Genomic DNA, 1,123,096 nt, shown 5'->3' on the forward strand with positions numbered 1-1,123,096 from the left:
CTCCTGCCCCCAATCCCTCCCAGCATCAAAGTCTTTTCCAATGAGTCAACCCTTTGCATGAGGTGGCCAAAGTACTGAATGGGTCCATACAGTGAGATTAAAATTATGCCAATTATAAATGTGTTCACTGCTTATGAATTAAGAAATTAAAGTGAATTGGATTTTGAAGGGTTGTGTTCAATATTGGGCCAGATCATTTCTAGCCCAGGGGCTGTGTGACAGCTAGAAGGCCACTGTTTGCCAGACAGACATCAAATGTGAATGAATGCCTGAAGTATGATGAGATGGCAGGGGGAGGGGGGGGTTCTTCCTGCCACAGTTTAGAAATGGAATTGTCTCTGGGGATCAGTCTGATTTACAAAATGAATATAAAGCTGCCACCTACCCACTCAGGAGTTGAGTAGTATTTGAAAAGTAACGTACAATGGAGGACTCTCGTGACAGCAGAAGAGTGCCTTCCATGCAACTGTGCATGTGGGGGCTCTGCAGTTTCTGAGCCTTGTTTAAACCTGAGTAATGATGGTCCTGTGACCGAGGACATCTGGCTTAGGACTCTTCTCACACAGAAGTCCCTAAACTGATAGCTCAGAAGACAGGTGTTTTCAAGCCTCTGGTAAGGATGCCCAGGTTGAATTTCACCATGTTCTATTGTAAACATCAAGTAACACCACAAACATTTAAAAAAAGAAAGTTTATTGGTCTTTAAATGGCTCAAATTGCAAATAAACCAGTCGGGTAGTGGCATCAGCCTAAGACATGTGATGCATCTTTGTCGTTTGGCTTCATAGCACCTCAGTACCCAGGAGAGGAAAGGTCTCAAAGCAAAATCACAACGTTAGTGGTTAGGACCCCTGGTTAAATGAGACTGCAACAAGTACACATGGAGATCGCTGGGCCCGCGGGGCTGCGCTTATATGGGGAACTTTAATTCTGCACACGGCATAGCCTATGAAAAATATGAAATGAAAGATGTACATCTCAAACCCTTTAAGGACACATATTTAACATGACAAGCTGGATGTAGTATCTAAAGAGTTCAGTTCCTAAATAGCCTATTTGTGTTAACTTTACGTACACATCTGTTATCTGGAATGCCTGAACACATCTTTGACTTGCTGATATTAAGACTGAGCATAAAGAAAGCAAAACTTTATTGAAACAACTGCCCTAGTCCCATTCCAAAGAAAAGAAAAGTCTGATAGTGGTATATTTCCCATTGAAATGATGTCCCTTCAGTGGGGATGCCATACAACAGGGACAGAACCTACCGTTTGGTGGCGAACATGATTTCTGCACTATCCTCAGGTTTGGCTGTTCGATGTTAACTTTAGGAAAACGTAACTACAGTGTTCTTCATTATGAACACAGACTACAAACACTCCTAGTAACTCCCTGACAGCCAAACTGCAACCTCAGGAATACAAATTTAGAAGTTAACAGATGGCAAGGACAGCTATTTTCCCGAAGTGGTCTAGTGCAAAGCGCATTAGCACCGTGGACACTTTTCCTATGCCCTGCTCCAAAGAGAATAAAATCTTAACACGTACTCACCACTTGCATAAAAGGATTTTCAGGGATCAGCATCCTAAAGAATAAGGGTTCACTGAGACATACTGAATCGTCATAGTCTAAAATTATCTTACAAGTATATGCTGGTCCTTCATTTTTAAACTACCTTACAGTTAATTAAAAGCAATCAAGGAGCTCTGGAACTTCATTTTCAAGAACCAGAGTATGGCACACATTTTACATTTGGACAGACTCTAGCAGTTATTTCTTGAGCATCTTCTATATGAAAGTTGTCCTCCATCCTGACATATATTCTTTCACCGGGACACATGGGCAGTGGGCCCACGGCACCATGAAGATACAACCCAGAATGATGTAACCAGGTATCTTTCAGTTTCTAAATTAAGGCATATTAAAAAATTTCCATGTACAAGTTTACACCACTTTTCTAAGTTAATCACCAGGTAATTAATGCAGGTTCACAGATGAATTACTCTCAATTGAACTATATGCAACAATCATGCCAGTCACTTTTTCTTCTATATTTTGCAAAACAATGGTTTAAAAAAAAAAAGTGGTACAGTTTAACTATCATGTTCACAATTGTCATTTTTTTTTCAAGGCAGTAGAAGACCAAGACATTTTAAAATGATTATAAAATTTAAGCTTTATAATAAACCAGAGGAAGTAGCCCTTCCTCCCATTGTCCACCCCCATTCTCACCTCTCGAACAGTTCAAGAAAGACTGCCGGCAAAACACAAGCGCCCACGCTACATTCAGGACCGTGATAAATGTAGGCAATTATGAAATAAGTTGAACTTTGCTTCTTGGTGAAGCCACATTAATTTCTTTTTAAGTGAATTTGACTTTCAGTGCAGTTCCAATTCATGCTTTTAGAGATACATAACAATTTCCAAAATGTTAAAGTAATTTCAGTCAATTGAGCCTTCAATGGCAAAGCTTATAAATTATATTTATTAGTATGGTCAAGATAAGAAAGGAGTTTGGGCTCTGATTATAAAATGCAGCATCTTTCTCTGATTCTTTTGGCTAAACTTTTCCTCTTCTTTTTTCCATTCTTTTCTTTGCTGTCTTCCATCTTTCTGGCCCGAATTTCCCTCATTAAATCAAAAAATACCTACAAAGAAGAAAACAGAGTAAAGCAAGTAGATATGTGCCTGGTACATCTCTGAATCATAGCAGTAAACATTGGGAGTACTATATGAATATTAAAGAGCTCTGATTTGGGGAGTACAGGGACAGGAAAGTAACTAAAGTCTGCTTCTTCCAAGTACATTAAAAAAATGGGAAAACAGGAAGATTTTCTGAATTACACTTTTGGGTAAAATCTGCTTACATAATATAACCTAATCTTCCATCTGAATTTTCAAGATAAAAATTAAAAAGCACTGCAAGTGATAGCTCTGGATTACATTTGAGTAATTAATAATTAGCAAATATATTTTATCAATTACTACTTTAATTTAATAAAATTTTCATTTATTAACCTTTCTTCAGCCCCATTTTTAAAAACAGCTGTGGAAAATGACTGCTTCCTTTATCATTTTGATACCAGGCACTAGAAAATAATTGCTTGTTGCACGATATTTTAGGATTTTTCAATTTTTGTCTGTCTAGTAATTGGCAAATAATGGGAGATATTAGCATAATAATTTAAAAGCTATTAGTGTAATAATTCAAAAGTTCAATATCACTAACAAGTGTCTGTGGATGCATGCATGCTAAGTTGCTTCAGTTGTGTCTGACTCTGTGCAACCCTAAAGACTGTAGCCCACCAGGCTCCTCTGTCCATGGGATTCTCCAGGCAAGTGTCTGAGTGCACACTGAGTAGGGCCTGAAGGATGTGGACTCACGCTGTGGCTGAAGAGTTGCTGCACGTTCCTTTTCTGCAGCCGCTGAGGTGCTTGTGAAAAATGCATCTACCTGGTGGCAGCCACAGGTACTAGATTCTTGCATATCCCCCGATACCCACAAAGATGTGTGCTTGTGTGCATGTGTTTCAGACACAGAGGGCAGCAAACCATAGCTACTGCTACCGTTCTGCGTTTCATTTCCCAATGCTGAAGATCAGCACATTTAGCTCTACCTTCATTTTTAGGGATACTTATTTTTGGCCTGCTGGGTCCTCACTGCTGCGTGAAGTTTTCTCTAGTTGTGCTGAGTTGGGGCTACTCTTAGTTGTGGTGCACAGGCTTTTCTCATCGCAGCGGCTTCTCCTGTTGCAGAGCACAGGCTCCAGGTGTGGGGGCTCAGCAGTTGCAGCCCACAGGCTTACTTGCTCTGCGGCATTGTGAGATCTTCATGGACCAGGGTTGCCCTGTGCCCCCTGCACTGGGAGGCAGATTCTTATCAACTGTACCACCAAGGAAGTTCTCTTCATTTTTTTTAATGGTTGTACAATATTCCATTATATGGGTGCACCAGCCTTTAAAATAGTCTGTTATTGGACACTTTGATATTTCCAGTCTTTTGTTTCTATAGATAATGCTTCAGTGTCTACTGCTGCATGGATGTATGATTTTATATAAATTTTAGAACTTAAATTGGTGGGGTCATAATTTTGATAGATAATTACCAAATTGCCCTTCTACGAACATATGAGAGTTCCTTTCCCCTCCTCCCCATACTCCTGTCAACAGTATTATCATCAGTCTTGTTGCTTTATTCCCCAATGTAACAGGTAAAAGTCCTATTTTTAAATTGTGCTTCCTAATATAAGTTAGACTAAGCCACTTTTAAACTTTAAAAGCAATCTGTACTTCTCTTCTATGACAAGGGTGCCTGTATTTTTTGACTGTTTTCCCATTGGGTTGCTGGTCTTTTTCTCACTGTCCTGTGATAACTCTGACAATGTGCACGGCTGTACTTTCCCCAGGCCTCTGATGCCAGCAGGTGATACCGCAGGACTGCTGCAGGCCTCAGAGTCGGGCAGTTACTGCTCACCTTGCCTCCCCACTCCCCTTAGTTCACATAGGTTTTAGTGTGTGAACTACCATCTGCTCAAGACATTAAACAGGAGGAAACAAAGTATATATATGCTATGATACTGTTCTGCGGTGCCTTTCAAAACCCCATACACACTGAATCTTAAACTATATTTCATTAGTATTTTAAAAAACATTTGCTGTAACTAGCACAAACTGGTTGACAGAGTAGAACTCTTGTAGTATGTTGTAAAGATATCCTGGACTTAGAGGAATCTGACCGTGTGACTGAAAAAAAAAAAGTGAGCTTACAATGACAAAGTCTTTAAACCTACAGTAAACAGGCAGAAAGAACCTCTAAGCTTTTAACATCATGATTTCTGGACCAGGGTTGTGGATCTACAAATACAGCAGACCAGTTCACAAACACCTGCAGATACCCAGGGCAGCGTTACTTCAAGTGCGGTCCACCACCCCACCTGCACACCCAGGAGCTAACTAGATCTGCATATTCTTAGGACTGACCCCAGAGCAAATGAATCCAAGTCTCTGAAGAAGAGCCAGGAACCTGTGTTTATCAGGTTCAATCCTTCTGCATGTTAGTTTTTGTGAGGCACTTGTAGGGCCGAGATACTCTGGGACTGGAAAGGGCTCCTTGGAAGGGCTCCCACCCAGAGCTGCTCCAGCCCCACCAGCAGGCTTCCTGAATACTGACAGCGGTGTCGGGGGGCAGATGAATGGCAGATGAAGGCTCCAAGGTGTTCCTTACCTGGTCTCCAGGAAGGGCCAATCTGCACAAAGTGCAAAGATGAGGGAAGAGGGCAGAGGAGTTCTCTTTCCCCTGGGTGGAGAGGCAGGTGAGGGGGTGGAGAACCGAAGTGGAGGGTGGGGAGTGCAGCTGTGGTGACAGAGACTTCAAAACCCTCTCCCTTGGGGCTCCTTCATCGTGGAGCCACCTTCACTTGGGAGAACTTAAGTGGGAATGGGCAGGTGTCAGCTCAGAGATTCTCCGGCCAATCAGGAAAAGAAAAGGAAAGAAAAAAGAAAAGATTCTCCAGCCAATCAGGAAAAGAAAAGGCAAGAAAAAAGAAAAGAAAAGATTATCCAGCCAATCAGGAAAAGAAAAGAAAAAAAAAAAAAAAAAAAAGAGGAGGGGTTCAAGTCAGGAATCTGGCCAGTGCTTAAAAGAAAAGTACATCTTGGTGTGGTTGTCTCATGTTTTTACACCCCTTAGGAACGTAAGGACAAGGTAAAGTCAAGAAAGTCCTAACAGCGTACTTGAGCATTCAGGGCTGATAAACATCAACATGTATTAAATCTCTCTCTGAAAGTCTTAACAGAATCTCTAGACACAGATGGAGCCAAGTTAAGCAAATCAACCTATTTTAACATGATGTTGTGGTGAGGAGAGTCCCCTTTTACCTTGTCAACATTGGCCCGCGTCTTGGCAGATGTTTCCACATAGTTAACGTTCCACTGATCGGCTCTGGTTTTCGCCTCTTCTACGGAAACCTGCCTTTTATCTTCCAAATCTGATTTGTTTCCAACGAGCAGAAATGGAACATTCTCATCTTCTTTTACTCTTAAAATCTGCTCCCTGGATAAGAGGAAATGAGCAAGAAATATATCTATGTGTTAAAATAACAAATAACGCATGCAGGCATTTATTTATGCTTCTTAACAATGAGCTCATTTATTACACGGGAGGAAACAAGCAGCACGTCTTCCTTTATCTACCCTCAATCATTTGAGCTTCACATTCACTTCATTGATGGAGGAAAAAACACACCAAGGAAGAGTACAAATATGGCAGTAGAGACATGAAGTCAAAGTATCAAATGCAACTTCATTCTAAATGTCTTGTTTTTAAAACGTTTTTTACATTTTGGGAATCATAGTTGGGATCTTAGTTCCCCAATCAGGGACTGAACCCGCACCCGCTGCAGTGGAAGTGCAGAGTCTTAACCACTGGACTGTCAGGGAAGTCCCTCTAAAGGCTTTTTCAAAACAAACTCTTTACATTAGAATGGTTCCAGATTTCAAGAGAAGGTGTAAAGACAGGACAGAGTTCCTGTATGTCCCCACACCCACTTTCCCCATTGTTAACACAATTTACAAAGTACTACTGATACAAATATACCTGTTATACTGCAGTTAGCTTTACTGTGCTTTGCAGATACTGCTTTCTCTTTTTTTTTTAAACAGACTGAAGGTCTGTGGTCACCCTGTATCAAGCCAGTCTATTGGTGCCACTTTCCCAACAGTATTTGTTCACTTTTGTATCTCTGTGTCACATTTTGGTTATTCTCACAGTATTTTAAACTTTTCCATTATCATTAAATTTGTTAGGGTGATCAGTGACCTTTGTGATGACTGTAATTATTACCGGCATTTTTGCTTAAAGTGATGCTCCCTTTGGAGTTTGAGAGACAATTATAGAATTTTAGAATAGAAAAGCACCTTTACAAACGGGTCAGGCTTCATTTTTATCTTGAGGAAAGTGAGAACCACAAAAGGCAACAGGGTTTTCTAACATTTCTATCGAACACTTATAAGCACTGTAAGTTATATGCTAGCAACTGTGCCAAATGTGGGTATCAGGGATACTGAAATGGGTAAGAAATCGGTTCTGCTCTCAAGTGTTTTTACCTTGTCAGGAAAAACACACAGCATACAGAAATCAATCTCAGTGTCAGAGTGTGGTGAGTGTGCTACAGGGGCTGTGCAAAGTACATCACAAACACTGATGAGGAAACAGTGGATTCTGCCTTCGTGATGGGAAGCCCAGGAAGGCTACATTTAGGAGCTGACAATTATTAGAGAAATGCAAATCAAAACTAAACTGATGTACCACCTCACACCAGTCAGAATGGCCATTATTAAAAAGTCTACAAATAGCAAATGCTGGAGAGGGCATGGAGAAACAGGAGTCCTCCTACACTGTTGGTGGGAATGTAAATTTGTGCAGTCATTGTGGAAATCAGTATGGAAGGTCCTCAGAAAACTAAGAATTACCATATGATCCAGCAACCCCACTCCTAGACATATATCCAGACAAAACTCTAATTCAAAAAGATACATGTGCCCCAGTGTTCTTAGCAGCACTAGCTGCAATAGCAAAGACACAGAAACAGCCTAATTATCCATCAACAGATGAGTGAATGCATAAAGAAGATATGGTGCCTATAAAATGGACTACTACTCAGCCAAAAGAATGAAATAATGCCATTTGCACCAACATGGATGCAACTAGAGATGATCACACCACGTGAAGCAAGTCAGAAGGAGAAATACCATATGATATCACTTATGTATGGAATCTAAAATATGACATAAATGAATTTATCTATGAAGAAAGACTCACAGACATAGAAGAGAGGCTTAGGGTTGCCAAGGAGGAATGGGTTGGGGGAGTTTGGGATTAGCAGATGTAAACTATTACACATAAAATGGATACACAACAAGGTCCCACTGTATAGCACAGAGAACTACACTCAATATCCTATGATAAACCATAATGGAAAAGAATATAAAAAAATAATTAGGTATGTAAAACTGAATCACTTTGCTGTATAGCTGAAATTAACATGTCATTGTAAATCAACCATACTTCAATAAAAAATTTTTTAAAAATCAACTACAATAAAAAAAATTAAAAAGAGGAGCTGACACTGTGCTATACTTTGCAGGTCAGATCATGTGGCATGCCTACTATTCTATTACCATTCAGACCACCTCAAAAATGGCTTTCCTACTGCTGGTCAATTACCAGAACATTTTTTATTTATGGGAAGGGCAACACATTGGAGGTAGGACAGAAGGGTAATGAATGATTCACTTATTTTCTGTAATAGCAACAGCCCAAGACTTTTTCTCTTGGCATAAAAATACCTCATTCCCTTGAGATACCACTTTGGCTTTGGTGACTATGGTGACAAAATGTATTCCATTACTTAGAACAGAATCTGCTACAGAATAAGCACTCAAATATTTTCTGAAAGAATGAATAAGCTGACATGTAACTTTCAATCTGTCTCCCAGGGTTGCAAGTTACCAGAATCTGCCACTCTTTGCACTTTATCACTTACAAACACTTCTTCCTTACAGAAACCAACAAACTTAATTTGACAAATAAATTTACATTTCCTAAGTTTCTCAGTGACATGCTCTTTTGCAAAGAAGGTTCTCTTAGAATCTTTTCAGTTCTTGGGACTTTCATGTATACATGAAGAGGAACGCTTTGTGTAAGCCCTGGTTCAGTCTCCTGCCCAAACACTAGGGATGACGTCTTTCCTCATCTTTGGAAATCCGTGTTATCCTTCAAGGTTATCTCTTGAAGGCCTCCAACTCCTCTCCGCTCTTGGATCCCCTGTAACAATCACTGTCCGTATCGTCTTTATCACTAACTGACACTGGGTCTCATGCCTTATTCAACTCGGCTGTGTGAATGTTGAAAACAGAGGATATATTATATGCTTCTTTTGCGCCCACTCCCCCATACCAAAGCAGACCACGTGTATGTGGTAATAATAATAAAAATTATTTTATTTTTATTACATGGTAATAAAATAAAAATACATAAAGTATATTTGTTTTTATGCATGCTATATTTATGACACTACTCAAGAACTTATTTATGCTATATTTTACTTCCCCAATCCCCTCCCCCAGATCAAGTGGAGGATGGATTTTGATTAAACAAACAGTAAGTAAGATATTAAAAAGATTGTATAACAAGACAGTGTGTCAATCTATGGTGCTATTATTTCCACTAAAAGTTCAGTGTGTGTTATCAACGTGTCTACACTGTGAGGAGGATGGCAACGTGCCTGCTGGGCACGACACAGGTGCTGAGACACACGTGACTAACACAGAAAGACTCAAAATCTGGGTCAGAGATCCGTTATGTGATCCAGGCATCTGCTTTTACGGCAGCAGTAGTACGGTACTCCAAAGGGAAATACTTCAGTAACACATAAGGAGACTCTGCATATGCAGGCTGTCTCACACTCAGGCTGCACTGCAGCTGGCGCTGGCAGAGCTGGCTGTGAGGTTAGGTACGGTGCACTGAATATGTGAGTACAAGCACACAGAGGACAGAGTTGTACTGATGTCAGAGAGGGACTAAACACAGTGAGAGGGAGAGACAACCAGGTTGAGAGCCTCCAGTTGTCCAGTCGGTGCTGAGGAGGTAGCTGCTCTGCAGTGTCATGACACAGCTCCCTGCCATACCTGAAGTCGGCTGTGGCTGCAAAGGATTCCATTTCTGTAATGGAGAAGACACAGAGGAAGCCCTCGCCGCTGCGGAAGTAGTTGTCTCTAATGGCAGCGTAGTCTTCTTGCCCAGCTGTATCCAGGATGTCAATCTGCACTTCCTCCCCGTCCAGCACCACCTTCTTCCGATAGCTGTCGGCTTTGGTCGGCTCGTAGTCCTCCACGAACTGGGAATGAGGAAAAGCACTTCCATTTCTAAATCATCTTTACTTTTCAAAGGTTCTTATTTTGAAATACAGATTCATATGAAGGTGCCAAAATAGTACTGAGAAGCCACATATAACCTTCATTAAGTATTCCCTAGTGGTAAAAGCTACATTCATTTAAATTTCCTTCATAGACAATTCAGAGGTCTTTTCTTTTACAAAAAGGGGAGGCTGAACAGATCTAGGTCATTGACAGCTTGCAATCCATGACTCTTTTCTTCCTTAAAATGCTATACCTGCAAAAACTATTACATAGGTATTTTATCAAATGTTTAAGAATCCTTTTTTGTGACTCCAAATATAAATTTTCATGTCAGAATTGTAGAAAATGATTTCAAAGTAAGTCACTATTTAGGTAAGGATGGAAAGTATGGCTAAATCTTTTTTCTCCAAAATGAACCAAGTCAAAAAAGTGGCTTATACCACTCTGTAGAAGGTCAAATCTTGAACTTTGAGATTTCTCCCCAGTCTTCCTATTTTTAAAAATAGCACAATTAAACAACTTTACAATTGTACTTCTAACTTTTATTCTCTAAATCTCACCTTGATATTTTTGATCAGAGTATCATTGTTGGTGTGTGTGTATATAGACATACACACATACTTTTGTGGGCTTTTAATTAGTTCCTATAAATATTTATCTGATATTTTCTTATTTATTTGCTCAATGTCTAAATCCCAATACTAGAATTTAACCCCTGGGGGCTATTCATCAATGTCTCCTCAAAGTCTGGTACATGGAGACACTCAACAAGTATTTACTGAAAAATCAAACACAGTGTATTTGTAACTGTAAAAGATATAGAACATTCTACCATAATTCCATGCTATTATTTCATAAATATCAAATATTTATAAACATTTATGAAAATTTAATGGATATATTCAGTTATTGTATCTGATAATATTATGACTATTAAATGAAAGCTTAACCATTCATCAAACATCAGACATATGAACATTCTTACTTCTGACTACCTTACTGTCAAGAAGGGGACTGATTTAAGGATTAAAGAAAAGCAGCTATTCAGGTGACTGGTATGAAGAACAGAACTGAACAGATAAATTAGCAATTCCATTTAAAATACCATTTCACTTTTCCCCCTCCAAATTGTTTATTTAAGCAGCACAACTGCAGGATTTAAGAGTTCTGTGTGAGAAGAAATTAATACAATATTGTAAATCAACTATACTTAATAAATTTTTAAAAAAAATTTCTGTATGAAAGAAATTCTGATGATCAGGCAATGAAAAGAGACATTGGGTGATAAAAATCTGCAGTATATTTTTCTCAGAAGACTAGGTTTAACACTGAGTTACTTATCAGAGGTCACTCTACGTGGGCAGGTTGGGTAACTTCTGTTTTCTCATCTGTAAAATGAAGATACCACTACCTACCACACAAGACTGTTGTGAGGACCAGGTAAGAAAGAGTAACCACAAATCCTTACTTGTATTTGGGAGGAAGAAGAATTGAGGATAAATGCTTAAATTTGATTAGCAACTCAAATCATTTAGCCTTAATAGCAATGCTCTATGGAAAAAATACATTGCTGTATATAGGCTGAGACCTTAACTTTGGGGCCATAAAGCCTAATACAAATACATGCACACAAATCTGTAACCTGTTAAGCAATTTTACTTCAGGGACACAGCCTTCACCTGCTTAGTGGTGAGTGTAGTACCAGGCCAAATATACAATAAATAACGGATTTTTTTCATTAAGTTATTAAAGGATACCTTATATATGTTAACCTCAAGTCACAATTAGGTACTATATCTACCAGTTCTATTAATTCAAGGTGGGTCTCACTATTAAGACACTAAAAATAAGAAAAAAGTCACGTATTGCTCAGAGACAGGTACTGTTTTCACTTTTGTTCTGTTTTTTAAAAGCATGATGTTTTTAAGGACCTTGAATTCTCAACTTGGTAAATCAAGCTGCATACAAATGTTGGCTCTGAATTTAAAACCAGGAAAAAAATGATTAGTAGCTTTCAAAGACTCAAGGAATCCATCCAAAACACAACCAAAACTAAGCTAGAGAAATCCTCTCTGAAAGCCCAAACTTTGACATCCGTGATACAAGCAGCACTTACCTCATCATACATGAACTGCAGAGTCAGAGCAGACTTGCCCACACCGCCACTGCCCACCATGATGACTTTGTGTAAGGCCAAAGAATTCTGACCCTTGGGCTTATTTGCAGCCATCTTGTGTCACAGAGTTTTTACCAAAGGATTAAGAAGAATCTAAAAAGAATGAAAGAACAAGTCATGCTCAGTACGTTCTTTGTCAGAATTCCAGTGTATGAAAGAGGTATGAAGTCCTTAGGCTTCAAGGTAGTTCCCATTCTGCTATGATTTTAAACAGATGGCAAATGAAGTATGCTCATTTGTGGGAAGAACCACTTATTAGAAAACACCATGGCAATAAGACAAGTATATGATTCAAGGGCATTTCTCTTATAATAGTTTTCAGTAATGAGTTTGCTGACCAAAAGCGAAAACTTCCCAGGGCAAGCACATGCTGACAGTGATGGAGTATTAGCTGTACAAGAATATGGTCACACAGATTATAAAGCAGGCTAAACGATCTCTTTATTTCCACATTAATCTCTGTTGCCAATAATTAAAGAGACAGTTCTTCTAATTTCAGTAAGAAACAACTGACAAAAAAAAAAAAGAAAAGAAAAGAAATCTCATCCTGACAACTTGGAAGTTGAAGTATAAGTAGAACCTAACACTGTGCACCCCGATTCCCGAGGATCGTGTTACTGGAACATCTGTATATACTTTGATGGAATGGGTAACCTAACTTAAATACATGAATCTAGCGTGCCCTCACTTTCCTTAGAACATGCATTTGTTCACTACATTTATGGGCTCAGAGCAGAAAGACCAGGTTCCCCCTGATGCTGGAGTGGTGACGCACATTAAAGGTATCCAGTTACCTCTGGTCATGGTTACCAGTCCTTAGAAAAAGAGGCGGTAAGGTCGGAGCAAACACTGAGTCTGTGTGGAGGCCCATGCAAGGAGACTTCTTGTTTTTAGAGGCTGGAGGGGGGTTCCTTCTTTAGAAGTTAGAGGTACCTTCTCAGTATCTCTGACTTATTTCGGTCACAGCACACCTTTCACAAGCTGCAACTCACAGGAACACCCCTCACGCTGCCCACTTCTCCACCTCATGCTCATTCATTTCTCCCAGTCTGGCTGCATCAGACCCACACTGGTCTCCCTTGATTCTTCATGTGCTCTTCTCTGCCTCCTGGCCTTTATCATGCCGTTTCCTCCATTTGGCATATCCTTGGCTAACTCCTCTCAGTTTTGAGGTTTCAGCTTACCTGAAACTCTCAACCTAAACTAGGCTCTCCCCTGCTCTGTGCTCACATGGTACGTGATACCTTTCCTTCATAACCATTATCACGAGCTGGAACTGCTCAAGTGTGCTCTTCCTAATAGAGGTCTTCTTCCTAAAATACTGGAAGCAACTTGAGTATGGGCGCTAAGTCTGCTGGTTTACTTGACTTGGCAATATCAATACACGTGTGTCAAATGAACAAACAAATGTTGGAGCCTGACTTAACCTGGGGAGTGCTTTGGATGGTACTGGTATAAAGCAGTTACTGCTACTAAAGATTCCATCACAAGTTCAGGTGAGGACAGTCAGCTTTGGGTTTGTGCTCCACACACTGGTTGTGCAGGGCACCCAAGAGCTGGGTGCTGCTCAGGCCACCCCAGGAATCATGCCCATGTTCCTATCTGCCCAATATAGAAAAGTCTTAAGGAAGAAAAAAAAAAACCAAATCTTGCTATCCATATAACAACAGGAATAAGTTGAGAAATATTTGAGAGAGTCACAGCTTACCTTTCACAAGCTGTAACTTGTGAGCATAACTGAGATCATACTATATATGCAATTTTTGATCCTATTCTTATGTCATAAACATTTTTTAGTAGAGGCAACCTGAACTGTGATGCATATGATAAGGAATCCACATTTGGAGGCTAATAGTTCAATTTAACTCAATAAACAAGGATTGAGTCCCTCTTTTCCCTGAACACCAAGGACAAAATCATTGGATTCTAAATGATTACCACTGCTCAGAAACAGTGAAAATTAATAGTGTACTTCAGATAAGTAGAAGTCTAAAAGACACCTCATCTAAGAAAGCTTGTGGAGCATGCTGTTGCTGGCATTCCTAATGAAGGCAGGAAATTACTTACTTCTCACTTTTATGATCTTTACTTGCTGGCAGCTGTAATCACTTCATGGCTACGTAACTACCATTTTATTTTTAAAACAGTTATACCACAAGAGCTGAGGGTGTTACCATATCAATTAATATTCTAAGAGTTGAGTATGTATGTTTTTAAAGCAAAAAATTAGTTAGCAGTTAGACCAACACTTTCCCTTTCAGAAAAATTTACAATTCAGTCTGTGACTTTAAAAAATGCAGAGATTCTCAAAGACATTTTTCCAAAGTGCAAACATTCCTCAGTAACTATGGGGTGCGGATCCCTTACTTTTAAGAGGCTATTCAGGAAAAGATCCCACCAACGAGACACTCCTCAGCCCCAGTGAAAAAACTGGTTTTCCACAACTCAGGTCCCAGTCCTTGGTCCAGATGTTGTACCTAAGGCAACACACATAGAAACAGACTCTCCCACTGGCGGCAAGTGCAATGGAGAACACGGGGGCACTGGGATCAAGACAGTGGGGACGGGCTACTTTGACCAGGATGGCCAAGGGTGACTCCTGTGATGAGGCAGCATTTGAGCTGAGATACGAATTTTATAAAGAAACCAGCCAGCTCTGAGGGAAGAGCACTCTAGACACAGGGAAAGAGGTCCAAGACAGGAGAGGGTTTGCCACGTTCTAGGGGCTGGACGAAGGCCAGAGTAGATGGAGTCTATGAGTATCAGGGAGTGTAAACAGGAGATGAGACAGAGAGGGAGCAGAGACTAAATCATAAAAAGCCTTGAAGGCCATGGAAAAGTGTTTGAGTTTGATTATAACTGTAATGGGAAGCCTCTAGAGAGGGTGTAAGCAAGACTGTGACATAATTTCATCCATTTTTAATAGATTACCATGGCTGGTGTGTGGAGAATGAATGGAAGAGGTGCAAGGGCTGAAAGCACAGGAATCTCTCCCACAGGTCATGGCTAAGTTTGGCAGATGGAGGTTGCCAGTGATCTTGGGAAGAGTCATTTCATCAATGAGATAGAAACCATAGCCTGAATGGGGCGGGTTGAAGAGAAAACAGAAGGTGCAGAAATGAACTTTGAAGACAAATGGAGAAACTGGGCCATAGATGAACATAGATTTTAGTGTGGGTTGCTTCTTAAATATTCTTGCTGCTGCTAAGCTGCTAAGTCGCTTCAGTCGTATCCGACTCTGTGCAACCCCAGAGACAGCAGCCCACCAGGCTCCCCCGTCCCTGGGATTCTCCAGGCAAGAACACTGGAGGGGGTTGCCATTTCCTTCTCCAATGCATGAAAGTGAAAAGTGAAAGTGAAGTCGCTCAGTTGTGTCCAACTCCTAGCGACCCCATGGACTGCAGCCTACCAGGCTCCTCTGCCCATGGGACTTTCCAGGCAAGAGTACTGGAGTGGGGTGCCATTGCCTTCTCCGTAAATATTCTTAAGGGGTATTTATATGACAGTCATCTAAAAGAGGCAGAAGTTAATGATGAAGAAGAGACAGTGCCTCCAGGAGCAGCAAAGTGACCATTAGTTGCAGACAAAGTGACTCTATTAGCTGCAGACCAGAGGAGTGGGGCCCAGGGCACACAAGAGCAGGGACATTGCTTCCTTTGTACCAGGTGTGGTGGTAAAGCAAGACATACAGGCTGCAGGTAGATCTGGCTATTTATTTAACTGCATCTGTATTTCCTCAATGAAATATGACTCACAGAGCAATTTAGTGAGGGGGCTGGAATTCAAAAGTAAGCCTGTCTAGATAAGATCAATGGAACACTGATCAGGATATACAGAAATAGATCCAAGTACAGGCTATAGTTTAGTGTGTAATAAAGGTGGCATTTCAAGTGGAGAGTCGGGGAGGGAAGCACAGAGGATAATTCACATGGTAATGGGACAACTGGTGAGCTCTCTGGAAAAAAAACCAAAACTGTTAAGCATATCAGAGGTTTAAATGACACAATGAAATCACGAACGCACCAGAAAAAAAAAAATCCCACAAAATTTCTGTTTTATAATCTTAGAATGGGAAAGGCATAAAGTACTATCTAAAACCCAAGTCATAAAATAACTTTGATGAGTTTTACTACTTAGAATAATTTCTATGTGGCAAAAACTTCTATAAGCAGAATAAAAAGATAAACTGAGGCAAATATTCTGTGATCCATTTCAAAGATAAGAGGTGATTTCTTGATATAAAAAGCTACTACAAATAAAATCAACAGTAAGATACAAATGGCTCTAGTAGGTTCAACCTTGCTTATAAAAGAAATACAAATAATAATTTTAATCTTAATAATAATCTAATTGATGGGGACTCAATTGTTTTACCCATCAGACTGCTATCAATGTTTGCAAGGACCAGTAAACTATCGCCTCCTTGGTCTACTTTTTACATGGTCTGTGGCTAAGAATGGCTTTACATTTTTAAAGGGTTGTAAACAAAAGAAAACTACGAAGAATATGCAACAGAGAGCGTGGACAGCAAGTCTAGATGATCTTTGCTTTCCTTTCATCTACAGAAAAGGCTTGTTCCTTCCTGGCAGACAAACAGGCACGTTCCTTCTCTGCAGTGGAAGTATAAACTGGAAACACAAACTAATTAGAACCCACAGAAAAAGTTTGTGTTGCTGTTGTTTAGTTGCTAAGTCATGTCCAACTCTTCTGCGACCCTGTGGACTGCAGCTTGCCAGCTCCTCTGTCCGTGGGATTTCCCAGGCAAGAACACTGGAGTGGGCTGCCATTTCCTCCTCCAGGGGAACCTTCTGACCCAGGGACTGAACCTGTGTCTCATGCATTGGCAGGCAAGCTGTTTACCACTGAGTCACCAGGGAAGCCCACACAGAAAACAGATGCTCTTTACCCATGGATATGGAGGGAGCTGAAACATATTGGTAAAGTGAAAAAAAATGACAGAAAGAACAATATACCTTGTAAGCTATGAACTGCATGAAACAATGAGAAAAAGGGGATTTAGAAGTTCACTTGTTTATCTACCTGAGAGAATATAAAAAATGGTAACACAGGGTTGCCTGTGAGAATGGAAACTTGAGTCACTGGTGAACAGACTTGGGATAATGGCGTTTGGCTAATCACCATTTTGATTTTTGCATAATGTGAATGTACAGCTTGTTTTTAAAATCGAAATTAGTCATACAGTAAACCAATAACGTAAATCTGCTTATTTCCCACATCCACTTGGTAAAAATATTATTAACTACTTTCCTGGCACATTAAACAAACTAGAAGTTAGAGAACTGAACCTGAATTTTAACTTCTTGGAGAAGTTAGACTTCTCATGGAGAAATACGACTTCTCCATGTATGTGTATCCATTTATGCTATCCTTCTGCAAGTAAAGAGTTAGGGATCCCTGAACTTCAAATTGTTTGATTTGGTTCCTCAATTATTTTCTACCTCTTCGGTTCAGTTCAGTCACTCAGTCATGTCCGACTCTTTGTGACCCCATGAACTGCAGCACACCAGGCCTCCCTGTCCAACTCCCGGAGTTCACTCAATCAATCTCACGTTCATCGAGTCTTACTGTTTAAAAAAAAATTTTTTTTAAATTACACAACTGCCTCCTCCCTGTCACCTCTGGGGTAACATTTCATCCCCGTGACTTATTTTTTTACTGCAAGTGTGTACCTTTTAATACCCTTCACTGTTTGCTCCCTCACCCCCATCCTGGCAACCACCAATCTGTTCTCTGTATCTTAAGCTTGGTTTTGTTTTTTCAAATTCCACGTATAAGTGAAATCCTATAGTATTTATCTTTCTCTGACTTATTCATTAGCATAATGCCCTCAAGGTCCATCCAAGTCACAAATGGAAAGATTCAAATTTTTTTAACGGCTGGAGTAATATATTATATTGTACATATATGCCACACTTTTTTCAACCATTAATATGCTGATGGACACTAAGGTTGCTTCCATGTCTTGGCTACTGTCAGTAATGCTGCAATGAATGAGGGGGTGCATATATCTTCTGAGTAAATATTTTCATTTTGTTTGGAGAAATACCCAGAAGTGGAATTGCTAGATCATATGGCAGTTCGAGTTGGTCAGATGGCATCACCAGCTTGACTGACACAAGTTTGAGCAAGCTCTGGGAGCTAGTGATGGACAGGGAAGCCTGGCGTGCTGCAGTCCATGGGGTCACAAAGAGTCAGACGCTACTGAACAACTGAACTGACGGCAGTTCTATTTTCAAAAAGTGATGACCCAGAACAATACTGCAGCATCTATGGTTATGGGTGGCCTTCAAGTTTTCAACCTTACTGCATTTCTCTGCTTCACCCAGAAGCTAGATATCTACACCATGCTCACAATGCTGGTTTAAATGATAATTACACGATTTTTTCCTCCCTCTTTCCCTCCCATCCTCCATTAACAAATATACTCAGTGCTTGCCTTATTAAAATACAGAAGGCGCAGTTCTAGGGTCTGAGGATGTGAAGCTGAATTCCACAGGCCTAGGTCCCTGCCCTACTGTGTTCAGTTAACAGGTACCCGTACTGTCTTAAGGGGCTTCCGATGCAGCGCGGTGGCGAAGAATCCACCTGCCATTGAGAAGACACAGGAGATGTGGGTTTGCTCCCTGGGCCGGGAAGATCCCCTGGAGTAGGAGATGGCTGTGAACTCTAGTATTCTTGCCTGGGAAATTCCATGGACAGAGGAGCCTGGTGGGCTACAGTCCATGGGGTTGCAAAGAGTCGGACAGGACTGAGCAATTGAGCACATACACATTTACTGAATTAAGTTTCCCATCACTGTAACAAATACCACAAATTTATAGGGGTTTTCGGGGGGGCTCCAAAATCACTGCAGATGGTGACTGCAGCCATGAAATTAAGACCATTGGAAGAAAAGTTATGACCAACCGAGACAGCATTTTAAAAAGCAGAGACGTTACTTTGCCAACAAAGGTCTGTCTAGTCAGGGCTATGGTTTTTCCAGTAGTCATATGGATTTGAGAGTTGGACTATAAAGAAAGCTGAGTGCTGAAGAATTGATGCTTTTGAACTGTGGTGCTGGAAAAGACTCTTGACAATCCCTTGGAGAGCGAGGAGACCCAACCAATCCATCCTAAAGGAAACTGGTCCTGAATATTCACTGGGAGGACTGATGCTGAAGCTGAAACTCCAATACTTTGGCCACCTGATGTGAAGAACTGACTCACTGGAAGACCCTGATGCTGGGAAAGATTGAAGGCAGGAGGTGAAGGGGATGACAGAGGAAGAGATAGTTGGATGGCATCACCGACTCAATGGACATGAGTTTGAGTAAGCCCCAGGAGTTGGTGAGGGACAGGGAAGCCTGGCACGCTGCAGTCCATGGGATTGCAAAGAGTCAGACTCAACTGAGCAACTGAACTGAAAACAACACAAAATATATTATCTTAAGAGCTCCTGTTGTCAGAAGTCCAAAATGAATTTTCAGAGGCTAAATTCAAGGTGTCAGAAGGGCAGGTTCCTTCTGGAGCCTCCAGAGGGGAATCTGTTCCCTACCGCTTCCACTTCTAGGGACTGGCTCTGCTTGGCTCCTGGCTGTATCACCACCACCTCTGCTTCTGTGGTCATGCAGCCTTCTCCTCCACTGCAGTCAAACCGCCCTCTGCCTCCCTCGTACAGGCAGACTCATGATGAGGAGACTATTGATTACATTTAAGGCCCACAAGGATAATCCAGAAAATCATCTCCAAACCTTAACTTCATCACACCTATACCCTTTGCCACAGGAGTTAATAGTCAAAGGTTATGGGGACCATGGGTATCTTGTAGTTGGGTCATGATTCACCTTGCCACACCAGTAGGAAGTCAGTCACAGAGCTTTAGACCATAGATCGCCAACTGAAACTCTAAGGTCTCTATTTTAAACTTTATGAAAATTTCTAAGAAGTGATCAACCTAGTTCTCCAATAAGGAATACTCTGCCAAGTAAGGTCTCAAACAATACTCCTTGTCCACTAAAACAATAAACCCAATGATCTTTTTATTTCCAGAGTTCATTACTACCTTTTTTAGACTTTTAAAATAGAGACACTTATCATTAGACTTTAGTTTAATAAAACCACTAGCTGATAGAAGTTCTTACTGAGAGAGTCCTTGTTAAAAAGAAATTAAGTGAAACATCTCTCTCCCCTCCAATTTGAATAGCCCATGAAAGGCTATGATCATGGAAGTTCAGTTCCGAGCAAATCATTACAAACCATTACTAAGCACAAGTAGGTAGAGGCCAAATTATTGACTCATCCTCCAAGTGAAAATTGGTTCATACAGACAACTCACAAATGACAATTCCTATCTGCATAAAGAATACCTGCTCAATAAAGAAATTTAGTAGAAAACAAACAATTGAGTTAAAATATACTTGACCAAGAAAGCAAGATACACGATTCTAATTTGAAAGGCATTTGAGTCTATTCAGGTTTATTACCAGGCTCAGATACAGATAGTATCACTGGCATATTTTCCCAACCATTTAAAGAACATGTCTTATTAATACAATTTAATATTTCTCAGCATACAGAAAGCCTCCAAATTCTTTTCTGAGAGCTAGTTAAACATTGATGTAAAGTTCCTAACAGAGAGACAAAAGGAAAAGCAGACGGGTGATCTATAATGTAAATATGATGCAAGAATTCTAAATAAAAAATGTTAGAATTCAGCACATTAAAAGAATAAAAGTAACCAGGTGGGATTCAACCAGATACACAGGATATCTTTACATTTTAGAAAATCAATCTAATTCTTTACATTAATAGAAAAGTCACAGATTATCTCTATATGATCTGGAATGATATCTGATAAAACTCAAAGTCCACTGCTTATACCAATGATGCTTTCACAGTGAGGCCAGAAGAATCAACTGAAAAATTACTACAAATGAGAGATTTCAAAGGTAAATGGTTATATAATCAATATATTATGTGAAAAATTTCTTTTCAAATAAGCAGTTAGAATATATAATGGAAGGCTCAATTTACAACAAGACTCACAAAAGAACACCTAACTAAGAATAAAATGAACAGACTGTAAGATATTCATGAAGACAATTTAGTAACAATACTTAGGTAACAGAAAGGGTGACTAAATCAAAGTAGATCCTGTTCTTGGGACAAGAAGATTGTATATTGGTAAAGGGACAAAACTCTAGTAAGAAATACTATTAATCTCTAATATATAAAAATTACTTCACAATGAAAAAAAATTTTGACCACTGAGTCAAGAGACAAAGGACCTGACTTAGGAGTCATCTGAACTATCTCCTAGCTTTCTTCACCCTTAAATTTGTCAAGATAATCTCTGATGTTAAAAGCGGACTTCAAAATTTTAAGGCAAGCTGATTACATACAATAAATTGCCCTTTTTATGAGCTTTGATAAATGTATACAGTCATGTAACACCACCATACATAACATTTCTATCACCCCAGGTTTTCTCTTACATCTTTGTGGTCAGTTTCCTATGACCACTCCATCCCATGGCAGCCACTGTGGCAGCTACTGATCTTAGCTCCTATTTTCCAGAATGTTATATATAAGTGGATCATATTGTACATAGCTTTTTGTGCCTGTTTCTTTCACCCAGCTAAGGCTTTTGAGATATATTCACATTGTTACACATTATCAGTAGGATGTGCCCTTTTTTTTTTTTTTTTAACTATTGGACAGTATTCCATTGTCTGAAGTAGCATAACTTATCTATTCACATTTATTCAGGGTGTTTCCATTTAAAAAATTTTATGACTAAAGAAGCTATAAACAGAGGTGTACCGGTCTTTGTATACCTATATGCCTTCATTTCTCTCGGAATACCTTGGAGTGGGATTGCTGACCTGTATGGTACGTCAATGTATGAGATTTCCAGGTGCTCCCCATCCTGGTACAGTCACAGCCACAGGCTTTCCATGTTAAGTGGTCTATTGGATGTGTAGTAGTAATTACATTGTGGTTTTTAATTTGCATTTTCCTAATGAGTAATCATGTTCGGCATCTTTTAATGTGGTTACTTGCCATTTTATGTCCTTGGAGTTAAAATCTTTGGCCCATTTTAAAAAATTGGTCTTTTTTTAAAAAAAGTGATTCATAAGAGTTCTGTGGATATTCTGGAATCAAATCTTTTACCAGAAACATTATCTTGAAAGTATTTCTCCCAGCCTGTGGCTTATCTTTATATTTTCTTCATATGTTTCCTGGAGAGTAAGAAGCTTTTAATTTTGATGAAGTCCAATTTATCAATTTTCTGTGTTTCACATTTTGGGAGTCCTAATCTTTGATAATTTTTAAATGGCAAAGAAGCTACTATATTTTGAATATTTATAAACAAAATCTTATTATTTAGTTATTATTAACAAGAGAAAATGGAAGCACATCCAAGTGAAACATAATATAAGTAGTAACTGATACCCTGAACTCTTAGAAGGTCCTTCTTTATTTTAAGGTATTTGATCAGCTCAAAAGAAGCAACAAAGTCACAAAGTCCCTGAGGCAATGTTTTACTTCTGAAACATAATAACTTAATATTTTCCAACAATCCAAACTGCAATGAATAAGGAGAACACAAAATTATAACAAAGACTGAACTAAAATAAAAATTACATTCTGTTTTAAGGGTTAAGATGACTTAACGATTTGCCTTGTCTGAATAATAAAATTTATTTATCTGACTTGCCAGACATGTTGTCAGACATCAAAGCATAGACTCAAATTCATGGGAAGGCTCAAAATTACTTTATTTCCTTCGATCTCAGTTTGTTTGTAAAACTAAGGTTAAGATGAATAGCACCTGTAAGATGTCTAAATACACATCATTTAAGTATGGGTAATATAAACATTCAGGCGTCTTTTTAGAAGGCCCTACCTTTATATGCCAGGTATATTCAGACCCCATCAGTATTAAGTCACTACCAGCAGCACAAAGGAAAGCCCTCTCCACAGTTAAGACTAACAAAAATTGTCTAGAGCTCAGGAGAAAGTCACAACTAAGCTGACAGCTGAAAGACAAGGCATCAGCAGATGAGGTGAACTTCGGGGATGGTGGTGAGAGATGAAGCTGTAAGTAAAACCGACTAAAAACAGACGTTTACGTGCCAGTAATTTAGGTTTCCTCCTCAGTGATAAAGAATCTGCCTGCAATCCAGGGTTTGATTCCTGGATTGGGAAGATCCCCTGGAGAAGGAAATGGCAACCCACTCCAGTATTCTTGCCTGGAGAATTCCACAGACAGAGAAGCCTAGTGTGTTACAGTCCATATAGTCACAAAGAGTCAGACACGACTGAAGTGGCTGAGCACGAATGCACTCAATGAGGGCCACCAGGAGTTTTTAAGTCCGAGAGTATGACTCAGAAGGCAGGAAGAACAGCTGCAAGGCTACCGGGCAACGGTGACCTGAGTGTGGACTAGGGAGAAGATGGTGATGGATAGGAGACATTCAGATAAAAAACATCAATCAAATCTGGGGACAGATTAAATGCGAGGGGTGAAAGTACCCAACTTTGGGTACCCAAAGTACCCAACTTCCCCTTTAAGGCTAGAGTTGATCAGGGTAAGGAAAGGAAGAGAAACAAGCAGCCTTTTTAGGGGAGTGGGGGTGTGTGAGAAGAGCTGGTGCTAGGAAATGATGGAAATTGACACTGATCTTTTAACAGATCAAAATATTTTAAAAGAAGAATCTAAGGTATAGTCTAAGTATAAGTGGTTTTCTTACTCCAGTCCCAGAGGTTTTGCTACCACGCTATGACTTGATATCAGCAATGCTGAGAAATAAATAACAGGGTGGAACCTGAAAGGTGGAAGAGAAAGACTGACAAACTATTATTTACAGCTATTTTAACATTTGTCTTTGAACTTCTAAATGTGTTTTAAAAATAAGATTATGTAGAAACATTTAATAATTATTAATTATAAAGAATATATGTTTTGCTTCTGCATTCCTATGCTAACTATGGGAAGATACATAACAATAATCTTGAGTTCTGAACCAGGTGAGTATTTTACCTATTTGAAAATTCAATACATATTATCTACTGAACTTAACAACTACAAAATTAGATGAACAGTCAAAGCCTAAGTTTAATAGAATAAAAAAGTATGATTTATGTAATTTATGCCTGCTTTAGATTCTACTGCATCTGAGCTATAAATTAGGTGTATAACTACTGCTATTTTGAATTTCTCTGATATATTTATAAACCTGATATTGGCTATGAAAACTCTGATTAAAAAAGTGGAGCCAGATAAAAATTGAATTACCCATGTCTTAAGGATCCAACTTATAAATAATATGGCATTTGATTAACTGAATGACATTAAAGTGTTAAGTTGCTCAGTCATGTCTGACTCTTTGCAACCCCATGGATGTAGTCTGTCAGGCTGCTCTGTCCATTGAATTCTTCAGACTAGAACGCTGGAGTGGGTAGACATTCCCTTCTCCAGGGGATCTTCCCAATCCAGGGATCGAACTCAGGTCTCCTACACTGCAGGCAGATTCTTTACCATCTAAGCCCCATATCAAACTACATACTAGAAGAAATACTGACAAAAAGTTTTAACAGTAAACAGTTGTTAGCAAATGAAATATTTTAGAATCTAAGTATGGCCTCTGGTTTACATGAAGACATCTGTCAATGGGATGTCTGTTTGGGATGCATGTTTCATTATTAGCTCTCTCTTTGTATAGTGGCTTCCCTGATCTTTTGGTTTGCTTTTTGATTTCCTTTCTGTTTCTTCTTCTTATGCCCATTTGCTGAGTCAACATATATTAAGGACCAGATACTGTGCTAGGCATTGGAAGGGGCTGGTGGGTGGGTATACAGAAGAGCAAGTCAGAATCCCTGACTTCAAGATCTTATACAATAAGTGACAGATGTGGGGGGAGGATGTTACTAAGTTGCAACACACAAGTTTGCCCTCTGCATCCCTTTCCACTTAAGTCACCTGCTTTTTCTATGTTCTTTTGGTTAACTTTATAGCTGCCATTTTTATTTCTGAATTTAATTTAATCCCATCATCCTATAGATGTAGAAAGTCTACTTAAAAACTCATATAAGACATTATGGCTGTTTAGAGTTCTTCTAAATGGATAACCATCTATTTCTACATTTAAAATACTTTCCATGAGGCATTTTTAAAGGAACTGTAATGAGTTAATGGATTGTTTAAGGTTTATTAGATATAGTGTCCAATGCTTTTCAAAAGTGCTATACAGTCATTCACAACATTCCTATTAGGAATGAACATTCCTCTAAAAAATCTGCTAATTATATAATGGGGGAATGATCTCACTGTTTCTAATTACACCTTTGATTACATGATGAGGGTGATCATTTTTTCCATGTTCTTATGAATTCTGTGAATCATATCCTTTACTCATCAGGCAATAGTATCTCATATTACACTTCTTATTCTTTCACGTCTCCCCTGGCTAGGCTTTTTTTCCTCTTGTTTCCCAGTTCACTGTAGCAGGTTTCTCTGTTGCTGGGTAGATCTGCTACCATGACAGATCAGCAGAGGTAACAGACTCTATTATCACCAGCATTTTAGTGGAAACGCCTTACTTCAGGGTTCATGGGCAAGGAACAGGTTGACAGGTAAGATCTTTTTCCAAATATCAAAATAAGGAGGGTATTATCTGGGGCACTAGCTCATGCATCAGAACTCCTAGTCCTCCTCAGGCTGAGAGTTTAAAAACAAGGTTTTTTGAAAGCAGATTTCCAAAATCAGCGTGGTAACCAATGTTGCAGAATCTTTGTGTGGGTTGGGTGAGTGGGCAGCATATCCAATTAGCTCTTAATATATCCTCTTTTACTTACTACCATGTCCTAGCATCTCTTCTGCTCTCTGCTGCTACAGACTCAAGCTGGAAGTCTCTTCGGGAGTCTGTGGGGAAAGAGAGACTGCACTGGCAGCTTCCCTCATGACTATGTTTCACTGGGGCTTTCTCCACTCTGGTTCATCCACCAGCACCATCTGTCTTCTGTCTTCTGGAACCTGGAAAGTGTCTGCTTTTGCCGATGGTCACTCCATCTGTTCCCACTCTCAGTTATGGATTTACAAATTTCTGCCTGTAAGTTTTTCCCCTCTGTCATTTCACAGAGAGTTGGGGCTACAGAGGAGTAGGACACATTAGTTTAGTCTGTTGGCTTGCCCCGTAAATGACTTAAAACTCAGAGTTGACTTGATTTGGAATCCTCAAATATTCCAAATTTAAAACTCTGAAAAGCTGTATTAAAGACATCTAATTATAAGAATGTTCATACTACCCTACAATTATGCTCATTTCACATACTAGCAAGGTGATGCTCAAGATACTTCAAGCTAGGCTTCAAAAGTACATGAACCAAGAACTTTTAGATGTACTAGCTGGGTTTAGGAAAGGCAGAGGAATCAGAGATAAAATCGTCAACATCTGTTGGATCACAGAAAAAGGGAATTCCAGAAAAATATCTGCTTCTGCTTCATTGACTATGCTACAGCCTTTGACTGTGTGTAGAAGTCACTCAGTCGTGTCCAACTCTTTGCAACACCACGGACTGCAGCCCACCAGGCTCCCCTGCCCATGGGGATTCTCCTGGCAAGAGTAATGGAGTGAGTTGCCCTGCCCTCCTCCAGGGGATCTTCCCAACCCAGGGATCGAACCCGGGTCTCCCGCACAGTAGGTGGATTCTTCACCGGCTGAGCCACCCGGGAAGCCCTGAAGATGCAGGCTGCAGACTGGTGGTGGTGCTGTAGTCACTAAGTTGTGCCTGCCTCTTTGACCCCGTGGACTGTAGCCTGCCAGGCTCCTCTGTGCATGGGACTCTACAGGCAAGACTACTGGGGTGGGTTGCCATTTCCTTCTCCAGGGGAATCTTCCTGACCCAGGAATTGAACCCAGGTCTCCTGCACTGGAGACAGATTCTTGACTGTGTAGATCACAACAAACTGTGGAAAATTCTTAAAGAGATGGGAATACCATACCACCTTACTTGTCTCCTGAGAAACCTGTATGCAAGACAAGAAGTAACAGTTAAACCAGACATGGAACAACAGACTGGTTCAAAATTGGGAAAGGAGTACATCAAAGCTCCACTACATTGTCACCCTGCTTATTTAACTTATATGCAGAGTGCATCATGCGAAATGCCAGGCTGGATGACTCACAAGCTGGAATCAAGATTTCCGGGAAAAACAACAACCTCAGATATGCAGATGATACCACTCTAATGGCAGAAAGAAAAACTAAGATCATGGCATCTGGTCCCATCACTCACGGCAAACAGAAGGGGAAAACGTGGAAAGTGACAGACTCTATTTCCTTGAGCTCCGAAATCACCGTGGATGGTAACTGCAGCCAGGAAGTTAAAAGACGCTTGATCCTCAGAAGACAAGCTATGACAAACCTAGGCAGCATATGAAAAAGCAGAGACATCACTTTGCCAACAAAAGTCCATATAGTCAAAACTATGGTTTTTCCACTAGTCGTGTATGGATGTGAGAGTTGGACAATAAAGAGGCTGAGTGCCAAAGAACAGATGCTTTTGAGCTGTGGTGCTGGAAAAGATTCCTGAGAGTCCCCTGGACAGCAAGGAGATCAAACCAGTCACTAAAATGTTCACTAGAAGAACTGATGCTGAAGCTCCAATACTTTGGCCACCTAATGTGAAGAACCAACTCATTGGAAAAGACCCTGATGCTTGGAAAGATTGAGGGCAGGAGAAAAAGGGGGTGACAGATGATAAGATGGTTGGATGGCATCAAAGGACAGGAGTCTGAACAAACTTCAGGTGACAGTGAAGGACAGGGAAGTCTGGCGTGCTGCAGTTCAGGGGTTGCAAAGAGTTGGACATGACTTAGCTACTGAAAGACAATAGCTCTTTCAGAGACCACCTGCTGAGTTTCTATTTTTGTGGAATTGTGGGCAATCAGCTAATTCTTTCAAAGGAATAACAGGGAGCTGCTGCAAAAACAGAAAGAAAGAAAGAAAATATAAACTACTAACCTTTGAAATTCTGACCTGCTATGCAGGGTACCACCCACCTCTCCAGACAGGTTAACATTTCGGTATGTACTGTAAGATGCTCACTGTTAAGTAAGGCCTAACAAATATACAGGAAATACCACTTTTTCAAATAAAAACCTCCTTTGACAATGAATATATTATCTGAACTCATTTAATGACAACCTGAATATTAAACTTGTTTACCACAGGTTCACTTCCAAGGGCTATCTATCCTGAATGCTGTTGAAAACTCATCTTACCCTTAGTGTTGATCACCTTGCCATGCACGCACGAAGTACACAGGCATGGATGCATAGACTTAAGCTGCCTCATCAAGTTTTCACGATCATAAAACTAACATGTGGTCATCATATATAATGTGGAGAGAAAAGAGGAGAGGGGAAAGGTCACTTGTGTGCTCCTGTCATCCAGGGTTAATATTTCTCAATTTTTATCTTCTTCCAGGTCTATCTTACAAAAAGCATTCAACCAGTCATATGGTTCAAGAAACTAGGAGGAAAATTCTAAGAACAGAAAAGAAGGAAAAAAAAAAAAAAGAAAGACTAAAAGACTCATAATACCTGGAAATGGTACAATAAACACTGGAGGAGAATGAATAGTTTCACTTAGTGAGGCACTTTTTCAGTTACCTGATTATCTCGTGGAACTCTCAAAAGGCTTTATAATCATTATTTCTGTGAGAAAATTCAGAGTTTCAAACTAACCACACAGAGTTTCAAACTAACAAACCCCAAATCTCATTGTTGATACAGAGCCAGGATTTTTACAAAAATCCAGATCCTAAGTGTTTACCATCTGAAGTTTACTACCACTATGGAAGAAAATGTAAGAATGATCTTTGTACAGGTTTAGGGCACAGACAGGTTAAGATGCAATTTCTTTTAAACATAAAAAGATGATTTTCAAGGGCAGCACAGAAAAAGTAGCCAAATAATTTTATTTGGGTAATAATAGTGGTAACAAAAGAGTAGTAACTGTACCCAAAAAAGCCATATTACAACTGCATTTATGAACACAGAAATTTTATAAAAGACGAACATCTGAATTTTACCTCTTAATAAAAGAATAATTCAGTTGAGTCAAATGTGCTTTATCCTAGGAATACAATAATAGCTTGATACTAAGAAGGCTATAAAATAACAGTCACATGATTAGGCCCAATGAGAAAAGCCATATAATTAACAAAAAAAAGAAAAAAGAAAAAAAAGGCATCAGAAAAATTCAGTAGGCCTTGCTGATAAAACATTTATGACTTCAACATCAGAGGTTACCCACTGTTGGTGCACATATGTATTTCTAATGAAATGCTTCATACACAGCTTTAAGAGCCATTTTGATATAGAGTTCATTTTTATACAATATACTTCTCTGTCCTTTTTTTTTTTTTAATATATAAAGTGTATCTGCCACTAGAGCAAGCTCATTTCATGTGCAGAGAACATGATAGGGGGAGGTAGAAAAATGACTCACAATTCTCTTTTCTGGGTTTTAATATTCTGGTCTACAGCCACCAAGGAACAAAGTAAAAAATTCTGTTCATCATTTTGGACTTACCTAGAGCCCACTTAACCAGAGATTTCAAAACGCTGGTCAATCACAAGAGGACAACACAGAAATTACCATCCGCGAACAAAGACAGATACTTTCAAATGAGCTGCTTCCATTTTTTCTTGGCTACATTAAAATTATGAATCATGTAGGTATGCTACACTGTGAGTCACGTGAGTCAGGATAAGTTACTACTCAACTGTAGCCTGCTTACTGCTGTTCATGCTCTTTTCCAGGAAAAGGCAAAAGTGCATTTGAAAAGTATAAAATTCTAAGTTATATGAAAGATAAGGTGGTGCTACAAACTAGGAGAAAAAAAAGATTTTGGAATTCCCTGAAAATCATGAAAATGTCTTGTAGCACCTAGATTTTTCTTCCCAAGATTGAGTATTGATAAACCTTAATCTGAGGTTGATCATATCTCAAAGTAAAAAAATGACCATAATTTATACAGTCATAAAATTAAAGTTTCAGTTAATGATCTGACAACTGACTATATCAAAAACATACAGATCTGTATTAAAAAGAAACTTCTACATTAAAAGAAAAATCACCTGAAGGAAATATTCTCTCATAGGTGGTTTTAAGATGGAATATGAATTAGAATCATCTGGGGAGCTCCATAAAAATGTATTTACCCAGGACCCATGCATGATGCTTTTGAACTGTGGCATTGGAGAAGACTCTTGAGAGCCCCTTGGACTGCAAGGAGATCCAACCAGTCCATCCTAAAGGAGATCAGCCCTGGGTGTTCTTTGGAAGGAATGATGCTAAAGCTGAAACTCCAGTACTTTGGCCACCTCATGTGAAGAGTTGACTCACTGGAAAAGACTCTGACGTTGGGAGGGACTGGGGGCAGGAGGAAAAGGGGACGACAGAGGATGAGATGGCTGGATGGCATCACCGGCATGATGGACGTGAGTCTGAGTGAACTCTGGGAGTTGGTGATGGACAGGAAGGCCTGGTGTGCTGCAATTCATGGGGTCGCAAAGAGTTGGACATGACTGAGTGACTGAACTAACATGCATGAAGCTTCTCATTCACTGGTCTAAGTCGGGGACAGTGTATACATATTTTGTAAAAAGCTGCCTAGATAATTCCAGTTGCATCCTAGTGATGGCTAAGAATCATTGTTCTCTGTGTCTATCGATAAAGTTGAACTGCGTGACACTGCCAACATAAGGTTTCCCTTTTTACATACAAAAATAGCAATTTCATATGATTCATCTGATAGAAAGTGGCCAAGGATTAAAAACAGCCAACACTGTATGACTTTGTACCAGGTACTAAGTTCTTTTATACTTGTTGCTGAAAGTCTGGTAACACCAGAAGGACTGATGCTGAAGCTGAAACTCCAATACTTTGGCTACCTGATGCGAAGAGCTGACTCACTGGAAAAGATCCTGATGCTGGGAAAGATTGAAGGCAGGATGAGAAGGCGACGACAGAGGATGAGATAGCTGGATGGCATCACCGACTCAATGGACATGAGTTTGAGTAATCTCCGGGAGTTGGCGATGGACAGGGAGGCCTGGCATGCTGCAGTCTATGAGGTCGCAAAGAGTCAGACACGACTGAGCAAAAATAAACCCAAACTTCGCATGACGAGGTGAGGGGGCAGAAGGGCAGCTGAGACAGAAGACGAACTGAGTTAGAGATGAGGCCACAGGGCAAATTACTGTTATGATTGGGATAAACAACACTGGGGTGGGAGTTCCCCGGTGGTCCAGTGGTTAGGGTTCTGCACTTCCTAGGACCTGGGACTCTTTGCTGCAGTGCCTACACCTGGACAAATGTCTCCTCAAGCAATAAAATACAAATAAATTGTAAGGGACTATCAATAACTGCATGCATGTGCAGTTGGGGCAAATTATGGACAACAAGATACAAAAAGAACCCCCCCCCCCCCCAACACTTCTGAAGAGATGGGAACATAAATCAAGGTGTCAGGAGGAAAAACAGGTACCGGGCATGCCCCCTGAACTTGACCCCACCAAGGGGGTAGGCAGAACATTTAAGCCACTCCTCTAGTGTGAACCCTGGACACACCCCTACCCTCACCTATAAAAGGAACCAGACTACCCCACCTTCCTAAAAAGCCAGGAAATCTGTTAGTTGTTTTCATTCCCTCCTGCTACAGCCTTGGCTAAATTTCTTGTTTGGCCTCTTATCAATTTCTACTGATTAAGGAAGGCCAAGAGAATGAGAAACACTGGGCTGGAGGAAGCACAAACTGGAATCAAGATTGCCAGGACAAATATCAATAACCTCAGATATGCAGATGACACCACCCTTATGGCAGAAAGCGAAGAACTAAAGAGCCTCCTGATGAAAGTAAAACAGGAGAGTGAAAAAGTTGGCTTAAAACTCAACATTCAGAAAACTAAGATCATGGCATCTGGTCCCATCACTTCATGGCAAATAGATGGGGAAACAGTGTCAGACTTTATTTTGGGAGGCTCCAAAACCACTGCAGATGCTGACTGCAACCATGAAATTAAAAGACACTTGCTCCTTGGAAGAAAAGTTATGACCAATCGAGACAGCATATTGAAAAGCAGAGACATTACTTTGCCAACAGAAGTCCATCTAGTCAGAGCTATGGTTTTTCCAATAGTCATGTATGGATGTGAGAGTTGGATTAAAAAGAAAGTTGAATGCTGAAGAATTGATGCTTTTGAAATGTGGTGCTGGAGAAGACTTTTTAGAGTCCCTTGGACTGCAAGGTGTTCCAACCAGTCCATCCTAAAGGAAATCAGTCCTGAATATTCATTGGAAGGACTGATGCTGAAGCTGAAACTCCAATACTTTGGCTACCTGATGCGAAAAGCTGACTCACTGGAAAAGATCCTGATGCTGGGAAAGATTGAAGGCAGGATGAGAAGGCGACGACAGAGGATGAGATAGCTGGATGGCATCACCAACTCAATGGACATGAGTTTGAGTAATCTCCGGGAGTTGGCGATGGACAGGGAGGCCTGGCATGCTGCAGTCTATGAGGTCGCAAAGAGTCAGACACGACTGAGCAACTGAACTGAACTGAACAACCCTGATCGGTATCAGTGGCAGGAGAAGAGAGAAGAGAATATGAACTTAAAACAAGTCTTACATTTAGCAATGGCCTATGTGGTCAATGAAGGGACCACCTTTCTCATTGTTCCAAGTCAGTAACAGCAGGAATATGGACTAGAATGCAAGTCCTATTACTCTAAGGGAAACATCAAGGGGAGGAGTCATGGGGGGTTAGCGGGGAGAGACAGTGCAAGTGCATTCTCTCCTTATAAGGGGTTTACTGGGTATAGTCATGGTTCATCAGGCTGGTCAGCAGCCCCATGTGCAAGTAAACCTCCATTCTTCTCAAACTGTTTCACTAAACACCCAATCATACATTTAAAGTTAAAACATTAAACATGCACACTTGAATTCAAACCAGTGGTCAGAAGTAAACTTGTACTGTCTCATCATTGTTTAAGCTATGCATGCATGCTCTGTCGCTTCAGTTGTGTCCAACTCTTTGCAACACTATGGACTACAGCCTGTGAGGCTCCTCTGTCCATGGGATTCCCTAGGCAAGAAAAGGCTTCAACTAATACAGAGGACAATGATCCAAGAGATAACATTTGGAAGGTCCATGCTCCAGAGAAAGTGAGATTTTTCCTGGACATCTCATTCAATACAATATCTTTTGGTATAGTAATCTACTTTTTCCAATTTTACATGTGATATGATTTTAACAAGTTACTTTCATTTTTACCTAAAAGTTTTACCACAAGATATTTTTTAAAGTCAGGTAAATAAAACGTAACTGAACCACAGATGAATTCTTAAAATAATCCCCTCATTTTTTCATATGAGGAAACAAGGGCTTGAGAAGAGTTAAGTCACTTGCAAGAAACTCAGCAGAAACTTGCGACAGAGTTAAAAATGGCACTCACCCAGGATGGCATGATCCAGCAGATTCTGTGTATCTGTGCCAGTGTAGATAGATCAGATGTGAAATCACTGTGTTCTCCCAAATGACATTTGAAGCAAATATCCCTCATCCACTCTCATTCTTTTACTCTATCCCCAAATTTGGGGTTCAGTTCAAGGTGTGGGTTGAGCATGTTTGTTCCACTTAGTAACTGGTATCCACTTACAGGTCTCCACGTTCACCAATCCACCAAACTGGTGAGCTGAGTTAAAACTAATGGAGCAATTTAACTCACTTGAGGGACTGGCTCCAAAGTGATATAGTGGTTTTATGCTATGCCAGGTGTTCAAAACCATGGTCTTGGTTACACAAGTGACCAGATGTTGAAGGACGACAAAGAGACTTACTACAATAGACTCTGTAACAACAAAGCATTCTGGTTGCCAAATTGGCTGCTGCTCATAAATTACCTTTTTTCCTTTTTGGGTTCTTGCTTAGTCAAGAATCAGTAGTGGCCTCACAGAGAACCATAACTAACCAAATAACTGTACCTTAACTCTAAAGGTTTGAAAGGAAAAACATTTTAGAGCTCTTACATGTTATTTTATAAGATTTTATATTGGGAACCAGCCAGCATGAACAGATGAGACCTGCATTTGTTCCAGTTCTAGCAGACTAAATTCTTAGGCCTAAATATAGTTGTCATTCTCATAAAACCAAGAAGTAGTCAGAAGCGAGAAAATTCAAATAGTTCTGAACTTTGAATTGCTAGTTATATTTCAGGTGACGGGCTACAACTATAAGTACAAAGCATGGGAACAATTAATTTAAGATATAAGAATAGGGTGATCCTGTCACCCACAAAAGCTATATACGTACTAAAATACCAAAGAGACTGACACAAATACTCTTATTATTAATACTGTCTGCCTTTTACATAAGCACCACCTACCACAATAAAAAGTAAAATTAGTCTGACATGGCTTACTTAAATTTCTCCAGACTCCATGTTGCTTCTGGGTTAAAATTTAAATCTCTTAATACTCTTTTACCTATATTATCTGTCCCTTTTCTACTCTTTTCCACTAAACCTCACATACCTCAATCCTGATGCATTTTTCAATTTCTACTAATGAAATATGTATGGACAATTTGGGGAAGTTTGAATTAAGTGATGAGTAAAGTGGATTTGTAGGTAGTTGAACAACATGGTACCAGGGAAAGTTAACAGACCCTACAGGGACTGGCATGACATATTACTGTCTTGAATAAAGAAATAAAAAGCATAGCTGAAGTGAGTTTATAATCATCACAACATTTTCTGGATGTTATGTTCAGACTCACACCATCTGTCTTTTAAAACAGCAGTAATAAACTGGAGTTTCAGTATGAAGAAACAATTAATGAATGGGGGTAGAAAAATTGTGGCTATCAAGTTTATCCAACTACTGTGTTAGCCTGTATCATTTTAAGAAGTTTATTTTTAACAGCTTTGAGGTATAACATAATAAACTGTACATATTGAAAAATTTGCCTTATTATAATTCCCTCCTTTCCACTCCCTCACCAATACATCAATCTGCTTTCTGTAACTATAAATAAGTTAACATTTTCTAGAATTTCTAGAATTATGTAATATGTACTCAATCTGGCTTCTTTTGCTCAGCGTAATTTTGAGGCGCATCCCTGTCGTTGCTGTATCAATAACTCATTTCTGCACAGTATGCCACTACTATGGGTATACCACAATTTATTTATCCACTCACCTGTTGACTTACATGGGAATTTAGTTTTTGACACCCGCTGACAAAGGTGAAAAAGGCAGTGTGGTTTAAAAAAAAAAAAAGCGCCAACAGTGATAACCACAGAACAAATCAGATATCCATATACCAAGACAAGTAGATCCATATCTTCCACCACACACAAAAATTAAGTCCAAATGTACCCATTCCCATATATAAAACCTAAAACTAACTACAACACTTCAAGAAGAAAGCATAGGGTTAAATAGGCATGCGGTCTTGAGTTAGGCAAATTTCTTACATATAATACCCAAAGTAAAATCCACAGAAGAACTAGTACTAAACTGAACTACATCAAGTATGAGGCTCTGGTTTTCTCTCTGACTGGGTAATCTGTATCACTACTAGCTTTTGTTCTGTTACTTAAATTCTTTTTCTTGTGTTTAGAAGCAAGGCATGCTTGTAATGACTGTAACAGACTAATTTGGATTCCTGAACCTGATTCCGCTCTTGAGAATAGTGGTGTTTTTTCTCCTTTTCTGTTTTTTTTTTTTGAGGAGGGAGGATTTTTGTTATCAGTCCTTTTTTTAAAAAACAAAACAAAATACTGAACAATCTTTAACAGGAAGGCAGATTGATACTGTATTCCAATTCCTGGATCTAGTTTAGAAAATGCGTTCCCGCCTGGTGCTCCTAGGAAGGAGTGCAGGAAACACTGTATGTAACTCTGTCCTTCGTGAAAGCTGCCTCTTTCCCCCACCCCCGAGTATGTCCAGTATTTGATTAATTTCATGAAAGTTAGTGAAACCTGACTTGCCTCTTTTCTAGGATGCGCTGTCTATGTGACTTTCAAGGAAATATGTTTGCCACTGGACGATCTTTTTAAAATTTCTAACTTCTTTCACTGATAAGTGAAGGACAGTACTGCACCTTCTGAAATATATTAAATGGATTAAGCTAATTAAAAAAAAAAATTCCCTGTCCAACAACAACAAAATAGGGAAGGTAAGCCACAGACCAGGAGAAAATTTTTAGAATTTAAAACTAAAATTACTGGGTAAAGAGAAAGGCAGATTTTGGCTTACTGGCAGGAACTCAAAAATGAACTGAATTGTATGTAAGCTACCATCAAAGAATTCAAGCAGAGATAGAAAGGGAAATAGAGGAGACTGAGCTGATTAAATTCAAATTCCTTCTTACTCTATAAATACACATTTTAGCTATTTATAAGATGACCAACTTAATGCATATTTGATACCATATTAAATCAATGGTGAAAGAAATTCTTGATCCATAAATCCTGATAAAAATGTTTTCAGTTAAAACATTTTTTGCCTAATAGGGTGATGTACATAAATGTGTAAGGAAAGATAAAGATTCTTTACCATCTGAGCCACCAGGGAATCCCTTAGAGGTTCTATCTAAACAGAACCTCTTGGTGAAGCATTCCTGGCCTTCTCTCCAGGCCTAGGTGGGTAACTCCTCACTCCTCAGTAGCCCAGAGCATTTTGGACAAAACTTCTTCCAGGGCTTCCCACCACATTAATCATTGGGAGTTTTTCGATAGCAAAGAGCTCCCCACCTCCAATTTTGTAATCTCAAATTTAGCAGAGTATCTGGCAGATAACTAGTATATACATACACTGTTGAAAAAGAAATTAAACTCTTGAAAATGACCTTGGAGAACAGGTAATCAGTACTGGTAAAATTCTGAGACATTCATTCTCCTTGGAAGGCTGGCACTAGTTAAGAACTGACTGAGGTGATGGAGAAACCAGCCACAGAGAAAGGCAAACTGCTCCCGTATCTGATAACGCCTTGTTGTATTACCTGGAATTACAATGCATTATGCAGTATGGACAAACTGAACACTGGTCTCAGAGGCTAAGTTAGCTTTTATGAGACTAATGCTGAAAAAGAAACCCTGAAAAAAAGAAAATGGAACTGTCAGGGATAATTCTGCTGAACTGAGCTGATCTGTCATGCAGTTTTCTTAATAAATACAACCATGTCAATGTTATATAACATTTGATTACAAAGAAATTCAGTCTTCTGATGACAGTCATTTACTAAAATCACTATAGCAAACTGCAAATCTCTATAAAACTTTTGCGCTTACCTTATATACGTATTACAAGGCTATATATGGATTAGACCAATGTTCTATTCCTATATCCAATCCAATAGTTTTACTTATATAAGCTGTGTTTACAGTAACTGAATTATTTTCACAAATTAACTTGACATGTAAATATCCCACTCCCTTTTGAGAACCCAATAAAGTTCATGGAACCTAAACACAGAAGACCCACCTTGGTTCTAGTTAAAAATTAATCTAAATGCTATAAAGCTTACACCTAGTTACTGCTTTTGCTGAATTTTTAGTGGATTATCAGCAATAACTGCTTTAAAGAAATGGCTGGCATAGAGAATTGATAACGAGGATATTTACTGTAACATTATGCATAATAAAAAATGAAGAATAGCTATAAAATAGAATTATAAAACAACTGTTAAAAAGTGACAATGACACTGAAAAATGTTCACAAAATATGTGAAAGTAGCTTACAAATAGGATCTATGTATAAACTTTTAAAACAGGTATGTACTAGTACAGACAGGAAAAACACTAGATAGCAAAATGAAAATCTGGTATGAGTAATCTGAGGGCTTCCCCAGTGGATCAGCAGCTAAGAATCCACCTGCAATGCAACCAAGATGAGGGTTCAACCCCTGAGTTGGGAACATCCCCTGCAGGAGGAAATGGCAACTCGCTCCAGTTTTCTTGCCAGGAAAATTCCATGGACAGAGGAGCCTGGCGGATTACAGTCCAAGGGATTGCAAAGAGTCAGACATGACTGAGTGACTGAACAAGCACGCAAAAATCTAAACAGGGGAACATGAAAAATGTTTAATTTCCAGAGCTTTTCATTTATTTCTATGCCAGTTTTTTTAAAAATACCATGAATACTGCTTTTACAACCAGGAATAAAAAGCCTATTAAAAAAACAGAAAAATATTTCAAACAGTGTCTGTGATTGGGCTTTAAGAGACTCAAACCATCACAAGCTGCTTTGGGCAATTGTGGAGAGAGTGGACACACACAGCAAAGCTGGAAGTACACAAAGCACTGAACTCTGGAGACAGTCAGGTGGGTCTGTGGTAGTCAGCCTCCAGGAGGAGTCCCGACAACTGCTTTCCGGTATTCACACCCTCCCATAGTCTCTTCCTGTACTATACCAGCCTTGATCTGTGTGATCAATGTAACACAGCAGAAACGAAGGCACGTCAGTTCCTAGAACTGGTAATAAGAGACTGGAAGCCTCCATCCTGGACTCTCTTGTAATTCTCTACATGGGAAACCATGCTGTTAGCAGTCATATGTGAGAAGCCCAAGTGGCAAGGAACGGAGGTCTCCTGCCAACAACCATGTGAGCAGGATAGGAAGCCGACCCTCTGGACTTAGACAAGCCTAGGTGCTCGCAGTCCTGGTTGCCACTCTGATTACAGCCTCCTGAGAGATTGAGTCAGAACTATACAGCTAAAGCTTCTTCTGATTCTTCCCCCACAGAAACTGTGAGATAGTTAAGAGTTTGTTGTTTTAAGGTGATGAGATTGCAGTCATTTGTAACGCAGGAAGAGCTGACTATATACAGTTGGCTTACAGTTTTGTAGACTACAGAGTCCTAAGAACTCATCTCAGGAAAAAGCACTCAGGCTATAGCTCATTTTGCTCAAATTCATGGTTCTGATTTTTCTCTTGGTCTGACCTAAATCAGAAAAGATATTTGAATACCTTTGCAAAAGGTTCAGTTTCTTAGATTTGACTTCTACTTCCTTCCTTCCCTCACTCCTATTTCATCCCATCTTCTCTTTTAGTTACTACAAATCTAGGGTCACCAGACTCCTGTAAAGAGCCAGATAATAAATATTTTAGGCTTCTCTGGAGGAACTACTCAAGCCTGTTGCTGTAGTTGGAAAGTAACCATGGACAATATCTAAATAATTGGGCGCGGCCTTGTTCCAATAAAACTTTATTTCAAAAGCAGGCAGTAGATGGCATTTGGCTGCAGAATTGTGGCTTGCCAACCCTTGCTATAAATGAAACTGATCAAGATCCTATAAGACTAACGCTTCTGCTCATGCAGCACAGCCCATTTCCTCTGTTGATTCAACAGATACTGTTTCAGAAATCCCCCACCCTCCCAATTTGCCCCTCTGTACTGGATGCAAACATGTTATTCTCCTATCTTAAAAAATTCTCAACCCTACTTCCATTTCTTAAACTCACTGTATCAAATTCTGCTTCTTTCCTCTCCCTAAGCCTGCTCTTACCCAAGCTTTTGTTAAGATCATCAATGATCTTCAAATCACCAAGTGAAAAGGTGAAAGTGTTAGTCACTCAGTCATGTCTTGACTCTGTGACCACATGGACTATAGCCCGCCAGGCTTCTCCTGTCCACGAATTCTCCAGGCAAGAATACTGGAGTGGATACCATTCCCTTCTCCAGGGGTTCGTCCCAACCCAGGGACTGAACCCAAGTATCCCACACTGCAAGCAGATTCTTCACTGTCTAAGCCACCAGGGAAGCCCAAACCCAACCAGAAATTCTCAGTCTTCAACACACGTTGCTTAGCAGCAGCAACCGAGATAATCACTCTCTTTCTTAAAATATATTTCTTTGACTTCCAAGATATCTTAATCACATTGGTTTTTTTTTCCCTCCCTCAAATCTCTTCAGCTATTACTCTTCCATCACCATCATTTTAAACTCTGGTATTCTCTTAGGGTTCATCTTGGACCCCTTTTGGCTAGATATAGTCTTTCCTTTCATGCTCTCACTCAGAATATTTTTTTACATGGAAAGACACAAATTTATATCTTCAGATTTCATTTCTCCCCTGAATACCTGGCTCATATTCAACTACCAATTCAATATCTTCAACTGGTTGTCTTAACAGGTAGTCCAAACTCAACTGCCCAAACTCCAAACTGTCCAGACTCTACTCCTATCTAATTTACCTACCCCAAACTGCCTCTCTTAGTTTTCTCTTTATTAGTAAATGGCAATTATGAGTTTCTCAGACCAAAACTACTGGAATCATTTTTGACTCCTCTTTCATAGGCCACACCTGATCTGCTGGCAAATTTAGAGGCTCCATCCTGAGAATATATCCACTCCTCAGAAGACCTCCCATGATACTCAGAATAAAATCCTTATTATGATTCCAACTTTTCTTGCCATTCCTTCTACTAGAAGATAAATGTATGGCCCACTTCCTCATATCCTTCAGGACTCTGGTCTGTAAAATGTAAGATCCATGAGTGCAGGGAGTTTTTGTTTATTGTTGCATCTCCATTACCTCAGCAGTACCTGACACATACTAAGTCCTTAGGAAATATCTGTTGAATGAAAAATCCCCCAAACCAAAACCCAGATCACTTACAAAGTTGGTGAAAAACTTATTAGCAAAATAAATTGTGTCTATTAACTTTGTCTTCAATTTACATTCTCACAGTGTTTGTAAAACATAACTAGAGCCCCTGATGACTTATAGCAAAAAGGATGGAATATGAGTCAACACACTGAGATTTTGCCACACACTAGCCGGCAAAGACTAATTTTTCTGACACTTACCTAACTTCTGACGACCATAGTTTTCAGATCTGTAAAATGATGACTAACCCAGGAGCCTTGGACTCCTTTAAAATCTACAAACTTCCAAAAGTTGACATATAACTTCAGGCTTGTGTGATGACAGATGCTTCCAAACCCACAGGGAGCAGACCACAGCTTCTATAAAGGTGTGTTGATAGGGAAGTACAATTCTGACTTCCTGGAAAAAATGACATGCTATGTAGGAGAAGTATCATATCAGCTGATATAACCTGGTGACACAGAAGTGAAACAAGTTTCACTTTTACAAGATGAAAAGAGCAGTGGGGATGTATGGTGGTGATGGCTGTACAACGAGAATATACTTAACACTTACTTAAGGGCTTAAAATGTCCAAGGTGTTAGGTTAGATATGGAAAAAACTGTCTTCTGGTCTCCAACAATAACAATGGCAAGTTGGTAGAAATTTTAATCCTTTTTTCAAATTTCAGTAGAAAACCATGTAAATGAGTCCCTAAAGTTATGTAAGATGTGCAAGGTCACACAGCTAATAAATGGCTGTGCAAGAATTCAAATATAGGCCTAAGAAACCCCAAATCTACACTATTTCCAACGTACTATATACCATAAGATTAAGTTCAAGGACACAATATATCTGAGATAGTCGCACACACTGATGGAATTCTGATTAGACATACAATTAGTTGGATTCTACCTCTAGTATATTTACAAAAATCATTTTTATAGCCGAGTTATAAAATTATTTCCAAAGTTATTTCCAAAATTTATGGGTAAGTCCCGTAAGAGCAGAGGCTATGCAGATTTAGTACCAAAAACAACCTGCTTATAAGCTAATAGGAATATACTCAGTTATATTTCTGAATATAAACTAACAGTTTATATTAGTTTAAATAATAGAAACTTAATAAGTTCCTGCTTCTTTTTAAAGGAAAAATGCTAAAATTTGTGGATGAATGCTTACAATATTCTAACATTTTACGATATTTGTCAAAATGATTCTATAAGGTAGGCATCAAACAGATGAATAAAAAACAAGACAAGACTGTACAAGGGATTATGCACCTTCAATATTAATTAACGGAGAACTGAACAGAGTCCATCTGATGCTTCCAACTGCTACTGCTTATAACGACATGGATATTCACAGAGAACTCAAACTGAAAATGACTAAAATAGCCTGTTCTTTCTCCTATGTTCCTCATTTCAATGAATGGCATCATCACCCACTTGGGCTCAAGAATAAGTAACTTCATGGCCATCAGGATGGCTGCTACTACACACAAAACAAACACAAAACAGAAAATAACAAGTGCTGGTGAGGATGTGGAAACACTGGAACCCCTTCTCCACTCTTATTGGGAACACAAAATGGTACAGCTACTGTGGAAAACCTTATGGTGGTTCCTCAAAAAGTTAAAAACAGAATTACCGTATGATACAGCAATTCTCCTTCTTGAGTATATATACCCCAAAGAATCGAAACCACCATAAAAAAAGAGAAGAAAGAAAGAAAAACAAGGTAGGGTCTCAAAGAGATATCTGTACACTCATTCATAGAGCATTCGTCATAGTAGCTAAAGTATGGAAGGAACTCAAGTTCAATGGGTGAAGAGGTAAGCAAAATCTGGTATAAACATACAATGGAATAACACTCAACATGAAAAGCAAGGAAATTCTGTGGTCTGCTACAACATGGATGAATGGACACTGGGCTAAGTGAACATGAGCTAATCACAAAAAGACAAATAGTATATTACGCCATTTAGCTATGGTACTTAGCATCGTCAAAATCATAGACAAAAGGTAGAATGGTGGCTACCATGGGCTACAGGGAGGGAAGACTGGAGAGTTATTGTTTAATGAATACAGAGTTTCAGTTTTACAATGAAAAGAGTTATGGGGATGAATGGTGGTGATGGTTGTAGAACAATGCGACTGTATTAATACCATGAAACTGTACACTTAAAAATAGTTAAGATGGCAAATGTGATGTTACTGTATTTTACTACAAAAAAAGGTGGAAACAAAAAACTAATTACACAGAATTTAAAAATTAAAAAACAAGTACATTACCAGTTATCTACTGCTCCATAATAAATTAATCTAAAACTTAGAGGCTTAGAATAACAAACACTTATTATCTTAGAGTTTGTGCAGCTTAGCCAGGTGGTGCTAGTAGTTCAGGGACTCTCATGAGGCTGCAGTCAGGATGCTGGCAGACTGCAGTCATCCGAAGGCTTAAATAGAGCTGGACATGCTGCTTCCAAGATGGCTCACTCACATGGCTGTTGGTGGGAGACCTCAGAGTCCTCACCATCTGGGCCTCTTCACTGGGCTGCTCGAATGTCCTCCTAACACAATAGCTGGCTTCCTTCAGGTAAGTGATCCAAGACAGCAAGACTGAAGCTGAAACGTCTTTTTTTTTTAGTTTTATTTATTTACTTTACAATATTGTATTGGTTTTGCTCTACATTGACATGAATCCGCCATGGTGAAATGTCTTTTATGATCTAGTCTTGGAAGTCATACAATGTCATTCGGTCAATCTTACTCCCTTACTCAATGTGAAAGAGAATCACTTACAAAAGGGTACGGATGAATACCAAGAGGCAAAAATCTCTGGTGGGCATTTTAGAGGATAGCAACCATAAAAAACCTTACACAGAAAAGTATAAAACACTGCTAAGAAAATGTAAAGACCATCTAAATACTGCTCTAAGTCATGTTTATGGACTGGAACTCACATTATTGCAAAAGTATCAATCCTCCACAAATTCATCTACAGACTCAACTTGATCTCAATAAAAATCCTGGCAGGGTTTTTCTTTTTCCAGGTTTTTTCCTGGAAATCGACAAACTGATTTTAAAATTTGTATGGAATAGCCAGGACATGGAAACAACCTAGATGTCCATCAGCAGATGAATGGATAAGAAAGCTGTGGTACATATACACAATGGAGTATTACTCAGCCGTTAAAAAGAATTCATTTGAATCAGTTCTGATGAGATGGATGAAACTGGAGCCGATTATACAGAGTGAAGTAAGCCAGAAAGAAAAACACCAATACAGTATACTAACACATATATATGGAATTTAGAAAGATGGCAATGACGACCCTGTATGCAAGACAGGAAAAAAGACACAGCTGTGTATAACGGACTTTTGGACTCAGAGGGAGAGGGAGAGGGTGGGATGATTTGGGAGAATGGCATTCTATCATGTATACTATCATGTAAGAATTGAATCGCCAGTCTATGTCTGACGCAGGATACAGCATGCTTGGGGCTGGTGCATGGGGATGACCCACAGAGATGTTGTGGGGAGGGAGGTGGGAGGGGAGTTCATGTTTGGGAACACATGTAAGAATTAAAAAAAAAAAAAAAAACATTTGTATGGAAACAGTACCATCAAGAATATCCAAAAGAGCATCAAAGTATGTAGAAGGTTGTCAAACTAGACTGTCCTGCCAATAAATCTATTTTACTTTTAATGATATATACATTTAAGATGTCAAAATAATCTCAAATTTATAGAAAAGCTGCAAGTATAACCCCAAACGATTTTTCCCCTGTGCTATTTGATAGTAAGTTGCTCACTCCATATCACTTGAACACCTCTGCATTTATTTCCAACAAATGAGGACAAGCATCTACAAATCATAACGCAGCCACCATCACTGGGAAATCAGCATGAACACATTTCTACCAGACACTCCTCAGACCCAAGATTCTGCACTGGATTTAGAATCATGCACTGCATTTAATAGTCATATCTCTTTGGTCACCTTCAGTGTAGAATTCCTAATATTTTCTTTGACTTTCATGAACTTGCAAATTTTAAAGATTACTGACCAATTTTTTCACAGAATGTCCCTTAAGTGAATTGTATGATGATGAGATTCAGGTTATGCATCTCTGGCAGGAAGAACAAAAAAGTGATGCTGTTTTTTTTCTGCCTTCATTTCTTTTTAATAGGTTTCATTTTTTTTTAGAGCAATTCAGGTTCACAGCAAAATGCTTCTTTGTATATAAACTTGTACTGAGTGAAGTCGCTCAGTCGTGTCCGACTCTTTGCGACCCCATGGACTGTAGCTTACCAGGTTCCTCTGTCCATGGGATTTTCCAGGCAATAGTGCTGGAGTGGACTACCATTTCCTTCTCCAGGGGATCTTCCCAACCCAGGGATCGAACCCGGGTCTCCTGCATTGTAGACAGACGCTTTACTATCTGAGCCACCAGGGAAGTCTTGTACTGGGACATAGTAATTTCAAATTATTTATGTATTATCTATGGCTGCCTTCTATTTACAGTGGCTAAGGTGTGTACTATAACAGACGATTTGGCCTGCAAAGCCTACAACATTTAACACTTGGCCCCTTAAAAAATATTTGCTGACTCTTATTATATTGACTAAGAAGACTTACTAGAAAGCTATAAAGACAGTGTGGTATTAGTGAATGGATACAGGAAGAGGTGACAAGTTTGTACCCTTATAAATGTAATATGCCGACTTTACATCTCATCTGAATACCAATTTGAAAATTCCTAACCTGTTTAAATCTACAGTTTCACTGGATTTTGTATACATTGATTAAACACACACACACACACACACACAAAGGGAAGACATTCTGATGAGTGTGTAAGAACTGACTGACATCAGGGGAGAAGAAAATGAGCAAGACAAACTTCATTAAAAATCTGTCATTAACTGCTGGATGAAACTGAAAACTGAGGCCATTACTAAGGAAACACACTCAACAACACAGTTCTCCCATTTTGATCTATATACTTTATAAAGCATTGATTTCAGCTATGACAGCCATCACAACAAATACAAAACAAACTCAACCCTAAAACCAGGCCTTTGAATCACAAAGTGTTAATAACCTCCACTAGAAAGAAGACCCCAGGTGTGTAGGGGTTCTTGTATATATTATGGTCTGGCATCATCTGGAAGAGAGCTGAGACAATTTATTTCTTACTTAATTTTTCCAGCATTATTGAAATATAATTGACAGTAGAATTATATACAAAGTACACAATATGATCATTTAATACACTGATTATTTTTATGAATGAACCAAGTCTTTCAAAAGCTGTAATGAAGTATTCAATTACACTGCTCTCACTAAACAATATTTTAGTGCAAAGTATTTTTTTTAACTACTAAGAATAAAACATTTTCACTTAAAATAGCTAATAAAATCTCTTGCTATTTTTCAATTTGGATTTACAGGTTATGGCACACATCATATAGTTGCACAGTAGCACATGTACATGATTTGAAAGCAAATATACACATGAGAGTTTCCAGAATTCTGTACTGATGGGGGTACATGATCAAAAAGAGATTACTCCTCTGCAGGAGAGGTACTCAAAGGATAACTAGTTCAAGAATAGGAAAGAACCAATTTTAGAGTATACATTTAGAAACTCAAAGAGGAACTTGACAGTAATTTTATGTTTTTCAACTTAATTTTTAAAATGGGCTTGTTTTCTGTCTTCTTAAATTTTCATCTTTCTAGTATTTTGTTTTTTACTCTATTTTACAAAAGTATCAGTCTGCTATACACAGAAAACTTAAAAAACAGACCTTTATCAGAGATCATTACAGAAGCACTGCTGCAGAGAACACTCAAAAGGCCAACTTGATCATGATGCTTCCTAAATTTTTCCAGTGGCTCCCCAGAGGCTTGAAATGAGGGGCCTTAAGATCTGCCCGCAACTCTCCCAATCCTCTCTCCCCCAGGCCCTTTCTGCTTCCCTACCTTACCCCTCAGGAAAACACCACACTCCCTCTAAAGGGCACGGCATGAATTTTATTCCCTAGTTCTGAACACTTGATGTCCAACTCAACGTGATTCATCTCCTTCATCAAACTCCTGTTCACCCTCCTGTGGTCACTTCTGGGGAGTGCTCCCTGTTGCTTCAGTGGGGGTTCAGTGCCTTCCCTCATATGTGTCTAGCACAGTGCCTGGCACACAACAGTGCTTTTCACTCAATAAATACTTTATTAAACAAAACTTATGTTCAATATTCACTGTACCTACTGTCTCCCCCCAAATGTTCCATACTTCTATTCAAAACTTTACACTGTAGTGAGAATAAATGGATGTTTATGAGCTTCAAATATTAAAAAAAAAAACCCAAAACTATAATTTCTAAAGAAAAAAACCTCTCAATTACCGTCTTTCTTCTCTTTTTCACTTCATTTATGAGACCATTTTTGCCATCATGTCCCAGTTTTGGAATGAAGAAAACACACATTAGTAACAACTTTCATCTCAAAATTACTTTCATATGACTGCCTTAAAAGGGAATGTTTCTTTTTGAACCCATCTGCCTGATTGTGACACTGTGACACAGATTTAAAACAGAGGTTTATTGACTAATATAACAAAAATAACCTACAAAAAGGAAATTTGCTGCCGTTTATCCTTGCCCCAAGAGCTTTATTGTAACTGATAATACTTTATACTGACATTAAGTTGAAAACGAATTCTGACCCAAATGATGTTACAATTATAATCAAAAGAGCACTTCATGTTTTTAAGATTTAAGAGTTAAGGAAACCTGGTCATATTTATCAGTAGAGAACCAGCAAAAGGCAATCCATAGGCAGAAACAGTTTCCTACATTTTGCACAAATCTGTCAGATGATGACATATTCTATACTGCATGACAACACTGTTCTTAAGAAGTTACTAAAATTTCACTAAGAACACAGATCAGCTTACTGTCTTACAGTTCTCTACGGCAGTAATGCTCTGATAAGGATTACTCCTGAGTTTTAAACAACCAAAAAAAGACATATTCAAAAAAAGACTGTACATTTTAACTAGTCTTTTTTTGATTGAAGAACACATTGTCAATATTTGTATCAAAGCTTTAAAGATGTAATAAAATTAGATACAGTTTAAACTCATAAGAATAACAAACACTAGTTATTTAACTACTTACATTGAAAGAACAACCAAATGGACAGCTGGGATTTGGGGGAAAATGAGATGAAGGCTGAAACTAAAGTATTTCTGGAGTAATATAATCTTCTTCCTTTACTTCCTAATTTAAGAAAAGAGCAAGCAACTGTTAACTGGATACTCTTAATAGTATTCACATATACTTTCATTTGAAAATTTAAATTATGTTTCACTTAGTATAATAACAGCATTCTCTAAATACTTAGTAACTGACAGCAGGGAACGTGGACCAGTCAAGTTGTGATAAACCTTAACACATCCAAGATGGGAAAACCCTGGGAACTCAATCAAAGCTATAAAAGGTAAAGTTTAGTTCCCCAAATCATCAAAGAGTGATATCTCCTGTTTACCAAGTATACTTAACACTCAATATACACACATCTGGTGCAGTGGTAAAGAACCTGTCTGCCCATGCAGGAGATGCAAGAGACATGGGTTTAGTCCCTGGTTGGCAAGATCCCCTGGAGTAGGAAAATGGCAACCCACTCCAGTATTCTTGCCTGGAAAATCCCATGGAGAGAGGAGCCTGGTGGGCTACAGTCCACAGGGTTGCAAAGAGTCGGACACAACTAAGCACGCACACACATATGCATACACACATCAAAAAATAATAATAATAATCATGAGAATTTTTCAACAAGCCAGTAATCAAAATAAGCAACTTAGCCATCAGAAGCAGTATTTGGATAGGATGATATTTTAATCTCTGAGTTGTATTTGACGAAAATTGAGTTCAGAATTTCACGTCTCACAAATTCTTCAACTTAACTGAACAGTTAAAACTTTTTTCCTTGATAACCCAGAATCATAATGATCAACCATTACCCTGTTCCCAGAGGCGACTATGAATGTAGGGCAGTTCTCCCTAGATTCAGTAGCTCTAGAAGACGGAACTCTAAATTCTACTGTCATGCTGCAGCCCTCCTGCCTCGTCCCTTCCTTTCACCGCTGTCCCTCACTCATCACTAACTGCCCACGTGCCTTCAGAGCACCCCTCCGTCCCCAAAAACTATCTGGAAGCAAATTACTAGGCTTATTGCATTAGATATAAAATAGGAGTAAGTAGGTTCTGAAAGACTTATTACTATTCTCTTGAGCACTGGACACATAATAGCGTTTAGTGTTAGGACCTTACCTTTTTACTTTGGGTGTTCAAAGGTATCTCCCCCGCTAGCCGCCCCCCCCCCCCACATTTGCTCTGAAACTTTACTTTCTAATTCTCAATGGGGAACATCTTCTACCTCTTAGGGTTGTATTTGGATGATTACATGGAAATAATTAATCTGAAATGTTTGGGTGAGGGCCTGGCATGGAAGGAAAGCTACAAATTCTAGTCATTTCTTTCTCCCTCTCTAAGTACATTTCATGTTTCAAGTTGTAAAGTTTGACCCCAAACAAGTGAATGTTGCTGTATTATTTTTAGAAGCATGTGACCAAGATGGTTAGGGAGCTAACTAAATACATGAAGGATGTGCCTGAACAGGCAGACGCTTGGGAAGCTGGCAAGGGAGTTGCATGGCTGCCATCTCCAATTATTTGAAGAAAGGTACATGTGAAAATGACTATTCTTGATTCTGTCAACAGATGCACTGTTTAACAAGGGCTCAAAAACATATTTGTGTGCTAAGTGCTTCTCCAGAGAAAACAGGAATAAAGAGAAGCCACAGGATAATAGACTACAGTTCAAAACAAGGATGGACTTTTAAATTAAGACATCCAGAAATAACACATATTTCCACAATACCACTACAAATGGTTAAGCAATGGCTAGTGGCTGAGGAGCTTTTGAGGAGATTTTTGTAAACAGTGGAAGATGTATTAGCTGCCCTTTGAAGACCTGTTCTAACTCTGTAAGAGATGATACATTTTATACACAGTCCAAAATCAGAAGCTCTTGTTTCTGCATTTATTTTCACACTAAAAATAAATCCTAAATAATACTGGAAAAGTATAGACGCAACACAAGAGCCACAGTATCCAAAATTATTTGTTTGACTTCATGATAGTACTTACATATCAGTTGTATGACTACTCAAGAGTTTAGATTAGAAATGCTCCGAGTGATGAAAAGTATTTTCTTTTTTGAGCAGGAAAATCACAACTGCATCAATAGCATCGTCACCATCACCATACACTCAGTGTCATGAAAAGGAACTGGGAACAAGCCTTACTTTAGGGAAAAAAAAAACGCTCTGAAGATGAATCATGTAACATATGGACACAGACAGAGCTTGAGAATCCAAGTAAATGAAAGAAGAGAGGAAGGAAACTAATTATAAAAATGCGTTTCAGCAATCTGTAGGAATGCAGGAACTCCAAGAGAGTTGGCTATAACCCCCACTCAGAGAGCTAAAGAAAACTACATGAAAAAACACGCAAGAGAAGTACAGAAAAATCAGCCACAATTATCAAGTTGTTATCATTGTGAATGTAGGTCCTTCCCTCACTTCCATGGGAGAGATACCTGGAATGTTTTAGCTTAAACCAAATATCACCTGTGTTTGGTTAGGTAAGAAAAAGTGCTACTAGTAAAGGCTACTTTCATCAGCTAACAAATGTGATTTCCCCCTTACACTTCAGATATTAATATCCTATTCATTACTTTTGGTTTAATTTCATAAAAGTGAGCAAAAAAATGACCCGTTGCCCCTAAAGAGGCATTAAACATGGTTTGTCTGCCAGCACAGCCTCTTCTTGTGGGAACCATTCTCGCCTATTACAATTACAATGGGACTATATATCCGGGCAGGACTACAAAGCAGGACAAGAGACACAGGCCGGCCAGAGTACTCTACTCCTTGAATGAGTGCGAGAGACAGGCTCTTTGATGAATCTGGAGATGAATGTGGCTACCACATAGTCTGCCAGTACAAAAAAAGAAAGAAGCAGAGCTGGGGAAGGAGAGAAAGCCTGCACACTTCTGTTGTGCTTAAGGTAGCCTAACCTGGATTTCTGACTCTTACAACTGAATGAATGCTAATGGTTTATAGGGTCTTTATTTGCTTCTTACAGCTTAGAAAGGAAGAGTTTCTCACTGCTTAATGGCAGAATGAAGATAAAGGGGTCTACACTGTCTTTGATTAGTCTTTAATTAAGCTAGTACTTCAGTACTAGACATGTGGAAGAATTATAAACAGAAGATTTAGCTTTTATTCCAACTCTCCAAAAAGCCACATGGCAAATTAGAAAAATTAAGCAAGGCTTGTGGTTAACTTCATTACACTCTAGGAGAAAATCTTTGAAAATCACAGATCTTAAGGACCTGTATCCAGAACTCACAAAGAACTCTTAAGACATAATAAGAAATATAATCCAATTTTTAAAAACTGGGCAAAAGATTTCAGTAGACACTTCACTCAAGAAAACAGGTGGAAGACTAAAAATAAGCACACGCAAAGGTACACTATCATCCACTGCTGCTGCTGCTAAGTCGCTTCAGTCGTGTCCGACTCTGTGCGACCCCACAGACGGCAGCCCACCAGGCTCCCCCGTTCCTGGGATTCTCCAGCCAAGAACACTGGAGTGGGTTGCCATTTCCTTCTCCAAAACGTGAAAGTGAAGTTGCTCAGTCGTGTCCAACTCTTAGCGACCCCACGGACTACAGCCTACCAGGCTCCTCATCCACGGGATTTTCCAGGCAAGAGTACTGGAGTGGGGTGCCATTGCCTTCTCCGTATCATTCACTAGAGAAATGCAAATTAAATTCTCAACAAGATACTTATTTATACCTAACAGAATGGCAATACATTTTTTTAAAAAACATGATTAACAATTGTTCATGAAGAGGCAAAGAAACAAGAATTCTCAAATATTGCTGGTGGGAACGCAAAATGATGTATTAAACATCAACCTACCACACAACCTAGAGATTTCACTCTACATTACCAATGAGAAATGAAAACATATGTCCATTAAAGACTTCTACATGAATGTTCATAGCAGGATTGTTCACAATAACCAAAAAGGGTAAACAATCCAAATGTCCATCAACCAGTAAAAGGATAAGCAAAATGCAGTATATTCATAGAATGGGAATTAACTACAAAGGGGCATAAGATATTTTATACTAAAGAGATGAAAATGTTTTAAAACTGGATTGTGGTAATGATTTACACAACTCAGTAAAGTTACTAAAAATCACTGTAAATCTAAATTGGGTGAATTTACGGTACATAAACTATGTCTCAAAAGTTACTCAGAAAAAGTGAAGAGAGACTAGAGAAGTCAAAATAAGCAAGCAGAAATTATGAACCTTGACTAGGTCCTGGATCAGAAGGAAAAAAACAGCTATTAAAGACGACAGGAGACAATTAATGAAATCTGAACCTGGACTAGATATTAGATGACACAATGAAATTATTGCCAATTTTCTTAAATATTACAATAGTAGTATGGAAATACAGGAGAATGTCTTCATCCTCAGAAGATGTAAACTCAAGTCCATAGAGGTGAAATTTCATGTCTCCAACCTTCTTTCAAACAACTCAGAAAAATAAAACCATCTACACTTAAAAAGGTAAAGCAAATGTAGCAAAACAATAACTGGTGAATATAAAGCGATTAGTAACTACTGGCTTTTAACAATGTACTCTTACTAACTTTTTTGTAAACTTTTCAAGGCAGCAAAGACCTACTGTATAGCCCAGGGAGCTATAGCCATCATCCTGGGATAAACCATAATGGAAAAGAATATAAAAAATGAATGTGTGTATATATATATGTGTATATATATATATGAATTATTTTGCTGTACAGCAGAAATTAACACAACATTGTAAATCAACTACACTTCAATTAAAAAAAAGAAACCTTTCAAAGCACAAAGTTGGGGGAAAAGATTCCTCATTTTATATTCTCTCTTTAAACACTGTTTTTATTGAGGTAATATTGGCTTACAACATTATATAAATTTCATCTGTACAACATATGTTTTTACTTCTCCTATATCCTACAAAGTGCTCACCAAGAATTTACTTTCCGTCTGTCACCATACAGCTTATCCCCTTTATCTATTTTGCCCTCACCCCTGCCCTGATAATTAGCACTCTGTTCTCTGTATTTGCTTTAGTTTGGTTTCTTCACTTTTTTTTCTTTTTATATTCCACATGAGTAAAATCAAAAGGTATTTATCTTTCTCTGACTTATTTCACTTAGCATAATACCCTCAAAGTACATGCTGTCATAGATGGCAAGATTTCATCTTTTTCATGGCTGAGTAGTATCCTGTGGTGTATTTGTCTGTGACTGCATATGTGTGTGTGTCTGTGTACACCACATCTTCTTCACCCATTCATCTGCTGATGGGCACGGAAGCTGTTTCTAAATCTTGACAATCATAAATAAGGCTGTGATGAACCCAGCAGTGCATACGTGTTTTTGAATTCGTATTTTTGCATTCTTTGGATAATACCGAGAAGTGGAACACCTAGATTATATGGTAGCTCTCTTCTAGACTGTTTGAGGAGTGTCCATACTATTTTTGATAGTGGCTGCACCAAAAGACGTTTGTTCCTTAGAAGAAAAGCTATGACAAACCTAGACAGCGTATTAAAAAACAGAGAAATCTGTTGCCAACAAACCTTTGCTAACAAAGGTCCATATAGTCAAAGCTATGGTTTTTCCAGTAGTCAAGTATGGATGTAAAAGTTGGATTATAAAGAAGGCTGAGAGTCAAAGAACTGATGCTTTCGAGCTGTGGTGCTGGAAAAGACTCTTGAGGGTCCCATGGACACCAAGGAGATCAAACCAGTCAATCCTAAAGGAAATCAACCTTGAATACTCATTGGAAGGACTGATGCTGAAGCTCCAATACTTTAGCCACCTCATGCAAAGGGTCAACTCATTGGAAAAGACCCTGATGCTGGTAAAGATTGAAAGCAGGAGGAGAAGGGGATGACAGAGGATGAGATGGTCGGATGGCATCACTGACTTGATGGACATGAAGTTTAGCAAACTCTGGGAGGTGGTGAAGGACAGGGAAGCCTGGAGTGCTGCAGTCCATGGGTCGCAAAGAGTCAGACTCAACTTAGTGACTAAACAACAACCAACAGTGTGTAAAGATCCCCTTTTTTCCCGCATCCTTGCCAACACTTGTGGTTTCTTGCCTTTTTGATAAAAGTCATTCTAGCAGGTGTGAGGTGATATCTCACTGTGGTTTTGATTTGCATGTCGCTAGTAAATGGTGACACTGAACATCTTTTCATGGAGCACTCTCATTTTAAAATGCAAATGTAATGGGACTCACTGATATAGTTCACTGTGCATTTCAGAAAGAGGCAGAGATGAGGTATACTGTCATTTCTTTGGCTGATACAAAGATCAAATGAAATCACATACATAAAAGTGCTAAGTGTCAATTTAAAAAAATTTAGTCACTTAACACTTTGTACCTTTCTAGAACAGAAACACAGAATTAAATCTAGCATCCTATTTGATCACTCCTGTCTATAACTGGATTTCCTCAATTTTGTAGTCAACACTGTACAAACAATTCTTCAAAGCACTGTCAGTGTTCAATATGAATAATTCCCTTTCAGCACTCTAATTTGGGTATTTCGTCTTTCTACTTACTATACCACAATCTGTTAACAGTGTACTTTTAAACAATTTAAAGTTTTAATGGCTTAAATTCAGACACAGTAATGTAAGACAGGAATCCTGTAATGAATCAAAAGGATTGTTCACCTGGGAAGTTCAAACAAAAAGCACTGAATTAAACACTTTAAAAGTAAATTTATTAGTATGTGAATTATACCACATAAAATTGAAAAATTCATCATTTTAAAAAAAACCAGCCTCCCCATCCCCACCCCAATAAGCAAAGGACATAAAAAGACAGCTGACAGGATTAAAAAAAAAAAAAATCAATGACTAATGAATGTGCAAAAAGTTCAAACAGTTGTAACCAAATACATATATATATATATATATATAATATATATATATATAAACTTTAATAAAACATACAAGGGTGGGTTTAATGATCTGGGCCAAAGCAAAGGACGAGAAAAGATAGAGCAAATGGTCAAGTTTTATTTTATTCTAAGGGATCAAGAAAGCTCAGCAAATAAGAATAAATGAAGTAACAGATATAGAGAAGTATTTTAGTGGTAGTGTAGACACAGGAAACAGGGAGCTCTCAGAGACTGACAGGGTAGTCGTAAAGTTACCGACAGTCCAAGCACTAAGGGACTAGGGCTGGTGCCCCAGACACTTGGGATCTCAGAGGACAGGGAGTTTCTGTCACAGGAAAGTGTTTGAGGCAGAAAGATGAAGGAAGACGAAATGTCCTCACACTAAAATGATGGGGGAAGGGGAAATAAGGCAAAAAACAGAGAACAGAAAAGATCAGCCAACTGCAAGCCCAGATATCAGGGTAGCAGCATGTAGCAGAGGATGAGACCTGAGGATCTTCAAGGCAGGAGAGCCCCCAACCACCACCTGCCCAAGGCTGAACTGTGGACTGAGGAGGCAACAAGACCCACAGAGAAAAAGGCAACATAGATCCCAGGAAAAAGTGGAGACAGACAACTGGCCACAGACCAACAGTACTCACCTGGGGGGTGAGAGCTCCTCAACCTAGAGACCTACCAGCGTTTCTGTGACAACGAAGATGGACTTACAGGTCACAGACTGGGATTGGAGGAGACTTCCAGGGAAGCACAAGGGACAAGAAATTAATAAATATCCCATCACCCTGCACTCCCGGGAAAGGAAATAGAATGACTGAAACAGGAAATAAGATGTGGACTGCAAGTTCACAAAATGGACCTAGACAATCTTGAAATTATAAGAATCTACAGAAAACATGATACTTGAACTTTCTGGGTGAAGTCGATAGCAGTGAAATGCACATGTTCTCCAGAACACAGGAGACTGAGCACTGATGTGTGTCCCCAGCTACCATGTGAATGGGATGTGCCCAGGGTGCCAGCATCTGATTCTACACCAACACACACCTGCAGCCAGAGGCCTAGGTCATTTACAAATGAATTCTGGAGGCCAAATGGACCCTACAAATGTGCCCACAATCACCCCATATTTGTGTACCATGGGCCACCCCATGGATCAGTTCAGTTCAGTCGCTCAGTCGTGTCTGACTCTTTGTGACCCCATGAATCGCAGCACGCCAGGCCTCCCTGTTCATCACCATCTCCTGGAGTTCACTCAGACTCACGTCCATTGAGTCAGTGATGCCATCCAGCCATCTCATCCTCGGTCATCCCCTTCTCCTCCTGCCCCCAATCCCTCCCAGCATCAAAGTCTTTTCAAATGAGTCAACTCTTCTCATGAGGTGGCCAAAGTACTGGAGTTTCAGCTTCAGCATCATTCCTTCCAAAGAACACCCAGGGCTGATCTCCTTCAGAATGGACTGGTTGGATCTCCTTGCAGTCCAAGGGACTCTCAAGAGTCTTCTCCAACACCACAGGTCAAAAGCATCAATTCTTCGGCGCTCAGCCTTCTTCACAGTCCAACTCTCACATCCGTAGATGACCACAGGAAAAACCATAGTTTTGACTAGACGGACCTTAGTCGGCAAAGTAATGTCTCTGCTTTCGAATATGCTATCTAGGTGGGTCATAACTTTTCTTCCAAGGAGTAAGCGTCTTTTAATTTCATGGGTAAACTCATCTAATTACAAGTCTGACTTGCCTTATTGACTAAGGGCTGTCCTTAAACCATAATCACATCAATACAAGGTGAGCCTAATTCATCTGCTAGGCACAGAAACCACTTAAAGACCATGAAAGCCTAGAAGGAAAGACAGATTTTCATAGACCTATGGCTGCTTTTAACCTGTGGCACCCATGACTCGCTGAGTGAAGATTACAATGAGGTTCAGAAGAATTACATGGAGAGGCAGGAACAGAACTTAGGAATGGTTGTATGAACTGGGAAACTAAGGATCAGTACCTCACCTCGACTATCATTATACTTCGCTGCTGCCCACTAGGTAAGTCAAGCTTCCTGCCTCTTACATCTATCGACACTAGTATCACAGAAATACTGAAGGACTGTAGTCATTGCAAGGAATTTCCACAGTTAAATTAATATCTAGTGTAATGTTTATCTTTGTACATGCACAGAGAAGATAATACAATAAAACAATCAGCATCTCTATCAAAGACACTCTTAACACCACTATTTAACATTGTTCTGGAGATAGTAATCAAAGCAATTAGATATGACAAACAGAAATATAAACACTGGAAAAGAAAAGGATAAAACCTTTATTTACAGGTGACATAACTATATATCGCAAAGAGTCGGACACAACTGAGTTACTGAACAACAAGAAACTGTATATCTGGGCCAAAGAGAAGCAATGATAAAATACAATGGATAAGAAAATTCTGTTTATAATAGTAACAACAAAAGACAAAATATGTAGGAATAAGCCTGAAATGTTCAAAACTTATGCAGAGTAAATATAAATCATTCTGCAGAGACAAAATAGTGGATTTAAGAAAATGAAAAGAGTTCGCTTATTTAAGATTAAAGGTGTTCCAACATCATCAAGAGATCAGTTCTAAGTTAAATAGTAGGTTTAATGAGATCTCAATAAAAATAGTGAGCTTTTCAATGGACTTAGACAAACTGATGCTAGAGTTCAAATAAAAAAAAAAAGACATGCAAGACTAGTAAAGAACATTGAAGGAGGGCAATAATGGGGAACTAGCCCTACCAGATATTGAATCATATACAAAGCCTTTATGATTAAAACAGTGTAGCACTTACTGGTACAGGAATAGCCAGACATACAAAAGAATGAAACACACCCAATTACATACGGAAATCGAGTACATGATAAAGGGAGCAAAGTTTTTTCTTAAAAGTAGCATTAGAACAAATGGAAAGTCATGTGGAAAAGATAAAATTAGACCCATTCCTTACATCAAAACAGAAATATACTCCAAATGGATCACAAAACTGAATGCTCTCTATATTATAAATAAAACTGGATTAGTACTGAAGAAAGCATGGCTAAATTCCTCTCTAACCTGTGGGTAGCAAAAAGGCTCACTATGACTAAAAACCTAGATGCAATAAATTTAATATATTTTATTACACAGAAACAAAGTTTTGCAAGTCAAAAGAAAAAAAAAAAACATGTACCACTAGCAATGCCAAAAGATAACTGGGCAAAGTATCTGCAATATATGGCAAAGCTAAATGACTAATATTCTTAAATATAAAGAAGTTTTAAACTCTGAGGAGAAAAGACCAAAATTTATTTAGAAAGTGAGTAAATAATGTGAACAATTTTAAACATACAAAAAATGGCCCTTAAACATATGAAAAAATGTTCAATTCAATTGTAATATGAGAAATACAGATTAAAACTACACTGAGATACCATTTCTCATCTTTCAGATTAGCAGAAGCTGCAGTACTCATATACCACAGGTGGGAATTCAAAATACTACAATCCTACAAAAAAAAATTTGGCAAACCTAACAAATGTTACATATGCATTTACCCTGAAGATTTGCTTTCAACAATGCAAAGAAACAAAGATTAGCATTATAACATCACCAGTAATTGAAAGATACTGGATATTACTTGCAGTCTAGTGTGTTAGTCTCTCAGTCCTGTCCACATCTTTGTGACCCAAAGGACTGTAGCCCCTCAGGCTCCTCTGTCCTCGGAATTCTCCAGGCAAGAATACTGGAGTAGGTTGCCATTCCCTTCTCCGGGGGATCTTCCCAACCCCGGGATCAAGCCCTGGTCTCCTGCATTGCAGGCAGATTCTATACCATCTGAGCCACCAGGAATAACGATGTCATTAAGAACTGAGGAAGTTTGGGAACTTCTGACAAAGTCCTGTGTAGGCTTTTAAGAATGCATGGGTACCTGTAGTTATGAGGTTACTATAGACTGTGGTCAACAAAATTTATAATAGGTTAATGAAGGCACTGTCCATAGTAGTATAAGGTAGATTTTATGGCAGATCACAAGGGGAGTAACTAGCCCAGTCTTGAAAGTTGTTTTTTTGTGTGTTGTTTTGAGGGATGGAGTTGAGAGAAAAAAAAACCAAATCAAGATACAATTTTTGGAGAGGTATAAGTTAAACTTATATGTGAAATTAAGGATAAAAGGAATTTGTATTTTTTTAATTAGCAAGAAGGAGGTGTGAAAGGGTTTTAAGCATGGGAATATCAAGAATGCTCTAACCCCCAAACCGTGGAGAAAAGACTGGGCGGGGAGCCCCCAGTCAGAGGCTGAAAGGCTGCTACAAAAATCCAGAATAGATCTAGATAGGGCAGCAGACCTAACGCATCTGAATCACTCAGTAGTGGGCAGCCTCATTTTCAGCGGATTACTATGCTAGCTTCTCAGCTGCACAAGAAGGCAGAGATCCTGTGGTTTAGAAGACTACAATCATGATCTATTTAGAAACTGGGGATCTTTGCCCCACCTTCACAATGTATTTGGGGGTAGAAGTCATTTCATAATCTTGCTGTGTTTTATTCTCCAAGATGACATTGACAAACCCTGATATTTAGTTTCAATAAGTGAATTCTGCAATGAAACTGGATCCCAGACTTCAAAGAGATTATGTGTGTCAAGCATTATGTCTGTCTACTGAGTCTGATACAGGACTCTAGTTGTGGTGTATTTAAGAATACTAATATATTTTATGGAAGCCTGCTTTTTGGATCAGAGAGAATACCCGCTGATGTTGAGAAATTAAGTTTTCACCTGCAGATGTAATAAGTCAAAGATACAAATTCTTTTCTATAATTTATTCAAACATCTTTAAGAACTTGGAGCTTTAATTTAATTTTTTCTATATCGTAACCAAATCCTTATGAGCGCAATAAAGTAGTAAGAAAGATGTTTTAGAGCTAAAGAAAACAAAACGAGTAACTGTTACTAATGGGGGCTGGAGTATAAGTTCTCGTATCTCCTTCGGTCCAAGAAAGAGCTAAAACACAAGATTTCAGGAAGGTCACTACAAACAAGCCTCCAATAGTCTTCTCAAATAGGGACTATTCTGCTACTTGAAAGGTAAAACGTAATCATCAAACACCAAAGTTGAATTCCTAATAATTTACTCTCCCAGGACACTTACATGAACAATGCCCAACCATTTTTTCATCATGGCACATGCAGAAGGGGATAACATATGAAAGGTCATAAACAGAAGACGGGCTGCTGTCTGAAGCCACCTGGCCAGGGTCAGTGGTTACCCCAGGCCCCATTTGATGGCCAAGAATACTGAGGAGATCAGTATCTTTGCTTTCTTAAAGCTCAGCTAAACCAAAAACTGAATTTTTTTCTCAGTCTTTTAGGATTAATTGCAATAGCCAATGCTCTCAGCAATCATTACTTCAAAATCCAGATGATGTTACTCACTAGTGGCCCAGCTTCCAGCAATTAACTGCACTTAGCCTTAGTAAACTATGGAAAAGTTACCTCCTGTAGTGTGGAGATTAAAAATAATACAAGTAAAGTTCTTATCACAGTGCTTGGCAGGCAGTCAATGTAGGAGGACTGCTATTATCAAGAGGGTTGTTAAAATAAGGGAAATCTGACCTCTGTATAGTGGTTACGTCACTGAGATAAGAAACTGCAAGCTTTGGTCTCCTTAGTGTCTAAAATGAAAAACTTCATAAAACAATGAAAACCATGAACCATCTCCCTAGTTCTTCAAAATCACAATCTTTTTCCCATGAATACTCACAGCCTCTTAATCCAATATTTTTAAAGTAACTGTCTTTGCAATCCATGTACACGTGCATATTACACTGGTACACACAGATACAAGAAGTGATACTGATAACATTTATTTCTGTTCTGCAGAAGCTAAGCTTGGAAAACCAGTGCAGGACCAGACATTTGGAGAGAAAAGAAGGTATCAGCGCTTTTTTATCTGAACCTCACTACAGTGAAAATAACCCAACCATCCACAGACAAAAATTATCTCCCTGCACAAATGGTAGACAATATTCTTTCCTATAATTAGCCCCTTTTCCCTGAAAGCCCTGCAAAGAAAGTGTTGTATGAAGAATTACTTTAAAATAATTGATACAGATGACTGCTAACTCAGCAGACACACTGGAGAAGAGCATCTGGATCACTGAAAAATCGTGTGAAAGTGGCTAACTGGTAAGTCATGTCAAGGTCATAACAAGAGAACTTGTTATGTCAGACTTCATGCATCCACGGGAAAAAAAAATGAGCCATTATAAGCAATTTTGTGATGTACCACACTATCCCAACAGTGGTAACTCCCAATTTTCTGTTTGATTAAGATAGGGTATGGTTACAAACTCCAAATACAATTTACTATCACCAGGAAATCCTGATAATCCTGGGCAAAAAAAGCTCAAGTGTAAACATTTCCGACTGAATACAAGTTATTATAATGCTCAATCACAACACCCCAAATATAATTTTAATCTTTCATGGTAGGATAGTTTTGGAAGGATGGCAAAGGATTCTTCTTGATTTGTCCTTTAACCATGCTACAGAAGGGAAAGACAAAGCAAAATCTGCATGTGCCCCAAAACTGAAACAAAAACACAAACAAACAAACAAAACACCTTAGCCCAACAAAATAAATGACTACTAGAAGGCTACTGTGAGATCACCTACACGTTCATTCACTCGGTGAAGAATTGTGTGAATAACTTCTATATTCTGGGCACATGCCATGTAAGCACAGGGATGAGAAAGACATGACTCTGACCCTGAAGACATTCAAAAACTAAAAATAATGTTTTAAGAATCACAAGTCATTTTATAATATTGCATTAATAGAGACAAAAACGTAAGCTAGTAAGACACACTGAAATACACTAAGAGGAATAACTTTCCTTTAGTGAAAATGAGTTTACTAATGAAATGCGTTATTCAATATGTGGAGCATGATTAAAGTCAGAATTTATTTCCAGGACAAGAATTAACTCATGACACATATTTTATAACGATCTTCTCCCCGCCTCCCCGCTCCCGACACAATTCGTAAATTAGGTGCTTTTTAGCTTGACAGGTAGGGCGTGGTCCTGGAGTTCTCAAACAACGTCAACGACACTTGGATGAGCTCTCACAAGTCTGGACATTCAGGTTCCCAAGAAAAGGCCAGTCAACTCCCTGATTCTCCCTAAACCTTGAAACAACACTGCCACCTCTCTGCGCCGTCACCTCCGCCCACTTACACACACATACCCAGCCTGGAGCACACACATCACATCTTTCACTTTTGGAAAACCTTTAGAACGAACCACGGAGGAAACACCCCCTTGCTCAAAACACCCTTATCGCGTCCTCGTTTCAGAGGCTTGATTCCTGACTATTGGCTAAACCTGTGCAAGAGCCCAGGACCGGCTATTTAGTTCAGTGCGGACCATCTAATGACTTCAACCTGTAAAACCCGTTCCTTTAACTGGCACAAAACCCCACCAGAGATGTTTAAAAAGCAACTGCCCGCAAACAGACAAGGAGTGGAAGAAAGGGAAGGAGGGGAGAGGGGCGGAGTGAGGCGCGGGGACTGCGGCGTCGGGTCCCCCAGGTCGCGGGCACCGCCCAGGCGGGGACCTCGGCGCGGCGGGCTAGAGATGCAGGGTGACCTTCCGACGAGGCCAATTCAACGGGGTGCCGGGCTCGGGGGACCCCGCCGCAACCGCCCGCTCTCAGGAGGTGCACTAGCCCGCACAGCGGCGAACACGGCGCCCAGGATTCCAGCTCGGGCTCGTCCCGTAGCTGGTTCCCGGGCAGAACGCGGGAGGTGCAATCTCGGCGTCCGGGCCCTGCGTCTGGGCCTCGGATCGCCGCCGCCCAGACACACCCCCGCCGCCGCCCAGGCGGCCCCAACCCCTCCCGGGCCGGCCCGGGTGGGCACCGCTCACCTGCACGGCAAGCCGGTCAGCAGCCCCGTGGGCTCCGGAAGCCGAGGCTGAGCTGGCTCCAGCCGGATAGTGCTCCGCTCTTGTAGTCTAGGAGGCTCCGCGAAGGGAGCGGCAAAAGGAGGAGTCCGACAGGCGGCGGTGGAGCCTGGGCGGCAGGAGGAGGTAGAGGAGGACTCCGGGCGCTCCGCTCTCAGGAGATCCACCCTCCTCCTGGCCGCTCTGCAGCAGCTGCCGCCGATCACTTCCGGGGCGCTGGGGAGTGGGGCGGAGCCGGCTGGGAAGCAACTTCCTGTCTGCGAGCGGAGAGGAGGGTGGGGGGCCGGGGCTGGAGAACAATGGCCGAAGGGCGCGGGCTCTCCTGTGTCCACTCTCTGAGTGTTGAGGGCGGGCTTCACGGCCTTTACGGCGGCTCCACCCCCGGCTCTCTGCGCTGGCGAGGTGAAGTCACCTCCCGGGGGCCCGGGAGTGGCCGCGGGCCTCGCTGAGTTTCCCGGATCTCGGCGCCACGACGTCCTTGTCTCTCTTCTGAGGACCAGGAGGGTGTTTTTGGAAGGAGGGGGAAGAGCGGAGGCCGCCATCTTGCTTCTAGAGGGCAGCCCCTTCTCCCGGGGCGTCCTAGGGTGGAGGCAACTTTTTTGTGAACGGGGTTTCCCGAGTGGAGCCGGCGACGTGGCTCGTCGAGGGCCGAATCCCGGGAGATGAGTCAGTCGCGTGCCTGGCTGGAGGGTCTGGTGGCCGCCCTGGGCTTCCTATTCTCCTGCTGATCCGTAGAGAACTCGCATCGGCGAATAGTCTGGGATCCTTTCCTGGGATTCCCGAGCCTCCTCCGACACTGCGGCTCTGATGTCTGGTGTGGCATTGAGATCAACCCGTAGCCTCATCGTGTAATTTGGGAACCTAAATTGGAAGTAATTCCACTAAATCTTTTGCTTTGTTTAATCCATCCACAGGTTCGAAATAAGATCGTTAGACTAACATCCGTTAGCAGCTACAGTCTTGTCTCTTGATACTTAACTCCCTTCTCCTCCAGCCTCCCCACCCTCCAACTGAGTATCAACTCTGCGCTTACACAGTCCATTCAAAGGATGCCCAGTCTAATGAAAACAAATAGTTACGGTTGGAAGTGTAGTATATCAAAATATAGAGAGAAAAGAATGGATGAGTTTATTGAAACTGCTTTAAGCTTTTAAAGTGGGGATTTTACAGCACCAGAAATGGGTGGAGATTCTGGCAGAAAAGGACGTGCAGCAAAGGAACAAATAGTATTGAAAAGTCTGAGTAGTAATTACAGTTCAAGCCCGGGCTGCTGAAAAAGATGAATCTGAAGTAGTAGACAGGAGCCAAACATGAACCGTCTTATGCTGTGCTGAGGCAATGAATAGAGGAATGACCTTGGACAGATTGATAATACATTAAGTTGGTGGATAGATAGCTGAGGGGAGGAGCAGAGCAAGCAGAGAGCTTGTAGACCAGGGGCCATTACAGAAATCAAGAGAAAAGAACCATAATGTGAGTGGGAGTGAACATCCAAAGATGAATTCCTAAAGTGCAGAATGCCAAATGAATTGGTTATGATAATTGATTCATGGGGGGCAGGTGCTTGCTGCGTAAAAGAATGGAAATGACTTTAAGTATGCCTTGTCCTGCTTTTGAGGGGAGGATAAAGGTGTATTTTACAAATAGGGAAGGATTGGGATGGGTAGGGTGCAGATAATAAATGCCATTTTGGACCTGGTGGATTTTAAGCGTGGATGGTGCCGTCTAATGGCAGTTGCTATATATATCTAGAGCTCTGGGTAGGATGTGGTATGAAGTAACAAACACCACAGGCTTGTATTACCACATTCAGGCCAACTGTGCAGTCTCACTTCATTGAGCACAGATTTAAAACCACTTCTCCTTTCTTCCAACTTTTTCTTGGGAAAAATGGTGAAATATTACATTTTTAAAAATCCCCATTTGGTGATATATGCTTAATGGCCTTCTAAGGATAATAAAAGTTAGGCTTGTGCCAGTTGCTAAGTCGCTTCAGTCATGTCTGACTCTTTGTGATCCCACGGACTGTAGTCCACCAGGCTCCTCTGTCCATGGGAGTTTCCAGGCAAGACCACTGAAGTGGACATTTCCTTCTCCAGGGAATCTTTCTGACCCAGGAACAAACTCACATCTCCTGTGTCTCCTGCATTGCAGGCAGATTCTTTACCACTGAGCCATCTGGGAAGCCTATAAAAGTTAGGTTTGCAAAAGCTGAATATGACAATTATAGCTAGTATAGCATAGTATTTTTAAGAGTCTTTTTTTGATTTTTATTAAAAGCAGATGAGTATTTATTTATTTGGCCCTGTGGTATACCATGGGGAATCATAGTTCCCTGACCAGGGATCAAACCTATATCCTCTGCTTTAGGAGTGCAGTCTTAACCACTGAACTGCCAGGGAAATCCCTATCTTTCTTACTTTAATTAAATTTTAAAAATTTAATAGTTGACAAGGCTTTAGTTAAACTGGCCATAGATGGAGGATTGAGGATGTTAGACTGCACGGATACCTGTTGAATGGAGAACTAGAAGGAGGATGACTCAGAAGAGTGAACAATGGAAACACGATGAAAGACAACTTCAAGTTAGTCAGCCTGTCTCAGCTGCTTCTTGGTTGTTTACAGCTATGCTAACCTAGCTTAAAATAGTCAGAAATAGAATGGATCAGTTTTGAGCAGAGGCTTCAGAAAGCCACAAATAGCAAAAGCCCTATAAATAATAGCTACAGCAACAAACCAAAGACTAATTATTAGTTATTCTATATTCCTGTATAACAGCATTTTTTAAATACACAAAAAAATAAACTCTCACCTTTAGTTCTTAGATTATTCAAATACATTATTCTCAATTTTCCTGGAATAGAATTACATTTAGGTGTAGTAAACAACCATATAATGGGTAATATACTGAACTCTAAATGAGAACAATGATCTTGAGGTCCAAAGTTCTTTTCACCATATGACCCCAGCAAAGTCATTTAACCTCTCAGTGCCCTAGCTTCTTTGACTATAAAATAGAGTTAATAATAACTTTCTACCAGTCTGCCTCTCAGAGATATTACAAGAAATAACATATATATTGCTTTAAAAGCTCTTTGAGGTACTTGGATGAAAGGGCATAATGGTAAGTATATGTTATTAATAATCAGCACTAATATCCAGTAGAATGCGTGAGCATTTCAAAATTTGCTTCCTGAACAACTCAAAGAACATGAAGGATTCTGTTTTAAAATATACTTGGATTTCTTCTTGACTTGTTCATTTAATTTTTATTGTTTATAAACCTACCTTATTTATGAGGAAAAAAGGTAAGAAGTTTTAGTAACTATAATTCTTACATTTGCTTGTAGCTAATTATGCTTTTGGGAGAAGTGTAAGATAGGTATGTATGCTTTTGTCAGAATTACATTTTAGAATTAATCATCAGTTTACTGCAGTCATTTAACTGGAATTTTCTATTAAAGCATTACTCACATCCCCATAGAATAGTAATTTACATGTAGTTACATGTTTGAAGTATGAAGGTAAGTGCATAAATCTGTCATTTTCATCATTGTTTGATCAGAAATATATAATACATAGCCCTCTGAGGTCTTGTCCAGCATCTATCCCCAAAGTAGATGAAATTTTGCCTCTTTGATTGCTGCCCTCAATATTTCTCTTTTGAAAGGTGTATGTGTATATAAACATTCATTTAAATATATTCATGGCTATATAATGTGCATATTTATTTTATATACCTGCTTATATATCAATTTATAAAAAATATATTAATGTACAATAAATATACATATAGTAATGACAAAAGCCATGTAGATGTATTGGGAATAAAGTGAGAAAGTAGTTGGTTACTAGCAGTTTATCCCTATTGGTGGAAAAAGAACTCAAAATACATGTTTTATTATTAGTAGAGTTGTAAATATTATCTGTAATACCCATGGTATATTAACATTTGTATTTCATTTTGTTTTCATAACAACTTTGTAAAACATGCATTGTTTAAAAAAAAACAGGCTCAAGGGTTTGAAGATTTGCCTAAGAGCTGAAAGACTCGCTATAAATTGTCAAGTAGCCAAGTCAAACTCAATCTCTTATCCTGAGACTCTCAAATTAGCCTTCTTTCTAGGACTTCATAGATTGCTACCAGCTTGATATGGCAGTTATTTGCATTTCTGGCTTATGATTGATTGCCTGTTAGAATCTCAGAAATCCAGCCAAATTTAAATTTTTTAAACTTAAACTGCTATTCTTATGTTTATAGAGATGCCTTTACCACCTTGAAGACATACATTTTGTTTTATTCATCTTCATGGTGTCAGGCGTAAGTAATCAAAATATTTTAGGGATAAGAATAAAAAGTATATTGTGATGATTAGCTGAATAGGAAAAATAAGTGATCACCTTAGAAACTTTTAGGTGTGTGTGTCCATTTTCAGCACATTTAGGTAAAATTTTGTTTTGATTTGTTTTTTAGCTTAAGTTTATGAGACTCATAAGTTTATGAGACTCTGTTTCCTGCTTCACTTTTACTGACATTAGTAGGCCTAAAGGGGTAGATTTACATAGGTGCCATGACAGTTGCTTGTGTAATGTTTCTGTCCTAATGTTGTGGCCACTCTAGTGAGAATGCATAAAGAATGGAGGTCTGACATTTAGACTTTATAATCCTGCCCTTCATTCCCACTTTTGTGGACCACGTATTTCCATACTTGTTCTGTAGGGATTAAAGGCTAAGACCACTAGATCAGTGGTTCCCAAGTGTGACTGCTAACTTCAGAACCACCTGTACAGACAGTCCCTGATTTTATGATGGTGTGAAAGCAATACATGTTTAGTGGAAACCATACTTGGAGTTTCAAAGTTTGAACTTTTCCTGGGCTAGCCATATGGGCACAACACTCTCTGTCATGAGGCAGCTTCCAGTCAGCTGTGAGACACAAGGGTAAATAACTGCTTTATCTCCAACCATCCTGTGCCCAGACAACCATTCAGTTTTTCATCTTGACTACAGTGTCAATAAATTACATGAAATTTATAAAATAGATTTATTATAAAATAGGTATTCATGTTAGCTGATTTCTCCCAACTGTGGGCTAATGTAAGTGTTCTGAGCACAATTAACTGACTAAGCTCAGTTATGATGTTCAATAGGTTAGATTTTTGACTTATGTTATTTTCAATTTATGATGGATTTATTGAGATATAACCCCATCATAAGTTAGGGAAGATATGTTTAGCTTTAAAGGAAATTCAGATTCTTGAGTCCCATTCTAAACAAAGTAAGTCTTGGGTAAAACCTTATATGTATATTATATAAATTTAAATATATAACAAATATAAATAGTTCTGTTTATAGCTATAACACCTCCTTCAAATTCTAATCAGTTAGGTTTAGGAAGTTCTGGTTTACTAACTTACCCAATGTCACCCAGAACCCTAAACAGAGCCAGAATGGACTCAAATTTTATGAATCTGAGTTAAGCACTTTTCAGTGGACTTTTGCTGTCCTTTCACTGACTAAGTATGATGGGGTGGAATGGAAAAGTGAAGGAAAAAATAGCAATTTCAGTTAAAATTTTTTTTCTACCATATTCTGCTGCATGGTTTTTGGATTAAATGAGTTAATATCTATAGAGTACTTAGAACAGTATCTGGCACATGTCTAGTACATGTAGGTGAAATGTTAAATGAGTAGGTTAAATGTTAAATGAATGCTGTTGTGTAGAGCATTTACTTTGCTCAGGGTTAATAAGGTAAAATTGAATTAGATATAAACATTTTCTATATAGAAAAAAAATGTGTATAAATAACAGTGGCATCCTCAGCTTTTGTGTATGTGTGTTTTGGAAGCCCTGAATTTGTATAGCTGAAAATACCTCTATACTGCTTCTTTTCATCTTTTTTGACACATTAAGAGAAATGTTAGGAATTATTAAATGAAGTTTTGGATTTGTAGCTGTATAGTATTTTTATATTCTTTTATTTAAGATGTAATTACAGTTAAAGTGCATTGGATGATGTATTTTGGGCTTCCCTGGTGGCTCAGATGGTAAAGATTCTACCTGCAATGCGGGAGACCTGGGTTGGACAGATCCCCTGGAGCAGGGCATGGCAACCACTTTAGTATCCTTGCCTGGAGAATCCCCAAGGCCAGAGGAGCCTGGTCCATGGGGTTGCAAAGACTCGGACACAACTAAGTGACTAAGCACAGCACAGCATAATGTATTTTATACTGTCCTTCTATCACTGAATTAGCTCTAAAATTGATTTTTACTATTGTGAAATCAAATATTCATTTTTTAGAAGCCATTGTCTGCTTGGATTGATCTTGCAAATGAAATATTTCCCTTGAATTAGGGAATAGATATGCTTGGTTCTATTTAATGTCCGTCCTTCTCTTCAGGTTTCTTTCATAATCTTTCAACCTTGAATAAGGTTTTATACTTTTTAACTATAAGTAAAACTGTGCATTTTTCTCACCAGTAAATGAAGAATCTATTTTGATATTTTAAAGAGCTCTTGATTACATTTTGACAAAGTCTGTGAAAATATACCTCTGGTCAGGATCTATCATTGTGAAAATTAATACCCATTTTAGTTTTGTTCAGTTTTATAAGTTGTATTATTTTTCAGAAGAATCACTGCATACCTAGCATCAATATCTAGTGAAAGTGGAAGTGTGAGTTGCTCAGTTGTGTCCAACTCTGTGACCCCATGAACTGTAGCCCACCAGGCTCCTTTGTCCGTGGAATTCTCCAGCCAAGAATACTGGAATGGGTTGCTATTCCCTTGTCTAGGGGGGTCTTCCTGACCCAGGGATCAAACCCGGGTTTCCTGCATTGTAGGCAGATTCTTTGTCATCTGAGCCACAATTCTTGGGCTTCAATGGCTTCTGTTATTATATTCTTGTGTGTCTGTGTGTGTATGGGTGTGCAGGTGGGTTTGTGGGTTTACAAATACACAGAATACCTTCATATCTTCCTGTAGAATACAAATCTAGTCTTTAATATACTTCATTAAAATGAATTATTGTGTCATAAACAAATTGATTTGTCCTAGAAAAGGGTAAAGGTGGGGATAGACTAGAACAAAAAGGTATTTATAAAATCAGGATTAATCTGGTAGGTAGCAAGGATTATACCAGAAGATACAGATCTAAGAAACCAAAAGAAAGAATTAGATGCCATCCATTGGGAAGCAACTGACTATTTGAGTCCAGAGTCAGCCAAGGAAAGGGAATTAGATTGCCATTTATTGAATATTTATTATATTTCAAACATTGTCCCAGGCACCTTACCAAAGAAGGGATGTCTGGCTATGTCCCATGAATCTGAATGGTTTGAGTCTTGGGGAATCAGAGAAAGAGGCATACATCTCTTTCCTGGTTTTACACTGAGAATGAATTACACTATGCAAGTCAGTCCTTCTGGAGAGGTTTGTGGGGTACATATTATGGTCAAGACACAAATCTCCTGAGTGTTCTTATTTTTGCCACATTCTCCTTTCTTTGTTTTCTTTTTCTCCATTTAGAAAATCACCCATTAAACTTCCTCTACTTCCCATTCCATCTATTCTTCACTTCCTGTCTCTCCATCTTTACCTCTTCTCTCAAGTCATTTGTTCAAGGACTTTGCTACATGTATCATCCCAATTTTTAACTTACCTAGACTACTGCGCTAGATATTTTATAGGCATTCAAGAGATTATTGGATATGGAAATATTTTAGAATGATAAGCAAATGGCATTTCACTTATATCTTGGCATCTTAGTCAAGTGAAAAACTGTATATCTTTATACTCTGAAAACAATAGGCATTTTTGTTGACTTCAGGATTATTCAATAGTTTCATTAATTTTCTGAGAGATAGAAAAAAATCAAGGGAGGATGAATAGATACTATGATCTTTGGGTTTGGCCTGAAGGTTATTAAGGATTTCAATGAAAATGGAATCCGTGCAGAGGAAAGGCCAAAACAAAACAGATGAATTAGTTTCCTAATGCTGCTGTGACAAGTTATCATAAACTTAGTGGCTTAAAACAACACACGCTTATAATCTTACAGTTCTGCAGGTCAGAAATCCTACCCAGTGTTCACTGGACTACAATCCAGCTGTTGCCTAGGTACATTCTAGAGTCTGCTTGTTTTCCTTGGCTCATGGCTTCCTTCACCCTCAAAACCAGGAGCATCATGTGCCTGCCATCTCTCTGCTTCTCACAATTCTTTCTTCCACTTCTAGGGACTCTGGTGATTACATTGAGCCCATCTGGATAATCAAGGATAGCTTCTCTACCTTAAAATCAGCTGATTAATTCCATCTGGGACCTTAATGTCCCTTTGCTATGTAACCTAACCTAATCAGAGATTCCAGGGATTAGAACATAGACATCTTTGGGGAGATGGGTATTATTGTTTTTTTATGTATTTACTTATTTTGGTGGCTCAGGCAATAAGGAATCTGCCTGCAATGCAGGAAACCCAGGTTTGATACTTGGGAAGGGAAGACGCTCTGGAGAAGGAAATGGCAACCCACTCCAGTATTCTAGCCTGGAGAAATCCATGGACAGAACCTGGCGGGCTACATTCCATGGGGTCCCAAAGAGTCAGACATGACTGAGCAACTAACATTTTCATGGTTGACTTACAGAGAGGGGTGTTATTCCATCTACAAAAAAGGAGAGGATCCAGGCAGTCCTAAAAAAAAGGGACAAATTATGGCTTTAAGTAAATGTCATACTTTGGAGGAATAGATGGCAACAAAGAAGTGCTAAAGACAGGATAGTTCATGACATTGGAAATAACATTTTCATAGATTGGAGGAAAGAACTTGGATATGTCATGTAATTGTTACAGAAAACAACACAAAGGCAATTTTTACTGGCATAAAATATTAAAATTTCAGGAAAGAGTTCAAAGTGTACGACTTATCTCTTGAAAGACTCAAAAATAATCACCATAGGCAACTTTATGCAAGTCATTCAAACAAGAAAGCCTGTTTCTCTGAAGTTTAATAAAAATTACAAAAAAGATTTTACTCCACAATTACACAATTTGATGAATTTTGGATTGTAAATTGCTAAACAATTTTCTATGTCTTCTTATAACTCCTAGATAATGTACTCTTGGAGCTTAATATTTTAGTTCTATTTTGATATTATGTCTGGGATCTTCTAGTTTGCTTCTAAACCTAGAGAGAAAATCCTGGGCATGTCTTTCTGTATGGACAAACACAGGAACAGGGGTGTTCTTTTTCCCACCATTTACCCCAACTGAAATGAACTGGAATTGGTGAATTTAACTCAGATGACCATTATATCTACTACTGCAGGCAGGAATCCCTCAGAAGAAATGGGGTAGCCATCATGGTCAACAAAAGAGTCTGAAATGCAGTACTTGGATGCTATCTCAAAAACAACAGAATGATTTCTGTTCGTCTCCAAGGCAAACTATTCAATATCACAGTTATCCAAGCCTATGCCCCAACCAGTAACGCTGAAGGAACTGAAGTTGAACGGATTTATGAAGACCGACAAGACCTTTCAGAACCTACACCCCAAAAAGATGTCCTTTTCATTATAGGGGACTGGAATCCAAAAGTAGGAAGTCAAGAAATACCTGGAGTAACAGGCAAATTTGGCCTTGGAATGTGGAATGAAGCAGGGCAAAGACTAATAGAGTTTTGCCAAGAAAATGCACTGGTCATAGCAAAGACCCTCTTTCAACAACACAAGAGAAGACTCTACACATGGACATCACCAGATGGCCAACACTGAAATCAGATTGATCATATTCTATGCAGCCAAAGATGGAGAAGCTCTATACAGTCAACGAAAACAAGACCAGGAGCTGACTGTGGCTCAGATCATGAACTCCTTATTACCAAATTCAGATTTAAATTGAAGAAAGTAGGGAAAACCGCTAGACCATTCAGGTATGACCTAAATCAAATCCCTTGTGATTATACAGTGGAAGTGAGAAATAGATTTAAGGGCCTAGATCTGATAGATAGAGTGCCTGATGAACTATGGAATGAGGTTCGTGACATTGTACAGGAGACAGGGATCAAGACCATCCCCATGGAAAAGAAATGCAAAAAAGCAAAATGGCTGTCTGGGGAGGCTTTACAAATAGCTGTGAAAAGAAGAGAGGTGAAAAGCAAAGGAGAAAAGGAAAGATATAAGCATCTGAATGCAGAGTTCCAGAGAATAGCAAGAAGAGATAAGAAAGCCTTCCTCAGCGATCAGTGCAAAGAATAGAGGAAAAGAACAGAATGGGAAAGACTAGAGATCTCTTCAAGAAAATTAGAGATACCAAGGGAACATTTCATGCAAAGATGGGCTCGATAAAGGACAGAAATGGTAGACCTAACAGAAGCAGAAGATATAAAGAAGAGGTGGCAAGAATACACAGAAGAACTGTACAAAAAAGATCTTCATGACCCAGATAATCATGATAGTGTGATCACTAATCTAGAGGCAGATATCCTGGAATGTGAAGTCAAGTGGGCCTTAGAAAGCATCACTACAAACAAAGCTAGTGGAGGTGATGGAATTCCAGCTGAGCTACTTCAAATCCTGAAAGATGATGCTGTGAAAGTGCTGCACTCAATACGCCAGCAAATTTGGAAAACTCAGCAGTGGGCACAGGACTGGAAAAGGTCAGTTTTCATTCCAATCCCAAAGAAAGGCAATGCCAAAGAATGCTCAAACTACCGCACAATTGCACTCGTCTCACACGCTAGTAAAATAATGCTCAAAATTCTCCAATCCAGGCTTCAGCAATATGTGAACCGTGAACTTCCAGATGTTCAAGCTGGTTTTAGAAAAGGCAGAGGAACCAGAGATCAAATTGCCAACATCCACTGGATCATGGAAAAAGCAAGAGAGTTCCAGTAAAACATCTATTTCTGCTTTATTGACTATGCCAAAGCCTTTGACTGTGTGGATCACAATAAACTGTGGAAAATTCTTCAAGAGATGGGAATACCAGACCACTTGACCTGCCTCTTGAGAAATCTGTTTGCAGGCCAGGAAGCAATCTGTTTGCAGGCCAGGAAGCAACAGTTAGAACTGGACATGGAACAACAGACTGGTTCCAAATAGGAAAAGGAGTACGTCAAGGCTGTATATTGTCACCCTGCTTATTTAACTTCTATGCAGAGTACATCGTGAGAAACGCTGGACTGGAAGAAACACAAACTGGAATCAAGATTGCCGGGAGAAATATCAATCACTTCAGATATGCAGATGACACCACCCTTATGGCAGAAAGTGAAGAGGAACTAAAACGCCTCTTGATGAAAGTAAAAGAGGAGAGTGAAAAAGTTGGCTTAAAGCTCAACATTCAGAAAACGAAGATCATGGCATCCGGTCCCATCACTCCATGGGAAAGAGATGGGGAAACAGTGGAAACAGTGTCAGACTTTATTATTTTGGGCTCCAAAATTACTGCAGATGGTGATTGTAGCCATGAAATTAAAAGATGCTTACTCCTTGGAACAAAAGTTATGACCAACCTAGATAGTATATTCAAAAGCAGAGACATTACTTTGCCGACTAAGGTCCATCTAGTCAAGGCTATGGTTTTTCCTGTGGTCATGTACGGATGTGAGAGTTGGACTGTGAAGGCAGAGCGCTGAAGAATTGATGCTTTTGACCTGTGGTGTTGGAGAAGACTCTTGAGAGTCCCTTGGACTGCAAGGAGATCCAACCAGTCCATTCTGAAGGAGATCAGCCCTGGGATTTCTTTGGAAGGAATCATGCTAAAGCTGAAATTCCAGTAGTTTGGCCACCTCATGCAAAGGGTTGACTCATTGGAAAAGACTCTGATGCTGGGAGGGATTGGGGGCAGGAGTAGAAGGGGACGACAGAGGATGAGATGGCTGGATGGCATCACTGACTCAATGGACGTGAGTCTGAGTGAACCCTGGGAGTTGGTGATGGACAGGGAGGCCTGGCGTGCTGTGATTCATGGGGTCGCAAAGAGTCGAACACGACTGAGCGACTGAACTGAACTGAACTGAACCTTCATGCTCAGAAAAAGCCACGAGGGTGGAGATTTATGTAGCATAGAACAGTTTCACTTTTTCCTATCATTCTTGCTGGGCCACAAAATTATCATTATCAGACAGAGTGAGATTAAAAGTATCTGTTCCTTTAGAATTTGCCTGAGGTTTTCTAATGTGAAAAACCTAACTATAGGTGGAATGTAATACACTAGCCTTCTTTTAGTTGCTGCTGCTGCTAAGTTGCTTCAGTTGTGTCCGACTCTGTGTGACCCCATAGACAGCAAGCCAACAGGCTCCTCTGTCCCTGAGATTCTCCAGCCATTTCCTTCTCCAATGCATGAAAGTGAAAAGTGAAAGTGAAGTCGCTCAGTTGTGTCCAGCTCTTAGCAAACCCATGGACTGCAGCCCACCAGGCTCCTCTGTCCATGGATTCTCCAGGCAAGAGTACTGGAGGGTGTTGCCATTGCCTTCTCCCTTTTAGTCACTAAAAACCTATTAAATGAAAAAGAAAGTCTAAATCTTTAGTTTCTGTGTATTTTTGAAACAGCAATTTAAAAACTACAATCTATAGCTCTCCTCTCTTCTGTTTCTGACTCATTGTGCTTATATTTTCTTTCTTCTGAGCACAAAAAATCTAGATGTCCCAAAGAAATATATATGGAAGAAATAAATTAATATCATAATGGAATTTTAAAGTTGTAGGAGACTTTGGAAGTGGTCTAAACCAGAGAATTTCTTTAAAAATGGTTTTACTATAATCCATGGTGTGTGTGCTGTGTCATAAGTCACTTCAGTTGCATCTGACTCTTTGCGACCCTATGGACTGTAGCCCACCAGGCTTGCTGCCCATGGCACTCTCCAGGCAAGAATACTGGGAGTGGGTTGCCATTTCCTCCTCTAGGGAACCATCCTGACCTGAGGATTGAACCCATGTCTCCTGTGTCTCCTTCACTTCAGGCTGATTCTTTACCACTGAGCCATCAGGGAAGCCCATGATCTGTGGAAGAAGGGCAAAGGTCCTGAAGCCCACCAGTTTCCATTTTCTAATGAAAAGAGATCAGTGCTGGTAAAAGCATCCATAGAAACGGAAGTAGAACCAGTTTCTAGTCATCCTCAAACCAGCTAGTAAAAAGGATAATCTACAGAACGAATCACTCACCTATGAGAACTGAAGACAGGTGTTGCTTTCTGGGGATCCATGGGAGCCAATGGTGCAGTTCCAGTCAAAGTCCAAAGTACCAAAAGAGCTAATGATGCAAGTTCAGTCTGAAAGCCAGCAGAGCAGAGACTCAAGAAGAGCCAGTGTCTCAGTATGACTCTGAAAGCAGGAAAAGGGCCGATGTCTCAGCTCAAAGGCAGTCAGGCAGGAGGAGTTCTCTCTGATTTGCAGGAGCATCAGCCTTTTAATTCTATTTAGATCTTCACCTGATTGGATGAGAGCCATCCACTTTAGGGAGGGCAATCTGCTTTACTCACTCTATTGATTGGAAAGTTCATCTCATCCAAAAACACTCTCAGAGTTACACTCAGAATAATGTTTGACTAAGCATTATGGCACCTCATGGTCCAGTCAAGATACCACATAAAATTAACCATCACAGCCCAGGAAGCAGGATGACAACTCACAGTAGGCTGCAAATCATGCTTACAGAGTCATTTTCACCTGGTCTGGTTTCCCACCAAAGCAAGAATCTCAACGTCATTGCTGGATGGCATGTTACATTGACCTGAAGAATGTCTCACTGTAATTTCAATTTGTCATACTTCTGGAACTACTCAGATTAAGTGTGTACTCTGTTCCATAGTATAGTCTATACTAGCCTTTCCGACCCCTGTTATATTCTCCCAAGTGATTTTTTTCCAAGTTAAATATTCCCAGCTTATTCTTCTAATCTGTTATATGATTTCTCTGACACACTGCCATTTTCTCAGTTTTCATAAAACGTGATGCCTTAACCTGAACACATTATTCTAAATGTGTTCTAACTCCTTTATACTGAAAAATGAAACAACTTTGAGTCCCCACTTACATTCTTCCCATAAAAGGAATTTTTTGTTGAGAGGATCACTGAAACCATTATTTTTGACTATAATACTAATAATGAAACTAGCCTTAATACAAGTTGTCCAAGTAGTTTACATAAATGAGCCTCACACACACACACACACACACACACACACATATATGTGAACCTCTTGACTGAAATACATATACATCACATTTCCTGCAATGTATCACTTCTCTTGAGACTCAGAGTCAGTGGAGGTCACACTGAATACCTAATCATCCTGATTTTCTTAGGTATCTACCCATCTCTTGTGACTCAGGTGAAGGCGACTCATTCCTAGTACAGGAGTAAATCCGGATTGGTCTAAGCCAATTAGGGTGTTTCCAAATGGGCGCAATCCCCCTTCCAAGGAGATTGGTTTAATGGCAGGCATGTGATACAGTTCTGGCCAATTAGACACATAGGAAAGTTGGCTGGAGTTGCTTCTTAGAAAAATTTTCTCATTCATAAACAGAAGATCCCAAGAAATGGCCTCTTTCCTGCCTCTGGATGTTATAACTGGATGTATTGCCAGGCTATAGCCATTTTACTATCAGCTGAAAATGTCAGAGTGAAGAAAGATATCGAAGGAACTGGAGTCCTTGAGACCACCAAAGCCCCCCTCTAAAATTTTCTGCCCTTACTCTGTGAAAAAAGAAAGTGAAAGTGAAAGTTGCTCAGTTGTGTTGGACTCTTTGTGACCCCATGGATTATATAGTCCTTGGAGTTCTCTAGCCCAGAATACTGGAGTCGGTAGCCTTTCCCTTCTCCAAGGAATCTTCCCAACCTAGGGATCAAACCCAGGTCTCCTGGCAGATTCTTTACCAGTTGAGCCACAAGAGAATCCCACCCTTCCTCTGTACTTCCAATCATACGAGACAATGAATTCTCTTATTGTTTAAGTCAAACTAAACCAGGGTTTTATGTTGCTGCTGTTGCTAAGTCGAGTCAGTCATGTCCAACTCTGTGCGACCCCATAGACTGCAGCTCACCAGGTTCCCCGGCCCTGGGATTCTCCAGGCAAGAAGACTGGAGTGGGTTGCCATTTCCTTCTCCAATGCATGAAAGTGAAGAGTGAAAGTGAAGTCGCTCAGTTGTGTCCGACTCTTCACGACCCCATGGACTGCAGCCCACCAGGCTCCTCTGTCCATGAGAGATTCCAGGCAACAGTACTGGAGTGGGTTGCCATTGCCTTCTCTGAGGGTTTTTTGTTACTTGCAGTCAAGTTCAGTTCAGTTCAGTCACTCAGTCGTGTTCGACTCTTTGCGACCCCATGAATCGTAGCACGCCAGGCCTCCCTGTCCATCACCAACTCCCGGTGTTCACTCAGACTCACGTCCATCGAGTCAGTGATGCCATCCAGCCATCTCATCCTCGGTCGACCCCTTCTCCTCCTGCCCCAATCCCTCCCAGCATCAAAGTCTGCTCCAGTGAGTCAACTCTTCGCATGATGTGGTCAAAGTACTGGAATTTTGGCTTTAGCATGATTCCTTCCAAAGAAAGCCCAGGGCTGATCTCCTTCAGAATGGACTGGTTGGATCTCTTTGCAGTCCAAGGGACTCTCAAGAGTCTTCTCCAACACCACAGGTCAAAAGCATCAATTCTTCGGCGCTCAGCCTTCTTCACAGTCCAACTCTCACATCCATACATGACTACTGGAAAAACCATAGCCTTGACTAGACAGACCTTAGTTGGCAAAGTAATGTCTCTGCTTTTCAATATGCTATCTAGGTTGGTCATAACTTTTGTTCCAAGGAGTAAGCATCTTTTAATTTCATGGCTACAATCACCATCTGCAGTGATTTTGGAGTCCCCAAAAAATAAAGTCTGACACTGTTTCCACTGTTTCCCCATCTCTTTCCCATGGAGTGATGGGACCGGATGCCATGATCTTCGTTTTCTGAATGTTGAGCTTTAGGCTAACTTTTTCACTCTCCTCTTTCACTTTCATCAAGAGGCTTTTTAGTTCCTCTTCACTTTCTGCCATAAGGGTGGTGTCATCTGCATATCTGAAGTGATTGATATTTCTCCCGGCAATCTTGATTCCAGTTTGTGTTTCTTCCAGTCCAGCGTTTCTCACGATGTACTCTGCACAGAAGTTAAATAAGCAGGGTGACAATATACAGCCTTGACGTACTCCTTTTCCTATTTGGAACCAGTCTGTTGTTCCATGTCCAGTTCTAACTGTTGCTTCCTGGCCTGCAAACAGATTTCTCAAGAGGCAGGTCAAGTGGTCTGGTATTCCCATCTCTTGAAGAATTTTCCACAGTTTATTGTGATCCACACAGTCAAAGGCTTTGGCATAGTCAATAAAGCAGAAATAGATGTTTTACTGGAACTCTCTTGCTTTTTCCATGATCCAGTGGATGTTGGCAATTTGATCTCTGGTTCCTCTGCCTTTTCTAAAACCAGCTTGAACATCTGGAAGTTCACGGTTCACATATTGCTGAAGCCTGGATTGGAGAATTTTGAGCATTATTTTACTAGTGTGTGAGATGAGTGCAATTGTGCGGTAGTTTGAGCATTCTTTGGCATTGCCTTTCTTTGGGATTGGAATGAAAACTGACCTTTTCCAGTCCTGTGCCCACTGCTGAGTTTTCCAAATTTGCTGGCGTATTGAGTGCAGCACTTTCACAGCATCATCTTTCAGGATTTGAAGTAGCTCAGCTGGAATTCCATCACCTCCACTAGCTTTGTTTGTAGTGATGCTTTCTAAGGCCCACTTGACTTCACATTCCAGGATGTCTTGCTCTAGATGAGTGGTGGTTATCCGGTGGTTCCTCCGATGGCCTCCGATCAGCAGCCAAAGTCATCTTAATTTACAAATTCTGTCCCTGAACACTCCAAAAACTGAGTTAACCGTTGACTCACAGTTGGTGGGAAATCCAATATTCTCCCAGTATCTCTTTGAATTTCCTCAGACTGACATTCTCCAGGTCCAGTGTTTTGATTCTAGTGAATGCTTGCTGTCTCATCTCATCTCTTTTCATGTCCTTTGGTAAAGTGTTTTCTTATGCAGCCATGAAACATGACTTCTTTTCTTCAATATTAAAATAAAATCCACTCGCATAAGACACATAAAGTTGTGTGTATGTGTGTGCGCGTGTTCCAAACTTTACTGAAGGTTTAGGGTAAGGGAATAGAGTTTACATTATTCCAGTAAAACATCTTAACGTGGATTATTAGACATTTTTGTTTTAAACATTCTCAACAATTCTACTGGAATATTTTACTCGTTGCCTTCCATAGTCACTGGTCTCTGGTTTCATTCTTCAGGCTAATGTCTTCAGGAGGAAGCACTTCATCAAAATTCTCAGAGCTTGTTTTCCAATCAGTTTAGTTTTCCAGCTACCTAGGGACTCCAGTTTACTTTTGCATATCAAAACTCAGCACAGGCACTGCTAAATTAAGAGACATCTATCTATGTTGGGTCTTATTTTGGGGGGGGTTATAGAAAAATTGGCATTTAAAAAAGTTTTAGTCTCTCTATTCTTCCTATTCTATCTACTAGAATTTGCAAAAGGAAGGAAGCAATACAGTGAGTAATTTTCCCACTGATATGGATTCTACAACCCCACCTTAGACAAAAGAAGCAGCTACAGTCACTCTGAGTTTTAAATAACATTATCTTTTCTGCGATACACAAGGATGTGTATCATCTGTAATACAGTAGTTCAGTTCAGTAAAGTTGCTCAGTATCGTCCAACTCTTTGCAACCCCATGGACTGCAGCATGCCAGGGCTCCCTGTCCATCACCAACTCCTGGAGTTTACCCAAACTCATGTCCATAGTCAGTGATGCCATCCAAACATCTCATCCTCTGTCATCCCCTTCTCCTCCTGCCTTCAGTCTTTCCCAGCATCAGGGTCTTTTCAAATGAGTCAGCTCTTCGCATCAGGTAGCCAAAGTATTGGAGTTTCAGCTTCAACATCAGTCCTTCCAATGAACACTCAGAACTGATCTCCTTTAGAATGGACTGGCTGGATCTCCTTGCAGTCCAAGGGACTCTGAAGAGTCTTCTCCAACACCACAGTTCAAAAGCATCAATTCTACAGCACTCAGCTTTCTTTATAGTCCAACTCTCACATCCATACATGACTACTGGAAAAACCATAGCCTAGACTAGAGGGATCTTTGCTGGCAAAGTAATGTCTCTGCTTTTTAATATGCTGTCTAGGTTGCTCATAACTTTCCTTCCAAGGAGTAAGCGTCTTTTAATTTCATGGCTGCAGTCACCACCTGCAGTGATTTTGGAGTCCCCAAAAATAAAGTCTGCCACTGTTTCCCCATCTATTTGCCATGAAGTGATGGGATCGGATGCCATGATCTTCATTTTCTGAATGTTGAGCTTTAAGCCAACTTTTTCACTTTCCTCTTTCATTTTCATCAAGAGGTTCTTTAGTTCTTCTTCACTTTCTGCCATAAGGACGGTCTCATCTGCATATCTGAGGTTATTGATATTCTTCCTGGCAATCTTGATTCCAGCTTCTGCTTCACCCAACCCAGCCTTTCTCATGATGTACTCTGCATATAAGTTAAATAAGCAGGGTGAAAATATACAGCCTTGATGTATTCCTTTTCCTATTTGGAACCAGTCTGTTGTTCCATGTCTGGTCCTAACTGTTGCTTCCTGACCTGCATACAGATTTCTCAAGAGGCAGGTCAGATGATCTGGTATTCCCATCTCTTTCAGAATTTTCCACAGTTTGTGGTGGTCCACACAGTCAAAGGTTTTTGCCTAGTCAATAAAGCAGAAATAGATGTTTTTCTGAAACTCTCTTGCTTTTTCGATGATCCCATGTTGGCAATTTGATCTCTGGTTCCTCTGCCTTTTCTAAAACCAGCTTGAACATCTGAAAGTCCACAGTTTGTGTATTGCCGAAGCCTGGCTTGGAGAATTTTGAGCATTACTTTACTAGCATGAGAGATGTGCAAATAGTGCAATTGGGCAGTAGTTTGACCATTCTTTGGTATTGCCTCTGGTTGGGATTAGAATGAAAATTGACCTTTTCCAGTCCTGTGCCCACTGCTGAGTTTTCCAAATTTGCTGACATAGTGAGTGTGGCACTTTCACAGCATCATCTTTTAGGATTTGAAATAGCTCCACTGGAATTCCATCACCTCCACTAGCTTTGTTCATAGTGATGCTTTCTAAGGCCCACTTTATTTCACATTCCAGAATGTCTGGCTCTAGGTGAGTGATCACACCATCGTGATTATTTCAGTCATGAAGATCCTTTTTGTACAGTTCTTTGTGTATTCTTGCCACCTTTTCTTAATATCTTCTGCTTCTGTTAGATCCCTACCATTTCTATGGCGAGCAGTGGCTGCAGCAAGTGGGGGCTGCACACTCAGCACTGGAGTGGCTGAGAGGTGATACCCCACATCCAAGATCAGTAGTGGTGGCTGTGAGGAGATACCCCACGTCCAAGGTAAGGAGCAGCGGCTGCGCTCTTCTGGAGCAGCTGTGAAGAGATACTCCACATCCAAGGTAAGAGAAACCCCAATAAGATGGTAGGCACTGAGAGAGAGCATCAGAGGGCAGACAGAGTGAAACCACAATCACAGAAAACTAACCAATCTAATCACATGGACCACAGCCTTGTCTAACTCAGTGAAATTAAGCCATGCCGTGTAGGGCCTCCCAAGACAGAGGGGTCATGGTGGAGAGTTCTGACAAAATGTGGTCCACTGGAGAAGGGAATGGCAAACCACTTCAGTATTCTTGCTTCGAGAACCCCATGAACAGTATGAAAAGGCAAAAAGATAGGACACTGAAAGATGAACTCCCCAGGTCGGTAGGTGCCCAATAAGCTACTGGAAATCAGTGGAGAAATAACTCCAGAAAGAATGAAGAGATGGAGCCAAAGCAAAAACAATACCCAGCTGTGGATGTGACTGGTGATAGAAGCAAGGTCTCATGCTGTAAAGAGCAATATTGCATAGGAACCTGGAATGTAAGGTCCATGAATCAAGGCAAATTGGAAGTGGTCAAACAAGAGATGGCAAGAGCGAACGTTGACATTTTAGGAATCAGTGAACTAAAAATGGACTGGAATGGGTGAATTTAACTCAGATGACCATTATATCTACTACTGTGGGCAAGAATCCCTTAGAAGAAATGGAGTATCCATCATATTCAACAAAAGAGTCCAAAATGCAGTACTTGGATGCAATCTCAAAAATGACCCAAGGATCTCTGTTCATTCCCAAGGCAAACCATTCAATATCATGGTAATCCAAGTCTATGCCCTGACTAGAAGCTGAAGTTGAATGGTTCTATGAAGACCTACAAGACCTTTTATGACTAACACCCAAGAAAGATGTCCTTTTTATTATAGGGGACTGGAATGCACAAGTAGGAAGTCAAGAGACACCTAGAGTAACAGGCAATTTGGCTTTGGAGTACAGAATGAAGCAGGGCAAAGGCTAATAGAGTTTTGCCAAAAGAACGCACTGGTCATAGCAAACAGCCTCTTCCAACAACACAAGAGAAGACTCTACACATGGACATCACCAGATGGTCAATACCGAAATCAGATTGATTATATTCTTTGCAACCAAAGATGGAGAAGCTCTATACAGTCAACAAAAACAAGACCAGGAGCTGACTATGGCTCAGATCATCAAAATCAGACTTAAACTGAAGAAAGTAGGGAAAACCACTAGACCATTCAGGTATGACCTAAATCAAATCCCTTATGATTATACAGTGGAAGTGAGAAATAGATTTAAGGGACTAGGTCTGATAGACAGAGTGCCTGATAAACTATGGACGGATGTTCATGACATTGTACAGGAGACATTGTACATCAGGACCATCAAGGGATCAAGACCATCCCTAAGAAAAAGAAATGCAAAAAAGCAAAATGGCTGTCTGAGGAGGCCTTACAAATAGCTGTGAAAAGAAGGGAAGTGAAAAGCAAAGGAGAAAAGGAAAGATATACCCATTTGAATGCAGAGTTCCAAAGAATACCAGGAAGAGATAAGAAAGCCTTCCTCAGTGATCAGTGCAAAGAAATAGAGGAAAACAATAGAATGGGAAAGACTAGAGATCTCTTCAAGAAAATATAGTAGTAGTTACTGTAATATTGTACCAGTTATTTGGGAAGTAGTTATTTATTAAGATATTATTCACTCTTAAAATTTTATAGTTTGGTATATAAATTGTATCTTAATAAAGCTGTTAAAGAAAAGACATTTATAGTGTATTCCAATGTCTTTCCCCCCCAGAGACCAGCGGAGTTTGGCACATAAATGTTTCTTGCATTGAGTTCAGCATATGGGCTGACTCTTCCCCTTTTCAGTGTCCTTCATCTCCTCTGGAACATGTCCCAGGGTGACATGTTCCTCCTTTCCTGGTTATACTGTTGGATGTGAACTTAAATCTCCTTTATTCAGAAATTTCCTGTGCAACCCTCCAGAAATATTCTATATAAATATCCTTGTCAATAAAAAGACAACAGTTGAATGGAATGCTTGGAAATGTTCCAAGGTACTTCCTCAACCTCAGGAAAAAATCCCCAGTCTATAATGTTTCTACTCACTAATCCAAAGAAACAGAATTGGAAGGGTAAGTCAAGACAAGTATAAAAGTCCTACTGGTAGGGAGGTCTGGAGAAAAAGTAGTGTGGCAGCTTCTTTTCAACAGAGGAATGAGACAGGAGCACCAGAAGAGGAGAAGGGAGGCAGTCCTTTTTCTAAAAAGGTTTATCTCTAAAAGGTAAAAAAATTTAAAAGCATGTTTTGATGGGGAGTAATAGGGTTGGTATAAATAAATACAATACAGATGTCTAGATATGGAGCAGATTTTTCTTGAGTAAAGAAAAAATGAGGTTCTACTTCTGTTAATGGTGAGTACATCACATCAACCATTGCATAGGTAACATTTAATAAAGTCTGGACAAAATAGAAGAAAGCAACTATATGAAGGCACTTAAAAGTGATCAAAGCAGGCAGAAATTGGAGGGGAGTCAACAATTGGAAGAAAGGAAGGACATTGGGTGAATTCTCCCCTTTCTATAACTCTTTACCTCAGGGCAGGCTCCAGGCAGCATCATACAGAGAGCTAAGGCTCAGAAACTTGTAATCTGGAGTATTCAAAGTTAATGCTTTGAGCAACCACAGCTGAAATGTTACGGAGAATATTCTAGAAAGGAGAGAGCCACAGAAAGGCCCCCACTTAGGAGTACAAACTCTGGCTGAAAATCTGGCTCAACTCTGTTCTATGTAAGTGTAGGACAGAATCCAAGCAGCTTATACAAGGCTAAAAGAACTGTCGGAGTTTTCAGCTGCTGCCCAACGTGGAGAGGTAAAGTTTAGAGTTTGAGTTCTGTGAAGCTGTCAACTAAAACAAAAATCAATATTCTTGAGAAGAACATAACAGAGTTTACAGTCTCTGCAATGTATTATTCACCATGTCTGGGATACAATCCAAAATTACTACACAAAAGAAGAAACAGGAAAATATGACCAGTGGTCAAAGGAAAAGACAATCAAGAGATCAATCCCAGGATGCTTCACATGTTGTAGTTAGCTGACAAGGATTTTAAGGCAATTATTATGACTGCACTTAAGGATGTAAAAGAAAATTTAATTTTAATGGGCAAATATATAGGAAATCTCAGCAGAGATAGAAAGTAAAAAGAAATAACCAAATGAAAATTCTAGAATTAAGTGTTAAACTATCTGATATAAAAAATTGACTGAATGGGTTTAACTGTAGATGGCGATAGCAGAAGAGAGTTAATACCCTTAAATATAGGTCAATAGAAATTATCCAACCTGACAAAAACAGTAGAAGGCTTGGGAAAAAAATGAGCAGAGCCCCAGTGAATTTTTCAACAACATCAAGCAGACTCTGTATAACTGGAGTGTTGTAAGGCAAGAGAGAGAGAGAAAGAGAGAAGAAATGATCAAAAATTTGAAGAATCAATGGCCAAAGTGAAATTTTGAAATTTCAAAATTTCAAAAAAGTGAATTTCCAAATTTGGTGAAATATCCAAGATACTTGGGAAACACCAACCAGGGTAATGAGGGCACATCATACTGAAACTATTGAAATTAAAAATGAGACAACATATTTAAAGCAACCAGAGAGTCAGTACATTGTGAACAAGGCAACAATGATATGTAATGACAACTGACTTTTAATCAGAAGTCGGAAGGTAACTGAACTGGTATATTTAAAGTGCCAAAAGAAAGAAAACACTAGAACTCTATACCTATGTTATACCTAGTAGAAGTATCTAGAATTTTACACCCAGCAAAAAATACTCTTTAAGAATGAAAGTGAAACAAAGGCATTTTAATATGAGTGAAAACTAAGAGAATTAATGGCCAGTAAGCTAGCACTACCAAGTATGCTAAAGAAATATTTACTACATACCAAATAGAAACCTTCATATTTTAAGTAGTAGTTTGTGTTTACCAAGAAGTCAAAGCTGGAACAAAGTTTCAATTGAAGTAGTTTATTGGGTAATATTATGTGCTGAATTATGTGCCATATCTCCTGCCCGCTGCCAGATTTATATGTTGAAGTCCTAATCCCCAGCACCTCCGAATGTAACCTATTTGGAGGTAAGGGCTTTATAGTGTTGATTAAGTAAAAATTAGGTCTTCAGGGTAGGGCCTAATCCAAAATGATGGATGTCCTTATAAGATGAGGACATCTGGGCATGTGGGAAGACAGCAGGAATGTGTGTGCACAGGAGTGACCGCATGAGGACACATAAAGAAGGAGGCCATCTACAAGCCAAGGGGAGAGGCCTTAGAAGGAACTAAACCTGCTGACACCTTGATCTCAGGTTTCTAGTCTCCAGAACCATGAAAAATAAATTAATGTGGTTTAAGCCATCCAGATGGTTGTATTATATTTTATTATGGCAACTTTAGCAAACTAATAGATTAGGGGATACTAGGAAACATGGTAGAGAAGTGGGGATGGAAGAGAAAGGTAGCCAGTAAAAGGTATATTATTAAGCTCTGTGGGCACTCCTTTGTAAAGGTCTGAAGGAATGGTGCTAAAGATCAAAGTAATTAAGGGGACAAGCTTTTGGAGTCTGGCAGATATAGATTCAATCTCACTTCTTTACTTATCTGTAAAATAAGGATATCACCACTTAATGAGAATAAAATAACACAGCCCACTTAAAACCCTTAGCCGGTATTTGACATTTTTTATGTGCTCAATTAGTATCATTATTTTATCATTTGAGTCCATGACAACACTGTGAGATTAGTATATGTGATAATTTCTTTAAAGTATTTACAGTAATTAAAAATCACTAAAATTTAAGTTATGTTGGGAATTTGAACAGCATTATGAGTGATTTATAGTGTTTGGTACAGTGTCTTAGTAAATATTCCGCACATTAAATACCTCATTACATTCGATAATAATTCATTTATATATGCATGACTGTCATGTCAGTTAACTGAGCCATACTGAAATTACATTTCTCTGTGTTCTGAGTTTCCTGCTGCTACAATCGTATTCTGTTAAGTATAATAGATACATATTGTATTAGTGATGCTTGTCAGGTGTTTCTTCCTCTAAGTGCCAAGGTTTGGAAGGGGACTTTTGGTGAATCATCACCTTGGTGCCTTGTGGTGACAGGTGACCTTATCGTCTGTCTACTGCCTCCAAGCATGGCTTCCTGAAATAAGGCTACAGTTCCCTAAATGCTGACTGGTTGCAGTGGTTTTGTTATTGCTGTAGATGCTGGCACATTCCTGGGATTACCCTTGATAGACCTCCTGGCAAACAGGAAAATATTTTATAACAGAGATGTCAGGTACTCAAGTAAATTACCTTTAATTATGAAAAACACAAAGACTCAGAATTAGTGATCAAAATAGATTAATTTTTTATTAGCAGTAAAGAGAGATAAAATTTTAAGTACAGAAATTTTATCTTCACATTAAAAATATTCAGATCATATAACTGAGATTGAAAAACCCAATTTACTTCAAAATTTTATTAAGGGGCTGTTGAGAGCACATTTTTTAATAGTTTTATTTTTATTAAAGATGATTTTATTGATTTCAAAAAAGATAAAATCAATTTATGTATATAACTATTAGTAGGAATTGGAAGATTAAAAAAGTAAGGATTGCAGGGACTTCCTTGGCAGTCCAATGGTTAAGACTCTGAGCTTCCACTGTAGGAGGCACAGGTTCAATGGGGAACTAAGATCACATGCCATGGTATGGCCAAAAAAAAAAAAGAATTTGATTTTATGTTCATTCATTCATTGAACAGATATTTATTAAACAGTAAATACTACTAAACACTACTCTAAGTAGTATAATCACAACTAAAAACACTAAAAAAGAAAGAAAAAATTACCACCCTAATATTTGAAAGAAATGTCAATAAACAACACATTCAGAAAAAATTATGAAAGAGTAACGACGAAGAAACAATTCCTTATGTTAGCAAATGTCAAAGAAACAATCAGTTAAACCCTCAATGATGAGTCAGTGATAGCTTAATTATTTTCAACTTGGAAAATGATTTACCAAAAAACAAAAATAAATAAATAAAAAGAGAAACCACCACACATTACAAATACTAAGAAAACCACTAAGGCACTATTCACAGAATAGTGAAAGAATGGTATCTATTTAAAAACTTTTAAACCACATGCCAACAAGCAATCCCAATTTATTATCTATCTGTTCCAATAAGATAAGATTCCAAGAATAGAACCAAATAAAAGTTAAGAGAAAAATGTAACTGTTATTGAATATTCTCACATGTCTGGTACACCCCTACTGTGTGTTCAGGAATTCTGTTTCTTCATTCAGTCAGAGGAATCAGGCTCTGGCAGATTGAGTCATATAAATTCAAGAGACATAAACAAGCCAGACTGATTGTGTCACTTTATTTGTTAATATCTTTACAGAGGACAAAATCCCCCTAGACATTCAAGACACCCTTCCCAGAAAAAAAGGTACTTCAGTGAATTTAAGGAAGTTTCCTTAAGACTGTGGGAAAATGAAAAGAATTATCCTGTGGAATGCTGTTCATTCAATAAATGTCTATTGAGATTGGAGGGCATCATGGACTCAATGGACATGAGTTTGAGTAAACTCTGGGAGTTGGTGATGGACAGGGAGGCCTGGCGTACTGCAGTCCATATGGTTGCAAACAGTCTGACATGACCAAGCAGCTGAACTGAACTGATTGAGCATTTACTCAATGTGTGTCCAGCACTTTGCTAAATGCTGAGGAGCCAGATTTTAGTAATATCTATTCAACCCTTCAAAGAGCTTACAAGCTAATGAGGCAACACTGAGGAGTACCTGTAACATGCTCTGTGGTGGGTAAGAGGTACCAGGGAAACACAAATTTATTATCTCAGCCTTGGGAGAATGAGTGATGGTTTTCCTAGTGATGATACTTTAGTTGAATTTAAGGGAGGAGACAGTGGAAAACATTCATTCCAGCAACAGCAACAAATTTACAAGCACATGGAGCTTTAGGAAACAGCATTTGTTATTATCACTGATGTGTGAGGTCTCCTGACAGATGATGACACTGGAAATGAAGGCTGGGACCAGTTGTTTCAGTCATGAGGAGACATGCAAGAGAACAGTAAGATCAAACTTGTGTTTTAGAAAGATCTTTCTGGCAATGCTGAGTGTTCAGCTAAAGGAAACTTCCCCGTCCTCCCCAGGATAGTGTTGGCTACTGCTACTGCTAAGTCACTTCAGTCGTGTCCGACTCTGCGTGACCCCATAGACGGCAGCCCACCAGGCTCCCCCGTCCCTGGGATTCTCCAGGCAAGAACACTGGAGTGGGTTGCCATTTCCTTCTCCAATGCATGAAAGTGAAAAGTAAAAGGGAAGTCGCTCAGTCGTGTCCGACTCTTCGCGACCCCATGGACTGCAGCCTACCAGGCTCCTCTGTCCATGGGATTTTCCAGGCAAGAGTACTAGAGTGGGGTGCCATTGCCTTCTTCAAATGTTGGCTACACACCAACAAATATATCTGCACTGATTCTTTTTCTCAAAGCCATCCAAACAATAAGCAGACAATTAACTCCACATATTTGTCTTTTATTAGACACTAGATCTCTGTCTCTTCATGGAGTTCAGGAGAAAATCTAAATAAACCAATGACAAGATTTTAAGAGAGTACACAGTAATACTACTAATACTGCCTATTACGTATTTAGGTCTAACAATCGCCTTACTAGATACGTATGAAACCGACCTTTCATGACAACAGGATTCCTCAGGAGTTTGGGGGTCATGAGGATTATTCTGGAGGTGGGGGTAGAGTAGGAGGTATGGGATGGGTGGGGGATTTGAACCAAGGTGGTTAAACAGAGAAGAAAATAGGATTTCTTATACAGCTAAAAACTGGGTTTGAGCTATATATGCTGAAGAATATGAGGAATTTTTTTTTTTTTTTACTAACACCCAATAGGATTTGGGGTCCCCAATTATGTAAAAGAAGATAACTTATCTTTAAGTATTTTTAAAGGTTAGGACACTGCGTATTCTAATTAAGCAACCCAGGTACTGCAAAACTGACACCCCAGCTGAAGAACACATTTTAGATTTGGAACACCAACAGTTCTCTATAAACCATTAAATCAACAACTGACAGTTTCAATTTTGGATTTCAGATTCTAAACTACATGTGCTCTTGAAGTCATTAAACTAGCTATACAGAAAACTATGTAGAAAATTTTTGGTGAAAAATAGATTTTATGTTGTCAAATATAGTCATACTTATTTTCTCAGCAAAGCTTTTGACTTACATGGAAACTTTTATCTATAGCTATCACTTTTCAAAATTCATCAGTTTATAAGGTAAATTAGTTTCCATTTCTTCTAAGATTACAAGTGATTTATTTTTTATTATAAAATTCCTTTATTTTTATTTATTTTTGGCCACTCGTCGTGGCATGTGGAGTCTCAGTTTCCTGACCAGGGATTGAACCCATGCCCCCTGTATTGGAAGGGCAGAGTCTTAATTACTGGACAACCAGGGAAATCCTTGTTGTTGTTGTTCAGTCACCATGTCATGTCCTAATCTTTTCAACCCCATGGACTGCAGTACGCCAGGCCTTCCTGTCTCTCACTATCTCCCAGAGTTTGCCCAAATTCATGTTCATTGCATCAGTAATGCCATCCAGCCATCTCATCCTCTGATACCCTCTTCTCCTTCAGCCCTCAATCTTCCCCAGCATCAGGGACTTTTCCAGTGAGTCATCTCTTCTCATCAGATGTCCAAAATACTGGAGCTTCAGCTTTAGCATCAGTCCCTTCCAGTGAATATTCAGGGCTGATCTCCCTTAAGATTGACTGGTTTGATCTCTTTGCTGTCCAAGTCACTTTCAAGTCCTTAAAAAGCCTTTTATTTTAAACTAAAACTAAAATTGTGTAATGTTTAAATTTCTAAAGTAAATTATAAAAAAGGAATGTGCCAGCAAGGGAATAAATAGGAAGCTTTGTTTAATCTGTTAATAACACCAAGTGGATATAATCAGTGAACAAATTCTAAGCAAATAGCCACATACTTAATAAAAGTGGGAAAGCCTTCTCCTTTGAGAGGAGACTATTATTATTAGAAAAGAAACACTGTGGAAATTTCTGCCGCTGCTGTGCAATAGGTGGGGTAGTTATAATTTTTCCTACTTCCAAGCTTTGTCACGCTTACAGGCTCCTTACATGTACAAAGGACTAAGTAACACTAACTTTTCAAAACCAAGCAGTCCACAGTAACATAGTAATTAAATCTAGGCTGGAATAAAAGAAAGATTGGAGAAACTTTAAACCCTCTAAAAGACAAGTATAGTGGTTTGGAGCATTTAAAAAGTCCTGGGAATCAGCAGTGAAGTGTTAGTCGCTGAGTCGTGTCTAACTCTCTGCTACCCCATGAACTGCAGCTCCTCTGTCCATGGGATTCTCCAGGCAGAAAACAAGATAAATTGTAACCACTTACCCAAGAAAACAAACAAATAAAAAACCCCCAAAAGTAAACAGTGATTTAAAAAAGTGAGGAAGATACAGAAGTTTGTGCTTTTAGAATTTTATTCTAAGTTGTTATCCTTAAAGTAGTTGTTATCCTAAAGTGGTTTTTAGACACAACAGCCTTTTCCTATTCATCTGTTTAAAAAATTATGATAGGGCCCTAATTATAACCTAAAGGAGAAATCAAAGGAAGAATACTATCATCAAAAGAATCTGTACTTCTACACTTAATGCTTGGGCACAACTCCACTAAGGCTAACAGAGGAGTCTGATGGAGACAAGGGGGCAGTCTGGCAGGTGAGTTGCACTGGTGACTTGATACCAGGAGCAGTGCAGTTATCAGTTCCAAACACAACATAGTACAACATTCTCTCTATTAATGCAGTAGTCAGAGCCCCCGAAAATTCAGTGTGTATTAAATTGTACTCCCACTCAAATAAAAAGATCTCATGATTTTAAAGAAACCACATACAAGGAAGGTTAAAAAAAGGGTTGTAGAAAAAAGATAGAACTGAAAGTTAGGACACCTGACTTCAAGTCCTGAATTTTCCCCTCCATAGTGGACATCAGGACTTTTGGATATCTAGCATCTGAGTGTCCTTTCTTGATTTGGGGGTCCTCTGCAGCGTGAGGCTTGTTGGGAGACAGGACTTTTCCTCCTAGTGTGACGTACCAGATATCCCCTCTCTCAGTACCTGGCAGAACAAGTAATTGGACAATCTTGCCTGGGACTTAGAATTGGAAGAGGTTCAACAAAATCTAGGAGTCATTACAGATTATTCACAGTGGCAGTGGCGTTGCTGAGAGTCCAAGTGGCTAGAAGGGTCTGGGGGAGCCACTGCCCCCTCCTTTAACTTTCTGGGCTTGGTCTCCCTTGGTTCCTGAAATCCTGCAAGAAGTTATTCCTTTGGCTTCTACTGTCGAGAGCCAATTTGATGATCCCATCTAAGGGTCACAACAGGTTCTGTTTTCTCGGGGCCTCAGTTTCCTGACATACACAGTAATTAGAAGCCCTGGCTTACTAAGGTTCCTTTTAGGCTTGATGTTTATCAGCCAGTGAATCTCTGAAGGCTGCTGTCGGGGGTACATCCTTCATATGTAGCTTAAGCTTCAGTTTCCAAAGGCTTTCAAGCCTATCATTTAATTTGGCTTGGAGAGACGGGGGCATTTTAACACACTGTAAGCAAAGTGTTTACCCTCAGTGCCTGGAGATTATAAAGCCCTTAATAAATTATGGTTATCATTACTGACACAAATACATTTTTAAGAGAAAAAATAAAGCTGCTTTTTGTATATTTGGTATAATCTCATTTCAGTAGGGATTTGTTTTGCATGCCAATGAAACCTCTCTGAATATAGTAGGTACTCAATAAAGATCTGATGAAACAATGAATTTCTAGAAAATAAAACTGTGCCATTTGCTAACATGTGTATAGAGAGATTCTGGAAGAATCTGGAGGGGTGTTTTATTAGTTTGCTAGGGCTGCCGTAATAAGACACCACAGACTGGACGATGAACAGCAGAAGTTTATTTTCTCATAGTTCTGGAGATTAGGGTCTGATGGCAACAGGTGTGGTTCCTTCTGAGGCCTCACCCCTTGGATGGAGTGCAGATGGCTGCCTTCCTGCTGTGTATTCACATGGTCTTTCCTCTGTGCACTCATATGTCTGATGTCTTTTTGTGTGTCAAAATTTCTTCTTCTTAGAAGGGGACAGGTCAGATTGGATTAAGGCCCATCCTCATAGACTCATTTTAACTTCATCATCTCTTTTTTTAAATTTATTTTTAATTGGATAATTGGTTTACAATATTGTGTTTGTTTCTGGCACATATCAACATAACTTCATCATCTCTGCAAAGGCCCTCTCTTCACATATAGTCACATTCTGAGGTTCTTGGGGCTAAGGTTTTGACATGAATTTTGGGGGAATCACAATTCAGCCCATAACTGGTAGCAGTATGGAAGATTTACTTTTCCTAATATATTTTTTTACAATGCTTCTGTACAAGGAACCTAATTATTTTATAACTTCAAAAAGCAATGTGAGGTGGATTCATGTTAATGTATGGCAAAACCAATACAGTATTGTAAAGTAAAATAAAGTAAAAAAACAAAAAAAAAGCAATGTGAAAGTGAAGTCGCTTAGTCGTGTCCAACTCTTTGCGACCCATGGACTGTAGCCCACCAAGCTCCTCTGTCCACAGGATTCTCCAGGCAAGAATACTGGAGTGTGTTGCCATTTCCTTCTCCAGGGGATCTTCCTGACCCAGGGATCAAACCCAGATCTCCCACATTGCAGGCAGACGCTTTAACCTCTGCACCACTAGTTACAACAAAGCAAAAATACTTTGTATTCATAATTAAAATATAGCTGTATTCTAGGCTTAAGTGAGTGAAGTCACTCAGTCGAGTCTGACTCTTTGCCACCCCGTGGACTGTAGGCTACCAGGCTCCTCCGTCCATGGAATTTTCCAGGCAAGAGTACTGGAGTGGGTTGCCATTCCCTTCTCCAGGGGACCTTCCTGACTCAGGGATTGAAGCTGGGTCTCCTGCACTGCAGGCAGACGCTTTACCATCTGAGCCACCAGGGAAGCCTTAGATAATTCTAGGCTTAGATAATTACAAACTGCATCTTCATTTACATGAATGTCTCCCTGGCTGTGTGAAATTCGAGGGCTGTAGGACAATTCTTTGTTGCAGGACCAACCTGGCAGGGCAGGACGCACAGCATCCCCTTCCCACAAGTACTGCCAAGGAGCATCCTTCCACCATCACTTTGGCAACCAAAAACTTCACTGATTATCATCCCTTTAAACTAATTTTATACTAACATTTGCAAATGTTTGGAAGTGTTTTCTTCTTTCTCTCCATTTCCCCCTTTCTTTTAAGATAACATAGGGAGAAATCACACTAATTACCTTTAGCTATGTCAGTGGGAAGCTTGGCTGTGTCCCAGTCATGGCAGAGTACCATGACAGCTAAAGTTATCCAAAGACAGTTAAATCTCTTGCTGCATTTTATCCAAATGACAGGCATGATGCTTAGGAGCAAATATAATAATAGCTAATGTGTCGCGCTGAAGCTGCTGCTGCAAAGAGCCAATTCGCTGGAAAGGACCCCGATGCTGGGAACAATTAAGGAAAAGGGGGCAACAGAGGGTGAGATGGTTGGATGGTATCACTGACTCAATGGACGTAAGTTTGAACAAACTCAGGGAGATAGTGAAGGACAGGGAAGCTTGGCATGATGCAGTTCATGGGATCACAGAGAGTTGGACACAACTTGGCAACTAAACAACAATGTGTTGTGAGCACTGAATATGTACCAGACACTGTCTTTAATGCTTTACATATAAAATTCATTTATTTTTTACCATAAAACTACGATAGGCACTAATATTTGAAAGATGAAGGAACAGGCACAGTAAGGTGTCAGTCAGTCAGTTCAGTTGCTCAGTTGTGTCCGACTCTTTGTGACCCCATGAATCGCAGCACGCCAGGCCTCCCTGTCCATCACCAACTCCAAGAGTTCACTCAGACTCACGTCCATCGAATCAGTGATGCCATCCAGCCATCTCATCCTCAGTCGTCCCCTTCTCTTCCTGCCCCCAATCCCTCCCAGCATCAGAGTCTTTTCCAATAAGTCAACTCTTCACATGAGGTGGCCAAAGTACTGAAGTTTCAGCTTTAGCATGATTCCTTCCAAAGAAATCCCAGGGCTGATCTCCTTGAGAATGGACTGGTTGGATGTCCTTGCAGACCAAAGGACTCTCAAGAGTCTTCTCCAACACCACAGGTCAAAAGCATCAATTCTTTGGCACTCAGCCTTCTTCACAGACCAACTCTCACATCCATACATAGCCTTGACTAGACGGACCTTAGTCGGCAAAGTAATGTCTCTGCTTTTGAATATGCTATCTAGGTTGGTCATAACTTTCCTTCTAAGGAGTAAGCGCCTTGCAAATGATGGTGCTATGCTTTGAAGCAGACAATATGGCTTCAGGGCTGTCACGCTGAGCCACCACAGGGTACGTGCCCTCCCTTACTGAGTGCTTACTGGGTACCTGACACTTAGTAAGCACTGTTCTTATGTATCTCATAGCATGTGATCTTCACAGAAACAATGAGATTGCTATCATCACCTCCATTTTACAGACTTGGAAACTAAGAGGCTCAAACCTCTTTGGGGAAGTAGACAGCTTATATACATATAATTCATTACCATATACAAAATAATGGCAAACTTAACCAAAATTATCACAATCAAATCAATATTGAGAACCAAATAAATTATGTAAATATGTATTCTCTTTCAAATCTATTTGAGTTAGCAGTCAGTCACTTCTCATTGAGCTTTCTGAGGTTCGAACTGTCTTATTATTGAATATTATATATTGTGTAGAATTGATTTATATGTGTGATATCAGTTTCCCCCAAGAGTGAGTGCAAAATAACTCAGTTGGCTAACAGTAGTGTCAATTTTATGAACTGATTGATCTTTCTCTTTTAACACAGAAGCAATATAGTAACAGATTCAATAAAGACTTCATTTTATCTGTTTTATTTTATTTTGTTAAGAGAGTAGCAGCCCCACAGATTTTTAAGAAAGCTAGTTTGTTCATGCTACCAAGAATGTACCCACATTCTCAGGGTACCACCTCAGTTACAATTTGGTGTAATTGTTAGCATCAGCTGAAGTAAAACCTTACAGTGACTCTCAAAAAATGTACTAAGAGCAAATAGGAATGGTTTTTCTTTTTTACATAGTTGGAAAAAAATATAAACATAATCAAAGTCTTCTGATTTCTTGTATTCCCCCTCCTTACCAGATAGTTGTCTGGGGATCTTCTTCTGATCTACTGTTTTGAATTAAGTGTATCTACCTTTTTCCCAGATTTTGATTTTCATGATAAAGTACATATTGTTCTTTTTCTTAAAAACCAATGCCTCTACAAATATTTTTCTTTTCTTATTGTAAAACAGCACAGTGACATTAAAGTAAGTTCTGAAAAAGAAAAAAAAAAACCCTCTAATCCTACCACATTAGTACCTTAGTATATCTGAGATTCATATTCTAGTTTTTGTCTGCAAAAACATTTTTTACATAATTTGTACACATACATAAGAAACATTTTACAGGGACATCAGTTCCATGCCCGGTTGGGGAAGATCCCACGTGCCACGGGGCAGCTAAGCCCGTGGCCACACGCACTGAGCCTGCGCCCTGGAGCCCCCGCTCCTTAACAAGAGGAGCCCCCTCTCGCTGAGAGGCTGACCGCCACAGCTGGAGACGAGCCCCCACGCTCCCCAACCAGAGAAAGCCTGCCCAGCAAGGAGGGTCCAGCACGGTCATAAGTAAATTTTAAATAAATAAAATGTAAACTCATATTTTCCAGGTCAAAAAAAAAAAAAAAAAGAAACATTTTACAGTGACTTTTACTTTTAAAGTACCATAATTATTCTCCCTGTTTCTATAGATCTCATAGTGATCATCTGTAATGAGTGCATTCACATTTCTGAGTGGATATATCAAAATACCCTTAGCAATTCTTTTACTGCTGGTCATTTAGATTGTTTTTAATCATTATTTACTCTGCATAGGCAATAAATATCTTTGTGCTGAAGGTTTCTTCTACGTGTTTAATTATTTTCTTAGATTAAATTCCTAGATACAGGTGTTTCTGATTTGATTCATACTCTGCTATATCACGGAGAAGGCAATGGCACCCCACTCCAGTACTCTTGCCTGGAAAATCCCATGGATGGGGGAGCCTGGTCAGGCTGCAGTCCATGGGGTCACTAAGAGTCGGGCACGACTGAGCGACTTCACTTTCCACTTTCATGCATTGGAGAAGGAAATGGCAACCCACTCCAGTACTCTTGCTTGGAGAATCCCAGGGACAGAGGAGCATAGTGGGCTGCCGTCTATGGGGTCGCACAGAGTCGGACATGACTGAAGCAACTTAGCAGCAGCACCTGCTGTATCAAACCAGAAGCTATGATCTTCAGCACCCATGTCTGTCTCTCTGCTCATTCTTCCCACTAATTGAACAGGATCTGTCAGGAGTCACTCACTTGGTCAGTGGCCTCACTTTCTCAAGTTGTCCCTTGGTTACTTCCTTGGTGACAGCAGTATCCTGTGATGACGTCAGGAGCCTCATGTTTACTAAAGAGGTGGGGCCTGTGAGCAGCTGAGTGAACCTGGCTTATATCCCTGACCCCAGCTCTGCTGCTACCTTCATGAAGGCAGTCCTTTATTCTAGCACACAGAAAGAAAGAAAAACAGTCTCTGAGCTGGGGTCACAATAAATACTATGCCATATTCTAGACATCCAATGAACCTCATACAGGCCTATAAGGTTAAAATACAGACTAATAATATGTTATTTGGCATCTTGAATAGCAAAACAAAGTGACTTCAAGTGACAGTAGTTTAACTGGCTCCCACCTGGGATTTAAATGTCTAAATGCATTAAATGAGTTTTGGATCATAATCAACTCCATGGCAATGATTTCTAGGATGTGCGTGCTCAGTCACTCAGTCATGTCTGACTCTTTGTGAACCCATGGGCTGAGGCCCGCCAGGCTCCTCTGTCCATGAGTTTTTCCCAGCAAGAATACAGGAGTAGGTTGCCATTTCCTCCTCCAGGAGATCTTCCCCAACCAGGGATTGAACCCATGTCTTCTGTGTCTCCTGCATTGGCAGGTGGATGCTTATCCACTGTGCCATCTGGGAAGGCCCTGATTTTTAATATAGCAGATAGATTAAAAATTTGTGGTTAGTTTATACCAAGTAAACACTTCCATCATTGAAGGTTCTCAAAGTATGATTTGATGTTTGACTGTAGTTTATCATCATAAATTAGAATCTCTGGCTATTGTAGGATCTGATATTTGAAGGAAGGTGTTTTATAGTATAGTTTGGAAATAAGAAAAAGAAAGATTTTATTCTCAGGTTATTTATGTTATATCCTCATTCCAGTCCAGCTTTACTTTATTGGCAAGGGCTGTCAGTTTGATTAGTCAAATCAGTCATATTATTATTACAAGGGACTTGACAAATCACTTTAGTTTTATGTTAAAAATTCTTTGTAAAACCTTATACTTATTTTATAAATAACAAAGCAGTATGATATTACGGTGACTCTGCAATCCATAAGGAAATAGACTTAAATATTAGCTGGAATGAGTTGTGTTTAATGTGAGGAAAATGTACCTAGTTGTGTATTTGTTGACTTAAAAAAGGAGGGTTGTGACCTACTTGATAGGCTAAAAAAGTAAGTTGCTGTCTCTATCTTCCTATCCCTAAATCCTGAGTTGTTTGTATCTGTGTATGTGAGATTAATGTTTGAAACAGTTTAGGCACAGTCCTGACAAAGTAGAAATGCTTCATCCATGTAAAATTGTAATCTTACATCACTTTTGATTGAAGGTTATATGCTTTGAGTTCTAGGCATTTATTTTTAGGTCTCAGGGATTTGGAGAATAAATGGTGCTTTTTTCCTGCCACCAGGTTTTCTTATGATTGGTTATTTTGATTGAGAAAAATTCTCAGCCTGAAGTGTAAGTTGCTTAGTCATGTCTGACTCTTTGTAACCCCATGGACTGTAGCCCACCAGGCTTCTCTCTGTCCACTGGATTCTCCAGGAAAGAATACTGGAGTGGAGTATCCAGAACCTGGGTCTCCCTTTCTTAAAAAAAGCGGGGGGAGTGCACCTTACCTTTTTGAGGTTTTTTTTTACATACTCCAGAAATCTCTCCCTATCCTCCCAGTCTTACAAAAGACTCAATTTGCTTGGCATAGATAGCTTCAGGAATAATCACCGGCTTCCTGTCTTGTGAGCACAATAGGTATCAGGATGTACCAGCACCACCCAGTGGCCCTGAACTAATTCAACAGCTCTTGGAAAGAAACCAGATCCAGAGTTCAGGGCTGGCCTTTCAATTGTGAACTGTCTACAAAAGGAACAGGATTCAACTTCTGCAGATCTGAATTCGTTGTGCGAAGTTCTAATTATACTTTAACCTTATGAAAGAGCAGACTATAGAGCAAGAAAACGGAGTTTGGTGTATGGTAAGGACTCTAGGCTCTTTTTGGTAGATCTGTAGCAATACATATTCTTGCCAGTGGTGAACTCATACTCTGTATTTGAAAGTTAAGTAGGAAATTTATGAAAGCGAAAGAACTATTATGGCAACAAGTGACACAAATTATCCTCTCTATCAGGACTCTAGAAAGTCTGAGTCCATGGAGACTTTAGTTTCTGTATATGCAGAACACACCTTTCGTTAACACTTTCTAGATGATATTCTCCCAACAGCAAATGGCATTTAATTTCTTGTTTTAGATGTATAGCAAACAAATTTCGTTTGCTGATTACTATACATGTTATAGAAATAATACTTGCTGACTAGGTAAGACTGGAAAAATGCAGAAACATAGAAATTAACAGCAAGGGGGAAATACGGTTCACAGTCCCTTCACTAAACACAATCACTGCTGCCATGTTATTATTCCGTACACATTTACCCAGAGCACCAACTCTGCAGGTACAATTGCTTTGCTTTCAATCTCAACTGGCCTGTTTAATATCTGTGATTGGATAAGTCAGTCTTCTCCGGCTCTGGTTTCATCTCTAGGATGAGGATAATGAATAGTCTTGATGCTTAGGGACATTATGAGGATTAAACAAGTAATACAGGTGAAAATTTCAGAACACTGCCTGTATATCCTGTATACCATGTTAGCTCTTAACTTTCCACTCCTCTATTTCCTCCAACTCCTTCTTATTGTTGTTAGACACCATGTACCAGGCAGTCTGCTAGAAACTATTTATATATCCTTCCAGTATTTTTTTTTTGCAGTATCTTTCTATCCTTAATAACTAAAACTGTTCAAATAAAATTTTTATCACTAAAAATTATACTGTAGTATTCATTTAGTGATTGGTAAATAATATTGTCTTAGTGCCACTACTTAGCTTAGTACAAGATAAAGACAGCATTTGTATATGTGGATTCTTATAAACATGCAAAATGAAAAGGAAAAAAAATTTAAAAGGCAAACATAAAGGTTTGTTTTCTCGTCTAAAAATAAAATATAACGTGATGCATTTTGGAATTCTGAATTTCTGACTTCATTTTCATTGTGGCTGGTAGATATAGTTATTTTTCCCTCTCATCAAGCAGCACATATGCATCTATATACAGGGTGTGATGGTTAAGTGCTGAGGATATAATGATGTATAAGGTACTTCCCTGTAAATCTGAAGTCAGAGGTACTCAAAGTGATGCAGAGGGAACACTGGGAAGGGCAACAACCTCTGCCTAAGATAGGTAAAATTTGAGTTAGGACAGACAGATAAACAGGAATTTGTTGGGAAAGAATGATGTGGAAGGAATGTTGGGAAGGAATGATGGTCTTCTACTCTTCTAGGCAGAAGAGTCAGAGTGAGTAAATTTATAAGTTGGGAATTGTCCACAAAGCACTGCAGTATATAAAGAAGTGTAGAGTGTCTGTGTGCATAGTGGAGCAGGATGCAGGATGAGAAAGACTGACAGTGCTGTTTGGGTCTGGCAATGAAATTCAAGTTTATAATTTACCCAGTAGAAGCAAGTAGTAATGAGTAGGACAAAGAGGAAAAGTGCTGCTGCAGAAGGCAGGTAGGGGGAATGTAAAGGTAGATGCCCAGTGATGGAGGAGACAAGTGAGAAGACTACAAACCAGTCAGTCAGGGCAGCTGTATGATTTAGCAGCCACCAGTGACCTTGACAAAAGCAGTTTGAAGCTGAGGAGTGAATGGGGAAAAAATAATTTGAGACAGTGACAGCAGACTCTTCTTCCAAAAGGTTTGTTGAGAAAAGGCAGTAAATGAGGGCAAAAGAAAGAAAAGTAATTATGGTGGTGAAGTACTGATATATTAATGACAGAGACTTGAGAACTTCTATAGACCAAGAAATCTGAATGGTAGTTTATTAACATGACATATGATATTCGCTTCATCTACTGGTCGGAAATTAAGAATCTCTCTCCAAAATACAAGTGAAAACTCATAGCGGTCAGAAGGACCATCATTAAAAAGTCTACAGATAACAAATGCGGGAGAGAGTGTGGAGAAAAGGGAGTCCTCCTACACTGTTGGTGGGAATGTAAATTAGTGCAGCCACTATGGAGAACAGTATGGAGGTTCCTAAAAATGGAGTTACCATATGATCCAGCAATCCAGTAAATGACCTACTCCTGGGCATATATGTAGGCAGAACGATAATTAAAAAAAGATACATGCACCCCTATGTTCATAGCAGGACTGTTCACAATAGACAAAACATGGCAACAACTAAATGTCCCTGGACAGATGAATGGATAAAGAAGATGTGGGACAAATATACAATGGAATATTACTCAGCCATTTAAAAAATGAAATAATGCCATCTGCAGCAACATAGAAGGAACTAGAGGTTATCAAACTAAGTGAAGTCAGAAGGAGAAAGAGAAACATCTTATGACATTACTTACATGTGGACTCTAAAACATGACAAAAGGAACTTATCTACAAAACAGAGACAGACTCACAGACATAAGAGAACAGACCTGTGGTTGCCAAGAGGGAGGGGATGGCAGGGAGGGATGGATAAGAAGTTTGGGATTAGCAGATGCAAACTATTAGATACAGAATGGATAAACAACAAGGTCCTACTCTATCGCACAGGGAGCTATACTCAATATCATGTAGCAAACCATAATGGAGAAGAATTTGAAAAAAGAATCTCTATATTTATTTCTCTTTATCTTAGACTGGAACACAAAGCTTTAATTAGTTTGAAGACAGGTGAAAACCACAGCTTGGACTTGGTTCAAGGCTTTTATTTTGGTGTACCACAAAAGCAGTTAATGAGCAGTGCTAAGGATATAAATGAGGTAAGGATGAGGTAGGTGAATTCAGCTGCCCACTGTCCACTTGTCTGTGTATCACAAAAATTTTGGTGGCTTCAACAGCTCTGTCAGAGAAGAATAGTATTATGGGCTTAAAAAAACCCAACAACAAATAAAAAGCTCCAGGTATGTCAATATCTAGAAATAACTTATTTAAGGTGAAAATTCTGTTTTTAAGGAAACCACATCACCCAAGCCTAATGTCTGGATCCTGGGTCTTGAAACTCTTGGCTCTATCTGCTCTGGGACAATCTTGCTTTACATTTATGTTTACCTAGGGTCTTTTCATGGCAAGAATTGGTAGGCCTATAATATACAAGGCAGGGTAAAAGACACAAGGCAAGGTTTCTTGCTGGTTTTAGTACAGAGGCTCAGGAAACACAGGTATAAAATGAGCATTCCATTACTTTTCCTCTGCATTTCAGGAACTTCTGTGTTTTCCAAAAGGCAATGTAAACTTAAAAGAGATGTTTTCAATCTAACAGCCTCATTTAACTTACATAATTCTCTTGGCTTCCTTTTCTGTGAACATCTACACAAAACACCCTATTTTCAATGGCGCCAAAGGTTATCTTCAGGGAATGTCAGGGTGAGCTCAGATAAACTCTCTAGATTTGCTGCACTCATGAAATTTTTGTTCAGGGTGACTTTCTTGAGATATATTATTAAAGATGGGTATATTTCATATCTAAGACTTTAGAGACTGCTTATAATATTCCAGGCGGATTTGAGATTTTTGCTGCATTCATACATATGGTAATAGTATCTGTATAACAAGGCAAATGACTAAATCTCTGAAATAATATTTACATCTAGAGAGATGAAATCAGATACTTTTTAAAAACCAGCGATCAAATGTCACTTATCTTCAGTATGTTTTAGTAAGTTCTAAACACTTCATGGTTTTCTAATTTCAAATTTGTTGCCTCAATTTCATAATGTTCGGTGAACTTTAAGGAAGTTCAAGATTGCAGTAGTACATTTTCTTGATCTCCTGAAATACCTCTTTTATCAGAAAAGACCGTCTTTTAGAGTAGATGATAGATATAAGTTAAGGCTATCAATGAGGGGCAATCATTTGGGTGTCTCTGAAGTCAGATTTGTTACATAAATTTGTGTTTCAGGCAAAAAAGTGATGGAAAACTTTTTCCTGATCTTATATGCTTAGGTCCTAGAGCAAAAATCTGAATCTAATTTTGTCTATGCTAGACTACGAATATTGCTACAAGGTAATAAAGAAGTCAGTGGCGTCAATGTTTTATTACTAAATAAATATGAAGGTAAACTGCAGTTTAGGAATAATCTGGCACACTGTCAAGCAATACTACTAACTGGTTAAAAGTTGGAAAAGCTAGGTAAGTACTTGAGCATGAAATGTATTTTCTGTATTTCCTTGGAATTGTGTCCTTACTTCTAATCATCACAAAACTGAAACAAACTTTAACAAATATATGATATCATTTATACGTGGAATCTAAAAAAATTATACAAATAGATACAGACTCACAGACATAGAAAACAAACTTACAGTTACTAAAAAGAGAAAGGAGGTGGGGATAAATTGGGAGTTTCAAATTAATGTGTACACACTACTATATATAAAATAGATACAAAGAATCTACTGTACAGCACACAAAACTATGTTCAATATTTTGTAATACCCTATAATGGAAAAAATATGTAACTGAATCACTTTGCTGTGCACCTGGAACATTATAAAAAAATTACACTTCAACAAAAAATCAGTAATACTTAAATAAAAAAACTAAAGCAAACTTTAGAGTTGTTTTTAATTATCAATATAAACATGTCTTCAGCTTTACACTTATTAGCCTCTTAATTTCAAATATAATACATCTACATATATATATATACATATATATATATGTATGTGTCTATTTACAACTTTAGCCTTTAGGTTATTTTTTGTAACTTTGGTCTGATTAGTTGACGAGGTCCTAATCATAAGACAAGGTGACAGGAGGAGAAAGCAGGGCTAAGTCCTTACAAAATAACAGTTGATGCTTGAACACATGGGTTTGAACCCTGAGGGTCCACTTACACTTGGATCTTTTTCAATAGTAAATATTACAGTACTATATGATCTGAGGCTGGTTGAGTCTGAGACTCATAACTGCAGATATGGAGGGCCAGCTTTAAGTAGTACGCAGCTTTTTTTACTGCATGGTGGGTGGGTACTTTTAAAACCTGTGTTGTTCAAGGGTCAACTGTAGTCTGATTCTTGTTAATTTCTTATAGTAATGAGTCCCCAGAAATTTGAAAATGAAGACAACTGGAATTTTTGAGCATATCTTAAACCACATAAAAATTGCCAGTGACAAAGAAAGAAGGATTATATTACCTTTAATAGTATTAATTTTGAAGATGTTTCAACATTACATGAAGGGATACCCTTACAAGTCAAGTGTAGAAACCAGTGCAAATTTTGGTTAGCTTGTTCAGAAACAAAATGTTCTAAAAATGTTCTGAACATCGCTTCCATTATTAAAGTGAAGGTAATTTTTATAGTTGTTTGAGGTGTTGTAATATGTCTACTGATACTCCCAGCTGTTTTACCAAACTGGCTGTCTGTTCTAAAATCCAAGTGAGGCTTGGGTTTTCAGGGCGTTCATGCTCCTGGGCTCTACAACATTCTAAAGATGAACAATCTACCTGACTAAGATTCTTACTACAGTTTTTGTTAAACTCAGCATTATTTTCACAGAATCTTTCATCTTTAGCTTCATCAATCTTTTCCTCAGCTGGAGCTACATGATAAAGGTCCATATCCTGAAGGGAGTCCAATAAGTCTACAACATGTGGCTGTGAAGTGACTGATCTCAGATGTCTGAGCACATACTCTTCACACTGGCCAACTGCATCCAGAAGATTATTTATTTTACTGACCAAAGCCGAACTATCATCACGAAGATGACACCAGGAGAGCAAAGCACTGAACGAAAATATAAATAAGAGTTAAAGAGGAAAAAATTAAACAATCAAAGGCTTTTAGAATTTTTGAAGCTAAGGCTTTCATATTTCTCTTCTAGATAAAATCATGCAAAAATTATTAATAATAGCAATGTGAGTCAAAATCAGGAAAGTAATGATGGTAAAATAAGATTATAAATATAAGGACATTATCTTTCAACAGAAATTAAACAACTGGAGTTAATCATATAAACCGTTTATAATTCATAACCCCTCCTTCACAGGTCCTCATCTATTTTCCCTGATTTTATTTTCCCCTTATGATTGTGTAGCTTCTGTTGAAGATGGATACAACTCAAGAGAAAGAAAAAACCTGAAAAAATAGTTTTTCTTTTAAAGGCAGCAACCAGCTTCTAAACTAGTGTTTCTCAATCTTGGATGCACATCAGAATTACCTGCAAAACTTTTAAACCTTATCAAGGTTCAGGTCACACCTGAGACCAATTAAATCAGAATCTCTGGGGGTGTTATTTTTTTAAAAGCTTCCCAGCTGATAACAAGGTGTAACCAAGGTTAAAAATCACTGTTATAACCGTATAGCTGCTTGACATCAAAACTGAAGGTGAGGGGAAAAAAAGTTTTGAGACAACTCACTTTTCCAACTTTGTTAGATACTTTACTAACAATTTTATTGAAGGAGGTTAGAATTCTTCCAGTCTTAATAATTATTTTTCTTTACTGTTTTTTTAGTACAGATAGTACTTTTACTTTCCTACATTCATATTATTCATCTCACGAAATAATGGTTATTGTGAAAAGTAATAATGTTAGCAACAAGTTTTTTTTTTTTTTTTTTGCCATGTCACACAGCTTGTGGTAACATAGTTTCCAGACCAGGGACTGAACGCAGGCCATGAAAATAAAAACATGAAGTCCAAATCCACTGCATTGCCACCAGATACCCTGCAATAAGTTTTCTAAGCTTATAAAAAATTAATTTAACTTGATGTGAAGATGAACACATGATCATTTTCTTACTATAGTATACTATAAATGCTGATTCCTGACAGCTGAATTTTATAAAACCTCAAATGTAATGAACTTTTGCATTTATAACTTTTTTCTAATTTTATTTTTAATTTTAATTTTTTTCTTGGCTGTGCTATCTTATGGCATGTGGGATCTTCATCTCCTGATAAGAGATCAAACTTGCATCCCCTGCATTGGAAGTGCAGACAGAGTCTTAACTACTAGACTGCCAGGGAAGTCTCTGTCCTGTTAACTTTCATTTCATACCTTGTAAAAATCAGTGATTCTTTGAAGCATTTTTATGTTTTTCTCTACAGAGGAAAGGTTAAAAGGTACAAAGCATCAAAGAGGATAAGCATGCCGTGCTCCATAGCTCCATGTGCCTTTGGACCACTTGGTTCTAATACATGCCATTATTCCTATGAAATCCTGACAGGTGTTCAAAGTTCAGAAATAAAGTAAATGGAATACCTTTTCTGTTACTGGCTATACTCTTCATCAGGTATCGCTAGTCTAGACATCTGTTTTATTGTGTTCTGCCACATGTGCAAGAATAAAAACGTTACCCAAAACCTGAAGATTATTTCAATTACTTTGAGATACAGATTGGTGGTAGTTCAGGTAGCAAAAAAGAAGACACCTTTGTATCATTTCTTTGCAATAAAAGACAACATCTGGCTCACACACTAAAGTGGATAACTGCTGACTTTTTGAAGGCAATTTTAGTTTATGCTCTGCAGTACCCTTTCATGGATTTAACACTAGGGGAAACAGTTCAGCTTACACTTTTTTACATATTACTTTCATCAAAACCCTCCACTAGTACAAAGGTTAAAATAATTCAGCATTTAAGTTTTAAAAATTACCTCAATGTTCCTCTAAGTTGTCCATAGTTTATGATGACTTCCGCACCTTCCTTATAACCTTGATTGAAACCTTGTTGAAGAGTAACTGCTTTGCCAGCATCTATTCCATCTCTGTAGCCTTCCTAAAAATAAGTAATGAAGAATTACAGTTGTAACTTAACACCAAGTAAACCAGTGTAGATTTTTCTAGAAAGTCACAGAACCAATTTAGAAACTGATGAAACAGGCCTCTATTGTGTTATTTAACATCATGGTTCTATAACATATGGCATAATCACACAACCAAAGTAGACTATGCTTCTCATAAAAGTTTATTGTTGGCTTATCCCATTTTTGTAGTCTAGATTTATTGGACACATTTAAAAATATTGATTCTACATATATACAAAAAAAAAAAAAATCCGTGTTAGCAATAGCTCCACAGAAAGGAAACATGGAGAATTAGGGGTCTGGTCCTTTAGAAACTGGATTGGTGTGAGTGGGTAAGGCAGGGCAGGGTTACCAAGGTCTTGGAACTGGAGTAGGGAAAGAAGAAATTGGTATAGTAAAAGGAAGATGAGAGGGCTGGTTTTAGAAATTCTGCTTGATTTAGAAATTTTCCTTAATTTAAGTAAACTGAAAATCCTCTGTGCCCAAGGATTTTGTCCTGCCACAACACTCAAAAGGTGCTCAATATTTACTGGTTTAGCCCCAGCTTCACGTAAGACATTTTTGAAGTTGACAACATTGTTGTTCTGCTAAGCAAATATTATTTTACTGAGACATTAAATAAGGGCAGATTTAATGGCAATTTAATGTTTGGCAAGGACACTAGCAGGCACAGATCTCATCATTTGGTCCTCACCCTGAACTAAGCTCTGAAAGCTCCACCTGGAAACTGGGTATGTGGTATTAAGCTGAGACTCAATGAATAGTAAGACAAATTAGAGATGGATAATTCACACCCAACAAATTAAAAAAACACATTAATACTCCCTTACGTAGCCACCACCATTCCTTATTTTCTTCAGCCGCTCAGCCTTGTCTGACTCTGTGACTCCATTCCTTATTAGCTTTCTCTTACTGCCCTCTGACAGCATTCTTAAGTTCACTTTTTCCATCTGTCCTGATTAACACTACTCCTAACTTTAGGCTCCCCACTCATTCAAGCAACCCATGTCAACTGCCTACATGTCCTTTGACAGACATAGTTAGAACAGTGTAAATGTTTCTCCTCCACCCCTTTTCCTCTGATGCCCATCAAACTGAAATCTCTTCAAAGTCTTTGACAAATGTTATATTTTTCGGTCCCCGGTGTCCATCCAACACACTCCACGGGCGCTCGAGGAAAGCATCCTGTGGTGTCGCACGGTTTCAAGTAACCCACTGGGAAACTCTAGCAGGACATGGGCCAGACTGAATGGTAAGGGAGAGGGAGGGCAGCGCCAGGCCAGGTCGCGACCACTCCGGCCTTCATCCTGGGACCCCACCTTCTCACAACTCCCAGCTCCAGCGCTAACAACCCGGTACAGCAACGGACCCCCGCCCTCTCCACGCAGCTTTACTTTGACTCGTCTCTGCATATGGCTCTGCCATTCCCGCTGCACCAGGAGCGACTCATCAGCTTCCTCGTCAAACACGTCCCCCTCCTCTTCAGGACCTTGGACCAAAGAAGCAGCTTGAACCCACGACATCACTGAGGCAACCACAGGGCCGCCGGACGCCGGAAGGGCCGGCATCTCCTTCCGGTCCGAGGGGCGGGGCGAAAACAGACTGCGGGGCTCGCGGCACCGCTGCGCGTGCGCGTAGGTGTGCCCGGTGTCTGAACGTTGTGACAGTTTCACAGGGTGGTCACCGGTCCCAGGAAGGTCCTGGTTTCCCCCTCGAGGCTTTTGCTCCCTGATATTTGGAAGTACCCATAACTAAGCTGGAAATGTCGCCGTGCACTTGTGGGCCGGGCGGGTTCCTCCCACGTGGGAACCCCTCTGACCTAGATTGCAGAAGGCAGCGCCAGCATTCAGTAAAACACTGTCCTCTTCTACCGTGGTGTCTGCTGGGGTCTGGGTTTTGAAGACGCGTGCATTGGAAAAACCCTTCGAGGTAGTTCTTTTGAGGCACTCCGTCATTCCCTAGTGGCTCAGATGGTAAATCATCCGCCTTACAATGCGGGAGACCCGGGTTCAGTCCCTGGGTCAGGAGGATCCCTGGAGAAGGAAATAGCAACCCACTCCAGTACTCTTGCCTGGAAAAATCCCATGGACAGAGGAGCCTGGTAGGCTACAGTCCATGGGGTTGCAAAGAGTCGGACACGACTGAGCTTTCTTTCAGTGCGTTTAAAGGTTTGGACTGCCTGACTGTTTCAATTGTTAGGAGCGTGGAACAAAGGACATTAAAGAAGTTAGGATATTGCAGCCCTATTGAGATCAGTAAATATAGAGAGCGTTTATGAAACGAAATATATTTCTCATTGATTCACAGCATCCTTGTCTGACTCCTGTTCCTTCTGAAATGCCAGAGAAGACCACTGGTGAGGATGGAGACTTGTCTTTATATAAGAATTCAGCACCAGCACTGTTCCGAATTGTAGTAGGTGTTGAAACAAAAGTTAATGAATGAATAGATATCATCAGTATTCCTGTTTGGCCCTTTGCGTACTCATGTGGTAGTGTGTGTTCATAGCTCAGTCCTGTGTGACTCTGCAAGCCCACAGACTGTAGCTCTACAGGCTCCTCTGTGCATTGAATTCTCCAGGGAAGAATTCTGGAATGGGTAGCCATTCCCTCTTCCAAGGGACCTCCCCTACCCAGGGTCTCCTGCGTTGCAGGCGGATTCTTTACAGTTTGAGCCACCAGGGAAGCCCATGTGGTAATGATGATTTACTTAGCTAACAAATTATCTTGAATATTTGCCTTGTGCCAGGCACTGTTATATGCTTTTGAGATACATCAGTGAACAACACACGGAAGTCCCAGCTCTGACATTCATGAGGAATTGCCAGAGGATAAGCAATAAACAATATATTGTGATACATGCTATGAAAAAATATTTAGAAACAAGCAAAGTAAAGAGAGCTATGGGTATGTGTGTGAGTGAGGGCAGTTAGGTAGTATATGTTACCATTTTAAATGTTCAGAGAAAATTTTTTGTATATATTTAATATATGAAAAATATATGCAATACTTGGTAGGTCCATGGAATATATAAAAACATTGTGACACTTTGTAACAAAAAACCTTAATAAACTAATCATAATCCAATATAATTGATAATAAATAAGTTACTCCAATAATTTTAATTAAAATTTAAATATAATATTGGACATAAGCATCTTCCTAAATAACATTTGAATCAAAAAGTAAATAAAAATTAAAACAACATAATAAGCAATAAAAATCAGAATAATTCATACCAAAAAAACTTGAGAACAAATGAAAGCTGTCTTATTAGGCAATTCTGGAGGCTTTAATGTTTTTATTATTAAAGAAGAAAGAGAAACAAGACAGAATTACTATGTATCTTAGTTAGAAACAAACTGATAGTAAGGGAAGCAGTAGAGAAAACAATTGAAATTAATAAAATATGAACACCCAAACTTGCATAAGTAATTCCAAAAGCTGGTTGTTTGAAACACCAATAAAATAGACAATCCTTTTCTGACCCTGAATTAAAAAATATATATATAGAAGATAAAAATGAGAAGGAAGGTAATGATATAGAAAAAAAAATCAAATATTATAAATTACTGACTAAAACTTGTGACACATTTGAAAAGAGGTGATATGAATGACTTCCTAATAAAATTTATCAAGCAAGTAGAAAATGTGAAGAAACTAATGACCATAGAAAAATTGGAGATTAACTATCCACTATAAAAATAGCATAGAGATGAAAATTTTACAGTTAAATGCTTTAAATCCTTTTTAATCTTTAAAGAATGATGGATAAATAAATATCATTTTTTTACTCTTGTAGGGCACAGAAAAAGAAACTCCCTAAATTATTTCATGAAACCAGCTTTACTCTCATCTGCTAAAGTTAATATGAAAGAACTCCCAAAGTTCAAGTTAGCTTATGAATATGTATTGAAAAGAGAATCCAGTATCTTATCAAAATAATAATTCAAGAGGTTTTATTTCATGAAAGCAAAATGTTGCAATATTAGGAAACCTATATTTCACTGCACCAACAGTTTAGAAGAGAAACCATGTATTGTACTAATAAAAGCAGAAAAGTCAGCTGGGATTCCCAGGTGGCTCAGTGGTAAAAAATTGTCCTGCCAATGCAGGAGACTCAAGAGACACTGGTTCAGTCCCTGGGTTGGGAAGATCCCCTGGAGTAGGAAATGGCAACCTACCCCAGTATTCTTGTCTGGAAAATTCCACGGACAGAGGAGCCTGGTGGGCTACAGTCCATGGGGCCGAAAAGAGTCGGACATGACTGAGCACAAACACACACACACACACTTAAAATTAAAAAAAAAGAATCATTCTTAAAATAATATAGAAAATACAAACTGATAAGGATTTTATAAGAAAGTCCAACAGCAAGTACTATCCTGAACATTCAGATGTTAAGCTATTTCCCTTAAAGTAGGGAAAAGAGAGAACATCTGGTGATCACCATGATCATTCAGCATTCATTTGGAGATTAGTGAATTGCAAAAGAGAAGTAAACAAAGTAATCTGTATAAATGTTGGATAATAAGAAATGAAGTTATTTTTATTGTATGCTGTTTATGTGATTTTATGCCTAAGTGAAGTGAGTGAAAGTTGCTCAGTCATGTCTGACTCTTTGTGACCCCGCGGACTATACAGTCCATGGGATTCTCCAGGCCAGAATACTGGAGTGGGCACTTGTTCTCTTCTCCAGGGGATCTTCCCAACCCAAGATCAAACCAAGGTCTCCCGCATTGCAGGAACCCAGGTCTCCTGGATTCTTCTCCATCTGAACCACAAGGGTAGCCCAAGAACACTGGAGTAGGGAGCCTATCCCTTCTCCAGCAGATCTTCCTTGACTCAGGAATCAAACCAGGATCTTGTGCATTGCAGGCAGATTCTTTACCAACTGAGCTATTAAGGAAGCCCAAGACTAAGACTTCAGTTAAAAAAAAATGAATAAAGGAATTCGAGAAGTTCTCTGGATATAGGAAAAATAAATTGATCAATAATAGCCTTTTTACTTTTTAGCAATAACATCTAAAAGCATAGATTAGATATTCCACTTGCAATACCAATGAATACTATTAGATATAGTGTTTATATATTCAGTATTTGGTGTTTATTAGTATAATATTTATAAACACTGGGAATACATTTTAAAAAGTCAATTTTATTAAAGTATAATTTACATGTAGTACTATGCATAGGGTCATGGAGGAGAGTTCTGACAAAATATGGTCCACTGGAGAAGGGAATGGCAAACCACTTCGGTGTTCTTGCCTTGAGAACCCCATGAACAGTATGAAAAGGCAAAAAGATAGGACACTGAAAGGTGAACTCCCCAGGTCGGTAGGTGCCCAATATGCTACTGGAGATCAGTGGAGAAATAACTCCAGAAAGAATGAAGCGATGGAGCCAAAGCAAAAGCAACACCCAGTTGTGGATGTGACTGGTGATGGAAGCAAGGTCCAATGCTGTAAAGAGCAATATTGCATAGGAACCTGGAATGTTAGGTCCATGAATCAAGGCAAATTGGAAGTGGTCGAACAGGAGACGGCAAGTGTGAACATCGACATTCTAGGAATCAGTGAATTAAAATGGACTGGAACGGGTGAATTTAACTCTGATGACCATTATATCTATTACTGTGGGCAAGAATCCCTTAGAAGAAATGAAGTAGCCATCATAGTAAACAAAAGAGCCCAAAATACAGTACTTGTATGCAATCTCAAAAATAACAGAATGATCTCTGTTCATTTCCAAGGCAAACCATTCAATGTCATGGTAATCCAAGTCTATGCCCCAATCAGTAATGCTGAAGAAGCTGAAGTTGAATGGTTCTATGAAGCCCTACAAGAGCTTCTAGGACTAACACCCAAAAAGGATATCCTTTTCATTATAGGGGACCGGAATGCAAAAGTAGGAAGTCAAGAAACACCTGGAGTAACAGGCAAATTTGGCCTTGGAGTACAGAATGAAGCAGGGCAAAGGCTAATGCCAAGAGAACACACTTGTCATAGCAAACACCCTCTTCCAACAACACAAGAGAAGACTCTACACATGGACATCACCAGATGGTCAACACTGAAATCAGATTGATTATATTCTTTGCAGCCAAAGGTGGAGAAGCTTTATATAGTCAGTAAAAACAAGATCAGGAGCTGACTTTGGCTCAGATCATCAACTCCTTATTGCCAAATTCAGACTTAACTTGAAGAAAGTAGGGAAAACCACTAAACCATTCAGTTCACTTCAGTCAACTCAGTCGTGTCTGACTCTCTGCGACCCCATGAACTGCAGCATGCCAGGCCTCCCTGTCCATCACCAACTTCTGGAGTCTACCCAAACCCACGTCCATTGAGTCTGTTATGCCATCAAATCATCATCTGTCGTTCCCTTCTCCTCCTGCCCTCAATCTTTCCTAGCATCAGGGTCTTTTCAAATGAGGGAGCTCTTCGCATCAGGTGGCCAAAGTATTGGAGTTTCAGCTTCAACATCAGTCCTTCCAGGGAATATTTACGACTGATTTCCTTTAGGATGGACTGGTTGGATCTCTTTGCCATCCAAGGGACTCTCATGAGTCTTCTCCAACACCACAGTTCAAAAGCATCAATTCTACAGCGCTCAGCTTTCTTTATAGTCCAGCTCTCACATCCATGCATGACCACTGGAAAAACCATAGCCTTGACTAGATGGACCTTTGTTAACAAAGTAATGTCTCTGCTTTTTAATATGCTGTCTAGGTTGGTCATAATTTTCCTTCCAAGGAGTAAGCGTCTTTTAATTTCATGGCTGCAGTCACCATCTGCAGTGATTTTGGAGCCCAGAAAAATAAAGTCTGCCACTGTTTCCCCATCTATTTGCCATGAAGTAATGGAACTGGATGCCATGATCTTAGCTCTCTGAATGTTGAACTTTAAGCCAACATTTTCACTCTCCTCTTTCACTTTCATCAAGAGGCTTTTTAGTTCGTCTTCACTTTCTGCCATAAGGGTGGTGTCATCTGCATATCTGAGATTATTGATATTTCTCCCGACCATTCAGATATGACCTAAATCCCTTACAATTATACAGTGGAAGTGAGAAACAGATTTAAGGGACTAGATCTGATAGACAGAGTACCTGAAGAACTATGGACAGAGGTTCATGACATTGTACAGGTGACAGGGATCAAGACCATCCCCAAGAAAAAGAAATGCAAAAAAGCAAAATGGCTGTCTGAGGAGGCCTTACAAAAAGCTGTGAAAAGAAGAGAAGCAAAGGAGAAAAGGAAAGATATACCCATTTGAATGCAGAGTTCCAAAGAATAGCAAGGAGAGATAAGAAAACCTTCCTCAGTGATCAGTGCAAAGAAATAGAGGAAAACAATAGAATGGGAAAGACTAGAGATCTCTTCAAGAAAATTAGAGATACCAAGGGAACATTTCATGCAAAGATGGGCTCGATAAAGGACAGAAATGGTGTGGACCTAACAGAAGCAGAAGATATTAAGAAGAGGTTGCAAGAATACACAGAAGAACTGTACAAAAAAGATCTTCACGACCCAGATAATCACAATGGTGTGATCACTCACACTCACCTAGAGCCAGACATCCTGGAATGCGAAGTCAAGTGGGCCTTAGGAAGCATCACTATGAACAAAGTTAGTGGAGAAATGGAATCCAGTTGAGCTATTTCAAATCCTGAAAGATGATGCTGTGAAAGTGCTGCACTCAATATGGCAGCAAATTTGGAAAACTCAGCAGTGGCCACAGGACTGGAAAAGGTCAGTTTTCATTCCAATCCCAAAGAAAGGCAATGCCAAAGAATGCTCAAACTACCACACAATTACACTCATCTCACATGCTAGTAAAGTAATGCTCAAAATTCTCCAAGTCAGGTTTCAGCAATACGTGAACCATGAACTTCCAGATGTTCAAGCTGGATTTAGAAAAGGCAGAGGAACCAGAGATCAAATTGCCAACATCCACTGGATCATGGAAAAAGCAAGAGAGTTCCAGAAAAACATCTATTTCTGCTTTATTGACTATACCAAACCTTTGACTGTGTGGATCACAATACACTGTGGAAAATTCTTCAAGAAATGGGAATACCAGACCACCTGACCTTCCTCTTGAGAAATCTGTATGCAGGACAGGAAACAACAGTTAGAACTAGACATGGAAGGACAGACTGGTTCCAAATAGGAAAAGCAGTATGTCAAGGCTGTATATTGTCACCCTGCTTATTTAACATATGCAGAGTACATCATGAGAAACGCTGGGCTGGATGAAGCCCAAGCTGGTATCAAGATTGCCAGGAGAAGCATCAATAACCTCATGTATGCAGATGAAAACACCCTTATGGCAGAAAGTGAAGAAGAACCAAAGAGCCTCTTGATGGAAGTGAAATTGGAGACTGAAAAAGTTGGCTTAAAACTCAACATTCAGAAAACTAAGATAATGGCATCCAATTCCATCACTTCATGGCCAATAAATAGGGTTACAATGGAAACAGTGACAGACTACTTTTTTGGGCTCCAAAAATCACTCCAAAATCACTGCAGATGTGATTGCAGCCATGAAATTAAAAGACGGTTACTCCTTGGAAGGAAAGTCATGAGCAACCTAGACAGCATATTGAAGAGCAGAGACATTACTTTGCCAACAAAGGTCTATCTAGTCAAGGCTATGGTTTTTCCAGTAGTCATGTATGGATGTGAGAGTTGGACTATAAAGAAAGCTGAGCACTGAAGAAATGATGTTTTTGAACTGGTGTTGGAGAAGACTCTTGAAAGTCCCTTGGGCTACAAAGAGTTCCAACCAGTCTATCCTAAAAGAAATCAGTTGTGAATATTCATTGGAAGGAATGATGTTGAAGCTGAGACTCTAATACTTTGGCCACCTTATGTGAAGAACTGACTCACTGGAAAAGACCCTGATGCTAGGAAAGATTTAGGGCAGGAGGGGAAGGGGACAACAGATAATGAGATGGTTGGATGGCATCACCAACTCAATGGACTTGAGTTTGAGTAAACTCCAGAAGTTGGTGATGGACAGGGAGGCCTGGCGTGCTGTAGTTCATGGAGTTGCAGAGAGTCAGACACGACTGAGCAACTGAAATGAACCGAACTGAGCTGAACTATGCATACATTTTGAGGGTACAGTTTGATGAGTTTTGACAAATACATATATGTCTGTGTAACCATCACCCAATCAAGATATAGAAATTTCCAGGCTTCCTCGGTGGCTCAATGGTAAAGAATCAGACTGCCAGTGTCGGTTCAATCCTTGATCTGAGAAGACCCCACACTTCGTGGAGCAGCTAAGTCTGTGTGCCAGAGCCTGTGCCCTAGAGCCCTGGAGCCAGAACTACTGAAGCCTGTGTACCCTAGAGCTCATGCTCAGAAACAAGAGAAGCCGCTGCAATGAGAAGACCAAGTACGGCAACTAGAGAGTAGCCCCTGCTCTCTGAAACTAGAGAAAAGCCTGCTAAGCAACAGAGACCCAGCACAGCCAAAAATAAAAATAAAAGTATGACATAGAAATTTCCATCATTCTAGAAAATTCCCTCATACTTCTTTGCAGTCAATCGCTAATGCCTCACAAAGGCAACTCCAATCTAATTTATATTACTCAAGAATAGTTTTGCCAGTTTTAAAACTTCACAAAAATGGAATCACATATGACATTTTATGTAAATTGATTTTTGGACTCAATATAATGTTTCTGAGATTCCTTTAATTGGTTGTATGTACCAGTGTGCACACTACGTTGCTTCAGTCATGTCTAACTCTTTGTGACCCCATAGACTGTAGCCCACCAGGCTCCTCTGTCAATGGGATTCTCCAGGCAAGGATACTGAAGTGGGTTGCCATTCTCTTCTCCAGGGAATCCTCCCTACCCAGGGATCAAACCCAGGTCTCTTATGTCTTCTGCATCAGCAGGCAGGTTCTTTATCACTGGCGCCACTTGGGGAGCCCTGCATGTACCAGTAGGTTGTTCTTTGTTATTGCCAAGCACTCTCTTCATTGTATGGATATAGCATGGTTTGTCCATTTATTGGACATTTGGATTGTTTGCAGGCTTGGCTATTGTGAATAAAACTGCTATGGACATTCTTATAGAGGTCTTTTTGTGTATACATGTTTTCTGTGGGGTAAATATCCAGAAGTGGAATTGTTGAGTCATATGGTAAGTATAAGTTTAACTTTATAAGATGCCAAACTGTTTTCCAAAGTGATTGTACCACTTTATGTTCCCACCAGCACTGTATACTAGTGTCGGTTGCTCCACATCCTGTTCCTCACATGGAATTGTCAGACTTAAAAAAAAAACTTTTAAAAATTAACTTTAAAAACCTTAAAATTATTTTTAATTGAAGAATTGTTGATTTACAATGTTGTATTACTGTTAGGTGTACAGCAAATAATTCAGTTATACATATGTATATAACCTATTCATTTTTAGATTCTTTTCCATTATAGTTTATTATGAAATACTGAGTAGAGTTCCTAGTGCTATACAGTAGGTACTTGTTGTTCACCTATATTATATATTTACTGTGGTTGTTTAGATTCTGAGTCACGTCTGAGTCTTTGCGACCCCATTGGCTGTAGCCTACTAGGTTCCTCTGTCCATGGGATTTCCCAGGCAAGAACATTGGAGTGAGTTGCCCTTTCCTTCTCCAGGGGACTCTCCTGACCCAGGGACTGAAGCCACGTCTCCTGATTGGCAGGCGGGTTCTTTACCATTAAACCACCTAGGAAGCCCATTTTATATATAGTAGAATGTATAAGTATATGTTTTAATCTCAAACTCCCAACTTTTCCCTTCCCCTGCTTTCCCTTTTGGTAACCATAGGCTTGTTTTCTATATCTGTGGATCTATTCTGTTTTGTATATAAATGTTTTTGTATCATTTTTTAAATTTCACTTATAAGTGATGTCATATGATGCTTGTCTTTCCTTGTCTGACTTACTTCATTTAGTATAATAATCTCTAGGTCCATCCATGTTGCTGCAGATCACATTATTTCATTCTTTTTTATGCCTGAGTAATATTCCATTATTAAAAAGACCACTTCAGTCTTGTTAATATTGACTCTTCTGATATGTGTGTAGTGATATCTTACTGTGGTTTTAATGTTCATTTTCCAGATGATTTATGATGTTGAAAATCTTTTCGTGTGCCGATTTGTCATTTGCATATTGTAAAAATGAAGTCTTTGGCCATTAAAAAAATTGGTTGTCTTATTACTGTATTTTAAAGTTTCTTTATATATCCTGGGTGTAGGTCTTTTGTCAGATACATGAATTGTAATTATGTTCTTTGCATTAGTTGTATCCATCAGATGGTTGTAAAGATAGAGTTAGGAGTTCATGAAGTTTTGTGGGGAGAGGAAGCATAATGCCTGTGAAAGATAAAAAAAGGAGGAAGTCTGATTAGGCAAGAAAATCCTATGTAAAGGAGTGCCTACCTGATTCCTATGATGGGATAGGAAGTGGGGAGGAAGTGGGATTGGGCAGAAAGAACTTCGGATTGTATGTAGATCTGGCAAAGTCTTAGCCAACATGACGGGGCACTAGAGCAAAGGGCACAGAGGAGCCCTGAACTAGGCACACACGGCCAGGCCTTGGTACTCCTGCCATGCTCGGAATTGGCTGGGGAGTGCCCTGGAAGAGTATGGCCTTGGCTTGAAATCTGAGGGGCATCCTGTAGGTGCTAAGAGCTGAAGGCTGACAGCTGTACTTTTTGTCAAGAAACTGATGATCTTGCAGGTCCTTTTAAGAGTGTGCTTCTATTTTTTTCCAAAAGAGTGCTCCCCCCTTTTAAATGAGCTTGTAAATAACAGTGACATCTCCTGCATAAATTTTGGTGTCACAGTGTGAACTTACTGAAAGTATTTAGTAAACTTATCTTGCAGCTCAATATCTCTTACATAAATACTCTATGATGAGGTCAGCCTTTGAGATTCACTTGGTTCTTTTCCTGTTCTTCTGCTTATCATTCATCCTTGTCTTTTCTTTCAGAGCTTTCAACAATTCTTTTTTATGTCATATTTCCTATCTCCTGCTAAGTTTCATTCTTTATCTCAGTCTTGCACACTTTATTCTCACCTTTTGCAAACTGCTATTTTGTAGTTGCTATAATAAACTCTAAGAGGGCACAGACCTTTTCTCAATTCCACTTCAAAATTTCTAACATACTGGCTTTAATCATTAAGTCTCTGGAAACCAGCCAGGAAAACTCCAGATTTCTGTATGCCAGGGGAGATAGTTGTCCATTTTCCCTTGTCCCGTCAAAACTATCATATGGTCTATGAACCTCTATGGTGTCTAGTGACCAAATCTTTGAGTGCTGTCTTTTAATCGCTTATACCAGGCTGTAAAATGTGTCTTTGAATAATAAAATTGTTGCTTGTGGCGATAATGACAGGAAAGCTTTAAAAATACGGCTTCTAAAAGAGGACCTTAGAATAAAGACTGTTTATTATAACAAGATCCTGGGCAGTGTTGCCTCTTTTGTTTTTAAGTGTTGTGTCTGTTGAAGACCCTAGTTATAATATAGCTGTCAAAACTAAGGGGCAAATTGTTAGTCCGATATAGAATATTGTTGACTATTAGAAAGGATGAGGTAGCCATTTCATAAAGGAAGCCTGATTGATCTTTCTAATGGCCTGCCAATGGATGGCTATGTCTAATAGCATTTCAGCATGTTCAAGTTTGTCAAATGTTTAAAAAAAAAAATCCTTCCTCAATCCCAACCTCTAGCTATTGCTCTCTGCTTCTCTTTTCCTTTAGAACTGAAATTCGTGAAAAAGTCAGTGTCTCCACTTCTGCACCTCTCACTTTTCAATCCACTGCAATCTGGCTTCCAACCCCACTATTCCATTTGAAATGGGAGTGAGGGAGGAGGGGCAAGTACTACAGTATTTTTGCTGATGACTCTCAAATCTCCTTCCAGCCCGTCTTCTCTGCACATCAGACTCATGTATCTTACTGTCTATAGGGTGTCTCCTAATAAACTGTCTGTAAATCCAGATTAAATTAAGTAAGAATTGATTAACATTAGGACATAACGGGGAAGGTAAGGTAGGTGAAGCAAGACACAGAAAGCTGTAATAAAAAATCACATTTCTTGGATTTCAAAAAACTTTTCAACTTTGTAACTGTGTTTCAATAGTAATTTATCCTAACGTATAAATATTTAATTGATCTCAGCCTGCACCAGGATCCCTGGTGGCTCAGACAGTAAAGAGCCTGCCTGCGATGTGGGAGATCTGAGTTTGATCCCTGGTTTGGAAAGATGCCCTAGAGAAGGAAATGGAAACCCACTCCAGTATTCTTGCCTGGAAAATTCCATGGACAGAGGAGCCTGGTGGGGTTACAGTCCATGGGGTTGCAAAGAGGCAGGCACAACTGAGCAACTGACACAAACAGTAGGCACAATGAATCTTATGCTTCTTGGTCTTTCCCACTTTCCATCCTCTTTGATGCTAGTGGAAATGAGAATTGGAATGAGAGTTGAAGACTGCTGCCCATTGGAAGTGCGATAGACATTGCTAGCACTCACCATTGCCTAGTTTCTCCCGTTTCTGGTTACCCACAAGACTATGTTTCTAAACCTGCTGGCACTTAGTTAGGTCCAAATATGACTTATTTTGGCTAGGGGGTAGTAAACAGCAATGACACTCTTTTCCCAGCTTAGGCTCTTAACGGCTCCTGCCTTCGCTCTAGCTCTCTCTTAGCACTCCCCAGCATCATAGTGGTCATGAATTAGGACGGTGAGGTCACAAGACGGAGCCAGCCTGGAACTCTGAGTTATCACTCAGAGGGAATGTCTCTGGAGAACCAAAATGTAAGGTAGAAACGAATTCTTAAGGACTTAAACCAAGGACTTCCCTGGTGGTCCAGTGTTTAAGACTTCATCTTTCAATGCAGGAGTTGTGGGTTTGAACCCTGGTTGGGGAGCTAAGATCTCAAAACACCAAAACATAAAGCAGAGTTAACGTTATAACAGATTCAATGAAGACTTTAAAAATGGTCCACAGCAAAAAATTAAAAAAAATTTTTTTTTTGTTAAACTAGTAGGAATAAATAAATTACCCAGCAGGGCCCTACAAATGTAAGTACTGAATGTGCTCTGTCTGATCTTTCTGGGTGTTTTCTTACACTCCCATGGTTTCAAATAGCACTCAGTTAATTCAACTCTCTCCCTCCTCATCGATATCTTCACACCAGAACTTGCCTCCGCTTTAGACTTGCATATTTAACTATAAACTGGACATCTGCAGAGAGGTGCCTCATACTTAATGTCTAAAACTGAACTCATTGTCTTTCTGTCCCAAACCTGGTCTTCTTCCTGTATTCTCAATATCAGATAGTAGCACGACTGTGCCCTCTGTGTTTTGACAGGAACTGTAGCAGAAAAGTTGAGTATGGGTGATGAATTGATAAACAAAATAGATTATATACATCTATATGATGGAAGATCTTTCAGCCATAAAAAGAGTGAAGTACTTGCACATGCTATTACATGGGTAAACATCATGCTAAATAAAAGAAGCCAGTCACGGAAGGCTACATACTGTGATACCATTATGTGAAAAGTCCAGAATAAGCAAGTCCACGGAGTAGAAACTCAATTGTTCGTAAAGGGTCAGGAGGAGGGTGAGGGGGAGAGTGACTACTAATGGGTATGAGGTTTTATTTTGTGGAATAATGAAAATATTCTGGAATTAAATAATGTTGATAGTCACGGAACTTTGAAAAGATGGATTTTTATGGCATGAGAATTACAGCTCAACTTTTAAGAATTGCCAGCAGAGAAAAATGAAAATTTAAAAAAATTAATAGCTTATACTTTTAGAAGACTGAAGGCTAGTTTTGAAGATAGTTTGTTATTTTATTGCACAGACTTCATTGAAAGACCACAATGCACCATCAGTGTTTGAAAACCATGGTGTCTCTAATAATGATATAACATCCATTTTACAGTGTTTTTTTTTTTTTTTTTTGCATTTGAACATTGATTTTAACAAATATTTTTTGAATGTCACTGTTCTAGGCATCAGTGATACAGCTCTTCAGAAAGCCAAGGTCCAAGGCTCCTGGAGTTTATATTCTAGTGAGACAGACAGAAAATTCAAATAAGTGTTAATAGATAGATGTATACCTCCAAGGAGTAATGAGTGTTCACAAGCGCTCACGTAAAGCCAAACTCAGTGGTACAGTTTATACCAGACAATGTTACTTCAGCATGGTGAGAGAGTCAATTCCTAGATAGGTTGATAAGAAATTCAGGGTTCCCAAGGAGGAGAAAGGGGTCCGGAGCCCTTGAGGAGGAGAAAGGGGTCTGGAGCCCTTGAGGAGGAGAAAGGGGTCTGGGGCTCTCAAGGAGAAAAGGACAAACATTCTTTTCTACATTGCTTTGTCTTAGTCAATATAACGATGTATCTTGCTCAAGGACATGTTTCTCCTTAACAAGAACTTTCTGACTAATCCTGTCATCTTAAAATGTATACTAAGGGAGTGGGTCTGGTAAGATCTTTCTATTGTTCATTCTAATCTTGTTAATTTAAGCTGTATGTTGTGAGAGTGGGTCTGAAAAAAGTATATAAGGCCTTCATAAGGCTAGGTAGGGGGCACTCTCCGTCCCCCTTCTGATGTCTATGTCAGAAGCTTTCTCTGTCCCTTTTTCACTTTAAAAAATTCTGCTACACAAAAGCTCTTGAGTGATCAAGTCTGGTCCCTGGTGCCAAAGCTAAATCTTCAGAGATCATGAATCTGACATCCTTCACCATAAGCTACCAATGGCTAGCAGAATGAAAATGGAGAAAGAGGAAACAGTGTTAAAAATATGTTAAGCTGAAACATATGCAAGTGTAAGGTTAAAAACTATGTGATACACATTGGGAAATCAAAAATATTTTGTAGTCAAAGTTATACTCATTTGCATAGTTGTTATAGTTGTAAAGTTATCTTGGGCTTCCCTTGTGGCTCAGATGGTAAAGAATCTGTCTGCAATGTATAAGAAGACCTTGGGTTCGATCCCTGGGTTGGTACGATTCCCCAGAGAAGGAAATGGCAACCCACTCCAGTACTCTTGCCTGGAGAATTCCATGGACAGAGGAGCCTGGCCAACTACCATCCACGAAGTTGTAAAGAGTCAGACATGGCTGAGCCATGAACATGCACATAGTTATCTAGTTGGTCAAAAGCAAAACATAAAAAGTATGAGCTCTAGTGTTAGACTGCCTGGGTTCAGTAAAAATTTAGCCCTCCTGGGATTTCCTTGTTGGTCAAGTGGTTAATACTATGTGCAGGGGGTTCAGGTTTGATCCCTGGTCAGGGAATTAAGATCCTGCATGCTGTGTGACCCCCAAAAAATTCAATATAGAAAAGTAAATAAAATAGCCCTCCCACTTTCTAGCTATGTGACTTGGGGCTTAACTCCCTATACTTCAGCTTTCTCATCTCTAAAATGAAGATCACACCATAAATTGTAAGATGTACCATCATATTCTGTAATCTGTGTGTGTGCTCAGTCATGTCTGATTCTTTACAACCCTATAGACTGTAGCCCACCAGGCTCCTCTGTCCATGGGATTTTCCAGGCAAGAATACTGGAGTGGGTTGCCATTTTCTACTCCAGGGGATCTTCCCAACTCAAGGATCAAACCTGCATCTCTTGTGCTTCCTGCATTGGTAGGCAGTTTCTTTACCACGGCACTATCTGGGAAGTCCATTACATCATTAATATGTACCACTAAAAACAAATGCTGCAATCAGAAGGTATACCTACTGCTGCTGCTAAGTCACTTCAGTGGTGTCCGATTCTGTGCAACCCCATAGACCACACAGAGACCCCATAGACCCCACAGCCCACCAGGCTCCGCCCTCCCTGGGATTCTCCAGGCAAGAACATTGGAGTGGGTTGCCATTTCCTTCTCCAATGCATGAAAGTGAAGAGTGAAAGTGAAGTCGCCCAGTTGTGTCCGACTCTCAGCGACCCCATGGACTGCAGCCTACCAGGCTCCTCCATCCATGGGGTTTTTCAGGCAAGAGTACTGGCGTGGGGGTGCCATTGCCTTCTCTGAGGTACACCTACTAGACGGCTTTAATTGAAAAATAACTGAGAGGCTGATTTTTGGACTGGCACATAGGAATTCAGAAGTTGCCACTCTATCCTAATAAAAATTAAAACACTGAACAAATGGAAAAATCAACAATTCTTCTCAAATCCATTAGAGAAGTGAGGTTACAGGGCAAACTGCTGTCTCCCAATTTGGAGAGACAGGAAGTGGATGCAGAGAATAACAACTTAGTAGAGCACAAACCCCAGAGCAGAAGCCTCCGTGGACACCAGTGCCAGGGTAGGAAAACCTGAACTGCAATCGACAGATTCCTGGAGGCCCACGGGGACCCAGTAATAAGAGGACCCTCACTTGGAAGCAACCAAGATGTCCTTCAGTAGGTGAAATGTTAAACTGTGGTTCATCCAAACAATGGAATATTTTTTAGTAATAAAAAGAAATGGATTATCAATCCTTGAAAGGCCATGGAGGGAATTTAAATGCATATTAAGTGAAGAAGTCAGTCTGAAAATGCTACGTTACTCTAGTTATATGACATTCTAGGAAAGGCAAAATGATGGAGACAGTTAGGATGAATAATTGAAGCATAAAGGCAGTGAAACTACCCTGTATGATATTTTAGGTATCATGGTGGATACACACTGTTATAAATTTGTCCAAACCACAGAATGGCTCAGTGGTGAAGAATCTACCTGCAATGCAGGAGATGCAGATTAGATCCCTGGGTTGGGAAGATCCCCTGGAGAAAGAAATGGCAACCCACTCTGGTATTCTTGCCTGGGAAATTTCATGAACCGAGGAGCCTCATGGGTTACAGTCCATGGGTCACAGGAATCAGACACGACTAAGGGACTAAAACCTCTACCACCAAACCACAGAATGTGCAACACCAAGAGTGAACCCTAAAGTAAACTATGGACTCTGATAATGATGTATCCATGTAGGTTCATCAGTAGTAAGAAATGCGCTACTATAGTTCATGGAGGCCAGGGGAGGGGCAGGAGTTACATAGTAAATATCTACCTTCTATTCAACTTTGGTGTGACTCTAAGTCTGCTCTAAAAAGTAAACAATTATTTAAAAAATATTGAAAAACTTCTTGAAGAAAGTTCGAATTTTGTAAGAATGGGAAGAGAAGTTGTAGGGAGAAAAAAAAGGCGAAAAGTTTTTCTCCTGATATGACTCTGTACCTCAACTTTTGAGGCCCTTATAAAAACATGCAGTGCAGAAGGTTAGAACAGACATATCATCAAAGTAGATATACAGGTGAAAAGAAATTTAACATCGTTAGTCCTTCAGTTCAGTTCAGTTCAGTTCAGTCACTCAGTCGTGTCCTACTCTTTGCAACCTCATGAATCACAGCACGCCAGGCCTCCCTGTCCATCACCAACTCCTGGAGTTCACTCAGACTCGCGTTCATCAAGTCCGTGATGCCATCCAGCCATCTCATCCTCGGTCATCCCCTTCTCCTCCTGCCCCCAATCCCTCCCAGCATCAAAGTCTTTTCCAATGAGTCAACTCTTCACATGAGGTGGCCAAAGTATTGGAGTTTCAGCTTTAGCATCATTCCTTCCAAAGAAATCCCAGGGTTGATCTCCTTCAGAATGGACTGGTTGGATCTCCTTGCAGTCCAAGGGACTCTCAAGAGTCTTCTCCAACACCACAGTTCAAAAGCATCAATTCTTCGGCACTCAGCCTTCTTCACAGTCCAACTCTCACATCCATACATGACTACTGGAAAAACCATAGCTTTGACTAGACAGACCTTAGTCGGCAAAGTAATGTCTCTGCTTTTGAATATGCTATCTAGGTGGGTCATAACTTTTCTTCCAAGGAGTAAGTGTCTTTTAATTTCATGACTGCAATCACCATCTGCAGTGATTTTGGAGCCCCCCAGAATAAAGTCTGACACTGTTTCCACTGTTTCTCCATCTATTTGCCATGAAGTGATGGGACCAGATGCCATGATCTTCGTTTTCTGAATGTTGAGCTTTAAGCCAACTTTTTCACTCTCCTCTTTCACTTTCATCAAGAGGCTTTTTAGTTCCTCTTCACTTTCTGCCATAAGGGTATTGTCAGGAAATGCACATCAAAACCACAAGAAAACAACACTACACACCTATTAGGAAGTAGGAAATGGCAATCCACTCCAGTATTCATGCCTAGAAAGTCCCCAAGACAGAGGAGCCTGGCAGGCTATAGGGGTTGCAAAGAGCCAGACATGATTGAGCGACTGAGCATGCACTCACACACCTATTAGAATGGCTTGTATTAAAAACACTGGCCATACTAATTTCTGGCGAGGATATGAAGGAACTGGAACTCTCAAGTACTCTTCTCATGATATTACATGCTAAAAAAGGTTACATGTCATATTATTTTAGGACATGATACTAGTAGTAAAACGGTCTGGCAGTTTCTTTCTTTCTTCTTTTTGGGTGTGCTGTGCGGCATGTGGGATCTTAGTTCCCCAACCAGAGATTGAACCTGTGCACCTTGCATTACTCACATGAAGTCTTAACCACTGGACCACTAGGGAAGTCCTGAGAAGTACCCTTTTAATCACATCCTATCGGGGCTAAATGACATCCACCTGACATACTGCAAATGTTAACCATCATCGCTTGGTTAACACAGTGTCTTCCAGGTTTCACAATAGTAAAGGTATTATTTATTACCTGTCTTCACTATTGGAATAGAAGATCTCTGACACTAGAGATGCTATATGTTTTGTTTAATCCCGTGTTCTCAGTGTCTAGAACAGTGAATGACCTATTGGCACTCAATAAATATTTGTCTGACTCTTTGTGATCCCATGGACTATACAGTCTATGGAATTCTCCAGGCTGGAATACTGGAGTGGGCATCCATTCCCTTTTCCAGGGGATCTTCTCAACCCAAGGATCCAACCCAAGTCTCCCACATTGCAGGCAGATTCTTTACTGTCTGAGTCACCAGGGAAGCCCAAGAATACTGGAGTGAGTAGCCTATCCCTTCAGCAGATCTTCCCAAACCAGGGTCTCCTGCATTGCAGGTGGATTTTTTTACCAAGTGAGTGACCAGGGAAGATCCAATAAATATTTGTTGAATGAATAAATGAACAAATGGAAGGATGAATTAGATAACCCTTAGCTTCCCACTCTTGTTCTAACCATACCTGTGATCATGAATAGCAGTTATATGACAGCATACAGTCTATATGCATAAACACATGTGGGCATTGGTACAAAAGCCAGGGCAAGATTATCTAGGCTGCTTTGATCCAAGTTGGCAGTTAGCATACAGCATTTGAAAAAGGTAGGTTTTCATAAGACCTAGATTTTCAATTCTCATTTCTGCCACCTCTGAGCATTGTGCTCCTGGGCAAGTGTTTTAGCCTGTTTGACTGCTTCCTCTCTGATATGGGGGTAGTGGTTCTTTCCCTGTAGATTGATATTAGGATTTAGTGAAATAGCATAGCGAGTGCCTACTCAGTGTCTGGCATTTCACTCAATAAGTTCTGGTTTTTATTTCACTTTCCACAATCTTCAGAAAGATGTGGTTGAATTAATTCTTCTATTCTGCGACAATCATTTTCTAAAAAGCAGCATCTTTTATCTGGAAGATCAGTGTAGACAATTCCATTTCACTAAAAAGCTGGGGATTTAATAATTTACTTAGAAATGGGGCATGGCTTCCATTATAAAACTAATCTGGCATAAGTGCAAAGAACTGCTATTATTTTTCCGATAGGCAAGAAAGCTGGTGGAATAGAAATACTTTACAAACGTGCATGGAACAGCTTACCCTCCTGCAGTGCCGGCGCCTGAAGAAATATCATATGGTGCCCTGCAGTGGATATGGCTCAACATAAAATTTGTCACTTCCCAAGCACTTGAAATATTGCCCCATTTCTTATACCCCTGCACTGCGTGTGCTTATTTGGTAATGCTGACTTGCCTCCTTATTTCAATAGCTGAAGTGACATAGCAATGTTTTATAATTTGCCAAGTGATTGAAGAAGTCAGGCGGATCTGTATTGCCCCAGTAATGTCACTGATCCCTACTTCTTAAGGAAGAAGAAAAGACAGTGAGCATTTAGCTTGAGGGCGATGTGTTCTGTGGGAATGTATATCCTCTGCAAGTGGTTTATGATTTTTTCTTCTGTACAGCCAGAGGAGTGGAGGGACATATTTCAAATCCCCATTGGCAAGGCTCCTGGTTCTTTTATAAAGATTTGTAAAATTCCATCCCTTTGAATCTTGTCAGCGGTCTGTGGACATCCTCCAGGCTTTCGTTTCATAAAGCTTTCAACACACAGTGCCGAGTGGGCTGGCCAAGAGACGTGTACGTGAGAGTGTGTGCTTGTACATTGTGTGTGTGTGTGTGTGTGTGTGTCTGTATGAAGCTACCTTGATTGAAATGCTAATATGCTGTCACGTTTTGGTCAGAATTTATGATAGCAGTAAAACGGAAGCATCCCCCTGCATTATAAAGTGTAGCAGTTGAGTCTCACTGTTTATTTAGTTGAGTCAGCTTAATGTAGATCAGTATTCTAGTCTTCGTTTTGCTTCTTTTCTTGTTTCTCTTCTCTAGGGTTTCTCACCAGCCATTGTGTTCAGGGGAAAATAATTTTCCCAGAGTTGTTCAGCAGTTCTTCATGTAGAGAGAGGCAGGGATTGTGTTCAGTCTTTGGGGATGACAGGTGTGAGTGGAATTTGCCAAGTTTCATGGTTTGAAAATGTCTACATTTTCTGTTTTCAACTCCTCTTGGAAAGTATAAATCACCAAATATAGGCAGTTTTCATGTCTTCCCAAATCACTGGATAATGGATAATGGAGATTGCCTAGCCACAGAAGTTGGTTTGTGGTCTACAAGTCTGAGAAAGCACTTTAAAACTGCTCTCAAAAGCTTTGCAGGTTTGGGAGCAAAAGACTAAGCAATAATCATATTAAGAGGAAAAGTTTGAGCTGTTTCTTTTATTCTTTGTGGGTTGATTCTGATTCAAAAGTTTCTAAACCAGGATTATAGGCAAAAAATAAATTGAGTGGTAAGCACTGCCAAATAGATTTGGCAGTGTGTGTGTGTATGTGTGTGTCTGTATGAAGCTACTTTGATTGAAATGCTAATATGCTGTCATGTTTTGGTCAGAATTTATGATAGCAATAAAACAGACACATCTCCCTGCATTGTGAAGTGTAGCAGTCGATGGTTAACTTTTTGTGTCAACTTGATTAGGCTTAAGAGATGTCCAGATAATTGGTGAAACATTATTTTGGGTGTGTCTGTGAGGGTATCTCAGGAGAAGACCAGCATTTCAATCAGGGGACTGAGTAAGAAGTTTAGCCTCCTCAGTGCAGGTGGGCATCCTTCAATCTGTTGAGGGCCTGAATAGAACAATCTGCTGGAGGAATTTGCTCTCTCTGCCTAAGCTGGGCCTTCCATTTTCTCCTGTCCCCGGACATTGGTGCTCCTGGTTCTTGGTCTCTCTGATGTAGATTGGAACTTACCCCATCAGCCTCCTGGTTCTCAGGCCTTGTGACTGGGGCTGAATTACCCCTGCAACTTTCCTAATTTTCTAGCTTCCAGAGAGCAGATTGTGGGACTTCTCAACCTCCATAATCACATAAACCAGGCCCTAGAACAAATCTCCTCATACCTCTCTCTATGTATGTATCCTTCTGGTTCTGTTTCTCTGGAGAACCCTGACTAATGCAAGCTCCACGTGTAGAAAGGAATACACCTTCTACTCCACTTAGCAATCTTCACATGTTCACTTCAGGTATTAATTGCTCTCTTTTGTCTGGTGGGTTTCACTGTATTGAGATTGATTGATTTTCATTCATGTCTTCATTCTGTGAATAATAAGCACCAAACACCATACCAGGTTGTGAATACAAAGATAATTCAAAGATGGATCGCAATATATCTGACTTGTGTGTGAGCTTACCTTTTCATAATTGGGGTAAGCTCCTTGCCAGCAAAGATCTTATTATCTAGCTAGGAAAATAAGTTATGAACTTCAGAAAACCATAATATAAGATAGAAAGTGAGATGCCATTAAAGCATACAGATAAAGAGAGGGAAAGAGTCCCCCAGTTGTATCCAACTCTTTGGGACCCCGTGGACTTCAGCACGCCAGGCTTCCCTGTTCATCACCAACTCCCAGAGCTTACTCAAACTCATGTCCATCGAGTTGATGATGCCATCCAACCATCTCATCCTCTGTCATCCCCTTCTCCTCCTGCCTTCAATCTTTCCCAGCATCAGTGTCTTTTCAAATGAGTCAGTTCTTTGCATCAGGTGGCTATAGTATTGGAGTTTCAGCTTCAACATCAGTCCTTCCAATGAATATTCAGGACTGATTTCCTTTAGGATTGACTGGTTGGATCTCCTTGCCATCCAAGGGACTCTCAAGAGTCTCCTCCAACACCACAGTTCAAAAACATGAATTCTTTGGTGCTCAGCTTTCTTTATAGTCCAACTCTCACACACATCCATACATGACTACTGGAAAAACCATAGTTTTGACTAGATGGACCTTTGCTGGCAAAGTAATGTCTCTGCTTTTTAATATGCTATCTAGGTTGGTCATAGCTTTTCTTCCAAGGAGCAAGCATCTTTTTAATTTCATGGCTGCAGTCACCATCTGCAGTGATTTTGGAGCCCCCCAAAATAAAGTCTTTCACTCTTTCCCCATCTATTTGCCATGAAGTGATGGGACCAGATGCCATGATCTTCGTTTTCTGAATGTCAAGTTTTAAGCTAACTTTTTCACGCTCCTCTTTCACTTTCATCAAGAGGCTCTTTAGTTCCTCTTCATTTTCTGCCATAAGGGTGGTGTCATCTGCATATCTGAGGTTATTGATATTTCTCCCAGCAATCTTGATTCCAGCTTGTGCTTCATCCAACCCAGCATTTCACATGATGAACTCTGCATTATAAGTTAAATAAGCAGGGTGACAATAAACAGGCTTGACGTTCTCCTTTCCTAATTTGGAACCAGTGTGTTGTTCCATGTCCGGTTCTAACTGTTGCTTCTTGACCTGCATACAGATTTCTCAGGAGTCAGGTAAGGTATTCTGATATTCCCATCTCTTTCAGAATTTTCCACAGTTTGTTGAGATGCACACAAGCAACATTCTTAAAGAGATGGAAATACCAGACCACCGTACTGCTCAACTCTCAAAACTTTGTACAGTGAGAGTTTATGCACCAGGCAACTGTTTCCACATGTAGCACAGTAAGATAAAAGGTATAACAAATGGGATGAATGCAATTAAAGACACTTATGGTAAGATAGACTAGGTGTTTCATAAAATTGTTTTGGGGGAAGTTGAGTTCATGAGGTTGTGGAAATGAATCACAGTGAGAACAGGGTCCTTCTGGCAGAGGATCACTCCCTGCAGAGTTATTCCACTGTTGTTGTGGGGCTCTGTGACAACAGAATGTGGATTGATGATGATCCCTTCTTTATTGAGATTTTAGGCTCCCATCTCGTTTCTGCTTATGCCAGCCAGATAAGAAGAGCCTTTATTTGTCATTTCATTTCTCAGTCGTTTCTTGATCTCTGAGGCTCTAGTGCATAGATGCTGAAGTAAGTATGGCTGGGAACTGCATCAGTAAACACCAAGAGAGAAGAGAGTGAGCAGGAGCTTATGCCTCAGGATAATGGGGATGACGTTAAGAAAAGGCAAGATGGATGTTCAATGTCAGGAAAAACACCCTGGCTGTTCAACTTTAAGAATAACTTCCCAAGGAAAGCTCTGAAAATCCCACCACCTGAGGCCTTTGAGTATAGATTGGGTGATATACAGGGGATTATCCTACAGGGAGTCAAATGGACTCTGGTCCAGGGAGTGAACTAAAATAGCTACAAAACCCACTAAATGGTCTTTTGTGGTTAAGAGTTGGGAGTCCAGTCAGGTCTTGCTTTATTGAATCCTTTGCTACAACTAGTATGAGTTTCCTCAGGCTGAATTGAAGAATTGAAGCATTTTAGAATTTGAGCCTTGGAGGGCACTCATGCCCATGGCTTGTCCAGTTAAGACTGTTCCGTGTGGCATTTGTCTTACATGTTGCACTGATTGGTCATGCAGTGCCTACCTCCTTTCTTTCCTTCCTTTCCTTCTCAGTTGATTAGAATGTGCAGCAATTTTTCCCACATAGTAGACTCTGGCCATTTATGATTGTAACACTGAAGTTTAAGTCACTTGAGTGTGATCTGGAAGTCCATTCTATACGGCAAAGTGCAAAATATTGCTGAAGCATGAATCTGAGTTACCAAACTGCCAGGTAGTGTGGCTCAGAGCCAGTTACTTCGTGACTGGACTCAGCTTGTTGCCCAGTCTCTACTTCTTATAGTGGCCCTTCTGGTTCTTTCTATGTTGTTGTGTGTGAGAAAGCTTGGAGACACATCCTTGGTGAATGCTGTGATCTTTAAATGCCTTGTGACTACAAGCCATCACCCAATCTGGACCAGCCCAACCTTCCTAAACTTTCACCAGCACAAGAAGACCCAAGGAGCTGTCAGTTGAACAAATTTGAACCTATTAAACTCTATTCATTAATCTTTTATTGTGGGCCAGGCCCTGTGTTAGGTATCATAAGAATTATAATGATAAATATGACCCAGGTTTTACCCTCAAAGAAAATACAACCATAGGAGGGAAAAACCAGCACAAAATACAGGGCAGTGCCAAATAACCACTCCGGGGTGTTTTTCACACCAGCTGTCAATTCTCTGATTCTTCAGACAATAGCTTGGTGTTCAGTGATTCAATTCAATTCTGATACTACTTGGAGTGAGTGGAGACCCCCTAATTCAAGGACTCTGTCCCATAAGTCTGTGCCCTGCTTTAGATGCCAGTCACAAACCCTGGGCTTCCCATACTCCTGACCTACTAGCTCTAAAATGGGAGTTCCCACAACCTCCTCCTTAGGTTTGGTAATTTGCTAGGATGGCTCACAGAACTCAGGAACACACTTATATTTACGAGTTTATTATAAAGGATATTATGAAGGATACAAGCGAATACCAGGTGAAGAGGTACGCATGATGAGGTTTGGAAGGGTCTTGAGCATAGGAGCTTCTGTTCTGTGGGGTTGGGGTGTACCACCCTCCCAGCACGTGGATATATTCACCAACCCAGAAGAGCTCTGAATCCCTGTTCGGGGATTTCATCACACATGAATGGTTAAATCATTGGCCTTTGGTGACTGGACTCAGTCTCCAGCCCCCATTCTCTCTCTGGAGGTTGAAAGGTGGGGCTGATAGTTCCAAGCTTCTAAGCCAGGCCTGGTTTTCCTAGAGTCCGGCCCCCATCCAGAAGTTAGCTAGAACCCCTTCCTTCATTGCAATAGCCTACAAAATACATTCTTATCACTCTGGGGATCCCAAGGGTTTTAGGAGCACAGGAACTGGGGACAAAGACCAAATATTTATTTTTTATTACATCAAAACTGCCATAAGGAAATTCCAAGTAAAGTGTTACATGGCTTCAAAGAAAAGAAAGATATGATCTATTTTTTTAAGACCACATATTGTGATATCAGGATATCATGAAATGTGAAAGCACTTTGATTCTGGAGTCTGCCAACCCTGGTATTGACTTCTGGGGCAGATCTTATAGCCTCTTTTCTACCCTTTCATCACAAAGCTGAACAATGCCAGTTTCCCTGGAAAGAGTGTGAGTTTGCTCAGATCTCTTACAGAACAGGAACTTCTTGCCTGCAGTGTTATTTTGTTTGCTTGTCGGTTCAGCTGTCTATAGAACTGTGTTGCCTTTTTTTTCCTTCTTCTTCACAATCAGATGAGGGAGATTGCCACTTGAAACTTGCAGTCCCATTATCTGTCAGCCTGTGAAAGATAAAAAGTGCCACTAGTATATCCATAAAGTCATTTTTCAGTAGCCATAGGTGACAAGAATTACATTTCTTTACCAGGAAATCTTGATGTGGCATATCATAAATATTCAGTTTTTGTAGACTTCTAAAAAATATATAATATCTCTTTTTTTGTGTGTAACACAGCTTCAAGGTCAGAATCAGGATGACTCAAAAATAGGAACTAGGAATTCTTATATAGGAGAAAAAGGGAGCAGTAGGGGAGTAGGCTGAAGGAGATTGAGGAAGCAGAACCTGAAAAGTGAAGTAGAGGTTGGAGTGTGGGTTTGGAAATTACAGGGACAAGTGTATTATTCTTAGGCCTAGGGAAATGGGCCTCTGATCTGGTCCCATGCTTACAAGGGCCAGGTCTGGCCCTCTTTGAGCCGTACCTTTCCCCTGGGATGAGAAGTCCTGGAGGCCAAGGGAGGTGCCCACATGGAGCCCATGCCACCCTGCTTCTACTAGGGACACTGAATTCTCTGCATAAGAACCAAGAGTTGCATGAGTTTCTTCTGCAGGTCTGTTCTTTTGAGGGCTAATGGTACCTGCTACCTAAGTACCCAAAGAGTGGCCAAGGAGTGGCTGTTTGGCAGGGGTGGTTGGATATAGAGATTGACTGAGTGAGCTGAGATACCTATATGCACATGGAAAAGGTCTTTCATGATCTGGGCAGAATCAAAGGAGGAACCAGAGAAAGGAGTGGGCTGTGGGCCAGGTGCCTCCATTTGTATTGTTACCCTAGGTCTGCAAATATTACGGGCAGATCAGCACTGGAGTCCAGTGACATTATAAACAACTTTTCAAGCAAAAACACTGAACTCACAAATTGTTCCTGGTAGAATTAAACTGGCTGACCCCTCTGTCCTAGATTCAGCCCTAACTGTTTCTATCTCTATCTGCCATGTCACTAACTGGGCAAATAGTTCATGGTAAGAGTGATCTCTGTTCATTTCCAAGGCAAACCATTCAATATCACACTAATCCAAGTCTATGCCCCAACCAGTAATGCTGAAGAAGCTGAAGTTGAATGCTTCTATGAAGACCTACAAGATCTTTTAGAACTAACACTCAATAAAGATGTCCTTTTCATTATAGGGGACTGGAATGCAAAAGTAGAAAGTCAAGAAACACCTGGAGTAACAGGCAAATTTAGCCTTGGAATATGGAATGAAGCAGGGCAAAGACTAATAGAGTTTTGACAAGAAAATGCACTGGTCATAGCAAACACCATCTTCCGACAAAACAAGAGAAGACTCTACACATGGACATCACCAGATGGTCAACACTGAAATCAGATTGATTATATTCTATGCAGCCAAAGATGGAGAAGCTCTATACAGTCAACAAAAACAAGACCAGGAGGTGACTATGGCTCAGATCATGAACTCCTTATTACCAAATTCAGACTCACATTGAAGAAAGTAGGGAAAACTGCTAGACCATTCAGGTATGACCTAAATCAAATCCCTTATGATTATACAGTGGAAGTGAGAAATAGATTTAAGGGCCTAGATCTGATAGATAGAGTGCCTGATGAACTATGGAATGAGGTTCGTGACATTGTACAGGAGACAGGGATGAAGACCATTCCCATGGAAAAGAAATGCAAAAAAGCAAAATGGCTCTCTGGGGAGGCCTTACAAATAGCTGTGAAAAGAAGAGAAGCGAAAAGCAAAGGAGAAAAGGAAAGATATAAGCATCTGAATGCAGAGTTCCAGAGAATAGCAAGAAGAGATAAGAAAGCCTTCCTCAGCGATCAATGCAAAGAAATAGAGGAAAACAACAGAATGGGAAAGACTAGAGATCTCTTCAAGAAAATTAGAGATACCAAGGGAACATTTCATACAAAGATGGGCTCGATAAAGGACAGAAATGGTACGGACCTAACAGAAGCAGAAGATATTAAGAAGAGGTGGCAAGAATACACAGAAGAACTGTACAAAAAAGATCTTCAATACCAAGATAATCACGATGGTGTGATCACTCACCTAGAGCCAGACATCCTGGAATGCGAAGTCAAGTGGGCCTTATAAAGCATCACTACAAACAAAGCTAGTGGGAGTGATGGAATTCCAGTTGAATTATTTCAAATCCTGAAAGATGATGCTGTGAAAGTGCTGTGCTCAATATGGCAGCAAATTTGGAAAACTCAGCAGTGGCCACAGGACTGGAAAAGGTCAGTTTTCATTCCAATCCCAAAGAAAGGCAATGCCAAAGAATATTCAAACTACCGCACAATTGCACTCATCTCACATGCTAGTAAAGTAATGCTCAAAATTCTCCAAGCCAGGCTTCAGCAATACGTGAACCGTGAACTTCCAGATATTCAAGCTGATTTTAGAAAAGGCAGAGGAACTAGAGATCAAATTGCCAACATCTGCTGGATCATGGAAAAAGCAAGAGTGTTCCAGAAAAACATCTATTTCTGCTTTATTGACTATGCCAAAGCCTTTGACTGTGTGGATCACAATACATTGTGGAAAATTCTGAAAGAGATGGGAATACCAGACCACCTGACCTTCCTCTTGAGAAACCTATATGCAGGTCAGGAAGCAACAGTTAGAACTAGACATGGAACAACAGACTGGTTCCAAATAGGGAAAGGAGTACGTCAAGGCTGTATATTGTCACCCTGCTTATTTAACTTCTGTACAGAGTACATCATGAGAAATGCTGGAATGGAAGAAACACAAGCTGGAATCAAGATTGCCAGGAGAAATATCAATAACCTCAGATATGCAGATGACACCACCCTTATGGCAGAAAGTGAAGAGGAACTCAAAAGCCTCTTGATGAAAGTGAAAGAGGAGAGTGAAAAAGTTGGCTTAAAGCTCAACATTCAGAAAACGAAGACCATGGCATCTGGTCCCATCACTTCATGGGAAAGAGATGGGGAAACAGTGGAAACAGTGTCAGACTTTACTTTTATGGGGCTCCAAAATCACTGCAGATGGTGAGTGCAGCCATGAAATTAAAAGATGCTTACTCCTTGGAAGAAAAGTTATGACCAACCTAGACAGCATATTAAAAAGCAGAGACATTACTTTGCCGACTAAGGTCCATCTAGTCAAGGCTATGATTTTTCCTGTGGTCATGTATGGATGTGAGAGTTGGACTGTGAAGAAAGCTGAGTGCCGAAGAATTGACGCTTTTGACCTGTGGTGTTGGAGAAGACTCTTGACAGTCCCTTGGACTGCAAGGAGATCCAACCAGTCCATTCTAAAGGAGATCAGCCCTGGATGTTCTTTGGAGGGAATGATGCTGAAGCTGAAACTCCAGTACTTTGGCCACCTCATGCAAAGAGTTGACTCATTGGAAAAGACTCTGATGCTGGGAGGGATTGCGGGCAGGAGGAGAAGCGGACGACAGAGGATGAGATGGCTGGATGGCATCACGGACTCGATGGACATGAGTCTGAGTGAACTCTGGGAGTTGGTGATGGACAGGGAGGCCTGGCGTGCTGCGATTCGTGGGGTTGCAAAGAGTCGGACATGACTGAACGACTGAACTGAACTGAACTGAACTGAATAGCATTAGGAGGGAGAGTCCTATGGACACAGGAGCCTGGAGGACTGCAGTCCATGGGATTGCAAAGAGTAAGACATCATTTAGCAACTAAACAACAACAACAACAACCCATAGCTTTGGTCCTAGAGATATTGGATAACTTAAAAAGGAGAAGAATGTACGGCCAGGAATTTAAGAGAATGTCATGATGTTCATTCTCCTTGAGAGGAGGGAGACTGTTCTTTCTGGGCCTGACACAGGGAAATTTTCATACAGAGTTTGGAATCATTGCAGACCTGTCCTGAGACCTGGGAAATAGGGTCCCTGGACCAGCGCTGCCCCTCGGGGGTGTCTGCTCTTTGAAGTTCCTACCTTGAACTTTTCTCATTTCTCCCTTGATACTGGAGAGTCAGAGTTGGCAGTGCCATCCAGATGGGACTCCTTGACACTGTACCAGGACCCATGGTGCTCATTCCTCCCTTTAGGGCATCTTCCCATCCTCTACTGTTCTTTGGGGTTGACCAGATGCCCCAGGAGACCTGAGCCTCATGTTTGTGATGTCCTCCTGGAACCAGGGACCTTTTAGGGGTGGGCTGCTTGGAAAGAGGATAGCTCTTGTTGACTGGTATTTCCTTCATGGGATCACAAGGAACTGGGCCACCATCTGTGCTAATATACAAGTTTTGGTGACTCAAGTTGTTTATGCAGGTGAGGCCCTGTAAAAAAATATTTGCCTGGACCCCACAACTTAGGAGCAATTTTATTTAAGTGCTTGTGTAAATGTCAATCTAGTCCCCTAGTTTTTCTCCTAATTCTGCTGTCACCTAAATCCCATAAAAAGATTCAAATTCTATAAAGAGCAGAAACAAAGAAGTGGAGGAGAGTCCTGAGTGTTTAATGCCTCTATCTTCCTTGACTTGGACGGCAAGACTTCTTGCCTTCCTAGCTGCATGTAACCTTGCCTTCAGTTTCTGCATGGATGGTGGCCTGGGGGAATCCTATAGATGGAGGGGCAGGGGTGGGTGTGGGGAGGCAGCAGTGGTATTGGATGGCAGCTGGTCAGGGCTTTAAGGAAGATCATGTCAGAACCCTGGCAGTAGGTAGGGGAAGAGTGACTTGGAAAAGTTCTCTGTCAATAAAATGGAGTTCCTAGTACCTCCTGTGAGGTCCATAATGAATCCCGTCACCACCCAAAACCTCTGTTGTGTCAGCCCTAAAAAAACACCCATCTGAAGGATGGTGCCACGGCTGCTGCTAATGATGTTGAGAGCAGCAACTCATATTCACAGGTCACATTATATCCAGTATCTGGTTTAATTGTCATAACAAAGTTTGAGATGAGTACTGTTAGTATCTGCATCTCATAAACAAGGAATTAGAGGCCAGAGCAGTGAAATAATTTGCTAGAGATCATAGAGCTAGTCCGTGGTGAAGGTAGGATTTGAACTCAGGTCTATCTGACTGCTTGGGGCCTGTTTGTGACCTGAAGGCCTTGCTGCTATTATGGAGTGAGGAAGAGCTATCTTGTATAAGAAAATCTGGGGCATCACTGGGCTCCTTTCACTGTTTTGAAAAAAGCCCTCATTTACTTTCAGTGACCAGTTCCTTATTCAGAGTCAGGAGTTTTGGAGCACAACAAATTTCAGCTGCTCTTAAAAGGTAACTGAAAAGTAGGTGTGAGGTATTGACATTCAAGGGAAAAAGAGAAAGAGACAGATGAACTATGGTTCTTTGTACCCAAGCACTTCAAAACCTTTCTAAAACACCTCATGGGAAATCCTGTTATCACATGTTGTACAATAACAACTGACCAGACTCATTCAGGAAACCTGTGGCAGGTCAAGTCTGATTGGGAGAATGCAGCCAGGCTTAGGCCCCTCTCACAGCCCAAACCTAAATCAATCCTCCATCAATGTCATCGCCATTGAGCCACCATGGTCCTAGGGGATTTGGAATTTATACTGTCTGCATATTTTCAAAATTAGTTGGTTTATATATTTTTTAAAGGAGTGTTTTTAAAAAACAGATTCACAGAGACTTCAAAGGATACTTAAAATATGACTGGCATTGAAACATGTTTAATATCATATATGAAATGAATTGCCAGTCCAGGTTCTATGCATGATACTAGATGCTTGGGGCTGGTGCACTGGAACGACCCAGAGGGATGGTACGGGGAGGGAGGAGGGAGGGGGGTTCAGGATGGGGAACATGTGTATACCTGTGGCGGATACATGTTGATGTATGGCAAAACCAATACAATATTATAAAGTAATTAACCTCCAATTAAAATAAATAAATTTATATTAAAAAAAATGACTGGATAGCATAGGAGTATAGGACCGAAGTGAAACAAGAGTAGGGAACAAAAGGAGTCTGCAGTGAGGCAAAACAAGACACTGCCTTCCTTCAGGGAGCTCTGTGCTCAGGCAATCTCTACATGTAGCACCCCTGTCCCCCCTCCTCCCACACAGATTTCTCAATTCCATACTCACAACCAGGCAGATTGGGTTCCTGTCTGGTTCAGAGCTAACTCGGCGCCTTCAGACAAATGATCTAACATTCCTGAGCCTCTATTTCCTTATCTTCAAAAGAGGATAATAAATCTACCTCCTTAAATTGTTTTTAGAAATAAATGAGAGGACGAATGTAGAACTCAGTGCAGTGGACCGGATGTTCATGCTCCCCCACAATTCAGAGGTTGAATGTCCAAGCCCCAAGGTGACAGCATTAGGATTAGGTCTCCAGGGTAAAGGTGGAGCTCTTACTAATGGGATTAGTTCCCTTATGAAAGGGACCCCAGAGAGATCCCTCACCCCTTCCCAGCTTCCAGAACTGGGAGAAGTAAATTTTTGTTATTTAGAAGCCACCCAGTTTGGGATATTTCTGTTACAGTAGCTTGAATGAATTTAGACCCTTAGCATAGCATGGGCACCTTGCAGGCTCTTAGTGAGGGTTATATTTCCCTCCCTCCCTCCCTTCTTCTGTTTCTTCTCCCATCTTTCTTTCCTCAGGTATTGTTTTAAAAAGTGAGGTAATCAATTAGAATTGGTCAAATCTTAAACTGCTTTCTTAGAGTATATAGGATTGAAAAACAAAACAAAACATTTTTCGTACGGGAATCGTATTAGAATTGCAAGGCACAGGTCTCAGTTCCCAAGGAAGAGAAAGCCCCAGGAGGACCACGACAGGGCAAAGCACAGGCCACCGATATTAAAAGAGGTGAGCTGGGGGGTGCCTAATGGAGAGGTATGAGTGTATGTGTGTGTGTGTGTGAGTGTGTGTATTTGTGTAAATGGGCATTGGTTGTGGGTATATGTGTGTGAGTGTGCAGGTGTGGCTGTGTATAAATGATGTTTATGCCTGAGTGTGTGAGAGTGTTTGCGTATATGTATGTGCATATGACTGCGTGTGTGTGTGTGTACCATCAGAGAAAGAGGTCTGTCTATAGCGCAAAACTTGCTATTCAGTCTGGAGGTTAAGAAACTAATTAAAGAGAGTCCTTAAACTTTTGGAGTTCATTGAAGACTGGAGGCTTTTCCCTTCTCAGAAATCCCTTTTGGGAAATGAGACTGTAAAAGAAAGAATGTAAAAGCTTCTTTGAGAAAGGCCCTCTTTCTTCCTTGTGAAGGGGCTCCTGGGGAGTCCTGGCAGGAACTCGAGGATGCTCCTCACCTCTCCTTCCCTCGGTCCTTCCTCCTCTCTTTACTTCAGTCCCTTGATCTCGGTTCTCCAGCCTCTCTCTCCCCTGCCCCCATTCAAATTCCTTCCCAGCATATCCCTTCTCTGGTTTCTTTTTCCTTTCAGCAGCCTTCTCCTTTCTCTCCTTCCCTCTCATTTTTCTTCTTTGCTTTTCATCCAGAATAAGGGATACTCGGGAGAATGCACCTTTATTTTTCTTTTACTCATATTCCTGCTCAACACCCTTGTGAGCTCTGAGAAACATTTGTTTCTTGGTCTCCTTTTTTCGGAAACCATTATTTACTTATTTATTTTTCATGGCTTAATGAAGTTCCTATTCTTCTGTGAATATTCCCACTGACAGAATTCAGAGCCTGCTGTTTAAAAGCACTGCTGTTTCCTTTTCTTCTATCACCAAACAATTGACAGCTTCCTTCACGTTAGCAAAAATGAAGTAAAGTGAAAGTTGCTCAGTCATGTCTGACTCTTTATGACCCTATGGACTATAGCAAATTTCCTCTGTCCATGGAATTCTCCAGGCTGGAATACTGGAGTGGGTTGCTGTTCGCTTCTCCAAGGATCTTCCCAAACCAGGGATCGAACCCAAGTCTCTTCCATTGCAGGTAGATTCTTTACCGTCTGAGCCAATGGGGAAGAAAGAAACACCACCACAGCAAAACCAATACCAAACCCACAGTCCCATTGTGCTATCAGCAACTGAGGTTTTTCCCAGAAAGCGTACTGGGTCAGCTGTACACATGCTGCTAGAGGGTTACTCTGTTTCTTTTGATGGAAGTGAGTTCATACCCAGCTTTGCCATTAACTAGTAGGCTGCAGTCCATGGGGTCGCTAAGAGTCGGACACGACTGCGCAACTTCACTTTTACTTTTCACTTTCATGCATTGGAAAAGGAAATGGCAACCCACTCCAGTGTTCTTGCCTGGAAAATCCCAGGGATGGCGGAGCCTGGTGGGTTGCCATCTATGGGGTCGCACAGAGTCGGACACGACTGAAGCGACTTAGCAGCAGCAGCAGCAAAGTCATGGGAGAAGGCAATGGCACCCCACTCCAGTACTCTTGCCTGGAAAATCCCATGGACAGAGGAGCTGGTAGGCTGCAGTCCATGGGGTCACTAAGAGTTGGACACAACTGAGCGACTTCACTTTCAGTTTTCACTTTCATGCATTGGAGAAGGAAATGGCAACCCACTCCAGTGTTCTTGCCTGGAGAATCCCAGGGATGGGGGAGCCTGGTGGGCTGCCATCTATGGGGTCGCACAGAGTCGGACATGACTAAAGTGACTTAGCAGCAGCAGCAGCAGCAGCAGCAAAGTCATGTAACCTCTCTCAACATGGAGTTTCCTCTTCTCTAAATCACTGAAAGAATACTCACACTACTTATAGGAAAAGTTCTGAGGAAAAACTGAGACATCATATGTAAGAAATTATACAAATGAACTTATTTACAAACCAGAAACAGACTCACAGACACAGAAAACAATTTTATGGTCATCAAAGGGCAAAGTGGAGGTGGTTAAATTGGGGGTTTGGGATTAACAGATACACACTACTGTATATAAAATAAGATAAACACAGGTCCTACTGTGTCACACAGGGAAATATATTCATTATCTTGTAATACCTGTAATGGAAAAGAATCTGAAAAAAGAATATATTTATATATCTTAATAATCACTTTGCTGTACACCTGAAACTAACACAACATTGTAAGTTAACTATATTTCCATTAGAAAAAAGAAAAAAAATTAAGTGTGGAGCTCAGTGCTGGCACCTAGAAAATGTTTAATGAATAACAGCTATGCAACAAATGGAATGAATTTGAACCACAACCGACATCCAGCCCTGGGCTGTAATAATATGAGTTAAGGCGAGTATTCCTAAGATTGTAGTCTTTCATCTTCCTTGAAAAATGAGAGAAATTTCTCTGAGATTCATGCCCGGTGGCTGAAGAGTCTTGGAGTGGCACTGAAGGTAGGTGGATCAACATCTCTGTAGTGGAGAGAGGGCAGTGCTCCCGGGACAGCAGGTGACACACAGCCAGACTTTGAAACAGGGTGGCTAAATGCACAGTAAATGAGATCTGTGTGGACTCCGTTTTTCCTCTTGGTCTTTCATCTCCCGCGTTAGGTCATTCAGCAAGTTCTGCCTCTTTCTTCTTTCAAACATTGCTTGCGTTTTCTTTTTTGACATTGTTCTTGCTCTGGTACAAGCTCTGTGTCTCATTTATTATCAAAGCCTTTCCCTACTTTGACCTAATTTTCATTTATAAAGCAAATCAAAAGTAACCATTGCTTTTTATTATAGAAACAAAGAGATTCAGTGTAGGAAAGTAGGAAAATAATGTTAAAAGGAGACAAATACAAATAGTTTCTCCACCTAGAGATAGCAGTATCTATGATTTGTTTTCTACTTATGCCTTGATACACTCTGAGCAAAAAAGGAATCATAGTGTTTAGTGTTTAGCCACTTGTTTTACTTACTAGAGTATACATCTATTGCTATAAAATAAGTTATCCCGAAATTTAGCAGCTTAGGGCAACATTTATCATCTCACAGGTCTGAGGGTCAGGAGACTGCAGGAATGGCTTAGCTGGTTGTTCTGGTTCAGGGCATTTCTGAGGTTACAGTCAAGATGGGGCCAGGGTCTTCCCTGGTGGTCCAGTGGTTAAGACTCCACAGTTCCAATGCTGGGGATGGGGACTGGGAGGTGTTAGGAGATTGGGGCAGGTCTGATCCCTGGTCAGGGAACTAAGATTCCCATGCAGTGTGGTGCTGCCAAATGTTTTTTCTTTCTTTCTTTCTTTTTTAAAAGCAAAACCTGTAGCCAAATTGTGGCTTCCTCCTACAGTTGCTGTGTGATCTTGGAAAGATTGCTTAATTCTTGGTGCCTCAGTTTCTTCAGCTGTGAAATGGGAATGATGATGGTATATGTTTCTGCCTTAATCTCATTTATCATCTACTCATTCCTGAAAGAAAAAAATGCTTTCTGAAAAATCATGTACTAAAAGTCACCTGGGAAAAGTAGGGTTGGGGCAGACAAAAAATAACCTACGAAACTACGAGCGCTAACAAAAATAATAACAATCCTAATAAAATACTAGTGTCGTCCTCTACAGGGATTGGCACCTAGAATTACAGTTAGCCAATACTTTGCAACCTTGACATTCCTCCTTCCAGTTGTGGGTCCTTCAGACCATAGGTTATGCATCCCAGAGGGCATTGTTTCTAACTGTCATTACCGCACAGTTTTAACAAGGAAGATATATTTCACGGCTTTTTCATTAGCACCTGAAGCTTCACCAATTGCATTAACACAATGGAAAGCTAGTGTTTTTTTTTTTTTTTTAGTTGGAGTATATTTGCTTTCCAGCACCAGGGATGCTGGGAAAGACTGAGGGCAGAAGGAGAAGACGGTGTCAGCAGATGAGATGGCTGGATGGCATCACCGAACCAATGAACATGAATTTGGGCAAACTTCAGGGGATGATGAGGGACAGGAGGCCTGGTATGCTGCAGTCCATGGGGTCACAGAGAGTTGGACATGACTGGGAGACTGAACAACAGCAACATAGTTGCTTTACGTGTTAGTTTCTGCTGTACAGCAAAGCGAATCAGCTATATATATGCATATATCCTCTCATCCTTGGTGACCTTCCCATGCAGGTCGCCATAGAGCACTAAGTGGAGTTCCTTGCGCTTTACAGTAGGTTCTCATTAGTTATCTATTTTATACACAGATAAGTATGTCAGTCCCCACCTCCCAATCAATCCCACCCAACTAGCGGTTTTTGAAAACTCTAAATCAGCCTCCATTTGAATATATGTTTTCTTTTTTCTTGAAGTCTTTATTTATTGCCAAGACTCCTCTTTCATTGTGAGAAAGCCTGTCTCTGGTCGCTTAAAAACCCTAACATGCTGGGAAAAAATCAGGTATGAAACAGCATGATGTGTTATACACATCACCCCCCTTCACCAATTGTGTGTGGGCTAATCAGTGACAAGGAATCAGAAGAATCAGGTGTGTAACAGCCTCATGAAGTGCTTGTGAAGATGAAATGAGAGGATACATGTTAAACACTAAGAACAGTGCTGGCCAGATAGTATTAATAAATGGTCCAAAGTCGATTATATTGCTTTTGTTTAATAAATTCCCTCTTAGTCCCCACACTCTGTTTAGAACAATACACCAGGGACAAACTTATTTTTCAAATGACGTGATGCTTATCATCCTATCGCTCAGAGTTGTCACTAATTTCTTGCAGACCTTGAGCCATTGGGACAGGTTATATGTGAGAATTTGCAAATACGTATTCATTTATAAAGTGCGTTCCTGTGTAGCAGAGTCTGGTTTAATTAATAGAGATGTTTGTGGCATTCAGTTTTGGGAAAAAGTGTAATAATGAAACATACACATTGGCTTTTGATGTATACATATACAACACCTTGATTACTGAATAGTTTTTGCCTTTTGTAGAAACAATTTTATTTTCAGAATGATAATTTCAAGGTCCCTGTGATAGTTCTGAAATCATCACAGCTTCTGTTATTTCTTGTATTTTCCTTTTCTCATGGAGAGATGGGCACAAATATCATATTTATGGGAACATCCTAAAATATAAAAATAAAAAGGAAACATAAGTGTTTGTTATGGATATGGAAATCTTGCTTTTTATTAAACATTTTAATTACTTGAGTTATTATCTCCTTAACAATGAACACCATACTCATTAGATTTTCAATTAAGTATTACTTGTGCCTTATCAAGTTCAGTTCACTGATAATTTGAAAAAGTTACCATACCTTAGACACATTCTCTTAAATCCCCCTCTTTAGAATTCTGTTGGCAACAATGATGACAAAAAAAAATCCAAACAACCATGCCCTGTGATTCACTGAATGAACGGCCATACTAACGTTGATATTCAGTCCAAATTTTACCTTCCTATGTGAGCTTAACAGATTTTTATGTAGTTGGGACTTGAAATATATCATATAAAGGCATTTTTCATTTTATTGGCTACATGAGTGATTAGAATAGTTAGCAGCAGGTGGCGCTAAAGGACTGAACTTGGAAATGGACCATTTGGTGCTCTAACCTGTGGACCAGGACAAGCATAACGATGATGCTCGTTGTTTAGTGGGTGGATTACAGGGAAGAAGGGCAAACATTGTCCTTGCTATGCCCCGTTACCCGTCGATGCTAAGGATAGCCAATGTTGAATTACCTAGATCCCTTCTCTGGAGAGGTGACACTCTTGAAGGCATGGATTATTACACCGTAGCTTTCCTGAGGTCTCAAGTGGCCAAAAAGTAGTTTTTCTAAAGGAAAAAGAATCTCAGGTGAAGTTGCTTTTTGGAGTGGATAGTCTTGGTCGCACCATTGTAGGTGCCCAGGAATGTAGACCTGGGAGACCACAATCTTGCAGTGCAGGAGATGCAGGAGATGTGAGTTCGATCCTAGGTCAAGAAGATCCCCTGGAGAAGGAAGTGGCAACCCACTCCAGTGTTCTTGCCTGGAGAAATCCATGGATAGAGGAGGCTGGCGGAGCTAGAGTCCATTGGTCAGACACAATTGAGCACCTACACGCAACAACAAGGAATGTAGACTGGACGAGGGGAGCAGGAGAAAAAAAGAACATGTTCTGAAATTCCTTCTCCAGGAGGAGTTGTGCAAAAACAGCTTTCATCACTCCAGGCTCAAACACTATAGGGTGATGGAGCCACAGTTCCCGCCAATTCAGCTTTTATTGTTTAACCCCAACCCCTGCCCCTCCCAGAAGTTTCCAATGTGCTCAGAATTGTTTTTCTCTAGGGCTGGGAAAAATCACATCTCAAAACTAGAGATGATAGATTTAAAAATTAAAGGAAACGTCTTCCACTGGGCCTCCAAGAGGACAGAAAGGGGAGGAGCAGAGGTGAAGTGAAAAGATCCGTTATTGAAATGGAGCAGGACCCTGCGGTCCTTGCCCCACCATGTTTTCAGCCTGCCTTTTGTCTGAGAATAAGAGTAATTAGCCAAGTGAGAAAATTCAGAAACAAAGGAAAACAGGAAAACAGTCAAAGAGACCAAATAATAATAGTGCTCATTAAGCATAGTCAAGTCCTTCTCAAGGGCTGTAGATAGTATTCTGAGTCATATCCTGTGAGCTGTCTTATAGATATTGAAAGTCCAGGTGAGGAAGTTAACTGCATGATGACCAGACTCTACCCATGACATAAGCTGCCATAATTCCAAGAATCGGCCTCAAAGGAATGGAAACAAACCGACCCAGGAACTGAAGATTAACTGTACCTAAAACAACCAAGATGATGCTGGTCAAACCACCAATGACCAATCTGAAGATGACTGTCAGAGATGACCATGCTATTTCTGCATGTAACCCCCTCTCTCTTTCTATAAAAGCTCTTACCCTTTGCTTATCAGGGCTAGGGCTTCCCTGGTAGCTCAGCTGATAAAGAATCCGCCTGCAATGTGGGAGACCTGGATTCAATCCCTGGGTTGGGAAGGTCCTTTAGAGGAGGCTGTCAACCCACTCCAGTATTCTTGCCTGGCAAATCCCTATGGACAAAGGAGCCTAGCAAGCTACAGACCATGGGGTTGTAAAGAGCTGGACATGATTGAGCGACTAAACACAGCACAGCACACCCTCTGCTTGTCGGTGTGGGCAGGGGGAGAATCAACCTTTGGACAGGTGTCCGCATTCGCCCCCGCAGTTGCTGGCATCTGAAATAAAGCAGACTTTCCTTTCCACCAACTTGGCCTGTTCATTGGCTTTTAAGCAGCAAGCAGCCAGGACTCTACCTTTTGGTAATACTACAATGACCCTGGACAACAGGCTACCAAGTTAGAGAATGATAAATATTCCTGCAGGGAGTCAATCACTTGGAAGGAACTTCCATAGACAGAGGTCTTGGAACATTGAGAGAGAGGGTCTACAGGAAGTTGCTTTTGGGAGTGGGATGGGCAAAGAGGGATAGTTTAAAAATGTCTGAAACTGCCACTGTCAGCTTTTTCTTTTTCTGAAGTCAAATTCACTAAAAAAGCAGGCCCAGAGTTAGGCATCTTGCAAATTGCTTGATTCACATGCAATTTTTGTGAACTGGTTATGGGCCCCCCTTTTAGAGGAATAGGAAACATCATCCCCACATTTGGGGGCCAAATTTTGAACCAAGTAAATCACTCTGAATGGATACTTCACCATCTCGTCTAGCCTGATCTGACCCTGGCATCTACACAAAGTATGCTGGCGTTGTTATTTGTATTATTTTCCTCCTGTCAGAGGGAGGTTGAGAGTGGAGCCTCTTGAGTGGGGTCACCCCCAAATACAGTAGCACCAGGAATTGAGTTGCTGACTTAAACTGAAAAGAGTTAATCCTCTCTCCTCTCTCCAGCTCCTCCCTGTTTCAAGATCCTCCCTGAGACAAGGGAGGGGAGGACAGGAGGATTAATTGTCCCTTAGCTTGGTGTCCTTAGCTTGGTTCCAATCTTTTTGCTCAGTGTAACCTGGACAGTCATTCCTTGGCTAATAGGGGACAACCTTTTCTCCTGGGCTTCTGTGTTTGCTTCATTTATTTCAACTTTCTCTTTTCACATTGGTATTTAGATACTTAGATGCTAATTGACACTCATTCAGCCCATGAGAGCAGTGAAACCAAAGAAGGGATATTATGAGCTTCTTCAAGAGTTGAGTCTAAGGTTAGAATGTGACTAAGGTAATCTCTTCCCACAAATAGCCAATGATTCTACAAGAAAACATTCATTACTCTGCGCTTCTGCAATGTCTTTCACTTAAAGCCCCTAAACCAGTCTAGAAAGATGTGTTCATGTTGTCTGAGGCATAAGATAGGGTTCCTCTACTAGGTTTTTTGAGATATAATTGACAGATAACATTGTATAAGCTTAAGGTATACAACATAAATATTATCTATCTATCTATATGCTTGTGTTGCAAATGATGACTGCATAAGTTTCCTTCATGGTGGGTTTAAAATGGGAAGATCATATTGAAAAGATAAACACAGGGTTTGTGGGCCAAAGTGTGTCTTGGCATTATCAATAACTTGCTGTGCTACAAATAAAATTCTCTCTCTCTCTCTCTCTCTTTTTTTTTTTTGGCTTGTGGGATGTTAGTTCCCTAACCAGGGACTGAACCTGTGGTCCCTGTCGTGAAAGCACAGAGTCCTAAGAACTGGACACCAGGGAAGTCCCAGCTGTGGTGCAAACTCTTTAGGTCTCAACTTCTCATCTGAAAAATGCATGTAATTCAAGAGAGCTGACCCCCTACCCTAGTCAGTACCAGTAATGAAGGATGACTCCCTTCTTACTGACAGCTCCTGTTTCCCTGTCCTCCGTCCAGCTTCAATCCAGGACAGGGAGATGTTCTATTTACTGTCTGGGATGTGTTACCCCAACTCACTGGTGCTGGTATTGTCAAATTATCCTGCTTCTGATAATATACTCCCTGTGTCTCCAACAAGAGTGCCTGGGGCTCTCCACACCCTACAGAGAGAAGCTAGAGGGTCTCCCCTCTGGGTGAATTTTCAAGGACAAACAGTGATTCTCCACACTGGCAGGGGCTGAACCTTTAGGGGCATCCTTCCCTGACTGTTGTGATAATAGGCAAAACCACTTCTCTCATAGTGGCCCTAAGGTTGTTCTTTTTAGCAGTTAGTCTTTTCATGCAAAAGTACCGTGGTTTCTGTTGGTGCAACTTAATATTCGGTGATTTCGAAGGAACACTATTCCACTAGGTGGCAGGGCAGAAAAAGCACTGAGGGTGTGTTATCTGGAGGAGGTCCCAATCAGTTAACTTCTCTTAGTGCACCCTACTTAGTGTACCAAGGTGTGGGGGCACAGGCATGCCACACTGTCACCAGGAAAGGTGGCTTGATTCCGACTCGTGTGGTGACTGGGTGAAGCGACTGCAGGCAGTCTCGTAGGGAATGTCTTTTCATTCTTTCAAAGGCAACTTTCTTCATATCAGTAAACTCGGACAGGAACTTGATGCTTTCGGAGACTTCTCCGTGGGTAGATTTTGGTAAAGATGTAGGACCCGCCATATGAATTAGTATTATACTACAACACCGCTTTAAAAAAATAACTTGGTTTTCTTTTAAATTTTATTTTATGAGGGATCTTAGTTCCCTGACCAGGGATCAAAATCTCGTGCCCCCTGCAGTGGAAGCACAGAATCTTAACTACTGGACTGCCAGGGAAATCCTTACAAACCCACTGCTACCCAGAAGGAGATTTGATTCTGGAAACTGGGCAGGGACAAAACAAAGACCTCCAAGAACATAAGCCTCCCTTTTGTCCACTTAGAGTCCAACGGAGCAGAAGCCCACTGTCCATGTGGACAGTGCCAGGCAGCACTGTGCAGTTAGGATTAGAAGCACTTAGGAACCATCTAAAGACATTGAAGGGATTGTTACAATTTAAAGGAGCACTTTGGTAGTTTGCATATACTATCCAGGTCTATTAATAACTCTGAAGTCTTAAACATAATGTACTATTAAAAAACTTCCACATTCAAGCTACTCTGTGTGTGTGTGTGTGTGTGTGTGTGTGTGCTTAATGCCCACTTATTGTCAAGCTTCTTGTAGTTTAATTAATGTATTTGTAATGGCAGGGGGGTATATTACAGATGCATTTTCCCTTCAGTCATGGGAAGCTTTTAAAGAGTCAGAAAATTTGAACTAATAGAGATAATGTTTTATGTATTCCCTTAGTGCATCTGTTTAATATGTAGTCAAAGGAGTTCATTGAAATAAATGCCGCGGTTGAATTTTTAACACTGGTGGCATAAATACATGGCCATCTATAACCTTTATGCCCATGGGGGCCAGGAAAATGAGCTGTGTAATTAACCCTTGATTGATCTGTTCTTTCAGCTGCCAGGGAAAGTCTGATTTCTGACGTAGAGTGGAATGTCCCCGTGAGGCTCAAGGTAGTGCAATGCTTTTGTGGGGAAAAGCTTCTTTTGAAAGACTAAGCAAGCATCCATTCAACAGAATCCTAAAATTACATCATCCCCTTAAATGTCCTGATTTATGCTGAAGAGTGGGGAGGTATGGGGAAACAGTCTGGAATTTAAGATTATTTACTCTGATTCAACAGGTGTGGTGGGAGATTGTTTACTCTGATTCAACAGGTATGGGCAGTAGAATCCTGAGATGGTTCCCAAGATGCCCACTCCCTTGCAGCATTTCCTGCCCTCGAGTGTGGGCAGGGACTGTGGATATGATGCTATGTCATTCACTTGACTAGTTTATGTTGTATGGCAAAGGTGATGAGATAATCAACACATTACATTGTGTTATTATGTTGGCCAAAAAGTCCATTCAAGTTCTGCTGTAAGATGGTACAGAGAAACCTGAGTGAACTTTTTGGCCAAATTCCCTGGTGGCTCAGACCATAAATCGTCTCCCCGCAATGCAGGAGACATGGGTTCAATCCCTGGGTTGGGAAGATTCCCCTGGAGAAGGAAATGGCAACCCACTCCAGTACTCTTGCCTGGAAAATCCCATGGACAGAGGAGCCTGGTGGGCTATAGTCCATAGAGTCACAAAGAGTCGGACGTGACTGAGTGACTTCACTTTCACTTTTAAACATTACAATGTTTTCTATGTCTTCGTCTTAGCAGACAGGAGAGATTCAAAGCAAGAGCTATCCTGCTGGCCCCAAAGAAGCAAACTGTCACAGTGTGGAGAAGACTATGTGGGCAGTCTCTAGGAGCTGGAATGGCCCCCTGCTGACAGCCAGCATGAAAGCACCTGCAGTCCTTCAACTCAAAGGAACTGAATTTTTCCAACAGCTAGTGAACTTGGAAGAAGACTCCAAGCTTCAGGTGAGATCACAGCTCTGAAAAATACCTTGATTTTCAGCCTAGTGGTGTCCTGAGCAGAGGACCCTACCAATTTGTTCTTGAATCCTGATCCAAGAAGACTGTGAGATAAATACATGTGTGTTGTTTTGAGCCGCTGAATTTGTACTAACTTGTTAGGAAGAACTAGAAAATTTTAAATGGTAGTTCTGAGAGAGTGGAAAGCAGCTGAGAATTTGCATTTACAGCGAAGCCCAGTGTGCTACAGTTCGTGGGGCTGCAGAGAGTTGGACATGACTTAGTGACTGAACAACAACAATGAGTTCTCAGGTGATACCCAGTAGCTCCAGGGGCCATTGTTGAAAACCACTGTTATCATTCAGTTTCCCATGGCAGCTGATTTGATTAATGATGTCATGAATGGACACTCATGTGTACACTTCTGGACTGTAACAAAGGTGAGCCAAAAGGGATTTAACAATGTATTTGAAGGCACAAATAAATATGAGAATTATGGATTAAGCCGTTAAAAATAATCTAAATATGGTCAACAACAGTAGATACAAGATTAGAAAAGCAATTAGTGTGGTCCAGTGACTAAGATTCCAAGCTTCCAATGCAGGGGGCCCAGGGTTCAGTCCCTGGTCTGGGAACTGGGTCCCACAAGCCTCAATTAAAGATTCCTGCATGCTACAGATAACACATGGCACAGCCAACTAAATAAAATAAATAAATAATTAAAAAAAGAAAAGCAATTAGAATTAGGGCTTAGGAAATGAAGTGAAAAAAAAATGTGTAAAGTGAGTTGTGAAGTTGGCATGCACACTGTGTACATCACTTTAGTTCACACTTATGTGGCAAGAGAGACTTAACTATTAATTCCTGTTTCTCTTTCCAAGAATCAAACCCCATGTGTATCGATTATGAATAAACTTCATGTTATAACTCTTACTAAACATTGAGTGGAGGTTTTTAACATCTCATAAGCTTTCCAGTTTTCACCAAGATAGAGAGGAGTATGAAAGATGGAGCACCTTTTTTTAGTTATCAAAAATATTGGTAAATTCACCTGCATGGCACAATATGTGTGGTTAATAAGAGCACCTCCTTAGTGGGTTGAAAAATGGATTCAGTCTCTAAGTCTGCATGTCTACTGTCTTCAATTGCTTTACAACTCTTTCCCAACCAAATTCTACCCCCTTCCCGTCTCTCTCCTCATCTTCAATTTTTTTGTTGTTGTTGAGTAATTTTTGAAGTTAAGAGCATTCAGCTCCATTGAAGTTTTCCTAGTAGAAAACAGCTAGAGCCTTGCTTAATCCTGAGGCATTTTATTTCTCTTTTAGTAATCTCAGTCCCCCCTGGTAGAATATAGGCTTACTGCTGTGACTCCATTAGCTGAACCAGCTGTATTGTTGTTGTTGTTTTATTTAATACTGTACCTATCACCCAAATCTGAAGACTCTGCTCTCTCCAGGCATTTCTATATCATAACGAGTTTTATAGCTGTGCTAAGGGATTCCGAAGAAAAAAAATATGAAACTTGATTTTGAAGTTATTTTGAATGCTGCTTGGTGTAATGACTGCCCTGCCCAGGTCTGGTGGAATGGGAAATAGGAGTATGAGTGTGTGTGAGAGTATGTGTGAGTGTGAGTGTGTGGCAGTTGGGGTGGAGGATAATAGTAGTCCAGTAGGATTGATGGGACACTCAATGTGATGGAACAGAGGGCCTGAGTAGCACTGTGGAGTCATGTATACTTCCAGGAGATATATTGCATCCTTTTATTTAGATCCAAAGGTAGGATACATAGATAGGATCTTTTGTTCAGCCCCCTTGAAATGGTAATGTTTTATATATATATAAAACTTTTTTTTTTTTTTTTTGCAGCTCAGACACCAGCCAGAAAGTAAGAGTCTCCAAGCCTTCAACCCTGATGTGGCCTCATGGGCTGGATTCTGTTTCATTATGACATGAGGCTCTCTATGCCCCAGCTGCCTTGTCAGAGCCATGTGCCTCATTCTCTGTGTTAGGCTAGTAATTGAATATATATATATATATATATATTTTTTTTTTTTTCCTGGATAAGCTAGGAGATAGAGAAGAAAGAAACCTTAGGTGCATTTCTATTTTACTTTCACTGTCTTCTTCCCTTTAGTAAAACTTTATAAATAAATAAAAATATGTTTGGGACAACTCCTGGGGACTGGGCAATCATATAAACTTGTCAAACATGTGTATTATTTTTTAAAATCCAAAGTAGAGGACATATATGTATATATTTAAGCATTCAGAATCCTTTCACCCTTCTTTAGGTAAAATAGTGGTCTAAATTGTGTATAATTCTTATGTGTAGACCCTGTAAGGTGACTGACATGCTTGTGATGCTCTCTGTTCTGTAGATTAGGAAATGGAGGCCCAGAGGGGTTGTCAGCTTCTCAAGTTAGTGATGGGACTCTGGTCCACACTGCTAGCCTGCAGACAGGCAGGAATACCAATAAACATATAGGGTGAATGACTTAGCCTGATAGTTATGGTTTAAGTAATCTCAAACATGGGAAGCTAAACTATATTTTCATTCTAAAGCAATTATGGATCCTTAATAATCATGTTTTTTTTTTTTTTTGGCTGTGCTGTGTGGAATGTGGGATCTTAGTTCCCTAACCAGGGATCGAACCCTCACCCCCTGCATGGAAATATGATGTCTTAACCACTGAACTGCCAGGGAAGTCCCAATAATCATGCTCTTGGACAGTGAAATTTGTCTAGAAAAATATATATTCAAATTTAAAGATATTTATCATGTTCTAACAGGTTAACAATGGTGATTTGAAGGCAAGTAGTGTTAGAGCCATCAGTGGTGGTTAATAGAGATTATATTAACAAACTCTATTGAGAAGTTTTGGGTTCTTGTAAATCCAACTCATCTAGCAGATGTAATCTTTGTAGGAGTAACTTCTCAGACAATGGCTCCTTGTCAGCATTGCTCCTGGGTTGTCAAACTGTTGCCACTGAAAATATATTATCAGCTGGCTAAGAAGGATAACGGGCTTCCCTGGTGGCTCAGATGGTAAAGAATCCGCTTGCAATTCAGGATACAGAAGAGATGTGGGTTTGATCCCTGGGTCAGGAAGATCCCCTAGAAGAGGGAATGGCTACTTGCTCCAGTATTCTTGCCTGGAGATTTCCATGGGCAGAGGAGCCTGGGGGCTACAGTCCAAGAGGTTGCAAAGAGTCGGACACAACTGAGTGACCAAGCATACACACAAGAAAGGTAATAGGCTATTTAAAGTGCAAGCTGGCTTTGGAGCATGAATCTCAAGTTTGAGATGTTTGAATCTATTTGTTAATTAGTCTTACAAATGGTCCATTGATCCATCAGTTCATTTCAGTCACTCAGTCGAGTCCAACTCTTTGCCACCCCATGGACTGCAGCATGCCAGGCCTCCCTGTCCATCACCAACTCCCAGAGCTTACTCAAACTCATGTCCATTGAGTTGGTGATGCCATCCAACCATCTTATCCTTTGTCATCCCCTTCTCCTCCTGCCTTCAATCTTTCCCAGCATTAGGGTCTTTTCAAATGAGTCAGTTCTTAACATCAGGTGGTCAAAGTACTGGAGTTTCAGCTTCAGCATCAGTCCTTCCAATGAATATTCAGGACCGATTTCATTTAGGATGGACAGGTTGGATCTCCCTGCAGTCCAAGGAACTCTCAAGAGTCTTCTCCAATACCACAGTTTCAAAGCATCAATTATCCAGCACTCAGCTTTCTTTATAGTCCAACTCTCACATCCATACATGACTACGGGAAAAACCATAGCTTTGACTAGATGGACCTTTGCTGGCAAAGTAATGTCTCTGCTTTTTAATATGCTGTCTAGGTTGCTCCTAAATTTTCTTTCAAAGAGTAAACATCTTTTAATTTCATGGCTGCAGTCACCATTTGCAGTGATTTTGGAGCCCCCTCAAAATAAAGTCCATCACTATTTCCACTGTTCCCCCTTCTATTTGCCATGAAATGATGGGACCAGATGCCATGATCTTAGTTATCTGAATGTTGGAGCTTTAAGCCAACTTTTTCACTCTCCTCTTTCACTTTCATCATGAGGCTCTTTAGTTCTTCTTTGCTTTCTGCCATAAGGATAGGGTCATCTGCATATCTGAGATTATTGATATTTCTCCTGGCAGTCTTGATTCCAGCTTATGCTTCATCCAGCCCAGCATTTCTCATGATGTACTCTGCACAGAAGTTAAATAAGCCAGGTGACAATATACAGCCTTGACATACCCCTTTCCCTATTTTGAACCAGTCTGTTGTTTCATGTCCAGTTCTAACTGTTGCTTTCTGACCTCCATACAGATTTCTCAAGAGGCAGATCAGGTGGTCTGGTATTCCCATCTCTTTTAGAATTTTCCACAGTTTGTTGTGAGTCACACAGTCAAAGATTTTAGCATAGTCAATAAAGCAGAAATAGATGTTTTTCTGGAACTCTCTTGCTTTTTTGATGATCCAACAGATGTTGGCAATTTGATCTCTGGTTCTTCTGCCTTCTGTAAATCCAGCTTCAACATCTGGAAGTTAATTGTTCATGTACTGTTGAAGTCTGGCTTGGAAAATTTTGAGCATTACTTTACTAGCATGTGAGATGAGTGCAATTGTGCGATAGTTTGAGCATTCTTTGGCATGCCTTTTTTTGGAATTGGAATGAAAACTGACCTTTTCCAGTCCTGTGGCCACTGCTGAGTTTTCCAAAAAGGTAAAAAGATAGTACACTGAAAGATGAACTCCCCAGGTCATTAGCTGCCCAATGTGCTATTGAAGATCAGTGGAGAAATAACTCCAAAAAGAATGAAGAGACAGAACCAAAGCAAAAATTATACCCAGTTGTGGATGTGACTGGTGATGGAAGCAAGGTCCGATGATGTGAAGAGCAATATTGCATAGGAACCAGGAATGTTAGGTCCATGAATCAAGGCAAATTGGAAGTGGTCAAACAGGAGATGGCAAGAGTGAAAGTCAACATTTTAGGAATCAGTGAACTAAAATGGACTGGAATGGGTGAATTTAACTCAGATGACCATTATATCTACTACTGTGGGCAACAATCCCTTACAAGAAATGGAGTAACTATCATAGTCAACAAAAGAGTCTGAAATACAGTACTTGGATGCAATCTCAAAAACGACAGAATGATCTCTGTTCGTTTCCAGGGCAAACCATTCAATATCATGGTAATTCAAGTCTATGCCTCATCCAGTAATGCTTTAGAAGCTGAAGTTGAACAGTTCTATGAAGACCTACAAGACCTTCTAGAACTAACACCCAATAAAGATGGGGACTGGAATGCAAAAGTAGGAAGTCAGCTTCAGCATCAGTCCTTCTAATGAATATTCAGGACTGATTTCATTTAGGATGGACAGGTTGGATCTCCCTGCCATCCAAGGAACTCACAAGAGTCTTCTCCAACACCACAGCTTCAAAGCATCAATTCTCCAGCACTCAGCTTTCTTTATAGTCCAACTCTCACATCCATACATGACTACTCCAAGTGAAGAAACACTTGGAGTAACAGGGAAATTTGGCCTTGGAATACAGAATGAAGCAGGGCAAAGGCTTTTGGAGTTTTGCTAAAAGAACACACTTGTCATAGCAAACACCCTCTTCCAACAACACAAGGGAAGACTCTAGACATAGACATCACCAGATGGTCAATACCGAAATCGGATTGATTATATTCTTTGCAGCCAAAGATAAAGAAACTCTATACAGTCAGCAAAAACAAGACCAGGAGCTGACTGTGGCTCAGATCATGAACTCCTTATTGCTAATTTCAGACTTATATTGAAGAAAGTAGGGAAAACCACTAGACCATTCAGGTATGACCTAAATCAAATCCCTTACAATTTTACAGTGGAAGTGACAAATAGATTCATGGGATTAGATCTGATAGACAGAGTGCCTGAAGAACTATGGATGTAGGTTTGTGACATTGTACAGGAGACAGGGATCAAAACCATCCCCAAGGAAAAGAAATGCAAAGGAGCAAAGTGGCTGTCTAAGGAGGCCTTACAAATAGCTGTGCAAAGAAGACAAGTGAAAAGCAAAGGAGAAAAGGAAAGATATATCCATTTGAATGCAGAGATAAGAAAGCCATTCCAGCACTGCACAGCCCCACTGATCCATAAAGTGAAATCGCTCAGTAGCGTCCAGCTCCTTGTGACTCTGTGGACTGTAGCCCACCAGGCTCCTCTGTCCATGGGATTTTCCAGCCAAAAGTACTGGAGTGGGTTGCCATTTCCTTCTCCAGGGGATCTTCTAGACCCAGGGATTGAACCCGTGTCTCCTGCATTGTAGGCAGACACTTTTATGGTCTGGGCCACCAGGGAAAATGCCGTGCCATGATGTCGTGAAGTCGCTCCATCGTGTCTGACTCTTTGTGACCCCATGGACTGTAGCCCACCAGGCTCCTCCATCCATGGAATTTTCTAGGCAAGAGTACTGGAGTGGATTGCCAAATAGGCACACCTTATTCTTAACCTTAAGCCTTGTGTTAAGTCATCATGGAACATTTGCCCAAGAATAGCTTTGAGAATTTTCCTTATGAAGAGACTTGGGTGGGGTTCAGCCTAGAGGCATGCAGTATCTAGTATGTGTGAGCTCTTTTGGAATGAGTATTTGATGATGTGGAGTGAAACAGGGCAACTCAGTGCTTCTCTGCTGGAGATGGATATGCTCCAGCCTGGGCCAATCAGCCAGAACTAAGAGGAGAGAGATATTAGTATCTAGGAAGATGACTGCCACCGGGGCACATTTAATTTCATGAAACCAGCTTGTGGTTTCAGCTCTTGGTGTGCAGCGGTGCTAATGGTGCTGATTAGAGTATGGGGAGAAGACTGTGTGGGAGAACTAATATCTCATTTCAATCTCTCCAGGGCACTATTTCCTGAACTGTGTTTTTGCCGAGTATTAGGATTTCTCAAGATGTCAACACATTGCTGAGACCAAGTAAGTTTGATAGACCTTTTATATAATATTCCCATTATGAAATCCATAATGTGTATTAGATTTCTGATGATTCTTGTCAAAATTCTGCAAAATGCAAACCTAATTATTTTGTCTAATTTACTATGCTTACCTGGCCATAAAAATGGCTTTCATTCCTAGTTGATTGGTACAGTAAGAAGACCTACAGATGTTCAGCAAGTGACCCAGCCTCTCCTGGTTTATGTTTACAATCTTGTGTTTGTCCTCTGATTGTCTCTAGTTAATTCTAGGAGCCACAGGCATGAGGGATAATTTGCATAAAATCAGAGCCAAAATATCTAAACATACATTAACAGTGAGAGTCACTCTTTTCTCTTCACCCTTCCAATCTTGTTGCTGTTGTTCAGTTGCAAAGTTATGTCTGACTGTGGCTTAAATTTTTTGCAATCCCCTCAGGATCTATCGATGAACAAGAGCAGAAAATTTCACAATTCTGGAAACCTGCATCTTTGCTATCAAATGCTATTCTAAGATGCTAAACAAGAGCATTGGGAAGAGACTATAAAGACCACTGTATACATCAAGGAAGAGTGCTTTAGTTGGGGGAGAAAGCGGTTTCTCTAACCTGTTACATAAAATACAACCTAAATGTTTCCTGTATATAACGGGATTCTAATGCTCACCCAGATTCAGTTCTCTTCTTTCTGGGCACCCATGTGGATATTTTTCTCCTGAAGTTAGTTGGGTCTACGTGACTAATTCTGGCCAATGCCTTGTAAGTAGATGTAACATGTAATTTCCCAGCCAAAGTTTTTAATTGCTGGTGGGAAAACTTGCAGGCTTCATTCTTTTTTTTTTTTTTCGCATTTAGGTTTTTATTTTACCTATAGAGTACTGAAAAACTGAAAAACAAACAAAAAACCACACTAACAACAACAACAGGCTTCATTCTTTCCTGTTCTTTTGAGGCTTTTTGTTCCAGACTATGCCTGGGACAGAGTCTCTGTGTGGAGAACAGTGGCCTTGGAGAGTCACCTGGAGCCACAGTTGACTGTATGAACAGGAAACACACTTCTGCTGCGGAACACCAGTGAGTTCTGCTGGTTTCTGTTACTGCCTATCCTGAGTTGTTGTGAAACTAAGTGAGTAATCCAGGTGAACTTTTCCAAGATTTATTTTCCCCTTTGTAAAATGTGGCAAATATTTCCTAACACACAGGGCTGTGAAGATTAAATGTCAGACAGCATTTAGCACTATGCCTGTCCCTAAAAAGTCTCTGTAACTGCTGGGTGTAAAAATATTATCCATTGGCATATTTTCTAGATACAAGTCCTTTTGTAGATATTGAAAGTGAAAGTGAAAGTCACGCAGTTGTGACTGACTCTTTGTGACCTCATGGACTATACAGACCATGGAATTCTCCAGGCCAGAATACTGGAGTGGGTAGCCGTTCCCTTCTCCAGGGGATCTGCTCAACCCAGGGATCGAACTCAGGTCTCCCTCATTGCAGGTGGATTCTTTACCAGGTGAGCCACAAGGGAAGCCCATTTTATGATTTGCAAATATTTTCTCTCAGTTTGTGACTTGTCTTTTCATTCTCTCAACGGTGTCTTCCAAAGAGCAGAAGTTTCAAATTTTGATGAAATCCAGTTTAGTTATTCGTTTCTTATGTATTGTGTTTTTGGCTTTGTAATTAAAAAAGCTCTGTCTAACTGAATGTCATAGAGAATTTTCTCACGTATTTTCTTTCCAGAGCTTTGTTTTGAAGGATGCATTAAGTCTATGATCTATTTTGAATTAATCTTTAAATATAATGTGAGATGTGGATTCAGATTCATTTTTTCTTTTTCTCTTGACATAGGGATATCCAATTGTTTCAGGACATTTGCTGAAAACCTATTGTTTCTCCACCAGTTACCTTTGCATGTTTGTAAAACACTGTTGTTCTTGTATGTGAGGGTCTATTTCTTTACTCTTTATTCTGATCTATTTATTGATCTTAATACCAATGCCATATTGTCTTCATTGCTATAGCTTTATGCTGTCTTCCTGGAGAAGGGATGGCTACCCACTCCAGTACTCTTGCCTGGAGAATTCTGGACAGAGGAGCCTGGAGAGCTCTTGAGTGACTAACAGTTCATTTTTACAATGTCTTGAAATCAGGCAGTGTTAGTTTTCCAAACTATTGATCGCTTTCATAGTTAGTTTGGTGATTCAAGATAATATTAATATTTCGTACTTCTCTACGAATGTCAGAATTAGTTTTTCTATTTCTAAAAAAAACCCAACTGTTGACATTTTATTGGAAATGCATAGAATTATAGATCTGGTTCTGGGAGGCCAGTTGGGTAACAACTTTTATATCTAGAGTTGGAGTCATCTTAGGGTATTGCTCAAGGACTCTGTATCAGATAGGCTGGTCAAAGTTATGCTGCAATAACAAATAACCCCTTAATGTGGATGTTAAAACAATGGAAGTTTACTTCTTGCTCATGTTGCTTTCATAGTGGGCTGTTAAGGGCTTTGTTCTGCATCACTGCCTCATTCTAGGACTCAATCTAATAGGGCAGTTGTTTTCTAGAATACCAGTGGTGACCTGGCAGAGGGGAAGAAGGAAGGACACAATGACGTGCATTTGACTATAAAGGCTTTTGCCTGGAAGTGATGCAGATCACACATCATTGGCTAAAATAAGTCAGGGGACTGCACCTGAGTTTAATGGGGATGGAGTCCTTTAGGGTGCAGAGAACACTGATAAAGAGTAATAAGACCTACTACATCTGCTCCTTTGGTGCCGCTACCTCAGATGCATTCAGGCTTCAGGATATTGCTATGAGGAGGTGAAAGGAGGCAGTTCTACAGATTAGTTCCGGGCATTTCTCTCTTCCTCTGCTACAGTACTATCATTATGTTAAACTTATTTTATCTTTAAGCTTATTTAGGCATGCTGTTCTAGCTGTTCCATATTCCTAGAAAGCTTTTCTCTCAGCTGTTTGCAAGAATGGCTTTCTCTTGTCATTGCTTTCGTTCTTTCTTTGACTGCACCTGGTCTTAGTTGCAGCACACAGGATCTTTGGTTGTGGCATGTGAACTCAGTTGCAGAATGTGAGATCTTTAGTGGTGGCATGTGAGATCTAGTTCCCTGACCAAGGATGAACCTGGGAGCCCTGTATTGGGAGTGTGGAATCTTAGCCACTAGACTATCAGGGAGGTTCCTCTCCTATCATTTAGACGTCAGCTTTAAAGTCACTTCCTCAGAGATGTTTATCTTGTGACACTGCCCCACTTCCCCTCCCAGCTCTCATAATTGTTTTTTTAATTTTACCACCTTCTACTTTCTTTGCAGTTAAGTACTGTGTCAGCCAGAAAACACACTTTATCTGATAATTTTGGTTTACTGCTTATTTATTTATTGTCTGTATTCCCTCACCAGAACACGAACTTCATATTTCTTACCTTCTGCTGTTTCCACCAACCCAGTCCACAGGCTTTTATGATGGGGTAGAAGAGACTGGGCTAGTGGTAGAAGGAAAAGGAAAAAGAAAAGGGAACAAAGGTCAAAGTCTTCATGGGTGGGGGTGGGTGCCAAGGTAGCCTGGGGCAGACTAGAGAGAAGGAGGTCTAAAGCGTGAAGAAGGGCTATAGAGGGCTCATGTTCCTTGAGAGAGTCAAGAAAAGCTGAAAGTGCTCTTTTATTATCTTGATTGGTATAATGTGTGTATTTTGTCATGGTTCTGTATATACAGAGTAGCCTGGATTTCACAACCCAAGGGGTAAGCATTGTTAGAACACTGTCCTCTGCTGAAATTCTGGTGTCTGTATCTCCATTCATAAAGATAGTCTCTAAAATAATTTCTGGGTTTCTATAACTGGGCCATGGTTTGAGGATTCTAGAACAACCCTGCAGTCATGCTGCCCGTGGGGCTGGAGCAGTACTGAACCCTTTCACATGATGAACCCTTTCTTCAAATGTCAGCTCCTAGAGAAGCTGTGTGTGGAGCCAGGGAGGGAGAGGGCAAGGGTGGTATCGAGAGATGGGTGATGCTCACCTCTATTCCTGTGATGAGAGAGAGAGAAAGGAACCGAGAGGAAGAGAGGGAGGGAGGGAGGGAGGGAGTGAGCAAGGGAGGGAGAGACAGACAGGGAGGGAGGGAGAGGGGCAGAAATCTATCTTATTTGAGTAATTTAAGTATTATCATTGAACTTATACTTTTGGCAGAGGACGTCGATTGAGAAAAGCACATTCAAGAAAGCATCTATTTGTTGAAATAGGGACAGAAGACTTGATATACCTTTACCCTCCACCCTTTTAACTTGTAAAGTCATGGGTTAATATGCTGGCCCATGAATTGTGGGTCTACCTGGGGCATTTCAGAAGTTAAGTGTTAAGTAAAATTCCTTGATGGCCTGCATGTGGGATATTTAAGAGAGGGTCTGACTGAGTAGATCGATCTCAGCCCAACAGCGTGCTGATGAGGGAGCACTTATTTTAGCAGATGGCCAGATGAAAAGGGTTCCAAGTCTAAGTGGCCTTGATGACAGCAGCTCATTATTTGAGATTAAAATTCTAAAAACGGAAACTTCTTGGTGCCCCATTGGTGTCCCTGGTTGGGACAGACTTAAAGAAGAGGGGCTTTGTCCACCCCATTCAAGTCCCAGCCCATCTTTCTGACTGGTCTTGACCAGGGGCAGCACCCACACACCATGTACAGACACTGGTAGACCACTTGTGAATAAGGGAATCAGGCTAGAAGGGGACAATGTCTAGTAATTTTCATGACCAGACATGAAAATAACATGAAAATGAAAGTCACGTGCTGAAGAGTTGGAGGACAATTTTATATTAAATTCTTTTTGATAATAGCACATCCTCAAGACATCCCTAGAATTAAGTATTTTAGTCAATTATTTAGTAAGTGCCTAATTTGCTCTTGCTAGAGAAGAAAATTACATGGCTGTTCCTAAATTATTAAACAATATTTTGATAGCATTGACAAAGCAAGCAGCCAAGTATTGACTGGTCACCTCAGTATAGGGAAACTCTAGTGCAGCTCGCTTTTATCTTACCAGGTGAAATTGAAGAGAAAAAAAGTCATTAACTCCTGTGAACTACATCTGCAAACTGTGATGGAAAGTCACACGTCAAGTTCATTGTCCTTTATCAGACAGAGTAGAAAAGCCCACAAACGAATTCTTTTCAGAAATGTCTAAATGAGCCTCAAAACGGAAACTCCTGCAGGGAGATTTAGTTTGGTGATTACCAGGGGACAAGAGGTGGGAGGCATAAGTTGGGAGACTGGAGTTAATGCATACCCACTACTGTATATAAAATAGATAACTAGTAAGAACCTACTAGATATGGCACAGGGAACTTAGCTCAATATTCTGTAATAATCTAAACGGGAAAAGAATTTGAAAAAGAATAGGTACTTTTATGGGTATAACTGAATCATTTTGCTATACACCTGAAACTAACATAATATTGTAAATCAACTATCCTCCAATAAAAATTTCTAAAAAAGAATATACACAGGCACTGTTATTTAGACTCTGTCAACAAACATTATTAGTCAATCAAGAATGTTGGCATTAAGTTGCCTTTTAGAGTAGACAGAATCAGAGAGAATCAGTGTTTTGGGTCATCATTTGTTAATACCATTGAAGACTGATCACATTTGGAGAACTAACAGATCTGATCTTCTTTCATTTACCTCCTTATGCCTGTTCAAGTACCACACCTTCAATGCATTGTGTGTGGAAACACCTCTTTTTCAATGTGTCTGCAAAAGGGGATACCAGAAGTTCTGAGAACAGGATTTTAAAATCTTTCCAGTTTTCTGTGGTTTAGAAAAGTTCTGTACTTTGTAGAAGGCCCTAGAATTCTGGAACTAGAATTCTGGACAACTTGGCCAGAGTCCACACTTCTAGGTTCCTTATTCAGGGTCCCAGTCTCTGTGTTATACTGTGGTGAGGCTGGATATACTTCTAGTGTTTCGAGGTGATGTTCTAAAGCAGAAATAAAAGACAGATTTTCAGTAACTGAGTCTAAATGCTTAAGATCCTTAAGCGAAGGTGGAAGTATTTGGTGTAATCAATTATGATACCAACTTCTTCAATCTTCATCTACTCGGGGGAAGATTTCAGAAGTTATGGTCTTAATTTCAGTTGAAACTGTTCTTTCATGTCTAGTGGGGACTGGATATTCACAGTTCTCTTTCCATTTGCTAAGAAATCTTATTTTCTGATGTCCTAGCATACCTGCAACAGTGCAAAAAGAAATAAGCAGGATTAATGTGTGTTACTGGAACATGTGGATGTCTCATGTGCCTTTTCTCTCCCCGTTTGCAAGTGAGGGTGAGGAAACATCATATAACTTTGTTTAGTTACCTAGTTTTATTTAGCTTTACAATAATCCACACTTTTTTAAGGAGTGAAGATTCACATTGACATAATTGTGCCCTGAGGTCACTAATTTGGGTGCTTAAGGGGCTAGGGGCTCCTCAAGGAAATAGAACTATGGGAATTAGATGCTTTATGTGGGACTGCAAGCTGGTGTGCTATCCATTGGGTGCTTTCGTCTGTTTTTTTTCTTCTAGGGTCCTTTTTCTCTCTGAACATCGGATATTGTCAACATGAGCCATAGTCCGGAGGGTGAGCTGTTAAGCTGGGATAACAAGGAGCTCTCAGAGCATTTGGAGCCTTGGCACCTACATGGCAATTTTGAAGCTTTTCTTTTTAAAACGGGGTTTCAAGACAATCTCCCGCCATCTCCACTTACTCCTGAGTAAGAGGATTCTAATGAAGTCGCCATGGATGATGAGGCTCAGCCCTGCGGTCCTCTCCTGCAGGGACTGTTTCTGCTGCCTGGTTGTTAGGGGCGCAACTGCCGTCTTTATCTTTGGGATCTGCAGGGAAAGATGCTCAGAGAAGGAGGTGAGCTTCGCCTTGGCAATTCCTCTCCCAGCGAAATGAATACAAACATCCAGTGTCGTGATCCCCCCTTCCTGTTTTACACATTCAGCATGTTGGACACTGTTAGCAGCCATTGTGCGGGCCCAGAGACATCCGCAAGTAGATTAGAATGTCCTTTTGCACTGGGAGATGAGGCCTACGTCTTGGTGGGAAGGGGCAGGGGCAGGGGCAAGGGGCTTCAACAGAGATGGGGCAGGAACATCCTTCAGGGTGTGTCTGTGGATGCATGGATAATTATTGACATATTTGGTGGGTTTTGTCTTCCTTTGGTTCTCCTCTCCTATTCCCACAAGCTAACAAGGAATGTGTGCGTCTTACCAAGCAGACAGGAAAGCTTGGTCGTTTGAAAACAATCCCCTTTCCTTGCCTTGGTTTTGGCAATGATAGGCTTATCAAGGAGACTCAGGGAGGAGGAGGAGAGAAGTATGTATCTTTTAGGGAAGATGGTAGAAAGCAGAGAAATGAGGGAAGTCTGATTCTTGGCAGCAGGACAACAAGGTTGGCAAAGTTGTCTGCCCCTGACTGAAAAAGAACCACTTTCAATGGACTGTGTGGGTTTGGACTCTGAGGCTGTTGGTGGTGACCAAGAAGAACAGAAGGCTGTCTTTTTTTTATTAAAGATTTTTTATGTGGACCATTTTTAAAGTTTTTATTGAATTCATTATAATATTGTTTCTGTTTTTTAATGTTCTGTTTTTCTGGCCCTGAGGCATGTGAGATCTTAGTTCCTCTACCAGGGATCAAACCCACACCCCCTGCATTGGAAGTTGAAGTCTTAACCACGGACCACCAGGGAAATCCCCCAGAATGGTGTCTTTGAACATGTGGTTGGTCAAAACTCTTGGGCCCCTGTCATCACTCTAGGGGATGGAGAAACAATCCTAATGATGACTGATGCACCTCAGAATCAGACTTCACCTATAAAAGGAAATAAAGCCAGTGATATCTATGGGTCTGAGAGTCCATGGAATGAACTTCAGCTCTGTTGCAGATCTGACCACACCAGTTGGGAAAAGTCCTGAAGACTGATGACATTAGCACATGTGAAAAGCAGGAACTTGCCTCTTGCAAAAGTTTTTAGTTGAAGAAACCTAAGAGACAGGAATGGGAGGAGTGTTACTTTATATATGACAAAGGCATTACATTGTCATTAATATTGCAGGTCATTGCTTTGGGGGCAAAGTCCTTGTTTTATTTTAAGATTTTTAGTAGGGTTTATTCTGAGGCTTAGAAAACTCAGGAGAGTCGGGCCTTCCAGACAAATGCACTTGCCTTGACGAAACACATTTGCAATAGCTTTCCAACAATGGCCTGGAGACTACTCCCAATTCACATTGGACTTTAGCAGAATGTATTTTTTTTATCCTGTTTTGAAAATGGACCAGGTTTGGGGCACTAGTTCATATAGCTACCACACCCGCTCTTTCTGCCCAGAGAGTGAGGAGAATGAATGGGTCAATCAGCTGACATATTTCCATCCAATTTCAAGGATAGAATGTGTTCATTTTCTGACTAATGGCATGTCATTTTGCAGAAGCCTTTGGTCACGAATTAATCCTGGAATCAAAACAGATTTTCCGGGGAGCAATCTTCCATCAAGTATTGATTTTTTTACACTCATGGAGTCTGTACTCCCTAATTTAACCTGACAATGATTCTGCACAATGGCCTGGGAGCACCTTGGCAGCTCGCTGAAGCAACTTTTACTGTCTTTTCTTTCTGCAAAGTAGAAGGGAAAAAAACTTGTACCAGCTCTCCCAGTCAGTCACTGGGGGGTATTTACAACTTGATACTTCACTTCTGGTGATTTGGAATGGGCAGAAGACTGCCTTCTAACTTTTAAAGCAGGGCTGGGAGAGAGAGCTCTGACTTGGAGGAGACTGTTCAAAAGAACATTTTTTTAAAAAACTGCCAATATTAAACAATCTCTAATATATTGTTCAGTCATGGCTGATGTCTTCAAACGATGCCATCTTTCTGTGCCTGCTAAACAGGAGCAAATGAGGAAGCATGATACTTTTGCTTTTGAATTTCAATGAACTTTGCTGCTCTTTCCCCTCTTTGGTTTCCTCAAAGGTGCTTTTGGATTTCTGCTGTCTCTGGTCTCTGATTCTTGTGAATTTAGCAAGCATCCTTGAGCAGTGCTAGATTTTAAAAGGGATCTTAAGAGCTGAGTATGTCATAGTCACCTCCTTTAAGGAGCTTAGGGTTTGAAAAGTGTGGGTAAAACAAGCATATTCCATCTATAGCAGTGTATACAAAAAATATGGAAAATATGGACCGGGACCAGTGGGGTGTTGGGAAGTTGGAGAGAAGATGAGACCACTTTTATTTGGGTGAAGATTGGAGAAAACCTTGTGGAGAAAAAGGTATCTGAGTTGGGCCTTGAAGGATGGTGTGCCACAGACTGTTAGTAAATGTTTATTGAGAGTCTTTGTGCTTTCTGACATTTCCCAGCTTCCCTTACAAGTGGGTTGGGACCATGTGACCATTTCTGACCAATGGACTAAAGTGAAAGAGACATGAGTCCCTTTTAGGTGCAGGCAGTGAATTCTCCTCCATCTGTTCTTGACTGGATGGAGGAGAACCTTGCTCACCACAGCAAGGACTTGTGTGAGCCAAACCTAAAGTTTTAAGCTACATTAAAACCACCAAGAAATCTGGGTTTGTTTGACATCACAGCACGGGTTAGCTGAAATAATACAGATGGGTAGAATTACTTAATGAGAAGTGATGTCATAATTTAGAGAGATGTAATCAAGAAGGTTCATAGACCAAAATTTTGGTGGACCCAGGAACTCAGAGCTTATAAAAAGTGAGTGCTTGAGTAGTTCATAGAAACCAGCGAGAAGTTTTAAGTGAAGTTGAATTATCTTCTATTTACTGAGATATTGTTTGGGAAGACAGAATGTACATTTATTACAGATGGGAAATAGAATCAATAAACTGGCTGAATAATGCATTAAGCAGTCTTAAGGAGAGTCCCTGAGTCACAGGTATCTTGATCGATTAGTGTGATTTGGAAGTCATATCCTCTGCATTCAACATCTTTAACCTGAAAGAGAATAAAATTATCATGAGTGCATTAATTTAACAGGCACCTGGAGAGACAGGAGAAGTAGAATTCTGGCCCTTACAGTCTGGTTGGGTAACTTACAGAACTGACAGTCTGGTTAGGTAAACACCATTCCAAGTTCTCTAGAGTATGATGAAAGAAAGAATGAGGAGTGATCAGCAGATCAGAAAAGGCTTTCTGGAAGATGAGAGCTGAGTCCAGGGGAAGTGATAGTTATAGACTGCTGAAGAGGAGGTGAGCAGTTAGTCCCACTGGAGTGACTGAGGGATTGAATGACTGATGGAAAGAACTAATGGAGAGTTTGTGTGAAAGCAATCCCAATTGTCCTCATCAAAGGAGGAGGAGGGCATTTAAGTAAGGGAGAGTGAGGAACCCTCCCTCCCAATGTTTTCCCAGGATTAGTTGTTTCTCGCTGACCTGGAGATCTTATGAAATGTGACACACAGTTGGCCGTGACCATGCTGTACTTTGCAGAGCAACTATCCTGCCAATTAGATTTGGCTGGCTTTCTTTCTCTCCATCAGCTCTGCCTCAAATTGTTACTACCTGTGACAGCCATAAAATTACTCCATTAGATCGACTACCTATTTTAAATAAACCAAAACCGCGGCCTAACCAATATTTTGTGTTGTGTTGGTTGGTTGATTCCTGGTTGGTGCTGTGATACTCATGAGCATTAGTTTCTTTATACGTAACGTGAGAATTAAATGAGATAATTTATGTAATGCATTTTGTATAGAATAGGCATATGGTGGTCTTAACAATTAGTAACATCATCACCAGCCTACTGTTTTCATCAGCAAAGCAGAATGCATTTGTGACCACAAAGAAAGCTCTTTTGGTTGGTGGTAAAAAAATGAAAATGGACTTTGTCTTAAACTATTTCAGGATATGTTTATTTGCCCTGTTTGAGATACAAAGTTTCAAACTGTTCAGGACAAAGCCACTACTAATATTTATGGCTTTTAACAATTTACTTTCTTTGCTTTTTCCTTTCTTCCACTATCAAAGTAGGAAAGTTGTTTCCATGTATTCTGAAAATGAGAAAGAATTTACTAATTCAGGTTTTTAATAACTTCTCAAAAATTATGAATTTTAAAAAAATGAGCAAAATACATAAAGTACTATTTTGGAAATTCTCAGAGACTCCATCTTCCTATCTTAGTGTCTTCAAGGTAGGAGACTGTCTAGCTCTTTTCACCCCTGCTTTGCTGTAGGATAAAGGAAAGCTGTAATTATGCCTGATTCTCTCTCTCTTTTTTTTTTGGCTATGCCAAAAGTCTTGTGGGATCTTAAGCTTCCTGACCAGGGTTTGAACCTAGGACCTTGGCAGTGAATGTATGGAGTCCTAACCATTAGACCACCAGGGAATTTCTTCTTTTTCCTTTTAAAATTTCACTTTAGTAATATATGTTATATGTTATAATGAAACATGTTATAATGAAAAATAGATCAAAAGTCCTTTGAACAGTAGAGAATGAGTTTTGAGGAGGTTAAACTACAGTTTGTAACAAATAGTCATACAAAATCCTTTGTGCTTGAAACAGATAGTGCATCTCAACAGTGTCACACAGATGTTGTTTTAGAGAAGAACTCTTTCATTCCTACAAATTAAAGAAAACTTCTGCTCAGTTGTCACATTTTTTGTTCCTTGAAAGTTTTTTTTTAAAATCAAAGTGAATCTGTACATTAGCAAAGCGCTTTAATGACCTTGTGCATGATTGCAAAGTGCTCTATCATATGCAAGTGCCATGGAGGGAAATAGCACTTTTCAAAACTGTAAATTTGCAACTTTTTCCTTTTTAAAAACATATCAGTGATTTTTACTGCAATGAGACCTTTAGATTTGCATGAAACCACTTTCTGACTCTCAGAAGATGTTAACGTTTTATCATATTTTGTGGTTTGAGTTGTGTTTTGGAACCAGGCTTCAAAGTAGTGAAAGCAACTAACTATTCCTCTGGGCCTACCAGAAAGGTTGAAGAGATGTAGACGCTGGTTGTTATTATTTTATTTCTTTTCCTTTGACTCCCAGGTATGAGTGATTGTCAGAGAACACATGCGATGTGTCATCTCGATGCCATGTAGACCTCCATCCTGGGAAATTCTAGAAGTGCCTGAAAGCTCCAAAGTTGAAGTTTTGCTCTGAGTTTCCAGTAGAATGGAGACCTTATGCCAATGACTCTGGGGCTGGAGACTCATATTCTTGAGTGAGAAGCACTTGAGAAATAAGGAAGGTAAACAAATACAATATGGGCCTTTGGAGGAGAGATTCAGGGCATCGACTATTAATCAGATAGGCATGGGATTAACTTCTACTTCAGGCATTTTCTTAGATAAGATACTTAAACTTGGCAAGCTTTATTATTTTCATGCTTATAATGGAGGTAGTAAGACTCCTTCATGGGGTTGCTGTGAAAATTAAATACACAGAGGTGCATGTATGTATGAGTTCACCCATGTGCACTGACATGGCAGCCTGAATGTGGTTGGAAAAGAATTTCCAGACACAGAATATTGCAGGAGCGAGTGAGTTTATTAAGAACAAAGAGCAGAGATAACGTGGGCACTCCGAGAGCGGATGGCTGACACCTCCTGACAGGCTAGGGAGAGTTGACCAAATACTATTAGAAAATAGTGGGTGGGCTCAAGGGAAAGCCAGTGCTTTCATGGGTTAATAGCCAGTTTTTATAGTCTCAAGGTAAACAAAATTCCTGCTGGAATGGTGGCATTAGGTGATTGGTTAGAATGCCATAGGCGAGTACTGGGGTAGGCATTTTTTACTAATATGGAGTCAGGAAGCCTGCTGGTGATGATTGGGGGGCTTTTGGCAGTGATTACAGAGAGGCTCAGTCAGTTTCAGAGGTGACCTTGGTTCTGGGCTCTGCTTCTGTAGCCTTGATGCAAGGCCTTGCCCCTGTGGCCTTGGGGCAGGACTCCACATGGGTGTACACATGCACGGGCACACACACACACACACACACAGAGTTTTTGGTGAAGTACTTAGTTCAGTTCCTGGAAGGAAGAGTTTAATAAGTAGCAGCTGTTATTCTTGTTACAGTTAAATAGCTTTGTCCACACTGCTATGGTGGCACATGGGAGCATGTGTTATATTCAGATAAAAAACAAAAATCCAGAGGCCTAGTCCTCAGCTAAAGTGAAATGGAGAAAAACATTTTAGATTTTCTTTGCCAGGTAACTTCTGTGGGTATGATGGAGTGATGCTGATTTGTCTTTCCTTTCTGGAAGTTAGGATGAGACAATTTGGGAATAATTTCTCCCCCTACTTCAAGACCTGACTCTAGAATAGTTTTAAAAAAAATGTATATATATATATATATTTTTTCTTTCTTTCTGAGCATTTACATTAAGTATTCATCATTGGTCATGACTTCACTGATCATACCCTCACTGGTCATTGCATTTAGATTGTTGAATAAAATCAAGTAGAAAAAAGTGACATTTTGTATGAAAGCACGGAATCAATTAGAATGTATGTGTTTCAGTGAGTAAAACAAAAGGTTTGAATTTCAAGAACTTAAAAGCCATTTTAAAAAGTGCACTAACACATACAACTGGTTTGCATGGTTTAGAAATGGGAAAAAAGGAAAAATAAAAGCCTTTTATTTGTTTCTCTATCTGGTTATTTTTGTGGTTTGAAATGGGCTTCCCAAGTGGTTCAGTGGTGAAGAATCCTCCTGCCAATGCAGGAGATGCAAGACACCTGGACTTGATCCCTGGGTCAGGAAGATCCCCTGGAGGAGGAAATGGCAACCCACTTCAGTATTCTTGCCAGGATAAGACAGAGGAGCCTGGAGGACTATAGTCCATGGGGTTGCAAAGAGTCAGATATGATGGAGTGTGAGCGTGCACGGGCACATACACAGACACACACACACATACACAGACACACACACACATACACACACACACACACACACAGTCTGAAAACAACTTTAAAATGTAGGCTAAAAAATAGCCTGCAGGCCTATAATTTTGTTCACTGTTGCCTAAAAGATTCACCTGTGCTCACTGAGTAGTAGATAATAATCATTTGAAACAATGAGATTTAAAAACCCCACATTAAGAATATGTAGCCACTCAACAGTAAAGAATATCCAAAATTTTTTGTGGAGGTTTATATTGGAATGGGAGCTGTGTGATCCCAGAAAATACATTTTAAGGAAACAGAAACCAGTAGATCTTGGTTGCAGCTTATCAATATGTACAAAGCTGTATGATAATTACATAATAAAACACCTTGCAGTCGTTTTGTCCTGAAGCCATTTGCTTTTTAACTTGAGAATTTTGGATCCTGCCTTATCAAATAAAATTTCCCTAACAAAATTTGGTGGACTTGAGCAAATTTCTGATGTGCAGCGGGAAAACAGGAATCTCAAACAGAAAGCAAATCATCTCTGTGGATTTAATTGCCATTGACAGAAAAAGCCCATTGGGCTGGAAAGATAATCATCTTTCAGCCAAAAGGCATTATATAGTTTGAAATCAAGGAAAAAATTCTATTAAGTTAAAACAGCTGGAAAATGAAATCAAATAGAGAAAATATTTAATTTAAATGATCTGCTTTATTTTTTATTTTATTTTTTTGATCAGTGAACATTCTTACTGCAAATGTGACACGTATGACTAAATAGCACATGTCTAGGCTAGACATAAACTGATATTTATTGATAAATGTCAATCTTGAGAGAAAAAGTAATGGACCTACTGCTTTTAGGTTTATTGCATTTCCATACCAAGCCAATTTTTTTTTTTTTTTGGCTAAGGCTGAGGAAGAACCCTGGTTATCTTACCTACAGGCACCTCCCCAAATGACCTTTGAGGTCATTTTGATCCAGTAGTTCACTTGTAAAGGGATTCAGACAAGGTCATGGCAGGTGGAACAACCTCTCTGTTCCTGAGTTGGACTCTGCTCTGATGAAGGCATCTGTTCCTCCCAGACTGGTTTGGTTCTGAGTTTATGAAGCCTGCTGCTTCTGCTGTTGTCCCTGCTGCTTCTTTTCACTTCACTAGCTTTGGAAATGTCCTTTCAAAGTCACATCCACTGCCCTTTGCAGGCCACTCCCTCCCAGCCCTCAACCCTCTCAATGGAGGACCACGGTAGGTAAGGGTTTCTCAAGTGGGTCATGCAATTAAGGAATATTGTAAAGTATTGATATAAACATGGTCTGGATTTGAGTGAGTTTTTCCTACTTCCCTAGAATCTGAGCCTCTGTACTGAAGACAGGCAGCAGCTCCTGTTCCCATATTCATGCATCTAATAAGGTCCCAGGGCCAATTGTATTTCAACTATTAAACCTCTCTTTCTCAAATCTTTTTTTAAGGAGACATCAAGTCATCATAGTTAGGAGATTTATTCATTCATGTACTCATTCATTCACTTCTTCATCTTGCTTTTTATTGGGTGCCAGCCACTTATACTAACACTGAAAATACAAAGGTGATTAAGAAGGAAATATTTGTTTTTTGATTTTGGCTACATTGGGTCTTTGTTGTGGCATGTGGGCTTAGTTGTTGCATGGCATGTGGGATCTTAGTTCCCAGACCAGGGGTGGAACCCATGTCCCTTGCATTGGAAGGCAGATTCTTAACCACTGGACCACCAAGGAACTCTGCTGATTAGTTCTTTAAATTGAGTTGGCATTTAGAAAAACTTACTTACATTGACTTTTTTCTAACTTTACTTGGATCAGTGAAAGACTGTACAATATGAGTTAGTATTTGGGTAGTTTTTTTTTTTTTTAAATTGGAGGAAAATTGCCTTACAATGTTGTGTTGTTTTCTGCCATACAATGACACCAATCAGCCATAATTATACATAATATCACCTCCCTCATAAGCCTCCCTCTCCTCCACCCATCCAATTCCTCTAGGTCATCACAGAGCTCCAGGCTGGGCTCCCTGTGTTATATAGCAACTTCTCACCATCTATCTATTTTACACATTGGGTAATCTTAATGGCTCTTCTAAGACTATGATTCTTTGAATTTCTCAAGGCTGGGGAGAGGCAACTTTGTATAGGATTTTCATTGGCACTGTAAATATTTTCCTTTTGATCCCTGAGCAAATCTTGTTTGAATGACCTCCAGTGCATGGCATAAAGTCTGCCTTTTAATCTGCATTAAAAAGAACCCTTGAATGGCAAGAAGCCTTTGGGACAAGAAACATCCACCTCTTAATGTGACTGTCATAGAGCTGCCCTGAGACCTTGGCAGTGTGTACATTTCTATAAATCTTAAAAATCAATCAACTGATCAATACACAGGGAGGGCTGGTAGATGTGCCCACTTAGATTACTGAATGCCTGGTCCAGCTTGGTCTTTCTCAGAGTTGCAGAGACATTGATAAAGTGGGTATATGCAAAGGATCATAAACATGACCCTTCAAAATCATGCATTTTGAAGACAGCTGGGATCAAGGGAATTGAATATGCACATTTTGAAGGAAAGAAACCACTGATGCATCTATAAATACTGAGAAACAATAATGGAAGGAAAAGGGACAAGTTATTGACTGTGGTTAAAAGTGTAGCACAGAGTAATGGACCTCATCAGGATGAGGGAAACTTTTCAGGTATAAAGATTCAATGTTAACAATGGGGAATGGGCTGTTTGAAGACTGAGGCCCTTCTCTGGATGCTCAGAGCCAAACAGATGAAAAACGAAAGGGTTTTAGTGCAGCGGACAGCACAGCCTTCCCCAGGGGCTTTATGTGGCCCTAGTGGTTGGTTTTTTCAGCCCTAAGATCTATAATTCTGGTTTTCTTTGTAGATTTCGTGTTGATTCATTTTGATTCCTCCATTTCTTCCCTCTCCTTGCCCTCCTGTGCCTGTGGTTGTCTCTTTTTAAAATTTTATCTTCTGAGTCTAGTTTTCTTACCTCTTTGTGCTGATCCTTTTGGTTTATTGAATGCATGCCTATGTTATTCATTCTGATGTTGTTTCTTGCAACTTTGTCTTGCTGGCGTGGATGCTAGGCTACTTGAACATGATAACTCCCCTTTAAAGAAGTCTTTCTTTTCCTCACTTTCTTAGCCCAAGTTGCCTATTGCTGCTCTTTGCAAAGCTCATGACTAAGACAGCTGGTTAGTCATATTGTCTTTGTGCATACAGGGTGGTTTTTTATATATGGGTACAATTATCCTGGGACTGTGAGATGAAAAACTGATTCCTGGGATGCCCCTGGTGGTTCTGTGATTAAGAATCTGCCTTTCAATGCAGGAAACTCAGGTTCAGTCCCTGGTTGGGGAACAAAGATCCCACACGCCATGAGCCTGCATGCTCCAGAGCCCATGTGTCACCACAAAAGATCCCAGAAGCTGCAACTAAGACTTGATGTAGCCAAATAAATAAATGTAAATAAATGGATAAATAAGAGAGCAAATATTTTTTTAAAAAGAAAAAAAAACAATTTTTAAAGAAATATACCAGCATACAAAATAGATTTTGCTTACAAAATCTAAACAACAAAACCAAAAATTATCCCTCTTTATAGCTTCTTTATTCCAATGCTACTGACAAAGGTTGAACACCTTCTGGAGCCCTCTTTCAAATTGCTCTTTGAGCCCATCTATGAATCACACCAGAAAAGTGATTTTATTGCTTATGAATCACAGGCCTGCAATCTCAGATGAGGTGCAAGATATGGAGATACAGTAGGAATCTAAGAAGTGTCAGTCTCTTTTCTGCTTTCATCAGCATATTAAAGCATCTGTGAAAGACCTCTGTGTTACAGCTCACCAAACATGTTGTCATTGCAGATGGGCCCCTTGCTTTTGACTGTAGTCCACTTTTGGGAGCAACTCCAGTTCTGGATCTGTGTGATTATATTGGCCGTCCCACTATTGCATATGTACACATAGCCCAACACCCTAGGAGCATCCCAACTTATGCAACAGTGACCTCAATAATAAAGCCCAGTGACACATACCAGGGCTGCCATGCAGATGCCAGACTTGAGTGGTGCAAATACAGCCATGGGAAGAGTATGACTTGCTCCTAAGTGACAATCTCAGCAAGTCTGGTTAAGAGCCCAGTTAAAATCTTAGAAGTGACAGAGTATTAAAGAAGGTTCTGAAGGAGACCCACCAGTCTAGGTCCCGGCCCAGCTTCCTGTTTCTATACTCATTGCAGGTTCTTCACTTGCTTATACTTGTGTATGTGCTAAGCTGCTTCAGTCATGTCCAGCTCTTTGTGACGCCATGGACTGTAGCCCACCAGGCTCCTCTGTCCATAGGGATTCTCCAGGGCAAGAATATTGGAGTGGGTTGCCATGCCCTTCTCCAGGGGATCTTCCTGACCCAAGGATCGAACCTAGGTCTCTTAGGTCTCCTGCATCGGCAGGTGGATTCTTTACCACTAGCGCCACCTGGGAAGCCCATCACTTGCTGGTGGGGTTAGTCAAATAACCTGTAGGATTCATTGACTTTCTCCTTCACTTTTCTACTGGCTTCAACTCATTTTCCTTTGGAATGATTAGGACTCTCTGCATTCTTATCTGGAGCCCCTAATATGGAAGCACACAACATGCATAGGCATTTCTAATTTTCCTTTGAATAGTGTTTACTATTTCTGCCAAGTACTCATCATTCAGACTATGTTCACCTAAATCACAGTGGACTTAGCAGTTAGATAATTGGAGTTTATCATCAACAGCAGTAAGACTGTCATGAAATATATCATATATCACATACTGTACTCTACACAGGGGATTCAAAGACGAGTAGTGGGTGTCAGACACCATTTCACCAGAGTTTAGTGTGTATTCATCTTGGCAAATACTTTAATTACTGGTGTATTCAAATGCCAGCTTTACTTTTGTGCTTTGGAGTATTGGTTAAGTTTATTGAATTTTTAGTCTATAAAACAGAAATCATTACTTCCAAGGGCTTATGTTAGGAGCAAATAAAAGAATGTACAAGAAAGACCTCTGAAAACTTATACAGATATGAGATTATTGTTACTCTTACTGGACAAGGACGATCTGCTGCACACAAATGACAACATGCTAGAAGAATATGTCTCCATACTACATTTATCTATAAGCCGAGTCTGTAGGTCATTCAGCAGTGTCTGGCAGTGATGTTGAAAAACGTGAGTGATTACTGATAAATACACAGACTCAGTAGTGCTGTGATGAAGGCAGCACAGGGCCTGACACATAGCACAAGTCTGATAACTATTTGTGGAACTGAACAGAATTGAGTCTTAAAGAATGAGTAAAAGTTGGATAAGTCAATGGTGTAATGGATGATTTTCTGAGCAGAAGGAACAGCACCAAAAGTGCTTTGAGCATTGGAGAAATTTTAGAAAGTTTGGTGAGGCTAGGATGAACTGGGAATTGATGAGAGCTGAGGTTTTCGAAGTAAACAAAGGCCAGATCATAAAAGATACTCTGTGTTAGGCTGGAGTTTGTTTTTCAGTCTGAAGGCAATGGTAAACACTAGAAAAATTTTAAATAAAAGAGAGATATGGTCATATTGACCTTTTAGAATGATTTCTCTGGTGGCAAGTACTTGATGGATAGAGAGACTGGGAGGAAACTATCTTGATGGTCCAGGTGAGAGGTGGGTGGGTTTGAACTAAGTAGTGTCAGGGCAGCTGGGGGTCAGGGGGCTGCTGGAGGCCGGGAGACAAGTCAAAAGAAATTCATGAGACAGAATTCCCAGACTTCCAGAGAATTGGTGTGTGTGTGTGTGTGTGTGTGTATACAGGGATCAGGATGACTTGCAGACTTCTGTTTTGGAGGGCTGACAGACTATTAATAAGGATAAAGTAAACAGAAGGAGAAAGTCCATCAAGAAGAGGGTAACTTATGTCCATAATCTAACTTAAAGAAAACACATATGTTAGATAGAGTTTCATCCAATATCCTGAAAACCTCCTTAGGTGCCATCTTCTTCTCCTAAGCACGGCTTTCTACATGGTTCAGTAGAACAGTCAAATGGGTCAGAAGAGTTATTTGCTTGGACACCTTTCAAAGGGTGGAAGAGTGAGTGGATGAGGCATCTGGACCTGTTTGTGTTAGAAGAGGGCTGGTTTCAACTATTTTATGACAGACTGCTTCTAAATTCTTTCCAACCATGGATTTTTGACAAAATTCATCCACCCACTGGACTGACACTGAATAGATTATGTGTATATGGTTGGTTTAGTGAAATATTCTTAGTGGAACAGCTTTTAAAATCACTTAAAACAGGTATCGGTGATTGTCTTGTAAGTTGAGGCTATTTCTACCCATTGATTGGCTGTTCCAAAGGCAGCTTCAAAACTGTTTTTTGTTATTTTAATTCTGAAATTTATTTTATTTGTAAAATATTGCAGTATAAAAAGCATGTAATGGTTCTCATTTATGGAGAAATATTACTGTTTTTGCAGAATGAATGTGAGTTTCTTGAAGGCAAGGATTCCTTTTGTTTATTTCTCTTATGTGCTATAAGTCCTCAGCACATAGAAGTTTCTGGCACATATGAAGTGTTTAGCAGATATCTGTGGAACATGGAATGATAGAATTTAAATGATGGGTATTTTTTTAAAGAAGACATTTCAGAATTTCCTAAGTCAAACATATTTCATAGTAATAGGTATAATCATAGGCAGGACCTTAGCCTAGAATACTTTTTAGAGTATTTTAGATGGAAACAAAGCTTGAAAATGACTGTCTTTCTCCACCCACTAGGGCAGAAGAATCAGCAATTTTTTTTTCCTCCTTGTCTTTAAAGTTAGTCTGGGAGTTTCCTGGCATTTTCCTTGTCCATTTGTAGTTTATGGGCACTTGGGAGTTTTAATTCTGTTGCTTTCCCCAAAGCACTTATCAACCATAATGTAAAGTTGATACATGGAGCTCTATGTATCATAAGAAATGTTTGCTAAGCATTACTAAAAGTATAGCGATAGTGATTCTAATTTTAAAAAATTCCTGGTATTTTTAAGCAAGCTTTTCCATTTTCCCTTTGAATTAGTAAATTACATAGCAACATTAACTCATCCCTCCTACCCACATAAAACTTCAAGCAAGAGCCAACATTTTTCCAGAACGTACAATTACAAGGCATTGCTTAAGAGCAGCAAAACTCCTTTCCAGAATTCACTGTAATACTCGGCAGACAGCTGGCTGTTAGTCATAGACTGCGATGTCTCTGGGGTTTGCCTGTCTTTCATGGTTTCTCATGTTCTGTCTTCTGATTCTTAGCAAGACTTCCTCCTTTACCCTTGTGGTCCTTCAGGGCTGTCATTAGGCCCCATCCCCACTACCACAGACAGGAGTGAGTCTGGGACCCTGAGTGGCTGATTCAAGTACATCATCCCCAGTACAGTGCCAGGTTTAGAGACAGATGTGTGACTCAATGTCTGGGTGCTCTCACCTGAGAAGGAAGTCTAGGAGGACTGGCTGATGCTCTCGGAGCCACTGTGTCCAGCTGTGCTTGATGTCCCTGACCAGACTTCCCAGGCTGTGTTTAAATAAGTTTGAGTTGCATTTCTATAATTTGCAATCAAAGGAGTCCTAACTCATATATTGTGAATTATTAATAGTATGTCATTTGAAAACTTTAAATAATCATGATACGAACTAGTATGTCACAAAACCCATCCATAACATTTGGGATTGTACCACATACTTATTTCCAGGATTGCAATTTAAACTACCTATCTTGAGTTCAAGACACATTTAGCCTAGAAGCTCATGTCAAACAATTCTTTATTTTTTTATGGTACAAATTAAAAGTGACAGATCTGAACTGTTAAGAAATACACAAAGTGCAGCTTAACTGACCATACAGATATTGCTCTAGATTAAGTACAGTTTTGTCAGTTTTTTTTTTTTTTAACATTAAGCAACCTGTGCAGATAAATCAGCTTTGGTTTCAATGTCAGAGCAAGTAAGGAGCTTTTAAATATCCAGTTTGGCTTCTTGGTCACAAGTCCATCATGTCAATGTCTCGTCATGGTGCTTTTTTCAAAACAACCCAGTCTGTTTTCCTGCCCTCCTTTCTGCTGCCTGCTCCAGGTGCAGAGAAAGCAGCTTTCTTTGCCATGTCTCATCAGTGACTCTGGTAACCAGTCTGGATCACAGCACGTAGGACAAAAAAAAAAAAAAAAAAAAAAAAAGAAATCACCTCCTTAACAACAAATAAACAAATTGTGCCTCACAGAATTTCAAGTTGAAGACAGGCAAATCACATGACAAAAAGCCCATTACAAAATGTTATCCAAACAGATATTCCAGTCAAACCTTGAAATGAAAATCAATTTCCTTTTTCATCATTTTTTTTTTTTAAACTTGATCATTAACTGGGTACAAGTAGAGTGCTGAGGTAAAACATTGATGAACAGTTTGTATTTCTTTTTTTTTTTTTTTCTTAAAATAGGAACAGTTTAGTATTGCAAGATTGTCAGCAACGTTTAGCCATATCTATACAATGTGCATATACCTACAAATATTGAGCTTTGGTCCAGCGTAGAGAAGATGAGCAAAGGCATTTTACAATTCTTTTTGGTTATAGCTTGAGTTCTTTGATACACCTCTACTTGTTTGTTTTTTTTTTCCCCTAGCTCCTTTTGCTTTTTTGTTCTCTCTTTCTGTGGAGTGTGTGTGTGCGTGCATGTGTGTATGTGTGTGTGTATTATGTGACTACAACATAAAGAAACCAAAAACCTTGCAATGCAATTAAAACTCTCAACTGTTCACAATGTTGTTTTTTTTTTGATTAAAAGAAAAACCCCACAAACAAGTGTCAAGTATAACATCAGTCATTTTTTCTTTTTCATTAAACAATGAAGAAAATGAAGATGACAGTCATTTTAAAATATGTAAGAAAAATACTGAAGCTTGAAATACAATCACATATGCCTGAAGTGGCTTTTACTTTTGTTAGTGGCAACTTTAACTGTCAGTTCATGGAAACCTAAAAGACACTTAAATGCTACTGGCATATGAAGTTGCTCACAAGTGGAATAAGAAATGCAGTAATAAAATTAAGCAGTAGGTGTGGTCCCAAAGACTTACGAGTTACACAGTATAATTTATATTCCTAAGAATCTGTTCAGGCACCTTTTTATGCCTTGTAGCAAAAAAGTTATCTGTAAAAAATTAATATAAGAAGCATTACAACACCTTATAAATAATTTATAAAACAATACAAAATTATAAAACTATAAAAAAAATCACTGCACATGAATGATTTTACGACTGTGGGATGAATATATTTCTTTTTTATTCCACTCTGGAAGATTATTTTATTTTATATTTTCACTGTCCTAGTTATACCCTCCCAATTATAGATCTCCAAACTGAGCAGGCCTTATGTAAGTGCTGCTGGCATATGTTTAAACATTTAGCATCCATCATATGTTATCTTGTTAACTTCTCTTCTTGGGGAGCTTTTCTTGATGGAATTTGGAGCAGGTCCTAGGAGAATACAAAATCTGTTTAATCAATATATTTTTGGATTTCTGCATTGTTAGTATTTGTGCAGTTTTTGAGGTGGCCAAATGGGTATCAGGATGTCACTGGCACTGAAGATCAAGTTAGCTGTGGTCCAATTAGCATCAGATCAGAGAACGGGAAACAGCTGTACAAGCTTGTGTTTCATTGAGAGTTTTCTTGCTGGTGGTCCCCTGATTCCTGGATGAATTACCTAGGCAGAGGGCATAGGGTGGGGACAGTTATACCGTTGAATTGACTCCGCCAGTACAGTGGTCAAACGGTAGAAGAAACTCAAACTCCTTACAGGGGAGGGGAGTATGTTAGGGGAAGATGGCGCTTCTAATCAGTTGGGCAACTTGAGGCTTTTTACTTTCAGAATTTCCTTCTAGATAGTGTTAATTATTAATTAATTATTCAGGACTGTTTACATCTCAACAGCAGGGAAACTAACACCCTTCTTTGCCCGCATCTATAATGGAACACTTTTTGCCTCTCCCTGAGGGAAACATCAACTGCAGGTCTCAAGTGTTCATCTGCACTGCCACCCTCACATCTTACCTTTCCCCTCTGACTTATTAGGTTATTTTCTCCCACAGATCTTTGGAGTCGGTTCTTTTGAAAAGTGGAATAATCCCCTACTTCTAATTGTGAAGGCTATTCTGATGTACTCGATAACCCACTTCTATATTTTTCCTGTTAGTGGAGGCACTTCCTTGTTAAAACCTCCTATCCCCTCAAGAACCCAGCTGCAATTCCCATTGTTTAATTCATCTGCCAACTCTCTGCTGCCTTTGTATATCCCCAAATAATTGCTCTTCCCCAACTGCTGGGAAAAAGTCTACCATCGCTATTGAAATGAAAGTGGTAGCAGAAAAGATGGAATTTACAGGATGCTCGATGGCCTTTAACAGTCCAGTCATTCCCTCTCTCTCTTTTTGGCCTGTTTTCTTTGTGTGTATATGGGTGTGTGCATGCTATGTGTACATTTTGACTGAAATCTTGAGACATTTCTTTGGCTATCAGACTTCTGAGAGAAATTGCTTTGCACAGAAGCATAACATAGACGTAAGTATTGAACCAAATGTGCAGCTTATGTTTATATTACAAAATTAGTTTTGGTCAGCTCTCCATGTACGTGGCCAACAGACTGAGAAAAATCCCAAGCTCTGGTGTGGACAGTGAGCACAATTACAGCTTATGCCAGTGTTGATAGTTCATTGAGCAAAGCCCTAGATATTTTGGAGTCTCTCCTGCATTTCACGGGGGTCTGGGTGGAAAGACACCGTGCCCACTCTGTGGCCTTCTGGCAGACCCTGGTAGCCACATGTGGGAGAGATGGAGAGATGGAGAAAAGTGAGAAATTTTCTTTTCTCAAACCCACAGGTCATAGTGAGAAGAAAGAAACGGATGCTTTGGCACACGATCCAGGATGCCCCCCCACAAAACAAAGACAAGAACAAAACAAAACCCTCCCCCCAAATAAAAACCAATAGTGAGCCTTACAGAACGGCTTCAACAATGGCGCCCACCCCACAGGTGGTGACAATAGATAGGAAAGATGGGAGAAATTAGGCTTTCTGTTTTTCCGTTAAGTACAAATGTAAAATCTCAGAACACAACTTGACAGGCAGAGAAGAATAGACTCATGGTCGCGTTTGCAATGCAGTGTTTCTGACTTTGGTTAATAGGTTTCATAGTGAATCAGCACTTAGAACCTGAAAGAATGCCGTCCATAGTCCCTCCTCCAGGTGGCAGGCTTGTATTCGCTTTGAACAGAGAAAAGTTTTCGTTTGTTGTTGGTGTTTTTTGTTTTTTTTTCTTTCTTTCTTTTTTTGGTTTAGTTGTTTTTCTTTTTCCTTAAAATGTGTTCACATTTTCATAATGTACAGAAAAAGAGTTTGTGGTTATTTGGTTTGCTTTAAATCCATTAGAAAACTGGCTTTGGGGAGACAGGTGGGGGAGGGACCTATCCTCCCCCCGACACCGGCAATGTGGTGTACTCCTTGTTTAAAAATTTTCAAAAAATTCTTTTTTTCTTTTTTGGAAAATCCCATGAAGGTGTATAAACCATCCTGTTCACTTGGTAATTTTCTTAGTCTTTTACTTACAAGGGTGATGACTGGGGCTCTCTTAAAATTTATTTTTAATGTAATTTTTTTTCTTTTTGTGGGGAGGGGTTGGTAATGGGATAAAGTCCCAAGGGTGGAGTTTAGTTTCCGTGGATTTTTTTTTTTTCTGATTTTGAGTGGGTGTCTCTTTAGGAATTTTCTTCCAGCGAGTCTGTTAAGGGCTCCAAAGGGACCGCTGTGGCCGGCTCGTGCTGTTTTAAGCGTTTAATCGTGTTCTTCAGGGCTTGCCTCTTATTGCAGAACCAAACTCTAACTACTTCCCGGTCATAGTTCAGCTTCTCGGCAATTTCGGTCATTTCCTGCCCAGAGGGGTGTGTGTTCTTCTCAAAGTGGGCATTGAGGATCTCAAGGGCCTGGGGCGTGAAGGAGGTGCGCCTCTTGCGCTTTTTGGACGGTTCACTCCCGATAAACTCGGTCAGGTTCTGCATACCTGCTCGATGGCGGGCCTCAGCCTCAGCCATCCACCGCTCAAGCACCGGCTTGATCTTCTGGGCACTTTTAGGAGTGATGTCCAGCTTTTCAAACCTGGCAGGATACAAAAGGCCAGGGTTCAGTTTGGCTGTCAGACTGCTAGCTATAGTGTTCTCTTGGGCTTCCTGTGGTAGGAAAAAGTGGCTTCTCAGGATGGTGTGTCTGGGGGGAAAATTGAGAAAGAACAGTCTTACACTGAGTCCTCTGCCAGGGTGGGCCTTCTGCCTGCCTGCCTGCCTGACTGACTGGCAGAGCGAATTCACTCCAGATAAGCAGCCAGCTGCAAGGTAGCCCACCCCGCTCAAGCCAGCGCCCACCGCCTGCATGCTTCATGCCCCCCACATGCAGCCCGCACACCCACATGAGGACCAGGTGAGCACGGGTGGACACAGCACAACACAGAAGCCACCATGACAGAAACAGAAAAACCACTCGTAGATCTTTTTCCTGAAAATGCTTGAGATCTGAGCTTTGCTTTGAATCCACCCAGCACCAATTCCCCCAAACTTCAGAATCCTTAAGGCAAAAATTAATGCCAGGAAGTGACATCAAAGACAAGAGCTGTCATGTTCTTTTGTTTAAAATGATTCTTTGTATGTTTTCCATTTGGTTTCCTTCAATCCCCCCCATTGACTTGGTGATAAAAAACGTTCTATCCATTCTAATCATCAGTGATGGCAACTGGGACACGTTTCTTTTATGATTCTCTTTTCATCTCTGTTTTGTGTCTCATTTTAATCTCTTTCTCTTCCCCTAAGCCCCCTCCCATCTATGTCTCTCTCTGGTAACAAACAATTTTCACCATATGTAAGTTAACAACATGCTCCCTTTTCAGGTAAAACATAACCCCTTGTTACTCTACTGTTGGACTCAAACAGCTGGACACATTGTAATTACTATGAACACCCCCCACTCCCTGGAAGTGCTAGGGCCACCTCAGGCCTTTCAACACCGTCCAGTGTAATGGTGTACTTTTGCACCAGGGTATCAAGCTGTGTTTAATGCGCTATATCTGCAAACTGTACTTGAATGATATCATTTTCTGTAAATGAGGTCTTCTATATATCAATTGCCATCAGAAATTCTTTGCAACACTGACTTAAAAAAATATGAAGCATCTTGGACAAAATTATATACAGTGTTTAAACAGGTCATTCTGGTATCAAATTCATACACACTCTCAATGAAATACAGTACCCATTCCTTTTATTTGTTTGTTTGTTTATTCTAATACTAAATGCACAACCCTCCAGGATGACAACTTTGAATCCATAGCATTCTCCTCTAGCTTTTCAAGTTCAATGCTATTGAAAAACAACCTTCTGACTGCAGAGTGCATCTTATTACAATTGACTGTTTTCATAGAGTGAAAATGAACCTGCTCTTGTCACAGCATGTTTTAGGAGGATGCTTGCAAAAGGACACAAAAGGATAGGCTTCCTTTATGTGCCTTAATCTTATTTTTTGGCATCCCATTTTAGATATCTTATGTTGTGATAAGCAGCACCAATAGTATCAAATTTTAATGTGATTCCCATAGCATTCCCTTTCACATATAGATCAAGAAGTTGTTTATTTAAAAAAACTCCCAAATTTTGGCTAGTCAAAGAGGAAAGAAGTACATTTTGCTTCCACTGTAAAATGAACTAATTATTTATTATCATTTAATGAGCTGCTCCCTGTGGCAGGCTCTGCTAAAGCGCTCATTGTTGCGTTCATTTGCCACATACTACACTTTACCATCATTTGCTGCAAAACTCCCAAAGGTAAAGTCTTGATAGTATGACAACAGGCTTTATAGTGCTGTGGTATGGGGGATAAAGGTTGTGATAAGGATGTCTGGCTTACTGATGGTGTGTTTTCCTCTGTGTCTCTGATGTGGGGGCATTTGTCAAAGCCTTACTTAAAAAAAAAATAGGGAGTCCCTGCAGCTAATAAGGGGAGAGTGACACTAGAGCATGTGCAGATGCAGAGTCCTCCCCACACTTTAAATTAACTGGAGTTGTTCCATTGTCAGATCTTGGTCTCTTGTAAGACTTCTATTTTTTTTCCCCCTTGGTAGTTAGCTCTAAAAACTACCCTGTTGAAACACTAGGAGCTAGAAAAGGGCCCCAAAGTCGCCATCTGCCATTTTCTATTAAACAGTGAATACCCGCCAAGTCACCTTTTCATTTCAGCCATAATTTTTTTTGGCTTCCAAAAGAGATTTTAGAAATCAACATATTTGTTTGGGAATGCCCAAGAAATACTATGTGTGTCAGTGAAAACCTTACACAGAACTTCAACCAGGAGAAGAAAATTGCATTTTAGGACTAAAAATAAGCCAAAGAGGACTTTAGCAACAATAGTACTTGGGCAACAACTTCAAAACCTGTGGCAGCCTTTATCACCAGCCTGTCGAGATGAAACAAAATTAATGTTTCCCAACAGGGAGCAACAGTATTCATATCATTTGATGCTGCTTGTTAGTGTTGATGCTTCAGTACATGTTGTTTGGAATAACATATACAAGCCTGGAAACAAATTTCCCAGCAGTAGTAGCCTTGTATAGACTGAATAAAGGTTATTTTCTACAGGGAGGTATCTTATAAGAAAAAACAGTAGGGGAGACCATAGAAGTGAGAGGATCCTATGGTGCTTTTTGTATTTAACAACAATCAATGGGTTTTATGGAAAATCATTGAGCAAAATGTGAGCTGCAAGCTACTACCCCATACTGATGTTATTTATAACCTTAGTCTTAAACTGCAGGAAAAGTACACTTCCGTCCTTTGGGGAATACATTAAAAGTATAAAGAGCAGATAAAAAGACAGCATTTCATGGATCACCAAGAACAAAATCCACTTAAATGAGTTTAGAGTTGGTTTCTTGGCTTTTCCTGATGGAGGAGGACTCATAAGACATTGCCCAAGAGGAAAAAGCTCTTACTGAAGTGCCTTTGTTACCTCATGCATAAACATGGGATTAGTGCAACACACACATGCATGCGCGGGGTCCGCTTCTGGCGGCTTGACCCAGATCAACTCGAACACAACCAAGGCTGGCTTCTGTCATTTATGTATTTAATTTGGGGAGGGAGTGGGCTAGGTTAGGCCAAATTCGCACTATGCTTTTCTGAGCTATGTAAAGCAGCTGCTTCTTTTTAAAAACATGCTTTTAAAGTTGTGTCTGGTGAGACGAGTTAGAAAAATCCTTCGTGGTCACAAGATGGTTCTTTTTTTTTTTTCTTTTTTCAAGGTGTGTTTTCTTGGAAAATCTAGAGAGCCATTCCGAAGCAGAAATGGTGAGAGTATTAACACCATCTGGGACTGGCAGCTTTACAGCATCAGTCCACACACAGGAAACAGTGAATCTCAGCTATGTAGGGCTGTGGGTCCTGAAGGAAGCCTCTGGCCCCAGGGAGGGGCGGGGGTGGGGGTGATGGGAGATGTATTTCCAATGAAACCACCTTGGAAGTTCTTTGTGAGTTGATGGGCATTATCAAGCCAGCTCCCCAAATCTGCTTTAGCAACTTCATTTCCATCAACATCACCAATCCCAACACATAGCTACCCGAAACTTTGTTCCCACACTCTACCCTTCCAGCTTTGCCCACCCGAAGAAGAAAAGCTGAGCCGAGAGGACAAACGAGGCCCGGGCCGGCTGGGAGAGGTGACAGCATGCGAGCACGGGTTACCTGCAGATGGCCGACTGGCTGTACGCGGGGCCCTCTGTGGCACTGAGGGCCTGGCCCACCTGAGTCTGGGTCAGGCCAAGGGACAGGCGCCGGATTTTAAAAGCTTTGGCAAATTCTCGGATCTCCTCCAGATTAACCCCATCCACCTCACCCGCAGCCGTTTGAGGATCTGTGGAGATGTTTTTAAAAACAGGATCAATACATCAACGCACATCTGAGTACTATGTGTTCATGATGGCTGATGAGAGAGTTGGCTCATTTTATAATAGCAGAGAGGTGGGGAAGCCACATGGCAGAATGTTTTTTGTCTCCCTGGAGTGGAGCGCAAGCCCCTATCCTCAACTCATTTCCACCTGCACCAATCATCCTTTGAGATAGCTCTGTCCCAGATGAAAACCACAGTGAACCCATCCAGCCACTTCTACAATACAAGAGTGAGTTCCTTAGAGCTTAGCAAATACTACCAGTGCCGGGGGGGTGGGGGGGGTGGGGGCGGCAGGGGACAGCAGGGGGACGACACACCAGTTATGGGGGGAGTGCAATTCCATTTTGCCCATAAATATGTTCAGATATCATGCAAAAATAGAAAGATGAAAAGATTTCTATTTGATATGTCTTAACTGGACTGTTCAGTGCTAAAAATTGCCCTTGGAAAAAAATAGTATTTTGTATTTTCCTTTATCTGATCACTGATCAGGCTAACAGATGCCTAATTTCTTGTGTTCACATTAGCCCCTAAGAAGAGCATACTTATGAAATTGTGGGAATAACACTGTCCCTCACCCCTCCCCCACCGCCCCATAGCAATTTATTGACACAGATGTCTTTGTCCCCTGAAAGGGCACATAATAAAAAATGCCCACCGTGGGAAGGCTCCTTTGGTGCCAGATAACGCAGTCAATTTAGGACTTATCAAGGGAAATGACACAACAGCTGGAGAATGAAACTCTCCCCCTGACCCCCACCCCCCCACCCCCAGCTACTGATCCCTGGATAAATGAAAGCTTATACCAAGCTGGAGACAGCATGAATTGGGGATGGTGGAAGATTTCAAAGTGTAGCACCATCCTTCCTGGAGAGAAGCCATTCTCCCTGTAAGCTGACTCTATTGTTCTTTACCTCTCCCCTGGACTTAGGTGAAAAGTTTTTCTTTTCCTTTTTCTGCACAATCACCCACCAGTTTCAGTCCATTCCAGGAATTGTCTAAGGAACTGGGGTGGACTCTATCAGTCTTCTGGGTTTAGGGTTATAGAAACTACTATTATCATGAAAAGAAACAAACATTTGTACCCCCAGGGTCAATTTTTCGAGAACCCTGAAATAAAGATGTTAACATCTGTGGGAGACTTGGAGCTTCCTTGTATAGATTCTCACATTACAGGGCAAATGGAATCTGTCAGTAAAATCAGTTGTGAATGTGTACACTGTACCCTATCTTCTCATTAAAAACAAAGTCCTGTATAATTTTCACATGTCACTAAGCATAATTTCATGGAAGAAAGATGTGTGAAAAGAGGTATAATCACTGCCTTTAGTCTCTAAATATTTCTACTTCTTTCTTTATGTTTTGTTTGTTTGTTTTGATTTTGGATGTGCAGCTTGCAAGATCTTAGTTCCCTGACCAGGGATTGAACCCTGGCCCACAGCAGTGAAAGTGTAGATAGAGTCCTAACCATTAAACTGCCAGGGAATTCCCTCTAAATATTTTTTAAGTGACTCCTGGGAATCCTAATAAGTGGAGAGAAGGAGCAAGAGAAAGAGAAGAGGCAGGTCCAGCCTCTATGGAGTTTGCTGTCTACAGGGTGTTGGGGCTCAACATTATGAATGAGAAAGAGAGGAAAACACCAGGTTGCCTACAGTTAAGAACTAGCAGTGTGGCAACCACATCGAAATTTTAAGAGAAGGGAGAGGTGACAAAAGACAGGATTCATCTGGGTCTTACCCAGGGGGCAGCTTTCAGAGAATATTCTGGTCCATAGGAGCAGGGTACAGACAGGCATGGGTGTGGGGAGGAGCCAAGCACTGTGGGGGTCTGCAGGGAGCTTGGTAGCAGGAGGGAGAGCTTGTGTTGTGAGTGGTGAATATTTCAGCTTAGAATAAAGAAATCTATGTCCATGGACAGGGCAGAAGATGACTATAAAACTGATTGGCTGTTGAGATTAATTATAATCCCGCTTTTTCTCTCCCAACTGACCCAGAAGCCTGGCGTCACTTGGTCAATGAAGACTTGATTAGGCTGTGCCTGGTGAGGGCTTCCCTCTGGATCTTAATTCCCACGTGCAGTGCACCTGGAGCAGCTGGGAGGATTTGCTAAGGATTCTGGGAAGTTTCGTCCATGCACATAGCAGTTTAGAACCTCTGCTGTTTTTTCCTTTAAAAATTTCTAGAGCAGGAGTTGCAAATGAACATCTTGCAAAGAAAACTTAGCTTTTTGAGTGTGTACAATTTGGGGGGATTACTTGACAACATTAAACACTGGGAGATTTCAAGTGAAAAATTTAATTTGTCATTTTTTTCTTTGAGATGTTAGAAGATTTGGTCCACGAGGCCCACACTTACACTTGGGCACAGTCAGCTGGCCCTGCTTCAGTTTGCCCATTCAGCTACTCTGCATCCTTACCTCCAGCCCTCCTCGGACCTTCTGCCTTGCTGAGCCTGTCTTGTGACCCTGCCTTTAGAGCATGCCTTCCCAAGGGGGTGGAAGTTGGTTCTGAGGTGGCAGTGGGGAAGGTGGAAAAGTCTTAGGTAGCACAACTGTTGCACTCCCGCAAAGGGCTGAGGTACATGAACAGAGCCAATGTGTGGCATACCTGTGGTGTTAACATTTCACTGAAGAAGGGGGCCAGCTAGGACAGAAAAGTCTAAAAGAGCTCCTTGTGGAGGGAGGAGGCAATAGTAAACTAATAGCCGAGAAGCTCTGGTGTAGAACAGAGACAGACACTTGGTGCAGAGCAGCACGGGGGCACAGGGAGAGGGGGCTCAGCCTCCCTCCAGGAGGAAAGGAAGAGGAACTGGTGGCTTTGCAAGTATGAGCACTGGAGGTTCAAAACTGAGGATAAAGAAATGGAAGCTGGACGCTTTCCTGTAACAACATGGCTTTAGGAGAGTGGTTTCCTTCCTTTCTTTCTTTCTTAATTTATTTGGCTGGTCTGAGTCTTAGTTGTGGCATATGGGATCTAGGTCTCTGACCAGGGATCAAACCCGGGGCCTCCTGCATTGGGAGTGCAGAGTCTTAGCCACTGAATTACCAGGGAAGACCCGAGGACAGTGGTTTTTTTAATTCAGTAGGTCTAGAAGTCACCTGTTAAGACCTGGGACATGCATTTTTAACAGGTACCACAGGCAACTCTGATGCAGAGGACCTACTGACCCCAGGGTCAGAAGTTTTCTCTGCAGTTGTGGCCAGTCCGAGTTTGGATGTGGCATCCGCTGCATGGCTCCACTCAACGCTTAACCATCATTATTCATCAGGTTCCACTCCCCAGAGATCTCTACCACCTTGTAAGACGATGGGCCAGAAAGACTACTCAGTAGGCACCCCATCCTTGCCTCCATTCCCGGCTCCACCATTCATAGCAAGTGACAAACGTCTGGGAGTCAGTGGGCTGGGTGGCCAGTGGAGTCTGGAGTTGAGAGGAGAGTTTTTCTCTGAGCAGAGCTAGGTAGGGAAGTAAATTTGTTGCCTTACATTAGCCCCATCTCTAGACCAACAGGAAGCAAGAGAGTTAATCTGGAGGGATTTCTGGGGTCGACTCTAGTCCCAGGGTCCACCTGAGTTGGCAGTGCGGTACCAGGCAGGTTTATGATTTCAGATGTGATTTTGTGCAAGATGCTTCCAGCTTATGTCTTCCTTGCCTTTATTGTTTATCTCCTTACTAGTTCCCTGAGACCAGCCATGAAATCCCTGTGTGTGATTGTGCAGGTTGCTCTTGACCAGATCGCTGAGAATAATCAGGGTTGAAAAGACAGCTATGACCTCTTACTTGCTTGCACTGACCAGTTGTGTGCATTATCTAAAAAGCTCAGAGGTGAGTGCCCCGCCCCCTGAGTCCACAGACTTCTGTGAGACCCCAAACAAACATTCATCACATCTTCTTCCTCGTCTCACCCATTTCCCACTCTTGTCTTTTTCCTGATTCTACTTAGAGAGCTGGTAAGATAAGAATTATGGTGAAATTGAAACAGGGTGATGGTCTATTGGACAAAGGCCTGGGGAGGGAAAATCAGTATTTCATTGTTTGTGCAGTTTGTTGATTGCTGGAGATGGGCTGCTTGGCTTTCTTTATATTATTGTTCTCATCCATAAAATTCAGATGGCAGATGTATTATGATGGTTTCATTCCATGGATCCCCAGACTTGTGCAAGACAGTGTTTGCATGGATGAATATAAGTTTTACTCTGATTGCAACATGTGGGACTTGTTTTCCCGCATTGGGAGAATGCATTAGATGGTGTCCATAACATGTTTTGAATTAATAAAAAAAAAATGCAATTTTTTTTTTTTTTTTTGGTTCCAAAGTTTCTGTTTTAAGTGCTTGAGGTTTTCTCTCCATCGTTGGACTGTTGGCCAGTTCCCCTTCATTAATGGTTATATGCTTTTCTGTTTGAAGAGAGGAAATGAAAGATGAATGGAGATTGGTAAATGGAAGCTTCCCTAAAAGGTCATTGTAGCTCTCAATCTGGCCCAGAGGTTGGCATTCCACCCTGGGATCAGGCAGTCTGGCTTCCCTTTCTCCAACGTGTCATTCCTTCTCCTGGCTCTGTGGAGGTTGGGTTAATTCTAAGGATGAATCTCAGGCCTCCTTGACGGGGACTTCAGGGGGAACTCTCAGGTCCCCCCAGAAGTGAATCCAGAACCTTGAATCCAGCTCTAGGGAAACCCAATTTGGTACTTCTCTGCATTGGGAGTGAGTGAAGTCGCTCAGTAGTGTCTGACTCTTTGCGACCCCATGGACTGTAGCCTACCAGGCTTCTCCACCTGTGGGATTCTCCAGGCAAGAGTACTGGAGTGGGTTGCCGTTTGCTTCTCAGGGAGATCTTCCCAACCCAGGGATCGAACCCGGGTCTCCCGCATTGCAGGCAGACGCTTTACCATCTGAGTGCAAATGCATCTCTTATAGAAGTTTGTTCCAGATTAATTCGGTCCAATACATTGGATTGGCCAGGAAGTTCAGGTTTTTTGTAACATCTTAATGGAAAAACCTGAACGAACTTTTTGGCCTACTCAGTGTTAAATAGAGTCAGAAAGCAAAGACTTCCAGGCTTCACCCTGAATCTGAGCCTTGCTAAAGGAGCCAGAAGATCAGCCTATGTAGGGATTGGCTCACCTGACATTGAATGTTGGCAGCAACCCTTAAGTATAATGATGACTTTTCCCAAATCTGGAATGTATGGGCTTAACAATAAAAGATTTTCATGGGAGCTAAATGCAAAGTGTGTGAAAAAGAACCTGTTCTATAGAATCAGATTCCTTGGTCACTGAGCCCATACTGAACTGAGTGCTCAGGATGGGCCAGGACTGTTATTTTGTTTAATTTTCAAAATTTAGCTCCTTCTAACTGTTCCCCTGGACATCAGTATAAGGGGTTGCTAAAAGGGTCCAACAGTTTCATTCCACCTACACACCCCTTCTACACTCTCTGCTTGTGGGATTGTTACAGAAGAAACGCATATCTAATATAAAGAAGGTGCCAAGTCTGAATCCACTGCCTTCTAAATATCCATCTGCTTTTTAGTGCTACTCTCACAGCAAAAATGGGCATATTTACCAAATATTTCTGAGACATAAGAAACCATTTGGGAATGTGCAATGTAATTTGGGAGAACAGCCTGCTTACAATGTGGTGACTTTATTGAGCTGTAGAAATTGGCGTGAAATTGATCAAATGAATCACGGGTCCCACTGTGCCGTATCTATCACCAGGCATCTTTTTTTTTTTTAAGTTTGTTAGTTGTTTGGGATCCTTAAGCATGCAAACTTCAGAGAGTCCACAAAGGAACCAGGGTTGTTTTATGGCGTCCAGTACTACCATATTGTTACTTCTGTGTAGCAGGAAAAGTTCATTTTCAAAGCAGATACAATTCAGTCTTCAGGTGTGAATGGTATGAATGACAGTCTTTTTTTGTGCTGTTGTTTTAAAAAAATTTCTTAGCACCAGGCATCTTTAGGTTCACTTTATAGTTTGGGTTTTTTTTTTTAAATTTTATTTTATATTAGCTCTCAGTCCTTTTGCTGTCTGAGAATTGAGTTGACAGGCCAAACCAAACCCAGAAAAGCCTGTTTTTTTTTTTTTTCCCTGAAAAGCCAAACCAAACCCAGAAAAGAACACAAAAGTCCCATGTCTACTTGTTTTTGAAAAGTACTATGTAAATCTTAAGTTGGTTTGGGACTTTGCCATTTGTTTGGCTCTTCTAGACTTTCCAATAACTCTGCTTATGGAACCTGTAGTTACCCCTGGTGACTGTGGAGACTGAGCAAGGTTTGACACAGGGCAGGCTGTGCAGTGCTGTGAACAAGAATGCAGATGTTTTAAGGAGTGTGCATCCCTAGGTTGGGAAGATCCTCTGGAGGAGGGCATGGCAACCCACTCCAGTATTCTTGCCTGGAGAATCCCACAGACAGAGGAGCATGGCGGGCTGCAGTCCGTAGATTTAGAGAGTTGGACATGACTGAAGCAACTGAACATGCGCATTTCTGTTCAACCTTATTCTGCAGATAATAGATGGAGGGTACGTGTTAAGGTGCTTCAGTTATGTCTAACTCTTTGCGACCCTATGGACTGTAGCCTGCCACCCTCCTCTGTCCATAGGATTCTCCAGGCAAGAATACTGGAGTGGGTTGCCATGCTCTCCTCTGGGGCATCTTTCCAGCCCAGGGATCAAACCCAAGTCTCCTGTGTCTCCTGCATTGGCAGGTGGGTTCTTTACTACTAGGGCAACTTGGGAAGCCCAGCATGCATGCATGCTTGGTATTAACTCTGTATTTTTTCATCTGGAGTAGGGCAGGTTATGGATGCCCCACCCACTCCCATTCATTTGAAGCAATGGCAGGTTCCCCAGCATCAGGCCACTTTGACCATGACTTAGGAAAGTTCACTCCCCAAGGTTTTGACCATAGGTTCAAATCCAGTTTGACCTGGTTCAAACTATGGCCTTGGCTTAGTGGAGGGATTTGATCCATTAACCATTCAACTTATTGAAGGATTTTTACTTCAGATGTCCTTCTGTTCTGTCTCAGTCTCCAAAACTGAGATCACGATCCACTGTACTGCCATAGGCCTTATTCATATGTTGACCATAGCATTTGTTTCCCTTTGTTGGAGCTGTATTTCTTTGTTATCAGTTCATGACCTTCCCCCAGAGCAGGGACCACATCTTGCTTATTTTTTCTTTCTTTGTTTCTATTCCTGTGCTCACATATATGTGGTGCTCAAAAAGTAAGTTGTGGTTGTTTATTTTCCACATTTAAAAATTTTAAGTTGACATCCTCTGACTAAAACACGTTTTCCCTCCTATAATTTAACCTGTATATAACAATTACATCTGAAATATAAGGTTGGGTCTCCCTACATTAGCCTATCTGCAAAGTTGGCAAAGTTTAATCTTAGATCAAAGTAATTTTAAATGCATATTGCATGCTTGAATATACATTTCAAAATACAAAAGTTGTCTAGGGTTTCTCTTCATATTGGCTCAGAGAAAAATCTTGTGCTTTAATTATAAGATATGGGTTCAGGCATTTAACAATTACTTGAATATTTAGGTGATTTGATGTATTTTATCATTCAAATTGCACTGGATAAAATTTATGTGAAAACGTCCTGTCTGTTTAGGGCAGCAGTGGTGTGCAGAATGTGTATGACCCATTGAATCTGACTACCTGGGTTATCACCTTGGCTTTGTCACAGAGGAGATTCATCATAGGGTGTCAAGGTCTCTCAACTAAGACTGAATCTGGCCTCTCTGACATAAGATGGGTTGTATTTTGCAGGATCTATTTGATGCCAGCATCAATATCCAAAAACGATAATTTATATTACTTTTTGTGAGTATTCAAATAGGTAAAATATTGAAAGTGCTTTGAAAACTCTACTTTACAAGTGAAGTCTTTTTTGTTGTTGTTTTTGCCGCACCACACAGCAAGTAGGGTCTTAGCTCCCTGACCAGGGGCTAAACCTGTACCCCTTGCAGTGGAAGCATGGAATCTTAACCACCAGACTGCCAGGGAAGTCCACAAATGAAATCTTAAATGGAAGTTTGCTGGGGAATAATCAGTATCAGAAGCTGTTCCATGTATTATTTATTCTATATTGGGTTTATGCTCAAAATGCTCAAAATCTGTAGCAGTCACAAGCCCAGCAATGGGTTTGTATAAAGTCCAAACCCTGGTAGGTATAGTCCTGGACCTTCTTGTATCTCCCAGAGAAGGTACCTCATTCAGGTTCTGCATATGAGTCTGGAGTTTCTTGCCTCAAGTGCCTGTGGTAAAGGAGTCTCTTTTCCCCAGTTTTTAATATTTGCTCTCAAGGACATGGACTATGGTTCACTCATTATACTCATAGAATGTCCCACTGGCCTCTGTGTAAATGAAATTTCATTTGGTCCATTAAGTAGCTCTGTAACTAATTTCTGAAAAAGGCTAATCCTTCTCTGCCCAGCTAGAGACAAATGGCAAGACAGAACCGAGTGCCATCCATCCATATATGCATGCGTATGTATATATGTACCTGTGTATTTTTGGAGGGCTTGCTTGTGTGTGTGAGGGAGACATGGCAACCCTCCATTTTGCCTTGCATCTCTAGACTTGGCCCGTGATATGGAGAATCCCTACTATTCCTGTTGTAACAGGTCACTCGTGACACTTGACCAAACACAGATACTCACATATATCCTTGTTTTGTGCCACAGATGCCTCTGCAGTGCTGTAGCCCTTTAAACCTGTAGCTGTTGGGCTTTTGGTGCCTGGAGAATTATAATTCATGCACTATTCTGTGATTTTATATACAGGTAAAAATTGTACTAAAGGTGGACAACTAACATTAAATTAGATCATTGTCACATTCATCTATTTGCATCTGATACATACGTTGTCTTCTCCTAGGGCCACTTACCATTTCTAAAATATGTCTACATGGCCTGCTCAGGGAAGCAGACCTGCAGGCTCATGTTATTTTATGAATGGTTGTTCAGAGGTTTCTCATCAGATTCCAGCCCATGCAGCTTCCCCCTTGCACCACTGGGGGCAGCTCGTGGTGCACACACCACCTGCCCATAGGCACACTCTCTTTTATTTCTTCTGACACCTACAAATAGAATGGCAGGGACTTCAAACACACAGAAAAGCAGCTTGACCTGCCGGCTGAGTGCCTGTTGTTGGATATTTCAGTCCTGAGCTATGTGGCTCATGCCCTGAAAGCTGATCAGTTTCTTCCTTCTGAAGCGGCCAGACTGACTCAGCGCCATCAGAAGGCATCTTGGGGTGGAAACGGCCTCTCCATGCATTCATTAATGGGGTGTGGAGGTGTCTGCTTCCCCAGTGAACCACTGGCCCTGGGCATGGACTTTATCCCAATATTGACCTACCAGTGCCAGGAAACTTCTCTTCTGTTTGAAAGATCAGAGGGAGAAAGAGGGAGGAAGGGATAGGAGGGATGAGAGAGAGAGGCATTGCAATTAGGCAACAAGAAGGCCACCATGATTTAACCGAGCCAGAAAGGATACTTACTGCTGACTAACTGGCCCACGCTCAAAGCTGAAGAAGAGGAGGATGAGGAGGAAGAGGAGGAAGCCTGCCGGACGGGGCTTTGAGACATGGATGCTTGGCTGTGAGCCAGGTGCAGAAGACTGCTTTGGGAGGCTGCTTGACCCACTGACGTCTGGGAGGGTTGGTGGAGCTACGCAGAGGGATGTAAAAAAATACACAAAGGCATGAAAAAATTAGGAGGAAAATGCCAGGGAATAGAAGTGTTATCAGGGCTGAATCATTTTATTTCTAAGAATATATACGTCTCTGGAATAATGCACACCCTGCACAACAGGCAGGGTTTTGTTTTCTTTCTTTTTTTGTATATATTATGTGGCTGCTTCCTTGACAGGCATTTTATTAGTATTTCTAAATATATTAATTCCCTACTTGGCTTGCTGAAGCATCTAGTTTTCTACATTTCTTGACTGTCACATGTTATTGGACTCTTTCTGCCTGTTCATGCAATTCCAGGGTGCTTGACAGGCTTCTTGAGTACATATAGGTAAAATATAACACCTGCCATCAACTTAGACCGCAAGACTCAAGATCAAGTTTGGGTTGTGCCCAATCATTTTGTCTCATGTAACTGGTGCTTTTAGGAAAGTTCCAGTTTAGGCTGAGTGTATATGGGAACTTCCTGCTCTCTCAAACCAGAGTCTGGGTGTATTACTGTGGAGCTGGGAAAAATAATTCTAAGATCCTATCGAAATTAAGAGAGAAATAGGGGCAGTCAGGACAAATGTATTGATTGATATTTGTCCCTCTTGGTTGTCACTTTCTTACACTGTGCCAGAACTTTGTTTGGCATTGTCATGCTCTCACATTTAAAACTCTCACATCAGCCTGTGGAGTGGGTATTATTCTGACTCCTCTTTTACCACCAGGGAAGCTGAGGCATAGAGAGTTTAAAGGGTTTGGTGTCTTCCTTCAGCAGGTGTGGAGGAGCTGGTCTCCAAACCTATGAAGTCTGATCCCTGGGCTTGAGCTCTTAGTCACAGCGCCGCAAGTCAGAATTCACTTCAAGTCTCGTGTGCGGTAAGGAGGGTGGTCATTGTATTCATGACTTCTATCCAGGTTGTCAAAGAGCTCTGGTTCTGGGAGGTGAGAACCTCGACTGAAGGGAGGAAGGAGAGAGAAAAGGAGGACAGTCACAGCTTCTGGGTCCACCTGGATACCTGGGAGGGGTCTCTCTCCATCCACGTGTTGACCCTCTGGGAAGCTGATGAAGGGCAGCCCTAGGCCTGGCACGAGGGCACCAGTAGCCTCAGCAGTGGCCACCTTTGTTGATTAGACAGAGTACTTCCCCGAGTGCTTTCATGTCCATCATCACAGCTCCCAGAGGTGTAGGAAGGTTTTCAAAAAAGGTTTTTAATAAAAGGAAGTCAGTCTGGGAGTGGAATCAGGCCAGGCCCTGAACTTTGGTGAAAAGAGAGCCAACTACAAAACAGGCACTGATCTTTGACCACCTCCTCAGGATCTAAGAGTCAGCCTGGAGATATCAACTTCACATTTGTCTATGCTTTCCCAGTGTGTGTGTGTCCAGTTTTTTTAATTCAACTTTATCAAGATATAATTTACACATAATAAAATATATACATTTTATGCATATAGTTTGATGAATTTTGTCAAATGTATACATCTGTGAAACCACCATATTATCAAGATATAGAACCTTCTTATCATTCTATAAAGTTCCCTAATTGCCTTTGTAATCAATTTTTCCAACTCCTGGCCCCAGACAGGGACTGTGCTGCTTTCTGCCACATGTACTCATTTGGCATAATTCTAAAACTGGAATTGTATGGTATGTACTTTTTTGCATTTGACTTCTTTTGCTCAGATACTGTTTTTGAGATTTACCCAGTTTTGTTGGATATACCAGTAAATCATTTTTTAATTGCTGAGAAATATGTATAGTATTGTTATATATCTGTATGCATATCTATGTCGAAGATTGTCTATGCATTCATCTGTTGATGGATATTTGGGTTATTTCCGGCTTGGGGCTATGATGAAGAAAGCTGTTATAAACATTTATGGACAAATTTTTGTGTATCCCTGTGTTTTCATTTCTTTTATGTAAATACCTATGAGTGAAACTATGGAAATGACTGAGTCATACCTTAAGTGCACATTTACCTTTTAAAGAAACTACCAAACTGATTTCCAAAGAGGCTGGAGCCATTGATATGTTCACCAGCTATGTATAAGAATTCCAGTTGCTGTGCAGCATCACCAACACCTGTGGTCGATAGTATTTTTAATTCCCTAAAGTGGTTTTAAGCATCAATTAACATTCTACTTTCAAACAATAGTTAATCATGTGCTACTTTGGAAATGTATTTAGGGACCTATTTCCCTTCCCCTCCCACCCTGTGGCAATGCTTTTGCTCTCCAGATTCACAGGCTAGCTCTATGCCACAGATATAGCTGGCACAATTATGGGAAGTAAGTGACTCTCCCAAGACCATGAGTCTACCTTAGAATCCAGGCTCTCGCCCCATAGTTCAGGGCTCGTTCCAGGATGCCAGGCTGTCCTGTTCCACAGTTTCCTGCAATTACATCTCAAGGGAACATCCTCATTGTTACTCCACTGTGCTAAGATTGTGAAGTAAGGTAGTTGTAATTGACATGGAACTCAAATTAATATGCAACAAGCATCTGCCTAAAGTAATTAGCCAATCTGCTGAGCACATAATCAACAATCGAATCCAGTAAATTTTATTCTGTAGGAACACACACTGAAGATTAAATCTATTTTTAATTTGCTTAATAAAATGTGATGGATATTTGCATGTCAGTCTATCCCCTCTAACCTATTGAGTTGTCCTTCTAAATATTGTTACTTGACAAAAGCTTTGCACAGTTTTGAGTTACTGAATCATGAGCTAGTCTTTGGTTTTACCATTTCATCAATATTTTATTGGCCCTGGGTGTGGCAAAGTACCATCAAGGAACTGGATAAGACAATAATCAATTTAAATTTCTTTTTCTCATACACAACTCAGTAAAGAAAAATTACTAGGCTTCAGTCTACACAAGAGAAGGAATTCTAGAGGAAAACAAAGTAGCTCTATTGAGAGTCTGTTCTATGCCTACACAGTCAAAGAAAGAGATGAATCTAAGATAACTAAGAATCTAGGAAAGAAGTATTTTGTCCAAAGGAAATGAACACTTTTTTTAGAACACTGGGGTCCTGCTTACCTTCCAGCATTCAACCAAACAGTTCAGAATAACCCATAAAAATTCTAAAAAGTTCTTACTTGAAAAAAATCAAGATTTTAAGGTTATGGCATTTCTAGCAAATTAATACAGGCATGGAAAGTCCACCAAAAAGGAGGAAAATGAAGGGGCGGTTCATGTTAGCCTGGGGCTTTGCTTCATCCAGGGAAGTAGAGAAGGATGTGAGGATGTTCATCCCACACAGGGTATGAGAGACAGGCAGAAATAGGATTCAGAGTCCCTTAAGCTTTATGCTTCTTACTGCATCTCATAGGCTGGCTTTGTTGGTTTGTTTGTGTTGGTTGACACTGATGATGTATTCAACAAAAATAGATGTAGGCACACTTTGAAGTCTTTCTGGATTTTCTGTGCCAGTGCTCCTCATCTGTCTTCCTTGTGTAATGCAGTATATCTTTAACAATATTTCAGTTTCTGGAACAAAGCATCTTCTAATTAAATTCACAATTGATATAAAAATAAGTGAAGGTGACAAGCATCTTGGAAATGGGATAAAATGAAGAACCAGAATGTGATAGATGAATTGGAAAAAGTTAATTTATATAAACAGTAAAATTCAAATGGGGTTAAATATAGAGAAATTCATTTGGGTAGGGGGGAGAAGAAACTTTCCAAACAGGTAAAGGCAAAGTGGATGCAGAAGAAATGAAATTAGTGGTTCTCAAGATTTAAGCACTTTCAGAATCACCTGGAGGGCTGTTAGAACAGGTCCCTGGACCTTACCCCCACAGTGTCTGGTGCAGTAGGCCCAGGTGGGAGTCAATAATTTGCATTTCTAACAGGTTCCCAAGTGAGGCTAAGGCTGCTGGTTGAGGGACCTCTTAAGGTTTTGGAAGGATCTTGTCTTAGAAAAAGTGTAAAGGAAGTAGATTTATTGCGTCTAGACAAGAGAAGCCAGAGCCTAGATTTAGTAAGAACTTTTAATAATTAGGAGGACATAAAGAATACCTGAATGTTATCGAGGAGTTCATTCTACAGTGGACATGGCCAACTATGCAGGTGTTAAATTTGCTGGAAGGTTCAGGGTTGACCTCAGGACAACCTAACTTGAAAAATTTTGAGTACTAAAATTTTGAAAATTTCTGATAGCTAAAAACTCCCTTGGGTATCATATCTAGAACATGATAGAACTCTGCATCTTAGTGCAGAGGAAGGGGTGAACGGAGAAAGAAAGAATTAGGGAAGAGAGTGCTGTGTGGAAGTTCTCCCCAAGCCGCCGGCAGGTGCTGGTTTGGAACAAACTGGAAAATGGCAAAAGACACAGAATCGGAAAGCCAGAGAAGGGCCTGGGCTGGGCTCCTCAGGGAGCATGCCTCTGGAATCTGGTGTCCCCGACAGGGAAACACTACCATTTGGCAGCAGTAGAACACGATGGATGGAGCACGCAGCGTAGGCTGGGTCCTGAGCAAGGCTGAGTCAGTCTGGTCCCTGCCTTCCAGGTGTAGACAGTACAGCCTGACAACAGTGAATGCAGCGAGGGGAAAACCGAGGTGGGAGAATGATAAATGGGGGCTACACAAAGGAGCGATCCTGGGCAGGGGGATGGTGGTGGGAGTTTGCCAGACAGAAGAGGAGAGAAAGGCGTTTCAGGCTAGGGTGGGCAGGGAGCACGTGCTGTCAGCTGAGCTCGACTGGGAGTGACCAGGGGAGACCAGAGAGGTGAGATGCCCGGATGTGTGGCTGGAAGGTCAAAGGTCTGTTTTGTACTGGGGTCCCTGACACACATTTCCTTTCTGTAGGAAACCCTTATGACTATTTTAGATCCTGTATGGGTGGAAATACTTCATTTGTGTCTTATTCTGGATGGCTTCAAGAAAAAATTGGAAACTACTGATTTATGTAACAGCTGGGAAAAAACTGGTGACTATATATTTTTTACCTGAAAAAAAAAAAAAACCAGATGGATTTAGAGAATCATATAGCATTTTAGGGGCTTCCCTGTGGTGCTAGTAGTAAAGCACCCACCTGCCAGTGCAGGAGATATAAGAGATGTGGGTTTGATCCCTGATCCCCTGGAGGAGGGCATGGCAACCCACTCCTGTGTTCTTGCCTGGAGAGTCCCACAGACAGAAGAGCCTGGTCGGCTATAGACCATAGGGTGGCAAAGAGTTGGTCATGACTGAAGCGACTTAGCATGCACAGCATTTTAGAGAGCTAGTTTAAATAAATCATTTTCCTTTGGCTTCCTATTAGCACCAAGATTACATTTTGAAGAACAATTGAGTGCCTTCATGGATGGCAGTCTCCAAGTACTATAGCCATAGTATTCAATTTTTGAAAAATTTCAATGCTTTGATTTTACAAATCACATTTTTCCTTTCCCATGTCTCTATTTTCTTAATGACATTAGAAATCTCCCATAAACTTTTGTTGGGATTTAGTCAGAGGAAGAATAAATATACACAACATGATTTCTGTGCTGCATGAAGAAATCATGAATTCACAATCACAGAATAATAAGGGCAAACCCTGGCATGTGGGTCACTCTGACTTTTGAAGCTGCAGAATCTTATGGAGGAAAGGAAAGGTTACTTTCAAGCTCTAGCAAATATTTTTGTATTAAGCTCTTTGTTCCATGCACAGAAAGATACTTCTCTCTCCCTCATATATATATACATATATGTATATGTATTTTGTGTGTGTGTGTGTGTGTGTGTGTGTGTGTGTGTGTGTGTGTGTGTAGCACATGAGATCTTACTTCCCTGACCAGGGATCAAACTCACATCCCCTGCAGTGGGAGTACAAAGTCTCAACCACTGGACCACCAGGTAAGTCCCCCTCTCTTTCTTATCTAGTCATTTTCTGACCTTTGTTTCTTTGCATTGCTTACCAAGGATTCCTGATTCGATACTATGAAAGTGATATCTAGGACTATCAGATATTGGTATATGTTTTTTAAAAAATACTGTTTGTATTTCAGATGATAACTTTGCAGGTTCTCAATCTTTCATCATTGGAATAAAGCATCCTCAAGAGTAGTTGACTCTTCACTCTTTGATTTTATCCAGGTTCTTTTAAGCAGTGGTAGGCATGTGTAAAAATTAAGATTTTTAAATTATTTTTTTTTAATTAAAATGAATCACCCCAGGTCATCTAGCCCAAGAGGCCTGTACTACACTCCATAAAAAGTGGACTTCCTTTTGAGTGCGAGTTAGGGATTTCTCTGCTCTTGTAATTTATGACATATTTTACTGTTGGAACTATGCTCTGGTGAGATCAAGCATTTGTCATAAATCACATGAAAAAATAAATTGAGAAACTTCTCTACTGTACAAGAGAAATCCTTTATTTTTTAGTGGTTGTCCATATTATATTTCTTCAATGTAAAGGGTAGTATTTAAAGAAAAAAATTGAAGACCACTATTCTTATATATATCTCTAGGTCTGAGCTTTTTACTTTTGGACTCTCAGCATTTTATGACCCTCTATCCTCAGAATTCCCCCTTTTATATCTGGGACTCAGACTTGATCATTTCCTGTCGATTCACCCAACTTGTTAACTTTACCACACCTTCCAAGGTGTTTCAATCAGAGCTGATGCCAAGAAACAGTGGGGCGCTCTTCTGATATTTCTCAGCAGGTCCGTCATCAGTTCCCTTGACCTTTCAAGGACTTGAGTAGACCACTGGCACGTGCCTTGAACAACGGGACAGGCCCACGGGTGCCTGCCATGACTTGAGGATTCAGGAAGGTTCGAGTGTCGCTCTTTTCAGCTGTGCACACATGTCCTCTCAGCAAGCACTTTCATGAGAGATGCGTGCACATATACTGGCAAGGCAAGTCCTGCTCTCTGCAATTCTGGTTGTAAATGACGTGAGTTGGATGGGCAAGGCACATCCCCTAGAGGCTGGCTGTTTCTTCCCAGTTGCTAGAGCTCCAGTTCTACCAACAGGGTTGATGGCAGTGGTCAGACTAGCAGAGGACCAGACATTCCCACTGTGATAATGGGGTTTCATCCAGTGGTCAACAGGTAGGGTGCGAGCAAGATTCTGAGGTGCATCTATGCTCACGAGAGAGACTGTGTAAATGGGTTCACACTGTTGATAGTGGGCGAGGGTTTGAGGAGGAGCACCATACCTCCCTCTTACTTGCCGTTTCTTAGGTAGCTCCTTCTGGATCAAAACTATACTACCTCAAATATAGAGCTGTCATCTTGTATAATGGCAGTGGTCTATCACCCACACACCCTACTTAGAAATTCAAAGTGAGAGTGAGAGCTACTTGTATTAAATGTTGATGATCACTAATTAATTCATCACCTTCTTGGCAATTTACAACTTGGGTTTGCTGACAGAAATAGTTTTTTAGCAGATTGTACAAAAAGATTAATTTTCTCATTTCTGCGCCCAGAGATAATTTTGAACATAGGTTTGAACAGATAGAACTAGGGATTAAAAAGCCAATGGAACATTTGGAGGAACTATTTATTCATTTTTTGGCCACACTGTGTGGCATGTGAGATCTTAGTTCCTTGAACAGGGATGGAACCCGTGCCTCCCGCAGTGGAAGCTTAGAGTCTTAACCACTGGACCAGCAGGGACCAGTCCAGTTCCCTTGGGGGAACTATTTAGAAGGGTAGAGAATACAGTGGAATCCTGTAAATAGTAAAAGAAAGAAAATAGCTGAGAGACAGAGGCAGAGGGAGGGGGTAGAAGTCCTCAAAATACATTTGTCAGGGACTGTCCCACTGCCCGTGAGAAAGCTGGGGAAGAAGAGGGTGGTGGGAACCCTGGCTCACAGGCCGTGGTTTCGATTTAGAGGGAGAACCAGCGGGAGTAAGAGAGGCCCCCCAACTGCTATGTGAGGGAGATACTGACATTTCCCCATTTTATAGATGAGAAAACTGAGGCACAAAGATGAGGAATGCCTCAAGATCACACTGGGATAAAGTCACCTTTTTTAGTTTGAATGTTAGGCCCCTTCCATGACTGTTCTCAGACTCATTCTGCGTTTCAGTCACATGAACCTTTTTCCTGTGTTTTAATACTCCAGGCTTCTTCGTGTGTTCCTGCCTCTGTGCCTGCTATCCCCACTGCCTGGAATGTTGTTGACCCATCATTCACTTGGCTGACTCCAACCCATCCATTAAGATTCACTTCCAAACCATGTGAGGAATCAACACTCTCCGGACAGTCAGTCACTTCCATCTTTGTGATGATACTGAACTTTGTGCATACCTGTCCTGTTACAGGACATGCTGTCTTATTTATTTATTAAAAATCTTTTGGCCATGTCACTGGATCTTAGTTCCTCGCCTGCTCCACCCCCCTCTGTCCCCCCGCCCTGTCCCCACCCCTTCCCGCTGTGGAAGTGCTCATGTGGTTTGGAAGTGAGTCTTGATGGATGGGTTGGAGTCAGTCAGGTGAATGATGGATCAACAACATTTGTAACCACTGGACCAGCAGGGAAGTCCCAGGACATTCTGTTTTATTGCATAATGGGGCTGTGCTCATACATCTGTGTCCTCTACAACAAGACTATGAGCTCCTTAAGACAAGAAACTGCCACTCTTTCAACCCTGTTTCTTATCATTAAGCAGAGGCTCAGTGTATAGTGGGTTATCAAGAAAGGTTTATTGAAGAAAACAATTAACCAGAAACTCCATGAGGTCAGGGACCATGTTGTTCTTCTTCAGGGCTGTGTACCCAGCTTCTAGTATAACACACAGAAAGTGCTTGATTGATATTTGAATGGATAAAACATACTGGATTCTCATGGTTTTAATAAAATTCTACCAATTAGAACCTCCTATTTTTAATTCCCTAATTTCTGGGAAGCACTTTTAGCAGCATCAATTTGGGATCTCTTAATGAGTAACAGTTTCCCCCCGCCCCCGCCATTTACAGATAAGATGTTAACTGGTCTTAATTTCTTGTTGACCCCTTTTAAAATTGACTGAAAGTTAAGTATCATAAGCTGTGATAAATAAGAACACAAATCTATTGAACTTTAGGCAATTGTCCTTGTTATAACCAAATATATTCTTATTTATAGATTAGCAGTTATTTAGTTGTCACTCATATTCACTAATAATGAAAAATAAAGCTACTTGCTTTTTTTAAAAATAAGTATTGATATGTTAGGATTAGTGAGATTAAATATTTTCTAATTTAAAAATTACTTTTCATTGATTGAGCCCAGATAGAAGAAGGATGGTAAGGAGAGATGTCCAGGTAGCCACGGCTGTCTGGACAAGAAGCCTTTACCTGCTGGCCGGGCTTGATGGGGGAGAGCGTGATGCCCTGCGTGTTGATCACAGGCAAGATCTGGTTCCCGATGACTGTGGCAATGATCTGGCCCTGGGCGTTCGTCAGGAGCTGGGGGGTAATCGGCTGCACTTGGAGGCCCTGCGTGCCACTCGCTGTTTGGCTTGAAGGCCCTGGATTCGGCATCAGAGGAATGGTCCCAATAATCTGCAAGAAACAGGCCCACAGGTGAGGCTCCAGGCTCTGCTCAGAGTTGGCACAGGCGCCTGACCCTCTCTCATGCTCTGGTCTCTGTTGGAGGCTCCCTGAGAGCTGATTCAGAATCCTCGGACCGATCTGGAGGAGAAAGAAAGTAGCAAAGGATGAGCATGTGAAGGAGAGAGAAACACATGCAGACCGAGTGCCTGGACAAAAAGGGAAACCATCTTATTTAAAACTAAAATCATGGGTTAACAGATATGCCTTACTACATACAAACTAGATAAATAACAAGGACCTACTGTGTAGCAAAGGGAACTCTGCTCCATTCTCTGTAACAACCTATCTGCGAAAGGAATCTGAGAAAGAATATATATTTGTTTATGTATATCTGAGACACTTTGCTGGACACCTGAACCTAACACAACACCTGAAACTATACTACACTACAACTATACTTCAATATAAAAAAAAAAGAAAGGAAACTCAGGCAGCAGTGAGGGCAGAAACGCGTGACTTCTGCCAGGGCAGCAGACTCCCCTGCTCTGTCTCAGAAGCAGACGGAGCATCAGCGACTCATGCACTGAAGGCCCTCCTCTGGCCGGGGAGCAGTGCCCCTTCCCCACAGGGCTCCTCACACACAACGTGCTTCCTTGTACCCGCTCCTCTGCTTGGGTCTCTCCTGCCCTCTCCAGCCCTCCCTCCCTTCCCCGCCTTCCTGCTCCTCTCTCAGGTCGGGGGTTAGCTCCCTGACATCCCAGCATGACTGGAGGCCCCAGCAGCGCCCTGGTGATCACGGGGGTGCAGAGCCCGGATTCTGGAGTCAGGGACACATAGGTCCAGTCCCAGCTGCGCTGCCTCCTCCACTGTATCGTAAGGGGCCTGTGCTTTCGGAGGGAGAACTGGGATCGTTAACCGATAAATGAATCTCAAAATAGAGGTGAAATGACGACTGAGGACTGAACATTTTTCAAAGAGTGTTTTGTTTTTAATTTTTTTTTTTTTTGATGTGGACCATTGTAAAAGTCTTCACTGAATTTGTTACAATATTGCTTCTGTTTTAGGTTTCGGTGTTGGCCACAAGGCATGTGGATTGTAGCTCCCTGACAAGGCATCAAAATGGCAACCCTGCACTGGAAGTCAAATTCCTAACCACTGGACTGCCAGGGAAGTCTCTGAAAGTGCATTTTAACACATGGGTTTTAAACTGGGCCCTAAAGGTGAGAGGATCAAGGCTTCTGCGGCAGCTCTCTGTATCTGGTAGCCTCTGGTGTCAGTAAAGAGCTCATGCAGAGCATCAGAGGAGGGCCTGGCTGGGATCCAGTCACCGTGGTGGGAGAAAGGGAGTGTGAACAGAGGTGTTCATAAGATCTGGAAACACAGACACATTTGTAAGTTGACAGGGACAAATCTAATTGGTGAGAAAAGAAAACACAACTCTGTTTTCCAATGTCATGGACTCTCCCAGGGAAAGTCATGGAACTCAGGTTAGATGCTGTCCCCTCCAGGTACCCCAGGATGCTTATGCAGCTCTGCTCTGCTGGTTGTCTTCCAGGGACACTTTCCAGACATGAACTGTGGTAACGTGACCTGAGGGGGCCACCTTGACATATTAACAATACTATCTCAGGAAGTGCTTTCATGGGTCTGGTTTTCATTCATTCCACATTCTCACAACAGCTCAGTCCTGTGAGCACAAGTCTCATCCCTTTTTAGCAGGTAAGACAGTGGAGGTTCAGGGAGGAGTTTGCAAGTGGCAGAGTTGGGGTCCAGGTCTGCAGGACCCCCAGATGCTCACTTTTCCATGTGTCCCCTGGCTGCTACCACAGGAAGGACATAGGAGGGCACCTGCTCTTAGGAAAAGCCCTGCATCCTGCTTGCAGTTTCCCACCAGATGCTTAGCTGCTTGTAGACTAAGTTTATAAATGATTCCATTTTCTGCCCACAGTGCCCCAGGCAGGGCTTGGGACATAGTTTCTCAATAGCCATCTTGGGAAGGAATGGTTTCTGGGTTCAGCTGTCTCTTGGATTCCAGATACAGCTGGCACTGCAGAAGACCTGCAAGACCACAGGATTCAGTCCAAAGATCAGAGTTGAGAGACATCCCTCCTCACTCGGCAGGCCATGCTTCCACCACAGAAGCTCCTGTGGGATGGCGTTAATGGAGGAGCTGTGCGAATATCAGGTATCCATGGCAGTTGTCAGTGGCGGACAATCAAGGTCAAGTCGTTTCCGAGAGAGCGGTCAGTGGTCCTGCAGGGAGTTTGTAGCTCCACAGTCTCACTGAGCAAGACTGCACTGTCCCTCCAGCAGCACTGGCCATGAGCATGTCCCATCAGTGCCAGCAAGGTCAGCAGGAGTCCACATCAATAGATCAGGGCGCATAAGTACTTTATTGATGACTGGTCTTGTGTTAACATCCCAGGGTCCAAAGGCTTTGACTCCACAGGCAATGAGGGGAGCAAGTTCCTTGTCTGACTCTGACGCAGGCTACTCCCACTTTCCTCACCTGCACCATGAAATGTACAACGCCCCTGTCCTCAATGCACAGGGAAAGTCCAGAGGCTCACCCATCCTGTCTGACTTCCCTGGGCCTGGGAAGCCCCACTCCTCCTGATTGGCCCCAGATGAAAGCCCACAGAAGCTGGATTCACTTAGGTGGCAGGGTTGTGGGTTCTATTTTAGGCAGGATGTCAGCGTGTTTAGCCCGGGAGAAGGCTTCAGAGGAGGCAGGCACCTGACAGCTACAGAACACACTGGGATGTGGAGTGAGGCATTCTGCTTCCAAGAAGATTGACACGAGTCTGTGCTCGCCTGGCGGTAATGAGATGCTCTGCCTGCGTTCTGAGTGCAAAGAAGCAAAGGCAAACACAGCGTCTCACCAGCCTCTTCCCCAAGTGCAGTCTCACTTGCCAACACCTCACGGCAACATTACTAAAACATGGCGTCACTTTAGTCCCCCTTCACCCCTCCTTCGCTTCTTTCTTCTTTCCTGGGCCTTAGCATCACTTACTGAGGGTAAGGCGGTGCTAGTGTCAGAGCCAGAGAGACCCACAATGGCCCGACGGAGGGGATCCTTTAATGGGAGGCTTTGTCTGAGAGGTGGGAGGGTGGGGTTGGGTGGTTCTAAAGTCAGGATGGCTTCTGGGAAGTTGAGCGTTTTTCATTTTTGTTCTCCTCTCAGCACAGTTGGGATCACCATCTCAGCTTGTCAGACCCTTGGCAGTATTCTGTGGGGAATTTTTTAATATTCCCTAGTGCCTTACAACTTGCTCATTTTCATTTGCTCCCATGCATCCAAGTGTGGAGACCGTCACATACTGTGTTGTTGAAAACTTGTCAGATGTGCCAATTTTGCTTACATAGATCTCACTGTAACTTCTCTTTAGACTCTAACTTCCAAAAGGTGGTCACAAGGACATGCGAGGAGCCGAGGTAGCAAGGTGGGAGGTTCACTGACCTGGAATACTTGTGTTTTAAATGAAAAGGTTTTCAATATTCAAAGGAAGTATTTGCATCTACACATTCTTCAGCTAAATCAGGAAATTGCAGCTGAGGTTTGAAAAGGCAATAAGGGGGCTTCCCTGTGGCTCAGTGGATAGGAATCCGCCTGCCAATGCTGGGAACACAGGTTCGATCCCTGGTCCAGGAAGATTCCACATGCTGGGGAGCAAGTAAGCCCATAAGCTGCAACTGCTGAGCCCACATACCACATCAATTGAAGCCCGCGTGCCTAAAGCCCCTGCCATGAGAAGCCTGTGCACTGCAACAAAGGGTAGCCCCCGCTCATTGCAACTAGAGGAAGCCTCACAAAGCAACAGAGACCCAGCACAGCCAAAAATAAATTTTAAAAAAGAAAAGGCAATAATGAAATTGATTTGAGGACAAAGATAGAAAGAAGCCACTTTCAAAGCATTTGTAGTCCAAAGACTAGCTTTTGGAGTTTGATTTTCTGGTTCCTAGGGCTAAGGATTTACCACAAGATGTCCTGATGGAAGCACATGTCACCGAGCAAACGGCCATTGTGCTGAGACTCTGGATCCAGGCATCAGATACACAAGAGATATTCTCGTATTCCAGCTCTCCTGAGATGCCTCGTACCACCAGACCCTTCTCTATGTAACACACAGCGTCATGTGCCATGGAAGACACCAGGAAGACACAACTGGGGCAGGGGAGGGGTGATGAAAATAGGCTCATTGCATGCAAAGATTCTAACAACCCGATGGAGAAATGATACGTGTCAAAGTGGCAAGGACTCTCTGATAAAAATCTCTACTCATATGGTCAGTGCTCAGAGGAATATTTGGAATGAATGAGTGGTTTCAGAGGAAAAAAGATGAAGATGATGGCTAGGAAGACTTCCTAGAAGAAACAGGGGCAGAAGAGCGTCTTGGAGGTTGGGTGGGATATGGCAAGTCAGAGAATCCATTTCAATTGGGCAGTGAGAAACGTGGCAGTGGTGAGTTAACTAGTTTCATGCAAAAGAGAGTGAAGACATTGGTCAGTGACAGGTTGGCCTGGAAGGGTCAAATTCCAGGGGAGAGTACTGAAATGGAGCTATTTCAGATGAGAATGTGACTGCGTGGCGAGAATGGACTGGAGTGTCAAGAGGTGACTGACCAGAAGATGAGTCACTGGGATATTATTGTAGTCCTCCAAGTGTGAAGCAAAAGGCTTCAATGAATCCTTGGCATAGGGGATGCTTGATTCGTTGCCTTCCACTTCAATTCAACAAGCATGGTCTACTTTATGCCTAGGTTGCAACATTAGAAATTTTTGAGTGAAGTTATTGGCCCATCAATCCCACAGCAAATAGCTCAGGCATCATTTGCAATGATCCCCTCTGTCTTTTCCCTGACTCCAACAGTAATGATTCATCTCTGATGAATGCTTTAACCAGGACGAGGCCCATACTGCTACTGCAATGATAATTTGTGACCTCAGAGTTCCAGCTTCTCTGACAGGGGACTTATTTTGTTGTTGCTGTTCATGTTCACTTGTCTCTTTGCTTAAAAGGGTTAAGAGCATAAACCACAAGGGAGAATAAAGTCCATGTTGTAAGAGTAACTAAAAAAAAAAAATCACTGAAATGATTACTAGTGTTCATTAGCACATCTCCCTATTTTCATAAGAATGGGGATGACTTGCACATAAGTGTGCTATTATTATCCAGTGGCCATTATGATTTAAGCCACCATAAAGATTATCTTGTGATTGTGGCAAACCCCAGCAATTCAGTGGCATGTAATGCCTTGGGTTACCACGTTATCACTGCAATGCCCTTATGGACCTCAGTGTAGTTGAGGTGTTTAGCAGCGATGCATTATAACTGATGGAGAGGAATGGGTGCTGAATTTATTCAGTGCCAGCATGTAGGTGTCATCAGCAGCAGTTGAGGGGGTATCACAGAAGCCTAGGGCATCCAGACAAGTCGTCTGATGGGCCACATGTTGTAATAGTCTATGACATGCTGTTAAACTCTGCCACAGAGAATGCGATTGCAGATGTCAATGTGACAAGTAATTCTGTTGCATATATCTTTAGGAAAAGGAAACCCATCACTTCTGGAAAGGGGTGATTTTTCAGGGCTTTCAGTCCATCAGCAGAGACAATTCTTTGTCAAATATTTGTGTAACCTCAGCACTTTTTGGTCAAGAGGCTTTTGTTAACACCTGGCATCACTTTGTCCATTCTTGAGCATAGAACTCTAGCTTCTGAGAGCTAAGGAGCTGGTAGCGAGTGATCACCTGTCTCCTTCCCTTTCCCTTCTGGTCTGGCCACAGCCACTGTTCTCTCTTCCTCCAGGGAATTTTTGTCTTCTTTACATAATACGTTGACTTTAGTCTCAGGTGCTCTCGAGTTTAAGGTTAAACTTGGTTGTTTTGGCCGTTCCAATTAGGATGCTGATTTAGGAAGAATAGGGAAATATATCCATTTCCCAAACAAAAGTTATTTCTGTGACATGAAATCTAGTGTCCAAGGAGGGAAACATGAAAAGTATGAATATTTAGAGGTCTTCTATGGAGAATCTGAGCCAGAGATAGTAAAGGCATGAAGATAAGCAGATCAATGAGTTTAATTAGAGGAAGACATGCAACTAAGGATAAATAGATTTAATCTTGTTGCAGGCAACATCAATCAATCAACCAATTGGCTATGGCTTCCTGGAGCTCTGAAGGTTCCAATGTTCAGGAAGAAACAGTGCCATGACTGATTAACAATGTCTGGCAGGAGTATGGGCATAGGGAATGGAGGTGTGTCTGAAGGGGGCATAACTAAAGCCCAGGACATGAGACAAATTATCTTAGGTCAAACTCTAAGAAATAGATGACACACAATTTCTTAATGAGTGTGAGAAAGAGCTTTTTATAGCATACAGTTTAATGCTTACACTATGGGTATCAGTAAGTATTCTGCCTCTGGGAATATCTACCTACTCAATGTTTCTCACTGTCAGTTAGAATGAGGATTCTTGCTGCTGAGTGCTCTACTAGTTGGCTTCAACTTTAGAAACACACTCTCAGATGAGAGTAAAGAATTGGAAGTGTCATGATCTTTAAAATGTCACTTTGACTCACATTATGAGAAGGATAATTTGCATGAAAACTGATGCTGTAAAAACAGCAATGACAACACTAAGAAAATCCGCTTCCCTTTAATGGCTTCTTAAAAGCCATTAGGGCTTCCCCCGTGGCTCAGCTGGTAAAGAATCCACCTGCAATGTGGGAGACCCGGGTTCGATCCCTGGGTTGGGAAGATCCCCTGGAGAAGGGAACGGCTACCCACTCCAGTATTCTGGCCTGGAGAATTCCATGGACTGTATAGTCTACGGTGTCCCAAAGAGTCAGACATGACTGAGTGACTTTCACACTCACTTAAAAGCTATTAAAGGTAATTGTTCTTAATAGTCTTCATGAGATAAACATACTGAGAGAGGGAGAGGAAAAAAATTCCCCACTGGTTGGATACAAGTCTAAGTTTTGCCATTAACTAGCAGATGGTGATTGCAGCCATGAAATTAAAAGATGCTTACTCCTCGGAAGAAAAGTTATGAGCAACCTAGATAATATATTCAAAAGCAGAGACATTACATTGCCGACTAAGGTCCGTCTAGTCAAGGCTATGGTTTTTCCAGTAGTCATGTATGGATGTGAGAGTTGGACTGTGAAGAAGGCTGAGTGCCAAAGAATTGATGGTTTTGTAGTGTGGTGTTGGAGAAGACTCTTGAGAGTCCCTTGGACTGCAAGGAGATCCAACCAGTCCATTCTGAAGGAGATCAACCCTGGGATTTCTTTGGAAGGAATGATGCTAAAGCTGAAACTTCAGTACTTTGCCTACCTCATGTGAAGAGTTGTCTCATTGGAAAAGACTCTGATGCTGGGAGGGATTGGGGGCAGGAGGAGAAGGGGACAACAGAGCATGAGATGGCTAAATGGCATCACGGACTCGATGGACGTGAGTCTGAGTGAACTCCGGGAGTTGGTGATGGACAGGAAGGCCTGGTGTGCTGCGATTCATGGGGTTGCAAAGAGTTGGACATGACTGAGTGACTGAACTGAACTGAACTGAGTGGAAAATTGTTGGTGATTATTTCACCTCTTAGCACCTCAGTCTTCTCATTCTAGGAAAGGGGAATAATCATGTGCACTTTATAAGGTTATTGTAAAGCACCCAACAAGGTACTCTAACAACCAAAGAGGTGTTCCATAAATGTTTGTTCATAACTTCTGTTTTCTGACGTGTTTTTGTAATCCCTGGGCCTTTGCACTAAGTTGCAAAAGCTTTTTTGAATTTTTCTGTGTGTTATCATTTCACTATGAAAAGACTTTACCCTGAAGAACAGAACATGGTAGTTTCCCACGAAAAAATAATTAAATCTTCCTTGTCCTGTCACAATGCAAAGTTGTGAGTTTTGGTGGAGGCACCAAAGTTCAATTGGTGCTGTGTTCCAAAGGAGGGACTAGATGTTTATGCTTTTGCAAAAGAGGTTTGTGAAAACCAGTTAGATCACTCCAGAACTCAGGTGCTCATGATAAGGGTTGCTGCTGCTGCTGCTACTGCTAAGTTGCTTCAATCATGTCTGACTTTGTGTGACCCCATAGACGGCAGCCCACCAGGCTCCTCCGTCCCTGGGATTCTCCAGGTAAGAACACTGGAGTGGGTTGCCATTTCCTTCTCCAATGCATGAAAGTGAAAAGTGAAAGTGAAGTCACTCAGTCGTGTCCGACTCTTAGCGACCCCTTGGACTGCAGCCTACCAGGCTCCTCAGTCCATGGGATTCTCCAGACAAGAGTATTGGAGTGGGTTGCCATTGCCTAGATAAAGAGAATTCTTGAAATTCTGCATGTCTTCCTCACTCTAGGGATGGGGAAGGAAAGCTTTCTCTTCTCTTCAACATGAAAGAATGTGGTTGAATAAATAGTGTCCCCTCAGCCTAGGGAATATACACCCAGAGAATGTGGGTCAGACAATGTGGCTGTAAGAGCTGAGTGGGGAAGAGAAAAGGGCTGAGAGAGGAAAAAGGTGAGGGAGAGAGAGAAAGAGAGAGAGTCTGGGCTGGCCTCCGTGTGCCTAAGCGTCAGTGCATTAACACCAGCAATGCTCCTACTGATAAGTGGAATGTGTGTGTTTCCTTGGACTCAGTGTCATGGGTCTAAGCTATTTAAAATCCTTGTCCCATATATTAATTAACTTTAAAAATGCATTCCAATATACTTTAGGTGCAGACAAGCACTGTTTGACTCCACTTATACGAGGTATCTGGAAAAGTCAAATTCAGAGCCAGAAAGTACATTGGTAGAAGCTAGGTGCCAGGGGTTAGGGGGTGAGGTGAGGAGGGGGGATGGGGAATTAGTGTTTATTGGGGACAGGATTTCAGTTTAGGAAGGCGACAAATTCAGGAGATGGATCATGGTGAGAATTGCACAATGATGTGAATGTACTTAATGTCACTGAACAAATAGTATATTTTATATTATGTGGCTTTTACCACAATTAAAAAAGAATTAAAAAAAAATTAAATCCTTGTCCCAGAGGAGCCCTGAGCTATGGGCACTGGGACAGCATCACCGAGAGAGGCTTGAGGAGTGGAAGAGAAAACCAAGCGTTGAGAGGGGAGTGAGGAGATGGAAGAAACCACTTTGCCATAGCAACGTCCCCTTGGAGTATCCCAGCGGGGCCTGGGAAGACCTCAGGAAAGTGGCCCGCCCCCAGAGTAGCTTTTATTCAGGGGGAGGGTCAGGCCCATGGTCACCTGGAGGATTGAAAGGGACCATGGGAGCCTTTGATGATGATCCTCTGAGTTTCAGTTCTGTCTTCTTTCTCCACTTATATGGGAAGGGGTTTGATAACTGTAAACTACTGCATAAAGAAATTTAAACTTGTAAATCTCTCCAAGTCTCCCACCACTCTGGGCTAACTCACCATTGTATGTGCCAGGGGATCAAAACCAACCTTTTCATATTTTAATTTAATTTTAGCATTTTTGGTCTATAAGTAGCTCCTCTAAATTAAACATGACCTTATTCACGAATATTACTGAATATTTTCTAAGCCACTGCTATCTGTTAATTTTAAAAACAGGTAAAAATGGGGACTGTCTTGACCGCAATGAAGGTCCATCAGTAACATGAAAAAAGGAGATTTGGTGGATCATACTGTCACGAGTTTGTTAACTAAGGATGCTTGAAAAATAGAGGAGAAAGGTAAACAAGAAGGGGACATGGAGGAAGGGAGGAGAAAATTTAACAAGCTAGCAGAGGTAGAAAATTTAAACTTGTGAGCAGAATATACATTTCCCCCCATAAACTATGAATTTGGTTTATTTCTGAGAAGTAGGTGCTGCTGCTATTTACAACACTATTTATAAACTTGTTGAAGTTTCAGGACTTAAAAAATGGATACTATTCAAATGTCTTAGTTGCTGAAGTTCTGAACATTTTAAAAACCTGAAAACTCTAACAAGCAAAACCAATGCCCACCAAAGAAGAAAACAGTAACAATATCTAGGAAAAGGGAAGGTCAGAAGGTTCAGGACCATTTAGACATGGTCATTTGACAATCATATTAGCACGATTAATCTCACTAGTAATCAGCAATATTTCTAAGGTATAGTAATGATGTGCTTTGATGGGTCTCTATTTCCTCTCTCATCTTTAATAAAAGCCAAGATTCACCCTATATTCCCAAACACACTGTAAACACAGTCTTTTAATTGTTGAGAAAAAGGAAACCTAATGTGTATGCGTTTGTTTTCCCACTTACAAATGATGAGGGGTTGTGGTGGTGAAAAGATTCTATTCTCAATGATGTAAGACAGGATGAATAATGCCAATTCCAAAGGTCTTTTACAGGAACGATTTGCTTATGGAGCACAAGCTGAACCCTAGTTGTGCAGCCCATTAGCAGTAAACACTGTGGAAGGAAATCCACATCTCAGGGAGCTGACAGGACTCCCAGGTAAGAGTCAACTCAATTGATGCAATGATCATTCTTAGTGGACCTGAATCTTTCTTGAGTCCTTTGGCAAAATGAAGTTAGCAGCTGCAGCCCTGTTCTGAGCAGTTGATAGTTCCTACTACAATAATTCTACAATTGAATCTGGCATACGCTACACTCTAGAGTTTTTTTTTTTTTTGCTTTGTTTGTTTACTTTAAAATTTTAAGATGCATCATATCTGTTCCTAAATAGTTTACTATATTTGGGAGATTTGCTATTTTCTCTTTTATTTCGGTTCCCACTCAAGTGTTAATAAAAGCTTTGATCCAGAGAATAATCAAAAGATTAAATTAAATTTATATAAGATTGGTATTACATGGAAATGAGAATGAAGTGAGGAGGCATCGTAACTGCCCTCGTGGCTTATTCCTGGAGTCAGTGGTGGGCAGAGATCAGTGCCCAGGAAACAAACCCTTCTCTTAAACACAGTATAGGGACCCACCATCAACCCAAATTTCAAAATTATATCTGAGTTGTATACTTATGGAAAAGCATATTGTCAAGCTCTGGATTATTTAGAGATTCTTGATTTCTCTAAGGTGTTGTTTTTCCTTTACAACTCTGCTTGCTTTTTACTCAATTAGAAGGTGGGATGAGGAAGACAGAAGAATGGAGAGTAAATTTTGCAAAATATTAGCTCAAGGTTTGATTGGGCATGATGTTGTAATCAGAAATTGACTGGCTTCATCTGTGATTGGGAAGAAATTCTCACTGATGCAAAGTAGATTCTCTCAGCAAAGGTCATATAAGCAAGATTTTCACCACTGATGCAATTTTCTCTGGGCAAAGGAAGTGGAATTTGGAGAGATTCTTTTGGAAATGGACAGAGAGCTTGTCATTTTGTTCTATGCACATCTTCTCCTTCGAAATGTGTATAGCCAGCATATACCCAAAGGCTTTAATATATGAGTTTGGTTGTTTATACAAATATTAGTACTTTATGCATTAAAAGTATGCCTATGTGAATGGATAATACAAATATACTGGCAGAATTTTCAATGTCAAGAATGGAGGATTGATGTAACTATGTAGATAATTCAAAAAGAAGGGGAAAAATAAAAAACTACCTCGTACTTTGGAAAAGGTAGGCAGTTATCTAAACATTTCTGCTTTGTTCTGAATGGTGTAAAATTAAGAATGTTTGTTTATTTGTGCATTTAGTGGTGTTGGAGAAGACTCTTGAGAGTCCCTTGAACTGCAAGGAGATCCAACCAGTCCATTCTGAAGGAGATCAGCCCTGGGATTTCTTTTGAAAGAATGATGCTAAAGCTGAATCTCCAGTACTTTGGCCACCTGATGCGAAGAGTTGACTCATTGGAAAAGACTCTGATGCTGGGAGGGATTGGGGGCAGGAGGAGAAGGGGACGACAGAGGATGAGATGGCTGGATGGCATCACTGACTTGATGGACGCGAGTGTGAGTGAACACCGGGAGTTGGTGATGGACAGGGAGGCCTGGCGTGCTGTGATTCATGGGGTCGCAAAGAGTGGGACACGACTGAGCGACTGAACTGAACTGAACTCACATACAAATTGATCACTCACATGCTCATTCACCCACCCACTCACTCAGCAACTTCTAGTGCCCAGCTTTGGGCCACACCACATTGCTCTCATTCCCACTGTAGAAGACTAGGGGATTATCCTGCTATCTGAATCCATGAAAATCTTTGGGATGAACGGGAGCATTCCGTATATCTTGCCAAATATGGCACCAACAAGCTGCCAATGTAAAAGAAAGCCTAGGTTCCCAGTAGTTAGGATGGTCAAGATTGCAGAAGTTTACCCAAAACTAGAACTCCTGCTGTTGACAGTGGTCTTGCTGGCTTTTCCCTCCCCCAGGGAAACTGCTGTAATTGTCAGTGGCTTGAGGGGATCTCCCAAGTTCCTCCTTTCAAGGACTGACTGCCTACTCATTTGTGTCATTGGATGGCTGAATTCACTCATCATTAAAATAGGTTCTTATATTCTCCTGAAAAGTGTTAGTTTAAAAAAATTTTTTTTTGAAGAATACTAATATATTAAAATTTGATTTCTGCATTCTGTTTACTAAGTGCCCATTATGTGCCAGGCTCTGTTCTAGATTTGGGGAGTCTGAGAAATACCTCCTGATCCTAGCTTTTATTTTTAAATAACTTTGATCATTGAAAAGAAGATGGCTAAAGGGTCTGCCATCTTGAAGTCAGTTATCAGTAAGGGTTGAGTTATTCATGGTGGGTGTCGGGAGGTAGATGGGAAGTGGATCCCTTGGGACACCTGGTCCCCAAGAACATAATTGAAATGGCCCATTTCCCATGGCAGAGTAGAAATGACAGGCACACAGTGGGGAATGCTCTTCAGTTTTCACAGGACAATATTTCTCCTCAGTGACCACACCACAGTCATAACCTCTGCCATCTTGATTCCACCACAAGGATCCATGTGAATTCATTACATGGTTCTACCATGCTCTCAAAGATTTCCACTTCATCTGTGACTATGTTATGATTTTGCTATCTACTGAGTCCTAATTGGAATAAAAACAAAAGTATATTTCAATATGCAATTATTTATAACAGGGACAAGTGTGACATTTCATGCAAAAGCAAATGCCTTCAACCCATCATGGCCTTGGTATCACACTTGTAGCTTCTCACTTTTATTTTTAGATTTATTTAGATTATTTATTTTTGGTTGCACTGGGTCGTTGCTGCTGTGTGCAGGCTTTCTCTAGTTTCGATGAGTAGGGGCTACTCTTCATTTCAGTGTGCAGGCTTCTCATTGTGGAGGCTTTTTATTGTGGAGCACAGACTGGAGGCACATGGACTTCACGTCACATGTGGGCTCAGCACTTGTGGCTCCTGGGCTTTAGAGCACAGGCTCAATAGTTGTGGTGCACGGGCTTAGGTGCTCCGAGGCAAGCTGGATCTTCCTGGATCAGGGATGGAACTCTTGTCCTCTGCATTGGCAGGTGGATTCTTTACCACTGAGCCACCAGGGAAGCCCACTCATGTTATTTTCAATGGAAGAAATGAAAATCTTTATAAATAATATCTAATGCTTCAATTTCCAATTCTCTTTAGAGACTTAAATTGTCACTATAATGTTCATAGTATTTGTCCAGTCAGATGTTCCATGTACCAGAAAACAAATTCTTAAACATGAACTGGAAACATTTGTTTTCATCTCTTTCATCTTTTCCCCAATGACTACAAAATTGTTTTTTTCTTTACAGTTGCCAGCACTGTGGAATTCCTAAAACACTTTTTTTTTTCCCCCCTGCAGAGAGAATCACAACTGTGGTGAAGCCATCATTTTGCAGAAAGATGAACTTTGTAAGCATTTACATGGCTTTGCCTAAGATTCTAAGTTTTGATGCCAGCAAAAAAGGACTTAGAATGTGAGGGAGTGTTTCTGGTTTTGCCTGTTGATGCCAGTTTAAGTGACTAAATCAGATTAAAGTTAGCTATTGCTTTTTAGTTTGACTCACCCTTAGCCCTAAGAAGCTTTAGTAAACATTCCTAAATAAAGCCCTGCACCTACACACTGTTTATTATATACTTCCCTGGTGGCTCAGATGGTACAGCGTCTGTCTACAATGTGGGAGACCCGGGTTCGATCCCTGGGTCAGGAAGATCCCCTGGAGAAGGAAATGGCAATATTTCTTCCCAAATGAGAGAAGAAAGAGCTACAGCAAAGATAGCAAAAAACCTAAATCATGGACCAGTGATCTCCATTATCCCAAATTCTTTGGAGCAGTGGGAGTCAGTGAAGGCACTTGCTCAAAAGTATGCTGCATGGAGTTTGGGGTTTTTGAGCACAAGCCACCTGTGCTCCTTGCTTGGCCCCTGTAACAAACTTTCTCTGCTCTTAAAAAAAAAAAAAAAGCAAGAAAAAGAGAAAAAGAAAGTGCTGCATGCATTTATCATCACCTAGTACTGTGAGTGCATTCAAGCACGCAGGCTGTAAAGTTGAATTTAAATTAGTATAACAAGCCTCTAAAAAAAGAAAAAAAGGGGGATGAGGTGGGGGAATGAAGCCATGCCAGGTGTCATTAAAGAGGCATCTGTTTACTACCACCCACTTTCATGAGGACAGGATGATTCATATGCTTTTTGTGAAGAGAATATCTATTGTTGTGGCAAAATTAAATGTATTTTGATACTTGCATGCAAAATTTATCTATCTGTTCAATCAGAAAAAAGTTGTCTTCATCACTTTACCATATTTTACTTTTTCAATTTCTTCTTAGTAATGTTTTTCCAATGTTCTTTAGGGTGAAACCACTGAATTTCTCGTTTCTCACAACAAAGACTATAACTCATTAGAATTATGCCGATGAGTTTTTCTCAAAATTGTATCCTCATTTTCATAGGTGACCAATTTTCACTCTCTTACCCCTAACCATTGGGCAGGTTTTGATAACTGTAAGGACAGAGGGCCATTGCACTCTTCTAGTTATTTCTCATAATTTTCTGGTTTCTATTTTAAATGTCCCTCAAAGTATATACATAGAATATATATACAATATAATATGTGTGTCCATAATATATACAAAATATACATGCAGAGTATAATATATAATATGGGCTTCCCTTGTGCCTCAGATGGTAAAGAATCCACCTACAGTGTAGGAAACAAGAATTCAATCCCTTGGTTAGGAAGGTCCCCTGGAGAAGGAAATGGCTACAAACTCTTGTATTCTTGCCTGGAGAATTCCATGGACAGAGGAGCCTGGTGGGCTCCAGTCCTTGGGGATGCAAAGAGTCAGACACAACTGAGTGACTAACACTTTCACTTCACTTTCAATATATGATATATATACTATATACACATCTGATACTTCAAATTTGGTCACGGGACAATGTTAATTTATTACTAAAAATAAACCAGGACTTCCCTGGCAGTCCAGTGGCTAAGACACCATGATCCCAATGCAGGGGGCCTGGGTTTGACCCCTGGTAAGGGAACTAGATCCCACATGCTGCAATGAAGATCAAAGATCCCATGTTCTGCAACTAAGACCTGGTGTAGTCAAATTAAAAAAAATTAAAATAAAGTGGCAAAAGATCTCACTAATATAATGATTTTCCAACTATCCTGTTCTAAGCTCAAGAAATCAAAATTTATGCCAATAATACAAATTTTGGAATTGTTAATTGCAAAGCTATAAATACAGCCTTGTTAGGAATATGTTTCTCATCATGCCAGATGAATTCATTCATATATATTGTATAAGATTATTAAATCATGTAGAAGTTGGCATAGTAATACTTACATTAAAGAACAATGGAGACATTTAGTTACAAAACAATAAATTAATCTACTCAGAATTAAAAAAGAACCTGTTTAACTTCTCTAAAAATTTGGGGGGCATTTCTAGCAATGTATGTGGTACCAAGATTCGGTTTCTGAGAAGGGTACTTTCTTAGTTCTTTCTGATTCCTCTAGATTAGGTGTAAAACCATCAACATTATCTCCATTTCCACTATGCTGTCCCGATGTGAGCTGAGGGAGAGCAGAAACTCTTGCTAATATTTTAAAATGTATATACTTTTGTGATCTCAAAAATTCAGAATGAATTCTTAGAATTCTGAGTAGCATGCCATCTCACTCCCTTCTGTGTTCATCTAAGCAATTTGTATACCACTCTTTTTTTTTTTTTTTTTTTTAGTAAGAGACTTTTATTTTACTTTTGGCTGTGTGCATGGTTTATGGGATATTATTTCCCCAGCCAGGGATTGAACTGGCACTCCTGGAAATGAAAGTGCGGGCTCCTCACCACTGGACTGACAGAGAATTCTCTGTGCATCACCTTTTAAACATAAATGATTTAAATATCTTTCTCCTTTCATATTACAAAACTTTCTTTTGTAACCAATTATACTGAGAAGGTCATCACATTAAAATCAGTTTCAACTTGCAATCAAATCCTCAAATTCTCTGAATTTGAAGCAGATTTTTGTTTCTCTAGCTGCACATATCACTACATCTCTTCCTTTCGGTGGTATGGGAGAGCTTGCTAATATCACCTGCAGATTTACTGAAGGTAGACAGAAATGTTCTTATTCTAGAGCATCGTAAGAAATGAACAATAGTTTAGTGAACCCCGCAGATAAAACCCTTGTGACTGCTTTTTGATTAAACAAAGTACAACATTTTGTTATGAGGAAAAGTGGACGCTCTCCTGTCCTCAGCCACGTAGTCATGTTACAGAGGCAAGCTAGACATCACTTAACCTTCTGTCGCTGATAATATGGAGAAAACAAGGTAGTTAGCTTACTTGGTTATTAATAGTGTGAGCAGTGGACTGAAAAATCATCAATCTGGCCCTCTCTGCATGCTGGGGTGACCATGGGTTTCAAAACCCTGGTGGTCCAGAGTGAGGGAGAGAGGCAGGGCTTGCTTGGTACTCGGTATGTACATGGAGCTGTGCCAAGCATTTAATACCCTTTGTTGCTTTTAATCCTGACAACAACCCTGAAATACTAGTACAGTGGTTTAAAAAATTAAAGAAAGTTAAGTAAAATAGACAAATGTTGTTTTCATCAGATACAGTAATACTGGATGGCATTATGCTTAAAAGCATTAAAAAAAAGCATTTCCATATAAAACTTCAATATACTAAACAGACCTTACTTTGGAGCAGTGGATAAAATATATAGAGGTGGGGAGAGCATGATATGTATGAAATGAAAACTATATGGCAGGCGTGGTAGGAGGCACTTAGACATGTGATGCTGCAAGCAGCTTCCATCAGAGGACAGCAATGCCTTCCATTGCCAGGAAGACAAAACTGAGTGAGATTAGGGGCCTTGCCTGGGGTTGCAGAGCTGCTTGGGGATGGAGTCTCATTTGAAAGCCTGTGCTCTTTACCTTGGACTGCTTTCCAAATGAATACACAGATATTTGCACATTTTATCTCTATCACTCTGCGACTGGACTATTGTGACTATCTATTGACAAGTGTTAGATCAGGGGTGTGTAGTGTTTTTCTTTGTGTGCCTGTGTGCTGCTTGATTGATGCCATTTATTAGTAAGTATAAATCATATCACATCTTGACTTTACTGGCACATTCTGAAGTCTGTACCTTATGACAACTTCTTGGCATCTAATGTGTATTGCTAGTTTTACAAGGTGGAATGTGTTAGGTGGTGAGATGAATAGCAGTTTGGAGCAATGTTCTATGGCTACTTAGAACTGGACATGGAACAACAGACTGGTTCCAAACAGGAAAAGGAGTACATCAAGGCTATATATTGTCATCCTGCTTATTTAACTTCTATGCAGAGTACATTATGAGAAATGCTGGGCTGGAAGAAGCACAAACTGGAATTAAGATTGCTGGGAGAAATATCAGTCACCTCAGATATGCAGATGACACCACCCTTATGGCAGAAAGTCAAGAGGAACTTAAAAGCCTCTTGATGAAAATGGAAGAGGAGAGTGAAAAAGTTGGCTTAAAGCTCAACATTCAGAAAACGAAGATCATGGCATCTGGTCCCACCACTTCATGGGAAATAGATGGGGAAATGGGAAAGAGTGTCAGACTTTATTTTTTGGGGCTCCAAAATCACTGCAGATGGTGACTGCAGGCAGGAAATTAAAAGACGCTTACTCCTTGGAAGGAAAGTTATGACCAACCTAGACAGCATATTAAAAAGCAGAGACACTACTTTGCCAACGAAGGTCCATCTAGTCAAAGCTATGGTTTTTCCAGTAGTCATGTACGGATATGAGAATTGGACTGTGAAGAAGGCTGAGTGCTGAAGAACTGATGCTTTTGAATTGTGGTGTTGGAGAAGACTCTCGAGAGTCCTTTGGATTGCAAGGAGATCCAACCACTCCATCCTAAAGGAGATCAGTCCTGGGTGTTCATTGGAAGGACTGATGCTAAAGCTGAAACTCCAATACTTTGGCCACCTCATGCAAAAAGAGTTGACTCATTGGAAAAGACTCTGATGCTTGGAGGGTTTGGGGGCAGGAGAAGGGGACAACAGAGGATGAGATGGCTGGATGGCATCACTGACTCGATGTACGTGAGTTCAAGTGAACTCTGGGAGTTGGTGATGGACAGGGAGGCCTGGCGTGCTGTGATTCATGGGGTTGCAAAGAGTCGGACACGACTGAGCGACTGAACTCTATGGCTAATGGATTGTATTCCACCGGATCGTATGAAAGGTTACATATGTACAGTTGAACTTGAACCTGGCTCCTCTAACTGTTCTGAGTTGTGACTTTTCCATTGCTGGCTTTCTCTGATTGATGACATGATGCTTACATCTCTAAGAAGAACGCATCATGTCAACAATTTCTAGGCCAACAAGAAAGTTGGGTGCATTATTGGGGCATATGGTGTAGTAAATGGTACAATGAACAAACTGGGAAGTTGACTGAGTCTCCTATGTGAATTTGATATTTTCCCCTCTCTGAGAATGTTCTGCTTAACCATAAAAATTGCACAGAAAAAGCTGATGTTGCTCTAGGGATGCTAAGTCAAAATTCACATTTCCTCTCTTTCATTGCCCGTGACCCAAATCAAGTTTAATTTTCACCCTTTATTTGGAAAAACTGAGACATAAATAGCTTCTACTTTTATCTCTGACTTTTCACTAAAAATTACTAAAAGGAGAGCCATCAACAACAACCCAGTGTATAGTCTTTCTGATGCTGGATTTGGTTGATGATTTATCAAATAAATAATACTTCCTCAATTACATAATCCCCATAATTTTTACATTTTTTAATATTTGTAAAATTAGGCTGCCCCTAACAACTGATACATTTGTTTACTTTTCTTCCATTACAAAAAAGCTGTTATTAAACTTAGGGTGTAACTTAAGATCAGTAGTTTCTCAGACTCACAGTACAGAATTACCTTTTAAATAAATGGTCCTTAATTTTGTATATGGGTTGGGAAGATCCCCTGGAGAAGGGAACAGCTACCCACTCCAGTATTCTGGCCTGGAGAATTCCATGAACTCTAAAGTCTACGGGGTCCGACACAACTGAGCAACTTTTACTTTCATTTAAGACTTGGGTTTCCCTGATGGCTCAGTAGTAAAGAATCCACCCGCCAAGCAGAAGACACAGCTTCGATTTCTGGGTTGGGAAGATCCCCTGGAGAAGGAAACAGCAACTCATTCCAGTATTCTTGCCTGGAGAACTTGTTGGACAGAGGAGCCTGGCGTGCTCCAGTCCATGGGGTCGCAAAGAGACTAACACGACTGAGCGACTAAACAGCAGCAGCAGCCTAGCTCTTAACAGTTTCCAATGTGTGAGGGTTTGTGTATCATCAAGAGAAATTTCTGAGGTTGATAGGAAAAGAATTACAGGTCTCCTTTGTAGATGGGGCAATGCAGTTTCTGGATTTGTGACAAATCTATGGAGCATCCAGAAAATGAACCTGGGTCTTTGAACCCCAGAAGGTGAGGTAGAAGCCGCAGGATGGATACGGATTTGTGGCTCGCATCTCAGATCTGCCACTTACTGAAGGCATCATCCCAGGGGGCTGCCTGAACTCTCCTGAGAGTTTGCTCGTCTGCATGGCTGGGATCATCAGACCTGTGGTGAAGTGCCCCCGTGGGACCACATACGATACCTGCTCCACGGTGAAGCCGCAGTGCATGGGAGCTAGAGTTCCATTTTGCTTTTCTAGAAATCACTTAGCCTGAAGGAGCATTCAGCTAAAACCTAGCACCGCTCTAAGACGTAAGATGGCTGAAGAGTTTTGCACACTGAAATGAATCCCATGAACATTAGTCAGTGATACTATTTTGCCATTAAGTTTACAGTAATTGGAATGTAAACTATGTTCTTGAAACAAAGATTGGAAAAGTCAGACTAGCTCTGAGGGAACTTGAAGTCTTGTAACTTATTGCCTTTCTAGAATCACAGCTGTTAATTAGGTTGCTCCCTTAGTTAATTGGCTCCTTTCTTATTCTTTAGCCAGAAAGATTACCCAACTGTCTTACTCTAGGAGTCTACACAAGAAAACATTTCCCTATTTACAGGAAAATGTAATACTCGAGAATTTCTTTTTAAAAATGTAGTGACCAGAGTGGGGGAAAATTGTGTCAGCACTGTAATCCAAATCACTGCTTTAGATGAGAGATACCTTGGTTCTCTCAGGTTTAGTCTTCAGAAGGAATCCCCCAAACTAGATTTTTCCTCCTGTTTCTGTCCATCTGACCATCCCTTTAGTTGCACAGGACACGCTACCCTGCTGAGTTCTGCTCTGGGAGGAAGGTAGAAAGATTTCTGAGGGTGCTTCATTTTCCAGCTCTTTAACTTGGCCAGCTCTTTGGGAATGATGACACTAATGGGATTAACCCTTTCATTTCAGAAATGGAGGTGGTAAGGAGGGAGCCAGAGAGGGAGAGAGGAGCTGACCCTTGGCCAGGCAGCAAGGGCTGGGCTGAACAGTTCGCTGTCACAATGAGGGACAGACTGGAGCTTCTCCTTGTGGCCCTGACCGCCTCTGAGACCTGATTAGGTCCCGTGTGTCAGCAGCTGAGCCACTGCAGAAGCAAGGCCTTCATCAAATCCATCTCCCTGAATCACTGCGGGCCATTGGGGCTCGTTATCGCCATTTCCCATGAAGGGCACCTCCCTTCTCAGAATGGTGAGGAACCCTTCATCCTACCCCTGCCCAGTCACAGCAGGTGCCAAAGCTCCAGCCAGTGCACCGCAGCAGGAGGCCTGGGGGCCGCCACCTATTTGTCTGTCTGCCCACAGTGCTCAGATTGCAACCCCAGGGAGTTCTTCTCAGTGGCGCGGGATCCCTTCTTTCTGCAAAAATGTGCAATGCAGGTGTGTGCACTCAAAACAGCAGGGCAGAAATCACTGCAGAGCCTCCCACTCCCAACCTCATGACAGACCAGAACCTTCCTGGAAGTGGCTCCTTTTTGATCAAAGTCATTATTCAAATGGCTTCCTAGGTGTTGCTCCTAATAAAGAATCCGCCTGCCAATGCAGGAGACGGAATAAACACTGGGTCTATCCCTGGGTTGGGAAGATCCCCTGGAGAAGGAAATGGCAACTTACTTCAGTATTCTTGCCTGGAAAATTGCGTGGATAGAGAAGCCTGGTGGGCTACAGTACATGGGGCCACAAAGAGTCTGACACAACTCAGCACTATTATTCAAAAATGTGGATAGGGATGCAAGTAAGTTACTTCCTGCACCATTTTCCAAACTGTAAATTCGAAGGATATGGCGGGTGGCAGGGAATTTGGGGAAAGCAGGGTTAAAGAAATTAAAGGGATTTTTGGCTCATCTGCTGGGTGGGGCGTGTCCCCTGCCCAGCCTCATGTGTATTCATCGATTGCAGCACCTCCCACGTCTCCTCAGAGAACCCCCTTTTGTGAGGAGTGTTGAGGGGCACACTTAAGGAAGCACTGCTTTAATGCAATGGCCTCTCCTGAAATGAGGAAATAGAGCTCTTAACTGGGCTCAAAGGGGAAATTTGATATGTTAGTGGAAAGATTGGGGTGGTTTATTGTGGTTATTGTTTTATCTTTATTACTCGGATGAAGCCAGGGTAAAATTCGTATAATGTTACTAACCCCATAAACATAGATTTCCCAGTCCCTAGAATGAGCTGTTATTCTATTAAACAATGCTAATTTATATGTATTTCACTGAATGTGATTGAATTTTTACACCTAAAAAAACCTTCATATAATGATATTTGCAAATGAGAAGATAAGATCTTCTTTAAGTTGATGTATAGTTGCTCATAATACTCTAAGCTCCACGTGGATTAGATATGAGAAAATAAAAAAATTTTTTTCACATCGTTTTGAGTTTTGATTTAGAAAACATGGCCAAGCTCATTGGTTGAATGTATTACACGTGTCTATTGCTCTGTTCGTAATATTTGGGGGCAGGGGTATATCGAGATGCCTACTTGGAATTTTTAGATACTGACTGAATTTTTAAAAAAACGTGTTTCATTTTTATTTGTGCAAAGTTTCTAAATAATATATTCTATTTGTTGTATTAAGATGGTATTCTGTAATGATTTTGTAGCTTTAAAAAATCAATATTTTGTAGTAAAAATGCAAAATTTGCATGAAAGGAATCACCGTTTTTATCATAGTAATCACCAGGGCAAGGCAAGGAGAGGAATGGGAGGAGTTTTAAGGCCTGAGCTGTATCAGGAATGTTTTGTTTCTTTTAAAAATAAGCAAAAGAACTTAAGCTTGTATGGAAAAAGGTTACTATCTGGGTGGTTTATCAAGAATGTCTTTTGTACTATTTTTTATGTAAAAAACTTCTATTTTTCTCTAGAGTTACCGTGTTTCATTATAAAAAATGAAATACAGAAGTTGATGGGAAATTCCTAAATTCCCACTCAACTGGTTTTATCTGGATACATCAAACACATCTCACTGACTCAAGTCCCATTGTTAAAGTAGACTTACCATCGATTTGTTTCTTTGTGCAAAGTTTAAAATTAGTTTTACAACATGGGCAGCTGTGGCTTTGTTATTTGTCCTATACAGACAGACCTAATCAGACCCACAGAGGGCCTCAATAGACATGTATACGTTCATTATATCTCAATCCTTTGGCTAAGATTTGCATTTATTATAACTTTATATTCATTCATATTGTAGTGATTCTAAAAGATTCTCCTTCTTAATTAAATTATGTGTTGAATGACTTTATTTAATTTTCTTTCTCTCTTTTTTTTTTTTGACTGTGTGGATTGAGTGATCTTAATTCCCAGACCAAGGACTGAACCTTGGCCCTGGCAGTGAAAGTGCTGAGTCCTAACCACTGGACAGCCAGGAAATTCCCATCGTATTGAATGATTTTAGCAACTTATAGTTCAGTGTCAATTGCTGCTTTTTCATCCTAAAAACAATAGCTACAGCACTAACTTATGGATCAATGAATACAATTTATTAAATGCTTAAGACTTAGCAGGCACTGTGTTCAGCAGTCTCCCTGATGCTATCACGTCTAACCCCACCACAAAAGAATGTGAGAATTCTTATCACTTCTACTTTGTAGATGAGGAAACAGAGGCCCAGGAAGGTTCTTAGACCTTATCCAGGGCCACAGAGTTAGCAATGTGTTCCCATCAGACCTGTGTCCTTCAAAGTCAATGTTCTTAGCTACCCACTTGCCTTCTAGAGATTCTATGGAGCTTTACTATTATTATACTTCAGAGGGCTATCCCAACGTCAGCATCGCGTTTCTTCACTCCAAGACATGTACTTCTCACCACTTTAGAAAGCTATGATACTGAAATGGCCTTCCAGTTGTTACCAGTGGTGGTCCTGCCTCTTCATCCACCCCTCTCCAGCCGAGGCTACTGTTAGGATCAGCAGATCGTTTTTGTTTAATGATGGCCTTGGGGTCACTTAGGAAGCACCCCCTACTACAACACATCCTTCCTTCTTGCCAAACCAGCTCTGCTCAGCCATCGTTTATTCACAGGATGCTGTGTGTATTCTCAGTTAACCTGAATGGGTAAGGCCTTTAAAATTTTCTTCTTTATATATATAAAAGAGTAATATTGTTTAGCTGATTTTTTTTTCCACTTGACTGGCTCTTTAAAGACTGAAGGGAGGGTTTTTGACTTGCCTTGCTGCCACTTAAGAAAATTTCACAGTGGTCAAGAACTAATTTCATCAGGAAACATTCTAAGCTTCAGTTAAAATGTAAAATGCTTTCTTTAGCCCCAGGATAAAATGAAATTTCATTTGCTTTTACTTTTCTGCAATAATGCCAATAAGGAGATATTGCCAGGGGCCTGAGGGAAACCAATTCCATAGCTGAACAAATCGATGGTAAATCTACTTGCCAAATCCTGAACAGACCCACTGAATACGTGTTAGGAACACACACACACACATACACACCCCTATTGAACTATCCAGGGTAGGGATGACATTTCTCTAAAGGAAATTAATGTCCTACTATTAAGATTTTCACATTCTCAAACTCCTCAGACACTGCAGAATTATGAACCAGTGCACAGCTATAAACCAAAACACAGCTCCTTGATTAATCCTAATAGGTAGCATTAATTGAATGATGGTATTATTGAATGATCATTATGTGCCTGACCCTGTTCTAAGCCCTTTAGTCCTAGAAGCTGGTGCCGTAATAATCCCCATTTTTCAGATGCAGAAACTGAGGCACAAAGAGGGTAAATCAATTGCCCAAGGTCTCACACCTGGTGAACGGCAATCTAGTTACAGAGCCTGTTCTCTTTGCCTGAGCACTGGACTGCCTTTGCTGCATATCTGAACAAAGAAACATTCCAGAAAATGTTAGACAAACTCTAAATGATGATGAACATTATGATAATCATTTACTGAGTCTTTAATGGCATACGGAGGTGCTATAGTAGGTTTTTTTTTTCACACACATCTCATATAACTTCATAATCTAGGGGCTTACTTTTCATTATTTTTATTTTAAAATAAAACTGAGGCCAGAGAGAGATCAGGTAATTTGCCTAGGGTCACAGAGCTAGTAACTGAATGACTTTGGACTCAAATGAGTCTGTAACTAGCATTCTTTCTATTGCCTACCTTTCCCACTTGCGTGGAAACAGAAGGAAGCAAAATGTTCTTCCCAGCACTGTGACAGCCATTGTCAATTCCATTACCACTAATTATCATCAAGACATTTGGTACCTTCCCACCTCACAGTGAAGTTGTGTGTGATATAATTTAAAATATATTAACATCCCTGGGTAAGATACGTGCTTTGTGAATTTAGAATGCAGTAGTTTTTTTAGGGACCTCCCTGGTGTCCCTAAAATTCTGAAAGAGATGGAATACCAGACCATCAGACCTGCCTCTTGAGAAACCTATATGAAGGTCAGGAAGCAACAGTTAGAACTGGACATGGAACAACAGACTGGTTCCAAATAGGAAAAGGAGTACATCAAGGCTGTATATTGTCACCCTGCTTATTTAACTTCTGTGCAGAGTACATCATGAGAAACGCTGGAATGGAAGAAACACAAGCTGGAATCAGGATTGCTGGGAGATATATCAATAACCTTAGATATGCAGATGACACCACCCTTATGGTAGAAAGTGAAGAGGAACTAACAAGCCTCTTGATGAAAGTGAAAGAGGAGAGTGAAAAAGATGGCTTAAAGCTCAACATTCAGAAAACTAAGATCATGGCATCTGGTCCTATCACTTCATGGGAAATAGATGGGGGAACAGTGGAAACAGTGTCAGACTTTATTTTTGGGGGGCTCCAAAATCACTGCAGATGGTGACTGCAGCCGTGAAATTAAAAGACGCTTACTCCTTGTAAGAAAAGTTATGACCAACCTAGATAGCATATTGAAAAGCAGAGACATTACTTTGCCAACAAAGGTCCGTCTAGTCAAAGCTATGGTTTTTCCAGTAGTCATGTATGGATGTGAGAGTTGGACTGTGAAGAAAGCTGAGTGCTGGAAGAATTGATGCTTTTGAACTGTGGTGCTGGAGGAGAGTCTTGAGAGTCCCTTGGACTGCAAGGAGTTCCAACCAGTGCATTCTAAAGAAGATCAGTCTTGGGTGTTCTTTGGAAGGAATGATGCTAAAGCTGAAACTCCAGTACTTTGGCCACCTCACGCGAAGAGTTGACTCATTGGTAAAGACTCTGATGCTGGGAGGGATTGGGGGCAGGAGGAGAAGGGGACGAGCGAGGATGAGATGGCTGGATGGCATCACTGACTCGATGGATGTGAGTGAACTCCGAGAGTTGGTGATGGACAGGGAGGCCTGGCTTGCTGCAATTCATGGGGTTGCAAAGAGTGGGACACGACTGAGCGACTGAACTGAACTGAACTGGTGTTCCAATGGCTAAGACTCTGCATTCCCAATGCAGGGGGCCTGAGTTTGATCCCTGGTCAAAGTATTATATCCCATATGCTGTAACTAAAAATCCTCTGTGCCACAACTAACAGCTGGAGCAGCCAAATGAATAAATGAATGAATTAATTAAAAAATGTAAAGAAAAGAATGAAGTATTTTGTTAGTATTATTCACTCTTTGGACAAGTTAATTCTGACTTTTGAATTAACTGCTATTCTGAATGAATGGCAAGGTTAGAAGGGTATGAAATGTCTGAGGTTTCCCTCGATATTTGCTCAAAACTACTACTTGGGAAAAAAAAAAACTGTAAAAAACCTTTAACTATATTGAGATGTCCTTTAAATTTACTGAGATTTGGTAAATGAAAACAGTCAGATTCCAAGCCTGGGAAGCAAAACTGCAAGTCTCAGGTAGTAGAATGTCTTCCTGTTGAGTCTAAGTTTAGAGACTGAAGGGAGATCTGGGAAATGTCTCCCTAAGTGGGCATCTGCCCAGCCAAGCAGGCAGACCTAGGACCTCCTGCCCTCTGAGCTGGAGCCAGTGATCCAGGCTGCCCCACAGGAGTTGTGTTAGAATTCACAGGATGAGGCTCTGGTTGAGGAAAGTTAAATAATTACCCTCACATCAAAAGACGAAAAAGAGGTGGAACCTAAACCCACTCTCAGTCAAGTAGGTCTGAATTCAGCCAGGACTCTATAAACTACTATGTAATCCCACATTGACTTCCAGGGAACAAAGAGAATCTCAGTAGTGGGGATCAAGGATTAGAGCATTTCTGATAACACAAGGTCCCTGTGTGCCTCAACAGACCTACTGTAGCAAATACCGTAGTGGAGTGAAACATGCTTTTCTAACTTAGTTTAGATTTCAGTGTTACGACTTCCATGTGAACTTTCACGTTTAAAAAATAGTTGATGTCAAGAACTCAAATGAAGGAATCTCTAAATATATTTAGAGTTTTCTCTCTGTATCTTTTCTGCAAAAGCTCCAAAGAGATTTTTAAGGAGCTGAAAATGGGCTGCATGCTGTAATCCTAGTTAACATGGCAGTCTGAGTATGGCAATTGCAATCACCTGATTCCAAAGTAGTCTTAACTTCTGTACCACAGTAACACAAGCCAAAGGAGTACACACACACACACAACAAATAATACTTGCCTTTTTGGGAGTATAATTTGACTTCTTCATAAAGCTCAACCAAGTATCTTGATGCCAAGAGATGCAGGGCATGCACCTTTTTCTGGGAAGATGATGGTGTTTAAATTACAAAGATTAAAAAAGGCACAGTGCTGCATCAATGTGGCAAATTCCTCTACTTGGGAAATGAGAGCATCTTGGTCTTTTCTTGCACTGGGAGGAGGACATGACGACACTGGGACATGTCTAAAACTCTCAGGCAAGACTTCACAAGTTGGCATAATTGATTTCTCTGTAAGTTGTTGTTGTTTTACTTTAGAAGGTTTGTGTACCATGTCAAATCACCTATCCTAACACAATTTCTAAAATAAAAAAATTATGGTTAAAATCAACTTTTATTCAATAAATGCAGAGTGCCAATCAAGCTTCAACTTTGAATCCCATTTCCTTAGGAGTACTTATGGGTTGGGAGAGCCATCCCTGAGATGAGAGCTGGCAAAGCCTACAAAAAGCAAAAGTCATAACTCGAGTCCCTGAGAAGGAGGCAGGTGTGTAACCGGCAAAAATGATCAGCCATTACATCATCAGAAGAATCAGCTCCTAATAATTCCTTCTAATACTAAAGCATTTTCTCCAGCACAAATACTCAAGAGGTGGAGCATAGTAGTATATTTCACTTGGACATGGGGACAAGAGAAATCAGAGGCAAATACAAGTTAGTGGTTATGGTGTCTATCTTAGACTTTTAAAATGTACATTTCAAGAGTTAGTTGCCTGGCAGAAAGGAATCAAGGTGTTCTATTTTGGGCTCAACTGCAGGAAACAGCCTCCAGGATGGACCTGATCTGAGCATGAGTTACAGATATTATAACCAACTTTTCCTCCACACTAATACCCCATCCCTTCAGAAATCTTAATAGGGTTTTGAGAGCCTCCATTTAGAGCTGGCTGCATAAAATGATTCTTTGATGAAAAGGGATTGGAACAAGGGTTAAAGCCGACATTGAAAGGTGACTGTGGAGGGCACGGTGTTCATACATCCCTCCTTTAATATGTGTGGTGTGCACCTGTGATAAGATGATTCATTACCTGGGGCCGCTGTTTGACAAGCTCCATCGTTCAGGCCTCGGGGTTCTGACGGGACAATCCTGCACCCGCCCAGGAAATATAACAAGGTCAGCTTTTTTTTTCCCCTGGGATGTGGCTGGAGACAGTTTAGCTTATAATGCATCTCTGTTTACTCTTTATGTAAAATAAAGCAAGGTTCAAGACGTCACAATTTCTGTTCCCCCAGAGCAGGCCAAGCAGAGAGTAGTAACCTTGCTATTGGGAAAATAACCCTGGGAGAAGAAAATATCAGCAAGGATGCAAAGCTGCTTCTTTCTTGCATTTCATCATCAGACACAGGAATGTTTGAGAACCAGATGCCCTACACAGCGACCCCGGGCTCTGTGTCAGGCCTTTGAATGAGAGGCCACCCCTGACGCCACCAGCTTCACCCTCCTCTGTTCTGCATGCAGCTTTTAGGTTTACTGGGGTCTTGAAGAGGGACGACTTCCATCTGAAGTTCTTTCAGAGTCTTGGTGGCCACAATGCAGGCCCATGTGCAGTGGGAGGGAACAAACGTGCCTGCTGGTGGCATGAGGAAGGTTTATTGGCCCTGGCAGGTTGAAGTAAGCCAACAAGCATGCAAGAAACCACTAAGCTCTTGGGAGAATCAGCAAGAGGCCGGGCACATGCGTCGACTAACAGTTGGCTTTATTCTAATTCACACCTTTTCTTTGTTTCCTTTACAGAACATCTTGAATTGTTTCCCATCACCTCCCCATACATCCAGAAATTAACATTCTTTTCTTTTTTAATTAAAAAAATTTTTATTTTATTTTTTGGCTGCACAGTGCACCATATGGGATCTTAGTTTCCCATCCAGGGATTGAACCCTTGCCATCTGAAGTGGAAGCATGGAGTCTTAACCACTGGACCACCAGCGAGATCTCCCAGAAAATGGCTTTCTTAAGGCTAATTAGAAATCTTAGAGCAATTAGGGAAGGAAACTTACCAGTTTCCTCCAATACCCAAGTTTCCAAAAAATGAAAAAAATTAAAAACAAAACAGAAATCTTACTTGTAAAATGTAACTGATATTTTCTTAGCAAGAGTTTCTCAGTCCTGAAAAGTAATTTCTTTAATTAAGGTCATAACACAAGTCATTGTACAGAAATAAAACCCACATAAAACTTAGTAGACATTCTAGGGGAAGGAAAAAAAAAAATCTTGTTTCTAAAATAGAGAAACACCTCCCAAGCCTTCTCTTCTTCTTGACATTGCTGGTCAACATTATTTATTTGACATGAATGACTGCGGTTACATATCACTGTCATGCAAAAGAAATTCATTTCTTTTCCGAGTTCAAGCTGCCATACAAATTCACTCTTGTTTCCACTCCCACTCACCTGTCCTTGTGCATTAGTAACTAGTTGACCTGTGACCCCCTGCAGACTGGAGAGGGTATTGCCAAAGGCCTGTGAACTTGCTATGGAGCCCATGGCTGCTGCTGCTGCAGCCGCTGCAGCCTGACTTGCTAGTGGATTATTAACCAGCTGCAAAGAGAGAAAAGATCAGGGTGAAACCACCACACACAGGCACAGCACAATGGAAACAATATTCACGTTGGGAAGGAGGTTCTCACTCCAAATGGCTCATGCAAATGTCCGGGAACCCAGTGAGGGGGCCTGGGGAACGTTCCCTCTGAAGCTGTAGAGTTTGGGAGAGGTTGGAAATGGGCTGGAAGGGAAATATTCTCCATCAACACTGGGCTGCTTAATGGAGCCTGAGTTTGGGAGGAGGCCCAGGAGGGAGAGAGGTGAGGCCCAGGACGGAGAGAGGTGAGCCCCAGGGGGGAGAGAGGTGAGCTCCAGGAGGGAGAGAGGTGGGCCCCAGGGGTAAGGTAGGTCCTTAGGATCTCCCCAGGTGGAGAAATAATTTTGGAGAAGTCCCTGGGTTTTGTTTGCTAGGCTAAATAAAACATTGAGAAAATGTCTACTTTGCTTGGGGCAACCAGACCAAAAGTGGGATTAAAATAGAATGGGAGTAGGGGTGGAGGAAGGGAATAGACTTTAGGGATTTCTGCAAAGGAATTTATCATTTTCATTTGTGAATTGCAAATTCACATCCGGTAAAGAAGATGCCTCACTCCACTACTTTCTCCAAAGGAGAAGGAAACCAAAGTCCGGAGGTACTGACTCCTCTAGCCTCTATGCTCTCTGAGAGTGAGAGGGACTTCTGGGGGGCCTCACTCAAACCATGGGATTCAAGGTCAAGGAGGAAGATCCCTTGGTGAATGGTTAGGGTGACACTGGCTTGCTGTTTGAGCTCATATATGGCCTTCCCTTGGCCTCTTTCCTGGGATAAGAGTGAGCTAGGGAGGAAAATTTGATGGGGCTGGTGGTGGGGGGAGTTGCCCAAGGAGGAGGTTATGGCTGCCAAATTTTGTTTTTCCATGGAGGCCAATTCAATATTCTTTATCCTGCCAATTTTCCACGTCACAGGTTTTCAGGCCTTCTGACCATGAGGCAGAAGTGTAGCTTGAACTAAAATCTGCATTTAGGTTAATGACTAGATATAAATGCAAGAAACATTTAAACTTTTTTCACAGTATTGGTTTTGATACATGAATTTCATTTGTATTTATTCTAGGGTGTTATTTTTCCCATATAGTTCCTCTCAAGTACAACAATCGTTGTGTATAATAATGCATTTTCCATCACTAGTTCCTGCATCCATGAAATTCCTGCATTTAGCAGAAACCTGCCAAGACTAAGACTTGGTGGAAAAAAAATTAATGCCGTACTTAATTCTAGTCTTGGAAGCTCTTTTAAAGATGATTTAAAAAAAAAAAAACCAACTTTCTTCTTTACTTTCTCTTTTTCTCTTTTTTTTTTCCTTCCCCCCACCTCCTTTCCCTCAAAACATGTTTTATGACTTAATTCCTTTGGAAATTTGCCTAGCATTAACATCATCTGATGAGGATGGAAATACTAATTGTCAGAGGAAATGTCAAAAGGGAGAGGAATTTAATAATTCTTCCCCCTCCATTAATGTGATATCTTTATCTTATTGGTTTCTTTATTCTTTTATAACCAAATTTCACAGCACTAGTTCTACAGAAATTCCATTGACCCAGCAGGTTTTGTTAGAAATGAGAATCCATTTTCAGCTCACTACATTATGTGTCTTTTGCCTTTATGTCTCTCCTCAAAGATAATAATGATTTTCTTTTTAAGGAGAAAAAAATTCTCATTCATCAGCCTAAAAAGAAACCCTGTCTTATCCCAGATTACCACCATGGGATTTAAGATTCAGATTGGCCTTGATCTTGGTTTTCTGAATATATTTGTATAGTGTATTTGAGGCAAGTAATGGTATACGTTGAATGGAAATTCTTCTTGTTGGCTTGACTCCCTGAAGTCAAAGAGTTTATAGTGTGTTCTCTTTTTGACTTCCAAAGTGAGAAGACCCCTTGAGGAATACCTTCCCTAAATGACCAGGAGGCACACTGCCCAGTGGCACACAATTCTCGGGTCATCTGCCAGTTGCTATGTTCACATTTATTTTCATGCAATACAAGTTGAAATCATAATGAAATTCCTGAATTTCAGGGAGGTCTCAAAATAAGCTTCTTAATCTTAAAGAAAGATTAAATTATGTGCAATTTGGTTTTAATGCTGAATATGCAATTTTGTCCATGAATTTTAAGTGAAACACTTAAATCAGTACCTACAGAATGCTTTCTGAAAAACATACTGCTTCCCATTTAATGATGAGAACATATTTTTAAAAATTGTAAGACATTTTCCTAACATCTAGGTCAATCAAAAGTTCACATGAGAAAATTTGGAATCACTCTCTGGATATATTCAGTAGTGTAGTTGGGAATTCTCAGTGTTTGGGACACTAGTGTGTTATTCAGCTATATCCTTGTATTTGCAATAAATTCAGGCATCATATAAAGGGTGAACTGTTCTGAACAAAAAAAGCACCTACTTAAAATCAGGCCCTGAACATGTGTGCTATGGGGTCAGGAATGGGTACAGCTCTGTTTTGGAAGATTTCTTCAGCAACCACAGATGTACAGATTTTGTTTGTTTTTGTTTGTTTATTTTCTCTATATCCTGGTCCTAGATTGAAATCCAATGTGTTCCTCTTTTTGCCGCTTTTCCCTCTTAATGAAGCAAATGGTTCATTAAGGCTCTCTTACTTCCTATCCTGCATCCCTAAGTCTTTGTGAAGATGTAGGGGCTCTGGGGAGATGCCTTGCTGGCCCCTGGAAGCAGAGTTAGAAGTGAAGTGGGGAAGTGAGTGGTATATACAGACAGTGACTACAAGTCAATCTGTAAGCTGACAGCATTTCTGGTGGACCACTGATGCTGTTGATGGATGCAGCTTCATAAATACCTTTTGGCTTTTCTGTCTGGGACTGCCAAGGCAGGGATGTTAGTATGCATTAAGATATGTGGCAGGGATGGGGGAGGTGTAGTCAGGAAACCATAAGTGTTCTCTTCATCACCTCTGGTCATGTCACTCTGTATTGTCCTCAGTCATGTCATATTAGCAGTATTCCTCTCAATACTTCTTCTTGATTGGGACTCGGGGGAGATTTGGACAGTGGGGAGCCCGGGCACAATAAATGCACATAATGAGCATGTTAACATTCTGGGACCAACTGGGCATTTTGAAGTTGCTGCCAAGTATATGCCTTCAGATCTCTCACTGCCAATGTACCCAACCAGCAAAGGATGGCCCCAATGAGGTCTGACTGTGTTACATACTCGTGTTTGCAACAGTCCAATTCAAAAGACAGGCTGCATTCTGGTGTATGCTTGATTATAAATGTGGAAGCTCTCAAAGTGAGAATTTGCAGAGAGACAGCATCCTCATGTCACATTCACATGGATTCTGGGCCTTGAATATATCAAGCTATAGCTCTATACTTCTCAGATAGCCTAAAAACCCAATAGGAACACAAATTTCTTAAGACAGCCCCCTCAGTTTTAGAGAACAGAATACTAGAATAATAGGAAATAATTCTGTAAGCAAGGACTCCAGACCTCACAGAGCCTGCATATCCATTCATGCAGCTGAGGGCATCTACTCTGAAACTAGACTGCCTTAGCTTGTGACTTTCAGTCAACCAGGCCTCATGTTCTCTTAGGTTAAGTGGGTGTAAACAGGGCACCACTTCTCATAGAGGAATGATGAAAATTAAATGGATAACAGATGCAAAAACGTTTTAGAACAATACTTGGCATATACCAAGTTCTAAAAATGATACTAGCTATTATCCTCACAGTTCAGGTTGTGCATCAGGATTTTAAACTAATTAATTGATCAGAATAGAACAGACCTCCACAAATACCCTTTCACCCTGGAAAGAATGTGAACACAAGTGACTGCATTCTCCATTTTTACATTTTTAACTATTTTCTATAACTTTATTTTGCTTATTTTAAAATTTATTTTTATTTATTTATTTATTTGGCCCTGACGCACAGCATGCAACAGCTTAGTTCCCAGACCAGGTGTCAAACTGGTGCCCTATGCAACGGTAGCAGATTCTTAAACACTGAACCACCAGAGAAGTCCCTATTTTGCTTGTTTGCAAAGAGTAGCCTGAAAAAAGCTATTAGCAAGTAATGTGACTGTTAGATGAGGTGAGTTGCATGATTTAAAAGATAATATGCTGTTTGAAAATTTCAGACTGGAGAACATCACGAAGAAATAGTTATAGCATGATGTCACCTGCTGCTCTTAGACTTATATTTGATCATATAAAGAGAAATTTTTAGAGAAAGCAGTGTTTTGATTCTGAGGACAGGCTAGGTAGGTGGCAGGTCAACAAGAGAAGACCTTTTTTGTCTGATCTATTGTCTCACACTCAGTTTACAACATTTGTTAGGATTCCAGGACATCAATTTTGCAGTCTAACTCCTTCCTCATGTCAAAATACGGTGAATGAGTCTATTTCATAGTTGCTGATTTGATAGTGAAGGCATGCAGGAAGTAGATTTATAAAAAACATTTCCCTTAGGATTTGCAGTGGTTGATTTCTACCTTCACGTATCGATGGGGATATTGAGTACTCATCGTATAAAGAGAATAAATCCATGTTCCCAAATCTCTAGTACTCTATGCACAACCTTGTTATCTGTGGACCCTAAATGGTGATGGAAAGAAAAGCTTTAATACAGTTTCTTCAAGGAGGACTCTTAGATGACATTATATATGTGACATCACATAAATGTCACCATAGATAATGTGGTGGTGTGTCCAAGTCTTGCCCCAGCTTCTCTTTCTCTGAAAGGCTCACATTCTGAAGCCTGCTAAAGAATTCAGGTTTCTTGAATCTGAGCACTAGCAGCACTCTATTTTTCATGAAAATTTGCTGACTGCATTATCCTAATAATGTAAATCTTATTTGCAGAAATCTGGCAGCATGAGGCAGCAATTTGGCAATAGTGTTATATGTCTATGTCTTTGATACCAAGAGGAAATAATGAGTACAGCAGGCTCAGCCTTTCTTTGGAGCACAAATGCCCATGATCTATAGTTTTATCATTCTCCTCATGAGCTATGTGAATTTTATAGACTATGGATTTTGTAGCAGCTTATTTTGCTACTAAGTTTACAATTTAAAACTCTGAAACTGTGGTGCCATTTGTTTTTAAATGAGGATGTTCATAAACACATTGATCACCATTCATTCCCCATTTAAAGCCAGAAATTACTAGCAGTGGCTGCGTAGAAATAGGGTAAACATGGCTCTTCAAGTTCATGGCTATACCTGAGGTCCTTGACTTTTCTTATGCTCTGAAACATGTTTCTTAATTCATTGGGACTCTTAACCAAATCCGTACTTCCACTTCTTACCCTCAAGTCTTCTCTTAAAGGTCAAGGAAATACCAACAGACAAATTCTGGAAGGGAAGCCATATTCATCTCAACAACGCACTTGTGTGTTTTGTTCAACTAGACCTTTCCCTTTGGTCTCATGTTTATTAATGCGTTATGAAATCCTCATAATAGTTAAAAATCAGTTTTGTGAGTTTTAATATTGAGCCAAGCTTTGCTGCTTGCTCTCTGCTCCTCTCCCTGGAAAGACAGTCCTAGAAGCTGACCATCCAATTCTCTGCCTACCAGAAGTTTTCTTCACCATGTCTGAGACCCCCCCACACTGGAGTGTCTGAGATTTTTCGTGATGACTCTAAGGCACTGCAACTTCCTAAAATACCTTTGAATCATCAAGGTAATTCAGTCTAGTTTCAGAACAAATTATATTTTATTTTCACTTTGTGGCTACACTAAGTACAGTAACTTTCCATGAATGCTCTAGTCATTTTCCATCAACACCCAGGCATACTATCTCACAGATGAATTTTGAAAATGACCTGAAGTCTGAGGTTGAGTTTCCCAGAAACAGGATGGAGTGAGAAGGGAAGGATCCCAATCTGGTAGGGGTGTGAGTTTCCACCCTGAGGCTTGGAGGCTTGGTGTCCACACTTCACACCAGACAGTCCCAATTCACAGCCCTGGGATAAAAGAGAGGCTTGGGAATCAAATACCTGGGTGTTGTTGGCTCTTTGCTCTTGGGGCAAAGTGGAGTCTTTGGAAGAAGTGCTGCTGGTGCTGGTTTTTGAAATCCCCCAAGGTAGGGGTGGGCTTCCCCTGTGGCTCAGTGGTAAAGAATCTGCCTGGCAATGCAGGAGATACAAGAGACACAGGTTCCGTTCCAGGAATGGGAAGATCCCCTGGAGTAGGAAACGGGAACCTACTCCATTGTTCTTCCCTGGAGAATCCCATAGACAGAGTAGCCTGGTGGGCTACAGTCCATAGCATTGCAAAGAGTCAGACAGGACTGAAGTGACTGAGCATGCAGGTGCAAGGCAGGGGCAACTTACAGAAAAGAATTCCAGGGGATCTGGGTGGAACACAAACACATTGCTACAGGGCAACTGTCACTCTCTCTTTTCATTAAAGTCTTCACTCTGCATGCAGATGTAGAGAGCGGACTCTGGACACATGGGGTGGGGGGAGGAAAGGGTGAGATGAATTGAGAGAGTAGCATTGATTGGATATGTACTACCATGTGTAAAATAGATAGCTAGTGGGAAGTTGCTGTATGGTGCAGGGAGCTCAGCTTGATGCTCTGTGATACCCTAGAGAGGTGGGATGGGGCTGGGGAGGGAGGCTCTGGGGGAAGGGGATATATGTACACATACGGTTGATTCTGCTGTACTTTGTTGTACAGCAGAAATTAACACAACATTGTAAAGCAATTATGCTCAATAAAAAGGTACTATTATGAACTCAAAGGGTTCAGTAGAATAAAAGCATCTTAGCTCTAAAAAAATAATAAATAAATAGTCTTCACCCTGCAAACATTTAATCAGTACTCACTATGTTTTGGGCACAATGTGAGGGAGGCGATGTGAAAGACAGATTAACAGGTTCCCTACCCTCTGTGGGCTTACAGTCAAAGAGAGAAGGAGATCTGGTGGGAAGAGATGGGAAGTAGGAAAAGATGAGCTGTCCAGGGAGCAGTATCCGCATCTGAGGGAGTGGCAGTCTGCGGTGGGGTCTGTGAGAGAGGAGGTGGTGGGTTCCGAGCCCTGGGAGGGCAGTCCTGAACCTGTCTACCTTGAACTCTCTCAGAGTTGCACAGAATGTGACTGGTAATGAATGAGCCACTCTATATGAGAAGGGAAAGGGGAGCAGCACAGTGTAAGGATTGTGTGTGTGTGTGTGTGTGTGTGTGTGTGTTAGTCGCTCAGTTGTGTCTGACTCTTTGCAACTTCATGGATTGTAGCCCACCAGGGTCCTCTGTCCATGGGATTCTCTAGGCAAGAATAGTGGAGTGGGTAGCCATTCCCTCCTCCAGGGGATCTTCCCAACTCATGGATCAAACCCAGGTCTGCCGCATTGCAGGCAGATTACTGTCTGAACCACCAGGGAAGCCCAGTGTAAGGCTTAAGAGCTTGCATTCTGGAACTAGATTGCCTGGGTTCTAATTATGAGGCTGCCAGGAACTTAATTTACCTTTCTGCTAAGGAGTGAATGTTTGTGTAATCCCTCCCTCCAATTCATATGTTGAAATCTTAACCGCTACATCATGAGAAACGCTGGGCTGGAAGCACAAGCTGGAATCAAGACTGCCGGGAGAAATATCCATAACCTCAGATATGCAGATGACACCACCCTTATGGCAGAAAGTGAAGAGGAACTAAAAAGCCTCTTGATGAAAGGGAAAGAGGAGAGTGAAAAAGTTGGCTTAAAGCTCAACATTAGAAAACGAAGATCATGGCATCTGGTCCCACCACTTCATGGGAAATAGATGGGGAAACAGTGGAAACAGTGTCAGATTTTATTTTTTGGGGTTCCATAATCACTGCAGATGGTGACTGCAGCCATGAAATTAAAAGACACTTACTCCTTGGAAGGAAAGTTATGACCAACCTAGATAGCATATTCAAAAGCAGAGACATTACTTTGCCAACAAAGGTCGGTCTAGTCAAAACTATGGTTTTTCCAGTGGTCATGTATGGATGTGAGAGTTGGATTATGAAGAAAGCTGAGTGCTGAAGAATTGATGCTTTTGAACTGTGGTGTTGGAGAAGACTCTTGAGAGTCCCTTGGACTGCAAGGACATCCAACCAGTCCATTCTGAACAAGATCAGCCCTGGGTGTTCTTTGGAAGGAATGATGCTAAAGCTGAAACTCCAGTACCTGGGCCACCTGATGCGAAGAGTTGACTCATTGGAAAAGACTCTGATGCTGGGAGGGATTGGGGGCAGGAGGAAAAGGGGATGACAGAGGATGAGATGGCTGGATGGCATCACCAACTCGATGGATGTGAATTTGAGTGAACTCCGGGAGTTGGTGATGGACAGGAAGGCGTGGCGTGCTGCAACTCATGGTGTTGCAAAGCATCAGACACGACTGAGTGACTGAACTGAACTGAACTGAACTGAAAGATGGCAGTATTAGGAAGTGGGGCCTTTGGAAGGGGCTTAAGTTAGGCTACAGTCCATGGGGTCTCAAAGAGTCAGACACGACTGAGTGACTTCACTTTTCGGGTATCTGGTGGCTCAGACGGTAAAGAGTCTGCCTGCAGTGTGGGAGACTCAGGTTCGATTCCTGGGTCAGGAAGATACCCTGGAGAAGGAAATGGCAATACACTCCAGAACTCTTGCCTGGAAAATCCCATGGACGGAGGAGACTGATAGGCTACAGTCCATGGGGTCGCAAAGAGTCGTCCATGACTGAGTGACTTCACTTTTCTAAGTCAAGGGGGTGGTGCCCTCATGAATGGGATTTGTGCCCTTATGAAAGAGACCCCATGGAGATCCTTAGCCCCTTCTACCACATAAAGACACAGTGAGAATCAGGAGAATGCTCTCAACACAACTCAACTGTGCTGGTGCCTTGATCTTAGGCCTCCGAGCCTCCAGAACTGTGAAAAATAAATTTATAGTTTATTAAACCACCCAGTCTGTGGTATTTTGTTATAGCAGCCCAAAGGGGTCTAAACACTTGTGTATCTCTGTTTTCTGCAGTTTTAGGAAAAGGGGAATAATGAAGGAAGTAATGAAGTCACAGGGATGGTGTGAAAAATACATGAGTTAATTAATATGTAAAATACTGGAAGAGTTCCTGGCATATGGTAAGCGTGACGCAAGTTTTGCTATAATAATTCTTATTCCTTCCAGGAACTTCTGGACATACTCTTGTTTTAGAGTTGAGTCCTCTCTGTCTCCTTACTCCCTGGAGGGGAGTCTTGCTGGGCCTTTCGAAGATCCTTAGCTATTCTGGAGTGTTTGCACTTGCTGTTTCTATGTCTATAACCCTTTGCCATTCACATCTTTTTTCTTCCAGGTCACCTCCTTAGCGACACCTTTCTTGCTACTTTATCTAAAAAGCACTCCCTTTCTTTTAGAGATTCATACCAAAACATGCACAAGGAGTTGATATAGGGATACATTCTGAAATAATCAGAGAGCTGGTGGGGATATAGAAGAGTGTCTGGGTGGAGCTGGGGCTGGGTAGGGGCTTAAGCTCCAGGTTTGATGTTATTTGGGAACTGAAGGATAATGAGGCAGTGAATGAAAGCTTTTATTGTTTTTATCCTTGGGGCATGTTGGTGGCGATGCAATTAGGCTATGGGTCTACATCCCCAGCCCAACCTTGTGGACTGGAGTAAAGCGGCTGCAGATGGCATCAGGGGCAGGAGCAGAAGGGGCTGTTCCCCTCAGATAAGGATGGATCCATGTGTCCCTCAGAGTGTGACTTTGGTGAAGGAGGGGGACATACTCTCCCTTTGTGCAGCATCAGTATGGTGGGACTTCAGGAGGTGTCGGCCACTTGGGTATTTAGAAAGTTTATGGTTCCTGGAGGTCACTGGAGACAGGATCAAAAGTGAGGTTCTACTCAGATGGCTTTGCAAACCCTGTGCATCATTGCTGGTAAACAGAAGAGAGTCTACATACACATGAACACCCTAGAGTGTGCTCTAGAAGAACACTGGAGAAAGAGGTGGAGTCTGCAGAGGGCTGGGGTCCAGGTTCTGCAGGATGATTGATGTGTCTGTGCTGAGGAAACAGGGAACATCAATGGAGGGGAAGGAAATAAACAAGTCTGGCCAGCACACTGTTATTCAGCGGAAAACTAGTAGAAAGCTCTCTGAAGGGATGCATTTAAGTTTTATTTTAAAATTTACTGATAAAATTTTCAGGCCCACAGCTGAGGGGAAAAACTTTTTAACTTACTCCAATACATTTGATTTGGAAGCAGAGAGGTTAGTATTAAGGAAACCCACCACTTCTAAATCAGATTTTATCCAAGTTACATGTAGACCAATACTGTATTACCACAAGCTTACACATCTCATTTCCTCTTCTGTCTAGTCCTCCATTTAATAACCTGAAAATCTATCTTTTTATTGAGTTTCATGCTATTTTCTGACTTACATACAATAGCGCTCTTCTTACCAATTGCCTATTGTCATGGCACATTAGTTAGGTGAATTTGTTGATATTTCAAAATTACTCTTTCTTATTTTTTATTCTATCATCCAGTTTAAACAAATGATTGGGAGCACTCCTGAGATGAAAGAAAAGAGGCTATTTTTTTAAAAAAGAATAAATTGCTTCCCTGGTACAGCAGTTGGTATTATTCTAGTTTCTAGCGATTGGAAAGCACTGCACTGCACACTCTTGCCACACCCACATTTAACTACTTAAATTACTCCCTAACACTGGTTGACTCCCTGCAGATAAAATAGGTCTACTGAGAGCAGAAGAAAGACAAGAAAAGATGAGGCACTCAAAGAAAGACAAGGCATGGTCTGCCTTATGGAGCCTCAGGACAATTCTGTTCATCAGATATTTTCCCTAACCCTGGAGAAGGTGATGAGTCAGCCCCAGGGATACAGAGGTGAACAAAGCAAGAATCTCTTGCTTTGAGGTGCTCCCAGTCTAATGAATGAGTTGCTGATTTCCACCCTGTGTAGCCAGTGCTATAAGAAAGGGGTGCCCAGAGCCCAGATAAGGGACCCTCAGTAGACCTCAGGCATGCAAACCACTTAAGATCCTAGAATCAAAAAGGATGATTAGAAGTTGTTTGGAGAGGAGTTGGGAAGGGGAGAGAGAAGGCTTCTCAACCACTAGGAATAGACACATTTTGTGGGTCTGGAATCTCTGCATTAATGCTGGGATATTTTGGGAAGATGAAGTGGGGGAGGGGAGTGGAAGATGATAGGGTGCGAGATTATAAATGGAGTACTTTGTATGACACTTTATGGGGCTTGTCTTTCATTCTGTAGGCAAGAGTGGAGGGACATGATCAGATCTCAGATTTAGACTGGTCGTTTTGGTGACTGAGTTGTTCTGGGGTGGGAGTGGGTCAACTTGGAGGTAGAGAAGATCAGGAGGCTGTTGGAGAAAAGACTATAGGCAGCCCTTTAGGGAGAGAAGGGGTTTAGCTTGGGATAACTTTGTATGTGGAATATAGTCTAGCTTGTTCTCCATTGATTCAGCAAACACTGAGCATCAACTACATGTCTCTTCCCCAAAGAGCTTCCAGGGGTGGGAAAGACAGATCTGTAGACAGATAAATTAAGAGCCAATGGTGCAAATCCAGATCACAATGAGAGATGCCTCATACCTGTTAGAATGGCTATTATCAAATAGACAAGAAATAGTAGGTATTGGTGAGGAGGTGGAGAAAAGGGAACCCCTCATGCACTGTTGGGCGGGGGGGGGGGATGTAAATTGGTGCAGCCACCACAGAAAACAGTATGGAGGGTCCTCAAAAGTCAAAAATAGAGCTACCCTATGATCCAGCAATTCTACTTCTGTGTATTTATTTGAAGAAAACAAAAACACTAACTTGAAAATATATCTGTAGCCCCTGTTCGCTGTAGCATCATTTACCATAGACAAGACAAAGAAGCAAGCAAAGATGAATGAATAAGAAAATGTGGTATATATGTATATATACACACACATATTCACATATACAATGGAATATTATTCAGTCATAAAAAAGAATAAAAATCTTGACATTTGCAGAACATGGATGGATCTCAAGAGCATTATGCTAAGTGACATAAGTCAGAGGGAGAAAGGAAGATACTGTGTGATGTCACATATGTGAATGTCAGCAATAACAACCACCTAAGTTTTTAGATACAGACAGCAGATTGGAGGTCGCCAGAGGTGAGGATGGGCCAAATGGATGAAGGGTGTCAAAAGGTACAAACTTCCAGTAATAAAATAGATAAGTCACGGAGATATAACATGCAGCCTGGGGACTCTAGTTAATAACACATGTTGTATAGTTGCAAGTTGCTAAAAGAGGAGATCTTAAAATTTCTCATCATAAGAAAAAATTTTCTAACACTGTATGGTGATGGACGTTAATTAAACTTATTTTGGTAATCACTCCTCAGTACATACAAATGTCAAATCATTTTGTTGTACACTTGATACTACTATAATGTTGTCTGTCAATCATACCTTAGTAAAATACAAAAGGAGCCACAAGTGGGGCAGCAGTGTGATAAGTGACCTGGGGGAACATTAGGGAACTTGCTAGCTCCCTAGGGGGAGAGACGGATGTGAGGGAAGCTTCAAGAAATAATTGACAGGGGGAAGATGAATTAAGCAGACAGGAGAAGAAGAGCAGTTAGAGCCAAAGAGAGAATAAGTACAAAATTATAGGAACATCAGAATGCCTGGTGTGTTGTGAATGGCCAGAATTAGGGCAGGAGATGGGGCTAGGGAAATTCAGAGAAAGAAAAAATCCAAAGGCAGAGAAAGAAGGTAGAAGAGTAGAAATTAGGAAGTAGATGTGTGAATGGCACGCATGTGTTCATATAAGGTATAGAGCATCTCTTGAGAGATCCCTTTGCAAGCTGTTGCTTTGAAAGAACCTAATTATTCCTCTCCTTTTGCAGTATAATGGAGATAGCCCTGACAGCTTTGCAGCTCAGGAAGCAATACTAATTGACAGTCATTAAATCACAGAATACTTTCATTTATTTTATGTTTATACAAATGGGAATCTAAATTGATGATGGACCAACCTCCCCCCCGCCCCCAAACAACTGAATTTTGAATCATATAAGCAAGTCATCATCTTTTGAAATACAGGATGTTAAAAAAATCACAAAGATGGATTATAAGTGATAAATTGTATCTCTGTTGTTGTTGTTCAGTTGCTAAGTCGTGTCCAACTCTTTGTGACCCCATGGACTGCAGCATTCCAGACTTCCCTATCCTTCACTATTACCCGGAGTTTGCTCTCAAACTCTGTATCCAACCATTGTCTCCATGGCTGGGAACACAAGATTGAGCTGTGAGTTTGTGAATTTTAATTTTATAAATTTATTATAAGGGTTGTATTCATTTACAATAAAATTTCAGGTCTCTGAGAATCTACCCAAAGAAGATGAAAGCCTTTTATTTACTCTGGGCCTATTTTACTCCTAAATATGTATATTTTCCATATATTAATTTTACCATTGAAACTCAAAAGCTTCTTATAAGTCAAAACTAGTGCAAACTACTACTTATAACTGAGCTTCCCTGATAGCTCAGTTGATAAAGAATCCACCTGCAAAGCAGGAGACCCTGGTTTGATTCCTGGGTTGGGAAGATTCCCTGGAGAAGGTATAGGCTACCCACTCCAGTACTCTTGGGCTTCCCTTGTGGCTCAGCTGGTAAAGAATCAGCCCACAATGTGGGAGACCTGAGTTTGATCCCTGGTTTGGGAAGATACCCTGGAGAAGAAGGCTACCCACTCCAGTATTCTGGCTTGGAGAATTCCATGGATTGTACAGTCCATGGGGTCACAAAGAATTGGACACAACTGAGTAATCAAGCGCATGTATATTTTCTATAGATACTAATTTTACCATTGAAACTCAGCAACTTCTTGTAAGTCCAAACTAGTTCAATCTATCATTTATAAAGAACAAAACATATGCCTCATCCTTCTTCCATCTCAATAACTACATTGGTTATTAAAATATGCTTGTAACTAGTGTTATACATAATAATCTTCATTTTATTCACCCATGGACAGTGCAGAGCCTTGTCTAAACTGTTACTGAATTCTATTATTATGCATAATGGCTTGCTTGCCTCATAAAATTTATTCACTGAACAGCTGTTGTAGAAGAAGGCTAGTCAAAAGATATTCTTCTTCCCACAAAACAATACTACATTTGGGTCATGCATTAATTTCTCCCAAGGACCAGCAGAAATCAACCTATTTATTGTTGGTGTGTAACCTTTCAAACTTCTATTTTCTTAAATTTACAGTGGGACCAGATTAACCATTTTTATTACAGGGAGAAGGTAATGAATTTCTAGTCATATCACATCCATCTTTAGGTGACGTTCTTAGGCTTTTATGCTGGTTCCTTTACTGTCAAGAGTACAGGGTACAGAATACAACTCCACAACCACGTCAGATGTGCTGCAGCCTCAGTGCCCAAAAGAAAACTCTGCCATTAGGAAAAACAAACAGTCCAAATTATTAGAGAAAATACGACTCTGCAGAAAGAGACAAGTACAAGAAAGAAAGAAAGAAAAAAAAAAACAAAAACATGACCAGAATGCTCAGAGGTAAATAAAATCCTCTGCGTTCACAAAACATATTGGTTATAGGTTGTTCTAAAAACATTAAGCTAACAGTAGAACCACTACCAGTAGGAGCCGTAAGCCACGAAAATATAAAAAGTTGTTGTAGAGATCGTTTGGGAAGTTTCCATTAATAAAACTGAACATAGGTTAAAAAACATAAAGCTTAATCTCACCAAGAGCAAAAGCAAGGCTGTGTTGGAATTTTCCACATTTCAGGAGAAAAGAGTAAGATATTACCGAGTGGAGAAACCAATCTACCCAATTAGCACAGAGTGAAATATGCTTAAAATGTTCTTGCAGTACAGACTGAGAAAAGCCTGGCTGTCTCTTTACAGGCAGAAACTAGGTAAACTAGTGATGGAGGAGGGACTGTGAAACTGCTGGAATTCGGGGCAACGGAATCTCTTCCGGAGTCAGCAGCCAATGGGCGTGGCCACTTGCCCTGCCCTAGCTCCATTTCCACCGGGGGCCTCCCCGGTGGCCCCAGTGGTAAAGAACCCGCCTGCCAATGCAGGAGACAGGAGACACGGGTTTGACCCCTGGGTTGGGAAGATCCCCTGGAGAAGGAAATGGCAACCCACTCCAGTATTTGCTCTATTTCCTTGTCTGTAAAATGAGAAGGTTGAATTGGGTCGTGCGCGTGCTAAGTCGCTTCAGTCGTGTCTGACTGTGTGCGACCCTATGGACAGAAGCCTGCCAGGCTCCTCTGTCCATGGGATTCTCCAGACACAAACACGAGAGAGGGTTGTCATGTGCCCTCCCCCAGGGTATCCTCTTGACCCAGGGATCGAACCCACGTCTCATGTCTCCTGCACTGGCACGCAGGTTCTTTACCACTAGCGCCACCTCGGTGATTCCCCAAGTGTGGCCCCTGATGGGCAGATAAGCCTCAGTAGTTTCAGGGATGTTTGCTACAGAGTTAGCCCCTGATGAACACCCCTGGTAAACACTGATGTTCACCAAGCAATCACCCCCAGTGCTGCTCCAAGACCTGGAGGAATCACAATTTCCTTCCTCCCCTCTCTGATAGCTCTGCAGGGTTTGGGTTGCAGGCTAGCTCCAGGTAAGTTCAGGTTCCCTGGAGTGGGCTAGAAGAAAGGGCTTTTACCACAGGGTCCAGGGTCTAGGAACATCAACATGACCAGGGAACTGAACAGGCAAATTTTCAGCCTTCACCCCAGACCTGCTGAATCAGAAACTGGGGTGGGAGCGGCAGTCTGGGTTTTAACAGCTGAATTGCAGGTGATGCTGATACACACTCAAACCTGAGAACCCCGAACCGAATGATCTCTAGAGCCCCTTCAAACAGTAAAATTCCATGATGATGCTCAAATGGGAGAAGAAAACTTACAAGAGTGCTATAATTTTGTGAGTTCTCTTTCTGTAAGAGTTACTAAATAAATATGTTAAGTGAAAAATATTTTCTAAATCTGCTCTAGCCAGTGGGGACATAAGGCTTTTGGGGCTTATAGCAAGTTTTTGAAATGACTGTGCTGTTCACTGACTTTGGGGCAGGCTCCCAGCAGCCAGTGAGCTGAGACTGCACATCCTGGGCTGAGACTGGGGTTACATGGCTTTCTCCTGTAATCAGACCTGGCACACTCTTCCACCATAGGAAACAGCAATAGAATTTGAAATCAATAAAATACTGAATAAGTAACTGCAAATCAAGCAGGCAAAGGCTTTCAAGGACGAAAGCAAAGACTCAGAACTGGCATATCCCAGTTTGTCCAAATACTGAAAAAAAGAAATAAAAAGAAAAAAGCCACTGCAGAAGGAATAAAAGGGGGCTAGTCATCACTATGAAACTTGGGCAGAGATACAGCTGCTGGGGGTTTGTACCCCTATAACTTCAGTATGGAACTCCAGAATCATTTGGGCTGTTTGAGGGGTGGCATGTATTCTGGTGTCTGGATAGTAGAAAGTTTTATTCATGCTTTATTTGATTTTTCAGATACCCATGTACATTGTTTACTATGTGCTCGGTATATCACTTAAAAAAATAAAAGCACATTTAAAAATTCTCTATGCTTTTTGCTTCTCTATTGCAGTAATGTAAAGAAAGAAAGAAAAGGAAATTTATATAACTTTAGAGATGATTACATAATCATTGTCCGGAAAACATCACTTAAAATTAAATATAGAAGTAGAAAATGAAAAAGAATTAAATAAGCAGCTTTACTTTTCCAAAATTTCGGTTTTAAGAACTTGGACACATGGACCAAGACAGTCACATGGGTTTTAAAGAAAAAGCCATCAAATAACAAGGTGAAATGTAAATTTCTTCGAATTTATCAAAATATACTAGAAGTTTGGAAAGTGTCTATAACAATGAATTTTGGGCTTGTGGCTCTATGCTAGCAAACAATGATATTCTGGTGGAACACTTGAAAATGACAGCAATTCTAAAGTGTGTTCAGTGGAATCCTGGCCCTTGATTGGCCCTGGAATAAAGGTGTGGGAAACTGCATGAAGCATCTCCTTCTTGGTGATTACAAAAGAAAGCCTGCTCAGCCTGCTTCACTCTCTATTTCTCACTAATATTTGATCATGGTTCCCCCTTTCCATGTGATACTGTTCCCTGGAACTTGCATTGTATGCTATGCGCTCAGAGAAAATCTGGATGATGTATTAATTTGTTATCCATAAATTTGACAAACAGGCCATTGGAATAAGCCTGTAATCCACTTTGGCTATTCTCATCAACTATTTTTTTTTAAGGTGGCTTTTTAGTGTTTTAAAGTCTTTATTGAATTTGTTACAATATTGCTTCTGTTTTATGTTTTGGCTTTTCAGCTGCAAGGCATGTAGGATCTTAGCTTCCTGACCAGGAATCAAACCCACAGCTCCTGTACTGAAGTCTTAGCCACTTCAGGGAAGTCCCTCTCATCAACTATTTTTACAGGAAGGACTTTATAGTCAAAACCTAAATGTTCTACAAACCACGTGGGTCTGAATAAAATTCCTTCTGGTGTTTTTGTTAATGTTCATGCAAATTGGCTAAGATAAAATTTATTGATTGCAAAAGACCCCTGGAGACTGCACAAACTTTGAGTGTTCACAAACACAGCTGCATTCCCACTCAGTGAGCAGGATGACAATATTTTTGAGTGACTGTTGGATGAACTATCACCATTAAATGAGCACAAGGGTGTCTGAGGGTGTCCTCGTTGTTACTACCTGACAAGGTTCCTTATATATCCCAGAAAGAGTTCAGATTGGAACGGAATCAGAAAGCAAACATTGTTAAAATGAAAGCCTCAAGAGTGGAAAACTTGAAGATGCTTCCAGTACTGGTATGTGGGGATTTTTTTTGATAGAGAGCCATGCTGTCTATTTTAAAGGCTACAGGTTTTGAACTCAACCTGTAGCTGACATGCCTAAGTCTAGCTTGAGAATAATACTTATTGTTTTGGCCACCCTGCTTGGTGTGTGGGATCTTAGTTCTCAGACCAGCGATCCAACCTTCATTCTGGGAATTGGAAGGCAGAGTTCTAACCAATGGATAGCCAGGGATGTCCCGAGAATAATACTCTTTTATTTTCTATTGTATGTAGATAATTGCTAATCAGAGAGAAAAAAATGGCCACTAAAGTTTTCATTTTGCTTTTAAATCCTCATTGTTAACAAGACCAAAAAACACATATTTTCAAAGACACAAGATATTGCAGTTAAGAAAAAAATCTTTGTATTAAGAAGCAAATTTACCAAGTTACATTTGATTTTTCATTTTCCTTAGTTTCTGCAACCATAGCATTTTTTGTTAACCTTAGAAATGTGCATGCATGCTCAGTCATGTCCAGCTCTTTGTGACTCCATGGACTGTAGCCTGCCAGGCTCCTCTGTACATGGAATTTTCCAGTCAAGAATACTGAAGTGGGTTGCCGTTTCCTACTCTAACCCCCAAGCTTAGAAATATTGCCAGCTGAATTTATTTGAGGGCTTCCCAGGTAGCTCAGTGGTAAAGAATCTGCCTGCCAAGCAAGAGATGCTGCTTTGATCTCTGGGTCAGCAAGATCCCCTGGTGAAGGAAATGGCTACCCACTATTTTTGGGTACTCCAGTCTGGGAGATTTCATGGACAGAAGAGCCTGGTGGGTACAGTCCATGGGGCTTCAAACAGTTGGATGCAACTAGTGACTAAACAACTACAACAACAACAAGTTTATTTGCACCTACAGATGGGTTGCTTTGCCTCCCACTTATGATGAAGGCAGGGTATGCAAAGATGCTGGTCTGGCACTGTTCTATCCAAAGTTCCAGAAAGGAAGGGAGATCTGGGGGCATCATATGAACTTGGGCAATTTTAGGAGATGATGAGGGATAGGGAGGCCTGGTGTGCTGCAGTCCAGGGGGTTGCAAAGATTTGTACATGACTGGGCAACTGAACAGCAATAACCAGGGCCCAGCACACCTAGCCTCTACAAGCCTCAGTTTCCCTCAGTGTACAAGGGGAGTAAGAAGAGCATTCACCTTGTGGCATTTGTTTGAAGTCCAATGCCCAGGCACACAGCAAATGCAAAAAACACCATACTGTGTGTGTGCTAAGTGACTTCAGTCATGTCCGACTCTTCGCAACCTATGGACAGTAGCCTGCCAGGGTCCTCTGTCCATAGGATTCCCCAAGCAAGAATACTGGAGTTGGTTACCATTTCCTCCTCCGACGGATCTCCCCAACCCAGGGATCGAAACTGAGTCTCTTATGTCTCCTGCATTAGCAGGCAGGTTCTTTACCACTTGTGCCACCTGAGAGGCTCCCCAGAACTACATTATTATATGCTTATCACTGGACTCTTAATAGTCCAACCACTCCGAATAAGTTGCTGCCTCTAGAACCCAATGTCCTCTCATCCTTCCTAGCCTCTGACTAGACTACTTTTCTCACTGGCGAGGTTCCTCCCAATGCAGAACCAACATGATCTGCCTTCTAAGGCTTACTACTGGCCAGAATGAATTGCTCCCTCTCTGTTAATCTCATAGCACCTTTGTATGTGATTCTAATATACTATTATCAGAGTATAATTAATTGGAGCCATGTCTGATTTTTTCCTCTTCCTCCAGGACCATGAGCAACTCAAGAGCAGAGACACATTTTACTCTTGAGTGCCTTGTGAGGCAAGTGATGTGTGTATGTTGAATGGATCAGGAAAGAGGAGAGGTCATTTGTGACATGGAGTTTCCTATTGCAAGGATTTGAGATTTACAAAATCTTTTTCTACATTTGCCCAAAAGAAGTCCAGGGTTTTTTTTTGAATGAGCAATTTTATTTCTTTTTGCAGTGCAGCATTTTGGATCTCAGTTCTTTGACCAGGGATCGAACCTGTGCCCTCTGAAATGGAAGCATGGAGTCCCAGTGAGCAATTGTAGAAGTGATATTGTGTGTGCTAAGTCGCTTCAGTCATGTCTGACTCTTTGCGGCCCTATGGGCCATGGCCCATAGGATGGCCCATAGGCTCCTGTGTCCATAGGATTTTCCAGGCAAGAATACTGGAGTGGTTTGCCGTGTCCTTCTCCAGGGTGAAATGATATTAGCCTAGGCATTTGGTGTCTTACTTTCCTTTCACTCTGCATGGATTAGGTGTTTGTTTTATTGACTCGGCTTATGAATATTATACGTTTTTAATCATAAGCCTCTCAGGCCATTTTGGGAGCTGGGAGATTGTGAATTAAATATATGCAAATAACATCTTCTAAAGTTTGGCCTTCAAAAACACTTAGGTATTACTATCTGAGCAGAATTGACCCTGCTACTTAGAAGGATTTATTTATAGAATGCAAAGCTTCCAACTGTATTCTGAATCACCTTAACCCAATATAGTTGGCTCCCATTCTGTGTTTACAGGGATATAGCTAAGATGTGGAAAAGAGCCTTCCTAGATGTGGTCCTTATAGCAGAAATATAGATGCTGGAACAAAGGGGAAAATAAGTGAGATCACTCATTCAGCATATATTTACCGAGTGCTTGTCACATATGTACTACTATTCTAGGTACCATAGGTACAGTAGGGAACAAGACTGACCTGGGGCACAAGGTGCCTGCAGTTTGGTGGGAGGAGACAGAAGTAAATGGGTAAGTAATAGACAAGATAATTTTAGGTAGCAGGAAGAAATAGGAGGAAATTAAAATAGGAATTGGTGGGGGAAGAGGAAGAAGATACTTTGGATAATGTGGTCAGGAGAAGAGTTCTCTGAGAAGGCAAGACATGAGGTGAGAATTTAGAGACAAGAGAAAGCCAGCATGTAAATAACTGGACACAGGACTGGCCAGAGTGGGGAAAGCATGTGCAAAAGTCCCAAGGCAGAAATAAGCAAGGCTGTTCACAAGCCCAGGTTTGAAAACCATTTGTAATTATTTGAATATTGGTTATTTTAGTTTATACTCAACACACATGGCAGATTTTTTGGTAAATAAAAAAAACAGCACAGGGCATGATGCTCAATATTCTGTAATAACCTAAAGGGAAAAGAATTTGAAAAAGAATAGACACATGTATATGTATAACTGAATCACTCTGCTGTACACCTGAAACTAACACAGCATGGTTAATCAACTATGTTCCAATATAAAGTAAAAAAAAAAAATTTAAGAAGAATCACAAAATAAATGCAGACAGCAAGCAACCCTTCAGGGTTTAAGGAAAGGAAAATCTCCTTTGTTACCCTACATTTCTACCGACTACAGTCACAATCACCATTGTGAGCACACTTTGAGTCGCAATGTATTTTGCTAAAACTTTAAAAACTTTACAAGGTTTTTAACATAGTGATCTGTCACTGCTATTTGCTAAAAGGAAACAGCCCAGCCATGGTGTCTGGTCCAAGCCCTGGAGCATTTGATCCGAAAAAATTGCAAGTATTTTTAAGACTGGAGTATCTATTATTTTATGTGCCACAGCCAATAAAGTTCCTTTCTCCAGACATTCAGTGGAACAAATGAGAACCACTGGGGCTAGTTTGGATTCATCCCCCACACCCTGGCCTCTCACTGGACAGGGTTTCGGATTATTGAATCAGCCTTTGGACTAAAATTTCTTGAGTTCCTTATGCTTGAATGATTTATGTATCACATATATTAAGACCCTCATCTGGGGAGCATATTTGTGAGATTCAAATTTAGCATTTTTGGAGAGGACAACAGAATTAAAACATTCTTCCTTTGAGGAAATGGATGAGAGAGAACAGCAAAAGTTGAAGGTGTGTCTCCATGTGACCTCATGCAACAGGAAAGCAAGAAGAAACTGAAGTTCAAAGAAGTTGCCTGGATTCTTACAGGTGCAGAAACCCCTGCCTTTTTAAAACATGTGCAAGCTTTCCCTGTTCTTAGATAATGGCTATGGTTTCATGTAAACTTTCTGGAGTTTGATCAAAAGATAAACATCCCTGAGTGACTTCTATGGACTCTACTATTTGATATCCCACTGGTAAAGAGGAAAGAGGTCAAAGACAGCTCATAATGCTGATGTGTTTACACCATTAGAATAGTCTAATTAGGGCTCTCTGAGCTCCTGATCAAAGGAAATTTAACATTTTCCTATAATAGCAACCTAAAATATTGCAGGAGATAGTAGTATAGAAAATTTTTGTTAGCCAGTGGTTTAGACTGAGGTTCTCATTTCACAGGTAAAGGAAAATCTCAGGTGTGACTGGGGTCTGTTCCATTCACCTGCCTCATCCCATCTCCCTCTCACTTTGGTTCCTCCTGATTATCCAGACCTGGGGCTCTGAGTTGCTATGCCCCCTTGGCTACCAGACCCTTGGGTTCACCCCACAGGGGCCCAGAGGCTGTGCTTTGTGACTTGCATGTTTCCGAACCCTCCCATCCTGATAGCAGGGACAGTTTTCTCAGCTGTCTTCCAATCTGCTTCTAAAAGCTCCTCTTTCCCTTGTGACTTGTTGCTTATAATCTGCTGTGGCTTTTATGACCTTTTTAACTCATTTTTTTAAATTCAAAAATTAAAAATAATAGCCAATCTGGTTGGGTTAGGTGAGGGCTCCAATGTTTTTTTCTCTCCTCTAAATAATATGCATGGGTATTCTGACAAAGGTTTTTGCAATTTGTATATACTTATGGATGGAGGAGCCTGGTAGGCTGCAGTCCATGGGGTCGCAAAGAGTCGGACGCGACTGAGCGACTTCACTTTCACTTTTCACTTTCATGCATTGGAGAAAGAAATGGCAACCCACTCCAGTGTTCTTGCCTGGAGAATCCCATGGACAGGGGAGCCTGGTGGGCTGCTGTCTATGGGGTTGCACAGAGTCGGACACGACTGAAGTGACTTAGCAGCAGCAGCAGCATTATTATTAGTTTGGGCTTCCCAGGTAGCATTAGTTGTAAAGAACCTGCCTGCCAATGCAGGAGACATAAGAGATGAGGGTTCGATTCCTTGGTTGGGAAGATCCCCTGGAGAAGAGCATGGCAACGCACTCCAGTATTCTTGCTTGGAGAATACCACGGACAGAAGAGCCTGGTGGGCTACAGACCACAGGATCACAAAGAGCTGGACATCACTGAAGCGACTCAGCACGCTTGCACATTATTAGTTTATCTCTTGGTTCTCAACTGTTCTAAAGAGTCAAGTAGCTGGATAGAGGAGTTTCCCATAGGAGAGTTATTATCCTGAACAAATCTGTTTTTCTTAGACTGAAATTACGAAGCTGTGAGTTCAGAGATTTCTTAAAAGGGTGGCTTCAGCAATACATGAACCGTGAACTTCCTGATGTTCAAGCTGGCTTTAGAAAAGGCAGAGGAACCAGAGATCAAATTGCCAACATCCGCTGGATCATGGAAAAAGCAAGAGAGTTCCAGAAAAACATCTATTTCTGCTTTATTGACTATGCCAAAGCCTTTGACTGTGTGGATCACAAGAAACGGTGGAAAATTCTGAAAGAGATGGGAATACCAGACCATCTGACCTGCCTCTTGAGAAATCTGTATGCAGGTCAGGAAGCAACAGTTAGAACTGGACATGGAACAACAGACTGGTTCCAAATAGGAAAAGGAGTACAAGGAGGCTGTATATTGTCACCCTGCTTATTTAACTTATATGCAGAGTACATCATGAGAAATGCTGGACTGGAAGAAACACAAGCTGGAATCAAGATTGCTGGGAGAAATATCAATAACCTCAGATATGCAGATGATACCACCCTTATGGCAGAAAGTGAAGAGGAACTAAAAAGCCTCCTGATGAAAGTGAAAGAGGAGAGTGAAAAGTTTGGCTTAAAGCTCAACATTCAGAAAATGAAGATCATGGCATCTGGTCCCATCACTCCATGGGAAATAGATGGGGAAACAGTGGAAACAGTGTCAGACTTTGTTTTTTGGGGCTCCAAAATCACTGCAGATGGTGATTGCAGCCATGAAATTAAAGGACGCTTACTCCTTGGAAGAAAAGTTATGACCAACCTAGATAGCATATTCAAAAGCAGAAACATTACTTTGCCGACTAAGGTCCGTCTAGTCAAGGCTATGGTTTTTCCAGTAGTCATGTATGGATGTGAGAGTTGGACTGTGAAGAAGGCTGAGCGCTGAAGAATTGATGCTTTTGAACTGTTGTGTTGGAGAAAACTCCTGAGAGTCCCTTGGACTGCAAGGAGATCCAACCAATCTATTCTAAAGGAGATCAACCCGCAGATTTCTTTGGAAGGAATGATGCTAAAGCTGAATCTCCAGTACTTTGGCCACCTCATGTGAAGAGTTGACTCATTGGAAAAGACTTTGATGCTGGGAGGGATTGGGGGCAGGAGGAGCTGGGAGGGATTGGGGGCAGGAGGAGAAGGGGACGAGCGAGGATGAGATGGCTGGATGGCATCACTAACTCGATGGACGTGACTCTGAGTGAACTCCAGAAGTTGGTGATGGACAGGGAGGCCTGGTGTGCTGTGATTCATGGGGTTGCAAAGAGTCGGACACGACTGAGCGACTGAACTGAACTAAACTGAACGAGGGTCTGCTGCTGCTGTTGCTAAGTCACTTCAGTCGTGTCCCACTCTGTGCAACGCCATAGACGGCAGCCCACCGGGCTCCCCCATCCCTGGGATTCTCCAGGCATGAACACTGGAGTGGGTTGCCATTTCCTTGTCCAATGCATGAAAGTGAAAAGTGAAAGTGAAGTCACTCGGTCGTGCCCGACTCTTAGCGACCCCATGGACTGCAGCCTACCAGGCTCCTCCATCCATGTGAGTATATATAATCTTCCTAAAGACATCACCTGGGTTAATAAAAGGAAATCAGGAATGTAATCAACTGATTATGAGAATCCATTTCATAACTGGGTCATATTTCTGTTTAAATTGGAACAGGGTCCTGGTCCCCTGCAATCATGCAAATATCTCAAGGAAGAGAAACACCTGAATATACAAAATCAGCCTTTTGTAGCGCATAATGAAGACCTTACTCAGGTTCTCTTGAAAGTAGCTTTGGATGGGCTGGTGAGAAGTGACTCAAGGTGAAATGCCACTTGCTTAGTTAGGGAAGGCAAACAGAGAGTCTACCATGTTCGTAAAGACGGAAGAGACTGGAGCACAGTTTGCTGATCATGTTTTTCCTACATTATTTACATGCCATGGGCTCCCACATCTGAAGGGTGAGTAACTGGAAGACATATGACTGTCCCCCCTAAATATTGCACAAAGCTTCTACCAGAAACCACTGAAGAGAGTAGTGGTCTGAAAATGAGTAGAATTTCTGATGGACCTGGCACCACGAAGCAGGATTGGGGATCTGTTGTGAAATCCATCTTACTCAAGACATTTCTAAATATCTCAGTGAAGGGAGTCCAAATAGGGAGAGTTCTGGAAATCAAACAGTAAGAGTCAGGACTTAAGTAATGTCTAATTGTTTGCCTCTGCACAGACAGTTATAGAGGCAGATAAATGCAAAACTGATCATCAAAAATATTACATAAGAGAGGATTCAATTTAGTAATAATGAAGCAATTTGTTTTTTAGTGCCAGCATCTAGCACTCTCACACTCACAATGTTCTTATTTTACTGTAATTTAAAAATCCCCTGCAATGTGCAATACAAGCAGTGCTGAGCTAAGAACAGAGGTGTGAAATAGAGAGTACTCCTCATTAGATTAGCAGAATCATGTACATCCACGATACCGAGATGCAAAAAGATTCCTGCTGAAGATCACTTTACACCTCTGAGAATATTTCCCTTATAACACAGTATATGCCAGATGTTTAACATCTCACTTAATCGCACAGCACACTGAAAAATAGATTCTATTATCCTTGAAGTTAAATAACTTGTCCAAGGGGCATGAAAGCAACTGCAATTAGAATCTGGGTCTCACTGACTCCAGGGATGATGCTGCCTTCTTTGAGTATAACAAATAAAAAAAAGAGAGTTTTGTAGACCAGGTTTATACAGCACAAATTAAATGGAGCTCTGAAAATATTCAGTGGGAGCATCTATGCTCCTCATGTGAATAATATGGCAATTTTTTCCTGAGTTATCTATATTTCTTCAATTGGGTTGGGATGAATAGATCATTTCTAAATAAAACAGGAGAGCATAAAAAAAAATGAAATGAATGGGCTCAATCCCAGTTGAAGCAAGAAGAGTGAAATACATTTCCCTGCTTGAAAGAAAACGATTCATCTATTTGAGGTTCTATAAATGCCCTCTTTTAGAAAGTCATACAGCTCTGTCTAGAAGGGCATTTTCCCTCGAAATGACGGGGGTTTTCATTTTGTGAAGGAATATCCTTTCATGCACTGACCCAAGTGAATAGTTTGCTCTGCAAACCAGAGAAGTTGGTATTGGTGATACAAAGGGGAGGCAGGATGGTAGAATCAGGAGGAGAAACCAGCCTTGCATTTTTGTTGTTGTTGTTTAAACATTTTTTCCCCCCAAAGATAAAAAGAGTAATAGTAACCATTGTGGGAAATAGCAGAGATTGTAAGCTGTCTGGCTCCACTGCAGGATTAAAGTGACTGGGTAGAATTTTACTTGAAGAACATTCAGTGTTGGGTGATGCAAAATAAAGAAGATAATTTATGCGTGTTCCTTGACAACTAGGTTAGGAGGGATGGAATTTAAGGAACGGAGCTGAAATGATACTGAAAGTAAGTAGGTGCAGAGTGATCAGGGATGGTTGTTTAAGGGGCAGGAGAAAGTGGCGACATCACTTTCAAAATGGGACACTGACTATAAAGCCATGAGTATTAAAAGAGGGGAGTGATTTCTGGAGGAAGAGTAGGGGATCAAAGGCCATGTTCACCCCAGGAGAGATTTGACTGTGATTCCATATGAAATATTGTCCTAGCGGCAACTGTTGGCCTGCCTCCAGAGAAATCCCAAAAGGATATTGTGTATTTCCATGAAGTGATGCACGGCTTCAAAAACTCAGCTTGTTCAGAACAAAACTCAGTTTCACCTTCTAGAGACCCTCTTCCTCAGTCCCTGCATTATTCTTCTCTGCCTTCTTGCCTTCCTAATCTCTAAGGTTCAATCAATGACTAAATCTTATCATCTAGACTCTGAAGGCTGTCCACTTCTCCTCTTTATCACTGTTGTGGCCTAGTTAAGGTTTCCAACTCGTCTCATTTGGATAATGGCATGATCACCCTCTTGGCTCTGTCTCTAGTACTTTCTATGTTTAATTATTCTTCCCCATCAGAGAAAACCTTGAATAACTACATAATTCAGTCACAGTGTGAACATCAGACATTCCTGTGATCACATGTCTTGCCAAGAACGATTTATTTAAGTCTTGGTACTTTTGAACTGTGGTGTTGGAGAAGACTCTTGAGAGTCCCTTGGACTGCAAGGAAAGCAAACCAGTCCATCCTAAAAGAAATCAGCCCTGAATATTCATTGGAAGGACTGATGCTGAAGCTGAAACTCCAATACTTTGGCCACCTGATGTGAAGAACTGACTCACTTGAAAAGACCCTGATGCTGGGAAAGATTGAAGGCAGGAGAAGGGGACGACAGAGGATGAGATGGTTGGATGGCATCACCAAGTTGATGGACATGAGTTTGAGTAAGCTCTGGAAGTTGGTGATGGACAGGGAAGCCTGGCGTGTCACAGTCCATGGGATTGCAAAGAGTCGGACATGACTGAGTGACTGAACTGAATTATCAGAAATGATCTAATAAGGATCTCATACTGGTCCTCCTAGAATTTGAAGCGTTCCTGCCACAATTTTTTTTTTTTGGTCATATTGTATGGCATGCAGAATCTTAGTTCCCCAACCACGGATCGAACCTGTGTTGTCTGAACTGGGAGTACAAGGTCTTAGCCATTGGACCACCAGGGAAGTCCTTCTGCCATTTTTTTAAGGACCAAAGTTGAAACAAGGATAACCCATATTCCACTGGAGAAATGTCTTAAAATCAGAGAAACAAGGGGTCTTACATGCAAGCAATGGACAGGCTAATTTTTAAGAAATGGAAACCAAAGTCCAGGAATGGCAACAGATTTTCAGGACAGATTGTGAAAGGCAGAGTCAAGATGTGATTAAACTGAAGCAGGATCCTCTATGACCCACTTCCCAGAGTAATGGAAATAAAAGCAAAAATAAACAAAGGGGATCTAATTAAACTAAAAGCTTTTGCACAATGAAGGAAACTATAAGCAAGGTGAAAAGACAGCCTTCAGAATGGGAGACAATAATAGCAAACAAAGCAACTGACGAAGAATTAATTTCAAAAATATACAAGCAGCTCCTGCAGCTCAATTCCAGAAAAATAAATGACCCAGTCAAAAAATGGGCCAAAGAACTAAACAGACATTTCTCTAAAGAAGACATACAGATGGCTAACAGACACATGGAAAGATGCTCAACATCACTCATTATCAGACAAATGCAAATCAAAACCACAATGAGGTACTATCTCATGCCAGTCAGAATGGCTGCTATCAAAAAGTCTACAAACAATAAATGCTGGAGAGGGTGTGGATAAAAGGGAACCCTCTTACACTGTTGGTGGGAATGCAAACTAGTACAGGCACTATGGAGAACAGTGTAGAGATTCCTTAAAAAACTGGAAATAGAATTGCCATGACCCAGCAATCCCACTGCTGGGCATACACACTGAGGAAACCAGAATTGAAAGAGACATGTGTACCCCAATGTTCACTGCAGCACTGTTAACAATAGCCAGGACATGGAAGAAACCTAGATGTCCATCGGCAGATGAATGGATAAGAAAGCTGTGGTACATATATACAATGGAATATTACTCAGCTATTAAAAAGAATGCATTTTAATCAGTCACCCTGCTTATTTAACTTATATGCAGAGTACATCATGAGAAATGCTGGGCTGGGAGAAGCACAAGCTGGAATCAAGATTGTTGGGGGAAATATCAGTAACCTCAGGTATGCAGACGACACCACTCTTATGGCAGAAAGTGAAGAGGAACTGAAAAGCCTCTTGATGAAAGTGAAAGTGGAGAGTTACAAAGTTGGCTTAAAACTCAACATTCAGAAAATGAAGATCATGGTGTCTGGTCCCATCACTTCATGGCAGATAGATGGGGAAACAGTGGAAACAGTGTCAGACTTTATTTTTTGGGGCTCCAAAATCACTGCAGATGGTGATTGCAGCCATAAAATTAAAAGATGCTTACTCCTTGGAAGGAAAGTTATGACCAACCTAGATAGCATATTCAAAAGCAGAGATATTACTTTGCCGACTAAGGTCCGTCTAGTCAAGGCTATGGTTTTTCCAGTGGTCATGTATGGATGTGAGAGTTGGACTGTGAAGAAAGCTGAGCACCGAAGAATTGATGCTTTTGAACTGTGGTGTTGGAGAAGAGTCTTGAGAGTCCCTTGGACTGCAAGGAGATCCAACCAGTCCATTCTAAAGGAGATCAACCCTGGGATTTCTTTGGAAGGAATGATGCTAAAGCTGAAACTGCAATACTTTGGCCACCTCATGTGAAGAGTTGACTCATTGGAAAAGACTCTGATGCTGGGAGGGATTGGGGGCAGGAGGAGAAGGGGACAACAGAGGATGAGATGGCTAGATGGCATCACCAACTCAATGGACATGAGTTTGAATGAACTCTGGGAGTTGGTGATGGACAGGGAGGCCTGGCGTGCTGTGATTCATGGGGTTGCAAAGAGTCGGACACGAATGAGCGACTGAACTGAACTGACTGAATGAGGTGGATGAAACTGGAGCCTATTATACAGAGTGAAATAAGTCAGAAAGAAAAACACCAATACAGTATACTAACGCATATATATGGAATTTAGAAAGATGGTAACGATGACCCTATATGCAAGACAGCAAAAGAGACACAGATGTAAATAACAGTCTTTTGGACTCTGTGGGAGAAGGCGAAGGTGGGATGCTTTGAGAGGGTAACATTGAAACGTGTGTATTATCATATATGAAGCAGATCGCTGGTCCAGGTTCAATGCATGAGACAGGTGCTCAGGGCTGGTGCACTGGGATGACCCTGGGGGATGGGATGTGGAGGGAGGTGGGCGGAGGGTTCTTCATGGGGAATACATGTGCACCCGTGGCTGATTCATGTCAATGTTTGGCAAAAACCGCTACACTACAATATTGTAAATAAGTAGCCTCCAATTAAAATAAATAAGTTAATTTTAAAAATGTGCTGTCTTCTGCCTCTCTGGGTTCATGCTCTTCCATGACTCACCAAGGCACATCAGGCCATCAACATGAGCTGATCATTGCTCAAGTTTCAGGAAGGTTATCTTGATCTGTAGATGGGTTGGGATGTGCCTGGGGGAAGCACAGGGTCAGGGAACCTGGGGAAAAGATCCAGAGCTCTTATAGAGAGTAGAAGTAACAGCTGAAACCTAGGGTGTGGCAGTAAGGACAGAGAGAAGGGAACGGACTTGAGAAAGAGAACATGACTTTGTACCCATAATTCCCTGTTGTTGCTCAAAGATGTTTCTGGGACACAGATTGTCTTGAAACACATTCTCATCATTAGGAGAAGTAACTGTCTTCCAAGGTATAGTGAATAAGCCACTCATGAGGTGCCAGTAACCCTGGGTCAGAGGATGGACTCCACAAACTCGTTTACATCATCGGACCAATGAGTGAAACAAAATATCTTGAGGGACTCAGATTTGCTTAAGTGATGTATTGCTGGCAGAAATTAGCAAGAGGGAGAAGGAAGCACTCGAGGAGAGGAAAGGCCATCTCCTAAATCAACTCTTCTCAGAGGCAATAACTTTTCATGGATGTAATAGAGGTTAGAACATTAACTCATGTTCTAAGTTAATAAGGCTTTTGTGTCTTTGCTTGTTTGTGTTTTACAAATCTTCACCTTTCTACCAAGCTTTCCTCCCAAGTCTACCCCTAATTCCTTGGGGAACTCTGAGATCTCACCTGTATCTTTAGGTCCTGAAGCCATCTTTGGACACATGTGACAAAGCAAGTATATTTAAATCTTGCCTCAAGGTTCATGTTGTATGGCAGAGACAGAGAACCGATTACTGTCATTTGAACCATAAATTGAACTTATTAAACTAAGCTTTGAAAATCTCTCGTTGCCTGGCTGAATTTTGGAGACATGGACCCACAAAGAGAATCCTCAAATTGATCTCTTAAGTTTGGCAAACATTTAAACTTACTAGTAAAATTATATATTTATATATAATTAAATATGTAAGTACACATATATTTATATACAAGGTATAAGTATACAGGTATTTATATAATTACAAATATAAGTATATATCTATATAATAAATATACTAAATATTAAGCTATACTAATGTTAAAGTATGGTTTTCCAGATGGTGCTAGTGGTAAAGAATCTGCATGCCAATGCAGGAGATGTAAGAGGTGCGGGTCAATCCCTGGTTCAGGAAGATCCCCTCGAGGAGGAAATGGCAACTCACTCTAGTATTCTTGCCTGGAAAATTCCATGGACTAAAATACTATTTTAGTATTCAGTATCGAGCTTCCCTGGTAGCTCAGTTGATAAAGAGTCTGCCTGCAGTGCAGGAGACCTAGGTTCGATCCCTGGGTCGGGAAGATCCCCTGGAGAAGGAAATGGCAAAACACTTCAGTATCCTTGCTTAGAAAATCCCATGGATAGAGAAGCCTGGTGGGATGCAGTCCATGGGATCACAAAGAGTTGATAAACAAAATATTATTAAAATAAAATTTTAAAAACACCAAAAATAAATTAAAAGCTAGGTTCATTATAGATAATCATATATTTACAGCATCATTTTGAGGTCTGTACATGTATTCTAGGCACTAGAGGCTCCTAGCACTATAATTGGGGCTATTTTAAATAGCAAATAAAATTAAGGAGATCATAAGTTTAGAATTGGAAAAGTCCTTAGAGATCATCTCTTTGTTTACTGGGCATATGTGGCCTTAAGAATGCTTCTTAAACACTACGGGTCTTACTTTTTAAATACGTGAAATGAGAGAGCTTGAGAATGTCAGCCAGGTAAAAAGGCCTGAGATCAAGGCCTTCAGCAGAAAGCTTAATACTGAGATGGTGACAGAACAGGCGCTGAAACGCCCTGGAGACTCTTAAGACTGAGCAGCGTTCACCATCCACAGCTCCCTAGGCAAGGTGCTCCACATCTCGGTGCCTCCCCCTGTGGATTCTTGACCACCGACTCTTCCAATGCCTTAATCCACTTGTTTGTTTTAATACTTAGTTTTAGCCTTCGCTGCTATATCTCATGTGGGCTTCTTCAGTGGCTCAGAGGTAAAGAATCTGCCTGCAATGCAGGAGATGTGGGTTCGATCCCTGGGTCTGGAAGATGCCAGGGAGGAGAGCATGGCAACCCATTCCAGTATTCTTGCCTGGAGAATCCCACGGACAGAGGAGCCTGGTGGACGACAGTCCATGGGGTCACAAAGAGTTAGACATGACTGAAGTAACTTAGCACGCATGCACGCACTACATCTCATGTAAGGTTCAGGTACTAGGCAGACAGGAGAAAAAGACAGTTTCAGTCCCAAACCATGTATCTCTTCATCTGCCAAACTAAGGCAGGCATCCAACAGCGCCCCATTCTATAGAACACACCACTGAATGGATTAATAGTGGAGGGCTTCTGTGATGTGTGTATGTGTGTGTTAGTCCCTCAGTTGTGCCCGACTCTTTGTGATCCCAAGGACTGCAGCCCACCAGGCTTCTCTATCCATGGGATTTTCTAGGCAAGGATCCTGAAGTGGTTTGCCATTTCCTTCTCCAGGGGATCTTCCCGACCCAGGGATCGAACCTAGGTCTCCTGCACTGCAGGCAGACTCTTTACCAACTGAGCTACCAGGGAAGCCTGGCTTCTATGATACTATATAGCAAATTAATCAATTTACAGTATATTTAATAAGAGAATCGAGTTAATAACACAAGCTACAGTTAGTGAGGGCATACAGCAGTAAACATGCTAAGTGGGGTTTGTTTTTTTTTTCTCCTTCAAATGAAAAAGCCTTAAGAGAGAGGTATTATTTTAGTTTCATTTTACAGATGAGGAAACTGAGGCTCAGAGAGTTTAACTAGCCTGCTCCGAGGTCACACAACTAGTGAGTGGTAGAGTAGAATTTAAATTCAGAGTAGTCATGATGATGTCCTACTGCCAACCTGAAAAGGAGGTAGACATAGAGTCTGAGGTCAGAGAAAAGTAGCTATGAAGTATTCTCTCTCCCAATAAATTACTCTCTCTGCCAAAAGGAGCTTTCCTACACTGTTGGTGGAATATCAGTTGGAGCAGCCACTATAGAAAACTGTATGGAGGGTCCTCAGAAACTAAATAGAGTTACCATTTGAGCCAGCAATCCAAATCCTGGGCATATATCCTGACAAAGAGCCTATTTATCTCACCATCTCGGTAAAGCTCAAGGCGAGGACTAAGCAAGAGGCCAAGCAGAAGAAGCACCATTTGGCTAGCTCATGGGGGAGTCCCATTGGGAGGTCCCAGAGGCTGGAAGGGATGGGGCAGGGCTCCAAGGGCATCAGACACTTGAGGGGCATGGCCTAAATGAAGGTTGAATTTCCTCACCCTCCTGCTCATCACCTGAGTAAGGGCTGGAGAGTAAATGAAAATAGCCATCCTCTGGAGAAAAATATTTATTCATTTAGTGGCTGAAACAAAATGCCATCTCTGTTGTGATAACAAAAGATTTCAAGTGCCTTACTGTCGTTTCTCAATACACTCGTGGTCTGACTCCTGGGTCATAGGGTGCAACAGTCCATGTAATCCCTTGAATGGAAAAAAATTAGGCTCCAAGTGCCAAATGGACACTCACGACATAATATCAGGTAAAACAAGCATATTCTTCCTTCCCCCCACCTTCCCAAACCTCCCCAAATGTTAGAGAAATAGGGAGAAATTCCAGTCATTTCTCATTACTGTGAAGGTCAGCCTGGCTGGGAAAATTGTTTCTGCTTTACAATTCCCCAAACTGTAGAAAGCAGTTAGACTTCTGGACAAAAACTAATGTTGCATTCAAAGGGAAAAGAGGCTGAGACGGCATTGCTGCAGTAATAAGAGAATTTTTTACTCTTTCCACTTCCCCGTGAACCTAATCAACTGTGACATGAGAAAATATACTGGGCTCACCCAGCCAGAATCAGAGTGCCACCTGAAAATGTCCTCAATATTCCACTGTTTGGGACTTTACAATGATCCTTCCGACATCAATTTTGTGCATGTACATCAAAATGCCATTAGAAATGCCTACCCGTTGCTCTGTTCACAGGCCTGCCCTGGGCCTCCGATCCTAGTCTCCCAGTCAGGAAGCCCGGAATGGGCCAATGGTTTCTTTTACTCATCTGAAAGCATTTGCTTAGATGAAAAGTTGTGTTTGGGGAAACAGGAGCTCTAAAGATCTCTATGCTGACCTCTCCCTCAAAGCACTCTCGAGGTTCATTACGTGGGGACCTGAATTTGAGGGGATTAAGAATCTGCCTTGAGACTTCCCTGGTGGTCCAGTGGTTAAGATTCTGAGATTCTACTGCAGAGGGCACGGGTTTGATCCCTTGTCAGGGAACCCAGATGCTGCAAGCCTCTCAGCACAGCTGAAAGAAAGAAAGAAAGTCTCCAGCCACTGACACTAAAAAAAAAAAAAAAAGAAAAAAAAGCCTTAAACTGTTAATGAGGATTCGTTGGTTTATTGAGTTTGGAGGCTTTCTCCCAGACTTAGATCGTTGGTCAGCATCCCCCAGGGGACTGGAATTCAGAAAAAAGCAAACCTGAATGAGTGATGCACAGAAGCCTTTGACTAATCCGAGCAGCTGATTAATTCTAGCAGACTATTCCTGAATAATCCTGGCAGCTGTCACTCACATGGTTGCTATAGAGCCCATGTAGGTGGAGGGGCACACAGATTACTCTTCACTATGCTTCCTGTCACATGTGTGTGTGTGTTTTCTGGGTTCATCCACAGACACATCAACATGCAAAAATGATGTGCAGCGGTTTTTGACAAGTGCCTGGCATGTGTAATGAAATTCTTGACGACACTTATATTACTTTTCAGTTTCGTAAAGTTGAACAAATCTGATGTGACTCTTCACAAGTGGCATTATCATCTTCTCCCTTTGCCCTAATATTTACAGGAAATATTACAAGTGTTTGACATATAAATCCAGCATGTGACTGACTTTAATAACCATGTGATCAATAAGAAGTGATATTTTTATAGTCCAAGTTCAATATTTAAAGGGTCACGGGTGGTGAGTCTTCATCAAAGCAATAAGGCTAGATTTCTTTTTTCAGAATCTCTTCTTTTCTAAAAAAAAAAAAAACTCTTTTGAGTGAGTACAACTAAGAGTTAAGATCTATAAGAAGTTGGCCACATTACAAAGGATGTGGGCATTACAGGGGTACAGACACTTTTGCTTTCTCAACAACTTGATTTTTGGATACTAAGAAATTCAACATGATGAACATCGATAGAAACTAGATAGAAAATCAATGAATGTAAATCTGGGAGCTTATTCTTTATTCGATAAGAACACCAATTCCCAGCCTCTTTGTAAAATTATTGCTTCTCCAGTAAACTCACAGTTAGCTTGGACTGGGTAGTCAGGTCTCCGTCTCCTGTGTTCTGGGTTTTAGAATAATTCCTGAAGGTAAGCACCAAAATTTTCCCCCATGCCCCATTCTCCCCCGTTCCATACTCTTCCTAAGCTGATGGGTATTCAGAGTGCAATAAACACTAATAATCTTGAGGGTTGGGCTACAACATATGACCACGACTCTTGGTGCTTGGAGTATAAGAGCATGTTTGAGTTGTTGGTAAGATTGGTCAGTCTCAGAGGTCAGCACATCATATTTCTAGTAGCACTCTCAACCTGTAGAAACCACTCAGTCTCCTGGCATCAGAAGGATTTATTTCCCATTTTCTTTGGGCTTCTCTCTCCTTTCCTCTAAACTCATCAGCATCATACCACCATCACATCTACTGATAATATAACACTCACCATATATACCAGACATTTTTCTAAGAGCTTTGCAGATACCAATTTAATTTCCATGGGAAACTTATGAGGTTTATACTTTTATTTGCATTTTAAAAGAAGTAAACTGAAGCACAAAGGGTTAAACAATAGGCCTACAATCATGCAGCTACTAAGTGAGAGAGTCAAAATTCCAACCCAGGCAGGCAGGCAGGCTTCAGGTTCCTCTCTCAACTGTATAATATACTGAGTCTTATTATCTTTATTTAAGGGGATTACCATCATTATTATCATTAAAATATTATCCCATAGCCAGGTTTGGCAGACTACTTCTCATGGGCCAAATCTGGTCCACAGCTTGTTTTTTTTTTTTTTTTTACAGCCCACCAGCTAATACGGTTTTTACAGATGAATATTTGTACTTGCTTTGATGATGACAATGACTAATTTTGAATTTTAATAAAGTGAAACGTTATCCTCCTTGATGGCTAATTTTATGTGTCAACTTGACTAGGCCAAGGGGTGCCCAGATATTTGGTCAAACATTATTCTGGATATTTCCATAACAGGGAATTCTCTTGCCTGTAAATCTTTGAATTCAAATTGGATGGAAATCAGCTCTGCAGACTTTAGACTTCTCAGGCTCCATAACCACGTGAGTCAATTCCTTATAATAAATAATAAATCTCTCGTTTTTCTCTTTGCATTGACCCTTGAACAACACAATGTGGAGGTTGGCAGTTGAAAATCCACTTATCAATCCCCTGTATCCTTGGTTCTGTATCTGTGCATTCAGACAACCATGGATTGTGTAGTACTGTGTTTATGCATTCATATATTTATTGAAAAAGATCTATGCCTCAGTGGGCCTGTGAAATTCAAACCTATGTTCTCCAAGGGTTAGCTGTACATATGTAATATATACATATATATATATCTATGTATCTATCTCTCTAATCTCCACATACGTACGTGCATTAAAAGTGCTGGTTCTGTTTCTCTCCAGAACCCAGACTAATACACTCCGCTTACCAAGAAAAGAATTCTATTCTCCTCATTAGTGACTGGTTTAACAAAAATTTCTACTCAGTTACTATTAATATACTTCAAACTTCATCAATAAGGGATTTATGGAAATTTGTTCTCTCTTGTTACATAAGTACGTAAAGAATATTCTAAATGTGGTCTCAACCCACAAAGCCCTAATTATTCACTATTTGACTCTTTACAAAAAATGCTTCCCAACTCCTGCACTATGGCGATGAGCCTGTGGTTGAATCTGAACTACCTAGTTAGTTTGATTGATTGTCCACCTTGATTGAGTGTTTGGTAGAATTATCAGCGGAATCATGTGACAGAGTAACCATAGTGTATCCAATACAATTCTCCCTTGGCTGGTGTTGGGCAAGATCAGAGCTGGCTTAAGGGGAAAATCTATAGGAGATGTGAAAACTGGTGAACTGGCTCTGAGCAGAACAGTGAGGGCTTGTAATGCTCTGGGTTTCTCCCAGAATGAATTTTAAGAACCACTTCTTAGAGTCTGGCTTCTTTTGCCCCGATAAATTCAGGAACATCCTGGATCCTAAAGACTTCATGGGTAGGAAAAGTCTTTTTACCCCTGAACAGGTCCATACTCTGGAGAACTGTACCCCTTTGCCCTTTAGGAAATTCATGTAATTTATGAGAAAGGGACAGCATTGTTCAGGGCTCTTCTGAAAGGAAAAAAACAAAAAAACAAAAACAAAACTAGAACCAATAGGATAAGGAATTGATTTATGTGAATACAGAGGCTGGCAAGTCCAAAGTTTGCAGGGTGGGCTGGCAGGCTGGTGATCTAGGGTGGGCTTGAACAGCTGATGTGGAAGTTCAAGTCTGAAGGCAGTTTGCTGTAGAATTCTCTCTTGTTCAAGGAAGGTCAGCTTTTTGTTCCATTCGGACCTTCAGCTGATTGAATGTAGCCCACCTACATTATGGAGGGTAAACTGCTTTACTCAAAGTCCACTGATTTACATGTAAATCTCATCCCAAAACATCCACATAGAAACATGCAGAATAATGTTTGAATACATCTGAGCATCATGGTGCAGTCTAACTGACACATAAAATCATTCATCTCAGGGAATAATTTAGATGGCAGGGGACCCAGTGGGGAGTGGGCAAAGGGCAGTGGTATCATTTGCAGCAAAATAGAAATCATCTAAGTGAATAACTTCTACTGATGTTCCAATATCCAAGCCATACACTTACTATGTCTTCCTCTGGATCTTCTTACCCTCATAGATTCTATGAGAACTTTAGAGCCCTGTTTAAGTTCTACCACCTCCAGGAAGTCCTCCTGGACATTCCAGTCCTCAGCAGGCTCGTCTTTGGGTCTCTGAGAGCACTTGCTGTCTGCCCAAACAGTTGGATCCTTCATTATGTTTTCTTATATTGCATGTAAGTCCTGCCTTCTGGGAACATCCTTATGATTGATACCAACATAATGACCCAAAGTCATCAGGAAGTTGCAATTATGTTCCCTTTCACATGCACTGGGCAATTCACACCCCTGTGACTGTCCAACTCAACCATTTGTCAAATCTTTGAAATACTTACTTTACTAGGATCTTGGAGGATAATATGAGATAATGTTTGTAAAAGTACTCTGTCAACCACAAAGTATGATACAAATAGAAGAATTTTATTATGATGATATTCTGTTTAAGAAGGCAGGAGATGGGAATAAAATGCTTTTAAATGATTTACATTTTACAAGTTTTATAGTTCTACTCTAAAAGCTTTAACCCTTCACTCTTCTGGGAAAATTCAGCTATCAAGAGGTACTTATTTTTTTGAGGGTCCAAGGGTTAACAATGGATAGCCAAGATTTCCCTGTGCTAGGGACTTCCCCGGTGGCCCAGTGGCTAAGACTCCATGCTCCCAATGTAGGGGGCCTTGGTTCGCTCCTGGGTTCCTGGAAGGACACTAGATCCCACATGCTGCAACTAAGACCTGTCACAGGCACATAAAAAAATAAATGCTAAAAAAAGATTTTCCTGTGCTATCCTGATATTCTTTTATTCTGTGTTTTTGAAAGTACATGCTTTCTCAGATTTTAAAATTACATTTATTTGCATGGCATGGGTGTCTATTAGATAAATAGCTTACCAGCTTCATTATATATTCAAATTTTTAAAATTAAGGATTCAAATTTCGTTGTATCAGGATTTTATAATTCATCAGCCTTATAAAATAAATTGAGTGACTAGAACCTGAAAGCCTCCTTGTGACTCTCAAAATGTTGCCCCTCTCCTAGTCTCCATTTCTATCTTTGGGGGTGAAGATGAGCCCTCAAACTTCTTACTTCTGGAAAAAAACCCCACCTCTCTGCCCCTGGGTTTTCAAAGCTCCCACCATCATCTACCTTGGAAGTCACCAGGAGTAAGCCATCCTGTATCCTTATTTGTTTCAGTTACCCAGGAAACCCAAGAATCCGAGCTAGTCCTCATCATCTGGACAATCTCCTCATATGGCACTGCAGAGCCCATATCTCTCACCTTTTCTGTATCTGAGACCCTTTCTTCCACTGTGGTCCTTCATCAGCCAAATTGTCTATCTCCTCAATGTCTTCTTGGAATGTTCTGTGAGGTTTTTTGCATTAACAGACATCCAGCTTTCCCCTACGGACACTGCTTCTCTGAAGATCTTGTATGTGGTGGCTGTTATTTTGCCACCTCTGGGCTTGGAGGTGGGTGGTGTCAGGCCACTCTGCCTCCCATCTCCTCGAAAACCCCAGCTTTGAAGCTCATGCCTTGACTGTCCAACTTGCTACTCTTTATTTTAATAATCTATAGATCTTTAAGTCACCCTACCTAAAAAAGCCTCTTGATAAAAGTGAAAGTGGAGAGTGAAAAAGTTGGCTTATAGCTCAACATTCAGAAAATGAAGATCATGGCATCTGGTCCCATCACTTCATGGGAAACAGATGGGGAAACAGTGGAAACAGTGTCAGACTTTATTTTTGGGGGGCTCCAAAATCAATGCAGATGGTGAGTGCAGCCATGAAATCAAAAGACGCTTACTCCTTGGAAGAAAAGTTATGACCAACCTAGATAGCATATTCAAAAGCAGGGACATTACTTTGCCAACAAATGTCCATCTAGTCAAGGCTATATTTTTTCCAGTGGTCATGTATGGATGTGAGAGTTGGACTGTGAAGAAAGCTGAGTGCCGAAGAATTGATGCTTTTGAACTGTTGTGTTGGAGAAGATTCTTGAGAGTCCCTTGGACTGCAAAGAGATCCAACCAGTGCATTCTGAAGGAGATCAACCCTGAGATTTCTTTGGAAGGAATGATGTTAAAGCTGAAACTCCAATACTTTGGCCACCTCATGCGAAGAGTTGACTCATTGGAAAAGACTCTGATATTGGGAGGGACTGGGGGCAGGAGGAGAAGGGGACGACAGAGGATGAGATGGCTGGATGGCATCACTGACTCAATGGATGTGAGTCTGAGTGAACTCTGGGAGTTGGTGATGGACAGGGAGGCCTGGCATGTTGTCATTCATGGGGTCACAAAGAGTAGGACATGACTGAGCGACTGAACTGAACTGAACTGAACTGACCTCATTCCTTGAAACTATTGTTCCTGGACCGTTGTTACACTTTATGGAATTAAAACTGCATCTGTGTGTGTGTGTGTGGGGGGGGGGGTATAATTTTTATATCTTCTGATACCCTGGCCTCATAGTGTTTGACTTACTCTCCTCTAATGAGCATGTTCTTTTTCTGAAGGTCATACTCTATGATTGTCAACAACAGCAACTTTTCCATCATCTCAATAACAAGCTTCTCATTTCTAGCTTCTCTCTCGTATGTGTCTAGTATTGCAAACTTTAATAGCTCTTTAATCTTCCTGGAATCTATAATCCATGAATCTTATCACTGTTCTACTACCCCCTACCTCCCCAATTTGAGTCCTTCCTTCTTCACGGAGCTTAAGATTTCATAATCTAACTCTCTACCTACTCTGTGCTGGTGCCCCCAGAGCTGAACCTGGTTGGAGAAAACCTCACAACTGGCTGGCCTCACTTAAATACAAAACTATGAACCTCAAGTAGACAGACCCTAGGTACCACCTAGCGACCGTATGACATTTCCCCATCAGATCACTCTACCACTCCCTGAAAGGACAGTTTTCTATCTTCTTGTTTCTATTCAACCCTCCAGCACCTGCCTTCCCATTCTCATTCTCAGCTGTTGCTCTTGATCTTTCAGTTTAGTCAGTTCAGTTCAGTCACTCAGTCGTGTCTGACTCTTTGTGACCTCATGGACTTCAGCATGCCAGGCTTCCCTATCTATCACCAACTCCCAGAGCTTGCTCAAACTCATGTCCATTGAGCCGGTGACGCCATCCAACCCTCTTATCCTCTGTTGCCCTCTTCTTCTCCTGCTTTCAATCTTTCCTAGCATCAGAGTCTTTTCCAATGAGTTAATTCTTCACATTAGGTGGCTAAAGTATTGGAGCTTCAGATTCAGCATCAGTCCTTTCAATGAATATTCATGACTGACTTCCTTTATGATGGACTGATTTGACCTCCTTGCTGTCCAAGGGACTCTCAAGAGTCTTCACCAAAACCACAGTTCAAAAGCATCAATTCTTCAGCACTCAGCTTTCTTTGTGGTCCAACTCTCACATCCATCCATCCATGACCACTGGAAAAACCATAGCTTTGACTAGATGCACCTCTGTCAGTAAAGTAGTATCTCTGCTTTTTATTATGCTGTCTAGGTTTGTTATAGCTTTTCTTACTTCACTGAGAAAACAAAGAATCCATCAGGAGAGAACTTGTACACCTTCTCATTCCTGCATAGACCCACCCAGAGTATCTATGTCTGTGTTTTACCTACCTGTCTTTTGTCTCTAAGAGTGAGCATGCTAAGCTCCTTTCCAAAGACCCCACAAATGCTTCTGATTTTGCTCTTCTAAGCAGTCATGCCCAGAAAAGAGGGGCTTGCCAAAGAGGATCCTGGTAAATTTGTTCTTCAACCCATATATGCATTAGAATCAATGCTTTCACTTCTTCTTCTCCCCACTTCCCTTCTCCCCAGAAAGTTATTGGCTTTCAATAGAAAATATAAGGGCATTGTCCAAGTGTATGCTCTCTAAATTTTGGTCTAGACTGGAAACTTCAAGTTGTATTGGTTGGCCAAAAAGTTTGTTTGTTTTTTTCCATACTATTTTATGGAAAAACCTGAACAAACTCTTCAGCTAACCCAATATTTTAGTGGAAGGTGTGTTTTGAGCAACTTAAAAGATTTCTTCCTGGAGAAGGAAATGGCAGCCTATTCCAGTATTTTTGCCCTGGTGAATCCCATGGACAAAGGAGCCTGGCAGACTACAGTTCATGGGATCACAAAGAATCAGACAAAACTGAGTGACTGAGCACAAAGATAAGATTATAATTTTGTTTGGATTTACTTTAAATAGCAGCTCCATATTGCTAGACAAGGGAAAGCAAAAAAACTGCCGAAGATACTCAGGCTGAGTGAACCGAGTTCCAGTCTCAGACCTCGTCACTAGGTGTTGGCAACAAAAGGGAATCTTGTCACTTGTCCTCTGTGGATAGGCGCTCTGTCCACTGGCAGCATGTGAAGGACATGCTGTCTCCAGGTTGCAGGCTCTTCCTTATTGTGTGACCCTTGGTCCTTTTTTTTTTTTTTTTAAATTATTGGAATATAGACATTTTACAAAGTTGTGTTAGTTTCTATCATATAGCAAAGTGAGCCAGCTCTATGTATACCTATTTCTCCTCTTTTCTTGGATTTCCTTCCCATTAAGTCACCACAGAGCATTAAGTAGAATTCCTTGTGCTATACAGCATGTTCTCGTTAGTTATCTATTTTATATATAGTAGTATATACATGTGGAGAAGGAAATGGCAACCCACTCCAGTGTTCTTGCCTGGAGAATCCCAGGGAAGGGGGAGCCTGGTGGGCTGCCGTCTATGGGGTCGCACAGAGTCGGACATGACTGAAGCGACTTAGCAGCAGCAGCAGCAGCAGCAGTGTATATATGGGCTTCCCAGGTGGCGCTAGTGGTAAAGAACCTGCCTGCCAATGCAGGAGACATAAGATGTGGCTTCGATCCCTGGGTCAGGAAGATCCCATGCAGGAGGGCATGACAACTTACTCCCATATCCTTGCCTGGAGAATCCCATGGACAGAGGAGCCTGGCCAGCTACAGCCCATTGGGCTGTAAGGAGTTGGACACGACTGAAGTGACATAGTATGCAATGTATATATGTCGATCCAATCTCTCAATTCCTCCCACTCCGCTACCCTTGGTATCCATATATGTGTTCTCTATGTCTATGTCTCTATTTCTGCTTTGTAAATAAGATTGTCTATAGCATTTTTTTTTCAGATTCCAGATATATGCATTAATATACAACACTTGTTTTTCTCTTTCTGACTTACTTCACTATGTATGACAGTCTCTAGGTCCCTCCATGTCTCTACCAATGACCTAATTTTGTTCCTTTCAATGGCCAAGTAATATTGCATTGTATACATGTACCGTATCTTCTTTATCCATTCCTCTATTGATGGACATTTAGGCTGCTTCTGTGTCCTGGATATTGTAAATAGTGCTGCAGTGAACACTGGGGTGTATACATCTTTTTGAATTATGATTTTCTCTGGGTATATGCCCAGTAGTGGGATTTCTGGGTCACATGGTAGCACTATTTTTAGTTTTTAAAGGAACTTCCATATTGTTTTCCATAGTGGCCGTAACAAGTTACATTCCCACCAACAGTGCAAGGGGGGTTAGTGCAAATAACTTCAGGTCTTCACTAAAACCAGAGCTCAAACAACTGTGGGTGTTCTTTCTTCAGACTTCAGAGCTTACAATTTCCCATGACCTTTTCAAACTATGTGAGTGGTGTTAAATTGGTAGAGAAACACATCTTTTCGCGCTGCTTCCTGGTTCCCAGAACAAGTTACATAAAAAGGGAAAGAACAAACTTTATAATGTTTTTTGAACTGTCATTGGTAGATGTTTTCCACCATCTTCAAAAAATAGGTACATGTTACCAGGTGGTTCAGAGGTTAAAGCGTCTGTTTCCAACGTGGGAGACTGGGTTTGATCCCTGGGTCAGGAAGAGTGCCTGGAGAAGGAAATGGCACCCCACTCCAGTGTTCTTGCCTGGAGAATCCCATGGATGGAGGAGCCTGGTAGGCTACAGTCCACGGGGTCGCAAAGAGTCGGACATGACTGAGCCACTTCACTTTCACTTTCACTACCACATTACGAAGAAAATAAGTTAAATAAAAATTTTCAGCAGTGAGCCTGGAGGCTATCATCTTGTCACTCAGTAATCTGCTTCTGAAAAATCCCCAAATGCACTGTAGTAGGTCTGCAAGCTTTCAACTTTCTGGATCACATACCGTACACAATACACCCAAAAGAAACAGTCAAACTGACAGACTCTAATTTAGAAATGGAAAAGTGAATCTTCTATTGTTTTTGAAGGCAAAAAATGACAATCTTGCCTCTTCTCTTGAAAACTTACCTATAATTATGCTCTGTGAAAACAACCTACTTGCGGCACACAACATTTGAGTTTTGAAAACTACTGTTGATTAATTCATTCCTATTTTTCATCAGTAGGTCAAGGAGTCTGCTTTTCAGAGCTCACACCCACAGTTATGCAGCAAATTTTGCTTCATAAGACAAATCAGAGCTGAACATAGGGAAATCAGCACATGCAAACAGTAAGTTTTACAGTGAGGGCTTCCTCAGGTTAAAATCTTTGGACTCTGAGCGGCGTTTGTTTTATTGAATTTCTAAGTTCTCTCTGGTCAAGAGAAAAATCCAGACTCTCTCTACCCCTCAGACTCCTCTTACATTTCAGAAATACTGATGGGTCAGATTTGGTCAGGCTCTTGTACTTAAGTGGAATGCAGACTTGTGCTTAAGTGGAATGCAGACTTGGATACCTTAGCAGGGTCTCCAAAGGCAACATTGTGGTCATGAGAATGGACCTGTGAGTGGCTACTGAACTCAACCAGCAGAGAGTGAGAAAGGAAAAGAACTGAGATTCACTGGTGACTTATAAGACAAATGGGCACACCACGTAATATTTTATAGTTGCAGAAAGTCTCAGAATGTTTATATGTGATTTCAGTTTCTTTTTTCTATTTTATGGAGGGACACTTTTACTTTTTATTTTATTAACTTATCTATTTTTTGGCCTCACCACAAAGTATCTTAGTTCCAGGATCAGGGATTGAACCTGTGCCCCTTGCAGTGGAAGGGTGGACTCTTAACCACTGGGCTGCCCAGGAAATCTCTTTTCTCTTTCTACTTTAAACCATATGCCTTAAATTTACAGAAATTGTTTACATTTGATGCTTCTTTTTTATTTGTTTTGATAACTGTGTGTGACTTGTACCTCATCTTTCTCTATAAGAATACATTCAGTATACAGGTATACTTTGTTTCATTACGTGCTGCTGATACTGTTTTTTTTTTTTCTTTTCTTTTTTTTTTTTTTTTTAACAAACTGAAGGTTTGTGGCAACGCAGTGTCAAGCAAATCTATCTGTGCCAATTTTTCCCAGCAGCATCTACTCACTTTGCATCTGCGTATCATGTTTTGGTGATTTCCACAGTATTTGAAAATTTGCCTTATTGTTATATTTCTTATGGTGATCTCTGATTAGTCATCTTTCATGTTACTACTATGACTCACTGAAGGCTCAGATAATGGTTAGCATTTTTTAGTAATATTTAATTAAGGTATGTACATTGACTTTTTAGACATATGCTATTACACACAATAGACTATAGTATAGTGTAAACATAACTTTTATATGCACTGGGAAACCAAAAAAAATTGTGTGACTTGCTTTATTGAGATATTTGCTTTCTGTGCTGGTCTAGAACCAAACCCACAATATCTCCAAGGTATGTCTGTATTCATTAGAAAATCTTTGCCTAATACTATGGGATTAATATTAAGAAAATCTTAATAGGTAACTTCATTGTGTGTGGTATCTCAAAAGGGACATTTTCCCTTGGTTAATATTTCACATGTACTTTAAAAGTAGGAAGATACTATCTGGAAATGCAATTTTGAGTAAGGATGTTAAGTAACCCCTTGAAAAGTACCTGAACACTTCACTGCAAACAAACCTTGCATGTAAAATATAAAAATCCTCTGTGTTGCATTTGGAATCTGATAAATATTTATTATCAATGTTGTTTGCTTTTAATCTGTTCAGGATATCATTTCTCCAGCTTCTTAGTAGTTAAACAAAAATGGCATTTACATTACAATATTGCTTGCCAACAATCTCATTTTCTGGTTTAGTCAGCAACCTTCCATGCTTGATTAGTCTTTAATTATACAAATACCTACATATTAAAAAAAGTTTTCTTTTTTCCATATTTTGAGCATGTAATTATTTTCTCTTGCATGCAATAACCTTTAATTTTAGGATTAAGCAACTGATTCTTTTTAGTATGGATTGGCCTTTTCAAGTGTTAAAGCAAATTTAGTTATTGTGTTATGAGAAAAATTAACTTTGGGAAACCTCTCATCAACGCATTTGACAGCACTCTGATCAGCTGTTACAGAAACTACTGGGTATATGGGAAAATAAAACAAGATTTCATTCCTGTAGTTTTTTTCCTACTTCTCTCTGTTTCTGGTCTAGCAAAGACCTAATTTAAGCAACTAAAATCTGCAATATGCCTATTTTCCTATTTCCATAAATTAGGGCTGATAGCAGCTGTTATACATAAAAATATTTTAATAAAGAAGCTTTTTAAAGTTTTAGTAGGGAAAACCACAAACTGTAAACTTCTATAATCCAGGATTTCTTTTTTTATAATAAATTCATAAAATGTTTAAAAAATATGGGAAAATCTTGTTGGGTTAGATGCTGTTTCTCTCTACTTGCCATGCCTAGTACATGGGGCCAATGAGAATGTCAAACATCAATGAGACTTTCTAAACCCAAACAGTATAGATGGGAAAAATCCTTTATATACTGAATGACACTTTGCTGGGCGCTTATTCCGTATTAGATTCCCTCTCTCTCCTTTCATACCAAACCCAGGAAAAAAATGATCTCTTTCCTCATGGGAGTCATCTCCAGGAGCAAACCAGTCTGAGAAGTCCACAGCATTCAAATGGCCATATTATTACTGCATTTTTACTACTGGCATATAACTGCTTTATAATGTATCAGTTTCCTCTGAACAACAATGTGAATCAGTTGTATGCATACATTTATCCCCTGCCGCCTACTTCCTCCCCCCATCCCACCTCTCTAGGTCAGCACAGAAGACTGAGTAGAGCTACCTGTGCTATGCAGCAGCTTCCCACTAGCTGTCTCAAATAGCCACATTAAATATGGCCCATTCTCTAGGTTCCATATTAGGTCTGAAGGACACAGGCAATAAAATGCACAGATGCATTAAACCAAGCCTAAGGCAGTTAGACTTCAGCCTGTGTTTCAAGCACTGCCAAGGAGATATTTTAACTTTCCTCTGTCATCTATTCCAAAGCTTAACTCAGCTGGTGATGAAAGTATATTCCTCTCATGCCCAGTTTTTATACAGAAGTACATTTCCTTTTTGTCTTTTTCTCAGTGTTGGCCACAGAATCTCAGAGTTGGACAGGACCATCAAGTTCACCTACCTAAATGCAATGGTATTCTGATTTCCTATTCTCTGTATTTAATATATAATTTTTTCTCTTTGGAAACTTTTTATAATGATTTGTTTGAAAAGGTTTTTTTTTCCCCCCATGTATTAGGTTATGCATTAGGGCTTCCCTGGTATCTCAGCTGGTAAAGAATCCACCTACAATGCAGGAAACCTGGGTTTGATCCCTGGGTTGGGAAGATCCCCTGGGGGAGGGCATGGCAACCCACTCAAGTATTCTTGCCTGGAGAATTCCATGGACAGAGGAGCCTGTTGGGCTACAGTCCATGGAGTCTCAAAGAGTCAGACAAGACTGAGAAATTAAAACAGGTTATGCCTTCAATGGGACTTTACATGAGGTGACATTCTTCAAATCTGAAAATATTTCTTGAATTTTTTTGATATTTCATCTCTAGTTTCATTTGTTCAGTTGGTTAGAATTTGGATTTCCTATTCTCCCCCTGATATTCCTTCACTGTGTTTACTGATTTGTTCTTTCTTTCTTTTCCCCACTTCTCTGTCCTTTTGTTCTACATTCAGAGCGATTTTCTTGATTTTTGAAACTGTCTATTTAAATTTAAATTTATGTTTTAATTGTTTTAACTGTTACCTACATGATTGTTTTCCAGATGTTACTTGGATGTAGCATCTATTAAGTGTTTTGTATTATAGATACATTGTCTTCTCTATGAATATTCTCTGAGGTGAGGTGAGGTGAAGTCGCTCAGTCATGTCCAACTCTTTGGACCCCGTGAACTGTAGCCTACCAGGCTCCTCCGTCTATGGGATTCTCCAGGCAAGAATACTGGAGTGGGTTGTCATTTCCTTCTCCAGGGGATCTTCCCAACCCAGGGATTGAACCCAGGTCTCCCGCATTGGAGGCAGATGCTTTAACCTCTGAGCCACCAGGGAAGCCTTGAAGTTTCTATAAAGTTTTCCTCCTTTCTGTGTTGTCTCTATTTTCTATGAACTTCTTTTCTCCCACTGTGTTTTGGTTTGGTTTCTGAGTTCAGGCAAAGGCATTTCTGAAATATTTAGTCGTTTTGTGCTGTCCTTTCATAAAGAATGCGGCAGATGCCTATCTGTATTTTTGGAGATGTTTATAACTGAGTCTTTGCTCTCTGATTAGCCATGCAGTTTCTCCCAAGTAGAATCCACGAATTACCCGGGTGGGGTATGAAGTAGGGAGGTGGTGAGATGCCTGCACATTTGAACACCTATATATAGATCTGAGTGGCCCAGTAAGGTCAGGTCCCATCATTCAGGATGCAGACTTTCCCTCAGCGACCCACTCATCAGTGAGGGCTTCACTGCTACATACAGTCTTGTCTGTGTCTCCATGTCTAGACCGGCTCTCAGTTTCTCGCGTATTAAGCTGCTCGAGAGACAGTTGCCTGTCTGCTTGAATTGGGGAAGGAGCTAAGTATCTCAAGGTCCATGATACAGTCATTAACCAATCCTGCTGTTTTTCCCAACATGCTCTTCCACCCTTGTCTTTCATAGCCACTGGTGTCTCCAATCCCCAAGACTGTTGAGGGCTCCAGAGCTTTCTCTCTTCTCATCATATGTCTCTTTCAGGTCTTTGGTATTTAGATTTTTCTGCTTAATTAACTCCTGCTGCTGCTTTTCCAAAAGTTTATTGACACTACTTGTCCACTGTTGTCTTTTCTCCACTTCTCTTTGCCCTTTAGATTTATAAAATTGCAAACTGTTTTCCTTTGGTGTCATTTTAGAGGGAGAGTATGGAGATAAATGTATTCAGTGTATTCAATCTGCCCCAATTGAAGAGGAGGTCCTCCTTTTTTTTTTTTTTTCCTTTGTGAGAATTGGAAAGACTTTTTCTATTTTTGGTTCTCTAGTACTTTCCCCAGTCTTTACAGTTCCTTAGATATTCATAACCATCTTCAGTTATTTAATCTTTCAGCTGAAAAATATGTTTCTTAAGATACTGTGTCTTAACCCATCAGCCATTTTTGGTATACTGCTCCTGAGCCTTAACTAACCTATCTTGATCTAATAAATTCTTCACAATTCTATAGAGCAGGTGCTCTCAAACTTCATTGATCGTTGGAATCACTGTCTCCACCGCAGAGATTCTGATTTTGTAGTTCTTAGGTCAGGTGAATGTAGTCTATATTACCAAATGATCAAAGCTTTTCTCTTTAATTTTTTTCTCATGCAAAAAATTAAACAATATAAAAGAAGACACAATAGTATAACTCCCATGAACCCATCACCTGGCTTTAATAATTATCAACCCATGGTCAATCTTCTTTCATTTATACCTCACCCAACAACCCTCAGCCATATATTATTTTCCTTTCCATATCCTTTTTAAAAAATGTTCCAGACATCCTATTATTTCACTTGTAAGTATTTCAGTATCTTCAAAAGACATTCTTAAAAATATAACTACATATCATCATCATACCTAAAAATATTAAAAGTAATTCCTTAACATCATCAGATTTCCAAGTCAGTAGTCACATTTCCATCTGTGTCATAAATGTCATTCTGTTTGCTTTTTTGTAGCTTGCTTGGATCCTAATCTAAACAAAGTTCATGTAATGAAATCAGTTGCTATGTCTTTTGACCTACAGGTCCAAATCCTACAGGTCTTCCTCTCTGTTTCTTTTTCTTACAATTTACTTGTTGAAGGAATCTCTCCATGGAGTTTTGATGTGGCCAATCTGGGAATCAGGACTGCTCTGATGCACCCCTAAGGGCCACCCAGAGGGAGAAGGACTGGAGCAATCAGTGCTCTGGAGTCCTCAGCTTTGTCTATGAAACTCTGTACTCTTTCTCCTCCATGTCACCTGCAAACCTTTTAATAACATTGCATTTTTGGCTCTTGTTCACCTTGAGATTTTTTTTTAAACCCATTATTTTTACATTCATATGTGTGTGATTTCTTTTTCTATCCTTATAGTATATCTGTCTCTCCTTCTTGAATATCATCTTTCTGGAGCTTGGGGAACCTCCCTGTCCTAATTATAGTTCTGTAATTAGCAATGGGCATCTCAGCCAGGATCCAAGAACAATCCCATTAGGTTTTTCCAAATCATTTGGAGGAAGAAAGTGTCTCCTATGGCTCTTCATCCACGGCTTTTCTTGTCTCAGGTAAGCTCACATTTTGAAAACTTTCTAGTTAAGTTCTTGGGTAGTAAGAAGACAATCCAAGTCTATGCCCCAACCAGTAATGCTGAAGAAGCTGAAGGTGAATGGTTCTATGAAGACCTACAAGACCTTTTAGAACTAACACTCAATAAAGATGTCCTTTTCATTATAGGGGACTGGAATGCAAAAGTAGGAAGTCAAGAAACACCTGGAGTAACAGGCAAATTTGGCCTTGGAATATGGAATGTAGCAGCGCAAAGGCTAATAGAGTTTTGCCAAGAAAATGCACTGGTCATAGCAAACCCTCTTCCAACAACACAAGAGAAGACTCTACACACGGACATCACCAGATGGTCAACACCGAAATCAGATTGATTATATTCTTTGCAGCCAAAGATGGAGAAGCTCTATACAGTCAACAAAAGCAAGACCAGGAGCTGACAGTGGCTCAGATCATGAATGCCTTATTGCCAAATTCAGACTTAAATTGAAGAAAGTATGGAAAACCAGTAGACCATTCAGGTATGACCTAAATGAAATCCCCTATGACTATACAGTGGGAGTGAGAAATAGATTTAAGGGACTAGATCTGATAGAGTGCCTGATGAACTATGGATGGAGGTTTGTGACATTGTACAGGAGACAGGGATCAAGACCATCCCCAAGAAAAAGAAATGCAAAAAAGCAAAATGGCTGTCTGGGGAGGCCTTACATATAGCTGTGAAAAGAAGAAAAGCGAAAAGCAAAGGAGAAAAGGAAAGATATAAGCATCTGAATGCAGAATTCCAAGCAATAGCAAGGAGAGATAAGAAAGCCTTCCTCAGCGATCAATGCAAAGAAATAGAGGAAAACAACAGAATGAGAAAGACTAGAGATCTCTTCAAGAAAATTAGAGATACCAAGGGAACATTTCATGTAAAGATGGGCTTGATAAAGGACAGAAATGGTATGGACCTAACAGAAGCAGAAGATATTAAGAAGAGGTGGCAAGAATACATAGAAGAACTGTACAAAAAAGATCTTCACGACCAAGATAATCATGATGATGTGATCACTCAGCTAGAGCCAGACATCCTGGAATGTGAAGTCAAGTGGGCCTTAGACAGCATCACTACAAACAAAGCTAGTGGAGGTGATGGAATTCCAGTTGAGCTGTTTCAAATCCTGAAGGATGATGCTGTGAAAGTGCTGCACTCAATATGCCAGCAAATTTGGAAAACTCAGCAGTGGCCATAGGACTGGAAAAGGTCAGTTTTCATTCCAATCCCAAAGAAAGACAATGCCAAAGAATGTTCAAACTACTGCACAACTGCACTCATCTCACATGCTAGTAAAGTAATATTCAAAATTCTCCAAGCCAGGCTTCAGCAGTATGTGAACCGTGAACTTCCAGATGTTCAAGCTGGTTTTAGGAAAGGCAGAGGAACCAGAGATCAAATTGCCAACATCTGCTGGATCATGGGAAAAGCAAGAGAGTTCCAGAAAAACATCTATTTCTGCTTTATTGACTACTATGCCAAAGCCTTTGACTGTGTGGATCACAATAAACTGTGGAAAATTCTGAAAGATATGGGAATACCAGACCACCTAACCTGCGTCTTGAGAAACCTATATGTAGGTCAAGAAACAACAATTAGAACTGGACATGGAACAACAGACTGGTTCCAAATAGGAAAAGGAGTACATCAAGGCTGTATATTGTCACCCTGCTTATCATGAGAAACACTGGACTGGAAGAAACACAAGCTGGAATCAAGATTGCCGGGAGAAATATCAATCACAGCAGGTATGCAGATGACACCATCCTTATGGCAGAAAGTGAAGAGGAACTGAAGAGCCTCTTGATGAAACTGAAAGAGGAGAGTGAAAAAGTTGGCTTAAAGCTCAACATTCAGAAAACGAAGATCATGGCATCCCGTCCCATCACTTCATGGGAAATAGATGGAGAAACAGTGGAAACAGTGTCAGACTTTATTTTTGGGGCTCCAAAATCACTGCAGATGGTGAGTGCAGCCATGAAATTAAAAGACGCTTACTCCTTGGAAGGAAAGTTATGACCAACCTAGGTAGCATATTCAAAAGCAGAGACATTACTTTGCCAACAAAGGTCCATCTAGTCAAGGCTATGGTTTTTCCTGTGGTTATGTATGGATGTGAGAGTTGGACTGTGAAGAAAGCTGAGTGTCGAAGAATTGATGCTTTTGAACTGTGGTGTTGGAGAAGACTCTTGAGAGTCCCTTGGACTGCAAGGACATCCAACCAGTCCATTCTAAAGGAGATCAGCCCTGGGTTTTCTTTCAAAGGAATGACACTAAAGCTGAAACTCCAGTACTTTGGCCACCTGATGCAAAGAGTTGACTCATTGGAAAAGACTCTGATGCTGGGAGGGATTGGGGGCAGGAGGAGAAGGGGATGACAGAGGATGAGATAGCTGGATGGGATCACTGACTCAATGGACATGATTCTGAGTGAACTCCGGGAGTTGGTGATGGACAGGGAGGCCTGGCGTGCTACGATTCATGGGGTCGCAAAGAGTCAGACACAACTGAGCGACTGAACTGAACTGAAAAAGACAATATATTTATAAGAACTACTCATTCCATCTTCTTAGAAAATTAAGAAGACATCGAAATGTTTTAACTTTCGTGGCATATAGAGGAGCGAAAGCAGGTGGAGGAAGTCTTGATAAAAATTGGAAGTGGCTTGACATGGGATGAGGCGCCCAGATAATTTAAATGTCCCAAACAGGACTGTTCTGAGAATGGAATGGGTACTACTGGTAACTACACTGGACAGACAGACACAGAGACTGTCCTGGTTAAAATGGCATGTGTGGTTGCCCAGGCTGGAGCCAGACAGACTCAAATCCCAACTCCATCTGTGACAAGTTCCCAGCTTCTCTGAGTCCTGGTGTCTTTACTCCTGTAACTGATCAGCAAGCAATGTCAGAATACATATACAAAACACTCAGCATGCCTTGAATGCTCACCAGTGTTTTTATTTTTTAAACCAGATCGTCATTTTTCTACTGGGAGATTCTGGGTGTGTTTGTCCACTTTACTAGTGGGACTTGGGGCAGCCAGAGTGTGTCACACGAGAGTCTCCAGTATCCACTGTTGGGGGCGTGAGGTGCATCCATGGTAGGAGAACCACTTTCCTTATCCTTGGGTTTTTCTATCTGCTTTGTGACACTCTTATGTTTTGAAAAAGATTATTTAACTCACAGATCAATCAGACCTATAAAATACTTAGAAAGCCCACTCCTCTATTATATTCTAAATAACAAGAACCATCAGACATTGTTGAGACAGTGGGGCAAAAGAAACAAAATATTAATTAGAAAATAGTGTCCCTTGCTTTGATTGTACATTTCCTCCCAAATGAAAGGAACTGATTTCAAGCAGTCTAAATGAAGACTGCATTTCCCGAAGCCCATTGATAAGACAGTGCAAAGAAAAATTGGGTGAAAAATATTTCAAAGGAATCATGGTCGTAATAAACTCTATTTATTTATGGCCATTACTCTATGTGCCAGGCATTTTCCTAAATATAAAAATAAATAGGCAATATTTCTTTCATTAGGAATTGTTATCTTCATGAGTCATTTTGCAAATAAATTTAAAATAGGTCACAGGCACTTCCAGATTTGTGAAATGAATAGCTGTTAAATGAGAAATCATCACTCATCACAATTATTGACAGTGCTGGGATGTACAGAGGTGTGAGACTTAGTGTCTGTTCTTAAGGGGCTTATAATTCAAGCAAGATAACAACTTTGTCCACTAAAAAAAAAAGGAAAAAAAACCCCCAAACCTAGAATGACTAAAATTGCATAGGCTAAAGTGTTCATCATGTGAGTTCAGAGGACAGAACAATTATTGAGCACTGGGCAAGTGTGGGTGCTATGTGGAAGGAGTAGGAGGTGACAGGAGCCGGGAGGGATCCGTGGTGAGAAGAGTGGGAGGTCTTGGCAATGGGTCTGGCACTCACAGAGTCAGGAAGGTGGCTGCAGGGCCTGGGGAGTAGGGGGTGGAGGGCAGTTAGGGCAGTGGAGGGAGGAGGGAGATGGGTGAAGAGTAGGCAGGTTATGAAAGTCAAAAAAGAACCTTGCGAATTCTTTCAGGAAGTTTTGCTTGCCTGTCCTTTGCAAAGAGGACAGAATCAGGGAGAAAACAGAATTACAAAAGACCAGAACAGGGAGGAGGAGAGCCAGACCAGGTGGGAGAACTGAGGAAAATTCCAGACCCCTTGGATGTTCCAGCCCACGATTCCTCTGATCAGGCCCCAGGGACCTGGCTTCTGGCCTGCAACTCCTAGAAAGACTTTTTCCCATGGTGAATCCTAACAAACCTAAAACAGTCAGTTCCAGTGTGGGGCCCTATGCTTTCTCACAGCCATTTTCTCCCTCCTTTCTCATTCTCTTTTGAATTATCTCCTTTATTTCTGGTGGGATAACTTAGCTTTTAATATATTATTTTGTTTCTCAATTAATTTGTTAAACTCTTCATTTTGTGTGAGTTTTCAGTTGCCTGGATAGTGGTATAATGTTGAATCTTGAATTTCCCTGCAGTTCAAATGTGTGGTGGCTGGAAGTGAGGGGTTTGCATTAATGTTTTGGTCTTTTAACCATTGGGGATGATGTTTACCATTTAGGAGTTCATCAGCACATTCAGTTTGTTGAAAGTGTTAGTCACTCAGTCACATCTGACTCTTCGTGACCCCATACACTGTAGCCCACCAGGCTGTCCATGGAATGCTCCAGGCAAGAATACTGAAGTGGGTAGTCATTCCCTTCTCTAAATCTGCTTATTGAGTTGTTAAAGTGTGAAAGTGAAAGTGAAGTCGCTCAGTCGTGTCTGACTCTTTGTGACCCCATGGACTGTAGTCTACCAGGCTCCTCTGTCCATGGTATTCTCCAGGCAAGGATACTGGAGTGGGTTGCCATTTTCTTCTCCAGGGGATCTTCCCGACCTAGGGATCAAACCCGGGTCTCCCACATTGCAGGCAGACGCTCCACCCTCTGAGCCACCAGGGAAGCCCTGAGTTATATGTCTAAGAATTCCCACTTCTGTCCCCTTAAGAGCTAGGTCTTTCAAAGAAGTATTTTTCAAATTCTTCTGATCTTGCCTTATAGTAAGAAATACATCTTATAACTCAAACCAGTACATACATACATACAGAAATATATATATACATGTGTGTGCTTAGTCGCTCAGTCGTGTCTGACTCTTGCAACCCCATAGACTGTAGCCTACCAGGCTCCTCTGTCCATGGAATTCTCCAGGTAAGAATACTGGAGTGGGTTGCCATTTCCTTCTCCTGGGGATCTTCCCATATATATATATACATACATGCATATAAGTCTCTCTCTCTCCTCTCTATATCTACATATCTATGCCTGTATGTAACTCTATATATCTACACGTATATAATTTAAACTGAAGCTTTTATTTTCTTTACAAAATTCTGATTACAAACTACTAAACCGATAAGATAATCACTCAAAATGTGATTATTATAGTCTTCCCCAATCTGGGCATGTGGTCTCACCTGATTCTTCATCAGGCACCATAAAAAGGTCCAAAAAGTGTAGCCTGTAGAGTGCCAAGACCACCTGGTGTTCTATAACTGCCTGTCTCTGTCATTTACCAGATTCATTCTCAATGGGATGGAGAAAGGATGGGGGTCTTTTCAGACTGGAAGTAAAAGGGTATAAGCATCTGGTCCAGGGATGAATGAGTGGGATTTGGACAACCCATCACAGGGTCAGAGAGAAAGGTCTTATAACTACTGATTGGGGAGGAGGCCTCCTTCCCCTGTTCTTACATTGCACTTAAAATCTAACCATGGAATGTCTATACTGGGGTGCGCTTTAAGGCCCTTTCTCTGTATTGCTAATGGAGAGACAGGTTTTGTAAACACTGAATGAATCACAGCTCAGTGTCAGGGCTAGACACTGAAAAGAATCAGGACCCTGATTTGTTTTCTTTAATAAAGAAGTATATTCCACCTCCACCCCAAACACACAGCGTGGGGTAAAGTGGTATTTATTTTAAAATTAGAATACCAGGACTTTACCCTCAGGGGAACAATCAGCTTGTACAGGCTAGGTTTCTTCCTCCTCTGTTGTGACACTTTAGATTACTTCAATCCACACCGGAGTTGTAGAGACAGGTTGGCAAGGAGATTTTTCTAAAGGCTTTTCTTCTGCTGGCTTGGAGCCAGAGGTTTTGTCCTCTGACCTTTTGATTCTCGTTCTGCATCTAATCAATGTCAGGTCACCGCAAGTAAAACTAAAAGGAGGTTAAGTGGAAAAACCAAAAGCCTAAATCCCAACAGGCACAGAGGCCCAAGCCTGCGGGCCCAGTTTTAGAAGCTCACCATTCTTGAAAGAGTATGATCGCTGGGGTAAGAGAATATTTCTCGTTTACCTCCTCCCATCCCTGCATTTGTTTGGTGCCTGATTTGTTTCTAGTTGCTGCATGGAGGTCAGAGCAAGCCAGGAAAATGAATGGAATCAGCCTCCTGCTGGGCCGCCTGGAGCGGGCGGGTGTTACGGATCAGCATAAAACCAGCTCCCTTTCCTGGGCTAGGGCCGATGTAACTCACTGGACTGGCAAATTACATCAGACCTACAGCTGTAACCCGACATTATGATTAATTTGATCAGTAATTTCTCCTGTTTTTCATTTTAATCGGTGTGACTATTCTGCTGTGGCAGGTCTTTCAGATCTAATTAAGATAAATTTCCGAGTAAAAGACTTGGCAGACTTTCCGAGTCAAATCCAGGCATCAAGTGTGAAGACCTGCCGCCCCAGTCAATCACCTTTGGGGAGGGCTGTGCGGCACCCAGCCATCACCCATTCACACTTAAGCAAATTCATAATCTCCAGCACTGCTTAGTCATTCTCTCAAAACATCCTGGGCAGAAAAGGGAAGAAAAGAAAGCCCCAGACAATGTCATTTATCCCCATGTGCTCACACTCCACTGATCTGCCCAGACTCCATGGATAACCTTGTAAGTATGTAAGTGGACACTTGACAGAATCCCTGAATTGGTGTTTATGAAAAAGATTTTAAATATACAGGTGCATATGTATGTATCAAAGGAACACAGAGATGTTCACACACAAATATGGAACACACAGACATATAACTATGAAGATTTCAAGTCTATACACACACATAGAGCCTAAGCTTTTAATGCAAGAGTACAGCCAGCCTCTATGCATTGGATTTGCATTGGCAGGGCTTAAGGATGTACTTCTTCAATTTGTTTTCTTTTACGTCAACCTGTGCATTCATATATGCATCCTAAGGTTAGGGGCTGATATTTATACAAGTCTGGTAGGTGGTCTCTGCTTTCTTTTTTTAAATATTCAGTATTTAGTTATTGGACTGCACTGGGTCTTAGTTGTGGCATGTAGGATCTAGTTCCCTGACCAGCGATTGAACTCAGGCCCCTGGCATTGGAAGTGCAGAGTCTTAGCCACTGGACCAAAAGGAAAATCCCTAGTCTCTGTTCTTTGAAGATGATGTTAACAAGCAGGACCTGGCTGTCTGATCTGGTACAGACAGACATTGGACTGGTGTCAAGGATGTGCCTGGGTTACTATGTCTAGACGATTACTTACAGGAAGTACAAAACAACAGGTAAGAACTTCAAAAGAGCACATGCTTTTGAAGACTTATTTTGCATTTTACAGAGCAGACAATGCCTCACCATGATGGCACAGCTTTCAGTGATCATAAAGCAAATTCTCTATTCTGATAGGAATGGCCTTTTGGAAAACAAATGTGGCTGGAGTGAAGATGCTGCATTTGAATGTCATTTTGTACACCGCTTCCACACCCCTGATTAAGAGGGTTGAGAAGATTTATAAGCTGCACAATAGGATTTTTCACCATTCTGACTCTGAATGATTCTGTTACCTGTTTTGCATGTGTGTTTCATTCATTCAGTCATGTCTGACTCTTTGTGACCCCATGAACTGTAGCCTGCCAAGCTCCTCTGACCATGGGATTCTCCAGGCAAGAATACTGGAGTGGGTTGCCATTTCCTATCCCAGAGGATCTTCCTGACCCAGGGATTGAACTCAGGTCTCCTGCATTGCAGGCAGATTCTCTACCATCTGAACCGCCAGGAAAGCAGCTTGGCTTTTGCTCTTAAAAAAGTGTATTGAGATGGTGATGGAAGATGACACTCCCTCACCCCCTACCAAAGTACAGTCTCAAGTGCACTTTCATGCTGCGTGAAAGATGGTGGAAGGAAAGTAGGTAGGAGTGATCTTTGTACCTGGTTCTGTAGCCAGGCGATCTTAGGCCTAACAAGTGGAATGAGACTCTGCCTTCTCACAGAGATCCTGTTGGCTCTCTCAGCTCTAAGGTAGTCAGTGGCCACACACCACTTTCATCTCTTGAGTTTCAATTTGGTGGAAACAGTTTCAACGAAACTAGCACATTTATTAAATAAAGAGAAGGTGTGGTTGAGACCTCAACCCCAACCTCAGAGTTACTGGTTCTCAAGCCATGATGAGATCAAGACTGAGATCAGGAAGAAAGATCAAGACTGAGATCAGGAAGAAAGACCAAGACAAGACAGTAAGAGTCTTTCTGCCAGCAGAGCTTCTACCTCCATCTTCATCTGAAAGGAGACAAATCATTATGTGATTTAAGTAAGATCTCTTCTGAAAGATGGACATGCCACAGTGGAAAAAGACACAATGAGGCAGATTCGCCCAGTGGACAAGGTTTTAGGTCAGGTAGACTTCGGAGACCCCTGGTAGCTCAGACGGTAAAGCGTCTGCCTACAATGCGGGAGACCTGGGTTCAATCCCTGGGTAAGGAAGATCCCCTGGAGAAGGAAATGGCAACGCACTCCACTACTCTTGCCTGGAAAATCCCATGGACTGAGGAGCCTGGTAGGCTACAGTCCATGGGGTTGCAAAGAGTCAGACACGACTGAGCGACTTCACTTCACTTCATTTCAGACTTCGGTTTGAATCTTGCCTCTCCTAAGCCTTGCCCCTTAACTTCCTCATCTGTGAAATGAAGCTAGTGGGGCGCTGAAGGTTTATGGTGTAGAGTTTGCTACACCAGAGCATCAGCCTCACTTGAGAGCTAGTTGGAAATGCAGACTCTGGTGTGCACTCTATACCTGAGAGCTGAGTCAGAATCTACATTTGTCAGGGTCCTAGGGGGATTCATATGTAAACAAAAGCTTGGAAAGCCTTAGTACAGATTAGATGAGTCAATGTTTTATCAGCATTTGGAACATCTAACTAGTTTTCAATCAGTAGCAGTTGCTCTTGTTTGGGGAGAAAAGGATTATGCATTTTGTCTGTTAAAATCAGATGTGAATCACCAGGTTTGAGATTCTTCTGCAAATATTGGCTAATAACCCAGCTGCAGAATTAGGGAGACTATTTAGTGGATTAAAAAGTACAGATACAGTTCTTCTCATTCTGTGATGGTTGTGAATCTGGGGAGGGTGCAGGGTAGAAGTAACATGGGCTCATTCTTTTGAGAAATGTAGACCTAGTTTTATAGTATCATAGAAGTAAAGTTAGAGCCAAGTCATGCAACCAACACAGCTGGTAAAAAGCATTTTGTATAAACAAGAGGTAGGAATTTGCTCTTTTAGAAATGAACAATTGGGAGCCTATTTATAAGACAATAGGTAGTTGTCTGGAACTCTGGCCCTACATTGGAGTCTCCTGGGGAACTTAAAAAATGCTCATACCCATGTTTTATGCCACTCAGTTTCCATAAGAATCTCTGGGTGGGACCCAGGCATTGGTATTCTTAAAAAACTCCTCAGGTAATCCAAAGTGTGTCCAGTGCAAAGAATCACTGGCATTGACTTTGGAAATTTTCTTTTGGAAAAGAAAGTAAAGATTGAACAAAATATAGTGGGTGGTGTGGGCATGCCTCCAGCTATTTGGAGATGGTGTGACTTCAGGGAGTCAAAAAGAGGGAGAAAGTTAAGCATGGTAGTGAGATGATGGGCCCCTGGAGTGTAGAAAATATTCAGGGGTCTTTCTTTCTGGTATGAAGATCTCCACTTTGTCACTTAAGGGTACTAACTGCCAATGAAAACCTGGTATGCAGGTTGTGCCTGGAAGATGCTTAAAATGAATACACTGTGATTGTTACAGGGAGTTTGGAAAATACCCCATCTTTGCTTTATGCCTTTAGTAACTCCCTGCTGTGTCCAGGTTGCTTTCAAGAACCATTTGGTTTTCATCCTCAATTGTTCAAACTTCTTTCATGGGGTGCAGAATACTGAAGGTAATAACTACTCTAAGGAATGTTACTTCTTAGAACCTTGGACAAGAGCACAAGGTTATTTTTCCTCTGATTTAAAATATTAGATGTTTACAAGCCAGCCAGACACAGGAGTGCTTTCCTTGGGGGAAGTGAGAGGGTTTCTCTGAAATCTTATCCTCTCTGAAGCCTTTCACATCCCTCTGCTTTCTTTAAAGGCCACATTGGTAACCTCCCAGTGCAAAGGACAAAGAGTTCAACTCTGGAAAGAGGAGCTAGCCTCTGGGAGGGTATGGAGTCCAGCTGAGAAAAAGAAGGAGATCCCTGACTTTACTTCTTTTCAATGTCAGTTAAATATCTTCTGGTGTAGAAACCTAAGTGGTGGCACCAGGTGGATCCCTGTCAAATGACAGTTCAGACAAAGTGTATCAGGCTGGAAAGGCTGCATTGACTGGAGCCCAACTGGGCCTTCAGACATTAGTTCCCAGAAGAGAGCCATCAACCTACAAATCTACCACGGTGTTCACTGCAGGCCTGTGGCCACGCAGGCCTCCCTGCTGACAAGTGGCTGAAGACACAGAATTGCCCTTTCCCGTGGACAGCCACTCTGTGGGGTATCTGAGGCTTTGACATGTGGGTTTCTCTTATGCATGAAAGAAGAGGCTCTGGAACTGGTCTTCTCAACATGGTGTGTTTGAAGCCAGAACGCCCAATTTACTTCTCAACAGTGGGGGATAAAAGAGAAGGAAAACACCAGTGCCTTGGAGGGTCTTTTTTATTTTCTTCTCTCTTTTAAATAGGAAACAGAAAAAGAGCCAGGACAAGAGCCTTATAACTGCAGGAATGCCCCCAGGGACACAGGGCCTAGTATTCTGGAGGACTTAACTGCTATAGATTTTAGACTGACTTGACCTGTTGTTTGGAATCCAACCCCACTTAAAACACAGGGATGGAGACTGAGATTGAGGGTACTAGGGACTCTCTTGATCCCTGGAAATTCCTCAGTCACAAGACAGGAGGGTAGAGGTGAGGGGAGGGGAGGGTGTCCCTTCTGGCTATCATGTTGATTCCATGGACTCGCCAGGGGCTGTGGGGTCCAGTGGTCACTAATGTGGCCCTGCTGTGGGGAGGAATGACTCCAGTTGTAGTGTGTGTGAAGAGAAGAAATGACGGCAGTGAAGAAGAGGAGATGGAGGAAGGACCACCTGAAGGAGAAAGAATCCCTAAGACCTCAGTCCCAAGAAGGGGCACCGCAGTCAGACCTTTGTTTTTTTCACTTAGTGATTTTGCTTGTTGTCAACTGTGAAGACCACCCTTGGTTTTGGCTTTCTCTGCTCTTGCGTTGGTTTTGAGTTTTTCTTTCTTTCCTTTCCCCATCTTTCTATACTTTCCTTTTCTCCATTGTCCATTGGATTAGATCTGTAGATTTTTGCATGAAGTTCTAGGTAAGCAGATGCAAAGTTATTTTAGTTGTGTGGATACTACAATAGAGAAGGAAGCCTTAAAGTACGGGATCCTGAAAAATTTTCTATGGGATATTTAATAAGTGTTACATGAAAAAAACTCAACATTCAGAACACTAAGATCATGGCATCTGGTCCTATCATTTCATGGGAGATAGATGGGGAAACAGTGGAAACAGTGTCAGACTTTATTTTTGGGGGGCTCCAAAATCACTGCAGATGGTGATTGCAGCCATGAAATTAAAAGATGCTTACTACTTGGAAGAAAAGTTATGACCAACCTAGATAGCATATTCAAAAGCAGAGACATTACTTTGCCAACAAAGGTCCGTCTAGTCAAGGCTATGGTTTTTCCAGTGGTCATGTATGGATGTGAGAGTTGGACTGTGAAGAAGGCTGAGCACCGAAAAATTGATGCTTTTGAATTGTGGTGTTGGAGAAGACTCTTGAGAGTCCCTTGGACTGCAAGGACATCCAACCAGTCCATTCTAAAGGAGATCAGCCCTGGGTATTCTTTGGAAGGAATGATGCTGAAGCTGAAACTCCAATATTTTGGCCACCTCATGCAAAGAGTTGACTCATTGGAAAAGACTCTGATGCTGGGAGGGATTGGAGGCAGGAGGAGAAGGGGACAAGAGAGGATGAGATAGCTGGATGGCATCACTGACTCGATGGACGTGAGTTTAAGTGAACTCTGGGAGTTGGTGGTGGACAGGGAGGCCTGGCGTGCTGCGATCCATGGGGTCGCAAAGAGTTGGACATGACTGAGCGACTGAACTGAACTGAACATGAAAAAAAAGGCTCAGTGATTATATATTTGGGAATTTCTTTCTAAATTATTTCTTAAATAATTTAAACTAGACATCTTTACTACAGGATGTCTTTTAACTTTTAATATTCTAATATTCATCAAGAAATATCCAGGAACAGCATACACTGTACAACAGTGATATCTGTCTGTCTGTCTCTGTATCTCCCTCCCTATCTATATGGCTTCCCAGGTGACTCAGTGGTAAAGAGTCCTCCTGCCAACGCAGGATATGCAACTTTGATCCCTTGGTTGGGAAGATCTCCTGGAGTAGGAAATGGCAACCCATTCCAGTATTCTTGTCTGTAAAATCACATGGACAGAGGAGCATGACGGGCTACAGGCCATGGGGTTACAAAGAGTTGGACACAACTGAGCGACTAGGCATACACACAGAGACACACACACATCTGTTTATCTATTTACCTACCGACCATGGAATCCATTTTCAATAAACTCCCTTTGGACTAGAGCTTTGTGGAAGACACTTTGAGAAATGCTGCCTTACAAAAATGCTGGCAGCCAAATTAGGAAATAAAAAATTTTTGTCAGCACTCCAACGAACATTGCAGAGACAGTAAGATACAAGTGCCTTGAAGTCTGACAGTGATGCTGAGGAAGTTGCTTCAACTTTCTAATACTCTTGGATCTGAGTAAAGATGATTTTTTGTCTCTTCTGGGTTGTTGTGAGGAGAAAATGAGAAGCTGAAGTCTTTAGAGAGTATAAGATACATTTGAACAATGATGATGATGATTCCAATCAGAACTGTGAACCTGTGGGGCTAAATGCATGAAATAATGTCTATAAAAATGTACTTCAGGGCTTCCCTGGTGGCCCAGTGGTGAAGAATCTGCCTACCAATGCAGGAAACCTGGGTTCGATCCCTGATCTGGAAAGATCCCACATGCCTAGCAGCAACTAAGACTGTGTGTCACAACTATCTAGCCTGGGCTCTGGAGCCTGGGAGCCACGAGTGCTGCAGTCGGTGAACCCTAGAGCCGATGCTCTACGACAAGAGAAGCCATGGCAATGAGAAGCCCGAACACAGTGACTGGGGAGTAGCCCCCACTGGCCACAATTAGAGAAAAGCCTGCACAGCAACAAAGACCCAGCACAGCCAAAAACAGATAGATAAATTTTTTAAATGTACTTTGTAAATTTCAAGACACATGGCAAATATTAGCCAAATACTACCAAGAGTATCTCTTGTGTCCTGCATGTGTGTTGTGGGTTATGGTGTTGTACATATATACTCCAAACCACCTCATTTGTACTATTTCATAAACAGAATGTAAAGCTAGAATGAACTTACAGGTCATCTAATACAAACTTTTCATGTAGTAAGTGACACATTGAGTCCCACAGACTAGGTGGCTTACCCAAGGTCATAGAGCTAGTTAAGGGCAGAATCAGCATCACCAAGATGCTTCCTGTTTACTCACGTGTTAAAACCCACAACATTGGGAATATAGCGGGAAAGAAGAATTTTTATTTCTTAAAAATATGGATGGTGAAACCAAGGTTATGGGGGTTGAAATGAGAATTCTTTAAGATGACACAAGCATAAGGCTACAATCCTCTCTCTCCCTGCCCTCCACACATCTCCCACAGCCAGTCCTGGCCAGTGCTGCGTTCTATCCTCCCTCTGCTACGCTCCCCTTTTCAGAAATCCTAACCTCTTTCATGCATACAAAAACTACAAAACTCATGTATCATTATTAGCTGCATTCTAGCTTATATGGGGTTTCACGTAGTGTGCCGTGCATCATTTTATGGTGTACACATGCATTATAATTCCCATGATTATTTTCTTTTTGTTCACCTTTAAGTGGGTCTGTTTGTCTCATAGTCCTCCTTGGATTATAATTTCTATAGTCAAGGAAGCAAAAAGGCAGGCAGGATACTGATATTTTTTGAGAGCCAGCTATCAGGAATTGAATTAGATACTCTCATAAAAATAATCTCATTCAATCCTCACATCAACCCACCAACCAATGAGGAAACTGAGGCTCAGAAGGATGGGCTGACCTCACACAACCACCCAGCAGAATCAGCATCTGAGCTCAGGTGTGTCCGCTTCTAAACACAGCTGCTTGTCCTATGGCATCAAGCTGTTCTTCAAACATTCCTTAAGGGCACAATGCATCCTATATGAGCTTAATAAATGCAGATAACAGTAAAAGTGCTTTCTTTATGATCTGGAGAATATTCACTTGCAAACCTGTACTTCAGGAGTCAACTAAAAACCTTGTAGACTTTAAAAAAACTATAAGGAAATATCACCTCACACCAGTCAGAATGGCCATCAAAAGATCTACAAACAATACATGCTAGAGAGGGTCTGAAGAAAAGGGAACCCTCCTACACTGTTGGTAGGAAATTTGATACAGTCCCTATGGAGAACAGTTCAGAAGTTCCTTGAAAAACTAAAAATAGAGCTACCATATGACCTGCAATCCTGCTCCTGGGTATATATCCAGAGAAAAACAAGATCCAAAAGGATACACGCACCCCAGGGTTCACTGTAGCACTGCTGACAATAGCCAATACACGGAAGCAAACTAAGTGTCCACTGTCAGGAATGGATAAAGAAGATGGGCCACATATATACAATGAAATATTGTGCCGTGCTTGGTCACTCAGTCGCATCTGACACTTTGCGACCCCAGGGACTGTAGCCCACCAGGCTCCTCTGTCCATGGGACTCTCTAGGAAAGAATACTGCAGTGGGTTGTCATGCCGTCCTCACAACGGAATATCACTCAGCCATTAAAAAGAATGAAGCAATGCCATTTGCAGCAACATGGATGGATCTGGAGATTATCATCTTAAGTGAAGTAAGTTAGACAGAGAAAGATAAATATCATATATCCTTTACATGTGGAATCTAACTATACAAATGAATTTATTCACAAAACAGAAACAGACTCATGGACTTAGAGAAGGAACTAATGCTTATCAGACAGGAAGGGTGGGGAAGAGGGACAGATTGGGGAGTTTGGGATGACATGTATACACTACTATATTTAAAATATCTATTTAATAGATATTTTAAATATAGTTTATTTTTAAAATTAAATTTTACTTACATTTTATTTAATCAAAATGAAAAATTAAAACCAACAAGAACCTACTGTACAACACAGGGAACACTGCTCAATATTCTAGAATAACCTGAAAAGGAAAAGGACTTGAAAAAGAATAGATACATGTAAATGTAAAAAAAAAAACAAAAAAAAAACACAAAAGACCTGTGGAAATTTGCCACAATATTTACCTTGAACAAATTGAGCCTAAACTATGAGAAATAACAGTTGGTCATGTCTTGCTAATTCAGAGCAAAATACCAGCCAGCACATTTTGGGCTGCTCCCATTGCCACTCAAACCTGGAACCATGCACATGCAGGTGAAAGTGTTCTAGAAGCATTCTGAACTAGACTTTGGGGTCAGCCTATCAGTTACATCCAGCAGACAGTGATGGGACCTGGTGGGGTGTGTGGCTCCATGGTTACCGCTGAACTCACTGTGGACAAGCCAGGAATCTACCCCACTGTAGTGATCAGAGCAGTTTCCTTGAGAAGACAGAAGCTGCCAAGTTCAAATGCTGCAGGAATCTTCCCATGCTCCCCGCTTTGAGTCTGGCCCTCTCTCCATCTATTGCTACTTGACATAAGCTTCCACAGTCAGAGCTGTGAACACACCACCTGCGTTGTTAAGCTCCTTTCTACATGCTTTGACTAATCTACAGAGCAATACCTAGGAACGGTACGTCTAGACAATGACAAAGAAGCACCACGGTATGTAAGTATATTCTTGCTAAACTAATTTTTCCCCCTGCTACTCTCAAAGCAATATAAACTTTGTTGTTCCTCCTGGATCTCAAATGCTTGTAATAAATTCTCTGAAATGTCAGTAATGTTGAACTGAGGGCTTTTTTTTAAAGGAGGTTTTCTTTCTTTCATAAAAGGAAAAATTGTACCTTGCAGAGAATGTAGCTAAACATGTTTTGTTTATTGTATTCAAGCCTGAATACAATTGGGTAAAGGGACTCCCATTTCTTACCCGACCTCTTGCTGAATGAGGGAATCATGAACGAAGCCCTCAATTTACTGTATGGTCATATAAACAGAAATAAATTTATATTCTTTCATATCTGTAGTGTTATCAACATTTGCTTAACAAATACATACCCTACAAAGCATTTTCATTAGTATATCATATTTAATCTTCTTGGAAACTTTCTGGGTTTGAACAGATTTTTCTTACCCATAATAATGAAATTTCTTTTGGCTTTTTAGCCCAGGAGGAAACCTTACTCACTCCCTGTGGACAATTCCAGTTTTTAAAAGATTCTCATGGCCTGGATTGCTCTGGAAGAATGCTGTCTACATAATGATACTTTTTGTCACTTTTACCAAACCTACGTAATCTCATAAAACTGTAATTTTAGTTCAGTGATAAATATCAGCCAAAGAAGGTTTTTGATTGCCATAACATTTTTTCTCCTCTGTCCATGGGATTTTCTAGGCAATAGTACTGGAGTGAATTGCCATTTCCTTCTCCAGGGGATCTTCCCAACTCAGGGATTGAATCTGGGTCTCTGGCATTGTACACAGATGCTTTACCGTCTGAGCCACCAGAGAAGTCCTCAACATTTTTTTTCAGGAGTCATCAATTTTATTTGTATTGCTAAATTGTATTTCTATTGCTAAAGCAACAAAGAAGTATATATTATATAATTCAAGGATTTTACTTTGAATTATATATTTTTTTATTTTGTGGAACCAAAGTGAAAAAAATATATCTATATATTTTAAACTGCAAGAAATTTTACATGCAGCTCTTAGTAATAATATGCATTTTCTTTTTTTCTAAATAAAATATTATTAGCTCTAGTCACTATGATGTATATTATATCCCCATGACTTCTTTATGTTATAACTGAAAGTCTGTACGTTTTGGATTGTCCTAACATTTCAATTCACTAAAAAATGATTGGTTTATTAGACCTGTGCTATTTTACACAGGGAGGATGGGTTTCTACTCCACCTCTCCACCCCAATCCATTATCCAACATACACTTCTTTTTCCATTGTGCAAAAATTTGGTGCACTTTTCGACTTCAACTAGAAAAAGGCATCCAAGACCTAGCTGAAATTTCCAATAGACAGAATGCTATTGACTTTGGAGAGTATTTGCTAAATAAATCATTTACATAGCTGGTAGCCAATGTGAGATAAGAGAGGTACTCATCTCAGGCACAGAGTTTAAGGGTGTGTCCCAAATACACTAATCAAGATGAGTAACATCTAATGTGATATTTTTTTAAAAAATCCAAAATGAATGCAAAAAATTCATGACCAACAAAATCAGTGTTAGTGATTTTTCCCTTTTGCCTCAGACTTCAAAATGGCTCATTATTCTTACTGATCTTATATTTTAAAATGTGATATTTAGGTCATCATGGATTTTGACATTCATTTTGATTTTTTATAAAATCGTATTAAAATATGGTCTGTCTTGATGACTGTATTTTTGGGTGCACCTGAGATGAATTCTGCATCTGAGATGAATGCCTCATTTACCTTAGTCCAGGTGAAGGGAATTTTATGCCTGATTCAGCCCTGTGTAAATAGAGTTCTACTAGAACTTACAGTGGCCACAAGGGAGTTATATAACTATACCTACAAAAGGTAGCAGAAATGTCAGCTCAAAACATGCCCACTTTGGCATGAGGATTATTTTGAGCTGAAGGCAATTAAGTATCAACAGATACAAGAAAAGCTTTCTGCCATCCTCCTATTGTGCCTAATAGCAGGACATAAACTTGTAAAGGTGTTCCCCCAACTCCTCCTCTACCAGGAAGGACAGAATTTAATGACTGGAGACAAGTCTAGACCTGCATCAGTCCAGAGATGGCACCAGAAAAATATGTATAACAAATCTTGCTTATCTACTATTAGTTTCCCCATATATCATCTTCCCACAATTTGCCACTCTTAGAAGCCTACAGTCCTTTTCCTCAGTCTTGTTATTCCTTGTTCTTTTATTAAGATGCTGGCTAAGCCCAGGTTCTAACCACCCCTTTGAGTTCCTCATCACTAAGTGCTCCTATGTGTATGCAGGAAGCACATGTCATAAAAAAATTGTTTGTCTCTTCTTAATCTGCCTTTTCTAGTCTGATTTACAGATCCCCAGTTTGAGAACTCAGAATGAGGAGAGGGAAAAAGAGTTTTCCCCTGCACCTGCATAGGTCACCCAAGGTGAGTTTTAGAGGTCTGTAACCTAAAATTCCAAATAGAAGGGAAAGAGTTCCAGAAAGTATTTAAGCTTACCCCCTCCACTTATAGATGAAAAAAACTTAGACCCACCAAGCTTTGACTAATACTGTGTTAAATTAAGACTAACTACTGGGGAGAGAGGGGGTGGGCCCCAAGCACTGGGTCTGATTTATAGGAAGGAGACATGATTGGAGATTATTTGCTTTAAAAGGACGGAGATCCTGTGGGTCTAACTCCTCCTCAAGGGCTTGGGCTCTTTGTTTTAAAAAGTGATAATACATCATTCTTTCTATCACTCTGGAAAGTAGTACTGAAACTTTGCTAGGGGGAAAACATCCTATACGAGAAGATCAAGAGGCTGAGCCTGCGCTATAGCAGAGGTGGAATTTGAAAGCAGGTTTACTGCTGATGCCTGAGTGGTACCAAGACCTTTACATGAAGAAATGCACGTGGTAGAGGACAATTTTATGCTCTCTCTCGAGCGGCTTCACCTCTGAGAGCTGACTGTGCTCCTCATTCCTCCTACAAGCATAGATAGTTTTCTCTCCCCTAATCGCTTCCACTGATTTCTCTCTCTCTCTCTCTCTGTGTTTTGTTTTGTTTCCATTAAAATGTGCAATACAACAAGAGAAAAAGATGATCCCGCTTCCTGCCATGCAAGACGTTATGCAAAAGGCCAAGGTTAAAAGCACCATTTGGTTTCTTAAGCCTCTCTAATGTATAGGTGTGAAAAAGCAATCTGGGACCTAGAGTTTACGGCACTGACTCTCTGAGGATGAAAACTTGACTTTAACGTTGACTCTCAGGCTAAGATAAAATCTGCTTCTGCTATCATTATCCCACTTAGGCTTGTCTTCACTCTCTTTCTACTCTGCCACCCAGCTGAGTGGGAAGAAATTAACCTGACCTTGAAGAATACCCAGAGAATCTTCAGGAACATTGGGTTTTCAGGATCCAGTAAAATTCTACAGACCTACCAACATTTGGATTATAGACTCAAAGACCCAAAAAGGATCTGACAAATGATATACACCACACAATTAACAAACAAAGAAAACAAAGCCCAAAGAACTTGTCCCAAGTTGTGAATTAGTTGGAAGCAGGGTCAGAATTAGAATAAGCTTCCTCTTCCTATGTCACCATGACTAGGCTCCAACCATGCCCAGATCATCTCCAGATCACTCAGGTAGACTAGTCTAGACTTTTACACAATGTTTGTATTTTCTTTAGTGAAAGTTAAAAACTACCAAGGAACAGTCTCAAGAAAAGTCATCTCAAAGGTCACAGAAAGGACGTATTTTGTCATTCTTAGGCTTATGGGGTTTTTATTCAGATAAATATCATACACTGAAATTAAAACTGTATATTGTTCTTTCTACCCAGGAATGATTAGACCATATCTTTTTCCCCCAAAGATTGCTTTCATATATGTTTCTGATCTGTTTCCACTCAACACACACACTACATTTCTAGTTCTAGATTCTGGTGCAGCCTGTGGCAGGTGGGTTAGGACACAAATAAAGAGCATGGATTGTTATCTATCTTGAACCTAAGGGTTAAATTCAACTCACATTTGTTTGTCCCATATACCATTTCCAAAACTTCACTTGGATTCTATATTCAAGTCTGCTTTACTTGTTTTTGCTGACTGCCTGGCCCCTAAATCTTTGCACTTAAAATCCTGTTCAGAACTTCTCCCTCCGGAGAATGAAGTCATGGGTAAGCAGACCTTACATCCCACGAAGAGTTTAAAGACAGGCTTCCAGGGGCCAGCTTCTGATCTCCATCTTTGTGGATATCTTCTGATATTTTTGTGACCCCACAGACTATACAGTCCATGGAATTCTCCAGCCCAGAATACTGGAGTGGGTAGCCTTTCCCTTCTCTAGAGGATCTTCCCAACCCAGGGATCAAACCCAGGTCTCCCGCCTTGCAGGGGGATTCTTTACCAACTGAGCCACAAGGGAAGCCCTTATAGTCAAGTCTGCTTTACTTATTTTTACTGACTGCCTGGTCCCTAAATCTTTGCACTTACAATCCTGTTCAGAACTTCTCTCTCCCGAGAGTAAAACTGGGTGAGCAGATCTTAAGTCCCGTGAAGAGTTTAAACACAGGCTGTCAGGGGCCAGCTTCTGATAGCCATGCTGGACCACCAGCCCCCCTATAACTCTAAGCTATCAAAATTAGTTCTCTGAGGTGACAATACTTTAGACTCTTATCTGTCTTAAAACAACAACCTGGTTTTGGATATGCATCATTTCATGGAATTGAGTAAAAGAATGAAAAAAAAAATTTCAGTATTAGACACAAACGTGACCAGAACTATTTGGAGAACTTTAGCCTAGAGTGTTACTACCTGTCAGCACTATTATTTTTTTTTCATCTCAAGGAGAAACCTCACCAAATATACCTACATAAGGTACTTTATTATTTTTTTTCTGAAGATATGACAGTATCTGTACAGTTTTAGAAATGATTATTATCCTTTCTAACAACCTAGGTTGCATATTTTAAACTAATATCTCTCTGACAGATTTTGAACAATGTAAAAAGGCAAAGCCCACATGAAAATAGATAATTGTAAAATAGAATTTAAGCTGTCATATATGAACTTAGTTGATCATTATTCTCTTAATAATCTTCAAACAAAAATATTTTATTCTAGTTTGTAAAGATCATTACCTTTGAGGGTTAAATATCTTTCATATCCTCTTAAATAGTTCTCTTTTTCAAAAGTTCAAACATAACATGTTCAACAAACTCAAAAACCCTTCAGCTAATGTAGAGAAAAATATACTATTTCAAAACCACAGAATTCTTTATTTCCTTTACACATGCCTACAGTGAAAGGAAAAAATAATTTTATTCCTACGGCTGTGGACTTTTCAAAATTAGTTCTCTATCTGCTCAATAATATCTTAACATTTCACCAGATCACTCCTTCAGTGGTCATTCATTAGATCCACATAAGAAGACAGAGTATTATCTCATCAATGTACTTAGTAAGCTTATAAGTTAAAACTTCAACAGTGAAAATTAGAATAGTCTCTCAGGGTTATAAAGAAATAAATGTGATTTTGAGCCTTCATTTGTTGCAAAAACACAAAATGAAATACCTCCCAGATTTCCATGGAAAACCTTTAGGAGAACATCTGGAAATTCTCCTCACAGAATTAGTTTTCAGGAGGCTGAGTGGTCACCTATTCTAAAGCCCTGTCAACAGCCATTCAAGTGGGTTGTCTACACTTGTGTTTTACTGGCTGATAGAGATTTATACAATGTTGACAGTGTTCTGAGAAGACTGATGTCCACAGAACTCAAAGCTTTCACTCAACTTATAGAATACTGGATTAAGTTGAACAACAGGGGGCAGGGTTTAGCAATCTCATCCCTCAGAGCAGGACACATGGTTTCTTTGATAATTCATCTACTTTGATAGTTTAGATCAAGGAAGTGTTTAATCACTTGGTGCTGAGGTATATCTAATTTAACTGCTCTTTAAAAATACATTAAACCCATTCTTTGGAATAACCACTGTTGAATTCCAAATGTTGAAAATATGCTCTAGTCATGTGTCTGGTAAATCTGATTAGATGTACTTATATATATATATGATATCCCATAGATGTCAAGTGTATAATCAAGACTTTTTTAGCCTGTGTTCATTTCAATCTAACTTATGTCAAAGGTATTATGTTGTTTCATACTTGTAATATTTTAAAAATACACCTTCAAACTCAACTGGGGAAAACTGTTCAAATTTTTAGGTAGCCATGACCCAAGTGCCAAGGAAGACACAATTACTTATCTCACCCAAATGTTTCCCTTTCCAAGAAAACTTGGAGCCACCACTGAGAAACCAAGCTCATAGAAACAGGACAACAAATTAAATCAGTTCTAAAATACTAAGTCTCTAATCTACTCGCCTTTCTGTCTGTGGGCCAACCTATTTTGATTCTGCGTGTTTAGCTATTTAGGACCTAAGGATAACATCATTTCTGTGGTCCTCTGGAAAGGCTGGGCCAGACTGACTGGCTGTGAGTCAAGGACCCTCGAGGAGGGAGGTTAGTTGGTGTTTGAAGTAAGTATAAGCTTTCCACTCTGTGGGAATTTGTCACTACACTACACATGTACTAAACCATCTGAAATCTCATTGGCGAAAAAAAAAAATCCTTATTTTTTTTAAGTCCCAAACTGAGCTTTTACTTTCTGGATCTGATGTGTTGACATCAGAGTCGTTATCTTTTGAAGCTAGTTTATTTTAAAGGCATCTAAGTTAAGAATGAGTTTCTGAACCATTAAAGTTATATATTCCTGAATGCTCCTGTTCATTGCTCCTCAATGATAGTAGATAGAGATGAGCTTTCATGATTAGCCTGAAATTCTATTTTGGATGCCCTCAGCTTCACAGCAATAAAGTAAATATAGAGAAGCTTTATTATTTTATAAAGATGCATACTTGTTGAGGGTTTTGGTGTGAATTTAGAGCACTTGTTAGTCAATGGAGTAATGGTTGGAATCTGGGACATAAGACTGGGGCTAAATTTCTTTACCCTCCTAACCCCAGAGAATCTTTGGGAAAATAGAAACAAAAGAGCACTGAAGTACTTAAGGTAAGACACTACTGTATTCATAATATAGAGAAATAACCACCATGCCTCATGGACAGGAGATGTAGTTCTCCACGGGGCTACAAAACTCTGCTAGTAATAATTTTAATTGGATGCTATCTTTGCTGCCTTCAAAAAGTATCATAAAGTGGAGTTATTACAGGCTACAAGTGCACTTACAGTGCCGGCCTCTCACCGGAGGAAACAGATAACATTTATCCTTCGGAGGCAACATCAATGGGTTTCTATCTGTTTCGTTTACATGCATCCCCAGTTGCCTGCTATCTGCTCCCTCTTGCCTCCGTCTAAGAGATCAATTTGAATTAGACGCTGCACAAGTGGGTGCTAAGTCTGGCGGGCCCTTTGCCTCCAGGGAGGGCGCGCCACGCGGCAGCCGGGTCCCCTGTGCGTGGGCGGGACGGGGCGGGGGCGTACCTGCAAAGGATTGGGTGGCGTGAGCGGCGACGGGAGGCCGTGTCCCGGAGACTGGCTGGCTTTCTGAGGGGGGCTGGCGCTCTGCTGAGTCGGAGACGGTTGGTTCTGGCTCTGGGGGTGAGGGTGGGCTGGAGGCTGCGGGGGCTGCGCGGGCGGAGCCGGCAGTGGCTGGGAGGCGGGCTGCGGCTGCTGGGACGGCGGGGCTGGCTGGGGCGGCTGCTGCTGGGGCTGCGGGGGCGCCTGCGGGGCGGGCTGCGGGTGCTGGCTGCCCGGCGGAGCCGGGGGCGGTGGCGGCTGCTGCTGCTGGAGTTGCTGAAGCTGCTGGAGCTGCTGGAGTTGGGAGTTCAGGGATGAGGTAGCTGCAAGGAGAGAGAGCGAACGTGGAGTTGAAACGCACACGTGGAGTTGAAACGCACACGTGAACCTGAAACGTACACGTAGAGTTGAAAATACACCACCACACCGCTGGCTGTGGATTTGATAACCGGTCCCCTGCGAGCTGAGAAGGCTCTCCTTTAGAGAATGTTAACCCTCATGCCCTGCAACTCCTTGATGTCTTAGAGGGTTGTGGGGCACTGGGAGTATGAGAGTCAGTTCTTGGGGAAATTTTACAATTTAGGGAGGACCAGAGTGTAACACACCAGGCATTACATTCTAAGGGATAGAGCAGGTGCAAAACCAAGGGGATGGGCTAGGAACAGAGGTAATTTTTGAGTAATTTCTCCCTCTCTTCCTTTCCATCCTGTTTGGGAAAGACACTTAGACTTTCAAGGTCTGATTTAGATTTTTAAAGGTCAACTCGTTTAAATCTTTTTGGCAAATGCTTGAATGGAGTTAAGCACAGAAAGCTAAAGTGTGTGCAATCTCCTTTTCATCATCAGTGCCACTCATGGTGTAATTTTCACTTGCATCAGACCTCTGCCAACTTGCTTAGATATGTGAGTTTTGTTTTCTACAGTGGTTTTTTTTTTTTTTTTAATTTGAAGATAGTACATGCATCTCAGTTTTGCAGAATCAAAAGTCTCAGTCTGAACTTTTTGCCTGCTTGTTAAAAAGACGTGCGTGTGTATTTAGTCACTAAGTCATGTCTGACTTTTGGCAACCCCATGGACTGTAGCCTGCCAGGCCCCTCTGTCCATGGGATTTCCCAGGCAAGAATCCTAGAGTGGGTTGCCATTTCCTTCTCCAGGGGATCTTCCTGACCCAAGGATTGAAGTCATGTCTACTGAGTCTCCTGCATTGGCAGGCAGATTCTTTACCGTTGAGCCACCTTGCGAGCCCCACAGAGCCCCCCGTATCAGAAGGGGTATAGTCAGCTGTGAACTGTGGGGACTAGTCACATTGGGACCTCAAGGACAGGCCAGGAACTGAGAGAAAGAAATCATCTTTCCAGATTTTTTTATTCTGTGAAAAGTAAGAGTTGGTAAGATAAACGGTCTTAACATTGAGCTCACTAACTTTGTTTTCATATGCCCATCTAGCCCTGAACAATTTCTCCAGCAGGAAATCAGTTTGGCTGAAGAATGGTCTAGAGAAAATTATTGCTACAAGTTCACTTTCTTCTTTGCCTGAATATCAGTCTAAAAGCTTTCCCACAAGCCTACAAATAAATGTAAGGAAACCATAGGCCTTGGCTTCTATGCTATTCCATTCCTCCCGCACTTAGAATTCATCAAGATTCCCAAAGGTAGTAGCCACTGTTTGCAACATTAAACTAGTTCCAATAAAAAAAATACTTCTTAAAAAATATATAGTGGCTCTATAAAGTGACATCATATACCCACCTTCATATGACAATGATGGTCTTGAAAAATATATGTACATGGAACCCTACGTTGAGCACATCTGAAGAAATTTCTCTGTAAAGAAGTCAACTACTGACTATTTTTGTAAAGTTAAGAATCGTTTTGTAAAATATAAACACCGACTAGGTACCAGTGCTGTTCTGATGATAAGTAGGATTTAACAAGGGGACGTAGTCCTGCCTTTAAGCAATTTATAGTGGATTTGTGGAGGTAAGAGGAACTTATAAGAAATGATCAGGCTTGGGGTGCCTGTTATAATCCTGCTAATGGTAAGTGCTCGATATAAATCAATTGGTTGTCTAAATGGTCAACAGTGTGAAAATTGACCAAAAGGGCCAGGAGAATGAGGAGATTGGCTCCTTTTTGGGCTAGAGAGGGCTAGAGGGAGTGTTCCTGGGGGATGTGGAATGAGGGCACAGAGGGCTCAAGAGAGTGAGTTCTACACCTGGATGGGAGGATATTCCGGGCAGGAAGACACCCAGATGACAGCATGACTTAGATGATGTTTCTGAAGGACCAATGTGGAGAATGAACTGCCTGGAACAGAAGCTTTGGTGATTTTAGACCTTAGAGTGGTGGAAGCCTGACTTTGAACATGGTGGAAACGTGGGTCATTCCCAATTCACCTCTGGTATAAGTCAGATTTTAAATATAATCAGGTTTGTTTAAAGCAAGGCATAGCTATACTGATGAAATGATAGTTTGCTGTTTCCCAGGGGCATCAAATACCTTTTTTTTTTTTTTTTTTTTGCTCTCAGGTACACTGAGAGCTTCCATGTTGGACTGGTGGGGATAACAAATGTCCCCCTGGGTCAGTGAGTTACTCTAGGTCTGTTCAAACACTCAGACCAGTGTGTGTCCTGCCTGTGATGTAAATGGAGAGTGCTCTGGGACTCTGCCTGTAGAGACATCTCTGAGAGAGGGCTGGAAAATACCCAGTCAAGGGGAACTCTGAATTTTCTGCTCAATTTTGCTCTGAATCTAAATCTGCTCTAAAAACTAAAGTCCATATTAAAAAAAAAAAAACCCAGTTATAAGAACTTTAAAAGAATGATCTGATTTTGCCGTTTCCCCCTCTCCTATTCTACAAAGCCACGTTTTATCGAAGACCAGAGAGCCCAGCTCAGTTATGACCCCTGGGATCTTCTGTAATCCGGAGGGGGCTAGATCTCTCCTTTTGTGGAGTCAGAGACTTCGGAAACGTGATTGCATCTGGCCCCCTGCCAGATTCAAATCAAGCCTGTCCAGATTTCTTTCAGGGTAGGGGGTATATATGTCAGTGCTTATTTTCATGGTTGACTTAAATACCATACTGTTTCATTTTGGTTAGAAAATCATTTATCTAAATCAGTGTTTGAAAACAGGAAAGACTGGGAAATATTGGCAGATAGATATTGGCAGACAGGTAGGTGCAGCGGACCCTAACCTACTAATGAGATGTGGGTCCCAAATGTGTCTTTGCTTCTTGATGTTGGTGAGTTCATGTTGCTTGGCTATTTCTTCCCTGTAACCTGCACCCTCCCTGGAAAGGCATTAACCTAAACTAAACCTCTTTGAGTTACATCAACTAATTTGGCATCTGCAAGCCAGGAATGATGGGCAGTAAACTATGTTCAGGTATGTACTGGACACAAAGGAAATCATGAGGGGGCTGTACAAGAATGTAATTCTGGTCTCAAAAATGCCAAAGGCACATACACAATGATATGGAAAAAAAAGCAAAGAAATACTAAAATATGGAGCCTCTAAATGGCTCATTGTGTAAAGCACACAGGTACAGACATAAGTTAGGAAAATAAAGAGAATGTTTGCAGATAAAATGGTGATTGTTGGGTGATTCTATGCTTTGGTTCTATGCATAGCAATTTAAAGATTTTACTTTCTTCCCTGATATTTATGTCCTTTAATGATTATTTCCTCTATGTCTGGTTACTATACACTCCATGGGCCAAAGTTAAGTGTAAAATTTAACTACAGTACCAGTAGATATGGAAGAACTTAAAGAGATGCACAAAAATTTATATTAGGACGTTTTAAATTTTAAAAACTTACAGTTTTGAAAATGAAACACAAAACAAAATTCCATCAAGAAGTCCCCTGGTGGTCCAGAGGTTAGAATTCTGCCCTCTCACTGCCGAGGGTGTGGGTTCAATCCCTGGTTGAGGAACTAAGATCTTGAAAGCCTGGTGGTGCAGATAAAAAGAAATTCTATCAAAATTTGACTTTCCTAGAGAGAAGAAAGTAGTAAGACAAGACCAGTGGGTCAGAACTTCCCAAATAAATAATTTAATAAGACAAAGAAGTGTAGAAGCTTGCATCTCTCTATTTGTTCAGTTACTATGTATCAACTGTAAATTATTTTAAAAAACGTTTTTTTAAGGATCTTTGATAAAGATGTTCTCAGGAAACCATGCACATAAAAAAAGCTATACCACAGAGGCAACAGAACTATCCTGGATGGGCTTTACATACAATTACTTCTGAGGCAGGGAAATGGAAAGAAAATTCTGCCCATGAGCATGGCCATGAGTGATTTGGGAGAAATACAAATGTCTCTTGTACTTTGCAAGGTACTCAAACACCTTGGGATTCACTGAAAGTGGAATGGGACTCAAACGCTAAAGGTTTTGTGATTCTTAGCAACACGCTCACCTTTGTTAACACAAAGTCCAACTCAGACTATTATAATCATTCTAGTTGGGGGCTCACTGTCAGCATTTTCTGGGACTATCAAGTTAAGGGATCTTTGGGCATGGTTGGCAAACTGGAGGCTTGGGTTTGAGACTCTGCTGGAAAGGATTACAAGCTCCCAGCCTGGCTGGGACCTGAGTCACCTCATAGCAATATGTTTTCAGAGGTGAGAGGACTGGTGCTAAGGAGGAAGGAAGCAGGAAGGATTTATCTCCTGCAAGAGACCAGGAATCCTGCAAAAGTATGATGGTAACGGCTGTTCAAAAAAGCAAGAGTGTTCCAGAGAAACATCTATTTCTGCTTTATTGACTATGCCAAAGCCTTTGACTGTGTGGATCACAATAAACTGTGGAAAATTCTGAAAGAGATGGGAATACCAGACCACCTGACCTGCCTCTTGAGGAACCTGTATGCAGGTCAGGAAGCAACAGTTAGAACCGGACATGGAACAATAGACTAGTTCCAAATAGGAAAAGTAGTCTGTCAAGGCTGTATATTGTCACCCTGCTTATTTAACTTCTATGCAGAGTACATCATGAGAAATGCTGGGCTGGAAGAAGCACAAACTGGAATCAAGATTGCTGGGAGAAATATCAATAACCTCAGATATGCAGATGACACCACCCTTATGGCAGAAAGTGAAGAGGAACTAACAAGCCTCTTGATGAAAGTGAAAGAGGAGAGGGGAAAAGTTGGCTTAAAGCTTAACATTCAGAAAACTAAGATCATGGCATCTGGTCCCATCACTTCATGGGAAATAGATGGGGAAACTGTGGAAACAGTGTCAGACTTTATTTTTTGGGGCTCCAAAATCACTGCAGATGGTGATTGCAGCCATGAAATTAAAAGACACTTACTCCGTGGAAGGAGAGTTATGACCAACCTAGATAGCATATTAAAAAGCAGAGACATTACTTTGTCAACAAAGGTCCGTCTAGTCATGGCTATGGTTTTTCCAGTGATCATGTATGGATGTGAGAGTTGGACTCTAAAGAGGGCTGAGTGCTGAAGAATTGATGCTTTTGAATTGTGGTGTTGGAGAAGACTCTTGAGAGTCCCTTGGTTTGCAAGGACATCCAACCAGTCCATGCTAAGGGGAATCGGTTCTGGGTATTCATTGGAAGGACTGATGTTAAAGCTGAAACTCCAATACTTTGGCCACCTCATGCAAAGAGCTGGCTCATTTGAAAAGACCCTGATGTTGGGAGAGATTGAAGGCAGGAGGAGAAGGGGATGACAGATGATGAAATGGTTAGATGGCATCACCAACTCAATGGACATGAGTTTGGATAAACTCCGGGAGTTGGTGATGGACAGGGAGGCCTGGTGTGCTGTGATTCATTGGGTTGCAGAGAGTCGGATATGACTGAGCGACTGAACTGAACTGAACTGAATGGCTGTTCAAGCCCATTCTGAGTACAGTCCTCTGGTGCAAGCCTAGTCCTATGAAAAGAAAGAGCACAGGGTAACCTTGAAGTTGCTGAGGGCAAGAAGCCAGATGCCAAGGACCATATACTCTATAGTTGCATTTATATGGAATATGCAGAATAGGCAAATCCACAGAGGCAGAAAGCTGGTTAGTGGTTGCCAGGGGTGAGGAGGGGGAGGACTGGAGAGTAACTGCTCCTGGGGATGGGGTTCTGGCTGGGGGTGATGAAAAAGTTCTAGAATGAGATAGCACTGAGGGCTAGACAACATGGTGAATGTGTTTAATGCTACTGAATTGTACACTTTAAGACGGTTAAAGTGGCAGATTTTATGCTATGTTTATTCTACTACTACTATTACAATAACAACAGTAATAGTAAATAGCTCTTTCTCCATATATATACCCTGGAGACCAAGCAAGGGGTTTCCAGATGGTGCTAGTGGTAAAGACCCCGCCTGCCAATGCAGGAGACACAAGAGATGCGGATTCGATCCCTGGGCTGGGAAAGTCTCTGGGAGGAGGACATGGCAACCTGCTCCAGTATTCTTGCCCCGGAGAATCCCCATGGACAGCGGAGCCTTGTAGCCTACAGTCCATAGAGTCACAAAGAGATGTACACGACCGCAGCGACTTAGCACATGACCAAGCCACATTGCTCTGGGACCCCACAAGGGAGGAGAACAATCCTTCTCTACCCTGTGTGGCTGTGTAGTCCCTAGGGCTATGCCTGGCAGAGCAGAGGGAGAGATACGGGCAGGGCTGCAGGATGCCCCCCAGCTTTGGGAGGGAAGTGCTGAGTCCACTGAAGATGGAGTGGCACAGGCTGGCAGTGGGGAAAATGGATTGCTGTCAACATGGACTGTGAGTTCAGTCCTGGGCGCACCCAAGACACCCCTCTAGAAATGTCGAAGCTTGAGTCTGAGCTGTCAGAGAACAGTGATGGCTATTTGGGTTCAAAATAAGACAGAGCTTCCTAGCTTGAAAAGCACTTTCATTTAATATGGATAATTTAACTTTTTAGGACAATCTTATGAATAGATGATATCATTGTCATGTTAAAACTGTGGAACCTGGCTCAGAAAGTTTAAATGACCTGCCTGAGTTCAGCTGACAGGTGCTATGGACGATTCAGCCTTAACTCTGCCACTTCCCAAAGCTTCTTAACATAACAGTATCAGGGGTAACCTACTTCCCCCTGAGGGCTGGAACTAAAGATAACTATTCCCTCATTGAGGGATGCCCTCCATGGCACCACTCTTGAGAAGAGGTGGGCACAGGTCCTCAGTTTACAGAGGCTCATTTGAAGGTACTGGTTCAGGGATGAATCGTTCAGCTCCTGGGAAAGTGTGTATAGTTGAACCTCTGTTCTGCTGCAGGCAAAACATTTTAAAAATGTAAATGTGCATTTTGAGAATAAAGATGCTAATTTGAGTGTGAGCCATGAGTTATTATAAGAACAAGGACATGGAATCAAGGGAAAGGGGGTGAGGGGTATATGTGGACAGGAGTTGGGAAAGGGCCACAGTACACTTGATTCATGTCGCAAGTTTGCTTTGATGGTGGAAGAATGTTTCCTCTGCACTTAGACACTGGGCGGCAGCGGAGCTTGGTGTCATTTTAAGGAAAGTAACTGACTAGGGCATCCTCTTATGTTGTCCATGGAACTCTGTGATGTGTTGTCTCTAGAGTATCATCAGGTGGCAGCTAAGAGTTCTCCGAATGGCTTTCTTCCTTAACTGGGGACACTGACTCCCAGATTGGCCCCAGTCGTACAAATCAGTGGGCTCATGGGCCGCTGGAAAGGAAATCTGTGCTCCCTGATGTATGGAGCCTTTGCTTCCCTAATTCTGCATTTACTGCTCATTTTTCTTGCCTAGGAAAATCCCTAGAAGAAGAAAAAAAGTGAAATCTAGAACAACCCATCCAGAAGAATTTGAGTTGGTAAAATTGGACATCTTCCCTCCCAGCAATCCCCCGAGTAATAACATCTAAGGTAGCTGAAGCAAGGAGGCAGGTCAGGAACTCTTCCTGGTACCCTCATTAAGAGCATCCCCAGCCTGCACTGGCAGACAGAAGTTTTTGCAAAGTAGATGGAAACAGTGGGTTGGGGATTTGGGATTTTGAAAAAGTGCAGAAGGTGAAGATGTTCTGGAAAATTTGCCTTTATTTTTTGGCAATTATGCCCCAAACAAGCAAAATCAGTTCTGCCTCAAAGATTATGATGTGTAACTATTTCATATGCGGTCAGTGTCATCAGCTCTTAAATATTGCCATACATATCTGTCCTGTCATTTGCTTCTTTTGCATTTAGGGCAGCAATCTAAGCATCTCTTGAGATATCAGAGAGAAAAAAGTGAGAAATTCTTCCAATGAAAATCTCCCCACTAATTTCCTTGTATTGCCTGAACCACACAAGCTTCTTCCTTAGGTCAGATGTTTTCACCTACTCTGTCTCAAATTATGGACCAGAACCACCTGGGAGCTTGTTAGACAAATGGATTCCAGGGGGTAGGATGAAGTCTGCATTCTAAAGCCCCCATCCAAGGGGATCAGGAGCCACTGGCCTTGGGGCTCCTGGCAGCCTATCCAGGAGGGGAAGTCTCTTCACTTGGCCTTCAACCTGAGCAGCTTGTTTATCCATCTCCATCACTTTGAGAATATTGCTTTGTGAAAAATGAACTTGTTCTTTCTATTAGCAAAAAAAAAAAAAAAAGGAAACAGAAAACATTGGTTGGAAAGAAACAGACACTGGGAATTTTCCAGTGTTCCTTAGTATCTTATTTAGATAGTAAGAGCCATTCACCACTCATTACTGCCTTTGTTGATATTTTGGGGAGCACTCTTGCTGGGGTATCTTAAATCTGAGACATATTATTAGCTTTTAGATGCCCCACTGAATAGGGAGGATAGAAAAAGTGAGGGAAATCTCCAACTGCAAAGTGAAGGGGTGAAGTGGTGGCATGGGTCATCCTGAGGGGATTGTACCTGCCCAACAATGTGGCAGGCAGGGAGGCTGAGGAGTTCCCTAAATCCCCAGAGAGGTTTGCTAAGTCCTTTCTCTGGACCAGCTGACCTCTCAACATCTCTGCCTGCAGGACGGCCCCAGTGAGGCTTAAACTCTCAGGAAAATAACAGAAAGGATCACCTATTATGACATAGAAAAAAACTGGGGAGGACTTAGGATTTCTAATATGGATGTGACACCCCACAGTTCACCCTTCTCTTCTAATTCACCTTGAAGAAACCAGAAAGTTCACAGTCTCACCCCAATACTCAGAGCTCTTAGTGGTTATTCCAAGTCCTTAGGAAGTCCATCCAGGTTCCTACTGAGTGCCAACCAAGGTAAAAGGAAAAACGCTCCCCATGATACTGATACTTCCCCCATGGAATTGCAGAACATTAAAGATAAAGATTTTTTAAAATCCTAGATACGATTTCAGAGAGATAAATAAAAGGCCACGTACAAAGAGACATAGCTCAGGAACTTCCCTGGTGGTTCAGTGGTTAAGAATTCACCTGCCAATGCAGGGAATGTGGGTTTGATCCCTGGCTGAGGAATTAAGATCCCACATGAGTTGCTCATCCCGCTTGAGCAACTAAGCCCACATGTGCCACAACTAGAGAGAAGCCCATAGGGTGCAATGAAGAGCCTACATGCTGCAACTAATACCTGATACAGCAAAAAATAAACAAACAGATAAGTGAATATTAAAAAGAGACATAACTCAAATAGGCCTCATACTTCTCACTGCACGCATGCTAAGTTGCTTCAGTCGTGTTCAACTCTGTGATGCTATGGACTGTAGCCTGCCAGTTTCCTCTGTCCATAGGATTTACCAGGCAAGAATACTGGAGTGGGTTGCATTTCCTTCTCCAGGGGATCTTCCCAACCCAGCGATCGAACCTGCACCTCTTGTGACTCCTGCATTGACAGGCAGGTGCATTACCACTATCACCACCTAAAAATCTAAAATCAGTGGGGCAATGCCTTCTAAGTTCTGAAAGAAAATGATCTCTAGCCAAGAATTCTATTGCTGGTTAAACTGTTATCAGCAAGCGTGGAAGAACGCCCATGTCAGAACTTACAAGGATTTATCCTCCCTTGACTTACTTTTTCTTAGGAAGTTGAATAGATACTTCAGTAAAATAAGGAGGTGAACCAAGAAAGAGGAAGATTTAGGATGCAGAGAGCAGTGTGTGTCCTCCCATAAAAATAATACAAGGGAGCCCCACTATGATAGATGCCTGGAAGTTCTAATAATACCCAGTTGAGACTGCAGCATAAAGAAAGGGCTCTAGAGAGATATGTCTAGAAAAAAAAGCACAATTCCATAGAAGTGATACAATATTTAGAAGAATTTGAGAGTATGATATAAAAGAGAGAGGAAACTATAAATTTCAAGCAAAACAAAAGCTTCTTGGGAAAGCCACAATCTAGAATGACCTTTCTGTTACTAACTCGGATAACCTGGGGCCTAACAGGACACTCCGTCAGTGGAAAAGCATCAGTGTTAGGGATTTTTAGCTCTGAGGAACCTGGTGTGGATGTTCTTTCTTCAAATGAGCATGTAACATGGGCCAAGAAAATGAAGCTCCGTCAATATTAAACTTGTGAACATAAGATCTTCCTTCAGGGAAAAAAAAAAAAAGATTTAAATAACCCCCTCCTGCCTGCTGCCATCAGATTTTCAAGTCTTCTTCAGGTAGTAATACCATATAAAATTAGAACTTGTAGGGGTTGAGTGTGCATTTTGAGTATAGATTCTGTTCCTTGATTTTGCTTGACTGATTTTTCCCTAACCTGCAGGGAATCACACTGTATATGGAAACATCCACTCTTGATATGAAATCAGTTTATTCAACAGAGGAGACCAGATTTATTCATCAGAGAATCCCAGCCTTCCTGTAAGAACTGGTTTCCTTTTCTCATGGAGTTTGGCAGAGGCTTGGTTGCAACATCAGCGATCTGGCTGAAACATCAGAATCTCCTTGGATGTCAGTTCTCTCTGCTCTGCTCATTCTTCAACACATGGATGATCTAGGGTTTTTTTTTGTTTTGTGTTTTTAGAGGTTTGAGATTAAGAGTGCATCACTGAATATGCCACCTTTCCTTCTTAATACCATATCTGTTTAATGCAATTGGGTGAAATAGAAGTGCTCATGTAACATTCAATACCATTATTTTTCCTCCTTAGATATGGAAAACAATTATTTACATCTTTGATAACTTCTTCTCAGATCTTTTAGCTGGAGGGCAAATGGTTTAAAATTACAACTAACATTCACTGAACATGGTTTTCCTGGGTATATTTAAAAATTATTAGGGTAGAAGTGAAGCCATACTTACTAAAAATGAAGCCATGGATATGGGGGAAAGGAATATATGTGCTCATTTTATATTTCTAGGCTAATAATATAATTTTTTAAAACTTAGCAGAGCAAGTAAGATGTACCCTGTCTTTCAAAGCATTGACGTTTGCCCTTCCCTTCAAATGGGCATTTGCAGGAGACAATGTTATGGGCAGTTCAATGGATACTGTGCCTGGCTTAAACACAGGACTGTGTTCACTCAAATTGCTTTTAGGCTATAGACACATGGGCCAGTGCTTATTTTCATGGTTGATTTAATTCATCCCCTCTGCCAGTGTGGGGATTATTCCCTACAGTTATTCTTCAGTGGTCTGTCAGTTCAGATTAAAAAAAGTTAAGTGACAAAGGTGCAGTGGCTGATTCCTTTAGAAGCCTATGCTGTACAGTAAGAGATTTCTTTTTAAGAATCTGACTATGTTCTCTTCTTTTAAATTTCCCTCTGATCACCACACATCTTCCTTATCTAGGCTGAACTTTAAACTCCATAAATAGGCAATTCAGTTTTGTTCCTCTATGACAACTTCTGGTTTGCCAAAAGGCTTTATAGATCTCACCTTATTGGTTCTTGCTTATTTTTTGAAAAGAAGGAATAGCACATGTCTCCTCTCACGTTACAGATGAAGAAATCTAAACTCAGACATGATTCTGGGACCATATGTATCCTAGCTTTGTGTGGCCTGCATAATAAATGATAAAACTTTCAATAAGTTACATCTATTTTTGTATTTTGAGACAGATATCAAAGATATGCCCTTGTCAGATTTGCACTTCTAGATTCATAGAAAGAAACCAATAACAGTTGATTTTAATTGTGTACCAAAACGTTTACTGTTTAAAAGTCCCTCATATTACATCACGACATGACTGAGCGACTTCACTTTGACTTTTCACTTTCATGCATTGGAGAAGGAAATGGCAACCCACTCCAGTGTTCTTGCCTGGAGAATCCCAGGGACGGGGGAGCCTGGTGGGGTGCTGTCTACGGGGTCGCACAGAGTCAGACACGGCTGAAGTGACTTAGCAGCAGCAGCAGCAGCATATTACATCACAAATGTTATTACTCTTCTCATTCTTTTTTTAATATTTATTTTTATTTATTTACTTATTTGGCTGCCTGGGTCTTAGTTGTGACAAGCAGGATCTTTTTGTGGCATGTGGGAACCAGTTCCCTAACCAGGGATTAAACCTGGGCCCCTTGCATTGGGAACTCGGAGTCTTAGCCACTGGACTACCAGGGATGCCCACTCTTCTCATTCTTATTTTCTCTATCTCTACAAGCAGGATCATTAATATACTGCATGGGTAATTTGGTTATTTTGTATTGATATGGCAATCAGTCATTCAATTCATGTTATTTTATGCTTTCATATGTAACAAACAAGAAGAAAACAAATAGTTTTAGTGAAATAATTAATTACATTAATGATAATCCTACTGGAAGAAAAGAGTCATCAAAAAAAGAATCCTGGGAAATTCCATAGAAAGCAATAGATGCTGGAATATCAATGGAATTAAAATGTAATGAGGTCATATCTCTCCTACATAAGGATAAATCTTTTTGCAATTGTCTCATGGATTTTCACCAGGCTGGTTGATCTTGCTATGGGAAGTAAAGTGATATTCTTTTTACTTCATTAATGCAATGTGCACAAAAGAGGTGAAATCAAATGTAGCAGTCAGCACAGGTTAGTTATACTGTGGTAACAAGCAGCCCCTAAACTCATTGGCTAGCCCAACAAAGATTTTTTTTTCTTTTAGTGCTATAATAAATTTTGTCAGGAGGGTCTTAGCTTAGTATAGTCACTTAGGTACCCAGCTGATAGGTCTGTCACTATCTTGAACACTGCCTATGATATGAGAAGGACAGAGAGTTTTTTAGGGTGGGAATTAAATGCTCTGATTCAGAAGTCATCCCATCACTTTCTCTCACAACTCTTGGCCAGCAGTAGCCACAAGTCTACTTGTGGCTAAATGCAAGGGACCAGGAAGTGTCATACTATCAAGTCCTAGAGAGGGGGAGAGTCAGAAAAAATTGGTAAATAGCATTAACAATCTCCACAAAAGCGTTACTCTGCCCTCCAGATAGTTTCTGTATATATTACTTTCTCCCCATTTTCATTTTTGTCTGGATCATTGAAAGAGCTTATTAACTGAACTCTTAAACTTTTACCTTCCCTGTTTCTTCTTTCTCTCATTCATTAATTCAGTAAATGTTATCAGATCATGTGTCAAGTGCCCCTCTGCCACAAGAGTTAATTTTCTAAAATATAGATGGATTATACCACTAATTTAAAAATTAAAAAGGATTATGATAGCTCCTATTCATCAGAGAATGAAATCATACAGCTCAGCCCATATTGGAGTAGGACTTTGGCTCCAGCCCACCTTTCTAGACTGATTATAACCCCTGTTGAGGACCCTCTCTTCTAGTTCAGAGGTAGAAGCTGGTGGTACATGGACATAAAGACCAGGATGCCCCATTCCCACAAAAATAGAACTTTTAAAAAGTTTGAATTAGTTGACAAGATTAAAAAATAAGGAGAGTCAACATAAAATATGCATTGTCCACTATTCTTAAAAATAATCCAGAAAGTCTGGCCACGTGCCTCTCATTCCTGTATGGGAACCAGAGCTGAGTAGCAGATGCTCTGCCAGGTAGGGTTGGTGCTCACAGTGGCTAGGATGAATTGTTGTCCCCTGCACTCCCATAAGGGGACATTCATGGGGTCCTCTGTACTGCAGTGAATAATGTGCACTCAGTTGGCTCTTTTACCAAATAGCTTCCAACAGAAGTGAACCAGGTTTTGGTTCACTAGGTTCAGTGAACCAGGTTCAGTTCACAAGGTTTAGTGAACCAGGTTTTAGTTCACTAGGTTCAGTGAACCAGGTTTAGTTCACAAGGTTTAGTGAACCTTGCCCCTCCTTAATCTGCCCCTCCTTAATCTTCCTGCCTTCTCTCAGCAACCTGCATATAGCAGATGTTTGCTAAATAGCTGAGAAATGACTCAACATCACTAATTGCAAATCAAAACTATAATGAGGTATCACCTCACACTGGTCAGAGAGACCATCATTTAAAAAAATCTACAAATGATAAATGCTGGAGAGAGTGTGGAGAAAAAGAAACCATCGTATGTTGTTGTTGAAAATGTAAATTGGTGCGTCCACCATGGAGAACAGTATGTTCTTTAAAAAACTAAAAATAGAGTATCATATGAATCAGCAATTCCATTCCTAGGCATATATTTGGAGAAAACCACAATTTGAAAACACACATGCAATCCAATGTTCACTGCAGCACTATTTACAACAGCCAGGATATGGAAGCAACCTACATGCCCACCAGTATAGGAATGGATAAAGAAAATGTGGTCCATATACATAATGGAATATTACTCAGCTATAAAAAGAAAGAAATAATGCCATTTACAGCAACATGGATGGACGTAGAGATTGTCATACTGAGTGAAGTAAGTCAGAGAAAGACAAATATATGATATCACTTATATGTGGAATTTTTTTTAAAGGGTACAAATGAACTTATCTACAAAACAGAAATAGAGTTGCAGATGTAGAAAACCAACTTATGATTACCGGGGGTAAGATAGGAGAGGGATAAATTGAGAGACTGGGATTGACATATACACACTGCTGCTGCTAAGTTGCTTCAGTCGTGTCAGACTCTGTGCGACCCCATAGACAGCAGCCCACCAGGCTCCCCCGTCCCTGGGATTCTCCAGGCAAGAACACTGGAGTGGGTTGCCATTTCCTTCTCCAATGCATGAAAGTGAAATCACTCAGTTGTGTCTGATTTCTAGAGACCCCATGGACTGCAGCCCACCAGGCTCCTTTATCCCTAGGATTCTCCAGGCAAGAACACTGGAGTGGGTTGCCATTTCTGTCTCCAATGCGTGAAAGTGAAGTCGCTCAGTTGTGTCTGATTCCTAGCGACCCCATGGACTGCAGCCCACCAGGCTCCTCGGTCCATGGGATTTTCCAGGCAAGAATACTGGAGTGGGTTGCCATTGCCTTCTCCGCATATACACACTACCATGTATAAAATAGATAACTAATAAAAAGACCTACTGTATAGCACAGGGAATTCTACTCAATACTCTGTAATGGCCTATATAGGAAAAGAATATTTAAAAAAGTGGATTTATGTATATGTGTAACTGATATTCTTTGTTGTATACTTGAAACTAACACAACATTGTAAATTAAATATACTCCAATAAAGGTAATCGAGAAATGATAATTGCAAGGAACTGTAATTTGATTTGCCTCTTGTTAATTTTATCTTATTCTTTTTACCCTAACTGTGTCACATGCTTGCTACAGGTTGGCTCACAAAGGAAGATATATGTAATGGTAGGATTCTTGAGTTTAAAAAGATCCACTGCTTGGGTTTCTAGTGACTACATGTGAGTTACGTGATTTCTGAGCATGTAAGGATCTTCCGTTAACTTTGAAGAAGGTTATATATTTATATAAAGAACTAAGGCAAATTTCTATGATTCCTATGTTCCTTTTTTTATAATTATACAGATAGAGATGGACATTCTGACACATCTGAAGCTATGTCCTAAAATTCTGTAGCATAACTTTGTTTATCAACTATTCATAATTTTGCATATGAACTAGTTCACAAAGTCATAAGCAAAACAAAAATTTGCTTATTCATAATTTTATTTATAAGCTAGTTCACAAAGTTCATAAAGGAAGAAAATTAATATTTCAGGATTCAGAATTTGAAGGTGTGCTATAGAAATTCAACATGAAATACTTGTATATAAAATGTGGTCAAAGAGGAAACGACAGGCTTAGAGTACCCTGAAAGGTTATCTGCAAAAACAGAAAAGAGCTTCAGGTGGGTCTGAGACGGGCAGATTAAATTGTAATCTTAGAAGAGTGAAAAATGTCATCAGAACCCAGGCTGACCCAAAATCTACTCAATCTGGGAAGAAACATCATAGAGCATATGGATTAAGAGGGTTTGAGTTGCAGGTCAGGTTCTTAGGATGTCTGGGCTAGCAGGATGTAGAAGTCAGTCAGATATAAACAAGCGTTGCCTTGTTAGGGGAACGGGCAAAACCACGCTGTAGAGCCAGGGCTCCCTGGGTCCATTTCTATCTCCTTGTTCCACGGCTGTACTCTACTCCTGCTGCTGATGCTGCTAAGTCGCTTCAGTTGTGTCCGACTCTGTGCGACCCCAGAGATGGCAACCCACCAGGCTCCGCCGTCCCTGGAATTCTCCAGGCAAGAACACTGGAGTGGGTTGCCATTTCCTTCTCTAATGCGTGAAAGTTAAAAGTGAAAGTGAAGTCGTTCAGTCATGCCCGACTCTTCGCAACCCCATGGACTGCAGCCTACCAGGCTCCTCCATCCATGGGATTTTCCAGGCAAGAGTACTGGAGCCATCAGTAAATGCATACTCTGTTCATCACAGAAACTGGGCAAAAGCTTAGGATAGATGAGCACAGATTCATTAACAGTATTGGTAAAACAACACATACAAGTCCTTTCTGCTTATACTGAATTAAATCATTAACTACAAACCTTAAGTAGGTCATAGAAGAGCTGTTTAGAGGAAGATGAGAAATCGAATTTTATGGCAACTAAGCATCTCATAAATATGTTACTCTCTCCCTTGAAGAATGCTCTCATTGCTTTTGACCTGGACCAGTGCAACAGCCTCGTGTTTTCTCTTCCAGTTCCTCTATTTTTAAAGACCAACCTCCCCTTCCTCCACCTGCCTTCCTTTCTCCCTTTCCCGCTCCCGTCTTCCTCCTTTCTTCTTCCCCTACTTTCCTCCCTCCATTCCTCTTTACCCATCTTCTCTCCTTTCTCTAAGAGATTATTAAGCACCTACCACATGCCAGGGGATATTCAAGAAGTATAAACCTGAACTAGACTCAGATTCAGCTTTCCCAAAGTTCATTCATGTTCTGTCTGGGAAAATAGACATGTAGGTGTCCAATCATGATACAACGATATGTTAATGCTTCTATTTAAAGATTTTTACCAACTTCTTATGTCTCCAAATTAAGTCCTTAGCATTCATATTAGAGCCATTCACACCATAGCCTCATCCCCACTTTGTGTCTTGGGCTCCGCCATTTACCTACATGTACCCTCTGTTCCCATCAGACAACCTGCATGTCATTTCCCCCGACATACTTGGCTTTCCTTTGTCCATGCTTTTGTTCATGGTTATCCTACTTCTGGAAATGGTCTCTCCCCCCATCCCTCTCTGTCATGATCCTTTGCTTTTTTCAAAACTCAGCTCATCTTTCTGTGTAACCTCTTCTGCTTCCTCTTAGCACCTAGTGAAAGTGAAGTGAAAGTGAGGGTCACTCAGTCATGTCCGACTCTTTGCAATCCCGTGGGGGGGTTATTCCATACAGTCCATGGAATTATCCAGGCCAGAATACTGGAGTGGGTAGCTGTCCCCTTCTGCAGGGGATTTTCCCAACCCAGAGATAGAACCCAGGTCTCTCACTTTGCAGGTGGATTCTTTACCAGCTGAGCTACCAGGGAAACCCAAGAATACTGGAGTGGGTAGCCTATTCCTTCTCCAGCAGATCTTCCCGACCCAGGAATTCAATCAGGGTCTCCTACATTGCAGGTGGATTCTTTACCAACTGAGCTACCAGGGAAGCCCCTAGTAGGTACAAAGAAATACCTGGTTATGCTACACATGTGTCTCTTTTACACCTGTCAGGAATGCCGTGTTATGACCATGTAGAGATTTGAAGGTTGAGATGAGATTTATTTTTTTTTTTGGATCTTGACCTCCTTGAGAATCTTATAAAAAAATACATCATTTCCCCAAGAGACATGTTTATATTTGTAAATTTAACATACTTTTTGGGGGAGTTTCTGGCCCCTCTGATGCCCATCCATAGATTCTTACAAAGGCTAAGAACTTCTGCTGGGGGATCAGGCTATGAAATACATGGCCTTTGATGATATGCCTTGATGGAGAGAGGTAAGTCCTCAGAAAAGAGATCTAGAATTTGGAAGGCAGGCCACAGGTGATTGAGGGAACTCTGGCCCTTGGATGGGTTTTATTCTCTGGGGTAAGATCTTGATGATTCCCAGCTGTGCTTTGGATGTCCCAGTTGGGCAGAATAAAAGGCTCTCTGCCACATGGAGATTCCTTCTGAGTGAGCTCAATTGCTCTCTGAGCTTCTACTAAAGTCATGTTTAAATATTTTAGTGCCATCTCATTCTGTTATGGGGACTTAAGGTCATTCTATGGTGGCAGATATTAGACACTGCAGTACATTGCTGGAGCAAGGTGCAGATTTTTAAAGAGATCTGAGAATTAAGAGGAGACCTCTTCATTCTTCACCTATGTTACAAAGGCATTCAATTGTATTTTTTTTTATTTGTTGCTGTTTTTATTTCTTTGGCTCACCACAAGGCCTGTGGGAACTTAGTCCCCTGACCAGGGATTGAACCAGCATCCCCTGCACTGGAAGTGTGGTCTTAACCTCTGTACCACCAGGGAAGTCCCAGACATAGGATTTTAAATCACATTTTTGGAAAGAGCTATTGGTGTTCTATGAGTCCCACTCCCTCCGGGGAGTAGGGGCTCTTTCTCCTTCACCTGACATCAAGAAGGAGGAGTTTCCAAGGAGGACAGCTTATCATGTCCTTGTGTTAGGGGACACCCAGGACTTGTGTCAGGCTTTTGCTTGGAAAATGCAAAAGGGGAGAGACAGCCTGGTTAGCTGCTCCAGGGTGGACGCTAGTGAGAGATGGAGGCCCTGGTGACTAGTACTTCTGGTGTGAGTGAGAATTTCCTAAGGGCTGGATGAGAGAATCCTGGTGTGGACATCTTAGACCCTGCCTGAGGGCTCTCCGAGGAGGAGTGGACAGATGTCAGCAAAGAGACTGTAGAGGCAGTTCATTGCTCCCACCAAGGGATCTATATTTGAATGGCCAGGACAGGAGGTTTCCCAAAAAAACCACAAAATCATCTCCCCCAAAGTCTTAAAAGATATAAGTATCTGCCAGTCCTATGAGCATAAAGCCAGCTGGCAGAGTGCCCGCAGGACCGTGCCCACCTTCCTCACTTCTGAAGGGGTCAGAAACTGATGACAGAGGAGAACAAGCTGAAGCTTCAGGTGGAAACAAAGAGAGCATTTTTGACTCCATTTCCCAAACACAGGCTGTCTGCTCACCATTTGGCTGAGATGTGGGAGACGAGGATGTTGGAAACTTCAAATCAAGCTGGAGTTTTAACTGTTACCTTCGCCTGTACTTTGTTTTTATAGAAGTGAAGTGTTCTTTTGTTTCCGAAGTGTATCATCTAGGAGGGGTGGGACCTCCTTGAATTGTCAGTTAGAGGCAGCCCAAATCAGGGAATTTAAAGTGACAATGGGGTCAAAATAAACTTGAACAAAGTCTCTTCTGTTCAGTCCATGTTTCCACTGACCTTAGAGGAACAGAGCCTGGATTTGCATTTTCCTAAGACTGTAGACAGGTCACTTTACAGCCGATACTTAATCACTACTGGTTTAAGTGCAAGGTGTTTGTTTGTTTGTTTGTTTTCTGGTTCCTTTGCTCCTTGGTATTGCCCTCTGAGTCTAACACCTTTGTTTGAGGAAAGGATAAGTTTCCCTTGCTATGGAAATATTTATTCATCATTGGAAACATATTTATGGGTGGTATATTGCAGAGATTGTCAAACTTCAGGGTGCAGAGGAATCCCTACGGATGCTTGTTGAAATGCTGATTCCAAGGCTCTACATTCAGAGATTCTGATAACATAGATCTCCAGCAGGAGCTTTGGGGTGGTGGTGGTGGTGGTGGTGGTGGTGAGAAACTGGCAACTTTTCAACAAGATTCTGATGCAGAGGGTGACTACTCCATACTTGAGTAGCTCTGGTCTCTACTGGATTCTAGACACAGTGCTAGGGGCCTATGATGTCACAAACAACCAAGTATACATATTATTCTCAAAAATTTAAAAGTCTGGTGGCATACACAGATAGCCTTCAAAGTACTGACATATTAATGAGCATGCACTTATTTCTTTGGAGATATATAGTAACCAAGGGATAGCAATAGGATTAGTTTAAGAAAAGAGAAAGAGAAAACCCACTCTAAGTGCCAAAAAAATGAGGCATTCCTACTGGTATGTGAGTTAGGTTTCCTGAGAAAGGGAAATCGAAGGGTGAAGTCTTTAAGGGGCCACCCACAGTGAAAGCATGACTTCTAATCTGATAATTCTTCTGCCAAGATTCTGCCAAATGTATAAGAATCAGAGCTGGCAGCGTCCTTGGAACTCATCACACCCAACCTGACCCTTGAGAAATAAGAAAATGAGATCTGGAGACCTTCAGTGATTTGCTCAAGTGAACACAGCGGAAAAGTTAGGATTGCTTATCCATGTATTTTGGATCTATCTTGAACCAATAACCGTTTTACCAAAGGGAGTCTTTCATCGGCTTTGAATTCTAGAGGCAGTTCTAATCTACTAGGTAATTTTCTTATAAATATGTGACTCAATGACTGAAATAATTAGGGATCCAAAACTTTGTTTTTAAAGAACTATTTACCTAAGATAGTACAATTGAGTGGGAAAAAAATTCCCCATGGTAATTTATTATCTCTTTGCTTTTGACCATAAATTATTAAACCTGAAAAATATCATTGGTACAAAAACTGAACTGTATATACATCTTTATTTGTTCAGGCCACACATATTGAGTGCCTGCTGTATTCCAGGCAGTGTTGCTCCCAGGCAAGACTGGAATATTAAAGAAGGAGAGACTCACATTAGAAAAGACTGCAGCTTTCTCTGGGTGTGGTCTGGCTTTTTACAAACCATCACCAAGTGGCGGCCACATGGGCAGCCAGTTTCTAGATCCTGCCGATGGGTAGTCACTTTTACATGCTACTGAATTGGGGGTGAGGGTGTCCTCCATGAATGATTGTCCCTCCAGTGCATTCAAGGATAGGTAAAGCATTTTGGTGACATCTTCTTCCTTCTAGCTTAACAGGTGGCTTAATGTAGAGGCATGCATTCATGCTTAGTCGCTCAGTCATGTCTGACTCTTTGCAACTTCATGGACTGTAGCCCACCAGGCTCCTCTATCCATGGGATTCTCCCTTAGCCAGGGGATCTGCCTGACCCAGGGATTGAACTTGGGTCTTCTGCATTGCAGGTGGATTATTTACCATCAGGGATTCAAGAAAGAGAAATTCCTGCTCAAGAATAGAGTATCTTCTTATCCCAAGAAAGAAGATGAGTTCCTAATCTTTCCTTTGGGAGTGTTTCAGAGGCATCCCACTAGGACTGAGACAATCTGAAGTCACCAAGAAGCGTTCATACTCTTGGCCATGCTTAAAAGTGTATCCTCTAGGTTTGCCCCTCCCTTTTCAAGGGAAACAATGTAAACAGCGGACAGATATTTTAAAAGACTCAAAGCTACATTAGTTAAGTTTTTTTCTATTTGATTATTGGACCAGTAATAAAATAAATTTCTACTCTGAAAGTCAATTGCAACAATATTTCATCTTCCTTCAGCTTCCTTCAGCAGTAGGATGGAGGAAACTGCTGCTGACTGTCTTAGAAATATGTACTTGGAAAATATGTGGATCCAAACTTGGGAAGGTGATTAAGAAAGTGACAGTTTGGGGGCTTCCCTGGTGGCCCAGTGGCTAAAACTCTGTGCTCCCAATGCAGGAGGGCCGGCTTCAATCCCTGGTCAGGGAACTAGATCCCACAGGCTGCAATTAAGACTTGGCATAGCAAAATAAAGAAATATTAAAAACAACAAGGGGAGAGTCTTTCAGAAAGTACCTTACACAGAGCACTTGGTGCCAGACTGACTGACTTTCTCCAAAGTCCTAAGTCTTCCTGGAAAAGAACACAAAGAACTTTGCAAAGGTGGGGGCTGTTGCTATCCCCAACCCCCTTCCTACTTTCACCCCCTGATTCTCCCTACATCCTCATGGTGTGACTTGCATCACAATCAGCAGGTACTGGCCAGGAGCTCAAAGGAGCCTCTGGGCAGGCTATGTTCCGGGGTATGTCTCAGTCACAGAGACGGTAACCTTTTCATGTCAAATATTATTTAAGACCCTGGATCCATGGGGATAAGTGTCAAATGCAGCCCCGAAAAAGATAACAGACGCTCTGTTAATGTTAGAGTTAAAAATGGAAAACAAAACACAGTGTTCCGACTAGTGTCCAAAATGTCCCTGGAGACAAGATAAATTCAAATGCATAAACTCAGGGAGCTTATTGGTACTGTTTGAACATCTAAAACATGGAAACTCAAAAGACACAAAGCTGAATGTTGAACTCTTGGCAGGAGATCAAGAGACAGATCACTAGTATTTCTACTATCATTCCTACTGTTGCTACCATCATTCCACTACTACAATCACTATTCTCACTGCTGTTAACTTGCATTGTTGCTACCATTATTACTGGAACACAGGGTTAAATAGCACTTGAATTCAAGGAATTCAAAGCTATGGTTTTTCCAGTAGTCATGTATGGATGTGAGAGTTGGACTCTAAGGAAAGCTGAGTGCTGAAGAATTGAGGCTTTTGGACTGCGGTGGGGGAGAAGACTCTTGAGAGTTCCTTGTACAGCAAAGAGATTCAACCAGTCCATCCAAAAGGAAATCAGTCCTGAATATTCATTGGAAGGACTGACGCTGAAGCTGAAACTCCAATACTTTGGCTACCTGATGCAAAGAGCTGACTCATTGGAAAAGACCCTGATGCTGGGAGGGATTGGGGGCAGGAGGAGAAGGGGACGACAGAGGATGAGATGGCTGGATGGCGTCACCGACTCAATGGACATGAATTTGAGTAAACTCTGGGAGTTGTTGATGGACAGGGAGACCTGGCGTGCTGCAGTCCATGGGGTTGCAAAGAGTTGGACACGACTGAGCGAATGAACTGAACTGCTTCTCTCTTACTTAACTGGAAGGATTTCCTCATAGGACAAGTATAGCAAAAGGATGAAATAACTAATTTGGGTTAAATTGTTTACTCAAATCTTAGGTCTATATGGAATATTAAAAAAATGGTATAAATGAACTTCTTTACAAAGCATATAGAGTCACAGATGTAGAAAAAAACCCTATGGTAACCAGGGAAGGCTTGTTGTTGTTACCTGTTGTTTAGTTGCTGTGTCCAGCTCTTTGTGACCCCATGGACTGTAGCCCGCCAGGCTCCTGTGTCCACGGGATTTTCCAGGCAGGATTACTGCAGCAGGTTGCCATTTCCTCCTCCAGAGCAGGAATACAGCAGGAGATTTGGAGTGACAAATACACAGTACTATATATAAAGTAGATGACTAATAAGGACATGCTGTATAGCACAGGAAACCCTATTCAATAATCTGTAATGGCCTATATGGGAAAAGAATCTTAAAAAGAGAAGACAGATGTATATGTAGAACTGATTCACTTTGCTGTACACCTGAAGCTAACACAACATTATAAATCAGCTCTACTCCAATCAAAATTTTTGAAAAAGAAACATTAGAGACTCCACAAAGGTGTTAGAAGACTAAAATGATGTAGTGCACATAAAGCTCCTAGCTCGGTGCCATCCATGAGGCAGGACCATCCAAAGCATTCATTCTTTCCTTCTTTTCTCACTACCCCTCCACTCTTCCTGCTCTGGAGGCTTCAACCTGGATGGAAGCAAGAGGTACCTGGAGTGGGTAAAGGAGTCTGAAGGAGAAAGAGGAATAGAATATAAAGAGAAATAGAAGGAAGGTGTTCCTTAAGGAAGCAAGGCCGCACTGCTCCAGAACTGTGATGGGAGGCCATTGGTTCAGGAAGGCTGCTGTCCAGAGCCGGGGAGGAGAACGGAGACTGTCCGTGAACTAGTGGGCATTTATTTTCCCAACAGTACAGAGTAATCAGTCTGAAAACACCAACTGACACAAACAAAAAGTTTACTGATCATTCACTGAGTGCTTACTATGTGCCACGCTCAACCTCCTATAACCCTTGTAAAAACCCTGATGGTTAACTGGCTCGAATGGCTTAAGGACCTTTGCCAATGGCCAGCCATAAGTCACACCAGGAAAGTCCTTCTCACAGTGATCTGAGTCTGTATGCATCTCTGGAAAAATTAACATTGTGTGTCGTTATGGAAACATTACCAATGGAAAGAAGATTCTTTCAGACAGCCTCTCAGAACAGAACGGTCAGCCTCTCTCAACAGTCCTAACCTGTACACAGCTCTCCCCGACTCAGCAATGAATGGGAAACATGAAGCTTTCTTTTGGCGGCTGTAAAACAGGATGCTCAAGCTGACAGCACCATAAATCTTAATCACAAAAATGGTGGCAAACACAAGGAAGTATTGTACTTAAGATCGCAGAGGTTTGGAGTTTTGTTATGTTTTAATTTTGATCACCCAAAGCTTCATCCAGACCATCTTTACAAAGGTGATCACTGTCATGGTTCTATGGTCAAAGAGTCTTTTCAAAAGTTGCCTGCTCTAAAGCTCAGGAGGCTGATTGTTGGGACTTCACAGTGTATTTCTAACTATTGTGAATAATCTTTTTTTTTTTTTTTTCAGAGCCTCAACTCTTTCCAATGCCTTTGTTACAATTTGGTTCATATATCCTGTAAAATAAGGTCACAATTAATTTAGCATCCAACTTTCCAGTTCAAATAAGTATTTTTTATACAGGAATGAGTTTTAAGTTTTGACTGTTGGGATGGATGTTAATGAACCAGCAGGACCCTATAGTCCTGTCTCCCTTTGTCTTCTGCCTGTGGAAACACTTTAGCCAAAAACTAAGTTTAATCAGGGAAGTGAGAATATGCAGAAACAAAGGAAAACAAAGGAGACCAAATATTAATGTGGTCATTAAGCACAGTCAATGAACTTTTAGTCCCTTTTCAAGGGGTAAGGTAATATTCAGACCCAAACTCTGTGAACTGTCTTATAGATACTGAACCCCACCCCCCAGGTGGAAGAAGTTAACTACACGATGACCAGACTGTAGCCATGACATCAGCTGCCACAATTCCAAGAACCGGCCTCCAGCAAATGGGAACAAACCGACCTTGGAACTGCAGATTAACTATGCCTAAAACAATCAGGATGACACTGGTCAGACCATGGATGACCAGTCTCAGTGACTGTCAGAGCTGACTGTGCTGTTTCTGCATGCCACATCTTCCTTCCCTCCATCTGTAAAAGCTCTTGCCCCCGAGTGTCGGAGGTGTCGGGGGAGTCTGCCCTCACCCTCAGTTGCCAGCATCCAAAATAAAGCCAACTTTCCTTTCCACCAGTCTGGCCTCTTTATTAGATTTGAGCGGCTAGCAGTCAGACCCTGCTTTCACTTACATTAATATGAATTCCACGTCTTGTCAACTGTATTCAGAAATAGCAGTAGCCACACAAAATATGACTCTTAGGACGATGATAACAAAATTAGAATGCAAACTCACAGAACTTTTGTCTTGTGCTCTTCCTTCTAATGCCCCAACAAGAATGTGCCCTCTTCTCGATATGCCTGGAACTAACTCAACTCTCTAGAATCTTTCATTCCTTCTCGTAACGTCTTTTGTCTTTACTGCAGAGAAATGTAGAATCTTGCTTTAACCAAGGCCTACGTCTAGCTTGAAGAAACTGCCCAGAGATCGTATTAATGAAGTCATAATTTTCGAAAGAAATACAATGTGACCGCCTTACTCAATTATAGTAAACAGATTTCTCCTGTTGGTATTACTGCTGAAAAATAAATCTCTTTGAGGAAAGCCAGTCAACCTACTCTGCTGAGATCCTGCCTGTTGGCAGTGTTGTGATTCAAAGTGCAGCCAGGAGGAGCTGGGGGAAATGGCCAAGGAGACCTGTAGTCAGGAGCAGAACTCCAAACCCCTGAATGTAAAGGTCTTCAAAACACAACCATGCAGCTTGGAGCCATGGAAACTGCCTGCAGGCTGGAGAGGAAATTGGGACATCTTTCAAAAGAGCCAGATTAAACTCCTTTACGTGGTGGGAATTTTGTCTGCAAGGTTCTGGCCAGAAAACACCCAATACCTGTTTTCCAATCTCCACTGCCAGGGAATCTCCTCAGCACTCATCAGGAGGCCAGTTCCATCGTTAACGCTGTCAGGTAATTTTCTTAGAAAACAGAAAAACTACCTCTCTGTAAGTGTCGAAATTCTATTTCTGTAGTAATGCCAAAGAAGCAATAAGAGATTTCTTTGATATTTAGGGTCCATTAACACATCTAGGCGGAGAAGACAACGGCACCCCACTCCAGTACTCTTGCCTGGAAAATCCCATGGACGGAGGAGCCTGATAGGCTACAGTCCATGGGGTCACTACGAGTCGGACACGACTGAGTGACTTCACTTTCACTTTTCACTTTCATGCATTGGAAAAGGAAATGGCAACCCACTCCAGTGTTCTTGCCTAGAGAATCCCAGGGACGGCGGAGCCTGGTAGGCTGACATCTATGGGGTTGCACAGAGTCGGATACGCCTGAAGCGACTTAGCAGCAGCAGCAGCAGCAGCAGCAACACATTTAGGATTAATTAACAGAAAGGTTTCCCAGGTGGCACTAACGGTAAAGAACCCACCTGCCAATGCATACATAAGAGATATGGGTTGGATCCCTGGGTCAGGAAGATCCCCTGGAGGAGGGCATGGAAGCCCACTCCAGTATTCTTGCCTGGAGAATCCCATGGACAGAGGAGCCTGGTGGGCTACAGTCCATGGGGTTGAAAAGAGTTGGACAAAACTAAGGTGACTTAGCATGCATGCACACAAGTATTAGACTGTCCTGACAAAAAACCTTGCTCATCACCTTCTGGGTTCACTCTGAATCTAACATTTGAAGGGAATGGATGGGAAGAGATGGATTTGTTCATCAAGGAATCTATTCATTCATTTAATGAATATCTGAATGCCTCTATGTCCCAGGCACTTTCTGGGGATACAGAAATAAGCAAAACAGATAATTTGTGTCCTTAGGGAAATTTATTTGCTGGTAAGAACAAAGTAGATAGAGTATGTTAGATGGTGATGTAATGAAACAGGACCCTGTCAAAAAGGCGCCTGCGTGCAGTGGGGCAGGGGACTTCTGCCAGGGCCCTCTTTCTGGTGTTTACTCTTTCGGCTTTCTTTCAGCCAGTTCCATGTTTCTAGCTCTGGGTGATCACAAACCTGCCTTCCTCCTGGCTGGGAGAACAAAACTAGTGTGCTATACATAAGTTATTGGGTGTTACCATTCAGCACCACCATGTATAAACCGGGTGGTGGTGTTCTCTTAGTTTTGAAAAGAATCAGTCCTGTTTAACGGGACTGTACCTTCATTTTGAGAGGTAAGACACTGATGACATTTTTCATCTGCACTTGAGGATTTGGATTTCTATCTCAAGACTGTGGGAATGAGGGTCTTTTATGAATAAGTTTGTGCTTATGGATGACAACTGCCTTTTTGTTCCTGAGTCTCATGCATGCTAAGTTACTTCAGTTCTGTCTAGCTCTTTGGGACCCTATGGACTGTAGCTTGCGAGGCTCCACGGTCCATGGGATTCTCCAGGCAAGAATACTGGAGTGGGGTGCCAATTCCTTCTCTGGGGGATCTTCTCGACCCAGGGATTGATCCCACAGCTCTTATATCTCCTGCATTGGCAGGTGGGTTCTTTACCACTAGTGCCACCTGGGGAGCCCCATGAGATGAAAATATACGTAGACATTTGAGTATCGACCAATAAAGACACGTTCCTTGCATACCTTGTATTAATATACAAAGCTGTTATTTTCCTAAGCTTGTGTAATGTGTTGAAACTTACCTCAAGCTACTTTTCAACCTTGGAACTTACGTTTCAAAAAAAAAAAAAAAAAGATTCAATGCATAGATCTGAAAGGCTTCCCGTTTTTTACAAGATTTTTTTTTTCTTTTTCTTTTTGTGCTCATTGTAAAACACTGTGAAGTATTACGCTGTGGGGCTATATACTCTGCATTGCCCTAGATTCAGGGAATTCAGAGTTAAGGCTCCAATGGTAACCTTAATGTTACCTTCTCAAGGGGTTACAGCAGTCTTTTGTTATGTGATCACACCATCCAAAAGAGCTAAATTCTCCAGCGCTTATCTGCTATTCCACCTGCAAACCCCTTTTTGAAGTCCTTGGGGCTCTGGGCATGGGGAGGGGGCAGACATACTACAGGAGAATTAAGCCCTGAGCATTCAAAACTACAAAATGACACATATGTGTGCATTTCTTATCTGTGAGGAAAGGTTTTAAAGGCCACTATTTAGCTACTTGATGGTGCCTTCTGGAGGAGCTATGGGCGAAAAAAGAGTGTGAGCTCTCCCGTTTATGTAAGTCACATTCTGTGTCATGTCACCAACTTGTATATAGTTGTTGGATAAAAGCCTCCATTGTACAGGAAAGGTAACCTTGTAAAAATGACAAGCGTAGGCTTTCTCGGTGTTTTATGCAATTAAAATGTTAACCTTGACATTACACTAGCCCTTCGGTTTTCTTTAAATGTCCTTCAGTTTGTGAACCTGAGGAAAAAAGTTTTTTTTAAAAAACACTATCTATAGTGAGGTAATCTCCTTCTTACCTGTGTTCTTTATGGATAGCCATGGAGATTGGTGTCTAGCCAGTGGCCATGGCTGCTACTGGGGGTTTCCTTCAGCATCTCCGTTTCTTCCAAGAACTTTCCATCTCACCCCACTCTACAACCCCTGTTATTCAGAGACTAGAAGGATGGGGTAGGGGATGGAGATGACAGACAGCAAAGATTGTTCCATCCACCATTCCTCCATAGCATGGACACCATATTCTCACTCACGGAAGGTGCTGGCTACCTCCCTTCTGAGAGGAAACTTCTGGGAATCCCCTTCAAGTCCGATTTTCCAGAAATGGTAGTTGAGTCTGTTTCAGTTCTCTCTGTTTTGTGTCTCTCCCCTTCTTTGTTCTTATCTATACCATTTCCTTCTCCAGAGGGTCTTCCCTGACCCAGAGATCGAACCCAGGGCTTCTGCACTGCACGGAGATTCTTTACTGCCTGAGCCAATGGGAAGCCCTGTCTATACCCAGGAGAGCTTTATTTTTATCTACATAGGGAAAAAACAAACAGGATGTGGGTGACATGGAAGGGGCCTTTTCACGGCTGCCTACAAGCAGCGAGGTCCTCTTTGAGAGGCCTCACAAAGGCAGTGTGTGTATAGGCGAGTGTTTGAGCCACAGAACCTGGGGAAGAAGCTGTGAGACAGCTTCCAAAACAGCTATCAATACCTAGGGCTGAAAATCTGCAGCAACACGGATGGACCTAAAGATGCTCATGCTAAGTGAAGTAAGTCAGACAGGCAAAGGCAAATGCCATGTGATGTCACTTACACACTGAGTCCAGAAAAATGATACAAATGAATTTATTTATAAAACAGAAATAGACTCTCAGACATGGAAGACAAACTTTGGTTACCAAAGAGGAAGTGTGGGGGAAGGGAAAATTAAAGTTTGGGATTAACAGATACACAGGTGCCCCAATGGTACAGCCTCTTCAAAACCCCTGGAGGGAGCCTGACACTGCATTCACCTGATGATATGCTTTACTGAGATACTTTAACAGCAGCTAGCTTGTCTGCTGAATTTTTCCATTTTGATACCCATCCCTCCCCATTCACTTTCCCTTGGTCAGGTGGTACTTGGAGTGGTTGTGGGCATTCGTAGGGAAGTTGAGTTGGCACTGTATTTAGTATTGGTTTAGTGGAATGTCTTTCAGTTCAGTTCAGTTCAGTCGCTCAGTCATGTCCGACTCTTCGCGACCCCATGAATCGCAGCACGCCAGGCCTCCCTGTCCATCACCAACTCCCAGAGTTCACTCAGACTCATGTCCATCGAGTCAGTGATGCCATCCAGCCATCTCAGCCTCTGTCATCTCCTTCTCCTCCTGCCCCCAATCCCTCCCAGCATCAGAGTCTTTTCCAATGAGTCAACTCTTTGCATCAGGTGGCCAAAGTACTGGAGTTTCAGCTTTAGCATCATTCCTTCCAAAGAACACCCAGGACTGATCTCCTTTAGAATGGACTGGTTGGATCTCCTTGCAGTCCAAGGGACTCTCAAGAGTCTTCTCCAACACGACAGTTCAAAAGCATCAATTCTTCAGTGCTCAGCTTTCTTCATAGTCCAACTCTCACATCCATATATGACCACTGGAAAAACCATAGCCTTGACTAGACAGACCTTTGTTGGCAATGTCTCTGCTTTTGAATATGCTATCTAGGTTGGTCATAACTTTTCTTCCAAGGAGTAAGTGTCTCTTAATTTCATGGCTGCAGTCACCATCTGCAGTGATTTTGGAGCCCCCCCAAATAAAGTCTGACACTGTTTCCACTGTTTCCCCATCTATTTGCCATGAAGTGATGGGACCAGATGCCATGATCTTAGTTTTCTGAATGTTGAGCTTTAAGCCAACATTTTCACTCTCCTCTTTCACTTTCATCAAGAGGCTTTTTAGTTCCTCTTCACTTTCTGCCATAAGGGTGGTATCATCTGCATATCTGAGGTTATTGATATTTCTCCCGTCAATCTTGATTCCAGCTTGTGCTTCTTCCAGCCCAGCGTTTCTCATGATGTACTCTGCATAGAAGTTAAATAAGCAGGGTGACAATATACAGCCTTCACGTACTCCTTTTCCTATTTGGAACCAGTCTGTTGTTCCGTGTCCAGTTCTAACTGTTGCTTCCTGATTTGCATATGTCTTTATGTGGTCTTAAATTACTCCTGTGAATAGTTACATTGTTGCTAGATATCTTGACATAGGAAGAACTTTGAAGCAACATCCTTACCACCTTGTAACATGGATATACATGGACATAGGAAGTTGTTCAATGGCACTCAGCACTTGGAGGTATGTGGATGGCAGAGGCAACAATTACAATGTACAATGCTAGAAGCTAGTTTGTGAAAAATGCTTTTACATCTCTTTAATAAAACTAACTCAGTAAAGGCTTTTCTCAAATTTGACAATAATCCTAAAATTTTACCAGTAACAAATGAAGCTCTAAGAAACTTTTCTAAAGTATCACTTAAAAAACAGAGATTATCTGTGACAGAGGAAACACTCCAACATCATTCAATAATTATTGAAACTGACCTTATAAAAGTACCATGAGAAGAAGCAATAAAAAATATTAACCAAAGAATGTCAGAAATATTAGAGAGTATGATATTTGGAAATTTGTGATACATATGGTTTTTCCCCAAGTTTTGTATTTGTAATACATTGTGACTTCTTTTCCCATTCTAAAAATATTAACTATAATATAATAACTTTATATTCTTAATTTTATATACTATTTCTTAAAGAGAGCTTTAGGCTCTATAACCTGAGACCTGCCCTTGAAGAGAGATTCTAATTTGTTAAATACTGACCTAATAAAAATATATTTGCTTTTTAAAGACATGGCTACCTATCAATTATTTTAAATATGTAACAGTTAACGGCAGAAATAGTCTTTTGAGAGCTTTGTAGGAAATCACCACCATTTGAGCCATTAGTTAGTTGATATCTTGAACATCTGAACAATCCAGTGACCTCAAACATCTCCTTCATGACTGACTCCTTCTAAACCTCCCCTAAATGATCTTCCAAAATCCTAAACCCAAATCAGAACTGAAAGTTTCTAATGTCAAGGCTGATTAAAAATAGGAGCAAAGAAGTCAAGGGACAATCTAAATCCCAACTCTGATGGAAACACCCAATAAATAGGTCCCTCTGGCCCAGAAAATAAAAACCATCAACTCCTATTTTGACAGAAGTCCCTGATATAAGAATTAACATAAAAAACAATCTTTCACACATGTCGAGAATATACCCAAATAGCATGCCTTTCTGTTTGGAAAGGAAACACATAGACTTGGTTCTGCAGAAAAATTTATATTCCTGACCTATTTTTCTGAATTTGGTTAAATATTCAGATTAGGTAGTAATCCCAAAGGTAATGCTGGAACTGAAAACCTCAAAACAATGATTACAATGAATTCCAGAGTATAATAATACTCTGGAATTATTGTATTATATGTAATACAATACAATGTCTGGAATTAATGTATTATTATAATACATTTTCACCCCACTCCAGTACTCTTGCCTGGGGAATCCCATGGACGGAGGAGCCTGATAGGCTGCAGTCCATGGGGTCGCTAAGAGTCGGACCCGACTGAGCGACTTTACTTTCACTTTTCACTTTCATGCATTAGAGAAGGAAATGGCAACCCACTCCAGTGTTCTTGCCTGGAGAATCCCAGGGACGGGGGAGCCTGGTGGGCTGCCGTCTATGGGGCCGCACAGAGTCAGACACGACTGAGGCGACTTAGCAGCAGCAGCATAATACATTTTAGAAAGTGGAATCATACAGAAGAGTCTCAACTGGTACCTCTGTAGTGATATAAGGGGAACATGGATTTTGAAGCCCTGGGTTTAGGTCTCTAATACTTACTAACTGACCCTGATGATGTTACTTAACCTCTCTGAACCTCAGTTTCCTCATCTATAATGCTAGTTTAATAATACCCACCCACAAGCATGTGCAAGCAAAAACAGATAGCTGCAGTGTCTGGTAGATACTCAAGGGATGATAGGTATGATTTCCTTTGTGGGTTTAGGCCACCGCTTCTGTTTGAAGGTCAAAGTCTTAGTCTCAAATAATAGCTGCCTTATAAACAGTGTGACTATATTTTCAACAATGCTAATTTCAACTGCTGACAAGCTGGCAGTTCTGGTTGATTTAATGGATTGAGTTCTCTTGATTTGTGAACTTGGTTTCCATCTGTTAGAAGCCCAGAAATTTTCAATATTGTTCATGTATCTAGGATTTCATGGGCTGAATTTGCAAATGTAATGTTTCTCCCTACAGTTAAGTATTAATAACTACAGATAATGAGGGTTATTCTTTTTTTAATTAAAAAAATAAAAAATTTTTTAAAAAGTCACATCTGTCACATTTAAAAATGAACCACAAAAAAGGAAAAAGATAACCTGTAGAAAAACAAAAACCTTTGTGAGTTTGAAACATGGCGTTACATTCTCTCTGATGCTGGATTTTCAATTTGATAATAATTAGAAACTTTGGGAAGAATATTTATTCCTTTATTGTTGTTGTTTTTTAGTCTTTTCTGACTCTTTTTCAACCCCATGACTCCATGGACTCGTGAGGCTTCTCTGTCCATGGGATTTCATACAGGCAAGAATACTGGCGTGGGTTGCTATGCCCTCCTCCAGGAGATGTTCCTTACCCAGGGATCAAACCTGCGAATGAGGTTTATTCTTAAAGGAAAGGAAATTGAGCCATCCTTCGGGATGGTTAAAGAATTTACTATTTCATTCTAACAATGAAAACTATCTATTGAAGTTTTCTGGGAGTAAATTTAGCTCATTTCTTTTCTTTCACAAATATTCAGTGTGAATCATGTACTTGACAACTCAAGGTAGCACGCTTCAGGACATTCTTTGCATGCTGAAGAACATTAGCAAGCCTGTGTTTACCAGCTTACATTTTCTGAGATGTGTAATATTGCCAAATTAACCCAGCCTTTCCCCTTCAGGTTACACTTGTATATTCTCACTGGAATTGCACAGCAGGGAAAAACCTCTACAAGAGTCCCCACATGTAAAGATGATGCCTGAAAACCTTCTCAAAATTTCTATCTCAAGGACTATAACTCCTAATAAAACCCACAAATGCTTCCCTCACATCTGTATAAACATCTTGATTACAGTATGAACACTTGTGACAAGTCTGTTTATACTGGTCCCATGTTAATAAACCCAAAATAAAATCAGAGTGCTATTCTGATTTTTGTTACTTCTAAGAGTGATGGGGAAGGTACTTTAAGTTGAACTTGTTTTTAGTTGAATCTGTTTTAGAAAACAACTGGATAGGCATTTGTCATTGATTATAGAGTAAGAAGTGCAAGATTAGTGATGTTATTATTAATAACTGTATGCCTTTGGGCAAGTTACTTGATTTCCTTAAGCATTAGATTTTTCAAGAGGAAAAGGGGAAGAATAACATCTTAATAAAGTTACTGTGAAGATGAAATAAAGTATCTAAAGAGTTTATCTCAGCACTAAATGTTCAAGAATGATAATAATTATTATTATTTTGGCTTTTAAGACTCATACTGACTTTTGGAATCAAACATGCTTGTCCAACTCTTTGCAACCCCACTGACTACAGAGTCCATGGAATTCTCCAGGCCAGAATACAAGAATGCTGGAGTGGGTAGCCATTTCCTTTTCCAAGGGATCTTCCCAGCTCAGGGATTGAACCCAGGTCTCCTGCATTGCAGGTGGATTCTTTACCAGCTGAACCACCAGAGAGAGACTTTCAATTAAATGATAGTCTATATGATTCTACTTTCTAGAATTTATTATCACATTCTGGCATTCATGGTGTGAAAAAGCAAAAGAGTTCCATAAAAACACCTACTTCTGCTTTACTGGTTACACTGAAGCCTTTGACTGTGTGGATCACAGTAAACTGTGGAAAATTCTGAAAGGGATGGGAATACCAGACCACCTGACCTGCCTCCTGAGAAATCTGTATGTAGGTCAAGAAGCAACAGTTAGAACTGGACATGGAACAACAGACTGGTTCCAAGTTGGGAAAGGAGTAAGTCAAGGCTGTATATTGTCACCCTGCTTGTTGAACTTAATATGCAGAGTACATCATACAAAATGCCAGGCTGGATAAAATACAAGCTTCATCAAGCTTGCTGGGAGAAATATCAATAACCTCAGATATGCAGATGGTGCCACCCTTATGGCAGAAGGTGAAGAGGAACAAAAGAGCCTTTTGATGAAAGTGAAAGAGGAGAGTGAAAAAGTTGGCTTAAAACTCAGCCTTCAAAAAACGAAGATCATGGCATCTGGTCCCACCACTTCATGGCAAATAGATGGGGAAACAATGGAAACAGTGACAGAATTTATTTTCTGGGGCTCCAAAATCACTGCAGATGTTTACTGCAGCCATGAAATTAAAAGACGCTTGCTCCTTGGAAGAGAAGCTATGACCAACTTAGACAGCGTAATAAAAAGCAGAGACATTACTTTGCTGACAAAGGTCTGTCTAGTCAAAGCTTTGGTTTTTCCAGTAGTCGTGTATGGATATGAGGGTTGGACTATAAAGAGCTGAGCACCGAAGAATTGATGCTTTTGAACTGTCATGTTGGAGGAGACTCTTTTAAGAGTCCCTTGGACTGCAAGGAGAGAAAACCAGTCAATCCTTAAGGAAATCAGTCCTGAATATTCATTGGAACGACTGATGTTGAAGCTGAAACTCCAGTACTTTGGCCACCTGATACGAAGAACTGAGTTTTTGGAAAAGACCCTGATGCTGGGAAAGATTGAAGGCAGGAAGAATAAGGGATGACAGATGATGAGATGGTTGGATGGCATCACTGACTCGATGGACATGATGAGCTTGAGTAAGCTCTGGGAGTTAGTGATGGACAGGGAAGCCTGGTGTGCTGCAGTCCTTGGGGTTGCAAAGAGTCAGACATGACTGAGTGACTGAACTGTATTGGCAGTCATAGTAATCACTGAGGGATTTCAGCCCAAGCCTCACATTGGTGTGTGTGTGCGTGTGTGTGTGTTAGTCGCTCAGTTATGTCTTACTTTTTGCAACCCCATGGACTGTAAACCACCAGGCTTCTCTGTCAATGGGATTCTTCAGGCAAGAATACTGAAATGGGTTTGCATGCCCTTCTGCAGGGGATCTTCTCGACCCAGGGATGGAACCCAGGTCTCCTGCATTGCAGGCAGGTTCCTTACTGTCTGATCCACTAGGGGTCACTCCCTAATCTAAGTGAGCTTCCCTGGTGGCGCTAGTGGTAAAGAAGCTGCCTGCCAATGCAGGAGACATAAGAGATACAGCTTTGATCTCCGGGTCACGAAGATCCCCGGAGGAGGACATGGCAACCCACTCTAGCATTCTGGAGGAGTTTAGTGAAAGGACTGGTTTAATGAAAGAATTGGATATCGTATTTGGGAGAGTTTGAAGTGGATTGAAGAGAAAAGAGGGGCAGTGCTGAGTGTAACATTCTTAGTAAGAAATAGTAAAGTCTGATGTAAGTTTTCGATGAATTATATTTCCTAACTACTTTTTTCTCTAAGAGGAATTGGTGAGATTATTTCTTAGGACTTATGTGCATTTTGTTCTCTCTCCCTCCTCTCTTTTCTGTAAACATGGAGACCCTGTGGTCATCCCGAAGGCTACAGCTTGCTAGGACTTGGCTGTATAGGATAAAGTTGGTACCCATGTTTTGTTTCCATGTTTCCTGAAGGAAGGGAAGTCAGTCCCTGAGACCTCCAGAGTATCACTCACCCCATCCAGGCTACAAGATCAATTCCTTTTGCATCTTTCAACAGACACAGGAACGAGAATATTGTGAAAAGATACAGGATAAAGACCATTATAAGCTGAAAATGTAAGGTGTTCGGACAAATCCACATAAGATATCCAAGCAGAGGAATGAAACCATAAAGCAGGGTCAGTAGAAAGGGCAGTAATTATAACAACTGTTATAATAACTCTTCTAACAACTGTTGCCTTTGCAAGCACATTGGCAAGAGCATTGGTTCCCTCAGTGTGGTCCCTCATCAATCTAGCAACATCTGCATCACTTAGGAACTTTATTATAAGAAAAGCAAATTCTCAGGCCACATCCTAGATAGAAAACTCCTAGGGGAGCCCAGCAATCGTTTTTTAACAAGCCCTACTCATTCAAGTTTGAGAACCACTGCACTAGATTAGCCCTCGGGTCTTGATCACCGACAGTCATGCATCACTGACCTAACATTAAATACCTGCTATGAGTTCAGTTCTGCAAGCTTTTTATGCTCTGCCTATAACCATCTCCACGATGGATGCTCAAGTTACAAAGGAAGGAAAGATGCAGGCACACATGTCATGAAAAACATAGTTTGGATTTTACCCCAGTTTCTTGGCAGTTAACTGTTTCTTTTGAGTTCAGACAATGAGTATCTATTGAAATTCTGTGAGTCTTGGGCTGAGCTGGTCATAGTGGAGGCTTCTAAGGAAAGAACAGACATAATTCTGCCCTCAAGGAACTTAGAATTTCATTGGGACCAACTGAACATGAAGGAAAGAGGCATGATCAAGATAAGATGTGGATTAAACACTCATTTCAAACTTGGAACAATTGAGTTTCTCCTTTCCCCTGTACTAATCTTCAAATGACTGTCTTATCCAAGACTTTGGCTTTGGAAAAAAAATCCACAAGAGGAAATAAATACCACCCCTAAAAGCCCTATTTCTGGTAGCAGTCCCATCTATTTTGATTTTTCTTCCTGGGGGGCAGATCTACCCCTTTCGGTGAATTCTTGGGTTTCAATAGTTCAAAGCTTATTTGACAAAACTTGCCTCATAACTTTTGAATTTGCATAGGAGAATGGAGTGTGAAATTGAGAAAATGTGGTAATTTTCAAAAGGGGAAAGAGGGTGGTTTTGGAAACTATCGATGGGAATAATTGATGTTACTCTCAAGCAAAACTCATAGCTAACGTATTAAATAGGTGATTTGTAACCGCTTAAAAGGAGCTGTGTTGACAACTGAAAGCTAGCATATATTAACCACAAGCAAATTAAATGAAAGAATTCTTCGCTTCCGCCCCCCCCCCCCCCAAAAAAAAACAGCTTTGTTGATTTGGAGGAAGCTGTATACAAAGTACTATTATTATTTGGATTTAGGCAGAATTAGTCAACAAAGTCACTCATATATCTGTGTGAATAAATTGGGAAAATGTAGGCTACATGGTCACAATGTTTAGTTGAGTCTAGTAGAAGTCAAACTTTACAAAATCAAATTTACTTATCTTTTTCCTAACAGCCTTTTAGTGAACGATGTTCTTCTCGACAGTTGGTTTGAGAGTCTTGTTAGTAACTGAAGAGCATCAGTTTGGGGGGAATGTTCCAGGTCTTCCCTGTTTGACTGGCTTTTGGAGGGGTCCGAGGGCTTTGGCTCTCCAGTCTGAAGTCAGGGAGGCCGCTCTGGGACTGCCAGGAGAGGCAGGGAGGGTGCTAGGATGGAACTCTTGCCTGCTGGCTGGGGAAGGAAAGTGCAGTAGCTAGAAGCAAAGAGCATGGCCTGAAGGAAGTTGCCTAGGGCAGATGTCTGCATGCTAAGGTAGTCAAGTCCTGCTCCCACCTTTTCCCGGCTGTGAATTCTCCAGAGTCCTGCCTGGGGGACTTTGACATCTGCAAAGCCCCTTTGGCATCGAATGAGGACCTACATGCAGAAACAGCACAATGTCAGTGAGATGGGGAGCCTCTGAGCGTGGTTTAGGTTTTAAGCAAATGCCCCTTAAATCCACTGTATGTAATTCTTACAATTTCTAGATTTCAACATTCAGTGATGAATGAAGCCTGGACCCAGTCTGAAAACAATTCCAACTCCTCATTACCTATTTACTAGGAGTTTTCTGCTGGGAGGGTGCTCTTCATGGCCTGCTGTGAAATTGACACACTTCAGGCTGGTTTTGTTTTGTTTACTTTCAGCATCTTTCAGAAGTACCAGTGCTGTGGGCACCATTCAGGGAATGGGTTTATTAATTATTTGGGCTCCCTTTCTAAGTGAACCCAAACAGATCTTTATGAGATAGATGAAATACACAGCAGGAGCCAAAAGGGTCAACAGATAAGATTGTCTGTTTATTCAAAAAAGATGAAAAGAAATATGTGAAGTAAGTGATGAAAAATAAAACTGCAAGTATCTGACAGGCCAGGCACAGAAAGTAGGTAAGGGGTAGTTTAATTTGACTGTTCTGATGCCAGCCCACACTGCCACTGACATATCACAAACAGGACTGCTCCAGCCTTGCAGCTATTTTGTAGCAATATCTGCCAGGACACCTACTTTTCTTTAGGAGTAGAATTTAGAGGCGGGTAAAGTGTAATCAAAATGGTTTCAAAAACAAATTCAGGCTGTGATCACATAAAGCAATGGGCTTTTGGACCCCCAACTTTCTGGTTCTAAGAATAGATAAAAGATTGATCTGAGGCAGAACTATATACTTCATAAACTTTTCCTTTTGGTATAATAATGTGGCCCATGTCATCATTTGTTAAACGTGAGTTGCAAGTGACCTCTGTCTTACAGTGAAGATAAAAAGAACAGGAAACTGGTGATGGATATGGTGTCATGATACAAATTTCCAGACTTCTACAGGCATGTTTCATTCATTCCAAGGAAAGAACGTGTGTGCATATGTGTGTGTATGTGCGGGAAAGTGTAAAAGTATGTGTGTGTGTGTATATGTGTGTGTGTGTGTAAAAACCCTTATTAAAATAATTAAGCACAGGGACTTCTCTGGCAATCTAGTGGTTAAGACTCTGTGCTTTCAGTGCCAGGCGTGTGGGTTCGATTCCTAGTCAGGGAACCAACTAAGATCCCACATACCATGTGGTGTGGCCAAATAATAATTTTAATTATAACAATATGATTAACTTGAAATTTATTTTTAAAATAATTAAGCACAAATATTAAAGAATATAATTTAAAGAGAATTTTCATTAGAGATTTTACCTGAATCATTAATTCTGCTTAATTTCTCTTTAATGTAGCTTATTTCTCTCCCAGGTAGAAACGGATCTAGGCTCTTAAAATTATTTGAGTTAAAAACTCTCTAGGCTTTACATATTGTGATACCTTAGAGTTTCAGAGCATGTCACTGTTAAAAACTCTTGTATCTTTTCCTAAAATTATACTCATCTCTAATTATTAGAGTGGAGAAGGCAATGGCACCCCACTCCAGTACTCTTGCCTGGAAAATCCCATGGACGGAGGAGCCTGGTGGGCTGCAGTCCATGAGGTCACTAAGAGTGGGACACGACTGAGCGACTTCACTTTCACTTTTCACTTTCCTGCACTGGAGAAGGAAATGGCAACCCACTCCAGTGTTCTTGCCGGGAGAATCCCAGGGACGGGGGAGCCTGGTGGGCTGCCGTCTATGGGGTCGCACAGAGTCGGACACAACTGAAGTGACTTAGCAGCAGCAGCAGCAATTATTAGAGAAATGCCAACCAATGCATTTAATACATTTGGTACCACCTCACACTGGTCAGAATGGTTATCATTAAAATGTCTACAAATAGTAAATGCTGGACAGGGTGTAGAAAAAAGGGAGCCCTCCTACACTGTTGGTAGTAATGTAAATTGGTGCAGCCACTATGGAAAGTAGTATGGAGCTTTCTCAAAAAACTAAAACCTGAGTTGTCTTAAGATCCAGTATCCCACTCCTGGTCATATATCTGGGAAAAAGTATAATTCAAAAAGATATATGCATTCCAATGTTCATAGCAGCACTATTTACACTAGCCAAACACAAGCAAGCTAAATGTCCATTGACCAATGAATAAATAAAGATGTGGTACATATATACAATGGAATGCTACTCAGCAATGAAAAAGAATGAAATAATGCCATTTGCAGCAACATGGATGGATCTAGAGATGTTCATACTAAATGCAGTAAGTCAGACAGATAAAGACAAATACTATATGATATCACTCATATGTGGAATCTAGAATATGACACAATGAAACTACCTTATGAAATAAAAACAGACTCACAGACATAGAGAAGATACTTGTGGCTGCCAAAGGGAAGGAGGGTGAGAGAGGGATGGATAGAGAGTTTGGGATTAGCAGATGAAAACCATTATATATAAAATAGATAAGCAATAAGGCCCTACTGTTTAGCACAAGGAAGTATAGTCAATATTCTGTAATAAACCATACAGAAAATAAAAATACTCTGGTGTTTTTCAGTGATATTGGTTCAATGAAACTTTATGGAGCAGTAAAACTTACTCATTCATTAATTTGCCTATTCATTGCCAGACACTGGCCAGGTATGGGGAAATGAGAGTGGACCAAACCAGGCACAGAGCCTGTTGTCACAGACCTATGTTACAGATTTTCAAGAGGACAAAACACTTACGAGCTCTGTAACCACATATACAAATGCAAAATGACTCCTTATTTTCTTCTGGGAGTGGTGCAGGCAGGAAGGCAAGCTGCCCTGAGGTTGAGTCTGGGTCAATGAGACAAGGAGGAAGGAACTTCCAGGTAGAGGGACAGCACCTGCAAAGACTCTGAGCAGGAGGGAATGGGCATAGCTGAAGGTGAAACTGGAGAAGGAGGCCTTGGGGCTGTGTTTAGGGATGGGATGGTCATTGCACCAGACCCATAAGAGTGCAATGTGCTCAGAACTGCATCTCAAAAAGATTATTTTGGGTAGGCTTCCCTGGTGGCTCAGATGGTAAAGAATCTGCCTGCACTGCAGGAACACTGGATGTGGTCCCTGGGTTGGAAAGATTCCCTAGAGAAGGGAATGGCAACCCACTCTAGTATTTTTGTCTGGAGGATTCCATGGACAGAGGAGCCTGGCCGACTACAGTCCATTGGCTCACAAAGAGTCAGACATGACTGAGTGACTAACACTGTCACTACTTTTTTCACTCTAGGTGTAGTCTTAAGTACAGACTGGTTTTGGGAAGGAGAGAAGATGGTCACTTATCTAAGTGACGGAGACGTGGGATCTCGCTCACCAGGGAGCTTCGTAGGGTGGGTAAAAATTAAGACAGAAGCTTAGTTATAGAAAATAAAGAGGAAAGTGGTTAATTTTAGAGTTCTTATAATTAACAAGCCTCAACTAACTCTTCTACTTATGTTCTCACAAAAGTTCCCACAAAAATTCCTGGTTAATAATTGACTTAGCCTGTTACTAGGTTTTACAACTAATGGATTCTATTAGCAAATTTTCTCCTCATTTGAATACCAAAAATTGTTGGCTTATCTTTTTTCCTTCTTCCCTTTTACCTTTCAAATATTTTGCTCCATTCTTGTTTATCCCAAGCTGTACATCTCCATCGAGACTTCCCTGATAATTTGGGCAATGATGATTCTATACGAGGGACAATACAATTTACCTCCACCTCACAGAGTTATGTCAAGAGGAATATTACCATACATTGGATTTAAAAGGATACTGGACTTTGAAAAGAAATTGTAGAACTTACCTACAAAACAAATGGAGTTACAGATGTAGAAAAAAAATTTATGGTTATCAGGGGGTAAGAGGAGAAGGGACAGACTGGAAGACTGGGATTGACATATATAGATTATTATATATAAAATAGATGACTAATAAGGACCTACTGTTTAGCACAGGAAACTCTACTCAGTACTCTGTAATGGCCTACATGGGAAAATAACCTGTGAAAGAGTGGATATATGTCTAACTGATTCACTTTGCTGTACATCTGAAACTAATAGAACATTGTGAATCAACTATACGGCAATAAAATTTTTTAAAAAATTTTTTAAAAAGTTAAAGTTAAAAGTTTTTTCAGATGAAAAATTTTAACTTAGGCTTAAGATGCTGTCGATTGGATTCCACATTTAGATTTGACACAAAATTTGACCCACGGACTTGGCCTATATAATTCTCCCTTGTCACCCTGGTTCACACACAGCACAGGGAGCAGGCCATCCATCCCTGTGAGGAAGGGAGACCATTTACCCTGGCTATGACGTCATCCAAAGTAATCATGATTTTCTGTGGATCAGAAAGGGAGGCCAAGGAAGAGCCAGCCCACAGAACAGGAAGGAAGAAAGGACAGCAAATTCAAAGGGAGCAACGACGGGCCCCCAGTGGCCTTATTATATGAATAGACTGCAGATGACTCCATCTCTCTACCGCAGCGCTTCATAAATTCTGGCATCTTGTTAGGACTGTCAGAGCACTGACCTCACTTCCTCCATTAACGAGCTCACCCTGTTTTGAGGGGGGATTCTTTATGAACATACAGCCCAGAAACCTCTCATAAAGAGCTTGTCAGCCTTGTGATACTGGAAGGAATGAAGTCCAGGCCAAGGAGAGGGATGGTCACACCTCCGAGACCAGTTGACCAGCTAGATGGGGCTGCAGGATGTACCTGGCATGGTCATGGCAAGAGAAAGGTGGGCGTAGGCCCAGGTCTGGGAAGAGGTTTAGGGCTAAGAGTGATGCCTATTTACTGAGAAAGATGTCAGCGACAGATTGGTGGCTTTTCACATCATAATTGGGCTTCTTTTTATTTTCCAGGATCCTTTCTCTCTTCAGTAAGATGCAAGGCAGTCGGAACCTATGACTCAGGTTTGAAAATGTGCTATCAAAAGGGCCAATTTGTACGCCACCCACTCCAATGTTTCGTTTCTGTTTTTGACAACTACTGCAAGTCTCCATCCATCTTCTCACACCCTCCAACCTGGCTCTCTTATTTCAAGCCAGATGCAGAAAACAGCTCTGTGCTCCCAGTGATCCAGGATGGATTAAATGGTCAGAAATTGCATTCTGCTTCCAGGAGACTGTGCTTGTGCTGATAGTCTCCAGCACGGCTATGAAAAAGCATCTCGACTCTATAAAGGCAAGAAGTCCCTGCGGCCAACTTATGTACTGGGCAAGCTCCATAAAGTTGGCTTTTGCTGACGAGCCTGGGTTTGAGAGTCTCGGGACAAACTGCATCAAATTACATAGAGAAACAAAGTACTTCCAATGCCAAAGAAGACCTTATCTCTTATTCCTAAGGTGTCGCCTCTTCCTCCCCAGTGAGATGTTCCTCACCCCTGCTGATTTATGCAAGATGGGCAGAGCACACTGTCTGGTGCTTGCACTGGTGCTGTTAACACATCCTGAACACAGCTTGCAGCCTGGACCCACCGCCCTTTCTTCCCTATAATAATGGCACTGAAACCCTGCCCAGCACACACTGCAATCAGAGCCTGTGGACAGGGAATGGCTTCATCAAAATTCATTTGATGCCTTTGGGGGCGGGGGTAGGTGGGAAGTAGAGGGGAGGCAGGCTTGGATCTCACCCCCAGTCTTCGGGGTTTCACATCTAGACTGGGTGGATGGGGTCATCCTTTATTTCCAGTTGCTATTTTGGTCAGTCACATAAAAAACATCCCTGACAATTCTGAATTGCATGTATAAACCATTTTATGAGTGTTGGTCTGGTTGTCGCTCTCTTCTCTCTTTCTCAGTTATTTTTCCCCCTTCTAAGTATCCCATATTTCCTCCTCTCTGCTATAGACAACATAAACATTTATCTTCTTGGACCATGTATTAAAAAAAAAAAAAATAAGGGAATAGTAAAAACCCAGAGTCAAATGTGAGTGGCAGAGCTATAATTCTTTATGAAGTAGCAGGTAAGATTGATTGTCAAGGGTCAAAAGGCTAGGTCAAACTCCGCTCATTCGTCAGCTGAATGTCATTTTTGTTTTCCCTGTCACCAGATAGCTTTAAAAAAATTGCAACTCCTTCCTCATTATCTGGGACTTGGCTCCTTTTCTGCCATCCAGTATTAATGAAACTGTGCTTCAAGCGTGGCCCTCATCTTCTGAGGTTCTCCTGCTTTCTGTCCTTTCTCAAGCGCTCCAGAGAAAGCACTGTTTTAAAGGCCATTTTCTCCCACAGCCACCTGATGAAATTGCCCCTGGAGTGAGAATAACTTGAAAACACACACATGGTATCAATGTTTGTAATTAAATCTTAGCAGGTGGAAAGCTTGTGAGCCAATGTAACTGGAGGATGGCAAGATCTTTGCATCTCATAAAGAGAAAAACAAAATGGAATGTAATATCTGGAAGCCATCTAAAATGATGTGTCGTCTATAAGGGAAAATTTTTTTCTCCTTATAATTACAGCTGGTCACAACAACATAATGAGAAAGCTAATATAATACACCAATTTTGCTGGGAATCTCATATGTCATCCACAGTGGGTCAAATGTAGGTTAACCCTATCAAATGATTCCACCTCCCAAAGACTTACTTAATTAGCTCATGTTTAATTTTCCTAAAGTGAAAGAAAATGATGACTAGTTAGATGGGGATTCATTTGTGAATTTTTAAAGCATCGATCTGCCAAATGCTATGTGTCATCGGCAAAGAGAGGTAATTCATGAACCACAAATTTATATCCATCACTAGAAAACAATTTAAAGTTGAGCAATGATGATGAGTTGACCAAAGTGAATTGATAAAATCTAGGTTAGAATTTGCTTTACAGTAGTGACATTATTTGGACCAATCATCTAATGGTCTCTACAAGATTTGTAATTTCATTAGTCCAGCCCATTCCTGTTGGTTGGCCACTGGATTGTGTGACTAAAGTCTTAATATGGTCTGGTAAATTTCACTTTGTTTCTATCTCATGCTCACAGATCTGCAGTCTCTATAGAAAGTCCTGCCAAGGATCTCAGGAGGTTGGAAAGAGAGAACAGGGATGGATCTGTGTAAGTTCAACCCACAATCTCCTTCTTAGAGAGGAAAATAATAACAGTAAATAAAAACCTTTAGTGAAATTCTAGGCTAATTTCAACTTGCCAGAAATTTTGATTAACTTCTAATATAGCATATATTGATTTTGTAGCATGGTATGTTTGGTCCTTGAAAAAATGGCACCTGCAAAGCCATTTGCCAGGTTCAGCTTGAGGATGTGGATTTAATGGAATATAGCACTGCTGTGTTTAGAACCTGGAATATAGGAGCAGATAGCTCAGAGAAAAAAATATAGGTGGAGTGGCCTGGTATAGAGACTTATCCAGGCAGCCTAAAGCTGTGAACCTGGCTCCAGGCAGATGCTCCACGTAGAAGCTGAGTGGGCTGCAGCACAGGAATCCTGGGAGTGAAATCTGGATTCTGAAAGGAATTGGAGGGGGATGGGCAACCCTGGGGGTACTAGTCTTGAAGAACAATTTAGGCAGTCCTCCCATGAGGAAACAGACCAACATGAAAGAGGAAGCTGATAACCCAAACTGTGAAATGGATCAAAAACCCCTGAAAATTCATACATATAAGAAGAGATCTAAAATAAACTTCACATGTTTTGTAAAAAATATATGCATTTCCTTATGTTATATTTTTTCCAACTTTGATGCTATTTTACTTGATAATTTCTAATAAAAAAGAAATGGCTTTACATTTGTAATTATGAATGCTATTCTTTGTAAGTACTGTTGGGACTTTGTGGTGGTCATTACGAAGGCCAAAGCCCATGTCATTGAGCTAAGATGCCTTATAAGGAACAATGTCTTACTGCTGATGGAGAATCTGAGGATGACCTGTCCAAAGGTGACATAATAAGCTCCCTGACGATTGTTCCAAACTACAAACAATAATGGAAATGCAATGTCTCTAATTGTAAATGACCTAGCTTCTTGCTTGTGAGTCTAGGGTATTTGTGTAATCAGCCATCAAAAGCAGTAACAACTCTTTTCAACCATAAATTCAGGTTATGGAGAAAACTGTTAAAAATTGACTATTTCCATTTTCCTTTGAAGGATCATTTTAATGATATTGAATGATCAATAGTCATACTAGAATTGCACACAGCCAGAAACCAAATCACTGATAGATATTACCAATGAAAAAATGATAGCTAGTATTTTCCATAGTCGGATCAAAATGCTGGAAGACCTTGATCGACATTAAAGTGGGACTCAGTAGAAAAAATATGAAGTCCTGCTTTTTTGGTTTTAAAAAAAAGATCTACAAATGTAAGACCAGAAGAACTTAGCTTTATAGTAGTGCATAGGAACCAACCAAAGGGTTTTAGTTGATTATAACCCAACTATTTGACATGGCTAGAAAATGATTATGTGGTGGGTGGTTTAACAGTTGGAGTGGTGTCTAAATCAAGGGTACACCAGCCCTTCTGGGCTTGGATGTCTAGTTTCCAGGGCTGGGTTAGATGGCCTGGAGAAACATATACCTTGTCAGATGAGGCTAGAATGAGGGGGCCTGTCAACCAGAGCAGCCAGAGTGAGGCACCAAGGTGGAAGGGATTTAGGGGAGAAATGATGAGCAGAAAAGAGAAACGTGAGTGCTGTCCTAATGTAAGTTAAGATGTTCCCCTGAGTAAAGAAATTATATTTGGGTACAATACTCTTGCCTGGAAAATCCCATGGATGGATTTTTGCTTTATTGACTATGCCAAAGCCTTTGACTGTGTGGATCACACAACAAACTGGAAAATTCTGAAAGAGATGGGAATACCAGACCATCTGACCTGCCTCTTGAGAAATCTGTAGGCAGGTCAGGAAGCAACAGTTAGAACTGGACATGGAACAACAGACTAGTTCCAAATAGGAAAAGGAGTACGTCAAGGCTGTATATTGTCACCTTGCTTATTTAATTTCTATGCAGAGTACATCATGAGAAACGCTGGGCTGGAAGAAGCACAAGCTGAAATCAAGATTGCTGGGAGAGATATCAATAACCTCAGATAAATTAAAAAGCCTCTTGATGAAAGTGAAAGAGGAGAGTGAAGAAGTTGGCTTGAAGCTCAACATTCAGAAAACTAAGATCATGGCATCTGGTCCCATCACTTCATAGCAAAGAGATGGGGAAACAGTGGAAACAGTGGCAGACTTTATTTTGGGGGGCTCCAAAATCACTGCAGATGGTGATTGCAGCCATGAAATTAAAAGACGCTTACTCCTTGGAAGAAAAGTTATGACCAACCTAGATAGCATATTCAAAAGCAGAGACATTACTTTGCCGACTAAGGTCTGTCTAGTCAAGGCTATGGTTTTTCCAGTGGTCATATATGGATGTGAGAGTTGGACTGTGAAGAAAGCTGAGCACCAAAGAATTGCTGCTTTTGAACTGTGGTGTTGGAGAAGACTCTTGAGAGTCCCTTGGATTGCAAGGACATCCAACCAGTCCATTCTAAAGGAGATCAGTCCTGGGTGTTCTTTGGAAGGAATGATGCTGAAGCTGAAACTCCAATACTTCGGCCACCTCATGCGAAGAGTTGACTCATTGGAAAAGACTCTGATGCTGGGAGGGATTGGGGGCAGGAAGAGAAGGGGATGACAGAGGATGAGATGGCTGGATGGCATCACTGACTCGATGGACGTGAGTTTGAGTGAACTTCGTGAGTTGGTGATGGACAGGGAGGCCTGGCATACTGCAATTCATGGGTTCGCAAAGAATTGGACACAACTGAGCGACTGAACTGAACTGAACTGAACAGTACTCTTGCCTGGAAAATCCCATGGACGGAGGATCCCGGTAGGCTGCAGTCTATGGGGTCGCAAAGAGTTGGATATGACTGAGCAACTTCACTTTCACTTTTCACTTTCATGTATTGGAGAAGGAAATGGCCGCCCACTCCAATGTTCTTGCCTGGAGAATCCCAGGGATGGCAGAGCCTGGTGGGCTGCCATCTATGGGGTCACACAGAGTTGGACACGACTGAAGCGACTTAGCAGCAGTAGCAGCAGCAGTATAGCTCTAGTTTAGGGCAAGATCAGAGTCACAGTTAGGAAGCTGGAGGAAAGTGAAATTTGGGATCAAAATAAAACCTTGGGACATGTGAGCTAAGATATTTAGCCTGGATGTATGGCTTGTCTTCCTTATGATTTTCTTCAGACATTTGGAGAGCTGTAGGTGGACCGAAAGGTAGATTTATTTTATGTTTATTTGGATAAATATTTGCAAACACTGCTTGCTCGGCTATTAATCTTGAGAAAGGCTCTGTGGAAACAAGTGATGCTGGGATCACAGACTTGCCTTGTGCCCACTGCTCAGAGAGATTCACAGCATCCATTAGTCTAGTCAAGGCTCTGAGAAGTCCCCGAGCAAGTGGGATCTTTTGATATCTTGAAGTTAGGATTTTCATTCTTTTTTGACCACAACACTCTTTTCTCCCTTTAAAAAAATAATACTTCTTCACATATCATGCAAGTCATATCCTCAGGACACTCTCTGGAAAATGCTGATGTCAATAGCTGAGTTAGGGCCAATGAATGAAAGTCGCAGGGAAGCCAATATTAGAGCAAATAAATGCATGTAATCTCACATTTCCTCTATGGCTGATTAAGATAGATATCTTTTTTCAAAATCTAATTCACATGATTAAAAGAACAGTTTTAGTTCTTTAACGGGAGTGATTTAGTTTTACAAAATGTTAAGGTCGATACACTTGACATCCAAATTTTTGGAAACACTGCATAGCAATTCAAGTCCTGCCCAAATAGCATTTTTAAAAACAAGTTGGTAACTCTCCCTATATTCCTAAGTTGGAATTCCTGAATCTTTGTTACTGGCAGTGGAAACAAATCTCATATTTTAAAGGCCTTTTTGATAGTTTGCAGGTAAGAAATCCATCACTCAAAGAACCATGGGTGGGTAATACACAAGTACAGTGGACATAGTAGCTGTACACCCTAAGTTTCTGGGGCAGTCTTGAAAAAATGCCGTCTCATTGTCAGTCAATGCATCATAACATAACCAGTTATAGCGTCAGGGATTTCAGAGGGATATAGGCTATCTGAAGTGAGGGGGTGTATCACAGATGAGTTACAAACCCTGCAGGGGGAAAAATCCAACGAATATAGCTGTGACCAAATAGGAAGAATTGTTGATTCAGGATCTGGGAGTAAAAGCCAGACTTTGACATGTTCTGTATGACCACGGCAAACCACTAAAACAGTGGGGTTTCCTTGTCGGTAAGATGGGAGGTTATCTCCTGTGAGGGACCCCCACCAAACACCCTGGGCTCAAACGCTATGTGGAGGTACCCATGCTCTGTGGAGATACTTGACAGAGAGGAAGTGAAGCCTTCAGCCTTCATTTGAAAGGAGTCCCACAAGTCTGGCCAAGAAGCAACAGCTTCTAGGTCCGTCCATGTTTCTGTGAATGGTACAGCTTTGTTCCTGTTTATGCCTGGGTAATAGTCCACTGCATATATTTGCCACCTCTTCATCCATTCCCCTGTTGATGGACATTCAGGTTGTTTCCATGTCCTGACTATTTTAAATAGTACTGCAATGAACATTGGGGTGCATGTATCTTTTGAGACTGTCGTACAGGGTGAAGTAAGTCAGAAAAAGAAAACCAAATATTGTATATTCAGGCATACATGTGGAATCTAGAAAAATGGTGCAGATGACCTATTTTCAAAGCAAAAAGAGAGACACAAATGTAGAGAACGAATGAATGGACACCAAGGAGGGAAAGGGGGAGTGGGATGAATTAGGACAATGGAATTGACATATATACACTTCTATGTGTAAAACAGATAACTAATGAGAACCTACTGTGTAGCACAGGGAACTCTGCTCAATGCTCCATGGTGACAAAGAGGGAATATACGTGGATATGTGTATACACATAGTTGACTCACTTTGCTGTACAGCAGAAACGGACACAGTGTGCATCCGTGCTAAGTTGCTTCAGTCGTGTCCAACTCTTTGCAACCCTGTGGACCGTAGTCCGCTAGGCTCCTCTGTCCATGGGGTTCTCCAGGCAAGAATACTGGAGTGGGTTGCCACGCCCTCCTCCAGGGGATCTTCCCAACCCAGGGATTGAATCCCTATCTCTTAGTCTCCTGCATTGGCAGGCGGGTTCTTTACCACTAGCAACACCTGGGAAGCCCATTAACGCAGCACTGTAAAACAACTAAACTCTAAAAAAAAGAAGCAGCACCTTCTGAGAAATCCCCTGATTGAGGACCCGGGTCAGTGTTGAGAGCTACATATACCCAGGGATCTTATATGGTCAGAAGAGGAGGAGACAGCCCCTAAAATGACTTAATATCATATTCTCACCAACCTTGACTACATTTAACTTAGGGAGGAAAATCCATTTCTTATTCCTTGAGCAGCATGGAGAAAGTCAAACTAGCTATGATTTTAACGTTGAGCAATTCACAAACAAGCAAGTATTTGAAAGCTAGCTCACAAAGAAAGAGATGTGTGTTTCTGCAAAGGATATAGTATCTCTTACTCCCACTCTGAAGGCAGCATTACTATTTTAAAGAACAAAGATCAAATTAAATGTTCAACGCCACCGCGGGCTGTCGCCAAGTATGTCAGTATATTTATGAACAATTTATAATTTGAACTGTTTTCCAGACAGCTGGTCATATGTACGTTAAAGTAGTCATAATAACCTGTCAGGAGAAATTTCCTACAGCACATTCATAGGAGAAAATACAGGAAAGCGTGGCAGCCCTTTAAAGCTCTACCAGATCCCTTTATCTTGTGAATAGCTACCTCCACAGCTGCAAAACCCACGGAAAGACCAGAGCTCACAAGGCTTGATTGTGTCCCTGCCTTGTAAGTTTGCTTCCCACTGTGAAAGCTTTGGGCTAAATATGCATTTATATATACAGAGCTGTACCAGTCCTGCATGGAATCAAAGAGGTCCCCAACATCCACACTAAGGATTTATTTTAATCATGTGCTTGAAGGGAAAATTGATCTCAGTTACCAAGTCTCTTTTACAAAGAAATTGTCTGGCTTCATGAGACTGTAAGATCTTTTTTTAAAATTACACTTATTTAATTATTTGGCTGTGTTAGGTCTTAGTTGCAGCATGTGGGATCTTCAATCTTTGTTGCTGCATGCGGAATCTTAAGTTGTAACATACAACTTTGTTGTGGTATGTGGGATCTAGTTACTTGACCAGAGATTGAAGAGGGAACATGGAGTCTTCACCACTGGACTCCCAGGGAAGTCCCCAAAGCTCTATGATCTTGATGAAATGGGTAGGGCTTGGATGGTGGTGTAGGGAAAAGACTAGAAGTTACATAGACAGATTTGCATCCTGGTTCCGTCAGTTATTAGAAGACGTATGTGGGCAAGTCACTTCAGTCTAAACTTTTGTATCCTCATTTGCAATAATTGCAATAATAATGTATGTCTCACCTTTTGAGAGGGTTAGGTACTAAACTTTTCAGAAGTCAGGTTGGAATATTATTAACTGTTAACTGTTAATATTATTAACTGTTAACTGAAACTGTTTTTTAGCTGAGCTATTCAGAAACTGTATTCCTTTGCCATGATTAGTGGATAAAATCAGTGGGTTCTGGGAGTGAGTTAAAGTAAGTTTAAAAAGTCATGAGTGGCAAAATTGCAATGAAATATCACATGGGTCAGAATGGCATCATTAAAAAGTCTACAAATAACAAATGCTGGAAAGAGTATGGAGACAAGGGAATTCTTTCACACTGCTGATGGGAATGTAAGTTGGTGCACTCACTATGGAGAACAGTATGAAAGTTCCTTAAAAACTAAAATAGAATACCATATGATTCAGCAGTCCCACTTTTGGACATATGTCCAGGTAAAGCTATATTTCAAAAACATGCATGCCCCTGTATGTGCATAGCAGCACTGTTAACAAAAGCCAACACACTGAAGCAACCTGAATGTTCATGGACAGGTGAATGGTTAAAAAGAGAGGTGGTGTATATATATATATACACACATACACATACACACACAATGAAATATTACGAGCCATAGAAAGAATGAAATAACGCCACTTACAGCAACATGGATGGACCTAGAGATTATCATCCTAAGTGAAGTAAGTCAGAAAGGGAAAGACAAATATATATCACTAATGTGTGGACTCTTAAATATAATACAAATGAATTTACTTATGAAACAGAAACAGACTCACAGACATAAAACAAACTTATGGTTAACAAATTTATCAGGGAGGAATAAATTAGGAGTTTGGAATTAGCAGATACAAACTACTAGATATGAAATATAGAAACAACAAGGTCCTTCTGTATAGCACAGGAGACTACAATCAATATTCTATAATAAATCACAATGTAAAAGGATACTCGTATATATAATATACATGAATATATAGTATATTATAATATATACATAACCAAATCGTTGCCATATACCAGAAACGAACCCAATATTATAAATCAACTGTACTTCATTTAAAAAGTCATGACTAGCACATGAGCCAAAAGGTAGAAACGAGTGTTCACTGATGAATAAGTGGATAGACAAAATGTAATAAAAACATTAATGGGATATTATTCAACCTTTTAAAAGGAAGGGAATTCTGACACATTATAATATAGATAGAACTTGGAGACATTATGCTCAGTGAAATAAGCCAGATATAAAAGGACAAACTCTGTATGTATATGAGGTAACCAGAGTAATCAAATTCATACAGGACAAACTCATAGAGACAGAGAGTAGAATGGTGATTATTAGGTACTAGGGGGAGGGCGAGATGGGAAGTTGGTGTTTAATGGGGACACAGCTCCAGATTAGGAATGTGAAACAGTTCTGGAGATGGAAGGTGGTGTTGGTTGCATGCCAGTATGAATGCACTTACTGCCAATGAATTGAAGTGAAGTGAAGTGAAGTCGCTCAGTCGTGTCCGACTCTTTGTGACCCCATAGACTGTAGCCTATCAGGCTCCTCCGTCCATGGGATCTTCCAGGCAAGGGTGCTGGAGTGGATTGCCATTTCCTTCTCCAGGGGATCTTCCCGACCCAGGAATCGAAACCAGGTCTCCTGCATTGCAGGCAGATGCTTTACCATCTGAGCCACCAGGGAAGCCCACTATATACTTAAAAATGGTTAAATGGTAAAGTTTATCTTATGTACATGTTACCACGCTTAAAAGGAGAAACTAAAAAAATAATCCATGATTTGTAAGTGAATCTGTATTCATATGTCTTGCCTTCTCTATTCCCATGGTTTTTTTTTTTCCATTAGTAAATGTAACACTAAAACTTTTACAAGATGCATTTATCTTGCAAAACATCCTTTAGTGCAGCCCTAAGAGATTTTGTATCAGGCTGCTCCGGATTCTAGAAAGATCGTGGCTCTATGGAACACCACTGGTGTCTGCCAGCTTGTGAGGATCACTGCATCGCAGGGCCCTAAGATAGTATTGGATGATCATTAAGTAGGCAGACAATGTCTTAACACTCAGATCTTTCCCAGTGCTTCACTTAGTGAGATTCTAGCAAAATCTCAAAGAAATCAGCATGTTAACTTATATTTTCTCTTGGATGTATTATCTTATGCTCACTTATGTCATTTTCTTCCTCCATTACGTTGTTCAATTATCTAGTGTCTGCTTTCAGTGAAAGAACTCACCTAGCCCACTTCACTGGCCCCTGAAATTACCTGTGAGAAATATAACAAATACATAATTTCAGTAAGTAGTCATAATTATTTCCATTACCAACACGTGGCAGTAATTGCCTTTTCAGCAATTTTCAGGAGCAGTTGAAAGCAAAGTTCCAGAGATATGGTCCATGTGAATCTTTATCTTTGGGCTGGTATCATATCTAAGTGGCAGAGTTTCTTTCTTTAAAATATTTATGTATTTATTTGGGTGCCTCAGGTCCTAGGTGCAGCACGTGGGATCTTCGTTGCAGTGCAAGGGCTCACTAGCTGGGGCTGTCTGGCTTAGTTTCTCCGTGGCATGTAGGATCTTAGTTTCCCAACCAGGGATCAAACCCCTGTCCCCAGCATTGCAAGGCTGATTCTTAAACTCTGGGCCACCAGGGAAGTCCCAGCGGCAGAGTTTCAGATTCTGGGGTCCCTAAAGGTCCACTGTAAATGCACACTTGGGAGTGAGGGAGAGAAACTGTCTCACATTGAAATTGTGTCAGCAGCACCAATCGTCTTTTCTCTGTTGAAGGTGCCCATTCAGTTGCCTGTTCTGGATCCAGGGATTTTCCCTGAGAGTGGAGGGAGTGAGACTTCTGAACACACTGTGGGAAAACACAGGCTTAGCACGTACTCAAAACCTAGTACGTATTATTTCCCATGGGCTGAATTAATTTCCCCTTAAAAAGACACGTTGAAATCCTAACCATCAGTACCTGAGAATGTGAACTTGAAAATAATGTCTTTACAGAAGTAAAGTCAAAATGAAGTAATGAAGGGACACTAATTCAATATGACTGGTGTCCTAATGGATGCAGTCCCTAAGGGGACATCTGGACACAGGCAGGGACACTCACAGAGGGAAGATGGCTGGGTGAAGATGGAGCATTGCAGCGATGCACCTGTAAGGAAAGGATGCCAAAGATTGCTGAAAGTTAGGAAGAGGCAAAGAAGGAAAAGGCAAGGAAAATAACCCCTGCCAGCACCTTGTTTTTGGACTTCTAGACTCTAGAACTTTGAGACAATGAACTTCTGCTGTTTCAAGCTACCCGGTTTGTTCTGCAGGCCAGAAAGCAGTAGCACAATGTATTTAAAGTAGTGAAAGGGAAAAACGTACAATGACGAGTACTCTCCCCAGCAAGGCTCTTATTCGGATTTGACAAATCAAAAGCTTTACAGAAAAGCAAAAGGTGAAAGACTTTGGCATCACCAAACCAGCATTACAACAAATGCTGAAGGAACTTCTCTAGATGGGAAAGAAAAGGCCACAACTAGAAACAAGAAAATTACGAAATAGGAAAGTTCACTGGTAAAGGCAAACATACAGTGAAGGTAGGAAATCATCCACACACAAATAAGATATGAAAACCAGTCATCGTGAGAGGACAAGAGTATAAATGCAGGATATTTGAAATGCATTTGAAATGAGGAGACCAGCAACATAAAGCAATCATGTGTATATAGAGACTGCTATATCAAGCCATCTGGTTTGCGGTACTTTGTTATGGGAGCCCTAGGAAACCAGCACATTATTTCATCTCGAGACATACAACTATGAAACAGATGTTATATTTTTTTCTCCTACTTTACAGATGTGGAAACTAAAGCTCAGAAACACAGGGCTTGAACACAAGTCATATGAGTGTCAAGGGAACTTCTGGTGGCGGTGGGTTGGGAGAGCTGCTTGGGGCGTCTGGGAGGTTTGGCTTCTGGCATCTGAGTTGGGTCTATAACAGAGCAGACTTTGCCTGGGAGTGTATTTTGGGGATATGAAGAAAGAGGATGCTGGGGATGAAGAGAAGTGCTTGATGACTAGAATACAGGGTGTGCGGAACAAAGATGAGACTAGAAGGGGTGGTTGGAGCCCAGCTCTGAATGGCTCTGAATGTCATGCCAGGTGGTTTAGAGAGACTAGAGTCAGAAGGGAGGAGGTGGGAGGTTTGGTGGTTCCTAATACCAGTTAGAAGCAATGAGGGCTTGGATTTAGGATATGAGAATGGAATTAGGGAGTAGGAAGTGAATTTAGAGATGGAATCCAGGATATGGGTGTTCTTGGTTGGAAGGGATTAATGATCAGGAAGAAGGAGGTTCAAGATCCAGCTTTCCAGCCTGAAGGACCCTGGATGGTGATGCCTTGACTGAGAAAGGGGACACCCAGGAAGCAATGCACAAAAAATGCTTCTCAGCTGAGTCCCATGCTTGACTTGGTGACAGGCACTTAGCACATCGTACATGCCTGCAGAGCCGCCCCTGGATACTGGTGTGAAGAAGGGGTACAGACATGGTGTCCTTCTGTGAAGAAGCTTTCCTATGTCAGTGAAACTTTCCCTGATCAGTGATAGGAAAGAAGGGCCTTAAAGCAGTGATGGGGATTCTGCCACTTGGAACAGAGAGGACCAAGTGCAAGGTGGGAGCTCAGATTGAGCCACCTGCAACCTAGTCATCCTTATGAAGGTGTGGGAACCAGTATCAGAATCCACTGAACAGCCTTGGTTCACTGCATCTCCCTACATAGGGAAAGTTGCAAACAGTCTCATCAGAGAATGTGGGCTCAGACATTCTCCACTAACTTCTTTTCATGAAGGACAGAGCTGAAAAACACTGGAACCTGAGCCAAGCAGACCCTGTCTGGTGTCCATGGAGAATGAGTAAAACAGGATGAGCAAGCTTCCCTCACCCTCTAATACCACACAGAAGGTGGATGTAAGCAAGTTCAATGTCATTGGCTTGTGCTTCTTTGTTGCTGTTCAGTCACTAAGTTGTGTCCAACTCTTTGTGACCCCATGGACTGCAGCACTCCAGGCTTCCCTGTCCTTCACGGTCTCACGGAGCATGCTCAAACTCATGTTCATTGATTTGGTGATCCAGCCAACCATCTCATCCTCTGTTGCCTTCTTCTCCTCTTGCCCTCAATCTTTCCCAGCATCAGGGTCTTTTCCAATGAGTCAGCTCTTTGCATCAGGCAGCCAAAGTTTTGGAGCTTCTGCTTCAACATCAGTCCTTCCAATGAATATTGTGCTTTCTGGACTTACATATATGGAGCTGATTTGCACTGTCTGACTGCACTCTGATGCTGAAGTGTCAGAGGTTCCTACCTCAGGTGCTTTTCTGAAACATCCTTCTTTGCCATAGCCAAGAGTCCCTCTTGCATATGACCTAGAGGAACTCTTCCTTACCCATGGTTCCCCTGTCCTACACCATAAGGCAGCTTGATGTCAACAGCTTCCCTACAGAGATTTCACCCCGACCATATTGGTCCCCTTCCCTCCTCTTCACCCTTGAAATCTTATGAAAGGAAATCCAACCAGGGCATAAATATAAATATTTTCCTTTTTGCTGAGTCTGTCCTTCTCAACTGATGATGACAAAAATTCTGAGGTCTTAGACACTCCATACTTTTCCAGGACTAAAGCAGAGCACCCGTGCCTGGAGACTCAATCCTATGTGTTTTTCTGATTGTGTTGATCTGTTAGTTAAGGGGTGTGAAAAACAGAGACTTTCCTATCTACCTTTGTTTACTTGAAATTGTACTGTTTGTTAAATCTTAGTTATTGTTTTTCCAATTGAAATACAGTTTCTCCAAAAGTTCAAGGCTGCTAGCTATGTTTTGAAAGACAATTTTATAAAAATTCAATGCCAGTGGGCAACAATAAATATACTGATAGGTAGTTTGAAGGAGAATGAAGGGTTCACCCGATTCTTCTACAGCTGCTATTTATGTTAAGCAAATTAAATTTGTTGGGAGTAAACATGCAAAACTGTTATATCCATATGCCTATTGTTCATATTAGTCATTATTTTTCTTTTCACCCTTTACATCTTATAAATGAATTTCCAAAAAGTGATTTAACTATATCATATTTTAGCCATTTACATTTCTTTCATTGTTTATCACTACAATTGTTGCCAACATAGACTTTTTTTTTTGGTAAACATTGTTAAGAGAATTCTTCCCATCCTGTTAATTAACACATTCATCATCTTTTCTTTTTCTTGGTGAGATCATTTAAGTTCTACTTTCTTAGCAAATTTCAAATATATAGTGTCAGCAACTATAGTCACCATGTTTCACATTCGATCCTTAAACATTTAAAAACTGGAATTTTCTTTAACTTTTCTGAAACAACAGAAGAGTTATATTGAGAAATTGGTTGATAAGTTGTAAAAGTTTGTAACTATTCTGACACTCCTTTTCCCGCCTTTTTAAGTAAACTCTAGTGTTCTTGCCTGGAGAATCCCAGGGACAGAGGAGCCTGGTGGGCTGCCGTCTATGGGGTCGCACAGAGTCGGACACGACTGAAGCGACTTAGCAGCAGCAGCAGCAGGTTTTGTTTGGCTTTCACTAGATTTTCCATTGACGGTGTCTTTCTTTCTCAGGATCCAATCCAGGGCACCATATTACATTTAGTTGCCATGTCTCCCCAGTCTCCTCTAGTCTGTGACAGTTCCTCATTGTTTCCACATTTTTTATAACCTTAAAGTTCCAAGGGGTTCTGACTAGGAATCCTGTAGACTGTCCCCCAATCTAGATCTGCCTACTGTTTTTATCTTGATTCAACAGTTATGGGTTTGGAGGGAGTGCTGCAGGGGTGAAGCACCTCTCACCATACCCTATCAGGAGGTTCAGGGTCTCTACAAGGCATTACTGGGGATGCGTGCCTCCATCACTTGGTTAAGATAGGACCTGCCAAAGTTGTTCACTGTGAAGTTCTACTTTTCCCTTTTCAAACTCTGTTCTATGGAAGCAAGTCATAAAAGCCAGCTCATCCTGGAGGGCAGAGTGGGGGAAAGGGCAGAAGTAAGCTCCACCTCCAGGAAGGTGGGGGAATATGTATAAGTTATTTTGAATTCTTCTTTAAGGAGAATTTAAAACTTCTTGTCCTATTCTTACCTGTGACTTGCCTGGGTTAGTATTTAAGGATTCTTGGTTAATATCCTGCAAAGTATCATATTCTCTCACTTTCCCCCATCATCTCCCATTCTTTCAATCCCTAAAATGTTTACAATTTGCTTTAAGTCATCTTTCATCTTCATTATCAAGGAATTCCAGAAGGAAGTTAGTGGCTCTAATTTTCTCACTGCTTGCTCTTCAGTGTTAACTGCTTGTTTAGTAAAGTGCTCACTAACTCCTCTGCTACTTATTTTAGAAAGGAATAATTTTGGGAAGGAGAAATATTTTGCCACTAAATAAATCACTTTAGGTAACACTGTCCTTTCTTCTTAAAAACAGATCTTTCTAAAAGCAAATAATTATAAATTCAGAAGTAAAGCACGACAAATTGAGTCTTTTTTTTTTTTAACTGAGGTGCACTGAACCTCAAACTGAGTTTAAGAAACTCAGTTCTGAAATTGAAGCTTGAAAAAAATGTTTTGTGCTGTAATACTTAGTTTCTTTGTCTTCAGAGAGGTCCAAAACTCAACAAGAAGTTCCTGCTCTCCCCACCCTCTTGGTATTTGGCTATGTTCAGTAAACATTTTATTTGTTGGGTTCTACAAAGACTCTGGCCTGCACAGCAGCACTTGGATTCACAGAAGAATAAAACCTGGTTTCCAGGGGTCTCTAGGTTGGTAGAGAAGCAAGACAAATCAACAGAAATATTCAATGTAATCTGACAAGTGCTGGACAGAGTGTGTTCCTTGTGCTCTGGGAGCACAAGAGAAGGTCCCCTGGCCCTGAACGAGGCTGGCTGGGAAGACGCTAGCAGCTGACTGTGATGAAAGTAAAGCAGGAGCCAGCCTGGGCCCTGAACCTCTTTGTGGTAACTGAGAGGACTATGAATTGACAAGTTCTTAATAAATTTCTATTTGGAATTTATGGTTCATCTTTATCAATGCAACTACTTAATACAAAATAGATAACCAGCAAGGGCCTACTGTATAGCACAGGGTATATCAAATATCTTGTAATAACCTATAATGGAAAAGTATCTGAAAAAGAGTAGATTTTTTTATATATGTGTAAAACTGAATCATTTTGCTGTATATACCTGAAAATAATACAACATTGTAAGTCAACTATATTTCATTGTTAAAAAGCATGGAATAGTTTCTTCCCTGTTACCCTGGGTTATCTCTGGACCTTCCCCAAATTGTCTGCATAGTCATCATAATATCTAAATTTATCTCCATCTCTACCACCTAAACTGTCTAGCTTTTTTGGAGTCTAGTCTAATAACCACCACCACCACAACCACACACACACACACACACACACACACACAGACACACACACACTCACAATTACCAGTTCTTCATCCTCTTCATATGCTTATGAACTAAATCATGCCAGCCTCCTACCTGATCAGAAAAAAATCAGATTTTTTTCTTCCACAGCAAACTGGCTTTCCTGAAAACATTTCCATTTCCAGGATTCTTAGTTTTCTATTTTTTTTTTTTTAATAAAATAGAGTGAATGACTGGCTGAACTTCTCCTGGATTTCTTACTCCCACATTACAGCAAATTATCCCTCCAGGCAGAGATAATGTTTGGAAATGAGTGTTTAGGCATGTTACTGATGGAAAGCTGTGGCACATCAAGCAGGCTTCCTCGACCACCAGAGGGGCACTTCGACAGGCTCCCACTGCTGAGATAATCTGCAAATCCCTGCTGCTCACACAGCCACCATGGCCACTTCTGTGGGCAGGCTGCCAGCACGGGGCTTTCTGTAATTTCTCGACTCTGGGGACTGCTTCCCGGTCATCAGGGTTATTTGTTTCACTGACTGAACACAGGACACAATCTGGATTTCCTTTGTGAAAGAAAAGCAGAACAAAGCTAAACCTGGAAATATTTTCTCTTATTGCTCATTGAGATCCAAGGTTAGCAAACTTTTTTGGGTAAGTGCCTGATAGTAAAGGTTTTAGACTTTGTGGCTCTCTCTGTTGTGACCCCTCCTTTCTGTCGTCAGGTACAAAAGCAGCCAGACCTAATATGCAAACAAATGAGCAAAGCTGGCTTCTGATAAAACCATTTTAGGATGCAAATCTGAATTTCATGTCATTCATGTGCCATGAAAAGGTGATTCACTTTTTGATTTCTTTTCAATAATTGTGTGTGTGTGTGTGTTAGTTGTTCAGTCATGTCACCTCTTTGCAACCTGCCAGGCTCCTCTGTCCATGGAATTCTGCAGGCAAGAATACTGGAGCGGGTAGCCATTTCCTTCTCCAGGGGATCTTCCTTACCCAGGGATTGAACTCAGGTCTCCTGCATTGCAGGCAGATTCTTTACCATCTCAGCCATCGGGGAAGCCCTTTTCAACCATTAAGAAATGTTAAATGTTAAGAAACATTAAAAACATTCTTAGCTCAGGGGTGTAAAAAGCAGAGTTGGACTGGTCTTGGTGCAGGACTCTAAAAGAGCATCCTTGAACCCTCAAGGTGGAAGGGGTCTCAGAGATCACTGAAGTAAAACAAGCTCATTTTACAGGTGAAGAAAGCAAGTCTCAGTGAAGGTAACTAGCTGACCTGAATGAAGCTGGGTGACTAATTGGGAACAGAATTCTGGTGTGTTGACTTTCTGAGCTAGAAATATTTTTATTTCCCCACATGTTAGTGGATGTAAGAAAACTGATAGGAAAATGAAGTTTGAGTGGCACAGTGACCAAGTCTCTTAGTGGCCTGCATGGATGAATATTGCATCATAGCTTAGCTTGTTACCATGACAAGATTCAGGTCTGGGCAGTGTGGGCTGGGGAAGCAAAAGCCCCACTGACACTTCATTCATTACCTGTAAAGGCTATGCCTCTCTGCTTCCCTCCACCACACAGGAGAAGGAAAGTGAAAGAAAAGGGCACACAGTAATATAGCTACCACTCACTATGGGCTTCCCTGGTGGCTCAGATGGTAAAGAATCCACCTGCAATGCAGGAGACCTGGGTTCAATCCCTGGGTTGGGACGATCCCCTGGAGAAGAGAATGGCTACCTACTCAGTATTTTTGCCTGGAGAATTCCATGGACAGAAGAGCCTGGTGAGTTGCAGTCCATAGTGTTGACACCTTTCTTAGAGGCAACAGAGCATAGATGTTGAAAGCAGAATCTCCAAAGTCAAATTGCCTGGGTTCAAGTCCCATCTCTATCACAAATCCCTACTGGACCTTGACCAGGTCTTTATTCTAATTGTGTTCCTGATGTACCTATAAGGTGCTTAAGATAGTGCTTGGTGCATTGTAGATGTTTACACTCTCTCATCATTCTCCGAATGACCCTTAAAGGTGGGTACGAATCATGTGTCACACATAAGGACACCAAGACTTGGGCGAATGACTTTCCCAAGGTCACCTCCACTGCAATTTGAGGCAAGGTTTAACTCATTTTCTTCACTGTGATGCTGCTTTCTCTCCCCTGAAGGGAAAAACTGGGATAAATGAACAGGGGTTGCCAGGGAATATTCCAAGTACTCTGTCTTGGTTCCTCTCTTAATGATTACTGTTTCAACAATAGTGATAAGCCTATTTCTTGTTTTTAAAAATACTTCGAGAGCTCACCTGGACTTTGTCTTGACATTGAGAGTCCAGCTGATCCTGGAATGGGGTGGTATGATGTCCTTTTATCTGCTTTCCTTTATCTTTGATAGACTTTACAATGGCAACAAAAACATCATCAATATGGCCCATGACTATATGTCTCTCACCCTTTCTTGCCTCATTTTCCTATGTAAATAATACAGAAAAGAAAGCATCTCAAGCAGTGAGTTTGCACCAAGAACTGAACACAAAGCTTTAGCCCTCACTGCTCTAACAGACTCAGGGGCCTTCCTGAGGAGATGTGCCAGGTGATAAAGGCCCGCCTTATTCTCTTGAAGATGAGACATCTTGCAGAGGCAGAGACTGTGGCCGGAGTTAAAAGGAGCTGATGAAGAAAAGAGAACAATGTCAACGGGGAGAGGATGCATGATGAATTAGAGGGGACAGCTTGACCCTGGGTGACTGATTTGTGTTGCCCAGGCTGGGCCACAGAGGGCTGTGTCATGGGTTCTGGAGTGTCCTGGGAAGAACCTAGGGAATGTTAAGGCCTCCCTCCTGATCCCTGAAGTACCTGCATTCCCACAGTGGGAGGGGTATTCCAGGGATAATCAACACCATATGGAAATGACGTAACCAAGGTGCCCTGCAGTGGCCAGGACCATGCATGGCTTACTGTGAAAGCTGCACACCATGAACCTTATGCCTTCCTTTCCTTGCACTGGGCCATTGCATCAAACCCACACCTACTTATTCATAAAAATTATTTTTATAGCATCCCTTTAGTAGCCTGAAATGAAGTGCTATAACCTATCTATACACTACATTTCTTAAAAAAAGATCAATATAAACTTTCAACTATACCATAAAGGAGAAAGAAAAGAAGATGATTTATAAGAAAAAAACCCATATATTAAAAGACAAAGGGAAGCAGTCTGATTTTCGTACCAATAGGGAGAATCCCTCCAGTACTCTTGCCTGGAAAATCCCATGGATGGAGGAGCCTGGTAGACTGCAGTCCATGGGGTCGCTGAGAGTCAGACACGACTGAGCGACTTCACTTTCCCTTTTCACTTTCATGCATTGGAGAAGGAAATGGCAACCCACTCCAGTGTTCTCGCCTGGAGAATCCCAGGGACGGGGCAGCCTGGTGGGCTGTGGTCTATGGGGTCGCACAGAGTCGGACACGACTGAAGTGACTTAGCAGCAGCAGCATGAAGATTACATTGTAAAGAGAGTGGTCCAGAAACATGAGATAAGCATCATAAATACCACCAGCAACATTTGAAACTCTTGGTGAGTTTGGTGGCAAAGCTGAACAAAACAAAGTTCAGTCCTCATTTGACGTCAACACCAAGCAGATGCATTCCTGGAAAATTCAATGGGTATTTACTCTGTACCAAAATGTATCTGGATTCAGATGTCAAATAGATTTAAGTTTATCAGCTCAGATCATGATAAACATGACATTTCTCATGAATGTGAATGTCTGGCAGGACAGGTGAGAGCCATGCTGGGTCAGGGGACACTTCACTGTGCAAGGCTGGCCCCTGTGTTGTAGGACATCAGCTTTGCTGTCCCTCATCCATTACTCTATGGAATATGAAGCGACAGAGGAGCTCTTTTTAAATACAGTCGTTTGGAGTGCCCTGTAGACACTTCTGCTCCAGCAACTTAACAACAGTTCTGTCCCTTTGCTTAAAAACATCCACTAAAAGTCATCACACACCTTTTGCCTCAGCGTTTTATGGACTTCCCTTCTGCGATCATCCCGCAAGTGCACTCGTAAAGATACCATCAGGCAGATCTAAATTGGCACCAATTAGTGCCTCGACACTGAAATTCCAGCTCGGGTGGGTGCAGTACGAGCCTGTGATTTTATTTTATCTACTTTCCATTATCTTTGATGGACTTTACAGCAGTCCAAATACCATAGTCTGTCTGCCACGTGACTCTGTGACTTTCACAGTCTGTTGCCACATCTCACTATGCAGACAGTACATAAAAATGTGGCATATTAGCTCAGAGGCTGAAATGAAGAAAGTCAATAAGAGCTGATGCTTCTCTGGAATTCATATATTTTAAAGAGAAGTCCAGCATTGCTGTAGGATGTACCTGAAGGATCAACCTCAGTAAACCCGCCTATTCAAACTCTATTCACAAGCAAGCTGTGTATTAGTTACCTTATTTAAAGACCTGATGGATGGACAAATGGCTTGGGCAGAGTAAACCTCATCATATGAATAAATTAAGTATTGAAAAAAGTCTGACAAGAACTAGAGTGTCAGTTGACTAGCTCTTTATGGTTCATCATATATGCTCAATGAAACTTTAATAATTTTATGAAAAGTCAAAGCCAGTACTAGTTAGGGATATTATAGAAGCATCTTCTTTCCAAATCATGCAAAATACAGAAAGTCACTGGGATTCTCCCCGCATCAGGCTGAAACAAACTATGTCTTCAGGATATGTGGTCACAGGCAACAGATGTGGAGTCCTTGCTGCCTTCCCAGGGCCTGGCTCATGGCTTGTTTGGAAGAAGCCTCTCAGTAAACATGTGTTAATGATAGAAATCAATTAGTTCATGAACAGATCAAAGTAAAGGGTAGCTCAAAGATGTTAAGACTACAGAAAATCCCACTGTACACCTGAAAAACAGAGAACCCAGAGGCCCACCTCCTTTTATTTGTATAATATGATTTTTAAAATAGATTTTATTTTTCAGCATAGTTTTAGCTTCACAGCAGAAGGTATGGGAATTTCCCATATTCCCCTGCTTCCATGTATGTATAACCACTCCAATTATCAACATCCTCCATCAGAGAGGTACACTTGTTACAACCGATAAATCTACGTAGACGCTTTATCATCACCCAAACCCCATGGTTTATGTTAGGGTTCACTCTTGATGTACATTCTACAGGTTTGGACAAAGTTATAATAATACATATCCACCATTATAGTATTGTAGAGTATTTCCATTGCTTTAGAAATCCTCTGTGCCCTGCCTGTTCATCCCTCCCTTCCCCTAACCCCTGATGACCACCCATCTTTTTACTGTTTTTATAGTTTTGCCTTGTTGTGTGTGTTGGCTTCTTCTTTCACTTAGTAACGTGCATTCAAGTTCCCGCCATGTCTTTTCATGGCTTTATAGCTCATTTCTTTATAATGCTGAATAATATTCCATTGTACAATGTACCACACTTTATTTACCCATCAACCTACTGAAGGACGTCTTGTTTGCTTTCAAGCACAAGATAATTTTCATGTGTGTGTTCTCCTTCTTATTCCACATCCTCCTCAAGCACTGTTATTCACCTTTTGCTTTCAATCTGCCTCTTTTTTCCTTTTCTATACTGCTGCCATTTCACTCTCTGGTTATGCTATTCAAATAAGCCCTCCAGCCCTGGCACCCACCAATATAATCCTTGGTCACGATAATAATGAAATACAGAGCAGCTTGTGTTCAGAATATGGAATCTTCATCTCAAAATCAATTCACAGGGAAATGTAAAGGCCAAAGCCCAGATCTGGGTTGAGGGTGACTCATGAAGGCCTGAAATGGTGTGGATGAACAGGGCCTGCAGGATGCCCCTCTGTCATATCCTGGGGAAATTAGCTCGCCCAGGAGTTCTTGGCTGACAACCTACTGTCCATATATCCTTACCGTCTGTGCAAAATTATGTTTGATGACTTTGAACTCTTCTTCCTGGTCAGTGCAAGCTTCTCTCTGACCCTGCTCACAAGGCTATCCCCCACCTCCAATTAAAGTTATCTTTCGGACACTTTTTAACTGTAAAAACTTCATTAAAGTCTCCTGTGGCTCTTTGCCAAGGGAACTCAGCTGATGGGTCAGATACAAACCCAGCTGGATACCCGTCCATGAAAAGGCCTGGGGAATCAGAGTGTCTTCACGGGGATTCTTCTTTCCCAGTGGGGAGAGACGCTTTGATGCATCTGAAAACCCACACTTGGAAGGAGAGGGCAGAGCAGCCTTTCTCTCCCCATTATTACTTGATATTTTAACAATTAGAAGATGTACAGGCTTTGAACATGAAGCTTTAAACAGACTTTAACTGATAAGGGAGCATTCTTCCTGGAAACTCCTTGGAGACACTTGTAATTAATTTGATCTTCTTCAGTCATTAACTCAGGCCCATAGCGAGTCGTCCACACATGGCTCTATTAATTCACTGGAGATCACTTCCTGGGATTCATTTAGTTAAGCAGCACTGTTGGATTACTTTTTAAAACCCTTAAAACTGGTTGTAATTGATGTCTGTTTATAGAAGCTTACTTTAATGGAGTCATAGTCAGATGGAAATCTCACCTGTCAGTCTTACCACATGAAACCCAGCTCTGGGAGGACCAACTTGAATAAAAACACTGCTGCTGAAAAAAGTTATTATTAATATTTTAAACCCAATAATAGGTTCTAAACTGGGGAGTATTTCAATTGCAATATGGATAACAATTAAAATAGCCTGTTCCTCTTAGAACACACATGTAAATGTGTAAATGCATGGACTTCCCTTTCAAACAAACTAAACTACTAAACATGAGTATTAGTAACATGGGGTTAGATGTTACTAAGAAAAGCCTCAAGTCTGAGATTTTTGTGGAGTCCTGATTTTTTCCCTGCAGGAAGTCGGTGTAGAAGGGCAGTGACACCCTGCAAAGCCATCCCCAGAGTCACCCAGCTCTCAAGCACACTACGGGCCGGGCTGGCTCTGGGCAGACCTGGACTTCATGCCAAATTCTCAGAACCTGAGAAGGTAGAAGGGCAGTGACACCCCGCAAAGCCGTCCCCAGAGTCACCCAGCTCTCAAGCACACTACGGGCCGGGCTGGCTCTGGGCAGACCTGGACTTCATGCCAAATTCTCAGAACCTGAGAAGGGTTTTCACTGGGCAGGGTAGGTGGGAGGCTTTATTTTTTCTATAAAACAGCAAATCAAGAACTACCTGAGGTCCCCATTCTGACATTTTCCATTTATTTCACCAGGCCAGCCTTTCTCTACCTGGCCAAGCTTCACCTTTCCTTGAAAGCTCACCTTGAGCCCTAGGAACTTCTCTAATAATCCTTCTCTGGCCACACCTGATAATAAGAGCAAATGCTTTTTTTGGAAAGACATTTGCAGCTTATTCAATCAGATCTAGATTCCTTCTTTTATTCTTTAGAACAATTCTTTGTGGTATACATGGAATATGTGTGTGTGTATATATACACATATACACACGTATATGTGTTTATGTACACACATGTACGTGTTTATATACACACAAGTACACATATATATATAAGCACTCTGAACATCTAGATTATTTATTGAATGTATTATTTATTGATCTATTCATCCATTGAATATTTATTTATTGAACTGCAAGCATCCAACAGACCCCAAGATAGGTACCAAGGATACAGGTTTATAGGGGAGTCAGATGGGTAAAGATAACTGATGACCTTATCCTTCGATCTCCCAGACATGACCATACTTGGCAGAGTCACAGAGTTTAGCACAGTTTAGGCACAACATGGGGCCCTCACCGCATCCAAAACAACACACTCAGGGAATAATCTTGTGTTCCACAAGCCCAGTCTTGGGATCAGAATGGTATTATTCTCAGATTTTTCATTATAACAGTGAGACTTAATTTTCTAACCAGGCAATTCACTCTCTTTGAAAAATGACCATTTCCCCATGTCCAGACCTCAATTCTCTACTTGTTACCTACCCTCTAGGGGACACACACTGCAGCATCCCTCCTTGTTCAGTAACATTTTTCTGGAAGAGACAGGCTAAAGTGAGTGGAGGCTATGACAAAAGCTGGGTGTTTAAGCCCATTGGGAAAATGTACCTGCTTTCCTACTTCCCAGCTCTCTGATTTCCTTTAATAGCAATGACTGTAGTAGAGCATTTCCTATGTGCCAGGCCTTCTTCTAAGAGTCTCACGGATATTAAATCTTTGACTGCTCACAGCAATTGAGAGACTGAGAAACCGCTCACATCCACATAGGTAGGAAGTGAGCAGACTGGAGTCAGACTCAGAAGTCAGCTCCAGAGCCCATGTTCTGGATTGCACTTTGAGTGACCTGAACTTATTGTGTAGAGATCGTGGGACTGTCCAGAAGTACCTCCCAAAGTCAGTCCTTCCTGCCAGTGAGCAGAAAATCAGCAAGCTGGCCCCAGAGGCCAGACCCAGGGGTGGCATGAAGGACAAGAAATGGTCCTGTGCACACCTCTACCCGGTGAGCACTTGTTGCAGACCTACTATGTGCCAGACACTGTTCTAGGTACTGGAGATACCATGGTGAAGTAAACAAAGTTCCTGCCTTTGTAGAGGTTACACGTGGGTGTGGGAGGTGGTGACAGTGGTGGGAGGTACTAACCAATGGGATGCAACGTCCTGTCTGGTTGTAATGGGGGCAATCAGGAATGTGCAGTGGGCAGAGGACAGTGTGTGTGTATGTGTGTGGGGGGGGGTTGAGGGGCTACCATCTTATTTTATTTTGCCAAGCAGACTGTAATTTTTTAGTTTCATCTCTTTCCAAGGAGTGAAGCTTAACCTGAGAAAAGTGAGGAGTGAGCCGCGGGAATATGCACAGGAAGAAACTTACAGGCAGAGGGGATAGGAAGTGCTAACGCATCAGCATTCGTGTGTGTGTGTGTGTGTGCAAGTGCACGTGTGTAATTCAAAGCATGTTTAGTGGGTTTCACAAATCAAAGGCCAATATCAATTATATCAGAATCTCCACTTTTGACTCTATTTTTCTTAATTCATGTATTGTATGCAAGAGATAGCCAAATTCTATAATTATGTGTATCTTAAGGAAACATATTAATCCTCAATCTACACAGATTAACTTAAATTCAAAGCTGAAGGCACAGCTTGACGAATACATTCAAAACAGGATGCTAAATTAAAAACCCTGACTACTGTAGAGAGTGTGCTTTAAATGTTTAAATATACAGACACAATCTCTTTGAGTAACTAAAACATAGGTAGGAAGAAACACCAAAACATTACCAGTCATGAACCGGCATTCTAAGATACCGAGTGATTGAAAATGAATTTTTAGTTTTAATAATACTGAAAACAGAAAGAGGGAAACACTTTTTTCCCCTAATCTCATGACAAATTAGAGGAGTATTGTAATTTTCTTTTTAACACTCTTCTGCAATTCTTTGAATTTTCAAGTTGTGCATGGTATGTCTTTATAATAATGAAAAGCACACAAAAGAAGTCTCTAAAAATGTGATTGAATTTCTGGGGACAGCATGTGGTTTCTCAACAAGAGGAAACAAATTGCCACAATCATCTTTAACGTGATCTCATATCAGATGAGCTGAGCCACCCTACCTTAGGAAGCCCATAGAAACTTGGCTGTTTTCAGTCAAATAAAAGTGAGAGGGAAGGGTGATTTTCTGAGCAATAGCACTCTTGTTGTCAGAAAAGAAGGGGAAGAGAGCGGGATACTATTCACAGAAAATGCACTAGGTAATTTTGTTAAGTATATGTTATAGGTTCCAACGCATTTTATATTTTAAAAATGTCCGACTCTATGATTCATGTAAGTTGGAAAAAAACTACAACTATGCTATAAATAAAATGCATACTATAAGACTTGTGAAATTAAGGATGCTTATGTTCTGATAGAATTCTACATGTTTCTGGGCTGATAACTTGAAAGTTTTCCCAGTATGGTGTTGATCAGTATATTATTATGCTTTTCTTAAGTATTAAAACCTAGTTATTTATTTTTTTAAAAAGCACAAAATTTCTCTATGCAGTTGTATAGCAGCTGGGTTTGGTATGTATAGGATGAAATGAACAAGGATCCAATGTGAATTCCATCTGTGAAGTTTTACTAATATAGAGGCACAGGGGGAAAGAAGATGGGTCTGAAATCATGGCCAAAAAGCATCTGCTGAGACTTGAGCATATTGGAGTCTCTGACCACTGTGACTATGCGTGCAAACCATTGGGACAGTTCATGGGTCATTCATTCCTGTCCCGTTAGGCAGTCCTTCTCCCAAAACTGACTGTTGGCAGTTGGGTCTCTTCCTCTGATGGCTCTCTGAGGCCTAAATACAACCCTATTTTCCAATCATGAGTGGGAATCTTCTGGGCCACTGTCTTAAACTTAGTTATGTAATGTATGAAGTTCATATTTACCTATAAACTTATTGAAGGTGAAAGATTTTGAACCTTTAGAGGTGCTCCCAAACTGATACCACTGAGTGATTTTCTTGTGTCCCAGACCCTCTTTCCAGTGTTACTCCATCCTTGTAAACTACTTCCAGCAGCAGCCAACTCAGAAAACTCACTTTAAGCTCTTTCTCCCCTACTGATCCCTGGAAAGCCTAATATCAAGATGAGAGAAAATACTGAATGTGTTTTAGATTTACTGGCTCATTTCTTTTCCATCTACTCTGACTTCTTGAAGACATAAATACTAGTGAATTTTCTGGTTAAGCCAATCTGCATAAATATGACAAAATAAAAACTCATTTACCTGAACAGCATAGTCTGAGACAGATCACAAGCTATAGAAATGAAGAGGACCTTTGGGATAACTAGTTACATTTTGCAGTTGCTTAGATGAGAAGTGACAGCATACTGTAATGTGGTCTGGGCCAATTTTAAATCCTGTCTCTGCCACTTACTTGCTGAGTGGTCTTGAACAAGTTAAACACACTGTGCCACAGTTTTCTCATCTGTGAAACAGGGTTAATGACAATACCAACCTCAGGACTGTAGGGAAGATTCAGTGAGACACTTCAGGCAAATTGATGAGTACACCACCTTCTAAAAGTCAGATCCAAAAAAGCTAAATCTTAAATGATATGGCTAATAGGGGGTTAACATCCAAACTCTATACACACTTCTTGATGAAAGTGAAAGATCAGAGTGAAAAAGTTGGCTTAAAGCCCAACACTCAGAAAACTAAGATCATGGCATCCGGTCCCATCACTTCGTGGTGGGTAGATGGGGAAACAGTGGAAACAGTGTCAGACTTTATTTTTTGGGGCTCCAAAATCACTGAAGATGGTGATTGCAGCCATGAAATTAAAAGACACTTACTCCTTGGAAGGAAAGTTATGATCAACCTAGACAGCGTATTAAAAAGCAGAGACATTACTTTGTTAACAAAGGTCTGTCTAGTCAAGGCTATGGTTTTCCAGTAGTCATGTGTGGATGTGAGAGTTGAACAGTAAAGGAAGCTGAGTGCTGAATAACTGATGCTTTTGAACTGTGGTGTTGGAGAAGACTCTTGAGAGTCCCTTGGACTGCAAGGAGATCCAACCAGTCCATCCTAAAGATCAGTCCTGAGTGTTCATTGGAAGGACTGATGTTGAAGCTGAAACTCCAATACTTTGGCCACCTGATGCAAAGAGCTGACTCATTTGAAAAGACTCTGATGCTGGGAAAGATTGAGGGCAGGAGGAGAAGGGGATGACAGAGGCTGAGATGGTTGGATGGCATCACTGACTTAATGGACATGGGTTTGGGTAAACTCTGGGAGCTGGTGATGGACAGGGAGGCCTGGCATGCTGTGGTTCATGGGGTCACAAAGAGTCAGACATGACTGAGCAACTGAACTGAACTGATACACACTTCATACAACATAATATCAGAAAGAACCCAAACAGATTAAAAAAATGGGCAGAAGACCCAAAGAAGATATACAGATGGCCAATAGGTACAAGAATAAATCTCAATATCATTCATCATCAGTGAAACACAAATCAAAACCATGATGAGGTATCACTTCACACCTGTCAAAATGGCTATCATCAAAAAGTCTACAAATAACAAAGGTTGGTGAGGATGTGGAGGAAAGGGAACCCTCGTACACTGTTGGAGGGAATATAAATTGGTGCAACCATTATGGAAAACAGCATGCAGATTCCACAAGAGACTAAAAATAGAACCACCATATGCTTCAGCAATTCCACTCCTGGGTATGTACCTGAAGAAAACAAAAACATTAATCTGAAAAGGTACATGTGTCTCTATGTTCATAACTGTACTATTCATAGTTTCCAAGACCTGAAAGCAACCTAAGTGTCCATCAACAGATAAATGGATAAAAAAGATGTCACACACACAGACACAGACACAGACACACACACACACATGCACACACGCACACACTAAAGTACTATTCAGTCATAAAGAAGAATAAAAGCCTGCCATTTATAACATGGATTGATCTTGAGGGTATTATGTTTAGTGAAATGTCAGACAGAGAAAGGCAAATCCTGTATGTTATCACTTATATGTGGAATCTAAAAAAAAAAAAAGAAATTAATGAATTTAAGAGAACAGAAACAGACTCACAGATATAGAGAACAAACTAGTGGTTACCAGTGTGAGAGGGAAGTAGGGGTAAGTACAAGATAAGGGTAGAGGATTAAGAGGTACAGACTGCTATGTACAAAATAAATAAGCTACAAGCATATATCGTATAGCACAGGGAAATATAGCCAGCATTTTGCAGTCACCAAAAATGGAGTATAATCTATAAAAATACTGAATCATTATGTTGTACAGTTGAAACCAACCAATATAATACTGTAATCAACAATTCTTCAACTAAAAAAACAGAAAAGCTAATTCTTCAAGACAGCCAGAAATTTGAAGTTCATCCCAAGCAAGTTGAGAAATACATATCATGGCTTGGACGAGTGTTAAAAGGTAATCATTTGAAGTGTGTACTTTAATGAATAAAGTGACAGGAATCACCTGGTGGTCCAGTGGTTAGGACTTCTTGCTCTCATTGCCAAGGGCTTGAGTTCGATCCTCGGTCAGGGAACTAAGATCCCACAAGCCATGCTGGCATGGCCAAAAAAAATAATAGGTGACTAAGGCCTTCGGGAGGAATTTGACATTTTGGAGACACCTGTCTGATAGGAGAAGAGCTGGTGGGGCAGGAAGTGTCCCATCTTGACAGGATGCCTGGAGGACAGACAACCTGGTTGGGTCTTAATTGGTTGTGGGACTAGTGGCTCAAGCTTTGTCTGCGATTTCTCAATGGCAGCTTTTACTGTTGGCTGAAGAGGCAGGAGACAGACCGTGTGTGTGTACTCTTGCTCCTGGGCTCCCAGCCCGACTGGCACCCAGGTCCTGAGGCTGCAGTTGTGCTCATAAGTTAGGGAAGCCCAGTTGAGGGTGGGTAAATGGCTGAAAGGAACACTCCCCAAATTTCCCTGAGGATTAGGGGAAGCTGTTGAAGGATTAAAGGAGATACACAGAGCTATAATCTGGAGCAGCCTGATGAGGGGCTTTGAGACAGAAATTTCCAGTGCGTATGCAAGTACACCCGTGGCAGGAAAAGGGCAGAAGGAACTGGCATTGAGGTGGAGGGATGGGAGGCAGTGGATGAAGAGAAAGGTGTCATTCAGAGAAACAGAGGCATGGGTCGGAGCTGAATTAGCGCTTGAATGGGCTTCTATAGACCCCACTTCTGCTCTCGAGGCCTGGGAAACTTGGGACCACACAGTCAGACTACCTCTGTGGCCGTGGTCATTACTGGCATCAGAAGAGCTACACTGAACTTGGGAAGTCCTCAAGGAGGAGTCTGGTCCTAAGGGCTTGGAGCTGGCTGCACACCCCTGGGCCTTCCCTGTCTGCAGTCCAGGCTGCCCTCTAGCCTCTGACCTCACCACACCATCGGAATGACCTTGTCACCTCCCCGGGGGCCCCAAAGGCCATTCTGTTTTCTCTCTCCTCAAGGGTAAGTAGTGGTTTGTGCACACTTTAGATAGATGGTCTATTTTCAAGGGCTGGGAAGCCTTCAACCCCAAATCAAGCTAAAGCCCTCATCAAGGGTTACTTCTGATAAATTGTGAGTTGGCTTCAAAAGCTGTCCACTGTTTTCATCTTTCCTTGCACAGCAGTGAGAGTGGAAACAAAACCAGCCACTCTGAAGATCAGGGACTGTATTGTTAGGAAGGCAGAGCAGTTGGCCTGTTGGTTTTTATCAAGTTGTGTCTTTACACATCTCTGCTTAACATGGCTGCTAGCTTATCACCCAACTTTGGATAGAGTGATTACCAGGTAATGTCATCAAATAACAATCACGATTAAACAAGTTACATGAGCCCTTAGGCCCTGAAGCAATTTCTATGAAGAATGAGTTTGTCCTTCAAATGGCATAATAAGAAAAAAATTAGGTGCAATTCACCCAGAACAGTATGTTTTACCAAGGAGAAGGGTAATATGTTTACCCATTCTTAGCAGTTCTGAATGTCCTGCAATTCACTCGCTTTCTTTTCAGCGTCCTTCCTTTCCATTTCTGTTTTACATTCTTCGTCATGTGGAAGGAAAAAGGTGTTTTATAGCCGCTGCTGTGATTTTCTGTCCACCTGGGTCACTTGACAGGACAAATCCTGGCCCTTCCCCCACTTTTTTATAACCATGTAGAGTAAAAATACACAAAGCAGCAAGAAAAAAACACAACAACTGTGACTTGATTTTTACACTTCCAGACGTCAGAATGCTGTTAAACATGGTTTGAGCCCAGTAAGAAATGAGCAAGTGACAATTGTGTTACCGTATTCCAGTTGCTGCAAAATGAAATGATCAGGAAAAAGATGAGTTGATGAATTTATTACATATGAGGTTTAGGCATAAGATTGTTCAAATGTAAAGCTTGGGGCTCATGCCAGCTACTAATGAGGACAGAACATGAAGCGCCAGGTAAAACTGATATGTAGATCCGCTAGATGAAACCTAAAGCTCCAGAATAAAGATATGGTTCAAATTCCTTCCTATTTTTCTCACTGACACCCAGAGTTTTCAAAAAGTAAAAGGCAGATCTGCTTCCTTCAAATCTCTCAGAGTACAGTCTAGTGCTGTTGCCTCTAAGTATTTTTTTTTCTATTTTATGAGACAAATCAATGAAAAATAAAACTATGGAACTCTTGTACATTACAATCATAACCAAGCCATCTATGCAGTATTATCTGAGAGTTAATTCCCTGACCCAAGGATATGAGAGCTAAAAATATTTGATGTCCTTACCTGTGTTTAGTCTCAATTTACATTAAATTTCTTCTCCCGAGCAAATCTGGCATTGGTGTGAAACAAGGGGATGCACTGACAAATCTAATAATTTAGTTTCAGAATTGTGGATGTAAATAGTATTAAGTATCAGTAGTTTCCTTCTAGGATTTTGTTGCCTTTGCATAAAAGTTATAGGTGTCTGAAAGCTTTTATGTGCGTGAAAGCATCTCTACAGAAAAGAATAAAAATAGAATAAGCAAGGGGGTACAGAGCGTGTATAAATCCTCTTTGTGCTGGCTCTGCTTCCAGGCACACAAAGGTTCAACCATGTGTCTTTTCTGAGTGGAATTTTTCATGCTATGTGTGATTTTTATTCAGATGTGTAAATATTATCTTTTTATTTTAGGTATTTGAGGCTTGGAGTTTCAGCTTTAGTCTCTATTTTAGGCCCATTTCCCTTGTCACCTTAGTTTTGATCTTTATTCCCTAGTAAGCTTCTTCTCAAAGCTTGATTCTTATGTACAGAGCCCAAGGTTGCTCATTTCACACCTCCCACAGCTGGTTTTTAGGGGTATAGTCATGTGGAGACACTGTATAGATGGTCTTTTTTTTTAATTCATTTACACCGGAGTAGAGTTGATTTACAATGTTGTGTTAGTTTCTGCTGTATAGCAAAGTGAATCAGTTATACATATATTCACTCTTTTTCAAGATTCTTTTCCCATATAGGCCATTACAGAGTATTGAGCAGAGTTTCCTCTGCTATATAGGTCCTTATTAGTTATCCATTTCATACATAGCAGTGTGTTTATGTCAATCCCAATCTCTCAATTTATCCCTCCTCCATCCCTCCTTTCCCCCTTGGGAACCATAAGTTTGTTTTTGTGTAGATGTTTTAAAGAAGGCTGATTATCATTTTCATTACTGGATAGCACATAATGATTTTCAGAGGGGCAGCAGAAGAAAAAACACCCAATACAAAGAGGAGCGTAAAATGTTACTGTTTTAGTAAGATTTTCAGAAGTTGAAAATTATATCCAAGCACTTTAAATGATTTGAAATTTTAAGTAGGCTTTATGATGTTAAGATTATCTGGGTCTTACAGAACTTAAACTTACTTCTATCTCCAGGCACATATACTGAATATTTTCCCTAAAGTGATAGGAAGTATGTCAGTCATCCTTGAATCATCTAGCATCATCATGATATGAGAAAGTAGAGAATCTCCATCTGTTTCTTCCCTAGTGTTCTCCTTTGTTATCTAGGCTAAGCTCCCCAACTTGTAAATATATGCGGTTGATGGGTTTAGCTTTGCTTGTGGAAACAAACAGATGGGAAAACCTTCACCTGACAGGGTCTGATGGGAGCTCCACCTAGGCGAGCTGGTAAGCTTGTAGGTACACACGTGCCATTTCCTGGTAGACTCCCATGGTATGTATTAGTTTCCTGTTTGCTGCTGTAACAAATTACTGCAAACTTGGCAGTAGATACAATATGAATTTATCTTATATTATTGGATTAAAATCCAGGTGCTGGCACAGTTGCATTCTTTATTCTGCCTTCTCTCCTTGGGGAGAGTCTGTTTTCTAGTCTTTTCCACTTCCTAGGACTCCCGCATTCCTTGGCTCATGGCCCTTTCTTCCATCCTCAAAACCAGTCTGTGTTTCTTACATCCTATCACTTTGACCTGTTTCTGTCATCACATCTCCTTCTTTAACTCTGACTCTTTCACCTCCCTCTTCTGCTTAAAGGACCCTATTGATTGGCTCCATCCAATACTCCAGGATAATGTCTCTCTGTTATAGTCAGCAGATTAACAATACCTTAATTCCATCTGCAACCTTACTTGCTCTTTTCCATATAACACAGCATATTCACAGGTGCCAGAGATTAGGACACAGACATCTTTTGGCAGGCATCATGCTGCCTACCACATGGAGAGTTTAATATGGGGTACGTTCTATTCTGGTCTTCCTGACTCATCTCCTTCCCCCTAAAGAATAAGTAACCTCTATCACCGTATCTATTATTCCTGCCCTGGAAATAGTTTCATCTGCACCATTTTTCTAGATTCCATATATATGCATTAATATATAATATTTGTTTTTTTCCTTCTGACTTACTTCACTCTGTACGACAGAATCTAGGTCCATCTACATCTCTACAAATGGCCCAATTTTGTCATTGCTGCTTTACAACATTGTAAAGCAAATATATTCCAACAAAAAATAAATAAATAAAAGAGTGGATAGGGTGCCCTGAGAATGAAAAAACAAAAAGAATAAGTAACTCCTATCTGTTTTTTCTTTGTCCTATGGCATTCTCTTTCTGGGATTTCAATATCCAGGTTTTCCTTTGAGCACATTGTTCTTTTGCTCCATCAGATTCCATCCTTCTTGTATCAAATAATTGTTGAGGGCCTACTATGTGCAAATTCATGTGCTTTATGAAATAGGAGTGCTGCTGCTGCTGCTAAGTTGCTTCAGTTGTGTCCAATTCTATGTGACCCCATAGACGGCAGCCCACCAGGCTCCTCCATCCCTGGGATTCTCCAGGCAAGAACACTGGAGTGGGCTGCCATTTCCTTCTCCAGTGCATGCATGCATGCTAAGTCACTTCAGTCGTGTCCGACTCTGTGTGACCCCGTGGACAGCAGCCCACCAGGCTCCTCTGTCCACGGGATTCTCCAGGCAAGAATACTGGAGTGGGTTGCCATTGCCTTCTCCAAAGTAGCAGTATATAAATGCAAATCATTGAAATGCAAATCAATGAAAAAGAAAATGACTGTGTCTGGAAAAGCAGAGCACGTCGGATGACCTTTATGTGGAACGACCCTGGAAAGGTTAGCAATCGTTCCTATAACTGTAGCTCTCACAAGTACATCAACACACTGGGACCCTATTTCCATCCTCCTAGGTGATTTTAATTTTGTCCATGTATGGAAAAATCTATTCATTCAGCAAACAAGTACTAGGCACTGTCTAGAAGATGGAAAAGCAGAGAGATACAGTTGTTCCCCTGAAGGAACTCATGGTCCCCAAACTGGGAGGAGTGAGTAGGGAAGCTGTTTTTAAGGGGGAAGAAGGGGACACATATACACACACCAACTTCCTCAAATGAAATCATCTAGAATCTCCCAGAGTGCCCTCAGCTATGGATGGACAGCCTGCCTGAAATGTCTTTCCCTGCCCCAAACCGTGACTGTCACTTCTGAAGTTAGACAGGTTACAGGCTAACTATGATTTATCTGGCGATTGCTTCACTCAAGCCAGACATTTAGCTGGTTTAATTTTTAAGTAATTGGAACTAGAATCTTTTTACTTCCCAAACTCGTTTACATTCTGCTCCATTTCCCAAAATATTAAGGCCATTTTCATTTATTTTTAATTCCCCAAACATTATTGGCACAAATAGGTGTCAGGTTCTGAGCTTGACACACAAAGATGAAAAAAAGACATGCTTCTTTGTCCTGAATTATAACATGGGAATAACATGTTTTCTTTCTGTTAGGCATACCTCATAATTTAGTGAAGTGTATTCTCATCTACTCTGTGAAGATATACTGTTATAATTTAGGTTTTTATTTAAATCTTTTAAAGATTTTCTTCTAATCTTATCAGCTGTGACTTATTGATTCCCAAAATCTTAATCTCAGTGAAAATAATTTTAACAATAGTGAACATTTATCATTAAGTGAGAATGCCACTTGTACTTCAGTTTAAAGAATCCAAGTTGATTTTCAAAACTTTTCATGATTTTTTGAAAACTGAAGTTTCATTTTTAGAAGTATTTCAAACTATCTTTTATATTTATATACTCAACTATTAATCAACTGATACAGTCAGACTCTCAAAGCTGTCTACATATTTTACAAATTTTCCATATTATTTATATCTTCTACAGATTAAACTATGTAGCTATTCTTGGGCTGCTGAATGACCTGAATGGGTTGAGCAGAATTACAAAATTTTGCAGCGTTCTGTGTCTAAACTTTATGCCCCTTCTGAGACCTTGAGCTGGGCCCACTTTCTGGAGGAAGCCTCCACAGTATTCTAGCCCACAATTAATTCTATCTTTCTTAGAAGATGCATGTGTTGTGACCCAAATAAATGATCAGAACCAATTATACTTCTCTTTGAAATGTGAAATTAGGGACTGAGAGAGCTGTAGTCATGAGCACTGAAGCTGTATTTAGAAAAAGAATCTGCAAAAGAATAGATATATGCATATGTATAACTGAATCATTTTGCTGTTCACCTGGAACGAACAAAACATTGTAAATCAATATACTCCAATATAAAATAAAAATTAAGACCCCAACCCAACCCCCATAAAATGTTAGCGTGCGTGCTTAGTCACTTCACTCATGTCTGGCTCTTTGCGACCCTATGGACTGTAGCCTGCCAGGCTCTTCTGTCCATGGGATTCTCCAGGCAAGAACACACTTGAGGGGGTTGGCATTTCCTCCTCCAGGGTATCTTCCTGATCCAGGGATTGAACCCTTGTCTCTTGTGTCTCCTGAATTGGCAGATGGGTTCTTTATCACTAGCATCACCTGGGAAGCTCCTAAAATGTTAGATTGAAAAATAAAAAGAGGATGGTCAAGATGACTGTAAAAAGCCAAAAGTATAGAGAACTGTGAATAATTAGAGTCTTCCAGTTTGTAGAGGGAGGGGAAGAGGCAGATCCATGGAGACAAGCCGAGATGCTATGAACAAAAGCCCCTGGGAGCATGGCATGGAATCCCGATGGCTTCTCAAAGCTGATTCCCTGAGCTCCAATTGTTTGGCAGATTCTCAAGAGATCCTCATGAATACTTATAATATTATATTCATAATAGGTTCCCTCTGACTTGAAGCAACTCCTTGTGCCTCTGCTTCTCACACTAAAGGAGCCAAACTAGCATGGGAACTTATTTTGTAAACTGATTCTCCCATTTGACAACTTCTAGTCATGCAAGAGCTGTACTCTTTTTTGAAGGAAGGGTGCATAGAAGATTATCATTTGATGGGTATTAGGCTGTTGGAATATTTTAGCAAAAAAGTATGAAGCAAATCTCATTGTCATTGACTTTCAAATTATTTAGTCTTCCATCTTTTCTTTTTTTTTTCCTTTTTTATTTTTTTACTTTACAATACTGTATTGGTTTTGCCATACATTGACATGAATCCACCACAGGTGTACATGAGTTCCCAACCCTGAACCCCCCTCCCACCTCCCTCCCCATATCATCTCTCTGGGTCATCCCAGTGCACCAGCCCCAAGCATCCTGTAGCCTGTATCGAACCTAGACGAGCGATTCATTTCTTACATGATAGTATACGTTTCAATGCCATTCTCCCAAATCATCCCACCCTCTCCCTCTCCCACAGAGTCCAAAAGTCTGTTCTTTACATCTGTGTCTCTTTTGCTGTCTCACATACAGGGTTATCATTACCATCTTTCTAAATTCCATATATATGTGTTAGTATACTGTATTGGTGTTTTTCTTTCTGGCTTACTTCACTCTGTATAATAGGCTCCAGTTTCATTCACCTCATTAGAATTGATTCAAATGTATTCTTTTTCATGGCTGAGTAATACTCCATTGTGTATATGTACCACAGCTTTCTTATCCATTCATCTGCTGATGGACATCTAGGTTGCTTCCATGTCCTGGCTATTATAAACAGTGCTGCGATGAACATTGGGGTACATGTGTCTCTTTCAATTCTGGTTTTCTCAGTGTGTATGCCCAGCAGTGGGATTGCTGGGTCATATGGCAGTTCTATTTGCAATTTTCTAAGGAATCTCCACACTGTTTTCCATAGTGGCTGTGCTAGTTTGCATTCCCACCAACAGTGTAGGAGGGTTCCCTTTTCTTTTATGCTAAATAGTTTTATTTCAAAGCTTGAAATATGTTGTGTTATCAGTTACTTACAAAAAATTATAATATTAACCAAATTCAGAAGAAAATTAGAAACAAATCCTGTCACTGATGCTTTTACCAAAATGTGTTTGGGAAAGTTACTTCACCATTCAGTACCTCAGTCTCCTTCTATCTAAGATGTGGGTAACAACAAACGCTATGGTAGATCAATGTAGTTCCCGGTCAGGTATGTAACATTCTAGGCAAGATAAATTTTAGAAAAATCAATGGAGACAATGCATCCATAAAGAGGAAGAATTCTGATAATGAGTGAATTCTAAGGGAAAAAAGTAACAGTTTGGTTATCTTCATGCAAATCATAATAGGTACCAAATAGTTAAATAACTTGATTGTAAACTTACAAGAGAAAGGAAATAGAGGTTTCTTGGCAGCGCCCCATTTTCAGTGGTTGCTTTAGGCGTCTCTGTGCCTCCTTCCCCGTGCCCTTCTCTACCTCCTCCTCCACTTTGCATGACACTGGGGTCCCCAAGCGTCAATACTTCTCAATACTGTGACCTAAATTACCTGCTTCTCATTTAGGCAGCAGGCAGTAGTGATCGGCTGTTGTTCTGTGGTTGGTAGAGATTCTGTAATTTCATTCCCTCATTAGAAGGTGTGTGTTTATTTATTAAAGTTGCACTGTGCCCAAAGGCAATGTACAAAACTATAGAAATACCAAAATTAAATAAAGGCTATTATTGCTGTTATTCTATAAAGCTTGTCTATCATAAGCCACTGTGTACCTTTATAGAATCCAAGCTCTGTTAACCAGGTGCTCCCCAGTACCTCGGTCAGCAAACTTTGCACCTACCCTGCTTCCTGCCTCTGTCAGCGCACAGGTCCCCTCTATCTGAGGTGAAGAAGGGGACAGACACATTTAGAATCCTGAATCTTTTAGGGAAGGCTCCAAAACAAGTGGATACAAGGGTCCCTTCATGGAGTCTTCCTGTTTTGCTCAAACACTGGGGACTTTGTCCTGAGCAGCATCCTGGGATCAAAGGGACATCTCTTTCTAGATGAGGTCTCTCCTCTGTTGGATGGGGAGATGGAGTCATTTATGCTCCCTTCAGAGTAGGGATGTTGATGTGCCCATGGGGGCAGTGCCTCAGGGGCTTGGAGACCTGCAGAGAGTACACGCATCTATTACCTGCTGGGGCTTCCATTCCTAAAGGGAGGCAGGAAATGGAAAAATACCCAGGAGAATGCATGGTTTGTCACTTGGTATTAAGAGCTGTGGCTAAAATAAGGGAGTAAGTGGGCTTAAGGTGTGCCAAAGGTGTAGGAGTTGGAGGGCGCTATTTTTTGAAGGGTGGTTCAAGAAGATCTGGCTAATAAGATGCCAAGAGCAGAGACTTGGAGGCAGTAAATGAGCCATATGGACACTGGAGGGAAAAGCATTCCAAGGGAAGGGAACAGACATCATAAAGACTCCGAGCACGTGTCTGTTTCTCCAAACACAAGGGTCCCACCTCTGTACATAGGAATAACCTAATGGAAGAACCATTTCCATGGCAGAGAAAGCTGTGTGACATGTTTTGGGTTAATGCTTTGATTTCATACTGGCAATACTGCCTCTACTTCAAGCTGTAAGTCAGTAGATTTATTTTCCCACAATCTGAAATACTTATACTCCAACCAGGGGCAACTTAACCAACCATGCCCGCAGCTAAGCCTGCGCAGACAAGCCTCTTCCTCCTCATTTTCTCTGCTAAGTTAATATCAATGTTTGTATCACGAGGCATCTGCTAGTGTAAAGGGGCCTTCTCTGTGATACAGTGAAAAGAGCATGAGTTTTGAAGTTAAAGAAACCAATATGCAAACCCTGAGTACGTCACTAGTCATTTAACAGCTGAGAGATCTTGCCAAGTCAATTCCTTCCTTCCTCCAAATCTGTTTTTCATAAAACTTAATTTTTAAATAAAGAGGATGCTACTGACTCAGAAAGATGATTAAAGATTAAATCATGTAGCCATTATAAATACCTAGCTCCCTGTCTGGCACTTAGTAAACAAGAGTCTCCTCCTCCTGTTCTCCCTCACCCTTTCTTTCTCTTTATCGCTTTTTCTTAACACACACACACACACACACACACATCACCATTACATCCGGCCAGATCTGGGATCAGAAGAGGCTGTTTCATCAGCATCACATAATGCTCATTCCTAAATACCCATTGGACCCAGGAAAGTGCTGCTGCTGGTGCTAAGTCACTTCAGTCGTGTCCGACTCTGTGCGACCCCATAGACGGCAGCCCACCAGGCTCCCCCGTCCCTGGGATTCTCCAGGCAAGAACACTGGGGTGGGTTGCCATTTCCTTCTCCAATGCATGAAAGTGAAAAGTGAAAGTGAAGTCACTCAGTCGTGTCCGACCCTCAGGGACCCCATGGATTGCAGCCTTCCAGGCTCCTCTGTCCATGGGATTTCCAGGCAAGAGTACTGGAGTGGGGTGCCTTTGCCTTCTCTGAGGAAAGCGCTAGGAATGCTCAGAAGTATGTGTGTATCTCTGTATGTGTCTGTCTGTTTCTGATAACTGTGGACAGTCTATAAGACTTATGGATCTAAACTTCACAACTGATCTATGGATAATCCTAAGCTCCCCAGGGTCCTCTCAGTGGAACCAGGTTCACATTAGGACAGGGAAGGGGAAGCAAGATAGGGTATTTGCCACATGATGAAAAATCCCCCAAGGCTCTTGGGAAGACTCTTGCCATCAAGTCTTCTGGCCTCTTTTCCCATCATGAGATGGTCTCTCCACAGAGACTTAAGGAGAACGAGAGGACGTATATGGACAGCACAGGTCTAGAAGAATGTCGAGCTGGCCACTACATTTCAGACAGGCCACTGAATGGACAGGAATCATTTTTAAACGGGGGGTGGGTTTGAGGCAATGGGCATGGAAATGATCACTGCAAACTCTCTAGCAGCTCTTCCATGTCTCTGAATCTATTTTTTTCACTTGTTGTATAATCAAAATATGAGGGGACAATGGTGGGGGTGGGCATTTAAAGACAGATAAAACAAAGAAAAGAATAAAGAGAAGGAGCTCGCATCCTCTGCTAATGGTCAGGTAAGCAGATTCTAGTTTCTGGGTGCACCATCCTGGTTCATCTCCCAGGCCCCGTATCTCTGTGTAACATCTCCCAGGATCCCAGAGCTGAGAATGCATTTCCTAAATTAAGGGAGGAGCTTCAGCAGTGGGTGCTCAACTGAGATGAGGAACCATCTTCTCATTTTTATGGCTTTTAATTTAACATGAAAACATCTCCCCCTTTTTTTAAATTATTGACATATAGTTGCTTTACAATGTTGTGTTGGTTTCTACTATACAACAAAATGAATCACCTATATGTATACATACATTCTTACTTTAACCAGTTGGTATTTGAGCCAATTTGAAGGGGAAGAGGCCATTAAATAAAGCATTACCAGGTGGAGTTTGCTCTATTTTCTCCACGAAATTTCTGTTTCCTGTAAGAACAAACAAACCCGGCCTCCCCCTCACACTCCAGCTTGGAGAACAAGCTTAGACTCACAAGTGTCATTTTGCTCATTCGCCTTGGCCAGAACTCATTTCAGAGAACACTGCTTGCTATAATAACTTTGGTTTTAAGTAGAAGTATCTCCTGTGATGCCATCAACTGGAAATAAAAAGAATAATTTTCAAAACTCTTTTCAAACAACGAGCAGCATTGATGAAGCCGATCAGAGGAAAAAAAGCAGTCAGCCACCTCCAGAAAGGGGAAATATTAAAAGAATTAAAAATGGTAGAGTCCATATCTCCTTATGGGCCATAGAAAGATTCCAGGTGAATGCAAACCTCTTCTGTTTAAAAATAAATCAGATCCTGTTTACACTCATCATAAGCTAATGCTGCCAATGTGTGAGGTTTATATCCTTCCTAAGACACTGAAGTTTGGAGTGGTTTCTTCCTGGTTCAGCACCACTCTTCCTCCAGGTTACCAAGCTTCACGGTGAATGCTGTCACTGTTATGCCTAATGGTTACCTAAAGAGAAAAGCTGAATGCATCTGCAATTATCCATTAGTGAAAGTTTTTGTCTGCACCATGATTTTTATTTAAAAGAAAATGGTACTTCCTTTGGGTTGACTCTGTTTGGCTAATGGGAATTTTTAGTTTTAGTAGATAATTTTCCATCCCGGCTAATTCAACTTAGTGATGAGAATTCTTCATGTTGGAATATAAACTAATTACATCAAATGGCCCAAGGGTGTGTGACAGGGCAGGGTAGCTGGATCTGAGTTATGTGAGCAAATATGCCATTTAGGATAAGACACACGAGGGTAGGATTATATTTGCCCCTTGTTTCCACTAAAAAAAAATCTCCTAACAGAATGATTGTGCTCCATACTGAACATTTTAAATCGTAAAGATGTAAGATAAAGAACTATTAACAAGTAAAGAGATCTCCAAGAGGGCCAAGGCAGGGTAAATAGAACATGACTATTAGGTAAAGCTGGTGTTTCTTGTCCCTGGGTATCAACGAACCACATCTTTAGATAAGGCTTTTTTTTTTTTTTTTCAGGCTGATCCCAGATCTTATCAAATGTCATTACACAATGTTTATTTTCCAGGACCGACACAAAAGAAATGCCATTAAGGATGGAATACAACCCAACAACATGGAGAAAACCAGAGGGAGGTACAGGAAGCGAGGTTAGTCAGCATCTCAGTGACTCCCTTCATACAGTCCAGTCTTGCCTGGAGTGAGTGGAGACGGGTCAGATGCTTGTGAATGAGTGTGTGTGTGTGTGTGCGTGTGCGTGCGTGTGTGTGTGTGTGTGTATGGCAGGGATTTTTAGAAAAGAAGATGTGAAAATACAGGAGGGAAGTAGAAAACACAATTGCACTCAGGCTGCCAAGATGGAGACGATATTTGTTTTCTCTGGCCCTGCGCGCCGAGGCGGCACACTTCCCAACCCAGCTTTTGTCCTTCAGAACTGCAAGAGCCCACGCTTTAATGCCTGCAGGTTGACCATGCATTGTTATTATACAGGCTTCATGTTCACATCATGTGTCATCTGACCAAAGGAGAGTCTACAAAGTGAAAGGCTCATGCAAAATTTATGCTTATATGGCTGTTTCAGTCAGTGGAAAAATCAATACTGCGGGCTTGATGCACAGAAATGACTGAGTGCTCTCTGACTGACACTAAAAGCACGGGGAGATTGAGAGCCGCTTTTGCTGTTCAAGGAATCGAGTGTATTAGAGCTCTTATAATAGTCTGCTCACCTTATATTAGCCTTTCCTTGGGATTATTTTTTGATAACAATTATGATTGTGGGGTTTAAGGCAATTACACTATTACAAAGAAAAAGCTGCTTTTTATGTCCTGTAAAGCTGTCATATATTTCACACCACAACTGCCTTCCAATTATTTTGCTACAATGCACTTTGGAAGCAAAATGTCCTAACTGATATATATTAGTCCTTTACGTTTTATAAATAAAAATCAAAGCCGTAATGTAATCCTTCAAAAGGAGCTTCTCAGTTTCCCCAGACGTGATTTTAGAAAGCTCAGAAATGGAGTGGGTGCCAGATGTTTTGAAAAAGGCAGAGCACAGCATCTGTGGTTCCACAGGCAGACCATACACGCCCGGGGCTGATGTGGAGGATGGCGAGGGAGACCGGGTCCCAGCCCTGGTTTAAAACGCTACTGGCATCTATCAAGTGGAAGCTCAGGAAGCCTTACAAGTTGGAATTGAATGATGAAGAAAAAACAATCCTTGAAATTAATTCAGTCAGAAAGGAAAGCAAAGACATGTTGTACAGTAATTAGCAGTCAGCAACAACATGGAGAAGATTTTTCTCTTACTTTCAACCCTGTTGCAACAAAGATTTTACAGCTCCATGGGGGTCCAACGTCAGAAGGGTGGGTGGGTGAGTGGAATGCAGAGATTGGCATAGGGAACCAGGTAGAAAAGCGAAGTTATGGACCAAAATGAGTCATCCTAACAAGAATCTGGAGGTTAAACTGTGGCAGGAGAGCACGCCTTGTTGGTGAGCCATGAAAAACTGTGCTTATGTGGTTTTGTCCTGAGGGAGAGTGGGAAATGCTATTGTTTCCAACTCTGAAAAGCCTCCAGCGAGGTGGGCAGAACCCCCAGTGGGGATAGAAGAGCTCCTGTGTGGTAAGTGACAAAGCTAGCCTGTCCCTTTCACCATGTGACACGCACCACACTGAGGCAGCCAAGGCAAGTGAGTTAAGCCTCTAAATTAATGGTGTGAAGGTGGCTTTATGTCTGCATACCAAATCCAAAACAACAGAGTACTGAACACTGCCAGGAGCACCATGGTTATTCTGATGATAAGGATTTAAAATGTAGATATGCCATGAACTCTGGATGCATTTCACAAAAATGACCCCCAAAGAATTTTATCCACGCATACATTTAGAAGGACCTTTGCAGCTTAAAACTCAATGCAAAAAGGATTTCCATGATCACGGGGCCAGCATGACGCAGCAGAGAGGTAGAGACATCTGGCAATCCTAGAAGCATCCTCATGCCGGAGTTCTGAGGATGCTCTTTCATCCTCTGTGCCTTCCCAGGTGGCGCTGGTAGTGAGGAACCTGCCTGCTAATAATGCAGGAGGCATAAGAGACGCAGGTTTGATCCCTGGGTTGGGAAGATCCCCTGGAGGAGGAAATGGCAAACCATTCCAGTATCCTTGCCTGGAAAATCCCATGGACAGAGGAGCCTGGAGAGCTACAGTCCATCGGGTCGCAAAGAGTCAGACACGACTGAAGCAACTTAGCATGCATGCATGCCTTCTTGAACATGCTTCATCATTTTGAAATACTTTTCTGTTAGCTCCCTGGAAAGGATTCTTCCCTAAGTTTTGTTTTTAACTGGGAAGATACTTTTTCCCTTTGTTTATGCTTAGTTTGAAAGTGGGCTCATTGGCCAGGAATACTATTTTAATCCTGTATCCTGTTAAGCATCTTTCTGGCACCTGAAGTGTCAAAAATACCTCTTAATAAGTCAATACACCCACTTTTCCCAGAGTGGTAGACAAGACAGAGCTTCTTGTCTCTGAAAAGAGAACATGGACTGTGAGGTCTATTAGAATCAACACACGAAAATCACCTTTAATAACGGATATATGTACCTTATGATCTCTTGGGAAAGGATTCATCCCAGACCACCGGGAAAGACCTAACTTCTATTCCAGAAATAGTAGTGGAAAATAAAAATATTCTAGAGTGCTTAGAAAACAGCAGAGGACTTTCAGAATCTCACAGAATTAACTCCTCCTAGATGCTTTGGATTGCTGTATCAAAAATGACCATAAACTTGCAAGTCTGTAACCTCTTGGTTTTGGCTGAAGCACAAGCTAGTTTAGGAGAAGTGGGTGATTTCTGAAATTCCTTCTTGGATTCTTATGGGAATTAGATTGGTCATTAAATAGGTGTTGATAAGTACCTGGTGCATCAATGATTAGACCGATGTCTCAGTGACTGTCTTAGAGTAGAAAGGGCATTGGACTTCAGTTTGGATAGCTTTGATCTCAGTCCTGCTCTGTTATTTATTAGCTGTATAACACTAACCAACTTTCTTGAGTCTGTTTGAGCCTTCATTTCCTGATATGCACAGGAGAAATAATAATTCTAGACCAACAGTGGTTGTGAATAAATCATAGCAACTCTAAGAGAAAACACCTAACACAGAGCTTGGGCTGCTAGGAGACAGTGAGGGAATTTTGGTTCTTTGGCTTGTTCCCCAGTTAGAGTGATGACTGGCTGAAAAAAGCCATCCTGGGTTTGAGGTGAGCTAGAATGTATTCACTTTCACTTTTATACATTGGGGAAGGAAATGGCAACCCACTCCAGTGTTCTTGCCTGGAGAATCCCAGGGACTGGGGAGCCTGGTGGGCTGCCGTCTATGGGGTCACACAGAGTCGGACATGACTGAAGCGACTTAGTAGCAGCAGCACTAGCAGAATGTATCTCAAAACTGAGTAGAAAAATGACTTTTTTATCTCTCTTTTTGGCTAGAAATATCCACAGAACAAACTGTTAAGGAGAAACTGAGTGCAAGAGTGTCTTGATTTCATGGGTCTCAGTTTACTACTATTATCACTGCTGGCAGCAACCACATCATTGATGATGGTGGTAGCAATGGCGATGATAACTGCTACTTATTAAGCCGTTTATGGACTTCCCTGCTAGCCCAGCTGGTAAAGAATCTGCCTGCAATGCAGCAGGCCCCAGTTCAATTCCTGGGTTGGGAAGATCTCTTGGAGGATTAGGCCACACACTCCAGTATTCTTGGGCTTCTCTGGTGGCTCAGACGGTAGAGAATGCACCTACATCGCGGGAGACCTGGGTTTGATCCCTGGATTGGGAAGATCCCCTGGAGGAGGGTATTCTTGCCTGTAGAATCCCCACAGACAGAGGAGCTTGGTGGGCTAAGGTCCGTGGGGTTGCAAAGACTCAGACGTGACTGAGAGACAAAGCACAGCACAAACTATTTATAGGAATTAGCTCATTCTCAGGGAACCATCCCATCATTTTCATGATACAGTTATTTTGTCATCCCGGGCTTACATGACATAACCACAGTTCAGATTGGATAAGTAAATTTTCCAAGGTCAAATAACTAGAGCTGGAATTGAGACCCAATACAGGCAGCCTGGCTTAGTCACTCTATCACACTGCCTTCCATGACTGTTCTTTAAATGACACTTTCAGGAGGGAGTCAACCTGAGCTGTTTGAATATAATTACATCTCCCTTATTTTCTCTATCTGGACACAGTGTTTTCCTTCTTCACAGTATTGGTAAGTACTATGCTGTCCAGTACTCTTGTCTGGCAAATTCCATGGACAGAGGAGCCTGGTAGGCTACAGTCCATGGGGTTGCAAAGAGTCGGACACGACTTTTTAACGACTTCACTTTCACATACTGTCTATGGTCTTACATGGCTAAATGACTGCCCTCCCGGTAGAATGTCCCTTGGGAAATCAAGCTTTTTGGATTTCCTATTATAGTCTTAGTGCCTACCTCAATGCCTGGGATGTAAGGAGGACTTAATATATATTATACTTGCTGATCAAACTAAAACATGAATTCATTGATAGTGTTCCTAAATGTTGACCAACAATAATCCAATTAGACAAATTTAAAGGGTGGTAGCAGGTGGTAAAAAAAACTTGGGTTCAGTTTTTATCATCTTCAAGTTTTCTTTCTTTCTTTCTCTTAGCAGTTCTCCCAAGACTTAGGGATAGGCAGGTTCCTGGAATTATCAGTGAAGGAAGAGGGAAGAAGGTGACTTATAGATAATATTTAAGTTCTTCCTCTATAATCCTATTGCTTATCTTCAAATGCCATCTTTGTGCCCTTCACATGTTTGTAGGAAAAGGGCTGGAAGTGGTTAAGGCAGGAATAAAGGCCATCAGAACCAAGATACACTTGGTCAAATGGTTTGAACTTCTGCTTTCTATTTGTTTGCTTTTGTTTTTAATTAATTTTATTGGAATACAGCTGCTTTACAATGTTGTGTTAGTTTCTACTGTACAGCAAAGCGAATCAGCTATAGTATACACATATACATATATCCTCTCTTTTTCTTCCCACTCAGGTCACCACAGAACATTGAGTATGGTTCTCTGAGCTATATACAGTAAGCTCTTATTATGTTGCACATAGCATCAATAGTGTACATATGTCAGTTTAAATCTCCCATTCATCTCACCCTTTCCTTCCCCCCCCCCACCCCCGGTGTCCTTATGTTTGTTCTCTGTATCTGTATCTATTTCTCTTTTGCAAATAAGATAATCTATACCATTTTTCTAGATTCCACATATATGCATTAATATACAATATTTATTTTTGTCTTTCTGCCTTACTTCATTTTGTATGACAGTCTCTAGGTTCATCCATATCTCTATAAATGACTCAATTTGTTCCTTTTTATGGCAGAGTAATATTCCACTGCATATATAGATATAACATCTTTTTTATCCATTCCCCTGTTGATGGACATTTAGGTTGCTTCCGTGTCCTGGCTATTGTAAATAGTGCTGAAAAGTAGAATATTGTGGTGCATGTGGCTTTTTGAATTATGGTTTTCTCTGAGTATATGCTCAGCAGTGGGATTGTTGGGTCATCTGTTTGCTTTTAAAGGATAATTTCTTCTCCCATCAGTGTCCTTCTCTGAAAATCTAGGTGGAAATCTATGCAATTCCTTATGCTATACTGGGGACAACAAAGGTTTTTACTGGGGATGGTAACATAATTTCCTGCAAAAACTAAGATGGAAAGAGACTAGCATTTGTGTTCAATCCTAATCCAATTTGTAGAATTAAAAGACTGCCAAAAACAGAAGGATAAATCAGGGACAGCTGTATTTTGCTAATAGGTTTAAGGGGAAGGTGAAAAATCACCAGAAAGCAAATTTTAGGGAACAATTTGCTTTCAAAGGAGTGGGTTTTGCTATTGAGACAATATTTTGGCCTAATGCCTTGACTGATATTCTCTTAATAGGTCTAAACGATAAATAGAATAGACAGGCCCATTGACTTGGTATAGAAGTGGATGGGTAAATCATTTTGGGCTTCCCTGGTGGTTCAGTGGTAAAGAATCTGCCTGCCAATGCTGGAGACACGGGTTCAATCCCTGGGTAGGGAAGATGCCCTGGGAAAGCAAATGGTAACCCACTCAAGTGTTCTTTCCTGGAAAATCCCATGTGGAGCCTGGTGATCTACAGTCCATGTGGTTGCAAAAGAGTCAGACACAACTTAGTGACTAAATAACAACAACACAAATAATCATATATAATTTACACTTTACAGAATTCAGGGCAAAAGGAGAGCTGGGCAGTTCTCAAGAAAATGTGAGTTAAGTTTTATGAAGCTGTCTGCTAGCTTTTAATAAATTAATTTTGACAGTATCTTCAACTCAAGATCCTAAAATAGGGCCAGATATTTTCTCCAAGCAAGTCTAACCTTTAAAGATATTTATTTCCATGATTTATAGAACCAAAGCAGACTTATCTTTGCTCAATAGTAATTCACTCAACAAAATTCTTAACTTTGGTGATTCATTATCAGAGCCCCACATTATTTCTATGAAATACCTACAAGGTTATAGAATTTGGACATCTTCAGGACACATCTTTCCCCTCCATGGGCTTCTGTGAAGTTCAGAGATTCTTAATATTTCTCTGGCAATATTAAAGGTTATTTGGAGCATTTGTGGCTGCTACTGACTTCTGGCTCATTAAAAGATAAAATTTTTATAAATCAAATCATTTTCGATGGAAGAATCATTTCTGGGCTAGGGGCAGCTATAAGGCAATGCTGAGGAAGAACAGCTTTAGGGCCCTGAGGTGGAGATGGTGATTCTGTTTAAGGAAAGTATAAATGGGAACTATGACTCTAAACACTTGGCTTGGATTGGACCTTTACATGGTAGATTTTCTTAGACAAGGATCTCTCCAATATTAACATGATATGGCTTGTTTGAAAAGTGTGTGTGTGTGTGTGTGTGTGTGTGTGTGTGTGTGCATGTACAAATGAAAGAGTACATGAAATTCCTTATGATATTATGATATAATTTTATAAAAAAGAAGCTATCAATGATTTACTGACTATTCTGTTATAGGTATTTCACAGACATTCATGTACTTAATCCTCATGATAACCCTAGATATTAAATATTTGTATACTCTGTATATGGATTCTAGAAAAATGGTACTGACGAACATATTTTTAGGGTAGGAATAGAGACTCAGACAAAGAGAATGGACTTGTGGCCTCAGTGGGGGAAGGAAAGGGTGGGATGAATTGAGAGAGGAGCATTGACATATATACACTACCATGTGTGAAACAGACAGCTAGTGGGAAGCTGCTGTGTAACACAGGGAGCTGAGCCCAGCGCTCTGTGACAACCTAGAGGGGTGGGATGGGGGCTGAGTGGGAGGGAAGCTCCAGAGGGAGGGGATGTATACATATAAATATATTTATATATACATATATATTTTTTATGGCTGATTTGTGTTGTACAGTAGAAACTGATACAATACTGTAAAACAATTATCCTCCAATTAAAAATAAAAAATGAAGGCAAAAATAAAATAAAATCTGATAAAAAGTAATAAATATTTTTATGCCCACTTTATGGATAAGGAAATTTAGTCTCAGAGAAGGAAATTTGTCACGGCCACATAAGCAGTGAATGGCCTAGTACTTGCTGCTTCCCATAGTTAACCAAAAGGTGGAAGTGTGGGATTTTCTGCAGTATTAACACGTACTGGGGGATAAAGATGTTGTTTTCTGCTTTTTTTAGAAGCAATCTAAAATATGACTTTGCCTCAGAAAGACACTGCACAATCTGAAGTTAATGATAATAGTTGAGACTTACAATAATATCTCATAACAAAATTGTTTTTTTAAAAAATCTAATGTTTTAAGGGATTGCAATTTTTCAATCTGTAGTCCTGTTGTTTCTGGAAATATAGTAACCCAAACTTTCCTTACCGAGATAACCTACTTCTGAACTCATAGTAGACATTACTGTGGAAAGACTAAGTCAATTAGTAAGAATTTATCAAATACTGTTGCCTTTTTTATTAAAAATTTCCTTTAATCTCCTTTCTCAACAAGCATTTCATGTTAAGATGTTGAAAACTGATGTTTTATCAATGGGCTGAAAACTTTCTAGCACCAAAAATAGGCCCGACACTTCACTATAACCTCCCATCCCATCATTGTCCATAGATGAACTTCACTAGAGCCTAGGGTCAAATATCTGTTTCAAAGAAGGTTCCCAGTTAAAAAAAAAAAAAAAAGCAAATTCTCAATTTCCTGATTGACTGAGAGACGAACTAGATGGATCCTGGGGACTTCATATCTGGGGCTTAATGTTCTATCCTGACAAATTTGGGCTTTTTGCACTCTTGCAATATAAAATCTCTGAAAACGCATCTGTTTTGATCTAGAAGCACAATTCGCCATGGTCCCTAGACTAAATTATTGATAGTACAATTAGCACCTCTTATCTCTTCTTGGGGCACTCAATGAAATAACTGTCCTGGAGCTGAACCATGAAATGAGAAAAGATTAAAAAGGCTTTCTGTTGTGCTTTTCTGCTTGTTTTCCCTCATCCTTTAGGCTCTGTAGAAGTGGTTTCAAAGGTGGGTGCTGCCATGCCCTTGAAGGGCATAAATGCTCCCCCAAAGTGATGCTGGTCTTCCTCTAGAGCATGATGTGGAGAGGGCATGCATCTGGCCAAGTGAAGAAATGACTTGAATATGCACTGGCTAAGTGAGGTAGGGTGGGGGTGGGGGATAAAGTGGGGTGTCTCTCCTTTCCATCAGCAGGAGGACAGATTTGAGACAGAATCACAGAAAATGGATAAAGAACCTTATAGTGTCTGCTGTTTTGGGACTACCACTCTTGATCCAGGTGGCACTAGTGGTAAAGAACTTGTCTGTCAATGCAGAAGACATAAGAGAAGGGTTCAATCCCTGGGTCAGGAAGATCCCCTGGAGGAGGGCATGGCAACCCACTCCAATACTCTTGCCTGGAAAACCCCATGGACAGAGGAGCCTGGTGGGCTGTAGTCCATGGGGTTGCAAAGAGTCAAACACAACTGAAGCTACTTAATGCACACAGACTCTTGATCCAGTTGGATAAGTAAAGAAGAATATTGTTATTATCATTGTCCAAACAATATCGTACATGTGCTGTATATCACTGAGACAAGTTACATCTCATGTCTTTGTCAATCAATCAGTTTTTATTCTGAATAGGCATGAATGGTGACTATTTACAGTTTATTATGCACACTAAGTCACTTCAGTTCTGTCTGACTTTGTGCAACCCTATGGACTGTAGCCTGCCAGGTTCGCCTGCCAGGTTACTCTGTCCATTGGATTCTCCAGAACACTGGAGTGGATTGCCATGCCCTCCTCCAGAGGATCTTCTTGACCCAGGGATTGAACAATTGTCTCTTAAGTCTCCTGCATTGGCAGGCAGGTTCTTTATCACTAGCACCACCCTTAGTTTATTTATTCAGTTCATTCAACAAACATTAATGGAAGTGCTTCTCAGAGGGCAGTATCATGTGATGGGCACAGAGGCAGACAACCTGGGTTCAAATATCCTTGCAGTCACTTAGTGGATGTATGATGATCTTAACTGAGCAATTTTGCTCTTTGTTTCTCAGTTTCCTCAGATGTAAAACAAGGGAGAGAACCAGAATTCCATGGTGGTAGGAAGATGAAAGGGTTCACAGCTGTAAGGTGTATGAGTATGCCTGCATGTGTCTGGGCATTGTAAATGGCAGCGCAAGGTGTTTTCAATGTTTGTTTTCAATCTCTATTGGTGAGGGTTGCCCACTAATAGATACCACTAACTAATAGACTAGTTAGAGATACACTGTCCCATTTATCACCTCTGATTTGACTTAGTCAACAGAACCCATCCCATTTCTGTATTACCAATAGCCTCCTTCCAAACTCAGATTCATCTTTCTAAAGTTTCACTTTCACCATGTCATGATCCAAAAAGAAATAATAATAAAACCTTTCTCATTAGACACTTAACTGAAGTTATATGGAAGGAAGAAGTTATATGGAAGGAAAATAAGCAGATGAAAAGACGTTCAATATCATTATTGTTACAGATGTTATTAGAGAAATGAAAATTAAAGCCACAATAAGATACCACTACACACCAGTCAGTAGAATAAATTAAAAAAACAGAAAGAAAAGAAAGGAAAAAAACTGTCAATTCAGGTGCTCACAAGGATGTGGAGTAAATAGAATATTCATAAACTGATGGTGGGATTGTAAAGTTGCAAAACAACTTTAAAAAACAATTTGGCAGTTTCTTATAAAGTTGAATGTACACTTACCATACAATCCACCAACTCTACTCTTAAATATATTACCAAAGAGAAATGTAAATTTATATTCACAGAAATACCCATAGGCAAATATTTATAGTGGCTATTTATAACTGCCCCCAAATTAGAAACCATTCAAATATCTTTCAATTCATGAATAAACAATTAAACAATTAAACCCTAATCAAATGAAAAAGGAAACAATTATCGCTACACACAGCATGCAGGAATCTCTGATGTCTGAATACTAAATGAAAGAGACCAGATTCAAAATGCCACAAAAAACTTTCAGGAAAAGGCGGAACTATTGAACAGACAACAGAGGCTGGAGGCTCCCAGGGGCTGGAGGTCAAGGAGAGGTTAATTACAAAGAGACATGAGGGAAAGTTTTTGAAACTATTCTCTGTCTTGATTGGGGAGGCAGTTATTACTGGCTGCATGGGTCTGTCAAACTCCCAGAACTATACACTAAAAACAGTGAGTTTTACTTATGTAAAGTACAGCTCAATAAACCTGTCTGAGAGAGAAATCCTTCCTATTATCAACTGAATAAAATCTAGAGCCAATTAGCTGAGTGATAAGATCTATCCTTCTAAATTGATCCTTAATTACTGTCCCCTGTTGACCCTTTCTCTCTTCATTCAATGTCCCCTTGGCTATTAATACGTGCTAGACGTATTTCTGTCCCCACAAATGAAATGACTTCGCCCTGAGCCACACCAAACCATCCAAGTTCAGGCCATGAGCCTTCATATCAGAGGCCCCTTCTTGTTCACACCAGTTTACAGTCATGTCTCCTAGCATTTAAGCTTTAGATCACTCATTTGGAATTTAAACATTTGGCTTTTTATCTTCACATCATTCACTTCTCCATTCATTCACTTACTCTTATTGTTGATCAGATATTTACTACACAAATATTTAATACTGGGGTGATCACGACCGGTTGACCACATTAATCTATTCCCATAGTTCCTTCTGTCTCAGAGAAGCTTAATTTTGTACAGGGTTCAACATGTCCCCTAAATTATCTCAGACAGCATAAATATTGGCCCTCTTGCCAGTGATAGATTAAGGGTGGATATCTGACCTGATTTTGGCCAATGACAAATGAGATGAAGTCTGCTGGGATATTCTGGAAAAGGTGACACCTGGAAATGAAACAGCTATTTTGCAACCAGAGGCAAGGCAGTTTCAAGAAAAACTAGCATGCAAAAGACAGCAGAGCCTAACATGTAAGAATCCTGGTCTTTCATGACTTTCTTAAGCCCCGAATATGCCAGTAAAAACCCTGTTTACCTCTTGAATTTTTATTAAATGAGATGAAACTTTTTCCTTGCAAGTCACTCTGAGTTGTAGTTTTCTGTGTGCCTGAAAATATCCTACCATGGAAGAAACTATTGTTGCCTTAACATCAGACTTATCACTAAAATAATCATTCACTCATTTATTTCAGCAATACATTGTGGGTGCCTACTTTGTGCCAGGCAGTATTTCGGATACTGGGGATGAACAATAAACAAAACAAAGACATTTATTTATTTATTTATTTTTGGCCATGCTGTATGGCTTGTGGGATCATAGTTCCCTGACTTGGGATTGAATGTGGGCCCTCAGCAGTGAAAGCATACAGTCCTAACCACTGGACTGCCAGGGAATTCCCAAAAGGCATTTTTAAAGCCAGTTCTTTTATGAATTTTGTCGTGTCTAGAGCCTCAGTTCATGTCCTGTGTAAGATTTTGAAATGATTGGTAAGAACTGGTTTCTAGCCTTCCAAAATTGACAATCAATTCATAGAATTGGGAGGAATGTTAGAAATTAACTTTAAATCTACAATATCCCTTCAATTTATAAATGAGGAAACCGAGGCACATCCAAGGTTGTTAAGCTAGTAGTGGCAGAAGCCAGGGCTGGAGTTTGGTATGTCTTTCCACAAAAGCAGGAGCATTTTCTCTGGATGAGTTCCAAGTGCTGAAAATCCTTCTGAAGAATCCATTACACATTTGCTTCTTCAGTTAATTTTTCCTTCCCTTGTTCTAACTTGAGAGAATTTCCCAGCTCACTGCCACCTTAATCCCAGCAGAATCAGAGAGGTCAGGGACAGTGGAGTCCTTTCAGGGGAGCGCTTCAAATCTGCACGACCCTGCTGGAATGCTATAAATGGTGTAGTTTTTAAACTCAGGTATAATCAGCACTAGATAAAATCCCTCTCCTAGTCCTTCAGAGAAACCCTCATACCCTCTTGAAGGACACTTAGCAATTTCTGTTTTAGTGGAAGAAGTAGCCACTTGAAGATGTGGTAGAAAACAGCCTCTTTTAAGAGAGTCTCATTTGTGAAGTTCCCCTGGTGATAATTCAGGGCTTTTCCCCTCCGTGAGTTTTTCACCTCTTTGCCATAAAGTTTGCTCAAGGGAAAGTTTATAGACTCTGGTCCTCAGAAATCAGGCTCGTGATTGTTTTTTCACAATAGGTGTCAACTGGCCCCAAGGAAAACAACAACAGTCACAGGCTTTCTTAGAATGTGAACAGAGATCACAGTAAATAATAATATTAATATATGTTGAGTGTTTGCATGAGCTAGGCATTGATTTAAGGGCTCTTTAGGTGTTACTTTATTTAATCAATTCCATGAGGCAGTTACAAATCTATGATCTTTTATAAAACATGAAAATTTGGGAGGCAAATGTATTAGAATTTAGAATTTTTTATATTTTAGAAAGTTAATATGGAAAATATACACTATACACCACAGTACAATCTAGAGAGCTTTCCATAATCAAACACATTACTATTTCTATAGCAAAATATATAGTGGCATTGATAAAAACATGAAATATCCCAGTACTGGTTAAGCTCAGTTTTGTTGCTAAATCAATTATGGACACACTTTTGCTTTTCAGAGATTCTGGATTTTGGAATTAGAGATAAGAAAATTTAGACCTATGCAACTATTTTGTAACTGAGGAAATTGATGTACCACAAAGACAGTGGCCTCAAATCCCAAAAGTAGTTGGTGATGGAATCAGAACTGAAAACAACAGTTCAGAGCATTCTCTTTCTCTGTCTCCTTTTCTCTCTCTCCTCCCGCTTCTCTCTCTACTCTCATTTCATTTCGGATATAACATACCAAGTATGGAAAGTGTGCTGCTTTTAAACATACATCTTAATAAATTTTTACATATTCAACTATTTTCTTGAATGGTGTGATCAAGGCACAGAATACCCAGCAGCTCAGAAGGCTTCCTTTGCACCCTTTCCCAATGACCACCCTGTTTTCCACTACTCTGATTTAGCACCATGAGTCAGTTTTGCAGATTACAGAACTTGGTTAGATGTAGCCACATATGTGTGCTCATCTACACCCAGCTTCCTTTGTTGAATCCATGTTTCTTCTCACTGATGTGTCCTGTTTCATTGTGCAAATGTACCATGATGTATTCATCCATCTTCCTAAAAGTTGAAGTGTAGTTGGTTTACAATGTCGTGTTAATTTCTACTGTTGTAGCAAAGTGATTCAGTTATAAATATAGATACATAGTTTAAAAAATTCTTTTCCATTGTGGTTTATTAAAGGATATTGTGGTATATAGTAGGACCTTGTTAATCCATTCTGTCTATAATGGTTTGCATCTGATAACTCCAAACTCTCAATCCATCTCTTCCCTACCCTCCCTTCCCCTTGGCAACCATAATTCTGTTCTCTATATCTGTGAATCTGTTTCTGTTTTGTAGATAAATTCATTTGTGTCATATTTTAGATTGCACATATTATGCTATCATATGGGGGCTTCCTAGGTGGTACAGATTCTAGTGATAAAGAATCTGCCTGCCATTGCAGGAGACATAAGAGACGTGGGTTTGATCCTCGGGTCAGGAAGATCTTCTGGAGGAGGGCAAGGCAACCCACTCCAGTATTCTTGCCTACAGAATCCCATCACCAGAGGAGCCTGGTAGATTACAGTCCATAGGGTTGCACAGAATTGGGCACAACAGAAGTGACTTAGCATGAAGCACACATGCTATAATATGGTATTTGTCTTTCTCTTTCTGACTTACTTCACTTACGATAATCTCCAGATCCATCCATGTTGGTGCAAATGGCACTATTCCATTCTTTTTATGACTGAGTAGTATTCCGTTGTATATACGTACCACATCTTCTTTATCCATTCATCTGTTAATGGACATTTAGGTTGCTTCTATGTCTTGATTATTGTGATTAGTGCTGCTATGAACAATGGCAAGCATGTATCTTTTTTCAGTTTTGTCTGGGTTCATCCATTTTCCTCTTGATGGACATTATAGTTGATTCCAGTTTGGCATTGGAGTCTTCACTCTCAGATCTTATTGCCACTGGCTGTCATCATCTACCCCACATCCTACCTCCAAAGGGCAAAGTCATAATAAGGATAAACAGATTTCTCCAATCAAAATGAAGGGAACCAGCTGCAACTGACCTTGACTTTTATTGATAGCTCTATAGCAGAGGTTGGAAGACTTTTTTGGTAAAGAACCTGATAGTTAAGTATCTTGGTTTTGAGAGCCACATAACCTCTAGGACAGCTACTTCACTCTGCCATTGTGGTACAAGAGCCATCACAGAAAATGTAAACAAACAAATAGGATCGTGTCCCAATAGCACTTTATTTAGAAAAGCAGTGTGCTTGGTCAGATTTGGCCCTGCATTGCTTTCCAGTGGATGACTGGTTCCCATAACTTCAGTGAAGAAAGAAAAGAAAACCAACACTGACTAAGCAGCTACATGTGTCTGGCAGAGTTTGTCCTCATTCACTTATTGTTTTGTCTCATCTCCATGGAAACCCACACAGGCTTGTTTGCACTATTTTTGTGCTCATTTTACAGATGCCCAAACTGAGTTCTGAGAGGCTGAATCACATGCTCCAGTTAACAGCTAGTGATTTGAACCCAGCACTCTTTCTGCCACACTCAGGGATGCACGGGTGAGCCTCAGAGCACTTGTACCCGATGACTGATAAGCAGACCTCTGCAGGTCCCAGGGCATGTGCCTCTTTCTGTGGAGAAGATCCTCACTTTCATTAGCATCACATAGGCTTTGTGATCCAAGGAGCAGGAAGAACCAAGGCCTAGAGTCTTATCAACACAAGAAATGGCGACAGTCAAATGGCTTGTGACCAGTTATCTAGTTGTGTTCGTGTGGTGGCAGAAGGGATGTGATGTTGAAATTCTGTGTCCTCATCCTAGGTTCCAAAAGGGGAAAGTCTTTATCAAACGATAAGTGAGTTTTACTTTGAAAAGCATCTGCCCTTTTGTAGGAGCATCTCCCATGAGGCAGGCCCACCTGGGCCGTGTGGACATGCAGGTAAGCGAGCTTGCTGCTGGAATATGCCATGACCACCATTTCTGTTTCTTCTTTCTCTCTCTCACTTTTAATTTTATTGGAGTGCAGTTGATGTACATTGTTAAGTTAGTTTCAGGTGTACAGCAAAGAGATTCAGTTATATGTACATACATCTTTTTTTGCAGAGTTTTTTTCCCCTTATATGTTATTACAAGATACTGAGTATAGATCCCTGTGCTCTACAGTAGGTCCTTGTTAGTTACCTATTTATACATACTAGTGGGCATATGTTAATCCCAAACTCCTGATTTATCCCTTCCCACCACTGTTGTTTCTGAAGGACAGCAGTCCTATATAAATAAGAACACCTAGGCCTTGACTTATATTTATATCTTTATGTGCCTAAAACCCTTGCTTGTCCACATGGGTTCTATTCAGCTAAAGTACTGAGACTGTAAAGACTAGGGAGACAGCAACTGCATAATTGTTAGCTGTATTTCATGTGCACAGTTCCTTTGAGAAAGGGCCTAATTAGTCTAAGCAGCGTTTAATGTAAATCAAGTTTCACTTTCAAAATTTCAAGGGCCCCATTCTGACAGGATGTAGATTTTTTATGCTACACATAAAACATGGGTGCTACTAAAGGACTGTAATGACAGGCAGGGGAAGAGCAGAAATCAATACATGAAAAGTTACTGAAATTAAGTAGGTTTGACCTCCTGAAGCAGCCTTGGAAAATAACCCTCAAAAAGAAAAAAAAGACTGTCTAGGGTAAATGCTTGGAGCTTTGTTTTTCTTGCTTTCATTTCAAGGATGCCCATCTCCTTTCTTCAGCCTCATTCAAACTTCTCAAAATGTTGGTTCTGATGGATGGCAGTTTTAGCTTAAGGGAACAGAAGGAAATGTTGAAGGGCTTCCCCCAAGGAGAAGGGTGGCACCAGAGAACCACTGAAACACTGCTGAAATTCCTGACACCCTGATTTACTTCACCATGTAATTCAATTATTGAAAACAGATGGCATTTTTATATCTCCCAGTTCTCTTATGCACCAAATTGCCAAAGCCAGATCCTTTCTATTAGTGTTTGATAGTGTGTGGTTAGTAGGGTTATAAAAAAATAAAAGATATTTCCAGATTTAGTATAAACTATGATTAATTTTTATTAAGAGGATACATTTATATATCATAAATGGGCAATTTATTTGAAGATCTTTGTGTGTGCATGTGTGTGTGTGTGTGTGTGTGTGTGTGTGTGTGCAGAATGCAGAATTGTTTATGAGATATTTGAGTGTCTAAAACGATATATGATAAATGAAGTAGCATGCTACTTATACGCTTATCATGTTCCCTGACTAGCAACAGGTTCAGCAAAGGGCACAGCCAGTAAATGAAATTTTCCACCAGGACAATATATCATCACAAGAAATGGATGCGCTGGAAACTTACAAGCTTGCTCAAGATGCGGACAAGGTGTGAAATGGTAAAAAATGAAAAGCAGAAGCATCGTACAGTAAATTTCAAATTCAACTGCATATTGGTTGGAGCTGATGCTTTAACTGTTTCGAACCACAAGGATGAGAAAAAAAATGCAAGCACCTTCCAAAGGAAGGAATAAGTTTCCATGATTACTGAATGTCTAAATGGTTTTTATCATAGGCACCACTGAAGCAGAGAAAAATAAGGGGTTCGGGAATGTATAGAACTGCCATGATATTAATTTGAGAGAGAGAGAGACACTTTCATTATATACTTGAGGAGACTTCACCACATTTAACCTTGAGCAAGTCCTTTAACATTTGTATACCTCAGTTTCTTTAGTTGCTAAGTAGAAGCTGGGGGACAAATAATTTCTAAATTCTCTTCCATTTAAAGAAAATTTTGTGATTTCCTGATTCTTATCTTTGAGTACTCAAAAGGAAATGGTCAGTGTCCTGTGTTTTTCAGTACATATTATGTTCATAGCTTTTTTTTTTCAGAGAAAATTGCAATTGCATTTTGCTACTAAACACCAGAATTATATATATAAAAAATCTACTAGAGGGAAATGCAGATGCATTCATCAAATATTTTAGTTCAATAATGATCATATCTTAGAGGCTAATCCTCCCTTATCGTTTTTGTCAATGTCATCAAATGATGCTTTTTCTGGGAAACAGGACATCTATGTTGTCCAGGAAGTACAGGTTCATATCTCCCCACATATGTTTGCATCAGGTAACAACAAGGCCTCTGTGGCTAGGCACCATGCATATGATTTCTTTTGCTAGCTACTTCTGGTGACAGCGGAAAGCGAGTTTGCAAGGGTGAATTACCTGCAGCGAAGTGTCAATAGGTATAAATTACAATGGGCCCGGGTGACAGCTGTTCTAAGGCAAGGATCCCTGTATGTTAAAGCACTCCGTGGAGATGATGCAGAGGGAATAAAGGGATACGTTGAAATCTGACTGAGGTTTTGTCAACACCAAGGACCTCAGAGAGGAGACAGTTTGGAACTTGGACTCCTGGGGGAGAAGGCCCAGGGAACAGGAAGAAGAGCCACTGAGGTGCAGTGGTTAAAGCAGAGAGGGACTTAGGTTTTTTATCTGAGCATCATGACCACTAGCTGTGTGACCTTAAGCAAGTGCAGTGGAGATGATGCTAACAACTTCACGAGATGATTATGTGTATAAATGGGGCATTAGATGGTAGTTCTGAGTATAGTACTTGATACTTGGGAGCTCTTTCTATGATGATCTTCCCAGATACATATATTCTATTTCTTAGGTTGCTTCTTTCATAAAAATGAGTGGCTACCAATTTGGGTCAGAAGCTGCCAGGAGAAGTAAGCAGGAGAGCAACAGATACTTATAAAGTGAGGGACAAAAAAAGATGGTGTTAATTACAATTAATAAAGGTAAAAGTGGCTATCATAGAATGTCCAAGGTGGAATCAGAATTGCCATCTTGGTGGTACAGAGTGTAGCCTCAAAAGGGCATCAGAGTAGGGTTCTACAAGCATTAGGAATGCATGAATTAAAAGTAGGAAGACAGATTTTGTGTTGAATTAGCATGGAAGAATTGGCTTCTGAACACAGTGAGAAAGCCAAGATCAGGGAGTTATGCACAGGACAGCTTTTATTCAGTTAGCAGTCTGGCGAAAAATAATAGTCATTTTGTTGGCTGCTGCCCTATCTGGATAGTTTTACTTCTAGAAAAATGTTATAGAGTAACATAACATTTAAAGTGTAATAGAAATAGATGGGAACAATGGCACTAATGATGCATGGAAAATTCAATGTGTTGGCAAGAAAATTGACATTAGCAGAGAACGAATTTCTTTTAGGTCTCGATTAACTAGTAGTTTTGCTCATGTGAAAAAGGAGTGAGTGGTTTCATTGGAACAAAAAAGATGCTTTTGCATCTACTGAGAGGTTGCCCATGAGGCAGCCAATAGACAAGCAAAAAATATGAAGAAAAGTATTTCCAAAAGCATAACAATGTGATCTCATTCCACTGTCGACCTCCTTCCCAGAAATGAACACACAGTGACGTGGTTGCATTTTGTGTTCACCAGAAAAATCAGTAAATCCAATAACTGATCAAAATAAGCCTCTGCACAAAATCCATAAAGGCAAAGGCTCAAGAGTCCACAGGCTATATTGCATAATACCATGGGCACCATTTATGCTGTGTTTTCTTTGATGGGAGGGATTCACTAGAATACAGGTCAATGGGGCCATGTTGATAGCACCCATGCACTAATCAGAGGTTCACCAAGTATTTTTATTCAGACTCCTCAATAATCTAATTTCAATCACAAGAAATCCTTAGAGTGTCATCCCATTCATTATTTGAACAGGCCGCTTTGTCACTAAACGGGAAACATGCATTTTATCTAACAGAGATGTGACAATACCCTTGAATTACTTTCTACAAGGGGAGGGGGGAATCTCATGGTGCTGTATGCTCGGCATATACTAAAGGATGTAGTCTCCACCAAATTTATACTAAAACAAGTGAGACAGGAAGCCCACATATTTATGGGGAGATGAACATTAAAGATTCAACACTGCCTTTCTCTGTGCTGAATGCATTTAATGACAAATCTCAGAGGACGTATCCACATGCTCTGATTTCACAACTGGGAGCCTGGAAAACACAAGTGGAGGACAACTAAGCAGATGGATTGATATAATTAAAGTTCTTGGGTTTTATGTTTTTTTAAAGACAGCTATGCAGGAGAAAATGAGTCACCAGGAGGTTCAGTAATGTCACCATATTACTGAGCAGTGACTCTCACTCACTCTCTTTCTTCTGGGGATGGCTGGCTGGTGTTTGCCTAACCCTGGCCATTGGAATGAGCAGTGCGGCCATGATGGAAAGCCTGGGAAAGGATGCTGGGACCCGGGTCCTCATCCTGGCTTTCCAGAACCCACTCATTGCCCAGCCCCTTGGACATACCTCTTCCTCCAGGTAGTGAAGGATGGGGGGAAGATCATCCTTGGGACAGACCCTCCCTACAATCCCAGAGAACGAGAACAAATAGCAGTGCAAGAAGCTTTGCAGTAACAGAGTTCTACAAATATTATTAATTAATTATTGGCCATTGTTGTTGTTTAGTTGCTAAGTCATATCTGACTCTTTTGTGACTCTGTGGACTGTAGCCTGCCAGGCTCCTCTGTCCATGAAACTTTCCAGGCAAGAATACTGGAGTGGGTTGTCACCAGGGGATCTTCCTGGCCCAGAGATCGAACCTGCGTCTCATGAATTGAAGGCAGTTTCCTTACCACTGAGCCACCACGGAACCCCTATAAAGGCATAATTAAACATACATCATAATGTTCTGATGATTGTATGCTTATAAAGCATAAAGTAAATGCCTAACAAACAGTAGATGGACAAAAGGTGCTCCATATTATCATCGCTATCTTCCAGGAACCCTTGTGGTTCATAAAAAGAATTCTTGGACTTGCCTTGCGGCTCAGCTGGTAAAGAATCTGCCTGCAATGTGGGAGACCTGGGTTTGATCCCTGGGTTGGGAAGATCCCCTGGAAAAGGGAAAGGCCTCCCACTCCAGTAGTCTGGCCTAGAGAATTCCATGGACTGCATAGTCCATGGGGTCTCAAAGAGTCGGACATGACTGAGCGACTTTCATTCACTTCACTTTCCAGGAATTCAGCTCCATCTCAGATAGAAATTTCTTAGGAGTCTAATCCTGTTAAAACTGTGAAAGACACTGAAATATTTTTTCAATCAAACTCACAATACTGAGACTCGTTTCTTATTGCAATCTCTAGCCAAAACACACTTGCCCTTTGAGATTATAAATTCAACCAGGTTTCTTTACCCTTTGTCATTTTCCCCCCTAATATTAATCCTTCAGTGTTTCTCAGTCTTAGCACAACTGATGTTTGGGCCCCAACAATTTTTTTTGTGTGTGTGTGTGTGTGGAGGCTGTGCTGTGCCTTATAGGATGTTTAGCAGCATCCCTGGTCTCTACCCTCTAGATGCTAGTAGCAACACCACCCTCAATTGTCACAGCTAAAAATGCTTCCAGATATTGCCAAAGGTCCCTTGGTCTGGTATCTTCTCACTCCATTAGCACATACACCAATTTGGGTGAGGTTTATACACTAAATTAAAAATTATTTTTTAAGTTTTAAAGTTTAAACCTTAAAACTTTTAGCAATTATATTCATTGGACACAAAAAGTTCACATTAAGTATATTAAGCGGTACTGATTCACATTTTTCCATTGCTCATTTATATTATTTTTCTTTTTTTCGTTGTTCAGTAAGCATTGTAATTGTCCTACTGTGACATACTACAAGGCTATTTTATTAGCATTATAAAATATCTTTCAAATGTGTGTTTCCTGAACCTCAGTTTACTTTGTGGTTCTTTTTTTAGCTCAGAGAGAAGGAAAGTGATTTACATAAGTAACCACTGTAATATCTGATTTTTAAATTTTTTTCATGTGGTAATTCTATTTTTAAAAATTTCATTTAAAAAAAATCGGAGTATAATTGCTTTACAATGTTGTTAGTTTCTTCTGTCCAGCAATGTGAATTAGCTATAAACATACATATATCTCCTCCCTCTCGAGTCTTCCTCCTACCCGCTCATCTCCATCCCACCCCTCTAGGTCACCACAGAGCACTGAGCTGAGCTCCTTGTGCTATCTAGCAGCTTCCCACTTGCTATCTATCTTACACATGGTACTGTATATATATGTCAATGCTATTTATTTTTAAAATGACAGAAAATATTTGAATCAGTACTGATACTACTGTTGGACTCCAGGTGATTCTCTCCCTGTCTATATTATTTGCAAATTCTTCCACTGCTATGGGAAGAAGAAATGCTATTATATATTAAGAGGCAAGAGGTGGTTCCAGTTAATTTCATCCATCATTTTATTGAGCACATTCTACCATAATACCAGAACTATGTAATCCAGCCATGGTACCTTGGACTAGAGCTTATGGGAACCATTTACAATCTTCTAAACTAATGGCAGGTAACACAGACTCTCCAAATCACTTCAGCCTTAGAGTGGAAGGATTAAAGGAGTCCCATCCAGAAAGCTCAAGTTCAAACTCAGACCCTGCTGCTTCCTAGCAGTATTGATACTATCTTGGGCAAAGCTCTGCATCACACCTGCGTCTCTTTTAACTACTGTGTGCAGTGAGGAGGGTCATGCCAGGTTCAGAGTACGGGTAAGTTTTGAGTGCTCAGCACATGCTCAGTAAATGTGAGCTCAGTTTAAGTCAGAACACCAGCATCAAGATCCTCAAATTGTTTGAGTTAATATCTCCCCTTCTCTCATGATGTCCAACATCACATGGGTTGTCTAGGGCAAAGATCACAAGGCATATGAGACACACATTGCTATTAGAAAATGCCCACCTGTTTCCCTAACATGTACACTTGGAGAATGTGGATGTGGATACACCTTTTGTGTGAATATATTTGGATCATTGCTGAAAAAACTGTGATCAGCCATGGCTCTTCATACTTCACACACATCTGCTTATATGATGAGTAAATCAATGACTCTATTAAGAATCAGCTTCTCCATAACTAATATCTCCTTAGTGAAATCAATCAGGCTCCAGGATGAAGCTATAACGTGGAAGGTTTTTTCCTCCCTTCCCAATAATTCCCAAATCCAGTTAACTGAGACCTGACTTATGCCTTTGTTTTCCTATAAATGTTTCTGGAAGCATTATTGGGAATTATACCTCAGAACATGCAAGTTCATGAGGACTTTTTCTGAGACAAAGTTTGGACCAGAAGAGGAAGCAGAGGGTCTTAGTGGCTTAGACAGTTGATGGCAAGTGAGGAGGGCAGAGAGTGAGCATCACTGAAGAGGGCAAAGGAAACTTGAGGGCTGGGAAACAAACTTGGCCTTGTTCAGTTTTGCCTAAGCCTGATCGTTCAGACAAGAGTTTATCTTGAAGAGATAGTGAACTTGAAGTACAGTCAGCTGGAGGAGACACAAACAAAAACTATTATATTCTCTCTCTTGGGTTCTTTATTAGAGTCCCAGGCAAATGTCAAGAGGGCTACTGTCTTCCCACCAGAGCTATCAATCCAGCAGAAGTAGCGTACATATGAGGCTCTCTTGGCTAAACAGGAACTTAAGGCTGAAATGGATCTCTTTGTCCTACTCCACCACCACCACTCAGCACTTTGTGGTCTGTGGAGAGAGCTCTCCGATCGCCAGGGATGTTCTTGTGGTTAGAAAAAGACAGGGGCCAGGAGGCTTCCGAGAGTCTGAGCTGGTCCCCTGAGTCTGTTTACCCCACTGACACTTTTTGCAGAGCCCAGAAGATATTCCCAGGACAGCAATTCTGAAATCACCCACATTCCCAGGGAGCAAGGGTGCAGGTTTAGCAGCTATTAATTAGGGTAATGATTCCCAGGGCTGCAATTACAAACCCGGAGATCCATTTAGCATCTCTTCTTGAATCTCTTATTTCTGTAATGGTGATGTCCCTAAAAGATTCATTTGTAACCACTTACTGATTACATTTACTGTAGTATATTGTTTCGGATGGACAGGACGGAAAGCCAATATGGAATATTGACCTCAGCGGCATCCTGTGATTACTCGGGCTGCCCTAGCTATCATTAACCACCCTGTTTTATTTTCTGAGTGCCACAAACACTGCTGGTGACAGATCCATGACCTTACCCCTAGAAATGCTATGAACCGAATGTGCAGCAGAAATGACAGGAGGGATGGATGTCAAATAGTGGATTAAATGCTACGTCAGCACCCACAGCGACAGTCTTGGTTTCTGACATTAGGAGCTATGGTGGTAGGGGGCTCTCTGCTTTCCACTTGAATGAAACAATGAAAAATCAAGCTTCAGCAATGGAAGTAGTAGGCTTCCATCTGCCTATCAGAACAGACCCTTCTAGCTAGCTCTTAGGAGTTGGTTTCAAGGTTTTTACAATTTCATTTTGGGGTTAGGGAAATCAGAAGTTTCCAATTAAGTCATCAAACAACAGTAAGCTAACAGATCCAAAGTATCTTTTGAGTATACAGTTGAAGATGCGAATTAAGTAAGCAATGCAGAACTCTCTTATATTCTGGTTTGCATACATTTGGGTTCCGTGCTCAAATCCAAATATCATGGGCCAAATAATGATTTCTGGGATGCTAAAAATGGCACACAGGAGAAGGTGGAGTTGTGTCCCTTGAGAAAGCAGGAGTAAATCCAGTTTAACCTCCTCCAGTTCTCCCCAGCTCTTCGCCCACACCCAGCACAGAGTCACTCGACAGGGAGTATCCTATGGATGTTTCTACGGAACCACAGGCTCAGCTCTGGCTGCACATTTAACTTAACCAAGGAGTTTAAAAAATGTACCAGTGTCAGGAGGTACCCTGGATCCTTTGAATCGGAACTCTGAGATGGAGCCTGCTGCTGCTGCTAAGTCACTTCAGACCTGCCTAGGAGCTGATATTGTCTACAAAGCTCCCAGGTGATTCTAATGGACAGCCCTGCTTGAAGACTGCTGTAGTTAAGGGGATAGAAAGTTATCATTCTGGCTGAAATAAAGATGATACAATTTTAACCTAAAAATAATAATGTGTTTCCTTATTAGAAAAAATCATAAGAAAAGTACAGTTGAGAAACTTGACAAATGAAAAATATTAATAGTTGATGAAAATAATTTAAAATAAAAGGATATACAAAACTGCCAATTGTAAAAGATGTCTCACATCTAGTGGATTTGTTTAAATATAGTACAAGAAGAATCAAGTCAGCCAAAGACCTTAATCTTTAGAATTTTTTAGAATTTCTACCTATATTCAGCTGTGGATCACAAAGGCAGAGATTAAAGGAGAGAAAAGAAAAGACTCAGAAAATGGATTTTGAAATTCTAAGGCCTATAATTTCATGGCTTATGCTTTAGCACAGGGTCAAAGTATTTAAATGATACCAAATGTTTAAGGTACAGTAATTCAGACACTGCATACTTTTGAAAAATCATGACCATCTGCCAAGCAGAGTAAATGCACAAGGGAACAAGAAAAACATGGAATTAAATCCACTATCTTTCTGCTTGGTCAAATTCACATCAGTTAATAAATACTGAACTATGATGGACATTCCTGATCAAAGAGAAGAGTCTTCATCTTTCTTAAATCAAACATACTTCTCTGACCACACAAACAACTGTGATTACTTTTATAAAATAGGAATAAAAAGGGGAAAAATGGACAAATTTTGAAGGACTCATTTCTAGGAAGATATAAATCTCCATTATGCTAATATAGTCTAGTTTTGGTGAGGTGTTAATCATATTTTTAAGACAAAAAAGGGAACAGGTTAAGGTAAAAGCTTTACATTCAGCGCACTTGACACTCTCGTGTACATTTTGAAGGTTCTTTCTTGCACATTACCTAAACAATGCAGAACTAGGGGAAGCTGCAGTGTTGCTTTTAAATGTGAGGTTAGATTGTATTTGTGAGCGTTTGATGTTCTTCTTTAATAACCTCAAGTAAAAGGCTGAATGCATTCAACAACAGTAGCTGAAAAAAGTGCAATGAGTCATATTATAGGAAAATGGAGAAAAGGATACAGGACTCTCCACTGAACACAATCCTATATTGTAGGCAATCTGAGATAACACCCTTTTCATTTCAGTTCAGTCCCATAAAATTACCACTAACATTACAACTCATGCAGAACACAGATAAATGTAAAAATGTCACAGAATTCTTCCAGATGGGACTTTTAGTTCCACTAGATCACCATCTACTTTTTTACTTGTCTAATATTTCATTACAACCTTCCATAAGTTAATTTTCTTTCCACTGACCATGTAAATCACAAATCAATTTTCATTTAAAATGCCTGACTCCAGATTGCTCCTGAAAGCTCAAGGCATATGCTTCAGTGAACTTCTCCCACATCCTTAATGTACATTAGAAAAATGTTGTGTTTTAAAAAACCTTTTTTTAAGAATTAATTTTACATTAAAATCTGGCATGAGAACCAAGGCATCCTATTTCCCTCTAAAATGTGGATGTAGTTTTAAAGCATGCAATCACACATGGTCAAGCATGTGTCACAATAAAATTAACAAATATGGCAACATTTTATACCAGCAAAAAACAGAGCACATTTGCTAAAGAACACAGACAGGCACATAAAGCTATTCCATACACAGGCATGTGGGTACACTGTCTAGTTTTCAAAAATATAATGATGGATCAAGTATTAGAACAAGACTCTTTATACCCAACAGTTCTGTGAAGGTTTTAGATGTGGAAATTTTGCCCTAATGGGAACGCACTTTGGGAATGCAGGTTTCTCCTTGATGGAGAAGACAGAATTCAACCTCAGTACACTGAGAGCTTCTTAGAAATATCAGACCAAAAAGGTCATCTTTTGCTTTTGTTTTGAGAATGTAAAATATCCTGATTAAAACAATAATATGGGAGAGAGATGGGAGATTATGGAACCCCAAATCATCATAAAACAGGTCTCTTATTGAATTTTAGCTCCTCAATTAAAAGTTTATTATTTTAATGGTATTCTAAAATGAAAAGGTTTTTACATTGGATAATGTTCCTAATGTATTCCAAGAGCCTGTGAAATTCAAAGTGGTTTAACTTTTTTAAAAATTCATATAAATGGTATTTTTATGTGAACATGATTGAAATATATTAGGTGAGAAGTGCTTGGAGTTCTCAATTTTAAAACACAGCTGACAGATGATTGTAATTTCGTACATCACATGGTCACATAATATTCTGGAACATTTAGGAAGCAAGAAACAAGCATGGAAGCCTTTCCCAGGTTTCAAAGGGAAAAGTGTGCTTATAGTCTCAGTCACATTTCCTGAGGGACTCCCAGAATTTCTGAGAAGCTGTGATGGTGACTGGGCATGTCCTTTTCCTGTACTCACTACGGGAGTGAATGTGTAATCACAGAGTTTCTCGGGCATGATTAATTGTTATTTGTTTTTCCAGTAGCAGTGATTTTTTTTGTTTGCATTTCATAAGATTATCAATCTTATAACAGATAAATTATATTTTCAAGTTGTTAGTTGGAATCAAGCGGCTCTAAGATGTGTACTGGGGAACGGCCATGGGAACCCTGTGTACTCTTTAGCATCCTGCCCCAAGTGCCTCATCTTCATCCCCATGAAGCAGGGGGTTTAGCCTAAGACATAACTGAGCTGAAGACTGGATAGATTAGCCATTTCCATACCTACTTTTCCTCTCTGCATTTTTTAAAGTGAAGAGAAGTGATAGCACTCATGTTTTAAACTGCAAATATTCTCAGAGAAAGGCTTTTCCAGTTGGAAAAGCACTACCTGGGAAACACAACTTTCTGCCTGGAATTCAGCCAAAAATTAATGCTGTTTTATGACCCATTCATTAATCTCCTGAAAAAAGTGGGCAATATAGTTTTATGAGTACCAATAACTGTGTGGTTTTGAGGGGCTTTTGTACACTGACTCTTTCCTTTGAGGCAACCTGCCTACTTTATCCTGCGTGCTGTTCTCTGCCAGAGAATAGAGCAGACTGTATATTAAGAAAATGCAAAAAAAACAACAAAAAAATTTCTGGTAAAGTGTAGCTCTGCTACCCGCAGTCATCACTTGACTTAAATAATACCATCTTCTGCATAAGAAAATGCAACAGAAATGTCTAAAAAAAAAACCCTATTAGGCATATAGGATTGGATAGAAAAGCTAAAGGAGAGAATGAACTGACTTTTAAAAATATGCCTTGAAGTTTTGACTGATAAAAATTTAGACTAGAATAAAACAAGAACTAGAGCATAGCATTTACTCCAAAAGTAAATACCACACTCCGATTGATGAGAAAATCATCCTAATCAGACCAAACCATGAGTATGGTAGAAACATTCATGGCATAGAAAGTAGGAAACAAAGCAACACTCTAGCACGGAAGAAATTATTATGACTCAGGAAGGAGTTTAGACAACACTCAAAGGTGGGGAAGATTTTAAGACTAGAAAAAAAGAGGGAGGCAAATGAGATCTGAGAGTGTTACAAAGTGTACTTTGACTGTATTTGTAATGCTTTTCTAATAAACAGTATACAGCAAGAGGACTTCCCCAATGGCTGAGCAGGTAAAGAATTTGCTGCCATGCAGGAGACACAGGAGATGCAGGCATGATCCCTGCTCAGGAACATCCCCTGGGGTAGGAAATGACAACCCACTCCAGTACTCTTGCCTGAAAAATTCCACAGACAGAGGAGCCTGGTGGCCTATAGCCCATGGGATCACAAAGACTCAGGCACAACTGAGCATGCATGCACTATGCAGCAAGAAAGGAAAAATGTTAGAATTTTCTGGAACTGTGTGGTAGGTACATAGGTGTTCTTTTGTTATTCACTGTACTTCTATGTAATGGTTTAAATATTTCAAAATAAAAATATTAAGAGTTTTTTAAAATGGAGGATTAACAGAATTAAATCCCACATCTGTAGTAAATTAAAATTTTATTAAATTAATACATTAAAATGGATTTTAATTAAAATTTTTAAATTAAAAAATATCATGTCTGTTTGGAATTCACAAATTCCTTAACCTATTTCTGATCCATGTTTGTTATTATTTTCAAAACCAAAGGTTAGCTGAGTAGCTTTGGGCATCCACACAGAATTTGGTTTGTTTAATAAGAACCTAGGATACACCTATTACCTAAAAGAATATCCTAGAGGGAATGTTAGAAAACAATACTGGATATATCTGTAATGGGTCTATTACTTTCTTATTGTGCTGGGAAAGTGCTAAACTCAATATGCCAGCAAATTTGGAATACTCAGCAGTGGCCACAGGACTGGAAAGGGTCAGTTTTCATTCCAATCCCAAAGAAAGGCAATGCCAAAGAATGCTCAAACTATCACACAATTGCACTCATCTCACACGCTAGCAAAGCAATGCTCAAGGTTCTTCAAGCCAAGTTTCAATAGTACGTGAACGGTGAACTTACAGATGTTCAAGCTGGATTTAGAAAAGGGAGAGGAACCAGAGATCAAATTGCCAACATCCGTTGGATCATCGAAAAAGCAAGAGAGTTCCAGAGAAACATCTATTTCTGCTTTATTGACAATACCAAAGCCTTTGACTGTGTGGATCACAACAAACTATGGAAAACTCTTAAAGAGATGGGAATACCACACCACCTGACCTGCCTCTTGAGAAATCTGTATGCAGGTCAGGAAGCAACAGTTAGAACTGGACATGGAACAACAGACTGGTTCCAAATCAGGAAAAGAGTATGTCAAGACTGTATACTGTCACCCTGCTTATTTAACTTATATGCAGAGTACATCATGAGACATGCTGGACTGGAGGAAGCACAAGCTGGAATCAAGATTGCTGGGAGAAATATCAATAACCTCAGATATGCAGATGACACCACCCTTATGGCAGAAAGTGAAGAAGAACTAAAGAGCCTATTGATGAAAATGAAAGAGGAAAGTGAAAAAGTTGGCTTAAAACTCAACATTTAGAAAACTAAGATCATGGCATCTGGTCCCAACACTTCATGGCAAATAGATGGGGAAACAGTGACAGATTTTATTTTGGGGGGCTCCAAAATCACTGCAGATGGTGACTGCAGCCATGAAATTAAAAGATGCTTGCTCCTTAGAAGAAGAGTTATGACCAACCTAGATAGCATATTATAAAGCAGAGACATTACTTTGCCAACAATGTTTGTCTAGTCAAAGCTATGGTTTTTCCAGTAGTCATGTATGGATGTGAGTTGGACTACAAAGAAAGCTGAGCAGTGATGAACTGGTGCTTTTGAACTGTGGTGTTGGAGAAGACTCTTGAGAGTCCCTTAGACTGCAAGGGCTTTTTAGTTCCTCTTCACTTTCTGCCATAAGGGTGGTGTCATCTGCATTTCTGAGGTTATTGATATTTCTCCTGGCAATCTTGATTCCAGCTTTTAATTTTATGGCTGTACTCACCACCTGCAGTGATTTTGGAACCCCAAAATATAAATGTGCCACTGTTTCCACTGTTTCCCCATCTATTTCCCATAAAGTGATGGGACCAGACGCCATGATCTTAGTTTTCTGTATGTTGACCTTTAAGCCAGCTTTTTCACTCTCCTCTTTACTTTCATCAATAGGCTTTTTAGTTCTTCACTTTCTGCCATAAGGGTGGTGTCATCTGCATATCTGAGGTTATTGATATTTCTCCCAGCAATCTTGATTCTACCTTTTGCTTCCTCCAGTCCAGCATTACTCATAATGTACTCTGCATATAAGTTAGATAAGCAGGGTGACAATACACAGCCTTGATGTACTCCTTTTCCTATTTGGAAACAGTCTGTTGTTCCATGTCCAGTTCTAACTGTTGCTTCCTGACCTGCATACAGTTTTCTCAGCAGGCAGGTCAGGTGGTGTGGTATTCCCATCTCTTTAAGAGTTTTCCACAGTTTGTTGTGATCCACACAAAGGCTTTGGCATAGTCAATAATGCAGAAATAGATGTTTCTCTGGAACTCTCTTGCTTTTTCGATGATCCAACGGATGTTGGCAATTTGATCTCTGATTACTTTGCCTTTTCTAAAACCAACTTGTGCATCTGGAAGTTCACAGTTCACGATTTTGAGCATTACTTTACTAGTGTGTGAGATGAGTGCAGTTGTGTGGTAGTTTGAGCATTCTTTGGGATTGGAATGAAAACTGACCCTTTCCAGTCCTGTGGCCACTGCTGAGTATTCCAAATTTGCTGGCATATTGAGTGCAGCACTTTCACAGCATCATCTTTCAGGATTTGAAATAGCTCAACTGGAATTCCATCACCTCCACTAGCTTTGTTCATAGTGATGCTTTCTAAGGCCCACTTGACTTCACATTCCAGGATGTCTGGCTCTAGGTGATTATCTGGGTCATGATGATCTTTTTGTACAGTTCTTCTGTGTATTCTTGCCACCTCTTCTTAATATCTTCTGCTTCTGTTAGGTCCATACTATTTCTGTCCTTGAGTGAGCCCATCTTTGCATGAAATATTGCCTTGGGATCTCTAATTTTCTTGAAGAGATCTCCAATCTTTCCCATTCCATTGTTTTCTTCTATTTCTTTGCATTGATCACTGAGGAAGGCTTTCTTATCTCTCCTTGCTGTTCTTTGGAACTTTCCATTCAAATGGGTATATCTTTCCTTTTCTCCTTTGCTTTTTGCTTCTCTTCTTTTCACAGCTATTTGTAAGGCCTCCTCAGGCAGCCGTTTTGTTTTTTTTACATGGTAGGGGGCAATGTCTGTGGGAAATTGAAACCCAGGTCTGATTCTTTCATAGTTTAGAGTCTAAATTTTACCATGTACATGGTGCAGATATTTCCTAGCAGGGAGATAATTTGTGAAATAAGTTGGGTATTTTGCAGAAGCAAGTGCAAAGCCTCTTATTAGCAATACTCACACAACTCAAAGTTTAAAGGATTTCATAGGCAAAAAGCCTTCTGTTTAAAGTGAGTTCATAATTTTAAAAATTGCTTAAAACATAAGGATGCATTCTATTATGAGGAAAAGAGAGACAGCCATAATTAATAGCTCCTCAGGCACTCAAGCTAAAAGGCAGTCTGAAGAAGATTATAGAATAAGCATATTTAAAGTGATTAAGGAGAATGAAGAAAAGGAAGACATAATGAAAAAATACAACTTCTAGAGGTGACAAGTAGTCTTTAAAATGAAAATTTAGCTTAAACATACTGCAGAGAGAATTAGTGAACTGGGTGACAGATCTAAGGAAATCACACAAGTGCAGTGGAAAATACAAAGAGACAGAAAATATGTGAAGGAAGTTATGAGACATGGAAGACAGCGTTTATGTAATAGGAGTCCCTAGAGGAGAGAACTGAGAGAACTGGGGAGAATAAATAAGGGCTGAAATGTGAGGAGTCACAAGTGCCAAGGAGGATAAATGAAAATAAATCCATAGTAAGGTCTTTCAGAATAAAACTAGTGAATCCCAAAGACAAAGAGAAAAATCTTAACCTCAAGCATTATTTTAAAAGACTCTTTCTCTATGAAAGAATGACGGTTAAACTGACAGTATATTTATTATCAGTGAAAAATAGAGCCCAGACAATAATTTCTTCATTTACTAAAACAGGAAGCATTAACTTATAATGCTAAGTCCAACTAAATAAGACAAAAGAATCACTAGAAGAATATGAAAGCCCTAGAAGTATGGAAGAGAACACAAGACATAATGAAGAGTGAAAAAGGAAAAATCTTGCAAATGGAATGAAAGCTAAGTGAGCTTATAAACAAAATAATATGAAGAATAATCCTGCTGGGTAATAATAAATAGAAGAAGAAAGGAGGTGATCAAAAGTTTGCAACTGTCATTTAGGAAGAAAGATGAAAATAATGATTTGTTTTTTTAAGGTAAACACACTTAAAATATGTCGGTAACAACTAAAAGGATAAAAATAGATGTGTAACATCTAATCCAGTAGACGGAAGAAAAACCCTATAACAATGGGAATGTAATGTATTGCACACGGAATTCAGCCAATAATAGGACATCTTTGTATGACAACAGATGGTAGCTAGACAGAATACTGTGATTATTTTATAATGTATAAAAATATGAAATCACTATGTTGTTTACCTGAAACTAATATAACATTGTAAGTCAATTATACATCAATAAGAAAAATAGAAAATGTGACAAATCTGTTAGATGCAAGAAAGCAGGAAAATATGGTTTTAAAACACCCATAAGATACGATGATCAAAACAAATTCTATTCCCTATCTATGGGTATAAACATGGATAAATCTCAAAGGCAAAATCTGAAAGAAAAAGGCAAGATAAAAAATATATCTAGAGTGTGCTAGCATTATGCAGAATTTTAATACTTTCAGAATAATATTATGTATTTCATATATATGTATATATGTTTATACACATATACACACACGCGTATATATATATATATATATATATAATTCATATATAAATATAGTAAATTGACACACAAATGCACCAGAAGGGTAGTGGTTACTTCTAGGAAGGAGAACATGCCATGGAATGACTGTGGAGAGAGGAGAAGAGTATCTTAGCACTGTTTATAATGTTTCATTTTTTTGTTTGTTTCATTTTTTAAAATGAAAAATCTTAAGAAAATGTGGCAAATGTTATCTGCTGTTAATCCTAGGTCATGTAAATATGATATATATTTCTTCTTTATTTCAAAGTACAAAGTATAATACTTTTTAAAAGGAAAGAGAATTTTAGATTCTGATCAATAAAAGTTGCTCATAAAAATTGTATCATTTTTCTCTCTATATTGATAAAATTCCAAGCAGTTCCTAAACTATAGCCAAGAATCTACAAAATGTATTCTTTCTAATATTTGATACGAAAGAGAATCCCATGTGATTTTCTGCCTGGGGTCCAAAATTTAAATATATGCTTATTATTTCTATTTTGAATGAACATTTCTTTTAACACATGCCACCTGTGTAAGAATTTAGAGCCTTCCAGGTTAGTCAATGCAATCCAAAAGAAATATAATTTGAGCCATAAATATAAGCTACACATATCAATTTAAAATGTTCTAATATCTACATAAAAAAGTAAAGAGGAAAGGGTAAAATTAATTTTAATAATATATTCTTTTGACATAATAAATCCAAAGTATCAGTTTCAACAGGTTATGAAGATAAAAATATTAATGAGATATTTGGCAACTGGGTTGATTTTGCACCTACAGCATATATTTATTTGGACTAGCCACATTGGAAAGGCCCCATTTTCACATGTGGCTCATGGCTACCATATAGGACTTTGTGGCTCTAAGTAATAAAAGTGGCTCTCATTCATTTGAGTTTTCTAAATGGTGGCTCAGACGATAAAGAATCTGCCTGCAATTCAGGAGACCTGGATTTGAGACCTGGGTCAGGAAGATCCCCTGGAGAAGAGAATGGGAACCCACTCCAGTATTCTTGCCTGGGAAATACCATGGACAGAGGAGCCTGGTTGGCTTCAGTACATGGGGCCACAAAGAGCTGAACATGAGTGAACAATGAACACTCATTCATTTTGCACTGAAGTGTCAGGCACTACACTAGGCTTGTTCCAAATAGTATCACATTTATTCCTTTGGTAAAGAATCCATCTGCCAATTCAGGAAATGTGGGTTTCATCCTTGAGTTGGGAAGATCCCCTAAAGAAGAAGATGGCAACCCACTCCAGTATTCTTGTCTGGGAAATCCCATGGACAGAGAAGCCTGGCGGGCTGTAGTCCATGGACTCGCAAACAATCAGACATGACTTAGTAACCAAACAACAACAATAAAGTATCAGAGGTAAGCAAATAAAAGAAAAGCTTAGAAGTCAGGTCACAGCTAACAAGTGATAGAGGTGGAATTAAACCAAGCCAGTGTGACTCATGTTTCTCTCTGTGAATTGCTGTGCTCAAGGGTCACCTACAAACACAGGCTTTCTCCTAATGAATCCTCCTCTGACCATTTAGCTTCTAAATTCACCCAGCACCTCAAATCTGATGCTTGCCAGGCATTTGAATTTTCAGTTGGGTAAGGATCTGTTATCTGGACCTAGAGATAGTGCTAAGCGTACCCTTGTCTTTTGCTCATTTCTTGTCTAGGGGCTGGAAAGTGGGATCTGGTATTTGCTGTGACTCAGAATCATTTTCAAATGAGGTAAAAATGCAGGACAAAGGCAAACTTGGAGAAGAAAGGGAACAGCTGCTGTCACTCAGCTCAGCACACTGCTGCCATGTGCTGTCCTTTTGTCTACATTCATTGTTCAACTACTTGACAAACTTATATTTCTAGCTCCTCTATAAAAGTCTCTCTAGTTGGAGAAGTCATGCACTTTTCATGGTTCCATAATAAACTGGAGGTGAGTACTAGTTCGGAATCAAAGGAAATAAAGCTCCACTTGTGGCAGCTGCCGGGGTTGCCTTCTGAACATGGCTTATACAATATTTCATCTGTGCTGACACCTTTCACTCTCAATTATTTGGCTGCTGTCAAAACAAATCAATCAAATTATAGCACTGTGTCTTCGTGTTACCATTCCATTGTAAGTTAGCGACATTAGCTTTGAAATGTATGGAAGTATAAATTTTATCTCTATTATTTATTTAATGCAACTTTCTCCCCTGTGAGTTATTTTCCAAACACAGCAAACTCAAATTATCTTATGTCAAATGTTGAATATATAGATGTTTTGTTAAGGAAATCTAAAATAATGGCACACAGGGGAACAGAGATGCATAAGGGCGTGTTAATGAACCTGCATATTCATGCTAATCCTCATCTAGTGACAAATGGCAACTGTCTTCAGTTCTATTTTTTTTTTTTTCTTTTTGAGTTTGGGCTATAAACTTGGTGAGCATAGTTGATTAATATTATTTGGGAGATGATGACACTAAACCAAAGGAAAAGATGAATGTGGAACCAAAATGTTTTTGGAGGTTAATTTTGCTTACAATAAGACAATATTTTCCAGGATAAATCATTTCCCAAAATTAACACTATATTATTTAAACTACAGCTTTTCCCAAGCTCAGATGTCCTCCAGGACTAAGCACAACCTGCTCCTTCTGCTGTCCAGTATGGTGGCTACAGTAGGCATGACAGGAAGTGCTTTAACAGGAAGAAAGGAGGGGAAAAAAAAGGACTCCAACATTTTCACTTTCAGATTTTAAGGTTATAGCTACATTTTTAAATAATAGATTTAAATCAATTGAGTAACTTTTAAGCAAAAGAGCAAACACTGTTGAAGCTTTTATGTACAAGCTCTTAAAATAGCTTCTTTCTACATGGAAACTTGGCATGTCTTTAAAGATAAAAAGCAAACTGACAGATACATTTTTTTTTTTTTTGCTCCTGTTTGTGGCACTCTGGCTGTATAAGGGGTAGGCAACAATCAAAAGTGCCAACATGAATGTGTAGATTATGTCCAGTGAAAGAGAATCTGAACACAGAGTATTACAGGAGCCCCAGTCAAACCTGAAGCAGAACAATCATTCACATTGGGCATTCTTCCTTCTTCCTCTTCTAGTGACTTGAATTGTGTTCCTTCTCTAATCTCTTTCCCCCCAGAAATTTCTTCCCTTCCTGGGTTTAGTCACATGTTGATGATTTCCTCATCATGACCTCTAGCACCAACCCCATTCTGAGTTTTAGATCCATGTATTTCCAACTGGCTACTTAGTTACTTTAAATTCCAACTCCATTTAAATTTTCCACATGAAACTTGAACCAGTCACATCAAACTCAACCAACCATCTCCCTCTTTCCTTGGATCCCTCCACAATTAATCTATTACCAACAGAACCCTCTTATACTACTGGTGGGAATGTAAATTGGTACAGCTGCTATGGAGAACAGTACTGAGGTTTCTTAAAAAGCTAAAAATAAAACCACCATATGTTCCAGCAATCTCACTCCTGGGTATGTATCTGGAGAAAATCATAATTCCAAAGGACACATGCACTCCAGTGTTCACTGCAGCACTATTTATAATAGCCAGGACATGGAAGCAATCTAAATATCCATCAACAGAGGAATGGATAAAGAAGATGTAGTACCTGTAAACAATGGAATATTACTCATCCATAAAAAAGAAATGGAATTGTGTCATTTGCAGAGATGTGGATTGACCTGGAGAATGTCGTAAAGAGTGAAGACAGAAAGAGAAAAACAAATGTTGTATATTAATGCATATATGTGAACCTTAGAAAAATAGAACTGTTGAACTTATTTGCAAAGCAGAAATAAAGACTCAGACATAGAGAACAAATGTATTGATACCAATGGGGAAGGGGACGGGTGGGATGAATTAGAAGACTGGGACTGACATATATACACTTCATATTGTTATTATTTAGTCACAAAGTCATGTCTGACTCTGCAACCCCATAGACTGTAGCCCACCGGCTCCTCTGTCCATGAGATTTCATGAATACTGGAGTGGGCTGCCATTTTCTACCCCAGGGGAATGTCCCTGACCCAAGGATCAAATTCGCATCTCCTACAGCGGCAGGTTGATTCCTTACTGCTGAGTCACCAGGGAGGCCCATATACAGATAACTAATGAGAACCTACTGTATAGCACAGGGAACTCTACTCAATTCTCTGTGGTGACCTAAATGGGAAGGAAGTCCAGAAAGAGGGCCTATATGTACATGTATGGCCGATGCACTTTGCTATACAGAAGAAACTAACACAGCGTTGTAAAGCAACTATCCTCCAATTAAAAAAAATATTCCATCTCCAAGTCGAACCAAACCCATCTTGTTAATGTTGCCTAAATTAGTCCTCTGCTCTTCATCACTGCTACCAGGACCATTTTCTTCCAGATTACTGCCATAGCCTCCTTCCTAACTACACTGGAGTGCTTGCCACAGTGCCTGGTAAATTAGTAAATCTTTGTGAAATTGATCAATCAATCTTTGTGCACAGTCATGGCAGAAAATGAGGTTTGGCTTTTCCCTACAGGGAGCTGATAAATAATTGTTATACCCTCTCACTAGGAATCTGTCCTGCAAGTTATTGCACACATAAGAGAAGACAGGACTATTTTGGGGGAGCATTAGCTCTCCATCTGGAGAAGGCAATGGCACCCCACTCCAGTACTCTTGCCTGGAAAATCCATGGACAGAGGAGCCTGGTGGGCTGCAGTCCATGGGGTCACTAAAAGTCAGACATGACTGAGCGACTCCACTTTCACTTTTCACTTTCATGCATTGGAAAAGGAAATGGCAACCCATTCCAGTGTTCTTGCCTGGAGAATCCCAGGGACGGCAGAGCCTGGTGGGCTGCCGTCTATGGGGTCGCACAGAGTTGGACACGGCTGAAGTGACTTAGCAGCAGCAGCAGCTCTCCATTATCTTAACAGGCAGAGGGAAACTGAAGACCACCTCCCATTTCCCTATTTTCAATACCTCTCCATTCCTTGCCCTCACACACTTTCCTCAGATACAGAAATAATCTTTATTTTAGTGCCAGAGGAAATGGGAATAAATGACCCCAATTCCCTGCCATCCTTGATGATGGAGGGAGATTGTGAAGCATTTCAAGCAGTCTTTTCCATTCTAGTGGCTGCCATCTTGGAAAAGTGCTCTGATCACCAACTTGGAATCTAATCCAGTTTGCACACCTTAGTGTGGACACATGGATAGATGCCATCGAGAGCCCAGATGGATTTACAGCCTTATTATGTGCAAACTGGAGATCACATTACTTTCCTGCCTTTTGCTTTGAAAATAAATGCTTTGGCTTTGCACTGACATTTATGTGGCAGGTGGAAACCATTATCCTTTGACAATGCTTTATTCCATTGACAGTATCTCTTAAATACACACTATACTAGTCATACTTCTCATTCATGTGCTTCCAGTTTAATCCATGCCCCACTGCCTCAGTGAAGCCTGCTTCAAGGATAATGTACTGTAGAATGAGCTCTTCAGGTATTTTAAATAAAAAGTCTGAAGCCTCAGAGATATGGAGGTTTGAAAAACTGCCAAAGTAAGACATTGCAACAAGTTTTCATAACTTCTTTATGGAGGATTTGGTATTATTGTATAACATGTGTCATGTGGGGCTCTTCTGAATAACACAGCAAATATGAATTTATGCTCTAGGTATTTTTAATATTGGACTTTGAGACAGCAAGTCACTTACCAGAGACTGACAAATCACTGCATACTAAAAGCTAGAGACTGCTCTTCCGTGTCTGTGGCAGGTACTGAGTTGCTCTTTCCGGGAGGGGTATTAGATTTCTTTTGTATGTACATCATGCTCCTGGGGATGCGACTTTCTTCTGAGTGTAGGCATCACTAGACTAGCCCAAAATAACAGGGAAGCCAGTGCACACATGGTCACCTAATTGTTTTGTCCTTGGGAAGGATACTCCTCCCCATGCCCCACCCACCTGTTTATTCTCCTTGGGCCAATAAAATCTAGTACATTTAAAAGCAACATTATAATGTTGCTCATACATAATAAATCCACAAAGAGTTGCTTTGTGGTTGTATTGTTTTTAGTTTGGGAATTAATTCACTTAGAGTTGAGTATTGCTTTTTAAAAAAGATAGTCAGAAAGTCAAGACCGCAGACCCAGAGATTTAACCTTGTCAATGCTGATAGTGCTTTTTTGGGTATGACCTTGTACCTTTATGGATTCAAAGCATTCTGATTTTGCAATAATATTTAACACAGAAACTTTAAGAAAGCAAGCAATCATCCATAATCTCACTGTCTAGGGTAGCACTTTATTGTATATAGTTTTTTTCTTCCCTTCTCTCTGTGAGGAGTGTGTGTATGTTTGGGCTTTTAAATGATTTGGATCAAACTGTGTACATGTGAAATCTTTTTATTATTTTAGTGTTATTAGCTTCTGCATCGATGAAACGGAGCCACAGATGTTTTCTTTAATGGGAAAATGAGGGTCTTTTGTTCCCATGAAGCTTTATCTAGCTTTCATTCCATTAACACACAGTTTTTTTGTACTCACCCACATTTTAAAATGTTTTAAAATAAATTGGTATTTTATTGGTATTTCATAAGCATCCAGCATCCACTTACTTCTTCTCTTTTTTGAAAAATGTTGAGGTTTATTTAACTTAAGTACAATTCACCCTTTCTAGTGTGCAGCTGTCCAAGTTTGACAAATGCATATGAAGTGAAGTGAAGTGAAGTCGCTCAGTCGTGTCCGACTCTTTGCGACCCTGTGAAGGGTAGCCTAACAAGCTCCTCTGTCCATAGGATTTTCCAGGCAAGAGTACTGGAGTGGGTTGCCATTTCCTTCTTCAGGAGATCTTCCTAACCCAGGGATTGAACATGGGTCTCCCATATTGTAGGCAGACACTTTACCGTCTGAGCCACCATAGTCCCCCAAATTCCCTATACTCCTTTACTATCAACTTCTGCCCCCTTGTCTTCAGTCCCCACTAATCTCCTTTCTGTTCCTATAATTTTGCCTTTCCCTGAAGCTTGCATCAATAGAGCTGTACTTTTACATGTGCTTATTTGCAATATAAAATAGTCCCCAATTGGTCCATACATTTATTGTCCATTTTTATATTTTTCATTTGAGTGTTACTACTTTAATACATTGTTAATATGTTACGTTCTAACCTCTACCTGGATAGTCCATATGTCCTAATAAGTTCACCTAATATAGAATCTCAGTGTTGGAAAGATCCTTAAGTTCACCTAAGTCAAATACTCATGCTGTGTGTTTTTAAGGCAATGACCTCTGAACACCACAGCCCCTTGTAATGTGGTTTCCATTATGTGCTCTGCTTCCGCACCTTAGAAGCATCTTCATTCCACTGGCAACAGGTTGATCAGGTGATCTCTCTGGCTCACAGGATGTGAGTAGAAGTGATGTGCACTGCTTCTGAGTCAAAGCTTTATGAGCCACTGTGGTTCTGCTAGTCTGTCTTCCCACTCTGAGAAGAAAGCCCTGTCCTAGAGAGAGGCTGTCCCTTCAGCCTATATCCCAGAACAAAGATGTGCTACAGAACTACTGCCCGCCTGCAGCCCACATGTGTGATGAAATAAACAAACAACAACAAAAAAACTTTCCTTGTCTCTCACTGAGATTTTGTGCCTGTTTGTTCTTCAAGCACAATTTTGGGAAAGTTAAAAGATAATGTCTTGTCCATCAGGTTGTTTGCTATTTCTTCCCTGAGCATCTGTATCATTAACTTTTCTAAGTAACGAGAATTTACTCTGGGACATGCTTCTTCCAGATTTTGTAAAGCTTGGTCCCCCATGTCCTTTAGGGCTCTGTCTAGTGGGGAGACTGACACTAGTGATCTTGTATAAGTACATCACATCCCTGTTCCTGGGACCCTTCATCTTTCCATCCTTTTACACCCACACAAGCATAGAAGTGCCTTTAGGGAGTCTCTTTTATTTGTTTACTGGTGTATCACAGGTCAAGATCACAGCCTAGAACACAATGAAAAGTTCAATATGTATTTGTTGAGTAAATGAATAAACTTAGTAAAAAATAAAAACAAAAATAAACAAGCCCATTTCTTGTTAAGCTAGTATGATTCTTTTTGAGGATAAGACGGTTGGATGGCATCACCAACATGATGGACATGAGTTTGAGCAAGCTCCAGGAGTTCGTAATTGACAGGGAAGCTTGGCATTCTGCAGTCCATGGGGTTGCAAAGAGTTGGACACAACTAAACGACTGAACTGAACTGATTCTTTTTACTGTCAGATAATTAAAACTACATCATATGATGTGTCCCCCCTTTGACTTATCCTCTAGTTCTAAATCTCTAAGTTTCTTTTTCTAATAAACAGCTTTTATCATTTATGCTTCTTACAACATGCTTCAAATCCTTAGAATCACACAGGCACAATTAAGTACACACAAACCTACATGCATGCAAATATCATAGCATAATTGCATTGTTTTAGGTATGTTTGTCTCTAACACATAAGGTCCCAGAGACAAATGTTCTTAAAGACAATGCTATTATGTACTCACTGTGCACAAGAAAGGCATATAAGATTTCCCTAATGTCACCCCTTCCTTCCCCTCCAGTTTGATTTCTTGTCATCTCAGACTCCTAATCTTTATTTCAACAACAATCAGAACCAACCACAGAACTCTGTAGAATCCATATTCCTCATTCCTCTTCTCTACATTGGATGTTCTCTTTACTATTCTTCACTCAGTTAACTCCTACTATTTTTTTTTAAGTATAGTTGATTTACAGTATTATGCTGGTTTCAGGTATGCAGCATAGTGTTTCAGTATTTTTGCAGACTATACTCCATTATAGGCTAACAGAGTGGCTATAATCCCCTGTGCTATACAGTATATCTTTGTTGCTATCTATTTCATATATAGCAGTTTGTGTCTGTTAATCCCATACCCTTGATTCCTCTCCCCTTTGATAATCACGTTTGTTTTTAATATCTGTGAATTTGTTTCTGCATGTGAATTTGCTTCTGTCTTTCATATAAGTGATATCATATGATATTTATATTTCTCTGTCTTATTTCACTAAGTACGATATTCTCTAGAACTATCCATAATGTTGTAAGTGGTATTATTTCATTTTTTGTGGCTCAGTAATATTCCATCGTGTGTGTATCACAACTTCTTCATTAAATCATCTGTTGATTGGGTTGCTTCCATGTCTTGGCTATTGCAAATAATGATGCTATAAACACTGGAGTGCATATATATTCACTCATCTATCCATCTATCATTCATTATTATTTACCTATATGAGCCAGCACTGTTCCAGTTCTTGGACCACAACTAACCAAACAAAGATGCCTATCACAGGGCTTACATTCCATGACAGAGCCAAGCACAGACAATACATATTGTAAATATTTTATATGCAAATGATGTCCTCTAGAGCATGAGGGCCAAGCATCACAATGCTGCCTCCACTGCTCTACATGCTAGAGTAGGCATGACCCAAAGTGCTTAAAAAGGAAGGAAAAGCAAGAGTCAACCATTTTTGAGGTTTTTAAGGTTATGTAGAAGGCAATGGCACCCCACTCCAGTACTCTTGCCTAGAAACTCCCATGGATGGAGGAGCCTGGTAGGCTGTAGTCCATGGGGTCGCGAAGAGTCAGGCACGACTGAGCGACTTCCCTTTCACTTTTTACTTTCATGCATTGGAGAAGAAAATGGCAACCCACTCCAGTGTTCTTGCCTGGAGAATCCCAGGGACAGCGGACCCTGGTGGGCTGCCGTCTATGGGGTCGCACAGAGTCAGAAACGACTGAAGCGACTTAGCAGCAGCAGCAGCAGAAGGTAACAAGTGTTATGGACAAAGGACCTGAAGGAAGGCAGATGAGGGGGAAAAGAGTACTGGGGTGGGGACAGGGAGGCAGGTAGGCTTGATGCTTTCTAAGGATACAGTTTCTGGAGAGCAGCCTGTGCAAAGGTCCCTGGGTAGGAGTATGTTTAAAGGACACCAAGGAGATCAGGGACCCACACAGAGACCGACTGAATTGGAAGAGAAGCATGTGGGGCTGAGAAAGCAAAATAAAGTAGACTGAAGATGTATGTTTCAGAGAAAACTCTGGCACATGGAACTGACTGGAAGCAAAAAGGTCAGAAGCATTCTCAGTTTCATAGAGAACCTGATTCCCAAAGAAGCTACAAATCTTTAATAGTTGGAAACTTCAAACAATCTTCAACCCTCAAAGAATGGTATATTCCTCAACTTTCTCTCCAAATGTAGCCAAGGACCAAGGTGAACAGTGACTAAGGGTGGTTTTTGAGAAATTCCCACTGGAGGAACCTCTTCTCCACCCCCTCAAGGGAGGAGACTGTCTTGATGCTGCCTCCTGGGATGTGGGAATGGCTATGGATAAACAAAATGTGGTGCGTTCTCACAATGGAACACTCCTGGAAAATGAAAAGAAACTATCGACATATACAACAACATGGATAAATCTCAAAAACTGAGATTTATCTGCTGAGATTATGCTGAGCAAGAAAAGCCAGACATCAAAGAATACACTCTGTGAATCCATTTATATACAGTTCTAGAACACACAAAACTAATGGATAATGACAGAAAGAAGGGAGGAAGAATACTGCAAAGAGACATAAGAGAATATCTGGGGATAATGAACTGTTTTCTGTATTGATTGTGGTGGGTGGGGGTTGCATGGATATAAACAATTATCAACTCATTGGATTGTGCACTTAAGATCCATGCATTTTGTTACATGTAAATGATACTTCAATGAAATCAACAATAACAGCACAAACAAAAAAGGCAATGTAAGCCACTTGCACATAAAATTCCTAATCCCCAAAATTCTTCCCATATATTTTAGACTCTGCTGCTGCTGCTGCTGCTGCTGCTGCTAAGTCACTTTAGTCGTGTCCGACTCTGTGCGACCCCATAGATGGCAGCCCACCAGGCTCCCCCATCCCTGGGATTCTCCAGGCAAGAACACTGGAGTGGGTTGCCATTTCCTTCTCCAATGCATGAAAGTGAAGAGTGAAAGGGAAGTTGCTCAGTCGTGTCCGACTCTTCGCGACCCCATGGACTGCAGCCTACCAGGCTCCTCTGTCCATGGGAGTTTCTAGGCAAGAGTACTGGAGTGGGGTGCCATCACCTTCTTCGATATTTTAGCCTCTATAGACTTTAATTTGTAGAGCTGGAGAAAATCAGGCCAGATTTCCTGCCACTGCTAAAGGCAGGAAAACCATACTTGGCCTTGATTTTCCAACTTGCCTTGAACCTAATTGCTTTTCCATGTTCAGGGTAAGCAGCACTCTTTAATGTATTCTTAGTCATTAATTTAAATGTTATGCTTGACTTAACTGGAATATTCACACTTTGATATAAATCTTCTACATAGCACATTTATATTCTCCATTTACGTTGCCCACAGTGATGAGTGGGTTATCTTGGCCTGTGTGATGGGAACAAGTCACTAACTTGAATCTTCAACACAACTGCTGCCCCATTAAACCCTCTGCTGTTTTCATGCCTTGTGTGGAGGTTGTTTTTAATCTATATTTTCTGCCTACATCTAAAAAAGCCAAAAATCCAACACATTTGCATGAGTTCCCTAATGGGGACTTTGTCACATAATAATAATCCATATGTCAATAATAATAATTTGGCATATTTTGTTAAATAATAATCTCATTCCCACATGAGGGCAACTGCAAATTATATTTTTAGTATAGCTATCTGTGTTTCCAAATAATAAGATGGGAGACTCTGACTTAAAGGAGTTTATAAAGTATGTCATGGAGCAACCTTAGGCATTTTCTTTCCTTGAGGTTTATGATCACGATTAATCTTATTTCACAGGTTCTATTTGCTGACAGGTGCTTGAAACCAAACTCCTATGAACACACAACAGACAATGTTCACAGGAATGGAGGGACCCAGAATAACAATGGTGGGAGGTACCTGGAAGGGGAAAAGGCATATAAAGGTAAGAGAAAAGAGAATGCAAAACTATACCTATTTCATGTAAGGACACATGGTGTCCAGGAGTACGTTATTTCCTGGTCTTATCTGAGTATAGAGAATTTCTGGGCTTCCATCCCAGCCAGGACATTCAAAGACTTTCCTTAAAACGTTCAGGACCTAGACCCCAGCTTTGGCATCTCCCAATTCAGACCATAGGAGGTCCCAGTGGTTTCTTAAATAAGTTGCCCATGTTTTGACACCATGTCATCCTGGCTTCCCCCCATCCCCATGTTATAGCTGACTGGACAGAAGAGGACACTTCCACCTGAGTAGTCAAGCTCTAGGGTGGCAAGGTAGGCAGTCGAGAATGCAAAGGGTCAGACTGACAGGAATATGAGTTTCAGGGAGCTTGAATTTTAGATAGAAGTGGAGACAGGGATAAAGATAGAGGTGATGGAAGGAGAGATATCAATGGAGAGTTCCTGAGAGGTACATGAGCTGGGAAGTTGCATGGACTCCAAGAAGACAGAATGGAATATGAATGAACCAAAATTGTGGGTTAGCTAAAAGTCAGCCAGCATGGTAGAGAAGAGTCACAAGGAGGAACAGGGGAAGAGAGCAGACAGGTCTCATTCCATCATTGATGAGACAGGAATGTATCTCTTTCTCACTTGGAAGGATCTGAAGACAAAGAGAAAATGATCCCTAAGCCAAGCAGATGGGTTTTCTGCAGGGCAATATGGTCTCTTTTTCAAGATGCAAAGCTTTTGCTGGATAAAATCTCAGAGCAAAGGCTTCCATATGTTTTAATTATGCAAGAGAATGCTCTTGGTCTTGAGGATATGACTGTCTTACGGAAACAAAAATGTTCTCAAATAAGTTATTCCTTTTGTTCATTATCCTCATTTAGAGGCCTGGCATGGTGAGAGAGAGCAGGAGAATTAATGAAGGTGCTTATCATAGTTACATGGCTCCTGGTGATCTTAAAATACTCAGAGTCCTCAAGAGGTTGCTGGAGAGAGCAGAGGAGGGGACAAATGAGTTTTGAAAATTCTCCTTGAACCAGGCTTTCTTAAACTTGTTAAACTTAGTTGCTTAAACTTAGTTGCTCGGTTGTGTCTGACTCTTTGCCACTCCATGGACTCTAGCTCACCACACTCTCTGTCCATGGGATTCTCCAGGCAAAAATACTGGAGTGGCTTGCCATTCCTTTCTCCAGGGGATCCTCCCAACCCAGGGATCAAACCCAGGTCTGCATTGCAGGCAGATTCTTCACCATCTGAGACACCAGGAAAGCCCTTAGTGTACATAGGGATCCCCTTTTAAGAATGTAGATTCTGTTCAAGGTGTCTGGGATATAGCCTTGATAAGATGCTGAAGCCACTGGTCTGGAGAGCACGCATAGAGAAAGACAAAGAGACTGTGATAGGACCCCTGCTGCCTGAGCAGAGAGAAGCTGCTCTCATGTAACATATCATTAGTACTCATTAAAATACATGCAGGAATCAGGCCTCTGAGGCTCTGAGAGCTATTTCACATCACTTGATAGGGAACTTAAATGAACCAGCTCTTGATCCCTTTAGTAAGGAGGAAGATACTTGAAAATTTATCCCTGGGATTCCAAACCATTAAGAAATGGATGTCAGTATTTTTTTTCTTAGCAAACTTGTAGCTTTTGAACTAAAGGAACAGACAGATTGAAGGACTAGACAGGAGAGCTGAAGAATAATCAGAGATAATTCCAGCTGGCAGACTCATTTCATGAATAAGATCTTAATGCTTCACAAGGAGGAAAAGGGGAACCATCCAGAACTAATGCCTCCTATGGTAACAGGCCCTACTTCAGCCCAGGGGTTGAACACTTGAGCTCCTCCCCCTCAGAGTGATGAATCAAATCTGTCTTGTAAAATTATGGGAGAAGGTGGGCTAGCTATTATAGGTGGGCAGACGTACTGGTTGTTTTAAAAGACTCTTAAAAAGCCCTGGGCTGAAGTTCCATTTTCAGTGTCTAGAAGCAGGCCATAGGGAGGAGGCAGAGCGTTCTATTCTGTTGGCTATAGAAACACGTGTAAGCACTCCTTCTCAAATACTGTCTCCCACTTATAAGACCATCACCCTTGAAAAAGGATGAAACTTGAGGACTTCTAGGACTGGCTCAGTCTCAGAGTCAACCAGGACCACTGCAGATGACTTTCTGGCTGCCAGCCATTCACCCACCATCCTGAGTCCCATAACCTTCCATGACACAAACTGGGGAGCTATACAGGTCATAGACACAGCCAAGGGATTGGCTGTAAGGACCACAGTAGGTTTCCTTAAGGTGGTGAGATCATCCTCAGCTTGGCTGCTGGGCAACAAGGTGACCGACTGGCATTGTCCTTCAGGTGGTGGACACTGATCTTGGATACCTTGCAGAGGTGAGACTTTGCCTGATTCCCGTCCTTATTATCCTTGGATGTTTTGTAGGGTGACCATCTCTTTTTGGTTTGTCTGGGACAGCAAGAAGATCAAACCAGTCAATCCTAAAGGAAATCAGTCCTGAATATTCATTGGAACAACTGATACTGAAGCTGAAGCTCCAATACTTTGGCCACCTGATGCGAAGAATTGACTCAGTGGAAAAGACTCTGATGCTGGGAAAGATTGAAGGCAGGAGAAGAAGTGGACGACAGAGGATGAGATGGTTGGATGGCATCACTGACTCAATGGGCATGAGTTTGAGCAAGCTCCAGGAATTGATGATGGACAGGGAAGGCTGGCGTGCTGCAGTCCATGGGGTCACAAAGAGTCTACACGACTGAGCAACTGAACTGACTTGCTGGTTTCAACAGTGAAAGTCCTATGTCCAAGACAAATCCCCAGTGCCCTGCAAACAGGGATGGTTGGTTTTTTCTCAGGCTAGTGAATTCTGGGTGGTGAAGAACTTATATAGATGTGACAAGAACAAAAAGCCCAAGGAAACTGGGAGAGAACTTTCCAAAACTCTAACAGTGACTTAGAGTTGGGATTCATTCATAATGATATACAACAGAAAGGTGTTTGGAGGAAGAGTTTGAGTGTTAAGAATAACTAGGAAACTTCCTATAACTGGCTGACTTACACCTGGGAGGTGTTTACTAATGACCTCCTGGTCATTAACATGGAGACAAAGGGACAAATGTCCCCTTAGAGAAGAACTTGACCATCAGTTTTAATACTCGTCTGAAGAGGAGCCAATATGGAAATTGGGTGAGAAGCACCAAGGGATAAGAAAAGCCTGCACCGTTATGGAAGCTACTTAAACAGGATACAAATCTTAGGATTCATTTTCTGAAACCAAAGGTGCCAAATTCCAAAGAACCAAATTCCAAATTAAAAGCTAATACTAAATTGAATAATTTAAAAGAGAGACGGGGAAATCTTGACGGGAGTCCACACTGGACCAGTCACTCATACTGAACCCTTAAAAATAATCAGGCACTAAAATCCTAAGAACACCAAATCATAATAAAGATACAAAAGGCTGGCCTTTTTAGACTCTGTCTTTGGCATCTACTTTAACCAAACAAGATTAATTCATGACCTAGGAACTCCGTGAGCTTATGTTTATTTATAATATTCAATATTCCCATAAGCGCAAATGTTCCAAATGGGAAGATTGCATTTTGATAATGCCCGTTTCTTCATTAAGTTTTCATCACCCACCTACATTAAAAAGCCTCTCCCTACACTTTGTTGCTTTAGCTTTCACCTTGTTTATTCCTGCCTTATTTGCTTAATCTTGAGATCCTGGCTTCCCAGGCACTCTCAAATTTGAAACAAGCAAAGTTTGTGCATTAGCGTGTCCTGAGCATGCATGATTTATGAACGGCAGGTTTCTTGGCACAGTTTAATGGTATAAGAGAGACTTTGTTTTAAACATTAAAGTGAAAGTCAAAAAGTGGCCACAATGGGTGGGACACTAAGACATAGAGTGTGTAAAGAAGTTTGGGTCAAGAGTTAACCAGGTCTTACGTGGTCTGTTCCTTAATCCATGGACTGACACTCTGACTAATTTAATAGGTTTTAAGGGGCCCTGACTTTTGAGCTACAAAAAGTACTTTAAATGTGTTATTCTGGTATCTTGCTCAACCAAACTCTCACTCCATAAAAAATTCAATTGCTAACATTTATACCAATGGAGAAAACAGAAGCCCTGACTTTTGACCAACTAAAAAAGGACTTTACATCATTATTCTGATAACTTGCCCAACCAAAGTCTCACTCTGAAAAAAAAAAATGCCAACATTTATATCAATGGAGAAACCAACCTTCTTTGACCAGTCCAAAATAAATTTGTTTTATCCTTTTTAGGCATCCTTATCATATTCAAGCTATTTTTCATCATAACAGTTCTTCCTCTGACAGTCTTTTGTAAATCAGTCTATCAGTCAGTGTTACCAAATCTTCTAATGAAAAATAAAAACTTTCATGCTATCAAGAGAACTACTCTTCCTGAATAAAGTCAGAGTTCAATTCTTATTATATGCTCATGATTATATAAGATAAGAGTTCTCTATATGTCTGTTTTTCCTGTTATAAAATATGAGCTCAAATAACATAATTTTTATTTAATAATTATACCTCAAATAAATTAAGAAAAATAAGTTCATTATTCCAAATGACACCTTTTATTTGAGATGTTCTAAATACTTCACACACAAACAAGTAATGTCTAACCTTTCTTTGCAGGTGGCTAAATTAAAGAACCCATGAGATTATATTTTGAGTCCTCAAATAATGACACAATCATTTGACATCTACGTTTTTGGTGTGTCATTCAATGATTGATCATAAATGCTTCCAGAAGCCCTGAAAAGACTCAAATCAATATTAAACATAAAGACTGATACAGCCCATGACTTGAGCAAACTCAGGATTCACAGACACCTGAAACTTTGCTTCCTACATAAACCTTCCATTGCTTGTATGGTGAAAGCAACTTTAAACCACATTCAACATTCAGAGCACTTGTCCACTATAGAGAACAGGGGTCAGTGGATAACACCCTATAGGAAACAGAGACACAGTGGGTTACCTTGTAGATTTTGCAATGGCAGAGTCATAATGCCTCCGGCTGCAGCTGCTGCTACCAGCCCTTGAATGTTGGTGAGATTCGCAGTAGGCAGTGTGAGGACCAATCCTTGCTGCCCCCCTAGCTGTCCGGCCATGTTGAAGGGGATGAGGATAGGCTGGTTGAGGGCCGGCGTGCCTCCGGGCATCACACCAGCAACTGCAGAGGCTAATTGCTGTGCTGTCAGAAGTGGCTGCAAGGGAACAGACAATCCCAGCTCACTTTCCAATGGAACTAAGATATGGGCTTTTAGAGCATTTTTCTTCCACTTAAGCTTGGTCAGAAAGTTCCTGAACAAGTAGCAAAGAAACAAGCCCTATTCCAGAGAAAATGAGTGACTTGCAGAAAAAAAATCGAAATTGTATTTCATTAATTTTTTGGAAACTTTTATTTGGTTTGGAAAGCACAAATATATTTCAAAGTAATACTCTACATTTATATATTATTCTTTAAATGGATTTTCACGTACATATTTTCTTCTAATGAACCTTACTCTTATATATCTGAAACTCTCTGATAACTTATTCTATTGTTTCAAAAAGAACTCATTAGAATCAGTGGAATTTGTTGATTCAAAAAGAGCAATGAAATACTATTTTCATTTATTACATTAGCAAAAAATGCAAAAGATTTACCCAAAGCTGGTAAATCTATAGGGATATCACTGTATGGATTTTGGACATGTGGACTGCTTTCCTTTTGGAAAGCAGTTTGAAAATCCACATCAAGAGCTACAAAAATATTCATCTTCTTTTGACTCAGAAAATATTCCTGGGATATATTTCTGAAGATATAATTTTTTAAAAAAGATAAATGAAAATATGCATTACATTTAAAAATACATAAATGTTGAAAAAGTTTGTTACAGTATTAAACATGGTAAGATATTACATAGTCTTTAAAATGGGTCATACTGACATCTCTAGAAAAATAGAAAACATTTATGAGAATACATAAAATTAACTGGATAATAATTAAGTAAATGATTAAGAAACTACTATTAAAATGGTAAAATTACACATTACACATGTATAATGACAAGATCTAAAGAGGAATATAGGAAAACAAAGACATTTGATGAGGATAAATTTTAAAAGCTTTAAAAAATTTCTTTGGTTATTATGCTAATATTCTTTGTCCAGTTAAAACAACACTAAAAACACATATTTATATCCACTACTTATCCAACAGCCATTGTTTGACATGGCAAGGCAGCCACACAGGTGTGGACTTCTCAGCACCAGATGTATCTGAGCTCAGTTGTGAGCACAGGTGCGGCTCCTCAGAATGACTGACGAGTAGGAAGGACTCCTTGAGCAACCAGACCAGATAACCAGGAGGGTGATATATGGGACTTTCATTGCACCCCTGAAGGAGCAATGGACCTAATTCCATGCTCATTTTTCTTCTAGAGGAACCAATAAAAAACTCTCATTGGGGAGTTTCAACTTTTTTGTTTTTAACACAGTATTATTCTATAAAGGAAAAGGTAAGCATAGTACAAAGCCCAATGCATAATAGCCAGACATGATTCTAACATATATTAACTCTGATGTCCTACCAATGACATATGAGAGTTAGTAACATGCTCAAGTTACACACTCAGAGAAGTGGGGTAGGGGGTTTCAGATCCAGCCAGGCTATTCCAGAGCCCATATCTCACCCTGCTCTCCATACACAGAACAGATTTGGAGAAGTGGGGTGGCTTTATCTCAAGCATGGTGGGGAGAGCTGGGCCCACTTTCTGGTTATTCCCTAAAGTCAACCCTCAAGACTCCTTCCAGAGAGCCATCTAAAGAAGCACTGGAACCCCATGCACCCTGGTTTTAGAACCACTCCTCTGAACTCCACGGGACTAGCACCTAATACATTTGCTGCTGCTGCTGCTGCTGCTAAGTCACTTCAGTCGTGTCCGACTCTGTGTGACCCCATAGACGGCAGCCCACCAGGCTCCCCCGTCCCTGGGATTCTCCAGGCAAGAACACTGGAGTGGGTTGCCATTTCCTTCTCCAATGCATGAAAGTGAGAAGTGAAAGTGAAGTCGCTCAGCCATGCCCGACTCTTAGCGACCCCATGGACTGCAGCCCACCAGGTTCCTCCGCCCATGGGATTTTCCAGGCAAGAGTACTGGAGTGGGGTGCCATTGCCTTCTCTGAATACATCTGCTGCTACTGCTGCTAAGTCGCTTCAGTCGTGTCCGACTCTGTGCGACCCCATAGACGGCAGCCCACCAGCCTCCCCCGTCCCTGGGATTCTCCTGGCAAGAACACTGGAGTGGGTTGCCATTTCCTTCTCCAATGCATGAAAGTGAAAAGTAAAAATGAAGTCATTGAGTCGTGTCCAACTCTCAGCGACCCCCATGGACTGCAGCCTACCCGGCTCCTACGTCCATGGGATTTTCCAGACAAGAGTACTGGAGTGGGGTGCCAGTGCCTTCTCCGAATACATCTGCTAGACTTTGCTAAATTCTCACAAAGTAACTGTGCCTCTCTTTAAAAGTTACACTAAAAGACAAAATAAACATTTTTTTAGGAATAAGTACAAAATGATAAGCTGATCTTCAGACTGCTGGTGTCATATTGCTGCCAATAGTGATACCAGGATGAGAGAGTAGGCAAATAGGCAGTATCAGACTGTGTATGGGCCACAGATTTGGTTGATGCGGCCTGTAGCAGTTTTAAAAAATTGAATTCATGGGATTACAGTAGGGCCTGTACTCTTAGTTTGTCCCAGTGTCTCTCGCTTCTCATTGGGTGTGTTGTGCTCTGTTTCTAACTTGAAGGCATCAGAGTTGTTACACTTGGTATGCTCATACACACACACACACACACACACACACACACACACACGAGTATGTCACAAGCATGAAATTAGAAAGGGCATGACCAGAAGAAGTTAGTTTCTGAGATGCCCAGTAAAATTCCCTCTGGGCTCCATCAGAGTTCAGGCATCTCCCCAGGCTTTCTGTCTGGAGCACAGAGGCATCCATGCTCTGAGATGGATGTTGGAATCTGAGGCCACAGGGAGATGTGGCGGCAGCTGGAATAAGAACGTCAAGACCAACTCAAGCTCTAAACGTGGGTTTTCAAGCTTTGCTCGGACTGATGATCCCCAAAGTGCTGAAAGTGACTCATTTTCAGGAAAAACTATCACAGCCAAAGAGGGAGAAAGGCTCAAGGATCAGCTTCTTTTTCCATAAAAGTGGGTGAACTCTGAGAGCTTCACACTAAAGGACAGATTTTTTTTTTTAATGCCCAGCCTTTTATAATTGCGTTCTACATCTTCATATAACCACACCAGGCGGCAAAAAACAAATATTGGACTTTAAAAAATAATGAATGTATTTCTTTATTAATGCAGGAGCTATATGTGATGTACAATATTGTCAAACCCAATAAACTGAACTTGCATTAAAATTGCATTAACTTTTTTATATTAAATCACGTCTTGTATTTCAAAAAATGGCTATAGTAAGGTTGAAATAACTTAATTTTCTTCACACTCCAGTCATTAAAGTTTTACTTTCCAGAAAACTGCATGGTAACCAACAGCACAACTTAGTAGGTTTTAAGACAAAAAAAATTTCCAAATGATTAAAATCAACATCCCCTTGAAAAAGAAAAGAGTTCTGCTAACACATTCTTTTTTCCTGATGGTATTTCATAAATAATGTAGTCATACAGCTTCCCATACAAAAATTTATCACCATCTTTGCTCTGTTGGAGTTAACTGGTTTTAACTCATTCTTATTTTATTTGTTTGGTTACTTATACGGTTAAACCATCGGAAATGCAGCCAAATGCAGCAGTTGAAAGATACTGACCTGTGGTCCAACTGGGAAAGGGGGGTGGGTCTGACTGGCCTGGTGTTCAGGAGTGCCTGGGTCTGACAGTGCTGGGTTTCCTCTGGCCCCTGGAATTCAAAAGAGAAGTGAGCCCTTAATATGAAATCCAGCCTGGGAACTTCACATGACCCCATTTTCCTGTGATGTCACATAACATTAAGGCACAGATGATATGCCAGAGTGCTTTATCAATAGCTCCAGAGCTCAAATCACTTGTCGACTGCATACATTATGCTAATGGACATTCGGGATGGACAAAGTCATTCCAGGAGGGAGAAGGCCGTGACAGCAGAGAAAATGGCACCATCATCCGTCGTGCTAATAGGCTTGCATTATACATCAGCTTGCAGGGTGTGCCAGCACGGTCCCTGTGTGCGAAACTGCGTCCTTTGTGCGTAGGTGCGCAACACCTAATCTAATTTTCCAAAGCCAGGGAAAGTGTGATCTCAGACATGACCAAGCACATCTATATTATCCCTTAACATGGCTTCATACCCGTAAGCTCTTTCTCCATACATACTTCAGACATTGACTCTCATGGATGCATTTTCCAGAAAACAAGAACTTTTCCTTTTTTAAATTGAATTATAGTTGATTCACAATGTTGTATTAATTTCAGGTGTACAGAACAGTGATTCAGTTATATATATATATGTACATTATATATATGTTCTTTTTCCTTATAGGTTATTACAAGATACTGAGTATAGTTCCCTATGCTGTACCGTAGGTTGTTGTGGTGGCACTTCGGTCCTAAAAAGTACATGTATCTCCTTAAGCAAATTTCCTCTGTGCTAACTGACCATCACCCTACCCCCAAGGAGCCCCACTGTGGTGAGCCTAGAACATAACATATTTGTTTTGCTAGAATCCTGTTGGATGCTAAAACATGGGAAACAAAATTCAATCAAAATAGCAGATCTTTCAAATCTTCTTAAATCTTCTCTGAGTATGCTTATATGCTCTGTTGCAGGACCAACCATAGAATGTGATATAGTGGCTATAACAATAAATGCAGGAATAAATGGACAAGCAAACAAATAAATAAAGCTAGCAGCCATTTTTTAGGGTTCTTGTTGGAAGCTTTTGTTTTCTTGGTGGTTGAAATCCAATTCCAAGCCATCCTTAACAAGATCCTCGTTTCTGATGTTTGTCCTATGAATAGCAAGTGGAAGACAATTCAAGCCCTGTTTACTGGCAGGCCATGGATGACCAAGAAGAAAAAGATATGATTCTGTCACACTTATAAATTTTAAAGAAGGTATTATTGGCTCATTTAAAACGAATTCTTCTATATATTCTCCAAAGGGACAGACTTATAAATAATGGAAATGGGGAAAAAAATACTTCAGCACATTAAGCTACAAATAAAATTGACTGCTACATATTATTCAATTGACTTCTATCTCCACAGCCGTGTGTCAATCATAACAGCATTTTATAATAGGATTAAGCAATAAATGTGCAAAGCCATTATGCAGAAATCTGAAAATCTGATTAATTTGTAATATTTTTTTTTGTGCAGAAAGTCAGGAATGGACATTGCTTAGGGAATACTTACAAGCATTCTATTGAAATTTCTAAATTGATTTGGAACAAACTAATAAAAACATAGACTTGCTGACATTTTATAAAGTGAATTCTGTCAAAATATGTTTGGCATTTTAATGATTGCTGTCATTTAATAACAAGGGTAAGATGACCCATCATAAGATGCCCACAATTTTCCCATAATGTGCAGAAGACCTTTCTTCTAAATTTTTTATATGTGATTTATTTATTATGCTTGAGTAGCAGGGCACTTTAAACTGGGAGGTGCCTTATGCAGTGTAAATCTCACAACTTCAGTTCTTATACACTCAAGTCCTATTTTGCCTTCAAATTTTCAGTAGAGCTTTATCTTCTTTTATAGAGCTAACCAGATACCTAGTGATGATCAATTAGGTAAATTCTCAAATGGTTAAAAACCTCCTCTGATGATTTTTATGAAGATGCTTTTAAAAATTGATTTGTTCTTTATATTTTCCTGACATGGATTTTTACATCTGACTGTATGAAGGAAGTTTTACAATGCACAGAAAAAGAGAAAAATCTTTTTACCCAATTTAAACATACATATCTTGAGTAGGGAGGGAACAAACCTCAGCCATTGATTCACTCTCCTGTTGGAATGCTCACACTATCTCATTTTCAGAAAGGAGCAATGATGGCCTGCAGGACTTTTGGATGAATATAGGAATAATCGCTGATGTTAATCATGTTGATGTTGATCATATCATGATCATGATGTAAGTATGTTTCTTTCTTTATATCTTTAGCTCAAGTTATCTGCAAACACATGTCTCTTTTTTATTTTGCAGTAATGACCTCAACATATCTTTATGCTTTCACATTAAACTCTCTTAAACCACATTCCCCAAAATACATATCTCTGAATTTAAAATTTTTTCTGTACTGTGCCAGGCTCTTCTGTCTCATACTTCTTTCATCAGTACTGGGACCACTTTTTGATTCTGTTTCTAATGCCACATCATGTAATGTTTGAGATCTGTCCCATTCAGGCACAGTGTCACAAGATGGTGTCTTTGTTACCTGTAACTTGACACAGATTAAATTTGCTTACATTTTATTCTCTGTTGCTGGAGGCTCTCACCAGCGCACAGCAGCTTGTTTTGAGGCTGGTTATTCTCAAAAACCATGTTCAGTGGGGTCCAGGGCAATTCCACACAATTTCATGTGTAAAATGAAGTCTTTCACAGGCTCTAGAGAAGATTATGTATGCTCTTCTGCCTGGATCAAAAAGTAATGTTTCTCCTTAATGCGCATCTTCATTTCTCCCAAACGTATGTATCACGCACAACCTTGTAGGACCATAAACTAATCAGTCTGGGTCGTAAGGCAGCTCCCATATCAGGGGCCTTCTCAGAAGTCAGAGAGGGGATACAGCAGTCAGAATGAATAAATGACATTGGCTAAGGGTTTCAGAGAGATTTGAAGCAGGGCTCAGCTGTACGCTAGCAGAGAATTTGAGGTTAGATATGGGCACAGATATGAAAACGTGAACTTAAATGGGTCGGGCAGGTTACTCCTGATCACAGTCCCAGGAAATATGATACCTCTCTGGAGATCAAAGAAGCAGAGAAAGCTCTCCGCGGCCTGTTCTGAATTTAATAGTCTAGACTTTTCAGGCAGCAACTGTGAGATCTAGAAGGGCAAGGACTGTGTTTGCTGGTTTAATGCTTTATGTCCAGCTCTTGATGTAGGTATCATTCACATTGATTGAATATTCACTCAATGGAAACAGAGGTTTGGCTTTTAATTGGGGGCTGGTATAATTCCTTTAAAATAGGTATGGGCATCCACTTCACTAGTTACTCTTGTTTAGCATCAATTTTGGAAATATCTCTAAATTATTAGCTTCTTGGTAAATTCAATCACAATTCCAATGTTTGTTTTGTTTTGTTTTTTGCTTGTTTAATTTTATTGGAGTATAGAGTATTGAGTGGAGAAGGAAATGGCAACCCACTCCAGTGTTCTTGCCTGGAGAATCCCAGGGACGGGGGAGCCTGGTGGGCTGCCGTCTATGGGGTCGCACAGAGTCGGACACGACTGAAGCGACTTAGCAGCAGCAGCAGCAGGAGCGTAGAGTGTTGAGTTGAGCCCCCTGTGCTAACAGTACTTCCTTATCAGTTATATGTTCTAGTTTAGATACTAAAAGCAGTTTGGTGGACAGGTTAAAAGCAAGGACTCTTAAATCTGAAACTCTACTTGGGTTGAGATTTAGCCTGGCCAGTTAACTATCTGTGTGAACTTGGCCGGTTTTCCAGTTTTTTCATTGTATACACCAGCTTCCTCTTGCAAAAACCTGGGGAAATAATTCTATGTCTTTCATAGGGTTGCTATGGTGAGAATTAAATGAGCACATATATTTGTAAATATCTTAGAAAAGTGCATGTTTGTCACAAAATTGCTATTTCTCTTGACTAGTTGTAAGATTTAATTTACATTCAATACAATATTTAATGTTATTTAATTTGCCCATCATATCTTCTTACTCCAAGTCAACTCAATACCTACTCCCAAGCCTACGTGTCCTCTCCCCATTAACTCACACCCCACCCTACCTGTTTGGATCTGAACTAGACGGTCAGGCCTGTAAGAGCCTACGAAGTGAGATGTTCATGGATAATGTTTCCTTTGGTCCATGGTAACATGACCAGGTAATATGGCACAAAGATATTGGCAATTTGCTCCCAAATTCTCACCAAGACCATAGGTTTAGATCAAAAGTTCTTACCCAGGCCTGTGAATCAGAATTGTCTGTGGAGATTCCTGAGTACATCCTTCATAAGGTTACTGACAGACTGTCTAAGGGGTGGCCAGTGTGTACATTTTTATAAGACTCCGCTTGTGATAGAAGACCACTGGAACACACAGTGGCTCAGATGCTGTCCAGGCAAGTCTGAATCTCTCTGTGCTGAGAATGTCATGTACAATTAGTTCTACAACAGCAGATGGGTCATCAGCCAGCATTACCCCCTTGGCCCTCCAAGTTCCTTCAGCTGAAGCATTCTTCCATTGTAACCCTGGTGGCATTCTAGCTTAGCAAGGGGACAATCCATGTCAGATGCATCTATTTTATAATGTTCATAAGTATCTCAAGGAGTTCAAAACCTGATTTTAAAAAGGATCATAACATAAAATTTAAAATAGCTATATTCTATTTCTTATTTCTTTTGTAGCTTTATCAGATGCAATTAATGAATGCTGTTGACTGAAAAGCAAATGAATTAGTCTCCTATAACATTTACAGTTTGGGGTCTTCATTCAGTTTTTTTTTTCTATTGTCAAACTATATTAATGGGCTTTAATTTTTGAGTACCTAAGTTAAAAATAAATAATAAGATGATCAGGAAATAAAATAAAATAGCTATATAATAGGAGTCATTTCTCTAAATACAGGGATCCCTGATAGAAGTCTGCTAAGGAAAGGATAAGTCATAAATGTTGGAGACACTGAAAGACTGATCAGGAGTTGGGCTGAAATACCACAATAAAACTTAATTTTAATCATTAAGATGCCTGCTTGTCAGAGCATTGGTTCATTCAACACTACCTTTCCAGTGTTGGTCTTATATCTAATATCTGCAAAGCTGCTGGCTGCTCTTTCTGCTCTGGAGGGCCTGGCCATCCACAGAACTGGGGATGGGGGTGGTGATACCTCTTTAGTACCTTCTGGATTGAAGGAGTCTCAAAAATTGCATGCCTCCCCACCCCCAGGTCAAGGTCAGAATTCCTGAATGACCATCACTGCATTCCTTATAGCAAGTTAGCTTTGCTTCTGCAAATTAAAAAAAAAAAAAAGATTGTTTTGTATAATGGTTTTTATTAACTGAAGCAAACGAGACTTAGTGCGTCTTAGCAATTCTAAAAGTAAAAGAGATGTGCACTCCAGAATAGAGGAGCAGATGGAGGAAGAAACAGAGTTGCACGTGTGAGTGGCTCATCGGAATACACCAGTTCCACTTTCTCCTCGGCCATTCCTCCAACAGTCAGTTCATGAGATTCCCTGGCTAGTGACCAATGCATTTTTAATGAATCGGGTTCTTCAGAGGGACAGTTTGGGTTTCTGTCTGTGATGCATTAGCACAAACATAATCACACGAAGGTCACAGGGATCCCTCAGCTTTTCTGGCATTTATACCTTTCCTGCCCATTGTCTGCTGTTTTCACCACGGAGTGAGGTGATGCGGAGGTTGTTTGTTATTAGATGGGTGGCTGAATGCATTATTATTTCATGTTGGACATGTGAACTCAGCTAAGCAGGGCAGAAGCCCCCTCAAAATTAAACTTCCCTTTCTTTCAATTTCTTCAAGATTCCTAAATGCCAAGAGGGGGCGGAGGTGTCTATAAACACCTTTCCAGAGCCATTGCTACTGTTTGCAATTTTTTTATTGCCTGTCAAGTTTTCTTTAGGATACTGGTCACACATGTATTTATGTCCAGAACACTATACAGATCCCCAGTGGACCTAGAGACTCTAAAGTAATAAGCTGCACTTGAAAAATCTAAAATTTATTAATTCACACAGGGTTTGTGCATTTTTGCAAGTTCTGTTGTCAAGTACTTGTAACTTCACCCACTGAGGGAGGCAAGAAGAACAGTAAATGTCCATGACATTAATGGGAAGAATGGATCCCTTTATTCTGTTAGCAGGTGACTTATCTGGCCTTTGGTGGTAGGAAATCCAGTTATCTTTGAGTGAGGGGTCTAGATCCTTCATGGTTTTAAAAGTTATATTTATGTGAAGGCTGTACAAAAGCATGAAAAGTTAAACAGAGATTCAAGATATCCAGGTAAACAAGAACAAGAAACCCTACAAATCCCTTATTTGAACTTGATTATCTGAAGATGCTTTTGTAATATCTATCAAAATTATTCAATAATTGCTTCAGTCCTCCATGTAGACTTACTCCATATGTGCTCTGAAAACCTTTACGTTTTTTTTCCCCTCTCAAAATTTCCTAAATCTCCCTTCAGTCTTCGTTCAACAATTTTTTACCATTTATTTTCACATCCATCTCATAAAAGCAGAGCTGAACTCCTGTGATATCCAGGCCAATAAAGTTCTCAATTTCTGTAAATGCTTCCTCTCAGAAAAGAGATGAAAAAAGAGACAGTCATCAAATATACTTAAGCAAAATTCCACAACACACTGTTGGCATGTGGAGAGCTTTGGGGGTACGGATTATCCCTTGAGCACTGCTGTCTCCACAAGAGTATAAATTCTTTCAGGGCAAAGACTCTCTCTCAGTCACCTTTGTATCTGCTGCAGGCCAGCTCTGGGCTTGGAATGTATGTATGCTCCTATGTATGTATGTATGTATATAGGTATGTTGGCATTTAGGTATGTGGTTCCTAAAATGAAGAAGATGTATATCAACATGTGCTGAAACAATTTAAAAACAGATTTTAAGACAGCTGAAAATGATCTGTCTCATTTTAAAAATGTCTTCCCTGATCTAAGAAGCTTGACTAACTTCAACACATTTTTGCCAGTAAATGGCCACATCCTCTGGCAAAGTCACTACTAGGGGGTCATGCTCAACACGGCACTGGATTCAGGGATGATGTCCTTGCTCTCAACCTACTGAGGGGATCCTGGCACAGCCCCTTGGGACATGAAGGTTGTGTCGATCCTGTGTTTTAATGTCCATTTAGGGAGTTGGTTTCCGTGCTTAGGAGGGCTGCCTACATAATTTACAGGGTTCAGTGCCAAATGCAAAGGCAAGTCCCTAGCCTGGGGCTGAGAAGTCAATCCCCCCTTCCTCAGGATTGCTGACTTAATCCATGGCAGATGGGTAAACCCAAGGGATTGCAGTCTCCACCCTGGGATGCACTGGACACCTGGATTGTGGTGAGTTGCAAGTTGATTGCATGGCTCTCCCCACACCTGAGCCCAGATCCCCATGAAGGGCAGAAGTGTGAAGGTGACAGTTACGCTCCAGCTTTCAGGGTTCCCAGGGCACCCAGGGCAGAGAGCAGGTGGCTGAGAACTGCTGTGTCCTGGGAAGGTGGGGACATAGTGGCTGGACCCCTAGAGCTCCAAGCTTCCCAGCGTCCCACCCCATGTTCTTGTTGTCCCATTGGACACAAATTGTGTCACAAAACACAATTTCAGAGATAAATTATTAAGAATTTCAAGATGGTGACCTCAGAGCATTAAGTTCCAAACATGGGAACCTGCTGGGTGCTGAGATGCGTGTGCCTGTGATGGCTGATGGCCCATGAAGCAGGCCCTGCCCAAGGGACCTTCTTGTCAAAGGTCTTTAAATTTTGAAAATTGCATGTAAACTTACAGCTGCTTTGAGGGCAATTTTCCAAATCAGCGCAAATTCTGATAAAAGTGTTTGTGTCCCCAGAGGAATTTAGACATGGCTTTTTTCTCCCCGAAAAAAGGCTGAATTCACAAACCAGCATGTTATTATCAATGACCATGTAAATATACCATTTGGTGGAAAATTAAGATAAATTTTTCTTAGTTTTCAATCAGTTCTCAGTACCTATCTCTAAAATGGGGAGACAGGGCATGAATTACTTAAAGGAGAAATCATAAAGAAGATGTATTTTCTCAAAAGCAGACCTATCTTACTAACAGTGTTATACTTTCACTAACGAAAAACAGATATCCCCCCTCCTGACCAGTTGCCAAGTTTGACGACAAGGAAATGAGATCAAGACACTCTGAGGTGGAATCACTGGCCTAGTTTTACAGGTCACCTGGGTTACCTACCCATGGTAAAATATGCATGAACTAGCTGGAATCAAGATAGCCGGGAGAAATATCAATAACCTCAGATATGCAGATGACACCATCCTTATGGCAGAAAGTGAAGAGGAACTAAAAAGCCTCTTGATGAAAGTGAAAGTGGAGAGTGAAAAAGTTGGCTTCGAGCTCAACATTCAGAAAACGAAGATCATGGCATCCGGTCCCATCACTTCATGGGAAATAGATGGGGAAACAGTGGAAACAGTGTCAGACGTTATTTCTAGGGGCTCCAAAATCACTGCAGATGGTGACTGCAGCCAGGAAATTAAAAGACACTTACTCCTTGGAAGAAAAGTTAGGACCAACCTAGATAGCATATTCAAAAGCAGAGACATTACTTTGCCGACTAAGGTCCGTCTAGTCAAGGCTATGGTTTTTCCTGTGGTCATGTATGGATGTGAGAGCTGGACTGTGAAGAAGGCTGAGCGCCAAAGAATTGATGCTTTTGAACTGTGGTGTTGGAGAAGACTCTTGAGAGTCCCTTGGACTGCAAGGAGATCCAGCCAGTCTATTCTGAAGGAGATCAACCCTGGGATTTCTTTGGAAGGAATGATGCTAAAGCTGAAACTCCAGTACTTTGGCCACCTCATGCGAAGAGTTGACTCATTGGAAAAGACTCTGATGCTGGGAGGGATTGGAGGCAGGAGGAGAAGGGGACAACAGAGGATGAGATGGCTGGATGGCATCATTGACTCGATGGACGTGAGTCTGAGTGAACTCCGGGAGTTGGTGATGGACAGGGAGGCCTGGCGTGCTGCGATTCATGGGGTCGCAAAGAGTCGGACACGACTGAGTGACTGAACTGAAGTGAACCTTAAATATGCTTGAACTGGTCCAAGCTGATAATTTGCTTTAAAATTTTGGTGCAAGCTTACGTGAAGAGTGTGTGTGTGTGTGTGTGTGTGTGTGTGTGTGCGCGCGCGTGCGCGCGTGCGCGTGCATGGGTGCACCTGCATGTGTGCGTGCATGTGCTAGGGTGGAGATGAGGCAGAAGGGAGGGAAGCTAGTCCATTTTTCTTGCCATCGTCACAGTACAAGTGGTAGGGTCAGAAATCGCTATGGTTCTTTTCGCGATAGTCCTGCCACCAGCCTCTTACAGCAACTCTTGGGTTTGTTTCTAATATCTGCAAGGCTTTCCTTGCAGCCACCCTGACCTACAGACCTGCCCCATCAAAAGTCTCATTGAGTTTTTAAACTGTTTTCAGTATATTAAGGTTCTTAGGTGAGCAGCCCCCAAGATGGGCAGACCTTAGGAACACTGTGTATCCAGTTCCAGACCACCATAACAAAGCAAAAAATGCAATAAAGCAATTCACACAAGTTTGGGGGATTTCCCAGTGCATATTAAAGTTATTCTGACACTATACTGTGGCCCATTAAATATGAGATAGTATTATGTCTAAGAAATGTATACACTGTAATTTTAAAATACTTATAAAAATGCTGACCATCATCTGATAACACAGGGTAGCCACAGATCTTCAATTTGTAAAGAAATGCAATGACTGTGAAGCATATTAAAGTGAAGCACAATAAAACAAGGTGTGCCTGTAGATACTTGGACCCCAAGTCTGAGAAGGAAATGAGGGTGAAACAGAGGGAGCTATGTCGTGGTTACACGAGCTCAAACTCCTGGCTCAGACGGAAGTCAGGTGGAAACCACAATGATGTATGGGTTCCCTCTTCTCCAGACCTACACGCCTTCCAGAGGTCTGAACTCTGCACAACCTTTCAGCAGCAAGAAGGCTGCTGAACTGACATTCAGAATATGATTTAACCATGAGCCACAATGGAAGAAATCATTTTTTCAATTGGAAATGATGGCCTCTGGGTGTAGTCGCTTCTGATAACACATGCGGTACAAGATCTCAGAGACCCTAAGTACAGCAGGCGCATGGCCCTACATCCACAGTGACTGCAAAGAGCAGGTGATTAGATTATCACAGACTGTTGACTTTCCCAGACTGAGATTTCACAGGGCAGTCCAATTAAAGCAGCCAATTAATGATTGTGAGAATAGAAAGATCTCAACATTTCATTTTGCCAAGTACAAATATTTTTTAAATTGCTACATACTCTCATGATCTGACAATATACACATTTTAAAGCCTTTCTCCCACCCCAAAGGGTGTATTTTCTGATTAAAGGAAAATTCTTTAAATTGAAACAATTCAGATTAATGAAAAACTCATCGCATTGGACATTTTTTCCCATTCTCCTTTTGTCCTGTGTCTGCTTTGTTGCAGAGGGACACTGGTCTGTCCAAAAGCATTCAGGAGCTTCTGGGTGACCTGGTAGGATTTGAGGAGTCATAGCAGCTCTTTCTTTTCACTCCTCCAGGCATAAGAAATGTCTGACCAACTCCTAAAATGTTCCTTCTTTTGAATAGATAATTATTTTGCCTTGATCATTTTATAGAGCTATTGGTATAATTTGCTTGATATATAAAGTTCTATGTGCCAAATAATACATTAATTACACACACATATATATGTATAATTAACCCTTGGGTTTCCCTGGTGGCTCAGATGGTAAAGAATCTACCTGCAATGTGGGAGACCCGGGTTTGATCCCTGGGTCGGGAAGATCCCCTGGAGGAGGGAATGGCAACCTTCTCCAGTATTCTTCCCTGGAGAATCCCATGGACAGAGGAACCTGGCGGGTTACAACCCATGAGGTCATGAAGAGTCCAACACGACTGAGCAAATAAGTAGCAGCATTAACCCTTCTGCGTGCATGTGTGTGTGCTCATTCACTTCCGTTGTGTCCGACTCTTTGCGACTCTATGGACTGTACCCCGCCTCTGTCCTCTGGATTCTCTAGGCAAGAATACTGGAGTAGGTTGCCATGCCCTCCTCCAGGGGATTTTCCCCACCCAAGGATCAAACCCACACCTCCTGCATTTCCTGCATTGAAGGTGGATTCTTTACCCTCTGGGCCACCTGGGAAACCCATTAACCCTTATAATAACCCTATAGGGTGCTTATGATTACTATGTCCATTTGTACAGGATACTAAGCTTTACAGAGGGTAACTCACTGTTATGTACATACCTAATTAGTGACAGTTGTTGTTGTTCAGTTACTAAGTCATGTCCAACTCTTTTGCAACCCCATGGACTGTAGCCCACCATGTTCCTCTGTCCATGGGATTTCCCAGGCAAGAATACTGGAGTGGGATGCCATTTCTTTCTCCAGGGGATCTTCCTGGACCAGGGATTGAATTCTTGCCTCCTGCATTGTTAGGTGGATTCTTTACCTCTGAGCCACCTCAGAAGCCAGTTAGTGATATAGACATGACTATATCCCAGGCTATCTGATCGATGAAAGCCCACATCTGTATCAGCTAGACTACTCCACTGCTCAAATACTTTATAATAGCTAGAATCCATGGATTACTTACTTTAGGCCAGACACTTTGTTTAGTATTTTGTATATATTTTCTCATTAAATCTCCAAAGAAGCCCTGTGTTACAGGATTATCATTCCCCTTTCACAGATTTGGAAACTGAGGTTTACACAGGTTAAGCAACTCACCTGTGGCCACAGTTAGTGAATTTGAATTGGGATTGGAACCCAATTCCATCTGACTCCAAGACTTACACTACCCTGTAAATCACACGAAATGTCCCAGAGAGACAGAATACAATAAATCCCAACATCGTGATAGAAACCATATTCGGGGGATATTTTCTTCTGTACTTCGTGGACCCCGGCTCCAGACACCTCTAGGTACCCGGTCTGGGAGGTGGGTGATGGAGAAAGGAAAATGGAACACACCGAGGGAGAGTGACTTCCACCAGAGAAGTCCAGTGACTTCCACAAGTTTTTCCTGTGTCCTGTTTGTTCCCAGGTATATCCTGACAAGTTCCTAGAAAGTAAGCATCCCAGTCTCCTTTAAGATAGTGTTCATAATCAGCAAAAAGACAGCTGCATTTAGTTTAGGGTCTCCGTGTTCAAGATGTGATCTCTGGACCAGCAGCATCAGCATCACCTGGGACCTTGCTAAGAAGGCAGACCTGCAGGTCTCAGTCCATCCAGGGTCTCAGACTCCCTGAATCAGAATCTGCCTTGAAAGAAAATCCCCAGGTGATTCATACTCACAGTGAAGTGTGAGAAGCACTGGTTTTGAGTTTGTAACTCCTTTCCTGCCTTCTTCCTTCCCTCCCTCCCTCCTACTTTCCTCCCTTCCTTCCTCTCCAACTTCCTTCCTTCACTCCCTTGGGTGGCATTTGAAGTGTATTTTAGCAGACATTGGCAGTGGACTGTTACATCCTCTAGGCGGGGACAAGTGAGAATACAGGGAAAGTAAACATTCCAGAGACACACTCTCTCACAGTAATAACCCTGGAGCATGTCTCACTCTGTGCAACCCAATGGGAGGACTCCCAGTGAAGAGGTTCACAGCGGGAAGAGTTGCTACTACATTCTTAAAGGGAAGCATATTTATCCTTTTTAAAACACAACAAAACGGATGCCAGATGTAGCCCAATATCCTCGCTCTGTGATTTATGGCAATTTTCCTGACACTTTCTCTTTCCATATCTTTGCTTTTCCATTTGTGAGGTTCCATGAAGATAAGAGTCTGCCTCTCCATTTCAGTTATTTACTCTCAGAACAGCACATTCTTTGCAAAAGTAGCCAGAGCACTGCTTTTAAAAAGGGGGAATAAAATTTTTAAACCCCTTAAAGCTGAAATAAAACTGCATTTCCACACAGATACTCCAAAAGGGTAGCATTTGCGATCACTCTTGCGTGCAACTAAAGATTGGTGAAAGTGGGGTCATTTAGAACCCAGCAAAGGACAGGAAGGAAATACCCTGGAGGAATTACATTGCATGAAATTGTAGCATCACACCTAGTTAGCAAGCCCTTACAGTAATGGAGCTTCTATGACAGCATGACAACACAAGATTGGGCAGGAAGAAAAGGAGGTTGCACAACTCACTGTACAGATTGCTAAGTGCCGCCAAACCTTTGGAGCTGGGGCAACAAAACACTGTCCCTGTAATAAGATGAAGTAGATCTAGAATATGGAAACTCAAATTAATGACCCATCAATAGATTGTTGGTTAGATTTCTGCCCCTTGAGAATTGTTTATAAAAAAACTGAACAAACAACTAGTCCAATTCATGTGTCTCTGACCATTTTTCTCTCACTTAGCCTATTTATTTCTTAGCATTACTGTAATTGAAAAAGTATCTATTGCTAAAAGATGCTATTAACTTGAGTGCATTCATAGAGTGTTCTATCACTAATAGATTTAGGTCATATTCTTTCATCCTTTTAGCAAAGCATTATTTTGTTGTCCTCTTGTTCTGAAGATTTTTGTTTCACTTAAAGTCAAATAGAACAAAAGCTTCACAGAACTTGTTCAGATTGTTTTTTAGCATTATTTTAACTCCATTACATGACAGGATCAAATGCGTAGCAATTTCCATTTGCTATATTAACTTATTTTTGGCTCTGTGTCAGAGCTCATATTATACAAATATGCCCATGAAACATGAGTTGGACTCAGATGATAATAGCAAGGTTTTAAGTCCAAATACTTTAAAAACTCAACTTCTTGAGCTTACATTTGGCTTTACAATGGCAGTTAGTCTCTGAATTGAAATAGAAAACAGAGCCAACCATTAACTACAATGGTGAAAAGGGGAAAGAGTGGAAGAAGAGCTGTCCAGTCATTTAAAAATATATACCACATTTTATGAAATCTAGGATGCTACTGATATAAAATTCATGAATATTATATGTTCCACCAAGAACAACAACACAAAAAGCTGCCAATTAAACCAAGACATGACACTGATTATAAGACACATCCCAATTTTTATCCTATAATCTTCCCTTTAAGATGTCGCATTAAAATATGAGCGAGAATGCTATGTATCTCAGAATGAATAAAATGCATTAGTATTCATTGGTCTTAATATATCTACAAATTATGGCATAGAGAATCAGTTCAGTTCAGTTCAGTCGCTCAGTTCTATCCAACTCTTTGTGAACCCATGGACTGCAGCACGACAGGCTTTCCTGTCCATCACCAAATCCCAGAGTTTATTCAAACTTATGTCCATTGAGTTGGTGATGTAATGCAACCATCTCATCCTCTGTCATCCCCTTCTCTTCCTGACTTCAATCATTCCCAGCATCAAGGTCTCTTCAAATGAGTCAGTTCTTCGCATCAGGTGGCCAAAATATTGGAGTTTCAGCTTCATCATCAGTCCTTCCAATGAATGTTCAGGACTGATTTCCTTTAGGATGGGCTAGTTGGATCTCCTTGCAGTCCAAGGGACTCTCAAGAGTCTTCTCCAACACCACAGTTCAAAAGCATCAATTCTTCGGCGCTCAGCTTTCTTTATAGTCCACTCTCACATCCATACATAACTACTGGAAAAACCAAAGCTTTGACTAGATGGACCTTTGCTGGCAAAGTAATGTCTCTGCTTTTTAATATGCTGTCTAGGTTGGTCATAAATTTTCTTTCAAGGAGCAAGTGTCTTTTAATTTCATGGCTGCAGTCACCATCTGCAGTGATTTTGGAGCCCAAAAATATAAAGTCCGTCACTGTTTCCACTGTCTCCCCATCTATTTGCCATGAAGTGATGGAACTAAGATCATGGCATTGGGTCCCATCACTTCATGGGAAATAGATGGGGAAACAGTGGAAACAGTGTCAGGTTTTATTTGGGGGGGGCTCCAAAATCACTGCAGATGGTGACTGCAGCCAGGAAATTAAAAGACACTTACTCCTTGGAAGAAAAGTTAGGACCAACCTAGATAGCATATTCAAAAGCAGAGGCATTACTGTGCCGACAAAGGTCTGTCTAGTCAAGGCTATGGTTTTTCCAATAGTCATGTATGGATGTGAGAGTTGGACTGTGAAGAAAGCTGAGTGCTGAAGAATTGATGCTTTTGAACTGTGATGTTGGAGACTCTTGAGAGTCCCTTGGACTGCAAGGAGCTCCAACCAGTTCATTCTGAAGGAGATCAGCCCTGGGGTTTCTTTGGAAGGAATGATGCTAAAGCTGAAACTCCAGTACTTTGGCCACCTCATGAGAAGAGTTGACTCATTGGAAAAGACTGATGCTGGGAGGGATTGGAGGCAGGAGGAGAAGGGGACAACAGAGGATGAGATGGCTGGATGGCATCACTGACTCGATGGACGTGAGTCTGAGTGAACTCTGGGATTTGGTGATGGACAGGGAAGCCTGGCGTGCTGTGATTCATGGGGTCGAAAAGGGTCGGACACGACTGAGCAACTGAATTGAACTGAACTGAACTGATGGAATGGGATGCCATGATCTTAGTTTTCTGAATGTTGAACCTCAAGCCAACTTTTTCACTCTCCTCTTTCACTTTCATCAAGAGGCTTTTTAGTTCCTCTTCACTTTCTGCCATAAAGGTGGTGTCATCTGCATATCTGAGGTTATTGATATTTCTCCCAGCAATCTTGATTCCAGCTTGTGCTTCTTCCAGTCCAGCGTTTCTCATGATGTACTCTGCATAGAAGTTAAATAAGCAGGGTAACAATACACAGCCTTGACCTACTCCTTTTCCTATTTGGAACCAGTCTGTTGTTCCATGTCCAGTTCTAACTATTGCTTCCTGACCTGCATAGAGATTTCTAAGGAAGCAGGTCAGGTGGTCTGGTATTCCCATCTCTTGAAGAATTTTCCACAGTTTGTTGTAATCCACACAGTCAAAGGCTTTGGCATACTCAATAAAGCAGAAGTAGGGGTTTTCCTGGAACTCTCTCAGCACAGAGAATAGGTAATAGCGTAAACTAGAAATTTTACATTAATCTCTAAATATCCTCAAGATTTGGTGAATCAGACTTCATGACTAGAATATGATAGTTGGATAAAATGCCTTATTTAGAAGAAAAGATTCAATCAAGAAAGGATCAGTGAAAGAAACTAACATTTCTAGAGCATCAGTCTGGCAATAGACTAGAATATACTACATATGTCACCTAATTTAATCTTCATACCAACCCCACCCCCCAATCATGATATCAGAACTGATGTTCAGAAAATTTCAGCAACAGACATACATCCACAGCTTATTATTTTTTTAAGGAAGAGGAGAAAGAGGAGATGGGATTCAGACCCACATTTGGTCAAGTCTGGGGCTTCAAGCCACACTGTAAGCAAATCTATGACATGTGTGCAAATCTAAGAATGTGTATGATGAGGTGTGTTTAGAAATGTCAACATGCTGCAGCCAAAGACTACCATGTAGCTGAACTTGATCTATAGACTCATTGACAGGAGGGAGACTGCAATGGGGCATCACAGTAAGAAAAGATGGCATCCATTTGGGCTTGGGTTGAGTGATTTTTAGAGAGGGTTTGAGAAAGTGGGGTTTGCTCTAGACTGGATGCTATCTGGAAGTCCAAGCAATCTTATGATTGAATATTTTAATAATTCTTGTATAGAAGATAGGAAAGAAGGAGGAGTTAAAGCTGTAATTGGAAAAAGAAAATATTCACTGATTATTAGCCAGGATGGGTGACTAGCTGGTCATTTTGCGGTCTTGACAATGTTCTTGTTTTCGTCTGTCTTTGGACATGACTATGAGGTGATCTTGGTTTTATCCCAATCCATCCTGTTCAGAGTGACCTTGTCTGATGTTATTCTGTGAGACTGTGTTCAGGAAGAGGACATCAAGGCCTCCTCTGAGTGCCCAGCCATTGTATTCTGACAATACAGCCTGGAGTTAGAAAGAATTGTGTCTTCATCTTTGCTTCACCTGTGATGTCTGTGTGGCTCTGGATAAGTTACTCAACCTCTCTAATCTTGAGTTTCCTCAACTGTAAAGTGGAGGTAGTCATGGCACCTGTATTATAGTTGTGATAGGGAAACAGATTACAGGGTGAAAAGAGCCCAGCACTGTGCTTGGCAAAAATAAAATCTCAAGAAAGTTGGCTTCACCATCAGTTATTAGTGGAGCATTATTACAAATGATTATCCACTCACAGGTGATCTTGATGAAGAAGGAATGAGGAACGCACAAGGCCACAGAGTACACCCTTTCGAGGAACCTGTAAAATCATATGCGACCAATATCCAAGACTGAATTCGGGTATAGGAAAAAAATGCAGGAAGACTGGAGAATGAAGATGATGCCTGAATCTAAACTGCCATATCTAAAAACTCCTCTGAAGTATTGCCCAGTGATCAGAACAGCACATTTCCCTCAAGTCTAAAACAAACAAACAAACAAAAAAACTCATCATCTCCCCTCTCAAAAGCTCCAGTTCCTCCCAAATGCACAATTCCCATTCGTGTTCACCCTTCTCATCACACATGCTCCAAAAGCAAATCTCTAAGTTCTCTTTGCCTGGTCTTTCTGCTTCACCCCTTCTCCCCCAGAGACAGCCAACCAGCATATCCCCAAATCTTGCACCCCAGCCTTGCATGCCACTCCCCCTTCTCTGTTCCAGCTGCCCTCTTTGTCTCTCAGACCCTGGGTACAGTCATCCTGCCTCTGGCTGGTCCTGTTTCTCATCCATCCTACACACTGGTGCTGGTGAGCCCTATAAATACTGGAGATGCCCCCACCTTTGGCTTCTACGTCTCGGATCTGCAGATGGGGGCGGTGAGGACTTGGGGTGAGCATGGTGACACTCCATCAGGAGACCTGTCACTGCTAAAGGCCAGCTCCAGGGAGAGACGTAAAGGGAGCGGGAGTGCCTCATGGCGGGGAGCACAGGCTCTGAAGCTGATTGCTCGCTGTCTCTATCATGTACCAGAGATGGGAGCTCAAGTGACTTAATCTTCCTCTGCTCAGTTTCATCATCTGTAAAATTAAAATAAGAATAGTACCTCCCTCATAAAGTGAGGATTATGTACACTAATCTATATAATCAAAGTTTCTGGTACATAGTGAACAGTCAAGTTGAGCTTTCTTATCATTGTCGTTGTTCTTATCATTACTGTTACACTACAAGGGAGACAGAGCCCTATGCCGCGGTCCACATATCTGAGTGCAACGTCCAGAAGCGCTGTTGTACGCAGAGTGGGCAGCGCTCTAGACAGCAGGCCTGGGAACTGTGGCCACAGCTGTTTGATCTGACAAAGATGCTCAACATTAGCTTCAAACATTGTCAATGCCCCAAGGGCAGGGTAGAGCTCACAGGTGAGTCAGGAGAGGAGCACAGAGACAAGACGGAGCAGGATCCGACAGCAACCTCCCCTGGAGGTTTGCAAGGGCTCTGGGGCAGAGGGAAGACAGGCACTGCTCCCAGCTCTGACCCGGGGGAGAGAGCACTCAGGACAGAAGGACACACAGGCAAGTGTGAGCTAGGGTACAAAAGTAAAAAAGAAATTACACTTTCCAAGTGGAAGGTACAATTTTCAGGGCAATGTCTGGCAGTGATGGCTTTGGCCACAATGGTGCAATTGATGTCTAGGAATCTATACATGGGCTGGGTGGCATACAAACATGAGTTCAAAATAGAACTTGGCTCCTAAGTGGATTCTAAGCACAGGTGTATATATAAGCGGACTCAAAATCTGAATAGACACAGCCAAAAAGGAGGTAGTGACTGCCCTCACGAGTGAGTAAACAGCAAGTGACTGCTCAGGGCACAGCCTGGGTTCTGTTTGTATTTTATTTTACTTTACTGTGGTAAGAATACTTAACATGAGCTCTACCCTCAACAAAATTTTAAGTACACAATACAGTATTGTTAACAATAGGCACAATGCAGTACCTATATAGAATGTATTCATTCTGAATAACTGAAATGTTAAACGCACTGAGGAGCAACCCCTTCCCCATCCCATCTCCTGGCAACTGCCGTTCAACTCTCTGTTTCTATCAGTTTGAAAATTTAAGATACCTCACATAAGTAGAATCATGAAGTGTTTGTCCTTCTGGGTCTGGCTTATTTCACTTAGCATAGTGTACTCCAGGTCTGTTCATGCGGCATACAGAGGATTCTTTCTCTTTGAATAGTATCCCATTGTATGTCTACATTACATTTTCTCCATCCATCCCTGGATGAACACTTAGGTTGTTTCTATATCTTGGCTATTGTGGACAAAGAGCTATCATCTCACACCTGTTAGAATAGCTCAAAAAAAAAAAAAAGACAATACATGTTGGCAAAGATGTAGAGAACATGGAAATCTCGTGTACTGATGATGGGAATGTAAAATGGTGCAGCTGTCATGGAAAACAGTATGGAGATTCCTCAAAATAAAAACAGAACTACCATGCAATCCAGGAATCTCATTTTAGGGTATATACTCTAAGGAAATGAAGCAAATTCTACACTCCCATGTTCACTGAAGCATTAGTCACAGTAGCCAAGATATGTTTTTATTTTCTTATAGCTGCCATTTTTCTGCACTTGCATCGGGAGCAGTCAGGTTCTTGATCTGTAGGGGAGTTATTCTTGTGGGATTCAGAGTCCTAAAATCTGGGTCTGGGTTCTGAATCCAAAACCAAATGTGAGCTCTAGCCACCTCATTTGAAAGTTGGGATCCTTAACCCTACTCTTTGATCATTCACTCATCATGGCATTAAGTTCTTGCTAGGTGGCAGGTATTTTACAAGATGCTAGGGACTCAGAAAATAGTACTGTGTTGTCCACTTCTCCTGCTCACTCATTCCCAACACATATGGACTGCATAATGACCAGATATGTTTCCTGGGCCTCTGAGGCTTACAGCCTAGCAGGGAAGCTATGCATTAAACTAACAGTTAAATAAAGACTTGTTTCAGGAGATCCCCTGTACAAGACTTCCGGGACCCCTGGAGGATGAGGGGCAGCCCCAGGAAGTCAATCTCCATTTCCTTCAGTTGTCCCCCCAAGAGAAGATGTTTGGGAGTTCTTGACCCTCTCCTTTAAAACTTCCTTTGAAACATATCCTTCATTTTTTTTATTCCTAAACCAAGATTTGTAATAGAATCTTAATGGCTTGTATAACAAAATATAAAGGAAAGTTTTAAGACCTTGATCCTTGAACCTGGTTGTCTCCATTGACAGCTTTCAGGAGGGAGGAGACTCTATCTGGATCTGATGAACCCAGGATTATTTACTATATATTTTAGCTGTGCTGAGACTCTTGTCCTTATTTCCCTCTTGTTCCTTGCCCCCCTCCTTTCTTTTCCCCAAGCCTATCGCGATGTTGTTCTAATGACTCCACAGAGGTATGTGCATAGCCATCACCACTTCCCTAGGCAACAATGGATAAACATCAGCTTGAGAAATCCCAGCTCTATATTATTTATGAAGCTGCAATTCTCCTGTAAATAACCCAGTTGTTAAAATGATATGTATCTATGTAATTGAGTCTTCTGTATACAAATAAATAAGACTTTATTGCAATGTCAGAAGTTAACAGACCAGTCAATAAAATCAATAACTCACTTTTTCTTGCTTATATATCTAACTTTTCTCCACCTTTCCTACGTCCTCTGTTTGTTCTGGTTACATATTACCACTCACACGAAAACACAGCTCTTGTGCTTCTGTTGCTGAAATGTTAGGTGAGAAGCGAGATGGCAAACAAAGGGGAAAAAGGAAACCGAGAAACCTTCCAGGTGGTGTTTTAGATTTCATGCGTATTTATTTAATCACACTAAAGAGGAGGGAAAAATGAATGCAGGTATTTTTAATATGCGTGCCCCACCAAAGTGAAAGTCACTCAGTTGTGTCCGGATCTTTGCGACCCCAAGGACTATACAGTCCATGAAATTCTCCGGGCCAGAATGCTGGAGTGGGTAGCTTTTCCCTTCTCCAGGGGATCCTCCCAACCCAGGGATTGGACCAGGATCTCCCACATTGCAGGCAGATTCTTTACCACAAGGGAAGCCCTTAGTGCCCCACCAAAGGCACAGACAAATCAGGTCACAGCATGGAAAGCACCTCCAGGCCAGTACTGCCTTGTTCCTAACCTCTGTCAAAACAGCCCTGCTGGATTAGAGCTGCACTCTTTCACCACCATGGCTAAGATCATGTCAGCATTTCCCTTTCAAATCCCCTGCATTGAGAAGTTGGTAATTCAACTGGAAAATTTTTCTCTGCATAAACCTTGCCATATACTATCTCTGAAGTAAGGAAGAGGTTTATTTGGAATTGGTAGGTATTTTTGAAACCAATTTGCTTAATTGATTTGGCTGAGTTCACTATAAGAGCTTAAAAGAACAGCTTGATATTTTTGGTGCTTATTTTAAAAATCCAGTTAAACAAATTGGCATTGACCCAAAGTTTCTGCACCTGAGGGGGGAAAGGCAACTGAAATTGAGAAAAAGAAAAATTAATAGATTGAGTGACTCTAATCTTCATGATGGTTCTATTGCTGTGCAAATAAGTATGTGATTTAATGGTCCATCCACATGGACCAGTTTGTCCTTTCTCGTGGACTAAACTGTCCCTCTTTATTGTCTATCAGAGAAGGACTGAGGCTCTTGGCATAAGAGGAGGCTGGCATTTATGACAACTGACAAGGAATGCAAGTCTCATCCTGAACTTTCTATCAGGTTGGTGGAATACTGGATTCTTAGAGGTTTGATGTTGAGAATATGGTAACTCCAGACTTCAGTTTGGAGTATGTAATAATAATTGAGATTTGTATGTCATCTTCTATATTATAATAATAAGGAATTAGGAGTTTGGGATTAACACATACACACTACTGAACATAAAACAGACAACCAACAAGGACCTATAACACAGGGAACTACCGTCAATATTTTGCAATAATCCATACACCTGACACTAACATAACATTATAAGTCAACAATACTCCAATAAAACTAAGTTTTAAGAAGAGAAATATTCATCATCATGGATCATGAATAGTAATGCCAACTTTTAAATTCATTCTTTGGCAAATGGAAGCAATAGGACAAGGTGGTCTACAAGAAGTCTCAGCATCATCAAGGCCAAGCAAACATGAGAATTATTGCTCTAAAGGACACTGTCAACTGCTCCTGACCCAGGTTACAAAACCCATGATTCTCCTTATTGTATTTTTCCTGGAATAAAATGTTCAGGTTTGGATATAATACATCCTAAGTGCCTCTGGGACTCCAGTGGAGAGGCTGACACTGCCAGATGCTCACGGAAGAGGATGTAGGGTGGAGACATTGGCTTGGGAACCATCAACAAACAGGCAGTATATAAAACTATATGTAGAGTGGATGGACTCCCAGGAAAAGTGTATTGAAGAGCAATGACTGAAGGTCAGAATTCTGGGGATCAGCAACAGTTCACAGCTATGGCAGAAAAGAAGAGGCCAGGAATGAACCAAGAATAAAACACTCAATGAATGAGATAAGAACTCAGAGTTCAAGACCATCCAGTGGCCAAAGGAGAGATTTTGCAGGAAGACAGTGCAACTGGTCATCCCAAATGCTTTGGAAGGAGTCAAGTAAGAGAAGAAGAGAAAAATGTCCACTAGACTTGTTAATATGTTAACATATACCAGCTAATTAAAATACTGGAAGAAGAAATGTTAGCATGAGCAGTTTCATTGGAATAATGGACATTGAGGCTGCATTTCAGTGAGTAGAAGAATATATAACAAGCGAAGAACTGTATACTATGTGTTTAAACAGGCAGGTTGGGTTAGATCAGTGATTTTCAAACTGTGGTTTGTAGTCTATTACTGGGATATGAAACAAGTTTAGTGAGTTGCAATCAGCATTTGAAAAAAACAATGTGATAGAAGATAGTAGAATAAGATTGTAATAGAATGCTTGGTGGCTTCCCTGGTGACTCAGCTGGTAAAGGATCCATCAATGCAGGAAACACAAGAGACACAGGTTCGATCCTTGGGTCAGAAAGAGCCCCATGGAGAAGGAAATGGAAACCCACTCCAGTATTCTTGCCTGGAAAATTCCATGGACAGAGGAGCCTGGAGGGCTACAGTCCATGGGGTCACAAAGTGTCGGACACAACTGAGCGTGGGCACACACACACACAGAATGCTTGGCACACATTATTATTTCAAGAAATAACAGGGCAAATATTATTTCAAGAAATCTTAGTTTCAGTTACATATTATATTTAAGTGTATTCTAAGTCCCAATATGAAACATCTCTTGTACTGGAATTTAAGGTCAAAAAGTTTTAAGTCCTCTGGAATAGAAAGCAAAAAAGATATACGGCAGCCAGGATGGGAGGAGAATTTGGGGGAGAAAGGATACATGTATATGTATGCCTGAATCCCTTTGCTGTCCACCTGAAATGATTACAACATTATTAATCAGGTGTACTCTAATATATAATACAAAGTTTTAATAAAAAGGTAATATGAAATAAGGTTTTTACCTTTCCTTTTATGCTCTTTTTCTCTGTTTTTTGAATTTAACATCTCATCAGTTCCCTGGGATGGAACCCTGACTGATTCGCTGTGGCTCTCAAACAGGTCCACACACAGTAGACTTAGCTGCTTCTATCTTTGTGCTGTTTGCTCCATTAACAGTTACCTCCATCTAGCCCAAGCTCAGAATTTACTCTTCTGGGGAGCTCTCCGTCACCAACTGGCCCCTCCTTCTGCTGCTATTGATCCCTTTAAAACTGGGTAGCACTTTTAATTTTTCAAAGAGCTTTTCACATACGTTTTCTCATTTGACCCTTACAACAATCCTGTGAAGTAGCTAAAGCAAGGATTATTATCCCCATTTGGAAGATGGGGAAAATGAAACACAGTGCACTGAAGTAGCAGGCCTTAAGTGACAGGACACGCAGCTGGTCAATGGCAGGCGCAGGGCCAGAACTGAATCCTCCCCAGGCCCCACTCTGGAACTTTCCAGGAGACAAGGAGTGATTCTAATTGGGGTTATGTTAATTCTGCTCTCAGTAATAATTTCTGGTGCTTAACAGAAATAAACATGGTGCTTCATATGCTCTAGACCCCTAGTGCTGAAAGTATGGTCTGTAGGTCAGCAGCAACCACAGAATCTCAGACCACTCTGGTCCCTCTGGATCCCAATCTATGGTTTAAGATTCTCAGGTGGTTTCTATGTGTATCAAAAATTGACAATTACTGCTGTTGGTTGTGTGTATGTGGTCCCTCTGAGTCCCACAGTTAATAATAACAATAGCAAGGACTTACACTGGATTTTCTAGGCACTTTGACTCTTCTAAACAAGTGACACTAACTCCATTGATCCCCATGACAACACTAGCTAGGGTAGGGGAAAGTTTCACTCTGATCTACATTTTACAAAGAGCCAAAGCAGTTTCCAGTCTTGTAAAAGTGGCAGCATTCAGGTTTGAACCCAAGAAGTATGGCACCACCATGCATATTCTCAATGCATTATCCCATTCCATTTCACTGATGAAATAAGAGCATCCTTGCTGGTCTTTTGGGATCACTCCACACCATCTAGGACAGTCTTGATAAAGTAGCAGTGACTGAGGTTTTCTTCACTAATCAGTAATGCTACAATAATGCGGAATATTATCACAATGCCATTGTAATTCCAGCTATTTGGCAGCAGAACCCTGGAAACTCAGGCTTCCAGAAGACCTTCAGAGCAGACCCTATAGCTATTTAATTATGAAAAGACAGCCTTGATTCCCCCTAATAAAACTCAACTGAGAAGGCCATGCTCCAGAAACACACTTGGTCAAGGTGCCTTGGATACAGAAAGAAATGCTCTTATCGAATAAAAATATCTGAAAAAGGGCTTTTTCTGCCACAGCCATGAAAAGAAAGGAAATGAACCATAGACAGAGTATACCAATGTGTGCGCTCTGCCCAGAAGGGCCTTTGTTGAAGTCAGGCCCCTAGAAAGGTGGGCGGGCTCTCCCTGCCAAGCAGTCCCATTGGTGAGGTCACCACAATGAACTTGATTACTATGGTTCTGCTGGTTCATGCAGAGGAGATTTTTCCTGGACAGACACTTGTTTACCAGCTTCACAAGGTCTGTAGACACCAAATTGGCAACATATTAAGTTAATTTAAAAACAATACATTCTTTCCCAGTAGGCTCTGCTTCTCCACTGAGAGAGTTTCTGCATCGATAAATTTAAAAGTATATTTACTATTATAATTTTAATGCAAGTTTTACTCACTTATAAAATAAAATATTTTGAAAATAAAATGTAAAGCTTACTTTTTGTAATCTAACCATAGAATCTAAAACTCCACAAGCTCTTCTTACTCAATGACAATACATTGAAGAGAGACTCATAGGGGCTGGGGGGGTGGAGGATGAGGGATAATAGCATTTTTATATTTAGAGAAAGATAAAGTTTTAAAGCTTGAAAAAGACTGATACAGAGACAGCTATATAGAATACAATTTACAATCATAAATCTATGTTTATAAACATCAATTTCCAGCAAAGGGAATAAGAAGCATGTTAGATTCATCTATTCAGAGAAATCATTGATTTTAAAATAGAGCATCAGTGTAATAAGTTCTTAAATACAAATGCTATATTGAAAGTGTAATTGATTGTGAGACACTTCCTAATATGAAAATGTTAAAAGTCTTAGTAGAGAGGAAAACTAGGAATCTCATATTTGATGGTATCAGGCTATGAGAGCTTAAGCTTATAGAGGGCTCTATGACTTTTCAGACTGAATTTTCTACTGGTGCTGTTCCTCCCCTACAAAGAGACACATGATTCCACATAACTTCGATCATCCAGGCTATGGGTGAAGGACTAACCCCTTTCTCAGAGCATGAGAGCAGAGATAATCTTCATTCTTAGACATTATAATTCATTCTTAGGAAAAATGGTGACAAGATTAAGGGGAGAAGAGCATAGGATCGGAGAAGGCAATGGCACCCCACTCCAGTACTCTTGCCTGGAAAATCCCATGGACGGAGGAGCCTGGAAAGCTGCAGTCCATGGGGTCGCTGAAGGTCAGACATCACTGAGTGACTTCACTTTCACTTTTCATTTTCATGCATTGGAGAAGGAAATGGCAACGCACTCCAGTGTTCTTGCCTGGAGAATCCCAGGGACGGGGGAGCCTGGTGGGCTGCGTGAAGCTAATTGTTTAAGTTAGAACAGGATTACTAAAATAATTTCCAAGACTCCTATGTGGAACATTTATTAAGTACTTTCTTCATGAATTATCTCATGAATCCCAACATCAACACTACCCAATAGTTACTATTATTATTCCCATTTTACAGATAGGCAAACTGAAGAAATGAAATTAAGTGACTTGCCTGAGATTAGGTAATAAGATACAGAGCTGGCTCAAACTCCAGATGGAACCGATCTTTTTATCTACTGCCCACGACATGTCTCTACAGTTGCCCCATTCAATATGTAGCTCCCTGTAACTGTTGAACTCTCAAAATGTAACTAAACTGAACAGAGGTGTGCTATGTATAAAGTACACACCAGCTGTCTAACAGTTAATATAAAAAATATAGAATATCCCCTTCAATTTTTTTATATTGAATGAAGTTTGAAATGAAAATATTTGGAGTAGACTGGATTAAGTATATTATTTAAAATAATTTCCTGTTTCTTTTTATATTTTTAATGTGGCTTCTGAAAATTTCAGATTATATCTGTGTCTTGCATTTGAGGCTAATATCATATCTCCATGAATTATGAAGCCTTTGCTAATTTTTATCTTCAATTTCCTGGAACATGGAGGAGAGTTTTGCAGCAACTGATCCTCAGATATTATTTTAACTATGCTTCATTGGTTCAAGTATCTTAAAAATAATAATACCTAGTTAAGAATCATGTTCAATATATCAAGTTCTATAGAATAATCCAGTACATTCTATGGAGTAAGCTACTTATGGCTATGTGAGCAAGGAATTAAACTGATGTAGAAGTTCAGATCTAACAGAATGTTTCGTGAACAGCTGGTAATGGTTTGAATGTCCAACAGTTATGTAAATTATAGACTATATCTGAGCCTGAATGTTAAGTAAAATATTAAAAATGGTGCTTCTACAAAGATTGCAGTAATACAGAAAAAATGTTTTTGATCTTGATCTAATGTCAATTGCCAGTATTATCTGAAATATGTGAACACCAAAACGCTAACAATTCCTCCTCTCTTGGAGGAAGTGAGATTTGGGATCTTTTCTTTGAAAAAGAGACAATCTCTTTACATCTTTTTGATTTACTGATTATTCTAAAAAAACCAAACATTTCTTTTATAAAAATGCAACTTTTGTGAAGTCAACCACCGTTTCTTTTCCAGATTCTTTCTGCTCCCCTTCTCCCTTCTCCACTCCCAATAAAAACAAATAAACAAAAGAAAAAAAAAAAGGCAAACATAAAACTTGTTTGATGGTCCTACTCTTTAACAATCATGAAACCGTTGAGCAGGAAGGAAGGAAGGTAAATATAACAAAGTCTCTTTGGACTTTTGAAAGTTTCTAACACTTGAACGTGTTAAAAGGCTGAAGTGATTTTCAAAGAGAAGACTGGGTATATGGGTCTGCTGCCTAAGACAGAGCCAAGGACAGGGCACCATCTCTTCCTTTCTAACACTACATGAGAAGAAAGAATAATAGATATCCTAGGGCTAACTACTCTGAAATTTGGATTTCTTGCTGTAGTCTATTACTGCCATTAACCAATTGAAGGATTATTTTTGTTTTATAGTTGAACTTTTAAAATCTAATAGTCTCTTTTTCTTCTTCTTTTATTTGATTTTTTGGGGGGAACAAAAATAATGTTCAAAGATAGATGCTTGCTAAAATGTCTAAGAAAAATCTAAATCTAGCTGATAGAAATTTTATAATTTGCAGGCTGTTTCCCAAATTAAAATGTGCCCTGATATTTAAAACTCAGATGTTCTGTCTTTAAATATAACTATGAAAATATCTAAGGAAAATTGTTTAATTCAAAGTCAATAATTTAATAGAATTCACAGTAATATTTTATAGTAGAACTTATAGGATAAAATATATTATAAAAACATCTAAGATACATCTGAACTCCATTTCAATTCTGATTTTTGTTCTGTAATTGCTAAAAAGTCATTTAAAACAGTTAATCATTTTATAGGAGTATGTAGGTTCTTGCATTAGGTAAATGAAGAAGAGGAAGGTCTTAATATATCTTCTCTTTCTATGGTTCCTAGTTTATGATTAAATACATATAAAGATATTGGAATATTGAAATTGCATGGCTATGCTGTTCAAAGACAGGATATTAGAAAATTTTAGTTCTCCTGGCCATATCAACTCGTCCATGATACACAGACCTAGTAGGTTTTTTTTTTTTTGACCTAATTGTTTTAACAAAATTTTTATTACAGTCTATTGTTGTCGCTGTCATTCAGTCACAAAGTTGTGTCTAACTTTGCGACCCCATGGACTGCAGCATGCCATTACAGTCTCTATCCAGTCTATATTTTGCAAAAGATTTTGGGTATCTTTTAGGTTTAATCTCATCTTTTCCTTTACAGAAGATAGACCAAATATAAGAGTATGCATTTTTGTCAATCCAACTCTCCAACATGCAAAGTTAAAAGTATAGTAAGTGGGGCTTCCTTGATGGCTCAGTGGTAAGGAATCCCCCTGCCAGTGCAGGAGTCATGGGTTTGATCGCTGGTCCAGGAAGATCCCACACGCTGCAGAGCAGCTAATCTCATGAGCCATTACTACTGAGCCTGTGCCCTAGAGCCCACGCTCCAGAAAAAGAGAAGCCACAGCGATAAGAAGCCTGTGCACCACAACTAAAGAATAGTCCCCAGCTGCCGCAACTAGAGAAAAGCTCGCACAGCAACGAAGACTCAGCACAGCCAAAAATAAATAAATAAATAATTTTTAAAAGTCATAGTAAGAAGCAGAAATATGCAGAACCTGAGCAAAAAAGAAAAAAAAAATTCGTAACAACCAACAGGATATTTTATCTTTTAACTCAATTTTACATTCACAACATGTTACATAACATTTTATTAAAACTAATTTCATGGCAAGACAAATACATATTTTGTTCTGAGCATTCACTTTTATTTCATGAATTTATCCAGTTATTTAACAAATAATTGTTGTACCCTGCTGGACACTGTTCCCTGTGCTATTTCAGGTAGGGTATGTGGTAGAAGGTGTGTTTAGTTACAATCTGACTGTATGTCTAGAATAGGCCCACGACAAACACATGACAAAAAGTTCTAAATGTGGGATGATTTGATGGCACTTTATTCATCAGAGTGGATATGCATTGATACCTATGATATGTCAACTCTACTCTGTTCAGACAAGTTTTTGTTGCTGTTTTTGTTGTTGTTTGTTCATTTGGTGTGGGGGGGATGACAAGTTTTGACCATGCCTGAGCTCATGCTTATGCTTCATAAGTCTAACAATTCTCCCCTCAAAGCATTCTCAAAGCAGCATGTCCTTTTCAAAGTAAGCTTAAAAAAGAGAGAAATTAAAGAGGATTTCAGTTCATCTCAGAATTTTCTCTGGGAATAAAAATCAGTGGTCATTAAACTAATGGTGTGAAAATTAGATGCCAGATATAATCAGATCTAAAGCATAATTGATCTAAAAGAACATTGGACCAAAAGAGAACTCTGTCCTACTGTTTAAACTTTCTCTCCCCTAATTTGCATTCTTTTCATAGTTCAGACTTTCTTTGGGGACACTGCTGAAAGCTACATCTCAGTTAATTTCATGATACAAGAATGTTAAACATAAACTAATACTGAGATACAGCATCATACCATCCATCCCAACAGACAACTCAGAAAACAGAAAAGCACTGCATTTTCAGAGTAAAATGCAATATAATGACCATTGCTTTGAAATGGATCAATCTGGCCACACTGGCACAGCTCCACGGCATTCAAAGCAGCAATCACTGCTGGCTCTGGTGTGGTAGTTTTCTTCCCAATGTCATCTCATTTTATCCCCTCGGAAAATGACAGTGGGGACAAAAAAAGATGCAGGAGAGGCACATCAGGTTTTCCTTCAGAGTCCTTTCTATTGTGTTAACAACTCTCAATTGTGCGAGCAATTTTCCACTGTCTTGTATTAGGAATTACACTGGCACAATTTGCACCTCTCCAGTTAAGCCTGCACCCGGCACCCAACCCAGTCTCATTTCTAGCAGGTTGGTAACTCAGCCACAACCATTTATGTCAGGCCAGAGATGGGAAGAAACGGTAGTGACCAAGGGTTTTAACAAATCTACATTGCTTAACTTCTTTTGCTTTCATTATAGTCCAGATATTCTGCCTTGGGATTTTTTTTTTCTAATGCAGAGTAATGCCTAGTGCACAGGTTGTAACTGTTATAATAGTAGAAAGAGTACTGGGAAGTAAAGGGAGCTGGTTTCTAGTATCAATAAAACCATGAATTATCTTGGAGACTTTAGATAAGTCATTCATTTAAAACAAATAATAGCATCTGTTCTCTCTCCCTTAAAAGGCTGTAATGATGCTAATAAAGAGAAGACAGATACAAAAATGTTTGGAAAATTTTAAGGCACTACTCAGATATGAAGCATTTTGTCATGTTATAACTCTGGAAAAAATAGACTTAGCTTATAATTGGTGCTTGGGCTTCCCAGGTGGCACAGTGGTAAAGAATCCACCTGCCAATGCAGGAGATATGGGTTCTGTCCCTGGGTCAGGTAGATCCCCTGAGAAGGGAAGAGCTATTCCAGTATTCTTGCCTGGAAAATTCCATGGACAAAGGAGCCTGACAGGCTACAGTCCATGGGGTCACAAAGAGTCAGACACAACTTAGCAACTGAGCACACAGACATAACTGATGCTTGGCCAAAATATCTCATTTTATTATTGCTAAGATTTTAACAAGTCTCTTATAAAATGTAATTAATAGTTTTACAATTGTAAATATGTTTTCTGTGGTATTTTTCTCAACTTGAAAATTCCTAACGTAAGACATCCACAATATAAATTACAAACAGATTAAATAACTTTTAATAAAACATATTAAGATTGAAAAAGTCCTGTATGAAAATATGAGTATGGTTTTATAGGCCTGAGTTAGAAAAAAGCCTTGCTGTCATCACACAAAATCTAAAGCCAAGAGAAAAAGGGTAACATATGTGGTTACATACAAATATATAACTTCTCTGAGGCACAAATACATTTTGAAGACAATGAAGGATTGGTTTAAAATATATCTACAAATGTAATAGACCATTAACATCCATAAACTATAACATTGCCTATGACTCAACAACAAAAGATAAATAATTTAATAAAACAAGTAAATAATATGAATAAACAATTCATAAAGGAATACAAATAGTTAACAACGAAGGAAAAGAAGTGCTTAGCACCTCTAATAATTGGAGAAGTATGTACCATGGTACAGGATTTTGAAGGGAAAATTTGTAGTATCTATTAAAGTGGAAGATATTCATACATAAGACAGTAATTCCATTTCTAGATGTCCTTCCTATTGTAATAGTCACACTAATACAAAGATGTTCAAGCTACTCATGGAAATATCAACTTTATAAGTAAATATTTTACAAATGACCCAAAGATAAATCGATCAGAAAGAGACTGTTTAAATAAATTATGGGTCATCAGAAGATCTCCTGGAGCAGGAAATGGCAACCCACTCCAATATCGACTGAAAAATTCCATGAACAGAGAAGCCTGGTGGGCTACAGTCCATGGGATCACAAATAGTTGTACATGACCAAGCATGCATGCACACACATGTATACGTAAGCGAAACTAGGATACTATGCAGATGTTAAAAAGCAAGCCTTGCACAGAAAGATGTTTATGGCTTTTGTGGGGTTAAAAAAAGTTCTAAATGATATTCATAGGCTGAGACTATCAGGTAACAAAACAACTGTATGTATATACTATACATTATCTATTTCTTTATTGTCATATGTATCAAGTTTGTTTGGATATGTAGAAAGGTTTGAAGAATTTAAACCAACCTATTCAAAACATTTACTGAGGAATGGATAAGGCAGTGAATAAAGATACTATATGATCTGAATATGTTACTAACAGCAGGTCTTTTTCATATGTCAACAACAAAACCACAATGATTTCCCAACATGGTAAGTTTCTTTCTCTCTATAAAACTTACTGTGGGTTTTCTAGGTGGCCCTAGTGGTAAAGAACCCATCTGCCAATGCAGGAGATATAGAGACGCAGGTTTGATTCCTGGGTGGGGAAGATCCCCTGGAGGAGGGCATGGCAACCCACTCCAGTATTCTTGCCAGGAGAATCCCCTAGACAGAGGAACCTAGCAGGCTACATCCATAGGGTGGCAAAGAGTCAGACACAACTTGGCGCATGCACACACTTAAAACTTACTGAGCTAATATTAGTCTATAGGGAAATCCCAGTCACGGTTGGGACACCAGTGGTCACAGAAATGTCTCCTTTATCTTCTAAAAAGTAAACCTACTTGGAAAAAAGGCTTTTGTCTTCCTAGGATGAGTCTAATGTTCCAACTGTATATTCCACTAGTGGGTTTACCAGTTCACAGTTACAAACAAGGATCAGTTAGAGTAAACACGGGTCATGTAAGGAAAAAGCTCCAGAGAGCCCAGGAATGGGAGTAGGTAGGGACAAGGTCCCGGTTCCCTTGGGTATGATATTTCTAATCACTGGTGATACAACCCAAGTTTCACAGATAATAAGCTGATGGTGGGTTTTGCCAAAAATGAAGCTCACTATACCTCTTGCCAAGCACATTCAACTTCTCTGAAGGCCTTTTTCCCAACCAGTGTCTTACAGCATCTGAATGCCCTGGGAACAATTATTTAGGGGGAAAATAACGTTTCCATGAAAAAATTAAGTTTGGGAAATTCTATGTCAAGCCAAGTTTAATTTAGTGAGAATGTCTAACTACCTTTAATATGTAAAATGTACTGCAAATATTTCTAAGCGGTTATAGTATACAGCATCTTTAAAGTTCTTTTTAATTGTGGGAACAACCAAGTTCTCCACACTGTCTGCAGAATACCAGTTTGGAAAATAGGACTTAGATGATAAAATGTCTCAGGTATTTGCAGCAAGTCTTGTCTATTCTTTCATTTAATCCAACAGCTTTTGATTAAATACCTTGTGTTTGACAATTTGCTGGGTACTGAAAAAAAATCAAGAGATATTACAGGCTTCTGGAAAAGACAGAGACAAGCACATATTTGTACTGGTGGGTGGTGAGATGCAGTGATGGGGACAGAGACACAGCAGGAGAGCAGAGGAGTGACATAAGGCACCCTGAAGCGAGGGAAGAAATGAATGGGAAGAGGTTCTCTGAAGGATACAACTGTTCATCACAAACCAAGAGTTGTCACCCAGGACCTGCGACATTCTACATGGATTTGGTGAGTTGGAATTGAAAAACCCAGGAAAGCCTACTAAGTCCAAGAGCCAATGTGAATATCAGGAAGAGACCATTGCATTTGGCATCAGGGGGTCATCTCATCTCAACCCAATAGAGTAAATATGGCAAAGATTGGTGAGTGTGGGCTTTGGAGCAAGAGGCATCTTTGCTGGGATCTCAGCTCTGTCAGCTGAATAAACTTGAACAAGCTACAAAACCTCATTGAACCTGAGAATCAATGTGTGAAAGTTCTGCTTTTATATCTGACTATCCAGATAATCTGTGGAATGAATAACCAATGTATGTAAAGTTTTTATTACAGTATATGTGACACAGTGTTTATAAATCAGATTCTCAATATATGTCAGGTTTCTCTCTCAAAACTGAATCCCAGGACTTCCTTAGCAGTCCAGTGATTAAGACTTCATGCTTCCACTACAGGGGATGCAGGTTTGAACCCTGGTCAGGGAAGTAAGGCCCCACAAGCCCTGAGGCATGGTGCACAGGCACAGAAAAAATACAAACCAGAATCCCTACCAACACCAGCGTTTGAAACCTTGAAGCCAGTTTCAAATCATTCCCTTCATCTCATATGTCTAATTAATCATTCAGTTTTTTAAAAATTGAAGTATAGTTGATTTAAAGTGTTTTAGGTGTACAACAAAATGATCCAGTTATTTGTGTGCATATATATATATATGTAATCCTTGTCAGATTCCTTTCCACTATAGGTTATTATAAGATTTTGAATATAGTTTCCTGTGCTATACAGTAGGTCTTTGTTGTTTATCTGTTTTATATACAGAAGCATAATCATCCACTTTTGTGTGATCTCTTTTAACAACTTATCTCACATCCTATTCCCACAGTCACCAGCTATTCTAGATTTTCACTGCCTTGTGCCTGAAGGAATGTAATGGGCTCCTATCTGCCCTTTCTGCTGACTTTACTCTTCCCTCACTTCTCTGTCTCCTACCCACTGTCCTCTCACTGATGTCCATCAAGCATCGTTGTCATTAAGCATTTCCTGGGCTCAGAGTGCTTCAGAGCTCCTCACACCCTCAGGATAAAGTATACACATTCTGGGTAGTTTCGGAATCCCCTACATGCTGGCTCTGGATCCATATTTCAAGGCAATCCTTTCCTTCCAGGACCCCTCAAGCTGCAGAGTGAAGTTAACCACAGCCTATCCAACCTCTTTTTACTGAGTCACCTGTACAGGTTATCTGTGGCTTTGTGCCTCCATTCCTCCCATCTCTAGACCTGAAATGGCCTCTTTCCATTAGTCACCATCTCTCCTACAATTGGAGGGCCCCCTCTGAAATACATGGATTTTTTTCTCCTAACAACTATGGGAAGATTTAATATCCATGATGATTATTTGTGCACTCAGTCTATTAAATGGTTTCAAGGGAATACATTTTATTTCATGCTGACTATAAGCTCCTTGAGGGCTTCCCCATGTGTTCTACTTTGCTCCCTTCCATAATGCTTAGAATAATCCTAGACACATTTCAAGTGCTTGATAAATACTTATTGAAATGAAATAGACCTCTGAAATAGCCAAAAGCAATTTCATAACTGTATTATTGATGGCTAGTTCACAAATATTGTTACTAATAAATAAAAGGATTTTCAAAATTAATAGATAATGCAGGAGCATGTTTTTAGTGCTGGAGGTTCAAGAAGGAAAGAATTAATCTTTCTGATACAGGTGAGAAGTAAAACTAGTAAGGCATGTGGATTATATATAACACAAAATACAGCACACAAAAAATGTACTGCAAAGACTGCTCAACCAGGGTTCAGGAACTTGGCCTTTAATCTATAACCAGTTCTCACAGGTATGCTGTGGTCTCTCGGTGCCCTGCAAACCCATGTAGGGTTGGCTGCCAAACTTTGATAAATGTGTATCATTTACTTGTCCTGCAACTGAAGAGATATTTACTATGATGTCTATCAGACAGAATTTTGAGCAGAGAAGTTTAGACATTTAAAGTAAAATGGGATAGCTGTAAGTAAGGGGCAGCAAATAAAAGGTAAAACCAGGATTCCGGTCTAATAGCATGTTCAAGAATAATACAGTCAGAAGAGAGAGCACCGTTTGAGCACAGGGCAGCTCAGGTGAGACAGCAACACAATTTGCTGGGGAAAAGAGTGATCACTGTAGGGCTTTCGCTGTAGCTCAGCAGTAAAGAATCTGCCTGCAATGCCAGAGATGCGGATTTGGTCAATAGGTCAGGAAGACCCTCTGAGGAGGGCATGGCAACCCACTCCAGTATTCTTGCCTGGAGAATCCCCATGGACAGAGGAGCCCAGTGAGCTACAGTTCCTGGGCTTGCAAAGAGTTGGACAGGACTGAAATGACTGAGCATGCACACAGAGTGATTACTGTAGGAGGACTGCTTTCTTTGCATTTGGGGTTTTTAGTTCTCTTTTACTTATTTCTTAAAAAATAATTTTATTTGTTTCGGCTGTACTGGGTCTTCAGTGTTGCATGGGCTTGTCTCTAGCAGCGGAGGGTGGGGGCTAGTCTCCAGTTGTGGTCTGCGGGCTTCTCGTGGTGGTGGCTTTCCTTGCTGCAAGTTTCAGTAGTTGTAGCACATGGGCCCGGTATTTATGGCTCCCAGGCTCTAGAGCACAGGCTCAGTGGTCATGGCACATAGGCTTAGTTGCTCCGCGGCATGTGGGGTCCTCCCGGATCAGGGGTTGAACCCATGTCTCCTGCACTGGCAGGCAGATTCTTCACCACTGAACCACCAGGGAAGCCCTCTTTTTTATTTTTTAATGGGACTGATGTTTTTCAAATTGGTGAGCCACCAAAAACTCTAGTATACTAAAAGATGGCAAGAACAGAAAAAACAGAAAGGCTAAGTACGACGGCTACTGGCAATAGCATGGGCTCAGAGTGGTGGTGGGTAGGGCGGTAGGGGAGGGATACGCTCTGAGCTAGAGAGGTGCAGGCCAATCCAGCCAGTCATAACTGACCGTGCAGACGTACAAACTTGGACAATTTAGCTCTGCGGCTCTCAACTTTCTCATTTGCAAAATACAGGTACTAGTTCCATCCTGGTAGTACACAGAACCCTAGAGAAGGAAATGGTAATCCATTCCAGTATTCTTGCCTGGAGAATCCCATGGTTTGAGAGCCTGGAAGGCTACAGTCCCCGGGGTCGCATAGAGTCAGACATGACTGAGGTGATGGAACACGGCACAGCACAGTGCACAGAAATTAAACACCATAATAGATACAGCACCTAGACTGTGCTTGGCATGTTGCAAAGGCTTGTAAACGTTTGCATTATCATTGTTCTCACCTCTAAAGTCACTTCTCTCCATTTTTTTCACACGAAATAGGATGGACTCAGATAGATCACATGATCTCTAAGATCTCCTCAGGCCCTCAAGTTCAATGAGTTTTCAGCCCATCAGACACAACCAACACATACCCAAGGCCTGGCTGAAAAGGGTTAACCTGTGAAGGAGGGGTTAGTCATATCTGGGGGCTCACTTTCTGAAGGGCTCGGGGGAATGTGGCTGCCTTTTCACCACATACATTAGGTTATAGTTCGGCTGGAAAAGCACTGAGTGTGCTGCCCATCAGAGTGGGCTACAATCCCCGGGGGAGCACGACATAATAATTGATCCCAGTGAAGTTGCCCTCTTAGGAAATACAACTCCTTGCATAATTTAAAGAAATAGGCCAAGGATGACTTAAAGAAATAGAAATAAATGATGGCACTGTGGTTGGTTAATATTAATGAGAAAGAAGAAGAGGCCTGTAACTAAGGCAGAATTGGAAACTGAGCTCACTGAGGGTGGAGAGCCTCACCTGGCTCACAGTGGGACGAGCATCATTTGTAACTGGCAGACACAAAAACCTTGCTAGAAACCCACCTTTAACTTCAGTAGACTCAAGCTTTTCCTTCTCATCTTTGTTTGCCTCTGTTATAAGACTAATATGCACTGTTCCTCCCTTCCCTGACATAGAACTACATTTCCACATAAGATTATTTGTGAGCTCTTGGCCCACGTCCATGTAAACCTGGCGACTGGCAGCAGCTTCGGACAGTGAGTGCCTCCGAAGTGTTCCTCCCACCTGACGCTGCACTCAGCCCTCATCAGGACTTAGCTGGCACAAAGCCTGATGGATGATACGGGCCTTAGGGAGAAAGGATGCTCCTATCCTGGCCCACAGTCCTACCTGGAGATTCCAAGGGGTGCCCTTGGGAAGTGATAGGGCAGGAGAGCAGTGGAATTCTGAGTCTCACTACAGTTTTAGCATATATGCTTTTTTATTCATTTTATAGAAATTAATTCATTTGAAAATGCTTGGAGGTGAGAAGGAAAAGATGGTGAGAAAAACATCAATGGTTTAACCATCATATGTTAAAGAGACAAGTGAGGCCAAGCGAGGTTTTAGGGGACTTGTTCATGGTTACCGGGTAAGTAAAGGGTCAAAGCAGGGACTAGATCCTGCATCAGCATCTAGAACTCTTCTCACCACAGACAGGGCTTCGTGTGTGATGCCTTGTTCTCTTTGCTCTTGCTTCCAACACCAACTTGAAGTGTCTCTAGAAACTTCTCTGTGACTGCAATTGACTTCAACAGGCAGCTTCCCACTCCACTCAAACAGAGGAATTAGTAAAGCTCCTTGAAGTCAGTACTGACGGCTTTTAGACCCGATTCTCAGCAGCCTTTCAGAAATCATCTAATTAACTGCCCAGACAATTTCATCAGGCTTGGTACTCACTTCATCTCACTCAGATTCTAGTTGGTGACACTTTCTCTGACACCATGCATTTTCAATTGTCTCTAATGAGAAAATAAAAGTTAAACTCATACTGGCAAAAGGTCATAAGCCAGCTGTCTAAAGGCTAAGCAAGGGTTGAGCACAGTGGTGTATGGATCCTCCAGAGTGAGTGGGCAGCAGTAAAGATACACAATTACTAGGCTCTACTCTGTTCTTGACCCAATCTTCCTTGTAGTGATATGATGAAATGATGTCCCAGATAGCTGGGAAACCCAGGCTTTATAACAGCGTTTATTTACCCAGTGTCTCCAAAGAAGACATACGGATGGCTAACAAACACATGAAAAGATGCTCAACATCACTCATTATTAGAGAAATGCAAATCAAAACCACAATGAGGTACCACTTCACACCAGTCAGAATGGCTGCGATCAAAAAATCTGCAAGCAATAAATGCTGGAGAGGGTGTGGAGAAAAGGGAACCCTCCTACACTGTTGGTGGGAATGCAAACTAGTACAGCCACTATGGAGAACAGTGTGGAGATTCCTTAAAAAATTGCAAATAGAACTACCTTATGACCCAGCAATCCCACTGCTGGGCATACACACCAAGGAAACCAGAATTGAAAGAGACACATGTACCCCAATGTTCATCGCAGCACTGTTTATAATAGCCAGGACATGGAAACAACCTAGATGTCCATCAGCAGAGGAATGGATAAGAAAGCTGTGGTACATATACACAATGGAGTATTACTCAGCCATTAAAAAGAATTCATTTGAATCAGTTCTGATGAGATGGATGAAACTGGAGCCGATTATACAGAGTGAAGTAAGCCAGAAAGAAAAACACCAATACAGTATACTAACACATATATATGGAATTTAGAAAGATGGCAATGACGACCCTGTATGCAAGACAGGAAAAAAGACACAGCTGTGTATAACGGACTTTTGGACTCAGAGGGAGAGGGAGAGGGTAGGATGATTTGGGAGAATGGCATTCTATCATGTATACTATCATGTAAGAATTGAATCACCAGTCTATGTCTGACGCAGGATACAGCATGCTTGGGGCTGGTGCATGGGGATGACCCACAGAGATGTTATGGGGAGGGAGGTGGGAGGGGGGTTCATGTTTGGGGACACATGTAAGAATTAAAGATTTTAAAATTAAAATAATAATAATAATAATAATAATAAAATTAAAAAAAAAAGAAAAAAATATCCTAAGTACTTTAAATGCTCTCTATTAAATCTTATTTGCACACTTCTGATCTTTTCCCCTTGCGAGCTTTCCATAAAGTGACACAGTTTTATTTACCAGGTTTCTCTATAGTGACATGCACTCAGTTTCTCCGTGTTTTATGGCCTCAGACTGTACCCTGAACCCCTAAACATGTGTTTTACAAAAATGCATTCTGGGCACCATGGAAACTTGATGCAAGGGAATAAATGGATCAGTAGAAAGGCATCCCTACAAATAGGAAAAAAACATCCAAAGCCTGTATCATGATGAATGGTGGGTCAGGCGCCTTATTTTCTGATCCAAGGACAGCATGATTGCACCATGAGGGTTAAATGAGCATTGAAGATGACCAGTAGACCACAGAGGATGACGATTCATAAGACACCAAAATCCTGGGTCCTCAATATCACAGCAAAGTAGACTGAAGCAGGGGCAGGACAGTCTATCTCTTGTCACTCATGATCCATTTGTTTCCCATATTCTTCATCCATTTTTCTCCTGATAGTCCCTGATTTCCATAGTATTGCTTTTGTATCATGAAATTGTGGGGAGATAAGGCACCTGTCACTAACCAACGAGGCTGTGGGTCAAGCAACACCCACATTGCTTTGCTCTTAGAACTGGGAAGATACCTCATCAGTCTACACAGGCCATTCTGGAGCTAGCTACCTTGAGCAAATCGCTTGACCTCTCTGGGCTCCTATTTTCTCATCTATAAAACCAATATGGATCTGTCTGGCAGGGTTAATACCCATACCAACATATCTGTCATACAACTGTCTTTGACAGATTGAAAACTGAGGAAATGCTAAATTTTAGTACTACAATTCTACTGACCTTTGCAGAAATGAGACCAACTTGGCACAAAGAAATATACTCAAGGCAGATTGAGATGACTCACGTAGCATATCGGTTTCAATGAGATGCAGGTGATGTTCTTTTGAAAAGATAAAGTACTACATGAATTCTAAGGTATTAAACTACCTCCCCATCAAAATATTTGTGAGGATACATACCAGTATAGGAAAGAAAAAAGATAAATGAGTCTAAGAGATTGCAGTTAGGAATAGATGGTGACCAAAATAGGGGAGAAACTAGAACAGATAACTAAGATGTGGTGAATCTTTCCTCTAATATCCCTTAGTATTTGCTTCTCTCAAGATCTAGTAGTTCTGATAGTCTAATTCAGAATTTTCATCAGAGTATGTTTCTACATTTTTGTACAAGGAGGGAAGATTTAAGCAATAATGAAATATATTAGTGATTGCCATGAAGTCAACTCAATATCTGTTTAACGAGCAACTATTACATGAGAGATACTGTATTAGGCACCAGAGGGGACATCAGAAAAGGTTATGTTCTTACTCAACAACTCTCTGACAAAAGTTATCCTCTGGGTACTTACAATACTAAAGGGATTTAAATCTAGCAAGGAGAATGTTACAAGTTTATGGCAATCACCCAAGTTAGAATATTGTCAGTGCTAATAACCCTGAGACAAGTAAGAGGAAGAAACCAACTGGGAAGAATGCATCAGCCATGTTTTCAAGAATTATGCTGGTTTCTAACTAGAGCTTAAAATAGAGGCAGGATTTTGACTAATGAAGATGAAGATGGGCTTGAGAAAAGAAAGACAGAAAGCCAAGTTTTAGGTGGATATCAGGTGCATAAAGAAACAACATTCCATGAGGAAGAACACAGATTGGCCCTTTTGGCTCTTGTAGAATGCTGCTGTTTTTCAGTTGCTAAGTCGTGTCTGACTTTTTGCAACCCCATGGACTGCAGTATGCCAGGCTTCCCTGTCCTTCACTATCTCCTGGAGTTCTCTTCTAGATAGCTGAGAAATTTGCCATAGATTCATGGGAATGTGGGAGCTGATGAAAGTTTTGGAGCAAACCAAGAGACCAGATGGAGATTCTAAGGCAAAAAGAAATGGGAGGGTGTCAGTGAGACAGAAAAGTAAGGGACGAGCTTACTTTTCTCTTATATTGAGTGACTTTTCTCTTAGACTACTCTCATCGAAGCTCTGATAAGACTTCCACCACCAGCTTACTGAAATGATAAAATCTGCCTGCCTTTTCTTAGTCTTCATCTAACTGGAAGCTCCATACAGAATTTATGAGTGATTTTAATAACTGGCATTTATTTGGTGCTTCCCATGTGCTAGGAGCTGTGACAGATACTTTATCCCAGCCACACCCTCGTTTGGAAACTCTCCTTCTCAACTTTTGGGACATTGTCCTCCCTTGTGTCACCTGATCTTCTGACTCCTGCTTCCCACTCTCCCTTCCTGAGTCCACTTCTGTACACCCCATCAGAGACACTGAATCAGAAGGGCTGTTCTTTCGTGTTATCTCAGATTCTCAGGAGTAGGGGGGTGGCTTACTTAATTGCCCACATCATATAAAGATTCTGAGAAGGCACGTCTTTCTGGTGGCCTCTCCTTTTGGACTAGTTTAAGTAAATTCTTGGCTATTCTCTTCCCTCCTCTCCCTCCCCCATCTCTTTCTTCTTCTTCTCCCCTCTTTCTCTCTCTTTTATTTTTACTCATTGCCAAACCCCCAGTTTCAATTCTGTGCATACAAACAATACAATTTTGCCTTGTTTTCTTCCTCCTTCCTCCCCTCTCTCTCTTTCCTCTGTCTGTCTGTCTATCTGTCTATTTATCTATCTATCTCTTACCTCTTCCCCACTACAGTACCTAGTATGACAACTATTTTAATATATGTTCTACATACTTATCTCTTGCTGGGTCATGCACTGAGTAGGTATGCAAAGAATTATCTAGGTTCATCTCAATATGTTTATGTGTTTATAAAATGGAAAGGCATATACATTTCAACCCTCAAGAAAGACTCTAGAGCAATTAAAGATGGCAGCCAAGACTATAAATAAAGTATAAATCTGTGGACAAAAGTTCTTAGTGGTTTCATTCTATTCAGGTGCTCTACAGTGCTTAGATGTTGAGGAGTTTTCTGTTCAGTACCACTTCTTGGATAAGTTTTGAAGGATGAATTGGGGAAAAACAGAGAAGGAAAAACTAGTTGCTATATTATGGGATAATTAAAAAGTGTCAATGAAAGATACAAAGATGCCTACAAGAACATTATCCTATAAGAGCCCTGGAAGAGAGTATTTAAGCTCCCAGATATTTCTCAGTCAGGCCCAGAAATTTGGCGAAATCCGTGAAACTCAAGGACTGCTGTTTATCACTGCACCCTCAGTCTCGCCACATGGTCTATTTAATAATTACTTACTGAATGTGTGACTGAATGAACAGCTCCTTTTTAAAAGTTAACTAACAATTATTGAACGGGATAATCAACATGGTACTTAATGTATATTATTCCTTGAATCTTCATTACACCCTAGGGGAAATATATTCTTATTACTCCCATTTTTGCAACTTGCCCATGTTGGAAAAATGAAATCCAGATAGCGTGCTTCAACCCCTGCACCACCCCTCCCCCAAAGGAAGGCTTCCTGGGTGATAGCTGGCATGCTGAATTTTTATCTACTGTATTAAACATCTTCTTCCAAGGAGATATACTGCCTGCTAGTCATCTAGCATTCATTGTTACTGTTTTATTATACTCCCCAGAAGGAATAACAGGGATTCCTTTAGGGATACGTCAAACTGTTTAGGGATACTTCAAAACTCTGGCAGTTTATTGACATCACCCTTCTAATAATTAGTTGTCTGTTGAAAAAAATGTACATTTAATCCAACTTATTCTCAGGAGCTGTACATGATTCTGCTGTAGGACAAAATGACTTGTTGTCACCAAAACCATTCACTGAAGGCATGTATCATAAACATGCATTAAGTGCAACAAAAGGGTAAAACCTTGAAAAGATTTTATTTGCCAAGTAAATGTAGCTGTAAATTAATTTCTAGTAATCACCGTCCATTAATATTTAATATGTTTATATAAAGGATACCACTTCAAATTCCCTATACATTCAGCATTTAATAATGTAGAAACAGCTGATCTTCTTCAACTCACTGAGATGAGATTTGCAATAACTAGTAATGTTAAATGTATTTTTAAAAAATCAATAATAAATAAATGCATAAGCACTTCCCTCTAGAATGCTTCTGATGTTATTTACAAAATTAAAAAAAAGATGACAGATCCACAAGGGACTTTATCACCATTTCATTACCACCTCCCTAATTGTATATGGTGGAACTGAGTAATCTGTTTATTGAAATTGAAATCTTTGAAACGGATCCTCCCCACAGACATTAGCAATAAGCATCTTGTGCAATAACACCATACTTAATGTAATATTAACATTATATGCAGCAGGCCTTAACTGCTCCCTGGTTTCCCACTGGAGTCTAACATTTTTAACACTCTGTGCTCTGCCACAGTATTCAATTCTATATCTAATTTACAAGCTGTAAAACACAATATTCACAGATTACAATAAATACAAAGAAGTTCTAAAGATATATCTGGTGGTGACAAGGCTGAGAGAGACCACTTTTTCTAAAAGCAGAAACAAAAGAAAATATAAAACAACTTATGGTTACCAAGTGGGAAAGGGCTGGGGGAGGGATAAATTAGGAGTTTGGGATTAACCGATACATAGTACTGTATATAAAATAAACAACAAAGACCAATTTACCGCACAGGGAACTATACTCAATATTTCGTAATAACCTATAAGGGAAAATAATGTGAAAAAGAACATATATTTGTATATACATATATATGTGCATAACTGAATCACTTTGCTATAAGCCTGAAATCAACATAACATTGTAAATCAACTATACTTCAATAAAAGAAAATCTAGGACTAAGTCCTTCATATGCAATAACTAATTTGCAAAGCTCTTTCTGAGATTTTTCCCTATTATCATTTAACTAACACCTCTGAAATTTCTGGCTCCTTTCTTAGGAACAAAGCAATTATAATGACCTTTGTCTCATGCTTTACAATTTCCTAAATCCTTTATATATATAATCCCAATTAATCTAAAGCACAGTCCTGGACATAAACTATGTGTCTGTGATGAAGACTAGAGACAAGGCTAAACAGGCAAAATCACATGAAACTGCAAAATAGCTACTGAATAATGGAAAAGGCTCAAAAGTCAATAAACACTAGCCAATTTCTTCATGATCATTCAGCTAACTAAATGGTCTGACGTGGGTGTGAGGTTAAGAGGTCCTTTTGTAAAATGCATGTTTGGCTATCATATCATAACCCAGCAATCTTGGTCACATAGACACTGCTCTACCCTGTATGCTACTGCCTGTACCAGGCAAGAAGTTCATAAATGGGATGTTACTTGATGGTTTAGAACAAGATATGGGCATTTCTTTAGGTCATTGTGTCCCATCAGCCAAAATGCATACTTGACATGTAGTCTTGTTAAAAGTGTCTAATACCTATTTAATACTAACAATAATGTGACTTGCCAAATACTGGATCGATCAGTGTTATATTTTGGAAGTAGGGAGGGGACTTTGTTTAAGGAGGGGTACTCAGAGGATTCAACTACAAATAATATTCTATTGTTTAATCTGAGTGATAAAATAGTGTTTGCCATATTGTTATTTACCCATATTACTCTGCATATATACATTAAATTTTCATGCTATAAATTAAATAATAGGTTCACCTTCCAAATGAAGTTTCTTCTCTCAAGCTCATATTCCTTTCTGAAAGCTCAGGGGACAAAGATTAAGACCACAGAATTAGAATGTGAACTATAAAATTGGATGTTTGTCCCTTATTTAGTTCTCTCTCTGATACAATGCTGGGTTGCCTCAAATTTAAAATGTAACAGGAAACATTAAACCAGTTTAGACAAGCATGAGAGAATACATTTGATTGAAATTTGCCAACAAAGTTTTTCAAAGATTTTTACAACTTCAGAGCTTACAAATCGCAAATTGAGGTTTTCTACATGGAAATTATAGTCTTTCAGAAAGACCTTCCAAAAGTCACCCTCTTAACCTCTTCCTTCTTTCTCCCCATGTGAAAATCACTTTTCGCCATTTTCCACAGACCTTTGGAAGTAAGGTGTCCTGAGAATAGTGAAAGAGATACTTAATGTTCTTTCCATCTCAGCTCTTCACCCCCTTCCTCTCACAAAAAGTTGCTCTATCTTACAACTAAAAAAAAAAATCTTTAATACTGAACTCCTCAAAAAAAAATCAACACATGAAGAGAAATATTGTTTTGGGATGATCATTCCTTTTCAAAGTTGCTCACTTCCCTTCAGACTGTAAATGCTTATCTTCAACCTGATCTTGCTTTCTTGCTTTGGGTATGAGATTGCTTTGTTACTCTCTGCACTGCCTTGGCCAACTAGGAGGATCACTGTTAAACTTTCTAACTTTCAAAGAAGATCCTTCAGGTATGGTTTATTGTTGTTTTGCGGGCCTATGTACTGGAGTCATTTTGGCCAATGGATCCACCTGCTGGATAAAATTCCAGCTGTCCTGCAACCTAGGAGCATGAATTAGCATATCGGACCAATTGGATGGGGCATGTTGAACTATTTTCATGTTTCTATGCCCTGAAATCACTATAGAAACAGAGCCAACTTGTTCACTGTTCTGTTTCTCTCTAGCTCAGTTCAGTTCAGTCGCTCAGGCATGTCCTACTCTTTGCGACCCCATGAATCACAGCACGCCAGGCCTCCCTGTCCATCACCAACTCCCGGAGTTCACTCAGACTCACGTCCATCGAGTCCGTGATGCCATCCAGCCATCTCATCCTCTGTCGTCCCCTTCTCCTGCCTCCAATCCCTCCCAGCATCAGAGTCTTTTCCAATGAGTCAACTGCATCAGGTGGCCAAAGTACTGGAGTTTCAGCTTTAGCATCATTCCTTCCAAAGAAATCCCAGGGCTGATCTCCTTTAGGGTGGACCGGTTGGATCTCCTTGCTGTCCAAGGGACTCTCAAGAGTCTTCTCCAACACCACAGTTCAAAAGCATCAGTTCTTCAGCACTCAGCTTTCTTCACAGTCCAACTCTCACGTCCATATATGACCAGTGGAAAAACCATAGCCTTGACTAGACGGACCTTTGTAGGTAATGTAATGTCTCTGCTTTTGAATATGCTATCTAGGTTGGTCATAACTTTTCTTCCAAGGAGTGTCTTTTAATTTCCTGGCTGCAGTCACCATCTGCAGTGATTTTGGAGCCCCCCAAAATAAAGTCTGACACTGTTTGCACTGTTTCCCCATCTATTTCCCATGAAGTGATGGGACCAGATGCCATGATCTTCGTTTTCTGGATGTTTCTCCCTAGATTCGTAGCAAACAGATGGAATGATTACCATGCCTTGAAGCAGGACACTCAGCAGTGCATCCATTTCCATAGGAATATTCCCTTCCCCAGTGTCTTCAACTCAGCCTCACCCATAGAACCTCTACACAAAAGGACACAAATTCATATTTCACTCAGGGTCAATCAACACTTGGAAATGGCTCTGCCTATGGTTGCAATTTCTTTTCTTAACCATTTTTATATTTTAAATTTATTTTTTATTGAAATACAGTTGATTTAAAATGTGTTAGTTTCAGGTGTGTGGAACAGTGATTCAGTTGTATATGTGTGTGTATATATATAAATATATATGTAACTGAATATAGATTGTATATTAATATAATTATATATTATGTATAATACATAACAGTTATATATACATTCTTTTTAGATTCCGTTCCTTTATAGGTCACTACAAAATATTGAGTAGAGTTCCCTGCCATATAGTAGGTTCTTGGATATCTCTTTTGTACACAGTAGTGTATAAAATCCCAGCCTCCAAATGTATTCGTTTCTCTTTTCCCCCTTTGGTAATCATAAGTTTGTTCTCTGTGTCTGAGGTCTACTTCTGCAATTTCTAATACAATTAATTTCAATAAAATATATAATAATTAGAAATATGCAAAGTTCTTTAGAGAAGACCTTGACATATGTAAGTCTTGCCCTTGTGGATCTTACATGTTAATGAACTTAGACATAATGATCAGATACACGAAGAGCACATAACAGTAATGTGTTGCTCAGTTCAGTTCAGTTCAGTCGCTCAGTTGTGTCTGACTCTTTGCGACTCCATGAACTGCAGCACACCAGGCCTCCCTGTCCATCACCAACTCCCAGAGTTCACGCAAACTCACGTCCATCAAATTATTGCACAAGTAACTAAGCAATAGGGTATATGTATCTCACTTAGTTCTATAAAAATTTTCAGAGCCAAGAGAGCTTATATAGCAAGGCCAGAAAGGACTATAGAAGCAGGGAGCAAGCCCAGGATGCAAAACCCATGCTCTATCTAATAACCTGTCTTACAAGCCTTGCATGGCTAGAATTCAGAAGATAGAGGAATGAGGGGTTTGGGATGAGTAGGAAACACAGGCTTTGTCATTTGATTTCAAACAACTTCACTGGCTTAATGTTTGTACTTTGAAATTTTTGGTTAGAGAAGCTACAAACAATGTGCTGTGTTCATTGTGATCCCAAACATTTTTTCTCAAATCTAAATAATCAGTTTTCATCTCTTTGAGCTAATTTTCAGCACAGAATAGACAAGATTTCTAATGGATGCTGTTCATGTGTACTTACCACTTACTTGTGAACATTGTATGTGTCAGAAGATATTAAATTAGCTTTCACTTATCTTTCCCAGCAGAGTAGCAAGAGTACCAGTTTGGTCTCTTGCCCTCCCAACAACCTGGCTAAATGCATTTGTCAAAGTGCAGCAGCCTCTTTGCCTTAGAGGCCAATGGTGGTACTGCAGTCACTTGCCAGGATGTTCAGGCCCCCAACTGAATGCTACGTTTTCACTCTTCAGTAACAGAAGCGCCATACAAAGGTGAAGGAATAAAATGGAACAAATGACACCACAACTGTATTAAGGCTATTGAAATTTAAGACCTCTTTCTTGACTCACCGACATAAAGAACAAACTAGTGATTACCAGCGGGAAGAGGAAAGAGGAAGGGCCATATAGGGGCAAGAGATTAAGAGGTACAAACCATTAAGTATAAAATAAGCTATAAGAATATATTGTACAACACAGGAACGTAGCCAATATTTTATAATAACTATATAAGTGTAATACAACCTTTAAAAATTGTGAATGGTACCCTTGTAACTTACACAATATTGTCCAGCAACTATACTTCAATTCACAAAAAATGGAAAAGAACTTACTTCCCTAACAATCCAGTACTTAACGCACCATACTTCCAATGCAAAGGATATGGGTTTGATTTCTGGTCAGAGACCTAAGATCCCAAACGTTGCATGGCATAGCCAAAAAAATTTAAATATTTTTAAAATTTTAAAAATGGAAAAATAAACACTCTGTTTAATCACTATACTTTTATTTATCTTTTTTTAATAATTGTGAAACACAGTGGTGATATAAAGACTTACTGATTTTATTTCACTAATTTATCCTGATCTAGAAATGCATTAAAACCCTTTTGTTGAAACCCAGAATCCAGAATTTCATAAATTTAGAGATTTTGAAATGATTCTTATTTTTTTTCAGACTCTTAGCTCCCTTTCCCCCAAAGGATGGAAGCCACCATGTCTGTGAGCCCTGACTAGTGCCAGGACGGTGCTACGTATGTCACAGGCATCTCAGCTATGTCTCATGAGCAGATGTCATATCAGTTCAAGTACAAATAAATCCATTTGTCTATCTGTTAAATGAATAGAAACTGTCACCATTGGTGTTGAATGCTCAGGAGAGCTCTTCAACTCTCTAACCTTAAATACATACATACAAACATATATATATATGTATATATATATAATCTTTTGTCCATTAACATTATACTGGCTGCTGGTTTTTGACGCTAAGTCTCCCCAAACCACCTTTGTCCAGTGCATATCACTGCAGGAACCATTTCTTATTGGCTAAAAGCAGATAAACCTGCCAAAAGCCAGTGCTTATTTCTTTCCCAAGAGACCACACTTGAGTAAGCGTAAGTGAGCATAACTCTGTGTGTTTTCTTACCCAAAGTGACAGGCAGTCTGAGAACAGAAGATCTCCGTTTCTTAACTCGGCACGCTGGATTTGGATGATTTAACTATATATAAAGGCAGCACTAGGTTGATTTGAAAGATACATTTTATCAAGTTGTCAGCTTTCCAGGGCCAACTGTTTCAGAATCACTTATAAGTAAACTAGAAAATGATTTGGATGGTAGGAAATTTAAACCTTCCTCTCCCAGAAAGTTGTAGCAAATAGCTGAAAAATAGACATAGAATCAAACTCTGAAATTAAAGTGTCCTGAGTGTGTCTCACTGGCGGGAGAGGCAGCATGGTCTAATGGATGGAGACGCAGAGGACCTGGGAACTGATTTCCCCTCTGGCAGCAAATCACTGAGTGACCTTGGGAACCTCAGCCAGCCTAGCCTCAGACAGACTGGAGTTCAGTGAGCGGGCTCACAGCCCTCACTGCTTGCCTACCCATTCCTATTAGGGGACTGCGCCAGCAGGAATGGGAAGCCTCTTATTTCAGAAACAAGGGAGACAAGGTTTGGAACAGGAAAAGAACTGCCGCCTGGGACACTTTCCTCACATCTCTTCCCTGTGGCCAGGATGACAGGCCAGGAGGACCTCTGGGAAGAGAACTGCTGTCCTGCCCTTTCCAGGCCAGTGAAATAAACAATGGTCCCGGTCAGTTCCTAATGATCAACTGGGGGCCACTTATCCACCCACAAGCCCCAAAGATAATATTGGCCCTTAGTTGATTTCCCAGGATTCACTGAGGAGGATTAATCAGGTACTGATTGTTTAGGACTTTTTAAAAGGATGCTGAGCATCTCAATTATGGGAATAATTCCTGATGCTTTGGGGGCTTCCCTTGTAGATATAACTGTACCCCACTAAAGCTCATAGCTTGATGTGTTTTCTAATATTGCAAGCAGAAACATATGTGGGTACACAGTGTGAACAATGGCCCTGAGCCTGTGAATCACTTCTTCCCCCATCACAGGCCCTCCTGGCTGCAGAGGGAAGATAAGGCACCCTGAATGCTACTCTCATCCTGATAACTTCACCAGTCACAAGGCACAGGAGAAAAACCACTTCCAGGAATCTCTGTAGCCACATGACAGGCAGCACCCAGGCAGTGGGATCTTTGCCTCATCATTTGTAGCACTGCCCTGGAATTACACATGTCAGGATGTGGTAGGAATCCAGTTTCCCGTCTTTCAAAGGGGTTTTAATGGTCCCATCCCTTTTAAATTCCTGCCTCCAATCCTCTGCTGTTGTTCGGGAACCACCAGATTTGAAATTGTGTTTCTCCTAACCGCTCACATCATTGGTGTACTGTGAAGGCTGTGAGATTATCGACAAAAGCCCTTACTGTCATGACATTCTGTTTTCAAGAATCAAGTGAATCTAGCCATTTCAAAAGCCACAAATATGCCTTACTTGACAGTTAGATGAAAACAGAATGTACAAGGATAGGATCAGGCATTGTCTCCCTTTTTTTTTTTTTTAAGGGGGATCATAGACATATATACACTGCTGTGTAAAATAGATAACTAATGAAAACCTACTGTATAGCACAGGGAACTCTACTGTGGTGACCTAAATGGGAAGGAAATCCAAGAAAAAAAGAGAGGATACGTGTATACACATAGCTGATTCACTTTGCTGTACAACAGAAACTAACACAACACTGTAAAGCAAATATACTCCAATAATAGTTGATTTTAAAAAGAGGAGTGGGGAGGGAGGAGGGAGGGGGGTTCATGTTTGGGAACACATGTAAGAATTAAAGATTTTAAAATTAAAATAAATAAATAAATAAATAAAATTAAAAAAATAAAAATAAAAAGAGGAGGGTCATAGATACTGTACTGCCACTGGGTGGTGGTTGATGCTCCACGAAAATCTCTGTACAACAAATTAGGTGAAGCTCAATTTATCTAGCTCTGAAGAGTCAAGAGCTCCATCAGCTCAACAGAGATTTGAACTTGTGGTCCCAAGAACTTCTCGTCTAAGGAAGCTGATGGCAAGATAACTGAGTCATCACCACCAACTAATGGGCCTCCAGAAAGGGTCCATGTGATCAGAATGATTTATCGATTAATGCTGACCTCTAAAACTACTTTAGGACGGGCGCTAGAAATACGAAACCACTGTTACTGTGCAGTGGTTCAGGCCATCTTTACTTCAGCCCCACATGGGGCTGGATCAATCATGGCTAGACCTTGTAGCTTGCTGATCTTTTCTCAGTGAAGGAACCTCCTAGGAGAGGCCAAAAAAAGTCCCCATGTTTAATAGCAAAGAAAACAATGCCACTTCAGCATGTGTTTGAAATCATGAGATCTTAGAGGGAAGAGTGTCACTTCCCACAGGACAGAAGATTTCTGGGAACATAAAAGGAGCGGAAGAGGCAATTTCACATAGTCCCCCCAAAGAATAAGCTGTATTATCAGGAAAAACTCTTTTTTCCTGAATGATCTTCCCTCTCTCTCCCTTCCTTCTTCTATAAATGAACTCCTGTATTATTTCAAAGGTATTCTGATGAGATTTGGCCACAAAATTCCCTGTAGTTAAGGAGATGGCTAGATATGGATGCAAATTTTAATGCACTAATTAAGGGATGTTGCACCATCATTAATATATGGCAAGCACAAGTGATGACTTGCCAGAGAGACTGAAACAGTAATGGATGCATCAAAGCAAATATATCACGGCATACAAAACATCCACTCAAGAATGCCTCCCTGAGAGTCTGATTCCTCCTGGACTCCTCTCTCCTGCTTTCTCCCAGTCTCTCTTCATCAGCAACCCCTCCTCTCTCCTGGATCCTCAACTTTTTCTCTACTAGTGCTTTCTCCTCCATAAATAAATACACTCAAAGTTCTACTATCAAAAATCAAGCCCTCTGGGACTTTCCTTGTGGTCCAGTGGCTAAGACTTCATGCTCCCAATACAGAGGGCCAGATTCAATTCCTGGTCAGGGAACTAGATTCCACATGCCACAGCTAAGAGTTTGCATGCTGCAATAAAGAACCCACATGCCACCAACTAAAATCTCCTACAGTCAAATAAATAAATGCTTTTTTAAAAACCCAACAAGTCTTCCATCCTTCCCAAGGAATCCCTCCCACTCCTTCGACTATTTACTACCAGAAGTCCTGGATGTTATCACTCACAGCATCCTCATCAACCCCATCACTACTCAACCCCACCATTTAGGATTACCAATAATCCTGATAAAGGAGGATTTTTGGAGGCAGAGGCAGGATTGGAAGCTGAAGCCGTATTTCACTAGATATGTCAGTGTAAGAAAGTTACTTAATCTCTTCATCTGTGATTTTTCTGTATGTGAATGGGATGACAATAATATTCCCTTACAGAGTTCATGCTTTGCCCACAGAAAGCTCTCAAGAAGATAATTATTACCATCATCATAGTTAACACTATTCTTGGGGAGGGTATCCAAGGCCAGGAGTGATTGAAGGAACAGAAGCTGTGACAAGCAAGTGGTCATGCCAGAGACTGAGAAGAAAAATATGAAACTCTGAACCGATGAGAAGGGAGCAGGCAGCCAGGTATGAGAACACAGTCAGGAGGTGAGCCAGCTTCTGAATCTAAATGCCCCTTGTCTCATCCTCCCAGTTCTTAAGGGATCCAAGCTGAACTTGGAGCCACCTGTCCAGAGGGCAGTGCCTGTGGCAAAGAGACAGACCATACTCCAGTCAAGATGAAGACTCCTTTCTTTTCTGTTGATGGCTGAGGGACCCATCCCCGTTGTAAAAGTTTCTTTATGTCCCTGGGAGAGCTCCTGCCAAGTTCATGGTATGGTGAAACCAATTAAAAAGCATATGGTTGGAGGTGGTACCTGGGGTGGAAAGGAGCAATATGTCCTTGGAAAATGTGAAGTATTTTAAAACCGCTTTTGAAGATTTGATGAGTATGTGTGTGTGTGTGAGTGAGTGTGTGTGATTTACTGTATAAAGTGACGGGGCGGGGGTGGATTTCTACCTTTTCTAGGAACCTCCTGTGGTAAGGGGGTCTTCCTGAAATAAAGTACAGTTCGGTAACTGTACACAAGCTATAGACTCAAGTTGTCTGTATTCTGGAATGAGAGAAGTTTATTTCCCACTATAATTTCCAGAGCATCCCAAATGCCCCCAATAATCCAGCCCTTCTCACCAATATACGTTACTCTGTGAAGAATGGAGAGGAAAATAGAAAGGCAAATACCCTGGAGTATTTTTCAGTGGAAGAGAAGAAAGAGAAAGAGGGATTGGAGAGAACGGAATGGTGTGGAGAAACAGAGAGCCCAACCTGGTGGCTCTTTCCCCTTCACTTCAAGTATGTTTCATAAAAATCAATCTTTACAAATAAAAACTTGTTTCCTTGTTTGGTCTTTATTAGTTTACAAGCAACTTCAGCTAACCCACAGGTTAAATTTGTATGTTTCCAGAATGTTCGTGTTCTATAAACTTAGTTCCAAACAGCTAGCACATGCTCTCCTACAATTAAATATATATACATGTGGACTGTGGTTTCAGTAGGATTTACTTGATTAGGCTATGTTTAGTTTCCTTGAAAATTTTATCAGAGAGGATAATATTTACAACCTAAATTATTTTTAATAATTTAAAAATCAATGCATTCTTATTGTAGAAAATTCAGAAATATAAATAAATATGTATAAAGGAGTTAATAAAACCTGTCCAGTAATCCAACCACTCAGATAAAATAATGTTTTAATATACATTTTTCCATTCATTTCTCTATGTGTATCTGCAAATACACTTAAAATATATATGGAAATATATTTACATAGTTAAATGCTCATTTGTATTTAGTATTTTGCAGCTAATTTTTTTCACATAATGTTACCTAGTTTTAGAATATTTAAGCTACTGAATTCTTTATACAAGTACTTTTAATGATGTGAACCATAATTAGGGGCTGCCTGGTGGAAAGTCCCCTTGCCTGGGAGGGATAATTTGAAAGCGAAAGCCGCTCAGTTGTATCCAACTCTTTGTGACCCCATGTACTGTAGCCTGCTAGGCTCCTCTGTCCATGGAATTCTCCAGGCAAGAATACTGGAAGGGGCAGCTGTTCCCTTCTCCAGGGGATTTTCCCAACCCGGGGTCGAACCCATTGCTGGCAGATTCTTCACTGTCTGAGCCACCAGGGAAGCCTGAGAATACTGGAGTGGGTAGCCTATCCCTTCCTGAGGAGATCTTCCTGACCCAGGAATTGCGGGCTCTGCTGCATTGCAGGCAGATCCTTTACCCGTTGAGCTACCTTCATTCTGCCACTAACATACCGTGCAATCTCCGTCAAGTCACTGTACTTCTCTGTATATCAGTTCTCTGTGCTTTGATTGAGAGTTAAGGATAAAGTAATTTCAAACAACCCATCACAGCCACTTCCATGGAGAAAGCTCAGGCTTTGAACCTCTAGCTCTCCACGACCCTTGGGGAGTGCTGGGGGAAGCTTCCTCCCCCTGACACTGCCGCCTCTCCCCCTGCCCTCCGCTAGGAACAATCTTCTGCTCCCTCTAAGTCATGATCCCAGATATCAAATTATGAAACCTTCAAATTTAGATTTGGTGCATTCATTGTACCCCGACATCCTTTTATCTCTCTTGCATTCACTGTGAAAACAAATCTAACACATCACTCGCTGGATAATACCCACCAATAGCCCAAGATTGCTCTTAAAAAAGCTTTTGCTTGTGCTGACCCCCAGTGACCATCCGCATCCTTATTTATTTAGCCTCTGAGGAATGCTGATAATATCCACCCTCCCTCCCTTGAGTTAATAAGAACATAATATCTTGTGCTCCAGTCTTGTAACATTTATCATGTGTGTGTATGTACTTTAGACTAAAAGCTCCATGCAAGCAGCACTGTTTGGTTTATCAGTTGTATTCTGAGCACTATTGTAAGCACTTAATACATGTCTGTCTAAAAAATGAATAAATTCCTCTTTGTCAACTTCCTCATCCCAATAGTTAAATTGCATTTTGCCTAGAGTGGTCTATGTTTAGAAAGCTTTCTCACATCCTTTCTGATATCAGGCACAGAAAGGTACATAAATAAAAACATATGCAGGACGAATTATGTTATTCTTTCTCTCTCTACAGAAAACATAAAAAATAAAATAAGAATTATTCACAATCCCCACTCCCTTATTAGTATACACAGCAGCTCCTGAGGAAGGGGTGGGGAGCAGGGATAATGGCCCTTTGATGGGAATTCTTCCTTTTCTGACTCTCCTAAAATTGACCAGTGAGATGAAAATCCCCCAAACCCAACTGCTTAACCTGCAGCAATGAGTATGAATCCCCCAGGGCTAATCAAACACTTGACAAGACATTTGCCAAGTTGGTCCATTTTAGTCAGGACCTCTTAAAACCATCGACAGATAGAAGCAGGAAGGCTGAAATGTCCCCTATACACATTTGCAAATAGCCCCCCAAATGTACCAAAGACTGATTTTTCTCTGTTGAGGCAAGTTTCACTTGACTGCTTAGAATAAATAACCTATGTCAGTCAAAACTGTCTCTCTCTCTCATATACATCATATACCCACCAATTCCAAGTATAGTCTAAAATGACAATACAACTGTTTTCAGAGCCTATTTTTATGTAAGCCTGATTTCTTGTCTCATTGCAGATTTCTCAAAGAACATACTGATCCATCAATTTGCAGAGGGAATAAAACATTTGTTTGATATTTTATAAAATTTTAAAAAGATATTATAGAGTAGCAACAATGGGCTCACTTCCTATTTCTTTTATCCCGAAATATCATAGGTAAGTGGAGAGAGAACTCAGAAGAAGGTACAGGTGGCAGACTGTCTGGGAATGTCCACTGTAAGTTGTCTAACATGTTGCAACGTGCATTAAGCCTCCATGACAGAAGCCCATCAACATCTCGCCTGTGAGTAAACAATAAAAACCCCGAGAAAGGAGGCCACGACAGCCAGAGGAGCCTCTGGGAGGAGGAGCCAGGAACACTCCAGCTCTTCAAAGTGGTGTCCCCTGCAATGTGTCTAACACCCCAGATGAGGAATACAACCTTCAGTCAGTTCAGTCACTCAGTCGTGTCCAACCCTTTGTGACCCCATGAATCACAGCACGCCAGGCCTCCCTGTCCATCAGCAACTCCTGGAGTTCACTCAGACTCACGTCCATTGAGTCGGTGATGCCATCCAGCCATCTCATCCTTTGTCGTCCCCTTCTCCTCCTGCCCCCAATCCCTCCCAGCATCAGAGTCTTCTCCAATGAGTCAACTCTTCGCATGAGGTGGCCAAAGTATTGGAGTTTCAGCTTTAGCATCATTCCTTCCAAAGAAATCCCAGGGCTGATCTCCTTTAGGGTGGACCGGTTGGATCTCCTTGCTGTCCAAGGGACTCTCAAGAGTCTTCTCCAACACCACAGTTCAAAAGCATCAATTCTTTGGCGCTCAGCTTTTTTCACAGTCCAACTCTCACATCCATACATGACTACTGGAAAAACCATAGCCTTGACTAGACGGACCTTTGTTGGCAAAGTAATGTCTCTGCCTTTGAATATGCTATCTAGGTTGGTCATAACTTTCCTTCCAAGAAGTAAGTGTCTTTTAATTTCATGGCTGCAGTCACCATCTGCAGTGGTTTTGGAGCCCAAAAAAATAAAATCTGACACTGTTTCCGCTGTTTCTCCATCTATTTCCCATGAAGTGATAGCTAATTCTAAAAGAATTTGTCATCACAATTATACCAAATGAGAGTTTTGCCTGAGATCTCCTAAATAAAAAGGAAGCATTTAGAAAGATAGTTGGTAATTTCCATGGGATAGAGAAGCAGAGATCATTCAAACCCTGACAGAAATTCACAGAGTTGCTGGCTGACCATACAGAAATTACATGGCGATTACTCACACTCTAAAGGCCACTTCATGTTACAAACAATAATGCTCCAGATAAGCTAGCTATTTACTTATAGTGGCGAAAGGGGGAAAGAGGATGAATGGTAATAGAAGAATCCTAAAAGAAACTGAAGCCATAGCTGCCTCCCAATGCCATCAACAATTAAAGTAGAACTCTGAAGAATTTACAATACAAATCAAAGGTAATATACTTTATTTTAAAGTATACTTTATTTTGAATGATTAGATTTGTCCATAGTTTTCTCAGAAATAATCCATGATGTGATACGAGAAACTTTTAAAAAGAGCATACTTTCCTGCCCAATAGTTTTATTTCCCATCTACAATGATAAGATCTGGGCACTCCTTACTGAAAATGAGTTTTTCATATATTTATCCTACAACTTCATTCAGAAACGGAGAGTATAGTGGTTTCTTTGTTAAGAAGACAAATTCTTCAAAGGCAGAGGTCAAGTTGTGCTCAACTTATTGTTCTTAGTGCCTAGCACTTAGTAGCAACTTAATAAATGTTTGAACCCACTCCAGTACTCTTGCCTGGAGAATATCATGGGCAGAGGAGCTGGGCAAGCTACAGTCCATGAGATCGCAAAGAGTTGGACACGATGGTGCAACTATCTTTCTTTCTTTCTTACAAATGTTTGAAGATGGGAAGGAGGGACAGAGGGAGCCAAAGAAATGAGAAGAAAGGACTATTTTGATGTTATGAGCTGTTGGGCTTGTGGTGGTAACCCTTGTATTTAGACTTCTTAAACATGCCCACTGGAGAAGGAAATGGCAATCCACTCCAGTGTTCTTGCCTGGAGAATCCCATGGACAGAGGAGCCTGGCGGGCTACAGTCCATGAGGACACAAAGAGTCAGACACGACTGAGCAACTAACGCAACGCAATGCAAAACATGTCCAAATCTTTTGGCCTGCTTGTCCAAAGCCCTCAGTTCAACTTTTTTGAAGATTTCTCAGGATCTCAGATTCCTCCGTCAATGAATCTTTAAAAAGTGGTAACTGTAGTAGATCAATAAACCTTACACATAGAATGAATTAATTCAAGTTTCAACTCTTCAGCCTAGCAGTCCTCCCTCCCCTGACCTCCTCTTCCTGTCTCTATTACAACAATTCTCACCCCTTCATCTACTCTTATCCCCTAAATGCCCACCTCTGCTCAGCTGAGGCAACTTGCTTACATAAACCAGATACGGTTTAGGCAAATTTTGTTATTTTTTTTGAAAGAGTATATAACACTCTTTCTTTTTACTACTTTTTAAAATTTTCATCTTCTTCAAAGTTTGTAACAGTTTTTTAATTAAAACTTTTTATTAAGGTATAATTTACAATGGTGTGCTAGTTTCAAGTGGGTCAGCAAAGTGATTCAGATATATATATATATGCATATTCTTTTCCAGATTCTTTTCCATTATAGGTTATTACAAGGTATTGAGTATTGCTTCCTGGACTATATCATAGGTCCTTATTGTTCACCTGTTTTATATACAGTAGTGTGTATATGTTAATCCCAAACCCCTAATTTATCTCCCCCACTCCAGCTATTCCCTTCCTTCTCTGATGAATCGGATCTGACTTCAGTCAACCTTTTCTGCATGTTCCTTCAGTAGTTCTCAGGAAGCTGTACATAAGCATTTCACATCCTCAGTTAGACCAAATCCTTTGCAGGTGAGCTCAGATCCCTGCCTTCCCATGCCTCACATAGATGACAGTGTAAGCATACTGAGATGGTCATTTCCTTTCATTGATCCATGTTTGGCAGCTCTCTTATGATTCAAAATTTCATCACAATGAAGTCCAAGTTGCAGACTACTGAAAGTAAGGAAGCTTTATAAAATGGTTTCAAAGCATCATGCTTCTCTAAACCAAAGCTATTCCAGATTTGAGACTTTACTCAGAAAAAAAAAATACACAAGAACATAAGTGAGGGCAGGGGATTTTATTTGTTTTGTTCAATGCTATTATATTACCAGCATCCAGGAACAATGATGGACACATGATAATTCAATAAAAATCTGTTTAATGAGCTATTATTTTAAATAAATGTTTATTAAATAAATATACACAAGTTTTTGTAAATCTAAATGTATTTACAAATGCTTTAAAATGTGTACAAAAGCATACGCTATATAGACAAGGACATGGACAACTGTTAATATTCATTAATGTTAACAGGCTAACTTAAAGGAAAGAAGGTGCGGTGGGCTATATATTTTTGTCTCCTATACAAGGAGAAAGAGATTTTGAGAACTTTAACTAAAACTTCGAAGTTCTCTGAGGGCCAAGACTACATGACTCAAGGTATTCCTGATACCAAAAACATCAACAGGAAAACAAAATCAAGTGTATTAAGTTTCATGGAATATCTAATTTCATCATGTGAACTTCAAGAAGTCATATTTTTGTGTGTTTCTTTAAGCCATCTTTATCTTTTCTTTTTCATGAGTTACATGTGAATTCTTTCTCTTCCTTAGAAACAGAGTTGTATTTCTCTTTCTGACTTACTTCTCTCTGTATGAAAGACATATTAATGAGTGCATGTGGAATCTAAAATAATGGTGGAGACAATGCATAGCAAGAACAGAGACAAAGATGTAGAGAACGGATGTGTGGAAACAGGGTTGGGGGATGAACTGGGCGACTGGGACTGACTTCTGTGCACTGCCATATGTAAAACAGACAGCTAGTGCAGAAGCTGCTGTATAGCCCAGGGAACTCAGATCAGTGCTCTGTGATGGCCTAGAGGGGCGGAATGGGGGGTGGGTGGGGAGGGAGGGCCAAGAAAGAGGGGATATATGTATACATATAGCTGATCTGTTTCACTGTACAGCAAAAACCAACACAGCCTTGTGAAGCAACTATACCCCAATAATAATAATAATAGAAAAAGTCTTGTAGCTAAATGCAAAGGGACATCTACAAGCTTGTAAAAATTTCCAGCAGTTCATTACCCACCTCTTCTGCTCTACAGAAGGTGTAAACACTGCAGCATGACAAATGACTTGAAGATTCTCCTCTACTGGCTCATCATACAGTGTTCTGAGACCAATGAGCAGACCTCTGCTCTCTGCAAAGGCAGAGATCAAGCTGCCAGCCAACAGGGCAGGCCTCGATGCTTTAATTCACACCATTAGCTCTTCACAACAAAAGGGCAAAGAGTTCAGTTATAGGCTAGAAGATATCTACTTGATATTTTATTAAGACAGCAAAGATTTTGATTCAGTGTGACACTTTAAATATTTTTTTCGGTCTTCTTAATGGCATTCCCCAAACTCCATCTATAAACATAACTTTAAATGATACAAATATGCATTATTATTGTTATTATTGCTTACTGTGAGATTGAGGCAGGGAACTGAAGGCCATAGCATTTCATTTTTACTTGCAGTATCTGTGCTCAGGACTGTGAGATAAACTAAGAATAGAACTAAACAGCATTAAGGATCTCTGGAATTATGTTTAAAATGTATAAAGAAAATGATAAGATCATAGTCAAATGAGGCCACTGGTATCTTAAAGAATAAAAAAAAATCACTCGGGCCTCCCTGCTTTTTTTTTTCCCCACATCTCAAACTGTAAGACAGTTCTGCATGTCTAGGTGTGAATTAGGATTTTTGAAAAGTCCTAAGAATAAGGTGGACTTTGCCCATAGAGGGAGGGAAAATCCATTCCCCTAATCAACCAAATTAATTCCCCCAAACAACCAAATCCATTCCCCCAAACTCCCACTCCCACTGCTTCCTGACACCAGAAATCCCAACCAGGTAGCTTCATGAAGATCTGTTGCTCATTAAATTAGAAATGTTTCTGAGAAAGGTGAGATTAGGCAGTAAGGGTCAGTTCAGCTTGTGTGTGCTCTCAATCCCTTTCCTGGTGAAACAAAGAACATGTGAGTAGCTGAACCTTTTGGAAGGGAATCAGGGTTAGAAAGCAGTCCATGCCATCAAAAGCAGAAGCAACATCCTTTCAGTAAAGCATACAAATAAGTCAAAAAGACAGCAGCTAGATTCCACGGCCAAAGAGTACTGGTCAATCTTACAAATAACTCAGGTAGCAGACAGCACAAGTGGAACAAGAGAAGCTCTATATGTAGATTCCTAGGATGAGCAGCAACATGTCAGTCTATCAGCATGGAGAAAAAGTGAAAGTCGCTCAGTCGTGTACTGACTCTTTGCGACACCTTGGACAGTCCATGGAATTCTCCAGGCCAAAATACTGGAGTGGGTAGCCTTTCCCTTCTCCAGGGGATCTTCCTAATCCAGGGATCGAACCGAGGCCTCCCACATTGCAGGAGGATTCTTTACCAGCTGAGCCACAAGGGAAGCCCAAGAATACTGGGGTGGGTAGCCTATCCCTTCTTCAGGGGATCTTCCCGACCCAGGAATTGAACCGGGGTCTCCTTCATTGCAGGCAAATTCTTTACTGACTGAGCTATCAGGGAAGCCTCTATCAGCATGGAAGTGATCCCCCAAGCCCAGTCTCCCAAGATGCTGCCTCTCTTGGGTAAAGGCTGCTTCTCATATTATATATAAAAGAAGTTAGACAAATCATATATCCTTAAAGCCTCAATATTCTAGGAACTGTGACTATCCATTGGTGAGCATAACCTTTCAGTGACCACTGTGGGGATCAGTAAGATGGGTGTGTGTTAGTCGCTTGGTAGTGTCCGACTCTTTGCAACCCCATAGACTGTAGCCCACCAGGCTCCTCTGTCCATGGAATTCCCCAGACAAGAATATTGGAATGGGTTGCCATGCCCTTCTTCAGGGGATCTTCCCAACCCAGGGATTGAACCTGTTCTCCTGAATTGCAGGCAGATTCTTTACCATCTGAGCTACCAGGGAAGCCTAATGTAGATTGGAGAGCCTACTTAATGGGGCTACCTGCAAAATTTGCAGAGCCTGGTGCAAAATGAAAACATGGGGCCTCTTGTTCAAATTATTACAGATTTCAAGATGGTACCAGTGTTAAATGTAGGCTCCTGACCATAAAGCTGATCCCTGCAATGAATGATAGCTCTCCCTCCAGACAGGGGGATAAGTTACAGTTTATTGAATTGAAGCACAAGATGGGGGAGAGGGAAATTCTCAAACCCTGACTTTACACAGTCGAAGAGAAAGATGCAGGACATTCCAGCCAGACTATTGAAAACAAATGAACTCTCCTGATGATGTATTTGCTACATAAAAGACTCATTGCGGGGCCAGACATTTTGCCTGTAAACATGCATCATCTTATTTTTCACCTCCACCTACCAGTAAATAATATTGTTCTCCAAATTTTATAGATGAAGAAACTGATGTTCAGGAAAGTTAATATTTCCAAAGCTAAAATGTCTTGTTTGTAATTACTACATTACCCTCTTGCCTTGCATTCAACAAGTATCTAGAAAAGTACCAACCATCTAAATCAGCAGCACAATATTTCAGATTCCCAATCCCTATAATACACATAAAGATATCCATTTGCTAAGACAGTCAAAACTTTGCACTCCTGTTCCTTGGTCTCTGTGTTAGTTGTATGGTTACATGACCATAGGCTTTGGACACCTCTGTTCAGGGTTTTAGACTATTCCCATGGGAAATCTTTAGTCAAGTTGGGCAACCCAGAGGAGCTTATAATTAAATGGAGGCAATTAACTAAAATGATAGGGGTACAGACATTTAACTCACCCAGGACAGTTATATATAGGATTGCAAAGAGATATGTGGAGTTTTAAGAATTCAGGAGAGGGAAGATTAATTGCAATTAGGAAATCTGAAGAATTTGCAGAGGATATAATAGTTGAGCTGGGCATGAAATGACATAAGGATATTTTATGTTTATGTTGCACTTATTAGTATTTATTTTATGACAGCTGTAAATCTTGAAAAATTAAAATTTTTATAACTATTAAGAAATCTACAAACTCAACATGTCAAGAGTAATCATTGGTAATAATATGATATATTTTAGGATATTTTGCATGTATACATATTGAATAAAGTTGGGGTTGTACAGCGAGTACAGTTTGAACCTTTTTTTCACTTCATGTACTGAAAATACACATTTGAATCACATTTGCTAATAGTTTCAAAATATTCCAATTTATGGACGTTCCATAATTTATTTAACATTTTCCTTGTTGCTAGTCATTTATTTTGAGTTTCAATATTATTATTAACAATGTTTGAGGAATATTTTTATACCTAATATGCACCTTTATTATTCACTTCTGGGATTCTATGAGGAAAAATCATTGAGTCAAAGACTTTATTCCTGTATTTAAGATTGCATATTTTATAAGAATATGAAAATTACTTCCAAAAAAAGTTTGTTTCAATGTGTACTAAACTTATTTGCACCCCAGCCACATTAGACTTCAGTTCTTCAACATGGCAACCCCCTTCTACCCCAGGACCTTTGAACATACTGTTCCAGTCACACTGCCGTAACATTCACATATCCTAGGATCTGTCTAGGAGGTAAGCTATTCTTTGAGTGGACCTTTAATTCTCAGGACAGTACCTTGCTATTTCAGCATTTATACCATTATAATCCATTTCAGTATCTAGTAGGGCGAGTTCTACTCTACTCTCTCCATCATTTACTTTTTTAAAAAAATGTTTGTATTTCATAATTTTTAATTTTTTATACTTAGGTTTTGTCAAAGTGGCTGAATAATCTCATACAGATTTTGATTGGCATTATATGAAAACTGTTAATTAGGGGGGAAAGAAAGGTCATTTTATTTTATGGTATTTCTATCCAAGAATGCATCTGCACTTCCATTTATTTAAATCTGCTTTTATATTGCTCAATAAAATGTTGTAGTTTTCTTCATATAGGTGTCACACATCCCTTGATAATTCATAGTTCTTGTTGCCACTATATCTTCTAACATGTTTATTGCTGTTATATAGAACTGTCACTGATGCTTCTGTATTTATCTTGCAGCCATCTACTGTTGATGAACTTGCTTATTAATTCAAAACATTATTTAGTTGTTGCCCTGGATTTCCTAGATGTGTCTAATCATGCTGCCATCATATAACCATAATTTTATCTCTCTTTTCTATAGCTATTCTTCTTATTTTCATGGTTTATTGTATTTGCCTGTACTTTCAGACAACACTAAATAACCATGGTGACAGTAAGAATTCATCTCTTGTCTCCGGTTAACATGGAAATTCCTCCACTGTCTCAACATGAAGTATGATGTCTTGGCTTCAGATACCCTTTATCAGGTTGAGGGAATATTCTCCTTTCTTAGTGTTCCAAGTGATTTTTATTGGGAATAGACAGTTCATTTCACTGAATACCTTTCTAGCATCTACTGAGATCAACATTCTTAAAACTAGTGGACTTATGGATTTGATGCTTTATGTTAATGCACTTGCTATTATTAAACTATCATTAAAATCCTGGAATGAGTATAAATGAGTACTCTTTTAATGGGTTGTTGAACTTTTAGTGTGCTGGTCTTTTACTTAAGTTTATTCATCTTTATTTATATATGTAATTGGTCTATTTCCCTCTATGTACAGGCTATTAGAGTTTGACATTTGGGTTCATAAAGAGCAAACTTCACAAGGGCTGGGATTTTTATCCCTCTGCCTATGACAGTGCCTGATACAAAGTACCTGGTAAATATTTGTTGAGCTAATAGAATACATTTGGTATTTTTTAAAGTTATTGAGCCATGTTTATAATTGCTTTCTCATAAAGTTGCCTATCATCCATTTTCCAAATTTCTTGGGGTATATTTATTAACGTATTAATATCGATCAGAGGCTTGAGTATCTTAGTTTCTTCAAGATCTATTTTCTTTTTGGTTGCATCATGCAGCTTGTGAGATCTTAGTTTCCCCACCAGGGATCAAAGCCAAGCCCCCTGCACTGGAAGGCGGATTCTTAACCACTGGACCACCAGGGAAGTTCCTTTTATTTGTTTTTAAGTTTTCTAATTTACTGAATTCTCTTGTCTTTATTTTTATGTCAGTCTATATTTTTTCTTTTACTGTTCTTGATATAATTTAATTATTTCCTTTTATTCATTTTTTAACATGAAAGGTGATAAAATTACAAACTGGCCGTTGATGACAACCTTGCTCACACCTCATAAGTTGATAGTTTAGGGCAACTGTGCATCAGAATTATCTGTGAAGTTTTTTCAAATGTCAGGTCTCAACTGGGAGCTATGAATCAGAATCTCTGGAACAGGGATTCAGGCATCTCTGTTCTGAGAGAGCTCCATGGATGGTTTTGATACACAGCCAGAGATGAGATTTATAGTTCTATTGTGCCCAGCACTCACTCATAGGGTTTGGGTTCCAGTAGAGGAGAAAGGTTGATGACTCTCAATGACGGCAGCTGACTTTCAGCACTGTGTGAAAGCACTTGGACTTTGTGCTCTAGATACAAGGAGCCATCAGAAGTTGATAGCAGGGTTAAAGCTTATATTTGATTGGTTCTTCAGGATAATAGCACTGAAATTCCAATGTGAAAGGTAGAATGGAGGTGAAAGAGGACTCGTCATTGGTATCATCTCTCATTGCCTTTAGCACCCTCATAATCTGTGGGTCTCTTAGCAGTAGTTCTGGACCAGCATTAGCTCCACCTGGGAATGTGGTAAAATGCCACTTTTTGTGCCCCACCTCAGATCTGCTAAATTAGGGGCCATGGGAGTGAGGCTCACCAATTTGTGCTTGAGAAAAATTCCCTAATGATTCACATGTGTGCTAAAGAACCACTGCTGGATAGTGATGCATTATTTAGCAATAAAGAAATTGGTATTTTCATGTTGGTCAGAATGGCCATCATTAAAAAGTCCACAAATAACAAATGCTGGGGAGCCTGTGGAGAAAAGGGAACCCTCTTACACTGTTGATGGGAATGTAAGTTGGTGCAGCCACTGTGGAAAGCAGTATGGAAGTTCCTCAAAAACAACTAAAAATAGTTACCATATGATCCAGTCTTTGGAGAAGGCAATGGCAACCCACTCCAGTATTCTTGCCTGGAAAATCCCATGGGCAGAGGAGCCTGGTAGGCTGCAGTCCATGGGGTTGCTAGGAGTCGGACATGACTGAGTGACTTCACTTTCCCTTTTCACTTTCATACATTGGAGAAGGAAATGGCAATCCACTCCAGTGTTCTTGCCTGGAGAATCCCAGGGACGGGAGAGCCTGGTGGGCTGCTGTCTGTGGCGTTGCATAGAGTCGGACATGACTGAAGCGACTTAGCCGCAGCAGCAGATCCAGTCTTGCATGGGTTTTCCAGGTGGTGCAGTGGTAAAGAATCTGGCTGTCAATGCAAGAGATTCAGGAGACGCAGGTTTGATTCCTGGGTCAGGAAGATCTCCTGGAGTAGGAAATGGCAATCCACTCCAATATTCTTGCCTGGAAAATGCCATGGACAGAGGGGCCTGGAGAGCTACAGTCCATGGGGTCACAAAAAGTTGGACATAACTGAGCAACTGAGCATACACACAAACAGTCCTGAGCATAAATCTAGACAAGTTTATAATTCAAAAAGGTACAATCAACCCAGTGTTCATAGCAACACTGCTCACAATAACCAAGACATGGAAACAACTTAAATGTCCATCAACAGATGAATGAAAAAAGATATGGTACATATATGCAATAGAATACTACTTGGCCATAAAAGGAACAAAATAGTATCATTTGCAGCAACATGGATGGAGCTAGAGATTATCATACTAAGTGAAGTAAGCCAGAAAGAAAAGACAAATACCATATGATATCACATATGTGGAATCTAAAATATGATACAAATGAACCTATCTATGAAACAGAATCAGGGACATAGAGAATAGATTGGTGCTTGCCAAGGGGAGGGGTGTAGGAAAGGGTTGGACTGGGCATTCAGCATAAGCAGATGAAAATGGTATATGTAAAATGGATAAAGAACAAGGGCCTACTGTACAGTACAGGGAACTGTATTCAATATATTGTGATAAACCATAATGGAAAAGAATATGAAAAATAATATATTTATATGCATAACTGAGTCACTTTGCTGTACAGCAGTAATTAACACATTGTCATTTAACTATACTGCAATAAAAAATTAGCTACTTAAATAAAAGAAAGTGGTATTTTATAGGTCCATATTAACATAAGAAAAAAATTCATTCATTCGTTTCAAAGAGATTGTCTCCTGTGTTCTGGTTTGTCAGGGCTACCATGTTTATACAGGTTTGCACATTGTAGTTGATGTTAACAGCCCCCACTCCAGAGTTAAGTTAAGCAGTGTTCAGCACAATCTACCAAACAACAGGCTGTTACTCTGACCATGGTTTTGCATTAAGGTGATATTACAGAGAACAAGATAGACAATGTTATCGTATTCATGGAGTCTACCTTCTTTGGGGGAAGACAGTAAACTGCTAAAAAAAATGCATAATTGTAGACTGTGAGAATACTTTGAAGAAACTTAAGTGGGCTACATAAAGGAGAAAAAGATTTCATATTCATATCCTTGAGTATATTCACCAATGCACCTGCAGTCATTATGAAACACAGTAAGGAGACAGATCATTCCTCTCAAACATATTCCATCTCTTGACTTTATTCACGGCAGAGACAAGGCACTGACATAGCCCTGCTTCCTCTTTCAAAATACCCCTGGTAACAGCAACTGATGTGGCTACTCTGGCTCAAACCACAGATTCAGGCTACATGCAGCAGCTGACTTGCTCTGACTGGGATAGCCTCTTATCAGTCTTACGTGTGCCTGTGGCAGATGGAGCCCAGAAACAGCTGACTCCAGTGCCCAGAGGTACTGTGAGGAATGATATGGCCTGGCTCTTCTGGCTGTAATTTTTTGCAGTATGATTTGACTTCATGTAAAGGATGGAAAACCCTCTTAGAATTTGTATTTGAAAAGAAGATTCCTTTTCCTAGGCAGTGATATGGAATAGGGTAGAATGTGATCTTTTAGGAATTAGGTTGATTTGTTTCATTGTCCACATGAATCTCTAGGACTTCTGTCCATGAGGTAATCTCACACACCACCAAGAAGATATTCCTTGAGTAAAACATCAAATCTGAACTTTAAATGAGCTACCTCTAATTCCCCCTTCCATGTTACCAGTGGAAAAAACAGATGCTCAATGTGTATTCCATTGTGAAGTATGGTGGCTAGAGAAAACAAAATCACGGTTTAAGCAGATGGCGCTAAATCATTCTCTTTTCTCTTGGCTCTTCCCCATAAACACAGAGTTGAAAGGCTTCAGGCTACTCTTACCCTGAACTCCATTTTTGTCAGATCAATGACAAGTCACGTTAACAGCAGTGTTTAATTCTATCAATATGTGACCAATTGTGTTAGATTGTTTGGCCATTGATTTCACTTAGTGCTACGGTTGAGTCTGAAAGGAACTGCTTTTCCTTGCAATGCCTCATGCGGTGACAAATGCTGAGTGCTGACTCTCTGTCTGGCTTGTACACACCACCGATTCCACTTTCAGGATAGTCAGCTCACATCTCAAAGCCCAGCCTGCGCGATACAAATATCTCTGAAATCATAAAGTTAGCCCTTACACCCTTGATGAGCCTTGAAAGAGACCATTGCCTAAAATGAACAGCAAAGAGATAAGAAATCAAGAGGTAGCAGAATTAGGCAAACAGAAAAAAAACATTCAATATCCCATTTGGCCACAAAATACAGGTTTATGAACAACACTAAATTCAGATGGTTAGACTTTGGTGTTCTTCTGTGACTAGTCCTACAAAGAGTTTTCCAAAATGGCCAGACCATTTATTTTCAATCTGGAAATATGGTTATTATTGACTTCTAAGCATTCTTCCTGTCACATACTAACATGCACTCATAGATAGATTTAGTAGTACATCTTTCTTTTACTTCTGAAATGACCCCACTTGTACGAGAGGGAAGCCTCTCCATGCTTCGGTGAAACATCAGAAGATAAAGCAAAATCAAGCTAATATTTTCCTAAATACCAACCCACAATCTCCTGAGCTAGTCTATTTCTCACAATGGGCTGATAGCACTTAAAATATCCATTCCACTGCCAGGATATGGACAATGAGGGTAATCCTTTAGGAAAGAGGAGCTCCCAGTCATTCAAGGTGACCTTAGATTTACTGCCCTTGTTCCTCTGATCCAACTGAGTCACAGTCAAGGGCTCTTGTTAAAAGCCGGCATCAGAGGTGGATTTAGGTGGTCAGAAGGCATACTCTCTCCCCTGGATGCTCCCAGGCCCCAGCGGCAGCATGTCACCCCCATTCCCAGCCCTCGTGCGCCGTTACAGCACTCAGCTTATCAATTTACTTGCAAATGGCTCCCTGAAGTATTAACCCAGGTTAATTATTCGTCAAATATGATTATGCAATGGTAATGTAAAAAATCGGAAATGCGGGATGGAATTTTTCACTCCAGCGGTTTGGCAATTGTGGCAGCTGGTGGAGGAGCTGGAGTAATTACCAGGCCATTCCAGCCCGTGGATCAGCCCTCTGCTTCAGGAGGAGAAGGGGAAGAAAAAGCAATAAAGAACTAGAGGAGCGGGAATATGAGCCATGCCAATCGACGTGGGGAAAATTTCACAGCTGCCGGTGGTGATAAATGAGAAACGGTGGCCCTACTTCTAATCAATACATGTAAATGCTACTCATTACAGCCTTTATACACACTTCTCAATTAGCCTTTCCTCCCACTGGTAACAGGGAATGTCATGCTTTCTGGACTGTGAAAGTGGTTCTGTACCGGCTTCACCTGCATCTGCGAGCCACGGTGACAGCACAGGCAGCAGGTGGGAGGGCTGACGGCCCAGATGCCTCCCAAATGCCCGGAAAGGAGATCCCAAGTGTGCGCTTTTAATTAAACAGCACCTTTGAAGATACCACTTGTTCATTCAGGGTGACGGACAATCCCAGCCAAACCCGACTTAGCATCTTAAAATTTCAGACGCATTTGAGGACATTCGTCCAGGAGAGATTGTTTTTTACTAACAAATCATTTTCTTCCTATTTGAAAAACACGTATTTTCTGTTGTTATTCTGAGTAATAAACTTCACTGTGCCCTTTCTATATATATTTGGCAAACTGTTTTCTAAAAGACAATCTAGGAAGGATTCCCTCGTTTGTTACATGTATTGATAGTTTCATTTTACTTTTGTGTAGGGAGAGAAGGAAACACTTTCAGTTGGAAAATTCCAAGCCCTAGCACACTCAGCTCAGTGTGTTGGCTGTACCTACGTGACTTCTCCCAAGTCAATTTTTTTACAGCTCTGATGCAGTTTCATACATTGTCAATCAAGTCAAATAGGATAGTCTTTGTGGGTCTAAGTTGGGTATCCTATAAAGAGTAAAATTTTTAAGGAAAAATGCAAGTCACCTGTTCTAGAGGTACAGTGTTGCTTTGCCTTCCAAGAGTGAGAATTTACTTGAATTTGATGACCTTCATTCATTCTGTTTTTTTCTTATAACAAAATGTAATTTCCCCAGTTAATAAAGCAGATCCTACAGAAAGAAAAAGACATTAAAATGCACACACACTTTTCCTCAGTTTTTTTAAAAATGATATTCTTTTAGTCTATGCTGTGAAAAAAATTTTTATAATACTTATAATAATGCTAAAGTTTGAATTGTTATCTGATGGGGAAAAAATTCTCAAATTATGTCAAAAATAATGAGTAAGGGGCCAGAAGTTTGACTCTATTTAACAACTATCTATCAGCCATCTGGACACATGAAACACATTTTGTTAGTAGTTTGAGTATAACATTCCAACTGAAAAACAGCCATTATGATTAAATGCCAAAGAACATCCATTACTTGAAAACCAAATCACATAAGTCCATTGTCAGTTAAACTGAAGATGGGGGCGTGCGGGAGGGGAATCGGTTGTACTTCTAAAGGTTTTCTTAAAGAATATATTTTATACTTAAGTCCATTCAGGTCAAATTTCATCTCACTGATATTTCTAGAGCATCTATTGTAGAGTAAGTGCCCTTGTAGACAATAAGAATGTAATGCTGAACAGGATAAGCACAATTTCTGCTCTTGTGGAGCTTGAGATTCTAACTGACTTCTTTGGTGTTACTGAATCTTGAGATTCTCAACAAGAGAGCTATTCTCCCAAGAAAGCACTGTTATAATGACCAACCACAACTTAAAAACAATTTTTCTGACCACACTAAGAAATAACCAATTACCAAGATAAAGACTCTCCCGTTTGAATCCTTCGCCAGACTTTTTTATTCAGTCTGAACTCCTGAGGGGCATTCATGTCTTTTCAGATATGTTTATTTTCACCATGATATTCTAAAAGCAATATCCACTCTTACCTTGATCCTGGATTTCATCCTAACTGCATTTAGAGAGTCTTTTACTAAATAAGGATGCTGGCAAGAGATTTGTTCTTAGAGTCCAATATACTTCCACAGAATTTCAGTTGAATTCCTTTTCAGAGGTAAATGTACTTTTTTTCACTCTGCAGAAAACTTAAATCAGGGAGCAGGAATAACTTGTGATTCTAATAGGAGATAAGAAATGGCTTATATCCGGCTGCGAGGCTGCTTGAGAACACATGGCAATCATAGATTCAAGCAACTGGATACCTTTGGTTTTCTTTCTTATTTCCTAGTGATACACACTTTGAATAAGATGAAAATACTACCAATACCATCCTGTGCCCATTCATCACTGTTGATAATCAGAATTTTGTGTAAAGACTGACAGTAGACTAGAATTCTACACGCACACACCAAGAAGCCCAAACATGCAGTCCTTATGCACGTATATTTCCCATTGCTAATCATCAAAATAAGATACACATCTATTACAACGCATTCGTATGCAGTAATCTGCACATCCCATTTTTTGCTTATATTCAGACTTAACTGCCTGATCTCTGCCCTAACGCGCAATTTATGTCCAGGATTCGGTTCCTCTCTGATGAAGCAGATCTCATCATTAATTCCTTGATGAACAATAGCATTGTTTGACTAGAATTTAGAAATGTCCTTTTGCTCCATACTGAATTTAATCTTCGAGTGATGATATGCTTAAACGTAGATAAACACAAAGAAATACAAATATAAATGCATACACACATAAATGTTACTCAGATGTTTAAGCAGAATGCTAAACTGTCTCCTCTCCATGGAAAATCCAGATAGATCTTGTTATATCTTGGCTCAGAACTTTCAGTTAAAGCCAGAGTTCTTACAGTGGCCTACAGAAGAATATAAAATTTATTCTCCTGCCTCAGGGCCTTTGCAGTTGCTCCCTGAAGCAGTCTTTCCTCAGAGAGCCACAGGACTCAATGTCTCCCTTCACTTGAGGTCTCTGCTCAAATGTCCCCTTACCAGACACCTTTGTCACCCCATCCAATCCAGCATGGCAACCCCATCACTCTCTAGTTCTCTCCCCTGTTTTATTTTGTCCATCTGATGGGTTACTTATTTGTCTATCTCTCTCTTCCTGTACCCTTCACTGTAATGTCAGCTTTATGATGGAAGAGACCTTTTTTGTCTTCTTATCAGTTCAGTTCAGTTCAGTCGCTCAGTCGTCTGACTCCTTGCGACCCCATGAATCGCAGCACTCCAGGCCTCCCTGTCCATCACCACCTCCCGGAGTTTACCCAAACGAGTCAGTGTCTTCTTATACACCACCCCTAATCCTACAAGATAGTCCCTTGCATTTCTTACATGCCCAGTACATAACAGGCCCTGGATACTGGTTGAATGAACTACTGATTGAATGCTAGTTGCTTAAACCAAGATACTGTCAAGAGCCCTGCTATGGTCTTAATGTTTGTTTCCCTCCGAATGTCATATATTGACATCCTAATGCCCAATATGATGGCATTAAGAGGTAGGGAATTTGGGAGGTACTTAGATCATGGGGTGGGGTCCACATTAATGAGATAAATGTTCTCATAAAAAAAGACCCCACAAAAATCTCTCACCCCTTGTACCAGGCCAGGACATACTTGAGAGTTTGTCTGTGCAACCCAGAAGAGGGTTTGAATGAGAACCTAATCAGGCTAGCAGCCTGATCTGGGATTTCTAAGCACTGTGAGAAATAATATTTCTGAGTGGATTATTTTTTTTTAATTTGCTTAAATTTTACATGATTTCTAAAGGTTACACTCCATTTACAGTTATTACAAAATATTGGCTATATTTCCCTTGTTGTATATGTTGTACAACCTTGAGCCTGTCTTATACCCAGTGGTTTGTACCTCCCATTTGCCCACCCCAGCCCTGCCCTCTCCTCCCTGGTAACCACTAGTTTGTTCTCTACATCTGTGAGTCTGCTTCTACTTCTTTTTTTTTATGAACAATGGACATTATATATACATATAGTTCTGTAGACTGAAAGTCCAAGGTTGGGATATCAGCATGGTCAGTTCTGGTGGAAAATCTCTTTCTGGCTTTCAGGCTGCTACTTTTTTTTGTTGTATTCACTATCTTGTTGTACACTGGTGCAGCCACTGTGGAAAGCAGTACGGAGGTTTCTTTAAAAACAGAATTACCATGTGACCCAGCAATTCCATTCCTGGGTATATATCCAAAAAAACCAAAAACACTAATTCAAAAAGATATATGCACCCCAGTGTTCATACAGCACTATTCACAATAGCCAAGACATGAAAGCAATCTAAATGTCCATTGACCAATGAATGTACAAAGAAGGTGTGCTATATACATACGATGGGATACTACTCAGCCATAAAAAAAGAATGAAATTTTGCCATTTGCACCAACACGGATGGCTCTGGAAGGCATCATGCTAAAGTGAAATAAGTCAGACAGAGAAAGACAAATACTGCATGATATCACTTATATGTGGAATCTGTAGGATTTTTTTAAGCCACTAGTTTGTTATGATACTTTGTTATAGCAGCCAGAACAGACTAAAATAATCCCTCTTCATTATTTTTTAACTGGCCACATTTTGGTAAAGGAATAATAACTTCTCAAGAGTCACTATGTCTGTCTAAAGTTCTGCTGTCTGTTACAGCAGTCACAAGCCACATGCGGATATTTGAGCACTTCAAATCTGCCAAGTCTGATCGCAATGTGCTGTGAAGTGTAAATGACACATAGGATTTGAAAGACTATAAATACAAATAAGAAGAATATAAAATATCCCAATAATTTTAACTTTAACCCATATACAATTTTAATGTACATGTTGAAATGGTAGCATTTTATATATATTAGATTAAATAAATTTTTAAAAACTTATTTCACCTGTTTCTTTTTACTTCTTAAATGTGCTTACTAGAAAATTTAAAATTACCTATGGGATTTCCCAGGTGGGTTAGAATCCATTTGCAATGCAGGAGATGTGGGTTTGATCCCTGGGTAGGGAAGATCTCCTGGAGAAGGACATGGCAACCCACTCTGGTATTCTTGCCTGGAAAATCCCATGGACAGAGGAGCCTGGCGGGCTACAGTCCATAGGGTTGCAAAAGAGTCAGACATGACTGAAGTGACTGAGCATGTGGCTCACATTTAACTTCTACTGAACAGTGGTTGGAAAGTATATCTAAAACATATTTCAAGTACTTTTCAATCTTTTACTTATTTCTCTAGCCCACTGAGCAAACTCACTCTCTACACTCAACACCAGTAAACATCTTGCAGGTAAGTATACCTTGGTATAGATTATAAATATCTGTGTGTACATATCTCTGTGTAAATTTAAGAAAGGTTATACACACAAAGGGTTTCAGCTTTCTCATATGCAGCATTAGAGAGGGTCAGTCTTCAAATGAAGGGCAATAGATTATTAAAATACTGAGAATCTGGACTCTGAATTGTTGGCTGTGGCCTGCTTAGGAGAAGCTAAGGCCAGATTTGATAACTTCAATTTTTAAACAAAGACTGAACTTGGCAGAAATCCATGAACCATGCCATAGTTCATGAAGACATTCCTAGAAGAAAAAGAAACTCAGGATACATACTTAACTGGCACAGACTGACCCAATATCTGACAATGACTGCATGGTCATGGCTGAGTGTAACAGTCAAGAGCAAACAGCAGAAAGCCAAGGAGCCTTACATCCTTTTCCAGATCTACATCTTAAATTTGCCTTCACCGTCTCACAGCTGGACCTTCCTCAGAAGTTTTATTGCCCTTTAAGTGGTGGATTTGAACCAAACCGAAGCTTTTCAGTTTGTGATTCCTGAAGAATCCATGCCTTGCCTCCACGTTCCTTTTCTTTGGCTATGACATGGTTTGTACACAGGCCCACGTGACTTTATACCACATACCTCAGCCAAGCCAAATTCAGTTTTCATAGCGATGAGGATTAATTCCAATGTGCAGATAAAGATGTATATCCTGGCTGTCTGGTGTAAGAGCTGATAATGAGCCAGTCTGAAATGGAAGCTGTCACTTTGCATCGCATCAGAGCGACCTGAACAATGTAAAGAAATTAAAAGCTCCCGGTGGCAATGGATCCTATTTCAGTCATTAGCTGCGTGGGAGGGACAGGCACCATTCAGGAGACTGGAACCGGTGGGAATCTTGGGTCCTCAGGGAATTTACCACTAATGCTGCTTTCTGCCCCACTTCTTTTTAATGCACACCAAATACAAATGAATTGCTATTCTTTGTTTTTATTATCATTTAGGTCTAGCTACTGCAGATAGAGGGGGGAAAAAAGCAAGACAAGGGAAATAAGAAAGACCCAATGCATTAATCTAGCAATCAAGAGAGCAAAAAAAGAAAAAAGTAAAAATGTGTATGCAAAAGTATATCTGTGTGCTCATGTGAGAGATATTATAACATAATGAATATAAAAGTGTGACATCTCTATACTTTCTCTCTCTACTCCCCCTCTTTTTTTTAATCTCTCTTTTTTTAAGCCAGCCTCCTGAAAATGAATGAGACAAGCAAACCCAGCACTGACTCTCATTTCAGGCTCAGAAATATGAAAAAAAATGTAATATATTTTTTAACAGAAAGTCTCAGAATATATGCTTCAATCTTGGAATTTCAAAAGAGGCAGCGAATCAGGCAGAAGGACAGAAGGTTACAGATTAGTACTGGTCATTGCTCAAAGAGTACGGGTTATAAATAATAAAGGAGGAAAGGGTGAAGGACACTAAAATATAACTGGGGACCCACAATGGAATAATCAAAGCAGAGAATCTAATTTCAGCTTTTAAAATACCATCTAATGTTGAATTCCAACTGTATAGGAATCTTTCTGCTAACACACTGCCACAGATAGAGAAATGCTTACCTCACATGGACATGCTTCCTAAGTTTTAAAGTAGGGACTTGATTTCAAGTCTGAAGGCATGGTTTTTTCCCATTTTTGAAGTGAATAATGGTATTCTTCCATGGAAGTTAAAGTGCAAATAAAAAGAAAGATTGAAAAAATAAAGGGGATTCTGATAAGCATCTTCACAGAAGGGCTCACAATCTATAATACTATGTAAATTATGATATATAATGTTATTAGATTATATAAGACATTGACATTTTAATAGACATTTAACATTAGTGGCTTCATACAGACTTGGATTATTTTGGTACATCTCTCAGTGTTTTCACAGGCAACCTCAACACTGCTTTCTTCTATGAACATACACACACACAAAGAAAATATAAAGAAGGGACAAAAAGTAAAAGCCTGACCAGAAACCTAAGGATGTATCTGTACCTCCACCAGCTGTCTCAACCAACATGTAGGTAAATTCTACTGCTGAAGATATACTTGGTTTTACAGAGAGAGACAGGAAAATTTATCAGAAGAACCTTGGCCACTAGTGAGTTGTTCTATGAGTCACTGATTCATATCCACTGAATGCTTGCTGTGGTGTTGCTATAAGACTCAATTATAACCAACAGGCTTTTGGGTTTTGTGGGTTTTAATTTGCTTCTATGAAATGAGCCCATAGTACTGTGCAGGAGAACATTTGAGAATTACACTCTCCAATATGTCTCGGAAGCTACTATTGCCACCAGAATGATGGCAGTAAGAGTCCTCCCACTGTCTGGGAAGTTATTTATTCCAAGGATGGGCATTTCATTAAAAAGTATGGTTGTTGACCATCAAACACTACATTTTCATGGTGCATTTTCATTTCTGAAAATGTGCAAAGATAAATAAAATTTCCATGTCGGTGAAAATTTACTAGCAAACTAAATTTCCTGGCAAACCAACCAGGAGTGTTTTTTCCCACTGCCCTTGTTTCCCTAAGCATTCAGATATAATGTTACATAGAAGTTGGCTCATTAATCTGCACCAGATCTACACAAGCATAAGTCAGGAAAAGCCTACTCTGTAGACAAGGAAATGAAAGTAGGGTAAGGTTATGTAGGCTTGGAGACCATTTTTGGTTTCCTAGTCATGTATAGTCATGTGGGTGTGCATAGATGCAATGTAATCTATACCATAGGTATGTATACAAACACTTTTAAAAATTAATCTACAGATTCTAAAATAAGTTACTTGGTTTTTTCTTCTTGACATGTTGAAGTCATTGAAATGTCAGTATATACACTGTAATTTTAAAAAAGAATAAGAAATAGAATAAATATTAAGGAATGCTAAAACTCCCTCTCCAAGAAACTGAGGCATCATTGCTATGAGGCAGTACAATCAAACTAGATGCTTTAAAAATGACCAAGACATTTTGAAAATGAGTGAGAGATAATAGAAATGTCATTGTATTTCAAATCCTGGTCAAGCCAAAAAGGATAATAAAGAAAATCCACAGATTTTTGAAAATGCCCCCAAATTCAAAAGCAATTGATTTTGTAATATGTGAGAAATTGTGCTTAACTACAAGGAATTACATTTTAGAAGTAGATGTTTTAATTTAGGTCCAAAGAAAAGAAATTTGAAGAATTCTTTTTTTCCCTGCAAGTATCTAATCAAAAAAGTGTTCTATTTCCTACCAACTCTCTGAACACTTGATTCCTTGGTTATTAACTTACATCTGTGTTTGGGGCTTTCCTATTTCTGGATGATGAAGGAACCAATCATCCAGTTGTTGTCCCCAGGGGCTGGGGAATATGTACCCCTGTCACAGGAAAGCAGGCTGACAAAGAAAGAGAAAGTGCATATGACATATAGCAAAACCAAATGGTGGCTTCTATTGTTCAGATTATCTATTTGCAACATTTTAGCACTATTGAGGACCTACTATTAATACTTTTGTCTATTTCCATGACAGTTGATTTATGCATGTCAGTTCTCATTGGCACAATAACTGAAAGTGGTTCTGTATTTGAAAAAGCAAAAGAAAGTTAGTTACACAGTCATGTCCAACTCTTTGCAATCCCATGAACTGTAGCCTGCCAGTCTCCTCTGTCCATGAAATTCTCCAGGCAAAAGTACTGGAGTGGGTTGCCATTTACTTCTCCAAGGGATCTTCCCCACCCAGGGATCAAACCCAGGTCTCCTAGATTTCAGGCAGATTCTTTATCAGATGAGCCAGAGGAAACTTAAAGAAATTAAGTCTATTACTTGCTCATAACTGGTGGAACATTGAGAGGCATCTGTATCCATGACCTCCCCAGTTTAGGTTTCCAGCTGAACCCCAATCAGCAAGCAAGTTGAGACAGAAGTGGTCAGTTTAAAATAAAGAAAAAAGAAAAGAGCATCAGGGAAAGGCAATATTCCTGCTTCCTTAGACTCTTTCCCCTCTCCCAGGTATATGTATACCTCAAATTATTTTGTTAAAGCTACTTTTCCTGCTTATTCTGCAGGGACCCTGGGCTAAATACTTTGCAAACTTTATTTCTCACAGTGGACTATAAACTTGCCCATTCAACTGCCAGAGAAATGGAGTCTCTTTAGAGGTTAGCTTGCACCAGGACCCACTGTACCAGGTGGAGCTTTTGAGTGGAGGTCTGCTCATTCCAAGAGTGTGTGTGTTTCCCACTAGGTTCTGTTGCTCCTTGTGCTGTGCCCAAACCCCAGTGCATGCAAATTCTGTTGATGGTATAAATTAGCCATATTCTAAACACACAAGGAAAATTCATGACTAAAGGTAGGTTGCAGCACAAATTTCAGGAAGTGCAAAATCTTTTTGCAAAGTATATATACTATACACATTTCATAAAACAGATATTTGCCAAAATCACATTTCAAATGATGGGCTTAAGATTTTATTGCAAATTAGGTAGGAAAATTGGAATGGAATCAGATCACTTACTCTCAGCTTATCACCAATGCTACCTAAATCTGATTAGTAAATACTTATCTATATGGCATCAAATAAGCTAAGCTAATGCACATTAAATTTTTCCTTTTTGGTGGACATAAAAATTTTTGAACAAAGATACACTGGCCAAATCACATAAATAAGAAAACAGCAGAAATATTAGAAGGTAATGAATGAAGAAGAATGAGAAGCACAAGTTTTGACAGACAAATACTGACCCATCTTTCCCAACCAGCTGGGGTTCTCTAAGCATGCACGCTCAGTTGTGTCCAACTCTTCTTGATCCCATCAACTGTAGGCCACCAGGCTCCTTTGTCCATGGGATTTCCCAGGCAAGAAGACTGGAGCAGGTTGCCATTTCTTCCTCCAGGGGATCTTCCCAACTTAGGGATCAAACTCAAGTTTCCTGCATTGGCAGGCAGATTTGTTTACCACTAGTACCACCTGAGAAGTTGGGGAAGTCATTTATAAATTGCCAGGCTTAACTAGGCCACTTAGCAAAAAAATTCTGGTGAGAGACTTGTCCAGGCGAGAAAAAACCTTTGACAATGAAAGCTAGCCTCTACTGAGGGTTTTCTCTCTGCTATGAACTGGGAACAGTGTAACAGGTATCGTCACATTTAATCTTGTAAAGAATCATACGAGGAAGATATTCTTATTCAACAAAGGAGGAAATTGAGGTTCCCAAAGGATAAGTAACTTGCCCTAGTTATCGACTGATCTATCTATCTATCCATCCATCCATCCAGGGGTTACCAACCCTGGGCCCTGGACTGGCACTGGTCCTTGGCCTGTTAGAACTGGGCTGTACAAAAGGACGTGATACTCCCCATCTCTCACATCACCACGAACTCTCTCCTGTGAGATCAGTGGTGGCATTAGATTCTCAAACTAGATTCTCATATATCACAAGGTAATAATAATAGAAATAAAGTGCACAATAAATGTAATGTGCCTGAATATCCTAAAACCCACCCTCCATCTCTGGAAAAATTATATTCCACAAAACAATTGCTGGTGCTAAAAAGGTTGGGAACTCCTGTACCTAACACTGAAATAAAACTTTACAGAACAGTGATTGCCCTCACTGAGATTCTTTGCATAGCAATGTTTTTTTCCACTATGTATCATGGTTAACATTTCCATTAAGGAATTGAAAAATAGCTGAGTAGCTTAGAAGACTTTTGCAAACTGGCTAAAAATTCTGTTGAGCACCAAAACTGCTGGTTTGCCAAATTTCTCTGGTTGATATAATTCTCACTATTCTTGGCACTGCTCTAGCAGATTCTAATGAGGATGAAGTTTTTGAAAAGTATAGTAAAAGGGATAGGGTTTCTATTAAGGAAGCAATACGGAATTGTGTTGTATAAGGAAGCAATATGGAATTGTGTGTTATTTTTCAAATTATATCACAAATATTCCTTTCCATAATGTTCGGCAACATTCTATTTTATTCTATTTTTTTTAAATAAATGCTACCATTATTTCACTTCGATTGATTTCATGACTCTGGAAAGAAATTAACATTTGAAAAATGAAATACAAAAGAATGGGATAGAAAATTTTTTGATATAAAGGTCACCTTGCTGAGCTAAGCCAATAAATTTGAAAATTTGGGTTTCTCTTCATCTATATCTCTCATGGGATAGCTACAAAAAAGAAGCATACTTTATTGATCAACAAATTAACATAACAGTCAGAAATATATTATGTACAATATGCTGCTTTTTATTAAAACTATGAATTTTCAGGAAAGATGGAGGTCTGTTTCATTGGTTGGGGTCTTATCCTGGTGTTATAAACAATTAAGTACACAGGGCATTATAGAGTCAGATGTATGAAGTTTCATATAGTACTGAATTTGTTTCATAAATATTATCATTTACAAGGAATTAATGGGCTTCTGGTCAGTAAATGGTGTAATGCTTGTCAAGCTCTGGTAAAGAAGTATTAGCATAAAATTCCTCCCTACCATGCAGCACCTTAACTTTTATAACACACCATTGCAAATAGCATCATATAAGGGCCTTGTGTGCCCCTTCTCTAAGACCTTCAATTCATCACAGACTCCTTCCTTTTTTATGAATTGCAAACTCTTAGTTTTATCAAACATTACCTTGTATTTGAACCATTTATAGCATTTATTTTTACCAACCTGGAGATGTGATAGGGCTTCCAAGGTGGTGCTAGTGGTAAAGAGCCTACCTGCCAATTCAAGTGACTGCTTCCCTGGTGGCTCAGAGGTTAAAGCATCTGCCTAGAATGCGGGAGACCCAGGTTCGATCCCTGGGTTGGGAAGATCTCCTGGAGAAGGAAATGGCAACCCACTCCAGTAGTCTTGCCTGGAGAATCCCATGGAGGGAAGGAGCCTGGTGGGCTACAGTTCACAGGGTCGCAAAGAGTCAGACACAACTGAGCGACTTCACTTTCACTTTCGAGAGACATGCAGTTTCGATTTCTGGGTCAGAAAGATGCCCTGGAGGAGGATATGGCAACCCACTTAAGTATTCTTGCCTGGATAATTCTATGGACAGAGGAGCCTGGTGGGCTATGGTCCATAAGGTAGCAAAGAGTCGGACACAGCTGAAGCAACTTAGCACTCAATCATAGAGATATGATATGATAATTAACCAAAGCCACTACTAATTTTGGTCTGAAATAAAATTACTTTTCCATAAATCAGATTTTCAGGCTTGTAAACTCACTTTTAATTTTTACTGAAGCAACACAGCAGCAGATTTTAAGTCAAGTAGTACAAAGTTTACAGGAGAAACTGCTTACCCTGCCCCTTCTTCTTTACTCCTTAGTTCCCCTCCATACTCATATTTCTAAATAAGATGCTCACCATTCTATTTCTTGATTTTCCTACTTTAGCTATTATTTATAGCTTTCTCATTTGGAAGATGAGAACTTACTTCTCTATCCCATTTTCTCCCTCCCTTGCTCCATTCTTCTTTTGGCTCCCTCCCCAAATAATGACATCACTGCTTTTGAATAAGTCAGTCTTTGATGTTTACATTATTGTTGTTATGTACTCGTTCCCAACTAATACAGTGAGCAATTATTATATTTACTTATTTCTTTAAAATTTTGGTAATAATTACCTTGTCTATTTATTTAGCAATTCTCTATCCATGAATCATTGTTTCTTCTCCCAAACTCTATAAAATGCCCTCAATGTTGAACACATCAGACATCTTGACAGTGCCCTTTCAAACTTTTGAGACAGCCCTGAATGCCCCAACATTCTCCAGTTTCAAATGGAAATGCCTGTTCTCCGGGCCTTGTTTACCATCCTCCTGGTAATTCTCTCCCTCCCTCTGGATCGCAGCTCCTATGGCTCTCAGTCCACCCTTCTTGGTTTATCCTCTCATTTTGGTGGAGGACATCCTTCAGGAGCTCCCCAAGAAGCAGTTTATGGGAGACACATTTTTTGAAAACTGAACACTATCTCTTACCTTGTAGAATTCTAAGCATTGCTCTATTGTCATCTAAGCTCTTAAGTTACATCAAGAAAATGAACACCATCTCAATTCTTGATATGTGCCCCTTTTGTTGTTTCTGAAAATGTTCAGAATGCTCTAAAATGTCATAATGCCACAATATTTTGTCATCCATTATATCCAAGGTATGTAGTAGACTTTTTGATATTTTGATCTGGAAGCTCATGTCCTTCATTTATGGGCAATTAGTTTGTGCTACCTCTTTGATAGTTTCCTCCCTTCTATATTCTGCATTCTTCTTGTACTGCTCCTGTTAATTAGATGGTGAATTTCTTGGTTCTACCCTCTTATTTTGAAAGTATTCTATCTTATGCTCAGTCTCTATTTTTCTGAAAATGAACCACAGATTTCAATTCTCTCTTCCAAACCTTCAACTTAATTTTAATTTCAACTGTCATATATATATAATATTCATATATATTTTATTTCAAAGTGCTTTCTCTTGATCTCTGAACCTCCCTTTCCTGTAGCACTCCTTTCTTGTTTCATAATTGTAGTATCTTAGGTTGCTGAGGCAACTATTATTTTCTTCAAATTTTATCATAGTCTATATTTAGTTCTAAGCGCCGGCGGCTGCGACTGGCCAGCGGCTGTGACCGGCACCCTGAGCGTGGCTGAAAGGAGCTACTCCACGTCTGAGGTCAGGGGCAGCGGCCGAGAGTGCCAGACTGTGACGGCGCGGAATGGCTGAGAGGAGCTACCCCGCGTCCGAGGTCGGGGCGGCCGGGAGGAGCAACCCCACATCCAAGGAGTGGTGGCTGCGCAGGTGCAGGAGGGCCTAGAGGAGCTATCCCACGTTGAAGGTCAGGAAGGGCAGCGGTAAGGAGATACCCTTCGTCCAAGGTGAGGAGCAGCGGCTGCACTTTGCTGGAGCAGCCGTGAAGAGATATCCCACGCCCAAGGTAAGAGAAACCCAAGTAAGATCGTAGGTATTGCAAGAGGGCATCAGAGGGCAGACACACTGAAACCATACTCACAGAAAACTAGTCAATCTAATCACACTAGGATCACAGCCATGTCTAACTCAATGAAACCAAGCCATGCCTGCAGGGCAACGCAAGACGGGCGGGTCATGGTGGAGAGGTCTGACACAATGTGGTCCACTGGAGAAGGGAATGGCAAGCCACTTCAGTATTCTTGCCTTGAGAACCCCATGAACAGTATGAAAAGGCAAAATGATAGGATACCAAAAGAGGAACTCCCCAGGTCAGGAGGTGCCCAATATGCTACTGGAGATCATTGGAGAAATAACTCCAGAAAAATGAAGGGATGGAGCAAGAGAAAAAACAATACCCAGTTGTGGATGTGACTGATGATAGAAGCAAGGTCCGATGCTGTAAAGAGCAAACTTGCATAGGAACCTGGAATGTTAGGTCCATGAATCAAGGCAAATTGGAAGTGGTCAAACAAGAGATGGCAAGAGTGGACGTCAACATTCTAGGAATCAGCAAACTAAAATGGACTGGAATGGGTGAATTTAACTCAGATGACCATTATATCTACTACTGCGGGCAGGAATCCCTCAGAAGAAATGGAGTAGCCATAATGGTCAACAAAAGAGTCCGAAATGCAGTACTTGGATGCAGTCTCAAAAACAACAGAATGATCTCTGTTCGTTTCCAAAGCAAACCATTCAATGTCACAGCAATCCAAGTCTATGCCCCAACCAGTAATGCTGAAGACGCTGAAGTTGAACAGTTATATGAAGACCCACAAGACCTTTTAGAACTAACACCCCCAAAGATGTCCTTTTCATTATAAGGGACTGGAATGCAAAGGTAGGAAGTCAAGTAACACCTGGAGTAACAGGCACATTTGGCCTTGGAATGCAGAATGAAGCAGGGCAAAGACTAATAGAGTTTTGCCAAGAAAATGCACTGGTCATAGCAAACACCCTCTTCCAACAACACAAGAGAAGACTCTACACATGGACATCACCAGATGGTCAACACTGAAATCAGATTGATTATATTCTTTGCAGCCAAAGATGGAGAAGCTCTATACAGTCAACAAAAACAAGACCAGGAGCTGACTGTGGCTCAGATCATGAACTCCTTGTTACCGAATTCAGACTGAAATTGAAGAAAGTAGGGAAAACCACTAGACGATTCAGGTATGACCTAAATCAAATCCCTTATGATTATACAGTGGAAGTGAGGAATAGATTTAAGGGTCTAGATCTGATAGAGTGCCTGATGAACTATGGACAGAGGTTCGTGACATTGTACAGGAGACAGGGATCAAGACCATCCCCAAGAAAAAGAAATGCAAAAAAGCAAAATGGCTGTCTGGGGAGGCCTTACAAATAGCTGTGAAAATAAGAGAGGTGAAAAACAAATGAGAAAAGGAAAGATATAAGCATCTGAATGCAGAGTTCCAAAGAATACCAAGAAGAGATAAGAAAGCCTTCTTCACTGATCAATGCAAAGAAATAGAGGAAAACAATAGAATGGGAAAGACTAGAGATCTCTTCAAGAAAATTAGAGATACCATGGAACATTTCATGCAAAGACGGGCTCAATAAAGGACAGAAATGGTATGGACCTAACAGAAGCAGAAGATATTAAGAAGAGGTGGCAAGAATACACAGAAGAACTGTGCAAAAAAGATCTTCATGACCCAGATAATCACAATGGCATGATCACTCACCTAGAGCCAGACATCCTGGAATGTGAAGTCAAGTGGCCCTTAGAAAGCATCACTATGAACGAAGCTAGTGGAGGTGATGGAATTCCAGTGGAGCTATTTCAAATCCTGAAAGATGATGCTGTGAAAGTGCTCCATTCAATATGCCAGCAAATTTGGAAAACTCAGCAGTGGCCACAGGATGGGAAAAGGTCAGCTTTCATTCCTATCCCAAAGAAAGGCAATGCCAAAGAATGCTCAAACTACCGCACAATTGCACTCATCTCACATGCTAGTAAAGTAATGCTCAAAATTCTCCAAGCCAGGCTTCAGCAATACGTGAACCGTGAACTTCCTGATGTTCAAGCTGGTTTTAGAAAAGGCAGAGGAACCAGAGATCAAATTGCCAACATCCACTGGATCATGGAAAAAGCAAGAGAGTTCCAGAAAAACATCTATTTCTGCTTTTTTGACTATGCCAAAGCCTTTGACTGTGTGGATCACAATAAACTGTGGAAAATTCTGAAAGAGATGGGAATACCAGACCACCTGACCTGCCTCTTGAGAAATCTGTATGCAGGTCAGGAAGCAACAGTTAGAACTGGACATGGAACAACAGACTGGTTCCAAATAGGAAAAGGAGTACGTCAAGGCTATATATTGTCACCCTGCTTATTGAACTTCTATGCAGAGTACATCATGAGAAACACTGGACTGGAAGAAACACAAGCTGGAATCAAGATTGCTGGGAGAAATATCAATAACCTCAGATATGCAGATGACACCACCCTTATGGCAGAAAGTGAAGAGGAACTAAAAAGCCTCTTGATGAAAGTGAAAGTGGACAGTGAAAAAGTTGGCTTCAAGCTCAACAATCAGAAAACAAAGATCATGGCATCTGGTCCCATCACTTCATGGGAAATAGATGGGGAAAGAGTGGAAACAGTGGAAACAGTCAGACTTTATTTTGGGGGGCTCCAAAATCACTGCATACGGTGAGTGCAGCCATGAAATTAAAAGACGCTTACTCTTTGGAAGAAAAGCTATGACCAACCTAGATAGCATATTCAAGAGCAGAGATATTACTTTGCCGACTAAGGTCCATCTAGTCAAGGCTATGGTTTTCCCTGTGGTCATGTATGGATGTGAGAGTTGGACTGTGAAGAAGGCTGAGCACCGAAGAATTGATGCTTTTGAACTGTGGTGTTGGAGAAGACTCTTGAGAGTCCCTTGGACTGCAAGGAGATCCAACCAGTCCAGTCTGAAGGAGATCAGCCCTGGGATTTCTTAGGAGGGAATGATGCTGAAGCTGAAACTCAAGCACTTTGGCCACTTCATGCGAAGAGTTGACTCATTGGAAAAGACTCTGACACTGGGAGGGACTGGGGGCAGGAGGAGAAGGGGACGACAGAGGATGAGATGCCTGGATGGCATCACGGACTCGACGGAGGTGAGTCTGGGTGAACTCCGGGAGTTGGTGATGGACAGGGAGGCCTGGCGTGCTGTGATTCATGAGGTCGCAAAGATTCGGACACGACTGAGCGACTGAGTGACTGAGCTGAACTGAGTTGAACTGAACTGATATTTAGTTCCACTTTTCAGAACTCCTCCCCCACGGCTGTTTCTTTATCATCTTCCCTTCATATTGCAGGTTTTCCTCTAATATTAGGTAATCCTTAGCTGTCAGTAGGTATATAAAAGTACAGCAATACAACACTGATTGAGCCCACTATACACTGGTAGATTTTATCAGCTTACAATTTATTAGGTAGAGAACCAGGCATTTTGCTGGGGAACACTCAGTGTCATCCCTGTAGGTTTTTTCCACTGGACTTCCTCCATTTCTCCAGAGAAGGTCCCTCCAATCTTCTGTTTATGGGAAAATGTGGTGGTGGTGGTGATCTGAGGGAGGAAGACTAACTGCTGGTGTTCTAGAGGCTGAACAGGGCCGGGAATCGGGAGTCCAGCTTCTGTAGGTCCGCTTCTCACTCGGTGCCTTCGTTTTCAGACCTTTGGGTTCCCTCTTATTAGTCTGGTGTTCCTGGATGTCTGGGTTGGTCTGACTCTTTGTTTCAGTTTCCCTAGAGAACGAGGTTGCTATCTCCACTGGGCTGGGGAGAAATCACTCACTTTCTGAGGGGGTTGGAAAAAAGTCTTGGAGCTCCAATTGCCCTTTATAAGATTTCAACCAATCCTCTTGTTTCCCTAACGTACACTGTACAGAGGGATTAGGCATCTCCAAGTTCCAGAGAGGACTGGGGCCTCTGGCACGTGAATTGGCTGCAGTAAGGGCTCCACTGTCTTCTCTCAGTTACGTCAGTTATTACTCATCCATTTCCCCTCTTCTAAAAGCTTGTTGACAGACCCTGTTCAGGACCATCTCCTCTTTCCTCCTCTTTGTCCTTAGAGTTTTATACCTTTAAAAATTCCTTTGTGGTTATTATTGTGTTTTGGTAGCAAGTAGAGAGAAATGCATGTGTTCTCAATCTCTCATATTTAACCAAAAGTCTTCTGTCATGCTTTCATTTGGTTTTGTTTGTTTGTTTTATCTCTCGCCTGGGGCTATCAATTTGGGACTTGGTTTTCTGGGGAGGATAATTTGGTAACTCAAGTTTTGTCCTTCCTTGTGAGTCATTTCTGTTTACTTCTCTGCTGCTCCACATCCCCAAGCTCAGGCTTTCAGCAACTACACAGATTTATTATCATAGGAATTTATTATACAACAAGTGAAGCAATAATTTATTTGCTATTAAGTAATTTTCTGGGTACACACTGGTGAATTCTCTTGAAATAAGCCTATCTTTCAAAAAACACAAAATTGATAAGTGACTTTTGGCTGTAATTCACTTTGAAAAGGGAGTTTTCTCAAGTTCCACATACAAATAAGAAGGTAACCACAACATAAAGTCATTTCAGAGAAATCAGAATAGGTGTTTAATTCACCCTTGAACCCCTAAAATTTCTTCCTAAAATTCTTTTTGTTTTTTTGTCTAAGACTTTGTCTCCTTGATGTGCAAATACTCTTCGAAGGTGTTATATAAAAATCTGAGTATAAATGAAAAATCTGAAGATTTTTTATTTGGAGAGGCATTATCAAGGTACCTAACACCAGAGGGAAGAGGGAAAGATGTTCTGGAAAAAGAGAAGGGCATAAGAGAGTGAAAGCACCAAATATCCTGTTAAAGTGGTTGAAAGTGTTAGCTGCTCAGTCATGTCTGACTCTTTGCGACCCCATGGACTGTAGCCCGCCAGACTCCTCTGTCCATGGAATTCTCCAGGCAAGAATACTGGAGTGGGAAACCACTCCCTTCTCCACGATATCTTCCCTACCCAGGGATCTAACTTGCATCTCCAGCATTGCAGGCAGATTCTTTACTGTCTGAGCCACCATGGCAGGGACGTTAGGGAGCTTAGACCAGTAGTTAAGAGGAAAAGAGAAGGGCTTTGGGGATTGGAAAGACTTGGCTTCAAATCCTCCTTTCCTCATTGTTCGTTGTTGTTGTTGCTGTTTTTTTTTTTTTTTTAAGTTATACCCAGATTTTTATTTTAAAAATCTGATCTGCTAACTTAGTGTTTTCCACCAAGTCAAGAAGCAGAAAACTTCACAGTCTTCACAGTCTTTTGCTTAGGTGCTGCCTCTGTGGGAGCCTTTGCAGCAGCCATCCCTGTCCTTTGAGATGCTTGCATAGCCTGTTTTGCTTCCTTAGCAGCCCTGATAGTTTGTTCTCACTGAACCTTTCTAACCTGGGTTTCTGATTCCTCTTGGCCATTGTATCAGCAAGAGATGCTTAAGTTATGGCACTCTGGAATTCAATTGCATGGCGGGCTCTTTTCTCATTTTTGGGTTGTGTAATATTAAACAGTTAACCTATTTCTTCATTTTCTCATCTGCAGAACATAGATGATAGCCATGTCAAGGTGTTGTGGGATTAAATGAGATTATATATGTAAAGTGCTTAGTAAAGTGCCTGGCATCACATAAATGCTCAATAAATGATAGTGATAATGATAACAACTGCCTTGCCAAATTGAACTAGAGATGGCTCTGAATGTCTCAGTGCCAAAGATAAAACCCAGGTACAGATCTGCTGAGTAGATGTACCCTACTTTACTGTAAGAAAATGAATGAGTTAGTTAACTAAGAGCAATCTCTTACTTTCTCATCTGTAAATGGGAACAAGTGCTCAGAGTTGAATTTGGCCCATAACCAATAAATGCTTCCATAATTTGGATAAGAATAGCCACTGACAGAGCCACAAACCTACATTATGCAAAGAGAAGATGCCTTTTTAAAAAGGAGATCTTTCTTCATTTTATTTTTGCCACATCCTCTCATTCTTCCCCCTGTTAAAAATAGTCATATCTGAAGGTGTGGTCCATGTATAAAATGGAATATTACTCAGCCATAAAAAAGAATGAAATAATGCCATTTGCATCAACATGTATGGACCTAGAGATTGTCATACTAAGTGAGGTAAGCCAGACAGAAAAGACAAATATGCAATATCACATATATGTGGAATCTAAAAATATGGTACAAAAGAGATTTTTTACAAAACAGAATTAGACTCACAGACACAGAAAACAAACTTATGGATACTAAAGGGGAAAGGGGGAGGAATAAATTAGGAGCTTGAGATTAACATAAACACACTGCTATATGTAAAAAAGATAACCAACAAGGACCTATTGTATCACACAAGGACCTATACTCAATATTTGCAATAAATTATGTATACTATACCCCTGAAGCTAAAACAACATTGTATATCAACTATACTTCAATTTTTGAAAAATGATGGCATGTGGGAAACAAATAAACCTGACACCTGAGTTCAGGGAGCTTCAGCTTGATCAACGACTACCTTTCCTCGAAACACAGCTTGACTTTTGTCTCAGTAAATACAGAAAAGTTTTCTGCTCTCACTTCGAAAGAGTTCCAGGCAATCAAAGACACCTCTGTGGATTAGGTAAGCCCTGGTCTGGCTGTTATAGATGTGAAATCTCAGTGGGAGGTAGAAGAGCAGCCTCCAGAGAGGTATAAGGAGGGACTTCTAACTGGAGCTGCCTCTTTGGAGCTCCAAATATTGGAAAACAAGCACAGAGGAGGAATGAAAAGAAACATAAATCGAAGGCATAGTGGAAAAGCTTTGAAGGTTTTGAGGAAAGCTGAGATTTAATAAAGATGAAAAGAAGCTGAAGTTCACCAAGAAAAAAAGACAGGGTGCTCATTACACCTCCTGACACCTCACCAAGTAATAACTGAGGATTAGTGATTAGTATTAAAAGAGAGAGCTGAATAATGTTGGAGAGAAAGTCAGGAGACCTCGGTTGGGTCCGGCTTCCCCTCAATGGCTGCAGGATCATGGGATCCAATCCGGTCTCATAGTTCTCTTTTGCGAATGAAGAGTAAGGCTAATACTCCTAAAGGCTCGCTTTCTATGTTGACCTAATAATGGGGGTATCTCTTCTCTCTTCACAACAGGGAATATAAACTGTTAATTACATGTATTTTAACTGCTATTATGTATTTTAGCTGCCTACATCAGTATAATTTACACCTGTGTAAATCAAAGGAGTACAGACATATAACACAAGCACAAACCTGTACCTACCTACCTACCTATCTACATATGAACTCATATAAGTATTTAAGTAATTTGTTATGCGTCTTCTATAAAATTTAAAATTCCTCTTTGGCTAAGATACATTGGGAATTTCTCTAATTAGCAGCACAGTGCTCACAACACAAAAAATTATTATTAAACATTAAAGGACAATCATCTTCTTTTGCCATAAGAGTTAATAACTTCATTTTAATAGCATAAAACTATAATTCTGCATCTTGCCAACAACAATTTTTTAAAATGAAATTCCTTGCCTTTAATACAATCAAAAATCAGTTCCATTTTCTTTTTTTCCCCAGAAAAATCACGTTTTTATTAACTTGAAGTGATGATTTCCATGTGAATGATACTGTTTATCTGCACTTTTCCCACATTTGACCTCATTTCTTCTAAGAAATATGGAATATTGCTTTGGGCCTTAGAAAGGCAAGGGGCTGGAGGAAGTTTCTATTAGAATAATCACCACCTAAAGAGGTTTAAGACTCACCTACCCATTGACCCATGAAGGGTACATGCTAAATTCCTACAGTCAAATATTCATTCTAACCCTTAAGAATAAATGAATGAGCTTACCTCTTATTTAAATTACTCTAAGATGGGTAAGATTTTTACTATCAGGTGAAAGGTGATAATTATGGCCACCATCACCATCACTTGTCTGTTCATGATGACAAAAATAACAAAGAAATTTGGCTTTATCCAATCACTTCCTCTGTAATATTTGTGTGCATGTGTGTGAGAGAGATCTAAGTACTTTTGTATGCAATTCCATGTCCATATTCAATATACACTTACCTATGTACAAAAGCATTCATGCATTTTTGTAAACTTTATAGTCTAGCACCCTGGTGGACCTCAGATTAGGGTTTTATTAAAGTACTACTTAAGAGGTACAACTCTGACCACCCCATATATCGTAAGTATGATGTGAGGGGAGTTTTCCTGGAATTTTTTGCCTGGTAAGTGGTACTTATGCACTCTTCATGTGGTCACCTTCAGTCAGCCTATAACCATGCAATGCACCATGTTGGAAGCAAATGTAGTTTGGTGAATCTCCATTATAAGCTTGGTTCACAGATTATTTTGATCTAGGGTAGATGTTATTGAACTGAGGCACTTCCCTAGGTTATAGTAAGGAAAGATGAAATGTTTCTGAGGCTCAGTCCCTGAAAAACCAATTTGCAATGAAAATAAACAAATCTAGGATGAGAGATGCAATAATATCACAGCCAATTTGCCCTCAATTTCTACCTCATTTGTGAGTTGACTGGGAGGTAGCCAGGTCATCAGGAGTCATGATCTTACTTTGACTCACTTACGCTCTTATTTCCTTTCTTTAGCTTAAAAAAATCTTCTACTCCTTCAACTCTTCTCTTCTTGAATAATCTTTTCATACTGATTGAGAAGAAAAGATGAGGTATGTTTTCCCTTAATGGGCTGCCTCAAGGAGTAGCCTGAGCTGATGCAGCCAGGAACCTCTGAGACATCAACTCTTATCACAGGAAAAGATTGTTTGGTGGTATTGTTTTAAAAGTCTACCAAATGTTGCATATTCATTTCACTTATGTTTTCCTTTCCTATTCCTGATGCTTAAAAAGTTAGCATCACAGTAATCCAAGTCTATGCCCTGACCAGTAATGCTAAAGAAGCTGAAGCAGTTCTGTGAAGACCTACAAGACCTAGAACTAACACACAAAAAAGATGTCCTTTTCATTATAGGGGACTGGAATGCAAAGGTAGGAAGTCAAGAGATACCTGGAGTGACAAATTTGACCTTGGAGTACAAAATGAAGCAGGTCAAAGGCTAACAAAGTTTTGCCAAGAGAATGCACTGGTCATAGCAAACACCCTCCTCCAGCAAAACAAGAGAGGACTCTACACATGGGCATCACCAGATGGTCAGTATAAAAATCAGATTGATTATATTCTTTGCAGCCAAAGATGGAGAAGTTCTATACAGTCAGCAAAAACAAGACCAGGAGCTGACTGTGGCTCAGATCACGAACTCCTTATTGCCAAATTCAGACTTACCTTGAAGAAAGTAGGGAAAACCACTAGACCACTCAGGTATGACCTAAATCAAATCCCTTATGATTATACAATGGAAGTGACAAATAGATTCAAGGGATTAGATCTGATAGACAGAGTGACTGAAGAATTATGGACAGAGGTTCATGACATTGTACAGGAGACAGTGATCAAGACCATCCCCAAGAAAAAGAAATGCAAAAAGGCAAGATGGTTGTCTGAGGAGGCCTTACAAATAGCTGTGAATAAAGAGAAGTGAAAAGCAAAAGAGAAAAGGAAAAATGTACCTATTTGAATGCAGAGTTCCAAAGGAAAGATAAGAAAGATAAGATAAGATAAGAAAGCCTTTCTCAGCAATCAATCCAAAGAAAAAGAGGAAAATAATAGAATGGGAAAGACTAGAGATCTCTTTAAGAAAATTAGAGATACCAAGGGAACATTTCATGCAAAGATGGGCACAATAAAGGACAGAAATCGTATGGACCTAACAGAAGCAGAAGATATTAAGAAGAGGTGGCAAGAATACATAGAAGAACTGTATAAAAAAGATCTTCACGACCCAGATAACCACATGGTATGATAACTCACCTAGAGCCAGACATCCTGGAATGTGAAGTCAAGTGGGCCTTAGGAAGCATCACTATGAACAAAGCTAGTGGAGGTGATGGAATTCCAGTGGAGCTATTTCAAATCCTGAAAGATGATGCTGTGAAAGTGCTGCACTCAATATGCAGGCAAATTTGGAAAATTCGGCAGTGGCCACAGAACGGGAATGGTCAGTATTCATTCCAATCCCAAAGAAAGGCAATGCCAAAGAATGCTCAAACTGCCACACAATTGCACTCATCTCACATGCTAGCAAAGTAATGCTTGAAATTCTCCAAGCCTGGCTTCTTCAACAGTATGTGAACTGTGAATTTCCAGATGTTCAAGGTGGACTTAGAAAAGGCAGAGGAACAAAAGTTCAAATTGCCAACATCTGTTGGATCATCGAAGAAGCAATAGAATACCAGAAAAACATCTACTTCTGCTTTATTGACTACACCAAAGCCTTTGACTGTGTCGATCACAACAAACTGTGTAAAACTCTTAAAGAGATGGGAATACCACACCACCTTACCTGCCTCCTGAGAAGTCTGTACGCAGGTCAGGAAGTAACACTTAGAACTGGACATGGAACAACAGACTGGTTCCAAATTGGAAAAGGAGTACATCAAGGCTGTATATTGTCACCCTGCTTATTTAACTTCTATGCAGAGTACATCATGAGAAATGCAAGGCTGGATGAAGCACAAGCTGGAATCAAAATTGCCAGGAGAAATATCAATAATCTCAAACACACAGATGATACCACCCTTATGGCAGAAAGTGAAGAAGAACTAAAAAGCCTCTTGATGAAAGTGAAAGAGGAGAGTGAAAAAGTTGGCTTAAAGCTTAACATTCAGAAAACGAAGATCATGGCATCCGGTCCCATCACTTCATGGCAAACAGATGGGGAAACAATGGATACAGTGAGAGACTTTATTTTGGGGGCTCCAAAATCACTGCAGATGGTGACTGTAGCCATGAAATTAAAAGATGCTTGCTCCTTGGAAGAAAAGCTATGACCAACCTAGACAGCATACTAAAAAGCAGAGAAATTACCAACAAATGTGTGTCTAGTCAAAGCTATGGTTTTTCCAGTAGTCATGTATGGATGTGAGAGTTGGACTATAAAGAAAGTTGAGCACCAAAGAATTGATGCTTTTGAACTGTGGTGTTGGAGAAGACTCTTGAGAGTCCCTTGGACTGCAAGGAGATCCAGCCAGTCCATCCTAAAGGAAATCAGTCCTGAATATTCACTGAAAGGACTGATGCTGAACCTGAAACTCCAATACTTTGGCCACCTAATGGGAAGAACTGACTTATTGGAAAAGACCCTGATGCTGGGAAAGATTGAAGGCAGGAGGAGAAGGGGATGACAGAGGATGAGATGGTTGGATGGCATCTCCAACATGATGGACATGAATTTGAGTAGGCTCTGGGGAGTTGGTGATGGACAGGGAAGCCTGGCATGCTGAAGTCCATGGGGTCTCAAAGAGGTGGACACGACTGAACACCTGAATTGACTAAACCAAGGACACTGTCTCTCTACTTTCATTGCTTTGCAAACAATGGTGATACAGTTTCAAAAAAAAAAAAAGTGATACAGTTTCATAAAATGGGTAGCAAGAGACACTTGAGTTTAAATTCAAGACAATGATATGTTTCAAATTTTTTCCTTATGTTTCTGTTTATTTCTTTGTAATTTATATTCTAAACTGGCTCAAGAATAGAACTAGGAGATTCGTGTGAGTTTTCTGATCCCTGGAAACATTTTTTCCCTGTCTATGAATGAAATTAAAATTTAAACCTTGCAACTGTCTTGTAAAAATCAAGAATAGTTAATTAGGGCATTAAAAATATAAACATCTAATCCACAATAGCTTAAGATGGCAGTATCTTTTCTCTGGGGAAGAGAAACTTTAGAATTCTGATTAGCATTGCTAATCAACACAGATCCTTTCAATACCTAGTTATCATATAGCTACATGCCAAATATAATTAATATTCCTGAGTGCAAGTCAAGATTCATTTCTGTTCATTTGATCTATGAACTTTTTCAAGCAAAACACTGATTTGTGGGGATAATTGGCCCCTGGAGGGTATAATGTATTTTTAAAGTAAAACAAAACACACCCCACTCAATTCTCATGGCCCATGCAATTGTGGATACTTATTGAAATAGCTTACCAGTGGCAACTCAGTTTAAACAGTGTTTTTGAATGTTTCCTCTCTTCCCTGCCCACTTTTTTAGCTGTAAAATAAGTGTATTGGGAAATGAGTGGGCAAAGATGGAATTCGTGATCAAGCATAGTACATCCTAGAAGCATACAATATGTCATCTACTATTAATAGATAACAGGGCTCACATGCTACATGCTATATCCAATACACAGAAACATTTTTGTTACAGAGAATACTTCTTTGTAGAGGGATTTGTTTCAATGTGATTTTACCAGAATTCACTTATTTAAAAGTAGTATATGATCACGTGTGTATTTCACCTGTTCACATCTGAAAGATTAATTTCAGTTTTTAACTTTTTGAACTGACATGGTCAGCCAGTTTTCAAATAAGCCAGCACAGGTACAAGGGCCGGCTCGTGCTTTGGGTTTAATATACAATGAGCAGTCAAGTAATGCACAAAATTATAGAATTGGAAGCGTGACCACAAAGATCATCTGAATTCCGTCTATAACAATCCTCAGCTCTGCTTGAGGACTTTTAATGACAAAAAAAAAAAAAAAATTCACCTCTTAGGAGGTACATTTTAATTTTGGATAGTTCTAGTTATTAGATAATTCTCCTTACACTGTGCCAAATTCACCTCCCTACAAATCCATTGAGATTTGTTAAACCTTCTGAAACCACTCAGAATAAGCCCAGTCTTTCTCCAACATTTTTAAAAAACCTTCCATATGTACAGATCTCTCCCATGGTGACATAAGAGATGCAGGCTTTGATCGGGCTTGGAAAGATCTCCTGGAGAAGGGTATGGCAACCCACTCCATGATCAGGCAGAGCCTGGTGGGCTACAGTCCACAGGGGTTGCAAACAGTCAGATGTAACTGAAGCGACTTAGCACCCATGGGCTTCTAAGTTTTCATTACTGCAGGTTGACTGCTCTGTTTCATGATTCAGTCCCTTTGTGACATGACTGTGAATCCTTTTCTCTTTCAGGGCATTCTCATTAGAACGTGCTGTCAACCTTCACTTTCTAAACAGGTGGCATCTAAAACTTCACTTTCAAGAACGTATCATAAATGTTCCTCACTTTTAAGAGCATATCATGCCATTTTGGTCTATCTACATATATCTATATAACTATATTTAAATCTGTACTCTTACCTAATGTAAGTATCTATATATATATAACTATAGTTCAGCTAGGGAATATAATAGGTAACATCCTTGATTGTAATATTTCTAAAATTCCTTATTCAGAGAAACACTAACCAAAACCACTAAATGCTTAGGCAGAAAAGCTATGTTGATCTAAATTTGCTACAATTTCACTTTAATTTTACTATCCATAAAAATCTAAATAGTACAAATAATTCATAAACAGCTTCTTCTGTTAAGAAAAAATAAATAAGTTGGCACTAAAGCCAAAATACTACCATGGTAATCCTTTCTAAAAGTCTTCATGATGGTTTTCAGGTCAAATCATTTCTTGCAAAACTTCTTAATCTCTTTGTGGGCCCCTACAAACCTAAAGCTATGTTAAGACCAAGATGCAGAGTTTCTCAGACTTGTTTTTAGACCAAATAGCACCCAATCAACTGTATGCTGATAACAGCTTAATGGCCAGCTCTCAGGGGTAAAAAAGTATGCATATATACATTTGTTATACATACATACATTTGTTATAAACAGATATAAAGAACTCTAACCAGGTTTACAAATAATAACAAAATAGGCAATATTCTTTATTTAAAATTATAAAGCTGTAACTATGATTTACTATTTTTTACAAAATCTACTGTGAGGTTTTTTTCCTTTTATTTATTTGTCATACCACACAGCTTGTGGGATCTAAGCTGCCCAACTGGGGAATAATCCTGGGCCCTCAGCAGTAAGAGGGCAGAGTCTTAACCACTGAGCCACCAGGGAATTACCTATTGTGAGTTTCTATTATCAACAGTGGTGTTACAAAATCAGCTGACAGATAGATACTTGATTACTCTCTGATTCATCAAAAAGTCACTCATGCCATTGACAAACATGCTGACTAAATGTTGACTGATATTTTCCTGTATGTTAACAAGTAAGATGAAAGTGAAAATAATAAAAACATATGCCAGACTTCATTTGTTTGTCAATGGCATAGTGATTTCCCTGTAGACTCATATAATATTTTTTGAATACAGGAAGAGTATTTCTTCATGTCTTTACACTAATCACAATATACACCTATAGAGATAACATACTTATAAGTTTAATCTACATTAACCTTAAAATCACTTTCTCAAGTCTAGACAATCAACAAGACAATAAGTAAAATCCTGATTTTTAGCATTTCCTGCTTCCATGGTATAAATACTTTCTCCAGGGCCAGCTTCAACATCATGTCACTGAATGCAGAGTTGGGAAAAGATACACAATACTGTTCTATAGTATTTCCATCATGCAGATGGATCTAAATAACTCCAAGAGCATAGATTTAAAAGTATAGCAAAATATTTAGAAAGTAATGGGTTTTGAATATATGTTAATTTTATTCTTTAATATAATTTATATAAATATAAGATTATATTATTTAGTTCTTAACAGTGACTACGTTTAACAACTGACTCACAATGGGGAAAATATAATGGTTGTTGATCACAGGCCAGCATAAGCTGGCTCCAACACACCACTAGTGACAGATCTAGACAGATATTCAATTTTTAAAAATCTTCTTTGATCTACTGACTCCACTCTGAGTTTTGAAATCATTGGACTCAAATTGGAAACATTACTCACATTTTAAAGCCAAAATAACTTAATCTAATGCCACTCATGTGATTTACATTTCCTATTGCATAATAGATGTACCAGAACTATATGTCTAATAGTCATTCTAATTCATTAAAATAAAATACAAGTTACTTTACAAAACTTAACAATTCTCTTTACCAATCCTCTAAAAATACTGGAACCTCATATACAAAAATTAAAATTGCTTCTCAGCAGATGAAGAGAATGTCTGATTATTTCCATGGTCACATTTTGTTACTATTCATCAGAAAGAATTTATTCCCTTCTAATACCGACTCAGGTCAGCTATCAATGCCTTGGTTTAAAACCAATAAACACAAATGTGGCAATTTTATACTTCTTACTAGTATTAAAATGGTAGTAACTGTATGTAAAATTATTGTTACTTTACTTAGAAAGTAATAAGAAACAATAAAATTAGGAAACCAAATACACAAAAACTAAAAGCTCCCAGGAAAATAAATAATTTTTGTGTATAATTGTATTCTTGAAATTTTCTTCTAGTTTTGATTGGGAAGTTCTTCTACTAATGTTTCAAAAGAAAACACACTTTTGTACTTTTGTTGCAAATTACTGCCTAGGAAATCTGAAGAGTATATATATAAAACTCGATGTGTTCATGCATATTCAATATACAAAATTCTCCACGTATAGATTTTGTTGGGTTGATGATTTTGTTTTATTTTTATCTAGAAAACAACATTGAAACAAAAGTCTGTGGACAGCTGCTAAAGGCTCATCTCATATGGCTATTTTTTTAACTTTTTATTTTGTATGGAATATAGCTGATTAACAGTGTTGTGATAGTTTCAGGCACACAACAAAGCAACTCAGCCATGCATTTACATGCATCTATTCTCCCCCAATGAATATTCAATCAGTAATGAATATTCATTTGAAGGACTGATGCTGAAGCTGAAGCTCCAGTACTTTGGCTACCTGATGTGAAAAACTGACTCACCAGAAAAGACCCTGATGCGGAGAAAGACTGAAGGCAAGAGGAGAAGGGGACAACAGAGGACGAGATGGTTGGATGGCATCACCGACTCGACAGACATGAGTTTGAACATGCTCCGGGAGTTGGTGATGGACATGGAAGCCTGAAATGCTGAAGTCCATGGGTTCGCAAAGTGTTAGACAGGACTGAGTGGTGAACTGAACTGATTCTCCCCGAAACTCCCCTCCCATCCAGGTTGCCATATAACATTGACCAGAGTTCCCTGTGCTATCACATAGGTCCTTGTTGGTTATCCATTTTAAATACAGCAGTGTGTACATTCATATGGCTACTGTGAGAATAAGAGAAAAATTCTCTTTGGGGGATATATTTATTTTATTTCATAACCTCTCTGAACAAGTGAAAGCATCTCTAGGAAATATTTTCTCAGAGTATATGCCACAGTTGGAAAGTGCCTATGCTGGAAGAATATGATAAAACATCTGGGGACATGGCATGACATACCCCAGAGCTCCCCCTGCATCAGTGGTCAAAGGATCAATGGGTGATATGCAAGTCTGTTTGGATAGCACGTTGTGCATTGCCATGAACTCTCTAGTTGAGGAAAGGAATAGGGTTGGCCCCTGATAATTGACACTCCAGATGCCCAGCCAAATCTCAACCAGCAACCAGGCTAGGATAGAAGTGGGGATTATTAAAGGAGAGGGAGAAAGGGAAAGAGAAAGAAAACATCAATACAAGGAAACAGCTTCCTTAGACCCTCAGCTGCCTCTACACTATATACACTATATGCCAAGACTCTACCAAATGCTTTATCTTCAACTATCACAACCATCTGAGGTGGGACTATGGTTATCCTCATGTTACAGATGAGGATCATCAATGTTAAAGAACAGTTAAGTGGCAAAACTGGGGAAGTGAGCCTTCTTGAGACCAATTTCAGAATCATAGTTCTATCCCACTGTGCTAAAACCATTTGTTCCTACAGATTATACTCTCTTTTCCATTTTGCTCGATGCCCTGCGGGGCTGACCTATACACACTATGTCAAAACCTTTCTTTCCCTCTGGCTTCCAGTTGGGTATTGTCAATGGAAGGAGGGAAGAGAATAAAACTGGGACATTCAGTACCTTGCCGCCCTTCCTATAGGGTCTTGGGATGGCTGCATACCTCAAGAGAGGTGGTCCTTTCCAAAGAACACTCTCTTTCTCGGTTTTTGTATCTGTCCCTTCCTTCACCCTTTCGAGGTAACTTTATCCTTTCAGGAAAGGGAGGGAGTATTGTCCAAGGGTGATGAGCTCCAAGGGTCCAAGAGTGATTAGGGCATTGTGTTACTTATCTTGGAGAGGGAGAGACCATTTCTATTATCCCTTGTACTTCCTTACATTCTATCCAAACATTTATAAATAGTACTATTACTATACTTTCCCTAATTTACCTAATCTGACTGTGCCATCTCTTTCCTGCCAGGATCCTGATGAAAACAGCTACTATAATATTTCACCCTGTATAAAACAATTGTTGGCCTTTAGATAAGTAGATGATGCAAAAGAAAACATTTCCCATCACACTTTTGTTAACATGTCTTTTTTGCTCTATCTAGCAATGTCTATGAGAGTTTATAAATAAGAGAAATTTAATACTGATGTTTTTCTATATAAAGGGCTCACAAAAAGCAATAAGACAAAAGATGGATTTCCCAGGAGTAGTCAATAAGAAGTAATTCTCCAGAGGAATTACCAATAAACAAAAATCATAAAAAGATTTAAGCTAGATTGGTAATCAAAGAAATGTAAAGTATAAGAGATATCATATCTTACCTTTCAAATTATCTAAGACTTAAAGATAAAAATCAAATTTGTGTAAAGAATCAGAAAATGGACAATCTCAAGTATTATTTATGATGTAAAAATTTGCATATCCTTTCTGGAGAGCATTAAAATATGCATACCTATTAATCTAATAATTCTACTTAATAAATTAATTAATTACACTAATTAATTCTAAGGACATGATTAAGGATCTAAACAAATTTTTATCTACAAAAAGGTTCAATTTTAAAAATTGGAAAATATCTAACCGTCCTGTAATGAATGATGACACACCCATATGACAAAATACCTCATAGCCATTTAAGCTGTTGCCATAAAAAAGTTTTTGCCCAGGAAAATATTTACCATATAGAGCTCCAATACAAAAGCTAAATAAGGAAAAAGCAAACTACAAAAGCATTTTATTTCAGCATTGCTATAGATTACTTGCAGGTCAACAGGGGGTGTATATTCTGGAACATGGGAGCCATGTCCTGGTAGTTTGAAATTTATTCTGAGTTCAATAGGAAGCCACCGTAAGGCTTCAGGTAGTGAAGAAAAACAATACTCATAATCCTATAAACTCTATATTACTTGAAGTCTAATAACCAAATCCTGATACCTAGAATTTCTGCAAGAAGAAATACTTTGAAGAAGCTAGTCTATACAGCTGTCATCATCATCATCACTGTCATCATTGTCATTGCTAAAGAAAGTCTGGAAGTAGTAGACACCTGGAAATCTACTTTGTCATTAAAGTAGTTTTACTGGATTTAAAGGAAGTGACTTTTGTAAGGAGTTCTGTAGGCTGGCATCTCCTGCTGCTTATTTGTGCCACATACCCTAACCCATAGAGAATGGTCCGGAGCCCAAGCTTCTTTTCCCACAGTTCCCTACTCCCCGCTCCCACCAGGGACCTCACTGACAGTCCCGTGTGTGAAGGCTGGCAACCAGCAGAGTTCTAGCTTGGCTTCTCATGTATTTCCTGGGGGCAACAAGGGCTGGAAGTTACTGATCCAAGGGAAACAGGATTCTGGGCTATAACTCTTCTAATACTGACAAGAATTCAGCTCACGACTTTTCAGTTACTAAAAGCCTCCTGGTCAGGCCACCATCGGAACAACAAATAGGAGTCCAGGACATTTTAATTTGCTGAGTCCATACTTAAAATAACCACAGCTAATCCTGAGTTTCCATGTTGTTTCTTGCTCCCTCACTTCTCTCACCAGAACCAGAAAAAACCTTCTACTTCATTTATCTATCTAAAACACAGAATACTGATTCTTGCTTCTGGTGACCCTTCTTCTAGAAATTATCAGACATTAGAAAGTGTGGAATCAATTTTTTATACAAATTCAAGATCCATAAAAAATTTAAAAAATATGTATGAACAGGATGTATCCTTCATATAACCAGAAACATTTTGAGTTAAAACTCCTCAATGTAGAATGTATTTAATATTTAAATGTTTTTTTTAATTGTAATCAGATGATTTTATTATAAATGACAACAGTTATATGAAATGCCTTTGAACATACCAACTTTCTTTTTACTGCTCACCCTTCTTTAGAATGTCTGATGGCAGACATAAAAGCTCAGAAATGGTTTATTAGAACTGAAATTTCTGTGTGTTATTACCAAAGAGAAATGTATTGGAATTAATATGTTAGGTTTGGGAAATCTATTTTGATTTGCTATAACCAATGGTCTGTCATAGTGTGGACATAGTGGTCTTCCAGATTCTAGCTTCCATCTGCCTCTGACACTCTAAAATAAGACTTCCTTTATTTATTTATGTTTACAGAGTTGGACACGACTGAAGCGACTTAGCAGCAGCAGCAGCAGCATAGGGTAAAGACTCAGTTTCCAAAATCTAAAGTAAACCTCTTCATCTCTGTGAGAAAAATGAAATTGATAAAAGTAAGGTAAACTTCAGTAGGATAAACACCAGAACTATCTAGAAGATATTCAGCTATACTCATTAAATTATGTAGAAGTTACCCCCCATATAGCCTTGCCTCAAACAAGATCTGATTATTCATTTAGAATGTCTGTTCACTAAATAAGAGGACATTGCCTCCAAAATGAATTTACTTATATTAATTTATCAGAGAGAAAAGAAATAGATGTGCAGAAGTAATATTACCATAGTGATGGCTTTATAAAAAGTGGTAGAAGTGATGCTGCTGATTTCCAAGGACAGGTTAGAAAACTCTCTTTGAGGAAAGTTATATTCCACCTGGTGTCACTATCTATTATCTATTTTGCTTTCTCTCTCTCTTTCACTCTCTCTCTCTCTTTCACTCTCTCTCTCACACATTGCTTACCCTGGAATTCAACCACCATATTATGAGGAAGTCCAGGTCACATGAAGGAACACATAGGTATTCCAGTCAACAACCCTAGGTAAAGTCCGAGACAATAGTCAGGACCAAACACCAGGCATGTGAAAAAACAAGCCTTCATATTATTCCAATTCCTAGCCTTTGAACTGCCTCAGTTGAAACCATGTGAAAGAGAAATGGCCTCTACCAATCACTTACCAAACTGAAGATTTGGGAACAAAATAAATTTTGTCATTGTTTAAGCCATCAGGTTTTGATGTGGGTTGTAATAATGAGACTAAGCAATCATATCATTGTAACTAGAGTGTCTGCATTTTAAGAATCAAGTGGTACTTTAAATCCAAATTTAGTAGAAGACCCTTAGGACTGGTGATGGACACTCTGGCTGGGTCTCAGGCTAGACAGGAGGAATGAAGGGAAGCAGCTACATAATTTTAGCCTATGTAGTTTCCCTCAAGATCTCCCAGCTTTGCTAATTCCAAAGGCAGGTATCAGTATTAATAATGAACACTCACCTGGCCCTACCATTTTGTCTACCAAGACCTAATTCTTTACTCTCATCCTATAAAGTTATAACTGAACACAACTCTCTCCCTCTGTTCCTTTGCCCATGCTCTTTGCTCAACTTGGAATGCCTTCTCTGTTTTAACTTTGAGAAATCAACCTTGGAAAAATAGCTTATCTAAATAAGCTCTGGAGATCATGAGCATAGCAGTGTTAAGAGTTCTTTAGTTTTAGGTAACATGAGCTTTTCCCTCCCCTCTTTCCTTTTTGGTAACCATGAGTTTGTTTTCTATGTCTCTGAGTCTACTTCTGTTTTGTAAATATGTTCACTTATGTCACTTTTTTGAGTCCACATATAAGTGACATCATACATTTGTCTTTCTCTGTCTTACTTCACTTAGTGTGATCATCTCTAGGTCCTCACTTAAACAAAAAGAGAAAGGAAGAGAAAAGCCCTTGTCGTAAGGGTTGGGGGTAGCTCACAGAGTGAAATGAAAAAGCTAAAGATCTAGACCTCAGAAAAGATGATAACAAAGATTCTTCCAGGAATCAAGGTGGTGAAAACTAGTTACAGTCTCTGGGGTCACTACCATCTAGAGGTACTCTAGCTGCTTTTCAGACCTGGGGTCACTCAGTTCAAGAGTGATATTCCCAGGGGAGAGCACCTGACCGTCTACTTTGAGCACCTGACCGTCACATATAACTCCTTTGTCCAAGAGAAGGCAGGACATCTTGTTTGATAGTTCCACCAGGACTGTATCCAACTGGAGAGGAGTAATTTGTCAAAGTAGCAACTACATATTGTCCACTCAATGTCTACCATCACATATGAACCTTCAAACTAAGTCACAATCCCTTATTATTCATTCCTATAGGATTCCCACTTCTCTCACAAAGCATTTCTTACAATGGTAAATTACTAAATTTCTAGACAATCATCACTTCATATTTGAGTTCCCTATCATCTGTAAACTCCGTGAAAAAAATTTTCAATTCTAATTTGTCACTCTATTTTCAGCACCTAGGACAATACTAAGCACAACGGCGCTCAATAAATATTTGTTGACTATGTGAACAAACACTTCTTTACCTTTGTTTTTTGTTTGTTTTGGCCACGTGGCAGGGCTTATGGGATCTTAGTTCCCAGACTAGGGATTGAACCCATGGCACTCTGCAATGGAAAGGCAGAGTTTTTACCACTGGACTGCCAGGGAAGTCTCTTTATCTTCGCTTTGTCATTCATTTATTTAAATACACACACACACACACACACACACACACACACACACACACTCTTACTTTAGTTGAATAGTAGACTCCTGTGGGTAGAGTCTATTTCCCCTTAATATTCAGTAACTATTTACCAAGTGTGGATGATGTCCAGAAACATCCAATTCAGAAGCAGTTCGATTCAAAAAACATTTATCTGACACTTAAAATATGCAGGATCTATTATCTGTCCTCTGGAGGCTTGCTCCTCAACAAGGGAGGCAGACAAATGCACAAGTCATTGTATTACGAGGCAAACACTGGAAATGCCTGCAAAAGAGGTTTTAAAAACGACAGAACAGTTGGAAAGCAAGGGAAGGAAAGATTCCATTGTAATCTGGGAAAGCAGGAAACTTGGTCCAAAGATTTTTGACCACAGAAAAGGGTGGGCAGCAGACTGGGACACAAGAAAGGATTTTGAATAAATTAACCTCTCAATGAGTTCATAATGAACAACTTAGAGATCACATCAAGATAGTAAATGGTTATTCACACCTCACCCCTTTAACCTAATTGAAATGAACTGATATTAGCTAACACATGCTGCAAAATAGAGTCTATAGATTTTTCTCTAAAAGGCTGATATCTGATAGGAAAAAAAATGCATCTCTGAAGGATAAGAAGACCAAGAACCAAGATGTCCTTTCAAAGGGTAGGACAAAAGCATTGGGCCGATTGCCTTCAAGAATGCCTAATAGTTAGCACATCAACTTCAACGTTTAAATAAGAAGATAAACTACGAATGCTTAGGGTTGTTTAAGACTGTTAGAGTCTTGAGGATTTTGAGAAAGATTTTTAACCACTATGGAACACAAAAGCAGAAAAATCAGTTAAGCAAATAAACAAATCTTACCTGGAAGAAGCAATTCTTCTAAGCACTGACTTTTAGTTAGGACAAATTAAGAGTGCAGCTTAACTTTTATGAAAAAATGAAAAATTGGAAGATTCAGCTATAGGGGGCAGTACTTAATGAAAGTATCTTCTGGGTGGTAGCCAGAAGGGAAAGGCATGAGAGAAGCAGATCCGAGCTGGCTGACAGGCTCAGTAAATCTGTACCCAACTCCTTCATGGCCTGAAGAGGTGGGTTTTCTTCCCTCGGTACAATATAAACCCTGAAATAGACCCAATCTTGTATCAATTTTCCCAGTAGCATCTTTTCCATGCTGCCATCACACAGTGGCACAGCAAAGTGGAGACAGACCTGTTTGTTTATCCAGTAAGAAATTCACTGAGGAAACAGTAACAAAAGCTAGGACATGTAAAGGGAAAAATAATCTATACATTCAGAGAAGAAAGTCAAAACTGTCAAATAGACACATTATATATGAAGGGGATGGTCATTGCCACTGGCTTCAAGATGAGTTTGTCTCTTCTGCTTAATATGAACACAACCATGTACATTAATTCAATCTGAAAGTACGATTTAATATTTTTCAATATCACTGCTTATTTATTGACATGACTTGACACATTAATATGTGGTTTAAGAAACGCCAATAATTTCTGATAAATGTGCATAATGCATGAATAAATATATAATTAAAAATAGGTGAGGTTACCATGGTAACAACAACAACAGAAAGATTCTCCCTTGGTGATTCTGACCACATTGATCTCTATAAAAGGAAGTAGGTTTTAATAATCTCAGCCAAAAGTCTCTAAATATCCTTAATAAAGGTAATAACACATTTTCCACAAATATGGCTTCAAATGTAAATGTAACCTACTCAAATATTCACAGCATGTTCAATTCTTAGTGGTATTGCACTGAAAGAGTTTTGAGATTGTTATCTTAGTTTTGGTTTATTCCTTTTTTAAAAAAAAATATGAAGAGTTCATTCTTAAATATTAGAAAGTCCTAATTAAACTTTGGCTATAAAAATCTCCAAATGTATGAAGACACCATGGACTTCTATTTGCAGTCAAGTATCCAATACCTCATCAACACACAACTAACATTAGGAGAGAAGTGCTTGACTTTGGAGGCAAAAAGAGCTCCCCATTGGGGTGGAAAAGACACATAACCTAACTGAATCCACTTTATTTCTAGAGCAGAGATTACAGTCCTCATTTTCAGCTGAAGTTTGGCTTTTGCGGAGACAGTTAAATTCAAACAGCAGATCTGATCATTCAAAACCCCTGCCTCATCTGATCATTAATATCTGATCCAGAATCTCTATAGGGTCACTTCTAAATATCAGAAAGATACATTTGGTCTAAGAGGTAAGGAGAGTAACTCCTGTTTATTAAACACTCCCATGAGCAGGCACCTAACTTGTTTTCCTTTGTGTAATCTTTAACACCCTGAGCGTGTGCTAAGTCACTTCAGTCATGTCCAACTCTTTGCGACCCTTGGGCTGTAGCCCACCAGGGTCCTCTGTCCATGGAATTCTCCAGGTAAAAATACTGGAGTGGGTTGCCATGCCCTCCTCCAGGGGATCTTCCTGACCCAGGGATCGAACCCACATCTAGTATGTCTCCTGCATTGGCAGAAGGGTTCTTTACTTCTAGTGCCTCCTGAGAAGTCCTGTAAACACCCTATCTGATTGTCATTCAAGCTCTTGTGTTGCAGAAGAGGAAACAGAGACAAAAGAGGCATAGCTCTGAGCATAGGCCAAGAGCAGTGATTTGAACTCTGGTTACAATCTTTCTACCTAGCTTCTACAATCTTTCTTCTTCCCCTAGCTTCGTGTGACTTCAGTGGGATGTTTAACTCTCTCTGAAACTTTGTGTAGTTCACCTTGATAAGGTCATATAGGCGTCTTCTAAAACTCTGAGCATTTAACTGAAGCCCAATGCCACGTTCCTCATTTGGCAACAATGTGGTCAAGGCGGAAAGAAATAACTGCTTGGCCTGAGAGTGACGAGTTCCATCAGAGAGAAAACTGTCCACCTCAGAGGAATACCACCCAAACATAGTCCACCACCAGGCGATCCAGTTGATCTACAAGTTAGAGAAGCATTTGCTGTCGCCCACAGACATATGGTTTCATATCACTTCCCACTGCCAAAATTATTTTTTAAATTTCGATGATTTTAAAGAATCACATACTCCAACGTTTCAAATTTAGAAAAGAGGAAGATATGGAACTGTCCCTCCACCCTTGCTCACCACTTGGCCCACATGCTCTTCAACATGAAGATCATCAAGTACTGTCCCGTCTAGAAACGGCTCATAATCTATTGTAAGTCTGAATCCTTTCCTGAACAGACTTCGAGAGAAAGCAGTGAGTCACGTTCCTAAAGAAGGAAGGGTATTGTCATCAGAAGGAAAGATGTACAGAATCTTCCTTTGGCCAATAAAATGTGGGGGGCTGGAAGAAGCACAAGCTGGAATCAAGATTGCCGGGAGAAATATCAGTAACCTCAGACATGCAGATGGCATCACCCTTATGGCAGAAAGTGAAGAGGAACTAAAAAGCCTCTTGATGAAAGTGAAAGAGGAGAGTGAAAAAGATGGCTTAAAGCTCAACATTCAGAAAACTAAGATCATGGCATTTGGTCCCATCAGTTCATGGGAAATAGATGGGGAAACAGTGGAAACAGTGTCAGACTTTAATTTTTTGGGCTCCAAAATCACTGCAGATGGTGATTGCAGCCATGAAATTAAAAGACACTTACTCCTTGGAAGGAAAGTTATGACCAACCTAGATAGCATATTCAAAAGCAGAGACGTTACTTCGTCAACAAAGGTCTGGCTAGTCCAGACTATGGTTTTTCCTGTGGTCATGTATGGATGTGAGTTGGACTGTGAAGAAGGCTGAGTGCTGAAGAATTGATGCTTTTGAACTGTGGTGCTGGAGAAGGCTCTTGAGAGTCCCTTGGACTGCAAGGAGATCCAACCAGTCCATTCTGAAGGAGATCAGCCTGGGTGTTCTTTGGAAGGAATGATGCTAAAGCCGAAACTCCAATACTTTGGCCACCTCATGTGAAGAGTTGACTCATTGGAGAAGACTTTGATGCTGGGAGGGATTGGGGGCAGGAGGAGTAGGGGACGACACAGGATGAGATAGCTGGATGGCATCACCGACTCAATGGACATGAGTTTGGGTGAACTCTGGGAGTTTGTGATGGACAGGGAGGCCTGGCATGCTGCAATTCATGGGGTCGCAAAGAGATGGACACGACTGAGAAACTGAAATGAACTGAACTGAACTGATGCTTCCCAGAAGCATGGCTCATTCCAAAGTCCTCACAATTTTGGTTGTTGGTTTTCGGATATCTGTTGCTAAAAATTAATCAAATTCTTTCTGAAAATGGCAAGTTCATTTTCAACTCTTAATAAAGTGTGGTAGGCTGGTGTTTGTTGGCTGCACTATAGGCACTCAGTAGGGCTCTACACACGTTATCTTATGTTCATCTCAAGACTTTCCTATAAAGTAAGTACCATCAGTATCTCATTTAGAGATGGGGAAGCTGAGACTTCCCTGGTAGCTCAGACAGTAAAGAATCTGCCTGCAATGCAGGAGAACCAGGTTTGATCCCTGGGTCGGGAAGATCCCCTGGAGAAGGGAACAGTGACCCACTCCAGTATTCTTGCCTGGAAAGTTCCATGGAAGAAGAGCCTGGTGGGCTACAGTTCATGGAGTTGCAAAGAGTCCAACACCCCTGAGTGACACACAAGCTGAGGCTTAAACATTTTAATGTACTGACAGGTAGCAGAGTCAGACTCAAATCCAACCAGCTCACTCCAGAGCCTTGCCCATTATATTACATTGTACGACAAACAAACAAGAATCTTGGAAGGATTGCAAAAGCAGGAGAGGAAAAGATAAACTGATTTCATGTATCCTTTGGATATGACTAAGGGACAATTGCTAAATTGTTTTAAATCATAAGCACCAAACTAATGGAAGCACTATGAACATCTTCTGGCCTGAATTACTTCATAATCCTCTCTTCTTTCTCACTTTTTGGAGGTCATATTTCTTCTAAATTCTTAGGTTATGACCAATAAATAACTTCTGGAATGTATAACACTGAAGATTAAGATTTCCTGAAGAGTCTCATGACATGAAGAAGTAAATACAGAATGCCAGGGTATAATGCTGGTTGTGGGCTATTTACCGGTGGGGCCACCCTGTCTTGTCCATTTTTGCATCCTCAGCATCCTGGTAGTGGGAGAACTGGACTAGGTGATTGATTCTCTCTGATGATTCTCCACTGAGTCCTCAGAACACAGCTCCTTTCCACAAAGAGGATACTCACAAATATTTGTTGATTCGATGAATTGACTGTTGAATTTGTTAAAGGCATAAACTGTAAAGGAAAGACTCATATAATAAGTAGGACAGATTATGGGTTTTAATTCCATGCCGTAATTACATTGTATATATGCACACCTCCTTTGTTTTGATATGTGAAAGTAGCACAAAGGTAAGAAGGTCAGTTTCAAAACACTTATTGCAAAGAAGAAAAATGTAAGAAATGAAGACACATAGAGTTGATGAAAATTCTTAGGAAAAGTAATTTCAAAGATTTAATATAGAAATGATCCCAGGATATCATGGTTTTCTTTTCATCAACTGTTTTATTTTGAGAGGAAAAACTGTTTCCTCTAACTCCTATAGACTTGCCCCTGCCCCACCACCAAAAATAAAAATAGAATGCTTCTTTGTATGGCTTTGTGAGTGTCAAAGAGCAAAGGAGGAAATGTGATGAATTTTGACGGAGAATAATAATAATAACTTTAAAATTCCTTTATTTATTCTTTAGTACCCTCTCCAGAAAAGGGTATATATACTAAGAATGGCATAAAATGACAAATATAATAGCATTGTAATTTCAAAGAGTACAAAATGTTAAAAATTTGATAACTGTTATAAACTAACCTCATAATTACATTTATATTGAAAATGTCATCTTTTATCTTATATTAAATATATGAAATCAATTTTTAAAGTATTTAAAAATAATTTCACATATATATTTCTCTCCTCTGATAGGCACAATTGTGCTATTTTGCTTTTACATTGCATGAAGTATTTCATTATATAAGCTAATTTCAAATATTGTTATACTAAAGGCATTAAATCATTTTTATGTTCACTTGTTAAATGTTCAAACACGGTTACATTAAAGGAGACAATTTTAGCTTTCAGCCATCTATTTGAAATTTTTAAGTCATCTTTTTTTTTCTAGGCTGCAAAAGTGTATTACCAAATAAACTGACAAAATATCTCAGCAACTAACATAAACGTGCAATTTTAATGCCTTCTAATCACACAAATCAATATGAGATTTTTGTGCTTGTGCATGACCTTTTTCAAATTATCCCCCCATTTTGGCTGAATCAGAACGAGTGTGGGCTATTTGATAAAAAACCCTAAGTGTGTGGAATAAGAGCCCTCGCCTCTTCTGCCAGACTCCTCTTGACAGAAAGATGATAGAAGCATCACATCCCTGAGAGAGCAAATGCAAACTGACAAGAGATGAGCCTTTAGATGTTGAATATAGTCTTGAATTGTGCTTGAAGTGTCTTATTATCTTGTCTTTTGATGTCTGAAGGGGTGGCTCATTGTTAGAAAAAGGAAAACCCTCACGCATCTTTGCCATCTTTAAAAATTGTTTGGCCTTTAACAACTGCTCTTCCAGAGAATGTCCATTTCTCCTGACAATAAATATGGCAGGTCGTCAGCAAGTGACAAACAATTTACTTTACATGCCACACTTTTATGGGTTTTGAGAGCTCGTGTGGAAGTGTATTTTAAAAAGCCAAGAGAAATTAGCAGTATTACCAATGTTAAGAAGATTGATATCTGTGAGCGTAAACTGATGTGAAGTTACTTGTCCTGGTTATTTCCTGCTGCTTCTGGTTTTATATTTCATGGGTGCCAGATTAAAAATTCAAGTTCTATATTTATCATTGACTAAAAACAGTCAGGGAAAATAAAAAAGCAATCACGAAGTCCGATAGACCCCAGGAAGGAAATGTACTCATACCGATTTCCAGGGCACGTGGCACTACTCAGAACAGTATATGAACAAAAATCCTTTTTCTAAGTAGAATACTCAGATCAACATTGAGCTTGCTGAATTTTGCCTTTTATCTCAGACCCTTCAGCACTTTTTAATTTCTGCCGTCCTTCAGGGTACGCTTTGCCCTTCATATCTACCATTTGTCTTGTGATTTTTGTTTTAACTTAAAAGTTTAATGATGTTCCCAGTCAATAGGATTCCTTAGCAGCTAAATCACAGTCATGCTAGCTTTCTGTCACCTAGCCAGATTTTGTGAAAGCTTTCAAGATCTTTTCTCAGACCTCCGTCACTCTAAGAATCCATAAGAATTCTCAAAAGGACCATAAACTGTTACAGGGTTCAGGTTATTGTATCATTATAAAAACATATTGATACACTACAGCCGACAAGACAGGTAGCTACCATCCTAGGCTAAAACAACCATGTCAATGCCATCAGCAATCTCCAATCTGACCAGTTTTTTGTTTGTTTGTTTTTTTTTAAAGCAGGCAGCTGTAGACCTTAATTCCTTTTAAAGTAATGCTTAATTTCAACACTTTTCTGATTGCCTGAAGATTCCTATTAAATTGTTGCAGAATTACTATGAGCATGAAATATAATTGGAGAAGTAAAGATTCAAGACTAAAGTGAAGATATAGACTTGTATAGCTGAAAATTTGAGTAATTCCTTAGGTAGCTCTTAAGAATAAAATCTGCCTTGATTTTAGTAGTCAGAATAAGATGAGCTAATCTAAAACAACGGTGCATGTTGCTTTCCAAAACTGTACAAAAGTTTTCCCACAAATATCAAGTAATCCCTATCTTGAATATTTACCCCTGTATACATAACATGAAGTACATAAATATAATTAAACAGAGCCATTAAAGTGTTAGCTTTATTTGATATTCCTTTCATGCTTCTCATTTTGAAAACTGAATATTTCCTTTTGGACACATTTCTATTCTGCAATATTTTACTAAATGAAATTAGGTATGCTAAAGAAAAAAAAATCAGGTTTGGAAAAGGGCATTTCACCCTACAAACCACTTCTACATCTGTACACTTTTTAGTATGGGAAAAAAAATGTGTTTTCCTATTTGATTTTTTATTCTCTTCTACCCTTGGTTGGTTTTGCAAGAATTCATTGTGCAATAATAATTTTTTATGCTTTTTAAACAGCTTCAAATGTTTGCATTTTCAAATCAAATTAATCCTCAGCCCCTCTTCTACTTTAATCATGATGATTCTCTCACGCAATAAGTAACCCCAAACCATTAATTTATAAAAACAGATCTTGCCATATTGATAGGAAAAGACAAATCACCACATATATGGCCATCAAGAACTGCAAAAGGAGATTAATTACACCACAACTATTTTAAAACCAAATGTTTAAAATGTGATTTCTTTTCATGCCTCAACCACCCATCATATACTGCTATGTGTATATGTAAACATATGTTTAGGCACATGTAATTCTTTCAGAAATGTGTAACCAAAATTGTGCTTACTGCCTATTGCACAAATGCCTTTTACTTTAAAAAAGAAAAAGATAAATATTACATTGTAGCATATGTATATCTCACAAGTAGACAAATATTTAAGTTCCCAATATTTAGAGTCTTCTTTAGCATGGGCAAGTTCTGCATGTTTTTAAAATCTGTTCCATATAAATCAAACTGTATAGAAACCCCCAAATCTCTTTAGTGAATTAAATTGCACAAATTCTGAGAAATCCTGTTGTCTCCTCTGCCCAGTGAATAGCAGCTTCAAAGAAGACACTGGAACTTGGATTATAGCCCAACTGTGCCTGAAGCAATGCTATAATATAACTAGTTGTCCTTTATTGGCAAGCTATTAATTTTATCTGGAAACAATTATTTTAAATATACTTAGGTAAGGGAGAAGGACATTTAAGTGATGTGTGGATACCTTTCTTCATTTTATGATAGAGAAAATACATGCATATTACAAATTTAGCAAGACAACTTGAATCACACAAACACAGGAGAAAGAACAGAGAACACACAGTAGACACAAATGCTTTACATGGGTAGTGTTACATTCATTCACTCTGCATTCATAGTGCCTTAGAAAGAAAATGCAGGAAAACAAGATAAAATATAGAAGTGATAAGAAAATGGAAAATGTGCATTGTTAATTTAAAACACTGTATTAATACTGATCTTTAAATATGGGTTTCTTGACTTTCACAAACTTTTCTCACCTGAGATTTTTTCCCTCATTAATAGGATGAAATTAAAATAACACAAGATATTAAAAAAAATACATCAATGTGGAAAATACTATTATTTCATAGAAAAAGATAAAGCACTCAGAACACATTCATTAAATTGTTTTATTGTTTCATGTCAAGTGTTATTGGTCCACAATAAATGTCCTAAAAATATCTTAATATTTTACCTCATTTTCAGGCTAGCAGGTTTTAAATTATTCACCATGTTAAGGAATGCAGGTTTCATTACAGAATCCCATTTTCAAATGGTCTTCAGTACAACAAAACTCTTATGTAATGTATTTAATTATGTAATGATGTTACTTAGTTCCTTTAATTGTAATATGATCATTTTTTCTATTTTCAAATAGTTTTGATAGTAGTACAGTCCTCTAATAAAAGTGACTCATAATATATTAGTTATGTTGTTCCAGGTATGTTGTTGTTTCATCTTAATGAAAATAAAAACCCGTATGTTCTTGCCACTCTAAGACCTTAAAAGTACTTTAAAAGAAAGAATAAGAGAAGTTTGAGCTTAGACTCTCTTTTAAAAACTCAAATGAAAAAACCTAACATCTAGGTTTTTTAAATAAAAAGTATCAGTTAACGATTAAAAAGAGGAGTTATGTGCCTTGACTAGGGTGGTTTTTAAAAATGATTGTTGAGCATTTACTCAAAAAGTTAATTTCCATTTCTTTGAGAATGACAAATTTCTTCAACCAAAAGTGATTCAGTGCTACTTTTCCTGACCTCTGCATTCACATTAAAAAGGATTGGTCCATTTTTGATAGCTCACAATAGTGTCTCAACATAAAGTAAGAGATGTAACCAAACTAGTGTGCCCTTGTTTCATATTTGTAGGCAATTTGATTTTTTTTAAGGTGGACTATCTTTTTCTTATATCATTATTTTATTGAAGTATAGTTAATTTAAAATGCTGTGTTTGTTTCAAGCGTACAGCAAAGTGATTCAGTTACAAAAGTTATATGTACTCATATATATTTTCTTTTCCAGATTATTTTCCGTTATAGATTATTACAAGATACCCTGTGTTATACAGTAGGTCTTTGTTGTTTATCTGTTTTATATCCAATAGTATGTATATGTTAATCCCAAACTCCTAATTTATCTCCCCCTCACTTCCTGCTATTCCCTTCTGTAACCATAAATTTGTTTTCTATTTGTGTGAGTCTATTTTTGTTTTGTAAATAAGTTCACTTGTAGCATTTTTTTTTAAGATACATTTTCTCTCGATTTTGAGAAGCAGAAGGTGGGAGTTTACATTTCAAACACTGAGTCAGGTCAACAGGTTTAATAAACACACCTCATCAGAAGCCCCCAGAATGCCAAAGCCCAAGTAGTCCTTTATGAATGAATTTTAATATAAACATTACTTGAAGCTATTTTGAAAGAAAAGCCCAGTGTTGACAGATTTAGAACCTCATTCAGGCTCATCGAATAGGGTATATGTGCAACTGTAAAATACCATTTCAAAACAATGCTCACTTATTTCCTTCTCAAAGAAAAGACATTGGAAATTTAAATGGGAAAAACATTTAAAAACTAAGACTGAAATGGCTTTCATAAAAGGACAGCTGAACAAAAACACCAGTGGAGTACAGAACCTAGGAAGGCAATAAACAAGAAAATTTCAGAGCCACTTTGGCCGTCCACCCATCCAGTGGAGAATGGCAACTGTCACTATGAGCTTTCTCTAGCTACCTCTGCCTTTGGATATTTTTTAAAAATTTATTAACCTGACAGCAGGAAGCTTTACACAGATTGCCCCCTGACAGGGTACCAGTTTGGTATAAACACTTTGCTATTGTTTTCTTTAGCATAAGAAAATCAAGAAACAGGAGAAGTGGAGCCAGGTGCAAATTTGGGCAAGCGCTGGCTCCTCCAACGGCCCCCATTCCCAGGGAGGCCCCAGATAATCAGGAGCAGCCCAATAGCAGAGCCGCATCCTTCATCCTTCCTCCTTCACATCTACTTTCTTTTTAATGTGTGCATGTCTGATGTATTATTAATCCCCAAACATAAACCAGCAAGGTCGCCAATCAAAGAAAATACCTGCTCTCTCACAAATTATCTGTTTACTGTCTAATAACCAGTAAAGTCCACTGCCAAAAGTCACTTATATCTCATTTTTGAAGTGGGAGAAACATTTATTTGGTCAGTTCTTGGGAAGAATAATACTCTGTCATTAAATTAGGTAATTAGCAAAGAAAACAATCTACTAAAGGGCTGAGCCTTGGGAGCCTGAATCCAGAATGCCCCTCTATTTATTAATTATGACACAAACCAAGCTGTATGAAGTACAAAAATATTATAATGTCATGTAACCTTTAACTTAAAACCTCCCAGACATTAAAAAAGGGGATCCTTTGAAGGGGTGATGGTACAGAGTAATGTGATTTCTAATACTTCACTTTCTTTCCACTTGTTTACAGGACCACTTAACCACAAGGACAACAAACTATAAGCATCCTAGCAATCAAAATGAAAGAAAAAGTAAATTTGTATCTGCATTTTGATTCACTAATATATTACGAAGTAGTAGCATCCTCAGATACTGCAATATAGAACTTTAGTCTTTATACAGAGGTCTGACCTCAGTACCCCAGGCATGGCAAAGAGATGGAAAAAGAAAACACTGAGAAAGTTCCCACTGAATCTATGTCATATATGGTGTACTTTCATCCATCACAGTGACCCATAGAAATGAACGCAGTTCAGTGTAACATAGTGAGAACACGGTGAGAAGTTTGAACATCAGAGACATTTCATAGGAATTTATTTTTATTTCCAAGCTTACACATTAGTGATATTCAAAGTGGATTTATTTATCAGTGCACTATATTAATACTTTTTGGTGAGGGGAGGGACACTAAACTTAATTTGTCTAAACAAACACAAGGGATTTTATAAAGAAATACCTTGGTGTAGTAGATTTTCTTAAATGTTAAGAAATGCCCCTACAGGCACACTCCCCACTCAGTAATCAGAAGCCCGCATGGGCTTGTTTGACTATGAAACCAGAATTGATTTTTGACAAATACCTTATCATGCCCCTCACTCACTTATGCTAATTGAGGTTTCTACTGGTTTCTTTTAAATCACTGGTTAACTCTAATCTCTGACTCAGATTAGTTGACTTTAAAAGATGTTATTTTAAGGTTTCTCTAGCAAAACACACTTTCCTCAGTGAAAAACTAGTATTTATTTTCAATAGCCATATATCGAAACTTTTAAAGATCCAAACATGGTACATATTTTTAATACATCTATTTCTCTAGAGAATTTTCCTTATCAACTCCCAGCTAAATCCCTCTTGGGCTTAAGCCCCATTACTGATTCCTTGGCCCCAGCCTATTTTATCAGAATATTATAAATATCAAGACATTGAAAGATGTTTAAATAAAGTAACAGTGATGCTATGATGAAGGCCTTCACTAATGCACAGGCGAGAGGCAGCTTTACCACAAAATGCAGTTCTTATAACACCCCCCCAATGACCTCCACGCTGACCTGCAGAGACCACTGTCTCAAGGGGTGACAGACAATTTAGTTCTTTATCCTTTTGTCATTGGAAATGACTCCACTGCCATAAATTCTAATCAAGTCAAACTGGATGGCAATTAAAAAAAAAAATCTCCTAATGCATGTTTCTATGAGAAAGATAACAGAAAGGAAAGGAAATGAAAAACCCTAGAGAGTACATTTTCTAGGCTAAGAATCACTGAGTCAACTTTCAATCCTTTTGCAATAGTTCATAAATAAATGACATTGAAAATACCCACCCTTATAAGTATCATTCCATGCAAGTATCATTGCTTTTAACCTAAAAACACACACTATCATAAGAGAAAACCAACCACCAATTTTTATTTCCGGTACAGTGTTTGTAAACGTTTTTGTTTGTTTGCTAAATGTCTCAGCTCAAGGCTTTAGAGCTGTGTGCCCAGTTCCCATGCAGTGGGTATAAGTAAGCAACAAACCCAGCCACGCAAGGTAGTTGGGACTGCAAGAAAAGCAATCATAAGATTTAACTTGAAACAATAAAAATATTCCCAGGAGGAAGACTGTTAATAAATCATCTTTCGAATTTCAAATATATATGAGAGAAAATATTTAGGGCATGTTTTATATGATCTCACTTCTGCTGCTGTGACTGCATGGGAAAACTTTAGTGCAGATTTTTTTCTAGGGATATATATTATTTTTATCCTTTCTGGGGCCATTTTCCTCACCAAGTTGTTGATGCTACCATTTGAATTTTAGCATCCAACTTGACTGAATGTGGAACATTGAATTCTTGATGGGCATAACTAAAAACGAAGCACCACATTGACACAAGTGCTATAAATGTCACTAGAGAAACACAGCAACCTCTTCCCTTTGAGATTGTTTGCCAAAGGCCAGTTTTGAGAGTGGTTTCGAATATGGACATCACTCATCACATATTAAATGACTGGCCCTGTGTGGCATCACTCATCTGATCACAAGGCTGAAACAGGGAGACACAGAACCAGATTCTCTGGCAATACTTCCTGAAGTGCAAGTCTACTCTCCCTCCATATTGCTTCCTCCGGCTCAGAGCTTAGCATAACAAAGTCAGAAACTGAAAAGGGAAGACTTCTTCCACAGTCTTTACAGGAACAAATAATGCACTACTTAATGATATCACAGAGAACGGGCTAACCACATGTTTCTCAATGAAATGTGAATTCATCTCTCCTAAGTGTACTTTAGTTTCCATGGCTGTTCAAGTTAAGCAAAACATTTCCTCTGATGTAATTACTTTATAAAACACAAGGGTCCTTTTCTGAACTTTCTCCTTAGGCTGGCATATGGGCTGCTGGTTTCTCCTTCTGGTATGCTGAGCCGCTCAGAGCACTGAAACAGTCTGCACAGTATGTTTCCCTTTAGATGCTGTTAAGTGCAGAGGTGCAATTTAAGGAGAGGCATAAAAGGCCCAAAGGTTCCTGGAATCTCCTTTGTTTATCCATAGAGGGCATCTGTATTAGTCTTTCTCCTGTACTTTTGGGCTGAAGGTGTCATACTGTGAGAGAAACAGACTTGTCCTCTGGACTGCTAATTTAACAAGACACAAAACGAGGATGGAGCTCCAAAGAACTCTATTTATACTGAAATTTCGGTTACAATAAAAAATGGAACTGTGTCTCCTGTCAGTAAATGTCTCTCCACAAAAGTAAACAAATCATACACAAAAAAATTATCTTAATCTTCTCCCTTCATTCCAGAAGCTTGGTTTTCAAAAATACAAGGAACATGCTATAAGAAGCATGGTTTGAGAGAATATGTTAGAAAATCATTGCTTACAGATAAACTTGGACACTCTCAGTTATTTAGGAAGAATGCAATTCTCCATTACCAAGAGAAGAGTATAATCATAACCATATATTAAAAATGAAAAACTTGAACATACTCAGGTCATATAATAATCATCCATTAAATTAGTATCAGTTAAGTGTTGCCAAAGTTGAGAAAAATTCTGAGAGAGTTATACTAAAAAGTTTTAGCCAGTTACATAAACTAGAATTCCTAATGTTAAGTCCCCAAAATATTTAAAGGTGAGAGCAGAACAGACCTAGTAGCTAAGGAAACCTGCAAGAACATTGAGATAATAAATGGCAAGATTATTGTTAAATGAAATGGACAGGATAAATATTCAATTTAATTTTCCATCTATCAGAATTTCACAGTAAAATCAGTTTGGGAAAAAAGGCATCCCTCTGAGGTGCTTTCTAGTCTGTCTGTCTCATATTTTCTTCAGTTTTTTTCTTAAGTTTTCAAAACTGCTCATCTGCTGGTTTCTACTTTATCTAATAGAAACTGGGAAATACTCACATGGTGTTTAAAAAGCACCCTAGAGATCAAATAAAATTAAGTGAATAAACAAGATATATTAGATATAAGATGCAGATTTTGCAGGGTTTTCAGCCACAGACTCCGAAGGTGAGCATTCCAAAAAGTAAAGACGAGTATCATCTAAAACCTAAAGATTTCTAAAGTTCACTATGGTTCTTCAGTTTTACTCTGTAAAGATTCCACTTAAAAAATATATTTTCAAAGAAATTTTCATTCAAATTTCTTTGATCCCCCTCCCACCTTGGATTTTTTTTAAAGTTTATTTCTCTACACACCACACCAATCAGTAAAAGGTGACATAACAAATCTATGACAATTTTCAACACTGGAAAATCTAAACAAATGTTGAGAAGTCAAAGTAACTGCTTTAGTTGGGAAAAAAAAAACAATTTGGGGTTTCAAGTCAAAGTCCACAAAGAACATTTACTTTTTAAAAATGCACGCAAAGTTTAAGAACACATAATTCATTACCTGCAGTTATGTTGAATTCATAATTGATTATATTTTAAAAGTCAAAGTGCTTAGTATTAGCATATTCAACATCAAAGAGCCTGGAGCGCGACTTTGGCCTTCCTGTAATTTACAATTTTATCTGCCTTCTCTCACTAACCCTTTGAAATGAAATGAGTATTTTAGGACATAACTCTTCCTACACAGATAAAAACTTAGACTACAACAAAATATTTCTTGAGAGTGAAAATGCTAAAACCTTAATGCCTAGGTATGGAAAATTTATGTCAGAGATGAAACTGCTGCTTTTCCAAGAAAGGGTCATAGGACCAAATTTCTTGTAACTGGCATCTATTATACTGTTAAGTATAAAACAGCATTTTACCAACAGAAAATTTGATACAAAAAGTTTCTCTGCAACACTCCTCTAATGTTAGATTGAGTGAGTATTTAAAATCAGATGAAAGCTCCTTTGCTGAAGCTGGCCTGAAGCTGCCAAACTATCTATGGTGCTTTCTTTCTATAGTTTCGCATTTTTCAGCTTATCTTTTTAATTGAATTAATAACTTTCTTAGAAAATCAGTCTATACTATGATGCTGTGTTTCTTTAAAATTCAGGCACTTGACTGTTTTTAACTTGTTCTCTTCCTGATCAATATATATATACACACACACACACACACACACACACACACATATCTCAGGTTAGTATATATAGGTATGAACAGGTTAGTGTTATATATGTGTATATATAATATATATTTAGTGTCATAAGTATATAAACACTTGGAAATAATTAAAAGCAAGTGTTTCAGGAACAACTGTTCTGAAAACCTAATGTCACTCTATCCCATAAAGTGCTTCTCCAGCAGAGACATCTATCACCATCCATCACTCAGTCACATGCCTCAACACAGCCTGGTCCCCTTTCTGATTAGAGATCAGAGTTGCTTGAGTTGGCTTACAGAGTGTCGTCTGTTTGAATGACAGATGTCTTTGCTGGAGTGGCACTCTGCTTGTTCTTGTTTTGTTTACGAAACAAAGATTTCTAGAAAGGATCTGGGCTGCCTCCACATTTAGGATGAGGCTGTAAACATCTGTTAAAAGGGAACAGCTGAGGGGAGGGATGCCAAGCACCTATTTTCTTCCCTCATCAGGCTTGTAAAAGAAAAGACGTTCATTCTAATTGTGATTACAATATGTTATGTTTTTGAGCCATACCAGGAGCCACCTTTGTTTACCTGCAGAGAATGACCAGTATTGATATTTTTTCAGTTCCCCTCTTTGGTCTTTTGACTACAGATAATAACTCTTTACTCTCCTTCCCCTTAACAAAAGGCGGCGAAGCAACCCGAAACCGAGTCGATATTTATTCAATAAACGTTAACCAATTCTCACAATGGAACTGATTTCCTGATGATGATTTTCATCTGCTTTTTTTTCCCCCCAGTGATTTCTAGCCTGGGGACGCTAGCAATATCTGACCAGTCCAAAGGGGCAGGAGGAAGTTCCTGGTCGGAAAAAGTTTGGAGGACACCCTCCCAGCCAGCCTGGCATCAGCTGGGGTGGCTCAGCCCCCTCCAAGATGCCAAGATCCTCTTTGGTACTTAGAAGAAAATTGAATGAACAACAAGGGGGGAAAAAAGAGGAGGGGTGGGGGTGTGGATGGCTCTTCCGGACACCATGGTAGGAGTGAAATGAAATACCTAGACAGACTTACCGAAGAGCTTGCTGGGAGTGTCCTCGCTGTCATTTGATTCCACGGGCGCAAGCAGGGGCTCATTCAGCTCGCTGTCTGAAGTAGCAGCCTTGTCCTCACCTCTCAACTCCGCATTCATTTCACTCCGCACTGACAGCAAGGGCTTACTGACTTGTCCAGCTATCATTGGATCCTAGGATGGGGGAAAAGAGTGAAGGGGAGGAAAAAAAGTGGCCGCTTGAGTGTGTGCGTGTCCTTGTCTCCCTCTCCTCTTCTCTCTCTCTTCCACACACACACACTCCCTCTCTCCCCTCTCTCTTATCTCTGACTGCTCCCGCTGTTATTGCTGGCTGCAGTCAAGTGAAGAGCTATTACAGATCCGAGTTCTCCATTCCTCCCCACCCTATTAAAGCTCAACTAGCATGAGAGAGATGCAGGAGGCTTCCGAGAGGAAAAAAAAAAAAAGGAAAGAAAAAACTTCTTTGAAAGCAACCTAACCAACACAGCTTTAATTGTGGGATGTGCTTTTGTGCGAATGTTTTTACACCTTGTGCTGTCTTGAATGCAGGAAAGGGGCGCGGGGGGGTGGGGGGGAGCGGAAAGTGCGGGGTTTGTACTTGGGCAACAGACTCAAAGGAAGGAGCACCCTAGGGAGGACCCATGGGCTATTTTAGGAAGCCCTCTCCCTGGGGGAGAAGCAATTAAACCCTATCCCGAGAGCAGAAAAAAAAAAAGAGACAGGGAGAAAAGAGTCCTCCAAAGGCTTTCAATGAAATGAAAGAGATTTCTTATGTAAATTCTAGCAGTATCTTTAGGAGTTGACTTTGCTGGTCCCAGATTTGGGACTGCAGCTGACTCCAAATCAAATGAACATTTGAAAGCAAACAACAAAAGAGATGAAAATTGGTTTACAGTTTTTGAAAGGAATTGGAAAAAATAAATACTTACAAACTCTGTTCAACAATTCGGATACCTAGAGCACCCTACTCCCAGAGCATTAAAGAAAAAGAAAACAAAGATCACCTCCGAAAAGGCAAACTTTACCCCCAGTATTTTAAATCTGCTTTATCTTCAGCTCATTAGGAGGGCATTTTAGGTTCAGCAATATTTTCCAAGGGAAGCCTTTTATTCCACTTGCTAACTAAGGCGCATGATACTGTGGTGGCACCGATATCGGATGCAGAAAAGCCAAAAGTGCCCCTTTTGCGTTATCTGGGAGCTATTTATTGCCAAGTTCATGCCTAAATGGTTCCTGAGCAGGAAACAGGTGACCAGTGCCAGAGCAGGTGGGGCCACACGCTCCCTGTCCCATCATTACATTGGTTGCGGTTTGCCTGTGGTTATTTTTTTTTAATGTATTCATGCCTGAAAAGTGAATTTGATATGACACATGATAATCTATGAAAATGTTAATCAATACAAATAGTTTAAGCTGTCATCAAATGCACTTCTTTAGTCAATACTCATACCACAGAAAACAATGTCACTGTCACCAGGGCTTAATTTGCACAGCACTTAAATATTGGACTCTGTGCATCAATGCACTTCTTCTTCAAATACTGTAGGTAAACACATTTTCTCCCTATTTAAGGCTGAAGCACTCAGCACGCATTTAGCTGAGCTGAATCCTCCCTTTTGAATACCTTGATAGGTCCACTGGAGGGCAAAATTAATACTTAATTGAATCTCACAGTCATCAAAATAATCAATACTTTTTTATTATTTATTCTTTACAGTCTGTTGACTGTTTCAAACCTCTGAGGGAATGGTGGAAAGGATTCATGGCTTTGAAACACTGTCATTTAACAAGGTAATTTTCAGTGGGGCATTAGGGGTTGTGAAACATATAATAAAACAAAAATGGTGGCTTATAATAGGAAGAAAGAAAAGAATTATATTTCTGCCATCTAACAAAACAGGATAAATAAAAAAGCAAGTGCAGAGAGAGGGAGAAAGGAGGGGGACAAGGGAAGCGAGGAAGACTGGCTTTTGAAGGGTTTTATCATATCAAGAGCAGAGCCGAGCTTTCATAATGCTGACATTTCTCATCCTGACAATCCTAAACAAGTGGAAAGGATGAGATCGCAGATATCATCTTTCATCACATTCCCCAGCTTAAGAACCAACATGACAGCTTCTCTCCCCTTTACACTGTTAATTACTAAATAAAATACTACTCTCTGTCAGCATCAGATTATTGCAGATAGCAACCACAAACATTCCTCCATTGTCTTCCCCCTCGAAAACGGTGAGACCTACCTTGAACTCTTTAGAGAATAAATTAGGCTTGTCTCACTGTATTGTAAATATTTGAAATGTAATCAATGTCATCAATGCGGTCGATGCACAGTATTGTCAGCCTAAATTTGTTGGTGATAGATTAGCATTTCATTTACTGTGTTTGGAGGCAGAGGTTTGGAGCACTTGAAAATTGGCGGGGGTGGGGGGGTGGGGGGGGTAGGGGGGCGGGAGTGGGGCGAGGGTGGGATAGGGATGGGACAGGCAGAGGGGAAAGGAGACACAATTGTTTGGATTCTTCTGATTTGGTGAGTAGGGATGGGTAAGGCAGGAAAGGGAATATTACCTTACCTCATAGCTCCACATGAAGGAGAGTGCCCAGGTTTAAATTCTAGGACATTCATTTTACTTTATGAAACATTGAATCCTCAGTCTCTCTGATCCAAAGAAGTGGGTGTGACTCATTTGAGACATTCAGTCTCTGTGGCCACACTGCTCATTTGAGCATTTTTGAAGATGGTGTTAAAAGAAAACTTGTGTTGAGAATGACATTCACTACCCTCGTGATAAGCCAAACATGGTTATTTATGTATCTGGGCAGACTTCAGAATCTGGGCAGACTTCAGAAAAGAATATTCCATTCCTGCTTTATTTGTGAATGGTCAAACTGAATCCTGAATGCCACAGAGGAGCTGAAATGCAGCTGCTAAGTTCAAGTGCACTTAAATCTTTAAGATGTTTCAGTCTAGCTGATGTGTGCAAAACATGTACTGGCAGATGGTGTATATTCCTGACCATTAGCTCTCCTTCTTTAAATTACTTTTATGTACCTCATCCTTGGCTAGGTTTCCAACTAGTGTCTCAGTGACTTGAGCTTCGAAAATTCAGGAGTTTGTCATTCATATACTCATTTGATTTTTCATGTTACAAAATCCTTTACCTTTTCCATGATGCAGCTGTAGCCCACATATATATGTGTTTGACATGGTTAAACAGCAAACCCCCAGCGAGGTAGAGAGCAGACAGCTTTTAATCACAGCTGCAGCCACTGGGGGGTCCATTTGAAAATGTGTCATAAGCAGTAACCACAGAGTACAGTCTTACAAGGGATGGGCGGGGAAGGGAGGGAGTGGTGTGTGGTTACCTTTTTCAAGTAGCACTTGACTTGGAAGTTGTTTTTTCCCTGCCCAAAGAGATGGCAATGTGTGAAATACTTTCTGCCAAAGTAAGGAAAGGATTTCCAACATGCACTGACCTGGGTACGCGTACAACTTCCACATGTACAAGCATCTCTGAAGCAGCAGATAGGAAGAGAGGGAACTACTGCAAGCCAAAAATACAGTGGGTGAAGACTTCTTACTTGAAAATTTGAAACTGTCACAACTAGAGTTGTAGAAGTTGGGATTTCTCTGCAGTTCATTCATCGGCCCCAATTAAAGAAAGGGACTTGTCCAAGATGGATCTCATACACGGGACATGCATGTGCCAATATAGGGCACTCACAAGGGTCATAAGAGATCCAAGAGCCAGACAGTAAACAAAAGATAAAATGAGAGATTCAGTTTCCATTAACAAAATGTCAACAAAAATTTTCACATCCTACAATGAAGGGACTACAGTCAACAACAGAACCACAAATAGTTATTTAAATCTCCTTTGGGTATTGTTAAAGAAATAAAAATAGATCACATATATTGACTGCCTTTACCAAACAGGCAACTCAGCTATATTTAATGTCACTCAAAGTATGCAAGGTATTTACCTCATTTCAGGGATGAAGGACTGAGACGCAGAGAAGTTAGGTGACTTATCCCAAAGCCACACAGCTAGTAAGGCAAACCTGTATTTGAACCCTAGGAAATTCATTTCCAAAAATCAGCATTTTTTATACAGCACCCTCTACTGGGTGAAAAAAAACAAGGATCATGGATTAGGTAATCCACAGTGTTTCCCAGAACATCAATTATGGACCAGGAAAGGCTTTAAATCCTGGAGAACTGATTCCCACAGCATGCTGTGTATACTGTCTTATTTGCTTCAGTCTCTAGAAACAAAACACCTCTCTGTCTGATGCTGCCTGAGGACAATCCGTGGGGTGACAGGGTACGGTATGTGGGACGTCAGTGTCACACCTAACATAAACTCAGCAATCACTTAACTACTTCACCCTCGGGTTTCTCATCTGGAAAATGAAGGTGTCGAAATAAAACAGTATTTTCCAAAGTGTATTCCACAGAACACTTGTCCTAAAAAAGACTCTACAATGAAGGAGTTTTGCAATCATACACACATAGAAAATACACCAGAAAAGTCTGCCGGGAAAGAAACCAATTCAACTCTGACTAAGCTAGCGTTTCCCAAATTATCTGACCATGGAAGACCTTTTCCTTACAATCTGCATTATATTATCTAACGGACCTAGCGCTTCTTGAAACATTTTAGAATGTGCCTGCTTAGGTTACAGCTAATGTAAATTATAGTTCTAATTTTTAACCATCCTATAATAATAAGCTAGAAGGCTTCAGCAAGTACATAATTGTTCCAGTGCTTCTCATACTCTTTTACCCAATTAATATTCCTTATAGTTGATTCACATACAATTATACACAGCTTAGTATACACTAACTGTAAATACTCTCTTCATATGCTAATTTCTGATTCCCTTCAATTTTTAAATAAGGATGTCCCCATGTATTTCTGTCATAAAACCTTTATGCGAAGAGCAGATATAGGGCCCTGTGAGAAGGGAAGATTCAGCTTAGACTTTCACCAGGCTGTTAAAAACAATACCAAATAGACAAAGATATAATTCAGCTAAGGCTTCAATAACTTAACCAACAGAGTTTTTGTAAGCATAATCATTCTCATTTTATAGTCAGAGAAAACTAAAGATAGCGAGATTATTAACTCAGCAAAGCATCCGTGTCCGGTGGCAGCCACGCGTTGGAAATACCCTCGCCCCTCTAAACTGAGCTTGAACTCAGTCCAGCATATTTTTATGTACACACAAACCAACTATGAAGCAGGCAATCAGAACAGCTTTGAGGAAAATGTAAATTAGATAGACAGGCAGGCTTTAAAAATCCAAGGAAACAATTCGTTTGGTCACAAAGTGCCAGAGTAGGGCAAAGTTATACTCAACAGAGCTATTTCTAGAACTCAATAGAAAAATTACATCCATTATAAAGAAAAAGAACTGTATTGGATTTCTCTTCCCCCACCCCTTAAAATGCCATGTTTCAATTTAGGAAACAGTAGAAACAAATTACCTACAGCCAATTTAAGATGCAAAGACAGCATCATATTTTGTATTTAATTTCCCTAGACCATAGTGAGTTTGGGGAGAAGGAAACTTCAAGGGTGGATTTTGTTACCTTAGTCATGAAAAGAATTTTGTTTTTCTCTTTCTTTAACCAATTACCAAGTATTAATAAGGTTAATGAAGTTAGTTCTCAATATAAAATTTAATGTACTAAAGAATGTTTTCCTCCAAAAGTCACAGAGTTTCTAATTCAATATTTTACCATTCAATACTTCTTCCTTCTAGCAATATATTTTAAGAAGACATTCTATTTGACTTTTGAATATAAGACCATAGTTCATTTTGTTTTCCCTTTATATATGCATCTATATATCCATATTTAGATACCTATATGTAACATACATACAGTTGAAAATTCTGAAAATTGATGAAGACCACAAGACAATAAAAATACCATAAATTTACCCAGCACTGATTATTTTATTTTAAATATCACTTCCTTGACTGCAAACTAAAACTGTTTTTGAGAAAAGCAGGAAATTCCACATTTTTAGCAAATACTCAACAAACAAAATTTGCATTACAGTAAATTTGATTATAAAGCTGAAACATGTATACACCCTCAGTAAAATCACCCCACAGCAGATTTTCATAGCCACACCTCAATCCCAACCCAGGTTGCCTTCTTCAACCTGATACTCCCAACTGTTATTTCTTTCCTGTCTCTCCACTTTTAGTTAATCCTATCCCATAATAAAGAAGATGCATGTTTTATGAAAATTAAGCAGGGCATTCAAAACAGAAAACGAACGCTGGACTTTGGGAGTAAAGTACTCAGGAAACTTCAGGACACTTCATGGATGTCCCCTGATATAGCATCTGCATGACTGGCATGAATCACTGTCTCTTCCATCTTGGATTCTGGGCCAACGTGGCTTTATTTATTTCAGAGAAAAAATATGAGACCTGAGCAAGGTCCTGGATAGATAGTGGCATAGGAATACGTTTTGAAAGGTAGAAAGTGTTACACAGAAAGACCTTTTTTCACCACACCTCTTCCCTTGTTAAAGCATCCAGTGAACTGTGGGTTACTTTTCTCTCCATACCTTCAATTGGACCAGGAAGGTAAGCTGTAGTGGATGCTGTGATGTGCTACACAGATCCTTGATTCAGGACCAACACACTCACTTCCCAGCTGCCAGAGATGATGGCCAAGGATATCCTTCCCAGAAGCCACCTTGCCTAAATGGAGCTGCTTCCAAGGTCATGTCCCTTCTTTTAGGGCAGCCTAGATTCTGCCCTATGGCCTTCAAAGGCCAGACTTATTCTCTGCCCCTGTAACAGAAAAGGTTTTCAGACCCCTGAGGTCAACTCTGAGTTTGGTCAGTTGCCTTAATTGATATTCATGATCCAAAGCTGGTATTTAATCAGAAAGTCCCCACTCCAGGCATAGCCACCACAATCCCACAGCTATATCAATTCTCTGTCAACCACTCTCTCAACCTACCTTTTGCTAATTAGTACAAAGCTAGTGGAGGTGATGGAATTCCAGCTGAGCCATTTCAAATCCTAAATGACGATTCTGTTAAAGTGCTGTACTCAATATGCCAGCAAATTTGTAATACTCAGCAGTGGCCGCAGGACTGGAAAAAGTCAGTTTTCATTCCAATCCCAAAGAAAGGCAATGCCAAAGAATGTTCAAACTACCACACAATTGCACTCTTCTCACACGCTAGCAAAATAATGCTCAAAATTCTCTAAGCTAGGCTTCAACAGTACGTGAACTGAGAACTTCCAGATGTTCAAGGTGGATCCATAAAGGGCAGAGGAACCATAAATCAAATTGCCAACATGGATTGGATCACAGAAAAAGCAAAAGAACTCCAGAAAAATATCTACTTCTGCTTCGTTGATTACACTAAAGTCTTTGACTGTGTGGTTCACAACAAACTGTGGAAAATTCTTCAAGAGATGAGAATACCAGACTACCTTACCTGCCTCCTGAGAAATCTGTATGCAGGTCAAGAAGCGACAGTTAGAACTGGACATGGAACAATGGACTGGTTCCAAATTGGGAAAGGAATACATCAAGGCTGTATATTGTCACCCTGCTTATTTAACTTCTATGCAGAGTACATCATGAGAAACGTTGGGCTGGAAGAAGCACAAGCAGGAATCAAGATTGCTGGGAAAAATACCAATAACCTCAGATATGCAGATGACACCATACTTATAGCAGAAAGCAAAGAGGAACTAAAGAGCCTCTTGATGAACGTGAAAGAGGAGAGTCAAAAAGCTGGCTTAAAATTCAACATTCAAAAAACTAAGATCATTGCATCCGGTCCCATCACTTCATAGCAAATAGATGGGGAAACAATGGAAACAGAGACAGACTTTATTTGGGGAGGCTCCAAAATTACTGCAGATGGTGACTGCAGCCATGAAATTAAAAGATGCTTGCTCCTTGGAAGAAAACCTATGACAAACTTAGACAGCATATCAAAAAGCAGAGACATTACCAACAAATGTCTGTCTAGTCAAAGCTATGGTTTTTCCAGTAGTCATGTATGGATGTGAGAGTTGGACTATAAAGAAAGTTGAGCACCAAAGAACTGATGCTTTTGAACTGTGGCGTTGGAGAAGACTCTTGAGAGTCCGTTGGACTGCAAGGAGATCCAACCAGTCTATCCTGAAGGAAATCAGTCCTGAATATTTATTGGAAGGACTGATGCTGAAGCTGAAGCTCCAATATTTTGGCCACCTAATGCAAAGAACTGACTCATTGGAAAAGACACTGATGCTGGGAAAGATTGAAGGCAGGAGGAGAAGGGGATGACAGAGGATGAGATGGTTGGACGGCATCACCGACTCGATGGACATGAGTTTGAGTAGGCTCTGGGGAGTTGGTGATGGACAGGGAAGCCTGGCTTGCTGCAGTCCACAGGGTCTCAGAGAGTTCGACATGACTGGGCAACTAACTGAACTGATAGTAATTTTGAGTGAAATTGTTTATCAACATGAATGGAGGTTAGAATGGAGTTCTCATTTGGTTAAATTAGTCATATTCAAGATATATGTTTTGGCTAAAATATTTTGAAGACGTTTCCCATTCTTGCAGGGCACCAGAGAATATTAAGAATCCATCAAGTCCTGTCACCTATACTCTTGGGGCTAGTGGCCTAAGGTTTGATACTCAAACTGTCCCATATCCAGCCTTTGGGTCAGAGAGTTCTAGTTGCCTAATGTTGACCATGCAGGAAACTCATCCTGCTTCTAGAATCTTGCCATATCTGCTTTAATGAACTTTCCATACCAGGTGTATACTGTCCACCTAAAATGACAGAGAGCTATGAATTTATCAAGCCTACAGACAGGTTGAACAAACTATTTGGGGATGATTAATAATTTGGGGGCTAATCATAATATTGGGTGATATTTAATAAATATATTATGTATGGCAGCTTTGGACTCAGAACTTGTTTTCATTTTAACCAGGTAACAATGCTTTGGGGATGAATTAAGGTCTCTCCTATATCAAATCATTACAGACTGCAATCATCTACCAAATAGAGCCCGCTAATCATGCAAATGAAATCTGTCTTAGGCCATTGTAACATAACCCATTACACTGGGTGATGGCCCACAGTGTCTTAGAGGGCAGATAAGGTTATTTACAGAGTGAAAAACAGTCCAGAACTAATTTTCAAAAAATGGCCCAGGAAACTTAAACTGTTTGTTGCCTCCACCAATCCCCAATATTTTATCTAGGGGATAGTTAGTTAGGATGAATGCCCAGAATCTTTTGGAAGGATAAAATAAAATTGCAAAATATCTGATTTGCTGTGGTGCCAGAGGATGATATTTTATTTCATACATACAGGCAGAGTTTAAGAGTCTTGTCTTTTTGTTGAGGTTTGTGGAACTTCAGCTACGTGTTCAATCTCCTCCTTCTCTCTCACTTGCTATCAGAGTTTCTATCTTTCTCCATGTTCAACCATGGGTGTCACATCTTCTTAACTCTGCTAATTGTCTAGAGACAACTCCAGTTAAAAATCAGAGCATCAGACACAACTGTATTTAAACACAAACAAGCTAAACAGCCCATCAGCGTAGGATGAAATAACAATATCCTAATCAGTTGTCTGCTAGTTCTGGACTTCTGCAAAGCATCTAGTATGCAGATAGACGTAGCTCATCTAGCTCATCACCTTGAACCTCCATAGCTCCTTTGCTCCCAAGAGGTTAAAATGACTGTATGGGTGATGCTTCATGTATACTTATCTAGGAAGAAAGGGAGACACTGATATTGACAACCTAATAGCGCCATCAATTCAATTTCCTGCTGCCTTTGTGAAAAAGCATCAATAAGAGTTCAATCCAGGCTCATCTCGATCTGGTCTTTTGGTAATGGGGTTATATAGCAGTATCGACATTGCATACACATACCCTATATTCATACATTCTTTATAATCTGATGGCTTCAACTAGGTATCAGAATTTAATCAGAAAACAACACAGATTTAAAAGGACTTACATTTAGAGATTTGAATGTATAGGAGTTACAAAGAAAAAACATGTTATTTCTATGCCACAAAACTTACTTTCTAGCATCTTAAAAATTTTAAGAAGTACTTTATATATTAATAGCAACTTTTTGCAAATGTGGATGATATAGTTGATTCACAGAATGGAAAGACTTGGTCTCTAGTTTCAGAGTTCTCAAACTGACAATCGATGTCAGAAACCCTAAAGTTTTTAGGGGGGTAACTTTAGGACCTCAAAGGAGGCAGGGGAGGACCAGAGTGACTGCTCCCAGTTTTTAACACCATTTTGGCTTCTCTCATCTATTCTGTATGGAGTCTTCAGTGTACTTGAAGAAAGGGTTTCACAAGTTTCCCCATGTTACATATTTGCAATGCATCACAGATGCAATAAAATCATGACAGTTTTTCGGTTGGTTAATCACTTACTTTTCCTAAAGACTTAAGTGATAGACTCTACAGCTGAGATGTTTGAATCCTTTGCAGACAGATCTGTCTCAGAATCCCCAGTACCATGTCTAATGCAAAAAAAGCCTCTCAAAAAATGTGTTGTGACTGATTGATTGATTGTGAGAATGGAGGAAGGAAAGAATAAAAGAAGGGAGGGAGGAAGGGAGGAAGGAAAGTTAAGAGTAAGAATTGTTCTGGGTTGATAGTTTTAATATTTTAAACATACATTTAATCATGTCTGAAATTACACAATATGGAACTAAGGCTTCACTTTGCCAGCAAAGGTCCGTCTAGTCAAAGCTATGGTTTTTCCAGTAGTCATATATGGATGTGAAATTTGGACCATAAAGAAGGGTGAGTGCTGAAGAATCGATGCTTTTGAACTGCAATGTTGGAGAAGACTCTTGAGAGTCCCTTGTACTGCAAGGAGATCCAACCAATCCATCCTAAAGGAAATCAATTCTGAATATCCATTAGAAAGACTGATGCTGAAGCTGAAGCTCCAATACTTTGGCCACCTGATGCAAAGAGCTGATTCATTAGAAAAGACCCTGATGCTGGAAAAGATTGGAGGCAGAAGAAGGGGACAACAGAGGATGAGATGGTTGGATGGCATCACCAACTCAATGGACATGAGTTTGAGCAAGCTCTGGGAGATGGTAAAGGACAGGGAAGCCTGGTGTGCTGCAATCCATGGGTTCACAAAGAGTCAGACACGACTGAGTGACTGAACAATGACAAAGGTCTCACTCGACTATCTTACTCATCTCGCATTGAACGCATATACACACTGACCCATATTCTACCTCCAGAAATGTGAGTTTGGTCTTATGTGATTCTCCTACTTTGTTTACCATAAGACAAGAATGGAGGAATTTAATAGTAATGCTTGAAGAAGAAAAGGAAAGTCCTGTTTTTCTCCTTAGGACTGAGGCTGACTGGAAGCAAAGCTACCTCTAGTCCAGGGGATAAGCTTGACCAAGCAACGCTGGACTCAGGTGGTCCCAGATGACAGCCTGGCTGGCCTACCATGGGCCTCAGCCTCATAGCTCTGTCCATGCCTCTCATTAAGCCTAGAAGATTCTCCCTCTGATGCTGCTCCTACACAATTCCCTCTCGTTCCCAGTTACCCCATGGTCATTCAGGAGCAGTATCATCAAAAACACAGCACATTAGAAATATTTTATTACAATTGTTCTAACTATCATTTTTATCAGAAGCAAATATTCCAAGAAATGAATGAAATGAATAATCCATTAAATATATGGACACATCTAATTCTGTCCTTCCATTCTGAGTAGCCAAAGACGGACAGTGGAGGAGGAAAACTTTTTATTCAGAAAGTATCGAGTTCCTTATAGTTTCAAATTTCCATAAATAAATAGAAAAATCCATTCTGCCCCCTGCTGTCAGACTAACATTCCTAAAAACCCAGTTTAAAACCTGAAGTTTTAGCAGTACCTTCTAGGTTGGGCCCAAATCTTACTTAACATGCCAGACCCTCCCTCTCCGACCAGGTCTCGCTTTTCTCTGGCTGAGTACAGCTAGGCAATGTATGGCCATAGAAAGTACTGTTCACATTTTTGTAAAGATTTGTAAACATACTGAGATTATTTTCTGGCAGGTGTCAGTAAAGTGTCCAGGACTGTCTGGTCTAATTTTTTTAAAATATTTATCTATTTAATTATTTGTTTGGCTACACCAGGTCTTAGTTGTGGCATGTGGGATCTTTTGACCAGGGATGGATTCTGGGTCCCCCGCACTGGGAGCACATAGTCTTAGCCACTGGACCAACAGGGAAGTCTGGTCTAATTTGCACAGAGATGCCTTCCCTTTGGTCTACATAGGCCTCCTATAGCCAGCCTCACCAGGATCTTGTACACCCCCACGCTCCAGTGCTAGGATGAGAACTTGAGCACTGGAGATAGAGAGCCCGTGCTAGAGCCGGGGGCAAGGACCTTTTTACCCTCTCTGAGCCTCAGTTTCCCTGAGAGGAAATGGGAGTAATAACAGTATATGCCTCATGGGATAGCTTTGCAGGTTAAATAAATAATTCACAAAGAATGCTTACAATAGGTGAAGTGCATACGAATCATAAGATATATATATATATATATATATATTGCTTGAGGTCTATGACTCTCCTAACGAAGTATGAATATGTGAGTATTTTATCTTGGAAAAGTTCCTTAACCTTCATCTCATTTTCAAAAGGATTCGTGATCTACTTCCTCATCTCCTCTGCCCCTCCCCCTACCAAAAAAATCAGTAAGTGATCCCAGCTGAGGGGTAAGGGCCTGTCATTGCATCTTCCTACTCCAGATGTTAGGATGGCGTCTGCCATTTCACATGCCCTCACTAAAATATCCATTAATTTCATTTGAAAAACAAAAACAAGAATCAATATCTATAGATAACAGGAGAAAGACCACAAATTTGTTTGATTTTTAAAAACCAAGTTACTTTGATGTCTTTTTGAGAAGGAATTTGCTTTATAAATCCTCAGATCTTATTTTAAGAATGGTCAGGGGGTTGTAAGTTCTGCAGAACTGTATCCCTGAATCGTAACAGTATCTGGTTTTTAATTTTCCAAGATTCATGTAGTCAGGTTCTCTTGAAGGAGCCATTCTCTCTCTGTTCAAAAGGCCGTTGTCTAATTGATTTCACTAATAGGTGTTTTCCTTTCCTCTCCTCTCAGAATGCAATAACCTGGGCTGGACTAATTACATGGTTTTGCTACCTTGCTACTTCCTGTCCTTGCTAGCAATTCAGGCAGCTTTTGCTCAGCCACTCTAGCTCCTGCAGAGTTTGCCTCTCCTTTTCTGCCTTGGGTCGGTACAAGGCTGCCCCTCACCTCAGCTGCCCCCCCTTCCCTCTCTCTCCTGTAATCCACTCTCCTTTAATATTCCAAGGGTGACCCTTGACTGTCCTTTGAATGCCGCTCCAATTCAAAGGGCTTCTGAGCTTTTAAGACTAGCAGAGATAACATAATTCCAAGGAGAGGGGGGTAGGGAGGGAGGGAGAATGTGATTGGAAAGATTAGCTAAATCTTCTCATTCCTAGGGATTTGGGCTCTCACAAATACATGAGCTGGGAGTTTTGTTTTGTTTTTTTATGGATTCTCCCCACCCCCTCAGCTTTCTTATTAACCTCTATTAAAAATATTTTGTTTCCAACCCAACCATAAAAAGAGACTTAACTGAATATTTCTTTAAATCTCTAGCCTTTGAAATTGAGGGCAATTTTATAGCAAAGCTGGCTTGTATTAATATTTATTTATGTCCTCTTTGGTTTGCATGATTGGGGATGGCTCTGAATCAGGGTCTCCTTAAGGCAAAACTGATGCAATTCAACAAATACTTATTGACAGTTCATCATGTACGAGGTGTTGTGCTAGGGACGATGGGGAATGAAAGGCTCAAGAAACATTTGCTACCATCAAAAATTTCACCATCTGTAGATATCAGTAAAAGAATGGTTTCAGCATCCTCTATGAGCCTTGTATACTTTCTTTCTCATATACAACATTTTCTTGGCATCCTTTATCTCCCTTTCCTGTAAAGTGTCAGTGCAAACTAAGCATTTGGACCATGCCTGCATACACACACGTAACACCATTTCTTTGAACCATTGTTTTAACATCATTACAGATGCTAATGAAATAAGTATGTTGCTTCACTCGGGACATTTTAACTGGACTTTTCTAACCTTAACCTGCAACTGATGACCAGCTATCTTTTGACTCAGACACTAAAACAAGGTAGCAACACAGCTATCCACAGGATCACTGGCAATCAAGGGCTGTACTACCAAGTGGAACAGATGAAGGATCTGAGTTATGAATTAAAGAATTGCTTCCCTCATATCCTCAAGCACCTACTTTAACAAAAAAAGGGTAATGGGTTGTCGAGAGGAAAACAGACCGGTTTTAACAAATCAGTAAGGCACACTCATAAAAACAGAGAAAAATGGATGTGCTGAAGTCTTTATACACAACTGGCTCTTTCAGTGGGTTTAGAAGCCTTCATTCCCATTCCCACCCCTCAATGAATTTGCTTAGAAGATTGTTTCATAGATTAAAAACGCACAATTTCAACTCAAGGCCAGCTGACTTATCCTGAATCTATGTAAGTAGGTCCATCCCAATGACATTAAGGTACCAGTGGCCCCAAGAAGGTTCGATCATCATCCACAGCTGGAATGCAGACTCATTATACAATCCTCTTTTATTCTACTCCACTGAGCTTCTGCACAATTTCTCCCCCAGCACATTCATTGTGCCTGAAAAATTTTCCTGTTTCCCACACAAAATGAATGAGAATTGGACTATTGCTGAGTTCTCCTTTCTCACTACTTAGACTACAAGGGCTCATGTCTCTTCTTTTCACCGTGCCCACTAACAGATGGGTCCTGCTGGGCAGCTCTGCGGGATTCACACTCTGCCTGCAAGGCTCACCCTTGGCTTCTGTATCTTGAGGGGGCCACCTGTGGACAGTCATTTCCTTAGCATGTCAAGCAAAACTCTAATCAAACCTGTAGAGTACTCAGTTGAAAAAAATCAGGAGGAAATCCCTTTTTGATTGAATACAAGCAGAAAAGTAAATTCAAATTAGCACTGAAATCAACTAGGAAACACATTCCTGAGCTTTTGATATAAAAATAGAGGCAATGGTAATAGATTTTTAAAAATCGAGTTTTTTAAATCCAGTGGAAAATAGTTTGATTTGTCATTGCAGAGTTGGACTATAAAGAAAGCTGAGCACCGAACAATTGATGCTTTTGAACTGTGGTGCTGGAGAAGACTCTTGAGAGTCCCTTGGACTGCACGAGATCCAACTAGTCCTTCCTAAAGGAGATCAGTCCTGAATATTCATTGGAAGGACTGATGCTGAAGCTGAAACTCCAATATTTTGGCCACCTGATGTGAAGAACTGACTCATTTGAAAAGACCCTGATGCTAGGAAAGATTGAAGGTGGGAGGAGCAGGGGACGACAGAGGATGAGATGGTTGGATGGCATCACCGACTCAACGGACTTGAGTTTGAGTAAACTCTGGGAGTTGGTGATGGACAGGGAGGCCTGGTGTGCTGCAGTCCATGGGGTCACAAAGAGTTGGACATGACTGAGCAACTGAACTGAACTGAGCTGAAGGATTATTAGAGATTCTTTACTCTTCATTTAACTTGGATATCGGGAGTGGCTTTTTAATGCTATTTATTTATTCAACAAGTATGTATTGAGTGAGTACTGTGTGCCATGCCATCACTCTTCATGGTTTTGAGAACACATCATTGAGCAAGACAGGTCAAGTGCAGGCCACGCTGCAATTGCAATAGCTTGGGGAGACTGACAATAGCAAATTTAATAAATAAGGAACCATCATGATACTGGGTGGTGATGAGAGCTATGAATAGAAACCATAATTCAAAAAGTGCTATGAATAAAACTCATAATTGACATGCACCCTAGTGTTTATAGTAGCCAGGACATGGAAGCAACCTGAATGTCCACTGACGGATGAATGGATGAAGATGTGGAATCTGTATCTATATACACAGTGGAATATTACTCAGCCATAAAAAGGGGGAAAATGGGTCATTTGTAGAGATGTGGATGGATGTAGAAACTGTCATACAGAGTGAACTAAGTCAGAAAGAGAAAAAATATCATATATTAACACATAAAGATAGAATCTAGAAAAATGGCACAGATGAACCAATTTGCAGGGCAGGAATAGAGATGTAGACGTAGAGAGTAGATGGGTGGGGAGGGGGAGGCGTGGGCTGAATTGGGAGAATGAGATTGACATATATACACTACAATGTGTAAAACAGATAGCTCGGAGGAACCTGTGGTATAGCACCGGAAGCTCAGCTCAGTGCTCTATGATGACCTAGATGGGTGGGATGCAGGGAGGGGATGGGAAGGAGGTCCAAGAAGGAGGGGATATATGTATCTATGTGGCTGATTCACTTCATTGTACCGCAGAAACTAATACATTGCAAAGCAACTATTCCCCAATTTAAAAAAAAAAGAAAGAAACTTAAAAGAGAGAGAAAACAGAGGGAGGTGTGGGGAAAGTGTGGGTGTGTAACCTATAAGATGATCAGAGAAGTGGCACAAATAAGGGACCCTTGAGCAAAGGCCATCGTGACAAGGGGAAGTCCATGTGAATATCATAAAGGGACTCTGAGAAAGAGTCTGGCCTGGGAGCCTTTATGCAGTCTTCAAAGACCAGGAGGCTGAGGTGGCTGAGAGGTGGTGCATGGGAGGCCAGAAAATTGGGTGCCAGAGAAATGGGCGTGGCCAATGGGCATGATCAATGGGCATAATCGAGTGGGGTCTTCTGGGCCATTGGGGGATTTGGGGTTTAATTCCAAGTATGAGTGGAAACCATTTTGAGCAAGATGCAACAGGATCTCCCTCGTCTTTCAAAAGATTGCTTTGTGGGAGGAAGAGTGAAGCCCAGAGAGAAATGCCTTACAGTTTGGGTACTAGAGTAAAAGCATTTTTAACAGCTTTATTGAGCTGTGACTGATACACAAAAACTGTATATATTTAATGTATACAATTTGGTGAGTTTGGACATATGCAAACACGTGCAAAACCATGATGAGAACATATTCCATCACCTCTAAAAGTTTCCCCCTTTTATGATAAAATTTTATTAAAATAAAAGTTTACAAAATGTCTATTGTACCACCTAAAAGGTATTATTTCTACGGAACCAGAAAACATTTCAGTAACTTGAATCTTATAAACCCCCAAATTCTAGCCACATTTTTTTCTTGCTATCTTATTCCCAATAGCCTTCACATCAACGTAACTTCTTTTAAGAAATTAATTAAATGAACGATCTCTCAGCCTTACCTGCTTTTCCAGAAGCTGCCCTGACTGCTTCCTTCTTGTTTTTGAGGATTGATTAAATTATTACTCAAGTCCAATTGGGTGGATGCAGCCAGGTGTGGAAGGAAGGGGGTCCCTAACATCACTGAGGTTCATTCTTATTGACATTTGACTAGCTGGTTTCCCTGATAGCTCAGCTGGTAAAGAATCAGCCCACAATGTGGGAGACATGGGTTCAATCCCTGGGTTGGGAAGATCCCCTAGAGAAAGGAAAGGCTATCCACTCCAATATTATGGCCTGGAGAATTCCCTGGACTGTATAGTCCGTGGGGTCACAAAAAGTTGGACACGACTGAGCCTCTTTCACTTTTCACTTTCAATTCAGTTTTAAAGAAGTCACTTTAAATTCATTCGAAGTCTCCTTCACCTAAATCTTCTGTTGGATTCAGGGCAAATGCTTGGTCCTGCTCTACAACTGCTAACTGTGATTCTCACATTCCATGGATCAGAACCATTTGAGGGGTGATGGGGTAGAGGGGTTCAGTACAGAGTCCTGGTTCTTTCCTCAAACCTGCCAAATGAGAATCTCAGAGGGCATGGCTCAGAAATATATATTTGGAACAAGTTCTTCAGAAAATTCTTGTGAACACTAAAGTAGGGGAAGCCCTACCTTAAAAGTATGTTCTGAGGAATACAAAAGGTTACCAGATTTTCTAAACATTTCAGAAGAAAGCATGCCACAGCAATGCATAGATTCATAACTTTTAAGTGAGAGAACACTTTATAACTCCCTTCTATTCTGTCCTCTGAGTTGTAAAGTTTGGGGTATATTCTCTATATTTCCAACTTTTATCTTCTATCCTTTCAATATCATCATTCATTTTGAGTCATATTATATTTTAAACTCTATTTTTTCATCTATGTCTACCTTGAACTTTGGAAATATGAATCTCATTGTAGAGGTCTTTGAAAGTTGTATATGTGTGCATGCATCTATATATATACACACATACATATAGTATGTCTATATACAGTCTTTGTTATCTTTGTTAATGTTTATAGATCCATACTGCATATACAAGTTAGTATCCTGATCTTTTTGACGGCTATCATTCTTTGGCAATAAAGTATTTTTTTCTGCCAAGCGTTTTTAAAAATTGAAGTATACTTGATATACAATGTTGTGTTCGTTACAAGTGTCAGCACAGTGATTCAGTGTTTTATACATATATATATTCATTTTCATATTATTTTCTCTTATAGGCTGTTACAGAATATTGAGTAGAGTTCCCTGTGCTACAGAGTAGGTCCTTGTTGGTTATTGATTTTATATGTAGGAGCGTGTATGTTAATCCCCACCTCATAATTTATCTCTCCTGCTAGGATCCTGCTTTTATAATTAATTTTTCATTCAATAAATATTTGTTAGAGCTCTAACAATCTCTATCAGCTACCACGTGTTAAGCCAGCTGAGCACTATATCTGCCATCACAGATATTATTATATTATAGTGTAACTATGTTCTGCAAATGAATTACTATCCAAAATTGTGATTTCAAGCAACTAAATATTATTTACACTAATGGATGTGCCATGGCTTATTGAAATCTTTCCTAATTACAGAACAGTCTGGGCAGTGATCTTTGAAATGGGGTACATGAACACAAGAAATGGGGTACATGTAATGCATTGAGGTTCAGGAAGAAAGTATTAGGATTTTAATTTTTATTCCAGTTTTTTCAGTTCTATTTTGTGGATGATTTTTAGCAGTAAAAATGGATAATATCAAAAAAGCACTAAATAAACTTACATATATTAATAGTACATGGTAAAAATCATTTTCATTGACAAATCTGAGTTATTACAAAACCCTGCAGTTCTTTGATTTATGATATATTCAATTATTCACACAAAAATAAAATTTTGACAGTTTTAAACACATTCTCAGGAGTGAAATTGCAAGTAAAAGAGGATGGATCATTGCCAAATTGCCTTCTAGGTCAGTTGGTGGAAAATTTATGCTCCCAGTGTCTGAGAAAGCTTCTCTTTCATATTATATTTAAAGTTGTTCTTATTTATCACACAGAAATTGGCATTTTATTAATGTTTTAATTTGCATCTCATTAGCAAACAGAGAAGGCAATGGCATCCCACTCCAGTACTCCTGCCTGGAAAATCCTATGGACAGAAGGAGCCTGGAAGGCTGCAGTCCATGGGGTCGCTGAGGGTCGGACACGACTGAGTGACTTCACTTTCACTTTTCACTTTCATGTATTGGAGAAGGAAATGGCAACCCACTCCAGTATTCTTGCCTAGAGAATCCTAGGGACGGGGGAGCCTGGTGGGCTGCCATCTATGATGTTGCACAGAGTCGGACACGACTGAAGTGACTTAGCAGCAGCAGCAGGACAAAAATTTTTAAGCTTTATAAGTAATTAAGCTTCTTCTTTCATAAATTACTCACATCCTTTGTCTGTCTTTCTATTGAGGTCGAAGTTATTTTTATATGGAACTTCATATAGATATATAAAAATAGCACTACTCATAAAAAACAATGGCTGACACATTGTGTCGAATGCTGTAAATAGACTAGACTTTGTTTCTAGTCCTTTAAACAACCAAGCATATTATTATCCCATTTCATTGACTATGAAATTGAGATGAATGTAGTTAAATAATATGTAACAGGGCAGTCTCCCTGATTCCAAACTGCAAGAGTTTCATTTTTTTTTCCTTTAGAATTTGTTATCCCTTTGATTGTTATTAATGTTGGTTAATAAATATATCTTAAAAGTTCTACCCAGTCATATTTATCAATCTTTTCCCTTATGTCTTATTCTATTCTTTTATTATGAGAAATCATCCGTGAAAGCACAAAGTCACCAATTTTTTTCTGATTTTACTTTTAATATAATTCTAGGATCCATCTAGAATTTATGTAAGTATATGGCATTAATTGAAAATCATACAGTTTTCCAAACAGTCAACTTTTAGAACACAACTAGTTGAGCCCAATGTATGTATTATGAACCCAATGATATATTATGCTTTTTTTTACTCAAAACTTTATTTCTCATATAACTCTTTTTTATATTCTATTTCTCTTTAAAAAAATTTTTTTTACATATTCTCTGCTGTTTTACCAGAAGAACTTTAGAATCATTTTGTCTAATTTCAAAATTAAACAGATAAAAGTCTTTGAAATATTCCATGCCAACATCAGGAAACTTGGTCCTTTTCTTCATTTATTTAAATTTTCTTGTATTGTTATCAGTGACATGAGGTTATTTTTTATGTCTATTACAGACGTTTTGCTTTAAAATTTCCAAATATTTTTTGGTTTGTTCCTATTGTAAAAAAAATCAATTTCCCTTTCTAGGATCAAGTTCTATATGGTTATTGTTCTTATTTAGAAAAGCTATTCAGTTTTCAGTTGATTTTATTAGGACTGTACATATATATGCATATTTTTCACAAATAAAAATAGATGTCTCCTCCTTTGTATTTATGGTTATTTCATATTTTACAACACTGTAAGAAAAACAGCTTATAACAATAGTGCTTTGAGATCTCAATGTTTCTGGTGTATTTTCAGGATTTTTGGTGTTGGTTTAAAGACCAGCTTTGTCATGGAGGAAACTCGAAAGTCATTTCCGATTTTTTTAATCAGCAATGGTTGCTTCTATAGAATAGAAGCTCTTTTAAAGAACTAAAAATAGAGTAACCATATTATCCAACAATTCTACTCCTGGGCATATATCCAGAGAAGATGAAAACCAAATTTTAAAAGATACATGTACCCCAATGTTCACAGTTGCACTATTTATAACAGCCAAGATATGGAAACAACCCAAATATCTGTCAACTGATGAATGGATAAAAGATGTGGTCCGTATACACAATAGAATACCACTCAGCAATAAAAAAGAAAAATAATGCCATTTTCAACAACATACATGCACCTAGAAATTATCATACTAAGTGAAGTAAGTCAGACAGACAAAGGCAAATATCATATGATATTGTTTACATGCAGAATCTTAAAAAATGATACAAGTGAACTTATTTACAAGCAGAAACAGATTACAGACTTAAGAACTAACTTATGGTTACAGAGGGGACAGATGTGGCAGGGGGTAGTCTGGGAGGTTGGGATTGACATATACAAACTGCTATATTTAAAGCAGATATCTAACAATGACCTACTGTACAGAGGAAACTCTGTTCTATACTCTGTCATAACCTAAATGGGAAAAGAACTTGAAAAGGAATAGATAGATGCATATCTTGAAACTAATATAGCACTGTTAATCTTATACTCCAATGTAAAATAAAAATTTTGAAAGAAATTTTTTAATGAATTGTACCTGAATTTCCCATCTTACAAAAGACAACAAAGATACCAATCACACAAATGGAAGAACACCGAACGGTCACAAGTTGTTCTAGTGGCTGATATGGAGTCCCAAACAAACACTTCCCCAACACAAACAGTCTTCAACATCAGACACGCATCAGAACCAGTTGGCAAAAATGCCCAAATAGCACTTCATGCTCAAAAGATAAGGTTGCCCAGGTGCACATGGGTGGACCCAGTCTTGGAATTCATCAGCTGTCCAGGTGCATGTTTTCCTTACACCAAGGAAAAGCGAACGCTGGCAGTCAGTGTGAAGCAGGGGAAAATCAGGGAGGGTTCCCCAAATAAATGGTTTTGGCTGCAGCTAGGAGTGTCTCCCAGGATCTTCCACTTGGGGCCACGTAGCCACAAGCAGCTGGCTCACCGCAACCATCTTGGCTCTTACTTCAGCTATTTGTTGCCATGGCTCTACTCAGAAAACCGCAGGGAGCCAGATGTCGTGAGAACACACACTCACACTGGGTGCCGAAGAGCTGTTACTGAAAGTGGGGAGTCTGGCTGCTTGCTGCTCAAAGCCAATAAACAGGCAAGGTTGTAGAAAGGAACGTTTGCTTTATTTCCAAGACCAGCAACTGGGGGGTGGGGCAGGTGAGGGCTGACTCTTGTTCAGAGGCTGACTCCCTGCAATGACAATCAAGGGGCAGAAGTGTTTATAAATGGAAGGAGAGGGCTACATCCAGGCAAGAATACTGGAGTGGGTTGCCATTTCCTTCTCCAGGGAATCTTCCCAAACCAGGGATCAAACCTGGGTCTCCCGCATTGCAGGCAAACACTTTACCCTCTGAACCACTGGGGAAGCCCTTAGAGAAACAGCAAAATCAGCTCTGATCTTGAAATTAGGTGTGCATTGCTCTGATAAGCATCATCTTGACTGTTTTCAACACCTTTAGTCTTTAGTTCCGGCTTCTGCTTGAGGCCTGATGTAGCTCAGGGGTGGAGTGCATGCTTTGTATGTATGAGACCTTTGGTTCGATCCTGGAGCATCTCCAGGATGAGAGGTTGTGTTTATTTGCGCTTCCCAGGTAAATAACCTGCCTGCCAGTGCAGAAAACAAGAGATGCAGGATCAGTCCCTGAGTCCAGAAGATCCCCTGGAGGAGGGCATGGTAACCCACTCCAGTATTCTTGCCTGGAGAATCCGATGGACAGAGGAGCCTGGTGGGCTATAGTTCATGGGGTGATAGAGACTCGGACATAACTGAAATGACTTTGCACGCATGCACATGTCTTGGCTACAATCTGATCAGCAGGTAGTTAACTTCTTCCACCTGGTGGGGATTTCAGTCTGTACAAGGCAGTTCAAAGGTATGGCTCAGAAGAGTGTCTATAGCCTTTGAGGAGGAACTAATACTCCTTGACTTTGCTTAGTGATTTTTTATTATTATTTGGTCTCGTTTGAATGTTTTCCTTTCTTTCTGCATTTTCTCACTTCTCTGATTAAACTTATTCTTTGGCTAAAGTTTTTCTACAGACAAAAGGCAGGCTAGGGGCAAGAACCATGGTATCCTGCCCCATTTCAAAACCACAGTGAGGTATCACATCACAGTTGTCAGAATGGCCATCATCAAAGAGTCTACAAATAATAAAAGCTGAAGAGAATGTGGAGAAAAGGATGTACTTAGTTGTTTAGTCATATCTGACTCTTTTCAACCCATGGACTATTGCCCTCCAGGCTCCCCTGTCCACAGAATTTTCCAGGCGAGAATACTGGAGTGGGTTGCCATTTCCTCCTCCAGGGCATTTTTCTGACCCAGGGTCCAAACCAGGGTCTCCTGCTTTGCAGGCAAATTCTTTATCACTGTGCCACTGAAGCCCTGGAGAAAAGGGTACCTTCCTACATTGTTGGTGGGAATACGAACTGGTACAACCACTGTGGATAACTAGATGGAGGTTCCTTCAAATACTAAAAATAGAGCTACCATGTGCCCCAGCAATCCCACTCCTTCACAAAGACACATACACCCCAATGTTCACTGCAGTACTATTTATAATAGCCGAGACAAGGAAGCAATTTAAATGTCCATTGACTGATGAATGGATAAATATGTGGTATATATACACAATGGAATATTAGCTATAAAAATAATGAAATAATGTGAAGAAAGCCAGACAGGTGTACTATAGTATAACCCTACTTATTACTTAGTCAATTTGGATAATTAATATTTATTAAGATTTTGAAGTATAGAATAGAAGTATAGAATTGTACATGATATCCTTTTATCATTTTTTTTCTGTAGTAAATTTCTATTTTGTTGTTGAGATACAGTTGATTTAAAACATATAAATTTTCAGTATACTACATAATGATTCACAGTTTCTAAAGCTCATACTCCATTTACGGCGACTGTAAATTACTGGCTATATTCCCTGTGCTGTACACTATATCCTTATTCAGTTATTGTAATTCTTAGTCCCTCCCCTCAGCTTGCCCTCCCCCCTTCCCTCTCCACACAGGTAACCACTAATTTGTTTTCTATATCTGTGATCTGTTTATTTTTTGTTATAATCAGTAGTTTTACTTTTTAAATTCTACATATAAGTGAAAACACACAGTATTTGTTTTTCTCTCTGTCTTATTTCACTAAGAATAATACCTTCCAAGTCCATTCATATTGTTACAAATGGCAAAATTTCATTCTTTTTAATGGCTGTGTAGTATAACATTGTGTGTGTGTGTATACACATATATATCTCACATATTCTTTATCCATTCATCTGTTGCTGGACATTTAGGTTGCTTCCATATCTTGACAATTGGAAATAATACTGCTGTGAACACTGGAGTGCATGTTTCTTTTCAAATTTGTGGGATACTTTTTAAATATAAATCCAGGAGTGGAATTAGTGGATCATACAGTTCTAGTTTTAGTTTTTCTAGGAATCTCCTTTATATCCATTTTCGAATGTCATTTCATTAACGTTGATATATTTTTCCTATTTTATGTTGCTTAGATTTATCAAATCTTTTTTTATTATTAACTCATTTCTTTAAAAAATTCTTATATGTCTTTTTAAAAAATTATTTGATCTTTAGTATATCTTTCTGCCCCATATGCTTCTGTTTCTTAATTTTCACATTTAGTTAATTCATGTATCCTTTTAAAAAATAATAAGAGAATTGAAGTTCTGAGTTTGATATATCCTATGAATCCTTGTATTTATCCTTTATATTTTCATTAATTCATAAGTAGCTCATCTTGTGCTTTTGTTTTGTTTTTTTGACCCAACAATTATTTTGGAGGAGTTTTAAATACAGTAAAGTTTGAAAAAAATTAGATCTTTATCATTAATTTTTAAGTTTAATTTTCTATGGCAGAGAACTTGATTTTTGAGTTTTTTGGGGGGAATTTTATGTGTGTGGTCTAGTTTTTGATCAGCTTTTTAAAATGTTCCATAGATACATAAAAACAAATTATTTTCTCTGTTTGCATGAGAACCTTGAAATTAACACTTGAAATTAAAATAGAAATTTGTGTCATTATTTACTTTGTGAATCCTTGGTCTAGCTAAAGTTGATTGACTCATAGATATTTCTCAGAATTATGTTTTGTAATCAATTTTGCATTGAATTTCTAAGAGTTTCTGCTTTATGTATATTTAATTTGATATTTGATGTGTAATGTCTCAATTAATTATCAACTGCATTTTCCATCATTATAAATGAACTATTTTTCATTTAGCCTTTTTTATCTTGAATTCTACTTTGGGTTTTTATTTGTTTGAATTTTACCAATAAACAATTGCTTCTTCTTTTACAATATTTTGTTTTAGGTTATGTCTCTTGTTACTAAGACATCTTGATTTTTTTTAAGGCAAACTGGCAGATTGTATTTTATGGAAAATTTAAAATATTTATGTTCATTTCCATAATCAGTATATTTTATCTTATTTTGATTACCAAGTTTTTGACTTGGAATTTTATACCAAACTTACTATTTGGTATACTTAATATTCTGAAAATTTTTATATCAATATTATATTATATTTGTATTCTGTTAACTAAATATACTGTGATTATTTAGTCCACTTTGTATATAATTGACTTCAAAGTTCAACAGCAGTCCATTTACTTGTGATGTCCCTTTTCCTTGGTTCTTAATTTTGATTTATCTCTCATTTGTCTTTTAGCAATTTTAAAAAAATTATGTAAGTAGTATATTGTCTCAGTACTTGTTTATCTGATAATGGCCTTCTATTCCTTTCACATATTAATATTATCTTGACTAAGTACTTTTCTTATAGTGCTACTTTGAGCTCAAAACTCTACAGAGGTTATTCAAATGTCTACTAGAACTTGTTTCTGAATGGGAGTGTTTTTAAACTAACCTGATTTTTGTTCCTCTGTAAATAACATTTTTTTCCCCTACTTAATGCTTTAATTATTCTGTTTCTCTAGGGCTTCCCTGGTGGCTCTGTGGTAAAGAATCTGCCTGCCAAGGCAGGAAACAGTTTCCATCCCTGGTCCAAGAAGATCTCACAGGCTGCAGAGCAACTAAACCCTTGAGCCACAACTATTGAGCCTGTGGAAGAGCCCAGGAGCCACAACTACTAAAACCCATGTGCATTAGACCCCAAGCTCCACAACAAGAGAAGCCACTGCAATGAGAAACCCTTGCACTGCAACAGAGAGTTGACCCCACTCACCACAACTAGAGAAAAAAGCCCATGCAGCAAAGACCAGTACAGCCAAAACAATAAATAATTTAAAAAATCATTTTTAACAATGTCTAACATATCTCTGGGGTGGGTCTATTCCATTGGTTTTCTTAAAACTGAGAGAATCCTCTCAATCTTCATTTCTCACTTTTTTTCCCCTCCCACTCAGTTTCCATTGTTTTTCTTAATTGTGGCCTTGATTACTGCTTTACTTTAAATTTTTTCAACTAGTCTTCAGGAAGTCTTAGATTGCCCTCCATTCTCTTTCCTCTACATCCTCTCTATACCTTATCATTTTAAGCTCCTCTGAGTCAGTGTTCTGCACGAGTTTTGTAAGGTGGCTCAGATGGTAAAGCGTCTGCCTGCAATGCGGGAGACCCGGGTTTGATCCTTGGGTTGGGAAGATCCCCTGGAGATGGAAATGGCAACCCACTCTAGTACTCTTGTCTGGAAAATTCCATGGGGAGAAGAGCCTGGTAGGCTACAGTCCAAAGGGTTGCAAAGAGTCAGACATGACTGAGCAACTTCACTTTCTCTACACACAGATTTAATCTGCCAATGGAAAGCCTCAGTTTCAATTCTCCAATGTTAAATTTTGATTTTGTCATTGGAATGCTTTCTTACTGCCAAATCTCCACACTGCGTCTTATTCAGCTTTTTTCTTTGCTCCTGTCTCTCTCTCTTTTTTTTTTTTTTTGGATACACTGTGTTGCATGTGGCACCATGGTTCCCTGACCAGGGATGGAACCTGTGTCCCTGGAAGTGGAACTGCAGTCTTAATCACTGGACTGCCAGGGAAGTCATGCTCCTTTTTCCCTTATGATTTTCTGATCCTATGGCAGGAAACCAAAGGATTTTATATACTTTTAATTATCATAAATCATATTTAGAAGTGTGCCATTATATTGTCCATGAGAGGCTTTCATTTCCCTTGTTCTGTAGCATCTTTATATAGGTCTAATGCTGTCCTTTCTTTTAATCTACTCACAAAAGAAAGCTATCTAGGCTACTATTTACAGAGCTAAAAAGTGACTTTGGCCCCATTTTCAGAAGCCCCCTTAAATGAATCACCAAATCTCTTTCTTAGATCTACACTGACCAGGAGTTGTCTTTACATGTAACTCCTGGTCTCATTTGCAGAATATTATAACTTTTCTTTTGTCCTAGCTATGATTGCTTCCTTCCAATGACTATTGCCACATTAAAGATTCAGTTCAGTCGCTCAGTCGTGTCTGACTCTTTGCGACCCCACGGACTGCAGCACACTAGGCCTCCTTATCCATCACCAACTCCCAAAGTTTACTCAAACTCATGTCCATTGAGTCAGTGATGCCATCCAACCATCTCATCCTCTGTCGTCCCCTTCTCCTCCCGTCTATAATCTTTCCCAGCATCAGGGTCTTTTCAAATGAGTCAGTTCTTCCCATTAGGTGGCCAAAGTATTGGAGTTTCAGCTTTACCATCAGTCCTTCCAATGAATATTCAGGACTGATTTCCTTTAGGATGGACTGGTTGGATCTCCTTGTTGTCCAAGGGACATTAAAGATTATGTATCTATTAAAGTTTTATCCAGTGTGACTTTGTTGGAAACTGAAGTTGAACCTTCTTTACCCCCTCTGCCTGACTTTCTGAGACTGAGGTTGTACATGAGAAAGTGCAACTTTTAGTAGCAATTCTCATGCTCCACTTATATCTCTGCTCCCACCCCTCGTGCTAACATGAACAAAATTCCTATCTTGAGATGAAATGGGCAATTGTCTCTACTCTCTAGTTTCTATGTCATTGCTTTTGGTAATAATAAAGTCAGACTGTACATAAAAGGTCAAGACAAGTGGTGGAAGGTTCACAATTAGATCTGGGTTCAAACTGCTTCAGTATATGATACTCCGTGAGAAAAGGGGGCCTTACTAGTGATCTTACTCCATAGTTCTCAAAGCATGATTGGCAAATCCCTGAGATCCTTTAAGGGAGACTGCAGGGTCAAAATTATTTTCATAGTAATGCTATAATATTATAATGTAAAGTATTTTGTGGTAATATCTCAACATTAGTTGCCTTTTCACTGCATTGACATTAACACTCATGATGTGAAAGCAATGGTGGGTAAAATTACTAGTGTCTTGGTATATATCATAATAACAGCACCAAATGAACTGAGTATCCATGAACTCAGATTAACATTTTTTAAAAAGTAGAAGACAGTCTCACTTTAAAATGTCCTTGATGGAGTGAGAAAAATGATCAAATTATCAATTATGTTAAACTGGAGTCCTTGAGTACATTTTTAAAATAATAATCTGTGTGATGAACTGGGAAGTACACACAAAGAGCTTTGTCTGCATACCAAAATATCATGTTTTTTGGTTTGTTTTTTTTTTTTCAAGAAAAAGCATTGGTTTGATTGTTTAAGTGGCATACTTGAAAAACCAGTGGAAGACACACTATGATTTTTTTTTTTTTGCAGGGGAGACGCAGACATTTTGAAGGGAAACGAATGAAATGAGTGTCACTTTAAAGAAAATACCTGAAAGTATCTGTTGCTAATAATAAAGTTCAAACTCTAAAGAGAAAATTAGGATTTTGAAAAACTTATATCTGCCACCAAGAGTTTGAGAACTTCCCAAAACTTAAAGACCTTTCTGCTGAAATTAGTGGTGATATTAACAACGAGTATTATTTTAATATTGTGCAATGAAATGTGTCAACATTTGAAGGAGCTGCATGACACAATGAATCAGTATTTTTCAAATGACCAAAGCATGATATGGCAAAATTAGACACTGGTAAAAGATGAATTCAAAGTGCAAGGCCCATCAAAGGACTGTGTAAGTGAGTACAAAAAAACAAGTGTTAATATGCTCTTTGGTTCTACATTGCAATAAAGCTTTATGAAACTATCACTTGTCAGACTGTGGTGTAATGTCAAAGAATAATTATAACTAATTGTGATTGTGTTAAAACAACTTAAATGCCCCTTCTTGCAACATATCTGCTGGACAGTCAATGTCTTTGTAAACTTTGACCAAAGGAATATATCACAACAGAATGCATGCTGAAATATATATTAGACTCAGCTATCTTCTATGAAATTTTTATTAAAGAAATTTGTCTTTTATTAAACAAAATGTAAAACAATATGGGTCTCATAAGTAATTTTATTTCTAACAAAAACTTTGTTTATTATTGCTATCTTAAAAAGCCTTGCTGCTGCTGCTGCTGCTAAGTCGCTTCAGTTGTGTCTCTGTGCGACCGCATAGATGGCAGCCCACCAGGCTCTGCCATCCCTGGGATTCTCCAGGCAAGAACACTGGAGTGGGTTGCCATTTCCTTCTGCAATGCATGAAAGTGAACAGTGATAGTGAAGTCGCTCAGTCGTGTCCGACTCTTTGCGACTCCATGGACTGCAGCCTACCAGGCTCCTCCTCCGTCCATGGGATTTTCCAGGCAAGAGTACTGGAGTGGCGTGTCATTAAAAAGCCTTAGTATATAATAATTCAAGCTTTCCTCAATTTGTATTTCTAATGTGACAATATCAATAGCTATTACCCACATAAATGAAGCTTTTTGCAGTTCTCAACAATTTTCAAGATTGTAATGAAGTTTGGAGTTCAAATATTTGAGAACTACCACTTCATTTTGTGCAGATAGAAAGGGACAAATTTCTACTTTCTATTTCTGGTTTAAAAGCTATTATAAAATGTTAAAAAAATAAAAGCATTGTTGGACCACCAACTGCATTTTTAATTCAAACTTCTTCCATCTTGAAGTTAGTAAAGATTCCTTTCAAATTTGGAAAATAAATAGGTGGATATTAGTTCTACTTGTGTGAGTGTAGGTGGATATTAGTTCTACTTGTGTGAGTGCACGTGTTTAGTGCCTCAGCCGTGTCTGACTCTGCAAGTCCATGGACTGTAGCCTGTTAGGCTCCTCTGTCCATAGGTTTTTTCACGCAAGAAATTTGGAGTGTGTTGCCATGCCCTTCTCCAGGGAATCTTCCCAACACAGGGATCGAACCCATGTCTCCTGTGCCTCCTGCATTGCAGGCAGGTTTTTACCCACTGAGCCATCAGGGAATCCCCAGTTCTACTTGAGAATTTTGTAAATTTTCATGTTATCAATTTCTTCATCTATTTCAGTGGAAAATTGAGAAATTTTTATTTTTTTTTAATTTAAGATATAATTCACATACCAAAAATTCACCATTCTAAAAGTATACAATTCAGTGATTCTTAGTATAGTCACAGAGTTGTGCAATCACCACAGTAAATTTTGGAACATTTTAATAACTCAAAAACAAAAAAGAAAAACTCCTTTAGCTCTGCCTCCCTATCTCCTCATTCACCCAGTCCTAAGAAAGCACTAATATTCATCCCATCTCTATAGATGCATGAATGAAGTCATATAATATGTGACTTTTGTGACTGGCTTCTCTCACTGAGCACACTGTTTTGCAAGGTTCATCCATATTCTAGCATGTATCAGTATTTCATTCTTTCTTATGGCTGAGTAATATTCCAATATATACATATATATAGTTGATATATACATATATATATAGTTGATAAGTACCTGAGTTGTTTTCACTTTTTTAGCTATTGTGAATGATGCTATTATAGACATTTGTGTGCATGTTTTTAAAATATACACACATTTTTAAATTCTAGGAATTGTACTCAGGAGTATAATTACCGGATCATGTGGTAATTCCATGTTTAAATTTTTTAAGAGCTTCCACTATTTTTCATAGCAACTGCACCTTTTCATATTCCCACCAGCAATGTATAAGGCTTCCAACTTCACATCTTTTCTGTTGTTGTTGTTGTTAAGTTGTTAAGTCATGTCTGACTTTTCTGCGATCCCATGGACTGTAGCCGGTCAGGTTCCTCTGTCCATGGGATTCTCAGGTAAGAATGCTGGAGTGGGTTGCTATTTCTTCTTTCAGGGGATCTTCCTGACCCAAGGATTGAACCCACATCTCCTGCAAGTCTCCTGCATTGGCAGGCAGATTCTTTACCACTGAGCCACTAAAGAAGTCCCACATCTTCTCTAACACCTTTTATTTTCCACTTATTTTTTATTATTATAACTATTTTAGTGGGTGTAAAGAGTTTCCTCAGTGTGATTTCCAAAAACTGAGTATGTTTTAAATACTATATTTATGAATGAGGTCTGGTCACTCATTTAAAACTTTATATGCAAATTTCTGAATATTTTTCATAATCATTTTGCCTGCTTCTTTGTTCTCGCTTGAGTCTCTTAGAAGTACATATGCATTTATCTAAGAACTTAACCTAAAAGATCTCAACAATGCTTTCCTTTCCTAATTAAAATCTTTATATTATCTATAAATATAATATTCTAAAATTCTTCTTGAAGCTCATTACTGAGTCCCTATATGAACACTTAAGGATGATGTGACATTTTCTGAGAAGTCAATATGGAAATAACTATGCTGTTTTACTATTTCCATGCTGTTTTGTTAGCTTACCTACATGTACTATTTAAAACCATTCCGGGACATCCCTGGTGGTCTGGTGGTTAAGACTCTGTGCTTCCAACGCAGAAGGTGCAGATTCAATCCCTAATCAGGGATCTAAAATCACACATGCCTTGGAGCAACTAAGCTGGAGCACCAAAACTACTGAGCCCATGTGCCACAATTAAGAAGCCCGCACTGCAACTGAGACCCAACGCAGCCATAAATAAATAAATTTTTAAAAAGAGAGTTCTTATATATGACTCCAAAAACACAGTCTATTTGTAAATAAAACATACTGTTCAAATAATAACTCTTACACTTCAAATTATACCATTAAAAAGTAAAAAGACAAGCCATAAACTGGGAAAAAATAAGTATTTGCAAGCTATATTTCTATCCAAGTCCTTGGTAAAGTAATACTCAAAATGTCTCCAAGACACACTCCAGCAATATGTGACCCATGAACTTCCACATGTTCAAGCTGGTTCTGGAAAAAGCAGAGGAACCAGAGATGAAGCTGCCAACATTCTCTGGATCATCGAAAAAGCAAGAGAGTTCCAGAAAAACATCTAATTCTGCTTTATTGACTATGCCAAAGCCTTTGACTATGTGGATCACAAGAAACTGTGGAAAATTCTGAAAGATGGGAATACCAGACCACCTGACCTGCCTCTTGAGAAACCTGTATGCAGGTCAGGAAGCAACAGTTAGAACTGGACACGGAACAACAGACTGGTTCCAAATAAGAAAAGGAGTACGTCAAGGCTGTATATTGTCACCCTGCTTATTTAACTTCTATGCAGAGTACATCATGAGAAACACTGGGCTGGAGGAAGCACAAGCTGGAATCAAGATTGCCGGGAGAAATATCAATAACCTCAGATATGCAGATGACACCACCCTTATGGCAGAAAGTGAAGAGGAATTAAAGAGTCTCTTGATGAAAGTGAAAGAGGAGAGTGAAAAAGTTGGCTTAAAGCTCACCATTCAGAAAACGAAGATCATGGCAACCGGTCCCATCACTTCATGGCAAATAGATGGGGAAACAATGGAAACAGTGGCTGACTTTATTTTTCTGGGCTCCAAAATCACTGCAGATGGTGGTTGCAGCCATTAAATTAAAAGATGCTTACTCCTTGGAAGAAAAGCTATGACCAACCTAGACAGCATATTAAAAAGCAGAGACATCACTTTGTCAACAAAGGTCCATCTAGTTAAGGCTATGGTTTTTTCAGTAGTCATGTATGGATGTGAGAGTTGGACTATAAAGAGGGCTGAGCGCCGAAGAATTGATGTTTTTGAACTGTGGTGGTGGAGAAGACTCTTGAGAGTCCCTTGGACTGCAAGGAGATCCAACCAGTCCATCCTAAGGGAAATTGGTCCTGGGTGTTCATTGGAAGGACTGATGTTGACGCTGAAACCCCACTACTTTGGCCGCCTGATACAAAGAGCTGACTCATTTGAAAAGACCCTGATGTTGGGAAAGATTGAAGGCAGAAGGAGAAGGGGACGACAGGATGAAATGGTTAGATGGCATCACCGACTCAATGGACATGAGTTTGGGTAAACTCTGGGAGTTGGTGATGGATAGGGAAGCCTGGCATGCTACGGTTCATGGGGTCGCAAAGAGTCAGACACGACTGAGCAACTGAACTGAACTGAACTGAACTTGTATCTATACTTAATCAACTCTTCATTTCAATAATATGACAAACAACACAATATTAAAATGGGTAAAAGATTTAAATACACAAAAGGTGAATTCCTACTTGTGATTATCCTAGGGACATGGTGATTATCCCAGGGACACGGCTTGCCCTGTTCTGAGTTCTCATCAAATGCAAATCTTATCTCATCTACTTCATAACACCTGTATAAAAGCAGGGGATCAAAGGCCTCTGTTAGTGATTTCTCTGTGGACACATGCACCCCATCCCTTCCAATGACTTTTCTTGAAAAGATGTCCAACTTACTTAGTCATTAGGCAAGTTCACAAGACACCACTATGAATCTACTAAATGGTTATAATGAAAAATACAGACAAGATCCATTTTCGGCAAGAATTTAGAAAAACTGGACCCTTCACACATTGCTGTTGGCAACATGCAGTGGAACAGCCATTTTGGGAAACTATTTTGCAGTTTCTTTAAAAATGAAACAGTTATATCATTAATGATCCAGAAATTCCAGTCCTAGGAATCTACCTAAGAAAAGTGAAAACATATGTCCACACAAAAACTTATATGTGAATGGTCATAGAAACCTTACTCATAATAGCAAAAGACTAGAAACAATCAAACAACTATGAATGGATAAATAAAATATGACAGCAATTAAAATTTGTAAAGATAAAATATCTGGAAAAGGCAAATTTGTAGTGACAGAAAGCAGATAGGGGTTGTCTGGGATTAGGGGAAGGAGTGGAGATCAGCTGCAAAAGGACATGAGGAAACATTCTGGAATGATGGACGTGTTCTCAGACTGGTATATAGTGATGGTTACACAACTCTGTAAATTTTCAGAAATTATCAAAGTGCACATTTACAAGGAGTGAATGTACAGTAGGTAAGTTATGCCTCAGTAAAGATTTTTCTAAACTGAACCTGGTCATCACTCCAAAGGGCCTAATCCCAATATGAGAACACAGATAATAATGAAAGAGAAGTCAGAAGAGAGTGAGGTTTAAGGCAAATAAACAAATATCAGGAAATGTCATAAAATCTGCAAATTGTGATCTTGGCAATACCCTTCCCTGGAAACTCCTTCTTTCACCTGCTGGGAAAAATAAGGGCTAGGGTTGCCATTGGTGTATATTTAGGCAGCCCTAATGCTCATTTTAAGGTGATAGTGGGAATTCTAGGCCCCCCTCTGGCTTCCGCCCACTGGCTCTGAAGTTGACCAAAGTGCTGACAATTTCTCAAATCTGGATGCAACTTCATGATGCTACCTGTGAGGAACTGAAACCAATAGAGTGATGTGCCCACATCATAACTCTAAGATTGTCAACCTTCAAAAGTTTCAAGAAAAGTCACTGCAAGGGGTGGCGGTGCGTGTGTCCACAGAGAAGTCACTAACAGAAGGCCTTAGATCTGCTGTACTAGCCTGCTTTTACAGAGGTGTTATAAAGTAGATCTCATAAGATTTGTATTTGATGAGAGCTCAGAAAGGGGCAAACCCATACTCTTGGGTTGAACACAAATAGGAATTCATCTTTTGTGCCTTCAGAGAGGGCTAATGATAATTCCTGGCTGATATTTCCCAGCTAAACCAGTCACAATTGCAAAACTATCACAGTCTTCTTATAAAACATCATATGAGAAGATATCCTTTCTTCTCTTGAATGCTAACTTGAGCACATTTTTTTTTCTGCAGAAAAATGCTCATATTTATCAACTTATTCATAGTCTCGGTCAGCAATCTTTAGCCTGTGAGAAAAGACATCCCTTGTTTGACCACAACTTATAAGAACAGAAATGGCTTTCTAATTTAATCACATCACAGTAGTGGTCAGTCTCAGGAAGCATTTATTATTTCACAACTGAGGTGGCAATATTTTTAGAATCACTTTATAAACTTGGCTCAGGCTCAGAAAAACTAACATGCTTTAATTTCAAATAAAAATGCTGCAGTCTGCTTCTTCACTAGCTACAATTTTCTCAAAATATCTTGAAGCATTTCATTGTCAAGAATAGCACAGGTGAACTCCAAGCAAGGTCTTTACATAGAATATATGCTAATTCCTATATAAGTATAAATATATGGGCATGTATTGTTATGCACAACAAATCTTTGAATGTGACATGTCTCAAAGCAATATGAAAATTATTTGCAAAGCTGATATAAACTTGGATTTCTAGATTTCTCTGAATAAAGATACGACACAAATGTAAAACAAAATGAAAACAAAATCCATATATTCTTTAAAAGTTTCATTTGAGTCTTAGTTAATGTACGTATTTCCTCACTGACAGGTTCCCTCTGAAACAGTGCCTAGCAACCCAGTGATTTGATACAAGTGGTCTGAGAATCATCCACTGAGATTCCCATGCTCTGCTTAAAGGGAGCAGTATTTCCTAAAACTTGTGTACACTAGCTGAGATATAAAAAAGTTCATGATGGAGAATGCTGGTTAGAAGTTCATGAATATCTGGACAACGGAGATCAAAAGGACAGAACGGCTCTGGACTAAACCAAGGAAGAAACTTGAAAACACTTTATTTTGCATGGTTCAAATACATATACTAAAACCAAACCCAAGCCACAGAACATCTGTGCCTTCCATGAGCATTCAAGCAGGACAATTGCTAATAATAACTCTCTGATTACTGAACAACCCTACACGCAAGGCAGCCTGAGGAATCTGTGTGGGCATAACCATGCTCTTTTCTGGCCATAAAATCCAGTTTGTGTGCAATTACTCCAGTGTGACACCTTATATAAGCTAGAAATCATGTCTTCACACTCAGCATTGTAAATCAACAAAATTATATTGTCACCATTGACAACACATACAATTTTGCCTGTTTGATGCTCCATTACTGCAACAGCACTTGCCTAGGTTTGGAAAGGAGTCCTCTTCCCTAATGGAGTATTACAGAAGTGTCCCCCTCCTTGGTCTTCTTGCATCTAGGACATACTTACAGGCAGCAGAATAATGTCACACAAATTGGTCTCATAAATACTCTTTCCAGCTTTGCACTCCTGATGTCCATTCCTAGGCCAAACAGTGAAAAATTTTCCCACTGTATTTTCTTGCTGTTTTTACACTTAAAGGTGGTAAAGTTGGGAACTGCATTCCTGAATTAAATGTATCATGTAAACATGGGAATGTGAAAAATAGAAGTTGTTAAAACTTTGTTTCTGTGGTATAAATATGAATTATCACAAGAATAAAATTAAGGAGAATGCTTTCTATGGAATATTTGGAAATCTAACATGCTCCATTACCCACTCAACCTATAGAGAACACGTCCACACTCTAGAACCACTTGCCCAGTACAGATTAAAATACCAGTTTATTCATGTCCTGGTGGGTGTCCCCGACCCCTGAAAGGGCTTCTGATAGGAAGATGCAGCAGGAGAGAGTCTGAGATGAAAATATTTCTATTTCCTCTGCCCCAATTAAAAACAGGTCAGGGTACATTGACAGCATAACTTAGCCATCCATATGGAAGCAAAAAGCTGAAACAAAGAAAGGGCAGGCATCTACCCTACAGACTCTGGGTCTGCAGTAGGTGCTGATAAGATTTGTTTACCACTTGGAGACAGGAGATGCAAAGCAAGTCTTACCAAAGAGGCTGATTATAAAGGGAATGAGTTAAAGGGTAGGGTCTACAATATTGTTGATGAATATGACAATCAGTATAGGCTAGGTTAGGCTGTAGTAACAAACCACTTCAAAATCTCAGAACTTTAAAATAATATTTTTTACCTGCTCATGCAATATTGTCAAACACAGGTTGTCAAGGTGGCTCTGCTCGTCGTAGTCACTCAGAGTCCCTGCTGGCAGAGTGGCCTTCTCAACGACCACTGCAACTAAGGATCTCAAAGCCTCAACTGAATATTCTGGCTACATAGTAACACACATCACTTCTCTCCACAATATACTGGCCAGAACTTGTTAAATGACTCTTCCTAACTTCAAAGAGACAGCAAACTACAGTTTCCTCCCATGGACCAGAAAATTATAAACACTAAGGATATATACTACAATGGGGAGTAGCATTTTAAAATCTACATTCATTTTGCTTTCTATGTATCTCACAACTTGACCATCACATTTTAATTGCCCATTTTCTTCTGCTTCCTAAAATGTCTTAGTTTCATCATCTAGACAAGTATTAAAAAGGCACATCTATAAAAATATATACAGGAAAACTAACTGTTCTCTCGTTCATCCCACATCCTCTTCTGCCCACTCTCTCTCCAAACTTTAACATATATCTTCAAGAAGCCAAGAGGCTGTGCCATAGGAAATTTTGACTTTTAACACTCAGGCCACACATTTGAAAATTTGACCCAATAAATGCTCATAATTCTTACCAATCAAATTAGCAATTACTCCTCTCATGGGGACATGTAAAGAAGAGAACAGGTCATTTCAACATTCTTTGGGTCTTTGGGTAGAAATGGAAGTACCCTTTTCCATGAAAACATGTGGAAGAAGTTGATGGCCATCACCTAATAATTTCATAGCCTTAGATTAGAGAAAAATTTATAATTATTAAATGAAACCTAGATATCATAAAGCAAGACTTTAACTCCCAGAAGGCAAAATAAGCCTTAAATAAGACAAAGAAAAATAATATATCAGAAGAAACTATTTACTACACATATAACAAAAAGATAGAATTCCTAATATGTAAAGAGCATTTATAAACCAATAACAAAAGACCAAAAAGAAATATATATGGACAATAAACTTATAAAACTTGGATTAGCTTTACAGATAATTAAACAAAGTACCAATTATTCTGTCTGTAAAATTTAAAAAGTTTAAAAGATTGGCTGGTGGTCCAGTGGTTAAGACTCCACAATTCCCATGCAGGAGGTACAGGTTTGATCTCTGGTTGGGGAACTAAGATCCCAAATGACAAGGGGTACAGCCAAAAATATGTTTTTAATTAAAAGATTAGAGGACTGATCATCTCAAGTAGTGACTAGAGATAAAGAATTGGTTGACGTGCAAATTAGAATAATGATTTTGGACAGCAATTTGCCAGTAGTAGCCAAAATTTGTGTTATATGCCCCAAAACACCCTACTTCTTGGACTCTGTCCTACAGAGTGACTTGCACAAGTACATCAAGAGATATAAGCATAATATTTCTTTTGCAATATCAAAAATATTTTAAAGCATAGGGCTGGTGCACTGAGATGACCCAGAGGGATGGTAGAGGGAGGGAAGTGGGAGGGGGGTTCAGGATGGGGAACACGTGTATACCTGTGGCGGATTCATGTTGATGTATGGCAAAACCAATACAATATTGTAAAGTAATTAGCCTCCAATTAAAATAAATAAATTTATATTTTTAAAAAAAGAAAGATCATGACATCATTGCAACAGAAGATCACATAGCCATAAAAAGAATTAGATAAGACATAAATAAGTCCTGATATTGAACATGGTCTGCATTGCTAAACAAAAAGGAAATTACATAATGAAATAAATAGTAAGGGTCCATGGTGTGCCGGGAAACCAGCTCTCATTTTTAAAGGAAGCTTTGATTTTTGGTTGCTGATTTCCATGAGGTAAACTGACTTGCCATAGTTATATTCAAACTACCAAAAGTTTAAAAATCTGCTTACAAAATTCCACAGATCAGTATATGGGACAGTTTTCAGTTTTTAAAGACATATGTACATAATTATGCGAGCATGTATTTGTGCATGATGGTAGAGGCACAGACAAAATATCAGAAAAGGTAAACAGAAACTGGAGCAGAGCCCCAGTGGGATAAAAGGAAAAGTAGGACCTTGTACTTCTCATACTTTGGTATTGTTGTTTGGATTTGTTCCATTGAACATGTCTTGCTTTATTAGTTTCCTTAAATTAAGATTTAAGTATTTTCTTACAAAAGTAATACATCATTGCTGCTGCTGCTGCTGCTGCTGCTAAGTCGCTTCAGTCGTGTCTGACTCTGTGCGACCCCATAGACAGCAGCCCACCGGACTCCCCCATCCCTGGGATTCTCTAGGCAAGAACACTGGAGTGGGTTGCCATTTCCTTCTCCAATGCATGAAAGTGAAAAGTCAAAGTGAAGTCGCTCAGTCGTGTCCGACTGTTAGCGACCCCATGGACTGCAGCCTACCAGGATCCTCCATCCATGGGATTTTCCAGGCAAGAGTATTACCATAGAAAAACTGCAAAATACAAAAGAGGATAAAGGAGAAAATATAAATTACTCCTAATTCTTCTGCTTCAGGAAAACCACAAAGTTTGGTGTATTTTCTTCCAGTTGTTTTTCCTAGAAAAACCTAGGTTTGGGATTTTTCAAACAGGTTTACGTTTTGTGAGCAACTGTTAGCTGTATATAAATTTTGAGTCCATTTCTGATTATTTCTCTAAGAAATAATTTTTATTATTTAAAAGCGGCATTCATTAATGATTAAAAGTAAAACTACAAAATAGATACTAAAGATAGAATGACTAGAATGACTTTATTTTATTACATGCAATTCATGCTAATATCAAGTCACTAAATTTTATTTTAAAATGTACTAAAAACAGATACATTTTTATGGTAGTAGAGATAAAAAATGCTATTGATTTGTTATATACATATATACATTGATAAACACATGTACACACATATATATACTTGTATACATGTTGTGAAAGTGAAAGTGTTAGTTGCTCAGTTGTATCTGATTCTTTGCAACCCCATAGACTGTAGCCTACCAGGTTCCTCTGTCCATGGAATTCTCCAGACAAGAATACTAGAGTGGGTTGCCATGCCCACCTCCAGAGGATCTTCCCGACCCAGGGATCAAACCCAGATCTCCTGCACTGCAGGCAGATGCTTTACTGTCTGAGCCACCAGGGGAGGTATTACAGCTGCATACATGTTATGTATATACAGTTACATATATATATCACTTCACATGCATTACTTTATAAGAAGAAAATGGTTGTTTGCCGCACAAACAGAAAACAGTGGAAGATGACTGGGTTAATGGCAGATAATGGAGTTCAAGGGGAAGAAGGATTTCACAGATAAGTCAAGAAAGAAAGAATTATTTGAGAGCAACTAAGAGCATTAATAAATGGGAAGGATGATGACATTGGTAGTGACTCACATGGTAGCGACATATATACGTATATATTCATATCAAACTTTAACAAGAAAAATAAAGCAAACCAGTGCAGACTTTTAGGAAGTAATGAAAATCCTGTCAATACAGCTGCTGATAAAAAGCAGGTGATGGAATTTGTACAACAGAGTGAAGCCCAGGATCCCAGACATGTGTATTCACCATGGATTTGAAGTCATCGAATTGAGCTCTGTACCTAATCTGGTACCTCACCAAGTACATCTCCAATCAAACTTCTGGTTTCACAGCCTCATTTCTAAATTCACCCTTCATCTAACCTTTGCTCATTGTTCAAAAACTAGAAATGCAAATAATTAAGCATGCCAGATGCTTAAAGATGAGAGTATCAAGTCTCAAGATCAGAGTCTGGGACATTATCTGTGCTTCAAGCCATTTGTTTTACTTGGTACTACTGACCCATAGGCTGATGGTTCTTTACCAGCATATCCCCACTCCTTAAGTTATTTAAGTAATTGATAGAGCTCAAATATCCATTGAGCTAATTAGGATTACTTGGGATGGCTATTGTACCTTTCTTTTCTTTTTTCAATTATGGAGAATGTCTACCATGAGTGAGTAAAGAAAAAAAATATATATTTTCTTCTTTTTTACTTTAAGTGAAGCAATTAGTTGATGCATCCATAAAAGGGCTCATCTATACTTCACAAAATTAAAGATGTAGACATCCAAGGACAGAGATGACCAAAAAAAAAGTCAGATTTCAATGGAAATTAACTAACAGGCTTTCTTAACTATCGATTCTTCTTCTAATAAATTACTGAGAACAAAGTGAATGTCCCAGAATCGAGAAAATTAAATGTGGTGCCAATGTTCCATACAAGAGTAACCTCTTGTATCTGCCGTTCCCAAACAGAACTTTTGACCACAGTAAAACAGCAAGGGAAATGTTGAGGAAATCAGATAGAGAGTAATGGAATCGCAGAACCAATAAACTGCAAATCAGTAGAGAAACAGACACCCCAGAGGCCCTAACCTGGACTTGAGTCAATATTGTGATACAATTGTCCAGCAAAAGTTATGTGAGTTCAAACTGTCTGGAATCTATGCCCTTAATCCATGTATTTATATATTACTTCCTCCCAAGGACCCAGAAGCATTTTATAAGTACTTTTGTCTACCATCCTTATTAAGCACCCACATTTTCCCCTCTGATGTCTCTGTAGTAACACAATATTCTCTGTCCACAGAAGGTGAAACTGTGGTAAGAAAAATTCTCTCATTTGGTCAAGACAAACCAGGAAGGTTTAACTAAAGTCAGCCCTAGAAGTGTTATTTTCATGGGGCCCACTCTATTCCAGTCAAGATTTAAATAGAGAACTGAAAGTTAAGGTAACACAAAAAACCAAAGTGAATATGTGTAATAAGACAAGGTTCTTAGGCGTTTAGCAGCTTTACTAAAGAGATTTTTCAAAGGGATCTACAAGAAAGAATAAATACTGCTCTTAATTCCAAGGTTATCACAAACTCGAGCCATATTGAAAAATGGGAAGAGATTTTTCCAAGATTCAAATTGCCTGAAGACTATGTTTTAGAGATGCATTTTTTTTTTGGTCTGGGACCTTTGTTATTGGCTATCTTCTTTGATAGATAGCCTTCTTTGGGTTTCCCTTATGGCTCGGCTGGTAAAGAATATACCCTCAAGGCGGGAGACTTGGGTTTGATACCTGATTGGGAAGATCCCCTGGAGAAGGGGCTTCCCACTCCAGTACTCTGACCTGGAAAATTTCATGGACTACATAGTCCGTGGGGTTGCAAAGAGTCAGATACGAAGTGACTTTCACTTTCACCTTCTTTGAAACTAACTTAAGCCTTTTGGGATTCAAATGCATTTTCCTTGAAAACACCATTTCCTGTGAAAACTAGAGGCTTCACAGAAGTATTCAAATTCCCTAGAAATAGCTTAATTTCCCCCTAAGATGAATGCAAATTTTGTAGTGTCCAGTGGGAGCAGATGATCTAAAAGAAGGAAAAGGACGGTATAAGGAGGAGATGAACATGGCAAAAAAAAAAAAAAAAAGTGAACTGTATGTACATCTTAGTGAAACAGAGTAAGACCAGCACACGGTTCTTACAAGTGTGGAAAGGAATAATCATGTTACAAAAGAGACGGTTCCAGAATTGATGTAGATGGGTGAAATTTGCCACGTCAAAAGGTATCTTTGGCATATGAATTATTTCAAACTGAAAGCAATCAAGGCCCCAAAGACTCAGGAAGAATATTCGATCTTCCCCTAACTGCCTCAAAAATTTAGATTTAGGACTTGTTCCAGGAAGGGAGCTATCACCGTTAAGAACAGGGTCTGTAGACAGGGAAGAACCTAGAAAGGTTATTTGTTAAAATTCCTCTCTGTGTCCCATTTCTGTGCATGGTACTGCAAACATTTTTTTACCAAACATCTGCTTTTCCATCTCCACACCAATTGCCTTCCTTCCATTTGAGGTTCCAAACCACTACCTCTAATTCTTTTTTTGTCTTTAGCTGAAGATGGTATATTTCAGCCATTTTGAAGAGTTGCTCAGTTTTCCTGGGTGTCTCCCTAGTAGGGACATGTTATTAAACCTCTGTTTGATTTTCTCCTGTTAATCTGTCTTATGTCAATTTAATTCTTAGACCATCCTGAAGAACCTTGAAGGGTAAAGGAAAATATCTTCCTCCCCAACATTGCTAAGCCATTCTCTTCCTTAATTTTTGATTTCTCAATCAGCTACAGTTTCTATCGTCACAGGTCTGTGGATCACACACTTTCAGGTCCCTTCAATGGATTACCCAGCAGAGCAAACAATTCCAACAAGGGCCCGCCTGTTAAGATCATTGACATAAACCTACTATACATTTGAATTATGGGAGATTTATGGGGAACTGGTTACTACACTTTCCTCTTTGCCAAACCTAATTTGGGGAAGATAATGAGTGGAGAGAGATTTTATTTACTCTTGGCCTCCAGAAAACTAGAAAGCCATCCTAACCTCTTCGGCTAGAACTTCTAAACAGGGTGATGGGGAAAAGTATCTCTCCAGAGAGCACCATCAATCAAAACCGTTCCCCAGAACTAGACTCAAAGACTAAATTTTTGAGAAAGATCAATAAACATGGCCTGCTGGACTGTAATACTGGAAACAGGAAAAGAAGTGCCACCAGGTAAAAAAAGAAAAAGAATTCATGTAAGTGCAGGATAAGAGCCTCTTCCTCTTTACTCACCTGATCTATTGCTGGAGATACACAAGTAGAAAGCGAACCAAACAGGAAAGTGGGATTTTTCCCAGAAATAGCCACAATAAATGTCTTTTCAAAAAAAATTAAGACAAAAAAGAAGGCAGCCTTTGTCTCTGAAATAAAGCAAAACAAAACAAAAAGGCCTGTTTGGCTGTAAGACATTGAAAAAAAATTCCTCCTGAGCAGTTCATCTGGGTGAAAATATGACCTCTGTGATGTTGTCAAGGTCTCTGTAACCCGGGGTTCTGTTGAGTTAATGCTGATTGCATAAGTTAGGGCAGCTAGAGGGACACTTTAATTTATGTGCTCAATTTTTCTGAGATCTCAAAAAAGGAAAAATGAAGGTGGGGGAAGGGGATGAATGAGGTTAATTTTCAGGGTGACACATTCAGGGATGCTTTTGAGATTAAGGATTTTTCTATTATTCCAGTATCCTCATCTGAAGGGACGTGATTTTGTTTGAAGAAACATCTCAGTGGCAGTCTTAATTCACCCTCCCCTAAAGAGTTCAGGATCTACAGGATCTTTAAGGAGTGACTGAGTCACTCAAATCCATTTTTCAAAGAAGGACTATTCAAGAAAGATTTAAAAATCACAATCCATGAGGGGTATGCTTTAATTTTCCCATGGACTCTATAAGTTAAAATACTAGGACTCTATAAGTTAAATGAAACAATATATATAATAAGTATAAAAATAAAATAATATATAATATATGGAAAAATATAAAATGACATATGTTCCAAGTTCATATGAAAAGTACATTTCCTTTTTTCCATTTCTCAAATTTTCCTGGAATGTAAAGCCTATGATATTTAAAAAATCTATGGCAGAGAAAGGGACTTCCCTGGCAGCCCAGTGGTTAGGACTCTGACCTTTCAATGCAAGGGATGTGGGTTCAATCCCTGGCTGGGAAACTAGGATCCCACAAGCTACACATCACAGACAAAAAAATAAAATAAAATAAACCTATGGCAGAGAAAGTTTAAGCAGCTTATTATTTTCACAAATAAACGTATTCTGGAAAATACAAATCACCACTACAAATCTCAGAGTTCCCCCTCCCTCTCACTTTTAAAGGGCATCTGTCTTATAGAATCACTAGTAAAACAAAGGGGAAAAAAATCACAAGTTAAATTTTGTATTTAATATTATGTAGACTAAATGTTGATGACTCACTTCAGAAAATAACTTAGTGACTAGACATGAACAGTGCAGCATCACTCATGACAATCGATAATGATTAAATCATTCTTTTCCTATCTTTCAGGTATTTTACAAAGTGCATATTACAAATTCTTAAGATTTAAGGTTCTACTTCATTGAAAACATACTCAAAAATGTTATTTTCAACAGTATACTTCTGAGTTGTTCTGAGATTATGATAATGAAACACACAAACTCAAAATGGTTTGGCTAAGAACACTAATCATTCTTTCGGCCTCAAATTCTAGAGATCATTAAAAGATTTTTCTTGAGGGATAAGGATACTAATGCAAACCAAACTACTCCGCCTGGACCCTACACATAAAGACCCAAAACTGCAGGCATAATGACACCCTGCCCCAACCACAGAAGCCCAGCAACAAGATCCTACAGGCAAAACTCTTCACGTGTTATATGCACACCTCCCCTCCCCCTTTTCTCATCACCTGCTAGTCCCTGAGCACACTTTTCCAGTTTCAGCAAATAAGTTTAGGCCTCTTTGTACTTGGCCCACACTATTACAAGTACAGTCAACCGTGTGTTCAGTCGTTCAGTGGTGTCCGACTCTCTGCGCCCCCATGGACTGTAGCCTGCCAGGCTCTCTGCTACCCCATGGACTATCGTCCGCCAGGCTCCTCTGTCCGTGGAATTCTCCAGGGAAGAACACTGGAGTAGGTTGCCACTTCCTACTCCAGGGGATCTTCTGAACCCAGGGACGGAGCCTGCATCTCTTGCATTGGCAGGTGGACTGTTTACCACTAGCGCCATTTGGGAAGCAGCCCTTACAAGCTCTTTGCGGTGGGGGATAGGGGGATGGGAAGGGGGAAAATATTTATTTGAATGTGAAAGGGAGCCAGGCCCTATATGAAAGAGTGTGAACTTGGTTTTCTGCCTCAGGTCAACAGAGGTGTCAACTATTTCCTCTCTCGCCTTCTTTTACTAAATTAAAACCCTGGAAATTTCAATTAAATTTAGTTTAAATTAAAAGCCAGGCAGCAATGTTGTCTTTTAGAGTGGAAGAAAAACATCCAGTGGCCATTCAGTGGCAAAGATGCTTCAGTGTGACAGAAGGTTAATTTTCCTTAATTCCTCCAGCTTCCTGGCCCTTCAGTAACTGGGAGACTGGCATTTCTCTCAGTGGATTAGAGTCCCGATTCACAGGAAGATGCAAAGTTTTGCCCAAAGTAAAATGCAGGATCTATCAGTTACGTTTGTCTCAGTCACTGCAGTCCTCCTATGGGACAGAGCAAAAGAGGTGTCCTTCATAAACTTGCTCAGAATATTTTTACAAATTCCAGTCTTTTCTCATATGCCTTCTCCCCCAAATAGAAATGACAGTACCGTCCCCCTGTAATCTGTTTCCCTAAATGATTTACAGTGTATCTCTGTGGTGGTGTGACATGATGAAGAAAAACCCATAAAAGATCCTCCAGTAGCTCCAGAACTTTCATTTTGGTGGGAAAACTGCATTTATAATTTGTCCTTTGAAACAGGAAGCTGCTTGTGCCCGCAGAGAATTGGAGAACTTAAAGAATTAATGCAAAATCAGAAGTCTATCTAGATTTTCAGTCAATCAAATTCTTCCATTCACGTCTGACAGGGCCAAACTTTCAGAAAATTTATTTTAGAAATGGTAGCGATGAAAATACATGAGAGAATTTTTCTAAATACCATCCAATCAGCAAACATTATGAATGGTAGTGATAGATCATGATGATGGAAAGATTATGGATGGCTAATAGATGGGTGGGTGGGTGGTTAGAATACAGAAAAGACTTAGAAATAGTTTGATTTTAGTAACAATTCTTTTATTTTCATTTTTATACAATTCCCTTAATTCTTGACTCATTAAAAAATCACAAAGTAAACAGAGAACAAGGTATCTCCTAGCAATCAAGTGGCTACTAGTTCGGCTGTGCAAAGAACAAGGGCGCCAAACTTGAAAGCAATGTTTGCAGACTGCCTCTCCAGTCCTGCATTCAGCATCTCATCTCAATTATGATAGTAAACCACTTATTTGCATTGCCATCTACTCATGATCTAAAATAAGCTGAGCCAAACCACATCTGAAGCTTGAGGCTCACACCCAGCAGTGTCCACTCTAAACAGAAAAATCGCATCGATTGCATGAAACTCAGGGCTCATTTTGGTCCATTGATTCCCCTAGTGACCTTCTGCAGCATCAAAGCCCAGAGCGAACCCAGTCTGACCCCGACTTTATGTGCATTATTATATCAAGAGACAGGAGCTACTTATAATCCATGCCATTGTCTCCATAGATATATAATAAAGTATTCTAGAACCGCGCCTGCCGAGAACAGTTCAGGTGCACGTCATTTTCTTCTCTCTCTCTCCCATCTCTCTTCTACTTACACGCAAACACATCCACACTAGCCTCCCAGTGGTATGAATATTCTTCATTTACTGAGTCTTTCTTACCTCCCAATGCAGAACAACTCAAAAAAGCAACTTCAGACTTTAGCTAATACCCATATAACTCCCAGGAAACAACATCATTCACCCAAATCCATAACTAATAATAATGCTCTTTATTAAGCTCTTCTGTGAAACAGTAAGTCTGATACAGAGCTCCCCACCATGCTGTTTTAATTATAATAAATCATCTTCATTATGATGCATACTTCAATATACCATGCAGGCTGCCTCACTACCACGGCTGATCCCATAAGGGGCAAGCAGATGTGTATGTCACTAAGAAAGTTATTTACACACACACCCTGAGAAATTCTACAGCATCCCACAGCCTTGCAGCATGAATTTCAACAACTTTTATCTTACCTTACTGTTCATCACATCACAGCTAAGAAGACAGTGAGAAAAAATAAAAAGCACCGCATCTGAAAAATGCTATTTACACAAATAACAGTACTCTGAATACATCCACGGGCATGGAAAAATAAGTCCTTGCAGTACAATCATTTCTCTATAAATGAATGGAAGTATTTTACTGCCTGGTGCAACAAATCAGTGATGAGACTCTAGGCTGCAGTGTGTAAGTTTCAAGGGACCACGTGTCAAAGTCAACTTCCCCGGCAGGTCCCCTGAGAACCACGCTGGGTACATTCTCATGAAAGGTGTGAAAATCTGATTTTCTAAAATGGATCAGTAATTCTCTATGAAGGGGGAAGGATCGATAAATCTTTGCTAAGTAGATTGTAAAGGAAAAATTATTCTTTCAGTGACAGTACATTAGGATCCTCCAAACAATCTCAATAAAGTAAAGACATAGCATCTCTCCACCAGCTCCTTTTGACTTCTGATATATTTTTGTAATCTCAGATCACTCTGCAATGCACATACATTTATACGGGCTAAGCAATGTTCTGTGTCGATGTTGATTTACAGTTTGTGCCATTATAATGTTTGGCTGTGACTAGAAAAAGAAAATTATAAGCTGCTTGTAACCTGATGGATGTGATACAAGGAAATGTCATTACAGCCATACACACATATATGTTTCTAACCACATCAGTTTTCTGGGGAGCCACAGGATATGCTTTCAGAATTCCTCAGCCAAATATGTCTGTGTGGTTTTTAGGTACCTGTTCATCAATAGAGAATGTGCATTCTCCCAATGCCTAAAAATAGCAGGGGTGTAATGTGCTTCTAATCCTGGGATGCTACTCATTTTTTCAGGAATATCTCTTTTTCTCTCCAGGCAAAGACCAAGGAAACCTCAGACACTGATTTTCTCACACATGTTCTATGACACTGAACAGATGTGGTTACAGCTCTCCCCACTTCCACATTCCCCATTTGTTTCATAAGTGGGTGTCCATGCTCCTTCTCACTCTGGGAGCCAAGAATCCTCACCAAAGAATTTAAACTGAAGATGTGCGTCATGAGAAAACAAGCCGAGGAGTGGATCGACGGCTCCCAGGAGTTTCTCTGCTTACAGCATCCTGAGCTGTGTCTGGCTGAGATTTCCCCTGTACTGTGTAAAAGTGGTTATTAAAAAAGATGGCCTGTGTGCTAGCAAGGTATTTCAGGGGCCTCAGAGCATGCTAAACATCCTGTGTCCTGTGACCAGGATAAAACAAAGCAAAATCTCAGCATGACAGGCTCAAACCTGAATTTCTCTGTTCCTCATGCAAGTATATGTCAGAATTAACATCAGGATAGCACCTTTGGGGGAAAAAAAGGTTTTCTGTGGATGCGCCATGTTCATATACAGCATCCTTGGACAAAGAAAGGAGAGAGAAAATTGGCATACAGGTATTATTAATGCAAATGGATCTCATTGTATTGACTGTTCACAATGTTATAGGAACTACATGTACTAGTATCTTTTCAGGGGTGGGGGCTGTGCCGAAGTTTTTTATTACATGCCTCTTTTCCTTATTTTTTCCTTCATTAAGTAATGCTATATTGACACTCATTTGTGTACAATAGAGAGTGACTATAATTTCTTTTGGAAGAAGAACTCATACGATTGTATTCCTTCCCACAATCTGGCCTTTGTAATGTTTTCTGAGAGAGGGGGTTTGAGTTTCAAGATGTCAGGTCAAAGTTTCTACATAAAGTCATCACTCAATACCCACTAGTTAACCATATATTTATCTAGGGAAGTCTGTGGGTGTAACAAATGAAGCAAAAGCTCTTGGTATCTCTAAACATTTGGGGGAAATGCTTCTCCTATCAAGCATCCAAAATAGAACATGGATCTAGAAACAATGAGTAGCGTCCTTTTTAACCCAGATTCAGTGGGATCAATTATTGAAATATAAAAACTCAAATTCCTCTAAGTCAGACTTCACTGGTGGCTCAGCAGGTAAGAATCCACCTGCCAATGCAAAGGACATGGGTTCCATCCCTGGTCCGGGAAAGTTTCACATGCTGTGGAGCAACTAAGCCTGTGCACCACACCCATTAAAGCCCACAAGCCTAGAGCCTGCTCTCAGCAACAAGAGAAGCCGCCACAATGAGAAGCCCGTGCAGTTCCATGAAGAGTAGCCCTGCTCACTGCACTAAGCCCGAGTGACGCAACGAAGACCCAGCACAAACATAAGTAAATAAATTTTAATATTCCTCTAAGTCCAAGCTTGTGATAGCAAGGAGTCTGGAGTCTTTATCTATTAAATGCCAAGTGCCATTCTAAAGAACACTAAATGATAGGAGGGAGGAAATTCAGACCCCTTTCAAAGAAGAAATAAGGGCTGCTTAGTAAATAAAATACTAATAGACAGATGTAGAGAGTAGGTGTTTTGTTATATGCTCCTATTCACAGAGGGACCTCAAAATGGAATGTTTCCTCTAATGTTTTTCCAATTTGCATTCTATATTAAAAAAGTATTATTAGTATCACAAGTTTATTTGCTGATCCTAGCAATCACCCTTTACTAGGCATCTAACAAAATGGCGTACGGATAATTTTCTAAAATCAATATAACTGGGGGTTCTGGCCAAAGGCATCACCTTTTGGGCAATATGATGAAATGACTGTGGTGCAGACTGGCTGGTGCTCATCAGACAAGAGAAGGTGCCAGTTATGTAAAGGGAACCACATTCTTGTGTGCAGCTGGTGCATCAAAGTTTGGGTAAATTGAGTAGATCTTCCTGACCACTTCGGTTTATGCTATGAAACTGTTTGGTCAAAGCAATCTCATTGACCCAAATTGGCTAAGCAAAATGGAAATCGTCCCATGGGTCTCTCTGGGCCAACTTACTCAAAGTTTGGGGAGAATCTATTCCTTTTGCTTTCTCAAGACAATTGGGAAGAAAGAGAAAAGCATCAACTTTCGAGAGCATCCCTTTGCCATTCAGGTACCAAGAGGGAAAAGGGGAGTGGGGTGAATTGGGAGATTTGGATTTGCATACATACATTATTGACACTATGTATAAAATAGATAACTAACGAGAACTTACTGTATAGTACAGGGATCTCTACTCAGTGCTCTGTGGTGATCTAAATGGGAAGGAAATCCAAAGATGAGGGGCTATAAGTATATGTACAGCTGATTCACTTTACTGTGCAACAGAAACTAACACAACATTGTAAGCAACTGTACTCCAATAAAAATTAATTTAAAAAAAGAAAGTGCCCTTTCGTCCTCTAAATTGCCCTAGTTGAACTCCATAGCTCTTGGTAATATCAGTCTTTGGTTTTCTTGTTTCTCTTTTATCTCCAGGTCCTCCTCTTCTTTAGATAATATACACTACTATAGGTATTAATAGTACATTCTTATAACATAAAAATGAATATAGGGTAATATTGAAAGACACAGTGCTCACTGAAGATAATTTTGAAAATATACATATGAATTAGAAAATGTATGCATTCCACAGTCACACTACTTGGCATATTTTTTTTAATACATCCACACATGAATTTGATATTATGTTTACTATTCTATTTCATTCAGCTTAAGATTTTTCAGACTCAATATTCCTCATCAGTTGTACCATAATGGCTACATAATATTTAAGGTAATCACTGTATTATGGCTGCATATTTAAGCTATTCACAATATTTTAACATTTAAGGAGACTATGAGCATCTTTTTTAAAACATTTTTTTTCAAATCATATAACTGTTATAATCATATAACATTTCTAATATGAAAAATTACCTTGCTGAAAGTTATAATCTTAAGGGTTTTAGTTAAGTTGCTTTGACTAAAAAACATGATGTCAAATTGTTTTCAAAATGGTCTAATACTTTACATTTCAACAATCTTTTCTTTTAACATCTCTATATACTGTCAGTCATTTTTCATTTCTATAAATTTCCCCAATGAAGAATAGCATCTTGTAAATTTAATTACTTCCTTCAATTTTTGTGTACCTAGATGCTCCTGCATGTATTTCTTATTTCATATGTTTATTATTTTTGTTGAATATTTTTTTATTCTGAAGTATCATTTTTCTCATCAAATTGTATGAATTTTTATAGGAATGATGCCAATCCTTTGTCATATTTATGCAAAGTTTTAAGTGAGATCTGGTTGACATATAACATTATATTCATTTCGGATATACAACATAATGTCTCAATATTTGTATATATTGTGAAATAATCACCATATGCAAATTCCTTTGAGTTTTTCATTTCCTCTTGTATTTTATTTACAGTGTTTTTTGACCTATAGACGTTTCACATTTATATTTTGCTGAATCTCTTAGTTTGCCATTCTTGCATCTTTTTCCAGACTTGTTTATAACTAGGAAAATTTTTTTTCAAAATCAGCAACAGATAGCTACTCCCATATTTTTCAATTTGACTTTCAAAAATTAATTTTCTCTTCTTTTTAACTATTAAATCCATCTGAAACTTCTCTTAGTGTTCAGTGTAAGGTGAAGTTCTAACATTTTAAAAATAGATAATCTATTAAATAACAGGTCTTGGTGAGTAAGCCCTTTGGTCCACAGTTTTGGGGTTTCTTTAGCACAGGACAGAGGAGCCTGGTGGGCTGCTGTCCATGGGGTTGCACAGAGTCGGACACGACTGAAGCGACTTAGCATGCATGCATGCATTGGAGAGGGAAATGGCAACCCACTCCAGTGTTCTTGCCTGGACAATCCTAGGGACGGCAGAGCCTGGTGGGCTGTCATCTATGGGGTCACATAGAGTTGGACACAACTGAAGCGACTTAGCAGTAGCAGCAGCAGTAGCACAGGAAAGAGATTTTCTGTTAGAACAGAGATTGTGGATACCTGTCAACCTGGATGCTGCCCCTGACGGACTCTCCTACACCACTGGCCACTCCTTCTCAATTTCCTTTTTTATTCCTGAACATTCTAGAACTTCCTCGAGGAATATCAATAATGTATAGATTGGATTCATATCCTCTGCTTCATAGCTTCTACGCTGGCATCATCTTCATACTTTGAGTGCTTAATCCATCCTCTGCCCATATCGATTACTGAAAGAGGACAAGGTCAATACCATTTTTTATTCAGTGAAGATTTTTAATTCTGCCACAATAGCACTGGCATCTTCCCCTGCCCCAGAGGGCTTTTCAAGTCCTTCTTGTCATATCTTGAGGACCACTTGAAGTAGACAGCCTCAAACTGAATCCCAGAGTCTGGCTGTCTTCTGCCTAGAAAGAAAGGAACACTATGTCCTTGGTCCTGGTGGACAGCAGCCCCAGGGCATTAAGTCACTGGGAGAGTCTATGGGTTGGCCTCTGTCTGTTCCTAGAGAAACCCTGGGTCTCTGGGACAGCAGAATTTGTGTGGGTGGAAAAACCATGTGTTCTTCTTGGCAGCTGTAAAGTACAAGCTGTAAAGCAAAGTACAAGCTACAGCCCAGCAATCAGATGAACAATGATGGCTAGCACTTGTTACTGGATGCTTCCACTAGCCAAGGCTTGATATGTCTCTCTTCTCAGAAATTCATGAAGGGAGACCGGTTACAACACATTACTCTGCTAAAGGTTACCAGGTCTGCCACACTTCTAAATCCAATAGTCAATTCTCAGTTCTCTATGCCTTGACCTTTTAGCAGCCTTTCACACAATCCATCACTCTCTTTTCCTTCAAACACTCCTGGCTTCCAGGAAATGATGCTTGTCACATGTCCTTCTACCTCTCAGGCCTCCACAGCCTTGGGGGTGCCTCTTCATTTCCCACCTCTGAGCCCTGAAGTGCCCTAGAGACTTGGTTCCCCTGGCTTTCTCTCCTCTACCTACCTTCTCTCCTTTGGACCCCTGACCCAGGCTCTTGGCTTTAAAGTCCAGCCACCAGCTGACATCCCCAAATGCTTCATTCCTGTCTAATTCTTAGGTCTCAAACATCCAACCACTCCCTCCGTGTATTTCCACTTGAATATCTCATAGCATCTTAAACTTTCCTTGTCTATAAGTGAATGGCTGCTTTTAAAGCCCACAACAACCCCCACCAAAGCCTGTTCCTCCTCTAGGAGTCTGCATCTCAGTAAATGGCAATTTCATCCTTCTAGCAGCACAGGTCCTTTGGGGGGTGTATTTGATTCTTGTTTTTTCCACATACCACACATAATTCGACAGTAAATCAAAATATATCCAGACTCAACCACTTCACACCAACTCCAGCCCTTCCACCTCAGCCCAAGCCGCCACCACTCACCAGGATTATTTCAAGAGCTTCCTAACTGGTCTCTTTATTGTCACCCATGCCAGTGATAAAATATTTGATTAACCTGGAAGCTAAAATGTACTAAACTTACATGTACTTAGGCAATATAGCTTAAAAATTCTAGTAATAAGATTACAGAGATATTTTAAAAATCCACCACCAGAGTGGGAGATTATAACATCTCTCAATTTTTGCTATGTAGTAAAAATACAGAAAATGTAAACAATATAATTATGAAACATGAGCTATTGGTCTTTATAGAATTCTTCACCTAGTAATAATAAAGTAAATATTCTTCTCAAAAACTGGAACAGTTATACAAACTTCCTAGGTCATAAAGTAAATCTCAGAAAACTTCAAAGAGTCAAATTCAAGCATGTCACATCATCTCACTAAAATGTGATTAATTTAGAAATCAATATCAACATACATATTTTAAAATCTCCATATATTTGGCAATGTTAACAAAATCTATCAACTTAAGAAATAATAATTGAAATTTAAAATACTTAAACCTGAATTATAATGAACATTTAGCTAACCATTAAAATATGATTCCCAATTCCTGGGCCAGGAAGATCCGCTGGAGAAGGGATAGGCTACCCACTCCAATATCCTTGGGCTTCCATTTTGGCCTAGCTGGTAAAGAATCCACCTGCAATGCAGGAGACCTGGGTTTGATCCCTGGATTGGGAAGATCCCCTGGAGAAGGGGAAGGCTACCCACTCTCCAGTATTCTGGCCTGGGAAATTCCTTTGGACTGTATAGTCCATGGGGTCACGAAGAGCCAGACACAACTGACCGACTTTCACTTCACTAAACAGACAATAAGAGCAAAAATTATTTCATTGAAAAAGCTCATAAATAATCAGATCTCAATCAAGAGTGATTGAGGCCAAAAAAAAAAGAAACTGCACAAGTAAACCATGTTAGGAATAAATATGGAAACATAACTACAAATGAAACAGATATCAAAAAGATAATAGAGAATTCAGTGAAGACTATATCAATGAGTATAAATTCCTAGTCAAAAATGGACAATTTTCTAGAAAATTTCCTAAAAGATTTAGGAAGAGATAAAGAAGCATGAATATCTCCCATCATTTTAAAATAAATTGAATCCATAATTTTAATTTACATACACACATGTACACACATATTGCCTCAGATAATTTTAAAGATGAAAGTATTAAAAAGTCAATCTGATATTTTTTATTTTTATTTTTACTTTATTTTACTTTACAATCTGATTTTAAAAAACTCTTTCAAAGGAGAAAAAAGGAAGGAATACTCTGCAACCTATGAAGCAATAAATTAATACCAAAACTAGACTAGAATATAGGAAAAAAAAGTATTTACAGGGTGATCTCATTCATTCAAAGTATATAAAATATCAACAAACAAAATATAGTGGTGTAGATAAATAATACATCATGATGAAGTCACATTCATCCAAGAAATTCAAGGACTATTTAACATTTTGAAATCTATAAAGGACACTTAATATATTAAATGATTAAAGTGAAAAATTATATGATTTTCTTTTAATGTGTTGAGAAGAAGCATATCATTAAAATTTCACTATAGATGTAAAATATAAGAAAATTTTTAGCAAACTAGGAACAGAAGAGCATGTCATTAGTTTAAAGGACATCTATAACAAGCTTATGGGAAACATTATCTTGATCATGAAAAATGGCAAATACTCTTTGAAATGCAGAGCAAGTCAACATTCTCACTATCACTATTTTTATTAAATACTGGAGTCAAAGAACTTGGCCAGTGTTAACAGGACATAAAGCCAAAGGTATAAGAGATAGAAAAGTAGTACACAAATTTTTAATTATATAATTTCATAGAAAACTCAAAAGAATATAACAAAATATTGTAAATGGAGCCCAAGAAAACAAAATCTGTAACTGTTTCTCCACTTCTCCCCATCTGTCATGAAATGATGGGACTGGATGCTGTGATCTTAGTTTTTTGAATGTCAAGATTTAAATCAGCTTTTTCACTCTCCTCTTTCATCTCCAGCAAGAGGCTCTTTAGTTTCTCTTCGCTTTCTGCCATTAGAATGGCAGAGTGGTGTCATCTGCATATCTGAGGCTGTTGATATTTCTTCTAGTAATCTTGATTTCAGCTTGGATTGATCCAGCCCAGCATCTTGCAAGCTGTACTCTGCATAGAAGTTAAATAAGCAGGGTGACAATATAAAACCTTGGCATACTCCCTTCCCAATTTTTAATCAGTCCATTGTTCCATGTCCATTTTTAACTGTTGCTTTGTGACCTGCATACAGGTTTCTCAGGAGGCAGGTAAGGTAGTCTGGTATTCTTGTCTCTTTTAAAATTTTCCACTGCTTGTTAGGATCCACACGGTCAAAGGCTTTAGCATAGTCAATGAAGCAGAAGTTTTGGAGAATTCCCTTGTTTTTCCTATGATCAAATGAATGATGTTGGCAATTTTGATCTCTGGTTCCTCTGCCTTTTCTAAATCCAGCTGGTAAATCTGAAAGTTCTTGGTTCATGTCCTTGTGAAGCCTACCTTGAAGGATTTTGAGCATTACCTTGCTAGCATGTGAAACAAGCACAACTGTACGATAGTTTGAACATTGTAATTGGAATGAAAACTGACATTTTCCAGTCCTGTGGCCACTGCTGTTTTCCAAATTTATTGCTATACTGAGTGCAGCACTTCAACAGCATCATCTTTTAAGATTTGACAGAGCTCATCTGTAATTCTATCACCTCCATTAGTTTTGTTTTCAGAATGCTTGCTAAGGCCCATTTGACTTCACATTCCAGGATATCTGGCTCTAGGGGAGTGATCACACCATAGTGGTTATCCAAGTCATTAAGATGTTTTTTGTATAGTTCTTCTGTATAATCTTGCCACCTCTTCTTGATCTCTTCTGCTTATGTTAGGTTTTTGCCTTTTCTGTCCCTTTATAATGCCTATCTTTGTATGAAATGGTCCCTTGATATAACCAATTTTCTTGAAGAGATTTCTATTCTTTCCCATTCTATTGTTTTCCTCTATTTCTTTGCATTGTTCACGTAAGACTTTCTTATCTCTCTTTGCTATTCTTTGGAACTCTGCATTCAGTTGGGTATATCTTTCCTTTTCTCTTTCCCTTCCTTTCCCTTTTGCTTCTCTTCTCAGCTATTTGTAAGGCCTCCTTGGATAACCACTTTGCCTTCTTGCATTTCTTTTTCTTGGTGATGGTTTTGGTCACCACCTCTTACATAATATTCTAAACCACCATCCATAGTTCTTCGGGCAGTCTGTCTGCCAGATCTAATCCCTTGAATCTATTTGTTACTTCTACTGTATAATCATAAGGGATTTAGGTTAGGTCATACCTGAATGGCCTAGTGGTTTTCCCTAATTTCTTCAACTTAAGCCTGAATTTTGCAATAAGGAGCTCATGATCTGAGTCACAGTCATCTCTGGGCCTTGTTTTAGCTGACTGTATTGAGCTTCTCCATCTTCAGCTGCAAATAATATAATTAATCTGATTTTGGTATTGAACATCTGGTGATGTCTATGCCTGCAGCCTTGAAATTAAAAGACACTTGCTCCTTGGAAGGAAAGCTATGACAAATCTAGACAGCATGTTAAAAAAAGCAGAGACATCACTTTGCAGACAAAGTTCTGTATAGTCAAAGCTATGGTTTTTCCAGTAATCATGTACGATGTGAGAGTTGGACCATAAAGAAAGCTGACCACCAAGGAATTGATGCTTTCAAACTGTGGTGCTAGAGAAGATTCTTGAGAGTCGCTTGAACAGCAAAGAGATCAAAGCAGTCAACCTAAAGGAAATCAACACTCAATATTCATTGGAAGGACTGATGAATGAATATTCAGCTAAAGCTGAAGCTCCAATACTTTGGTCACCTGATGCGAAAAGACGCCTCACTGGAAAAGACCCTGATGCTGGAAAAGACTGAGGACAGGAGGAGGAGGGGGTACAGAGGATGAGATGGTTGGATGGCATCATCAACCCAATGAACATGAGTCTGAGAAAACTCTGGGAAATAGTGAAGAACAGGGAAGCCTGGCATGCTGTAGTCTATGGGGTTGCAAAGAGTCAGACACAACTTAGTAACTGAAAAACAACAATTATAAATGCAGGTAAAAGGGTTAATTTATGACAAGATGACTGTTTTATGATCTTCACATCAGCAACTATAGTTAGAAAATCTAAATTTAAAAGTATTGTAAATTAGCAAAGTTAAGTTGAAAACAAAAGCAACAAAACTACAAGGTAGTTAACAAAAAATCTAAAAAGATATTTAAGACCTGCACAAAGAGAACTTTACAAATTTTCTAAATATATGTATAAAGTATTATAGAAAGAAAACACATACCATGATCATTGATTGGAAACTCTATGGCATAAAAATGTTAATTCTCCCCAGTTTTCTTTTCATAATAGACAGGCAAGTTAAAAATCTTAATAAGGTTTTAGGTTTTATGAGGGAAGGGAAGGAGATGTGATTAGCAATGTAGGAAAGAGGCATGTCATGGTTCGCCATTTCTATAGTGTTACCAGTTTGTACTCTGTCCTGCAGATCAAAATTTTCCACGCACCTTAGTCACAAAACCCCTTGAAATCAAAGTTACAAAATATGAAAAGTCACAATAGTAGAGCTGCTCTAACGGAATTTGGAGCGATTGGGTCCAAGGACGGGGGAGGAGGGGGACACAGCCCCTCCTTGCTCTCCTTGGTGGTCCCTGTGGATATACCATAATATTCCTAAGTCTTGGGCACAGGGAGGAAAATAAGCCCTTGTGGGCAATGGTGTTTTGAGCTCTGTAGTGCCAGTCTTAATTTACATGACAGAAGCATCCAAGAAACTCAGTGCACTTGGAGGGTGGCAGAAAGCCTAAGTAAGGATTGTTTTTAGAGAATACCTGCTCAATACACAGTAACAGGTAGTATTTCTGGAAAGATATCTAGTATAATATCAAAGGTATCCAATGTGCTTGAAAGGAGCTTCAAAAGTCTCAAGCATATAAATGTATTTCCCATTACTCATTCAAATTGCTCAAAGCACTCTGGAAATACACTATAATCTTCATAAGTACTTTACTTACACTGTTTTCCGTGCTGTCAGGAGAAATTGCTCATGTCTTTTCTTAGATCCTAAGCAAAGCCTGCTCAACACTACTTTCAATCATCAGAAAGTTGGACAGTCAAACGAAAAACAAAAACAGAAGGAGGGGCAGTCAATTGCCAAAATCATTCCAAGGTATCAGATGAGGCACTTGGCCACAGTTTCTTAGTTTTGGCAATCTCTAACATGGAAATAAAATTATCTATATCTTTGCTGCCTCACCTTTCAACCTGAAATACTGTATCATCACAGCACAATACAGCACCTCTATTTTTGAATATCAGCACTATTTTAATACGCTTCCCAGGTGCTTCAGTGGTAAAGAATCTGCCTGCAGTGCAGGAGACCAAGTTCAATCCCTGGGTCAGGAAGATCCCCTGGAGTAGGACATTGCAACCCACTCTAATATTCTTGCTGGGAGAATCCCATGGATAGACGAGCCTGGCAGGCTGCAGTCCATGGGCTCATAAAGAGTCAGACATGACTGAAGCAACTAAGCACCACAAAGTAAAACAAGCAATTTAAGTGATCACTTGTTTTATATGAAAATAAACACAAAAGAATGTTTAGAGTGTCAGAGTCAACTCTTGCACTATCTAAACAGAAATCTTGGCTCTTTGACTACTGGGCCTTTTTCCTTTCTGGTTTCAGATTCTCCATCTGTAAAGTGGGGAGAAAACCTACTTATCAGACTTCATTGAGATAATACATACAGTACATAGAATGGAGCCTGCATCATAGTAAGTACTCAGTATGTGGTAGCCATAGTAAGATACAGGAGAATGTAAGACCTTATAAATTGACAAATTAGATAGGAAAACCTTCTTAGTAAAACTCTCCAGTAAGAAAAAATAAAAACTCTGTGGGAGGTTGTGTGTCCCTTTAAACAGGATTTCTCAACCTTGACACTACTGATATTTGGGGCTGAATATCTGTGCTGTTAGAAAGCTGTCCTGTACATTGTAGGAGGCTTAGCAGTATTCTTGGTCTCTAAGCACTAGATGCTAGCAACCCCTCACCCACCCAAATTGTGACAAACAAGAATGGCTCCAGATATTGAAGAAGTTGCCAATGTCCACTAGGGACAAATCATCTTAGACAAGATACAAAAAAGCACCAACCTACAAAGAAAAATGTGGCAAATTGGACTTCATCAAATTTTAAATTTATGTTCTTAAAAGTCTTTGTTTAGAAATAAAAGAGCAAGCTAGAGACAAAAAAATCACAGTGTAATGATCCAATAAAGGCTAACATATATCATACATTTTAAAACCCTTTTATAACAATTAATTTTTTAATAAAACTAATCTTAGAAACTAAGCAAAAGACTTGAACAAATACTTCTCAAAAGCAGATATACAAATGATCAATAGGCATATGAAAAGATGCCCAACACATACTTACCCTAAGACTTAGCAATTCTACTCCTAAGTATTTAACCAAAAGAAATGAAAACATACGTCTGAGCAAAGATTTGTACAAAAATGTTCATAGCCGCTCATTCATGGTTGGTCAGACCTGGAAACAATCCAAATGTCTAAAAGATGTATTGATGAACCTATTTGCAGGGCAGGAATACAGACGCAGATATAGAGGCCCGACCTGTGGACCCAGGGTTGGAGAGGGTGAGGCAAACTGAGAGAGTAGCACGGACATATATACACTGCCATGTGTAAAAAAGATAGCTGGTGGGAAGCTGCTGTAGAGCAGAGGGAGCTCAGCTCAGTGCTCTGTGATGACCTGGAAGAGTGGGATGAGGGGGTGGGAGGGAGGCGCAAGAGGGAAGGGATGGATGTACACATACAGCTGAGTCACACTGCTGTACATCAAAAACTAACACAACCTTGTAAGGCAATTATACTCCATTCTTAAAAAAATTTTTTAATGAATTGATGAACAGGTTGGTTTATCATCAGTGGAATACTCCTTCAAGGAAAAAAAGAAAGGGAGGAGGGATAGGGGAGGAAAGATGTGAAAGAAAGAGTGGGAGAGAGGGATGGAGGAAGGGAGAAAGGAAGGCAGAAAGCAGGAAAGAAAGACTGATACAGTCACAAATGTGACTGAATCTCGTAGACATTATGAGGGAAAGAAAAGACATAAAAGGGTACACACTGTTTGATTCTATTTATAAGAAGATCTCAGTTCAGTTCAGTCGCTCAGTCCTTTCTCTTTGTGATCCCATGAACTGCAGCACGCCAGTCCTCCCTGTCCATCACTAACTCCCGGAGTTTACTTAAACTCATGTCCATTGAGTCAGTAATGCCATCCAACCATCTCATCTTCTGTTGTCCCCTCTCCTCCCGCCTTCAATCTTTGCCAGCATCAGGGTCTTTCCAAATGAGTCGGTTCTTCGCATCGGATGGCCAGAGTATTAGAGTTTCAGCTTCAGTAACAGTGCTTCCAATGAATATTCAGGACTGATTTCCTTTAGGATGGACTGGTTGGATCTCCTTGCAGGCCAAGGGACTCTCAAGAGTCTTCTCCAACACCACAGTTCAAAAGCATCAATTCTTCAGCGCTCAGCTTTCTTTATAGTCCAACTCTCACATCCATACAGGTCTACTGGAAAAAAGTATAGCTTTGACTAGATGGACCTTTGTTGGCAAAGTAATGTCTCTGCTTTTTAATATGCTGTCTAGGTTGGTCATAACTTTTCTTCCAAGGAGCAAGCGTCTTAATTTCATGGCTGCAGTCACCATCTGCAGTGATTTTGGAGCCCCCCAAAATAAAGTCTCTCACTGTTTCCATTGTTTCCCCATCTATTTCCCATGAAGTGATGGGACCAGATGCCATGATCTTAGTTTTCTGAATGTTGAGTTTAAAGCCAGCTTTTTCACTCTCCTCTTTCACTTTCATTAAGCGGCTCTTTAGTTCTTGTAGAAGAGGCAAAAATAAATTATGATGGGAAAATCAAAATAGTGACTGCCTCTAGGGAGCTAGCGAGCTTTCCATGTCCATGACAGTACTCTATGTCTTGGCTGGTGTAATGGTTACACGTTTATACACATGTATCAAAACTGATTGAAAAGTACATCTGAGTGTTTTATTTTATTTATTGTAAAAAATAATGAGGATTGAGGGGGTAATCAGATGAGCAATCAAAATAATAACAAAAAAATAAAACCACAAAAAAGAGTGAATGTTAAATAGACATATATATTCAAGTCATTTCAGTGAATTTGAGAAAATATCTTATCCAGGAAAAAGAGCAACCAAGCATGAAAAATGAGCAACTGACAAATGAGGAAAAAAAAGACTATTAGTAAACTGGAAACCAGAGAAAAGAATACAGAAAAAAAGCAAATAGAGCATATCACAAATGAAAAGAGAAAACTGATCAGAAATATAATCAAAGAAATTTTCCCCAAGTTGAAGAAAGTCACAAGTTTATATCCAATGGTCTCCTTGAAAGAAAGGCAAATGGAAACAAAAAGAAAGCAGGTGGCAATATTACTATTGAAGCATAGCTCAAGCAAAATGCATTAAATGGGGTATATTATATATTTATGGTATATTCTGCCAAACAGATATGTCAAGAAACTTTATACATTGAAAAAAAGACTCTAAACTCAAAATACATCAGATGAAGAACTTTTAGAAATACAATAAGAAATTGGTAAAAATTGCAATCTTAAAGGAGATAATATATAGATAGTTCTTTCAGAAAATGACAGAACAAGTAGATAAAAAACAGAGAAAGTCCTTGAATAACACAATTAAGGAGTTTTATTTATTGAGGAGAAAGAGTAAAAGAGGAACATTGTCTCTTACAGGTATAAAATACATACTCTTTTCAAATTTTCATGGGACAGTGATGAAAAGGAGCCATAGATGAGACTACCAAGACCATCTCAACAAATTCCTCAAAGCAGAAATAGCAGTTAGCCTGCACTTTATCTTCAATGCCATAATTGTGAAAATCAAGACATCAGCACAGACACTGGAAAGGAAAGAAATTACATCAAGAGTAGACTAAGAAAACAATATGGCTATATCTTATGGTTATATAATAATAATCTAAGTAGAAAATTGAGTATCTTGACGATTAAAATCTTTTATCCCTTTCTCTTACCTTTCTGAATATTTCATCTCACAGCCTTATTAAAAAGACATAATTTTGTTTAACAAGGGCCTGAATGAGGAATTCCCCTCTGATCCTTGCCAACACTTTTCAAAATGGAGGCATTGGCTTCTGGAATGAGAGATGGGACCTCAGAGTAGAATTCAGCATTCACTTTGCTCACCTGCTCCTAGTTCCACTTGTCACAGAGCAAAGTCTGACAGAGATAAACTACAAGGGAAAGTTGCAGAGCAACAGGTTACCATTATCTTATTCCTTTATTCACAAATACAAATGGAGACCAGTTATTGTCAGATGCATGAGATATATCACAGCAAATAACCAAAAAAGCTTTAAAAAGAACAATCTACTGATACTGGATGAAAGAATAATTCAAGGAAGAAGGAGGAATCTTAATTTAATTGGTTTTATGAAAGAGATTGGACAAATTATTTTATCCATAAAACAAGAAGAGGTTGCAATGATAAAAGAAATAACAGTTTATAAAAATTCAGAATGTAATTGTTGACATTTGAAAGCTTGATAGAATACCAGATGAGACAGTCAAGGGAACTTTCTAGAATCTAGAAAGAATTGACAAACAGAAAATGTAAAATATTTCAACACAGACAATCAATCTAGGGAGACAAATATCTGTCATTGTTCCAGGAAGAGGCATCTTAAAAAAGGGACATGATCAATTTACCAAAGGCATGAAGAAAAAAAAAAAAATGAAACTACCTAAACTTAAACAAACCAACAAAAATAATATTACTTCATTTCAAAATATTCTATCTGGTGCTGAGCAGAAAGAATGGTGGGGGGGAAATCTAAGGACAATATATAGTAAAATTTCAGAACGTCAAGATTCTAAAGATCCTAAAAGATTCCAAAGAGATTATAACATTTATCTTCACAGGAAGAAGGACCAAATTGGTTTCAGACATCTCTTAAGCAATGCTGGATGCCAAAAAAACATCCAAGTAATGCCTTCAAAGGTTCTGAGTGAAAATTATTTTGAACCTAGAATTCTAGCTATCAATCAAAAGTAAAGACAAGACCCAGCAATCCCACTGCTGGGCATACACACCAAGGAAACCAGAATTGAAAGAGACATGTGTACCCCAATGTTCATCACAGCACTGTTTATAATAGCCAGGACATGGAAACAACCTAGATGTCCATCAGCAGATGAATGGATAAGAAAGCTGTGGTACATATACACAATGGAATATTACTCAGCCATTAAAAAGAATACTTTTGAATCAGTTCTAGTGAGGTAGAGGAACCTGAAGCCTATTATACAGAGTGAAGTAAGCCAGAAAGAAAAACACCAATACAGTATACTAACGCATATATATGGAATTTAGAAAGATGGTAATGATGACCCTGTATGCGAGACAGCAAAAGAGACACAGATGTATAGAACAGTCTTTTGGACTCTGTGGAAGAGGGCAAGGGTGGGATGATATGGGAGAATGGCATTGAAACATATAAATTATCACATGTGAAATGAATCGCCAGTCCAGGTTCAATGCATGATAGAGGGTGCTCGGGGCTGGTGCACTGGGATGGCCCAGAGGGATGGGATAGGGAGGGAAGTGGGTGGGAGGGGGGGAAGTTCCAGGATGGGGAACACATGTACACTCATGGCGGATTCATGTCAATGTATGGCAAAACTAATACAATATTGTAAAGTAAAATAAATAAATAAAACAGATTTTTTTTTTTTAAAAAGTAAAGACAAAATAGTCATTTTCAGTGAGAAGGCAATGGCACCCCACTCCAGTACTCTTGCCTGGAAAATCCCATGGATGGAATCCCATGGTAGGCTACAGTCCATGGGGTCGCTAAGAGTCGGACACGACTGAGCAACTTCACTTTCACTTTTCACTTTCATGCATTGGAGAAGGACATGGCAACCCACTCCAGTGTTCTTGCCTGGAGAATCCCAGGGACACGGGAGGCTGGTGGACTGCCATCTATGGGGTCGCACAGAGTCGGACAGGACTGAAGCGACTTAGCAGCAGCAGCAGTCATTTTCAGACATGCAAGAACTCACAAATTTTACCATCTACAGATTCAAAAACGTATTCCAGAAATAACTACAACAAAACATGGAATCCAAGAGTGAAGAAAATAAGAGGTTTAAGAAACTACCGACCGAATAAGGCAGCAAAAGAAAGGGAAATTTCAAGATGGCCATGCAGTGGATCTGGAAATCCAGGCTGCAACAGAACTTGAAGTCGTTGTACTCTGAAAGGAGTGATTCCAAGAAGCAAATGAATTCTAAGTAATAAATTTCTTGGTGGAGGGAGTGAATCTTCTCAATGAAAAGACAAAGGCGTAATTAAACATTTATAAGTAAAAATATCCTGCTCCATCTCTCCTCCAACTTCCGGCTTTTATTGTGTCCCATCACTTCATGGCAAATAGATGGAGAAACAGTGGAAACAGTGGCTGACTTTATTTTTCTGGGCTCCAAAATCACTGCAGATGGTGACTCCAGCTGTGAAATTAAAAGATGCTTACTCCTTGGAAGGAAAGTTATGACCAACCTAGATAGCATATTAAAAAGCAGAGACATTACTTTGTCAATTTGGAGAATCCCAGGGACGGCGGAGCCTGGTGGGCTTCCGTCTATGGGGTTGCAGGGTCGGACACGACTGAAGCGACTTTGCAGCAGCAGCAGCAGCAGTCAAGGCTATGGTTTTTCCAGTGGTCATGTATGGATGTGAGGGTTGGACTATAAAGAAAGCTGAGTACCAAAGAATTGATGCTTTTGAACTAGGGTGTTGGAGAAGACTCTTGAGAGTCCCTTGGACTGCAAGGAGATCCAAACAGTCCATCCTAAAGGATATCAGTCCTGGGTGTTCATTGGTAGGACTGATGTTGAAGCTGAATTCCAATACTTTGGCCACCTGATGCGAAGAGCTAACTCATTTGAAAAGACCCTGAAGCTGGGAAAGATTGAGGGCAGGAGGAGAAGGGGACGACAGAGGATGAGATGGTTGATGGCATCACCAACACAATGGACATGGGTTAAGGCGGATTCCAGGAGTTGGTGATGGACAGGGAGGCCTGGTGTGCTGCGGTTCGTGGGGTTGCAAAGAATCGGACACGACTGAGCGACTGAACTGACTGACTGATTTCCTCTTTTAATGACACTGCTTTCAAAACATCAGAGAAAGAAATGGCAACCCACTCCAGTATTCTTGCCTTGAGAATCCCAGGGACAGAGGAACCTGGTGGGCTGCCGTCTATGGGGTCCCACAGAGTCAGAACATGACGGAAGTGACTTAGCAGCAGCAGCAGCTTTCAAAACATAAGTCTATATATATTAACCTATGAGACACTCTTTTTCATTTTATAATGCATATTTCAAATACTGGAATTATTCCCCATTTTAAGATTCAACTTACAGATAAATATAGAAAAGTTAATTATACAGGGTTGTATTCACTGTATGATTTCACTGGAACAAGATAAAGATCAGAACTCAGAATTTTAGAGATTTTATAAGGATAATATAATACTTAAGACTATATGTTAAGTAACACTCCTAGCACATTCCGGAACATCACACATTTATGCAGGGGAAATATCTGACATGTCAGTTCAGATCAGATTTTGTTATCAAGTGAATTCAGACCATTGCCTTAAGCAATGGTGCTAGTCTAAAGAATTCACCTGCCAATGCAGGAGACATAAGAGACTCAGGTTTGAACCCTGGGTCAGGAAGATCCTCTGGAGGAGGGCATAGCAACCCACTCCAGCATTCTTGACTGAAGAATCCCATGGACAGATTAGCCTGGCAGGCTACTGTCCACAGGGTCACAAAGAGTCGGATATAACTGAAGCTACTTAGCACACATATGTAAACACACATATGCACCCACATGGTTAACCCTGCCATCTCACACAGGATTTTAACAGAAAGGTGGGCTTGTAACCTCAGAAAGACCCAGCAGAAGCATTCCATATCCCCTACTACAGGGAGAAAGTATTTCTAATTATTCAGCTCAGTTCAGTCGCTCAGTCGTGTCTGACTCTTTGCAACCCCATGGACTGCAGCACTCCAGGCTTCCCTGTCCATCACCAACTCCCAGAACTTGCTCAAACTCAAGTCCATCAAGTCAGTGATGCCATCCGACCATCTCTTCCTCTGTCGTCCCCTTCTCCTCCTGCCTTCAATCTTTCCCAGAGACAGGGTCCTTTCTAATGAGTCAGTTCTTCACATCAGGTGGCCAAAGTATAAACTGATACAAAAGAAAATAATGATGAGAGATAGAGACAGAGATATAGTCCTGATAAAATTATTTGAACTTCAAAAGTCTGCCTCTGCCCAAAGACAGTCCTATCCCTGGGCTTCCCAATGAGTTAGGTGAGCCAGCTTGCTTAACAGCTTGATTTGAGTTTCGGTCATTTGCAGCTGAAAGAGTTCTGACTGGTTTTATATTTATACCAATCACAAAGACTTGGAGCAGGCAGGACCAAACAAAGATGCTTGCTTTTACCAAGAGTTTCGTATGTTAACAGGCAAGTAATAGACAATGCAGCAAGATATGAAAAAGAAATGAGGTTTAACTATTATAAAAAGAATATAAATTAACATAATTTATAATAATATACAAATCCAGGATAATTATTTAAAAAATTAAGAGAATAATTCTTTTAAAAAAATCCATTCAACTCTCACACACACACAATATGTAGGAATAAGCTTAATACAACTTTTAAATGTCTTATAACAAGAAGGAGCCATGCAGCTATTTGGGGGCAGGTCATCCAGAACAGGAAGTTCTCTGAGCTGAGAGCATACTTGGCATTGGGAACTACAAGAATGCCTAGTGTGGCTACACTAGGGATGATGAAGGCCATGTGGTAGGAGATGTGGTCTACTGGACTACGAGGAGAAGAGAACCTATTCATCATATCCCAATTCCTAGGACTGTGCTTGTCTTGCAGTAGGGATTCAATAAGAATTTGTTAGCTGGATGAATGAAAGCAATTATCATTACCCTATGATTATTTGCTGACTTTTTTTTACAATAAGCCATAAACTCCTTGAGAGCAGAAATCATGTATATTTGTACTTTATCTTCAGCATTCAAGAAAATGCACACCATTTACTAAAGCCAAACACATATCTTGTGTTTGATTGGTGAATAATGAAATGAATAAATAAAATGAATAAGCAAATAAATCTTTTCCCTAAAACCAACTTCCAATTCTGAAAGAAATCTCTTTCCACTTTATGTCATGAGAAGAGATATAATCAGACCTACAGGTATGATATAAGTCATCATAATTTTTTTTTAAAGGAGGGAACAGATTTGAAGAACAAAATGTAGATTAGGTATCTAAATATCTTTAAAATTCTGTTTGTTGACAAAATAATAACCCCATTACTAATAAGATTTTTTTTAATCAGTGTGGCTTTTTTATCCCGAGGTAAATAGTTAAATATTCTCAGTGGTCATCTGAATGGAAACGATGAGGAGGAAAACAATAATTTATTCTCATATACAGTCCTTTTGCCAAAAGGCTTTTGAACCTCACTAACAGCAAAGAAGAGTGAATAGCACTAGAAAGGGAAAAGCAACATCTTTGTGGAAATAATTCAGCGTTTGCCAAAAGGAAACTAAGAACTGGGAAAGGCCTGTCATTTATTAAACCAGGGATATATTTTTATTGCCTACTGTGAAAAAGATCTTTCCAATGTTTGTGAGAGAATGTTGCACATGACCCTCGAAGTTCAGAGAAGGCCAGGAAAAGAACCAAAATAATAAATAAATAAAACAGAAACCTGCCGTTTCCTTTCCAGGACTAAGCACTAGTGACAAGTATAAGGTTACAACAGAATAAAAACAAATTGGTAAAGTACAGATACACTATAGTTCAATTTTGTCTGAACCCATAAGACTGAACACAATATTTTAATGGGACTCATAAAGGGAATTAAGACTTGCCACAATCCCTTGGTTGGAAAGATCCCCTGGAGAAGGAAATGGCAACCCACTCCAGTAATCTTACATGAGAAATCACATGGGCAGAGGACTGGCAGGCTACAGTCCGTGTCCTAAAAGATGTCACAAGAGTCAACATAACTTAGCAACTAAACACACACACACACAATATTTCCCCTGGAGAATGGATACATGTATAGGCATGGCTACGTCACTCTGCTGTGCGCCTGAAACTATCACAACATTGTTAATCGGCCACGCTCAAATATAAAATAAAATGCTGCCTTTACAAAATTTCCCTAAAATTAATGAATAATGTTGCTTTCACATTACCTAAGGCAAAGAAACGGGAAAGTTCGTCCTTGGAGTACAAAATGAAGCAGAGCAAACATTAACAGAGTTGTGCCAAAAACATACTGGTCATAGCAAATACCGTCTTCCAACAACACAAGAGACAGCTCTACACATGGATGCCACTACGTGCTCAATTCTGAAATCAGACTGATTATATTCTTGCAGCCAAAGATGGAGATGCTGCATAGAGTCAGCAAAAACAAGACCTGGAGCTGACTGTGTGGCTCTGATCATCATAACTCCTTACTGCAAAATTCAGGCTTAATTTGAAGAAACTGGGGAAAACCACAAGTCCATTCAAGTATGACCTAAATCATATCCCTTATGATTATACAATGGAAGTGATGAATAGATTCAAGAGATTAAATCTGGTAGACAGAGTACCTGAAGAACTATGGACAGAAGTTCACAACATTGTACCAAACTGCCCCCAAGAAAAAGAAAAGCAGGAAGGCAAAGTGGTTGTCTGAGGAGGCCTTACAAATAGCTGAGAAAAGATGAGACATGAAAGGCAAAGGAGAAAGGGAAAGATATATCCAAATGAATGCAGAATTCTGGAGAATAGCAAGGAAAGATAAGAAAGCCTTCTGAAGTGAACAATGCAAACAAATAAAGGAAAACAATGGAATGAGAAAGACTAGAGATCTCCTCAAGAATATTGGAGATACCAAGGGAACATTCCATCCAAAGATGGGTACAAGAAAGGACAGAAACAGCAAGGACCTAACAGAAGCAGATGAGATTAAGAAGAGGGGGCAAGAATACACAGAATTGTACAAAAAAGGTTTTAATGACCTGGATTACGATGATGGTGTGATCACTCACCTACAGCCAGATATCCTGGAGTCTGAAGTCAAGTGGACCTTAGGAAGCATTACCATGAACAAAGCTAGTGGAGATGATGGAATTCCAGCTGAGCTGTTTAAAAGACTACAGGATGGTGCTGTTAAAGTACTGCACTCAATATGTCAGCAAATTTGAAAAACTCAGCAGTGGCCACAGGACTGGAAAAGATCAGGTCTTCATTCCAATCCCAAAGAAGGATGATTCCAAAGAATGTCCAAACAACCATATAATTGTGCTCATTTCCATGCTAGCAAGGTAATACTCACAATTCTTCAAGCTAGGCTTCAGCTGGATGTGAACTGAGAACTTCCAGATGCACAAGCTGGATTTAGAAAAGGCAAAGGAACAAGGGATCAAATTGCCAATATTCACTGGATCATAGAGAAAGGGAATTTCAGAAAAACATCAAGCCTTTGACTTCATGGATCACGACAAACTGTGAGAAATTCATAAAGAGATGGGAATACCAGACCACCTTACTTGTCTTCTGAAAGTGAAAGTGAAGTTGCTCAGTCGTGTCCGACTCTTTGCGACCCCATGGACTGTAGCCTACCAGGCTCCCCCGTCCATGGGATTTTCCAGGCAAGAATACTGGAGTGGGTTGCCATTTCCTTCTCCAGGAGATCTTCCCGACCCAGGGATTGAACCTGGGTCTCCCGCATTGTAGGCAGACGCTTTACCATCTGAGCCACCAGGGAAGTACAGTTCTGTAGCACTTACTTGTCTTCTGAGAAACCTGTATTCAGGACAAGAAGCCACAGAACCAGACATGGGAAAGTGGGCTGGTTAAAAGTTGGAAAGGGAGTACAACAGGCTGTATACTGTCACCCAACTGATTTAACTTATGCGCAGAGTACATCATGTGAAATGCTGGGCTAGATGACTCACAAGCTAAAGTCAAGATTGTTGAGAAGAACATCAACAACTTCAGATATGCAGATGATGCCACTTTAATGGCAGAAAGTGAAGAGAAGCTAAAGAGATTTTGATGAAGGTGAATGAGGAGAGTGGAAAAGCTGGCTTAAAACTGAACATCCAAAAAAAGTAAGATCATGGCATATGGTCTCATCACTTCATGGCAAATAATGGGGAAACAGTGGAAACAGTTACAGATTTTCTTTTCTTGGGCTCCAAAAATCACTGCAGATGGTGACTACAGCCATGAAATTAAAAAAGGCTTGCTCGTTGGAAGAAAAGCTATGACAAACCTACACAATGTATTAAAAAGCAGAGATATCACTTTGCAGACAAAGGTTCTTTTAGTCAAAGTTATGGTCTTGAGAGTCCCTTGGACTGCAAGGAGATCTAACCAGTCCATTCTGAAGGAGATCAACCCTGGGATTTCTTTGGAAGAAATGATGCTAAAGCTGAAACTCCAGTACTTTGGCCACCTCATGCAAAGAGTTGACTCTTTGGAAAAGACTCTGATGCTGGGAGGGATTGGGGGCAGGAGGAGAAGGGGATGACAGAGGATGAGATGGCTGGATGTCATCACAGACTCGATGGACGTGAGTCTGAGTAAACTCCGGGAGTTGGTGATGGACAGGGAGGCCTGACGTGCTGCGATTCATGGGGTCGCAAAGAGTTGGACATGACTGAGCGACTGAACTGAATTGATGGTTTTTCCAGTAGTCATGTACTGATGTGAGAGTTGGACCATAAAGAAGGTTAAGCGCCGAAGAACTAATGCCTTCAAACCGTGGTACTAGAGAAGACTCTTGAGAGACCCTTGGACAGAAAAGAGATCAAAGCAGTCAATCCTAAAGGAAATCAACACTGAATATTCATTGGAAGGACTGATCCTGAAGCTGAAGCGCCAATACTTTGGCCACCTGATGCGAGGAGCCTACTCATTGGAAAAGACCCTGATGCAGGGTAAGATTGAAGATTGAAGGCAGGAGAAGGGGCCGACAGAGACTGAGATGGTCGGATAGCATCACCGACTCAATGGACATAAGTTTGAGTAAACTTTGGGAGATAGTGAAGAACAGTCAAGCCCTGTGTGCTGCAGTCCATGGGGTAGTAAAGAGTCAGACAGGACTTACCCACTGAACAACAACAGAAAGAGGAAAGATTTCCTAACATTACAATGTCTACAATTTTATGATTTCCTTAAAACAATTTTTTTTTCATTTTTTCTGTACATGCACCTTCATTTTTATATTGGGTTGGCCAAAAAGTTCCTTTGGGTTTTTCTATAAGATGTTATCAAAAATAGTTCGATAGATATAGAATCTACTCTCATGAAAACATGCTTTTCCAATTAGCTAAAAGAGAATTCCGTGTCACCTGCCATTTCCACAAGCCCATCTGAAATAATCTCCTGTGGGGAAATGTTCATTTAAAGCAGCTTTACTAAACTGCCAGCACTGGGTTTTGCTTCTCTGAAAGTTCTCCTGATAAACACTGGTTTTCAAATAGTCACTTAAAGACACCCTCAAGAGATACCCTGTTAACAGTCCCCTAATGAGTCACAACTCTGGCAATAAAAGATATTTCTGCCACATACATATTTGATTTTCTGGAAAATCTATATAGTCTGAGCTCCATGCATGAGCTAGTATAAGCTTATTATAAGCCTATAGTTTTTCTTTCTGCGACTCACGTAGACTCTCCCGACACTCTGGAGTGGGATGGTGGTGCAGAATTCTAGAAACAAAGTAACTTAGCAAGCTGAGTACATAAATTAAGTGCATAAATTCTTTAAAATAGGGCTCTTGATAGTACATTGAAAGCACAAATAGTAGTTCTACAGCACACCCACAGAGTGTATTTTTTAAATGAATGAAATGATGCTGGAACGATGACATTTTAGAATTATTTCCCCACTTGTTGACTTGCAGCAGCTCCACTCCCTCCATGTTTTCAAACAAACGCTACTGTTAGCAAGAAAAGGGACATGGTTTTACATAAATGCTCCCTTTTTAAAGTTTTGTAACACTGTGAAAATCATTGTCATGGTTATATCAGTTGAGTATATTATCCCCAAGCTTTTAAAACTCTATAGATCAAGACAGTTGGAAGACTTGTCCCATTTTAGAGAAGCAAATATCTGATAGAGAAAATTAAAAGCTGGAGACAAATTCTGTTCCCAGATCCACTAGCACTGAACTAGGTTCCCCCTGAACACAAGTCTTTGAGCCTTCAAGAGGAAGGAAGTACATTCAATTTGAAATGTCCTTCCCACCTTCTTCATAAGCAAGCTTTAAGTATCATTGACTTAATACCCTGGAAACACTTTAGGCTTCCCAGATAAACACATCAATCAAAATACAAGAGTAAGGTAATATACCAAGACCCACAGTATCTTTCCTTCTAAAAGCCACATACTCCATATCTTATTTCTAATGATATATAAAAATAATAAAAATTCCATAAGCGGTGATCCATAAGCAGTTTGTATTTGGAATATAAGCTCTATAGTTAAGTATGCAAACAACACGTATTCAATGTAGATGTTCAGCAAAATAAACCATAATACAGATACAGAACTAACCACAGGTGGGAAACAGGTACACTAAGTCCCCTACACAGAAACCTTCAAGTTGCCAACTTTCAAACATGCAAACACACATTCACATGTCCAATCACGTAAGTTAGTTCACATCTGAGAGTACACTGTTCACACGCATGCGTCCTCTACAAGTGGCTGTGTTTGTCTGTACTTGACTGTATAGTGCTGTACAGAGTACAGTAGTACAGTACCTTTATTTCAAGCCCAAGATGTCCAGAAGCAAGCATAAAAGCAGTACATAGCCAACTGTGTTAGTTGGGTACTTAGGCTAATGTTATTGGACTTACGAACTAATTGGATTTACAAATATGCTCTCAGAATGGAACTCTTTTGAAGGTAGGGGACTTATTGTAAGGCATTAAGGAAAACTTCTGACACAAAATAAACCTAACTTTTGGTTAGCAACAGATCAGAGCACAGGGGTTCATTTGGCAGTTCTTTCCCTTGGATTTCATACAACAAACTTACAGATTTTAGTTTTGTGGAAACTTTCCTACCAGTAGGCATTCTGAGAAATCAACAAAATAACAAAATCAACAAAAATCAACAAAATGAGGAGCACTCATTCGCTACTTCCTCTTGGATCTTTGGGCTTTCCTGGTGGCTCAGATGGTAAAGAATCTGCCTGCAATGCAGGAGACTTGGGTTTGATCCCTGAGTTGGGAAGATCCCCTGGAGAAGGGCATGGCAACCCACTCCAGTATTCTTGCCTGGAGAATCCCCATGGACAGAGGAGCCTGGCGGGCTATAGTCCACAGGGTCTCAAAGAGTCGGACATGACTGAGCAACTAAGCACACACACACAAACACTTGGATCTTTATAAGAACATTCTCTCAGCATCTTGACAGTAAACAGCAAACAGGGTAATACAACCCCAGAGAGTTCATGCCTAGAAGAAAACCCCAACATTTGATTTAAATGATGGTGGTGCAAAGAAAACTCAGCTGAAATGACACAGTTTTTCTAGGACTTGGCAGATGAAATGGTGACCAAATGAGTTCTAATTCTGACTCAGCCATAGACCCCTCCAAGGCACAATATGGAAAAACACAAAACACCCTAATGTCAGTCCTCTGGCTTCATTTCCAAATAAAGGAAAAGTCATTTTGAAGGTCTGGCTTGTAGACTGCTTTTGTTTTGATTTTATTAATAACAACCCTGGGCTCTACTATTAATAACCAGGATGAGGAGCCTAGAAATGTGATCAAGTATAGTAAGTTTCCAAATGCCTTTGACCTCCATTTCTAAAAACAAGACCCCTACCCCATCTTATGCCCCCAACACCACATAAATACTGGTGTAGCATTCCCTTCCTGTAGGGATTATTTTTCATGGGGAAACTTGTAACTGTACATTTTACAATTATAATGCACATGTGCCTGCACGTGCGCGTGCATGTGTGCTCAGTCGTTCAGTCGTGTCTCTTTGTGACCCCATGGACAATAGCCCACCATGCTCCTCTGTCCATGGGGTTTTCCAGGCAAGAATACTGGAGCAGGTTGCCACTTCCTATTTCAGGGGAACTTCTCAACCCAGGGATCGAACACCTGGCTCCAGTGTCTCCTGCATTGCAGGCAGATTCTTTACCACAGAGCCACCTGGGAAGCCCCCAAATTATCATATCTTTATATTAATAAATTTAGTAGATTATATTGTTGATTTAACTCATAAATACTGTCCTGGTGACAGATATTAAGTAACTATCAACTGAGGTGAGGATAACTGCTTTCTACAATGCCTATTTTGCCACTTGATGCCAATATGCAATGAAGAGTTCCAATGACTTCTGAGTATAAACCTGCACTGGCAGAGATCTGATGTATCTTTTAGAAGAAGAGACATTCTTGGTATTATTATACAAGATTGGCCTTAGGAAAGCCTGTCCCCAAACAAAGAAAATCTCAATATTCAAAACCAAACCAGAGGATTGCCCATTCTCTCTTCTCTCGACTTAATCAATGTTGGATCATATTCACTTCTGGAGTGAAACAAACAAAAACAGAACCCTACCACTGTAGGTCAAGCTAACATGCAACCATCAACCAAACTTGCACACGTGTTCCTCTCTTTTTTCCAAAAAGCCCTCGTGAAATACCCACACAGACAAAAGCCTTGATTTCTGTCTTGTTTTGTATGCAGTGGCGGAAGCAGTTGTCAGCTGCGTCCGTGAAAAATAACAGCAGCAGACACTCAGACACATGCCACAATGTTCCCGTGGAAATCAAACTCTGAGAAATTTTTAAAATGTTTTCAACACATCAGCATGAAGCATCGACCTAGTTGGAATCACTTAGATCTAAAGCAAATGCACTGATTGTTTTCACAGCAGGCTTTTCTTCTTGGAGCTGAAACAGGCACACCAGCGGGGCTGGCGAGGAAAGGTTTTCAAGCCCCCTGCCTCCATCAGCTATAGCCTGTGACACGATCAATACCGGGGTGAGCAGTGGAGGAAGCTCGGGGAAGATTATGAAGATGAGGTGAGTGACAGGATTACCTTACAGGATTTGTTCTTTCTCTCACCTTGAATGCCATCTGCTTCAGACAGAGATGGAACACCATCAGAACGCAGACCAAGACCCAGGGTGGACAGGGGATGAGGACTATCAGACACCCTATGAACTGAGAGCCTGGTCATTGTGTCTTTGTACAGTTATAAGCATCAGTGAAGGCCAAGTCCCAGAGCATATTGGCGCAGGCATCAGTGATTAAGGAGCAGAAACATACCAGTAGCACTTGCAGGGCCTGGCACACTGCAGGACACAATAACTGGCAGCCATAATTTTCAGCACCTTTTTATTACTATCTATACCATTACTCCTCTTGTTTGGACTTTTTTTACCCCAGACAGTTACCCTTTGCGTAACTATCATATATGAAGAATTTGCTTTCTGGTTAAAACTGTGGAGGGGAATATAAACAGGATCAAATGTGTGTTAGTTGTGCTCTGATCACTCATTTGTTTATTGAGAGTCTCTTCTGCACAGGGCATTGCAAATCTACAGATTTTCTTTCCCTGAGCCAGAGTTTCAGGGACCCCTAAGCAATTAGGTTGGTTCCTACACCAGGTTTGTCGTGTAGCTTAAAGGGGACTCTGAGGTTAATACAGTCCATTCTTAGCCCATATGTCCAATATGCAAGAAAACCTTTAGGAAGCCCTTCTTTTTAATCTGACTGAAGTCTCCTAATCAATTGACAAGAGTTGATAGTGTCTCTAATAATCATGTTAGTAATAACATGTCTGAACTTACACCCACTCAGACAATCCAATAATCCAGTCCTAAAACTTGGTATTTCTTTGCAGTTCTCTAGACTTCAGACAGTCTATATGACATGTCCAAGAAATTCAAGGATATCATTTGCTATTGTTTACTTCAGCCACTAAAGGGATGTAGAGAAATGGAACATTTTCTAGGCCTAACTATTTTCACCCAAACATCTAAATAAATTCTTGTCTGTCATCTTGTTCTGATGTTTTTAATTATAATAATGTTTATGTATCTTATTTTAAAGAGAATGCCCATTCATTGAAAAATTAAGAAACATGATTCCTCAAACTTAGAAATTACTACTGACAAAAATTTGGTTATTTATTTATGGTCTTTTCTTTCTTACATATATAATTAGTATCTTACTACATAAACTAAGTTTTTTCACTTAACATTACACAATATATGGTAAGCACACACCTGTGTTACTCAACTTCTTTGAAAACACAACTTTAATGTCACATGATCTATGGATTTAACTTCATATATTCAGCGACTTCCCTCTTTCTAGACATCAGATCTTTCCTTTACACATGTGAGAGCTAATATAAGTGACAAAAGGGACACAATTTGTTCACCCAGATCTCTGGTTATTTTCTAAATTACTAGAATTACCAGGTCAAAAGCTAAGACAAACTATTGTTTTATTTGTGGTTTATTTCAAAGTATACCTTTCACTGATGAAATTTTAGAACTTAGGGTAGAAAAAACATAATATTTTCTCAAAATATCCCACTAAGAGACAGATGTCTTACTATATCTTTGATGTCTTTTATAGGTATATATAAATACTTACATATGCATTTCATATTTTTCTATTATTTATAAAATTGAAGCATGTAGTACATAATGTATTATAACTTGTTTTTTCTGGTTTATGAAATAACTGAGATTCTATGTCATTAAAACTTTCAAATTCAAAAACAAAAAAGTAACCAAATTGTGTTTTCCACATGTGTTTCTCCATAGATAATGAATAACACTGACTATAATGACTAGCAACTCAGAAACTTTGAAAACACTATCTCTGTTCATTGCTTAACATTAATACCTGATCCTTAATAATATCCTTATATTTCTATGCTAGGCAGGAGATGAGAGGTTACTTTGGCAGGCAAGAGAGAAAAAGGAAGGAAAAAAGATGGCAGGAATGGAGGACATAACCATCGGAAAATACTTAGAAACTCCTCCTGAAGAGAAAAACAAGCTTAGGGGGTTGAAGTAATAGATAAAATTAATAAATTACCAAAACAGCAGGTCAGTAATCAGTTTATTGCTCTTAAATGTTATTTTTCTCCATGATAGCTGTAAATCATTGACCTCAAGGCAAAACCAGCACTATATTAAAAAACCGGTTTCAAAACTCCTGAATTTTGCCTAAAGAAGAATAAAGTAATAGCAGTCAAGTTTGTTTTTTCCTAGAATTCATAATCTACAAAAGGAACCACATAAACTATAGAAGTATAGTTTACTTCTTTGGTACTACATGTACTTTTAAGGGTAAATTGTTCACAGGTAACATTAAATAAGTTATTTAATATTATCCTGATTATTTCCAGATCTCCTTAGATAAAATATCAAGGACTAACATTTGATGTAGCGGTTATTTTCGCCAGGGAGTTGTTTGAAATCTCATTGTGCTTAATGATCACCATCATCATCACCATCGCCACCAGCATTACTACTTCACTCTCATCCATCATTTCTACCACTGCCATTTCCACCACCATCATCACCACCGCCACCATCTGCATCACCATCTATACCATCACCACCATCCCCTCTCCCGTCCCATCACCAGCCCCGTTCGCCACAAGCTGACCATTCAACCCTCAAGACTTAGCTTAAACATGGCCTTCTCCTGTATCCTCCATCAGAAGTAGGTTTCCAACCCCCAATCATAATTCACCATCTTGGCAATATTTTTTATGTCTTTCCTAGTACTTATCAAAAATTAGTATTTTATTTGTATTATTTTTACTTATTTTTCATCTTTTTTCCTTATCCATCCTGCAATCTAGATTCAGACAATTGCCACAATTTTCTTGGTCACCATTCTAGCCTCATGATACTATACAGTGCCTGGCCTATGGCAGGCACTCAGTACAAAGCATATGATTTAAATAATCAATTATAAACAGCTGTCCTTAACTCTAACCTAACACACATACACAAATTGACTGTGATGCAACATGACTTTTCTAGTTATTTTGTCTCAGTATGGTGGTGGTGGTTTAATCGCTATGTCGTGTCCAAATCTTGCAACCCCATGGACTATAGGCTGCCAGGCTCCTCTGTCAATGGGATTCTCTAGACACAAATACTGGAGTAGGTTGTCATTTCCTTCTGCAGGGGATCTTCCTGATCCAGGGATCAAACCTAAGTCTCCTGCATTGCAGGCAGACTCTTTACCGACTAAGCTATAAGGGAAGTCCGTCACTATGGACTTTAGTGCTATTATACCCATAATAAGTCATTGAGAGGCTGAGTAAGTGATCCATTTAGAAATATCTCTCCCACCTGCCCAATGAGAAGTCCTCCAAATTATATTAATCCTTATTAAAGGTTAATATCCTGTAATGCCAAGAAACTCCTTTGAAAATATGAATACTACACAGTACTTCACATATTTACACTTAGGTGTGAAATCATTTATCAGATTGTTTGAACAAAGAACACTCAACAGGTGGCTTTTAACTTGCCAAGGACAGGGAAAGGTGTTGGAAGATATGGCAAAAGGAGAGATTACATTTTTTATAAAGATGGACAGACACTGGGCCAGGTGTCCCCATGCTCAGAGGCCAAGAAGACACCAACAGAGAAGAGTGGGTAAAATGCCTCATTTAACTCCAGTCTTTGCCAGATATTCTATAAGTAAAAATTTTTATTCCCCTTCAACAAATGTGTTTGAGTGAACCCACTTATGACTTACGAAGGAAAAACAAAGAACTTAAATATGTTCAGTCTTGAGGCCAGGGATCCAAATGTAAAAGATATAGGATCTACTGTTGTAAGTTGAGGAGGGAGGGCTGTGTGTGTGTGTGTGTGTGTGTGTGTGTGGTGTGTGTGTGTGTGCCTGTGTGTGTGTAGAGAGAGTGGAAAGGTGAGAGATTAAAAGGGATTAAGAGAACCTTTAGCAGAAGAAATACAGTGAAGAGGAATCTGAGGCTAGTTACCTAAGTGTGATAAACATTGGTGAAGCATCACCCTTGCTTCACTAATGGTTTAAGTCATCACTACAAAGGTAAAATCTTTATAAGTAAATCAGTCTTAACAATAAGATCCTCTCAGTTTAGAAAGACACAGATAGGCTCTGGTTTTCCCTGAGAGAGTGCAACACACAGATCTCTAAGCCTCGAGTAACACAAACAGAAATATCTGCTGGCTAAGGGCCAACTGGCTTAAGCAGTGTGGCCCAGGATTCTCCCAAATGAGCTACTGGGACCTGGAGAAGAGAGCACTGTACTCCACTGGACTTTCCTCAGCTGCCCCCTCACAGGAGCACTGCCCTCTTTCCTTTGCTTTCTATCCACAGGTGAATTATAAGAAGAACTAAAGTAAGGCTTAGTTATTCCTCCAAGTTTCAAGCAAGACTCCTTATAAATTGGTAGATGTGCCTAGAGATATCATATTAAATGAAGCATATCAGACAGTTCAATCCTTTGGCCACCTGATGTGAAGAGGTGATTCATTGGAAAAGACCCTGATGCTGGAAAAGATTGAAGGCAGGAGAAGAAGAGGACAGAGGACGAGACGGTTGGATGGCATCATCGACTCTGTGGACATGAGTTTGAGCAAACTTTAGGAGATGGTGAAGGACAGGGAAGCCTGGCGTGCTGCAGTCCATGGGGTCACAAAAAGTCAGACACAAATGACCAACTGAACAACAACAAATGTCAAACAGAGAAAGACAAATATCATGTGATATCGCTTACACGTGGAATCTAAAATAGAAAGATGCAGATGAACTTATTTACAAAACAGAAATAGACCCACAGACACAGAAAACAAACTTATGGTTACCAAAGTGGATGGGGAGGTAAATTAGGAGTTTTGGATTAACATATACACACTGCTATATATACTATATATAAAATAGGTAAACAACAAGGACCTACTGTATAACTCAGGGAACTATATTCAGTATCTTGTAATAGCCTACAATGGAAAATGATCTGAAAAGTATATACACATATATATGTATATATATATATATAATACATATGTGTATAACTGAATCACTTTGTTGTACATCTAAAACTAACAGAACATTGTAAATTAACTATTTCAATTTTTGAAAATCTATAATTATGAGCAAAAAAGTAAAACTTACAAGATCTACTTTAGGAAAACAAAGTCATTACATTTCCTCTTGGGCTGTAGGAGGCAGGATGAGGAATGTGTGTGTTCTATGCCATTGTCTCTAGGAAAATCTCAAACAGCCAGATGAACTCAAATCAATCCCATTTTTCTAAGTATAGCTATAATATAAGGTACCTCTGATAATACAGTAGCAATGATAAAAGTGGCCTTTGGAAATATTAATGTTATGATGTTAACTAGCAAAAAGACTATTGAACACAGAATTGTCTTTATAATCAGCAGTTAAGCTTATGACTAGATGTGTCTACCAAATTGGGGATAAGGAAGAGGGATGTAGGCAGGAGACAGTCATATAGCAAATGTTACCTCTGTGTAGACTAGGATGGCTAGCAAAATGTCTATTTTCGACAGAAAGAGCCTGTGGTTCCCTACACAACTGTAACTTAACCAGTTACATATATAGTATATTATGACATGAAAGTTGACACCACATACAGAAATACTAAATACTATATATGCTCGAGGGGTACAAGTTATTGCTGCTATGGGAGCAGTAAGTTCTGAATGGCAATAAAAATGGAGTACAAACCACCAGAACAGCCTTGTAACCACATGCTTAGAGAAACCCTACACATTCATATATTTGACAAATCCTTGTTGAGAGCCTACTATGTGTAAAGCATTTGGTTAGAGGCTGCAGAGAAATATGGCCCCTGTCTCAAGTAGCTGATGAGGAGATATGGCCACTGAGACCTTATGGTTCTACAAGGAATGGGGAATTCCTTCCTCTGTGGCCAAAAGGCAGAAACTTTCCATAATACTCCTCAAATGACATGAGGAGGAGTCTATACAAAGTAGAGATGTTATTAGAATCTACCCCCAATCCTGGACCTAGCTAAACTTAAAAGCTTCTGCACAGCAACGAAGCCATAAGCAGCAAGGTGATAATGCTGAGTCACAAGTAGGGGGTAGAGCCATCACCATAGCCTCTCTCTCCCCACACGCCAGCATCAGCGGCTGGCCCATCAAACGCCTGACACACTGAACTGCAGAGCAGGACCCCACCCAGGGTTCTCCTTTAAGTGACTGATGTGGCAACTACAGAGTAGGACCCCATCCAGAGTGCTCCTTTAAGTGCTTGACAAGCCAATCTGCAGAGTAGGACCCCAGCCAGGGGAGCCCCTCTATGTGCCTGATGCACTCAACAATAGAGAATGACCCCAGGCAAGGGAGCCCTGTAAGTGCCTGAATGGGCGGAGCTACGGAGAAAGACTGGCCAAAGAGTTCTTCTGATCGCCAGCTACAAGAGGCTCAAAAAAAGACTCTGACAGCACAATAACTCCTGCAGCAGAGGCAGTCCGTGTCCCTGCACACTTGGCACCACGAGGGTCCCCATAAACCAAGCAGCTGTGCCACTTTCACGCTCAACTCTCACTGGGACAGAGCTGGCACAGGCGAAAAAAATCTTGCGTCTATGTATGCAGTTGCTTTAGTAGTGTCCAACTCTTTGCGACTCTGTAGACTGTGGCCTGCCAGGCTTCTCTGTCAGGGAGGAAGTTTCTCCAGGCAAGAATATTGGAGCATATTGACCAATATTGGTTCCCATACCCTTTTAGAGCACTGTATTTCCTGCTGCCCTAGCCACCAACTCCCCTGAGTACCTGGTGCTGCCAGAACACCTGTGACCCAAGCAGCTGCACCACCTCCACACCTTGCCCCTTACAGGGGCAAGTCCTCCACGGCAGCCTCAGGAGCAAACCCCAGTGGATGACACACATGTAGAGGTGGAAATAAAACTACAATTGAAACCCAGGGGCAGTGTGGCTAAGGAAGACCCAAAACATTCCCACCAGCTGTACAAGCTGCAGATTAAATCCAAACAATCAACTAGGCAGAGTCTGTGTCTATGGAATACATAAAAGATCATTGAGAGTTCCCACAAAATAAAACACACTAGTTCTGACAGCTGTGGACATTGGAGGCAAGAATACACAGGAGTAGGACCAGATCAGAATCTGAGCTATGCCCACAGTAGGTCCAGAGATCAGCGCAGTGTTGGAGGGCATCCTAGGGAGGTAAGGTGGGCTGTTACTCCGTGAGGGAAAGGACTCTGACAGCAGAGACTCAAGAAAAACATTTATTATTCTTATGTTTTGACTTGTTCTGTAATTCTTTAGTATTTTTTTTCTTTTTTTCCTGCCTCTGTTGAAGTTGTCAATTTTATTGGCACTGCTGCTGCTGCTGCTGCTAGGTCGCTTCAGTCATGTCTGACTCTGTGCGACCCCATAGACGGCAGCCCACCAGGCTCCCCTATCCCTGGGATTCTCCAAGCAAGAACACTGGAGTGGGTTGCCATTTGCTTCTCCAATGCAGGAAAGCGAAAAGTGAAAGTGAAGTCGCTCAGTCGTGTTCGACTCTTCGTGACCCCGTGGACTGCAGCCCACCAGGCTCCTCCGTCCATGGGACTATGAAATCCAATGAAGCTTTTGATTTTTTTTTTCCCCTCAGTCACATTTTTTATTGTTGTTATAAACCTCTGCCTCTACGTTGAGCTTTTGTAGTTCTGTGGTGTTTTCTTTTTTTCTCTCTCTCTCTTAATTTTTAATTATTTAAACCTATTATTATTTTTCTCTACATTTACTCCTTTGTTTGCTTTTCCCACTGTTCTTTTCCCCTTGCAGTTAATCTTTACTGTATATAAATCTTCTTTATCTACCTTGATTTAACTTTGCATATCTATTCTTTCTTCCTTTTCTTTCTCTACTACCCTCTCTACATATTTGTTAGTTTTATCTTCATTGCTTCATTCCCCAATTGGCACCTTGCTTTAATTTTATTTTCCAGGTTGTGCTTTAGTTAATTTTGTTTTGGTAGACATAGTTTGGTTTCCTTTTTTCGCCAGGTCAATCAATATTGTAGTTTATTTTTGTTGGACTGTTTTGATTTTGCTCATGGATGTATGTGTATATGTGTATATTCAGTCACACACTTTATTGTTATTGTTATTTACTTTATTGTACCTCTACAGGTTTATAACTGTACTTATGTACTTATAACTTGTATTTATGCAGTTCTGCTGCTGCTGCTAAGTCACTTCAGTTGTGTCTGACTCTGTGCGACCCCATAGATGGCAGCCCACCAGGCTCCCCCATCCCTGGGACACTCCAGGCAAGAGCCTTTTTTCTTTCTTTTTCCATTTTATTTATTTTCTCCTTTTTATAATTTTATTTTTTTAAACCTATTATATTTTTCTACATTTAATCCTTTGCTTGCCTTTCCTATTGTTCCTTTCCCCTTGCAGTTAATCTTCAATATACATAAATTTTCTCTATCTGCATCTGTTTAACTTGGCATATCTATTTCTTCTTTCTTTTCTTTCCTCTCAAAATATTTGTTAGTTTTGTTTTCATTGCTTTATTCCCTAATTGGCAACTTGCTTTACTTTTGTTTTCCAGTTTGTGCTTTAGTTAGTTTTTCTTCTTAACTGGTAAATATCATTTTTTATTTTCTTTGTTTGCCAGTTCAATCTACGGTATCTTATTTTTGTTGAACTACTCTGACTTTGCTCATGGGTGTATACATATATGTGTATATTCCAGTATTTTAATTATTATTTGCCTGACCTTGTAACTGCCATTTGTCTGGGGTTATTCTTTGATTTCTCATTTATGGATATTTGTTTCAATCTCACTTAATGCCATAACCACTTGTGAAATCTTCGTTCCTGACCAGAGATCAAGCCCTGAACCTTTCAAGTGGGACCACTGACACCAAGACCCTGAACTAGCAGAGATTAAGCCTAGGGAGTATCAAACAGCAAGAACTCACACAAACAAAACCACCTGAATACAAGACCCTGCATCACCCAACCACCAGTAGCACCCTGTGCAGGATGCACCATCTAAACAACAAACAAAACAAAACTCCAAACCAAATCATCAGCAGACAGGATTACCACCTCACTCATCCTTCCCTATAAGAGGAAAAACAAACAAACAAAAACTCAGCATAAATCTCACCCTATACAAAGGTTACACAAACCACTGGACCAACCTTAGGAGGGCAGAAACAAAAAGGAGGAAAGAATTCAACCTTCTTCAAGGAAAAAATTCAACTTTTCTTGAAGCCTGGGAAAAGGAGACCTCAAACACAATAAGTTAAAAAAAAAAGAAAAGGCAGAGAAATACTACACAAGTGAAGGAACAAACCAGAAACACAGAAGTTGAAATAAATGAGGAAATAGGCAAACTACTTGAAAAAGAATTCAGAACAATGATAGCAAAGATGATCAAAAACCTTGAAAACAAAATGGAGAAAATGCAAGAATCAATTAACAAAGACCTAGAAGGATTAAAGAATAAACATAAAGAGACAAACACAATTACTGAAATTAAATATATTCTAGAAGGAATTAATAGCAGAATATCTGGAGCAGAAGAATGAATTAGTGAGCTGGAAGATGATGGAAATAACTTCTGAAGAGCAGAATAAAGTAAAAAGGATGAAAAGAACTGAGGATAGTCTCAGAGACCTCTGGGACAATATCAAATGCACTGACACTCGAATTATAGGGGTCCCAGAAGAAGAGAAAAAGAAAGGGTATGAGAAATTTTTTTGAAGAGATTATAGTTGCAGAAAAAACTTTTGACAAAATTCAGCACCCATTTATGGTCAAAAATCTTCAAAAAATGGGCATAGAAGGGACCTACCTCAACATAGTAAAGGCCATATATGATAAGGCTACAGCAAACATTATTCTCAGTGGTGAAAACTGAAAGCATTCCCCCTAAGATCAGGAACAAGCCAAGGGTGTCCACCTTCACCATTATTATTCAATATAGTTCTGGAAGTTCTAGCTATAGCAATCAGAGAAGAAAAAGAAATAAAAGGAATCTAGATCAGAAAAGAAATAAAGTTCTCACTGTTTGCAGATGATGTGATACTGTACATAGAAAACCCTAAAGATAGTATCAGAAAATTGCCAGAGCTAATCAGTGAATTTAGCAAAGTTGCAGGATACAAAATTAATACACAGAAATCACTTGCATTTCTATATACTAATAATGAAAATCAGAAAGAGAAGTTAAGGAATCAATCCCATTCACCATTGCAACAAAAATAATTAAATATCTAGGAATAACTTACCTAAGGAGACAAAAGAACTGTACACAGAAAATTATAAGACACTGATGAAAGAAATCAAAGATGACATAAACAGATGGAGAGATATTCCATGTCCCTGGGTAGGAAGAATCAATATTGTGAAAATGACTATACTGCCAAATGCAATCTACAGATTCAATGTGATCCCTATCAAATTACAAATGGCATTCTTCACAGAATTAGAACAAAAAATTTCACAGTTCATATGGAAACACAAAAGATCCCGAATAGCCAAAGCAGTCTTGAGAAAAAAGAATGGAGCTGGAGGAATCAACCTTCCTGACTTCAGATTATACTACAAAGCTACAGTCATCAAGGCATCATGGTACTGGCACAAAAACAGAAATATAGACCAATGGAACGAGATAGAAAGCCCAGAAATAAACCCATGCACCTATGGGTACCTTATTTTTGACAAAGGAGGCAAGAATATACAATGGGGCAAAGACAGCCTCTTTAATAAATAGTGCTGGGAAAACTGGACAGCTACACGTAAAAGAATGAAATTAGAACACTTCCTAACACCATACACAAAAATAAACTCAAAATGGATAAAAGACCTAAATGTAAGACCAGAAAATATAAAACTCTTAGAGGAAAACATAGGCATAACACTCAAAGACATAAATCAAAGCAAGATCCTCTATAACCCACTTCCTAGAGTAATGGAAATAAAAACAAAAGTAAACAATTGGGACCTGATTAAACTTAAAAGCTTTTGCAAAGCAAACTATAAGCAATGTGAAAAAAGAATGGGAGAAAATAATAGCAAAGGAAACAATGGACAAATGGTCAATTTCCGAAATACACAAGCAGCTCACACAATTCAATACCAGAAAAACAAACAATGCAATCAAAAAATGGGAAAAAGACTTAAACAGACATTTCTCCAAAGAAGACATACAGATGGCTAACAAACACATGAAAAGATGCTCAACATTGCTCATTATTAGAGAAACACAAATCAAAACTACAATGAGATATAACGTCACACCAGTCAGAATGGCCATCATCAAAAAGTCTACAAATAATAAATCCTGGAGATGATGTGGAGAAAAGGGAATGCTCTTGCACTGTTGGTGGGAATGTAAATTGATACAGCCACTATGGAAGATGGTATGGAGATTCCTTTAAAGAGCAGGAATAAAACCACCATATGACTCAGCAGTCCCACTCCTAGGCATATACCCTGAGGAAACCAAAACTGAAAGAGACACATGTATCCCACTGTTCACTGCAGCACTATTTACAATAGCTAGAACATGGAAGCAACCTAGATGTCCATCAACAGATGAATGGATAAAGAAGTTGTGGTACATATACAGAATGGAATATGACTCAGCCATAAAAAGGAATGCATTTGAGTCCGTTCTAATGAGGTAGATAAACCTAGAATCTATTATACAGAGTGAAGTGAGTCAGAAAGAGAAAGATAAATATCATATTCTAATGCATATATACAGAATCTAGAAATATGGTATTGAAGAATTTATTTACAGGGCAACAATGGAGAAACAGATATAGAGAGTAGATTTATGGACATGGGGAGAGGGGAGGAGAGGGTGAGATGTATGGAAAGAGTAACATGGAAACTTACATTCCATATGTAAATTAGATAGCCGTACTTGCTGTATGTCTCAGGAAACTGAAACAGGAGCTCTGTATCAACCTAGAGGGGTAGGATGGGGAGGGATTCGGGAGGGAGGTTCAAAAGGGGAGGGATATATGTATACCTATGGCTGATTCATGTTGAGGTTTAACAGCAAACAACAAAATTCTGTAAAGCAATTATCCTTCAATAATAAATAAATAACAAAATTTAAAAAAAATACAATGAGATATCACCTCACACTACTCAGAATGGCCATCATCAAAAGTCAACAAACAATGATTGCTGGAGATGATGTGGAGCAAAGGGACCCTTCCTACAGTTGGTGGGAATGTAAATTGGAAGAGCCATTATGGAGAACACTATGGAGGCTCCTCAAAAAATCAAAAATACAGCTACCATGTGCTCCAGCAATTCCACTCCTGGGCATATACACAGAGAAAACCATAATTTGTAAAGATACACGTATCCCAATGTTCACTTCAGCACTATTTACAATCGCCAAGACACGGAAACAATGTAAATGCCCATCAACAGATGAATGTATAAAGACGTGGTATCTATATACAGTGAAATATTACTCAGTCTTTAAAAAAAGGTGAAATAAAGGCAATATGTTGCAACATGGCTGGACCTAAGGATTATCATACTAAGTGAAATAAGTCAGAGAAAGATAAATATCATATGATATCACTCATAGGTGGAATCTAATTTTTTAAAAATAATACAAATAAATGTTTACAGAACAGAAATAGAGTTACAGACATTGAAAGCAAACTTATGGTTACCAAAGCAGAAATGTGCCCTAGCAGTAAACCATCTGCCTGCAGTGTAGGACACTCTGATTCAATCCCTGGGTCAGGAAGAGCCCCTGGAGAAGGAAATGGCAACCCACTCCAGTATTCTTGTTTGGGAAATCCTATGGACAGTGGAGCCTGGTAGGCTACACACAGTCCATGGAGTCTCAAAAGAATTGGACATGACTTAGCATCTAAACAACAACAAACCAACAAGGACCTATTGTATAGCACAAAGAACTCTACTCAATATTCTATAAGAAAAGAATCTGAACTAGAATTATGTGAATATATATATATATATATATATATATATATATATATACAACTGAATCACTTTGCTATACATCTGAAATACAACATTGTAAATCAACTCTAATCCAAGAAAATAAAATTTTTAAAAAATCAACCCCCAATTCGCACTACTTCAATTCTACCATCTGTCTCTTAAATTAACCCCCTAATGTCCACACTGGGCTTTCCACTGTTGAGTCTTTAAGTTTAACACAATATCCACCCTTTCTTCTCTTGCCTCCTTCCAATTCACCCTAAAACAACAATGAACACCAATGTTTACTGCTTAAATTTTCCTAACATTCCTTTTGCATTAAAAATACTTTTATGGCACATGTTTCTACTTATTTACAAACGTTAAGATCTCCTAATGGCTTTCTAGGTATCCCATGAAATCTCAATAAATATCAAAACATACCTAAGTCTAGATATAGGTATGCTTTTTAAACATGAGACATATTGTAAACTGTGTAAACTTCCTCTCTCATTGGGAGCTGGCTGCAAACCCCTCTTCTTGAGTTGTTAAAATTCACTCTAGTACACCTTAATCACTTAAGACAGCTCAGGCCAGAGTGTATCTGATAAAGAACATGAGAGAAGATTCCTTTCCCCCACTTCTGACCTCAGAAAGTTTCAGGGTCAAGAGCAAAGTTACAGGTAACTTATTAACTGGAATGAGTAGTAAAGCGATGCATAATTACTACATACATTGTTCATGTGATCATTGTTTGGGCAGGGAGAGGGGTGAGGGGAGCAGAGTGCTGGTAGGAGCGGGGAGGGAGCGGGAACAAGGGAAAGAGAAAAGAATTATTATAAAACTGGTCAGAGAAAATAGAGTAGACAGATAATTTTGCAAAGATCAGTCTTGGGGTTTCTCTGGTGAACCAGTGGTTAAGGCTTCACCCTTCCACTTCAGGGACCAAAGGTTTGATGCCTCATTAGGGATGCTTCATAAGGCTGGAGGAAGCACAAGCTGGAATCAAGATTGCCAGGAGAAATATCAATAACCTCAGATATGCAGATGACATCACTCTTATGGCAGAAAGTGAAGAACTAAAGAGCTTCTTGATGAAAGTGAAAGAGGAGACTGAAGAAGTTGGCTTAAAGCTCAACATTCAGAAAATTAAGATCATAGCATCCAGTCCCATCACTTCATGGTAAATAGATGGGGAAACAGTGGAAACAATGGCTGACTTCATTTTTCTGGGCTCCAAGATCACTGCAGATGGTGATTGCAGCCATGAAATTAAAAGATGCTTGCTCCTTGGAAGGAGAGTTATGACCAACCTAGACAGCATATTAAAAAGCAAGACATTACTTTGTCAACAAAGGTCTGTCTAGTCAAGGCTATGGTTTTTCCAGTGGTCAAGTGTAGCTGTGAGATTTGGACCATAAAGAAAGCTTAGCGCCAAAGAATTGATGCTTTTGAACTGCAGTGTTGGAGAAGACTCTTGAGAGTCCCTTGGACTACAAGGAAATCCAACTAATCCATTTTAAAGGAGATCAGTCTGGGGTGTTCATTGGTAGGACTGATGTTGAAGCTGAAACTCCAATACTTTGGCCACTTCATGTAAAGAACTGACTCCTTTGCAAAAACCCTGATGCTGGGAAAGATTGAGGGCAGGAGGAGAAGGGGACGACAGAGGATGAGATAGCTGGATGGCATCACTGACTCAACGGACATGGGTTTGGGTGGATTCTGGGAGTTGGTGATGGACAGGGAGGCCTGACGTGCTGCACAGTTCATGGGGTTGCAAAGAGTCGGACATGACTGAGAGACTGAACTGAACTGAACTAGGGAACTAAGATATCCTATGCTGCACAGAATAACCAAATAAATTAAACAGAATATCAATTAAAAAAATAGAATGGTCTGTTTGGCACATTTTTCTGAACCAACAAGATAGCTGCTTAGGGACCAATCAGAGGTGGTCTAAGAGTGATGACATAATGCCCAGAGTGGAGTTTCTCTCACCGAGGTTTGGCCACTGACTTTAATCTACCCATTTCACTGTTTTGAAAACAAGGGACTTGGGTCAGTTAGGCTTGATGATCTCTTTTCTCTAAAACATCTGTACTGTCTGCTCACATGTATCCATAGCTGCTGGTGGTGTTATAACAGCCGGGACCTTGTATCCCCAGGGCAAAGAAATTTGCCCAAAAAATGCCCCAGAACCACCGCTGAAGGAAGGAATTATTGTATCCCTTCTCATACTTTCAGATTCCACATTAAGATGTGCTAAAAATAAGGATCCGCTGCGTCTTGTGGAGCATCTCTCCTACCTCTTATTCCCAGTGGTCATTGAGAGGAGGGATGTAGGTGGCGAAGAGGTGGCAAGCCAAGATAGCAGATGTATACCACAATGGGTTGCAAGCTCCAAGCAAAAAACACTGTCTTTACCAAGTGTTATGTTCACCTCTGATGTTCCAAAGCTGTAAGTACTTTGTGGAAGATCATGGGGATTCATTTTTCTTAATCATCATATTGTTTGCTAACCACCTGTCTATGAGTTCCGACATAACCGAATTATGTGTAAAAGTTAAAGGAGATATTTAAGAGAAAACTCTACTTGGTTCTATACCCGTAACACAGAAATGTAAACAAAACGGATGTTTTGTAAAAAATTTCAAATTACTGTCTGAGGAGAGATTTCTCTTTTTCAGCCCTCCCAAGGCCTACCAAGCCCTACCAATTATTTCTGCAATAAAATATGCCTTCATCAAGAGATGATACTAAAGGGATTGCCCTGGCAGGCCAGTGGTTAAGACTTCACCTTGCAATGCAGGAGATGCAAGTCTGATCCCTGGTTGGGAAGCTAAGATCTCACATGTCTCGAGGCTAAAAAAATCAAAACATAAAACAGAAGCAACATTGTAACAAACTCAATAGACTTTAAAAATGATCCACATTAGAAAAATCTTTAAATAAAAAGAGAGATGATACTAAGAATCATTACCTCCCCCAGGTAATGTTCAGTGCCATGGTTCAACCCTGTGATTTTTGTGCATGATTGAAGATCTATACCTTGGCATCCAACATCCTTAGGTCAAATTCCAGCTTTACCACTTCCTGTCCACACGAGCTTGTGCCACCTCTTCTGTTGCCTACTTAATGAAATGGGGGCAGTAACAGCAACAACCTCACAGAGCTACTGCAAGGATTCACCAATGTCTATAAATTCCCTGGCACCAAGGACGCACTCACTAATTGGTAGGTTATTAGTAGTGATGTAACTTTTGAAATGAGTGACTAGCTCTGTTCTGATGAAAAGTGTTATCAAACATCTTCTTGGCTATTCAATAAACTTATAAGCTTCCCACTGAAGCACACGCACACACAAAATGAACACCAAACTAAATTCCCTCCTTTCTTCTGTGGATTTATGATTGTGTGTGTATGTGTGTGGGGTGGGGGTAGGGTGGGTCAACACTGTTTAATCGTCATTATCTCATTTTATTTAAAAAACATTCATACAACTTGAGGCACTGTGATGCAGTGCATTTGAATCACTGTAGCATGTAGTGTGTATAGTGTGTGTGTGTGCTCAGACATGTCCAACTCTGCAACCCTTTACACTGTAGCCAGCCCACCTCCTCTGTCCATGGGATTTTTCAGGCAGGAACACTGGAGTGGGTTGCCATGCGCTCCTCCAGGGGATCTTTCCAATCCATGGATAGAACCCATGTCTCCTGTGTCTCCTGCAATGCAGGGGGAAAATTTACTGCTGAGCCATTGGGAAAGCCCAGAATCACTGTAAAGCTTCTTATAAATTATCAGGCCCTACCAAGGTAAAGTGAATCAGAACTTCTAGGGATTGGTTCTAAGTATTAGTAGATTTTTCCCCAGTTGCCCAAGGTGATTCTAAAAGGCAGCCACAGGTAAGAACTGGTGTAGGAAAAAACAGTGAACCCTTAAAAAAATATGTGGGTCCAAACCTCCCTTCTAAGCACAGCAATATGGCTATAAATAAGACCTATAACCTCTTTTAGCATTTTTCAGTTCCATAAAATGGGAATGATGACTTGGACCTACTTCTCAGAGTTGTGGGTTTCAAATGAAAGTATTAATTTCAGAGAGTTCCTCTGCAGTTTGTTCTTAAAAATCTGCTTTGAACGTCACATGAGGGAGTCAGCCACTTTTAAGGCTATAAATGAAGCGTGATCATTTCTTATCCAGGTTACTTGTCCCAGCATCTGAGAGAACAGAGAAGGAGGAAGTGTATACCCAACTAGGAGCTCCCTAGGATCAGTTCAGAGTACCTTGACTGTTCTTGTCACAATCAGCCTACACTTCCATCTCTTACACAAATACGATTTCCTTACTTCCACTTCTCATCTTAGTATATGTGAAATGATGTGGTTAAGATGAATGAGAGATATATCCTAAAAAAGAAACATAAAATGTAACTCTTAACTACTAAATATTTAAGTAGCACATATTTTGTCTACTTTATCAAAACCCTAAATTAGTTGATTTCAGGCACTATGTCTGGTTAATTTTGATTCAGCCCTCCTCCTTACTGTATTATTTAACCTACAAATCACAGTTGAAGGATTAGTCTGGCAATGTGAAATATAGAAAACAGGAATTTAACTGACATTAATTACCATGAATATCTTTCGGTCTCCTTTTCACTAATCTAGGTATAGTAACTAAATCAGGCATTGGAAGCATAGATCTCTGTCAATTAGCTTAATAAACAGCACTGAGGCCCATGAAAGAAAGTAAGTTATGCATTTTGTTCAGCTTGGAACAAACAAGAGATTTTTTAAGGTTATATCTTAACGAGAACAGTCTCTTTATGTTATTATCTCCTATTTTCCCTTCTTTGTCACTAAATACAAAACTATGACTTTTAGTGTTAATTTTAACTGGTTTGAGTATTCAAAATATAAGTGATAAGTATCTATTCTTGTGGCATAAGCTATCCTTCACTTTTAACATTACACCTCACCTTCTTTTAGGAGTCACTATTTAAAGTTCTTTTGATACAGCAAAACCCCTTTTGGAAGATTCTAGAATTTTTCATGCTAAGAGAAATGAAACATCTCTGCTAGCTAGTCTCGTTACAGAGAGGAAGTTATATTTGAAAAACCAGGTGTTCATCAAGAGATAACTGGTTACTTATTGTGGTGATCATGTCACAATGTGTACAAATATTGAATCCTTATGTTATATCCTGAAAGTAATGTTAAATGTCAATTATAGATCAATATTTTTTAAAAAGACAACAGATTAAAATTAGGAGGTTTAGATTAAAATACACACACTACTATATATAAAATAGATAACCAACAAGGACTTACTGTATAGCACAGGGAACTATATTCAATGTCTTGTAATAACATATAATGGAGGAGAATGTAAAAAAGAGTATGTACACACACACACACACACAAATATGAATCACTTTGCTGTGAACCTGAAATTAATACAACACTGCAAATCAACTATATTTCAATAATTTTTTTTAATTTAAAAAAGAGAAAACTGTTAAATAGCGTGCCCACAAAATGCAATACTATAGAGAAGAGTGCAGATCTCCTGGTAGCAATATGGTATGTTAAAAAAACAATTTTAAAATGCAAAAGTAATTTGCAAAACTCTGTACAGTATGGATCTACTTAGCTTGTATAAAGATTTCTTACGCTTATACATGAAGAGAAAATTTCTGGAAAAAGATATAAGAAATTACTGATGATGATTATTTCTGAGGGGTTAAATGATGGGGGACTTTATGTTTCTCTCTATACTTTTCTGTGCTGAAATTATTTGTCATAAGCATGCATGATTTTTATAATTTGTTCAATAAAAATTTTTAAAAAGACTTGTAGGCTTCCATTATATAACTTGCCTCAATACTATGTATTTAAGAATTGTGTTCATGGAATTCAGGTTTCTTTTGAGCATAAGCCACCTGTTTTGCTTGCTTAGTTCTGCAATAAACCTTTCTCTAGTCCTCCAAAAAAGAATTTATCTGCAGGTGTTACTCAGATGCTTCACTCTCTGCCTGAACAAGTTGCTTAATTTCTATATGATGAATCATGGTAGAAAGAGAGAAAACAATCCCAGTTGATATATTTTAGTACTTGTAGAAAGCTGATATAAAATAGAACTACACTGCCCAACAAAGAACCCCTGTTTGAGAAAGAAATAACCACAATAATCATCCTTCTGCAGCATATTGATCAACTATGTATTCAGATTTCTAAGATGATCTTGATCTCTAGAAGCTGCAAAATATTTATCCATTGTCTTGAACGATTTAGTTGAGAGGGGGAGTATTTTAAATAAACATGATGGTCCTAATTTTTTCATGTATTAAAACCGAAAACATAGAGTAAACATATTTTAAACTTGTTGTTATTTAGTTGCTAAATTATAGCCAATTCTTTTCTAATCCTATGGACTGTAGCCCATCAGGTTCCTCAGTCCATGGGATTTCCCAGGCAATACTAGACTGAGTTGCCATTTCCTTCTCCAGGGAATCTTCCTGACCCAGGGATCAAACCTGCATCTCCTGCACTGGCAGGCAGATTCTTTACAACTGAGCCACCTGGAAAGCCCATTTTTAGATTACTAGAGGTTAAATCATCAGGTACCCCTATAATGATTAAGAGGTGTGTGTATGTGTTTTCTGTAATTAGATTGCTTCATTTTCAGTTTTATTCTAAATCCCTTTCAGTGAGTGAAAGTCACTCAGTCATGTCTGACTCTTTGTGACCTCATGGACTATATAGTCCATGGAATTTTCCAGGCCAGAATACTGGAGTGGATAGCCATTCCCTTCTCCAAGGGTTCTTCCTAACCCAGGGATCGAACACAGGTCTCCTGCACTGCAGGCAGATTCTTTACCATCTGAGCCACCAGGGACACCCCTAAATCCCTTAGTCTCTGGAAATACATACATAGTTTTGTTTTAGGGTTCCCTGGTGGTTCAGTCCATAAAGAAGCCACATGCAATGCAGGAGACCGCCTGCAATGCAGGGTTTGATCCCTGGGTTGGGAAGATTCGTTGGAGAAGGAAATGGCAACCCACTCCAGTATTCTGGCCTGAGAAGTCCCATGGACAGAGGAGCCTGGTGGGCTACAGCCCATGAGGTCACAAGAGTTGGACATGACTTACTAACTAAACCACCACCACCACCACAAAATGTTAACAAATGGAAAAAGTTTTCTAAAATGAGACTTTAGTTCCTGAACTAAGTATTAACCTTTTGCCAGGAACAAAGTATGACTGTCTTAGATTTGAGCCATAATGTTATTCATTGTTCCCAGAAACCTTTTGACTGTTACTACAAACACCTTTTATATTAGCAACATTAGAAATACACTAAGAAATGCACCTAAGAATGTGTAAAAACTACCTCTGTTAAAGAAAGACTTGAAGCAGAGAAAATTAATACAGCAGTGATCTACTTTTCAGATCCTTGAACACCATCTGCTATTATGAGTAGTGAGAAATTTTCAAATGGGGGGTTCTTATATCATAGCCAAATTTCCACAAAATATCTTATTTTCCCAAATTCTGACCTGGGGCATTTCATCCCACAATCATCACTTCTGCCTCCCATTCAACCAGCATCTTGTCAAATCTGGCTGCAAGATTAAGTTTCCTGATTCAGAATTCAATATCGGAACCCTAAGGATATAAGATCCAAGCTGGAACATTGTTAAAAAAAAAAAAAAGATGGATAAAATTGTTTCAACCCAGAAACCACAGTTTGCCCTGACCATCACGATGAATCATCAGGGCTGACACAGAGTGAAATGAGCCTGATGTTCTTGGCTTTATTCGTGCACGCTAAGCAGCATTTTACATTTGTCCCAACTCAAAAGGTTGAAAGAGCCTTGTTTTCAAGTGTTATTTAAGGCTTATAGAATTAACTAGGTCTGTCTGAAGCAAGTTTGCCCTGCCATAGCCTAATAGTAGGTGCCTGGCTTCATTCTTGTCCATGCTGCTCTTCAATTTTGGAGGAATATAACTGGAGATCTAAGAAATATCTACCTTTCTTGACACATATCTCCAATATCCATTAGGGCTTCTGGTACCCATGCCTCTGCATTGGTGCAATATTTGCCTCTCACTCTTAACAATGAAGTCTTCCATTAAAAAAAATAATAATCTGGGTATAAATTCTGCACTGAAAACAAAGTTTTCTCTAAAGATGCAGTTTGTTCTTTTAAAGACACGTCTACTAGAATTCTTCTGATCAAGGCTAAAAGCACCATGTAAGAGATATTTCATTTTTTAAAAAGTATATATGTTTTTAGGTGTTAGAAATAGATGTTTTCTTCTTAAAATAGCTTCTGATTAATCATGAAAAGTCAAAGTTGTAAAATATGCAGAGTTCACATCATATTAACCACCAGAAACTGGTGTATACTGTTAATAAGGTTGCTATTTCACAGCACCCAGGCAGTCATAAAAAAATCTTGTAAAAAGCTCCAGAAACAAAAGTGTTTCTTAATTTTAAAATTCTTTTTCCAGCACTGTGAAGCTAATTCTTTTCCTTTCAGTTTTGTTTTAAAATTTTACAGGTCTTGTTCTAAAATACTGCTTTACTATGTATTTACATGATCTTCTATTGCTAGATGAAATGAAGGAAGCTAATGAAATATCTCACCAAAAAATCAAATACAGAAGCAAGTGTGTTGGTGAGTTTTCTGCTAGCATTCTGCTTTGTTTTGCTTCAGGTCTTGTCTCTCTTTCCAGTGCCCTTTGCTGCCTGGACAGCCAACAAGGATTCACTTTTCACTTATTACTCATCTGACTGACTCTGGGTTACAGTGGAAGAGAAGAAAAGCTGATGGAAAAATGACACTGAAGGAAGAGAGCAAAATAATGGAGCAATGCATTTAAGTAACTATGTCCTTTTCATTCAAGATGTCCAGACATTGATTTGCATCTCTGACCTTTAGGAGGCAGGAGCTAGAAACTGTAGGAGTATCTCTTCCCACTGGAATAATCCACCCCTTGCAGGTGTACTGAAATTAGGTGAAATTTAGAATATTCTGTTGATCCTCAGTTTTCCTTCTTATTCTCTAGTTTAAAAAAATGCTGCCAAGGGAATAGGTTACAATTCATCTAGAATCAGTACCAAGTATCAACAGCTAACCTATCTCTTTGGAAGAAAGAGTTCTTTGTATCATGGGGGTTTTAAAGCTAATGATAAGACAAAATGCTATTTTCCAAAACCAGCTATCTTGAAAAAGAAAGTGCCTTTAAAAATTTAGAGAGCTGTCTTTAATATAAGTAATCAGAAATGTTTTCATTTTTCTACTACTTACATATAATTGTTTTATATTTAAAAGAAGTGGAAACCTTGAAATAACAATAATATGGCCATTTACAGATGTGCTAAAGAAAATAATACAAGCATAGGGTAAACCAGGAAAGAATTTATCAAATAATAGTCAATTTCCATCATAATCGGCTCACATTGTATAATTAGGAAGAACATGAAAATAATAGCTAGAAAGGAAAATGAATCTTACCAAAATGTAATGACAATTTCTCACAACCTCTTTTATAAATTTGATTACAATTTTGGACCAGCTCAAGATATGATGGATCAACAGAGTAAATGACATGTGATCCCAGAACCAAGCTTCACCTAGTAATTTACTTTATTAGAAACACACTTCACTTACCAAAAAAAAAAAAAAAAACAGGAAGGAAGGAAATAAAGCAGAATATAAAAGCAAGCTTGAAAATATATTTAGAGCAACTATTATTTCCCAAGTAAAACTTTGGTTATAAAATACAAATTTATTTAAAAGTTTTATAAGCTGGATTTTCTTTCAGTGTTCAAATTCAGATCATTACTCACCTTCTTGCACACTGTTTCTTCAGGTCTGATCCTTTTATATTTGCATTTTATTTCCCAACTTAATTTTCTACTCAATCAAGCATTTTAAAAAGTAACAGTTTATATGAAATCATAATGCAACTGAAAAGTGGAGTTTTTCAATATTTATAAACATGTTAGTTAACCTGTAATTTTAGTAAATAATGAGGTGAAAAGAGAAAGATGCTTCAAACTGTTGGACTAAATGCAGTTTACATAGCAAAAATGGTCAAGTAAAGAATACCTTCTTTCAATGACCTAGAGAACAAGTACTATAGGTTTTATATACAGGGAATATATTGCATTCAAATTTTCTTTCATAAGCGTTCATATTTGACATGTCTCAACAACCTCTCTCCATATTCTCGAGATATGAATCCAAAAGCTTTCAATTCTTAAGCACTAAAATAAATAAATAATACCTGAATAGTATATAAAGATAGTTTCACTAAATCTTCTTAAAAATAGAAAAAAAATTTAGTTTGAAAACCAGATTTCATGTGTTTCTTGTTCAGTATTATTGTTAACATTATTGTATAGTATTATTACTATACTGACAAGTTTTACTTTAAGGGACAAAATTGGCTTTGCGATTTAAACTACTGCTCAAGCAACACAATGAACTTCAGTTTTAAAATATTTTAAAGATAATAAAAATTGAGTTCATCTGATAAAATATATAAAGCTAACATCAACTTTCATCTAAGTGGAATATTGCATGAAGCATTTAAGGCTAGTTAGAAATACATAGTACAAATTCAGTTTTGTTGAGCTCCCCACTTATAAAAAGCATACCAGTACCACTCTGTATTCAGAAAGAACAATCCTTAATTAATTTGCATTTTTTCTAATAGACTATTTTCCTGGAGGAGGAAATGGCAACCCACTTCAGTATTCTTGCCAGGAGAATCCCATGGACAGAGGAGCCTGGCGAGCTACAGTCCACAGGGTTGCAAAGAGCTGACACGACTGAAGCAACTTAGTGATAGACTACTACCTGTAACAGTACTCTGAAAAAAGTATTACTAATTAAATCCAAATGATAATAATTACATATCTTCAAAATATGTAAATTTGTTTAAGTGAATATATCAGTTTCCCAAAAAATAGGCATTCATGCCTAGAAAAGATGACTTTTTAAATGTATATGAGGGTTATGCTTGGCACCCATAAGACAGGGTTAGGTTAGCCTCAAAGTTTAATTTTTATAGAAGGGGCATGGAAAGCAGTCTCCATGGACTAAGAACAATCTGCAAGCATGTTATTTACAGGGCCCTCTCTCCCTAGGCCACCTGCATTTCACATCAGCTTCAGTATGTTCTAGGTAAGCATACTGTTCTTTAAGCATCATTAAAATACTTCTGGGAACAAGGGAGGGTATAAACAACCCCACTACAAAATTGTTTTGATACTACAATATCAAAATATTTGTGTGTCTGGAAACTCCATAAGAAAAAAACACACACGGAAATACCGTTAAGCCAAAAGCACCCAGTTAGCCACACTCACTCCCCTTCTAAACTCTTAGCACACTCACTGGCCATGGTCTCAGACAACTGCATTCACTTTCTAACGTGCTACTTCCAAACACTTTAAATTGTCCAAATCTACCTTGGGGAAAAAAAGACCCATTTTACTGGTAAGGAAAACCACAAAAGCTTTTGATATGCTGTTAAATATGGCTTTTCTACTTTACGCGTACTTCAGCCATGTCCACTGGGAGTGCACACAGGAGCCCCTTCATCCTGCTGTCTCTGCCATTCCCAGCAAACTCTTAGATCTGCCTGATACATATTTTTATCTAATTCGCCTCATCTGTTGTTTTTATTAACAACAAATTTAATAGTCTCAGTCCTGTAATATTTGCACAAGTCAGTCTATAGAAACACAGCCAAGCCTGGACCTTCAGGCCTACACATCAAGATGGCAGGCTAGCCAAGGGTCCTCTGGGGACAGCAGTGCCAGAAGTGGGTTGGACACCATGACCCGTCTGAGTGAGATGATGCAAAAAAGATGCAGTAAATACTAAATGGCCATGAGAGGTAGAAATGTGTCTTCATTTTTAAATGCTATTCAAACTCATGGCTCAGAACCTGCTTAACTGTTTAGTCTGAATTGATTTGAAAATCGTCTAACGGTAAAATCCATCCTATGCTTCCAAGGTGTAGTAAGCTTGCTAGAGATAACTATCAAAAATCCCGCTTGATTTCCCCAAAACTTTATGAATGAACCAAATTTCCTGATCTCAAGATACTAGGCAGAGAGTTTGTTCTTAAGTACTAGACTGCTTAATTGCTGGCTTGGGGAGGTAAAGCCCTGGAGGGAAGGCACGTAGGAACAATATCTCTTCCAGGTAGCCCTTGGCACTCCCCAGAGCTGGATCTTGACCAGCAACACAGAGAAGTCTCCTCGTCCCCTCCAGTGGAAGCATCTAGATATGTGATCCCAGAGATGAATGAAAAAAACCTGAAGAACTGTTTCATGGGAATCTTTCTGAAAGGAAAATATCATTGAAAACGAGTGATTTGCTTCTCCAGCTCAAAGCCATGTAGGAACAGAACTCAGACCAGAAAGAAAAATAAAAGGACAAAAATAATTATTATTTCAGTATGTATTTGAGAAGGAACACTCACAAACATTTGTATCATCAACTGAGACTGATTCACACCTGGTGAGTAGGGAAAAAACGATATTGAAATCAAAAGCAGAAAAATAAACCGTCTCTTTCTGATTATGAGTGACTGAAAAGCAAGGAAAATTGTTTTCACATTCTTGTCCTTATTGTTAGAAGTAGTGGTTTGAGTCAGTATTATTATCTGTGCTATGACAATTAAAAGGAAATAATTTCAAATCTGGATATCATCTTTCTTTTTATAGCTATAGATATGAGTTCAATTAGGTTTTCTTATTTTTGTGATATGCATATGGGACGGGATGCTATCTTTCTTTTCTTTTGAATATTACTGTTTTAGTTTCCAGATAGTGTTTCAGTTTCTGAACTAAAAATGTACAAACCATTTTTAGTACAGAAAATTTTACAACCTTCAGAATAATTGCTTTTATAATTTACTAGTTGGACATAAGTATCTGAGTTTTTATACAATAATTTATGAGAAATGAAATCTTCAGAAAAAAATTGGCTACTTTGATGCAACTGTTTAGTAGGTATCCATAACAAATAATTAACATATATAGTTCCTGGACACATGTAAAAGCCTTTAAAAATCATTTGAAGTACACACAAAATCCAGAGTGTTGTAGTAATAACAACTAATATGAAATCCTGACAAATTAGAAGTTTAAGTCTGATATCTGTAAAGTATATGCCATTTCCTATTTTTCAGTATGTTCTTGAACCTTTTAAAAATATACACATCAACAATTAATTCCGATAAATAATATCAAATAACAAATTAGAAGTATCTCTTCTGTTTGTTTTAACCAAGCTTTCTTTTCCCAACTAAGGGAAATATATACAAAAGGAAATGTTTCATATTGGGTACTGAAACACAGTAATTTTGCACAGTATTAAGACCATACTTATGATCTACAGAAGTGAGAACATGCTTGCCAACCAACAAGTTTTATTTAGCAGGACAAGACAGTTATCAGAGCTTAAGTTTTATTTCTACATGAAATGGTTATCTATTTTAACAAGTATGTATTTATTTCCACATGGCACCATTACTTTAGCTAGATTTCACATACCTGCTTGTTCATCAGTGAACACCGAAATGGGTATTAACAGTATATAAAATCAGTCTTTACATATTTTTTTCTGACAAATATATGCCCAGAGACTTCACTCTATTTATGTCTGTATAACAAAAACCAACTAGAAAGTTTTAAAAAATACTGTTCTGTTCAAGCAGTTATCTACTGCTTTTAAAATAGTGTGAACCTGTGGAAACATAGTATTATATATCTGACATTTTCCTTGTAAAATGCATTATGAAGCATGCTGGTATTAATAAACCATGTGCTTTCAGACCTCTAAAGTGCTTTGCTATAATTCTGTTGAAAACACAGTAAGATGGTATATTTCCTTCCATGCTATTAACATACAGCAAACAAATTTTAGGTCATCACCTCATCAGCCTGTCTTGATTGGAAAGAGTGCAAAAATATAAAAAGGAAAAAAGAAAAAAACTTTTAGGAGTTCATAAATATTCGTAACCATATTCTGATTTATGAGTTAACAGTTCCTAAGTAAGCAGAGATAAAACTCAGAAAAATTTTGGTCAAAAATACATTACAAAAAAAAAAAAAAACAGAAAGCAACCACATATATTCCCTTTTTCCTCACCCCACCCCCATCACAGTCAGAAAAATCACCCTCTTTTGCAGCAGGGCACTCTCATCCCTCTCGTCCCTTCCGTTATTGGAAGGCAAATGAAAATACAACGACCCTTTCCTCTTCTGATTTACCTCAGGACGCAAACATTTACACACAAACAGAAGCTACCGATTTCACAGAAAGCACCAAAACGGAAAAGAGCAAGACTCACTGACCCATTTGGAAGACAAAGACGACAGAACAGGAAAGCTCTAAAAATCAGCTTGTGAGGCCTCTGAGAGATATTCTTCTGGCATTTCATCACAGCAGCCCCAGACCAGTTCACCTCCCTGGATACAGGGAGGAGGCACTAAATAGAGCTGTTTATTAAAGCTGTTGTGTGGATTGCATTAGGAGGCGCGGGCAGACCACCTGGACCTTTCAGACTGTGGCAGTGTTTAATTTGCAGCTTGCCCCTCTGCAGCGGGCAAGACCACTACATACATCTCCCAGGCTCGATCACATACTATCTGGGTTGGGAGTAAAGGCACGTGCATTTATGTATTTATATTTCCCATACAGCAAGGGAGAGAGAGCGAGAAAGAGCGAGAGAAGACAGTCCAAATCAAAATATTTAACAGAAAATTGTTAACTACTACCGAGAAAACATACTACTTTATTCTCTTCTCACACTTTCTTTCAGAGATCACTATCTCTCAACAGAAAATAAATTCTAAAATATATATATTTTTAAACATTCAGGCAAAAGGGTAAATTCAATTTGTTCTCTGCTTTTTTTTTTTTTTTTTTGGTGGTTGTATTAGTTTGGGTTTGTAAGCATCGCATTGAAGTTTGAAGCTGAGCTCTCCTGGCTAGATTTTAATGGGTGCCTTTCCCCTTTCGCACTTTCAGTGCTACGCTGGCAGGTAGCTGAAGATACAAATAGAAAGATGGTACTGTAAATATGAATTATGTGAATCATATGGTGAGATCCTTGTGGAAAAAAGGGGAGTTGAGAAATGGCTGACTCCATACCTGACCAATTACAGCTTGCATGGTCCCCGTGTCCTGCTGGGCTGAGAGATCGCAATCCATCATATGTTGTCTTTGAAAAAGAGAATGGGGGTTTCTGGCATGCATCTGTCAATCAACTTCTGTACTCACAACCATCACCAAAAGCAAAGGGGGGGGGGGAGTCAAGCTGCTCCACCAAATAGGATGAAACTGTCATGTGACCTCCGGCAGACACACACACACATTCACTACCTCCATAGAGCGTAAGAATTTTCTGTAGATATGAAATGACATTGACAAATATCCAAAACCAAGTAAATAAAGTGAGACAAACAGCTATTCACCAAACACAAAACATTGGCTGTAATCTTCTACTAAAGGTTTAACAAACCTAAGAGGATTTTTTTTAATGCTCTGGAAACCTATGTTTAAAACAAAAACAAAATTAACTATTTCATGTGCTAATTGAGACTTTGATATCTATGCTACCATATGATTTTTTTTCAATAATTCATTACCTGATATCTCTTAACTTATCCCTAATGATTTTATCTTCAGATTCTCAAAATGGTCTTTTGATACTGTTCAGTAATCTCGAGTTTTATACAATGTCACCTTTATGGAAAAGTGTGGGTTGTTAACCATCAAATAACACAGATACCTTGCTATTTGTTGACTGGAAATGCATATACACTATCACCAGTGTAAACTGTGATTACCATGCCTATAAAATATTCAAAGTGTGTAGAAAGTAGCCGTTCATCCTTAAAAGGTTAGGAAATTATTTACTTGCAAGTCATCTAAACTGATAAAACATACAACATACTGACAAATATTTCAATTTATTTTCATTTAATTTAAGCTATTTGATTCCACACACCCTAGGATAAGATTATTGTTGTATTATGAGTCAGCTATTATAAGGGCAACCTAGAAGTTATTTAACCCTTTCAGGATTAAGATCAGAACCTGATTTTCAAAACAATCTGACAGATACTGCAAAATTGCTCTTTGAATATCCAAAAGCATAAATAGTATCCATTGATCTGGTGGCTTTGTGGAGTTAACATTTGCATTTGGCCATTTTTTAAACTTAAGTTCATTAGTTGGTGTACTCTAACTTTTCAAAAAAATTTACAGGAATACTTTGCGTTATGAAAATGGGTATATTTTTTCAAAGTTCAAATCTAACGTTAAGCTTGAAAGGTAGAGGAGTATTGAGAAATGTTTAACAACAGAATACATATTTTTATATATATTATAACATTGTATTGTATCGTTGCTTGAAAATTAAATAAAATGAACTTCAAGTAAGGAAAGAGAAAAAAAACAACTTGCAACATATTTAAAGAAAGCTTTAGGAGGGAAGAACTAGGGATTGAAATCTCATGGACTTCTAATTAACAGTTGCCCCACAATATAAAGATTTACACACACACACACACACACACACACACCCTTAAATATGCATCCCCAAAGGAAAAAGAAACTGCACCAACTGGGTAGCCCTCTAGGAACTGACGACAAGGAAGGTCCTCCTAGACAAGATTAAAATGCACAGACCGCCCCTAACACCTTTCTCTGCCCGCGGAGACACCGACACACCCGGGTATTTGTGCAGCCACCCCAGATCAGACGCCGCTCGCGCGGGTCGCCACCTCTGGCCGCGCAGGGGAGGCGGGGACAGCGCCCTCCACCCCCGCGCCCGGAAATCAGGGCCTGGGGCGCCGTGAGATCCGCGAGGGCTGAGCCAAACTTGCCCAAAGCCTGCGGGCTCACAGAAGCCAGGTGGGGTACGGCCGCTCCTGGCGTCGCCTTCATGGGACAGGAGAACAGAGACACACCGACAGGCAAACAGGGAGCGCGGCGGGACCTCGAAAGTTGCAGAGAACAGGCTGAGCGAAGTGGGGGATGGGCTGCCCCCCCACCTCTGCAGCGCAGCTGGTGTCCTCTCGTTGCCACCTCCCTGCAGGCTTAACCTTCGCCTAGGATGGAAGCTTCCTGGACAGTTTGGCCGGGTTTGGGGTGGGGGACAGGCTACTGAGGCCAAAGACCCCCTTTGAAGCTCCAGGTTGGCGTAGAGACAATTGTTTGCTTAACGGTCCGGCCCTTCCGACCTGTGTTAATTACCGTAATTACTCTCCATCACGGAGGGAGCTCTGAGCCAGGCAGACACTTGATATTGTGTTCACTAAGGCCTCAACAACTCGGTGAGGCAGGGACAGTCATTCCCATTTTACAGATGAGCAAAAAAAGACGTAGCTCCTCAAGATTAACAGGGACATGATTTAAACCTGCGCCGAATCCAAAGATGGAGCTTTTCATATGAAACCAGAGGTTTCCATATGTACAGTACAGACTCATTCAACAAATATTTATGGAACCTGTGCTATCTGCCACGTGCTGTGTTTAATGCTGGAGATATTGCAAAAGGTAGTTCCTCAGGGGTCTTACATTCTAGTGTAGTACAGAAACTTGTCAAATAATCACAGGAATTTAAAATTATTCTGAGAGTGATGGAGAAGGCAAAACCGTACCAGCAAAACCTGTATCAAAAACACTGACCTAGTCCTGGGTGTGTAGGTTGAGCAAAGGGAAATTAAGCAATTAACTTGAAATAGACTAAAGTTGAAAAAAATTTCAGGGAAAGGGAGAAAGGGCATGATGGAATAAACATTCTCTGCAGAAGAAATTTGCAAAAGGTGATGGAGGATTGTGGCTTATTGGAGGAGCTTTAAGCAGACTTTCTACCTTGATTGGATCGCAGACTGGAAGGGAAAGGAAAACTGGAAACAAAGAGCAGAAGCACTTAGGGTCTCTTAGGTATGGGAGATGATTTACCCGAGCCAGGAGCACTGCAAAGGCACTGAGAATATTTTAGCAATGTCTCACACTTTGATTTTGAAAGATGTCTCTGGCAATAGTGTAGAAAGTTTAGGGCTGGGGCTGGGATAATAAAAGTGGATTTGGTGAGACTAGTTAGTTGTAGGGCGGCGGTGCTGGTGTTGCAGGAACTACATGATTTCAAGATGAGAGGTAAAATTCACAGAACTTTATGACTGACTGATGGTGGAACTTGAAGGAACAAGAGATGTCTTTCTGGATTGCACAAAATGTACAGTGGGTGATGCCATTTGCTGAGCTAGGGAATCAGAAGGAAAAGCAGGTTGGAGAAGGACGGTAAGGATTATACTTTTAGTTTTAAGTTTTGTTTTGTTTTTCTGGCTTTGCCATGAAGCATGTGGGTCTTAGTTCTCGGAGTAGGGGCTGAACCTATGCCCCCTGCAGTGGGAGCGTGGAGTCCTAAACATTTAACCACAAGGGAAGGTCCCTGAATCATAATTTTAGTTTGAGATTTATTTTCACTGCAGTCTTCAGGTTAAGAATGATTATCTCCCTTTTTCTGATGAAAAGTCTAGGGATTTGAGAGATGACGCTACTTGACCATGATCAGGCAGCAGACGGGAAGGTTCATCTGGGGGAAATCCAGGTTCTTGACACCTGCATTAGACTGCTTTGGAATGAGTTGGTGGGTCTGGGTTGCCCAGCAGATTAAAATTGTCCTACTAGGAAACCAAGGTAAAACTGATAACTAGAACTGTTAGAAGTTCCCATCATGACAAGTCTCCAGATGACATGAAAGGCATCTTTGGTGTAAAAAATTGGTTGAGACACTAGACCTTGCCCAAATAAAAACTGGACGACGGAGCTTCAGGCCTAGCATGGCAAGGAAAGAATAATGTAAAAACAAAAAGCCACTTTTGAGTTATTCAATTAAAAGCTTCTGTTAATGTTTAGTCACCAAGTCCTGTCGAACTCTCTTTCGACCCCAAGGACTGTAGTTCGCCAGGCTCCTCTGTACATGGAATATCCCAGGCAAAAATACTGTAGTGGGTTTTCATTTCCTTCTCCAAGGATCCTCCTAACCCAGGAATCAAACCTGTGTCCCCTGCATTTCAGGCAGATTCTTTGCCACTGAGCCACCTGGGAAGCCCCAACAGCCTCTATTTAGCATCAACAGTAAGATTTCCTGGTAGGTCCTTGAAAAGGTCAGTTTTCATTTCAATCCCTAAGAAAGGCAATGACAAGAATGTTCAAACTACTGCACAATTGCACTCATCTCACACACTAACAAAGTAATGCTCAAAATTCTCCAAGCTAGGCTTCAACATTATGTGAAACAAGAACTTCCAGATATTCAAGTTGGATTTAGAAAAGGTGGAGGAACCAGAGATCAAATTGTCGACATCCATTGGATCATATTAAAAGCAAGATAATTTCGGAAAAACATCCACTTCTGCTTCATTGACTACACTAAAGCCTTTGACTGTGTGGATCACAACAAACTGGAAAATTCTTAAAGAGATGAGAATACCAGACCAGCTAACCTGTCTCCTTAGAAATCTGTATGCAGGTCAAGAAGTAACAGTTAGAACCAGACATGGAACAACAAACTGGCTCTAAATTGGGAAAGGAGTACATCAAGGCTGTATATTGTCACCCTGCTTATTTAACTTATATGCAGAGTATGAAATGCCAGCCTGGATGAAGCACAAGCTAGAATCAAGATTGCTGGGAGAAATATCAATAACCTCAGATAGGGCTTCCCTCATAGATAAAGAATCTACCTGTAATGCAGGAGATCTGGGTTCAATTCCTGAGTTGGGAAGATCCCCTGAAGAAGGAAATGGCAACCCACTCCAGTATTCTTGCCTGGAGAATCCCATGAAGAGGAGCGCCTGGCAGGCTACAGTTCATGGGGTCGTAAAGAGTCAGACACGACTTAGTGACTAAACCACCACCATCACCACATGCAGGTGACACCACCCTATGGCAGAAAGCAAAAAGAAACTGGGGAAACTCTTGATGAAAGTGAAAGGGGAGAGTGAAAAAGCTGGCTTAAAGCTCAACATTCAGAAAACTAAGATCATGGCATCCAGTCCTAGCACTTCATGGCAAATAGATGGGGAAACAATGGAAACAGTGACAGACTTTATTTTCTTGGCCTCCAAAACCACTACAAATGGTAACTGCAGCCATGAAATTATAAGACACTTGCTTCCTGGAAGAAAAGCTATGACCAACCTAGACAACATATTAAAAAGCACTGACATTACTTTGCCAACAAAAGTCCGACTAGTCATAGCTATGGTTTTTCCAGTAGTCATGTATGGATGTCAGAGTCAGATATAAGATGCTTGCTTCTTGGAAGAAAAGCTATGACCGACCTAGACAACATATTAAAAAGCACAGACATTACTATGCCAACAAAGGTCCAACTAGTCGTAGCTATGGTTTTTCCAGTAGTCATGTATGGATGTCAGAGTTGGACCATAAAGAAAGCCGAGCACTGAAGAATTGATGCTTTTGGACTGTGGTGTTGGAGAAGACTCTTGAGAGTCCCTTGGACTGCAAGGAGATCAAACCAGTCAATCTTACAGGAAATCAGTCCTGAATATTCATTGGAAGGACTGATGCTGAAGCTGAAGCTCCAATACTTAGGCTATCTGATGCAAAGAACTGACTCCTTGGAAAAGAACCTGATGCTGGGAAAGATTGAAGGCGGGAGGAGAAGGGGATGTCAGAGGATGAGATGGTAGGATGGCATGACCGACTCGATGGACATGAGTTTGAACAAGCTCCGGGAATTGGTGATGGACAGGGAAGCCTGGTGTCCTGCAGTCCATGGGGTCACAAAGAGTCGGACATGACTAAGCTACTGAAGTGAACTGAACTGAACTGGGAGGTACTCTGGGTAATACAGAGACTTGAATAATATCTGCTTCTTGACATTCAAAGATTCTTAATTTAGCAGGTAACACACATATGTAAATGACTTAAATACAGCACAAATTGCTGTTTAAAAAATAAACTAAATGCATAAGGAAGTTTATCTCTGGGGGTTGTTTGATTCTATTTGGTGGAAGATTCTTACAGTTTTAGCTACCATAACATACAGGTTTGGGTCAGAATCTCCTCCAACCATTCATTACCTCTGACTTGTCTTCAGAAAGTGGCCACTCCTCTGTTTTGAGTTTCTCATCTCGTAACTCTTTAAGGTCACTGTAAGAATGTGGGGAGATAATGTCCTGTGAGAGCTTATTGAGTCATATTCTGTAGGTACCCAGCAAATGTTAGTTATTTTCCCATATGGAAGGAATATAGGAAGAAAGGAAAGGTGAATTCTTCACCACCATGTAGATGGTGGCAGGATTTTGATTATGATATAAACAGAGAGTATTTTCTATTTGGGGCAAAGGGAAGAGCATGAGAAAAACCATCTGTTCCTCTGTCAGTGTGGGTGTCAGATGCTTTTAAGGTTAAAACAATGTAAAACAAATGGAGAGGGGCAGAAAGCATTTCACTTAATTTTTACTCCCAGGCTCACAAACAAGTTTAGGAAAGAAAATTCCTGAAGTGAAATGTTCATCATTACCATCACCTCTTCTGCTTTCCCCTCTCCCCACCAAATTTTCATAAAATGATACTTTTCCAATCTTGTAAGACCCCTTCTTGCATCACAGATCATCTAGACATGACAATTTCCCAACAGCCCCAACACCTGATACCATCTGGTATATAAGACAACAACCGGTCACCAAAAATCAGACTCAGTCTCCAACTTCTCAGGAAATGAAATAGAGATGTCCAAATTTCTTTTTTTTTTAATTGAAGTATAGTTGATGTACAATATTATATACCTTCCAGGTATACAATATAGTGATTCACAATTTTTAAGGTTATGGATAGTTATTACAAAATATTTATAGTTATTATAAAATATTGCTTATATTTCCCAATATGTCCTTAATTTCTTAATAATTAAAATCCTAAGAATACTGAGAGATAAATACCATACAGGGAAACACATAAAATAGAGGTTTTGGTCATCTGTTTTTCAGTAAATCTTCTGCAGTGTTTAAAGGGAGAAGAGATAATATAGCTGAGGTCTGCAAGAATCAAGAGAAGAAAACATTCAAAAAGTCACCAGGAAGAATCCACTTCTGCTCAGTCTATTTCCACTGATGCCATCACAACATGCTGGTTTATTTCAATTCTGTTGAATAACCTTCTACCTTCTGTCTGAAAACCTTCCACCTTCCTTTTCTCTCTGTTAAGACTTGTTCTTTCTCTGGCTAATTGTTTCTTCATTTGTTACAGTTTTAATTTTTTTGTTTGTTTCTCTCCTACTCTTTGCTTTTTATTCTTCTGCTTTCTGGTCTAAATGTTTCTCCACTATTAATAGTTTATTTTTTTCACCAGATCTCCCAAATCTTGTTCTTGTTACATGTCCACATGACTTCAATCTTCTTCCTAGAGTATGAATCATGACAGAGCATCCTCTAGAGTACGCCTCACCATGCAGCTGTTTCAGGATTTTCAGGGCTGATGTAGGAACCAGGATAACAGGTAGACAAGAGATAGTATGGAGGAGTTAGATATACATAGTCAAGGCATCTCATGGACTTTCTTTGTAGTCTTTAGTTCACTCTTTTGATTCATCTCGTACCTCTTTTTCAAGGTTAGGTTTTCCTGAAAGTTCACTTGGCACCATCAGCCTTTGAAATGAGCCATTCCCTTCTTTATTTGCACTATCCCCCTAATATCACAGTTTTGCCTCCACTTTTAAGTTTTGTAGATCATTTCTCTGGAATAGTGTTTTCAATCATTTTCCTTAAGCATTCTCAGCATTAGATGAATTTTACTTCCACAGTTCCTTGAGCAGTATAGCGACTCTGTACCCTGGGATCTTTTGTTGTTATTTTCATATTTCTGGGGAAATTGAGGACAGGAGAAATACCAAAAGCAGAATGAGTATTTTTAAAAGAGAACAGGGGGAAGAGGGAAACCTACACAACAAGACTTGGAGAATATAGGATCCAGAGTGGTTTGGCTTGCTGAGCCAAACACCATCAGTCATGAGGACCTGTGATTTTTTTTTTTCCTTTTTACAACATAGCTTTGAATCATTATTTTTCCCTGAGAGACAATGACAAGATTTTGCCTTTAAACTGAATAGCTAAGAAGTTCAACACCTTGTTGTCTGGGCAAGAATGGCCCATGAAAATACTGATGTACAATCAGAACTTCAACCTTGTTACCTTTTCTACCAAGTGACCATCCTCGATAAAAACAGAAAAATCCAGGCAAGGGCGCCAAGATCCTTTAATTTCCATTTTCCCCTTTCATGAAATGCTTTGGTTTCAGTTATGCATTTTGGTCTTCCAGAATATATTTCTTCTGCCTGAACATCTTTGGAAAAAGAGCATTAGAATGCTCTTGGATTTCACTGTACTATCTGCAGTTTTGGTGTCTGAGCCCAGTGCTAACACAAAGTTTCTAATGAAAATTTTCCACGGTAGTGCAAGCACACACTTTGTTTCCTTATAGCAACAATGCACTAAGGGGACTTTTTCCTCTTTACTTCATGGCTATAGCTCCACATGTATGAAAAAGCGAAATACAACTGTCCATTTATTCTGAATATCAATAGGTTCACAGAATTTTATTAAAATATTTTCTTCACCTAACTTTTATCGATTGATTGATTTTATTTTTCGGTAACACCTCACAGTATGTGGGATTTTAGTTCCCTGACCAGGGATGAAAGCCACGACCCCTGCAGTAGACACATAGAAGAATCTTAACTGCTGGAGCTCCAGGGAAGTCCTGGTTCACAGCATTTTAACCCAAACCTGGTGTCCACTTTTTCAAAGACAAGCACTTTTTAAATGATATCTGCAAAGAACTAAAAGAACTTCACACACAGCTCTAACTTTGGAAACCCCATTTCTATCCTGGCTTTCTCTGTCATCATCAATAACCATAACCACAGTAAAAATAGAAAACATGGAGAGGGAATCTCAAGGTATAATTCAGTCTGAGGACTCTAGAGGGTCCCTGAGACCCTTCTTGGGGGTCCACACGGTCAAAACATTTTCACATAATAAGAAAATGAGATTTGCCTTTTTCACTCTCGTTTTCTGAGGAAAGCACGTGGAATTTTCCCAAGGCTTCCTGATGTGTGATTTATAGCAGGCTGGATGCAGAAGCAAGTATGGTTCCAAGTCTTTTATAGAAAGCCAGATGCTTCCCAGGTGAACAAAAATGTAAAGTAATGCCACTCTTCTCACTAATTAAGGGGGAAAATGAAGTTATTTTCTCATTTTAAAATTATGTTATCATGTAGTTATTTTTAAAGACCTCATAAATAAACCTTTTTAAGGTTTCTTGGCTTTAATTTCTAATGTAATAAATATTGGTAAATATAACACAAAAGTTGGGGGGTGCCAAACAATTTTATAATGGTGTCAAGAGGTCCTAAGATTAAAAAGTTCGTGAATAGCAGACATAATACAGTGTTTACTATATGCCATGTACTGCCCTAAAGCACTTTATATACATTAACACATTTAATTCTCACATTGACCCTAGACAGTAAATATTTTTATCTTGACTTTACAAATAAGGACACTGATTGCAATATTTTATTGGCTATTAAATCTTCTTTGGGAAAATGTCTATTCAGGTCCTTTGTCCATTTTTAAATTGATTTAGTTTTTTGTCAAAATTCTTTATGTATTCTGGATGTCAACCTCTTATTAGATCTATCACTTGCAAATATTTTCTGCAGGCTGTCTTTTGAGAATCTTTGTATTTATACTAGTCAATTAAATTCTGCAATTCAATAGCAAATATATATATATATATAGTCCAACTTAAAATGAACAAAGGACCTGAATAGACATTTTTTTTTTCCCAAAAGAAAATATATGAATGACCGACAAGTACATGATAAGGTGCTCAGGATCACTAATCGTAAGGGAAATGCAAATGAAAACCACAATAAGATATCACATCAAGTCCATTAGAATGGTTTTCATTAAAAAGACAAGAGATAAATGCTGGTGAGGATAAGGAGAAAAGGGAAACTTTGTGCTCTGTTGGTACAGCTACTGTGGAAAACAGTATGGAGATTCATCAAAAATTAAAAATAGAACTACCACATGATGGAGCAATTCTACTTCTGGGAATATATCTGGAGGAAATTAAAACATGATATTGAAGAAATATTTGTATCCCCATGTTCATTATTTACAGTAACCAAGATATTAAAGCAATCTAAGTGTCTATCAGTGGATGAACAAATATCTGGGTTTTACTCTAGAATACTCTAGCCAAGAAAGCAGAAAGGATTTAACAAAACAAGTCTGGTAGGGAGGATGTGTGTTGAAATTGGACAGTAACTTACTCAGAAGTTACTTGCGTTCTTTGATTTTGTATATTTCTGCATTTTTTCCTAATAAAAAGTAACAAAAGCAAAGTCTCTTAGCAAAACACTAAATTTAAATAAAGACTAAAACTTTTCAAATAGACATATGAAAATGGTCACCTACAAAAGAGTTTTATTCTGAAATTTTAAATGGCAAGAAATCATGGGGAAATAAATGTCTATAATGTTGAAGAAAATCTAATGTAACTTAGCCAACAGAGAGATAAAAGCCAATAAAATATAATCCATTTAATAGGAAACAGGAAAGAAATAAAATATGAAAGAAACACAATGTAAATATAAAGCAAAATATTCAAATGTGGAAATAAACTTGTATATTGAAAAGTTTAAAACACAAATCAGGCAATGTGGGAGGAAATTGGAACTATTTGCATTACGATAAGAATACAAGTTGGAGAAAATTAATACTTTGTCAAATTGAAGAACTGAAGATGTGTATTGACCTTCAAATTGACCCTCTTGTAGAAGTCTACTCTAGAGAAAATCTCACATCCATATGTGCTTAAGGAAACATATAAACAGATATTCATTCCATAACCACTTACAATTGTAGAAAACATAGAAAATATCCAGTAGGAGAACAGACAAATTGAGGTATATGTATACTAGGGAACGCTATACAACAGTTTAATTGACCAAAATAGATCATCATGGAAAAACTTTTAAAATGTAGTATTTGGTTGAAAAAGAAAAAAAAAAGTTGCACTTTTAATGCATGTAACATCATCTAGACCATGTGAATTTTAAAAGTGTAAAATAATATTGTATCGTATTAATGCTTACATTCATTGTAGTAAAGGTATAAAATCATGCATAGAAAGGAAACACACCAAATTAAAGAATGTGATTATGTTAGGGAACAGGATTAGAAAGAGATGGGGATGGCTTTAGCTGTATTTACAATTCTTTTACTGTAAGATATGGCATCACCAACCCAATGGACATGGGTTTGGGTAGACTCCGGGAGTTGGTGATGGACAGGGAGGCCTGGCGTGCTGCGGTTCATGGGGTCACAAAGAGTTGGACACTACTGAGCGACTGAACTGAACTGAACTGAAGATATGTTTGAAAGAACAACCAAAAATGCAATATATTTTGTTTGTCTCTTCAATTTTTCATAGCTCTACTGGTTTCATTTTATTTCTTACCCTTCTGTCAAATACTCTTTGATGCTTTCATAGCATTCATGTTCCTTGAAATTTCCTTAAGATACTAGTACTATCAAAAATTATCTTTTCTTATTCTCCCAAAGAAGTACTTTTAATCGGTGGTTGACAGTCTACATTCTCAAAATTTGTTATTGCATGCCTTTGTAGGATGATTGCATGGCTTCCACAAGGATTTATATCATTTTTGGTTTGTTCATGTTGAAATAGGGCCATTTCCATCCATGAACTTTCCATTTTCTTTATCTCCAGCTTTTCATCAAATAATTGAAACTAAAAATAGTGTGTTGGAACTTCCCTGGCCATCCAGCAGTTAAGGTTTCCTTTCCAATATTGTGGCCAGGGGAGAAGGGAGCTCAGATTCCATTGCTGGTTGGGGAACTAAGATCCCACTTGCTGTGAGGCAAAAAAAAAAAAAAAAAGAAAGAAAGAAATAGTGTGTAAACTCTCAATATCTCCCCACCATCATATAGAAAATGGTCTCCAGTCTGGATGTTTCCTAGTCTTCCCCTTGTTAATTTTTTTCTAACATGTGGCTTGTTCCGAGTCTTTTTTAAACCTTAAAAAACTTTTGTGTAATTCATCCATGGACGGAGGAGCCTGGTGGGCTACAGTCCGTGGGGTTGCAAGGAGCTGGACACGACTGAGCAACTTCATGCATACATGCATGCTTATGTGTATCTTTGTGTGTATGTATATATGTATTTGCATATTTATAGAGTTATAATCTTTCAACTACATGTATGTGTGTGAGTACCTGCATATAAGTGTGCACTTATATGTATATATACTGAAGAACTGGATTTTTTATACACTTGAATTATGCTAACTTGATGTCATAAAAATTTAATATTAATAGTTTATTTGGAAACCTTGAAGTAATGCAACCCCCCCAAATTAAAAATTATTTATTGTGTTTAAAAAAAAAAAAAACTTTTGTGTAATTCTAATACATTTCTTTCCAATCAGCTTGCTTTATTTTCTTCTGGAGGATAATTGTTAACTCCTTTATTAATTCTTCACATTTGATTTCTCTCTCAGTTTTCCATTTCTATATTATTAGTTTTGAGATATTCAGACGTATTTTTCTTGGTTTTCCTTTTTTAACTTTTTAATTTTATATTGGAGTATAGTCAGTTGACAATGTTGTGATAGTTTCAGTTATCTGAAGCATTTTAAATTCAAATTATCATCAGACTTTTATTCAAAATGAAGGAATGGTGTTAAGGTAATAGCTACAGTATTTCTACCTTTGGCCAGTGTATTGTCTGAATTCTGTGGGAACAACAGAGAGATATTTTCAGATGTACAGTTTCTGAATGTATTTCCCTACTAACCTCTTGATCAATACTCCCTTGTAAAATGGGGATAATAATATCTACCTCAGAGTTGTGAGAGCATTTAGTGGACACAGTGTATATAATGCCCAAGTATATATTAGAGCTAGGTGCCAGTTAATAATATTCAATACTAATAAGAATTTACTGTATAGCACAGGGAACTCTACTCAATATTGCATAATGGCCTACATGTGAGAAGAGTTTTAAAAAGAGTGGATATAAGTATATATATAGGTGGGTGTAACTGATTCATTTTGCTGTACAGAAAGCTAAGACAACATTGAGAACAAGTAAGAGAACAAGATGGCAGAAGAGTAGGTGGATGTGGAGTACATCTCTCTCCACAGATACATCAGAAATACACCTTCAGACACAGAAGTGCATGCAGAACACCAGCTGAGAGAAGACAGGAGTACCTGACCCGGAAAGACTATACAGAACCAGGCAAAGCTTGGTAGGATGAAGGAACTAGGGGGAAAAACAGGAGTGTTAGTAGGACTGGCCCTGCCCTTGGGGGATGGGGGAACTGAAGCAGGGGTCCGATCCCCACACTGGGGCAAATGTCTGAGTCAGAGAAGAAACATTTAAGGCTGAGAGTGAAACAGCTGATCTGGGGCAGCCTAAATGGAATGAGAATCAGACAGTCCTTGTGACAGCCATATTTAACCCAGACAGGGACCAGGGTCCCCTGGAACGTGGAGCAGCTGGGAGCTGGAGTTTAGGGATTGCGGAGTGATCCCAGGGCAAGGGCTGCTGTTGATTGCAGAGAGAAAGATCGAGAGGAGGTGAGGGAGGGGATTGTGATAGGAAATTCCTGTGCAGGAAAGCTGGGCAGCCATGGAAGCAAGGCGATACTGCTGAGTCACAAGGGATGGAGCCATCACCATAGCCTCTCTCTCCCCACACCCACCAGCAGCTGAACAATAGAGCAGCTGGTCCATCAAACGCCTGACGCACTGAACTACAGAGTATGACCCTACCCAGGGTGCTCCTTTAAGTGACTGAAGTGCTGACTACAAAGTAGGACCCCATCCAGGGTGCCCCTTTAAGTGCCTGACACACCGATCTGCAGAGTAGGACCCCAGCCAGGGGAGCCCCTCTAAGTGCCTGATCCACTCGACAATATAGAATGACCCCAGGCAAGGGAGCCCTGTAAGCGCCAGAACAGGCAGAGCTACGAAGAAAGACTGGCCAAAGAGGCCTTCTGATCGCCAGCTACAAGAGGCTCAAAAAAAAATCTCTGATAGGGCCATATTCCTGCAGCAGAGGTAGTCCATGTCCCTGCACACTTGGCGCTGCCAGGGTCCCCACAAGCCAAGCAGCTGTGCCACTTTCACGCTCAACTCTCACTGGGACAGAGCTGGCACAGGCAAAAAGTCTTGTGTCTATGCACGCAGGGTTGCTTTGGTAGTGTCCAGCTCTTCGTGACCCTGTAGACTGTGGCCTGCCAGGCTTCTCTGCCAGGGAGGAAGGTTCTCCAGGCAAGTATACTGGAGTATATATTGGCAAATACTGGTTACCACATACCCTTTTAGAGCACTATATTTCCTGCTGCCCTGGCCACCAACTCCCCTGAGTACCTGGTGCTGCAAGAATACCTGTGACCCAAGCAGCTGCACCATCTCCACACCTGGCCCTCACAGGGGCAAACCCAAGTCCTCCAGGGCAGCCTCAGGAGCAAACCCCAGTGGATGACCCACATTCAGGAGAATGAAACCACAATTGAAACCCAGGGGCAGTGTGGCTAAGGAAGAAGACCCAAAACCTTCCCACCAGCAGTACAAGCTGCGGATTAAATCCACATAATCAACTAGACACTCTGTGTCTATGGAATATTAAAAGTCATTGAGTGCTCCCACAAAAGAAAATGCACTAGTTCTGACAGCTGTGGACATTGGAAGTGAGAAAATGTAGGAGGAGGACCAGATTAGAATCTGAGCTGCCCCCACAGCAGGTCCAGAGACCAGCACAGCATTGGAGGGCATCCTTGGGAGGTGAGGTGGACTGTGACTCCCAGCGAGGGAAAGGATTCTGACAGCAGTGACTCAAGAGAAACATTTATTATTCTTATGTTTTGATTTGTTCTGTAGATTCTTTTGGATTTCTTTCTTTTTTCTTTTTCCTCTCTGCCCCCCTGCCCCGCCCCTCATTGTAGCTGTCGATTTTATTGGCACAATTAAATCTAATTAAGCTGTTGGGAGCTTTTTTCCCCCCTCAGTCACATTTTTTATCACTGTTAGAAACCTCTGCCTCTACATTGGGCTTTTGCAGTTCTGTGGAGTTTTCTTTCTTTTTTTTTTTTTTTTCTTTTTTCTTCTGTTTTTTTTTTCTCTTTTTTATGATTTTATCTTTAATTTTTTAAAAATCTATTATATTTTTTCTACATTTATTCCTTTTTGCCTTCCCTAATGTTCTTTTCCTCTTGCAGTTAGTGTTTAATGTATATAAATCTTTATCTACCTCTATTTAACTTCGATATTTATTTTTTCTTTCTTTTCTTTCATTCCTTTCCTTTCAACATATTTGTTAGTTTTGTTTTCATTGCTATATTCCCCACTTGGCACTTTGCTTGAGTTTTGTTTTCCAGTTTGTACTTCAGCTCATTGTTTTCTTAACTGGTAAATATATTTTTCTATTTCCTTTGTTTGCCAGGTCAGTCTGCTGCACTTTACTTTTGTTGGGCTGTTTTCACTTTGCTCATAGGTATATATGTACATGTGTATATTCCAGTATTGTAAGTATTATTTGCCTGGTTTTGTAACTGCCATTTGTCTGGGGTTCATCTTTGTTTTCTCGTTTTTGGATATTTGTTTTACTCCCACTTAATACCATAACAAACCACTTGTGGAATCTTTGTTCCTGACCAGAGATCAAGCCTTGAACCTTTGAAGTGGGACCACTGACACCAAGATCCTACACTACCAGAGAATAACCCTAGGGAGTAGCAAATAGTGAGAACTCACGCAGAGGAAACCACTTGCATACAAGACCCCGCATCACCCAACAACCAGTAGGACCCTGTGTGGGATGCATCATCTAAACAACAAACAAAACAAAAATACAAACCTGATCATCAGCAGACAGGACTACCACCTCACTCAGCCTTGCCATCAGAGGGAAAATAAACAAACAAACAAACGAACAAAAACTCAGCACAAATCTCACCCTATACAATGGTTACACAAACCACCAGACCAACCTTAGGAGGGGAAAAATCAAAAGGAAGAAAGAGTTCAACCGTGAAGTCTGGGTAAAGGAGACCTCAAGCCCAATAAGTTTAAAAAAAAAAAATGAAAAGGCAGAGAAATACTACACAAATGAAGGAACAAACTGAAAACACAGAAGTCCAAACAAATGAAGGGGAAATAGGCAAGCTACCTGAAAAAGAATTCAGAACAATGGTAGTAAAGATGATTAAAAAAAAACCTTGAAAATAAAATGGAGAAAATGCAAGAATCAATTTACCAAAGACCAGGAAGAATGAAAGAGTAAACATACAGAAACAAACAACACAATTATTGAAATTAGAAATACTCTAGAAGTAATCAATACCAGCATATCTGGAGCAGAAGGACAAATCAGTGAACCAGAAGATAAAATGGTGGAAATAACTTCTGAAGAGTGAATAAAGTAAAAAGAATGAAAAGAACTGAGGACAGTCTCAAAGACCTCTGGGACAATATCAAGTGCACCAACATTCAATTTATAGGGGTCCCAGAAGAAGAGAAAAAGAAAGGGTATGAGAAATTTTTTTGAAGAGATTATAGTTGAAAATTTTGCTAACATGGAAAAGGAAATAGTCAATCAAGTCCAAGAGACACAAAGAGTCCCATACAGGATAAACCCAAGGAGAAATATTCCAAGACACATACTAATCAAACAAACAAAGACTAAACACAAAGAAAGAATATTAAAAGCAGCAAGGCAGAAGCAACAAGTAAAATACGAGGGAAACCCCATATGCTTAACTGCTGATCTTTCAGCAGAAACTCTACAGGCCAGAAGGGAATGGCAGGATATATTTAAAGTATTGAAAGGGAAAAAATCTATAATCAAGATTACAGTACTGACCAAGGATCTCATTCAATATTGATGGAGAAATAAAAAGCTTTTCAGGTAAGCAAAAGTTAAGAGAATTCAGTACCACAAACCAGCTTTACAACAAATGTTAAAGGGATGTATATAGTCAAGAAATACAAGAGAAAAAAAGATCTACAAATCAACCCCAAACAATTAAGAAAATGGCAGTGGGAACATACATATCAATAATTACTTTAGATGTAAATGGATTAAATGCACCAACCAAAAGACACAGACTGGCTGAATGGATACAAAAATGAGACCCATATATATGCTGTCTACAAAAAAACCCCACTTCAGACCATAAGACACATATAGACTGAAAGTGAGAGGATGGAAAAATATATTCCAGGCAAATGGGAAGCAAAAGAAAGCTGCAGTAGCAATCCTGATATCAGACAAAATAGGCCTTAAAATAAACAAGATTACAAGGCATAAGGAAAGACATTACTTAATGATCAAGGGATCAATCCAAGAGGAAGACATAACAATTGTAAATATCTATGCAGACAAAATAGGCCTTAAAATAAACAAGATTACAAGGCATAAGGAAGAACATTACTTAATGATCAAGGGATCAATCCAAGAGGAAGACATATCAATCCAAGAGGAAGACGTAACAATTGTAAATATTTATGCACCCAACATAGGAGCACCTCAATACATAAGACAAACACTAACAGACATAAAAGGAGAAATTGACAGTAACACAATAATAGTAGGAGTCTTTAACACAGTACTCACACCAACGGACAGATCATCAAAACAGAAAATTAATAAGGAAATACAAATCTTAAATGATATGTTAGATGAGATGGATCTCATTGATATCTTCAGGACATTCCATCCAAATGCAGAAGAATCCACATTCTTCTCAAGTGCACATGGAACATTCTCCAAGATAAACCACATCTTGGATCACAAATTAAACCTCAGTAAATTTTAAAAAATTGAAATCATATCAAGCATCTTCTCTGACCACAATGCTATGAGTGTGTGTGAGTGTGAAGTCACTCAGTCATGTCTGACTCTTTGCGACCCCATGGACTATAGCCTAGCCTACCAGGCTCCTCCCTCCATGGGATTCTCCAGGCAAGAGTACTGGAGTGGGTTGCCATTTCCTTCTCCAGGGGATCTTCCCAACCCAGGGATTGAACCTGGGTCTCCCACATTCCAGGCAGATGCTTTAACCTCTAAGCCACCAGGGAGGCTAGATATTAATTACAAAACAACAACAACAACAACAACAACTATAAGAAACACAAACACATAGACATTAAACAACACGTTTCTAAATAACCAACACGTTACTGAAGAAATCAAAAGAGAAATCAAAAAATTTCTAGAAACAAATAACAATGAAAACAGGACAACTCAAAACCTATGGGATGCAGCAAAAGCAGTTCTAAGAGGGACGTTTATGGCAATACAATCCTACCTCAAGAAACAAGAAAAACATAGAATAGACAAACTAACTTTACACCTAAAACAACTGTAAAAAAGTAGAACAAAAAAAAATTAGTAGAAGGAAAGAAATCATAAAAATAAGAGCAGAAATAAATGAAAAAGAAATGAAAGAAACAATACTAAAGATTAGTAAAACTAAAAGCTTTGAGAAGATAAACAAAAGTGACAAGCCTATAGCCAGACTCATCAAGAAAAAAAGAGTGAAGAACCAAATTAAAAAATTTAGAAATGAAAAAGGAAAGGTTACAACAGACAATGCAGAAATAAAAAGGATTATAAGAGACTATTATGAACAACTATATGGCAATCAAATAGATAACCTAGAAGAAATGGACAGATTCTTAGAAAAGTTCAATCTTCCAAGACTGAACCAGTAAGAAATAGAAATTATGAACAACCCAATTACAAGGACTGAAACTGAACCTGTGATCAAACATCTCCCAAAAGACAAAAGCCCAGGACCAGATGGCTTCACAGGAGAATTTGATCAAACATTTAGAGAAGAGCTAACGCCTATCTTTCTAAAACTCTTTCAAAAAATTGCAAAAAAAGAACACTTCCAAACTCATTCTATAAGGCCACCATTACCCTGATACCAAAACCAGACAAAGACAGCACAAAAAAGAAAAGAATTACAGGCCAATATCACTGATGAACATAGATGCAATAATCCTCAACAAAATGTTAGCAAACAAAATTCAGCAACACATCAAAAAGCTCATACACCATGATCAAGTTGTGTTTTTTCCAGGAATGCAAGAATTCTTCAATATATGCAAATCAATGTGATACACTATATAAACAAATTGAAAGGTAAAAACCATACGATCATCTCAATAGATGCAGAAAAAACCTTTGACAAAATTCAACACCCATTTACAATCAAACCTCTTCAAAAAATGGGCATAGAAGGAACCTACCTCAACATAGTAAAGGCCATATATGATAAGGCTACAGCAAACATTATTCTCAATGGTGAAAACTGGAGGCATTCCCTAGAGGGGATCCGAAACAAGACAACGGTGTCCACTTTCACTTTTATTATTCAACATAGTTCTGGAAGTCCTAGCTATAGCAATCAGAGAAGAAAAAGAAATAAAAGGAATCTAGATCAGAAAAGAAGTAAAGTTCTCACTGTTTGCAAATGCCATGATACTGTACATAGAAAACCCTAAAGATAGTATCAGAAAATGGCTAGAGCTAATCAGTTAATTTAGCAAAATTGCAGAATACAAAATCAATACACAGAAGTCACTTGCATATTTATATACTAACAATGAAAATACAGAAAGAGAAATTAAGGAATCAATCCCATAATCCATTGCAACAAAAATAATTAACTATTTAGGAATAACTTACCTAAGGAGACCAAAGAACTGTACACAGAAAATTATAAGACACTAATGAATGAAACCAAAGATGACATAAACAGTTGGAGACATATTCAATGTTCTTGGGTAGGAAGAATCAATATTGTGAAAATGACTATATTACCAAATGCAATCTACAGATTCAATGTGATCCTTATCAAATTACAAATGGCATTTTTCACAGAACTAGAACAAAACATTTCACAAGTCATATGGAACTACAAAAGACCCTGAATAGCCAAAGCAGTCTTAAGAAAGAAGAACAGAGCTGGAGGAATCAACCTTCCTGACTTCAGATTATACTACAAAGCTACAGTCATCAAGACTGCATGGTACCAGCACAAAAACAGAAATATAGACCAATGGAACAAGCTAGAAAGCCCAGAAATAAACCCATGCACCTATGGGTACCTTATTTTTGACAAAGGAGGCAAGAATATACAGTGGGGCAAAGACAGCCTCTTCAATAAATGGTGCTGGGAAAACTGGACAGCTACATGTAAAAGAATGAAATTAGAACACTTCCTAACACCATACACAAAGATGAACTCAAAATGGATGAAAGACCTAAATGTAAGACCAGAAAATATAAAACTCTTAGAGGAAAACATAGGCAGAACACTCGAAGACATAAATCAAAGCAAGATCCTCTATGATCCATCTCCTAGAGTAACAGAAATAAAAACAAAAGTAAACAAGTGGGACCTAATTAAACTTAAAAGCTTTTGCACAGCAAAGGAAACTAAAAGCAAGGTGAAAAAAAAACCCTCAGAATGGGTGAAAATAATAATAAATGGAACAAGTGACAAAGGATTAATTTCCCAAATGTACAAGCAGCTCATACTACTCAATTCCAGAAAAATCAAACAACCCAATCAAAAAGCGGGAAAAAGGCCTAAACAGACATTACCTCAAAGAAGACCTGCTGCTGCTGCTGCTAAGTCACTTCAGTCATGTCTGACTCTACGCGACCCCATAGACGGCAGCCCACCGGGCTCCTCCATCCCTGGGGTTCTCCAGACAAGAACACTGGAGTGGGTTGCCATTTCCTTCTCCAATGCAGGAAAGTGAAAAGTGAAAGTGAAGTCGCTCAGTCGTGTCTGACCCTCAGCGACCCCAGCCTTCCAGGCTCCTCCATCCATGGGATTTTCCAAGCAAGAGTGCTGGAGTGGGGTGCCATTGCCTTCTCCGCAAAGAAGACATACAGATGGCTAATAAACACATTCATAGATGCTCAACATCGCTCATTATTCAGTTCAGTCACTCAGTCGTGTCCAACTCTTTGTGACCCCATGGACTGCAGCACGCCAGGCTTCCCTGTCCATCATCAACTCCTGGAGCTTACTCAAACTCATGTCCATCAAGTTGGTGATGCCATCCAGCCATCTCATCCTCTGACATCCCCTTCTCCTCCTGCCTTCAATCTTTCCCAGCTCAAGGTCCATTCCAGTGAGTCAGTTCTTCACATCCGGTGGCCAGAGTATTGCCATTTCAGCTTCAGCATCAGTCCTTCCAATGAATATTTGGGACTGATCTTTAGGATAGAATGGTTGAATCTCCTTGCAGTCCAAGGGACTTTGAAGAGTCTTCTCCACCACCACATTTCAAAAGCATCAATTCTCTGGCACTCAGCTTTTTTAGTCCAACTCTCACATCCATACATGACTACTGGAAAAATCATGGTTTCAACTAGATGGACCTTTATTGGCAAAGTAGTGTCTTTGCTTTTTAATGTGCTGTCTAGGTTGATCATAGCTTTTCTTCCAAGGAGCAAGCATCTTTTAATTTCATGGCTGCAGTCACCATCTGTAGTAATTTTGGAGCCCCCCCAAAATAGTCTTTCACTGTTTCCATTGTTTCCCCATTTATTTGCCATGAAGTGATGGGACCAGATGCCATGATCTTAGTTTTCTGAATGCTGAGGGGTTTTTAAAATTTATTTATTTTAATTGGAGGCTAAATACTTTACAATATTGTAGTGGTTTTTGCCATACATTGACATGAATCAGCCATGGGTGTACATGTGTTCCCCATCCTGAGCCCCCCTCCCACCTCCTTCCGCATCCCATCCCTCTGGGTCATCCCAAGGCACCAGCCCTGAGCACCCTGTCTCATGTATTGAACCTGGACTGACATCTGAATGCTGAGTTTTAAGCCAACATTTTCACTCTCCTTTCACTTTCATTTAGAGGCTCTTTAGCTCTTCTTCACTTTCTGCCCAAAGGGTGGTGTCATCTGCATATTTGAGGTTATTGATATTTCTCCTGCCAATCTTGATTCCAGCTTGGGCATTTCGCATCCAGCTGGGCATTTCACATGATGTACTCTGTATAGAAGTTAAATAAGTAGGGTGACAATATGCAACTTCAACATACTCCTTTCCCGACTTGGAAATAGTCTATTGTTCCATGTCCAATTCTAACTGTTGTTTCTTGACCTGCATACAGATTTCTCAGGAGGCAGGTCAGGTGGTCTGGTATCCTCATCTTTTTAAGAATTTTCCATAGTTTGTTCTGATTCACACAATCAAAGGATTTGGCATAGTCAATAAAGCAGAAGTAGTTTTTTTTTCTGGAATTTTTTTGCTTTTTCGATGATCCAACAGATGTTGGCATCGAACCCAACCTGCATTGCTGGCAGGTTCTTAACCAGCTAGCCACAAGGGAAGCCCTTGCTCATTATTCAGTTCAGTTCAGTTCAGTCACTCAGTCCTATCCAACTCTTTGCAACCCCATGAATCACAGCACGCCAGGTCTCCCTGTCCATCACCAACTCCCGGAGTTCACTCAAACTCATGTCCATCGAGTTGGAGTTGCCATCTAGCCATCTCATCCTCTGTCGTCCCCTTCTCCTCCTGCCCCCAGTCCCTCCCAGCATCAGGGTCTTTTCCAGTGAGTCAACTCTTCACATGAAGTGGCCAAAGTATTGGAGTTTCAGCTTCAGCATCAGTCCTTCCAATGAAAACCCAGGACTGATCTCCTTTAGGATGGACTGGTTGGATCTCCTTGCAGTCCATGGGACTCTCAAGATCTTCTCATTATTAGAGAAATGCAAATCAAAACTACAGTGAGATATCACCTCACACTAGGCAGAATGGCAATCTTCAAAATTCTACAAACAATAAATGCTGGACAGGGTGTGGAGAAAAGGGAATGCTCTTGCACTGTTGGTGGGAATGTAAACTGATACAAGCACTATGGAAGATGATATGGAAATTCCTTACAAAACTAGTAATAAAACTACCATATGACCCAGGAATTCCAATCCTAGGGTATGGAAATTCCTTACAAAACTAGTAATAAAACCACCATATGACCCAGCAATTCCACTCCTAGGCATATACCCCTAGGAAACCAAAATTGAAAAAGACAGATGTATCCCATTGTTCACTGAAGCACTATTTACGATAGCTAGAACATGGAATCAACCTAGATGTCCATCGACAGATGGATGGATAAAGAAGTAGTTGTTCATATACACAATGGAATAGTACTCAGCCATAAAAAGGAATGTATTTGGGTCAGTTCTAATGAGGTGGATGAACCTAGAACCTATTATACAGACTGAAGTGAGTCAGAAAGAGAAAAATAAATATCATATTCTAATGCATACATATATATGGAATCTAGGAAAATGGTACTGAAGAATTTATTTACAGGGCAGCAATGGAGAAACAGAGATAGAGAATAGATTTATGGACATAGTGAGGGGAGATGAGAGGGTGAGATGTATGGAAAGAGTAACATGGAAACTTACATTACCATATGTAAAATAGATAGCCAATGGGAATTTGCTGTATGACTCAGGAAACTCAAACAGGGGCTCAGTATCAATCTAGAGGAATGGGATGAGACAGAAGTTGGGAGGGAGGTTCAAAAAGGAGAGGATATATGTATACCTATGGGTGATTCATGTTGAAGTTCGACGGGAAACAACAAAATTCTGTAGAGCAATTATCCTTCAATTAAAAAATAAATTTAAAAATAATAATGAATCATAATAATGTTTATTAGTGGGAGTTTGAAAATAGGGGACAAAAGATGAGTGATGAGGAGAGGACAGGAGAGAGAGAGGAGAGGACAGGTGCATAACTTGATGCACCTCGGTAAGAGGTGATTCTCTTTTGGGTCAGTGGTAAAGAATCAGCCTGTCATGCAGGAGACATGAGTTTGATTCCTGGGTCATGAAGATCCCTTGGGAAAAGGAAACGGTAACCCACTCCAGTATTCTTGCCTGGGAAGTCCCACGGACAGAGCAGCCTGGTGGGTTACAGTCCATGAGGTCACAAAAGAGTCGGACATGACAGCCAGTAAACAACAACACCAGTAGTAAGACACTGGCATTGAGCTGAAAAAAACTGAGGCATCATAAGAAGGTACGTTCAGTCTTATGCTTTCCATTTTTTACTATGTGAGACTGAAATGAACTCATCACTACCCCCACCTTCCTGCACAGCTTTTCCCATTTACACACCCAAAACTTCAGGAAACAAACATACTCCTCATTTGCTGAATAGCATTTTGAAGGATGGAAGAGTTAAGGAGAAGAATGTCTGTTTTAAGAACTCAGAGTCATAGGTAACTTGTGTGTGTGTGTGTTAGTCACTCTGCCATGTCCAGTTCCTTGTGACCTAATGGACTGTAGCCCACCAGGCTCTTCTGTCCATGGAATTTTCCAAGTAAGAATGCTGGAGTGGGTAGCCATTCCCTTCTTCAGGGAATCTTCCCTACCCAGGGATCAAACCTGGGTCCTCTGCATTGCAGGCAGGTTCTCACCCATCTGAAGCACCATAGGTAACTTGGATAAACACAAAGTTCTGCAAAGTTTTACAGATCTTAGTAAAACCATACAGCGTCCACACACCAGTCTGATGAGACCTTGTAATAGGAAAGAAACTTATACTCTATTACCAAATTATCACTAAAGGAATATTGCCTATCAACTTAAGTATGTAATGACCCATCCCTGGGAACCCTGTCTCCCAGGTGATGAGCATTAAGCTAAAATACCTTTATTTAACTCACAGGAATCATCCTGATTGGGCCAATTGTGAATGACTCATGGCTGGGAGAATTAACACATCCCCTCTGGAGGCCAACCTGAACCCGGAAGTGTTTGACTTTTCTCCCTCCTCTTTTAGTATAAAGGAAGCCTGAATTCTAACTCGGGGAAGATGGTTCCTTAGGGCATTAGTCTGCCATTTTCTTGGTCTGCCATTATTCCAATAAAGTCACTATTTTTGCCTCCAAGGTCATGTGGTGAGTAATATGAGCTTGGAGTCAGTAACAAATTTTGGTGAAGTCAGTGAGGAGGCTTGATGGCTAGCTGGCCCGCAATTGGGGGATTTTCAGGTAGAAGCTGCCAGGAACACTTGTTCTGAGTATCTTTCCTTCAAAATTCCCCAAAGCTTAAATTATTCCTAATGGCCCCTGTCTGAGAACCCTGCCTCCCAATGAGCTTTAAGGTAAAATACCTTTGTGTAGCCCGCGGGAAACATCCTGACCAGACCCACCTGTGAAACACTGTAGGAATGAAGAAATTAACATATTCCCTCTGGAGTCTGAATAGAACCATGACTTCACTCCCTCTGCTTTTAGTATAAAAGAAGTTTAAATTCTGACTTGGAAGATGGCTCTTTAGGGCACTAGTCCACCATCTTCTTGATCTGCTGGCTTTTTAAATAAAATGGCCCAACGACTTGTCTCTCAATTTATTGGCCTGTCATGTGGCCAGCTGTACAAGTTTGGACAGCAATCCTAACAAGATCTTAAGGGACTGGGTTAGCTCTATTGACATCTAGTTTTGCAACTTGCTTTTAGCATTTAATACAGATGACAAAAACAACTACTTAAGAGAGATGGTACATAAGAAATAAGTATAATATGGATCTAAAAGCTTTTACTATTCCAGCAAAAACTGAAGACTTTGAATAAGAGAAATAAAATCATGCTAAAGATATAATACACGGTTAACAGGTGCAATCTCATGGTTCATGTTAATAGAAAAATACAAGTTTAATCCTGCAAGACATTAGACTGCTCCACTATCTTAATGATATCTTACCGAAAGGGTCTAGAGAGCTAGAAGGATCAGGAACCCTAGATGCCTGACGACCCACACGGGTGCCTGATACAGTCATACAACTAACACCTTGAAGACAGACTAAACCAGAAATTATGGTTTGCATGACTTTAAGAGAAAAGAAATGCCAGCTATACAGAAAAAGGGCTTGAAACCTGTTGCTTTTGAAGAGTAAGATGGAAAGGCACAACTGCTTTTAATTATAAACCTTTATTACTATTTGACTTTTTAACTATGAGCCTATACATATTGTGATGAAAACAAAAATTAATTTGAAAAGTAATTGTTTTTAGAGTATACTAACAAAATTAAAAATCAATCTCATCTTTGTAAAACATTCAATAGGAAAATTTTGAGAGCAGAAGTTAAAATCTCTTTTTAAAATCTTTTTCATTTTATGCAGTCTCTCTAGACATATGACAAACACATAATTGGGTAATACTTGCTTTGCATGCCATTTGTTTCTTTACAGATTTCAGGCAAGAGGGTGTTCGCTAAATTACATTTATGATCCTGTAAAACACAAGTGCAGCCTCTGTTGAAACCTAGGTGTTGTGCTCAATGTGGATGATGGATTCATTGTTGCTATTTAGAGGGACAACATTGTTTAGGACTTAAAAACATTTGGTACTTTATTGCTTATTTTGGTTTTGCAAAAAGTGTGGAATTGCTATGGGCTTCCCAGGTTGCGCTAGTGGTAAAGAACCTGCCTGCCAATGAAGGAGACGTAAGAGACATGGGTTCTATCCCTGGGTCATGAAGATGCCCTGGAGGAGGGTATGGCAATCCACTCCAGTGTTCTTGCCTGGAGATTCCCATAGACAGAGGAGCCTGGTGGGCTATAATTAATAGGGTGGCAAAGTGTTGGACACAACTAAAGCAACTTAGCACTTTTATAACAAAAACTAATAGTTTGGCAGGTTTCTTAAAAAGTTAAAATCTATCCTTTCTATAGCACAATCTCTATAATCAATGTTGGCATCATTACCACTACCAGTCAGCTGACTGATTGGCAGCTAATGACCTACTTTCCAATAAGTATATGCTCAGTCAAGTCTGACTCTTGTGACCCCATGGGCTGTAGCCTACCAGGCTACTCTGTCCATGGCATTTCCTAGGCAAGAATACTGGAGTGGGTAGCCATTTCCTTCTCCAGGTGATCTTCCCCACCCAGGGATCAAACCTATGTCTCCTGCATTAGCAGGCAGATTCTTTACCACTGAGCCAACTGGGAAGCCCACTTTCCAGCATTAGTCAGTTCAGTTCAGTCACTCAGTCGTGTCCGACTCTGCAACCCCATGAATTGCAGCTGCCAGGCCTCCCTGTCCATCACCAACTCCCGAAGTTCACTCAGACTCGCATCTATCGAGTTGGTGATGCCATCCAGCCATCTCATCCTCAGTCATCCCCTTCTCCTCCTGCCCCCAATCCCTCCCAGCATCAGAGTCTTTTCCAATGAGTCAACTCTTCGCATGAGGTGGCCAAAGTACCGGAGCTTCAGCTTTAGCATCATTCCTTCCAAAGAAATCCCAGGGTTGATCTCCTTCAGAATGGACTGGTTGGATCTCCTTGCAGTCCATGGGACTCTCAAGAGTCTTCTCCAACACCACACTTCAAAAGCATCAGCTCTTCGGTACTCACCCTTCTTCACAGTCCAACTCTCACATCCATACATGACCACTGGAAAAACCATAGCCTTGATTAGAAGGACTTTTGTTGGCAAAGTAATGTCTCTGCTTTTGAATATGCTATCTAGGTTGGTCATAAATTTCCTTCCAAGGAGTAAGCATCTTTTAATTTCATGACTGCAGTCACCATCTGCAGTGATTTTGGAGCCCAAAAAGATAAAGTCTGACATTGTTTCCACTGTTTCCCCATCTATTTCCCATGAAGTGATGGGACTGGATGCCATGATCTTCGTTTTCTGAATGCTGAGCTTTAAGCCAACTTTTTAACTCTCCTCCTTCACTTTCATCAAGAGGCTCTTTAGTTCCTCTTCACTTTCTGCCATAAGGGTGGTGTCATCTGCATATCTGAGGTTATTGATATTTCTCCTGGCAACCTTGATTCCAACATACCAATGCTTAAATCCCTGTTTAGATGAAGAGTTCTTGCTAGGGTTCAGAAACATCTTGATGAAGTGTGTTGTCTTTTTCATTACAAGAGTAGAGAGCTTTTAAATACCTTTAAGAGCTTTGTGACCATCCCATTTTCAGTCTGGTGATGTCTCAGCCACTTGGTGATATGACCCTTCAGATATGTTTTATAAAGACGTGAACTCTTGGGTAAGGTAAATTACCTCTTATCAACCTTAAAAACAAAAAACCCAGTTACTTGACTAGCAAAATGAGTCTATTAGGGACTAGAAGAGGAATGGTAATTTGGGATATGCAAATCTGGAGTACAAAGAAGAATGTTGTCTTATAAAGGAAAGAGGAAGTTGGGAGGAGCTATTTTGAATGAAAATTAATTAGAGAGTGGGAGTTCAGAGCAGCAGCTTCTCATACATGAAGGTGAAGTGAAAGTCACCCAGTCTTGTCCAACTCTTTGCGACCCCATGGACTGTACACTCCATGGACTTCTCTAGGTCAGAATACGGGAGTGAGTACCCTTTTCCTTCTCCAGGGGATCTTTCCAACCCAGGGATCAAACCCAGGTCTCCCACAATGCAGGCAGATTCTTTACCAGCTGAGCTACAAGGGAAGCCCAGAAGCATCTCACAGGGCTTAGCTAAGAGAAAATCTTTCTTCATGCTGCAGTGGGAAAAGTAAGCTTCTTTCTATTGTGGAATACAAATAGAATGTGGCAGGGCCTAAGATTGCCCCCTGGGGGGCTTTCCAGCTCCATTTAAATGAGGCCTCTTTCTTTTCACACCATAAAAAATATATGTGTGTCTGTATATATATGTAATGTATGTGTTCTATATATATATATACACACACACTTTTTTAAAAGAAAAGGGATAGACTTTCCTTGGAATTAGGGGAAAAGCAAGAACAAAATATCATTCAATGTGAAGGGTCAGGTTTTATATATATATATACATATAAAATGCACGTTGTGTGTGTGTGTATATATATATGTATACATTTATATATATATATAATGTAGTATATATACATTGATACAAATGTAGATATTTTATACAAATGTAGTATATATATTTATATAAACTACTGCACAATTGCACTCATCTCACACGCTAGTAAAGTAATGCTCAAAATTCTCCAGGCCAGGCTTCAGCAATACGTGAACCGTGAACTTCCTGATGTTCAAGCTGGTTTTAGAAAAGGCAGAGGAACCAGAGATCAAATTGCCAACATCTGCTGGATCATGGAAAAAGCAAGAGAGTTCCAGAAAAACATCTACTTCTGCTTTATTGACTATGCCAAAGCCTTTGACTGTGTGGATCACAATAAACTGTGGAAAATTCTGAAAGAGGTGGGAATACCGGACCACCTAACCTGCCTCTTGAGAAATCTGTATGCAGGTCAGGAAGTAACAGTTAGAACTGGACATGGAACAACAGACTGGTTCCAAATAGGAAAAGGAGTACATCAAGGCTATATATTGTCACCCTGCTTATTTAATTTATATGCAGAGTACATCATGAGAAAGGCTGGGTTGGAAGAAACACAAACTGGGATCAAGATTGCCGGGAGAAATATCAATAACCTCAGATATGCAGATGACACCACCCTTATGGCAGAAAGTGAAGAGGAACTAAAAAGCCTCTTGATGAAAGTGAAAGAGGAGAGTGAAAAAGTTGGCTTAAAGCTCAACATTCAGAAAATGAAGATCATGGCATCCGGTCCCATCACTCTATGGGAAATAGATGGAGAAACAGTGGAAACAGTGTCAGAATTTATTTTTTGGGCTCCAGAATCACTGCATATGGTGATTGCAGCCATGAAATTAAAAGATACTTACTCCTTGGAATAAAAGTTATGACCAACCTAGATAGCATATTCAAAAGCAGAGACATTACTTTGCCGACTATGGTCCATCTAGTCAAGGCTATGGTTTTTCCAGTAGTCATGTATGGATGTGAGAGTTGGACTGTGAAGAAAGCTGAGCGCCGAAGAATTGATGCTTTTGAACTGTGGTGCTGGAGAAGAGTCTTGAGAGTCCCTTGGACTGCAAGGAGATCCAACCTGTCCATTCTAAAGGAGATCAGCCCTGGGATTTCTTTGGAAGGAATGATGCTAAAGCTGAAACTCCAGTACTTTGGCCACCTCATGTGAAGAGTTGACTCATTGGAAAAGACTCTGATTCCGGGGGGGTATTGGAGGCAGGAGGAGAAGGGGATGACCGAGGATGAGATGGCTGAATGGCGTCACTGACTCGATGGACACGAGTCTGAGTGAACTCCGGGAGTTGGTGATGGACAGGGAGGCCTGGCGTGCTGTGATTCATGGGGTGGCAAAGACTCGGACACGACTGAGCGACTGAACTGAACTGAAGATGCACACAAGCAACAGCACACAAGCGCAGGTGGCTGCAACGGCGCACAAGCCCGGCCAAGAGGAGCTACCCCACGTCCAAGGTCAGCGGCAGAAGCCGGGAGGACCCCATGCCCGAGGGGTGGCGGCCGAGAGGAGCTATCGCATGTCCAAGATCAGGGGCGGCAGCCAAGGGTGCCAGGCTGCGACAGGGCAGGAGCGGGCGAGAGGAGCTACCCCAGGTCCAAGAAGCAGTGGCTGCACGGGCGCAGGAGGGCCTAGAGGAGCTACTACACGTTCAAGGTCAGGAGGGGCAGCAGTGAGGAGATACCCCTCCTCCAAGATAAGGAGCAGCAGCTGTGCTTTGCTGGAGCAGCCATGAAGAGATACCCCACGCCCAAAGTAAGAGGAACCCAAGTAAGACGGTAGGTGTTGAAGAGGGCATCAGAGGGCAAACACACTGAAACCATACTCACAGAAAACTAGTCAGTCTAATCACACTAGCACCACAGCCTTGTCTAACTCAATGAAACCAAGCCATGCCTGTGGGGCAACCCAAGACGGGTGGGTCATGGTGGAGAGGTCTGACAGAATGTGGTCCACTGGAGAAGGGAATGGCAAACCACTTCAGTATTCTTGCCTTGAGAACCCCATGGACAGTATCAAAAGGCAAAAGGATAGGATACTGAAAGAGGAACACCCCAGGTCAGTAGGGCCCAATATGCTACCAGAGATCAGTGGAGAAATAACTCCAGGAAGAATGAAAGGATGGAGCCAAAGCAAAAACAATACCCAGCTGTGGCTGTGACTGGTGATAGAAGCAAGGTCCGATGCTGTAAAGAGCAATATTGCATAGGAAGGAACCTGGAATGTTAGGCCCATGAATCAAGGCAAATTGGAAGTGGTCAAACAGGAGATGTCAAGAGTGAATATCGACATTCTAGGAATCAGTGAACTAAAATGGACTGGAATGGGTGAATTTAACTCAGATGACCATTATATCTACTACTGCGGGCAGGAATCCCTTAGAAGAAATGGAGTAGCCATCATGGTCAACAAAAGAGTCCAAAATGCAGTACTTGGATGCAGTCTCAAAAACGACAGAATGATCTCTGTTCGTTTCCAAGGCATATCATTCAGTATCACAGTAATCCAAGCCTATGCCCCAACCCGTAACGCTGAAAAAGCTGAAGTTGAATGGTTCTATAAAGACCTACAAGACCTTGTAGAACTAACACCAAAAAAAGATGTCCTTTTCATTATAGGGGACTGGAATGCAAAAGTAGGAAGTCAAGAAACACCTGGAGGAACAGGCAAATTTGGCCTTGGAATGCGGAATGAAGCAGGGCAAAGACTAATAGAGTTTTGAAGAGAAAATGCACTGGTCATAGCAAACACCCTCTTCCAACAACACAAGAGAAGACTCTACACATGGACATCACCAGATGGTCAACACCAAAATCAGATTGATTATATTCTTTGCAGCTAAAGATGGAGAAGCTTTATACAGTCAGCAAAAACAAGACCAGGAGCTGACTGTGGCTCAGATCATGAACTCCTTATTGCCAAATTCAGACTTAAATTGAAGAAAATAGGGAAAACCACTAGACGATTCAGGTATGACCTTAATCAAATCCCTTATGATTATACAGTGGAAGTGAGAAACATATCTAAGGGCCTAGATCTGATAGATAGAGTGCCTGATGAACTATGGAATGAGGTTCGTGACATTGTACAGGAGACAGGGATCAAGACCATCCCCATGGAAAAGAAATGCCAAAAAGCAAAATGGCTGTCTGGGGAGGCCTTACAAATAGCTGTGATAAGAAGAGAAGTGAAAAGTAAAGGAGAAAAGGAAAGATATAAGCATCTGAATGCAGAGTTCCAGAGAATAGCAAGAAGAGATAAGAAAGCCTTCTTCAGCGATCAATGTAAAGAAATATGAATGGGAAATGTAAAGAAATAGAATGGGAAAGACTAGAGATCTCTTCAAGAAAATTAGAGATACCAAGGGAACATTTCATGCAAAGATGGGCTCGATAAAGGACAGAAATGGTAGGGACCTAACAGAAGCAGAAGATATTAAGAAGAGGTGGCAAGAATACACAGAAGAACTGTACAAAAAAGATCTTCACGACCCAGATAATCACGATGGTGCGATCACTCACCTAGAGCCAGACATCCTGGAAAGTGAAGTCAAGTGGGCCTTAGAAAGCACCACTATGAACAAAGCTGGTGGAAATGATGGCATTCCAGTTGAGCTCTTTCAAATCCTGAAAGATGATGCTGTGAAAATGCTGCACTCAATTTGTCAGCAAATTTGGAAAACTCAGCAGTGGCCACGGGACTGGAAAAGGTCAGTTTTCATCCCAATCCCAAAGAAAGGCAATGCAAAAGAATGCTCAAACTACCACACAATTGCACTCATCTCACATGCTGATAAAGTAATGCTCAAAATTCTCCAAGCCAGGCTTCAGCAATACATGAACAGTGAACTTCCTGATGCTCAAGCTGGTTTTAGAAAAGGCAGAGGAACCAGAGATCAAATTGTCAACATCCGCTGGATCATGGAAAAAGCAAGAGAGTTCCAGAAAAACATCTATTTTTGTTTTATTGACTATGCCAAAGCCTTTGACTATGTGGATCACAATAAACTGTGGAAAATTCTGAAAGAGATGGGAATACCAGACCACCTGACCTGCTTCTTGAAAAACCTGTATGCAGTCAGGAAGCAACAGTTAGAACTGGACATGGAACAACAGACTGGTTCCAAATAGGAAAAGGAGTATGTCAAGGCTGTATATTGTCACCCTGCTTATTTAATTTACATGCAGAGTACATCATGAGAAAGGCTGGGTTGGAAGAAGCACAAGCTGGAATCAAGGTTGCTGGGAAAAATATCAATAACCTCAGATATGCAGATGATACCACCCTTATGGCAGAAAGTAAAAATGAACTAAAAAGCCCCTTGATGAAGTGAAAGTGCAGAGTGAAAAAGTTGGCTTAAAGGTCCCATCATTTCATGGGAAATAGATGGGGAAACAGTGGAAACAGGGTCAGACTTTATCTTTTTGGGCTCCAAAATCACTGCAGATGGTGACTGCACCCATAAAATTAAAAGATGCTTACTCCTTGGAAGGAAGGTTATAACCAACCTAGACAGCATATTAAAAAGCAGATATATTACTTTGCCAACAAAGGTCTGTTTAGTCAAGTTTATGGTTTTTCCAGTGGTCATGTATGGATGTGAGAGTTGGACTGTGAAGAAGCTGAGCGCCAAACAATTGATGCTTTTGAACTGTGGTGTTGGAGAAGACTCTTGAGAATCCCTTGGACTGCAAGGAAATTCAACCTGTCCATTCTAAAGGGGATCAGTCCTGGGTGTTCTTTGGAAAGAATGATGCTAAAGCTGAAACTCCAGTACTTTGGCCACCTCATGCGAAGAGTTGACTCATTGGAAAAGACTCTGATGCTGGGAGGGATTGGGGGCAGGAGGAAAAGGAGACAACAGAGGATGAGACGGCTGGATGGCATCACTGACTCCATGGATATGAGTCTGAGTGAACTCCGGGAGATGGTGATGGACAGGGAGGCCTGGCATGCTGCGATTCATGGGGTCTCAAAGGGTCGGATAAGACTTAGCAACTGAACTGAACTGAATGTAGTGTATATATATATATATATATATATATATATATATATATATATATATATATATAGTTGTATCTTTTAAAGAAAAGGAATAGGAAAATTTCCATAGAGTCAGAGGAAAAGCAAGAACAAAATCTCTCAACCTGAAGGGTCAGGTTGCCCTGTACAGCAGCTTACATTGAACACTGCACAACTCCAGACAATGATGAGATTAATGCTCCGAGAGATTTACAATGCATGTCCCTCCAGTGTCAAGCAAAGACAATAAAATCACAGATTACCAATGATATGCTTTCATTTGGCATACAAAGGTATTTTCAATAGTTAAAACCACATAAAGTTTTTATAACTTTTTTTGATTAAAAATGTGTATTGGCTGCTTTTATAAATTTAGTATAATATATTCAGATAAGTACAAGGAAAGGAATAGAAATCACCAGAAATATATCACTAATTAATCATAGTCTAATACTGTCTGTTAGTACTATATGTATATCTATGTTTGTTGCTCAGCTGTGTCTGACTCTTTGCAACCCCATGGATTGTACCCCACCAGGCTCCTCTGTCCATGGGATTCTCGAGGCAAGAATACTGGAGTGCATAGCCATTCCCCTTTCCAGGGGATCTTCCTGACCCAGGAATCAAACCTGGATCTCCCACATTGCAGGCAGATTCTTTACCTTCTGAGCAACCAGGGAAGCCAAATAATTCACAACTTAACTATGTTTAGTCACTCATCTAAGATTCTCACTTTCCACTTTTTTAAAGTTTCAATAAAATGTTGATATTTTCTTATAACTTCACAATTTCTGCTAAGGTTCTTACTGAATAGGTTTTGGTTTTGGTTTTATTGTGAGTAGATTTTTTTTTTAGAGATATGTAAATCTTGACCTTCTGGCTACATTGTGCTCTTCTTCCAAATCTATTTTTCTGAATTTTGAAAAACTAGGCTGTTTACCTTTTCTTAACTTCATCCTTTGATTCTCTACTCCTGAACTCTGAATATCTATTGCTTCTCAGGAACTAGCAGGGAAACCATATGTCAAAATAAAACCTTTGATATTTTGTTATTTCTTGTATTTCAGCCAGAGCAAATGATTAACATTGTGTTTGAAGTTGCTGATGCTGTTCTGAAAAACTCTGATCCAAGACATCTCTCACTATCTATTTCACTGGATTACTGATATAAAAAGTCACACTTCATGATAAATGGCAAATCATTACCATGTCCTTCCAAATGAGACATCTAACTTGTTAAGAGATCCTGTAACAAATTTCTCACTGAGTTTTTCAGTTTGAATAATGTAATTCCATTCAACTTGAGTTACTTTAAGTATATCCTGCTATGAGTGTTTCCAACATATCTTCCTCTACGGGCATAATTATGTCTTACTGAACAACAGTCTGGGAGAATACATCAAAGAGAACTATTTTAAGAGCCCAGTGCTGAGAATTGGATGTCAAGAAATCATAGTTTGCAAGAGCTAAACACAGATAATAGTTATTGTCTATAACTGTGTAGGGGTATCTGAAGGTTACTACTAGGAAAGTACCCTGTGAGTGATTTTTATTACTCCTCCTTTAAAAAATGTTGGCCTTTGTTCTGAAATGCAGTTAAGTTATTGAGAATCAGTTTGATCCTCATGAACATCATTTTTCCATTTTGTGTGCAAAACAGCCTTTTGTTGTTGTTCAGTCACTGACTCTTTGCCATCCCATGGAATTGGGCATGCCAGGCTTCCCTGTCCTTCGCTATCTCTCTGAGTTTGCTCAAACTCATGTCTACTGAGTTGGTGATGCCATCCAACCATCTCACCCTCTGTCTCCCCCTTCTACTCCTGCCTTCAATCTCCCAGCATCAGAATCTTTTCCATTGAGTTGCTCTTCACATCAGGTGGCCGAAGTATTGGAGCTTCAGCTTCAGCATCAGTCCTTCCAATGAATATTCAGGGTTGATTTCATTTAAGATTGACTGGTTTGCTCTACTTGCTGTCCAAGAGACTCTCAAGAGTCTTCTCTAGCACTGCAATTTGAAAGCATCAATTCTTTCGCTTTCAGTTTTCTTTATGGTCCAACTCTCACATCCATACATGACTACTGGAAAAACAGAGATTTGACTTTACAAATTAGATCTAGTTTGGTCCCACCACAGACAAATACACTTTTGAGAACTTTAATTGATACCTTGTGTGTTAGGAGATCTCCTCATTCTGGCTAATGAAAACAAACTCTCCCTGACTTTCTATGAGTTCTCAAGATTATTCTTCCTATTCCTTTTCAGGGATCCTTTCCCCAAGGTCAGTAGTTTCCTCAGACATGGTCACAGGTTGGTACTCAGCCAAAAACTGCCTCCAGACATCTTTCTTTGTGTCCACAAATTTCTATTGCCTTTCTTCTCCTAACTGTTTCTTTAACTTAACAATACTACTGGATTTTCTTGGATTACCCTCTTCCCATCTGTGACCTGCAAACTCTCCCTAAATGTGAGCTGGTGCATTCATAGGGCACAACTCATGTGTTTTCCTTCTCTTGGAGATAATTATTGTTTGCTCTCTATTGCCCCATGTCTTTTTTTTTTTTTAACATTTTCATTGAAATATAGTTGATACATAATATTGTGTTAGTTTCAAGTATACAACAAAAGATTCATTTATACATATATAAATATACATGAATACTTTTTTACAGTCTCTTCCATTATATGTTATTACAAGATATTGATTATAGTTACCTGTGCTATTCAGGGGGTGCTTGTTGATTATCTATTTTATGTATAGTGAAGTCGCTCAGTCATGTCCAACTCTTTACGACCCCATGGACAGTAGCCTGCACCAGGCTCCTCCATCCGTGGGATTTTCTAGGCAATAGTACTGGAGTGGGTTGCCATTTCCTTCTCCGGGGAATCTTCCTGACCCAGGGATCGAACCCAGGTCTCCCGCATTGTAGACAGATGCTTTACCATCTGAGCCACCAGGAAAGTCCATTTTATGTATAGTAGTATGTATATTTTAATCCCGGACTCCTAATTTATTCCTCCCCACTTTCCCCTTTGGGAGGGATTGGGGGCAGGAGGAGAAGGGGACGACAGAGGATGAGATGGCTGGATGGCATCACCAACTTGTTGGACTAAAGTTTGAGTGAACTCCGGGAGTTGGTGACGGACAGGGAGGCCTGGCGTGCTGCAATTCATGGGGTCGCAAAGAGTCGGATACGACTGTGACTGAACTGAACTGAAATTAAGTTTGTTTTCTATATCTATGAGTCTATTTCTGTTTTATAGATTGATTTGTATCATTTTTTAATGTTCCATATATGAACAATATCATATGATATTTGTCTTTTTCCTTCCGGCTTCACTTAGTATGATAATCTGTAGGTCCATTGATGTTGCTGCTCATGGCGGCATTTCATTATTTTTTATGTCTGAGTAATATTCCATTGTGTATATATATCACATCTTTATCCATTCTTCTGTTGTTTACTTCCATGTCTAGGTTATTGTAAATAGTGCTGCCATGAACATTGGGGTGCATATATCTTTTCAAATTATGGTTTTCTCTGGATATATTCCCAGGAGTGGGATTGCAGGATCATATAGTAGCTCTATTGTTACCTTTTTTTAAGGAACATCCATTCTGTTCTCCATAGGGGCTCTACCTATGTAAATTCCCACCAACAGCATAGAAGAATTTCCTTTATTTATATTATTTTTTGATGATGGACATTCTGACCACTGTAAGGTGATATCTCATTGTAGTTTTGATTTGCATTTCTCTAATAATTAGTGATGCTGAGCATTTTTTCATGTGGTTGTTGTATATCTATATGTCTTTTTTGGAAAAAAAATATCTATTTAGATCCTCTCTCCATTTTTTGTTGGGTATTTTTAAATATTGAGTAGTATGAACTGTTGGTGTATTTTGAAGATTAATCCCTGATCTATTGCATTGTTCGCAAATATTTTCTCCCATTCTGAGAGTTGTTTTACATTTTGTTTATGGTTTTCTTTGCTGTGCAAAAGCTTTTAAGTTTAATTAGGTCCTGTTTGTTTATTTTTGTTTTTATTTCCATTATTATAGGAGATTGTCCAAAAAATAATGCTGTGATTTAGGTAAAAAATTGTTCTGACCTGTTTTCCTCTAGTGGTTTTATAATGTCTGGTTTTACATTTAGATCTATGTTGAGTTTATTCTTGAGTGTGGTGTAAGAAAATGTTCTCATTTCTTTATTTTACATGTAGCTGTCTGGTTTTCCCGACACCAATTATTGAAGAGGCTCTCTTTTCTACACTATATCCTTGCCTTCTTTGTCATAGAGTAATTGGCCATAGATGTGTGCATTTATTTCTGGGGTTACATGCTGCTCCATTATCTATGTTTCTGTTTTTGTGGCAGTGCTATACTCTTTTGATGACTGTAGCTTTGTTATATAGTCTGAAGACAGGACGGTTGATTGTTACAGCCCCATTTTTCTTTCTAAAAATTGCTTTGGCTTTTCTGAATTTATTTGTGTTTCCATACAAAGTTTTTAAAGTTTTTCTAGTTCTGTGAAAAATACCATTAGTAATTTGATAGGAATTGCGTGAAATCTGTAGACTGTCTTGGATAATACAGGCATTTTGACAATATTGATTCTTCCAATCCAAGAACATTGTGTATCTTTCCATCTGTTTGTGTCATTTTGATTTCTTTCATCAGTGTCTTGTAGTTTCCAGAACACAGGTCTTTTGCCTTCTTAGACAGGCTTATTCCTAGGCATTTTTTTTTTCAATACAGTGGTAAATGGGATTGTTTCCTGAATTTCTCTTTCTGATCTTTCATTGTTAGTGTATAGATATGCAACAAATTTCTGTGTATTTTGTATCCTGCAACTTCACAAAATCCATTGAGTTCTAGCAGGTTTTTTTTTTTTTATTACCTTTAGGATTTTCTATGCATAATATCATGTCATCTGCAAAAAGTAACAGTTTTATTCCTTTTCTGATGCAGATCCCTTTCATTTCAATTTCATCTCTGATTGTTGTGGCTAGGATTTCCAAAACTATGTTGAAAAAAGGACAACATTGGACATCCTTGTATTGTTCCTGGTCTTAGAGGAAATGCTTTCAGCTTTTCACTGAGAATATGGTGTTAGCTATCAGTTCAGTTCAGTTGCTCAGTCATGTCTGACTCTGCAACCCCTAGGACTGCAGCATGCCAGGCTTCCCTGTCCATCACCAACTCCCGGACCTTGCTCAAACTCATGTCCATCGAGTCGGTGATGCCATCCAACCATTTCATCCTTTGTCATCCCCTTCTCCTCCTGTCTTCAATCTTTCCCAGCATCAGGGTCTTTTCCAATGAGTCAGTTCTTCACATCAGGTGGCCAAAGTATTAGAGCTTCAGCTTCAGCATCAGTCCTTCCAGTGTTAGGTTTAGGTTTGACATATATGGCCTTCATTGCACTGAGGTAAGTTCCCTCTATGCATACTTTCTGGAGAGTTTTTATCATAACTGGGTGTTAGATTTTATCAAAGGCTTTTTCTGCACCTATTGAGATGATAGTATGGTTTTCATTCTTCAGTTTGTTCATATGGTGTATTACAATGATTTGCAAATACTGAAAAAATCCTTACTTCTCTGGGATAAATCCCACTTGATAGTGGTGTATGAACTTTTTAATGTATTGTTAGACTTGGTTTGCTGGTATTTTGTTGAGGATTTTTGTGTCTATGTTCATTCATGATATTGACCTGTAATATCCTTTTTTGTGATATCTTTGTCTGGTTTTGGTATCAGAGTGATGGTTGTCTCATAGAATAAGTTTGGGAATGTTCTTTCCTCTGCAATTTTTTGAAATTGCTGCGAAGAATAGGTGTTATTTCTTCTCTAAATGTTTGATAGAATTTGCCTGTGAAGCCATCTAGTCCTGGACTTTTCTTTGTGGAGAGTTTTTTAATCACAGTTTCAATTTCAGTGCTTATGATTGGTCTGTTCATATCTTCCATTTCTTCCTGGTTCAGTTTTGGGGGATGATACATTTCTAAGAATTTGTCTATTTCTTCTAGGTTCTCCTTTTCATTGGCATATAGTTGCTGTGGTATTCTCTTAGAGCCTCCCCAATGGCTCAGCAGTAAAGAATCTGTCTGCAATGAAAGAGACACAGGAGTTGCAGATTGGATCCCTGGGTCAGGAAGATCCCCTGGAGGAGGAAATGGCAACTCACTCCAGTGTTCTTGCCTGGAAAAATCCCATGGACAGAGAAACCTGATGGGCTACAGTCCATACAATAGCAAAGAGTCAGACATGACTAAGAACATGATGATGAGTACTCTCTTAAGACAGAATAGAGTATAAATAGATATTTTATTCTTTTTGATGCATTGGTAAATGGGATTATTTCCTCAGTTTCTCATTCTGATTCTCATTGTTAGTGTGTAGATAAGCAACAGATTTCTGTGTAATAGTTTTGTATCCTGCAACTTTACCGAATCAATTGAGCTATAATAATTTTCTGTAGTGTCCATTGTAACCTCTCCTTTTTGTTTTTATTTTTATTGATTTGAGCCCTTGCCCCCTTTGGAAATGCATCTGGATAAGTTTCTAAATTTTATTTCTTTTCAAAGAACCAGCTTTTAGTTTCATTAAACTTTTCTGCTATTATCTTCATCTGTATTTCATTTGTCTCTTCCTCTGATCTTTAATGTCTTCTTTCTGTTAAATTTGAGTTTTATTGTTTGTTCTTGTTTCTCTAGTTGCCTTTGTCTAGGTGTAAGATTAGATTGATTATTTGGAATTTTTCTTGTATCCTGAGGTAAGATTGTATTGCTATAAGTTTTCCTCTTAGAACTGCTTTTGCTGCATTGCATAGGTTCTGGATCATCATATTTTTTACTTTCCTTTGTCTCCAGGTATTTTTTATTTTCTCTTTTATTTCTTCAGTGAGCCATTTGTTGTTCAGTAGCATTTTGTTTAACCACCATGTGTTTATGTTTTTTACAGTGTTTCCCCCTCTTTGGTTTATTTCTGACCACGACACTATGAGAATAGACAAGATACTTGATATGATTTCAATTTTCTTAAATTTACTGAGGCTTGCTTTATAGCCCAGCATGTGATCTATCCTGGAGAATGTTCCATGTGCAATTGAAGAAATGTGTATTTTGCTGCTTTCATATGGAATACTCTATAAAAATCAATTAAATTCATCTGGTCTAATGTGTCATTTAATGCCTGTATTTCTTTATTGATTTTCTGCCTGGATGCTCTGTCCACTGATGTAAGTGGGGTGTTAAAATCTCCTACTATTGTTATGTTACTGTTCATTTCTCCTTTTATGGCTGTTAGCATTTGTCTTAAATATCGAGGTGCTCCTATATTGGGTGCATATATACTTATAATTGCTGTATCTTCTTGGATTGATCCTTTGATCATTATATAGTGTCTTTCTTTGTCTCTTGTAACCATCTTATTTTAAAGTTTATTTTGTCTGATATCAGTATTGCTACTCCAGTTTTCTTTTGATTTCCATTTGCATGGAATATCTTTTTCCATCCCCTCACTTTCAGTCTGTATGTGTCGCTAGATTTGAACTGAATCTCTTGTAGACAGCCTATATTCAGATTTTGTTTTAGTGTCCATTCAGCCAGTCTTGTCTTTTGGTTGGAGCATTTAATCCATTTACACTTAAGGTAATTTCTGATATGTACACTCTCTTATTGCCATTTTGTTAATTGTATTGGGTTTGTTTTTATAGGCCTTTTTGCTTCTTTTTCTCTTTTGTTCTCTTCTGTGATTTGAATGACTATCTATATTATTGTGTTTGGATTGCATTTTCTTGTGTGTGTATTTATTGTAGATTTTTGGTTTGCAGTTACTGTGAGGTTTTGCTATAGCAACCTCTATATATACAAGATTGTTTTCAGTTGCTGGTATCTTAATTTCAAATGCATTTCCAGCGCCCTACATTTGTACTCTCCTCATGATTTCTAGTTTTGACAAATTTGTATATGGATGATTTCCTACCTTTATGTTTGCCTTTACAGATGAGTGTTCTGATTCATAATTTTCTTGATTCTAGTTGTGGCCTTTGCTTTTCTGCTTAAAAACAGTTCCTTTAGCATTTGTTGTAGAGCTGATTTGGTGGTACTGAATTCTCCTGAATTCTCCTTTTGCTTGTCTGTCAACCTTTTGATTTCTCCATTGAGTCTGAATGAGACTCTTTCTGGGTAGAGTGTTTTTGGTTCTATTAATAGATTTTTCACTTTTATCACTATATCATGCCAGTCCCTTCTGGCCTGCAGTTTCTGCTGAAAAAAACAGCTGATAACTGTATGGGGATTCACTTATATGTTATTTATTGCTTTTTTCTTGTTGCTTTGAATATTTTCTCTTTGTCTTTAACTTTTGTCAATTTGATATGTGTCCTGGCATGTTCTTCCTTGACTTTATCCTGTATGGGACTCTCTGCACTTCCTGGACTTTGGTGACTATTTCCCATGTTAGAGAAGTTTTCAGATATTATTTCTTCAAATATTTTCTTAGGCCATATCTCTCTCTTCCCATTCTGGGACACCTATAATGCAAATGTTGGTGCATTTAATGTAATCTCAGAAGTCTCCTAAACTGTTCCCATTCCTTTTCATTCTCTTTTCTTAATTCTGTTAGGCAGCAGTGATTTCTACCACTCTGTTTTCCAGCTCACTTATATGTTCTTTGCCTCATTGATTCTGCTATTGATGATTCTTTGCAGTGTACCTTTTCATTTTAAATATTTTACTGTTCAACTCTGTTATATCTTCCAGTTCTTTGTTAAACATTTCTGTATCATTTGAATCTGTGCCTCCATTCCTGGATCATCTTTGCTATCATTACTCTGAATTCATTTTCAGATAAATTGCCCGTCTCTAGCTTACTTGGTGGTTGTTCTGAAGTTTTATCTGTTCCTTCATCTGGGAAATATTCTTCTCTTGTCTTGTTTTTGTCTAACCTTCTGTATTTGTGGTCTCTTTTCTGCAGGCTACAGGATCGTGGTTCTTGCTTCTGGTGTTTGCTCCTTGGTGGGTGAGTTTGGTCCAGGGGCTTGTTCAGGCTTCTTAGTAGAAGGGTCTGGGCCTGCTCACTGTTGAGTGGAGCTGCGTCTTGTCCCTCTATGGGTAGGACTGTGTCAAGGGAGATTTTCAAAGGCAACTGTGGACTCACGAAGACTTTAAACAGCCTGCCTGCTGATGGATGAGGCTGTGTTCCTGCCCTGTTGGTTGTTTGGCCTGAGGAGTCCCTGTATGGAGCCTTTGAGCTGTTGAGGGGGCCCAGCTTGTGGTGTCAAAATGGTGGCCTCTAGGACAGCTCACAACAATGAGTACTTCCCATTATCTCAGTTACTAATGTCCTTGTCCCATCAGTGAGTCACAGGTTCTCCCCATCTCCTGAGAGATCCTCCAAGGTCAGCAGCTAGGTCTGGCCCAGGCTCCTATGAAGTCCCTTCTTTTCCCTCTGGTCCCAATGTGCACAAGACTTTGTGAATGCTCTCCAAGATTGGGGTTTATTTCTCCCTATCCTGCAATCAAGCCTTACTGGCCTTCAAAGCCAAATACTCTGAAGGCTCCTCCTTCTGATATCAGAGCCCTAGAGTGGAGAGCCTGACATGGGGTTCAGACCTGTCATTCCTATGGGAAAACCTTGGCAAAGTAGTGGTTTTCCAGTTTGTGAGTTACCCACTGGGTGGGAATGGGGTTTGATTGTACTGCAAATGTGCCCCTTCTACCATTTCCTTGTGGCTTCTTCTTTGTCTTTGAAAGTAGATGACCTTTTCTGGTAGGTTCCAGTCCTTTTTTGTCAATAGCTGTATGGAAGTCAGTTGTGATTTTGGTGTTTCTGTGAGAGGAGGTGAGCTTTCTATTCTGCTATCTTGTTGTTCTAAGATTTTCTAATCAAACGAACAACCTAATTTTTTAAGACACATTAAAACTCAGGATTAATGGAGAGTCCAAAATGATCATTTACCTAGAGAACAATCATAACACCTTGTATAGCGGTGAGGAGTGGTGCATAGAGATGGTTTGTTTATGAATAAACTTTAATCTCAAAGACAAACTTGGCCTCCTCAGAATCAGAATCTGGCATTGGGTATTCCCTGAATATCCACAGCACAAAAAGTCTCAGATACATTTTTAGAAGAATGTATATTTAATGATCTCAAGGTCATCACATTAAGTTTTGAAAGGTTGCTCTGACTGAATAAAGAATAATCAGATTTCCTTAAGTTCAATAACAGTATGACTTCTCTGGTGGTCTAGCGGTTATGGGTCCACCTTCCATTGCAGTGGGTATGGGTTCAATCCCTGGTTGGGAAACTAAGATTTCAAATGCCGTGTGGCACAGCCAAAAAAAAAAAAAAAAAAAATTCAGTAGTATTTATCTTTCTGCAGGAGCTCGAAGATGGCAGTAACCATCATTTCCTCTGTGTGTCTCAACCCTTAGTACCATCCCAAATCCCTGGTACTGGGCAGGGTGTGGAGGCATAACAGCTATGACTTATGCCACACTTACGTCACACCAAGGCATTCTGGCTTTAAAAACATTTTAATGAAGGTATATTTTAATCACAAAGAGTATTGCTTCCTTAAAAAAGTTTCCAGTGTAATAAAACAATTTCTTTTCACATTTAAACAGGCAAAACTTCCCTGAATAAACTCCCTGCATTTGGGGACAGTCAATACTAGATGAAGTTTTTCTTATTATTCTAATGTAAGTTCAACCTGTTCAGTTATCAATGACAAAATGTAACAAACAGATCAAATAAATGTCAAGTGATACATTCTAAACTTGAATATGCTTTTATTTAATATCAGCTTCTAGGTCTACTTGTCTTTCAGTCTCCGGGGCTATCTTTCCTATAATATCTGAAGTAGGATGGCACCAACTGATGCCATATATACTAGGAAGTTCAGGCCTTCCCCCAAGATTTTAGAGTTCATAGTTACCTCCCACTCTAAATGTATGTGCTTTCTGAATTCTTAATTGGTCAACTGAGTTCAGAGAGAAACCTATATTCATTGGTCAATGAGTGGGCTGCTGTCCTCTCTCTGAACTCCTTTAATCCATACTGTACCCCATCTCCTGTCTTGCATTTCCTCAAAGGACTACTAACCACAGCCATTCTGTGTAGCAGACCTTTTATTGAAGGCTTAGACTAACAGAAGTGAATTACGTACAGACAGGTTAGAATTGGCAACCACATAAAATTGAGTATTAGACATCCCTGTGCTAAGATCCAGAGGTCATCTCTTCTGCAGATAATTTTTTTGTGAGTCTTTCCTCCTATCCAGACTCCACTTGCTTCTATTCCCCTGGGTCCCTACTCTCAACTATATCACATCTTCTCCATCTCTCCCTCAGTGCCCCCAACTCCCACTCAAGCTTGGAGCCTCCTAATGACTGCTTTTATCCAATAGGGAAAATTTCCCATTACTTTGTAACACCTCCATCTTAACTTTCCATTATGGCTTACAGATTTTTACTATCAAGGAAGCTATTTTATTCTAGAAAACAGAAGTTTTTACCCTAAGAGGAATTCTACCTTTCTCCAAGGCCTGCAAGCTTAAGCTGAAAAATAGATAAGTAAATAAACTTAAAATAGCATTTTTCCTATCTTAATAGAGTTGTAATTAAGGAGTATATTTAATATAGTTTCAGGGAAGGAGCCAAATTTTCATTCTTAACTTCTTCCTGGAAAAAAACTGTAATGATATTAAAACTGTGTACATCTTAAAACCCTGTGCTATAATGTCTATAATTTGCTTAAAAATACTTCAGTGCAGACAGCATGATGTAAATAGATGTGTGTGTTAATTTTAATACATACCCTAGGGGCTGTCACTTATCCTAATCAAGAATTTACACTCGAAAGGGGTCAGCTAGCATTTAATCAGAAAGGCCACAGCTATCCAGAGGCTATAGCTATCTTTATCTTCAATCAAAAGTAGACAGTTTGCTAATTTACATACTGAGTATTGAAATGGATTTGTGTTGGTAAAACTACTAGACTTGATTATCAGGACAAAGAATGTTAAAAATGGTTAAATTAGTTGAACAAGTGACATTTGCAACTTATGGAGTGGGTAAATTACTTTAGGTAGATGCTATCCTTGCAAAAACTGGCAAGACCTCAAGGTGGCAGCTGGGTATGATTCCAGTGTCAATTTTAAAGGCTAATGGTTTTCTGTGGCCAATTATCAAGTCAACTAACACCTCTATTTGTACTGTGGCTACATTTGCTTCAAATGACCCTTCATTCAAGGTGTTCACTGATCATTTAAATAGCAGGGCTAAGTGCCCACGGAACTTGCAGACTGAATTGCATGATGATTTATGTTTCTGCTTGCTAAAAATGTTTATCTAATATTTGTATGTATGGCAGAATTTGTTCTGAGCTGTTGCTTTCATTAAAACCAGACTGTGGAGAATTAGTTAACTATCAGGCAAGAATACACGGAAGAACTGTATAAGAAAGATCTTCACGACCCAGATAATCATGATGATGTGATCACTAATCTAGAGCCAGACATCGTGGAATGTGAAGTTAAGTGGGCCTTAGAAAGCATCACTATGAACAAAGCTAGTGGAGGTGATGGAATTCCAGTTGAGCTGTTTCAAATCCTGAAAGATGATGCTGTGAAAGTGCTGCACTCAATATGCCAGCAAATTTGGAAAACTCAGCAGTGGCCACAGGACTGGAAAAGGTCAGTTTTCATTCCAATTCCAAAGAAAGGCAATGCCAAAGAATGCTCAAACTACTGCACAATTGCACTCATCTCACATGCTGGTAAAGTAATGCTCAAAATTCTCCAAGCCAGGCATCAGCAATACATGAACCGTGAACTCCCTGATGTTCAAGCTGGTTTTAGAAAAGGCAGAGGAACCAGAGATAAAATTGCCAACATCTGCTGGATCATGGAAAAAGCAAGAGATTCCAGAAACACTTCTATTTCTGCTTTATTGACTATGCCAAAGCCTTTGACTGTGTGGATCACAATAAACTGTGGAAAATTCTGAAAGAAATGGGAATACCAGACCACCTAACCTGCCTCTTGAGAAATCTGTATGCAGGTCCAGAAGCAACAGTTAGAACTGGACATGGAACAACAGACTGGTTCCAAATAGGAAAAGGAGTATGTCAAGGCTGCATATTGTCACCCTGCTTATTTAACTTCTATGCAGAGTACATCATGAGAAACGCTGGACTGGAAGAAACACAAGCTGGAATCAAGATTGCCGGGAGAAATATCAATAACCTCAGATATGCAGATGACACCGCCCTTATGGCAGAAAGTGAAGAGGAGCTAAAAAGCCTCTTGATGAAAGTGAAAGAGGAGAGTGAAAAAGTTGGCTTAAAGCTCAACATTCAGAAAACGAAGATCATGGCATCTGGTCCCATCACTTCATGGGAAATAGATGGGGAAACAGTGGAAACAGTGTCAGACTTTTTTTTTTGGCGGGGGGGGGGCTCCAAAATCACTGCAGATGGTGACTGCAGCCATGAAATTAAAAGACGCTTACTCCTTGGAAGAAAAGTTATGACCAATTTAGATATTATGTTCAAAAGCAGAGACATTACTTTGCCAACAAAAGTCCTTCTAATCAAGGCTATGGTTTTTCTAGTAGTCATGTATGGATGTGAGAGTTGGACTGTGAAGAAGGGTGAGTACCAAAGAGTTGATGCTTTTGAACTGTGGTGTTGGAGAAGACTCTTGAGAGTCCCATGGACTGCAAGGAGATCCAACCAGTCCATTCTGAAGGAGATCAACCCTGGGATTTCTTTGGAAGGAATGATGCTAAAGCTGAAGCTCCGGTACTTTGGCCACCTCATGCGAAGAGTTGACTCATTGGAAAAGACTCTGATGCTGGGAGGGATTGGGGGCAGGAGGAGAAGGGGACGACCGAGGATGAGATGGCTGGATGGCATCACGCACTCGATGGACTTGAGTCTGAGTGAACTCCGGGAGATGGTGATGGACAGGGAGGCCTGGCGTGCTGCAATTCATGGGGTTGCAAAGAGTCAGACATGACTGAGCGACTGAACTGAACTGAATTGAACTGATCAGAGCTAGTTGATAGAGTTAATCAAATTTTAGTGGCTACCAATATCTTCAAAAAAGAACCTAACAGTTGTGCATGACCAAATTGACTCAGATGGATTAAAAACCCTCTGACAGATAGAGCTTCACTGTGTCAGAGTCAATGTGGACTTGGGCAGCACATTGCATAGAGCTGGACAATTAGCTCATTGCTACTAAATGTTGAATGATTGAGTAACAGATGCTGGGGAGATAATAAAGAAGAAAATTGATTATATTTGTTCGCTTTGTCGCTTTATGTCATGTGAAAATTTGAATAGGGACAAGGTAGAGCTGAGATGAAACAAGCTAACTGGATTAGGACAGAATCTTTCAAGAAGTACTGAATTAGACAACCCTGTCAGTGATAAAGCCCTGCACTGTTTGACAAAGGAAACTGTTTGGCAAAACCAAAATGTTTGCAAACTTAGTTCTGACACCAGATCTACCAGTTTGTTGATTTATAATTAGAAACAGAGGTCATATGGGCCAAAATTCAGCTCAACATGACCAAGGAAAGCCCTATAAAAGAACCTAAATGAGGAGATACGTAAAAATAAGAAAGTTATCTGATAAACATGGATGTTAAGTAGATGAATCAGCAAATCAAATATTTAATGCCCAGGTTATGTTGTTTCATCTCATCTGTTTCTGTCTTGGGGAATATATTGACAATGGAGCACAAAATGGATAGCCAAGGCTTCTTCTCCATGGATAGGTTCTGATTGTCTTGCAATTATACCTTTCTATAGAAAAGTTATACCTTAAACTCGGTCAACATTGAATCTTGCAAGTCTGGGACAACATGTCACTTCAAAGAAGTTTTTGCATTACTGTTTATGTGGACCCTAGTGATATGCTTCAAGTTAGGATGTATTGGGCATTTCTTAGCCCTAGTACTAACAGTTAGTAAATATCACCTTCATCAAGGAAGCAAAGCACATAAATACTAAAATACATTACAAGACCCTTCACAAATAACCTCTTACTTTGTCCACATGCTTATGATAAACATAGTGAGCTGAACCACAGAGCTTGAAAAAGATATCTAAAAGTAGTATGTTCTAAGCTATATTTTTTCTCAGATATATACACCCAACCTATGCTTTTACTGCATTTTTTCAGTGCCCATTATCATGAAAATACTGAGCTTTATGTCTATTCAAAATGAACGCAAAACTTGTATACTTTCTCATGAGAGATCTTCAGTTTAGTTGGAAAAATCTGGTTCAGGTACAACACAACCACAGGAGTGACCCAGAAATATTCAGCCTTCTATATAGGAGGAAGCCAGTGTCTTTGATAAATGTAGGCCTTCCAGCCGCATTCGTCTTAAGTTGTTTGTTACTGAAATCAAGATTCGTCCGATTGACTTCCGCGAAGACAGTGTAAAGGAGTTTTCATGTACTTAACAGGCACTTGAAAAAATAGAGCTATACAAATTCTAAATTGTTCAGATTTGCTATATGCATAGGTACATCCATGCAGGGAGGCAGGAAAATGCATCCACCAACACAAAGCAACTGGGGCAAACTCACACTTAGGTCATGAAAATAGGAAAACAGTGGTTACGATGGTTGGCATGTCTGTAATTCTACAGCTGTTTTAATGCCATTATCAGTCTTGGAACAGAAGAAGTTTGTGATTTTTATTTTAAGATGATACAAAATTGCTCCAATGATCTTAAAATTGATTTCAAAAGACATGAGATACTACATTTTATTCCTAACGCAACTGGTGGTAAATGTGTAAATTGTGATATACAAGAGTTTTCTAAAAGCTTTGACTACATATTATAGTCAAAAAGGTGCATATTTCTGTGAGGAGAGTCATTGCTTTTATTGTCATGACTATAAAGTCTATTTTAGCATCTGATTAAACCTAGTATTGTGCAGGACACTTGACAAAGAGAATTGCTTCTATTGGGGGAAAATAACAGAAAAAATAATCCCTTGTGACCTCATCCAGGTTGAAAAAATGATCACTTTTTTTAGTACCTCCAGACATTTTTCATATGGACAGGGTTTATATATAATTATAGTGTAAGACAAGAATTTATTGACTGACTCACATGTCTGCGATAAAGAAATGTGTTTTATAACACATTTCAGTATCCTCAGCATCAAGACTCTGACAGTGAGGAGCATCTGGCCTGTCATTGTTCTTGACTACCACCCTGTACTTTGCTGTGACATCACACTCACTGAATGCAAAACCTGTGCACTCCCTCACTCCTTCACCTGAAATACACTTCAGGGCCTTTCTCCTGCAGGTAGGGACAAAGTCTGTGCAATATTTAATGCTCATTCCCATTTCCAAGACAGTTTCCCTAGATTCTCTTTAGCATTGGACATTAACATGTTAAAAATCAGCCTTATTATTTCTCAAGCAAAATATGTTTTCTATTTTTACTTTACTCCAAAATTTCTTTGAATACAAAATATGTTGCATTTCTTCATATATTTATTGGCAATTTCAGCTTCACTTTTGTAAACAGTCTTTTCCTCCTTTCTCTTGGATATGGTTTGCTATGAATTTATGTGATCTTTAAAGATGGACACTTTAACTAATAAGGACCTACTGTATAGCACAGGGAAAAATGTATAAAAGAGAGTGGATAGAAGTGTATGTATAACTGATTCACTGAGCTCTATAGCAGAAAGTAATACAATATTATAAGTCAATATACTCCAATAAAATATGTGTGTATATGTATTTATATATGTATATATATATATTTAAGATGAGTATCTTATGATTTATTTCTTTTTTAAGGGTTTTTAAAAATATTTATTGCTCTCGTTTTATTTTTTTATATCAGAGTATAGTTGATTACAATGTTGTGTTAGTTTCAGAGGTACAGCAAAGTGATTCAGTTATACATATACATATATATATATTCTTTTTCACATTCTTGCCCCTTATAGGTTATTAGAGAGTACTGAGTAGATTTCCCTGTGCTATACGGTAGGTCCTTGATGGTTATTTCTTTCATTTATAGTGGTGTAACCTTTTAAAGGATTTTTGATGCACACAATTTCCATCAAAGTTTTCACTTCTCTTTATTTTTTCTTTGCATTTAAAATCAGAAAGTCTTTCTCCATACTAAGCATAGATATACATATTCACCTGTACTATATTTTGTATATTCAAACATTTAAAGACTTAACTCCATTTGCAGTTTATTTCAGTGTGTCAGACATGAGGTAAGCGGTCTTTTTTTTTTCTTTTCCAAACATCTAACATTCTGAACACCACATGTTGGATAATTAATCTTTCACCTTGCAGGTGTGTTTTGTTTCTTTTTGTTTGAGGCAAATAGTAAGTAGAACTTATTTTGGGCTCTTTATTCCATTAATCTGTATTTGCACACTGTTTCAGTTATTGTAGCTTTGTTATACATTGTAATATTCGTTAGGAGAATACTTCAATGGTGCTCCTCTATTCAAAATTCTTTTTGCTAGTATTGTCATTTTATTCCTCAAGAATAACTAGAAATATTTTTCAGATTCACAGGAAACTCTGCCTTGTATTTTGATTGCCCTAAATCTGTAAATTCTTTTGAGTAAAATTGATACATTTATAACAACAATGGGACATGATTCTTTGAAATATTATATTTGGAAAATGTTGCAGAATTAATGTATGGCATTCTATCATGTATACTATCATGTAAGAATTGAATCGCCGGTCTATGTCTGACGCAGGATACAGCATGCTTGGGGTTGGTGCATGGGGATGACCCACTGAGATGTTATGGGGAGGGAGGTGGGAGGGGGGTTCATGTTTGGGAACACATGTAAGAATTAAAGATTTTAAAATTTTAAAAAAATTAAAAAATAAAAATAAAAAAAGAATTAATGTAGCTACCATTTATGGAACACTTGTTAAACCATAACTCTGCTAAATACTATATATACATTATCTATTAATCCTCATGACTATCATATTGGTAGTATCACTATCCCCACATTAAGGTGAGAAAGAAGAATATTATTTTTTCAGGCAATTAAATAATTAAAATCCATCTCCAAAAGTCTGTACTGTGTTTATCAGAACATAATTTACAAGAGAGAATGTACCCAACATTAGTGGCCCCATTTACAAAGGACTATGATGCTATGAAAGTGCTGCACTCAATATGTCAGCAAATTTGGAAACCTCAGCAGTGGCCACAAGACTGGAAAAGGTCAGTTTTCATTCCAATCCCAAGGAAAGGTAATACCAAAGAATGTTCAAACTACCACACAGTTGCACTCATCTCACACGCTAGTAAAGTAATGCTCAAAATTCTCCAAGCCAGGCATCAGCAATATGTGAACCACGAACTTCCAGATGTTCAAGCTGGTTTTAGAAAAGGCAGAGGAACCAGAGATCAAATTGCCAACATCCGCTGGATCATGGAAAAAGCAAGAGAGTTCCAGAAAAACATCTATTTCTGCTTTATTGACTATGCCAAAGCCTTTGACTGTGTGGATCACAATAAACTGTGGAAAATTCTGAAAGAGGTGAGAACACCAGACCAGCTTACCTATCTCGTGAGAAATCTGTATGCAGGTCAGGAAGCAACAGTTAGAACTGGACATGGAACAACAAACTGGTTCCAAATAGGAAAAGGAGTACGTCAAGGCTGTATATTGTCACCCTGCTTATTTAACTTCTATGCAGAGTACATCATGAGAAACGCTGGGCAGGAAGAAACACAAGCTGGAATCAAGGTTGCCGGGAGAAATATCAATAATCTCAGATATGCAGATAACACCACCCTTTTGGCAGAAAGTGAAGAGGAGCTAAAAAGCCTCTTGATGAAAGTGAAAGAGGAGATTGAAAATGTTGGCTTAAAGGTCAACATTCAGAAAACAAAGATCATGGCATCTGGTCCCATCAGTTCATGGGAAATAGATGGGGAAACAGTGGAAACAGTGTCAGACTTTATTTTTTGGGGCTCCAAAATCACTGCAGATGGTGACTGCAGCCATGAAATTAAAAGATGCTTACTCCTTGGAAGGAAAGTTATGACTAACCTAGACAGCATATTCAAAAGCAGAGACATTACTTTGCCAACAAAGGTCCATCTAGTCAAGGCTATGGTTTTTCCAGTGGTCATGTATGGATGTGAGAGTTGGACTGTGAAGAAAGCTGAGTGCCGAAGAATTGATGCTTTTGAGCTGTGGTGTTGGAGAAGGCTCTTCAGAGTCCCTTGGACTGCAAGGAGATCCAACCAGTCCATTCTAAAGATCAGTCCTGGGTGTTCACTGGAAGGACTGATGCTGAGTCTGAAACTCCAATACTTTGGCCATCTCATGTGAAGAGTTGACTCATTGGAAAAGACTCTGATGCTGGGAGGGATTGGGGGCAGAAGGAGAAGGGGATGACAGAGGATGAGATGGCTGAATGGCATCACCGACTCGATGGGCATGAGTTTGAATGAACTCCGGGAGATGGTGATGGACAGGGAGGCCTGGTGTGCTGCGATTCATGGGGTCACAAAGAGTTGGATACGACTGAGCGACTGAACTGAACTAAACTTAATGTACCCAATCCATACTCCTTTGAAAGATGGTAAAGATGGTTTATTTTATATTATACATGTTTTGCCAAAATTTTAAACACTTAATCAGATACATGGAGAGCAAATAAAGCCAAAGACAATGGGAGGGACAGGGGAGCATTGCCTGACTTCTCTCACCAAAATCATCCTAGCCTCTCTGGCTGCCAAGACACTAGCCATTCCTTGAGTCTATGCAATTGCAATGTTACTTCTTTTATTGTTTGGCTTGATCCTATGGGTACTTCAGTGGGCCAACATGGTGGAATGAGTCAGTAGTTGGTATCTAGCCATCATGTTAAGATGCTCCCCCTTTAAAAATATACATACAACATTTTACAAAAATACATCCAATACCATGTTGGACCACACAATGATGTCATGGAAGGAATGGGAAGGGATACACCTTTTTTAAATCCAGGGAGTTTCTGGTGCTATTTGTTTTCATCTTAGATCTTTGGAGTCCAGACCTGGGTATCCACATCTTCCTCTTTCTAATTCTTTCCTCCTCATTTTAAAGTGCAAACCCTAGTTTAGAACAATCGTACAGGGACAGGACTATAATTGAAGGCATTGTCCTAAAAACTTCTGCTTGGAGTAAACCTCTTCCTTCTCAGAAGCTCTGTATGGGTGCGTATGTGTACACAGGGTTTGTGTATGTTTTGATTTCCTCCTATTCACCTCACTGGTGAAGAAGGGATTCCCCAGTCTTAGGATTGGGAGGTTGGTTGAGCCCATGATACCAACACTGGACAGATGAGATCAGTTTGTTACAGAAACTCACAATCAGACAACATCACACTCCACACAGTGTCACTTGGGATTTGTGCTCAGGGACAGTGTGGACAACCTAGAAGGTGAACTGGGGCATGAACAGAGGCACACTGGGATAATCAGCAAATAAATCTTACTGTGTACTGAAAACAAAACAAGACAGCTGTGAAAGGTGATCTTAGTAGAATCAAGAGGATGAGGTGCCGCTGGTTCCCATGGGAGCATGTGATTGGTTAGTTTGAATAATTCCATGCACAGTCAGAGAAGTAAAACCCACCACAAAAGAATAAGGAGGAACAGAGCTTGTCCTTTGACACGGAGAGTTTTTTAGGAGGTTACTGTATCCATGGAAGCAGAATGGGCTGGGGAGCCTTGGTGAAGCCATCTAAGGTGCTTCAAGTGTACCAGGTGTCACGGCAACACATAATATTAGCCTTAATTTTAGACCTTGAACCACTTGTTTGTGTCTGTGTGTGTATGCATGTGCACATGTTGGGGTGGGAAGGGGGTAGAAATGGTCAGCCATTGAGTGTTTGGTAGAACAAAGGGCAACGGAGGGTAGAAGGGGGCTGACAATATCAAAGGGAGGGCGAGTCCCATTTCCCTTCTTACATTCAGTCCAGTGCTCTCAAAGTGTGGTGTGCAGACCAGCACTGGTCCCCAAACCACTGTCACCAGTCTGCAATGGGACAGGGACAGAAATCCAGAGTAAGCACCTACTTTTTTAGCAATTTGACACAAATCTGATAGTACTTGATTCTAGGCACATGAACAAAGCAAGCACATCACCCTGAAAATGGCTTCAAAACCGGGAACCTTCAGGCATTTTTACCAACCAACTTGGAAACTGGTGAATGTTGGTCGAGAGGAGTCTTATTTCATTAATGGTTAATTCTGTTCCTGCCCTCCTATCCCCATTCCAATTAAATATAAAATACACATTTCAGGATTTGATGCCAAACCATAAAGGATAGAGACAAGCCGTGTCACCCAGCAGTAAATATTAAGGGAAAGATTTAATGTAAACGGCAGTATATGGCAGGGCTGATGATTTCTCATAAACTACATGGGCTAATTTAGAAAGGAAAAAAGGTAGAGAAGCCTTCAAGGAAGTAATAACCCAGAGGTAAGAAATATTGATTAGGGAAAAATATTATCTTAATCAAAATATGTCTTTTAGCTAGAAGTTGTTTGGGCTCCAGAAAGAGAAAACAAAGTACATTTCTAAGATGTACATTTTTACTTGTGGTTTTTGTTGAATAATGAACAAGGCCATCACTCTTTCTGAAATCAAAATAAAGCTTTAATAAAGCTTTAATTCTAAAGAAAACATTATTTACCAGTCTGATCAAAAGTCAGCAATAACAATTATGTAAGTATCTCAGTAAGTCCCTGTGACTTTTGATGTTTCTTGATGATATATCCTATAATTTTTAGAGGGCTTGCTACTTATTTCTTCTAATGAGAGCTGCTTACTTCTGACCTTCTCCATCTGTCTTCAGAGGCAAATGATTCTAAATAACTTGTTCCTCTCAGCATTTGTCTGGTGTTCGAGCAACTTCTTTGTAATCTGCTTCCAAGTTTAAGCTTGATCATTGAAACATTCCAATCATACAGTAGGTGGATATGTGTATGTATATTTTTATTTTTAGGAATTTTTATACATTTAAAGTGAATCTGAATCTCAATAGGTAAGAACTACTTTAAATCCTAACACTGCTCCAGTTTTTTTCTTTCATTTTACAATGTACAGTTGCCCTCAAATTTTGTATGCCAAAATGTCTTTATTTTCATATGCCATTCAGACACCAAGAAGTTTGTTCACATGAGAAACTGTCTGTGGGAACCCACCATCCCTTTCTGCTATTCTTTACGAGGCAAGGCTAAGACCAAGTGATGTGCTAGGAGCAACGGGGGAAAAGCAAAATTAGAACATGTTTTCTAACTACTCACTCTGTTTCAATGAACAGAGAGTAAGAAGATGATAAATTATCCAATAAATGTAGTCATTATAGCCAAGAAAATTCAAGTGTTATTGATCAATGACCCGAAATCCTTCAGGGACCCAAATCCTTCGGTACCTCCCTCAATCCCTACCTCATGTGTAAATACTGGCTCTCCTAATGCCCCTTCACTGACCAGTGATTTGTCTCACTTTGTTTCTGAAAATATTTGCAAAACCTTTGTGTGTGAGAACAGTAGTCTTTACTTTTGCACTGAAAGTATAAAAAAATAAAACTGAAGATCATTTTGAATCAAATCTTTTTTACCTTCATCCAAATATGCAGTGAGCACCCCCTGTCGGCTGCCCAAGCAGTGGGCAGTCATAAACACAGCCTTGTCAGTCCTCAGCACACAAAGAAGGGAACAGACCAGAAGGGCCGTCCATGGTCATTTGGCCTCCTGTGTTAAAAGCGGGGGAGGGGAAATCAATATTTGCTTAATAGAAAAGAAAAACATGGATAGGGAAGGAAGTTTTATTCTCAAGCTTTTAATAGGCTGTTTCAACTCTAGGGAGTGGAACATTCTTTTCTTTCTTTTTTTTAGCTTAAAGCTATATTCACTTTCAATGTTAGATGGATAATATTTTCTAAAAAGAAGAGTGAACAGAAAACCTAACAAATACATTTGTTTTTTCCAAGGCCACATCTGACTTTTTTAGGTTGTGCCTTTATTCTATTCATGTCAAAGGCTAAGAAATCTGTAAATGCTAGAATCTGTCCTGTTCCCCCAAATATTTTCAAATAGGATGACCTGAGCTTTGAAGGGAAGAAATGGTTAGGAGAATAAGACATAACCACACACATGTACTTTCCTTCTGATATCCTAAGGATTGAGTCAATAAAAATAGATTTCCTTTCTATTTATCATAAATATGCTTCCATCACCACTAAGCGTACCTGCTAAAATCTGGTTTTACTCACCTACAGGGAAGCATAGATTTTACTTTAAAATTCTGATTTAGAAGTACAATCATGGGTTACTTTTAAAATGATAGCTATTTTCTCAATCCTACCAGTGAAGGAATAAGGTGAAAATTCCTCCAAGAACCTCTTCTCTAAGAAAGCTTAAATATTTATTCTTTTATTTTCAATTATACATCTGCTGCTGCTGCTGCGAAGTCACTTCAGTCGTGTCCATCTCTGTGTGACCCCATAGACGGCAGCCCACTAGGCTCCTCTGTCCCTGGGATCTACCTAACTCTAAATTTTAAATATAGGGTTAGCAAGTGGTACAGAAAGAACACCAGAATAAGAGTCAAAGGACTTGGATTCTAATCCTGACTTTGCCACTTTCTCCTCCTAGAACTCTGAAGGCCATTTAGTGTCCCTGAGTTTCAATGTCCTCATCTGAGAAGTGGAAGTCATTAAATTTAATCATCAATTCAAGATATACGAAATGCTAATTACCAGAGGTGTTGCCAGCTCTATGGCCATGTGGGTGGACTTATAATCAATGAATTGTACTGAGCTTTCACTACGGCCCTTTCACTGGAAGCATCAGTGACCAGACGCATGCAAACTCATAGGAGCTCAGCTCTGGAATCAGACTGGGTTCCCACCCCATCTCTACCATTTTCCATCCACTTAATGCTTCTGAAACCCAGTTTCCTGCACAGAAACACTGAGTTGTTTTTCTGAGTCCCAAGGATGGAAAACAGCAGAAGCAGGATTAGAATGCAATCGTGCACTTGAAAAAGACTACTGTCTAGAAGAGAACTGGCCATGAATTGCATGGAGGTCCACTGGTTAGGACTGTGCACTTCCAGTGCAGGGCCATGGATTCTATCCCTGGACAGGGAACCAAGATCCGGCCTGCCATGCGGCTTGTGCTGTGTGCACGCTCAGTTGTGTCTGACTCTTTGGGACCCCATGGACTGTAGCCTGCCAGGCTTCTCTGTCCATGGAATTTTCTAGGAAGGAATACTGGAGTAGAATGCCATTTCCTACTCCAGGGGATCTTCCAGACCCAGGGATTGGCCAAACCTAGAAGAGAATTGGCCACAAATGAAACATTGGAGGGCTGTTCAACTTTCTTTATTTCTCATTCTACTTCTTGAAGGATGCTGAATGTCAAACTAAAGACTTTATCTTGTAGTTTAAGGGGAGTTACTAGAATATTTTGAGTAGGGAAGGGGCATGAGCATGATTAACTGGCCAGTATGTTGAGAGAATTTAATAAGCAACTATATGTGAATGGAATACACTTGTGTGAATTATAATTCTATTTCTTATAGGTGATCAATTACAGGTGATAATGTAAGGAAAAGACCTCACACTCTATCTTGTCTGATATCAGATTATGGTGTTCTAATATGATACCTTATGAAGATAAAGTAAGACCATGTCTTACTGTTCAGAGACATGTTTTCCTCTAGAGGAGGAAAATTTTCCTATGTGTCCATCATACTGGGAAAAATATTCCAGAACAAGAAATTAGAAACTGAGCCTTAGTCAGAGGTAAACCTTTCTTGCTGGAAGTAATCTTAAAAAAAAAAAAAATAGTCATAAACTATCTACATTAATGTGGAAAAATCCTCAGCCAAGGGACACAGCCAGTCCAGCAGCCAGTCCTTCCCATCTGAAATTTCTCTCTATTGTCAACCTTGGAACAGATCAAAGTCATGAAGTTTCTGCCATATATGTGAAGAGCATGAATAATTTTACTCTTATTATCTTAAGCACACATTGAGTGTTTCTATAAATTAATCAACAATGGCACTTCAGTTGAATATTGAATCCCTAATCCAACAAGATAATCTTTGCCAAAATGTGGCAGGGTTATGTTAAACTTTGGTCATAATTTTTAGTGCATGTAGTTCTTGATTTTTGGTTTGTATTCTTTGGAGTTCATCTGGGGGCTGGGAGCCTAGAGGGGTGAGATGTGCTTATTATGAAATGTCAGCATGCAGTGATTACAGCTTTTCTAAATCTGGGTTAGAGATTCATAAAAGGCTTCTGATCCATCAAAATACCTTTTATAAGTCTCCAGAATGAAGGAAATGTAGAAAAAACACTGTTCGAGGAAGTGCTTTGCCTGTTCTTAAGATGTGTTTAGTTCACTTGTTAACTTTTTCTGTATCACAGCCACCCAGTTAGAACATTCTGCTTCAAGTGTGTGTCTCTGGAATGCCACATCTTTTCAAAAACATATGCCTACCATTTCTGGAAAATTCTTCTCTCCTGGTTTATTTCCTTACCAGAGGCAGCCTCCTCTTCCATGAGAGCTGCTTGGATTCATCTTAACTATCCTGATGGATGGGGTGGGGGTGGGGGGGTGGCCTGGTTTTTAATTCCTTGAAACCTACAGATATACTCTCTACCCTGGAAGAGGCTCTTAGCTCAAAATGTATTTCTTTAGAAAGGGCTCATGAGAAGAAGCAGTAGGGGGAGAAAAACCCACCACAAAGCCAGGTACTTAAGCCGTCTCTTTCAAGCACCACTTAACAGCGTGGAACTGACCTGCAGAGACCACGATCTGACATGGGATGAGGCCACTCAGTGGCCTCTTAATCAAGGGCTGCCCAAGGGTGCCGGGCTCTGGGTGAGCCTCAATTACTAAAGGGGTTTGGGGAGGAAGAGAGGAAATAGGAAGGGCAGGCTATTTCTATGAAAAGGAAAAAATTGATACAGCACTGGAGTGGAAATTGTACTGAAGAAGGCCATCCTGATCGCAAGGTGGTGATTAGCAGCCAGACTCCGTGGAAAGCATGGGGATAGAAGTGGGTGGAAAATGGCCCCCTCACTGCCATCAGACTTTATCAATACAAGTGCAGAAAGTGATCTATCAGAGGTTCTTTTGCGCATCGTTTACTCTGGATGTTCTAAACTGTAATTAACGCCAGATTTTACCCCTCAGGAAATATTATAGGAAAACTCCTTCATTGAATTACACAGGCTGAATGTTTATGGCTAAACTGAAATGAAAATTGTGACAATGCCAGGTAGTTTAAGACCAAAAAATTAAGAATTGTCAAGTGAAAGAAGGGAAGAGGTCTTGGGAGGCCACTCAGACAGACCCCTCATTCCATCGGCTCTTTGAATGGGATCAGACACATACATTTCTGCACCCACCACTCCCTCCCTACACTATAAGCAACATCAGCGTTGGCATCATGTAGAAGTCAGCCCTGTGTTACCAGTGCCTTGCACTGTTACCCTCTGTTTAAAACCCATGAAAGAAAAATATATAAAATATTAACTGCAGATTGCTTGAATCCTTCTTCAACACTATATATGCATATATACACACACACTATAGATTTAACTGTGTGGTGGTCATGGTAATGATTTTAACATAAGTTTTATTTTATATTGAAGTATACAGTCAATTTACAATGTGTTCATTTCAGTTGTTATTCAGTTATACATATATCCATTCTTTTTCAGATTCTTTTCCTATATAGGTTATCACAGAATATTGTATTGAGTTCTCTGAGCTATATAGTAGGTCCTTGTTAACTATATAGTAGTGTATACATGTTATTCCCAAACTCCTAATTTATTCCTCCCCTTAATTTTTCCCTTTTGGTAACCATAAGTTTGTTTTCTACATCTGTGAGTCTATTTCTGTTTTGTAAATAAGTTCAATTATATCATTTTTTTTTAGATTCCACATAGAAGTGATATTATGATATTCATCTTTCTCTGTCTTACTTAATATGATAATCTCTGAGTCCTTCCATGTTGCTGCAAATGGCATTATTTCATTATTTTTATGGTTGAGTAATATTCCCTTGGGCTTCCCTTGTGGCTCAGCTGGGAAAGAATTTGCCTGCAATGTGGGAGACCTGGGTTCGATCTTTGGTTTGGGAAGATTCCCTGGAGAAGGGAAAGGCTACCCACTCCAGTATTGTGGCCTGGAGAATTCCATGGACTGTGTAGTCTATGAGGTCGCAAAGAGTCAGACACGACTGAGCGACTTTCACTCACACTCACGATATTCCCTTGTATACATGTGCACCACATCTTTATCCTCTCATCTGTTGATGGACATTTAGGTTGCTTCCATGTCCTAGCTATTGTAAATAGCACTGCGGTGGATATCGGGGAGCATATATCTTTTCAAATTAGTTTTCTCTGGATAAATGAAAGAAATGGGATCGCTAGATCATGTGGTATTTCTATTTTTTGTTTATAGGAACCTCCTTACTGTTCTCTATAGCGGCTGTACCAAACTACTTTTCCACTAATAGTATACGAGGGTTCCCTCTTCTCCACACCCCGTCTCCAGCATTGGTTACACTCTGTTTTTCTGATGATGACCATTCTGTACAGTGTGAGGTGATACATCATTGTAGTTTTGATCTACATTTCTCTAATAACTAGTGATGTTCAGCATCTTTTCATGTGCTTTTTGGTGGTCTGGATTTGTTTTTATTACTGCCTAACTCTGGAGAGATTTCAGGCTGGCAGTAATTTGCTTCATCTAAGTTCAGATACAGTGAGTTTCTCTTTCTCCTCTGATAGCTCTCTATGCGGCAAGCCCCTCACACTCCACTTGAAGGGGGCTTTTGCGTGTCCTAGTTGGGGTTGTCTACCCATGATTAATGAGATGGATACATGGGAACCTAAAGAGGCAGTCTTTCTAGCAGATACTCAGCAGACCACGCGGTGATAGCAGTGGAAGGGAGATGCTCACAGAGCCTCTGTTTTGTTAGTCATTCTTTGTTTTTTAATTTAAATTTATGTATTTTAATTGGAGGCTAATTACTTTACAATATTGCATTGGTTTTGCCATACATCAACATGAATCCACCACGGGTGTACATGTGTTCCCAATCCTGAACCCCCTCCCAGCTCCCTTCCCATACCATCCCTCTGGGTCATCCCAGTGCACCAGCCCCAAGCATCCTGTATCCTGCATCGAACCTAGACTGGCGATTCTTTTCATATATGATATTGTACATGTTTCAATGCCATTCTCCCAAATCATCCCACCCTCTCCCTCTCCCACAGAGTCCAAAAGACTGTTCTATACATCTGTGTCTCTTATGCTATCTCATTAGTCAAGAATGACTAACACAACTCTCCAGCACAGGGAACACATCATCCTCACCAAAATGGAGCCAGGAAGTCTCCCAGGTGGACCCTGCTTGTGGGACCAGACGCTGGAGCAAAACTGGGTGAATTTTCCTAGGGTCTCTCCCAAATTTCTCCCACTCATGCCCTCCTCTTTTCTCGCTACCCTCAGCCTGGGTATTCCTTACTGGTCTTACAGTTAGTAAGCTTTTTATCTTATTCATCACACCTCCTTCATGCTCTCCTGAAGCCTAGGAAATTGAAAATTAAAAGCTAGAACTTCATATTTCTGCTGTGCCATGCCTTTTCTGAGGAAATGTATAAGGAAAGCCAAGCTAACTGAATGGGAGAAAAGATAGGGGTAAAGAAATGGTGGCAGGAAAAGACATATGAATTAATACTTAGAATACTCTTTTTAAAAAATACATAGAATACTCTTAAAATAGATTATCCTGCCACATAAGCCACTGAACAACCCATTTCTCCAAGGATGTAAGAAGGGAGGTAGAAAATAGCCTCTGTTAATAGTTTCCATGTAGACACAGCAGGCACAAAATCTTTACACGCACACTACAAATATCAAGTCCTTTGTGCCCATCTGGTTTACCTTTTGTCAGAACTCTTCCACTTGATGGGTAAGAAAAATGCAATCCAAAATAGCTTGAAGATAAAGAAAATTGTACTATCTTCTTCCTTGTGGCTCAGATGGTAAAGGTCTGCCTACAATGCAGGAGACCCGGGTTTGATCCCTGGGTCGGGAAGATCCCCTGGAGAAGGAAATGGCACCCCACTCCAGTACTCTTGCCTGGAAAATTCCATGGACAGAGGAGCCTTGTAAGCTACAGTTCATGGGGTTGCAAAGAGTCGGACACGACTGAGCCACTTCACTTCACCTCACTTCACCTATGCCTGAGAAATACAAGATAAAACTAGAATTCCTTACATCTTGATCCAGCGGTTCAGACAATGCTCCCAGGGCTCTCTCTGCCTCTTGCCCTCTGTTGGTAGAGCTTGGCTTCATTATTCACTCAGGTTTTCTCCAGCAAGATGAAGAGTGCTGCAAACCGCCCACACCCACATCCTTACAACTTGGCAAATCCAACAGAAAGAGGACATTCTCTGCACTCATTCCAACAGAGAAGTTTTGATCAGTGTGCCTTGTGTTAATCATTCTTGTACACCTGGAGGGATTACTGTGCCCAGGAGGAAGGAGTGCTGGCTGTGTGGGCACAGGAGGGCCTAGAGGAGCTATCCCACATTGAAGGTCAGGAAAGACAGCACTGAGGAGATACCCCTCATCCAAGGTAAGGAGCAGCAGCTGTGCTTTGCTGGAGCAGCTGTGAAGAGAAACCACACACCCAAGGTAAGAGGAACCCAAGTAAGATGGTAAGTGTTGCAAGAGGGGATCAGAGGGCAGACACACTGAATCCATACTCACAGAAAACTAGTCAATCTAATCACTCTAGGACCACAGCCTTGTCTAACTCAATGAAACTAAGCCATGCCTGTGGGGCCACCCAAGACGGGCGGGTCACGGTGGAGAGGTCTGACAGAATGTGGTCCACTGGAGAAGGGAATGGCAAACCACTTCAGTATTCTTGCTTGAGAACCCCATGAACAGTATGAAAAGGCAAAATGATAGGATACTGAAAGAGGAACTCCCCAGGTCAGTAGGTGCCCAACACGTTACTGGAGATCAGTGGAGAAATAACTCCAGAAAGAATGAAAGGATGGAGCCAAAGGAAAAACAATACCCAGTTGTGGATGTCACTGGTGATAGAAGTAAGGTCCGATGCTGTAAAGAGCAATACTGCATAGGAACCTGGAATGTCAGGTCCATGAATCAAGGCAAATTGGAAGTGGTCAAACAGGAGATGTCAAGAGTGAACGTCGACATTCTAGGAATCAGTGAACTAAAATGGACTGGAATGGGTGAATTTAACTCAGATGACCATTATATCTACTACTGCGGGCGGGAATCTCTCAGAAGAGATGGAGTAGCCATCAATGGTCAACGAAAGAGTCCGAAATGCTGTACTTGGATGCAATCTCAAAAACGACAGAATAATCTCTGTTCGTTTCCAAGGCAAACCATTCAATGTCACAGCAATCCAAGTCTATGCCCCAACTAGTAATGCTGAAGACGCTGAAGTTGAACGGTTCTATGAAGACCTACAAGACCTTTTAGAACTAACACCACCAAAAGATGTCCTTTTCATTATAGGGGACTGGAATGCAAAAGTAGGAAGTCAAGTAACACCTGGAGGAACAGGCAAATTTGGCCTTGGAATGCAGAATGAAGCAGGGCAAAGACTAATAGAGTTTTGCCAAGAAAATGCACTGGTCATAGCAAACACCCTTTTCCAACAACACAAGAGAAGACTCTACACATGGACATCACCAGATGGTCAACACCGAAATCAGATTGATTATATTCTTTGCAGCCAAAGATGGAGAAGCTCTATACAGTCAGCAAAAACAAGACCAGGAGCTGACTGTGGCTCAGATCATGAACTCCTTATTAGCAAATTCAGACTTAAACTGAAGAAAGTAGGGAAAACCACTAGACCATTCAGGTATGACCTAAATCAAATCCCTTATGATTATACGGTGGAAGTGAGAAATAGATTTAAGGGACTAGATCTGATAGATAGAGTGCCTGATGAACTATGGATGGAGGTTTGTGACATTGTACAGGAGACAGGGATCAAGACCATCCCCATGGAAAAGAAATGCAGAAAAGCAAAATGGCTGTCTGGGGAGGCCTTACAAATAGCTGTGAAAAGAAGAGAGGTGAAAAACTAAGGAGGAAAGGAAAGATATAAGCATCTGAATGCAGAGTTCCAAAGAATACCAAGAAGAGATAAGAAAGCCTTCTTCAGCGATCAATGCAAAGAAATAGAAGACAAGAACAGAATGGGAAAGACTAGAGATCTCTTCAAGAAAATTAGAGATACCAAGGAAACATTTCATGCAAAGATAGGCTCGATAAAGGACAGAAATGGTATGGACCTAACAGAAGCAGAAGATATTAAGAAGAGGTGGCAAGAATACACAGAAGAACTGTATAAAAAGGATCTTCATGACCAAGATAATCACGATGATGTGATCACTCATCTAGAGCCAGACATCCTGGAATGTGAAGTCAAGTGGGCCTTAGAAAGCTTCACTATGAACAAAGCTAGTGGAGGTGATGGCATTCCAGTTGAGCTATTTCAAATCCTGAAAGATGATGCTGTGAAAGTGCTGCACTCAATTTGCCACCAAATTTGGAAAACTCAGCAGTGGCCACAGGACAAGAAAAGGTCAGTTTTCATTCCAATTCCAAAGAAAGGCAATGCCAGAGAATGCTCAAACTACTGCACAATTGCACTCATCTCACACGCTAGTAAAGTAATGCTCAAAATTCTCCAACCCAGGCTTCAGCAGTACATGAACTGAGAATTTCCAGATGTTCAAGCTGGTTTTAGAAAAGGCAGAGGAACCAGAGATCAAATTGTCAACATCCGATGTATCATGGAAAAAGCAAGAGATTCCAGAAACACTTCTATTTCTGCTTTATTGACTATGCCAAAGCCTTTGACTGTGAGGATCACAATAAACTGTGGAAAATTCTGAAAGAGATGGGAATACCAGACCACCTGACCTGCCTCTTGAGAAATCTGTATGCAGGTCAGGAAGCAACAGTTAGATGGACATGGAACAACAGACTGGTTCCAAATAGGAAAAGGAGTACATCAAGGCTGTATATTGTCACCCTGCTTATTTAACTTCTATGCAGAGTACATCATGAGAAACACTGGGCTGGAGGAAGCACAAGCTGGAATCAAGGTTGCCGGGAGAAATATCAATAACCTCAGATATGCAGATGACACCACCCTTATGGCAGAAAGTGAAGAGGAGCTAAAAAGCCTCTTGATGAAAGTGAAAGAGGAGAGTGAAAAAGTTGGCTTAAAGCTCAACATTCAGAAAACGAAGATCATGGCATCCAGTCCTATCACTTCATAGGAAATAGATGGGGAAACAGTGGAAACAGTGTCAGACTTTATTTTGGGGGGCTCCAAAATCACTGCAGATGGTGACTGCAGTCATGAAATTAAAAGACACTTACTCCTTGGGAGAAAAGTTATGACCAACCTAGATAGCATATTCAAAAGCAGAGACATTACTTTGCTGACTAAGGTCCGTCTAGTCAAGGCTATGGTTTTTCCAGTAGTCATGTATGGATGTGAGAGTTGGACTGTGAAGAAGGCTGAGCGCTCAAGAATTGATGCTTTTAAACTATGGTGTTGGAGAAGACTCTTGAGAGTGCCTTGGACTGCAAGGAGATCCAGCCAGTCCATTCTGAAGGAGATCAGCCCTGGGATTTCTCTGGAAGGAATGATGCTAAAGCTGAAACTCCAGTACTCTGGCCACCTCATGCGAAGAGTTGACTCATTGGAAAAGACTCTGACACTGGGAGGGATTGGGGGCAGGAGGAGAAGGGGACAACAGTGGATGAGATGGCTGATGGCATCACTGACTCGATGGACATGAGTTTGAATGAACTCCGGGAGTTGGTGATGGAGAGGGAGGCCTGGCGTCCTGCAATTCATGGGGTCGCAAAGAGTCGGACACTACTGAGGGACTGACTTGACTGACTGACTGAGGCCCAACTTTAGTTGCTTAGCTCGAAGGCTGGAAATGGTCAGGAAGCCAGTGGGATTGAGCCCCACCAGGATCACCTAGAAATCAAAGGAAAAAGGATGGGAAAATGTTCTAGAAAATAAAAAACTAGAGTTAATCCATCTTCTTGCCTTGTTTTCTTACTGCCAAAAACTATAATCCAGTGCTTTTCAAATTGCAGTGTTGTACCTCAAATGCAGATAATGGAATCAACTTAATAGCAAGTGACCAGAATATTGTAGAATAGCATAGCATAGGGCTGGACAGAAAGACAAAGTTCATGATGTCAGTGTGAACCACATAAACTAAGGGTATTATTTCATGGAAGTTTTGAGTGTGTTTGTGTGAGTGTGTCTATCTACCTGTCTTCTATCTATCACCCATCTAACTAACCAGATCATAATGTAGAATGTGTTTCTTCCTGTGGAATGCAGTAGGTAGAAAACAAAACCCAAAACAAAAACTTTTAAGATACAGTGAGTCAACAGTGAGACTTTCAAGCATACTCTTATTTTTTTAAAAGATGAGAATTCTACGTAGCGCTTGGAAAGATTAAATAGTCCTACTAAGAAATCAAATTTGCTTTCCACATTTAATGATTGTATACAATATGTTTCTAAAGTGTTTGCTCATGAAACCAAATAAACAAAAATATTTATAGCCCTAACAATAAGTGCCCATGATTTGAATATTCTTCATCAGGTACTGTAAACTCAAAGCCTCAGAGATAGTCCGCATAGCTGGCTGTGGAACAATACAAATAGCACATTTTATCAAATATATTTATCAAATTTATCTTATAAGAGCTGGAGGGGAAGCAATACCAGAATTGAATGTCATTCAGAAAGCAGGACAACAATCTGCAAAGACTCAGAAAAACTAAGCTAAGATTCCAAGAGTCAAAGGTTTACTTGGAGGGCTAAGTTATTATATAACTTACTGGATGGAAGACATATGGTAATGTATTAAGTCATTTTTGTCATCAAATGATAGCCTGGAAGAGGGAGGAATGTTGTTATAGGCAATATTAGACAAAGCTTAATTTAGAGTAAATAGTCATCTTTTTATGGAATAATGCCCTAGTGACTTAGAAGAGCTCTAGTTTCCACGATCCCCAATTCACTTGCCTAGAATGGAAGAACCATTCTATGACTGCAAAGAAATGTTATAGCTTTGTGATCACCCGGCATAGAAAATGGTATGTTGCACCTGCCTAAAATTCTAGGAAACTTTATATTTCAAGATATGTTTCCTTGAGAAAAGATTAATAGATATTTTTATTGCTATTGTGATAAGAAGTGATGGTTCTGAAGCCTGAGACTTTAGCAATCAAGTATGGAGGTGGGTTAGAGCCACAGGGGACAGGAAGATTATTGTAGATAAAAAGGTAAGCGTGTGCAAATGCCCAGAAATTAGGAAGAGTGAGGCACATAAGGCACTTCAAGAGAGTCTATATGGCTGAAGAAGGAAGAGGTAGAGACTGGTGGCAGGTGAGCCTAGAGAGGTGATGCACATAAGCCCTCTAGATTTTATCCCAAGCACAACAGAGAACTAACGAAGGGTATACAGCAGAAGAGTTTTGCAATTATGTATCACTTCTAAAATATCACTCCAGCTGTGAATAAAGAAGTTGAGAGAGACAAGAATGCAGGCACAGACCTTTCAGGAAGCTATTACAACAATCTAGGGGAGGATTGGCGGTGAGCTGAACTAGGAAAGACATTTGGATGGACAGAAGAGTACAGAGAGAGATGTTAAGAGGTTGAATTAGCAGAACTCGGTGACCTAGTGAGATCTAGAAGTATAAGTAAACAAGATGAGTCAGGGATGACACCCAGCTCCTGTTTTTTTTTTCGAACTGAAGTATAATTGTTTTACAACGTTGTTAGTGGTAGGTATATGGTACATGTGTGTACACACACACACACACACACACACACACACACTTGGGTCTTCCCTGGTACCTCAGATGGTAAAGAATCTGCCTTCAATGCAGGAGACCCTGGTTTGATCCCTGTATCAGGAAGATCCCCTGGAGAAGGGAATGGCTAACCACTTCAGTATTCTGGGATTTCCCTGGTGCCTCAGACAGTAAAGAATCCACCTCCAATGCAGGAGACCTGGGTTTGATCCCTGGGTTGGGAAGATCCCCTGGAGAAGAGACTGGAATACCCACTCCAATATTCTTGCTGAAGAATTCCATGGACAGAGCAGCCTGGCAGGCCACAGTCCATGGAATGATACAGTTGAACATGACTGAGTGAATAACACTTTCACTTTCACACACACACATATATACATCTTTTGTTTAGTTGCTAAGTCGTGTCTGACTTTGCAGCTCCATGGACTGTATCCCACCAGGTTCCTCTGTCCATGGAATTTCCCAGGTAAGAATACTGGAGTGGGTTGCCATTTCCTTCTCCGATACATATACACATACACACACACACACACACACACATATATATACATATATGTGCTTTTCCCTTATAAGTTATTACAAAACATTGAGTGTAGTTCCCTGTGCTATACAGTAGATCCTAGCTGGTTATCTGTTTGATACATTCAGTTCAGTTCAGTCGCTCATTCATGTCCGACTCTTTGCGACCCCATGAATCGCAGCACATCAAGCCTCCCTCTCCATCACCAACTCAGATTCACGCCCATTGAGTCAGTGATGCCATCCAGCCATCTCATTCTTCTCCTCCTGCCCCCAATCCCTCCCACCATCAAAGTCTTTTCCAATGAGTCAACTTTTCGCATGAGGTGGCCAAAGTACTGGAGTTTCAGCTTTAGCATCATTCCTTCCAAATAGTACTGTTTATATGTTAATCCCAAGCTTCTAACTTTTCCTTCTCCCCACAACTTCCCCTTTGGTAACCATAATTTTGTTTTCCATGTCTATGGGTCTATTTCTGTTTTGTAAATAATTTCATTTGTTGTTTTTTTTTTTCAAAGTCCACATATAAACGATATCATGTGGTATTTGTCTTTCTCTGCCTGACTTAACTTCACTTAGTATGATAATTGCTAGGTCTATCCATGTTGCTGCAAATGGTATTATTTCATTTTTCATGGTTGAGCCACGTTCCATTGTTTGTGTGTGTGTGTGTGTATTCACACACCACATCTTTGTTCATTTATCTGTCAATGGACATTGAGGTTATTACCAGCTTTCTTACTGGGGCAACTACATTATAAAGTGGTGTCAGTCATAGGGAAAAGAAACTCAGGAGGAGGAAGTTTTGGATGAGAGGCAATCCATTCAGTTTGGGATGTTTCTGAAAGGTTGGTGCTGAGCTATGAAAGACACCAGGATTCTTTGCCTCTGAAGGTGAGAGATTCAATCCTGGGCCAGTGACAAGGCTTGCTCGCTCAGAGCTTTTGTGTAATAAAGTTTCATTAAGGTATAAAAGAGATAGAGAAATCTTCTGACATAGGCATCAGAAGGGGGCAGAAAGAATGCCCCGTTGCTAGTTTTTAGCAAGAAGCTATATACCTAATGGCAGGCTGCTAAAAGGAAATGTCTCAAAACTCAGAGAGTGGCACCAGGCCCCTCACCAACAACATGCATGAGATAACATTGGCACAAGTTGAGTCATCCCAGGCCATAAAACCATTGACATGAATCTTGAAGAAAGACAGATGTCCAAGCAAATTCAAAGTCTCATAAACATAGCTTAAGAGAACATTTCCATGAGTAAAACATACTGGGTTTTTGAGCCATTACTGGCTCTGAATCTTAAGTGAACCAAAGACAGAGTCTAGGGTAAGTACATAGTTCATTAACATAGCTTAAGAAAAACATTTGCATAAGAAAAATGCATTGGCTAGCTCAAGTTTTGAGAAAAGTTAAATTCAGGTGGAACACAGAGTTTTAAAAGAAACCTTCTTTTAATTTTGAAAAGAAGGTGGAAAAAATCTGACACTAGTAGTTTGTTTCCTCCTGCTGCTTAAGAGAAAGATAAAAAAATGTCTGACACTTGCAGCCTATTTCCTCCATTTGGAGACCCCTAGCCTTCCTGCCTGTTACGCTCTCATTTCCTCATAAAAGGGAGAAGAGAAGGAAAGGGCTTAGCAATATCTTATGACAGCAATATATTTGAATGTCTGTAAATTTAGTTGAATGTTCTCATATTCAGTGATATCTACCCTTAGGTAGAACTGTCCCTTAATCTTTGGGTTCATGTATCCACTCTTGCTACAAGCCAGTTGTTAAATGAATGAGTGTTATCTGGGTAAAATAAGTAATAATAACAATGCCTTTTGAACAATATTCAAAACAAATTACATATGATATATTGTTAATATTTCTGAGAGGGAACCAGGGATATTAGATACATTCATGGAGGAAAGAATCTAGTAAATGGCCCAAGAACAAACTCATGGAAACACTAAGACAAGCTGCTATCCCATGTAGTCCTTTGGATAGACTGAATAAAAATTCTCCCAGGGTCCTTTCTGCAGTAAACAGTGAGAGAAAGCATTGAAATACACTGTACGCTCACAATATTAACTACTTGTCACCAGGTTTAGTGTATTATAAATACCAGTATCTCATGCGTGGAGTTAAAGATAACTTCCTGACATTGTAAGTAGGGGTGGTGTCACATGAAGAGCCAAAAGCCCTTCACTTTGCAAGAACCCACATCTTGTTAAAATCAGGAGAGAACTTTCAGGTTGTAACTCATGTTACCCACAAGGTAGCACAGATCTTATGTGGACAATGGACCTGGAGTTACTATGGCATGATATCTAAGAGTTTCAACTAGGCTATCCCAATTCATGGAATACAGGATGAGCAAATACAGAAAAGAGCCATTACTATAGGATGAAATGCCTTTTGGGTTTGTAGATGCAGTCAAGGCATTGATCGTCCAGCGTTTCACAGCAACGTGCCATTTGGAGCCTAGGACATAACTGTTACAAGTGAATCCTTTCCCAGTTATGAAATTACACTGAAATTATACCAGGTCTGCAAAGACTATCACTATTAAACTCTGAATATTTTCTTCAATCTTTAAGTATGCTTCTTTAGGCTTAGAAGAAGCCTATTAGATAATATTTACAAATTTTAGGCCAAAATGCAAACTTAGCAATACTTTACATCATTAGAAAGAGGAAAACCTGTCATTCATTTCAGTCTGTTTGTGGAAGAGGAAAAACCTCCAGGAATTATGAGAATTCACAGAAGGGAATTGTCCTCTTAGAGTTGACTGTACCTTCTTTAAGAAGTGTTGAATTGCAAAAAGTCATGTCTAAATCCTGGTTCTTCAGAGCTATTTCTTCTAACTATATGCCACTTAAATAAGGGATATGTTTATCTGAACTCTAAGTATAGTTATTACAATAGGAATGCTTAGGTAGGTTGCTGAGCAGCTACAGGTAGGGTTTCAGCTGGCTGCCTGGTTGGGGTTAGGATTTTCTTGAACACTCTTTTCTTCATAGTCCTCTAACCTCCAGATCAATGAGGACTGGGAAACCAAGGCTAGCCCACTACTGACCTAGTACTTGAACCAAGTACTTGAACCAGTGTCTTTGAGGGTGTTGGTATCATAGTTTCTCCTGAGCTTGAAACTGCCTATCAAATGGCTCCTGACCCTGTATCTAGCTCATCTATAATGATTTATCTGAAATCTAGCAAAGAAAGCATGGCAAATTCAGTTTCTGGCTGAAATTCAGCTAACATCAGAAAAAAAGTGTTAGTCACTTAGTCTTGTCCAACTCTGTTACCCCATGGACTGTAGCCCACCAGGCTTCTCTGTTCATGGAATTTTTCCAGGCAAAAGTACTGAAGTGAGTTGCTGTTTCCTTCTCCAGGATAACTTCCCAACCCTGGGATCCAACCTGGTTCTCCTACATTGCACATCTTTACCCTCTGGGCTACCAGGGAAGCCCCAACATCAGAAGGATGACAAAGTTCTGCAGGCAAGGGAAGAAACGTATAAAGAAGAGGTGAGAGTGGTGATTGTATGCTCATCCAAAGAGCAGGGCATTGAGTCCTGTCTGTACTGGAGACATTTCCTTAATCCCCAAGGGCTGAGAATCAAGACCATTTCCCTGGTTACCAAAATCCATTTACTAGAACCAAGGGCAGGGAGGATATGATATAAGACAGCTTAGAGGAGAAAGCCAACTGTGTATGTATGCATGATTGTGTGTGTATGTGTGTGTGTATTTGTGTGTATGTACATATAATCAGTAGAAACAGTGTCAGACTTTATTTTTGGAGGCTCCAAAATCACTGCAGATGGTGACTGCAGCCATGAAATTTAAATACACTTACTCCTTGGAAGAAAAATTATGACTAACCTAGACAGCATATTCAAAAGCAGAGACATTACTTTGCCGACTAAGGTCCGTCTAGTCAAGGCTATGGCTTTTCCTGTGGTCATGTATGGATGTGAGAGTTGGACTGTGAAGAAGGCTGAACACTGAAGAATTGATGCTTTTGAACTGTGGTGTTGGAGAAGACTCTTGAGAGTCCCTTGGACTGCAAGGAGATCCAACCAGTCCATTCTGAAGGAGATCAGCCCTGGGATTTCTTTGGAAGGAATGATGCTGGAGCTGAAACTCCAGTACTTTGGCCACCTCATGCGAAGAGTTGACGGATTGGAAAAGACTCTGATGCTGGGAGGGATTGGGGGCAGGAGGAGAAGGGGACGACAGAGGATGAGATGGCTGGATGGCATCACTGACTCGATGGACATGAATCTGAGTGAACTCCAGGAGTTGGTGATGGACAGGGAGGCCTGGCGTGCTGCGATTCATGGGATCACAAAGAGTCGGACACGACTGAGTGACTGAACTGAACCGAACTGAACATATCAGTTAAAAGTTAGGACTTTTTTGACTGAAAACATCAGAAAACTAATTTAAACTTATTTCAACAACAAAAAATATTCCTGGATATCTCACTGAATCAACAAATCTTTTTATTTCTTTCAGTCTCATTTCCAAAAATACCAGGGAAAGATGAAGATCAATAAACTATTGATATATCCAGCAAGCAGAAGGGCTTTGTAGGCACCACTTGGTGGTAGGCCAGTAGCATGGAGTGGTGGGGAGGCAAACCCTGGGAAAGGGTGCTGGATGGACAATCTAATCAATGTCTACCACAATATTTCATAAAAACTTATAGCAGGCTTTCTGTACCATTGGGCCTTCTCAACTGCAATGAAGAGTCCAGGGATAGAGAAAATCAGGATCAGCCTTGATAGAGAAGCCCATCATTTATACCAGCTTAAGGGCTTCCCTGGTAGTTTAGTCGTAAAGAACGCGCCTGCCAGTGCAGGAGACGTAAGAGACGTGGGTTTGATCTTTGGGTCAGGAAGATTCCCTGGAGCAGGGCGTGGCAACCCACTTCGGTATTCTTGCCTGGAGAATCCCATGGTCAGAGGAGCCTGGTGGACTACAATCCATGGGGTCACAAAGAGTTGGACATGATCGAAGTGACCTAGTGCATGTACTACATATAGGAAGACATGGTTTTCTTCTCCGTGGCCAGTCCTATCATAAAGACCTTTCCATTCCAAGGGCTGTGGCTTGTTGTGGCCATGGGATCTCCCACTGCATGCAAGAAGAACTTGGAAAGACACTGACAGCACAGGCCAGCATAATACCTGCAGCTGCCACTCACCTTTCCTATAATATATTAAAAGAAAAAAAATCTTTTCAACTCACTTGCACCAACGTCAGGCACTGAAACAGTAAAAACAAGGGGGTAGTGACTCTAGAATGAAATAAAGGAAAGGGGGCATGACCTGGCTTTGGGGAACAGCAAGTCTAGAACATCCCAGTTAGAAGTAGGATCAACAGGACCCTGGGCTTTTCTGGTGGCTCAGCTGGTAAAGAATCCACCTGCAGTGCAGGAGATCTGGGTTTGATCCCTGGGTTGGGAAGATCCCCTGGAGAAGGGAAAGGCTACCCACTCCAGTATTCTGGCCTGGAGAATTCCATGGACTGTACAGTTCATGGGGTCACAAAGAGTTGGACATGACTGAGCGGCTTTCACTTTCACTACAGGAACAAGAGTGAGGAGCATTCTAGATGGCCTTGGGAAGTGGTTGGTGGGCATTTGGGGCAGGGGAGTTTCCTTCAGAACTTTCTAGACATGTATACCTGAAAGGAGAAGTTGGGTTTTGTTTTGTTGTGTTTTTGGCTGAACTCTGTGGCTTGCAGGATCTTAGTTCCCCATCCAGGGCCTGAACCTATGCCCCAGGTAGTCAAAGCAGAGTCTTAACAACTGCACCGCCAGGGGAATCGCAGGAGAAGCTAATGATACATCAATTAGAGATGTCAGGCCTTGGGTTCTTATGCTGCTACATGTGTAGATACATGGTGGATACAGAGTTAACAATTTTTCTCCAATAGTTGTCAAGTCAGCTAGAAATATCACATGGGAATCTAACAAGGATTATCTAAAGATGCAGGTAAAGGCTTTGCTTTAGGACACAATGTTATATTACATGTTCATTTTATGAACCTCTTTCTCATTTTCTCCTTGGTATGCTTTCCTTTTTAGGGGATAAATCTTCTTTAGTGATGGTTAAAGTAATTTCTCTCCTTAATGCTACAATCAAAAGGCTCTAAGCTCCATTTCTGGGCCAGGGATCTGTAATTAAAGTGGTACTGTCTTATGATAATGATTCCTTAAATAGTAGAGAAGCTCCATGATTGTCATAAATTATTCCAATAAATTATCGAATCCTGGAGAAACACAATCAAGTCAAAAAAATAAAACCATGTGATGATAAGGTTTGGCTTTTTTCATTAACCAATATTCAATGTAAGTACAAAATAATTCAACCAACATTATAGTATTTTTATGTTATTTAATTATTGCAATAGTAATTTTCTATTTTTCATAACATGTACAGATTCCACAGTGTTATGGATTAAACAGTCTTCTGTCTAAAAAACATTTATATTTCTGTTCATAAAAAAGAATTACTAATAAGTTTCAACAATTAACATACTGGTTACATTAAAATTTGAAATACAACTGAGAATTGTCATTGCTTTTACCTAGTGAAGCGGACCCTTCCTCCTTATCATCTTTTCTCTTCTCTTCCTCTTCTTTTTCAATTTGTTGTGTCTTTGTGTTTGAAGGCCTCCGATATATAGGAGAGAAAGTCTCTTGCTCCACAAACATACCTTGAAATTGGATTCTTGCTGAAAAATGGACCTTGTTTCACAAATGATATTTGGATCCAATGGCAGGATGTGTTTAAGTATTTTGTTTCAAAATTTTGATTGAAAATGAAAGATTCTCTATAAAATAATACATTTTCTTGGCACTGCTAAACACCTGGATTCTGAACAGATTGAATCCATGCCTTAAGTTAAAAAAATTAGTTTTGTGCTTTTCTGTCAAAAATATGAAAGAAGTTCAGTAAGTGGATTGCACATAAGCAGTCTCTGTCTGGGGAAAACCCAAACAGATGGTATTTGAAGTATTTGTTAGTTAGACATACAATAGCACTCCAAAGATGAATAAAAGATTTCCTAAAATTATTCAAAACAACCACAATAGATGATTCAAAAGATGGGCTTTTTAGACACTTTTTGTTATTTCCAAAGAACTTTTATGACAACCTCAAAGGTCCTCTGACCAAGTCGTTCAATTTCTGAATATATTTCTAAGGATATATAAATTGTCAAGTACACAAAGTTACAATGCACCACACAATATGGTTTAATAGAAAAAATTGAAAAGCAGTTTAAATATTTAAAAGTAGAGAATTACTACATAAATTATGATAATCAATTCAGTAGATGCATAGACAATTACGTAGCTACATAGTTGAAATTATTTATGTGAAATCAACATTTTGTATATTAATAAATGACATTACATTTTACTTATTAATAATTAAAATTAAAATGCGCCATAGAACTGTAGAGTATTATCCAAATTGTATTTGAAACTCACATATAAGGAGTCCCCTGTATATACACAAGTGGAAAAACACCTGGGAAAATATACCCTAAAATATATAAGAAAAAATATCCTTCTTGATCTCCTTTTCTCTTTTTTATTAGAGTAATATTTGACAGGTCACTTATATATTAACTTTTTCTTTTCACAAAGAGATTGCATGCATGTGTGCTTAGTAGCTTTAGTTGTATCTGACTGTTTGTGACCCCATGGACTGTAGCCCACCAGGCTCCTCGGTCCATGCGATTCTGCAGGCAAGAATACTGGAATAGGTTGTCATGTCCTCCTCCAAGCAATCTGCCTGGCCCAGGGACGGAACCCACATCTCCTGCATTACAAGCAGATTTTTTTTTTACCACTGAATCACCAGATAAGCCCACAAAGAGATTAAACGTCACCATTCTTTCTACAAACCAACAGATATAAAGCATTAACATACATAAAGCAATGATCACTTATGGGAAAAGCATGACCAGTAGGATTTTCTACTCTCATTACTGGTAAGATACAACTGTGTACATTCTGTAATTAAACAGAAAATATATATTTAAGAAATACACTATTTTTAAGAGCAGTTTTAGGTTCACAACAAAATAGAGAGGAAAGTAGAGCTTTGTCATATGCCCACTGCCCTCACACATGATAGCCTCCTGAAACCTCCAATACCAATCACAGAAGTGGTATATCTGTTACAGCTAATGAATCTGCATTGACACATCATAACCACCCAAAGCCCATAGCTTACCTCAGAGTTAACTCTTGGTGTTGTATATTCTATGGGTTTGGACAAATGTATAATGACACATATTAATTATAACAACATGCAAAATATTTTCACTGACTTAAAAATCCTCTGTGTTCTGCCTGTTCATCCTACCTCCACTCCATCCCCAGCAAACTCTGTTATTTTTTTTTATCATCTCTGTAGCTTTCCCCTTTTTAGAATGCCATATAGTTGGACTCAGATACACTACCATTATGCAATGAGGTTCTAGAATATATAACTAGAATCGAACAGTATGTAGCCTTTTCAGATTGGCTTCTGGCACTTAGTAACATGCATTTAAGGTTTCTATCTTACCAGTTGGGCTCATTTCCTTTCAATGCTGAATGATATTCCATTGTATGTACCATGGTTTATTTATCCATTCACCTGCTGAGCATCTTGGTTACTTCCAAACTTTGGCAATTGTGAATCAAGCTGCCATAAACATCCATATGCAGGTTTTTGTGTGAACATAAGTTTTCATCTCCTTCGGGTAAATACCAAGGAGCAAGATATTGGGATAGTATAAGAGTATGTTTAGTTTTAAGAAACCCTCAGACTGACTTTGAAAGTAGCTTTTTCATTTTGCATTCCTACCAACAAAACATAAGTTCCTGTTGATTCACATCCTTGTCAGCATTCAGTGTTGTTAATGTTCCACTTTTGGCTATTTTAATAGGTGTGTAGTGGTATCTCATTATTACTTTAATTTCACCTTATTCCTGATGTTATATAATGCAGAATATATTTTTTCATATGCTGATGTGCCATCTATAGATCTTCTTTGGTGAGGGATCTGTTAAGGTCTTTGTCCCAGTTTTTAATCAGATGGCTGCTTTTTTGTGTGTCAAGTTTCTAGAGTTCTTTGTATATTTGGGTAAGTCTTATCAGATGTATTTTTTACAAACATTTTCTCCCAGAGTGTGGCTTGTCTTCCAATTCTCTTCACATGGTCTTTTTTTAGAGCTGAAGTTTTTAATATTAATGAAATCCAGATTAGTATTTATTTCATAGATCATGTCTAACTCTGTTCCAATAATCTATTTGTCTGACTTTTCCCCAGGACCACACTGTCTTTATAACCATGTGACAGTTGCTCAGTAGTTTCCAACTTTTTGCAACCCCATGGACTATACAGTCCATGGAATTCTCTAGGCCAGAACACTGGAGTGGGTAGCTTTTCTTTTCTCCAGGGGATCTTCCCAACCCAGGGATTGAACCCAGGTCTCCCGCATTGCATTGATAACTGTAGCATTATAATAACTGTTGAAGTTTGGTAGTTTCAGTTCCCTTATTTTGTTCTTTTCCTTCAATATTGTGTTGGCTATTCTGGGTCTTTTGCCTCACCTTTAGAATCAATTTGTCAATATTCATATAATAACTCACTAGGATTTTGATTGGAATTGCATGGAGTCTTCAAACTGAAGAACTGACTGCTTGACGATATTGAGTCTTCTATCCAAGAACATGGAATATCTTTCCACTTATTTAGTCATTCTTTGATTTTGTTCATCAGAGTTGTGTAGTTTTCCTCAATAGATCATGTACATATTTTGTTAGAGTTGTATCTAAAGAATTTCACCTTTTTGAGATGCTCATATAAATGGTATTGTGGTTTTAATTTCAAATTCTTAATAATTATTAATTACTTAATTCATTGCTGTTATATAGAAATGCAGTTGGTGTGGTGTATTAACTTGTATCTTACAACCATGCTTTAATCACTTATTTATTTGTTTCAGAAGTTATTGGTGATTCTTTCCCCCCAGCTTTTCTAAATAGAGAATCATGTAATACGCAGCAGGGACAGTTTTTTGTCTTTCTTTCCAATCTGTGTACTTTTTATTTCCTCCTTTTCCCCCTTATTGCATTAGCAAGGGTTCTAGTACAGTGTTTAAAAGGATTGATGAGAGGGAACATCCTTGCCTTGTACTTGAACTTAGTGAGAAATCTTTGAATTTCTCACCATTGAGCATAACACTAACTGTAGGTTTTTGTACATGGGCTTTATCAAGTTGAGGACATTGCTCTCTGTTTCTAGTGTACTGAGAATTTTTTTACCTTGACTAACTATTATGCATCTGTTGGAACAATCATCTGATTTCCCTTTTTAAATCTGTTGATTAGATACATTACTTAGAAGAAAATGGAGTAGCCCTCATAGTCAATCGAAGAGTTCAAAATGCAATACTTGGATGCAATCTCAAAAATGACATAATGATCTCTGTTCGTTTCCAAGGCAAATCATTCAGTATCACAGTAATCCAAGTCTATGCCCCAACCAGTAACGCTGAATAAGCTGAAGTTGAACAGTTCTATGAAGACCTATAAGACCTTCTAGAACTAACTCCTCCCCAAAAATGTCCTTTTCATTATAGGGGACTGGAATGCAAAAGTAGGAAGTCAAGAGATACCTGGAGTAACAGGCAAATTTGACCTTGGAATACAGAATGAAGCAGGTCAAAGTTTAACAGAGTTTTGCCAAGAGAATGTACTGATCATAGCAAACACTCTTCCAACAACACAAGAGAAGACTCTACACATGGACATCACCAGATGGTCAATACCGAAATCAGATTGATTATATTCTTTGCAGCCAAGGATGGAGAACTCTATACAGTCAGCAAAAACATGACCAGGAGCTGACTCTGGCTCAGATCATGAACTCCTTATTGCCAAATTCAGACTTAAATTGAAGAAAGAAGGGAAAACCACTAGACCATTCAGGTATGACCTAATTCAAATCCCTTACAATTATACAGTGGAAGTGACAAATAGATTCAATAGATTAGATCTGATAGACAAAGTGCCTGAAGAACTATGGATGGAGGTTCATGACATTGTACAGGAGGCAGGGATCAAGACCATTCCCAAGAGAAAGAAATGCAAAAAACCAAAATGGCTGTCTGAGGAGACCTTACAAATTGCTGAGAAAAGAAGAGAAGCTAAAGGTAAAGGAGAAAAGGAAAGATATACTCATTTGAATGCAGAGTTCCAAAGAATAGCAAGGAGAGGTAAGTAAGCCTTCCTCATCGATCAATGCAAAGAAATAGAAGCAAACAATAGAATGGGAAAGACTAGAGGTCTCTTCAAGAAAATTAGAGATACCACAGGAACATTTCATTTATAGATAGGCACATTAAAGGACAGAAATTGTATGGACCTAACAAAAGCAGACAGAGAAGGCAATGGCACCCCACTCCAGTACTCTTCCCTGGAAAATCCCATGGGTGGAGGACACTGGTAGGCTGCGGTCCATGGGGTCATGAAGAGTTGGACATGACTGAGCGACTTCACTTTCACTTTTCACTTTCATGCTTTGGAGAAGGAAATGGCAACCCACTCCAGTGTTCTTGCCTGGAGAATCCCAGGGATGGGGAGCCTGGTGGGCTGCCGTCTATGGGGTCACACAGAGACAGACACGACTGAAGCAACTTAGCAGCAGCAGCAGCAGCAGCAACAAAAGCAGAAGATATTAAGAAGAGAGGACAACAATACTCAGGAGAACTCTACAAAAAAGATCTTCATGACACAGATAACCACAATGGTGTGATCACTCACCTAGAGCCAGATATCCTGGAATACGAACTCAAGTGGGCCTTAGGAAGCATCACTATGAACAATGCTAGTAGAGGTAATGGAATTCCAGTTGAGCTATTTCAAATCCTAAAAGATGATGCTGTGAAAGCACTGCACTCAATATGCCAGCAAATTTGGAAAACTCAGCAGTAGTCACAGGACTGGAAAAGGTCAGTTTTCATTCCAAAGCCAAAAAAAGGCAAAACCAAAGAATGTTTAAACTCCCACACAATTGCACTCACCTCACACGCTAGCAAAGTAATACTCAAAATCCTCCAAGCCAGGCTTCCACAGTACGTGAACTGTGAACTTCCAGATGTTCAAGCTGGTTTTAGAAAAGGCAGAGGAACCAGAGGTCATATTGCAATATCTGTTGGATCATAGAAAAAGCAAGAGAGTTCCAGAAAAACATCTACTTCTGCTTTATTGACTATGCCAAAGCCTTTGACTGTGTGGATCACAATAAACTGTGGAAAATTCTGAAAGTGATGGGAATACCAGACCAGCTAACCTATCTCCTGAGAAATCTGTATGCAGGTCAAGAAGCAACAGTTAAAACTGGACATGGAACAACAGACTGGTTCCAAATCGGGAAAAGAGCACATCAAGGCTGCATATTTAACTTATATGCAGAGTTCATCATGAGAAATGCTGGGCTGGATGAAGCACAAGCTGGAATCAAGATGGCGGGAGAGAGATCAGTTATCGCAGATATGCAGATGACACCATCCTTTTGGCAGAAAGCAAAGAGTAACTAAAGAGCCTCTTGATGAATGCAAAGAAGTTGGCTTAAAACTCAATATTCAGAAAACTAAGATCATGGCGTCCGATCCCATCACTTCGTGGCAAATAGATGGGGAAACAATGGAAGCCGTGTCAGACTTTATATTTTTGGGCTTCAAAATCACTGCAGATGGTGACTGCAGCCATGAAATTAAAAGACACTTGCTCCTTGGAAAAAAAGCTATAACCAACCTAGACAGCATATTAAAAAGCAGAGACATTACTTTGCCAACAAATGTCCATCTAGTCAAAGCTATGGTTTTTCCAGTAGTCTTGTGTGGCTGTGAGGTTGGACTGTAAAAAAAGCTGAGCACCAGAGAATTGATGCTTTTGAACTGTGGTGTTGGAGTATACTCTTGAGAGTTCCTTGGACTGCAAGGAGATCCAACCAGTCCATCCTAAAAGAGATCAGTCCTGAGTGTTCATTGGAAGGACTGATGCTGAAGCTGAAACTCCAATACTTTGGCCAGCTAATGGAAAGAACTGACTCCTTGGAAAAGATCCTGATGCTGGGAAAAACTGAAGGCAAGAGGAGAAGGGGATGACAGAGGATGAGATGGTTGGATGGCATCACCGACATGATGGACATGAGTGTGAGTAAGAGCCAGGAGTTGCTGATGGACAGGGAAGCCTGGCATCCTTCAGCCTATGGGTCACAAAGAGTCGGACACGACTGAGTGATTTAACTGAACTAGATGCATTACTATTAATTGATTTTGAAATATTGAATGCTACATAAATCCCACTTGGTCGTGGTCTATAATTATTTTTTATAGTTTCTTGGATTAGTTTTGATTATATTTTGTGTAGGATTTTTGAATCCATGTTTGTGAGAGACATTGGTTTATATTTTGTTTTTGTTTTTCTCAAGATTTCTTTGTTTGGTTTTTGTGTTAAGATAGTGCTCACCTCTTAAAACTAATAAGGAAGTATTCCTTCTGCTTCTGGATTCCCTGGTGGCTCAGTGGCAAGGAATCCACCTGCAAATGCAGTTTCAATCCCTGGCTTCAGAAGATGCCCTGGAGAAAGGAATGACAGCCCACTCCACTATTCTTGCCTGGGAAATCCCTTGGACAGAGGAGCCTGGTGGGCTACTGTCCATAGGGTGACAAAGAATCAGACATGACTTAGTGACTAAACAACAACATCTGTTTCTATCCTCTATAAGGCTGTAGAGAATTAGTGTAATTTCTTCCTTCAGTGTTTGGTAGAATTCACCAGTTGGGCCCATCTTGGCCTGGTGCTTTCTGATTTGAAAGATTATTAATTATTGATCAGTTCAATTTCTGTAATAGATTCAGGCCTGTTCACTTCTTCTGTGAGTTTTGGCAGCTTGAGTCTTTCAAGGAATTGGTCTGTTTCATGTAGCTTATCAAACTTATGTGCTTAGGATTGTTCATAGTGCTCCTTTATTATATCTTTAGTGTTCATGGGATCTTCAATGATGTCCCCTCTTTATTTCTGATAAGAGTAATTTGTGTTCTCTCTTTTTTTTCAGTTAGCTTGGCTTGAGCCTTAACAATTTTGCTGATCTTTTCAAAGACCCTGCTTTTGCTTTCTTGTTTTTTTTTTTTTTATTAATTTCCTGTCTTCAATTTCATCGGAGTCTCTAATTCCTATTTATTCCCTACTGATTACTTTGAATTAAATTGCTCATCTTTGTCTATTTACCTAAATTGGAAACTTTAGATTATCACATTTAGATCTATCTCTTTCTCTAATATTTACATATGATGCTATAAATTTCCCATTATGCGTTGCTTTCACTGCTTCCTATGAATTTTAATAATTATGTTTTTATTTTCATCTAGTTCAAAATATTTTAAAAATATCTTTAGATTTCTTCTTTGACCCATGTGTTATTAAGAAGTATTTTTTTTAATCTTGTGCATCTTGGGGTTTTTCCAGTTATCTTTTCATTATTGATTTCTGGTTTAATTCCATCATGATCTGTGAGGAGACATTTTATAATTTCTATTCTTTTATATTTGTTAAGGTGTGTTTTATGGCCCAGAACATGGTCTATCTTGGTGCATGTTCCATGTGATCCTGAGAAGAATGTGTAATCTCTTGTTAGATGAAATAGTCTATAGATGTCCATTATATCCAATTGACTGAAGGTGTGGTTCAGTCAAGCTATGTCCCTACTGATTTTCTGTCTGTTCAATTTGTCCATTTCCAACAGAGGCATGTTGAAGTCTCCAGCTATGATAGTGTATTCATCTATGTATTCATTCTTCTTGAAATTCTATCAGTTTTTTTGCCTCACAATGTTGACACTGGTGTTAGGCACCTACATATTAAGAATTGTTAGGTCTTTTTGGAGAACTGACCCTTTTTAATTTCAAACAGTATTAGTGTTAGAGTGACTGACACTAACTGCTTGAAATTAATACAGTTACTCCTGCTTTCTTTCGATTAGTATTAGCATGCTATATTTGTCTCCATCCATTTACTTTTAATCTATTTGTGTTTGTATATTTAAAATGGGTTTCTTATAATCAACATATAGTTGAGCACTGTTTTTTACTTTTTCTGACAACCTTTGTCTTTTATTAATAACTGGTGGATTTAGGCCATTGACATTCCAAATGATTTTTTTTATATATTTGAATTCATATTTACTATATTTGTTCCGTTCAGTGCAGTTCAGTTCAGTCACTCAGTCGTGTCTGACTCTTTGTGACCCCATGAATCGCAGCACGTCGGGCTTCCCTGTCCATCACCAACTCCCGGAGTTCACTCAAACTCATGTCCATCTAGTCGGTGAAGCCATCCGGCCACCTTATCCTCTGTCGTCCCCTTCTCCTCCTGCCCCCAATCCCTCCCAGCATCAGACTCTTCTCCAATGAGTCAACTCTTCTCATGAGGTGGCCAAAGTACTGGAGTTTCAGCTTTAGCATCATTCCTTCCAAAGAAATCCCAGGACTGATCTCCTTCAGAATGAACTGGTTGGATCTCCTTGCAGTCCAAGGGACTCTCAAGAGTCTTCTCCAATACCACAGTTCAAAAGCATCAATTCTTCGGTGCTCAGCCTTCTTCACAGTCCAACTCTCACATCCATACATGACCACTGGAAAAACCATAGCCTTGACTAGACGGACCTTTGTTGGCAAAGTAATGTTTCTGCTTTTTAATATGCTATCTGGGTTGGCCATAACTTTCCTTCCAAGGAGTAAGTGTCTTTTAATTTCATGGCTGCAGTCACCATTTGCAGTGATTTTGGTGCCCCAAAAAATAAAGTCTGACACTGTTTCTACTGTTTCCCCATCTATTTCCCATGAAGTGATGGGACCAGATGCCATGATCTTAGCTTTCTGAATGTTGAGCTTTAAGCCAACTTTTTCACTCTCCTCTTTCACTTTCATCAAAAGACTTTTTAGTTCCTCTTCACTTTCTGCCACAAGGGTGGTGTCATCTGCATATCTGAGGTTATTGATATTTCTCCCGGCAATCTTGATTCCAGCTTGTGCTTCTTCCAGCCCAGCATTTCTCATGATGTACTCTGCATATAAATTAAATAAGCAGGGTGACAATATACAGCCTTGACATACTCCTTTTCCTATTTGGAACCAGTCTGTTGTTCCATGCCCAGTTCTAACTGTTGCTTCCTGACCTATATTTGTTACTACTTCCTATTTTTTCCCTTGGATTGTTTCTTGGGCTTTTTGTTTTATTTGTTTTTTTTTTTTACTGTGTTTGCCTTCTAGCTTTTTCTGACTTTTGTGGTTAATTTAACATTTTATATAATTCCACTTTATCTCCTTTCTTAGCATATCAGTTATACTTGTTTAAGAAAATTTTTTTTAATGGTTACCCTAGAGTTTACCATATATGTTTACAACCAATCCAAGTTCACTTTCAAATAATGCTATACCACTTCACAGGTAGTATAATTATTACCTTATGATGACCAAATAATCCTAATTTCTTCTTCTCATTCTTTGTATCATTGCTGTTACTCCTTTCACTTATATAAACACATATATAAGCTCTATTCTTAAGTATACATTGCATGCTGAACATGTGGTTGAAAACATTGTTACTGTTATTGAACAATATTTTATGTTTTAGATTAAAAAAAATTTGAAAATTTTACTTTCACTAATTCCTTGTTTTCCCTTCTTTATGTAGATCTGAGTTTTTGACTTATTTTCTTTATTTCTAAGAATTTCTTTTAACATTTCTTGCAAGGCAGGTTTACTAGCAAGAAAGTCTTCAAATTTTTGCTTGTTGATAAAGTCTATTTCTCCTTCACTGTTGGAGGATCATTTTGTAGGACTACCAAACTCAAAGTTAGTTTTTTCTCCTCTCAACATTTTAATTATTTCACTCCACTTTCTCTTTTGCTTGCATGGAAGCAAAAAAGAAAAGTTAGATATGATTGTCTTTGTTCCTCTATAGTAAAGGTGTTTTCTCTCTCCATCTTCTTTTAGAATTTTTTTTTAATCTTTGAAAAATGATATGCCTAGATATAGTGGGTTTTTTATTTTTTCTTTTTCTTTTTTTTTTTTTTTTTACATTTATCCTGTTTGGTGTTCTGAGTTTTCTGATCTGTGGGTTAGTGTCTCACATTAATTTGGGGGAAATTCTCACACATTGTTTCAAATATTTCTTCTCTTCCTTTCTCTCTTCTGTTGTTCCCATCTCACATATATTACATCTTTTATAGTTGTCCCACAGTCCTTGGACATTCTGATCTCTTTTTCTCCATTTCTGTTCTCTTTGCTTTTTTGAGGGTTCTTTTTATATATTTTTTGGTTTCATTAGCCATGTCTAGTTTATTTATAATCCCATCAAAGGCATTTTTCATTGCACTGTTTTTTATTGCTAGCATTTCTTCTGGCTCTTAGGATTTCCATTTCTCAGCTCATGTTCCATGCTATCTTGCATACTGTCTACTTTGTCCACCAGCATGTTGGATAAATATGATTAGCATGTTAATCATGTTTAAATTTCTAATTTAATAATTCCAATATTTCTGCTATGTCTGGTTTGGGCACTTGCTCTATCTCTTCAAATTGTGTTTTTGCTTTTGGGTATGCTTGTATTTTTTCTTGATAGCTGGGCGTGATATGCCAAGTAAAAGGAATGCTTAAATAGGCCTAATGGCAACCTACTCCAGTATTCTTGCCTGGAGAATCCCATGGACAGAGGAGTCTGGCAAGCTACAGTCCATGGGGTGGCAAACAGTTGGACACAACTGAACAACTAACACTTTCACTTTCACGTTCAATGTGGTGGTGAGGTATGGGAGAAGAAAAGTGCTCCTGTGATTAAGCGTCAGTCTTTTAGTGAACCTGTGCCTGTGAACTATACATTTCACAAGTACTTCTCTCTCTCTTTTTTTTTTTTCCGCCCTCTTTAGGTGGAGCAGGATGGCTAGAGGGGGTTAGAGTTGGTTATTCCCTTTCTCCCAGGTCAGTTAGGTTCTGTTTAACGACTTTACCCTGAGGGCAGGCCTTGTTTAGAATAAGCATGAAGTGAAAGTAGCTCAGTCATGTTCGACTCTTTGACCCCATGGATTGTATAGTCCATGGATTCTCCAGGCCAGAATACTAGAGTGGGTAGCCATTCCCTTCTTTAAGGGATCTTTCCAATCCAGGGATTGAACCCAGTTCTCCATCATTGCAGAATTCTTTACCAACTCAGCCACCAGGGAAGCCCTTTTAGAACAAGGCCTGTGGCTAATTTCAACAGTGTGTCTTCCCCTTTTTCTCCTAGAAGCACGACGGGATTTTTCTCCAATATTTTCCACGGGAACCTGTTGTGAAGAAGGAATTAATAGGGCCTGGACTCCATCTAAGGCCTGTTCATGCTGATCATGCTCGGCCACCTTTCCAATGGACTCTGAACTCTGTGTTTAATGCCTATGAAAACAACAACGGAAGGACAAGACCCCCCTCCAGACAGGGGAACCTTGAAGATCATATCTAGGTTACTCTTCGCCTAAGAGAAAACATACACTAATCACCCCTACCTCTAGACAGGCCATAAATTTTTCTGTATCTATCAGAGTGTAACCTCGGGTTTATTGATTATTGGCTAATTGTTTGACTGTTTGAGCACATGACCACATAACACGTGAATGAGGGGGTTATTGGGATTGTATTTTCCTTGGTTTATGTAAGTCTCAAGGAATTTGGAGTGGTGGGTTCAGACACGTACATATGGGGTATAAAAGGTTTTCACAAATGCTGGTCGGGGTCCTTGGCTAAAAGGAGACTGCCTTGGGTGCGCCGGTGTAATAAACTGCACTCCACTATCTGCATTGTCCTTCTGAGTGAGTTTGTTTCCCAGAACCTGTGGCTACAACAGTTGAGCTCCAGAAGGTAAATCTCACAATACTGTGGGGGGCCCAGCCCAGGAGTCCCTGGAGTTTCTAACTCTCACACTTGTCCACACTGAGCCTCCAGCACTTTGTCAGGTACAGTTTAGGTTTCCCTACCCTGGCACTGGTTTCCAGGGTGGTTTCTCCTTGTGAGTCTCTGCTCTGTGATCCCCTGACTCCATATTTCCGCTGTTAGTCTCTCTGATCTTGGGGACAAGGGTTTGCCCTACTTTCTATTACAGACCCTAGAAGAGTGATTTCCCCCCCTATTTTTCCAGCTTTTTATTTGTTCTTAGGATGGAGTGGTAACTTCCAGGTTCCTTACATGAAGAAATGGAAATTGGAAGTCCCCAGAAAAATTGCACTTTTTAGTCTAGTCTCCTTTTACCTATACAAGGCCTCTGATAAACACTACATAAAGTTTCCTTTGAGGGGCATATCCCCAATATTCTTTTACTTCTTACGTAAACAAGTAAGGCAGGAGAATGGTCATGCACCTATAGGTGAGGGTCAGGAGAAATAGAGCAGGAGGAGGACATTGCCATGTTTGCTATGTGGATATTCAAGTGCAAGAAACATAATAGTTACACATAAATAATTAAAATAATTGTGTCCCTGTTTTCTGCTTTTCTCATTTATTTTTCACAATAATCCTTGAGAAAGTTACTATTAGCTCATTTTTTGTACTTCTTTTTAAAGTAACTTGTACTTTTGTGAGATTGTATTATAGGTAGCATAGGTAGGATTTGAGTCCTGGTCTCTGTGGTTCTCAAGCTCTTAGACAGCACAATGAACTAGACAGAGTCAAAGGCAATTTTGCACCTGGGTTCACTGTTCTAGCCTTTTCTTAGTTTCAAGATCCAAAAACTTTACATAAAGGAAGTTGTTCTTCTCACACACATGCATACATGATCTCTTCTCCTTTTCTTATTTCTCACATGTGCAAATAAAAAAGAATAATTCACTCATGTGCAGTAGGTGATGTCCTTATGGCCATGTGATTTCTTGTCTCAAAAATCCTGAGTGTATATCACTGTATCAGTTAGGATGAAATATGGGTGCCTGTGATAGACAACCCATGATAACACCATGATTTATTCTTTCATTAAAAATAAAATTGGAGGCAGGCAGTTTGGTGGGGGATAGGAAGTGGGGCAGGGCTTCCCAGCTTGCGCTAGTGGCAAAGAACCTGCCTGCAAATGCAGAAGACTTAAGAGACATGGGTTCTACCCCTGGGTCAGGAAGATTCCCCTGGAGAAGGAAATGGCAAGTCACTCCAGTATTCTTGCCTGGAGAATCTCCATGGACCGAGGAACCTGGTGGGCTACCATCCATAGGGTCGCAGAGTCAGACACAACTGAAGTGACTTTGCACACAATTTGGGAGGAGGGCATGTTGGCTCCAAAAAGTCATCAGGAACCCTGGTTTCTTCTATCTTTCCACTTCATCCTTTCTAGCATTTGGTTTCCAACCTCAGGGTCACTTCATGGACCCAGATGGTTGCTATAGGATCTAGTAGCAGAAATGGAAAAAGGAAGTATCTCCAGCTGTCTGTCTCCAGTGAAGAGTCTTTTTGGAAAAGAACATAACACTTTCATTTGTATATCATTGACTGGAACGTAATCATACAGACACACGTATCTATGATACAAAGGTCAAGAAATGTAGTATTTTTATCTAATGGAATTGCTGTCCCCAATGTTATAGGAGTTCTTTTGTTACCAGAAAACTGAGTTTGCCTCTTGGTAGGTGTCAAGTCAATAAATGCAACCAAGCCAAAGATTGGGAGAAGGAAGGATTTATTATTACTTGCAGGAAGGACTCAATGGAAACGAATTTGAGCAAACTCCAGGAGATAGTGAAGGACAGGGGAGCCTGGCGTGCTGCAATCCATTGGGTTACAAAGAGTTGGACACAACTTAGTGACTGAACAACAACAACAGAGTAAGGAGAACACCAGGGGATCTTTCCCAAAGCAGTGTCAGCAAAACTGGGGAAGTATTAAGCTAAGCGTACTCACGTATTCATGCGTGAGCAGAGGAGTATTCAGCATAGACATGGGGCAAAGGTCAACAGAGTTTAAGTCTTAGTTGATTGAAGCCTGGAGGGTCAACATCATCCTTCCATCCTCCACTTACATGGGAGTCTTAACTCCTACAGAACTCAAAGATCTACAATTATGTGTATCCCTTGAGGAGGAACCAAGACTATTGCTTTTCAGTGTACTATTGTTTGACTTTTCTTTGTTCCTGCATTCCCTCCTTCCCCTAAGATCATTAATTACAAGACTTGTTCAAGGGTGAGCTTTGTGGTTAGGTTTAGATTACAAAATGGCTCAGGTCAAAATGGGCTCTCTTATGTCAAGAAAGCCATTCCTGGTTCTCTTTCTCTGGGGACCCCTGAGCTATCCGCTTATGCTCTTACTAAGGAAATAGAAGTTAAAGGATATCAGGGTGTCAATTAGCAATCTCTGTCACAACTGCCTGTGAAACTATGCAAAATTATGCCCGGTGTTGACAGACTCTAGCACTGTCCTACCTAATATTATGTCTGACTCTTGTGATATATTTCACATATTTATGTCTCTTCTCATAATTGCTCTCTGTATGTGGGAGATCATTCCTTTCCTTTGCTTTCTACCATCAGTCTCTTACCCATTCTTTAGGGACCACTTGGTAAGATGCTTCCTCCATGAAGTCTTGAGGCTTTCCACAGCTTCTGACTTAAACTTCCCAAACACCACTCTCATTGGGTCAGCTCTGCTTAAACCTTCAATGCCTCCTTATTTTCTCACAAAATAGATGGCCTCAGGATGCCAAGAAAGTCTATCTCCTGGGAAAACATAATGAAATAGAGATATGCTGCTGCTGCTGCTGCTAAGTCACTTCAGTCGTGTCCAACTCTGTGCAACCCCATAGACAGCAGCCCACCAGGCTCCCCGTCCCTGGGATTCTCCAGGCAAGAACACTGGAGTGGGTTGCCATTTCCTTCTCCAATGCATGAAAGTGAAAAGTGAAAGTGAAGTCGCTCAGTTGTGTCCGACCCTTAGCGACCCCATGGACTGCAGCCTACCAGGCTCCTGAGTCCATGGGATTCTCCATGCAAGAGTACTGAAGTGGGGTGCCATCACCTTCTCCAGAATAGAGATATATTCAATTCTAAACGACTGATTGAATATAACTGATTAATTCATTAATTCAGTCAGAAACAATTATGGTGACTGCAGCCATGAAATTGAAAGATGCTTGCTCCTTGGAAGAAGACCTATGACCAACTGAGACAGCATATTAAAAAGCAGAGACTTTACTTTGCCAACAAAGGTCCATCTAAGTCAAAGCTATGGTTTTTCCAGTAGTCATGTATGGATGTATGAGTTGAACTATAAAGAAAGCTGAGCCCCGAATAATTGATGCTTTTGAACTGTGGTGTTGGAGAAGACTCTTGAGAGTCCCTTGGACTGCCAGGAGATCCAACCAGTCCATCCTAAAGGAAGTCAGTCCTGAATATTCATTGGAAAGACTGATGCTGAAGCTGAGACTCCAATACTTTGGCCACCTCATGTGAAGAATTGACTCATTTGAAAAGACCCTGATGCTGGGAAAGATTGAAGGCGGGAGAAGAAGGGGACGGCAGAGGATGAGATGGCTGGATGGCACCACCGACTCAATGGACGTGAGTTTGTGCGAGCTCTGGGAGTTGGTGGTGACAGGGAGGCCTGGCTTGCTGCAGTCCATGGGGTCGCAAACAGTCAGACACGACTGAACAACTGAACTGAACTGTATTATGTGGGTGAGTAGGTGCTTAGGCACTGAGCTCGGTGCTGGTCACATGTTTATTGAAAAACAGAGAGCTTCACACAGACACAGAGAACAGACTTGTGTTTCCCAAAGGGGAGGAGGGGTGAGGAAGAGAAGGACTGTGAGTTCAGAGTTAAGAAGATGCAAACTATTAAATACAGCATGGATAAACAACAAGGTCCTATTCTATAGCACAGGCAACTATATTCAATATCATATGATAGACAATGATGGAAAAGGACATTTTTAAAAAGGAATATTTATGTATAACTGAATCACTTTGCTGTATAGCAGAAATTAGCAAACATTGTAAATCAACTACATTTCAATAAAAAATTAAAAACAAATATGATAGTTTCTTTCTGATTCTTTTGTTGAGATTAATTTACTATTTTTAGTGGCTTTTTGGAGGGAGCTTAGTACTTGTTTATAGCTGCTGCTGCTGCTGCTGCTGCTAAGTCGGTTCAGTCGTGTCCGACTCTGTGTGACCCCATAGATGGCAGCCCATCAGGCTCCTCCATCCCTGGGATTTTCCAGGCAAGAACACTGGAGTGGGGTGCCATTTCCTTTTCCAATGCATGAAAGTGAAAAGTGAAAGTGAAGTAGCTTAGTCGTGTCCCACCCTTAGTGACCCCATGGACTGCAGCCTACCAGGCTCCTGCGTCCATGGGATTTTCCAGGCAAGAGTACTGGGGTGGCTTGCCATTGCCTTCTCCATGTTTATAGCTGAGTAATAGCAAAGTCAAAGATTCTAGGAAAACATGTAAGAGAAAAGTTTTAAATGGTATATGTTCTCCACTATTTAATTTTTTTTCTTGTGAATTGGGAAAATTCTGTGACTATTTAATTTGAGCAGTGAAACCCCTTGATCCTCAAATCTGGGCACACTACTTTCACAGCCAGAAAACAACCCCATTGAATCTAAACTACATCTTGTCAATGTCCTTCAAATCTGCATATTCCCAAAGGTTCTATTTTAAGTTCTATTTTCCCTTGATTGCTTAGTCCCCCTGAACTTCAAATACCCATTGTATGCTGAGGATCTCAGACTACTGCTCCCCAGCATCGGAATTCTCTTAGCTTCAAAACCAACTAAGAAACTATTTCCTTAAAGAGATGGGAATACCAGAGCACCTGACCCGCCTCCTGAGAAATCTGTATGCAGGTCAAGAAACAATAGTTAAAACTGGACATGAAACAACATACTGGCTCCAAATTGGGAAAGGAATGCGTCAGGCTGTATATTGTCACCCTGCTTATTTAACTTATATGTAGAGTACATCATGTGAAACACTGCGCTAGATAAGCACAAGCTGGAATCAAGATTGCTGGGAGAAATATCAATAACCTCAGTTATGCAGATGACACCACCCTTATGGCAGAAAGTGAAGAGGACTAAAGAGTCTCTTGATGAAAGTGAAAGAGGAGAGTGAAAAAGCTGGCTTGAAACTCAACATTCAAAAAACAAAGATCGTGACACCCGGTCCCATTACTTCATGGCAAATAGATGGGGGAACAATAGAAACAATTGAGAGACTTTATTTTCTTGGGCTCCAAAATCACTGCAGATGGTGACTGCAGCCATGAAATTAAAAGATGCTTACTCCTTGGAAGAAAAACTATGACCAATCGAGACAGAATATTAAGAAGCAGAGACGTTACTTTGCTGACAAAGGTCCATCTAGTCTAAGCCATAGTTTTTCCAATAGTCACATATGGATGTGAGAGTTGGACTATAAAGAAAGCTGAGTGCTAAAGAATTGATGCTTTTGAACTGTGGTATTGGAGAAGACTCTTGAGAGTCCCTCAAACTGCAAGAAAATTGAACTGGTCAATCCTAATGGAAATCAACCCTGAACATTCATTGGAAGGACTGATGTTGAAGCTGAAGCTTCAATATTTTGGCAACCTGATGCGAAGAACTGACTCATTGGCAAAGACCCTGATGCTGGGAAAGACTGAAGGCAGGAGGAGAAGGGACCACTGAAGATGAGATTGTTAGATAACATCACTGACTTGATGGACATGAGTTTTAGCAAATTCTGGGAGGTGGCGATGGACAGGGAAGCCTAGCGTGCTGCAGTCCATGAGATCTCAGAGTCAGACAGGTCTGAGTGACTGAACTGAACTGAACCAGTTCCTGTATGTTATCATTTAAGTCAATAAGAAAAAGATCTATTTGCCAACGGAAAATGAGTGAAGAACAAGAGTAGAGAATGCAGAAACAAAAGAAAATACCGATTTGTCAAATCAAAGAAATATAAGTTAAAACAAAAAGTTAAATACTATTTTTCTTCCAACCCAGTTGATGATGTTTTAAAGAAAATGATAATCTTGAATGTTTGGTTGGACAGTATAAAGATTTCATACATAGGTTTTATGAATATAATTATGAGAGATGGAATATACAAATAGACAGTGGCCAGACCATATATAAAAATAGAATTCTAACCGACATCCTGCCCAGGAAATCAACCCCTTTTCTAGCAGTCTTGGAAGCCAGGCTTCCTTAAATCAGACTTGTAGGCAGTCAGATTTCTGACTCTAGTAACAGACAGGAAGCTTAACAATAACTTCTGTAATAATTGGCCCAAAGTGTCCAAGACTTGATTAGTAACTAACAGCTTCCCTAAGTTTTGTCTTTACTTTCAACTTAGAACCTGAAATACTAAATATGCATCCCTAGCTGATCACACAGAATGCCCTGCTTCTCATAGCCCGCTTATGGCTTCCCTTGCCATCAGCCTCTTATCAGGGCAGACCTGACGCCTTCCCTTTTTAACACCTTGAAGCTTTCTCACACCTCTTCCCACCACTGAGTCTCTGCCAAAACACAGATTAGGGTGGCTGATGTCCATGCTGGAGAAGGTTCTTTGGTTGTCTCTATTTATGTCTATATTGATACCACCTTTTATTATAGCACCTACCAACACTATGCACAGCAATGTTAATTAGATATACACAAAATATGCAATAAAAAAGAGTTGATTAAGGAATTCTCTGGTGGTCCAATGGTTAGGACTTGGGGCTCTCAGTGTCAGGGCCCAGCTTTAATCCCTGGTTCCCTGGTTAGGGAATTGAGATCCTGCAAGTCACACAGCATACCCCACCCCACCCTCCAAAAAAGAAGAGAGTTGATTATATAAACTATGGCATTTTCACAGAATACAATCTTAACGTGCAGCATTAAATCACATCTCAGACTAATAATTTATAATGTTATTGGAAAATGATGTTGAAGTTTGACTGAGGAAAGCAGATGGCAAATCTTGATAGAATTTTTGTTTATAAAGAAAGGAAGAGAAGGGGGGAGAGAGAGAATAGATATTTACAAGAAGGGAGAAATTGAGTGACTTCCGAATTTATTAAAAAATTTCTTTGGTATTTTTCCAACTATCTGTCATGATTATGCATTCTTTTTGTAATTAGAAACGTGTCTCAAAAAAAAATCTAGTGTGGGGTCTCAGGGAAAATTACAATAAGCTATATCTTAAGGTGACTTCAGGTCAAGGCTATGCTTTTACCAGTGGTCACGTATGGATATGAGACTTGGACTGTGAAGAAGGCTGAGCACCGAAGAATTGATGCTTTTGAACTGTGGTGTTGGAGAAGACTCTTGAGAGTCCCTTGGACTGCAAGGAGATCCAACCAGTCCATTCTGAAGGAGATCAGCCCTGGGATTTCTTTGGAAGGAATGATGCTGAAGCTGAAGCTCCAGTACTTTGGCCACCTCATGAGAAGAGTTGACTCATTGGAAAAGAGTCTGATGCTGGGAGGGATTGGGGGCAGGAGGAGAAGGGGACGACCCAGGATGAGATGGCTCGATGGCATCACTGACTGGATGGACGTGAGTCTGAGTGAACTCCGGGAGATGATGATGGACAGGGAGGCCTGGCATGCTGCGATTCATGGGGTCGCAAAGAGTCGGACACGACTGAGCGACTGAACTGAACTGAAGGTGACTTCTGAAACATTAGAAGGGAACAGGTTTCAGTGGGTACAGGTTTCGAAAAACCAAGCTACAAAATAAGTGGAGGATTACCAAAATTGATAAAAATAAAAATTACTTTATCTATTTGGGAGAGAAAGTTAAAGCAAGATTAATATCATAGCTCAGAAGTCAGTAGCATAAGGTGGTTTCAACTTTGCTTGTCACTGCTTGTCAAGAAAGACCTTTAGACTGAAAAAGGCAGCAATCTAAGAAGGAATGGAAGCTAATGTTTGGGAAAAGATTCTTTAAAGCATCATCGAATTAGAAAAGATAAAGGGGATGATTTTTTTTTTTTGCTTTATCTTTCCACTTTGATTTTTTAAGTTCCTGAAATTTAGAAATACTATATTTTAATTAATTTATTATTTATTTATTTGGCTGCGCTGGGTCTTGGGATCTTTTCACCTGGGGCATTCGGAGTCTTAGTTGTGAGATATGGGATCTTGTTCCCTGATCAGGGATTAAATCTAGGCCCTCTGCAATTGGGAGCATGGAGACTTAGCCACTGGGCCATCAGGGAAGTCTCTAGAAATACTATCTTATAATGGAAAATATTAAAGCCCTTCATAGTGTTTAACAATAAAATAGATTATTAGGAATCAAATGACTAAATTTATCAAGTTGGTCAACTCTTTCAGGCCTATACAACAAACATATGAAACAGAGCCTTCAAGCCAGTGAACTATTTACAGTACTAAGTCCTATAGACTGAGAAGGAGATGCTGAGGCTCACTGTTACCTCCATAACTTGAAGCTGGTAGAGTGTGACCTGATGATGGGAAAGAAAAAGTCATTTCTCCATAAAATGAAAGACTGTTAGTCTGAACATTTCTCAGACTTTAATGTACATACCTATCACATGGGGATATTACTAAAGTTCAGATTCTTGTTCGGTATGTCTCTTGAGGGGCCCTAAGCTCTTCATTTCTTTTCCTTTAAAAAAAAATAATTGTAATATATAGTGAAGCATATGTAACTGTTCTGTAATTTCCAAGTCTCCTGTAATTGTGTTTCATTACTTTCAAAATTAAAAAAATAAAAAAGTGAAAGTTGAAATTTATTTATTTTGGCTGTGCTGGGTCTTTGTTGCTGTGTGCAGGTTTTCTCTAGTTGCAGGGAGCCAGAGTTATTCTTCTTTGTGGTGCACGGGCTTCTCATCGCTGTGACTTCTCTTGGTGCATAGCACAGGCTCGAGCTGTGCTGGCTTTGGTAGTTGCAGCACGTGAGCTCAGTAGTTGTGGCTCACAGGCTTAGCAAAATCTTCTCAGACTAGGGATTGAACCTGTGTCTCCTGCACTGACAGGTGGATTCCTATTCACTGTGCCACCAGGGAAGTCCCTAAGCTCTTCATGTCTAACAAGCTCCAAGCTCCAGTGTGATATGGATACTGCTGGTCTGTGGACTACACTCTGAGTCTCAGGGGATAGAGAACATTCTAGATAAGAGAAACCAACCTTTCGTTTCACAGGAGAAAACTTGGGGCACAGAGGTCACATATGAATTTCATCTTGTTCACAGGCACAATGTGAACCTGTCAGCCTGAAGGGGCTTTCTTTCTCTAATTCATCTTTCCATATCTTTGTCATTTCACTTTCCAGTCTACTGCAAGGGAAACAGTAACATATATAATACTCATCATATTTTATCATAGTTAAGCCAGTACACTGAATCGGGAATAGTCTTGGGGCAGCCATTGTCTCTGAGGTTGAATGAGCAGAGGAGAATTCTGCTGTACATTTTGACTACATCTTCAATCAAGCACATAACACCCTTTTTGCGGAAGAGAAGGAGGCTGAACATTCTGCATTCCAGAAAAGTAGAAAGACCCTTTGCTTTCTTGGGCTGCCATTGGATGTTCTCCACCAAGAGGGTCCCCAGAGCAGAACCTGTGTGGCAGATGAGAGAAATGTGTCCCTTGGAGAGTTTGTGGAGAAGACTCATCATCACATAGACCTAGGGGATCGCCAGCCTTCAAGAAAAAGAAAGGTAGTGTATATTCAGCAATGAAATCAAAGAGCCACAGCCCTGGGCAAGGAGCTGATTGTGACTCTCAGAAGATCTTTTCAGTAATGTCTTTCCACTGATCCCCACCTCTAATTCTACCATCAACACAGGGCTACGTGACAGGGGTCTGGGAGAAGACTCAGCACAGCTGGCATCAGAGACCAAGATGGGTTAGGAGGAAGACTGCCGGCCTAGAAGGAGAGAGAGAAGCTAGCACCTCCCCAGAATTTTGAGGGTGCACACACTGTTGGGAAAGAAAAACAATTTTTTTTACTTCTTTTTCTCTTTTTAAAGTATAATTAATTTACAATGATGTGTTAGCTTCAGATGTACAGAATAGTGATCCAGTTATTATATAATTACTCTTTTTCTGGTCCTTTCCCCTTAGAGGTGGTTATTATAAGATATTGACTTTGTTCCCTGCACTGTACAGTAGGTGCTTGTTATTTATCTATTTTATATATAGTAGTGTGTATATGTTAATCACAAACTCCTAATTTAAAGAGAAAAACAACTTCAGGAGAACAAGACTTTGTTCTGAATTTCAGTGGCAGTTTTCTCACTTATCTCCAGTATTTAGTCTCTCTTTTTCTGGATGTGTTACTTGACCTCTCACCACAATAAAATGGAACAATACAAGAACACCCTAGGGACAAGATAGTGGTTATAATCTGTTTTTCTTCCTAATCCTAAGCATATGTTTCGTCAAAGCAGAAGAGTTCAAGTATATGTATGGCTGAGATGCTTTGCAGTGCACCTGAAACTATGACAACATCGTTAATTGGAGATACTCCAGTATATAATTAAAAAAAATTTTTTTTAAAGCAGAAGAGATTGCCAATTTGGAGAGGGTGTAGCCCTAGAAGTTTAGGGGTGTGTCTATGTCCTAATGGAAAAGGAACAATTACATTGTGTGAGGTAAGTCAGAATGGTAGTGGTCTAGGCTTACTTCTTTTTTCGTAATGACTTTAATGGAGGCTTCCACAGCCTCTTTGGTTGGTATAAGGATCCTTGTGGGACTGAAAGTCCATCATGAGTAACGAATGTTTGCTCATGGGAAGTTTTGTGACAGATTTTAGAAACTTATCAAACTGGAAAGGTTGATACTTAGGGTATGGGGTTCTTGGCTACATATACCTAGACACCATGGTGTTGGTGTGTTTTTATTCCTTGTGACTGAGTGATCGACAAAATAGAAGAGGGACCTCCCACAAAACTTGGAGGAAGAAGGTGGAACTAAGGCTCTTTTGGCACAGGGGAGAAGATAAGTGTCTCAGATGATGTCACCCGGGTGTTGAGGAATCAGGGGTTGAGCAGGTTACAGGGAGAGATCTGGGAGGCAACAGAGTGCTGAGTCCATGACTTCCTACTAGGTCAGAGTTCATGCAGCACGAGAGTCAATAAGCACTGGGCGCCCAGCAGGTGCTGTCATTTGTGGTGCCGTCTGGTAGTTCCTACTTTCTGGAGGTGAGAGGAAAGAAGGAAATGCCCATCTTTGGACAGGAAACTGCAGATTTTGAGGATTAGGAAGGAGCCTTCATAATGTCCAGAAAAATGGAGAGGGGATCATTCATTCTAAAGGATGGAATTAATACAGTGGTTTTACAGATTTTACCAAGGACAAACTTGTATTCTGTCTTGAATATTTACCCATGGAATGTACTCAGTGAAAACTTAAATAATTAAACATTGTTTAAAAGTTAGCATGTCCAGGTTCCAGAAGAGAACAATTTAAAAGTAGCAGCAAAGAGTAGGAGCTAAACATTTTTGGAGGATAAATTATCTCTGGTTCTTTATTTCAAAAACTGCTTTATATTCATATACTTTTTTTTTTTTAAAAGCAAGGACACTTTTAGATGAACCAGGATTTGGTAATCACAGAGTGTTTGGCATCAGACAAAGCCAAATTCGAACCCTAGTTCTCTCCTTGACTGTGTGACCTTCGAGCCAAGATGTTCCCCTCTATAAAACGGGAATAACAGTAAAGATTGCTGGGAGGATTAAATGAGACACTGCACGCAAAACTCTAAACTCAGGATCTGATATACAGCAAATATAAAATACTATTGTAGGGTAAGTGAGTTAGAGAAGGCAAGGTTCAGAAAAAGAAGGAGACCAGCACTTTACAGGAACAGATCACTTTTAATGAGGCGAGAAGGAGAGACAGTCAGATTAGCGAGTTTCTGCACTAACCTAAGAAATGAGTAATATATAGGCATGTATGCAGAAAGTTAGTCTTAAGGGGGCCTGTTCTCCAAGGTTGTTAGGAGCAGTTATCTCCCAAATGGCTAGGCAACGAATTTTGGAGTTCGGCCAGAAGCTGGACGGGCTGGGAGCTGGGCATAATCTGCCTAATGTCCATTTTTTCTTCCTGTGAGAGAGTTCTTTGTTTTGCATAGAATGGTGGGGAGGACCTGGAAGGGAGTTTTAACTCCAGGCTACCTAGAGCCTTGCTACTTTTCTTCAACTATAGTAATCAAGGAATCAATAAGATCAACGATGAAGTAAATCGCAGCATTAACAATGGTTATGTCTGGATTCCCCAAAGCACAATTCCACTTAACGTGGAGAATCGGAAGCCGAAATGAAGTCCAGCAGGTTCATCAGCTAAAATAAATTTCTCGGTTCAGATGACGCTAAAACTACATTTCCCAGCATGCGCTGGGTTCCAGGGTCTTGTTTTCTCTCATTTCCGGATGGGTCAGGTGACTCCCCGGCTGCGCCATGGCGGAAGCAGAGGAGCAGGTAAGGGCTGCAGTTCCTAAGCAGGGGAAGGAGAGGCAAGATGGGGCGATGGGGGCGTAAAGTGCGGTTGCTACGGAGGAGTGGGGCTGCCGCGGGGCCAGGCAGGCTCACGTGGGGCTGGGGTATGGCCAAAGTCCATTTCGGGAAGTCCAGAGGCAAGTGGGATGCAGTTTTATGGACCGCAGGCGGAGACAGCGCCTCGACACACCCCCAGCGTTTGTGGGGCGACCCTCCCTTTGGCTGTAGCCTTATGGCCTGTGTTCTGAGAAATTTTGGCTTGAAGGCAGCTTGGGCTCTCTCAGGGACTGGCTGTTTCTGGGAGGCGTCACACCTGATTTGAGTTTTGAGGTCAGGTGACTGAGATTTAAGTTCCTTTCTTCTCGAAGTAGGACTGAAAGAGCTGATTTGCAGGTGGGCTAGGAAGGCGAAGTAGATGCGATGAGTTTTGTTTCAGATCTATTTCATTTAGGTACCAAGCTAGGTCAGTGTTGCATCTGATGAGTTTTATTTCGGGTCAATTTCATTTTCATACAGAGCTAAGTCAATGTTGTATCTGTTGAGTTTTATTTTGGATCAGTTTCATTTAGTTACAAATCTGTTTTATCTGGCAGTGGTTAAGTGCATCAGTCAGGGAGCAAACAAGTCTCAGGCTGTAGTGCTCGTTCTTTTTCTTAAAATGTGACTTTGGGCTAGTTGTTTGTAGAGATGGAGATAATTATAGTACAGTCCTCAAAGGGTGATTTAAGAAGGACTGAGTCTAAGCAAATTTAAAGTGCTTAGAAGAAGTTTGGCTCAGTAAAAGTTATGTGGGATAGTTGCTGATTATCAGCTGGCAGTGTTCAGCCTACACCTGGCAGTGTGACACTGGAGTTTAGGGCAAGATTAGTAATGGCAGTAGTTATTTTCATATAGGCAATAGTGGTAGACAGACATTAGATGAAATGACAAAGTAAGATCGAGTACCCCTCATCCCCCACATCCCCCACCCCCCAAAGGCAGATCGGACTTTGGGGAAATACCTTAAATTTCCATTTCTAGTGTTATTTTAGCTTGGCATTGTTTTTCCTTATGAATTAATAGGGCCGTCAGTTTCCATAATTGCTTGTGAGCAGTAACTTGATGTGCTATTATCATATAGGAAGTTTATTTCCTTTAAAAATTTACTTTGTACCATTTGCAACATACTTCAATTACATATTGAAAATTGTCCTGTGTAATTTTCACACATGCCAATAAATAAATTCCCCAAGGTAGAAATTAAGTTTTTGGGTCTTCATTATGTTAACAGATGAGTCTCCTCTGTAACCCTGGAGCCCCTTTTTCCATTTCAAGCAGTTTAGCAGGATATGTTCATTCAGTTCAGTTGCTCAGTCCTGTCCGACTCTTTGGGACCCCATGAATCGCAGGACGCCAGGCCTCCCTGTCCATCACCATCTCCCGGAGTTCACTCATACCCATGTCCATCGAGTAGGTGATGCCATCCAGCTATCTCATCCTCTGTCGTCCCCTTCTCCTCCTGCCCCCAATCCCTCCCAGCATCAGACTCTTTTCCAATGAGTCAACTCTTTGCACGAGGTGGCCAAAGTACTGGAGTTTCAGCTTTAGCATCATTCCTTCCAAAGAACACCCAGGGCTGATCTTTAGAATGGACTGGTTGGATCTCCTTGCAGTCCAAGTGACTCTCAAGAGTCTTCTCCAACATGTTTACTATCTAGTATTTGCTACCTAGTGTCTGCTACTGTTTTGTGTAGAAGTTTAGCCAAGCTGTTTGATTAAAATGACATTTAGAAAGTTTGTGATGGTAAGAATGCTTTGCATTTTTATAGGACCTTTCAGTTTAAAGAACCGTCTCATGTTTCATTTGGTCCTTACAAAAGAATTCTGTTGGTAAATTTTACTCTGATATGTAAGTCAGATCAGTCCTATGGTCCGAACCTTCAGATGGCTTCCTATGCACTCTGGAAAAAAAAAAAAAAGAGTCCTTAGAATAGTCTAGTTGCCCTATAGCACCTTGTCACAGTTGCTCCCCATTCTTGTTCTCAGACCTCATTTTCCACTGTTCTCTTCCCTTTCTGTCACTCTGCATCAGCTCCCCTGGTTTTCTTACTCTGCCTTCAACAAAGTAGGCATGTATCTGCCTCAGGACCTTTGCTCATGCTGCTCACTTTTTTTGACCCCAGGTATTAACAGGACTTTATCTCACTTCCTTTTTATTTCTGGTGTTATTTTGTTTCTGGTGTTTGTTCTAGGTGTTATCTTTCTGTGTGAGACCTTCCCTGACCATTCTTCAAAACCGCCTTCTGTGTAATTTTCTCCTTAGTGCTCATGACCGTCTGACATACTGTGTTTTTAAATTTCCTTTCTCCTCTCCCTTGTATATTCTGTATATTTCTATATTCATTTTTATATATTCTTTCTATGGAATGTAAGCTCCAGGATGGCAAGGATTTGTTCATTGCTGTATGCCCGACACCTGGAAATGTGCTTGGTTCTCAATATATGTTAAATGATTGAATTTTACAGATAAGCATATTGAAATTCATATGCCTTAAGTAACTTACCCAGGCTTGTGTCTGTAATAAATCTCCAGTATTCTGTCTCCAACTCTAATGATTTTTTTACCAGAACACTCTGCCTTTTAAAAAATTACTTAAGGGGCTTCTCTGGCAGTTCAGTAGTTAAGACTCCGAGCTTCCAATGCATGGGGCTCAGGTTTGATCCTTGGTTGGAGAACTAAGAACCCACATGCTGCTTGGCCAAAAAACAGAAAATAAAACTTACTCTAAGTCAACCTCTCCTCTTAACTTTTCTGAGTGTTGTATTTTTGGTGATGGCTCTTTTGTCCCTCTTAATTTTAGGAATAACCAAGAGAGTGAGATGTATACTAAGTTAATGTAACACCGTTCACAGACTCGCAAACTCAAGATCTCTTTTTGTGGAATATCCTGGCGATCCAGTGGTTAGGAGTCTGTGCTTCCAGTAGGAGGCAGGGGTTCTATCTCTGGTCTGGAACTAAGATTCTGCAAGCTGTGTCATGCAGCCACAAAAAAAAAAAAAAAAAAAAGATTAAAAAAAGATCACTTTTTGGATATGAATGAACTTTTTTTTAAAAGTCATTGGGAAATCTTTGTTTATTCTGAGAATGGTTAAAGTGGTTGGTAAAAATAACTACATATAAATTAGTTCACCTTGCATTGTGCCTGGAAATCCTCTAACCAGCCATTTTACCTCTCACCAAAATGATTTATAGTGACCTTCGTAATCACAGATGTCTGACACTGTTTGCCCATACCGTGCTTGTGAGAGACATTCTGCCCGAAGTCTGGCTGTTTGTATGTTTGTGTATTTGTCTTAGCTCTACTGCAGATTGCTGAGTCCTCAAGAACGAGCACAGAGTTTACTCATGTCTGTATCTCTCACAGCGCCAGTGCCTTACACAGGTACTAGGTACTTAATGAAATGTTTAAATGGATTTATTAGGGAGAGAATAGCTTTCTGAATTGAAAACACCAAATTTTTAAGGTAGGTGCAAAGAATTTGTGCTGTTGTTTGACCTGAAAGTTTTGAAAATCCATTCACATGGATTGTAGGTTACATTTCCTACGTTCCTTACCCTGTCAACTCCCTGGGTACTCTCTTTCCTCCCAACCAGCAGGGAACCTGGTGCATTAAAATACTTGGTCACTCAGATCATCTATTCTTTGACCAGACTGGAGAGCTTCTACATTGAGTTTCCCTCTGCCTTTTAGAAATTAGGGGCATTCTGTCTGTACTGTAGAGCATTTTAGGATTATGAGATAGTATGTTGGTGAGCAGGTATACCCTCATGTGATTGTGCCCTGTGTAAAAGTAAAAATCAAGGTGACAGATAATTGAGTATCACAGGCTTTTCAAGCCTGTAGCTTGGGGATTTTACTCCCCAGGATTCTTGTGAGTGTGAAATGAGATAAAGTATGTTACAATACCAGATTGAAGCAATTGGCTTGTAAATAGGAAAGTGATTTATAACCCAAACTTGGATTGGCTAAGGTGCAGACAGTCTTCATATAGTTTGGTCAAGACAGGTCTTTTAAAAGCAGCTTTACTAATAAGTGGGCTTCTCTGGTGGCTCAGACCATAAAGAATCTGCCTGCAATGCAGGAGGCCAGGGTTTTATCCCTGAGTTGGGAAGATCCCTTGGAGAAGGGAATCGCTACCCACTCTAGTATTCTTGCCTGAAAAACGCCATAGACAGGAGCCTGGCAGGCTATAGTCCATGGGGTTGCAAACAGTTGGACACAACTGAGCAACTAACACTTTTCACTTTCATTTACTAATAAATAACTAAAGGAAAAGCAAAGCCCTGAACAAGAAGTTGCAAAAGCACAGGATCAGAGAAATCTTTAGGAAACCCAGTCTTTACCTTTATGTAACACTCAGCCGATGAGCTTGCTACCTTGTGAGTTTCTCCTCCCATCTTCCTCTGGCTTGGTTGGCTGGAGGCTGGTGACATCAGCTGATCATTAGTAGCCTCCCTGGCTCCCAGGTTACCACTTTGTGGAAAGACCACTCATCAAATCCGGGCGGGCTTCTGTGTTTCATGCAACTCCCTGCGCACGGCTAATCAGTCACAGTCGCCTTTGTTTCTTCTAGAAACTTGATCTTCCTTAGTGGGTTTTTTGTTTGTTTGCTTTATCAAATCCTTGTGAATCTGGACTCTGATTTATACCTACTGCATCAGAATCTGTGAAGATGGAGTGGATACTAAATGAAGTCAGTCAGAAAGAGACAAATACCATATTGTACCACTTATATATGGAATCTGAAACATGACACAATTGAACTTATCTGTGAAATAGAAACAGACCCAGAGACGTAGAGGACAGATCTGTGGTTGCCACGGGGGAAGAAGTAGGGGAGGGATGGGGTGGGAGTTTGAATTTAACAGATGCAAACTGTCATAGAGAATGGATAAACAAGATCCTACTGTATATCACAGGGAACTATCTTCAGTATCCATAATGGAAAAGAAAAATCCGTCAGTTCAGTCCAGTCACTCACTCGTGTCCGACTCCTTGTGACCCCATGAACTGCAGCATGCCAGGCTTCCCTGTTCATCAACTCCCGGAGCTTATTCAGACTCATGTCCATCACATTGGTGATGCCATCCAACCATCTCATCCTCTGTCGTCCCCTTCTCCCTCCTTCAGTCTTTTCCAACATCAGGGTCTTTTTCAGTGAGTCAGTTCTTCACATCAGGTGGCCAAAGTATTGGAGTTTCAGCTTCAGCATCAGTCCTTCCAATGAATATTCAGGACTGATTTCCTTTAGGATGGACTGGTTGGATCTCCTTGCAGTCCAAGGAACTTTCAAGAGTCTTCTCCAGCACCACGGTTCAAAAAAATCCATAACTATATTCAATAAACCATAATGGAAACGAAAAAAAAAAAACATGGAGTGGATTAGCAAATATTAGCCAGTTCCCCAGACAGTTTAGATGGCTCTGATGCAAAGTGAGATTTCGGATGGGGCCACTAGGCACCAGACGGGGGCAGTCCTCGAGGCTTTCCTTCATTTGCAGAGTAAAATGAGAGCAGCCGTTGAGCCTGATGGGTTGAACAAGGTTGGTAACCTGCGTCTTCTGCTTCTGTCGGCTCCCAGGGTACCCATTCATCTTACTCGGACAGCCTAGTCCTTGCGGGACCCAAAGCTTTCTGTAATGGAAGCTCTGTGCACAAGGATATCAAATACAATTCACACAAAATATTTTCTCTTTCCGTGCCTTTGTCAGACGTTGGGACCTGTCCCACTGTGTCATCAGGCTCAGCCATGGCACTCAGTGTGTTGGGATGGGAGAGAAGGTAGCAGTAAGTGTTGTGTGTTTCACGTCCGTCTCCAGCCCAGTCTGATTCTCTGGGGCCTGGTCTCTGCTCTGTTTCTTCAACCTGCAGAGTTTGGAGCTGGCCTTCCTCAGGCTCCAGCCTCCCATTTCTCCCCCTCAATTCTCTTCATGGTGCTTAACAAACTATTCCCTCCAAATTGTGAGGATTGCACAACCTCGGAGGTCCTGGCTTGTCGTTCTCTTCCTGGGCTGACATCTTCTGAACCCCTCCTGGCCGCCGAGGCCGGCTGTGCTGTATCTTCTTCCGGGCTGCTGTCACGGGGCCCTAATGGTGGGGTTAGGGTCGAGGTGCGTGGGAAGACCTTGTTGTGGGGACCTTCCGAGCGCCCCGTTTGCTCCCTCCCGGGGCTGCCGCCAGGTGGTTAACACTCTGTGTGAAGCACTCTGTCCTTGTTTGTGCTGTCACGCCTCTGTCCCCCTCTGTCTCTGTCCTGTAGCCATGAGCTAATTGAGCTGGAGAAAATGCACTTACTCTTACTCACAAGTGGGAAAGGAATACACAGAGGAGGTACAGCGTTACTGCCTTGGATTAGCAGCTTATTTATTTATTTATTTTAAGATTTATTTTATTGAAGTGTAGTTGATTTACGGGCTTCCCAGGTGGCGCTAGTTGTAAAGAATCCACCTGCCAGTGCAGGAGATGCAAGAAACGTGGGTTCAATCCCTGGGTCTGGAAGATACCCTGGAGGAGGAAATGGCAACCCAGTGCAGTATTCTTGCCTGGAAAATTTCATGGACAGAGAAGTCTGGTGGTCCCTGGGGTTTCAAAAAGTTGGACACCACTGAATGACTGAGCACCATAGTTGATTTACAGTATTTTACTTTCTGCTGTACAGCAAAGTGATTCAGTTAAATATATATATTCTTTTTCATATTCTTTAACATTATGGTTAAACATTTAACAGTAAGATACTATAGTTCCCTGTGCTATATAGTAGGGCCTTGTTGTTTATCTCTTCTATATATAACAGTTTGCATCTGCTAATCCCAAATTCCTAGTCCATTCTTCCTCACCCCACCCATACCCCAGCAACCACAAATCTGTTTTCTCTGTGATTCTGTTTTGTAGGTTAGTTCATTTGTGCCGTATTTTAGATTCCACATGTAAGTGATTTCATATGGTATTTGTCTTTTTCTGACTCATTTCACTTAGTATGATACTCTCTAGGTCCATCCATGTTGCTTCAAGTGGCCTTGTTTCATTGTTTTCTATGGCAAAGTAGTATTCCATTGTATACTGGTAGCATAATAGTATTCCATCTCCTTTTATCCATTCATCTGTTGATAGACATGTAGGTTGCTTCCTGTTTGGGCTATGATAAATGGTACTGCTATGAACATTGGGATGAATGTATCTTTTCAAATTAGGCTTTTCATCTTTTCTGGATATATGCCCAGAAGAGGGGTTGCTGGATCATATGGCAACTCTTAATTTTTTGAGGAACCTCCATACTGTTTTCCATAGTGGCTGCACCAATTTACATTCCCACCAGCAGTGTAAGAGGGTCCCCTTTTCTCCACATTCTCTCTACAGCACCTTATTTCTTCTCATCGTGATCATCAGCAACCAGCCGTTGAATCCTATCCTTTGGGTAGGATAGTTGGAGACAGGCAAAGCCTTTAGGTTTATCCACAGTGAATTTAAAAGGATAACTACTAGGATCAGACAATTAATATTAGGAGAAACAGAGGCCATAGGAGGCCAGATCTGGACCTTGTGGCCTGAACTCATTGGAGACAGTTTTGTGAGTGAGATGAGGGCTAGGTTGGGCTGTGAGGAAAGTTTAGGATTTACAAACAGCCAGTGAGTTTTTAACTTTTTTTTTAGCCTTGCTTTGGCTTCCCTGGGGGCTCAGATGGTAAAGCGTCTGCCTGCAGTGTGGGAGACTTGGGTTCGATGCCTGGGCCAGGAAGATCTCCTGGAGAAGGAAATGGCAATCCACTCCAGCACTCTTGCCTGGAAAATCCCATGGACAGAGGAGCCTGATAGGCTACAGTCCATGGGGTCGCAAAGAGTCAGACATGACTGAGCGACTTCACTTTCACTTTGGCAACATGAAAATGGAAGACATACAGTCCAGGCTGTGTTGAAGCAAGGTTGAAGGCGCTCAGCCCGACTGTCCCTACCTCCTGGAGGTGCTTACTGAGCATTGTCCTGTGGAGCATGCTGAGAGTTGGAGGAACACTAGGAAGTGTGCGGAGTTGGGCCAAGGGCTAGGGAAGTGCTTCAGGAGGCTCTGCACTGGCATCACAGGCTCAAGGGCGGGCACGTGGAGTGGCCATGAATGGGACTGCCTGGTGTCGGGACTTTTGTGGTGTTGGTGGTGCAGTGCATTCTCTCTCCAGGACCATAGCTGCTCAGCTCCAACCGATGTCTGTGGAAATGTAGATTTCAGGTGTATCTGAGTTTATGAAGTCAGAAATACAGATTTTTATGTGAAGGTCTTAAAAACACTACCTAGACCAAACAAAACACCTACAGTTGACATCCAGACTGCAAGTCACTCTTGCTCCCAGTGATGTAGAGACTTGAGCATGTGATCTCTGCGTGAGAAGTCACCAGTGTCCCTGGAGGGCCATGGGTCTGTACAGAGAGTGGGGAGTGAGGCTGGAAGTTCACTGGGGGCCAGATTGGGGTGGCCTTCAATGATCTTGCTGGAGAGCAGTGACCAGTCTACTGTGTGTTTTGGGAAGATGATTCTGTCAGTGGTTGAGTAGATTCAAGAGGTCACCTGTCAAGGCAGTGAGATTTTTAGTTAATGGTGTTTGGACACACGATTAAGGGATTGATGTTCAAAAGAAAGGTAAAATGAAACAGTTGTTGACTTAGTTAGATTTCAGTCTGTTGCCCAGAACTTGTCCGACTACACATTTGTGTCACTAGATGCTTTCCAGCCCTTCTTCATTTTGGCTTCAAGCAGAGCAGCATATTTTTTTATTATAAGATACATATAATATATACCATTTTAACCATTTTAAAGTGTAAGGAATCAGTGCAATTAAGTACATTCACCTTTGTGCAGTCATTACCACCATCTATCTCTAGAACTTTCTGTCATCACAAAACTGGAACTGTACCCATTAAACAATAACTCTCATTTCCCCAACATCAGCTCTAGGTAACCTCTGTTCAGCTCTCTGTCTCATAAGTGGAATACTGAAGTGTTTGTCTTGCTGTGTCTGACATATTTATCTTAGAAGCTAGCACAGTTTTATAACTTACACTTTGATGATTTGAAGGTTGTTTAGTCTCTAAGTCGTCTCCGATATTTTGTGACCCCATGGACTGTAGCCCACCAGGCTTCTCTGTCCATGGGAGTTCCCAGGCAAGAATACTGGAGTGGGTTGTCATTTCCCTCATTGGGGATCTTCCCGACCCAGGGATCAAACCCATGTCTCCTTCACTGGCAGGCAGATTCTTAACGGCTGAGCTACCAGGAGTATGTGAAATTAAAAAAAAAACAACAGAAAATGTTTGGAAGTCACTGTTTCTCTATGTTCAGCCTTCTTCTTCTGGGATCCCTCACTGGGTACATTCACTTTAGATCTTCGTCTAGCCTCTTTCTCTGGAGCATTGAGCAGCGGGGCTTGTTGAATGAAGGATGCTAAGAAGTAACAGACCAGGCCAGTTCCTGAAGGCACTTATCCGGGGCATTGATAGCATCGTGGGTAGAAGTGTCGTTTTTTGAGGCCACAGCTCCGTTTGGGAGGTTCATGCTGGTGCTGATGCTAGCTAAGTCTCTGAGTGTCCTGAAATAAATGTTCTGTGTTGATACCAGCAGCCACAGGAGGGCTGGAAGACTCAGATGTCTGATATTTGCATTTCTTAAGGTATCAGATTCTGCCTCTGCGTGCTTTCTGGTGGGAACAAATGTGCAATTTGATTTTGAGTTTTTGGATTGAAATTGCTGGTTGGGAACTTAAGTTTTTGTTTTAATGATGCATGTAAGTGGGATGTTTGTCCTTATACACCATGTGTATATTTGAATGGATCACAAATTAGGAAAAAATGTTTCCTTTGATTTAATGTCAGTTTTGGAAAAGAGTAGTCAAGTGTTCCCTGAAAGTTCTAGAGGTGGGAAATAGGAATCTCGCCGTGGCTTATTGGCCCAGCTGTCAAAGCCTGGTTTCGCTCATGCTAATAACTTAATGTGCAGAAACTGTCAGGGATGTTAGAAGTCATTTAAGTTCAAACTCTAAGCCTTTGCATTTTACTTCGGAGGACATTAGGAAATTTCAAGATACTACGTGTGAAACATTTAGCACCATGAGTGATATATTATAGATGTTGAGTAAAGACATTAGAACAGTGACTATTAATATTAAGTGGAGTATGTCTGTGTCCAAAATAGAAGGATCAGGAGGGCAGGTACACTAACCAGGGGATGATTAGTGTAGGGGAGAAATAATTTAGAAGAGTCAGCTTGATCTATTTCATTAACTGTCTGGAGAACTGGCAAGCAATAGAATTAGATTTTTTATGTGTCATAGTTAGAGCTAAGAACAAAACATTGCTGTGGAAAGATCATAGCTCCAAGTTAATGAGGACTTTCTAATATTTTAGATTATCTTGAAAACAAACAGGCTATATTAGGATATAGAGGAGATGTTCACATTCATCATAGTTAATATTATAACTACAATCAGATTCTTAATTACAACTATTATTCATCCCCATTTTACAGAGAACTTGTAAGCAGGGACTTTTCAGTCCACAAGGCTCTTCTGGAGGGAGCCTGCCACCTGCCAGGCTCTTAATGATTTTAGACATGTGAAATTAAAATATTTTCACACACCCAGTGTCTGTTTATCCTGCAGTCCAATTTGCATTGAGTGATATGTGCATCCACCTTTCTTTAAAATGTTCATTTGTTTGGTCCTGAAAACAATTATTTGTATCTAGAATGTCCTAACCCCCGTTTTTTTTTTTTTGCCTTGTGAATGTCCTTGGCCCCCCACCCCACCCTTTTATGTCTCATGGATGGTTGAGAAATGCTTATGTTCACTGTCAGCACGTTAGCTGTAACCTTTTATTGCTATTGATATCTATAAGCACGTTAAGTAAATCTTCGTTTTGCTGACCCCTTTGAAGACGCATGGCATCAGCAGATTCTCTCTTTCAGTGGACAGGTGAGAGATTAGCGGGACCAAGTCCATTTTTTCCCCCCTTTTGCTTTGTTTTCTCCAGAGCAGCAAGATTCATTGTCTTGCAAGAGGGAAACTGTTAAATGGCAGAATTTGTCTTCCGGTTAACGGTTTAAAGAGTGGATGTAAATTATACAGCTTGTTTGCGCAGTGCCTGATAAGGTACCACACTAGGGGAATTCTTTTGTAAAAGCTGTTTAAGCAAGACAGTCATTTTGACTCAGCCAGATTAATAGCATAATAATTAACAGCAAAAGAGCTTTGAGCTTTGCTCTATAAAAATTGGCTTATGGACAATTTGAAGTGGCAGTTGCCTCTTCACTTCTGAGATCAGTAAAGACTGCTTTGCCAGACTGAGTTCCATCTTTAGTGAAGGAAGAGCTTTCTGGGTCCTCCCATAAGAAGTTCCTGGAGTCATTTGTTAAGCTGCTGACCCATTGAGGGAGGTCACTGGGAGTGGCAGATCCATGTGGACCCAGGATGACCATCTTAGCCCTGCAGGGTGTGGAGACGTTGTAGGAGGCTTGTGAGAGTCGGACCATGTGGAGTTCTTCAAACTGGGTTTGAAGATTACTGCCAAAGAAGAGCAAATAGGTATTGGTGGTGAGGACGTGAGGACTCTTATTCCTCGAAAATATTTTTTCTTCTTTTGTCATGTGTTCTAACCATTTCCCCCCTCTATGATTTGTAGGAAACTGGATCTCTGGAAGAATCTACAGATGAGTCTGAGGTAGGTAGGTGGTGGTTCAAGAGCATGGAAATTTCTAGCTGAGCCAACATCATGAGCTGGTCATGCCTTGCTAAATGGAACATTCCCCGGGTTTGGGAAGGCAAGGTAGGGTCATAGGTGATTAAACCTCGAGGAGGAATATGTTGGTCATCTTTTAAAGTATTAGATTCATTTAAAAAATAAACGAGAAAAGGAGCAAAAAGTGTTTTCCTTATTTTGAACAATATTTTAATCCTAAGCATGTTGGCAGTGAGGAAATTCATGCCAAATTTTACAAACTAATCTTGACAGTTAAAAACCTATTTTTAAAAATAACCATTGTAGGGTCTGCAGTATTTATTCTTTGTTCTTTTAATGAATATGATGTGCTTTTTAGTATAACTTCTGAATCACTGAAATGATATTTCATAAAAAGGGAAGTAGCTACCTAAAAAACTGTTAGGGAGCTCAGTTGTAGTAAAGATTGTATTTTAAGGAGAAAAAGTAATATATAAAGGAAGCCTTTAAAAAATTTCTCAAGGCTATGCATAAAAAATAAGTTTAAGCATAACACTGATCAATTAGCTTATTAGTTTTATGGATGGACTAATAATAATAGGTACATTTTTTTTCCTTATAGTATTTCCTTTGGCTCAGAGGACTATAAAAGTATCTGTGATAACATCTATTAAATTTGGACTGATATTACAGATAGTCTCTTTTATGCTTTGGGGAGAAAAGGTGGTCTTATACATATTCCTCTAGAGAACATCTTCCATATTATGCCATCATACATCTGTAGAGTTTCTATAGAGTTGTAATTCCTAACATTTTCACTACTAAAGATCTGTGATGCTGTTTTAATCCTGGTAAAGTGTAACTGAAATTACTTACAGATAGGATATAATAATTGTTGATTTTTAATGATGCTTTGAAAGCATTTCAGAGCACCATTTTTACTTTTGGAGAACTTTGCTTAACTGAGAACCCTGTGTTCTGAGGATCACTAGTTCAGAATCCTACAGTGTTGGAGCCCTGTCCAGGAATTTCATTTCCAGGGTGAGCAGGATGTTGGCACCTGTGTCCATCTAAATCTTTCCACCCATCTTTCAGATATGAAATGATCCAGAAAGGGAGCGAACAAAAGAATCTGTAAGCCATGCCTCCAGCATAATTAGACAACAGGGAGACTGTAAACTTCAAAATAAGTGGGGAAATAAATATTTGAAACTAATAGAGCCAGCTTTGGATTGACTGGAGCTGAGGATCAGATGGATGGAAATGAGGGGAATGTGGCCAAGCCCCAGTGGTGGCACAAAACGAGGGGAAGTCATGCCCAATCCCAAGTAGGGAAGTTGTGAGTACAGGTCTGAGGCTGGTGGATCTGAGAACTGATGGTTGAGAATTTAAAGGAAGGAGTTTGAAAATTCATGAAACACCAAAAGCACAGTATTGGGATGGGGCCACTTCTGCAGACAAGGGGGAGGCATTCCCTGGAGGTCTGGTGGTACAGGGAAAAGGAAAAAAAAGAGATATCAAGGTGTCAGAAACAAACAATATTGTACAATCAGGAGATTTACCCCTTCTCTCCACGCCCCCATAAAAAGGATGCCACTTATTAAAGAAAATGTGGAACTTCCTTGGTGGTCCAGTGGTTAAGACTCAGCACTTCCCATGCAGAGGGCACAGGTTTGATCCCTGGTCAAGGCACTGAGATCTCACATGCCCCACACATCATGGGCCATGCCCAAAATTTAACAACAAACAAAATGCCCTTCCCTTACCAGTGTAACTAAGAAACCTAGTAAACCACCCAAACACCTCACCTCTCCCTGGGAGCACCTGTTTATGCTGTCCAGGAACATCTAAGTCATTTAAAAATGATCTGAAATGGTAGCATCCATACAAAACTGCTTACAGGATAAAAAAGTAGTGAGAATCAAAAATTTTCCAAGAGAACACCAACGTAACACTCCATCATAAACTGAATATCTTGAAACAAACAAGCACACAAAAAAACTATCTTAAACCAGAAATTTAAAAATCTCAGAATAGAAATGAACCAAAAACTAGGAAGTTAAGGAATAAGGTTAACGACATTTCAAGAATGATGGAAAGAAAAGGTATTTTAATGTCGAGAAAACTGAGGCCCAAAAAGCAACCCGAGAGTCCAGTGTCGTAGCTGCTTTGTGGGAGAAATGGGTTCCGATTCTGGTCCCCAGCCTCTGGGTTCTTTTGGTCTTCTTGCCTTCCAGCCATGGTGCCTTCTCAGAATGGTACCTCGGGTCATCTCTCAGCTGTGCTTCATAACTTGCTGTGTTACTTTGTGCATCGTGTCAGTTCTTCCATTCTTCGGCTTCTTGGTGTGAAAAATGGGAGTGACTGCTAACCTCGTATGGTTGTTGTGAGGATTAGAGAAGATTGATGTTTGCAAGTCATCATGTTTGGCATTCAGCACATGGGAAGCACACTGGGAATATTAGTGATCTCCAGCTTCTGTTTTAGCTGTGGTGCTGGTGGCTGATTTTACAGCCTGGTGCTTCAACCTGAGGGCTTGGAGATTCTTCCCACACTGGCTCTAGGAAAGTGGTTGCCATTCCAGATAATACCAGTTCTAGTGAGTTTATGCACCAGCAGCATAGTTAGGTTGGTGGTAGAGCTGAATGACGTCATTGTAGCTATAGTAAATTACTTGCAGTCTAGTCTTTAGAGACGATTTTCTTGGATTTCTCACTCAGTTTGAACCACTTTCCACTTTTAAGATTGATATTGGTATTGACATACCACTTGATTGTCAGGGAATCTTTATTCTTCCTTTTCTGCCTCTGTCCCTTCTTCCCATTAGGGTTTTTTTTTTTTTTTTTTTAAATAAAGGTGTTTTTTAATGAGTCTTTATTGAATCCGTTACAATATTGCTTGTTTTATGTTATTGTTTTTTCTGCTGGAAGGCATGTGAGATCTTAGCTCCCCCCCACCAGGGATCAAACCTTCAAACCTGCATCCCCTGCATTGGAATGCAAAGTCTTAACCACTGGACCACCAGCGAAGTCCCCCCCATTTGGTTTTGTAACTGTTAATTAAGCTTTCTCTTTTTGTACAAATAGGCTTTCCTTTATGAATAAGCATGTTTAAGTGCTCAGATGATTTCCATTTTTGTGAACAATACTTAGTGTTTTCAACCATGTAGTGTAGTAATTTATTTTTCTACCACTTTATGAAATGCTGCATTTCATATTAACTGGACTTTCACATTATAGGAAAACTACAGTGTTAGGTTATTCTGAAGTTCTTTTATTAACTTTTGATTTTTAAATTTTTAGTTGTAAAATATACATTAAAACAAAATATACCATCTTAACCATTTTTAAGTATACAGTTCAGTATCATTAAGTTTATTCACATTCTTGGGCAACCTGTTTCTGGAACTTTTCTCCACCAACACTTATTTTCCTTTTTGTTTTTGATAGTAGCTATCCTGACAGGTGTGAGGAGATATCTTATTGTTGTTTGATTTGCATTTCCCCAAAAATCAGTGATGTGAAACATCTTTTCATATGCTTGTGGGCCATTTGTGTATCTTTGGAGATATATCCAGGTTCTTTGCCCATTTTCTGATAGAGTTGTTTGGTTTTTTTTGTTGAGCTGAATCCTTTATATATTCCGAATATTAACCCTTTTCAGGTGTAGATATGGATATCAGATGGATATCTGGATATTAATGCCTTATTCAGTAGCTATAAATATAACACAACAACCTGTGGATAGGATGGATGGATAGATGGATAGCTAGCTAGGCAGGTAGGTATAGATTTGTGGAGTTATAAGTGATTTACCTGTATTTGTGTGTGTGTGTGTGTGTGTGTGTGTGTGCGCGCGCGCTCAGTCACACCTGACTCTTGCAGCCCCATGGATGGTAGCCTGCCAGGTTCCTCTGTCCATGGGGTTTTCCAGGCAAGAATATTGGAGTGGATTGCCATTTCATACTCCAGGTGATCTTCCCCACCCAGGGATCAGACTTTGGTCTCCTGTGTCTCCTGCGTTCTTTACCACTGCACCACCTGGGAAGCCCTACTTACATCCATATCTCTGTATATAAGATATATTGGTAATATAGAAAGAATATATACTAACATGTGTATCCCTTTTTAATTATATGCAGATATTTCAATATTTTCTCCCGTTCCATAGGTTGGTTGCTATTTCATTCTCGAGTCTATCTTTTGATATATAGGCATTTTTAATTTGGATGTAATTCAGTTATCCGTTTTTACTTTTGTTTCTTGTGCTCTTGGTGTCATATCCAAGACATCTTTGCTTGCCAGATCCAATGTCATGAAGCTTCCTCCTGTGTTTTCTTCAAAGTTCTTATTGTAATGTGTTTGAGAAAATAACACTGAATACTCAGAACTATCAGTATATTTGTCACTAATCTTGAAAACTGCAGCCAAATGAAATGAATTTGAGGTGTGGAGTATAATTAAAATAATTGAAAGTGGTATATATGTCAAGATGTCAATCTTTAAGAATTTTAACTTGTTCTTTACACTTAAAGTAGAAATTCAAAGCCAGGTTACAACCAAGATAGGAAGTAATGTTTATTTAATAAGCTACATAGTTAGGGGTCTTGCGATCATGTTAATAATTAATGGAAAATTTGGAGGAAAAATAAACTGATCCTCATATCTAGGATTTTTTTTTGTTTTTAATATACAGTCATCTGTTTTTTCCATGTTGATATTGATGAGCCAGACTATTTTTGAGACAGGGTTTCTCTTGTAAAGTTTAACAGAAAAGTATATTATCTTTAAAAAGATTTCATTCTCATCTTGAAGCTCAAAGACCTTTTTAGTTTTTAGGGATGGATGGCTACTGTCGTATAGGTATGATATTTTGGATGATATTACAGATTTTGGTTTATTCAGCTAGTGGGGTAAGATACTGATTTCAGAATCTTTCAACTTATTGATTATTCTGGAGAAGAGAGGATTGTCTAGCTAATGTATGTATGACATTAATAATTTTGATAAAATTCTTATTTTAGAATAATAAACATGTATAAAATAATGTTAATTATGAGTTACATCCATTTTGAAAAGTATATCAATTTCTGTGTGCAGAAATTTAGCTTCAAGAATGTTGATTACAACTTTGAATTATAAAAATTTGGAAACAGGCTAAATATCTAGAAATAAGGAATTGTATTATCTTTATAATTTAGAAAAGCTTTTTACAAAAATACCATGCAGGGTGGTTGGCAAGCTCTTTTGGTCAGTGTTTAGATAGTAAATACGTAAAGCTTTATAATCCAAGAGACAGTATTGAAGATATTATGTAGGTGTGTAACCATATAAAAATGTAAAAGCCCTTCTTAGTTTGTAGATTGTACAAAACCAGGCATATGGCTGGATTTGGCCATGGACTGTAGTTTGCTGATTCCTGATTTAGAGTATAATCCAGTTTCTCTTCAACTTCCAAAGTGCACATATGATCATAGAGAAAAATACTACAAGGCCATCTGGGTCATGTGACTCTCATTTACTATTATAATCTGTCTTCATTTTTCTAAATTTTTTATAACAAATATGCGTTACCTATGGGGCTTCCCTGATGGCTCAGATGGTAAAGAATCTGGCTGCAGTGCAGAAGACCTAGGTTTGATCCTTGGGTCAGGAAGGTCCCCTGGGAGAGAAGGGGAGAGAAGGCAATGGCTATCCACTCCAGTATTCTTGCCTGGAGAATTCCATAGACAGAAGAGCCTGGCAGGCTACAGTCAGTCATGGAGTTCTAAAAAGTCACACAGGACTGAGCGACTAACACTTACGTGCTTATGCATTACTTTATATACTTAACAATACAAGTATTCCTCTTTAACAAAACATGTTAATGTCTATACATGTTAGAAAAGTCTATAGCGAAAAAAAAGAAAAGAAAAGTCTATAGCAGTTGCTGTTATAGAACTTTTGGGTTGCAAAGGTATGGAACCTGGCATACAACTGTGTCCTTTCTTCCCTACCTCAAACTCAGACAGGGGAATTAGAGGAAAACTTTGGTTTATTTCTTGGCCTCTGTTTTTTCAAGATTTTATATAAGGCCGGAATAGTTTATACTCTAATAAAACATTTTTTTTTCCTGAGCTTTTTTTTTTAAAGTGTTAAATTCTGAGGTAATTGTAGATTCACATGCCGATATAAGAAGTAATACAGAGAGATTCTTTATACCACCTACCTAGTTCTGAAACGCTGACATCTTGGGTAACTAATATTGCGCAGTCAGATGTGATATGCTATGAGACTGATACTGGTGCAGTCTACAAACCTTAATCAGATTTTACCAGTTTTTTGTGCATTCGTGTGTGTAAGTGTGTATTTGATTGTGTGCACTTTTATCACATGTGAAGATTTGTGTGACCACCAATGCTGTCACGATATAGAACCATTCATCACAGGGTGAAAAAACAAGTTTCGTTTCAAGTCACAGCCACTCCCTCCCCTACCCCCACGCCTGGCAGCCACTGTTCTATTCTCCATCTCTTTATGTTTGTCATTTCAAGTATATTATAGGGATGGAACCATACAGTGTGTTTATCTTTTGAGATTCACTTTCTCCTACTCTGCCATTCTCGTCTTTTCCCTGGCATGGTGAGAACATTCACATTGAAGGCAATCATTGACATATCCAGGCTTAAGACTGCCATTTTTTGTTTTCTGCTTGTTCCTGTTTTTCATTTCTCTTGTTTTTCTTTTCTTCCCTGTCAGTGAGTTGCTTGAACATTTTCCTGAAATTCTGCATTGATTTATTTATAACAGTATTTTTGAGTATATTACTTTGTGTGATTTTCTTAATGGTTGCTCTGTGTGTTAAAATATGCATATGTAACTGCTCACAGTCTGCTGGTTATCCCCAACATTGTGATATTTCCAGTCATATGTGGAAACCTTCCTTCCCATTTTTTTAAGTACAGTTGTCTTAAATATGTTTCATGTTCATTGAGCTTATCAGTTGGTATTAGACATTTTAATTCAAATATCAAATACGCTTTAAGAAACTTATGGAAAGAGGGATAATCTGCTATGTTTACCCCCTACTCTAACCCATTTTTATGTTTTCTTTTTAAAGTTTTAAACCTTTATCTGTTAACTTCTATCTTCTGTTCCTTCCTGTTTAGAAAACTTTCTTTACCCCATTCTTTAGGGATAGATTTGCAAGACACAAATTCCTTTAGTCTTTCTTCATCTGAGAATGTCTTTATTTCCCTTTCATTTTGGGGGGATGTTTTCATCAGATATAGCATTTGTGGTTAATAGTTGTTTACTTTTAGAACTTGAGAAATTATGTGCCACTGCCTTCTGGCCTCTGTCATTTCAAATGAGGAATCTGTTGTTGTTTGAGTTGGTGCTCCCCCATAAGTCATGTGTCGTGTTTCCCCGGCTGCTTGCAGGATTTTTTTTTTTAACCTTAGTATTTAGAAATTTAATTAGGATGTCTCTTAGAGTGGATTTCTTTGACTTCTCTTCTTTGAAATTTGTTTAGCTAATTGAATCTGTAGGTTTATGTCCTTCACCAAATTTGGAAAAAGTTCAGTCATTATTTCTTCAAATACTTTTTCAGTTTTATTCTCTTCTCCTTCTGGGCCTTTGGTAATATGAGTGTTAGGCCTTTTGTTATTGTTCACAGAGCCCTGAGACCATTCATTTTCTTCAGCTGTTTTCCCTGTGTTGTTCAGATTGGGTAAGTTCTGTTGATTGATCCCAAGTTCATTAGTTTTGTTCTGTCATCTCTGCTGTTGAACCCAAACACTGAGTTATTTCTTTTGGGTATTATATTTTCCAGTTCTAAAATTCTCATTTTTTAAAATAGCTTGTTTCTTTGCTGAAAGAGTCTGTCGTTCCATTTGTTTTAAGAGAATTTATAATTGCTTGTTGAAGCACTTTTATGATGGCTGCTTTAAAAATCTTTGCCAGATAATTCCAACACCTGATTCATTTTGTTCTTAGACATTTTAGTGGAAGGCAGTATTTAAATCATGAAGAATCATCAGTTACTTCCATTTTTTTTTCAAGTTCACTTATGACTTCCTTGTGTCGTGCTCCTTGCTTTACTTGGACTATTTAATATTGACTGCAGTCCTGTATCAGGCAGGATGCTGCAGTAACAAATGGTTCCAAAATTATAGTGGCTTAACACACCATAGATTTATTTCTGAGTAGAATCAGTGGTGCAGGAAAAAGAAGTTGAGGTATTAACAATACAGAAATAAGGTCTTTCCTATTTGTGGATCAGGTATAATGTGCTGTGGAAAACTTTGTTTATAAAGCTGGAAACAAGCTGTTCTGCTTCATGGAGATACATATTTTTTAAACCCTGCTTTGAATAGGTTCTTGGTATATTGTTTATTTGGAAGTTTATTCCACCTTTTTGTAGGAGTTTATTGGGTTGTACAAAAAACTTTGCAATAGAAGCATCAAATTGTTAGCCTAACCTTTCAAGATTAAACTTGCACAGCAAGAAGAGAATAACAAGAGGGAAAACATCAGGCTAAGTGGGGATTACAGGGAAAGAGAAGAGCACCAAATGGAAATTGAAATGTAGTGAGGTCTGCTTTCTTCTAAGTAAGGGTCCCAGTGACCTTTTGTTATTCATGAATGCAACTGAATAGCGAAACTAAGACTTACTCTGTCTGTAGTGTCTTTCTTTAAATTGCCTGTAAATTACATGACCTGTGCCTGGGCCATGGCATGTGATAACTAATTGTTAATTAGTGTCATTTCTGTCCTTATGATTTTGTTACCATTGTTAGTAAACCTGCCTTTTAAGTGATGTCCATTTACATCTTGCTCAGGTCTTGCAGATATCACAATTAGGAGGCCTTGAATGTGTTAGCTGAATTAATTTTAACAAACCAGAAAGACTGACAGATAGCTGAGCCTATTTAAAATAAACCTATACATAGTTTATGTTGAATGAGGAATTAATTTTAAATGCACCTTTTGGGACATCTACCACAAGGAGAATTTTTTTTCAGCTTTTTTGACCTGAAAACCAGTCATTGGGAGAAATCAGCAGATAGGTTTTTTAAATCAAAATGCATCACACAAAAAGTATTTAACCTGGTGGGTAGAACATTGTGAATCATTTATTGAAACTTAAATTGGTTCTTTACATCTATTAATTTTAATAAACAAATTGTCACAACTAGTAACTGAAATGGTAATGTACTTTGTTATGAGATTGATTGGTGTGAGAAATGGAGCATGGGATTATAATATATCCTTCCAAATAGCCCTTGCTTTTTCATTTAATGAGCTATTAATATTAACAGGTTCTGCTGATTATTGCATCATTCAGGCAAGGATAAACATTCTTTGTGAAGCATATATTATAAAAATTATACATTTGAAAACTTAGTAGAAACTTTCCAGATGCAAGATTTGTGTATCTATATTTCTGACATTTGTTAGCAATTAAGATGAACATGACTCTTTCTGGTATGATACGTATTTGAACAGAATTTATAATTTTACTACCTAAGGAGAAGTTATTTTAGATAGCCAAGATGGATTGATTATTTTCTTTATTCAACGAATGTTTGAGTAGTAGTATGTTTTGGGTACTAGGATATACAAGCACTTGATAAAGAAGGCAGACAATAAAAACATATATATCAAGTAATAATAAATGTGGTAGATAAAAATTAAATAACACTGGGTAAGGGGGCTGTGAAGTGGCCTGAGGGCTGTTTTATCCTGGGCAGTCGGGGAGGCCTCTCTGATAAGGTGGCATTTAAGTAAATGTTCAAGGGAAAGGTCTTCTTGATAAAAGGAAGAACAAATACGGTACCTACAAGTTGGGTCATGATAGAGGTTTTAGAGGATATGAGCTGGGCTGAAGCAGGATGGTAGGAAGTCTTGCTTAAGAAGCTCATGACCAACAGCTAGAGTCTGAAGTCAGCTTATAGACTTTAGTTTTTACTGTAAAACGGGAAACCACTGGCGGGTCATTGTTTTAGTAAGATCACTTTGGATGATGTTTGAAAAAAGTTAGGGAGTGGTGGCAAGTAGGAAGCAGCAAGACCAGTTAGGAGGTTTAGGCAAAACTCTAGCTAGAGGTGATGTAGATTAGGGTATTTTTAAAAAACATCCAGTGATTCTTTATTTTCATTTTATTAATACTTATTTATTTAATTCTTTATTTGACTGTGCCAGGTCTTAATTGTGGCACACAGGGTCTTTAGTTGTGGCATGTGAACTCTTGGGGCTTCTCTGGTGGCTCAGACGGTAGAGAATCTGACTGTAGTGCAGGAGATCTAGATTCGATCCCTGGGTTGGACAGATCCCTGGAGAAGGAAATGATTACCCACTCCAGTATTCTTGCCTGGAGAGTTCCATGGAGGAGGAGCCTGGTGGGCTACAGTCATGGGGTCACAAAGAGACACGACTGGGCGACTGTCCCTTTTACCTTCATGTGAACTCTTGGTTGCAGCACGTGGAATCTAGTTCCCTGACCAGGGATCGAACCTGGGCCCCCTGTGTTAGGAGTGCAGAGTCTTAGCCACTGGCCCACCAGGGAAGTCCCTCGTGTATTTTTTGAAGTAGAGCCAGTGGATTTCTTAACCAGGACATGGAGGTGTAAGTGAGAGAGGAATGAGGATGAATAGCTAGAATGATGGAGCTCTTGTTAATGGAGATAGGGGAAGTCTCTAGATGGCACTGGTTTTGTTGCTCAGGGTGAGTTGGTGGTGATGGTGGTAGTTGGGCAGGGTGGGTAAATCAGAAATTCCATTTGGGGTATTTTAAGTACATAGCATATTGAAAAGCAGAGACATTACTTGGCCAACAAAGGTCCTTCTAGTCAAGGCTATGGTTTTTCCAGTAGTCATGTATGGATGTGAGAGTTGGACTGTGAAGAAGGCTGAGCGCCAAAGAATTGATGCTTTTGAACTGTGGTGTTGGAGAAGACTCGAGAATCCCTTGGACTGCAAGGAGATCCAACCAGTCCATTCTGAAGGAGATCAGCCCTGGGATTTCTTTGGAGGGAATGATGCTAAAGCTGAAACCCCAGTACTTTGGCCACCTCATGCGAAGAGTTGACTCACTGAAAAAGACTCTGATGCTGGGAGGGATTGGGGGCAGGAGGAGAAGGGGATGACAGAAGATGAGATGGCTGGATGGCATCACTGACTCGATGGACGTGAGTCTGAGTGAACTCCGGGAGTTGGTGATGGACAGGGAGGCCTGGCGTGCTGCAATTCATGGGGTCGCAAAGAGTCGGACATGACTGAGTGACTGAACTGAACTGAAGTTGGAGATGTCAATTAGACATCCAAGTGCAAATGTCAAGTAGGCAGTTGGATAAAAAAAGACTAGTGCAGGTCTGGGCTGAAGATAAGAATCTTTGAATCAACATCTGGACGGTATTTAAAACAATGAAACTGAGTGAGATCTCAGGGCATGAGAACAGATACATAAGAGACCTGATGTCTGGACCTAGGGGTACTCTAACATTTTAGAGATCTGGTATATGAAGAGAAATCTTCAAAGCGGAGTCAGCAGGAGTAACCAGTGAAGTAGGAATAGAGCACTAGAAACAGTGTCCCAGAGGCCAAGGGAGGAATGCATCTCGGCAGAAAGAACGTGGTCAGTTATACCAGATACCGCTTGGAAGAGGAATAAGATGAGGTCTACAGCTTCACCTTTGGGTCTGTAACGGTGAGCCCTTTGGTGTGATCCTTATAAGAACAGTCATGGTGGCTCATAGTGGGGAAGTGGTGTTGGAACCTATCTGGAATGGGCCCAAAAGAGATTAGTTGGCAAAATGTCTCTGCTCAGAGAAATTCTTCGCTTATGTATTATAAAATGTTGATATTTAGAATGCTCATAAAGGACACATTTGTTTAGTGACTGTTTTTGCCTGTCATTAAAAGGTGTTCAGTAGGCATGTTGCTGTGTTATTTTTGTCCAGTTGTATGCCAACTACTTTCCAGAAAGCAGGGACCCTGTCACCAAGTTTTCACTAGCGAGGTGCTTATAAATGAACAAATGAATTTATCTTTACAACAATTATATGAAACTGGCACTGTATCGTTATTTAGAAGATGGTGAAACTAGGGATTTGAGAAGTCCCTTTGCCAAAAACAAGTAGCAGTGACTACCTCTGACTTCCAGACTCAAGCTTAGATCTGTTTTTTCCCACCCTCTGTCTTCAAGAGGATTGTGATTTTAATTTAGGGACAAGTAACTAGAACTCTTTTAGTTTGGGGTTTGGCTTAGGGGATCCAGCACGATAGCCCATCATCATTTTTATTACCTCTGATCCTTTTATTATTCTCAGTAATAGGCAGAATAATGGTAGCTAGAATAATGGAAATCATCCTAATTCCTGGAAGCTGTGAACATGTTATGTAATATGGCAAAGGGAATTAGGTTGCTAATTAGCTGACTTAGGATAGGGATATTATCCAGGTGGGGATCAGTGTAGTCACAAAGTCCTTACAGGTGCAAGAGAGAGGTAGAGAAGGTCAGAGTAATGTAACGTTAGAAGGACTCAACCTACTCTTGCTGGTTTTGAAGGTGGGGGGGGGAACCCACGGCCAAGGAATGCCGGTGGCCTCCAGAAGGTGGGAAGACGAGGGACCAGATTCTCGCCTAGAGCCTCCAGAGAAAGGCTTCCTGCTGTCATCTTGGGATGGGATCTGTATTGAGGTCTGTTTTGCGTTGTAAGACAACAGATTAGTGTTATTTCAAGCCGCCGAGTTTATGGTAATTTCTTACAGTTCAGTTCAGTTCAGTCACTCAGTCGTGTCCAACTCTTTGCGACTCCATGAATCGCAGCACACGAAGCCTCCCAGTCCATCACCAACTCCCGGAGTTCACTCAGACTCACGTCCATCAAGTCCGTGATGCCATCTAGCCATCTAATCCTTGGTCGTCCCCTTCTCCTCCTGCCCCCAACCCCTCCCAGCATCAGAGTCTTTTCCAATGAGTCAACTCTTCGCATGAGGTAGCCAAAGTACTGGAGTTTCAGCTTTAGCATTATTCCTTCCAAAGAAATCCCAGGGCTGATCTCCTTCAGAATGGACTGGTTGGATCTCCTTGTAGTCCAAGGGGCTCTCAAGAGTCTTCTCCAACACCACAGTTCAAAAGCATCAGTTCTTCGGCGCTCATCTTTCTTCACAGTCCACCTCTCACATCCATACATGACCACTGGAAAAACCATAGCCTTGACTAGAAGGACCTTTGTTGGCCAAGTAATGTCTCTGCTTTTCAACAAGCTATCTAGGTTGGTCATAACTTTTCTTCCAAGGAGTAAGCGTCTTTTAATTTCCTGGCTGCAGTCACCATCTGCAGTATGAAAAGGCAAAATGATAGGATGCTGAAAGAGGAACTCCCCAGGTCAGTAGGTGCCCAATATGCTACTGGAGATCAGTGGAGAAATAACTCCAGAAAGAATGAAGGGATGGAGCCAAAGCAAAAATAATACCCAGTTGTGGATGTGACTGGTGATAGACGCAAGGTCCGATGCTGTAAAGAGCAGTATTGCATAGGAACCTGGAATGTCAGGTCCATGAATCAAGGCAAATTGGAAGTGGTCAAACAAGAGATGGCAAGGGTGAACGTTGACATTCTAAGAATCAGCGAACTAAAATGGACTGGAATGGGTGAATTTAAATCAGATGACCATTATATCTACTACTGTGGGCAGGAATCGCTTAGAAGAAATGGAGTAACCATCATGGTCAACAAAAGAGTCCGAAATACAGTACTTGGATGCAGTCTCAAAAACGACAGAATAATCTCTGTTCGTTTCCAAGGCATATCATTCAGTATCACAGTAATCCAGGTCTATGCCCCAACCAGTAACGCTGAAGAAGCTGAAGTTGAACGGTTCTATGAAGACATACAAGACCTTTTAGAACTAACACCCCAAAAAGATATCCTTTTCATTACAGGGGATTGGAATGCAAAAGTAGGAAGTCAAGAAACACCTGGAGTAACAGGCACATTTGGCCTTGGAATGCAGAATGAAGCAGGGCAAAGACTAATAGAGTTTTGCCAAGAAAATGCACTGGTCATAGCAAACACCCTCTTCCAACAACACAAGAGAAGACTCTACACATGGACATCACCAGATGGTCAATACCGAAATCAGATTGATTATATTCTTTGCAGCCAAAGATGGAGAAGCTCTATACAGTCAACAAAAACAAGACCAGGAGCTGACTATGGCTCCGATCATGAACTCCTTATTGCCAAATTCAGACTTAAATTGAAGAAAGTAGGGAAAACCACTAGACCATTCAGGTATGACCTAAATCAAATCCCTTATGATTATACAGTAGAAGTGAGAAATAGATTTAAGGGACTAGATCTGATAGAGTGCCAGATGAACTATGGACGGGGGTTCGTGACATTGTACAGGAGACAGGGATCAAGACCATCCCCATGGAAAAGAAATGCAAAAAAGCAAAATTTGTTACGGTAGCAATGGCAAACTAACACAATAAATAATGTGATTGTATGATCTTATTCCCTTAGCACTTTTCATTAGTCTTTATTCTCAGAATTTGGGCAGTAAAGTACATGTGGCAAGGAAGAACATACAGAAAACAGTTGTATTGAAATTGCTATTACTGTCAAAGCTGTAGTTATAAAAACTTATCTTTTCTGATAATTGCTCGAGAATGTTGTTTAAACGATAATTCTGCTTGACAGTTCAGTTCAGTTCAGTTGCTCAGTCATGTCCGACTCTTTGCGGCCCCATGAATTGCAACACGCCAGGCCTCCCTGTCCATCACCATCTCCCGGAGTTCACTCAGACTCACGTCCATCGAGTCCGTGATGCCATCCAGCCATCTCATCCTGGGTCGTCCCCTTCTCCTCCTGCCCCCAATCTCTCCCAGCATCAGAGTCTTTTCCAGTGAGTCAAGGGCCCAGTATTACCCTGTCAAGGCTTTAAGATGTTCTTTTCTGTGCAGGCTCAAGAAATGCTATAACAAATCTAAACTAACATGTAGATTTCTTATCATCCGTGAGCTATTTCAGTTTGAATACAGCCATTTTTAAGTATAGTGATTTACAGACATCCGTGTTGTCATATTTCTTCAGAAAATGACTTTCTTCTCCAAAGACCTCAGTGGAGTAAATAAATCTCTTGAAACAGTATCAGAAGGTTGGGAATGAGGAAACCCTGTATAAACCTTAAAATTTTAGTCTGTTGTCATCATTTCTATCAGTGGTTGGGCGTTTTTGAGATACTTGACCTGGCATGAGTTACTTTTGATATTTATAAACATCCAGGAGTGACTGTTGGCTTAATAAGGAGGGGACTGTAGCATTTCCTTTTACTTTCCTAATAACAGGATTCACACTTAGGTATGATTGAAAACATTTTTGAAATGATGTGACCAACTCAACAGTAATATATTTTCATTTTTTGTAAATAGTGTAAAGCAAAGAGGTAATTAAATTAGAAATGTTATGTTTATTCAGTGTTATGTCTGGAAATAAACTCAAAAGGGAGGATTTGAATTATGCAGTTTAAATTTGGAAACTGTAATACAAATAATAATGTTTTTAGTAACTGACATTCCATGGATACATAGCTGGTACTGTGCTTTAACTTTAACTCCATACACAAAAATGAGCTCAAAATGGGTTAAAGACCTATATGTGAGACCAGACACTGTAAAACTCCTAAAGGAAAACATAGGCAGAACACTCTCTGACATAAATCTCTGCAAAGTTTTTTTCAACCCATCTCCCTGAATAATTGAAATAAAAACAAAAATAAACAAATGGGACCTACTTAAAAGCTTTTGCACAGCAAAGGAAACAATAAACAAATGAGAAGATAGCCCATAGATTGGGAGAAGATACTTGGAAATGATGTGACTGATAAGGGATTAGTGTTCAAAATTTATAAATAGTTTCTGACTCGTAACAGCATCAAAACAAACAACCCACTCAAAAAATGGGCAGAAAACCTGAATAGACATCTCTTCAGAGAGGACACACAGATGGCCAACAGGCACATGAAAAGATGTTCAGCATTGCTAGATATTAGAGAAATGCAAATCAAAACTACAATGAGGTATAACCTCATGCCTGTCAGAATGACTGTTGTCAAAAATTCCACAAATAACAAATGCTGGAGAAGGTGTGGAGCGAAGGGACTCTGTTGGTGGGAATACAAATTGGTACAGCCACTATGGAGAACAACAGTATGGAGGTTGCTGGAGAAGGCAATGACAACCCACTCCAGTACTCTTGCCTGGAAAATCCCATGGACAGAGGAGCCTGGTAGGCTGCAATCCATGGGGTCGCTAAGAGTCGGCACGACTGAGCAACTTCACTCTCACTTTTCACTTTCATGCATTGGAGAAGGAAATGGCAACCCACTCCAGTGTTCTTGCCTGGAGAATCCCAGGGATGGCGGAGCCTGGTTGGCTGCTGTCTGTGAGGTTGCAGAGTCAGACACGACTGAAGTGATTTAGCAGCAGCAGCAACATGGAGGTTCCTTAAAAAACTAAAAATAGAGCTACCATATGACCCTGCAATCCCATCTCTGGACATATGCCTAGTGAAAAACATGATTCGAAAAGATACATGCACAGCAGTGTTCACTGCAGCACTACTTAGAATAGCCAAGACATGGAAAGAACCTAAATCTCCATCAACAAAGAAATGGTTAAAGAAGATGTGGTGTGTGTGTGTGTGTGTATATATATATATATATACATATATATATATATATATAATGGAAGTATCACTCAGCCATTAAAAATGAATGAAATAATGCCATTTGCAGCAACATGGATGAACCTAGACAGTGTTACATTGCCTGAAGTCAAACAGAGGAGAATAAATATCATGTGACATTCTTTAAATGTGGAATCTAAAAGAAATGATACAAATGAACTTACAAAGAAGAAAGAGACAGAAAACAAAATAATGGTTGTCAGGGGGAAGGGGTAGTTAGGGACTTTGGTAAGGTCATGTACACACTGCTATATTTAAAACTGATAACCAACAAGGATCTAATGTGTAGCACATGGAACTCTGCTCAGTGGTATGTGCCAGCCTGGATGGGAGGGGGATTTGGGGAAGAATGGAGACATGTATATGTGTGACTGAGTCCCTTCACCATTCGTCTGCAACTGCCACCACATTGTTAATCAATTATCAGTTCAGTTCAGTAGCTGAGTCATGTCTGACTCTCTGCGACCCCATGAATCACAGCACGCCAGGCCTCCCAGTCCATCACCAACTTCCGGAGTTCACTCAGATTCACGTCCATCGAGTCAGTGATGCCATCCAGCCATCTCATCCTCTGTCGTCCCCTTCTCCTCCTGCCCCCAATCCCTCCCAGCATCAGAGTCTTTTTCAGTGAGTCAACTCTTCGCATGAGGTGGCCAAAGTACTGGAGTTTCAGCTTTAGCATCATTCCTTCCAAAGAAATCCCAGGGCTGATCTCCTTCAGAATGGACTGGTTGGATCTCCTTGCAGTCCAAGGGGCTCTCAAGAGTCTTCTCCAACACCACAGTTCAAAAGCATCAATTCTTCGGCACTCAGCCTTCTTCACAGTCCAACTCTCACATCCATACATGACTACTGGAAAAACCATAGCCTTGACTTGACGGACCTTTGTTGGCCAAGTAATGTCTCTGCTTTTCAACAAGCTATCTAGGTTGGTCATAACTTTTCTTCCAAGGAGTAAGCGTCTTTTAATTTCCTGGGTGCAGTCACCATCTGCAGTGATTTTGGAGCCCCCCCCCAAATAAAGTCTGACACTGTTTCCACTGTTTCCCCATCTATTTCCCATGAAGTGATGGGACCAGATGCCATGATCTTCGTTTTCTGAATTTTGAGCTTTAAGCCAACATTTTCACTCTCCACTTTCACTTTCATCAAGAGGCTTCACTTTCTGCCATAAGGGTGGTGTCATCTGCATATCTGAGGTTATTGATATTTCTCCCAGCAGTCTGGATTCCAGCTTGTGATTCTTCCAGCCCAGCGTTTCTCATGATGTACTCTGCACAGAAGTTAAATAAGCAGAGTGACAATATACAGCCTTGAGAGGAGGCCTTACAAATATCTGTGAAAAGAAGAGAAGCGAAAAGCAAAGGAGAAAAGGAAAGATATAAGCATCTGAATGCAGAGTTCCAAAGAATAGCAAGAAGAAATAAGAAAGCCTTCCTCAGTGATCAATGCAAAGAAATAGAGACAAACGACAGAATGGGAAAGACTAGAGATCTCTTCAAGAAAATTAGAGATACCAAGGGAACATTTTGTGCAAAGATGGGCTCGATAAAGGACAGAAATGGTATGGACCTAACAGAAGCAGAAGATATTAAGAAGAGGTGGCAAGAATACAAAGAAGAACTGTACAAAAAAGATCTTCATGACCCGGATAATCACGATGGTGTGATCACTCACCTAGAGCCAGACATCCTGGAAAGTGAAGTCAAGTGGGCCTTAGAAAGCATCACTACGAACAAAGCTAGTGGAGGTGATGGAATTCCAGTGGAGCTATTTCAAATCCTGAAAGACGATGCTGTCAAAGTGCTGCAGTCAATATGCCAGCAAATTTGGAAAACTCAGCAGTGGCCACAAGACTGGAAAAGGTCAGTTTTCATTCCAATCCCAAAGAAAGGCAATGCCAGAGAATGCTCAAACTACTGCACAGTTGCACTCATCTCACAAACTAGTAAAGTAATGCTCAAAATTCTCCAAGCCAGGCTTCAGCAATACGTGAACCGTGAACTTCCAGATGTTCAAGCTGGTTTTAGAAAAGGCAGAGGAACCAGAGATCAAATTGTCAACATCCGCTGGATCATGGAAAAAGCAAGAGAGTTCCAGAAAAACATCTATTTCTGCTTTATTGACTATGCCAAAGCCTTTGACTGTGTGGATCACAATAAACTGTGGAAAATTCTGAAAGAGATGGGGATACCAGACCACTTGACCTGCTTCTTGAGAAACCTATATGCAGGTCAGGAAGCAACAGTTAGAACTGGACATGGAACAACAAACTGGTTAATCAACTATACCCTAATACAAAATAAAAACTTTAAAGTTAAAAAAAAAAAAAAGACATGTTTGTTCAGTTTTACATCTGGAAATAAACTCAAAAGGGAGGATATTAATTTGTAGTTGAAATTTGGGAGCTTTACTATAAATATCGATAATACAACTGACATTCACTGGATACATACCTGATACTGTACTTTGGATACATTTATTACATTTGATTCTACAGCCGTTCTATAAGGTACATATTCTCTTCCTCCTTTCATGAAAGATGAAGTAACTGAGTTTTTAACTAAGTTGCCCAGTACATTAGGACTGTGTATAGTGGAATTGGCATAAGAAAACTTTATTTTGACTTATTTTGTGATTGGCCACTTGATTATGAATTCCAGTAGGTTTTTAAATGATTTCTTTCCTTTCTTCCTCTGTCCTTTGTTAACAACATTAGTGATGTATGGATGTGAGAGTTGGACTGTAAAGAAAGCTGAATGCCGAAGAATTGATGCTTTTGAACTGTGGTGTTGGAGAAGGCTCTTGAGAGTCCCTTGAACTGCAAGGAGATCCAACCAGTCCATCCTAAAGAAGATCAGTCCTAGGTGTTAAAATTGGAAGAACTGATATTGAAGCTGAAACTCCAATACTTTGGTCACCTGATGTTAAGAGCTGACTCATTTGAAAAGACCCTGATGCTGGGAAAGATTGAAGGCAGGAGGAGAAGGGAACGATAGAGGATGAGATGTTTGGATGGCATCACTGACTCGATGGACATGAGTTTGGTTGGACTCCTGGAGTTGGTGATGGACAGGATGGCGTGCTGTGGTTCATGGGGTTGCAAAGACTTGGACATGGCTGAGCGACTGAACTGAACTGAAAGTGAAATGAACATTAGTGAACTTTACCAAGATTTAAAAAAAAATTTTTCTTGGCTGCACTACAGAGCATATGGGATCTTAGCTCCCTGATCAGGGGTTGAACCCATACCCGCTGCATTGGATATGCAGGATCTTACTAACTGGACCTCCAGGGAAATCTCTACCAAGATTTTTTTGATCGTCCTCTTTCTTATCTCTTACAACATCTCCTAGATTTTTTGCTTTCTATTTGAATACCTTCTTGAAAAATATGTGTCATAGTGGGAGTTTGTGCCATGAGTCTTCTGAGCCTTTGTAAAGTGCCCTTGAGGCATATCTATAGGCCAGGCCAGCTCTCTCTGTCTTGGCAAGACAGGGTTCTCTAAAGAAACAGAACCAATGGGTTATGTTTAGGACCAACAGGAACTGGGGGTGGGTATGGGAGAAAAGAGGGAGAGATTTGAGAGAGACCAATAGGATCAGAAAGAGAGAGAGAAAAAGATTTCTTGTAAGGAACTGACATATGTGATTATGGATCTGGCAAGTCCCAAGACCTTCAGGGTGAGTCAGCAAGCGGGACACTCAGAAAGAGCCAATGTTTCAGTTCAAATCCTAAGACTAGAAAAAAGTCACTCACTTGGAAGGCAATTAGGAAGAATGTTTATTACTCAGTGGGAGGGTTTATTTACACCTTCAACTGATTTGGTGAGGCCCACCCACGGCCAAATTTTCTATTAATATATGTAGAGTTTGCTTTAAAAAAAATGGAGTATAATTGCTTTACAATGTTGTGTTGGTTTGTGCTGTGCAGCAAAGTGAATCAGCCACGCATATACATATATCCTTTTTCTTGAATTTCCTTCCCGTTTAGGTTACCACAGAGCATTGAATTGAGTTCCCTGTGTAGGTTCAGTAGGGTCTCATTAGTTATCTATTTTACGCGTAGAAGTGTGTGTATTAATATGTCCATCCCAGTCTCCCAAGCCATCTCACTCCCGTCTCCCCCTTGGTATCAATATGTTTGTTCTCTATGTCTGTGTCTCTATTTCTGTTTTGCAAATAAGTTCATCTACACCATTTTTCTAGTTTGCACATATTTGCACTAATTGTTAAGTCACTTCAGTCGTGTCTGACTGTGCGATCCCATAGATGGCAGCCCACCAGGCTCTCCCGTCCCCTGGGATTCTCCAGGCAAGAACACTGGAGTGGGTTGCCATTTCCTTCTCCAATGCATGAAAGCGAAAGGTGAAAGTGAAGTCACTCAGCCATGTCTGGCTTAGCGACCCCATGGACTGCAGCCTACCAGGCTTCTCCATCCATGGGATTTTCCAGGCAAGAGTACTGGAATGGGGTGCCCTTTTGACTTCACTCTGTATGACATTCTCTAGGTCCATCCAGATCTGTGTAAATGGTTCAATTTTGTTCCTTTTTTTAGGGCTGAGTAATAGTCTGTTGGATATATGTACCATATCCTCTCTATCCATTCCTCAGTTGATGGACATTTAGGTTGCTTCCGTGGCCGGCTGTTGTAAACAGTGCTGAAGTGAACATTGGGGTGTGTGTATCTTTCTGAATTATGGTTTTCTCCAGGTGTATGCACAGCTGTGAGATTGCTGGATCATATGATAGTTCTATAGTTAGTATTTTAAGGAACCTTCATACTTTTCTCCATAGTGGTTGTATCAGTTTACATTCCCATCGACAGTGTAGCCGAGCTCCCTTTTCTCCTTGCATTTATTGTTTGTAGAATTTTTGATGACAGCCATTCTGATGGGTATGAGGTGGTACCTTATTGTAGTCTTCATTTGCATTTTTCTCTGATAATTAGCCATGCTGAACATCTTTTCATGTGTCTGTTGGCCGTCTGTATGCCTTCTTTAGGTTATGTCTATTTTTTAATTGGGTTGTTTCTTTTTTTATATTGAGCTGCATGAGCTCTTTGCATAGTATGGAAATCAATCCCCTGTCAGTTGCTTCATTTGTAATTATTTTTCCCACTTTGAAGGTTGTCTTTTTGTTTTGTTTATGGTTTCCTTTGCTATGCAAAAGCTTTAAAGTTTCATGAGGTCCCTTTTGTTTATTTTTGTTTTTATTTTCATAGGGTTTGCTTTATGATATTCTGCTTAAAATTTTTATATTTACACTCATGCCTCAGATAACTGAACTATTTATTTTCTTTATTTTTCCTTTTTTTTTTTTTCCCTTCAAAACTTTTCTTCAAGAGTTTTGATATTACAGTTTTGCCTCCCTGGTGACTTAGCAAGAAAGAATCCACCTGCAGTGCAGGAGAGGTGGGTTTGATCCCTGAGCTGGGAAGATCCCCTGGAGGAGGAAATGGCAACCCACTCTAGTATTCTTAACTGGGAAATCCCATGGACAGAGTTACCTGGTGGGCTAGAGACCACAGAGTCACAAAGAAGGAGACACGGCTTAGTGACTAAGCATGGACACGCAGACTTTGGACTTATTAATTATTCAGTTTTCTGTTTTTTTAATGCATCTTTGCTTTTACCTTTATTTGTGTTCTCTGGTTGCCTGAAATTCTCACCTCCCTGCTACCAGTGTTTTTTTGGTCCTGCAATGCTTAAAGCTGGGACTCCCAAATCACCAGTAATGCACTGTTCAGGTGTCAGGGTCTTACAGTCTCTACCTGTAGGAGGGAGGTGGAAATCGATGGTAGCCAGGGTTGAAGGTGCAGGTGTGGAGAAACAGTGGGCAAAAACTGCAGTCACCGTCTAGAAAAAAACAGCCCCTAATGGGTGAGGCAGGTATCTGCTCTGTCGAGTGGGATAGGCTCTGAGTCGTGAGCATGAAGCTTTGGGGTGGTTGTTCAGTCGCTCAGTCATGCCCAACTCTTTATGACCCCATGGACTGCAGCATGTCAGGCTTCCCTGTCCTTCACCATCTCCCACAGTTGGCTCAAACTCATGTCCACTGAGCTTTGGTGGGAGAGCCTAAAGCATCTTTGTGCATTTTGTTCAGATGGGTTAAGTTTTCATGAAACAAGCCAAGATATGTCATGAGTTCAAATTCATACTCACCATATGTATCAGCTTTTCCTTAATTTTGGTAATGGCTTATCTTAATTTATTATTGCTATTTGAGGAGTTTATCTGTATCTGTTTCTTTATGGAAATTTTTGAAAAGCTGTCAGAGGCTTGTGTGGGAGTAGCTAGCCAGGTGCTTCTTTGCACCTGGGATAAGGAAAGATACTTGAGAGGTATTTAATCTCCTTGCCAACAAAAATAATCTCAAAATCTGTGGCACTTTTTAATGTAACAGTAAACCTGTAAGTTATAAATCAGTGTTAAGTTTTTCATGAAAATTGAATTTGTGGGACCTCTGTGGCTGCTGCTCCTATTGGCTGCTGTCTCCCTCTCTTTGGTACCTCCCCCTGCTACCCTCTCCCCCAGCTGTGTCTGTAAATATTTTACATAATATTGTACATAATGGAGGTGATCTCTCCTTGTCCCTGCTATGCTACGATTTGGATTTTCTTGTGTGGAAATCTAAATGAGAATGTCTCTGAAAAGCTTCTCACTAAACTCTGTCTGCTGTTACGACGTACCTGTGTTTTCACTGGTCTTTGTTAGGTACCCACAGTTTTGTTAGGTGAAGTTCAGAACAACAAATAGGCCTAAACCCTGCTTCTAAGGATCTTGTGATCACCAAGGGATATTGGGAAGAAAGAAAAAGAGGGTTATGTTGGATTTAGTGGCGGAAATTGTCCACCTGAATGGCATATCTTGGAGATTGGTCAGGTTATTCCATATGGCTGGAAGGAAATGAAAAGCTTATTTGCTTTTCTCATTCCCCACCCCCCCACTCTCTATATTCTTATCACTTTCCCAATATAAAATAAATGATGGGAGTTGATCCTGTTTATGGTATGTGGCTTAGGGCATGGAAACCTTCACCTTATTTTTTTTTCCTCCTTGAATTGAACATGAAATTCTGATACTACAGGGCAAAGGAGAGACCAGGGTTTATGAAGACTGCATATCTTGTGAATCTTAAGTAGACCTCTTCAATTATTAGAGGCTCAACTTTTTCTCACTTCTGTAGGCAAAGTGTTGACAGGGGAAGGAGAGTGGTTTTGAGAGATAAGTTCGGTAGATGTAAAGATTTGAAAAGAATGTTGAATAATGGCTTGAAAATGTATAAAATACGGTAATTCTATAATAAATGAAATAATTATTTATTTTAGAAAATTTAGAAAATATTGGTAGTAGCCATGGTAATTTTTTTTTTTTTTTTTAAACTTTCTGGCTGCCCCATGCAGTATGCTGGATCTTAGTTCCCCAACCAGAGATTGAACTCACACTCCTTGCATTGAACGTGCAGAGTCTTAACTACTGGACCACCAGGGAAGTCCCCTCACAGTAGTGATTTTTAATTGCCGCCTTCTATAATGGTCACAGCAACCCTGTGATGGAAGTCCTGTTATCACTCCCAGTCTATATGTGAAGAAAAAGCTGAGGAGGATGACCATGATGTTTGTTTTTCTCATTTACCTCCCACATGCGCATATGCATTTCTTTAGTAACATTTGGATTGTGCAAAGCAGGTTTTTATGACCTACTTATTCACTTAGTAAGACGCTTTGAGAACCTTCCCCTTTGTTATCAAATCGTCTTTGAAAACAGATTTTAAGGTCACTGTAATATTTAATCTTGTGAAATTTGTTTAACCCGGGGTCTCTTGACCTTGGCACTATTGGCATTTGGGGAGGGAAAATTTTTTGTTTTGGAAGATTGTCTCATCCATTGTAGAATGTTTAGCTTTGTCCCTGCCCTCTACCCACTAGATATCAATAGCATCTTCTCCGCCGACTCAGTTGTGACAACAAAAATGTCCCCAGACATTGCGAAGTTAGTGAACCGAGGGAACAACATTACCTCCAGTTGAGAACCACTTATTTAACCATATGTATTTTAAGCCTTTAAATATAGTATATGCCTATGAGAAGGCTCATTGAAATTTTCTATGAAAAAGTAGACCTACATTATCTAGAATACATTTATGAGCTTCTAATTTTAGCTACGTGTTTTTGATTAATGTTTTCAGTAATAGCAGCATTGCTTGAAAGTAAAAAACTTTAACAGCATTATTTGCATTCATATAAGAGTGTAATTGCTTGTCTGTCACCAGTCTGATGGAAAGGCATCGTGGGAGCTTTGACCACAGTTGTTTTATTGTAGATGAATTCCATTATCTCTGTGTCACTTTCTTAAAAAGTTTGGTCATTGAGGCAGCTATAATACCTTGTGTTATAAATGGAAACTAGAAGTTACTCTCTTGGCTTGTTTATGTAGTTTTCTTGATATGTTTTGACATTTAGAAGGATATATGAAACCAGCTTTCCTACCAGACAGTCATCTTTTTGTGTAGATAAAATCATCCTTTTGTAATAGCACTATAACCTATAATAGTTAACAGCTGCACTTGCCCTTTTAAGGAGGTGGCATTCATTTGGGAAGGGCACAAATACAAAATCAACAAAAGTCCTTATTTTTTGATAAATTTTGAATCTTACAGTTATTCTTTTTTGTACAGTTTTTCTCATCATAAATCTCTTTTTGTGGACACGTTTAAGACTGATATGACATAGGTGGAGATGTCCTTTATTGGTGACATTACAGTTTCAAATAAATGTATATGCATGATAATATATATATTTCTTGACTCTCTATATTAATGTTGATAATAAAGTTGATACAACTCCTGTTGTAGTGCAGAGTTCTATTCCTTAAAAATTTGTTAGTTGTATTTTTGAGACCTCAAATTATGTGGTTTGATTGACTTACAGTATAATTTCAATTATGGTGGTTATAATTCTCGAGAAAATGTTCTAGAGGAGGAAAGCCTTTATACCTTCAGACTAATGGCTGACGATTGATTTGATTTTATTAACACTTGGTTTTTTCCTGTGGAAGTTCAAGCTGCTCCTTTTTTTAGACAATGAGAATTTTGTTTTGTTTTTGAGGATGTTAGTGTTCCCTATTTTGTCTAGCTTTATATTTGTTAAAAGGAATTTGTCTCTGGTCAGATGTAGTCGATGACGAGATCAACGCACCCATTCATCTTATTAAAAATCCTAGAGGTTCAGCTTTTTCATTGGTGAGCCTAGCTGAGATGAAGGCATCTCCACAGAATGAGATTGTAAATTGTCTAGGAGCACTCCACTGGTGATATTTGTCACTGGCTTAACTTGGATTTTGTAAACATCTCATCTCACCCTTCTTGTATATCTACTATTGTTTTGTGGGAAAAGAAAAAGAAAAAAAAAAACAAGACAAAACTGTATTTTAACAAAGAACTGATAACCAGAAATAAAATTTTGAGTCCTAGATTCATAAAAACCATAGAAAATATAATGATCTTTCTGTCAACCGCTGAATTCATATGACACATTTTTTTTTAAAGTAAAATTCAGCTCTTCATTTAGACTGTCACATTGTACATAAAATATACTGCTGTGAAAGATGTGGTTAGAATTAAAACAGGGTGAAAAATTGGTTATAAATGCCAAACAGTCTTTTCTTGTACAGAAAATTTAAGTTATCAGATGAAAAGTACGATATTCTTGTTGGTTACATAATTCTAAGTTAGGTGATGGGATTTTCTGTATGTACATTGACCCTGTGGTGTTAGTAACAAATTGTTAAGTAGTTTTTGAGGCAGAAATCTGTAATTACCTTAGTCTGTTGTCCCAAAAGCGACTTTTTGACTTTCAGCTCAAACCTCAGTAAAAATGACCATGATAAGAAATTTATTTTCAGATGTTTTAGAATCCTACAGGATGATCTAAAGGACTTGTCTTTAATTAAAAGTGTTATCCACTTAGTGAAAGTCCATGTTATTTGAGGAATTGATTCTTTTTAAAGAAAAGCTTCAGATTTTCTTGTATGAGTAAATGTCACTCTGTTCATATCTTCGCTTAACTGCAAGTCAGGACTTGTACTGTGCCTCTGGGTTGTCATAGAAACGCAGTTAACTGTCATCTCAACTCAGACTGTTGATGGTTTTATTTGTAGGCTTGCAAGATTATTAAAATTTAACAAAAATTATTGATTTGCTTTTTATTAACACTGGGTTGTTTTCTGTGGAAGTTCAAATTGCATGAAAGTCTTTTTTTTCTGTTTAATTATTTTTTTTTTACAGTGAAACTCTGTATTAAATCTACCTGATTTTTAAAATGTATTTTATTTAAAATGTGATAAAAAGTCTGCAGCAGTAGAATAACCTCTGCGAATTGTATTTTTGAATCACTTTCCATATTCTTTGTTTACAGCAAGCAGAAAACACCTTAAAAAATTCACCTTTAGCCCGGTTTTAACTTAACATAAAAGATACCTGTCAGAAAAGCATGAAATGCTACATCAAGTGCCTAATACTGGACTTTTCATTTTATTTATGGTTTTTGAAGCCTAGCACGAATGCTTCAGTGAGCTGTGCTGTGAAAGTATTTATTTTTGTATACTTATGTGAGAGAAATTATTTAGTTTCCACTTATGAATAAGACAGGCAAACCTTATTTACAGTAACTTTATCTAATGGTCCGTGGTTGAGTGCTTTTATGCAAAATAGTCCAGAGGCTAGAATTAACTTTTCACATTGGATGCACATTTGATGTCCAGTCTTGAACAACATGTGGCATCTTATTATAAAGACTAACATTCAGGATTCAATTTGTATTTAACACATTTACTTCAGAATGCACACATCATGCCTTGGCTACATTTAGTGTTAACTTTGTAATGATTTCTCTTTCTCGCTTGTATTAGATATTTAAGTAGAAGTGTTTATTCGTTGCTTTTTGTAATTTTCCTATTTCTAGATTTTTTTAAGACTGAGTTAATTAGCTATTTGATATTTTAACAACAGAGCCTTTTTGGACATGCAACAACTCGTTGGGTTGAGGCGATTATTGTTTGTACATTTTTAAAGAAAGGTAGGGCTTTTAAGGAACCATGCACATACTACTTCCTTCTGTGGCTATTAGTTCTTGGAGTTATTCTTAAAAAGTTAGTAGGTAGACCATCTCTGGTTTTACCACCCTTTTACTAAATAAACAACTAGTAGCTTGTGTATACTGGAGAAGAAAATTTAAGACAGTTCATCAGTAGACATGGAATATTGATTTTTTTATTAAACTAGGTTTATTGCTCTTAAAATTTTATTACTCCTCTTGTTGCTAGTCTGCATGATGCCCCCCGGTGATTCTCACCTCTTATTATTCCTGCCTTCATGTCCTCCCCTCCCACTGAATCATGGCTGGTCTGTGTGATCAACATACAGGAATACTATGGAAGCGACAGCATGTGGCTTCTGAAGCTAGGTCGTTTATAACCTTAGGGTTTCCACCGTGCATTCTCTTGTACCACTCACTCTGGGGGAAGTCTCATTTGCCATATCCTAAGGACATTGATGCAGCCCTTTGGAGAAGTCCAGAAGAACAGCAACTGAAGCCTCTTGTCAACACCCAGCGCCAACTTGCCACCCATTTGAGTGAGCCATCTGGGAAATCATTACTCTAACCCCAGTCAAGTCTTCAGATGCCCAACTGACACCTTGCCTGCAACCCCAGAAGAGATCTTGAATCTCAGGCAGCCAGTGAAGCCACTTGTGTATTGTTTACCCACCAGAACTCCATTAAATAGCACATATTTATTGTTGTTTTAGGGCTTCCCAATTGGTTAGGGGTAAAGAATCTACCTGCCAGTGCAGGAGACAGGTTTGATCCCTGGGTCAGGGAGATCCCCTGAAGAAGGAAATTGTAACCCACTCTAGTATTCTTGCCTAGGAAAGCCCATGGACAGAGGAGCCTGGCAGACCTATAGTCTGTGGGGTCACAAAAGAGTCAGACCGTGACTTAGTGACTAAACAACAGCAGTATTGTTGTAAAGTCAGTAAATGTTGGAATAATATCCATCTATCTATAACTAATGTACCTGCTAAATAAATAGATTTTACACATTTCCTGTTGATCACAGTTTATAGTTTTTTGCAGGCATAAAAACCTTGGAGGTGTCTATTGTGATTTGTAGTGTAATTTTCATAGGAGTTTGGGGTAGTATACTAAATGAGGCGTTGATGTTAGAGCATTCATAACTGAATTTGAATTTTAGCTTTGCTTTCTATCCACTGTGTATCTTAATGACATTACCTAAAATTTCTGATCATCAGTTTTTACTGAAATATCTGTAAAAATGGGATAATGATATTTAACTCACCATAATCTTTTTTTTTTTTTAAGTCAGGATGAAATGAGATATCTAGTGTTAAGTCTTTAGCATAATGGTTGATATATCTCTCATCCTTTCAGTTTATCCAGAAATGAGCTCCTTTCCATGTGAAGTAGGTCTTTGCCCCAGGGATAAAGATTTCTGTAGGCATCTGAGTTCATGCTCTCTGTGTGATTGTTGATCAGTATTATAATCTTTAAGAAGTCCAGTACTTAACAGTCTACAAGTCATTTTTCTTTTATGTAATTTTCTTTTTACTGTGATGTGCCTAGGTGTGATTTTCTTCATACTTATGTTGCTTCAGTTTGCATAGTTTCTTGATCTTGTGGGTTGATGTCTTATGAGTTTTGGAAAATTCTCAAGTTGTTACCTCTGTAAGTATTCTTCCTATCCCTCCTCCCTCCCATTTTTCTATTTTCCTTATCCTTATGGGACTATATTGAAAAATGTTAAACCCTTTTCACCGTGTCCCACATATCGCACATAATTTTTCTGTATTTTCCGTCCATTTTCCTTCCCTGAGCTTCCCTTTGGATATCTTTTGACCTGTTTTCCATTTTACTAATCCTGTCTTATGCTTTGCTAATCTTCTGTTGAACTATAATATTGAGTTCTTAATTTCAGTTATATTTTTCAGTTCTAAAATTATCATTTGATTTTTTTTTTACAGATTGATGTTTTGTATTGAAATCTTTTTATCTGTTTCATTCATCTTTTTAAAAAACATACTTTATAATAATTAACATAATTATATTAAGGTCTTTTTCTGCTAAATCCAGTATCTGGGTCATCCATGGGTCTGTGTTTTCATTTTGTTTAACACACTTTTTTTCTCCTCGATGTTTAGTTATTTGGTCCTGTCTTGTGGCATACCTGGTAGTTTTTTTAAATTGAATTCTTAGTACTTAGAATTGAATTCTTAGTAAGTGAAGAATTGTAGAAGCCCAATAGTATTCTTTCTCTAAGGAGCCACCCTTTCCTTTACTGGACAGACATGTTGGGGGTTATGTACCTTACTCCAGGGAACGAATTGAGGCAAAGCTAGACAGAAGTTTTGGGAAGCTCTTTGTGTTTGTGTCCTCAGACCAGGAGTCTCAAATGAGAGGCTTTGGTGTTCACCAGGACCTCATCTAATTTTCTTCCTAACATGTCAAGGCAGTGAGTTTGCATTTTTGAGGCAAGCTTTTTTGTCTCCTATCTTATGTAGTTTTGGAAATTAAAAGTTGTCTTTTGGGGAAAAGTGGCTGTGTAACAAACTCCCTTCTTTGCCTCTCTCTTCCACCCATCAAGCCTCCAGTCCCCACAAGTACCAGAAAGTGAAAGTGTTGGTCACTCAGTCTTATCAGACTCTTTACAACCCCATGAACTGCAGCCCGCCAGGCTCTTCTATTCATGGAATTCTGAAGGCAAGAATATTGGAGTGGGATCTTCCTGACCCAGGGCTTGAACCTAGGTCTCCTGCATTGCAGGCAGATTCTTTTACTATCTGAGCCACCAAGAAAGCCCAGAAGGTTTGCTGTTTTCCACGCTTCCAAGTGTGGCCATCTTTCCAGGCAGAGAGTCTCAGCCTCCTGTTGATAAACACCTCCAGGAAGAAAATGACTGTAGAATGCCAGCTGGCCTCTCCGTGGTTTCTCCACCACCTTGGAATCACACTTCTAGTTCAGACTGCCTCAGTAGCCCTTTAATTGATGTCTTAGACTGATTTTGCTCTATATTTCACTAAACATTCCTAGGTATTCTGGGTGGGACCATTGATGTGCCTCCAACTACCCAAATGTTAGCTGGAAGATGAGGACCACAGTTATTTTTGAAGGAAATGATGAGTAAACTGTTTTTGTGGACTACTTTTTTGGCCAGTTTTATTCTACCACAGTTGTCACTATATGCACATTTCCTTCTCATTGTATATTGATGCAGTAAAATAAATATTTTTCTGAATCACTGTCATAAGTTTTATAACTAATCTTGATTTATTAATTCCTGGCCTTTATAGACAATCTAGATTCTGAACTTTGTAACTCTGAAGATTAAGGATGTCTTATGACGCTATATCAACAGTGAAATTGAACATCTAAAGTTAGTAATAACATGTATAAAAGATTCAGAGCATTTTAATGCATAAGTAGGTTTATTCAGATGAGAGTCAACAGTGCATATTCTAACATCAACTACGTAATAATATCCATTCATGGTTTCTCAGTTATTTAAAATTAATATTAAAATATTTTCACCTGAAGAGTAAGTATATACTTTGCTTTATATAAAATTTCTGATTTTCTTTCATTTTAATTTTTATAATTTTTCTAAATAAAATGGGATATTCTCAAATCTGACAAAAATGCTTGCAATTCTGAAATACAGAATTCGTGTCTTTTGGAAGTTTATTGTATTCCTGTCTCATTGCTGTGTTTTATGTACATGAGGGTACATTGACAAGTATTTTGCCTATGCACCTTTTATTGGCTTTTGTCTGAATAGTGGGACAGACAGTTTTGTATTTTCTCGATATGCTGAAGTTGATTACTGTCAACAGAAGGTATATGTAGTCCTCTTTCAAGCTTTCAGATTTATTCTGCCATTGAAGTTGTAGCATTTGATAGGCCAGTTGGAAAAATGAAACATGGGAATCTTAACCTTTAGCTGTAGTTGTGGTTGTTGACAGTCATTGAGGGAACCACCTCTGGTTCCACCTTACAACGTGTGTTTTGAGTCTTTGACTCTTTCAGATATGTCCTTGAGGCTGTCATCTCTGTTTTCCATGCAGGAAGAAGAGAGTGAAGAGGAGCCGAAACTGAAGTACGAAAGGCTCTCCAATGGGGTAACTGAAATCCTTCAGAAGGATGCTGCTAGCTGCATGACGGTCCATGACAAGGTAAGGTGACCTGTAGAGGATGCTTCTGTAACTCGTTTCTGTCGTATGTTTGCTGATATTTTGAGGTCTGGTGCTTTGGGTGGTGGTTTTTCACAGTAATTGTGTCTCCCTGCCACTCTTCCTCTCTTCTTTCTCACCAGTGAAAAACTGAAACAACAACCAGAGATATTATATCAATGTATTTGTACACACACACTCCACCCATGGCCACAGTGTATCAAATAGAAGAGGGTGATGGTTGTGAAAGGTCTGTAGCAAGTGATTCTCAGAAACTCTGGCACTTAATTCCTCAGATCTTACATAGTAGAGTAGAAAAATGTTAAGATGAGAAATATTCTGGAGCTCATTGCTTTTGTAAGAGTAGAAGAGATTACATTGGAGGCCTTAGGAATCAATAGAAAGGCCCCAGATGATTTTTTATGTATTATATGAATGAATAAATATATTCCACATCTCAGTCTTCATTATAGAAAAGCCCCCCACCAACTTTTTGAGTCCAGACTAAGTACTATACAGGACCCTTATCCCATTATAGACCAAAACAGTCCAGGACATAATTGGAATATTAGAAGCAAGGCATTCTGATCATTGCTCCCTTTTCCCCATGAGCCATATGAGTGAGCCTTGGTACCTCCACTGAAGGCAGGCACCTGGCTCTGATCCACCTCCTGGCTTTATCCCCTTGTTACGAGCAGTATTGCCTCATCTATCTCCTTGCCTCTACCCAGTTCCCCTTTATTACAGATTTCATTCTGTTGTAAATAGATTTCCTGCTTTCAGCATGCCAACAGGACCTGTGTTTTCTGTCTTGTTTTTCCAGAACCCTCTCCTTCAGCCTTGTTTCATCTCTCTACCCTTAAGGCCATATTCTGGAGGCTTTATGTCCATCCCTGGAACTTGAAGATATTTTGGGCAATACTCTTAATCTTTTTATCCTTCAAGCTTCTGTGTTCATCTTCCCACTAACCCTGTTTTGTGACTTGATGGAGCCCTGATCTCTAATCCATTCTTCTTCTTTTCTGTCTCTGTCAAGTGGTCAGCCATTCTAACTTAAGTTTACCAGCAGATTCAATTCTCCGCTCTCAAGGACTCACCCCTGCCACCCGCCTCAACCCCACCGCCCCAGCTAAGCTCTCAGCTTAAAGTCAGTGCTTTAACAGCAAGGCCACCCGGCATGTGCTGGTACACCTTGCGTGTGAGGTGTGCATGTCACTTAAAGGGCTGATATTTATTTGTTCCTCATCAGCTCGTTCATCCCCAATCCGCCTTCTCGGCCACCATCCCTTCACTCTCAGACGATGATGTCATTTCTATTTCTTTAAGAGAATGGAAGCTATCCAGCATGATCAGCCTCAGTTTCTGACTGTTTGCCCAGCTCATCCTTCCCCTCCTGCTTATGGTCCTTTTTGGCCACATCTGTCATTCACTTCATTTCATCCCTTCTCTCCTAGTGATCCATGCTGTATCATGGAACAGACATAACTCCAGCCCCACGTACCCACTGATCTACTTTCTGATTCTGTAAATGAGCCCATTTTTGATAGTTCATGCTTTTGTTGTTGTACAGTTACTGAGTCGTGTATGACTTTTTGCGCCCCCATGGACTGTAGCATGCCAAGCTCCTCTGTCCTTCACTGTCTCCCAGAGTTTGCTCAAGTTCATGTCCGTTGAGTCAGTGATGCTCTCTAACCATCTCATCCTCTGCCACCCCCTTCTCCTTTTGTCTTCAGCCTTTCCCAGCATCAGGATCTTTTTCCAGTGAGTCTGCTCTTCACATCAGATGGCCAAAGGATTGGAACTTCAGGTTCAGCATCTCAGTCCTTCCAGTGAAGGACTTTCAGTGAAGAGTATTCACTGTACAGTGAAGAATATTCAGGGTTGATTTCCTTTAGAATTGACTGGCTTGATTTCCTTGTTGTCCAAAGGACTCTCAAGAGTCTTCTTCAGCAGCACAGTTCAAAAGCATCAATTCTTGGGAGCTGGTAGCTCAGTCAGTAAAGAATCCACCTGCACTGCAGGAGATCTGAGTTCAATCCCTGCTTGAGAAGATCCTGTGGAGAAGGAAATGGCAACCCACTTCAGTATTCTTGCCTGGAAAATTCCATGGACAGAGGAGCCTGGTGGGCTGCAGCCCATGGATTTGCAAGAGTTGGACACAAATTAGTGATTAAGCCACGTCCTTCTTTATGGTCTGGCTCTCACATCCATACATGACTACTGGCAAAACCATAACTTTGATTATACAGACCTTTTTCATCAAAGTGATGTCTTTGCTTTTTAATATGCTGTCTAGGTTTGTCATAACTTTCCTTCAAAAGAGCAAGTGTCTTTTAATTTCATGGCTGCAGTCACCATCTGCAGTTATTTTGGGGCCTAGGAAAGTAAAATATCTCACCACTTCCACTTTTTCCCCTTCTGTTTGCCATGAAGTGATGGGATTGGATGCTGTGATCTTAGATTTTTGAATGTTGAGTTTTAAGCCTGCTTTTCAATCTGTTCTTTTCACCCTCATCAAGAGGCTCCTTAGTTCCTCTTCACTTTCTGTCATTAGAGTGGTATCATAGGCATATCTGAGGTGATTGATATTTCTCCCAGCAATCTTGATTGCAGTTTGTGATTCATTCAGCCTGGCATTTCACACGGTGTACCCTGCATATGAGTTAAATAAGCAGGGTGACAATATAGAACCCTGACCTACTCCTTTCTGAGTTTTGAACCAGTCCATTGTTCCATGTCCGATTCTAACTGTTGCTTCTTGACCCACATACAGGTTTCTTAAGCAGGTGTGAGGGTCTGTATTCCCATCTCTTGAACAGTTTTCCACAATTTGTTGTGATCCACACAAAGGCTGGGGGGCTCATCTTCCATTGCCATATCTTTTTGCTTTTTCACGCTGTTCATGGGGTTCTTGGGGCAAGAACACGGGTGAGTTGTGATTTCCTCCTCCAGTGGACCATGCTCTGTCAGAACTCTTCCCTATGACCCATCCATCTTCTGTGGCACTGCACAGTATGGTTCATAGCTTCATTAAGTTACACAAGTCCCTTCACCATGATAAGGCTGTGATCCATGAACTGGGGATCAGTTCAGTTGAGTTCAGTTGCTCTGTCGTGTCTGATTCTTTGCGACCTCATGGACTGCAGCACACCAGGCTTCCTTGTCCATCACCAACTCCCGGAGCTTGGTCAAACTCCTTCATCGAGTCAGTGACACTATCCAACCATCTCGTCCTCTGTCATCCCCTTATCCTTCTGCCTTCAGTCTTGCTGAGCATCAGGGTCTTTTCCAGTGAGTCCGCTCTTCACGTCAGGTGGCCAAAGTATTGGAGCTTCAGCTTCAACATCAGTCCTTCCAGTGAACATTCAGGACTGATTTCTTTTAGGATGGACTGGTTGGATCTCCTTGCAGTCCAAGGGACTCTCAAGAGTCTTCTCCAACACCACAGTTCAAAAGCATCAATTCTTTGGCGCTCAGCTTTCTTTATAGTCCAGCTCTCCCATGGCTGGACTGGAAAAACCATAGCTTTGACTAGATGGACCTTGTTGGCAAATAACGTCTCTGCTTTTTAATATGCTGTCTAGGTTGGTTGTAACTTTTCTTCCAAGAAACAAGCTTCTTTTAATTTCATAGCTGCAGTCACCATCTGCAGTGATTTTGGAGCCCCCCAAAATAAAGTCTGTCACTGTTTCCACTCCCAAGATTTGGCCCATTGGTCACTTGTTTTCTAAATATTTACTTTTCTTGATTTAATTTCATTATTTCTGTGGTTACTTCCACCCTGACGCTCTCTAGATTAGCGTGCTTGTTTATTTAAGCGCCACTTATACAGCTGTACCTTCAGTTCTGTTTTTACGTGTAACTCGCCATGGCCAGAGGGAACTCATTTTTTTTTTTTCTCTTCCTTCCTTTGCATTTGTTCTTTTGTTTCTCTGCCCCATTTGGTGGCAGCACCTAAGGCAAACCCTAAGTCCTGTTGGTTTTCTCACCACCCCTGCCCTTGCTGAGGTCTTCCACTTCTCCTCCCTATACTTGTGTGTCTCTTATTTATTATTATTATTTTATTTGCTTTTAACTCTTTTGCCACCTAGTTGCCAGAATGCTCTGTGGAAAATATCAGTTCTGCAACTCAGGTCTGATTTTCCTCATCTGCTAAAGTCTGAGCTCCTTCATGTGGTATTTATGGCCTTCTGAGATCTTGCCTCCTTGTGTAATTGGCCTGATGTCTGAACACTTTTCTGCTACAAGTGTAGTGTCTGGCAGCAACCACAGGCTCTTCTTACAACATCTCTTCTGCCTGAATTCTAGTCTGAAGTCACCTGCTTGAATCCACACCCATCCTGAGCCAAGGAGCTTTTAGTTCAGGCATTCGTCATTTCTCCCCTGAACTAATGAAAGTGCCATGAACCAATCTATTTTCCTTCAGATTTGATTTCATCCTAATCCATTTATAATATTTCCTACTGAAATAATCTTCCAGGAATTCAGGTCTGATTGTCTACTTCTCCATCCTGGAATTCTGTATTGGCTTCTTGATGTCTTCATGATGTGGACACCCCTGCCTACTCCCCCCCGCCCTCCAACCAACTTTGCTACCTTTCATCCTTCCATAATTATTCAGAAGCCTTCTGTTAACCAACCTTGTCAGTCTCATTACCTGCCTCCTCCCCTGGATGCTTCTAAAACTACTTGTAATTTTTTGACTTGGTCTTGCTTTTTCTGTGACCACATGCCTTTGTGCAAATTGTATCCTTACTCCCTCAAATGGTCTTTACCACAGGCCTTCCCTCTCTGCCTTGGTGTCTGCGGTCTAGTTTCTCCTTCAAAGTTGACCCTTGAACAACATGGGTTTAGACTGGTTCAGGTCCTCTTATACACAGATACTATTTTCCAAATAGTAAATACTGAAGTACTACACAGTCCCTGGTCGGTTGAATCTGAAGTTGCGGAACCCCTGATCTGAGGGAGCCATGGGTCTGCGGGACCAACTGTAAGTTACATGCAGATTCTCAACTGCAGGGAGGGTTGGTGCCCCGACACCTGCTCCCCTCTACCACTGTCTAAAGACCAGCTATACTGTTGAAAAAAATCTGTGTATACATGGATCCTCCCTGTTCAAACCTATGTTGTTCAAGAGTCAGTTGTACTTGCATTTTAAAGATAATCTTTAAATTTAATTTAAATTAATCAATTTTTTATGTCTATTACTCTACCTTCATCCTTTTAAGTCATACTTGCTCGTTGCCTAAGCATATTGTAGGTGTTTTGTATATGTGTGCTGAATAAACCAGAAAATGGATGAAAAGGAGAACAAAGTTCCTCTCCAGAGATTGTTTCATTAACACCATACTTAATCCAACTTGCCAAGGAGCCTGATAGTGGGAACTGTAATCAGACTAAGTTTGAGAATATGCACCCAATTTTTTTTTAATATGGACCATTCTTTAAAGTGTTTATTGAATTTGTTACAGTATTGCTTCTGTTTTACGTTTCGGTTTTTTGACCCCTAGGCATGTGGGATCTTAACTCCCTTGACCATGGATCAAACCCACACTTCCAGCATTGAGAGGTTCAGTCTTAACTACTGGACCACTAGGGAAGTCCTGAGTACATGCACTCTTGATCTGAGGCCCATGTCTCTATTTACTAGGTTTCTGATCCAGCTGAGGGTAGTTGAGCTCTTAATTCCTATTCTAGCTCTGCTGTTCATTGACTGTCTCTGGGGAAGTCACATCAACTCCCAGAACTTATTTCCTCATGTGTAATTGAAGGGACTCCCTGCTCTAATGCTTTGAATACCGTGAAGCACTAGGTGAAACATAGACATTATTATACAGCTGACTACATTTGAAACGTGCTGCTTCTTGTTTCTTTTGTAGTGTCCAAAAGACTGCTTATTACTTCTTCTACTTGTTTACTTAACAAAAAGTCTAATTATTCAAAGTGAAAGCAGTTACATCAGCTGATGCTTCAGAAGGATTGGATGCCCAAGTGATAGTTTATGAGTCAGGTTTCTGTGTTTAAATCTGAAAGGAGCTAATTAAGTTTATTCTTTGCCCCTGCTGGATTTTAAATTCTCTTAGGTTAAAAGGTAAAAAAAAAAAAAAAAAATCAGTAGTTACAAAAGTGCAAAGCTTTTCAAGTCTGGAAGGAGGATCATATTTAAAAGATTTATATTGTTTGTGATTTGTGGCCAATCATGCATTTTTTAATCTGTGTTTCAAATAGTCAAAATCACTAGCACATGAAAGTATGACTCATTAATAGCTTTTAATGTTTAAATTTTTAAAGAACTATACAATTACCATATCAAATTTGATTGTTTTAAGAGCCCATAGTTATTTCTTTCTAAAAGAAAGCAACAATAGTTTGTCTAATCCAAAGGATGAAATGTTTTTCTAAGCAAAAAGTAGCTTGTCATAAAAACCGGTCCAATTTTTCCCCCAGAGATCTGCTAAAGCAATTATAGTTTTAGGTTGAAACTGTAACATTAAAATAATTATTTTATATTTCCTATCTTAAACATTAAATGAAAGAAATTAATGATTTTGAAAAATAAGAAGGGGGAAAGAATTCCTATTTGGATAAAGTACTCTGCATGGAACCTTTAAAATTTTGATAAAATATAATTGGAAGTTCAAGAATGGCCTTCAAAGAGGCATCAGAGAGTGACCCACTATTAAAATATTTTAAGGATCCAAGCCCCTTAGTTTTTAGCAAACTATCAATAATTTATGAGGAGAGTCAGTACCATCAAGCACTTGGATGTAGTGTGCTTTAAAACCCATTCTTGGACCACAGATGCCTCAGAATGAAGTATCGTTTGTTCGTAGCTAGTATTATGTGGTGTTTTTCTCTTCAGGTATTGTTGGAGTGTCGCTACAGAGAAGAAAATCGCAGTCCTCTGAGTCCTCTATTTCTGATTAGAATGTTCTTTTGCTTGGGAGGAAACAGCCATGTTTGGTTTAAATATTCAGGCTCCTCTCCCCGCAGAGTTGCCTCTTTCCCCTTCTCTTTCCAGGGCCCGGCATCCTGTTTTCACGAGGCCCGCTGTCTGCCCTGGATGAGTAATCGGCCTGGCACCTGGTGCATTCAGGCAGGCCTGTGCAGCGGAATCGTCACACCTAGTTATGTCTGCACACCTGATGTTTTATTAACCAGTATTGATTTTTTTACCCGGGGGACTTTTTTTTTTCTTTCTGAAAAAAGGCAACCTTGCAGGAGTGAAAGGCATTGCAGGGGCTGAATTTCTAATGAACCCCTTCTTTTCCTTTTTGTGACTCTTTAATGTGGCTTCATATTTTAAGCACCTGATCTGAAATTTCATTTTCAGCAATTCCATTTCAAGAAATCCTTTTAAATCTTGACTTTCTGTAAGGTTATTTTTTCAAGATGGTGCTGCTTGACTGAAATGCTCAGTAGTGCCTGTAAATCTGAGCATTTCGTTCTAGGTTGTGATGAGGCAGGCTCACATGCAATGAAATAGAGAATTTGGAACTTTTTGAGGACTGCTTAGAGAAATAAAAGGCAAGAGAAACCTCATGTCTTATTTCAGGTAGTTCCTAAAGTTTCTTCTCGTTTCTTTAGGGTTAGTTCAAAGAATTAAGTAGCCATGGGATTTATGAACTAGTGTTTTTGTGTCATACTATGAATATGTAGCTGAGCAGTTATTTGTGTGACAGAAAAGGATTTTTTTCTTTTTTGCATTCAAAAATGAATATTGGCAATATCATTTACTTTTAGTGAGGTGTTCTAATGATGATAGTATAAATACATCAGAGTTTTTGCATATCTCAGTGTGGCATGGATTTTCCTTTCTACAAAAGAATACTTTGTTGTGTGTGTGCATGTCTGTGTGTGTGTGTTTGTTGAACTTAAATGATAGCACAGATTTACACATTTGCCATAAATGAAGGGGAGTTTCTTAATCATTGCCTTTAGACGCTGAGTTCAACCATAGGTTGATCGTGCTTTCGCAAATACCTTTTAATTTGCTGCCTCAGTCCATCAGCCATTGTGTACAGACCGCATGCACACCATTAGTTGTCAGCAGATGGGGGTCCTCATGAGTCATTCTGACAGCTAGCTTGCACAATCACAATAAAGTAGGCCCTGTTCTGCGATTTCCTTGAAGCTGGAAACAAGCCTTCTCGAAGGAATGTGTATCTTCCACGGCATTGCAGATCACTTACACATTAAGTGTCTTGACTTTGCAGATGGTTTAATTGCTAATTGTATGGATGGTCCATTAAGAAACTGACCCCTCTACCCCTCTATTCTTCTTACAGTTCTTGGCACTGGGCACACATTATGGCAAGGTTTATTTACTTGATGTCCAGGGGAACATCACTCAGAAGTTTGATGTAGTAAGTATCCAGTATAAAATAATGTGTGAACTGAATTTCATGCTAAAATTTGTGCTTTGGAATATTTGTTTTAGACATTTGTTTAAAGAGCAGAAGGAAAGGGTCATTATCAGTTAAATCAAGAGTGCTAAGAGCTCTACTCTGAACTTTATAGCCCATGCTAAAAATTGTAAAGGTGAACTTACAAAGAGAGAGGTCTATTTATAGGTATACACATACACACATTATGTATTTTCATTGGTATCTTCTATATAAAATCCTTTAAAAAATGTATTTTTTATGAATCTGTTTAATTGCAGATCTTTAGGTAATTGTAGCCATCTATTTGGCTTTAAGTGGAGCATTTAAAATACCCCTATGTGTCTTCATTTTAAATTGTAACAATGTGGGATGTCTAGGTGGATTGTTATTAAAAGAAAAAGTATTACTTTTAATGGTGATTCATGGTGCTGATTTACATAGCCGGGGGCGGGGGGTGGGTGAGGAGGGGATGGGGGCATTGTGGAATCCTTGAAGTGTGAAGCCCCTCATTTGATGACTAATGTCAGTTGTAAGAACATGCACCATCATCTTCTCCAGATGCTGAATGTAATTGAAAATTGATTGATCACCTTGATGGTTCAGTTTATCTCTTCTAAATATATAAAGCTAATATTTTATGTGAATGTTTTGAGGGTTGAACTCTTAGGGAATTATATTGATTGAAAGAGAAGAGCCAGGCTTTTTATTTCTTTAACTGTGATTTGGAATCACCGAGGATGAAAGCAGTGTTGAATTTGAAGCTTCATTTTGGTGTTTAAGATGGGCCTTGAGGTATCAAGTGTCCAAGGCTGTGAGAATATGAACCTTTGGGATTAAAAAGGTGATCATTTTAGGGAACAGATATTCCTTTTGTGAAGAAAGACTCAGCACTTGTTGAAAGATTCATCATGAGGAATTGGTGTAATTTACAAAGGAGACCACAGTTTCTACAGCTGACACATTGTATATGAAAGGTTTCAGGGTGCTTTGTTTTGCTTTAAGGAAAGAGAACCACAAATAATGAAGGAATCCTTGGAATTTTTGGAATAGTCCAGGGAGAGAAATATGCACTCTAATCACTGATCCCATCAGGTAAATGGTGGGTTCTTGTTTTGTTTCAGTGTCTCTTTGAGACAAGAGAAATATACCTTTATTTTTTGTTTGGCCACACCACACAGCATTTGGGATCTTAGTTCCTCAACCAGGTATCGAACCTGTGCTCCCTGCATTGAAAGTGCAGGGTCTTAACCTCTGGACCACCAGAGAAGTCCAAGGGGGACATCCTGTTGACCTTTTCTCTTCTCCCTACTTGACTCTGGATGCCCATTTTGATGATTTAACAAGCATTTGGTCTTTCCATTGTTGTTGTTCAGTCGCCCACATATACCTATGTGGTATAGGACCTAGCCTCTTTGCGACCACATGGACTGCAGCGTGTCAGGCCTCTCTGTCCCTCATCATCTCCTGAAGTTTGCCCACATTCACATCCATTGCATCAGTGATGCCATCCAGCCACCTCATCCTCTGATGCCCTCTGTTCTTTCTGCCCTCAATCTTTCCCAGCATCAGGGAATTTTCCAGTGAGTCAGCTGTTCACATCAGATGACCAGAATACTGGAGTTTCAGCTTCAGCATCAGTTATTCCAGTGAGTATTCAGGATTGATTTCCCTTCAGATTGATGTCCTTGCTGTCCAAGGGACTCTCAGGAGTCTTCTCCAGCACCACAGTTCGAAGGCATCAATTCTTTGGTGCTTTGCCTTCTTCATGGTCCAGCTCTCAAAATCATATGTGACCACTGGGAACACCATAGCCTTTAGTATATAGACCTTTGTCAGCAGAGTAATGTCTCTGCTTTCAACACACTGTCTAGGTTTGTCATAGCTTTCCTGCCAAGAATCATACGTCTTCTGATTTCATGGCTACAGTCACCATCTGCAGTGATTTTAAAGCCCAAGAAGAGGAAATCTGTCTCTACTTCCACGATTTCCCCTTCTGTTTGCCATGCAGTAATGGGGCCAGGTGCCATGATCTTAGGTTTTTTTAACATTTAGTCTTAAGCCAGCTCTTTCATTCTCCTCCTTCACCTTCATCAAGAGGCTCTTTAGTTTCTCTTCACTTCTGCCATTAGAGTGGTACCATCTGCATATCTGAGGTTGTTGATGTTTCTCCCGCTTATTTTGATCCCAGCTTGTAACTCATCCAGCCTGGCGTTTCTCACGATGTGCTCAGCATACATGTTAAACAAACTGGGTGACAGCAGATAGCCCTGTGGTACTCCTTTCTCAATCCTAAACCAATCAGTTGTTCCATACAGAGTTCTAACTGTTGCTTCTTGACCCACATACAGGTTTCTCATCCATTAAAACATGAGCTGGTGCTGGGCAGAGCTCTCTTCACTTTGAAGAAAAAGCTTGCTTGGGTGCTGTCTTAAAATTCCAGCTCCAGTTTAATGATTCTGTTAACACTCTGCTTCTAAGTAAGTCTTTTTAATATTGTATAGAAACTACTTGACTCCTAAGGTTCACAAGACAGACACTGCTGGTTTCACGGCCAAAAGAGAAACCAGGAGAGACGCTGTAGGAGTTTATTCATGTCCCCTTCCTTCCTTTCGTGTAGGCCTCATGTCTGCTCCCTATAAGCCTTCAGCTTTATCTTCTCTGATGTTAGTTTTGTGTCAGGTATATTCTACATCCTTTTCCAGGTAATTCCTGGTTCTCTGTATTCAGTCCTGCCCATATGACATCTTTGAAATTTAAGTTCTTTGTAGCTTGCACTTATTTTTTGGTAGGAGAGGAAGATGGTTTGGTGCTCTTTTTGTTTGTTTACCTGACACCAGAATTTAATAGTCTGCTGTAGAGAAGTTTTTCATGAAGCTATGAGTCTGCACGAACCATTACCATATTAGGTATATGACTTTGAGGTGACAAATTTCAGAATGACATATTTTGAAAGGAGCCTTAATCTTCACCTTCTCATCTCAGATGAGTTTTCTGCTTTGTTATTTTATTTTCCCATTTCTGATGATGTGTTTGCTTGCGGCGGGCGGGGCTCTGTATCAGTGCTCTTGATAAAGCATTCAATTCTAAAAACACCATTATGGCTTTAATTTGTAAATTTTCACTGAAATGATTGCCATATTCAATCAAGAACTGTTTTCTTCATTTGAAATGCAGCAAGAGTGAAGCAAGTATTAAAAAAATTAGTGAATTACTTCTAGGTGAAACTAATATAAACAAATTAAAATTAGATAAAATAATACCTCACAGTTGCATAACACATTTTTTATTTTCTCAAGAACTGTCTCTTTAACCCATTCATTGTATTTATAGTTTTTGATTGAAGTAATGAAGCTGTATTCACAATTCTCATTTATTGATAGGCTTTTGTTTGGCAGAGGATGGGGACATAAAAGAATCTTTATTTTTAAAAGATTTCCCAAATGATTCTGCTATTTGTATTGGAATAGAGTCATTGCATTAGGTGCTGTATAACTTTACTTTAAATGTATATGATATAAAAGAAGAAATAACTAAACAAATCATTCTGCATGTTGAAAGTGATTTGCTTTCCCATTAATATTTCAGGAGAAATACTGATTAGCAGATGGCTTACTAATGACTTAGCAATTCCACTCCTAAGTACACATTCAAGAAAACTGAATCCAGTGCCTATGTCCCCCCAAATATATATGTGTAGAAGAATGTTAGTAGGTTAATTTGTAATAACTCCAAACTAGAAACAACCCAAATGTTCGTCCATAGTAGAATGGATAAACCAATGATGGTATATTCTCAGTGATTAAAAAGAAGAAACTATTGCAACATGCAGCAACATGAATGAATTTTACTGTCTTTTTGTTCAACCAAAGAAGCCAGACAAATGTGTACATGTTGCATAATTCCATATATGCTGATCAAGAGAAGGCAAAAATCACACTATGGTGATAGAAGTCAGATTATGATTTGACCTGGGAGAGAGCACAGGTGGAATCTTCTGAAGTATTAATAATTGCCTCTATCTTAGTGGTTTCCCGGGTGTATACATGTATAAAAATCACTGAACCACATGTCTGAGATTTGTGTACTTTATTCTTTGTGAGTTATGCCTCAGTAACATGCACACATGCACATCCCTCCACATGTGTATGTCTGTAACCTTGCTGCTGCTGCTGCTGCTGCTAAGTCGCTTCAGTCGTGTCTGACCCTGCGACCCCATAGACAACAGCCCGCCAGGCTCCCCCGTCCCTGAGATTCTCCAGGCAAGAACACTGGAGTGGGTTGCCATTTTCTTCTCCAATGTATGAAAGTGAAAAGTGAAAGTGAAGTTGCTCAGTCATGTCCAACTTAGCGACCCCATGGACTGCAGCCTACCAGGCTCCTCCGTCTATGGGATTTTCCAGGCAAGAGTAGAGCAGTGCTCAAATTATCCTTTGCCTGTTGAAGCAACCTTTTCCTCTACTTGTTCCTAAATACCAGCACATTTTCCAAGTTGGTATCTTGTTCAGAGATCTTTATATAAATGAATCACTTTCTTACACTGTATATTCTTCTGTCATTACATGAAAAGGTTGATAGAGAGGAGCCTGTGCTACCCACCCATTTATGACTCTTCTTTGTTGATCAGAAGTGAAAACCCCAGGGTGATGGTTTATTTTGCATGTTGATGTTGAGATTTCAATACATCTGAAAGGATACTCATTAAAATGCTTTAGCCACACATGTGTTTTTTAAAGATTTTATCCCTAGGTATAACTTTATATTAATTCAGATTAAATTGATAAAGTTCACTTTTACTTAACTCACAGAATAAAAATTAAAATAGGCCTAGCTTCTCAGGTAAAGGGCTCAAGTTGCTTAGAAAATTGCCTGCTTGAATATGGATCAGATCATATTCTCCTCAGTAAAAGTTGTCTTAATTGCTTACACAGTGTATGACATATGACTTCAAAATCCTTAGAGAATCTCAAATTCCTTTTAAGTTCCCACATGGTGTCCATACCCATATGATGTCATTAATCTCTTTAATAGCCTTCTTAACTATATTAACTTGTTGTTGTTGTTGTTCAGTCTCTCGGTCATATCTAATTGTTTGCGACCCCATGGACTGCTGCACGCCAGGCTTTCCTGCCAGAGCTGGCTCAAACTCATGTCCATCGAGTCGGTGATGCCATCCAATCATCTCGTCCTCTGTTGTCCCCTTTTCTCCTTCCTTCAGTCTTTCCCAGCATTAGTGTCTTTTCTAATGAGTCGACTCTTTGTGTCAGCTGGTCACAGTATTGGAGCGTCATTTTCAGCATCAGTCTTACCAATGAATGTTGAGGGTTGATTTCCTTTATGATTGACTGGTTTGATCTCCTTGCTGTCCAAGGGACTCTCGAGAGTCTTCTCCAACACCACATTTCAATTAGGAATACTGTGAAACAGTGAGCAAATTATTAATTAGGAATACTTACTTTGAAGCAATGAGCAGATTATTTTTGGAGCCTTATTTCATGCGTTTTAAATCTTTATTCTTCTAAGTGTGCCAGATGGAGAATAAAGAACTCCACTGACCAAGCAAATCTCTGCCCTTTAGGTGAAGGCTCTTTTCTTTTTTAAAAAATAGAAAATGCAGAGGTTTGGCTCTCATGGCGCCATGGTAGGAGACGTTAGTTAAGTACCTCTAAAGTGGGTGGTTACAAAAAGAAAGGGGTCAGAAAGCAAAGTAGAATTGAACAGCCTTACTGGGAAGTTCATAAAAACAAAGTTTATCTCTTGAAGAAGTGGGCTCAGGGTACTCCTTGAACTCCATGTAGCAGAATCTATTGGTATTTCTATTCCTGTTTTTTGTTGTTTTAAATTTTTTTTGAAATGGAGTTGATTTACAATGTTGTTTTTCAGGTGTACAGCAAAGAAACTCAATTAAACACACACTCACATATATATGTATATATATTTCTTTTTTGCATTCTTTCCCATTATAGGTTGTTGCAAGATATTGAGTATAATTTCCAGAGGTATATAGCTATATAGTAGGTCCTTTTTTGTTATCTATTATATATATATATACACACACACACACACACACACACACACACACACATATATATAGTAGTGTGTATATTTAAATCCCCAACTCCTAATTTATCACTCCTTGCCCCTTTGGTAACTGTGTTTCTTTTCTATGTCTGCGAGTCTATTTCTCTTTCTTACATAAGGTAAGTTCATTTGTGTCATTTTTTTTTTTTTTTTAGATTCCTGCATACAAGTGGTATATGATTTGTCTTCCTCTGGTTTACATCACTTAGTATGATAATCTATAGATCTATGTATGTTGCTGCAAATGGCATTGTTCTATTCCTTACTGCTAATATTGGTATTTTCTTTTGATCACATGAAATTAAAAACCTAGATTTCTGTGAACACTAGCTCACAGTGCAGTAACTTAACACCCCGCTAAGAGGTCTGAGCATCCAAGACCCTTGTCATATGGCCAAAACCTGTGTTTCTAGCATCAGTTTTAGTGTCTTTCCTCCCTAGTCACTGTAATCTACTCGCTGTCTTCTGGGTATTGACTTGGATATGCTCGTTCTAACCTTTTAATCACATATTCCAAGGAAGTCCTTCTTCCATTAAGTCCCATTCTTTCTGTGATGTGCGTGTCCTGAAGTGTCCTCTCCTTCAAACCCCTGAATTATCTCTGTTTTCATTTGAAGTGTTAATACCGCATCGTGTCAGTTCCAGCTTCGTGTTCACACTCAGGCTTGGAGGCCGGGGCCATATCTCCTGCAGTACCTCTCCCCTCTCTCTCCCTCTCGCTTGTCTCTGGGGATTTTTGCTACCCAGTAGACATACTGGCTGATGATATTGTCTTGAAACATACCCATGAAACTGGTCCTTTTTCTGTCATTACTTCGCCTCCCAGGAGGGCCTCTGAGTTAGATCTCCACTCTATTGTGTATTATTCAACCCTCACCTTCCCATTGGATTTGTAATTAGAAATTTTTATATTGCTCTCAGAATGTTTTCACTCCTACTTATGGAAAGTAAGCCTGTCATTCAGTGATACTTGGCAAGTTTTTAAGATATACTCAGACTTTTCCTAGTTGCTGTGGGAATTCATACAGTCAATAAAGTGTAGAAGCTGAGGAGTCTTTGGAGATCATTCTAGATATAAAAGGTGCCAAGTCAGACGCTGGAGGGGAACTGGACTCGAGCTGCTTTGTTGCTCTGTTCAGTGCCCACGTACTCTTCTGCTCTTCTCTTCTGATTCATTCTAGGCCTTCCTCACATACCTAAGACATTTTCCTCCCCTGAGGTTTAAAATGATGTTTTTTTGTGACTGCTCCTGCCTGGGAGTGAGTGACCATGGTCTCATTTTTCTCTGAGGGCTTTGGGACTCAGTCATCTTTGGATTGCATTTCTGGCCTTTGGCTGCTCTCTTTGGTGTAGAGGAATTCATCTATACTATAAGTCAGCTTCTGTTTCCCTTTTTTTGGGTATTGGTATATAAATGTTGTTTGTAGGCTCACCCATCTTTATTTTTACATTTCAGCAAAAGAAATGATTATCTTCTTTCTTCTTGCTTTCTTGGCCAACATAATCCTGAAATTTGAGTATTCCTTTAATCTTACCTTCTTAGATTGCATGTTTAATATTCAAAAACATGTGTTTTATTTTTTCCATGGTTTAGGCATCTCCTTCTCTTCTGGAATATCCAGTACTTTTGTCAATACTTATTTGTATCTGTGTTGAGGTCATTCCATCCAGAAAATGTGTTTCCTGAGGCAGTTTCTCTAATTTCTCTTTGCATCCTTTGTGCTTAGCATAAAAGCTGGTGATTGTGAGAAATTGATGAAACCTGGCTGCACCAGTAGTTCTGTGTCTGTAAAGTCCCATGTATCTGGACCTTATTCCAGATGATCAAGGTTTTATACCTTCCTGTTCCTGTTCTCCATCAAGATCATTATGGTGGTCCAGAGGCTAGTAAGACTGTGTTTCCAATGCAGGGAGTGTGAATTGGATACCTGGTCTCAGGAGAAATAGATCCTGCATGTTGCAGCTAAGACCTGGAGTGGGCAAATAAATAAGATATTAAGACAGATAATTGTATGTATATTAAGGGGAGTCATATGGGCATGACCATCTCTTTGAGAGTAAATACAAATCCCAGGCATTCATTATTATCCTGAAGAAGCCAGCTCTTTGAGGCTCATTCATAGTGTGTGTGGGGTGATGATTCATTAAAAGAACCCTCGGAGCAGATCTAAAAACATAAACCATCTATCCTTGAACAAAGATAACCCTGCTCTACTGTTGGCCATAGGGTACTTCTTTATCAGCCTGGAGCACATCCCATCCATAGTGTGCAATTCCAGATGCGGCATCATTATTTGGCAAAGTCAGAACAGTAAAAGGATCATGAACAGTGTAGAGACTTAGAGGAGGCGTGTTCAAGTTTGTACATGTGTGGAAGTGAAATTTGAGGTGAATCTTGAAGGATGAGCATTTCTTGATTGTTGGAGTAGATTTAGACAGAGTATTGCATGCTTCCTATGAAACAGGGTGTCACAGAGGGCAGGGGATGTTGGTCATAAACCTAATCTGCACATACATTTTGCTCTTCCTCCAATAGCTGGAATATGAAGGACTGGAGAGGAAAGAATGGATGGTGAGATGCAATGAGAGCAAATTAGGCAGGAGCTTTGCCAGAAGAATGGAAGGAAAAACAGAAGAAGTGTTTTCCTGAGTGTATTCGTGGGGGTTGGGTTTGGAGTGTTGAGGGAAGTGAGTGAAACCCCAACAGTGATGGGAAACTGGGTGTCCTGAACCAGAAGACTTTATATATGGATACAAGAGTCTGTGTATACAATTTAATAACAAATAATTTATATCTTTGAAGGCAAAAGGAGAAGAGGGTGGCACAGGGTGGGATGGTTAGATAGCATCACTGAGTAAATGGGCGTGAATTTGAGCAAACTCTGGGAGGTGGTAAAAGACAGGGAAGCCTGGCATGCTACAGTCCATGGGGTCGCAAAGAGTTGGACATGACTTAGCAACTGAACAAGAACAACAGTAACAGCTTATACCTTGAGTTTTTTTTGTTCATGATAGACTTTTTGGTCTGTGGAAACCCTGACAAAGTATGTTTCAAAATAAGGATTACTTCTTCCTTAAAACAAAGTCTGTTTTTCTATCTGAATTGTTTTGTTTTTTAAATGAAAGTGAAAGTGAAGTCGCTCAGTCGCGTCTGACTCTTTGCAACCCCGTAGACTGTAGTCTACCAAGCTCCTCCGTCCATGGGATTTTCCAGGCAAGAGTACTGGAGTGGGGTGCCATTTCCTTCTCCAGAGGATCTTCCCGACCCAGGGATCGAACCAGGGTCTCCCGCATTGTAGGCAGACGCTTTACCATCTGAGCCACTAGGGAAGCCCTTTTTAAATGAGGTATAGTTCATTTACAATGTTGTATTAGTTTCAGATGTACTGACTGCAAAGTGATTCAGTTACACACACATCTTTTTCATGTTCTTTTCCATTATGGTTTATCACAGAATATTGAATATAGTTCCCTGTGCTATACCATAGGAATTATATATAGTTGGTTATCTACTTTATATATAGTAGTGTGTATATATTAATCCTAAGAATTGCTTTACTTTATGAGCCTTCTCTAAAAATTATTTCTTTGGCTATAATTGCCAAGGTTTTTGCCGTTGGCAAAATCACGATGTGTATCATAAATGGAAACTAAAAGGATATTTTGTTCATCTAAGATATGAAATTCTTCTATAGTTTCCTTATCATTTAGTTGTTAGGTCCTTAGTTTGTATCTCTAGTAAGAAGAAATCCATTACTTGTACAGGCAGGTATTGGCTCTTTGCACTTTAGCTTTTTTTTCGTTTAATTGCTAGAAATGATGCATACCGCACTATACACTTCTTCAGTTCAGTTCAGATCAGCTGCTCAGTCGTGTCTGACTCTTTGCAACACCATGGACTGCAGCATGCCAGGCCTCCCTGTCCATCACCAACTCCCGGAATCTACCCAAACTCATGTCCATTGAGTCAGTGATGCCATTCAACCATCTCATCCTCTGTCGTCCCCTTCTCCTCCCACCCTCAATCTTTCCCAGCATCAGAGTCTTTTAAAATGAGTCAGCACTTCACATCAGGTGGCCAAAGTATTGGAGTTTCAACTTTAATATCAGTCCTTCCAGTGAACACTCAGGACTGATCTCCTTTAGGATGGACTGGTTGGATCTTCTTGCAGTCCAAGGATTTCTCAAGAGTCTTTTCCAATACCACAGTTCAAAAGCATCAATTCTTCGGCACTCAGCTTTCTTCACAGTCCCACTCTCATATCCATACGTGACTACTGGAAAAACCATAGCCTTGACTAGATGGACCTTTGTTGACAAAGTAATGTCTGTTTTTTAATATGCTGTCTAGGTTAGTCATAACTTTCCTTCCAAGGAGTTAAGCGTCTTTTAATTTCATGGCTGCAGTCACCATCTGCAGTGATTTTGGAGCCCAGAAAAATAAAGTCAGCCACTGTTTCCACTGTTTCCTCATTTATTTGCCATGAAGTGATGGGACCGGATGCCATGATCTTGGTTTTCTGAATGTTGAGCTTTAAGCCAACTTTTTCACTCTCCTCTTTCACTTTCATCAAGAGGCTCTTTAGTTCTTCCTCACTTTCTGCCATAACGGTGGTGTCATCTGCATATCTGGGGTTATTGATATTTCTCCCACTTCTTCAGTTCAGTTCAGTAGCTCAGTCGTGTCCGACTCTTTGCAACCCCATGAATCGCAGCACGCCAGGCCTCCCTGTCCATCACCATCTCCTGGAGTTCACTCAGACTCACGTCCATCGAGTCCGTGATGCCATCCAGGCTTAGAATGGTTAAAATTACACTTCAGGACTGACCATACCAAATCTTGGTGAGGGCATAAAGAAAGTGAAACTCATCCACTACTGGTGAAAACGTCAAAAGATGTAACCACTTTGCAAAACAGTATGGTGGTTTTATAAAACATTAAACACGTACTTACTCTATGATCCAGCTATTTCAGGAAATGAAAGCATATTCTAATCTGAAGAGTAGACTTGTGCATGAATGTTCATATAATATTTTGTTTATAATAGCTCTAAAGTGGGTCTGTATGTCCATCTCTAGTGAACAGATAAACAGAATATGATACATCCACATGATGGCATTCTGTTCATCCACAGAAAGGAATGAACATTTGAGACATGCTACAACATGGATGGATCTCAAGTCTATCATGTTAAGTTAAAGATACCATACTCAAAAGACCACATACCATATTGTTGTTTGTTCAGTTGCTAAGTCATACCCAAGTCTCTGAAAACACATATTATATGGCTGTGTTTATATAAAATTCTAGAAAATACAAGTAAATCTGTAGTGACAGAAAGCAGATCAGTGGTTTCCTGGAGATGGGCAGAGAAATGGTATTGTTGCAGGAGGGGGCACCCCTTCCAGGGCCTAAAACGGGGCTATTATCTAACACTCGGAATTGAATTGTCCAAGGAGACACGTGTGCTGAGAATGCAAGAGACTGCATTGGAAAGGGGTGTCTGGGCAGAGAGCAGGAGGGTAAGGGAACCCAGGAGGACTGCTCTGTCACATGGCGCACAGTCTCTGGTTTTATGGTGATGGGATTCGTTTCAGATTGTGGCCTGTCATTCTGATGCAGGGCCCTTCCTGGTGGTGCACTCATTGCTCAGCCAACATGGATGCCAAACAAGAAGAATTCTGAGGAGTGGTAGGACACATGGCGTCTCCTTTTGACCTTTCCCGAGTTCTTCCAGTTGGTGGTGGCTGTTTAGTTCCGTGTTCCTTACCAGGACTTCTGTCATGAAGTAACTCATGCAATGGTTACTGTGGTTCCTGGCCAGGATGGGTGATTTCGGTCAGCATGCTTCCCCTAACAGTACGGTGGGATTATAAAAGTAGTAGAGAAACCTAAATGTCCATCAACAGAGGAATGGGTAGAGAAGATGTGGTACGTGTATACAACGGAATATTACTCAGCCATAAAAAGGACAGCGATATGCCCCTTGCAGTGATACGGATGGATCTAGAGATTATCATATTAAGAGAAGTAAGTTAGAGGAAGACAGACAGCACGTGATACTGCTTATATGTGGAATCTAAAGTAAGTGGCACGAATGAACTTATTTACAAAACAGGAATAAAGTCATGAGTATAGGAAACAAACTTAGTTACCAGGGGAGGGGAGGGAGGCAGGGAGAGAGAAATTGGGAGACTGGGATTGACATATATACTTGTTTAGCTGCTAAGCCGTTTCTGACTCCTTTGTGATTCCACGCAGCCTGTCAGGCTCCTCTCTCCATGGGATTTCCTGGGCAGGAATACTGGAGTGTGTTGCCATTTCCTTCTCCAGGGGATCTTCATGACCCAGGGATTGAACCCATGTTTCCTCCACTGGCATGTGGATTCTTCAGCACTGAACCACCAGGAAAGCCTGAAAATCCACTACTGTATATAAAATACATAACTAATAAGGAGCTACTGTATAGCACAGGGAACTATATGCAATAATCTGTAATGACCTATATGGGGAGAATCTACAAAAGAGTAGATATTTGTATAACTGATATACTTTGCTGTACAACACAAACAAAGGCAACATTATAAATCAACTATATTATGAAATTTTAAAAAAGGTATAAAAATCTCAAAAGAAAAGTGGCTTTAAGAAACTTTCAGGGCTGTACATTCATTGTATTGACTGTGGCAAAGGTTTCACTAGTATATATTTATGTCACAACTTTGCCAAATTTAAATATATACAGTTTGCTGTATGTCAGTTACATCTCAGTAAACCTGTTTTTTAAAAATAAAAATGGCAAACTATAGAAAATAAAATGTTCCCAGTGGTGTTATCTACATTTCAGAATGTTAGGTGCATCTATGTAACTGATGGGTATTCTTTAAGGTTCTCAGTAGTATAAACGACACCATACAGAGTGGGGTCTAAATTATCTAATTTTTGGCTTCTTTGGCCTTTCTTTAGGTTATGAGTCAAAGGGGAAAATTAAGAAAAAAAATTTATCTAACATTTTCCTTGTTTCTTTTTTTCAAGTGAAATAAGTTGTGGCGTGCTGCAATTTATGGGGTCGCAAAGAGTCGGACACGACTGAACGACTGAACTGAACTGAACTGAAGTTGATTTGTAATATTGTGTTAGTTTCAGGAGTATAACATAGTGATTCAGTAGTATTTTCACAGACTATCTTCCATTATAGATTATTACTAGGTAATAAGTACAATCCCCTGTGCTGTGTGGCATATTCTTGTTGCTTATCTGTTTCCTCTATAGTAGTTTATATCTGTTAATCTCAAACCCCTAATTTGTCCCTTTCCTGCTCACTCTCCTTTTCATCAACCACAACTTTGTTTTCTATATCCGTGAGTCTGTTTCTGTTTTGTACATACATTCGTTTGTATTGTTTTTGTAGATTCTACGTGAAAGTGATATCATATAGTATTTGTCTTTCTGTGTCAGACTTAGTTCACTAAGCATAATATTCTCTTGGTCCATCTTTGTTGCTTCAAATGGCAGTGTTTCATTCTTTTTTATGGCTGAGTAATACTCCATTTGTGTGCGTGCGTGTGCGTGTGTGTGTGTGTACCAACCACCTCTTCTTAATCAAATTTGCTGTTGATGGGCACTTGGGTTGTTTCCATGTCATGTCTATTGCAAGTAGTGCTGATATGAGCGTTGAGATGCATCTGTCTTTTCAAATTAGTATTATCTGTTTTTCTGGAAATGTACGCAGGAGTGGGGTTGCTGGATCATACGGTAGTTCTGTTTTTATTTTTTTAAGTAACCTTCATTTGTTTTCCACAGTGGTTGCACCAAATTACATTCTCACCAGCAGTGTAGGAGGGTTCCCTTTTCGCCATATGCTTAGCAACATGTGCACTTTTAGACTTTTTGATGATAGCCATTTTGATAGGTATGAAGTGGTACCTTGTTGTTTTAATTTGCATTTCTCTAATATTTAGTGATGTTGAGCATCTTTCCACATGGCTGTTAGCCATCTGAATGTCTTCTTTGGAGGTCCAGTGGCATCCTTCATTAGTGTGTGGTTACTTATACAGTATTTTCTTTGCTTCTGACCAATGAAATATGGTTGGGGAAAATACCAGAAGTTCAGCGCAAATGTGAAATGGAAGAATTTTCCCAGTATTGCCAATATCTTTTTTCTATTTTCATTCTGTATTTGCACAAGTAATCCATTTTCTATATTGTAGATCCCTTTTAGGGGGAGCTCTGCCTTTTATAGAAATGATACACTAACTCAGAATGGAATAACTGAATAAGTTAGGATTTGTTTTAGGTTCCCCCTATAGCATGGGTGCTCTATTTTAGGCAGAAAAAATGGGTTTGTTTGAAATAATGAAATGAGCAAATTCTGTACCGAATATCTCGTTTGGGTACATCTGCCTTGTTAGCTGAAAGTTCCAGAATTTCATTCGATTTTCTGGAGGAATTGAGTTTCATCTCAGAGGGAGAGAATTAAATACCGTTAGGTAGTCTTAACATTTGACTGCATTTTACTGTAGTGTATAAAAGTTAATATATTAGTCAGGGAACTTGGGTTGCTCAGTGACAGAAATCCATCTCAGCCAGGCTTAACCGTCCATGGGATTTACTGGCTCTCTTGTAAGTCAAGTGGGGCTGAAGTGCGTCTTTGGGATCTGCAGAGCATCTTAGAGCAATGTTCACTCCTGGGCTGGGTTTCTTTTTTGGTCTGGTGGGCACCATGGTCAGCCCACAGTTCAAGACTGATGATGCCTCAGAACTATAATCCTCATAAACAAGGTAGGACTCCATCAATGACTATGGGTAAAACCTACCAGGAAGGACTTTGACGAGTCTGGTTGGGTTGTAGTCTTTTACCTGAATTAGTCGCTATTGGTTGTTTAGGCTAGGCCTCGAAGAATTGATGCTTTGAACTGTGGTGTTGGAGAAGACTCTTGAGAGTCCCTTGGACTGCAAGGAGATCTAACCAGTCCATTCTGAAGGAGATCAGCCCTGGGATTTCTTTGGAAGGAATGACGCTAAAGCTGAAACTCCAGTACTTTGACCACCTCATGAGAAGAGTTGACTTATTGGAAAAGACTCTGATGCTGGGAGGGATTGGGGGCAGGAGGAGAAGGGGATGACAGAGGGTGAGATGGCTGGATGGCATCACTGACTTGATGAACGTGAGTCTGAGTGAACTCCGGGAGATGGTGATGGACAGGGAGGCCTGGCGTGCTGCGATTCATGGGGTCGCAAAGAGTCGGACACGACTGAGCGACTGAACTGAACTGAGTTGGAAGTGGGAATTGGGAGAGGGGAAGGGGTGGCTAAATTGCATTCTAATCATATAGAATGTGTTTCTCAATTAAAAAAAAAAGCAGGTGTAAAACTGCCTGGAGCCAACTTTACAGTGCCCTATACACCTAGAGAACAATGCTAAATCTAGGAGAGAGAGAGGGATGAACATTCTTAGGTGGGCTGGAGAATCTTGTGACTGATTCTTTCCTTTGAACAAATCCTTTGAGATGAAATCACCAGGGCAGACAGTATGAACATCTTTTAAAAAGTAATTTTACTGAATTGTAGTTGAGTTTGGGGCTTCCGTGTGACTCAGTGGTAAAGAATCTGCCTGCCAAGCAGGAGATGCAGGTTTGATCCCTGGGTTGGGAAGATCCTTCAGTGAAGAAGTAGCAACCCACTCCAGTATTCTTCTCTGGGAAATCCCATGGACAGAGGACCCTGTTGGGCTACAGTCCATGGGGTTGCAAAAGTTGGACATGACTTAGCAACTAGACAACAACAACAAATAGTTTATTTGCAGTGCTGTATTAGTTTCTGGTATGCAGCAAAATAAATCAGTTTTACATCTACGTATAGTCATTCTTTAGATTCTTTTCCCATGTAGGTCATTACAGAGTATTGAGTAGAGTTTCCTGTGCTATATATACTATGGACATTTTTAAGATTTGTTGAGTATTTCATTGCACTTAAGTTCATAAGTTCAGTTGCTCAGTCATGTCCGACTCTTTGGGACCCCATGAATCGCAGCACGCCAGGCCTCCCTGTCCATCACCATCTCCCGGAGTTCACTCAGACTCACATCCATCGAGTCCGTGATGCCATCCAGCCATCTCATCCTCTGTCGTCCCCTTCTCCTCCTGCTCCCAATCTCTCCCAGCATCAGAGTCTTTTCCAATGAGTCAGCTCTTCGCATGAGGTGGCCAAAGTACTGGAGTTTCAGCTTTAGCATCATTCCTTCCAAAGAAATCCCAGGGTTAATCTCCTTCAGGATGGACTGGTTGGATCTCCTTGCAGTCCAAGGGACTCTCAAGAGTCTTCTCCAACACCACAGTTCAAAAGCATCAATTCTTCAGCACTAAGCCTTCTTCACAGTCCAACTCTCACATCCATATATGACTACTGGAAAAACCATAGCCTTGACTAGATGGACCTTAGTCAGCAAAGTAATGTCTCTGCTTTTGAATATACTGTCTAGGTTGGTCGTAACTTTTCTTCCAAGGAGTAAGCGTCTTTTAATTTCATGGCTGCAGTCACCATCTGCAGTGATTTTGGAGCCCCCCAAAATAAAGTCAGCCACTGTTTCTAATGTTTCCCCATCTATTTCCCATGAAGTGATGGGACTAGATGCCATGATCTTCGTTTTCTGATTGTTGAGCTTGAAGCCAACTTTTTCACTCTCCCCTTTCACTTTTATCAAGAGGCTTTTTAGCTCCTGTTCACTTCCTGCCATAAGGGTGGTGTCATCTGCATATCTGAGGTTATTGATATTTCTCCCGGCAATCTTGATTCCAGCTTGTGTTTCTTCCAGTCCAGCGTTTCTCATGATGTACTCTGCATAGAAGTTAAATAAGCAGGGTGACAATATACAGCCTTGACATAATCCTTTTCCTATTTGGAACCAGTCTGTTGTTCCATGTCCAGTTCTAACTGAAAGAGGTAGGTTAGGTGGTCTGGTATTCCCATCTCTTTCAGAATTTTCCACAGTTTATTGTGATCCACACAGTGAAAGGCTTTGGCATAGTCAAGAAAGCAGAAATAGATGTTTTTCTGGAACTCTCTTGCTTTTTCCATGATCCAGCAGATGTTGGCAATTTTAACTCTGGTTCCTCTGCCTTTTCTAAAACCATCTTGAACATCAGGGAGTTCGCGGTTCACGTATTGCTGAAGTCTGGCTTGGAGAATTTTGAGCATTACTTTACTAGCATGTGAGATGAGTGCAGTTGTGTGGTAGTTTGAGCATTCTTTGGCATTGCCTTTCTTTGAAATCGGAATGAAAACTGACCTTTTCCAGTCCTGTGGCCACTGCTGAGTTTTCCAAATTTGCTGGCATATTGAGTGCAGCACTTTCACAGCATCATCTTTCAGGATTTGAAAGAGCTCAACTGGAATGCCATCATTTCCACCAGCTTTGTTCGTAGTGATGCTTTCCAAGGCCCACTTGGCTTCACTTTCCAGGATGTCTGGCTCTAGGTGAGTGATCACACCATCGTGATTATCTGGGTCGTGAAGATCTTTTTTGTACAGTTCTTCCGTGTATTCTTGCCACCTCTTGTTAATATCTTCTGCTTCTGTTAGGTCCATACGATTTCTGTCCTTTATTGAGCCCATCTTTGCATGAAATGTTCCCTTGGTATCTCTAATTTTCTTGAAGAGATCTCTAGTCTTTCCCATTCTGTTGTTTTCCTCTATTTCTTTGCACTGATCACTGAAAAAGGCTTTATCTCTTATTGCTATTCTTTGGAACTGTGCGTTCAGGTGCTTATATCTTTCCTTTTCTCCTTTGCTTTTCATCTCTCTTCTTTTCACAGCTATTTGTAAGTCCTCCCCAGAGAGCCATTTTGCTTTTTTGCATTTCTTTTCCATGGGGATGGTCTTGATCCCTGTCTCCTGTACAGTGTCACGAACCTCATTCCATAGTTCATCAGGCACTCTATCTATCACATCTAGGCCCTTAAATCTATTTCTCACTTCCACTGTATAATCATAAGGGATTTGATTTAAGTCATACCTGAATGGTCTAGCAGTTTTCCCTACTTTCTTCAATTTCAGTCTGAATTTGGCAATAAGGAGTTCATGATCTGAGCCACAGTCAGCTCCCGGTCTTGTTTTTGTTGACTGTATAGAGCTTCTCCATCTTTGGCTGCAGAGAATATAATCAATCTGATTTCGGTGTTGACCATCTGGTGATGTCCATGTGTAGAGTCTTCTCTTGGGTTGTTGGAACCAAATTACATTCCTACCGGCACTGGGTGAGAACATGTTGGTATATCTCATCAAGTTGCATTGACTGTCATCATTCAAATGTTCTCTGCCACTTAAATTTCTAAAGAATGGAAATTAATTGATCTCAGGTATATATATATTTTTGGTTACTAATGAGGCCATGTACTCTTTTGAGAATTGTTATTTCCTATAGTTTGTCAGTATGTATTGTAAATTGATTCGTAATTAAAAAGTTCATTGTTGTCAAGCAGAAATAACAGCATTGATCTGGGCAACTCATGTGATGTCTCAAAATCAGAAGTCACGAACAAGTCAAATTTAATAACTTGCAAATAAATCTTTCATTAGCTTGAGTGGGTTATTTTACCATTCCTTCACTTTCTTTATAAAATGCAGAGTATACTCACTCCCCTGACTTATGTGACTATTTTAAAGATTTTTTTTGTAAAATAATGTATTGTAAAATATGTAGTGTGAGGATCAGTCACTGATAGCCCTTAGGAGGAATGGGGTCAAGTCAAGAGACTGATTGCATGACATTTATGCCACTTTCTGAAGGAGAGCTGTTACTTTTGAATTCATTTGTATGGTTGGCTTTCACTCTGTTCTGGAGAACAGGCAAACATGGGAGAGAGGGAGGAAGGGAAGGAGTGGGGGAGGCAGGAAGAAAAAAAAAGAGAAGGGAAGGCACTCTTGCTCTTGTCCACTAATTTGCTTCTCGCTCTGTCAGATCCCTTTTTTTATTTGGGGAGCAGGCATCTTTTATCACTGGGCTCACGTAGGCTTACTACCTTGAAGTTTTAAGAACATATTTACTTACTTACCTTGGTTCTGCAAATGGATCCCAGTGTAGCTCTAGTGAGTTGACTTCAGGAGTTTCTTTTCAATGTAGAGACATTGCAATGTGGTCTCCAAGATGCTTCTTTCAAGAACTGTTGAGAGATGACAGTCTACTTGGGAGATGACTTAATGGAGAATTGATAAAGTAGTGATTGTACACCGGAGAACATTAGAACAATAATTTCTGTGGTAAAAGTAGAGGTGAATTTGTGAAGTTTTAAATGGTCTTTCTTCATCTTATGCCTGAAAAGGAACTTGGGCATTTTCTGTTTGGTTAATAACTTGGTCTCAGTCATTTAAACTATTTGTACTGCCCTTTTGGGATAAGTGATTTTTTTTTTCCCCCAACCTGTGGAAACACAAAGGCTTTACTTTCTCAGAGATTGGTTTTAGATAAAGAGAATGCATTAGCATCCCTGTGCTATTATTAAGTCACAAATAAAAGTGAGAAGAATAAGAACATTTGTACTTCTGACAGCCTTTTCCTTTATCATTGATGGTTTCGTTGACTTGATATGGAGAAATTAAGTAAAGATACCTGCTGAGATAGATGTTCAGATAGCTCTGTAGCCATCATGAGTTTGCATTGTGTTCACCTTTCTTGAGCAGGTTTTGTTAATTAAGTTTCTGCTCATAGATGGACTAGCAGTGACATAGCAGACTCTTAGGACCTGGACAATCTAAGGGATAACCCTTTCAGACTTAATTTTAAAGACTAGTGATGTGCTTATTATTCCTTTTCTAGTTACAGTAACTCCACTGCACGTGATTGAGTTCTGTTTCAAGAGTGCATTCGTAAGTCCAACAAAAATAACTTAGGTTCCTAACTGACACAATTGGCTACATAGTGCTGGACTGTAATAGGTTTATAATACTTTTCACACAAATAATACATCGAAAACAAACACAAAAAACATTTTAACTCTTACAGCAGAGTACCTTGAAAAGTACCGTGGTACAGCACAACAGCTGGCATACAGGGGCACGTCCACATCTTTGAAAGTGCACAACTTGAAGTTTCGTGTGTAAGGGGCTTTCTGTATATGACTTAGAGGTGACAGCTCCATTTTTGTTGCCTTAACTCTTACAGAAAAATGTATTATATGCTCTGGGGCAGTGTTCTCTGGGAAAAAATGGAGTTTTATATTTTGAAATCGTAGTGTTGAACCCTGTAGGCTGGAAATCTTGGGCACACGGCCAGCAGTGGAGGACACTGTATTCATCATGTGCCTGTCAAACGTATTTGGGTGGTCAAACATCAGTGTTTATTTCTAACCTAAGTTATTATTTGAGATAATTTAGCAAGTTGGGCTGTCTTCCATGTGGTTTCTTATTGAAGGGCCTGCACTGTGCCTTCTCTACTGAGTCCTGGCTCCCTGAGCTGATAGCACTTAACTTCCCTCAGCAAGGTCCTACCTTTTAATTAGACCATGTATCCCTCATAAGTCCTTGTTTGTTTATCAGTGGTGTCGTTGGGATTCTCTAGGCAAGAATACTCGAGTGGATTGTCATGCTTTCCCAGAGAGGATCTTCCCGACTGATCGAACCCACATCTTTATGTCTCCTGCATTGGCAGGCAGGTTCTTTACCACTGGCACCACCTGGGAAGCCCTCTAGTGGGTCAGACAATGTTAAGTTTCTCGTTGAATCTAAATATTACTGCTGGGTTTCCCTGGTGGCTCAGACAGTAAAGAATCTACTTGCAGTGGAGGAGACCCGGGTTTGATCCCTGGGTTGGGAAGATCCCCTGGAGAAGGGAATGGCTACCCACTCCTGTATTCTTGCCTGGAGAATTCCATGGACAGAAGACCTGGTGGGACCCATTCCATGGGGTTGCAGAGAGTTGGACATGACTAAGTGACTAAGGCACACACGGTTTCTGACACAAAGCCAGTCTTCAACTACCTGCAAAGACTGGGCTTTTCCTGGCCCCTGATGAAGAGCATCCCTTCAGAAGCCTTCATCTCTGCTCCTCCTTGCTGTTTACTTCTGTCTCTGTGACATTTATCTTCCCTCATCTGCCTCCCATCTTTCCCTGTATAGCCCCTGGATGCTGCTCATAGCTCGTACTCTTGCTGGCTCTTTATATCACCACCATCCTTGTTTAAGTCATTACTGAATCTCACTTGAGTAATTTGCAGTGAAATTCCACTGATCTGCCCTAGACACCCCAAGTCTCCCCTAATCCCTCCTTTGCACAGTGGCCCAAGTAATCGTCTCAGAGGAGAGCTGGGAGTTTGTCATTCCCCTCCCTGAAAATACTCCTGTGGCTCTTCGATGCCTGGGAATAAAACAGAGCTCTCCCTGAGGCCACCAGGCCTTTTGTCTGAGCTACGTTCTCCCGCGTCATGGCCTGCACTGTATCCACACTGCCCTTTGGCTCTTGCTGGAATGTGCGTTCCTGTCTTTGTGGAAATGCTTAGTGTCCTTCCCTCTCTGTGACACCTTTCTGATGACCCCACTCAGAGGAGTCCGTCCTTCATATTCATTCAATGATGGCTTTTTATTCCTAGCCAGCATTCTGTAAAGATGTGCAAGGGGTATAAAGAATTATAAAACACAGCCCCTGTTCTCAGGTTGAATCAGTTGTGGAACTAGTTACATAAACAACCATCTGTAATCTAAGGTGTTAAATTGTAAAGCAGAGGCGTGTGCGAAGCGCTGTGGTCCCAGACTGCATACACAAACACCTTGAAGGCAGGCCTTGTTTGTTGTTGAACTCTCTATGTATTATGTAAAGGTTTTGCTGATACCAGTTGCTCTTTTGCGAAATGCATTTATTAGTGAGTTGTTGTTTTGCATTTTACCCTTACACTAAACTGATGACTTGGCACGTCTCTCATGACTCTGCTTTCCTTTTTTCTTTTCTTTTTTTTGGCTGCACAGTGCGGCTTGTGAGATGTCAGTTCCCCAACCAGAGACTGAACCTGGGACACAGCAGTGAAAGCCTGGAATCCTAACCAGTAGGCTACCAGGGAATTCCCTCTGCTTTCCTTTTTCTTTTCTTTCTTTCTTTTTTTTTTTTTAAATTTAAGTTTTATTTTATTTTTTTGGCCACATCATGCGACATGTGGGATCTTCCTTTCCCTGACCAGTATTGAACTTGCGCCCACTTCAGTGGAAGCAAAGTCTTAACTGCTGGACCACCAGAGAAGTCCCTGCTTTCCTTTTTCTATCACTCCTTCCTTTGTATCTTTATTGGGAACATGTATAAACAAGAAAACTCTTAACTCAGGTTAAGACACACTTCACACATTATATTTCGCTATTTGAAAGCTATCAGTTGTATTTCTTTTCAGGTCATTTATATACATAACAGATGTTAATTCCTTCAATAGTGGCTTTCCAGTAAAACAGATTGTTTTTATGATGGCATCACAACCCAGCACAGTGTCTGGTAAAATATAAGCAAAAGTTCCTTCACTAATGGTTTTCCAGTAAAACAGATTGTTTTCATGGTGGCATCACAACTCAGCATAGTGTCTGGTACAAATACCAGCAAAAGAAACTGCTGGCTGCTTCTGCTGTTGCTCATACCGATTTACCTAGAAGGTTCTGCTAAAGATTTCCTCCCTCACATGTGACATTTAGTATTGTAGACAGCCAAGCAAGTCATCATAGGAAGACTGCTCCGAGGTGTCTGCTCTCAAGTGTTCAGCACAGGGGCATCGCACGCTCTGGGGAAGACAGGCTCCGGCTCCAATGTGCTACTCGTCCCTCTCACTGTTGGGGACCACTGCAGCTTTGTTGTGTCCCCAGAAGGTCCCCGTATAAACATGAACAGTGTTCCAGTGATTTGCCAGCTTCCTAAGGGCAAGGATCCCATTTAGCCTGTTCACAGCATGCCCCTGGCATCTAGGACAATCCCTTGCAGGTGAACTAAGAGAAATGTGGACCAAAAGGCTGTTTTTGCCTTTTATCAAAGTTATGTTTTAATTGGTGCCAAGATCGTGACTCTCTGTCTTGGTTACATGGTGTGTGCAAGCCAGCCTCCTCCTACTCTTGTGGCAGGGAATGTGGCTGGCACGGGCAGAAGATGAAGTTTAACAAAAGGAAAACAGCTCTAGGAATCAGCAGTGTGCCCGCTTCTTAGGAGGCAGTCCATGCTGTACATGAGTTCCCTGGAACTAACTTATCTTGTAACTAAAGGTTTATACCCTTTGACTAACATTTCCACATTTTCCTACCCACTGGCCCCTGCAACCACTGTTTTATTCTCTTTCTATGAGTTCATTGTTTTTAGATTCCATGTATGAGTTTTTATCTTTGTTTTTCTGACTTATTTCACTAAGTATAATAACCAGAAAATCCTTCCATGGTGCTGCAAATGGCTTTTTTTTTTTTATGGTTAAATCATATTATATATAGATATACATCACGTTTTCTTCATTCATTTATTTGTTGGCGCTCATCTAGGTTGTTGCCATCTTGGCTGTTGTGAATAATGCTGAAATGAATGTGCAGGTGCAAAGATTTTTCTCTTTGAGATTCTCATTTCATTTCCTTTGAATATATATAGAAGTGATATTGCTGAATTTTAGGGTAGTTCTATTTTTAATTTTTTGAGGAATCTCCACAGTTTTCCTGACTGGCTGTACAAATTTGCATTCCCACCAGCTGTGCATCAGGGTTCTCTTTTCTCCGCATCCTCACTAACATTTGTTATTTGTGATCTTTTTGATAATAGTCATTTTAACAGCTGTGAAGTGATACCTCATTGTGGTTTTTATTTGCATTTCCCTGATAACTAGAATTGTTGAGCACCTTTTCTAGCACTGTTAGTCATTTGTATATCTTATTTGGAGAAATGTCTATTCAAGGCTTCTGCCCATTTTTGAATCAACTTTTTCCCCCCCCAGAGTTATTGTATGAGTTCTTTATATATTTTAGATATGAACTCCTTGTCAGATATTTAGTTTGCAGATATTATATTCCATTCTTTAGGCCATCTTTCATTTTGTTTATTTTCTCTTTTGTGGCACAGGAGCTTTTTAGTTTGATGTAGTCCCACTTGTTGACTTTTGACTTTGTTTCTTGTGCCTTTGGTGTCTTATCCAAAAAATCATTGCAAAGACCAATGTCAAGGAGCTTTTCTGCATTATTTTCTTCTAAGAGTTTTACAGTTGCAGATATTATCCTTAAGTTTTTAATCCATTTTTGGGTTAATTTTTGTGAGTGGTATATGAGAGTCCAGTTTCATTCTTTTACATGTGAGCATCCAGTTTTCCTACCATTTACTGAGGGTAGTATCCTTTCCCCATTAAATATTTTTGGCTTCCTTAACAAATATTAGGTAACCTTATGGATGTGGATTTATTTCATCTTTTCCATTGGTCTATGTGTCTGTTTTTATGCCAGTAATTCTACTGTGCTGATTACTATGGGTTTTTAATACAGTTTGAAGTGGGCTTCCCTGGTGGCTCAGCTGGTAAAGAGTCCACCTGCAACGTGAGAAACCTGGGTGTGATCCCTGGGTTGAGAAGATTCCCCCAGTGAATGGAATGGTTACCCACTCCAGTATTCTTGCCTGGAGAATCCATGGACTGTATAGTCCATGAGATCACAAAGAGTTGGACATGACTTTCACTTTGAAGTCAGGAAGTGTGATGTCTCCATTTCTTTCTCCAGATTGTTTTGACTATTCAGGGTCTCTTGTGATTCCATTTGAATTTTAGGAATGTTTTTTTCCATTTCTATGAAAAGAGATGTACTTTTGAAGGTATAAATTTATAAAAGATGATCAGTAGCTGTGGAATAAGGGGTATTCCAGCCACATTATTATGCAGAATTTTCAATGTAACTTATATGCAGCTATGCTACAGTTCATCACCATCCCTTCTGTTTATTCAGAGTAGAAAATAAATGACTTTTTCTCAAATGAATTGCTACGGATAAATAAAGCATTGTCCCTCATCTGCAGAAAGAGCAGTTTCTATAAAAACTGAAATATCACTTCAAGAACCTCAAACTAATGTAGATATTAAATCTTAGAGAGGTAGGGCTGTTGTTAAGACTTAATAAGAAGACACAGTTCTTGTATAGTCATTTCAACTATGAAATATAGTAGGCACCACGAGGAAGTGACTGCTGTATGTAAGCCATCAGCTTCTCTTCAGCTTTGAAAGTCTGATGTTGAATATTGAAAACCTCAGATCTTGAAAGAGCAGGGGTGCATTAGAACTTGACTTCCCGTTGAACTTACTTTGAGGCTTTACTGTTCTTTAAAACTTCTCTTATTCTTAGGAAAATAACATTATAGCAAAATTGTTTTGATTTTTTATCTATTCTGCTCTTAATTAGTTTTCTTTCTACAGAGCATTTGTTTGTTTATTTAACCTGTTTTCTGGTTCAGAGCCTCACACTTGGAAAGACTGGGGTTCTTATTCTTTTGGCAGCATCATCAAGTTCTTCTGTGCCAGCTGCTGGGCTTAAAGTAGGTTTATGTGGGAATTCCCTGGCAGTCCAATGGTTAGGACTCTGTATGAGGTTCCAGGTTCAAATTCTGGTTGGGGAACTAAGATCCCACAAGTCATGTGCTGTGGCCAAAAATAAATAAGTAAATAAAGTATATTTCTGCTCTCTGGGAGCTCAAGTTAAGTGCCGGAGGCAGACAACAGAGTGAGTTATTGTTGTGAAGTAGGCGTGCTCTGATCGAGAGAGGTAGAATGAGAGGACTTCGTCATTTTCAGTTGCTCCTGTGGGGTGTGAGGGAGAAGGATTGGTCTTGGATGACTAGTAGGCTGAGGGTCATTTGGTGAAACTGAGATACAGAAGGCGGCCATGGTTCTGCACATGGTTGGTTGACATGGAGCTGAGTGTAGTTGTTGAGTTTGAGTCTACCACTCTAAAGGGAGACTGGAGAGAGGTGAAGACAGACACTAAAGAAGAACTATAGCCAGGGAGCGTGACTGAAAGTTGTGATCAGAAAGGCAAAACAGACACAAGAAGTGGGTATATATGGAAGCCAATGGAGGTGAGGTGCAGATGCCAGAAAGTCATGAAGACCGAACAACATCCACTGACTTTGAAAGCTGGGTCTGTGTTGGTGACCTTTCCATAAGCAGCTTTGGTGGCAGCATTCGGGCAAAAAACCCTTTACTGGGTTAGTGAATGAATCAACTTAAGGAGTTGAAGGGAGTAGACAGTCACTTTTTTAATATACCTTACATGATTGGTTTCTTTTGAGGGTCTTCCTTTGCTCATCAGCTGGCATAAATGGCAGCCCAGCATGTGATATTTCCCACATCCATGCCTGTGAGAAATGGAAAAGAGGTACAAATAAGGCAGCGAGCCAAGCTTTTTCATTGGTGAATGATTGTGATCAAATTTAAAGATATAATACTCCAGAAAAAAAAAAAAACAAACACAAAACAGTAACACTGTTACTCTTGTATTTTGTAGACAAGTTCTGGACTCTTCTTAGGTGGTTATCATAATTCAATTCTAAGTGTACTTATCTAAGAATCTAGATGCCTCCAACTTTAAATATCTTCCCTTGCTTCCTAGTGGAAACAGGGGACAGGAAGAGAAGTCACTGACAACACAGTGGTGACTCAGCTATTCAGTGACAGGAGAGGAGAGTCACCTAAGAAACTAGTGTGCACCTGTGAAGGATAAGGCTGGTGAACTGGACCGGAGAATGTGTAGGTGCTGTCCTGTTCATTATCTGCCCCTGGTGTGAAAAGCATTAAGTTTACCATTTAAATGAAGGTCATCATCTAGCTTTCTGGTAATTAATTCGGTAATTTAAATTCCTGATGATAACTGAAATTTCTAGTCTCCTAATCGTTACCTCTGTTATTTTAGTATTTATTTTTGCATTATTTTGTTTCAGTCCTGAACCAGTGTTTTATTGTATGTTTAGTCATTATTGTTACTCTTTTGTTTTTGTTGTTAAAGATTTTTAAGATCTTCATTTATTTCATTTAAATTTTATAACATGGATACTAAGTCACTTTAGTCATGTCTGACTCTTAAAAACCCTTGGACGGTAGCCTACCAGGCTTCTCTGTCCATGGAGTTCTCCAGGCAAGAATACTGGAGTGGATTGCCATGCCCTCCTCTAGGGGATCTTCCTCACTCAGGGATCAAACTTGCGTCTCTTAAGTCTCATGCATTGGCAGGCTTGTTCTTTGCCACTAGCATCACCTAGGAAGCCTGTTTGTTAAATATCCAGAATTTATTATTGTTTCGAAGTCAAACTTCATCGTTTCTTCTAGGATTTTTTTCAGTCTCTTGCCCTAGCCTTTGTCATACGTGTGCACTCAAGATGTAAAGTTTTTTGATGGTTTCTCTTCCTCCCTCATTTTCTTAAAGGAAAATATACTATATTTGTATCTCCTAAACAACATAGGAGATGGGAATACCAGATCACCTGACCTGCCTCTTGAGAAATCTGTATGCAGGTCAGGAAGCAACAGTTAGAACTGGACATGGAACAACAGACTGGTTCCAAATAGGAAAAGGAGTACGTCAAGGCTGTATATCGTCACCCTGCTTATTTAACTTATATGCAAAGTACATCATGAGAAACGCTGGACTGGAAGAAACACAAGCTGGAATCAGGATTGCCGGGAAAAATATCAATAACCTCAGATATGCAGATGACACCACCCTTATGGCAGAAAGTGAAGAGGAACTAAAAAGACTCTTGATGAAAGTGAAAGAGGAGAGTGAAAAAGTTGGCTTAAAATTCAACATTCAGAAAACGAAGATCATGGCATCTGGTCCCATCACTTCATGGGAAGTAGATGGGGAAACAGTGGAAACAGTGTCAGACTTTAATTTTTGGGGCTCCTAAATCACTGCAGATGGTGACTGCAGCCATGAAATTAAAAGACGCTTACTCCTTGGAAGAAAAGTTATGACCAACCTAGATAGCATATTGAAAAGCAGAGACATTACTTTGCCAACAAAGGTCCATCTAGTCAAGGCTATGGTTTTTCCAGTAGTCATGTATGGATGTGAGAGTTGGACTGTGAAGAAGGCTGAGCGCCGAAGAATTGATGCTTTTGAACTGTGGTGTTGGAGAAGACTCTTGAGAGTCCCTTGGACTGCAAGGAGATTCAACCAGTCCATCCTGAAAGAGAGCAGCCCTGGGATTTCTTTGGAAGGAATGATGCTAAAGCTGAAACTCCAGTACTTTGGCCACCTCATGCGAAGAGTTGACTCATTGGAAAAGACTCTGATGCTGGGAGGGATTGGGGGCAGGAGGAGAAGGGGACAACAGAGGATGAGATGGCTGGAAGGCATCACTGACTCGATGGATGTGAGTCTGAGTGAACTCCGGGAGTTGGTGATGGACAGGGAGGCCTGGCATGCTGTGATTCATGGGATCGCAAAGAGTCGGACACGACTGAGCGACTGAACTGAACTGAACTGAAACAACATACAGTGGGTTCATGATTTTTTAGCCTTTTATTTTTGTAATGTGATAGGTAAGAATGATATATTTTGTTTTTGTCCCCAGACTATAAGTAACATGGCGTCCTTACCTTTTGGTTTGTTTATTGCGTTATTCAACAGTGCTTTATAGCCCATAGTGGTAGGTTGAACAATGGAGAGGGTGTGGTCCTCATGCTGAGGGAAGAGAAAGTTGGAAGGAAGCAGTGGGCAGCAGGGTGATTTGTCAGAGTGATCAAGCAAAGTGAAGCTGAAAGGCCTCCAAATGCTTCAACCCCAGCAAGTTCTTAGTGGCCTCAGGAGAACCTCTTGGCAGTAGTGATGGGCCGGGCCAGTTGCCATGGTGTTTAGGAGTGACAGGGACATTGAGAGGATCTCCCAAGGAATGGGCTGGAGCCTTTAAGCCTTCTCTTTTGCTTTTACTGAAGCTGTATGCTGAGATTTTCAAGAAGGCTCCACACAGGTTCTCCAGCTTCAGTGTTGCCTCTCTTTGATTCTTCCCCATCTTGATTGGAAGGATTTAAAGTGAACCTAGAGATGAAATCTAAGAGCAGCTAAGAAGGTCTGAGGGTTTTTAGTTAAGGTTAGGCCCTTCTGCATTTGCAGCAACGTGGATGAACCTAGAGAGAGCATACTAACTGAAATAAGTCAGAAAGAGAAAAAACAAATACCACATGATATGACTTATATTCCACAATGCAAAATATGACACATGTTAACTTACCTATGAGAGAGAAGCATAGAGAATATACTGGTGGTTGCCAAGGGGAAGGAAGTGGGAGAGGGATGTATTGGGGAGTTTGGAATTAGCAGATGCAAACTATTATATAAAAAAAAGGATAAACAAGATTCTGCTCTATAATATAGGGAGCTGTATATTCAATATCTTGTCATACAAACATAATGGAAAAGAACATAAAAAAATATATATGCATATATATATATAAGTGTGTGTGTGTCTAACAGAATCACTTTGCTGTACAGCAGAAATTAACACAGCATTGTAAATCAGTTGTTCTTCAATAAATTTCTTTTTTAAGTTAGACCATCGAGCCATAGAATAAGTCCACCAGAAAATAAATGTTTCTTTTGCTTCCTTTTGTTGTGTAGATGTGTAGAAAACACACAGTTAGGTGTATTTTGCAGAGACTTCTTAAATCCAACTGGAGGTCTGGCTTATCTCAGGGTGTGTCCTCAGGGGAGAGGAAAATCAGCAGTAAACTGAGCTCTTCCCAAGTCCGGAAGGACACATGTGTTTTTCACATGTGTGATGGAGGACAGCTTGCTTGCTCACATGACTGAAGAGCATGGAGCTGCGTGGGCAGCCCTGTGGATGTTGCCGTTGCTGAGTAATGGGTCTCCGGGAGAACGTAAACGAAACCCCATCTTCTGTTTCTTATTCTTTCCAGTCGGTGTCCGTGGGGATGCAGCATTTGTGAAGGAATCAATTATCCATTTGTTAGTCAGAGGAGCCTTACCAATTATACATTAGCAGATTGATTTCTGAGGTTCGCATTGGGGGACCAATAGCTTAAGGTGGGATGATGAGGAGCATCGGGGGAAAAGAAGTGGCCACAAAGAACACCATTAAAAGCAGCTTTCGAAACGACCGTGAATTTATTCCTAATTGAAGAGCTGACATAATCCATACTAAGTGTATTTATTTCAAGCCTCATACATTAGGTAATTGATTATCACATGAGGCGGACATGCGGGTGATTTTGCCTTTTCTTTAAATTTAAGACCTTGGGACCACCTGTCGTGGACTTGGCTTTAGAAGGTGTGTGCTGGTCCTGGGCCCCTCCTGTTTCCTCGGGCTTCTTTTTTTTTGTTCCATTAAGGAAACATTTTTGTATGTTCTATGGTGTCAGCTTGACGTTATTGATTTTTGAACCAACTCACTTATATTGTCCAGAATTCCAAACATGTCTCCATTAGGAATAAAATTGTAGCTAATGGAAAATACAGCTGAGGCCATTTTTCTCTGGTCTGTTTTCCCTCTGGTTCTGTAACCTTGTCCACATCTATTCCAGTAGTCTATCTTTTTGCAGCATACTCCCTACATTATATGTATAAAGCAGGCAGATGGGAAAAATCAGCATTCAAGGAAAGCTGAATCTTGCACTCCTGGTTTCCTCCCGTATTTTTTCTTATTCCTGTTGTGTTGTTGTTGCTGCTTATTTCCAGTGTTTAGAAAAGACAGATATACATGAGGCATTAGTTCCTGATTGGCATGATTATGTACCATTGACAGCTGTACTATTGAAATCTTGTTGTTTCATTCTTTATTAAGTGTTATGAAACTGTTATAATAACTAACATGCACAGTTTACCGCTCCGGATAAAAGTGTATGCTGCAGGTCCCCCAAAGGATGGCTTTATCAAGTAAGATTAATTGTGATTTCTTTTTGTTTTTAGATTCACAGATTTACTATATAATAATTTAAAAATATTTATCTTTTAATTACAAACAAAATAAATATTTGTTGTAAAAAATCAGCAGGGACTTCCCTGGTAGTCCAGTGGTTAGGACTCCGTGCTCCCAATGCAGGGAACAGGTTTGATCTCTGGTTGAGGAACTGAAATCTCGCATGCTATGTAGCACGGCCCCCCACTGCCACCCCACCCTGCAAATCCGCAAAACCTAGAAAGGAACAGTCATCACAGTAATAGTATGTCAGCATTCAGACAGAGGTAATGCTAATATTTTGGGAAATCTACTTCTAGACATATATATATAAATACCTGTAAATATAATAGTGATTTGATCCCTGGGTTAGGATCCCTTGGAGTAGGAAATGGCAACTCACTCCAATATTCTTGTCTGGGAAATTCCATGGAGAGAGGAGCCTGCAGGTTGCAAAGAGTTGACTACAACTGAGCATGCATGCATTTATAAACATTAGATCATATAGCTAAATTATAAGGTTTGAATGCATAGTCCTCTAGGCTTCCAAGTCTGCTGAAGACTTCTGAAACCAACTGCAAGTTCTGGGGGTTCCCAAATCCATCTTCATGTTTCATAATTAGTTAAAGGCCTCACAGAACTCACTGAACTCTCTTTTACTCACAGTGATGGATTATTACGGAAAAATGATGCAGATCAATAATTGAGCCAAAGGAAGGACAGTGCCTGGGATGCTTCCAAAAAGTGAAGCTTGGTACCCCCACCCCTACATAGATGTGTGCTTACCAGGATGCTCAGCACCCTCATTCCCATATTGAGGGATTTTATTAGGGCTCTATTCTGGAGGCTTGATTGATTGATGAGTCACGGTTGATCCAACCATTGATCGACATGGTTGATCTCAGTTCTGGACTGACTAATACCCTGTGACCCAAAGACTTCACCCTAAATCACAGGGTTGGTTTTGAGTAGCCCCCCCATAAGACATAACTGTTAGCTATGTAGGTGTGGCATAGATGACGTCCTAGAAGCCAGAGGCAAAGAACAGACCTCTCTTTGATCAAAGCCAATTTTTTTTTCTATGTAATATTTCTTTTTAGAGCCTGATGCTGGGATAGATTAAGGGCAGGAGGAGAAAGGAACAACAGAGGATGAGATGGTTGGATGGCATCACCAACTCAATAGACATGAATGTGAAAGAAAGTGAAAGTTGCTCCAACTCTGCAGCCCCATGGAATATGCAGTCCATGGAATTCTCCAGGCCAGAATACTGGAGTGGGTAGCCTTTCCCTTCTTCAGAGATCTTCCCAACCCAGGGATTGAACTGAGGTCTTCTGCATTGCAGGTGGATTCTTTACCGGCTGAGTCACCAGGGAAGCCCCAATGGACATGAGTTTGAGGAAACTCCAGGAGACAGTGAAGGACAGAGAAGCCTGGCTTCCCGTTCTGCAGTCCATGGGGTCGCAAAGAGTCGGACATAGCGACTGAACAACAGCAAACTTAGTTAAAAAAAAATTATCATTTAGACTTCTCACTTTTAGAACTATAGGTAATTTCCATTTCTCAGTGTCTTAAAAGAGAGATCTGCTATGGAAAGCATATTTTTGCAAAATAATCTTCTTTCTTCTTCTTGGTTGTAATAGGCAGTGCATTTTTTTTAAAGAATTTTGATACATATTGCTAAATGATCTTTCAGAGTTTCTCGAGATTTGAATTACTGCTTTCAGTGTAAGAGGAGTGTCTATTTTTGTGCTTCCTTTCTTAAACTAAATATTTGGAAAAAATCCTTGTTGATTCCCTGGTGGCTCAGAGGTTAAAGCGTCTGCCTGCAATGCGGGAGACCTGGGTTCGATCCCTGGGTTGGGAAGATTCCCCTGGAGAAGGAAATGGCAAACCCACTCCAGTATTCTTGCCTGGAGAATCCCATGGACAGAGGAGCCTGGTGGGCTACAGTCCACAGGGTTGCAAGAGTCGGACATCACTGAGCGACTTCACTTCACTTTATTTCACTTCACAGGTGAAATCCTTCATTGCGTTACTTTGCATCTGTTGATTATTACTGAGGTTGCCTATTGTTCCTGTTTACTTATAGTTTTTCTGTTTCTTTTGTGAGCTGTCTATTTACTTGGTTTGATTTATGTGAGGAAAAAGAAACCAGATTTCTTCAAAAACTATAGAGTATTTTAAAATGTACTTAAGCTGCAGAGTTGTTTGCAGTGTTCACACTAAGGGAAAGGTCCCTAATCTATAATAACCTGTTGTGAATCAATTTTAAAATTATGGATGCCCTGATAACAAAGCAGTTCTTCCTCTGGCTTCATGCTTAGAGCATATAGTTTAAGACTGCAGTTTTTATGGATAAGTTAACTAGCTTCTCTTTTCAGTTCTATTTGAAATTACCTAAGAAATAGAAAATATTTGTAATCTTGTTTTAAAATAAGGAAGGAAGGAGGGAGTAAATAAACATGTGCTAAATACCTCATCTTCTAAGTCAGTCAGTTAATATAGTTGCATTTATTTGAGGCAGGAGGAGACATAATTCAGGTATTATAGTAATTTTAAAGATAATCACTAATAAGATGAAAATAGAATAAACACATCTAGATTCTTTGGTAGACCAAGAGAAATGAATTTGAGTAATATAACAAAAGAATAATAATAAAATAGAGAAACATAGTTTTTAAAAATATAAAATAATGTAGCAACTAAGACAGCACTAAATGGGCCAGGTATTCTGTTAATAAAAGAAAAAGGGTTATCTTTGAAGAACAAATATCCTACAAGCTGATGGAAGTAAAACATAAAGATGTGATCAAAAATATAAAAAGTCAAGCAAAAATTAAGCATCTTGGCAGTAAAAATGAGAAAAAACAAGTTTAAGGCAAAAGATCATTAACCAGCAGAAGGGATACTATATTGATGGCATGTACAAGTTAAAAGGAAAATATAACAATGATACTGTTATTTTGCCAAATTTTAGGTCATCTGATATCTAGATGAAGATGTATTTGCAAATCAAAGAGGAATGGACAAAAGTACAATTGTAGTGTGACGTTTTTGAAATTTTTCTGTCAGTGTTCTCTAGATCAAGGAGAAAAATGTAAACAAGAATATATAGAAATTAAACAGTATATGCAACATGATTGAAAATACATGTATTTTGAGCTCCAAGATAGAGGATATGAATTACTTCAAAATGATGATAGCTTAGGTTTCAAAGAACAACCAATTAATTTAACAGAGATGCAAACTACATATCTGACCATAATTTTAGTCACAGTAGAGTTTTTTAAATAATTTGATAGTCACATAACACCATCACTGTCCTTAGAAATGAAACAAAACAAAATACTTTTCTCAAAGGGGGTTATACTTATTATAATTACACAGTATTTCCTGGTCTCTGATTTGTAGCCATTGGTATACCCAAAGGCAAATGCAAAGCATTTGATTATTTTATGATTAACTAATGAGCAGTTACAACTAACAGGCAATATGTTAACTCCAGGAAATTAGAGTAAGGTCAACAAAATTGTTCTAAGGCAAAAAGGGAAAATTAATATGGAATAAGAGTAGAAATTCATAAAATAGAAAACATTAAATCAAGCAAATTAATGGTTATATTGCTTATATTAAAAGATCAATGCAACTGGTATACCTGATAAGGCAAATAAAAGAAAAAGAGGAAATAAAATATTAACATGCATGATATCACTATGTATATATTGTCATATTTCCAAATAGTAAAGAGAATAGTACCTATCTCATAGGTATGGGGTAATTTCTATGAAGATTAAATGATACAATATTTAATAGAACTGTTAGATTAGAGACTGATGCATAAGAAGCATATAGTAAATATTTACTTAGTGGTGAATATTAACTGCTTACTAGTAATAGTGCTAGTTGCATTACTACTTACTAGAAGTAGTATTAATATCATTGGTATTATTAAAATATTAGAATACAAAAAAAAGTATTTCATCATTAAGAATCTGGAGTCTATTATACAGAGTGAAGTAAGCCAGAAAGAAAAACACCAATACAGTATACTAACGCATATATATGAAATTTAGAAAGATGGTAGCAATAACCCTGTATGCGAGACAGCAAAAGAGACACAGATGTATTGAACAGTCTTTTGGACTCTGTGGGAGAGGGAGAGGGTAGGATGATTTGGGAGAATGGCATTGAAACCAGTCCAGCTTCGATGCATGATACAGGATGCTGGGGGCTGGTGCACTGGGACGACCCAGAGGGATGGTACAGGGAGGGAGGTGGGAAGAGGGTTCAGGATGAGGAACACGTGTACACCCATGGCAGATTCATGTTGATATATGGCAAAACCAATACAATATTGTAAAGTAGCCTCCAATTAAAATAAGTAAATTAAAAAAAAAAGAATGTGAAATACACAGTTTTCTTGGAAAATATAAATGACAAATAGAATTAGTATGTTTGAGTAGCTTCACAGTTATGGAGGGGAAAATGTAAACCAAGAAATAACCTATTACAGGCATAGGTCCCAACCATTTTCATGGGCAAATTCTTTAAAATTTTATTTAGAAATCTTTGATATTTGCTTTATTTTGAAATATAACTCTTTAAAGTACACTTTAAAATGCTCGGTAGAACAAATAGTAATAAAGCAAGTAGTCTTATCACTACTGTTCTGTCAAGAATAGACTGTGTGATCCTTCTCCCACTTCCGTGCACAGCACTCTTGCAAGGAGCTGCTGTATTGACCTTTTTGGTAATAAATGCTTAGCTTTTCTTTTTTGTTTTATGTCCTCTGTGTACACCCCCTGGACACTATGGTGTAGTTTTGCCTATTTTTGTAGGTTATATAAATGGAGTCTATATATAGTACATATCAGGAATGAGAAAATCCTGCTGACGTCATTGCTACTCCCAGAATAAAACAAAACATGATGAGACCTCCAGGGGAGACATAGGAAACTTTATTTAGAGACATTAAAGAATTCCTAATAAATGGATAACTGCTCCATGTTTATGGATTAGAAGAGTCAATATTGTAAAGACAGCAAAAGGAGAGTGCTAAACATTTCACCTTAAGTGAAATTGAGGAAGTTTTGTCCTAACATGCTAAGAATTTTTACCATGAATGAGTGTTGAGTTTTCTCAAACACTTTTTGCATCATTACAATGATCTTATAAATTTCTTCGTGAGATGATCTTATTCCTCTTTTATTTTATCAATGCAAACATATATGTTAATTTTCATATGTTACATCAGCCTGGTATTTCTGGAATTGTCTATATATGCTGCCTTTATTAATATTTTCTTTAGGATTTTTCCATTGTTTTTCATGAGTGAGATTTACTTGTATTTTTATCTTTCTTCTAACATCCTTTGTTGAGCTGTGTTGTTGTAAGGTTATGCTGTCCTGGTAAAATGAGTCAAGGAGGATTTTCTTTTTATTCTGTTCTCTGAAAGAATTTGTGTATGACTGAAAGTTTGTATTCTTTGAACTATCTTTCATGAAATTAATATTCCAGTGAGTGAATTTGACAATAAATAAGATAAATAAGTAAAATACGTAGTAAAACAGTGGTAAGTGCTAAGGTGAAAAAATACATATAACAGCAAAGGAGCTATGAAATGTTTGGGCAGAGTGTTGAAACTTCAGCTCCAGTGGCCAGAGAGTATCACCAACAAGATAATTACCAGTGAAGCGTTGGCAGAAAAGCACTGGCAAACAAATTCAGAGGTTCTAGGGCTGGCGAAACAGCAGGAAGATCATTGTGGCTGGAGGAGAGAACATGGCCAAGAGAGGGTAAGGCCGGGCTCTAGCCATAACATTTCAGACTGTTGGGTCATAGTGAACACTTTGGACCTTACCCTGAGATGGGAGGCCACTGGAGAGTTTAGAACAAAGGAATCACGTTGTCTGATCCACGTATTCACAACATATACTCTGCTAGTTTGTTGAATTTCTCGGGGATTTCTAGGAGAATTAGGGCCGAAGTGGGTCTACTAGCTAGGAGACCATTACAGTAATTCAAACAAGGATGATGGTAGCTTGGACCATGATGACAGCTGTTGGGGTGGTGAAAGTGAGGAAATTTTGTTTGAAGAGGTAGTAGGAATTGCTGACGGAGAGGGCAGTGGCAACCCACTCCAGTACTCTTGCCTGGGAAATCCCATGGACGGAGGAGCCTGGTGGGTCGGGACTCGACTGAGCGACTTCACTTTCACTTTTCACTGTCATGCACTGGAGAAGAAAATGGCAACTCACTCCAGTATTGTTGCCTGGAGAATCCCAGGGACGGGAGCCTGGTGGGCTGCCATCTCTGGGGTCTCACAGAGTCGGACACGACTGACATGACTTAGCAGCAGCAGCAGCAGGAATTGCTGACAGGTAATGAGGTAAAGTCTGGAAGAAAAGAGTCAAGAATGGATCCAAAGGTTTTTGTCTTGAGCAGCTAGAAGAATATATCAGTCATTACGGATTGGGAAGACATCAGGAAGAGCCCTTTCAGACAGGAAGCCCTTTCAGAAAGGAAGCCCTTTCAGAAAGGAAGATCAGACTCATGATTTGGGATGTTTTAATTGTGAGGATCAGCTCACAAGTAAACTCTTGAGGCCTCATTTTCCTTATCGTGAGATGGAAATAACCACCTTAGACTGACTGCTTTCCTCAAAAGTCGTGAGGATCAGCTAACGTGTATGCCAGGTTTTTTAAAAATAATACAGTACAATTCTGAGAATCTTAGCACAGGCTATGAGCACAGAATACAAGAAGAAATGAAAGAAAACAATTTGACAGATACATGGGGAGAAAATATACTCTGACTGTAAGTTGTACAGAGAGCCTTGTGAAGAAGCATTGCAGCTCAGTCTTGTGGGCCTGGAATAACACTGTCCATAGAACTCTCTGAAATGATGAAAACATTCCGTGATCTGTGTGCTTTCTCATACATTATCTGCTAGTCACATGTGGCTTAAGTGCTTGGCATGTGCAGGCACAAGTGGGGAAATGAATTTTTAACTGTGATTGACTTTAACTGATTAAACTTTCTGTATAGTCACACGTGGATAGCATCTACCGCATTAGTCAGGACAGGAAACCTTGGCAGTGATCCTGTTCTGTGCACCTATTAAATTACAGTCTGAGGTAGATTGTAATCAAATGTCAATTAAGTTACAGTCAGAGGTAGGTGGGGTTTATATTTGCCAAGAGTAAAATGGGTATTAAATTGTTTGATGAACAAAAGGTCAGAATCAGAAAATTGTTAACAGGAGGTACTCAGTGAGGAAACAACGTATCCAAAGGAGACTGTAAAAGCCGGTCATTCAGACTCATTGACCAGAAAGAAGTCTAGACATGCCAGCCTCAATGCTTTCTCAGTTCAGCTTTTGTTTTGCATCTTCTTTGCTGCCCGTCACAAAGTTCTCTTCACTGCTCTCAAGGTCAGAACTCTGGCTCTGATCTTCTGTTGTGAATCTCATCTGGGATTGGTGTATTCTCTTGTAAATGGATCAAAGATCTGTCTGCGAGGTCTTTTCTTCTTCTAACATTTTAGGAACTTTTAAGGAGATAGCTTGGCTTTCATGAGCTGCATTTCAGGAGTGATTTTGGGATCTGGATAACAAAGGGTTCTATAGCCAGCTGTCTCCACCTGTAACGTGGGAATTTCTCTCAGCATAATCAGTCCCTGAGTGGCCTTTCAAGGTCTGGGAGTCTTGGTCTGCCCTGGCCATTACTTTCTAGCTCAGAGATATTTTCCAGTAAGCGTGGAACAGTCAATTTGGTGTATTTCCATTTTATTTGTATGCACTAACCAGATTATTTTAAGGTTAGGTATTTTGGGAAACTAATTTGCAGGCTTATATTGTAATGATGAAGGCTTATTTCTCTTTTCATGGTTAATTTGTTCTATCATGTTTTGTGAAAGGTGGTTGGATACTGTCAACGTTTAAGAAGAAAAAGGACTTTCCTGGTGGTCCATTGGTTAAGACTCTATGCTTCCAGTGCCGGGGGCACAGGGTTGATCTCTCGTCGGGGAACTGAGATCACACATACCACTTGTTGCATTCAAAAAGAAAGAAATTGAAAAAAAATTAAAAAGGAAAAGAAGTGCTTGCCATTTTTTTTTTTTTTACTGTTTTCATCATTTACTGATATTGACTTCCATTTAGAAAATCACCTTTGTGAATATTATAGTGAGTAATGCTATGCTATGCTATGCTAAGTAACTTCAGTCGTGTCCGACTCTGTGTGACCCCATAGACGGCAGCCCACCAGGCTCCTCCGTCCCTGGGGTTTTCCAAGCAAGACCACTGGAGTGGGTTGCCATTTCCTTCTCCAGTGCATGAAAGTGAAAAGTAAAAGTGAAGTCGCTCAGTCATCTTCCAACTCTTCGCGACCCCATGGACTGCAGCCCACCAGGCTCCTCCATCCATGGGCTCCTCCAGGCAAGAGTACTGGAGTGGGTTGTCATTGCCTTCTCTGATAGTGAATAAACAGCTGGCTACATAGAGAAATACATGGAAATCTGTGTAAAATATTAAATGTACAGTGTGTTTCCTCTTGGGAAAATACATCTAAAGTAGAATGCCTAATTCCTGTCTTCACAGATTTTTAAATTTGCGATTATTCCAAAGATGGGAGGATGACAAAGTTAGGATATGACAAACTTAGTATCAGTTAGACCCTGTGGATTTCCCCCAGAAAGTAATAAGCGTAAAGTATAAATAAAAAGTTGATTTTATCATTTATAAGAGAAGAGCAAATGAATTGGCTGGTAAGCCAGATTAAGACAACTGATTTTAGAGTTGCTAATTCAAAAAGACACCTGCATCCCAGCATTCATTGTAGCACCCTTTACAGTAGCCAAGGCATGGAAGCAGCCATGACATCTACCAGCCAGTGAATGGATGCAGAATATGTGTATATACATACAAAAGAATGTTACTCAGACATAAAAAAGAATGGAATAATGCCATTTGAAGCAACTCTGATGGACCTAGAGATTGTCATAACAAGCAAAGAAAGCCAGAAAGAGGAAGACTAATACCACATGATATCACTTATATATGGAATCTAAAATATGGTACAAGAGAAACAGACTCATGGACGTAGAAAATAAACGTATGGTTACCAGATGGGAAAGCAGGTGAGGGAGTGGTAAATCAGGAGTGTGGGATTAGAAGCTGCACACTTTTGTACATAAAATAGGTAAAGAACGAGGTCCATAGCACAAGGAACTATGTTCATTATCCTGTAATAAACCGTAATGGAAAAGGATATGAAAAAGTATGTGTGTATAAAACTGAATCACTTTGCTATTCACCAGAAACAAGCTATACTTCAGTTCTTTAAAAAGCGAACAGTTTTCATTACATCATGAATTTTATTTGGGATTTTTGTTCTTTGAATGAATTTGGCTAGGGAAGAATTATAGGACTCTGGAGTAAATAGAACAGAATAAATAAAAAGGCACATAGCAAGTAAGAAAAATACCATTTTAGCTGGACTTCAGAATGTGAAATAGGTAATTTGGGAAAATCTGAGGTTTCTCCCCTTGTTATATGTCTGGGAACAAAGCTACATTTTACCATTTTCATTTGCAAAAGCAAACTATGTCTTGGACTCATACATCTAAACTAATAGACAGCTTGTATCATTTACATTTTACAAAGAGGTGAAACATTTGACTTCTGATACATAAAAATGTTTTTCATGTTTGTTTGTCCGTTTTTTTAAATAGAGTCCTGTGAAGATAAATCAGGTTAGCCTGGATGAAAGTGGAGAACACATGGGCGTATGTGCAGAGGATGGCAAGGTATGGGGATTGCCTGATCACATGGAAAGCGCTGCTCCAACCCCAGGGGCTGTGATGTAACCACTGCCAGGGCCTCGGAACAGCACTGTGCTTACTGGGTATCTGCATTCGGAGAACCTTGATTATTCTTTTCGGGTATCGGACTTACTCCTGATCGCTCATATTTAAAGTAAAATATATTTTGCGCTAATGTGCCTTAAGGAAAAGTAATTACAAGAATGTCAATAATGTAACTAGTATTAAGCTGATTAACAACTGTGGCAGGGGGACATGTCACCTTAATCATTACTGGCGTGCCACTTAGACTTCAGCGACTGGTCTGCAGTTCCTGCAAGACAGTGGTTTAATGCTTTTCTGCCATAAATCCACAAAATTGGATTTTGTGGGCATGATTTCTGTGGGCTGGTGGTTTTCATTTTCACACACCAGTTATGAATGTTTCTCTTGAATTATAGAATCTTTTGATAAGCAGTCATAGTTTATCAGAAGAATAAAGTGTCTTGGAATGGCTGCATTAAATAAATGTAAAATCAATATATGTACAGTTTTCTAAAAACCTGGCCCCCACTTCCTCAACCAAGGACATACATCATTTGTGCAGTGTATAACTAACAATTATCAGTGCTTCTTGCTGATGTTGAGCTGTGACATTTAGTGGTTGTGGTGATTGATTTTCCACTTACAAGAATGTCTTTTTTGTTTTTCAGTCAATGGAAGGCTTTTCTAATGTTGGCTTGCAATGATAAAATTCTAATGCACAGTGTATTTAAGCTACTCTTCTGAAATAACAGTTTAAGAAGAGAATGCATTAAGAATCATTACAGAACCTTACATATTCTTGCCTGCATACAGCAGATTTCCTAATCTAATTTTATGTTTCTTTATGTGATCTAAATTCAGTGGTCCATTAGGATGAGTAAATTAAAAACAATGTACTCAATATAAAAGATTTATACCCATTTAATCTGTTAACAGAAGAAAAATGAAGTCTTCTTGACATACATGAATGCATTTTGATGTATCTAAGCCTAACGTTGCCCAAAGAGTCTTCTGAAAGTCATTGGAACACTTGTGCTTTTCAGAAAGCATTATCAAATTTCACAGTACTTGCTGAAATTCTGAAATGAACCAGACTGTCAAAAGAGCGATAAGGGAAGAGTTGGTTTGTGCAGAAATTGAGAATTATCCAAACCGTTGAAACATTCTGTATTGATAATAAAAGATTATCTTCATTTTTGTTTTCTGAAAGGTAAGGGGGAATTCCTTCTGGGTTAATATCAATTTAATTGTTGAGGGAGAATATTGTTTTTGAATTGTAAGAGAACTTTTAAGAAGCTACTTCATTGAAGAATTTTCAGAGTTCTAAATTTTGAAGAAGAATTATTTGATATGGTGAAGTGGGCTATTTTAACTACTGTGTCTGGTGAATAATGAGATAACCCTCAGATATCTCCTGGTGCACTTCTGGGCAAACACCTCTGTTTTCCTATTTTAGTCAGATTTGTAGCTGTCATATTGTGCTGTAGACCCATGGTGCATTTTTTTTTTTAAACAACTTTCCTTTTTGGCAGGGCTGGGTCTTCGCTGATGCGTGGGCTTTGCTCTCGTTGTGGCCAGCAGGGGCTACTCTCTAGTTGCGTGAAGCAGCCATTGCGGTGGCTTCTCCTCTTGTGGTGTCAGGGCTCAGTGGTTGCGTTTCCCAGGCTCTAGAGCACAGGCTCAGTAGCTGTGGTTCACAGGCTTAGCTGCTCCGTGCCATGTGGGATCTTCCCAGACCAGGGACTGAACCTGCGTTGAACCCAACCGTCTTCTGCATCGGCAGGCAACTTCTTTACCATTGAGCCACCAGGGAAGCCCCCGTGATGCATTTTTAAACATAGTTTTCTCATATATTTTACCAGCATTGATAGACTTGAAAAGAAATACTTCAGTGCACATAGTTAATGAAACCTAGCCCTCACCCTGGGTTAGTCAGTATTGTGAAAACTGAGGAGCTAATAAAAGCATGATCTGGTAAAGTGGTTAGTAATGATAGCAATGTAAAGATTATTAAAACTATCAACTCCAGATATCTAGATCTCGTGCATCTTTAAATGGCTGTTGTGGTTTTTCTTTCTTTAGTGTGTTAGGATTTCTAGAAAAATCATTGCCTTCTATTTCAGAGATGACTCTTCATATTTGTATTCAGTTTTAAAGTCCTAATTCTAACAGTTCTTTAAAATTTACTCTGTGTATTCAGCTGGTGCTCATTTCTAATCTTTTACTTCAGGACTTTTTTACCTTTGAGTTCCAAATTTTGAAATACAGTCACACATAGAATATGTGTGATACTGGTATACATTTTTAGGTAACTTTCAGGATAAATACATACAAGGTTTATTTTCTGATCTCTTGCCTGTGTTGTCTTCACATATAAACTAGAATTAATGTAATATAGAATTCTAGGTTGAACTGTTTTCTCTCAAAGCTTTGGAGACCCTGCTCTCTTTTGTCTAACCTTTATTTTCATAGACATGTCAGAGGCCAGCCTACTTTGTTCTTTCACAAAACCTTTTTAAATTTTTTTTGTCCTGCCTTGGAGCTCAGACTTATCATAATAACAACAACAATACCATCACCAACAACAACGAACAGCCCTTGTAATTCAGTTTGCTAAGTTAATGTCTTGTTCAGGTCTATTTTCATTCATTTTGTCTGAAAGAGAGTTAGTCCTTTTGATCTATATACTGAAGTATTGTTTTCATTTCAGGAAAGTTGACTTCAGTCCTGATTTTGATTATTGCTGCAGTTCCATGTGTTTTCATTTCTTCAAAGAAACTCAATAACACTGAGGCTGGAGGCGGTATCGCACAGAGGCTAAGAGCTTCGCTTTGCACCGCACCTGCCCAGGCTCCATTCCCACTCTGCTCTGTTAGGTCAGGGATGTTCCCTGACCCCCAACCCCCTCCACTGACTCAGCTGGGCAGTGGGCGCAGTGCGAGGCCTGAATGGGGATGTGGCAGAGCCGATTTGAGGTGTGTGGGAAATCCTCAGATCTTTTTGCTTTATTTTGATAACCTTTTTCTTAAACATTGTGGTCTGGCCTCTTCCCCTCCCGCGCTGTTGTGCATCACCTCTTCAAGGTACAAGAATGAATGGATAAGTCCTATTCACCCTTCTCTTTCGAAAATATATTGTAAGAAACCTTGGCCATGTTTTGTCATACACACATAGACACGCAGACACACACATGTGCTTTGCTTTCTCATGGTTTTTATTGTCTCATTTCTCTGAAGTCAGGGAGAGTTTCTCTTCTTGTTTGGTCCCTTGGCTGATATGCTTTGCTTCCAATGTCCGTGTTGCTTTCTGGAGTAGAGTTTTATTCTGTTGGGCCTTTTTAATTTTCCTGAACTCTTTCGATCTCTCTCAGCTCTTTTCATGTCAGCCTGATGTATGTTTAATTTTCAAAACCAAAATGATGACTCCTTGTGTCATGAGAAGTCTTAGCTCTTCACGTATTAGAGGTCTTAAGAGTATTAGAGATCAAATGGCTGGGAGTGGAATTATCCTGCCACGCTTGAGCTGTGTATTGTCAGCTAAGTGCTTCAGCCCTCTCTGGGCTTCAACCTGTTTTCCTCCTCTGTAAAAGGGGGTAGTAATGATTATTGCTGTGTTAATCATTAAGGGAAATTAGTTAGTTGATATGTGTCAGTAGTTTGGAATAGTATCTGAAATAGAAGGCACAGGTAGTCATTGTCGGTAGTTATCATCATCACCATCCTTTTCTTCTGCTCCAGATTCATAGAGGTCTCTTCTTATTGAAGTCAACAGTCTTGTAGTTTTTTTTTGTTGTTGTTGTTGTTACTGTTAACACTAGCCCCCTCCCCACCCCATACCACTTGGCATGTGGGATTTTAGTTCCCTGCCCAGGGATCGAACCTACACCCCCTGAGTAGAAGCACAGCGTCTTAACCACTGGACTACCAGGAAAATCTCTATTAAAACATTTTTTTTAAAGCATGGTTTTTCTCCCTTGGAGTCCTTGAAATTGCGTTCTGCCTCATTCTTTTTATAGATCCTGTGTATGTTTTTGTTACTCTTGTATCCATTCCAAAACAAGGAGACAAGCTCTTTCTGAACCGCAGTTAGCAAACAGATTCAGTGTCCACTTGCTCTGAGCCCTGCTTGTTATCCTTCTTGGTGTTATCCTGCTGGGTGTTGTAGAATCACACATCAGTTCCACACAGGGTCCAGTTAACGAGCTCCATTTCCTCTGCTTGGAAGTATCCAGTTAAGGCAATTCCTCCAGTGAACTGAGATCCTCGCCTGTCTTCTCTCCTGGGTCTCTTAACACCCTCCATGGGTAGAGAATATGAAAAACTGCCATCTCCCCTGTGAGGGTCCCTCCAGCCAGACGGAATTACAGCCTATGTGTTCACTCCTGTTTAATGCTTGACCAGTTGCTGTTGGAAGCTTGGGTTTGGGGGGCTGTTACAGTGAAGTACCAGCTGAGAGCGTTTCCTGGCCCTCCGGCCACCCTCCTCACAGTTTCTCTGTGTCAGGTGGCCAGTCGCCCAGTGTTCTGGTTGGCAGATACAGAGAAGTCTGTGCTAGAGTGGAGACATAGACACCTTCCTGATTGTTTCATGAGGGTAGGGTTTCTGTTTTTCTGGCGGTAAATACATAGCACATACCTTTTGTGGTCCTCATGTTGCTCTGGGTTTGTAGTTAAAGAGAAATACTCTAGGTCTTTGCAGTAGATTGACTATAAGACAGATTGTTCTGATTTTTCTTTTTCTCATTAGGTATTTTTGTGACAAGTTGGGAGAAGTTGTCAGGGCTGCTATAGGAAATACGCTTATCAAAAGGATCCTTTCAATTTTAACCTTTAAATATGATTCTTTTCTCAGGCAAGATCTTCCTAAAAGCCAGATCTCTCCAGGCAATCATTCAGTGGATTTCTTTTCACAGTGTGATACTCACTGAGAAAATTTTTTAAAAAAGAGAGGAAATGAATGAGAATCATTTTGGGTTTTGTTAGCTTTAGTAGTGTAAGTTGTGACCTACTAGTTTGGGTGTCACGTTAGTGAAATTAACCAAAATAGCAAAGGTTTTACAATTCACCCTGCTCCAGTAGTCATGTATGGATGTGAGAGTTGGACTGTGAAGAAGGCAGAGCACCGAAGAATTGATGCTTTTGAACTGTGGTGTTGGAGAAGACTCTTGAGAGTCCCTTGGACTGCAAGGAGATCCAACCAGTCCATTCTGAAGGAGATCAGCCCTGGGATTTCTTTGGAAGGAATGATGCTAAAGCTGAAACTCCAGTACTTTGGCCACCTCATGCGAAGAGTTGACTCATTGGAAAAGACTCTGATGTTGGGAGGGATTGAGGGCAGGAGGAGAAGGGGATGACAGAGGATGAGATGGCTGGATGGCATCACTGACTCGATGGACGTGAATCTGAGTGAACTCCGGGAGTTGGTGATGGACAGGGAGGCCTGGGATGCTGCGATTCATGAGGTCGCAAAGAGTCGGACATGACTGAGCAACTGAACTGAACTGATACTGATATCAAGTTTATGACATTTGTTTTGAGACATTTCAGTGTTTTTCATCCTGAAAGAGAAAATAAGGACAGTTGAGGAAAATGTTACTCAGTTAAGTGTAGAAATAGAGACTAACCTAAGAGGGATTTCCTTGGTGGCCCAGTGGTTAAGACTTTGCCTTCCACTGCAGGGGGTGTGGGTTTGATCCTTGGTCAGGCAGCTAGGATCCCGCATGCCTCACGGTCAAAAAAACAAAACATGGAAGTGAAGCAGTATTGTAATAGATTCAATAAAGACTTAAAAATGATCCACATAAAAAATCTTAAAAAAAAAAAAAAAAAAGACAGTGAGAAGCACTAACCTAAGAGTTGTAGTCTTGCTCATCACCTTCAGCAAACACCCCTCCAGTCTCTGTAGTAGGTACAATAGTGACATTTTGCTTCTGACTAGTTCTCAAGGGCAGTTCTGAGTGTCAGCCTGTTTGCTAAGAACTTGATGACTTGTTTTCTTATTCTACTTATTCCTTCTTCCGTCAGTCAGTCAGTTCAGTTGCTCAGTCGTGTCCAGCTGTTTGCAACCCCATGAACTGCAGCACGCCAGGTTTATCACCAACTCCCGGGGTTTACCCAAACTCATGTCCATTGAGTTGGTGATGCCATCCAGCCATCTCATCCTCTGTTGTCCCCTTCTCCTCCTGCCTTCTTACTCTACTATTCCTTCTTACTCGACTGTTATATCTTCATACAAATTCATAATTGTTTTGTTGTTGGATTCATAATTTTTACCCATGGAAATTTGTATTTTAGTTCTCCCCATAAGGTTCACAATATTTGTAATATTTGCTCACTTACTGATACCTCAGTCTTTTTTCAGCAGTCCCATATTTGTTTACAGCATGTGTTCTTTTTCCCACAATAAAAATCACTTAACTTTTGTTCTTCAAATCTATCCTATTATAGGTAGAAGGAAGTTTGTCCATTTGTCTGCTGCATTTAATTGCAACTTCTTTGGTAGCATTGTCTGATTCATAGCCTGATACTCCCTTTCACTTTATTTTGGCGAATATTTGAGGCATTTGAATTTTTTTCCAATCTTGCTTTTCTTACACTTCGTATGGAAAGATACCTTCTTTATTTACAAATTTTGGACTAGCTCCTATAATGACGGTATATAGAAGAATAGAGCTTGTAATAGTCTTCCTGATTTTTACGACTTTAGACAAGTTGTTTATTTTGGTGATTCAGTGGTAAACAATCCACCTGCCAGTGCAAGAGACATGGCTTCATTCCCTGGAGGAAGTGGGAACCCACTCCAGTATTCTTGCCTGGAAAATCCCATGAACGGAGAGAGGAGCCTGGCAGTCTATTGTCCGTGAGGTCACAAAAGAGTTGCACATGACTCAGTGACTGAACATCAACAAAGGTGTTTGCTTTCATCCCCAGCAGTCTTGCTATAAGGGTCAAATGAGGGAGAGCAAGATTTTTAGTCCTAGTTACATACCATGAATTATGAACCTTTAAAAATACAGTTTTAAAGGTATTTCTTCTCATTTTGAAGTCCATAAGGATAGTTTAATTCAGAGTAAAATTTCTTAAAGAACCAGAATGATACTGACCATTTCAGTAGAAACCTTTTTCAGAAGATTGTTTCCCTGCCTAGTTTGAGAAAACTGAGAAATGGCATGACTTCTTTGAGGAGATGTTATCAAAATACACTTTGCCACTGGAATCTTAGTCTCACATAGTTGTAACCAAGACTTCCCTATAGGTTAAAATTGAATCAAATTACAGCTAAAATAATAATAATAATAATAGATTTAGAGCTCAGGGGACCATTTAGACATTTCTAGATAGAAATTGACTACTATGAGTGAAATAAATACATTCACCTGAAAAAATACGTATTTTATCCCACCAAAAAGTTTAATTTGTCAAGGATGGGGTCTGGCCATTAGTATCCGGGGATCTTAACCATGTAGTCCAATCAGAACCACTGAAGTAAGGTGTGTGGAAGCATTTTGAGGTCCAAGTTATTAGCTGGAGTATAAGATGTAACACAGGACCATGCTGTGATATAGTTGGAGTGAATAGAAGTAGCTTTATGTTAGAAGAATATAAACTTCCTGGAGTACTATGGAAATCTACTGATGTAATTTTAGTAAGTTGACCCCCTTGTTCATTTAGTCTATTAAGATCCAGGTGATACAGTACCTGTCTTACTTTGAGCCTGTTTTCTTGGATTCTTTGGGCTCATTCACATTCAGCTTCCTTGGGCAGAGTAAAACCTTGCATATAATGCTATTCTTTTGAGCTTCTCAACCACCATTTTTTAAGAAGTTCAGCGTACCCTGTGCTTAACTGCTGAGTCACATGTGACTCTTTACAGCTTCATGGACTGTAGCCCGCCAGGGTGCTCTGCCACAGAATTCCCCAGGCAAGAATACTGGAGTGGTTGCTATGCCCTCTTCCAGGGGATCTTCCCAACCCAGGAATAGAACCCATGTTGTTGCATCTCCTGAGTTTCTAGGTGGATTCTATAGCAGTGAGCCACCTGGTGCTTATATGTAAAACTTGAGCCAGTGCCCTCTGAATGATGAGCAGCATGGTGGTGGTGGGGCCTGCATGTATTCGCTATGTTGAGAATACATTTTATCAGACTACCTCAGAGTAGATCATATCCTCTTGGCATTACATTCTATGATGTATTATTCTTGGAACCCAAAGAGCATTCTTGGCCTAAGAGTATAAACACAGGAGTCACAAAATGAGTGGGATATTCTAAAGATTTTATATTTTAGTGAAAGAACATATCTCCCCAGAATGATAGTTTGAGTACATTTTCCTCTTGGAACTTGCACAGATGAACCACTCACAGCTTACTAAGATGAAAACAAGATATTGAAAGTCTGAAAGGTTTTATGTCTATTTAAAAAATGAATTTGTAATGAAATACTTTCTCATATAGAGCCATTGGACCCAGATAGCTTCACTGGTGAATTCTTACAAAATTTAAAAGTAAAAAATAACACCACTTTCTTCTAGAGACTAGAAAAAGAGTGAACACACCCCAAGTGTTGGGAAACAGTTCTGAGTGCCCCTAATAGCTGGTTCCAAGTGTTTGAGAGCTCCTGGAATTCTTATGCTTTGCTGGTGAGAGTGTAAATTGATCAGAACAACTTTGTGAAATTGTTCAGCTGTCTGTTAGATGTCAACAGAGATATAAGCTGCAACTCAACAATCCCATTCTTCATAAATGGATATGTAAGTGGACCAAAAGATTTGGAAAGAGTGTTCATTATAGCATTATTCATTCAGTTCAGTTCAGTTGCTCAGTCGTGTCTGACTTTTTGCGACCCCATGGACTGCAGCACTCCAGCTTCCCTGTCCATCACCAACTCACGGAGTTTACTCAAACTCATATCCATTGAGTCGGTGATGCCATCCAACCATCTCATCCTCTGTTGTCCCCTTCTCCTCCTACCTTCAATCTTTCCGAGCATCAGGGTCTTTTCAGATGAGGCAGTTCTTCGCATTAGGTGGCCAAAGTATTGGAGTTTCAGCTTCAGCATCAGTCCTTCCAGTGAATATTCAGGACTGCTTTCCTTTCGGATGGACTGGTTGGATCTCCTTGCAGTCCAAGGGACTCTCAAGAGTCTTCTCTAACACCACAATTCAAAAGCATCAATTCCTTGGCACTCAGCTTTTTTAATAGTCCAACTCTCACATCCCTAACATGACTACTGGAAAAACCATAGCCTTGACTAGGTGGACCTTTGTTGGCAAAGTAATGTCTCTGCTTTTTAATATGCTGTCTGGGTTGGTCATAACTGTCCTTCCAAGGAGTAAGCGTCTCTTAATTTCCTGGCTGCAGTACCATCTGCAGTGATTTTTGGAGCCCCCAAAATAAAGTCTGACACTGTTTCCCCATCTACTTGCCATGAAGTGATGGGACCAGATGCCATGCTCTTTGTTTTCTGAATGTTGAGCTTTAAGCCAACTTTTTCACTCTTCTCTTTCACTTTCATCAAGAGACTCTGTAGTTCTTTTTCACTTTCTGCCTTAAGGGTGGTGTCATCTGTATATCTGAGGTTATTGATATTTCTCCTGGCAGTCTTGATTCCAGCTTGTGCTTCCTCCAGCCCTGCATTTCTCATGATGTACTCTGCATCTAAATTAAATAAGCAGGGTGACAGTATATGCCTTGACGGAATCCTTTTCCTATTTGGAACCAGTCTGTTGTTCCATGCCCAGTTCTAACTGTTGCTTCCTGACCTGCATACAGATTTCTCAAGAGGCAGGTCAGGTGGTCTTGTATTCCTATGTCTTTCAGTATTTTCCACAGTTTATTGTGATCCACACAGTCAAAGGCTTTGGCATAGTCAATAAAGCAGAAATAGATGTTTTTCTGGAACTCTCTTGATTTTTTCGATGGCAGTTAGATCTCTGGTTCCTCTGCCTTTTCTAAATCCAGCTTGAACATCTGGAAGTTCATGGTTCACGTATTGTTGAAGCCTGGCTTGGAGAATTTGAGCATTACTTTACTAGTGTGTGAGATGAGTGCAGTTGTGCAGTAGTTTGAGCATTCTTTGGCACTGCCTTTCTTTGACGTTATTCATAATAGCCTGTATTTGGAAATAAGTAATCAATGGAAGATAGATATGCAAATGGCAATGTACTCATACATTGAAATATTATACAGCAGTAACAAAGAACCAGCTCCTGCCATGTGTACATAGCAGTGTGGATAAATATCGGAAGGAAAATATCCAGTTAAAGAAGCCAGTGAAATAGTTTATGATTCTATTTATATAAAATTCTGACATCAGCACAGCTTACCAAACGTGATAGATTTTGGAGGAGCAGTTAGTTTGTGAGGGTATAAAATGAATGGGAAGGAACACAGGGGAGCTTCTTGGGTTTTGCCTCTTGACATGGGTGGTGGCTGCAGGGGTATGTTCATATCATAAACTTTTGTCAAGCTCTGAATCTGTGATCTGTACCCTTTATGTTAATGTGTTAGTTGCTCAGTTGTATTCTGACTCTTTGCAACCCCATGGACTGTCGCCCGCCAGATTCCTCTATCTATGGGATTTCTCAGGCAAGGATACTGGAGGGGGTTGCCATTTCCTTCTCTAGGGGATCTTCATGTCCAAGGGATAGAACCTGGATCTCCTGGATCACAGGCAGGTTCTTTACCATTCTTTACCACCAGGGAAGACCTTTATGTACAGTATACAATTGAATATTAAAGTCAACTGTTCAGAGGAAAGATTAAGATGAAACAACTTTAAGGGAGACACTGATAAATAGAAAATTAAATCTTACATGCATACACTCTCAATAGATTCAAGATAAGATGGTAAAAGAAGTACAGTTCTAATGTCTTGCGACTTTGATCTGCTCGGTTGATTTATATATCCATGACTCAAAGAAGAAGCTCCTTTTTCCTTCAAGGAAAGGAACAAATAATTCCTTTAGAAGTAGCCTATGGAAAATTCATTAAAAAATATTAATAACCTATTCATCTCTATTTCATTTTTTAAAGTTGACATCTATTTAATAAATTTGTGATGGGCAAAGGGAACTCTGTCCATGAGATGCTGGTAAAAAAACTTAATTGCAGTGGTATAGCCTCACCCTGATGGAATTGTTTTCATTGGATATTTAATAGAGATTACAAAGACCTTAGATTACTAAGTACTTGACTTTTTTGTTGATAGTATGTGTTGTCACTGACTCAGCTGCTTTCTTTGTTACCGTCATGGTGAACTGACAGGATCCACTTACTTTTTAGGTGCAGGTGTTTGGACTGTATTCTGGAGAAGAATTTCATGAGACTTTTGACTGTCCCATTAAAGTAAGTATTCAGAGGATAAGTAAGTAATTTTTCAGAGGATTTTTCTCAACAAAGGCAGTAAGCAAACTAATACTTTGAACACTACCAATCTTGCATTAATTTTGTCAGTAAGCATCCATCAGTCAATGTACTGGATACTATTTGATGCCTTGGAGGTGCACAGAATGTATGTTATGTGACTGTGACCTCAGTGTATCCTCCAACTCTTGTTGTAGTGGGTGAGATGATAAACACATACTGTGTGATTAAAGACTCAGATCACACAATCTGTGATTAAAGACTCAGAAGGAGGTAAAAACAGTGTTGAGTATAAAACTGAGAAGGGTTACTTCTAGCTCTTCTTGTTAGTGATGGCTCCCATAGATGGATTGATGTTTGACTGGGCTTTAATAAATGGACAGGACAGAGGGAGAAAGCTGACTGCTCTTGCAGAAGAACAGTATAATATAAATGAAGAGGCTAGAAAGTTCAAACTGTGTTCAGGAAGTGGCAAATAGTCGAGTATAGATGGTGCATAAAATACTGACTTGGCAGGAGAGCTGCATGGGCAGATTGAGGTGGCTTTATATTTAGGCTAAGGAATTTGTCTGGTAGATAAGAAGAAATTATGGAATGCCGAAGAGCAAAGAAGTGGCATAAAACTGAGCTAAGCCGAAAGCAAAGTAATACAGCAACTATATTCAGTATAGATGAGAAAGCTGACAGACATGAGGGAGAAGACCAGTTTTAGGTAACAGTTACTGTAGTTACAGTGGCTATTAGAGTTGTCAAGGAAGAGGTGGTTTAGTTTTCTCACGTGTTTATTCAAACATGTATTGATCAACAGGTAAAAGAGAGATGGGATCTGATAGAAGTTTTAGAAAGCCAGCCCTGCCAGAATGCAGGGGTATGCAAGCAAGAGAGTGATTGGGGGCAGGAGACGGTTTAGAAGGCTAAGCCATACCCTAGACATGGTGTTACAGGAGCTCAATGAAAGAAAGATAGTATTCAAGATGGAGTAGCAGTAATGAATTGGAAAAGCCTGGAGGAGGTAGGTTTAATAAGCTTTGGTGATGACTGCAGGTAATAAAAGACGGAAGAGCTGAGGGTAAATCGAGGTTCTTGCTTTGGTAATGGTGTGTGGGAAGGCTGTCAGCTGAAATAAGAGACGGTTTGAGGCAGGATGTGGCTAGTTTGGTCTGGAGTCTAGATAACGGTAGAGATATACCATCCAGTGGAAATGTTAGGGAGGTTTTGGAAATAAGAATGTAGAGCTCAGCATGGAGATTGGCCCTAAAAATCACAAACTGGGTAGGTAGCCAGCTGTACTTACAGCTGAGTAAGATGAAACCATTTTGAAAGTTATCATCCAGTTAAAGAAGAAAAAGACTGAGGGTCAAATTCTGGAGCAGTAACTTATTTTGTTTTTAAAATTTTTTATTATTTATTTTAGTATCACTGTGTTGGTTTATCTTATTTATATATTTCTTTGGCCCCACAGCATGGGGGATCTTAGTTCCTCAACCAGGGATCAAACCCATGCCTCCTGCATTGGAAGCATGGAGACTTAACCACTGGATCTACAGGGAAGTCCCCTGTCATGCTAATTTAAAGATTCAGGCAGTGGGAAGAAAAAATACCAATGAGGGATCTTAGAAGAATTAGGAGGATTGGAGAAGCCAAAAGAGAGAGGGTTTCCAGAAGGAAGGAGCCAGCAGCACAGAAAAGGCAGTGTGGAGCTACCAGGAGGTAGGGACAGAAGCAGGGCACTTTATTTGATAATTATGAGCTCCTGGCGACCTTAATGAGGAGGGTCTAGGAGGAGGAGGCTCACTATGTATGGAGTAAATTGGAGATAAAGAAGGAGAAACAAGCAAGGTAGACTCTTCTTTCAAGAAACTTTGTGATGTAGAAGGGAGTTCATTTGGTAGATGAAGAAAGAACCAAAGTCCAGAAGGATTTCTGCTGGTCATGTTTTGGTTGTTGGTATTAAAAAAAAAAAAAAAAAAAATCACAGGGGGAAAGATCCAAAATAAGCAAAAGGGAATACTTAGTGGGGTGGCTCTAAGGGATGGGATCCATCATGTAGGGATGAAGGAGGGAAGACTTGGATGTGAGTCCTACAGCCTCTGCTGGTGAGACCAAGCCAGGTGTCACTGAGTTGGGCAGTGAAGGCTCTGCAGTCAGGGGCATTGACGTGATGGCCTTGGTTTCTTCTTGGTGGGGAAGAATGAAGGGTTAGCTTACGTGGTTAAGGGCACAGACATGACTGCACTCACAGTTGTGATCTAGGACTGTGCATCACAAGAAAGCTAAGAGGACCCTCAAGAAAGATTTTAAGAACGTGTAATGACAGAATGTGTAAATGATTCCATTGGTATCCAGGATGGATTAGACAAGCGTGGAGGCAAAGAAGGGCTAACTTGGAAGTGAGAAATGAGGAGTCATATACTAATAAATGCCCCCAAAATGACAGGGTAGGAAATGGAATCTATCCCGTTGGCAGATGGAGATGTATTCATTCATTAATAAGAATAGAAAATGTCTTTAGTTGAAGGTTTGTGAAAGTATAGCTGTGTCAGTTTTTTTAATGTGTAGAAAGAATTCTGTATGTTGGGCTGGAAGAACAACACAGTGTGTTAGTTGGTGATTACGTGGGTTTGGGGATAATAAAGTGAGGAGGCAGGGTCTTTGCAGGCTGGCAGCCATGTAAGGGAGCCCCAACGATGAGCTTATGCTGAGTGCAGCTATCAGACTCTGAGAAAGCCACTGACAAATGAAATAAATGATGACAAGGGATGGGGCAGCCTTGGGAGAAACCTTCATGAGGGGTTGTAGGAGATTGTGGAGGGCAGGTGATAACCAGGGGCCCAGGAACTGACGGTGGAGGTAAAAGGGAGCTCAGCTCAGTTCTGCAGCGCCGTTGTCTTTCCCACTGATGGAGTCCTACTCCAGACCGTGAGGCTGCACTGTAGACCTTGTTCCACTTGGGAGGCATCCTTACAAGGAAATAATCTAGATTTCTTCTATGAAATGTCTTCAGTTACAAACGTTTGTGACATCTCACTGCCTTAATTACCTTCATTGGCTGCCTGTAAAGAGGAGAGCCCACTCAGAGGGTCCCACTCAGCCAGAAACTACAGCTGTTCGCTCTCATCTTTTAGCTTTGACCTGACTTCATAGAAGAGACCTCTCACACCAGAGCAAAACTTGCTTTCCCTTGGTGCAGAGTATCCCCTGAATAGATTACTTCCTACCTAGATACCAGGTTGATTTTTCGATCATGTTGCCTGTCATGTACAAGGGGCTTTCCTTCTGCTCTGCAGCTGTGACTCCTAACCAGTGACGTGTTGGCTCCCTCTTCCTTGCAGATCATTGCTGTGCACCCGCATTTTGTGAGATCCAGCTGCAAGCAGTTTGTGACGGGAGGGAAGAAGGTAAATGCTGCATGTTGATGTCACAGGCAGTCTTTGAGGGGTTCTGTTTGCTCTTTAATTTATCTTTAATATTTTTAATGTCTGATTCTTCATTCGGAGAAAATTTGAGAAAGCACAGTGTAGTGAAATAGCAAGACCATTACCTCTTCGGGGAGGTGTGGCCTCAGTGCTTGTCAGTGACATCCCTTTGGAATAGGTGCGGGCAAAAACAGATGTTACTCAAACTGGTTGCTAGCCTGTTGAAGTATAGCAGCCCCTTCCACACACAAAAAAAGAGGTAGCATTTAAAAAGTAAGAGCAAGTAAACTAGTGATTTTTTTCCACTTGTCGATAATCTCTTGGAAGTCTTGAGAAAGTTTTAGAACAATCATGGCTCTTTTTTAAATTTTATATTTTAATTTATTTTTGTTGGAATATAACGTGTTAGTTTCTGCTGTACAAGGAAGTGAATCAGCTATTTTGTTGTTTAGTCACTAAGGCATGTCCGACTCTTTTGCAACTGCTTGGACTTTGTGTTTACATATATCCCCTCTCAAGCCTCCCTCTCCCCGACCTGCATCCCACCCCTCTAAGTCAACACAGAGCGCTGAGCTGAGCTTGCCATGGCTCTTTTTCAGTGACTTGTTCCTAGCATATTTTACTATCTTTGTGCTATTTAAAACGTGAGAAAGTAAAAGAATTGTTTTATACATTAACATGTTTGTGAATATAGCAGATTCTAAAATGAAGGAATCTTTCTGCTTATAGAATAAGTTAAATTTTTTTTTCTATTTGTATTCACCAGTGATTTTTTTATAATAAAATGTTCCCACTGTCCTCGAACTCTGAATGTTGTTTCCTATCCAGTTTAGGGCTCAGTGGAGAGCAGGCTGTATGTGTTTATTTCTATAGCAAGGTATAGCTACGGAATAGATACTTCGAGGCTTAGCTACCAAATGGTTTTGAATGTTTTGTGGTAGTTATCTGTCCTTTTCACTTGGACTGTTGCTTCATAGAATGATATGACTGCATACTAGTTGTTGGCATTTTTCAAGCACTGGTTTTAGCTCCACATAATGTTTAAGTAGCAGGTCCTTTAGATTCCAACTGCATCTCAAGGCACAAAGCCAAGATTGCACCAGCTCTTATTTCTGTTTGAGAACAAGCTCGTTTCATCCCCTCTCCAGGACTTATTGTTATCCTTAGGCTCTAGCAGCACTAACCTCACACAGAAATGTCTGTGGGATTGTGCTCAGTTGCTCTGTCATGTCTGACACTTTGTGAACCCATGCATTGTAGTCCACCAGGCTCCTCTGTCCATGGAATTTTCCAGGCAAGAACACTGGAGCAGGTTGTGATTTCCAACTCTGGGGAATCTTCTCAACCCAGGGATCCAATCCATGTCTCTTGTGTCTCCTGAATTGGTAAGTGGATTCTTTACCACTGTGCCACCTGGGAAACATGTATGGAATTAATCAGTAGGAATTACAGATTGAAGCTAACATTTTCTATTTTAGATCTGCAGCTGACTTACTGCTAGGAAAAAGTAGCTACCTTACTTGTCTTTGTTGATTTCAGGAAAGAGTAGCTTCAGAATTATTCTTGATAAAGTATTGATATTTCTTTAGTAAACACTTTTCTAGTCAGAACATTTTATGTGATACAGAGCATGAATTCACATAGCTATAACTTAAACCCATGCATTTTTATTTAAAACTCATTAGGGATGAAAAATGCCAAGTCACTAGGTTTTTTGTTTGTTTTGTAAGTGGCCTAAACCAACACACTTTCATTATCTCACAGGTCAGAAATCTAAGAATGGCTTTCCTGTACAGTCTGTTTTAGGGCCTGTCATGAGATTTCAGTTCACACTCATCTGAAGGCTTGACTGGGGTTGGAGATTCTGCTTCTAAACTGTCTGCTGCCTTCTTAATAGCAATCCCTCATAAAATGTTAAGAACTTAAAATATTGATAAATCATTTTGGTTTAAGTCTTTTCCAAGTGAGGATGCAGTTTTGAGTTCTAGCTTTCCAATTCCAGAAGTTAGAGACCTTAGAGTTGTCCCATATTTTTTCAAGGTATTGATATGAAAGAACATATTAGGGTTAGTATGAATGATGTCCATATAGACTCAAACTTTGATGGTGGGAGTTTCTGTATAGACTTGTGTTCTTAATAGTCACCTTGTTGGTACGGTTTAATAATTGTTTTTATATCGTGAAGGGTACCTATTGTCTGATCTAATTTGCCAGAGTAGTTTTTGCTACATGAATGTCTCATCAACTTGCAAGAAGCCTAAGTTAACTGTGTCAATAACGTGTTCATCTTCTATGTAGCATTTGACATAGCTTACAGTCTGTAGAAGGGACCAAGTGAATGTAACTCTTTGGGCCGAAACTTCTAGAGTAGTTGTAACTCTTTGGGCCAAAACTTGTTGAGCAATTATATGGATAACGAAGTAGTCCAGGATCCAAGTGCAGGCAAGGTCACATGGGAAAAAGTTGGAATTGATACCAAGATTACACTGTGATAAGTACTAAAATAGGTAAAATTTACTGAATGCTGAACAGGCAAGAGCATCAAAGATATGGTTCATTTCTTTGGTTATCACTCTCTGCTTGACAGGTTTTTCTGTGTTCAGTGTTCTAAGAGGGAGCATTCTCTTTTCTCCTATTTTCCTGTTCATGTCTCCAAAAATGCATGTATAGACATTTCTTCCCAAGCACAAAATATGCTTAATTATGTACATATAAAATAAAAACAGTTCAAGTTATCTGGTGAAAAACTTGATATTATTGAGTTAGAATTTCTGGCTTAAAATCAGTTCAGTTCAGTCGCTTAGTCGTGTCTGATGCTTTGTGACCCCATGAATTGCAGCCCGCCAGGCCTCCCTGTCCATCACCAGCTCCCGGAGTTCACTCAGACTCATGTCCATCGAGTCAGTGATGCCATCCAGCCATCTCATCCTCGGTCGTCCCCTTCTCCTGCCCCCAATCCCTCCCAGCATCAGAGTCTTTTCCAATGAGTCAGCTCTTCGCATGAGGTGGCCAAAGTACTGGAGTTTCAGCTTTAGCATCATTTCTTCCAAAGAAATCCCAGGGCTGATCTCCTTTAGAATGGACTGGCTGGATGTCCTTGCAGTCCAAGGGACTCTCAAGAGTCTTCTCCAACACCACAGTTCAAAAGCATCAATTCTTCAGTGCTCAGCTTTCTTCACAGTCCAACTCTCATATCCATGCATGACCACTGGAAAAACCATAGTAATGTCTCTGCTTTTGAATATGCTATCTAGGTTGGTCATAACTTTTCTTCCAAGGAGTAAACATCTTTTAATTTCATGGCTGTAGTCACCATCTGCAGTGATTTTGGAGCTCAAAAAATAAAGTCTGACACTGTTTCCGCTGTTTCCCTATTTATTTCCCATGAAGTGATGGGACCAGATGCCATGATCTTCGTTTTCTGAATGTTGAGCTTTAAGCCAACTTTCTCACTCTCCACTTTCACTTTCATCAAGAGGCTTTTTAGTTTGTCTTCATTTTCTGCCATAAGGGTGGTGTCATCTGCATATCTGAGGTTATTGATATTTCTCCCGGCAATCTTGATTCCAGCTTGTGATTCTTCCAGCCCAGCGTTTCTCATGATGTACTCTGCATAGAAGTTAAATAAACAGGGTGACAGTATACAGCCCTGGCATACTCCTTTTCCTATTTGAAACCAGTCTGTTGCTTCATTTTTTAAAAAATATATTCTGGATTCACGTCTCTTGCCAGTATGTGATTTGCAAATATTTGCAAATATTTTCTCTCAGCCTTTGAGCTGTCTTTTCACTTTTTTTGCTGGTGTCATTTGAGGTACAAAAGTTTTTAATCTTGCTGAAGTACCATTTATCTGTTTTTGTGTGGAATTTTTGTTTTGTGTGTGTGTGTGTGTGTGTGATGCTTGTACTTTTGGTATTGCATCTATGAAATCATTGCCAAATCTAAGGTCATTAAGATTTATGCTTGTGTGTTATTCAAAGAGTTTTATAGTATTAACTTTTAAATTTAGCTCTAGAGTCTACCTTGAATTAATTTTTGTGTATGGTGTAAGGTAGGGGTCTGAATTCATTCTTTTGCACATGGATATCCAGTTGTCCCAGCCCTCTTTGTTGCAAAGACTGTTCCTTTGCCATTGTCTTGGGCCCTCTGTCAAAAATCAGTTAGCCATAAATGTTGGTTTATTTGTGGACTTTCAATTCTGTTGATTTCTGTATCTGTCCTTGTCCCAGTACCCTTTTTAGTTTTTAGAACCATTGATTACTTACAAGATGACAAACAAATTAACTCCTTGTAAAACATTTTGATTTTGACTTCTTTACCTTTAAAAGCCATTTTTATACCATCATTCAAAATTCTGCAAATAACAAATGCTGGAGAGGCTGTGGGAAAAAGTTGAACCCTCCTACACTAATGGTGGCAATGTAAATTGGTGCAGCCACTATGGAGAATAGTATGTCTGTTCCTTAAAAAACAAAATAGAGTTACCATATGATCCAAAGATCCTACTCCTGGGCATATATCTGGGGAGAACTATAATTTGAAAAGATACATTTACCCCAGTGTTCATTGCAGCACTATTTATTCTACAGTAGCCAAGATATGGAAGCAATCTAAATGTCCATAAACAGGTGAATGGATAAAGAAGATGTGATGTATACACACACTGGAATATTATTCAGCCATAAAAATAATGAAATAATGCATCTGTAGCAGCAAGGATTGACCAGAGATTATCATACTAAGTGAAGTAAGACAGACAAATAGAGTATTGCTTATATGTGGAATCTAAGAATATAATATAAATTAACTTATTTACAAAACATAAATAGACCCACATTCGTAGAAAACAAACTTATGATTACCAAAGGGGGAAAGGAGGGATAGGTTAGGAGTTTGAGATTAACAGATACACACTACTATATATAAAATAAACAACAAGGACCTGCCATATAGCACAGGGAATTCTACTCAACATTTTGTAATAACCTGCAAGGGAAAAGAATATGAAAAAGAATAGCTAAATTTATATGTATAACTGAATCAGTTTGCTGTACATCTACTTCAATAAAAAATAATGAAAATAGAATTAAAGGGCATTACAATTTTTCCTATTTATGTTAGAGGTTTCAGAAACATTAGTATGTAAATATGCACTCTATTTGAGCTTCCCAAGTGGTGCTGTTGGTAAAGAACCTCCCTGCCAATGCAGGAGATGTAAGAGAACAAGGTTCAAACCCTGGGTTGAGAAGATCTCCTGGAGAAGGGAACGGCAACCCATTCTAGTATTCTTACCTGGAGAATTGCATGGACAGAGGAGCCTGGAGGGCTACAGTTCATAGGGTCCCAAAGAGTCAGACATGACTGAAGGAACTTTGCACACACGTAAAGTTTCCTCTATTCAGGAACTTGTAACATACAAGCTGTTGACTAATTCTCTGAATTCATTGAAGTTTATTGTGTGAATATGTATTTAGTGAGTAGTAAAAACTAGTGTTTATTTAGTAAGTTAGAGTGATTTCTTTGTATAGAGTTAAATAACTTGAGATTGCCAAAACATACAGAAGCTTGGTGTGCTTTGCAGAAATCTCTGGAAAGATTTCTTCCTTCTGTATGTGTATGGTGTGCACTTTTGAAGATCACCTGCACTACGTGGTTTTGGAATTAATGTGTTTTGTCTGTTTTAAAATAGATAATGTTTAGTTGTGATTATTTCAGGAAATATTTCTAATTTCATTAAGGAATGCACCTTTGATTTTAAAAACTAAGAGAAAGGCTTTTGGAAGGTGATATTAAGAAAGAGATAATATTGTGAAAAAATTTTCTTTTTAAGGTGTTAGCAAATTTTTAGGGGGAGTCGATTTTTTTCTTAGGACTGAGTTATGGCATTTTATACCTTTGTAAATGAGAAAAAAATCAAAATCTTCATTGGCCCAATCACAACTCTGATCATTCCAACTGCAGTTTGCAACCAGTGCCATAAACTAAGCAGAACAAGTTTGAAGAGTCCAACATTTAGCAAATGGTGATAACCTTTCACCAGACCTCCCTGTTCAGAGTAGATGGCAGATCATATGACGGAAAAAGCGCAAAGACAAGTATCATGTAACTCAGAGGTTAATTTGATCTTTAAAAAAAATGAAACAGTGACTAGCCAAATGAAGGTGTAATGTGGAATAAAGGCATTCTTACCCTTAAGAATACTGATCTTCTCTAGACTGACAGCTAAATGCATCTAGGAATTATATGTCAACTTCTGTAAACAATTATGAAAGCTATACAACAACCACAGAAGCAACATAGGAAAGATAGATGTCCTACAGAGAGAGAATCTTGATGTCATTTCATAAGAAAATTTGATGGAGGTTTTTAATTGAAGATTTTAGTTGATTTGATGGGAAAACTTAGTTACTGGGCAAGGGGTAAACTTTTTTTTAAAAAGTAATCAGAATATGCATTTCAGAATAGTTCCACAAACTAGTCATGAAGGGAAAAAAACAAAAAACCTGAAACTGCAGTTTGACACAGTTGTTGATATTTCCTTTTTAAGGTTCTAGCTTCTTAGGTCTTTGGAGATAGCTCCTTATTCACCTGGGACTGGAAAGAGGCGGCAATAGTTCTGTCTGGCATAAACTTTTATTTTAGATTTTCAAGGTAACTTCTTAGTAGTTGAATGCCATAGCTGGATTTATGGACTCCAGTGCTTGACACATGAGCATAAAAAGCTTATTCTAAATTCTGTTTTGTTTCCATGTTGAAAAAAGAAAAGAAAAAGCACATCTCGTAACAGTGCCATTGGAGAGAACTTTCAAACATGTGAATCGATGGATTTTTTTTTTCAAGTGTAAACCTCCTTGTGTAGCAAGAATTCTAATGCATGAGCATAGAAATGAGGTATGTCTTCTAGAAATAAGTCTGCCAGGCAAATCTTGTCTGGTTTGTTTGCTGTTTTGTTAATTGCTCAACTTTCTCTGTCAGCAGGTAACTTGAGCTCCCTATGACCTTTACCTTTGAACTCTGAAATACACTTCATAATAACTGATTCTCCTCCTTTGACAAATTATTCAATTGTCGCACTGCTGTTTGCAGCGGAGTTCATTTATAGAAACGAGGTAGTCAGCTGTTTGGCATTGCAGTGAACTCGAATGAGGGGACCTGGCCGCAGGGATAGCTTGCTTTGTAAGCTGGAAAGTGTCAGTCAGCAAACAAGGCAAGGACCTGCATGCATGAAATGAGAAAAAGCGCTTCACTATTCAGGGCTGAAGGCTCCTGGCAGATTTTACCTGAAGGACAGAGGTAGAAGCATCAGCTAGCTTCTCAGTGTCCAAAATGATCAGCAAACAAAAAATCGCGTGTTGGATTCTTTTTGGAAGACAACACAGTGGAGCAGTTTTTTGTAGTAATGCAAATCTTTTTAACATTTCCCATAGCCCAGTAAACTCCTATGACCATTAAATGTGAAATACAGTGTTAGGTGTTAGTCACTCAGTCATGTCTGACTCTTTACAACCCCTTGGACTATAGCCCACCGGGCTCCTCTGTCCGTGGAATTCTCCAGGCAAGAATACTGGAGTGGGTTGCCATGCCCTTCTCTAAGGGATCTTCCCGACCCAGGGATTGAGCCCAGGTCTCCTGCATTGCAGATGGATTCTTTACCAGCTGAGCCACAAGGGAAGCCCAAGAACACTGAAGTGGGTAGCCTATCCCTTCTCCAGGGGATCTTCCTGAGCCAGGGACTGAACCCAGGTCTCCCACATTGCAGGCAGATTCTTTACCATCTGAGCCACAAGGGAAGAGTCCTTCCTTATATATTTGCTTATCTCCTGGTCAGATGGAAGCTGGGGTTCTTGGGGTCATAAAAGATCTTTTTTAATTTTTAAAAAGTTTATTGAAGTATTGAAGTTGATTTGCAATGTAGTGTTAATTTCTGCTCTACAACAAAGTGATTCTGTTATATGTATTCTTTTTCATTATGGTTTATCAACAGGATATTGAGTATAGTTTCCTGTACTGTACAGTAAGACCTTGTTTATCCTGAAAAAGTCTTTGATGTCAGTTACACCACCCAGGCTGCTGACCAGTGTATCTGGAGAATGATATTTCTGCAGGCATTTAGATGCTTGATCTTAGGCAGTTTTCTACATGCAGACTTTTCTCACACATCACTTTTCAGGCAACCACCAAATTTATGTCCAAGTGGTTGCACATAGAACCATTGTAAATAAACATCTTCATCTCTTCTAGGCATGGTGTTATAAATTGTGGTTCCATTCCTAGAATTCATCTCATGCTGTAAGCATACCAAAATTCATTAAAAACTACCAGCTAATAGGAAGTAAAACACAGTATAACCTTTACAGATATTTCTTAGGTATTTAAAACCCAAGTTGTAAATAGCTATATTGTAAAAGTACATTTTGGTTGGTTTTTCTCTATGTATTGAACTGATTGAAGCTGAAATTTTAAATCCAGGGCTTAAAAATAGAAATCACTTCCAATATCAGTGACAGATGTTTTTCCTTGCTTTCAAAATTAAGTTCATCCATCTCAAACATGAGTTGCTTTTTTGATGTCAGTATGTAGAGCTCCCAACATCCAGGAGATGGATCCATGGCAACCACATTTTCTTCAGTTGTCCTCGTTTCATAGCCATCAAAAGCCTGGTGAGAACAGAAGCGTTTTTTTCTTTAATGAGTTCAGCTAACTTTTCCGTGTGTAATATTTCTGTGTTGTTTGCAGCCCTTCCCTGGATTCTGATGTTAAGCTTACCATCTGTCTTCTCAGAGTAATCAAACCATCCTTTGTTCCTTGCTGAAAATATCTTCGTTTGCATGTTGAGAATGCTGTGGTTGTTCTTTAGTATTTGGAGTAGTTATTGCCTGTGCCAAATTACTGTTGGAGTAATTTTTCAGGCCTTTGTCATTAAGCATTTGGGGATTCCCCCCCCCACCCTGCATTATAAGTTAGATTGTTTCCTTTTAGTTTTCTCATTCATTTTCAGCCAGTATTGCTCTTTGATGTTTGTAACAGTGCAGATTTGAACCCACTCAAAGTCTAATGGTGATGTATGTGGTAGAGAAGAGCTGTGTCAGGGCCCTGCAACCCTAGATCTCCAGGAACACACTTGCAGAGTGTGAGGAAGAGGGTGTGTTAAAAGGAGGGTGTTACAGGATTTGGGCTGTTGATAAGAGGTGGTGTGGGGAGGCTTTAAAGAAGTAGGACTTTGCGCTGGGTCAGGTGCTGTCTGGAAGTAAGAGGTTTTCCATCACTGGATATCTTAATACATCATATCCAGAAGGAGGAAAGATAAAATCAAGGCTAAAGACATTGGTAAAGAAGCAGTCTTTCCTTTTAGCCAGGATAGGGAGATGTTTGGTCATTTATGTGGCTTGGAAACTGTTGATATTTTGTCCCTGTTCAGATGTGATTATGGAGTGGTCCTGTTTTTCCTCCTCATCTTATGGTCACAGGGCCTTGTCTTATGTCAGTGTTCTGTGAAATTGTTTATATTTACCCAGAGAACACCAAGGCCCTGCTCTGAATGGCAGACCAGCTCCTACATGCCAGCTTTTTTCTCTTGTCTTCATTGTGACAAATAAAATGCCCAACATTTGCTAAATGGCTTATTGAGGTTCTTTATGAAAATAATACATACTATTTGATTCCCCTTTCTGGTAGAAATATAAATATATGATGTAGCAATTTCATGGAAAGCTGTATACCAGATTATTAACAATATTAATATTATTAACACGTTATTAACAATATCTGAGCAAGATTATTAGTGTTTTTTCTGGCCTGCATTGGCATTTATTTTCTGCCTTTTTTTTTTTTTGTAGAAAACATGCCTTTTATAATAATAAAAAGCAATAATAAAAGAATGTATAAAGTAATCTCAACTATTTTGGCTCTCTTTTCAACTTAGCATTCTAAATCATATGAAATTCCCTACATTATTGAAGTCTAATCTTAGCTCAGATGGTCTTTAATGATTATGTAATTTTCCATCCTGCAGGTCAATTTAATTTTCTTAATCGGTCTCATATTATTGGACCGTTAAGTTGTATCCCGTTTGGGGTTATCATAAATCATGCTGTATTGAAGTTAGAAATCTTTGGGTATGAACTTTTGTTTGTGCTTCTGAATGTTTTCCCAGCTCTGATTCTTAGGATTAGAATTACTGGGTCAAAGATTCCGAGTATTTTTTAGGCTCTTGATACATATTGCCAAGTAAAGGTACATTCTAGAAAACATACTGATTTATACCAGCTGTGTGTTTTAGAGGAGCTGTTTTACCATATCAGCTTGGCCAATTTGATATACATAGAAAGAGACTCCATTGTTCTATTTTGTAACTTCCTTGAATTATTAGTGATTCTGAGCATTTTTATTTACTAGTCACTTATATCCCTTCCTTTGTGATTTCTCTGGTTGTATTCTTTGCTCGGGGCAGCTTTTAATATTACCACAGAAGCCAGGACAATGACGACTGTCCATTTGATATTTATTGTCAGTTTGAGCGCAAATTATTGCTGCTTACTGAATAGCCTGCAGCCTTTTGTCCAATTTTAGCTAAACCTGGAATAATTATTCTTGTTCTAGGGAGGCATTATATAGGAGTCATAATGAGACTTTGGAGTAGATGCTGAACTGTGTACAAAGAAAATGAGTATATTCTACTCCACAGATGTATCTGCCCCTAAACCGTCTGCCCTGCTGCTTCCTTGAAGGCTCTTAAAAACAAGCCACCATGCCCAGTTAAAGGCAGGTTCATTTGATTTGGTTTCTTCTTTAGGCAGTGTCCCGATCTTTACTTTTTCCCCTTTTGCTTCATTTTCTTTTTTTTTTTCCCATTGAAGTATATAGTTGATTTGTTATTGTTGTTGTTTAGTTGCTAAGTTGTGTCAGCTTTTTTGCCACCCCACTGACTGTAGCCCACCAGGCTCCTCTGTGCATGGGATTTCCAGGCAGTAATACTGGAGTGGGTTGCCATTTCCTTCTCCAGGGGATCTTCCCAGGAGGAGCCACAGGAGCTCAGGTTTGATCCCTGTGTCAGGAAGATCCCCTGGAGGAGGGTATAACAACCCACTCCAGTATTCTTGCCTGGAGGATCTCATGGACAGAGAAGCCTGAGAGGCTACAGTCCATAGGGTCGCAAAGAGTCAGATATGACTGAGCAGCTGAGCACACATAAATTGCATAGTTGATTTACAGTGTTGTGTTAGTTTCAGATGTACAGCACAGTGATTCCATTAAATATCTATGTGTATATATATGTGTGTTTGTGTAGGTGTGTGTATATATATATATATATATATTCCATTTCAAACTCTTTTCCATTATAGATTATTACAAAATATTGAGTATACTTTACTGTGCTATATGGTAGGTCCTTGTTGGTTCCTTTTTGTTTTAATTTGAATTGAGTGAAGTGCTTGTTCACATCCGTAAACCTGTGTGTTCTGGTGACTCTTCCTGATATTCAAGACTTAGCAGTTTTGTATTTCTTTTTCATAACCTCACTGTGCAAAGATCTCCTCCTGAGTCATCTGTGATTGAGATTATGTGTAGTTAAAATTAGAGATATTTGTTCATCACACAGAACGTTCATTCAAGTTGCATCACCCAGTGGATGTTTATTCTACTGGGGAAGGGGTCCAACCTTGAACCCAGTCCCAGGGAATAGATCCTCAGACAGCTGAAAGCTGAAAAACAGACTCAAGATTTTTGATTTGAACAACCAGCTCTGTTAAGTCTTCAGGATCCACATGAGAGGCTGTGTTTTTTTTTTTAGTAGAAAAATTAACTTTTTTAAATGCCTCATTCATCTCTGGAATCCCATTTGCAATTGTGAGTTGCATGTGCAGAAATTGCATGTTGCTAGTTTGAATAGGAATCTTCCTCACATGCTGGGTACAGTTGATTGCTAAACCCAGATAGGTGGGCGGGTAGACATAGATTTATATCTCTGTCATTGCTAGGTTTTTATTCTTTTTTTAATATGAAGGAAACGCTCCTAAGTGGCACCTCTTGTGTTTAACTTCGTTGTTTCACACTGAATTCATAGCTTGGATTTCTTGGCTACTAAATTGACTGTTACTTTATGTTGATATGATGTTTTTTTAAATTTCAAAGCATATTTCTGGTACATAATTAACTTCAAGAATTTGTCAAAAACCTGTGTTGCTTTTCAGCTGTGTTCATTCAGATATTGCCTGGAAGCAAATGGCCTGTCACATGGGCTCTGGAAAGCTACCTGTGTACAAAGGCTTTCTCTGGTAGCAAGATCTGGCCTGTGTCAAACTGCTTTTAATCAGGTTAACCCACTTTTCAGGAAAGGAGATGGATGGACTAGAACTTGTGCAGAAAATAACCACCTAATTTAAAGCAGTCATATATTTAGGAAATCCCCATTTTCTTCTTACATGATGTGAGTTTTTTCTCAATGATGGTCAGGAAGGCTGTGTGTTTTAAACTTCGGTACTGAGCCAAAGCAGGAAGCAGTACAGAGGTGTTCTCTGCTCTGCAGGCTGCAGCTTCTTGGTCATTTCTGTCTCCATCAAGATTCAAGAATCCTGCCTGCTGCCAGCCACTACCCCAAGTCTTCTCCATGCTCACCAATTTTTTTCTCACTTGCCTTCTTGACTTCAGTTTTATCCTTAATCTCTTCCGATCTTAGATTTAAAAATCCTCTGTGACAAGCCCTCCTCATCATTATGCCCTTTGTTTTTACTGGGACAGTAAATATTTGGCATATTCTAATTTGCTGGATTTTATTTTGCTCTCTTTATTTCTCTTGTCATGTTGAGCTCCAGTATCTTCTCTGATTAAGCATTTATCTCTTGTAGAGTCTGTTTTCTCCAAGGCTCTCTGTCCTTTCTGGAGGAAACACCTTCACCCATGGGCTCAGACCCCAGCCTCAGCAAGCAGTGTTGCTGGTATTAGGGAGCCCAAATGACTCAAATGATTTATATACTTGGAAGAGCACAAGATGATTAAAAAAGGTCCAATCATACTCCTTTTCCTCCACCAGGGAAGAATGGGTGATGGGTAATGATGGGTGTTAGGCTACCAGAATCGGCAGCTTTATTACAGCCCCATAGGAATCCCAGCCTGTGTGTGGGAGATTCTGGGATGTGGTATAAGAAAGTACTAGATAGATTTATCAGCACAAAACATAGGAGAATAAAGTATATTGCTGAGGATGTGAGGGCTCCTATTGAAATATAAGTACCAAGAGTGCTGACTGCCAGAATGTGGATTTATGGGAGATAAAGCCCTAAAATACTTTCTCCAACAAAAAAATAGACCTCTTGGAAACAGTTTTTCCTCTCTCTGTACTTAGCTCCCATTGAGCTTAAATTGCTCTCAGTATTGTGATAATGACAATTCAATATTACAGGATGTGGAAGATGAACCAAATAAATTAACCAGCTGCTTTTAAGGGTAGTTCCCTCAATGGCTTCCCCTCTAAAATGCTTTGTAGAAGATTCGTGCTCAGTAGGTCTCTAGGCAGTTTTATGGGTCGAAGAAAGAAATGGATTTTATTAAATGTCAGTGAAATACAAGCAGGTAGTTTTGTGGTAGTTAAATTAGCATAGAGTGTGTGTAAGAAAAGCAGCTTATCATGCCTTAAATCACAGAAACAGAACTTTCCTTGGCCTTCCTGCCAGATGATACGTTTCTGCCTGAAAATCCCATAGATTAGGATGGAAAAATCCTAACCCTTCCTATCTGAAACTGCAAGATGTTATCCATCAAATGCTGCATGTACAGCATCATTTTATTTGGAGAGTTTAAAAGGACAGTAATGGCAATAATTTTGTAATTTCTAGCTGACATTAAGATTTTATATTGTGTATGGACTAGGAGATAGGACTCATGAGTAAAGGGTTCAGTGAATTGGGAATTTGGGATTGACATGCACACACTGCTCTATTGATAGATAAATATATAACCAATAAAATAGATAACCAACCAGGACCTACTGTATAGCACAGCGAATGCTGCTCGATATTCTGTAATAACCTAAATGGGAAAAGAATCTGAAAAAGAATCCTAGATAGATGCATATGTATAGTTGAATCACTTTGCTGAAACTAATGCAGCATTGTTAATCAACTGTGCTTTAATATAAAATACAAGCATTTTTAAAAGAATTGAGTGGAGTGCAGAGGGAAGACAGAAAGAAACACTTCATGGGATCAAGCCAGTAACATAGAGAAGGGCAGGCCGGGTCGGGGGAGGACAGGAGAAGTGGGTACTGTGATGTTCCAGAGAGCTTTGTGCAAGCAGACAAACCGATTCCAGGACATCACTCCTCAGACCAAAGGGGAGACCAGTGGACATCCCTGAAACCAAGGAGCCGCAGTAACCTAAACCAAACAGAGAAGGTCTCGCCTTACAGTCCATAGTGTCTCAAAGAGTCAGACATGACTGAAGCGACTGAGCACGGCACAGCACCTTCAAAAGACTTTTCAAATTTATGACAAGTTTTGCACAAGTCATATCCTCTGACACTGAGCAAAAGGAAAGAGCAACATTTTAGGAGTAGGACATGGTGTCAGTGTACATGAGCCCTTTCTCAGAGTGTGTGAATGTATTCCTTGGATGAATCAGTCCCAGGGCCCTTTCCTTTAGATGTGTGAAAGAGGGCAGATGCCTCTGTGTCTGAGATACGGTACTGCTGCTGCTAAGTCGCTTCAGTTGTGTCTGACTCTGTGCGACCCCATAGACGGCAGCCTACTAGGCTCCCCCGTCCCTGGGATTGTCCAGGCAAGAACACTGGAGTGGGTTGTCATTTCCTTCTCCAATGCATGAAAGTGAAAAGTGAAAGTGAAGTCGCTCAGTTGTGTCCGACTCTTTGCGACCCCATGGCCTGCAGCCTACCAGGCTCCTCTGTCCATGGGATTCTTCAGGGAAGAGACATTGCCAACTAAAGACAAGCCAAATGACTAGAGGATTTGGGAATTACACAGCTCCTCCCATAGCAAACACATTGTATTTTTGGACAAGAAAAGAAGGAATGACTTTTAGACCCAGGAAAAGCCTACTCAGTATCTAATATTTGTTATTCCTTCTGTGTCTAGCAAAGCATCTATAAGATTTGATGTATTTCCCTGATACATTTGGGGAGATGAGAAGTAAATACATTGTTCTCAGTGAACTAGATATAATGTGGCACCCACGATCCCATGACTCAGAACCAGTATTTGACTTAACCAAAGAATTCTTCAAAATAATGATCTTCTCTAACATATTTAAGGCTATTTGTTTAGAGATCATCTCTTAATTTTCAAACATAAAGGTAAGGTGATGAAACTACCACCATTTGAAAGACATGAGAAAAATAATATGAATCGTGTCTAAAAGCATAATGGAAATGAGTTAAAACTTAACTGGTTTACAGAAGCTAGGACATTAGCTGCCCACCTGCCCCCCTCTGCTGTTTTTGAGCACCCATCAGTGAGTCAGTCACATCAGATAGGTACTACTGAGGCCGTATTATAAAAATAACATTAAGGGACCAGCGTCTTTACTCTTTTGATTCGTGTCAGGGCAGGGTACACAGGGTTTATTGTAGTAGGACTCTGGAAATTCAGACTGAATTCAACATTCTCTCCTTTCCTTCCTGCCCTCTGCTGGAAGTTTTCCTTGGAGCCAGAGCAGGAGACAAAGGGAGGCTGGGGCCCAGCAGGCTCAGCTTCCTTTCATTGCAGAAATCACACTGACCACAGCAGAAAGGATAAAGTGGAGTGACCTTGGCTTGGGTGGGAATTGCAACAAGATTTTATTAAGAGTTTTCTAAAAGAAGTTAGTGTTTTATTTAAAAATTAGATATCATATATGTGAATTCTCATCCATAGATAGGGGACCACAAATCGTCTTTTCACTCAGTTCCAGTGAATTTTTTATTTTGTTTTATTTCAGATTTCCCCTAAATTATCTTGACTGTTAAAGTTAGAAGATTGACTTTCATCCCCGTATCTATTAACGTTATAAAGAATAATTCACGTGTGCTATGTAGAATAGTTATTAAAGAGGAATAATACAAAATCACTTGTCCTCTCTCAAGTGATGATCTCTTTGTCTTTCAGGTTTTATATATGGATACACATTCATATTTTATTTAAAAGTCACTGCATTTAATCTGTTTTGCAATCTGCTTAATATGCTCTGAACATGTTTTCCTGTAAATAAGTGTCCATATTAAACACACACCCCGCCACCCACCCCATGTATATACAGACATGTCCCTCTCCCCAGTGTCTGACCTTATCATTTTGGTTCATCTTTGTCAATTTTTCTTTCCTTTTTCCTTCACCTGTCCGTTCTGAGACCACTGCTCTACTGTTGGGGGTGTTAATTAAAAAGAAAAAGTTTTAGTATCTAGCAGGGCAGATGACACCCCCCCACCTCCAAATTGCTTAATTAAAAAAAATTTTTTTGTTACTGTCACACATTTTCAAATGAGTTCATTGCATTTTAGAAGCTCTAGAAATAATTCCTTTGGGATTTTCTTGGGGTTTTCATGAAAACTGTAGGTTAATTTGGTAAGACTTAAGCTCTTCAGTGAGAATTCTGAGTCTTGTCATCTAGGTACACTCTGTATCTTTCCATTTATTTTGCTCTCCTCCTCTGTCCCTCAGTAAAGTATTTTTGTTTTCCATGTAGCTTGTACACACACATCTGTTTTTGTTCATTATTAACTTTGAGAGCTATGGACGTACCCTTGTTTACAGCTTTGCTTGCATCCCCTAAAGTTGAGGTTTGTACTATTTGTATTTTCATTTCCCAAGTGCTCTGGCGGCAGTTTGATTTCCTCTTTTACCCAAGGATAGAGAGTATTTTGATTTTTTATTTCCTTTTTTTCCCCTTGTTTTTCTCTTCTTATCCTTTGTTATTAATTTCTTGCTCTATTTTCTTGTCACCTGAGAATAAAGAGAATTATTCCTGAAGTTCTTTTCTGCTTTACGTTATGGCTCATTCATGTGGTGGTAGGAGAAGATTTTTTCTTATTCCCTAGATAAGTTTTATTATTTTCAAATCCTGAATTTTTCCACATGGCCAGTGTTTTCTTCTTGTGAGCTCATATTTACGAGACGTGGCTGTGAAGTTATCCATAGATTTTGTGAGAACTTGTCCAGACCTTTTACTCTGGATAGTGGTGGGAGAGCTTTTATGTTTTCCATTTTGCTGAATTGGAACATAATTGTCTGTTGGGAAAATGGATACAAAAGAATGCATTGGGTGGGCCAAGAAGTTCATCCTGGTTTCCTGTATGGTGTCACAGACAAATCCAAACAAACCTTTTTGGCCAACCTAGTAATTATTGGTGTAGCAGGGAAGTGCTGTATTTTAAAAAATAAGAAAACAAAAACGAAACTTGTTCTCTGTGCTTAGTAAGGCAGGTGCTGCCCACCCCGGTAACGGGCACAGTTGCCCTTAGGAGGCCCCCTCCAGCCCCAGCCTGCCCGCTCTTCCTTCCAGGCTGTTTCTCCGAGCAGCGGCCAGAGCGGCAGCTCAGGTGCGCTGTTCCGGTGCTGACTGAGGACTCTGCCCCTGCCTGAGGTTTCCCCTGTGGCCCCTCAGCCCCGGCCCCCACTACACTGTGCATCCTGCCGTATACTCGACCCAGGCGGGCTCTTTCTTATAATGAGTCAGCTCACAGCCTTCACCGGGATCCTCCAGCTCACAGCCTTCACCGGGATCCTCCTTCTGTTAGGGTTAACAGAACTTCTAATTTGAAATTGAGGGCTTATTTAATTTTCCTGACCCAGGTGCAGACTGTTGCCCTTTTAATACTCTAGTGGCCATTTCTTGGTTGGTGTTGGTGAGGGAGACGCCTCGCCCTGCATCTCCATGCCTCTCCCCCTGGCCGTCCAGCAGAGCCGCCCCTCCAGCAGGTGCTAGTGGAGCTCTCCCAGGCCCCGCCCACTTTTTTTTTTCTCAGTCCCCGTCACCTGACTGAGGCCACTGAGTCGGGGGGTAGAGGGGACGACAGACCCTGTGGTCTTACCAGTTCTTCATGTTGAATACAATTGTCAGTAGCTACCTGTCTTTAGTGGAGCCTGACCTAATGTGTGGTAAGAGCCATACTCTCAAGCTTTCACCTCTGATCCCCAGTTTCAGACCTGTCCCATCACAAAACCCCGCACACACTCAAGTGACCGCCTTAGCTCTGTTCTCTGCGTCATGACCCACGGGAGAGGCTGAGTCACAGCTGGAGGCCGTCCCTAAGGGTCGCTAACTGGAAGCAGGCAGCCTTGGTGGTGGTGAGAATTTCTTAGAACCTGGGCCAGTCGAGATGGCTTAGAAGATCACTGAGCATGTAGGAGATCTATCCTGTGTGTATCCTATGGGAACACAGGACCACATGTCTTTAGTAAAAGTTCTGCCTCCACTAAGGATGTTGTAAGGCTGCCTTGGTCTTGCATGGATGACAGAGAACTTTAAACATTTCTGGCATTTTTATGAGACTAAACTCAGCTTATTTATGATGATGGCCACTTATTTAATTATAACTCCCCGTCACCTTTTGTATGTGTGTGTGTGTGCCCCTCTGGCTACTGAGAAAGATATATAAAAATATTAATAATGTGAATTTACTTTCTGTTACCTTTTTTTCTTCCTTTTTTGGAGGTGGGGTATTATACTAAGGTACATTGAAATTGACACATATAATAGGAATTTTAAAAATCCCATTAAGGAATGCTTTTAAAAGATAACTGTGTTTCAGAATTCTATGTCTACCTTACATATTTTAAGTTCTGCATTGTATAAATTATATATATTGTATGTATTGTTATATATTGTATAAAGGTCTCTTCTTATAGGATTTAAATTGGATATAGCAAGAAAAAAAATTTTTGATTCCTTAATAATGTGTGATTTCTAAAAGAACTACATCTCTATGTTAGAGGGTTTGACCAGTTATTCTGGTCATAGAATTTATTCATCATATTTTTTTTGATAGATAGCTACTCTGAAATTTCTGTAGAAGTTAAATTCTAAAGTACATTTCTCTTGTGACGTGAATAATAACTGCTCAAGTCATTGTGATTTTTCTTGAGTTTGACCTTTTCTAATCATTGCAGCTGAATCTGTGCCTAATCTTATTTTCAGAGAAAAGTTCTAAAGTTTTGATTTCCCAAATTACTAAATAAATTAATCCTGGTCAATTACTTGAAGAACTTTCTGTGGTAAAAATCTTTGGGCTAAATACCATACATGCTCTCTTTTTTCTCTGACTTTTGGTGTTTTGGTGCCATCTTGTGGCTGGACTGTGTAATAACTTTAATACTGAAACATTTTTAACAGTGTCCTGGATAGGATCAGATAGACTGGGAATACTTTCCAAAATGCGAATCATGTGCCACTATAAGTCTGTATTTAAAATATTGAGAGCAATTTGTTTGTTACTTGGATTTGTGGATACAGCGGGAGGAGAGGGTGGGACGGATTGAGAAAGTAGTATCGACATATAGACACTATTATGTGTGTAATAGATAGCTAGTGGGAAGTTGCTGAGTAACACAGGAATCTCAGCCTGGTGCTCTGTGATGAGCTAGAGGGGTGGGATCGGGGGTGAGAGATGGAGGGGCATTCAAGAGAGAGGGAATATATGTATACATATGGCTGATTCATGATGTTGTACAGCAGAAAATAGCACAGCATTGTAAAGCAATTATCCTCCAATTAATTTTTTAAAAAATTTGTTTGTTACTTGTTGAATGTCCAGGCAAAAATAATAAGGAATTTACCATATGGCTCTTAGTTTTTAAAATTCTGTTTTTATGATTTTTGCCCCTAGTTGCTGCTGTTTGAACGATCTTGGATGAGCAGATGGAAGTCTTCAGTTCTGCATGAAGGGGAAGGGAACATAAGGAGTGTGAAGTGGAGGGGCCATTTGATTGCCTGGGCCAATAATATGGTAAAAGTGCATCTCCATCTCTCTAAGGCTTGTTCAGCACCAGAAGGATGGCCAAACCCAGAGGGCTGTGACAAAGGGTGGGGATGCCACTCCTCCCATCACCGTTTCTGAAAGGTGCCCATGGCGATTGATACCATACCCGGAAGGGTGAAGAAATTAGATTGCTTTTGGCTTTCATCAGAGAGTAATTTCCAACATATTCTGGACTCTATTTTAGAGGAAGAAACCCGAGGCATGGAGAATAGCCAAGAAAATGAAAAGGCATCTTAATAATGGAAGGGCTGCAATGGGAACATGGTTTTGAAAATACCATTTGCCTATTAGCCAAGGGCAAGTGCCAGTCGATATGAAACAAGGGCAGGATATTGCTGATTTCTTTTACTCCCAGAATAATCACCAACCCAAAATAGGCCTGCCTTTGAAAAAGTGGATCCTAATTTTTGATGCTTCACTTACCTCAGGTTCAGTCGATATGAGTTAGGGGGAATAGAAAGTTTGAAAATTACCTTTAGGACATCTGGCATAACTATAGCTTTTGGAATTTTGACGTACAATTTAGCAAATTGGTGCTATTCCTTTTTTTATTTTGCCATGCTACAATGTCATATGAGCTCTGTTCCCTGACCAGGTTTCAAACCCAAGCCCCTTGCATTTGGGAGTCCCCAGCTATTCCATTTTGCATGGTAGAAACCTCCCAGAAGCTGCTGTGCTAGTTGGGACTTTTCCTACTCTTCTGGGTCACAGTCATGGTCAACAGATATATGGCCTCTTGGATTATTTTCATTTAGCTGCTTGCTCAATGTTTCTTGATTTGAGTACTTTAAAATGTCAGGTGTAGTTTTCTTTACCTAGTGGGTTTTCAGATTCAAACCTTTTCTGAAAACCAAATCCCATACTTGAGGTGTAACAATACATACATAAATGTTTCTTGTCTGTCATTTTGGAAACATAGTTGCTGATACCTATACATTTACCATTTGTGTTGCTTGTGCCATCTGCTCATAAAATCTCCTTTGCCTGAAAAGAAGGATGGAGGTTTCCTTTTGTTCTGGGTTTTCACCATATTCATGTGGAGTCAGAACGTTTCTGTGGTTCCCAGTGGCACCCAATAAACACTGTCAATACTTGGCAGTGCTCATTATCACTGGTGTATGGCAGTGGTCATTATTAAATTTCCTTTCACTTTCCTTCTCTCGAGTCAAGGATGCTTAATGCTACTTTATTTTCCAGGGCGTGAAGATTTTTGACATCACCTCAAAGCAGAGAATCACGAACGTGCCCCGGGATGATATAAGTCTTCGCCCAGATATGTATCCCTGTAGCCTCTGCTGGAAGGACAATGTGACGCTGATCATTGGCTGGGGGACGTCTGTCAAGGTGGGTTTACTTGTCTTTCTCCTGAGTCCATGTTGTTATAGAGCTGCTGATCGATGGGCCAGAGGAATCCTTTGTGTGCTTTGTGTGTGTGTATGTGTGTGGACCGTTTCTGAAGTCCTTATTAAATCTGTTATGGCATTGCCTGTGTCCTGTGTTCTGGTCCCTTGGCCCTGAGGCATGTGGGATCTTAGTTCCCTGGCCAGGGATCAGACCCGCACCCCTTGCATTGGAAGGCCAAGTCCCAACCACTGGACCCCCAGGGAAGTCCAAGAATATGAGTTCTTGAATGGCTTCTCAGAGCCAAAATATTTTCACCTGCATATTATGGTCATGGGATAAGTGTGAGTTTTCGGATCTGTCCTTTCTCATGACCTTATCCATGTTCAGAATGGTGTAGCCTTTCTGATCTTTTCTTAATTTCCTGTAACCCAGTCGGCCTTAGCTATTTATGGAGTATGCGTTGTGTTACTGGTTCCCCTGGGTCCTTTTCTTTATGTTTCCTTCCATTTCCCTTAGCTTTGATCCTGAGCTTCTTCCCTAGAACTGATGGTGGGAAAAGATGGTTGAGATGAAATCATCCTGCTTGCTTGCTAGTAGTTTGGTGGAATAAAGGCCCAGGCTTATTATGGACGATACGACTTGGGGCTGTTTGGTCACATATATCGCCTACCTTTTATATGCCTGGGTAAATGAAGCTGTTCTGTAAAACGAGCCCCAAAGCCCATTCACCTTTATTTCGTATCTAGTAGCGCTTGTCTCGTATTAGGTATTTCAGAGCAAAAGTTGTTTGTTTCCCTTTAAAAATACATACCTTCGTCTAAAGAAAGACTTAGCTGAGATAAAGGTGTTGTAAGAAGATATCCTATCAGTAGTCTAATGGAAGGGCTCAGGCTGTAGAGTCACACAGACCAGGAATCCATTCCAGTTTTCCCACTGATCTTCCTGTGTAACCCTCTCTAAGCCTCACTCTTCTCATCTGCAAAATGGGAGCGCTGATAGTTCTCACATCACATATTTTGGGGCAGTTTAATGAAGAATTTAGTATAGGATCTGGCATACCATGTGTAGGAAATATAAGCTGTCATAGTTACGTCAGAAAATTCCAGAAAGATCATGAGAGAGACATGGCTATTGAAAATTCCTCTGTGAAAAAGAAAGCATAAAAATTATTAATGTGGTGATTGTTATCATCAAAATAAGCATTATTAGTTTCAGGTAGATCTAGTTATGATTCAGGTTCTCTTTTTTAGTAGAACATGTGGTAATTGTTTCCATGTGTTAAATGAACACAACAGTCACATTTAAAGTAATAGAAAGGAGGTTGTACCTCAAAGTCAAGGACAAAAGAGGGCTTCTCAGTCTCCCTATCCCAGTACTGATCCAGTAAACTGATGTTCTTGATAGTTTTTAAGTATCTTAAATAGACTAAGTGGCTTTTTCCGTTATTTTAAAGTTGGTATTTTCTTTTCTTTTTTGGTGAAAGGAAAGGGAAACTAGCCTATTGGGACATGAAAGAAGTTTGATGATTGCTACTGGAAATGTTTCCTCCATTAGGCTGAATTACGGTCCCCAAGATAGCAATCCTGATTCCCACCACCTATAAATGTTTCTTTTATGCTGTAAAGAGCCAAGCAAAAAGATATGACTAACTAAGCCTCTACAGATGGGGAGATTATCCCGCATTGTCTGTTGTTATTCAGTCACCAAGTTGTGTCTGACTTTTTGCATCACCATGAACTGCAGCCCCCTAAGCTCCTCTGCCCTTCACTCTCTCCCGGAGTTTGCTGAAATCTTGTCCATTGAGTCAGTGATGCCATCCAACCATCTCATCCTCTGTCACTCCCTTCCCCTTTTGCCTTCAGTCTTTCCTGGCATGAGAGATTTTTCCAGTGAGTCAGCTCTTCACATCAGGTGGCCAAAGTATTGCAGTTTCACCTTCACCATCAGTCCTTCCAATGAATATTCAGGACTGATTTCCTTTAGAAATGACTGGTTTGATCTCCTTGCAGTCCAAGGCACTCTCAAGAGTCTTCTCCAACACCACAGTTCAAAAGCATCAATTGTTCAGCGCTCAGCTTTCTTTATGGTGCAACTCTCACATCCATCAGTCAGTTCAGTTCAGTTCAGTCGCTCAGTCGTGTCCGACTCTTTGCGACCCCATGCATTGCAACACGCCAGGCCTCCCTGTCCATCACCAACTCCCGGAGTTCACTCAGACTCATGTCCATCAAGTCAGTGATGCCATCCAGCCATCTCATCCTGGGTCATCCCCTTCTCCTCCTGCCCCCAATCCCTCCCAGCATCAGACTCTTTTCCAATGAGTCAACTCTTCGCATGAGGTGGCCAAAGTACTGGAGTTTCAGCTTTAGCATCATTCCTTCCAAAGAAATCCCAGGGCTGATCTCCTTTAGAATGGACTGGTTGGATCTCCTTGCAGTCCAAGGGACTTTCAAGAGTCTTCTCCAACACCACAGTTCAAAAGCATCAGTTCTTCGGTGCTCAGCTTTCTTCACAGTCCAATTCTCACATCCATACATGACTACTAAAAAAGCCAGAGCTTTGACTAGATGGACCTTTGTTGGCAAAGTAATGTCTCTTCTTTTGAATATGCTGTCTAGGTTGTTCATTGCTTTTCTTCCAAGGAGCAAGCATCTTTTAATTTCATGGCTGCAATCACCATCTGCAGTGATTTTGGAGCCCCGAAAAATAAAGTCAGCCACTGTTTCTCCTGTTTCTCCATCTATTTGCCATGAAGTGATGGGACTGGATACCATCTTAGTTTTCTGAATGTTGAGCTTTAAGCCAACCTTTTCACTCTCCTCTTTCACTTTCATCAAGAGGCTCTTTAGTTCTTCTTCACTTCCTGCCGTAAGGGTGGTATCATCTGCATATCTGAGGTTATTGATATTTCTCTCGGCAATCTTGATTCCAGCTTGTGCTTCCTCCAGCCCAGCGTTTCTCATGATGTACTCTGCATATAAGTTAAATAAGCAGGGTGACAATATACAGCCTTGCCGTACTCTTTTTCCTATTTGGAACCAGTCTGTTGTTCCATGTCCAGTTCTAACTGTTGCTTCCTGACCTGCATATAGGTTTCTCAAGAGGCAGGTGATCTGATATCCCCATCTATCTCAGAATTTTCCACAGTTTATTGTGATCCACACACAAACAAAAAGATCAAAGGCTTTGGCATAGGCAATAAAGCAGAAATAGATGTTTTTCTGGAACTCTCTTGCTTTTTCGATGATCCAGCAGATGTTGGCAGTTTTAACTCTGGTTCCTCTGCATTTTCTAAAACCAACTTGAACATCTGGAAGTTCACAGTTCATGTATTGCTGAAGCCTGGCTTGGAGATTTTTAAGCGTTACTTTACTAGCGTGTAAGATGAGTGCAATTGTGTGGTATTTTGAGCATTCTTTGGCATTGCCTTTCTTTGGGATAGGAATGAAAGCTGACCTTTTCCAGCCCTGTGGCCACTGCTGAGTTTTCCAAATTTGCTGGCATATTGAGTGCAGCACTTTCACAGCATCATCTTTCAGGATTTGAGATAGCTCAACTGGAATGCCATCACCTCCACTAGCTTTGTTCGTAGTGATGCTTCCTAAGGCCCACTTGACTTCACATTCCAGGATGTCTGGCTCTAGGTGAGTGATCACACCATCGCGATTATCTGGGTCGTGAAGATCTTTTTTGTACAGTTCTGTGTATTCTTGCCACCTCTTCTTAATATCTTTTGCTTCTGTTAGGTCCCTACCATTTCTGTCCTTTATTGAGCCCATCTTTGCATGAAATGTTCCCTTGGTATCTCTGATTTTCTTGAAGAGATCACTAGTCTTTCCCATTCTGTTGTTTTCCTCTATTTCTTTGCATTGATTGCTGAGGAAGGCTTTCATAACTCTCCTTGCTATTCTTTGGAACTCTGCATTTAAATGGGTATATCTTTCCTTTTCTCCTTTGCTTTTTGCTTCCCTTCTTTTCACAGCTATTTGTTAGGCATTCTCAGACAGCCATTTTGCTTTTTTGCATTTCTTTTTCTTGGGGATGGTCTTGATTCCTGTCTCCTGTACAGTGTCACGTACCTCCATCCATAGTTCATCAGGCACTCAGTCTATCAGATCCAGTCCCTTAAATCTATTTCTCACTTCCACTGTATAGTCATTTTCAGCTTACAAGCCATAAAAAAATAGATCAGAGGCTCGGCTGTCATTACCATCCCTGATTTAAATTATGTAATACATATATTTTAATGAGCTTGAGAGAAGAAGAGCACGTGACACTTTTGGAAAGTATTATTTAGCAACAGTGAAATAAATTACTAAAATGTGATCAGAAACACTAGACTTATATGGGTGTTGCCAAGACTAGCCATTGGGCATTTGGGGCTCTGTGCTTTTGCTGGAGTTTTATTTGGATGATGGTTGAAGAAGTCTGTCAATAGAGCTTCAGAAAATGAGTCATTGGAAACGTGTTAAAACTATATATCCACTTCCTTCTTTTCTTTGTCACTGAATAAAACTGTTGGAGAATAATATCTCTGGGACCTGGCAGCGTGAGAGTAGGGCTTCTCAGGTGGCTCAGCGGTAAAGAATCTGCCTGCCAGTGCAGAAGACAAGAAATGTGGGTTCGGTGCCTGGGCTGGGAAGATCCCCTGGAGTAGGAAATGGCAACCTGCTCCAGTATTCTTGCCTGGAGAATTCCATGGCCAGTGGAGCCTGGGGGCTACAGTCCATGAGGTCACAAAAAGTCGGAAATACCTGAGCAACTGAGCATACCATGTTGGAGAATATATGTAATGGTTGCTGTGTGTCATTGAAACTGATTTCTATCACTTAAGTCATAGGGTTGGATGCGTGCATCCTGTCTTCAGTGCTACATGGCTAATTTAGCCAAAGTGCCATATAGTGAATGAGATGTGATGAAGAGTTTTCTGTCACATGAATGAAAATGACCTTTGGCTTTCCTTTCTAGATATGCTCGGTGAAGGAACGGCACGCCAGTGAAATGAGGGACTTGCCAAGTCGATATGTTGAAATAGGTAGGCCTTCTGTGGTGTAAACCTTCAAAAGAGAATCAGTGTTATGAGGGGGGTACCTAAGGCCATGTTCTTCAGGGCTCACCATTGGCACCTTGATGAAATAGATCAAGAAGCTTTTGAGTTTCGAAACTTGGCTGTAGAGACCTTTTGTCCTAACTCTATTTCGAGTTTTTAACAATAATTTTGTAATTGGCTTTGACGTCAAATAAACATGGGTTTGGGGTTCTGGTTCTATTATTTAAACTACCTGCACTTTGCACAGATGTCCACGTGCCTCAATATTCTCATCTATGAAATGCAGAAAAGAATATGCATCCCATAGGTTGGTTGTGAAAATTCCAAGAGTGCATGCACAGCTCATAACACAGTCCTCACACTTGGTCCTGATTCCTTATGCCTTCTGAAAATTTACTTTCTTCATCATTGGTCTGGTCCAAGCTGCCGTGGTCTTTTATCTGGATCAGTGCAGCAGACACTTAACTGGTTCATCTCTTTCCACCATGAATTACTGTGCGCTAGTCTCCCCACTGCAGTCAAAATACAAATCAGACAGTGTCGCCACTCTTCACTCCCTTCTCAGTGTTCTTAGATAAAGGTGAGACTCCTTAAGTTGACCGTGGGGATCTGCACTGGCACTCACCTGCCGTCCTAACTTCAGCTCATAACAAGCATCTCTGGTCTCTGTGTTCCAGCCACACTGGCTTTCTTCCACCCACCCATGCTGCTTCTGTGCTTCTTCCCGTCTCTCTAGAATGTTTGTCTTGCCTCCTTTTGCTTATGGATCCCTTTTCACCTGTAATTAAACCTCAGCTCAAATGCTGCTTTCCTGGGAAAGCCCAGTGGCCATCCCTAAGCAGGTCACATCCCCCTGTGATGGACATGTAGCATTTCCCTTTCTGGATGTTGTTTGAGTTGCAGTGACCATGTGATTATTTGGTGCATTTCTGTCTCTTCCATCAGACTGTAACCTCCTTGTTTTTGCTTAGTGTTTGTTTCTCAGGGACCTGGCACCATGCATGACACATGGTAGGTAGAAAGTAATATTAGGTTGCATGAATCAGACTCTGGAAACAAGTATTCAGGAAAAGTATGCCAAGGATGCTATGCCACTACTTTTATAACTTAAGTTTTATTAAGTTTTATGACCTAGTGCCAAAGTTATTCATACAGAAAAAGTGAAAACTGACTGATATTTGTCAATTAAACAAATAGAACAAAAACTCTTTTTGTATTATTTAGTACGGAACAACAGAAGACAGAGTTTTGTGGCAAAAAAAAAAAAAAAGGTTTGCCATGTTTTGTGTCAGGTAAATAGTTTGTTTACGCATTTGGATGGGAGAGGAGGAATATGCATTTGATGGCTTGTCATAAACAGGAAGAAGCTGAGATAAATCATTTGCACAAGACTGTATTTCTACAAACAAAGATATTCCCACCTGGCTAATATGTTTGTAACATTTAAATATTTTATACTTTAAGTCATAAATTGGTGGTAGGGTTTTGATCATTGTAGTTGTTGTTTGCCTTAAAAGGATAAATGAGTATATAAATTCACAGTTTGGATTGCTTGGGGTATGGACAGAATAGGTGTATGCAGAATATAATGGTACTGAGAAGCACTGAGTAACCTGATAAGAAGGCAGAACTAGAAGATAAAAATAGTTATTTCGGTCTCTCTTCTGTCCTGCCTCTCCTGTGCCCACCAGTGAAAAACCTGAACGTCTCAATGCTGTGTCCCGAGAGATAAGTATTAGAATATTGTAAATGCAGGTAGATAGAAAGGGCAATAACTGTGGGAATTTTAGGATGTAAAAATTGCCTGGAAGGTATGAAAATGTAGCAGTGTCATCTTTTCTCCTTACTTGGTATTGCTCAAGAACTGGGTATGGGGTATTGTGCTATGTGTACCGTCTGCTTTAGTCCACTTTGCCACCACAGCAGCCCTTTGAAGGGCAGGTAGTAGTCTTCTTATTCTATAGATGAAAAAACCTGAGGCTCATGGTGGTAAAGTGGTAAATAACTCATCCAAGATCTTATTGCCGTGGCATTCAAATGGGTAGAATCTAACCCCACAGAATGACCGAGCAAGGAGGCCAGGCGGTTTGCTGAATTCCTGTCTGATCTTGAAAAGTACTTTAATGTCCCTGAGCTAGACTTTCTTCACTTGTGAAATGGAGATCAGGGACTTCCCGAGTGGCCCAGGCTTCCACTGCAGGGGGCACAGGTTCTGTCCATGGTCTGGAAAGTAGATCCCGTGTGCCTCGTGGTGTGGCCAAAAAAAATTTTTTTTAGTAAAAAATAAAAAGAGATAAAATGGAGATGATGAGACCTACCATTCCAGATGGCTGGGAGAATTAGGTGTGATGTAAGGAAAGTCTGCAGCACACTCCTTGGCATACAGTAGATGCTCACTGAACCACAGTGGTGATCATCGCTGTGCAGACTTTCATCCCAGCTGCTCAGCTGCTAATAGCTAGAGCCCTGGGATCATTATTAAAGTGTAGTTCATCCGTACTACGGTTTCCGTGGAATAGGCCGTGTACGGGTACCAACAATATCACATTACAGACATTGTACTACTACGGTTAGTGGTTAAGTACCATTTTTTTCCTCTCTTGAGAGCAAACCTTTAAGAATATAAACCATTTCCACAGCAGGAGGCAAAGTGGTTTGGATAAGAGTCCTTGACTAGGATAAAGGAAAAGAGAAATATTAGCGGGTTTGGATTACAATTTGCTTTAGCCCTAGACGTTATAAGCCACTGTTCTTTACTAAATGAGGTGAAAATGGCATTGAGATGAAAGAAATGTCTGTGGCTGTACATTTCTTAGAAGCCAGATGTTTATAGCTCTTCCTTACAAGGCAGAATCTCAAAAACAATGTAAAAGTTATCCTCTCAATAAGATCTTAATTTATTCTTGTAAGCAAAAGATAATATTGATGGTAAATATGAAGCTTACTGGCCAGTCTCCAACCCATGAAGACATAAGATTACTTAAGACTTTTTAGATGTCATTTATTCCTCCATATTACTGTGTTAAAAATAAAATATGTTGTGGTCCATGACTGCTTTACTTATTTTAACTTAACTTGGGTATCTTGTCATGGGACTCCCTAACCCTCTGGTACTTTTCATAATAAAATGTTGGAGGAAAATATTCAGTACAGAAGAATTAGTAGATTATAACCAAACTGAATTCTAACAGAGCAGAAAACCATACTGGGCTAGATCCTGAAGCACAAACACCCTGAACTGTCCTGATGCCCACTGAGATTTAGACACGGAGATGAAAATTTCATCAAAGTCATCCTTGGTCCTAATGGAATGGTAATTGGGAGCTGATATTATGTTGTTGGGAAATGAATCCAATATTGATGTGTCATTTGAGGGGGCATCTCCTGTCAGGGGCAGATAATTTATATGCAAGGAATTAACTATTAACTCCCTAGTCTTGATCTCGTGTGGAAATTTGTTTCAAAAAAATAATGAGAAAATCTATATGGGAAGCTGTGTAGAATGAGAGGAGCCAGGAAGATAGGGAGGAGAAAAGCAAGGGACATCTTTTTCACTTTAATTAAACAGAGTCCATATCTTTAGTTGACTATATGCTGTGGCTCTGTTTAGTACATTGTTCTGTTTTCAGCCTCTTGATTGGGAAAACAGTGACTTGAAAATTGAAGGGCTTTTTGCATGACTTAAGAGAGCTGTGAAATTAATACCCTTCTCAGATCTAACTATCTCTGTCTCCAGCCACCTGTTAGCATTCTGACCCAGACACACAGGTTCCAGCAGTGGGACAGTTCTGTGCACGACAGTAACAAGGTTTATCTCCATATCACAGGAATCAGGATAGTTCAAGGTGTTTTGCTTACAGATTTCAGGATTGTTCAAGGAATCAGGAATCAGGATAGTTCAAGGTGTTTTGCTTACAGGTTTAACTCTGTGTGATTGTCTGTGCTCTTAGAATTTAGTTTGATTCTCTCTATTAATTCTTCTCCTCTGCCTTAATTTTTCCCCAACAGTTTATTATGACAATTATTACACATACAAAAAGTAAAGAATTTCACTATGGGTTCCTATTTACCCACCTCCTCGATTCTGCAATTAAGGTTTCATTGTGCTTGTTTTATTACGTGTCTGTTCCTCTGTCCATTCCCCCTCTTCTTTCTCACTCAGTGCTGGAGGCGCAAATGTTTGTTGCAAGTAGAATGAATAAATTTTCTCTACAGTAAGGAGTGGTAAGAAATCTGAAGCACCTGAAGTAAGAAGTGTATTTTGTTTATTTTATAATCCCCACCACCAGGCACATGCTAACATGCATTACAAACAGAATTTCATTTAATCTTCACGATGATGCCAGTGGAGGGGGTTGTTACACCATTTTATAGGTGAAGAGGCTGAGGTTCAGAGGGATCAAGTAACCTGCTTAAGATGATGACTTCAAAAGCAGAGAAGGCAGCATCTGAACCCAGATAAGCCTAGTTTCAAAGCTGTTGCCTCTAACTACTGTGCCATGCTTTCTTCCCTGCATGCCTTCCTCCTAACCCCTGCCCTCATTTGCAGCCAGAGTAACTGATGAAAAGCAGTTTGCTCTGGGCACTCAGATACAAACCATGAGGTAGAAATTCTATGAAGACTCTTTAAATATGCCAGTGAGGATGTCTGCTTACCTGTTCTTCAAATAGCCAGATAAAATGGAAATGCAGTACATTTGTTTTTGTTTTATTTGGGTTCAGTGAAGTGTCTCATTTAGAAAAGTAGAAATGTTATTTCCCTTTATTGTATTCTGGGACTGACAGCCCTTCATTATTTTCTCGGAGAACTCTAGAACCTAGTTGCCTTGGATGGCTGTCAAAATTGTTTCTGAGGAAAGGGAATCACATCCAGACTGGGATGTGATTCTTGCAGCCCTTTGAAAAAGAGGAAAAGCTCTTATGTGTGCTTTCCTAGTGTTCGACATAAGTTTACTTGGTGCATCAAGGTAGTTTGGGAAACTTTTGTGGGGGTGCAGGTGGTTAGGTCTCTGAATTTTTTTATTTTGTTATGGTAAAAACACTTCACATGAGATCTACTGTCTTAACAAATTTTTTAAGGGTATGATGCATTGTCATTGCTGATGCACATAATGTTATACAGCAGATCTCAAACTTAATTCATCTTGCTTAACTGAAACTTTATGTCTATTGATTGGCAACTCCCCATTTCCCCTCCCCAGCCCTTGCAACCACCGTTCCTCTTTGATTCGATGATTTTGACTATTTTAGCTACCTCATACAAGTGGAATCATGTAATATTTGTCTTTCTGTGACTGGCTTATTTCACTTAGCATAATATCCTCAGAGTTCATCCATGTTGTTGCAAAATTTTTGAGGCTGAATGGTATTCCATCTTTATGCATTGATCTGTGGATAGACATTGGGTTGATTCCATGTCTTGACTGTTGTAAATAGTGCTGCTATGATCATGGGAGTGCTAATGTCTCTTCAAGATCCTGATTTCAGTTCTTTTGGATTGATACCCAGAAGGATGTTGCTGGAACATATGGTGGTTCTATCTGAAACTTTTTTTGAGGACACTCTATACTTTTTTTCATAATGGTTTTACACTTTGCATTTCAACCAACTTTCTCCACATCTGTACCAACACTTATTTTTGTTTTTGTTTTTGAAAATAGCCCTTTTACAGCTTAAAGTATAACTATTTGATTTGAACCTTTTGACCCAAGTTCTTCGAACATCCCCTTGTCTATGGTGTAAGTAGTGCGTGGTCAGCTTCTCATTAAATTTGTGAGTTCTGGAGTTTAGTATATGAGATAATCACATCTGCTTAGCTTTGATCACAGTGTGTACTGAATATTGATTTGAAAATATGAAATTAAATTGAAGGCTAAGCTTGTCTTAAATGGCTTTGACCTACGTGTAATATTGGTTCTTGATTTGGATGTTTTAGTAGTGTTATCCGTTAGCCATTGCCTTCTGTTTCACTCGCCTATATTAGACCTTGTCCATAACTTGCTGACATAAAGCATAGTAAGTCACTTTTGCTTTAGTGCGTCAGCTTCATATCAATCCTGAGGATGTTGAAATGTGATTTCCAAGTATATTTTCTTAGATCAGTGGTCACGTTGACAGAGTGTCCAAATTTCTCAGAGTCTGTGGACATTATATCCAGTTATGAAATATTAATATCTGGTGACTAAAGGGTCAGATTCTCTTGGGAATAAGGAACTATCATAAAGGGACTTTGATGCTTTTCATATGTGAATATAAGACAATGGAAGATACTTGTTCTTATTTATAAATTGCTTAAAATTTTCTTTCTTTGTTGAAGAATCATAGAAACCAAAATTTATAGAAAGGTATGTCTCTGGTGGTCCAGTGGTTAAGACTTCACCTTCCAATGCAGGGGCTGTGGGTTCAATCCCTGGTCAGGGAGCTAAGATCTCACATGCCTTGTGGCCAAAAAACCAAAGTGTAGAACAGAAGCAATATTGTAACAAACTCAATAAAGACTTTAAAAGAGAGTCCACATTAAAAAAAAAAAAAGCTTTAAATAAAATTATAGGATATCACTTTTAGTCTCAGTGAAGATCCTGAATCCTTCTAGGTCACATCTAACTAATGAGCATTTTGCACAAGCAAAGGGAAAACAAAGACCCCAAATAAAAGGCAGCACATGTTCTCTGTGCTTCAGTGCACGGAAGATTCCAGAGAAGGGCCCGGCACCCTGGCTGCATGCAGCAGAAGTGGCAGCAAGTTGTCAGGCCCTTCACTTTTCCCGTTCCAGCTACTGTAGTGCACCTTTCCCCTTAGCACCTCTGTGGGCTTGTTTATGTTTTCTAGTGTGACTTATATCTGGGGAAAGTAAGATTTCAAATTCCTGTTTTTATTGGCTTCTACTTAAGTGGCCTTAGTCAAGTTACTTATCATCCCTGAGCTTCAAGTCCCCTTTAAGATAAATATAAAGTTATCATGGTGAAAAAAGATCATGTTGTAATATATTCAGCATCCTGCTTGTCAGCAATGTTCATTAAATGGAAGCTATTATTAATATGACTATTCTGTTTTGTTAGAAAACCAGTAGTTTCTTTTAATAGTCAGAAGACTAAAACATTCGTGTTTCATAAAGTCAATTGAAAGAGAATGGGGGAAAGATACAAATAAGGATTTGCTAAATTATTATGAAAAGGTTAATACATCTCATAAGACAGCTCATAGGTACACATAATAATCAAGACTATTTATCATTCTTTAGGGCTGAATACAATGATATTATTGAGATAAACTAGCTGTGAATTATTTGGAGGATGATCTTTTTATCCAGACCCAAATAAAATCTTGATTTTTATTTTTGACAATCTAATACACAGTTTTTACTATTTTTTAAATGAAGTTTTTTTCATGAAACTTTTTTGAATGAACATTTAATGAAGTGTTGTTCTCTCTTGTATAACTACCATTCCTGCCCTTAACAGGCATATATAGCCATGATAATGGCTATTGTTTCCATGCCCATCTCCTCCCCTCGGGGAATAAATTGCCTGCTCTGTACTCTTTGTTGCTTTACACCTATTTCCATTCTTGGATAGCACATGGAATTTTAATTTTTTCTTCAGCTTCTAGACTCACAGTCTCTTTTAAGTCAGAGGCAAACTCATCTTCCTGATGTTTCTAGCAGAGTGTCTTCTAGTGCTCAGTAGTTCCTTATTGAATTAAGTTATTGATAACCCTCAGAGATATAAAACTCAAGATATAAGAAGTCTGTCTTATTCATTTTTATTTCAATCAGATGCAGTCATTCAGAAACTTACAGCATGTGCACTGTTGATGGCCCAATGATAGTATGTGTTTGTGACTATAATCCTGGCCCTGGCTTATATCAAGTTGATATCTAACCCTGATACATTAACATTTTGTGCTTGGAAGATTCTAGGAAGATGTGGTAATGGCTGCATAATTGTTCCATCCTCCTGAGTTCTCCCAGCAAAATGAAACAACTCGATCATACAACCAAAAACCCATAGACAATATTTATAGCAAGGTAGCCCTAGGAATGCCAACATGCATGCAAATGACAAAAGCCACCAACAGCCACAGGAACCACTGCACTTCCAGAATTGGTGTGAGAGATGGCAGAGGGAGCAAGGGGGCTTCTACTGCGAACTCCAAGAGAATGCCAAGACAGCCAGTGGGTGTTTTCTAGAAGAGACCCCAGGCCATTCTGAGAGGTCTGGGTAAAGTCCAGGAGAATAAATCCCGAGCGATATGAGCAAGAAGGATAGGTTGTGCCATTGTGCTTAGTCGTGTCTGACTCTTTGTGACCCCATGGGCTGTAGCCCGCCAGGCTCCTCTGTCCACGGAATTCTCCGGGCAAGAAAACTGGAGTGGGTTGACATTCCTCCTCCAGGAGATCTTCCCAGTCCTGGGATCGAACCCTCATCTCTTGCATCTCCTGTGTTGGCAGGCAGATTCTTTACCTTTGGGCCATCTGTTCCTGCTGCTAAGTCGCTTCAGTCGTGTCCAACCTGTGCGACCCCATAGACGGCAGCCCACCAGGCTCCCCCATCCCTGGGATTGATTCTCCAGGCAAGAACACTGGAGTGGGTTGCCATTTCCTTCTCCAACGCATGAAAGTGAAAAGTGAAGGTGAAGTCGCTCAGTCGTGTCCGACTCTTAGCGACCCCATGGACTGCAGCCCACCAGGCTCTTCTGTCCATGGGATTTTCCAAGCAAGAGCCCTAAAAGAAAGAGAAAGTCCAGATGAAAGCAGGGAGGGGACAAAGCCAGAAAGCAAGGAAACATTTTTAAAACTATGTGAAAACACTGAATGAGGGAACTCTTCAAGGTTAGAAGAGTTACCCCAGTTCCTGCCTTTTCCCAAGAGATCAGTGACTGATTTTATCTAAAAACAAGCCCTGTAAAAGTACAAAGCTCAAATCCTCTGCTAAGGTTTAAGAAAAAAATTGATAAGGAACAGAATAACCTCCTTAGCAATGAAAGCATACCAGACAGAAACACCCACAAAATAGATCTCAACTGTAATTTACTGTTTCATAGCAAGCTACAAGATAGTTGAAAGAAGTTACAGAAGACATGGAAGAACACCAAAAATCAGAATTAAATTTCAAATGAGGTGACAGAACTCAGAAAATACTTACAAATAAAAAAATTGTTTCAGAAATAAAGGTTAAACTGGAAGGAACATGGGAGCAAATAGATGCAAAGATAGTTCTGTAAGAGAAATGGAAGAGGAAAAAGATTTTAATCACAAATGAGGAGTGTGTATAAAATAAGAAATGAGAACCTACTGTATACTACAGGAGGCTTTCCTCAATACTCTGTGGTGACTTAAGTGGGAAGGAAATCCAAAAAAGAGGGTATGTGTGTATATGTATAGCTGACTTATCTGTACAGCAGAAAATGACACAACAGTGCAAAGCAGCTGTTGTTCAGTTGCTCAGTTGTGTCTGACTCTTTGTGACCCCATGGACTGCAGCACGCCAGGGTTTCCTATCCTTCACTATCTCCCAGAGTTTTCTCAGATTCACATCCATTGAGTTGGTGATGCCATCTAACCATCTCATCGTCTGTCATCCCCTTCTCCTCCTGCCTTCAATCTTTCCCAGCATTAGGGTCTTTTCCAATGAGTTGGCTCTTTGCATCAGGTGGCCAAAGTATTGGAGCTTCAGCTTCAGCATCAATCCTTCCAGTGAATATTCAGGGTTGATTTCCTTTAGGATTGACTGGTTTGATCTTGCAGTCCAAGGGATTCTCAAGAGTCTTCTCCAGCACCATAATGAGAAAGCATCAATTCTTGGGTGCTCAGCCTTCTTTATGGTCTAACTCTCAAGTCGGTACATGACTACTGGAAAAACCATAGCTTTGACTATGCTGACCTTTGTTGGCAAAATAATGTGTCGCTTTTTTTAATGTGTTGTCTAGGTTTGTCATAGCTTTTTTTCCAAGGAATATATTAATATTTAGGGCTTCCCTGGTGGCTCAGACAGTAAAGAATCTGCCTACAATGTAGGGGACCCAGGTTCATGCCCTTGGTCGGAAACATCCTTTGGGGAAGTAAATGGCAACCCACTCTAGTAGTCTTGCCTGGAATATCCCATGGAGAGAGGAGCCTGGCAGGCTACAGTGCATAGGGTCACAAAGAGTCAGAGACAACTGAGTGACTAACATGCAGACCAGACAGGTTCGTCATAGCTTTTCTTCTAAGGAGCGAGGATCTTTTAATTTCATGGCTGCAGTCACTGACTGCAGTGATTTTGAAGTCCAAGAAAATGAAGTCTCTCGCTGTTTTCATTGTTTTCCCATCTATTTGCCATGAAGTGATGGGACTGGATGCCATGATCTTAGTTTTTTGAATGTTGAGTTTTAAGCCAGCTTTTTCACTCTCCTCTTTCACCTTCATCAAGAGGTTCTTTAGTTCCTCTTCACTTTCTGCCATTAGGGTAGTATCATCTTCATATCTGAAGTTATTGATATTTCTCCTGGTAATCTTGCCTCCAGCTTGTGCTTCATTCAGTCCAGCATTTTGCATGATACACTCTGCATAAAAGTTAAATAATCAGAGTGACAATATACAGCCTTGATGTACTCCTTTCCCAGTTTTGAACCAGTCTCTTGTTCCATGTCTGATTCTAACTGTTGCTTCTTGACCTTCATACAAAACTATACTCCAGTAAAAACTGAAGAATTAAAAGCAAAGGGAAAAAAAGATTTTTGATTAAATGATAAGTACTGAAGATGAGCAAAGGTAATTTAGCCTGCAGATAAGAGTCCTGGGAAACAAAACAAGGAAATGGAATAAATACCAAAAACGGTAGTTCAGGGGAAATTTCCTGGAACTAGTTTTAAAACAGATACAAAATAGATATGAAAACTAGAAACTGTAAATTAAAATAGTACAGTGTGTATATGAAAATTATAACCCACAATGCACATCATCAAGATATACTTGAGTAAAATGACTGGAGTAAAAAGACAAAAAATTATAGGGCATCTGGACCTGTACTGTCCAATAAGGTAACCACTTGCCACTTTTAACTATTAAGTGCTTGAAATGTGGCAGGTGTGGGCTGAGATGTGCTGTATCTAGGATTCCAAAGACTTGTGTGAAAATAAAAAGTAAATTATCTCAATATTTTTTTTATGTTTTTGCTTAAAATAGTTTTTTAAATTTCACCTCTTTTTACTCTTAAATATGGCTACTAGAAAAATTTATATGCACAAGTTATGTTTTTGTCTTAAGTTAATACTCTGTTGAATAGCACCAATCAAGATCTGAAGCTTCTCTTCTAGATCAGGTCTGTATAGAATTGCCCTCTTTCTGGATCCAAATAACTCCTTGAATACAGTTTTTATGTAAATAATCCTTCTGAAACTTTTTTTCTCTTTCTCTCTTATTCTGCTAAGAATCTCTTCTTTCTTGAATTATTTCTTATAACACGTCTAGGAATGCTTTATCCTCCTGAGTAAACTAGAGCACAGTGAGTCTTTATCAGGGTGAAGGCTGTCCTGCAGCTGTAATGTTGCTTTTGCTTGAAAGTGAAAGTCTTAGTTGCTCAGTCCTCTCTGATTCTTTGTGATCCCAGGGACTGTAGCCCACCAGGCTCCTCTCCATGGGATTCTCCAGGCAGGAATACTGAAGTGGGTTGCCATTTCCTTCTCCAGGGGATCTTCCCGACTCAAGGATGGAACCTGGGTATAGCTTGGCTTACCTCCACCATAATTCAGGGACCCCGGAGCACTTCCTTCAGGGCCCCAGAGCCATCAACTCACTTTCTGCACCTCCTTGATCTGCAGTATAGCTACTGTCTTTTGTGGCTTTCTTTAGAAATTCTGCATTATTCTCTTCTTCCCTGCTGCTCCCCAGCTTTTGCTTTCTATTTTGTCTTAGTGCTTTCCAACAGGAGTTGTCTTTTTTTCGTTATGATTTATCTTTTTCAGATAATGGAAAGATTCTGAGGTATGGGAACCATAAACCACCTTATGTTCAAACTATTTTCCTGTAATGAGTTTTTTTTTTTTTTAAATTATGACAACTCTTGGAAAATATATTTCAGGGAAAATAAATTAACTGAAACTTTGATTAGTCTATAGAAATTTTGAAATAGAAAGGCAGTAATGATGTGAAGACATTTTATAAATTTGGTCCATAAACTTATTACATAATTTACATATGTTCTTTAGAAGAATAAATATTCCCATCCAGTGTTTCTTTCTCTAACTCTCTTCATTATTATCTGTTCATTTAGAATATTTCTTGTACTTCTCTATTTATTCTGACACCAGCCCTTCAAGGATTTAGCATTAGTATAAAGAATACACTGATTCGTGATGGATCCTAAAACAGTCCTGTTCTGTTACCTGGAGTGGGTGAGTGAGCGAAGTTGCTCAGTCGTGTCCGACTCTTTGCGACCCCATGGACTGTAGCCTATCAGGCTCCTCCAACCATGGGATTTTACAGGCAAGAATACTGGAGTGGGTTGCCATTCCCTTCACCAGGGGATCTTCCTGAACCAGGGACTGAACCTAGGTTTCCCACATTATAGACAGGCACTTTACCATCTGAGCCACCAGGAAAGCCTGTTACCTTAGTAAGTAGTTAAACAGAACCCCACCGTTCATCGTAAAAAGTCTTTTTTTTTTTTTTTTTCTTTCTGTTTTTATTCTTTGTTGGCCACATTGTGAGGCACGTGGAATCTTAGTTCACTGACCAGGGATCAAACTGGTCGATCCTCTGCATTGGAAGCACAAGAGTCTTAACCTCTGACCTTCAGGAAAGTCCCTGAAATGTCTTTTTTAATGTAGAATAGCTGTAGAACTTTCCCTAAACTAGGACCTCAAACTAGGAAGTGAATCCTTTTTTTACATGATACCATTACTAATGGATATTCATGGAGATGAATTTCTAAGTGGTAGAATATGGGAAGCTAAGAAAAGCAGCCACTATTTAAGAATTCTTAAATTATAACTCATAGTGGGTGTGACTATAATTGCAGTTTTGTTTTCATAAGATTTCTGTTGATTTGAAATTATTTTAATAAAATAAAAAGAATTACTTGAATTACAACTTTTTATGAATGGTGATAACTTGCTTAACTGTGCCTCTGGAAATCCTGACAATGCTGTTTTTATATACCACATCTTTTCTTCGTAAATGGCATTTCTTTTTGTTTTTTTGTTTGTCATTTAGACACTGCATGTCATTTCTACCTAAATTATTACTAATTTTCAGTTAGTAAAGTGTAGTCAGCTTTAGCTCTTAACAAATAGCATTTGCGACAGTATCTGGAATTGAGAAGGAAATAGATATCTGCTTCTTCACATTATTGCCTTGTTTTCTTTAAAAACACATTAGATATTCTATTTTGTTCTTAATTAAATAATAGGAAATTTTATGCATTATTAACTCAGTTCAGTATTAACTCAAGCTCTTGATAGAAATCAGGATGTAGAGAAGGGAAGAGCTGAGTAGAATTATCTTCTAACTTTTCTGTTCTGTGTCTTATGAGTCACGCATATACACCAAGGCCTTGATGTGCATTTGGTTGCCTTTAGGATGGATACTGTCTGATACTTCTTGGCAGTGAGGCTAACAGCCCATTTAGCATCTCAAGTGGGGAGAATACCGCATTCACCCACAATTTCTTAGATGATGCTCTCCCGCGAGTTTCTATTTCAGAGAGGCACACCAAAGGCTCCATGTGAGTCCCAAGAAGCAGCCTCTGTAGCACCTCTGACTGACTGATCTTCACCCAAGTTGCTGGTAAGGGAACAGGATATGGAGCATTTCAATAATGGAATGTGATTTAGTAAAGAAGAACACAAGTCCCTCTCTACCAAACAGAGTTTAAGCAACCTCAGGAGTACTGGCATCCAAAACCTCCTGTTAATAGGCATGTGTGTCTTCAACAATGTGAAACTCTCACCTCTGGTCATTAGGTCATGTGTGGCCCCACACTGATTAGTAGCATCTGCACATTCCAACCCTCCTCTGTCCCTGCTCACACGCTACATTCACACACAGCACTGGGGAAACTTCTTCACAACCTTCAGTGTCTGGCTACACAATGGACATGCTCATCTCTGAGCATGCTTCATGTGAATATTTATCACATTATCCCTTTACCAAAACTATTTTTAAGTGGCTGGGTAAGAATATTCAGTTCAGGTTCAGAGATGAGAAGAAAAAGTGTTCATGGCAGAGCTGCACAATTTGGACTTACATCATCTGGTTCTGTTCAGGGCACCCCGACTACCTATGTGACCCAACCAAGGACACAGCTTAAAAATGTTATCCTTTTTCATATTTATGTTGTTAACTGTGTGCATGCTAAGTTGCTTCAGTTGTGTCCGACTCTTTGCGGCCCTGTGGACTGTATCCTGCTAGGTTTCTCTGTCCATGGGGTTATCCTGGCAAGAGTACTAGACTGGTTTGCCATTTGCTTCTGCAGGGGATTGTTCCAACCCAGGGATCAAGCGTGTGTCTCTTACATCTCGTGCACTGGCAGGCAAGTTCTTTACCACTAGCGCCACCTGGAAAGAGACATTAACTAGTTTTGTTTATTATCCTCAGTTTCATTTTGTTATGAAAATTAAAGTTTGAAAACAGTTGTATAAGGAGTAGGCATTAAAGATAAGCAGAGACAAGTAACACTAAGTGATTTATGAGGAGAATGAAAAGGAGGAAGAACAATTCACTGATCCCTCATTTTATTTGTATTATGAGTTTATTTCTACTCTGATACCTTTATTTTATACATGGGAAAAGTTATATCAGCAGAAATCAAAATGAATTGTCCATGTTCAATTTAACTGCAGTTACAACTTAGATTTCCTGACTCCACGTAGGTGATGCAATAGAAGAAGCAGAACTTCTGAGTTTTAATGGCTGACTTTTAAAAGAAAAGAGAAATTTCTTATTTTTTCTGACCTTTATTTAATACTGAAGAATTAGCATCAGTTTCATCATGATGTTATCTGTATCTACACTTTATTTTAGAGTTTAGATTAAATGATTATTAAATGTTAGAGTATTAATAGTTTCAAACTTACAAAGAGCTGTTCTCATGACCATAATACCATGGTAATGCCCTAATTGTGAAAGATTTAAATTTGTGTTTAAATTATTTTAGAAGTATTTTTGTCAGTAATAGTATTTTTTATTTAAAATATTTAATTTTTTAATTTAAAATTGTTATTGAATAATTTAGATTGGATTTTATGGATTTCAAAGTGTCTTCATGGGGCTTAACCCTGTCATTTTTAAACTAACTAGGTAATGTCACTTTTGACCATTCATGCTTACTACTATTGTCGAGTTTGCTTATTGTTTGTAAAAGAGTTTTTCAAGTGTAAGTTCCCAGATATCTTTTTCTGGTGCTGATTATCATCAAGAAAGTATGTTGATCTCTGCCCCTTTTATGTTAAATTTCTAAAATGAGTCTATTCTGCGTTCATACTAGATGTGTTCTTTCCTTTGTGTGCTGCTTTCTCCTGCTATTAATGATGAATCTTCTCTCCCTTTTGTTTGCAGTGTCTCAGTTTGAAACTGAATTCTACATCAGTGGACTGGCACCTCTCTGTGATCAGCTTGTTGTGCTTTCCTACGTCAAGGAGGTTTCTGAAAAAACGGTAATTTTTTTCACCTAAAATGCCATGGGAAGTGCAGGTTCATCTGTAGCATTTCCCCCCAGATCATGTTGTCATGAAAGAACTCAGATCCAGCCTTAGCAGAACTTCCTGACCTATAAAACAAGGGCAGAGAGATTACCCTGCAGACTTAATGTATTTACCTTTCAGAAGCTCTACTCCTTGGTTGCCTTTGTTCCTTTTGCCAAGCAAAAGGGACTCTCTTTTTTTCTTTTTAATTTTTCTTCGTTTTTTTCCATCTCTCCTGGTATTTCAGTCGAAAGGAATGAAGGGTTTCCTCTTGCTGAAAGGCGAAGAAACTAAGCTGACACCGTGCATTAACTGAAATGACAGCGATGAAGTTGATCTGCAGCATCAGCAGGGGTCCCTGTGGTCAGAGTGAATTACCGAGAGGGCAGTCCATTATTTCCTGTGGTCCGGGCATACTTGTTTACTTCCCGGTGGCCTAGTGATTCTGAGTAGCTTGATTCTTGCTTGGAAATTAGATTCTTGCTAAGTCTCAGTTATCAGTGCAAATGATGGTATGAAATGCATAGCCAATAGGAAACAGCAGAGAATCAGCATTTCATTATACATGACTTTGGAATGAAGCCTGTTATAGCGTCCAGTGGAGGGCCCTGCATACTGAGTCTTTCTTTGAAGCCTAGGTCAGCTGCATTCCTAGTTTGTCTTTATTGTCAGAGTCCAGGGGTCCTGCTAGGAAGGGGCTAGGGGTGGCTTCAGGGTATAAACAAGGAGAGTTTATTGTAAAGGATTTTCTTTTGGATGCTATGTATAAAAGAAACACAATTGATCATCTAGCCCTCAACAGTGAGTGGGTTCCCCTTGTCTGTGTTCTCTCCCCTTTTTTTCCCTTTCAAACAGCAGAGAATAAAATGGGGAGAAAAACCCTGGGAGTCCCAGTTTTGAAGTGGTAGCTGCTCTCCAGCATTCCTCTGAGCGAGCTCTTGCATCAGGAAGCCATCGCTATAGTAACCTGGAGCTCTGGGTGCCCATGTTGCTAGGCAATGGGATGCTGCAGACTTAAGTGAACACTCAAACCTGCTAAAATCAATAGGACTGGCTTCTAGCCCTGTGCAGGACATCAGTTTATTATTATTTTATTTATTTATTTTTTTTTTAAAGAAAGAAAAGCAGTGGCTCCTGAGGGAGTAAATACAGTGCTTTTTGATGAGGAGTGTGGGGAGGATTGAGAATGTGATTGAAAGACATAAGGAAAGAGGCAGTAAAATGAAAAAGGGAAAGCCTAATAAACCACTGACCAAAAAAAGAAGGAAAGGAAGGAGACCTTTGCTAATAAAAGAGAATATTGGAAAGGAGTAGAACCCAAGAAAGGCCAACCTCAAAGAGCAAATTAGAAAATGGAATTTTTTTCAGAGGAAGAAGTGAACATCTTAGAGATGTTTTAAAAATGTGTGTGTTGGTGTATATAACTCTTCATTTTCTGTACCACCAAAGGACACCTGAAATCCTTCAGCACAGAATGAGCTGATAAAATTAAGGCAGAAATAGTAAAGAAGCATGCTTGGGGCCAACTATGCCCTCCCCACTTTTCATATCAAATAGACAGGCTAGATGCAACAGTAAACAAATTTTTTTCTACCAGGCTTAATGTTACTCCAGCATATTTTTCCCATCACATCTTTTGCCTTCATCTCTGTCTCCACATGGTTGTAGTGATAGTTACAAGCTCCTCTGTGTTGCTGTATTTTGGGGAGCATCATTCCATTCTCTGGGCATATGGCTTTGCAGTCTCCTATCACTATTTATGGTGCTTGTGACCTATTTCATCTCATTGATATAACCTCATCTATGAAGCTGCTCCCTTAATGTTTGTTTGTGTTTTTTCATTCATTAATAAAGCACATGTGTGTTAAGAATGGTGCTGCACATGGAGTATCAAATATCAACAAGACCAGGGACTTGCGTGGCAGGCCAGTAAGATTAAGACTTCACCTTCCAGTGCAGGGGGTGTGGGTTTGATCCCTGGTCAGGGAAGTAAGATTCCACAGTCAAAAAACCAAAACATAAAAGCAGGGTTGTAATAAATGCAGTAAAGACTTAAAAAAAAAAGTCAACAGGACCAAATTCCTGCTCCCTGGAAGTTCACACATAAGCAGGGCTGTTTGACCAGAGAACAAAAGTTGTAAGATAGTGAGAATATAGATTTCTCATCCATCACTTTGCTGATGGATTTCTTAGATATGAAGGAACTGTTTATATGGTCTAGCAAGGTGGTTTTCTTTTAACATTGTTTGGTTCAATCTTTTTTTCTGTTTTTGATTCTAATTTTGATATATTTTTTTGTCATTGTTAACAGCTGTTAATGTTTTTAAAAATATTCAAATCTTTCAGTTTTTTTCCTTTTTGTTGTTTTCATATTAGGATATTTATCATTTCTCCACAGGTCTGATCAATTATCCTGCATATTCCCTGGGGTTTTTTCTTCTGCCAGTTGACCTTTTACAGTTGTTTTTTAAATTTTTGAATGCTTTAAACATATGAGATGCAGTGTTAACCTAATGGTTTCTCAGTTAACCTAACAGAATTGATCAAAGGTATCTGTGAGGCTTGCTGTTTTATTGGGGGACCTTGGAGATTCAGGGGTAGTTCTGGACTTCTTTCATGCTGTTTCTTTCATCTGTATTCCCTGTACCAGTGCCACACTGCATTAGCTCTTGTTGCTTTGGAAAATAGTCCAAGGATATGTTTCATGCCCCTGTGCTGAATACTCAGAGAGCATGAGCTTTACAGTAAAACAAACTTGATTTCAAATATAGTACCAGTTTTTCCATAAATCCCAGTCTTACCACTTACTTACATAACTTTAACCTCAGTAAATTTTTTGATCCTCAGTTCATTCCTCTGCAAATGAGGAACAACAATACTTCCCAAGGGTGATTTAGGGACTCAGGAGAGTAATCTGTGGATAGTCACCTACTAAGCTAGTGGAATTGTCATAGGCCCTCATGAAAGCATATTTTCCCCTTCTGTCTTGGTCTAGAACTGCAGTAACCAGAATTGTAATCACTAACCTCATGGGGTTGTCTAAATTGAAATTAATGAAAATTAAATAAAATTCAGAGCTCAGTTTCTCAGTCATAGTCGTCACCTTTCAGATGTTCAGTAGCCAGCCGTGACTGCTGACGTGGTACAGTGCTCCAGTACAATACATACATACAATACATACAAAAGGTCAAAGTAAACCGCTGCTGAAGCTATCCACAGCTGCTGGTGAAAAGAGCTTATATCTGCCAGATTTATCAGAGCAAGGCATTTAATTACGGCTACCTAGAATTAATTTGTATCATTTATAGAAATGTAATTCCAATGAGCCTTTCTTCCTCCCCCAGGAAAGAGAATACTGCGCCAGACCCAGATTGGATATCATCCAGCCACTTTCTGAGACTTGTGAAGAGATTTCTTCTGATGCTCTGACCGTGAGGGGCTTTCAGGAAAATGAATGTAGAGATTATCACTTAGGTGAGACAGATCAAGGATCTGACTCATGTGATTTCTTATATTTGTTTTTTCCCCTTCACCTGAGTAGCACAAACAAAATTTTAAATTAAGGTGCTGAAAGGCTCTTAGAGATAATCTGGACATGCTGAAAATTAAGACGCCAAGGCCCAGAGATGCTGGAGAACTTGCTTGAGTTCCCAGAGCAGAAGGGAGGGGTAGAGATGGAGCCAAGACCAAGGTAAGGAAGCTTTGTGGTCTTTGTTCTTACATTTGGTCTCCTGTCCTATTTCATGTGACACCTGACTTACAGTGATGTCAAGCAGCTTGGTTCTGTGGTTGCCATATCACTCGGGCATACTCTGGGTTGGCAGAGAAATTGTCCTTCTATGGTTGAATGCTCAGAGCTTGAAAGAGTATATGGTACATACTAGACTTTTGCTATTATTTGTCGAGTAGATGAACGAATACATTTAGTCCCTGCTTGGAAATAAAAGGAGAACCATTACTCTGTAGTCATACCGGGGGCATCTGTATTGTCAGTTCAGTTCAGTCGCTCAGTAGTGTCTGACTCTTTGCGACCCCATAGACTGCAGCATACTAGGCTTCCCTGTCCATCACCAACTCCCATAGCCTGCTCAAACTCATGTCTGTTGAGTTGGTGATGCCATCCAACCATCTCATCCTCTGTCTTCAGTCTTTCCCAGCATCAGGGTCTTTTGGTGTCATTCTTTTCTTGAAAAATACATTGATGAAAAAATAGAACAGCTTTGGCTGTTGAGACCATCTTTCCTTCTTTAAAAACAACATGTTTTGAGAGTATTATCAGTTATTTTGGTCAAGAGAAATGAAGAAATATTCTATATCTGAGTTTTCTTATATGAAGCCCTTGATCAACTGGGAAATGGGAGTGTCTGTTCTGGACTTAGAAAAAAGCAAATATGACTCACAAGAGAATGCATCCAGTCGAGGTATTTTTCCTTAAAGCAAACTTGGCTGCACACTTAGAAACCCTTCTGAACAGATTTTATAATTGAATTCTGCGGGAAACCCTTACCGTCGGCATTGTGCACAACATGCTGCAGGATAGATGATGTCCCCAGGCCTTGGGGCATCTGTCATTTATGCTTTAGATGGCCTTGACCTTGATGAGGAGGAAACATTTATCGCCAACTGTAGGGCGTAATTGTTCTGTAAAAATAGAACAGTGCTGTAAATGCCCATCAATAAAGTTTATATACAGTAGATAAATTATATATAATAGACACCAGAAATCTTCAGCACTTTCAACTGAGGTCAGAATGTTAATTATGAAACATAATTTTTAAGCCCTCCTTATTTTTTTAAAGATTTTTTGGTATTTCCTCCCACCCTCCTCCCTTCCTTCTCTTCTTTCCTTCCTCCTTCTCTTCCTTTCTTCCTCCTTCTCTTCCTTCTTTTTTCTTTCAAATTGTTTTACATGTAAATATTTTTTAAAACACTGGAATAGATTCTGACATTCTCACCTCTAGTCTGCCACCCTCTTCAAACACAGCCAAACACATTTATTTCAAAGGTAGGAGAGTTTTCTACTCACTCTTAAAGTTGGGTAGTCTAACCAAGTCCTCCAAACCACTGCCAAGGTTTCTCCTATTGAGTCAGCCAAGTTGTTCCTCTCTTTTCTTATTTCTAGAATACTCGGAAGGGGAGTCACTCTTTTACATCGTGAGTCCAAGGGATGTTGTTGTAGCAAAGGAACGAGACCAAGATGACCACATCGACTGGCTTCTTGAAAAGAAGAAATATGAAGTAGTTTTGCTTTTACTTTTTTCAAAGTATTGACAGATCAGTAACAGAAAGAGGATAAAAGCATTTTTTGTAATAAATCTTTCATGTTGGTCAACTAGAATGCTCTAAGCTAATAATATGTGGGAGGCTAATAACTTTCCACTATGGTTTTCAGAAATTAGAGGGAATAAAGATGGCAGGAAGGTGGACTGGCTTTACTGTTCACTGAAGGAAGAGTTGGCTACAGAGGGAGGGGGTAGGTTAAATCCAGCCTACTGATGTGTTTCTTTGGTGGTTTTGCAAGGAAAATAAAATTGAGCTAGTATTTCAGGATCAACTATTTGAATATTTTAGTGAAATAATTTATCTTGTGCTTAGTTCATTTATATTGTGCTTAGTTCATATGTAGAAGTAAAGCTATCAAATTATACTCGTTTAGGATGGTTTGAACTTTCTTTTTAGATAAAATAATGTTGTCCACTTCATTGAGTATTGGGTCAGACTAGTTTGAGTAGATAATGTCCCATCATGATTTTTTTTTTTTTAAAAAGGAAAACATTATTTTAATAGCCACAAAAGTACTGTTGTGGTGGTTTAGTTAGGGAAGCTGTCTGGAGAGGCTTATCTGCTAGTTAGTCCATTTATCTGGTGCTTCAGGTTTGTAACCACCTGACATGATTTGAAAAGAAATGTTTTTATTGAATAATATATAAACTCTTTGGAATCCAAGTATTGATACCAGTTGATAATATATAAACTCTTTGGAGTCCAAGTATTGATACTCCATATATTGTATTGGAGTATTGATACTTTATTGTTACTGATATTTAAAGGTTTAAATATCAACCTTTATTACCTTGATAGCTTTGAATCCAGTAGCTTCTTAAAGAAATAAATTAGGGTTTCAAACAGTTGTGGTAAACTAATCATTGTAAACTTAATAAAATAAAAGTAGAATCAGAGATTTTCAAAATCTTATTATAGTTATACCCATGTGTATGTATATAGGCTACTTTTTATGTTTCAGAAAGGAAAAGTGCCCCTTGGTTAATACATGACAAACAGATTTAGAATGACGGATGGATGTTTTGTTGTTGTTCTTTGAACCTAGGAGATTTTGTTGTATTTTAATTTGTGTTTGAAATGTGATTCCAGTATCCTAATGTGGAAATGAATTCACATGGAAATAAGAGAAGTCTTCATTTTGGTTGACTGCTTTTGTTTCAGTTTGAATTCAGTGAGGTTCACTGAACCATAACATTAAAAATTCCTGTGCTTGAAGCAAAAGCCATGGGAAAGCGGAGCTTATTTATGTAGCCCATAACTTTAAAACATAATAAATATACTGTTTATAACCTCAATATCTTTCTCTCCTACCCACTCCCGTTTTTCCCCCTCCTTCTTTGTCATGCTTTTGTAAACACAGGAAGCTTTGATGGCAGCTGAAATTAGCCAAAAGAACATTAAAAGACATAAGATTCTGGTAAGTATATAATTTTATTATTTGAAATGTAACTTTACCTTTCAGTAAGTTACAAGACTGCAAGTAATTTGAGAAGAACAGATTCTTCCTACATTTTGAGAAGTTATTTCCCTTGAATTCTCTAGCCTGTGAGGTCAAAATATTTCATTTTATTAGATCAGTTTCTGCTTGTAAACAAGAAACTTGAACACCTGCTAGGAGGCAGTCTTAGGTAATTTGGAAACTGGATTTATAAATACCCTTTAAATACAAAGCTTTCCAGTTATATGTGACAGAGTTACTTTAAATCATAGGTAAAATCACATTATCATGAAATTTATCAAGAGAGTAGTTTCATAAAGCTAGATTGCTTCCATGTCTCCATAAGAACAGACCCAGTTTATTTTGTTATGGTGATTAATCTAGGACATCAGATACATTTTTATTACATTTTGGACTCTGGAAAAATATTGTGAATAAAAGACCATTTCTTTGCTAACTGTGACAATGAGTGTGCAGATGGAAAGCCAGAAAAGAAATGGTACTCTCTGAGTGTGAAAGATCGTTAGAGATCATCTAGCCCAGGACCCTGGTTGACAAATGCAGATTAGAACATTAGTCTTTTGTGGCTGTTTGGGTTCCAATGCGAATTCCTTCTGCCTGCACTTTCCCACCTTAAACTTCTCTTTAAAATTCTTCAAAATAGCCTAATTCTCAAAGAGTATACAAAGAAAATAACTCAGGAACTTATTCATTGAAAATTGTAGAGAATAAGGAAGAATTATTTAGAAATGGAGTAGTCCTACCAGTACAAGAGTATATTGAAGTAAGCAGGTCAAAACTAAGACGAGCTCAGCTAGTCAGTTGTACGCTGGATTTGGTAACATGAAAGTGACAAGTACATTTTCTGTACATGTATTATTTATTCTTGACATGCTTGGCAGAGTGAAAGTGAATAGGAGATGATGAAGTCGAGTAGAATAGAAACTATTAGGCTGGCTGCAAAGTGGAAAAGATTCAAGACTGCAGGTACGGACTATGACATCATGGGCAGGTTTTTGGTAGTCCTGGGTATTTTGTGTAAGACATTTAACATGCTTATGATAAGGGGAAAGAGATAAAATCAGGTTAAGGTTAAAGGAACACAGGGAACAAAGGTTGGAGAAATTGACTCTGCAAAGGAGGCATCTCTTCTCTGAACCTGTAGACTCACTATAGATAGTGTGATCTGTGATTTTCAGAGAAATAAAGTTAGTCACCCTTTCTTCATCCTGTAGTTCCAACAGATTTGGAATATGATTTCCTACATGGTCATCCTTAAAGTAAAGTTGAATCAACTAAGAACTTTAGGTATTTCCCTTCACTCTTGAAATGGGCATGTCCTCTACATTAATCATGCCTGGATATTTCCTTCCTAGGACAAGGCAAGCAGAGAGAAATGGGCTTCTACCATTTCTGCCATCTAGGAAGAAGTTCCACAAAAGATTTTTTTGTATGTAAAGTAGAACTTAAAAATCTAAGTTTTTTTCTTTATTTTTTTTACATATATTGAGTTAAGCTTCTAATGCAGATGCTTTTGCATGGAACTAATCTTTCATAAGAGTCATAAGAGGTCCCCTGTATCTGTGACACAGGCCACCCAAAATCCTTTCAGAACCAAAGTAGAATAAATGAATGAGCATGAGTCCTGGGAAGCCAGTCAGTTCACTGCTTTGAGGCTGTTTCCTCATCAGAAAACGTGTGGGTTTGAATGTCCTGTTTTTCATTTTCACGTTGATGTCAAGTTGAATATTTCCCTTTCGAGTGGTGTCCTGTCATTTCTTTTCTCTTACAGCTTATCCTCGGAGATGTAGAAGAGACAGATAACTCATATTTTACAGATGAAAGCACAAGAAACAAGTTTATATCTAGTGATAACATGAAATGATTAGATTGTGTTTCTCATATCAGATTTCTTTTATAGCACATTTTTTAGAAGAGGGCAGGTTAGGAGCCTTTAAAGTAGTAACTTTTAAAAAATTATGAATCCTAAAATTTGTGAAAATACAAGCATATTTAAATATGACTGAGAAAGAAGTGAGCATAATTACATAAAGCAAACTGAAGTATAGTATGAATAGGTTCTTGTCAGCAGTGCTAATAGGACCCAATGTCATGGCTCACTCAGGAACTGAGACCCAATTTTCCATCAGTTCAGTTCAGTTGCTCAGTCGTGTCTGACTGTTCGCGACCCCATGAACCGCAGCATGCCAGGCCTCCAGTCCATCACCAGCTCCCAGAGTCCACCCAAACCCATGTCCATTGAGTAGGTGATGCCATCCAACCATTTCATCCTCTGTCGTCCCCTTCTCCTCCTGCTCTCAAATCTTTCCCAGCATCAAGGTCTTTTCAGATGAGTCAGTTCGCATCAGAAGGCCAAAGTATTGGGGTTTCAACATCAGTCTTTCCAGTGAACACCCAGGACTGATCTTTAGGATGGACTGGTTGGATCTCCTTGCAGTCCAAGGGACTCTCAAGAGTCTTCTTCAAAACCACAATTCAAAAGCATCAATTCTTCGGCGCTCAGCTTTCTTTATAGTCCAACTCTCATATCCATACATGACTACTGGAAAAACCATAGCCTTGACTAGACGGACCTTTGTTGGCAAAGTAATGTCTCTGCTTTTGAATATGCTGTCTAGGTTGGTCATAACTTTTCTTCCAAGGAGTAAGCGTCTTTTAATTTCCTGGCTGCAGTCACCATCTGCAGTGATTTTGGAGCCCAGAAAAATAAAGTCAGCCACTCTTTCTACTGTTTCCCCATCTATTTCCCATGAAGTGATGGGACCGGATGCCATGATCTTCGTTTTCTGAATGTTGAGCTTTAAGGCAACTTTTTCACTCTCCATGTGTTCCAGTTAACTAGGAAATTCCTTCGTTTCATTTTCCCTAGGACATCGGCTTGGCGTATATAAACCACCTGGTGGCAAGAGGAGAGTATGATATAGCAGCACGGTAATCAGGATGTTTTCACAACTATTTGTTAATATAAATAGAATTGAGCCATATTAGCAATACAAATAAGTCATTTTTTACAACTTATTTTTTTTACATTTTTCTAATGGGTAATTTTGAATAGTAATAGTTTTAATCACAGAATGAATTGATATATGTTATTTATCCACCTACTGTCTCGTTTTTACCAAATGAAAAATATTTTTCTCAATGAAAGAGATGTCAAAAAACATGAACAGTCTGAGATTTTACCAGTTTTATAAGGCAGCCTGGAAAGATAGTCTTCAGGCCTACAGTTTTGTCCCCTGATTTAGGGAAGTGTGTTTCTTTGATGTGTAAATCAAAGTTTTATTCATAGATAAACATATTTTTCCGCATTATGCACCGAGGTAGAATTCTGATGTTCTAAAGCCTGATTTTGTAGTCCATTATTTAAAGCCAGTAAAGAATTGGTTTAAATGGATACTTATAGGTATGATGATATTTCTTCAGGGCATAAAGGGTCCCCAAACTAGTAGCATTCATCTGGTTAAGTAGGAAACAGAATAGAAAAATCACTGGGAAAACCCTTATCAAAGTCTTCTGAAAGGGATTCATCTTTATGTATAAGTATTTTGTATTTTCTTGATTTCCATCAACTCACATGCAGTCAAGTGAGTACCAATAATAAATACCTTCATGTTCATTGGCACTTGAGATGGAAATTTGTCAAAACTCTGGGATAAGTAATTTATCTAAACCACTAGGGGAAATGACTGCTTATTCTGTCTCTGTTTATTTTCTTTATTTATACTTTCTTTCTCCCTGGGATGTTTTATACAACCAGCAAATGCCAGAAAATTCTTGGGAAAAATGCAGCACTCTGGGAATACGAAGTTTATAAATTTAAAGAAATTGGACAGCTTAAGGTAAGCAAACTTTATTTTTAACTCTTAATTTTTCTATGTAGTATATTAATATTGAGGGCTTCCCAGGCAGCTCAGCAGAAAAGAATCTACCTGCCAGTGCAGGAGACTCGGGTTCAATCTCTGGATTTGAAAGATTCCCTGCAGGAGGAAATGGCAATCCACTGCAGTATTCTTGCCTAGCAAATTCTGTGGACAGAGGAGCTTGGTAGGCTACAGTCCATGGGGTCACAAAAGAGTCAGACATGACTTAGTGACTAAACAACAATGACAACAATATTAATATTGAAATGGAAATAAAATTAAGACAGTAGTAATCAGCTCTTTATTGGGAAGCGAGTACCATTTCACTAGAAAAAAAAGCTTTTAGAAATTAGTTACAAAACAGAAGCCTGGTTCATATTTTACGTGCATAAAATATATACATATATATTACATGTACGATATGTTCACTTTCTTATCTCCCTCCAATTCCCTCGGTGTTCAGATGAAGTTTTAATGTTCTTTTTAATGAGTATGGAAAAAGGTATGGTCTAATCATAGTAGATTATACACAGAAGGCTTTTTTCACATGTACTGAATAATTAATGAATTTTCCAGTATTTTACTTACTGGAAGATAAACGAAACATTTTGACCAGGTAGCTCCAACAAATAATTTTGATATTTTACTTCTTTAATCTTTCAATTTAGTGTGCAACATCCAAACTAATCAGTAAAGTGTTCCTGTGCCTGTAGGTATGTGTGAAACATTTTCACTTTTCAGTTTTTGTGAGCCTTTACAGTCCTCTCCTAGAATTATGAGTATGCTTTTAAAAACTGCAGTTGTTCAGCTGGCCACATGTAACTTACCTCCTCCTTCTGTTTAATTGCCAATCCTTGTCAGTCTCACATCATCAGTATTGATTGGGCCTTTCCTCCCCTTCTAGTATCACTGTCTTAACTCCCACCTGAGCTTTTACAAGGGCCTTCTGGTAGATCTGTGGACAACCCTAACCCAGAGTGAACATGTTAGTTGCTCAGTCATGTCCTATCCTTTGTGAGAGCCCGTGGTCTCACAAGCCTACAAGACTCCTCTGTCCAGGCAAGAATACTGGGGTGGGTAGCCATTTTCTTCTCCAGGGCATCTTCCCGACCCAGGGATCAAACCCAAGTCTTCTGCATTGCAGGCAGATTTTTCACCACTGAGCCATAGGGGAAGCCCAACCTGGAATTAGCTATTTGAAAAAATAGGCATGTTCCTCTCATCCCCTCCTGCTGAAAGTGTCAAATCCAGATTTCCTTTCATGAGCCCCTCTCAGCTTTCTCTCGAGCCTCGTCTCCAAACCATGCTGAGCTCCCCGCGTGCATAGTGGGTGCTCATGGTTCCATGCCTTTACCCAGCTGTTCCCTCTGCAAGGGTGCCCTTGCCCTTCTCCCTCTGCCTGACAGACTCCTGGCATCTGCCACTTCTGCTTCAGTCTCCAAGATCCACCTCTCCACAGCTTCCTGTTCTTCCTTATTTCAAGACACTTAGCACGCAATTGGCTGTTTAGATATCAGCATATCTTCCCTGTGAAGCTGTGAGCTCCTGGGGACAGTGCCCCAAGCTGTGGGTCCCTAGGACAGAGCATGGTGATTGGTAAGGTGGTGTACTGTGGAGCTATTTTCAAGTGTTTGGAAATTGGAAACTTTTAATACAGCACTGAAAAAGCTAAAAACGCAAGATGTATTTCCCCTTAATTTCAAAACATGATTAGATGTCATGTAACTTCTGTGACATTATGTCTTATAACTTAGATTTTCATTAATTCATCAAGAAGAAAAGAGAAAGTTTACTTAACAGAGTGAATTTTTTTGATTCAAATTTATTCATACATGTAAACACCCCATATGTACTTTTAAAAATATAAAACGAGCTTATTTGAATCTTTTATCTTCGTAATATTTTTCCAAAGTACTCTATTGCCTTAAAATTTAAAGTAAATATATACTTTTATACTTGCTGCCTATTGCATGCAGTACAGTTTTACTTTGCTACTTTCTAAAGTTTTTTTTTTCTTTTTCTTTTCTTAGGCGATTAGTCCTTATTTGCCAAGAGGGGATCCAGTTCTGAAACCACTCATCTATGAAATGATCTTACATGAATTTTTGGAAAGTGATTATGAGGTATGACATTCTAACATGGTCATCTTGTTCTCAGTGGAAAATGTTAAGAAATCTAGAGAAATAGCACAGTGAAGCAGCTGATTTAAAGGCAACAGCTTTGCAGTTCTGTGTGGTCGATGAAACTGGAGGGACATACACTCTGATGACAAAAATATGTACACCTTGTTAGAGAAAATGTCTAATCTGTGGACAATCTGAAGATTTATTAAAGCTAGCTTCTTGATAGAGCTAAAGGAAAAGGATCAAGTACCATTTGGGGGTTTTCAGGGATAGAATAGCATCTGCTAACCATGCTTCTAACTACCCTGAAGAATGTAGAACTTTCTGAAACTCAGAACTTGGCCAAAGGAGGATCAGAGAAGTCGGAAGGCAGGAAGGAAATTGGAAGTGATCTGTTTGCTTATTGATTAAGGAGAAAACTAGTACTTAAATTGTTCTCTACTATATACTCTGCACTTTACTTGCCTGCTGTGATGTTATACTCCCAGCAACACTATGCCTAGTAATATCCAATTTTACAGAGAACTGAAGATTAAAGAGATAACTTGCCCATGGCCATATATAATAGGCATGCCTAGGTTTGAATTCAGATTTGGTGTTTGCATGCACCCAAAATGGACTTTTTTTTTTCCAGCCACATCATATGACTCACAAGATCTTAATTCCCCAACCAGGAATCAGGCCATCAGACCCGGGCCCTCGGCAGTAAAAGTGCAAAGTCGTAACCACTAGACCGTCAGAGAAGTCTCCCAAAATGGATTATAATTTTTAAAGTTGTTCCTTTAACACACATTTATTCGGAAAATCTGTTTCATGCCTGCTGTATTCCAGGAATGTGCTAGGCAGTCGGCATGCAGGTGTGACTGAAATGATGTGCATTTAGCAGTAGCTCACAGTCTTAGCTGGAGAAGGCAATGGCACCCCACTCCAGTGCTCTTGCCTGGAAAATGCCGTGGACGGAGGAGCCTGGTGGGCTGCAGTCCATGGGGTCGCAAAGAGTCGGACACAACTGAGCGACTTCACTTTCACTTTTCACTTTCATGCATTGGAGAAGGAAATGGCAACCCACTCCAGTGTTCGTGCCTGGAGAATCCCAGGGACGGCGGAGCCTGGTGGGCTGCCGTCTATGGGGTCTCACAGAGTTGGACATGACAAGCGACTTAGCAGCAGCAGCAGCATAGTCTCAGTCACACCTAAGCATGTAAACTAGCAGTTCTCAACAAGGGCGAACACCCTGCCCCACCCTCACTCGCCCGGAAATATTTAGTGATGGAGACATTTTTAGTTGTCATGACTGGGAAATTGGCAACACTGTCATTTAGTAGGTAGAGGCCAGCAAGATGCTGCTAAACATCCTTCAATGCACAGGACAGCTCCCTGTGACAAAGAATTCTGTCCTTAAATGTCAGCAGGACTGAGGTTGACAAACCCCAAAGATAAACAGATAAATTATTACATCATATGCCAGATCCTCTCATAAGGCTCTCCACGAAACGCTGTGGAAAGACTCAGCCTTCTCCTACTTCTGACCAGAGGGAAAGATGAGATTTCTGGTGGGGAGGTTCTAGACAAGGCTGGTAAGTTCTGCTGGGAAGATCCATACCCTGGTAGATTGCAGACCTGGGCTCCTGTTCTCCAGCTTCTGTCCAACCTTCACAGTCTTTCATAAAAGTGGTGCCATCTTCAGCTCCTACTAATGTTTAGGAGCCTAACCCAGTGACCTGTTTTCATTTTTGGTACCTCACAGCATGTTACAAGTTGTCCTTGCCTTCACACATTCTGATGTTAAGTTTTGAAAATAAGGAAGACTTTATTTACAACTTTCCTCCTTCCCACACGAATGTGCGGAAACTTGCAGAAAGGTTAATATAAATAGAAAGAGGCAATCAGGGCATGAGAAAAAGAACTGTGTTTTGAGTGCCTACTTGGGCACTTTTTTAACCAATAACTGAGTCCATTTAAAGAGAAGTAGTAATGCAAATACTACATTCTCACTCTGAGATTATTTTTAGAGCTTAAGATCTAAAGGGACTTTTAAGATTGTAATCCTTTAATAACACAGGGACTTGGTCAGTTACTGTCAGCCAAGTGTTCCTAGATATGTTCAATTCAAGCATTCCGATGCCTGCATCACCAGTGTAATTCTTGTACTGTTTTAAGCCTGTATTTTTATCATAGGGAGGGACTAAGTGCTTTAGTACGAATTAAAATTGAACAAAATATTTCTTTATTAATTGTGCATACTAATGGGACAGAATTTATTCATGTTCTTCTCTAACTAGCATGTGTTCTAGTGTCATGATCCGATCGTCCCTCCCAGCCTGGATCTACTCCTTTCTAGATCTGTACAGAAGAGTTCATGGTAATGGTGTATGCCATTTATGCTAGGTTCTAACTCACGCAGTCTAGGAGCATGGTTCCTATTTATTTCCTATTCAGTTCAATTCAACACATCTTTAGAACCTACCATGGTCGAGGACTGGGCTGAGTACTCGTTTGGATCCAAGAGGAAATCACAGTCCCAGCCTTCAGTGGATTTACAGACTGGGGACACCGTATAAAGAAGCTTCAAGTAACTAGGAAATATGTAAAACAGGCAGAGTAATGTGTTATATGAAAAAATGAGAGGTCATTATTGGCTGTAGTTATTGGAAAAGGTTTCTTCAGTGAAAAAAGACTTGTAATGGACTGTTCCTGTTTCTTTCCAATATGTTCTGAGTACCTAGAATAATTGTCATAAATATTCCATCTTTGTACACCTTCCCCCCCCAAAAATAATTGTGAGTGTACTGTGAAAATATGGGAAGAATAATGAACTTTATTTCAAAATACCAAAGCTTAGTATACTTGTCCTCTTTTTAAAGTAATGTAATTTAACAATAAGAAAAGATTTTATTATTTGTGTGACTCTCTTACAATTCATTATTCAACCCTTATTTTTTTCCAGAAACTTTAAAATCCTATATCATTAAAGGTATCTTGTTGATTCATACCTGGAAAACTTTTGACTGTGAGTCGAAGAAATAAGCATAACTTAAAGATTATAGATTTTTTTTTGCTGGCCTAAAGCTCAACATTCAGAAAATGAAGATCATGGCATCCAGTCCCATCACTTCATGGCAAATAGATGGGGAAACAGTGGAAACAGTGTCAGACTTTATTTTTTTGGGCTCCAGAATCACTGCAGATGGTGACTGCAGCCATGAAATTAAAAGACGCTTACTCCTTGGAAGGAAAGTTATGACCAACCTATATAGTATATTCAAAAGCAGAGACACTACTCTGCTGACTAAGGTCCGTCTAGTTAAGGCTATGGTTTTTCCTGTGGTCATCTATGGATGTGAGAGCTGGACTGTAAAGAAGGCTGAACGCCGAAGAATGGATGCTTTTGAACTGTGATGTTGGAGAAGACTCTTGAGAGTCCCTTGGACTGCAAGGAGATCCAACCAGTCCATTCTGAAGGAGATCAACCCTGGGATTTCTTTGGAAGGAATGATGCTAAAGCTGAAGCTCCAGTACTTTGGCCACCTCATGCAAAGAGTTGACTCATTGGAAAAGACTCTGATGCTGGGAGGGATTGGGGGCAGAAGGAGAAGGGGATGACAAAGGATGAGATGGCTGGATGGCATCACTGACTTGATAGACATGAGTCTGAGTGAACTCCGGGAGTTGGTGATGGACAGGGAGACCTGGCGTGCAGCGATTCATGGGGTCGCAAAGAGTCGGACATGACTGAGCAACTGAACTGAACTGAACTTAGGGTGTCTTCCTAGTCATTAAGAAGTTTATGAGTAATTTGGCTTTGTCATAAGCTCTTGTAAGTAATTCGTATTTTAGCTCCCATCATTCTCAGTTTCATGTTTAGATTTGAATTAAACTGTCACGGAGTTGATCAGATAGCAGTGTTGTGTAGCAACCCTTGATCACATATAATGTGGATGATAATTCTGTGCTTCTAAATAGTACTAAATGAAAGTAAAGACGCTCAGTCATGTCTGACTCTTTGCGACCCCATGGACACCAGGCTCCTCTGTCCATGGGATTTTCTAGGCAAGAGTACTGGAGTGGGTTGCCTTTTCCTTCTCCAGGTAACCTCCCGACCTAGGGATCGAACCTAGGTCTCCAGCATTGTAGACAGACGCTTTACCATCTGAGCCACCAGGGAAGTCTCCAAATAGTACTAAAGGTCAGATTAAAAATATAAAAGGCTTCCCTGGTGGCTCAGTGGTAAAGAATCTGCCTGCCAGTGTAGCAGACACCAGTTTAATCCCTGGTTCAGGAAGATCCCACATGCCACGAATCATGAGCCGCAACTATAGAGCCTGCACTCTAAGCCCGGAAGCTGCAACTACTGAAGCCCGAACACCCTAGCGCCCATGCTCTGCAACAAGAGAAGCCAGCGCAAGGAGAAGCCTGTGAACCACCACTCTCTGCCTCTGGTGAAAAGCCTGCAACAAAGACCCAGCACGGCCAAAAATAAAATCATTTTTTAAACATTGATAAGAAATATAATTTAAATATATGAAATTAAAAGTATTTTCTTGAAGGTACTGGTGCTTCAGGATTTCTTTGTATGAAGTTTCTACTAAAATTTTTAAATTTAATTTTTAATTTATAGTCCACCAGAATTATTTAAGCAGTTAAGCTTTGCTTTATAATATTAATAACAGATATATAAGCATGTTAAAAATAGAGTGGTTTTTGTGGCATTTCATTTAATGAATAGTCCTTAACCTTTTACTTCTGTGATGGGCACCAAGGGATTCCCTTACTTTGCCACTGGATCCTAATAGCTCCCTGATAACTGTGTCTTCTAATTATTAATAAAGGCTTCAGGGTAATTCCTTCAGTATTTTTCATCATATTTAATCAGAGGTCCCTAAAATCAGTTAAGCAGAGAATAGCCTAATGTGAAATACTGTAAGTGTTTATTTCAGTTTATGTTGGATTTGTCTCGTCTTTAATCATGCAGTGTGACCGGTCATGTTGTCTTATTTTCATTAGAAGTTGGCAGTGCTGCAAGGCTATTAACTGAATCAGGAAAATAAAAAAGGAGCCAAGCTTTCATCTTTCCCTGAATAGAATTATTCCTGGTCTCAAGGCTACTGAGAATTGCTAGTATTGGGGTGGAAATCTTGTCAGGACTTTTTTCTTTTAATCTTATAAATTACAGAGTCTTAAGAAGACAGAAACTTGATCCTTTGTACTTGATCCAAAGTATCATTTTGATTCAGAGAATATTTTAATGTTGTGATTCAGTGGTTTTATAAAATATGTCCTCTTTACTGAGTGAATCTCCTTCCCAAATCTCACAGATCAAACTGTAGTCATGGTCACATGAAGGAAAGTTGCAGTTTGAATAGAAAATACACAGCCTGTTGTTCTGATCTCTTGCCATCCTTCCCAGGGGATACTTGAGTAGAAACTGGACTTGAAACTATATTCCTGATTCTCTCATGATTTTTCTTCTTACCAAATCCTAGTACTTTACAGAAGCAAATTCCACCATGCTGTTTTCATTTCTAAGTATCATTTAAACCAATTAAAAGTAGTTCATTAAGGCACTGAAGTAAAGTGATAGTCGCTCAGTTGTGTCTGACTCTGTCCTGTCTGACTGTAGTCCACCAGGCTCCTCTGTCCATGGAATTCTCCAGCAAGAATACTGGAGTGGGTTGCCATTCCCTTCTCTAATGGATCTTCCTGATCCAGGGATTGAACCCTGATCTCCTGCATTGCAGGCAGATTTTTTACCATCTGAGCCACCAGAGAAGCTTCATTAAGGCATTCAGTGAGTTATTTAATATTAATAATTTTTTCAATAATGTGAATATTTTTGCTTTTTTGCATTTCTTTTCCATGGGGATGGTCTTGATCCCTGTCTCCTGTACAATGTCATGAACCTCATTCCATAGTTCATCAGGCACTCTATCTATCAGATCTAGGCCCTTAAATCTATTCCTCACTTCCACTGTATAATCATAAGGAATTTGATTTAGGTCATACCTGAATGGTCTAGCGGTTTTCCCTACTTTCTTCAATTTAAGTCTGAATTTGGTAATAAGGAGTTCATGATCTGAGCCATAGTCAGCTCCTGGTCTTGTTTTTGTTGACTGTATAGAGCTTCTCCATCTTTGGCTGCAAAGAATATAATCAATCTGATTTCGGTGTTGACCATCTGGTGATGTCCATGTGTAGAGTCTTCTCTTGTGTTGTTGGAAGAGTGTTTGCTATGACCAGTGCATTCTCTCGGCAAAACTCTGTTAGACTTTGACCTGCTTCATTTTGTACTCCAAGGCCAAATTTGCCTGTTACTCCAGGTATCTCTTGACTTCCTACTTTTGCATTCCAGTCCCCTATAATGAAAAGGACATCTTTTTTGGGTGTTAGTTCTAAAAGGTCTTGTAGATCTTCATAAAACCGTTCAACTTGAGTTTCTTCAGCGTTACTGGTTGGGGCATAGACTTGGATAACTTGCCTTGGAGACGAACAGAGATCATTATGTCATTTTTGAGATTGCATCCAAGTACTGCATTTTGGATTCTTTTGTTGACCATGATGGCTATTCCATTTCTTCTGAGGGATTCCTGCCTGCAGTAGTAGATATAATGGTCCTCTGAGTTAAATTCACCCATTCCAGTTCATTTTAGTTCACTGATTCCTAGAATGTCAACATTCACCCTTGCCATCTCTTGTTTGACCACTTCCAATTTGGCTTGATTCATGGACCTGATATTCCAGGTTCCTACGCAATATTGCTCTTTGCAGCATCGGATCTTGCTTCTATCACCAGTCACATCCACAACTGGGTATTGTTTTTGCTTTGGCTCCATCCCTTCATTCTTTCTGGAGTTATTTCTCCACTGATCTCCAGTAGCATACTGGGAACCTAATGACCTGGGTAGTTCCTCTTTTGGTATCCTATCATTTTGCCTTTTTATACTGTTCATGGGGTTCTCAAGGCAAGAATACTGATATGCAGATGACACCACCCTTATGGCAGAAAGTGAAGAGGAGCTAAAAAGCCTCTTGAGGAAAGTGAAAGACAAGAGCTAAAAAGTTGGCTTAAAGCTCAACATTCAGAAAATGAAGATCATGGCATCTGGTCCCATCACTTCATGGGAAATAGATGGGGAAACAGTGGAAACGGTGTCAGACTTTATTTTTGGGGGGCTCCAAAATCACTGCAGATGGTGACTGCAGCCATGAAATTAAAAGACGCTTACTCCTTGGAAGGAAAGTTATGACCAACCTAAATAGTATATTCAAAAGCAGAGACATTACTCTGCTGACTAAGGTCCGTCTAGTCAAGGCTATGGTTTTTCCTGTGGTCATGTATGGATGTGAGAGTTGGACTATGAAGAAGGCTGAGTGCTAAAGAATTAATGCTTTTGAACTGTGGTGTTGGAGAAGACTCTTGAGAGTCCCTTGGACTGCAAGGAGATCCAACCAGTCCATTCTGAAGGAGATCAGCCCTGGGATTTCTTTGGAGGGAATGATGCTAAAGCTGAAGCTCCAGTACTTTGGCCACCTCATGCAAAGAGTTGACTCATTGGAAAAGACTTTGATGCTGGGAGGGATTGGGGGCAGGAGGAGAAGGGGATGACAGAGGATGAGGTGGCTGGATGGCATCACGGACTCGATGGACGTGAGTCTGCATGAACTCCAGGAGATGGTGATGGACAGGGAGGCCTGGCATGCAGCGATTCATGGGGTCGCAAAGAGTCGGACACGACTGAGTGACTGAACTGAACTGAACTGAACTGAATATTTTTATTTCTTCTGCTATCTGTAGAAACATTTAAGGTTATTGGTTTTGTTTTTTTCCCCCTAAAAGTTGCCAAATCAGTAAGTAAAACTGCTCCCCAGTACTTTGAGTTACAAAGGCTAAAATTAGGAATCAGCATGGCAGAGGCTGCCCAGGACACTGGCTCACAGCACTGGAAGGCTCTGGAGTCAGGATCCACAGCACTGGAGACAGGATTCAATCAGGGCATCTGGAATTTTCTATGAGAACCACAAAATTTGAAATCCAGAAAGAGTCAAGGTAAGAGCAGGGGATAAGACTTGAACCAAAGTCCCAAATCCCTAAACAAAACTAGAGTTAGAGGCACCCAGTGGAAGGAAGATGGAGATGATGACTTGCTGAACATGGGATGCTGGGTGATTCCACCATGCGAGCCTAGCCACCACATGCACAGTGCTGGCTGCACAGCTGACTTGGACAGTGTCTGTAAGATGTCAAAGAATGCCTTCCAGGTGTTACAGTGAGTCCACAATGAGGAGAGAGCATGTAGAACTAAACTCTGCAGTGGTGCCTGATGGAAGGACCCCAGTGTCTCGCTTCCTCATGCATTTCATCCAATAATAAGAGCAGGGATGGTTCTGTCTACTTCACTTCTCAGGAATGGCCGATGGAAATGGATGTGGTCATTCTCTGCCTCCCTTGCCACCATCAAACCCATAGTCTGAAAATTGATGATATGTTCATGGACCAATGTTTTCATCATAAATGGTTTTGTGTGTTTTCCATGAAAACTTTGAGGCATTGTTTGACGTCTTGGGATTGTTTTCCTTCTTAAAGAGTGTTGTTTTTTCCCCTCGGTTAGGGTTTTGCCACGTTGATCCGAGAATGGCCGGGAGATCTGTACAACAATTCAGTAATAGTTCAAGCGGTTCGGGATCACCTGAAGAAAGATAGTCAGAACAGGACCTTACTTAAAACCCTGGCAGAATTGTGAGTATATTTTAATGCTTCCCCCCCCCCCCCAAATCGATCGTCATGAAAAGTTTTCATATTTTAGATCTGGCAAACTGAATTGGGAGAATGCAAGTCTGTATGTACCATTTTCCTTTATTCACTCTTAGTTGAAAAAACTTTTCATAAGCCTCCAGTGCACAGCTAGAAGGTAAGGTAAGGGAAGTGTGTGAGACTGTACAGCTGTAATTTATTTCCCAGAGGAAAGGAGCTTTGGTCAGCACCACTTGGAGGCAGTGGTTTGGGGAGGGAAGGACGCCAGGTCTTCGACTACTGCACGAGTCATTTTCCCAGTGAGGCCCTGCTATCTGTCATTCTTGGGTCTGCAAGTTAGTAAACTTCTCAAACTGTAGAATCTTTATCTATAAGATCACTGGGGGCAGTTCCGTATGGGTTGGTTTTCATGAAATTTCTTAATCAAGAACTGAGTGCAGTGCCTGGCCCTGAGTCAGGTTTCAGAATATGGAAGCTTGGTCAATGCTTTTTGTATTTGGGGGCACTTTCAGTGACTTGGGCTTTGTGCTAAATGCCTGATTGCAGACAGACAAGGTATCCCCGTGCCCTAGGACCTTTGATTAGTGAAACAAGAAGCACACTGTAATCTCAGGAAGACCATCTTGCTTCAGTCCCTCCTCACACTCCCACCATCTCAGACAAACCCTTCTATCACTCTTACCTCTTTTGCCCAAGCCCAAGAAAAGTAAACCCAGTGGCCTAGAATCAGGGCTGTTAAGACTTTCCAGGAAAGGAGTTTTGTTTGTGGCACTGAGTCGGAACAGTAATCATTTTCTTCTGGAAACATTGTTCTAGTTTTCCTTGGATTCTTTAGTTATTAACACTAAGAGTACTGATAATTCTGTAGTACTAATAATGGACCCAGTGCAGCTTAGCATCAATTGGCCTTTAGGAGCTGACTTGCAAAATTAAGCAATGTGAAAACATTGTTTCAACACAAAAACACATTTGAATTTTATACAACTTCCTTACATATAAGCTTTTGGAATATCACCCATCTGTCAGCTGAATACTGTTTGTAAGAATTGTAACTTTCTATTACTAGAATAAGAATTTCCTTCATTTGGGGTCATAATTTCTTTGTATATGGATTTCTCTAAAACATTTTGAGAGTTTTCTGTAGGAAATTAGTTTTTGTCAACATTGACAGAATATTAACAATAGAATATTTTAAATTTTCTAACGTTTTCTCAAGGTTCTGAGAAAGAAATACTTACTGGTCACATATAGTTCAATCCCAAAGAACACTTTTCTAAATAAAGTTAATTTTTATCTCTAAACAAGTATTTCAGTTTTCATTAAAGTAAAACATGATTTATTGAATATATCTTCATGTTTTATTAGAAGTGTTGATGAACATTAACGTAAAAACTTTTGTCTTACCAGGTACACCTATGACAAAAACTATGGCAATGCTTTGGAAATATACCTAACATTAAGACATAAGGATGTTTTCCAGTTGATCCACAAACATAATCTTTTCAGTTCTATCAAGGATAAAATTGTTTTATTAATGGATTTTGATTCTGAGGTAATGTTTCTTTTTCTTTTTTTAAGGTTTCTTTATTTAAAAAAAAAAACTTTATTGGAGTATAGTTGATTTATCATGTATGTTAGTTTCAAGTGTACAGCAGAGTGAGTCAGTAATAATGTGTTTCTTATTTTACTACTGATAAATTATTTGTGCTGTCCCAGGTTTTTAATAGACATTTGTCCACATGCTGGAGTAGTTAATAAATCACATAACCTGTTGTATGCTAACTGTTCAGGACACTCTGACCCTTACCAGATGTTCTCTTAGTAGTTGGCATTCAGGACGCCTTTAGTTGATGCAGTTTTTCTGTAAAAGCAATCATAACTTGATGTGGAACTTTTAAAGTTGTGTTTATGTGAAGTAAAATTTTTTTTTTAGTAAAACAGGTCATTGTAATTCATAGGAACAGAGAAACTAGCCATATGCTTTAGCTCATTCAATCCTCTTAATTGTATGTCCCAACTTACAGCTTAATTGTATTCAAGCTGTAAGTAAACTATTCCAGTCTGTTTGTTGCACTTTTATTCTTTGGCATTCACAGCTTTAGCATGTGGAGTTTCCATTGGTCTCAGATGACAAAAAGATAAAAAAGAAGATAATGAAGTGGATTTGAATAGTGGGATGTTTAACTGATGACTTCCCTGGTGGGTCAGAGGGTAAAGAATCTGCCTGCAATGTTGGAGACCTGGGTTTGATTCCTGGGTCAGGAAGATCCCCTGGAGAATGGAATGGCCACCCCTCCAGTATTCTTACCTGGAGAATTCCACGGACAAAGGATCCTGGAGGGCTACAGTCCTTGGGGATCACAAAGAGTCAGACACGACTAAGCAACTAACACTTTCACTTCTATCTGATGAGGGCACCCAGCCTCCACATCTCACAGTGGGTCTTGTAAAGTGGTAGAAATTGTTTGTATGTATTTTAAAAAAGAAAGTTAATGCCAAGTGCTAGTGATGAAAGAGTTTCATAAAACACAGTAGCTGTTACTCAAAAAGTTGAAATTTTAGATAAATCAAAAAGTAGAACTCTTAAGGTTCCAAAAAGGTTACTTGGACTTTTTAAAATTTTATTTTACTGTATCTAAGGGTATTATGTGCTATGTTATATATCTATTACATGCTGTGTATTAGACTTCACACACTTAATTTAAATAGAAGGTAAATCTACTTTTTATGAAAGCTGCTTTTAGCCCATTTTTCATACGGAATGAGTCAAGTCGTTAGGGAGTACAGATTTAAAAATAGTGCAGTTCCCAGGAAGTTCAGATGCAGAGGTCCTGCTTCTCTGGCAGAAGATGATTACGGGGATGAGCAACTTATATAGAAATTAATTTTCCCATAGCCAGTCTCCCCTTATGACTGACCCACCCTTCATATATCTCAAGAGCTTATTTTGCATATGAAGTTGTAGATAAAGATGAATGAGTTCAAATTCATTGCTATTCAAAAGCATGAACTCAAGGAATCACATAACTTTCTAATTAGAAAATAACTTACAGGTAATCTCTTCCAACATCCTAATGTTTCAGAAAAAAAATGCAGCAGACAGGTAGGCAATGTAATAGAGTCAAGAACAAGACCCAGGGACTCTGTATGAGGCTTAGCCTGGTGGGCTGTCTTCCCACCGCTTCTTGTTACAAACACTGTCTAACTTGTGTTTCATGAATGATAAAGGTGGCTAAACTCAATTCTGTAAATCCATAAGCTTTATACTGTTATGAAGCTTCAGGTGTCTTTTTTCCCCCCCCCCTCTTCTGTGTCTTATCCTCTTCTCCACATAAGACTGGCTCCTTTTATCTGTGGAATCTGTAGAGGGACTCCATCAGTATTCACATGGCCAGAAAGAAAGCTCTTTTTTTTGTGATACTGGGAATAATACAAATGCTTTGTATTGTGAGTTGTAGCACAGCACCATTTTATGTTGTATGCAAAACACAGAGACTGCAGAGTGAAACAAATTTTAAAATACATTTAGAAATATCTCAAGAACCATTCTAAAGCTAAGAACCCTCTTATCCATGTAAAACCGGCCCTCTGCCTTTCGTGGTGATACCATATATAACACATTATGTTCTGTGTTCTCTTTTTCTGTGGCAAATTTCAGTGACTGGGTATTTTTTCATATTGCAGAAAGCTGTTGACATGCTTCTGGACAATGAAGATAAAATTTCAGTGAGTGCCTTTATATATATTGAAACAGATGAGTGTCTGAGACTACTATCACCATAAAGAAGAGAGATGTTTATCAGATAATTTCACAGCTATATTTGATTCCTCATAACTCTACATTTAATTTTTTTTTCTATAGATTAAAAAAGTAGTGGAAGAATTAGAAGACAGACCAGAGTTGCAGCATGTGGTAAGCATGACAGTCCTCCTCTTTTGCCCTTTGATTGAATAGAGCAGCAAGTCGCCTTCCAGTATTGGTTTGAGAAGACTGGAGTGAACACAAACAATATTCTGTAATTATTATAATGCAGCAGATGATCAGAATCCAGAGTAGGAATTAATAACAGATCAGGAACTTTAATTTTGACTCACAATTGAATTGTGATTAAAAAAAAAAGTTATCACATTTTTGTATTATCAAACCATGTCTAGGAGTAAACAACTTCCTTCTGTCAATTGAAGAAAAAAAAAAAAAAAAACACACCCCGAAAGTTGAGAATTATGTGTTATTGAGCACATACAGAGAACTATAGCCTGGGAGAGCAGCCTCTTAGATAGCGCTAAGGAACTGTTCCAAAGAGGTCAGGGGAGCCAGGATGTAGTGAAACATCAAAAGAGTATCGCTAACCATAGACACAGAAAACAAACATCTCAAGTTAATGATTTTAGTGCCTTCCTTTATATAGGAAGATGGTAGAGTGTGGGCTCACTGAAATCATCCCTTAGATATGCATCTTAACTGTCCAGGGCCAGTGTGTGTTTTTCTCCAAGCTGACTTCCCCTCAGTGTGCACTGTTGGGTTGGCTGCAGTGGCTTTGAGGGCTTGATGGTGGACAATATTCATTATTTACGAATGGCAGGTAGTGTTCTTTGTCCACACTTTTCTAGTTACCATTTAATATAATTATGGCATCAGTTACAGCCAAGCCAGTGCCCTGACTGTGCACCAAAGATAACAAGTTTTCCTGCTAAGGAAACACCACACAGCTGTTGCATGTCCAGGACCACACAGAACACTCACAGATCAGAGCCTCATTTTTTGACAGAGCCTGTGCCTTATTTTCTTACGTGGTCATGTGGTGGTGCCATTGGACCCATTACTCTAGATTTCTTTTGTTGGGGGGCTCCTTTGATTCTCTGCATTGCTATCGTCATGGGAGCAAAACAGGAAGAGACGTTTTTCTATGTCCTTTTAAAATGATGCCAGAGAAGTCTTCAGTGAAAATAGGGGTTGTTCCAGTAGGCCTGTGAGCATCATATAAGACTGTTGTATCTGTGCGCACCTCTTTGCTCCCCGGGAGGAGGATTAGGAAATAGAGCATTTATAAGTCAGTTTCATGCACTGAAGCTTTTGAAGACTCCAATATAGGAACGTGAAGTGAGGCTGGGGTGGGGGTGGGGGGGCGGGGTTGTCCCTTTGTTTGCTCGGTGGTTTTCTGAATGCTTTTTGCTCTGTTGTTCATGATTTAAAATCGCCAGATTATCTGCTTACCCAAGCAAGGTACCTCTGTGTGGGTCATCATGGAATTTGTTTGCAAAGCAGTGATTTCTGGCTTCCTTCAGCCATGAGACAGGATTACAGGCGGCAAGTATCAAGTGACAGTGTCAGGAGGGCGGTGGTAGAATGGTGGCAGTGCTCACACTGAATGGCGCATCATCTCTGTCAGGCAAAGTGATGTCTCTATATGTTTGCCCCAAAGATGTGACAGAACCTTCTTAATCCATTTGCACCTCTGGGAAACTGCAGTGTGTCAGTTCTTACACTGACGCCATGCCAGTGAGTGGCCGGTCGGAGCAGGGACTTCTCTCGGACTCCCCCAGTTCTTGCCTGAGAGAGGGAGCAGTTAACCCAAGGAGGGGATTCTCGGTGTGCTTGTGTCCTGGTTAGGCTTATTTAGTGACCATGTACTACAGCAGGTGTCAGGCTCCAGCAACTTCATTCCCCATCACAACTTCGGGGCAGGCTGATGCTCTGTGTTGAAGAACCAATCCAATCGAGGGGGCAGATACACTGATGCACTTGGTGTGATGAAGCCTTCCCACCTCAGGTGGGTTCTAGGGTGTTTGTGTCCATTTAACATGAACTAAACATTGAATATCAATTTCTGACTTCTGTGCAATATATTTATAACCTTGCTACTACTCCAAGTTGAAAGTGAATCAGTCACTCCCTTGAAGGTTCATTAACTTTTTCAGACAGTCAGAAGAAGGAATCAGCTATAAAAATGGGTTCAAAACACCTGACTCTTCTTGATTTTTTTCACTTTTTGAGGTCCCCAGTGGAGGCAGCATTTCATGGCAAACACAGATCTCAGTAAAACTTGAGAGGAGATTTAGAACATATGAGAATTAATTTAGCACTTGCTACTGGAGTTATTTTTGAGAACATGTTCTTGCTGCATGACTCTACCCCCTTTTATGTAAAGGATGAGAATTTTTACAATCTAGAAACACCACTGATCAAGCTTTTACTTCTGAGGTGAAGCAGATGATGGTGGGAATATTAACAGCTCCTGTCATTAACATTTCTGCAGTGCCTGTTACATGCCAGGTGTGGTTCTGAGTAATTTACAAATGGTAACTCATTCAGTCCTCACAACTGAAGATTTTTGCCAGTAAAGAAACTCAGTCACAGAGAGGTTAGCGACCTGCCCAGGGCCACATGGTTGGTAAGAGGCAGAAACAGGTCACTTGGGGCCGTTCTAGGAAGTACCAGCACCTCCTTACTCTTGCCAAGGTGTCTTTCCTTTCTACTTCCCCTTCACCTAGAGATTTTTCCCAAAAACTGCTTTTCTGCCAGTCTGTCTGTGGCTGAAAATAGCAATGTTAAACAGGTATCACTCCCATATTTTAATATTCCTCATTTGTTCCTTTGCTCTTTTTAGTATCTGCATAAGCTTTTCAAAAGAGACCATCATAAGGGACAGCGCTACCACGAGAAGCAGATCAGCCTTTATGCTGAATTCGACCGACCCAACTTACTTCCATTTCTCCGAGACAGTATCCATTGCCCCCTTGAAAAGGTAAGTCCCAGATGCCCCACCTCAAACGCTGCAAGGTGAGAGTTGTCATTGTTCATAAACTCTGGATTCTTCTAGTCATCTGTCTCTGCTCGTCCATCCTCATTCAAGGGAAAGACTGGCTCTCCAGGCACGAGGTTTTGCCGGGCTTTCTATCACAATGGGTGGTCCTATCAGATCAGATTTTGGTAAGGACCTCAAGTATCTCTATGCCAGGTTTAACTGGGATAAAGGTCTGATCTAGGATCTAGGACTCTGTCAACCATAAAACACTGTCTGGAATCTGATGCATTTACCAGCAAGGTCAGCCTGGGAGGGGGACATGGACCACCCAAAGCCAGAGGCCCCAGTCAGGACTCCAAGTTGATACATAACTTCAGTCCTGCACCCTGTGTGCTTTAAAATACCCACATGATGTACTTTTCTATTTCTCTGTCACACTCAATTCCATTATAGTTATAATGTAGTTAACTGTAGTTATAACTACAGTTTCTAGTCTCTCCCACCATCCTATAAATTCAAGGAAAAGGAGTTTGTTTCACTGATTCTCATAAACTCAGTAGCCAGCCACACATTAGACACTAAATGTTTATTGCATGCCAGTTCAATAAATGAATAAATTGATATCTCCAAGGTTCTAGTTAGGGCTGAATATGAACTAGTACGTGTTATGAGCTTGCTGTTTCAAAATAAACTACAATACTCACCATGTGTGTACTAGAAACTGGGTGATTGAAGACCCTCAGTTTTGTTTTCATGGTTCTTCACACCGTCTGCAATGCTCTCTATCATCTACACCTATCTTCCTAAATTCAGATGGCCAGAGAGCAAGTACTTTCTACTATCAGCCATATGTGGCAACAAAACAGAGTATTTGACCCGTAAGAGACACATATTAAGAAGTTGACTGACAGCACGCAGTCTATGTGCAGTCACAGCTTTTCTAGTTCCTTCTTCAGCCCATGATGATTAACTTCAAATGTGTTGAATTTACTATGAACCAGTTTCAGCTCAATGGATTTTCTTAATCTACAGTTAATTAAAAAAAAAAAAAAACTTGCCTGCATATTAGTTTATGGAAAACATTAACAGTTTATATTTGGGCCCCAAGGCTTTTTCTCAAGAATAAATTTGGAAACACATCATCTTAGAAAAGCAAACGTTCCTCTGTTTTCTCACTTCTGAATCTATAATCGAGAAAAATAGGGAGAATCTTAATCTTTGTGTGCCTGCCCCTGTGTTTGTACCTCACTTTGAAGGAAACATCATGTGTTTCCAGGTAGACCTAGCCTTCTCCTGTTGACTCCTCAGCCAGAGCCCTGCACACGAGGGTGATCAGCACCCACCCAGGCATCCTTCTTCCCCTTCCTGAACACCGTACAGAGGCTCCACTTGGATTCCAGTACGTCCATGTCTGGAACATGCTTTCAACCCATTTGGTTTACAGTTTTCCAGTCTGGTAGTGTTCAAGGGAAAGCACACTGCTCTTCCCACAAAGGGAGCATCAGAAATTCTCATTTCCACACATGATATTTCTAATACAGAGAACTCACCTGGAGCATTGTGTGGGCCCTTTGGAATTTTTCTCTCTGAGCTGCTGGGAAAAATCAATTGCATATAAGAGAATTCAACACAAACCTGAGAACAATTATGTTTGAAGTAGTTTTTCTTTAAAGATAACTTTCAGTGGAAAGAGAATTTGGAACAAAATGGATTTGAGATAGTAATGGTTGAAACATGTCTCTGTAATCAAGTCATTAGGCTTTCAGGTTAAAGATCTTTGAGACATCTTTGTTAGAGATTATCTTTGCTTGAGACTCCATTGTGGGAAGTCTGTATATTTGCAAAAAATATAGCACTGTCCTTGCTCAGGTACCCCAAGCCATCTTAAAGCAGATTTTCTTGACTTTAATTCATGTAGCATCTCATTCCTTTCTCCCTAGAAATGATAACTCTGTGCACACTTTGTTTCATCTTAGAAACAAATTCCTTTTATGTTTACTTGTAACATAGAAAAACTACTGACTCATAAAAACCTAAGTAGATTTCCCCTCAGTCTAGAGCTATAAGACAGCATGCTGAGCCTTAGAACCTATCTCTTAACTTTGGGTTCCATATATTTTCCGCTGTGGTAAGGAACATTTTTTTCAGTTTAAAAAGTTAATTAAAATAACAACAACAGCAATAGTAATAAAGATATTCCTCAATATTGCAAAAATTGCGAAAGACATCAGTTTTTAAACTGTTTATTCTTCTGTCATTTCCAGGTGTGGCCATCAAGTCCTAGTTTTCACATTCGCAAATCTGATTTGCTTGTGCCGAGAACAGTTAAAAGCAAAATATTAGCTTTATCATTAATACCTGAATTTATGTTCTCTCTCGTATCTAATTGCATTCACAAGGTGGCAGTATATATGAATCTGGAGGAATAAAGTTGGAGATGCATAGTTTATTAATTTTCCTTAAAGAAAAATAAGACTGTATAAAAGATGATGGGGTCAAGGCTATGTAGAAATCATTATAAAACTGATATAGTAGATAGGGCTGATAAAGTTTCCATTAGTTAACCTCTAAATTTTTAAGTTACTTACCTTTACATTAAATAAGGAAAGGAAAAATTTGAATATTATTTTTACATCATTTTTTACTCAATTTTTGTTATTATTTTGTCTTGTCACTTGTTTCCTGTTACTCTCCTTTTTTGCACATGTGCACGTGTGTATGTCCTGTTGGCTTTAAAAATCTTAGTTTACCTACTTTTTCCTCTAGATGGAGCACTATTGCTCGGGAACATTCAAGAATCTAAAATAAGAAAACAGGCTTTTATGCTTTGTGTATGTGCTCAGTTGTGTCCAACTCTTTGCAACTCCGTGGACTGTAGGATGCCAGGCTCTTCTGTCCATGGGATTTTCCAGGCAAGAATACTGGAGTGGGTTGCCATTTCCTACTCCAGAGGATCTTGACCCAGGAATCAAACCCAGGTCTCCTGCGTCTCCTGTATCATCCATGTTTCTAAGAGCAGTTTGGATAAAAGGATTAAAAATAAGAGAGCAGGGTGTTCTCAGACCCAGGAGCTGCCCTCCCACATTTCTGGTTCATCCCCATGGTGGATACTGGTCACATAGCTCTCCTACCACCGGAGAGGCCTTGAGGTTTTAATTCTGGGCACTCGCTCAACCACCTATAATCTTACTACTATAGAAGAAATGGGCAACGGATACTAGGGAACATCTCACCATCTCTGCCACATCAGTTTTTAAATTTTTGTTAGAGAATAGTTGCTTTACAATGTTGTGTCAGTTTATGCTATGCAGCAAAGTGAATCAGTTATACATATATCCCCTCTTTTGGGATTTCCTTCCCATTTAGGTCACCACAGAGTACTGAGTAGAGATTCCTGTGCTATAAAGTAGGTTCTCATTGGTTATCTATTTGATACATAGAGTAAGTTGTATAGAAATGTCGATTCCAGTCTCCCAATTCATCCCACCCCCGTCCCCCATTGGTGTCCATACGTTTGTTCTCTGCCTCTGTATCTCTGTTTCTGCTTTGCAGATAAGTTCATGTGTATCATTTTTGAGATCCCACACATAAGTATTAACATGACATTTTTTCTTTTTGACTTCATTCTGTATGACACTCTCTAGGTCTGTCTACATCTCTGCAAATGGCACAGTGTCCTTCATTTTTATGACTGAGTAATATTTCATTGTATATATGTAATATCTTTATCCAGCCCTCTGTTGATGGACATTTAAATTGTTTCTGTGTCCTGGCTGTTGTAAATAGCTGCAACGAACATTAGGGTGCATGTATCTTTTTGAATTACGGTTTTCTCCAGGTATAGGCCCAGGAGTGGGACTGGTGGGTCATATGGTAGCTCTATTTTTAGTTTTTGAGGAACCGCCATACTGTTCTCCACGGTGATGGTATCAATTTACATTCCCACCAGCAGTGCAAGAGGGTTCCCTTTTCTCCACGCACTTTCCAGCATTTATTGTTTGTAGATTTTTTGATGATTGCCATTTTGACCGATGTGAGATACCTCATTGTAGTTTGATTTGCATTCCTCTAATATTTAATGATGTTGAGCATCTTTTATGTGGCTGTTGGCTGTCTGTATATCTTTTTTGGTGAAATGTCTGTTTCTAGCTCCCCCTCATTTTTTTGAATGGGTTGTTTTCTGATGTTGAGCTACATGAGCTGTTCGTATATTTTGGAGATTAATACCTTGTGGGTTGCTTCATTTGCAAATATTTTCTCTTCTTTTTGTTTATGGTTCCCTTTGCTGTGCAAAAATTTTTAAGTTTAATGAGGTCCTATTTCTTTTTGTTTTAATTTTCATTACTCTTAGGAATAGATCAGAAAAGATCTTGCTACAATTTATGTCAAAGAGTATCCTGTCTTTTCCTCTAAGAGTTTTATAGTGTCCAGCCTTACATTTAGGTCTTTGATCCATTTTGAGTTTATTTTTGTGTATGGTATTGGGAAGTGTTTTAATTGCACTTTTACATGTAACAGTCCAGTTTCCCCAGCAGCATGTATTGAAGAGACTGTCTTCTCTTCATTGTATATTCTTGCCTTCTTTGTGATAGATTAGGTGACCACTGGTACGTGGGTTTATCTCTGGGCTTTCTACCCTATTCCACTGATCTATATTTCCATTTTTGTCTGCTACATAATTTTTAAAGGAATTGTGTGAGTAATCAGATTAGTGGTGTTTCTTGCTCGCTGTGACCTGCAGGTCTTCTCATTTTCTCATTTAAATGATTGTGTACCGGGTGGCTCAATGGTAAAGATTCCATACCAGCAAGATCCCCTGGAGAAGGGAATGGCAGCCCACTCCAGTATTCTTGCCTGGAAATCCCATGGACAGAGGAGCCTGGTGGGATACAGCCCATAGGGTCCCAAACGAGTTGGACATGACTTAGTTACTAAACAACTCTAAAACATTGTCTTAGTTTCATTCCAATTCTAAAGTGTTATTGTTTTTTAATGGAGTATAATTACAGTGTTTCTGCTGTACAGCAGTATGAGTCAGCTATATGTATATGTATACCCGCTCCCTCTCGATCCTCCTTCCCACCCCGTCATTGCCATCCCACTCCAAGTCATCACAGAGTGCCAAGCTGAGATCCCTGTGCTCTGCAGCTAGCTCGTGTACACTGTTGTGTATATACGACAGGGCTGCTCTCCCAATTCGTCCCACCCTCCCCTTCCCTCCTCACCCCCACGTCCACCAGACCATTTTCTACATCTGCATCTCTGTTCCTGCCCTGCAAATAGGATAGTGTGTACAGTTTTTCTAGATTCTATATATAATGCATTAATATATGATATTTGTTTTCTCTGACTTCACTCTGTATGACAGACTCTTGGTTCATCCAGATCACTACAAATAACCAGTTTTGTTCTTTTATCAGTTCAGTCGCTCAGTCGTGTCCGACTGTTTGTGACCCCATGAATCTCAGCACGCCAGGCCTCCCTGTCCATCACCAACTCCTGGAGTTCACTCAGACTCAGGTCCATCGAGTCCGTGATGCCATCCAGCTATCTCATCCTGGGTTGTCCCTTCTCCTCCTGCCCCCAATCCCTCCCAGCATCAGAGTCTTTTTCAGTGAGTCAACTCTTCGCATGAGGTGTCCAAAGTACTGGAGCTTCAGCTTTAGCATCATTCCTTCCAAATCCCAGGGTTGATCTCCTTCAGAATAGACTGGTTGTTCTTTTATGGCTGAGTAGTATTCCGTTGTATGTATGTACCACGTCTTCTTTATCCATTCATCTCTTGATGGACGTTCAGGTTGTTTCCATGTCTTCACTATTGTAAATAGTGCTGCATGAACATTAGGGTGCACATATCTTTTCAGTTTTCCTCCTACCTTTGACAGATCCTTGAACAGAGATTTCTTCTAGACCCTGTAAGCCAGCAATAGAAATAGTCCCACCCCAGTGTTTAATTCTTTATGCAGCAAATGTTTACTGCTCTTTACAGGGAACATACAGCTGTGAACAGTAGTCTCTTCCTGGAGCTTACAATCCAGTGGAAGGACACAGGGCTTAGAACAGTTCCATGAAGAAACCTCAAGTAGCAGAAAGAAAGAAAGCTTTGTGGGGAGGAACCTTTGTTTCACCATCTTGCTTTCTGCCTTTGCTCTGGAATGTTCTGCCTTAAATATGTTATCAGTTAAATTGTGTAGGGTCCAGCACCTCTCAGGGAAATCTGGATAACTACAAACAAAACTTAAAGAGGCTTATTTACTTCTGCTTTGTTTTTAAAGGGAGGCAGTGGAAAAATTCTTTCAAACTTGTATGTTTAAGTGACTGTAGATATTTGTTTTCATATGATAACACATAACATTTTTACCTTGCTTTATTTGAAGGCTCTTGAGATCTGTCAACAGAGAAACTTTGTAGAAGAGACAGTTTATCTTCTGAGTAAGTAGCTTTGATTCATTTTGGTCCCCATAAACTAGAGTGGGGTGACAACGTGATATAAATTTTCCAAGAATAGACATAGGTTTTAGACCAAAGCAACAGAAGTTAAAGCCTGTTTTATATAATAATTTAATATTTGGAAAAGGAGACTTCATAGCTCAATAAAGAAGGTAGCATTATTTAATAAATGCTAATGAGATAATAGTATTATGTAATAAAACTATCAGTTCACACTTTACAGTGTAAATCAAAATAAATTGTGGATGGGTTGACAAATTTGTTTTTTTTCTTTTTCTGCTTTTCATCAGAAAGAAGTCAGAATCTAACAGACCTGGTTTCAGATTCCAGATTTGCCATTTAGTAGCTCTATGATCTTGGCAAGTGACTAACATGTCTGTCCTTTTTTATAAAACTGAAATATTAATAGAACATACTTCCTCAGATTATAGTGATTACAGGAAGTAATTCATGTGAAGCACTTAAGTGAATACTCAGTACAAAGTAAATACCTAGAAATTAGGATTTATTTTACTAAGTTATAGTTGTCATACAAGGAAATACGCTTTTTGTCACTCTATCAAACTATGTAAACAACTAAAGCGAGATGTGGTTTATCTTAAAACGTTTAATTAAATGATCCTAAACGTGCTTCTCACATTGTTCTAGGCCGAATGGGTAATAGCCGAAGTGCCCTGAAGATGATCATGGAGGAATTGCATGACGTTGATAAAGCGATTGAATTTGCCAAGGAGCAGGACGATGCAGAACTCTGGGAAGATCTGATTTTATATTCCATCGACAAACCACGTAAGTAGAAGACCCATCTGCCTTCATAACTTCTTCCTCTCAATTTAGCCAGTTGTGTCTAGAGTAAGAATCATCTCAAGATGCACTGAGTTAAAAATATGGTGAAGTATCTATAATAAAAATAAGTCAGGTACATAGTATCGATTTCCTAAACTCTCCCTATACAGGGAAGTCTAGAGCCTTAATAATTCATGTTAGCTAGCTGAACTTGATAAAGAACAAGTGATTGACATGATATTAACTCTGCTCTCATGAAGCATAGTTTTACCTACTGCATCCAAACGAAACAAAAGATTCTGGTTTTGTTTGTATACAGTGGGCATTTATTTTGAAAGTGTGTAGTCTAGCCCTTATCAGTTCTCTTAATGGAAACCCATAACCATTACTAGACATTGACTGTATTTGGAGGTTTGCTGCTGCAGCACTGAGCCTCTTTCCTGCCTTGTTTTATCAGTGCAACACCAGGAGTGTCTGTCTGCTGCCTCTCTTTGACCATCTGCTTGGGTCTCCCATTTTGGAAGGAAACAAAAGTTAATGAAAGTCCTCTTTTAAAGATATAGATATGATTCAGAAACTAACAGTCATGGTTTAAAATCTCTCCCTTCCCCCTTCTTATTTTTTGGTCAGAAGGCTTACCTATTTCAAGATTTTCAAGTTCTAGAAACCACTGTTAAAATTTTTTTTTTTTCCTGAGATACCAGAGGGTGTTATTCAGGTTCATTACAGATTAAGGTACTTTGAGAATCTAGTTTAGCATACTAGAGTAGCAGTTCAAGGATCTTACAGGAGGTAGAGTGGTAATGAAGCACACTTTGAACCTGGGCCTACCCTGGCTTTGATTTGGGGTTCAAAAATTGCTAGTTTTGTGATCCTGGATGAATTTATTAACGATTCTGTTTTTTCCTTTTCCATAAAATGGGAACAAAAAACATTCCCACCTTGTAGAATATTGGAGAAAAATATACGATAACTGCACCATACTATATTCTCAATAAATATTAAGTCACCTCTCTTTGACATCACAGACTGTGTTCTGAAGTAATCATTTGTTCTCCAATTCATTTTCTTTTAAAATCTCTTCTCATTTAGCTGCTTCTTTGAGGAAAGTAAAGGAAGATTAGTTCTTGGGAGGATTTAAAGTTTGGATGGTTTTAACACTTAATAAAAGGAAATAGCTTTTTGCCTAAAATTGCATCCATTCCATTGCTTATATGTTGATTTCTGTGGTATCTTGTAGCATTTATCACTGGCTTGTTAAACAACATTGGCACGCATGTTGATCCGATTCTACTAATTCACCGTATTAAGGAAGGAATGGAGATTCCTAATTTGAGAGACTCCTTAGTTAAAATTCTACAAGACTACAATTTACAAGTAAGTATCCTTTCTTGAATAAGTGGTCATTGCTGAGTAAATTGACTTCCCTGGTGTCTCAGACGGTTAAGCGGCTGTCTACAATGCAGGAGACCCGGGTTCTATCCCTGGGTCAGGAAGATCCCCTGAAGAAGGAAATGGCAATCCACTCCAGTACTATTGCCTGGAAAATCGCTGAGTAAATTGACTACTGGATAAACATTTCTAGGGTTTATTGTGGACATCCATTCAATTTGATAGTCACAGTGTTCTTAGGCCCAGATATTTGGAATATTTTTCAAATAAAGAAGCTACAAATAGCACCCTTTAAGGCAGCATACATATTTTTTATCCATCCCCAGATCTTCTCTCCTTGTGAGCAGGCATTCTCACATTCATAGGGTAAACTTAGCATGGCCTTGGAGCATGTGAGGGAGTGTTACAGTGGCTTTTAGATCAGACCACCTGAACCATTTTGAAGTAGAATGAGCATTGTGTCCATTTGGAGAAATGAAAAAAAAAAAAAAAAACTTTTTGTTTTCCTTGAAGCCACTCAGTATCGTATTGCCTGAAAGATTTTAAAATACAGAATTTGTTTTACCTTTTGTCAGTTTTTCTAGAGTATTAGAAGTTTAGTACCCGCAATTCAGAATTTGTGATAAGAGCCATAGAACTCATTATCTTCATATAAATAATTAACATGCCAATCACAGAGCATCCTGATCTTTTCCTTAAAATAGCCTCTAGCAGTGACTGTATTTCGGAATGCTAGTAGCGTCCAGAGAACTTGAAACTATTTAAAGCACATTTCTTGAAAAATTCAGACTGTTCTTTCTCTAGCTCATTTGGAAATGAGTTTTTGGTTAAAGGGGGATGAAATTTCTTTCCTGGAGACAGAGATTTTGCAGGTAGAGCCAAAAGACAGGGTTGTGGGGAGAGAAGTGGTCTCCAGGGTAGGAAAGGGGGAGCACGTGATGAGGATTTGCGCAGCACCCGCTGCACTTGGAGTTCAGGTCAGAGACTGGGTGAAAAGGAGAAGAAGATGAGGAAGATCAGTGGTATCAAAAAGAAAAATAAGAAATGTCAAGGACTGACAGAGCTGGAGGGCCCGGAGCCTGTGGCCAGGGAGGAAGATGTTGTTAAACATTCCCAAAGGAGTCTTTGTGACTGCATTCAGAAAGTACAGTGATGGCAGAGGTCATGGGAATGGAATTAGTCAAGAAACTGTGAGGGCAGCAGTTGTCTGGTGGGCCCCGAGCTGTGAGCCAGGGTCCAGCTTTCTCCTCACACCAGGAGTTAACATCCAGTAAGGCCAGTCAGCTTATTGGTTTTCCTGAGGGCGGATGTGACAGAACCGGAAGGCTTGGCTTAGAAGGCTTGTGGGAGGTTGAGAGAAATGAGTACTTGGTTTAGGCAAGTAGGAAAACAAACTCTTCTGCAGAAACCTTCCAGAGAAATAAGCATTTGTTTTCAGTGGAATTTGGAGGCTTGTGGGTGACCCAGAGAACGGTTGCTGGAGAAAGGAGAAAGGCCAGGAAGGAAAGGGAAATGTAGGAAGGGGTTACTAGGTGAGGAGAGGTGACAAGGAGGGGTTTGTGCTTTGTGCAGTACTCAAGGGATGCAGAAGAACCGTCCAGACCAGAAATGAGTCACTTTATCCTGAAGCATGAATTTGGCGTTAGGGAGAGCAGTTCCAGTGTCAGACCCTGTAAAGCCCTGGACGTGAGTGAGCTTGACAATGATCTGTATCTCCTCGGCTCTCAACACCCCGGGTCTGCCTGGAAATTGCAAATTCCAACTTGTCAAGAGGTCGTTTAAGTGTCTCTACACCTCTACCCCAAGAAAGGTGACCAAATAATTACCCCTTCTGTCCTCCAGCTCTCCTGCATGAAGCCTAGCCTCTCAGTACCTCCAAAAACACCTAATAGATCCCTCTTCCTAGGCTCTTTCCAGAGAACCAAGCTCAGGGTCACTGCTAGGTCTCACTGCTCATTAATGTTTTATGACTATATTCGCAGTGTTCTGAATCAGCCAGGAATAAAAATAAAATTATTAGGTGCAAAGTGAATTCCATCTAAAAAATTAGCCACTAATCAGCTGCGAAATCAATATTTTATCTTTTTCATTACATTTTTAAGTGAGAGCTTTTCCTTAAGATGTGTAAGTGTGCAGCCCCTGGTGTGTTAAAGAGGCTGGGAGTTATTTTGCCTGGGGGTCCAAGGTAGCCTGTAATACCCCAACCATGGAGAGGGGCTTCTGGGACAGAATGGGAGGAACTCATGGAGAAAAGGGTGGGGTCTGTGGGAATGGCTGCATCTCTAGTCTTCTCTGGACCTCAGAGATCTCCTTGGAGGACGCAGAGAGAAAATGCTCTACTGGGGCAGGTTGTTCAGAGTTCCAGGAGGTACTTCCTGCTTATATATGAAAAGTTTAGAATTATTCTCTATGAAAAAGGATATTTCTTTTCATTAATGACTATTTATTTTCTTTCCCTGACAACCTACTGGGGATCACTATAAAAATAACTTGAATCTATTTATGGAGCAGTCTGAATTTTCTAGAAAGGTTTCACATACTTTTAAAATTCTGTCTAGTCTTTGTTGTTGTTTCATAAAACTATGGTTGATTTTTACATGTTTTAACAGGCTAAAAAATTTCAACTCTGACAATGACATCCAAAAAATTTAGGGGAAATTTTGCAGGTCCATGAATCAGTAAGAATCTGGACCCTGTTATGCCTGGGGGCAGGGAGTTGGGGGGAATGACCTTGGGAGACATTAAGGACCATTCAGTAAAATGTAGGAAACTGTGGTCAAGTGTTAGACACAGGTTATCACAGAGCTTCTCAGCACCTTTTTTGCTAATTTGCATTGGTAATCTAAGGGTCAGATTTATAATTCAGTGGACAGAATTTTACAACTTACTTGGTACTGAAAGTGCTTTGGGGGAGGACTCCTCAAGTGAATTGCTGTTTGGAAAGAGAAAAGTTAGAAAGTTGGGGGGAAAAAAACTGAACATCACTTCTGGTTTTAAAATTTCATGTTTTCTAAGATGCAACAACTTTTCTCAGTATCACGTCTAATTCCATCTAAACGGAATTAGAAGCTGAAAGCTAAGCTTCATCTGTCTATGACATCATTAATGTTAAGGAAATAATTAACCACATTATCAATGTTTAATTTTTTTTTTTTTACACATTTGTATACCTTGTTATATTGTTAGCATGACGGTTCAATAGAATTTCAAGGCTTCATGAGGTAAGATAAAAGTAGCCCTTATCATACTTCGTAAACTTAAAGTGTTTCTAGGTCTGATTTCAAGACAAATAGCATTTGTTTTGATATAAGTTACTTACAAAACAATATATAATGATATTTCCATTTTTACAAGAAGCTGCAATTTCCAAATTTTTATGCTGTGTTTTATATTTGTAAAAAATTTTATTTCTTATATTTAGTGGGTTGGCCAAAAAGTTTGTTCAGGTCTTCTGTAAGATGCTATGGAAAAATCTCAACAACTTTTTTGGCCAACCCAATAGTTAGCATTTATATCCACTTTTCTTGCCTTTTTTTTTTTTTAAGAGCTTATTTAGAATTCTTAAGCGTCCTAGCACCTTTGCTTTTAAACACTTGACAGTATTTATCTTTACAATGGTCCTTAAGGAACTCTCATCTCTATTTTATATATAAGAAGACTTGCATTTCAGAAAGTTTTGACTTACCAGTCTGAGAAGTTGATGAACTGGATTTGAACCCAGACCTTCTGACTAAACGTTCTGTACTTCTCACTGGTTGTCCCTTTGGTCCCTGGAGATGCAGTCATTACATGGGCAGGTTGCAACAGGAATATATAGGATTGGCCTAGAAGATGAACAGGTAGCCTGTTGTCTTTGAAGAGCTGTGGGCATGATGTTCGCAGACCCAGACTTTAGTCCCAGCTTTGCCATTAATTCTGTTGACCTTTGGGAGGGGCCTGTAAACTTTCTGGATGTCAGTTTTTCCCATTAAATCAATTACTTGTTAAGCCTGGCTGTACACCAGAATATTCTGACTTTTTTAAAGAAAATTACTTAGTTTCTGGTACCACCCCAGATCTGTGGGAGAAGAACAGGGAGCAAATCCGTAGACCACCCTGGTGTTTCTTAAACACTCAGCATGGCACTGGGTTCTGCATTGACATTTAAGAGCCTCGAGATTAGATGGGCTCTAAAGAATTTCTATCAAATTCTCAAGAGGGTCCTTTCATAAACATGTCTTTCTTTAGCAAATGCAGCTGCATAGCATTAATGTAACATTTCTGTGGAAATCATCTGTAATACTTATTTTGGAGTCTGTAATAAAGTAGCTTAGATTTTTTCCATATAACTTTTTTACACTTGATCTTAGCCAAAATGCCAAGAAGCAATCAGTATATGTTTTTTAATGCTATATGTTTGATTGCTTATAGACATATTGATTTAAATATTTGAGTGCCTACTGTGTTAGATCCCACACTGGATAGGTACTCACAGAGCCTCCACGTATTATCTCATGGACCAGGAAGTGAGCAGAATGCAGCCCTTTGCTCGAGCAGCTCTTGAGCTGAATGAATATTCCTGAGAAGCAAAAAGCTTTAACACTTCCATTTAGTTAAATTTCACACATGTACACACACAGTTAAATAAATAAATAACTCCAGACGTCTGTTTATCCAAGTTCTTTCCCCATATTTACTTTTTCTATAATCTCCTGTAGAGGCCTCCCAGGTGTCTCAGTTGGTAAAGAATCCGCCTGCCAATACAGGAGAGACAGGTTTGATCCTGGGTCAGGAAGACCCCTTGGAGGAGGAAATGGCAACCCACTCCAGTATTCTTGCCTGGAAAATTCCATGGACAGAGGAGCCTGGTGGGCCACAGACCATGGGGTCACAGAGTCAAACACACCTGAGCACAATGTACACACAGTCCCCTGTGACTTTGTCATTTCCCCACAGGTCTCTACTTTGAAATCCAGAGACAAATTAAAAGGAAACAGTGGCCGCTTTCTTACCTTTTCTTGGTCTCACATGGGTTTCAACTCACAGTATATAAGCTCGTAATTTCTTCTAAGAGATAGTTTTTAATATTCTTGAAAATTAAAGTTATATAAACATTTAAGATAAAATCTATTTTTTCCTTTAAAATTATTTCTGTTTGGCCTCATCACATAGGTGTTTATGACAACCAATTATAGCGGGGTCACACAGAGTCGGACACGACTGAAGCGACTTAGCAGCAGCAGCAGCAGCAATCACTTAATTACATGCATACTTTGAATCATTTTTTCAACTCCAACATGAGAACTTAAAGAGTCTTTCTGTCTTATTTCTCTGCAATTCATCTTTGATAATAAACCTGACATAAGGCAAAGCTTTTTTCAAATAGAATTCAAATCCCATCGCATTGTGATTTAAATGATAGATTAGAAAGTAGGTGAAATGGTTTCCCAGTCTGGCTCTGGTATCATATCAGGGGTTTATGAAGCCAGGTGACTATCTCATGTGTCATGTTGACGAAAAGCATTACAAGACAGTGTCAGCAAAACAAGATAGTGTCAGCAAAAAGTTCAGCATTCAAAGAGTCTTTTAAAATAGAAATTTCAGAAACTTGGCAGCCTTGTATGACATTTTTTTTCCCATGGCAGCTCTTTCTAATGAACCATAATAACTTCGCTGATGTACCCTCTTCTTACTACTGTATAAAAGGTAAGCCTAGCACTTTGCTTTTGGTTGGGATCATTATCAATAATGATGAATTGCAGAGAAATAAGGAAAAATAGGGAGAATCTAGAGTTTTGTGTTAGTTTTCAATAGCTATCTCATAAATACATTCTTAATTAATCTTACAGTAGAACAAAGTATGCTTGTTGTAACAATTACAGAAACTACAACTGACTTTTGGAAACATTTTGCTTTTGATTGACACTATTTGTGTTAAGCTTTTATTTTAGTATTAGAGCAGCTAAGTATGTTTGGTAGTAAGTTTTTTTAAAAAGTTTACCAACATCAGTATTTTTTAGATCTTTTCTACTCTATTTTTCTCATCTTTCTGTATGCTTTCATGACATCTGTTAAAGTTTGTTTTAAATGAATCTGAAAAATTCAATTTCCAGCAGCATTTTGAAGAATGAAACTTCATAGGCAGTTTCTCAACGTAGAAACAGGAAAATCATGCAGTTTCCTGTTCATCAACTCTCGAAATGGTGGGTGCAGAACTTTGGGCATCACTTCCATTTCCATGGCCCTTTGCCCTCATATAATGAGGGGGGAAGCCCTCAGGCTGCATGTACCCAACACCGGTGCTCCTTGGGATTGAGAGGAAGACATGGTATTACAGCTGATCTGGGATGGAGGACCACAGTTGGCCGCTTCCAGTTTCCTTCCCTGATGGCACGCATTGAAACTGTGAAAGCAGAACAGCCACAGAGGCTTCAGAGTCGAGAGTGACTTTGATGTGAAGCAGGGCAGGATGAGGCTGTGTTGTGACCCAGAGCTGGGCAGCAGGGAGGCAGTGATGTCTCCATCATGTGAATTTCCATGGAGCCCCACGGAACCATGTGTGCTCAGACCCATTGGGCCAGAAGAAGACGACGTGGATGCTGCACCAGAGCCTCCCAGAAGGCCTTGAATATTGTCTCCATCGTGTGAATTTCCATGGAGCCCCACAGAACCATGTGCGCTCAGACCTACTGGGCCAGAAGAAGATGTAGATGCTGCACCAGAGCCTCCCAGAAGGCTTTCAATGTTTTCCTCTTTGTAAAGCAGCGAGTTCTAGTGAAAAACAACATCTGGCTTAAGCATACCTCACACAGCTTCTCCCAATTTCCAAAACAATACCTACCCCCCAAACCCAGAATGGAAGCTCACAATGTGGCCAGAGGAACTGGTTTAAAAGGGAAAGGAACCACCTCTCCCTGACCCCACCCGAGAATAGTAAGAGGATTCTCCCCCATATTTGAATCTTTTTAAGGTGGTTTTCCTTTTACATTGTGTGCGTTAGATTCTGCTTCGTGAAGGCTGTAAGAAGATTCTCGTAGCCGACTCACTGTCCTTACTAAAGAAGATGCACCGAACTCAAATGAAAGGCATTCTGGTTGATGGTGAGTAAAATGGAAAGAATCATATTGGAACTGCATGCCTCGCTTTCAGACAGGACAAAGAGAAACATTGTATAATCCCAAGTGTAGAGTAAGTCCCCTACATATGTTCCAAGAGCACGTAAATCCGACAAAGTTAGCTGAGGTATCAACTAACATAATTGGCTATGTAGTACTGTACTGTAATAGGTTTATAATGCTTTTTCACACAAATCATACATAACCACCAAACCCAAAAGTAGACATTTTAAATCTACAGTACTTTACCTTGAAAAGTACAGTAGTGTGGTACAACAGCTGGCATCCGGGGACACGTTTGCATCTCTGCAAGTTCAAAACCTTAAGGTTCGTATGTACGGGACTTACTGTGTGTGTTTCCTTGCAGAGGAGAACATCTGTGAGTCCTGCCTTTCCCCTATTCTTCCATCAGGTAAGATGGCTGGATGGAGGAAAAAAATTCCCAGTTATGTGTTAATGACAAGCAGAGTTAAAATTTTGAAGTTAGCGAATTACACTTTATCAAACTTTTGGGATAATTCAGCTTAGAGAAGAATTTCAGCCATATCCCTACTCAGTTGCATGCTGGGGCTGCCAATTTCTTAGGGGTAAGGTTCCCAAGTTTTAGAGTGAGTCTGCATCTGTGGGTAGGCTTGTTAAAACTGAGATTGCTGGTCCCAACCCCTGTAGGGGGTGATTCAGTAGTTCAGGGTGGGACCCAAAAATCTGTATTTCTAACAAGTTCCCATGTGATGTGGATGCTACTGGTTCAGGGGACAGTCTTTAAGAACCGCTGCCTTAGTATAAAACAAAACAAAATGAAAACTTTCCATCTACTTGTTTAGATTCCAAGGTAGAAGAACCATATGTATTCTTGGGGAAAAAAATTACAGGTAGCTTTCACTTTTCTTTAAACTTTTCATTGCTTTGTGGCTCTAGGCACCTGAGTTATCTCATATGTATTTCAATGGAAATGGATACTCACCTTTTAATTGGAAACTGTGGTTCCTTAAAAGATGTGCACGTTTGTTTATTTGTATGTAAATATATATATCTATCACCAACTACAATCAAAGCATTTTAGGGACTTCCCTGGTGGTCCAGTGGCTAAGACTGTGTGCTCCCAATGCAGGGGGCCCAGGTTCAATCCCTGATATGCCACAGCTAAGACCTGGCACAGCCAAATAAATATTAAAAAAAAAAAAAAACCATTTTACATACGGCTCATTTAGGATGTGTTAGGCTTCCCTGGTGGCTCAGATAGTAAGGAATCCGCAATCTGCCTGCAATGCAAGAAACCCAAGTTTGATTCCTGGGTCAGGAAGATCCCGTGGAGAAGGAAATGGCTACCCACTCCAGTATTCTTGCCTGGAGGATTCCATGGACAGAGGAGCCTGACGAGCTACAAAACATGGAGTTCCAAAGAGTTGGACATGACTGAGCAAATAACACACAGGATGTGAAAAGAGAGATTTCCATATTTTGAAGTAGAAATTAAAGCAGTTTTTCAGATGCTAAGAAAATGCTTCATATGTGTAAATTCAACATGGAGAAGCACTACAAGACCTAGTTTGTGTAGCATTTACTTTGATTTGAGGGATTATTTAATAGGGCAGGAGCACAGGAAGTCATTTCACTTGGGGTCTTCTGTAGAGGTTTGGACTTTAAGTGCTTATGTTAAAAATTGCAGTGGGTTATACACATATCCGGGGCTTCCCAGGTGGGGCTAGTGGTAAAGAATCCACTTGCTGCAGGAAACATAATGAGATGTGGGTTCGATCCTGGGGTTGGGAAAATGCCCTGAATGAGGGCATGGCAGTCCACTCCAGTATTCTTGCCTGGAGAATCTCATGGACAGAGGAGCCTGGCGGGCTAGAGTCCATAGTATTGCACAGAGTCAGACACCACTGAAGCAACTTAGCGTGCATGCATACACATATCCATTCATGTTCTTTTCCATTATGGATTACCCTAGGATATTGACTGTAGTTCCCTGTGCTACACAGTACGATCTTCTTGTTTGCTGTAGAGCAGAAATGAATACAACACTGTAAATCCACTATAATAAAAAATAGAAAAAAAAAAAAACTGCAGTGGGCGTAGGAAAAGCAATGAGCTTTTGTAGTGTTTTAGTCAGTGTTTTAACGGAAGGAAACCACATGCACCTGCACAGTATAGTCAGTTTTCTAATTTAATCTGTTAAAGGTTAAATCTTACCGGCACTCAGCTGGCTACACCAAGCAGGAGCAGATGAGGTGCAGTGCCCAAGCGGACTTCCAGCACAGGGCAAGGTCACACCAAGGATGTTAGCCCAGCTCTGCCCTGAAGTCAGTGAAGGGTCTCGGCAAACACAGATGCTTTCAGGCAGAAAGTATCCGTACAAACCACAGAATCCACTTCAGTATGTGGTGTGTCACAATTGTGTACACAGGGCTGAGGGAGGGAGAACCTTGTACAGTCACATACACATGCTGATTTTTTTTTTTTTTTTTACAACAAATGCTGTTGCCTTGCCATGAAATCATCCCCAGTGTGTAGCTGCAGTAACTGATTGGGAAGCCAGGCAGCTAACTGGGGACCCCAGAGCAACAGGACTCATGCCTGCCCTGTGTTCAACCATGCTACCTGGCTGGGATGCAATTGTAAATTAGCAATCTTCCCAGGGCAGCTTCTGGCTGGAAAATGAAACTGCTGTTGCCCTGAGCTCTTCTTTCTTCCCTGCCCTGTCCCCCTAGATGCAGCAAAGCCCTTCAGCATGGTGGTCTTCCACTGCCGGCATATGTTCCACAAGGAGTGCCTGCCCGTGCCCAGCATGGTGAGTGGGTGGCTTGGCCACCACCAACTTGAAAGCAGTTGGTGCAGCCAGAGGGATGTGCTTAAAATGATAACCATCCTCTTAGGACATCCTCTGGTTCAAAGTTACAACCTTCATCTGTGTCTCACAGTTAGTTTGTCACATCAGAAAAAGTGATGAGCCTATTTCTCAAATGTAAAACTGCTTAGTACACGATCAAAGCATACTCATGTATGTAAATTTGTTCAGATAAAATCGATGACTGTTGGGCTCCAGAGATGAGAACTATGGGGAGAACCATATTTTACTGTGTCTGACTTTCTCACCCTGATTTCTATATCACAACACTACTGTTTTTTCAGTGTCAAGGCGGGTTCCCCGGGGTGCCCCTGGGTAACATTAGGCTCGTCTTTCTGTGGGACATCCTTTGAGTCCCAGAACAACAGCTGGTCTAGACAGAATCCCATGTGAACGAGCTGTACCCTCCAGGGAAAGGAGTGACATCGCATGGCCTCCTCCCCATCCTCCATCAGTGCATCCCATCTGGATATGACAGTAGAAGGAGATGATCTTTTTAAAAGTCTGCATTTTTACTTGCATTTTTTAGACCTCTCCTGCGCAGTTCTGTAACATCTGCAGTGCGAAGCACCGGGGACCAGGAAGTGCCATTTTGGAGATGAAAAAATAGCTCGGTTCTGTTTGTCAGCCTCTTCCTCACTGCTGTTTGAGGACTGCTTTTGCAGCAACAGAAGCTTTTGTTGACACCAGTGCTGTTAAGAGATTTGTACATGTTTAGATTATGCTTAAGAAGAGCTTCTGCATCATCGTCTGTCTACTAGATGTTTCTCTTTGCAGTTGACAAAGAAGTTAGGGCTTTCCCTAGCCATACCTTGAAAGATGTGCATTCAGGGTCAGTATTTTATCATTTATTTGTTTGACTCATTATTTAGGAAGAGAAACTGAAGTCTTGGAGTTGGAAGTGACGTTTCAGTAAAACTGTCCAGCCATAACATGGACTGCTGAGAGTTGTCCCAGATGGCTGAGTGCCTCACCACTGAGGCTGTCTAGCAACACCTTGGACCTTGTTTTCATATCCTCTGCCAGCAACCATTCTCAGATTCTGGGTTTGGCTTTTTTTTTTTTTTTTCCAGTATGTCATCAACTATGCTTACCTTTTTAATTGGCATTGAATGAAGCATTGTGTGTATTGTCACTGACTATGTGATGTCTGGGAATAACAAGAGCAGTCTGATGCCATGCAGTTTCATGTTGACCGATGACATGTTCTCTGTGTCCCAATGACCAGCAGTGTCTGCCCCTGGCAAGCACTCAGCATTTGTTGATTGAATAAATGTTAGCTCTTCCCACTGTGAAAGACTCACTTTTACTGGGTTGTACAACTTTAATCAAGCATTCTGGCACCCTCATAAGGAATGGAAGAGAGTTTCAGCACCTAGAGTGTGAGGGAGTGTGGGTGGGTGTCGCTAGCAGGGAGGATAGGAGTGATGCTGTGGAATCTGAGAGAGATGCTCAGGAGAAAGGCAGCTGATGCTGGAGGATGGGCATGACAATGTTTCCTGTAGCCTCCTTTGCCCTTGTAGAACATAGCATAAAACAAAGGGAGAGAATTCAAACTTGTGCCTATGTCTCATAGTCCCTGGTTTCGTTTCCTTGGGCTACACTGCCATCCTCTAACCAGTGAAAAACACATATTCACTGTCCCTGCTCTCTTTGTCCCAAGAGAGGGAATAAATGCAGCTTTCTGCATCTGCCTTTTTGGGGAGAGGGTGGGATGCTAATGACTACCAAGCACATACCAACTACTGAACTTGGTACAGTCGTTCCCATGAGCAGCATCTCATTTCATTCTTATAGGACTCCCCAGACTACCTCCTGACCCCAAGAAGAAGATATTATATCCCCAGGTTTACCAGCAGAGAAATTAAAGTGCAGAGATGTTACCACAAAGGTGACTCTCACTTCAGAGCAGGGCTCTGCTCTAAGAAATCACATGGCCAAGTTCAGAGGAAATGCACAGTACATCTTTTTGCACTGGGATTAAAGAGAATATTAAGTAGAATACAACAGACTTCACTGGTTAGTCTTAAATATATAGAACTAGAAAGTGTTAGAGGTTACTGTCATCCCTCTCAGTATTTCCGTATTCCACGACTAGGGATATTTCTGCTACACTGCTAAGTTTTCCTTTTAACCAGAGAAATTCTTCCTTCACACACAAAAAAACTTACAAGTGAGCCCAATTTGAAACATAGCTGAAAAGCAAAGCTACTCCACTTACATTTGAGAAGAATGTAGTTGCTGACTTCAAATTTCACATCCTTTCCTTAAAAGGTTTCTTTAGTGTGAAACCACTAAGTTCAAAGTTATTTTGTGATAAGTTTTATTTTGCTTTTGTTTTTAGCCAAAAAGACTTTATACTAGTTTAAGTATGTCCATCTTTGAAAAATTTTCAGGCGTTTTCAATAAAAATGTAACTGGTTGCTTTAGTGCTAAATGATCTGTATTTAATATTATGAAAACAAAAAATTGAGCAATTATGTTTATACTAGTTTAAGTATGTCTGTCTTTGAGAATTTCTGAAACAGTCTCAATAGCTTTTAATTTGGTGGTTCTATTGCTAAAATACATATATTTAATATATGAAAACAAACATTGAGCATCCATATCATGTCAGCAACTGATACAAGCACTTTGTATGCATTATCATTCATATGAACCATATGAGATGGGCATTTATCATTATCATCATTTTACAAATGGGAAGCTGGGCACATAAAGTTTAAACAATTTGTCTTAAGGTCAAGGAGCAGGCAGTGGGTAGAGCTGGAAGTCAAACCCATGCAGTCACCCTTCAGAGCTCCATGATCTTAACCAGTACCATTTGATTTAAAAAAAAAAAAAAAAGTATTTGACCAGTTTTGGTCAGTGTATAGAAAACAAAATCTGCTATATGAGCAGAAACAGATTTATCATGAAGTATGGAATAGCTTCCAGAACCACCGAGAAGCTGAAGAAACAGACAGGAGGCAGACCTTCCAGGAATGCCTCACCCGGCCCCCCAGAACTGGCTGCCAGGGCCTTCACACCCACTCCACCTCTGTAAGGGGATGAACTGCACAGAGCAGTGCAGATCGTTCTTTTCAAGTAAACTTTCTATAAATAAAAGTGTACACATTTCTCAGTGTTTTTTCAAGTTCACCCTCAGTAGCACTAAATAAGGAATGTTATGTATGTACCTGTTTGTGCAAAGAGACATTTCTGTGTGCTAAATATCACACCACTTGAGCCTGATTATCAGGACTTGGGCTTGATAAATTTTAATGAAGACTAACTAATTTTGATACGAAACGGTAACTTTGACTTCACAAACACTCCCAGACATGGAGCTGAGTGTCCTTTTATAAAATCTAGAAAGAAATGCCCATGTCCTGCAATGCAGGTTTAGGGGTGATGAGAAGCAGTGTGATGTTAGTAGTGAAGGTGATGGAGGAGAGAGAAAGAAACACTCAACCTCCAGAAGCAGGAACCCCAGAGGGAGCCAGTCCCCAGGCCGTTCTGTACATTCACCCAGAACAGTGGTGCTGAAATAAAAACATGGTCACGTCATTTCTCTAAAGCATCTAATGCCTCATCTGGGCCTTGGCCGACCTCTGTCCACACTGGCACTGGTGGAGATTCCATCATTCCCATAGCCACCTATCACCTACATCTGTTGCCAGCATCTCTTGTGATGTGTTCAGAGCCAGCTGGTCTCTGGTCCTTGGTCCTCGACTTGACCCTGCTCTCCTGACCACCACAGCTCTCCCAGCCCCCAACACATCTGTCTACCTTGTGACTTTGGAAAATTCATTCAACTTACCCACTGATGTAGTCTTTGTTGCTTCCGCACCACACCCAAGAGGGTGGATAGGTGGCAGGAGAGTGAGAAGGGTGGGCATTCAGTTTGCAGACTCACTCCCTCTAAAAGAAAACAGAAAGTGAATAAATGCAAAAGAAACAAAAGAGACCATAGCAAAAATCAACAAAGCCAAAAGCTGGTTCTTTGAGAGGATAAATAAAATTGACAAATCATCAGCCAGACTCATCAAGAAACAAAGGGAGAAAAATTAAATCAATAAAATTAGAAATGAAAATGGAGAGATCACAAGACAACACAGAAATACAAAGGATCATAAGAGACTACTATCAGCAATTATATGCCAATAAAATGGACAACTTGGAAGAAAGTTGTCCATTTTAGAAAAGTACAACTTAGAAAAGTACAACTTTATAAAACTGAACCAGGAAGAAATAGAAAATCTTAACATACCCATCACAAGCATGGAAATTGAAACTGTAATCAGAAATATTCCAACAAACAAAAGCCCACAACCAGACAGCTTCACAGCTGAATTCTACCAAAAATTTACAGAACTAACACCTGTCCTACTCAAACTCTTCCAGAAAATTGCAGAGGAAGGTAAACTTCCAAACTCATTTTATGAGGCCACCATCACCCTAATACCAAAACCTGACAAAGATGCCACAAAAAAAGAAAATTAACAGGCCAATATCACTGATGAACATAGATGCAAAAATCCTTAACAAAATTCTAGCAATCAGAATCCAACAACACAGTAAAAAGATCATACATCTTGACCAAGTGGGCTTTATCCCAGGAATGCAAGGATTCTTCAATATCCACAAATCAATCAATGTAATACACCACATTAACAAATTGAAAAATAAAAGTCATGATTATCTCAAGAGATGCAGAGAAAGCCTTTTGACAAAATTAAACATCCATTTATGATAAAAACCCTCCAGAAAGCAGGAATAGGAGAAACATACCTCAACATAATTAAAGCTATATATGACAAACCCACAGCAAACATCCTCAATGGTGAAAAATTAAAAGCATTTCCCCTAAAGTCAGGACCAAGATAAGGGTGCCCACTCTCACCACTACTATTCAACATAGTTTTGGAAGTTTTGGCCACAGAAATCAGAGTAGAAAAAGAAATAAAAGGAATCCAAATTGGAAAAGAAGTAAAACTCCCACTGTCTGCAGATGACATGATCCTCTACATAGAAAACCCTAAAGAATCTACCAGAAAATTACTAGAGCTAATCAATGAATATAATAAAGTTGCAGGATATAACATCAACACACAGAAATCCCTTGCATTCCTATACACTAATAATGAGAAAATAGAGAAATTAAGGAAACAATTCCATTCACCATTGCAACGAAAATAATAAAATACTTAGGAATATATCTACCTAAAGAAACAAAAGACCTATATATAGAAAACTATAAAACATTGGTGAAAGAATCAAAGAGGACACTAATAAATGGAGAGATAGGCCATATTCATGTATTGGAAGAATCAATATAGGGAAAATGAGTATGCTACCCAAAGCAATCTATAGATTCAATGCAATCCCTATCAAGCTACCAACAGTATGTTTCACAGAGCTAGAACAAATAATTTCACAGTTTGTATGGAAATACAAAATAGCCAAAGCAATCTTGAGAAAGAAGAATGGAACTGGAGGAATCAACCTGCCTGACTTCAGGCTACTACAAAGCCACAGTTGTCAAGACAGTAATCGTACTGGCACAAAGACAGAAATATAGATCAATGGAACAAAATAGAAAGCCCAAAGATAAATCCATGCACCTATGGACACATTATCTTTGACAAAGGAGGCAAGAATATACAATGGAGAAAAAACAATCTCTTTAACAAGTGGTGCTGGGAAAACTGGTCAACGACTTGTAAAAGAATGAAACTAGAACACTTTCTAACACCATACACAAAAATAAACTCAAAATGGATTAAAGATCTAAACCTAAGACCTGAAACTATAAAACTCCTAGAGGAGAAAATAAGCAAAACACTCTCTGACATAAATCACAGCAGGATCCTCTTTGACCCACCTCCTAGAATATTGGTAACAAAAGCAAAAATAAATGGGACCTAATTAAAATTAAAAGCTTCTGCAAAACAAAGGAAACTATAGCCTTCAGAATGGGAGAAAATAATAGCAAATGAAGCAACTAACAATCACAAAAATATACAAGCAACTCCTGCAACTTAATTCCAGAAAAATAAATGACCCAATCAAAAAATGGGCCAAAGAACTAAACAGACATTTCTCCAGAGAAGACATATAGATGGCTAACAAACACATGAGAAGATGCTCAACATCACTCATTATCAGAGAAATGCAAATCAAAACCACAATGAGGTACCATTTCACACAGGTCAGAATGGCTGCTATCCAAAAGTCTACAAGAAGTAAATGCTGGAGAGGGTGTGGAGAAAAGGGAACCCTCTTACACTGTTGGTGGGAATGCAAACTAGTACAGCCACTATGGAGAACAGTGTGGAGATTCCTTAAAAAATTGCAAATAGAACTGCCATACAACCCAGCAATCCCACTGCTGTGCATACACACTGAGGAAACCAGAATTGAAAGAGACATGTGTACCCCAGTGTTCATCGCAGCACTGTTTATAATAGCCAGGACATGGAAGCAACCTAGATGTCCATCAGCAGACGAATGGATAAGAAAGCCGTGGTACATATACACAATGAATTCATTTGAATCAGTTTTAATGAGGTGGATGAAACTGGAGCCTATTATACAGAGTGAAGTAAGCCAGAAAGAAAAACACCAATACAGTATACTAATGCATATATATGGAATCTAGAAAGATGGTAATGATAACCCTGTATGCGAGACAGCAAAAGAGACACAGATGTATAGAACAGGCTTTTGGACTCTGTGTCCAATAGGGGAGGGCAAGGGTGGGATGATTTGGGAGAATGGCATTGAAATGTATAATATCATATGTGGAATGAATCACCAGTCCAGGTTCGATACATGATACTGGATGCTTGGGGCTGGTGCACTGGGACGACCCAGAGGAATGGTACAGGGAGGGAGGAGGGAGGGGGGTTCAGGATGGGGAACACGTGTATACCTGTGGTGGATTCATGTTGATGTATGGCAAAACCAATACAATATTGTAAAGTAATTAACCTCCAACTGCAGATGGTGACTGCAGCCATGAAATTAAAAGACGCTTACTCCTTGGAAGAAAAGTTATGACCAACCTAGATAGCATATTCAAAAGCAGAGACATTACTTTGCCAACAAAGGTCTGATTAGTCAAGGCTATGGTTTTTCCAGTGGTCATGCATGGATGTGAGAGTTGGACTGTGAAGAAAGCTGAGCACCAAAGAACTGATGCTTTTGAACTGTGGTGTTGTAGAAGACTCTTGAGAGTCCCTTGGACTGCAAGGAGATCCAACCAGTCCATTCTGAAGGAGATCAACCCTGGGATTTCTTAGGAGAGAATGATGCTGAAGCTGAAACTCCAGTACTTTGGCCACCTCATGTGAAGAGTTGATTCATTGGAAAAGACTCTGATGCGGGAGGGATTGGGGGCAGGAGGAGAAGGGGACGACAGAGGATGAGATGGCTGGATGGCATCACTGACTCGATGGACACAAGTCTGAGTGAACTCCGGGAGTTGGTGATGGACAGGGAGGCCTGACGTGCTGCAATTCATGTGGTCACAAAGAGTTGGACAAGACTGAGCAACTGAACTGAACTGAAAATAAATTTACATTAAAAAATAAATTAAAAAAAAAAACCTAAATGAGGAGATACGTAAAAATAAGAAAGTTATCTGATAAACATGGACATTAAGTAGGTGAATCAGCAAATCAAATATTTAACACCCAGGTTATGTTGTTTCATCTCATATATCCCCGTGGCTGATTCATGCCATTGTATGGCAAAACCAATGCAATATTGTAAAGTTAAAAAAAAAAATATATATATATATATATATATATATTTTTTTTTTTTTGAAAAAACAGAAAGTGAGGTCTTTCTGGTCTCAGAGCTTCTGCCCTCTGCAGGGTCCATCTGTGTCGCATCCCCACCTGAGACCCAGTCCTGAGACACAGAGCAAGGCACCCTTCTCAGCTCTCCTCTCCCTGAGCCTGTCTCCTCCTCCTGCTTTACCTCGGTCCAGCGGAATACTTCCTTACTAGGGCAGTGAAACTGCTTCTCACAAGATCAAGTCTGATTTTTGCTGTAAAACTTTGAGTTTGGGTACTCAAAAGGTTGAGGCTGCTACAAACTCTTGACTCTAAATTTTTAAGAATTTATTTTGGAACTCCTCCTACTTTGCTGTATCAACTCTGCCTTTCTGTGAACAAGGAAACAATATTAGAATGCCCAAGGGGGAGAACAACCCATAGTGGTTCCTATATCAAAATACCATGCACCAATTCCACTTATGTGTCTGACCTGGAGTGTGGACTGTGAACTCAGTAAAGAAGACGGAAATGTATTGCCACATCTTTCCTGTGGCAGAGAGAAAATGTGTGTTCAATGAGTGAAAGTAAGCTTAGTCTTCCTCCCCTGTTCAAGATACATAGATATATATATTTTGTATATATAGCATTTTATGACATGGGTGGCATGGCTTGTAAATGTGAACCTCTCCTGATGGATGTTCTCATTGTAGACATGCTGTCATTTCACCTTATATTCCTCCCTTGAGAGCCTGCTCACCAGCATTAAAAAAAAAAAAAGCTTTGCCTCCTCCTGAAAGTTCATGCCACCTGAAACCTCATCTTTGAGTATCCCTCCTCCTCTGTGTCCACATCCAGTCCACCATCTTTTCTCACCCTCACACCATCTTTTGCATTCTCATTTGCTCCCAGATCCTGACTAGCATCTGGATGAGTTACCTCCTCAAATAAATTGTTCCTGAAAGGAAATAAATATCTTATAATCTCAAAAGTCATGCTGCAGAAGGGACACTTACTAAATGTCCCTTGATAGACTGAGCAAGATATCATTCTCCCTCTGAGTGTGGAGATCTTTCCTTAGGAAGGAGTACTGGAAATATGACAGAAAGAGTGGAGAGAGCCTTGCTAGCATGCGTAACTCCTGTGACTCATCTTTCTTGAAACTTGTTGGTTCCATGGATGCATCACTTTCTATAGTTCTGTATTCATACTATGGCTTTCTAAACATGAACTTTCACTGATTAAAAAACAGCTCATACAACTCAGTAACAACAACAAAACTGAACTGAAAAATAGAAAACTTGATATTTTGCCAAAGAAGATATAGAGATGACCATTAGGCACATAAGAGGATGCTCAACATCACTAATAGAGAAACGCAAGCCAAAACTATAATAGTTATTACCTTACACCAGTAAGAATTGCCCTCATGAAAAAGTCAAATAACAAATGCTGGAGAGGGTGTGGAGAAAAGAAAACCCTCCTACACTTTTGGTGAGAATATAAATTGGTACAGACAGTATGGAAAACATAGGTGGGTTCCTCAGAAAGCTAAAAATACAATTACCATATGATCCCATAATCCCACTCCTGGGGATCAGTCAGTCAGTCAGTTCAGTCACTCAGCTGTGTCCGACTCTTCACAACCCCATGGACTGCAGCACGCCAGGCTTCCCTGTTCATCACCAACTACCGGAGCCTACTCAAACTCATGTCCATCATGTTGGTGATTCCATCCAAGCATCTCATCTTCTGTCGTCCCCTTCTCCTCCCACCTCAATCTTTCCCAGCATCAGGGTCTTTTCAAATAAGTCGGTTCTTTGCATCAGGTGGCCAAAGTATTGGAGTTTCAGCTTCAACATCAGTCCTTCCAATGAATATTCAGGACTGATCTCCTTTAGGATGGGACTGGTTTGATCTCCTTGGAGTCCAAGGGACTTTCAAGGGTCTTCTCCAACACCACAGATCAAAAGCATCAGTTCTTCGGCGCTCAGCTTTTTTTATAGTCCAACTCTCACATCCATACATGACTACTGGAAAAACCATTGCTTTGACTAGAAGGACCTTTGTTGGTAAAGTAATGTCTCTGCTTTTTAATATGCTGTCTAGGTTGGTCATAGCTTTTCTTCCAAGGAGTAAGCGTCTTTTAATTTCCTGGCTGCAGTCACCATCTGCAGTGATTTTGGAGCCCCCCAAAATAAGTCTGTCACTGTTTCCATTGTTTCCCCATCTATTTGCCATGAAGTGATGGGACCAGATACCATGATCTTAGTTTTCTGAATGTTGAGTTTTAAGTCAACATTTTCACTCTCCTCTTTCACTTTCATCAAGAGACTCTTTAGTTCTTCTTCACTTTCTGTCATAAGGGTGGTATCATCTGCATATCTGAGGTTATTGATATTTCTCCTGGCAATCTTGTTTCTAGCCTGTACTTCATCCAGCCTGGCATTTTGCATGATGTACTCTGCATATAAGTTAAATAAGCAGGGTGACAATATATCCAGCAAAATTGTAATTTGAAAAGTAACATGCACCCCTATGTTCACAGCAGCGCTATACAGAATAGCTAAGACATGGAAGCAATCTAAGTGTCCGTCGACAAAATAATGCATAAAGATGTGATACACATATATAATGAAATACTACTCAGTCATAAAGAAAAATGAAAATACCATTTGCAACAACATGGATACAACTAGAGATGAGCGTACTAGTTGAAGTAAATCAGAGAAAGACAAATACCATATGATATCACTTATAGTGAAGTGATAATGTGAAATCTAAAATGTGACACAAATGAACTTATCTATGAAACAGATACAGACTCACAGACAGAGAACATAATTGTGCCTGCAAAGGGGGAGGGGGTTGGCAGAGGAATAGAGTAGGAGGTTGGAGTTAGCAGATGTTAGCTTTTATACACAGAATGGATAAAATCCTATGATATAGCACAATATCAATATTCAATATCCTATGATAAACCATAATGGAAAAGATTATTAAAAAGTGTATCATGAATGGATAAGAAAGCTGTGGTACATATACACAGTGGAGTATTACTCAGCCATTAAAAAGAATACATTTGAATCAGTTCTGATGAGATGGATGAAACTGGAGCCGATTATACAGTGAAGTAAGCCAGAAAGAAAAACACCAGTACAGTATACTAACACATATATATGGAATTTAGAAAGATGGCAATGATGACCCTGTATGCAAGACAGCAAAAAAGACACAGATGTGTATAGCAGACTTTTGGACTCAGAGGGAGAGGGAGAGGGAGAGGGTGGGATGATTTGGGAGAATGGCATTGAAACGTATACTATCATGTAAGAATCAAATCGCCAGTCTATGTCCGATGCAGGATACAGCATGCTTGGGGCTGGTGCACGGGGATGACCCAGAGAGATGTTATGGGGAGGGAGGTGGGAGGGGGGTTCATGTTTGGGAACGCATGTACACCCGTGGTGGATTCATGTCAATGTATGGCAAAACCAATACAGTATTGTAAAATAAAGTAAAAATAAAAATCTAAAAAATAATAATGAAAATTAAAAAAATAAAATAAAAAGTGTATCAATATGTGTCTATTACTGAATCACTTTGCTGCACAGCAGAAATCAACATTGTAAATCAACTATACTTCAGTTTTTAAAAAAAGAAAGTAAAAAAGAAATTACATGTCCAAGTTCAGAGCCAATGCACAGGACATCTCTTTTCACTGGAGTTAAAAAGAATATTGGGTAGCAGACAATAGAATTTCCGTTAGTATTTAAGACTTAAAGTAGCAGACAACAGAATTTCTGTTAGTATTAAAGACTTAAAACTAGAAAGTCTTTGTTGTTACTGTCAGCCCTCTCAGCATTTCTCTCTTCCAAATCTAGGGATCTTTCTGCTATGCTGCTACATTTTCTTTTTTGTTTTAACCTGAGAAACTCCTACTTTGTACACACAGACATACACACAAACCTTACACGTGGGCCCAATATAGAAACATAGCTGAAAAGCAAAGGTATACCACTTGTATTGGAGAAGAGGGACACCATTGTGGATTTCATATTTCCCTTCCCCTCCTTAAAGAAAGTCAGTTATTTTGTGATAGTGGTTTTATTTTGCTTTTGTTTTCAGCCAAAAGAATCTTCTACTAGTTTAAGTATGTCCATCTTGGAGAATTTGAGATGTTCTCAATAAATCTTTAATTACTTTTGTGATTTCAGTGCTAATGTCTACATATTTAGTATTATGAAAACAAACACTGATCATTCACTGTGTCAGGCACTGTTGAAGCACTTTGCATGTATTATCATATCAACTGTATGAGACAGGCATTATTATTATTATTATCATCATCAGCCTCATCATTTTACAAATGGAAAATCTGGGGCACTTAAAGTTTAAACAATGTGTCAAAGGTCAAGGAGCAAGCAGGGAGTACAGCTGGAATTCAAACACATGCAGTCAGGCTTCAGAGCCCTGTGATCATAACCAGTGCATATTTGATCCTTTTTTTTAAAAAAAAAGCTCTTTTTGAACCTGTTTTTGGTTAGTGTATTGAAAACAAAATCCATTCTAGTAGCAGAAAGTGATTTATCATAAATATCAAAGAGCTTCCAGAGTCACTGAGAAGGCTGAAGAAACAGGAGGCAAAGCTTCCAGGAATGCCTCACCCAGGCCCCTAGAACTGGGCTGCCAGGACCCTCCACCCCAACTCCATCAGGGGACAGGCTGCACAGAGAAGTGTGAATCATTTTTAAGTAAACTTTATATAAATGAAAGTATACATAGTTTCTCAATTTCTTTTCAAATTCATTCTCAGTAGCAATAACTATGTGTACGTATTTGTGTAAGGAGACATTTCTGTGTACTAAATATCACACCAGTTGATACCAGTTTCTCTTGTCAAGAGTAGGCTATTGAAACGGCACCAATTTTTATAAGAAGCTAACTTTCATTCCCAAACACTTATTACTAGATGTGAAACTGTCACTTTATAAAATCTAGAAAGAAAGACCTTCTGCTTTCCTCCCACAGTGCAGGTTTGGGTTCGATGAGAAGCAGTGTGATGTTAGTAGTAAAGGTAAGGCAGGAGAAGGAAAAAGCTTCCAGAAGCAGGAATGCAGGAGGGAGCCAACTCCCAGGCCTTTCTCAACATTCACCCAGAACAGTGGTTCTGGAATGAAAACACTATCACATCATTCAGGAACCCCTTGCCTTGCATGTGAAAGGACTTTTGGGTTTTGGCTTGACCTGTGCTACCCACTGCATTTCACTTTGCAGCCTCTGGCCATCAGGACACTGACTTCTGGTGCCCCTCGCTTTGTGTCTATGTCCTTCATCCTACAACACTGCTCAGTGTGACTCCTCGCTCACTCTGACTCTGCAGATGGTGGGTAGGACACCTCTCACTCATCCTCACGGAACACCTAGGGCTCCATCTTTGTCACACTGTGCTTGTCTCTGTAGCAAGCAGCATCTTAGTCCACAAACTCAAGTATGAAAAATAAGAACCCTTAAGTCTTCTCTTGAGTCCATATTCTACCTGGTAGCATACATTTTTATGTTAGTTCATTGTTAACTCAGATGAATCACGTTTTTCTGAATTTTTTCAGGGAGCTCTTCTCTGCTGGTTGTCTCTGAGTTTAGGGCTGGTGGTAGGGATGGTCTCCTTCTGTCCAGTAGCAGTGAGGAGGCATCCAGGCATCACTGTCTTCTGTCCACACTGGCACTGGTGGAGATGCCATCATCCCCACGCCTTCCATCACCTGCATCTGCTCCCAGCATCTCTGCTGTCTGCAGAGCCAGCTCGTCTCTGGTCCTTGGTCCTCATCCTGAGTATCTTCTTCTGACCACTAAGCTTCTCCCAGCAGCCCCACACCTTGTAGCTCTGGAAAATTCAGATTTGCCCAATGAAGTGGTCATTCTCTGTGGCTTCCTCACCACATCCAAGAGGGTGATTAGTTGGGGTTGGGAGAAGGGTTGGAGAAGGTGGGCATTTGGTTTGCAAGACTCACTATCTCTCGAAATAGAAAATGAGGTCCTTCTGTTCTGAGTTTTAGGCCTCTCTGCAGCATCCATCTGTGTACATCCTGACCCAAGAACTCACTCCCGGCGCACAGAGGAAGGCACCCCTTCCTTTCAGCTCTCTTCTCCCAGAGCCTGTCTCATCCTCCTGCTTTATGTCAGTGCAGCAGAACACTTCCTTATTGGTGCAGTGAAACTAGCTCTTATATAATCACAGCTTATTTTTACTGTAAACTTGGGTTTGGGTACTCAAAAGGCTGTTGTCTTTGTTCAGTTGCTCAGTAATGTCAGACTCTGCAACCCCATGGACTACAGCAGGCCAGGCTTCCCTGTCCTACACTATCTCCCGGAGTTTACTCAGATTCATGTTCATTAAATCAATGATGCCATCCAACCATCTCATCCTCTGTCACCCCTTTCTCCTCTTGCCCTTAATCTTTCCCGGCATCAGGGTCTTTTCCAATGAGTTGGCTCATCACATCAAGTGGCCAATTATAGGAGCTTCAGCATCAGTCCTTCCAATGCATATTCAGGGTTGACTTCCTTTAGGATTGACTGGTTTGATCTCCTTGCAGTCCAAGGGACTCCCAAGAGCCTTCTCCAACACCACAGTTCAAAAGCATCACTTCTTTGGTGCTCAGCCTTTTTTATGCTCCAACTCTCATATCCATACATGCCTACTAGAAAAACCATAACTTTGACTCTACAGACCTTTGTGAGCAAAGTGATGCTCTGCTTTTTAATATGCTATCTAGGTTTGTCATAGCTTTTCTTCCAAGGAGTAATCATCTTTGCAAACTATTGATTCTGTAAATTTTTAAGAATCTCTTTTAGAACTTTTGCTTCTCTGCTATATCAGCCCTGCCTTTCTATGAACAAGGGAACAATAGCAGAAATTACAAAGGGGAAAACAACCCACCATGGTTGCTACATCAAATCATCCAGCCAATTCCACTTATGTGTCTGTCCTGGAGTGTGGACTATGAATTCAGTCAAGAAGAAGGAGCATCTCTTGTTCGTCTTTCCCATGATAGAGTGTCACAAATGAGGCACTTCAAAAGGTTTATTGAATGAATGAAAGGATTGCCAGTCTTCCTCTCTTGTTCAGACACACGGAGATATATCCTTTTTATATATAACATTCTGTGACATGAGTGACATATCCTGTAAATGTGAACCTCTCCTGATGGATGTTCACATCACAGACCTGCTGTCATTTCACCTCCTTGTATTCCTCCCTTGAGAGTCTCCCCACCACCATGAAAAAAAGCCTCTTTTGCCTCCTTTCTACCATCTCAAGTTCATCCTAGCTGTAGCTTCATAAATGAATACCGCTCTTCCTCTGTGTCCCCATCCAGTCTGCCATCTTTTCTTGCCATCACTCTATCTTGTGCATTCACATTGCCACAGTTTTGAACCCAGATTCCTAATATCTAGCATCTGGATGGGTTATAAGCGATTTCTTCCCAATTTTCCGGCCTCCAATATCCACAGTTCTCTGATTTATTCTGTACCCATTAATCTTTTTTCTAGTCTCATCCAATCATGTTCCCAGATAGTCTTCTACTCACATTGCTTGAAATTTATTCTGATACGCCTTTCTCCAAGTCTTCCCATCCCCTCTTCTGCCTCCTCATCAATTCCAGGTCCACCCAGCCTTCAAAGTCCAACTTAATGTCTTATCTCCATGTCTTCTTCCCCGACGTACTCTGTCCCCAACCTAAAGCAGTTTTCACTCCAGCCTCCAATACTGTGGCCCAAACATAACAAAGCTGTTTATGTGATACATTATTCTGTATATATGTCTTATCTCACCAAATAAATAGTTTCTCATAGGAAATTAATATCTTAGAACCTCCAAAGGTATATTACAGAAGGGACACTCACTAAATGTCCCTTGATAGACTAAGCAAGACCTCATTCTCCCTCTGGGTGTGAAGTTATTTCCTTAGGAAGCAGCTATTGGAAATATTATGACAGGGTGAGAGTATGGAGAGCCTTGGTAGCTTGGGTAGCTCCTGTGACTCATCTTTCTTGAAACCTGATAGCTCCATGGATGCATCACTTTCTATAGTTCCCTGTAGTTTCTAAGAACAAACCTTCCTATTCACTGACTAAACCCTGATAGTTTAGATAAACAAAACAACACATACAACTCAATAGTGAAAAAACAAATTGAAAAATGAGCAGAAGATATAAATAGATATTTCTGCAAAGAAGACATACATTTGCCAACAGGTACATGAAAAGATGCTCAACAGCACTAATTACTAGGGAAATGCAAATCAGAGCAATAAGGAGGTACCACCTCACACCAGTCAGAATGGCCATCATCAAAGTCTGCAATAGTATTAAGGTCCCTCACAAAGTTAAAAATAGTTGTATAATCCAGCAACCCCACTCCTGTGCATATATCCAAATATAACTATAGTTCACAAAAATACGTACACCCCTATGTTCATAGCAGCATTATCTACAGTAGCCAAGACATGAAAAAAAACAAAATGCCCACTGATAGATGAATGGATAAAGATTTGTTGTGTGTGATTTGGTGTGTACACACACATATATATGAAGTGGAATATTACTCAGCCATAAAAAAGAATGAAATAATGCTATTTGCAGCTACACGAATGGACCTAGCGATTACCATACTAAGTGAAGTCAGAAAAAGACAAATGCCAGGTAATATCACTTATATGTGGAATCTAAAATATGATACAGATGAACATATTTTGAAACAAACAGACTCACAGACATAGAGAACAGACTTGTCACCAAGATAGAGAGGGTGTGAGGGAAGGAAGGATTGGAGTTTGGGATTATCAGTTGCAAACCAGTGTATATAGGATGAATAAACAGCAAAAGTCCTACTGTATAGCACAGGGAACTACATTCGGTATCCTATGAGAAACCATATGGAAGAGAATGTGAAAATTTTTATATGTATAACTGAATCACTTTGCTATAGAACAGAAATTAATACAACACTGTAGGTCAACCATACTTCAGTAAAATATTATAAAAAGACACACTGGTAAGCTCTTTAGCTCCAGACCCTATAAATGCCTGAATAGGTCAGATCACCACAGGTTACTGTATTCAAATGAATTAAAAGTAAAATAAAGGGACTTCCCTGGTGGTACTGTGGATAAGAATCTGTCTGCTAATGCAGGAACGCGGGTTCAATCCTTGGTCCAGGAAGATGCCACATACTGTGGGACAACTAAGCCCGTGTGCCACAACTACTGATCCCGTGTGCCACAGCTGTTGAAACCTGTGTACTCTAGGGCCTATGAACTGCAACTACTGACACCTAGAGCCTGTACTCTGCAACAAGAGAAGCCACCACAATGAGAAGCCTGCACAGCACAACAGAGGATCGCCAGTCACTGCAGCTAGACAAAGCCTGTGCAAAGCAATGCAGACCCAGCCCAGCTGAAAATAAAATATAAACAAAATTGAAAACTATTTTTAAGTAAAATATATTTCTAAAATGAATCTAGCTTTTCGTCCCAATTGTTCTCTGTCTTCCTTTTTGCTTTGGTGTTGGCACATCAATGATACATTTTCAAGATTCTGTCAACTTCTCTTGAACTAGACTGTAGTCAGATAATGTGTTTCACAACCAGAGAATTCTGAAAATGAGATGGGCACTATTAGAAACTACTCCTATCCAACAGGACTCTGCCTGGTGACCTCAGAATTCTGTCATTTTCTCAATGACTCACAGTACTACTGGTTCAATCCTACATGTAACAGAGGATGAAAATAATGTTTAACTTAAAGACAAAACTGACACTAGGTTCTGCCCCCCCCAGGGTAATTGTATAAGTCATATCAGTTTTAAAAAGAAATATTCTGCTCACTTCCATGTGTAAAGACTTGGGAGGTGATAGAGAGAAAGCTTCAAAACCTCTTCCAATTCCTCACCACAAAGCAGAGCAAATCATCGACTTGTTAGATAGTGAAATTAGCCCAGAGCTCTATTGAGGATCCAGATCTGAGTGGTTCTGCTTTCTGAAGTGAATGCAGTTGAAAGGGGAGGGTTTTAGGGAACAAGGTGACCAAGCAACCTGGATGGTCAAAGGACTTTTAAGCAAAGGAAACTTTAATATTCGATTTTAGGAAAATCGATACTGGATCATTTCATCTCCCTGAAATATTCAGTAAAGTCTAGTACATAAACAATGTATCTGTGAACAGTTTTTAGGGAACAGAGAGGAGCTGTGTTCTACATCTAAGACTATGAAGAACAGAAGTAAACAACGGCCAGAGGCAAGAGCTTGACTTACCTGGGAACAGGAGTTTGAACCCGCAAGTGACAAGAATTTAAGAACGCTGAAATATGCTGAAATGATGGCTGAAGACTGGCCTTCCTGAAGGAAATGGATAAAGGCCTTGAGACAATTTATATAAATGTCACAGGACAGACTGGCTGACCACACCTGTGTCAAGGTCCATATTCACATCTATATGGACAAAACTTGGCTATGGGGAAAAAGGAACCCTTGTACACTGTTGGTGGGAATGTATATTGGTACAGTCACTTTGGAGAACAATATAGAGTTTCCTTTAAAAACTAAAAATAGAACTAATAGATTCAGCCTTCCCACTCCAGGGCATAAGTCCAGAGAAAACCATAATTTGAAATGATATATGCATTCCAATGCTCATAGCAGCACTAAATAGCCAAGGCATGGAAGCAACCATATCAGCCACAGGTGTACATGTGACCCGCCGCCCTGAACCCTGCTCCCACCTCCCTCCCCACTCCACCCCTCTGGGTTGTCCCAGTACACCAGCTTTGAGTGCCCTGTTTCATGCATCGAACCTGGACTGATCACCTATCTCACATATGGTAATATACATGTTTCAATGCTATTCTCTCAAATCAGAACATTTTAAACAGATTTTGACAAAGCAGTGAGGAGTAGCTGGAAGTGTGATAGACTCTGAAATATGTTCATCAACAGAGGAATCCTTAAAGACATTATGGATACATACATACACACACACACAGTGGAATATTAGTCATAAAAAAGAGCAAAATACTGCCATTTGCAGTGACATGGGTTGACCTAGAGCTTATACTAAGTGAAGGAAGTCAGAAAAAGACCATTACCATATGATATCACTCATATGTGGAATCTAACTTTTCAAAATGATACAAATGAACTTATATACAAAACAGAAACAGACTCACAGATTTCTAAGACAAATTTATGGCTACCAAAGGGTAGACATGGGTGTGGAGGGCAGGTAAATTAGGAGTTTGAGATTAATAGATACTTATATTTAAGTAGATAACCATTCAATACTCTAATAACCTATAAGGGAAAAGAATCTGAAAAAAGAATAATATATATGTGCAACTGAATCACTTTGCTGTACACCTGAAACTAACTCAACATTTTAAATCAACTATACTGCAGAAATTTTCTTTTAAAAAATTTGGCTATGGAGTAAGTACAACATTAATAATCTCTTTGCTAATTTTATTTCAAAAACTATGTACATTTTGTCACTAGGCTCTTATTCTAATCCTGACAATGTATCATATTTTATAGGCACATCTGTGCATTCTGGTTTCTTCAAGATTGTTTTCCATCATGTTCTGTGTGCAAGGAAGAGGATTTGTAGATGGTGAAAGGAATTCACAAATGATAGAAGAAAGTTGCCTTGTAATATTTAAGAAGTATGCCAAAATGATGTAGACTGCAAAAATTTAAAATAAAAGAAGTATGCCAAATTTTAATGGAAGTGAAATGCAAAGTTCTTCAGTTATGTGCAGAAAAGTCATTTGTACCAGGATATATCAGGAGAGACCTGGTTAGTCATCCAAATGAGAAGAAACCTCAAGTTAAAAACAGATGCATTTTGGTACTTCCCTGGCATCCTGGTGGTTGGGACTTCACCTTCCAATGCAGGGGGTACAGGTTCAATCCCTGTTAGGGGAGCTAAGATCCCACATACCTTGCAGCCAAAAAACAAAGACATGAAACAGAAACAGTATTATAAAAAATTCTATAAAAGACTTTTAAAATGATCCACACTAAAAAAAAAAATCTTAAAAAAACAGGTATATTTTGCTCTAAAGTTAGACCTAGGTTTTAACCCATGGTCTGTTGCTAAGAAACAATTTGGGAAAGTTACTTAACATTTCTATGCCTCAGTTGCATCTACTTTGGAGGATGTTGAGAGCATTAAGTGAAGTGATGCATAATACAGTTTCAGCTAATACAAGCTCAAGGAAAGTAACTAGTATATTGCAAATGCTTCAGAAATGTTAGCCTCCAAAATGGCCCCTGTGACTCCCACCGTTGCCAGGATTGGCATGTGTTCAACAGAATATGGCAGAGTTGACAGCACCTCACTCAAGGTTAGGTCATAAAAGACACTGGTTTGATACCACTTGCCTGGGGAAGCCAGGTTTTGAATGGAGAGGCATACCTGATGAGGAACAAAAGCCCACAGCCAGCAGCATGTGAGGGAGCCTGGAAGTCATTCTTCAGCATGTCAGATCTTCAGAGTCTGCAGTTCCAGTCACCAACTTGATTGCAAACTCTTAAAAGACCCTGAGCTAGAACCAGCCACCTGACCCACTTCTGGATTCCTGATCTCAGAAACTGTGTGAGATCATAAATGCTTCTTGTTGTACATTGCTAAATTTGGGGATAATTTGTTATGCAGCAGTACCTAATGCCTAGTCTGCTTGCTGTTGCTTTCCCATAGATAAGGACCATCAGTGACTGCTAAAAAGAAATCTAATGTGATATTTTCATGGCCTATTTTTTCTACTCACAGAAAGCAGCATTCTATGTTCTCTATGTAAGAGTATTCTGTCTAGCACATTTTAAAAAATTAATTTATTTATTATAATTGGAGGCTAATTACAATATTGTGGCGGTTTGGGCCATACATCGACATGAATCAGACACAGTTGTACATGTGACCCACTATGCCGAACCTACCTCCCACCTCCCTCCCCACTCCACCCCTCTGGCTTGTCCCAGTGCACCAGCTTTGAGTGCCCTGTTTCATGCATCGAACCTGGACTGGTCATCTATCTCTTATATGGTAATATACAGGCTTCAATGCTATTCTCTCAAATCAGAACATTTTTAACAGATTTTGACAAAGTAGTGAGGAGTAGCTGGAAGTGTGATAGACTTTGAAGTCATATTATTTAAGGTACAAGTGAAGGAATTGTTCCAAAGATGTGAAAATTGAGGGGTGTGCTGATTTGCAAGATTCACAAGGACGTCACATGCAAAAGAGATACATTCCTGTTGCTTCAGAAGTCCAACTACTGAAGTTGGTTGAGTGAAAGTTAATACCAGAGCAATGTAAACTCAACCTAAGAGAATAGTCCAGTGTCCACAATGTAAGAACAGATGCCTATGCCCCTCTCAGTGGGGTCCTGCTCTGGTAGAGAGGGGCTGGTTCTGACCAGGGCCGCTGCTGGCTGACTGCCAGGCTGCCTGTTAGAAGTTTGTCCATAAAGCCCCTTTCCAATCTAAGCATATCTAAATCCCTCTAGAAACAGCAAATTTAATTAGTTTCTCTCATGCTCTGTTATTTTTATGCTCAGATCCCATGCCCATCTGTCGTGTGTCTAAATACCCACATCTATGGCTGACTTATTAATTCAGTGTCACTACAGGGTCCTTACTCCCATCCTCCCTCTCAAAATTCACTTGTCTCTCCCATCTGACCATTTTGCTGCTTCCTTTTATTTTTTGCCAGTTTAATGTATACTCTTTGCTTATAATAATGTACAGGAGGCAATGAACAAAACCATCCCAAAGAAAAAGAAAAGCAAGAAGGCAAAGTGGTTATCTGTGGAGGCTTTACAAATAGCTAAAGAAAGAAGAAACGTGAAAAGCAAAGGAGAAAGGGAAAGGTATATCCAACTAAATGCAGAGTTCCGAAGAACAGCACGGAGAGATAAGAAGGCCTTCTTCAATGAACAGTGCATGAAACTAGCAGAAAAAAACAGAAGGGGAAAGATTAGAGACCTCTTCAGGAAAACTGAAGATATCAAGGGAACATTTCACCTGAAGAAGGGCACAATAAAGGACAGAAATGGTAGAGACCTAGTAGATGCTAAAAAGATCAAGAAGAGATGGAAAGAATACACAGAAGAACTGTACAAAAAAGATCTTAATGAACTGGATTACTATGAGTAATCCACTCATCCAGCTACAATCTGGAATCAAGAAAGGTGGGAGAAAAATCAACAACCTCAGATATGTGGATGATACCACTCTAATAGTTGTACTATGATGGTGTTGTCAGTCACCCAGAGCCAGATATTCCAGAGAGCAAAGTCAAGTGGACCTTAGGAAGCACTACTGTTAATAAAGCTAGTGGATGTGATGGAATTCCAGTAGAACTGTTTAAAATCCTAAAGGATAATGCCATCAAGGCACTGCATTCAATATGTCAGCAAATCTGGAAGACCCAGCAGTGGCCACAAGACTGGAAAAGGTCAATCCTCATCCCAATTCCCAAGAAAGACAGTACTAAAGAATGTGCTAACCAGTAAACAATTGCATTCATCTCCCATACTAGTAAGGGCATGTGTAAAATCTTGCATGCTAGGCTTCAGCATTATGTGAACCAAGAACTTCCAAATGTCCAAGCTGGTTTAGAAAAGGAAAAGGAATCAGAGATCAAATTGCCACATTCACTGGATCATAGAGAAAGGAAATTCCAGAAAAACATCTATCTCTGTTTCATTGACTATGTTAGCCCTTTGACTGTGTGGATCATAATAAACTGGAAAACTCTTAAAGAGATGGGAATACCAGTCCATCTTACCTGTTCCCTGAGAAACCTGTATGCCGGTCAAGAAGCAACAGTTAGAACCCTGTAGGAAACAACTGATTGGTTCAAGATTGAGAAAGGAGTATAACAGGGCTGTCTGCCATCACCCTGTTTGTTTAACCTGTATTCTGAGCACATCATGAGAAATGCAAGCTGGAATCAAGAAAGGCAGGAGAAACATCAACAACCTCAGATATGCGGGTGATACCATGCTAATGGTTGAAATTGAAGAGGAACTAAAGAGCCTCTTGATGAGGATGAAGGAAGAGAGTGAAAGAGACAGCTTAAAACTAAATATTTTTAAAAAACTAACATCATGGCATCTGGACCCATTACTTCATGGCAAATAGAAGGGGAAAAGGTGGAAGTAGTGACATTTCCTCTTCTTGGGCTCTAAAATCACCATGAATGGTGACTGAAGCCATGAAATCAGAAGATGATCAGAAGTCATGAAATTAGAAGATAATTTCTTGACAGGAAATCTATGACAAACCTAGACAGTGTGTTGAAAAGCAGAGACATTACTCTGCCGACAAAGGTCTGTATAGTCAACGCTATGGTCTTCACAGTGGTCACGTATGGCTGTGAGAGCAGGGCCATAAAGAAGGCAGAACGCCAAAGAATTATGCCTTTGAACTGTGGTGCTGGAGAGAACTCTTGAAAGTCCCTTGGACAGCAAGGAGATCAAACCTGTCAATCTTAAGGGAAATCAACCCTGAATACTCGAAGGACTGATACTGAAGCTCCAGTATTTTGGTCATCTTACGCAAACGGCCGACTCATTGGAAAAGTCCCTGATGCTGGGAAACATTGAGGGCAGAAGGAGAAGAAGGTGTCAGAGAATGAGATGGCAGGATGGCATCACCGATGCAATGGACATGAACTTGGGCAAACTTTGGAAGATGGTGAGGGACAGGAAGGCCTGGCGTGCTACATTCCATGGGGTCACAAAAAGTTGGACACTACTAGGTGTCTGGACAACAACAAAGGCAAAGATTTAGGTTCAAAATATGAACTGTCATCCATGTGAACATTCAGGAACATGACTGCCTTAGTCAAGTCTCTGGATTGCAAGTGGGGGAAGTGTGCCTGAGCCACTGTGACTCTGGTGAGGCCAGTGCTCTATCAGAAAAAGAAAACCTCACACAGCCTGAGGAGACAAGGCTGACTTCCTGGAGCTGGTGGCACCCGCAGTCCACTTCCCCAGTGCAATCCAGAGAAACACACTGGGGAGCTTAGGAGAACCCCTGGGTGCCTGGAACAGCTTTACCATGAGCATGGGAAAGTCCCAGTATTTGAGGTGGTGCTTTAAGCTACATGTTCACACATTGCTTCTCAGCTGTAAATAGTGTCAGCCAGAGTGGGGGGTCACTCCCCTCAATGAGTGATATTGGGAAGAAAGTGATGGCAGATAGGAATGGGGGTACCCCCTGAAGCCTCCTGGCTATTTCCTATCCATCCTTCTGCTTAAACATCGCTTCCCCAGAGTTGCCTTCTCTGCCTTTCCAGGTAAGGCTGGCTTCCCTGATAAGTGACTCTGTAGCAACCTGGACCTCCCCAAAGACTTTTGAACTCCTGAAATTATTTATTCATTTGATTCCCATTAGACTATTAATTCCTAGATAGCAAGGACTGTCATTAATGCAGTGTCTATCCCCCGTGCCTAGTTGAGTGCCTGAGATTTGTATGAAAGACACTCAAATTCACTGACTAGTGGGACAATAGTAGAGTTAACTCTGCATCAGCTACCGTCTGCTCACCCCAGATCTAGCAGCTGAAGGTGGCCCTGCAGAACCTGATCTGGCACAGTCTTCATTCAGTCTCTCCTTCTCTCTGTTCCAATGGTCAAATGTAGCACCATCCACAGTGTGATTTTGAGAGAGTCCAAAGAATCAGGCATGAACCTCTCTGAGCTGCAGGGACATTAAAGGAGGGGCAGGAGGTGGATGGTGTGGTCACTCACCTAGAGCAAGACATCCTGTAGTGTAAAGTCAAGTAGGCTGTAGGAAGTATTACAAGCTAGTGGAGGTGATGGAATTGCATTTGAGCTATTTAAAATCCTAAAAGATGATGGTATTAAAGTGCTGCATTCAGCATGTCAGCAAATTTGGAAAACTCAGCAGTGGCCACAGGACTGGAAAAGTCAGTTTTCATCTCAATTCCAAAGAAGGGCAGGGCTAAAGAATGTTCAAACTACCAGACAATTGCACTCACTTCCCATGCTAGTAAGGTTATGCTCAGAATTCTTCAAGCTAAGGTTCAGCATACTTGAATGGAGAACTTCAAGATATACAAGCTGGGTTTCGAAAAGGCAGAAGAATCAGAGATCAAATTGCCAACATTCCCTGGATCATAAGAGAAAGCAAGTGAATTCCAGAAAAACATCTACTTCTGTTTCATTGACTATGTGAAAGCCTTTGACTGTGTGGATCACAACAAACTGTGGAAAATTCTGAAAGAGATGGGAATACCAGACGATCTTACCTGTCTCCTGAGAATCCTGTATGTGGGTCAAGAAGCAATACTTAGAACATTATAGGGAACAACAACAAGTTCCAAATTGGGAAAGGAGTATGTCAGGGCTGTATATTGTCACCCTGTTTAACTTCTATGGAGAGTACATCATACGAAATGCCAGACTGGATGAATTACAAGCTGGGATCAAGATTGCTTGGGAGAAATATCAACAACCTCAGATATGCAGGTGAAACCACTCTAAAGGCAGAAAGCGAAGGGGAATTCAAGAGCCTCTTGATGAGGGTGAAAGAGGAGAGTGGAAAAAGCTGGCTTAAAATTTAACATTCAAACAACTAAGATCATGGCATCTGGTCCCATCACTTCATGGCAAATATAAGGGGGAAAAGTGGAAGTAGTGACAGATTTTCTCATATTTGGCTCCAAAATCACTGCAGATGGTGGCTGCAGCCATGGAATTAGAAGACCCTTGCTTCTCGGAAGGAAGGCTATGATAAAGCTAGGCAGCATATTAAAAACCAGAGACATCACTTTGCTAGCAAGGGTCCAGTCAAAGCTGTGGTCTTTCCAGTAGTCGTGTACTGATGTGAGAGTTTGACTATAAAGAAGGCTGAGCACTGAAGAAGTGATGCTTTTGAATTGTGGTGCTGGAGAAGACTCTTGACAGTCCCTTGGACTGCAAGGAGAGCAAACCAGTCAATCCTAAAGGAAACAAACCCTGAATATTCATTGGACTGATGCTGCAGCTCCAGTACTTGGCCCACCTGATGTGAAGAGCCGACTCATTGGAAAAGACCCTGATCCTGGGAAAGACTGAAGGCAAAAGAAGAGGTAAGCAGAGGATGAGATGGTTGGATAACATCACTGATTCAGTGGACATAAACTTGGACAATCTCCAGATCGTGAAGGACAGCATCCATGGGGTCGCAAAGAGTCGGACATGACTTGGTGACTGAACAACAGGAGGTAGAAGAGGCAGAAAGGGAGGAGGAGGGAAGGAGAGAAAGATGGGTAAGGCGAAGAAGGAAGAAAGAGGAAAATAATATTGGCCTTTCAACTGGGAAATCCAGATCTTCTATAGAGTGTAGTAAAGAGATCAGTATCTGGTGAGCTGTGATACTTTAATGATACAGCAGTTCTATTAAAGGTTTGCTTTCCTTAAAATTGCCATTTTCCAGAACCCCTGGCTTTTCTAGGTCCAGAATATGCTAGAATTTACCTCTCCTCTTTCCGTGCCCAACTAGTATCTAGTACACATGTTTGGCATAGCATATCATAGTTACTGAAGTGTCCCATACGCTCCAGTGGAATGGGAACTCTGGAAGCCAAAACTATGTGATACACGTATGACTGTCCACCAGGGACGGACAAGAACTCTCTGAATATGACAACAGTACCAAAGATAGCTGGGTGTGTTCTGACCTTAGATGATCCTTTATTCAAGGCTGCCCCTTCAAAGCACAATTAGGATGTTTTGCCACATTCACTTCTTTCTTCCAGGCACATATACTATCTCACGTAATTACCATCATAATCCCATGAGATAAGTGCTTTTACCTTCATTTTACAAAGATGTTGGCTGAGACCCAAAGGGATCAGAATGACTTGCCCAAGTCAGACAACATCAGAGTTAGAAGTCAGAAGCAAGCTCCCCATTTTCATACTGTACTTTTAATTTCTATTCACATGCCTCCCTGTCACAGGAATAAAATGAAGAATGAAAGATGAAGAATGTTCTGTGCTTCACTTCCAACAAAGGATTTTAAACACAGTGGTTCTCAATATATGTTTGGTTTGTTTTTTTTTTAATTCAAATATTCCAAAGGGAGCTGATACAGCTTTGCTAAGGGCTGTCACTGTCTAGTCCTCTAATCTTGCTAACAGATTGAGAAGCAGAGCCAGACAGAAGAATGATTTGACCTCATGGTCATCCAAAAAGTATTCATGAAATGGGCACTTTCCCAAGGGGCACCATTTTGACTGAGGCACAGTATGGAAAACCCACAGAGGAACCAAGCTGCTTGGTTTTAGCTTGGTTTCTTCTCTGCACCTCTGTCCTGGCTGAAATATCTTTGATTTCATGCCATATAACCTTTAGACGACCCTGTTTTTAAGGCTATACCCTTAATACATGATTAGCATACTTTTTCAAGATTGCTGGAAACATATTGAATTACAGTTTTCTTCCCAAAGTACCTGAAGTTTCTTAAATTCATTTAATAGAGAAAAATGACTTTAATAACCTCAGCAGCTGGTCACTGGCAGTAGCCACAGCTCAGATTTTATGAATATAATTTTTCTCTGTGGCCTCAAAAATCATGGAAACTTCATTTTTTTCCAGGAGCAAATGGCAAAGTTTCTGAATGGAAAAGACATATCAGCCTCAGGAGAACTGAGCTAAGGTTTTCCCAGAAAGTCTGTTAGAGTCCATTGGAGGCCCAGCTAAGAGGAAAGAGAGACCCTCCTCCAACAGTTCCAGAAAACTCTTTACATTGACTCTGATTAGCCCAAAGTGGTTCATAGGCACTCATATGGAGCCACCAGATGGGAGTCAGTCCCATCCAAACCAAACTGATGAATAGTGGGAAGGAGTCTGGCTCAGGAAGAAGCATTAAAGTGAATACATTTAAATAAACTGCATAACCCCCATTTACCAAAACAAAACAAATTCCAAGAATTTTCCACATCTCACATTTATAAAACTACTGCTTCTGTGTGGCATACGAGGCAGTAGGGTTAAAAGAAAAGATGAATAAGACAGTCCCTGACCTTAAGAAACTATAATCAGTGTCTGAACTGATCAGGTGAAGACAAACCTCCATACAGTACCTAAAGCAGAGGAAATCTAACGCAGGGAAGTAGTGACAACGGTGATCTAAAGACTAACACGAAAGAAAGAATGAGGGAGACTGGAGAGGCAAACAGGAAGCAGAGGCGAGTGGCCCACAGACGAGAAGCTCCTGCACAGCACTGCAGTCCCCAGGGCAGGTGAGACGAAAACGAGCAGGTTTGCAGTGAGAAAATTACAGTCAGTTCTGGGTGTGCTTAAGCAGTGCTGCACTGGCCACAGTGGGACTACTGACAGCGGCTGCTAGTCAGAAAGCACCCCAGCACTGCGCTGTATCACTATGAGCCCTGGGCTGTCTATCATGCTATCTATATCTATATCTAGGTCACTATAGCACTGCTCTGCATATCACTGTATGTCTATAACCAGATCACTGTCTGTATCACACTGCACGACATCACTCTAGCAGCACTTGCAACCACAAGCAAAAGCAAGCTGCCGCCAGCACTCCCATACTGTTGGAGCCAGAAGTTGGACATTTTTTCTCTTACTCCTGCCTTCTGATCTCTTCATGATGTTTTCTACTGGCAGGACATATAAGAGTCTGGCCAACAGTAGGGCTGGGTGTGGCATAGCTTGGGTCCCCACGGTCCAGCCAGGTACATGCAGACACCAGCCCTTCCCCTTGGGGCTCTGACCTGCCAGGACTCTCTTGAGCTGTGCCCTGAGCCGGCTCTGGAAATCTCATCTGCCTTTGTGCCTTGATCCACCAGAATGCAGATGCTTACTATTATAAGAAGACTTTCTGCAGGGCCCAGTCTGCCAGCACCTTTGACTGTTGCTTTGGCACCCTTACTATATTCTCAGCCCTGTTGCCTCTGCTAAAAGAACTTGCCCAGCAACACCCGGTCCTTTCTTGGACTGTGGCCCAGACATATACTTTCTATTTTTCAATTTTTCTATTTTTTATTCTGTCATTTTCCTGCTGTTTTCTGCTTGTCTGTCTGTCTTGTTGTTATTTTTAGGTTTTTTTTTTTTCCTTTTTGCCATGCTGGGTGATCTGTGGGCTCTTGGTTCTCAGGCCAGGTGTCTAGCCTGAACCCCTGTGGTGGGAGCACTGAGTCCAAGATGCTGGAATAATAGAGATCTTCAGGTCCCAAGGAATATTAATTGGTATGAGTGCCCCCAGAGGTCCTCATCTCAGCACCAAGACCTGGCTCTGCCCAATTGCCTGCAGACTCCAGGGCTAGACGCCTCAGGCTGAACAACCAGCAACACAGCCCTACCCATCAGCAAAAATGAGATTACAGAGAAATATGTTTTAGATGAACGAGCAAGGTAGAAACAAATAAAGATAAATAAATTAAGGGGAAATAGGCAAACTACCTGAAAAAGACTTCAGAGTAATGACAGTAAAGATGATTCAAAATCTCAGAAATAGAATGGAGATAAAGGTCAAGGAAATGCAAGAAATGTTTAACAAGGACCTAGAAGAGCTATTGTTTAGCTCATCAACAACAACAACAACAACAACAAAAAACAGTGATGAACAACACAATAACTGAAATACACTAGAAGGAATCAATAGAATAACTGAGGCATAAGAACAAATACGTAAGTTGGAAGATAGGATGATGGAAATAACTGATGAGGAGCAGAATAAAGAAAAGAGAATGGAAAGAAATGAGAACAGACTGAGAGACCTACGGGCCAACATTAATGCGCCAACATTCAAATTATGGTGTCTAAGAAGAAGAAAAAGGGAAAGGGTCTGAAAAACTATTTTAAAAATTTTGGTTGAAAACTTCAATAACATGGCAAATGAAATAGCCACCCAAGTATAAGAAGCCCAGAGTTCCACACAAGATAAACCCAAGGAGAAACATGCTGAGACACATAGTACTCTAACGAAAATTAAATTCAAAGAAAAAATATTAAAAGCAGCAAAGGAAAGGCAACAAAAAACATACATGGGAAATCCCATAAGGTTATCAGCTGATTTTTCAGCATAAACTCTGTAGGCTAAAAGAGAGTAGCAGGGTATATTTAAAGTGATGAAAGGGAAAAACCTACAACCAAGATTATTCTACCCAGCATGGATATTATTTAGATTCAACAGGGAAATCAAAAGCTTTACAGAGAAGTAAAAGCTAGAAGAATTCAGCACCACCAAACCAGCTTTACAACAAATACTAAAGGAACTTCCCTAGGTATGAAACATAGAGAAGAAAATGACCTACAAAAAAAAAAAAAAAAAGCAAAACAATTAAGAAAATGCCAATAGAAACATAATATTGATAGTTACCTTACATGTTAATAGAGTAAATGCTCCAACCAAAAGAGACCGACTGGCTGAATGGATCCAAAAACAAGATCTATGTATGCTGCCTCTAAGAGCCACTCTTCAAACCTAGGGATACATACAGACTGAAAGTGAGGGGGTGGATAAAGGTATTCCATGAAAATGGAAACTGAAAGAGAGCCGGAGTAGCAATACTCATATCAGACAAAATAGACTTTAAAATAAAGACTGTTACAAGAGACAAGGAATAATAATCAATATACCATAAATAATCAAGGAATCAGTTCAAGAAGAAGATAGAACAATTATATTTATGCACCCAACATAGGAGCACCTCAATACACAAGGCAAATGCTAACAGCCATAAAAAGGGAAATCAACAGTAACACAATAATAGTGGGGGGCTTTAACACCCCATTTACGCCAATGGACAGATCATCTAGACAGAAAAATTAATAAGGAAACACAAACTTTAGATGATACTTTAGCCTAGATAGACTTATGGGACATTCCTTCTGAAGGCAGTAGAATACACTTCTCAAGTGCACATGGAATAGTCTCCAGGATAGATTGTATCTTGAGTCACAGATCAAGCCTGGATTAATCTCAGCAAATTGAAACTGTATCAAGCATCTTTTTCAACCACAATGCTATGATATTAGAAATCAATCACAGGCGGAAAAAAAAAAAAACACATGGAAGCTAAAAAATATGCTACTAAATAACCAGAAGACCACTAAATATATCAAAGAGGACATCAAAAATATGTGGAAATAAATGAAAACAAAAACACAATGACCTCAAACCTATGGGAAGCAGCAAAGCAGTTCTAAAAGGGAAGTTTATAGCAATCCAACACGACCTAGAGAAATAAGAGAAATCTCAAATAAACAACTTTACCTTACACCTAAAGCAACTAGGGAAAGAAGAACAAACAGAACCCAGAGTTAGTAGAAGGAAAGAAAGAGATCATAAAAATCAGACCAGAAAAAAATGAAATAGAAATGAAGAAAATAGCAAAGATCAATAAAATTAAAAGCTTGTTCTTTGAAAATATAAAATGGATAAACATTTAGGCATACTCATCAAGGAAAAAGAGAAAAGACTCAAATTGATAAAATGAGAAACAAAAAAGGAGAAATTACAACTGACACCCCAGAAAGCAGAAGGATCATAAGAGATTCTTACAAGAAACTATATGCCAATAAAATGGATACCCAGAAGAAATGGATGAATTCTTAGAAAGGTACAACCTTTCAAATGAACCAGGAAGAAATATAAAATATGAAGAGATCAATAACAAGTACTGAAATTGAAACTGTGATTAAAAATCTCCCAACAAATAAAAGTCCAGGACCATGCGGCTTCACGGTGGAATTCTACCTAACATTCAGAGAAGAGCTAGCACAATCCTTAGCTAACACAAACCTTAGGAAGGAATAAACCCAAGCTCATTCTACAAGGTCACTTCACCTTGACACCAAAACTAAAGGTATCACAAAAAAACAAATATTATAGACCAATATCACTGATGAACATACAAGCAAAATTTTTCAATAAAATATTAGCAAAGAAAATCCAACAACACATTAAAATGATCATACACCATGATCATGTGGGATTTATCCTAGGTATGCAAGAGTTCTTCCATATATACAAATCAATCAATATAATACAATATATTAACAAACAGAAGAATAAAAACATTATGATCACCTCAATAGATGCAGAAAAAGCTTTTGACAAAACTCAACATCCATTTATGATTTTTAAAAAAAGAAGAAAAAAACCTCTCCAGAAAGTGGGCATAGAGGGAAAGTGAAAGTGAAGTTGCTCAGTTGTGTCTGATTCTCTGTGACCCCTTGGACTGTAGCCTACCAGGCTCCTTCATCCATAGGATTTTCCAGGCAAGAGTACTGGATTGGGTTGCCATTTCCTTCTCCAGGGCATTTTCCCAACCCAGGGATCGAACCCGGCTCTCCTGCATTGTAGGCAGACACTTTTAATGTTTGAGCCACCAGCGCCATGTATGACAAATTCAAAGGAAACATCACTCTCAGTGGTGAAAACCTGAAAGCATTTCCTCGAAGATCAGGAACAAGACAAGGACGTCCTCTCTCACTACTATCACTCAACATGGTTTTGAAACTCCTAGCTACAAAAATCAGAGAAGAAAATGAATTAAGACGAATCCAAATAGGAAAAGAAGAAGCAAAACTGTCACTGTTTGCAGGTGACATGATACTATACCTAGAAAATCCTAAAGATGCCACCAGAAAACTACTAGACAATGAATTTGCTCAATTTGCAGGCTACAAAATTAATACACAGAAATCTTTTGCATTCGTATAGATTGGCAATGAAAGATCAGAAAGAGAAATTAAGGAAACAATCCCATTTACCATTGCAACAAAACAGTAAAATACCTAAGAATAAACCTATCTAAGGAGGCAAAAGACCTATACTCAGAAAACTGTAACAGATACTGATGATGGAAATCAAAGATGACACAAATAGATGGAGAAATATACCATGTTCTTGGAATGGAAGAATCAATCTTGTGGAAATGACTGTTCTACCTAATCTCCAGATTCAATGCAATCTCTATCAAATTTTTCACAGAATTAGAACAAAATATTTTATAATTTGTATGGAAACACAAAAGACCCTGAATAGCCAAATCAACCTTGAGAAAGAAAAATGGAGCTAGAAGAATCAACCTTCCTGACTTTAGACTACACTACAATGCTACAGTACTCAAGACAGTAATGGTATCAACCCCAAAACACAAATATCGATCAGTAGAACAGGGTAGAAAGTCTAGAGATAAACCCACACACCTCTGGTCACCTAATCTATGACAAAGGAAGAATATACAAGAGAGAAAAGACAGTCTCTTCAGTAGGTGGTGCTGGGAAAATTGGGTAGCTACACATAAATGAATTAAATTGGAATACTTCCTAACACCATACACCAAAATAAACTCAAAATGGATCAAAGACTTTAATGCAAGGCCAGAAACTTCGAAACTCCTAGAGGAAAACAGTGGCAGAACACTCTTTGACATAATCTCAGCAAGATCTTTTTTGAACCACCTCCTAGAGGAATGAAAATAAAAACAAAAATAAACAATTGGGGCCTAATTAAAGGTAAAAGCTTTTGCACAGCAAAGGAAACCATAAACAAGATGAAAGGACAACCCTCTGAATGGGAGGAAATATTTGCAAATGAAGCAACTGACAATTTGTATTAATCTTGGGTTAATCTTCAAAATATACAAATAGCTCATGCAGCTCAATACTAAAAAAAAAAAAAAAAAAAAAAGACCCAATCAAAAAATGGGCAGAAGACCTAAATAAACATTTTTCCAAAGAAAACACAGATGGCCAACAGACACATAGAAAGAGCCTTGACCTCACTAATTATTAGAGAAATACAAATCAAAACTACAGTGAGGAATCATCTCACCCTGCTCAGAATGGTCATCATCAAAAAATCTACAAACAATAAATGATGGAGAGGGTGTGTAGAACAGGGAACCCTCTACACTGCTGGTGAGAATGGAAATTGATACAGCCACTATGGAGAACCATATGGAGATTCTTGAAAAATACTAAAAATGGGACTATCACCTGACCTTGCAATCCCACTCCTGGGCATGTAGCTGCAGAAAACCATAATTTCAAAAGATACATGTTCACCAATGTTCATTGCAGCACTATTTATGATAGCCAGGACATGGAAGCAACCTAAATGTCCAACAACAGAGAAATGGATAAAGAAAATGTGGTGTATATATATACATATAATGGAATATTACTCAGCCATTAAAAGTAATGAAATCATGCCATTTACAGAGACATGGGTGGACCTAGAGACTATTAAACAGAGTGAAGTAAGTCAAAAAGAGAAAAACAATATCATATATTAAAGCATATATGTTGAATATAGAAAATAGTACATATGAACTTATTTGCAAAACAGAAAAAGAGACACAGATGTAGAGAACAAACATATGGACACCAAGAGGTGAAGAGGGGAGTGGGATAAATTGGGAAATTGGGATTGACATATATACACTACTGTGTATAAAAGAGATAACTAATGAGAACCTACGGTATAACATGGGGAGAAGTACAATTTATATAACATATAGTAAGTTAACCTTAAAAATGCATTCTGGTATACATTAGGTGCAGACAAATACTGTTTGACTCCACTTATGTGAGGTACATAGAAGATTCAAATTCATAGAGTCAGAAAAACATTGGTAGATACCAGGGAGTGGAGTGTCATCATGGGGAATGGAGAGATAGCGTTTAATGGGATGAGTTTCAGTTTAGGAAGGTGAAAAATTTGGTGGATGGATGATGGTGAGAGTTGCACAGTGTGAATGTACTCAGTGCCACTGAACTGTACAGTTGCGTATAGTTAAAATAGTATGTTTTATATTATGTGATTTTCACCATAATAAAAAATATTAGAAAAAGACAAGATCCTTAAAAAAAAAACAGAACCTGTCCAATAAGAGAGCTTAGGAAATGTAGATTATAGACATCCAACCCAAAGTATATGAGCTTCCCAGGTGGTTCAGTGGTAAAGAATCCGCCTGATAATGCAGGAGCAGCAGGAGATGCAGGTTCGATTCCTGGGTCAGGAAGACCCCATGAAGAGAAAATGGCAACCAACTCCAGTATTCTTGCCTGAAAAATGCTAGAGGAGTCTGGCAGACTACAGTTCACAGGGTCACAAAGAGTCGGACATGACTAAGCATACATGCACACAACCCAAGGTATAGAAGGGCAGATGTGAGGCTGAGAGATACCACTGAGATCATTTAGGATGGATGATGGAACAGCATATACCCACAATATTGGTCTTCAAAGAACTATTTCTCACCTTTAAAAGGCTGACATTCTTCTTTGGATGGAAATCAGTTCAGTTGCTCAGTCATGTCCAACTCTGCAACCCCATGGACTGCAGAATGGCAGGTTTCTCTGTCCATCACAACTCCCATAGCCTGCTCAAACTCCTGTCCATCGAGTCGGTGATGCCATCCAGCCATCTCATCCTCTGTCATCCCCTTCTCCTCCTGCCTTCCATCTTTCCCAGCATCAGGGTCTTTTCAAATGAGTTAGTTCTTCGCATCAGGTGGCCAAATTATTGGAGCTTCAGCTTCAGCATCAGTCCTTCCGATGAATATTCAGGGCTGATTTCCTTTAGGATTGACTGGTTTGATCTCCTTGCAGTCCAAGGGACTCTCAAGAATCTTCTCCAACACCACAGTTCAAAAGCTGTGGTAACTGGATGGTAATACAAACATTTATTAACAGTAACATCAACAAAGCAAGAGAATGGAGATGACCAGAACAACTCTACTACTAGGATTCCTGAACAAGACATGTTGATTTCATCCTAAAGGCATAAATCCTGTGGGCATCGTTTCTGCCCAGTCAGGGTGATCTTTGAGATTAGAGAAGGAGATGAAGACAGAGGTCCCAAGGCTCTGCCAAGGGGAATCAGTTTCAGTGTTAGGTCAACAGACTTGGCCAAGACAGACAAACCATTTTTAAGCCTATCATATGCCCGTTTTTAAGATTTTTTAAACATATTGTCAAATTGCCCTCTGGAAAGACTCTCTTCAGCAGTGTTTGAGAACATGAATGTAATCTTTAGTGATTAGTGGAGCTGGAATAGAAAATTGATTGTTTTGGAAAAGCCAAGGGAAGCCTTTTGAATCTAGAGGTGTCAGAGTGGCAGGAAGGGAGTTCTGGGGAAGAGGGAAAGGCTCTCCTTGGGAATGGAGTCACATCACTTGCCTCTTAACCCAACAGCCATGTAACAACATGGTTTATTAAGGAGACTTTTAACAGTCAAACAGAGAACTTTGTAAGTTGAAGGAAGATCAAGATTGTTTAAGAAATCCTCTGACACAGACTGTTGCCTTGACAACTGAGAATTAAAGCCATTTCAGGCAGCTCCCGTCCATTCATCCAGAAGCCTTCCTGATGGTGAAAATCAGACTGCAAGCCTGTCCTGGGACACAGCTTTCTTTCTTTCCCCCTTGTTCCTGCTTCAATTTCTAATAAAAAAGAAGTGCCAATTTCCTCATAAAAATGTGTTCTAATTTTTTTCATTTCCTGACCAGATTTTTCCGCACAGAGCTGATTGTTAGGATATCAACTTTTAGTCTAGTTAATATGTTATGCCTATTTTTTGGTGTGACTTTGTCATGTCACGTGAAGCTGTTAACCCAAAAGAGACTTTAAATTTTATAAGCACCACAAAAATAGTTGAGCACAGCAGTAGGTCCAAAGAATACAAAAAGGATTAGGACACGAATCCTACTTTCCAGAAGGTTAGACATTCCTCTAAATTTTTAGAGCATATAATCAACTAAGATCAAGTTTAAGAAAAAAGAGTCAAACAACCCAAGTAAGAAACAGATAAAAAATACAAAGAAGCAATTCACTGAAAAGCAAAGATAAACGGCAAAAAGTGAGATAGAAAAAGCACAACCTCATTAATCTAAGAAAATGAATGAAGTATGCCAAGGCTGTTGGCAAGCGGACAGGGAACAGATACATTTTATAAACTGTAAGTTGGCGGTGTAAATTGATTACAGTTTTTTAGAAGGTAAACAACCTCATGCAGACATTCAACTTGTAGATATCCATCCTAGAGAAATTCTCACATCTGTGAACCAAAAGCATGACCAATGATGCTCATTGTAAATGTCAATCAGTAAAGCCCTACATAAGCCATGGTTTATGCCATGGAATTCCGGAGCACAGCCTAAAGGTTATAGTGGACCAACCTCTATGACATATTTTAAACTGTAAATGGGAAAGTTGCAAAACTGTACAAACAATATGGTTCCACGTATGTACAATAAAACAAAGCAATCATATTCTTCAGGTACATATATTAGCAGGTAAATGCTGAGAAATAATGGCAGTAAGTTACCTCTGGGGTGGGGAGACACCCCAGGAAAAGAACTAGAAAAGGGATTGTTTTTTGGTTCTCTCAGTTGTTTTCATAGGAATGTATATATTCATTACTTGGGTGACTAAAAAATAACATATACCAATTTTTAAAAGGATCAGCAGCAGGATATGATTCTTACAGTAATGAATTTCCTTCTATCAGTACAGAGGTTCTATTTCTTTGAATGTCTCCTTCTTGAAAGTAAATATTCCTATGGTTCTGCATCTTCTAATACATAGTATGTCCCTCAGTGTCTTACTTGACTAAGAAAGAAAACACTCTTGCTAGTTCTTCCAATAACAGTTCAATTCCAAGTTCACCCTGACCTGGAAAGACTCTGTTGAGTGCCACTGGTAAGTAAGTGTGTTTCTTAATGACTCCAAAGGAGAATACTTCTATCAGCTACCATTTTCATGTGTTTAGGTACTTCTGTGATTTTGTAGTCTTGCTTAATAAGGTCAAATACACTTTTGGAATGAATCTTCTAAGGCATTTTCTCAGAGCCAACTCAAGCTGTGGATTTGCTGTATCATCAGGCTTGTGGGTGATGTACTGTTTTTAAGAAGGCGGTAAAACTTGGCTTGCCTTCTTTTCAAAGGCGTGATTTTATTTTCTCAGTCTGTGTATCTTGTGACCAGTAGCTGGGAAAATTACTAGGATCAATGCTTTTAAAAAAATAGTTTAATTTTAAGCTAAACTAAGAAAGAAAATAAAATCATGTTTCTGTAGTCTTTTCAAGAAGATCACCTAGAAAATGTTAGACAAGCAAGATCACAATATGAACAATGTGGTCTTTCCTGAAAAAATCTATAGAAGATCTGTTAAGATGAAGGGGGTGGGGGAGAGGATATCCATTCCAATAGATTGATCACAGATATGTATTTGTGATCATTGGATATAAAAGCATTTTGCAGTGGTTTTGGGGAAAATATTCACGGCAGCTCCTTTGATCTCAGTATATGGGTATCTAAGGTCTTCTGTTCGCTCCAAATTCGAAGTTACTTTGTCTGTTTGCTGTCTTTTACTCTTAGGTGCCTATCACTTTCATTGACAACTATTTAAATAAATTACAGGAACACTGAAATACATGAAAACAGGAAGGGCCACCAATGTTATACTTGGGACAATTTATGGTCTGGGAAAGTCCCTAATTCTCTGCCTTCTTCAAGCACTTCATGCATAAAGGGACTTAAAGAAAACAAAGAAAGAGAAAAGAATTATTAGCAAATATTATTAAGTGACTAGTAGAGTATATCTTGCATACTTTTTTACAGTATGACCACCTGGGTCTCTAGGGTATAGCAGAGGTGATCAAGATTAGGTCATAAAAATGCCTTGCACTTACATGTTGTTCTTTTAAAACTTACCCAGGGTGCTGAAAAGGTCCTGACCACACACACAACAAAACACCCCTGTCTAAGGTGGTGGTCCACACAACAACTCCATCTATGGTCCCAGCAGAGAGCCAGCATCAAGTACTATAAACATGAATGAGGAAGGCTTCAAGGTGACTCAAGCCCCAGCTACCATGTGAGTGCAATATCAAATGAGAATAACCTTGCTGAGCCCTGTCAAACCCAAGTACTTTATTGTAAAAAATAAAATAAAATAAAATAAAAAACAATAAAATGATTACTATTGTTCTGAGCTACTAGGGTGTTTCTTTTAAGTAGTCATAATTACACTTAAGCAATTATTATGTGGCAGACACCGTTCTGCATTATTCATACATTTGTCATTTAAACTTCACAACCATCCTATTATTAAAGGTGAGACCAGTGAGCAGACAGGTTAAGGAATGCTGCCTAGGTCACCCAGCCGGCTTGAATCTGGGTGAGTCTAGAGCCTGTCCCTTGAAAAGGTACAAGATGAGCCTGCAAGAACTTGGGAGGTTGTCTGGTCCCTTCCCCTTGTTTCAGAGTGGGAAATGGCTTGTCCAGCCTCCAGGGCCAGTGCAGGGTACTTTTCCCTCTAGCACCCTAGGGGAAAGGCACACTGGGAACAGAAGCCACGGTTCTAAATCTCTCTTAATCACTGAGGACTGATGGAGGCACAAGTTATGGCTCATTGCTGGGTTCCGGCCCTGGTCAATAAAGAGTTTGCTCTAGTTCTTTTTTTGTGTAAGGGTGGTCAAATAGATATAACATCTCTATATTGCAAAAGACCTTCCTCACCTTTCCAAACCAATCGATTTGACTTGGCACTGACTTCACAATAGTGAAGATATGGAAACAACATAAATGTCCATCAACAAATGAGTGGACAAAGAAGATGTGGTCTATATATACAATGAAATACTCCTTAACCATAAAGAAAATGAAATAATGCCATTTGCAGCAACATGGATGGACCTAGAGATTATCATTAACTGAATAAGTCGGACAGAGAAAGACAAATACCATATCTTACCACTTGTATGTGGAATCCAAAATATGACACAAATGAATTTATCTATGAAACAGAAACAGAGTCATAGAGAACAGACTTGTGGTTGCTAAGGGGGAGGGGAGGTGGGAGAGAGACAGAGTGGGAGTTTGGAATTAGCAAATGCAAACTGTTATATATAGAATGGATAAACAACAAGGTCCTTCTGTACAGCACAGGGATATTAAATATTCTGTGGTAAACCATAACAGAAAATATTTTAAAATAATGTATACATATGTACAACAATCACTTTACTGTACAGCAGGAACTAACAGCACTGTAAATCAACTATAAAAAAACTTTTTAATTAAAAAAATAAAACACTGCTGGCGAGAGTACATTTTAACCCTTTTTAAAGTGTGCAAATGCAAAAGAAACAAAAGAGACCATAGCAAAAATCAACAAAACCAAAAGCTGGTTCTTTGAGAAGTTAAATAAAATTGGCAAACAATTAGCCAGACTCATCAACAAACAAAGGGAGAAAAATCAAATCAATAAAATTAGAAATGAAAATGGAGAGATCACAACAGACAACACAGAAATACAAAGGATCGTAAGAGACTATTCTCAGTAACTATATAAAAATAAAATGGACAACTTGGACGAAACGGATAAATTCTTAGAAAAGTATAACTTTCCAAAACTGAACCAGGAAGAAATAGAAAATCTTAACATACCCATCACAAGAATGGAAATTGAAACTGTAATCAGAAATCTTCCAACAAACAAAAGTCCAGGACCAGACGGCTTCACAGCTGAATTCTACCAAAAATTTAGAGAAAAACTAACACCTATCCTATTCAAATCCTTCCAGAAAATTGCAGAGGAAGGTAAACTTCCAAACTCATTCTATGAGGCCACCATCACCCTAATACCAAAACCTGACAAAGATGCCACAAAAAAAGAAAACTACAGGCCAATATCACTGATGAACACAGATGCAAAAATCCTTAACAAAATTCTAGCAAACAGAATCCAACAACATATTAAAAAGATCATACATCATGACCAAGTGGGCTTTATCCCAGGGATGCAAGGATTCTTCAATATCCATAAATCAATCAATGTAATACACCACATTAACAAATTGAAAAATAAAAACCATATGATTTTCTCAATAGATGCAGAGAAAGCCTTTGACAAAATTCAACATCCATTTATGATAAAAACCCTCCAGAAAGCAGAAATAGAAGGAACATACCTCAACATAATAAAAGCTATATATGACAAACCCTCAGCAAACATTATTCTCAATGGTGAAAAATTGAAAACATTTCCCCTAAAGTCAAGAATAAGACAAGGGTGCCCACTCTCACCACTACTATTCAACATAGTTTTGGAAGTTTTGGTGACAGCAATCAGAGCAGAAAAGGAAATAAAAGGAATCCAAATTAGACAAGAGGAAATAAAACTCTCACTGTTTGCAGATGACATGATCCTCTACATAGAAAACCTGAAAGACTCCACCAGAAAATTACTAGCGCTAATCAATGAATATAGTAAAGTTGCAGGATATAAAATTAACACTCAGAAATCCCTTGCATTCCTATACACTAACAATGAGAAAACAGAAAGACAAATTAAGGAAATAATTCCATTCACCATTGCAACGAAAAGAATAAAATACTTAGGAATATATCTACCTAAGGAAACAAAAGACCCATATATAGAAAACTATAAAATGATGGTGAAAGAAATCAAAGAGGACACTAATAGATGGAGAAATATACCGTGTTCATGGATCAGAAGAATCAATATAGTGAAAATGAGGATACTATCCAAAGTAATCTACAGATTCAATGCAATCCCTATCAAGCTACCAATGGTATTTTTCACAGAGCTAGAACAAATAATTTCACAATTTGTATGGAAATACAAAAAACCTCGAATAGCCAAAGCAATCTTGAGAAAGAAGAATGGAACTGGAGGAATCAACTTGCCTGACTTCAGGCTCTACTACAAAGCCACAGTCATCAAGACAGTATGGTACTGGCACAAAGACAGAAATATAGATCAATGGAACAAAATAGAAAGCCCAGAGATAAATCCACACACCTATAGACACCTTATCTTTAACAAAGGAGGCAAGAATATACAAGAGAAAAGACAATCTCTTTAACAAGTGGTGCTGGGAAAACTGGTCAACCACTCGTAAAAGAATGAAACTAGAACCGTTTCTAACACCTTACACAAAAATAAACTCAAAATGGATTAAAGATCTAAACATAAGACCAGAAACTATTAAACTCCTAGAGGAGAACATAGGCAAAACACTCTCTGACATAAACCACAGCAGGATCCTCTATGACCCACCTCCCAGAATATTGGAAATAAAAGCAAAAATAAACAAATGGGACCTAATGAAAATTAAAAGCTGCTGCAAAACAAAGGAAACTATAAGCAAGGGGAAAAGACAGCCTTCAGAATGGAAGAAAATGATAGCAAATGAAGCAACAGACAAAGAACTAATCTCAAAAATATACAAGCAACTCCTGCAGCTCAATTCCAGAAAAATAAACGACCCAATCAAAAAGTGGGCCAAAGAACTAAACAGACATTTCTCCAAAGAAGACATACAGATGGCTAACAAACACATGAAAAGATGCTCAACATCACTCATTATCAGAGAAATGCAAATCAAAACTACAATGAGGTACCACTTCACACCAGTCAGAATGGCTGTGATCCAAAAGTCTGCAAGAAGTAAATGCTGGAGAGGGTGTGGAGAAAAGGGAACCCTATTACACTGTTGGTGGGAATGCAAACTAGTACAGCCACTATGGAGAACAGTGTGGCGATTCCTTTAAAAACTGGAAATAGAACTGCCATACGACCCAGCAATCCCACTGCTATGCATACACACTGAGGAAACCAGAATTGAAAGAGACACGTGTACCCCAATGTTCATCGCAGCACTGTTTATAATAGCCAGGACATGGAAGCAACCTAGATGTCCATCAGCAGATGAATGGATAAGAAAGCTGTGGTACATATACACAACGGAATATTACTCAGCCATTAAAAAGAATACATTTGAATCAGTTCTAATGAGGTGGATGAAACTGGAGCCGATTATACAGAGTGAAAGAAGCCAGAAAGAAAAACACCAATACAGTATACTAATGCATATATATGGAACTTAGAAAGATGGAAACGATAACCCTGTATGCGAGACAGCAAAAGAGACAAAAGATGTATTGAACAGTCTTTTGGAGCCTGTGGGAGAGGGTGAGGGTGGGATGATATGGGAGAAGTGGATTGAAACATGTAAATTATCATATGTGAAATGAATCACCAGTCCAGGTTCGATGCATGAAACAGGGTGCTCAGGGCTAGTGCACTGGGATGACCCAGAGGGATGTGATGGGGAGGGAGGTGGGAGGGGGGTTCAGGTTGGGGAACACATGTACACCCATGGCGGATTCAAGTCAATGTATGGCAAAACCAATACAATATTGTACAATAAAATAAACAGAAAAAAATGTTTCTTTTAATTAAAAAAAATAAAAAAATAAAGTGTGCTATTCTGTGACATTAAGTATATTCTCATCATTCTACAACCATCACCCACCACTCCTCCTCAGAACTTTTTCATCTTCCCATTTGAAACTCTGTACCCATTAAACCTAACTCCCTTCCCCCAGGCCCTGGCAACCACTATATTACTTTCTGTCTCTATGAATTTGACTATTCTAGGGACCTCATATAAGTAAAATCATAGTTTTTGTCCTTCTGTGACTACCTTGTTTCACTTGGCATAAAGTCCTCAAAGTTCATCCATATTGCCAAAGTTTTACTCCTTTTTAAGAATGGATAATATTCTATTGTGTGATATACCACATTTTGTTTACCCATTCATCTGTCAGTGGACGTGTGTGCTGTTTCCACCTTTTGGCTATTATGGGCTTCCCAGCTGGTTCAAATGGTGAAGAATCTGCCTGCAATGCAGAAGACCCAAGTTTGATCCCTGGGTCAGGAAGATCCCCTGGAAAAGGGCATGGCAACCCACTCCAGTATCCCTTGCCTGGAGAATTCCATGAACAGTCTGGCAGGTTACAGCTCATGGGATCGCACAGAGTCAGACACGACTGAGCAATTAATACTTTGGTTATTATGCATGATGTTGCTATGAACACCAGCATACAAATATCTAGTCAAGTACCTACTTTAAACAATTTAGGTATATATCTAGAAGTGGGATTTCTGGATCATAGGTGAAGTCAATGTTTAATTTTTTGAGGAAGTGCCATAATATTATCCTCAGTGGCTGCATTATTTTACGTTTCCACCAACAGTGCCCAAGTGTTCCAATTTCTCCACATCCTTGACAACAGTTGTTGTTTTATATTTTTGTTTTCATAAAAGCCACCCTCATGAATGTGAAGTGGTATCTCGTTGTGGTTTTGATTTGCATTTCCCTAATGAGAGCTGCTAACTTCTAGGATGATTAGTTACACAGAAATATATAATATAATCAGAATATTAATTAATCACATTTCTCTTGAGCACTCTCTAGGATAGATAGCCCTACCTGTATAGAAATAAATTATGATTCTAATCATTCTAGAATAGTCTCTCACTTATTCTCCACATGTCTGTTGTTGTTTAGTTGCTAAGTTGTGCCTGACTCTCTTGCAACCTCATAAGTCTGTGATTGCAACCTGTAAGTCTAGATTGCCAGGTTCCTCTGTGCAAGGAATTTTCCAGGCAAGAATACTAGAGTGGGTTGCCATTTCCTTCTCCAAGGGATCTTCCCAACCCAGGGATTGAATCTGTATCTCCTGCATTGGCTCAGCAGACGCTGAATGTTTTTGTCTCTATTTGAAAAAGAATGCTTGATTCCATCCTACTTTCCAACCCACTATGGCTGTTGGATTTAGTGTTTCCATGCAGGAATTCCTCCTTAGTATTGACAGCAAATTTTCTTTATGATTTTGCAAATCTTAAGAAAAATAAGGCATAAATTGGGAAAATGGAAAAAGTATTATAATCTGTGATGTTTTAAAGGTTAATAGTCAACACAAAGATGTTATTGTTTCAAGGAACTCCAGTGGCATCAAAGACGGGAAGCCCTGATCTGAGAATCAAAGGTTAAGGTCAGCATTTTCAGGAACCAGGATTGGAAACTGGAGGAGAGAATTTACCATCTGATGAGACAGTCTTACTTGTAGCTGTTGCCATATTTACAAACAAGTGTTTGTGGTCCTGTCTTCTGCTAATGAGTCATTTTTGCAAACAAATATTTATACACATGGTATACTCCATATAAATCCTATGAGTCGGATTCCAAGAAATAAATTTTACAAGCAAAATGAATTCTTAAATTGGTAGTTTTGACACATGATTCTGTCTAGCATGTTAATCTCGCTAGGAAATCCAAACATTTATTCAAATACTACCCAATCATAGTCACTGTTTTCCAGTGAACATATAGGTTACAGTTCTCTGTAAATGCTTTAACAGAAGAAGCACAAAGAGAAGAAGATATGAATGTTGCCAATGGGAAATTAGAAACATAGATATCTGAATCAGCAAAGCAACATAGATTATAAATTTTGACCACAAAGCCGAAATCAAGACAAGTAGACAAAATTGTTTTGTTGATAAAGGGGAATAAGTTCATGTGAAGCAGCAGCTACCCTAATGCCCAACCTGAGGATGCTTTTGGGTACACTTATAGCAGTTCAGGCCAGTGTCAAGGGGAAAAGAAAGAATTTTTTATATGTCTGGGATATCTGTCATGAAAGAAAGCTCAAAGCCATAGGATAGGGCAATGGTACTTTGTACTGATATGCTTACAATTTTCATTTTAAGAATGGATAACTGTTAGAAATTAAATATGATGTTTCAAGTTGTGTAAGTGACTTCAGCTGGCATTTATTTTATATTAATAGGTCCATTTTATAATGTTTTTATTATCAGGTGTCTATATCAGGTAGGGATCATTTTTAGATGTTATTGAAATATGTCTTCTTGTCATAATAGATTAGTTGGCAGTGGAAAAAAAATAGTTCATTTACTACCATATCTTTTTTTAGCATAAAAGGGAAACTTTAAATATATAACCACATGGCAGAAAAATGAGTTATCATTTATTATCATGGACACTCATTATTAATTTAAAACTTAAATAGAATTTGGATGGACTTAGAGACTGTCATACAGAATGAAGTGAGTCAGAAAGAGAAAAACAATTACATATTAATGCATATTTGAGGAATCTAGAAAAGTGATATGATAATCTTATTTGAAAAGCAAAAATAGAGGCACAGACATAGAAAACAAACATATGAATACCAAGGGGAGAAGGAGAGGTGAGGGGATGAATTGGGAGACTGGGACTGACGTGTATCCATTACTACGTATAAAATAGGTAACTATTGAGAACTTACTGTATAGCACATGGAACTCTACTCAATGTTCTGTGGTGACCTAAATGGGAAGGAAACCCAAAAAAGAGGGAATATATGTATATGGACAGCTGATTCACTTTGTTGTCCAGTACAAACTAAGAGAACATTGTCAAACAACTATGAAAGTGAAAGTGAAAGTCGCTGTTGTGTCTGACTCTTCGCAGACTGTATAGTCCATGGAATTCTCCAGGCCAGAATACTGGAATGGATAGCCTTTTCTTTCTCCAAGGGATCTTCCCAACCCAGGGATTGAACCCAGGTCTCCTGCATTGCAGGCAGATTCTTTACCAGGTGAGCCACAAGGGAAGACCCAAACAACTATACACCAATAAAAATTAATTTAAAAATTAAAAAAATAAGGCTTTTTGGAAAATACTGAATAACAAATGATTTGGAGAATTCACGAAATTTTCCAGGAATTCCACCTTTGTGTTCACAAATGCCAAAGATTAACCTGTTGGGAATTTGGAAACACTACTTGGACTACAACAACCCCTCTTAACTGGTCTTGCCTTAATTTTTGCTGCATTTTATCTGATGCTGTTGTTTTTTAGTCACTCAGTCCTGTCTGACTCTTTGTGACCCCATGTATGATAGCCCATCAGACTCCTCTGTCCATGGAATTTTCCAGGTAAAAATACTGAAGTAGGTTGCTATTTCCTTCTCCAGGGGATCTCCCCACCCATGGATTGAACCATGTCTCCTGCTTGGCAAGCAAATTCTTTATTGCTGAGCCAACTTTATCTGTGCACCTGCTATAATCAGAAAGGCCCATCAGAAATCCAAAGATATGCACATCCATTTCCTGCTTAGAATCCTCAGTAGCTTCCCACAACATTTTTGCTCACATATACACATCTGCATAAAATTGTTTAGAACTCAGCCCAATATGGGCTTCCCTGGTAGGTCAGCTGGCAAAGAATCTTTTTACATGACAGGAATACACAACAAATGTAAAAGGTAACTTTTTACATTCCACCAGAAGTGTACTCAAATGGCAATGAATCCCAGGTAGTGCAGACAGTAGAGAATCCATCTGTGGGAGAAGGGATCTTGGGTTGGGAAGATCCCCTGGAAGAGGGCATGGCACCCCACTCCAGTATTCTTACCTGGAGAAATCCATGGACAGAGGAGCCTGGAGGGCTACCATCCATGGGGTTGCAAAGAGTTGGACACAACTGAGCATGCCACTCACTAAAGCATGCCCCATTGCTATAAACTTTTCCAGCTGCATCCTGCACAAAGCAGTGAGCCTCTGGAAATTTGGGGCTATATTTCATACACATCTGCATCCCTGTTATCAGACATTAGGCCTGATACAAGGAAAAAAACTCAACAGTTTGAATACATTTCTAAGCAATTCAAAGAATAGTTTTGTGACCTTTAGTAGCTTATATATTGACAAGCTTGTTAGGCAAATAAACCCTTATAAACAATCATATGATAAGTTTTTTTCTGCTTAACTCTGTCTATATACACACAAAAAACTGTCATCACACAAAAACAAACTCTCCCAACCCTTCATATCATCTCTCTGCTCACCGTTGAGAAGAAGTGATGTGGTTAAACAATCAGATTTTAGAATGTCCTGCCATGGTCTTATTATTTGCTTAGCTGCAACTTTTCCAAAGTTATACATCTTCTATGAATCAGTTTCTTTCTCTGTAAAACAGAGGTGTTGATAATATCTGTCTCTTGGTGTTGTCATGAGGATTATGAAGCATTTACAGTGATCACTGGCATATAATTACTGTTCAGTATATGTTAATTCTTCTCATTTTTAGAAACTACTCCTGGCAGGAGTGGCTCTCAAGCTGCATAAAAGTTGTGGCATCTGAGCGGCTCTTCTACCTTGGAGCCTTTTCTGTCTGTAAACCTCATCTCTGAGCAATCACTTCCACTCTCGTAGCTTCAATGATCATCTTTTGTTTGCCAGTTGCTCTAAATTCCATGGGGCTTTCCAGGTGGCTCATTGGTATACGGGTTCAGTCCCTGGGTTGGGAAGATCCTCTCGAGAAGGGAATGGCAACCCACCCCAGTATTCTTGCCTGGAAATCCTATGAACAGAGGAGCCTGGTGGGCTACAGTCCATGGGGTCGCACAAAAGAAGGACATGACTTAGTGACTAAACAGCAACAACTAAATCCCATGGCTTAATTCATGCTTTCAGCAGCTAGCTCTCTGAAACCTCAGACGCGCATATTTGTATGGCTACTAGATAGATCTACTTTGCCCAATCACTTCAAACTTACCATGTCTAATACACAAAGAACTGAACAAGGACAGAAATAACTGATAACCAGAAGGAGTCATGGACTGGAAAAATAACTTGTTTCAGATGGGAAAGGCTAGAGCATTTTTAATGCTTGCAAAAAAGAGTCAAATTGAAGGAGTGGCTAGAGGGATTTTCCTGCTGGTCCAGTGGTTAAGATTCTACTTTCCAATGCAGGGGATATGCATTTGATTCCTGGTAGGGAAACTAAGAACCCACATACTGTGCAACACGGCCAAAGGATAAAAAAAAAATAGTAAAATTAAAATTTAAAAAAGAAGTGGCTAGAGACATAAGAGACAAACAGATGCAATGTGATGAAGGAGGAGGCATGAGTCAGTCTGGAGGACAAGCAGAGGAGGTGGGTGTGTGAGGAGGGGGGATAGAGATCAACCAATATAGGGAGATGCAGGAAGGTGACTGAGTTGTGCCCAGAGACCACTAGTTTCTTTCGGGGGAGGGCGGAGACAAAAAGGACATTGTTTGCTATATACAGAGTAGGGGAAAGGAGAGTTTGGGGCTATATTCAAACTCTGAAGATTTTACATCACTGCCAAAGAATGGAAGACGAGCTGCCAGGCAAGGCTGGGTGAGGATCCCTTTGAGGTCAGAGAACACAGGTCTCTACCTAGGGCTCTGCAAGGCTGTGTGACTTTCTCTGTAGTCAGGCTGGAGATCAGGACAGTGAAATAGAGAGGTGGGTCATTAACAGAAAGGTCCATCTCATCAAGGCTATGGTTTTTCCAGTAGTCAAGTATGGATGTGAGAGTTGGACTATAAAGAAAGCTGAGCACTGAAAAATTGAAGCTTTTGAACTGTGGTGTTGGAGAAGACTCTTGGGAGTCCCTTGGACTGCAAGGAGATCCAACCAGTCCATCCTAAAGGAAATCAGTCCTGAGTGTTCATTGGAAGGACTGATGTTGAAGCTGAAACTCCAGTACTTTGGCCACCGGATACAAAGAGCTGACTCATTGGAAAAGACCCTGGGGTTGGAAAGATTGAAGGTGGGAGGAGAAGGGGATGAAAGGATGAGATGGTTGGATGGCATCACGGACTCAATGGACATGAGTTTGAGTAAACTCCAGGAGTTGGTGATGGACAGGGAGGCCTGGCATGCTGCTGTCCATGGGGTCACAAGGGTCAGACAGGACTGAGCAACTGAACTGAAATGATAGGCTCTTGGAGCCAAAGTGAGGGATGAGATAGTTTTGACTGGAGCATAGTTGACAATGGGGAAGACCTAACATTTGGATGCTGTGATGAGGACAAAGAGAAGAGAAAGAAGAGTGCTGGGCTGGGAGAACAGGAGATTTTGGTTGGAGAGTAGGGTGCTTGAGTAGCAGTTTTCTGAGATGAGTAATTCCAGTAGCTGCATGGTTTACAGTGTGGCCTTGGCATCAGGTAGCTGAAAAGATGTCACTGGAGATGAGTATGTGTGTTGTTGTAGCCATGTTTAGGAAAGATGAGTAGGCATCACTGGGGGTGTGATACAGACTTGTGGAATCTTCCTCCTGGTATGGGAGGCTGGCTGAGGCAGCCATCTGCATTGGTGAGAACCCCTAGGAACATGGACGGGGAGAGGATGGAACAGAATATGAAGGGAACATGGAAGAGCTGATTCTTCGGTGTAGAGGTGTGTATTTGTCAGGGAATTGGGGTGGTTAAAGAGTGCACAGAAGGAATATTCAGGAGGGCAGAAGAGAAGGGCTAAGGAGAGAGAACAAGGCAGGTTTGGGTTTCTATGAGGTTGATGGCTGTGGGAAGCAGGTTAAAGGGCTCCCCCATCCTTCTTGTGAAATATTTAGGTTGGTGTGTTTGTATGCATGCTTAAGATGACAAGAGTGTCATAGAGAGATGGTTCTATTGTTCAAAGTCAGTAGAAGAACATATTTCCTAGGAATATAGAGTCAAAAAATCAGAACATTTTTGGCTGAAAAGAAAGGCATTGTTTATCCAAGTAAAAGAAAGAGGCAGAAAAAGAAACAAAACCCATAACAGTGAGTGGTGTGGCTCATGAGTGTGACTCACTGACTTAATATGTTTTCAGCTATCAACTGAAGTAAATCACACAGAAAGATCAAAAACTGAAAAAAAAAATAGTAAAAAATTGTTTAGTGTATATTTGTCTGTGCATATTTGTAAGCACATATGTCCCTTTATGGGATTTACTCACTGTAGGGGAGAAATTGCTATCATGGCAGCCTAATTTTGGAGTCACCATTAATAAACATTTCTATAGGATTTAAGGAGAGAGCGTCAAATAGTTTATTTCCCTGATCTTTTCTCACTGCTTAAAAACGGTATGTCAAATCATTTATCCATCTCTTAACAGCACTTTCTCTGGAAACTTCATTATTCTGAAATGCATTTGTTGCTTAGATCAATGACCTAGCCATAATTTTTAAAACATTAGATATAGCTGTTTTTGTGATGGCTCAGTGGGTAAAGAATATGCCTGCAATGCAAGAGATGCAGGGGATGCAGGTCCAGTCCCTGGGTTGGGAAGACCCCCTGGAGGAGGACAACCCACTCCAGTATTCTTCCCTGGAGAATCCCATGGACAGAAGAGCCTGGTGGGCTATAGTCCATAGGGTTGCAAAGAGTACGACATGACTGAGCAACTAAACACACATGCATTCTTCTCTTATTACAAAATGTATACATGCTCATTTAAAAAAATAATTTAAAAAATAAAATCACAAAAACTGCCCATAATTACAACACCTAGTGGTAACCATTATTAACAGCTTGGAGTCAATTTTTCTTGTTCTCCCTGAATAGGTAATTGGTTTTCCAATTAGCTTTATTTAGTGATTCTGGTGCCTGCAGTGCAGGAGACCTGGGTTCAGTCCCTGGGTTGGGAAGGTCCCCTGGAGAAGGGAAAGGGTACCCACTCCAGTATTCTAGTCTAGAGAATTCCACAGACTGTATAGTCCATGGGGTCACAAAGAGTCGGACACGACTGAGTGACTTTCACTTTCAGTGATTCTGGCTGCCCTCTGTTTTTTTCTTTTTAAATTGGAGTATGATTGCTTTACAATGTTGTGTTAGTTTCTGTTTTACAACAATGTGAATCAACTGTATGTATACATATGTCCCCTTCCTCTTGAGCCCCTGGCTGTCCTGTCTTATTGTGACATTATTGTCATAGCACTCTCTCCTATTTAACCTAGTATAATGAATCCAAGGCCTCAAACCCGGGGCACTTAGGACTCTTTGGAAATCACAGATGGCAGACAACTACCGTAGCAGCATGTACTGTGTCTCATGTCTCTGTGATCTAATACCAAGAGTGGGCACAATATGTAGCTCTAAGTGGACACTCCCTGCTTGTTCAGTAAGTGAGTGAACTTTTTCCTTTGCTTCCTGTTCTACTTTTCTTACCTAAGGTGACCTAACATGTTGCAATACAGGATGACTGTTTCTGAATACAAAAAAGAGAGGATCATTATGACCTTCAGAACAAATGGAGAACATTAGAATGAAGTCTTTAGAACTCTCAGCAGCCCCATTTCCCAGAAGTGTTGTGTGGAACATCAAGCTCAGAGAACAAGGACTTTTGTGGTAAAATAAGTTTGAGAAATATTACAAACTCTCCCCCACCCCTTTGGTATTTTGAAAATCATATTAGTATATTAAAAGTCCATGAAAGTGAAAGTGTTAGTCACTCAGTTGTGTCCGACTCCTTGCGACCCCATGGACTGTAGCCCACCAGGCTCCTCTGTCCATGGAATTCTCCAGGCAAGAATACTGGAGTGAGTTCCTATTTCCTTCTCCAGGATTATTTCCTGACCCAGGGATCAAACCTGGGTCTCCTGCCTTATAGGCAGATTCTTTACAACCATGGAGGCTCTTCAAAGTCCCTACAACTGAGCAAAAAAAGACATCTGTGTCACATTTTAAAAAGAGAGAAAGAAAAGATTTTTTATGTGGGCCATTTTTTAAAGTCTTTATTGAATTTTTTATAATATTGCTTCTACTTTATATTTTGCTTTTTTGATCATGAGGCACATGGGATCTTAGTTCCCCAACCAAGGAAAGAAACCAAACCTCTTGCATTGGTAGGCAGTCTCAATCACTGGACCTCCAAGAAGCTCCAACTTTTCTTTAATAGCGGAGGAAAACAAGCTAGAAAAGAGACTGATAGCCACACAACCGAGGACAGAAAAGCCATGGGGCTAATGAGCACCAGACACATGCTAGATTGTGCGCCTATCTACTTGTGGGTCAGAAAAAGTTGCCTATAGCTCCCTCTTCCCACCCTAAGTGCTCTAGTACATTGTAAAGACTCAGAGGGAAAGTTTTAAAATTGGACCACTGGGACATTTTAGCTTCTAACAAGCAGATTTTCCAAACAGCCTGAGAAAGTTCATACAGTTCATGTGCCATCTTAAGATCCCAGGCTTCTTGCCAGCTGGTTCTCATGCTGGCTGTTCCTTAACTGTGTTCCATGGAGAATGACATTTTGTACAGGGGACAACATCTGAGGTCAAATATAAAGGTCTTTCTATTTTCCATGGACATTTGTAAATGGTCACCTTCTCCCCCGCAATATTTGTGAGAGTCTCGGCTGCAATGTAATTTATATGAAATGCCACAACTCAGGCGGATTCATAGAACAATAGTGGAACATTCTATCATTTGTCAAAGAAGTTATCCACACCCATGGATTTTTAAAATAAATTTAGATTTTCTCTAGAAAGTGCAAAATTAAAAAAAAAGTTTTCCACATTCAGTGAAAATCTTTCTATCCATGGTACATCTACTGGCCTTTTTGTCAGAGTCACTAGACATCATTTAACTTTGTCATAATTATATATACCAGGACTGACTGGTGAAAGCCTCCAGCCACTGAGGTCCCCGAAAAGGAGAGACAGTCTGTTGTGCTGGTGAGGAGCCCAGGTTTCAGAAGGGGACACCTGTTTGTCATCCTAGTTCTGCCACACATAACCAGTGGAACTTGGAACAGTCTACTTCACCTCTTAATGCCTCAGCTTGTTCCTCTACGAAATAAGGATGGTAATGCCTACCTCCAAAGGTGGCGATAGGGCTTGAAGATATTTGGCATGGAATAACCCTTCAACAGATGATAAGTACCATGGCCTTTGTGCTTCTGGATGTTTTTAAGATTTATTTTGTTTGCCTTCCTTTTTCTTTTAAGATCAGAAGCAGTCAGTTTTTGCTGCTTTCTGTCCCCGAGGCCTCCATCTGTAGTGGGATCTATCATTCACAAGGGTTCCAAATGACCTGAACATTCTCTCAATGTTTGCACAGTTCCCCACCATGGGAAGGGAAAGCCTGCCTTCCCAAGGTAGACCCTTAAAAATGCTATAGTCTGCCAATCAGGTGCATCCATGACATGGCCTGGTTAGAACCCAGGATGGGCCTGTCTGAAGCCCATGATCACTAAAGTCAACTAGGTACATAGGGAATAGGGAAGATGCTCAGTCCTTGACTTAGAACAGATGGCTTATTCCAGCCAGGCAGAGTCTGCTGAGCTAAGATGTGGATGCACTTCTCTACTCCAATTTGTTTTCCTAGTTCCTACAATTAGATTATAATATTTCAATCTCCAGCAAACTTGTTCATGCTAATCTCTCCAGGGTCACATATGGCCACCCACCACACTCAGCAGGGAAATCCCTCCAACCTGTCTCTTTCCAGGCCCTAGAGAAGCTCATTTTAACAGGTTCCCTACCACTCACACCCTTGGTGTGAACACAGGGCTTGAGCACAGTTTCTGTCTCTAAGATTTAGCTCCACTAGATTCAGCCAGAAAGGAGAGGAATCCCTCCAGATTCAGAGAATTGGAGAGGCATGTGCTTGGCGATGGCAGAGTGGCTGATACCTGGCCTGCTCAACAATAAAAGCTTGAAAACAACAATAAACCCATCAAAACAAAACAAACCTGTGTAAAGGTATCAGAGAGCAACTAAGATAGTCAGGACCTTGGAGAGGACCTCTTCCAGAATTTTAATCTGCAGAGCGTTTACTCATTCACAGTACAGGGCAAAGAGATCCAACCGAGATCGAGGAGTTGACACCATCTCACCCGAATGGGGAGACCTAAATTGGAGCTCAGGTCAACCAAGGCAGCTAGGAATTGAGGAGCCAAGATCCTGGAGAAAAGGGAACTGCAGAGAAAAGGACTTCCACAACTGCATGGAAACCACCACTGAGGCATCTGATGACTCCTAAAGGTATACACTGCAAAGTGTGACACCAGGAAGACCAACACAGCCATTCTAGAAAGCACAGTCTAGTCTAATTAAATATACACACACCCAATGGTACAGCAACTGGTAACTAATGAATAACTAACGGAACAAGAAAAAAATACAAGTGAGCATGAAGCCTTCTGCAGATTGATGAGCATGATTAAACTCAAACTTCTGCAACTAAACTGTAAAGAAGAAACAAACTATAAAAGGAACTTAAATTATAAGATATTTAGCAAATGGAAAAAAGGAAATATAAAAGATCAGTACGAAGAAAACCAATGTATGGAGACATGAATAATTGAACAAATGGAGAGACAACTCTGATTTGTGAATGTGCTGTGGTTAGTCGCTCAGTAACGTCTGACTCTTTGCAACCCCATGGACTTTAGCTCGCCAGGCTCTTATTTCCATGGGGATTCTCCATGCAAGAATACTGGAGTGGGTTGCCATGCTCTCCTCTAGGGGATTTTCCCAACCCAGGGATCAAACCCAGGTCTCCTGCATTGTGGGAGGATTCTTTACCATCTGAGCCACCAGGGAAGTCCATGGAAAGGTTTAAAATGATAAAGATACTACTTCTTGCATGGAGGGAGGAATCAAGATGGTAGAAGGGTAGAATGTGGAGTTCTCCTCCTACTGCAAGCATGCCAAAAACATATATACAAGTGGAATTAGTACAGAGTATCTATTGAACATTGTCAGATGACTTCTAACTTCCATAAGGGCAAGAAAACTTCCATGTAACTGGGCAGGGCAAAAGAAAAAAGTTTTTAATAAGGAGAGAAAAAAAATATCAGAATGGCACCTGTGCCCCAGGGAGGGGACTGTGAAGGAAGAAAGGTTCCGTAGCCCTAAGATGTCCCCTCATTGTCAAGGAGATCAGCCTGGACAGAGGGAGAGCTTTGGAGTCTCAAAGAATTCAACAACCAGTTTTTGGAAGACAAAATGGATAATGACATGCACAGTCAGTACCACCACCCTGAGCTCCACAGCCTGAGAGTCACCTCCACCAGTGTCAGCAGGGCTGGGTATGAAGCTCAGGCTTCAGAGGTCAGATCCAGGGAGAGGACCAGTGTTGGCTACATGGAGACAGCTTGAAGAAACTAGACTGTGGTTAACTGAGAGTGCACTTGGAGGAAGCCTGGGCCTGCCAAACAAGCACTGTTGTGGGGTGCAAGCAGAGAGGGGAAGGACTGCTCTAAGAGATTTTTCCTCCCTGTGCATGGTCTCAGGCAACAGGACAACACCTACATGAGCTCTGGGGGTGGGTGCAAGCTTAATTCATCATCATGAGCTCCAGAAGTCAGCACTGGTCACTGCCAATGCTATGAGAAAGAAAGTGAAGTTGCTCTGCCGTGTATGACTTGTTGTGACCCCATATTGTAGCCTGCCAGGCTCCTCCATCCATGGGATTTTCCAGGCAAGAATACTGAACTGGGTGGCCATTTCCTTCTCCAAGGTATCTTCCTGACCCAGGGATCAAACCCAAGTCTCCTGCATTGCAGATAGATTCTTTACCATCTGAGCCTGCAGGGAAGCCCTGCACCTAAAGCAAGTAGAGAAGCGAGAACAAAACCTGGGTTTAGCAGAAGGAAAGAAATCACAAAGATCAGAGCAGAAATAAATGAAATAGAGACAAAGAAAACAATAGAAAATATCAATGAATCTAAAAGCTGATTCTTTGAAAAAATAAAATAGATAAACCTTAAGCCAGACTCAAGGAAAAAAAAGATGGCTCAAATGAATGAAATTAGAAATTAAAAAGGCAAAGTTACAGTGGACACCACAAAAATACAAAGGATCATAAGAGACTACTACAAGCAACCATATGCAGATACAATGGACAACCTAGAAGCAATGGACAAATTCTTAGAAAGGTATAATCTTCAAAGACTAAACCAGGATAGAAATAGAAAACATGAACAGACCAATCGCAAGCACTGAAATTGAAACTGTGGTTTAAAAACTTTCAACAAACAAAAGTCCAGGACCAGATAGCGTCACAAGCAAATTATATCAAACACTTAGTGAAGAGTCAGACATGACTGAGTGACTTCACTTTCACTTTTCACTTTCATGCATTGGAGAAGGAAATGGCAACCCACTCCAGTGTTCTTGCCTGGAGAATCCCAGGGACGGGGGAGCCTGGTGGGCTGCCATCTATGGGGTCGCACAGAGTTGAACACAAGTGAAGTGACTTAGCAGCAGCAGCAGCAGCAGTAGAGAAGAGTTAACATCTATCCTTTTGAAAATTTTCCCAAAAAATTGCAGAGGAAAAAAGACTCCCAAACTCATTCCACACGGCCACCATCACCCTGATACCAAAAACAAAGATACCACAAAAAAGAAAGTTAAAGGCCAATATCACTGATGAACATACAGACATCCTCAACAACTCAACAAAATACCAGCAGACTAAATTAAATAATACATGAAAATGATCATACATTGTGATAAAGTAGGGTTTATCTCAGTGCAAGGACTTTTCAATATCCACAAGGTAATCAGTGGGATTCACATTAACAAACTGAAGAATAAATATCATATGATCATCTCAGTGGATGAAAAACAAGCATTTGACAAAATTCAACACCTGTTTGTGATTAAAAACTCTCTAGGAAGTGGGCAAAAGGGAACCTACCACAACATAACAAAGGCCATATATGATTAAACCCTAGATGATATCATTCTCAATGGTGAAAAACTTAAAGTATTCCTTTAAGATCAGGAATGTGACTAGGATGTCCACTCTCTCCACTTTTATTCAACATAGCTTTGGAAATCCTAGTCATGGCAATCAGAGAAGAAAAAGAAATGAAAAGAATTCAAATTGGAAATGAAGAAGCAAACTGTCAGTGTTTGCAGATGTTATATACCATACATAGAAAAGCCTAAAGATGCCACCAAAAAACTAGAGCTTCAGCAATGAATTCAGTAAAATTTCAGGATACAAAATTAATACATAGAAGTCTCTTGCATTCCTATACACTAACAATGGACTAGTATAAAAAGAAATTAGGGAGGCAACATCATTTACCATCACATAAAAAATAATAAAATACCTAGGAATAAGCCCAGCTAAGGAGGCAAAAGACATGTTCTCTGAAAACTATAAGTCACTGATGAAAGAAACTGAAGATGACACAAACAGAAGTATATACCATGTTCTTGGATTGGAAGAATCAATTTTGTCAAAATGATATACTACCCAAGGCAATGTACAGATTCAATGCAATCCCTATCAAAATACCAATGGCATTTTCAGAGAACTTGAACAAAAACTTTTAAATTTGTATGGAAACACAAAAGACCCTAAATAGCCAAAGCAATCATGGGGGGTGGTGGGGAACGAAGCTGGAGGAATCAGACTTCCTGACATCAGACTATACTACAAAGCTACAGTAATCAAAACAGTATAGTACTGGACAAAAACAGAAATATAGGTCAGTTGAATTGGATAGAAATCTCAGAAACAAACCCATGCACCTATGGTCAATCTATGTCAAAGGGGGCAAGAATATACAAGGGAAAAGACAGTCTCTTCAATAAGTGGTACTGAGAAAACTGGACAGCTACATATAAAAGAATTAAATCATTCTCTAACACTGTATAGAAAAACAAATTCAAAACTGATTAAAGACATATATGTAATATCATACACTATAAAACCCCTATAGGAAAACATAGGCAGAACACTTTTTGACATAAATTGCAGCAATATCTTTTTGGAGCCAGCTCCTAGGATGATAAAAATAAAAGCAAAAATAAATAAGTGGTACCTAATTAAACACAAAAGTTTTTGCACAGCAAAGGAAACCATGAACAAAGTGAAAAGACAAGCCCAGAATGGGAGAAAATTATTTGCAAGTAAAGTCACCAACAAGCGCCTAATCTCCAAAATATACAAACAGCTCATGTAGCTCTATATTAAAAAAAAAAAAAAACAGTCAAAAATGAGAAGTCCTAAATAGACTTTTCTTCAAAGAAGATGTAAAGATGACCAAAAGCACATGAAGAGATGCTCAGCATCAATAATTATTAGAGAAATGCAAATCAAAACTACAATGAGGTACCACCTCACACCAATAAGAATGGTCATCATCAAAAGACTACAAACAATGTTGGAGAAAAGCGAACCCTCCTACACTGTTGGTGGGAATGTCAATTGGTACAACAACTATGCAGAATACTATGGAGGTTCCTTAAAAAACTAAATGGAATTACCAGATGATCTGGCAATCTCACTCCTGGGCATACCCAGAGAAAATCATAATTCAAGAATATATTTGTACCTCAATGTTTATTGCAGCACTATTTATTAACAGCCAAGACATGGATGCAAGCTAAATGTCCATTGACAGATGAAGGGACATAGATGTGCTACATATATATAATGGAATATTACTCAGCCATAAAAAGAATGAAATGCTATTTGCAGCAACATAAATGGACCTAGAGATTTATCATACTAAGTGAAGTAAGTCAGAGAAAGACAAATATTATATGATATCACTTACATGTGGAATCTTAAAAAAAATGATACAAATGAATTTATTTACAGAACAGAAACATACTCACAGACTTAGAAAACAAATTTATGGTTACCAAAAGTGAAAGGAGGTGGGGAGGGATAAATTAGGGGGGTTGGGATTAACTTATACACACTAGTATATATAAAACAGATAATCAACAAGGATCTTATAGCACAGGTTTCCCTGGTGGCTCGGTGGTAAAGAATATGCCTGCAATGCAGGAGATGTGGGTTCAATGCAGGAGATGTGCAATCTTCCTGGGTTGGGAAGATCCCCTGGAGAAGGAAATGGCAACCCACTACAGTACTCTTGCCTGGAAAATGCCATGGACAGAGGAGCCTAACAGGCTACTGTCCATGGGGGTAGCAAAAGAGTCAGACACGACTTCGTGACTAAACAACAAACAACTGTATAGCACAGGGAACTCTACTCAATATTTTATAATAAACTACATGGGAAAAGAATCTGAAAAAGAATTGACATATATGGCTATATAACTGAATCACTTTGCTGTTCACCTGAAATTTACACAATACTGTAAATCAACTATATTGCAATATAAAATAAAAAGTTAAAAATGACACCAGTTCTTTCCACAACAATCTGTATAAGAATTCCAGCTGAAATCTTTAAAAAAGATTATAAATCTTGATAAAAAATAATTCTAAACTTAATATAGAAGAATAAATCTGTGAGAATATTTAGACACTGTTTGAAAAATAAAGTAATAAAGGTGAACTGTTCCTAGCAGATATTAAAATACACAATAAAGCTATAATAACAGGGATAGTTGTATCACTAGAACAGACTAGATGCAAAAAGGTTTAAAGATTTAAGTGTAAACAAGACTTTAAACACAAACCCCCTAAAAGTAGTATAATATAGGTAATTGTTTATATATATTATGGTTTCATATTTTGTGACATAAACTTTTATCCATTTTTGGATTTTTGTGTGCTTTAAGGAGTGAGCTAGGAATTAAGCTTTACTTTCCCCAAGCAGTTAGCCATTGACTGTATATCCACACCAATTACTGATGATCCTTATCATATACCAATTTCCTGTGATCCATTCATTTCCTGGTCTTTTCCCTTTACTATTTTAACTGCTATAATGTCACACATTTTTATGTGCAAAGGTCAAACTCATCTCATTATTTTTTATTTTTATAATTTCTCCTATCTATTCTACTACTATTCTTTTTTATAACCTTTTAAATTCTTTGGTCAAATCACAGAGTTTTTTGTTTGCAACTACATTCATTGATATATTTGAGAAGATGTGATCTCTCTACAATGTTGAATCTTTGCATTCCAATTGGAAGATATGCCTATAGCTTTCTTAAAGCAGATATATTCTCACAATTAGGGACCAAAGATATATTTATTAATTGCATTATTCAGCTATAATTTTTATCTGTATAAGCTGTTTATGCGAAGAAAATATTTAAGTCTTAGTTTCTATGATTATGTCACATTCTCTTTACATTTTTAGCAGCTTTTGCCTTAAAGGTAATCTTTGACTTTTTACATTTGATTTTCATAAAAGTTGAACTTATGTAAATTTTTAAATGACTGATTCCTCTCTCTCAGCTCTGAGGTACTGAATTCAGACTTGCCTACATGAGGTGACCCAAAAGCTCTGAGTTATTTATTCCCCAGTGGTGGGACCTGTCGGTCCATCAGTATTCCGCTTTTAATATTGCTACTACTTTGCTGTACGAGGCTTGGTGTGCCTGCACAAATCTTAAAGTCCTCAAAGACAGGCCTGCTGCTCTCTTTACATACCACTTCACCCTTTGTTAGTTCTTCTGAGTCATCATTTGGTGGGATGAAGTAGGGCTTTGTATTAATTGCATTTTGCCCCTATAATTGTATGAAAATAACTGAAACGTGGAAACGTAAATGGATTGTGCTAGTGATGAGAATAAATTAGTTCTATTGCAAATGTAGAAAACAAACTTATGGTTATGAAAAGGTATAGTAGGGGAGTTGATAAATTAACAGTTTGGGATTATCAATATAAACTACTATATATAAAATAAACAACAAGGACCTACTATATAGCACAGGAAACTATATCAATATCTTATAAAAACCTATAATAGAAAGGAATCTGAAAAAGAACAGATACATGTATAACTGAATGACTTTGTTGTACACTTGAAATTAACACAACATTGTAAATTGACTATACTTCAATTTTACATCATGGGGAGTTTTTATAAATGGGTGTAGCATCTCCAAACTGTATTATGAATACAATTATTCTATGTTTTAAAAATTAATGTTTCCAGTCAGTCAGCTGGCTACATAATTTGTAGGGTGCAATGCAATATGCCAGCAAATTTGGAAAACTCAGCAGTGGCCACAGGACTGGAAAAGGTCAGTTTTCATTCCAATCCCAAAGAAAGGCAATGCCAAAGAATGCTCAAACTATTGCACAACTGCACTCATCTCACAAGCTAGTAAAGTAATGCTCAAAATTCTCCAAGCCAGGCTTCAGCAATATGTGAACCATGAACTTCCTGATGTTCAAACTGGTTTTAGAAAAGGCAGAGGAACCAGAGATCAAATTGCCAGCATCCACTGGATCATCAAAAAAGCAAGAGAGTTCCAGAAATACATCTATTTCTGCTTTATTGACTATGCCAAAGCCTTTGACTGTGTGGATCACAATAAACTGTGGAAAATTCTGAAAGAGATGGGAATTCCAGACCACCTAACCTGCCTCTTGAGAAATCTGTATGCAGGTCAGGAAGCAACAGTTAGAACCGGACATGGAACAACAGACTGGTTCCAAATAGGAAAAGGAGTATGTCAAGGCTGTATATTGTCACCCTGCTTATTTTACTTCTATGCAGAGTACATCATGAGAAACGCTGGACTGGAAGAAACACAAGCTGGAATCAAGATTGCCGGGAGAAATATCAATAACCTCAGATATGGAGATGACACTACCCTTATGGCAGAAAGTGAAGAGGAACTAAAAAGCCTCTTGATGAAAGTAAAAGAGGAGAGTAAAAAATTGGCATAAAGCTCAACATTCAGAAAACGAAGATCATGGCATCTGGTCCCATCACTCCATGGGAAATAGATGGAGAGATGGTGGAAAGAGTGTCAGACTTTATTTTTTAGGATCCAAAATCACTGCAGATGGTGACTGCAGCCATGAAATTAAAAGACACTTACTTGTTGGAAGAAAATTTATGAGCAACCTAGATAACATATTCAAAAGCAGAGACATTACTTTGCCGACTAAGGTCCATCTAGTCAAGGCTATGGTTTTTCCAGTAGTCATGTATGGATGTGAGAGTTGGACTGTGAAGAAGGCTGAGCACCGAAGAATTGATGCTTTTGAACTGTGGTGTTGGAGAAGACTCTTTGATGCTTTTGAGCTGTGGTGTTGGAGAAGACTATTGAGAGTCCCTTGGACTGCAAGGAGATCCAACCAGTCCATTCTGAAGGAGATCAACCCTGAGATTTCTTTGGAAGGAATGATGCTAAAGCTAAAACTCCAGTGCTTTGGCCACCTCATGTGAAGAGTTGACTCATTGGAAAAGACTTTGATGCTGGGAGGGATTGGGGCCAGGAGAAAAAGGGGATGACCGAGGATGAGATGGCTGGATGGCATCACTGACTCGATGGACGCGAGTCTGAGTGAACTCTGGGAGTTGGTGATGGACAGGGAGGCCTGGTGTGCAGCGATTCATGGGGTCACAAAGAGTCGGACACGACTGAGAGACTGAACTGAACTGAATGCAAGTAAAAATGGAGGTTCTTTGTTCAAAATTATCATGAATTTTAGGATGGCAACAGCAGAATATAAACCACATGGGGCTCTTTTAAGCATGAGGCTTGATATATACGTCTATACAAATCTTAAAGTCCTAAAAGACAGGCATGCCACTTTTTTCATACCACTTCTTACCACATGCACTTTTTCCATACCACTCTTTTCATACCACTTCACCCTTCATTAGTTCCTCTGATTTATCAATCGGTGGACTGAGTTAAAACTTTGCACCCAACCTGAGCAAAGTCCTGTGGACCCTCAGATTCTTTCCTCACTCTTCTCCTACTTGGTCTGAGCTATTAGAGGGACTCTTTCATGCAAGATATTTTTTCCAAGTTCTTGAGTCAGCTAGTTTTCAGCAAGGTTTTGCTAATGGCAGATAGAGAAAAAATTGGAAGGATGAGGGAAAGGAGAAGTAGATCTTTCTTTCTCTGTCCATTTCGACTGCACCCCAGGCACCAGCTCCCCATGAGTCTCGGGGATACAGCAGTCCTCCCACATCTACACGGGGTACATTCTAATAACTCCAGTAGACGTCTGAAATTGTGCATAGTGTGTGTGTATAGGCTCAGTCGTGTCCGACTGCTTGTGACCCCACATACGTGTAGCCTGCCAGGCTCCTCTGTCCACAGGATTCTCCAGGCAAGAATACTGGAGTGGGTTGCCATTTCCTTCTCCAGGGCATCTTCCCAACCCAGGGATTGAACCTGCATCTCTTATGTCTCCTGCATTGGCAAGCTGACGTATATACTATGTTTTTCTCTATATGTGTGATAAATTTTAATTTGCAAATTACACATAGTAAGAGACTAACAATAATGAATAATAAAGCAATTGTAATAATATACTGTAATAAAAGTTGGACTTCCCAGGTGGCGCTAGTGGTAAAGAATCTGCCTGCCAACAATAGAGACATATGAGACGTGGATTTGATCCCTGGGTCCTGAAGATTCCCCGGAGGAAAGCATAGCAACTTACTCCAGTATTCTTGCCTGCACGATTTCCATGGACAGAGGAACCTGGAGGGCTACAGTCCATAGGGTCACAAAGAGTCAGACACAACTGAAGCAACTTAGCACACATACATAGTGAGTTATGTGAATGTTGTTTCTCTCTCAGAATATCTTATTGTACAAATCCAGTGCCTTTTCCATTTTAACTAAGCACTTACCATACACTGTCCATAACTTTTGAAGTTTGAGCTGTGATAGCAAAAATAGCACAGATTTCTTTCTTCTTCACAGTTTCATGAATAGAAGATGCATCCTCAATATAGATCTTAGCAACCTCAGCATACAATTTTTTCCTTTCCTTATTAGGTCAAGAAATTTCAACTTTTCACTTAAAGGAAGTACTTTAGGGCTTCTCTTTGGCATTTACCAATTGTCAGGATCCCTACTCTTGCTCTTTGATGCCATTCTTACATAAAATAAGGGTCACATGAACACAAGCACTACCATACTGTGACAGTAGATCTGATAACTATCAGGCGGGATATCCTGCACAAAGAAATGTTTCAGGTCCTGGGTGGGACTGGGAAAAATGGTTTGAAATTTTATCATGCTACTCAGAACAGCGAGCAACTTAAAACTTAAGAATTGTTAATATACAAACAACTCATACAGTTCAATATATAAAAAATCCCAAGCAATCCTCTCAAAAAATGTGCAGAAGTAGACATTTCTCCACAAAAGACATACAGATGGGCAACAGGCACATGAAAAGATGCGCAACATCACTAATTATTAGAGAAATGCAAATCAAAATGTCAACTACAAATTAGCACTTGCCATCTACCTCTATAAGGATTAAATCACGTGCTGCTGTAGCTGCTGATTTTCAACACCCCCTGAAAGGAGTGCAGGGTAGAGAGCAGAAATGAGGCACTCTGCGCTCTGGGAAAAACTGGCAGGACATGTCTTCAGAGAGTTAGATATTTTCAGGAGCAAATTTTATGAGCCAAATTCTTGTATATCCTCATATCTAGAAAAGCACTAAAATCCTTCATGGTGACGTCTGCTCCTCATGACTAGCAGTAACCTTCTATAAAAATATATGCTTGATTGCATGTATTCCCCCTTTACCAAAGTCACATATATACTGACCTTCCCCCCACTATGTCTTTGGAGCAGTTTGTCAGAGCTGTCTGAAATGCTGTCTCTCAAGCTATGGTCATTTTGCCCCAAATAAAGCTTAACCGGCAACTCTCACATGTGAATTTTTTAAAGCTGATAAAACCTACACTGACACATCACCTCAGATGGTCAGAAGGACCATCACCAAAAAAGTCTACAAATAATAAATTCTGGGAGGAGAGTAAAGAAGAGTCAAGATGGTGGCAAGGGCAGACTCAGAGTCCATGTCTCCCCTTGCCTAAGATACTCACCAAAGGCTGGTGGGGGACCTTCCATAGCCAGGCTGCCAGAAGGGGTGACTAGGTACCAGGTAGGGAGGAGTTGGGGGAGGTTATAGGCAGGAGACTGCAACTGAAGGGCTTCTGGGGGATGAGGGGCAGATCTGGTGTCAGAAAAGACATATCTGTTTGGCAGGGAGGGGAAGGGTCCTCAGCCATCAGAGGATCTATTAGAGAAAGCCCCTGAGGTTTCCCATACACCTGGCCCTGGGGAGCCTCCTGGGGCTCCGGGCCTGGTCCTCCACCCTTGGGGGACCCTCTGCGCTTCCAGCCAAGCTCTCTGTCCTCCTTGGCACCCTCCATCTGGGTGGGTCCTATAGAGATGAGGAGGTGGGGAAAGGAGAAAAAACCAGGCCAATGGGGAAGCCTCCTTTGGGGTTTGAAGGGTTGGGGGACCACCTGAGTTTCCCCTGCCCACTCAGCCCCAAGGAGCCCCCTAAGACTCCTAACCGAGAGCCCTCCATCCTTCAAGACCCTCTCCGCCCTCTGGGACCACCTCTGTCTTTCAGGACCCTCTCTGCATTCCAGGTTCCCCTGGTCCTCCAGGGCCCTCTCTCCAGCAGGGACCACTCAGCCAGGGTGGGTCTGTAGACGTGAGAGGGAGGGAGGGAGGGAGGAGGAAAAAGGCAGACCAGCTTGGGGAGGCTCCCATCGGATTCGAGGAGCAGGGAACTGCCCTGTGTTCTCCTGCCCACTCGGCCCTGAGGAGCCTCCTGAGGCCCCAGGCCAAGCCCTCCACCCCCTGAGGCCCCGCCTCTCACCTAAGCCCCGCCCTTCACATACAAGGATTTTCTCTTTTTCCTGCCTTTTCTCGTTGCTGTTGTTTCTTTGTTTTTTAGGGGGATTTTGTTTTGTTTTTTCACTATTTTCCAGTGGAGTTCAGTTTTATCTTCCAGGGGTTGTTAAATGCATAAGCTTATTTTTCCTACTATTTCTGTAACTTTACTAAACTTATTTTTTACTCTTCATTATTATTCTGCCCCCTCTTATTTTTTTATTTTATATATATATATATATAATTTTTTTATTCTCTCTCTTTGCTACTGGGGTGTGGGTTTACCCTCTAGGGGTTGTTTCAAATATACTCTTAATTCTTCTAATATACCTGGTACTATTCTAGATTTACCATACTTTTAATTTTTGTTATTTTTCTGCACCTTTCTTTTGTTTTTATTTCTGGGCCCATGGCTTGTGGGATCATGGTTCATAGGCCAGAAATCAGCATTTGTGGTAGCTGAGTCTGAACTGCTAGAGTAACAAAGAACATCAGGTCCCAGGGAGTATTAATCCATGTGGGGGTATCCAGAGGTCCCCATCTCAACACCAAGACTGAGCTTTACCCAACAGCCTACAAACTCCACTCCAAACCTGAGGCCAAACTAGTAAGACAGGAACACAGTACCACATATCAAAAAAAAAAAAAAAAGATAAAAAATGTTACAGATGAAGGAGCAAGGTAAAAGTCTACAAGACCAAATGAATGAAGAGGAAATAGGCAACCTATCCTGCCTCTTGAGAAATCTGCATGCAGGTCAGGAAGCAACAGTTAGAACTGGACAGGGAACAACAGACTGGTTCCAAATAGGAAAAGGAGTAAGTCAAGGCTGTATATTGTCACCCTGCTTATTTTACTTCTATACAGAGTACATCATGAGAAACACTGGACTGGAAGAAACACAAGCTGGAGTCAAGATTGCCAGGAGAAATATCAATAACCTCAGATATGCAGATGACACCACCCTTATGGCAGAAAGTGAAGAGGAGCTAAAAAGCCTCTTGATGAAAGTGAAAGAGGAGAGTGAAAAAGTTGGCTTAAAGCTCAACATTCAGAAAATGAAGATCATGGCATCTGGCCCCATCACTTCATGGCAAATAGATGGGGAAACAGTGGAAACAGTGTCAGACTTTATTTTGACGGGGCTCCAAAATCACTGCAGATGGTGACTGCAGCCATGAAATTAAAAGATGCTTACTCCTTGGAAGAAAAATTATGACCAACCTAGATAGTATATTCAAGAGCAGAGACATTACTTTGCCAACTAAGGTCTGTCTAGTCAAGGCTATGGTTTTTCCTGTGGTCATGTATGGATGTGAGAGTTGGACTGTGAAGGCTGAGCACCGAAGAATTGATGCTTTTGAACTGTGGTGTTGGAGAAGACTCTTGAGAGTTCCTTGGACTGCAAGGAGATCCAACCAGTCCATTCTGAAGGAGATTAGCCCTGGGATTTCTTTGGAGGGAATGATGCTAAAGCTGAAGCTCCAGTACTTTGGCCACCTCATGCAAAGAGTTGACTCATTGGAAAAGACCCTGATGCTGGGAGGGATTGGGGGCAGGAGAAAAAGGGGATGACCGAGGATGAGATGGCTGGATGGCATCACGGATTCGATGGATGTGAGTCTGAGTGAACTCCAGGAGATGGTGATGGACAGGGAGGCCTGGTGTGCTGCGATTCATGGGGTTGCAAAGAATCGGACACGACTGAGCAACTGAACTGAACTGATCTGAAAAAGAGTATAAAGTAATGAAAATAAAGAAATTTTCAAAATATTAAAAATAGAATGGAGAAAATGCAAGAAACATTTAACATATTTAACAAAGACCTTGAAGAAATAAGAATAACAAACAGCAAGAAACTACACCATTACTGAAAATAGTCTAGAAGGAATCAATAGCAACTACTATTAGCAACTATACGCCAATAAAATGGACACCCTGGAAGAAATGGAAAAATTCTTGGGAAAATACAACCTTCCAAAACTGAACCAGGAAGAATTAAAAATCATGAACAGACCAATCACAAGCACGGAAATCAAAACTGTGATTAAAAAAAAAATCTTCAAATAAACAAAAGCCCAGGGGCAGATGACTTCACAGGCAAATTCTATCAAACGTTTAGAGAAGAATTAATACCTATCCTTCTCAAACTCTTCCAAAAAATTGCAGAGGAAGGAATATACCCATGCACGTTCTAAAATGTCACATTACCCTGATACCAAAATGAGACAATATTACATAAAAGAAAATTACAGACCAATATCACTGATCAACATAGATGCAAAAACTTCAACTGGCAAACAGAATGCAACAATACATTAAACGAATCATACACCAAGATCAAGTGGGGTTTATCCCAAGAATGCAAGGATTCTTCAATATATACAAATCAATCAATGTAATACATCACATAAAAAAATTAAAAGATCAAAACCATACAATAATCTTAATAGATACAGAAAAAGCCCTTGACAAAATTCAACACCCATTTATGATGAAAAAGAAACTCTCCAATCAATGGGCACAGAAGGAACCTACTTCAACATAATAAAGGTCATATGTGACAAACCCGCAGCAAACATTCTCAAAAGCAAAAAATGGACAGCATTTCTTCTAAGATCAGGAACAAGGCAAGGGCGCTTACTCTTGCCAGTATTATTCAATATCATTTGGGAAGTCCTAGCCACAGCAATCAGAGAAGAAAAAGAAATAAAAGGAATCCAGATTGGAAAAGAAATAAAACTCTGTTTGTAGATGACATGACACTATACATAGAAAACCATAAAGATTCCACCAGAAAATTAGAGCTAATCAATGTATTTAGTAAAGCTGCAGGATGCAAAACTCATACACAGAAATCCCTTGCATTCCTACACACTTATAATGAAAAATAGCAAAGTGAAATTAAAGAAACAATTCCACTCACCATTGCAACTAAAAGAATTAAATACCTAGGAATAAACCTACATAAGAAGACAAAAGACCTGTATACAGAAAACTATAAGACACTGATGAAAGAAATCAAAGACAACACAAACAGATGGAGAGATATATTATGTTCCTCGACTGGAAGATCAATGTTGTGAAAATGACTATAGTACCCAAAGCAATTCAGTGCAATCCCTATGAAATTACCAACAGCAGTTCTCACAGAACTAGAACAAAAAATTTCATAATGTGTATGGCAACACAGAAAACTCTGAATAGCTAAAACAATCTTGAGCAAGAAGAATGGAACTGGAGGAATCAACCTTACTGACTTCAGACTGTACTACAAAGCAATAAAAATAAAGAGTATGATACTGGCACAAAAACAGAAATATAGACTGGTGGAACAAGATAGAAAGCCCAGAGATAAACCCACACACCTATGGGCACCTTATCTTTGACCAAGAGACAAGAATATACAATGGAAAAAGCATAGCCTCTTCAATAAGCGGTGCTGGAAAACTGGACAACTTCATGTAAAAGAACGAAATTATTTAGAACACTTCCTAATACCATACACACAAATTTTAAATGGATTAAAGATCTAAATAAAAGGCCAGAAACTATAAAACTCTTAGAGGAAAACATAGGCAGAACACTCTGACATAAATCACAGCAGTATCCTCTGTGGCCTATATCTTAGATTAACGGATATAAAAAACAAAAACAAACAGGTAGGACCTAATTAAACTGAAAAGCTTTTGCACAACAAAGGAAACTATAAACACATCAAAAGACAACCCTCGGAAAGGGTAAAAATATTTGCAAATTAAGCTGACAAAGAATTAATCTCAAAATTATACAAGTAGCTCATGCAGCTCAATACCAGGAAAACAAAGAACCCAATCAAAAAATGGGCAGAAGATCTAAGCAGACATTTCTCCAAAGAAGACACACAGATGGCTAACAAACACATGAAAAGATGCTCAACATCTCTCATTATCAGAGAAATGTAAATCAAAACTACAATGAAGAATCACCTTACCTTGCTCAGAGTGGTCATCATCAAAAAATCTACAAACAATAAATGCTGGAGAGGGTGTGGAGAAAAGTAATCCTCTTGCACTGTTGGTGGGAATGTAAATTGATACAGCCACTATGGAGAACAATATGAAAAAACTAAAAATAGAACTACCATCTGACCTAGCAATATCACTCCAGGGCATATACCCGGAAAATCATAATTCCAAAAAACACATGCACACCAGGGTTCATTGCAGCACTATTTATAGTAGCCAGGACAAGGAAGCAATCTAGATGTCCATCGATAGATGAATGGATAAAGAAGTTGTGGTACACATATACAATGGCATATTCCTCAGCCATAAAAGGAATGCATTTGAGTCAGTTCTAGTGAGGTGAATGAACCTACAGTCAGTTGTACAGAGTGAAATAAGTCAGAAAGAGAAAAATAAATATTGTAAGTTTGTTTGAAAAACAATATTATAAACAAATTAATGCTTATGTATGGGATCTAGAAAAATGTACTGATGAATCTATTTGCAGGGCAGATATAGAGATGCAGACATAGAGAATGGGCTTTTAGACACAATAAGGGATGGATGGGTGGGATGAATTGAGAGAGTGGCATTCAAACATATGCATTACCATGTGTAAAATAGAAACTAACACAACTTTGGAAAGCAATTATACTCCAATGAAAAACAATAAATGAAAAAAAGCAGTCATTAAAATAAAAAAATGAATCACCTGGAGGACAGATTTCTGGGCCCCACCTGCAGAAAACTGAAATCAAAGTGTCTCTGGTAGGGCTCTTGAATTTGATGTTCTCACAAGATCCCAGGGAATGCTGAAGCTGCCAGTCTACAGATTGCACTTGAGCAGCACTGTACTGAGAGCTCAAAATTTCCTTCAAGAATTCCTATGCTTCTGTTTCCTTTATTGCCTGCCACATGCTCTTAAAGAGTAGAACTGTATTTTGACTTCTATAAGCAGATGTTTGCAGAAAACCACCCTTTGCAGGAAGCCCCTTTTCTTGTCACTTCTGCAAAGCTATATTGTACCTAACTTTTAAACCAGGCACCGCTATGCTCTGCTCATCTCTGGCCCAAACATATCTTTCAAATCTTTTGATCACACAACACTTTGCCTAACGTTGTTTCTCTCTGTAGATTCAAAGATGTAGAAATGAAAAATAGGTAATAGATGACCAGATCTCTTCCCTAGCTTCCCCTTCAATAATCTCATTAACAAAGCGTGTGATCAAATTGTATGAACAAGATCACAAGAACTTTTTTGGCAGTCCAGTGGTTGGGACTCTGTGCTTCCAACTACAGGGGGCGCAGTTTGAATCTCTGATCAGGAACTAAGATTACTGCATGCTGGTTGTAGCTTGGTGGAAAATTTTACAGTTACAATGCTATAGAGGAAGATCACAAGAAGTAAATGAGCCTTCAGTTACTGGGGGTCAGCGACAACTCTGACTCTGATCTTAATGACTGAGATTACTCCCATTGTTCCCTTTAAAACTTTCATGCCAAGCAGAATTTTCAGAGGTAGTTTTAGGGGGGACACTGAGTCCACCATTTCCCCCGATTGCTGGCATTCTGATTAAAGGCACCTTTTCTTTCTATCAACATTTCTGAGTTTTGATTTTGTAAGCAGTGAGCAGCAGGTCCCAATAACACTCCTTTCAAAATGGTCAGAAATAAATCATCTATTAGCTATTAAAAAAATTTTTTTTTTAATTTGGCTGATTCAAGTCTTAGTTACAGCATGTGAGAGCTACTTCCCTGACCAAGGATCAGACCCCAGGCCCCTGAAATGGGAGTGCAGAGTCTTAGTCACTGGACCACCAGCAAAATCCTATCTATTAGCTATTTTTCATAATTTTGAGACATTTAGAGAAAACATGTGGTGTCTGAATAGACAAAATTCTCTGGGCAATGAGTTAAAACTTTTGTTCATTTATGTGGGTTATAAGGAAGTACTTTTCAAAATTTTCAGCAGCTTTTATTTCCTTGTTTAAAAACAGTTAAGTCATACTCACTGGAGAAAATTAGGAGAACATAGAAAACAGAGAAACAGGAAATAAAAAATGTCCATTATCTAACCATCTGGAAATAACCAATCCTAACATTTTTGCCCACTTCCTTTCTATATTTTTCTATGTATTTTAACTTATTGAGAGAAAAATTATATAACTCAATTTTGACCTTACATTTTCCATAGAAAATTTTAAGTATATTTTCCAAGTCAAGTGGAGAGATCTGGCAGAAATATAACTATTTAAACAGCATGAACTAAAATTTATTTGATTACACTTACTGTTCTAGTGTAATTATTAATGCTGCATTTTTTTAACACTCAAAAATGTTTTACTGGAAAGAAAGGGAAATAAAGTTGGAGGGAAGATTAGATATTAATGGGGAGGGGTATTATAGGAAGTTTAAGTTTGAAGCAATGAAAGTAAAGCTTTATATTACTTAAGGTTTTAGGATACTAAAACAAAAATTAAACATAACTTAATTAGAAAATTTTGGAAGGGGTAGGGGAGAGGAGAGAGAAGTAGTAAAGTCAGTTAAATCCTATGTTGGATGTTACTCCACATGGAATAATGGCATCAAATGAATAATGCCCAGCTATTCTCTAGGTCACTCACCTTGACATCCTGGACAGTGAAGTCAAGTGCGCGTTAGCAAGCATTACTAAGAACAAAACTAGTGGACGTGATGGAATTCCAGCTGGGCTATTTCAAATCCTAAAAGATGATGCTGTTAAAGTGATGCGCCCAATAGGCCAGCAAATTCAGAAAACTCAGCAGTGGCTACAGGACTAGAAAAGTTCCATTTTCATTCCAATCCCAAAGAAAGGCAATGCCAAAGAATGTTCAAACTACCAGACAATTGTGCTCATTTCCCATTCTAACAAAAGAATGCTCAAAATCCTTCAAGCTAGGCTTCAGCAGTATGTGTACCGAGAACTTGCAGATGGGTTTATGAAAGGTACAGTAACCAGAGATCAAATTGCCAACGTTCATTGGATCATAGAGAAAGCAAGGGAATTCCAGAAAAACATCTACCTCTGCTTCATAGGCTATGAGAAAGCTTTGGACTGTGTGGATCACAACAAATTGTGGAAAATTCTTAATGAGACAGGAATACTAGAACACCTTACCTGTCTCCTGAGAAACCTGTATGCAGGTCAAGAAGCAACATTTAGAACTGGACATAGAACAACTGGTTCAAAATTGGGAAAGGAGTATGACAAGGCTGTACATTGTCACCTAGTTTATTTAATTAATTTGCAGAGTACATCATGTGAAATGCTGGGCTGGATGAGGCACAAACTGGACTCAAGACTGCTGGGAGAAATATCAATAACCTCAGAAATGCAGATGATACCACGCTAATGGCAGAAAGCAAAGAACAGAACTAAAGAGCCTCTTGAGGGTAAAAGAGGAGACTAAAAAGTAGGCTTAAAACTCATCATTCAAAAACCTAAGATCATGACATCCAGTCCCATCACTTCATGGCAAATAGTTGGTGAAAAAGTAGAAGCAGTGACAGATTTTATTTTATTTTCTTGGGCTCCAAAATCACTACAGACGATGACTGCAGCCGTGAAATTAGAAGACACTTTCTCCTTGAAAGGAAATCTATGACACATCTAGACAGTGTATTAAAAAGCAGAGACATTACTTTGCTGACAAAGATATGTATAGTCAAAGCTATGGTTTCTTCAGTAGTCAGGTACAGAGGTAGGAGTTGGACCATGAAGAAGGTTTAGTGCTGAAGAATTGATGCTTTCAAATTGCGTTGCTGGTAAAGGCTCTTCAGGGTCCCTTGTACAGCAAGGAGATCAAACCAGTCAATCCTAAAGGAAATCAGTCCTGCATATTCATTTAGTGATGCTGAAGCTCCAGTAATCTGGCCACCTGATGTAAAGAGCTGACTCACTGGAAAAGACGCTGATGCTGGGAAAGACTGAGGGCAGGAGGAGAAGAAGGGGACAGGATGAGATGGTTGGATGGTATCACCAACTCAATGGACATGAGTTGGAGCAAACTCCAGGAGACAGTAAAGGACAGGGAAGCCTGGCGTGCTGCAGTGCATGGGGTCAGAGAGACTTGGACATGACTGAGTGACTGAACAATAACAACAAATTCTACAAAACTGTTTTTTCAAAAGCTCCATGGCAACCCCGCCCTCTCACTGGTACTTTTGGATTATTGTCTAATCTGCTTCTAGACAACAGAATCTCTGCCACAGTTACTGCAGAATAATCAGCAGCTCTACCCACAAATTTGCCAGAAATTACCACCATCTCACATTGTGAATTTCTTTCTTCTCTGTTTTATATAAGTAGTATGTGTACTTGGTGAAAGCTAGGTTACCTATTGGTCCCCCACTACAAGAGGGTCTGGAAAATGTAGGTTTGCTTTTCTTTTATCAATTTCTAGCTTCTGTGATATGGGAAGGCAATAGAAGTGTTGATGTTGAGTGAGCCAATTTGCAGTTTGCCATAATCTACCTTCTTAAATAATACCCGTTGACAGCATTTTTAAAAGTTTTCTGTACTCTGATATTTCACCAAAGAGCTGAATAATAAACTCTCATCATTGAAACAGAAACCCCCCCCACCCAAAGTACAAATAATGCATATATACAAATAGAAAATTCTTGGTATAGAAGACATTAAGAGGTAAATGCTGCTTATTATAGCTCTTTTCCATACCCTCTTCCTGGATGAGTTGTCTATTGCCAAGAAACAAATTTATTCCCACCCCCCAAAAAGCAACTTAACAAAACACTTATTATCTCAGTTACTGCAGGTCAGAAATCGAGGTACTGCTTAGCTGGTTGTCTCTGGTTCTAGATCTTTTGGGCTGTGGTCAAGCTGTTGACGGGACTTCAGTCTCATCTAAATGCTCAGCTAGGGGGAGATCTTCTTCCAACTCACTCACATGGTTGCTGGCAGCATTTAGCCCCTTACAGGCAATGGACTGAGGGCCTCAGTTCTCATGCGCTGTTGGCTGCAGGCTGCCCTCAGTTGCTTACCATGTGGGTTATGCATAGGGCAGCCCACAGCACGGCCACCAGCTTCCCTTCTGGTGAGCAAACAAGAGAAAACAACAGAAAACAGCCAAGATGGAAGTCACTGTCTTTCTATAACCTCATCGTGGAAATGATATCCATCACTTCTGCTGAACTGTACTTACCAGAGGTAAGCAAATACGTTCAGTCTACATTCAAGAGGAGAGGATAACAGGGCACTTTTCTGGTGGTCCAGTGGCTAAGACTTCACTTTCCAATGCAGGAGGTACGTATTCAATCCCTGGTTGGAGCTAAGATCCCACATGCCTCTTGGCCAAAAAAAAACAAAATATAAAACAGAAGCAATATTGTAAAAAAAATATTCAATAAAGACTTAAAAAGAGATAGGAGAGGAATAACACAAGGGTTTGAATCCCAGGAGGTAGCTTGTCTCAGAGGATGTCCATCACAGCTCATTTGCCCCTCACAAATTTCTCATCCAAAAAGTAATCACTCTTAATAGTTTCTTGTGAGTCTTTACAGAGGAAAAAAATTGGATTTCAATCAATTTTCCAAAATTAATCTGGAAGTGTTCCAACAGTCACTGCTAAGATTTAAATGTCAACCATTCCTAAGTGGCATAGAAGTCATCCTCTTAGCCAAGGAGACCAGATGAGCATTGAAACTCACAGCTTGTGTTCAAGCAAAAACGATAAACAGTATGGTAATTGTAATATGGTCAAAGTGCCTGAACGTGTGTTTACGTTTTCACAAATGAAGAAAAAATTCAAGCGTAGAACATATGGACAATGCCTCAGAAGAAGGTTTTGAAAAATAAATTTGCTCAGAAAATGCCTCTAGCTCTGTGTCTCTAGGGCTGACAGAGAAGTGGGGTGATGCTCCCATGATACAGGTTAACCTGACATACAAATGAAATGAATGTGTCTGCTCCCCAGCGGTACCCCCTCTGGCCTCACTCAGAACTTATGGCTAGCCCAGCAAAAGGGATGTTATTAACTCCCCTTAGAGATGAAGAAACTGTAGCTCTGAAATGTAAGTGACACACTGAAGTTCCAACCCAAGGTTTCTGCTCTTCCCACTTCATTCCTGAGGTCTGTTTCAGCCTCTCCCCACCTTTACTGATGCCCACATTACTCCACAGCTTAACTAAGCAGACACAGCTACAGGCTGCCTAGGGGAGAGTTTCCCTTTACAAGAAGGACATCTTTCTGTTGCTGTCTACCAAACCTTTTCCTATGTAAAGAAGGATTCTGGAAATTAGAATTATATGATTCCCAGCTGGTTCCAATCAACCTATATCAGTGATGCCTCACAAGGTCTCTTTTTCATACAGAAGTCTGCAAATATTTAGAAATCATTCTCAAGCTGTGTACACTGCAGCAGGACACTGGATTCTGGCTTTTGTCCTATTTGAATTTAAATGAAGAGAGCAACTAAAAATAGATATATGTCTCAGCTATTTGGGGAAGAAAATTAGGCAAAAAATAACACTTGCAGACAATGTCTAAATATGATGAAAATGCATGTAATTATGTTGAGAGACGGCTGGGAATTAGAAAGTACTAGAAGCTCTGTGATCTAGAAATTTGAGGTACTGCTGCTGCTGCTGCTAAGTCGCTTCAGTTGTGTCCAACTCTGTGCGATCCCAGAGATGGCAGCCCACAAGGCTCCCCCATCCCTGGGACTCTCCAGGCAAGAACACTGGAGTGGGTTGCCATTTCCTTCTCCAATGCATGAAAGTGAAAAGTGAAAGTGAAGTCGCTCAGTCATGTTCGACTCTTAGCGATCCCATGGACTGCAGCCCACCAGGCTCCTCCATCCATGGGATTTTCCAGGCAAGAGTACTGGAGTGGGTTGCCATTGCCTGCTCTGAATTTGAGGTACAAGTACCAGTAAAACCTAAGGTCTTAATTTCAACTTCAGGATTAAGCATTCATCAAGCAATTATTTATTGAACACTGTACCAGGCACAGAAAATGCAAAAATGAATAAAATTATCTTTGGGATTCTAGGAGTCTACAGAGGCAGAATGAGAAATGATCATATAAAATAATTATAGTACTGTTAGGGGTGTGTTGTTTAGTCGCTAAGTCATGGCTGACTCTTTTGAGACCCCATGGACTGTAGCCCACCAGGCTTCTCTGTCCATGGGATTTCCCAAGAAAGAATAGTGGAGTGGGTTGCCATTTCCTTCTCCAGGGGATCTTGCCAACCAAGGGATCAAACCTGGGTCTTCTAGACTGGCAGGCAGATTCTTTACCATTGAGCCACCAGGCAAGCCCACAGTACTCTTAAGGGGGCATTTATTCCCAAATTTGTACATTTTCATATGAAACTTCCATTACATATCATCAGGCCTTTTTCCACCTCTCTCCTTTTCCCTTCACTGGTACCCAGGCTAAGGGTTAATTACTTGATGGAGAATTTTGCAGAGGAAAATAGACTTGGCTTCTTTGTTTCTTTCTCTCTCTCCTCACCCTACTTCTAATCTTAAGCTCTCTGACACTCTGCTTAAAGGTAGGTCCTGCCCCAAATGAAACAGTTTTACTCAGACAGCAAAGTATAGTCATAAACCAATATGATCACACACTTAGCATCATCTTCCAAGATAGAGTCTATCAGTGATAGCTTATGGTGAACAGTGTTGGATTCATTATCTCCAAAGATTTAGCTTCTGGACCAGGGACCAGGCTTGATTACTCAAGAGCTTTTGTGTAGAAGAGTTTTATTAAAGTAAGAAAAGGCACAGAGAAAACTTCTGACACAGACATTAGAAGGGAGATGGAGAATGCCCTCCTGCTAGATTATTACAATAAATCAAAAGAATGTCCCAAGTTTGTGAAAATTTTACCAGACCCATGCCCACAATTTACATTTTAGGAGAACAGGATTAGAACTTAACAATAGAAAGATCCTACCAGACCCACTCCCATAATATACATTTTAAGATATCAGGATTAGTCAGAAGGTTTTCAGGAAGAAGAAACTCTCCTCAAGCAGGATACACTATTATATAATCCCTAGATTGCCAGGAAAAATATCAATAACCTCAGATATGCAGATGACACCACCCTTATGGCAGAAAGTAGGGAACTAAAAAGCCTCTTGATGAAAGTGAAAGAAGAGAGTGAAAGAGTTGGCTTAAAGCTCAACACTCAGAAAACTAAGATCATGGCATCTGGTCCCATCACCTCATGGCAAATACATGGGGAAACAGTGGAAACAGTGTCAGACTTCATATTTTGGGGCTCCAAAATCACTGCAGATGGTGACTGCAGCCAGGAAATTAAAAGACGCTTACTTCTTAGAAGGAAAGTTATGACCAACCTTGACAGCATATTCAAAAGCAGAGACATTACTTTGCCAACAAAGATCCGTCTAATTAAGGCTATGGTTTTTCCAGTAGTCATGTATGGATGTGAGAGTTGGACTGTGAAGAGGGTTAATGCTGAAAAATTAATGCTTTTGAACTGTGGTGTTGGAGAAGACTCTTGAGAGTCCCTTGGACTGCAAGGAGATCCAACCAGTCCATTCTAAAGGAGATCAGTCCTGGGTGTTCTTTAGAAGGAATGATGCTAAAGCTGAAACTCCAGTACTTTGGCCACCTCATGTGAAGAGTTGACTCATTGGAAAAGGCTCTGATGCTGGGAGGGATTGGGGGCAGGAAGAGAAGGGGATGACAGAGGATGAGATGGCTGGATGGCATCACCAAGTCAATGGACATGAGTTTGAGTGAACTCCAGGAGTTGGTGATGGACAGGGAGGCCTGGTGTGCTGCACTCAATGAGGTTGCAAAGATTTGGACATGACTGAGGGACTGAACTGAATTGATCTCTTCCTCGAGAACCCCAGACCCCTTTCTCCCACTCAGGCACCCCAGACTTCTTATCAACCTGCCTAGGAATTGACTCATCAATAAATGGGGCTGAGATTATATATAATATATATTATATATATTTGTAAATTGGAAGTAGAGGGTCTTAACCACTGAACCACCAGGGAAGCCCCCCTTGCCTAGTTCTAAGAGAGACACATAGGAAATGAAGATCAAAATATCAGCTCCATGATGGACATATCTATATCTATATATATATTTTTACAGTTTCATAAAATTTCATTATTGCATATGATAATGTAACATCACATTTCCATCATGGAGCTGATAGTTTGATCTTCATCTTGTTTCCTGTGTGTCTCTCTCAGAACTAGAAAAGAAAAAAAAAACTAGAAAAGAGGGACTTACATAGTGGTCCAGTGGTTAAGACCCTGCACTTCCAATGCAGGGGCCCAGGTTCCAATCCTTGGTTGGGGAACTATGATCACACACACCACGTGATGAAGCCAAAAAATAAAATTAAAAAAATAAAATTGAGATATTAAAAAATGCTCTAGACAGAGAGATGAAGAACTGAGGAAGAGAGATGTTACTGTAACACATCAAATTTTTTTTAAAAAGGATATCTTAACATCATCTTGATATCTTGAGTTTAGATATCAGATATTATTCCCTATAGGCTTCCCTGATGTCTCAGCAGTCAAGAATCTGCCTCTGTGCAGGAGGACAAGAGCTAGATCAGGAAGATGCCCTGGAGAAAAAAATGGCAACCTATTCCTTCCCATTCAAGCAACCCAGGATTCTTGCCTGAAGAATCCCACGGACAGAGAAGCCTAGTGAGCCACAGTTCAATGGGTTATAAACAGTCAGACATGACTAAGCAACTAAGCACAGCATGAATAAGTACACAGTAAGTATAATGGAGAAGACTCTTGAGAGTCCCTTGGACTGCAAAGAGATCCAACCAGTCCATCCTAAAGGAGATCAGTCCTGGGTGTTCATTGGAAGGACTGATGCTGAAGCTGAAATTCCAATACTTTGGCCACCTCATGCAAAGAGTTGACTCACTGGAAAAGACCCTGATGCTGGGAGGGATTGGGGGCAGGAGGAGAAGGGGACAACAGAGGATGAAATGGCTGAATGGCATCACCGACTCGATGGACACGAGTTTGAGTGAACTCCGGGAGTTGGTGATGGACAGGGAGGCCTGGTGTGCTGTGATTCATGGGGTCGCAAAGAGTCGGATATGACTGAACAACTGAACTGAACTGAAGTATTATAAGATCATGGCATCTGGTCCCATCACTTCATGGCAAATAAATGGGGAAACAGTGGAAACAGTGAGAGACTTTATTTTGGGCGGCTTCAAAATCACTGCAGATGGTGACTGCAGCCATGAAATTAAAAGATGCTTGCTCCTTGAAAGATAAGTTATGACCAATCTAGGTAGCATATTAAAAAGTAGAGACATTACTTTGCCAACAAAGGTCCCTCTAGTCAAAGCTATGGTTTTTCCAGTAGTCATGTATGGATGTGAAAGTTGGACTATAAAGAAAGCTGAGTGCTGAAGAATTGATGCTTTTGAACTGTGGTGTTGGAGAAGACTCTTGAGAGTCCCTTGGACTGCAAGCAGATCCAACCAGTCCATCCTAAAGGAAATCAGTCCTGAATATTCATTGGAGGGACTGATGCTGAAGCTGAAGCTCCAATACTTTGGCCACCTGATATGAAGAACTGACTCATTTGAAAAGACCCTAATTCTGGGAAAGATTGAAGGTGGGAGGAGAAGGGGACAACAGAAGGTGAGATGATTGGATGACATCACCAACTCAATGGACATGAGTTTGAGTAAACTCCAGAGCTGGTGATGTACAGGGAGGCCTAGCGTGCTGCACTCCATGGGGTCACAAAAAGTCAGACCCACTGAGTGACTGAACTGATTGATGAAGTATAATAAGTGTGGTAGGACACTAAGATGACATTGTCTCTTCCCATTGGATATCTAAGGACCTCACAGTGCAGTCCCTGGGCAAGATGTTTAAATGTGTGGACTTATTAAGGCAAGAAAAGCAGGAAAGAATACGCTAGAAAGATAAGTAAAATTACTCTGCATAGAAGTGTGTGTCATGGTAAGAAAATGGAAAAGTCTCTGCGGCCTCAGGTTGTGAAGGGTTGTGGGGAGGGAGAGAGTGGAGTTGAGGTCGCACTAGACAGATGCAGAGCTCTTTACAGATTTCTGTACCTATCCCAGGATGCAAGCCTTTGAGAGGGAGACCACTAATTGCTATGGTTTTTTGTTTGGTTGGTTTTTTGTTTGTTTGTTTTGGTGTCATGTAACTTGCAGGATCTTTATTCCTCAACCTGGACCATGACAGTGAAAGCTCAAAATCCTAACCACTAGGCCACCAGGTAACTCCCTGCTGCTGCTGCTAAGTCGCTTCAGTTGTGTCCAACTCTGTGTGACCCCAGAGACGGCAGCCCACCAGGCTCCCCCATCCCTGGGATTCTCCAGGCAAGAACACTGGAGTGGGTTGCCATTTCCTTCTCCAATGCATGAAAGTGAAAAGTGAAAGTGAAGTCACTCAGTTGTGTCCGACTCTTAGCGACCCCATGGACTGCAGCCCACCAGGCTCCTCTGTCCATGGGATTTTCCAGGCAAGGGTACTGGAGTGGGGTGCCATTACCTTCTCCCTATTTGCTGTTTAAAGAACTGCTTCAGATACCTTGCATGCACAATCAGCTTCAGGAAGTGCTGTCTTTTAAGCTACGAAGTTTGAACTTCATCCTACTTGTAAAAAAGACACTGGAGGATGCTGACTTCAAACATGTCTGGAAAGATAACTCTAGCGGGCAGTGTGGAGAGACAAAAGATGGGGTAGATTCTTGGTATATTTTGGAGGAAGGGGAGACAGGGCTGAGTGACTGGGTATGAGTGAAAGTTGCTCAGCTGTGTCTGATTCTCTGCAACCCCGTGGACTATACAGTTCATGGAATTCTTCAGGCCAGAATACTGAAGTGGGTAGTCTTTCCCTTCTCTAGGGGATCTTCCCAACCCAGGGATCAAACCCAGCTCTCCCACATTGCAGGCGGATTCTTTACCAGCTGAGCCATCAGGGAAGCCCAACTGGATATGAGGGTAAAAAATTTGCTTGCTGGAGAAGAGGAGGCAGAAGTGACTGGAGGGTTCTAATTTGGCCAGTAGAGGTGGAGAGGTGCCTGAAGCAAGTATTTTGTCCCCTATTTCTTGTGTCTCTTTCCATCCTGTACTCATCCATCCACATGAAAGGAAGAGTGGCTGATGTCATTGGTCAGAGTCTGATACTCTTCGAACCACGCTTCCTTCTTGGGTTAGGTCACTGCATGGAACAGTGCTGTATGTCCTCCTGTTCTCTCAGCTACACCATGCCTGGGTGATGAAAGCAGACCCATTTCTCAGTGGGCTGTTTAGAGAAAAGAGCCTTTTAGATTCCAGAGAAAACAGTAGTTGGAAGAAGTCCTGCTTGATTTTCCTGGCCTAAGCCACAGTTTCCAATTAAATTTTAAGGATTTGACATGTGGAATTCATAGGGTAACTAATCCCCATTCATTTCAGAAAGACCTAAGTCACGTTATATCCTGTCTGGCTTAGCCTTTGTCCTAAATATTTTTGTTTTAATAGTAGTGGTAGTAACATTAAAGTAAGCTGGGATGAGTTTGGTAGACTATGCTTTGTACATCTGTTGGCTACTGTGGTTTCATCTAGGAATGAGTGATTTACTGAGCAGTGAGCATAGCTTTCAAATTTATATAACAGGGGAAAGCAAATCTGACTCTACACTGGATCTGTTTCTTCCCTGGTGGCTCAGCCACTACAGAATCTGCCTGCAATTCAGGAGACCCAGGTTTGATCCCTGGGTTGGGAAGATCCCCTGGAGAAGGGAATGGCTATCCCACACCAGTATCCTTGCCTGGAGAATTCCATGGACAGAGGAGACTTGGGGCTACAGTCCATGGCATCACAAAGAGTCAGACACTATTGGGAAACTAACAAATTTTGTATTCTATTGCTTTTGCTACAAATTTATCACTAAAGGGATGTTGCCTATAGCTTAAAGTATACATAATGGCCCATCTCTGATAACTCTGCTTCCCTTGTCTGAGTTTAAGCTAAAAATACCTTTGTTTAGTTCACAGGAGACATTCTGACCAGGCCTACCTATAAATGGCTGTAGAAGTTAAAAAAGCTCTTAAAGAGTCTGGCTGGAACCAGGAAACATGCACAGTGACTTATCACCCTTATTCACTTAACCTCCTTACCTCCCTCCCTTTGCTCTATAAAAGAAATTAGCATTCAAACCCAGGCAAGATGATTCCTTGGAACACTAGTCCATCATCCTCTCCATCTGCTGGCTTTCTGAATAAAGCCACTATTTGTCACCCCATCCACTTGTCTCTTGATTTATTGGCTTGTCATGTGATGAGCAGTATGAGTTTGGACTCAGTAACAATCACCTTGGAGAGACTGCAGGACGAAGAGTCTTCCTTCCTGATTCCAGTGTGGCTCTCTCACTCCTGAAAGTGGACTTTATCCCTCTCACTTTCTTCATGCTAGACGCCTACCATGCTACTTTGTCTAGAGTGTATTTGCCACATGCTTTCTGACTCTCTAAACTCAAACACGGCAGTGTAGCCAAAGACATTGTAGACCTGTGTCCTAGCCAAGGTTGCAACCCCTGCCCCCTCCTCTCAGCCCCAACTATGGGCACACATGTGGTCCTAAGGAGTTGGTCATCTAATGAGCAACTGCTTGATCTTTATCCCATCCATGGATAACCCTGGCCCAATATGGGTGCACTGGACTCCTGCAGAGGGTAGCTGCTTCAGTCGTCTTCAGCATCAGGGTCTTTTCCAATGAGTCAGCTCTTCCCCTCAGGTGGCCAAAGTACTGGAGCTTTGCTTCAGCATTAGTCCTTCCAATGAATATTCAGGATTGATTTCCTTTAGGATTGACTAGTTGGATCTCCTTGCTGTCCAGGGGACTCTTAAGCAACTTCTCTAGTTTCCTGAGCCTCCAAACAGAAGATGTGCACTCAATGCTAGCCTCTGTGTCTGCTTCTGGGGCAATCCAACTAAGAGATAAATTTTTTACTGGATTAATGTAAATACAACTCCTGTTTTATGTAGACTGTTTTCAAAGTCTTTATTAAATTTTTTACAACATTGCTTGCTTTATGTTTTGGGTTTTGACTGTAAGGCAGGTGGGATCTTAGCTTCCTGACCAGGGTTAGAACCTGCATCTGCTGCACTGGAAGCATGGAGTCTTAACCACTGGACTGACAAGGAAGTCCTGAATACAACTCTTGATGCAGCACAGAGTCATGGCAAAAAAGCAGTGTTCTTACTAAATTAAGAAGCCTGTGCAGCACATAATTCACAGTTGCATTCAAAACACTTAGCAATCAAAATAGCAGCTGTACCTGTCAAATTTTTAAAATACTTTATACACACACACACATATATATAATATGCAAATCTGAACTGCATTTTTTTGGTGGAAACTCAATGTCAAAACTAAGAACACTGATGAAGGGCAATACAAATTTTGTCTCTACTGCTTATCATCAACTGAGTTTAGAGATGTTTGCTGCTGCTGTTTAGTCATTAAGTCTTGTCTGACTCATTGCAACCCCATGGACTACATACAGCCTGCCAGGCTCCTCTGTCCCTGGGATTGCCTAGGCAAGAATACTGGAGTGAGTTACCATTCCCTTCTTCAAGGGATTTTCCTGACTGAGGGATTAAACCTGTGTCTCCTGCACTGGTGGGTGGATTCATTACCACAGAGCCACCTGAGTAGCCCAGAGATGTTTGAGTCATTGAAAAATTACTTTGTGAATCAAATTCAGTGTCCTGCAAATGGTATTAAACTTTTGTGTGAGTAATCTAGAACTTGTTTGCATTGTATTCAAAATGTTAAACAACTGTAGTCTTTAAAAATCTCAATATTCAACATTTTTTTCTAATTGCAGTTTGAAAACAATACTTGCAGACAGGAAGCTGTTGACATGCACACCTAATAAAGCTACAAAGGAACTGAAGAAATTGACGATGATAGGGCAAAGGGGATATAAGATTTAATTTTGAGGTTCTGCAAATATACTTTGAAATATCTTATTTTGTAGGTAAAATGTACTAATTTTGCAGCATCTAAATTTGATTATCACTGGAAAGAATCATAGCTACAAATTAGTTTTTTCAGTGAAAATCAGTTTTGATAGGTAGCAAAAGCAAAAACAGATAAATTGAACTATACCAAAATTAAGAACGTCAGTCCATCAAAGGACACAACCAACAAACTAAAAAGGCAACTCAAGGAATGGGAGGAAATATTTGTAAATCATCTGACAAGAGGTTAATATCTAGACTATATAAACCACTCCTATAGACCTAAGCAGACATTTCTCCAAAGAAGACATACAGATGGATAAAAGGCACATGAAAAGATGCTCAACATCACTAATTATTAGAGAAATTAAAATCAAAACTACAATGAGGTATCACCTCACACCAGTCAGAATGGCCATCATCAGAAACTCCAAAATTCAGCATCCATTTATGATAAAAACTCTCCAGAAAGCAGGAATAGAAGGAATATACCTCAACAGAATAAAAGCTATATATGACAAACCCACAGCAAACATTATCCTCAATGGTGAAAAATTGAAAGCATTTCCCCTAAAGTCAGGAACAAGACAAGGATGCTCACTTTCACCACTACTATTCAACATAGTTCTGGAAGTTTGGGCCACAGCAATCAGAGCAGAAAAAGAAATAAAAGGAATCCAAATTGGAAAAGAAGTAAAACTCTCACTGTTTGCAGATGACATGATCCTCTACATAGAAAACCCTAAAGACTCCACCAGAAAATTACTAGAGCTAATCAATGAATATAGTAAAGTTGCAGGATATAAAATTAACACTCAGAAATCCCTTGCATTCCTATACACTAATAATGAGAAAGTAGAAAAAGAAATTAGGAAACAATTCCATTCACCATTGCAACGAAAAGAATAAAATACTTAGGAATATATCTACCTAGAGAAATGAAAGACCTATATATAGAAAACTATAAAACACTGCTGAAAGAAATCAAAGAGGACACTAATAGATGGAGAAATACACCATGTTCATGGATCAGAAGAATCAATATAGTGAAAATGAGTATACTACCCAAAGCAATCTACAGATTCAATGCAATCCCTATCAAGCTACCAGCGGTATTTTTCACAGAACTAGAACAAATAATTTCAAGATTTGTATGGAAATACAAAAAATCTCAAATAGCCAAAGCAATCTTGAGAAAGAAGAATGGAACTGGAGGAATCAACTTGCCTGACTTCAGGCTCTACTACAAAGCCACAGTCATCAAGACAGTATGGTACTGGCACAAAGACAGACATATAGATCAATGGAACAAAATAGAAAGCCCAGAGATAAATCCACACACATATGGACACCTTATCTTTGACAAAGGAGGCAAGAATATACAATGGAGTAAAGACAATCTCTTTAACAAGTGGTGCTGGGAAAACTGTTCAACCACTTGTGAAAGAATGAAACTAGATCACTTTCTAACACCACACACAAAAATAAACTCAAAATGAATTAAAGATCTAAATGTAAGACCAGAAACTATAAAACTCCTAGAGGAGAACATAGGCAAAACACCCTCTGACATAAATCACAGCAGGATCCTCTATGATCCACCTCCCAGAATACTGGAAATAAAAGCAAAAATAAACAAATGGGATCTAATTAAAATTAAAGGCTTCTGCACAACAAAGGAAACTATAAGCAAGGTGAAAAGACAGTCTTCAGAATGGGAGAAAATAATAGCAATTGAAACAACTGACAAACAACTAATCTCAAAAATATACAAGCAACTTATGCAGCTCAATTCCAGAAAAATAAACGACCCAATCAAAAAATGGGCCAAAGAACTAAATAGACATTTCTCCAAAGAAGACATACAGATGGCTAACAAACACATGAAAAGATGCTCAACATCACTCATTATTAGAGAAATGCAAATCAAGACCACAATAAGGTACCACTTCACACCAGTCAGAATGGCTGTGATCCAAAAGTCTGCAAGAAGTAAATGCTGGAGAGGGTGTGGAGAAAAGGGAACCCTCTTACACTGTTGGTGGGAATGCAAACTAGTACAGCCACTATGGAGAACAGTGTGGAGATTCCTTAAAAAATTGCAAATAGAACTGCCTTATGACCCAGCAATCCCACTGCTGGGCATACACACTGAGGAAACCACAATTGAAAGAGACAAGTGTACCCCAATGTTCATTGCAGCACTGTTTATAATAGTCAGGACATGGAAACAACCTAGATGTCCATCAGCAGATGAATGGATAAGAAAGCTGTGGTACATATACACAATGGAGTATTACTCAGCCATTAAAAAGAATACATTTGAATCAGTTCTAATGAGATGGATGAAACTGGAGCTGATTGTACAGAGTGAAAGAAGCCAGAAAGAAAAACACCAATACAGTATACTAACACATATATATGGAATTTAGAAAGATGGCAATGATGACCCTGTGTGCAAGACAGCAGAACAGACACAGATGTGTAGAGCAGACTTTTGGACTCTGAGGGAGAGGGAGAGGGTGGGATGATGTGGGAGAATTGCATTGAAACATGTATACTATCATGTAAGAAACGAATCGCCAGTCTAGGTTCGATGCAGGATACAGGATGCTTGGGGCTGGTGCACAGGGATGATCCAGAGACATGATGTGGGGTGGGAGGTGGGAGGGGGGTTCATGTTTGGGAGCTCATGTACACCCGTGGCAGATTCATGTCAATGTATGCCAAAACCAATACAGTATTGTAAAGTAAAATAAAGTAAAAATAAAATAAAATAAAAAAAAGAAACTCCACAAACAGTAAGTGCGGGAGAAGGTGTGGAGAAAAGGGAACCCTCTTACACTGTTGGTAAAAGTGTAAAGTGATATAGCCACTAAGTCCCCATAGTGGAGGTTTGTTATAAAACTGAAAATAGATCTATCCTGTGATCCAGCAATCCCACTCCTAGGCATATACTCAGAGAAAACCATAATTACAAATGATACATGCACTCCAAAGCTCACTGCAGCACTATTTACAAGAGCTAGGACAGGGAAGCAACCTAAAAGTTCATCAATAGAAAAATGGATAAAGAAGACGTGGCACACATAAACAATGGAATATTACTCAATCGTAAGAAAGAATGAAATTGTGCCATTTGCAGAGATCATAGATGGACCTAGAGACTGTCATACAGAGTGAAGTAAGTCAGAAAAAGAAAATCAAATATTGTATATTAACACATGTATGTGGGATCTAGAAAACTAGTACAGATGAACTTATTTGCAAAGCAGAAATAGAGACACAGACATAGAGAATAAACACATGAACAGCAAGTAGGGTAAGTGGGTGGGATGAATTGAGAGACTGGGATGGACATATATACACTACCATGTATAAAAGAGATAACTAATGAGAATCAACTGTATAACCCAGGAACTCTACTCAATGTTCTGCGCTGACAAAGGGGGAATATATGTATACATATGGTTGATTCAGCTTGCAGCACAAGCAGAAACTAACCCAACACTGTTAAGCAACTAAACTAAAAAAAAAAAAAAGCTCAACATAACTAATCAACAAGGAAATGCAAACACAAATCACAGTGAGATACCACCCCATACCTATTAGGACAGCTACTATCAAAAACAAAACAACAAGTATTGGTGAGGATACCGGAAGACTGGAACACTTATGTACTGTTTGCAGGTGTATAAAATGCTACAGCCTCTATGGAAAACAAAGTGGCAGTTTCTCAAAAAATTAAAAATGGAACCACTATATAATCAGCAATTTCAGTTCAGGATAATACTCAAAGGAATTTAAAGTAGGGATTTCAAGACATATTTGCACTCCTGTGTTCATAGCAGTAATATTTACAATAATCAAAATGTGGAAGCAAACCAAGTATCCATTGGTGGATGAATGGGCAAACAAAACGTGGTATATATAAGGCAGGATAATAATTCTATATATATATATGGAATATTATATGTATAATATATATAAAACAGAATATTATCCCACCTTATATATGAACTGTGGTGTTGGAGAAGACTCTTGAGAGTCCCTTGGACTGCAAGAAGATCCAACCAGCCCATCCTAAAGGAGATCAGTCCCGGGTGTTCATTAGAGGGACTGATGCTGAAGCTGAAACTCCAATACTTTGGCCACCTGATACAGACAGCTGACTCATTTGAAAAGACCCTGATGCTGGGAAAGATTGAAGGCAGGAGGAGAAGGGGACAACAGAGGATAAGATGGTTGGATGGCATCACTGACTCAATGGACATGGGTTTGGGTGGTCTCTGGGAGTTGGTGATGGACAGGGAGGCCTGATGTGCTGCAGTTCATGGGGTCGCAAAGAGTCGGACACAACTGAGTGACTGAACTGAACATATAAAACAGAATATTATCCTGCCCTAAAAAGGCAGAAAATTCTGATACATACTACAACATAGATGAACCTTGAAGGCATTATGCTAAGTGAAATAAGCCAGTCATAAAAGGATAAATGTTGTATGATCCCACTTGTATAACTTATCTAGAGTAGTCAAATTTAGAGCCAGAAAGTAGGATGGGGTTACCAAAGTCTGGAGGGATGGGAGAATGAGGAGCTATAATTTCATTGGTACAGAATTTCAGTTTTGCAAGATGAAATGAGTTCTGCAGGTAGATAGTGCTGATGGCTGCACAGCAATGTGAATGTACTTAATGCTACTGAACTCTACTTGAATAAAATTAAAGAATATTTTTCTTTTTATAGCTTTAAATATATATTAAGCACAATTTTACATATATTTTAGTTTTAGCTAAAAGTAAATCTGGAAACATTTCAAATTTCAAATATAGCTTCTTCTAGCAGGCAAAATATAAAGGAAGTATATGTAATAAGTCTATACTGTATCCTAAAAGTCTGTGTTCTAGCCTATTTTAAAAAATAAAAATACTTGTGGGTTGCATTATTCTTTAAAGTACAAAAAAGGAAAAAAAGTTTGGTTTTTCATTCAGTAACTTTTTGAATTCTTCTAGATGCTAGGTTTATCACGTAAAAATCAACTACAGATAGCTTCTTCCTTGAACGAACGTACTTGTTCCCAGAAGAAGTTAAAACATATTTTAAAAATGTCTATAAAAAATGGTTAAGATGGTAAATTTTATGTATGTTTACTCACAATTTAAAAGTGTCCAAAAAACTTTGAAAGAAACTTTGAATGGAAGCAAGAGATAAAAATTCTGAGAATATATGAGTTGAAATATTTACAAATATCAATATAAAGGAAATTAGAATTTAACATTTTCTCCATTGAGCAGAATTTTTTCTATACTTACTTGCATGTTATACCTGTAAAAATAGTCTTTTTTAAAATTAAATATAGACAGCAGTATGTGGAAGAAAAGCAAAGTGAAGGTGTGAGCAATTTTAAATTTACTAACCATAAAACATACATTTGAAGATGATTACTGGCAAGTTTTTCGAAAAAAATATTTAAATCATTTAAAATAGTAAGTTTTTCTCACAGTCTCTGCAGCACGTGGTGCTGGGAAAGCTAGACAGCTGCATGTAAATCAATGAAGTTAGAACACTCCCTCACACTATATACAAAAATAAATTCAAAATGGTTTAAGCACTTAAATACAAGACATGAAACCATAAAACTCGTAGAAGGGAACACAGGCAAAACATTCTCTGACATAAATTATGCTAGTGTTTCCTTAGGTCAATCTCCCAAGGCAACAGAAATGAAAACAGAAATCAAAATAGGACCTAAACAAATTCAGCAGCTTTTCCACAGCAAAAGACACCATAAATAAAATGAAAAGACAAGCAACAAAATGGGAAAAAAATACTTGCAAACTATGCAACCAAGCGCTTAACTCAGTATCAAAAAATAAACAACCCAATTGAAAAATGGGCAGAAGACCTAAATAGATATTTCTCCAAAGAAGCCATACAGATGACAGGCACACAAAAAGATGTCCAACATCATTAATTCTTACAGAAATGCAAATCAAAACTGCCACCTCCCACTGCTCAGAATGGCCATCATTAAAAAGTCTGAAAATAATAAATTCTGGGGATGGTGTAGAAAAATGGGAACCCTCCTACACTATTGGTAGGAATGTAAATTGGTACAGCCACTATGAAAAAGAGTAAAAAAGCTAAAAAGAGAACTGTCATATGATCCAGCAATCCCACTCCTGGATATACAACTAGAGAAAATAATAATTCAAACAAATACATGCACCCTTATGTTCATAGCAGCACTAATTACAAGAGCCAAGACATAGAAACAACCAAAATGTCCTTCAACAAATGAATGGGCGTAGTACATATAGAAGATGTACATATATACAATGGAATATTACTCAACCATTAAAAGAATGAAACAAAGCCAGTTGCAGCAACACAGATGGTCCTAGAGACCATCATATTGTAACAGGGCCACGAGGCTAATACTGTTTGATGAAGGATATCTAAATGGAAGTGTTTTTCGCTTCTCCCTCAGTTGCTGGGAACTAAACTCAGCATTCTTTGGTACTGATTAACATAGGCAGGCCTTCATGCTGTTTTGCTTGTTCCTCTTACTTAAGCCCAGTTGCAAGACTTTTCCTTACGCTTGCTTCTTCCCAGAATGGTTGATTTCAAGATGCTAGTTGGCTACCCACTCTAATTATTGGCAAATCAATAGATTTCTTTTCCCTTTACTCTCAATACTTTGTTCTCATTATTCTCATCAGCACCAGGGACAAGGACAGAATTTTCAGTAACAATGCTTAAGTGAAGTAAATCAAAAAGAGAAAGAAAAATACCACATGATATCACTTATATGTGGAATCTAAAATATGATACAAATGAACTTATCTATAAAACAGAACCAGATTCACAGACGTACCGAACAGATTTGTGGTTGCCAAGGCAGAGGAGGGTGGGGAAGGAACGAACTGGGTGTTTGGGATTAGCAGATTCAAATTATTATATATAAAATAGATAAACAATAAGGTCCTACTGATAGCACAGGGAACTACATACAATATCCTGTGATTAAACCAAAATGAAAGAATGTACATATAACTGACTCACTGTGCTGTACAGCAGAAATTGACACAATATTGTAAATTAACTATACTTCAATAAACCAAATGTTTTTCTTAAAGTAAGTTTTTCTCTAAAAATAGAGTTATCATATCATCCAGCAATCCCACTCCTGGGCATATATCAAGAAAAGATGAAAATTCTAATTCAAAAAGATACATGCATCCCTAAGTTCACAGCAGCACTATTATAATAGCCAAGACATGGGAGCAACCTAAGTGTCCACTGACAGCAGAATGGATAAAGAAGGTATGGTGCATATATACAATGGAAAGGTACTCAGCCATAAAAAAGAATGAAATGAATGTATATATGTATGTATAACTGAATCACTTTGCTTTACACCTGAACTATATTTCAATTTAAAAAATTAAAACAAAAAGTAAATAAAAAAGCTTTTCAGAAAACTATCAGTGACTGAGAAAGAGATATGCCTGAGTAGCAGATTAAAGTAAGTAAATAGGTATCAGAAATAATTATTTTGCTTACATTATTTCAAATGCTTAATAAAGAAGGTATTATAAAATTTGCTTTAATGGACATGGAAATGTTACTTTATTTTGTAGAGAAAATTTTACTTTTTCTTAATTTATTTTTCAGTGATTTTTATAAACTCTTTTTTTTAAAAAAAAAGAAAAAGGTCTGTATTTTTTTGGCTGTGCTGGGTCTTAGTTGCTCTGTGGGCTTTTCTCTGGCTGTGGTAATCCGGGGCTACTCTCCAGTGTGGCACTTGGGCTTCTCATTGAGTGGCTTTTCTTGTTGCAGAGCACAGGTTCCAGATGCGTGGGCTTCAGTAGTTGCAGCTCCCAGGCTCTAGAGACCAGACTCAGTTGCTGTGGAACAGGGGCTTAACTGTTCCACAACATGTGGGATCCTCCCCCATCAGGCATGAAACTCCTGTCTTCTGCATTGGCAGGTGGATTCTTTATCACTGAGCCCATCAAGGAAACTCAAGAATTTTAAAAAAAAATAGTTTTTATAGGACTATTTTAGAATCCTACCAGCATCATAAAATCTGTTGAGGGCCAATAGATAAATGTTTATTTCAAATTATATGATTCATTCCTAGCAGACTTTCAACAGTCTCGAAAACATTCAAGCTTAGATGATAAAGGGTATACTTAGCTGTTGATAAAGGTAGTATTAATATTTGGTATTTCCCATCAGTCCAGTGCTTAAGATTCCACATTTAAAAAGCAGGAGGTGGGGTAGAGGGTTCAATCCCTGGTTGGAGAACTAAGGTCTTACAAGGAACGAAGCCAAAAACAAAGAAACGAACAGAAACAGAGAGCTCTGTACGCTTTCTGTAAGGGGAATGACCTCATTTGAAAGAGTATGGCTGGGTTTACTTGATAATTTCAGAGATCCCATTTTATAGGGATGTATTGCTTGAGTTAACTTTCACTGCAAAATCTTAAATAAATAGAAAGATAGGTAAACAAACTCGGTATTTCCCTATCTGGTTGTTAATCCTCAGTCCCTCCACAGAAGTCACTGTAGAAAAGGAGAAGCAGCGGGTCGTAACTGTGATGCATGGGTGCCCAGCCACATGAGGACACTGACAAAGCGGTGTTCAGAGGCCAGTGTTCTTTCTGGAAAGGCCACATCTCCTTGTGTCTCTGTGAATGTCAATGGCTAGGCTCAGGCTAGTATGCGATGATTGGGAAATAAGATTCTTTCATTTCCACTTGTGGCTGACTTCAGAGGTTGGTGCCTCCAACACTGGGGGGAGTGTTAGCTGCCTATCACTTGTCAGCAGCTGGGGGGAGAATGCTGCTTTGCTATCACAGCTTGTTTTCCCCTTTCATCTGTTTCTTAGCGAGGACAGCAAACAGGGACTGTAAACTGCAGAAAGCATCCACGTTCCACACATCCCTCAGGGGCCGCTGGTTCATGAGCTCCGGGCACAGAACATGGATCCATATTCCCAGACTGTATATCCAGAGCCACAGAGGCAACCATGGTGTGACTAACTTCTTGGCTTCATACAGCTTGTGAAGTTCCTTGGGTTCCCTACCTCCCCCTCACCATGTATCAGCTTCACTTTGGGTTGCTAATTATATACCTTTGATTCAGTTTCAGGATTTCATGACCCAAACTGTGGTTTCAATCACAGCAGGTAATAGAATTTATTTTATCAATAAATAAACAAAGATACCTGAGGACCTTATGCAAGACTGCATTACCTGAGTTAAGGCAGATTCTGATAGATTATATTATTGCAGGCCAGATAGTCTAGCTTTCTTCCTTAGATGCTTCTGCAAGAGTGTTAAACATTCTTACACAGGAGTGGCCATGTGACTCACAGTAACCAATGAAATAAGGACAGAAGTAATGTGTATACCTTCTAAGTAGGAGCTTGAAGGGCCAGTATGTGAGTTCTCCATGTCTCTTCTCTCTGCCACAGCAACTGCCAATATTTCAGGCAGAGGCTGCTCTGCTAGCCTAGGTCCAGAATGAAGATGAGAAAAGCAAAGATGAACAGAGCAAAAACCATAACAATGTGTCACAATAAATAGATAACGTGAGTGAAAAATAAACCTTTATCACTGTGAGTCATTAACATTTGGAGTTGTTCCTATTGCATAACTTAACCTATCCTGAGTCACACATAAATATTATAAAATCAAAGGCTAGAAATAAATCTAGGTGCACTTGGACATTTTGCTTATGGGAATCTCAAAGAAAAACAGGATGAAAAATGGAATACAAGACAGGCAGAACAACAATAATGTAGTCCATTATTGGACTAATGTAGTCCATCTATCCCAGGCTTAGATAAGTTAAATGTTGGAGTCATGGCATCCTGGGTAAAATTGCCTCATTTAGACAGATAGGAGAGCGAAGCTGTGCATGATTTGTTCAGGAAATAGATGTTTAATAGACTCAGAACTTGGCACATTTATATTTCTTATTGTAGAGAACCCCATAAGATAAATTATAGGTGACTGTGTTAGGAAAAGAAGTGTTTAAGCTCAAAAACAAAGAGAAAGGAATAAAAAGCACCCCAGTATGGTGCAGTTTTCACCCTACATGTGCTAGAGAGGAAACAGGACTACTGTACAAGCCAGTTAGATTTTAAGTTCTGCCCAGTTGGTTTGAAAAGGGTAGAAAACAGTTCAAGGAATTGGGGTTCTAGAGGTTTATTCCAATATTATAATAAAAGAAGCATAAGAAAGGAAGCTTTTTACTGCTACAGAAGGCACACAAGTTACTCTAAAACTAGAATTTAAACATTTGATACAAACAGCTCATACAATTCAGTGTTATAAAACCAAACCAACTCAATCAAAAAAAATATATATATATGGGCAGGTGTCCCAGGCAAATGATTCAACGTCACAGTAATCCAAGTCTATGCCTCAATAACTGACACTGAAGAAGCTGAAGTTGAACAGTTCTGTGAAGACCTACAACACCTTCTGGAATTAATACCGAATTGGAGTGCAAAAGTAGGAAGTCAAGATATACTTGGGATAACAGGTAAATTTGGCCTCAGAGTACAAAATGAAGCAAGGCAGCGAACATTCTGCTCATAGTAAACACCCTTTTCCAACAATCCAAGTGACGACTCCACACATGAACATTACTACACAGTCAGTGCCAAAATCAGATTGATTACGTTCTTTGCAACTAAAGATGGAGAAACTTTATACAGTCAGGAAAAACAAGACCTAGAGCTCTCTGTGGCTCAGATCATGAGCTCCTTATTGCAAAATCCAGGCTTAAATTGAAGAAAAGAGGGAAAACCATTAGGCCATTCAGGTATGATCTAAATCAAACCCTTATGATTACACAGTGGAGGTGATGAACAGATTCAATAAATTAGATCTGGTAGACAGAGTGCCAGAAGAACTACAGATGGAAGTTCATAACACACAGGAGTCAGTGACGAAACCATCCCAAAGGAAAAGAAATGGAAGAAGGCAAAGTGGTTGCCTGAAGAAATTTCACAAATAGCTAAGGAACGAAGAGAAGCAAAAGGCAAGAGAGAAAGGGAAAGATGTACCTAACTGAATACAAAGTCCCAGAGAATAGCAAGGAGAGATAAGAAAACCTTCCTAAGTGTAAAGAACAATGTCAAGAAATGGAGGAAAAAAGTAGAATGGGAAAGATGAGAGACCTCTTCAATAAAACTGGATATATCAAGGGAACATTTCATGCAAGATGGGCACAATAAAGGACAGAAAGTAAAACCTAACAGAAGCAGATGAGATTAAGAAGAAGCGGCAAGAATACACTGAAGAACTATTCAAAACAGATCACAATGACCTGGATAACTCCAACAGTATGGTCACTCACCTACATTCAGACATCCTGGAGTATGATGTCAAGTGGGCCTTATGATGCATTACTACAAACAAAGCAAGTGGAGGTGATGGAATTCCAGCTGAACTATTTCAAATCCTAAAAGATGATGCTGTGAAAGCACTGCATTCAATACACCAGCAAATTTGGAAAACTCAGCAGTGGCCACAGGACTGGAAAAGTCCATTTTCATTCGAATCCCAAAGAAGGGCAATGCCGAAGAATATTCAACCTACTGTAGAATTGCCTTCATTTCACATGCTATTAAAGTTATGTTCAAAATTCTTCAAGTTAGGTTTCAGCAGTATGTGAACTGAGAACTTCCAGATGTACAAGCTGGGTTTCAAAGAGCCAGAAGAACCAGAGATCAAATCGCCAACATTCCTTGGATCATGGAGCAAGAAAAGGAATTTAAGAAAAACATCTACTTTAACTCTATAGATCACAACAAACTGTGGAAAATTCCTCAAATGATGGGAATACCAGACAATATCACCTGCCTCCTGAGAAACCTGTATGTGAGTCAAGAAGCAATAGTTAGAGCCAGACATGGAGCAATGGACTGGTTCCAAATTGGGTAAGGAGAATGTCAAGGCTGTATATTGTCACCCTGCTTATTTAACTTATATTCAGAGTACCTCATGGAAAATGCTGAGCTGGATGACGCACAAGATGGAATCAAGATTTCCAGGAGAAATAACAACCTCAGAAATGCAGATGATAATACTCTAATGGCAGGAACTAAAGAGCCTCTTGATGAGGGTGAAAAGAGAGTGAAAAAGTTGGCTTGAAATTCAATATTAAAAAAACTAAGATTGTGCCAACTGGTCCTAACACTTCATGACAAATCGAAGAGGGAAAAGTGGAAGCAATGATAGATTTTATTTTCTTGGGCTCCAAAATCACTTCATATGGTGACTGCAGCCATGAAATTAAAAGACACTTGCTCTTTGGAAGGAAAGCTATGACAAACTTAGACAGCATATTAAAAAGCAGAGACATCATTTTGCCAATGAAGGTCTGTATAGTCAGAGCTATGGTTTTTCCAGTAGTCATGTATGGATATAAGAGTTGGACCATAAAGAAGGCTGAGCATCAAAGAATTGATGCTTTTGAACTGTGGTATTGGATAAGACTCGAGACTGCAAGGAAATCAAATCAGTCAATCCTGAAGGAAATCAACCCTGAATATTCACTGGACAGACTGATGCTGAAGCTGAAATTCCAATACTTTGGCCACCTGATGTGAAGAGCCAACTCACTGGAAAAGACCCTGATGCTGGGAGGGATTGGGGGCAGAAGGAGAAAGGGACGACAGAGGAAGAGATGGCTAGATGGCATCACCGACTCAATGGACATGAGTTTGAGTAAACTCTGGGATTGGTGATGGACAGGGAGGCCTGGCGTGCTGCGATTCATGAGGTCGCAAGGAGTCGGACACGACTGAGACACTCAACTGAAGTGAATGATATTCAATTCTTATATTAATAATAACCTGTAATGGAAAAGAATATAAATATATATATAACTAAATCACTTCACCGTACACCTGAAACTAACATTATTTTATTTTGTTTTCACTGAAATATAGCTGATTTACAAAATGTTAATTGCTACTATATAGCAAAGTGATTCAGTCATATATATATTCTTTTTAAATATTATTTTCCATTATAGTTTTTCATAGAATATTGAATATAGTTTTCTGTGCTATACAGTAGGACCTTGTTTATCCATTCTAGATATAAAAGCTTACATCTGCTAACCCAAACCTCCCACTCTATCCCTCCCCCAATCACCTCCCCCTTGGCAACCACCAGTCTGGTCTTTGTGTCCAAGATTCTGTTTCTATTTCATAGATAGGTTCATTAAGTATATTTAAATAAAAATGTTGATGCCTTGCTTTGCTGTTTCTGCAGTGATAACTCTTCCTGGAGCAACAGGGGCCCCATCTGGTGCCCTGACAATGATCAGGGATGAGAGTACAGGGAGGCAGAGGAAACACCTTGCCTAACGCTTTATAATACATCCCCTCCCACGTCTATCAGCACAGTGGCTCTTGCGTTATCCTGCTCTTCTACCTCGTGGGTACAGTTTCAGCATGTAGGGGGAGGAGGGGATGTGATTGTAGGGCACATTTGGGGCATCCTGTGCCCAGTCATTTAACTCACAACATGCACAGAATTAAATGACTAGAGGGGTGAGCAGGAGTGACTGATATTTCTACAGGCAGTTTTGTGAGAAATAAGCACAGAACGAGGGAGACCCAGTGTGTGACCAGAAGGCATAGGGAGCTGGCAGGGGCCATCTGTAACAGGGAGAATAAGATGGATGGACAACAAAAGAAGAGGTCCAACAGCCCAAGGGGAAGGTGCCAGCTCCACCTAGACTCTGCCCAGGAGTCAGGGCTAAACCGGGCTGACACTGGATGCAGGAAGGGGTGACTGGATAGGCTTCAACAGGGCAACCCTCCTACTTTAAGGTAAGATGTGAATAACTGATAATTTGAGACCAAACTGGTGAGTTCTCCTTCCTTTTCCCTGTGACTCATGCCTTCTTTCCTACACACATGTGTGCATACAGATACATGTGGACAAACACAGAGACACATAAAACCAAGGACTGATTGATTGAGAAAATGACAGGAATGGCAGTCACCAAATGGCCACTTGTGAGATGAGAGAGTTGCAGGGGGAGGTATACAGACCCAAAAAACAGCCTGCCCAGCTCTACTGGAGTAAAGATACATGGCTGCTAGAGCTGGAAGAGGAGGGGACAAGATCTGTGAGGCAGGGAGGAACATGTGTTGCCACCTGCCCTCTGTAGATAACCTAGAAGGAACTATAGAAACTCTTCCCTGAAGTTTGAAAGTGATTCTAAATATAGATTTGGCAGCCATCATCTGAGCTCTGCACAGTCCCCCAGGATAGTTTTCTGCACCCTTCTCCCCTGGTTCCCTTTGCTTTTGCTTCCAGAGCTCTGTACCTGTGATTCTTCCAGGCTTCCTCAGCTTCCTGGAGATTCTGTCTGCAGGAGCACAGAGCTCCAGGTGTTCCCAGCCCCGTGGCTCTTAACCAATGACCAAGCGTGCATGTGCATGCGTGCGCGTGTGTGTCTGTTTCTGTGTATGTCTGTGTTGGGGATGGGAAATGACTGCCTGGCCTCAACTGCTCAGGTCCAGACACCTCTGAGGCTTATTTTATACTCCAGAGTTCTAAGGAATCAGGGTGTGGCCACCCTCCCCTAAGAATCTATCTGAAAGCTCACCCTCACTTGCCTTCTCTACCTTCTCCTTCTCCCAACACCCCATGCTCCCTTTGCGGTCTTTTTCTGGAAGCAGTTCCTTAACAAATCATTTCACCCAAATCTTTATCTCAGAGGCTTTTCCTGGGGAATCTTTTTTTTTTTTTTTTTTTTTTTTTACTTTGAGGTATAATTGACATACAACATTATATTAGTTTCAGGTGTATAGCAGGTATATAATTTGTATATATTGTGAAATGATCACCATAATCAGTCTAGTTTCCAGGGAATTTGACTCGGCAATAGAGGACTAGTGTTTTGTTTTTTTTTTGCTAAAGCTTGCTGAGAGGCAGAATCTACAGGTCATCCTTGTTGCTAAGATTTCAAGGCTGTTGAGTGGACCAGGTGTGGGAGGAAGCAGTTAGGTCTCCATAGCATCATCCAGTGACAGAGCTGCAGAAGACTCGTCTGGGTACCTGAAGAGCACTGCCAACATTGGTTACATCCAGGATGATGGAGTGACAGCAGCCATCAGCTGGAGTTGGGCACAAGGGACAAGCAAATGTGATGAAAATAAAGACATACATGGCTCCCTCACATTCCCACCCAAGTGTGTTACCCATGGAAACAGACACTTCTTTCTTCTCCCTGATGCTGCCCAGAGATGAGAACACTGAAAGCTATGGAAAGAGAAAGAATCAATAGGAGATAAGAGGAAGAACTTAGGATGGGAAAGAGCTGGGATAGGGAGCTATATATAAGCTTTGAAGTAATACTTCACTTCAGCTGAGTATTTACCTGAATGAGACAAAGTATTAAAACAGAAGTGACTAGAAGGTTGTCCAAAGATGTCAGCTTTGTGGTAAACATCTTTGAAAAACATAACCTAATATATCTCAGGTTTGGCAGCAGGAAAGCGTTTATCCCATCAAATGACCCAGATCTTGTTTGAGGATTACATTTAAAATGTATTTAACCTTGGCAGAGACAAGCAATAAATGCTGGAGAGGGTGTGGAGAAAAGGGAACCCTCTTACACTGTTGGTGGGAATGCAAACTAGTACAGCCACTATGGAGAACAGTGTGGAGATTCCTTAAAAAACTGGAAATTGAACTGCCTTATGACCCAGCAATCCCACTGCTGGGCATACACACCAAGGAAACCACAATTGAAAGAGACACATGTACCCCAATGTTCATCGCAGCACTGTTTATAATAGTCAGGACATGGAAGCAACCTAGATGTCCATCAGCAGATGAATGGATAAGAAAGCTGTGGTACATATACACAATGGAGTATTACTCAGCCATTAAAAAGAATACATTTGAATCCGTTCTAATGAGGTGGATGAAACTGGAGCCGATTATACAGAGTGAAGTAAGCCAGAAAGAAAAACATCAATACAGTATACTAACACGTATATATGGAATTTAGAGAGATGGTAATGATAACCCTGTATGCGAGACAGCAAAAGAGACACAGACATATAGAACAGACTTTTGGACTCTGAGGGAAAGGGAGATGGTGGGATGATGTGGGAGAATGGCATTGAAACATGTATACTATCATGTAAGAAACGAATCGCCAGTCTAGCTTTGATACAGGATACAGGATGCTTGGGGCTGGTGCACTGGGATGACCCAGAGAGATGATATGGGGAGAGAGGTGGGAGGGGGGTTCAGGATTGGGAACTCATGTACACCCGTGGTGGATTCATGTCAATGTATGCCAAAACCAATACAGTATTGTAAAGTAAAATAATAAATAAATAAATAATAAGGAAAAAAAAAAAGATAACAGTAAGAAGATAATCTTGATCTAAGTAAGCTGCCCAGTGCATAAATGTGAGCAGTAAACTAGTCCTGGAAAGTAAAGACTCCATTTAAAAATATTTTTTCTTTTTGAGATTCAAAAAAAAAAAAGTATTTAACCTTGGCAGAGACAGGCCAAGATGGAAGAGTAGAAAGACCCTGAGCTCACCTCTTCTCTTGAGCATGCCAAATCACAACTATCTGCAGAACAACCATCAAAGAAAAAGACCAGAACCTACCAGAAAAAAAATATTCTACAACTAAAGACATAAAAGAACCACAGGGACTTCCCTGGTAGCCCAGTGGTTGGGACTCCATACTTCCAATGCAGGGGGTGTGGGTTTGATCCCTGCTCAGGGGAACTAGGATCCTGCATGCTGTGCGGCACAGCCAAATAACTAAATAAATAAAAGAAGGAACCACCATAAGAAGGGTGGGAAGGGTAGACTCACGATATAATCAAGTCTCATATCCCTGGGTGGGAAACCCAGAAATTGGAGAATAATTGTATTATGTTGCAGAGGTTCTCCTACAGGAGCAAGAGTTCTGAGCTCCACGTCAGACCCAGGGGTCCTGCACCAGGAGCATAAGGCTTTGGGGTCAATGGGGCTTAATTTTGGGAGCCAGCCTCACTGCTGCTGCTGCTGCGTTGTTTCAGTCGTGTCCAACTCTGTGCGACCCCATAGATGGCAGCCCACCAGGCTCCCCCATCCCTGCGATTCTCCAGGCCAAGAACACTGGAGTGGGTTGCCATTTCCTTCTCCAATGCATGAAAGTGAAAAGTGAAAGTGAAGTTGCTTAGTTGTGTTCGACTCTTAGCGACCCCACGGACTGGCAGCCCACCAGGCTCCTCTGTCCATGGGATTTTCCAGGCAAGAGTACTGGAGTGGGGTGCCATTGCCTTCTCCAGCCAGCCCCACAGGACTGGGGAAAAGAGAGACTTCATTCTTAAAGGGCGCTCACAAACTTTCATGTGCATTGGGACCCAGGGCAAAAGCAGTAACTTGATAGGAGCCTGGGCCAAAGCTACCTGCTGGCCTTGGGGAGTTTCCTGGAGAGGCAGGGGCAGCTGAGGCTCACTCTGTATAGAGACTGGCAACAACCACATTTGGGAACTTTCTACTGCATGAACACTGCTGCTGGTGGCCAACATCTTGCTTAATTAGTGCCGAGAACCAGCCCCACCCTATAGCCTGTAGGAACCAGTGTCAGGATGCCTCAGGTCACACAACTCACTGGTTGGAGACCCATCCCCACCCACCAGCAGAAAGTGAAAGTGAAAGTTAGGTCGCTCAGTCCTGTCTGACTCTTTGCAACCCCGTGGACTGTAGTCCACCAGGCTCCTCCGTCCATGGGATTCTCCAAGCAAGAATACTGGAGTGGATTGCCATTTCTTTCTCCAGGGGATCTTCCCAACCCAGGGATAGAACCAAGGTCTCCTGCATTGCAGGCAGACGCTTTAACCTCTGAGCCACCAGGGAAGCCCACCAGCAGACATCCTGTCTAAAGAATTCCGAGCCCAAAGTCACCTCTAAACATGCTTCTAGACAGAGCCCTGCTCACCAGAGGATTAAGACCCAGCTCTGCCCACTAATAGGAAGGATAACAGGCCCTGCCCTCCAGAAAACCTACATTAGCTTCTTAATCAGCCTCATCCACCAGGGAGCAGACATCAGATGCAAGAAAACCAGTCTAAAAGCCCACGGATCCAGCCTGCCCACAGGAGGCCAGATCCTACCCAGGGACCAGCTGGGACCTGGCCCTGCCAGCTAGCAGGCCAACACAAGTTTCAAAACACTCCAGATGACATACCCAGCTGTGTCAGAAACTGGTTCCCCCACAGTGATCTGACACCAGCTCTTGGACCCCTTGACCTTGCAACCAGGCCCCAGGGCCTGGCTCTGCCTTCCAATAGTCTAGCACTAACCCCAGGATCTGGCTTCAGCCACCAGTGGGTGGGTGGACAATAGCCCTTGAGTCTTCTGGACCCTGACTCTGATCACCAGTGAGCTAGCATCTGTCCGGGCCCCCAAAGATTATTCAGCTAGCCCCCTCATGACCAGGCCCCACTAAACAGTAGCTAACAGCAGGCACACAAGGCAGAACCTCGTAACCAACAGGGCTGTGGGCAAGCAAGCCTACCAGACAGCCCACATGGCCTACTACAACAGAAGGATCTACAAAGCCCTCTTAGGGGGACCCCTAGAGCATATAACTTAACTGATAGGAAGCGAATGTGCAGCTGAGACTCATAGGACATCTCCTATAGACAGCAACTTCTCCCAGGTTTAGAAATGTAATTAACCTACCACATATATAAACAGACAAATAGGAACTTAGCCAAAATGAGGCAGCAGGGCAACATGTTCCGGATAAAGGAACAAGATAAAACCCCAGAAGAAGACCCAAGGGAAGTGGAGATAGGCTATCAACCCAAGAGAGAGTCCAGGGGAATGATTGCAAAGATGAGCCAAGAGCCTGGAAGAAGAATGAGTGCACAGAGTGAGAAGTTAGAAGTTTTTAACAAAGGAGTAGTAAGCATACAGAGCAACCGAACTGAGAGGAACAATAAAATAAATGAAAAATACAGACGTAGTCAACTGTAAAGTAACCGATACAAAGAAATGGAGCAGTGAGCTGGAAGACAGTAGTGGAAATCACTGCTCCTGAACAGAAAAAAAAAAAAGGAGAAAAAAAATGGAAAAGAAATGAGGATAGTGTAAGAGACCTCTGGGACAAGATTGAATGCACTAACAATCATATTATAGAGGTTCCAAAAGGAGAGAAAAAAGGGCCTGAGAAATTATTTGAAGAGAGAACAGCTGAAGACTTCCCTAACATGAGAAAGGAAACAGTCACTCAAGACCAGGAAGAGCAGAGAATCCCATACAGGATAAATCCAAAGAGAAACATATTGGAGACACACTATAAGTAAAATGACAAAACTCGAAGAGAGAATACTAAAAGTAACAAGGGAAAAATAATAAATAATATACAAGGGAAATATCACACGGCCCTCAGCAAATTATTCAGGAGAAATTCTGCAGGCCACAGGGAAGTAGCATGATATATTTAAAGCTATGAAAAGGAAAAACCTACAACCAAGAATATGCCATCCACCAAGGCTCTTTTCCACACATGAACGGGACAGGATAAAACCCCTAAAGGAAAACACAGGCAGAACACTGACACAAATCATAACACTTTTTTTGTTTTGTATCCATGTCCTAAAGTAAAGGAAATAAAAGCAAAAATAAACAAATGGGACCTAATTGAATTTTAAAACTTTTCACAGGAAAAGAAACCACTGACACAATGAAAAAATAACTTACTGAATGGGATAAAATATTTGAAAACGACATGACTGGTGAGGGGTTAATTTCTAACATATATAAACAGCTCATACAATTGAACATCCAGAAACAATTTAAAAACTGGGCAGAAGAACTGAATATTTTTCCAAAGAGGAAATCCAGATAACCAACAGGCACATGAAAAGATGCTCAATATCGTTAATCATCAGGGAATTGCAAATCAAATCCACAATGAGATATCATCTCACACTTGTCAAAACGGCTATCACCAAAAAGACAACAAATAACAAATGTTGGCAAGGATGTGGAAAGAAGGGAACTGTAGCACGCTGTTGATAGGAATGTAAATAGGTGCAGCCACCATGTGAAATGGTATTGGATTTTCTCAAAAAACTAAAACTAGATATGACCCAGCAATTCCAATCAAGTATATACCTGAAAAAAAACAAAGACACTAACTGGAAAAGACATATGCACCCCAACATAGCAGTGTTACTTACAACTGCCAAGATATGGAAGCAACCTAAGTGTCCATCAACAGATGAATGGATAAAGAAGACATGAGGTTATATACATACACACACAAACACACACACAATGGACTACTACTACTCAGCCATAAAAAGAATGAAAGTTTGCCATTTTCAGCAACACAGATGGACTTGGAGGGCATTATGTCCAGTGAAGTAAGTCAGAGAAAGTCAAATATTGTATAGTATCACTTACATGTGGAATCTAAAAGACAGAACATAGTGAATATAACAAAAAAGAAGCAGACTCAATGATATGGAGAACAAATTCGTGGTTACCAGTGGGGAGGAGAGAGGGAGGAGGGGCAGTATAGAGGGAGGGAAGGGAAGTAAGAGGTACAAACAATTAGGTATAAAATAAATTACAAGGCTATACTGTACAACAGGGGGAAGAGAGCCAATATTTTATAATAACCATCAATGGAGTATAACCTTTAAAAATAATGAATCACTATAGTGTACACCTGTAACTTATAGTATTGAAAGCAACTAATAAAAAAATTTTCAAGTAAAACAGGAGTGACTAAAATAGCTGGGAGAGACAAGATCAATAACCAGTTATGTACTGCTGAAAAGCCCATATGGGAGCTCATAAATGGAAATAAGATCTATTAGGAAAATAATTCCATCTTTGCACACATCCCTTGTCACATACCTGGCACCGCTGTCACTCCCCATTTAAAGGTAGAAGATAACAACGTTCCAATGGACTTGCCTTCCTCAGCTCCTTTACATTTTGGGAGAAATCCTTATGAGAGAAAACCCATCCTATTAGGCAGGATAGCCTTATCTAAGAGCCATCCAAAACAATACTTATGCCACTATTGATAAGTATATACAAAATAGATAACAAACGAGAACTTACTGTTTAGCACAGGGAACTCTACTCAATGTTCTGTGGTAACCTAAATGGGAAAAAAATCCAAAAAAAGGACGTATACATATAAAACATTCATTTTGCTGTACATAGAAACTAACACAACATTGTAATGCAATTACACTTCAGTAAAAAAATTAAAAAACTAAACAGCACTTATGATGGGTAAGTCTTCTCAGATCTCTTTCAATTTTTTTCTTAATAAAAGATAGAACCACCTGGAGAAATTCCCTTTCAGCTGAGGTGTGTGGGTACAGAAGTGAGCACAGCTGCTGGGGTGGGGAGGGGCTCATGACAGAGAGGTCACGAGGGGATGAATAGATCCTGCTTTGTGAACTTTCAGCCACAGGGCTCCCCCTACTAGGCTGAAGGGCCACCTTCCTAGATCACAAACATTGGGCCTGAAACTGAGGCCAGCTCTGAATGAGTGCAAAGACTGTGAAGTTCTGAATTGTTCACCCACCTGGTCCACAGAGGCGGGCAGTGCAATTGCTGAGAAAGTATCCTTTCATCTTCGCATTCTAGGCTGAGGGAGCTAAACTCATGACTGATCAGAGGGACCGCTTAGTCCAAATCAACCCTGAAATCTGTGCTTTTGTCCTTCAGTGCCAAAATATAAGCTCTCCTGGATGTCCACCTTTCTCTACAGCACATCTCTCAATGGTTCCAGGTGATTTTACTGTTAATCCATTTATGGCTTATAGAGATGGTCCCTCTTGGCTCCCACGGCCATTTTCAAATAAGAGGACCATCTCTCAAAATAAAACCAAACTTGGCTCCTTGGCAACTCACACCATTGGAGTCATCACACCTGACCTGTCAGGCACTCAGCAAACTCCTCATGTTCTCTCCTCTCATTTACTAAAGATGTTGAAATCTGATTGATAATCTTTAGCTCCATGTAACGTTCTGCATCCTGGATGACCTCAAAATCTGTTGGGAAAACTTATCTAATAAATCTTTTCCTTAGATCTTTGATCACTTCATCTCCAATGACCATCTCTTCCATTCTTCTCCAGCTACCATCTCCCAAAGTCACGGTATTGGATTGAAGAGGGCAATCAATAGACCCCCTCCTCTCTTCTAATTAAGGTCTATACCAATTATAATAGAGAGAGGAATACAACAGATAGAAATGAATTTATCTTTACTGCAGATAATGAGAGATTTTGACTTAGCTATGTGGCCATTGTGGGACCTAGAATAGAAAAGATATACCCATTTGAACACAGAGTTCCAAAGAATAGCAAGGAGAGATAAGAAAGCCTTCTTCAGTTATCAGTGCAAAGAAATAGAGGAAAACAATGGAATGGGAAAGACTAGAGATTTCTTCAAGAAAATTAGAGATATCACGGGAACATTTCATGCAAAGATGGGCTTGATAAAGGACAGAAATGGTATCAGGAGATATTAAGAAGAGGTGGCAAAAATACATGAAGAACAAAACAAAAAAGATCTTCACGACCCAGATAATCATGATGGTGTGATCATTCACTTAGAGGAATGTGAAATCAAGTGGGCCTTAGGAAGCGTCACTACAAAAAAAGCTAGTGGAGGTGATGGAATTCCAGTTGAGCTATTTCAAATCCTGAAAGATGATGCTGTGAAAGTGCTGCACTCAATATGCCAGCAAATTTGGAAAACTCAGCAGTGGCCACAGGACTGGAAAATATCAGTTTTCATTCCAATCCCAAAGAAAGGCAATGCCAAAGAATGCTCAAACTACCACACAATTGCACTCATCTCACATGCTAGCAAAGCAATGCTCAAAATTCTCCAAGACAGGCTTCAACAGTATGTGAACTGTGAACTTCCAGATGTTCAAGCTGGATTTAGAAAAGGCAGAGGAACCAGGGACCAAATTGCCAACATCCACTGGATCATCAAAAGAGCAAGACAGTTCCAGAAAAACATCTATTTCTGCTTTATTGACTATGCCAAAGCCTTTGACTGTGTGGATATCAAGAAACTGTGGAAAATTCTGAAAGAGATGGGAATGCCAGACCACCTGACCTGCCTCTCGAGAAACCTATATGCACGTCAGGAAGCAACAGCTAGAACTGGACATGGAACAACAGACTGGTTCCAAATCGGGAAAGGAGTACGTCAAGGCTGTACATTGTCACCCTGCTTATTTAACTTATATGCAGAGTACATCATGCGAAATGCTGGGCTGGATGAAGCACAAGTTGGAATCAAGATTGCCAGGTGAAATATCAATAACTTCAGATATGCAGATGACACCACCCTTATGGCAGAAAGTGAAGAGGAACTAAAGAGCCTCTTGATGAAAGTGGAAAAGTTGGCTTAAAGCTCAACATTCAGAAAACGAAGATCATGGCATCTGGTCCCATCATTTCATGACAAATAGATGGGGAAACAATGGAAACAGTGACAGACTTTATTGTTTGGGCTCCAAAATTATTGCAGATGGTGACTGCAGCCATGAAATTAAAAGACACTTGCTTCTTGGAAGAAAAGTTATAACCAACCTAGACAGCATATTAAAATGCAGAGACATTACTTTGCTGACAAAGGTCTGTCTAGTCAAAGCTATGCTTTTTCCAAAACTATGGATGTGATAGTTGGACCATAAAGAAAGCTGAGCAGTGACAAATTGATGCTTTTGAACTGTGGCATTGGAGAAGACTCTTGAGAGTCCCTTGGACTGCTAGGAGATCCAACCAGTCCATCCTAAAGGAAATCAGAACTGATGCTAAAGCTGAAGCTCCAAATCTTTGGCCAACTGATGGGAAGAACTGACTCATTTTAGAAGACCCTGATGCTTGGAAAGAATTGAAGACAGGAGGAGAAGGAGATGATAAGAGGATGAGATGGTTGGATGGCATCACCAACTCAATGTACATGAATTTGAGTAAGCTCCGGGAGTTGGTGATGGACAGGGAAGCCTGGCACGCTCCAGTCCATGGGGTCACAGACAGTCAGACACAACTGAGAGAGTAAACTGAATTCAACTCAGCTGAGTATGCACAAGTTCTTAATGAGGAAGTTAAAGAAGCAGATCAGGATGTACACCTCCTGGGCAGCAAAGGAGATAAGGCAGAAGGAGTTGAGTACTTATGTTTAATTTCTACTTCCCAGCTGCTCCAGAGTTGAAAGAAAGCCCAAGAGAGAACTACTTTATATGAAAGGAAATGACAAGTGTGGAGGGTAAGTATCCTTCCCACCTACAGCTTGGACCACATCATCATCCAAATTTGCTTCATCCCCCAAATCACTAATTTGAGCCTCCTACTCCCTAGCCAACTACAGTGCACCCTCATTGGAACTTACAGTGTTATGACTTTCTTGCTCATTTTCCTTCTATTACAATGTAGATTTCTTTCTAAGCTCTTTCTAATATTCTCTGCTACCTTGCCCCTCTGTACTTTCTTCATATGTCTAGCAAAATGTTAGCCCTGTAAGATTCTGGGTTGTTTTGCACCTATATTCAAATTGCCAAATACTCATGGAGACGAGCAACACAGAACTTGACATCATTTTTAAATGGCAACTCACTCCAGTATTCTTGCCTGGAAAATTCCATTGTCAGAGGAGCCTGGAGGGTGACAGTCCATGGGGCCGCAAAGAATCAGGCACAACTGACCACACTTGCCCCAAAGACATGGTCATCAGTCTCAAGACTCATGTGCCCTCAAGACTGACTGGCAGTACTAACACTTTTATCAGATCAAATCATTCTCCTGCTCTCAACGTGCCTATTTACCTCACTATTGACCAGGGCCTTGTACAGAAACTAACTCCTATGGCCAGCGATTTTTATTTTGGTCAGCCAAAAACTAATTCTGTTATTTCATTATCATTTTGCAGGTTATTACATTCACTTATTCAGTCAATCTCTAGCACTTCTACTGAACTCTTAACAGCCTCCCCTATGGGACTACCCTTGTTGCTATTCCAGCGTCACTGGTGTCCAGTACAGTGAGTGGACACTCTTATAGCAGGCACTTAATAATGTTTGTTTAGACTCACAGATGTAGAGAATAGACTCAAGGTTGCCAAGAGGGAGGGACGTTGGGAGGGATGGACTGAGAGTTTGAGATGAGAAGATGCAAACTATTACATAGAAGATGGATGAACAATAAGGTCTTAATGTATAGCACAGGGAACTATATTCAGTATCCTGTGATAAACCATATGGAAAAGAATATGAAAAAAAATATATGTGTGCATATATATATAACTGAATCACTTTGCTGTACATCAGTAATGAACACAACCCTGTAAATCAACTATACTTCAATTAAGAAATAACATTTGTTTCAATTATGTGTGTGTAATCATAAGTAAATGAATGATTCGTATGTAGTATGATATAATTTATTCTCTCTCTTTAAGTGTTAAGTAATTTGGATGCTGGTTTTACTTTGCAGTCTGGATTGTTTTATTTTGTGCCTCTTTTATTTTGTTGTGTGATCAATATCCAGAGAGTTATGGATTTCAGTGGCCTGCCAGACACTCTGATATACCTGGAATTGTCACAGGACTGCAGACACTGAAGGATAAGATGCCAGGAGCCCACAGGAAGAATATTAAGAAAGTTGTTCCTGAAAATGAACATCAAAAGCCTCCACGGGCTTCCATTCTTGCTTAAAAACCTCTCTTGCTAGAAGCTAAAAATGATATTATTGGATATGGATTCTTGTGGTAACAAGGAGGCAGGGAGCTATTTAAGAAGACATTACAATGCATATAGGAGCTTAGTCTATAGAAACTTTGGGTTAAAGTCTTGTCCTTTGAGATAGGCTTTAAATGTAATGTCTACTTTTCTGAATATGGAGGACTTCATAAAGAACACAAGAATATTTGGAGGTTTTTTTTTTATAAGCAGACTGATCTTTTTTTCTATCCATTCTCAGAGGATCCTAGAAAGACCACAAAAGAGGCCTCCTGGCAATGGTAACAAAGAGGGATTAAAGTCAAGGTTAGGAGGCTGCCGAAGTGAAGAATTCTACTTTGAGTAGAGAGAATAGAAAGTGAAACTCAGTGACAATGCAGATGAGGAGAAGAAACATTTTCAAGGCACTGCCCATGATCCTGGCACTTTCCCAAGGGTTTACTATATATTATTTTAATCCTCAACTTAATTTTATGAAAGCGGTACTATTTTTATCCTAATTTTAGAGATGAGGAAATGGGAGCATAATGGGCTGAGTAACTTGCCCAGGATAATCAATGTTATGCCATGGTTATAAATTTTTTCAACAGAAAATGCATTTAGGTGTGATTAAAGAGCATCCTACACTCCATGCAATGAACAAATGATACTGGTGGGAGGAAACATGCCACTAGATCCAGAATGAGGATTGACTCTTAATGGGATGGTTGTTGACTGGGCCCACAGTTGTTTGTAAATCTCCTTTCTTTAAAGGTTGCTTACTTGTTGGGTGAGTATATTCATCTGTCTATGTCTTAACAATCGATAGATTTTTCTGAACATGTTGAACACTTAAACCAAATCCTTGCTCGGCTTGATAATGAGACTAATGGAGACTTGTGGGAGTGAACATTTTTCATTTCCAAAAATTGGGGTAGAGTGGAATCTGGGAGCATGGAAGATTGTGGTCTTAGGTCCTTGATGCATTTGCATATAGATCCTAACCATGTTGCTTGGATTCAAGGACCAGGTGTGTCATCAACTATGTGTGTCTCAGAAAATATACTACAGAAGGCCATTCTCCTCTTTGTAAAGAAAGAGTATGCAGAGTAAGGATGTTTTTAGTTTAACTGGAGTCACTTAGCAAGTGATGGAGGGATCCCAAATTGAAGCTGCTTAACAAGAGGCCAAAGTTCTGTGCATTAGTAAAAGCACATATATACTCAGAAAATAATGTGTTAGGGTCTGAATAAGTTGGAGGACAAATGTTCCAGCCCCTAGAATCAGTGAATATAAGGCCCTATGGTGGCTTTGTAAACAAGATCCCAGAGATCCAGGTAAGAACTTCCTATGAGAACATTAGGAGACAACAGCAGAAATAATGTGCAAGTGAGGAGGTCTCTCTGGAGGTCTGCAAGATTACAGCCATTCGACTCTTGAAGTTTCCTGTAAATCTGGGCCAGGGGTCATTGGGAGCGGCTCACTAGGATGGCTTTGCTGCTGCTAAGTCGCTTCAGTCGTGTCCAACTGTGTGCGACCCCAAGACGGCAGCCCATCAGGCTCCCGCGTCCCTGGGATTCTCCAGGCAAGAACACTGGAGTGGGTTGCCATTTCCTTCTCCAATGCATGAAAGTGAAAAGTGAAAGTGAAGTCGCTCAGTCGTGTCCGACTCTCAAAGACCCCATGGACTGCAGCCCACCAGGCTCCTCCGCCCACGGCTTTAGGGCTGTTGATTCAATCCCTGGGAGTGTTGGATGTCTGATTTCCTGCAGGTGGTCCAACACACACTAGAGGGCGCTGTGGAAGAGTGGAGGGTGGTGACTGTGTCAAGGAGAAATCTAAATGAGTCACAAGGATTAGAACATGTCAGAAAGGGAGACATCCCAAATCTACTAGGATAAAAATGTCCTAGAAGAGGCAAGAGACTGTGGGATGAGATCAGCTAAAGTCAGCGTTAGGGACATCATGTGGCAGATGCAAAAATTACATGTATTCCTCCTATTTTAGGGTTAACCGAAGTGCAAGAATTCTCTCAAGTCTTTACGGCTTCAAATGAGAGCATACAAAGGTCAGTTCCATATGAAGACAGAAAATAAAACATGAATAAACACAAAGCTGTGCCACATTACTGAACAAATTTAAAATCATGAATATGTGAATTGTCCCATTAATATAGAAATGAGTGCAATCCAAATTAGAACCCTGGTGTGTGGGCTTTTTATTTTGGATTAGATGAATTTAAAATTCATATGGATATATAAATATTCAAGAATAGTCAAGAAAATTTTGAAAAGGAACTCTTTATAAGATATTAAATGAGGTGAAACCTCTGTAAAAAAGCAGTACAATGTTAGCATAGGAATAGGCAAAGATATAAGTGGAACTATGAAAAGTGGGATCCCCTAAAATAGATTCTACTGCCTTTAGGAATTTAATATAGGAAAGTATTTTATAATTCATCAGGGAATAGTATTTTATTTAATACATAATACTAGCAAACTTGGTTATGCATTGGGAAAGAACAAATTTGATTCTGTCTCTCACATAAGAATAAATTCCACATAGACTAAAATCTTAAAGGTAAAGAATAACATAATACATTTTCAAAGAAAGTGTAGGAGACCATATATGCAAACTCGTGGTTGGCGAGGCAGGAAAATAAGCTATTAAAAATTAGTCATATTTGATTGAGCATAGAAGGAACTCTACCTCATCATCATAAAAGCTATACATGACAAACCCACAGCAAATATCATTCAAAACATCATTCTTGATGGTAAAAAACTCAAAGCCTTTCCTCTATGATCAGGAACAAGAAAAGGATGAGCATGCTCACCGCTTTTATTCAACATAATTTTGGAAGTCTTAGCCACTGTAACTGGAGGAAAAAAAAGAAATACAAAGAATTCAAATTGGAAAAGAAGTAAAACAGGTCACTGTCTGCAGATGACATGATACTGTACGTTGAAAATCCTAAAGATGCTATGTGAAAACCACTAAAGCTAATCAATGAATTTGGTAAAGTCGCAGAATACAAAATTAATGCACAGAAATCTCTGGCATTCCTGTACACTAGCAAAGAAAGAGCAGAAAGAGAAATTGAGGAAACAATTCCACTTATCATTCCAACAAGAATAAAATACCTAGGAATAAGCCTATGTAAGGAGGCAAAAGATCTATTCGGAAAACTGTAAGATACTGATGAAAGAAATCAACAATGATACAAACAGATGGAGAGATATACAATGTTCTTGGATTAGAAGAATCAATATTTTCAAAATGAATATACTACCCGAAGTGATCTCTAGATTCAATGCTGCTGCTGCTACTGCTGCTAAGTCACTTCAGTCGTGTCTGATTCTGTGCGACCCCATAGACGGCAGCCCACCAGGCTCCCCTGTCCCTGGGATTCTCTAGGCAAGAACACTGGAGTGGGTTGCCATTTCCTTCTCCAAGATTCAATGCAATCCTTATCAAATTATCAATGGCATTTTTCACAGAATTACAACAAAAAATTTTAATTTGTATGGAAACACAAAAGACCCTGAATAGCCAAAGCAATCTTGAGAAAGAAAAATAGAGCTGGGAGGAATCAGGCTTCCTGACTTCAGACTATACTGTAAAGTGCTGGTCATTAAAACAGTATGATACTGCCACAAGAAAAAAAACAAAGTGGAACAGGATAGAAAACCCAAAGATAAACCCACACACCTAAGTCACCTGAACTATAACAAAGAAGGCAAGGATATACAATGGAGAAATAAAGAGTCTCTTCAATAAGTGGTGCTGGGAAAACTGGACAGTTACATGTAAAAGAATGAAATTAGAACACTCTCAAACACCATACACAAAAAATAAACTCAAGATGGATCAAAGACCTAAATGGAAGGTTGGACACTATAAAATTCTTAGAGCAAAATATAGGCAGAAAGTCTTCAATGTAAACACAGCAAAATTTTTTGCTTTTTACTTACCTCCTAGAGTAGTGAAAATAACAATAAAGAAATGGGACCTAAACTTAAATGCTTTGCCCAGCACAGCAAAAGAAACCATAAACAAGACGAAAAGACAACATTCAGACTGGGAGAAAATATTTGCAAACGAAGCAACTGATAAAGGATTAATCTCCAAAACATAGAAACAGCTCATGCACCTCAATACCAAAAAACCAAACAACCCAATCAAAAAATAGGCAGAAGACCTAAGTAGACATTTTTCCAAATACAGATGGCACAGCAGTACATGAAAAGATGCTCACATCACTTATTATTAGAGAAATACAAATCAAAACTACAATGAGGTATCACACTGGTCAAAATGGCCATCATCAAAAAATCTATGAACAATAAACACTGAAAAGGCTGTGGAAGGCTGTCTTTTCACCTTGCGTATATTTTCCTTTGTTGTGCAGAAGCTTTTAATTTTAATTAGATCCCATTTGTTTATTTTTGCTTTTATTTCCAGAATTCTGGGAGGTGGATCATAGAGGATCCTGCTGTGATTTATGTCGAAGAGTGTTTTGCCTATGTTCTCCTCTAGCAGTTTTATAGTTTCTGGTCTTACATTTAGATCTTTAATCCATTTTGAGTTTATTTTTGTGTGCGGTGTTAGAAAGTGATCTAGTTTCATTCTTTTACAAGTGGTTGACCAGTTTTCCCAGCACCACTTGTTAAAGAGATTGTCTTTACTCCATTGTATATTCTTGCCTCCTTTGTCAAAGATAAGGTGTCCGTATGTGTGTGGATTTATCTCTGGGCTTTCTATTTTGTTCCATTGATCTATATGTCTGTCTTTGTGCCAGTACCATACTGTTTTGATGACTGTGGCTTTGTAGTAGAGCCTGAAGTCAGGCAAGTTGATTCCTCCCGTTCCATTCTTCTTTCTCAAGATTGCTTTGGCTATTCGAGGTTTTTTGTATTTCCATACGAATCTTGAAATTATTTGTTCTAGTTCTGTGAAAAATATGGCTGGTAGCTTGATAGGGATTGCGTTGAATTTGTAAATTGCTTTGGGTAGTATACTCATTTTCACTATATTGATTCTTCCGACCCATGAACATGGTATATTTCTCCATCTATTAGTGTCCTCTTTGATTTCTTTCATCAGTGTTTTATAGTTTTCTATATATAGGTCTTTAGTTTCTTTGGGTAGATATATTCCTAAGTATTTTATTCTTTTCGTTGCAATGGTGAATGGAATTGTTTCCTTAATTTCTTTTTCTACTTTCTCATTATTAGTGTATAGGAATGCAAGGGATTTCTGTGTGTTGATTTTATATCCTGCAACTTTACTATATTCATTGATGAGCTCTAGTAATTTTCTGGTGGAGTCTTTAGGGTTTTCCATGTAGAGGATCATGCCATCTGCAAACAGTGAGAGTTTTACTTCTTCTTTTCCAATTTGGATTCCTTTTATTTCTTTTTCTGCTCTGATTGCTGAAGCAACTGACAAACAACTAATCTCAAAAATATACAAGCAACTTATGCAGCTCAATTCCAGAAAAATAAATGACCCAATCAAAAAATGGGCCAAAGAACTAAATAGACATTTCTCCAAAGAAGACATACGGATGGCTAACAAACACATGAAAATATGCTCAACATCACTCATTATCAGAGAAATGCAAATCAAAACCACAATGAGGTACCACTTCACACCAGTCAGAATGGCTGCGATCAAAAAATCTGCAAGCAATAAATGCTGGAGAGGGTGTGGAGAAAAGGTAACCCTCCTACACTGTTGGTAGGAATGCAAACTAGTACAGCCACTCTGGAGAACAGTGTGGAGATTCCTTAAAAAATTGCAAATAGAACTGCCTTATGATCCAGCAATCCCACTGCTGGGCATACACACCAAGGAAACCAGAATTGAAAGAGACACATGTACCCCAATGTTCATCGCAGCACTGTTTATAATAGCCAGGACATGGAAACAACCTAGATGTCCATCAGCAGATGAATGGATAAGAAAGCTTTGGTACATGTACACAATGGAGTATTACTCAGCCGTTAAAAAGAATTCATTTGAATCAGTTCTGATGAGATGGATGAAACTGGAGCCGATTATACAGAGTGAAGTAAGCCAGAAAGAAAAACACCAATACAGTATACTAACACATATATATGGAATTTAGAAAGATGGCAATGACGACCCTGTATGCAAGACAGGAAAAAAGACACAGCGGTGTATAACGGACTTTTGGACTCAGAGAGAGAGGGAGAGGGTGGGATGATTTGGGAGAATGGCATTCTATCATGTATACTATCATGTAAGAATTGAATCGCCAGTCTATGTCAGACGCAGGATACAGCATGCTTGGGGCTGGTGCATGGGGATGACCCACAGAGATGTTATGGGGAGGGAGGTGGGAGGGGGTTTCATGTTTGGGAACACATGTAAGAATTAAAGATTTTTAAATTAAATTTTAAAAAATTAATTAAAAAAAATAGAAAAAAAAAAAAAGAAAAGGCTGTGGAGAAAAGGGAAAGTTCTTACACTATTGGTGAGAATATAAATTGATACAGCCACTATGGAAGACAGTAAGGAGGTTCCTCAAAACACTAAAAATGGAACTACAATATGACCAACAATCCCACTCCTGGGCATATACCCAGTTCAGTTCAGTCTCTCAGTCATGTCCAACTCTTTGCGACCCCATGAACTGCAGCACGCCAGGCCTCCCTGTCCATCACCAACTCCCAGAGTTCACCCAAACTCATGTCCATTGAGTCAATGATGCCATCCAACCATCTCATCCTCTGTCGTCCCCTTCTCCTCCTGCCCTCAATCTTTCCCAGCATCAGGGTCTTTTCAAATGAGTCATCTGTTTGTATCAGGTGGCCAAAGTACTGGAGTTGCAGCTTCAACATCAGTCCTTTCAATGAACACTCAGGACTGATGTCCTTTAGGACGGACTGGTTGGATCTCCTTGCAGCCCAAGGGACTCTCAAGAGTCTTCTCCAACACCACAAAAGCATCAATTCTTCAAAAGTTCAAAAGCATCAGTTCTTCAAAAATTCAAAAGCATCAATTCTTCAGTGCTCAGCTTTCTTTACCCAGAAGTGAAGTGAAATCGCTCAGTCGTGTCCGACTCTTTGCAACCCCGTGGACTGTAGCCCACCAGGCTCCTCTGCCCATGGGATTCTCCAGGCAAGAATACTGGAGTGGGTTGCCATTTCCTTCTCCAGGGGATCTTCCCACCCAAGGATCGAACCCAGGTCTCCTGCGTTGCAGGCAGACGTTTTAAACTCTGAGCCACCTAAAGAGAAAGCCATAATTCCAACAGACACATGCACCCTAATGTTCACTGCAGCACTATTTACAATATCCAGGACATGAAAGCAATCTAAATGTCCATCAACAGTGGAATGGATACATATACATATATACAATGGAATATTACTCAGTGATAAAAAGGAATAAAATTGTGTTATCTGAAGAGATGTGGATCTAGAGACTGTCATACAGAATGAAGTAAGTCAGAAAGAGAAAAACAAATATTGTCTATTAAGGCATGTATGTGTAACACAGAAAAACAGTACAGATGAACATATGTGCAAAGAAGAAATAGAGACACAGAAAGAACAAAAGTATGGACACTAAGGGGGAAAGGTGGGGGGTGGGATAAACTGAGGGGTTGAGATTAACATAAATACATTACCACGTACAAAAGAGATAACTAATGAGAACCTGCTGTATAGCATAGGGGGAAAAAAGAAGGTAAAATATGTTTGTAGGACATATATTAAGTTAATCTTAAAAATGCATTCCAGGGGCTTCCCTAGTGGTCCAGTGGTTAAGAATCTGCCTGCCGACGCAGGAGACACAGGTTCAGTCCCTGGTCCAGGAAAATTCCATGTGCCATGAGGCAACCAAACCTGAGTGCCATAACTACTGAGCCGCACAACCTAGAGCCTGTGCTCCCCAACAAAAGAAGCCACTGCAATGAGAAACTCACTCAACACAACTAGAATAAGCCATGGCACAGCAACGAAGACCCAAAGCAGCCAAAATAAATAAATAAATGCATTCCAATATACATTAAGTGCAGACAAGTTCTGTTTGAATTCCATTTATGCAAGATATCTAGAACAGTCAAATTCATAGAGTCAGAAGGTACGTTGATGGATGCCAGGGGCCAGGAGGGTGGGGGCTTGGGAAGGGGGAATGGGACTTAGTGTTTAATGGAGACAGTTTCAGTTTAGGATGGTAAAAAATCCAGGCAATGGATGATGTTGAGAATTGTACAACAATGTGAATGTACTTATGTTTATATTATGTGACTTTTACCACAATAAAAAAAAATCAAAAAAGCAAAACCCTTATTGCAAAAATAAATAAATAAAAATTCATCTCGACTATCTAGTCCTCTAAAAAACTAGTTCTATTTGATTTTACAAATGTTAAGATTTTTAAAAGTGAAATATAACAAATATTGTATAAAATGTTTATATTGTTTGTAGCAGAAAAAGCATCTGCAATGTAACAGCTAAAGAGTCAGTAACATACAAACAACTATAACAAATTATAACCACACCAAAAAAGACAATGCAATAGAAAAAGGGACATAGGTTAGAAACAGGCAGATCACAGAGCAACTCCATATGGGTTGCTATCAGCAACAAAAGGCCTTTAAACTTGCTAGTATCCAGAGGAAAACCAATAAAGGTAACTAAGAAGTATTAGTGTACATCAATGATATTGGCAAAAATTAAAAGAAAATTTCACCTACCTATTGTTAGCACTTAATCGTCAGGAAAACAGGGTGCTCATGTGCTGCTGATCCACGCAAGAACTGTTCAGAGTTCTCTGAAAACAATCTCGCAAAATCTGTCAAAAAAAGAGCAATCTGTGAAACACCTGGAAATCTAATCTTTAAGTAGAAAAACAAACATGTACTCAGATGTCTGTTGCAGCAGTCTTTGTGTACTAAAACTCCTGGAAACAAGTAAATACCTATCAAGAAGGGAATGGTTACATAGATGGAGGCATAGCTGACTAAGGTATATCTTGCAGTTATAAAAGAATCACCTAGAGCTACACAAGCTGACTTGGAGGAATTCCTGAAGCTGTTAAACTAGGCATGCAAGATGCAGAGAAAGAGAGGGAGGGATGGAGAAATGGAGGGAGGGAGAGGGGGATATGTAAAATACAGTCCTAGTGTTATGAAAGCTAATGACAAAAAAGCCACTTGTTTTTATACATGAGTATATTGTATATTTGTGTGGTTTACTTATATAGAAATATGTATATGTTCATAACTATATGCACAGAAATATCATGAAAGAATGGTCACTGAAAGTCACTGTGGACGCTGCATGATATGAGGTTTCTAGGAGACCCTGAGACAGGCTAGGATCTGGGATTCTTAACTGTAGTCCTTATATCTGGACAAATGTCTCCTTAATCAAAAGAATGGATGCTTTTCAACTGTGGTGTTGAAGAAGACTCTTGAGAGTTCCTTGGGCTGCAAGGAGATCAAACCAGGCAATCCTAAAGGAAATCAGTCCTGAATATTCATTGGAAGGACTGATGCTGAAGCTCCAATACTTTGGCCACCTGATGCAAAGGACAGACTCATTTGAAAAGACCCTGATGCTGGGAAAGACTGAAGGCGGGAGGAGAAGGGGACGACAGAAGATGAGATGGTTGGATGGCATCACCGACTCAATGGACATGAGTTTGAGTAAGCGCCGAGAGTTGGTGATGGACAGGGAGGCCTGGCGTGTTGCAGTCCATGGGGTCGCTCAGTCGGACACAACTGAGTGACTGAACTGAGGAGCAAAGGCAGAGTACTGTGCATGGTCCCTGCACACCTCACCACCAAAGGGGTGGGCAGACAAGCTAAACGATTCTCCATGTCCAACCCACCTACTTCACCCCTACTTTCACCACAATTAAGGAAGCAGCTCACCGCCCCTGCCTCAGGACGAAAGTAAGGGCACCTGTAATTTGTTCTCACTCCCTCATACTACAGCATGAGTCCTAATAAAGCCTTGCTTGAATCTGGCCTCCTGTCAGTTTCTATTGATTAAAAGAGTCCAAAGACCCTAGTCAGTAACAACCGCAGTGTCCTTTGACTCTTAGGATGGACCTCAGAATAAGGCAGCTAAGAAGACAGACTTCAGGGCCAGATGGACTGGATCAGAAGTCCACCTCCACTGCCTTTTAACTATGAGATTTATGGAATTTCCTGTACCTCAGTTTCCCTTATTGATAAAACAGGTTTATAACACCTAACTCACAGACTGTTCAGAGAATTTAATAAGAAATTAAAATACTTAAAGTATCTAGAACAGAGTTTGGCACACTGGTTCCAAACAGAAGGAGTACGTCAAGGCTGTGTATTGTCACCCTGTTTATTTAACTTATACACAGAGTACATCATGAGAAACGCTGGACTGGAAGAAGCACAAGCTGGAATCAAGATTGCTGGGAGAAATATCAATAACCTCAGATATGCAGATGACACCACCCTTATGGCAGAAAGCAAAGAGGAACTAAAAAGCCTCTTGGTGAAAGTGAAAGAGGAGAGTGAAGAAGTTGGCTTAAAGCTCAACATTCAGAAAACAAAGATCATGGCATCCGGTCCCATCACTTCATGGGAAATAGATGGGGTAAACAGTGGAAACAGTGTCAGACTTTATTTTGGGGGGCTCCAAAATCACTGCAGATGGTGACTGCAGCCATGAAATTAAAAGACACTTACTCCTTGGAAGAAAAGTTATGACCAATCTAGATAGCATATTCAAAAGCAGAGACATTACTTTGCCGACTAAGGTCCGTCTAGTCAAGGCTATGGTTTTTCCAGTAGTCATGTATGGATGTGAGAGTTGGACTGTGAAGAAGGCTGAGCGCCGAAGAATTGATGCTTTTGATCTGTGGTGTTGGGGAAGACTCTTGAGAGTCCCTTGGACTGCAAGGAGATCTAACCAGTCCATTCTGAAGGAGATCAGCCCTGGGATTTCTTTGGAAGGAATGATGCTAAAGCTGAAACTCTGGTACTTTGGCCACCTCATGCGAAGAGTTGACTCATTGGAAAAGACTCTGATGCTGGGAGGGATTGGGGGCAAGAGGAGAAGGGGACAACCGAGGATGAGATGGCTGGATGGCATCACTGACTCGATGGACGTGAATCTGAGTGAATTCCAGGAGTTGGTGATGGACAGGGAGGCCTGGTGTGCTGCGATTCATGGGGTCGCAAAAAGTCGGACACGACTGAGCGACTGAATTGAACTGAAGCAGTGTGTAAGTCCTTGCTAATGAAACATTCCGACATTGCTTTATATTGTGGCAATTAAAAGGAATTATTTCAGAAATAATAATAAATGACATTAAAGGAACAAACCCAGGTATAGTGGAATTTTCCGACTTAAAAAAAAATGTGTATGGTTTTCTAATTTCTTCCCTTCAGTTTCTGTAAAAGTAGGAGCCAAAAAAAAAAAAAATCAAAAAACACCAGAACTTCTCTTTCTGAGTGGGAAGAAAGAAAGAAGAAGAAAGAGTGGTAGAAAGGCAAGAAGCAAAGGAGGAAAGAATGAAGAAAGATGTATACATGCCTGTATGGCAGGGTCTCTGCAGCATAGTGGAGAGTGCCTGGTGCAGTGTATACAGGGGTGATAACTGTCAGTCAAAATTAAGATATGCAGGGACTGATGTGGAGACAGGCTGGGACCTAGGACCCTTGCACATGGACAAACATCTCCTCAAGCAAAAGAATACAAAGAAACTAAGGGACTAGAATAACTGCATATAAGTGTATGTGTGTGCTAAGCTGCTTCAGTCATGTCCAACTCTTTGTGACCTATGCACTGTATGTAGACCTGCCAGGCTCCTCTGTCCATAGGATTCTCCAATTAAGAATACTGGAATGGGCTGCCATGCCCATCTCCCTTCTCTGGGGATCTTCCCAACCCAGGGATCAAACCCATGTCTCTTATGTCTCCTGCATTGGCAGGCGGGTTCTTTTTACTACTAGTGCCACCTGGAAAGCCCTGTAGGTGGGGTCAATTATGAACAATAAGACACAAAAAGGCCACAAACCAATTGCCACTTCTAGGGTGCCAGGAGCAAAATTAGGATACTTAGCATGATCCCTGCACACAGCACCATCAAGGCAGACCACCTAAACCACCCTTCTGGCCTGACCCACCCCCTCCCTCACCCACCCCACGTGCAGGGAGCAAGCAAGAGCACCTGTTACTTATTTTCACTCCCTCCTGCTGCAGCTTGAGTCCCATTAAAGCCTTGCCTGAATTTCTCACCTGGCCTCCTATCAATTTCTATTGATTAAAGAGTCCAAGGGCCCAGGTTAGAAACAATGACTGCAAGGTGGGGAAGATAGAAAGTCCCAGAATGTATCTTTCTATAATAGGGAAGAAGTAGTCTGTCTCCATATTAGATCTGCTTGTTTTGTTTTAATCTTTGTAGTCTACTACTTTTGCTTCGAGTTAAGAAAGTTGCCTGTAGCATGAAAATATACAGGATGGCCCATTCTCAAGGCTCTGACATTTAAGGGTATAACACATTTCCACTCATATGGAGGCAAAGAGCTGTAGAAGAGAGTAAAACATTTGTTTTGTTGGAGGTTTACAGGAACCTGACTTTTGTGGACAAAGGATTGTTGCATTAAGAAGTTTGCAAAAACCAGCCTGGCCCCTCCCTCACCTAGCCTTTAAAAATACTTTGGTGAAACCCTTGAGGGAGTTTGGAGTTTTGGGGGCTACAAATCACTTGCCTTCTAGCTTGGCCCTGCAATAAACCTTTCTCTGCTCCCAAATCCCAGGTTTTGGTATTGTTTGGTCTCACTGTGTGTCAGGCATATGAACTTTCATCCACTAACATTCCCACATAAACAATGATTTAACAATTATCCACAGACGAAAATAGCTCTGGGAAAGCTCTGAAATACAATTAAGATGCTGCAACAACCTAGTGGAACCGCAAAACAAAGGATGGCCACATAAGAAAAGGAAGAATTTTACCTGAGTCACTCCATCCCTCCAGCTCAGCAACTCCTCTTGGACCTGAGCTCACTCCATGGAAGAAAAGAGGCGCAAGAGAACCCCAGCAGCTTTCAACATGAGGACCCCACAAAAGCCTCACTGCTCCTGTGGACCCCTACAGCCTCTGCCACTGAGAATCTCCTAAATCTTCCCCAATGTGGACCACGGCTATGGAGCTTCTGAGAGCCTGCACCACTCAGCCTCTATGGAACCAATATTATCATGAAAAAAACCTCTCCCCTCCAGTCCCTGTATGAGTGCTACTGCCGATGGGCAACCTATATTTAGTGTACCTGAAGCCAGTATCCCCACATAATCTTGGACCCAGAACCAAACTTGCCATAACAGTGCTCCCTACTGAACCAGTGAAACCATCACTAGAAGCTGATAACTAGTAGAAACACTCGAACTTGTCTTATAAAACAACATGTTTGAAACAATGGAACATGTTAAAACTCCTTTAGCTTGTAGACTGCCTTCACTGATTAAGTTCGCTTAAATTTTTTTTTTTTCTTTTTAGGCTGTGCCAGGTCTCAGTTGCCACAAGCAGGATCTTTAGTTGAGACATGAGGGACCTAGTTCCCTGCTGCTGCTGCTAAGTCGCTTCAGTCATGTCCAACTTTGTGCGACCCCAAGACGGCAGCCTGCCAGGCTCCCCGTCCCTGGGATTCTCCAGGCAAGAACACTGGAGTGGGTTGCCATGTCCTTCTCCAGTGCATGAAAGTGAAAAGTGAAAGTGAAGTCACTCAGTCGTGTTCGACTGGTAGAGACCCCATGGACTGTGGCCCAACAGGCTCCTCTGTCCATGGGGTTTTCCAAGCAAGAGTGCTGGAGTGGGGTGCCATTGCCTTCTCCGACCAGGGATCAAACCTGCGTGCTCTTCATTGAGAGCGTAGTCTTAACCACTGGACCACCAGGGAAGTCTTTTTCCTTAGAGACAGGAAAAAAATATCTTTAATTACATACCTGTTCCGTTTCACACAGTCCAGATGGTTTATAGGAATGTGGAGTCAGCTCCTATCTAGTGTGAACTGGCTGGAGCTAGTTAGGGCCACTGACCTTAAAACTGGATTTGTGTATGTTCAGTGGATGACTTTTGACGTCAGAGAGCCAGAAAACTCTGCTCTCAGATCAGGCTAAGCGCCTCCGTTTTGAATATGCAGATGAATGAATATAACCTGGACGCACTTGCGCAGAGCACCAATTGCCTCCCTTTTCGCTTACCACCAATCACCTTTCCCCCAGCCTAAGACCATTCTACTGGCTCCAACCCCCTTGCCTTCGGGGGATGAATCTGAGACTTGTTCTCTTGTCTTTTCACTTTGTTGCTTTGTGAATAAATGTTTTATTGGCTGTAAATCTCAGCGAATCAGCATTTGGCTTGCTGTGTGCTGGGTAAACGGACTTGGTTTGTTAACATTCACGCTGTGACATCCACTCACAAGTGAAGATCTTTCCCTGCAGGAGCCAGTCAATAAAGTTTGGAAGATGTGACTGTTAATAATACTTCCAATGTGACGATACCAGTGCAGGACTGCAGGGAAAACATAAAATTAGGTAAACATGACACCATGAAAGGAAGACAATACATTTACAGCAACTGACACAAAACAAATGGAAATCCATGAGATCTTTGATAAAAAATTAAAGGAAATTGTTTTAAAGAAGTTCAGAGAGCTACAATAAAACACAGATAATTCAATGAAATCAGAAACAAAATTCATGAACAGAAAACAACCTAAATAAAAATGGACTAGAGACCTGAATAAACTTTTGTCCAAAGAAGATATACAAATGATGACCAGGTATACAAAAAGGTACTCAACATCACTAATCATCAGGGAAATGCAAATCAAAACCACCAAGAGATATTATTTCACATCTATTAGGGATATTATTAAGAAAATCAAGAGATAGCAAGTGTTGGCAAAGATGTGAAGAAAAGGGAACCTTCGTGCACTGTTGGTGGCAAACCGGTACAGCCGCAATGGAAAGCGATACAAGATTCCTCAAAAAAGTTTAAAATAGAACAATCAGACTATAACAGCAATCCCACTTTGGAGTTATAATCCAAAGGAAACAAAATCAGGATCTTAAAGTACTATCTCCACTCCCATGTTTATTGCAGCATCATTCACAATAACGAAGGTAGGGAAATAACCTAAATGGTCATTGATGAATAAATTGATAAAGAAAACATGGCACACACACACACACACACACACTGAAACATTATTTGACCAGAAAAAAAGAAGGAAATTCTGCCATTTGTAACAATATGGATGAACTCTAAGGATATTATGCCTAGTGAAATTAACTATACACATAAAGACAAGTACTACATGCTGCTTTTTTTTTTTTTCTGGTCAGGCCACATGGCTTGCAGGATCTTAGTTCTCTGACCAAGGATGAAACCCCGGCCTATTGCAGTGAAAGTACAAAGTCCTAACCACTGGACCACCAGGGAACTCCCTACATGTGTTTTTTATTGCAAAACAAGTTACTAAAAATATAAACTCAATAAAAGCAGAGGTTGGAGTTGTGTTGTTTACAATGATGAACTGTTTTGTAGTAGACCAACCTGCTGAGAATGCATAGAAAAGCTGAATAGAATTACACATGTACATTCACATAAACTATTTGAAGGCATCAGAGAACTACCCAGCCAGTGAAGACTCGAGGAAGGCAAGAGTACATTAATTAGGGAAGTGAGGCAGTTGAAACATTTGGCACTGTTTTTTACTCCCAGCTGTCAGCTGGGAGCTTTTGCTGGTTAAAAAGCAGTTTCAAGGCCAAGAGGTTGAGGAGAAAACCAAGGCTTTACAGAGAGAGAGGATGAGTAGAATTTCTGGAAGTCTCTGGGGAGTTAGACATTTAAAAATTGGAATACAAGTCCACAAAGGAGGAAGAGATGTGATAAACACCCTAAGCAATCAGTTGGGACCACAAAGGGATAGATACTCAAAATTAAATGAATCATAAATTGCCTAACCTTCACACACACAAAAAGGTTTGAATGAATTTAATCTCTATTGGGGTCAAGATGATCGTCATTCCTCTAACTGCTCACCAAAAGCAAACATATATTTCACTTGGGGGAAGATATCACTAACAGCCTCAATTTATCTTGATAATATATAACATAAATGTCTTATATTCAATCTAAAATGACTTGGTATGCAAAATGGAAGGAAAGAAAGAGAGAGGGAGAAGAAAATTATTTGAAAAGAAAAAGGCAAAAAACATTTAGATGAAAAATTCAAATATTAGAGTTATCAGATAAGAACATAGTTGTGACTCAGAAGCTCAAGGAGTTTAATGACAAGATGGTGAATTTCACCATATACTGGTTGTTATAGAGAAGAATCAAATAGGAATTCTAGAATTGAAAGAAAACTGAAATTAAGAATTCAAAGGTTGGAGAAGTTTGATTACTGATTAGGCTGTTGACATTATAAAACATCATTGTTCCTGCCCAAACAACAATGTATCAGTTAAACTAAAAAAAAGCCTTATTTTAAAAATGATATTAAAATGACATTGAAGACCTGTTGAAACCATAAAGTCTAAATGATCTATATTACAGAACAAGGCCAGCCCTTTCCAAGTGGGGAATGAATGGCAGTCTGTTTTACATGTGGGCATAATTATCCTCTCTGGTAGCATGGATTTGCCACTCAAAAAATGCCAATAAAAAACTTGTTGGCTCAGCTGTTGGGAATATGACAGAAGACAACATTTCCTTGTTAAACTCTTCAAAGATTGCCTCAACTACAGAAAGCCAACCCATCCCAAGTCACACCCTTCTGGGTGTAGCCTATACCTAACCACTGATTGAAGCATTTTGGCTTAATACAGGAAAGCTGTGACTGGCCGTTTTATCCCAGGACTCTTTGGAGTTTGCCTGAGACTACTGTGTTTGCATTACAGCTTCACTTACCTATTTGCTTCTTTCCTTTCTCTCCTATAGATATTGATTCCTAAAAAACATACTGTGCTTCAGACTTTGTCTCAGAAACTACTGACTAGAGAACTCCATCTGTAGACAGTTACTGCCAGGAATGGCCCAAAACATGAACATTAAAGTGGGAATTTTGGAGCTATATTACTCTCTAACCAGCTGCCACTGAAGACCTCATCACTGGTGATAAGTGGAGCACAGACAGTTGTTAAAAATTTCAGCAGTGATGAATGCACGTGCATGTAAAGAGAATGTACTAGCTGGTGAAATGTGCCAGCCAATATTTTAAAAGTAGAGGGGAGGAGAGACTTCCCTGGCAGTCCAGTGGTTAAGACTTCACCTTCCAGTACAGGGGGTGTAGATTCAATCCCTGGTTGAGCTAAGATCCCACACACCTCATGACCTAAAAATCAAAACATAAAATAAAGCAAACCCCCAAAACTAGAAGTAATATTGTAACAAATTCAATAAAGACTTTAAAAACGGTCCACATTAAAAAATTTTAAAAAGAAAGTATGAGGGAGGAAAGTATTTCAACGCATTAAAGACCAAATATGGAGATCGTATCGCTGGTATCATTCTCAGTGGTGAAAAACAAAGCTTTTCCTCTAAAATCAGGAGCAAGTCAAAAACGTTGACTTTTACCACTTCTATGCAACATAGTACTGGAAATCCTAGGCAAAATAATTAGACAAGAAAAAGAAATAAAAGACATCAAAATTTAAAAGGAATTTTACTTCCTTTGTCTCTGTTTGCAAATATGATCTTATGTATAGAAATCCAAAATACTCCATGAAAAATAGTATGATACTGGCAAAATACTGTTAGAACTGATAAATGAATTCAGTAAAATTGTATGACATAAGCTCAACATATAAAATCAATTGCATTTCTACATACTAACGATGAACTATCTGAAAAGGAAATAATTGTAATAATCCCATTAATAATAGAACTGAAATGAATAAAACACTTAGGAGTAAACTTAACCAAGGGAAAAAAGACTTGGGCATTAAAAACTATGACATTGATTAACTGATTAAAGAAATCACAAATGAAAAGACAGCCTATGTTCATGGATTAAAAGGCATAATGTTATTAAAATGTCCATACTACCCCTAAATGATCTATAGTTTCAGTAATCCCTATCAAAATCCCAAAGGCATTTTTAACAGAAAGAGAAAGAATTATTCTATACCTTGTATGGAACCACAAAAACACCCCAAGAGCTAAAAGAATCCTGAGCAAAAAGAACAAAGTCAGAGGCATCATACATCCTGATTTTGAAACATTTTACAAAGCTGCCGGTGCTAAGTCGCTTCAGTCGTGTCCGACTCTGTGCGACCCCGTAGAAGGCAGCCGGCCAGGCTCCCCCGTCCCTGGGATTCTCCAGGCAAGAACAAAACAGTATAGACCAAGGAATCTATGGAATAGAACAGAGAGTCCAGAAATAAATCCATGCATATACACTCAATTGATCTTAGGGTGCCAAAGAGTACACAGAGTGGAAATAATATTTCTTTCAACAAATGATATTAAGAAAATTGGATAGCCATATGTAAAAGAAAAAAAACCTGGGCCCTTATATCTTACACAAAAATCAACTCAAATGGATGAATGAGCTGATTTCAATTTCAATTAAAGACTTGAAATTGTAAAAACTCTAGCCGAAAAATATAGAGAAAAATTCTTGATATTGACCTTAACAATGATTTCAAAGATACAACAACAAAAGCCCAGACAACAAAAATAAACAAGTAGGACACGTTAGACTAAAAAATTCTGTGCATAAAATAAAACAATCAGCAGAGTCAAAAGGCAGCTGAGGAAATGGGAGAAAATATTTGCAAACCATACATTTGATAAGGGGTAAATCTCCAAAATCTATAATGAACCCCTACAACTCAACAGCCATAGAACTAATAAACTGATTTTTAAATGAACTAAAGACTTGAATGGGCATTTCCCCAAAGAATACATACAAATGGTCAATACACATATGAAAAAAATGTTTAACATCATTGATCACTGGGAAATGCAAGCTAAAATCATAACATCACTTCACACATCAAGACAGTTATCATGGAAAAAAAATAAACAACTATACATTGTTGGTGGAGATATAAATTGGTACAGCCATTCTGGAAGGTGGTATGGCGGTTACTTAGAAAATTAAAAATAGGACTACCATATGATCGAGGAGTCTCACTTCCGGGTACGTATCCAAAATGATTGAAATCAGGATCTCAAATACATATAAGCACTCCTATGTTCCCTGCAGCACTATTCACAACAGCCAAGATGTGGGAACATCCTAAATGTCCATTAACATAGAAATCAATAAATTAAATGTGGTACATACATACAATGAAACACCAGGCAGATTTTTTTTAAAAAATAAAGAAATTTGGCAATATGCATGACACAGTGAAATCTTGAGAATATTATGCTAAGGGAAACAAGTAAGACACAGAAAGACGAATCTGCATGTTTCTGCTTATATCAAGTATTTAAAATAGTCAAAGTCATAGGATCAAGGAGCGAAATGGTGGTTACCAGGAGCCAGTGGGAGGGGTAAATGAGACATTACTAATCAGTGGGCGAAAAGTTTCAGTTGATCGAGATGAGTAAGTCCTAGAGATCTGCTGTACGATGTGATTCAGTCCACAATACTGAATTGCACACTGAAAAATTTGTTCAACAGGTAGATCTCATATGAAGTATTCTTATTACAATAAACTGAAATTTTTAAAAAATCAAGTTTCATTGGCGTATAGATGCTTTACAATGCTGTGTGTTTCTACTGTACAGCAGAATGAATCAGCCATAAATATACATATATCTGAAACTTTAAAAAAGAAAAATATGCAGGAATTAGTACCAAAAATATTATGGAGTTAGATGCCTAGTGCAAAATTCATTGACAATCTAGAAAAAGATAACAAAAGATTAAAAGCAACTAACTGGCAATTGAAAGGCCAGCATGAATAACTTGCTGGAGACTGCCTCCCTGGTGCTGTGCTGTGCTTAGTAGCTCAGCGGTGTCCGACTCTTTGTGATCCCATGGACTGTAGCCCATGGGGATTCTCCAAGCAAGAATAATGGAGTGGGTTGCCATGCACTCCTCCAGGGGATCGTCCCAAACCAGTAATCAGACTCAGGTCTCCTGAATTGCAGGTGGGTGTTTAGGGTCTGAGCCACCAGGGAAGCCCAGAAATACTGGAGTGGGTAGCCTATCTCTTCTCCAGGGAATCTTCCTGACCCAGGAATCAAATTGGGATCTCTTGCATTGTAGGCGGATTCTTTACCAGCTGAGCTACCAGGGAAGCGGGATTCCCTGGTGATTCAGACAGTAATGCAATGCGGGTGACCTAGGTTCAATCTCTGGATTGGGAATGGAGAAGGGAATGGCTACCCACTCCAGTATTCTTGCCTGGAGAGTTCCATGAACAGAGGAAACTGAGGGCTACAGTCCATGGGAACACAAAGAGTTGGGCACAACTGAGTGACTAACAGTTTCACTTGCATTTGCACTTTCACTTCTGGAGACTGCAAAGAGGCTCTGAAAAGTATCTGCAGGAATCCTTGTCAGTCCATTGGTTAAGACTGAGCTTCCACTGCAGGAGGAGTGGATTCCATCCCTGGTCAAGAAACTAAGACCTGGCATGCTGTGGTGCAGTGGGTGGGTGGGTGGGGGAGAGGGGCGAAGTATCTGCGGTGGGGCTGCAGGGAAATCTAACCATGAGTCCTATGACTCAATCACTGGGGTAGCACGGTTCCAGAGGTTAAATTCTCAGTCATGGTAGATGTTCAATGCCAAGATTCGATTCTTGTTTGGGAAACAACAGACACTAACATATGGGATGAGAACACCTGGGTTGAAAACCCTAAACCCCTTAAATCCACAAATTTTCCTAAAACTTTGGAGAGGTCAGAAGTGGCACATCTTTCTCCATCTAAAGCAGCACTCTAGGGACTTCCTTGGTGGACCAGTGGTTTAGACTCCGCCTTCCAATGCAAGTGGTGATCCCTGGTCGGGGGGCTAAGATCCAACATGCCTCCCGGCCAAAAAACCCAAACATAAAACAGAAGCAATATTGTAACAAATTCAAGACTTTAAAATGGGCCACATTAAAAAAAAAAATAAGAAAGAATGAGTACTCTAAGGAGTGGGGGAGGGAAGAATTGTGAGTTTGGAATTAGCAGATGCAAACTGTTACATACAGAATGGATAAACAACAAAGTCCTTCTCGATAGCACAGGAAAATATATTCAACGTTTTATAATAAACCATAATGGAAAATAATATAAAAAAGAATGCATGCATGCTCGGTCATGTCTGACTCTTTGTAACCCGAGTCTCTTATGTCTTCTGCATTGACAGGTGGGTTCTTTACCACTAGCATCACTTGAGAAGCCAAAATGATGAGGCCACGTTAAAAAAAAAATGAAGGGGGTTTTACAGGCCAACTCTGGAATAATTTGGGCATCGATAAGAATGAATAACAAAAGAATCATGAGTCCATATTGACAATAGATAATAAATCTGTAACGATATGGGAAGAAACGGAAAGCTCTTTCATACAGTGGAGTACCAATTGACAAATACAGTAGCACTGTTAGAAGTGGAAAATTGCCATTTAAAATCCATCTTAGAGGGACTTCCCTGGTGGCCCTGTTCTTAAGATTTTGCCTTTCAGTGCAGGGAGAGTGGGTTCTATCCCTGATTAGGGAACTAAGATCCTACATGCCTTGAGGGAAGAAAGAAAAAAAAAGCATAAAGCAGAAGCAGTATTGTAACAAATTCAATAAAGACTTTAAAAATGGTCCACATCAAAAAAACAAACAAACAAAACCCCAAACCAAAATCCATCTTAGTAAAAATGAATTTGGGCAAAAACCATTATGCATACCAAATTGAGGGAGGGAGATTTTGACCCCCAAAATGAGGCATTTACATAGTCTCAGAATGTCTGCCTTCAACTTTCTTGTTTATTACAGATGAAAAAACAGTAGCTATGGAGCCGAGAGCCCTGCTAACACAGATGACCACTAACTTCATCAGGTATGGTCAAAAGGTCCATGTTTAAAGGTAAAAGTCTGGGCCTTATGGAGGATGATCAGCTTCAGAAACATCTGAAGGTGGGAGACAGGAAATGATGGGAGGGTGAAGAAACAGCAGATGATATCTGGAAGGGACCAAAGTACTCATGTCTACCATGTTCAAGATGCTCTTCACCTGAACCACAGAGTAGGGGATGGCCTGGGACTACTGCCCAGATCTCCCTCCAGGAAGCGTCTGCTGCCCAAGTAGGGCCTACCAAGTGGGCTTCCCTGGCAGAGAGCTGCCTGGCCCCAGTTCACACCCCTCCTAGGGCCACTGGCCTCCAGTGACTGGTGTAATGGCCCAGGCCCGGTGAGCAGCATGGGGACATTCTAGGGGCAGTGCTCGCTACACAGCCCCAGGCTTGCCTGGGTGTCCAACTTCCTCCTCTGCTAATTCTGCTGGTTCCCTGGGCCTTTCACAGATGCAGTGATCTCTAATTTGCACCCCAAAGTCCACCCCTGCTTCCTTAGAACCCAACCTGTAACAGGTTCACTCAAAAGCTACTGCTTTTCACTAAATTAAGAAGGAAAATAAGGACAAATCATGCACTTACAAAAATACATTGTTTCAGAAGAAAGCGGCAGATGAGCACGAGCTGTTCCATCTAATGAAAATCTTGTTTTTAGAAATCTCTTTGTCAGTGATTTGGGTTGGGGAATACTTTTTTTGGAGACGCATGCTGTTTTGAAGAAGGAGGTTGGATTCTGTATGAGTTTCCTAGATCTGCTATAACAAAGTAACAGGAACTGGGGAGCTAAAAACAACAGAAATTATAACCTCAGTTCTGGAGGCTGGAAGTCTGCAATCCAGGTGCCAGTGGGGCCATGCTCAGCCTCCGAGCTTCTGGAGTTGCTGGCAAACCTTGGTGCTTCTTGGAATGTAGCTGTGTAAGGCCCAGCCCTGTCTCCATCAACACATGGCCTTCTCCCCTCTGTGTCTTGTCTTTACCTGGCATTCTCCTCAGTGTAGGTCTGATTTCTGGTCTCTTCTCCATTTTATAAAAATAAAGACTGCAGTCCTATTGAAGTAAGGGCCAATCCTCTTCAGTGTGACCTCATCTTAATTTGCATCTTCATTACAGTAAGTCCCCTACATATGAACCTTCCAGTTGTGAACTTTTAAAGATGAACGTGGGTACTAACCCCCATGTGCCAACTGTTATACTGCACTACTGTACTTTTCAAGGTACTGTACTTAAGATTAAAATTATTTCCTCTATTTTTTTCTGTACATATTATTTGCATGAAAAGTATTATAAACCTATTATAGTACAGTACTATATAGCCAGTTGTGTTAGCTGGGTACCTAGGCTAACTTTTGTTGGACTTGCAAACAAATTGGACTTATGAACACACTCTTGGAATGAAACTCATTTCCAAATAAGGTTAAATTAACAGGTACCAGTGGCTAAGACCTCAATTATCTCTGTAAAGAAAAAACTCCTTTAGTGTGTTTCTTTTCTGTCTCAATACTGCTGCTGCTAAGTCACCTCAGTCGTGTCCGACTCTGTGTGACCCCATAGATGGTAGCCCACCAGGCTCCCCTGTCCCTGGGATTCTCCAGGCAAGAACACTGGAGTGGGTTGCCATTTCCTTCTCCAATGCGTGAAAGTGAACAGTGAAAGTGAAGTCGCTCAGTCGTGTGAAAGTGAAGTCGCTCAGTCGTGTCCGACTAGTATCGACCCCATGGACGCAGCCTACCAAGCTCCTCAGTCCATGAGATTTTCTAGGCAAGAGTACTGGAGTGGCTTGCCATTAATACTACTGGCCACCAAATGCTGGGGGCAGGGGGTAGTTTCAACATGCCAGGTAATTCTGAAACCCCAGCTGGGTGTCCTACAAGTCATCTTGGTCCTGACACTGTCCACCCAGAGTCAGCACCAGATCGCATAGTTTAAGGGCTCAGCTCCACCCTCCACTTCAGATGCCCATGGCAAGTCCGGGTTGTTACCTGTGCTTCCTACCAACTGGCTGTAAATTGGAGGTTCCCATGATTCCCCTACTGGGATTTAATTAATTTGCTAGAGCAGTTCACAAAACTCAGAGAAACATTTCACCTACTAGATTCCCGGTTTATTATAAAGATATAACTCGGGAACTGCCAGATGGAAGAGATACATAGGATGAGATATGTGGGCAAGGGTGTGGAGTTTCTGAGCCCCCTCCAGGCCCCACTCTCTCTGTCCCACCATGTGTTTACCAAGCTGGAAGCTCTCTGAATCTCATCCTTTTGGTTTTTGTGGGGGCTTCACTACATAGGCATGGTAGAGTTAATCATGGGCCATCTGTGATTGAACTCAATCTCCAGCCGGATTCTCCTTTCCCCAGAGTCTGAGGGTGGGAGAGGTAGCGGGGTAGGGGGTGAAATGATCACGAGGTTGATTCTCCTGGCAACAAGTCCCCATTCTTAGGACTATTCCAAAAGTCACCTCACTAACATACACTCAGGTGTGATTGAAAGAAACTTTCTTAAAGAGGGTGGGATGATTTGGGAGAATGGCATTGAAACTTGTATACTATCATGTAAGAATCGAATCACCAGTCTATGTCCGATGCAGGATACAGCATGCTTGGGTCTGGTGCACGGGGATGACCCAGAGGGATGTTGTGGGGAGGGAGGTGGGAGGGGGGCTCATGTTTGGGATCGCATGTACACCTGTGGTGGATTCATGTCAATGTATGGCAAAACCAATACAGTATTGTAAAGTAAAATAAAGTAAAAATAAAAATTAAAAAAAAAAGAATAGCAAAAAAATACCTTCATTGTTCTAATTACTTGAGAAATTTCAAGGCTTGGTGAACACTGCAAAAATCGAGACAAACACCAAACATAATATTTCTTATCATAAATCACAATATCACAGGGACACAATTCAATCCATGACAGGTTCGGTCCTAGACTAGATTTACAGAAGCCTACCTAAGCCCAATAATGCTGACCTACGGCAGCAACATGGAGAGCAATACTAATAGGAATTACTACTATCATCACTAGCCAACTTGTCTGATTCCCTGGACACTACTCTAGTCTCCCCAGGTGGCGCTAGTGGTAAAGAACCCACCTGCCAATGCAGGAGACATAAGAGACGCGGGCTCAATCCCTGAGTCAGAAAGATCCCGCGGAGGAGGAAATGGCAACCCACTCCAGTATTCTTGCCTGGAAAATTCCAAGGACAGAGAAGCCTGGTGGGCTACAGTTCATGGAGTCACAAAGCGTCCGATGCAACTGAGCATACAAGCACACATATTGCCTGTAGCTTAAAGTATACATCATGGCCCATCTCTGAACCCTGCCTCCCATACCTTAGTGTTAAGCTAAAATATCTTTGTTAAACTCACAGGGCTTCCCAAATGGCACTAGTGGTAAAGAGCCTGCCTGCCAATGCAGGAAACATAAGAGACTCGGGTTCAATGCCTGGGTCAAGAAGATCCCTTGGAGGAGGGCATGGCAACCCACTTCAGTATTCTTGCCTAGGTCCCATGGACAGAGGAGCCTGGCAGGGTATAGTCCATAGAGTTGCAAAGAGTTGGACATGACTGAAGTGACTAAACATGCATGCAAAGTCACAGGAAACATCCTGACCAGACTCCCTAGAAATGAAAGCAGGAAAGAAGAAATTAACACATCCCCTCTAGAGTATGTCAGAACCAGGAAGTATCTGCACCAACTTACTGTCTTTTTTTTTTTACTTTACCTCATCACCTTCTCCTCTTTGTTCTGTAAAAGAAACTACCATCCAAATTTGGGCAAGATGTTTCTTTGGGGCATTAGTCCATCATCTTATCTGTCTGCTGGCTTTCCAAATGAAGTTGCTATTGCTTTCCGCAGTGACTCGTCTCTCCATTTAGTGGTCTGTTGTGTGGGGAGCAGTCCAAGCTTGGGCTAGGTAACGAGACAGAAGGTTGTGTGGTCTCTGCAGGGGAAACATGCTGTGCTCTAGAGGAAGAGGCAGATGTTGTGAGGACATGTTGCTTAGTCCAGGCTACTAGCACATAAAATCAGACCATGACCATGGACTGGCTTCATTAGCCAGGGGTGGAGAAGGAAATGGCAACCCACTCCAGTACTCTTGCCTGGAAAATCCCATGGATGGAGGATCCTGGTAGGCTACAGTTGTGTGTGTGTGTGTGTGTGTGTGTGTGTGTGTGTGTGTGTGTGTGGTGGGGGCGGTGCTGGCAAAAGAGGGGCTGAGTTGGGGGAGCAGCCATGCAACCAAAGACAGGCACATGTGAATAGCTATACTCATGTAACATAAATATGGATGAATTTAATAAAAACTGAATTCCTTGAACCAATTAATAAGTCTCCAGTCAATATATGATAAAAATTAAGCATTTGTTAAAGAGGTTTTAAAGTAGATCACTGTTACAAAGCTGGGGTTTGTCCAAGCTGGAACTTCCCAATAAAACAGTCCAGCTATATAAGCAATTAAGAGGATGTTCTTGGTAGCTCAGACGAATGTGCCGTTTCCCAGAGTGCACAGGGAATTTTTATAGCTTATTTGTGGATAGAAAATAGCTTAAAATATTTGCAGGGACTTGTTCCTTTCTTCAGAACGAGTCACAGCTAATTAGAATTTCTATTCTATTTTGCTCCTTGACCTCTCAGTTGGCTTGTAAGCTATTAAGTGATGTTCAAGCAATTTGTTTTGGTGTATAGAAGCTGTTTTTCATGTATTTTGCATAAAAGCATCAAACATGGTGTGGAATACTTTAGAGTTACTAGACAGTTTAATACAATGTTAGTGTTTTCTTTGGTGCCCGGTGGTTCACCTATTAAAACCAAGCTCTTGCCTTTTATGTGGTATTTTGGGATACATTAGTGATGCATTATTTATAGAGTTAGGACATTTTTATTTTTAGACTTAGGAAAGGAAAGGACAGTCATTGAGGCAAAATTTAGTAAAAAAAAAAATAATATGTGGAACTAAAAATGTAAATAATTGGCACAATTTGAAGAGTTGAATATTTTCACCTGACATGTACGAAACAGTAAAAAAAAAAAAATATACAGCACATCCTCCTTTCACTGCTCTTTTAACATTTGTGAGAGGAAAGTAGTTTTAGTATTTAAGTCTTAGTCTTTAAACAAAGAGGTAAGAGTAAGCACTAGTCAATGATTTGGGTATGACCAAAGTCCAGTTAGGTTCAATCAAATGTTTAAATGGAATGGCTTCTTAATTATCTGTAAAATGACACAGAACAGTTGTAGCTAATTAGAATATATAGCATATATTTTCACTCTTATGAGTGTTAGTAAATAGCTAAACACATTAAGCACTTGATCTAGAAAGCTCCTTCTCTAAGGGTCTATAGTGAACTACCTGATACACAGATAGGTTAGGATAGGTTAGGATATCTGTACCACTAAAACATCTGGAAACTTTTGTGATAATACAGTAGTAATTCTTGGCCTATTCCAAATTACCCAGTTCATTTCAGTTCAGTTCAGTCGCTCAGTTGTGTCTGACTCTTTGTGACCCCATGAATTGCAGCACGCCAGGCCTCCCTGTCCATCACCAACTTCCAGAGTTTACCCAAACTCATGTCCATCGAGTCAGTGATGCCATCCAGCCATCTCATCCTCTGTTGTCCCCTTCTCCTCCTGCCCCCAATCCCTCCCAGCATCACAGTCTTTTCCAATGAGTCAACTCTTTGCATGAGGTGGCCAAATTATTGGACTTTCAGCCTCAGCATCAGTCCTTCCAATGAACACCTAGGACTGGTCCCCCTTAGGATGTACTGGCTGGATCTCCCCGCAGTCCAGGGAACTCTTAAGAGTCTTCTCCAACACCACAGTTCAAAAGTATCAAGTCTTTGGTGCTCAGCTTTCTTCATAGTCCAACTCTCACATCCATACATGACTACTGGAAAAACCATAGCCTTGACTAGACGGACCTTTGTTAGCAAAGTAATGTCTCTGCTTTTCAATATGCTATCTAGGTTGGTCATAACTTTCCTTCCAAGGAGTAAGCGTCTTTTAATTTCATGGCTGTAGTCATCATCTGCAGTAATTTTGGAGCCCCCCAAAATAAAGTCTGACACTGTTTCTGCTGTTTCCCCATCTATTTGCCATGAAGTGATGGGACCAGATGCCATGATCTTTGTTTCCTGAATGTTGAGCTTTAAGCCAACTTTTTCACTCTCTTCTTTCACTTTCATCAAGTGGCTTTTTAGATCCTCTTCACTTTCTGCCATAAGGGTGGTGCCATCTGCATATCTGAGGTTATTGATATTTCTCCCGGCAATCTTGATTCCAGCTTGTGCTTCCTCCAGCCCAGCGTTTCTCATGATGTACTCTGCATATAAATTAAATAAGCAGGATGACAATATACAGCCTTGACGTACTCCTTTTCCTATTTGCAACCATTCTGTTGTCCAAATTACCCAAACCTGTCATAATAGTCTTTTTAACTTATCAACCAAGTTGAAATGCAATTTAGAAGAAAGGAAAGTGAATTGGAAGTTAGAATTAATTCAGGAATTCTGCCTTGTTCACATGAAGATCTGGGGTTGGAGCTGTGATGCTGTTTATGAACCTGAATAATCATTAAGCATGTTATAATTTGACATCCTTTAAGTAGCTGAGTAAATCAGTGGTAAAGAATCTGCCTGCCAATCCAGGAGACGTAGGAGACTGGAGTTCGACTCTTGGGTTGGGAAGATCCTCTGGAGGAGGAAACGGCAACCAGCTCCAGTATTCCTGCCTGGGAAATCCCATGGACAGAGGAGGCTGTCGGGCTACAGTCCATGGGGTGGCGGAGGGTGGGACGCAACTTAGCACAGCACATGGCAGGAAGCAGCTTTTGGCAGGAAAGAGCTCTCTGCAGGAGGCCCATTTTTGTCTTGACACTAATCTTATACCAGGCACCCCCAAGCTCTACTCACCTACAGCCCAAGCAGTTTTCAAAAGCACACTTCTGATCACAGAATATTTTGCCTGTCGTGTTGGCTCTTTCCATAGATCAAAGAAGTAGAAATGAAGAATAAGTAGTTAACAGATGACTAGATCTCTTCCCTAGCTTTCCCTTCAGTAATCTTGTGAATAAACTATGTGAACAAGACAGCACCTGGAGAAATATGGTATCATAAGAAGTCGACAAGCCTGTACATAAGCCTGCACTTAGTGGGGAGTGCAAGAAACATTTTTCCCTTGACTGACCAAGGAGAAAAATGTCTGTCACTATGAGGAACAGGCACAAGCAGCAAGGAATATTGCTGGGAAGCCCCAGCGGTGTTGGAGATGAAGGAAACATACACAAGTGTATGGACCCTGCAATTGTAGAGATGGAAGGTGCTGCTAAGACTGCTCATCTTATGAACTGTGTCCTGGGAGTTACATAACTCTAGGCTGTGTTATTACGCTCAGTTGCTCAGTCATGTCCAACTCTTTGCAGCCCCATGGACTCTATGTAGCCTGACAGGCTCCTCTGTCCATGGAATTTTCCAGGTAAGAGTGGATTGCCATGCCCTCTTCTAGGGGATCTTCCAGATCTTCCTGACCTGGATCTTCCTGGCTCAGGGATAGAACTCTGGCCTCTTTGTCTCCTGCACTGCCACTAGTGCCACCTGGGAAGTCTGTAACTCAAGGGTCTTCCTTAAAGACAGCCACAGGGAGAGGGACTTCCTTGGCCGTCTCGTGGCTCAAACTCTGGGCTTCCAATGCGGGGGGGCTGGTTTTCACCACTGATTAGGGATCTAGATCCCACATACTGCAACTAAGACCTGTAAATAAAGAAATAGATAAATAAATATTTTTTTTATAAAAGACAGTCATAAGGAATAAAGAAGCTGCCTAATGGGTGGAGCTCTGGGCACTAAATATTCTTTACATGCCAAGACGATGCATCTGGTTAATATATGTGAGTCTTTCATAAAGTTTTGTATAAAAAAGACTCCACTGTATGGCATAACAATGTTTAAAAAGCATACTAAGTGAAGTGAGCCAGACAAAGAAAGACAGATAGCATATGATACCACTCTTATGTGGAATCTAAAAGAATGATACAAATGAACTTATGTACAAAAAGAAAACAGATGCACAGACATAGAAAATAAGCTTTTAGTTACCAAAGGGGAGAGGGGGAGGGAGGGACAAATTAGGGGTTTGGGATTAACAGAAACACATATATAAAATAGGTCAACAATAAGGACCTACCATATAGCACAGACAACTATATTCAATATCCAGAGGTAAACCATAATGGATAAGAATATGAAGTGTGTGTGTGCGTGTGCATGTGTGCGTGCAGGTGTGTGTATAACTGAATGACTTTTCTGTACACCTGAAACTAATACAATATTGCAAATCAACTATACTTATAATTAAAAAAATTATCCCAAGGAAAAAAGATCACTGCATAGTTTGAGTGCCTTTCCCTCCACCCATGTTCCAGTAGCATTATTACAGAATTAGGAGAAGAAATAGCTAAGAATAGATCCTCATGAACTAGTCTCATGCATGCTTGCATTTTTTCCCCAGCAAATATTTATAATGCACCAGTTAAGTATCACCCAAAATGCTTCCTCAATATTCCAGAGTGGCTAGAATGAGCCACAGGGCAACCTGAAAATGGATACTGGTTGATTTGATAACATTATGCACATGACAATTTTTAAAATATGCTCAGCATGTATTCCAAATAGAATAATCAAGAAGTGACAAGTTTGCCTTTCCACCCACGCTACAGATTTAGATTTGGGCATGTGAATGATAAGAAAAGTTAACCATTTGCAATTTTATTTCAAAAGATATTCATTGTGTTTATCGTGGTGGGGGAGTAACTGCCAAGAGAGACAAAGGCTGGGAGAGTGGTATCTGATAGCTTGGCCTCTAAGGAAGTGAGAAAAAGTACACTCATTACTTGGAACTCTGTCCCTTGACTTATCAAAGAGAAAGCAGTGGCAGCTATAACGGGAGCTGTAGCCAGGCCCATCAAGGGAGCCGAGGGGACTCTGGAGTTCAGAGTATGAGTAACCATGGGCTTCCCTGATGGTTCAGCTAAAGAGTCTGCCTGAGATGCAGGAGATGGTAGTTCAATCCCTAGGTTGGGACCCTGGAGGAGGAAATGGCAACCTACACCAGTATTCTTGCCTGGAAAAATCCATGGGCAGAGGAGCCTGGTGAGCTATATAGTCCAATGCGTCACAGAGTCAGACAACACTGAAGCCACTGAGCCTGCATGGACTGATATACTCCAGAACATTCTGGTATATTCCAACATCCTGAGGCAGAGCTAAGGTTCAGAAGCCCCTGACTCAAAATTCCTAACTTCTGAGTAGCCTTTTCTATTGAATACTAACCAAAAGAAGAATCAAGTTTCTCTTACTTTGCTCCAAAGTTAAACACCTATTTTGTTGAGATGTTGGAAACAGGGAGGTCAACTCAAGCAGTTTACCTAGGTCTTTCCTGGTTTTAGCACTGAAAATCCTATGTCCTGGAAACTCCTTCATTCCCAGGCAAACTGGGATAAATAGGAAGCCTAAGGAAACAAGAACCAAGTGAATAGGTATTTCAGTAACAAACTATCCCAAAAGTTAGTGGCTTATAACTGTATTTGGGAAGAACAAATCTGACTCCATACTGAATCTGTTTCTTCTAAAATTTGTATTCTCTGGTTTTTGCTTAATGTTAAGAATGTTGCCTATAGCCTGAAATGTACAGGATATACCATTTTCAAGGCTCTGAACTTTAAGGGTCATTTTCGCATTCATATAAATATTAAAAAATCGCAGAACAGAGAAAAACATTTGTCTAGTTGGAAGTTTACAGGACCACCCTGAATTGAACTACAGGGACAGCTGCAAGAACAAAGGATTCTGACACCAAGAAGTTTGCAACGATGACCCATGCTGCTCCTTCACCTTGTCTTTAAAATCTTTTGCTGAAACTCCTTCAAAGAGTTGAGGATTTAGGGGATTTAGGGAATCACGAGTTACCCACCTTTCTCCTGAACCACTTACCACCCTCCTTCTGTGGCCCTTTCTCTGCTCCAAACTCTGACATTTTGGTTTGCTTGGCCTCACTGTGTGCCAGCCACATGAACTGGCATTCAGTAACAAACCCACTATCTTTTTTTTTTTGCTCACCATTCCACATTCTTGGCTAGGATTGGCTGGGCAGTTCTCTTGCTGGTCTTGCTTATGACTTCTTGTGTGGCTGCTTTCAGCCAGTGTGTCTCCAGGAGGCTGGTCTCAGCTGAGATGCAGGGAAATTTGGGTTTTGCTCCCCGTCCAAGTAATTTCAGGGCTTCTCCCTTTCCATGGAGTCTCTCCAAGGGCCTTTTTACAGCAGGGTAGCTGAAGCTTTACAGGGTGCAAGGAGATCCAACCAGTCCATCCTAAAGGAAATCAGTCCTGGGTGTTCATTGGAAGGACTGATATTGAAGCTGAAACTCCAATATTTTGGCCACCTGATGTGAAGGGCTGATTCATTTGAAAAGACCCTGATGTTGGGAAGGATTGAAGGCAGGAGGAGAAGGGGCCGACAGAAGATGAGATGGTTAGATAGCATCACCAACTCAATGGACATGAGTTTGGGTAAACTCTTGGGAGCTGGTGATGGACAGGGAGGCCTGGCGAGCTGCCCTTCATGGGGTTGCAAAGAGTTGGACACGACTGAGCAAATGAACTGAACTCCAAGGGCCTTTTTACAGCAGGGTAGCTGAAGCTTTACAGTAGGAGCAAAACCTGCCTGGTTTCTCAAGGTGTAGGCCTGGAATTGCACAGTGTACTTACACCTATCTTATTAGTGAAAGCCAGGTTGCAGGGCCTTCTAGAATCAAGGTGAGGGGACTACCCCAGGAGTGGATATCCAGGGGCAGTTCACGGGTGCTGCCAACCTAACTGTTTACTCCAGAGGTGCAGTGAGATGCTCTCTGGAACTCACAGAATTCCCGGTGCCTGATTCTCTTCTGGCCTGTTTACCAGCCGGCGTGCCTTACTCTCCACACACTCTCAGAGAGAAATGAATAGGAATAGTTGGAGCTTCCTTCAGAGACTTCAGGAGCTCTGGGTACATATAGGATAAGTTTATCCCTATTAAGCTTACTCTTGCTAAGTGTACTAAGGATGGTGAATCCCTGTTAAGGTTGCCAGAGGCGAGTGTGTTCCTGACACACAGATAATCCAGGGCTGCGCCTTCTGCCCTGGGTGGTCCAGCTGGAACTTCTGGGAGACCAGCCC

The 1,123,096-nt window shown here is 40.0% G+C and overlaps 4 protein-coding genes and 2 non-coding genes across 7 annotated transcripts; 3 read left to right on the forward strand and 3 right to left on the reverse strand.

Moving 5' to 3' along the window:
- Positions 1-723: 723 nt before the first annotated feature.
- RALA (RAS like proto-oncogene A) lies at positions 724-63,013 on the reverse strand. The gene is made up of 5 exons (XM_068972769.1): positions 62,823-63,013; positions 12,035-12,187; positions 9,688-9,896; positions 5,878-6,052; positions 724-2,648 (listed from the first exon to the last, which is right to left on the reverse strand). Exons 2-5 carry the CDS (start codon positions 12,146-12,148, stop codon positions 2,526-2,528), a joined length of 621 nt encoding a protein of 206 aa, XP_068828870.1. The 5' UTR covers positions 12,149-12,187; positions 62,823-63,013; the 3' UTR covers positions 724-2,525.
- Positions 63,014-105,285: 42,272 nt separating this feature from the next.
- YAE1 (YAE1 maturation factor of ABCE1) lies at positions 105,286-109,338 on the reverse strand. Its single transcript, XM_068973358.1, has 3 exons — positions 109,207-109,338; positions 107,663-107,784; positions 105,286-105,789 (listed from the first exon to the last, which is right to left on the reverse strand). Exons 1-3 carry the CDS (start codon positions 109,333-109,335, stop codon positions 105,360-105,362), a joined length of 681 nt encoding a protein of 226 aa, XP_068829459.1. The 5' UTR covers positions 109,336-109,338; the 3' UTR covers positions 105,286-105,359.
- Positions 109,339-185,506: 76,168 nt separating this feature from the next.
- POU6F2 (POU class 6 homeobox 2) lies at positions 185,507-681,752 on the reverse strand. Its single transcript, XM_068973219.1, has 10 exons — positions 681,648-681,752; positions 576,970-577,141; positions 453,811-453,899; positions 449,952-450,180; positions 313,627-313,985; positions 238,826-238,972; positions 208,719-208,925; positions 199,252-199,420; positions 189,527-189,695; positions 185,507-186,011 (listed from the first exon to the last, which is right to left on the reverse strand). The coding sequence occupies exons 1-10, from the start codon at positions 681,750-681,752 to the stop codon at positions 185,507-185,509; spliced, it is 2,151 nt and encodes a 716-aa protein (XP_068829320.1).
- Positions 535,705-535,776, forward strand: TRNAS-AGA (transfer RNA serine (anticodon AGA)). Its single transcript has one exon. It is a non-coding gene; the product is annotated as a tRNA-Ser (tRNA).
- A 74,386-nt stretch (positions 681,753-756,138) lies between the features above and the next one.
- Positions 756,139-756,269, forward strand: LOC138080490 (small nucleolar RNA SNORA44). The gene has a single exon (XR_011144954.1). It is a non-coding gene; the product is annotated as a small nucleolar RNA SNORA44 (small nucleolar RNA).
- A 26,261-nt stretch (positions 756,270-782,530) lies between these two features.
- Positions 782,531-980,333, forward strand: VPS41 (VPS41 subunit of HOPS complex). Of its 2 annotated transcripts, XM_068972619.1 has the most exons (29): positions 782,531-782,553; positions 794,271-794,309; positions 826,180-826,287; positions 834,573-834,650; positions 875,363-875,437; positions 886,756-886,818; positions 890,169-890,234; positions 910,063-910,182; positions 911,413-911,559; positions 916,528-916,594; positions 932,145-932,242; positions 935,614-935,743; positions 937,392-937,507; positions 938,913-938,969; positions 941,881-941,942; positions 942,769-942,850; positions 944,902-944,994; positions 953,601-953,728; positions 955,151-955,295; positions 957,428-957,469; positions 957,606-957,656; positions 960,352-960,489; positions 966,867-966,921; positions 967,588-967,728; positions 968,966-969,102; positions 976,097-976,196; positions 976,579-976,623; positions 978,926-979,005; positions 979,592-980,333. In XM_068972619.1, exons 1-29 carry the CDS (start codon positions 782,533-782,535, stop codon positions 979,670-979,672), a joined length of 2,565 nt encoding a protein of 854 aa, XP_068828720.1. In that variant the 5' UTR covers positions 782,531-782,532; the 3' UTR covers positions 979,673-980,333. The 2 variants fall into 2 exon arrangements, with proteins under 2 accessions (XP_068828720.1, XP_068828721.1); XM_068972620.1 differs by lacking the exon at positions 875,363-875,437.
- The last annotated feature ends 142,763 nt before the right edge of the window (positions 980,334-1,123,096 follow it).

The sequence above is a fragment of the Capricornis sumatraensis genome, chromosome 5, assembly GCF_032405125.1.
Source record: "Capricornis sumatraensis isolate serow.1 chromosome 5, serow.2, whole genome shotgun sequence".
Taxonomy (NCBI): Eukaryota; Metazoa; Chordata; class Mammalia; order Artiodactyla; family Bovidae; genus Capricornis; species Capricornis sumatraensis.

Coding starts and splice junctions, on each gene's coding strand:
- RALA (XM_068972769.1), bottom strand. CDS start 12,148: ATGGCTGCAAATAAGCCCAAGGGTCAGAATTCTTTGGCCTTACACAAA. Junction 9,897..12,034: donor TGCAGTTCATGTATGATGAG/GTAAGTGCTGCT, acceptor CCTCATTCCCAG/TTCGTGGAGGACTACGAGCC. Junction 2,649..5,877: donor CGCGGGCCAATGTTGACAAG/GTAAAAGGGGAC, acceptor TCTTCTTTGTAG/GTATTTTTTGATTTAATGAG.
- YAE1 (XM_068973358.1), bottom strand. CDS start 109,335: ATGTCGTGGGTTCAAGCTGCTTCTTTGGTCCAAGGTCCTGAAGAGGAG. Junction 107,785..109,206: donor ATATGCAGAGACGAGTCAAA/GTAAAGCTGCGT, acceptor ACTTATTTTTAG/GAAGGCTACAGAGATGGAAT. Junction 105,790..107,662: donor CAACTTAGAGGAACATTGAG/GTAATTTTTAAA, acceptor ATTTTCGTTCAG/TGCTTTGCTCTCCTGGTGTC.
- POU6F2 (XM_068973219.1), bottom strand. CDS start 681,752: ATGCATGCCAGAAACCCCCATTCTCTTTTTCAAAGACAACATATGATG. Junction 577,142..681,647: donor TGCAAGCTGTAATTGGTCAG/GTATGGAGTCAG, acceptor CCCCCATCCTAG/GATCCAATGATAGCTGGACA. Junction 199,421..208,718: donor CCATCAAGCCCGGCCAGCAG/GTAAAGGCTTCT, acceptor CCCTCTGCGTAG/CTCCACCAACCCTCCCAGAC.
- VPS41 (XM_068972619.1), top strand. CDS start 782,533: ATGGCGGAAGCAGAGGAGCAG. Junction 911,560..916,527: donor GCTGGGGGACGTCTGTCAAG/GTGGGTTTACTT, acceptor TTTCCTTTCTAG/ATATGCTCGGTGAAGGAACG. Junction 938,970..941,880: donor TTAAAAGACATAAGATTCTG/GTAAGTATATAA, acceptor CATTTTCCCTAG/GACATCGGCTTGGCGTATAT.